General features: G+C 47.1%; 2 protein-coding genes and 1 long non-coding RNA gene across 5 annotated transcripts in view; 1 reads left to right on the plus strand and 2 right to left on the minus strand.

Annotated features, from left to right (window-relative positions):
• Positions 1–288,699: 288,699 nt before the first annotated feature.
• On the minus strand, positions 288,700–349,220 carry LOC138515773 (uncharacterized). 3 transcript variants are annotated; one of them, XR_011282164.1, is made up of 4 exons: positions 349,025–349,220; positions 297,966–298,068; positions 296,706–296,776; positions 288,700–288,962 (listed from the first exon to the last, which is right to left on the minus strand). It is a non-coding gene; the product is annotated as an uncharacterized lncRNA (long non-coding RNA). The 3 variants fall into 3 exon arrangements; XR_011282165.1 differs by lacking the exon at positions 297,966–298,068; XR_011282166.1 differs by lacking the exons at positions 297,966–298,068; positions 349,025–349,220 and adding an exon at positions 299,088–299,245.
• On the plus strand, positions 349,194–835,106 carry POLR1E (RNA polymerase I subunit E). The gene is made up of 12 exons (XM_069630483.1): positions 349,194–349,772; positions 360,180–360,283; positions 424,864–424,940; positions 449,008–449,093; positions 455,883–455,938; positions 506,020–506,164; positions 608,691–608,798; positions 623,071–623,167; positions 708,158–708,291; positions 729,305–729,386; positions 803,656–803,787; positions 832,739–835,106. The coding sequence occupies exons 1-12, from the start codon at positions 349,706–349,708 to the stop codon at positions 832,896–832,898; spliced, it is 1,248 nt and encodes a 415-aa protein (XP_069486584.1). The 5' UTR covers positions 349,194–349,705; the 3' UTR covers positions 832,899–835,106.
• Positions 835,107–888,723: 53,617 nt separating this feature from the next.
• FBXO10 (F-box protein 10) overlaps positions 888,724–1,153,433 on the minus strand; it is a 794,278-nt gene continuing 529,568 nt past the window's right edge. Inside the window, exons 7-11 of the mRNA XM_069630484.1 lie at positions 1,119,994–1,120,146; positions 964,066–964,341; positions 918,617–918,927; positions 914,833–915,014; positions 888,724–894,140 (exon numbers count right to left, since the gene is read on the minus strand). Of these exons, the coding sequence (XP_069486585.1) occupies positions 893,963–894,140; positions 914,833–915,014; positions 918,617–918,927; positions 964,066–964,341; positions 1,119,994–1,120,146 (1,100 nt within the window). The 3' untranslated portion in view covers positions 888,724–893,962. The remainder of the gene's footprint in view (positions 894,141–914,832; positions 915,015–918,616; positions 918,928–964,065; positions 964,342–1,119,993; positions 1,120,147–1,153,433) is intronic.

The raw sequence follows: 1,153,433 nt of genomic DNA on the forward strand, positions 1-1,153,433 counted from the left end.
TGATATCCTGCGGGTCTTCGTCTGTCTTGGTGCTCTTCCTTCCCTTCTTGTCCTTCTTGCGCTCGTAGAGATAGGGACGAGCTCCGCTTGAGGCCACCCTGACAGTGGTAGGAACAAGCTGTCAGGTGGACCCAGGGGAGCCAGTCCCGTAACGTCAGGGAAAAAGCCAGTAACGGCAGAAAAAACCCTGTTAGATGGTGAGTCCTTGCTGGCAGGGAGTGTTTCGGAAGTGGAGGGCTGATGTCGAAAAAGGATTGGAAGAGAGTCCACTGCGATCCAAGGAAGGCTACGCGGAGGCTGTTCACGAGTAGTCAGGAGGAATGGTAAGGCTATAATGCTGGTAAGAGTGAGAGAGAGAGAGAGAGAGAGAGAGAAGAGCGTGATCAGAAGAGGGAGCGAGCAAGGAGGGGAGAGAGCGAAATAGTAAGGAGAGTGAGCGGGAGCGAAGGCGTATGCTCAAGAGTCAGGTATCTAGCGAAAGCGAGAGAGAGAGCAAGCGGGAGCTAAAGCGTAAGCACAAGAGTCAGGTATCTGGCGAAAGCGAGAGAGAGAGCAACAGAGGGGCAAAAAGGATGGCTTTACAGTACGGAACCTGAACAAAAGGAAAGAGCTGAGGAAACAGGGAAGCCAAGGCGGGCTGAGTACTAGGTAGATAAAGTATCAAGGGACCGAGCTCAAAGAGCGGCACTGCAGGCGAAGTTAGCGAAAGGCTGACAATGCGAGTTGCAACGCACAGCGTTGTGGGCCTGGCTACCTTTTAAAGGAAAAAGGACCAAAAAGACAACGGTAAGGTCCGCAAGGTGCCTAAGTAAGCCTCCATCTTTTCCACAGCGTCCAGGGTCGCGTTGTGACAGTATGCCCCCTTCTCATCTGGGGTTCCCCGGGCTTATCCGGATGAAGGCGGTGAAAAAGACGTACCAAGCGAGGGGCATGGATGTGGCTTCTAGGTTCCCAGGTACGCTCTGCAATGGAGTACCCCTTCCAATGTACCAGGTACTGAACTGTACCATGTCTGTAGCGAGAGTCCACCAGCCTCTCCACCTTGTATTCCTCAGGTTCTGGATTATCGGGAATAGATGAGCGTGGCACTGTCCGACCATGCGGATCCAATAGATAGTCCTTGAGAAGGGACGAGTGGAACACAGGATGGATGCGCTTCATACTGTGAGGAAGCGTCAGGCGAAAGGCCACCGTATTGATCTGTGCGGAAATGGGGAAAGGCCCAATGAATCTGGCAGAAAACTTCCCTGGGTGTAGCCAGCGTGGTAAGAATTTAGTGGACAACCAAACCTTTGTGCCAACAGTCCATGTGGGGTTTTGAGATCTCTTCCTGTCAGCGTACCTCTTGTGGAGCTCCCTGCTGGTCTCCAAGTTCTTCTTAGCCTCCCCTTGTATACGTCTTAGTTCACTAAGCCTTTGGTCAACCGCAGGGCCAGCAGTCGATGGTATTCTGACCAAGGGGATATGCATGGGATGAAAGCCATAGGAGAAAAAGAATGGACTGATTCCTAGGGAAGAGTGTATTGTATTATTATAGGCGAATTCCGCCATGGAGAGAAAAGATGTCCAACTCTCCTGTTCTTGACCACAGAAACAACGAAGGTACTGTTCTAAGGTGGAGTTTAGACGCTCAGTTTGTCCGTTGCTTTGGGGGTGATAACCAGAAGAGAGAGCTCTACTGATTCCCAGAGTCTTGCACAGTGTAGACCAGAAACGAGAAGTGAATTGAGAGCCTCTGTCGGAAACAATAGTTTGGGGTAGACCGTGAAGCCTAACCACATCTCTCAGAAAAACCTCAGCTACTTCTGGAGCCGATGGTAGGCCAGGTAGAGGAGAAAAGTGTGCCATCTTACTCAGGGAATCTACTGTAACCATGATGGCGATAGAACCCATAGAGAGAGGAAGATCCACAATAAAATCAGTAGAAATGTGTTCCCAAGGACGTGCTGGTAAGGGTCCTTGTTGGAGAAGACCCAAAGGGCGATGCGTAGAGGGCTTACTGGAGGCGCAAACAGGACATGCGGCCACATAAGCCTTCACATCCTTGGCTAAAGTGGGCCACCAGAAATACCTTGATACCAAATTGGTCGTGGCTCCTTGCCCCTTGTGGCCAGCAGAGGGTAGATCGTGACACCAAGACATAGCTTGACTTTGAAGCTCTTTAGACGGAAGGAACAGGGTGTCCTTGTAGAAATACACTGTCCCTCTTTTCTCCAAAGAAGACAGACGGTCGTTGGGTATCTGAGTAGAACTAGTAGTACGTTCAACCTCTTGTAGAAATGAATTGACCGCCCCTAATATCCTCTTTCCCGAAGGAATCTCTTCAGGCTTGTGTCCTTCTACTGGACATTCTTCTCCTAGGCTCCGGGATAAGGCATCAGCCAACACGTTCTCCTTCCCTGGAAGATACGTGATGTCAAAGTCAAATTGGGAGAAGAAATATGCCCACCGGGCATGTCTAGAATTGCGACACTCCATTTGTTGGAGTACCTTGAGGTTCCTATGATCCGTTCTCACCAGAAATGGATGGGCCGCCCCCTGTAACAGATGTCTCCACTCGACACACACCTGGCGGATGGCCAACAATTTCCGTTCCAATACCGAGTAGTTTCTTTCACTCGGGGTGAGTGTCCGGGAGTAGTACGCCACCGGGTGTTCGATACCATCCTTACCAGACTGTAATAAGGCTGCTCCTATGGGACCTCCAGAGGCGTCCGTTTCAACCACAAAAGGAAGGGACTGATTGGGTTGAATGAGGATGGGCGCAGTGGTGAAAGCTTCTTTGAGTACCTGGAAAGCTTGTTCAGCCTTCGAGTCCCATGAAAATTCTTGACCTTTCTTTAGTAGGTTAGTAATGGGTAGCATGATCTCCGAAAAATTTGGGATAAAGCGTCTGTAAAAGTTTGCGAGACCCAAGAACCTTTGTATATCCTTAGGGCTGCTGGGAGTGGGCCATAGAAGTACCGCCTTCACCTTCTCGGGATCCATCTGAACTCCTTCTTTGGATAGAATAAAGCCAAGGTAGGGAACAGACGAGGATTCGAAGATGCACTTTTCTAGCTTTAACAATAAATGATTCTCTTGTAGTCTTCTTAACACCTGCTCTACGTGTCTGTGATGTTCGGCCGGAGAAGAAGAGAAGACAAGAATGTCGTCAAGATAGACTACTACAAAAGAGTATAGCAGGTCTGAGAATATCTTGTCCACAAACCGTTGGAAAACCGCCGGGGCGTTTACCAGACCAAAGGGCATCACTCGATATTCAAAGTGTCCCAGAGGAGTTCTGAAGGCGGTCTTCCACTCTCTCCCTCCTTGATTCTCAACAAATGATAGGCACCTCGAAGCTCTAGTTTGGTGAAAATGTTAGCCCCTTCAACTGCTTCCAGTACATCCTTTATAAGCGGCATGGGATATCTGTCTCTTATAGACATACGGTTCAAACCTCGATAATCAATACACGGTCTCAATTCGGAGGTCCCTTTCTTGGGTACAAAGAACATAGAAGCTCCGGCAGAGGAGCGTGACTCTCTGATGAGACCATTCTGAAGATTTGCTTCCAGGTATTCCTTAAGAGACCTTCTTTCTGGGAGAGACATGGGATACATTCGGCCAAAAGTAACTGAAGCACCTGGTTTTAATTCAATGGAGCAGTCTTCAGGCCGATGAGGAGGTAAAGAGCGTGGTAGTTCATCTTGAAAAAGTTCGGCGTATTGTTGGTAGCAGAGCGGCACCATCTGCACCACTGAGGCGGACTTAGGAGTAGGGATTCCCTTACCGGGAACCGGATTAGTCTGGAGAAGGCAGGAAGAAGTACAGAAAGAAGACGAAAAGCATATAGTGTTGGCTGACCAGTCAATAGTAGGATTATGCCTCCGTAGCCATGGTATACCTAGTATTATTGGGAAGTGTGCGGCTCTTATCACATCGAAAACAATCTGTTCCTGGTGTTGAAAAAGAAGCATAGTAGCAGGTAAGGTTTCTTGTACAATGGGCCCGGAGGAGAGTGGAGTTCCATCCACTCCTTCTACGGGTAAGGAACGGCTCTTTTGTAGAAAAGGCACCCCCTGATCTTGAGCCCACTGGACATCGATGAAATTACCCGCAGCACCACAGTCCAACATAGCCAAGACCTCAACAGTGGGATTGGGCTCAAAAGTGAGGTGAATGGTGAACACCAACAATCTGTTATCATCTTCTATAGCCTTCTGACAAGTAAGGTTGCAGGGATTGATCATCTCTGCCCGGTTATTATCCCTGCTCAAGACCGAGGAGAAGCGTTTCCCGAACGTCTTGGAGGTACTTCGGGGCAGTTCCGGAGCAAATGCTTAGAAGATCCACAGTACATGCAGAGACCTAGATCTCTACGTCTCTTTCTCTCCTCTGGAGTCAGGGGACCTCTAGTAGTTCCGATCTGCATTGGTTCTTCAGTCTGGCTCCGATTAGGAAGAGAAACTGGAGTAGTACTGGCAGAAGGAAGGTTTCGGAACCTCCTCCTTTCTTGTCTTCGCTCTTGAAGTAGGTATTCAAGCTGAAGAGTCAAAGTCACGAGTTCTTGGAAGGAGGTCGGACGAGCCACTCTGGCTAGCTCGTCTTTGAGATCGTCATGGAGTCCCCGGCGAAAGAGGGTTTGTTGAGCAGAGTCAGGCCATCCTGCATCCTTTGCCAGTCTGATAAAAGCAGAAGCAAAAGTTTGAACATCTTGATTCCCTTGACGAATGTCCAAGAGGGCTTCATAAGAGGAAAACTGTACCTCAGGTCTGTCGAATCTAGCTCTCATCTGTTGGGTAAATAGGGAATAATCGTTGATTGCTGGATCGGATTGGGATATCAACGGGGTGGCCCAAGCCAAGGCGTTTCCGACGAGATTAGCAACAAGGAAACCAACCTTGGACCTGTCCAATTCGTAGGCCTTCGGTCTAAAAGTGAAATAGACCATGCAAGCATCCAGGAATTCCTTCAAATGTTTTGGATTGCCGTCATACTTTCCAAAAGAGAATGACTGTGGAGGCAGGTCGCCACGAGTGTCATCTCGTACTACGATCTGTTGTCGTAGACTGACATTTTCGGTTCGGAGATTCTGTACTTCAGTCTGAAGGCCTTGGATAGCAGCTACCATCTCCTGAAACTGCTCTAGGGAGGCCATGTTGACTTGTGGGCGTTGCAAACTGTCAGAATCGGAAACTACCACCCCCGAAGACTCCTCACCTGACTCCTTAGAGGAATACTCCTTAGTAGATGTCTTTGGTCTTCTTTTCTCCTCCTTCTTGATATCCTGCGGGTCTTCGTCTGTCTTGGTGCTCTTCCTTCCCTTCTTGTCCTTCTTGCGCTCGTAGAGATAGGGACGAGCTCCGCTTGAGGCCACCCTGACAGTGGTAGGAACAAGCTGTCAGGTGGACCCAGGGGAGCCAGTCCCGTAACGTCAGGGAAAAAGCCAGTAACGGCAGAAAAAACCCTGTTAGATGGTGAGTCCTTGCTGGCAGGGAGTGTTTCGGAAGTGGAGGGCTAATGTCGAAAAAGGATTGGAAGAGAGTCCACTGCGATCCAAGGAAGGCTACGCGGAGGCTGTTCACGAGTAGTCAGGAGGAATGGTAAGGCTATAATGCTGGTAAGAGTGAGAGAGAGAGAGAGAGAGAAGAGCGTGATCAGAAGAGGGAGCGAGCAAGGAGGGGAGAGAGCGAAATAGTAAGGAGAGTGAGCGGGAGCGAAGGCGTATGCTCAAGAGTCAGGTACCTAGCGAAAGCGAGAGAGAGAGCAAGCGGGAGCTAAAGCGTAAGCACAAGAGTCAGGTATCTGGCGAAAGCGAGAGAGAGAGCAACAGAGGGGCAAAAAGGATGGCTTTACAGTACGGAGCCTGAACAAAAGGAAAGAGCTGAGGAAACAGGGAAGCCAAGGCGGGCTGAGTACTAGGTAGATAAAGTATCAAGGGACCGAGCTCAAAGAGCGGCACTGCAGGCAAAGTTAGCGAAAGGCTGACAATGCGAGTTGCAACGCACAGCATTGTGGGCGTGGCTACCTTTTAAAGGACCAAAAAGACTAGAGCGGTAAGGTCCGCAAGGTGCCTAAATAAGCCTAGATCTTTTCCACAGCGTCCAGGGTCGCGTTGTGACACTGGGTCAGTCCTCATTTGGTCATGCATTCTCCTGCGGAACGACAGGAACATGTGGCAGGCATGAGCAAAGGGAAAACTAACATATGGCATGAAAGGAAGAAGAATATTGCAGAACAATAATAGGAACATTCCCATACATAGTTACATGAGGAGGCTTCTGTGTTTACATTACAGAAAAGGGACATTGCATTATGGAAGAGGGACAAGCAACGTGAAAGACACTGCTGAACTACACTTCCCAGAAGGCCTGTGTGAACACAAGCCTTCCAGTGCAGTCAGAACCACGCTTAAGGATACACGCAGGCGCACTCCACACCCGAAGCCTTTGCTTGTGCTAGTTGCTTCCATGCTGAGAGGACGTGTGATCGAGAGGCTCCTGCAGGCTACTCATCGCAGTGCCATACCCCACCTGCGCTCACTGCAGGCCCTGCTCCTCGGTACAGATAAGTGCAGCATTTTACGCGCTCGCATACAAACTATTTACAGAGCGCTTCTTGAGGAACATTAATTACGTTCGTGACAGCGCAGTGCTTGGACGGGCATTGCTCAGCGCGGACCGGCTTATCTCACGGTAGCAAGCTAAACCCAGAAGCCAATACACTCGCATAAGATCTAGGAACGAGCTGCCGTATGAGGCAGTTGTGTGTTTGTACAGACCCCTAAACCTGGCCATCCTAATAATCGCTAAGCGTTTAACTAATACTGAATGACTGTGAATGTTAAAGTGGCTTCCTGTGAATGATTAGAACAGTTGCTTCTGCTGCGACACTCACAGTTTTCTGGCTTGTCTTGTAGCGGAGCCTCCCACGCCCCACGAAGGAGTGGGACTCTTGAACCGCAGTACACATGACAAACAGAACAACTGAAGCTAAGTGCAGTTTACTATTGTTAAGAGTTTTAATGTGTACAAGGCTATGTCTTCCTAAAACAGAGCTAACAAGTTACATGCATGGGAAAGTGATATGTGCACGTGAATACGGTTAGTGCACTGGGGGATAGCATGAGGTAATGATATCCACAAATCAGGTGCACCTTCTTGGTTCAGGCAGAGTCAAGAGGCAGTTAAGAGGACTGCAGTAACTTAAGTATGTCAGGAGTGTCACAGAGTGTGCATAGAGTCAATGGGCGGGGATTCCTTACCCCAGGAGGGGATATCAAAGCATGGTTTTCCCTAACACCCACTACCTAGGCCCAACCTCTACCTAACCCTCTTCCCGGTTACCCTCACTACCCCTTCCCATCCAATCCAGTGGACCCTAACCCTCTTTCCCCGGTGGGTTGCGGTGACCTGTGGTTTAATGCATTCCCAGGTGCCAAGACCCTACGGGGAGGCAGGCATTCATGCTACCTATGCACAAGACTGAAGGGATCTGACAGTGCCTCCAGGATGTGGGCTGGACTGTCTAGTTCCAATACATATCCTGGGTGCCAGAGAGTCTGGTGTGCTGGGAATGACTTGGACCACTGTGGCCCGTGATTGTTCCACCTCTGGTGTGCCTGTATGTGAGCAGATCTCCCACTGGGTCCTCTTCATTTTGGCATGAAGGAGATACTGGAAAAGAGAAGGCTACAAACACCCATGCCAGGTCGATCTCATTGAACCTAGGATAGGACCCAAGCATCCTGAAACTAAGAAGCCGAGCCAAGGAACGGCTGGTTACCTGCTGGACAGTTTAGCACCCTGAGCCAGCTGTTGTCCCGCAGGACCCTCTGCCTCTCATCGAACTTAAAAGGTGTATTGCTCTCCCCTGAAAAGTGCACAGAACAACCATAAATCACCAATGCAATTATAGAGCAAATACTTCAACCCATAAACAGACAGACACAATAACTCTCAGCCACTCACTCTTTAGAAGATAATCAGCTCTTTACAGCTATTTATTCAAAGATTACAAGTACATAGAAATAACTCGTAAAACTAATATGGACATAGATCACAGAAAAAGTAAAGAAGTCAAAAGAAATACATCACTGTGAGCGTAATCGAAGTCCTCATCTCGTCCAGAAGCGGCTGGAAGACTCCGGGGGCAGCTAGGCCGAGAGTGCCACAGCTCACAGGAAGGCCAGACGGAGCGTCCTTCTCTGGCTGAAGTCTCACCTGACCCCCTGTGGGTTTCCGCATATATAGGAACTCCACAAAGGGGAGTTAATTCTCAAACCTTCTGGAATTGCACCTGCGCAGTTGAGGAACAGCCGTCGGTTGCCAGCTGGGTCAATCGAGAGCTCCCCCCAAGGAACGCAGGGCCTCCCTGCTCTAAAAACAAGCTCCACGGAGAACAGTAGCAAGTCATAACAACATGAGCTTTTCCCAGCAGAAATGGCCTTGACTGCATACCAAGTTTGAAAAAGCATGTTTGTCTCAGCACTGTGAATCTAACAATTCAGCAAAATGTGTGCAGCCTTTCACTGCGGAGTGAAGTAAATATCCAACATGGCTCAGAGCGCTCCCAGAATGCATTGCGCTCCCGCGCCATTTTGAACCAAGCATAAATCAAGCAGAACAATTCCACCCTTTGGATATTTATCTTCCGTAGCCAAGTGGCACTGGAACTGGTCTCTGAAACCTACTAAATGTTAAAACTAACAGGGTAATTCATGGAAATTCGCACAAAAGTGGTGCAGGCGGCTGGCGCACAGTGTTCCCGTGCGATAGACTGCGCCAGCCGCATGCGATAAAATCCAGCGTATTCATGGATTTTAGCCTCCAAAACCAGCCGTGGCGCAGCGACCCTGCTGCAGCGCCAGTTACGTCCCCAAGAACGCCCTCGCGCAAGGAAAAGGCATTAAAATCCCCAATCCAGCGCAAAGGTCTGCGCTAACCCAAAACTAGTTTACCGGACTGCCAAACAGCAAACGGGGAAAGTGTATTACGGGTTTCGCGGTAACTTCCACACGCGAAAGGGCCTGTGCGAGCGGGGTACGTGTATAACTGGGGTTCGCGGGAAGTTTCACACGCGATTGGCCTGGGTATGTGTATTTCAGGGGTGCGCGGGAAGTTTCACACGTGAATGGGCTGGGTACCTGTATTTCAGGGGTGCGCGGGAAGTTTCACACGCGATAGGCCCTGTGCGAGTGGTGTACGTGTATTCCTGGGGTTCGCGTGAAGTTACACACATGAATGGGCTGGGTACGTGTATTTCAGGGGTGCGCGGGAAGTTTCACACGCGAATGGGCTGGATACGTGTATTTCAGGGGTGCGCAGGAAGTCTCACACTGTAACGCTCACCTGATTCTCGCAGAGGCGCCGGTCTTGACTGGGCGACTACCGTATCTTCAAAGGTGATGTGTAGCACCCGGTTGGCTCTTTGGGCTGGACCTCTGTGCACTGTATGCCTGACGTGTAGAGTAAGATGTCTGCAGATAGAAAATATTGGGTTAATGAACTGGGGTTATTGGGGTGTCCCTATCTCTTTCCTCTTCTCCTCTCCTGTAGACCCCCAAAGGTTAACGCTCTCACCTTAGGTAAGTGAATGCCGAGCTCTCCATCTGCATCGGGGCAGGGTTCTGTAACCAGTTTCTTCACTGGATAGGTAGCGCAGGCCTCTTGACTTCAGAGGACTGCTGTCCGTCGTTTACTGCACGAACGGTAAGTTTCGAGTCATTCAAATGTCTTTAAAGTCTTTAGTAATGATGTCTCTTGTTTTGCAGGGTTCCGGCGATGGCGGATGATGGGCTGAAGTGAGTTGAAGATGGAGCCCGTGTGATGAATAGAAGCGCCTGGAAGCACGTAAGTAAGCGCTTGTTGCCTGCTTCACTATGCGCTCTAACTGTCTTTTTATTTTGCAGGTACGAGTTCGGAGCGGCTGCAGGGTGCCGGAATACCCACTGGATTAGATGTGGAAAGGAGTAATGGCACGTGAGTATTAAAGTTCCCCAATGTCTTTAAACGCACCTTGTTTTGTCTTTCAGATGCGGGATGCAGCGCCGAAGGCCTCCGGAGCGTGCGAAGAGTTGGTAAACTTTTGTCTTTCAGATGCCGGAATGCAGTGTGAAGACCTCCGGAGCGCACGAAGAGTAGGTAAGCCTTTGCCTTTCAGATGCCGGAATGCTAACCTGTTCTTTCTTGTCTTTATAGGTGTTGCTGAAGACTGGATTCGGGATGGTAAGCCTTTGCCTTTCAGATGCCGGAATGCTAACCTGTTCTTTCTTGTCTTTATAGGTGTTGCTGAAGACTGGATTCAGGATGGTAAGCCTTTTTCCTTAGGCCCAGGACCGGATGCAGAAGACACGATGAGCGTTCTGCTGCAGAGGTTGCAGAATAACGCAAAGCAAGATTCATCCACCGGGTGTGGTTTAAATAGCCTCCTGTAGTGCTTAGGTGTCTCCTTCCACAGCCACGCCTAAGTAAGAAAAGAGTTCCTGGTAAGAAAAGAGTTCCTGCCTTCCAGAAGAGTTCCAGTGTTCTGAATCTAGGGAGTGGCTCCAGCCCCACCCAACAGGAAAAGTAGTTCCAAACAGAAAAGGATCAGAGGCTCAACTGGCAGGCAAGTAAGCAGCATGGTCTGCTGAAGGTAAGTCCACCCAAGCATTATGAGCCCAGCGCTTCCAGCGCTGGGACTGGGCATATTTATGAGCCTGGTGCCACTGGCGCCAGGACTGGGTCCAAAAGGTCCCAATTGGGACTGGTTGGCACTCGGAACCTGGGTTATGGATCTGCTTCCAAGGGAGTTGGGAAAACCCTGACCTTTTGGAAGCAGAGATCATGACACACGCGAATGGGCTGGGTACGTGTATTTCAGGGGTGGGCGGGAAGTTTCACACGCAATTGGCCTGGGTACGTGTATTTCAGGGGTGGGCGGGAAGTTTCACACGCGATTGGCCTGGGTACGTGTATTTCAGGGGTGCGCGGGAAGTTTCACACGCGAATGGGCTGGGTACGTGTATTTCAGGGATGCGCGGGAAGTTTCACACGTGAATGGGCTGGGTAGGTGTATTTCAAGGGTGCGCGGGAAGTCTCACACGCAAATGGGCTGGGTACGTGTATTTCAGGGGTGCGCGGGAAGTTTCACACGTGATTAGCCTGGTACGTGTATTTCAGGGGTGCGCGGGAAGTTTCACACGCAAATGGGCTGGGTACGTGTATTTCAGGGATGCGTGGGACGTTTCACAGGCGAATGGGCTGGTATGTGTATTTCAGGGGTGCGCGGGAAGTCTCACACGCAAATTGGCTGGATACGTGTATTTCAGGGGTGCGCGGGAAGTCTCACACGCGAATGGGCTGGGTACGTGTATTTCAGGGGTGCGCGGGAAGTCTCACACACGAATGGGCTGGGTACGTGTATTTCAGGGATGCGCGGGAAGTTTCACACGCAAATGGGCTGGGTAGGTGTATTTCAGGGGTGCGCAGGACGTCTCACACGCAAATGGGCTGGGTACGTGTATTTCAGGGGTGCGCGGGAAGTTTCACACGTGATTAGCCTGGGTACGTGTATTTCAGGGGTGCGCGGGAAGTTTCACACGTGATTGGCCTGGGTACGTGTATTTCAGGGGTGCGCGGGAAGTTTCACACGCGAATGGGCTGGGTACGTGTATTTCAGGGGTGCGCGGGAAGTTTCACACGCGAATGGGCTGGGTATGTGTATTTCAGGGGTGCGCGGGAAGTCTCACACGCGAATTGGCTGGGTACGTGTGTTTCAGGGGTGCGCAGGAAGTCTCACACGCGAATGGGCTGGGTACGTGTATTTCAGGGGTGCGCGGGAAGTTTCACACGCGATTGGCCTGGGTACGTGTATTTCAGGGGTGCGCAGGAAGTTTCACACGCGAATGGGCTGGGTACGTGTATTACGGGGGTGCCGGGGAGTCCTACACGTGAATTGGCAGTGTGGGTCCTCCCAGGTGTTCCCTCTACACTCTCCACGGCCCCTGCAGGCAGCCCACACCACAGGGGACTACCCGGGCACCCCTGGTCATGTACCGCAGGCAGCCCATCCACCATGGGCATGCCCCCCAGCAAAGCCACATGTCACCTTGCACTACTGATCACCAACTCATGTCCCCCTGCACCCCCACCCCCCAGCAGTGAGGGGCACCTGCCAGCAGGCCCCCACTCATGTCCCACTCATGTCCCCCTGCACCCCCACCCCCCAACAGTGAGGGGCACCTGCCAGCAGCCCCCCACTCATGTCCCACTCATGTCCCCCTGCACCCCCACCCCCCAGCAGTGAGGGGAACCTGCCAGCAGGCCCCCACTCATGTCCCCCTGCACCCCCACCCCCCAGCAGTGAGGGGCACCTGCCACCAGGCCCCCACTCATGTCCCACTGCACCCCCACCCCCCAGCAGTGAGGGGCACCTGCCAGCAGGCCCCCACTCATGTCCCACTCATGTCCCCCTGTACCCCCAGCCCCCAGCAGTGAGGGGCACCTGCCAGCAGGCCCCCACTCATGCCCCACTCATGTCCACCTGCACCCCCAACCCCCAGCAGTGAGGGGCACCTGCCAGCAGGCCCCCGCTCATGTCCCTTTGCCCCCACGTCATGACGATCCTAAATCATGGCCCTTATGGCCAGCCTACCCAGCACAAAGACCCAACCAAGTATTGCATCCACCCACATAGAAAAGGCAATTACATGATACAACCCCAATGGCAAGTATGTAAATGAACACATGTCTGTCACACACACACAATGGGTGCAAGTGAATCTCAAAACACAAATCATGACATGCATGAAACCAATGAGATAATACCACAAATGGAAGGATTAAAAAATATATATTAAAGATAACATGAACGTAAATGAAATCAAACACACAACAATGGGAATAACAAAAGAAATGGTCCATGTCCGGTAAATAATGAAAAACAAGAAATCATAAGCCAAAGAAATCCAAATAGGAATGGTGTCCAAAGTCACAGTCCAAATAATAAAATGCAAGGTTGAAAACAAAGTAAAAACCATTGCTCCATGGTGAACACAAAAAAATATAAAAAAAGATGAATCCAATGTAGAACTATTTACTATCGAACAATCCAGGGTCCATGAGCCCAACTCAATAAATGAAACCTACCAAATACTACTACCTAATAAAAAAACTATATACAAAAATGTTGTTCAGTGTTCAAGCGGTCCAAAATAAAGAAAAAACGAAAGGAAACCTAACACTAACTAACTATTTACAAGGGCAGCCGGCAAGTCCAACGGCTCACTCGATGTCCCGGGCCAGGGCATCATCGAACTCCTGCTCAATGTCCTGGAGGCGGTCCTCTTCCATGGCCCTGAGGGTTCGCAGGGATGATGACATCTGGATCTCCAGGTCCCTGCGAATGGCCTCGAGGCACTCAGCCCGCCTCAGGGCCCTCTGCATGGAGTTCTCCGCCCTGACCATCGTGAGCCGTGCCTCTTCCGCCCGCTGCCGCTCCGCATCTATCGCATGGCTCAACCGCTGCCACACGGAAGACACTTCCCGTCCAGGGTCCTCCTGCCCTCCAGCCGATGCCTGCCCCTCCGATGATGAAGGCCCGGAGCCATCATGGCTCCCACCTTGTTGCTGCTGCTGTGCCGCTGCCTGTGCCCTGGCTCTTGCTGACTGCACATCCTCCTCCGGCTGGGGTGCAGTTGTTGATGTGGCCACCCCTGCTGGACGTACGACTCCCGACTGTGGCAGGGATGTGTCCTCCACCAGCCTGGCCGGAGGGTCAGAGGCAGCTGCACAGGGTACCCAGGTGATACATGGGTGGGAAGATGGCATGGAGGACGACTAGGGCATATGGGGTTCAGTTGAGGGGGGGGTCGGAACAAGGTCCAGAAAACGGAGGAATCCGGCCCTGGTGAGCTGTCCCAGTGGGTCAATGCGGTCAACGAGCCATGCGAGAAGACGTGCAGTCTCCTCATGAAAAGACTGCAGGTCAGCTCGCATGGCCCGTTGACGCAACGCCACCCCACCCAGGACAGGCTCAACCCGGTGCCGGATAGCCACATACGCAGGGAGAGGAAGGCCAGTTGGTGTAAGCCAATCCCCTCCATGAGAACGGGTCTGGACGTAGGCATCCCTGCTGGTGCAAGATGATGCAGTGACAGGATCAGGGACAGGATTGCACACAGGCACCTCGGCGGCGGTCTGTGCTGCCTCCTGTCCCTGCCCCTGCACTGCACCACTAGCACCAGTGGAATCCCCACCTCCAGACCCCGTCTCTGTCCCTTGCACGGCCTCCTCCTCCACCAAACCCCCCACCAACCTGGATGACTCCGTGCCATCATCCTCCGTCAGACCCTGTGGGGTCTCAGCTGCCCCTTCTGCTACCGAGGAGTCCAACTCCGACCTCCGCCTCTTGGACCTCCCCTCGGCAGCTGCGATCTGGGACGCGGCACCGGACTCCTCACTTCCCGACGAGATGACAACCTGGGAGGGGAGCCGGGCCTTGCGTCTCCGGCTGGCGGTGCGATCCCTGCCGCTGTGCTCCACAGCACCCTCTACGCCCTCTTCATCAGTTGACGCTGCAGACAGGGAGAGATAGGAGACAGGCATCAGGGCACTGTACAATGGACTCATACACACATGACAGTTGTACACGAGTGTCATTGTCAAACTTCAGACATGGCATCACAATCCCCAACACACATGTCATTTAAACTCACACACATGAGCTATTCCACAGCCATATTGCAACAGCCAGCACCATCCAGACACATACAACAGCATGAACAGCCAAAGGTGAGCCTGGCATCACATGAAACACAAGCAGTGCACTAGACACGCACACACTCCACTACACTCACATGCATGTGTACACCTCCTACGACTGTCGCAGTGATGAGATTTGCACCCATGTGACATCTGGCAATCAGTCTTCTACACATCAGTGTCCCAGGCATCCATGTTGCATCACTGTTGCACCCTTGTCAAATACACACACATGCACACGCACACGGTGCAGACACATGCAGCTGGAACCGACATCCATGTGTGACACCACAACCATCCCAACTTACATACACAGTCATCCAAACATGTGTGCCCACACATCAGCATTTTGCATGCAAGCTCACACACACATGCACCATCCATGTGTCACACATGAGAGGCCTCGCATGTGTCAGCCTCACGGCCCTCTACATACATGGCCCGACAAAAACACATGTGCAACCTGCACACTACTGGCACACCACCACACGCACAGCATACAATCAGTATGCATGTACACTTACCGCCCGACTCCAGACGGGTCTGCCTCCCAAGGACCTGGACGTGGAGCGCTGGGGATATGCGTTCCAGGACCCTCATCGGATCTTCCGACAGGTGGCCCCGGCGCCCCTTAGCATCCGCTGCCTTCAAGAGGCGCCGGGCCTTGCTGAGGGTCCTGGACCTGAAGTCCTCCCAGCGCTTCTTGACATGATGGAATAGGCGGACTGCCACCCCCTCCCCGTAGATGGCAGTCACGATGTCCGTCCAGATCCGGGTCCATCCTTCTTTGTCAGCGCACGAACTTCCGTAGAGGGCATCATACTGCCCCAGGACTTGCTCCACCAGGACACCAACTTCGGTTGCAGTGAAGCTGGTGGCCCTCTGCCTCTCTGGCTGGGGGTTGCCAGTGGTGCCAGATTGTGTAGTGCCCGACATGGCAACCCCAGAGGCAGGAGTGGGTGGGCAACTGGGTCCTGAGGCTGGGCTGTGGAGCAAGATGGTACTCCAGTCGGGAGTCTACGGTTCCAGCAGGGGTGGTCACAGCAACTGCACCCCTGGCTGATGTGCAGGCAGCAAATAGCAGGGCACGTGGGCAGCAGGCAGGCAGGCAGCAGCAGATGGCAGGTGGGAGCGTGCTCGGGGCTCTGGGGGGCAGTAATTCGGCCTTCTGGGCAGGAGCGTGGTCTTCCGTGTGCTTACGCGTGGCCAGCTTGATACGGAGTGATTTGGCACGTGAAAATCTTGCACGTCAGCGTGTAATTCGAGGAAAGGCCCTTAGCGCGTAAGCGCATCTGTGAGGAGCATGTGCAGGCATTTCCCTGTACACGGGTGCATGTTACACGTCCAAGAACTGCACGTCCCAGTGTCAGCTCGTGTAATTGGAGGATAGGGTCTTAGCGCGTATACGGGGAAGTGACGTGGGACGTGTGGGCCGGTTCAAAAGGCACGTGTAGGATGTCATTTCCTTGTACATGCTTTTCGTGGAGAGCGAGTGGGTGAATTCTGTACTCCTTGTCGGTTCACACGCGATTTACTTCACAGCATTTCTAGTTCGTACTCCCTGTTACCTCTGACAGCTTTTTTCTGATTTTCGGTTGGGCCTGTTTCCTCAGACAGCGTTCACTTCTTCTTTTGTCCTGTCTCCTCAGACAGTGTACAATTCTTCTTTTTGCGGGGGTGTTGCCAACGCGCACACGCATGTATTTTTCACGCTCATTTTCCAGGCAGACGGTGAGTCGGGCACGTATTTACCAACTGTGCTTGCCCCGTGTGTCGCGTACCCCTTCAGAGGTCATTGTAGGCTGCGTGTAACACGCGTACGTTCATTTTTGTGTTTCTGGGTGACACAGCGTAGTGCGGGTTCATTTTTCCACGCACGTGGTCTACGAGGGGTTGCGTGCACGTTATATTCTGTTTTTGGGGTGCCTGTGCATTGCGTGACCCGTCATCTTTCCCCAGAGGTCACATACAGCCTTGCTAGAGCACTGTGGTACGAATTCCATCTAGTACCCTACCCCTTTGACACCCAATTGCCCAGGACAATAGTTTACTGCAACTCCCATACGCACAACAACATCAGTGCCATGGTTGGGAGGCAAACAAGCGGTAAGGGTGGCAAAGGTGGCAAGCCTCAAGAGGTGGCCGTGGTGCGCGCGGTAGGGGACGTGGCCGGGATTTGCAGGGTACCCCTAGACCCCCATGTGTGGAGGACCAGTCAGGGACACCCATGCCCCCTCCCCCCATAGTTGAGGGAAACGTGGCTGACACCATCTCTGATCAGCCCTTGTTGGACCGGCCCATTGTGGCACCTGACCTGGCAGAGGGTGACTCCCAGGCTGATTTCCAGGTCGCCAAGTCTAGGCCACGTGTGGCAGTGCAAGTTGGTGTCACCAGGCCACGTGGATCAGGGGCAGCTATGTCATCTGCTGCCCCGAGTAGGCAGGGTGGGGAGGCTGCAGGGGCAGCTGCAGCTCCATCCACCCCAGCTTTGACTCTCCCAGCCAGGGCAGTGTGTAGTGCGTAGGCCACTCAGGATCCCCACCACCTTCCCAAAAAAAGAGGAAGAGTGCTCGTCCACTACAGGCTGATACCCCAGACATGGCTACGCAGTCCGGCACGCAAAGGAAGCCTAGCTTCAATGAAGCCGAACGTGATGCACTTGTGCAGTATGTGTCCGCACACGACAGCGAAATGTTGATAACTGCAGGGTGCAAGACCACACCTGCTCAACGTCAGGCACACTGGCAGACCGTCGCGGACATCATAAGTGCCCTTGGATCAGTGAGGCGCACAGCTGGTGAGTGCTACAAGCGCTGGAATGACCTTAAGCGCAGGGCAAAGAAAAAGCTGGCCTCAAGTCATGCCGCTACTCTGGTGACTGGAGGTGGGTCTCCACAAGAGGACATTGAACTCACTGTACATGAGTCTGTTGCTGGGAACTACGTCACAGAGGAACAGATCCAAGGTGTGGGAGCTCTGCCAGATTACGAGGCATTGTCCGGTGAGTGCACATGCATGTGTGTGTGATCCATGTGTATGTTGTGTGTGTGAGGGGTTCTGATTGAGTGCCAGGTGAGGGTATGTGTGCCTGAGTGGTTTGGGTCACCCATGTGCTTCATCCATAACATTCTGCGCCCCTGGATTTGGGTATTACAGTATCCCTTCTGCCCACAGTAGACTTTTTGTGCAACATCACGCCAGTTGCCCTTGAAGTGGCATCTTGCAACAACATTGTTCCGTATTTCTCATTGTTCATTCAGGCTGATTGTTTCGATCCCCCCACTTTCACTACGCATATCTCAGCCCTATTGTCAAACGATATGTGACATGCCTATGGTACATGCCATCTGTGTGATGGCATGTGTCATGTATGTGTCATGATCTCTGCTTCCAAAAGATCAGGACTTGCCCGACTCCCTTGGAAGCAGACCCATAACCCCGGTTCCGAGTGCCAGCCAGTCCCAATTGGGACCTTTTGGACCCTGTCCTGGCGCCAGTGGCACCAGGCTCATAAAGATGCCCAGTCCCAGCGCTGGAAGCGCCGGGCTCATAATGCTTGGGTGGACTTACCTGCAGCAGACCATGCTGCTTACTTACCTGCCTGTTGAACCCCTGATCCTCTTCTGTTTGGGACTACTTTTCCTGTTGGGTGGGGCAGGAGCCACTCCCTAGGTTCAGAACACTGGAACTCTTCTGGAAAGCAGGAACTCTTTTCTTACCTAGGCGTGGCTGTGGAAGGAGACACCTAAGCACTACAGGAGGCTATTTAAACCACACCCGATGGATGAATCTTGCTTTGCGTTATTCTGCATTCTCTGCAGCAGAACGCTCATCGTGTCTTCTGCTTCTGATCCTGGGCCTAAGGGAACAAAGGCTTACCATCCTGGAATCCAGTCTTCAGCAGCACCTGTAAAGACAAAGAAAGAACAGGTTAGCACTACGGTCTTCAGTGGCAGCGCATCTCTTACCTGGTCCATCGGCTGTCACCAACGCCTCGCGCTGCATTCCGGCATCTGAAAGACAAAAGAAGGTGCGTTTAAAGACATTGGGCAACTTTATTACTCACGTGCCATTACTCCTTCCCACGCCGAATCCAGTGGGTATTCCAGCACCCTTCAGCTTCTCTAAAGCTCCGAACTTGTACCTGCAAGATAAAAGGGACAGTTAGTGCGCATCGTGAAGCAGGCTGCAAGCGCTTACTTACGTGCTTCCAGGCGCTTCTATTCCTCACGCGGGTTCGATCCTCAACTCTCATCAGCCTGCCATCCGCCATCGCCGGAACCCTGCAAAACAAGAGATATCATTACAAAAGACTTTTAAGACATTTGAAGTGCCCAGAATTTACCGTTCGTGCAGTTAACGACGGACAGCAGTCCTCTGAGGTCAAGAGGCCTGCACCCTTATCCAGTGAAGAAACTGGTTACGGCACCCTGCCCCGAGGCAGATGGAGAGCTCGGCGTTCACTTACCTAAGGTGAGGGCGTTAACCTTTGGGGTTCTACAGGAGAAGAGAAAGGGAAGAGGAGAGAGGCACCCAATAACCCCAGTTCATTAATCCCATATTTTCTATCTGCAGACATCTTACTCTTCGAGTCAGACATACAGTGCACAGAGGTCCAGCCCAAAGAGCCAACCGTGTGTTACACATCACCTTTGAAGATACGGCATTCACCCAGTCAAGACCGGCGCCTCTGCGGGAATCAGGTGAGCGTTACCGAACGCAAAGCCTACCGCAAAACTCCCACCCAGGCGCTATGGAAACCTCGGATACCGACCAGCTAGCCCAGTTACTTGGGGAACTTAGAGCAGAACTGCATGCAGCCCGTCAGGAAACTAATGCTCTAAGAAGGGAACTGATTATTTCCAAGGAGCGAACGGACGATCTCGCTAGACAATTGCTACAGTCACAAGCCGGACAAACTCTGTTACCCGCATCAGGGGCAAATCTTCCTTCAACATCCTCTACGAACCCAGTGCAGATCAACCTACCTGGGAATGTACCTCTGGCTCCGCCCGAACGATTTTCTGGTGACCCAAAGAGGTTTGCAGTATTTATTAATCAGTGCCGGTTGCACTTCTTATGCCGGCCAGCAGCCTTTCCAACTGATCAAGCTAAGGTAGCTTTCGTGCTTTCGTACCTTAGTGGCAATGTGGCAGACTGGTCGATCCCTCTAGTTAATCAAGATGATCCGGTTCTCCATGATTTTCAAGCTTTTCAGCTCAGTATGGAAAAACTGTTTGCAAGACATTCACAGGGGCAGGCCTTGGACAATGAGCTCCTTTCATTGCGACAGGGTAATCAAGACCTTGTGGCTTATATTGCGTCTTTCAACAGACTGATAGTGGAAACTCGATGGCCTGAGGACAAAAGGATTACGCTGTTTTATAGAGGTCTACGTGGAGAGCTCAAAGATGTGTTAGCCCAAGTAGTGAATCCCCCGCAAGACTGTTCGGACTATATTGACTTAGTCGTTCAAATTGACCACAGACTGCAGAACAGGAAGGCCGATCGTTCCAAGTTTGATGCTCGAGTATTTTCCAAACCACCAACTCCTACAAAAGGAGTAGACTCCGGGGAACCCATGCAAATAGGGGGCCTGAAAGGACCACTAACACAAAAGGAGCGGGAAAGGAGAAAACAGCTGCAATTATGCCTCTATTGCGGAAACTCGGGGCACTTTCTTCGAGACTGTCCGGTGAAACCAGCCAAGAAGGCAGTAGGAGCTGCAGTTACCAGGGACACAAACTCTGAGCAGGGAAACGACCTCGCCTGACAAGAATAGAGGTCCTCTTGCCGAGCGTTAAAACCAGTTCCGTGACCTTGCATTTCGTGATACCTATGGTCCTCATTAGCCCTGAACATCCGGATCAATTACATGCGATGAAGCTTACGTCGACAGCGATGCCATCGGCAATTATGTGGATCATGAAATGGTTTTGAGGATGAATCTGACTCTTTGTCCAAAGGCTGTAAAGGACGTCATTACTACGGTGGATGGTACGGAGATAGCCTCCGGACCAGTAACGCATACCACCCAAGAAGTGACGCTAGTAAGTCAAGATGGACACCATGAGAAGATCGTGTTCGATGTGATCAAGGCCCCTCAGTTCCAGATTATTCTAGGAATTCCTTGGTTAGAGAAGCACAATCCTCAGATCGATTGGCGAGCAAGAACGGTTCAGTTTCCAGAATGTGTCTCTACTTGTCACCCTCGACCTGGTGTTGCACTGGCAGCAATTTCCTCGGAGGCTCCCCAATTACCTCCTGAATACCTAGAATTCCAAGATGTTTTCCGGAAGGATCAGGCCAACTCTCTACCTCCTCATAGGTCTTATGACTGCCGGATAGACCTGATACCTGGATCTACTCCTCCTTGTAGTAGAACTTATGCCCTCACCGAGCCTGAGAATCTTCACCTCCGACAATACCTGGATCAATACCTAGCGAATGGGTTTATTCGTCCTTCCAAGTCCCCTGCTTCCTCAGCTTTGTTCTTCGTTCCAAAAAAAGAAGGGGACCTTAGAACTTGTATAGATTATCGCGCCCTGAACCAGATCACCGTTAAGAATAGATATCCGTTACCTTTGATCCCTGAACTCCTGGACCAAGTCAGAAAAGCATGCACATATACAAAGCTGGATCTTAGAGGAGCCTACCACTTGGTACGAGTAAAAGAGGGCGATGAATGGAAGACGGCCTTCCGCACCAAGTATGGGCTATTTGAATATCAGGTCATGCCCTTCGGACTTTGCAATGCCCCGGCCGCCTTTCAATATTTTATGAACGATGTCCTCAGAGAGCTCATAGATGTGTGTGTTGTTGTTTACATTGACGACATCCTCGTTTATTCTTCATCGGAAACTGAACATCGGAAACACGTGAAAATGGTCCTCGAGAGATTGCGTCAACACAAACTTTTCGCTAAGTTGGAAAAATGTGTTTTCAACGTGACAGAAGTTGAATTCTTGGGATTCATATTATCACCTAGCGGAGTGCGTATGGATTCAAAGAAGGTCGATGCAATTCTCAAATGGACATCGCCATCCTCCGTAAAAGGTGTTCAAAGCATGTTAGGCTTCGCTAACTTTTACCGCAGGTTTATCCCCGAATTCTCTCGAATAGTCCAGCCCATCACCGCCTTGTTACAAACGTTTTGAATGGTCTACCGAGGCGGAACAAGCTTTCCAGAATTTGAAGACTAGATTTATCTCTGCACCGATCTTAAAACATCCTTGCCCAGAACTCCCCTACATCGTTGAAACTGATGCTTCGAGTCTTGCCATGGGGGCAGTTCTATCACAAAAGGACCCAGTAACCAATCAGTTGCATCCCGTGGCATTTTGGTCCCGCAAATTCTCGCCTCCTGAAATCAATTACACTATTACTGATAAGGAACTTCTAGCTATCAAGTCCGCCTTTAAGGCTTGGCGGCATTATCTTCTGGGGGCCCGACACACCGTTACTGTGATTACAGATCACCGAAACCTGCAATATTTGAAAACCGCAAAAGCTCAATCCTCTAGGCAACTCCGTTGGGCACTATTCTTTGCCGAGTTTGACTTCATAATTACCTATCGACCTGGTACAAAAAACGGTAAAGCTGATGCCCTTTCTCGGATGGGAGTGGAAGAACATTTGATCAATCCTAAACCTGTACCTATCATTCCCGAACAAAGAATTCTAGGTGTAATCGCCACACAATCCATATAGGAAGTTAAGGATAAAGCCAGGCTACTGGTAACTCCAGCAGACATACAGAATTGGCATCTGCAGGGAAAGGACTTTACGGTGAAGGACAACCTATTATATTTCCAAGAACGGTTATACCTGCCCAGCACAGATTTACAGAAAAAGGTAATCTCTTGTTATCACGATTCTTTAATGGAAGGACATCCCGGTATGACCAAGACCTCGGAAAAGATCAAGCGCTACTTCTGGTGGCCGTCTTGGAAAAAAGATATCAGAGACTTTATAATGTCCTGTGGAGTATGCGCCCAAAACAAGAGTCAAAAGGAAAAACCAGCCGGCCTCTTACGCCCTATTGACATCCCGCCTCGCCCTTGGCATACGCTTTCTATGGACTTCATCACCGATCTACCTCCATGCTCCGGATACAATACGATCCTAGTAATCGTGGACCTATTCTCCAAGATGGCGCATTTCATTCCACTCAAAGGCTTACCAACAGCAGCAACTCTGGCCCGAGAATTTCTCGAAAACATCGTCCGACTGCACGGTTTTCCTTCAGTTCTAATTTCGGATCGAGGTAGTCAATTTATTTCTCATTTTTGGCGAAGTTGCTGTCGGTCGGCTCAAATTGATGTGAGACTTTCGACCAGCCACCACCCTCAAACCGACGGACAAACCGAGAGGACCAATCAAACTCTGGAACAGTATTTGCGCTGCATACTACAACAAACTGAAAAAACTTGGAAAGATATCCTTTGGATAGCCAAATATGCCTACAATAACTCTATCCACTCGGGAACTGGGAAGACCCCATTTTTTCTTTTATACGGTAGTCACCCTCGAACCTCGGAGTTGGATCCACTCCAAGATCTTGGAACACCAGCAGTAGACCACCTGCATTCTACAATCACCCAAGCCTTTAAGGAAGCCGTTTCTCACCTTCAAAGGGCTAAAGAACAATACAAGAAAGGAGCAGACCAACATCGGAAGGAAGCCCCCAATATCAAGTAGGAGATCAAGTCTGGTTATCCACCAAATATCTACCTCTAAAAGGACTACGCACATTCAACCCAAGATACCTTGGTCCCTATTCCATCACTACCATAGTAAATCCAGTAGCGGTCAAGTTGGACTTGCCCCCTCACATGAAAATACATCCGGTCTTCCACGTCTCTCTATTAAAACCCGTGCAACCTCAAACCCGACTAACTACATCTCCAAAACCTATTCTAGTTGATGGAGAACTCGAGTTTGAAGTCAAAAGCATCCTGGATTCCAAGATCTCCAAATCTAAACTATTTTACCTGATTGACTGGAAAGGCTACGGTCCCCAAGAAAGATCCTGGGAACCTGCAGAATATGTCCACGCGCCTCGTCTAATCAAAAGATTTCATCGAACATTTCCTAACAAGCCCAAACCCCCGGAGAAGCCCGGTTTGGGAGGGGCCTTGAGGGGGGGTGCTGTCATGATCTCTGCTTCCAAAAGATCAGGACTTGCCCGACTCCCTTGGAAGCAGACCCATAACCCCGGTTCCGAGTGCCAGCCAGTCCCCATTGGGACCTTTTGGACCCTGTCCTGGCGCCAGTGGCACCAGGCTCATAAAGATGCCCAGTCCCAGCGCTGGAAGCGCCGGGCTCATAATGCTTGGGTGGACTTACCTGCAGCAGGCCATGCTGCTTACTTACCTGCCAGTTGAACCCCTGATCCTCTTCTGTTTGGGACTACTTTTCCTGTTGGGTGGGGCAGGAGCCACTCCCAAGGTTCAGAACACTGGAACTCTTCTGGAAAGCAGGAACTCTTTTCTTACCAAGGCGTGGCTGTGGAAGGAGACACCTAAGCACTACAGGAGGCTATTTAAACCACACCCGATGGATGAATCTTGCTTTGCATTATTCTGCATTCTCTGCAGCAGAACGCTCATCGTGTCTTCTGCTTCTGATCCTGGGCCTAAGGGAACAAAGGCTTACCATCCTGGAATCCAGTCTTCAGCAGCACCTGTAAAGACAAAGAAAGAACAGGTTAGCACTACGGTCTTCACTGGCAGCGCATCTCTTACCTGGTCCATCGGCTGTCACCAACGCCTCGCGCTGCATTTCGGCATCTGAAAGACAAAGGCTTACCTACTCTTCGGATGCTCCGGAGGTCTTCGCACTGCATTCCGGCATCAGAAAGACAAAAGCTTACCAGCTCTTCGCACGCTCCGGAGGCCTTCGGCGCAGCATCCCGCATCTGAAAGACAAAAGAAGGTGCGTTTAAAGACATTGGGCAACTTTATTACTCACGTGCCATTACTCCTTCCCACGCCGAATCCAGTGGGTATTCCAGCACCCTTCAGCTTTTCTAAAGCTCCGAACTTGTACCTGCAAGATAAAAGGGACAGTTAGTGCGCATCGTGAAGCAGGCTACAAGCGCTTACTTACGTGCTTCCAGGCGCTTCTATTCCGCACGCGGGTTCGATCCTCAACTCTCATCAGCCCGCCATCCGCCATCGCCGGAACCCTGCAAAACAAGAGATATCATTACAAAAGACTTTTAAGACATTTGAAGTGCCCAGAACTTACCGTTCGTGCAGTTGACGACGGACAGCAGTCCTCTGAGGTCAAGAGGCCTGCACCCTTATCCAGTGAAGAAACTGGTTACGGCACCCTGCCCCGAGGCAGATGGAGAGCTCGGCGTTCACTTACCTAAGGTGAGGGCGTTAACCTTTGGGGTTCTACAGGAGAAGAGAAAGGGAAGAGGAGAGAGGCACCCAATAACCCCAGTTCATTAATCCCATATTTTCTATCTGCAGACATCTTACTCTTCGAGTCAGACATACAGTGCACAGAGGTCCAGCCCAAAGAGCCAACCGTGTGTTACACATCACCTTTGAAGATACGGCATTCACCCAGTCAAGACCGGCGCCTCTGTGGGAATCAGGTGAGCGTTACACCCTGGACACTCTGCGGGAAGCCATTTCTATAGAGTCCAGGGCCAGAGGGAAGCCCTGAGGGTAGAAGTCCGTCACCTGAGGCAGACTCTTGTGGAGCTTGAGGCTTCCACTGTCACAAGGACAGAACAGCTGCTGGACCGTGTCACACGTACGCTCTCAGCAGAGATGCAGGCAACTCGGGATGAGGTCCGGGCATCACGTCAGGTGGTGCATGGGGATCTCCGCACAATAATCCTCCAGAACGAGACCTTCCACACCCGCATGCTTGCTGCCATGGAGGACCAGACTAGGGCGGCAGCAGCACAGGGTGATGAGAGCGACCACAGCGATTCTGAATCTCTCACGATAGCGTAGCATGTGGAACTTCACACGCACCCCTGAAATACACGTACCCCGCTTCCGCATGCCCGATCGCGTGTTAAATTCACGCGCACACACGAAATACACGCACAAGCTAATTTTTCACACAGCGGGTGTCGCTGTTTGTCGCGTACCCCTTTGCACGTCATTTGTCCTAGGGGGCCACAGTATGGGACATTCATCAGACCTGTTTATTTGTGCTTTTTGTTAGCACACATTTTGGCGCACATTTTTTTCCAGCGCAGGCACGCTGCCGCCTGCCTTCGTGTGGCGGACGGGTTTGGGTCAGTGCGCGTCTTTGCCCGTGCGCTGGTTTGCCCTACTCCATTCCATGAATACGTGTTGTAGGCTAGCGTGTGGGCGTTCCGCGCACTTGCCTCCTGTACTTCCCCCGTGACGCCCACATTTTCACGAGTTGTTCCCCATTCCGAGTGTTCTGCCCCGTGTTCCGCCTACTTTTGTTATGTGCACCGCGATATGTTCGCTTTCGCTGTGGCCTTAGCGCACGCCGTTAGATGACCTGTGCGCCGGCGTGCGCCACACACTTTTTCAGCGGACATCCCTGATTTTACTCGCATACGGACTTCCATGAATAGATGTGCGATGGTTTCCCTGCGATATTCGCACTTGCACTGCGATTTTCGCTCTTTCACTGCGAATCGCACGTTTTCGCCGAAATTTTCGGCGCACATTAATTCCATGAATCGGCCTGTAAATTGGGAACACATTGAAGGCAACAACAACAAGCAATTATAATAGACAGAATAATAAAAATGCAAGCAAAAATATAACGTAGTGTACCCCCAATATCAGGTATCCATGAAAATAACCAATCCCACCAGTTTTTGTTCTGATCTTGAGGCACTTGAGAAATGAGATCCCTCAAACCTCGAATATGACTTTCAATGGATCGTGAGTGGTCACTCAAATTGAAGCAACACATACCTTCAAAGGCATTACACCCTAAATTATGTTTCAGCAATAGATAATCAACAGCAGCTCTGTTCTGCAAAGTAGCTTTTCTAATAACTTGACTATCAAGGAGTAATTCTTCTAAAGCTTGCGAAGTATGATTAAGACTTTTAACTACTAAACACGCTAATTTCATCAAAGATTTGTAACCTCCAGCAGCTAAACCCCAAACACCTACTAATGAAAGGGTTAATGCTAAAACCTCAGCTTCTGATAGCAAATGTACATGTGAATCACAGTCAGGAGATAGTCGCATAGATTCAAAGGTTGACCTTTTACCTCTAGTTATCGGTGAGTGTAAAGGAAACATCATTAGTCCTAATCGAGTCAAAGCACATGGACCTCCAGAAATGTTAGTTGGAATATAAGTATATGTAATGTTACCACATGAAAAGAGCCATCCTGTTGGAAGTTTCACATGATTCAAATGACTAACAGTTATCACTGTATGATTGCAAGACATAGTGTTATTTACACTGGTGCATTTGCGTGACATTCGTGACACAGTCTCCTCTCGAATGTAGTATGATTGTATTGATCGGTCAACTCTATTTGTCTGCATTTACCAATTTCTTGTGCTTTGCACGTCATAATATAACACACACCACCTTGGGTTACGTTGTATGTAATCACAAGCGTCAAATTTCTCCACTTCTTGTCGGTTTCTTGGCAGAACCTGCAGTACTCGTAGACTGAAAAAGATTGTCTTATGTCTGAGTCTTGAACTAAAGAATCATTATGTTTGACGCCGAAAATATGCTTTAAAACCGGAACAGGCGTCGGCACCACTCCTAAACATGTAGTCAATAAAGCTTCAGCATTGGGCACATCAGTTAAACAAAAGTGTGATATATTCAGTACTTGCTGTGCTAAATAGATCCACATATTTTCTTCTTGAGTTATCATAGGAGAGTGTTTCCTCCGTCCTACAAAGGGCTCCTGCACAACTGGCATCAAGGTTGTTTTCACTTGCTCCTGATGTGTTTGTCGCAATTCACAGATCCATGTCTTCGGTCTGGCGGGCTTGTCGGCACTGGCATAGGGTTGCTTGGGGACAACATTATTCATCACTATCAGTATACCCTTGATCACTGGCACAGATGTGACATTTTTTGCTGGTGACAGAAGACCGTCTAACCCTTCCAAATGGAGTCCATTTAGTGCCACAGTCACACCAACCAGACCCAGGATCTACAAAGCAAACCCAGAAAAGAGATATCAGTGTTGCACATCACTCTCTTAGGTAACATTTGTCTGCGGGTACATATTGCCATTTCCTTCTACCAGGCTCCATTACTAAAACCACTTGATCTTTGCCTGATGCAATGACATCTGCTGGCACTGGTGGACCACTTGACTGTTCCACCCACACCTTTGCACCCGGTACCATGCTGTCTGAAGAGCCAACACCGCGATCCCCACAGGTAGTTAACACTGTAGGAGGCTCCCCTTTCTTAATCAGGGACAACTTAATGGGAATGACTATCAATTGGGCCACTCGATCACCCTTGTGGATTGATAACAATTGATCCCCACTATTCATTAGGATGACTTTAATCTCGCCTTGGTAATCAGCATCAATTACCCCTCCCAACACTTGAACTCCCTTCAATGCTAGGCCAGATCTAGGGGCAATCCATCCCATATGTTCTGGGGGAATCTGTACTCCAATCCCTGTTTCAATGACAACTATTCCTCTTGGATCTAATCTGATTTCTTCATTAGAATGCAAGTCTGCCCCTGCTGACTCTGGAGTTGCTCGATAGGGAGCTAAAGAACCTGGTGTAATTTCCCAGTATAACAATGTTTCTCTGACTGAATTGGGTTGAACCTGCAAATTAGGAGTCATTAATCGTATCAAAGGAGTTTCATGTTCATAAACAGGCCTATTGTTCAACACTTGCATCGCATCAAACACACGATCACGCCAGCCTGCCAAACTGCCGTCTCCAGATTTGCGCAACTGTTCTTTCAGTAACCCATTCATTCATTCAATTAGCCCTGCTGCAGCTGAGTTGTAGGGAATATGATATACCCACTCAATGCTCTTTTCTTGACAAAATTCTTGCACTAATTTGCCTTTGAAATGTGACCCAATGTCACTTTGAATCTGCAAGGGCACACCATAATGTAATATGATCTGATCTAACAACCTGATGGTGTTCAATTGGGTTGCACGTTTACACGGCAAAACCATCAAATATCCTGAGTATGTATCTACAATAGTGCATGCATACTGACAACCTCTGCTGATTGGCATAGGACCGATATAATCAATCTGCCAAATTTGACCTGGTAATTTTCCTCTTCTCAATGTGCCTCAAACAATTTGAGGTATAGGTCTATGCAATTGGTGTTGGCACAGGGGACACTGCAAAATAATGGTTTTCACTACTTCTAAAGAAAGACTGATGCCTCAAGCTTGTGCCCACCTGATAGTAGCCTTTTCTCCAAGGTGCCCACATTTCTGATGGGCCCATTTGGCCAAACCCTCCATATCGTCCTCCCGAGCCTCTGCATCCACTGAGGCAATCTTGGTGTGTTCATCTGCAACAGAATTAAACCAACGTTCTAATGAATCTGTGGCACAATGCGCGTCCACATGATATACAGTGACTTCACTGTGTAACAACATTTCTGCAATATCTTGCCACAGTTCTTTTCCCCACAACTCTTTTGTATGAATCTTCCATCCATTATTTTGCCAAGTTGGCAACCACGCTGCCAATCCATTCGCCACTGACCATGAATCTGTGTACACATAACATTGACCAGGGGTCTCTTGTTTCAATGCTTGGTAAACTGCGTAAAGTTCTGCAAACTGACTGCTCTTTCCTTTCCCTGTCGTTGTCAACATCTTTTTGGTTTTGGGATTGTACGACACTGCTTTCCAGTACCGCTGAGTTCCCACGTATCGGGCTGAACCATCCGTGAACCAAGCATGCTCTGTTTATTCCACGGTCAAATCGCTGTAGGGTACTCCGCATTTCATGGGAGACTCACGTTTTTCAGGCACCTCTGGTGGTATGTAATTTGAGGATCGGTATGTTGGCTACTTGCTCATGTAATTTTGCCACTCCACCCTTTCCTGATTTGGCTCTGTCTTGAATGTACCATTTCCATTTAATTATGCTGGCTTCTTGAGCATGTCCTATTCTATGTGTTTTAGGAGAGCTCAGTACCCATTGCATGATTGGTATTTCTGGCCTCATCAATACATCATGGCCCACCGTCATTTGCTCGGTATCAACAAGAGCCCAATAACATGCCAGCAATTGCTTCTCAAACGGAGTATATGCGGTACCAGCATCAGGCAACTTACGACTCCAAAACCCTAATGGCACACGTTTCCTGTCCTGTTTCTGCCACACACTCCAGTTAGCATAATTGTCTTGCACAGACACATTTAATTCCACTTCGCCTTCTTTCAAGGGCCATAAATCAAGCACCTGCTGCACAGTGTCTTTCGCCATCTCAAAGGCTCTCTGCTGCTCTTCCCCCCACTGAAACTCATATTTCTGTCGTATCACCTTGTAGAGGGGGGCCAATATCTGCCCTAAATGGGGAATGTGCTGGCTCCAAAACCCAAACAGTCCTATAAACTGCTGAGCTTGCTTTTTGTTTGTTGGAGTGGTGAATTCAAGTATTTTCTGTCGAGCTTTTAGCACCATTTCTCGATGCCCGTGATACCACTGAATCCCTAGAAATATCACTGTTTCAGCTGGACCTTGAATTTTACTCGGATTAAACTCCCACCCTTCCTTTTTCAATCCTTCCATAAGGGCATCTAACTGACTTTGCACGCTGTGCTCATCCTTGCCCTGAATCAAAATGTCATCAATGTAATAAGAAATTTGTATGTCAGGTTTACACGGTATCTTGTCTAAGTGTTCTGCCACCAGCCGGTGACAGATAGTCGGACTGTGCATGTACCCCATGGGTAGTCTTGTGAAAGTGTACTGACGTCCACCCCACGTAAATGGAAACTGCTCTTGACACTCATCAGCAATTGGCACAGAGAAAAATGCATTAGCTAAATCGATCACTGCATACCAAGTCCCCTCAAACTTTTGGACATTCTCAATCAAGGTAATGGCATCTGGAACTGCGGGCACAAAGGGAGGAGTATGCTTATTCAACTCCCTGTAATCCACCATCATCCTCCACGACCCATCCCCCTTTTTAATGGGCCAGAGCGGATTGTTCCATGCGGTGGAAATAGGGCGTAATACACCCGCCTCCACGTACTCTTTGATGGTGTCTGAAATTTCCTTGTGCCCCGCAGGAATGCAGTATTGTTTCATTGCTACCCGCTTGGTTGCTATTGGCACTTGCACTGGGGGCCTCTTCAAATTGCCTACAGTAATGGGGGTACAAATCAATGCACTCGCCCCAAACTGGTACGTTTTACCGCCAAGTGCCAAGGTTAGCCCTTCCAAAATGTCAAAGCCAATTATAAACTCAGGTATCGGGACAATTAACACTTGGTATTTCTGCCTCTTTAAATTGCCTATTTTCATCTCCATTCTCTTTTGCACTGCAGGGGTCTCCTTTCCCCCTAAACCTGTGATCGTAAACTGTTTGCCTTTAAATCGTGTCGGATTACCATGAATCAAAGAGGCCTCCGCCCCGGTGTCTATCAATGCTCGCACCCCTTGTGTATTTCCTGGCCCCCAAAAAATCTTAACATCAACATGAGGCCGCCTATCCACTTTTATGCGGGCAGACGCTGCCGGAGCTTGGCCGAAGCCCTAGTCAAACTTTGAATGAGTGTGACTTGACTCCGCCTCTAGCATTGCACTCACCACCGTTCTCAAATCAGCGTATATCGGCTGATACGGGGAAGGTGTCCCCATACACCCTTCGTCTTGTTCTTCTGCAGGGGGACCAGAAGGTGAGGCATCCCCCTGTGGTGTGGTGAATACTTGTTTCTTAACCTGTTTATAGCGCTCTTTTGCTGCAAGTCCTCATTTTTTGTATAATTCATACATTACTCTGGTTTCAATGCCATCAATTTCTTCATGTGGCACACCATCTTTTAACAAAGCCAAAAACATGTCTTTCCTGGACACGCGGGAGTCTCTGCTATCTTGCCGCCTGCCTTCAGTTCTTCTCTCACTGCGCCCATCTCTCTCTCGTGGCTTGTTATCACTCTTGTCCCACTCCCCCAGATCTGCAAGTTGCTGAATGGCATCTGCTTCCTCATCAGTAGCCTTGCCCGTCATGCCTACGAGCAAAGTCATAATGCTACTTTTGTATGCGGGTGGCGCAGTTCTAATCACCATGTTGTGAGTTGAAACTGAGAGCGGCACGGCTCCCATGTGATCAGGAGCATCTATGTGAATCGCCTCTTTCATAGCATGCTCTCTGACTTTTTGAATTGCTTCTCTCAATGTATACCACTTCGTTTCTTCACTAGGCCAGTCTGTGGTAATGGGGTATTTACGGTTACATGCTTGGGCTATCAGGTGCAACAAAGACACCTGCGTATCTTGACCATTTGCATCAGGGGGCGGTCCTGCTCTTAAGACCTCCTGTACATTGGTGTCAATTGACAGGGGTAAAAAATGCAGTGAATCAGTAGAATCTACCAACAACCCTGCAGCACCCCCATCTAGCAATCTCACCATCCATGTCAATAAAGCTTCCCCTGATTTTTGCCTCAAACGGGTAATAATTTCCCCAACCTCCTGTTGTGTGTAATCTTCCACCATACCACCACCAGGATTCTGCGGGTGTGGTCCTTCTAACAGGCTTCGCCGCTACTGTTTTCTGTTTCACCTCTGGTTTGGGTTCAGACTCTTCTGCAAAACTACTTTCTAGACTGGTCGAATCAAAAATATCACCATCCCATTTGTCTGGATCCCAATCTACACCAGCGGTAGCGATTACAGTTGCCACCTTTCTTTTGTTGACCCCTCCCCACCTTTTCCTATACTTATATCGCTCTACTCTGACTGCTGACCTCTCGGCCACCGCCTGATATGTGTCGGCCTTATCTTTAAACAGTTTCATTTGAATCTGCTGCAGTAAGGCAGTCTGCCGTTCTGCAGCCAGCTCTCTCTCTAATATCAAAACCTCATTTTTCATATCCATTTGCCTCTGATGTATTTTCCTATAAGCATGCAAAAGAACCCAACCTCGCCTGCCTAATGCTGCACATTCTTTACCACGTTCTACTGAAACTTGTTGCAAGCATGCAATTACATCAGCCGGATCGGCATCCCCCAATCCTTGATCCCAAGTCTCAATTAGCCCGGCACCACAGGCACATGCCTGAGCCAATTTATCATATGGACTCTTAGTCCACCCTGGAATAGTAACATCAGAGCATTCACCGCCAGCGCGGACACTCTTTTTCCTGAACAAACTATTCATTACTGCAAAATGGTACAAAAACATATATATATTTTTCTCACTGCAATCACTCCCAAAAGCACGCACACACCAGCAAGGAAAGAGGAAAAAAAACAGCTTAACACAGTTCAACACTCACTGCCAAATTACTTTTGCTTGCAAGATAACCGAAGCCTATCTACGGTCAAACAGATTCTTGAATATTTGGAACACTTCATCACAAATAACCCTGCTCACAGCGCCATAATGTATTGCTCTACCCTGAAAAGTGCACGGAACAACCATAAATCACCAATGCAATTATAGAGCAAACACTTCAACCCATAAACAGACAGACACAATAACTCTCAGCCACGCACTCTTTAGAAGATAATCAGCTCCTTACGGCTATTTATTCAAAGATTACAAGTACATAGAAATAACTCATAAAACTAATATGGACATAGATTACAGAAGAAGTAAAGAAGTCAATAGAAATACATCACCGTGAGCGTAATTGAAGTCCTCATCTCGTCCAGAAGCGGCTGGAAGACTCTGGGGGCAGCCAGGCTGAGAGTGCCACAGCTCACAGGAAGGCCAGACGGAGCGTCCTTCTCTGTCTGAAGTCTCACCTGACCCCCTCTGGGTTTCCGCATATATAGGAACTCCACAAAGGGGAGTTAATTCTCAAACCTTCTGGAATTGCACCTGCGCAGTTGAGAAACAGCCGTCGGTTGCCAGCTGGGTCAATCAAGAGCTCCCCCCAAGGAACGCAGGGCCTCCCTGCTCTAAAAACAAGCTCCACGGAGAACAGTAGCAAGTCATAACAACATGAGCTTTTCCCAGCAGAAATGGCCTTGACTGCATACCAAGTTTGAAAAAGCATGTTTGTCTCAGCACTGTGAATCTAACAATTCAGCAAAATGTGTGCAGCCTTTCACTGCGGAGTGAAGTAAATATCCAACATGGCTCCGAGCGCTCCCAGAATGCATTGCGCGCCCGCGCCATTTTGAACCAAGCATAAATTAAGCAGAACAATTCCACCCTTTGGATATTTATCTCCGTAGCCAAGTGGCACTGGAACTGGTCTCTGAAACCTACGAAATGTTAAAACTAACAGGGTAATTCATGGAAATCCGCACGAAAGTGGTGCAGGCAGTTGGCCAGCCGCGTGCGATAAAATCCATTTCAGCGCACAGCGTATTCATGGAATTTAGCCTCCAAAACCAGCCGTGGCGCAGAGTGGCGCAGCGACCCTGCAGCAGCACCAGTTACGCTCCCAAGAACGCCCTCGAGCAGGGAAAAGCCATCAAAATTCCCAATTCAGCGCAAAGGGCTGCGCTAACCCTGGACCAGTTTACAGGGCTGCCAAACAGCAAATGCCAAGCGGGGAACGTGTATTACTGGGGTGCGCGTGAAGTTTCACACACGATTTCAGCAGGGTATGTGTATTACGGGGTTTGCTGGAACTTTCACACGCGAAAGGGCCTGTGCGAGTGGGGTAAGTGCATTACGGGGGTGCGCAGGAAGTTTCACACGTGATTGGTCTGGGTATGTGTATTTCAGGGGTGCGCGGGAAGTTTCACACGCAAATGGCCTGGGTACGTGTATTTCACAGGAGCGCAGGAAGTTTCACACGCGGTTGGGCCTGGGTAAGTGTATTTCAGGGGTGCGCGGGAAGTTTCACACGCGATTGGGCCTGGGTACGTGTATTTCAGGGGTGCGTGGGAAGTTTCACATGCGATTGGGCTTGGTACGTGTATTTCAGGGGTGCGCGGGAAGTTTCACACGCGATTGGGCTGGGTACGTGTATTTCAGGGGCTTTGCTAAGGTATCCTGGGATAGGCAGTGAGCCATACAATATTCAGATCCAAGAAACAGTGAGCCGGATGCCCAGTTGATGTAAGGATTGTGCCTCTGCAGCCAGAGCATTTCAAGAACCATCGGATAATGGGCTGATTCAATGAGGTCAAATTTGATTCTCTCTTGATGGTGATTGATAGAAAGTAGAATCTCTTTAGTCTGAAGGGTAATGCGTACTGAGGAAAGAGGCCTTCCATCAATTGCCTCTACTGGTTGCATTGTAACTCGGCTTTCATGTGGAATGTTATGAGCAGTGACCCAATCTTGATCTAGAAATACGGCCATAGCTCCTCAGTCAACCAATGCCAGGATGGGGTAGGATTCTGTCTTGGAAGGTGATAGTAGGGCCTGAAGAACCACAAGGTTATTTTGTCCAGGAGAGTTCAAGGATGGAATTGATGTGGAGCAAACATCTCTCTCCCGACACTGGGCTCCATCTAGGATCGGGAGCTGGCGTTTCCCGAACGCCGTGGAAGAGCAATAGGACATTCTCTCACAAGATGTTTATCGGAGGCGCAATACATGCACAGACCAGTATGGATTCGTCGCATCCTTTCTTGAGGGGTAATGGGTCGGCGAAAGGCTCCTAGTTGCATAGGTTCTGGGTCCGGGGTAGAAGGAACAGTAGAGTCTGCTCTAGGGGCATGTTCCGTGATGGTCTTTTGTAAACTTGCCTTAGACTTTCTCTTCTCTGCTCTTCTTTCTTGGATTCGGAAATCTATCTGTAAGGATAGATCCATAAGAGCCTGGAAGGAGCTTGGGCGGGCCACCCTAGCGAGCTCATCTTTTATTTCTTTGTTCAGCCCCCTTCGGAAGAGTGTAAATCTAGCTTCTGGAGACCAGTCTGCTTCTTTCACAAGTTGTTTGAAACAAGTAACATAGGTGAGCATATCCTGGGACCCTTGTTGAAACTCGAGTAGTCTCTCTTGAGCACTATACACCTGCTCTGGGCGATCAAACATTTCCTTAAGGGCTCTCACAAAGCCATCATAGTCATCCAGGAGTGCGTCGCTTGTATTGATTAGGGCGGTTGCCCAAGTCAATGCATTTCCAGTGAGGTGTGAGATCATAAAACCCACCTTTGCTCTTGGAGTGGAGAAGAAGTAAGGCTTGAAAGTGAAGTGAACTAAACACGAATCAAGGAAGGCGCGGAGAGTCTTGGAAGAACCGTCATACTTGTCCACTATTCCTCCCAATATTACATTTTCTTTGGTTGCGGAATCACGTGATAGAACTAGCTGTTTTAATGCTGCGTTCTCTGCCTTGAGGTTCTGTACCTCCGTTGTTAATTCCTGCATGCCTCGCATAAGGTCTTGAACGGTGGCTTCCATCTCTGAATCTGTATCGTTTTTAAGTCGTCTCAATCTGTCACAAGTCTCTCCCCTTCTCACCTGTTTCTGTTGTGTACTTGCGACCTTCTGGGATTTCTTCTTTACGGTCCGGGATTTGTATAGACCCGAACGCCGCTCTTCGGCGTCCAGCGTAAGAGTAGCGGTTCAGTTTCCAGGAGCGTTCACAAAGTCCAGGGTAATTCCAGGAAGTAAATAAGGTACGCTTGAAGGCACGGAGGACCATGACTCGAGCACGGAAGGTTTTCCAGGAGATTGGAGAGGGAAGGGAACTGGAGGGGATTCAAGGAACTGGGAACAAGGAATCAAGCGAGAGCCCCGATCGAACTCCGGCTAAGCACGTCCGACTACAGGTAGCGGTAGCGTTAAGACGCGCAGAGCCGCGCGGGCATGTCTCTTTTGTAGGATGAGCAGCGTGGAACGCATAGACTGATCCAGAGCATTCCGTTCCGGGCGGCCATGTTGGAAGGATAACTGCATGCAAACCCCTGCGAGTCAGGGACCAGGAGGTCCAGAAAGGACGTAGATGACGGTTCATGACACAAGTGCTGCAAATTTCACATGACGCCATATAGACATGATGCTCATATAGTAGTAACATCTTTACATTAAATATAATGATTGATAAACTGGTTATATAAAAAATAGCTTATACTTAGTGCATATGATGAGATATCTCTACAAATATAGGATGTAGAAGAGTTCTGCTGAATAACATTAGGGCAGACTGTTGTTTTTTTTTTGTTAGCATTAGGCAACAGTTACGAATACTGCATCATGCAATACCGACAGGATGTCCATCTAGCAGAAATATTGATATAGACAATAAAACGATCAAATGACGTTCCTAACAAGAACAAACCTGTGCCTGCCAGACTAACAGTGAGGCTAGTCAGAGTGGAATACTGTCTGGTGCTTGGCGGATGTACCGCTGGATGGAGAATGCGAGGAGAAACCGCGATGATACAGCAAGGTGATCCACGGCAAATTAGAGTGAAATAGGGGGGCTGAAGGCAATGCGTCGATCACGGCGCTGTAAATAGAAAAAAAGCACGCGCGCGTAATACCTAATGTCACGTGACGGCAGGGTCACGTGAGACTGATTACGACTATAATAGCAGAAAGTCGGGGCCAAGTCCATGTTGCGCGGCCGGCAAAGACACGTCAGGAGAGGAGGAATATGCCAACAAACGCTTTTAGAGTATTAAGGTAAGGGATTTTAGGAGGCACTACATAGGAAACTATGGAACAGACTAGAAGGGACACAAATTATAAGGAGAAGTGCAGACTAACTGTTAATACTTGCCCATACCTCCTATTTACGCCTTGGTTGGTGTTGTTGTTTGTCTTACAGCAAAATTGCTGATGAATATGACCTAAAAAGTGTATTGGCAGCACGCAACTCAAGTAGGAGTTAGAACTTGAAGTGCTGCAAATAACCCTGTGGCAAAGAACACAAACAAAAAGATACTGCCTCCTATTGGTAAGCATGTATTTGAATTATTGATTAAATAATCAGTATATTGTGACACCGTCAATGGGTGTGTTAAAGAAAAAATAGAAGCAATCCCCTATTGTAAGAGAAAAGAGATTGGACTGCTGGTTTGTTGTCATGCCGCATGTAGCCCCAAGAAGACGAGGACAATCTAAACAACCTGACGAAACCGGATGATGTCTAAAGTGAGAAGGTTGAGCCAGCCGAATAGAGACAGAAACTAATACTTGGGAAGCATGGGTAAGAGTAGTAAATTGCTATCCCTAGAACTGTATGATAACTATCGGAGCATAAGTTAAGGTACTTTCTACATAAGATGGTATGTGTTGGACACTCTATTTAGGCTGTTGTGGAAATGGCACTCTTAAATGGCTAAGAACATTGAGGGACTGTCTTGTGCAATATAAGCAGAATTATATTATTCTTGTGCACGAAGATAAGATATATCACGACATGAGTTTGTAGTAGTATACTAAGGTAAAAAGATAACTGGCCAAAAATCATGTTATGTAGTGATGTGAATACTAGAAATAGGTTTTTTTTTAAATGAGATTGTGATGCGATAGAGCCTAAATTAGATCATGGCCCAACTAAATGGGAAAGGCAATTAGATAAAGATACAAGATACTGTCATGCATGCTGGACGTGGTCCTACCTCCTACGCTCGTAGAACAGCTAGACCGTTCTATTCCAAATGGCGGTTGTTCGATACGTTGCCGGGAAAACGACGTTTGCACTTTTCACGTCGCTAGCTTCACGTGTATTCTGCTTCGTCACGTGAACTACGGCATTACGTATTTAAGCAGCGTGGAAACTTCACTCGCTGCTTCTGATCGAATCATTTGGCGTTGTGTAGCTGAACCTCCGATCTGCATCCTTGCAGGTTACTACAGCTACTTTTTGGGCCTTCTATAGCGTGTTTTCCGCCACACGCTGATTCCTGGAGCTGTTTGGTTGCGTGTAAATCCACACGCGCACGTTGTCTTCAAACGCGGCTGGCCTGGGCTGCGTGAATCCTGTTCGCGTGCAAATCCACACAGGCACGCTATCTTCAAGCGCTGCTGGCCTGGACTGCGTGAATCCTGCTCGCGTGTAAATCCACACGCGCACACTATCTTCAAGCACGGCTGGCCTGGACTGCGTGAATCCTGCTCGCGTGTAAATCCACACACGCACGTTGTCTTCAAACGCGGCTGTCGTGGGCTGCGTGAATCCTGTTCGCATGTAAATCCACACGCATACTTTGTCTTTAAGCGCTGCTGGCCTGGACTGCGTGAATCCTGCTCGCGTGTAAAATCCACATGCGCACGTTGTCTTCAAACGCGGCTGTCCTGGGCTGCGTGAATCCTGTTCGCGTGTAAAATCCACACGCGCACGTTGTCTTCAAACACGGCTGTCCTGGACTGCGTGAATCCTGCTCGCGTGTAAATCCACACGCACACTTTGTCTTCAAGCACTGTTGGCCTGGACTGCATGAATCCTAATCGCGTGTAAATCCACACGCACACGATATTTTCTTCGCGGCTGTACAGAACCGCGTGTACTTTGTTTGTACCATAAAAAGAGCGCTATTTCCAACTCCTGCACCTGTGATATTAACAGGGGGATTGATTCATTTCTATACATTACTCTACGTGGGAAGGAAGCTTTTCAAGGATTATTGGATGGTGACAGTGAACAGTACTTTGGACGCTATCCTGTGGTGCATCAACCCGGTATCTAGCGTGAGCCTCGTTCCGTTCGGGATAAGTCTCCCTTACTAATCTTCCCTTCCTTGTCGTTTGTTCTACCTTGGATTTCCTCAAGAGATTCTATGCTGGATTCTTCTGCCCTAGACTCAAGGTCAGTGTGTGCATTCATGTCATTTTCTATTCCATCATACTCAGGTTGGGGAAGTTATTCATGATACTTTATTTTGTTCTAGGCTGACTTCCTATACCTTACCCACGCCCTTTCCAGTGATCCATCGCTCTGCCTGTTTTACCAGTCAGAGAGTTGTATCATTTGGAAGGTCTTAACTTGACTTCACAACTATCAAATCGTGTGAACAGGGATCCGGAAGACCCTACCACCTGTATCCTTTTGAGTACCGTATCCTTTTCAGTTAATACTTTGGTGCTCTCTGACAGAATCAGAAGCCATGGAGGGTACGGATCCTTTAGCTGTTTTGACTCAGTTGATCAGCGATTTGAGAAATGAAATGGTTACGGCACAGGACATGTTACGGCACTGTATGGACGTTATGCAAGACGCCATGCACGGTAGTCCTCAGGGAGCACAGGTTCCAATGGCCACTGCATCTGGATCTGGGACTATGACACCCCCACAGGAAACTATTAATGTGGTTATGCCCACTCAGTTTCCCTTGGCCCCTCCGGAACGGTTCACTGGTGATCCCAAAACCTATAGAACCTTCGTTAATCAGTGCCGACTCCATTTTCTTTGCCGTCCTACATCTTTTCCTGACCTAACCACAAAAGCAGCATTCGTGCTTTCCCATTTAGGGGGCACAGCTGCTGCTTGGGCTAACCCTTTGTTGGAAACAAATAGCCCTTTGTTGTACGACTGTGACGATCTCTTGGCTGCTATGAGTAAAGTCTTTGACATGCGTTATGCTACTCAAGCCATGGATCTGGAGTTACTTAATCTACAACAAGGCAATCAACCTCTTTTGCCTTACATTGCCCGGTTCAATCAACTAACAGCCGAAACTCAATGGCCTGACGGCAAGAAAACGGCTGTTTTCTACAAGGGTCTTTCAGAAGAACTGAAAGATGCCTTATCTACAGTTCCGGTGGTTCCTACGGGATTCACAGAGTTGCTCGATTTGGTTCTACAAATCGATGCCCGAAGGAATGCTCGGAAGGGAGAGAAAAAGCCCTTCATGCAAGCCTCGGGGCGTTCAGAGACACCGGCAGTCCTCTCGAACGACTCCGAACCCATGCAGATTGGCGCCGTGAGAGGCCGGTTGTCCAATGCAGAACGAGAGAACCGAAGAAAGAACCATTTATGTATGTTTTGCGGTTCATCCGAGCATTTATTGGCGACATGTCCTAAAAAACCCATCAAGCGTTCGGGAAACGCCAAAACTCGACAATAGCAGGAGTCCCTATGTCGAGTGTTTCATCGGACTCCGGTACCATTCCTAAACACGCACCCGTAATAGTTGAGGTGACGTTACGTTTTGATGAACGAGAATTGGTTTCCAAGGCCATGGTAGATTCCGGAGCCACCAACAATTACATAGACATCACATATGCCAAGAACTGTTCCATACCCCTTGTAAACAAAAACAAACCTGAAACGGTTAATACCGTGGACGGATCTGTTTTGACTTCTGGTATGGTAACCCAGGAGACGGTATCTGTTCAGATGACATTATCGAATAATCATTCGGAAGAAATCATCTTCGATGTCATAGCTGCTCCGCAGTACGAAATCATACTTGGTCTTGCATGGTTAACCCTTCATAATCCCGCCGTTGACTGGGTTTCGGGATTGCTCCAGTATCCTTCGATTCATTGCAATGAACATTGCTTTACCAGTCAGGAGGTGTCAAATAAGCAACACATATTGGCCTCTTTGGTGGGAGCTTCAACTATCAGCGTGGTACATCAAAGCGACACTACCATACCATGCGAATACACTGAGTATGCTGATGTCTTTGATAAAGGCCAGGCAGAACAATTGCCTCCCCATCGACAGTACGACTGTCCTATTGAATTGATTCCTGGTGCCAAAATCCCTACAGGTCGTTTATATTCACTAACCCCAAAAGAAGACGTTGTGTTGAAAGAATACATTGACAAAGCTTTAGCGATGGGTTTCATACGGCCATCACAATCACCTGCTGCGTCTCCTCTATTCTTTGTTCCGAAGAAAGAGGGAGATCTAAGGCCTTGCATTGATTACAGGGCACTTAACGACATCACCATAAAAAACTAATATCCCTTACCACTGATAAACGTTCTATTGGATCAATTAGGTACTTCCAGTTACTTCACCAAATTGGACTTGCGAGGAGCATACAATTTAGTTCGCATTCGTGAAGGCGACGAATGGAAGACTGCTTTCAAGACACGGTATGGTCTTTACGAGTATTTGGTGATGCCTTTTGGTCTGTGCAACGCTCCCGCCACTTTTCAATTCTTCATGAATGATATATTCAGGGACATAATGGACCAGTTTGTGGTGATTTATCTGGATGACATTCTGATCTATTCATCATCTTTTTCGGAACACGTCAAACACGTTTCTACAGTCCTACAAAGACTCAGGGAGAACCTTCTTTATGTGAAAGCCGAGAAATGCGTCTTTCATTCACAGGAAGTGGAATTCCTGGGTTATGACATTACCAATCTAGGTGCTCGAATGAGCCGTTCCAAGGTGAAGGCCATATTGAATTGGCCGATTCCGCACAATGTCAAGTCATTACAGTCTTTCTTAGGCTTTGCGAATTTTTATCGCAGATTTATTCATTCCTTCTCCAAAACAGTAGCTCCTTTGACGGCTTTAACTAGTTCTAAAGTTCCTTTCTGTTGGAACCAAAATGCCCAAGCATCATTCGAAAAGTTGAAGGAAGCATTTACCACTGCACCCGTGCTTCAACATCCGGATCCAGATCGCCAGTTTATCGTTGAAGCGGATGCATCCAGTGTCGCTACTGGAGCGGTACTCTCACAAGTTTTCACAGAAACCAAGGAGGAGCACCCAGTAGCTTTCTTCTCTCGCAAACTTACCCCATATGAACGAAACTACACCGTCACTGAGCGGGAACTGCTGGCTATCCAGGATGCCTTCGAGAATGGCGTCATCATCTTCTTGGGGCCAAACATCAGGTGTTGGTGTACTCTGACCATAGAAATCTTCAAGCATTCAAATCCATGAAATGCCTTACGGCCCGACAGGCCAGATGGCATGTCTTTTTTGCCCAATACGATTTCCAGGTCACATATCGTCCTGCCCGAGAACACGTTAAGTCGGACGCGTTGTCCCGTATGAGTGAAGAGGCGAAGGAAGAAGCACAAGTACAGAATCAGTTGTTGGCAGATCATGTAATATGTAGTTGTTCTGTTCAACCATCCTTAAAAACCGAAGTACAAGAGTGGGTGAAAAAACATCCACACGTTATCCAGGATATGAATCTGGACGTACATAACGGTTTACCATTCACACAAGGAGTGCTCTACCTACCGACGTCTTCAACGCGGAATAAAGCCCTCAAGTGGAATCATGATTCCTTGATCGCAGCCCATCCTGGACGGAAGAAAACACTAGAACTGCTCAAAAGATGGTGCTGGTGGCCATCCATGTCAAAAGATGTCATAGATCATGTATCAACTTGTTCTGTATGCATCCAATGTAAAAACACTCCTGGTAAACCAGTGGGCTTACTCCAGTCCCTACCTGTCCCAAACAAACCATGGGACATGATATCTATGGACTTTGTGGTAGAACTCCCACCAAACCAGGAGTACGATACCATATGGGTTGTAGTGGATTATTTCACTAAATTGGCTCTTTATATTCCCTGTATTGGTTTACCAACCGCTGCTGTTCTGGCTGACCTATTCATCCAACATATATTTCGTTTCTTTGGTCTACCGTCAGTAATCATTACGGACAGGGGCTCACAGTTTGCGTCACGCTTTTGGAGAGCACTAACATCTGCATTACTGATTGATGATAGAATGTCCAGTGCTTATCACCCTCAAACTGATGGACAGACCGAAAGAGTCAACTGCACTATGGAACAATATCTGCGGTGTCTGTGTCTGCAGTACCAATCGGATTGGCTCACGGTCCTGCCGGCAGCTGAATTCGCCTATAACAACTCCTATCATAGTGCCATAGGCACTTCACCGTTCTATGCGCTTTATGGACAACACCCCCGATCAATACCTTTGGATTCCAGCTTGTCTTTGGATACTCCTGCCGCAGGCCGTACTTTTCGTGATCTGAAGAAATTACAGAGGAAAGTGAAGCAGCAATTGGAGCAGGCTAAAAGACGCGACAAGTTCTATGCCGATGCTCATAGAGTACCCGCACCTGTCTACAAGGCTGGTATGAAAGTATGGCTGTCCACTAAGAACTTGAGAATTCCAGGCAAAAAGAAATTATTGCCTAAATACATTGGTCCGTATGTAGTGCTCCAAGTAATTAATCCGGCTGCTGTCCGTCTGGCTTTGCCACAACGATGGCGAGTGCATCCCGTATTCCACGTGTCACTCATTAAGCCATGTTCTGAAGCTACTAGATTGCCTGTACAGCCTGTTGCTATTTCTGTGCGGGGTTCAGATGAATACGAGGTACAGGACATACTGGATATGAGACTACGTTCTGGTAGGCCGTTTTATCTGGTGGACTGGAAGGGCTATGGTCCCGAAGATAGGTCCTGGGAACCTCTTTCTAATATTCATGCTCCTCCTTTATTGAAGCGTTTTCACACGAGAAGGGGAGAGGTTGCCCCTTTGGGGGATGGCACTGTCATGCATGCTGGACGTGGTCCTACCTCCTACCCTCGTAGAACAGCTAGACCGTTCTATTCCAAATGGCGGTTGTTCGATACGTTGCCGGGAAAACGACGTTTGCACTTTTCACGTCGCTAACTTCACGTGTATTCTGCTTCGTCACGTGAACTACGGCATTACGTATTTAAGCAGCGTGGAAACTTCACTCGCTGCTTCTGATCGAATCATTTGGCGTTGTGTAGCTGAACCTCCGATCTGCATCCTTGCAGGTTACTACAGCTACTTTTTGGGCCTTCTATAGCGTGTTTTCCGCCACACGCTGATTCCTGGAGCTGTTTGGTTGCGTGTAAATCCACACACGCACGTTGTCTTCAAACGCGGCTGGCCTGGCCTGCGTGAATCCTGTTCGCGTGCAAATCCACACGGGCACGCTATCTTCAAGCGCTGCTGGCCTGGACTGCGTGAATCCTGCTCGCGTGTAAATCCACACGCGCACGCTATCTTCAAGCACGGCTGGCCTGGACTGCGTGAATCCTGCTCGCGTGTAAATCCACACGCGCACGCTATCTTCAAGCACGGCTGGCCTGGACTGCCTGAATCCTGCTCGCGTGTAAATCCACACGCGCATGTTGTCTTCAAACGCGGCTGTCCTGGGCTGCGTGAATCCTGTTCGCGTGTAAATCCACACGCATACTTTGTCTTTAAGCGCTGCTGGCCTGGACTGCGTGAATCCTGCTCGCGTGTAAAATCCACACGCGCACGTTGTCTTCAAACGCGGCTGTCCTGGGCTGCGTGAATCCTGTTCGCGTGTAAAATCCACATGCACACTTTGTCTTCAAGCACTGTTGGCCTGGACTGCGTGAATCCTAATCACGTGTAAATCCACACGCACACTCTATTTTCTTCGCGGCTGTACAGAACCGCGTGTACTTTGTTTATACCATAAAAAGAGCGCTATTTCCAACTCCTGCACCTGTGATATTAACAGGGGGATTGATTCATTTCTATACATTACTCTACGTGGGAAGGAAGCTTTTCAAGGATTATTGGATGGTGACAGTGAACAGTACTTTGGACGCTATCCTGTGGTGCATCAACCCGGTATCTAGCGCGAGCCTCGTTCCGTTCGGGATAAGTCTCCCTTACTAATCTTCCCTTCCTTGTCGTTTGTTCTACCTTGGATTTCCTCAAGAGATTCTATGCTGGATTCTTCTGCCCTAGACTCAAGGTCAGTGTGTGCATTCATGTCATTTTCTATTCCATCATACTCAGGTTGGGGCAGTTATTCATGATACTTTATTTTGTTCTAGGCTGACTTCCTATACCTTACCCACGCTCTTTCCAGTGATCCATCGCTCTGCCTGTTTTACCAGTCAGAGAGTTGTATCATTTGGAAGGTCTTAACTTGACTTCACAACTATCAAATCGTGTGAACAGGGATCCGGAAGACCCTACCACCTGTATCCTTTTGAGTACCGTATCCTTTTCAGTTAATACTTTGGTGCTCTCTGACAGATACATCCAGATAATAATTCATGTTAAACCTGTGAAGACTACCAAGTGGGGAGACGACATCGAAAGGTGAAAAGGAGGAGTCAATAGAGTAATGATACCCTCCTGCTGTGATGTTAAACATAGCTAGTTGTATCTAATGATAAATACAACTGGGATTGGTCGAACATTAAAAGTCGATTGTCCTTTACTTGTTTCCCAACAAATACCCATTCGGTGTCTCAGCCGGAAGAGAGAAACTAAGGGAGGGACAAGATATGGATCCCTGAATGATCTAAGAAGATAACATTGTATTGTATATTACAATTGAAAGTGGTTCTACCCCTGATGAATTTCCTAATAATTGTGATAAAAACTCAAGGAAAGAAACATGTTGGGATTGTTTGTGGATGTAGGCCCTCATTACGACCCTGGCGGAATTCGGAAAACGATGGCGGAAATGCAATACCGCCATCGAATAGCGCTCGGTGCGACTATGACCCGTCACCGCAAAGTACGAAGCCATTAGCGACACCGTAGTGAACGCCAACGCTAACTGCACCAAGCACGCGCGCGCGCGCCATGCCAAACCGTAAACACCACCATGGCGCAAGGGTACGCTAATTCCGACCCTAGCGGACATGTACCTAACGCCATCAAGCATGGCGGAATGTACCATTCCGCCATGGTGAGAAGTACGGCATCGCGAATCAACCGTAAACGGCCCCACTGAGTGCCTGTACACCGCTCCCTGCCCACAAAGTACAACTCCCCGTAGGTGCAATGAAGTCACAATGCAACCAGTGAAATGTACAAGTCACCCATGCATGCCAACGAACAAAAGAAACACAAGAGGGGCCAATGGGAGCTGCAGGGCACAGATGGCACGAATACAGAAGCCAATCCAATGGACATGACCACAGTCCCCCCCCCCCGAAACGCACGCAAACACACCAGCAATATTCCGAAAATCACATCATGCCACCAGTCCACCTGGCTGACCGGCATCTGTTACACAAAACCCAATCCCCCGCCCCTGAGCATGACAACATTCAAACAGTCATATTGGCAGCCCCCATCCCTGACCTCACTGGGCTACGTAGGCAAACGCGCCCAGTACAGTACCACGCAACTAAACTCCGAAGCTGGAACCCAATGCAGATCTCCTCACAATACATCGCTCCCCAAATAGGAATATGCCACATCACTTGCAAAGAAGAACGCTACACGGGCCAAATCAGAATAGAAATTTAATGCACAACAAAATCACCAAGCCCATACAGCCATTAGGCCATGAACTCCAAAACACATTTCACCATTGTGGGCTGCATCCGCAAGAAATGACCAGCCACTACTTGTGTGACGCCCTGTTCCATCATGGTACACAGAGCCACATTCACGTACGAAAAGGCAACATGGAAGCGCACAGAACCGCAGGGCCGTCCCAATGGGGAGGCACTAGTCCAGCTGAAAGGCCGAAATGTTGCTCCGAGCCACCAGTACTGCGTAAGGGCATGTGGCCCACTGGCGATCGTCCCATAAGATCGTAATGCTGCTCCACTGATTAACACGAAGCAGCAGGTGTCGGGAGTAAAAGCCATCTGCAGGAGTGGCATACAGATGGCAGTGGCAAAAGGGGAGGAGATACCTGTCAACCAAAAGAAAAGAAAAAGAATAGAATGGCCATCAGAACTACATTCGAACAACTCACTTCAATGATCACACTAAATCCACAGCCATATGCATGCTAGCCCACTCCAAAGGATCATCACCACCCAAAAACCACTTGCGACTCATAACTATCTATATCGAGGTGTAAACACCATCACAAACGAGTGTACCTGTGCATGCGTCTGTGAAAACAGAATCCATCTGATGGGATTGGTAACGTGCATGGACACAAGTGTCTGAGGGCGCGTCGAGACAGGGAGGGCTCAACAAGGCCAGATAGACGATGGTCCCACTATGGCAGCCCTGCATCACATAGCGCAGGGGAGGTGGATAGATTCCAAGAAGCCCTGTACATGGCAAACTCTGTATCAAATCACCTGCCCATGCATCCATTCATCATTCCCTCATCCCGGAATAAAACGCCTGAATATTTACTCACATAACATTAGAAATATCCATTGAGTCTGTGCGTTATGCAGCCTGCAAAATCCACAGTGCCCCAGCCCGTAATTCCAGTGTAGTGAAGTAACATGTATATGGGAACGTCCGGCCTCATCGCCCACGTCGCTATTGCGCATCCCAAACCATTCATATCAATCATTGCATCCTCGCCATGGCCCCTGTCTCAAGGACATTGAACAATAGAACGTTATATTTGCAGTCAGACCTGTGGGCATTTCCTCGCCGCTAGCTGAAAACCGAAAGCGCCGCCCTTCGAATTCCTCATTTGCAACATCACGTCGAAGAGGCATCTGTGGCCGTTTGAAATCACAAATTAATCCATCTAGTGCGGCTGTGTGTGAAAATGGCAACTGCCTTCACCCACAAATGGGACGCCCCGCCCGTCGTTGCAACTCGGTACAGTGATGCATGAGGGCCCACCGTTACTCGAGTACTACGTACCACTGACCCTTCACAAGTCTGTTCGCGACTGCACAGATAGTATGTAAAACAATGGGACCACAGCAGAATGAACATATCAACCAATGTTACACGGCCATCGGGTACAAATACATGATTGCAATAGCAAGATGCCATTCCTCGAATTGCAGCGTTGTGTGCGGGACGTGCTCGGCCAAAGGGGAGAGCAGTTTGCACAGGTGGAATGAATCACCACAGGTGGAGGCCATACAGCCTGAAAACACATAAATTGCACACCCAGTCTCCTCCCACAACCACACCCACTCCAAAATGCTACCGGCAGGACTCGCGATGTTGGCCCTGGGGGACCTGATAGCACTGCAAGTACTCCAACTCCAAGAAGAAGACGAACACCAACTACAACCGGCCGCACGGAGGAGACGCAGGAGGAGGAGGAGGCCAAGGCAGGGCCAGCAAGGGCCGCCAGCACAGCCACTACCACCACGCAGGCAGCCCGCAATCCCACGCCTCAGAGCACATCCGTTCTACCTCACTGATGAGCAGATCCACACCCTCTACCGTCTGGACCGGGACACCATAACGGCCATTGTGGACATGACACAGGCTGACCTTGTCAGCATGATAGATAGCCCAACCGCCATCCCACCCCTACTGAAGGTGGTGTCTGTACTACACTTCCTGGCCACAGGCACCTACCAGCACACAGTCGGACAGTTGCATGGCATTTCTCAGCCACTGTTCTCACGGACACTATTGCAAGTGCTCGATGCCCTCCTGCAGCACGCAGACGACTACATCTCTCTACCACGCTCGGAGCAGGAAATTACCAACACAAAAGTGGGATTCCATGCACTTGCCGGCATACCGGGTTGCATTGGTGCCATCGACTGCACCCATGTGGAATTGGTCGTCCCACATGCCATGGAGGCCCAGTACCGCAACCGAAAACAATTTCATTCCCTGAATGTACAAATGGTGTGTGACTCCAACAGGATCATTACACATTGTTGTGCCCGATTCCCTGGATCAACCCATGATTCTATGGTCTTGAGGAACTCTACAATACCACGCTACATGGAGCGACACGCAGGGAACAGATCCTGGCTACTCGGTGAGTCTCATTACATGCATGATAATGTGGGGTATGTGATTCGGCAATGACCTGGCAGGAAGGGGGGGGGTGTGCGTACGTAGCAATGGCATTCCACATCATACGTTTATCGTCCACATACAGGTGATGCTGGATATCCACTGAAGAGATGGCTCCTCACACCAGTCCGGAACCCACGGGACCAGCATGAGGAGGACTACAACCATGCCCACTCACGTACCCGTGTAGTCATTGAACAGGCATTCGGCCTACTGAAGGGTCGTTTCCGCTGCCTCAGCAGGTCTGGCGGGGCACTCCTGTACCGCCATGTGAAGGTTGCAAAGATGGTCATGGCATGTGTCATGCTCCACAACATGTGCGTACGTAGAAATGTGCCCATGCCCCCTGACGCAGAACTGCAAGCACCTGATGATGGTCATGATGAGGGTGGGGATGTGGCAGCACCTCAAGGAGTCTGCGAGGCACCGGAGGGCCGTGACATTCGTCAGCATCTCATAGATGCATGCTTCTAGCACTCACGCCTGGTGGCTGATACATGGACACGGGACTCGTGGCACTGTGTGTGTCTGGGACATGCACAATATGGACTGTACGCCTATGATGGCCTAGTACACAAAGATCAATGTCCACACATCTCATTGGTTGATCGTGCACTGTTTATGGCATATGTGATATCATGTTGAACACCCTATCGACCCGCCACCCAAGTGAGCCCAACACACCCCCTCCACCCTCCTACCTCCCCCCCGAACACCAGTGTCCAAAGATGCTCATTGTCAGTGGGCAGTCGCTATTGCAAGCCCCCTCTGCGGGTGTCAGGGGCACCCCTGCCTGTGGAGCGCAGGTTCCTCCCAGATCTACGTTGGGGGCTGCCCTGGACGGAACTTGCAACGGATGATGTCTCTGCCTGCTCACGTCCATGCATGTCCCTGAGGGTTTGCGAGAGCTCAGTGAGCACACGGCGCACTGCGGCAAATTCGGCACATACGTCTTTGGACGTCGCATGCAGTTCACCCCTCAGGCTCTCGGTGCTTCTCTCCATTTGTGCCCTTAGTGTCTCTGTACCTCTCTCCATTTCTGCCCTAAGTGTCTCAGTTGATGTTTCTATGTCTGCCTTAGTGCCCCCACATTCATCGGCATGGTCCTTGAGGAGCGTGGCCAGTTGCTGCTGTTGCACGATTAACTGGTCGAGGGACTGTTGCCTCTGCTGGGCCATGGCCATTTGCGGGGGTGTCACAGAGGGGCTGTGGACCTCATGTTGCCTTGCCACAGGGCTTGTGGGGGATGGCCAGTCGTCGTCTTGTGGGTGCCCCTGCGTGGCATCCTCATGTTGTACGGGATGGGACAGACAGGGGGATTGGGACAGGTCATGGATGGATCTGACTTCGACATCCCCGTCTTCTGTGTCGGAGCATGCTGCCATCAATGGGGTGTCACCTATGGTGCTGCTGCCACCAGAGGCAGTGCCTTCTGTGGCATCCGTTGGGGGGACCTGTGGTGGTGGTGTTGTGGGCATGCTGGCTGCTGGGGTGCCTGTTGATGTTCCCTCCTCTGTGCTGCCACCTGATTTGTGCTGCTGCCGTGTCTTGATGCGTGCAGCTGAGGTGGAGGGTCTTTGGCCGTTGGTCTTGGCCCTCTTTGCAGGTGTGCTGGTAGGGGTGTCCTAATGCTCGTCGTTTGGATCGGACCCTGTGGTGGAGTAAAGGAGGGCGAGGGTTATTGATGGGTCTGTGGGAATTGGAATGGCATTGTATCACATGCATTGGGGTGGTACCTGAGGGTGATTTGGGTCGGGGCCTTGGAGGTGCTTTAATTTGTGTGTGGAGTGAGGGTGCAGTTGTTTTGCAGCCTGCAGTTAGGGTGTGCCTGCTGCACGTGTAGTGCGTGTTTTAGGGGTTTTTAATTAATTATGTATTTATTGTGGGTTTTAACGTGCGCTATCAGGCCGATGTGTGTGGACGTTCTCCTGGACATGTGTTTCTGTTGCACTATGGGGACACATGGTACTTCACATGAATGGACTTTGTGGATTTGGCATTGTTTTATCTGGCCCACCTACCTGAATCTTCGGATGTCTGCACTCCTTTCTCCATCCCTCCGACTCCCTCTATGCTCTCCATTCCGATGGTGGAGGCACAGATTTCTTCCCAGGGGGTCAACTTGATGGGTGATTCAGGACCTCCCCCGGTGGCTGTGGCAATGTTGCGGTTGGCAGAGAGTATGCTGGGGACGCGTATCCGCAGGTCGTCCCATCGCTTTCGGCATTGCTGTGGGTTGCGGGGTGCGGTCCCCACCGCACTTACCCGCTGTGCCACCAGAGCCCATATGGCCTTCTTGTTTGCAAGTGCCGTCCTGGTCATTTGCGTGGAGAAGACGACGGCTGCATTCTCCTGGAGGGTCTCTGTTAGCACGGTGAGTTCCTCACGGGAGAAGTGGACCTGCCGCTTGCGGTCGCACGCTTTCTTCGCTACTTTTCCCATTTTTCGTGGTTTCGCTAGGGTGGATGACGGGTTGGGGTGTGTCTCAGGGTAGTGTTTTTGGTGGTTGTGTGGTTTTAGTGGTTTTATAGGTGTACGGCGGGATGTTTCCCGTTCCGGGCCCATGTTTTTACTTCCGTTTCCGTATATTTCCGGTCACCGTACTTTCCGGTAGGCGCACACTGCGGTGTCCGCTGTGATGGATGGCGGTATTGCACCTAGGGCGCCGTACGGCGGCGGTGTGGGCCGTTTTGGGGTCATTTCCGCCATCGCGGACTTTGCACTTCCGCCATGCCGTGGTGCTCGTGCCCGATGGGTCGGAATGGGCCGCACTTTGCTCCTTCGTGCAATGGCGGAAACGCTATTTACGCTGTGGCGGTCCGGTCAGTCACTTTCCGCCAGGGTCGTAATGAGGGCCGTAGTATGAATGTTTTTGAATGAGTGAGTAAAGACTGCTGGGTGAAAGAGATAAGGACTAGGGTTAACATTCTCAATTTAGATAAGTGTTAACCATAGATCCTTACTGAAAATTTATTTATTATGAAAAAGTAATAATAATGATGAACTAATGGACCACAGTAGATTGTTGCAGTACAGTTACAATGGGTTATAAATTGTATAATCTTTTTTATTGTTGTATGCACGCTTGATGTAGATGTGTATGCCTTTTTATGACGTAACGTTTTAAATTGAAAAAATAATAAATGGATATTTTTGATACTTTAAATGGGTATGTGAAGATTTAATGATGAATAATACATACAGGCGGTAGACACGATTGGTTGAAGGGGAAACAAATGACCCGTTCAATACATTATATAGTACCAATTTGGAGAGGCTGTTCATACGTGGTATAGAGAAATATTTTCTCTAGTCTCTTGGTTGTTTGTTGATGAGCTTTTGTACTATGTGCGTCACTTCCTCGATCTGCAGAGAAAGTCTAGTGTCTGAATCTGCTCTTGTGCTTCGGTTTGCAGTGCACACATTATTTACCTATGTGAGAACTCAAGTGAAAGGTGATGTCTTTGCTTCTTGATATTTTACCTTACAGTGAATGTGCTCCGTGTAGGGATAAGAGCAAAGGATGTCATTCGCTCGTTGACACCTTTAAAGCCTCATTCTAGTGAATGTCTTTCTTTAGAGGGAAACAGCTACACTTTTCTTCAGCCACTCTAACCGCGTATTTTCTATTTTGGTATTGCGTTTCCTAACTTTGACTTTTCATCAGCGCAGGGGCATCTTAACTCCTACGAGCTTATCTTAAAACAGGAAGCTGTTACTTGTGGTTGGCTTTCTCCTGTTTGAAAGGGGAAAAAACTGTTCACCTTTAGCTGACCCTAGCGGCAAGTGCCTGTGAGTTTTTACAGTTAGTGTCTGATTCTGTCTTATGAAAGCCACGCTAGCATTGTGTGTGAATGCGTGTTTTTTGCTCAAAGAACATCCATAGCTTATTACTATGGTCGCGTATTTTCAAGGCATTAAGCCATTGAAGACAAGAGGCTGCTATTCTGTAGTTAGGAAGCTCTGCGCTTGCTTCTTAGCCGAAACCACAAGCGTTATTCATCAATGAGCTGGTCAAGTGGCACAGCGAGTAGAGCGCTCGCTTTGAGCTTGCTACCGCAGGTTCGAATCCCGGCAGGGCCAAACTCAGCCTTTCATCCTTCCAAGGTCGATAAATGAGCATCACACACCGTGGGTAATAATAAGCAGCGCTCATATACCTGTGGGTTGGTAGCGCTATATAAATGCAAAATTATTTATTATTTTATTAATGGCAATATATCAGCTACAGCAGATGTCTTAACTTTGTCTTTTGACACTAGCCTTTGCGTATGTGCAACCGTTTACTTCGTATGCACAGTGAGTGAAGTGGTCTAATCTGTGGCACATCTGCCTTAGCTCGTTCTTAACATTTGTGAATCATGACATGCCCCATACATCAAAGACCTGTAGCTCTGTGAATTCATGAATACGCTTACTGGGAGCTATAGTTACATAAAGATTGCCTATATTGGTGGCACAAGGAAATATCATGTATACATTGTATTTTTAGCACACAGCTGTTGCATGCAAGAATAAACCAAGCTGCTTGATATATTTGTAAAGCGCCTAGGAGCCTGTAATGTGTGCTATACACAAACAATAAACATAACACATCAACAGCTGCATCAAAGTTAGAAAGGGTTAGCACTACTTGCTAACATTAGCATGAATGAGTACATACATCCAACATTGAGGTATTCAGCATGAGTCCATTATATAGTTACTGAACCTAGCTAATAATGCCTGTGTTCACAAGGAGGTGTTTAGATTGGTTGCAAAATCATTACTGGCGATGGCTTCAAAATACACTGCAGGATCCTTTGAGAATCCATTAGTAATTACCACCCAACATAGCTTGCGTCCTGGTTTTTTGACCCAATGAGCTGTCGAGCTTGTGGTCTTGAGTACATTGTCATATGCATAAACAGTTAATAGTCTATATCGGTGTCCTTGGAAATGAACCAGTATGTGAGTGTCTTTGTCTCTCACAGCGATCAGCAGGTGGAGGTCACCCAGTTCCTATGTTTGCTTTGCATTCATATTTGCATCTTGAGGTAGAATGTAATATTTCTTCAGTTCAGTGCTATCTGACTCAGCAGCTTGCTCAGATGACCTGTGTAGAATGTCAGTTGTTCTGACCACTGAATTAAAAGCGAGTCTCTTTCTGAGGTATGTTAAGAAGCATTGCGGAGAAGAGAACAGAATGCTCATGTCATCGCTGCACACTTTTTTAGGCATTTTTCCCTTCTGACATGTATTCTTGGAACCAGAGGAATCCGTCATTTGCATCGTTTTCTTCCCCCAGCTGCCTTGTGGTCTGGGTTTGAGAGCATGCATCGATCATTCTGTGGCTTACTTGGCTCCGGCTGTGATGCAGAGGAACCAGGTGCTTCCTTGGTAATGCCTGTGGAAGTGCTGGATGCATTGCGCAATAATCGCTTTCTTCGTTCGCTGCGCAGTTTCTCTTGCTCTGGCATGCCCCCATTATCAGGAGCGGTGTCAGAGGGACTCTCAACAAACTCTTAATAGAATACTTGTGGGAAGTAACTCTGAATTCCACAAATGTCTCTATGCACAGCCAATGTCCTGGAGATTCTATTGCGCCACAGGGGCAGTCCAGCAGGCGACACTGCAATTACCACGTTCTTAGCCAGCAATGACTCCTGGTGACAGACTCAGCACTTAGCGATGGCTGACACGGTAGACTTCTTCCTGGTCAATGAAAAAATAAAATGCTTTTGAAACAGTGAACACTGCTTATATCCCATACGTCTGCACAGCTCTGTTCTGTACCAGAGACAGGTTGTTTCGAGGGTGGTAATTCTGTGGCTTGTCACAATTCTCAGTTTGTACAGCAAAATATGAGAAAAAGTCCAGGTATTATCACCAGCCAACTGTACCAAGCACTCAAATATTCTAATGACTGTGCCCAAGGCAATGAGTGTCACGCACACACCCCTTAGCATTCCCAGTGTTCCCAAAGCCCGTCCTCATCCCTCCATTCTGCCCCGTCCTCTTGCCCAGTTCCGGGACTCACATGTGCTCCCCCCGGACTCCCATGTGCCATTGCGAGTGTTTCGGCATGTTACACACTCGCGGGTACGCCCGCTCCATTGGCGTGTTCCTTGGCGTCTGCGAGACCAGTGCTGCAATTCACTTCCGCGTCGTGTGACCTACTCTTCCTACTCACGTGTCTCTGCTGCACGTTCACGTGATGCAGTCATGAGTCATGTGACCAGGAAGTAATCCGCAGTTCCGTATTTAAACAGCCGCATCCGAACACTCGGTGCTTCACGGCTGTTCACTTTGACTCTGTTCGGCGCCTCGGATACTCATATTTGAATTTACCTGGAAAATGACTTTGGCTTGGATTAAGGACTGCTCTTTGATTACCCTTGTTTCTGGCTGCTTGGATATTCTTGTTACGAATCACGGACTGCTTACTGGACTTCTACTTGGTAATTCCTTGGTACTACGTTCTGGTTTCCTTGTCTGGATCCTTGGATCAGGTGGGCTCAGCCCTCACACCACTGGTTGGCCTCAGGGGCTCATTACATCATATTGGGGGAAAGTTGCCCTGGGTGAGTCCCAGAACCCCTCCTAAAGGGTTAGCAGCGTCATCACTGCCCTTTTCTGGTAAGACTGTTCCACTTACTTACTGTTTGGTTTGTGACTGCTGTTTTGGCTTGATACTTAACCAGTGCTTTCTTTGCAGTAGCTTGGGGTCCCCAGAGGTTCGTGGTTCCGGAAGATCATCTCCCACCTGTGGCCTCAAGGGTTTCACAGAGAGCTGATTTTGGACTCTCTCTGTGCGGCACTTGTGGACAGAGGACTCTTCTGCCAACACGACAGTCAAGACACAACAATGAGCCCTTTATGTAGGAGATTCGAATGCTACTTTAGTGATTGCAGAAAGGCCAGTGTTGGCCCTATTAAACTGTGAGCTGTTAATCAGAGCGTGCAAGGCTTCCTGTCTTGTATGCTCAGAGCTGAGCAAAGATGCAATCTGTTTGACCACAGTGGCGTGTGCGTGCAGATAAGCATCTTCAGCACTTCCCACCTTCAACTGTATCTTTAACAGCTTTGCTATGTATAAACTCAATTTCGGGTACTCAAGTTTTTGTAAATTGCCACCATGCCAGACTAATGATTTCACTTGAAATGGGCTAGGTGGATCCAAAATGAACCCACATCATTTAACTTGTGTGCCTACGGTGATCAGAGTTGGTATTCCTATTGGGACATGACAGCAAGATTGGTTGAAATGCACCAAATATGAACCATTTTGCAATCTATGTGCTTTACAGTAAAATGAGCCAATCGGTGCAATTTGCAGTGTGCATCTCGAGTTACTGTCACAGGAATTCACTGGCTTAGCATGTTCACACATTATTCTAGTAGAACCTTTGCAATCACGTAATGAGTACAGTGTCAGGCCTAGCTGATGACACACATGCATGTGAATATGGTACCACATAATCTTCTCTGATCCACGTATCATTCACCCAATGTACACAACCCCAAGAGTGTAATTCTTGACATATGATAGAGGGTGCTGTTTGAATGGGAATGTCTAGTACCCTGTGCACTATCCAATTTGTGGAGCCTAACGCCCATGCAGATGCTGCCACTACACTCTTTGCTAACACACTCAGCAATATGAAAGTGGAGCCGAACATTACCTGGGGTGTTGCAACCTTGGTCAAGTTAAGTGCCTGTATTTGTTCAGGCCATGAAATCACATTCCAATCTGGGACTCCTCTGCTGAGAGTGTCCAAAAAATCAGTTACTACAGAAAGACTTACTCAGGCCTCTTAGTCGTTTCTAATTTGTTTGTTTGTTTTTATTTGTAACGCGCACCATCAGGGCCGGAGGCATCAGGGCGCAACTTTAGACATGGTTACATAAGCATACAATTACATATAATCAAGACATTAACAGTACACATTATTCAAGGCAGACAGCAATATACAAATTTGCAGACAGTAGATTAGGGCGGGCGTTACTCGAGGCTGGTCCGGACATAATGGCTGGTTGAAAAGCCAGGATTTGGTTTTAGATTTGAAGGCACTAAAGCATTCTTCAGATCGGATGGTGAGGGGGAGGGCATTCCAAAGCTTGGAAGCTAGGACGGGGAAGCGAGATCCACCCGCCTGTTGTAATTGGAACCTGGGAATGGTTAGGCAGTGGGTCTGAGCAGTTCTTTGCGGGCGGGTAGGCGTGTGTTGGGAAAGCCGACTACAGAGGTATGGTGGGGCTTGGTTAGCTAGGCATTTGTGGGTAAGGCCTAAGACTTTCAGTGAAATTCTCTGTTTGACCGATAGCCAGTGTAGGTTGGATCTAGATTCCGAGATGTGGTGGTTTCGTGGGATGTTTAGTGCTGCTCTGATGGCGTTATTCTGGGTAATTTGTAGTTTGTTCAAGTTCTCTTGGCTCGTTCCCAGGTAGAGAGCGCTCCCATAGTCAATTTTGGCCATGATGAGAGTTCTGGCCAGAGTAACCGTGTTAGTGGTGGTCAGAAATGGCCTACAATCCGCAATGAGTTTGCAGGTGTATGCTGATAAATGATCGGTAGGATGGCTCAAGTTTACTAAGACGTTGCGTAGTGCCCAAGATGAGGAGCTCAGTCTTGTCATCGTTAAGGCATAACTGGTGTTGTGCCATCCAAGTTTGGATGACCAAGTAGACCTCATTCAGGGCCTTAGTGTCAGCCATGTAGTCACCAGTGATGGGAATGAGTATCTGGGTGTCGTCAGCGTAGTTCGTATAGGAGACACCCAGATAGTCAAGTACATCAAAGAGTGGTTTTGTGAAAACATTATAGAGCGTTGGCGACACACAAGAGCCCTGGGGGACGCCGCAGTGAATCGGGGAAGGATCTGCAGCTGCAGATTGAGAGAAGACCTGCTTAGATCTATTACTCAAGAATGATTTGATCCAGGCCATAGCTGATGGTGAGAAATGGGCGGCCGAGTGAAGATGCTTGCATAGGATTTGGTGATTGACCAAATCGAAGGCCGCAGAGAGGTCTAGTAAAAGTAACAAGGCAAGTTTGCCGTTGTCCTTTAACACCTCAATTTGGGTTTTTTAGGTCTAGTAGAGCTGTCTTTGTTCCGTATCTGGGGCGGAAGCCAGATTGTCTGAGGCATAGGAGATTATTGGCTTCCAGGTGCTCTTGGATTTTCAGGTATGCTGCACGTTCTAGAATTTTTAACAGGAACGGGACAGTGGTGATGGGTCAGTAGTTGGTAGGTATGCTAGGGTCGAGGGAAGGTTTTTTGAGCAAGGGGGTCAGCCAGGCATCCTTAAGGTTGTCAGGGACGGTTCCCGTTTTAAAGGATGCGTTGATGAAGGATGTGATGAATGGGGCCAGATCGTGGGCGGATTCCTTAATAATTGGGGCAGGGCAAGGGTCGCCCTGGCAGTTGGACGGTTTGATCCTCAAGATAATGTTTTCTACCTCCGCAATGGTGAGCGGTGAGAAGGCAAATCGTTTGCAGTTGGGGACGTCCGGGGCGAAGGCCCTTGCTGAGGTGGGAAGGCGATTGTCAAGCTTCAGGCTATCCTGTTTGGCTGTGATTTTAGATTGAAGCATAGTGATTTTATTCAGTAATGCTGCCTGAATGTTGGCACACCATTTGCTGTCTTTAATGCAGGTGTCAGGGGGGGTAACGGGGGTTTCGAGCTCTTTTAGAATCTTAAATAATTCCTTGGAGTTGGATTCAGCATGCAGAATGCGATTATTAAGGGATTCTTTTTTCGCCTCTATAATGGCTGCTTTGTAGGTGAGCGAGGCCAGGAAGAAGCCATCTTTATGCACGTCGGAAGGGTGGCTTTTCCAACGGTTTTCGGCGCAGCATTTGGATTTACGGAGTACTCTTAGCTGTGGGGTGAACCAGGAGTTCAGGTGTGCACGTGGTTTGGCCTTCCTCAGTTTGATGGGGGCCATAGAATCTATAGCTGTCAGCATGCTGCAGTTGTAGATGTCAGCTAAGGCAGTCGGGTCGTTACAGGAATCAGTGACCGCTTTAAGTGTAGGGAGTAGTACAGGGAGGAGTCTTTCTTTGGTTATGTCCTTTTTGTTTCTGGTCGGGAGCGCAGGTGCTATCACGGTTGGGGTGCGGGGGGCGGCTTCAATATCAAAGGTGATAATGTGGTGGTCTGACCAGAGGCATGGGGTAATGGGCAGGATATTAATATTACAATTAGAGCTGGCTAGCCAGTCAAGGGTCCTGCCTTTCGAATGCGCGGGCTCTTGGATGTGCAAGGTGAAACCGGAGTTGGAGAGGGAGTTTTCCAAATCAAGTGCCGTAGGATCTTTAGGGTCACCGAGTCCCAAATTGAGGTCGCCAAGGATGATGATTTGTGAATTAGTTTTTGCGTTGTCAAGGAGGAGGGTGGATATGTCGCCGACAAAGGAGGGTTCAGGGCCGGGGGGCCGGTAGATTAGGTGGAGGGTGGCTGTTTGGTTGGGTGTTAGTGTGAGTTTGACTGATAATAGTTCAGCTGACTCGAGTTTGGTATTAGTCATTACTCTCATGTCCAGAGTGATTTTATGGATAGTGGCAAGGCCACCACCTTTAGAGTGGGAGGCAGAGGTGCGGTCACATCGCAATATGCTAAAGCCAGGTGGTATGGCAAGGGACAGTGAGGGACCGGAAGCGGCATGTAGCCAGGTTTCAGCTATGGCAATGAAGTCAAGATCTGACGATGTTATAAGGTCTGCTATGTCAAAAGCGTGGGCTGGGAGGGATCTAGCGTTAATAAGGGCGCCTTTGATGGCAGACAGTTTTGCCTCTGTAGAGTGGGGTTTGCTGCTGTTGGGTACAGAAGGTGGGCACGGGAGAGTGTGTTGTGTTTGCTTGGGGAGGTTGCAGCGGGTAGGGCGTATGCAAAATCTGGTGCCTAATCTTTTATTTCTAAGAGATGAGGGGCACGGTTGGTTTGGAGTGGGTTTGCTAGCAAAGTGTTCCAGCCAGAGGGCTGGGTCATTGGTAGGGATTGAAGTCGGTAATGAGGTGTTGGAGGCCTAAAGTGGGTGTCATTGCGGGGGTCGCCATGCGCAAGGTCTGGGACAAGACTGAGGCGAGACCTAGTGTCAAGTGGCTGGGGGTGAGTCAGCCTTATCGGATGCGTGCGTGACTGAGTGAGGATTGTTATTTCAGATTACAGAGAATGGAACAGTAGAAGGAGGAGCGTCCTAAGGAGCATGGTAGATGAGGACCTGGGGGATGGGGTTCGTGACTATAGGCAAGTTCAATTTCCAATAGGGCAGTGCAAAATCAACTGTAGGCAGGTTCAATTTTAGCTAGGGCAGTGCAAAATGAGCAGGAGGCAGGTTCAATTTTAGCTAGGGTGGTGCAAAATGAACAGGAGGCAGGTTAAATTTTAGCTAAGGCAGTGCAAAGTGAACAGTAGGCAGGTTCAATTTTAGATAAGGCAGTGCAAAATCAACAATAGGCAAGTTCAATCAGGTATGGGGCACATCGGGTTAGACAATACAGGATGTACTAGGGCTAAATTCGGATGTTAGGTGCATCAGATTAGACAATGCAAAATGCACTAGGGCTCAAATCAGGTATGGGGCACATCAGGTTAGACAATGCAAGATGCACTAGGGCTCAATTTATGCGCAACAAGTGGAAGCAGAGGCAGTGCTCAAATGTGAGACAATTAATCACAGGCAATGTTCACATATGGGACAATTAATCACAGGCAATGCTCAAATATGAGACACTAATCATAGGAATGCTCAAATATGGCTGACAGGTGCATGCGCATAGTACCATGCAATTAGTGCTAGGCGAAGCTCCAAGAAACAATCACCATGGCTGGCTCAGGGAGCAAATAGTTAGAGAGAGGCCGGCAGGTTAGTGACGTGCAAGTCTTGCAGCAGGGTGGTTAGCCAGTTTATGACAAGGCACGGAACTGAGCATTAGCGCGTAAGGTGGGGAAGGAGGCGGTCAGCAATTGCATGGGTGTAGTGCAACCAGGAAGAGGTGTGGTTACTCTGTGAGTTGATTATAGTAGGTGAAGTTAGGTTAGGTAATGCAATAGGCACAGATGGGAGTCAAATAAAGATGTGCAAAGCTACCTAGCACTCAGCAGAGTGTATGCTGCAAACATTTTACCTGAAATTTGGCGTAGAAGGCTTTCAACCGCCTGTGAGCTGGACACCTCCTGCAGAGGAACGGGGTGAAAAGGGGCTATCAGGGCTATCGAAACAGTGTCCCGCGCCATGGCGCAGGAACGGACAGGGGCAGACAGGCTGGGGCCTTATGCTGGGTGGGCCTTAGTCGTGGTGGGCCGGCTACCGCCTGCGGCTTGCCAGGAAGCTGATATCCGTGGCCTCAGAAGGTTGCTAGGCAACCGAGTACAACGCTGTGATCGCGTTGTGGGCGGCATCCATTTTGAATTAGTGTGGATGTATGGGGTCCTTGAGGCTTGGGTTGCAGGGCAGGATGGCATCAAGGGACAAGGCCACAGTGCCTATGTGCCTTAGTAGATCTCCTCCTGGTAAGCAGCGTGTCGGATGCAGTGTAAGTGCATCACGGCGATCGATGCTCCTAGAATCCTAGCTGCTCCTGCAGCGCGAGACGAGGCCGGCAGCACGTTGCAGTGCGCGGCTGTTGTAGCAGGGCTCCTGCCCTGAGAAGAGTGATGCTGAGGGGCAGACAGGGTGGGGCCTTATGCTGGGTGGGCCTTAGTCGTGGTGGGCCGGCTTCCGCCTCCGGCTTGCCAGGAAGCTGATATGCGTGGCCTCAGAAGGTTGCTAGGCAACAGAGTACAACGCTGCGATCGCGTTGTGGGGGGCATCCATTTTGAATGAGTGTGGATGTATGGGGTCCTTGAGGCTTGGGGGCTGGGTTGCAGGGCAGGATGGCATCAAGGGACAAGGCCACAGTGCATATGTGCCGTAGTAGATCTCTTCCTGGTAAGCAGCGTGTCGGATGCAGTGTAAGTGCATCACGGCGATCAATGATCCTAGATTCCTAGCTGCTCCTGCAGCGTGAGACGAAGCCGGCAGCACGTTGCAGTGCGCGGCTGTTGTAGCAGGGCTCCTGCCCTGAGAAGAGTGATGATAGATAAGTCATTTTCAATTAAAACCCACAACGTCTGTTATGACATCTCTTAGCGTATAGAACCCTTGTTGTAGCGCTTGATCATTAGCATCTGAAACATGAAATCCCTGCTGTACTGCCTCACTTTCAGTTTGCAGGATTTGCATTATTGCTTTGTGACCAAGTGTAAGTTTCTCCTGTTATGGATGCTTGTCCTACCTCACAAGGTACTGTAGGGTCAGAGGTGGTGCAGGTAGCTGTTCTCCTGGCACGCCCACTTTGGGTGCGTTTCAGACTAGCAGCTAACTGCATGACAGCCGTCCAATTCTCTTCTTTTATGAAGTTATCTAGAGATTGTATCACCTCACTCAGGTGATATTGTGAAAGCATTCCTTGGCACAGCTTACCTATTGATATAGATTGTGTCAGGGAGGTGTCATGGGAGTTCCAAGCCCTATATGGTCACACACTGACTCCTGCTTTCCTTTTATTGCATTAATTTGCTTGAACCGCCCCTAACACAGGTCCCCCTGATGCATAAGTAATATGCTTGGTGCCATTGCGTTCTCTTGCTTCTCTATAGGACGCACTCCAGAACTCACCTTCTGTTTTCTCCCATTCAGGGTAGAAACTCAGGTTCCTATTACTGCAAGTGGTTTGGAACTGCGTGTAATTTAAGAAATACATTAAATGTGGGAACCTACAAGCCATATCTAACGTGTGAACCCCTTTAATTTGCCATATCTGTTGACCTCAAATAGACTATAGAGGGACAATTCCCCGCCATGTTTGTTCAGTCATGTTTGCAAAGTATTCTCTGTCAAAGATGACTGAATCTGCAACATATATATGTTGTGCATCATGTGGCTCAGGAGGAAATTTGTACTGATTTTCAAACATGTAATCCCCTGCTTGATATGGTCTCAGTGAAATATATGGGAACTGTGCTTTGAATTCAGGACTATCAGTTTGGAAAGGCACTGCACACTGTTCCCAGAATGTGTATCTAGGCCACAGAATTGGTTCATGTTTGACAAGTAAAAAGGCATTGTAATATCGCACATAACACATATGGGGCCCCATTTCATGGTGGTCCTCCACATCCTCAAACACATCAAATAATGCATTTTGTGCAAATGTTTGAAGCCTAGTTCTAAACAGTTCTCTGTATGTTCTAGACAGGGTTACTGGGTGTAAAAGGTCTGGATTCATCAATCACAGAAAAGGTGTGGACTTGTAGCTGTGTTGCTGGGCCATTATAGGTCTTGAATGATGACATCCACATGTGACCCATAGTTAGAGGAAACATTTGTATTGAGATGGGAGTTCCTGGCTCTGGGAGCTCTCTTTTCTCTAACATGTGTGAAGAACTGAAAGGCTTTAAAACAACTTCTTTGCTTACATGTGGAGTGGAAACCTTGCTCAGGAAATGCCCAGAAGTCAGTGAGATGAAGAATAAAATGAGGCTGAACCACAGTAGGAGGAAACACACTGCCAGTAGTTTATAACACCGTTTTAGGAAGTCTGTCCAAAAGAAGTCTTTTATCACTTTAGCAACTTGGAAGGCTTTCTGTTTCCAAACTGGCTCACTTGCAGTACTTTCCTGAATTGTGGACGTGTAATCAAGAGTGGTGTATTCTTCCCCATCTTGCACACCCATCATCATCATCATTTGCTGGATCTCCATTTCTTCATCTTCCGTGGGCTCCTCACTTGGAAGAGGGAGGTTCCACGAAAACATCGCAGAAACCATCTGGCACAGGTTTTAGGTGGTCCACAGAAACTTGCATAGTACCTCTCTTGGGGGGTATTGCGGGTAGGATGGCAGTTCTGGGCCCTTTCACTCGGATTACTTGCACTGCTGGTATGTAAGACGGGCCAAATGGAGTCTTGTCGTGGATCTTTTCCAGGACACAATCTCCTGCTTTGAGTGTTCTCAGGACTGGCCTCAGCAGCTTCCACCTGGAGGGATTCCCTCAGCAGCGTTGTCGCCAGCAGTTGCTCGTTCCTGGGTATGGGGCTGGGAAGAGCATGCAGGTCAGGCATATACATCTTTATCCCAAACAAGAGTTCAAATGGGGTTTTACTGTTGCATAGAGACTGGCGTGGTACGTCATTCACACTCCTGATCACTAATGCTACATGGTCTAACCATTCCCCCCCCCCAATGACAGAATGCATTTTAGTCAGGCACAACATTATTGAGTGGTTTGCCCTTCCTATGAACCCATTCCATCTCTGGATGAGACGGGTCTAGGAAAGTGCATCTCTGATCCCCAGGCCTCTAATGCCTTTCTCAGAGCCTGCCCTGTGAAGGCTTTATCATTATCAGAATGGAGCATTTAAGAGTTACTGTCATGGCTACTACACCTTGGAGTACCCATATGACTGATTTGCAGTCTGCTTTCTTTTGAGGAGTCATCCAGGTAAACCTAGTGCAAGAATCTACTATTACTAGAATGTACTTATACTTGTTAACTGCTGATAGTGGGCCTATACGGTCCATATATTGGATCTCAAAGGGCAAGGCTGCCTTTCTCAAAGGAAACTCTTTAGGTTTTTTGTTGTGTTCCACAGTTGTCTTTAAACATGTGTCATAGTTTGCAATATATATTTTCACCTGTTGTCGAAAGCCCTGGCCACCAGAAGTGATCAAGGAGCAGCTGTGCCTTTGCACTCACCCCAAAATGGGTTGATGCAAGTCCAGCGTGTGTAGCTGCAATCAGCCTTTCCCTGTCTGCTCTATTTGGTCTTAATCTTTGAAAAGGATCCACTTTTTTCATAGGGATTGTGAGTATTGCTCTATTATCTTCAATGTCATACATATAATTACTGGGGAACCCTTTTGGCCTAGGTACAATACCTAAACAAGCCTCTTTTATTTCCTCATCCATTGCAGTCGCTGAGCGAGTTATGGCTGGTATTTGTTTTTCTCACTGTGTGCTCTTTGGCATATCTATCTGTCAATGCATTGCCATTGCTATGAACGTGCCCCTTGGTATGTGCTCTTGTGTGCATTACCCATAGTAAAGGGCAAGTCTGTTTAAAATCCCAAACCTGCTTCCAGAGCTGCCTGGAAGCAATAGTTTTATGCCTAATGTCTTTGAAGTCATTTTGTATTCACCAATGCAAGTCAGTGTTACACGCCCTGACAATGTAATCTGAATGTGAGACTACTAGAGTGGGCTTCCCTGAATCTGCTTGGCGCAATGCAAGTAGTAACCCATGCAATTCAGCATTGTGGGCAGACATGTCTCCCAGGTGCTTGGTTGCAATATCAGTATGTATAAATTCTTCTTCATGTGTGAAGCATCCTACGACTGCTGCGCATGCGGCAGCATACTTAGAGCGTGTCCCCACTGCTGGGATAGGTGACCCATCTGAGTAAATCACCTGGGAAAAACCAAACAATGGTATGTCAGGCCATGAGATGTCTGGCTCTGTGTCCAATGCCCAACTCAATCCACACAGTCTTTGCAATCCTGTCTTATAATGGTGCCATCTGACTTGATTTTTTAAAATTAATCAGGTATCCTTTTGCAGCCAACGTGTGAATTACTCTGTTTACTTCTTGCAAGAGTTCACTGAGATTCTCATTGGTGATATAAATATCGTCTACATACTGCCAACAATTAGGAATGTCTGCAAGTATGCTCTGTATTCTGCTCGAGAATGTGCTAAGTGAATTTTTATACCCCCGCATATTCTAGTGGCCTGGAAATGAGTTCCCTTAAAAGTGAATGCAGTGTATTTCTGGCTTGCTACACTTAAAGGTTGTGTGAAATACCCATTGTCTAGATCAAGGTTTGTTTTATATTTGCATCTGTGTAAGCTGGCTAGCAATTCAGAACGATGTTGGTTCTGGACGGCCTCTGTCTTAAAATGTGCATTCAAGATTCTAAAATATACAATAAAACGGTAGGTACCATCAGGTTTTAAAACTGGGCTTTGTGGGCTCTGCGATGAGTGCGTGGACTCTGCATTCTGTGAAACATGAAGTGCTGCCGTGTGTTTTTTCTCAACCTTCACTTCCTTCCCCTCGGCCTTAGAACGGTCTGGTGTTCGCGCCTCTTGGGAAGGAGATGAGCTCTCATCAATGCCGTACCTCTGGGGACTTTTCATGTGTTTCCTGTCTCTAAAATCATAGTCAGTAGGTCTGAAATGGGACTGGCCCCCGGTCTTACCCCAGGACCGCCTACCCCTGTGGTTACCTTGCCACTGCGGGCTCTGCCTATCTCCTGCAGATTTCTCATTTTTATGCCCATGCTCTGGATATCTTTCTTCCTCTATGGGTGACAATTGTCACCTCTGTGGCTTATTGCCCTTTTTACCCTGGAATGAACCCCATCCTTTCGAGGATCTCCCTTCATTGTGTGTGTCCTTATCTAGCTTAAGATCCTTGTTACCCTTTTTATGTGTGTCTGCTGGTCTTCTGTCCAAGTGATCCCTGCCCAATGATTGATAGGTGGATGTCACTATATCTCCAAATTGCTCCCTTTTCTCTTGCTCATTTAATTGGGACAATTTTCTGTGGATTTTAACCTTGCAGGCTCTCCTTTTAATAAGGGTAGGATTATGCTCTCAACCATTTGATCATTGTTAGATGCTATAGACAGTCCTAGATTCATGTCTGCGACTGCGCCTTGTGTTCCCATGATGTCAGCTAGTATCAGTGCTAGTGATGTGATGGACGGTGTGCCTATCAGCTATCAATAAAGCCAGCTCTAGATTGAGATCCAGCTGTCACAGCTCGCTAGAGGCAGTATGCAGCCAGATGGAAGAAACCTGGCTAGGGCCCTGTGTCTCTGGCGGGGAGTTACTTGTGGATAAGCAGCTTGCAATTGTCCTAATTTTTCTGAATAGCACTTGGGAATGTCTTCATTCGTGGATGGACAGGATCCCAATATTATTCTCAATGTCTGTAGTTGCATCCCACCTGCATCCAACTGTCCATGAGGTTGCTGCACAAGTGCTATAACCTGCTGAGCTGCATATTGCAGCGCAATGTTTCGGACTATGTCAAAGTGGGTGGCTAACAACTGGTAGTCAGCTTGCAAGATCAGACCTCCACGGTTTGGATGAAACCGAGCTAAGAATTCTAGTGACAGATTGGGTGTAGCTAGTGGGCCATGCCTTGCACCTGTTTGTGGGTAAACTAGATTACCTCCAAACCGGTTGACATGATTTGTATGTGTAAGAGCTAATTCGGGATACTGATATGGGCAATACTGAATGGTGTCTAAGTCTCCTCTCACTAGGAGAGTTGCATATACATTATTTGTCCTGTTACCTGGGGTCTTTAAGTAAGTAAAGAGTGATTTTGCTGGTAGTCCACCAAGCTGTGCCACTGCGACTGTAAAATTTGTGTTTACTGCATGACACTGGTCAGCTCTCAGCCAATCATATAAAGCCATTCTGCAATGGATGGGAATATTGATTTCATTGTGCGCCATCTCCTGTATGCACTCTAACCTCTAAAATAAATGTTCAAGCTTTTTAGAAAGAAAATAAAAAAATTCTGCCTTGTCCTTCTCCAGGGACTGGGATATGAGGTTATTTAAATAGTAGTAATGCTCTGGTCATCTTTAAGACGTCCCATCTGGGGTGCCATCTGACTTAATTGCCCCTTAGGGCGTGATTCCCTGCCCGCTCCCCTTGACCCTAGGTAGGGCTGTGTGGTGTGGGCACAGAATCAAGTCTTACGTTATGATGGGTTCCGGCCTAGCGCTTTGACAGTTTCCCTGAGTGTTTGCACCTCTTGTCATAATTGACCAAAATTCAGCCAGAGAATATTGTGTAGTTCATTTTGACTCAGAGAGACCTCATTTTGAAGCATTACTCAAAAATATGAAGCTGACACTGTAAGGTAGCAAGTCAATATATTTAATATCATTTCTGATCATCATTACAACTGCTATGATTAACGCAGCAAAAACGTAGCATACTGTCAGATAGAGAGCCAGCATTGTCGCATAAGCTATAAACATGATTCGCATTTAACAAAGATAAAGTACAATTCATCATTCTGAAACACCAGCTTGAGCAATCATGCAGTTCATGTTATGTTTGTCTAAGCTATACTATGGTATGATCAGGAGTGGGGTGACATAATAAAACATGCCGTCAGTCTAACATATGGAAGAGAGGTTCAACCAACACACTTGAAACTCACGGTTTCCTGGGCTTGCTGCTCCGACCTGATATTGACTGCTCTTCCCAACCCCCACAACCTTGTGGTCTGCCTGCTGCCTGCTCCGGGATCTCACTAGTGTCAGAATGCACCAAAGTATCAACCGAAAAGGATACAATATTCAAAAGGATACAGGAGGTAGGGTCTTCCGGATCCCTGTTCACCCGACTTGATAGTCGTGAAGTCAACAAAGACCTTCCAAATGATACAACCCTCTGGCTGATAAAACAGGCAGAGCGATGGATCACTGGAAAGGGCGTGGGTAAGGTATAGTAATCCAGCCTAGGACAAATTAAAGTATCATGAATAACTGCTCCAACCTGAGTATGATGAGTTAGATAATGACAGGAATGATCACACTGACCTGTATCTCTGGGTAGAACAATCCAGAAGTCTCTTGATGGATTCGAAATGAAGAACAAAACGACAGGGAAGGGAAAATTAGTAAGGGAGACTTATCCCGGACGGAACGAGGCTCACGCTAGATACGGGTTGAATTCACCACAGGATAGCGTTCAAAGTTCAGTTCAAAGTCACTTCCAATAATCCTTGAAAGGCTTCCTTCCCACTTAGGGATCAATCCTTCTGTTAATTCCACAGATGCAGGAGTTAGAAGAAAATAGTGTTTGAAGACAACGTGAGCGTGTGGATTTACACGCGGGCAGGAATCGCGCAGCCTGGGCCAGCCGCGTGTGAAGACAACGTGCGCGTGTGGATTTACACGCGGGCAGGGTTCGCGCAGCCTTGGCCAGCCGCACTCGAAGACGAAGAGCGCGTGTGGATTTTATACGCGGGCAGGATTCACGCAGCCTGGGCCAGCCGCACTTGAAGACGAAGAGCGCGTGTGGATGTTACACGCGGACAGGATTTACGCAGCCTTGGCCAGCTGCGTATGAAGACAAAGAGCGCGTGTGGACTTTACACGCGGGCAGGATTCACGCAGCCTGGGCCGGCCGCACTTGAAGACGAAGAGCGCGTGTGGATGTTACACGCGGGCAGGATTTACGCAGCCTTGGCCAGCCGCGTATGAAGACAAAGAGCGCGTGTGGACTTTACACGCGGGCAGGATTCACGCAGCCTGGGCCGGCCGCACTTGAAGACGAAGAGCGCGTGTGGATGTTACACGCGGGCAGGATTTACGCAGCCTTGGCCAGCCGCGTATGAAGACAAAGAGCGCGTGTGGATTTTACACGCGGGCAGGATTCACGCAGCCTGGGCCGGCCGCACTTGCAGACGAAGAGCGCGTGTGGAATAGCACGCGAAGGGATAGCTCCAGGAATCAGCGTGTGGCGGAACACACGCTATCGAAGGCCCAAAAGTAGCTGTAGGAATATACCAGGTTGTAGATCAGAGGTTCAGCTACACGACGCCAATAGAGACGATCAGAAGCAGCGAGTGAGTCTCCTGTGGGGGTGCCGTGGTCCCAGATCCGGATGCGGTAGCCATCGGCGCTTGTGTTCCCTGAGGACTACCATGTAGGGCGTCTTGCATAACGTCCATACGGTGCCGTAACATGTCCTGTGCAGTAACCATTTCGTTTCTCAAATCGTGGATCAACTGTGTCAAAACAGTTAAAGGATCCGTACCCTCCATGGCTTCTGATTCTGTCAGAATGCACCAAAGTATCAACCGAAAAGGATACAATATTCAAAAGGATACAGGAGGTAGGGTCTTCCGGATCCCTGTTCACCCGACTTGATAGTCGTGAAGTCAACAAAGACCTTCCAAATGATACAACCCTCTGGCTGATAAAACAGGCAGAGCGATGGATCACTGGAAAGGGCGTGGGTAAGGTATAGTAATCCAGCCTAGGACAAATTAAAGTATCATGAATAACTGCTCCAACCTGAGTATGATGAGTTAGATAATGACAGGAATGATCACACTGACCTGTATCTCTGGGTAGAACAATCCAGAAGTCTCTTGATGGATTCGAAATGAAGAACAAAACGACAGGGAAGGGAAAATTAGTAAGGGAGACTTATCCCGGACGGAACAAGGCTCACGCTAGATACGGGTTGAATTCACCACAGGATAGCGTTCAAAGTTCAGTTCAAAGTCACTTCCAATAATCCTTGAAAGGCTTCCTTCCCACTTAGGGATCAATCCTTCTGTTAATTCCACAGATGCAGGAGTTAGAAGAAAATAGTGTTTGAAGACAACGTGAGCGTGTGGATTTACACGCGGGCAGGAATCGCGCAGCCTGGGCCAGCCGCGTGTGAAGACAACGTGCGCGTGTGGATTTACATGCGGGCAGGGTTCGCGCAGCCTTGGCCAGCCGCACTCGAAGACGAAGAGCGCGTGTGGATTTTATACGCGGGCAGGATTCACGCAGCCTGGGCCAGCCGCACTTGAAGACGAAGAGCGCGTGTGGATGTTACACGCGGACAGGATTTACGCAGCCTTGGCCAGCCGCGTATGAAGACAAAGAGCGCGTGTGGACTTTACACGCGGGCAGGATTCACGCAGCCTGGGCCGGCCGCACTTGAAGACGAAGAGCGCGTGTGGATGTTACACGCGGGCAGGATTTACGCAGCCTTGGCCAGCCGCGTATGAAGACAAAGAGCGCGTGTGGACTTTACACGCGGGCAGGATTCACGCAGCCTGGGCCGGCCGCACTTGAAGACGAAGAGCGCGTGTGGATGTTACACGCGGGCAGGATTTACGCAGCCTTGGCCAGCCGCGTATGAAGACAAAGAGCGCGTGTGGATTTTACACGCGGGCAGGATTCACGCAGCCTGGGCCGGCCGCACTTGCAGACGAAGAGCGCGTGTGGAATAGCACGCGAAGGGATAGCTCCAGGAATCAGCGTGTGGCGGAACACACGCTATCGAAGGCCCAAAAGTAGCTGTAGGAATATACCAGGTTGTAGATCAGAGGTTCAGCTACACGACGCCAATAGAGACGATCAGAAGCAGCGAGTGAAGTTTCTACGCTGCTTAAATACGTGATACCGTAGTTCACGTGACGAAGCAAGTCACGTGAAGTTAGCGACGTGAAAAGTGTAAACGTCGTTTTCCCGGTAACGTATCGAATAGCCTCCATTTGGAGTAGAACGGTCTAGCTGTTCTACGAGCGTAGCGTCCAGCATGCATGACAACTAGCCTTAGTCTGTTGTGCTTTTATATTAACACCCGTGACTTAGCCTACATGTACTATGTGCGTCACTTCCTCGATCTGCAGAGAAAGTCTAGAGTATGAATCTGCTCTTGTGCTTCGGTTTGCAGTGCACACATTATTTACCTATGTGAGAACACAATTGAAAGGAGATGTCGTCGCTTCTTGATATTTTACCTTACAGTGAATGTGCTCCATGTAGGGACAAGAGCAAAGCATGTAATTCGCTCATTGACACCTTTAAAGCCTCATTCTAGTGAATGCCTTTCTTCAGAGGGAAACAGCCACACTTGTCTTCAGCCACTCTAACCACGTATTTTCTATTTTGGTATTGTGTTTCTTGCGTTTGACTTTTCATCAGCGCAGAAGCATTTTAACTCCTACGAGAATATCTTAAAACAGGAAGCTGTTACTTGTGGTTGGCTTTCTCCTGTTTGAAAAGGGAAAGAACTGTTCACCTTTAGCTGAACCTAACGGCAAGTGCCTGTGAGTTTTTACAGTTACTGTCTGATTCTGTCTTATGAAAGCCACGCTAGCATTGTGTGTGAATGCGTGTTTTTTGCTCAAAGAACATCCATAGCTTATTACTATGATTGTGTATTTTCAAGGCATTAAGCTGTTGAAGACAGGGGGCTGCTATTCTGTGGTTAGGAAGCCCTGTGCTTGCTTCTTAGCCGAAACCACAAGCGTTATTCATCAATGGCAATATATCGGGTACAGCAGATGTCTTAACTTTGTCTTTTGACACTAGCCTTTGCCGTATGTGCAACCGTTTACTTCGTATTCACCGTATGCACAGTGAGTGAAGTGGTCTAATATGTGGCACACCGGCCTTAGCTCGTTCGTAACATTTGTAAATCATGACAGCGGTGGAAGTTTGTAAAATTTTCCCAACTTTGGAGTCTTGTTCGCCCCTAAACCAACCTATAACTCTTTTTCGTGCATACTACTTCCAAGAACATTGGCAAAGACTTAACCGTTTACTACCAGAACTGTGCTATCCTATCCAAGACACTGAACCATTGACTTTGGCCCAGGCCTATTGAATTGAATTGCCTTTTGTAGTGAACTGAAACTATTTTCCCTGCCTATGAAAGTAACTGTGTTTTGATTCTTATAACCTTTGTCTTTCTACCCCTTTTGAAAGTTACTAAAGTGCCATTTTGCTTCCACATCAGGGGAGCCTAATTTGTTCAGAAATGTATTGGTTGAGTACTGAGGTGTATGATAGTGTGATATTGAGATGCTTATTACTAGTGGAATGTTTTCTAACTAAATCTGTAAATAAATGTATATTCTTTTACCAAGAAACCTTGAGTAAGTGTTTGTTGGTACTACTGTGATTGCAAGTCCTTTGTGTAACATATTGTACTGCTCACATCCCTTCTGAGATAAGTCTGACTGCTCAGCCAATGCTACCACATTGCTGTGTAGTACAGGCCTGTACAGAGGGTGAGATTGTGCTTACACCTGTAGTCTTAATTGTGTGTAGTGTTCCCAAAGGGTACTGCATGTAATTTGGCCTAACACCTCCCAGTCTCTCTGGTGTGTTCTCCCGGTTCCTTGTTACAAACACACACAGTCCTTGATTTGGGAGCCATAGGCAACCACATGGATCTCCACTTTGCCTGTGGTTCTGGGGTGTCCATCGTCCCTAAATCAAAACCGGAAGCGGTGAACGCGGTTGACGACACTGCCCTGGTTTCAGGTTTGGTGACCAAACAGATTGCTTCCCTACTCATGAGTACTATCCACGGTCTTCACCTTTTTGAAATACTAACTGTTTCCAATCAAATGAAGTTACCCGGAGTGCATCATGTCAAGCGTTACTCCAGTCTGCGCCATTGGTTGGATTGGTTACATCCAGACCCATTTTCTCGATTCTTTCTGTTTACAATGCCTTTCTGGATGTCTTCGACAAAGGTGGGGTGGTGCAGCTGCCGCTGCATCGCCCCCACGACTACCCATCAGCCTAGTTCCAGGGTCCAAGATCGCTTCGGGAAGGGTGTATTCCCTCACGTTAAAGGAAGATCAGGTGCTAAAAGAGTACATCAACAAGGCCCTTCTTATTGTTTTCATTTGTCCCTCTAGGTCTCCCGTGGCCTCTCCCTTGTTTTCGTCCCTAAAAACAAATGGGGACCTGAGACCTTGCATTGATTACATGGTCTTGAACGCAGTCACAATAATAAAACAGTACCCTCCTGCCACTTATCTCAGTCCTCCTAGATCAGCTAGGTTTCTCAACCATTTTCACCAAACTTGTCCTAAGGGGAGCCTACAATCTAGTTAGAATTCAAGGTGACGAATGGAAGACGGCATTCAAAACCCGTTATGGGTTGTTTGAATATCTGGTGATGCCGTTTGGACTATGCAACGCCCCTGCTACGTTCCAATATTCTATGAACTACGTTTTCTGTGACATGCTAGATCAATATGTCATCATCTATCTTGATGATATCCTGATTTATTCCTCCCCCTATGAACATGTCACACATGTCTGTTCCGTCTTTCAGCGTTTGAGAGAACAACAGCTCCCTATCAAAGCTGAGAAGTGTGTCTTCAACACTACAGAGAGGACGTACAAGGAACTTTGCATGAATAAGTCCAAAGTCAAGGCCACTCTTGACTGACCACTACCACCCACGTCAGTCAAGACTCTACAGTCCTTTCTTGGTTTCTCTAACTTTTACTGCCGATTCATCCATTCCTACTTGTATCTTGCTGCACCTTTGACTGCCTTGTACAGCTCCAAAGCTCCCTTTAGTTGGAAAGCCGACGCTCAATCGGCTTTTGAGGCCTTGAAAGTAGCCTTTACTACGGCTCTGGTTTTGCAGCATCCGAGTCCTGATCTCACGTTCTTGGTCGAAATGGACGCCTCCGGTGTTACGGTTGGTGCTATACTATCGCAGCGATGCCTGGACACTGGAGACATTCATCCTATTGCTTACCATTCTCGTAAACTCACACCTTTCGAAAGGAACTACACTGTTACAGAAACTGAATTATTGGCGATCAAAAATGCTGTATTTTCGGAATGGAGACATCATCAATTGGGTGCACGACACACTGTAACTGTCTTCTCCGATCACCGTAGACTATTGGTATTTAAAACCATGAAATGTGTGACGACCAGACAAGCACGTTGTCACTTCTCTCTGTTCGACTTCGTCATCACTTACTGGCCTGCACAACTGCATGCCAAAGTAGATGCTCTATCACGCATACATGCTGACCCAATCCGGGCTTCTACCGAGGTTCCGCTAGTTCTGCCGAACAATGTCATGTGTGGTTTTACTCCATAACCCATAATTAGGAGAGCCATCCAGGACCAGGTTTCCTGTAACCCAACTGAAATTCAGGAGCTGAACCTAGACGACTGCAACGGCCTGCTGTACATCCAAAGGCAGATCTATGTCCGGACTGGCGACACTCACTCCCAAGGTCTTACAGTGGTCTCATAACTCCCTGATTGCAGCGCATCCTGGCTGACACAAATCCCTTGACCTGTTGCAGAGGTGGTGCTGGTGGCCCTCTATGTCCAGGGATCTCACAGACTATGGCCCTCATTACGAGGTATGCTGGTAAGGGAAAAACGATACCGATATGTAAATACCGGCATCATTTACCGTTCTGTAGCATTCCGACCTGCAAACCCGGTATTAGCGGCATACCAAACAACGGTGCCGCTAATAGCGTCATAGGCGCGTATACGCGCCCCTTCAGGGAGCAAATACCGGCATGCCGGTAATAGGGGGTAATTCCAACCCACGCATACATGCAAATACAGGCATCGCGAAACCGGTAATCACGGCCTGCACGATGCCGGCCATACAGGCATCTCAGACCACCCGCAAACAGCAAGCAAGATACAAGGCAGCTGCCACAGGTGCACACAATCCCCACAGGTGGAGTCAAAGGAGGCTGTGCCAGTATGAACTGAGCACACCCACACACCACAACCCCCATCCCCCCGCGGTGTAGGCAATGCAGAGTTGCCCAGTACAAAAGGAGCACAACTAAACACCACACCCCTTCCTACACCAAAATGCCACCACTAGCATTTGCAAACATGGCGCAGGAGGACCTGCCTATACTGATACAACTACAGCAACAACTGGAGCAACAACAACAACAGCAGCAGCAAGAACAGGCAGCACAGAGGAGACACAGGAGGAGAAGGAGGTTGAGACGGGCCCCTCCATTACCACCAGCGCAGCCACCAGAGCCTCGTAGGCAGCCAGCAATACCTCGCACCAGACCCAGCCCATTCAACCCGACCCCTGAGCAGATCCACACCCTGTACCGTGACACCATCACCACCATAGTGCATATGATACAGAACGACATTGCCAGCCACATACAAATATGCACTGCCATCCCCCCACTACTAAAGGTGGTGTCTGAGCCACACTTCCTGGCCACAGGCACCTACCAACACACAGTGGGCCAGCTGCATGGCATTTCACAACCACTATTTTCACTCATGCTGAACCAAGTGCTGGATGCCCTCCTGAAGCACGCAAGCACCCACATATCCCTACCACGGACTGCCCAGGAGATAGCCAAAACCAAAGTCGGCTCCCATGCACTGGCAGGCATGCCCAATTGTGTCGGTGCCATCGACTGCACCCATGTGGAATTGATAGTCCCCCATGCCATAGAGGCCGTGTACCGCAATCGCAAACAACACCTTTCCATCAATGTGAAAATGGTATGTGACTCCAGGAAGATCATCACCCATTGCTGCGCCCGATTTCCTGGATCAAAACATGATGCCATGTTACTGGGTAAATCCACGGTACCCCATCAAATGGAGCAACATGCCGGACCACGTGCCTGGCTGCTTGGTGAGTTGCACAACCGTCCCATGGCAGTGCTTTGGGGTACTGATGTGTGGGGATGCATGAGGGGGAGGGGGGCAATACTGCACCTGGGTGGGAATAGCCGGTGATTGGAGAATGCATGCAGAGCCAAACACTCCTGACCTGAACCAGTCAAACGGTACATGACACTTCACTGGGCCACATATCACAAATAATGCATATCAATGAGAACAAGTAAGAGGCACAACCAGGCCACCATGGTTATGGCAAGCAATGCATGTATGAACAGGACGGCAAGTGTGGCTATGTGGGCAGTGTGACCATGCATAGTAAATAATGAACAGCATGAATTGGAGTCAAAACATTGTTGCACTACCACAGCATATCTGCCTTAGCATGCATGATTACACCCTGCATCATCTATTGAATGCCAACCAGACTACCACACCTCATACCAGTAAAGATTGCACCTAGATAACATTTTTTCATGCTTACAGGGACATGTGCATGGCCACACCAAATAGCTGGCGGCATGACTGTGCTCCCTGAATTACCGGAGTTCAGAGTGACACACACCTATTTGAATCTGCTTGCTGGTGATGGAGGATATCCCTTGAGGCCGTGGCTACACACCCCTGTGCCTAACCCGCAGAATGGCCATGAGGAGGAGTACAATTGTGTGCACACCCGTACCCATGTTGTCATTGAGCAGACCTTTGGCCTGTCGAAGTGGCGGTCCCGCTGCCTCAGCAGGTCTGGTGGGGCACTCCTATATAGGCCTGAGAAGGTGGCAAAGATCACCATGGCCTGTGTCATGCTGCACGACATGTGCGTCCGGAGAAATGTACCATTGTCATCTGACATTGACATGCATGGGCCGGGTGAGGATGATGAGGATGGAGACGGAGGTGAAGTAGCCCCACTGCCAGTACGTGATGCACGGGATGGCCATGCTGTACGGCAAGCACGAATTCAAGTATACTTCTGAAACACAGGGACTATGAAAGACTTGTGTCAGTCAGACACTGGGCCAATATGAACATGCACACAGGGAATGTTGGGAGTTGGGCACTGAACACCATAGCACATTAAATGGATGCACCCGAAAAATTACAATGTCCAGCCATGGATTTGTCTTCTCACAACTTGTGTATTATTTAAAACTGCAAAAATGTGCCCACTGCCCCCTCCCAGACCCCCCCCAACAAACTCCCTCAGCCAACCCACAAACCCCAGAAAATACCCCAACAAACTCCCTCACCCACCCCACAAACCCCAGAAAATACCCCAACAAACTCCCTCATCCACCACACAGATCCCAAATGTCCCCATGTGGGCAACAAACAGTGTTCCCTTCACCAATGTAGTTCTTCACATTGTCATTGGCCATACTGTTATTTCTTTGAGACTTTTAGGTCTGGGGGTGCCATGGCCGAGCGCTGTGCGCTCCTGCGCGTTAACCGCACAGGGCTCAATTGCACCGAGGTGGAAGGGGTTGTTGTAGTGGAGGTGTCTGTTGTCAGTCCCATGGCTGGGCCAAGGTGTTGACGCTGCATTTGCGGGATGTTTGCAAGAAGGGCCTGTGTCAGTGACCCCATGCACTCCCTGAATGCACACGTAGATGCCTCCACAGCAGCTGTATTGGCTGCAATGGCCGTGGCTATGACCCTCATGGCCTCATTCCCAGCGTCGACCTGTCGATGCATGATTTGCAGCATTGACTCTTGGCGGGCCTCTACCCTTGTCAGGCGAGCCTCGAAGGAGGTGTGGGTCGCAGGTGTACTGGTGGCTGGCAGGGTGGTGGCTGGCAGGGTGGTGGAAGGCACCTGTGTGGGCTCCTCGTCCTGGGCACTGTCCTCCTGGAAGATCCCAATGTCTGATTCTCCAAGGTCAGAGTCATGGAGACTCAGACTCCGCATGTGGGTGGAGGCTGGCAATGGGGCTTGGGGTGGGTATTCCAGACATGATTCCAGCCTCATCTCTGTGGACACAACGTACGTGGTGGCTGGCGGAACGGCTCCCACTGTTGTGGGTGCCTGCTGCTGTTCTGTCGCTGCAGGTGCCCCCGCCAGGGTTCATGCCTTGCGTGGCACACTGGGTGTTGCTGCAGGCATTTTCTTGGATGGGGGTGGCGGTGGCCCTGGTCCCTTTGCGTGCACTGGATGTACTCGCACCCCTGTCCTGTGTTCCACCTTCCTCATCGGTGCCTGGGAGATAGAAGAGATGCAGGTCATCAGTGATGTTGTCAAATGGCAGCTATGATGTATTGCAGGGTGATATGTTCATACATTCAGGCATCATTTCATTTCTGGTGTGTGGCATTTGGTGTACTGAGGGGACATGTTGGCAATCAATGCATGGCTGGTGGCATAGCATTGTTTTGGTGTCTGTGTGATGGGTCCCATGGGCATGGTTGGGTCATGTTGTACCTCTGTTGGGATTGGGATTTTCACTCAGCATGCGTGTGGTGCAGGGTGTGGCACTCATTATTCTATGGATGTGTTGATGTAGCCTTGGAAAATTCATTGCCTTGCCTAGTCTAACTTCCACATCACTTGTGCCACATCATGTTTTGGTATAAGTGGATGTGATGGTTCACTCACCTTCCTCTGTGGTAGTTGCAGCGCCGAACTCCTGGTCTCCTATTCCCTCTATGGATTCCGGGTCAATGAATGCACTTGCGGTCTCCTCCCATGCGGTGAGCTTCACAGGGGAGTGTGGGCCACCACCTGTCATCATTGCGGCCCTCCTGTTCTCCGCCAGGATCTTCCTGACCCGGAGGCGGAGGTCGTCCCAGCGCTTCCAGCAGTCACGTATACTCCTTGGGATGCTCCCCACTGCCGACACCCTCTGAGCGCCCGCCTGCCAGACCTGTTTTTTTTTGGTTTGTGCCGCATGCTTGAGGTCTGTGCTCCCGATTGTGTCCGCATGCTTTTCGAGGGTGTTAGCAAGCATAGTCAGTTCAGCATCAGAAAAACGCTGCTTCCTCTTCCTTTGGGAGGATTTACTGGTGGCCTTCGACATCCTGCTTCAGTTGTGGCATACACCAACACGAGTGTAGTGGTGGTTATGGAGGATGGCAATGGATTGTGTTTTTAAAGATGGCTGCCGGCTCATTTCCCGTGCCTGCGCGATGACGTAATTTCCGGGTCCTTTTTTGCAACCACGTTAATACCGTGCCGGTATTACTGTGCCGGTATTTAGTGGTTGTTATGACGCGGTTACGGAATGGTCGGTACCCGCAATGCCGGTATAGGGGGGTTGGTGGCCCGTTACCGGCATGGTGGTTTTGCCACTACCGGAATGGGGTTACACACGTGCTGGCGCACTCGTAATCACCCGCTATTAGCGGGTTCATACGAGCACGGACCCGCTCATTCCGGCGTGCCGGTAATGAACCCGGTTTTACCGGGCAACTCGTAATGAGGCCCTATATCTCAACCTGCGCGGTTTGCGACAAGTGCAAAACTCCTTACAGTAAACCAGTGGGATTATTTCAGCCCCTACCGATACCCCATAAGCCATGGCATATGATTTCCATGGATTTAATCGTCAAATGGCCTCAGGTGGAGGGTTTCGATACAATTTGGGATATTATTGACTACTTATCCTAATTGTATCTTTTCATCCCTTGCACAGGTCTCCCTTCAGTTCCCGCTCTGGCAGATCTCTTCCTCAGACATGTTTTTCGGTTCTTCAGTCTGCCCTCTGTCATTGATCGGGGTTCCCAGTTTACATCTAATTTCTGGAAAGCCTTGTGTTCCTCCTTTCTCACCGATGACCGATATTCCAGTGCAATCCATCCGCAGACAGACGGATGAACTGAAAGGCTTAATGTGACCCTGGAACAGTACCTCCATTGCCTGTGTCCTCAATACCAGGAGACCTGGTTATCACTGTTAGACACAGCAGAGTTTGCATACAATAGCTCCCTCCATTCCTCGATTGGGGCGTCCCCGTTCTATGCTTTGTATGGCCAACATATGAGGTCCTTGCCATTGGATACATCCATCCCGGTGGACAATCCTGGAGGCTTGTGTCTGTGATCTGGTTTCTGTACACAAAGGCATTCTGGATCATCTCAACCGGGCCCAGGTGCAGACTAAACGATTTGTAGATATGCAAGATGTTCTGTGGCACCGCAGTACTAGGTGGAGATGCGTGTCTGGTTGTCCACCCTCAATCTTAATATCCCAGGCAAGAAGACACTCATTCCATGCTATGTCACTCCCTACACCATCACTGCCCAAACCAATCCTGTCGTGGGTACGCTTGAACCTACCTGTGGGTTGGCTGGTGCATCCTGTTTTCCATGTCCCGCTGCTGGAGCCATGCTTACATACTACTCGTCTCCCTTCACGCCCTGCTCCGGTTGTCGTGGATGGTTCTGATAAGTATCAGGTGTTGGCGATCTCGGATATGGAGACCAGAGCAGGAACCCCATACTACCTGGTAGACTGGAAGGGTTACAGTCCAGAGGACAGGACTTGGAAACCTTTGTCCAACATCCGTGCTCCAGTTCTGTTGAAACTTTTCCATGCCTCCAGGTCTGTGGCGGTGCCTTTGGGGGTAGATACTGCCACAGTCCTGGTGGGCCTCTGAGAGCACACCGTCACCCCAAAAGAAGAAGAAACAGGTATCATGTTCGCCCGTTTCATTGCTGCTCCATTCTATCAATAATGGAGGTTACTATGGAGACGTTCGCCGCACAATCATATCTGAGTACGCTGCATTCCAGTACGATCCGGCATTCACTATCGGTCACATGATTGTCACGTGTTCTTCCAGTCGGAATGCTCAAACCCTTGATATTCGTATAAAGCATTCCTGGTTTCTCGGAACGCTGCTTCTGATTAATGTAACAAGTATTTCATGTCCTTCTGTGTATCCCGACTCCCTGTGAAGCTTCGACCCTACGCCTTGTACCTGACTTACCTTGGCTTGACGATTCTGTATTTCTCCCGACTGCCCATCAATGAACCGGAGCCTGCCCAACGGACTGCCTTTCAGTTTTCCCAGACGACTGCTGCTAGAAGAAATACGGTAAAGACCTCTCTCTGTTCCTCACTGTGATTCATTCCCTATTTGAATTGTGTACTGCACGCGGACCATTCGTTCGTAGTCTCATAATCCTTATCCACGCGGTTGGGTGCAGTTCATTCTTATCTGCACCGAGGAAAACCCTCTGCGCTACTGTTATTCCTCATACTGCATCTCACAACACAGCGGTTTCCTTAATCCATTGGCCACTAGTCGGTAACCTGTACTTACCCAACCTCCTACTTTGCAGCATAAACAATACTCTTGGATCTGAGAGCCACCTTCCGGACAAACTATCAAGAACAAAATAGTGCACTCTATCAGGCCACTCTGCAGGAAGGAAAAACAGTGGACCTACCCGAATTTAGTGCGTCCCTCATGCCATTCGGGTTCAGTTCCCGTACTAACCTTCCCTATCCTTTGTGGTTGTTTTCTCTGGATTGTAATACCTATTCCTGACTCTGACATTGCCCCATCCTGGTAAGACCCACCATATTTACAGTTAATTCCTTCAGACGAACTGTCCTTGGACACTGTTAGATTCTTCTTTCTTGATCTCTTGTGTTCGGTGAGCACACCTTCCTTGGACTTCTTCTTCTTCTTTTCGTGTAAGTAGAGTCTAGCTTCCCCAGAGGCCACCTTGACAGGGATAGGAATCTGTCTAAGGGAACCCCGGCGAGCTAGACCCCAAGAACTGGGAAAAAGCCTCTGGGCAGTAAAAAACCCTGGATGAAGTGGCAGAGATGGGTTTCTCTTTAGGTGATCCTGAGGTTAGGTAAGATGGATTGCAGTCCACAATAAAGTCTTACAGGAGTCCTAAACTAAATGAAGAGCTGGACCAATGATGAGGTGATGGATTCACTGGCTGAAGAGGTCTGTATGATGGGAAGTCCTGAATGGTGCAAGAGGACAGAAGTATACTCTCCGAAATGTATAGAGGATCTAGGGAGTCGAGAAGTATAGGATAGAGATTTCCGAACTACAGAACCCGGAATGCAGTTGGAAGAGGTAAAAAAGAATAGTCAGCAAAGGTGTGGAAAGCCGCCGCAAGAGGAGTCCACTTACCGAAGATGAAGGAGCAACACCGCGAGTGAATTATAGCAGAGGTGCAGAAAGCCGCCGCAAGAGGAATCCATTTACCAGAAATGAAGGAGCAACACCACGAGTGAATTGTAAGTATAGGAAGCGTGAAAGAAAAGGAAAGTAAGAATGCTATGTACTGAATAAACGGTGCGGGCGGAGGCTGTGAGCGAGAGAAAGATCAGAGCAGCTGGAGACAGAGCTAAGGAGGGATATAAAGGCGGAAAGGATAGTTTGGACAGAAGTAAGTAGCCCGTAGGAAGGTACGGGAATATCCGAGTAATGAAGAAAGGGAGAACAAAGCTGTAGAAAGTCATGAGAAGGAAAAACCGGAAAGCCCAGAATAAGAAGGATGGAGGGATCAAAAGGCTGCAGAACGTGAGGCAGAGTATCGAAGCGCTGAAAGTAGAAAAACCATGAACAACCGATACAACGCCAGGAGACGTGGGCGTGGTTATCCTTTATAGTGTCAGCCGCCATATTGGATGAGGATTAGACCGGGGAGTCTATTTCTTGGAGTTCTGTATGCGCCAGGCATTCCACAGTTTCCATGCACGGTGAATCCTGACAGTATAACCCCTTCCCCTTGGAGGTCCCCCAGGTTTCCCTGGGTGTAGAAGATGGAATCTTCTCATCAGTCGGGGGGGCATGTATATGACACTTGGGTTCCCATGTCCTTTCTTCAGCAGAATACCCCTTCCAATGTACCAAATATTGCACTCTTCCTCTTCTATAACGAGAGTCCACTAGATAAGCGACTTCATATTCTTCCTGCATGGGGGATCAAGGGGCTTTGGGACTTTTGTTGATACTGATCTTCCTTGTGTTCTTTCAGTAAGGATGCATGGAAGACTGGATGGATCCGTCTCAGACTCTGCGGTAGGGTGAGATTAAACGCTACAGGATTAATCTTGGAGTCTATGGGGAAAGGTCCCATATAGCGAGGGGCAAACTTGCCTGCATGAACCCATTTGGGTAGAAATTTTGTGGATAGCCACACCAACTGCCCAGACTTACAGTCTGGATCTGCTCTTCTGGAATGATCTGCCCACTTCTTGTGTGTTTGTCTACTGGAGACCAATGCCTTTTGGGCAGTCTTCTGTATGTCAATAAGGTCAGTCAAGAGACTGTCTATAGCGGGTGTATTTGTTGAAGGCACATCTGTCCAAGGTAAGGTTTGGGGATGGTACCCATACGTTCAATAAAACGGAGTCATCTAAATTGAGGTATGGAGAGAGTTATTATACCCAAATTCTGCCTGCGGGAGGTAGGAGGCCCATTCGTCCAGTTTGTTGATACAAAAACATCGGAGGTACTGTTCAAGACTGGCATTGAGTCTTTTGGTCTGGCCGTTACTCTGTGGATGGTATCCCGATGACAGGGCCTGGTTGATCCCTAACTGTTGACATAGAATCGACCAGAATCTAGATGTAAACTGCGATCCTCTGATATGATTGTCCTTGGCAGCCCATGTAAACGGATTATATCCCATAAAAAGACAGCCGCTGTCTCCGGGGCAGATGGAAGATGTGACAGAGCAGAGTAGTGAGCCATCTTACAGAATGAATCCACTGTTACCATTACAGTGTTCATTCCATGATAAAGTGGCAAGTCTACAATAAAGTCTGTAGAAATCTGCTCCCAAGGGCATCCAGGGAGCAAGGGTTGATGAAGAAGTGTAATGGGTTTACCAGTGGCATATTTGTTACAGGCACAGATCGGACAAGCAGAGACATAGTTCTTGACATCCTGCGATATGGTGTGCCACCAGAATCTGCGGCTGATCAATTCCTGGGTCTTTCGTCTACCAGGATGTCCAGCCAATAGCGTATCGTGAGACCAAATGAGGGCCTGATCTTGCAGTTTTTTAGATGGAATGTATAGGGCGGTCTTATGATAATAAAGTCTGTCTTTACCCAATGAGACTGAGTCAGGAATCGTTGTCTTCGTTTATACTGCTCCAGTAAATCCAGTAAAAATGGTGCTACCGCAGCAATGGTTTGCAGCCCTGGTAACACAAGGTCATGACCTTGATATGCACCAGCCTCTTCACCTCTTCACCTTGGCATCTGGACAAGGCATCTGCTACTTGGTTTTCTGTACCAGGAATGTTGGTTATGCAGAAATCAAATTGCAAAAAGAAATAGGCCCATCTGGCATGACGAGCATTAGTGCACTCCATTTGTTGCAGTACTCGGAGGTTTCTGTGGTCTGTATGTATAAGGAAACTGTGTTTGGCTCCTTGTAGAAGGTGTCACCATTCCTGACAATCTAGTTTAATGGCCAACAGTTCCTTTTCAAGGACGGAGTAGCTTCGGTCACCGCTGGTCAGGGTCTTGGAGTAGTAGGCTACCGGATGTTCGAAACTGTCCTCTGCCTTCTGCAGGAGAACAGCCCCAACTTCTCCTGCCGAGGCATCAGTCTCGAGGATGAATGGTTTGTCCTGATTAGGTTGCACAAGAACAGAGGCAGATGTATAGCATTCCTTCAATTGGCGAAAGGCTTCCTTCTGTTCTTGTTTAAAGGCAAATACTACACCCTTCTTTAGAAGAGTTGTGATGGGTTGGACCAGCATAGAAATATTTGGGATGAATTGTCTAATAAAATTTGCTAATCCAAGGAATCTCTGTATGTCCTTGATGTTTTGTGGTTCCTTCCAGTTAAGTACTGCCTGGATCTTGCTGGGGTTCCTGTAGTGTGCGAGAGAAGACCAGGATATCATCCAAATATACCACTACAGAAATAAACAGTAGATCTGAAAATATCTTGGGCCTCATAACGACCGGGGCGTTAACCATGGCGCTATTAGCGCCATGGTTGACGCCGGTACCTTACCGATTCCGCCATGGTGAATGGCTGAATTACCACCCCATTTCAAGGTTGGCAGGGTGGTAATTCCCCATTCACCATTGGCCCTTCCCCATTCCCATTTTTGCCCCCATAGGGCTCAATGGAAATGGGGAAGGCGGTAATTACGGTACCGCAAATTGCAGTACCGTAATTACCTCCAAGGTCCATTTGCGGGTCCTGTCCTTCACGGCTGGTAAAACCAGCCATTAAGGGAGGACCCGCAAAGGGACCTCGGAATTGGGTGGTAAGGGATTACTGGCACCAGTGCCCTCACCGGTACTGGTAATCCCTTACCGCCCGGGTCGTAATGAGGCCCCTTGTCCATAAACCGTTGAAAAACAGCTGGGGCGTTGACCAGCACGAACGGCATCACCCTATATTCAAAAAGTCCTAAGGGTGTTCTAACTGCCGTCTTCCACTCATCGCCCTTGCGAATCCTCAGGAGATGGTAGGCTCCTCTGAGGTCTAGTTTGGTGAAAATTCTTGATCCTTGTTCTGCCTCTAATATGTCTCTGATCAAGGGCATGGGATACCTGTCTTTAATGGTAATCTGATTGAGACCTCGATAGTCGATACAGGGTCTCAATTCAGAGGAATCCTTCTTGCGAATGAAAAATAAGGATGCTCCACATGAGGATCTAGATTCTTGGATAAGCCCGTTTTGTAAATTGGCATCAAGGTACTCTCTGCTTTCCTTTCGGGCAAAGATAGAGGGTACATGCAACCATAAGGCACTGGGGCTTCTGGGATCAAGTCGATGGCACAATCTTCTGCCCTGTGTGGTGGTAAATATCTTGGCAACACGTCTTCAAACACCTCTGTGTACTCCTGATACTGAATGGGAACTGAGGAGACAGTCTTCTTACGGGGTATCGATGATTCCTCCCATTTATTCTTACAATAGGACTCTTCCATACGGTGGGTTTGGCAGTAGGAAGAGTTGGAGCTTACTCTATTGGAGACCCAATCAATGAGAGGGTTATGTTTCCTCAACCATGGAATACCAATGACCACTGGGAAGTGTGCATCTCTGATGAAGTCAAAAACTACGAGTTCCTGATGCTTTCCCAAATGCATCCTTAAGGGAATGGATTCCTTACTAATAGGTCCAGAAGAAAAAGGATGACCATCCACTTCTTTGACGGGAATTGGCTTTGGTTTGAGTCGTTCTGGGATTTGCTGTTCTCGAGCCCATTCAACATCAATGAAGTTGCCTGCAGCTCTGCAATCTAACATCACCAAAACTTCTATTGGTTCTGATTCTGACAGCCACAATTGTATCTTGAACACCATAAGACGATTGTCTTCCGCCTCCTCTATTGATCTTGTAACGTAGCAAGGGCTACTGGCAGTTCCCCTGACACTTCCCTTGCATAAGTTTGGGGGCTGGTGTTTTCCTTCCGTCGAGGTAGGACTTCTGGGCAGTTTCTAAGGAGATGCTTAGATGAGCCACAATACATGCAGAGTCCCAAATGTCTGCACCTCTTTCGTTCCTCTGGTGTCAGTGGACCACGGGTTGTACCTATCTGCATGGGTTCTTCATTGACCGGTACTTCTTTGGGAGGAGGGTGGGTGAAACTTGAAGGAAGGACTGTTCTGGGTCTTCTCTTCTCTTGACGTCTCTCCAGTAATCGAAACTCGATCTGTAGCGCCAAAGTCATGAGATCTTGAAACAAAGCTGGTCTAGCCACCCTAGCCAACTCGTCCTTTAAATCTTCGTGCAACCCTCTTCTAAAGATAGTCTGTTTGGCTGAGTCTGGCAAATCCGCCTTAGTTGCCAGTCTCAAGAACCAAGAAATCTAGGTTTGGGCGTCTGTGGTACCCTGTCTGACATCCAATATGGCTTCAAATAAGGTGTACAACACCTATGGGCAATCAAACCACTCTTTAATAGTCCTGAAAAGCGATCAAAATCATTCAAACCTTGATCATTGCAGGTCACAAGTGGAGTGGGCCAAGCTAACGCGTTTCCCATTAAATTCGCAATGATGAAACCCACTCTGGATCTGGCCGTGTCATAGGTGTGTGGCCGGAAGGCAAAATGAACTTCACAGGCGTCTAGGAAGTCCTTCAATCCTCCTGGATGGCCATCATATTTTCCGTAGGACAGGGCCATAGGTGGTAGATCACCTCTGTCATCTCTGTGCAAGACCACCTGTTGGCGTAGCGCCACGTTTTCAGTCTTGAGGGCTTGTACCTCAACTGTAAGATTCTGCTTTGCTGCTACCAGCTCCTGGTACTGTTCCAAGGACGTCATTGGATTTGTTGGGCGTTGTATTCTGTCAGGCTGTTGTATAGATTTACCACCCTCCTCCTCACCTGGACCTTCAGACGAACTGTCCTTGGACTCCATTAGATTCTTCTTTCTTGATATCTTGTGTTCGGTGAGCACACCTTCCCTGGACTTCTTCTTCTTCTTTTTATGTACGTAGGGTCTAGCTTCCCCAGAGGCCACCTTGACAGGGATAAGAACCTGTCTAAGGGGAACCCTGGGGAGCTAGACCCCAAGAACAGGGAAAAAGCCTCTGAGATGGGTTCCTCTTTAGGTGCTCCTTTGGTTAGGTAAGATGGATTGCAGTCTGACAATTAAACTGTAAAAGTAAGTTGGAAAAACACCTAATCTAAACCTAAATCTAAGATGGGAGCAAGCTTCGACCATCAAATAATAATAAGGCAGTCCTAGTGGTGTTGTGTCAAATAAAAGGGCCTATACTAATAAACCTATTGCCAAATCCTTACTCTAAACACAAAAGAAGTGTGGGATAATGTTCATAAGAAGGAAGGATGTGTTCACAAATAATAGGTCAGGATGCGGTAGTCAGGGTCTCCCTTCCGCACGTTTTGAGCACGGGACAAGGTAGGATTCTGGAGCACAGCACATGCTCGAGCTTTCCCAGCACGAGCCAACAGTTCCTCTCTCAGCAATCAGGGCCTTCAGTGGTGAAGTCTCTTTTCTACAAAAAGTCTGTTGCCTCCGAGGACGTGATAAGTTTCGAAATAATAAACAAAAGTTCTAAGTTCCTTTCTGCTTGTACTTCACGGGTGATAATTCCTCACCCTTCGGTTCCACTCTTCTAGGCCTCTCGAATATCACTATCACTCTGTGGGGCTTGCTTTGCTCGCTTTCACGTGTCAGTGGGTATCGAGTTCCCCACAGCTTTTATTCATACGCTTTCTCTTTTGACATTCACAAATCTTCGGGTGATGGCAGTTCACCCCTTGGATCTCCCTCGTTCGGGCTCAGACACCTTTGGCATTCATTAATCTTTGGGTAATGGTTGCTTACCCCTTGGATCTCCCTCGTTCAGGCTCAGACCTTCTTTTGCAGTCACTAATCTTTGGGGTGATGGCTGCTCACCCCTTGGATCTCCCTTGTTCGGGCTCAGATCTTCTTTTGCATTCACTAATCTTCAGGTGACGGTTGTTCACCCCTTGGATATCCCTCGTTCGTATTCATAAATATCAATGTTGTTTTAAACAGTTCACTGTTGACATCCCTCTGCCGGGTTCACTGTTGTCTACACAAAGTATTTCGGGACTTTAGACTTTTCCCCCTTTTATGGGCATCAATCTTTCAGTTTCACTCTTGCCAACTTTGTCAATTCCACTTTCAACTTTTACGATGCAGGATGCACTTCGTTAGCTTCGCTATCATCCATCGGTCAAAGACAATCGACTCTAAAGAGGATTTTACAAGACCCCTTATGACAATTTTGACCCCTGTTTTGCCTTTCCCATTGCCTTCTGGTACTGGTAGTTTCAACAATCGGTTAATCGCCCAGGGTTCCCGAGTGAGCACCCACGTGATGCTGGACTCTTCTCCTGTTGGTTTTCCACTTCTTAATATTAATAGTTCTTTGTAACTTTCACAGTTCAATTAGCCATTTGCTACTTTTGTTCAACACAGTTCTGTTTCTTATCAGCTCTCCCCTCGACTAACTGGCTGTGATGAATCCCTTGGCTTTTCTTCTCTCTGGAGTCAAGGTTGGTACCACGGAGACCAGTGTCTCGCCCCAGCTTGCTTATCAGCAGAGGAGGGGCACGTGTACCCTTGACACCTGCTGCAACACACGCTGGCTATTGATTGCGGTCTTACGATTCCTTCTGCAGAGGTTTCACAGGCCTTGGTTAGAAAGGGCAACGTCACGTCTCTCCTTGTCACCCTCTCGGTTTGTGCCGTCTTTCTTCTCCTCTTGAACTTCCGTGCTGAGTTAGCTTCTTCATGGTGTGGTCTTCCTTGCTTGTCTTGTACTTTCGTGCTCCACCTTTTATCACTGTGGGGAAGGGAAAGGGCTGTCAGGTGTGTGTGGTTCCGGTCAATTGCCTGACTTTGCCTGACCCTTGTGTTGGGACAAGTCAGGTAAACACCTTTGGGTTTTGTCCGTCGTCTTTCGTGGTGTCTGAAAGTATTCATGTCGGAAAAGGTGGCAGGGGGTTGAGTATCATGAAAACTGAGATTCTTGATCCTAGGAGGGTTGGTAGATTCAGAAGGATGGCGTTTGTCAAAGGAAGATTAACCAGAGTTTTTAATGTGACCTGAACAGGCAGAATTGTGGGAATAGTAGTATATTGTCAGTGCAGTATACTGGGGTTTTGGGAAAGAATAGTCAGTGGTATATGAAGAGGAATGACCCAAAGCGTTCAGGTAAGAACAGGAAAATAGGGACTCTGGGAGATGTACCAAATACAGCAGGATTGTCAGATTTGGGTGAGGGAATGTTACTCACCCACGCAAACAGTGGTTGGAACTCGCCCACTCGAGCTGCGGAGAGGAGTCGACTTCCTGGAGATCCCGGGTTGTGGTACTGGCGAGCCGAGATTACCTGAAATCAAGGCCTCCTCAACTTGAGGGAACTCTTCTCTATGATCAGCCCTTGATACTGAACTGACAAAGGTGTGGATCACATGAAAGAGTGGGGAACACACGCACTGCTTATTGGACCTCGCTGTCAGGAATAGAAACAACAGATCAATAATAAGCAGCTTTGATACAAGTGTAAATCCATTGTTGCCTCTGCCAGAATTACATTTCCCTTTAGTTTGGATTTGCAGGCGTATGGAACACCTAAAATAGTAATCACAAAATTGTCTAATCAATTTACTCTGCTATAAAAGGGACAATAAGCACTATCAGTATGAATGTGGAATTGGTTTTACCAGTCTGAATAGAGGGTGGAAGACAGAGGAGTTCAGAATTCCAGAGAACAAACGGCAGGGATAAAATAAACAAACATGGAGGTTATTTGGGTTATCGTAACACGGGCGGCACAAGGGTCGCACTAGGGACGGGTTGGTGCACCGTAGCAGCAGAGCATCCAAGTGTTCCAATAGGGAGGAGAGTGGTGTAGTTGCAGTATGGAGTGTTAATCCCCAACAGTATAGAAAAACAGTGTGTGTGCAAGTGGGAGTAAGACATGGAAAATGCCAGCAATGCAAAATAATGGTACCTGTAGATGGAACTTGGAAGTTCTGAAAATTGGCACCGGCACGGAGGCGAGAAGTGATTTCCTTCAAGCAAAGAAGTCTGTGAAACACGCAGGATTTGGCAACAATCACGATCAAACGAGGACCAGATGCCAGGCAGAAGTCGTCTGTGAAGCAAGCAGGGTTCGTCAACAGTCAGGATCAAATGAGGACAAGACGCCAAGCAGAAGAAGTCTGTGAAGCATGCAAGGTTTGGTAAACGAGAGAGTTCAAGGTAATACCAGACGTCAGGCAAGACAGATCCCAAAGTGGGAAGCAGTATGGTCAAAAAACAGGAATACAAAGTGGCTCGCAGAAAGGTAGCAAGAAGCGCTTATAAACAAAAGCAGCGTATAATGGGACAGCCGCTTGGCTATGTTTGGGGCGTAGCTTGCAAGCAGGCATGGCGTTTGCTGCCACGTGACTTGTTCCCCATGTCGGGAGCCTAGTAACTGCTTTCTTCTGCCAAATAGACACTGAAGAACATTTCCATGACAACAGCCACCGTCTCAGGAATGGGTCGGACAGGCAATGACTTTTGGCAAAATGTGACAGACAATACCGGACACGGTGGGGAACAAGAGAACCCTGAACCGTTACAGGGAGATGTGATCTGAGGAGGGGAGGCATATGTGGTATAGCCTACAAAAGCCTCAGGAACTTTTTCTTCCTCATCTTCTTCTTCGGTATAATACCAAGTCTCACCTTGGACATTTCCCCGAGTACAACCCTGTGCCTTCCCAGCCAGGTAGTTCTCTCTCGCTCTTCCACCTCTAGGGTTGGTGTCTGAGAGCATCGGTCCTTCCCAGGCCACCTGAATAAAGTTGTCTTGGGAGAATACCTCAGGTTTCTCGCAGATGGGAAAAGCAAATCTAACCAAGATCTTTTGTATAATGCACAGAACAGTATCGTGGGGATTGCCTTGAAGTGTAAAATGTTCTTCCTCCAACTCCTCAATGATAAACTGCATTACAGAATAAAGCTTTTATCAGTGGGTTTCTTGTTTGTGTCAACTGGTTTAGCATTCCACTCTTAAAACTATATGTGTCAAGTCAGCAATGAGAGGCAGACACAAGGTGTTCATGGTTTAATCAAAGACTTTTATTAAATGAAAAAGAAGTTGGGGAAATGCCTTTATTGTCCTATTCTAAAAAGGAATTTCCCTACCTAGAAAGCAAAACTAAGGATCTGTCTGTTTCAGGAAGACTGTAACTAATAATCTGTCCTTGCATCCAAATCGTCTTATCCTGGCCCTCCCACTATAAACAAAATAACAGAGGGTGCAAGGAAAATATCTTTGACTTGATGATGGCAAAAGTGCTCAAAACCAAAAATAATAACTCCAACAAACATTTTCTCCAAGGTAAAAAACCATTGGACCGCAGGATGCTTTCCTTGCCCTGGATTCTCCAAATAGGATTGCAAAAGTGTTCCTTTAAGTAACAGTTCCTTTAGACGTGCTGTGCATTCACAAAGTATTGGTTTAAGCAATAGAGTTTTGCGTAAGTCTTTCTGTGAAACTTTTTGAAGCTTTGTAGATTGCCTGGTGTACTTCCCTGCCATGCATCTTGGTTGACCTTCAATTGCCTTGTATACTCACCTGCCAGGAATCTATTCACAATTTCAGTGTCCTGATATACTCACCTGCTAGGGCTTAAATGTGTCTCAGTTCTTTAGTTATATCAAAATAGCTATACCGTGAGGTGCTTGATATATCTATCTTTGGCAATGCTTGTTGAAACTTCTCCCCATATTGGCATCTCATGCATCCGTATTAAGTTGGGGTTTGCCTTTGTCCTGTCTGCATTCAAACATGCTTCTTATTGGGTATTGGTTTTGTATACTCTGGACTTTGGCCTCATTGGCAATTTCATACCATTCAAACAATCTGTGTTTTTGCACTTGTCGGAATGCCCCGACGTCCCCAGCTGCTTTGGGCATACTCAACGGTCTTTTCCAGGGTTTCCGATACTCTTCATGTCTCTGCGGGACGGCTCCTTCATCCGCTTTCCGTTGCGAAGTGTGTAGACATTCTCCCAGTGTCTTGCGCGGCTCAGCTGTTACTCGCCGGTCTCCCTTTTCATTTGGGAGTGAAGAGTGATGCCTCAGCGAGTGGTCTGTCTTCCAGGAGCTCCAGCACAGCTCCTCTCATCTCCACAACCCTCTTGGCTTACACCTGCCTTCTCTTCCTCCGTTACGGCGGCCTTCTCCGTGTTCACTAGTCCCGACATGGGGCTTAACGTCTTCTCCTGCACTGCTCCCAGAGTGTATTTTTACATCTTTAAATGTCCCACACATTGACGGTATGGCAAAACAACTAGCCTGCATGTGATACTTCGAGTTCCTGTTATTTTGCACAAATTCCTTACTCCTCTTACTCGTCTCAGTACCCGAGTGATTATGGGAGTTGGAGTCCATGGACGACTTTGGATTCTGAATTCTTATTTGGTTTTCGATTGGGATTTCACAAAAGGGCATATCAGAAAAAAGTGTTGTGTATGTGTGAACTGTTAAGTGCTTTTTCTTAGGGATTTTACATAAGGGTGGGTATACCTGAAACAGGGGGTGCCAATTGTGCGTTATGAGTGTTTGGGTCAAAGGTGAGTTCTGATCAAAGAGGTTTAGAGAAGAGGTTTCTTGACTTTCTCTACGGGGGAGGAACCGTTAACTGACAACAGGCCATTAAGGTCTTGGTGTCAGATGGTCTTCTTCATGGGAAAGGTAGGGAACTTCTCCAGCGAAGTCAACATATCCCCGTTAGTTGTCTCCTCCCTTGTGATCATCACTCATAAAACTGCCCCCAAGGTCAGGATCATGTAGCAGCTGACTTCCCCATGCCACAAGGGAGGAGGTCACCACTGGGGAAACAGTGATGACTCCACTGGATTCCTCACAGAGTCCACCTCCCTCCCTTGAGGGTTGTCTCCTCCCATATGGTCCTCCCTCAGACAGCCACCCCCAGGGTCAGAGTCAGGATCAGGTAGTGGCTGCCTTTCTCTGGCCATATGGGGAGAGAGCTTCCCTGGGGAGGCAGTGATGATGTCACTAGATTCATCACACAAGACTTTCTTAAGCCTTGGTTTCTTCTCACATTGGAATTTCTTTTACTCTGTATTGGTATATTCCCCTCGACAATGGGTTTCTTTTGCTTAACACTTGCTCCTCTTGTTTTGCTACACAGCTTTCTTCTTTCCTTTTCCTATGGTACAGTTACCCACCCTCTCAAATTTTCTCTCTTAACATCCTCTTTCTTCTTACACAGTTCACACCCCTTTTCTTCTACATTATATATCTCTTTGAACCGAAAGGGATTAAGAGTAAGACTCGGACACAGAAGTATGTTCAATGATTGTTGTTTAGTTTTATTTCCAGAAAATAATTAAAAGGGTTAGAGAAAATCCTATCTATCCCCAATACTAAGAGGGGTTACCCTGACTCATCAAAACTAAGGAACGCCTGTGCCAGGATGTTAAACAAGTGAGCATCCTCCATTCTGTGTCCAAGAATCCTAAACTGACCCTCACATTCTAAACTCAATATATTGTGTACACTGCGGTTCTGGTTAGCTATATACTGGTAGCTTGCTTCAAAAGTCTTCAACATACAGATTTCAGGTGCAGAACAGAAAAAGTGATAAAGGTTCCTCAAGGAAAGAGGTCTCCCTTCCCCTAGAGTCCTTCTGGCAGTTCAAAAATGTTTCTTTCTCACAATTTGACTAGGTTCCAAAAAGGCATGAATCTTCCTTTGTCTTTTTCTCAAACATACAGTTTCTTTAAAGTGTTCAACATTTGACACTTGATCAACCTTTAACTCCCGATGTACTCTCCTGCCAGGATATATGTAGTTTCTTGTTAATTTCTTAAAAGGTGTATGGGTCGTGCCTGTTTGCTCCAAATCTGTCTTTGGACTCCTGGTTTACTCTCATGCCAGGATGTCACTTCAATTCCTATTCCTGGTTTACTCTGCTGCCAAGAGGTCACTTCACTTCACTTCACTTCCTACTTGTGGTTTACTCTCCTGCCAGGATATCACTACACATCTCACCCCTAGTTTACTTTCTTGCAAGGATATCCCTCTGCTCCTTATATGTCCTTCTTCTGCATGAGTCTCAGACTTCTTATTTATGTGATGTGTTAGCCTGTCAGGGCTTTCTCCTTCTTTATCCACTCTCTCTCTTATCCAGGTCACACAAGCTTTCTACAATTGGGTCACTGACCTCTTTATAATATTCACTTTGTCTCCCCTTTTCAAGGTCTCTGACCCCTTTTCAATATTGCAGGTATTTATATCAGTTCCTTTTGTTAAGCTTTGCGCTTAGGTCTCGCTTTTACCAATACTCATATACACTTTGTGCTCTTCTTCAGAATACTGGATAACCAACCCTTCTTTCACAATATTCTTGTTTGCATCATTTTATTTGTTATTTTCAATGCTTTACTCATTTGTTCATTATTTTTAATAATGTACTTCTTTACATCAATTTGTCCGTCATTTTCAATAACTTCCTCTTGTGCTATCAATGTGACCCAACAACCGCTCTCTGGGCTTACAGGGTGTCTCTAGAGGTGCTTGCAGTTTCCTGGTGACTTCTTGTTCCGTCTGCTGACTCTGTGTTCATGCAGTCAGCTGGTCTGCCTTCATTCTGTTTTCTCCTGCTTCTGTTGTTCCCAGCAAGCAGGTGGCAGGTTGTTTATAGCACAACTTTTTGGGCCACCGTCTATGCTTGCCTCCAAGCTACAGCTTACACTTCTCTGCTTTCTCACGTCCGTCGGTGCTCCCATGCATTACTGACAGCCTTCCACTCTGCCAATCACTTCGCCATTCTCTCCCTCAGCTGACTCTCTACTTCTCGTTTCCTTGATATGCTGTTAGGGAAAGCCTGTGCACTGTTTCCCATGGCTTGCTCTCCTTTGGCGTTCTCACTGGTGTCCGGACAGTTCACAACACCACTCTGCCTCTGCACACACCCCTCTGGTTTGCCAGCTGTGTGGGTTTTAAACCTGGTGGTAGTAGTTGAACGTTTCCAAAGACCAGAGTGCGACATTGGCTTTCAGTCTCTAGTCTTCTTCATTACTCCTTCTCCCTTCCTCATCTCAGTAGTTATGTGGGCAGAGAAAGGCAAACAGGGTGTTTGGCTGAAAAGAACCTGGTATCTCTTCCTCTATGCTGCAACAGGCCATACAAGTATGTTGTACAGGTGTATGGTTGTCATGAGGTTCTAAGGTTTTCAGGTTATTTTTGCACTATGGGTTTCCTACCTCCCTGGAGTTGTCCTTCCCCCATGTGGTCCTCCCTCAGATAGCCAACCCCAGGGTCACAGTCAGGAAGCTTCTGACTTTCCCTAGCCACATAGGAGAAGCTTCTCTCCAGAGAGTCAGTGAAAACATTGTCAGATTCGTCACAGAACGTGTGTCCTAAGTAATCCTTCTCCAAGGTTTTTCTTCTAATCGCTTCCTCTTTCTCACTGACATTCTCTTTGCTTGAACTGAGAGGAGTATGAACACTCTTGTAATGATTCTCCTTCACTTCTCTTATCGCCTTTGTATCGTAACTGAGATGAGTAGGAGCACTCTTGTAATGATTCTCTTTCACTTCTCTTATTGCCTCTTTATCATAACTGAGAGGAGTATGAACAGTATTGTAATGATTTCCTTTCACTTCTCATTTCACCTCTTTATTATGTGAGGAGCCTGAGGGTGTCCTTACTTCTTTTTCCCTGGGATCTTCTGCTCAAGTTGCGAGGGAAAGGCCATTGCTTTTGAGCCCAACCCTGGGGGTGGATATGTGTGGGAGGATAACCTTGGTGTAGGGAACCTGGGGGATAGGGCGAGGACGTATTTGGGTGAGACATGGTATCCCCCTTCCCCTTGTCAAAGTGAATCTGATACTCCCCCTGCCTTTGTAGGCTATTATCAGTCTTTGTATTTGTATTTATTGTTTTATATAGTGCCTTAATCCAAGGCACTTTACAGTTAACAACAAGAACACATTAACCCTTTAAGTGCCATGGGTATTTCTCCCCAGGGCCTTTTTGGTGATTTCGGTATGTGGCCTTTCAATGGCTTGTAACTTTTTTGTTACATGAGATATCTCCTTTTTTCCCACATGTAGGCGGTCGTAACGCCACCCAGGAATCCCAGGTTGCTGTAGGGGGGTGAGAGAAAATAAGCAAAAAGGGCGAACATTTTGGGTTTTTTCAAAAAATGCCAATAAAATGATGTACAAAGAAGCCTGTGGTTTTTTCCTTGTAAGAGCCAGGAACAAATGGTTTGCTGTGCTGAGTTCCCCAATTTCCTGGCTTTCAGGAACAGGTTGAGTGGAAAAAAAATATTTTGATGTGGTTATCAACTGTTTTGTGAGAGGTAGGCAATTTTGGCCATTTTTGCCAATTGGACATGCATGGACTGAATGGAAGAAAAGGACAGGAAAGCCGAATTGGAGGACAGAAAGGCATATATTTCTGAAAAGTAGACAAAATTCCAAGTTTAGGAAGGGGTGATTTGCGTAGGTCAAGCAACAACTAGGTTGGGGAAACTGCCATCGATTGGGGGAAAAGTGGGAAAATGACCAAAAAAAGGTATGTGTTGGACATGGTTGGCTTGGTACGGCAATGGCTTCCATGAATTTTGAGAAAAGCAATGCTCCGCTACATTCCCCCGACTCTTGCAGTTAGGAGAGCACACATTTTTTGTAATGTTTTACAAAACAAGCAATACCACAAGCCAAACACTGAGCCATGGTACACAGGAGTTTTACGCTCACGGCCTGAACAGACACACTTAGCATGTGTAAATTGGGAAAACCAATGTGGTGAGGAACCGCAAGCATACATTTTTTGAAAGAGCACAGGCAGACCTTTTCAAGGGTAGGTGACTTGTGCAGGTTACAAAAGTGTATGGTGGCTAAAGCAGTGACTAAATGTAGGTCATATTTGGGAAATGAAAGGGTTGTGAGACAAAGGGCACCAGCAAATGGGTCAAAACGTTATGAAAACCACACAAACACAACACATGGCCTACCGTCCCACGTTCCAACTGGTGTCCTGATGAAAACGGTACCTCACATATGTGGGTGCACCTACCTGGCTGCCAAGGGGAAAGCCTAAAACACAAGTAATCCCAGATCTGTTTTCAGAGCGGAATCTCAGACATTCTGCCGACCGGCACAACATACAGATATGGGCCTTGGGTGTCCAAGCCACCACGGAAAACAGGGAACCCCATGCATTTCCGAAAAGAGGACACCCATGGGAATCCGCAGAGGTATGATTTGCGCACATCGCCCCAGAATTTATTACCCAGACAGCCCTGCAAAGTCCGAAATGTGGGGAAAAAAACGCATTTTCCGCACATTTCGCTCGGCGCACCCATCGAAACACGCCCCCAACAACACATGGCCTACCGTCCCTCGTTCCCACAGGTGTCCCGATGAAAACGGTACCTCACATGTGTGGGTGCACCTACCGGGGGTGCAAAAGGAAAAGAGTAACCCACTGGTAACCCCAAGCCTTTCGCCACTGCCCATTTTGTTCATTTGGGCCTAGAGTGTCGAAGCCACCGGGGAAAACACTGGCGCAAATTGCCCCAGTTTTTATTAGCCACAATCCCCGACAAAGTTTGATATTTGGTGGGGTAATAAATTCTGGGCCGCTTTGCGCAAGTCAGACCTCTGCACATTCCCACGGGTGTCCTCTTTTGGGAAATGCATGGGGTTCCCTGTTTTCCTTGCTGGCTTCGACACCCTAGGCCCAAATCTGTAGGTTGCCCACATGAACAAATTGTGCTTTGGCGAAAGGCTTGGGGTTACCAGCGGGTTACTCTTTTCCTTATGCCGCCCCCGGTAGGTGCACCCACACATGTGAAGTACCGTTTTCATCGGGACACCTATGGGAACGCGGGATGGTAGGCCATCTGTTGTTGGCGACGTGTTTCGGTGTGTGGACATAGGGAAATGTCTCTGAAATTGGCTGGAAATGCAGACAATTCTCAGACCTTTCCCTCTAGCCACTCACTGAAACACACCGCCAACAACACGTGGCCTAGCTTCCCGCGTCCCCACACGTGTCCCAATGAGGGGCAGACCTCTTGTGTGCAGGTACATCTTTTGTATAGTAACTTCTCTGTAGTGCGCTTAGGAAACAGTAAAGTACTGGTAGTAAGCCATTTCACATGCACCTTTCCTCACACTTCCCATGCATACCAGTCACAATGCAGTTGGACGCTCAAGGTGGGATTTAGCACAAGGAGAAACCTCCTTGTGTAGCACAAGAAGGATCGTCCTTGTGAGCAGTGATGCCACGACAAGGCACCCACCGGATCACTGGCCATTCATATTCCTTTCGTATCTGCAGTCAGTTGGCATCCATTTCAGCAGTTGCACTTCTACCAAATCACTAGCACCAGAGCAAGTATACCACATGGACATGTGCTTACAATGCAACTGTGTCTCTAGCAATATCTTAACTATCATTTGGCAGCAATTGTGTAGCAACTGTGTCTGCATGCAAACTTTATGTGTCTGCAATCACATGTGGACACTGATAGCAAGTGCATACTGGCTCACTTGGCTACCCTGCCCTACAGGCGCTATCTTCCACACCAGCTTTGAGTATGCCCATAGCAACTATGGGCAAACATTCTTATGTTCAACCGTACCCACACAAAACACCCACCCTGCAACATGACAATCATTTATGCAGTGCTGGAAAAGTGCATTCACAGAAATTGCATCTGCATGTTCTTTGTATCTTTACCTAATTCACACACCAATCATATCCAATTCATTCCTACAGAAGACGTGTCACTTACACCACACAAAACATTACTCGCAGTAAAACAAACAAGGCAGGATGTTACGAGGTACGCATGACACCGCTGCCATATAGTTGGTGTCCAAGTACCACTTTCATGACACTTGAGGTCAAGGGAGGGAGCCAAAGTGGTGTGTATTATTTTGAAAAGACACCCCTTGAGTGGAGGGAACCTGAATGGTGTTCTGGTCTTCCACAACGCACCACTTGAGAAGAGGGAGTGGGACTGGCCTTTCTTTGCATGCCAAACCTTAGGTGGAAGGAGCCAGATTTGGGTTCCTTTCCAAAAGTACGCCGGAAGCGGATGGGGCTTTCCAGACGTTTTTTCTACGGCAATCCCGAACAGGAGCAAGCTGCACTAGCGTGCCTTGCCAAGACACCCCAAAGGGGAGTGACCCAGAGTGCTCCACCCTTCTTCTCCATAGCCCGCCGCAACTAGAGGCGGTGGAGTGGCATTCCTTTCCAAGATGCGCCTGCTTTGGAAGAAACAAGCATTGCGTTACTTTGCAAGGCACACCACGCGCAGAGGGAGCTAGACTGCATTTTCCTTATGAGGCAGACCTAAAGTCAAAGGGCCCGGGGGTGATGTCTCTTTCCAAGGCAGGCCACAAGTGGAGGGGGCAGGACTAGCATTGCTTGACAAAGCACGCCAAAGGGGAGTAAACCAGAGTGCTGTCCCCACCTTCTCCAAGGCACACCTCAAGTGGAGGGAGCTAGAGTGGCATTTCTTTCCAAGATGCGCCTGCTTTGGAAGAAACAAGCATTGCGTTACTTGCCAGCACACCACGCGCAGACGGAGCTAGACTGCCTTTTCCTTATGAAGCAGACCTGAAGTGAAAGGTACCGGGGGTGATGTCTCTTCCCCAGGCATGCCTCAAGTGGAGGGGGCAGGACTAGCATCGCTTGCCAAAGCACGCCAAAGGGGAATGACCCACATGGCACATCTCAAGTACAGGGACCCGTAATGATTACTATTTCGCAGGCACGCCTCCAATGGAAGGTGCCTAATTAGCGTTCCTTTGCAAGTCACGCTTTGAGCTGAGGGATCTAGACTGATGTAAATTTCGTAGGCAGGCCTCAAGTGAAGGAAGCAGGACTAGCAATGCTCGTGAATGCACTCTAAATCAAGTGAAGTGAGTTGACATCCTGTTGCATTTTCATTGAAGGTACACCTCCAGGGCAGGGTGCAAGAGTGCCATTCCTTTATAAGACATGCACGATTTCAGTGGCTAAGGGTCCCTTTCAAGGAATGATGGGCATTTTCGGAAATCAGTCGATCTCCCAATAATTTTCCTTTGTAGGATACAAAAGAAAACAAGGCTGAAAGCAGAGGGCAGGCTGGGAAGGGCATTGGGGACAGTACACCCGAGTATCCTTCCTCTTTCCTTGTTTTGTACACACCTTACATTTTCGGTACGGTTGTGCCTTCGTGGCAGTGGGAGGAACATAATCACCAAAGTGTTGCTCCTGCAATCTGGCCACATCTTCGACCTCTGGAAAGGAGGGAATTTGTACATGAACATTAGCCAGAGATTGAACAATTGCTAATTCAAAATCCAAAAAGGAGAGGCTCTTTTCAGGAGTAGCTGCACGGTACACCACATAAGCATTGTACGTTGCCATTTGCACAATGAGTGTGGCTAACTTTTTGTACCAGAAACGCGACTTGCGTTCAGCGTGGTATGACTCAAGCACTTGGTCATTTTTGTCTACTCCACCCATGTACTTGTTGTAATCCAGAATGCAATTGGGCTTCAACACTTGCTGAGTCTGCCTGCGCAGAGGGACAGCTAAAGTACTTTCATCATGAATAGTACTTAGCATGTACACGTCCCTTTTGTCGCAGAATTTCACTGCTAACAATTCATCCTGCCGCAATGCCATACATTGTCCCTTGGCCAACTTCTTACACACAAGTTGTCTGGGGAAGCCTTTGCGGTTACTGCGGATTGTACCGCATGCCAGTGTGCCCACATAGAACAATTCCTTGAACAGTGGAATTCCAGTGTAGAAATTGTCTACATACAAATGATGTCCCTTGTGGAGCCATGGTGTGAGAAGATCCCAAACAATCTTCTCACTTGTCCCTAAATGGGCTGGGCAGCCCAGAGGGTTTAGGGTAGACTCTTTACCGGTATAGACTATCATGCTGCTGACATACCCAGTGGTACTTTCACACAACATGTACATTTTAATCCCATATCGTGATCTCTTGCTAGAAATGTATTGCCTGAATACTAGGCGACCTTTAAACAACACCAACGATTCATCAATGGATATGTTCTCGCTAGGAACATACACCTATGCAAATCGGTGAGTGAAGTGGTCCAGAAATGGCTTCAGTTTGAAGAGCCTATCAAAGTTTGGGTCCGTTCTGGGTAATGCTGCCGAGTTGTCATTGAAGTGCAACATAAGATGCAGTGCTTGAAAGCGATTTCTGCTCATTGTAGCTGAAAAAAACGGGCAATAAAGTGGTGCTACAGTAGACCAGTATATCGCGACAGACGGCTTGTGTGCAATTCCCATGAGCAGAATGAGACCCCAAAACTGTCTCATTTCAACATCGTTTGTGGGTACCCATGCTTGTGCTCTGGAGTGGGGTTTCAGAGTGGGACCCCTAGACCTCATGAACTGTGCAGCATATAAATTGGTTTGCTGAACCACATCTGCAATGAACCCATCATCAACAAAAATGTTGAAAAAATCAATAGGCTGAAACCCTTCTGTATTCACTGTGCACCCTGATATACCAGTGAAAGGGGGCACAACAGGCTGAGCCATTGCTGGAGGCACCCAGAGCGACTCTTGAGTCATGTCAGGAACTGCCACATTGCGTGGCCGTCTTGCACGTCCCCTCCATCTTACAGGTCCCCTGCGTGTTGGAAGTGTGCCAAAAGGTGGACGCACTCTTCCTTCCTCTTCGTCATCAGATGATGACGATGATGAGTGGAAGGAGGGATTTTCGTCAATGGCCATCTCACTTCCCCAATCACTTCCCTCCTGCCCCTCAGAAGCACTATCTGTTTCAGAATGCATGTACACATCTGTGCCTTGCTCGGAGCCAGACTCCATCACTACAGCTAATGCCTCCGCACCAGACATTGATCGCCGAGAAGCCATGAGTACCTTCGCTATGGAACCCTTCACTGCCCAAAGACCAGATGAAGACTGAAACAATAAGTATGTGTGCTTCTCAAAGTATGGAACGTAGCACAGTAAGTGGTATTCAGTGCCACAAACCTACTCCACACAAGTACACCAAAAGCTCCAGACTTTGCTCACAAACTGTAGCAGCCCTCTGCAATATGACGTACTCCCTGTACGCTACAATAAACTGAGTACTACTTTGCAAACACTCACGTGAAATGCTAAGGACCAGCTGACTGCTTTCCTACAAGTGGGTAGACAGCTACAACACACCTGCACCTAAAAGAAAGATAACAAACAATCTATGGACGATGTCCTCTTCCGCTAAACTTTACAGAAATACAAGCGTGGGGACGAGGATTTCAGCCACACTACCTATTCAGAAACAGCCAACATGCTTTGCATCATGCCCTCCTCCATGGGATGTGTTAGGCAGAAAGCTGTGCAGTTCCCTTAGGGACCACTGCAAAAGATTTAAGACTACAGGTGTTTGGCAGTAAACCCACTTGGTAGCAGTCTGTATCACACAGATTCACTTGGTAGCTGTGGCTGAGCAGTCAGACTTCCCTCAAGAAGAATTAGGCAGTATACAGAGCATACAAAATAGGTACAGAAATACAGTAGCACAAGCAAACACTGACCAGAGCTTGGGTGTAAAAGTATATAATTATTTATTTAACACACACTTGTAAAACACACTAGCACTAAATTGGTAAGGTCAGTTCAAAACACAATCACTATTATCATATGTACATCCCTGATTACTTGTTGGACAAGTCTTAGTAAACACCACTTATTTCCAGACAGATGTGAGCGCTTAACGTTCGATGGCACTCCAACAAGTTAAATAAAAAGGGAGGGAAAAGCAGAATTATGGAAGCATACACACTAAACACTTTTTAAAGAACCACAGCAAGTTAGGAAGGCACAGTCGACTGGTGAGCAAGGAAGTCTACGTGCCAGGCCCACTTTCCAGGGAGCTGGGCGGAACATGCCCAAGATCAGACAGTTACACAGAGTCTTCGAAGTTTGTGGAGGTAGTTCGAAAAAGGTTTAGTTCAGTTCAGAAAAGTTAGCTAGGGTGTCCCAGGCCAACCCAGGTTCAAGAGACAAGGATTTAATACACCCGTTCAATCGGTTGCAAGGGAAGCCAGGCGGAACACGGTACCTTAAATGGAGAGGATCCTCCAGCGGGGGCAGTTGTTCCTGGCAGCGGGTGCAAATCGCAGCGTTGTCCAGAGGAAGAGAAGATCTCATCGTGGAGGAAAGATGGAGGTCGTTGCACTGCCAGGGAAGAAACCAGCCACAGACTCCGGTACAAAGGTACTACCCTTTCGGTTTGCGGTAGTGGTGAAAACGTGGTAACCCGGTTGCTGGGGTGCTTGGCACAGGCAAGGCGGCCATGAGATGTTCCAGGAAGGCGAAAAGAAGGTAGACTGGTTACCCCCACCAGTCGAAGGAAGAAGACTCTCCGGGCTGGAGATCTCCTCTGTCTTTGGGAAAAGTGGTGAGACGGTTCAGCAGGGCTCCACTGGTGGTGTTGTCGTTGCAGGCCGGCTCAGCTTCTCCCTCCTCGGATTCTTAGGACCTGTGGCGACTTCTGAAGTTCCAGTCCCCAAAGCCCTGCTTTTATGCAGCATACCCCCATTCACTCAGCCTAGCTGTCAATCAAACATGCTAAGTGGTGAGCCGGCCGGCTCACCACTTGGGCCAATCACACAAGAGTGCGACTTGAGTTACCAAGGTAACTCAGTCCAGGGTGCCTAAACCCCTCCCACACCCCCTGTGGTACCCAGACAGAGTGGCACCACTTTTGGAGGCTTCTGTGGAGAAGTCCGCCAAAAAGTGGAACAAAGGGCTCGCCTTGGTTTGGAGTCACAGAAGAGAACACAAACGCCATTTTAGAATCGAGTTCTGGCAAAAAATACCAACCAGTGATTTAATATTAAATAAATAAACCGGCGGTATGTTCGAGGCTGTAAGAATTAAATAATTAAAGTTGGTAGCCTCGAACAATGGGGAAAATCCCATTGAGATATATTCACGGTCGAATATAAAAAGTAGTATACACTGCCACCAGCCAAAACTCGATCAGGGGGGACGGAGACGTGCCCCCTCGAACAACAGACCCCGGGGCAATCGAATTGCCCCGACCAGTACGTCCACAATATGATGGTTTGTACTGGTTTCTGTTCATAATTTGGGACTAGCAAAGCCAATGGTGACTTTACATGCCCTGGGAGACAGTAGTCAGTCCCAGGGTATGGAGTCTATGTTGGGGGGTCGCCACGACACCCCTGGGTTACGCGTTGGAGGGTGCTGTGTAACCCACATAAAAAACACACAAGACCCTATGGAGTAAAAGACCCCATAGCCCATAAAACACATGGAAAGTTAAAGGAACACCTCAAATCATGTCTAAGAGTGGGAGCAAAAAGAATCTCACTCTTAGCAGGAGAGAAAAAAATAAACCCCAAAAATCCAGCAAAGCTGCTCTTGGACTCACTAGGTTTGGGAAATTAGCCTTACAGAGAATTCTCCCTAACAGGATACTTGTGGATGGGAAATCGAGGTGCGAAGCAACCATGCAACGTATTAGTGATTGGGTGAGTTGAAAAGCCATAGGCAATGAAGAAGCAGAAAGGGAAGATAAATGAAGTACACGGCAGCCCCTTCCAGACAACTGCTGGCACACTTTTGACAAAAACACCTGCTCATTCACATAGGGGTGTCTGTTGTAAGGGGAAAGATCACAAGGATGAAATTAATGCAAGGCCAAGCAAATTGATTTAGGCTGATGCAAGCGGTGATGGGTAGCTAAGAAATAAGCAGCACAGACATACGGAATGCATTGACATGCCATGAACGCAGACAATTGCTAGGAAGTGGGAGTCTCACTGCCAACATACTACCATTTTTATTCACATTTCACATATTCCAGTACGTCCATCAGTTACTGGGCAACCCCCCCCGTAGAATAGCATCTGGGCAAAATCCATTATGTCTCCAATGAACAGCTCCATGCCTGTTTTGGAAAGGTGCACCCCATCTCTGTGAAACATCACAGCACCTTTGATAATGCCATGGTGAATGGTCCGTATTCTCTTGTTGCCCTCTGTCAGTCTAGTGAACTCGCCATTCAGTTTCCACACCGAGCGGTTGATGGCCCTTGTATTCCCTTGAGTTCTCCAATCCATCCTGGGAATCATCTGGGACCAGGCCACCACAGTGTTTGGAAACCTCTGTGCAATCCATTCAAGGTCCGTCATGAGCTGCTCCCGTACCCCTTTCCGTCCCACAAACGCAAAATCATTTCCTCCCAGGTGCACCACTATAAGGACAGAGGGGGGGGCCCTCTCCTTTTGCTTGGGCATCAATGATGGCTCCTCTGAGCTGGTGAAGGCGCATCCCCGACCCCAAACCAATGCACTGCAAGGCCATCCCTTCCAGACCCAGATGTAGGTGGCCCTCGGAAAAGTCGTGCAGCCCTTTGATTATAAGAGTGGCCGAAAATCCACACAACCCTCATCCTCACTAGGAAATGGAAACAGGAAAACCCCCATGATTATGGCTATACATACAGTTTACCAAATAACACAACGATTGCATCAACACATGGCTCTTGTAACAATCCCAGACACATACTTCACCCACTCAGAACGCACCTCTCATTTCAGATAACAGTAGGTCGACACATAATTGCCACAATATTTTCAGGGGAAAGAGGTGAAGAAGATAGTATGTCACCTTCTGCCAATAACACAGTTGTGCTGGCACAATTGCAATCATTTAAGGTTTCTACTCCTGTGGGGCACCAACTGCACTGAACGGTGTTAAGGTTACTTGCACATGCTACACCACTATACTTTGGCAGGGTGACTAGTCTGCCAGAGGATATGAAGTTCACAGGAAGTGTGCTTTGTACGCTCTTTGAATATAGGTACCCTGACAGAATGTACCACAATCACCACAAATGGATGCACCTTCAGACACTTTCATTGTGAATGTTTCGGCCACAGCTCCAGGACCACTGGTGAACTTGGGGGTACTCAACTACCAAGGCAGAGAGGCGGGCAAGGTCACACACCTCAACCACCACCACCCTACATCGCTTCCTGGTCAGCACTACAGCTTTCCCCTCCAGGAAGGGATGGGGACCATGCCAAGGCACCCTGCCCCCAATGCTGAATTAGGGGGACAAAATATCCACCAGGGGGACGGACGCCCAAGACCAATGAAATCCCCACACCCCCCAATGTCCTGCCCCTCTAGCTACCCTGCGTTACAGCTTTTCCCCCCTGCAAAAGGATGGGGACCCTGGCGGAGCCCACTCGACCCACTGCTGGAATTGGACCACAGAAATGGTGAACGTTGCAGTAAAATGATTGAGCTCTGTACCAAGTGTGCATAGCATGCTAAGAAAAAAATGACCATCTGCATAACTACTGGAAAAAAAATTGAAAATGTGCTGCTACTTATGTCGGCCAAACCGTTCCTTCTGCAAAGCAGCCACCTTCCTCAATGCAAGGCACAACCATCACTGGCCCCCGAACCTCCCCACTACCCTTTCCCACCCATATCACTGACAATGCAGCCACATTTTCTTCCACCCCAGTAACCCTTCAGCCCCACATTACCAAGTAATATATGTTGTACTTATATAAGTCAGCAAAAGCTTTTCAGTAGCCGCAACTGCAAAGGAAACATAAAAGAATTACATTCAGTGCTTTGCCTACCAATAACACATCCAAACTATCTGGCAACTATCTGTACATTTTTCAGCTGCTTCCACCACATACGTGACACTTCTCAGTCATACATCACCATGGAAGCCTGGACTGCACAATGATAGCAAATTGGAATAGGACCAATGGGCATATGGCAACCCCCAGCACAAAAAAAATAAATCCACAGATGGCTAAGTGGCAAAGTTCCCTCCCAGGGAAAAAGCAGTGTTGAGCTGGACTAGGGGGCATTTTGTGTGCTAACCCGGCAAGTGTCTTACTGACCACCACAATACCTCCCCAGAGCACTCACTTCCCTTCACAACACCAACACTACAGGCCCAGTTCCCACCCATCCCAATAGCAGTGTGCCCTCCAACCACTATACAATGTTGCAATAACCAAATGTTCATATTTGCATAATAAGGGAGATGCTTGAACTACTCAAGACGTGTAAAGGGAAAAACGAAACATAAATTATCTGTGTCAGCCCACCCACATACCAAACCACCCATACTGCCCCCCCCCTATTGCATTGGCCAGTACGTTTTGGCCACCCCGGCGCAAGATTAGCACACCAATGTGCCCCTCTGCGCCAAGGCAGGTATAGTAAACAAAGAACACAATTCAAAATGGCAGGCTGCCCTTTAGCGGGGGCGGAGGGGCCCCCTACACCGCTGCAGATTTTTCTAACGTGAAGGGGGGTGCACCTCTCCACCCCCACCCCAATTGGAGGGGCGGCCCATCTCATGTAGCCCTCCCCAGGGGCAGATAATAGGGGGGATGTCCTGCACTCCTCCCTGGTCTCAGGCGTCCGTTCCTAGGAGCAGATATCTGGTCCCAGGGAGGGCTGCATGACATGGCACCCACTACATTGTGGGCGGGGTTGAGGGGGTCAACGCCCCATCCCATTAGAAAATTCCCCGACCCTTTGAGGTGCCCCACCGCCCCCCCCTTAAAAAGCGGTACACCATTTTCACTTTTTTCCTTTGGTAACCCAACTCCCATTGGTGCAGAGAGGCACATTGGTGTGGCAATCTGGCGCCGGGATGCCCAAACCTTACTGCCCCACCCGCTGGGGGGCCTGTCCCACCATTTTTGGGGGCCCTCTCCCCCCCACTTCAAATGGGTGGCAGGGGCACCTCATGCAGGCCTCCCTGGGCCTCCTACAAACGGCTGCGTGAGGTACACCCCACCTCCATTTGGGGTGGGGGGGGAGAAGGCCCCCGAAAATGGTGGGACAGGGCCCCAAATGCATGGGGCAGTAGGGTTTGGGCACCCTGGGGGCAGATTGACACACTAATGTGGCCATCTGCGCCAAGCGAACTTGGGTAAACAAAAGAAAAATACAAAATCGTAGGCTGCATTTTAGGGGGGGCTGAGGGCCACACTAAATTGGCCGCAAATGTTGTACTGCAACGGGGGGTGGCCCTCACCCCCTCCACCCCAAATGGAGGGCCTCACCTCATGCAACCCTCCCTGGGGGCAGATAGGGGGGACCCCACCTCATGCATCCCTCCCTGGGGTCAGATGCCCCTTCCTAGGAGCAGATATCCGCCCCCAGGGAGGGTTGCATGAGGTGGGGCCCTCCATTTGGGGTGCCTGAGGGGGTTGAGGGCAACCCCCCGTTGCAGTACATCATTCGCTGCCAATTTAGGGTGCCCCTCAGCCCCCCCTAAAAAGCAGCCTATGAATTTGCATTATTTTTATTTGTTTACCCAACTTCGCTTGGTGCAGATGCCAAATTAGTGTGGCAATCTGCCCCCAGGGTGCCCAAAGCCTACTGCCCCATCTATTGGGGGACTTGCCCCACCTTTTGTGGTGGCCCTCTCCCCCCCACCCCAAATGGGTGGCAGGGGCACCTCATGCAGGCCTCCCTGGGCCTCCTACAAACAGCTGCGTGAGGTACACCCCACCTCCATTTGGGGTAGGGGGGCCACCACAAAAGGTGGGGCAGGACCCCCAATAGATGGGGCAGTAGGGTTTGGGCACCCTGGGGGCAGATTGCCACACTAATGTGGCTATCTGCACCAAGCGAAGTTGGGTAAACAAAAAAAATCATACAAATTCATAGGCTGCTTTTTAGGGGGGGCTGAGGGGCACCCTAAATTGGCAGCAAATGATGTACTGCAACGGGGGGTGGCCCTCAGCCCTTCTGCCCCAAATGGAGGGCCCCACCTCATGCAACCCTCCCTGGGGGCAGATAAGGGGGGGCCCAACCTCATGCATCCCTCCCTGGGGTCAGATGCCCCTTTCTAGGAGCAGATATCTGCCCCCAGGGAGGGTTACAAGGGGTGCCCCCTTTCTACTTCAGTTGGGGGGGGCATTCCCCCCTTTCATTCAGTAAATAATCCATGGTGGCTAGTGGCCCCCCACCCACACCCCTTCCCCCATCCCCTTTTCCCATCATTTCACTTTTTTTTACCATTCTCCTGAGGCAGATGGTCAGCCATCTGCCCCAGGGTTCACATGCATGTGCCCCCATGCTTTGGGGTCCGGGAGGTGGGAGAGGGCTGCTTACTTGAAGCAGCCCCCCCCCACCTCACAAATGGATCCATGGTGGTCTAGTGGGTTGGTGGTCTAGTGGGTTGCTGGTCACGGATCGAGCGCTCTGCGCCGATCCGTGACCAGCAATGCCTCATATATGTGGTGTCCTTGGAAAGGGGAGAACCTCCCCTTTCCAAGGACACCACTTTTTGCCAAATCCCTGGTGCTCTGGTGGGCCCCAGGGCCCCAAACCCCCTCCCACCTCCCCTCGATCCCCCCCACTTTTCACCCCTGGGGGCAGTGATCATCTGCCCCCAGGGGTCTCTGCCACTGTGGCCCCATGCCTTGGGGCCACGGGAGAGGGGGGCCGCTTACCTAGTAAGCACCCACCCTCCCCCTGCGTCACAAACGGATCTGTATTGATCCAGTGGCATTGCTGCTCGCGGATTGCGCGCCCTGTGCCCGATCCGCTGGCAGCAATGCCACACAATGGGTATCGTTGTAAAGGGGAGAATCCCCCCTTCTTAAATACAGCCGGAGACCGAGGCGGACAAAGGTCTCTTACCTTCTCTCTTCCCCGCAGCAGCCGAAAATGGCTGCTGCGGGGAATTTACTTTCAGTTTCACGCCGACGTGCGTTACGCACACCGACGTGAAACTGAAGGTAATCCAGCCCCCTGGCAGTGAGGGGGGACCTCCCCCTCACATAGTCCGGGGGTTGGATTACAGTTTTGAGCGATCCTTGCTTTGCAGGGATCGCTCAAAACAAGGTGACGAAAAGGACGTGCTATCTCGTCCTTGACACTTAAAGGGTTAAACATGGAACAGTAGAAGCAATAACAGTAAGCATGAATCAAACCAGAAAATCGGCATGTAGGACAATTTACATAAGAAAAGGGGATTGGAGGGGAAGGGGGTGGGGAAGGAGGGAAGAGGGAGAGAAAGTAGTGAAGAGTAGGAGAATTTAGAAGAGAACGGAAAAGATAAAGAGAACAAAAGGAAAGGAACTAGAAGGAGGGAGAGAAGGGAGAGAGGGGGAAGGAAGTCAGGGAGGGGAATGAAGAAGGAGAGATTTCAATGAGGAGCGTAAGGAGGAGTAGGTAAGGGAGGAGCAGATAGAAAAAGGTAGGGAGTTCCAGTGTAAGGGGGTAATGAGCAGAAAAGAGCGGAAACGAGAGGAGGTACAAGGGGGTGGGGGAACCAAGAGTAAGAAGAGATCAGCGGAACGAAGAAAGCGAGAGGGGGGTGTAGAAGGAGAGAAGAGAGGAAAGGTAAGGAGGAGCATGATCGTGAAGTGATTTAAAGACAAGACAAAGGAAGTGGAATTTAAGTTGGGAGTGGAAAGGAAGCCAACCTAAGTGAGAAAGGGGGTTGGAAATGGAGTCATGAGGGGAGAGAAGACAGAGGGTGTGGATGGCAGAGTGGTAAAGGGATTTGAGGGTTCCTTCCGCTCAAAATGTTCCACAGTAATTTCATCTTAAGACTGGTACGAGGAGGAAACAACCGAGAATTATGCTCACTTCCATTCATTCACACCACTTTGGTACTGAGACAAGGAAGAGGGTGTTGGAGGAATTCCATTGTAATAGCCAGGCATGTCCAGCTAATACATTTTCCCATGGTCAGACAATTGAAGTGAAGGACTCGCACCTGCCGACATTTAACAAGTCCCATGTATATAAGAAGGGCAACCGCCCAGCAGAGGGAGAGATGCGGCCTGGAGAGACAGACGCAGCTCATAGAGGAACCGGCTTGAGGGAAGCTATGCTAAGCAGGAGTGCGAAAGAGACACTGGGACCAGAACGGGCCATGAGAGGGTCGGAAAACCTGCTGTCCTCTCTCCACAGTGTCCACAGCACGAGCTGTGGGACACCGAAGCCTCTTGAGCACTGCAGATCATTGCCAGAGTGAGAGGAGCTCTCGGTAGCTTCTTCGGTAGAAGAGCAGAGCCATGCGTGGCAGAGGAAGGCGAGCTCTGCTCGCTGTGGCTCCCAGGTAGAAAAGGCTGAGTGCATAGAACCCGGAAAACAGGAACAAGAAGTCCGAAGGAGCTGCAGCTTACCAGTGAGTGTAAAGAAGGAAACACTCATACCAGGGCGCTCAGGGGGCTGCAAACAAGCATGGCTGAATGCCAAACGAACTGAAAACTATTAGAAGGGCTATGGGAGGCCAGACCAAGTCATTTTGAATACTGAACAAGCTGAAAGATGCCATAAATACTTTTGAAAGTTGCAACAAGCATTTTTGAATACCAAGCTAACTGAAATATATGATGAACATATTTCAATACAGCACAAGAGAAAAACAAATGGTGAACATTTATGAATTAAGTGAAAGCAAGTTGGTGCAAAGGGGTAAACACCACAGAGTGAGTTTTGTGAGAAACAAGTTGTGGAAAATCCAAAAGATTGCCAAGAAGAATGTGAAATACTTTTTGGTTCAAGATACAGGAGTTCGAGGAACTACAGGTTAAGAGAGAAAACCTGTGTTGGCAAAAGTCTGAAGAATACAAAAGCCTTACAAAGTGCATAGGGTTATCGGTTGTGTGACCTGTAATGGGTGGACCGTGCGGTCCGACAACTGTGCCTAGACCGAGTGACCCCTACTTGAAGAGAGCCAAGGAAAGCAAATGTAAAGAAGCTTGTAAGTTGCAACAGTTGTTAAAGTGAATGGTACGTGCAGAAACAGAGCAACCTATGTGAACTATTGAAAAGCCTGATTGACATGGGATTTGAACTGATAGTGTTTTTGAAAGTTAGAAGATGTAAACTGATTTTGGTGGTGAAGTTGCAATCTTGGGGATGGTAACCCCGAGACTTTGTGAACTGTATTGAACTCTTGGGGAAGGAAATCCTGAGGTCTTTTAGAACTATTATGAACTTCGAGAAGGGGAAGCGGAGTATAAGCCAAGAGTTGGAAGAAGCTCAGAACTTTTGAACACTTTTATTTTTGCTGCTGATATCCCTGCACATTGTATAAGCCTAGTTGTGAGGGAAAGTATAGATTTTGGACACAGACAGACGTTTTATTTGAATTTATTGACACAGACTATCCTTAGTTTCTTTAGGTAGGGAAATCCCACCTCAGCATAGGGCAGGTTAGGCCTCCCTCCATCCTGACATTTAAGTAAAATAAAGCCTTTTACTTATAAAGTTGAATCTGTTGTCTGTGTCTTACTTCATGATGCCTTCACAATTATCACTGAGGCGAGTATGAACAATTTTGTAAGGATTCTCCTTCACTTCCCTCTCGTGTCTTGCACTTTCCCCATTACCTTTCATCCACGGGTAACATGTCACCGGGACATCTCTTCATTCAGGTCTGACTCACGCCTTTGCGTGCCGGACTTAGTTTCCTCGTTCACTTTCTCGTTCTTCATCACTTCGATTAGCACGGCTTTCCGGTATCCCATATACCGAATGTCACGCTGTTTCAACCAGATCATGGTCTCTGCATTGTTGTAAGGACCTGCGGTCCACCACAGTTTCTTGGCGGCCACAACACCACTTGTAGCTTCTCTCCCTTCCCAGCTCCTCGGACGCGCTGTGTCAGGCGAGCTGGTTCAAACTTTGCAGTCTTCCAGGAGTTCTCAGTCTCCTCCCATTTTAGTTGTGACGTAGATGTGGGGCTTTCCCCGGCTTGCCTCAGCCTCTCTCTTGGCTTGCTGCAGCTTCTTATTCCTGTGCTCATTCTTCTTAGTTTCAGTTAAATGGTATTTTCCATTTAAAGGGATAGTCACAGTTTCTGTGCTGCAATAACACATCCTTTTTCTTTCCTCATATAAAACCTGATAGAACATGTCTGAAGAAGTAATATAGGAGGGATCTTTAGGGAGTTACAGGAATGGGTGTCCTTGTCCTCACAGGGGGAGTGAAGTCCTGCTTACCTCAACCCCTAGGGTGTTGCGTAGCAGCCTCACCTCCCTAGCCTCACAGGGGGGGGTGGGCTCCCCTTTGGGGAGAAGGGACGAATTCTATTGATTCATCACACAAGACAGCAGGGACAATGGAGAGAGAGAGAATCAAGAAGAAGGAAGGGGAAGAGGAAGGAACACAGAAAAAATGAAAGAACATCTAAACAGAACTAACCTATGCGTTGTGACGCACTGTGATGCTGGAGTCTTCTTTATGGAGACGGCTGTCCGCAGTCAGTACCTCATCGGAAGTTGTGACGTGATGATATCCCAACAGTGTACCGAAGCTGGCAAGCTTACTGAAGGAAGGCAAGGTAATTCCGATGCGACCACCATATTGATGAGGGCGATGGATTCTCGTCCAATAGTGCTTCCATTAGTGCCATAGAGGCCATCCACAATGGTAACGACCCATAACAGGGAGTGTCAATCACTATATTTTCTGAAGTCCATTTGTAACCCAGCTTCCCCTTTCCTTTAGAGAATTTCATAGGCCTTCATTAAGAGTTTATCCTGCCAGTATTACTGCTGGGATACTGACAAACTTGCCTTACTATCTCTCAGCCACCCGATATCCCGGTATTACTGGGATATTACGGGTGGCAGAGAGCCTGTAAATTCCCATTCCAATGGGACTCCATGGGATGGGATTGCCTGAATCACCGGCACTGGTGATTCAGGCATTTCTTTGGCCGGTACGGGCCTGATCTACTGGCAGGTCAGGCCTGCCGGTAGATCCGTGGCCCCCACCAGCAAACTTGTGTTTTGCCGGTCTGGAAAACATTACGGTGCCGGAATTACCGCCATTTTTCCCAGCATCTTTTCTGTACCGACAAAACCGTAATGATACCAATAGTGGTGGTTTTAATCTTATTTATAATCAAATAATGTTCTACTGCATATGCATACAATGCTTCTAGCATCCTCTGAAGCCTCTGTTGGCCCATGATAAGAATATAATCAGTGCAAGCTAGCCATTTAAGACAGGGGTCGGGGGGGACACATAGCTATGCCGTCTATAGAGACTCCCAAGTCAGACATGTAGACATTGAATCATGTGGGGTGTGAGACACCTGAAGGTGTCTCACTCGCTAGTCCCCGGCGATCTGTTATTCAGGTGGCCAGGGAACTACCATCCCTATTGGATCCTGTTTCTGGGAGTGGACCAGTGCGGGAGGATCACCTGGATGAGGGGTCTTTGGGGAGTGGAAGTGGGACACTGAAAGGCGAGACTGTGAGATGCAGTACCCCCTTCCTTTTGATACCTTTTCCCGGTATCAGGTAATATCGCCGGGAAAATGTCGTGGTGATATTATTTGGGTGACCATATATATGGGGACAGGGGAAGAAAAAAAAAATGTAAAAAATGTTTAAACAAAAAAAAGAAAAAAAGTTTGGGGGTTGCGGGGGTGTCCCCCGCATGTTCCATGCAATAATGTCGCCACAAAAAACGGCAATTTTTCGGCGATATTTTTGCATGGCGAGATTTTTTGTGGCAACATTATTACATGGAACCGTTTCCCCCCGTCGGATATCTAGAAACTCAACCACCCCCCCCTTTCTTTACATAGACACTGGGCCTCATTACACGGTAGGCGGTAAGGGTTTACCGGTACCGGTAAGGGCACCGGTACCGGTAAACCCTTACCGCCTTACTACGAGGTCCCTTTGCGGGTCCTCCCTTAACGCCTGGTTTTTCCAGGCGTTAAGGACGGGACCCGCAAAGGGACCTCAGAGCTAATTACGGTACCGCAATTTGCGGTACCGTAATTAGCACCTTCCCCATTCCCATTATGCCCTATGGGGCAAAAATGGGAATGGGGAAGGGTAAATGGGGATTGGGGAATTACCGCCCCCGCTCACCTTGGAGTAGGGCGGTAATTCCGCCATCCACCAAGGCGGACTCGGTACGGTACCGGCGGCAACCATGGCGCTAATAGCGCCATGGTTACCGCCTACCGTGTAATGAGGCCCACTTTCTCACAGACTGATTACCATGAAAGCCAATGGACTAACACCAGAGCCATATACCTGACATGTCCAACACAAGGGTCAGGCAGAGTCAGGCAATTGCTGATAATTACACACACCTTACTTCCCTTCCCTTTCCCCATAGGGATAAAAGGCAGAGCACGAAAGCACACACTGAGCAAGGCCAAATGCATGAGGGAGCAGCTATCCAAGGGCTAATCAATGATGGCAGTTCAACAGAGGAAAAAGGCGGCAAGACCTGAAAGGACAATGAGGAGGGAATTGCCTTGCCCTTTTCAACCCAGATTTGCAGAGCCTCCTGAAGGGAAATGGAAGACCAGGAATTGCAGTTGGCGAATGGTGCAAAGGATATCAGCGGTACATGGGACCCTCCCGCACTGATATCCAGGGCAGGTAGAAGTGGTTGCCATCGTGCTACCGTCCTTAACTCCAGAGGCAAGAGACGCCAACAGAGTTTGGCACAGCTGATGAGTGTGAAAGAGCTGATAATAGACCTGACTATGTTGGGTTCAAGGTTGCGAAGAGCAACATTATATGAAGAAAGAAGACTAAAGTACAAAGGTCTTTTCTGAGTAAAATTAGCATCATAGTTAGAGTGGTATGGCGTCACTTGGGCGCTCATTCGAAGGACTCTGACTGGTGCCCCACTCCTGAACAAGGTTATGTTAAATCATGTGTATAGTCGAAAGTCTTCGGTTGTTGTAGAAACTACAAGTACCAAGAGGCCTTAGGGGAGTCCGGCGTGAGGATCAAAGTGGTCATACGAGGGTCAAGCCAAACCCCCTTGTACAGTCTAAAGTCTTTAGCACGTAGTGGAAGCAAAGAGAACTATGTAAATGGGGCAAGTGTGAACCCGACTGAGGGATGTCCACAGTGAGTGGTTGGTCTGAGCCCGACTGAGAGAGGCTAACATTGAGAGTGGTTGGTCTAAGCCCGACTGAGGAAGGCTAACGTTGAGAGAAGGTTCAGAGTCTGGCGGAAGGGGATCCAAGGGTGAAACAGTAATCACCCGACGTGAAGATTAGCAGAAGGAACTTTTGTTGTGTTGTTAATGTCATATCAGGCCCTCTGAAGCAAGAGACTTGGACACAGATGGTCCTGATATTGAGAAAAGGAACTGTAACCTCATGCTGTAGAAGCCCAGGAGTGTGCTGTGCTCAAGAGTCCCGCCTTGCCCCTTGCTGAAAACATGGGGAAGGGAGACCCCAGCCATAAATCCTGACTTATCATTTTGTGAACACTTCTTTCTTTTCTATTCTTGTGAACATTATCCCACACTCTTTTGTAGTATAGCGTTAAGGATTGGCAATAGTTTTATTTTAGTATAGGCCCTGTTTATTTGACCAGACTCCACTAGGACTGTATTATTATTATTTGATGGTTGTAGCTTGCTCCCATCTTAGATTTATGTTTAGATTAGGCGTTTATCTCACACATGTTTACATTTTAATAAACACCCTTGAACTGTGATCACTTGTGATCACTTGTGTCTTCTTACGTTGATACCATGCCTTCCTTACAGGGGGGAAAACTGTGTTTTGAAATTTTAATAAACTTCTTGAATACTTTGCTGCTTTATAATAATGCTCAGCTAATGTTAACTGGCATGTTTAACAAGTGCTTTACTGCCATTGTTGTGTGAGCGCTATGTTCTAATGTGCATGTTCTAACCTCAAAGACTTCACCATCTGGTACCTTGCGGTGTTCACCTCTGGAGTTCAAGGCGGCTTTAGCAGGCAGGAAGTTGTCATATAGTATGCGTGTTTACATGCTGCAATGAATCCAATGTGATTATCCCAAACACCCTGGCCTGGGAACCCTTTCATGTTGCCAGGGAAAGGCAGACGCTTCCTGATCCTTACCCTGGGGTTAGTGTTCTGCGGGAGGATCACATGGGAGGGCACTCAGGTCAGAAGAATTAGGAGATCCCTTTAACCAACTTCCCTAATAATCCCATAGTCTTAATGGTCTATTGTAAAATTAAAACGTTTGATGTAAAATGGAACAAGAACATTAGGGACTTCAAGTCCCATAATGCTCTAGGTACTGGGCCGAGGAAGAGAAGCTCAGAGGTGCAGAACTATGATGTGCAGTCTATTTGTTTCAATGACCCACACCTGAGTGGGACATTTGAACATTTAAAATCCCCTCAGGGTCCCACCATGGGGCGCCGAGATGTGCTAACGTCTCTCGGCCGGTCTCGTCCAGCGGCGCTAAAACTTTGGGAATTGAGCCCCCCAGTCCTGTTGAAGTTGGACTCTGACCCCCATTAGGCAGGCTGAACCTGGGACGAGTCAACGGTGTGCGGTCCCGGAGTCACGTGGCCTTGGATGACTGAAGTTGAGCCGTGTTCGTGCCCGAGGCGTGTGTGGCCTGCTGTCTTCCCCGGCGGGTGCGCCGCGCGGGAGATGTCGGCCCTGCGGTGGGGGAGGTGTGGCTTTGGAGGTGCCCTCTCAGTCCGGCTGCCTCCCTGCTCCCCCGGGGAGCGTGTGTGGCGGATGATGGAGCTGCCTATTGAGCTCGAGTGAGAGCTCCGGTGCGGCTGGCGCTCAGCGCGCTGTTGGAGCTGGGTCCACGGCCAGGACCAGGACAGAGGAATTCACAGCAGCGATTGCCTCCCTGCTCTCTCAGGGTTTGACAGCGTTGGAGGCTGGAGCGGGCCGCCGGGCTTGGGTGAGGGCCCCAGTGCGGCGAGCCCCCTGGAGTGAGCGTTCAACGAGGCTTCCTCTGCCGTGTCCTGGGAGACTCCCCGTGATTTATGGCAGTGCTCTGTTGGAGCGGGCGGGGGCCACCCAGAATCTCGGCCCGGGCTGTGGCGGTGAGTGGAGCCGAGGTGTGCCTGATATAAATGCCCTTTGAGTTGGCTCGGCGAGTTGGTTAACCGCTTTTGGCGGAGGCTGGCGGAGGGCGAGAGGTTCCCCCGCTGGAGAGTTTTTTGGGCTGAATAGATGTTGGACTCTGGTGCGGATGCGCGTTGTGGGGGCGCGCTGAGCTGCATGTGCCCCAGGGGCGTGGATCTCGTTTCTGGCGTGTCTGAGTAGGTGGAGGGGAGAGGCCATCCAGGGAAGAACGGGGGCCCTAGCACAACTGCCCCCAGAAGGTCTCCTGTTTTATTTTTTTTTATTTTTTTGCCTGGGGTGTCCTCTTGATCCCACCTGGATTGACTGGGCGCGGGCCCTACAAAAATATCGGAGAGTAGTGGCAGAGAAGGGGGAGGAGGCCATCATGCAAGCTGGGCCCAGTTGGAGGTGTCACAGGCTCTGTCAGTGAGCCGCAACATGGCAGCCCTGCTGGAGGAGATACGAGGCTTTAGAGCGGATGTCAACAAACGCCTGGACTCTCTGGATAAGAAGGTTGACGCTGTAGAAGATCGTGTTCAGGCACTTGAGGCCAATCAGTCCTCGGCAGACCTTTTTGAGACGCAATTTGATATGAGGCTGGCTGAGCTTGAGAGGTGGGAGGAGAAGGTCACCCTCAAGCTGGACGACTTAGAAAATAGGGAACGTAGCTCTAATGTAAGGTTTTCTGGTATGCCGGAACTGGAGGGGAAGTCTCAGGCAGACATTGTGAGAGGGGTCAGGGCGATTGTGAGTAGCCTTTTTGATGGCGAAAATACCAGCGAGCCCACAATCGATAGGGCCCATAGGGCGGGGGAGCGCGTGGGTGAGCCCCGTACGGTCCTTGTGAAATTTCACCAAGATCCTGGACTTAGGAAGCAAGAAGGGTCCCATCGACTGCAAAGGCGCTCAAATTAAGATTTCCAGGATCTTTCGGCGCTCACCCTTGCTCGACGGCGCCTTTGTGGACCTTTGATGAGGTGGTTGCAGTCTAAGGGCGTCCGTTATAGATGGGGCCACCCGTTTTCACTTGCCTTTGAGCTGGATGGCTACAAATACTCACTCTCCTCAGAGACTGACATTCAGCGAGTCTCGCGTGAGCTGTTGGGAGACCCCCCTTCTAAGGATGATGCAGGGAGGGGGAAGGGGTCAGGTGGAGACCGCCCTGGCCCATCGGAATTTGTGGGTCGGCGTCGTGTGCGGGGCACAGGAAATTTAGGAAAGTGGCGCCCCCGTCCCCGAAGCAGGCGACGCCCTGACTTTGTTGGTAAATATTTTTGCGCTGGCTGTTGAGGGGGGTATTTGTGGGGCCTTCTGATTGGTCTTCTTTGGTCATGGCTGCCCCTGGGTTGTTGGTTCATTGCTTTGTTCCAAGCTTATGATGAGGTCTTGGGGTCGGGGGGGAGGTGAGTACAAGCGGGGGTGTTTGGGGCTTGTTTCCTGTTTAGGGATGGGGGCTCAAAATGTTATTTGCTCACATGATGAGGGAGGCGCCTGGCTGGAGGTGATCTCTGGCAGCCTGGTAGTGCGGCGGTGAGATGTCGCAGTCTATCCAGGAGCTCGGGGGTGGGGGTGAGATGGTGCTGGTGTTTTTGGGATGGTTTTGGGTGGGAAAGGGGGGGTCTGGTTGTTGTTCTCATGGTTTTGGGGTGTGTCTAGGGTTGCAGGGGTTTCTGAAGAGTAGGGCTTTTATAGGTCCTTTTTTGGTCTCTTCTGGTGTGTGTGAGCTGGGGGTGCGGACATTCAAGTGTGGTCCCCAAGAGGGGGGGGGGAGCATTTTATGGCCTATGAAATGGATGATTCTATGCTTAGGTTGCTGATGGGGTCCCTGAATGTGCAGGGGTTGAATTCTCCCAAGAAAAGGTCCCTGGTGGCGAGGGAACTTTCCAGGCTTAAGCTGCACTTCTTTTTTGTGCAGGAAACTCACTGGGTTAGAGGGAAGGAACTATAGCTTTGATCTAAAGCTATTCAGCATTTGTTCCATTCCCCATATGTGGCGAAGAAGCGGGTGTTGCTGTGATGGTTTCCCCCAAGGCTCTTTTTGTCCCAAAGGCTCATAAATCCGACCCGGAGGGGCGCTACATTATGGTTAAGGGGTCAGTGAAAGGCAGGTTGATTACCCTGGTAGGGGTTTATGCCCCAAACGAGGCGCAGGATCTCTTTTGGGAAAAGGTGGGGGAGACTATTCGGGGCTTTGCGGAGGGTGGGTATTTTAACATGGTTCTCTGGCCGGATAGGAATAGGAAGTCCCTTTCCCCCTGACCTGACCAGCGGGTTCAGAGGAAGTTGGCAGACTCATTTCGGCGGACTAATGAGGTGTTGGGCTTGGTGGACGCGCATTCTGTCGAGGGGAATCGCAACCCTTTCTTCATTTCTTACTCCGCGGTACACAGGGTGTTCTCAAGGATAGATCTTGTCTTAGTGGACTCAATGCTTCGGGACAGTGTCTCGAACTTTGGTGTGGAGGTTTTCCCGTGGTCCGATCATGATCTAGTTTGGGCCACGTTGGGGGTTCCCCCTATGACGCCGGCTAGGGCTCGGTGGATACGCAATGATACACTGCTGCTAGATAAGGATCTTACAGAGTCTCTTTTGGGTTCAATTAATGAATATTTCCTTCTTAACGACACTGGGGAGATGAATGTCCAGGGAGTGTGGGATGCATTTAAGGCCCCAATCAGGGGCGATCTTATAGAGATGGGCGCAAAAAGAAAGAGGGAGCGGGGCAGGGAGGAATTGAAGTTGAGGGAGCGAATAGCTGCCATTCAGTCAGGAGGAAAGCTGAAGTCTCAGATGCCTCCGAGAAAATGGGAGGAGCTTCAAAATCTTATGGCTAAATTGTCTGCCTTGCTCGTGGGACAAACAGAAAGAAAGCTGGCATTTTTGAAACAGCGGTATATGGAGCGGAGGGAAAAGGCAGACAGGATTCTGGCATGGTGCTGAAGGAGCTTCGAAACAGCAGGAGGGTGAATCGGATTATGGGTCGGACGGGGGAGGGAGTTCTGCAGGATGATATGATAGCAGCAGAGTTTGGGCATTATTACGAGGGTCTTTACTCATCGGAATACTCAGGGGATGGGGCTGATGTGGACCTATTTTTGGAGTCACTGCATATTCCTCGCCTCGCTGCTGAGGGTGTCGATGTGTTGGAGCTCCCAGTTTCTCCCCAGGAGGTGGTGGATACTATCGCTTCCTTGAAGAGCGGCACAGCTCCGGGAGATGATGGCTTCACGGTCTAGTTTTGTAAGACGTTTCGCTCCGTGGTAGCCCCATTTCTGGCTAAGGTGTATAACTCTGCTTTGGACTCTGGTCCCCTGCCTCCCTCTATGATGTCAGCTCTTATCGTAGTGTTACCGAAAGATGGGAATGATCCTGTGCAAAGTCAGTTATATAGACCCATTTCTATTCTTAACGTAGATGTTAAGATTTTGGCAAAACTCTTGGCGAATATTTCTTCCCTCCCTGGTTCACGGCGACCAAGTCGGATTCATCCCTGGTCGCCAGGGGTCGGATAATGTGAGGAAGACTTTGGGGCTAATGTATGAGGCGTCGAAGCGAGACTTGGAGGACTATCTCTTGTCTTTGGACTCTGAGAAGGCCTTCGACCGTGTTGAATGGCTATACATGGGGAGGGTGTTACGGAAAATGGGCTTTGGGGACAATTTTTGTAAGTGGATCGCTGCGCTGTACAATGGTCCTTCTGCTAGGGTGTTGGTTAATGGCTGCATGTCAATGGGGTTCTTGCTCTCTCTGGGCACACGTCAGGGGTGTCCCCTCTCTCCTTTGTTATATGCGTTGGCAATGGAGCCTTTTGCCATTGCAATCAGGGCTGATGGGAGACTTACGGGGTGCATTGTGGAGACCATGAATTTAAATTATCCTTGTTTGCGGATGATATTTTAGTGTACCTGACAAATCTCTGTGTGGCTCTCCCTCAGCTGTTGGGTCTAATTCGTCGTTTCGGGTCTTTCTCTGGGTTAAAGGTTAATTTGTCTAAGTTATGTATTATGCCTATGGGGGGGTGGATCTTGAAATTGAGGGAAGAAAGGAAATATATGGGGTGCGTGTGGAGCGAGTATCTACCAGATATTTGGGCGTTAGAATTGTTAGGAAAGATTTCGTAATTGTGGGTAATTTTCCTTCCATGTGGCAACCCCTAAACTTTTTGCTGTTGTTTTTCACCATGATCTAGACTTTGCCAGAGAAGTGCAGCCTTCTGCCGCACTCCTCTGGGCTTTCACTCCATTCTTACGGGGAAACTGACATGCCCTTAAGACAGTCAGTACCGGGAAACGCTGTTTTCCGTAGTTTCTTTATCATGTTGCGGCTTTCGTGCAACATGACACAAGAGGGCACTGTAAGCTAAGTTACTGCTCTCTTGGGTCTCTAGCCTTCTACAGGCCCTAGATACTCTTTTTGGATTGTAACTGATCGGTGCAAGTGAATCACGGACGGGAATGGTGGCAGCGATCGTTTCTTGTGTTTTGAGCTCCTTTTGGCGTTTTAAGCGCGTTTCTCGCGCTTAGCCCAAAATGGTGGCCTGGCTCCGAAAATGGCCAGACCACGAGGCTCCTTTGTCCTGTCCGCTGACCGTCTTGCTCCCTTCACCTTCCCCAGGTCGAGCCGACCCGGGGCCTTCCTTATTTGGGCATGTACTTTCCTACGAAACACAGATGCTTTCGCGGGCTTCTACAGGCCTTGTGTGTGCCTCCAGGATGTGGGCAGGGATGTCTGGTCCCAATACACATCCTGGGTGCCAGAGAGTCTAGGGTGGTGTGAATGCCTGGGACCACCGTGGTCCATGATAGGTCCACGTATGGTGTGAGTGTTGATGAGCGGATCTCCCATTGGGTCCCCTCCGTTTTGGCACGAAGGGAACCGTGGATAAGAGGGGGCTGGAAACGCCACTACCATGTCGATCTCTTGAGTTCTCACGAACGAAGGAATACAGGAGCCAAGTATCCTGCAACCACGAGGCTGAACCGAGGAATCGCTGGTAACCCGCTGAAGGACTGCTCCTCTGCACTGCTGTCGCCTTGTGAAACCCTTTTTACCTCTGATCGAACCAGAAGGCCTGTACTGGTACTTCGACCCTTGGAATAGCGGGGACAGCTATTCTCGGCATCTTCACCATCTCTTGCACGTAATCCTTCGGAAGTGTCTCTGGGCCATCCAGCAGACTGACCAGCCTACACAGGAGTCTTGCTCTGTAACCGCTGCCAGGCTGTATTGTATTTCCAGTCCTTGTCACTCTCACACGATTCATACACTTGGCATTCCCAGGTCTGAAGTGAGTAGTGTACCTTTGGCTGAGATACACACGGCCGCTCCGTTGCCCTGCTGTGGTAACAAACTGTGCGGGTTCACTTCGTTTGGGACATCTTTAACTCAATTCTGCTGCTGCAGAATCTACATGACGACGAGATGTCCCCTGCTCTCCTGAACCTGCCAGCGACTGAAACTGACGCGGAGAAGCATGGGTCTGCTTGCATCGGGGACCGGTGAGTAGCATAGCTAGGAACTGGTCACCCTCCTGCAGGAGCCCATAGCTTTTCCCCGCTGTGTCAAAACAGCACGCCTTTCCGTACTCGCGCTCTGTTTCTGCCCACAGTGGAGGCTACGCTTGAGTCGCGGAACTCTGTTCTTCATTTGTGCACTAAACTGAACTGCCTGATTCCCTCGAAGAGACTCCCCTTTTTGCCCGTTGGCACCAGCGTGTGCAGGTACTTTTGAGCACAAGGCTCCACTCTTCGTAGGGCTCGGACTTCCTTTTAGTTAGGTGCCTCTGAAGGCGGACTGGGTCTAAGCATTATTTCGCACTGCCTGTTTTCCTTCCCTTCTAGGTGGACTACACATTTCGTGCATCTAACGCTTTAGACTCGTTTGTATTTGTATATATATATTGTATTGGTTTGGTATGTGTTGGTTTACTAGAGTTGTATTGTGATTTCTCGCTACGGTCATTGTTTTAAAGGCCTTGGAATAAATGTGTATATATTTTTAATATAACACCTGTTTGGAGTAGTTTGTAAGTGTCCTTGCTTTGTATGCTCATTGCGGGCTTTTAGTCACCCTGACCCCTCTTGAGACCTAGTCCTGACCGCCGCGATCGCTACCCTGATTGGTCTGGCTTGTCCAGAGGTTACCCTGTTCCAAGTAATTAGGTTGGCCTTCTGAACTTCTGCGCCGCCAGGACAGAGTTCAGAAATCCGTCTTAACAAGCATTCCCAGAGATCTAGGCACAGTGTTTGAGCTAAACTTCCCTCCTATTCAGGCAAAAATCCAGGGTGATCTCTTAAGGTGGCCCCCTTGACCCTTTCATGGTTTGGGCGAATGGTGGTGGTTAAGATGAATATTCTCCCACGGCTCCTCTATCTTTTCATGTCCCTTCCTTGTCTGGTGCCGGATTCCTTCTTTGCCTCTTTGCAATCCCGTGTCCTTAGTTTCATTTTGGATGGGAAGAGACCCATAGTAAGCTTGACTACCTTTACCCTTCCCAAGTCCTTTGGGGGCTTTGGTTTCCCAGACTTTAGAGGTTATTTTAAAGCAGCTCAACTGCGAGTTATGTTGGAGCATTTGAGGGACGATCTGCGAACATACTGGACGTATGTGGAAGATGTTCAAGTTCATCCAAGAAAAGTTAGGGACCTCTTGTGGGCTCTCCTGAGCTCCATTCCAGGGCCCATTAAATCACACCCTGTTCTTGCTGTCTTGTGGTCGGTTTAGAAGCCCTCTAAAGACAATAGGTTTCTTTCCTCTTGGCCTTCCCCCTTGTCCTCCTTGTGGGGTCCCCCGATTGATCTGGGCATGAAGGGGTTATGGGAAACGCAGTCCTGGTCTGATCAGGGGTTGGAAAGGGCTGATCAGCTGTTTAATAAAGGGTCCTTCTTGGAATACGACCAAATGGTGGAGGTGTTTGAGAACAAGCCGTTAACGGCCTTTGAGTATTTGAGGCTAAAGGGAATCCTCACCCAGGCGCGGTGGGTGGCTGACTTATCGCTCCCATTAACCCCGTTTGAGAATATTTTTGCAGAAGCCAAGTGTAGGAAGGGATCCCTCTCTAAGATTTATAACATGCTCATATCTTCTAATCTAATAGGAAGGCAGTCTTTCAAACGTATCTGGGAGGAACAGTTGGGCTTGTCCTTAGATAACCGAACTTGGCAGTCGGTGTTTAGGTCGGCGCTTCCTGGGGGGCTGTACACAGCGGCTATGAAGCATAATTTTAAGATTTTGCACTCCTGCCATCATCCTCCGGTGGCCCTCTCCAAGATGTTTGTATAAGCGTCCCAATGGTGTCCCAGATTGTGGTCCAATAAAGGTACCTGGTTTCACATGTGGTGGGAGTGCCCGGTTATCCGGTTATACTAGGCGGAGGTGCTTAGCGGGATTAAAGACATCCTGGGAACATGTCCCTCACTGCACCCACTCGAGGTTCTTCTGGGCACTCCACTGCCCGATAAAGAGGTGGGTTCCTTCTCGAGGGTAATGGGGGCCATGTTGAGAGCGGGAAGACTGGCTCTGGCTCAGAAGTGGAAGAGTCCACTAGCGCCCTCCAAGACAGAATAGTTCACTAAGTTAATTGCTATTTTTGAGTACGAGAAACTCTCTGCTATTGCCAATGATTCTATGTCATCTTTTTTGCAGGAATGGACTGTGGTTATACTCAGTGCAGACTGTGAAGCCTTAAAACTATGAACAGTTTTGTGGTTCTATGTATCATGTCGCCGGGGAGGGGTTACTGATGCTTTTACCACTGGAAATGTGCTTGGGTGTGTGCGGGGATTCCGCCACTAGCTTGGCCTAAATGTACTGATGTGTTTGTGTTCAGTCCTTGCTCTCAGTCTCTAGCACCAAGGATTCTCAGAGACCTAGTCAACCCAGGGTTTAGGGGGGTAGCGGGAGGGATAGGCTGGGGGGGATAATGGGAGGGTTTAGTTGTTGGGTAGATGCTGTTGTTGTTCTCTGTTAAATGTCCTTTGGGGAACTTGTTTTTCTTCTGCTGAACATTTTCTATAAAAATAAAGTGGAAAAAAAACCTCAGGTGTAGGCCTTTACAGAGAAGCTGCGGAAGCAACCGTTGAGGCAGGTTGAACTAAACGGAGCTGCCGCTAGATTGGAAGCAGGACGCTGAGTCGTAAAAGTAGCAGAAGTCGGATTCCCTGTGGGATGCAGAGTACACGCAGCAGGAAGCAGTACAGAGGCTTGCTGTCCCAAGAGAGAGAGGCGCTCTCCTGGTACTGCTGCATGCAACTCCGGTGTGTGGCGTTCACCGGCATGCACTAAGAGCAGAGAAAGCTCGAGCTTCTGGAGGCGCGACCGAGGGAAACGTTACCAGCGCTGTGTGAGAAAGCATATGGTGCCTCACTTATTAGTCTCCAGGGATCTGTTATCCAGGTGGCCAGGACACGGCCATTGCTATTGGATCCAATTCCTGGGGGTGGACCAGTGGGGGAGGATCACCTGCATGGGGGGTCCTAAGGGAGTGGAGGTGGGACAACTACGGGTGGGACGCGGTATCCCCCTTCCATTTACACCTTTTCCCCAGCCTACCATGTAGGACACTACAACACTCTACACCCCCTTTTTTTCAGACACAAATCCGATTCTCACACCACGAAAGATGACGGACAAAGAGCAAAGCCATTTACCTGACATGTCCCAAAGCAAGGGTCAGGGAAAGTCAGGCAATTAACCAGAACCACACACACCTGACAGCCCTTAACCTTCCCCAAAGGGATAAAAGGTAGAGCACAAGAGCACACTACTAGCAAGGCAGACCGAACAGTGAGAAAGCTAACCCAGCACAGCAGTTCAAGACGAGGAGAAAGACAGCAGGAACCGAGGGGGGCGACAAGGAGAGAAGCAACTTTGCATTTCCAAACCAAATCTGTGAAACCTCAGCAGAAGGAATCGTAAGACCACGAACAATAGCGAGCATGTGTTGCAGCAGATGTTAATCAAGTGAGGGGGAAAAGCTTGCCTCTGTGTTACCGGCCTTGACTCCAGAGAGACGAAAAGCCAAGTGTTTAATCACAGCCGGTGAGTGGAGGGGAGAGCCGATAAGAAACCGAATTGTGTTGAACTAAAGTAGCAAACGGCTAATTGAACTGTGAAAAGCAAAGAACTGCTGATACAAAAGGGGAAAACCAGTTAGAGAGGAGTCAGGTGCCACGTGGGTGCTCACGCAGGAAACTCTGTGTGATTACCCAATTATTGAAACTACCAATACCAGAGAGGCAAATGAAAGGGGACAAATTGGTCATACAGGGGTCTAGTAAAATACTCTGTACAGTTCAAAGTCTTTGGCCGGCAGATGGTCAAAAAGCTAAGCGAAGTGAATCCTGCATCGTAAAAGCAGATGAAAAGGGGGCAAAGTCTGAAATCCCAATGATTAGTGTGTTGACAAGCGTGAACCCGGAAGAGGGATGACCACAGTGAACTATTCATAAAGTGTCAAGGAGTTCCCCCCTTCTCACCTGAGTCCGATCTTTGCTGGATTTCTTGGTCGATGCCTGCTTGCGGACGGATCGCGTCTTGAATAAGGCTGCACGCGTCTCTTCCGACTCCAGCGTGCGTTCAAGTTCCGGGATGCAATGATCCAGGAATCCGGGAAATTAAGAAAGTGCACTACACAGCACACGAGTCCAGGAAGTAAGAAGGAAAGAAGAGGTACTAGGAATGGAGTCAGTAGGGACAGAATCAGGGAAACAATACAGCGAGCTACAGAGCATACGTCTGGTCACTACTTCGCAATAGCATTGAGACGCGCGGAGCCGCGGTGGGTGTGGTCTATAAATAGAACACGCTACGTCCAACGTGTAGAGCGAGGAAGGTGTTTCACACTGGACGGCCATGTTGGGAGTACCAGGGAGTGTAAGCCCCGTTGAGACAAGGACCAGGAAGTCCAAAAGGGGCGCGTTCTGTAGGTCATGACATAAAGACACTGAGATTTGTGAATGCCACAAGTGAAGTGGAAAATCAGAGGTCCAAAAACAGTATAGCCCTCTACCTGGTATTTGCCAACAAAGAGACAACACGGCCTCATTACAAGGTCGGCGGTAAGGGGTTAATGGCGATAATAAGGATGCCGGTGCCGTTAACCCACATTACGAGGTCCCTTAGCTGGGTTTTACCAGCCACCCTTAGTGGGAGCCGCTAAAGGACCAGGGAGCTAATAATGGGCCCGTTTTTAACAGGCCTGTTATTAGCTCCCTCGCCATTCCCATTGAGCCCTATGGGGGCTCGTATGGGAATGGGGATGGGTATTTTGAATGAGGAATTGCCGGGTCCTCCAAGTTTGGAATGGCCCGGTAATTCCTCATTCAAGGGACCCGGACCCAAGTTTGGAGCTAGTCATGGCGCTAATAGCACCATGGCTACCTCCAAACTCGTAATGAGGCCCACAGAGTGGATTGTGGTATGCCAAATGCAAGGTAACCCAGCTTTATTGGAAGTATGCCAAAGCTGGGGAGAACACAAGATCAACAGCAAAGCTCTCGCTCTCCAATTCATCCCTGTTTGAACATAAAACACAGTGGGCCTCATTACCAGTATGGAGTTAGCCATGCTGCCTCCATACCGGGTTCCAATACCGGGTTCTGTGAATGAGGAATTACCGGGTCATTCCAACCATGGAGGAACCAGTAATTCCTCATGCACAAAACCATTCCCTATTCCCATTTGAGCCCCCACAGGGCTCAATGGGAATGGGGATGGAGCTAATAACGGGCCTGTTATTAGCTCCTTGGTCCCCTCGCGGGACCCGGAAAAGACGTCTGGTTTTACCAGACATTTGTTCCGGGTCCCGCTATGGGACCTCGTAATCAGGCATCCCGTAATGAGCGGTGCCGGTCCGTACCGGCACCCTTCATTAAGGGAGTGCAAGCCTCGTAATGAGGTCAAGTTTATATAATGCAAAAGAGTCAGTCTGATGTCATCATAATCACTGTGCTATGAAAACGTATCTATACGGCTCATTGGTCCTAATTGCTAAGCTACATATAGTATCTATATGTCCCGCCCTACTGATTGGGTAACTCTCAATCTAAGTTCCCACCCATAAAACATCCCATAAAAATGTATGACCTCATCAGGCTTGAATATTATTGGTACACTCTAAACTACTTCTGTGTGAAAAGGACATATGCTTATTGGTTAACATGCAGTCCCACGGTCTGTGAACTGGCGGCATGATGACATGTTTATGTAGATGGGAGGAGAGGACAAGCGTATTGCCTTTGTTCTTAATTAAATAAATCAGCCCATGTTATCTCTGTCATGTCGTCACTGGGTTTCAAGGACTTTGTTCTTGCCCAAATTCCAGTAATTCATCCCATCCCTGTTCACAGTAAACTTGCCATTCTGTTCTTGACACATTTATGAATAATTATTGTTGTGAGTCATGCTACTTCCACCATGTTAAGATTTCGTTGCAGCAATGATTTCTCTTTTTAGCCGCTAGCTGATTGTTGAGACATTAATGACAGCTGCATTTCCAGCAGGATTTAAAGTGCAGTTATAAATGTGTCTTTTCTTATCTTTTAATTTTGTTTCTTCTGAGAAAAGCAGGGGGCAGACCCTGAACATGCCCTCTAGTCAATAATTGCCCCATTACATTCCACCTCTGGTCGAGTCATTGACCATTCCTTCATTTTGTCTAATCATATTACAGCCATCCTTGGGCAGCACACTCTGGTGACCCCCCCCTCAAGTTACCTCCTTGTGCTACATATTCTGCTGGAACAAGAACAGGGCGGCCATCTTTAAAGTGCTGCAAGTATAACAAACAAAGCAGGCACAAAGTTAACCACAAGGACTTCCAGGCAAAGACAGCTTAGATGTTATCAGGAAAGGCTCCAGCCATTACATTGGCAATGCGTGGCAATTACTGTTATTGATCAATGATTTCAAATGCTTTTTTGCCAAATATACTATTATTCCTTAAAATTCTTCTTGAAGCCCCTAGAGGTACAGCAGGTCACCACAGTGCACCTACCTCAAGGGGCAAGAGGGACAGCAGCAGCCCGGCATGGCCAAAGATGATAATGGAAGATGACAAGGTCAGATGTTGCAGGACCTTGTGCTCCATGATACCGAAGTAGGATTATTCTATCAGAGGCAGTGGGGCATTGATGAGGGGGCCAGCTAAAGCCTGCCAGTCTCCAGATGGATTAGAAGAGACACATGGGAACGAATCACAGTGAGGGGGAGAAGAAGGCAGCTCTAACATACTGTATTGAGCACAACAAGAACAGAGCGGCCATCATCAAAGTGCCGCAAGTAAAACAAACAAAGGAGGCATAAAGTGAACCACAAGGACTTCCAGGCAAAGACAGCTTAGATTAAATCAGAAAAGACTCCAGCCTACGCGCTGGCAATGCGCAGCAATTACTGTTATTGAACAATGATTTTAAAGGCTTTATTTCCAAATTCACGATTTCTGCAGAAAATCCTTCTTTAAACCCTTGTAGGTACAGCAGGTGTCATGGTTCGCACTAAAGGCTCCATGGATCTGATAGGCCCCCCCGCAGTCAGCGACTCCCATAAGGGCTTTTCAAGCCCCCAGAGCCTCTTGGACTCAATCCTGGCGCTGTTGGCGCCAGGCTCATGATTTGGGATAAATCATGTGGAACTACATGCCCAGTCTAGCCACGCTGAGCCTTTCTGTTTCCTCAAGGTGTGGCTGAGGGACTATTTTATTCAAAGAACAGGGTGTGGTAAAGGGAATACTTTACCTGGGACTACTTGCAAGGCTATTCAAGCCACGCCCTGCATACAGAACACGCTTCGCATTATTCTGCACTCCTGCAGCGTAACGCTCACTGTGTCTGTTCTGTTCCTGAACTTCTACAGCCACGCCCGTCCAGGACTTCATCCATCGGTACCTGGAAGGGAAAAAGACAGAGGAAAAACAAGTCAGTACAACGGCTAAGCCTTACCTGCAGCATCCTTTCATCGGTTGCTTCTTCAACTTCTTCAGCCGCTACCAGGTCTTCGCACCGTCTGAAGGGGACGGTCTTCGTTCTGGCTGTAAGAATCCTCTCGGGTTCAGCATCCTTCCGGAGCATCTTCGGAGCGGTTCCTCCATTCTTCATTCCAGCGCCACGCCGCCTCTGCAAAAAAAGAAGAGTGACAGGTTAGTCATGCACGGAAAGGAAAACCAGTACTTCAGATTTACAGCGCTTCATTCTTGCGCTTCCACTCACCTGTAGGACATCTGCTCAGCGTTCTAAGTCCATTTGAACCCTTATGCAAAATCTATTCGAAGTCGCGCCTGAAAGTAAAGACAAAGATACCCATTAAAAGGAATTGGGGCAAAATAAAGACTCAAAGACTTTATACTAAGCAGTCATTGGCATAGAGACTTACCTGTTTGACCAAGCTCTCGAAGACTCGGCAATCGCTCATCGGATCAGTGAAGTAACTCTATCCTGCAAAGACTGTTATTCGTGCCCCTGCTAGATTGCAGGACGGAGAGCCTACCTTACAAAACATCAAGACCAAAGCCTCGGGAGGGTGAAAACAAGGGAGAAGTCGCAGCGACATCACCAATCACTCAGCACCACGCCAGCACAGACATCATTTGTGCAGCCACATGCTACACCCCCTTGGAGACCAGGTGAGCGTGACAGCAGGTCGCCACAATGAACCTACCTCAAGGGTGGGAGGAGGCAGCAGCAACAGCCCGGTACGGCCACAGAGAAGGGAATACGGAAGGTCAGATGTTGCAGGACCTCATGCTCCGTGAAACCGAAGAAGAATGATTCTATCAAAGGCAGTGGTGCCTGGGTGAGGGGGCCGGCTAAAGCCTGCCGATCCCCAGTTGGATGAGAAGAGGCACATGGGAACCAATCACAGTAAAGGGGAGAAGAAGGCATCTCTAACATACCGCCTTGAGCACAACAAGAACAGAGTGGCCATCTTCAAAGTGCTGCAAATATAACAAACAAAGCAGGCACAAAGTGAACCATGAGGACTTCCAGGCAGAAATAGCTTAGATTAAATCAAGAAAGACTCCAGCCAGCGTGTTGGTAATGCACAGCAATTACTGTTATTGAAAAATGATATTAAACACTGTTTTTCCAAATTCACAATTTCTGCAGAAAATTTTTCTTTAAGCCCCTGGAGTTACAGCAGGCCGCCACAGTGCACATAACTCAGGGCGGGGGGAGCAGCAGCCCGCCATGGTCACAGATGAGGGAATATGGCAAAGTCAGATGTTGCAGGACCTCATGCTCTGTGATATCAAACAGGGATGATTCTATCAAAGGCAGTTGGTCCTTGGTGAGGGGGCCGGCTAAAGCCTGCCGGTCCCCGGTTGGATGAGAAGAGGCACATGGGAACCAATCACAGTGAAGGGGAGAAGAAGGCAGCTCTAACATATGCCCTTGAGCACAATAAGAACTGGGTGGCCATCTTCAAAGTGCTACAAGTATAACAAACAAAGCAGGCACAAATCGAACCATGAGGACCTCCAGCCAAAGACAGCTTACATTAAAGCAGGAAAGACTCCAGTGTTGGCAATGCACGGCAATTACTGTTATTGAACAATCATTTTAAATGCCTTTTTACCAAATTTACAATTTTTGCAGAAAATTCTTCTTTAAGCCCCTGGAGGTGCAGCATTTCGCCAATGTGCACCTACCTCAAGGAGTAAGGGGGGGCAGCTACAGCCTGGCATGGCCACAGATGATAAGGGAAGATGGCAAGGTCAGATGTTGCAGGACCTCATGCTCCGTTATACCGAAGAAGGATGATTCTATCAGAGGCAGTGGGGCCTTGATGAGGGGGGCGGCTAAAGCCTGCCGGTCCCCTGTTGGATGAGAAGAGGCACACAGGAAACAATCACAGTGAAGGGGAGAAGAAGGCATCTCTAACATACTGCCGTGAGCACAACAAGAACAGGGCAGCCATCTTCAAAGTGCAGCAACTATAACAAACAAAGCCGGCACAAAGTGAACCACGAGGACTTCCAGGCAAAGACAGCTTAGATTAAATCAGGAAAGACTCCAGCCAGCGTGCTGATAATTACTGTTATTGATCAATGATTTTAAACGCTTTTTTCCAAATATACTATTTTTCCAGAAAATTCTTCTTTAAGCCCCTCGAGATACAGCAGGTTGCCAGAGATCACCGACCTAAAAGGGGGGCAGCAGCAGCCTGGCATGGCCACAGATGATAAGGGAAGATGGCAAGGTCAGATGTTGCAGGACCTCGTGCTCCGTGATACCGAAGAAGGATGATTCTATCAAAGGCAGAGGGGCCTTGGTGAGGGGGCCGGCTAAAGCCTGCCGGTCCACAGTTGGATGAGACGAGGCACACAGGAACCAATCACAGTGAAGGGGAGAAGAAGGCTGCTCTAACACACTGCCTTGAGCACAACAAGAACTGGGCTTCCATCTTCAAACTGAAGCAAGCATAACAAACAAAGCAGCCACAAAGTGAGCCACAAGGACATCCAAGCAAAGACAGCTTAGATTACATCAGGAAAGAATATAGCCAGCGTGTTGGCAATGTGCAGCAATTACTGATATTGAACAATGATTTTAATGCTTTTTTTTTCCAAATATACTATTTTTCCAGAACATTCTTCTTTAAGTCCCTGGAGGTACAGCAGGTTGCCACATTGCACCTACCCCAAGGGGGGGGGGGGCGAGGGGGTGGGGTGGTCCAGCAGCAGCCAGCACAGCCACAGATGATAAGGGAAGATGGCAAGGTCAGATGTTGCAGGACCTTGTGCTCCGTGATACCGAAGAAGGATGATTCTATCAAAGGTAATGGGGCCTTGGTGAGGGGGCCGGCTAAAGCCTTCCAATCTGCGGTGTGATGAGAAGAGTGACACGGGAACCAATCACAGTGAAGGGAAGAAGAAGGCAGCTCTAACATACTGCTTTGGGCACAACAAGAACAGGGTGTCCATCAGTGGTGGCTGTTGACTTTGAAAGGTGGTGGGGCGTACATTTCTCCGGGCGAATTTGGGAGCGAGCGCAGCGCTCGAGACCAAACCACATCAAGGTGGGTGCGTAGGTGTACTCCCCCGCGCAAACATGTTTGAAAAATGGCTTTCAAAATGTGCAATTTACTGTCCAAACCCACAGAAATATGACATAAAAAGCATTAGGTTTTACATACTAATGGTGGTACATTAGTCTTATGCGTGCAAGTGTGATAGTGTATTTTACAGCAGCTTGTCTTGAGAATATCTGAAACTATGGTGTAATGATAAAGAAATGGTTCTAGACATAAAGGAGAGAGTTAACTGCTTGTAACATTGAAGCTGCACCAGAACAGCCTCATTAGAATGTGTAAAGTTAGATGCACCCACACAAGTAAGTTTACCCTTCCCCCAAAGACTTTGAAGTTACCTCATCTCCCTACATTTACACTAAGGCATGATCAAAGCGTTTTCTGGCAGTACTGAACAATCTAGCTTTGGCTCAATTACAGCATTTCATGGTGCTTGAGCACAGAGTCCTAACACATCAGCCAAATGCAGCATTTGGCTGTCAGTGATGTGTAAGGACTCCATGCTCAGCCAGCAGAAAGGCTATGCTAAATGCATATTCCATAGCAAGACATGCTTACTAGAGAGCGCCGAGCAATATTAACCATGGAGCACAGGAAAACAGGAGATTACACAAGCACTGTACGGCGAAACTAGGTGCGGAACCTCTGCCTAACATCTGCGATAAATAACGTAATCATGTATGCAACTTTGACATTATTTTCAATGTTGCCCAAACCCAAAGGCCAAGCATAATTGATTCTGATGATAATTGCCTGCAAGGGAAGATCTTTTAACAATGACAAATTGTGATGGGAGTGGGAGTCTGCTAACTTATGGGCAGTAGCTTTTAGTATACCAGCTTTGAGTATACGAGTGAACAGAACAGTTCGATCTAGAGCTGTAGCGCAGGAAAGAAAGCTTCATCAAAACCTCATATTTGAATGTTAAAAGATGGAAGCAGTCTGCTGAAACATTTGACATGTTGTCACACCCTTCACCTATTGCTAAAGTTTTTATGAGCAGAATCTAAAAGCAGCCGCCAAGTATCAGGCAGCACCCCGTGAACAGGACCTACATAGCAACAAAGAACGCAGAGACTCAAAAATACTGTCGACTAATTTCATTATGAAAACAATGAATGCTGAACTCTGGTCTGAGAGCAGCGTTCACCATGTTCCCTCCGAGATAGTTTTTAAATTGCTGGCAACCTTATTTCCATGCCACCTACCTTCCGCCATTTAGATGTAGGCAGTTTCCCAAGAAAGGGTTTGACCCTGTGTACAGATTCTTCCAAAATATTGGGGGGTGAGGGGATAAGAAAGCTACAGCGCACGACGCAAAGGCCTTTGTGTCTAGCAATCTGTGGTCACTGTTGGGGATGGCCCCTTTGACGATAGCCGGATGGGGTGTGTTCGCTAAATCAACTGAGAACATATTTGTTCTCCAAAGCGTTTGGGAGGTGGGAATCAGACAACACTGGATTTTCTAACTTGAATAGCATCTGACACGCATTTGGGAGTTACCATTTGGCATTCACAGTAAATACTTCGCAGTCCTCAAGGGTGTAACACTGGTTGAACACCCATGGCAAATATAACGCTAGTCTCCAAGGAGAAAAATGCCATCAAAACACTTGCCAGTAAAATGCAACACGTCTTGAACATTCCAAAACACGAGGGAGTATGGCGCTCTAAATTTGACAGCGGTCTGGGGCACAATTTAGTGTCGCCACAAGTGAAGTTGAAACGTACATTCGCTTGAGGGGTTCTTAGTAGTTTCCTTTTAATGTGCTGTTATCCAGCAAATCCTCACACTTAGAACATCACAATTAAGTAAAGTAGTGCACTTAAAGTCAACTGCATGTTTATATGACTGTGTCATTCTAATTTTCATTCTGTGTATGTGTCCTGTTAATAAGCGTTTCAAAGCTCAGAAGCGGCCAAACCCATGCAAGAGGAACCTTATCTTTATAACATTCCTACCTACGTCCCCGTACTCCAAATAGGCATCACTGGGGTGTTGTTGTGAATAAATGCATGGTGTAAAATTCAAAGCAGCATTGGTCCATGACCCCAGGCCCAGCCCTCGAAGACTCAGCACCGGGTGACCTGGGGCACTGGCATTCTGACTGCACTGACTCATGGCCCTAGGGCAGCCTATAGCTGCTTAAAGTAGCTGATATTCCACTTTACAATCTGTAAATCAGAATATCAGCTACTTTAAGCAGCTGAGGCTCTAGAAGAGCCGCGAGACTAACTCGATTTATTTTCAGGCCAAGGGAACGCCAAATACTATAGTTAGGTGCCACTGGTCACATTCACTTAACTATTTGGCCTTCCCTTGATCTGAAAATAATTGAGTTAGTGGTTCCAAAGTTGCGAACGTATGGCTAGCGCTTGGTTGAGGCTCATGAGAGCCGCCCGAGTTTCAATGCAGGGCCTACTACCCAACCCAACGCAGTCCAGATGGCGTCGATAACTAGGCCCTGCATTCCCCAAAGCAGGGCTCCTGGACGACGGTCCTGTGGTGCACTGTCATGGGGAGTGAATGGCCAGCCAGGCATAAAAATGTACTTAATTAAATGTACTTACCTAGTTGCTGGCAACAGGCCCTGCACGTGGTGGGCCTGTATTCTCTGGGCAGCTCTTCAGTCCACAAACCAAACTCAGCAGTACCGTTTACGAAGTAGGTGGCACGCACGCACCGTCGCCATGCGTGTTCCCAATGCTCATCACCCCACCCCCACTCAATCTCATTGGCTGGCAAACAGCTAATGAGATTGAATATTCTGTTGTTGCTAAGGGCCTAACTGCAGGTCAGATGTAATCGGATCTCTGGTGCGCTGTTTGCGCACAGAATATATGCTGGCGGGGCCACCCCTTTAGCGCCCCGCCAGCAATCCAAATTGTGATGGTTTACGTAGCGTGCGTGGAGCTACGCACTCCATGCACTCTTCAGTAGAACAAAAGCTCCGTAAAATGGGACGCGCCCCTCTGTGGCAGCTGGCCTGAGCCTAGCCATTAAGATGCAAAGCGGCAGATAATTATTTATTTATAGTGATGTTTATATTGCGGCCACGCTGTGCTCCTGCATGCAGAACAGATTCAAAACTTCAGAATCTGTTCTGCTGTAGCCGTTCAAAAACTTGCACACTCCCTGGGGCACTTTCTCGGGGGGCGGCACCCCCCCACCCTATGGAAGCAGCCGCCACTGGTGTCCATCTTCAAAGTGCTGCATGTATAGCAAACAAAGCAGGCACAAAGTGAACCACAAGGACTTTCAAGCAAAGACAGGTTAGATTAAATCAGGAAAGACTCCATCCAACATGTTGGCAATGCGCAGCAATTACTGTTTTTGAACAATGATTTTAAGTGTTTTTTTTCCAAATGTAATATTTTTGCAGAACATTGTTCTTTAAGCCCCTGAAGGTACAGCAGGTCGCCACAGTGCACCTATCTCAAGGGGCAGACAGCAGCAGCCCGGCACGGCCACAGATGATAAGGGAAGATGGCATGCTCACATGTTGCAGGACCTCGTGCTCTGTGATACCGAAGAAGAATGATTCTATCAAAGGCAGTGCGGCTTTTGAGAGGGGCCCGGCTAAAGCCTGCTGGTCCACAGTTGGAAGAGACGAGGCACACGGGAACCAATCACAGTGAAGGGGAGAAGAATGCAGCTCTAACATACTGCCTTGAGCACAACAAGAACAGGGTGGTCAACTTCAAAGTGCTGCAAGTATAACAAACAAAGCAGACACAAAGTGAACCACAAGGACTTCCAGTCAAAGACAGCTTAGATTAAATCAGAAAGACTCCAGCCAACGCATTGGCAATTACTGTTATTGAACAATGATTTTAAAAGCTTTTTTTCCAAATTTACAATTGTTGCAGTACATTTTTCTTTTTAAGCACCTGGAGGTACAGCAGGTTGCCAGTCCACCTACCTCAAGGGAGTGGGGGGTCCAGCAGCAGCCCGACACAGCCATAGATAAGGGAATATGGAAAGATCAGATGTTGCCGGACCTTGTGCTCCGTGATACCGAGGAAGGATGATTCTATCAGACGCAGTGTAGCCTTGATGAGGGGGCTGGCTTAAGCCTGCCAGTCCCTAGTTGGATGAGAAGAGGCACGAGGAACCAATCATAGTGAAGGGGAGAAGAAGGCAGCTCTAACTGTCATACTCTGCCTTTTTTCTCACCTGTTTTTCTCGGGGTTGAATCTTCTTTAGAGACTTCTCTTTCTTCCTGGTTGTTCTGGACTTGTACAGGTAAGGGTGGGTGTCCTCTGGGTCTGGGTCGAGTGTGAGGTTCGCAGTATGCCTTAGGAAGCTGGGCGAGGTTCAGTATCCAGGATAGAAGCACTACGGTGGATTCCAGGCGGGAGCAGCGGCGTACACGCGGTCCGGATAAAGAAGGAAGGTGCTAAGGATAGCGTGGTCTGTTCAAAAAAGGGGAGGCAGCCTGGAAGGATAAGGATAGGGATAGGAGAAGCTGTATGGAGCTGACGAAGGGAGCAGTAGTATTCGCTAGCAACACGGACAGTAGCGTTGAGACGCGCAGAGCCGCTGGGGCGTGCCTATTTTGTAGAAGGCAGCGCGTCAGACGTAAACGCTAGAGAGCAGCGCTCCGGTGCAGGCGGCCATGTTGAAAGGGTGATTGTCCCAATGATGCGGTGCTTTATGGACCATGAAGTCCATAGGGGAGAAAGTGCTGATTCATGACAGCATGCCCCCTCCCAAACCTCGATCCACCAGGTTTTCCTGGATGGGTTAGATGGAATTTCCGCACCAAACAGGGAGCGTTCATGTTGGAGGTGTGTGCCCAGGTTCGTTCGCTGGGGGGATATCCTTTCCATTCCACTAAGCACTGGAGTCGGCCCCGTCTGTATCTAGAATCGCATATCCTAGAGACTTCGTATTCCACCTGGTCATTGATGAGCACAGGGTTAGGCCGAGGAGTTGATCTGGTGGAGGGTACATATGGTTTCAGTAGGGAGGTGTGAAAAACAGGATGTACCGTCTTCCAAGATTCGGGTAGCTGTAGAAGAAAAGCCACCGGGTTGATGACTTCCTTAATGGAGAAAGGCCCGTAATACTTGGGCACCAGTTTATTAGGTCTCAAGTGTCGAGGTAAGAGTCTCGAGGATAACCAAACCTTGTCCCCGATTCCATATGAGGGGCTAGGCCTCCTCTTGTTATCAGCATACCTCTTGATGTCTGCTCTGGCCTTTTCCAAGTGATCCATGGCATCCTTATGTACACTTACAAGACGTTCAATCCAGGAATCTACCGGGGTAGGATGGGGTAGGATAGATGGTAAAACTGATGGATGGAACCCCTAGCTGCAAAAGAATGGGGTGGTCCTGATGGCAGAATGATCTGAGTTATTGTAAGCGAATTTGGCTACCGGAACCAAAACAGACCAATCATCTTGGACCTTGGCAGCAAAACATTGCAGGTATTGTTCTAGGGTCTGGTTTACCCGCTCAGTTATACCATTGGTCTGAGGATGGTACCCTGAAGACAAGGCACATTGGATGCCCAACATTTGACACAGATGTTTCCAAAACTTGGAGATATACTGCGGCCCGCGGTCAGAGATGATCTTGGAAGGAAGCCCATGGAGTCTGAATATGTGTTTTAAGAAAATTCCTGCCATTTCAAGCACTGAGGGTAACTTGTATAAAGGAGTGAAGTGTGCCATGTGGGTGAACAGGTCAATGGTAACCATTATGGTAGTAAACCTTCTGGATGGAGGTAGATCCACGATGAAGTCAGTGGCGATTATGTCCCAAGGGTGCTCCGGCAAGGAAGGTTGGAGAAGGAGCCCTGCAGGTTTTCTATTATCACACTTGTTTTGACTGCAAATAGAGCAGGATTGAATGTATGCCCTTACCCCATCGATCATCTTCGGCCACCAGAATTGTCTCTGAATAGAACAGAGAGTGGCGGTAATGCCTGTATGCCCGGAATGAAATGTATCATGGCAGAGAGTTATGACCTTGGTTCTCAGTCTTTTTGTGGGTATCACAAGTCTCTTATCGTGGAAAAGGTAACCATTCTTTGAGACCAGGTTCCATTGGTTGGTGTTGGTATAGCTCTGCCAAAGATCAGAAGATGGTGTTTCGATACAGATTTCTTCCAACAAGGAATTGGCCTGGGCTTTGACGACAGTATCGGGAAACATTCTCGGAAAGGTACGATCTCCATCAGGCTCGTAATCGGGACGCCTAGACAAGGCGTCTGCGACTACATTATTGGATCCAGGGACATGTTGTATGTGGAATTGATACTGGGCAAAGAAAAAGGCCCAGCGAGCTTGACGACTGTTCCTGCATTGCAAGGACTGTAGAACTTGTAGGTTTCCATTGTCGGTTCGTACCTGGACTGGATGTTTGGCACCTAGAAGTAAATTCCGCCAGTCAGTAAAGGCCTGTCGAATAGCTAGTAGTTCTTTCTCCAGGACTGAGTAATGTGTCTCTCTGGGAGTCAAGGTTCGAGATAGATAGGCGATGGGGTGTGATAGGCGATGGGGTGTTCCATCTTGTCTTCAAGTTCTTGTTTAAGAACTGCTCCGATGACATAGTCTGAGACATCTGTTTCCAACAGGAAGGGTTTCCTTATATCAGGTTGAGCCAGGATGGGGGCTTGCGGAAATCTTTGTTTTAATTCCTTGAAGGCTGTTTCTTGAGCAACCGACCAAGTGAATGGTGTGTCTTTTTTCAGCAAAGCGACAATGGGATGCACAATGTCAGAAAATGTGGGAATGAACTTCCTGTAAAAGTTGGCGAGACCCAAGAAGGACTGGATCTGTTTTAGTGTGGTAGGTGCTGACCAGGAAAGAATCCAGGTTAACTTAGCAGGATCCATTCCGATTCCCTTGGAACTCAGTACGAAGCCAAGATAATGAACAGTTTGAACATGAAAAAAAGCATTTTTCAGGTTTAGCCAGGAGCTTGTTCTCTCTTAATCGCTGCAGAACGGTGTTTACATGTTCTTGATGGACCTGAGTTTCATTGGAATAGATCAGTATATCATCCAAATATACTTTGACAAAAAAAAATACCATATCCGAGAAGACTCTGTCCATAAAGTGCTGGAAAACCGCTGGGGCATTGGCTAGGCCAAAGGGCAAGACCAGGTAATCAAAATGACCAAAAGGTGTTCTGAAGGTGGTCTTCCACTCATCCCCATCCTTAATTTGAATAAGATGGTAGGCACCTCGTAGATCAAGCTTGCTAAAAATGACAGCTCCTCGGACGGCCTCCAGAATATCAGAAATTAGGGGTAGCGGATACCGATCCTTAAGGGTACACTGGTTAAGACCTCGATAGTCCAAGCAAGGTCGGAGCTCCTTAGTATCTTTCTTGGGCACAAAGAACAATGAGGCACCGGCGGGGGATTTTGAAGGACTAATGGTTCCATTGGTGAGATTTGTGTCCAGATATTCTCTTAGGGCTCTTTTCTCCCGTTCGGACAGTATAAACATTCTGCCAAATGGAATTACTGCTGATTCTTCCGTGTCAATAGCACAGTCCTCTGTCGATGGGGTGATAAGGATTGGACAATGGCAGTTGAAAACACATCAGAATAGGACTGATAGATCTCCGGCACTTGCGTAATGTTGGAGACACACAATGGTGGTTGTTCAGGAGTCTGGGAGTCCACCTGAGGATCTGGCACCAAGCCTCGTGACAAACAATGGCACAAACAGAATTCTGAACCTAGGAATAAGGATCCTGCTGCCCAATTGATATATGGGTTGTGCTTCTGAAGCCAGAGTATGCCAAGAACCATGGGATAGTGTGCTGCTTTTATGATATCAAAACAAATTGTTTCTTGATGGTTATTTATTGAGAGTAGTAATTTCTTGGTCTGTTGGGTAAAGGGGTCCGGAGGATAATGGTTTCCCGACAATTCCTTCGACAGCTTGAATCACTCTCTTGTTTTCGCGGGGTATGTTGTGTCTTAATGCCCATTCATCATCCATAAATAATCCCTTGGCACAGCAATCCACTAGAGCCAGGATGAGAAAGGTGTCCGCTTTAGTGGACGACAAGAATGCTTGTAGAACCACCAGTGTATTTTGGCGAGGGCAAGTCAAGGAAGGAACAGAAGTGGAGCAGACATGTTTCTCCCGAAGCTGTGCTCCGCTCAAGATCGGGAGCTGGCGTTTCCCGAACACTGGGGTGGTGCTATTGGGCAATTCCTTACAAGATGCTTATCAGACTCACAATACATGCAGAGCCCGGTATTAATTCTACAGGTCCTTTCTTGTGGGGAGATTGGGCCCCGAAAGGAGCCCAGCTGCATAGGTTCTGGGTCCGAAGAAGGCTGAGAGGATGTTTCCTTAAGGCTAGGATACTCCACGGTTGGTTTCGGGTTTGAGGGTTTTTTTTTTTTCTTCTTTTCTCAGCCTGCCTTTCCTGGATTCGGAAATCGATCTGTAAGGCCAAATCCATCAAGGCCTGGAAGGAACTTGGTTGGGCTACTCTAGCTAGCTCGTCCTTGACTTTATCATTCAGGCCTCTTCGAAACAAGGTAAAATTAGCTTCCTGGGACCAATCCGCCTCTTTAACTAGTTGTTTGAAACAAGTCTTATGTGAGTCATTTCAAACAACTAGCATGTCTTTGTTCCCTTGTTTAATATTCCAATATTCTTTCCTGGGCGCTATAAACAAGTTCTGGTCTGTCAAACATGGCCTTGAAGGCTTCTATGAATCCATCGTAATTGTCCAGGAGTGGGTCTCCTGCGTTCACCAAGGGGGTCGGCCAGGCTAAGGCATTGCCAGAAAGGTGTGATATCATAAACTCCACTTTAGCCCTGGGCGTGGAACAGTAGTAGGGTTTGAACGTGAAATGCACCAGGCAGGAATCAAGGAAGGAACGCAGGGACTTGGAGGAGCCATCATACTTGTCCACTATACCCCCTGTCAGGGCGCTTTCCTTGAATGCCGAATCCCGGGTTAATACGAGTTGTTTTAGAGCTGCATTTTCCACCTTGAGGTTTTGAACCTCAGTAGTTAGTTCTTGGATCCCTCTTATGAGGTCCTGGACTGCAGCCTCCATGTTAGGGTCTATATCAGATTCTGGGCGTATCAAACTGTCACACTCTGCCTTTTTTCTCACCTGTTTTTCTCGGGGTTGAATATTCTTTGGAGACTTCTCTTTCTTCCTAGTTGTTCTGCACTTGTACAGATAAGGGCACGTGTCCTCTGGGTCTGGGTCGAGTGTGAGGCTTGCAGTATGCCTCAGGAAGCTGGGCGAGGTTCAGTATCCAGGATAGAAGCACTACGGCGGATTCCCGGAGGGAGCAGCGGCGTAGATTCAGAGTTCAGAGCGAGCGGAAGACCCGCTAGCACAGGACCACACACGCGGTCCGGGAAAAAGAAGGAAGGAACTAAGGATAGCAGGGTCTGTTCAAAAAAGGGGAGGCAGCCTGGAAGGATAAGGATAGGAGAAGCTGTATGGATCTGACGAAGGGAGCAGTAGCATTCGCTAGCAACACAACAGTAGCGTTGAGACGCGCAGAGCCGCAGGGCATGCCTATTTTCTAGAAGGCTGCACATCTGACGTAAATGCTAGAGAGCAGCGCTCCGGTGCAGGCGGCCATGTTGAAAGGGTGATTGTCCCAATGATGCAGTGCTTTATGGACCATGAAGTCCATATGGGGCGAAACTGGCGATTCATGACACTAACATACTGCCTTGAGCACAACAAGAACAGGGCGTCCATCTTCAAATTGAAGCAAGCATATCAAACAAAGCAGGCACAAAGTGAACCACGAGGACATCCAAGCAAAGACAGCTTAGATTAAATCAGGAAAGACTCCAGCCAGCGTGTTGGCAATGCGCAGCAATTACTGTTATTTAACAATGACTAATGCTTTTTTTCCAAATATACGATTTTTGCAGAAAATTCTTCTTTAAGCCTCTGGAGCTACAGCAGGTCACCACAGTGCACCTACTTCAAGGGGCGGCGGGGGGGGGGGGGGTCCAGCAGCAGCCCGGCACTGCCATAGATAAGGGAAGATGGCAAGGTCAGATTTTGCAGGACCTCGTGCTCCGTGATACAGAAGAAGGATGATTCTATCAAAGGCAGTGGGGCCTTTGTGAGGGGGCCGGCTAAAGCTTGCCAGTCTGCAGTTGGATGGGAAGAGTCACGCGGGAACCAATCACAGTGAAGGGAAGGGAAGAAGAAGAAGAAGGCAGCTCTAACATACTGCCTTGAGCACAACAAAAACAGGGTGGCCATCTCAAAGTGCCACAAGTATAACAAACACAGCAGGCACAAAGAGAACCACAAGGACTTCCAGGTAGACAGCTTAGATTAAATCAGGAAAGACTCCAACCAGCGCGTTGGCAATGCGCAGCAATTACTTTTATTGAACAATGATTTAAAATGCTTTTTTTTTTCAAATTTACGATTTTTGCAGAAATTTTTTCTTTAAGCCCCTGGAGGTACAGCAGGTCGCGAGAGTGCACCTACCTCATGGTGGGCCAGCAGCAGCCCGGCATGGCCACAGATGATAAGGGAATTTAGCATGGTCAGATGTTGCAGGACCTGGTGCTCCGTGATATCGAAGAAGGATGATTCTATCAAAGGAAGTGTGGCCTTGGTGAGGGGGCCGACTAAAGCCGGCCAGTCCCTAGTTGGATGAGAAGAGGCACATAGGAACCAATCATAGTGAAGGGGAGAAGAAGGCAACTCTAACATACTACATACTGCCTTGAGTACAACAAGGACAGCATAGCCATCTTCAAAGTGCCACAAGTATGACAAACTGTCACGACTCGCTCCCTTCGCTCCCGTTCCCACCACTTGGGGGCATGATTTGGGGTTTATTCCCTACTGGACCTTTCCTCCGAACCTTATGCTACAGTGCTGTGATGAATTGGGAGCGCTAAATCCCTATTTTCCAAGCTACTTCCCTTCCGGATCCATTCCAGGTTTTTGGCAGCCAGCATGCTTCTTTAACGAAATGACTATGCTTCCCAGAATGCCTGGCCCACTGCTCCACCTCCACCCTTGCAGGACAAGGTTGGGTGGAGGATAGGCAACAGCTGTGGCTGCAGGTGCAGCAATCAGCACACCTGAGGCGTGTGCTCGTTAAGCAGCTTTAAAAGCCTCAGTCTTACTTCAGTCCAGCGCTGGTCATCGTTTGCAGTGTTCCTGTTGTGACTAGTCCCTTGTTCCTTGTTCCTTGCCTTTGTACCTAGTTCCTAGTTCCTGTTTTCTTGTTCCTCCACCCTGAATCTCTGCTCCCTTGATTCCCTTTTTTGTCTTCCTCTGTTTGCAGGCAGCATTTCTCAGTGCTTTCCCCTTTTAGATGCAGCCCAGTTTGTCTGTGTTCTATATTTCTTTGACTCTGTCCTTTGCTGCTGTAAACCCGTATGCCTTAGCCTTCCTCTTAGATTAGCTTCCTGTCTTTTCCTTGGAGAGGTATGGAGAAGTTTGCATTGGTTATTTCGTTTTTCCCTGCTCCTGATCCTTACTTTCTATTGGGATCCATTCCATGTTTTCCATTGCACTTCTGCATTTATTTCCCATTTGATTATTAGGTGTGGTGTGCGGTTGTAGTTAGCTCCTGTGTGAATGCTTATGTTTTCCTCACTCATTTGTAATCACTATTCCAACTTAGGTATTTAGTTTTCCTCCCATTGCTGTTCTAGCCTTTCGGGGTCCCAGTTTCATCAACAGGATTCGTGGGCTAGCTGACATTCAAGAGGTTTATCTCGTCCTCGTGAGTACAGTTCTTTAGTTCCCTTATATAATACCATCAAGAGTGTTAGTTCACAGATCCTGTCATTGCTTGCCCTCCACGTGGGTTTAGCGCTGTCAGTACCTGTAACAGCAATTGGGGGTAAGGCGCTTGCTGACTTTCCTCGCGGTCAGGTGCTTACCCCACATCCCTTTTCATATATTGGTTTTGATGTCACACTCTATTTGCACTCCTGGGTTCTAGCATACATGAGTCGTTGTTCCTGTGTGCACATTTCCCTTGCCATATTCGCTGCCTTTGTACTCGCCTGACTAATCCTGACAGAATGACCAGCCCAAAATTCCCATTGAATATGGCAAGTTTAAGAAAGAAAGGCAGCAAGGCCTCTAACAAGTTTGTACAGAAAGCTTCCCCTACATTTACCTGTGACAATCAAATCACTAGTCCTGACTTAAATGAACTCCTTGTCACGAATGGGCATTTACGTGCAAAGTATTTTTCCCAAAGAACGGCACATCCTACATTAGCCTGATCCTAGTTCTATCTTTTGTTTTGATCCCGATTCTATGTCAGCGCAAGCCTTAGCCGCAGAAAACAACACACTGTTAGACTTATTATACAAGAGTACCTCTGTTGTTCAACCCCATGATTCCAGTTGTGCTTCACCTCAGATAGAACAGTTTCATGATACAAACATAAAGAATGGAGGGGTTCCTTGCATAACTTCTGTTTTCTACCCTCAGTCTAAAACTTACTCCTTTGCACAGGTACATACTGTAGTCCCTAATGCCAAGAGGTCTAATGTCAATAGTTTGCTTAAGGGAAACACAGACCAAGTTGGTAAGAGAAACTATAAATCACAGAACCTGCAAGCAGTAGAGGACAATGTACAATCGGTGCACATCCAGATTGCTAGTGCAGGATCCAGCCCTGATGCCACTATGCCTACCCTTGTGCCTACTGATAGTGATGTACAGTTAATGCAGGGCATGCTAAGAGCTAAGCTTGAGGAGTTAAGACAAGAATTCATTTCTTTACAAGAGGAGAATAAAACCTTGCACTCTTTACTAAATACACCTCAGACTTTATCTGTTGATGTTGAGGAAGTGAACACTGTTCAGCCCCTGAGTGCAGAGACTTTGGTAAACCATGCTATTTGTCAATATGTTAGATCTATTGGGAGTGAAGGTCTTTCGTCTAGCACAGCGCTTAATCTGGGCACAGTTTCTAACAATTGTTCTGCTGTTTGTCAGGGATTGCAGTTAGCTGAAGATTTACAAGCCACTCCTTTACCTAAAATTTCCTGTGTAGCAGTTTGTCATAATTCTGAGCTAGCACACATACAAGCTTCTGATTACCAAACACAATCCACAATGGTGGCATACACAGATTCAGTCACTACAGTAGGCTTAGGCCCTGCTCTTGATACAGCTGCTGAGACTGAAGTAGATGTTAAAGCTGATGTGGAAAACGATGTTACCTCTGGGTTCACTCTTCCTTCTGCCAATTCTGATCAATACGAACAGTCAGAGACAGTACAGATTTCATGTTCTGATGGACTCATTCCACAGTATACAGAACCAAAAAACTGGCAGGCGATTCCTGAACTGTTGATTGATAATCTGCCTCTTTCAGAAGCTAAAACAGAGGAATGGACAATTGACGAAATCCTGATTAACAGAGACTTTACTATGGTAATTCCACTGGTTTATTTTGACTTCTACAAAGAAAGAGACTCTTTGTCACCCACCAAAGAAAGGGACTGCAAGGGTACAGCTCAGTCTTTGGTTACTGGTGCCAAGGAGTCTACTGCCCTAAAGGTGCCCTCCATTCCTGAGCCACCAATGTGGCTGTCAACTTCTGAGACTTCTGTCTGTCCTCCTACAACCATTGACTCTTCTATGATCCAATCCACAGCCCTGCAGTCATCTTTGGCACACGTGTCTTCAACCAATGAACCACTGCCATGTCTGCCATTTACTCAAGAGCCAGTCCCAAAGACCTGGACATGTTTGTATCCAGCAACCGAGATTGCTTCAGCTTGCATGCCTTCAGCCTCAAGGTTTCCCCTGGCCGGCCTGTCTTCAGCTACAGTGACTCATCCTGCAGATCATCCTTCAGCTTTAGAGCCTCCGGTAGTCCATCAAAAGTGCATGTCTTCAGTCCCGGAGTATACTGAGTATTTGCCTTCAGTTCATGAGACGCCTGTATCCTGCTTAGCCTCGCTGCCAATATCAGAGGTATACCTGTCTACACCATCAGATCCTGCTGTATTTTCTTCTGCTCCAGCGATTCCTCCTGAATCCCAACCATTTACTGTCGATGAACGTCTAGCTTGCCTTTCTTTTGCTTCAGGAGGAGCACCAGAATGCCTGCCTTTTCCACAAGACGATTCTCCCAACTGCTTCACTTTAGCATCAGAGCCTCCTAAAATTGCAGCATCAGAGTTTGAGACTTTTGCCAGCTCCCGCTTCAGAGTCATCAAGCTGGACCAAGTGGTGAGTCAGAACCACTCACCTGGGTGTGCACAGGGGGTGGTGCAGACTGGCGTATTACCTACAGGACTTGTGCAACAGAATTCCGCCAAGAAGCACCAGTTGGGTGCGAGTAGCCAAAGGAAGGGAATGACTGCTGCAGTTCAAAATGTGTCTGTTATTGCTCATTCTGCGAGTGTGCCTGAAATACCAAGTACTGCGTCTATCACTCCTATCAGTATGCCAAACGTCCCTGCTGTTGTATCCCACGTGCAACAAGGTGGTTACACGACTGTCACCAGGAGTACCAGCCTTGTACAACCCATTGGACTTTCAGGTCTCCAAGGCGTAGAACATGTGCAGTCAAACCTTAGTCACTTTCAACCACAAGCCTTTTCCCAGATGGATGACAGAAGAAAATCTGAACCTCTACCTCAGCCGCCACCTTCTCTAATGGCTGAACATAAACCTTTCCTGAAGCCAGCAATTTCCTCACCTCCCGCATGTCCACTCTCGGCAGAAAGGCTAACAGGACTTCTACCATTGTCTAAGGCATGTTGCACCAGCCTGCCTCCCTCCTCAAAGACTTATAAGGGTCCACTCCCAGTGACTGAGCTTCCTGGACCTTTCAATTCTGCTTCAGGTCCTGCAAGTCCTTCATGCCTTTCTTCGAACCATGAGTCTCTTCCTCACCAGAAGCCACCGTTTCCATCAGTACCACCTCCAAAGACAAAGCACTCCCATCATGGAAAGAAGAAGTCTCGTGCGGGTGGCGGGCACCCGAAGACGGCCGTAGGAGGGGGTATACTGTCACGACTCGCTCCCTTCGCTCCCGTTCCCACCACTTGGGGGCATGATTTGGGGTTTATTCCCTACTGGACCTTTCCTCCGAACCTTATGCTACAGTGCTGTGATGAATTGGGAGCGCTAAATCCCTATTTTCCAAGCTACTTCCCTTCCGGATCCATTCCAGGTTTTTGGCAGCCAGCATGCTTCTTTAACCAAATGACTATGCTTCCCTGAATGCCTGGCCCACTGCTCCACCTCCACCCTTGCAGGACAAGGTTGGGTGGAGGATAGGCAACAGCTGTGGCTGCAGGTGCAGCAATCAGCACACCTGAGGCGTGTGCTTGTTAAGCAGCTTTAAAAGCCTCAGTCTTACTTCAGTCCAGCGCTGGTCATCGTTTGCAGTGTTCCTGTTGTGACTAGTCCCTTGTTCCTTGTTCCTTGCCTTTGTACCTAGTTCCTAGTTCCTGTTTTCTTGTTCCTCCGCCCTGAATCTCGGATTCATGCGCTAATTGATTTCTGCTCCCTTGATTCCCTTTTTTGTCTTCCTCTGTTTGCAGGCAGCATTTCTCAGTGCTTTCCCCTTTTAGATGCAGCCCAGTTTGTCTGTGTTCTATATTTCTTTGACTCTGTCCTTTGCTGCTGTAAACCCGTATGCCTTAGTGTCAAGACTTGATGGTCGTGTAGGCGATGATACCTCTGTCCCCAAGTTCCACTCGAACAAACAGTAAATATACTGTCCGAGCAGCCCTTGAGACCACAGGTGGTGAATGTCGTCAGCCAGAACCAGGAATGCCGGAAGATGTTTCCCCTGACCACTGTAAGGCAAACACGTGGGTTAGATAACAATTACAACCTGTGCACAATCCTAAATGTTTACCTATAAGGAGCTTACCCTGAGTGGTTGTCGGGAATGTGATGTAAGGTGTCTGTCTGAGGGGCCGACAGGGTTGACAACAAGGTTGAAGCCTGGCAAACGCTTGATGGATGGAATCATCACCTGATGCGGAACCTGGTACTGTGAGCCAAACAAAGCACGTGATGCAGAGAGTTCCAACCAAAGGATAATCCAATTGCAGTCCAGGAGAAAATCCAAGGTCGGGTCCAGGGGGAGCAGTTCAAGACAAGGTACCAAACAAGGGAAATCCAAGAGGCAGTCCGTGGGAATAGCCGAGTTCAAAACCAGGAAGAAGCAGATCCATGCGAGATACAAGAGCAGCGTCCGTAGTCCAACCAAGATCAGCTGTGAAGCGTGGATGAAAGTTCGCGCGTCGCTTTTAAATGCTCGCTCCAGTGATCACGTGACTCACACACGTGATTGGCGTACACGCGATTGGACGCGTGGAGGAAGAACGTCCAAGCGTCGGCAGCGGAGACGCGGAATGCTCATGGCGCGTCTCCATGGCAACCGCCAATGCAGGAATGGAGAGCGATGCATACCCCAGCGTCGCAGAGTTCGGCCAGCCCCCTGTCGGCAAACCTGAAGGCGAGAATGTGCAATGGTGCGTGTGGTGTCTTGTTGTGTACAATGATTCTGCCGGGATGCAATAGGAGGGCTTGTGGATGTGGATGGGGGCGTGACAGAGCCCCCCCTCAAAGGCCCACGACCCCGTGGGCATGAAGGGTTCTCCCTGTGGAACCGAGCCACCAACAATGGAGCATGGACGTCAGGAGACGGAACCCAGGACCGTTCCTCCGGACCATAGCCCAACCAATCAACCAGGTACTGCAACTGCCCCCTGACAACCCGGGATCCCAAAACAGCGCTAACCTCATATTCCTCCTGGGAGGCCAGCGGAACAGGACCGGGAGTGGACGATATGCGAGTGGTATCAGGGCAGGGTTTGAGAAGGGACGTGTGAAAAACAGGGTGCAGCCTCCACGAAGTGGGGACAGCAAGACGGTAAGCAACCGGATTCAGGACCTTGGAGACCCTATATGGGCCGACGAAACGGGGTAGTAGCTTACGCGAACCCGGTATGCGCAGGTGACGCGTAGACAACCACACCCGATCGCCCGGTGAGTATGAAGGGGCCTCCTTTCTCCTCTTGTTAGCGGCTGTCCGCATCGACTCTTGTGCTTCCCGGAGATGGACAAGGGTTTGAGCATGTATAGAAGCGAGATCCCGGGCACAGTCATTTGCCGCCGGATTCCCGGTCCGTAGGGCGGGGAAGCTGGAAAAGTCAGAATCAGAAAAAGGGAGAGTACGTGGATGCTGGCCATAGAGTGAGTAAAAAGGAGAGAACCCAGTGGATGAATGCATGGTGTTGTTGTAGGCAAATTCTGCGTAATGTAGAGAATCAAGCCAGGTGTATTGAAACTGCAAGGCTAAACAACGTAGGTACTGTTCCAGGGCCTGGTTTACTCTTTCGGTCTGACCATCGCTTTCGGGATGGTAAGCCGACTAGAAGCGTGCGTCAATACCCAGCAGTTTGGTAAGGGCCACCCAGAAACGTGACGTGAACTGTGTTCCACGGTCTGACACAATGACACATGGCAGACCGAACATACAGAAAACAGACCTGAAGAACATTTGAGCCAAAGAAGGAGCGGTGGGGATGCCTTTACATGGTATAAAGCGGGCCATTTTGGTATATGAGTCCACTACTACCCAAACTGTGTCAAAACATCGAATATGTGGTAATTCGGTTATCAAATCCATGGACACCGTATGCCAAGGTTTTGGGGGTATAGGCAGGGGTTGTAGTAATCCCAATGGATGGCCTCTCTGTGTTTTGCACTGTGCGCATATAGAGCAAGTGTTGACATAAGACTCCACATCTCGTCGCATCGATGGCCACCAGCACCAGCGTTTCAACAATTCCAGGGTTCGTCGTTGACCTGGGTGACCATTGATGAGAGCATTATGGGACCACTCCAAAGCCTGGTTACGTGTATCATTGGTGGGTAGGAATAGTTTCCCTTGAACAAAAGGCAAGCCGTCTTGTATGTCAGGATCCCAGTCGGCTAGTATCTGGGGACGTTGTGCAACCCATTGTCGAATAGCAGTCAACATAGGTGGGGGTGGTGTGCAAGCACAAACTACATGGCCTTCGCCTAGAAGCATTTCAGGATATGAAGGAAGGGGTACCCCCCCTGGTGAACGAGACAAGGCGTCGGCTTTTCCATGGATCGTCCCGGGTCTATGCTTGACAATGAAATCATAGGCAGAAAAGAAAAGATGCCAACGAACTTGTCTACTGTTAACACATTTCAATGACGCTAGGTCCTGTAGATTTTTGTGGTCAGTGTAGACAGTAGTTTGGTGCTTTGCTCCCAGGAGATGATGTCTCCAGACCAGCAAAGCATCCCTGATAGCTAGGAGCTCTTTTTCGGTGACCGTATAGTGTGTCTCGGTCGGTGTGAATTTCCTGGAATGGTAGGCCACCGGGTGTAGCGCTCCGGTGGAAGGACATGATTGGGACAGAATGGCCCCCAAAGCAAACGAGGAGGCATCTGCTTCCACAACATACGGGAGTTCTGGGTCCGGGTGTTGCAAGACAGGAGCCGTGGTGAACGAGGTTTTGAGGGTATCAAAGGCTACCTGATGTTTAGAGGTCCAGTCAAACAACACCGTGGGACTGGTCAATGTGGTTAGGGGTGCCACAATGGAAGAGAAATTTGCAATGAATCTCCGATAAAAGTTAGCAAACCCCAAAAAAGTCTGCAGTTGTTTCACAGTGACAGGGATCGGCCAGTCTATGATAGCTTGGACCTTGGACTGGTTCATAGTCAGCCCTCCAGGGGATATATGAAACCCCAGGAATTCGACTTCGGCTGTGTGAAATAGGCATTTCTCATGTTTGGCATATAAGGAATGTTTCCTAAGTCGTGTGAGTACTTCCCTAACATGAAGGACATGCTCGGCCATAGTTTGGGAAAAGATTAGTATGTCATCTAGATATACTACGACATATATGTCCAGAATATCATTGAAAATGTCGTTTACGAACCGTTGAAAAGTGGCAGGGGCATTGCAAAGGCCAAAAGGCATCACCATATATTCATACAACCCTTGACGGGAGCAGAATGCCGTTTTCCACTCGTCACCAGAGCGCATACGGACCAGATTGTATGCTCCGCGTAGATCCAACTTGGTATATACAGTAGCATTGGTCAACTTGTCTAGCAAGGTCGATATGAGTGGGAGAGGGTAGCGGTTTTTTATGGTGACCGCATTCAGGCGTTTGTAATCTATACATGGACGGAGGTCCCCCTCCTTCTTTGGAACGAAGAATATGGGACTGGCCACAGGGGATGAAGAAGGCCTGATATGACCTAATTGCAGAGCATGACCTATGTATTCCTTCAGGGCCATTTCTTCTGACGGTGACAGCGAATATATGCGCCCCTTGGGAAGCGTTGCCCCATCGATCAGATCAATGGGACAATCATATGGTCTGTGGGGCGGTAGTGCTTCGGCAGAGGCTTTGTCAAAAACCGAATGGAAATCGTGGTATTCCGGGGGTACCCCTGACATAGTGGCTCCCACTGTGTGTGCCCCTTCAGGATGACTCTCAACCTCTATGCGTAGCCCCCCGAGTGCCCTTGCGGGACTGATGAAAACACCGTCGTCGAGTAGACAAAAATGTTGGCATACCTCAGATTCAAAAGAAACCTGACCAGTACCCCAATCGATGAGAGGGTTATGTTTTTTCAACCAGGGAAGACCCAAGATTATTTCGAACTGAGGTGTGGATATCAGATCAAAGGACAGTTGTTCCTTATGGTTGCCCTGGATGGTCACGTCCATTAGGGTGGTTTGTTGCTTGATTGGACCGGATACGAGGGAGGACCCATCCACTGTCTGGACCGGTTCGGGATGTATCTTGGTCACTAAGGGAAGGTTCAGTGACTTGGCCAATGATATGTCGATGAAGCAACCAGTAGCTCCTGAATCTATGACAATGTGGACTTCATGTGAACACTCTTTAGCCGGTTGAAGAACCGCTTGAACGATTACTGGCCTTATTGGACCGAATGAAGGAACCCCGGGGTTAACAACCGAGCTCGCCTTGTCCCCCGTACTCAAGGGCGAGCTTTCTGAAAACCCGAAGCCTTGTTCTTTGGACGTCGAGGGCACTCCTTGACAAAATGTCCACTGAGACCACAATAGAAGCATGCATTGTCGGTTCTTCAACGCTCTCTTTCGGTTTGGGTAATAGGACTTCGGAGACCTCCTATTTGCATGGGCTCCCCAGCACCTTCTGGGGTAGAGGGCAAGGATTTCACAGAAAGGCCCGACTCTATCCGGCGTTCAGACTTCCGAGCGTCTACTTGTAGGGCTAGGTCTACCAGATCGGAATAGATGTCAGGGAGGGAAGGTACAACAGAAAGAGCGTCCTTCATAGCGTTACATAAACCTTTGTAGAACACCACGGCTTTCTTGTTTTCTGGCCATGAGGTTTCAGCTGACAACTGGTTGAAATGTGTGATGTATTCTATCAAAGACTGTCTGCCTTGGGATAGCTCTAGCAGCTCCAGGTCCCGGGACTGGGTTTTATACCTGGTGTCAAATATTTTTGCCAACTCACTCACCAGGAGGTCGAAATCATAAAGGGCTGGGTGATTGTTTTCAAGGAAAGGATTAGCCCAAGTAGCGGCAACCCCGGACAAATGGGAAAGCAGAAAGGCGGCTTTCGTGGTGGAATCATGGAAGACTAAAGGCCGACAAAGGAAATGAAGCTTACATTGATTGATAAAGGTACGGTATTTTCTGGGGTCCCCCTGGAACTTCTCAGGGGGTGCCAAAGGAAACTGAGAGGGCAATACCACAGGAGTAGGTGGTGTGGGTGGTGCAGAGGGCCCTGGGGTAAGCGGTGCTGGATCCCCAAATTCGGCATCTGGCGGTAAAGGGTTGCGGTTGCTCTGGATGGTGTCTAAGCGATGATGAATAGCGGTTGTGGCAGCCGCCACTTCCGTTCTAAGAGTTGCAACCGCTTGCATTAGAGCGGCCACGGGATCCCCGGCAGCGGATTCCATCGCCTGAACGACCAGAAGTGGCTTCACAGTCTGTCAAGACTTGATGGTCGTGTAGGCGATGATACCTCTGTCCCCAAGTTCCACTCGAACAAACAGTAAATATACTGTCCGAGCAGCCCTTGAGACCACAGGTGGTGAATGTCGTCAGCCAGAACCAGGAATGCCGGAAGATGTTTCCCCTGACCACTGTAAGGCAAACACGTGGGTTAGATAACAATTACACCCTGTGCACAATCCTAAATGTTTACCTATAAGGAGCTTACCCTGAGTGGTTGTCTGGAATGTGATGTAAGGTGTCTGTCTGAGGGGCCGACAGGGTTGACGACAAGGTTGAAGCCTGGCAAACGCTTGATGGATGGAATCATCACCTGATGCGGAACCTGGTACTGTGAGCCAAACAAAGCACGTAATGCAGAGAGTTCAAACCAAAGGATAATCCAATTGCAGTCCAGGAGAAAAGCCAAGGTCGGGTCCAGGGGGAGCAGTTCAAGACAAGGTACCAAACAAAGGGAATAGCCGAGGTCAAAACCAGGAAGAAGCAGATCCATGCGAGATACAAGAGCAGCGTCCGTAGTCCAACCAAGATCAGCTGTGAAGCGTGGATGGAAGTTCGCGCGTCGCTTTTAAATGCTCGCTCCAGTGATCACGTGACTCACACACGTGATTGGCGTACACGCGATTGGACGCGTGGAGGAAGAACGTCCAAGCGTCGGCAGCGGAGACGCGGAATGCTCATGGCGCGTCTCCATGGCAACCGCCAATGCAGGAATGGAGAGCGATGCATACCCCAGCGTCGCAGAGTTCGGCCAGCCCCCTGTCGGCAAACCTGAAGGCGAGAATGTGCAATGGTGCGTGTGGTGTCTTGTTGTGTACAATGATTCTGCCGGGATGCAATAGGAGGGCTTGTGGATGTGGATGGGGGCGTGACACTTAGCCTTCCTCTTAGATTAGCTTTCTGTCTTTTCCTTGGAGAGGTAGGGAGAAGTTTGCATTGGTTATTTCGTTTTTCCCTGCTCCTGATCCTTACTTTCTATTGGGATCCATTCCATGTTTTCCATTGCACTTCTGCATTTATTTCCCATTTGATTATTAGGTGTGGTGTGCGGTTGTAGCTAGCTCCTGTGTGAATGCTTATGTTTTCCTCCCTAATTTGTAATCACTATTCCAACTTAGGTATTTAGTTTTCCTCCCATTGCTGTTCTAGCCTTTCGGGGTCCCAGTTTCATCAACAGGATTCGTGGGCTAGCTGACATTCAAGAGGTTTATCTCGTCCTCGTGAGTACAGTTCTTTAGTTCCCTTATATAATACCATCAAGAGTGTTAGTTCACAGATCCTGTCATTGCTTGCCCTCCACGTGGGTTTAGCGCTGTCAGTACCTGTAACAGCAATTGGGGGTAAGGCGCTTGCCGACTTTCCTCGCGGTCAGGTGCTTACCCCACATCCCTTTTCATATATTGGTTTTGATGTCACACTCTATTTGCACTCCTGGGTTCTAGCATACATGAGTCGTTGTTCCTGTGTGCACATTTCCCTTGCCATATTCGCTGCCTTTGTACTCGCCTGACTAATCCTGACACAAACAAAGCAGGCATGAAGTGAACCACAAGGACTTCCAGTCAAAGACAGTGAAGGGGAGAAGAAGGCAGCGCTAACATACTGCCTTGGGAAAACAAGAACTGGGCGTCCATCTTCAAAGTGCTGCATGTATAACAAACACAGGAAGAACAAAGTGAAACATGAGGACTTCAAGGCAAAGACAGCTTATATTAAATCAGGAAAGACTCCAGCCAGCGCATTGGCAATATGCAGCAATTACTGTTATTGAACAATGATTTTGAATGCTTTTTTTCCAAATTTTAAGATTTTTGCAGAAAATTCTTCTTTAAGCCCCTGGAGGTACAGCAGGTTGCCAGAAAGCTACTACCTCAATGGGGGCCCAGCAGCAGCCGGGCATGGCCACAGATAAGGGAAGATGGCAAGGTCAGATGTTGCAGGACCTTGTGCTCCGTAATACCGAAGAAGGATGATTCTATCAGAGGCAGGGGGGCCTTGGTGAGGGGCCGGCTAAAGCCTTCCGGTCCACAGTTGGATGAGACAAGGCACACGGAACCAATCACAGTGAAGGCGGAGAAGAAGGCAGCTCTAACATACTGCCTTGGGCACAACAAGAACAGGGCATCCATCTTCAAAGTGCTGCAAGCATAACAAACAAAGGAGGCATAAAGTGAACCACGAGGACTTCCAGGCAAAGACAGCTTAGATAAAATCAGGAGAATCCAGCCAGCGCGTTGCCAATGCGCAGAAATTACTGTTATCGAATAATGATTTTAAATGCTTTTTTTTCCCAATTTTCCGATTTTTGCAGAAAATTCTTCTTTAAGCCCCTGGAGGTAGAGCAGGTCCCCACAGTGCACTACCTCAAGCGGGGTCCAGCAGCAGCCCGGCATGGCCACAGATAAGAGTCAATTACAAACAATAATGGAGGAGAGAAATCGACACTCTCCCCCGAACCACAGAAGCCGAATTAATTCGACCCTCCCACCGTGGTTGGCACAGGTGCCTGATCTTAATACACAGGACACCACCTGGCAGCCAATGGGGGGCAAGAGGAGTTAGGGAGAGGTTGTGGATGAGGTAGGGAAGTTAGGAACACCGGAAAGAGGTTAGGGAACTCCTAACTTGGAGAGGGAAGCACTGGGAAAATACCCTCCCTATCTGATACCTGCCTAATAACTCTTAAGTAACCTGCTGCCAATCATTCACCTTACAACGACCCCTCACTCTGGACTACATCCAGACAGTACAGAAACACACCTTAATACGTGTGAACATGGAGCATAGACAAACACTTTGGAGAATAACAAAACACTTATCATAGCAAGCGGGATGAACACAGAACAATGGGGTTCTCTCACATTTATGAGGCATAAAACACATGGCCTATTGGGCAAGCTTAAGCAACACATAAACACAAACTTATCACCCCTGCAACAACAACTCTTGGGATGTAGCATAGCCTGATTCACAGGAGGGCCATACAATATAGTCCCATAACAACGAGTTGGCAGCACTCGTTATTAGCCATAGATTCAGGCATACATAGTTCTGTTGTTCACAGAGCTGATTAAGAGTTTGAATGATAGCACACAGTATTTTGCCGTAGTAATATTGGTAATTGCAGTCGTAACTACTGAATGCCAGTGGCCGCACTGGATGAACTCGACCCCCACCCCGCAATGTATTGAGCACGTATCTGAGCTCCGAGAGCCTCACAGGACTTCTCAGAGAAAGTTTAGAACGCCATGACCAACCACCGGCCTGCCCTCTCTTTCATCTGTGAAAGCGAGCGACAGCAATGCCAGAAGTCAGCATGCCAGGGTTTCCTGCAGCGCTTCACCGTCCTGCTTCACACATCAACCGCACCCACAGAAAATAAGCCACACCTGTTCACGCACTGTTGTTCCTTTATGCTGCCCGAAATCCAATGCAGCTGGCAACGCACGCGTCTTAGACTACATTACTCCCACGGGTTGCTAGGAATTGTAGTCTCTACCTCGGTTATGCGTCTCAGGAGGCAAATCTTGTCACTCCCCTGCAACTCCAGCCCTTATTCCTCACATTAGCTCCTCTCCCAAGCCTCTTACTAGGACCATGTTTTAGCGGATGTCTCTAATGAAATAGTTTCACTAACCGGGGGGGCATGCACCGCATCTGCCGGCTCCCACGAACAATCCTCCGGTCCATAGTCTACCGACTGAATCAAGTACCATAACTGCTGCTTTTTCTTCTTGGCATCCAAAATGCGTTTCACCTCATACTCCATTTGTCCTTCTTTCACACTAGATGGAGGCCGTTTAGTCTTCATTCCTGGAGCCGCAGGTTTAAGCAAAGATGCATGAAATATCAGATGTACCGGTAATGTCACAGGTTTCCCCCCTTCTCACCTGTCTGGGTTGTTTATTGGAGTTCTTTGATAGAGTCTTCTTGCGCACAGTTCGGGTCTTGTATAACCCTTTGCGTACGTCCTCGGATTCCAGCGTGCATTCGGCAATCCGACTCCTGGAACATTCAGAATGTCCGGGAAGTCCTGGAAAACGATGAAGAGTGTACTCGGAGATAGGTACACAGAGATCAGGGATGCAAGAGGTAATAAAGAGGAAGGGGAAGAATGAGGAGGAAAAATAGGGGCCAGGAACCAGGAATCAAAGAAGTTGGTGAGAGCGAACTACGATAGCGCACGTCTAGCCTCTGCAAGCGGTAGCGTTGATCCGCGCAGGGCAGCGGGCATGTGGCTTCTTTATAGAACGTGCTGCGTCTGACACGGAAGCTGGTAAATAGCGTTCCGTGTTTGACTGCCATGTTGGGAGAACTGCTGAGTGCAAGCCCCTACGCGTCCGATGGTTTATGACAGCATGCCTCCTCCGAAGACCTGTCCCTCCGGGTTTGCCCAGATGTATAAGATGATACCTTCTGAGTAATCTGGGGGCATTTAGGTTTGAGATCGGTTCCCAGGTGCGTTCACTAGGAGGGTACCCTTTCCACTCAACCAGGTACTGTAGCTGACCACGTCTGTACCTGGAGTCACATATTCTGGACACTTCGTATTCCAGCTGGTAATCGACAATTACAGGTATAGACCTTGGGGCAGTCTGGGAGGACTGGACGTATGGTTTCATTAGAGACGTGTGAAACACTGGATGGATCCTCTTCCAGGAGTTTGGTAGTTTGAGTCGGAAGGCCACTAGGTTTATGATTTCCTTTATGGAAAAGGGGCCGTAGTACCGGGGAGCCAATTTATTCGGCCATAAATGTTGAGGCAGTAGTTTCGAGGATAGCCAGACCTTATCACTCACTGCATAGGAAGGCCCTGGTCTTCTTTTGGAGTCTGCGTAATGCTTGGTGTTAATTCGGGCCCTTTCTAGGTGTTCCCTGGCTTCCTTGTGTACGTTGATGAGAGTTTCAATCCAGGAGTCGACTGTAGGTGCTGGTGTAGGATGTGGGAGTATGGAAGGTAGAACCGAAGGGTGGAATCCTTGGCTGCAAAGAAAAAGGGCTGGTCTTAACAGCTGAGTGATCCGAATTGATGTAGGCGAATTCAGCCACTGGTATTAAGAGTGACCAATCATCCTGTACCTTGCTGGTGAAACAACAAAGATATTGCTCTAGGGTTTGGTTACACGTTCAGTAGCTCTGTTAGTCTGTGGATGATAACCTGAAGAGAGGGTGCGTTGGATTCCTAGTATACAGCATAGGTGTTTCCAAAATTGAGAGATGTATTGAGGTCCTCTGTCTGACATGATCCTGGAAGGGAGTCCATGAAGTTGAAATATGTGTTCCAGGAAGATTCCAGCGAGTTCTAAGGAAGTTGGTAGTTTATACAGTGGTGTAAAATGAGCCACGTGAGTGAATAAATCAATGGTGACCATGATAGTCGTGTATCCCCTGGAAGGTGGCAATTCCACAATAAAGTCTGTAGTGATGAATTCCCAGGGCCCTGTTGGTAGCGTAGGTTGAAGTAGGAGACCCGCCGGTCTCTTGTTTTCATGCTTGTTCTGATTGCAGACTGCACAGGCTTGGATGTACAGTTGAATGTCAACTTTCATTCTTGGCCACCAGAATTGTCTTTGTATTAGACGAAGAGTGTTGGTGATGCCACAATGTCCTGAATGAAGGGTATTGTGACAGAGGTTTATAATCCTTTGTTGTAGTCTCTGTGTGGGAATGACCAGGCCATTATCCTTGAACAGATACCCGTCCCTTGTTCTAATATTCCATCGATTCTTCCCTGTAAATTCCTTCCAGATCTCAGAGGACTGGGTTTGCATCCGAATATCTTCCAGGAGGCTAATTGTGTGGGCTACAAAAATTGTGTGGGGAAACATCTTTGGGAAGGACCGGTCTTCAAGAGTTTCGTAGTCGGGACGTCGGGACAAGGCGTCAGCAATTATGTTCTGTGTTCCAGGGACATGATGGATCTGGAACTGGTATTGGGCAAAGAAGAAGGCCCAACGGGCTTGACGACTATTCCTACATTCCAGAGATTGTAAAACTTGAAGATTCCGATGGTCTGTACAGACCTGAACAGGATGTTTTGCTCCCAGAAGTAAATGACGCCACTCTGTGAAGTCTTGACGGATGGCTAACAGCCCCTTTTCAAAAACAGAATAATGAGACTCGCTGGTAGTTAGGGTTCGTGAAAGGTAAGCGATGGGATGTTCTAAGTTGTCCTCGAAGTCCTGCTTTAGAACTGCTCCTATGGTGTAGTTAGAGGCATCTGTCCCCAGTAGGAAAGGTCGATTGATGTCAGGTTGAACCAGGATGGGGGCTTGTGTAAACTCTGACTTCAATCATTGGAACGCTTCATCTTGGGCTGCTGTCCAGAGGAAGGGAGTATCTTTTATCAACAATGTAATGATCGTTTGAACTATCTCAGAAAAGGATGGTGTGAATTTCCAGTAACAGTTGGCAAGCCCCAGGAAGGATTGAATCCGTTTCACGGTAGTTGGAACAGGCCAGGATAGTATGGCTTTTACTTTTGAGTGGTCCATTCCAATTCCTTCTGCACTAAGGACAAATCCTAGATAGTGAACAGTAGAGACATGGAAAAGGCATTTCTCGGGTTTAGCCAGGAGCTTGTGTTCACATAGTCGCTGTAAGACTGCCTTAACATGCTCTTCATGCTTAAGATGATCCTTGGAGTATATCAGAATATCGTCCAGGTAAACTATGACAAAGAGGAACAGCATATCAGAGAACACCTGGTCCATGAAACGTTGGAAGACAGCTGGGGCATTGGCGAGTCCGAAGGCCATGACCAGGTATTCAAAGTGACCAACAGGTGTTCTAAAGGCTGTTTTCCATTCGTCACCCTCCCTTATACGGATCAGATGGTAGGCACCTCTGAGATCCAACTTCGTGAAGACTACAGCTCCTCTCACAGCTTCCAGGATATCTGAGATTAAGGTCAATGGGTAGCGGTCCTTGAGGGTGCTTTGATTTAGACCTCGATAATCAAGACAAGACCTAAGCTCCTTAGTATCTTTCTTGGGAACAAAAAACAACAAAGCTCCCGCTGGAGATTTGGATGGTCCTATTGTGCCGTTTTCAAGGTTGCTATCCAAGTATTCTCGGAGGGCCCTTTGCTCTGGTTCGGATAGAATGAACATCCTTCCAAAAGGAATAACTGCCGGGGGTTCAGTATCAATAGCGCAGTCTTCAGGTCTGTGAGGGGGTGGGCGTAGGGCCTGAACTATGGCAGTTGAAAACACATCAGTGTAATCTTGATAGGCCCTAGGAACCTGGATAATATTTGAGACCGTGAATGGGCCTTGCTGGTCTGTCAGAAGATGTCAACGAGGAATCCAGGGATAGACAGTGAGACATACAATGCTCGGAGCCAAGAAACAAGGATCCTGCTGCCCAGTTGATGTATGGGTTGTGCTTCTGTAACCAGGGAATACCCAGTACCATTGGGTAATGGGTAGACTTTATGATGACAAATTTGATCACCTCTCGATGATGGTTTATCGAGAGCTGGATCTCTTTGGTTTGTAGGGTTATGGGTCCTGAAGAGAGAGGTCTTCCATCGATAACCTCTACAGGCTGCATAATGCCTCGAGTTTCATATAGAATGTGGTGGGTAGTGAACCAATCTTGATCTATAAATATCCCCATGGCCCCACAATCCACTAATGCCAAAATGGGGTAGGTTTCTTTCTTGGATGGTGATAGAAAGGCCTGCAAGATCACAAGGTTGTTTTGTCCAGGAGAGTTCAAGCATGGAATAGATGAGGAGCAAACATCTCTCTCCCGAAGCTGTGCTCCTTCTAGGATTGGGAGCTGGCGTTTCCCGAATGCTGTGGAGGAGCTAAGGGACATTCTCTCACAAGATGTTTGTCTGAGGCACAATACATACATAGCCCAGTGTGAATCTGTTGCATTCTTTCTTGCGGGGATATGGGTCCGCGGAAGGCCCCCGTTGCATGGGTTCTGAATCTGTAGTGGAGGAAGGAGTGGGCTCAGCCTTAGAGGAAGGTTCTATGGAGGTCTTTTGGTAAGGCACTCTAGTCTTCTTCTTTTCTGCCTTCCTTTCCTGGATACGGAAGTCTATCTGTAAAGAGAGGTCCATAAGAGCATGGAAGGAACCTGGGCGAGCCACTCTGGCTAGCTCATCTTTTATTTCTTCATTCAGACCCCTTCGAAAAAGGGTAAAGCAGGCTTCTGACGACCAATCTGCTTCTTTGGCCAGTTGCTTAAAGCGTGTCACATATGTAAGCATATCCTGGGAACCTTGTTGGAAATCCAGTAGGCATTCCTGGGCACTGTAGACCTGTTCTGGTCAAACATGGTCTTTAGAGCCCGTACAAATCCATCATAGTCATCCAGGAGGGCATCTCCAGAATTAACTAAGGGCATAGCCTAAGTTAATGCATTTCCGGAAAGATGCAAAATCATGAAGCCCACCTTTGCCCTGGGGGTAGAGAAGTAGTAGGGCTTAAAGGTAAAGTGGACTAAACATGAATCAAGAAATCCGCAAAGGGTTTTTGAAGAACCGTCGTATTTATCTACTACTCCGCCCAGCAATACGCTTTCCTTGGTCGTGGAATCACGGGACAGGACTAATTGTTTCAATGCGGCATTCTCGGCTTTAAGATTCTGCACTTCTGTTGTTAACTCCTGCATGCCGCGCATGAGGTCTTGACCTGCCGCCTCCATGTCGGTATCAATTGCAGTTTGTTGGCCTCTCAATCTGTCACAGGTTTCCCCCCTTCTCACCTGTCTGTGTTGTTTATTGGAGTTCTTTGATGGAGTCTTCTTGCGCACAGTTCGGGTCTTGTATAACCCTGTGTGTACGTCCTCGGGTTCCAGCGTGCGTTCGGCGATCCGACTCCTGGAACGTTCAGAATATCCGGGAAGTCCTGGAAAACAATGAAGAGTGTACTCGGAGATGGGTACACAGAGATCCGGGATGTAAGAGGTAATAAAGAGGAAGGGGAAGAATGAGGAGGAAAAATAGGGGCCAGGAATCAAAGAAGTTGGCGAGAGCGAACTACGATAGTGCACGTCTAGCCACTGCAAGCGGTAGCTTTGAGACGCGCGGGCGCACGGCTTCTTTATAGACCGTGCTGCATCCGACACGGAAGTTGGTAAATAGCGTTCCTTGTTTGACGGCCATGTTGGGAGAACTGCTGGTTCATGACAGGTAAAGTCTTCGGCAGACGCAATTTCATCGTGGTATCTGATACACACTTAATGATGTCATAAGGACCAATAAATCTAGGCATAAATTTACATGATCCTACCAAGGATAAGTTTCTGGTTGACAACAAAAGCCGATCCCCAATTTGGTAACGAGGACTCTCTTGCCGATGTTTATCGGCTTGTTTCTCATATGCTTTCTTGGCTCTTTCCAAATTTGTGCGTGCCTTCTGCCTGACTTCAATAAGCAACTGTTTACGTTATTGTAGCACCGGCATTGTCTCAATCTCCGGTAGTTGTTCGGGTATCATGTTTTGTTCATGTCCCTACAAACATCATTAGGTGCCACCCACCAAAGAACTGTGAAAGGTATTATTGTAGGTAAATTCCGCCAACCACAGTGCCTGCACCCATGAGTCTCTGCCATCTCCTAGATAACCTCTTAAGTATTGCTCCAAAGTTTGATTCACTCTTTCCGTCTGTCCATAGTAGACAGAGCACAGTTGATTCCCAGCATCTGACAGAAAGCACTCCAAAATCTGGATGTAAACTGGGAGCCTCTATTAGAGACAATAATCTTCGGTAAACCATGCAATCTAACATGTTGTAAAAACAACTCTGCCAACTTGCCTGCCCCAGGAATTCCAACACATGGAATAAAAAGAGCTTGTTTGGACAAAAAATCCACCACCACCCAAATGGTGTCAAACTGGTTATCAGGAGGCAGATCAGTAATGAAATCCATTGAAATGCGAGTCCATACTCTTTCCAGAGTTGGCAATGGCTGTAAGAAACCTCTCTTTTTAACATGATCAGCCTTGTTACACACACAATTTTCACATTATAACAAATACCTCTACACATCCTGTCTCAATTTAGGCCACCAAAGATATTTCTCTAACATAATTTGCATCTTTCTCTGACTTGCATGTCCTGCCCGGGGAGAATAATGGCACCAATATAAAGCCTTTTCATGCAACTCTTTAGTTGGCAAGTACAAATGACCCTGATGGTAAGGCAACCCCTCCCGCACAGTACGTGCTGGGTGACTGTCCTTCCACCTCTGAAGTTGACTGGAGGGTAAAACTTTCTTCATTTGGCCAATTAGTTGTTTTGTGACCGAACCAATGACCCTCTCCAGAAAAATAATGGTCTTGACTTCTCCTATTACATTGTCTGCATTTTGTTGCCCGGATAGTGCATCCACTTTTCCATTTTTACTTCCGGGCCTGAATGTCACCACAAAATCAAATTCATTAAAATACTGGGACCATCAAAGCTGTCTTTGACTCAAGGTTTGAGTGGTCTTGAAATATTGCAAGTTCTTATGATCAGTTACCACCACCACCTAATGCCTTGCCCCTAGTAAATAATGTCTCCATTCCAGAAAGGCTGACCGAATGGCCAACAATTCTTTGTCAGTGATGGAATAATTTTGCTCACAACCCGTTAATTTCCTCGAGAAAAATGCCACTGGATGCTATACTCCCTCCTCATTTTTATGTGACAATATGGCTCCTATCGCAACATTACTAGCATCAGTCTCCACCTGAAAAGGTTTCTCAGTGTTTGGGTGTCTTAGCACTGGGGCCGTAGTGAAGGCCACTTTCAATTCTTTAAAAGCCTTTTCTGCCTTTGGACTCCAAACAAAGCTTACAGCCTTCCTAAGCAATTGTGTGATGGGAGTGACTATTTTAGAAAAATTACTGATAAAGCGCCGATCGAAATTGGTGAACCCTAGAAAGGATTGGATATCTTTGATGCACTGTGGAGACGGCCAGTCTGTTACTGCCTGCACTTTCTTGGGATCCATAACAACATCTGTTGGTGTCAGGATAAATCCTAAAAACTCAACCTGCTTCACATGGAACGCACATTTCTCCAATTTTACACATAATTGGTACTCTTCTAAACGGTGCAACACTGCCCGTAGATGTTTTACATGCTGTTCTGGAGAATCTGAATATATCAAAATATTGTCAATATAGACGATAACAAAAATATCAATAAATTCTCGAAATACTTCTTGCATAAAAAATTGAAAAGCTGCGGGGGCATTACATAAACCAAACGGCATTGCAAGGTACTCAAACAACCCAAACTTAGTCCGGAAATCCGTTTTCCACTCATCCCCCTCTTTCACTCTTATCAAATGATAGGCCCCTCTTAAATCAAAATTGGTGTAAATCTGAGCAGACCGTACTTGATCCAACAGGACCGAAATCAACAGCAAGGGGAACCTATTTTTTACAGTAACCCTATTTAATGCACGATATTCAATGCACCTTCGTAAAATGCCTTCTTTTTTGGGGACGAAAAATAAAGGTGAGGAGACCGAGGAAGTAGAATGTCGAATAAACCCTCTGGCCAGCATCTTGTCTAGATATATCCTTAGGTATTTATTTTCAGTTTCTGTGAGAGCATATATTCTGCTGCAAGGCAACTTTGCCCCCTCCTCCAGTTCAATGGCACAATCATAGGGGCAATGAGGAGGCAACCGTTCCGCTCCTCCCTTGTCGAAAACCTTTGCAAACTCTCTATATTGGACAGGGATTCCTGATTCCACTGCTCCCACCACTGGGTCATTTAGTCTCCTTTTAGCCAACCCTGCTGCTGGTCCTACTGCTGGTAACATGCGCTCCTGACACTTCTGTTCCTCAAACCACACCATTTGCTTTTCCCAGTCAATCCGAGGATAATGCTTTATCAGCCAGGGCATCCCCAAAATTAAACCAAACTGAGGTGCTGCGATCAAATCAAACATAATTTCCTCTCTGTGACCTGATGTGCACACCATCTCCAATTTCTCTGTTTGCTGCTGAATCGGCCCTGACACCAACGGGGATCCAATCACTGACTGCACTCCTTCCACCCTCTCCTTCTCCTGTACTGGTAACACTAACTGTGCAGCCAAAGCAATATCTACAAAATTGCCCGTAGCCCCTGAATCAACCATTGCCAATACCTCCTGCTTAGACAAAGCAAAACACAACGTCACCAATATATACAAGTGAGAAGTTTTATTTCCAACCGTGTTTGCTACCCATCTGGAGAACCTTAACTCACTCAGGCCTGTCACCTGTTTTCCCCCAAAGGCCGGCCCATCTCTTTTCCCGTTTCTTACTTGCTCCTTTCACTTCCCACCCCTCTCTGAGGAGTGATAGGACAGTTATATATAAAATGTCCTGCCTGCCCACAGTACAAACACAGGTTGTTAACTTTACGCTGCTCCTTTTCTGCTGCTGATAGTGGTCCCCTGACTGTCATGACCCACATGACGCGCCCCTTTTGGTCTTCCTGGTCCTTATCGCAACGGGCCTTGCATTCCCTGACACTCCCAACATGGCCGTCCAGCGTAACACGCCTTCCGCGGTCTATACGTTGGATGTAACATATTGTACTAATAGACCGCACCCCCGCGCGTCTCAATGCTATTGCCAGGTAGCGATCAGACGTGTGCTCCGTAGTTCGCAGTATTGCATTTCTGGTTCTTAGTTTTTCTACTTCCATTCCTTGCCCCTTTCCCTTTTCCTCTTGCGTCCTGGACTCATGCGCCATTAGCACATATTCTCCGTTTCCCGGATCCCCGGATTTCTGCATCCCGGAATCTTAAATGCACGCTGGAGTTGGAAGAGACTCACTCAGCCTATTTCAAGTCCAGGTCTGTCCGCAAGAAGACACCGCCCACGGAGTCCAGCAAGGATCGGTCTCAGGTGAGAAGGGGGAACTCCATGACAGTTTGAGACGACAACCTACCGCACTCGAAGTCGACATGGAAGCGGCCGTCCAGGACCTGATGCGAGGTATGCAAGAATTAACCACCGAGGTGGAGAATTTAAAAGCGGAAAACGCTGCTCTCAAGCAATTAGTTCTATCCTGTGATTCAGCCGCAAAAGAAAGTGTGTTACTGGGCGGCATTGTTGACAAATACGATGGGTCGGCAAAAACCCTTCGTGGATTCCTGGACTCATGTTTGGCTCACTTTACATTTAAGCCCTATTACTTTTCCACTCCCAGGGCTAAGGTGGGGTTCATAATCTCTCACCTTTCCGGAAATGCTTTAACCTGGGCTACACCCCTAGTTAACTCCGGCAACGCTCTCCTAGATGACTACGATGGTTTCATACGGGCCCTAAAGACGATGTTTGATCGCCCTGAGCAGGTCTTTAGTGCCCAGGAACGCCTCTTAGACTTTCAGCAGGGATCCCAGGATGTGCTCACGTATGTAACCCGCTTCAAGAAATTGGTCAAGGAAGCTGATTGGTCTCCGGAGGCAAGTTTTACCCTTTACAGGAGAGGACTAAATGAGGAGATTAAAGATGAGTTAGCCAGAGTGGCCCGACCGAACTCATTCCAGGGTCTTATGGACTTTGCCATGCAAATAGACTTTTGCATCCAGGAAAGGAAGGCAGAGAAGAGAAGAATAAATCTAGGGGAAACCCTCCAAAGGTGTCCTTGGAGAGTACCTCCAAATCTGACACAAACACTGGGTCAGTCACCGAACCGGAACCCATGCAGATAGGAGCCTTCCCTGGACCCATATCCCCGCAAGAAAGGATGAGAAGGATTAATACGGGGTTGTGCATGTATTGCGCCTCAGACAAACACTTGGTTAGAGAATGCTCTGGCCCCTCCTCGGCGTTTGGGAAACGCCAACTCCCGATCCTAGATGGAGCAGAGCTTCGGGAGAGAGAGGTTTGCTCCACATCAATTCCATTCTTGAACTCTCCTGGACAAAACAATCTAGTGATACTACAGGCCTTCCTATCAACCTCCGGGAATAACACCTATCCTGTTTTGGCCTTGGTCGACTGCAGGGCTATGGGAATATTCATTGATCAAGATTGGGTTTTTAGTCACCACATCCCATACGAAACACGAAGCATCATGCAGCCGGTGGAAGCGATCGATGGAAGACCCCTCACTTCGGGGCCCATAAGCCTGCATATCAAAGAGATCCAGCTTTCAATTAACCACCACCAAGAGCGGATTCAATTCGACATTATTAAGTAAGCTCATTACCCCCATGGTACTGGGCATGCCCTGGTTACAGAAACACAATCCGTATATCAATTGGACAGCAGGATCACTATTCCTTGGCTCATAGTTTTGTATGTCTCACTGTATTATCCTGGATCCCTCCCTGACCCCCTCTAAAGAACCACCAATAGACCATCAAGCACCTCTCATGGTTTCCAATATCATGCAGGTTCCTAAGGCCTATCAGGGATTTGTTGATGTGTTCTCAACTGCCATAGTCCAGGCCTTACCCCCTCATAAGCCTGAAGACTGTGCCATAGACACAGATCCCTCAGCAGTGATTCCTTTTGGCAGGATGTTCATCCTTTCCGAACCTGAGAAAAAGGCCCTCTGAGAATACTTGGATAGCAACCTTGAGAATGGCACCATAAGACCTTCAAAATCTCCAGCCGGAGCTTCATTGTTCTTTGTTCTTAAGAAGGACACTAAGGAACTCAGACCCTGCCTCGATTATCGTGGATTAAATCAATGCACCCTCAAGGACCGGTACCCTTTACCCTTAATCTTGGATATCCTGGAAGTGGTCAGAGGCGCTGTGATTTCCACGAAACTGGACCTCGGGGGTGCCTATCATTTGATTCGTATCCGGGAAGGAGACGAATGGAAAACAGCATTCAGAACACCCTTTGGTCACTTCGAATATCTGGTCATGCCCTTTAGATTAGCTAATGCCCCAGCAGTCTTTCAACGTTTTATGGACAGGGTGTTCTCAGACATGCTATTCCTCTTTGTCATCGTCTACCTGGACGACATTTTGATCTACTCCAAGGACCTTCTAAAGCATGAAGAGCACATAAAGGCAGTACTACAACGACTCTGTGAACTTATTTCTCGGGTTTGGCCAAGAGTTTGTCTGTTTCACGTTGCTTCTGTTCATTGCCTAGGATTTATCCTTACTCCAGAGGGAATTGGCATGGACCCTTCAAAAGGTAAAGGCTATATTATCCTGGCCTGCTCCCACATCCGTGAAACAAGTTAAATCCTTCCTGGGGCTTGCCAATTTCTACCAGAAGTTTATACCCACCTTCTCTGAGATTGTTCAACCGATTGTTGCTCTCCTGAAGAAAGACACCCCCTTTGTCTGGTCTATTCCGCAAGATAAGGCATTCCAACTCTTGAAGACAAGATTTACTCAAGCTCCCATTCTGGCCCAACCCGACATTGATCGACCATTCCTTGTGGAAACGGATGCCTCTAACTACGCCATTGGAGCGGTGTTGAAGCAAGAATTTGAGGATAAACTAGAACACCCCATTGCTTACCTTTCACAAACCCTGACTCCCAGTGAGACACACTACTCCGTCCTGGAAAAAGAACTTTTAGCCATCCGCCAAGCCTTCACTGAGTGGCGACATCTACTCCTGGGAGCAAGATATTCAGTCCAGGTCCGCACGGACCACCAAAATCTTCAAATTCTACAGTCATTAGAGTGTCGGAACAGTCTTCAGGCTCGTTGGGCCTTCTTCTTTGCCCAGTACCAGTTCCACGTCACTCATGTTCCTGGATCACAAAACTAGATTGCTAACGCCTTATATCGACGGCCTGACTACGAAACTACTGAAGATAAGGCCTATCCTAAGATGTTTCCCCACACGATTTTTGTAGCCCAAGCAGTCAACCTCCTGGAAGAAATCCGAGTACAAACCCAATCCTCTGACCTCTGGAAGAATATTTCAAGAAAGAATCAATGGAACCTGAGAGTCAAGGAAGGATATTTGTTCAAGGACAACGCTCTGCTCATTCCTACACAAAAATTACAACAAAGAATAATAAACCTGTCATGATACCCTTCACTCCGGACATCGTGGCATCACCAGCACCCTCCACCTCATACAAAGACAATTTTGGTGGCCTAAAATGAAGACTGACGTACAACTATACGTCCAAGCCTGTGCAATCTGTAGTCAGAATAAACATGACAATAAGAGGCCGGCGGGTCTTCTTCTACAACCCGCACTGCCAACAAGGCCATGGGAATTTATCTCTACAGACTTCATTGTGGAATTACCGCCTTCTAGAGGGTATACCACCATCATGGTCATCATTGACTTGTTCACTCATATGGCTCATTTCACACCCCTCAATAAGTTACCATCCTCATCTGAATTGGCTGGAATCTTCCTGGAGCACATATTCCGCCTTCATGGACTTCCTTCCAAGATAATTTCCGATCGAGGACCTCAATACGTCTCACAATTCTGGAAACACCTGTCAAATATTAGGAATCAAATGCGCTCTTTCATCAGGTTATCACCCTCAAACCAACGGGGCCACAGAACGTGCTAATCAGACTCTGGAACAATATCTTCAATGTTTTGCTACTAAGGTTCAGGATGACTGGTCGCTCCTGATACCCGTGGCTGAATTCGCCTATAACAATTCCGATCATTCAGCAGTTAAGACCAGTCCCTTTTATTGCAGTCAATGATTCCATCCATCAGTTCTGCCCTCTGTTCTTCCACAACCCACACCAGTACCTACTGTCGGCTCCTGGATTGAAACACTCATCAACATACATAAAGAGACCAAAGAGCACTTAGAGAAGGCCAGAACACAGACCAAGAGATATGCGGATTCCAAAAGAAGACCCGGGTGTGGGGACATCACGTGATCGCGGGAGCGTGTTCTCGCGAGATCTCGCGAGCCCACGCTCTGCGGGAAAACGTTCCCGTTCAGAGTTGGCGCCCTGCCAGCTGAAGCGGTCGTGCAGGAGCGCTGCTCCTGACTACATGAGAAGGAGAGTGAGTTGCAGAACTCTCACCACAGCTCCTAGGGCATAACACCACAGCCACTGGAGGCTTCATGGGGGCCCTAGGAGTTTACAGCGTGCCACCGGTGAGCACAACCCATCCACAGCGAAGCAACTGGGGAAGCACAGGACTTGGTCGCATTGAACAGTGAGTAAGCGCCCCGCGCCACCAGGCCGCCTTAGAACCTCTCCACTTGTTGCCAGTCAATAAAGACTGTTAGAAACCCTACAGCGTCCTGTCATCTATTTAGGCCACAACATAACTGGCGACGAGGATACCTAATGTCCCACGGACCCACCATGCAAGGCGCCACACCACCCCCTGCGTTTCTCCCCTTGCCAGGGACACCGGCGATTCCGTGGATGCAATGGGAACCCCTTTTTTTCACCTACTTGGAAGCGGTGGGCGGCACGCGATATGCCCCCATCAGGAAGAGGGTGATGCTGTTGAATGCGCTAGGGGTTGAAGGTCAGCGTATCTTTGCCAGCCTTAAAGAAATACCTGCGGCCGACGATGACGCCGAAGACGACAACGTTTACAAAGAAGCCACTCGTCGTATCATGAAGAGGTTCACCAACAAGGAGAACATTGTACTGCACAGGTTGAGATTCTACACTCGCAGACAGGAATGGAGCGAACCTGTGGATGACTACATCACCAGGATGAGGGAACTCGCTTCTCTTTGCGCCTTCGGAGAAAATGCAGAACAGGTCATCTGCGACATGCTCGTTGTCCACACCAACTCTAGGAAAGTACAGGACAAGCTCATCCAAGAAAAGGAGGTCACCCTCGATAAAGCCATCCAGATTGCCAGGGCGGAGGAAGAAACCTCCAGCAGACGCAAGGAGGCGGGAAGTCACCTGCCCGTGCCCGAAATGGCGGCGCTACAATGGAGAGGTCGCAGAGACAAGCAATCCCGCGACGGCCCCAAAGACAAAAGTCCCAGGAAAAAGGAGGCACCGAAATGCTACAGATGCGCCAGCCTCAAGCACATGGCGAACGACCGCGGCTGTCCCGCCAGGAATAAGGAGTGCTCCATGTGTGGACGTATTGGCCACGTGGCTCCAGCATGCATGTGGCGGGAGAAAACTGTGTCCCGTGTTGACGGTGACTGCACCTCAACCGATGAGGATGAACTGCAGGACAGACCCATGGTTGTCATGGTCAATGCCCCCCATGCCAGAAGAGAAAAGACCAACTACACCATTAAAGTGGACGGAATGGAAACGCGCGTCATGACTGATTCGGGATCCGACCTCACCATTCTGCCCATCAACACTTACAAGGAGATGATGGGACAAGAAAAAGTGGAGATTAGATCAACCAGGCAAAAACCCACCGTGTTTGGAGGGGCAACGGTCGACCTGTTGGGCTACATCAAGGCCCGTATCGATTTCAAGGGGAGGTCTACCACCACCAAAGTGTATTTTTCTACCAAAGGTCCAGCCGTGCTGGGGTGGGATGACCAACACAAACTCAGCATGAAACTAGATCCCAGCACTCCGGAACAGGTGCTCATGATCTCGTCAGGAGCAGCGCAAAACTACGAGGAGATCTTTCCAAGCCTGTTTTCCGAGAAACCGGGAAAAGTGAAAAACTTCATCCACAAAATTCGGCTGAAACCCAACGCCACTCCAGTCAAGCACAAAGTAAGGGCAGTACCTGCCACCGCAAGACCAGCTTTGGACGCCCACCTGAGGAAGATGGTCGAAGAAGGAACCATTGAAACTGTGGAATCCTCGGAGTGGCTGAGTCCGGTAGTACTAGTAAAGAAAAAGTCCAGCAACGACCTCAGGATCTGTATCGACCTGAGAAGCCTGAACTTGGAGGTGATCACGGATAGCTTCCCACTCCCCAGCATCAATGAGATCGTCCTCATGATGAAAGAGGCGGCCATTTTCTCGAAGCTGGACATGCGTGATGCCTATCACCAGATTCCCCTACACAAGTCCTTCCGCCCCCTGACGGCGTTCATCACTCCTTTTGGCACCTTCCAATACACCCGCATGCCTTTCGGGTTATCGTCCGCAGCATCCGCATTCCAGAGGATGATGAACTCCCTACTGAAAGGCCTCACCAATGTCTCATTCTTCCAAGACGACATTGTGGTATACGCCAAGGACAACAAGACCCATGACAAGGCACTCAAGTCAGTCCTAAGCAGACTTCAGGAGGAAGGCATTCACCTACGCCATGAAAAGTGTGTCTTCGGGGTGAACAAAGTAGAGTATCTTGGGTACTGCATCTCGAGTGATGGGGTAAGCCCCAAGAGGAACTTCATGGAGGCCATTACTGAGGCACTGGCGCCGATGTCCAAAGAGGAACTACGCTCATTCTTAGGCCTAGCTGAGTACTATGCCAAATTCGTCCCCAGGTTCTCTGAGACCACGTCTCCCATGAGGGAGCTTCTGAAGAAGGGGGCAGCGTACTCTTGGGGCCCAGAACAAGATGAGGCTTTCGGCGAAATCAAGAATAGGATTCTACACGCGCCGTGCCTTAAACCATACAACCCTGAATGGGACACCTACATCACCACTGACGCCAGCGCATACGGCCTAGGGGCCACCTTGACCCAGAAAAAGGGCGACACGGAGAACATTGTGGCGTTTGCATCCAAGGCATTATCCTCATCCGAGAAGAATTACTCTACGGTAGAGAAAGAGATGTTGGCATGCGCTTGGGCTGTCGACTACTTCAGATCATACGTATGGGGGACAAGATTCAAGTTGATCACCGATCACAAGCCCCTAATTCACATGCTGAGCCCGGGCGGCACCAAGACGGCCACCCCCATACTGGCCAGGATCGCCGCGAAGCTCCAAGAACATACCTATGAGATACAACACATTGCGGGCTGGAAAAACGCACAAGCGGACTGCATGTCCAGGCTCCTCAACCAAAGCGCCCCCGGCACCACATTCCTGGAAGACGAATGTGTCGTTGCGTCCATCGGCGACCTGAGGAACGTCGAGTACATGGAAATGAGCGAGCGCCACTGGCAGGAAGAGTTCGAGCAGGACTACGCTCTAAGGCACGTAAGCACCTGGGTTCGAAATGGATGGCCCAACGAGAGAGCGATCCCCGAAGGCCTTCGTCCCTACTGGAAGGTGAACGAGGAAATCACCGCCATGAACGGTCTCATTCTCAGAGGTGATCAAATCATCCCACCCAGCGGAATCTGCAAAGTCATACTGTGCAGAGCACACTCGGGCCATTTAGGGTGCAACATGACCAGAAGAAGGATACGCGACGCATACTGGTGGCCAGGTATGGGCCAGGACGTTCGGCAGATGGTCGATAGGTGCCACGAATGCTCCAACAGCGGCAAGCGCCTAGCCGTGAGGCAAGCCCCCATGCTGCCCACCGAAGTCCCCAAAGGGGTGTAGCGAAAACTGGGGCTGGATTTCATAGGGCCGCTGGACAACATGCCCCCAGAGCACAGATACGGGATAGTCTTGGTCGACTATTTTTCCAAATGGGTGGAAGCTGACTTCACCCCGGACATCACCACGGGAACAGTCATTGAAACACTCACCGCCATATTCCAGCGGGAGGGCCTGCCCGAAGAACTCGTCACGGACAACGGAGTCCAACTAGTCTCCAGAGAAATGGAAACATTTCTCAAGCTCAACAACATCAAACAGCGAAAAGCAAGCCTATATCACCCACAGGCAAATGGCCTAGTCGAGCGGGCCAACCGCTTCATCAAAGGGGCACTGCAACTGGCTCACGCCTCGGGCCTAGACCCATACAAGACGGTCAAAGAAGCCGTAGCGGCCCACCGTCTCACCCCCAATGCCGTCACAGGTGTTTCACCGTTCCATCTGCTGAGGGGGAGAAGGGCAGCATCCTCACTGGTACCACCTTGGCTTCAGCAAGTGAGGGCCGACAAAGACGTTGACATGGTTGACGTAACGTGCCGCATGCAGCGCAACAAAGAAGCAATGAAAGCACAGGGGGATTTGCGCCGAGCCGCTCGACACACACAAGTCAACAAAGGGCATCTGGTGAAGATACGACTTCCCCACAAGGACACCTCCACAGGTTCCAGATACAGCAGTCCCATAGAAGTCATGGAGAGAGGGACAAACCACATCTGCACCAGCGATGGCAGGGGATGGAATCTAGAGAGGGTAGCCATGTACCGCAGGAAAGAAGACACTGTACACTCGCCAGGAGACACTGGAGGAGATCAAGTCTGCCAAGAGCCATACGAGAACCATCACCTCCCAAGTGGAGACATCATAGAGCCGCACCATCACAACGACTTCGCAAGCTCCCTTCCCCCAACTACACCCATGGGATCACAGCAAGGAGCTGGACAAAGAGAACCCGAATCACCAGCACCCTCCCAAGGACACTTCATCGTTCCCGCTCCATGCACGGATCCTGGCAGGCCCCAGAGAGAGAGAAGGAAATCCAGGAAATATGCGGACTTCATCATGGTGTGACCTCCCATTCTTTTTTCCAGCAGAGGCGGTGTGTGGGGACATCACGTGATCACGGGAGCGTGTTCTCGTGAGATCTCGCGAGATGGGATCTCGCGAGCCCACGCTCCGCGGGAAAACGTTCCCGTTCAGAGTTGGCGCCCTGCCAGCTGAAACGGTCGTGCAGGAGCGCTGCTCCTGACTACATGAGAAGGAGAGTGAGTTGCAGAAATCTCACCACAGCTCCTAGGGCATAACACCACAGCCACTGGAGGCTTCATGGGGGCCCTAGGAGTTTACAGCGTGCCACCGGTGAGCACAACCCATCCACAGCGAAGCAACTGGGGAAGCACAGGACTTGGTCGCATTGAACAGTGAGTAAGCGCCCCGCGCCACCAGGCCGCCTTAGAACCTCTCCACTTGTTGCCAGTCAATAAAGACTGTTAGAAACCCTGCAGCGTCCTGTCATCTATTTAGGCCACAACACCGGGCCTTCTTATTCAGTTGGAGATCAAGTCTGGTTGTCCTCGAAATTACTACCCCGACATCTATGGCCAAACAAATTGGCCCCCAGGTATTATGGTCCGTTTTCCATCAAGGAAATTATAAACCCAGTCCCATACCGGCTCAAGTTACCAGAATCCTGGAAAAAGATTCACCCAGTTTTTCACACCTCCTTATTAAAACCTTACATTCAATCCTCCCGGAAATCCTGCAGACCCACTCCTGTGGTGGTGGACAATCAACTGGAATATGAAGTGTCCCGGATATGAGACTCCAGGTATAAACAGGGTCACCTTCAATATCTGGTTGAATGGAAAGGATATCCCCCCCAGTGAAAGAACTTGGGAACCACTAATCTAATCTGAATACCCCTCTACTGCTCAGAAGATACCACCTCATAAACCCAGGCAAACCTGGAAGAACAGGTTTTCGGAGGAGGCATGCTGTCATGACCCACAGGATGCGCCCCTTTTGGTCTTCCTGGTCCTTATCGCAACGGGCCTTGCATTCCCTGACACTCCCAACATGGCCGTCCAGTGTGACATGCCTTTCGCGGTCTATACGTTGGATGCAACGTATTCTACTAACACACCGCACCCCCGCAGCTCCGCGCGTCTCAATCCTATTGCCAAGTAGCAATCAGACATGCTTTTCCTTTTCCTTTTCCTCTTGCTTCCTGGACTCGTGCGCCATTAGCACTTCTTCTTCGTTTCCCGGATCCCCGGATTGCTGCATCCCGTAATCTTAAACGCACGCTGGAGTCGGAAGAGACTCACTCAGCCTATTTCAAGTACAGGTCTGTCCGCGAGAAGACACCGCCCACAGAGTCCAGCAAGGATCGGTCTGAGGTGAGAAGGGGGCAACTCCGTGACACTGACGCTACCAATCTGCATCGGTACCACCTCACTCACCCTTCCTCCCCTACTCCTATCTAATCTCACAAACTGTGCCGCTTCAGGCCTTTTCTTGTCACCCTTCCTTTCGATCATTCTGTGATCCAATCTTAATGGTAAATCTATCATGGCAGTACATGTCCCTGGTTGCGGCTCTACTTGAGCAATGGCATCCTTCAGTTCTTCCCTCAAACCTTGATCGAATATCACCATTTGCTTAGCCACTGGCCATTCAGTTTCAATCACCAATCTATTAAATTGGGTCACATAAGTCACAAAATCCTGACTGCGCTGTTTCAAACCCAACAATTCCTTATCTTGTGCCAAAGACACCTCCCGCCGGTCAAACAGCCTACCAAATTCCGCCAAAAGCCCATCCCAATTATATAACAAAGGGTCATCCTTTTGAGCCAGTGGCATTGCCCAAGCCGCCGCATCCCCCGTTAGATATATCACATCACAAACGCAGTTCTGGCCTGAATGGTCTCAAAGGGTGTTGGCTTACACAAAAAATGCAGTCTACATTGGGTAAGGAGCATCATATACTTTCGGGGATCCCCTGAAAAACGTTCAGGGGCTGCCAAAGGTACGCTACTGGGAGGTTGCACAATTACTTTAGCATTTTGATTTGAGGATGATTCCCTTGCCCTTGTGGTGGACCCACTGGGCCCCACCAAGGTGGTTTGCTGAGCTAACAAATCCTGTACTTGTGCTTTCAAGTTGTCAGACTCTTGACGAGCATGTGCTAACTCTAACTGAATATCTTGAAGGGCCTTTAGCACATCAGCCAAAGGCAGATGAGTCGTCTCCATTTGGCTTAGGTGGTTGTAAGCATCCCAATATGGGGATGGCTCATTATGTCAAGTAAACACAATAATGGAGGAGAGAAATCAACGCTCTCCCCGGAATCAAAGAAGCCAAATGAATTCGACCCTCCCACTGTGGTTGTCAAAGGCACTTGATCTTAATACACAGGACACCACGTGGCAGCCAGTGGGGGGGAAGAGGAGTTAGGGAGAGGTTGTGGATGGGGCAGGGAAGTTAGGAGCACCGGGAGATGGTTAGGTAACTTTTTAGTTGGAGAGGGAAGCACCGGGAAAATACCCTCCCCATCTGATACCTGCCTAATAACTCTTAAGTAACCTGCTGCCAATCCTTCACCTAACAACAACCGCCCACTCTGGACTACATCCAGACAGTACAGAAAAACACCTTAATAGGTGTGAAGATGGAGCATAGACAAACACTTTGGAGCATAACAAAACACTTATCATAGCAAGCGGGATGAACACAGTACAATGGGGTTCTCTCCCTTATATGAGGCACGAAACACATGGCCCGTTGAGCAAGCTTAAGCAACACATAAACACACAAACTCATCACCCCTGCAAGACAACTCTTGGGATGTAGCATAGCCTGCTTCACGGGAGGGCCATACAATATAGTCCCATAACAACGAGTTGGCAGCACTTGTTATTAGCCATAGATTCAGGCATGCACAGTTCTGTTGTTCATACAGCGGATTAAGAATTCGAATGATAGCACACATTATTTTGCCGTAGTAATATTGGTAATTGCAGACGTAACTACTGAATGCCTGTGGCCGCACTGGATGAACCCGGTCCCCACCCAGCAATGTAATAAGCACTTATCGGAGCTCCGAGAGCCCCGCGGGACTTCTTGGAGAAAGTGTCAACCACCGGCCTGCCCGCTCTTTCATCTGTGAAAGCAAGCGCCTGCGATGCCAGAAGTCAGCATGCCATGGTTTCCTACAGCACTTTGCCGTCCTGCTTCACACACCAACCGCACCCACAGAAAATAAGCCACACCTGTCCACCCGCTGTTGCTCCTTTATGCTGCCCGAAATCCAATGCAGCTGGCAATGCACGCATGCCTTGGACTACATTACTCCCACGGGTTGCTGGGAATTATTGTCTCTACCTATGTTATGCATCTCAGGAGGCAAATCTTGTCACTCCCCTGCGACTCCAGCCCTTATTCCTCACAATAAGGGAAGATGGCAAGGTCAGATGTTGCAGGACCTCATGCACCGTGATACCGAAGAAGGATGATTCTATCATAGGCAGTGGGGCCTTGGTGAGAGGGCCGGCTAAAGCCTGGCGGTGCAAAGATGGATGAGACGAGGCGCACTTGAACCAATCACAGTGAAGGGGAGAAGAAGACAGCTCTAACATACTGCATTGAGCACAACAAGAACAGGGCGGCCATCTTCATTGTGCCGCAAGTAAAACAAAGGAGGCACAAAGTGAACCACAAGGACTTCAAGGCAAAGACAGCTTAGATTAAATCAGGAAAGACTCCAGCCAGCGTGTTGGCAATGCATGGCAATTACTTTTATTGAACAATTATTTTAAATGCTTTTTTCTCCGAAATGTACAATATTTGCAGAAAATTATTCTTTAAGCCCCTGGAGGTACAGCAGGTTGCCACAGTGCACCTACCTCAAGGGGGGTCCAGTAGCAGCCCGGCATCGCCACAGATAAGGGAAAATGGCAAGATCAGATGTTGTAGGACCTCATGCTCCGTGATATCAAAGAAGGATGATTCTATCAAAGACAGTGGGGCCTTGGTGAGGGGGCTGGCTAAAGCCTGCCGGTCCAAAGTTGGATGAGAAGAGGCACACTTGAACCAATCACAGTGAAGGGGAGAAGAAGGTAGCTGTGACATACTGCCTTGAGCACAAGAACAGGGTAGCCATCTTCAAAGTCCCGCAAATATGACAAACAAAGCAGGCATTAAGTGAACCACGAGGACTTCCAGTCAAAGACAGCTTAGATTAAATCAGGAAAGACTCCAGCCAGTACATTGGCAATTACTGTTATTGAACAATGATTTTAAAAGCTTTCTTTCCAAATTTACATTTGTTGCAGTACATTTTTCTTTAAGCACCTGGAGGTACAGCAGGTCGCCAGTCCATCTACCTCAAGGGGGCGGGGCAACAGCAGACCCGCACAGCCACAGATGATAAGGGAAGATGGCAAGAGCAGATGTTTCAGGACCTTGTGCTCCATGATACCGAGGAAGGATGATTCTATCAGAGGCAGTGTGGCCTTGATGAGGGGGCTGGCTTAATCCTGCCAGTCCCTAATTGGATCAGAAGAGGCACACATGAACCAATCACAGTGAAGGGGAGAAGAAGGCAGCTCTTACATACTGCATTGAGTAAAACAAGAACAGAGCATCCATCTTCAAAGTGCGGCAAGTAAAACAAACAAAGGAGGCATGAAGTGAACCACAAGGATTTCCAGGCAAAGACAGCTTGGATTAAATCAGGAAAGGCTCCAGGCAGTGTATTGGTAATGCACAGCAATTACTGTTATTGAACAATGATTTTAAATACTTTTTTTCCAAATTTATGAGTTTTGCAGAAAATGTTTCTTTAAGCCCCGGGAGGTACAGCAGCATGCCACAGGGCACCTCCCTCAAGAGGGGGTCCAGCGGCAGCCGTCATGGCCACAGATAAGGGAAGATTGCAACGTCAGATGTTGCAGGACCTCGTGCTACGTGATACCGAGGAAGAATGAATCTATCAAAGGCAGGGGACCTTGATGAGGGGGCTGCCTTAAGCCTGCCAGTCCCTAGTTGGATAAGAAGCGGCACAAAGGAACCAATCACAGTGAAGGGTAGGAGAAGGCAGCTCTAACAAAATGCCAAGAGCACAACAAGAACAGGGCGGCCATCTTCAAAGTGCCGTAAGTATAACAAACAAAGGAGGCATAAAGTGAACCACAAGGATTTCCAGGCAAAGACCGCTTACATTAAATCAGGAAAGACTCCAGCCAGCGTGTTGGCAATGTGCAGCAATTACTGTTATTGAACAATGATTTTAAATGCTTTTTTTCCAAATTTACGAATTTTGCAGAAAATGTTTCTTTAAGCCCCTGGAGGTACAGCAGTTTGCCACAGTGCACCTACCTCAAGGGGGTCCAGCAGCAGCCCTGCAGGGCCACAGAAGGCATGGGCAGATGTTGCAGGACTTCGTGCTCCGTGATGCCGAAGAAGGAGGATTCTATCAAAGACAAAGGGTCCTTGTTGAGGGGGCCGGCTAAAGCCTGCCAGTCTGCAGTTGGATGAGATGAGTCACACGGGAACCAAGGAGGCATAAAGTGAACCACAAGGACTTCAAGGCAAAAGACAGCTTAGATTAAATCAGGAAAGACTCCAGCCAGCGCGTTGGCAATTACTGTTATTGAATAATGATTTTAAATGCTTTTTTTCCAAATGTAACATTTTTGCAGAAAATTCTTCTTTAAGTCCCTGGAGGTACAGCAGGTCGCCAGAGTACACCTACCTCAACGGGGGTCCAGCAGCAGTCCATCACGGCCACAGATAAGGGAAGATGGCATGGTCAGATGTAGCAGGACTTCGTTCTCCTGATACCGAAGAAGGATGATGATGATTCTATCAAAGGCAATGGGGCCTTGGTGAGGGGGCCGGGTAAAGCCTGCCAGTCTGAAGTTGGATGAGATGAGTCACACGGGAACCAATCACAGTGAAGGAGAGGAGCAGGCAGCTCTGACGTAATGCCTTGAGCACTAGAACAGGGAGGCCATCTTCAAAGTGCGGCAAGTAAAACAACCAAAGGAGGTACAAAGTGAACCACAAGGACTTCTAGGCCAAGACAGCTTAGAGTAAATCAGGAAAGACTCCAGCCAGTGCATTGGTAATGCACAGCAATTACTGTTATTGAACAATGATTTAAAATGCTTTTTATTCCAAATTTACAATTTTTGCAGAACATGTTTCTTTAAGCCCCTGGAGGTACAGCAGGTCGCCACAGTCTACCTACTTCAAAGGGGGCGGGGTGGGTTGGGCAACAGCAGCGGGGCACAGCGACAGATGATAAGGGAAGAAGGCAAGGTCAGGTGTTGCAGGACCTTGTGCTCCATGATACCGAAGTAGGATTATTCTATCAGAGGCAGTGTGGCGTTGATGAGGGGGCCAGCTAAAGCCTGCCAGTCTCCAGTTGGATTAGAAGAGACACATGGGAACCAATCACAGTGAACGGGAGAAGAAGGCAGCTCTAACATACTGCATTGAGCACAACAAGAACAGAGCGGATATCTTCAATGTGCCGCAAGTAAAACAAACAAAGGAGGCATAAAGTGAACCACGAGGACTTCCAGTCAAAGACAGCTTAGATTAAATCAGGAAAGACTCCAGCCAGTACATTGGCAATTACTGTTATTGAACAATGATTTTAAAAACTTTCTTTCCAAATTTACATTTGTTGCAGTACATTTTTCTTTAAGCACCTGGAGGTACAGCAGGTCGCCAGTCCACCTACCTCAAGGGGGCGGGGCAACAGCAGACCCGCACTGCCACAGATGATAAGGGAAGATGGCAAGAGCAGATGTTTCAGGACCTTGTGCTCCATGATACCAAGGAAGGATGATTCTATCAGAGGCAGTGTGGCCTTGATGAGGGGGCTGGCTTAATCCTGCAATCCCTAATTGGATCAGAAGAGGCAAGCATTGAACCAATCACAGTGAAGGGGAGAAGAAGGCAGCTCTTACATACTGTATTGAGTAAAACAAGACCAGGGCATCCATCTTCAAAGTGCAGCAAGTATAACAAACAAAGCAGGCACAAAATGAACCACAATGTCAACGTTAGAGTGTCTCACCTGTGTCTCGCCGTCACTGTCACTGGTAGAAACCTCAGATTCTGATAGGGCAGTTGGAAGTTCCTCTGGAGATCCCTTCTTCTTGAAGAGATAGGGTCTGTTCAGGGAGCTTGCCACTTTTGTTGTACCATGAAACAGCACCAACACGAATGGTGTACTCCCTGCACAGCCCTGGAAGGGGAAAAAGCCAAGCGACACAAAAAACCCTGTTTGGTGTTTCGGAGTGAAATAAGGTGTCTTCATATTGGGAAAATCTTCTTCAGGACCAGCCCTTGAGAGCAAAAATTACCCAATTCGGCCCAAAATACAGGTTCTACTGTGCCGAGCAGTGAACTCATGCTAGTGACAAATGACACCTTTAAAAAGTTTTAGTATTTATTCTAAACAGTGAATTTCAGCAACATTTTGGGATTCAAGTTAGAGAAGATTACAAAACACAAACTTAGAGAAATAGAGAAACATAGAATTTAGAGAAACATAGAGAAACACAGTCTTACGCCCCTTCAATCAGCACTGGGAGACCCTGGCCCTCATAAGCTAGCTGTAACAAGCCCCGCTCAGAGGACAGCGCTGCAGGGTGCCGACAGAGCAACAGGTCCCGGACACTCGATTTTGCTCGAACCAAGTCCACAGATCGATCTCCCCTCTGAGTCATGTGGGCATACATTTTTATAATCTCGTGCTGTCAGTCCATGACGCACAGTTCTAGAACCTTCCCTGTGCAAAATATAGGCTTGCTCATGGAAAAACCCAACTCTGTGAATGTCCACTGTGCTCCTTTCCTGTGCCCCTCCCTACTTGGAGCCCATCTGCGCGAAAGCTCAGGAATGTCTTATCAGTGCCTTCCCAGAGAAAAGAAGATTAGTTTACGAAACCATGCAGGGCTACAGTTAGAAAGTCGAGATGAATTAAGCCTATGTGAGCAAGCTCTAAAAGGCATGCACTCATAGCTTAGTGTTCATAGTGCTTAAGACTGGCTATCTAAGCGCTATATAGGTGCCATAATGTTCCAAACACTCCAATAATGTCTATTAGCTACAGAGCAGGGGCCTTCGCCCTGCCTGTCTATCTACAATGCATAATGTGACCTACCACCCCTACTAGGCCTGCATATTCCTTGTAGCTCACTACTGCGTAATGGAAGTGCTACAACAGACTACTGTCAGCATTTTTGGCACATACTTTGAGTAAACTATTGGCTTTCAGCGGCTAATGCTGTCATCTAAAGCCCTGATTGGCAAATTTGCAATTTTGTGTATCACTACATAAGGTTCAGTCCAGAATCCAGTTCTGAGTGTGTAGAAGTAGGCACTGGGTAGAAGGAAGAATCAGATCTGCAATCCAGTAAACAAGTCTGAAGCAGTAGGCACTGGCTAAAGGGCTGCAGATAGGACCCAATCAGAGGTGGAAGTGGAAACCAAACTGAATAGGAGTTCCAAGAGGGAAGCTAAGAGCCCTTAGGCAGAATAAACAAAGAATACAGGAGGAGAGGGAAAAGAACAGAAGCCAGTCAACACCACAGCCAAAAGGGAAAGGAATGAAAGGAAGCGAGCATGTCAGGAGAGCAAGTAAGGGTGCCACGTAGCATTAGAATGAGGCGTAAGCGTAAGAAAACAGCTCTAGCGGTACACGTGCAGACACTTAAGTAGAAGGTAAATGAAAGAAACAACAAACCGAAGTAAACAGCAATGCGCCCTGATTCCGTGCAGATGGTAAAAAGCAACAGAATCAGAAAGCAACCCAAGGGAGGACAAAATGAAAAACCCAAAAGAGGAGAAAAGGAAAGAGATAAGAACAAGAGCGAGAGGGTCAGCGAGGGAGAGAGCAGGTAACAGGGAGGGTGAGAAACGATGATTGCGACCGGCAGAAATGAATAACTGAAGGAACAAACACGAAAGGAGGCAGAAGAACTGTGCAAAGAGTCTGGAACACAAGGAGTCAATGAGAGGCAGGGAGGATTACCCAAAGGCAATACGGAGCAAGCAGGAACAGAATGAAAGTAACTCCTAAAGTTACAACGCATAGAGGGGCGGGGCCAAAGAGCTGAAATAGGAAGCAATGCTAAAAGACTAGACTGACACTCTGAACAATAATGGTACGTTAATGGTGTGTGTTCCAACCTGTCCAGTGCTTCCAGGATCCGGCCCTCATGACAGTATGCCTCCTTCTCAAAGGGTGAGGCCCGGGTTTGCCCATGTGGAGCTGTGGAAACCTTCGAAGGCAAGCAGGAGCTGAAATATTGACCAGAGGTTCCCAAGGGTCTTCTTGTGTGAATAGCCTTTCCATCTCACAGTATTGTAGTCTTCCTTTTAGGTACTGTAAATCAAGGATCTTTTCCACTTCATAGACATCAGGAGGAGGATCGATCATGTATAATCAGAGGGTTCTCTTTCTCTGGTATTTGTCAGGCACATAGGTTTTCAGCAGAGGTGTGGAATACTGGATGGATCTGTTGTAAAGGCTCAGGTAGTCTAAGTTTAAAAGCCAATGGATTGATACAAGACACAGCGGGAAAGGGTCCCAGATATTTGAGTGCCAGTTTTAAAGGACGAGTCCAGCGAGGAAGGTACTTGGTGGAAAACCAAACTGGCAAAGCACCGAAGGTACTGCTCCATGGTGGCGTTTAAACATTCTGTTTGCCCATTTGACTGTGGGTGGTAACCAGATGTCAGAGCCCTCTTTATACCTACCATACCACACAACATCTTCTGAAATCTCGAGGTGTATTGGGATCCTTTGTCCGATAGTATAGTCTCTGATATCCCATGCAATCTCACCACGTCCTTGAGAAACACTTGTGCCAATTCAGGTGAGTAAAGTGAGCCAATTTACTGAATCTATCAACCGTAACCATGATTGCTGTGTGGTCTTGGGATGGAGGAAGATCCACAATGAAATCCGTGGAAGCGTGAACCCAAGGTTCTGTATTAAGTACCGGTTGTTCTAGTAATCCAATGGGTTTTAACGTGGAGTTTTTGCTTCTGGCACATACTGGACATGACAGTATACATTCTCTAATGTCTTTAAGCATTGTGGACCACCAAAAGGTTTGAGAGATGAGATTGGAGGTTGCTGCTACCCCCCTTATGTCCAGCGAGTTTAGACTCATGGCCCCAATACATTATCAACAATTGTTGTTTAGTTTCCGGTATGAACAATCTGTTCTGGTGAACGAAAGGCCTTCCTTTTCAGATAATCTGTTTTAACTGGTCTTGAGTTAATGGAGTGAGGGCCGGAAGAGGTGCAGCCTTGACTTCCTGGAGGAATCTGGAGATGACACCCACAAATGAGACATCTTGTAGCAAACGTCGTCCATGGAATGGGAGGTTGCTCTATACCAAAGGACTTCTTGATACTGTCTGCTATGATATTCTTACTGCCAGGTAGGTATGTGATGTAGAAATCATATTGTGCAATAAAATAGGCCCATCTGGCTTGGTGGGTATTCTTGCATTCCATCTGCTGTAACAGTTTGAGGTTGCTGTGATCTGTGCGGATCTCAAAGGGATGTAAGGAACACTTCAACAGGTGTCTCAATTCAGCACAGGCTTCCCTTATAGCCAACAACTCTTTTTCAATGACTGAATAGTGGTTCTCACTGGCAGTCAAAGTGCGGGAGAGGTAAGCCACTGGATGTTCCAGACCTTCATGGACCCGTTTCAAGACAGTCCCGATCGCTATTCTGAGGCATCGGTCGCTATTATAAAGGGCAATCTTTGATCTGGCTGCTTGAGGATAGGAGCGGAACTAAAGGCGGTCTTTATGTTCTGAAAGGCTTCTTCGGCTTGAGAATTCCACAGGAAAGGAACATCCTTCTTTAATAATGCAGTTATGGGCAGAACCAGTTCCGAAAAAGTGGCGATAAACGTCCTATAGAAGTTAGCGAGCCCAAGAAATTCATGGATCTCTTTGACAGAGGTCAGTGCAGGCTATTCTAGGATGGAGGATACCTTCTTGGTGTCCATGCCCAGCACTTTTGCAGACAGTATGAATCCCAGGAACAGGACCGTGGTAACCGCAATGAAGCATTTTTCAGGTTTGGTGTCTTAGCCTTTCTAGGACTTCTGTAAGATGTTGACTGTGGAGGTTACGAGAATTAGAGTATACCAAGATGCCATCTAAGTAGACAATGACACTGATGTTCAGCAAATCTGCAAACGTGCGGTCCATAAAAGGCTGAAAGATAGCCGGCACATTCACCAGCCCAAAAAGCATCACGCAATATTCGAAGAGGCCGAATGGTGTGCAGGATGCCGTCTTCCATTCGTCCCCTTCTTTGACTCTCTGCAAATGGTAGGCCCCCCTCAAGTCCAACTTACTGAAGATGACCACTCCTTCAACTGCCTCCAATATGTCTTTGATCAAAGGCATGGGGTATCTGTCCCTCACTGTGATCTTGAGTCCACGAATGTCTATGAATGGTCTGCGTTCTTCTGAGTCCTTCTTAGCTATAAAGAATAAAGAGGCTCCTGCAGGGGATTTGGAGGGATGGATGAGACAGTTCTGGAGGTTTTGATCTAGGTACTCACAAAGGGCCTTCTGTTCCGGAATGGTAAAACAGAACATCCGCCCAAAAGGGACAGTGGTATCTGGTGTGATCTCGATGCCACAGTCTTCTGGTCGGTGGTGAGGCAGCTCTTTTGGAATGTAATCCTTAAACACATCTCCGAAGGTCTGGAAAATGGAGGATAAACTATGCACCCCTGATGACAGCAGAGCAGAGGAGGATACTGATGCACCGTCAGCCGAAATAAGCTGAAAACAACAATTCTGGCAGTATTCAGATCCAAATCGGAGGGTGTTGAGAGTCCAGTCGATATGAGGATTGTGCTTTCGCAACCAAGGGATTCCCAGTATTATACAGAAATGTGCTGCTCTGATGACATCATATACAATGATATCATAGTCATGGATAGCGACTTGTATTGGAGAGGTAGTCGGAATGATGGGACCAGAGCAGAGGGGGCATCCATCCACTCCTTCGATCTTTTGTTTATCTTCCTTGTCGATGATGCTGAGTTTTTCTTGTTTGGCCCAGTGGATGTCCACAAAATTTCCCGCTGCTCCACTATCAACCAGTGCAAGAACTCTTTTCTCAACGGTGTTGTTCCATTTAAGACTGATGCTTAATACCATCAAACGGGAGTCTTCTTCGTTGGAGTTAGTCTTGGAACCTTCCACAGAACCCCAGTTAGTGGTTCCTCCTAAAACCGAGGTTTATCAGGTCCCCGTCTCTTCTTTGGGGGAGCCTGAGGGCAATCTCTCAATAAATGGGCGTCCAAAGCACAGTACATACAAAGGCCTTTATCCAGACATCTGTTCCTTTGTCGGTGTCAAGGGACCCCAAGCAGCCCAGATTTGCATCGGCTTGTCACTGGGGCGGCCTGACGAGGGAATAGTGGCCGTCTCTGGACAGGACTGGCAAGGTGCGGGCATCCTTCCTTTATGCCTTTCGATTCTTCTCTCATAGATGCTCTAGTCGATCTGAAGAGCCGATGGACACAATTCTTCAAAAGTAGCTGGGTGGGGGGGGGGGGGAATGAGCCAATTCATCTTTGAGATCCTCATGAAGACCTCTCCAAAAATCAGTGAACTGTACAGACTCCGGCCAGCCCACCTGACTGGCTAGCCGCTTCAAGGCTGAGATATATGTCATGAGATTGTTAGATCCTTGTCTGATGTCCAAGAGCGCTTCACCAGCTGAGAAGGCAATTTCCTGTCTTTCAAAAGTTTGCTGAAGGAGTGCCATAAAGGCGTTGTAGTCCTGTAGTATAGGGTTGGCTGACGTGACTAAAGGTGTTCAGGCCAGGGCATTACCCACCATGTTGGAAATGAGAAATCCTACCATGGTGTGGTCTGAAGCAGCGGTCGTGGGACTGAAGATAAAATACACAACAGATGCATCAAGGAATTCTTTCACCTTCTTCGGAGACACGTCAAATTTCCCTGCCACCAAGGCAAGAGGAGGAAGATCCAACTGATGGGCATCTCTGGCAGTCACCATCTGTCGCAAAACAGTGTTTTCTGTCTTAAGTCCCTGCATTTCCATGGACAGCCCTTGAACTGCATTGACCAGCTCTTGCACCTGTTCTGTGGTAGCCATTGTTGGGCATTGCAATCTCGCCATTGCTGTCGCTGGTGGAAACCTTGGATTCTGATAGGGCAGTTGAGAGTTCCTCTGGATATCCCTACTTCTTGAAGAGATAGGGTCTGTTCTGGGAGCTCTCCACTTTTGTTGGACCGTGAAACAGCACCAACACAAAGGGCGTACTCCCTGAGCAGCCCTGAAAGGGGGAAAAAGCCAAGCGGCACAAAATCCCCCCGTTTGGTGTTTCGGAGTGAAATAAGGTTCAGTCCAGAATCCAGTTCTGAGTGTGTAGAAGTAGGCACTGGGTAGAGGGAAGAATCAGTTCTGTAATCCAGTAAATGAGTTAAGAAGTAGCCACTGGGTAAAGGGCTGGAGATAGAACCCAATGCAAGGTGGAAGTGGAACCCAAACTGAAATAGGAGTTCCAAGAGGGAAGGTAAGAGCCCTTAGAATGAGTAAACAAAGAATACAGGAGGAGAGGGAAAAGAACAGAAGCCAGTAAAACAACAGAGCCAAAAAAAAAAATGAAATGCAAGGAAGTGAGCATGCCAGGAGCGCAAGTAAGGGTGCTGTGTGCCATTAGTGCGAGGCAGAAGCGTAAGAAAACAGCTCCAGCTGGTATGTGTGCAGGCACTTAAGTAGAAGGTAAGTGAAAGAAACAATGAACTGAAGTAAACAGCAGTGTGCCCCGATTCCGCGCAGATGATAAAAAGCATTGGAATCGGAAAGCAGCCCAAGGGAGGACGAAATGAAAAACCCGAAAGGGAAGGGATAAACACGAGAGAGAGAATCACTGAGGGAGAGAGGGCCATAAGAGGGAGGGCGACAGACGAGGCTCGCGACTGGTGTAAATGAATAAATGAAGTAACAAACACGAAAGGAGGCAGAAGAACTGCGCAAAGAGACTGGAACACATTGTGAGGAATCACCCAAGTAGACCTGGTGAAGAGACCAGTAGTCAGTTGAGCGCGTCGTGTAGCCATTGAATTCTTCCTGACAATGCAACTTCCAAAAGTACAAATGGACTGTTTGGACGGGGAATTGCCCGGAAGAGGACAGGTGACTCGGAACACAGCTGCCTAGACAGAGAACACAGTGTCAGGAGTTGGGTTCGTTGAATTAAGCAAGAATAAACAATGTCAGAAAATAATCCTAAAAAACTCTAGTAGTAGTGGAAACACCTCTGGGCAAGGATTCCAGGTAAGGACAAGGTGGAAAACCAGAATATCCCGGAAACTAGTCTTGGTGTGTAGTCCGTGAGAAAATGTTCCAGCAGTGAATGTCCCAGGCGAAAATCCCAGAAGATGTAGAACAGTTTGTCCGAGGAGAAGAAAAAGGACAATCCAACCTAAACCTGTACCCGCCGGCAAGCGGACGCCTAAAAGTATAAGGAAGTACGTGAAAAGTTCCTTAGGTGAAATCCCAGCAAGGTGTAGATGAGTTCCTTAGAAGAGGTGAAGTGGGGAGTTACGTGCTTGGCAAAAGAACCGGGGAAACAGCTGGATAGTTCCGTGAAAAGCAAAGGATCAGGACGTGCAGGCTGTGAAGTTCCAAAGCGACAAAGCAGAAAAACATTAGGCTGAAAGGGGTTCGTTCCGTAGTCAAGAGTTCCTGGAATATCAATTAAAGAGCCAAGAGTAATCCAAAAGGAATCCGTTAATCAAAACAAGGTTGAAAATACCAGGGCATTAGTAACTGCCTGGTAGTAAAGCAAAAGTAAACGAAATTCAGAAGCAGAGTTCTGCAGTTAGGGCGGAGCTTTATACCAAGTCACATGACTGTTAGGAAAAACGTTGTACACGCCGTAGCCGTGCACGTAGGTGATCTGGCAACCCCCAGCTTTGTCGGAGGGATCGGGAACATGAGGTAATGAAACGCTTTGACCCTATCCTGGGCAAACATGGTTTCACGGATTAACGGGGCTCCAAAGGTGTCAGAGATTTGGGGCACGCCTGTTTGGCAAAACATAAAGTCTTGGGTGCGGGACCCCTAATTACAGATTTCCTGACACACATGGAGGTAATGAGAGGCAGGGAGCATTTCCCAAAGGCAATACAGAGCGAGCAGGAACGTAGCTAACGTAACTCCTAAAGTTGCAACGCACAGAGGGGCAGGGGAAAAGAGCTGAAATAGGAAGCAATGCTGAAAGACTAGACCAACACTCGGAACAATAATGGCACGTTAATGGTGGAACTTCCACCTTGTCCAGTGCTTCCAGGTTCCAGCCCTCATGACACATGAGGACTTTCAGGCCAAGACAGCTTAGATTAAATCAGGAAACACTCCAGCCAGCGCATTGGCAAGTACTCTTTTTGAACAATGATTTTAAACGTTTTTTTTCTCCAAATTTATGATTTTTGCTTAAAATTCTTCTTTAAGCCCCTGGAGGTACAGCAGGTCGTCATAGTGCACCTACCTCAAGGAACGGGCCAGCAGCAACCCTGGCGATGTCACAGATTTTAAGGGAAGATGGCATTGTCAGATGTTGCAGGAAGTAGGAACACCGGATAGAGGTTGCAGGGTTCAGTAGAGGATAGGACACGTTTAATTAGGGAAAACACATTAACAAAAACAAGATTTCAACATTGCATTCAGTCATGCATGGTTCCATCCATTGGGGGGGGGGGTGTTATTACGAACAAATCAAACAAAATATTAAGGCACTAAGCTTTGGGTTTGAGTGCTGGCCTCCTGCCTGCGCACTCCAGGTCCGGTTGCCCTCAGAAGCGATCAAACGCTGCAACAAGAGCAAAAATTAGGCAGCGCTCTGCATGGTTCTGAACTAAAGCATTCCCATGCACACAGTCGTTCACACTCTGTCTCTCTCTCTCTCTCTCTTTCCAATAACACAGTGATTAGACCCTAAGCCACGTGGGGCTCCTGCCGTGCGGTTCTCCCCGGATTCACACGTGAATAAAGTTACATGCAGCGATAACATTCTCGCGTTAGGCGTACGTGGAATATAACCGCATGTGGTAGTTTGCACTTGCTGCCCGTGATGTTTGGGTTTTCAGGGCGTGCGTTTAAAAGAACCGCACGTGGTTGTTTGCACTCGCTGCCCTTAATGTTTTGGTTTTCTGGGCGGGCATTGGTTTTTTAAATTGCATGCGGGAGCCGCACGTGGCTACTTAGTAGTCTGTACATGCAATGTTAGTTTACAACCCGCACGGATTAATAGAGGACCAAAAGTTAGTTGCAGGCTCGTGTTAACCCCCCATCTAATAGAAACTGTTCGCTTCACTTACCTTTTCTGAATGCAGGGGGGCTTTTGGGTTTAGGGCGTTACCCCCTGCGCGTCATTCCCCTGTGGCTCCTTCCCCCAGCTGTGTCAAGCATGCTCTACTTATCTTTAGTTCACGAGGGCCGGATCTACTGGTCCTTGGGGTGTGGCCCCTTGCGATGTCCCCTCAGGCTGGAGCGCCAAAGAATGCGACCGCTCGCTCCAGAGTTCTGAGCACAAGCCCCGTGCTCTGAGCTTCACGCATGTGTGTTACCTTGCCACACCCTCTGTGGCTTGTGAAGTGTAGTTCTTCCCCCTAGGGCTGCTGGGAAATGTGGTCCAGGAAGACTTCTTCCTGAAAGAAGGGCAAAGAAGCCTTCTGTAGGGCCTTAAACAGTTCAGAAGTGCTTTGGGCAGTTTTTTTCCATGCCTAACCCCTCTTATTCCCCCACCCACACATATGGGCACCTTGGACACCCTTGGCACCCTGACACTGCCAGTCTGCAGTTGGATGAGGTGAGTCACACGAGAACCAATCACAGTGAAGGGGAGAAGCAGGCAGCTCTGACATACTGCCTTGAGCACAAGAACAGGGCGGCCATCTTCAAAGTGCCGCAAGTATAACAAACAAAGGAGGCATAAAGTGAACCACAAGGACTTCCAGGCAAAGACAGCTTAATCAAGAAAGACTTCAGCCAGCGCATTGGCAGTGTGCAGCAATTACTGTTATTGAACAATGATTTTAAATGCTTTTTTTTCCAAATGTAAACTTTTTGCAGAAAATGTTTCTTTAAGCACTTGCAGGTACAGCAGTTTGTCACAGTACACTTACCTCAAAGGGGGTCCAGCAGCAGCCCGGCACGGCCACAGATAAGTGAAGATGACATGGTCAGATGTTGCAGGACTTTGTTCTCCATGATACCGAAGTAGGATTATTTTATCAGAGGCAGTGGGGCGTTGATGAGGGGGGCAGCTAAAGCCTGCCAGTCTCCAGTTGGATTAGAAGAGACACATGGGAACCAATCAAAGTGACGGGGAGAAGAAGGCAGCTCTAACATACTGCATTGAACACAACAAGAACAGAGCGGCCATCATCAATGTGCCGCAAGAAAAACAAACAAAGGAGGCACAATGTGAACCACGAGGACTTCAAGGCAAAGACAGCTTAGATTAAATCAGGAAAAACTCCAGCCAGGGCATTGGTTATTACTGCTTTTGAACAATGATTTTAAATGTTTTTTTGTCTCCAAATTTACGATTTTTGCAGAAAATTCTTCTTTAAGCCCCTGGAGGTACAGCAAATCGCAACAGCACACCTACATCAAGGGGCTGGCCAGCAGGAGCCTGGCATGGCCACAGATAAGGGAAGATGGCATGTTCAGATGTTGCAGGACCTCGTGCTCTGTGATGCCGAAGAAGGATGATGATTCTGTCAAAGGCAGTGGGGCCTTGGTGAGGGGGCCGGCTAAAGCCTGCCGGTCCACAGTTGGATGAGAAGAGGCACACGGGAACCAATCACAGTGAAGGGGAGAAGAAGGTAGCTCTGACATACTTCCTTGAGCACAAGGACAAGGCTGCCATCTTCAAAGTGCCGCAAGTATGACAAACAAAGCAGGCATAAAGTGAACCACAAGGACCCCCAAGCCAAGACAGCTTAGATTAAATCAGGAAAGCCTCCAGCTAGCGTGTTGGCAATGCCTGGCAACTACTGTAATTGAAAAAAGATTTTAAATGCTTTTTTTTCCCAAATGAACATTTTTTTTCAGAAAATTCTTCTTTAAGTCCCTGGAGGTACAGCAGGTCGCCACAGTACACCTACCTCAAAGAGGGTCCAGCAGCAGCCCGGCACGTCCACAGATAAGGGAAGATGGCATGGTCAGATGTTGCAGGACTTTGTGCTCCGTGATACAGAAGAAGGAAGATTCTATCAAAGGCAATGTGGCCTTGGTGAGGGGGCCGACTAAAGCCTGCCTGTCAGGGCTCCAGGAGTCCAGGCGCAGGAGTGACATGGACCAGCCACCTCCTCTAAGGTTTTGGAACCTGCAAGCAAAAGCTTACGCAGACATCCGCAACCCCAGCAGGGAAAGAGGGTTAGGGAACATTGGTTGGATGGGTACGGAAAGTAGGAACACCGGATAGAGGATGCAGGGTTCAGTAGAGGATAGGACACGGTTAATTAGGGAAAACACATTAACAAAAACAAGATTTCAACATTGCATTCAGTCATGCATGGTTACACCCATTGGGGGGGGTGTCATTCCGAACAAATCAAACGAAATATCAAGGCACATAGCTTTGGGTTTGAGTGCTGGACTCCTGCCTGCACACTCCAGGTCCGGTTGCCCTCAGAAGCGATCAAACGCTGCAACAAGAGAAAACATTAGGCAGTGCTCTGCATGGTTCTGAACTACAGCACTTCACATGTACACAGTCCTTCACACGCTCTCTCTCTCTCTCTCCAATAACACAGTGATTAGACCCTAATCCACGTGGGGATCCTGCCGTGTGTTTCTCCCCGGATTCACACGTGAATAAAGTTACATGCAGCGATAACGTTCTCACCTTAGGCGTACGTGGAATATAACTGCATGTGGTAGCTTGCACTTGCTGCCTGTAATGTTTTGGTTTTCTGGGCGGATGTTGGTTTTCTAAATGACATGCGGGAGCCGCACGTGGCTACTTAGTAGTCTATACATGCAATGTTAGTTTACAACCCGCACGGGTTAATAGAGGACCAAAAGTTAGTTGCAGGCTCGTTTAAACCCTCCATCTAATAGAAACTGTTTGTTTCACTTACCTTTTTCTGAACCCTGGGGGGCTTTTGAGTTTAGGGCGTTATCCCCTTCGTGTCATTCCCCTGTGGCTCCTTCCCCCAGCTGTGTCAAGCATGCGATACTTATCTTTAGTTCACGAGGGGCCGGATCTACTGGTCCTTGGGGCGTGACCCCTTGCGTTGTCCCCTCAGACTGGAGCTCCAAACAATGCGACCGCTCGCACCGGAGTTCTGAGCACCAGCCCCATGCTCTGAGCTTTGCGCATGCGCGCTGCCTTGCCACACCCTGTGTGGCTTGTGAAGTGTAGTTCTTCCCGCTAGGGCTGCTGGGAAGTGTGGTCCAGGAAGGCTTCTTCCTGAAAGATGGGCAAAGAAGCCTTCTGTAGGGCCTTACACAGTTCAGAAGTGCTTTGGGCAGTCTTTTCCCCTGCCTAACCCCTCTTATTCCCCCACACACACGTATGGGCACCTTGGACACCCTTGGTACCCTGACACTGCCAGTCTGCAGTTGGATGAGATGTGTCACACGAGAACCAATCAGAGTGAAGGGGAGAAGCAGACAGCTCTAACATACTGCCTTGAGCACAAGAACAGGGTGGCCATCTTCAAAGTGCCGCAAGTAAAACAAACAAAGGAGGCATAAAGTGAACCACAAGGACTTCCAGGCAAAGACAGCTTAGATTAAATCAGGAAAGACTCCAGCCAGCGTGTTGGCAGTGCACAGCAATTACTGTTATTGAACAATGATTTTAAACTCTTTTTTTCCAAATGTATGATTTTTGCAGAAAATTCTTCTTTAAGCCCCTGGAGGTACAGCAGGCCGCCATAGTCCACCTACATCAAGGGGCGGGCCAGCACGCGCCCTGCATGCGCCCTGCACGGCCACAGGTGATAAGGGAAGATGGCAAGGTCAGATGTTGCAGGACCTTGTGCTCCATGATACCGAAGTAGGATTATTCTATCAGAGGCAGTGGAGCATTGATGAGGGGGCCAGCTAAAGCCTGCCAGTCTCCAGTTGGATTAGAAGAGACACATGGGAACGAATCACAGTGAGGGGGAGAAGAAGGCAGCTCTAACATACTGCATTGAGCACAACAAGAACAGAGCGGCCATCTTCAGTGTGCCGCAAGTAAAACAAACAAAGGAGGCACAAAGTGAACCACAAGGACTTCAAGGCAAAGACAGCTTAGATTAAATCAGGAAAGACTCCAGCCAGCGCATAGGCAATTACTGTTTTGGAACAATGATTTTAAATGCTTTTTTTTCCAAATGTAAAATTTTTGCAGAAAATGTTTCTTTAAGCACTTGGAGGTAAAGCAGGTCGCCACAGTACACTTACCTCAAAGGTTGTCCAGCAGCAGCCCGGCATGGCCACAGATAAGGGAAGATGGCATGATCAGATGTTGCAGGACTTCGTGCTCCGTGATACCGAAGGATGATTCTATCAGAGGCAGTGGGGCGTTGATGAGGGGGCCAGCTAAAACCTGCCATTCTCCAGTTGGATTATAAGAGACACATGGGAACCAATCACAGTGAACGGGAGAAGAAGGCAGCTCTAACATACTGCATTGAGCACAACAAGAACAGAGCGGACATCTTCAATGTGCCGCAAGTAAAACAAACAAAGGAGGCACAAAGTGAACCACAAGGACTTCAAGGGAAAGACAGCTTAGATTAAATCAGGAAAGACTCCAGCCAGCGCATTGGCAATTACTGTTTTTGAACAATGATTTTAAACGTTTTTTTTCTCCAAATTTACGATTTTTGCTTAAAATTCTTCTTTAAACCCCTGGAGGTACAGCAGGTCGTCATAGTGCACCTACCTCAAGGGGCGGGCCAGCAGCAACCCTGGCGATGTCACAGATTTTAAGGGAAGATGGTGTTACCCGGGACTCAAGGGGTTAACGCTCGGGAGCCCCCTCCGTTGGAAAGGCGGAGTCTGACTGTGCAAGGGGGTTATGGGGCACGTGCGCTGCGAATGCCACTTCCTTTTAGTTGTGAAAGAATAAAGAAGTTCCTCCTATCTCTCCGTGTGTGCGTCCTTCATTTGGGCCTAGATCCCTAGGCAACATTTGGCGACGAGGATCTCTCCCGCGCACCGGAGTCCTCCTCCGACGGCAGTCCGCCTGTGGTGGCCGATCCAGCGAGCCTCCTCCTCCTGCTCCACCTCCGCGCAGCACGGCACTCCGCCGAATCCGCCTTGTCGGACCTCCTCCGTCGGACCTCCGCGACGGCGACCCCGCCCGCGCAAGGACGGGCCTTCTCTCCCAGGGGCCATGAGCACCTCCAACCCGGGGTCCAGCCAAGGCTCGCCTCAACTGCCGCGGGCGGCGAAGTCGATTCAACTACGACTGCCCCCGCCGTTCACTATGACTCCGCAGGCCACCAAAGGCCCCAGATGGACCGACTGGATGGACGATTTTCGACACTTTGTGAGAGGATCCGGCGACGGGGACTCCCCCAATATGAGGGACATTTTCCTTAACCTGGTAGGGGGAGAAATAAAAACGGTCGTTAAGGCCATTCCACCCGCAGACCAGGACACTTTTCCCAAGCTGATCGGCGCGCTGGACAAACTGCTTATTATCGAAGTCAATCGGGACTATGAAAGATACTTGTTCAATCAATGCACCCAACTCCCGCAAGAGACCGTCGACGAATTCATCACACGTCTACGGGTGAAAGGGGCGAACTGCCAATTTGATGCGTTCTCGTTAGAAGAAGCTATCCGGCTGAGGGTGATCGAAGGGTGCCTCTCCCCTGCACTCAAGAAACAGCTCCTCAAGAAACCGCTCACCATGCCCGAGGTCAGTGAACTCGCCCGCATCCACGAGAGGGTGGATGCGCAGGCCTCGGCCATGGGTCACTCCAACAACGCGAAGGTGGGCTCAGGGGAATTTGTGGCCGCCATACTGCCCCCCCGTCAAGGCCCCCAGCCGTATGGACCATCCACTGCCCCGCCGATGTCAACCCCGCGGCTGCAAAGACAGTGCTACCGCTGCGGGATGTCTTTCCCCCACTCAGGGTCCTGTCCAGCCCTGTCCCAGCGATGTACCAACTGCGGAAGAGAAGGACACTTTCACTCCGTCTGCAGGGAGGGCGTCCCATTTCCACCGATGCGGCCCCAGGCGGCCCCCAGAATGCCGTTCCGCCCGCAACCCCTGCAATACAGCCAGCCGAGACCATATCAACAGGGCCTCGGCCAGAGGCGTTACGTTCGTGCGATGGACGAATACCTAGCGGCAGGATATGCCCCTCCGTATGACCAGGCCGAACAGCCCAGACATTTCACGGATGAATACGACAACCCGCCTGCAGAATACAGGCCGGAAACCCTCTGCCATGACGACCAGGCGGCGGCCTACTATGCGCCGCAGGACCACTACGACCAGGATGAGTTCGTAAACCTTATCCTCGACAACAAAGAGGCCAGGGAGGCCCCGCAGATCCCGCTCAAGATGGCGAACTGCCAATTTCAGTTTATGATTGACTCTGGGGCCACAGTGAACATCATGGGCGAACAAGACTACGTCAGGATACCATGCCCGCCACAGCTCAGTCCGTCTCGCTCCAGAATTTTCCAGTGGGGTGCCGCCACCCCGCTCCAAACGTTGGGTCAATTCACCCAGTGCCTTCTCCTGAATGGGCGGCAAGTTGATGCGACCATTCACGTGATACGGTCCCTCGCCAAAAGCCGATGCCTCCTTAGCTACCTCACGGCGTCGCACCTCGGACTGATTGAAATTCACGTGAATGTGGGTGACGTGATCACTGCCGCAGCGGCCAAACCCGGCCAGGGGTACACGGAAGATGTGATTGCCTACCATCAAACTCAATCGCTCGTCTCACAAGAAGACATCGCGGGGGCCTTCCCCAAGCTCTGCGTGGGGCTAGGAAAACTACGGGGACCCCCAATCCGGCTCCATATTGACCCCAACGTGCGTCCAGTGCCGCAGCATCCCAGAAGGGTCGGATTCCACCTTCAGGAGACAGTTTCGGAGGCGCTCCAGCAACTGCTCCGCGACGACATCATTGAGCCGGCGACGGGTCCGACGCCGTGGGTGTCCCCCCTTGTGGTGGTACCCAAGGAAGGGGGCAAGATCCGTTTGTGCGTGGACATGCGGGTGGCCAACACGGCGATCCAACGGGAACGACACCCGGGACCATGTATTGAGGACATGATTGTGATGCTGAACAGTGCCCAAATGTTCTCTAAACTGGACTTAAATCAGGGATACCATCAGCTGGAGCTCCACCCTGACTCCCGGCCCATAACCACGTTTGCGACACACGATGGACTCTTTAGATACCGGAGGCTGAACTTTGGAATCTCATCTGCCGCTGAGATCTTCCAGGAAACTATACGCCAGATCATCCGACCTATCAAAGGGGCCCTCAATTACAGTGACGATATTCTCGTCTTTGGATCGTCCAAGGAATCCCATGACAGGGCTCTACACGACACCTGCGAGGCCCTTCAGGGTGCCGGCCTCACGCTCAACATATCGAAATGCCGGTTCGGCAAAACAAAACTCAAGTTCTTTGGACATATCTTCTCCAAGGACGGCATGCTGCCTGACCCCGAGAAGGTCGAGACGATCACCAACCTCGCCGAGCCCCGACAAGTGGCGGATGTCCGTTCGTTCCTTGGCATGGCAGGATACTGCGCAAGGTACATCCCCCACTATGCCTCCATCACAGACCCACTGAGGAAACTGCTACAGAAGGAGTCGCCGTTTGAATGGACACAGGCCTGTCAACAGGCTTTTGCGGACATCAAGCAAGCTCTCGCCGAGGCCCATCGCCTCGCATATTTCAACCCACAGTGGCACACCGAGGTGGTAGTCGATGCCAGCCCAGTAGGCCTCGGCGCCATTCTGGCCCAAACCAGTGGCGCAGATGTTAACCCCAGACACGTGATTGCATACGCGAGCCGAGCGCTATCAACGCCTGAACTAGCCTACTCCCAGGCCGAGAAGGAGAGCTTGGCAGCGGTCTGGGCGTGTGAGCATTTTCATAACTTTATAATCGGAAAGAAGTTTACGCTGATCACCGATCATCAGGCGCTTCTCTCATTGTTTGGGAACCCGCATACCAAGATGCCACCGAGGATTGAAAGGTGGGGCATCCGCCTCCAGGAATACGATTACGATATCGTACATCGCCCGGGGGGCGACCTTAACCCCGCCGACTACCTCTCCCGACACCCAGTAGGGGCCCCGCTGGCACGGAAGGGGGACGTTGCGTATGTGCAATATGTGGCGGCTCAGGCGCTGCCCCCGGCACTGTCACTCGAAAGGGTAGCGGCCGCGTCGGCAGCCGATCCGACGACAGCCCTGGCGATCAGCCTCACGACCGCCAACAAGTGGAAAGATCACCACAGAGCCACTCTAGCTCACCCGGGGGTGAACAAGCAAGAAATCGAACGGCTAGCCAGGGTCCATGGTGAACTGGCGGTAAAGGACGATAACATTCTGCTCAGAGGGTGTAGGATCGTCATCCCTGCCACACTCAGGAGCGAGGTGGTTAGCATAGCTCATGAAGGTCACAGGGGAGCCGAGAACACAAAGAAGCAGCTCAGATGCCATGTGTGGTTCCCCCTCCTGGACGCAGCTGTGGACGAGTGGGTGAGGAACTGCCACGCCTGTCAGTGCACAGCCCCTGCAGAACATCCGCCCCCGCTCCAACACACTCAAATACCTGAGCACCCTTGGGAACGAGTAGCCATGGATTTTTACGGGCCCACTGAAGCGGGCGACTATATTCTGCTCTTCGTGGATGAACACTCAAGATTTCCGATTGCCAAGAGAGTCAGCTCCACAGCGTTCTCTCAAGTTGCGGCAACGATAGAAGAGGTCTTCAGTGAGTGGGGGATCCCCAAGTGGGTCAAGTCCGACAACGGACCACCGTTCTGTGGGCACGAATTTGGGACACTGGCAGAGCACCTGGGGTTCAGGCACATGAAGATCACACCACGCCACCCCCAGGCGAATGGAATGGCGGAGCGATTTATGGCATCGATTAAGAAGGCCATTCAGAGGGCACGGCTGGACGCCGTTGATACACACCAAGCCCTATGCCGCCTGTTAAGAGACTACAGAAACACTCCCCATGAGGTCACAAACAAGACGCCTGCTGAGCTCATGTTTAGATATGAAGTGCGAACTCGCATCCCGAGGAGTACGGTGCAGGCTGAGCCGGCCGACCAAGATCTCCTCCAGAGAGATGCGGTGGCAAAAGAGAATGCGAGGCGTCGCACCGATGCTCGAAGAGGAGCGGTACTGCCGGGGCTCCAGGTGGGAGATGAAGTCCTGGTACAGCAGCCGGCAAGCAGGAAGACAGACCCGAGGTTTGCTCCAAGCCCCCTGAGGATTGTTGCCATGAAAGGCACGATGGTGACGGCGGAAGATGAGAACAGGACCGTCACCAGAAACTGTCAACAGTTCAGGCCATATGCAAGGAGAGAGCCCACGGAAGGAGCTCAAAGGGCACTCTCACCGGAACCACTAATGCAGAGGGATGATGAGTGGTTTCCCCCGGAAGGGGACCCCCGGGATGTGGCCCCGAGTGAAGTAATTGAAGAGGAGCCCGATCTGGGGACTCGAGGTGAGAGGCCGAGACGGCTCATAAAGAAGCCGATGAGACTTGTTGAGGAGTGTTAAGTTATGTGTTGAGACACAGGGTGTCAAGTTGATGTTTGGACATATTGTCCGGGGGTAGTGTTACCCGGGACTCAAGGGGTTAACGCTCGGGAGCCCCCTCCGTTGGAAAGGCGGAGTCTGACTGTGCAAGGGGGTTATGGGGCACGTGCGCTGCGAATGCCACTTCCTTTTAGTTGTGAAAGAATAAAGAAGTTCCTCCTATCTCTCCGTGTGTGCGTCCTTCATTTGGGCCTAGATCCCTAGGCAACAGATGGCATTGTCAGATGTTGCAGGACCTCATGCTGGGTAAAGCCTGCCAGTTTGCAGTTGGATGAGATGAGTCACAAGGAAACCAATCACAGTGAAGGGGAGAAGCAGGCAGCTCTGACATACTGCCTTGAGCACAAGAACAGAGCGGCCATCTTCAGTGTGCCGCAAGTAAAAAAACAAAGGAGGCACAAGTGAACCACGAGGATTTCCAGGCAAAGACAGCTTAGATTAAATCAGGAAAGACTCCAGCCAGCGCATTGGCAATTACTGTTTTGGAGTGTTTGGGAGTGTTCTATGTGGCTGACCCTCTGCTGGATTGTGGTGCTGTAACTCTACTACCTCGACTTGTGAAAGGAGGAGCACTGTGATAAAAACCTCACTTCCACGCGGAGCGTCGCGGAGTGTTTGGGAGTGTTCTATGTGGCTGACCCTCTGCTGGATTGTGGTGCAGTAACTCTGCTACCTCGACTTGTGAAAGGAGGAGCACTGTGATAAAAACCTCACTTCCACGCGGAGCGTCGCGGAGTGTTTGGGAGTGTTCGGGAGAGTTCGGTGAGAGTCGGTGCATTTCCGAACCCTCGTATTTTGCAGCAATGGACCTGGCAAAGCAGAACACACCCTCCATTAGCCTGCGGACCCCTGTTTCCAGAGCAAGGTTACGGAGGCTCCATTCCGCCCCCGCTCAATCAGACTGCCACACACTCAGTCACACAACACTATCAGCATCAGCAGCAGCGGATCTTTGCGCCGATGTAATGGATTCCAGAGACTCCATTGATCAAACGGTACATGAATATGCTGAAGGTGGGGATGGGGCAGCTTCTATTTTTCATGTTGAAAACTTGATTAACATTCACAATGTGCGTGACTGTGTTAGCGACAGTGCTCACGTCCCTGTATCCCAACCGCAAGCTGGCTCCTCGAAGAGGTATGCTGACTCTCAGACCGGATTCGGCACAGGAGGTCACTTGTCCGTTTCGGACTCTCCAAATGCGGATAATAAAGCACCCGTACCTACCCCCCTGTCTCACCGTACCATTGTTCGTGTCCCCTGTGGGAGATGCCGTTCGCGGCCCGGCTGATCCTCCGCTTGCTCCGCCCGCTGTTACGGCTTCAGTGCCATCGTCGGCGAGCTGTCGTGGGCGGAACTGGGGAGGCTCGGGAGATCTCGGCAGGTGTCGGTGCGCGTGCGCATCTGTAGCGCTCCGAGACAGCTCGGCGTTGTCGTCTGTCGGGAAGGCTGAGGGTGTGGAGAGGCAAATGCCAGACCCTGGTGGGGCCCTGAACTTCCTGACCGACAACTTTGATGACACCCATTACGAGCTTATATGGAACGTAAATACCGCAATCACTGCGCAAACGACATTGTGCACACATCTCGTCCCATCTGTCAAACTCGACCGGGCGATTGCCAGTAATGACATTAATGATCTATACAAGCTGTTGTCCAAGCCACTCACAGCTGCCCCCCTCCCCCTCACTTAGAGTTTTAGCCTGGAGAGTCATCCAGAAAGGCAACAATGATAAGAACACAACTAACCCTGAAAAAAACAAAAAGGTTAATCAATCTTTGCGAGAAAATTGTCTAAGTTTAGAGAACCCGAATCTAGTTACTGGAGTCACTGATTCTTGTCCTAAAATGGATGACTCAATTGGCTCACTGAGGATTTCTCGAACTGAAAACCCTACATACGATAGCTGGAATCCTGAGCCTGATCGTTTTATAGTGGAACCAGATCACCCGTCTCAGGAGTTTGTGCTTCCAGATCATAACCCCCAAAGTGAAATACGGCAAGGAAGGCGAAATTCGCTATTCCTGGCAGATAAGCTACTTGAAGACCTCAAAACTCTAAATGCAAGGATGACTCCTTCACCATCCACGAAGATTGAAAAACAAATAAATGGTCACGTTGAAAACACAAAAGCCTCCTTATGTCATAAAGAAAGTGACAGTGTAAGTTGTGATAATCTAGAGGACATAAGAGCAGAGCCTCGCAGCTTGCAACAAAATATTTATCGCCCCAATAAAAGGCGAAGAGTAACGTCAAGCGCAGCACCTATTCCCTGTTAACAGAAGCGATCAAAAGTAGGTGATTGCACTCAAAGGAAACAAAGCTCCACACATAGTAGAGTCATTGAACAGAAAATACAAGGAAACTTAAAATCGATTTCTACACCATCTGACTCAATTGATTCAAGTGATGATTCCTCTTCCGACTCAGAGTATAAAAGTTCGACAAAAGGCCCTTACAAACGGAGACATCCAACTCATAGCAAAAAGAGACTAAGCAGCCCAAATGAAAGAAGCGGCCTACAAACTGAATGCTATGATTTGGTCGAACAAGTGATAAATCAGTTGAGACCTAATATCATCTCTGCACTAACAATTACAGTCGCTCCACTGATAAATCTTTATGAGCATCTGAGCGAAAGTCTGAAAGATCAAATCTCGCTCCTGGGATCTGTAAACGTAAAATTAATAAATATGGATTTGGAGCAGAAATTAATGAAAAATCAAATAGTAAATAACACCAGAAACAATGATGCCTTTGTTGAGCAAATAAAAGAGCAATTCAAAAATAGTGCTGATGATAAACGCCTCTTAGCTGAACTAGCAAGGGAGGACATACTGATTTTAAAAAATCAACAAACGACAAAAGAAGAAAATTGTGTGCCACGTGCCGTGGATGGAATCACTATGGGTAACGTGGAAAAAAGAAATATTATCCATCAACCACAAAACTATAAAACACCAATGAGTCCAAGAGTGGAAATAGCCCACGAAATTGATCCAATTCTTGCAGCAACAGTTAACACCGAGCTGTCATGTGTCGAGGCTGTAAATAGCAAGGCAAATATTCTTATAAAACCAATAGTGACACTATCAGAGGTGAACTTTATTGATCTTGAAGTGATCGAGGATATGACTGACCTGATTGTGTCTGGTGCCGTCGTAAGTCTCGAGCTCCAAACGGGAACGGCAGCACCTGATGATAACAGCAATCAGCAAACAACGCAAGAACACACTGAGAAAAAAGAAATATTTGCCATTTTTGATAAAACTAGAAGAGAAAGTTCAATCAAAGAAGGTGCAACCAAAACAATTACCACAAAACAGATCAAGAAATGAAAAAACATGCCAAATAAAAGGAAAGCAAACAATAAAAACGTGAATAATTTTCTAAGAAACATTAAATCCTTGAATGTGACAATCCAAACGGATTCAAATAAATCACCATATACGGACAAGGTCCCTGAGCAGAGAATTCAGTCAACTAAATTAAGAGGAGTGGTGATGAATGAAGAAACCCAAGTTCCGGCACATGTATGTGACGATGAGGACGATGAGGACGAGAAGTGAATAATAGAAGAACTTGCCAATTTATCAACTTACGAATCAACTGATGATGACTTGGTTCTTAATCAAAAATCTGTTGACAGGGTCGCCTACCAGTAATGAAGATCAAAGTAATCCAGTTGATAAAATAAAATCATCAAGAATCTGTACAATCGAAGAGACACCAGAAAAAAGAGAAAAACGTGCAATTCAGTTTCAGACTCTTGATGACATAACACATACAATAAAAAGGCGTATGACCCTAGATGAAAGATGGGCACCAGAAAACCTACATTTCAATGAGAAATCTGCCTGTGTCCAGATTAAACAACAAAGTGTAAAAACAAATGCGTGAGATTTATGTTCTGAAAAAGAAGTGAGTATGAAATCGATACTATCAATGAAGGAACGGGATCAAACACGTCATGAAGAGGCACAAGGCCTCTGGAGAAATGACAAAAGAGTATCGTTCGATAAACAAAAACCGTTGAAGAAAAAAAAGCAGGATATAACATCTAATTTTTGCATACTTTTGGAGAGAAAGTTCTCATCGAACGATGGCCTGATCCTAAACAGATATAACGTGCTCCAACTCTTGAATCATCTTCCTCGACTTCATTCTGTAACAACTAATGACATCAAAACGGTCAAATTCATTCATGAAGACATTACTGACCGTGTGTTATTGCACATTTATTCTCGTGCAATTAGAGATGTAATCGTTGAGCACTCATTGGACCTTGATGACCTGGGTTTTGCGATATCAGAGCCGTGGGGGGGGGTTTCCCCATTCTAAAGCTAAAATCATTAAACCCGAAATCTCTAAAAGATCTGCAGAACCTAAGGATCAAAGATTCACTAAATCTCCTCAAACCTCGAAAAATAAATTAAACGCTAAGGAACTTGAAGAAAAACCAGATGTGTCCCGAGACGACGCGGACACTAGTCAATTTAAAAAACAAATTAAAATCACATTTGATTGTACCGAGAATGAAAATTACTCACAAAGTTCGACTGTGAACAAGTCTGAGTGTAAAGTGGATGAAACCTGCTGGAATTGGGTAGCTAAATCCTTAAATTCCAAAGTGTATCAATAATGCCAGCAAGAAATTACATCTACGTCCTTACAGGTTGGTGTATGGAACACAAGAGGTTTCGTGCACCTGTTTAACAACAGTTTGGGGGGCCTCGAACCTCTACATATTATCTGCCTGCAAGAAACATGGCTTCTGAATGAACCATTTGTGGGAGGTTATGAAATCGCCTGGAATCCAGCGATTAGACAGCCAAAAGGAAGACCAATGGCAGGGCTTTTAACACTCGTAAAACAGAATCTAGGCCTTCGAATATTGAAGAGCTCAAATGTGACCCCTTATATCCAATATGTGAACGTTGCCACAAATTGGAACCTTGCGACTAAGGAATCATTCCATATAATAAACCTATATTAGCAACATGAAGCCTCTGATGAATGGGAGTACCTTGAAGCAATAGGGGACCTGTTAGATTCTATTCTGTCAAAGGAAGAGAATGCTAGAATTATACTGTGCGGTGACCTCAACATGGAATTTCTCAAGATTCAGAAATCGCTAAGACAAACAGCTGCACCATGGTTGAGGCCGGGAAGAGGAGATGGAAGTAAGAGGCATGATAATGCTAAACGGCTGTACGAATGGTGACATACCTCCGAAGGCGACATGGAGAAATCCAATTCGGAATCAATCCTCGACTACTTCTATGTCTCAGAAAATTTAATCGCCGACACCGAATCACTGAAGGTAATTAATATGCAAAACAGTGATCATGACTTGGTAAGAATTACGCTCAGATGCATACATTTTTTTTTTACAAGTAACATGGTGTCAAGAAGTCCAGGCAGAAATCGGCTAAGAGTAAAAGAACATCAGATTACCTCAATGACAAAAGCACTAACAAGGGATCCAACAACAAACCTGGATCAAATTGAATATAGAACCTTACTACAGGCCTTTACTGAAACTTCTGGTAACAACAAATTAAATAACTTTAAGAGGTTACATGTCCATGACCAAGAGGTAGTGGCCAAAAAACGTGAACTGAGGCAAAAAATTAGGGGGCTGCAAATACATCGTGACGCGAACTATCTCCACGATAAAAAAGAGCTGCAGAAAGTATATAAAAACTGGTTACGAACACATAAGAATATGATGTTACAGAATGATGCTGAAAAAATGCCCCTAATACTTGGTAGCAATAATGGACGGATGTTCTGGGATGTGATAAACAACTTGGCTACACCCCAACAAGCTATTCAGTTTAATATGGTGAACGAAGTGACATGGTTTGAACACTTTACAAACCTATTCACCAAAAATATGGATAGCCGCTATGCTGATCCAAAGCCATCGGAAGCATGGGAGATCACTATTGAGAAAGAGGACATTCTTGATAACATTAAACGGCTAAGTTCATACAGAGCCCTCGGCCCTGATGGCCTCACAAATTATTCTTTGAAACTACATCCTGATGCATGGGCTGAGTTCTGTTTTATCTTATTTAAAACATCATTGAAGAAAAAAGAATCCCTACATCGTGGAAAAGAGCTATTATTATTCCCATTTTCAAGAAAGGTTTGAGAACAGATCCTAAAAATTATAGACCTATCGCCCTCATGGACATTGTTGGAAAGATCTTTGCAACCCAACTATTAGCAAAATTGACACAGTGGATAAAGGTTGCTGGTCTAGCCGACCATCGCCAAACTGGCTTCTCAAAAGGAGTTGGTTGCGGGCTGAATATCATGATCATCAACCTAATGAAAATGGAGGCGATTCGAACAAAATCAAAAGTTTATATGGCCTTTGTGGACCTGGCGCATGCCTTTGCCGGAATTGATCGAGAGCTATTATGGTCCAAACTTAGCAAATGGGGTTGCCCCTGGAGTTAGCTTGCTGCGATTAAACAACTATCTACCGATACTACCATTACAGTTAGACTAGACGCACAAGGATCGCTAACTGATCAAATCAAAACATCACGAGGAGTCAAGCAGGGCTGTCCCCTTGGTGCAACCTTGTTCAATGCCTTTCTCTCAGACATTGGAAGGGCGTTCGAAACAGTCAGATCCTTTGCACCAAAATTGAATGGAACAAAAATTGATTACATATTATATGCTGACAACATTGTGCTCATGGACCTCACTCCGATTGGGTTACAGAGGAAATTACTAGCTCTTAAAGAGTATACTGATGCAAATGGTCTTGAGATAAGTCCAACTAAATCCGAGGTATTGATATTGCAAAATCTAGTTTGAGCAAATAACAAAAGAAAATTCAACTGGAAATTGGAGAATCAATCTATATTCCTCGTGTTAGGAAAGATTTCGTAATTGTAGGTAATTTTCCTTCCATGTGGCAACCCCTAAACTTTTTGCTGTTGTTTTTCACCTTGTTCTTGACTTTGCCAGAGAAGTGCAGCCTTCTGCCGCACTCCTCTGGGCTTTCGCTCCTTTCTTACGGGGAAACTGACATGCCCTTAAGACAGTGAGTACCGGGGAACGCTGTTTCCCTTAGTTTCTTTTATCATGTTGCGGCGTTCGTGCAACATGACACAAGAGGGCAATGTAAGCTAAGTTACAGCTCTCTTGGGTCTCTAGCCTTCTACAGGCCCTAGATACTCGTTTAGGATTGTATCTGATCGGTGTAAGTGATTCAGGGACAGGAATGGTGGCAGCGATCGTTTCTTGTGTTTTGTGCTCCTTTTGGCGTTCTAAGCGCGTTTCTCGCGCTTAACCCAAAATGGTGGCCTGGCTCCCAAAATGGCCAGACCACGAGGCTCCTTTGTCCTGTCCGCTGACCGTCTTGCTCCCTTCACCTTCCCCAGGTCGAGCCGACCCGGGGCCTTCCTTATTTGGGCATGTACTTTCCCGCGAAACACGGATGCTTTCGCGGGCTTCTACATGTCTTGTGTGTGCCTCCAGGATGTGGGCTGGGATGTCAGGTCCCAATACACATCCTGGGTGCCAGAGAGTCTAGGGTGGTGTGAATGCCTGGGACCACCGTGGTCCGTGATTGGTCCACGAATGGTGTGAGTGTTGATGAGCGGATCTCCCATTGGGTCCCCTCCGTTTTGGCGCGAAGGGAACCGTGGATAAGAGGGGGCTGGAAACACCACTACCATGTCGATCTCCTGAGTTCTCACGAACGAAGGAATACAGGAGCCAAGTATCCTGCAACCACGAGGCTGGACCGAGGAATCGCTGGTGACCCGCTGAAGGACTTCTCCTCTGCACTGCTGTCGCCTTGTGAAACCCTTTTCACCTTTGATCGAACCAGAAGGCCTGTACTGGTACTTCGACCCTTTGGAATAGCGGGAACAGCTATTCTCGGCATCTTCACCATCTCCTGCCAGTAAGCCTTCGGAAGCGTCTCTGGGCCATCCAGCTGACTGACCAGCTTACACGGGAGTCTTGCTCTGTAACCGCCGCCAGGTTGTGTAGTATTTCGAGTCCTTGTCACTCTCACACGCTTCGTACACTTGGCGTTCCCAAGTCTGAAGTGAGTAGTGTACATTTGGCTCAGATACACACGGCCGCTCCGTTGCCCTGCTGTGGTAACAAACTGTGCGGGTTTCTTCGATTGGGACGTCTTTTTTCTCAACACGATGACGAGGCGTTCCCTGCTCTTCTGAACCTGCCAGATGCTGAAACTGACGCGGAGAAGCCTGGGTCTGCTTGCATCGGGGACCAGTGAGTAGCATAGCTAGGATCTGGTCGCCCTCCTGCAGGAGCCCATTGCTTTTCCCTGCTGTGTAAAACAGCACCCTTTTCCGTACTCGCGCTCTGCTTCTGCCCACTGTGGAGGCTGCGCTTGAGTCGCGGAACTTGTTCTTCTTTTGTGCACTAAACTGAACTGCCTGATTTCCCTCGAAGAGCTTCTCCTTTTGCCCGTTGGCACCAGCGCGTGCAGGTACTTTTGAGCACAAGGCTCCACTCTTCGCAGGGCTCGGACTTCCATCTAGTTAGGTGCCTCTGAAGGTGAACTGGGTCTAAGCATTATTTCGCACTGCCTGTTTTCCCTCCCTTTTAGGTGGACTACACATTTCGTGCATATAACGCTTGCGACTGTCGTATTTGTATATATATTGTGATGATATGGTATGTGTTGGTTTAATATTGTGATATTGTGATTTTCTCACTACGGTCATTGTTTTAAAGGCCTTGAAATAAATGTGTATATATTTTTAATATAACAACTGTTTGGAGTAGTTTGTAAGTGATCTTGCTTTGTGTGCTCATTGCGGGCTTTCAGTCACCCTCACCCCTCTTGAGACCTAGTCTTGACCGCCGCGATCGCTACCTTGATTGGTCTGGCTCGTCCAGAGGTTACCCTGTTCCAAGTAATTAGTTTGGCCTTCTGAACTTCTGCACCACCAGGACAGAGTTCAGAAATCCGTCTTAACACCTCGTAAAGGAAATCCAATATCTCGGTGTAACCATAAATTCCAGTATACAAGATGCAAATATGATCATGAAAATTCGGCGGAAATGTAACTCATTAACAGCACAAGGAGTCGTACTAAATAAAAAGTACGGGAAGTTCACCTTGAAACCGGTCATCGCATTTTACAACTTAAAGGTCATTCCGGCCTTGATTTTTGGTGTAGAAGCTATGTTTGGATGTCCAGCAGAGACTTGGTCTTGGTGTGAGAACTCTTTCTAGGGAAAGGTACTATCATTTCCGAGGGGGACACCAACAGCTTGTATTCGTTACGAACTTGGATTAACCTCAATCAATGCAAAGGTAATGTGGAACATGCTGTCAATCTACAGGAAGGTCTTGGGAGCAGATGACTTACCACAATATAGAATCCTCCGAAGCGAGGATGGATCGTCTAAAGCATCTGTTCTGCAAATGTGGAAACAATCTTGCAGGAACATCCTTACCCAGCTCCAAACTGATCAAGTTACACTTCTACAGAACCCGGACGCTGTTAAAAAAAAACTGTGGGAGCAAGATTGGTGTGAAAATCAAGACAAAAGAGCAACACACAGATGCATGAATGAAAATGTGACGGAAGAAAGGACTTATAACACCTTGCCAAAATACCTTCAATCATTTCCATGCTTCAAAAGAAGATTCTATTATCTTAAATTTCGGATGAACCTGTACAAAACTAAAACAATTCTAAAGATACAAAGTGAAGTTAAAGACGCTGCGGAGGATTGTAGATTCTGTAAAAAAAAGAATGAAACGCTGAAACATCTAGTCCACTTTTGTGAAAATCTAAGAGGTCTAAGAACGGCTTTCTTGGGTCTTGAAATTCACAAGAGGCCGACCTTAGACGGTGAAGATTGGTGGAATGTGTTCTCTGTAGGCTCAGACCTCAAACTTGTTATTGCTTTAACATTCTTTCTAGAGAAATTGGAACTGCTAATGTTACAGTCACCTGTCACGGAGCCTATATAGATATCAGAACAACTAGAAAGAATACAGCCTATCTCTGTAGATTCACTCAAACAATTGAGTCACTAATTTAATGTCAGTATGGGTTGTACAGGATATAATCTGGTGTCAAATGCTTTATCCCACATGTGTGTTGTTTTTAATATGTTGTTTCCGCTTATCTTGTATTACGGTTTTAATGTTGTTCTGCTTCTCCCCTGTTCTGTTTTTTTTCCTTTTTCTGATAATCGATGTTGAAGGCCTGAGTTTGAAATGTATTCTTAAATTCGCTTATTTTTAAAAGTTTGTAATGAACTAAATAAAATTTAAAAAAAAATTAAAACAAAATTACTGTTTTTGAACAATGATTTTAAATGCTTTTTTTTACAAATGTAAACTTTTTGCAGAAAATGTTTCTTTAAGCACTTGGAGGTACAGCAGGTTGTCACAATACACTTACCTCAAAGGGGGTCCAGCAGCAGCCCGGCACGGCCACAGATAAGTGAAGATGGCATGGACAGATGTTGCTCCATGATACCGAAGTAGGATTATTTTATCAGAGGCAGTGGGGTGTTGATGAGGGGGCCAGCTAAAGCCTGCCAGTCTCCAGTTGGATTAGAAGAGACACATGGGAACCAATCACAGTGAGGGGGAGAAAAAGGCAGCTCTAACATACTGCATTGAACACAACAAGAACAGAGCGGCCATCATCAATGTGCCGCAAGAAAAACAAACAAAGGAGGCACAATGTGAACCACAAGGACTTTAAGGCAAAGACAGCTTAGATTAAATCAGGAAAAACTCCAGCCAGCGCATTGGCAATTACTGCTTTTGAACAATGATTTTAAATGCTTTTTTATCTCCAAATTTACGATTTTTGCAGAAAATTCTTCTTTAAGCCCCTGGAGGTACAGCAAATCGCAACAGCACACCTACCTCAATGGGGGTCCAGCAGCAGCCCGGCACGGCCACAGATAAGGGAAGATGGCATGGTCAGATGTTGCAGGACTTCGTGCTCCATGATACCGAAGAAGGATGATTCTATCAAAGGCAATGGTGCCTTGGTGAGGGGGGCGGCTAAAGCCTGCCAGTCTGCAGTTGGATGAGATGAGTCACACTGAAACCAATCACAGTGAAGGGGAGAACCAGGCAGCTTTGACATGCTGCCTTGAGCACAAGAAGAGGACGGCCATCTTCAAAGCACCGCAAGTATAACAAACAAAGGAGGCGTAAAGTGAACCACGAGGATTTCCAGGCAAAGACAGCTTAGATTAAATAGGAAAGACTCCAGCCAGTGCATTGGTAATTACTGTTTTTGAACAATGATTTTAAATGCTTCTTTTCCAAATGTACAATTTTTGCAGAAAATGTTTCTTTAAGCACCTTGAGGTACAGCAGGTCGCCACAGTCCACCTACATTCAAGGGGCTGGCCAGCAGGAGCCTGGCACGGCCACAGATAAGGGAAGATGGCATGTTCAGATGTTGCAGGACCTCGTGCTCTGTGATGCCGAAGAAGGATGATTCTGTCAAAGGCAGTGGGGCCTTGGTGAGGGGGCTGGCTAAAGCCTGCCGGTCCACAGTTGGATGAGAAGAGGTACACGGGAACCAATCACAGTGAAGGGGAGAAGAAGGTAGCTCTGACATACTGCCTTGAGCACAAGGACAAGGCTGCCATCTTCAAAGTGCCGCAAGTATGACAAACAAAGCAGGCATAAAGTGAACCACAAGGACCCCCAAGCAAAGACAGCTTAGATTAAATCAGGAAAGACTCCAGCCAGCGTGTTGGCAATGCGTGGCAACTACTGTAATTGAAAAATTATTTTAAATGCTTTTTTTTCCGAAATGAACATTTTTTTCAGAAAATTCTTCTTTAAGTCCCTGGAGGTACCGCAGGTCGCCACAGTAGACCTACCTCAAAGGGGGTCCAGCAGCAGCCCGGCACGTCCACAGATAAGGGAAGATGGCATGGTCAGATGTTGCAGGACTTTGTGCTCCGTGATACAGAAGAAGGAAGATTCTATCAAAGGCAATGTGGCCTTGGTGAGGGGGCCGGCTAAAGCCTGCCTGTCAGGGCTCCAGGAGTCCAGGCGCAGGAGTGACACGGACCAGCCACCCCCTCTAAGGTTTTGGCACCTGCAAGCAAAAGCTTACGCAGACATCTGCTACCCCAGCGGGGAAAGAGGGTTAGGGAACGTTGGTTGGATGGGTACGGGGAAGTAGGAACACCGGATAGAGGTTGCAGGGTTCAGTAGAGGATAGGACACGGTTAATTAGGGAAAACACATTAACAAAAACAAGATTTCAACATTGCATTCAGTCATGCATGGTTACACCCATTGGGGGGGTGTCATTACGAACAAATCAAACGAAATATCAAGGCACTTAGCTTTGAGTTTGAGTGCTGGACTCCTGCCTGCACACTCCAGGTCCGGTTGCCCTCAGAAGCGATCAAACGCTGCAACAAGAGCAAAAATTAGCCAGTGCTCTGCATGGTTCTGAACTAAAGTACTTCACATGCACACAGTCGTTCACACTCTCTCTCTCTCTCTCTCTCTTTCCAATAACACAGTGATTAGACCCTAAGCCACGTGGGGCTCCTGCCGTGCGGTACACCCCGGATTCACACGTGAATAAAGTTACATGCAGTGATAACATTCTCGCGTTAGGCGTACGTGGAATATAACCGCATGTGGTAGCTTGCACTTGCTGCCCGTGATGTTTGGGTTTTCAGGGCGTGCATTTAAAAGAACCGCACGTGGTTGTTTGCACTCGCTGCCCTTAATGTTTTGGTTTTCTGGCGGGCATTGGTTTTTTAAATTGCATACGGGAGCCGCACGTGGCTACTTAGTAGTCTGTACAGGCAATGTTAGTTTACAACCCGCACGGGTTAATAGAGGACCAAAAGTTAGTTGCAGGCTAGTGTTAACCCCCCGTCTAATAGAAACTGTTCGCTTCACTTACCTTTTCTGAACGCAGGGGGGCTTTTGGGTTTAGGGCATTACCCCCTGCGCGTCATTCCCCTGTGGCTCCTTTCCCCAGCTGTGTCAAGCATGCTCTACTTATCTTTAGTTCACGAGGGGCCGGATCTACTGGTCCTTGGGGTGTGGCCCCTTGCGATGTCCCCTCAGGCTGGAGCTCCAAAGAATGCGACCGCTCGCTCCAGAGTTCTGAGCACAAGCCCCGTGCTCTGAGCTTGACGCATGTGTGTTACCTTGCCACACCCTCTGTGGCTTGTGAAGTGTAGTTCTTCCCCCTAGAGCTGCTGGGAAATGTGGTCCAGGAAGGCTTCTTCCTGAAAGAAGGGCAAAGAAGCCTTCTGTAGGGCCTTACACAGTTCAGAAGTGCTTTGGGCAGTCTTTTTCCTTGCCTAACCCCTCTTATTCCCCCACACACAAGTATGGGCACCTTGGACACCCTTGGCACCCTGACACTGCCAGTCTGCAGTTGGATGAGGTGAGTCACACGAGAACCAATCACAGTGAAGGGGAGAAGCAGGGAGCTCTGACATACTGCCTTGAGCAAAAGAACAGGGCGGCCATCTTCAAAGTGCTGCAGGTATAACAAACAAAGGAGGCATAAAGTGAACCACAAGGACTTCCAGGCAAAGACAGCTTAATCAAGAAAGACTTCAGCCAGCGCATTGGCATTGCGCAGCAATTACTGTTTTTGAGCAATGATTTTAAACGTTTTTTTCTCCAAATTTACGATTTTTGCTTTAAATTCTTCTTTAAGCCCCTGGACGTACAGCAGGTTGTCATAGTGCACCTACCTCAAGGGGCGGGCCAGCAGCAACCCTGGCGATGTCACAGATTTTAAGGGAAGATGGCAAGGTCAGATGTTGCAGGACCTCGTTCTCTGTGATACCGAAGAAGGATGATTCTATCAAAGACTTTGGGGCCTTGGGGAGAGGGCCTGTTAAAGCCTGCCGGTCCAGAGTTTGATGAGAAGAGGCACACAGGAACTAATCACAATGAAGGGGAGAAGAAGGCAGCTCTAACATACTGCATTGAGCACAACAAGAACAGGGCGGCCATCTTCAAAGTGCCGCAATTATAACAAGCAAAGGAGGCATAAAGTGAACAACAAGGTCTTCCAGGCAAAGACAGCTCAGATTAAATCAGGAAAGACTTCAGCCTGCGTGTTGGCAGTGGGCAGCAATTACTGTTACTGAAGAATGATTTAAATGCCTTTTTTACAAATGTATGAGTTTTGCAGAAAATGTTTCTTTAAGCCCCTGGAGGTACAGGAGTTCGCCACAGTGCACCTACCTCAAAGGGGGTCCAGCAGCAGCCTGGCACGTCCACAGATAAGGGAAGATGGCATGGTCAGATGTTGCAGGACTTTGTGCTCCGTGATACAGAAGAAGGAAGATTCTATCAAAGGCAATGTGGCCTTGGTGAGGGGGCCGGCTAAAGCCTGCCTGTCAGGGCTCCAGGAGTCCAGGCGCAGGAGTGACACGGACCAGCCACCTCCTCTAAGGTTTTGGCACCTGCAAGCAAAAGCTTACACAGACATCCGCAACCCCGGCGGGAAAGAGGGTTAGGGAACGTTGGTTGGATGGGTAGGGGGAAGTAGGAACACCGGATAGAGGTTTCAGGGTTCAGTAGAGGATAGGACACGATTAATTAGGGAAAACACATTAACAAAAACAAGATTTCAACATTGCATTCAGTCATGCATGGTTACACCCATTGGGGGGGTGTCATTAAGAACAAATCAAACGAAATATCAAGGCACTTAGCTTTGGGTTTGAGTGCTGGACTCCTGCCTGCACACTCGAGGTCCGGTAGCCCTCAGAAGCGATCAAACGCTGCAACAAGAGCAAAAATTAGGCAGTGCTCTGCATGGTTCTGAACTACAGCACTTCACATGTACACAGTCCTTCACACTCTCTCTCTCTCCAATAACACAGTGATTAGACCCTAATCCATGTGGGGCTCCTGCGGTGTGTTTCTCCCCGGATTAAAGTTACATGCGGCGATAACGTTCTCGCCTTAGGCGTACGTGGAATATAACTGCATGTGGTAGCTTGCACTTGCTGCCTGTAATGTTTTGGTTTTCTGGGCGGATGTTGGTTTTCTAAATGACATGCGGGAGCCGCACGTGGCTACTTAGTAGTCTATACATGCAATGTTAGTTTACAACCCGCACGGGTTAATAGAGGACCAAAAGTTAGTTCCAGGCTCGTTTAAACCCCCCATCTAATAGAAACTGTTTGCTTCACTTATCTTTTCTGAACCCTGGGGGGCTTTGAGTTTAGGGCGTTACCCCCTGCGTGTCATTCCCCTGTGGCTCCTTCCCCCAGCTGTGTCAAGCATGCGATACTTATCTTTAGTTCACGAGGGGCCGGATCTACTGGTCCTTGGGGCGTGACCCCTTGCGTTGTCCCCTCAGGCTGGAGCTCCAAACAATGCGACCGCTCGCACCGGAGTTCTGAGCATCAGCCCCATGCTCTGAGCTTTGCGCATGCGCGCTGCCTTGCCACACCCTGTGTGGCTTGTGAAGTGTAGTTCTTCCCGCTAGGGCTGCTGGGAAGTGTGGTCCAGGAAGGCTTCTTCCTGAAAGAAGGGCAAATAAGCCTTCTGTAGGGCCTTACACAGTTCAGAAGTGCTTTGGGCAGTCTTTTCCCCTGCCTAACCCCTCTTATTCCCCCACACACACGTATGGGCACCTTGGACACCCTTGGCACCCTGACACTGCCAGTCTGCAGTTGGATGAGATGAGATACACGAGAACCAATCAGAGTGAAGGGGAGAAGCAGACCGCTCTGACATACTGCATTGAGCACATGGGCGGCCATCTTCAAAGTGCCGCAAGTATAACAAACAAAGGAGGCATAAAGTGAACCACAAGGACTTCCAGGCAAAGACAGCTTAGATTAAATCAGGAAAGACTCCAGCCAGCCTGTTGGCAGTGCACAGCAATTACTGTTATTGAACAATGATTTTAAACTCTTTTTTTCCAAATGTATGATTTTTGCAGAAAATTCTTCTTAAAGCCCCTGGAGGTACAGCAGGCCGCCATAGTCCACCTACATCAAGGGGCGGGCCAGCACGCGCCCTGCATGCGCCCTGCACGACCACAGGTGATAAGGGAAGATGGCAAGGTCAGATGTTGCAGGACCTCGTGCTCTGTGATACCGAGGAAGGATGAATCTATCAAAGGCAGTGGGGCCTTGATGAGTGGGCTGGCTTAAGCCTGCCAGTCTGCAGTTGAATGTGAAGGGGCACACGGGAACCAATCACAATGAAGGGGCGAAGAAGGCAGCTCTAACATACTGTATTGAGCACAACAAGAACAGAGCGGCCATCTTCAAAGTGCGGCAAGTAAAACAAACAAAGGAGACATAAAATGAACCACAAGGACTTCAAGGCAAAGACAGCTTAGATTAAATCAGGAAAGGCTCCAGCCAGTTCATTGGTAATGCAGAGCAATTACTGTTATTGAACAATAATTTTGAATGCTTTTTTTCCAAATGTACGATTTTTGCAGAAAATTATTTTTTAAGCCCCTGGAGGCACAGCATCGCCACAGAGCACCTACCTCATGGGGGGGTCCAGCAACAGCCCAGCCACAAATAAGGGAAGATGGCAAGGTCAGATGTTGCAGGACCTCGTGCTGCGTGATACCGAAGAAGGATGATTCTATCAAAGACATTGGGGCCTTGGTGAAAGGGCCGGTAAAGCCTGCCGGTCCACAGTTTGATGAGAAGAGGCACACAGGAACTAATCAAAACAAAGGGGAGAAGAAGGCAGCTCTAACATACTGCATTGAGCACAACAAGAACAGGGCGGCCATCTTCAAAGTGCTGCAAGTAAAACAAACAAAGGAGGCACAAAGTGAACAACAAGGACTTCCAGGCAAAGACAGCTCAGATTAAATCAGAAAAGACTTCAACCTGCGTGTTGGCAATCTGCAGCAATTACTGTTATTGAACAATGATTTTAAATGCTTTTTATTCCAAATTTACAATTATTGCAGAACATTTTTCTTTAAGCACCTGGAGGTACAGCAGGTCGCAACAGTCTACCTACTTCAAGGGACAGGGGAGTGGCATGGTGGGGTGGGTTGGGGTGGGCAACAGCAGCACGGCACAGCTACAGATGATAAGGGAAGATGGCAAGGTCAGATGTTGCAGGACCTTGTGCTCCATGATACCGAAGTAGGATTATTCTATCAGAGGCAGTGGGGCATTGATGAGGGGGCCAGCTAAAGCCTGCCACTCTCCAGTTGGATTAGAAGAGACACATGGGAACGAATCACAGTGAGGGGGAGAAGAAGGCAGCTCTAACATACTGCATTGAGCACAACAAGAACAGAGCGGCCATCTTCAGTGTGCCGCAAGTAAAACAAACAAAGGAGGCACAAAGTGAACCACAAGGACTTCAAGGCAAAGACAGCTTAGATTAAATCAGGAAAGACTCCAGTCAGCGCATAGGCAATTACTGTTTTGCAACAATGATTTTAAATGCTTTTTTTTCCAAATGTAAAATGTTTGCAGAAAATGTTTCTTTAAGCACTTGGAGGTAAAGCAGGTCGCCACAGTACACTTACCTCAAAGGTTGTCCAGCAGCAGCCCGGCACGGCCACAGATAAGGGAAGATGGCATGATCAGATGTTGTAGGACTTCGTGCTCCGTGATACCGAAGAAGGATGATTCTATCAGAGGCAGTGGGCGTTGATGAGGGGGCCAGCTAAAGCCTGCCATTCTCCAGTTGGATTGGAAGAGACAAATGGGAACCAATTCCAGTGAAGGGGAAAAGAAGGCAGCTCTAACATACTGCACTGAGCACAAGAACAGAGCGGCCATCTTCAGTGTGCCGCAAGTAAAACAAACAAAGGAGGCAGAAGTGAACCATGACGACTTCAAGGCAAAGACTGCTTAGATTAAATCAAGAAAAACTTCAGCCACCGCATTGGCAATTACTGTTTTTGAACAATGATTTTAAAAGTTTTTTTTCTCCAAATTTACGATTTTTGCTTAAAATTTTTCTTTAAGCCCGGGAGGTACAGCAGATCGCCACAGTCCACCTACATCAAGGGGCGGGCCAGCAGGAGCCCTGCACGGCCACAGATAAGGGAAGATGGCATGGTCAGATGTTGCAGGTCCTCGTGCTCTCTGATGCCTCAGAAGGATGGTTCTGTCAAAGGCAGTGGGGCCTTGGTGAGGGGGGCCGGCTGAAGACTGCCAGTCTGCAGTTGGATGAGACGAGTCACATGGGAACCAATCACAGTGAAGGGGAGAAGCAGGCAGCTCTGACTTACTGCCTTGCGCACAAGAACAGGGCAGCCATCTTCAAAGTGCCGCAAGTATAACAAGCAAAGGAGGCATAAAGTGAACCACGAGGATTTCCAGGCAAAGACAGCTTAGATTAAATCAGGAAGACTTCAGCCAGGGCATTGGCGATTACTGGTTTTGAACAATGATTTTAAATGCTTTTGTTCCAAACGTACAATTTTTGCAGGAAATGTTTCCTTAAACACCTGGAGGTACAGTAGGTCGCCACAGTCCACCTACATCAAGGGGCGGGCCAGCACGCGCCCTGCACGGCCACAGGTGATAAGGGAAGATGGCAAGGTCAGATGTTGCAGGACCTTGTGCTCCATGATACCGAAGTAGGATTATTCTATCAGAGGCAGTGTGGCGTTGAAGAGGGGGCCAGCTAAAGCCTGCCAGTCTCCAGTTGGATTAGAAGAGACACATGGGAACCAATCACAGTGAACGGGAGAAGAAGGCATCTCTAACATAATGCATTGAGCACAACAAGAACAGAGCGGACATCTTCAATGTGCCGCAAGTAAAACAAACAAAGGAGGCATAAAGTGAACCACGAGGACTTCCAGTCAAAGACAGCTTAGATTAAATCAGGAAAGACTCCAGCCAGTACATTGGCAATTACTGTTATTGAACAATGATTTGAAAAGCTTTCTTTCCAAATTACATTTGTTGCAGTACATTTTTCTTTAAGCACCTGGAGGTACAGCAGGTCGCCAGTCCACCTACCTCAAGGGGGTGGGGCAACAGCAGACCCGTACAGCCACAGATGACAGGGGAAGATGGCAAGAGCAGATGTTTCAGGACCTTGTGCTCCATGATACCGAGGAAGGATGATTCTATCAGAGGCAGTGTGGCCTTGATGAGGGGGCTGGCTTAATCCTGCAATCCCTAATTGGGTCAGAAGAGGCACACGTGAACCAATCACAGTGAAGGGGAGAAGAAGGCAGCTCTTACATACTGCATTGAGTAAAACAAGAACAGGGCATCCATCTTCAAAGTGCGGCAAATATAACAAACAAAGCAGGCACAAAGAGAACCACAATGCAGGGTGCCGACAGAGCAACAGGTTCCGGGCACTCGATTTTGCTCGAACCAAGTGCTCAGATCAATCTCCCCTCTGAGTCATGTGGGCATACATTTTTATAATCTCGTGCTGTCAGCCCATGACGCACAGTTCTAGAACCTTCCCTGTGCAAAATATAGGCTTGCTCATGGAAAAACCCAACTCTGTGAATTTCCACTGTGCTCCTTTCCTGTGCCCCTCCCTACTTGGAGCCCATCTGCGCGAAAGCGTAGGACTGTCTTATCAGTGCCTTCCCAGAGAAAAGAAGATTAGTTTACGAAACCATGCAGGACTACAGTTAGAAAGTCGAGATGAATTAAGCCTATGTGAGCAAGCTCTTAAAGGCATGCACTCATAGCTTAGTGTTCATAGCGCTTAAGACTGGCTATCTAAGCGCTATATAGGTGCCATAATGTTCCAAACACTCCAATAATGTCTATTAGCTACAGAGCTGGGGCCTTCGCCCTGCCTGTCTATCTACAATGCATAATGTGACCTGCCACCCCTACTAGGCCTGCATATTCCTTGTAGCTCACTACTGCGTAATGGAAGTGCTACAACAGACTAGTGTCAGCATTTTTGGCACATACTTTGAATAAACTATTGGCTTACAGCGGCTAATGCTGTCATCTAAAGCCCTGATTGGCAAATTTGCAATTTTGTGTATCACTACATAAGGTTCAGTCCAGAATCCAGTTCTGAGTGTGTAGAAGTAGGCACTGGGTAGAAGGAAGAATCAGATCTGCAATCCAGTAAACAAGTCTGAAGCAGTAGAGACTGGCTAAAGGGCTGCAGATAGGACCCAGTCAGAGGTGGAAGTGGAAACCAAACTGAATAGGAGTTCCAAGAGGGAAGCTAAGAGCCCTTAGGCAGAATAAACAAAGAGTACAGGAGGAGAGAGAAAAGAACAGAAGCCAGTCAACACCACAGCCAAAAGGGAAAGGAATGAAAGGAAGCGAGCATGTCAGGAGAGCAAGTAAGGGTGCCACGTAGCATTAGAGGGAGGCGTCAGCGTAAGAAAACAGCTCTAGCGGTACACGTGCAGACACTTAAGTAGAAGGTAAATGAAAGAAACAAACCGAAGTAAACAGCAATGCGCCCCGATTCTGTGCAGATGGTAAAAAGCAACAGAATCAGAAAGCAACCCAAGGGAGGACAAAATGAAAAACCCAAAAGGGGAGAGAAGGAAAGAGATAAGAACGAGAGCGAGAGGATCAGCGAGGGAGAGAGCAAGTAACAGGGAGGGTGAGAAACGATGATTGCGACCGGCAGAAATGAATAACTGAAGGAACAAACACGAAAGGAGGCAGAAGAACTGTGCAAAGAGTCTGGAACACAAGGAGTCAATGAGAGGCAGGGAGGATTACTCAAAGGCAATATGGAGCAAGCAGGAACAGAATGAAAGTAACTCCTAAAGTTACAACGCATAGAGGGGCGGGGCCAAAGAGCTGAAATAGGAAGCAATGCTAAAAGACTAGACTGACATTCTGAACAATAATGGTATGTTAATGGTGTGTGTTCCAACCTGTCCAGTGCTTCCAGGATCCGGCCCACATGACAGTATGCCTCCTTCTCAAAGGGTGTGGCCCGGGTTTGCCCATGTGGAGCTGTGGAAACCTTCGAAGGCAAGCAGGAGCTGAAATATTGACCAGAGGTTCCCAAGGGTCTTCTTGTGTAAATAGCCTTTCCATCTCACAGTATTGTAGTCTTCCTTTTCGGTACTGTAAATCAAGGATCTTTTCCACTTCATAGACATCAGGAGGAGGATCGATCATGTATAATCAGAGTGTTCTCTTTCTCTGGTATTTGTCAGGGACATAGGTTTTCAGCAGAGGTGTGGAATACTGGATGGATCTGTTGTAAAGGCTCAGGTAGTCTAAGTTTAAAAGCCACTGGATTGATACGAGACACAACGGGAAAGGGTCCCAGATATTTGAGTGCCAGTTCAAAAGGACGAGTCCAGCGAGGAAGGTACTTGGTGGAAAACCAAACTGGCAAAGCACCGAAGGTACTGCTCCATGGTGGCTTTAAACATTCTGTTTGCCCATTTGACTGTGGGTGGTAACCAGATGTCAGAGCCTCTTTATACCTACCAGACCACACAACATCTTCTGAAATCTCGAGGTGTATTGGGATCCTTTGTCCGATAGTATAGTCTCTGATATCCCATGCAATCTCACCACGTCCCTGAGAAACACTTGTGCCAATTCAGGTGAGGAACTAACTCCTTTTAGGGAGGAAAAGTGAGCCAATTTACTGAATCTATCAACCGTAACCATGATTGCTGTGTGGTCTTGGGATGGAGGAAGAACCCAAGGTTCTGTATTAAGTACCGGTTGTTCTAGTAATCCAATGGGTTTTAACGTGGAGTTTTTGCTTCTGGCACATACTGGACATGACAGTACACATTCTCTAATGTCTTTAAGCATTGTGGACCACCAAAAGGTTTGAGAGATGAGATCGGAGGTTGCTGCTACCCCCCTTATGTCCAGCGAGTTTAGACTCATGGCCCCAATTCATTATCAACAATTGTTGTTTAGTTTCCGGTATGAACAATCTGTTCTGGTGAACGAAAGGCCTTCCTTTTCAGATAATCTGTTTTAACTGGTCTTGAGTTAGTGGAGTGAGGGCCGGAAGAGGTGCAGCCTTTACTTCCTGGAAGAATCTGGAGATGACACCCACAAATGAGACATCTTGTAGCAAACGTTCTCCAGGGAATGGGAGGTTGCTCTATACCAAAGGACTTCTTGATACTGTCTGCTATGATATTCTTACTGCCAGGTAGGTATGTGATGTAGAAATCATATTGTGCAAAAAAATAGGCCCATCTGGCTTGATGGGTATTCTTGCATTCCATCTGCTGTAACAGCTTGAGGTTGCTGTGATCTGTGCGGATCTCAAAGGGATGTAAGGAACACTTCAACAGGTGTCTCAATTCAGCACAGGCTTCCCTTATAGCCAACAACTCTTTTTCAATGACTGAATCGTGGTTCTCACCGGCAGTCAAAGTGCGGGAGAGGTAAGCCACTGGATGTTCTAGACCTTCATGGACCCGTTTCAAGACAGTCACAATCACTATTCTGAGGCATCGGTCGCTATTATAAAGGGCAATCTTTGATCTGGCTGCTTGAGGATAGGAGCGGAACTAAAGGCGGTCTTTATGTTCTGACAGGCTTCTTCGGCCTGAGAATTCCACAGGAAAGGAACATCCTTCTTTAGTAATGCAGTTATGGGCAGAACCAGTTCCGAAAAAGTGGCGATAAACGTCCTATAGAAGTTAGCGAGCCCAAGAAATTCATAGATCTCTTTGACGGAGGTCAGTGCAGGCTATTCTAGGATGGAGTATACCTTCTTGGTGTCCATGCCCCGCACTTTTGCAGACAGTATGAATCCCAGGAACAAGACCGTGGTAACCGCAATGAAGCATTTTTCAGGTTTGGTGTCTTAGCCTTTCTAGGACTTCTGTAAGATGTTGACTGTGGAGGTTACGAGAATTAGAGTATACCAAGATGCCATCTAAGTAGACGATGACACTGATGTTCAGCAAATCTGCAAACATGCGGTCCATAAAACGCTGAAAGATAGCTGGCATATTCACCAGCCCAAAAAGCATCACGCAATATTCAAAGAGGCCGAATGGTGTGCGGGATGCCATCTTCCATTCGTCCCCCTTCTTTGACTCTCAGCAAATGGTAGGCCCCCTCAAGTCCAGCTTACTGAAGATGACCGCTCCTTCAACTGCCTCCAATATGTCTTTGATCAAAGGCATGGGGTATCTGTCCCTCACTGTGATCTTGAGTCCACGAATGTCTATGCATGGTCTGAGTTCTTCTGAGTCCTTCTTAGCTATAAAGAATAAAGAGGCTCTTGCAGGGGATTTGGAGGGATGGATGAGACAGTTCTGGAGGTTTTGATCTAGGTACTCACAAAGGGCCTTCTGTTCCGGAATGGTAAAACAGAACATCCGCCCAAAAGGGACAATGGCATCTGGTGTGATCTCGATGCCACAGTCTTCTGGTCGGTGGCGAGGCAGCTCTTTTGGAATGTAATCCTTAAACACATCTCTGAAGGTCTGGAAAATGGAGGATAAACTATGCACTCCTGATGACAGCAGAGCAGAGGAGGATACGGATGCACCGTCAGCCGAAATAAGCTGAGAACAACAATTCTGGCAGTATTCAGATCCAAATCGGAGGGTGTTGAGAATCCAGTCGATATGAGGATTGTGCTTGCAACCAAGGGATTCCCAGTAATATAGGGAAATGTGCTGCTCTGATGATATCATATACAAGGATATCATAGTCATGGATAGAGACTTGTATTGGAGAGGTGGTCGGAATGATGGGACCAGAGCAGAGGGGGCATCCATCCACTCCTTCGATCTTTTGTTCTTCTTCCTTGTCGATGATGCTGAGTTTTTCTTGTTTGGCCCAGTGGATGTCCACAAAATTTCCCGCTGCTCCACTAACAACCAGTGCAAGAACTCTTTTCTCAACTGTGTTGTTCCATTTAAGACTGATGCTTAAGGCCTTCAAACGGGAGTCTTCTTCCTTGGAGTTAGTCTTAGACCCTTCCACAGAACCCCAGTTAGTGGTTCCTCCTAAAACCGAGGTTTATCAGGTCCCCGTCTCTTCTTTGGGGGAACCTGAGGGCAATCTCTCAATAAATGGGCGCCCGAAGCACAGTACATACAAAGGCCTTTATCCCGACACCTGTTCCTTTCAGTCTGTGTCAAGGGACCCCAAGCAGCCCAGATTTGCATCGGCTTGTCACTGGGGCGGCCTGACGAGGGATTAGTGGACGTCTCTGGACAGAACTGGCAAGGTGCGGGCATCCTCCCTTTATGCCTTTCGATTCTTCTCTCATAGATGCTCTAGTCGATCTGAAGAGCCGATGAACACAATTCTTCAAAAGTTGCTGGGTGGGGTGGGGGGAACGAGCCAATTCATCTTTGAGATCCTCATGAAGACCTCTCCAAAAAACAGTGAACTGTACAGACTCCGGCCAGCCCACCTCACTGGCTAGCCGCTTCAAGGCTGAGATATATGTCATGAGATCGTAAGATCCTTGTCTGATGTCCAAGAGCGCTTCACCAGCTGAGAAGGCAATTTCCTGACTTTCAAAAGTTTGCTGAAGGAGTGCCACAAAGGCGTTGTAGTCCTGTAGTATAGGGTTGGCTGACGTGACTAAAGGTGTTCAGGCCAGGGCATTACCCACCATGTTGGAAATGAGAAATCCCACCATGGTGTGGTCTGAAGCAGCGGTCGTGGGACTGAAGGTAAAATACACAACAGATGCATCAAGGAATTCTTTCACCTTCTTCGGAGACCCGTCAAATTTCCCCGCCAGCAAGGCAAGAGGAAGAAGATCCAACTGATGGGCATCTTTGGCAGTCACCATCTGTCGCAGAACAGTGTTTTCTGTCTTAAGTCCCTGCATTTCCATGGACAGCCCTTGAACTGCATTGACCAGCTCTTGCACCTGTTCTGTGGTAGCCATTGTTGGGCATTGCAATCTGTCAAAGTTAGAGGGTCTCACCTGTGTCTCGCCGTCGCTGTCACTGGTAGAAACCTCAGATTCTGATAGGGCCGTTGGAAGTTCCTCTGGAGATCCCTTCTTCTTGAAGAGATAGGGTCTGTTCAGGGAGCTCGCCACTTTTGTTGTACCATGAAACAGCACCAACACGAATGGCGTGCTCCCTGCACAGCCCTGGAAGGGGAAAAAGCCAAGCGACACAAAAAAACCCTGTTTGGTGTTTCGGAGTGAAATAAGGTTCAGTCCAGAATCCAGTTCTGAGTGTGTAGAAGTAGGCACTGGGTAGAGGGAAGAATCAGTTCTGTAATCCAGTAAATGAGTTAAGAAGTAGCCACTGGATAAAGGGCTGGAGATAGACCCCAATGCAAGGTGGAAGTGGAACCCAAACTGAAATAGGAGTTCCAAGAGGGAAGGTAAGAACCCTTAGAATGAGTAAACAAAGAATACAGGAGGAGAGGGAAAAGAACAGAAACCAGTAAACAACAGAGCCAAAAAAAAATGAAATGCAAGGAAGTGAGCATGCCAGGAGCGCAAGTAAGGGTTCTGTGTGCCATTAGTGCGAGGCAGAAGCGTAAGAAAACAGCTCCAGCTGGTATGTGTGCAGGCACTTAAGTAGAAGGTAAGTGAAAGAAACAATGAACTGAAGTAAACAGCAGTGTGCCCCGATTCCGCGCAGATGATAAAAAGCATTGGAATCGGAAAGCAGCCCAAGGGAGGACGAAATGAAAAACCTGAAAGGGAAGGGATAAACACGAGACAGAAAATCACTGAGGGAGAGAGGGCCATAAGAGGGAGGGCTACAGACGAGGATCGCGACTGGTGGAAATGAATAAATGAAGTAACAAACACAAAAGGAGGCAGAAGAACTGCGCAAAGAGACTGGAACACATTGGCCCTCATTACGACCCTGGCGGAAATCGAAAAACGATGGCGGAAATGCAAGACCGCCATCGAATAGTGCTCGGTGCGATTATGACCCGTCACCGCAAAGTACGAAGCCATTAGCGACACCGTAGTGAACGCCAACGCTAACTGCACCAAGTACGCGCGCGCGCGCCATGCCAAACCGCAAAAACCACCATGGTGCAAGGGTACGCCAATTCCGACCCTAGCGGACATGTACCTAACGCCATCAAGCATGGCGGAATGTACCATACCGCCATGGTGAGAAGTACGGCATCGCGAATCAACCGTAAACGGCCCCACTGAGTGCCTGTACACCGCTCCCTGCCCACAAAGTACAACTCCCCGTAGGTGCAATGAAGTCACAATGCAACCATTGAAATGTACAAGTCACCCATGCATGGCAACGAACAAAAGAAACACAACAGGGGCCAATGGGAGCTGCAGGGCACAGATGCACGAATAGGCCGAAATGTTGCTCCGAGCCACCAGTACTGCGTAAGGGCATGTGGCCCATTGGCGATCGTCCCATAAGATCGTAATGCTGCTCCACTGATTAACACGAAGCAGCAGGTGTCGGGAGTAAAACCCATCTGCAGGAGTGGCATACAGATGGCAGTGGCAAAAGGGGAGGCCAGATAGACGATGGTCCCACTATGGCAGCCCTGCATCACATAGCGTAGGGGAGGCGGATAGATCCCAAGAAGCCCTGTACATGGCAAACTCTGTATCAAATCACCTGCCCATGCATCCATTCATCATTCCCTCATCCCGGGATCAAAACGCCTGAATAATTACTCACATAACATTAGAAACATCCATTGAGTCTGTGCGTTATGCAGCCTGCAAAATCCACAGTGCCCCAGCCCGTAATTCCAGTGTTGTGAAGTAACATGTATTTGGGAACGGCCGGCCTCATCGCCCACGTCGCTATTGCGCATCCCAAACTATTCATATCAATCATTGCATCCTCGCCATGGCCCCTGTCTCAAGGACATTGAACAATAGAACGTTATATTTGCAGTCAGACCTGTGGGCATCTCCTCGCCGCTAGCTGATAACCGAAAGCGCCGCCCTTCGAATTCCTCATTTGCAACATCACGGCGAAAAGGCATCTGTGGCCGCTTGAAATCACTAATTAATCCATCGAGTGCGGCTGTGTGTGAAAATGGCAACTGCTTTCACCCACAAATGGGACGCCCCGCCCGTCGTTGCAACTCGGTACAGTGATGCATGAGGGCCCACCGTTACTCGAGTACTACGTTCCACTGACCCTTCACAAGTCTGTTCGCGACTGCACAGATAGTATGTGAAACAATGGGACCACAGCAGAATGAACATGTCAACCAATGTTACACGGCCATCGGGTACAAATACATGATTGCAATAGCAAGATGCCATTCCCCGAATTGCAGCGTTGTGCGCGGGACGTGCTCGGCCAAAGGGGAGAGCAGTTTGCACAGGTGGAATGAATCACCACAGGTGGAGGCCATACAGCCTGAAAACACATAAATTGCACACCCAGTCTCCTCCCACAACCACACCGAAATGCTACCGGCAGGACTCGCGATGTTGGCCCTGGGGGACCTGATAGCACTGCAAGTACTCCAACTCCAAGAAGAAGACGAACACCAACTACAACCGGCTGCACGGTGGAGACGCAGGAGGAGGAGGAGGCCAAGGCAGGGCCAGCAAGGGCCGCCAGCACAGCCACTACCACCACGCAGGCAGCCCGCAATCCCACGCCTCCGAGCACATCCGTTCAACCTCACTGATGAGCAGATCCACACCCTCTACCGTCTGGACCGGGACACCATAGCCGCCATTGTGGACATGACACAGGCTGACCTTGTCAGCATGATAGATAGCCCAACCGCCATCCCACCCCTACTGAAGGTGGTGTCTGTACTACACTTCCTGGCCACAGGCACCTACCAGCACACAGTCGGACAGTTGCATGGCATTTCTCAGCCACTGTTCTCACGGACACTATTGCAAGTGCTCGATGCCCTCCTGCAGCACGCAGACGACTACATCTCCCGACCACGCTCAGAGCAGGAAATTACGAACACAAAAGTGGGATTCCATGCACTTGCCGGCATACCGGGTTGCATTGGTGCCATCGACTGCACCCATGTGGAATTGGTCGTCCCACATGCCATGGAGGCCCAGTACCGCAACCGAAAACAATTTCATTCCCTGAATGTACAAATGGTGTGTGACTCCAACAGGATCATTACACATTGTTGTGCCCGATTCCCTGGATCAACCCATGATTCTATGGTCTTGAGGAACTCTACAATACCACGCTACATGGAGCGACACGCAGGGAACAGATCCTGGCTACTCGGTGAGTCTCATTACATGCATGATAATGTGGGCTATGTGATTCGGCAATGACCTGGCAGGAAGGGGGGGGTGTGCGTACGTAGCAATGGCATTCCACATCATACGTTTCTCATCCACATACAGGTGATGCTGGATATCCACTGAAGAGATGGCTCCTCACACCAGTCCGGAACCCACGGGACCAGCATGAGGAGGACTACAACCATGCCCACTCACGTACCCGTGTAGTCATTGAACAGGCATTCGGCCTACTGAAGGGTCGTTTCCGCTGCCTCAGCAGGTCTGGCGGGGCACTCCTGTACCGCCATGAGAAGGTTGCAAAGATGGTCATGGCATGTGTCATGCTCCACAACATGTGGGTACGTAGAAATGTGCCCATGCCCCCTGACGCAGAACTGCATGCACCTGAAGATGGTCAGGATGAGGGTGGGGATGTGGCAGCACCTCAAGGAGTCGGCGAGGCACAGGAGGCCCGTGAAATTCGTCAGCATCTCATTGATGTATGCTTCTAGCACTCACGCCTGGTGGCTGATACATGGACACGGGACTCGTGGCACTGTGTGTGTCTGGGACATGCACAATATGGACTGTACGCCTATGATGGCCTAGTACACAAAGATCAATGTCCACACATCTCATTGGTTGATCGTGCACTGTTTATGGCATATGTGATATCATGTTGAACACCCTATCGACCCGCCACCCAAGTGAGCCCAACACACCCCCTCCACCCTCCTACCTCCCCCCCGAACACCAGTGTCCAAAGATGCTCATTGTCAGTGGGCAGTCGCTATTGCAAGCCCCCTCTGCGGGTATCAGGGGCACCCCTGCCTGTGGAGCGCAGGTTCCTCCCAGATCTACGTTGGGGGCTGCCCTGGACGGAACTTGCAACGGATGATGTCTCTGCCTGCTCACGTCCATGCATGTCCCTAAGGGTTTGTGAGAGCTCAGTGAGCACACGGCGCACTGCGGCAAGTTCGGCACATACGTCTTTGGACGTCGCATGCAGTTCCCCCCTCAGGCTCTCGGTGCTTCTCTCCATTTGGACTCTCAGGCTCTCGGTGCTACTCTCCATTTGTGCCCTAAGTGTCTCAGTTGATGTTTCTATGTCTGCCTTAGTGCCCCCACATTCATCGGCATGATCCTTGAGGAGCGTGGCCAGTTGCTGCTGTTGCACGATTAACTGGTCGAGGGACTGTTGCCTCTGCTGGGCCATGGCCATTTGCGGGGGTGTCACAGAGGGGCTGTTGTCCTCATGTTGCCTTGCCACAGGGCTTGTGGGGGATGGCCGGTCGTCGTCTTGTGGGTGCCCCTGCGTGGTATCCTCAGGTTGTACGGGATCGGACAGACAGGGGGATTGGGAGAGGTCATGGATGGATCTGACTTCGACATCCCCGTCTTCTGTGTCGGAGCATGCTGCCATCAATGGGGTGTCACCTATGGTGCTGCTGCCACCGGAGCCAGTGCCTTCTGTGGCATCCGTTGGGGGGACCTGTGGTGGTGGTGGTGTGGGCATGCTGGCTGCTGGGGTGCCTGTTGATGTTCCCTCCTGTGTGCTGCCACCTGATTTGTGCTGCTGCCGTGTCTTGATGCGTGCAGCTGAGGTGGAGGGTCTTTGGCCGTTGGTCTTGGCCCTCTTTGCAGGTGTGCTGGTAGGGGTGTCCTGGAGCTCGTCGTTTGGATCGGACCCTGTGGTGGAGTAAAGGAGGGCGAGGGTTATTGATGGGTCTGTGGGAATTGGAATGGCATTGTATCACATGCATTGGGGTGGTACCTGAGGGTGATTTGGGTCGGGGCCTTGGAGGTGGTTTCATTTGTGTGTGGAGTGAGGGTGCAGTTGTGTGGCAGCCTGCAGTTAGGGTGTGCCTGCTGCACGTGTAGTGCGTGTATTAGGGGTTTTTAATTATTTATGTATTTATTGTGGGTTTTAACGTGCGCTATCAGGCCGATGTGTGTGGACGTTCTCCTGGACATGTGTTTCTGTTGCACTATGTGGACGCATGGTACTTCACATGATTGGACATTGTGGATTTGGCATTGTTTTGTTAGGGCCACCTACCTGAATCTTCGGATGTCTGCACTCCTTTCTCCATCCCTCCGACTCCCTCTATGCTCTCCATTCCGATGGTGGAGGCACAGATTTCTTCCCAGGGGGTCAACTTGATGGGTGATTCAGGACCTCCCCCGGTGGCTGTGGCAATGTTGCGGTTGGCAGAGAGTATGCTGCGGACGCGTATCCGCAGGTCGTCCCATCGCTTACGGCATTGCTGTGGGGTGCGGGGTGCGGTCCCCACCGCACTTACCCGCTGTGCCACCAGAGCCCATATGGCCTTCTTGTTCGCAAGTGCCGTCCTGGTCATTTGCGTGGAGAAGACGGCGGCGGCATTCTCCTGGAGGGTCTCTGTTAGCACGGTGAGTTCCTCACGGGAGAAGTGGACCTGCCGCTTGCGGTCGCACGCTTTCTTCGCTACTTTTCCCATTTTTCTTGGTTTCGCTAGGGTGGATGACGGGTTGGGGTGTGTCTCAGGGTAGTGTTTATAGTGGTTGTGTGGATTTCGTGGTTTTATGGGTGTACGGCGGGATGTTTCCCGTTCCGGGCCCATGTTTTAACTTCCGTTTCCGTATATTTCCGGTCACCGTACTTTCCGGTAGGCGCACACTGCGGTGTCCGCTGAGATGGGTGGCGGTATTGCACCTAGGGCGCCGTACAGCGGCGGTGTGGGCCGTTTTGGGGTCATTTCCGCCATCGCGGACTTTGCACTTCCGCCATGCCGTGGTGCTCGTGCCCGATGGGTCGGAATGGGCCGCACTTTGCTCCTTCGTGCAATGGCGGAAACGCTAGTTACGCTGTGGCGGTCCGGTCAGTCACTTTCCGCCAGGTTCGTAATGAGGGCCATTGTGAGAAATTACCCAAGTAGACCTGGTGAAGAGACCAGTAGTCAGTTGAGCGCGTCGTGTAGCCATTGAATTCTTCCTGACAATGCAACTTCCAAAAGTACAAATGGACTGTTTGGACGGGGAATTGCCCGGAAGAGGAAAGGTGACTCGGAACACAGCTGCCTAGACAGAGAACACAGTGTCAGGAGTTGGGTTCATTGAATTAAGCAAGAATAAACAATGTCAGAAAATAATACTAAAAAACTCTAGTAGTAGTGGAAACACCTCTGGGCAAGGATTGCAGGTAAGGACAAGGTGGAAACCCAGAATATCCCGGAAACCAGTCTTGGTGTGTAGTCCGTGAGAAAATGTTCCAGCAGTGAATGTCCCAGGCGAAAATCCCAGAAGATGTAGAACAGTTCGTCCGAGGAGAAGAAAAAGGACAATCCAACCTAAACCTGTACCCGCTGGCACGCGGACGCCTAAAAGTATAAGGAAGTACATGAAAAGTTCCTTAGGTGAAATCCCAGCAAGGTGTAGATGAGTTCCTTAGAAGAGGTGAAGTGGGGAGTTACGTGCTTGCCAAAAGAACCGGGGAAACAGCTGGGTAGTTCCGTGAAAAGCAAAGGATCAGGACGTGCAGGCTGTGAAGTTCCAAAGCGACAAAGCAGAAAAACGTTAGGCTGAAAGGGGTTCGTTCCGTAGTCAAGAGTTCCTGGAATATCAATTAAAGAGCCAAGATTAATCCAAAAGCAAACCGTTAAGCAAAACAAGGTCGAAAATACCAGGGCATTAGTAACTGCCTGGTAGTAAAGCAAAAGTAAACGAAATTCAGAAGCAGAGTTCTGCAGTTAGGGCGGAGCTTTATACCAAGTCACATGACTGTTAGGAAAAACGTTGTACACGCCGTAGCCGTGCACGTAGGTGATCTGGCAACCAACGTTTCCAAGGCAACCCCCAGCGTTATCGGAGGGATCAGGAATATGAGGTAATGAAACGCTTTGATCCTATCCTGGGCAAATATGGTTTCACGGAGTAACGGGGCTCCAAAGGTGTCAGAGATTTGGGGCACGCCTGTTTGGCAAAAGATAAAGTCTTGGGAGCGGGACCCCTAATTACAGATTTCCTGACACACATGGAGGTAATGAGAGGCAGGGAGCATTTCCCAAAGGCAATACAGAGCGAGCAGGAACGTAGCTAACGTAACTCCTAAAGTTGCAACGCACAGAGGGGCGGGGCCAAAGAGCTGAAATAGGAAGCAATGCTAAAAGACTAGACCAACACTCGGAACAATAATGGCACGTTAATGGTGGAACTTCCACCTTGTCCAATGCTTGAAGGTTCCAGCCCTCATGACACATGAGGACTTTCAGGCCAAGACAGCTTAGATTAAATCAGGAAAGACTCCAGCCAGCGCATTGGCAATTACTGTTTTTGAACAATGATTTTAAACGTTTTATTTCTCCAAATTTACGATTTTTGCTTAAAATTCTTCTTTAAGCCTCTGGAGGTACAGCAGGTCGTCATAGTGCACCTACCTCAAGGGGCGGGCCAGCAGCAACCCTGGCGATGTCACAGATTTTAAGGGAAGATGGCATTGTCAGATGTTGCAGGACCTCGTGCACCGTAAAGCCTGCCAGTCTGCAGTTGGATGAGATAGGTCACACGGAAACCAATCATAGTGAAGGGGAAAAGCAGGCAGCCCTGACATACTGCCTTGAGCACAAGAACAGGGCGGACATCTTCAAAGTACCGCAAGTATGACAAACAAAGCAGGCATAAAGTGAACCACGAGGATTTCCAGGCAAAGACAGTTTAGATTAAATCAGGAAAGACTTCAGCCAGCGTGTTGGCAGTGGGCAGCAATTACTGTTACTGAACAATGATTTTAAATGCTTTTTTTCCCAAATGTAATATTTTTGCAAAAAATGTTTCTTTAAGCTGCTGAAGGTACAGCAGGTCCCCACAGTGCACCTACCTCATGGGGGGGGGGGAGCAGCAGCCCTGCAGGGCCACAGATAAGGGAAGATGGAATGGTCAGATGTTGAAGGACCTCGTGCTCTGTGATGCCGAAGAAGGATGATTCTGTCAAAGGCAGTGGGGCCTTGGTGAGGGGGACTGGCTAAAGCCTGCCAGTCTGCAGTTGAATGAGAAGAGGCACACAGGCACCAATCACAGTGAGGGGGAGAAGAAGGCAGCTCTAACATACTGTATTGAGCACAACAAGAACAGAACGGCCATCTTCAAAGTGCCGCAAGTAAAACAAACAAAGGAGGCACAAAGTGAACCACGAGTACTTCCAGGCAAAGACAGCTTAGAATAAATCAGGAAAGACTCCAGCCAGTTCATTGGTATTTACTGTTTTTGAACAATGATTTTAAATGCTTTTTTTCCAAATGTACAATCTTTGCAGAAAATGTTTCTTTAAGCTCCGGGAGGTACACCAGGTCACTACAGTCCACCTAAATCAAGGGGCGGGCCAGCACGAGCCCTGCGCGGCCACAGATAAGGGAAGATGGCATGGTCAGATGTTGCAGGACCTCGTGCTCTGTGATGCCGCACAAACGATGATTCTATCAAAGGCAAGGGACCTTGATGAGGGGGGCCGGCTAAAGCCTACAAGTCTGCAGTTGAATGAAAAGAGGCACACGGGAACCAATCACAGTGACGGGGAGAAGAAGGTAGCTCTAACATTCTGTATTGAGCACAACAAGAACAGAGTGGCCATCTTCAAAGTGCAGCAAGTAAAACAAACAAAGGAGGCAAAAAGTGATGTTAGCAAATCTCAGCGTTCATACTGGAAGATATGGAAATTACATCATCCTCGCTACCTTCTACAGAAACCAAGATGGCGGCTATTTGGTTCAGTTTTTCCTAATGCTCCGGGCAGGTCTAGCTTATTCCAAAATGGCGACCTCCTCAAGCCAAACGCTATATCAGTCTCGTTGAGACCCAGGTAGGTGCGTCGCTACTCACTCCACACCCGTGCAGCTTCATAGCAGCTCACACTCCTACCTTTTCGAAATTTTGCCTTTCTGACTACGGTCTTCCATTCCCTTTCTCCTCGCTTTTTTCACCTTCCTTTCCTTTCCCGCAGCGGTATTCTTTGCTGTATCCTCCCCTCTCCTTCCTAATTGTGCTTCAGCTTCGCTGTGCCTCCTTCCTCCTTACTCCTTGCTCCGGGTGCCGTCTCGCCCCGTTGAGCATCCTGTTACTTTTCCTTGCCTTCGGATTCCATCAAGAAGACAAGAAGATTGTCCTGTTCCGGACCTTCCTTCACGAGACTCGGCTTCACAGAGCCGGAATTCCTTTCTACTTCAGCTGGACAATTCGGCCAACCTTTCAAAGGACTCTGTACTAGAACATCCAGACCTTCACGTATTTTGGAATCCAAGCACATCGGGTATTATTCCCCGTAGGGTTTTCCGAGGGTGTCGCCCACGAGGCGCTTAGAGCCCATTTTTCCTGGTCTCTTCAGCGCCTTCTGGGAGGCATACCACAACTTCGATACTACAGAAACGAACTCAGAAGGGACCAGTTCTGTGAGTACTATCTTTGTTTGTACTGAGAGTCTAGGAAGTGAAGCATAAGGACTTCAAGGCAAAGACAAATTAGATTAAATCAGGAAAGACTCCAGGCAGTGTATTGGTAATGCACAGCAATTACTGTTATTGAACAATGATTTTAAATGCTTTTTTTCCAAATTTACGAGTTTTGCAGAAAATGTTTCTTAAAGCCCGTGGAGGTACAGCAGTTTGCCACAGGGCACCTCCCTCAAGAGGGGGTCCAGCGGCAGCCCGGCATGGCCACAGATAAGGGAAGATTGCAAGGTCAGATGTTGCAGGACCTCGTGCTACGTGATACCGAGGAAGAATGAATCTATCAAAGGCAGGGGGGGCCTTGATGAGGGGACTGCCTTAAGCCTGCCAGTCCCTAGTTGGATGAGAAGCGGCACAAAGGAACCAATCACAGTGAAGGGTAGGAGAAGGCAGCTCTAACAAAATGCCAAGAGCACAACAAGAACAGGGCGGCCATCTTCAAAGTGCCGTAAGTATAACAAACAAAGGAGGCATAAAGTGAACCACAAGGATTTCCAGGCAAAGACCGCTTAGATTAAATCAGGAAAGACTCCAGCCAGCGTGTTGGCAATGTGCAGCAATTACTGTTATTGAACAATGATTTTAAATGCTTTTTTTCCAAATTTACACATTTTGCAGAAAATGTTTCTTTAAGCCCCTGGAGGTACAGCAGTTTGCCACAGTGCACCTACCTCAAGGGGGTCCAGCAGCAGCCCTGCAGGGCCACAGATGGTAAGGTAAGATGGCATGTGCAGATGTTGCAGGACTTCGTGCTCCGTGATGCCGAAGAAGGAGGAGGATTCTATCAAAGACAATGGGTCCTTGTTGAGGGGGCCGGCTAAAGCCTGCCAGTCTGCAGTTGGATGAGATGAGTCACACGGGAACCAAACAAAGGAGGCATAAAGTGAACCACAAGGACTTCAAGGCAAAGACAGCTTAGATTAAATCAGGAAAGACTCCAGCCAGCGCGTTGGCAATTACTGTTATTGAACAAAGATTTTAAATGCTTTTTTTCCAAATGTAACATTTTTGCAGAAAATTCTTCTTTAAGTCCCTGGAGGTACAGCAGGTCGCCAGAGTACACCTACCTCAAAGGGGGTCCAGCAGCAGCCCAGCACGGCCACAGATAAGGGAAGATGGCATGGCCAGATGTAGCAGGACTTCGTTCTCCTGATACAGAAGAAGGATGATGATGATTCTATCAAAGGCAATGGGGCCTTGGTGAGGGGGCTGGCTAAAGCCTGCCAGTCTGCAGTTGGATGAGATGAGTCACACGGGAACCAATCACAGTGAAGGAGAGGAGCAGGCAGCTCTGACGTAATGCCTTGAGCACTAGAACAGGGAGGCCATCTTCAAAGTGCGGCAAGTAAAACAACCAAAGGAGGTACAAAGTGAACCACGAGGACTTCTAGGCCAATACAGCTTAGATTAAATCAGGAAAGACTCCAGCCAGTGCATTGATAATGCACAGCAATTACTGTTATTGAACAATGATTTTAAAACTTTTTTTTCCAAATTTACGAGTTTTGCAGAAAATGTTTCTTTAAGCCCCTGGAGGTACAGCAGTTCGCCACAGTGCACCTACCACAAGAGGGGGTCCAGCAGCAGCCCTGCAGGGCCACAGATAAGGGAAGATGGCATGGTCAGATATTGCTGGCCTTCGTGCTCCGTGATACCGAAGAAGGATGATTCTATCAAAGACAATGGGGCCTTGGTGAGGGGGCCGGCTAAAGCCTGCCAGTCTGCAGTTGGATTAGGTGAGTCACACGGGAACCAATCACAGTGAAGGGGAGAAGAAGGCAGCTCTAACATACTGCATTGAGCAGAACAAGAACAGAGCGGCCATCTTCAATGTGCCGCAAGTAAAACAAACAAAGGAGGCAAAAAGTGAACCACAAGGACTTCAAGGCAAAGACAGCTTAGATTAAATCTCGAAAGACTCCAGCCAGCGCGTTGGCAATGCGCAGCTATTACTGTTATTGAACAATGATTTAAAATGCTTTTTATTCCAAATTTACAATCTTTGCAGAACATGTTTCTTTAAGTCCCTGGAGGTACAGCAGGTCGCAACAGTCTACCTACTTCAAGGGGGCAGGGTGGGTTGGGCAACAGCAGCGGGGCACAGCGACAGATAAGGGAAGAAGGCAAGGTCAGATGTTGCAGGACCTTGTGCTCCATGATACCGAAGTAGGATTATTCTATCAGAGGCAGTGGGGCATTGATGACGGGGCCAGCTAAAGCCTGCCAGTCTCCAGTTGGATTAGAAGAGACACATGGGAACCAATCACAGTGAGGGGGAGAAGAAGGCAGCTCTAACATACTGCATTGAGCACAACAAGAAGAGAGCGGCCATCTTCAATGTGCCACAAGTAAAACAAACAAAGGAGGCACAAAGTGAACCACAAGGACTTCAAGGCAAAGACAGCTTAGATTAAATCAGGAAAGACTACAGCCAGCGTTTTGGCAATGCGTGGCAACTACTGTAATTGAACAATGATTTTAAATGCCTTTTTTTCTCCAAATTAACGATTTTTGCAGAAAATTCTTCTTTAGGTCCCTGGAGGTACAGCAGGTCGCCACAGTGCACCTACCTCAAGGGGGGGGGGCAGAAGCAGCCCTGCAGAGCCACAGATAAGGGAAGATGGCATGATCAGATGTTGCAGGACTTTGTGCTCTGTGATACCGAAGAAGGACGATTCTATCAAAGACAATGTGGCCTTGGTGAGGGGGCCCGCTAAAGCCTGCCTGTCAGGGCTCCAGGTGTCCAGGCGCAGGAGTGGCACGAACCAACCACCCCCTCTAAGGTTTTGGCTTACGCAGACATCCGCAACCCCAGCAGGGAAAGAGGGTTAGGGAACGTTGGTTGGATGGGTACGGGGAAGTAGGAACACCGGATAGAGGTTGCAGGGTTCAGTAGAGGATAGGACATGGGTAATTAGGGAAAACACATTAACAAAAACAAGATTTCAACATTGCATTCAGTCATGCATGTTACACCCATTGGGTGGGAGGTGTCATTACGAGGAAAGCAAACGAAATATCAAGGCACTTAGCTTTGGGGTTGAGTGCTGGCCTCCTGTCACCGGGGTCGGTGATATCTTCGTCCGAAAGTGTAGTTTCTGAAATCTCCCCCTCCCCCGACTCCTCACCTTCTTCTTCCTTCCAAGAACCCTTCTTTTCTTTTCTTCGGGCTGACACCTTTTTTTCATGAAGATAGAGACGACCCCGGAAGGAAGCCACCGTGCCCCCCCAAGAGGGGAGACCAGGGAGCCCCACCCCCGGGATCGACCAAGAGGGGAAAAAGCCCTTAGGCACAAAAAACCCCTGTATTATAGTTGGGTGTCTTGTAGGCGTGGAACCAGGAATACTTGAAAGGTAAGAGCTGGTGGAAAGTGTCTGGAGGCAACACGAGAAGTGAATACTCCAGAAACTCAGGCAGTCCAGTAAGCGGTCCGAGGATCTGGTACACAGGCTAGGATTGGAAGGGACTCAAACAGCAAGCAAAGGCAGTCCAGGAGAACAGGCCGGAGTCTGGTACACGGGAGGTCACAGCAAGCAACACTGAAGGTAGGCGAGGAAGAGCGGAAGGGGCTGAACAGACAAGAGGAGAAAAAGACGGTAAGTGAAGATGGGAAGGAGGGAGGGTAAGCAACTTGGAAGGAGGGCAAGGGAAACGGGTGAAAGAAAGTAAAACCAAGGGAGAGAGAGAAAGGCAGAAGGACTAGCGGAAGGAGGAACGAGGAACAGAAGGGGCCGGACAGGGTACGAGGACCCGACCAGCAGACAAGCGAGAGACTCGGAAGAAAGTCACAGGCAGCAAGCAACACAGCCAATGGACGAAACCGGAAGCGTTGCGACGCATCCGTGAACTGGAAGTGGCCGGTTAAAAACACCAGGCCGCGGAGCGCCCAACCAATAAGAATCAGAGGAAGGGAAACCAGGAAACAGGGGGCGTGGCCGAAGCGAACGGAGCTAAGTTCCGCGTCGCCAGCGGCTCCATAGACGCCAGAGCTCGGTGGTATGACACCTCCAGCCTGCGAACTCCAGGTCCGGTTGCCCTCAGAAGCAATCAAACGCTGCAACAAGAGCAAAAATTAGGCAGTGCTCCTCATGGTTCTGAACTACAGCACTTCACATGCACACAGTCGTTCACACTCTCTCTCTCCAATAACACAGTGATTAGACCGTAAGCCACGTGGGGCTCCTGCCGTGCGTTTCTCCCCGGATTCACACGTGAATAAAGTTACATGCAGCGATAACCTTCTCGCCTTAGGCGTACGTGGAATATAACCGCATGTGGTAGCTTGCACTTGCTGCCCGTAATGTTTTGGTTTTCTGGGCGGGCATTGGTTTTTTAAATGACAACCGGCAGCTGCACGTGGCTACTTAGTAGTCTATACATGCAATGTTAGTTGACAACCCACACGGGTTAATAGAGGACCAAAAGTTAGTTGCAGGCTCGTGTTAACCCCCCCGTCTAATAGAAACTGTTCGCTTCACTTATCTTTTCTGAGCGCAGGGGGGGTTTTGGGTTTAGGGCGTTACCCCCTGCGCGTCATTCCCCTGAGGCTCCTTCCCCTAGCTGTGTCAAGCATGCGCTACTTATCTTTACTTCACGAGGGGCCGGATCTACTGGTCCTTGGGGCGTGGCCCCTTGCGTTGTCCCCTCAGGCTGGAGCTCCAAAGAATGCGACCGCTAGCACCAGAGTTCTGAGCACAAACCCCGTGCTCTGAGCTTCACACATGCGCGTTGCCTTGCCACACCCTGTGTGGCTTGTGAAGTGTAGTTCTTCCCGCTAGGGCTGTTGGGAAGGGTGGTCCAGGAAGGCTTCTTCCTGAAAGAAGGGCAAAGAAGCCTTCTGTAGGGCCTAACGCAGTTCAGAAGTGCTTTAGGCAGTCTTTTTCCCTGCCTAACCCCTCTTATTCCCCCACACACACGTATGGGCACCTTGGACACCCTTGGCACCCTGACACTGTCAGTCTGCAGTGCAGTTGGATGAGATGAGTCCAGCCAGTGCATTGGTAATTACTGTTTTTGAACAATGATTTTAAATGCTTTTCTTCCAAATGTACAATTTTTGCAGAACATGTTTCTTTAAGCACCTGAAGGTACAGCAGGTCGCCACAGTGCACCTACCACAAGAGGGAGTCCAGCAGCAGCCCGGCATGGCCACATGGGCAACAGCGACAGATAAGGGAAGATGGCAAGGTCAGATGTTGCAGGACCTTGTGCTCCATGATACCGAAGTAGGATTATTCTATCAGAGGCAGTGGGGCATTGATGAGGGGGGCAGCTAAAGCCTGTCAGTCTCCGGTTGGTTTACAAGAGACACATGGGAACGAATCACAGTGAGGGGGAGAAGAAGGCAGCTCTAACATACTGCACTGAGCACAACAAGAACAGAGCGGCCATCTTCAGTGTGCCGCAAGTAAAACAAACAAAGGAGGCAGAAGTGAACCATGACGACTTCAAGGCAAAGACTGCTTAGATTAAATCAAGAAAAACTTCAGCCAGCGCATTGGCAATTACTGTTTTTGAACAATGATTTTAAAAGTTTTTTTTCTCCAAATTTACGATTTTTGCTTAAAATTTTTCTTTAAGCCCGCGAGGTACAGCAGGTCACCACAGTCCACCTACATCAAGGGGCGGGCCAGCAGGAGCCCTGCACGGCCACAGTTGATAAGCGAAGATGGAATGGTCAGATGTTGCAGGACCTCGTGCTCTCTGATGCCTGAGAAGGATGGTTCTGTCAAAGGCAGTGGGGCCTTGGTGAGGGGGGGCTGGCTAAGGCCTGCCAGTCTGCAGTTGAATGAGAAGAGGCACACAGGAACCAATCACAGTGAGGGGGAGAAGAATGCAGCTCTAACATACTGTATTGACCACAACAGGAACAGAGCGGCCATCTTCAAAGTCCCGCAAGTAAAACAAACAAAGGAGACATAAAGTGAACTACGAGGACTTCAAGGCAAAGACAGCTTAGATTAAATCAGGAAAGACTCCAGCCAGCGCATTGGCAATGCGCAGGTATTACTGTTATTGAACAATGATTTTAAATGCTTTTTATTCCAAATTTACAATTTTTGCAGAACATTTTTCTTTAAGCACCTGGAGGTACAGCAGGTCGCCACAGTCTACCTACTTCAAGGGTGCAGGGTGGGGCGGGGTGGGGTGGGGTGGGGTGGGCAACAGCAGCCCGGCACAGCCACAGATGGTAAGGGAAGATGGCGAGGTCAGATGTTGCAGGACCTTGTGCTCCATGATACCGAAGTAGGATTATTCTTTCAGAGGCTGTGGGGCGTTGATGAGGGGGCCAGCTAAAGCCTGCCATTCTCCAGTTGGATTAGAGGAGACACATGGGAACCAATCACAGTGCAGCGGAGAAGAAGGCAGCTCTAACATACTTCATTGATCACAACAAGAACAGAGCGGCCATCTTCAGTGTGCCGCAAGTAAAACAAACAAAGGAGGCACAAAGTGAACCACAAGGATTCAAGGCAAAGACAGCTTAGATTAAATCAGGAAAGACTCCAGCCAGTGCATTGGTAATTACTGTTTTTGAACAATGATTTTAAATGTTTTTTTTCCAAATGTACAATTTTTGCAGAACATGTTTCTTTAAGCACCTGGAGGTACAGCAGGTCGCCACAGTCCACCTACTTCAAGGGGCTGGCCAGCACGAACCTGGCACGGACACAGATAAGGGAAGATGGCATGATCAGATGTTGCAGGGCCTTGTGCTTCATGATACCGAAGTAGGATTATTCTTTCAGAGGCTGTGGGGCCTTGATGAGGGGGCCGGCTAAAGCCAGCCAGTCTGCGGTTGGATGAGAAGAGGCACATGGGAACCAATCACAGTAAGTGGAGAAGAAGGCAGCTCCAACATACTGCATTGAGCACAACAAGAACAGTGCGGCCATCTTCAAAGTTCCACAAGTAAAACAAACAAAGGAGGCACAAAGTGAACCACAAAGACTTCAAGGCAAAGACAGCTCAGATTAAATCAGGAAACACTCCAGCCCGTTCATTAGTAATGCACAGCAATTACTGTTATTGAACAATGATTTTGAATGCTTTTTTTCCAAATTTACGAGTTTTGCAGAAAATGTTTCTTTAAGCACCTTGAGGTACAGCAGTTCGCCACAGTGCACCTACCTCAACAGGGGGTCCAGCAGCAGCCCGGCATGGCCACAGATAAGGGAACATGGCAAGGTCAGATGTTGCAGGACCTTGCGCTCCATGATACCGAAGTAGGATTATTTTATCAGAGGCAGTGGGCCATTGATGAGGGGGCCAGCTAAAGCCTGCCAGTCTCCAGTTGGATTAGAAGAGACACATGGGAACCAATCACAGTGAGGAGGAGAAGAAGGCAGCTCTAACATACTGCATTGAGCACAACAAGAAGAGAGCGGCCATCTTCAATGTGCCGCAAGTAAAACAAACAAAGGAGGCCCAAAGTGAACCACAAGGACTTCAAGGCAAAGACAGCTTGGATTAAATCAGGAAAGACTCCAGCCAGCGCATTTTGAATTACTGTTTTTGAACAATGATTTTAAATGCTTTTTTTCCAAATGTACAATTTTTGCAGAAAATGTTTCTTTAAGCCCCTGGAGGTACAGCAGGTCGCCACAGTCCACCTACATCAAGTGGCTGGCCAGCAGGAGCCCTGCACAGCCATAGATGATAAGGGATGATGGCATGGTCAGATGTTGCAGGACCTTGTGCTCTGTGATGCCGAAGAAGGATGATTCTGTCAAAGGCAGTGGGGACTTGGTGAGGGGGGCCGGCTAAGGCCTGCCAGTCTGCAGTTTAATGAAAAGAGGCACACGGGAACCAATCACAGTGACGGGGAGAAGAAGGTAGCTCTAACATTCTGTATTGAGCACAACAAGAACAGAGTGGCCATCTTCAAAGTGCGGCAAGTAAAACAAACAAAGGAGGCAAAAAGTGAAGCATGAGGACTTCAAGGCAAAGACAAATTAGATTAAATCAGGAAAGACTCCAGCCAGCGTGTTGGCAATGTGCAGCAATTACTGTTATTGAACAATTATTTTAAATGCTTTTTTTTCCAAATGGAATATTTTTGCAGAAAATGTTTCTTTAAGCTGCTGAAAGTATAGCATGTCGCCACTGTGCACCTACCTCAAGGGGGGGCAGCAGCTGCCCTGCAGGGCCACAGGTAAGGGAGGATAGCATGGTCAGATGTTGCAGGACCTCGTGCTACGTGATACCGAGGAAGGATGAATCTATCAAAGGCAATGGGTCCTTGTTGAGGGGGCCAGCTAAAGCCTGCCAGTCTGCAGTTGGATGAGATGAGTCACACGGGAACCAAACAAAGGAGGCATACAGTGAACCACAAGGATTTCCAGGCAAAGACAGCTTAGATGAAATCAGGAAAGACTCCAGCCAGTGCATCGGTAATGTACACCAATTACTGTTATTGAACAATGATTTTAAATGCTTTTTTCCCAAATTTACGAATTTTGCAGAAAATGTTTAAGCCCCTGGAGGTACAGCAGTTTGCCACAGTGCACCTATCTCAAGGGGGTCCAGCAGCAGCCCGGCACGGCCACAGATAAGGGAAGATGGCATTGTCAGCGTTGCAGGACTTCATGCTCCGTGATGCCGAAGAAGGAGGATTCTATCAAAGACAATGGGGCCTTGGTGAGGGGGGCCGGCTAAAGCCTGCCAGTCTGCAGTTGGATGAGAAGAGGCACACGGGAACCGTTCACAGTGTAGGGGAGAAGCAGGCAGCTCTGGCATACTGCCTTGAGCCCAACAAGAACAGGGCAGCCATCTTCAAAGTGCCCCAAGTATGACAAACAAAGCAGGCATAAAGTGAACCACAAGGACCTCCAAGCAAAGACAGCTTAGATTAAATCAGGAAAGACTCCAGCCGGTTCATTGTTAATGCACAGCAATTACTGTTATTGAACAACGTTTTTAAATGCTTTTTTTTCCCAAATTTACAATTTTTGCAGAACATTTTTCTTTAAGCACCTGGAGGTACAGCAGGTCGCCACAGCCTACCTACTTCCAGGGGGCAGGGTGGGGTGGGCAACAGCAGCCCGGCACAGCCACAGATGATAAGGGAAGATGGCAAGGTCAGATGTTGCAGGACCTTGTGCTCCGTGAAACGGAAGTAGGATAATTCTATCAGAGGCAGTGGGCCTTGGTGAGGGGCCGGCTAAAGCCTGCCAGTCTGCAGTTGAATGAGAAGAGGCACACGGGAACCAATCACAGTGAGGGGGAGAAGAAGGCAGCTCTAACATACTGTGTTGAGCACAACAAGAACAGAGCAGCCATCTTCAAAGTGTCGCAAGTATAACAAACAAAGGAGGCATAAAGTGAACAACAAGGATTTCCAGGCAAAACAGCTTAGATTAAATTAGGAAAGGCTTCAGCCAGTGCATTGGTAATTACTGTTTTTGAACAATAATTTGAAATGCTTTTTTTTCTCCAAATTTACAATTTTTGCAGGAAATGTTTCTTTAAGCACCTGGAGGTACAGCAGGTCGCCTCAGTGCACTTTCCTCAAGGGGGTCCAGCAGCAGCCCGGCATGGCCACAGATAAGGGAAGATGGTAAGGTCAGATGTTGCAGGACCTTGTGCTCCGTGAAATGGAAGTAGGATAATTCTATCAGAGGCGGTGGGCCTTGGTGAGGGGGCCGGCTAAAGCCTGCCAGTCTGCAGTTGAATGAGAAGAGGCACACGGGAACCAATCACAGTGAGGGGGAGAAGAAGGCAGCTCTAACATACTGTGTTGAGCACAACAAGAACAGAGCAGCCATCTTCAAAGTGCTGCAAGTAAAACAAACAAAGGAGGCACAAAGTGAACCATGAGGACTTCAAGGCAAAGACAGCTTAGATTAAATCAGGAAAGACTCCAGCCAGCGCGTTGGCAATTACTGTTATTGAACAATGATTTTAAATGCTTTTTTTCCAAATGTAACATTTTTGCAGAAAATTCTTCTTTAAGTCCCTGGAGGTACAGCAGGTCGCCAGAGTACACCTACCTCAAAGGGGGTCCAGCAGCAGCCCTGCACGGCCACAGGTAAGGGAAGATAGCATGGTCAGATGTAGCAGGACTTCGTTCTCCTGATACCAAAGAAGGATGATGAAATTTCTATAAAAGACAATGGGGCCTTGGTGAGGGGGCCGGCTAAAGCCTGCCAGTCTGCAGTTGGATGAGATGAGTCACACAGGAACCAATCACAGTGAAGGAGAGGAGCAGGCAGCTCTGACGTAATGCCTTGAGCACTAGAACCGGGAGGCCATCTTCAAAGTGCTGGAAGTATAACAAACAAAGGAGGCATAAAGTGAACCACAAGGACTTCCAGGCAAAGACAGCTTAGATTAAATCAGGAAAGACTCCAGCCAGCGCATTGGCAATGCGCAGGTATTACTGTTATTGAACAATGATTTTAAATACTTTTTATTCCAAATTTACAATTTTTGCAGAACATTTTTCTTTAAGCACCTGGAGGTACAGCAGGTCGCAACAGTCTACCTACTTCAAGGAGGGGGGCGGGGTGGGGTGGGGTTGGCACAGCAGCCCGGCACAGCCACAGATGGTAAGGGAAGATGGCGAGGTCAGATGTTGCAGGAACTGGTGCTCCATGATACCGAAGTAGGATGATTCTATCAGAGGCAGTGGGGCGTTGATGAGGGGGCCAGCAAAAGCCTGCCGTTCTCCAGTTGGATTAAAGGAGACACATGGGAACCAATCACAGTGAAGCGGAGAAGAAGGCAGCTCTAACATACTGCATTGAGCACAACAAGAACAGGGCGGCCATCTTCAAAGTGCCACAAGTAAAACAAACAAAGGAGGCACAAAGTGAACCACGAGGACTTCAAAGCAAAGACAGCTTAGATTAAATCAGGAAAGACTCCAGCTAGTTCATTGGTAATGCACCGCAATTACTGTTATTGAACAATGATTTTAAATGCTTTTTTCCAAATGTATAAGTTTTGCAGAAAATTGTTCTTCAAGCCCCTGCAGGTACAGCAGGTTGCACCAGTGCACCTACCTCAAGGGGCTGGCCAGCACAAACCTGGCACGGCCACAGATAAGGGAAGATGGCATGATCAGATGTTGCAGGACCTTGTGCTTCGTGATACCGAAGTAGGATGATTCTATCAGAGGCAGTGGGGCTTTGATGAGGGTGCCGGCTAAAGTCGGCCAGTCTGCGGTTGGATGAGAAGAGGCACACAGGAACCAATCACAGTGAAGGGGAGAAGAAGGCAGCTCTAACATACTGCATTGAGCAGAACAAGAACAGAGCGGCCATCTTCAATGTGCCGCAAGTAAAACAAACAAAGGAGGCAAAAAGTGAACCACAAGGACTTCAAGGCAAAGACAGCTTAGATTAAATCAGGAAAGACTCCAGCCAGTGCATTGGCAATGCACAGGTATTACTGTTATTGAGCAATGATTTTAAATACTTTTTATTCCAAATTTACAATTTTTGCAGAACATTTTTCTTTAAGCACCTGGAGGTACAGCAGGTCGCAACAGTCTACCTACTTCAAGGGGGCGGGCGGGGTGGGGTGGGGTGGCATGGGCACAGCAGCCCGGCACAGCCACAGATGGTAAGGGAAGATGGCGAGGTCAGATGTTGCAGGACCTAGTGATCCGTGATACCGAAGAAGGATGATTCTATCAAATGGAGTGGGGCCTTGGTGAGAGGGCCGGTTAAAGCCTGCCAGTCCACAGTTGGATGAGAAGAGGCATATGGGAACCAATCACAGTGAAGCGGAGAAGAAGGCAGCTCTAACATACTGCATTGAGCACAACAAGAACAGAGCGGCCATCTTCAGTGTGCCGCAAGTAAAACAAAGAAAGGAGGCACAAAGTGAACCACAAGGACTTCAAGACAAAGACAGCTTAGGTTAAATCAGGAAAGACTCCATCCAGTGCATTGGTAATTACTGTTTTTGAACAATGATTTTAAATGATTTTTTTCCATATATACAATTTTTGTAGAACATGTTTCTTTAAGCACCTGGAGGTACAGCAGGTCGCCACAGTCCACCTACATCAAGGGGCTGGCCAGCAGGAACCTGGCACGGCCACAGATAAGGGAAGATGGCATGATCAGATGTTGCAGGACCTTGTGCTTTGTGATACCGAAGTAGGATGATTCTATCAAAGGCAGTGGGGCCTTGGTGAGAGGGCCGGCTAAAGCCGGCCAGTTCACCATTGGATGAGAAGAGGCATACGGGAACCAATCAAAGTGAAGGGGAGAAGAAGGTAGCTCTGACATACTGCCTTGAGCAAAAGAACAGGGCCGCCATCTTCAAAGTGCCGCAAGTATGACAAACAAAGCAGGCATAAAGTGAACCACAAGGACCTCCAAGCAAAGACAGCTTAGATTAAATCAGGAAAGACTCCAGCCAGCGTTTTGGCATTGCGTGGCAACTACTGTAATTGAAAAACGATTTTAAATGCTTTTTTTTTTCCCCCAAATTAATGATTTATGCAGAAAATTCTTCTTTAAGTCCCTGGAGGTACAGCAGGTCGCCACAGTACACCTACCTGAAAGGGGGTCCAGCAGCAGCCCGGCACAGCACGGCCCCAGATAAGGGACTATGGCATGGTCAGATGTTGCAGGACTTTGTGCTCTGTGATACAGAAGAAGGAAGATTCTATCAAAGGCAATGTGGCCTTGGTGAGGGGGCTGGCTAAAGCCTGCCTGTCAGGGCTCCAGGAGTCCAGGCGCAGGAGTGGCATGAACCAACCACCCCTTCTAAGGTTTTGGCGCCTGCAAGCAAAAGCTTACGCAGACATCCGCAACCCCAGCGGGGAAAGAGCGTTAGGGAACGTTGGTTGGATGGGTACGGGGAAGTAGGAACACCGGATAGAGGTTGCTGGGTTCAGTAGAGGATAGGACACGGTTAATTAGGGAAAACACATTAACAAAAACATGATTTCAACATTGCATTCAGTCATGCATGGTTACACCCATTGGGAGGGTGTCATTACGAACAAATCAAACGAAATATCAAGGCACTAAGCTTTGGGTTTGAGTGCTGGCCTCCTGCCTGCGCACTCCAGGTCCGGTTGCCCTCAGAAGCGATCAAACGCTGCAACAAGAGCAAAAATTAGGCAGCGCTCTGCATGGTTCTGAACTAAAGCACTTCACATGCACACAGTCGTTCACACTCTCTCTCTCGCTCTCTCTCTCTCTCTCTCTTTCCAATAACACAGTGATTAGACCCTAATCCACGTGGGGCTCCTGCCATGCGGTTCTCCTCGGATTCACAAGTGAATAAAGTTACATGCAGCGATAACATTCTCGCGTTAGGCGTACGTGGAATATAACTGCATGTGGTAGCTTGCACTTGCTGCCCGTGATGTTTGGGTTTTCAGGGCGTGCGTTTAAAAGAACCGCACGTGGTTGTTTGCACTCGCTGCCCTTAATGTTTTGGTTTTCTGGGTGGGCATTGGTTTTTTAAATTGCATGCGGGAGCCGCACGTGGCTACTTAGTAGTCTGTACATGCAATGTTAGTTTACAACCCGCACGGGTTAATAGAGGACCAAAAGTTAGTTGCAGGCTCGTGTTAACCCCCCGTCTAATAGAAAATGTTCGCTTCACTTACCTTTTCTGAACGCAGGGGGGCTTTTGGGTTTAGGGCGTTACCCCCTGCGCGTCATTCCCCTGTGGCTCCTTTCCCCAGCTGTGTCAATCATGCTCTACTTATCTTTAGTTCACGAGGGGCCGTATCTACTGGCCCTTGGGGTGTGGCCCCTTGCGATGTCCCTCAGGCTGGAGCGCCAAAGAATGCGACCGCTCGCTCCAGAGTTCTGAGCACAAGCCCTGTGCTCTGAGCTTCACGCATGTGTGTTACCCTTGCCACACCCTCTGTGGCTTGTGAAGTGTAGTTCTTCCCCCTAGGGCTGCTGGGAAATGTGGTCCAGGAAGGCTTCTTCCTGAAAGAAGAGCAAAGAAGCCTTCTGTAGGGCCTTACACAGTTCAGAAGTGCTTTGGGCAGTCTTTTTCCTTGCCTAACCCCTCTTATTCCCCCACACACACGTATGGGCACCTTGGACACCCTTGGCACCCTGACACTGCCAGTCTGGATGAGGTGAGTCACACGAGAACCAATCACAGTGAAGGGGAGAAGCAGGCAGCTCTGACATACTGCCTTGAGCACAAGAACAGGGCGGCCATCTTCAAAGTGCCGCAAGTATAACAAACAAAGGAGGCATAAAGTGAACCACAAGGACTTCCAGGCAAAGACAGCTCAGATTAAATCAGGAAAGACTTCAGCCTGCGTGTTGGCAGTGGGCAGCAATTACTGTTACTGAACAATGATTTAAATGCCTTTTTTACAAATGTATGAGTTTTGCAGAAAATGTTTCTTTAAGACCCTGGAGGTACAGGAGTTCGCCAGTGCACCTACCTCAACAGGTGGTCCAGCAGCAGCCCGGCCACAAATAAGGGAAAGCGGCAAGGTCAGATGTTGCAGGACCTCGTGCTCTGTGATACCGAAGAAGGATGATTCTGTCAAAGACATTGGGGCCTTGTTGAGAGGGCCGGTAAAGCCTGCCGGTCCACAGTTTGATGAGAAGAGGCACACAGGAACTAATCACAATGAAGGGGAGAAGAAGGCAGCTCTAACATACTGCATTGAGCACAACAAGAACAGGGCGGCCATCTTCAGTGTGCCGCAAGTAAAACAAACAAAGGAGGCACAAAGTGAACCACGAGGACTTCAAGGCAAAGACAGCTTAGATTAAATCTTGAAAGACTCCAGCCATCACGTTGGCAATGCGCAGCAATTACTGTTATTGAACAATGATTTTAAATGCTTTTTATTCCAAATTTACAATTTTTGCAGAACATTTTTCTTTAAGCACCTGGAGGTACAGCAGGTCGCCAAAGTCTACCTACTTCAAGGGGGCGGGGTGGGGTGGACAACAGCAGCTCAGCACAGCCACAGATGATAAGGGAAGATGGCAAGGTCAGATGTTGCAGGACCTTGTGCTTCATGATACCGAAGTAGGATTATTCTATCAGGGGCAGTTTGGCGTTGATGAGGGGGCCAGCTAAAGCCTGCCAGTCTCCAGTTGGATTAGAAGAGACACATGGGAACCAATCACAGTGAGGGGGAGAAGAAGGCAGCTCGAACATACTGCATTGAGCACAACAAGAACAGAGTGGACATCTTCAATGTGCCACAAGTAAAACAAACAAAGGAGGCACAAAGTGAACCACAAGGACTTCAAGGGAAAGACAGCTTAGATTAAATCAGGAAAGACTCCAGCCAGCGCATTTGCAATTACTGTTTTTGAACAATGACTTTAAATGCTTTTTTTTACAAATGTAAACTTTTTGCAGAAAATGTTTCTTTAAGCACTTGGAGGTAGAGCAGGTTGTCACAGTACACTTACCTCAAAGGGGCTCCAGCAGCAGCCCGGCACGGCCACAGATAAGGGAAGATGGCATCGTCAGATGTTGCAGGACTTTGTGCTCCATGATACCGAAGTAGGATTATTTTATCAGAGGCAGTGGGGTGTTGATGAGGGGGCCAGCTAAAGCCTGCCAGTCTCCAGTTGGATTTGAAGAGACACAAGGGAACCAATCACAGTGAGGGGGAGAAGAAGGCACCTCTAACATACTGCATTGAACACAACAAGAACAGAGCGGCCATCATCAATCTGCCGCAAGAAAAACAAACAAAGGAGGCACAATGTGAACCACGAGGACTTTAAGGGAAAGACAGCTTAGATTAAATCAGGAAAAACTCCAGCCAGCGCATTGGCAATTACTGCTTTTGAACAATGATTTTAAATGCTTTTTTATCTCCAAATTTACGATTTTTGCAGAAAAATCTTCTTTAAGCCCCTGGAGGTACAGCAAATCGCAACAGCACACCTACCTCAAAGGGGGTCCAGCAGCAGCCCGGCACGGCCACAGATAAGGGAAGATGGCATGGTCAGATGTTGCAGGACTTCGTGCTCCATGATACCGAAGAAGGATGATTCTATCAAAGGCAATGGTGCCTTGGTGAGGGGGCGGCTAAAGCCTGCCAGTCTGCAGTTGGATGAGATGAGTCACACTGAAACCAATCACAGTGAAGGGGAGAACCAGGCAGCTCTGACATGCTGCCTTGAGCACAAGAAGAGGACGGCCATCTTCAAAGCACCGCAAGTGTAACAAACAAAGGAGGCGTAAAGTGAACCACAAGGATTTCCAGGCAAAGACAGCTTAGATTAAATAGGAAAGACTCCAGCCAGTGCATTGGTAATTACTGTTTTTGAACTATGATTTTAAATGCTTCTTTTCCAAATGTACAATTTTTGCAGAAAAAGTTTCTTTAAGCACCTGGAGGTACAGCAGGTCACCACAGTCCACCTACATCAAGGGGCTGGCCAGTAGGAGCCTGGCACGGCCACAGATAAGGGAAGATGGCATGTTCAGATGTTGCAGGACCTCGTGCTCTGTGATGCCGAAGAAGGATGATTCTGTCAAAGGCAGTGGGGCCTTGGTGAGGGTGCCGGCTAAAGCCGGCTAGTCTGCAGTTTGATGAGAAGAGGCACATGGGAACCAATCACAGTGAAGTGGAGAAGAAGGCAACTCCAACATACTGCATTGAGCACAACAAGAACAGGGCGGCCATGTTCAAAGTGCCACAAGTAAAACAAACAAAGGAGGCACAAAGTGAACTACGAGGACTTCAAGGCAAAGACAGTTTTGATTAAATCAGGAAAGACTCCAGCCAGTACATTGGCAATTACTGTTATTGAACAATGATTTTAAAAGCTTTCTTTCCAAATTTATATTTGTTGCAGTACATTTTTCTTTAAGCACCTGTAGGTACAGCAGGTCGCTAGTCCACCTACCTCAAGGGGGCGGGGCAACAGCAGACCCGCACAGCCACAGATGATAAGGGAAGATGGCAAGAGCAGATGTTTCAGGACCTTGTGCTCCATGATACCGAGGAAGGATGATTCTATCAGGGGCAGTGTGGCCTTGATGAGGGGGCTGGCTTAATCCTGCAATCCCTAATTGGATAAGAAGAGGCAAGCATTGAACCAATCACAGTGAAGGGGAGAAGAAGGCAGCTCTTACATACTGTATTGGGTAAAACAAGAACAGGGCATCCATCTTCAAAGTGCGGCAAGTATAACAAACAAAGCAGGCAAAAAGTGAACCACAATGTCAACGTTAGAGTGTCTCACCTGTGTCTCGCCGTCGCTGTCACTGGTAGAAACCTCAGATTCTGATAGGGCAGCTGGAAGTTCCTCTGGAGATCCCTTCTTCTTGAAGAGATAGGGTCTGTTCAGGGAGCTTGCCACTTTTGTTGTACCATGAAACAGCACCAACACGAATGGCGTACTCCCTGCACAGCCCTGGAAGGGGAAAAAGCCAAACGACACAAAAAAACCCTGTTTGGTGTTTCGGAGTGAAATTAGGTGTCTTGATATTGGGAAAATCTTCCTCTGGACCAGCCCTTGAGAGCAGAAATTACCCAATTCATCCCAAAATACAGGTTCTATTGTGCCGAGCAGTGAACTCATGCTAGTGACAAATGACACCTTCAAAAAATTTTAGTATTTATTCTAAACAGTGAATTTCAGCAACATTTTGGGATTCAAGTTAGAGAAGATTACAAAACACAAACTTATAGAACTACAAAATATAGAGAAACATAGAATTTAGAGAAACATAGAGAAACACAGTCTTACACCCCTTCAATCAGCACTGGGAGACTCTGGCCCTCATAAGCTAGCTGCAACAAGCCCTGCTCAGAGGACAGCGCTGCAGGATGCCGCCAGAGCATCAGGTTCCGGACACTCGATTTTGCTCGAACCAAGTCCACAGATCGATCTCCCCTCTGAGTCATGTGGGCGTACATTTTTATAATCTCGTGCTGTCAGCCCATGACGCACAGTTCTAGAACCTTCCCTGTGCAAAATATAGGCTTGCTCATGTGAACTCTGTGAATGTCCACTGTGCTCCTTTCCTGTGCCCCTCCCTACTTGAGCCCATCTCCGCGAAAGCTCAGGAATGTCTTATCAAGTGCCTTCCCAGAGAAAAGAAGATTAGTTTACAAAACCATGCAGGACTACAGTTAGAAAGTCGAGATGAATTAAGCCTATGTGAGCAAGCTCTAAAAGGCATGCACTCATAGCTTAGTGTTCATAGCGCTTAAGACTGGCTATCTAAGCGCTATATAGGTGCCATAATGTTCCAAACACTCCAATAATGTCTATTAGCTACAGAGCTGGGGCCTTCGCCCTGCCTGTCTATCTACAATGCATAATGTGACCTACCACCCCTACTAGACCTGCATATTCCTTGTAGCTCACTACTGCGTAATGGAAGTGCTACAACAGACTACTGTCAGCATTTTTGGCACATACTTTGAATAAACTATTGGCTTTCAGCGGCTAATGCTGTCATCTAAAGCCCTGATTGGCAAATTTGCAATTTTGTGTATCACTACATAAGGTTCAGTCCAGAATCCAGTTCTGAGTGTGTAGAAGTAGGCACTGGGTAGAAGGAAGAATCAGATCTGCAATCCAGTAAACAAGTCTGAAGCAGTAGGCACTGGCTAAAGGGATGCAGATAGGACCCAATCAGAGGTGGAAGTGGAAACCAAACTGAATAGGAGTTCCAAGAGCGAAGCTAAGAGCCCTTAGGCAGAATAAACAAAGAATACAGGAGGAGAGGGAAAAGAACAGAAGCCAGTTAACACCACAGCCAAAAGGGAAAGGAATGAAAGGAAGCGAGCATGTCAGGAGAGCAAGTAAGGGTTCCACGTAGCATTAGAGGGAGGCGTAAGCGTAAGAAAACAGCTCTAGCGGTACACGTGCAGACACTTAAGTAGAAGGTAAATGAAAGAAACAACAAACCGAAGTAAACAGCAATGCGCCCTGATTCCGTGCAGATGGTAAAAAGCAACAGAATCAGAAAGCAACCCAAGGGAGGACAAAATGAAAAACCCAAAAGGGGAGAGAAGGAAAGAGATAAGAACGAGAGCGAGAGGATCAGCGAGGGAGAGAGCAGGTAACAGGGAGGGTGAGAAACGATGATTGCAACCGGCAGAAATGAATAACTGAAGGAACAAACATGAAAGGAGGCAGAAGAACTGTGCAAAGAGTCTGGAACACAAGGAGTCAATGAGAGGCAGGGAGGATTACCCAAAGGCAATACGGAGAAAGCAGGAACAGAATGAAAGTAACTCCTAAAGTTACAACGCATAGAGGGGAGGGGCCAAAGAGCTGAAATAGGAAGCAATGCTAAAAGACTAGACTGACACTCTGAACAATAATGGTTCGTTAATGGTGTGAGTTCCAACCTGTCCAGTGCTTCCAGGATCCGGCCCACATGACAGTATGCCTCCTTCTCAAAGGGTGTGGCCTGGGTTTGCCCATGTGGAGCTGTGGAAACCTTCGAAGGCAAGCAGGAGCTGAAATATTGACCAGAGGTTCCCAAGGGTCTTCTTGTGTGAATAGCCTTTCCATCTCACAGTATTGTAGTCTTCCTTTTCGGTACTGTAAATCAAGGATCTTTTCCACTTCATAGACATTAGGAGGAGGATCGATGATGTATAATCAGAGTGTTCACTTTCTCTGGTATTTGTCAGGCACATAGGTTTTCAGCAGAGGTGTGGAATACTGGATGGATCTGTTGTAAAGGCTCAGGTAGTCTAAGTTTAAAAGCCACTGGATTGATACGAGACACAACGGGAAAGGGTACCAGATATTTGAGTGCCAGTTTAAAAGGACGAGTCCAGCGAGGAAGGTACTTGGTGGAAAACCAAACTTTCAAAGCACCGAAGGTACTGCTCCATGGTGGCGTTTAAACATTCTGTTTGCCCATTTGACTGTGGGTGGTAACCAGATGTCAGAGCCCTCTTTATACCTACCAGACCACACAAAATCTTCGGAAATCTCAAGGTGTATTGGGATCCTTTGTCCGATAGTATAGTCTCTGATATCCCATGCAATCTCACCACGTCCCTGAGAAACACTTGTGCCAATTCAGGTGAGGAACTAACTCCTTTTAGGGAGGAAAAGTGAGCCAATTTACTGAATCTATCAACCATAACCATGATTGCTGTGTGGTCTTGGGATGGAGGAAGATCCACAATGAAATCCGTGGAAGCGTGAACCCAAGGTTCTGTATTAAATACCGGTTGTTCTAGTAATCCAATGGGTTTTAACGTGGAGTTTTTGCTTCTGGCACATACTGGACATGACAGTACACATTCTCTATTGTCTTTAAGCATTGTGGACCACCAAAAGGTTTGAGAAATGAGATCGGAGGTTGCTGCTACCCCCCTTATGTCCAGCGAGTTTAGACTCATGGCCCCAATTCATTATCAACAATTGTTGTTTAGTTTCCGGTATGAACAATCTGTTCTGGTGAACGAAAGGCCTTCCTTTTCAGATAATCTGTTTTAACTGGTCTTGAGTTAGTGGAGTGAGGGCCGGAAGAGGTGCAGCCTTGACTTCCTGGAGGAATCTGGAGATGACACCCACAAATGAGACATCTTGTAGCAAACGTTCTCCATGGAATGGGAGGTTGCTCTATACCAAAGGACTTCTTGATACTGTCTGCTATGATATTCTTACTGCCGGGTAGGTATGTGATGTAGAAATCATATTGTGCAAAAAAATAGGCCCATCTGGCTTGATGGGTATTCTTGCATTCCATCTGCTGTAACAGTTTGAGGTTGCTGTGATCTGTGCAGATCTCAAAGGGATGTAAGGAACATTTCAACAGGTGTCTCAATTCAGCACAGGCTTCCCTTATAGCCAACAACTCTTTTTCAATGACTGAATAGTGGTTCTCACTGGCAGTCAAAGTGCGGGAGAGGTAAGCCACTGGATGTTCCAGACCTTCATGGACCCGTTTCAAGACAGTCCCGATCGCTATTCTGAGGCATCGGTCGCTATTATAAAGGGCAATCTTTGATCTGGCTGCTTGAGGATAGGAGCGGAACTAAAGGCGGTCTTTATGTTCTGAAAGGCTTCTTCGGCCTGAGAATTCCACAGGAAAGGAACATCCTTCTTTAGTAATGCAGTTATGGGCAGAACCAGTTCCGAAAAAGTGGCGATAAACGTCCTATAGAAGGTAGCGAGCCCAAGAAATTCATGGATCTCTTTGACGGAGGTCAGTGCAGGCTATTCTAGGATGGAGGATACCTTCTTGGTGTCCATGTCCCGCACTTTTGCAGACAGTATGAATCCCAGGAACAGGACCGTGGTAACCGCAATGAAGCATTTTTCAGGTTTGGTGTCTTAGCCTTTCTAGGACTTCTGTAAGATGTTGACTGTGGAGGTTACAAGAATTAGAGTATACCAAGATGCCATCTAAGTAGACGATGACACTGATGTTCAGCAAATCTGCAAACATGCGGTCCATAAAACGCTGAAAGATAGCCGGCACATTCACCAGCCCAAAAAGCATCACGCAATATTCGAAGAGGCCGAATGGTGTGCGGGATGGCGTCTTCCATTCGTCCCCTTCTTTGACTCTCAGCAAATGGTAGGCCCCCCTCAAGTCCAGCTTACCGCTCCTTCAACTGCCTCCAATATGTCTTTGATCAAAGGCATGGGGTATCTGTCCCTCACTGTGATCTTGAGTCCACAAATGTCTATGCATGGTCTGAGTTCTTCTGAGTCCTTCTTAGCTATAAAGAATAAAGAGGCTCCTGCAGGGGATTTGGAGGGATGGATGAGACAGTTCTGGAGGTTTTGATCTAGGTACTCACAAAGGGCCTCCTGTTCCGGAATGGTAAAACAGAACATCCGCCCAAAAGGGACAATGGCATCTGGTGTGATCTCGATGCCACAGTCTTCTGGTCGGTGGCGAGGCAGCTCTTTTGGAATGTAATACTTAAACACATCTCTGAAGCTCTGGAAAATGGAGGATAAACTATGCACCCCTGATGACAGCAGAGCAGAGGAGGATACTGATGCACCGTCAGCCGAAATAAGCTGAGAACAACAATTCTGGCAGTATTCAGATCCAAATCGGAGGGTGTTGAGAGTCCAGTCGATATGAGGATTGTGCTTGCGCAACCAAGGGTTTCCCAGTATTATAGGGAAATGTGCTGCTCTGATGACATCATATACAATGATATCATAGTCATGGATAGAGACTTGTATTGGAGAGGTGGTCGGAATGATGGGACCAGAGCAGAGGGGGTATCCATCCACTCCTTCGATCTTTTGTTCTTCTTCCTTGTCGATGATGCTGAGTTTCTCTTGTTTGGCCCAGTGGATGTCCACAAAACTTCCCCTGCTCCACCATCAACCAGTGCAAGAACTCTTTTCTCAACAGTGTTGTTCCATTTAAGACTGATGCTTAATACCATCAAACGGGAGTCTTCTTCCTTGGAGTTAGTCTTGGAACCTTCCACAGAACCCCAGTTAGTGGTTCCCCCTAGAACCGAGGTTTATCAGGTCCCCGTCTCTTCTTTGGGGGAACCTGAGGGCAATCTCTCAATAAATGGGCTTCCGAAGCACAGTACATACAAAGGCCTTTATCCCGACATCTGTTCCTTTCAGTCTGTGTCAAGGGACCCCAAGCAGCCCAGATTTGCATCGGCTTGTCACTGGGGCGGCCTGACGAGGGATTAGTGGACGTCTCTGGACAGGACTGGCAAGGTGTGGGCATCCTTCCTTTATGCGTTTCGATTCTTCTCTCATAGATGCTCTAGTCGATCTGAAGAGCCGATGAACACAATTCTTCAAAAGTAGCTGGGTGGGGGGGGGGTGTGAAACGAGCCAATTCATCTTTGAGATCCTCATGAAGACCTCTCCAAAAAACAGTGAACTGTACAGACTCCGGCCAGCCCACCTCACTGGCTAGCCGCTTCAAGGCTGAGATTATATGTCATGAAATCGTTAGATCCTTGTCTGATGTCCAAGAGCGCTTCACCAGCTGAGAAGGCAATTTCCTGTCTTTCAAAAGTTTGCTGAAGGAGTGCCACAAAGGCGTTGTAGTCCTGTAGTATAGGGTTGGCTGACGTGACTAAACGTGTTCAGGCCAGGGCATTACCCACCATGTTGGAAATGAGAAATCCCACCATGGTGTGGTCTGAAGCAGCGGTCGTGGGACTGAAGGTAAAATACACAACAGATGCATCAAGGAATTCTTTCACCTTCTTCGGAGACCCGTCAAATTTCCCTGCCAGGCAAGAGGAGGAAGATCCAACTGATGGGCATCTCTGGCAGTCACCATCTGTCGCAGAACAGTGTTTTCTGTCTTAAGTCCCTGCATTTCCATGGACAGCCCTTGAACTGCATTGCCCAGCTCTTGCACCTGTTCTGTGGTAGCCATTGTTGGGCATTGCAATCTGTCAAAGTTAGAGGGTCTCACCTGTGTCTCGCCATTGCTGTCACTGGTGGAAACCTTGGATTCTGATAGGGCAGTTGGGGGTTCCTCTGGATATCCCTACTTCTTGAAGAGATAGGGTCTGTTCTGGGAGCTCTCCACTTTTGTTGGACCGTGAAACAGCACCAACACAAAGGGCGTACTCCCTGAGCAGCCCTGAAAGGGGAAAAAGCCAAGCGGCACAAAATCCCGCCGTTTGGTGTTTCGGAGTGAAATAAGGTTCAGTCCAGAATCCAGTTCTGAGTGTGTAGAAGTAGGCACTGGGTAGAGGGAAGAATCAGTTCTGTAATCCAGTAAATTAGTTAAGAAGTAGCCACTGGGTAAAGGGCTGGAGATAGAACCCAATGCAAGGTGGAAGTGGAACCCAAACTGAAATAGGAGTTCCAGGAGGGAAGGTAAGAACCCTTAGAATGAGTAAACAAAGAATACAGGAGGAGAGGGAAAAGAACAGAAGCCAGTAAACAACAGAGCCAAAAAAAAAATGAAATGCAAGGAAGTGAGCATGCCAGGAGCGCAAGAAGGGTGCTGTGTGCCATTAGTGCGAGGCAGAAGCGTAAGAAAACAGCTCCAGCTGGTATGTGTGCAGGCACTTAAGTAGAAGGTAAGTGAAAGAAACAATGAACTGAAGTAAACAGCAGTGTGCCCCGATTCCGCGCAGATGATAAAAAGCATTGGAATCGGAAAGCAGCCCAAGGGAGGACGAAATGAAAAACCTGAAAGGGAAGGGATAAACACGAGAGAGAGAATCACTGAGGGAGAGAGGGCCATAAGAGGGAGGGCGACAGACGAGGCTCGCGACTGGTGGAAATTAATAAATGAAGTAACAAACACGAAAGGAGGCAGAAGAACTGCGCAAAGAGACTGGAACACATTGTGAGAAATCACCCAAGTAGACCTGGTGAAGAGACCAGTAGTCAGTTGAGCGCGTCGTGTAGCCACTGAATTCTTCCTGACAATGCAACTTCCAAAAGTACAAATGGACTGTTTGGAAGGGGAATTGCCCGGAAGAGGAAAGGTGACTCGGAACACAGCTGCCTAGACAGAGAACACAGTGTCAGGAGTTGGGTTCGTTGAATTAAGCAAGAATAAACAATGTCAGAAAATAATCCTAAAAAACTCTAGTAGTAGTGGAAACACCTCTGGGCAAGGATTGCAGGTAAGGACAAGGTGGAAACCCAGAATATCCCGGAAACCAGTCTTGGTGTGTAGTCCGTGAGAAAATGTTCCAGCAGTGAATGTCCCAGGCGAAAATCCCAGAAGATGTAGAACAGTTCGTCCGAGGAGAAGAAAAAGGACAATCCAACCTAAACCTGTACCCGCCGGCACGCAGACGCCTAAAAGTATAAGGAAGTACGTGAAAAGTTCCTTAGGTGAAATCCCAGCAAGGTGTAGATGAGTTCCTTAGAAGAGGTGAAGTGGGGAGTTACGTGCTTGCCAAAAGAACCGGGGAAACAGCTGGGTAGCTCTGTGAAAAGCAAAGGATCAGGACGTGCAGGCTGTGAAGTTCCAAAGCGACAAAGCAGAAAAACGTTAGGCTGAAAGGGGTTCGTTCCGTAGTCAAGAGTTCCTGGAATATCAATTAAAGAGCCAAGAGTAATCCAAAAGCAATCCGTTAAGCAAAACAAGGTTGAAAATACCAGGGCATGAGTAACTGCCTGGTAGTAAAGCAAAAGTAAACAAAATTCAGAAGCAGAGTTCTGCAGTTAGGGCGGAGCTTTATACCAAGTCACATGACTGTTAGGAAAAACGTCGTACACGCCGTAGCCGTGCACGCAGGTGATCTGGCAACCAACGTTTCCAAGGCAACCCCCAGCGTTGTCGGAGGGATCGGGAACATGAGGTAATGAAACGCTTTGATCCTATCCTGGGCAAACATGGTTTCACGGAGTAACGGGGCTCCAAAGGTGTCAGAGATTTGGGGCACGCCTGTTTGGCAAAACATAAAGTCTTGGGAGCGGGACCCCTAATTACAGATTTCCTGACACACATGGAGGTAATGAGAGGCAGGGAGCATTTCCCAAAGGCAATACAGAGCGAGCAGGAACAAGCTAACGTAACTCCTAAAGTTGCAACGCACAGAGGGGCGGGGCCAAAGAGCTGAAATAGGAAGCAATGCTAAAAGACTAGACCAACACTCGGAACAATAATGGCACGTTAATGGTGGAACTTCCACCTTGTCCAGTGCTTCCAGGTTCCAGCCCTCATGACACATGAGGACTTTCAGGCCAAGACAGCTTAGATTAAATCAGGAAAGACTCCAGCCAGCGCATTGGCAATTACTGTTTTTGAACAATGATTTTAAACGTTTTTTTCTCCAAATTTATGATTTTTGCTTAAAATTCTTCTTTAAGCCCCTGGAGGTACAGCACGTCGTCATAGTGCACCTACCTCAAGGGGCGGGCCAGCAGCAACCCTGGCGATGTCACAGATTTTAAGGGAAGATGGCATTGTCAGATGTTGCAGGACCTCGTGCTCCGTAAAGCCTGCCAGTCTGCAGTTGGATGAGATGGGTCACACGGAAACCAATCATAGTGAAGGGGAGAAGCAGGCAGCCCTGAAATACTGCCTTCAGCACAAGAACAGGGCGGCCATCTTCAAAGTACCGCAAGTATGACAAACAAAGCAGGCATAAAGTGAACCACGAGGAAATCAGGAAAGACTTCAGCCAGCGTGTTGGCAGTGGGCAGCAATTACTGTTACTGAACAATGATATTAAATGCTTTTTTTTCCCAAATGTAATATTTTTGCAGAAAATGTTTCTTTAAGCTGCTGAAGGTACAGCAGGTCCCCACAGTGCACCTACCTCAAGGGAGGGGGGGGGAAGCAGCAGCCGTGCAGGGCCACAGATAAGGGAAGATGGCATGGTCAGATGTTGAAGGACCTCGTGCTCTGTGATGCCGAAGAAGGATGATTCTGTCAAAGGCAGTAGAGCCTTGGTGAGGGGGACTGGCTAAAGCCTGCCAGTCTGCAGTTGATTGAGAAGAGGCACACGGGCACCAATCACAGTGAGGGGGAGAAGAAGGCAGCTCTAACATACTGTATTGAGCACAACAAGAACAGAACGGCCATCTTCAAAGTGCCGCAAGTAAAACAAACAAAGGAGGCACAAAGTGAACCACGAGGACTTCCAGGCAAAGGCAGCTTAGAATATATCAGGAAAGACTCCAGCCAGTTCATTGGTATTTACTGTTTTTGAACAATGATTTTAAATGCTTTTTTTCCAAATGTACAATCTTTGCAGAAAATGTTTCTTTAAGCTCCTGGAGGTACACCAGGTCACTACATTCCACCTACATCAAGGGGCGGGCCAGCACGAGCCCTGCGCGGCCACAGATAAGGGAAGATGGCATGGTCAGATGTTGCAGGACCTCGTGCTCTGTGATGCCGAACAAACGATGATTCTATCAAAGGCAAGGGACTTTGATGAGGGGGGCCGGCTAAAGCCTACAAGTCTGCAGTTGAATGAAAAGAGGCACACGGAACCAATCACAGTGACGGGGAGAAGAAGGTAGCTCTAACATTCTGTATTGAGCACAACAAGAACAGAGTGGCCATCTTCAAAGTGCGGCAAGTAAAACAAACAAAGGAGGCAAAAAGTGATGTTAGGAAATCCCAGCGTTCATACTGGAAGATATGGAAATTACATCATCCTCGCTACCTTCAACAGAAACCAAGATGGCGGCTATTTGGTTCAGTTTTTCCTAATGCTCCGGGCAGGTCTAGCTTATTCCAAAATGGCGACCTCCTCAAGCCAAACGCTATATCAGTCTCGTTGAGACCCAGGTAGGTGTGTCGCTACTCGCTCCACACCCGTGCAGCTTCATAGCAGCTCACGCTCCTACCTTTTCGAAATTTTGCCTTTCTGACTACGGTCTTCCATTCCCTTTCTCTTCGATTTTTCCACCTTCCTTTCCTTTCCCGCGGCGGTATTCTTTGCAGTATCCTCCCTTCTCCTTCCTAATTGTGCTTCAGCTTCGCTGTGCCTCCTTGCTCCTTACTCCTTGCTCCGGGTGCCGTCTCGCCCGTTGAGCGTCCTGTTACTTTTCCTTGCCTTCGGATTCCATCAAGAAGACAAGAAGATTGTCCTGTTCCGGACCTTCCTTCACGAGACTCGGCTTCACGCAGCCGGAATTCCTTTCTACTTCAGCTGGACAATTTGGCCAACCTTTCAAAGGACTCTGTACTAGAACATCCAGACCTGCATGTATTTTGGAATCCAAGCACATCGGGTATTATTCCCCGGAGGGTTTCCCGAGGGTGTCGCCCACAAGGCGCTTAGAGCCATTTTTTCCTGGTCTCTTCAGCGCCTTCTGGGAGGCATACCACAACTTCGATACTACAGAAACGAACTCAGAAGGGACCAGTTCTGTGAGTACTATCTTTGTTTGCATTGAGAGTCTAAGAAGTGAAGCATAAGGACTTCAAGGCAAAGACAAATTAGATTAAATCAGGAAAGACTCCAGGCAGTGTATTGGTAATGCACAGCAATTACTGTTATTGAACAATGATTTTAAATGCTTTTTTTTCCAAATGTACGAGTTTTGCAGAAAATGTTTCTTTAAGCCCCTGGAGGTACAGCAGTTTGCCACAGGGCACCTCCCTCAAGAGGGGGTCCAGCGGCAGCCCGGCATGGCCACAGATAAGGGAAGATTGCAAGGTCAGATGTTGCAGGACCTCGTGCTACGTGATACCGAGGAAGAATGAATCTATCAAAGGCAGGGGGCCTTGATGAGGGGGCTGCCTTAAGCCTGCCAGTCCCTAGTTGGATGAGAAGCGGCACAAAGGAACCAATCACAGTGAAGGGTAGGAGAAGGCAGCTCTAACAAAATGCCAAGAGCACAACAAGAACAGGGCGGCCATCTTCAAAGTGTCGCAAGTATAACAAACTAAGGAGGCATAAAGTGAACCACAAGGATTTCCAGTCAAAGACCGCTTAGATTAAATCAGGAAAGACTCCAGCCAGCGTGTTGGCAATGTGCAGCAATTACTGTTATTGAACAATGATTTTAAATGCTTTTTTTCCAAATTAACGAATTTTGCAGAAAATGTTTCTTTAAGCCCCTGGAGGTACAGCAGTTTGCCACAGTGCACCTACCTCAAGGGGGTCCAGCAGCAGCCCTGCAGGGCCACAGATGGTAAGGGAAGATGGCATGGTCAGATGTTGCAGGACCTTGTTCTCCATGATGCCGAAGTAGGATTATTCTATCAGAGGCAGTGGGGCATTGATGACGGGGCCATCTAAAGCCTGCCAGTCTCCAGTTGGATTAGAAGAGACACATGGGAACCAATCACAGTGAGGGGAGAAGAAGGCAGCTCTAACATACTGCATTGAGCACAACAAGAAGAGAGCGGCCATCTTCAATGTGCCGCAAGGAAAACAAACAAAGGAGGCACAAAGTGAACCACAAGGACTTCAAGGCAAAGACAGCTTAGATTAAATCAGGAAAGACTCCAGCCAGCGTTTTGGCAATGCTTGGCAACTACTGTAATTGAACAATGATTTTAAATGCTTTTTTTTTTCTCCAAATTAACGATTTTTGCAGAAAATTCTTCTTTAGGTCCCTGGAGGTACAGCAGGTCGCCACAGTGCACCTCCCTCAAGAGGGGGTCCAGCGGCAGCCCGGCATGGCCACAGATAAGGGAAGATTGCAAGGTCAGATGTTGCAGGACCTCGTGCTACGTGATACCGAGGAAGAATGAATCTATCAAAGGCAGGGGGCCTTGATGAGGGGGCTGCCTTAAGCCTGCCAGTCCCTAGTTGGATGAGAAGCGGCACAAAGGAACCAATCACAGTGAAGGGTAGGAGAAGGCAGCTCTAACAAAATGCCAAGAGCACAACAAGAACAGGGCGGCCATCTTCAAAGTGTCGCAAGTATAACAAACTAAGGAGGCATAAAGTGAACCACAAGGATTTCCAGTCAAAGACCGCTTAGATTAAATCAGGAAAGACTCCAGCCAGCGTGTTGGCAATGTGCAGCAATTACTGTTATTGAACAATGATTTTAAATGCTTTTTTTCCAAATTAACGAATTTTGCAGAAAATGTTTCTTTAAGCCCCTGGAGGTACAGCAGTTTGCCACAGTGCACCTACCTCAAGGGGGTCCAGCAGCAGCCCTGCAGGGCCACAGATGGTAAGGGAAGATGGCATGGTCAGATGTTGCAGGACCTTGTTCTCCATGATGCCGAAGTAGGATTATTCTATCAGAGGCAGTGGGGCATTGATGACGGGGCCATCTAAAGCCTGCCAGTCTCCAGTTGGATTAGAAGAGACACATGGGAACCAATCACAGTGAGGGGAGAAGAAGGCAGCTCTAACATACTGCATTGAGCACAACAAGAAGAGAGCGGCCATCTTCAATGTGCCGCAAGGAAAACAAACAAAGGAGGCACAAAGTGAACCACAAGGACTTCAAGGCAAAGACAGCTTAGATTAAATCAGGAAAGACTCCAGCCAGCGTTTTGGCAATGCTTGGCAACTACTGTAATTGAACAATGATTTTAAATGCTTTTTTTTTTTCTCCAAATTAACGATTTTTGCAGAAAATTCTTCTTTAGGTCCCTGGAGGTACAGCAGGTCGCCACAGTGCACCTACCTCAAAGGGGGGCAGAAGCAGCCCTGCAGAGCCACAGATAAGGGAAGATGGCATGATCAGATGTTGCAGGACTTTGTGCTCCGTGATACCGAAGAAGGACGATTCTATCAAAGACAATGTGGCCTTGGTGAGGGGGGCCCGCTAAAGCCTGTCTGTCAGGGCTCCAGGAGTCCAGGCGCAGGAGTGGCACGAACCAACCACCCCCTCTAAGGTTTTGGCTTACGCAGACATCCGGAACCCCAGCAGGGAAAGAGGGTTAGGGAACGTTGGTTCGATGGGTACGGGAAAGTAGGAACCCCGGATAGAGGTTGCAGGGTTCAGTAGAGGATAGGACACGGGTAATTAGGGAAAACACATTAACAAAAACAAGATTTCAACATTGCATTCAGTCATGCATGTTACACCCATTGGGTGGGAGGTGTCATTATGAACAAAGCAAACGAAATATCAAGGCATTTAGCTTTGGGTTTGAGTGCTGGCCTCCTGCCTGCGAACTCCAGGTCCGGTTGCCCTCAGAAGAAATCAAACGCTGCAACAAGAGCAAAAATTAGGCAGTGCTCTGCATGGTTCTGAACTACAGCACTTCACGTGCACACAGTCGTTCACACTCTCTCTCTCCAATAACACAGTGATTAGACCCTAAGCCACGTGGGGCTCCTGCCGTGCGTTTCTCCCCGGATTCACACGTGAATAAAGTTACATGCAGCGATAACCTTCTCGCCTTAGGCGTACGTGGAATATAACTGCATGTGGTAGCTTGCACTTGCTGCCCGTAATGTTTTGGTTTTCTGGGCGGGCATTGGTTTTTTAAATGACACGCGGCAGCCGCACGTGGCTACTTAGTAGTCTATACATGCAATGTTAGTTGACAACCCGCACGGGTTAATAGAGGACCAAAAGTTAGTTGCAGGCTCGTGTTAACCCCCCTTCTAATAGAAACTGTTCGCTTCACTTATCTTTTCTGAGGGCAGGGGGGCTTTTGGGTTTAGGGCGTTACCCCCTGTGCGTCATTCCCCTGAGGCTCCTTCCCCTAGCTGTGTCAAGCATGTGCTACTTATCTTTACTTCACGAGGGGCCGGATCTACTGGTCCTTGGGGCGTGGCCCCTTGCGTTGTCCCCTCAGGCTGGAGCTCCAAAGAATGCGACCGCTAGCACCAGAGTTCTGAGCACAAACCCTGTGCTCTGAGCTTCACACATGCGCGTTGCCTTGCCACACCCTGTGTGGCTTGTGAAGTGTAGTTCTTCCCGCTAGGGCTGTTGGGAAGGGTGGTCCAGGAAGGCTTCTTCCTGAAAGAAGGGCAAAGAAGCCTTCTGTAGGGCCTTACGCAGTTCAGAAGTGCTTTGGGCAGTCTTTTTCCCTGCCTAACCCCTCTTATTCCCCCACACACGTATGGGCACCTTGGACACCCTTGGCACCCTGACACTGTCAGTCTGCAGTGCAGTTGGATGAGATGAGTCCAGCCAGTGCATTGGTAATTACTGTTTTTGAACAATGATTTTAAATGCTTTTTTTCCAAATGCACAATTTTTGCAGAACATTTTTCCTTTAAGCACCTGAAGGTACAGCAGGTCGCCACAGTGCACCTACCAAAAGAGGGGGTCCAGAAGCAGCCCGGCATGGCCACATGGGCAACAGCGACAGATAAGGGAAGATGGCAAGGTCAGATGTTACAGGACCTTGTGCTCCATGATACCGAAGTAGGATTATTCTATCAGAGGCAGTGGGGCATAGATGAGGGAGGCAGCTAAAGCCTGTCAGTCTCCAGTTGGATTACAAGAGACACATGGGAACGAATCACAGTGAGGGGGAGAAGAAGGCAGCTCTAACATACTGCACTGAGCACAACAAGAACAGAGCGGCCATCTTCAGTGTGCCGCAAGTAAAACAAACAAAGGAGGCAGAAGTGAACCATGACGACTTCAAGGCAAAGACTGCTTAGATTAAATCAAGAAAAACTTCAGCCAGCACATTGGCAATTACTGTTTTTGAACAATGATTTTAAAACTTTTTTATCTCCAAATTTACGATTTTTGCTTAAAATTTTTCTTTAAGCCCGCGAGGTACAGCAAGTCGCCACAGTCCACCTACATCAAGGGGCGGGCCAGCAGGAGCCCTGCACGGCCACAGATGATAAGGGAAGATGGAATGGTCAGATGTTGCAGGACCTCGTGCTCTCTGATGCCTCAGAAGGATGGTTCTGTCAAAGGCAGTGGGGCCTTGGTGAGGGGGGGCTGGTTAAGGCCTGTCAGTCTGCAGTTGAATGAGAAGAGGCACACAGGAACCAATCACAGTGAGGGGGAGAAGAATGCAGCTCTAACATACTGTATTGAGCACAACAGGAACAGAGCGGCCATCTTCAAATCGCCGCAAGTAAAAACAAACAAAGGAGGCACAAAGTGAACTACGAGGACTTCAAGGCAAAGACAGTTTAGATTAAATCAGGAAAGACTCCAGCCAGCGCATTTTGAATTACTGTTTTTGAACAATGATTTTAAATGCTTTTTATTCCAAATTTACAATTTTTGCAGAACATTTTTCTTTAAGCACCTGGAGGTACAGCAGGTCGCCACAGTCTACCTACTTCAAGGGGGCGGGGTGGGATGGGCAACAGCAGCGGGGCACAGCGACAGATGATAAGGGAAGAAGGCAAGGTCAGATGTTGCAGGACCTTGTGCTCCATGATACCGAAGTAGGATTATTTTATCAGAGGCAGTGGGCCGTTGATGAGGAGGCCAGCTAAAGCCTGCCAGTCTCCAGTTGGATTAGAAGAGACACATGGGAACCAATCACAGTGAGGGGGAGAAGGCGGCAGCTCTAACATACTGCATTGAGCACAACAAGAAGAGAGCGGCCATCTTCAATGTGCCACAAGTAAAACAAACAAAGGAGGCACAAAGTGAACCACGAGGACGTCAAGGCAAAGACAGCTCAGATTAAATCAGGAAAGGCTCCAGCCAGCGTGTTGGCAGTGGGCAGCAATTACTGTTACTGAACAATGATTTAATGCCTTTTTTAGAAATGTACGATTTTTGCCAAAAATTCTTCTTTAAGCCCCTGGAGGTACATCAGGTCGCCACAGAGCACCTACCTCAAGGGGGGGTCCAGCAGGAGCCCGGCCACAAATAAGGGAAGATGGCAAGATCAGATGTTTCAGGACCTCGTGCTCCGTGATACTGAAGGAGGATTCTATCAATGGGGCCTTGGTGAGGGGGCCGGCTAAAGCCTGCCAGTCTGCAGTTGGATGAGATGAGTCACACGGAAACCAATCACAGTGAAGTGGAGAAGCAAGCAGCTCCGACATACTGCCTTGAGCACAAGAACAGGGCGGCCATCTTCAAAGTGCTGCCAGTGTAACAAACAAAGGAGGCATAAAGTGAACCACTGGGATTTCCAGGCAAAGACAGTTTAGATTAAATCAGGAAAGATTCTAGCCAGCGCATTGGTAATGTACACCAATTACTGTTATTGAACAATGATTTTAAACGTTTTTTTTTTCAAATGTATGATTTTTGCAGAAAATTCTTCTTTAAGTCCCTGGAGGTACAGCAGGTCGCCACAGTCCACCTACATCAAGGGGCGGGCCAGCACGCGCCCTGCACGGCCACCGATGATAAGGGAAGATGGCAAGGTCATATGTTGCAGGACCTTGTGCTCCATGATACCGAAGAAGGATGATTCTATCAGAGGCAGTAGGGCCTTGATTAGGGTGCCGGCTAAAGCCTGCCATTTTGCAGTTGAATGAGAAGAGGCACACAGGAACCAATCACAGTGAGGGGGAGAAGAAGGCAGCTCTAACATTCTGTATTGAGCACAACAAGAAGAGTGGCCATCTTCAAAGTGCAGCAAGTAAAACCAACAAAGGAGGCACAAAGTGAACCACGAGGACTTCAAGGCAAAGACAGCTTAGATTAAATCCGGAAAGACTCCAGCCAGCGCATTTGCAATTACTGTTTTTGAACAATGATTTTAAATGCTTTTTTTCCAAATGTACAATTTTTGCAGAAAATGGTTCTTTAAGCACCTGGAGGTACAGCAGGTCGCCACAGTCCACTTACTTCAAGGGGCTATCCAGCACGAGCCTGGCACGGCCACAGAAAAGGGAAGATAGCATGGTCAGATGTTGCAGGACCTTGTGCTCCATGATACCCAAGTAGGATGATTCTATCAGAGGCTGTGGGGCCTTGATGAAGGGGCCGGCTAAAGCCAGCCAGTCTGCGGGTTGGATGAGAAGAGGCACATTGGAACCAATCACAGTCAAGGGGAGAAGAAGGCAGCTCTAACATTTTGTATTGAGCACAACAAGAACAGAGCGGCCATCTTCAAAGTGCCGCAAGTAAAACAAACAAAGGAGGCACAAAGTGAACCACAAGGACTTCAAGGCAAAGACAGCTTAGATTAAATCAGGAAAGACTCCAGCCAGTGCATTGGTAATGTACACCAATTACTGTTATTGAACAATGATTTTAAATGCTTTTTTTCCCAAATTTACGAATTTTGCAGAAAATGTTTCTTTAAGCCCCTGGAGGTACAGCGGTTTGCCACAGTGCACCTACCTCAATGGGGTCCAGCAGCAGCCCTGCAGGGCCACAGATGGTAAGGGAAGATGGCATAGGCAGATGTTGCAGGACTTCGTGCTCCGTGATGCCGAAGAAGGAGGATTCTATCAAAGACAATGGGGGCTTGGTGAGGGGGCCGGCTAAAGCCTGCCAGTCTGCAGTTGGATGAGATGAGTTACACGGGAACCAATCACAGTGAAGGGGAGAAGCAGGCAGCTCTGACATACTGCCTTGAGCACAAGAACAGGGCGGCCATCTTCAAAGTGCCGCAAGTATAACAAACAAAGGAGGCATAAAGTGAACCACAAGGACTTACAGGCAAAGACAGCTTAGATTAAATGAGGAAAGACTCCAGCCAGTGCATTAGTAATGCACAGTAATTACTGTAATTGAACAATGATTTTATTTAAAACCTTTATTTTTGCAGGCAGAGGTTCACAAGGTACATGATTTTAAATGCTTTTTTTCTCTCCAAATTTACGATTTTTGCAGAAAATTCTTCTTTAAGCCCCTGGAGGTACAGCAGGTCGCCATAGTACACCTACCTCAAAGGGGGTCCAGCAGCAGCCCGGCACAGCAACAGATCAGAGAAGATGGCATGGTCAGATGTTGCAGGAACTCGTGCTCCGTGATCCTGAAGAAGGATGATTCTATCAAAGGCAGTGGACCCTTGGTGAGAGGGCCAGCTAAAGCCTGCCGGTCCACAGTTGGATGAGAAGAAGCACACGGGAACCAATCACAGTGAAGCGGAGAAGAAGGTATCTCTAATATACTGCCTTGAGCATAAGAACAGGGCTGCCATCGTCAAAGTGCTGCAAGTATGACAAACAAAGGAGGCACAAAGTGAACCACAAGGACTTCAAGGCAAAGACAGCTTAGATTAAATCAGGAAAGACTCCAGCCAGTGTGTTGGCAATGCATGGTAATAACTGTAATTGAACAATGATTTTAAATGCTTTTTTCCCGAATTAACGATTTTTGCAAAAAATTCTTCCGTAAGCCCCTGGAGGTAGAGCAGGTCGCAACAGTAGACCTACCTCAAAGGGGGTCCAGCAGTAGACCGGCACGGCCACAGATAAGGGAAGATGGCAACGTCAGATGTTGCTGACTTCGTGCTCCGTGATCCCGAAAAAAGGAAGATTCTATCAAAGACAGTGGTGTTAGTCTAGAAAATACCCTACCATAGCATAGACGATATATTATGTTGGCCGAAAACCAACCGCATCGTATGACTAGCATCGTCAGTACAGAATTGTCAGCATAACCATAGAGCATCCGTTTTGTAACACTAAATTTGCCATTTTGTAATTTTGCTTTTTCCTCGCTTCTGTTCAAATGCTTTGCTGAAAGTTAATTCTATTTCGTTCTGCTCATGTACAGAGCAAGGCCACAAGTTACATGTTGAGACACTAGCCCAGATAGCGATGCACTGTTTCCCTTCCTCCCTCCCTACCTCCCTACCTCCCTACCTCCCACACAAGTCTTTGGAAGTAAGCAGAAAGGCATTTAAACACTAAGCAGGTGCCAGCTAGTCTTGCTGGAACGGCAGACACTGTAGAAATAGGCAGTTAATGGCTTGAATTATACTCTCTTTTGCGGTCCCCCTTTTCCTGGGTCCTGCTAGACGGAGCCGACCTCTAGTTCACAAATAGAAACCAAGAGATAGTAAGGCTTGGAATGTGTCCCTCCTACGAACACTGCTTGCTTGCAGAACAAGAGAGCACTAGGTTCTTGGTAACAAAGAATAGTGTCTGCCCTTCCAGAGATTGCAAATGTGTTGAATAAATGTCTTTGAGGGTGTCATATTCGTCATAATTGTCAATCATCGAACCATTGCAAAGGGAGATACATTATGGGGAGGTCATTTTGCATATATGTGACTGATGTAAATTGTTCGCTCTCTTGCGTCCCATGAGGTCTGGGTGGCACACGTTGCGGGACGTGAGACCCAGTAGGCCGACTGAGACTATTTGCTTTGCAATAAACCCTAGATATTTGGAATTGAACCTTGTGTCTGGCGTATCAGTTCGTGTGTGGTGATTGTACCCTGTTTCCATGTACGAGGGTCTGCTAGGGGCCACGTCAGTGGGGCCACATCAGTGGGGCCTTGGTGAGAGGACCAGCTAAAGCCTGCCGGTCCACAGTTGGATGAGAAGAGGCACACGGGAACCAATCACAGTGAAGGGAGAAGAAGGTAGCTCTGACATACTACCTTGAGCACAAGAACAGGGCTGCCATCTTCAAAGTGCCGCAAGTATAACAAACAAAGGAGGAATAAAGTGAACCACGAGTACTTCCAGGCAAAGACAGCTTAGATTAAATCAGGAAATTCTCCAGCCAGTGCATTGGCAGTGCGCAGCAGTTACTGTTATTGAACAATGATTTTAAATGCTTTTTTTTCCAAATGTACAGTTTTTGCAGGAAATGTTTCTTTAAGAGCCTGGAGGTACAGAAGGTTGCCACAGTCCACCAACATCAAAGGGCGGGACAGAACGAGCCCTGCACGGCCACAGATGATAAGGGAAGATGGCATGGTCAGATGTTGCAGGACCACATGCTCTGTGATGCCGAAGAAGGATGATTCTATCATAGGCAGTGGGGCCTTGGTGAGGGGGCCGGCTAAAGCCTGCCAGTCTGCAGTTGAATGAGAAGAGGCACACAGGAACCAATCACAGTAAGGGGGAGGAGAAGACAGCTCCAACATACTGTATTGAGCACAACAAGAACAGAGCGGCCATCTTCAAAGTGCGGCAAGTAAAACAAACAAAGGAGGCACAAAGTGAACCACGAGGACTTCAAGGCAAAGACAGCTTAGATTAAATCAGGAAAGACTCCAGCCAGCGCAATGGTAATGCACAACAATTACTGTTATTGAACAATGATTTTAAATGCTTTTTTTTAACCAAATTTACGAGTTTTGCAGAACATTTTTCTTTAAGCCCCTGGAGGTACCGCAGTTCGCCACAGTGCACCTACCTCAAGAGGGGTCCAGCAGCCACCCGGCATGCCACAGATAAGGGAAGATGGCAAGGTCAGATGTTGCAGGTCCTCATGCTCCATGATACGGAAGGATGATTCTATCTTAGGCGGCGGGGCTTTGGTGAGGGGGCCATCTAAAGCCTTCTGGTCCACAGTTGGATGAAAAGAGCCACACCGGAACCAATCACAGTGAAGGGGAGAAGAAGACTTCTCTAACATACTGGCTTGAGTACAACAAGAACCGGGTGGCCATGTTCAAAATGCTGCAAGTATAACAAACAAAGCAGGCAAGTGAACCATAATGTCAACGTTAGAGGGTCTCACCTATGTCTCGCCGTCGCTGGTGGAAACCTCGGATTCTGATCGGGCAGTTGGGAGTTCCTCTGGAGATCCCTTCCTCTTGAAGAGATAGCTCGTCACTTTTGTTGGACTGTGAAACAGCACCAACACGAATGGCGTACTCCCTGCGCAGCCCTGCAAGGGGAAAAACCCAAGCGGCAAAAAGAAAATCTGTTTGCCACTTCGGAGTGAAATAAGGTTCAGTCCAGAATCCAGTTCTGAGTGTGTAGAAGTAGGCACTGGGTAGAGGGAAGAATCAGTTCTGTAATCCAGTAAATGAGTCTTAAGAAGTTGGCACTTTGTGATGGGATGATTCACTTCTGGAATCCGGTAAACAAGTCTGAAGCAGTAGGCACTGGATAAAGGGCTGCAGATAGGACCCAATGCGAGGTGGAAGTGGAAACCAAATTGAATAGGAGTTCCAAGAGGGAAGGTAAGAGCCTTAGGCAGAATAAACAAAGAACACAGGAGGAGAGGTAAAAGAACAGACGCCAGTCAACACCACAGCCAAAAGGGAAAGGAATGAAAGGAAGCAAGCATGTCAGGAGAGCAAGTAAGGGCGCCACATAGCATTAGAGCGAGGCTGAAGTGAAAGAAAACAGCTCCAGCTGGTACGCGTGCGGGCACTTAAGTAGAAGTTAAGCAAAAGAAACAACGACCCGAAGTAAACAGCAATGCGCCCGATTCTGCGCAGATGGTAAAAAGCAACAGACTCAGACAGCAGCCCAAGGGAGGACAAAATGAAAAACCCAAAAGGGGAGAGATGGGAACAGATGAGAACTAGAGAGAGAGGATCAGCAAGGGAGATAGGGCAGGTAACAGGGAGGGTAAGAAGCGAGGCTCGCGACTGGCTAAAATCAATAAGGAGGCATAAGAATTGTGCAGAGACTGGAACACAAGGAGGCAATGCTAAAAGTTACAATGCACAGAGGGGCGGGCCAAAGAGCTGAAATAGGAAGTAATGCTAAAAGACTAGACCGAAACTCTGAACAATAATGGCACGTTAACGGTGGATCTTCCACCTTGTCCAGTGCTTCCAGGATCTGGCCCTCATGACAGTATGCCTCCTACTCAGAGGGTCCGTCCCAGGTTTGCCGGGGTGGAGCTGGTGAAACCTTCGAAGTCATGCAGGAGCTGAAATATTAGCCACAGGTTCCCAAGAGTCTTCCTTGTGTGAATAGCCTTTCCATCTCACAAGGCATTGTAGTCTTCCTTTTCGGTAACGTAAATCAATGGTCTTTTCCACTTCATAGACATCAGGAGAAGGATAGATCATATTTGATCTGAGTGTTTTCTTTCTCCGATATTTGTCAGGCACATAGGTTTTCAGCAAAGAGGTGTGTAATACTGGAGGGATGCGTTGTAAAGACTTAGGTAGTTGAGTTTAAAAGCCACTGGATTGATATGAGACACAAGGGAAAGGGTCACAGATATTTGGGTACCAGTTTAGGACGATTCCAGCGAGGAAGGTACTTGGTGGATAGCTAAACGAGGTCACCTTCTTTCCATTCTGGCCCTTCTCTGCGATGTGTATCTGCTTGTCATTTGTTTCGTCGGTGGCTTTCTTCTAGGTTGCAGATGGCTGATATTTGGGCTTCGGGCAATGGTCTCCAGAAGTGAGTCTACAGTGGGTATGTTGGATGATTGAAAGGAACCTGCAGGAAATGCTCTGGGAAGACAACCATAGGTACAAAACAAAAGAGACATCCATATGGCTGAATGAGTGATGTTATTGTACGCAAATTCAGCCATTGGCAGAAGTGAGTACCAGTTGTCCTGTTAAGTGCTGGCAAAGCACCAAATGTACTGCTCCATGATGGCGTTTAAACATTCCGTTTGTTCATTTGACTGTGGGTGGTAACCAGCTGTCAGAGCCCTCTTTATACCTAGCAGATCACAAAACGTCTTCCAAAATCTGGAGGTGTATTGGGATCCTCGGTCAGATAGTATAGTCTCTGATATCCCATGCAAACTCACCACGTCCCTGAGAAACACTAGTGCCAATTCAGGTGCTGAAGGAACTCCTTTTAGGGGAGAAAATTGAGCCAATTTACTGAAGCCATCAACCGTAACCATGATTGCTCTGTGGTCATGGGATGGAGGAAGATCCACCACGAAATCTGTGGAAACGTGAACCCAAGGTTCTGTAGGATGTACTGGTTGTTCTAGTAATCCAGTGGGTTTTAACGTGGAGTTTTTGCTTCTGGCACATACCGGACATGACAGTACGAATTCACTAATGTCTTTAAGCATTGCGGGCCACCGAAAGATTCGAGAGAAGAGATCGGAGGTTGGTGCTACTCCCTTATGTCCAGCGAGTTTGGACTCATGGCCCTAAGACATTATCAACAATTGTTGTTTGGTTTCCGGTATGAACAATCTGTTCTGGTGGAACGAAAGGCCTTCCTTTTTTCAGATAATGTGTTCAACTGGTCTTGAGTGAGGACTGGAAGAGATGCAACCTTGACTTCTTGGAGGAATCTAGAGATGACACCCAAAAATGAGACATATTTTGGCAAATGGTATCCATGCAATGGGGTGGGGGTTGCTCTAACCCAAAGGACTTCTTGATAGACTGTCTGCTATGATATTCTTACTGCCAGGTAGGTATGTGATGTAGAAATCATATTGCATAAGTAGGCCCATCTGGCTTGACAGGTATTCTTGCATTTCATTTGCTGTAATAGTTTGAGGTTGCTGTGATCTGTGCGGATTTCAAAGGGATGTAAGGAACCCTGAAACAGGTGTCTCCATTCAGCACAGGCTTCCTTTATAGCCACCCCTTTTGCGAACAGTATGAAGCCCAGGTAAGGGACCATGGTAACCGGTATGAGGCATTTTTCAGGTTTTGTGTAAAGGCTGTGGCGTCTTAGCCATTCTAGACCTTCTGTAAGATGTTGACTGTGAAACTGATACCAAGATGTCGTCTAAGTAGACGATGACAAATCTGCAAACATGCGGTCCATAAAACACTGAAAGATAGCCAGCACATTCACCAGTCCAAATGGTACTACGCAATATTCAAAGAGGCCGAATGGTGTGCGGAATACAGTCTTCCCTTTCATCCCCTTTTTGACGCTCAGCAAATGGTAGGGCCCCTCAAGTCCAGTTTACATTTGCCAAGATTTGTATGGGGGTGTTGGGGGCATGTTTGGCACCCCTATTACCAAGGCTATTGGGAATGGACCAAGCTGGCTTTATAAGAGGGAGGCACACATGGCACAACACTAGAAAGGTGTTCCACCTAATGGAGGTTAAGCGCTACTGCGCTCCAGCAGCATTAATCATGATCCATGTCAAGACGGTGTTCGACCAAGTAGAATGGCCATTTCTAATGGCGACACTTATAGACTTGGGGGTGAGTCAGAGATTTGTACAAATGATAAAGGCAGTTTATAATAAACCTACCTTGAGAATTTCTATAAACTCATGCCTATCTGACTCTATACAATTATCCAGAGGGACAATACAGGTGTCCCTTGTCACCCCTATTATATGCTATATAACTAGAGCCATTCCTCAGGTTCATTAGACAAACCCCAGCTATACAGGGATGAGGCAGACAACACAGAGCTCAGTGTTTGAAAAATTCATAACATCAAACGCAGGGGACAAAAAACTGGCATCAAACCTACATACCATTTTACACGGGGTGGATCCAGACCACATTTGGCCATACATGTTGAAATGGCAGAACACATTAAGTGAAGATATACTGATGCAGCAATGCAAATTTCTATTTCCAAATGTACTCGATCCATACAAACTAGGGAAGCAGTCGCACTACACCCCGGGAACACTGCACCACATGTACCCAGGAGAAACTGAGGAATGGGGCGGGAGGGTGGATTGGAGACATCTGGTGGAAGTGGCCAGTGGTGCATAAGTTAAGGGTGGGTGGTGTAAGGGGGGGGTGGGGAGACAGGTCACAAATTCAGGATAGGGTGCACAGTCCATCTTCTTACTCACTGAGGGAATGGAACAGTTGTGTGGCCTCTTCAATCTGGAGTTCCAAATCCCACTAAAACCCCAACACAAAGCATATGAAATACTAGATAGATGCATGGGTTGTGTTGGCAAAGATGTGGAGACAGAAAGCACCCCCTACCGTTGCCGGATGCACCATGTATCTAGCGTCTCACACCCAAAAAGCAATTTGTTGCACAGAAAGTGCTTTCTTCCCCGTCAACAATGACCTAGCTAAATTAGGCTGCCACTGTCACCACCCCCTCCCTTGTCCAACACTGTTTCTCCCTAAAACCACCCGTTCCCCTCTACCTCCTTAATTAAGAAACCTCCTAGTAGCAGCAAAGGCAAGGGTACTGCCAAAAGCAACCCATGCCCCTTTGTTGTCATCCCTCCTACTTCCACCAGTCTCCTCTATGGGAACACCACACCAATCACGGATGCTCCACACAGAGCTAGGCTCAGGTCCAGATTACCATTACCTCCCTCAGTTATTCAGCATCCTATCCTTAATCAGATTAGACTAATTAGGCTAGCATCACAACTGCAAGTTAATAGTAGCTACAGCAGGTCACCTAAATGATCTCAGCCTGGACAGAGAACATTTGCAGCCAAGAAATTGCCAAACAGCACTACAACCACACCTCTTTCAGCTTACACCCTAACCACACCACCCATCACCCACCCACACCAAAGATGCACATACGCTCAAAAGGTGCCCTATTGAATGTGCGCTCACTAGGAGCACACACTATCGAGACACATAATCTGATCCTAGACCAGCAACTCTACTTCCTAGTTCTCACTGAAATCTGGTTTCATCCAGCATCTGTCCCATTAGTAGCTCTAGAGATCCCCCCCAAGTTCACCAGTCACAGAGCAGACCACCTTAACTAACAGGGCGGAGGCGTCACTATTATCACCAAATCCAGCCTTAATCTCAGAATATGTTCATTAGATTTCATTGAGGGATATGAAGTGCTTCTTCTAAAACTCGCAACTGACCCCAAGACCACTACTAGCATTCTTGTCATTTACATCGCCCATAACCAATCTAGCCACCCTGAACCAGAGATCCTGTTAGCTCTCACGCCCGTCCTTAAGCCCAACAGAAAATTCATAATTCTAAGTGACATCAATCTAGGATTTAATGACCCTTCTGATCAAAAAGCTAGCGCTCTCATTACCACACTGTATGACATGAAACAATTGTGTATAGGCGCGTTATAAATGCCATATCATATCCTGAACTTCACCCAACTCGTGACTGAACCCACGCATGAGAAAGGGAGAACCCTTCCTTGACTGGGTGCCGACTCAAAATGACTGCCTGTCCATTGATTCCATCATTGAGATCAACTGGTCGGACCACCATCTAATTAGCTTCACATTAACAACCCCTGAGAAACATACCCTCCCATCCATCTCCTATAGCCCCATTAAAACAATAAACACGTGTAACCTCACATCTGACAACCTCTCTCCAGTGCAGGTCGAGGCCCTAGCCAACATGTCTCCCACCATCCAGAATGCAGATCCTAATTCCATAGCCATTGCCTACCAAAAGTGTCTGAAAAGCACCATTGATGCCCTAGCCACACTTGTTATGAAAAATCCCACGCAATGCTAAGGTTCAATCAAGAATTGGTTTTGCTTAAAAACCTTCCCTGGACCCCACCGTGCCCACAAACTACCGCCCCATTAACACTGGCCCTTTCCCCCTGAAAATATACTAAATAGCCTATTCCCAAATTCAACTTCACTTGGAGTTGAACCATTCATTAGACTAGGAACACGACAATCAGGCTTTTGGCCTAGCCGTAGCAAAGAAACTGCTCTATTGGATCTAAAAATCCAAATGGTTTCCATTAGAGACTCTGGCAACCTCTGTATCCTACTTCTCTTAGACTCATCAGCCACATTTGACCTGGTCGACCATGACAAACGTTGCACTACTCTATCAGAAAACTTCCACTTTTCACACAAAGCCAACCTCTAGGTTAAATCTTTCTTAGCTGACCAAACCTGGAGTCACCAAAGGAAAGGAAGCCGCCGATCCCATTCCTGTACCTATAGGTGTACCGCAAAGCTCCTGCCTTTCACCCACATTTTACAATGCATACACTAAGCTTCTCTTTGCTGCCCTGGATGCCATCTACACCAACTGTGCCGATGACACCCAGATCCTGATTACAGGGAATCACAAGCAAGACAAATTTAAGAAATTAAATCAATGCCATTATACCAAACTGGATGGCAACCAACAGTCGTTGCCTCAATGCTGAAAAGACAGATCATCATTGTGGGTGCTCTGTCCAAAATCAAAGCACTCCACCCAGATTATACGGCTATCAACATTGATGACACGCCTATCCCGACTCTCAACCAGGTTAAAACACTGAGTGTTTACCTGGATTCGAACCTAACCATGACCAAGCATATTAATACTCTCTCAGCTACTACATCTTACACCGCCAAGCTCATAGCGTTAAATCGGTATTAACCAAATTGTTCGTTTACAATTGTTCGAATGAACAATTGACTGAATTTAAAGGGTCACAATTGACCTTTTCACAATTGACTGTATATCTATATAGTAGTTTTAGGGGGTTTGGTGTTGGGTGAGGGGCTCTGGGGGGTTTCCCCCCACATATATCTTACAATTTACCTTCACAATTCGGTCAATTGTGAAAAGGTCAATTGTAATTCGAACAGTTGTAAAACAAACAATTCGTATACAACCGTTAAATCAACAACTCTTGATCACACAAAACTGTATTGTGCCCGTGCATTAATACTAGGCTACTCAAAGTCAAATCTTGCGAAACTCCAACTCCTACAAAATAAAGCGCTAACAGTAGCACTTGGCACCCAAAAAAAAACCAGACCACATTTCCAATACTAGAAGGCAAGCGCACTGGCTGCCTATTTAAAGCAAGAATACTATTTAAAACTCTGTATCACACACAAATGCCTTGCCAAGACGGCCCCCATGTACCTTAATACAGTCACACCCAAGTCCTCGACAAGAGCCTTGAGATCAAACAACAACTCCCGATTCTGCGTCCGACGTTTCAAACTCATGAGGGCAGGGCGAAGCAGTTTTCCGGTTTTGGCTCCAAAAACCTGGAACTCCCACCCTGCGACACTGAGAAATTAGCCTTCCCACCCTAGATGAAAAAAATTCCTAAAAACCTGGCTATTCAATAAATACTAGTTTAAGATGACATGGACTGCCAGGCCAGCTACTTTCTGCCATTTTCTCCCTCCTGGACGGCTAGATTTGCATGCTAAAACTCACCCATACTACCCGCTAGCTTCTAATTGTTTTGCTTATGACCCTGGAATGTTAGCTGGTTCCTCTGTCTATTATGTGTAACTGTAACCAGAGATGCAAGCCTTCTGTAACCTATGCCATGATACCTAAGGGTTTGGGCATATAACAAATGCAATAAATAAAAGCCCAAACAATGGCAGTAAGAGCAGTGCCATACAAACAGAACACTCTTGCTGTACCCAAAATTGATTTGGTGGATGTAAAACACTTGGAGCAGAGCTGGATTGGTGAGAAAAAAACAATTAATGCAGGTTCCCCAATACAGGTAGGCACAAATTGTGCCATCTAGTCATAATGGCTGGCATATAACGAATCTACCACGTTAGCAACCCTGCGCTACAATGACTCGTCATGATTAGATAGGCGTTTAACAACAATGTTCAGTGCTGTGTCTTGCATTAAAGGAGTTTTTCCAAGGCAATCCGTTCAGTTAATTGTCACGATCCCTCATCATGTGGTCCCCAAGGCACTCCCCCATTCCCCGTCTCGCCCTTCCCTCTCTTTCCCCCTTCCCAGGGACTCACGTGGACTCTCGCACGTCTTGCGAGCGCACCCGCGCCTGGTCCGTAACAGGACGGCTGTCAGGTTACGGCCGTTCCTACATTGGCAATTGCCTTGGCGCTTAGGATCGCGAAGGGCTAGCCCTGAGCTTCCGCGTCGCGGGACTGTAAGGTCACGTGATGCTCTTGCCCGATCACGTGACTCAGCCGCTCATCACGTGACCAGAAGCGCGAGTACTTAAACTCAGAAACCCGGGTACTCGTTGCTTCACAGCTGTGCTCTGCATTCTGTTTGGCGCTACGAACTTTGAATCACCTTTGGATCACTCACGGAATCGACCTGGCTTGCTGTACTGGACTTTGGATTTTGCCCCTTTGGATTTGTTTGCACATTGATACACGGCTCTCGACCACGGACTGTTATTGGACTGCCTCTTGGATCACCCTCTTGCACCTTGGCTCTTTGGACTTCTTGCCTCACAGCTCCTGCTAACAGGTGAACTACTGAGAATTACTCCTCTTGGGGTACCTCCGTCCACGTGGGTCCCGCACCTCTCCATTAGGTTCACTACCTCTTCCTTGACCCCGATTGGTAAGACCTTTTTCCGTTTTATTCAAAACACTGTTGTTACTGTTTCTTGCTTGGTACTTAATCCGCATTTTCTTGCAGCAGTGTGGGGTCCCAGAGGTTCGCGGTCCCGGACTTGAGCATCTTCGCCTGTGGCCTCAACGGCTGCACAGAGAGTGGCTTTAAGTTCTCTCTGTGCGGCATTTGGGGACGGAGGCCTCTTCTGCCTACACGACACTCAAGTCTCAACATTAATTCACAGAAACTAATGGCGTTCTCTTGAATGGGTTAACCCTGCCCAAAAGGGAAGGGGGAAAAAAGTAGGCGGTTTGGATAGATGGCAATCTTGACAACAACTTTTCAAATGAAAGTCAGCGATGCAAACAGTTGAAGTGTACGATAGAGCTGAAGAGAGCAGTGCCATTTTGAATGTATTTGTATGCAGTTTGCACGGATGGACTCATAACGCAAGACGGCGAGAGATGGAAACATTTAAGAAGGTGGAGAGGGGATCAGGGTTCACGAATGGCTCATCGGTGACTGAATGCTATGCTCATTTTTACACGTGTCAATTGATGCCAGATTGATTTGAGTTCCAGTCTCTTGTTCATCTTGCATGGCTATTCTCAACAGGTTGAAAGTTCACCGGATAATGAGACCTCCTGTTCCATGTAAGCCAACCAGCCGAGATCAATACACAATGGGTAAAGCAAATTTGGCAGCTCAACTTTGTCCCCGTAGTTCTGGCAGTGGTTTATTAAAAATGGCATACTGTTTTACCGTTTTTATATAGACTAAATCCAGCACTGTAATCTTCACCTAAGAGATGAATAGGTGGTTCATTTGCGACGTACCCTGTATAGCAGGAGCAGGCCAATTAATAACCAGCTAAAGTACAGGAAACTCCCTGGGATGGATGTTGAACAGAGCGAGAATTGTGCTCTAGTTGCGACCATGTATACGCAAATGCAGCTGTGGATCATGCCTTGCAGGATGTGTTGTCTGCACTGGGCACAAACCTTGGTCTGCTTGCCTAACCGACACCCTATTTTCCCTCCCCTCCAATAAACTTTCCACCCAGTCCAACTGACTTTCTGCCATTTCCCAATACCCCCAACACTCAATGCGCATTTCTCCCTCATCTGTCCAATCTTAACCGCTTCACTCAAGACACTTTCCACCCCCACCTAGAGTAGACTCACACCACCTCCCTCAGATCCCTCCCATTACTGATCTCTTCACCCACCTGACCTTACACCTTTAAGCTTGCCTTTTAGCACACTTCCTTCGCTCACACCTCCATCTACTTGGACATGTACGGGGTAGATCAGGGTGCAACACATTTAAAATTATACAGGCAATTCCATCCCCTAAAGGGTAATTTCCTGAACAGATTCCACGGTCATACACTCCAGGCCAAGAGAGTGCTGCAGCAATATCCAGATTTGCAGCCCCAGCTACCAGTGGCACAGGTCAGTTGACAGCTGCAGGGACAGCACACGGTCTGCATTTAAAATATGCCCCTGTATCAAAACAATAAGGATCACAAGTGGCAGGGCAAGCTCTAAAAGCTTTGCCAGTTATGCCATGCACTATTTCTATTGTCTTCAAGCTGTGCAAGGTGGTGTAGTATGGTCAGACAGACCAAGCCTTCCAAATCACAGGCACAGGAACCTGAATGGCCATGTCTCTGATCCCTTGATGGGGGTAGAACTCCCTCTGCCAGACAGCTGCAAAGGCATCAAAGGAGCACACCCATTCAAAATGAGTTGCCTCACACTAGGGTGATCAAAAGGCTTTGCATTTCAGGGGACAGGCATGCTCAGAGTAGAGTCAGGCAGGCTCTGTACAGTAAAAGAAGACTTCCAACAGCTTGCTTCTCAGCCCCCTGCACTTCCTCTATTGCAAAGCATGTTAGGTGTGATGTCAGAAGGGCAACTTAATTTTTCAAGAACAGGGATTGGACCACTAAGGGCAGGCTAGCTTTAGTCCAATCACCTGTGGACGAACTCCTTAAGTTGTTGCAGGTAAGAGTGCTGTTATATAGCAATGCATAATAGCTCAGCACTCAATGAGTTAAAAGTGTCTCCCATCATGACCTTTCTTGGCAGAGTTGCACTGTCCAAAGCCATCTACCACTGAGGTGATTGAGCAGTCCAAGGCAGTTAAGCATCTGCATCGGAGGAACAGATCAGCTCCCTGTTGCACTACCTCAAAATCAGACTCCCATAAAAGCTGCATACTACGCCATTGATAGAGGGATACCACTTTCCAGCACTCCTCCAAACCCCTTTAACAATGCTTTCACCTTGAACCCGCCCACTGCATCATGCCCTTTCTGAGCCAGTCACCCAGACGAGACACTGATGGAATCACTTGCCGATTGCAACCAAGGATTATGCCACAACTCAGCCCTTGGAACAGCCCCTACACTGATCAGTGCCACAGGACCACTGTGTCACACATGGACCCTTGTCAGCAGTTAAAAATCAGACTTTCTCAAAGATCCTGATGAGCACCGTGACCTGCATCGCCCCACTGCATTCGAACATGCTAGATCAGAGGTCTTCAAACTGTGGGGCGCGCCCACATCACAGGGGGTCGGGGGGGCACCAGAGCCCAGCATGAAATGTAAAAGTATTACACACATTGGAGGAAATGTGCAAAGGCAGCTCACATGGACCATAAAACGGCTTTAGGCACCAATTAAAAAGTGGCCAGTAGTTGCAAATGGATATTCAGTCCTTTAGTCACAGACTGTTTGAATAGTACCCAAAGGGGTGTTTTTTGTTAGAATGTAAACAAAAATTGTTATAACGAATATTTATCCAGCAACAATGGTCAAAACTACTAGCAGCATAGTGAAGTTACTCCTCAAACTGGCCCACATTGGCCAAAAAAATGTTCCCGTTTTGACTGGCCTATACTAGCATTTTTGGTACGGTCATCGCCCTGTAGGCCAGTCCAAGCCTGGCAGCTCATCCATAATGGGTGAGGGGGCGTCCACCCACTGATCCCATCACCCATTATGGAGGAGCCAGCCCAGTGAAACACTGAACACCCCCTCAGCTGCTTTTTCAGGCTCAGGGAGTGCTCATGGGCTGGCTGAACTGTCAAAGAGAAAGACTGTTTGCCTTTGACAGTTCAGTTCCCCAGCCGCACATGATCAGCGGGGTGGGGAGAGCCCAGGGTCTGTACTTGGAGTAGGGTGCATTAATGGCCCGCAATAGTGCATAGCCATTGCTACATACTGTCCATCTGGCACTTTTGGGGGGCCAAGCCTGCCCAAATTTTGCTGGGGGGGGAGCAGGCCAAAAAAGTTTTAAGACCACTGTGCTAGATGCTTTCTGCTTAGGCCACCAACACCATACTCAAACTGAGCGTAATCATTTTGCATCACTGCTCAAAGTGACTGCGTCAACACAGTCAACCCCACAAAGACCGAAAACAGGGTAGTCAACCAATAACAGGCTGCTTGGGCCCTAAAGACATTTGGTCACGTGCGCACCTTTTCACCCAACATCCTTATGTGCTAATTTGTATCGGTTGCATCTTTATTGTTCTTTAAAAGAGTGGTGGGCTTTGAATAGTGTTTTATACAGATATAATGCCAACATTCCCTTTATTGTACACTGTGTTAAGAGCGAAAAAGTATTAAGCAAACAGCCTTCCCTCGTCCCATGCCATCAAAAAAGGCTAAGGAGCTCCCATCTCAACTGTGCCCGTTGTACCTTTTGACTCGGCGAGGCTTGCACATTTCACTCAGCCATACAGTCCATTTATAGAAACTGCAATTGCGGGGGGGGGGGGGGACTTTGTCAGGGATTTTGTAATGGTCCAGCATACCCATATTAAGAGTGGGCACAGCCCCCTCTTTAGCGGTCTGCAAAAAAAGACTGCCATCCCACATCTGGCGCAATGAATAGCCTAGTACCATAGCAAAGGAAAAGCATTACAGCAAACCTATATTGTTTAGGTGCAGGGGCATCAACACGAGGAGGCAGGCATTTGTGGGTGGAAGTGAGCTTTCATCGGCAGGGGGGCGTCGACCTTAAAACGAGCACTGTGAAAACTCTGCCAAAAGCAGATATACTATTCAGTCAAACCATTTGTATTAAATGTGCCACAGCATTACTACCCGCAAGGTTTGCATGGAATTGCTTAATTACAGCTATTTCCAAAGATATGCCATACTTGGTCAGACAATGAATACAGCAGATATTGCACAGTACAAAGAAAATGGTGAATGGACCCCTTTGCCTCAGTGCATGAGCAATGGGCACTAGATTTTGCAGACAAGGGATATGTACCATCAAGTAACCTGCCAAACTGTCTCTTGACATTCATAGTAAACACATTTCCTTCCATTTTTGGCTAGGGAACTAAACAACTAGTACCCACATGAACCAGTTAATAGCGCTATACAGGCATGGCATGATGAGTGCACATTGTGTAGTAGCCATTCTGGAATAATACATTGGTCGACAAGATTGGATGCAGATGACTGAAAGCTTAATTTGCACCTTACAACTGCCTAAAGCTAACGAATGACATACATCCTGTCACCAGGTGATAGCACGGGAGACTTTCCATACTTCCTTCAGCGTTGCAGCTGGCAGTCAACGGAGAGCTGAAGAAAACTCGGACAAATTGCCATGCCACTGGTTTAAAATGCTTCTATACAGGCAACAAAAAGTTATTTCAAATTCTGTTCACAATATAAGCGTAAATATCCATGACTTGTCTTAACCAAGTCAGTCCATGGCTCTGCAGTACTGTAAAAAAAATAAAGTGAGTGATAATGGTTTATTGTAAGGCAACAGGATAGATCAGTCATTTGCAATTTACTTTTATTTAGAGGTATTTACTCTTCGAGTTAAACATGTGGGCCACTTCTTGCCAACGTCATGTCGGTGGCACCCCACTTGCTGAGGCTCCTGTTGCATAAGCTCCAGGCACTGTTGCATAAGCTCCAGGCACTATCGCCACACAAGCTGACCCTGAAGGTAGGCGGCAAGTTATCCAGCAGCAGACGGTTTGTATAATATGCGGCTACACTTCAGCAAGGTGACCAAATTGATTTAAATTTGAGCAATCTGAAAGAAAAGAAAAACATGTTGTAGCCACTTCACCCAATCACCACCAATACAGCAAACAGATAACCCTGTATACACTGCCTATGACATATTTTTTAAAGGACTACCAACAAATCTAGTTACAAAAAGTAGTCTGTGAGCACACATTTGTACTAAAAAGGTAACCGACAGCTTCCCGCAAACATTATGAATGTGCCTCAATATATGTTCTGCACGCAGGGTGGAAGTTTGCCATCGCATTAGTATCACACATTCCCTTAACCTCTTGAGGTTGCTCCAACACATTTCTTGGGTGCAATACAAAGAACTTACCTGGTCTTCAAATTGGTACGTACGCCTCTTGCACCATTGAACCTCTATACACCTAAAGAATTCCCGTTAATATGTACATTTGTCCGAGCACAGGACCTTTCTGGCAGCTGTGACGCCCATCAAGTCCTCTATACTCTTCTGTGGAGCTGGTGCAAGAACATGAGTTCCAGACACATTGATGTATTCCTCACAAGTACTAAACTGGCAAAATTGCTTAGCAGCAAGAAACAAAGAATAGGTGAAAACCCAATCATACAGCCGCTCTCTGGAATCCCAAACTGGGTTCTGTATTTGTTGTAATTTTGCTATGTATAGTTCCTTTAGTCCAATTCTTGGAAAAATACGAAAGTCAAATATATAGTGGTTTTCAATGTTGGTTTATCCATCAATTAGGAAATTATTTTATTGAAAGAAGTGGCAAGTAGCCACCAATAATGTTCTTCGTGAGGAAGAGATTGCCATAAATCACTCTATCCGTAGACTTATATCGTGCCAATGCATTTCGGAATACAACAAATTCCTTCATCAGGGCAAGTCTAAAACATAACATTCAAATGCAATTGTGCCAACCATCCCATAGTTAATATCCATATAGAATAATTCCCATATTTAAAACAAAGTAAATATATAAATATCAACATGAATAGTCATCATCCAAATAGTTGAAAAAATAAAGGTAAACGCATACCCGACAATGTAATGAGCCGGATCAGAAGGCAGGTCAAAAGATATAAAATAAGAAAACAAATCAGTACAAAGGTAAGTAAAGACGTCCTATAACAAAATGGAGGGAATTGGGTCCATTACCTGATGTAGGTGAGTAATGGCGAAATCTATGTTTCAAAGGCCAGGCTGCTCCACTGTGTACAGCGAGCAGGTGCTGTAAATAGTAAAGTGAATATATATGAAGGACCTATCCAAAGTGTAGCTAATCGCTAATGGAGAAAACAAACGTGGATTGTAGCTCACCATATGTAGAGAACGAAGCGGAGAAGTTCTCTCTGCGTTTGCTGAAGGCAGACTGTCTTCGTTGCATCAGCGCGTTGCCGAGCAACCTGGTTTTATAAGACACGTGATTGAAGGCAAAATGGCCTCCTTGCATCGGTACGTTGCCGAGCAACTCAGTTGTGTAAGACACGTGATCACGTCTCCATGAACACAAGCTGCGACCCGTGTCTGAGAACTGATCAATGAACTTAAATATGATCAAAATACCTAATTAATGAACCTCCTGGGACAGTAATGATAAAAGTCATCGCCTAATAATCAAAAAAGAAATAAGTAGTATGTCATCCATGGACAAAGAAAAAATACTAAGAGTAACTGAACCCAATTGGATAAAAGTAATGGGGCTATACTATTATGAACGTGCCTAAGTTGGATGGATGGAGACTAGGGAGCAACCCTAGGACTGTACCTCATATTGATAGCATGTGCCTTAATGCCGCTAGTGGTGTCGTCCAGACAGACGGCACCTCGGGTCCTGGGGGAACTCCAGGATGCGCAGCATGCAGGACATTTTAAACATGGAAAACATCTCTTATTCATATACATTCGAGTGACCCTCAACATTCAGGTCATATACGTACTGGTGTCAATCTAAACCAAACGATGCTAAATACAATATAAGAAAACAATTAGAGAAAACAATTAGAGAAAACAGTGAAAGTTGATCTCCTCATTTAACCCATTGGGTGCCAGACTGTCAAGTTTGTCAATCCAGTATGTCTCTCTGCGATTCAAACGTTGGCATAAATCCTCATGAGGGCTATTCTTGGTTAGAACTTCCAAAATCACAAATTTTATTTGTGACACGTTATGTCCATTGGCCATCCAATGCCGTGCCACGGCTGAATTGATGTTTGCATTACGAATACAAGATCGGTGTTCACCCCACCTTAACTTGGCTATTCGGGTTGACTGTCCCACATAAAATTTCCCACAAGGGCATTTAATGCCATAGATGATATTACTGCTGTCACATGTAGCAAAAGTCTTAAGCATAATCTTCTGCCCCGTCCTTGGATGGTTAATGGAGTTTCCTTTAATAACAAAATTACAGTTGACACACTGTAAACAAGGAAAAGTCCCAGTTCGTTGTGTCATAGGTTCCCTGGCTGTAGGTTTCGTCTGCACCAGATAATCCCTTAGGTTCCTACTGCGTTGGTATGCAAAGATTGGTTTCTCACTAAAAATATCTTGAACTCGGCTGTCATTCTTGAAAATCTCCCAATGTTTCATAATAGTTTTCTTGATTTTGTTACTTTGCGTAGAGAACTTAGATACAAATACTGGTGACTTTAATTCTCTCTTACTTTTGGGATTCTGTTCTGATAATAGAGTCTCTCGTGATACGGCATCAACTCTGTCAGATGCCAGATCGAGTTCATTCTGCTTGTATCCCCGGGCCAAAAATTTTTCTTTCATTTCCATCTGTTGTATTTTGTAGTCTTCAGGATCACTCACTATTTTCTTGACCCTAAGTAATTGACTGTATGGTAAATTCTTCAGTAGGCTCGGCTGATGGAAACTGAGGCGGTGCAGGAGATTATTCCGATCTGTCACTTTCCGAAACAATGAAGTGCTGTAGCTAGTAAGTTGCTTTCTGACTTGTACATCAAGGAATGTTATGATTTCATATGAGATCTCTCTAGTGAACTGTACCCTCTGGTCGATGCTGTTTAGATACACAAAAAATGTTTCAAAAGACTCTCTGGTTCCTTTCCAAATTCCAAAGATATCGTCTAAGTATCTTGTCCAGATCCGGATGTCCTTATTCCATTCCTGTTTAGAGGTGTATAAACTCTTCACGTCTATAGTAAACATCAAATCTTCAGGCAAAGGTGTCAATGAGCTAAGCTTTTGTAGGAAGTGGGTGGTATCCCTTGTGTAGGTGTTGGTCTCTTGTATCAATGGCTGTAAGAAGAAATCTATATAGATCCCTAAAGGTTGGTTGATGCTCTCTATCCCCGCAACAATTGGTCTACCTGGTGGTTTGATGGCATCTTTATGGATCTTCAGCAACATCAGTTTATACACCTCTATACCCCACGACCTGGGGATAGAGGCTGTAGAATGGCTGTTACTGAAAGCACCTGAGATACGTGCCCAGAAGGAATTCATACTGGCATTGTTACAATTTATTGCTGAGAACTCCTATTTTCAATATGGCAACCAATTTTTTCTACAAACTGCAGGGACTTCAATGGGAGCCACCATGGCACCCTCGTATGCCAACAGTTTCATGCATAAATTTGAAACAGACCATGTATTGAATAAACAGGAATGGAATAAGGACATCCGGATCTGGACAAGATACATAGACGATATCTTTGGAATTTGGAAAGGAACCAGAGAGTCTTTTGAAACATTTTTTGTGTATCTAAACAGCATCGACCAGAGGGTACAGTTCACTAGAGAGATCTCATATGAAATCATAACATTCCTTGATGTACAAGTCAGAAAGCAACTTACTAGCTACAGCACTTCATTGTTTTGGAAAGTGACAGATCGGAATAATCTCCTGCACCGCCTCAGTTTCCATCAGCCGAGCCTACTGAAGAATTTACCATACAGTCAATTACTTAGGGTCAAGAAAATAGTGAGTGATCCTGAAGACTACAAAATGCAACAGATGGAAATGAAAGAAAAATTTTTGGCCCGGGGATACAAGCAGAATGAACTCGATCTGGCATCTGACAGAGTTGATGCCGTATCATGAGAGACTCTATTATCAGAACAGAATCCCAAAAGTAAGAGAGAATTAAAGTCACCAGTATTTGTATCTAAGTTCTCTACGCAAAGTAACAAAATCAAGAAAACTATTATGAAACATTGGGAGATTTTCAAGAATGACAGCCGAGTTCAAGATATTTTTAGTGAGAAACCAATCTTTGCATACCAACGCAGTAGCAACCTAAGGGATTATCTGGTGCAGACGAAACCTACAGCCTGGGAACCTATGACACAACGAACTGGGACTTTTCCTTGTTTACAGTGTGTCAACTGTAATTTTGTTATTAAAGGAAACTCCATTAACCATCCAAGGACGGGGCAGAAGATTATGCTTAAGACTTTTGCTACATGTGACAGCAGTAATATCATCTATGGCATTAAATGCCCTTCTGGGAAATTTTATGTGGGACAGTCAACCCGAACAGCCAAGTTAAGGTGGGGTGAACACCGATCTTGTATTCGTAATGCAAACATCAATTCAGCCGTGGCACGGCATTGGATGGCCAATGGACATAACATGTCACAAATAAAATTTGTGATTTTGGAAGTTCTAACCAAGAATAGCCCTCATGAGGATTTATGCCAACGTTTGAATCGCAGAGAGACATACTGGATTGACAAACTTGACAGTCTGGCACCCAATGGGTTAAATGAGATCAACTTTCACTGTTTTCTCTAATTGTTTTCTTATATTGTATTTAGCATCGTTTGGTTTAGATTGACACCAGTACGCATATGACCTGAATGTTGAGGGTCACTCGAATGTATATGAATAAGAGATGTTTTCCATGTTTAAAATGTCCTGCATGCTGAGCATCCTGGAGTTCCCCCAGGACCCGAGGTGCCGTCTGTCTGGACGACACCACTAGCGGCATTAAGGCACATGCTATCAATATGAGGTACAGTCCTAGGGTTGCTCCCTAGTCTCCATCCATCCAACTTAGGCACGTTCATAATAGTATAGCCCCATTACTTTTATCCAATTGGGTTCAGTTACTCTTAGTATTTTTTCTTTGTCCATGGATGACATACTACTTATTTCTTTTTTGATTATTAGGCGATGACTTTTATCATTACTGTCCCAGGAGGTTCATTAATTAGGTATTTTGATCATATTTAAGTTCATTGATCAGTTCTCAGACACGGGTCGCAGCTCGTGTTCATGGAGACGTGATCACGTGTCTTACACAACTGAGTTGCTCGGCAACGTACCGATGCAAGGAGGCCATTTTGCCTTCAATCACGTGTCTTATAAAACCAGGTTGCTCGGCAAGGTGCCGATGCAACGAAGACAGTCTGCCTTCAGCAAACGCAGAGAACTTCTCCGCTTCGTTCTCTACATATGGTGAGCTACAATCCACGTTTGTTTTCTCCATTAGCGATTAGCTACACTTTGGATAGGTCATTCATATATATATTCACTTTACTATTTACAGCACCTGCTCGGTGTACACGGTGGAGCAGCCTGGCCTTTGAAACATAGATTTCGCCATTACTCACCTACATCAGGTAATGGACCCAATTCCCTCCATTTTGTTATAGGACGTCTTTACTTACCTTTGTACTGATTTGTTTTCTTATTTTATATCTTTTGACCTGCCTTCTGATCCGGCTCATTACATTGTCGGGTATGTGTTTACCTTTATTTTTTCAACTATTTGGATGATGACTATTCATGTTGATATTTATATATTTACGTTGTTTTAAATATGGGAATTATTCTATATGGATATTAACTATGGGATAGTTGGCACAATTGCATTTGAATGTTATGTTTTAGACTTGCCCTGATGAAGGAATTTGTTGTATTGCGAAATGCATTGGCACGATATAAGTCTACGGATAGAGTGATTTATGGCAATCTCTTCCTCACGAAGAACATTATTGGTGGCTACTTGCCACTTCTTTCAATAAAATAATTTCCTAATTGATGGATAAACCAACATTGAAAACCACTATATATTTGACTTTCGTATTTTTCCAAGAATTGGACTAAAGGAACTATACATAGCAAAATTACAACAAATACAGAACCCAGTTTGGGATTCCAGAGAGCGGCTGTATGATTGGGTTTTCACCTAATCTTTGTTTCTTGCTGCATTTCTGGGTTTGGGTGTCTCCAGGCCTTTTTCAGCAAGCTCCTGTATACAGGATCTAACTTCCTAACAAAGATTCATCACACTAGAGACCTTTGATAACGCTAGAAAGACTCGATACCCTTGTGGTGCCCACTCAAATTTGCTTCCTGCTTCTTTTCTTCCCAAAATTGCTTAGCAGAACTATAATGGCACAAGAATATTCCAAACATTAATAGACCCTGGAGCGAGAGGAGGTGGTAGTTACAGAACCTATCCCAAGCACTACGCATTTTGAAAGCTCGCTAGGTAAAGGTTACATTTGTTCACAAATTACATGGCTGATTTGGGGGCGTGGCACACAAGTTCATGGGAATATGGGGAAACAAAGCCATAAAGGCCAACAGAAGCTGTGGAAAGCAGGAGCCACAAGACCTCACGTATTAGTCACATGTTAAGCAACATCCCAAATAAACAATCAGGCCTAAAGGGCTTGCAGCAGTCATTCTATGCATTGATAGCAATTTATGTGAACATGAAAGGGAACGTCTTACGAGACGCCTGCGCTTCAAAAGGGGAAATCGAATTATGCTCAGCAAAACCTACATCCCTAAGCTCACTAGCTAAAACATTACCTCCACATACCTCTTCCTCGACCCAGTACAGGAGGTCCCAACCTCCATCTCAGGAATCAATTTCACCTTTTTACTAGAACACATGGCCCACCTCTCCAATAGTACAACAATCCCAGCCCCACACAACGTTCTGCACAGTAGCTGGCCTCAGAGCTGACAGGGAGGAGCTGTAGTAGTTTCTCCTTCCCTGTGGTGGCTGGGTTCCCACTAGGGTGTGAATGTTCCTAGGCTGTTTCATTCCTCCATACAATGAAAATAGTCCTGATGACCCCAGCGCTCTGTAACATAAGCAATATTTTCCATTCATGCAACAAACTTAATCTAAAGAGTAAGCTCCACGTGCATACTCAAAGCACCCCAGGGGGCAGGCCAGCAGTTGAGAAGACCATGTTAAAGCCCTGCATTTCAGCCAATATTGTCATACCTGGAAAGGATAGCTTTGTCGTTGTAATATTGGTTGTCCAAATCAAGGAATGGAGACATCCATACAATTAGCAAGTGTATTCGGCAGTTAAATTACTTTGGCCTGTTAAGTGGTGCAGGTTTCTTTCATGGCCGTTCGACTTGAGGCCTCCTGGGGTGAGGTGCAGGAGACCCAATTAAGAACGCTTGCAGCCTGGGCCGATGCGACCAGACACCATCGTTATGGTGGCCGGTAATAGTTCACACGAACCTCCGGGAGTCCCGTTTTTATGCACAGACCTGTTTTTGCACAGCTTTATAACATGCCTCACCAGCTGCCATGGTGTGTTGGGGGCCATTGAGCTGAACGTTGTGGGGGACTGGGACGGTTACTTAAGGGGCACATCCGAAATTGGTTCTTGAGATGTAGGTTGGGATTTCAACCTCACGACCAAGAGGAACGTTTTAACGGGATCATGAACACCTTAGAGGAGCCGCTCTTGTAGAAGAACCACGAGGTGGGATGCACACTACAAATGAAACCAGCCCATTTTCCAATTGAGTACCCTTCCAAAAATACATACCATGCTCCTTGCATCGATACATTATTGCAGGAGCTTAACGCACGGACGGCTCTCCTCGGGTCATAAAAAACCTAAAGAAAAACACAGTTAAACACTTTTTTCTTTTCAGTGTGCTTATCGGTGAGTGCAATTATATTCTCTCAAAACACGCAGCAGTGTTCACATTACAAAGCTTTTGTTAAAAACAGTGCATTTTATATTTAACAGTGCATTGTCATTACATTTAAAAAAAACGTAATATTTTAATTTTGGTGTTACAAACAAACATAAAACACCAGGTGACTTCACTGTGACAATGCATTTTCAAATACTATTTCTCATTGGCTTTAGATCCCTCAATGTCTTGCTCGATGTTGCAACCTTCCCCTAATGCAACATATGTGGGCGCCTCTGCGCCAGCCACCCTTTGTATGTTTAAGTACCAGCCTGCTCACGGTTACTGGGTACCCTTTCCAGTTTGTGCGTCAGGGCTTCCTGTGTTGGCTTCTCTAAACATTCTCTATGTCAGTTCGTTCCACGCCTCCACCCACTTCCAATACTTGTGTATCCCCTTCTGCAGTGCTATGTGCCACACTATCGCATCTGCCATTGGCCAGCATTTCAGGTCTGCCCACTAGGCCGCTATCTTGGGTCCTTGCCCATAAAAATGCTTGCGTGCATTACTGTCAGCTTTCATTAAGTTTTCCGATCCTATGCACGGATCGATATACATTTAGAAAAAGCATACGCTTACCATTAGTATGACTGCCATTTATCAGGATCAACTATTGTAAAACTAACAAAACTCCAGCGCATCGGCACCGTACGGTTTTTGCGCGCTATATGAATGAATACCTTAGCCACGACTTGCGTTATCTGGTGCTTGTTTGCCGCAAACTTCATGGCAGATTCGGCAATAAGCGGGAACGTTACCACGGCACAGTGGACAAGTCTGGGAAGGTGAGAAATATATATGGTTTATCTGTATTTTAGCAAAAAGTACATTTGACAGTGCTGTTTCTACAGCGTGAAGTCGTTCGATTAGTGGAGTGCATCAGTAAGGAAAGGTGAAATAAAGGGGTTTCAGGCTTTGATTCGGCTCCAAAATTTGCACACGAGCTGCGCAAAGTTGTTGCAATGTAGGTGCCTCGAGCCAAACTTCGGCCATGTATTCTAAGCAACAGTTGGTATCCGGTACAGCAGTACCAATAATTTAGAAGCCAACCATTTTGAAAAACACTTCGCTGAGGTACGAAAACACTTGAGAGCCAGCATACATACTTTTGGTTCCCTTATCCTCCCTTTCTTCTCGCAACTGTGCATCCATCAAGGGCAGCCTTCCCTTTCCGAGCCCTATACCTGGCATCGGCGTTTACCAGGACAGCTAAAAAAATAATTAAACTGACCATATAATATAGCTGAACCAACATGGAGAAGACGCCACTTTGTTAATGTACAAGCGTCTGCACTATCAAACATTATCACCACATTTCTGCTAGGATGTTCACACCTGGTACTGCAAGGGTCATACTAAGCAGAATAGCATGTGGTTACTCTGGGTCTTGTGCCAGGCTTAGTCACACAAGAGCATCCAACCTGACCCATCGGGATGCCCCACTGATAATCAAGCCATACCGCACATGAAACATTGTTACAACGTGCGCTATTCATGAGCATGCAATGATTCTGAGACAGAACTTTGCCAATAAAACAAAAAAGGTCAAAATAGAGGGTCTACTTCTGCCAGCTGCGACGAGAACCGCGCACCAGGAACCGGCTCAAACGAATGGTTCCAGAAAAGTAGAGTACCCGCCACAGCTACCAGACTCTACCGCGGGGAGCGTAAGGGGGTAAGTCAGAGGCTGCACGTACTTGTACAACCAAAGCAAACTGCTACTCAAAACATCCACGTAGAGCCACAAAGTGTTGAACAAAAATAACTGTAGTATTGCATGTATTTTTTATCTGTCGCCACGAAGCTCCGCCACGAGCGTGACTCATGGATAATCAGCCGTGAGTGTTCTGTGCTCGGAACACTGACTTTGTGTTACGTGCACAGAACCATACGCCGTTTGAATTATAGCAGAGACAGTTAGAGCTGCTGGTGGTGGGGCCCCTTCTGACTGAATATACTTATAATCTTTGGAGTACTTAGTGTATCACAACAGTGGCGAATAAAGTACTCTTAAACCCCCTGAAGCCTACGTTTGTTTAACTCAAGCACTACAAAAATAACACAGGAGGGGCTATGGCAACGCTGCACTCACCTCAAAACAGCCAACAAAATAAAATAGCCCAGGAGAGGCTCGCACAGCGCTACAGATCATTCAACAAATAGAACCCAGGAGGTGCTGAGTTCTACTTTTCAAGGACTTAACGAAACCAGTGCATACATTATCTTACCTACTCGCATCTCCAAGTCGGAACCTTCTTGTACCATAAAGAAGGCGAAGTGAATCTGATTGAGCTCCTTCTAATATAGCGCCACTGTTCTGTAATATTTGGTATCCCATACCGATCCGGTATCCCCTGTCTTCGGCTGTCTTCGTAGATCACAGACCAAAGTAGGAGAGTTCCGAGCCTCGGTAAATTTTGAGCCTCGGTATGGGATACCAAATGTTGCATAACACCGGCATAACGCCCGAGTTCCATACAGCCACGGTGAAACCTGCTACTTTCCCCTCTCAAAACTCGCTACTTTCCCCTCTTAAAACTCGCTACTTTCCCCTCTCAAATGGAGCGCACGCAATTCCAGGTTGCCTCATCATATGGCATTTTAACACAATAAAAACGTCAAAACGTCAGAATCATTACAGATGCAGGGAACTCATCTTTTAGAGCTCTATCCAGGCGCTCTGGGGCAAAATACATGCACATCTCCTGATTTGCTTATGGATTGCACCAACAGAAATTACTTCACAGAAAGCACATTGCAAGGAGCATCATCAGTCTTTGATACTTGGAGGCACCATGGAAGTGACTTTAGAATAAGTTGTCATAAGTAAGCCAAGAGGCAAATAATTTTGTGAGGCAAAATACCTAAAATGCACTGTTATATATGGAGCAAGTAAGGCTTTTTTTTAAAAAAAAAATAGCATCATATATTAACACATAAGCTTTGAAGTGAATCACTTACAGAGCTGCAGATAAGACAGTCTAATTAAATGATCTGCCCAGGATCACACACTGGTTAAAATAGTGAAACCGGGATGTGGACAATTTAAGCAACTGAGCACATCTTTACAGTCATTATTTCATAAAGCATGCAGCATTATGCAAACTTCTCACACCTGATCACTTCCTGCCGTGTACATTTCTAAAGGGACAAAAGTCCCTGCTAATAGTCCCCCCTCCCTCCCATCAGTGCCTAATGGCTCACATTGAAATGCTCTGTTGACACAGAGCAACTTGAGAGCCCCTCTGCTGCTGCCCTGAGCTCCTTGGGACATTGTCCTGCCAGAGGTTTCGGAAAGGGTAAGGTGTCCTGCTGCCAGGACAATTACTGTGCTGAGCAGGAATTACTCAGCACACATTGTCCTGCCAGCGGACATCTTTCTCATTGGTTACCCTCATTGAGGTGCCGAACGGGACGGGTGGCCCACTGACGAAAGTCCCGGTCAGGCTCTAAAAAGAGCCTGTGGGGTGGCAGCTTGGCCCCCCCACTCCCGCGGCTCGGTACGCCACTGTTACTTGATGAGTCAGCCGAACTGCTTTGAGTTGAATGAAACTTAGTTGGTCATATGGTTATTTAGAGCTTAAAAAATCATAGCTGCCAACACTTAGTGGGTTATATAATTAGTAGCTTAATAAATCACAGCTGCCAACAGTGATGGAAATGATTACACAAACTATGGCTGAAAATTGAAAAAATACTCCAGAATACTACCTCCTTAGGGAAATTGACCCGATAGATGGGTTCACTGTACAGGGTGTGGCGTAGCGGTGCAGTCATCATGGCAGGCACGTAAAACACATACAAATAATATTTCATTTTACAGGGTTGACATGAAATGCAGATAAATCACACAATAAACCAGACTGACAATATATATATATATATATTACACATCTCATAGCATAGTGGGAGTATTTGTGCTGTTTCCCTTTTAAGAACATGTATTGTCCCTCTAAGGATGTGTCATGACAGCCTCATACCTGACTGTGAAAAGAAGGAGCCTGCGCACGCACGTGCAATACCACGGCGGTAGACTAAATGTAATGGCACTCTGTCTCTGTGTCTCATTGTGTTGGGCCTGCAAGCCTACCCTGTGTGATCACAGGCCTGCGGCCCTGCTAGTCTGGGTGCAGTCTGGGTGCCCCCAGACAAGCATGTGTAACCTGGGTGTCTCCAGGCCACTGGCCCGTAGTGTGATCGCAGAGCAGCTGCTTGTCCGGGAGCCCACGGCAGCTGCGGTCTTGTCGTGTGACCACGGCGATCAGGGTAATTCCTGTCACATTAATTGTGTGTCGGTGCCCCGAGCACCCCTTGGGCTGGCCCAGAGTCACAGTGCACAGAAAGAATTTGTGTACTCCACTACCCAATTCAAGGGATAGTTCAGTCAGTATTTTGTTAAGTGTTAACCCTCAAAATTAAGGGGATACCAAATATTACAACCCTATATCAGCTGTAATATTTGGTATCCCCTTCAAAAAAAGGATGGGATAGCTTCCAGAAGCTGTCATAGTGTAGGCTTATGGTGTACTTCCCTCCCCAATGCAAGGGATAGTTCAAGCAGTGCGTTGTTAAATGTTACCCCTCAAAATCAAGGGGATACCAAATATTACAACCCTATATTAGCTGTAATATTTGGTATCCCCTTCAAAAAATGGATGAGATGGCTTCCAGAAGCTGTCACAGTGTAGGCTTATGATGTACTCCCCTCCCCAATGCAAGGGATAGTTCAAGCAGTGCGTTGTTAAATGTTACCCTTTAATATCAAGGGGATACCAAATATTACAACCGTATATTAGCCATTATATTTGGTATCCCCTTCAGAAAAAGAATGGGATGGCTTCTGAAAGCTGTCGCAGTGTAGACTTATGATGTACTCCCCTCCCCAATGCAAGGGATAGTTCAAGCAGTGCGTTGTTAAATGTTACCTCTCAAAATCAAGGGGATACCAAATATTACAACCCTATATTAGCTGTAATATTTGGTATCCCCTTCAGAAAAAGGATGGGATAGCTTCCAGAAGCTGTCATAGTGTAGGCTTATGATGTACTTCCCTCCCCAATGCAAGGGATAGTTCAAGCAGTGCGCTGTTAAATGTTACCCCTCAAAATCAAGGGGATACCAAATATTGCAACCCTATATTAGCTGTAATATTTGGTATCCCCTTCAGAAAAAGGATGGGATAGCTTCCAGAAGCTGTCATAGTGTAGGCTTATGGTGTACTTCCCTCCCCAATGCAAGGGATAGTTCAAGCAGTGCGTTGTTAAATGTTACCCCTCAAAATCAAGGGGATACCAAATATTACAACCCTATATCAGCTGTAATATTTGGTATCCCCTTCAGAAAAAGGGTGGGATAGCTTCCAGAAGCTGTCATAGTGTAGACTTATGGTGTACTTCTCTCCGCAATGCAAGGGATATTTCAAGCAGTGCATTGTTAAATGTTACCCCTCAAAATCAAGGGGATACCAAATATTACAACCCTATATTAGCTGTAATATTTGGTATCCCCTTCAGAAAAAGGATGGGGTAACTTCCAGAAGCTGTCATAGTGTAGGCTTATGGTGTACTTCCCTCCCCAATGCAAGAATGCAAGGGATAGTTCAAGCAGTGCGTTGTTAAATATTTCCCCTCAAAATCAAGGGGATACCAAATATTACAACCCTATATTAGCTGTAATATTTGGTATCCCCTTCAAAAAACAGGTGGGATAGCTTCCAGAAGCTGTCATATTGTAGGTTTATGATGTACTTCCCTCCCCAATGCAAGGGATAGTTCAAGCAGTGCGTTGTTAAATGTTACCCCTCAAAATCCAGGGGATACCAAATATTACAACCCTATATTAGCTGTAATATTTGGTATCCCCTTCAAAAAAGGATGAGATGGCTTCCAGAAGCTGTCATAGTGTAGACTTACGGTGTACTTCCCTCCCCAATGCAAGGGATAGTTCAAGCAGTGCGATGTTAAATGTTACCCCTCAAAATCAAGGGGATACCAAATATTACAATCCTATATTAGCTGTAATATTTGGTATCCCCTTCAAAAAACAGGTGGGATAGCTTCCAGAAGGAGGCATGGTGTAGGCTTATGGTGTACTCCCCTCCCCAATGCAAGGGATAGTTCAAGAAGTGCGTTGTTAAATGTTACCCCTCAACATCCATCAAGGGGATACCAAATATTACAACACTATATTAGCTGTAATATTTGGTATCCCCTTCAAAAAAAGGATGAGATGGCTTCCAGAAGCTGTCACAGTGAAGGTTTATGATGTACTCCCCTCCCCAATGCAAGAGATAGTTCAAGCAGTGCGTTGTTAAATGTTACCCCTCAACATCAAGGGGATACCAAATATTACAACACTATATTAGCTGTAATATTTGGTATCCCCTTCAGAAAAAGGATGGTATAGCTTCCAGAAGCTGTCATATTGTAGGTTTATGATGTACTTCCCTCCCCAATGCAAGGGATAGTTCAAGCAGTGCGTTGTTAAATGTTACCCCTCAAAATCCAGGGGATACCAAATATTACAACCCTATAGTAGCTGTAATATTTGGTATCCCCTTCAGAAAAAGGATGAGATGGCTTCCAGAAGCTGTCATAGTGTAGACTTACGGTGTACTTCCCTCCCCAATGCAAGGGATAGTTCAAGCAGTGCGATGTTAAATGTTACCCCTCAAAATCAAGGGGATACCAAATATTACAATCCTATATTAGCTGTAATATTTGGTATCCCCTTCAAAAAACAGGTGGGATAGCTTCCAGAAGGAGGCATGGTGTAGGCTTATGGTGTACTCCCCTCCCCAATGCAAGGGATAGTTCAAGAAGTGCGTTGTTAAATGTTACCCCTCAACATCAAGGGGATACCAAATATTACAACACTATATTAGCTGTAATATTTGGTATCCCCTTCAAAAAAAGGATGAGATGGCTTCCAGAAGCTGTTGCAGTGTAGGCCTATGATGTACTCCCCTCCCGAATGCAAGGGATATTTCAAGCAGTGCGTTGTTAAATGTTACCCCTCAACATCAAGGGGATACCAAATATTACAACCCTATATTAGCCATTATATTTGGTATCCCCTTCAAAAAAAGGATGGGATGGCTTCCAGAAGCTGTCACATTGAAGGCTTATGATGTGCTCCCCTCCCCAATGCAAGGGATAGTTCAAACAGTCTGTTGTTAAATGTTACCCCTCAAAATCTAGGGGATAATAAATATTACAACACTATATTAGCTGTAATATTTGGTATCCCCTTCAAAAAAAGGATGAGATGGCTTCCAGAAGCTGTCCAAGTGTAGGCTTATGATGTACTGCCCTCCCCAATGCAAGGGATAGTTCAAGCAGTGCTTTGTTATATGTTGCCCCTCAACATCAAGGGGATACCAAATATTACAACCCTATATTAGCCATTATATTTGGTATCCCTTCAAAAAAAGAATGGGATGGCTTCCAGAAGCTGTCACAGTGAAGGCTTATGATGTGCTCCCCTCCCCAATGCAAGGGATAGTTCAAGCAGTGCTTTGTTAAATGTTACCCCTCAAAATCAAGGGGATACCAAATATTACAACACTATATTAGCTGTAATATTTGGTATCCCCTTCATAAAAAGGATGAGATGGCTTCCAGAAGCTGTCACAGTGTAGGCTTATGATGTACTCCCCTCCCCAATGCAAGGGATAGTTCAAGCAGTGCTTTGTTAAATGTTACCCCTCAAAATCAAGGGGATACCAAATATTACAACACTACATTAGCTGTAATATTTGGTATCCCCTTCAAAAAAAGGATGCAATGGCTTCCAAAAGCTGTCACAATGTAGGCTTCTGATGTACTCCTCTCCCCAATGCAAGAGATAGTTCAAGCAGTGCGTTGTTAAATGTTACCCCTCAACATCAACGGGATACCAAATATTGCAACCCTATATTAGCTGTAATATTTGGTATCCCCTTCAAAAAAAGGATGGGATAGCTTCCAGAAGCTGTCATAGTGTAGGCTTATGGTGTACTTCCCTCCCCAATGCAAGGGATAGTTCAAGCAGTGCGTTGTTACATGTTACCCCTCAACATCAAGGGGATACCAAATATTACAACCCTACATCAGCTGTAATATTTGGTATCCCCTTCAAAAAAAGGATGGGATGGCTTCCAGAAGCTGACACAGTGAAGGCTTATGATGTACTCCCCTCCCCAATGCAAGGGATAGTTCAAGCAGTGTGTTGTTACATGTTACCCCTCAACATCAAGGGGATACCAAATATTACAACCCTACATCAGCTGTAATATTTGGTATCCCCTTCAAAAAAAGGATGGGATGGCTTCCAGAAGCTGACCCAGTGAAGGCTTATGATGTACTCCCCTCCCCAATGCAAGGCCCACCTTCTCCAACTCTGCCAACATCAAACCTTTCACCTTCGCACCGCTCACTGTCACCGAAGTAGAAAACATCATCCTCAGGATGAAACCTTCCAACTGCCAAGGTGACCCGTGCCCAGCTCCCATCATTAAGGACTCCGCCCATGACCTAGCCCCATTCATTACAACCTTCATTAACTCATCCTTTGAAACAGGTATTGTCCCGGACAACCTTAAAGACGCCTGGGTGATCCCGCTACTAAAAAAAACGTCCCTTGACCCAAGCATACCCACGAACTTCCGACCCATCACTACAGTACCATTTCTGCTGAAGATACTGGACCGGGCAGCTTATCTGCAGATCCGAAACTACCTTGAATCTAACAATCTGTTAGGTCTACGACAATCCGGATTTCGGCCCAGACATGGGACCGAAACGGCTTTACTAGACCTAAAAACCCAGATCGAAGTCCTGAAGGACAAGGGCAAATTAGCAATGCTATTACTCCTCGACCTCTCCGCCGCATTTGATTTGGTTAACCACCAGATCCTTTGCAGGCACCTCCACTCTGCTGCCAACTTCTCTCCCTCCGCAGCGGCCTGGATCAAATCCTTCCTGAGCAACAGATCTATGAGGGTCTTTGCACCCTCCGCTGCCGCAGCTCCCTCCCCTATTCATTGCGGTGTTCCTCAGGGTTCTTGCGTGTCACCTACTCTTTACAATATCTTCACGAAACCACTCTTTGATGTGCTTGATTATCTGGGTGTCTCCTACACCAACTATGCGGACGACACCCAGATACTCATTCCCATTTCTGGTGATTATCTTGCTGACACCAAGGCCCTCAATGACGTCTACTTGGTCATCCAAGCCTGGATGGCCCAGCACCAGCTATGTCTGAACGACGATAAGACGGAGCTACTTATCCTGGGTACTTCACAACGCCTTAGCAAACTTGAGCCTTCCTATCAGTCATTCATCATAGACGGCAACTCCATACAAGTCTCGAAAGACACCAAAACACTAGGCTTTTACCTAGATTCCACCTTATCCCTGTCAAGACAAACTAATGCAGTCAGGTCCACCTCCGCCTACACGTGCAAACTCATTTCAGCCTGTAGACCTTTCCTCACCACCCACAACAGCGTCACACTAGCGAGAACACTTATCATGGCAAAAATAGATTACTGCAGTGCTCTATATTTAGGCACTAGCCAAGAAAACCTATCCAAACTCCAAACCACCCAGAACAATGCAATTCGAGCGGCCCTGAACATCCCTCGTAACCACCACATCTCAGAAGCCAGAACTAGCCTTAAGTGGTTACCCGTGAAGCAGAGAATTTCCCTAAAAACGCTTGCCCTCACACACAAATGCCTAGCCAACAAGGCTCCGATCTATCTCTGCAGTCGGCTTTCGCGCCACTCCACTGCCCGTCCACTAAGAACTGCTCAGACTAACTGCCTTACTATCCCCAGGTTTAAGCTCCAAAAAGCCGGAGGCACCAGCTTCCCTATCCTAGCCTCCAAACTTTGGAATACCCTCCCCACTGCCATCAGAGCTGAAGACTCCTTCAACACCTTCAAGAATAAAACCAAATCCTGGCTCTTTGACCAGCAATAGTTGTGTCAGACATTTGTCCTACTTACCCTGCCCGCCTGTTCCCTTACATGATTTCCGGGCTGCTACCCTCCCAACTACCTCAGGGATACTTCCTCTGCTGAGCCTAGGGATACTGTACCCTGTGTAATATTTGTAATTATTAAGTTTGTTTTTTGCTGTATTGATACACTTTTATTGTAATTTATATCCCTGTATGTTCTTTTCTTGCAACCTTGTACAAATTGCGCCCTGATGCCCCTGGGCCTATTGGTTTGCGCGTTATAAATAAACAAATACAAATACAAATACAAGGGATAGTTCAAGCAGTGCGTTGTTAAATGTGACCCTTCAAAATCAAGGGGATACCAAATATTACAACCCTATATTAGCTGTAATATTTGGTATCCCCTTCAGAAAAAGGATGGGATAGCTTCCAGAAGCTGTCATAGTTTAGGCTTATGGTGTACTTCCCTCCCCAATGCAAGGGATATTTCAAGCAGTGCGTTGTTAAATGTTACCTCTCAAAATCAAGGGGATACCAAATATTACAACCCTATATTAGCTGTAATATTTGGTATCCCCTTCAGAAAAAGGATGGGATAGCTTCCAGAAGCTGTCATAGTGTAGGCTTATGTTGTACTTCCCTCCCCAATGCAAGGGATAGTTCAAGCAGTGCGATGTTAAATGTTACCCCTCAAAATCAAGGGGATACCAAATATTGCAACCCTATATTAGCTGTAATATTTGGTATCCCCTTCAGAAAAAGGATGGGATAGCTTCCAGAAGCTGTCATAGTGTAGGCTTATGGTGTACTTCCCTCCCCAATGCAAGGGATAGTTCAAGCAGTGCGTTGTTAAATGTTACCCCTCAAAATCAAGGGGATACCAAATATTACAACCCTATATCAGCTGTAATATTTGGTATCCCCTTCGGAAAAAGGGTGGGATAGCTTCCAGAAGCTGTCATAGTGTAGACTTATGGTGTACTTCTCTCCGCAATGCAAGGGATATTTCAAGCAGTGCATTGTTAAATGTTACCCCTCAAAATCAAGGGGATACCAAATATTACAACCCTATATTAGCTGTAATATTTGGTATCCCCTTCAGAAAAAGGATGGGGTAACTTCCAGAAGCTGTCATAGTGTAGGCTTATGGTGTACTTCCCTCCCCAATGCAAGAATGCAAGGGATAGTTCAAGCAGTGCGTTGTTAAATATTACCCCTCAAAATCAAGGGGATACCAAATATTACAACCCTATATTAGCTGTAATATTTGGTATCCCCTTCAAAAAACAGGTGGGATAGCTTCCAGAAGGAGGCATAGTGTAGACAAACAACGTACTCCCCCCTGCAATGCAAGGGATAGTTCAAGCAGCGCTTTGTTAAATGTTACTTCTCAAAATCAAGAGGATACAGAATATTACAACCCTATATTAGCTGTAATATTTGGTATCCCCTTCAGAAAAAGGATGGTATAGCTTCCAGAAGCTGTCATAGTGTAGGCTTATGATGTACTCCCCGCCCCAATGCAAGGGATAGTTCAAGCAGTGCGTTGTTAAATGTTACCCCTCAACATCAACGGGATACCAAATATTGCAACCCTATATTAGCTGTAATATTTGGTATCCCCTTCAGAAAAAGGATGGGATAGCTTCCAGAAGCTGTCATAGTGTAGGCTTATGATGTACTCCCCGCCCCAATGCAAGGGATAGTTCAAGCAGTGCGTTGTTAAATGTTACCCCTCAAAATCAAGGGGATACCAAATATTACAACACTATATTAGCTGTAATATTTGGTATCCCCTTCAAAAAAAGGATGAGATGGCTTCCAGAAGCTGTCGCAGTGTAGGCTTATGATGTACTCCCCTCCCGAATGCAAGGGATAGTTGAAGCAGTGCTTTGTGAAATGTTATCCCTCAACATCAAGGGGATACCAAATATTACAACCCTACATTAGCCATTATATTTGGTATCCCCTTCAAAAAAAGGATGGGATGGCTTCCAGAAGCTGTCACAGTGAAGGCTTATGATGTACTCCCCTCCCCAATGCAAGGGATAGTTCAAGCAGTGCTTTGTTAAATGTTACCCCTCAAAATCAAGGGGATACCAAATATTACAACACTATATTAGCTGTAATATTTGGTATCCCCTTCATAAAAAGGATGAGATGGCTTCCAGAAGCTGTCACAGTGTAGGCTTATGATGTACTCCCCTCCCCAATTCAAAGGATAGTTCAAGCAGTGCTTTGTTAAATGTTACCTCTCACAATCAAGGGGATACCAAATATTACAACACTATATTAGCTGTAATATTTGGTATCCCCTTCAAAAAAAGGATGAGATTGCTTTCAGAAGTCATTGCCTTCATTTGGCAGTGCTTCCATCTCCTGTTGTGGGAGCTCAGGTGGTGCTCTCTCTGGTTGTGGGCGACTCCTGTCGATGTCTTGCCTCCGATTCGGCCTCCAGTCACCCTCTACGTTTCTTTCCACCCAGCTCCACGCTTCTCTGGGATCTGTGAAATGCAATGTCGTACGGTTGTGGTACATTTTCAGTTGTGCTGGGAACAGAAGTCCGTATTTTATGTGAAGAGCTTGAAGGCGTTTCTTGAGTGGGTCGAAGGACTGCCTCGCTTTCTGAACCTCCCTGGTGAAGTCTGGGAAAAAGGCGATTCTGGGGCCATTAAATGTTATGGAGCCCTTAGTTCTGGCCATCTGCAGTATGGCGTCCCGATCCCTATAGTTCAGGAGATTTGCTATTACCGTACGCGGCGGAGCTCTGGGTATTTGTCTGCCCGTTGGTGAGCACGTTTAACTGAGAAGAATTTTGATAGGGTCTTGGGAGTGAATAGATCCGCAAGCCATTGCTCTAGGAATAGCTCCATGCTCGGGCCTTCAGAGTTTTCAGGCAATCCAAGGATCCAGATGTTGTTCCGTCTTGCTCTGCCCTCACTCTCTTCCACTCATTCTTCCAGTGCCTTGAGGCGTGCCAATGCTCCGGTCATTTGGTGATTTACAGTCCTCAGCCTGTCCTCTTTTTCCGACATGCGGCCCTCTGCTTCCCCGGTACGAGCCGTGAATTTTTGCAGCTCATGGCGCAGTAGCGACACCTCAGTACTTATGCCATCCATCTTTTTTTCCATGGAGGTCCTTGAGTTGGTGATAGCACTCATGATGTCTTTAAGGGACATATTGTCATCCTTCGGTCCCAATGCATCGCCATGGTGCCCTGCTCCTGCGGGGGCACTTGGGTAGTGATTGTGTACTGCTCCATTTTGCTCTGCGTTGTCGCGTTTTTGCCCTGTCTTTCCCCATGGTGGTCAAGCCAGTGTTGAGTTGCAGTTGCTCCCTTCCCTCTCAGCCTATGTTTGTGTAGCTGTTTAGGTCAGTGGGGTGCTCGCTTCGGGCGCAACGATTCGGCAAGGCACCATCCAGTTGTTGCTGTTGGTTCAGGATCTTTTGGATACTGGTCAAGTGGTTCACCACAGACACTTGTTCCGCCTTTGCAGGTGCACTGTCCAGCGTTTATTACCAAATGGTGCTGTCCGTGACCACCCGGCTGCGGTACTCCGAAAACGGCAGAGCCACAAGCCTTGGCATCTATCTCGCTAGGGAGGTGCTGTTGTAATCTCTAACACCTCTTCCCTCCTTTTGGTTTCTCTTACGGTTTATATGCACTGTCCACTTCGTGGTTTTCTTCCCAGAAGTCTGCTGCGTAATCACCTATGCCCTCTCCCTCCTTTGTTTTGTTGGCCTGAGGATTGGCTTGGTCGGCACCCTATCTTTCGGGAAGGAGGTGTTTCCATTAGTCTCAGTTCAAACGTGTGTCTTAGACTCATACAGTGCAGGATTAGGGGCCCTGTTGCCGCTTCACGCCACAGACAAGCAGGCCAGTACTCCAGTTGCCTCCTTTCCTGGGAGACGTGCTTGTTTCAGTTGTCCTCAGTAGTAGTCTTTGATCGGGGCCCGTGATATCAGAATGTTGTTTTGCTCTCTCAAATCCCTTCAGCTTCTGAAGTGCGTGCTGCCACTCAGGTCAGCGCACCGGTTGTGTACAAGCTCGCCTCCCAGCAGGTGGTCGCTTTTGATAACGGTCTGGGCTCACAAGCGATTTTAAGTGTGTAAACCACGTTTATTGCTGCGTGTTATGGCGGTTAGGAGATGTATTCACAAGATATTAGTCTTATTGGGTTCACCTTGGACACTCAGCGCTCAGCCACATCACTACTTTATTGGGAGCTCGGAGCGTTGTAGATTCAGTGCGCAGTTCTCATTCACCTTATAACAGCCATGCCCTCAGCGTAGGCAGCTTACCTTCCATTCTCAGTTGCTTTGTGGAACGTGTGTTGGAATCCACGAGTCGCGTTCCACTTTCAGGGTCCCACTGTGAGCGGTTGGGGTCCAGGGATAATTCTGCTACGTATCGTTGTTGGTAGGCAGTTTAGCTTTTTTGCACCGTCTCTGGGTAGGAGACGTGTTTGATTTGGTTGCCCCCGCTCACTCCTTGTCGCAGGCGCTGCTCGCTTTGCTGTCGGCCTGGCTCTCCTGCAACTGGAGCCCCTTCAGGCAGCCTTCCTCGGTTTACCTGCTAGCTCGGGTCGCGTCGTTACCAAGGGCCCACAGCAGCTTCTCACAGCCTCAGATGTGACCGCCCCATCGACCGCCGGAGCAGCAGGTAGGAGCCGAGCCTCGCTGGCACTTGGAGATCCCATCAGGGGGAGGGCCCATAGCGCAGCTCACCTTGTTGCTGCAGTGATCAGGATCGTAACGTCGGCTGGTCCTCTCTGTCGTCCTCAAGCAGGGTTGCTCCAACTCATATCGGAGCAGGGGATGCCAGTGCCCGCCTGCTTTCATGGGCACGCTCGCCGCCTACTCGCAGTGTTGTTTGGGGTCGGGATCACTGTTTAGACTTCCTGATTTCGGCCTCAGCGATGTGATGGTAGTTGCTGTCGCGGGGCGCTTGGTTCAGTGGAGCCTTTAACGTAATGCGCACCTTCCTCTTAGCTCGCAGTCCCGGCGGCCATCTTGTCTGGCATACACAGTCAGCCGCTTCTGGATTCCCCAGCGCGTATCTCCGGAACCACGTGTCGGTTCAGGTCCATAGTGCAGCGACCCGTTGCAGAAGGGTTCCGCTTTTGGAAGCTATTTTTGTGAGTTTAACAACATGAACTGTCAGGATAAAGGCAGGATCTAGCTGGCGGACTGGGAGCAGTGAGGAATCGCGTCCGCATTGCCCGCTTGCTGGCCACACCCCCCTCCAACCTTGGTGATTATTGAAGGTAAGGTTACCCGGTATATCGGGTGCTTTGCATCCGTTTACCATGCGCAGCCCCAATTCGATGAGCCATAAACACATTTGGAGACCATTTGCACACACTCGTCCATATTTCATTGTGGGCAAGGGGATGTTCAGTGACCAGTCCTCCAGCGGATCTGACAGATCCTTTGGCAGATCTACACCCATTTTGAGGTTAAAATCTCCTCCCCATATGCATTGCTCATTACGATTCCTCCTGTTTAGAAATAACTCATCAATAAACGCCTTGACTTTGGCTAACCTGTCTGCCTCAGCCTTATGGGGGTTGTTATAGAGGTTCAAAATGATTAACGTGTCCCCCTGAGAGGGTAAAATACGGAGCACCTGTAGGTAGTCCATGTTAGTCTCCACTACCCTAAACCTACAGGTTAGGGAGGCTTCAATCAAAATCGCCAGACCCCCATAACATCTTACTCTAGCATTTTTTTTGCTGAGATCCCCTACGATGTGTAGCCATCTAACAGTGTGGTCTCCAAGGCTCAGGTCTCTTGCAGGAGAATGACATTGTGTTTTTTTTAATTTTATTTATTTTTATTGGTTTTATGAAACAACAGAGAACCTTCGGAGCAAACATGAAAGGGACTTGTGTCCCTATAAACCTTATACAAAAAAAATTTAGATAATTCCCTGGTGTATACACCCTCCCCTCCCTCCTCCCCCCAACCCGCTTTCAAGGCACAGTCTCTGATCGCTGCTTTCACTTATACTGTTCAATCCATTGTCGGCAGTCCCGACCGGGCACTAGATCGTCGGAAATGGGCCGATTCCTCTGAATTAAAGTCTGTGTTTTCCAAGTTAACTATTTGGTGGGGCCGAGTCACTGTTCTCTGGGAATTTCAACCAGTACTTTCCATGTTACTAAAAGCACTAAAGAACCCGAGCCATTCAGTCTCTATCAGAACGCTGGATCCCTGTATAGCTTCTGTGATCTTTTCCATAAGATAAATATCCCTGGCCACTGCCACCCATTCTTTCTTCATGGGAAGGCAGGTCCTTTTCCAAGTTCTAGCTCGACAGGCTCTGGCCGCTAAAAGTAAACAATGTGACAGGTGTGGAAGATTGTCCAACCGCTCATCCCTTCTTTCAAGTCCAAATAATACTAAGATTGGGTCTAGTGGGTGGGATCCTCCGTCCGCCTCTTTGATCCAGCTCAACACTTCTGTCCAATATGTGCGCACTTTGTGACATGTCCACCACATATGCCAATAATTGGCTTTTTCCTTGCATCCATGCCAGCAACGGGGAATCACCGCTGGAAACATCTTGGAGAGTACTACCCGGTCATATTTCCACCTGTGAAGCAGTTTTATGGTGTGCATCTTATATTGACACGAAATTGAGGTCTTAAATGGCCTACTACAGAGTCGCACCCATAAACCGTCCCCAATTTCACAGCCCAAGTCCCTCTCCCATCTCGTTCTTAGACCCCCGATTGCTCCTTCACGGCGGGACAAAAAACGCCGTATACAGGAGGGAGATGAGACCTTTCATATCTACATGCGTGTGCAAGACCTTCTCTACTGGGGCGAGTGGCCTCTGTATATGCTGCTTCCATTTCCCTGCCATGAATACCCCTTCAATCTTAGATAGAGGAGTGGGGACAGCCTGACAATGCCCAATGCTTCCTCCAGTTCCTGGATGCTTATGAATGTATTTTCTTTCACCAACTGACCCACCCTGCAAAGCCCCGCTTCAAACCAGGACTGATAATGTTTGTGGCCAGGAATCGCGTCCCTCACTGGTGGGGACCAAATGTGCCCACATTCACCTTCAATCCTGAAAAATGCCCGAAATCCTCTATCACCCGCAAGGCGGCTGGGACAGATAGGGCTGGCTGCCTCACGTGGAGCATTATATCATCTGCATAGAAACCGAGTTTAAAGGTTCTGTCTCCCATACCCATCTCATCAGGGGACCCCCTCAGATATTGTCATTGCAAAAAATAGGGGCGAGAGGGGGCAGCCCTGTCGGGTCCCTCGCTGAAGATTAAATCTACATGATAGCCACCCATTTACCGTAACTCTGACTAAAGGTTCTGCGTACAGAGCCTTGAACGCTCGTCGGGCACCTTCACCGAAATCAAATTTCTCTAGTACCCCATGTAGAAACTCCCAGTTGACTCAGTAAAAGGCCTTTTCGGCATCTATGGCCACCAAGACTGGGTTGCCCCCCCTGGGTGCTGCCTCCCTCATAAAATGGAGAGTCTTCTTGAGGGTGTCTGCTCCCTGCCTCCCCTGTATGAAGCCCACCTTATAAGAATGGATGAGCTCGGGAAGGAGGTCCTCTAGTCTTGTTGCAATTATTCTGGTGAACAACTTTGCATCCACGTTCAGGAGGGAGATTGGTCTATAAGATTGGCAGTCTGCAGGGTGTTTTCCTTCTTTGGGGATGACCGTGATGAATGCTTTCCCAAACGACGGAGGGGCCCTCCCTGTGGACATAATATTCGTGAACAGATCCGCCAGGAATCCGCCAGTTGGCCTGCAAATGCCTTATAGAAGCCTGCCGTGAACCCGTCCTCTCCCGGGGCCTTCCCCAGCTTCAAACCTGATATTGCCCGGAGGACTTCCTCATCTTTTATTGGGGCCACTAGGGTGAAGACTTCTCCAGGTCTAAAGGTCGGGAGGGTCACTCCCTGCAAATAGGATTCTAATGTTTCCCCTCCTATAACTCCTTCCTTCTCGTACAATATCTCATAGAAACTGGCAAATTCTCCCGCTATCGCCTCTGGGTCCAATCTTTCCCCCTCTTTCCCATTCTTGATCTTTGCCACCCATCTATCTGGCCGCTGGGCACGGAGCTTCGCCACCAGCCTGGCACCCGCCTTATCCCCTTTTTTGTAATATTTCTGTCTCAGGTGTTGGAGGCCTGCTACAATTTTACCAATCTCCATTTCTCTAAGTTCCTGTCTCTTGGTTTTGGTGATCCCCAGGTCTCTCTCCGTCTCTTTCTCTTCCTTCCCCTTGACTCTCTCCAATAGGCGTATCTCAGATCTTAGTTTGTGGGCCAAGAGCGTTCTAGTTCTCTTCTTGGCCACCCCTTCACTAATCAATCTACCCCACCATGTAGCTTTAGCCACCTCTCATACCGTCTCCAGGTGAACCTCACCAGTGTTGTTTAAATCAAAGTACTCTCTAATGGCTGAAAACATCATCTGCTCTCTAAAAACCGCATCCCTCAATAGGAGGTTGTTGCACCTCCACAACGATTCCCTCGGTTTTAAACCCGATATAATAATGTCTGCCCAAACCAGGTCATGATCTGACCACCTAACCCGGTGATGGTTACAAGCATCAGTTCTGCTCATATGCTGGTGTTCCAGAAATATATAATCAATCCTGGTTCTGGAGCCATGGACTGCGGAGTAAAATGTATAGCCTTTCATAATTGGGTGAGTCTCCCTCCAAAGATCTACCAACCTGTGGTTCCCCTTAAGTTCAAGAACCCTCTGTATGGCTGCCCCCCCTACTACCTGTGGGGATCGGCTTCCCACTATGATCCAATCCCCGGTCCACCCACATGTTAAAATCGCCTTCCAAGCGGATGAGCCCTTCAGCCCTATCCAATACCTCCCTCAGTACCTCCTTGATGAATTGCATCTGACCCATATTTGGGCCATAAATGGCTGCTATGGTAATTCTGGAGTTTTCCAGGTTTCCCGAGACCACCACCGCTCTTCCACCTGCTCTGCCCCAAACTGACGACTCTAGCCTAAGGTTTCTGTGGAGTAGGATCCCAACACCTCCCTTTTTGGTGGGGCCTGATGCCCAGAATATCTGGCCCACATGTGAACCTGGAATGCGCTTTTCTTCCCCTTTCACTGTTCTAGTTTCTTGTACTAGGAGTACACCCAGATCTGCATTCTTCGTTTCCCTCCCCAGGAGTGAGCGCTTTGTTGGTGAGTTAAGGCCCTTTACATTAAGCGATCCTAGACTTAAAGTTTCAACCCGGCCCCTTTTCTCATTGTCTGTCATCGAATGACATTTTTGGATTCACACCTCCTCCGGCCATATGGAAGCCGCTCAGCTCACTTCTTGAGTCCGATCTATGTTGTGCCTGACCCCATACATTCCCAACCCTTTCCCTCTCCTCGACCCCCCCTCCCATCCTTGTCTGCAACGCTTGCCAGTTGGCAAGCCACTCGGGGAAGAGGTCCGTCCGTCCCTTGCTGTCCTTATCTCCTTGCCACCCCCGGCTGGGGTCCTTTAACTTTTCCCGACTCCTGCACCTCTGATGCAGCCCCAATCTTTTAATCCTCCTCTAGATCATGCGTCGGGGTGTTGTTTTTTAAAATATTTTCTCTTGCCCTTCATCTTCTTTTTGGCCCAGGGGCCCTGTAGTTCTCGTCTATGCTCTTGGGGCGTCAGGGTCCCTTTGTAAAGCCTCCTTCCCCCGTGACTTGATAATCCACTCCATCCCATTCAAATTCGAGGGCAAATGGGTAGGACCATCTATATCGTATATCCTGTTAGTGAGCCATTGTGTGAGGGGACGGCATTCCCTTCTGCAGGTAAGTGTGAGGGCGGAGAGATCTTGATAAATCCTGATTGTGTCCCCCTCAAAGGAGAAGCACCCCAGTCTCTTTGCCTTTTCTAGGACCTCCATCTTTTCTCTGTAGCGGAGGAAACACACCACGATAGATCTTGGGCCTTTCCCTCTGCCTCCACCACCCCTATGAGCTCTTTCCAGCTGGACTTCCTTGCCCAACTCCAGGGTGCAGAGTTGCTTTATTAAGCCTAGGACTATCTTCCCAACGTCTGCCGCTGTCTTCCCCCTTTTGTTGGGTCACCCCTAGAATACGCAGGTTATATCGGAGTTCCCTGTTTTCAAGGTCATCCATCTTCAAAAGCATGTCGTCTTCTCTCATTTCCAGGTTTGTCAGCCTCGCTTCATATTTCATGTCCAGCAGATCTGTCAGGAATAAGGGCAAGCATGTGTACACTGGGCTCAGAGGGCTAAAACACTGAAAAAGTCCAACAAAACTACAATTCCCAGCAGTACTTGGGAGGCTGGGTAGTTTACTGCCGTGCGCGCGTGGGGCCAGCTGATCATGATTGCTAACGGTTTATGAGCGGCCCACGCCGCGCGGCAGGTGTGGCTTATTTGTTTGGAGGTCGAAGCTGCGTCGGTCGGAGCAGCATTCGGAGAAGTCAGGAGCCGCCCGCTATGAAATTGGCAGGAACACGGAGGCGGCGGGCGTGAGCACTTTGCAGCGGGGAGAGGAGTGATCTTCACGGCTGCTACGGGCAACAGCATTCAACGTCCGGGAAGGCTCAGGAGCTTTCCGGACACAAGATAAGTGCGGAAAGGGTTTATTGGTCATTAATGGAATGCACATGTGATTACGAGCATGCTCATAGAAGCACTCGGTGTTGAGAGACTGTGCACATTTTTCTGTTCTGCTGCAAGGAAGCATTCGACAAATCTTTATGTTCTACATGTTTAATTATTGTCGTGCTTGTTGTACTTGTTAGTTGCTATAAGTGTTGCATATACCAGCCCAGGGGGCCATGTGTCATGTCTTCATCTTGGGAGTATTCCCATCGTATGTTTATCTGCTAATCATGCTTTGTTGTTTCATGTCAATGACATACAGTGTGTGAGATACATGTATTAAGATGTTCTCAAGGTATGGGTTATCAGGTAACAGGCAGTAATACCACATATGAAATCAATGAATCAGAGTATTGCAGAGTATGATGTTATAAGTATTACTAAGTGTAGGCTTTTTCCCTGTACTTCCCCCAGTCCTATCCAAACTAGGTTTTCCTATACCCTCTATCCGGTGTTCCTAAAACCCCTCACCCTGTCCACAACCTCTCCCTAACCCTCTTCCCCCCACTGGCTGCCACGTGGTGTCCTATCTATATATATATATCAGGTACCTGTGCCAACCACGGTGGGAGGGTCGACTTCATTCGGCTTCTGTGGTTCGGGGGAGAGTGTCGACCTCTCCTCCTATTATTGTGTATTGTGACATAATAAGCCACCCCCATATTGGGATACTCAAACCACCCAAGCCAAATGGAAGCGACTCCTCCGCCTTTGGCCGATGTGCTAAAGGCCCTACAAGATATGCAGTTAGAATTAGCTCAGACAAGACAAGAAGCTGATAATTTGAAGACTCAAGTTCAAAGTTTGGTTGCTCAGAGAACTCCTTTGGAGGGGGTAGGTGCAATGGGAGTTGCCTCTTCTAGTCAGAATTCCACGGTAATTGTCCACCCTCCCAGTAGTGTCCCCTTGGCAGCCCCCGAGCGTTTTTCGGGGGATCCCAGAAAGTACATGATGTTCCTTACACAGTGTAGATTACATTTCTTGTGTAAACCTACGGCCTTCGAGACTATTCAAGCTAGAACGGCTTTTGTCATTTCCTATTTAACCGGGGATGCTGCAGCATGGGCAATGCCCTTGGTACAAAAGGATGATCCCCTATTATATAACTGGGATGGGTTTTTGACGGAATTTGGCCGGCTATTCGATCGCCGAGAGGTATCTCTAGCTCAGGATAAGGAATTGTTGGGATTAAAACAAGGAGTGCGGGACCTAGTAACGTATGTAACTCAGTTTAACAGGCTAGTCATAGAGACAGACTGGCCAACAGCCAAACAAACAGTATTGTTTTACCAAGAATTACGGGAGGAATTAAAAGATGCCATTGCACAAGTGGAGCCTCAACCGAGCACATGTACTGCTATGATAGATTTAGCGCTGAGGTTGGATCATCGCATGAATGAAAGGAAAGGTGATAAAAAGAGACCGGAAGTAGCACCTTTTGTACGACTAGACAGAAGTAGAGGAGGAAGGGCAAGTGAAGCAGAACCAATGCAGATTGGAAGTGTCAGAGGGCCATTATCGGCGGCAGAAAAGGAACAACGTAGGTCCAATAAGTTGTGTTTGTATTGTGGGCAAGCAGGGCATTTTATACGAACATGTCCCAATACTCCTCAGAAGAGTGGTGAAAAGAGTTCAAAGGAGGCGGGAAAAGAATTGGGCCGGCCTTGAGGGGAACACAGGTGTCAGGCCCATTAGAAGTAAGATTCCCCAGGTGGATTGCAAACACGGTGGGTGGGACAACTTCCCATTTTTACATTCTTGTTACATTATGTTTTGCTTTGACGAAACAGGAGGTTAGGGCGATGGTGGACTCAGGGGCCACAGGTAACTTTGTAGACATATCACTGGCTACTCAGTTAGGGTTACCTGTAGTTGACAAGCAGCAGGTAGAAGGAGTCCAGTCGGTAGATGGTTCAACATTAATATCAGGTCCCATACGACAACAGACTGAGGAATTGGAAATGATTTGTGAAGGAGGTCATCAAGAACTAATTACCTTTGACCTTATAGCAGCCCCGCAATTTGGGTTGATTCTGGGAATGCCATGGTTAAGATTACATTACCCGCAAATTGATTGGGTACTACGGACAGTAAGGTTTGATGAACAACAGTGTCAAGAACACATGCTGCTTGAAACAGGCCCCACAGCATTGTTAATTGAGAAGGTAGTAGGGCCCCAAGTGGTGGGAGCAGTGGAAAAAGGAATTCCCTCACAGTACATGGAATTTGCAAAAGTGTTTGACAAAAGAGTGGCGGAGCAGTTGCCTCCTCATAGGACCTATGATTGTGTTATTGAACTAGAAGAAGGGGCGAAATTACCTTGTAGTATAATATATGCCCTTACAGAGAAGGAAAATGAACACTTACGAGAGTATCTTGATGAAATGTTGTCTAAAGGATTTATTAGGCACTCTACTTCTCCAGTTTCTTCTCCCTTATTTTTTGTCCCTAAAAAGGAAGGGACGCTACGCACATGCATAGACTATCGGGCATTAAACAAGGTGACCATCAAGAATCGATTCCCTTTACCTTTGATTTCGGTTCTATTGGACCAAGTAAAGAATGCAAAGATTTATACCAAATTGGATTTAAGGGGAGCCTATCATTTGATACGGCTGAAGGAGGGAGATGAGTGGAAGACTGCATTCAGAACAAAGTTTGGATTATTTGAGTATCTTGTCATGCCGTTTGGTTTGTGTAATGCCCCTGCTGCTTTTCAGTTTTTTATGCAAGAAGTATTGCATGAGTTTATTGATCTCTTTGTAATTGTGTACATTGATGATATATTGATTTATTCAGATTCCCCAGAACAACATGTAAAACATGTAACAGCAGTGTTGATAAGGTTACAAGAATATCAATTATGTGTGAAATCAGAGAAATGCGCATTTCATGTAAGTCAGGTGGAATTTCTGGGTTTTATATTGACAAACACCGGGATTGTGATGGACTCAAGGAAGGTGCAAGCAGTAGTGAATTGGCCTTCTCCACAATGTATAAAAGATATACAATCCTTCTTGGGGTTTGCTAATTTCTACAGACGTTTTATTGGCAATTTCTCCAAAATCGTTAGTCCAATTACACAACTACTAAAAAAGGCAGTGAGATTTACATGGAGTGTGGAGGCAGAGCAAGCATTTCAACAACTAAAAACAGCGTTTACTACCGCTCCTGTGTTAAGGCATCCTAAACTAGAGAGAGCCTTTCAGGTGGAAACTGATGCTAGTAATGTGGCAGTAGGAGCTATTCTATCACAAAAGGATGAAGAGGGAATTTTGCATCCTGTGGCTTTTTTTTCTAAGAAATTGTCAGGGTGTGAACAAAACTATTCTATTACGGATAAAGAATTATTGGCCATTCGATTAGCATTTGTGGAATGGAGACATTATTTGATGGGTGCAAGACATCAGGTGGTGGTGGTAACAGACCACAAAAACTTGCAATACTTCACAACGGCACAATCGCTAAGCCCTAGGCAACTACGTTGGTCTCAATATTTTAATGAATTTGACTTTGTGGTTACATTCAGACCAGGTAGTAAGAATGGAAAAGCGGATGCTTTGTCTAGACAACAAAATGTGGATAATTCAGTAGGGGAAATTAAAACTGTTATTTCACCTGAAAGAATTGTCGGGGCTATTACACAGAAAATCATTGAGCAGGTCAAGAAGGCTTTACCAGTTAGACAACTGCAGGAATGGTGTAAAACACATCCCGCACGTACCCTACGAGAAGGCTTACCCTATCATCAGGGTAGACTGTACTTGCCCACCAAGGAATTACAGAAGCAAGCATTATACTGGTGCCATAATTCTCCATTGGCAGGGCATGCAGGTTTGAGAAAAATGCAAGAGATGCTAGGGAAATATTTCTGGTGGCCCACAGTAAAACAAGACTCGGAGAAGTACTTAAGGTTGTGTGAGAATTGTGCACGTAACAAGGCAGAGCATGGGAAGAAGAGAGGGTTGTTACAGCCCTTACCAACCCCAAGTCCGCTATGGACTTCCATTTCGATGGATTTCATTACGGATTTACCTCCTGATAATGGTTATGATACCATTTGGGTAGTAGTGGACTTCATGTCTAAGCAGGCTCACTTTGTTCCATGTGCAGGAATACCAGGAGCAGGAAAGTTGGCAGAGTTATTCTTGCAACATGTGGTCAGATTGCATGGGTTACCAAAGTGTATAATATCGGATAGAGGTTCACAATTCACCTCCAGGTTTTGGCGTGCCTTTTGTCAGATGCTGGGAATCAACTGTGCGCTCTCTACCAGCTATCATCCTCAAACTGATGGGCAAACAGAGCGCGTTAATCAGACCCTAGAGCAATATTTAAGAGGGTACTTGGGAGATGGCAGAGATTCTTGGGTACAAGCATTATGGTTGGCAGAATTCACATACAATAATACCTATCACACTTCCCTGGGAATGGCACCAAATGAATGTTTATATGGACAAGTGCAGAATATGCTACCCGAACATTTGCCAGAAGTGGGACAAATCCCCGCGTTACAAGAGCGAAAGCAGTTGCTTCTGGAGATCAGGCAAAAGGCACGGGCAAATTTAGAACAAGCCAAAAGACAATATAAAAGTCAAGCTGACAGACATAGACAAGCAGGTCCTAAATATGCAGTGGGAGATAAGGTGTGGTTATCCACACGAAATTTAGCCTGGATAGGCTCGCGAAAATTTCTGCCTCGTTTCATTGGGCCCTACGTGATAATTAAATGTGTGTCAGCCACTGCAATGAAATTACGTTTGCCAAAAAATGTACCTATCCATCCGGTATTCCATGTCTCTTTACTTAAACCCGCAGCTCCGGGGATGACTGCTAAGAGACCACCAGCCATCATGAAAGAAGGTCAGATGGAGTATGAAGTGAAAAGTATTCTGGATGCAAAAATAAGGAATCAACGGTTATGGTACCTGATTAACTGGACAGGTTATGGGCCGGAGGACTGTTCTTGGGAGCTGGCGGAATCAGTACATGCTCCAAGGTTGGTTAAACAATTTCATCGACAACATCCGGGTAAACCAGGTCCTGGGAAGGGCCCTCGGAGAGGAGGTAATGTCAGGAATAAGGGCAAGCATGTGTACACTGGGCTCAGAGGGCTAAAACACTGAAAAAGTCCAACAAAACTACAATTCCCAGCAGTACTTGGGAGGCTGGGTAGTTTACTGCCGTGCGCGCGTAGGGCCAGCTGATCATGATTGCTAACGGTTTATGAGCGGCCCACGCCGCGCGGCAGGTGTGGCTTATTTTGTTTGGAGGTCGAAGCTGCGTCGGTCGGAGCAGCATTCGGAGAAGTCAGGAGCCGCCCGCTATGAAATTGGCAGGAACACGGAGGCGGCGGGCGTGAGCACTTTGCAGCGGGGAGAGGAGTGATCTTCACGGCTGCTACGGGCAACAGCATTCAACGTCCGGGAAGGCTCAGGAGCTTCCCGGACACAAGATAAGTGCGGAAAGGGTTTATTGGTCATTAATGGAATGCACATGTGATTACGAGCATGCTCATAGAAGCACTCGGTGTTGAGAGACTGTGCACATTTTTCTGTTCTGCTGCAAGGAAGCATTCGACAAATCTTTATGTTCTACACGTTTAATTATTGTCGTGCTTGTACTTGTTAGTTGCTATAAGTGTTGCATATACCAGCCAGGGGGCCATGTGTCATGTCTTCATCTTGGGAGTATTCCCATCGTATGTTTATCTGCTAATCATGCTTTGTTGTTTCATGTCAATGACATACAGTGTGTGAGATACATGTATTAAGATGTTCTCAAGGTATGGGTTATCAGGTAACAGGCAGTAATACCACATATGAAATCAATGAATCAGAGTATTGCAGAGTATGATGTTATAAGTATTACTAAGTGTAGGCTTTTTCCCTGTACTTCCCCCAGTCCTATCCAAACTAGGTTTTCCTATACCCTCTATCCGGTGTTCCTAAAACCCCTCACCCTGTCCACAACCTCTCCCTAACCCTCTTCCCCCCACTGGCTGCCACGTGGTGTCCTGTCTATATATATATATCAGGTACCTGTGCCAACCACGGTGGGAGGGTCGACTTCATTCGGCTTCTGTGGTTCGGGGGAGAGTGTCGACCTCTCCTCCTATTATTGTGTATTGTGACAAGATCAGTCTGGAGGTGGTTATTCTCCATACCTTCCATTTCCTCTTCAAGAGTGTCAACTCTCCCTTTAAGAGCCACTATCGAGGCCTGTGTATCTGTCCTTATGGCCTTGATTTCCATGTCTTTAAGATCATCCCTGGTAAGTGGTGCGGGGGGGGGGGGGACACTTCCGGTGGCCATATTGTAGTGCGTGTCGCCAGGCACAGCTCCTAGTGTTGGTTGAGGCCTACAGAAACGCTGGAGGGATAGGATTGCGTGGGTAAGTGCTTGTTGCTGTTGCTCAGGGGTGCCTATCAATGGTTGCTCCAGGTTTCCGGTCCCCTGGGTTCCAATAGTTTGGTGCAGACTTCCAGGCTTCCCTGTCTGTACCCCTGGGACCTCGTTCCAGACTCCTTTGTTTTGCCCTGGAGGGGCCACACTGCAAGCCCAGAGTTCTTAAGCGATTCGCCAGATGAGGTCTGGGGCCCAGTTTCTGGTGGGGCCTCCCGTGTTGAGCCTTCTGCTTCTGGCCTTAGGCTCCCTCCGTGTTCTCTGTCTTTCCCTGGCGTGGGTGGGCTGGATTGCGTGGCTCGGAGCTCCACCGAGGACTGGGATGGCGGGGCACCTGCTGCCTGTTTATTTTCTGCGCCTGCCTCAGGGTTCCCGGGCTCTGCGCTGAAATGGGTCGGGGTCCCGTTTATTGGCACCCCGGGATTCGATGTGGAAGCCTCAGAGGGCCGCTATTTTATCCCCCTCCATGCCTCCGGAGTCCACGAGCTGCCCTCCCCTCCAACGTTGGGACCCATGCACACCGAAAAAGAGGGTCTGAGAGAGTTCTTGGGCCCCCGCTCCCTCCAGCGTGTCTCGGAGCGTTTATATATGCCAGGTGTGGGGGGGAGCCTGGCTCGTGATTTGGCTTCCTCTGGGCCTCCTCATTCCCCTGCGACCTCCTCACCTCTTCTTGTGGATCCTTCCGAGGCGAGGTGGCATTGGGCAGTGTGCTGCGAGGCCCCTGTGTGCTTTGAGGCCCCCCAGCCACCACCCGTCGTCTGCCTCCCCACTCCGCAACAAGATGGTTTCAAGCCCTCTCTCTGCCCCACGGCACCGAGGGGTCCCCCGGGAAGGCCTCTCTCACCAACGAAGCATGGGGGGCACCTCCTTTGCCTTTGTTCAGGGGGAACTCTCTTTCTCCTGTAGTCGGGTCTCGCTCTCGTGGTTTACTTCTCCTCCAGGCACCGGGCTACGTGTGCCTCCGATGGGTCAGTGGAAGGCCTCTGGGTTTTTTAAATCTCCACAGTGACTTCCCCTTTGAATTTTCCCCTGGCCTGGCTATATTCCAGGATAACAAGCTAGCTACCAAAGGGGCTGCTTTAGATAACATGTGTACCCCCTAATCTCAGGACCCGCCCCCCTCACAAAGCTCCCAGTCGACTGGGCTGGGCTGGTCAGCCGTACGTCAGTCCAGATCTTCACAGGAGGTTAGGGCCTCATACCGATTAGCTAGCTCAACCCCAATAGTATGCGCCTCTCCCTTCTGTGGGGTCAATATTTCTAAATTAGGGTTGGACCTCCAACCCAAGGGTAATCTGTGGCCAAGAGGTGGATACAAAGGCCCCTGTGCGTGGGGTAACTCTGTGCTTCCCTCCTCCTAACAAATTTGCTCAAGCGGTTCCCTGAATCAGCCAACCTCCCTGTACAACCGTAAAACAAATCCTGAGAGACAGGCCTACTATGGAGACTGTAGCTGTTTGGTTTTAGGCCTCTGGATAAATTAGAGTTGACCAAATAACAAACCATTGTTGCATCCGAGAAGGAAACCACTATGCAGTGCCCCTTCATACATTTAGGTTTTTGGCCTACCCTTCCTACCCTTCTTGCCATTAATATAAGGCTTGGGTCAATGCTCGGTCCATTCAGGTTGGTGTTGATCCAATAGGTCGTTTTATTCATTAGTGAAATAGTTAATTCAAATCCACACTTAGGGCGCCCCGGTACACCCATGATAATCCCCATAAGAGGGGCTGCGGACGGTAGTAAATTCAAAATGCTCTTCTACAGCCCTTCTATATGCATGTTAGCCCCAGTGTCCCCTATGAAAGTCCTAAAGCTTAAGTCGGACCTCCCAGTACCCGTAAAATTTGAATTAACAGTTACCGAGCATAACTGTGTGGTTACTGCCTTATCCTTTGCCGGCAACACCAGCCCGCCAACCTCAGTGACCGGGCCAGGACGGTCACCCCTCAACCCCCCGATCCCCGATAGTATTTTACCGACTTTGCCCCAACCCCAACTGTACTTATTTCTGCCACTCTTTTTGTTAGAACTCTGAGTCATCCAGGGTAGCCAGTTGTGTTCATTACCCCAGACTTAAACATCTGCAATGACTCTAGGATGGTCTAAAGGGGCTTGAGCTTTACATCTAGAAGTGATTCCAGCCAAAGCTTATCCTCCTCCCCCCTGTAGGAGGAATTTAGATCCTGTCTCAGTTCCCTCTCCGGGCTCCCACCCATATGGCTATTCACCAATTGATCCGTTACTACACACCCTCACTGTTAAGACACGTAATGATGGGTCCACACTGTGCAAAAGTTATAATTAACTCTTTATTGAGTTAGTAACAGCAACGACCCCCAGCCAGGGGAAATCTTCGCAACTGACCTAGTGGAATGTGGAGTCCCCCAGATCCTGAGACTCCACATTCCAGGAGGTGATGTCAGTGAACATATTATGACAACAGTAACCAAGTTATGGATGAGATGTATTGCACACACAAGCCCATCAATACATAGACATTTAAATATAATAACTTCTAATATGACAAACTGTAACCTCTAACACTCACCATCCGGTGCCCCATTCCTAGTCTCACCCCCTCCCCTTCCACTTCTACTTTCTTATCTGCCTCCATACCAGGGTGCAGAGGATCCTGAGGTATACACACCCCAAGCAACTGCTCCTGTAGAGCCATTGCCTGAACCACTGTGCCCCCTAAGGCCCCCATCCCCTCAATACAACTATTTTTTCAGTGGTGCAACCTTTGGGATTCCCTCCTGAACCTGAAATGGCATCCCATGTTGCTTTTCCAGTAACAGTAACGCAATTCACTATTTTGCTGGCCATGTCTTCCAAATACGAATCAAGGGAGTGTTGCAAAAGATGGGGCTTAACCTTGGCAAGTTCCTGGGCCGTTTTAATTTGTTTCGTTTTTTTGCCCTTTCTGTCAGTGCCCCCGGTCTCTGATCATCCTTTGCTTATGGTGGAAATGCACCTAAGAACAGTAAAATTGAGCCATTATAAAATTGGTTAAAAAGAGTAAACAGACCGCTAAAACGTCAATGTCTAAATGGTGACTCTGCAGTGGGACCTTCTGGCATGCGCCAGAGCATAAGAAACAAATGGTAATGGGTTGTTGGCCACAGAGGACCACAACCATCTGCGGGACAAATACAGCCACCCGCCACCCTGGATTGATAGCTTAGTAAGGACTGTTTGGCTCCAAAGGCAGCCACAACACCCACGGTCACAGATGGCCACCGGCATCCAGTCCTCAGGAAAAACCTCCAGAGACCCAGAGAGGGGGGACAGGGAACGCCCGATGGCTCAAGGAGCAGCCTTAGTCTGTCTGTATCCCCCTAACCCCACTCTCATAAACACAAAACTTGAAACAGTCAGAGGCATTGGAGAGCGATAGATTTCAGAGGCAAATCAATAGTCAACCAGTAGCACGGGAGGGATTCTAGCTTGGCACACTCCTCCTTATCCAATTGCCGGAATAAGTAAATAGCCACTCAGTTGTCTGGACGTAGAGTAGCAGGCAAAAGTGGAGGGCAGTACAAATATATTCACGTACAGTTTTTCAACAGTATTGCTTTGACTTTCCCACTTTCGGGTTACAGGTTTTCCGCACTCCACTATCATGCGGAAGTACCAAAGTGCAGAGGGGTGAGGAAACCTGGGTTACCAACGGAGGTCGGCCAATGACTTACTTGCAGACCTTAGTGACTGGAGTAACCCCCTCCATGCCGCTCCACCACGAACCACGAACAACCACTTGTGCCTCCACTTCACCTCTGTGCAGCACTCTGCACTCGTGTTAGGGTTAAATGCTCCTCCTCCTCCACCTCACATGAGCATAGGCAGCAAAAACAGACTGGAAAGGCTGGCAGTCCCCCACCAATAATCACTTGTTCCTTGACTTGACTTCACCTCCGCGCCACGCTCCGCACTTGTGTTAGGGTTAAATGCTCCTCCTCCTCCACCTCACGTGAGCATAGGCAGCAAAAACAGCAGTAAATGTGCTAATCATCTTCATATCCAAGGCTGGAGATTTCAACACTATTTTAAGCACCTCTCTAGGTAGATCCAGCAGAGTTGCTAGAGCTCTTTCATTATCTGCACAGGAAATTCACAAGGGCATGTATGATTTTGAGCTTTTAGACCTGTGGAGGACACTCCACCCAAGTGATAGGGAATATTCATATTACTCTTCAGTCCATGAAATGCAGTCACGGATTGAATGTATCTTAATCGGGACGGGGCTGTTACATAGGTCTTGAGAGTGCATTCTGCTCCTCAGGACTCTATCAGAACACCCCCGCTTATTGTGGGCATTTCTTCTTGAGGAGAATGCGATTGAGCAACGTCTCTGGCATTTTAAATTGCATGCACTGTCGGATGTAGCATTTAAAAGTGACATCAACGTGGTCATTAACATCTTTTTTTGAACTAATATCGGCTTGGTCCCCCTGAATATTTACTATCTGGGACACAGTAAAGGTTTATCTTCATGCTGCATAGGCATAGAGAATGGAGTCCATAAGGCCATAAGGAAGAGTTTTACGGAACTCAAGGTAGAGATCAGACAACTTGAGATTGAAATGGATCAGGTCCAGCAATACAATCCTGCTTCCATCCATAAAAGTTCAACTGGACCAATTCCGCTCACTGGCAGATCAGGAGGTGAAATTAGTTTCTGCCCAGACACAGACCCGAAATATGGAGAGGACGGAAGACCTGCCGCTTACTAGCCTTACTGTTGTGTTCTGAAAGTGCCATCACCTCTTTTGCTTTGCTGTAGTCGCCCCGAGTGGGACGGGTATGCCCAGACATGGGTCCCATGACTGCTGGGCCGAGAGACCCAAGCTACTCCTCACTGATGAGGCCTAACAAGACCAAAACATGTTTGTGGATGCTTGTGGTCTCGTGCAGAAGGGATGTGACCTAGTAGTTCAGGCTAGACTGCCCCTTTTGGGGTAGGACCAAGCCCGATTTGCATATGGTCTTTCCCCTTTTGTAATGGCTTGACAGGCAATGAACAATGGCCTGGAGGGTTGCCTAGAGCAATACCAGTAGTTAAGATTAATTCTAAACCTTCCAGCCATCACCCCTTTTGTTTTGCATTCTGAACGGGGGCCTACCAACATAGCGACCATATTGAACGATGAAGGGACACTTATGTCAGAACTGAGTGATAGTGTATATGTTTCATACTTTTAGCAAGATACTGTATGCTAGGAAGCATACACAATTCCCTATGGAACTCAAAGCAAACCTATGCGATATGCCAATGCGTAAGTTAAATCAGAGCACCCTATACTCTTAAATGCCCCAATCACGGAAAAGGATATAATGAATGCCATTGCAGCGCTACCCACCTCAAAAGTCCTGGTGTCGGATGGTTTAAAGGCTGTATTTTTTTAACAAATTTAGTCCTAAAGTGTCCATGCACTTGTTGAAAGTCTGGCAAGAAGCTTTCCAGCAAGGCTCCCTCCCTCCTTCTATGGTGAAGCCATGATTACGCTAATCCTGAAGCCCAGGAAACACCCCACTAATTGTACCTCCTATAGACCCATAGCACTACGTGTGGTGGCATATATCTAGTTGGCAGATATGAACTCTTGTCAGGAAGTTCTGTGGATGAGGGGGCAGATAGAAAAAGGGGGATGGCGTGTAAGGAACTCCTGGTGGCAACAGTAAAGACAGACACAAGTGATCACAGTTCAAGGGTGTTTATTAGACTGTATGCAGGTTGGAAAAACGCCTAATCTAAACCTAAATCTAAGATAGGAGCAAGCGTCGACCATCAAACGAAAATAAGGCAGTCCTAGTGGCATTGTGTCAAATGAAAAAGGGCCTATACTAAGAAACCTATTGCCAATCCTTCCAACTAATCGAAAAAGGGTGTGGGATAGTTTTCAAAAAAAGAAAGAAGTGTTCACAAATAATACGTCAGGATATGGTAGCCTGGGTCTTCCTTGCCCATGTTTTGAGCACGGGTTAAGGTGGGGTCTTGGAGCACAGCACAGTCTCGAGCTCTCCCAGCATGAGACGACAGTTCTGTTTTAGCTTATCAGGAGCCTCGATGGCCAAGTCTCTTTTATCTTCAAAAAATCTCTTGCCTTCTAGGGTGAGTAAAATAACAAACACAAAGTTCCTTTTCAGGTACCAATCGCATTCCACAAATCATATATACAGTCCCCTTTCAGTGGGTCTTGGGTGATGACTTCCACCCCGGAAACCCCCTCTTCTGGGCTTGGATCCTAAAACAGTTCCTATCGATATCAAGGCCTTCAGTGGTTGAGTCTCCTGTTTTCGAGGGCCCGATAGGTTTACAAAAATGACCAACAAATGCAAAGTTCTGTTCTACGTATTCCTCAGGGGATGGCTTCACCCCTGGGTCCCCCTCTTCCGGGCGCAGACCCCTCGTTGCTTTCCGTCTCCCTCCACTGGGTTCACTATGGCTTATTTTTCGGGTGATGGCTTCACCCCTGGGTCCCGCTCTTCAGGGCGCAGACCTCTCTTTGCTTTCAGCCTCCCTCCACCGGGTTCACTATGGCTTTCTTTTCGTTCCCAAATTTTAATGTCTTTTCTAACAGTTCATAGTGGACATCTCTCTACCAGGTTCACGTTTGTCAAAGCACTGTTTTTTGGGACTTTAGACTTTGTCCCCTCTTAGTCAGCGGGCCTCATTACACGGTAGGCGGTGAGCCATGGCGCTATTAGCGCCATGGCTCATGCCGGTAAAATACCGGCACCGCCTTGGCGGAAAGGGGATTTACCGCCCCATCCCAAGGTTGGAGGGGCGGTAAATCCCCCTTCCGCCATTGCCCTTCCCCATTCCCATTTCTGCCCCATAGGGCTCAATGGGAATGGGGAAGGCGCTAATTACGGCACCGCAATTTAGCGGTGCCGTAATTAGCTCCGAGGTCCCTTAGCGGGTTGGTATTTAACGCCTGCAAAAAGCAGGCGTTAAAACTCCAACCCGCTAAGGGACCTCGTAGTAAGGCGGCAGGGATTTACCGGTACCGGTATTTTACCGATACCGGTAAATCCCTACCGCCTACCGTGTAATGAGGCCCAGCATCACTCTTCCAGGTTCACTCTGTCCAACTTCACATTCACATTTACTTTCAATGTTTGCAGGATTTCCCCAGCATGGGGTCTGGCATGGATTCACATGCTCATGAATATTCCCCGTTGTCAGGCTGGAAATCCTCGGTAAAGAAAAAATCAGTTTCAGTTTCGTTTCTGAACTGTCTTTCTACTAGTAACCAATCACTGGTCTCTGGATCATACTGCCCCCAACCAATGACTGCCCTCTACCTAAGCCCCTCCTCTGGCAGCCATCTTCAGATTTTTACCGCACCTTCAAGAGTCCTCGTGCTATAGCTCTCGAGCTTTTACTGCATTTTGCGATTTTTCAAAGAGTTTACTTCCGATCAACGGGGACCCGTTTCGGAATTTTCTACGCCCCTCCAGGGCGAATTTCCGTTGAGTTTTCACTTCTCTGAGGATTCCGGAAGACCTTTGAGGCCTACGCCGCGTGGTCATGGCCCAGGACAAGGGAAACACGACTCCAGGACCCAAGCTGTTCAGAAGCTGCCCTGGATGCGGACTACAGAATGTCTTCAAGGAAGATGAGCACTCCCGGTGCGTCTACTGCCTTCACAACCACAAATCGCACGTGGAGAAGGACTGTGCGTTTTGTAAGAACATGTCGGAACGGACAATGAGGGAACGTCGTACCCGACTTGCCAACTACCTGGAGGGGAAAGCCCCGGTCGAACCAGACGGCGACAGCCGAGGGGGAGCGAGGCAGCGATCCTCCCCACAAGGTGAAGGCCTCAGGCGCTTCCAAAGTCACGAAGGCCCTGATTCACCCGGCTAAGGCCTCGATCGAAGGAGTCGTGGCGACCCTGGCGAAGCCTGTGGAGGCTAACCCAGTAGAGACGACATCCAGGCCTAGAGTTTCCCTGCCACCCCGGAGGGAATCCTCTTTTCAGCCTATCAATAAGACCCCCGTGAAACCCCGGGTGGAGAAAGAGGGGGGGCACGGTAGCCATAACAGACACAGATACCACCTCTGAAGATGAGCTGGCTGGCATCGCAAAGATCCTGGACAAGAGGTTCGAGGAAGTCCAGTCCTACGGGAGGGATCCCGACGAGGCAGACGTAGAAAGCGACGGTGGAGCCGACGAGGAGCCGCGGACTGTGGAGAAGACGGGGGACCCTACTCCCCAGCCGTCGCTCCCGTCGCAACTGGTGCCTATGCCACAGGACAACTCAGGAGCAATCTTGATGGCTATCCAGGCCCTGTGTACGGAGATAAGGACAAGATTGCCCTTAACCCCAGCGGATGATCCAGCAGCACCTGGACCGTCGGGAAGCCCACTGAACAAGCAGAGGTGAATCCATCCTCCCCCTCCTTTCCAGCCTTTACCTCCTTCCCCTCCACCGAGGGATGAGACTGGAACGGAGACAGTGACGACGGGGACGGACGACGATGGTGGTGACGACGGGACGGATCTCCCATCACCTCCTGCCCGGGCCTCCCCTCCCAACGAAATTGGCTCTTTCCACGCCATGATCGCCAGGCCTTCGGAGCTCTTCCAACTTTGTACCGAAGAACAGAAGAAGGAGGGCTTCCTCTTCCAGCGACGGGAGGCCAAGAGGAAGACCGTCCTCTCAGTACCGTTACTAGATGACATCTCGGACGAAGGACTGTCGCTACTCAAGAACCCGTCCACGGCTCCTGCGAAGAGGGACCGTTATGAGAAGAAGTACCGGGTCCCAGATTCCACCCGATGTGCCTCGGAGCTCAGCCGTCCCAGTATTCGGTGGTCTGCGCAGCGGCAAAGAAGAAATCGGCAGGGGCGACGGGATCAGCTTCCACTTCCCCACCGGACGGCGAGGGGAAGAAGCTGGACGCCATCGGGCGACGAGTCATCTCGTCGGCGGCGACGACCATCAAAGTGGCCAACGCCCTCGCGATCGCGGTGCGCTACAACAGGGAGCTGTGGTTCAAGATCGCTTCCCTCCTGAACTCCCTCCCAGACGACAAGAGGGCAGAAGCCCTTGAACTCCTGCAGAAAGGTGTGGTGGCTTCGGACAACGGCATCCCGGTGGCCACGGACATCACCGACACCGGCTTTCGCCAGATGGGCAACAGCGTTTGCCTTCGTCTGCGCGGTTGGCTTAAGGCCACCGATTTCCATCAGAACATGCAGACCAGGGTACTGGACATGGCCTTCGACGGGAACAACCTGTTCGGCAAGGCAGTGGACGAGTCACTGCAGGCCATCAAGACGGACACCGAGACGGCCCGGGCCTTGGGTTCTCTCCAACAACGACGGCCACCCTTTCGGACCTCCGGAGGCAAGTCTCAAGGTGCCTCCAAAGGATTTGGTGGCGGTTCCTCGTTGTACCGCCAAGCGGCCCATTCATCGTCACAGGAGGCTTACAGAGGCCGTGGCAAGGCCGGAGGACGTCGTCGTCGCCAGGGAGGCCAAGACGCCAAGGCCTTGGCGAAGCAGGATTGAACCGGCCACGGCATCGGGCCCCCACCGAAGCACCCCGGTGGGAGGCCGGCTGGTGAAATTCGTCAGCGTGTGGGAGTCCATCTCCACCGACCGTTGGGTGCTGGACGCGCTGGGCCGCGGGCACACTCTGGAATTCCAAAGAAAGTGTCCCCGTCTACCACCTGTGGCCAGGAAGGAAAACCACATCCCACAGCTACTTCGGAGGTACAAGCAATGCTGAAAAAGGGCGCGATAGAACTTGTCCCGAAGAGTGTACTCGCGGTACTTCCTCGCCCGAAAGAAGACCAGCGGTTGGCGACCCCACCTGGACCTTCCTCGTCTAAACAAATGCATCAAGTCCAAGAAATTCCGGATGGTCACCCTCCAGCACGTGTTGGGACAGCTGGAGGAAGGCGACTTCCTATCGTCGCTGGACTTGGAGGATGCCTACTTCCACATCCCCATTCTCAAAGGACATCGAAAGTTCCTACGATTCGTGGTCTAAGGACGACACTATCAGTGCAAGGCCCTTCCCTTCGGATTGAAGTCAGCACCCAGGGTCTTCACCAAGTGCCTGGCACCGGTGGTGGTGGCGCGGCTGCGCCTGCAGGGGATCCACATTTACCCCTACCTGGACGATTGGCTCATCCGAAGCAAAGTCAAGGAAACTCACCGTCGATCACACAGCGAAGACCGTCCAACTGCTCACGGATCTGGAATTCTCGATCAACTTCGCAAAACCCCACTTGTTACTGTCGCAAGATGCCCTGTTCCTGGGAGCCAGACTCGACACAGTGGCACGATTGGCTTTGCGGTCGGAGGAAAGGACGAAGGCCATCTTCGACAAGGTACAACGGCTGTTGACCATGGACGTGGCTAGAGTGAGGTCCATCAAGTCCCTACTCGGCATGATGTCATCGTGCATTTACTGCATGCTCCTATGCAGGTTGCTGATGCGACCACTGCAGGAGTTCCTCGACGCCTTTTGGATGCAAGTGGCAGGCAGCTTCAAAGACAGGATCTCACTCAGTGAGACTTTCCGCCAAGCGATCCGGTGGTGGGGCACCTGCGCGCATCTAGCGGCGGGCATGGACTTCCAGACCCAGCACATCAGGAAACGGTGACGACGGACGCCTCCTGGAAGAATGGGGAGCGCACACCGGAGATCTCCACGCAAGAGGCCTTTGGCTCCCGGAGGAGAGGTCACTACAAATCAACGTCCTGGAGCTCCAAGCCATGTTCTGGGCCCTCAGGTTGTTCCTTCCGTCCCTCAAGGGCAAGGTGGTAAGGGTCTTCACAACACCACCACAATGTTCTACATCAGGAAGCAGGATCTGTAGCACTGGTCCATTGCCCAAGGGATGCTCCTGGTACCTTTCCATCTGGCAGGAATAAAGAAAACCATTGCCGACTCACTCAGCAGGGAGCTGCGCTCGTGCCACTAGTGGGAGCTTCGGCAGGATCAAGTGGATCTCCTATTCCGACGATCGGGCAATCCCCAGATCGACCTATTCGCGACGGTGACGAATGCCAAGTGCCAGAGGTTCGCCAGCAGGTTTCCCCAGCCGGGGAGAATGGGTGATGCCTTCTCATTCCCCTGGGACGGCCTGTTCCTGTATGCGTTCCCTCCGTTGCTGTTGCTGCTGCGACTCAGTCAACTCAGACGGTCCCGGTGCAGGATGATCCTCGTCGCACCGGCGTGGCCGAGGCAGATCTGGTTCCCGGATTTTCTGGACATGTCAGCGTCCCCCTGGTCAAACTTCCGGCGGACGCGGATCTTCTCGCCAGGGAAGGAGGCGCCATCCTCCATCACGACCCAGGATCGCTGAACCTGCAGGCCTGGCTCCTGCAGCACTAGAGTTCGGAGTGTACAATAACCCGGCGGACTGCAAGGAGGTGCTTGCTTGCAAAGGCCAGGGCGTCCTCGACTCTCAAGTGCTATGGACACAAATGGAAGAGGTTCTCTGTCTGGTGCCGTGCACAGAAGATTAACCCTCTGCGGATTACGGCCCCTCAAGTGCTGCCGTACCTACTATCGCTGGCCAAGGCAGGGCTGGCACATGCCTCCATCAAGATCCATCTGGCGGCTATCTCCCGCTACACCAGAACTTCGGGCGGTCATCTCTGTGGTCTCATCGCCTGGTGAAGGAGTTCATGAAAGGACTGTTCCGGTCGTTCCTGCAGGTGAGGCCCCGGCCCCGGCGTGGGAGCTCAACGTGGTGCTGACCAGGCTCATGGGGCCGCCATTCGAGCCTCTGCATTTGGCACTGTTGAAGTTCCTGTCGTGGAAGACAGTGTTTCTTGTGACCATCACCTCTGCACGACGAGTGGGAGAGATCCAGGCCCTCTCCTGTAAACCTCCATACCTGACATTCCACGAGATGAGGGTAGTGCTGAGGATGCACCCCTCCTTCATGCCCAAGGTGCCGTCGGACTTCCATCTCAACGAGCCTTTAGTGTTACCTGTTTTCTTTCCGTTGCCTTTGTCGCCGGCTGAGAGGACTTTGCACTCGCTGGATGTGGCTAGAGTGCTGAAGTTCTATGTGGACCGCATGAAGAGTCTTTGGAAGACATCACAGCTGTTTGTGAACTTTGGACCTATGAACCAAGGGAAGGCTCTCTCGAAGGCTTCCATTTCCAGATGGCTCTCCGGCTGCATCATGCACTGCATCATGCTCTGTCACCGGTTGGCAAACCGACCGTTACCTGGCTGTCCGAGAGCCCATTCAACCAGAGCGATTGTTGCTACCATGGCGTTCCTGTCTGGTGTGTCCCTGCTGGACATCTGCAGGGCTGCTACGTAGAGGTTGACGCACACCTTCACAAGATTCTACTGCGTCGACCGGGATTCCAGGGAGGAGTCCAGAGTCGGCCAGGCAGTGCTGTGCAACCTGTTCGCCTGAAGGTGAGCCTGGTGAGGAGGTAAGAGATGCTTAATGTTTCGTTGTTGAAATGCTTAATGTTGAGCCTTGCCACCTCCTGTGGTTCTGCATGTGTGTACTGCTATGTATTCTTATATTCATGAGCATGTGAATCCATGCCAGACCACATGCTGGAGAAGGAACAAGTTACTTACCTGTAACTGGTGTTCTCCATCATGGTTCTGGCATGGATTCACATGTGAACCCTCCCTCAAACCCCTCTGCGACTCTTCTCTTGGTCATACTGCCACTTTACGTGCTACCAAATCTGAAGATGGCTGCCAGAGGAGGGGCTTAGGTAGAGGGCAGTCATTGGTTGGGGGCAGTATGACCCAGAGACCAGTCATTGGTTACTAGTAGAAAGACAGCTCAGAAACAAAACTGAAACTGATTTTTTCTTTACCAATGATTCCCAGCGAATCCATCCCAGACCCATGCTGGAGAACAACAGTTACAGGTAAGTAACTTGTTCCTTACTTCCCTTGCTTTCTTATAGTTCTTAGGTCTAAGGCTTTCGACTCTACAGGGATTTTGCTTGACCTCCTGTATGACCACTTTGAGCTATCTCAACGGCTCTCCTACGGCCTTCTGGTATCTGTAGTTTCACTCAGGGATCAATCAGAGTCGACCAGAGTTTCTCGAAGCAGCACCCACGTGGTGCTGGTCCCCTTCTCCAGCTGGTCTCCCCTTTACAATTTTTCTTTGAACTTCTTTTACTTTCATTCCTCACAGCCCGGTTCTTATCAGTTTTTCCTTCGACTCACTGGCTGTGATGAACCGCTTGGTTTTCTTCACAACTGGAGTCAAGGCCGGTACCATGGTAGCAGGAGTCTCCCTCGATCCAGTTTATCAGCGTCAATACGCTCAGTGTACCTTTGAAATCTGCTGCAGGACACTTGGTCTATTGCCCTCGGTCTTACGATTCCTTTTGCAGAGGTTTCGCTGGGTTTTCTCAAGAAGGGCAAGGTTGTGTCGCTCCTTGTCTGCCTCTCGATGTTTGCCGCCTTTCTCCTCCTCTTGAACTGCCTGGTCTTGATAGCTGTCTCATTGTGCGGTCTGCCTCGCTCGTGCTGTGCTCTCTATGCTCTCTTGCTCCCCTTTTTATCCCTCTAGGGAAGGGAAAGGGCCGTCAGGTGTGTGTGATTCTGATAAATTGCCTGACTTTTGCCTGACCCTGGTATTGGGATAAGTCAGGTAAACGGCTCTGGTGTTAGTCCATTGTCTTTCATGTTGTGCGAAAGTGTTCGTGTCGGAAAAGGGGGGGCAGTGTTTTTGAATGTCCTACGGAAGAGGATGGGGAAAAGGTGTTGAAGGAAGGGGGATACCACGTCTCACCCGTCAGTGTCCCACTCACACTCCCCGAGGACACCCCATCCAGGTGATCCTCCCTCACTAGTCCACCCACAGGATCCAATAGCGATGGCCATGTCCTGGCCACCTGGATGACAGATCTCTAGGATTTAGCGAGGGTGACACCTTCAGGTTTCTCACAGCGGTTAAACAGGCATAGGGTGCAAGCTTTAATCGGCCACTGAGTGACTACTTTTTTTTTTTTTTGTGTTGAAGGGAAAGTGTGAAAGGGAATTGTATCTGGGCAATCACAAACAATGGGGGCTCTGCCAAAACTAGGGTGAGTTGGCAGTTAGTTGACAAGTTGTCCCACTGAGCTTGATCATAACCCTGGGGAGTGGCTTCCTCTGAGGGTTTGACAACTGAGAACTAGGCCTGCCTCCCATCACAGTCTTCAGCTACAACCCAAACAGACTCGTTTTTGGGACACTGAGAATGCAAGGATCCCTCACTGATTGTTTCAATGTGTCCCTCCTCAGCACACGAGGGAAGCGGCTACATCCCCCATGCACAGCCCCCACCCACTCACACAAATACTAGAGCAGCGTCTTCTGATTCTAGAATGGGAATCTGAAGTACAGGCATGTCCCTGTTCGGTCCAGAACCTTTCTACGACCCACCTCAGCAAGCTCTACCCCATGAGGCAGACGGGCGGCTGTAAGCCCGGTCTGCCGCAGGGTGTCCCTCTGTATCTGGTGGGTGATAGGGCACCGCTGCCACATTAGCTCAGGGAAGCCTTTCAGAAGCTACCCTGTACTGGTGTAGCAGCAACGTCCTATTTAAATGAAAAGCTCCAAGCTGATGTGTACGAGCGGAGAGCTTATCACTTAAATAGTGCGCCACTGCCACACCAGCATGGGCAGTTTTTCAAAGGCTGTCCCATTCTGGTGTAGCAGCAGTGCCCTATTGAAATGAAAAAAGTCCTGCTCCCGTGCTGGAGCACCCAGAAGAAGGGACATTTGTTTTTGTGAGGAGCAAATGTAATATATTTTTCTGTTTTTCAGGGGTGGGCTGCAGGGGCTACAGCTCTTGCATTGTTTGGAATGGTAGGTATGTGCAGTGCATGTAACAGACAAATCAGAGCAGGCATATTAACCCTTTGTGCAATCTAACTGGGAATGGGAAATTCGGACCCGTAGGATACACGTATATCTCTGTAACAGAGACATTAACACCCCTGGCTATATTACAGGGACTCAAACTTACTTTTATCTCTTATTTGATTCATTTTTTATTTGACTTTTTATTTTAGTAGAATTATTTGAGTACTGATTACATTTGAATTTATAAGTTTTGGCTCCATCAGGTGGTGGTTTAGTTCCCCTCTGCATGTGAGCCAAAATTAATGCCCTAAATGAGGACTAGGAGATAAGGCGTCAGGTTCAGTCCTTACCTCTTTGCTTCTGGACTCCTTTGCTGGGAAGAGGTAAGGCCTGTCCTTTCAGGTAGCCACCATGCAACCCGATTACAGGATAACAGGTAAGCACTACGGCTACCCCGGGAGCAAGGTCCCAGGGGGGAAAAAAACCTTGAGGGGGAAAAAAAACAAGGTGCTGAGAAGACGTTCCAGGTACAATTGTTATTCTGGGAATTTGTCTTTACAGGAACCAGGAACAAGTAGAAAACACGATGTTGCAAGGCAAACTAGCGTTCCGCAATACAAAACGATTGCAATGCGAGAAGCTTTCTGAAAACCTCTATTTATTTCCGGGTATCAGATGTTGCCGAGCATGTGAACGCGATGATGTCACCGCGTGGCAAGAGCGTCTGGGAGCAATCTTGGATCGGGACGCAATTTGAAAGCGTTTCCAAAATGAAACCTGATCAGATAAGCGCCAAGTAGGCGAAAGCATGACATAAGGGTTGGCAGAGACAGATACAGAGTCTGGATTTTGTTTGGCTGAACTCTCTTTAGTCTTGGTTATCTGCAGTTAAAAGGTTTTGCATTTTGCATTATTCATATTACCAAACGTTTTTTAGGATCAGACAGCAGGCGACCATTGCCAAACACAGTTGGCCATTGCTGACATTTGCCAGCGTCCAAACCAACCACAGTTGCCTATACCCAAGTCAATCATTGCCAACCTTGGCCCACCATCCCCAATCATAGCTAACCATTGCCAAGCATCGCCAATCATGGTCAAGTCTTGCCTATCATGGACAGAGATTATGGACCATGGCCAACTATAGCCATCTGTTCAGCCAGTAAGGTTGTTCTGTGGGTTGAGTCCCCACCAGAGATCTGAGGAACACCTCTAGACTGCACCTTTTATACTTTCAGGGTCTATCAAAGACCTTGAAATTATATGAGGTTAATGGTCAAGGTGTATTATTGCAGTGGCAAGAGTGCATTTAGTTTATGGAGGGGGTTTTGTCAAAGATTGTGTGAGAGAGACAGGTAGAGAGAGAGATAAAGACAAACACTTATGATGATGATAGTTTATTTATATAGCGCCTATACACAATGTGTTTCAAAGCGCTTCAAGGCAATGGAGGGAACAAGGGAAAATACGACATTCTTACAGGCCATGAACAGCAAGGATGTGAAATGAACTATCGTACTCGGCCTGACGACATTTCAGATAGTGCAAGAGCTAAGACATAGATAAGGAAGGGAGGGGGAGAATTGGAAGGAAATGTAAACAGACAGGCGACTACCGTACTAGGCCTGACGACATTTCTGGTAGAGCTGGAGAAAAACAAAAGGTGAGGGAGAGGGGTGCAGAAAGGGAGGGGAGGAACAAAACAAGCGACTATCATACTAGGCCTGACGACATTTCAGATAGTGCTGGAGGTGGAGTGCGGAGGAAAAAACAGTAATGGAAGTGTGGAGGAAACAGACGAGGTTGCTATCATATTAGGTCCAGGGACAATTCTGATAGAGTAAGTGCATAGAAGAAAGTAAGGGGAGGAGATATGAAAAGGGAGAAGGGAAAAGAGGAGAGAACAGAGAGTAAGCAGCCAAAAAGAGTGGCGAAGCAAGAGTGGAGAGCGAATAGAATTGCAGACGTCAGTAGTAACGCATAATGTTGCAAGCCAGAATACAAGATGAAGATGGGAACAGCATGATTCAGGGCCACCATGAGTACAAGATGCAAAGGAAATCCAGCATGAGAGTTGAGAAAGAGTGACGCACCGTGAACGGATGAAGTCCATAAAAGTCAAATCCAGCATTGGCCACAAGACGGTGATGGTGAAACCAGAATTTATCAGGACAGACTCCTGTAGAAGTAGCCTGGAAGGGGGCAGGGGGAGCAGGGTAGAAGAATCAAGCAAACCAGGCAACACCTGTGTGCGAGAAGGGTTGGGGCACAAGGGAACATCACAGGGGGACCAGAGAGGGTGGGGATGGCCTGTGGGGACAGAAGGGGTAACACATGTTGGTGCATGCGTACCTGCTGTCTGAGCAGGGGGTCGGGCCCTGGGTCCTCCTGGTCTGAGCAGGCCCAAACAGGAATTGCCCTTTTCTTCGTCTGCCCTTCGCTTAGGACGCCCAGGCGAGAGACGCCCTTGATCTAATAGTTAAGAGCAGGAAAGAAGAGGCAGGGCTAAGAAGGTGGGTGGTGCTTAGGCCAGGTGACCTAGATCCACTTGCACCTGCTCCCCATCTGCAAAGGAAAAGAGGCTGGAGGGCTCCTTAAGTAGGGAAACAGAGCGGCAAGCAGGAAGGCACCAGGTGGGCGGGGCTTGCTAAGTGGTGAAAAAGAGCAGCAGGCAGGAAGGCACCAGGTGGGCGGAGCTTAGGCCAGGTGACCGAGATCCACTTGCACCTGCTCCCCACTTACCATTCCAGCACCCAATATGGCATCCAGAAAATCATCATGGAAGGGATAAACACATGTTATAAATATAATACCCACCTGTGGAACACAACCAATCACTGGGGCACCCTTGAACGGCATTAATAAGCATGCCAATTATTCTGTTTTTACATACTGCCTGCGCCTGCTGTATGCATCTCCTGCTTAACAAATGTATGATATACACAGCCTATAAAATAGCTAGACTGGTAATATTGCTGTGGAGAACATTAATACACTTGCTACCGTGATCTCCATGTGAGCAGGAGTAGGTACAATTTTTATTTTATTTATTTAATATATTTTCATGGTGAAACATATTCTAATGAGGCCTCACAGCGTTGACAACATTGGCAGCTTCCACTGCCGCAAGGTTGATGAAATAGGAACAGTTCCACTTTCTAAGAGTATCATCTGGTATGGAAGACTTTGCTAAACCAGGGGATTACACCAAGAACTGCACTAGAAGCAGCGAACATGCTTTAACAAGCTTGTGGCAGTGGGGTTTGAAAGGGAAGGCTATATCAATCCTACTCACTGACAAATAATCCGGCAGGGCTTCTGTATTGATCTGCACAAAAGAGGAATACATGAGTACAGTACTCCACTCATGCACATCTTCTGAACTAAGGACGTGAGACCAAAGGACATGCAGGAGAGAAGATGTGGCACTTTGCAGCAGCACAACATCTCTCTTATCTCCTGACTCAGGGTTTGAGCCCAGGCCATTGTAAAAGGGAGGCAACATAATGCGTGCCTGCTGCACCCATGCACCAAAGCATTATCCCACTTGTGTTCGGAATTGAGGGCTTCTTACCTGCAGATGCTGTAAGGGGTGAGAAGCACAACCATGTATGCCTACTGTGTTGATGTTTTGGCACAGCATACTGTGTTGCCCGCAACGCTCTGCCCGACGCCACAAGGGCACGCCGTTCGTGGTCGAGGAGGCGTGTGAGGGTCTCGCAGGGCGCTGCACAGAAAAGCACAGAGCGGCAGGCAGAGCGGTTGCTCCCATGGGGCTCTCCTGCTTGTGGAATGAACTACACTATGCACACCAGCCGGGTGTGATAGCAGCATAGGTACTTTATGAAGAATAATACTGTATCTTGTTAACAATAACAAGACTATGGGCCTCATTACGGGTCTGGCGGTAACCCTGCCGGTAAAACCAGTGGGTTGCCGCCAGACCCGACAAAAATTGCCAGCACCTGATTTCCCAGTAACACCAACCCCGGTGGCCGGGAAGTCAGAAGCCGGTAATTCTGTTTGTCCCCATTCCCATTGAGTCCAATAGGACTCAATGGGAATGGGGACCAAGGATGCAACGTCACCGTTAATAACGGTTTTGGTGCTTCCATGAAACTCTGCGGGCGGGTCGGCACCTGCCCGCAGAGTCATACTGTGCCGGTCTGGTAACAACAGTGCCGGCACAGTCGTAAGTCAACTTTATGTGTAGAAATACTCATTTCTACACATATCTCTCAGGCATATTACCTCCATGTTCCTCTTCCTTGTCCCAGTACCTACTTTTAAGGTATCAGCCTCTTTGACAGAAACCCTTCAGGTGTCGGCATATGAGGAGGGTCACACAGCTTGCAGACTTAATTGCTGCTGTAAACACGCTACTGGTGTAATAAAAATGCTGAAGCCAGGTCTGCAGTCAGCCACTTAATTTATAAGCACTCTGTGTTGATTTCATTGAAGTGCTGTTAAGCACAAGCATTGGCAAAGCCAACAGTTTTGGCTTGTGTATAATATTAGGAACTTGCCGGGCACTGCTTAGATGCCCAGATACTGCCACATTTTGCACCTGCAACTACCAATGGGCAGTTAATACCAATACGACTGTGCCTGACAAGTGCCTTTGCCATGCCTACAAAAAAGCCCAAACTGTTTGCATTGCTAATGCTTGTTGTATCAGTGTGCTCCGTCTTGTCGATGTTCCTGTTGCTGTCTGTCACAAACACACCTTGTACTCACCGACTTTCCTTATGTATTGCTGTTTGTGGTTGTTTTTATTAGTGCCTCTTTGATGGAAATTTGTATTTGAAAGGTTGCATTTCTTGATTTATGTAAGGAATCTGTGGTGGTATATGATGAGGATGTATCACTTTGTTGAAATTACTGTTCACACTCTTTCTTGAATATAACATTTTGACAAAAAAAGTGTAGAACCTAATGGAGGAAGTCTTATGTGGTGTGTTGAAGCCCTTCAATCCGTAGGATGGGTGAAATGCACAAGGGTGGTTCATAAACTCATAGATGTGGCACCAGGGACTGTAAAGCTTCATATCTTGGTCGGCTGGAGAACACCTGGACACAGTAGCGTACCGAGCGGGTGCTGAGGGAGGGCACACTGCCACCCCACATGCTCTTTTGATAGCCTGACTGGGACTTTCTTATGTGGGCCACCTCTCCTGTTAGGCACCGCAATGAAGGTGCCCAAACGGGAAAGGTGTCCCCCTGGCAGGACAATGTGTGCTGAGTAATTCCTGCTCAGCACAGTAATTGTCCTGGCAGCAGGACACCTTACTCTTTCCGAAGCCTCTGCCAGGATAATGTCCCAAGGAGCTCCAGGCAGCAGCAGAGGGGCTCGCAAGTTGCTCTGTGTCAAGAGCATTTCAATGTGAACCATTAGGCACTAATGGAAGAGAGGGTGGACTATTAGCAGGAACATTTGTCCATTTAGAAATGTGCATGGGAGGGAATGATCAGGTGTGAGACGGTTGCATATTGCTGCAGGCTTTATGAAATAATGAGTATGGCTTTACCCAAGGGGGGTTTGTTAGGCTCACATTAATCTGCATGATGCTATTGTGACTTTGCATGCAGGATGGGGACAATAAAACTAAATCCATCCTCTTATTCCTCAACATATTTCTATAATGATGTATAGTTAAAGTTAATAATGAAAGGGTAGTTTCTTATGTAATGTGCTTTGCTTCCAAGGCATTGCTATAAAGTATTATGTAATGTGTGCAGGTTTACTAGGAAAACAACATCATTCCAAATTGAAGGAAAGGAATGGAAGATCAAACATTTCTCAAATTGTAAAACTACAAATGTGGTCTACATCATTGAATGTCCTTGCGGACTCAGATATGTTGGCCAGACCCAGAGGCAAGTCAACAAAAGAATTGGCGAACATCGCTCTAGGATTCGATGTCGAGTCCACACAGCACCACTAGTCTCGCACTTCATGGAGTATCAACATAATGCGGATGATATATACTGGTGGATTGCAGATACAGTAGCCAACACCACCAATGCATCCAATGCGTTGAACAATAAGGAATCATGGTGGATTTTTAAACTTAAGGCTACTACTAAGGGTCTCAACGAGGTCATGCCAAATACCTTCAGATGACCGGTTAGTCCCTACCCCTTTCACTAAACTCGTGGGGGGACCCACCACTTCTTTTCCTTCACACAAATAGGACAGTCCACTATGTGGCTGTACTCGAGCAATATGCCAGGTGTGCTATCAACGCCTGACCGCACAAGTACACATCATGTCCTCGTATTGTTAGGTGCTTTACATTTTCTATAAAGTGGAGCACTAACTAGCAATGTGCTTCCTTATGTACCATTCGTGAAAATGTACACGCAATCATTTCATGCAAAGCAATTAATGTTATGCACAATAAGAGTTTATTTGCTAATGGGTTTCATCCTGTGCCAACCTTGTCTTTCCTGCATATGCCATGGTTCACTCCTATTTGGTATCACTTGTACATATATATATACTGTATCATCATACGCACAACAATTGATGCTGAGCATATTTACTTTCAGTTTTGAAATGCTTGTGTCACTGTCTATTTTGTAAACAACACGCAGCCTACAATCATTGCGGCAACAAACTGCCTTACTATTCAATCCATAAGAATCTACCAGTATATGGGGGATGTACATCTGTGCCCTCCGTAATCGCAACCAACATCTTCCCTATTCAATATTCCCATTCACAGCCCACACGATAGAAGCTCTGATTCCACCCCACTCCTTTAACGCCATATTACGCTTCGCATAAACTGTTCGGTTACCATGCCAACCCTTGGACCGACATGGTTTGCGCATGTGCAGGGGAACAGACACTTCTTACCTGCGCCTGCGCTGAGCGTACTTGCGACGCAGCTCTGACTGTCTCTGTTCCGACGCCGGCTCTCGTAGCCGACCTCCACAGCCCAAGAAAGCGATCGACTCACTTTTCGGACACATAGGTAAGAGCGCCCTGCAGGGCTTGCCACGAAGGAGCCGGGGGTTTACCGCCCCCGCCATGGAAGCTACCCATGTCCTAAGCTCCTGTCTTCTCACGACGGCACGATCCAACCCAACACGGGCGGGCGCCTTCCGCCCCTTGCTTTCAGAAGTCTCATAGCATCAGATTTTTCTGAATCTCTTTAGAGCGTCTTCTTGATAAACTGTACCCTGGTTTCTCATTTCCAGGGCCCTGCAGCCACATTAAGGCGCGGCAAAATTCACACCCCATAATCCTGGGAGCCCCACCAATATGTGGACCACCGCCTGATTGCCTTTTACAAGCATCATTCATAAGGTCCTCGCACAACTGAACACAGCCAAGAATCTCCAAACGGCTGCAGGACTGTGCCAACAGGTACTTGTATGTCAACTGTTTTAGTCAAGCATTCCACTACACATTAGTGACTACCATTTATTTACTCATACATATATGCTTTCTGTGTTTTTTAAATATTTTTCCCAATACCCAAGTGCATACAGCACACCAGTTACCTAGCGGCAGAAATCCCCTCCTACTGCTTGAAGAGGTCCCCCACTCATTTTTCCCAGTCCCCTGGTACCACCAACTGGAAGAAAACACCACTTTCTGATTACTGTCCAGGTCAGTAACCAAGTGCCAGCAAGCCAGTGGACAATGACATATTGTTCACTCACATGGTCTCAATTAGATTTTATTGCATGCCAGTATAACTAGCATCAAATTTGAACCTCCTAGACGAGCGCTACAATATTTTCTGAGCCCATTTCCCTCTTTTTCTTTTCTTTCCTTTGTTTTCCATATAGGGGAGACCAAGTCAAGGCAAATGAAGAAGGCTTTCCGCCGAAACGTCACAGGACTACATCATTTTGAGGGCTTTATTCCCCCATTCCCGCTTCACAACTCGATCCGTTTTTAGTCGTTGACCAACGACTAGGTCCCTTTCCTTTAGGAGCCAGTAACAAATCTACCCAGTCTCAGAAAGAAAGAAAGTCTTTTCTCTGACACATGGTCTGGACTCCACACATCCCACATAGGTGTTTGCCTTGTGTTTAAATAATACACCATGTTTCGCTGCATCCATTGCACATCTAGGCAAATTATCGATTGTGCATTCATTTGCCTTGTTTGTTAATTTCCCTTAAGCTTTTGCTATCTTTTCTTTGTTGCATTTGTTTAATAAGATGACTGTAATTTGATCCTTATGTACACCAGAAAACGAATTAGTTTCATGTTAGACTTAAATGCGGGAAAAAAATTCCCCCTGCATTCACTGACAATGGCTAAATAAAAAGCTACAGTGCACCTTTCAAGGGCTCCAAAGCTCGTCTTTTTTGTATATGTATGACAGTTAGCTTAATGAAATAGCTTTTGCCATACTAAGCATGCTGAATAACTTAGCCTTGACCAAAATGTTTAGGTCAAGAGACTAAAAGTAAGTGGCAGGGCGCCATCCCTTTCGTTTCAAGTATCATTAGCTCTTAAGTCCTTCCACTTGTTCATGAGCTGACCCTCCAGTTACATAGATAAAGTATTATTTAAGCAGATGAAATACAAAGGGAAACATTAATAAAAATCTATATAAACTAAAACTGTGAAGAAGTGCTCAGTTGCTTAAATTGTCCACATCCCAGTTTCACCATTTAACCAAAGTGTGTGATCCTGGGCAGACCATGTAATCAGACTGTGTCTTATCTGCAGCTCTGTAAGTGATTCACTTCAAAGCTTTAATATATCATGCTGTTATTATTTTTTAAAAGCCTGACTTGCTCCATATATAACAATGCAATTTAGGTATTTTGCACCAGAAAATTATTTGCCACTTGGCTTACTTATGACAACATATTCTAAAGTCAGTTGCATGGCGCCTCCAAGTATCAAAGACTGTTGATGCTCCTTGCGATTTGCTTTCTGTGAAGTAATTTCTGTTGGTGCAATCCATATGCAAATGAGTTGATGTGTATGTATTTTGCCCCACAGCGCCTGGACAGAGCTCTAATAGATGAGTTACCTGCATCTGTAATGATTCTGCCCTTTTTCATTTTTGTTGTCTTAAAATGCGAGATGCCACTAGTAATGTTACCAAAAAAATAGATTGGGGCAGGGGTGGGCGGTTTGTGGGCGCGAATGAGAACGTGGCTGTCCCCCTCACCACATCTTGCAATGCTGAATACTCCACTTACAGGATAATATAGGGAGGCTTTTCATAAGATGTAACTGTCTTTTTTTTTTTAACCTTTATTTTATTTTGCTTGACACTGCATAGAGGGGTGCGTAGGGGGTACATACATCAACTTTTACAAAGATCATACAAAAAACCATGTACTTGCAGTAATATACATCTTCATGACAAAATCATATCGCTGAGATGTAACTGTCTTGTTATTATCACAAAGCGCAGCTCGACATTTCATGAACTGTAACGAGTCATTAATGGCTTCAGTCGAAGCCTCCTATTTTAATGACAAGTTAAAGTTTATGCAATGCCGAGCTTCGTTCCGTTGTGGGTATAGATTAATGACTGTTTATTATTCTGAGAGAAAGTTTTACATCAGCAGCTTCCTCAGGGACAGCCTCGCGTTTTAATGCAAAGCTTTCTCTCAGAATGAACAGTGTTTTTATCTATTACAGCAACGTGCTGCGCGGTGCTCTGCTGCTTATGTCTGTGACAGCTCGGAAGAGGTGCCACTGCTCAGGCGTAATACAGCCAATCAGCGATGAGCCGAAGGCAGCCGAAGGCCAGGGGATACCGGATCGGTATGGGATACCAAATATTACAGAACACCACCAACTCGCTCGCACTCTCGCGAGAAGAGGTAGTAGCAGTAGGCCAATGAAACATCCCGCCAGCATGAGTTAGCACCATCACGTGACATGATATCACATGAGGTTCTTGTGAGACTCAAATGTACGCGTGGGTTTGTGGCCAGGTAGTCGTTAGTCCCATTCAAGAAACGGACCATAGTGTTATAATCTGTGATTGTGGGCTGTCATTACTATGGAGCGTAAATGGAGTGGAATGCATGCGCCTGCAGGAATGCATTGTATGATTTGAGTGCGTGCGTGCGTTCTAAAGAGTCAGTTGATGAGTGCCCGCCGGGTGGGAAGCCGGTGTCTGTTCTCCTATGAACTATCTTGTACTTGGAGACCTTAAAGACTTATAAAGAACTCATCTTGAGTGCGGAACCTACCTTATTACACTGGCGTGCGGAACCTACCTTATTACACTGGCAACAAAGAGTCAGTTGATGAGTGCCCGCCGGGTGGGAAGCCGGTGTCTGTTCTCCTATGAACTATCTTGTACTTGGAGACATTAAAGACTTATAAAGAACTCATCTTGAGTGCGGAACCTACCTTATTACACTGGCAACGAGGTTCAGGGCTGCTACGGAGGGGGCAGCACTGCACCCTTCTCCGGTTCGAACATTCCACCCGGCGGGCCAATGTCCGTAGCGTCTTGCCGTATTACACATAGCAATGCCCGCCTACTCCTCGTCACGTGACATTGACTACCTACGTCATCATTGTGATTTTTTGGTGCTGTGAAGCGGTTCCGAGCAATTTCAGTGAGCGGGCAAACTCTGGTTGCCGGTTGTATGGTATCCTGAGATTGCCGCACATAGCCTCCCTCATGCTGCCATGGGGATGCAGGATACCATACAACACCGGTTGCCGCTCAGAAAAATGACATGAGACAAGAATAAGTCGAACGTCCCAGGGTCCTGGAGAAACGTTCCGCCCACCCCAACCGCTGATAGCTAAAGGCACACAGAGTCTAGTTGGACTTGGACCGACCGACAGCCAGAGCCTTCCCGTTTCTCTCTCACTTAAAGTGCTCCGGAGTCCGGAAACGCTTCATAATATTTGCTCCAGAAAATCACACGGGTGACGTCAGGAAGAGGAGGCGGGTTGTTGCTATGATCACCCTTCCAATATGGCCATCGTTTTGGAGCTATTGTCTTTCTTCGACTTCCATTACTAGGGTAGAGGGCAGTATGAGTGTTTCCAGTGGCAGGGACAGCACAAGAAGCCAGCATGGCTGCGGTGCGTGCGTCTTGGCTACATTCTGGTGAGCAGTCCGAAGGACATCCTGCTTTGCTGGGTAAGTTTGCTGGATTGTTTAAGACCTACGCTCGTACCCGGTATTAAAAGGCAGGCCCTTTCAACTCTGTTACAAACATTGGGGTGGGGCGTGTTTCTTAGCCAGCTCGTTTCTGCAGTTCCTTCTCCTAAAGGACTCCAGCGTTATAAAACTTGATTGCTATCACCCGTGCCTCTATTCAAGTAGTTTTGAACTATTTGTTATGGGATAGGAGCTGGCCATGTACGTCGCACCAGCTCTGGGGCGCCAGCATCATGAGGCCCAGTGCCTCGGAGGATTGCAGGGTGGGGGCTTCGCATAGCTCCCAACCTTTTTTGTCACCAAGGCGGGTGAAAACACCCGACTTTCTTTTTGGCGGGTGAGAGGCCCATAGAAGTGAATGGGCGTATGAGGGGCTTGGCAGAGGGCCCCATGACAACGTTGCCTGCAGGCCACAATAATAGACACACACTCAGTACATGCCGTTATGGAGTCTGCAGCCGTTCTCCCCACGTACGATTCTTCTTACTGATAGATTTTTATCCATCAGCGGTGATGCCGAGGCGTGAGCCTCATTACTCCATCTTCTTGGGTTGAGTATGTAGTCGTGGGTTAGTATTCTGGACTGCCAGCTACAAACCCTTTATTAACCTGGGGTACAGACAGCCACCATTGCTTGACACTCACAGATAGCCACTGGTACCATATAGAGCACCCCTACCAAATGCAGGAGCACAGCTTCACATCACTGTCCTGTACTGATACTCCTTTAAGCATGTACGTACCATGCAGGTTCACAGCATCAAAACGCATGTTTACTGAGTCCTCTTAAAGCAGAGGCAGGGATGCAGGAGACCAGTTCATCTTCCATGATTGTCTGTTCAGGAGTCACTTCCCGGGTCCAGGTCCATTGATGTTGCAGTTGAACAACCGGCAAAGCCGCACATTCCAGGGGCCACATCGGTGTAGTCCCTTGACATTACGGCGGTGCCCCGAAGCGCAGTTCTCTGGGGCGTCAAGGGCGCACAAGCACTCATGATGAGCTGCAACCCATACTCTGCCTGTTGCACTGCTTCTCGATGTCGGGTGGCAGGGCTACATGGTTTAGTTGGACACCCGTTGTTGGCTGAACTTGGGGGAGGGGGGGGCGAGAGGGGCAGCAGATACTTCCCCCAAGCTCACGTTGACCTGGTGTTACGACGGCGTGGCATGCAGGGTGACACCACTGGCAGGCAGTCCAGGAACTCTTGTGGCACAGTGTTGCTGGTGCGCAATGAGATTCATCCTCTCGGCGTGCCTGGCAGTGTTTAGCGCACCTTATCCCTCAGGCACAGCATCGTTAATGAGGCACACCGGGCACAGGTCGCAGCGCACTCCAATGTCATGGCTTGGAGCATGAGGGTGGAAGTCCTACTGTATAGGCGTTGTGGTCCTTGGGGCGCTGGTGCCGTAGCTTTGCTTTGTTGCGCTTTGGGATCAGCCGCTGGGGCGCCTCTGGCCTAGAGCTGCTATCTCCATTACTACCAGGCATCCTGGGACCTTGCTAGGACACTTCCCGATGCCGCTCTGGATTGGGGCACTATGCTTTCAGTTCACCGCCTGTCAGCCCGGGGTCGTGCCAGGACCTGTCCTGTTGCTGCTCCAGGCCGGCTGGAGCACTTCCCTACCGTTACCGCCGTGCCTGGTACCTCTGCTGTTCCTGCGAGAGCACTGCGTCAGATCACCGTAGGAACTCTGGTTCTTCATCTGGTGCGGCAGATGCCACGGGGGTGTATGCTGGATCCTCCTCCTGTCATTTGCTACCACCTGGAGCCGCTTCATCTGCCTGGCCACCAGACCCAGAATCGCTGTGGGGGGTCCCAGTGGTTCTTGCTACCGCTGTGGTGGATGTCATCAGGGTTGCATGCTGGATCTACCGTCTGCAGCATGGCTGGACCACTTCTCCCCCCTATCCCCCGGTAAATGTTGTTTCGTTTCGCGGCCGCGTCCTTCTTGTCTCGGCGGCCAGGCTTCTTGATGTGGCTGTCGGGGTGTCACCAGCCAGCTCCCTCATTCGCAGCATGGCGGGGCTGCCATGTCTCCTCTTTTATGCGGCGGCAGCCGCTGGGCGTGCCCCTCTTCACAGTGGAGGTAGCTCACCTTGTTCAAGCGGATGCCGGTGAGTTTGCGGCAGGCTCCCTCCCTGGCTACACAAGCACCTTCCATGCAGAGGGCCGCGGCCAGGGGCGGCCTACAATCCGGGTTCGTCCTCGCCACTCACGGTGGGGGGCAGCTCACCTCTTCCATGCAGCGGATGCCACTGCACGATACATCACAGCCGAGGCTGCATTTCTTCGTGGCAGTGGCCGCTCAACTTCTTTCCCCCTCTTGGGGCACTCGCTCCTTCTCCTTTGCGGCAGGGTGCCACGGGGTGTGCCACACTGCGGGATGGCCCCGGCCTTCACCATGGCACATGCAGTGGGGCGCAGGCCAATCCTGGCTTTCGATGAGGGTCGGTCACCTATTTTCCTTCTTCACTCAAATGAGGGGCATGAACGTGCCTCGCGGGGCCCGTCAGCTCTCGTTTTCCTCAAGGAGATGCTGACTTCCTCGTCACCAGTGTTATGGGGTAGGAGCTGGCCATGGACATCGCACCAGCTCTCCCCGTATGACACCAGTATCATGAGGCCCAGTGCCTCGGAGGATTGGAGGGTGGGGGCTGGCCATGGACATCGTACCAGCCCCACCCAGATGTGCTATGGGATGCCAGCACATAGTAGTATTCAGTACCTCGATGGGTGGCAGGTCTGGCCCTGCCAGCTCAGACAGACCCCGACTGTCGTCTAGACAGAGGGCCCCATGCTATTGTGGCCTGCAGGCCCTGCTGGTTCAGGGTGGGCCTGCAGGCCACAATAATAGACACACGCTCAGTACATGCTGTTATGGAGTCTGCAGTCGTTCTCCCCACGTGCCTGCAGGATTTTATTAGCTTGGGCCATGACAAAGTCATGGCCCATCTTTAAAAGGGCAATACACGGCGGGGGGGACACATCCCCTTAAAGGGGAAACACACAAGGGAGGGTTTACTACACAACACTATCCATAGGTAGACAGTTTTCATTTGGAAAGGTCATGTGGCTCCTTTCTCCAAAAATCTTTCGGGGATCCCTACCTCAGAATTATTTAATTAAAATGGTGCATAGTTATCTACATGTTGGTCATGAACGCTGTGGAATCTGTTGTGACTGGCTTGTGGGAACACGAGCCAGACAGGCAGTTTCTGGGGGCACCCACCTTCTAATCAAATTGCTGTATGCACACAGACTTGGACAGTTGCATGGATCACTCTGATTGCTGTGATCACACGGCTAGCCAGTAGTTGTTGGGGGGCCTCCCAGGCTCACAATGGGACTGTGGTCACACAGCATGACAGTAGCCTGTGGGCTCCCAGGTTACACATACTGATCGGGGGAGACCCAGATCAGTGTTGGCCTTACCATGGCGATGGCGTCAGCCTGCAGGCCAGGGTAGCAGGGCCATGTTCACAGCCAGTGTGCTGGAAATGGAAAACACGTATGTCGGAACGACCGGAACCCTCATTTCTGGGGCAGGGCTTTGGGAAGGAGGGCATGGCTAAGGGGTGGGGCCCGGCCAGATTGCAACACCTCCTATATAGAACCCAATTCTTGTGATTTGCATAAAAACAAAGAGCATTATGGGAACAACATACTGTCTGCGGTTGTAAATGTTAATCAATAGCAACCCTACCACTAGACTCCTCTCAGAAATTGAGTCTGATGTCTCACGCCTGGCAAGAAGGTTGGGTAAACGATGACGAAAAGACCTTACTGACTAAGAAACATCCCGTTTTGCCAGCCTTCTACCTACTGCCTAAAATGTATGAGAACGTCCTAGCTCCACCAGGAAGACCTATAGTCGCAGGCATAGATTTAATACTAGAACCCCCTTTCAGTGTATGTCAATATTTTTCTACGCCTTTTCATCAGTAAAATGCAATCGTACATACAAGATACAGCATAGATGATTAAAAATCCTGAGTCATCTTAAAATTGAACAAGAAGACCTTTTGGTTACACTTGATGTAGAATCTCTCTACACCAGCATTCCCCAAGTAGAATGTATTAACATACTTACAATATACCTTGACCTAAGAACTAACCTCGAACCTCCGACTGCATTTCTCCTTGAGTGTACCAGGCTTGTATTGATGGAAAACCTCTTAATCTATAAAAATACATTCTACTAACAATGTCACAGAAGCAGCATGGGGGATAAATTTGCCCCTGATGTGGCAATCTTTATATGGATATGTTTAAAAAACAATCCATCTACCATGAGAACAACACATTTTAAGAATCATCTGCAGTGCTGGCATCAATATATAGACAACGTCTTTGTGATATGGAAAGGCACAGAGAAGACTTTACAAGAGTTCCTTGCCTGGCTCAACGCCCAGAACAACTCCAAGTTCACGGTGCACTATGATGGCATAATCAGCATACCTTTTCTGGACTTAGAAATCCTACAAGACCAACATCAGCACCACCCTATACAGGAAACCTACATACAAAAACACACTTCTGGCTTTCTCAAGTTTCCACCCTGCAGGGCTCAAAGAAAACCTGCCATACGGCCAATTTTTAAGGTCTTAGACGCAACTGCACGACTCTAGCTGATAACGAGATCAAAAACAAAGAACTGTCAGGCCACCTTAAAGAACAAGGTTAACCAGGATATGTCATACGCAGAGCACGGAAGAGAGCTAAGCATACAAATAGAGATTCCTGTTTGTCTCCATCTCCCAGAGAAAGAACTGCTGATAAAATCACGTGTGTCACCACCTACAGCCCCCTCAGCAACTCTCTAAGAAAAATGATATTACGCCACAGGGACACTATCCAAACAGAAACCTTTAAACCAGACAAACCATGTTTTGCTTTTAAACGCTGCAGAAATCTTAAAGATTGCCTAGATTGCCTCTTACGAAGGACCTGTACAACCAGCAAGTACCCAATCCACCCTATGGAATCTACCTCCAGTCCAGGGACATTACAGGTGTGGAACATGTTCCGTCTGCTGTTTCACTAAAGATATGAAAGACATTGACCTGAATGGAAAAACATGGAGTTTTAATACTTTCACTAATTGCAGAACAAAATGGTTAGTGTATGCGCTAAACTGCCCTTGTGGCTTGATATATGTAGGGAAATGCAAGCGTGAAATACGCCAACGCATATGTGAGCATAAATCCTGCATAAAAAACCAAGTCGAAGATAAGCCCATGGTAGCACATTTTAAAGCCATGAAACATAGTCATCAAGATCTGTTTTGGTTCATATTCTAGACAGCTAGAAATCAATTTCGAGGAGGCAATCGTGACTGTATGCTACGAAAGCTTGAGCAAAAATGGATACATCGTTTAGATTCTGTCAAAAACGGACTTAATGTTTCTATAGAATGGAATCTCTTCTTCAACTGAATACAGTTGTCTCAGCTGTTATACCAATGCCCACACTAGTCTGCCATTATTTATTTACACTGTTCTCTCTGCATTGATGAAGTTTATATTTACTGTGCATGCCTTCTGCATCCTTTTGCATGTTGTTGTCATTTGCTTGCCCAGCCTACAACGTTTTTGCATTCTTTGCATAGTTTTCTTCTTTTTTTTAAAAAAAAACAGTGAATTGTACCATGCCTCCTTGTTTGTCAATTAACACCAAATGTAAAAATCATCTCCATCAGCCTATATGCGATGCTCTGGTCATTAGTACATTCTATCATAATATGTAATAGGATGTACACTTTTTTGGTTTTAGTCACTGCACCAAACTGACGCCAGGGAATGCGAGTATATGTGGGACCACTACAGCCCCACTAACGATGCATAAATCACTAATGCACTACAATTGACACATTTATAGATAGGCAAATTGTGACTAATTGCCATCTGTGTGCCTGGTCGTTTCTCTTCTAGGGCTTTAAACTATAATAGCTGCACTATATATGCCCCGTTACTAAGTTAAAAACTCTAATCAAACAGATACAGCTCCTCTCGTGTCACCTGTTTGTTGCCAATAAAGTTGAGTTTGATCTTGAAATCGCTTCTCCTGACACTGTGCATGCACGCACATCGAGCCACTGATCTTACTGGGCGTGCAGATCATCGGACCCATGGTAAGCGCATTTCAGGCCCTTTAAACACTAAGTCTTGCTTGTTGCCCCAGTGCTACTTTCTGTAAATACCCACCCACTTTCCCAGTAAGTCTCTTTATAGACACTGCGATCTCTTAGACCCACGATCACGCCGAATAACGCTGCTCACGGCCTGTTGCCAAGCAACCTGGTGCTTTGTCTGTAACGACCTCTGCATGCTCGTTCGCAACACCATTTCAAGGCTATGCCTGCCTTTAACCACCCGCACATGACCATTAGGCAATTCCATTATGTGTTATGACGTGTCTAGCACTGGGTGTTGTCTGACTCTTAATCCTTGCAATTTAACAGCACAGCCTCATCTGGCTTTCTTCTGCATCTACCAAGGTGCAGCAGCCCTAAATCCTGTTGCTTTTATTCTACTGCAGCATTTCGTTAATCCTTAAGGCGGAATATACCACTGCTACGACTTTGTACAACGGACAGTAATCTCTATGCCGAGTCCCATGTCCTGCTAAATCGGGTACGCCAGGCCAGAGAATAGGACTTTGCCTATTTTCGACCTACTATCACACAATCGAGCCTAATTCTAGCCTCTTTATCCACACTTATCTTCTAAAGCCCCTATGAAAGAGGTTGCTTTTTGCCTGTAAACAAGACAGCATTGAATCATTTCACCTCGAGACGCCACCTCAGCACCCTAGGTAGGTCGGCATCTACAGAACTGCCCCCAACCTTATTTGCAAGGTTCCTGATCGCACTTCTTTTAAAACTAGTTTACTTTTTAATTTTTTAGATGAACAGAGCAATCTGCTGCAACAGGCCCCCCATGTTAACAACACACTATATTGTCCTGACGACAGTTCGGAACATCGTATAAGCAGTGCCACACTGTGATTTTGATGTTAAAATTACCTCTGAACCAGAAACACCTACTTGTTGTGTCGACAGTAGTTACGTACTGCTAATGTTTCAGCAGTACATGCAATTTCACCATTGTTGTTACTAACCCACACAACGCACTGAAGTGTTTGCTTTTCATCTCTGTGCAAGACTAATGGTTTAGTCCCTGTTATTTATCCTTTATTATATGTAACCTTTATTATGAATAAACTTTGTTTTATCTGTACATTTCCCCTTGTTCAGCTATGTGATCTATTGGTTAGTGTATAAGTTAATCTAGCCTTCTGTATTTTACCTGTGCGTCAGAGAGGGGTAGCCTTTTGACCCTGCATTTCTATTTTCTGTTAGATATTTACCCTCTAGAGTCGAAACAAAAAAGAGGGTTTCATCGCCCCCCACCCCTACTTCTAATTATTTTTTACCCAACATGTATCGACAAACCAGATCTATTAAATTAGATAATGTGTTAGTTTTCTTATGTGCTTTGATGGTTAGAGGCTGATGTGGATTGCTCGTCTAGTGTATTAGGGTCAGATTGAAGTATCGACCTATAAACATCATGCTTAATAAATGTTGTGTAGGTGCTGAAAAGGTGGTGGTTGAAGAAAACTGAGTTTTCTTCTATGGTGTCAGATGTATATAATAATGCTGATGAAATGTGGACCATGATGTATCTGCCATTTGTATCGGCTTCTATCTTTAGCATCACAAAGGGGAGCCTCCCCTTAGTTACCAGAATAGAGACCCCTCTTTTCCTGGGGCATTGTGCATGGAACGCATGGCCCACCCAGCCTCTACACAATTAGTAAGATTTTTGCACATCTAAATGAGTCTCCTGTATAAATGTTTTATCTACATGTTTATCCCTCAAATCATGCAGCATTCTGTGTCTTTTAATTGTACTGCCCAACCCTTCTTGGTTAGAAGTGTAACAGTACCAGTGCACTTTGGATAAAAACACATAGTAACCCAACCAATATCATGTCTCATCACACACACTATTGGTGCTATCTTCTCCAACTAAGGGCCCGAAGAGAGTGCGCTAGCCTGGTTCTCAGTCCGTTTTTATCTAATATTCTTCACCTTCTATTCATGTAAGTTTCCAGTACCTTCTCACGTCGTGATAGCAAACCCTTTCTTTAAAATAACATATTGTAGACCAGAACTAGATGTCAAACCAGAAATAAGATTCTGAATTGCAATATTTAGGTTAAAGGCGCCTAAGATAAGAGTTATTGAAACAAACACCAATGAGTTTTTGCTTTGATTTATTCTTAATGAAGATAATTCTGTTAAATAAAATGCATAATTGCATCATTATTTGTTCTTTTTGGTTTAATGTCCGTTTATTGTTTTTTGTCCCCGATATTCAAATTTTCTTGATCTTTGATGCTGTTCAATTTTTTTGTTTGTTATTGGATTCTCATACTACTTTTGTTTTAAGTATCCAGATCCTTTTTATCCTCTTAGTGTGCACATTTGTTTTTGATTCTGTTAATTATTAGATTCTCATGTTTCTTCTGTCTTTAATATCCAGATTCTCTTAATCTATTATCCTATTAGTGTCCAAGTTTTCTTAATCCTGAATTCTCAAACTTCATTCTAAATGTCAAACCTCTGCAAGTGTTTCGCCACTTGGGTGTGGCTCTTCATGAGGTCGAATTGATTGTGACTGATGGTAGTCAGAATTTGTTTTTTAAAGAAATCATTCAATAGTCATTCAATTTGTATGAGTTGTGTTTTTGAACATCTTGTTTTGTGAATGCAGGTAACGTCTTTGGGATCCCCAGTCTAATTTTTAAGACACGAGTCACGCAGGTTCGTGATTGTGTCTGTGCCTGTGCCAGGGCCCAGTGGCGGAGCAGTAGCAATCTACCCGTTTCAATTCCTGCATTTGGTAGCAAACATTTTGTTTGTCCTGAGCCGTCATAGCTTTCTTGGATCACTTTCCTGCACCTTGGGAGAGTCCTTTTGATTTTAGTTCCCATTTTCTTCCAAGGGTATTAGGGTATTGTACTCTGCCCCAGCATTGCATTAATGGCCCCTTCTATTTAGTGCTGGACCTATATCCATGGCGCCCAAGGGGTGTCTCTCTGTTGAAGAGAAAATGTAACCATAGTGTAAATTTGTAATTTTGTATAATGTTATATGTTGGTTTTTTTTTTTTTTGTTGTGTGAAAATGGTAAAGATTTGAAAAGTTGTTATTAACAACTAACCAAATTAAAATAAAAATTGTGCTTCTCTGCCACCTTTCCTTGGGATTCGCCTGGTTCACGGCATAATACGACATCTTGGTGTGCGGTCGCACGCCAATGGTTGCGAGCCTCAGTGTGATTTTCCACATTTTAGGATTGTGGCTTGCAGGTGGAATTTTTCCCAGAAGAGCAAAATAGGTGGAGGCAGATTGTGTAAATCAGAGCTGGTTTGCTCAGTTTAGGTGGCTGCATTGCCACCAACAAACCTATTGAGTAGTCTCCTAGTAATTTGGATGATGGTGGGGGAAGTGAAAAAGGCTGCTGTGGGGCCTACCCTCAAAGGTGGCAGATTGGAGAAGGATACATATTGCAAGCTAATAAGCCTAGCATGAGCGATGGGGAAGCAAGGGTATTCTCTACTAAGACATAATAAAATAGTTGGACAAACTTCGGGTTCATCGTCCTTCTCAGCTTGGTGTGCTAAGGGCAAAGTCAAATCTGTGAATCTCATTACATTTTGTGGTTAGATATACAAGTATGGGGAAAAAGATCAGCATAGAGCAGAGACTCGGGTAGTTACTTAATTTAAGCATTCAGTACTATACCCCACTGGGGATGTGTAGACATGTGAATATCATTGGGATGGTTTTGTGAATGCTTTAATGGCCCGATTGAGTGATTAGGTAGTGGAGGATCCAGGAATAGTATTGTACGTATGCTGTTGCATAAAAGTGTAGCCCGGTGTGCCACGTTTGCACTCTCCATTGGCTATTGATATTTGACTCTTGGCTAGTAGGAACTGTTGTGGTGTGTGTATGTGTAGATTGAGGTGGCAACTGACTTTTTTATGGTTGGCTATTAACTTGCACATTTAAATTATGCACCCTTCCTCCTGCATGTCTTTGTAATGGTAGCTTTCAATATGTTTATCAAATGTACCCCTTTATCCAATTTGCCTTTAAACTAGACCATGCTGTGACCCTAAAGATTCTATTTATCATATTGTCAAACGTATCCCCTGTCCATCCAGGCACCAGAGTTGTGCGACCATAATGAAAGTGTGGTCTCTTTATTTTATTCTGAGATTCTTTGTAGATAAAATTCATTTTTGGCAGAAAGTTTCAAATAAGCTCAATATCCATTTACTGTCTCTAACTTGATATTGTTTAACTACAGCTCAGTTTTCAAATGGGAAGCTCCAGACTACGGAAACCGTGGACTTTGCTTTGTACAAGCATAAAGATGACGGCCACCCCAGAAAGAAGCATCAGAGAATTTTGGTGAGTATTGTTAACTTTGTGAACTGATTTGACTTGTGCCATCCTTTTTAAAAGGATTTTTTCAGGATTCAGATAAGTATTTTAAAGTTGGATGTGAAGCAGTAGGGCTTTCTAGGACACTGAGCTAAGGGCTATGTTGTCCAAACTGTGATTGGTTTGAAGATGCAGCGAAGGGGTCATTTATATACTTGGGAGGTGTGTTGAGGCACAAATTCCTGTTGGCATGTGAGAGGATTTCACTTAAATTTGCATTCAAGCGAGTGCTACTAGGAGTGCTGTCTCACTGTCCTGGTGAGTCCTTAAGCCTGTGTGGGGGTAAGTTATTTTGCTTTACTACAAAGACCTGGGGAATGTAATGAATATAGAAAGGCCACACATCGGAAATGACCGTGAACATGCGTATGCATAACGCTGCTGTACGCAAGGGACATCGTAATAAAATGACAATGAATGCATTGCGACTGCAGAGCGGCACAGTAATAGAGGGAAACAATGCCCTGGCCCAACAAACTGAAATACCTCCTGGGCTAGTAACCTCATTCTTTCCTGTAACACGGATTGAAGTTACGGCACAAATCAATAACATTGAGAGTGAGGTACCTGACTTGCCCTGCTCCAGGGAAACTGGACAGCAGGAAGCAAGCTCCAACCTGGGAGACGTAGACAATAACTCCTTACTGAACCTATGTTACTTCAAGGGAATATGATGGTGTGAGGATACACCCCCGGAGTCACCTAATTTGAACAGTGGCGGGACATCTAGCCCACTCACCAACATAAAGTTAACAGAACACCCTGTACCTGCAGTCATGGACGGTGAAAACATGCCGCACATAATGAAAAAACCCACTCTGCCAGGAGATTCCAAAATAAAATCTACAGAGACTACATGTCAGAAAACTACTTCTCCCACAATACACTATGCTGAATCACGAAGAAAAGCTGCCAAATCACTTAGTTCCAAAACGCATAGTGACCTTCACCTACCGTATTACCTCAGCAGAAGAAAGGCATTCAGAACGGACAGAATATCAGGAGGGCGGGTGGAATCCAATAATAACCAGGGAGGTCAGGTGGGAGAGCCCAGAGAGAAAAGCGAGGAAAGGGTGGGGTTGATTCATGAGAGCACGGAAAGATTGAACACACCTGGACTTGGGAGGGGAGGGGAAGACAGCATTTTTAACGCATGCGTGGATTCAGAGAGGCTGTCTGTTCTTTCTTTATCCAGGGAGAAGGCGAGTGCAAGGAGAAATGGAAGGAGGAGGCAGCAGGTTTTAACTGGGCATACTGATTGCCAGAGCCACAGGCATGCAAGAAGTCCGTATGCGCGAACTCTCGCCGCAGAAAAACGCAGAGTCCCTCTGACAGGGGCTTACTTGAAAAGCACCATTTGGCCGGGATAAATGCTGGCTGTTAGACGACACGGGCATTGATTTATGGACTGTTTACTTTAACGCACGGAACCAAGGAAAGAAAAGGTTACCAGAATGGACATCTCTTTTTTTTATTGAACTTCAGATAGGAAGTCTGAAGCAACGCTTAGTGAGTGCCTTAGGAGGAAAAAGAAGCCCACAATAAAAGGCAAGGACATTTAAAAGACTTCTGTGTTTTTTTCTTTCTTTACATTAATTTGGCCTTAACCCGTGTCACAGCACCAACCCTGATTTAAGGCCTTATTCAGGAAAGTGAAAGAAGTGCTTCCTTGAAAAAACGAAAATCGTGCTTGTGTTGAAAACTGCATTTAAAGTTTTTTTTTGTTTTTTGTTTGTTCTGAATAAAAGGATTTGGTGCATCTTCAAATACGCCTCCCGCCTGCTGATTAACAGTGGTGGCAGCGGTGGGATAAAGATAGCGCCTCGCCAACCACAAAACAATAGAAGCGGTAATAAAAACCTTGGCTGAGGGTCAGCAACAGTTACAGCAACTAATCCAGGTGCAGGGACACCAAGCACAAGTAGATCGCCAGGCCCTGCAGCAGGCAATCCAGGTACAGAATGCCGCCCAAGATCAAGGTAGAGAAGCACTACGAATACTGGGGGAAGCCGTAGCGGCAACAAGAACTCAACAGGCAGTTCCACCCACAGTACTTCAGAAATACCAAACGGGGGATGACCCAAGTTTTTTCTTTGTCAATTTTGAACGAATAGCAAGAGCCGCCCAATGGCCACAAGAGAGATGGGCTTTCTTTCTGGCCCCTTTGCTGACTGGGGTAATGCAGGGAGCCTATCAAGGAGCAAATCCCACAGGGGATACCCCATATGTCGAACTGAAAAAAACTATCCTAGAAAGACTGGGAATGGATGAAGAGTCCTATAGGATCAAGTATCGGGAGACCAGGCTCAAACCAGGAGAGAGCCCGAGACAACTATTTTATAGAATTCAGGACCTCGCAGAGAAATGGTTGCAGCCCAGCACCTCCACCATTGGGCAAATCAAAGACAAAATCATCCTTGAACAATTTGTAGAGGCCATGCCCGGACCTATACAGGGGTGGGTCAGACAACACCACCACCTAACACTACCAGAAGCCATAGACGTAGCAACTGCCTTCCAAAAAGCCGGTACCCCAATGTCCTTCCTGACACCCCAAGTGAAACAAAGCGGAGACGTGGCCACCCTGCGCAATGGGCCTTACAGATCGATATCGGCAGAGCCCAGACCTCGGCCAGAGATCAGAGCGTCCTCAGGTAATGGGGGTCCGAGAACCCCTGGGGGCCCACAATGCTTTGAGTGTGGTGAATGGGGGCACATAGCAAGATTCTGCTCCCGAAAAGCAAAACCAGAACCGATGGAGATTGGAACCATTCAGTCCCAGGAAATCCGAAGACGGCGACTCCCGTACGTGATAGAAGTAACAGTGGATGGACACCCCGCCCAGGCCCTGATGGACAGCGGAAGTCGTCAAACAGCGATCCAGCCCCATGTAAGCAACCAAGAAGATAACCAGGTGAGCGGAGTAGTTGTGAAATGTGTGCATGGGGATGTCAAAGAGTATCCTACCAGAGACATTACTTTGGGGATAGAGGGGGAGCAGATTCCAATAAAAGCAGCAGTGATACCTACACTACCAGCCCCAGTCCTGATGGGTACCGACTTACCCGGATTTGAAAAATGGCTAAAAGAAGCACCGTATTCCGGATCAGAACTGAAGGGGTGCCCACTTCGGGAACGGTTGTCACGGGCACAGAAAAGAGAGAATAAGTGGGGATGGAGGGCAGAAGCCCAGGAAATAGCCCTGATAGATTGGAAAGTAGAGGATCATATACCCTCATTCCGCACCGAAACAGAAACGGATGACTCCCTAAAACGGGCAAGAGAGCAAGCTCATGACACAACCCAAAATACAGGCTCCACCCCATATTTTAGAGAGACGCAGGGTCTTTACTACAGGATAACCAGAGGGGTAGACCACACAGAAAAAGAACAACTATTGGTACCTCTGTCCTATCGCAAGAATTTGGTGCAACTAGCACATGACCACAACACAGGGGGGCACCTGGCAGAAAATATGACTCTGAAAAGACTACTCCTGAACTTCTACTGGCCGGGGATATATGCAGAGGTGGCTAAGTATTGTCAGGAATGTTCCATCTGCCAAAAGACCAGTAATCGTATTCCGCCTCGAGCCCCGTTGCAGAGGATGCCCCTTATTAAAGAGCCTTTCCAACGAATCGGGATGGATATTGTCGGCCCCATAGAACCTAGCAGCCGAGGGTATAAGTTTCTCTTGGTGGTATTGGACTATGCCACAAGATACCCGGAAGCGTTTCCCCTACGAGGTATCTCAGCTAAACAAGTCTGCGACGTCTTGCTCCCATATTACGCCCGAGTGGGAATACCCCAAGAAATAGTGACAGATCAAGCAAGCAATTTCATGTCCCTTGTAATGAAAGAAGTGTGTAAAACATTAGGAATAAAGCATCTGAAAACTTCTGTGTACCACCCACAAACTGATGGACTTGTGGAAAGATACAATCAGACCATAAAACAAATGTTAAGAAGGGCCACAAGTCCCACAGGATTGGGGTGGGACAGAACACTACCATGGGTACTAATGATACTGCCCGACACGCCCCAATCCTCCACAGGATTTTCCCCTTTTGAACTGTTATTTGGAAGGCAACCAAGATCTATTCTGAAAGTGTTAAAGAACACGTGGGAGAATCAAGAAGAGAAAACGTTGTCGGAGTATGTAAATGACTTACAAGAACATTTGGGGCACCTCCGGGAATTTGCACAAGAGAGGTTAGGTCGAGCCCAACTACAACAAGAAAAATATTACGAACAATGAACCCGATTACGCACCTTTAAAGTGGGAGACAAAGTCCTGGTCCTATTACCAACAACTACCAATAAAATGCTGGCACAGTGGAAGGGTCCTTATCAAGTCACAAAAGTCTTAGGACCGGTGAACTATGAAATAGCCCAGCCCGACAGAAAAGAAAAAAACAAAAATGATCATGTAAACCTGCTCAAATTGTGGAGAGAGGATACCCCACAAATACTGTGTGCAGCCCTCTCCGAATTATCGGTGGCGGAACAGTTGGTGCCCAACGCACCCAGTGGTTTACATGATGTGATGGTCGGGCAACAACTGAGTAAGAATCAACTAGCAGAGTTGTTTGGATACCTTGATCCTGTATCAAAAGTATTTTCCGGACTGCCGGGGCGAACCAACCTGGTGTCGCACCACATAAAAACAGAACCAGGCAAAATAGTCCGCCTCAGACCTTATCGGATACCCGAGGCCAAACGGGAAGACATAAATAAAGGAAATGCTGAGACTGGGCACCATCATACCATCCAAAAGCGCCTGGTGCTCACCAGTGGTACTCGTACCTAAGCCTGATGGGTCCACAAGATTTTGCATGGATTTTAGACAATTGAATGCAATATCTCGCTATGAAGCTTATCCCATGCCTAGAATTGATGAGTTATTAGAAAGGTTAGGAGCAGCAACATATCTAAGCACACTGGACCTCACAAAAGGGTATTGGCAAATACCACTGCACCCAGAGGATCAAGAAAAGACAGCGTTTGCAACCCCTCAAGGCCTCTTCCAGTTTACTGTCCTTCCTTTCGGTCTGCATGGGGCACCGGCCACTTTCCAAGCCCTGATGGACCAAATCCTAAGACCACATGAACCTATGCAGCTGCCTACTTGGATGATATAGTTATTTTCAGTACCACCTGGGAGGAACACTTATCCCATCTTAAAAAAGTAATCGTGGCATTGGGAGAAGCCGGCTTGCACATAAACCCTAAAAAAACCAAACTGGCAGCAAACACTACCAAATACTTAGGATACTCAGTGGGTGGAGGAGTGAGAACACCTCTGTTAGACAAAGTACAAGCCATACAACAGCTCCAAGTGCCCACCACCCGGAAAGGGATACGAGCTTTTCTAGGATTTGTGGGATATTACAGAAGGTTCATTCCTCACTTTTCCTCTATAGCTGCCCCATTGACAGACGCCCTCAAAACCAACAAAACGCTAACACTCACCCCAGAAGTAACCCGGTCCTTTTATTCTCTGATCAAACTGATCGCTAACAGGCCGGTTCTACACTGCCCCGATTTTTCCAAGCCTTTCTTTTTACAAGCTGATGCTTCAGGGTGCGGCCTGGGGGCTGTACTATCACAGGGAACAGAAGATGAACTCATCCCAGTTGTTTTTATAAGCAGAAAACTGTTATCACACGAACTTCCATATTCAACCCTGGAAAAGGAGTGCTTAGCCATAAAATGGGCAGTGGAATCTTTACGTTACTATCTGCTGGGTAGAGAGTTCACCATTTTCACGGACCATGCTCCTTTATGGTGGCTAGCAACACAGAAAGATTCCAATCACAGGGTATTGCGATGGTTTCTTACATTACAGCCATTCCGATTTGTAACCGTGCACAAACCAGGAAAATATCAATTGGTAGCGGACTATCTGTCTCGTTCCCTAGATCAGCCCGATCGGCATGATTCCTTGAGGGAGGTATGTGAGGATACACCCCCGGAGTCACCTAATTTGAACAGTGGCGGGACATCTAGCCCACTCACCAGCATAAAGTTAACAGAACACCCTGTACCTGCAGTCATGGACGGTGAAAACATGCCGCACATAATGAAAAAACCCACTCTGCCAGGAGATTCCAAAATAAAATCTACAGAGACTACATGTCAGAAAACTACTTCTCCCACAATACACTATGCTGAATCACGAAGAAAAGCTGCCAAATCACTTAGTTCCAAAACGCATAGTGACCTTCACCTACCTTATTACCTCAGCAGAAGAAAGGCATTCAGAACGGACAGAATATCAGGAGGGCTGGTGGAATCCAATAATAACCAGGGAGGTCAGGTGGGAGAGCCCAGAGAGAAAAGCGAGGAAAGGGTGGGGTTGATTCATGAGAGCACGGAAAGATTGAACACACCTGGACTTGGGAGGGGAGGGGAAGACAGCATTTTTAACGCATGCGTGGATTCAGAGAGGCTGTCTGTTCTTTCTTTATCCAGGGAGAAGGCGAGTGCAAGGAGAAATGGAAGGAGGAGGCAGCAGGTTTTAACTGGGCATACTGATTGCCAGAGCCACAGGCATGCAAGAAGTCCGTATGCGCGGACTCTCGCCGCAGAAAAACGCAGAGTCCCTCTGACAGGGGCTTACTTGAAAAGCACCATTTGGCCGGGATAAATGCTGGCTGTTAGACGACACGGGCATTGATTTATGGACTGTTTACTTTAACGCACGGAACCAAGGAAAGAAAAGGTTACCGGAATGGACATCTCTTTTTTTTATTGAACTTCAGATAGGAAGTCTGAAGCAACGCTTAGTGAGTGCCTTAGGAGGAAAAAGAAGCCCACAATAAAAGGCAAGGACATTTAAAAGACTTCTGTGTTTTTTTTCTTTCTTTACATTAATTTGGCCTTAACCCGTGTCACAGCACCAACCCTGATTTAAGGCCTTATTCAGGAAAGTGAAAGAAGTGCTTCCTTGAAAAAACGAAAATCGTGCTTGTGTTGAAAACTGCATTTAAAGTTTTTTTTTTTTTTTTTTTTTTTTTCTGAATAAAAGGATTTGTTGCATCTTCAAATACGCCTCCCGCCTGCTGATTAACAGATGGAAAATGGGAAAACTAAGAACATCAATTACCACCAATTTAAAGGATACATTGATTCTGCATAAAAACCCTGATCAAAAGGAAAGAGTTACCCCTGTTAGGCTATCAACTTCACCTAATATGTGTCCAGATTTGGGCCCCTCTCTGCCTCTTTGTATCCACTCTTGCCAAGTTGATCAGCTTACGGAAATTCAATCGTCTGTCAACACTACAGTTTGCAATGAAGATCTTGTTCAAACTCTGCGGACGGATAAGCGACATTCTAACCAGGGCTGATGTGAAGTGTGCTATCCCTGCTCGGGCTACGTCCCCCTCCTATAACCTCACTGAGTAATGGCCAAATAAGTGGCACATGAAGAAGGGGTATGGTCGACCATGACTAATAAAGAGGCAACAGGGGAGGAGATTGTGATACTTTCGGGGGGATGGATAGCGGGGAAGGCCCAGCGCCCCCATCTGATTTACCCGACATGCAGAGAGAAACGACAAGCTTGCAAGGACACAAAGAAGCAAATGTCACATACTAAAAAGACTTGCCCCACCGCCTCAGATCTGGCCAACTTGGGGAATAGATCCAAAAGAGCCTGTAAGAAGTGTGCTCATCAGAAAAGGAGATTGGACAAGAGATCTGGCACTCTGATGAGCTGGATACTGCCTAGTGACAAGTCAACAGACAATAATGATTCAGACGCTGAGTCTGTGGCAGAAGTGGAAATTCAGACAGAGCATAAGCTTGATAAAGGCAGGCAAAATGTCTGCTCAACCCCAGATGGAGTGAAGAGAATGAAAAAATGTACATCAGCTGCACCAATCTTTAACATGGTGCACCCAGATGGGAAAAACGATCTGGATGCAATTACATTCACTATTAAGAACACACCAACAGCAGAGAAATATATGGTCAAACCACTCGGTATTCTTAAATACAATACATCAAATTCCATCCTTGAGAGTACTAGAGACTAAATTTGTGGAGCCTCTTAAATGCATCAATGCGACAGTATCCCCCATTGGAAGGTCATTGACTTGATCATCCTGATTCGTAATCACAAAAATCAATTGTGTAACCTTGGATTCGAATTAGATGTAGATCCAAAGGCACCTGACCCTGACCTGCTGGCCCAAAGGAGTAAAATCTCCTCGCAAAGCAGAAACCAAAGGGGGTTTGGCAGGAGAGGCCAACAGCAACAAAATCCAGAGTGTGCTGAGATGGCTGGCAGCAGCCCTCCCAACAAGAACTACTAAGGACCAATGAAGCATTTCTATCTCCTCCTGGAATACCACAGGGGTCGCTTAGTTTTTGGGGGCCGGAGACTCGGGATCATTATTTTGTTAACTGGTTTAACATCAGTCAGGTGCTTACTAAAAGAGGGACACATGGGCGCCCTGTATGGTGGTCTCCTGATTGGCGCGAGACAGCCTTTGAAATTATTTAGAACTGTGCTGACTGAGTGCTTGGATTATATTCTTGTGGCAGAGGTTGATGTCAGATTGAGGGACATTGAAACCCGCCTACTGTTTGTCTGTTTATAGGACCCCCTGGAGGAATACATACTGACAGCCTTCTGAAAGCATTAACATCTTTGCTAACTGGATGTGGGAAGATAGGGGGTGGGTTATCTTCGTTGGGGGGACTTTAATGACCGATGCAGATGCCCCCATAATATTACTTCCTGTGACAATGTTGCCATTAAATCCAAAATGGCCATCTCTAAGCCAATTGCACAAGGTGACAAATGGTTGAATTTCTTGAACAATTGAAATCTGTATATGCTTAATGGTCTCACAATGGGTAACATTCCGGGCTAGACTACGTGGGGGGTGGGCAGAAAGCAAGCCACGTTAGACTGCTTATTTGCTAACCCAACTTTAATACAGGGACCTGTGCAGAGGACGAGGAAGGCACAGTGGTCAAGGGGGCCTGTGCAGAGGACGAGTAAGGCACAGTGGGCAAGGGAACCAGTGTAGAGGAGGAGGGAGGCACATTGGGCAAGGGAGCCAGTGTAGAGGAGGGAGGCACAGTGGGCAAGGGAGCCTGTGCAGCGGAGGAAGGAAGGCACAGTGGTCAAGGGGTCCTGTACAGAGGAGGATGAAGGGTCATTGGGCAAGGGAGCCAGTGCAGAGGAGGGAGGCACAGATGGAAGGGGAGCCTGGCCGGAGTGAGAGGTGAGGTTAGAGAGGCGAGGGAAGAGCCTGTCAAAGAGAAGGTTGGGTTGAGGACGCTGAACCATGATGGTTCCATTGAAATGGACATTGATGATGACTCTGGAAATGGCGAAAAGGTTAAGGAGAACCTTCCAGCGAGTGCCACCATTAATGGGGGATGAGGTGATAGGAGAGAGAAAGCCAACCATGTAGCGAGTCCGTAGGTGAGGTTGGTTAACAAAAAAGGGGATGTCTGTGAGAGTCTCTCTTTATACTCAGAATATGAAAAACCTAATATGAGGAAAGCAGAAATAAAACATATTCATAAGCATTTTATAAAACTGCTTGAAAATTAAAACCTGAAAATTGCAACATAACCAGATGAAGTTCCAGGCGCAATTACCAAAAGAAAGATCTCAAAGCTCCAGTGTATCCATCTTGCCAGAAGGGGAGTAATTTGGGTTGTAAAACTATCTTGCACTCTCAGCAGGCGTCGAACAAAACGTTTTTCAGGTTTTATTCTGAAATGCATAAGATGAGATGTTAATAATTTATAAAGGAAGACTGTTCCAGATCTTGGCCCCAATAACTGTGAAAGATTTGCATAAGCCTTCTCTCTGAAAAACCTCTGAACAAGCAGTGTGTGCCATTATGATCGAAGGTGTCTGCTAGGTTGATGTCATGGACACCTTCTGCTCATATATAAAGGAGTGGTGCCATATAGAGTTTTATGTGTCAGAATTAAGCGTTTAATGTTATCCTGGCATGGATGGGCAGCCATTGAAGCTTCCTTAAAAGGGGTGCATGTGCTCTCTTCTCTTGCTGTTCGTAACAAGGCGAGCAGACATATTCTGAAGGAGTTGTAGGCAGTGAATGATATCATTTCTAGCTCCCAATTTCTCCAATTATGGCCCTTGCTCTGGAGTAGCACAAGCGGACTCTGAAAGAAATGGGCGAAGCTGCCTAAGGATCGCAAGATTATGATAGGTTGCACTAATCAGACTGCTGACATGTGGAGCCATGAACAGGGACAATTATCCCAAGAGATCTCTTATCTATGGCCTGAATTGGACAACCTTTAGGCTTAAGCACTACAGAAATCTGGAGCTGTTTACAAATCATACGTGAGGATGGAATCAAAACTAGTTCTGTTTTTTCTTGATTGGATTCTGTCAAATTGGTTAGGGCTCAAAGTGAGATTATTTGAAAGATGGATTGAATAAAGTCTGCATTCTCATCCAATTTCCCCTCCAGTTGGAAAATAATCTGGGTGTCATTGGTGTCGTTCTGAAACTTGACCTCTAGATCAATGAACATGTCATGTAAAGTTTGTATATATATATATATATATATATATATATTCACATTCACTGACTGAAAAAACGCCCAGCACAAAATCTCACCAAACCTGCCAAAAAAAATTCAGAGTGAGCCATAAACTTTTTTTGCAAAGTTTGGTGAGAATTCCTCCAGGGAGACAGGGTGGAGTGAAGTTAAAAGTGGTCTTCCTATGGGTTTAGCAACTTATCCATAACTACACGCCGCTACCGCGGGCCGTGTAATATATATCTCTCTTCAATGAAAAAACGTTGTTAAAAGGGACGTTATGTTTACAAGTAAAACTGAAAACCCTCTGAAATTCACCAGTTATGGGTAAGCTAAGCAACCATAACTCGCGCCACCACCATGCACTGCCAAGACTAACACCCAGGACATCAAAGATGACGTCACAAATGGCATCAATGACATCACATGTCAAATTAATTTTGATGAAAATTCCCTACAACGCGTTGTGTTTGTAATGTTGGATAACGGCCTGGCAGGACAAGTTATTGGCCCAAGCGATCCGAGGGTGGGTAACGAGGGCTCCAGACCAGTAGCCCCCATTCCAGCCCCTGTAATGGGGGATAAAAGCCATTAGCACCCCGGTAACCTGGGGTGCTAGAAAAACAAAAAAAGGATTTTTCTTCCTACACTGGGCTGCGGCCTCCCTCTGTAGGAAGGAAAATCCTTTTCCAAGATGGCCACCATGGAATGGGAAGGCGGGGCTCTGTACAGAGCCCTCTTCACTTTCCATGGCAGCCTGCAGAAGGCGAAGAGAGAACCCTATGACCATATTACCACAAGCACATTTTTTTTCCCTTTCAAACCTATCCCACTTTTGAATAACTTTATCACATAGCCGGTCCCAGGTGGACATGGCCACTTTAGCCCCATTTGTTGTCCCTCGTGGTCATGGCCAGTAACCAGATTGTCCGGGTCATGACCTAATGCCATGACCCAGACAATCTGGCCACTGCCCATGGCCACGGGCTATACCTCCGTCAACAAAGGTATATCACTATTTTTTTGTACCTACATCATGACACTTGTCAAAAAATAAAATGCGGGCACATTTGCAAAACCATGCTTTAAGGTCCTTGCCAATGCAATGTGCCCATGTTTTATTTTTAAAAAAGTGTCAAAATGTAGATACAATAGTCATATAACTTAGCCCTCACTTGACAAAATCCATTCAGACTTTGTATAAACATTCAAGGTTGGGTCTATCGTCTTTCTGAAAATGTTTGTCCACATTCGGCAAACGGCAGCAAAGTTATAAGCTAAAAATGGTGTAACTCTCCCCTCTAGCCCCCTTTTGACAAAATCCCACCAAACTTTACAAATACATGTAACTCTAGATCTAAAACCTTTTTTCAAACCTTTGTGTGGGTTTGTCAAATGGCACCACATTTATAAGCCTTTGCAATATTTTGTGACCCCCCCTTCTAATTTTGCCCCCCATGACAGAATCCCACCAAACTTTGCAAACGCATGTATTTGAAGATTTAACATCGTTATACAAACATTTGTGCAGACCTGTCAAAGGGCACCACATTTATACGCATTTACATTATTTTGGGACCCCCCCCCCACCTTCTAATTGTGTTCCCTCTTGACAAACCAGCTCCACACTTTTCAGAACTATTCGGAATCAAGGCTAGAATAAAATTTCATGCAGTTTCATTGAGTGGCGCCAAAGTTATAAGTCATCCAAAAACTGCTTTTCATCCAACCCAGTAATGCAGAAAGAGGCATAGGTGTCCCCGGATATCTGAAGTGTTTGCGAACATCACAGGACTACATCTGGACTGTTTGCGGACTTCGGGGATGAAAAACAACCGTTTTTTGGCTTGTCATTTGTGATGTCATCTTTGATGTCCTGGGTGTTAGTCTTAGCAGTGCACAGTGGTGGCGCGAGTTATGGTTGCTTAGCTTACCATAACTCGTGAATTTCAGAGGTTTTTCGGTTTTACTTGTAACCGTAAGGCCCCTTTTTAACAACGTTTTTTCATTGAAGATAGATATATATTACACGAGCCCGCGGTGGCGGCGTGTAGATATGGAAAATTGTTGCTAAAATCATAGGAAGACCAATTTTAACTTCACTCCACCCTGTCTCCCTGGAGGAATTCTCACCAAACTTTGCCAAAAAAGTTTATCGCTCACTCTGAATTTTTTTTGGCAAGTTTGGTGAGATTTTGTGCTGGGCGTGGGCGGGAATTTATAGGGGGAGACCACCATTTTTTTTTTCTCCATAGACTGAATGGGCAAAAACTTTGCGCACGGCTAGAGCTCGAACGGCTGGATGGATTTGCACCAAACTTGCGGCAGGAACGGGGGCTTGGGTCAGAAAGAGTGCTTTTGTTTGTTTGGTGGAAATCTGACCAGTACTTTTGTTGCAAAGAACTGAAATGTACGTCCATTTCCCTGTTCGCTACGCAGTCAGAAGCTTCATTGGCTTGCAGTACAATGCTGTCGGCAAAGTTTGGATGCGGCCGGTGGTTGGCTGGAGGGAAGCATGCTGTGCATCAACGGTTTTGGGAAACGCTGCCATAGTGTATCGGAGGACAGTGCGGAGCCGAAAGGGACTGACAAACGGAATGTACGGCATGTGGTGGTGGAAGAGGGGATGGAAAGGGTGGGGGGAGAGATGCAGAACATATGATATATTTGTTCAGGTCAAAGAAGACTCTGGTGTGCACTGCACCAATTTGGCCGTGCCAGAAGCGGTTGCAAAACATGGTTTGCAGGATCGGGTGGGTGAAGGAGGGGGTGAAAAGTTTGGGGAAGTGAAAAGTGGAAGCTATGATACATTTGTTCAGGTCAAAGACGATAAATGGAGCGCGAGTAGTGTATGCGAGCCATGCAGCAATTTGTAGGTAGCTCCTCTGGGGGAGAACCTTCTGTGGCGACTGCATGGACACTCTATCGGGAACAGGGATTGCATTGCAGAGGATGCACAGAAAGTGACTGTTGTGCTGCTGCCTAGGGTTGTCGGTGCTTATATAGACTCTGTGGGTTTCTCTTGTGGCATGGCGGTGGGTTGGGCTGTGGTGCGTTTGTGAAGTATGGTACGTGGCCCAGTGTTGCCCTGCATGCCTGCATGTAGTGGTTGGGGGCAAGGCCTAAGCTTTGGGTGCATGGGCGGAGGCTGTAGGCCATCCCTTGTACCCAAGAGCCTAGGGCCTGGCCTCCACCCCTGCAATGCAGTGCTTCCATGCATGGGAGAGCAGTGAGGCATTTTGCGGGTAGCTCATCAGAGGATGTGGCGACTGCGTGGACGCTCCCTTGGGAATGGGGCCTGCATTGCAGATGATGTAAAGAAAGTGAGAATGCGTGGCATTGCCCCATGGAAGGATTTTCTACCATCACTGTTTTGCAATATGGACCATTCACGCAGCTACTTGCATATCCTTCATTGGCGGGTAGCTGCACAGGCGACTATCATTCTTTGGTGAGTGCAGGCAGACTCCATTGGGGATGGGGAGTGCATTGGAGACATATGGGAAGTAGGTTTGAGAATGGTGCCTTGTTTGGGTCCGTTACTATACCCATACGTACCTGTAGGCAGGAAATCTACGTGGCCACGTGTTACCATGCATGCCTCTATTGCCTTCCAGTGGGTGTGTGCAAGGACTAGACTCTTGGGTGCATGGGAGGAGGCCGTGGGACGGTGTGGATTCCCATTGTGTTGTGCCTGTGGGTAGGGGTGTTGGAGGCAGTGGTACGTTTGTCAAGTATGGTATGTGGTGCCATGTTCCCCTGCCTGCCTCCATTGCCTTGTAGTGGTTGTGGGCAAGGCCTAGGATTTTGGGTGCATGGACGGAGTGTTAGAGAGAATTCTCTCTTTAGGCTGAATTTCCTAACCTAGTGAGTCCCCCAGCAGCTTTGCTGGATTTCTGGAGTTTGTTTTTTTCCTCCTGCCAAGAGTGAGACTCTTTTCCTCCCACTCTTGGACATGATTAATGGTATTCCTTTGACTGGTAATGTGTTTTATGGGCTATGGGGTCCTTTACTCCATAGGGTCTCATGTGTTTTTCCTATGTGTGTTACACAGCACCCTCCGTGCAGTAACACAGGGGTGTCATAGTGAAACCCCACCATAGACTCCATACCCTGTGTTAGGCAGAAACCTGTGCAGTTCCCTCTGGGACCACTGCAAAAGATTTAAGTCTACAGGTGTTGGCAGTAAACCCACTTGGTAGCAGTCTGTACCACACAGATTCACTGTGATAGCTGTGGCTGAGCAGTCAGACTTCCCTCAAGAAGAGTTAGGCAGTATACAGAGGATACATAATGGGTACAGAGGCACAGTAGCACAAGCAAACACTGACCAGAGCTAGGTGTAAAAGTATAGACTTATTTATTAAAGGTACACTCATAAATTACACTAGCACAATAGAAAAGATAAGAAAGTCAAACAGTTACTATTACTCATATGTACATCCCCAATCATTTGTTGGACAATTCTAAGTTAACCCCACTTATTTCCAACCAGAGGTGAGCGCTTAACGTTAGATGACACTCCAACAAGTATTACCAAAAGGGAGGGAAAAGGCAGAAATAAAGAGAGCAGTAAGGTAAAACACTTTTCACATAAGGTTAGCAAAGACAGTCAATGGTGGAACAAGGAGAATTAGTTTGGGGCCCGCTTTAGAGGGAGCCAGGCGAAAAATATGCCCAAGATCACACAATGTCATCAGTCTTTGCAGGTGAGGGAAAAAGGTTTTACTACGGTTCTGGAAAGTTTAGTTAGGGTGTCCCAGACCTACCCAGGTTCGAGAGCCGAGGGCTAAATCTACCCCGTACAATCGGTGGCAAGGGAGGCCGGGCGGAACACAGTACCTTTTAAAAGTGGAAAGGATCCTCCAGCGGTGGTAGTTGTTCCTGGTAGTGGGTGTAAGTCGCGGCGTCGTCCAGGGGAAGAGGTGATCCCGGCGTGGAGGAAAGCTGCAGATCGTTGCACTACCAGGGAAGAGACCAGCCGTGGAGTTTTCCGGTCACAAAGGATTTGTACCCCTCTTTCGCGGTTGAGGTAAAAAGTGGTATCCCGGTTGCCAGGGTGCTTGGCACAGGCAAGGCGGCCACGAGATGCTTCGGGACGGCGAAAAGAAGGCAGCAACTGGTTGTCCCCACCAGTTAAGGGAAGAAGACTCTCCGGCGGGAGATCTCCTCTGTCGTCGGGAAAAGTGGTGAGACGGTTCTGCAGGGCTTCACCGGTGGTGTCGTCTCGGCAGGTCGGCTCGGCTTCTCCCTCTTCGGCTTCTTAGGTCCTGTGGCGACTTCTGAAGAACCAGTCCCAAAAACCCTGCTTTTATGCAGCAAACCCCCATTCATACAGCCTAGCTGTCACTCAAACATGCTAAGTGGTGAGCGGGGTGGCTCACCACTTGGGCCAATCACACTAGAGTGCGACATGAGTTGGCAAGGCAACTCAGTCCAGGGTGCCTAAACCCCCTCCCACACCCCCTGTGGTACCCAGACAGAATGGCACCACTTTGGAGGGCTTCTGTGCAGAAGCACGCCAAAAGTGGAACAAAGGCTCGACTCGGGTTCAGGGTTACTGAAGTGAACCTAGACGCCATTTTGGCGGTGAGTTCTGGCAAAAAATCCCAACCGGTGAATTTATATTAAATAAATAACCCGGCGGTATCTTTAACATTGCACCAAAAAGTGGTCCATTAAAAACAATGGGAAATCCCATTGGGAAATATTCTGGTGGAATATTTCCGTGGTATCCACTGCCACCAGCCAGAACTCGGCGAGGGGGGACGGGACAGTACCCCCTCGACAACAGACCCAGGGGCAATCTAATTGCCCCTACCAGTACTTCCACAGTAAGATGGTTTGTACTGGTTAAGTTCCTAAGTTAAGACTAGTAAAGTCAATGGTAACTTTACAGACCCAGGGAGACAGTAGTCAGTCCCAGGGTGTGGAGTCTATGTTTGGGGGTCTCTAGGACACCCATGTGCTACTGCACTGAGGGTGCTGTGTAACACACATTCAAAAACCAATGATGGCCTATGGGGAAAATTACCCCCTAGCCCATAAGCACATAGCAAGTCACAGTATCACTCTCAAGTCATGTCCAAGAGTGAGGGTAAAAGAGTCTCACTCTTGGCAGGAGAAAAAAATAAACCCCAAAAATCCAGCAAAGCTGCTGGGGCACTCACTAGGTTAGGAAATTCAGCCTGAACAGAGAATTCTTCCTAACACTCGCCCCCCCAGACTAAGGGACAGGAGGATTTAATCCACTCCTGGATGAACCTCATACCTCTAGTCGATCACATACATCCTAGAGAGTCCATCAGCATTTTGATGGTGACACCCTGACCTGTGCTCAATGGTGAAATCAAACCCTTGGAGGCAGATTGACCATCTCAATAGTTTTGGATTTTCCCCTTTCATTTGCATTAACCATCTCAAGGGTTGGTGGTCAGTCTGAATGACAAAAGTAGAACCATACAAGTATGGCCTAAACTTCTTCAGTGCCCACACAATAGCAAAGCATTCTCTTTCGATTGTTGCCCACCTTGTTTCAGGATCCTTCAGTTTTCTACTGATGAAGCAAATGGGGTGTTCCCTACCCTTCTCATCCAGTTGGCTAAGAACTGCACCTATACCTACATTGGAAGCATCAGTTTGTACAATGAAAGTTTGGTGGTAGTCAGGAGCGCTGAGTACTGGAGCTTGGCAGAGAGCTTTCTTCAGGTTTTCAAAGGCCTGATTGCATTCCTCATTCCATTTGACCTTCTTAGGGAATTCTGGAGAGGAGATCACATTCAGGGGAGAAGCTATGGTCCCATAGTTCTCAATGAAATTCCTGTAGTACCCAGTGAGGCCTAAGAAGGCTCTCACCTGGGTCTGAGTAGTAGGTATTGTCCAATTTTGCACAGCTTCAATCTTGCTGAGCAAAGGCCCTATTTCTCCACCTCCTACCTCATGTCCAAGGTAGACCACTTTACTCTGACCAATTTGGCACTTGCTTGCCTTTATGGTCAGATTGGCCTGCTCAAGAGCCTGCAAAACATGTCCTAAGTGGGTCACATGTTCTTCCCAGGAGTGGCTGAAGACTGCAATGTCACCCAAGTATGCCATGCAGAAGTCCTCCATCCCAGCTAGAACTTGGTTCACCATCCTCTGGATTGTTGCAGGTGCATTTTTCAGTCCAAAAGGCATAACCTTGAATTGGTATAGGCCAACGGGGGTAGAAAATGCAGTTTTCTCCTTGGCATGGTCTGTCAGGGCTATTTGCCAGTAGCCTGACGTAAGGTCCAGTGTGCTGAGGTACTTGGCTGCACCAAGTTTATCCACCAACTCATCTGTCCTTGGCAAAGGGTGGGCATCAGTCTTGGTGACTGCATTAAGAGCTCTATAGTCCACACAGAATCTCAACTCTTTGGATCCTGCCTTTGGTACTAACACTACTGGGCTAGACCATGGACTAGTAGAGGGCTCTATTACCCCGAGATCAAGCATCTTCTTGACCTCCCCTTTGATGTGGGTTCTGACATGTTCTGACATTCTATATCCCCTGCTTTTGACTGGCAGGCAGTCACCAGTGAGTATCTCATGCTGTCCCCAAGGGATCAAGCCTGGTGAAAGTGAGAACAGGAGGGCAAACTGATTTAACATAGCTTTGCACTCCTCCTGTTGCTCAGGGGTCAGATCTGAAGAGAGATTAACTCCTTCAACCTTTTCGTCCAAAGGTAAGCCTCTCAGGAGGTCAGGTAGAGCTTCACTCTCCTCCTCTTCTGATGAAGCTAGAAGCAATGCTCCTACTTCTGGTCTAGAGACATAGGCTTTGAGGCGGTTGGTGTGGAAGACTCTGGGAGCTTCCCTGGGTTTGCCCAGATCTACCAGATAGTTGACCTCTCCAAGTTTTCCCACAACCTTGAAGGGTCCCATCCATTTGTCTTGCAAGGCCCTCTGCCTTGTTGGAAGCATAACTAGAACTAGCTGGTCTTGAGTAAACTCAACCATGTTAGCCTTCTGATCATGCCAATGTTTGATCAGAGCTTGGCCAGCTTTCAAGTTGTCACTTGCTTCTGCCATCATGTGTGACATTCTCCTTCGGAGACCTATCACATAGTCAGTCACTCTGACTGGCTTGGGGGAAGGAGCACTCTCCAACCCCTCCTTAATCAGGGCCAAGGGGCCTCTGACGGGATGGCCATAGAGAAGTTCAAAGGGAGAATAACCCACTCCCTCCTGAGGGACTTCCCTATAAGCAAATAGAAGGCATGGCAGTAGAAGGTCCCACTTCTTCTTAAGGGTTTCTTCTAAGGCACCTATCATGCTCTTCATGGTTCTGTTAAATCTTTCTACCAACCCGTTTGTCTGAGGGTGGTAGGCGGTTGAGAACTTGTAGGAGACTCCGCAGGTTTTCCACATGGCCTTCATGTAGTTGGACATACAATTTGTCCCCCTGTCAGAGATCACCTCCTTAGGAAACCCAACCCTGGTAAAGATACCAAGGAGGGCCTTAGCCACAGCCTGAGCTGTAACAGTCCTCATAGGAATTGCCTCAGGGTACCTAGTAGCATGGTCTACTACAACAAGGATAAACCTGTTGCCTGAGGAGGTTGGGGGATCAAGGGGACCAACAATGTCAATCCCTACCCTCTCAAATGGGACTCCCACAACTGGGAGAGGCACTAAAGGTGCCACATTCTTGGAACCAACCTTACCAGAAGTCTGGCAGGTATGGCAGCTCCTGCAATATCTATCTACTTCAGCCCCCATCTTTGGCCAATAAAAGAAGAGAGAGAGCCTTTCCTTGGTCTTCTTGAAACTCAAGTGACCAGCCAAAGGAATCTCGTGGGCTAGTTGCAAGAACTGTTGTCTGTTCTCTTGGGGCACTACCAGGCGTTGGTAGGCTCCAGGTTCAGATTCAGTTGGTTCACTGTAGAAGAGGCCATCTTCCCAGTGTAACCTATACTTCCCAGGCTCTTGCCCATCAGCCTGAGAAGCTGCCTGTTGGCGAAGGCCCTCCAGAGTTGGACATTCTCTTTGTCCCTTACGAAAAGCTGTCCTGCTGGGTCCACCTTCTGCCAGTAAAGACTGCAGCTCAGGATGGTCAGCCGGGTCCAGGTCTCCAATAAGTTCTGGGCCTCCTACTAGCTCTTCTTCAGAGTCTAGTTCAACCAAACAGGGTTGTACCTCCCTCTCAGCCTCAGCTGGAGGTGGAGTTACAGGTGTAACTTTGGACAACCTCGGGGAAGTCCTTGTTGGAAGCACTGGAGTGCTTGCTGTAGGCTTTTTCCTAGGAGTCTTGGGTGGCCCCTTTGCTCCTGATCTGGTAGTTACTGCAGTAAGTTGTTCCAGTGGGAGAGGAGTGATTTCTGTCATCTCCTGAGATAAACCTTGCAGAGTTTTCTCTCTTGCAGATTTGGTGAGCTCCTGTAACCTTTTACTAGGAGGTCTGGGGGTATGTGACACAACTCCCAGAGCTTTCAGGTCATTTCCTAGCAGAACTCTTCCTGGCACTTCACATTGTATACTGACAGGTATCTTCACAGCCATATCATTACACTGGATGAGAACTGGTAAATGGGGACACATCTGCACAGGCCCTCCAGCTAACTTGGTGAGGCATTTGGGTGCCTTAGCAACATCGTCTGCCTTGAAAAATGATTCATCCACCACAGTTATGCTGGCCCCAGTGTCCCTGATGGCAGGAGTCTCCTGACCATTCACGTGGACACTGTCCTTATAATACTCTTTAGTATTATCTGGGATAGAATTATACACATCTAAATTTTGTTGTTCCCACAACCCCAGAGAGACTAAAGAAACACTGGCTGAGACTCCAGTGGGTTCATCAGCCAGTAGTAGAAAGTTTCCACTTGCCATAGTGACTTCCTCCTCTGGAGCGAAGGCTAAGGAGACAAGTTGGACCCCTGAAGGTTTACCCTTGCATCTGGGATCTCCTTTCACATGGTCAGTAGCCTTACAAACATAACAGGCCCCAAAGGTCCTTTGGAATGGAGGCTTGTTCTGACCTCCTTCTGGTTTAGCACCAGAAGGTATACTACTCTGCTGTGGTTTCCCAGGTGGCTTAGCCTTATGGTTTTGTTTGGGGCCCTCTTTGGAATTAGGATTATTAGAATTCTCTTTGGAGTCTTTCTTAGGCTGCCTTCCCTCATCCTTCTTCTGAGTTACCCCAGAATCCTTGTGAGTAGCCCTGTTGGCAACCCACAAGTCAGCAGCCTTAGCTAGTTTCCTAGGATCTAATTCCTGTGAATCAGCCAAGTGCTGTCTGAGCTCAGGAGAGCAGGCATCATAAATTGACTCCATCATGACCAGATTTCTCATTCCTTCATAAGTGTTCACCTTGTAACCCTTAATCCATCCCTCTAAGTTTTTCAGCCCTTCACACACCCAGGTAGCCCAAGGGGTACCATCATGCTTTTTGAGGCTCCTAAACCTCTTAAGATACTGGGAAGGGGTCTTCCCAAACCTAGCTATCAAAGCTAGTTTCACACATTCATACTCTTTCCTATCCTCCTCCCCCAACTCCATTACCACATCAGTTGCAACAGGGGGAAGCCTAGAGAACAACCAGGTGAGTAACTCATTACCTGTGATGTTCTGGAGCCCATGATTATACTCAAACATAGACAACCAATCCAACACATCCAACTTAGGCTCATACATACCAATCAATTCCTTAGGCATCCGGGGTCTTTTAGGACTGGAACTTCTAGAGGAGCCAGAGAGAGAAGCATTCTCAACAGACAATTTCTTCATTTCTAGCTCATACTTGAGCTCCATTTCCCTTAGCCTCAGTTCTTTGTCAGTTTGAGCATTAAGTTTCTTGTACTCTAATTCAAGTTTCATTTTCTCTAGTTCAAAGTATTGAGGGCTAAATGTGGGACCTGGCAAAGGTCCAGTAGGTACAGCTGGTAGAGCAGACAGAGGCCTAGAGGGACTATAACAGTTTCATCCTCCTCTTCTGGTTCTGACCCAAGATCATCAATACTTTGTGCCATATCAATATCATTGCTGCTTTCTACATTCGCTGGAGTGATAGGTTCCTCTGGACCATCCTCCAGACTTTGGTTTTCTAACGAACTTTCTATTAGCTCTATTTTCTTTCCTTTAGTCATGAGATTCTTATGCTTACAGAGAAGTCTTAGACAATCAGCAGTTTTTGTAGCAAGGGACTCTTGACTATAACTTTCCATAGTAGACAGGTTAAAAATGACTTTTTCTTTCTTGTGCTTAAGCTTTGTGGTTAGTTGCACTAAGGTATCTCAAAAGAACTCTAAAGTGTATACTCAAAACAGATCCCACCGCTGCCACCAGTGTTAGGCAGAAACCTGTGCAGTTCCCTCTGGGACCACTGCAAAAGATTTAAGTCTACAGGTGTTGGCAGTAAACCCACTTGGTAGCAGTCTGTACCACACAGATTCACTGTGGTAGCTGTGGCTGAGCAGTCAGACTTCCCTCAAGAAGAGTTAGGCAGTATACAGAGGATACATAATAGGTACAGAGGCACAGTAGCACAAGCAAACACTGACCAGAGCTAGGTGTAAAAGTATAGACTTATTTATTAAAGGTACACTCATAAATTACACTAGCACAATAGAAAAGATAAGAAAGTCAAACACAGTTACTATTACTCATATGTACATCTCTAATCATTTGTTGGACAATTCTAAGTTAACCCCACTTATTTCCAACCAGAGGTGAGCGCTTAACGTTAGATGACACTCCAACAAGTATTACCAAAAGGGAGGGAAAAGGCAGAAATAAAGAGAGCAGTAAGGTAAAACACTTTTCACATAAGGTTAGCAAAGACAGTCAATGGTGGAACAAGGAGAATTAGTTCGGGGCCCGCTTTAGAGGGAGCCAGGCGAAAAATATTCCCAAGATCACACAATGTCATCAGTCTTTGCAGGTGAGGGAAAAAGGTTTTACTACGGTTCTGGAAAGTTTAGTTAGGGTGTCCCAGACCTACCCAGGTTCGAGAGCCGAGGGCTAAATCTACCCCGTACAATCGGTGGCAAGGGAGGCCGGGCGGAACACAGTACCTTTTAAAAGTGGAAAGGATCCTCCAGCGGTGGTAGTTGTTCCTGGTAGTGGGTGTAAGTCGCGGCGTCGTCCAGGGGAAGAGGTGATCCCGGCGTGGAGGAAAGCTGCAGATCGTTGCACTACCAGGGAAGAGACCAGCCGTGGAGTTTTCCGGTCACAAAGGATTTGTACCCCTCTTTCGCGGTTGAGGTAAAAAGTGGTATCCCGGTTGCCAGGGTGCTTGGCACAGGCAAGGCGGCCACGAGATGCTTCGGGACGGCGAAAAGAAGGCAGCAACTGGTTGTCCCCACCAGTTAAGGGAAGAAGACTCTCCGGCGGGAGATCTCCTCTGTCGTCGGGAAAAGTGGTGAGACGGTTCTGCAGGGCTTCACCGGTGGTGTCGTCTCGGCAGGTCGGCTCGGCTTCTCCCTCTTCGGCTTCTTAGGTCCTGTGGCGACTTCTGAACAACCAGTCCCAAAAACCCTGCTTTTATGCAGCAAACCCCCATTCATACAGCCTAGCTGTCACTCAAACATGCTAAGTGGTGAGCGGGGTGGTTCACCACTTGGGCCAATCACACTAGAGTGCGACATGAGTTGGCAAGGCAACTCAGTCCAGGGTGCCTAAACCCCCTCCCGCACCCCCTGTGGTACCCAGACAGAATGGCACCACTTTGGAGGGCTTCTGTGCAGAAGCCCGCCAAAAGTGGAACAAAGGCTCGACTCGGGTTCAGGGTTACTGAAGTGAACCTAGACGCCATTTTGGCGGTGAGTTCTGGCAAAAAATCCCAACCGGTGAATTTATATTAAATAAATAACCCGGCGGTATCTTTAACATTGCACCAAAAAGTGGTGCATTAAAAACAATGGGAAATCCCATTGGGAAATATTCTGGTGGAATATTTCCGTGGTATCCACTGCCACCAGCCAGAACTCGGCGAGGGGGGACGGGACAGTACCCCCTCGACAACAGACCCAGGGGCAATCTAATTGCCCCTACCAGTACTTCCACAGTAAGATGGTTTGTACTGGTTAAGTTCCTAAGTTAAGACTAGTAAAGTCAATGGTAACTTTACAGACCCAGGGAGACAGTAGTCAGTCCCAGGGTGTGGAGTCTATGTTTGGGGGGTCTCTAGGACACCCCTGTGCTACTGCACTGAGGGTGCTGTGTAACACACATTCAAAAACCAATGATGGCCTATGGGGAAAATTACCCCCTAGCCCATAAGCACATAGCAAGTCACAGTAACACTCTCAAGTCATGTCCAAGAGTGAGGGTAAAAGAGTCTCACTCTTGGCAGGAGAAAAAAATAAACCCCAAAAATCCAGCAAAGCTGCTGGGGGACTCACTAGGTTAGGAAATTCAGCCTAAACAGAGAATTCTTCCTAACACCCTGGGACTGACTACTGTCTCCCAGGGCATGTAAAGTCACCATTGGCTTTACTAGTCCCAAATTATTAACAGAAACCAGTACAAACCATCATATTGTGGACGTACTGGTCGGGGCAATTCGATTGCCCCGGGGTCTGTTAGTCGAGGGGGCACGTCTCCGTCCCCCCTGATCAAGTTTTGGCTGGTGGCAGTGGAAACTACTTTTTATATTCGACCGTGAATATTTTCCTATGGGATTTTCCCATTGTTCGAGGCTACCAACTTTCATTATTTAATTCTCATAGCCTCGAACATACCGCCAGTTTATTTAATTAATATTAATTCTCCGGTTGGTATTTTTTGCCAAGACTCGATTCTAAAATGGCGTTTGTGTTATCTTCTGTGACTCCAACCCAAGTCGAGCCCTTTGTTCCACTTTCTTGGCGGGCTTCTCCACAGAAGCGTCCAAAAGTGGCGCCACTCTGTCTGGGTACCACAGGGGGTGTGGGGGGGGGTTTAGGCACCCTGGACCGAGTTACCTTGGTAACTCGTGTCGCACTTAGCATGTTTGAGTGACAGCTTGGCTGAGTGAATGGGGGTTTTCTGCATAAAAGCAGGGCTTTGGGGACTGGAACTTCAGAAGTCGCCACAGGACCTGAGAATCCGACGAGGGAGAAGCTGAGCCGACCTACCACGACGACACCACGGGTGGAGCCCTGCACAACCGACTCACCACTTCCCGACGACAGAGAAGATCTCCCGGCTGGAGAGGCTTCTTCCCCTGACTGGTGGGCAAAACCAGTTTTCCTTTCTTTCTTCGCACCCCAGCCCGGTTTGTGGTCGAACTGCCCGTGCCAAGCACCCCGGCAGCCGGATAGCCACTCGCCACTGAACCGCGAATCACCGGACCGCTCCTTGTACCTGAGAAACCTGAGAAACTCTGCGGCTGGTTTCTTCCCTGGCAGTGCAACAGACTCCTGTCTTCCTCCACAACGAGATCCTCTCTTCCCCCGGACGAAGCACCGATTTGCATTTGCTGCCAGGAACAACTGCCCCCGCTGGAGCGTTCTCACCACTTTAAGGTACAGTGTCCGCCAGGCCTCCCTTTCTAAAGATTGCTACAAGGTAATAATAACTCCTTAACCTTCTGGACTGGGCTGGCCACCTTGACCCTCTAACTGGTCCCTTTCTGTGGTCCAACTCCTTTTTGAACCTTTACAAGACCTTAGTGCACTGCAACCGTGTGACCTCTGAAAGTGGATCCGGCCTCTTGAACTCTAACTTCACGGTTTTACTTTGCCTTCCTCCCTTGTTGTGTTCTTGAAAAAGTGTTGGGATCTGTTTCAATTTGTTCTCTGCTTTTCTCTTCCTTTTTAAAACAAACTATTAGAGTGCCATCTACGTTAAGTGCTCACCGCTGTCTGGAAATAAGTGGGGCTTTACTTAAGACTTGTCTAATATTGTTTTAAGGGAGTGTATATCTTTTAGTGACCGTGTTTTTGAATGGCTTACTATTAGTGCCTGTGTGTTTTCCTAGATGTGGTTTTAAATAAATAATTATCTCTTTTACACCAACCCCAGGTAAGTGTTTACTTGTTCTATTGTGTGCTCTTGACCTATTCAGAATACTCTGTATACTGCCTAACTCTTCTTGAGGGAAGTCTGACTGCTCAGCCACAGCTACCAAGTGAATCTGTGTGGTGCAGACTTCTACCAAGTGGGTTTACTGCCAAACATCTGTAGTCCTAAATCTTTTGCAGTGGTCCCAGAGGGAACTGCACAGGTGTCTGCCTAACACAGAGGCCTAGGCCTCCGCATGTACCCAAGAGGCTAGGCCTTGTCCACAGCCTTGCTTCAGGCAGGGCAGTAAGACATTGCCATATGGAAGGATTTTTTTACCATCACAGTTTTGCGGTATGGACCTTTTTTACGCAGCTACTCACATATACTTCATTGGCGGGTAGCTTCACAGGCGACTATCATTTTTTGGTGAGTGCAGGCAGATTGCATTGGGGAAGGAGAGTGAATTGGAGACAATATGAGGATATTTGCAGTCTGTGTACTATGTTGTCTTGTGCCTGCAAAGCCCCTACCTTTTAGTCGGGAAAGCTACGTGGCCACATGTTCCCATGCATGGCTTTATTGCCTTCTATTGAGTGTGTCCACGGACTAGGCTCTTGGGTGCATGGGTGGAGGCCGTAGTCCTCTGCATGTACCCAAGAGCCTAGGCCTTGAGCACAATCCTTGCAATGCAATGCAGCCATGTATGCAACTTTTGTGATATTGGTATGTGGGTTGCACACCCCCACAATTTATGACTCTCTCTCTCTCTCTACTGACTTGAACTACGGTTCCCGAGGGCTTTCAACCTGCCAGCGCTTTGAGATCATACAAATGATACATAAGGCGCTATACAAATGCCAAGTAACATAACATAACATGTATAAAGAGGGCATTCTCTTTGCCTTAGCGCATTGGAATAAGTTATTATAACCAGACCTTCTGACATTCCACAGCCTTTTAAATATCTAAGTGGCCTAACGTACTCAAGTTTGTAGATTCATTGTGGAAGACATGTTAGAGGTCTTATAGCAGCAGTGGTGAGACATGCCACCATTTGCCTTTGGAATGGTGTGGCCGTGAACAGAGCCTTGCTTCAGGGAGTGCAGGAAGACATTGGAACATGCATGGTAGCACTGTCATAATGTTATCTTGAGTGCACACATATGTAAATAGAGTACATCTCTTTTGCCTTTGCTAACTTTGGCACGTTATTATAACCATACTTTGTTCCATCCCACACACTTTGCAATATGTGAATGTCCTAAGCCTTTGTAGAATTATTGTGGAGGACATGTTAGACTTGCTACAGCAGCATAGGTGAGATATGCCACCATTTGCGCAGCTACTCATATATCCTTCATTGGCAGGTAGCTGCACATGCGACTACCTTCCAAGCGGATTGGGGATGGGGAGAGGATTGCAGATGATATCGGGATATTTCCATTCAGTGTACTATGTTGTGTTGGGAGTGGAAAGCCCCTACTGCCTTGTTTGCATGGCTAGGGCCCTTCTGGTCACTGGTTGGAAGTAGGTTTCAGAATGTTGCCTTCTTTGGGTCTGTTCCTATTCTGATATGTAACTCCAGCATACACTCTTGGAAATATGCATGTTTCCTGTGGGTGCTCAGCAATACAGAATGGTTGTGGAGGGCATTCTGCAAGTGCCTGCACTTGCATATGGGGTACATCATTGGACTTGTTGCCGTTCACAGACTGACATTCCACCATTTGTGTTCGGTATGGTGTGCCCCTGATAATACCCTGTGCTTTGAGAGTGAAGGAAGATATTGCAACATAACATGAGTCACTAAGCAGTACACATTTAAAGTATGGATAATGTACAGACCGACCCACATATATTTGCACCAGTGAAAATCATCAAAGCCGTTAAGTCCCACCATATACACGATGGCAGCCCATCTGACTGTTAGCTTTCTTTTGCGTACTTGTTAAGGTGGCCAATGAATGCGGTTGGCCTTCCTGTTGTGTGCATCGCTTCCATTACCTGTACGTGTAGCGACATACACCATCGCAACAGTCACTGGCATAGCTGACTTTAGTTGTGAAGAGTCGTTGCTCACGGTGTGCACTCCAGTATTTTTGTTACGTGCGTGCCAAGCGTAGCTCACTCTGTCATGTGAGCACGTAGTTCTGGAAAAGTACAACATAAACAAAAGCAAACATGCGCACACAGAGTGTACGGTTCCAGAAAATGACACTGTGATTTGTTCCAAGTGCTTTATTTTGCTACAGAATGTTCAGCAAACGTGTAAGGTGGCTGCCATCACCGCTCATTTATTTAGCAAACTAAATCTAGTGTTCAGTGCCGTCTGTGCACTACTTCTTTTGTCGTCTAGCAAAGTGGACAAAGGATAACTTTGTGGGCCGTGTGGAAGAACACATTTTCTTTGCAAGGTAGACAAGGTACCATCTATTGCCTCTTGGATGCTTTACATAATAAACGTTTGCAGGTTGGTTCGTATTGCCGGAACTGCAAATGGACATACATGCCCACATCGGTCGGCCCAGATAACGACGACGGAAAAGGCATCGCTTATGGTAATCTTGCAATGCTTGGTCCACCACCCGTCTGTTCGAATATGGAAGGAGTAGTACACGCAGTAAGGTGCCAGGTATCTGAGAAGAAAGAGGAATAAGAATAGATGTAAGTAGCTGTTATTAGTGCCTGCGTACAGGACAAGAGTTTGAGGGAAGGATGTCATAATAGGTGGTTGCCTCATGGACCATGTAATGTGTGTTACATATGTTAACCTGCTTTGCTCTCTGTTTTGTAGATGATACTGTCCTTGTACCGCTCCACACAAGAAAAATGTGTTGGAAATGTTGCCACCAGATGCTCTTCATGTGTTTCCTTTTTACAAAAAATGACAGTGCTAGTCAGTGTTTTTTAGACCCATGGCATAATGTCTCTGTGTGTGTCCAAATAAAAAATTAAAAAACAAACCTCATGGGGGTCCCCTGAGAATGCAGGAGCTGGTTTGCTTAAAAATGCAACATTGAAATGTGAGCTGTCGATGTTTGTGTGCCAGATGACCGCTGCGTGAACCTGTGCCCGTTATTACTTTTAATACAATGAGGGTGCGTAGAACTGGTAATTGTTTGAAAGGGCAGAGTAAGGGCAAAACGGGGATTCTAGCACTGCACCAGTGAGCATAAGGTGTGCGGTTTCACTGCACGATTTGCGTTCCCTTTTCGTGTTGTCCTTTATGTCTGGATTAGCAGGGCCTGGGGAAGAATGGCAACAAAATGAAGTGCAATCACAGTTGCAATTTATAGGAAATGGTGGAGACATGCCCCTGTAATGGCACGTGATTACTGCCGTCACAAACCTCCGTACAATGCATAATTATAAATGTATAATTATGCATACAGAACTGCAGTTTAATACATTTTAGTTGCAATACACATGAGATGTACAGTTGTACTTGCATAACTTTGACAAATTCCATGCTTGTATTGGGTGGACGACAAATTGCAGTGTACGGCATATGGAATCGTTGCAGACTACCTTTGGTGCACATGGGCAGAGCAACTGCAGTGTAAGTTATGTATCCTTTTTTTCTACAATTCAATGCAATGTCTGCCCTTGGAGCTAATCATACTTTCCAATCAAGGCTGTTTTATAATGCGCATTTGTCCTGTTGCAGGAGAGGTATGTTAGGTTTCGCTTTCCGGAGATGATGCTGGAAAAAAAAAGAATTCAGCCGGCAACGTGTTTAGATTGTACCATGAATTCCGAATGTTGGTAGTGTCATTACGGAGAAGTTATTACGACGTATAAGTAGAGATGATGGTGCCGTACATATGCTGCCCTGAATGCACAGATGGCAACATACATAAAATGTGCTTTTACAGTCCCTAGGAAACATTTATATGTGCAGTGTGTTACGAGCCAATGGTGGACGATGGCACACTGTGTGTGCCCTGCCTCAGCTTAAGTGGGTGGCTGGACCATCGTACGCAGTTTGGTGTCTTGCAACGTGAACTTGTTTGTGTTTTAGGCTGTTGTTGATGAATGAAAAGGAATTACTGCGTACGTCCTCCAGACATTGTAAGGGTGTTATGGTGTGCAAATGGTGTTTACATTATACAATAAAAAAGGGAAACGTAAGTTTAAAAATCTAAGGAGAAACGCATTGTTTGAAATATGGCTGCTGATCTATGTAGCATGTGCTACCGTGAAATCTGTGGTGTATACCTTCTTTTGAATTGGTGTACATAACAATGAAGATGACCTAATGGCCTAAACTGTGCCAGTGGAATGCGAGGAGCCAAATGTTGCAGCAGGTAGGGCAGTTACGTAAGAGATATGGATGCATAGATCAATTTGCATTGTTGTGATTGTGCAGATTATCGGGTAGGTTACGGTAGTGTAGTGCATTCAGTGTGTCCACTTATTATAGGATTAGGTCCACAGTGTACGTAGGAAACGGGTTATCTATTGTGTGGAAGAAATGACAGGCATTGACAACTGCAGTGGCTAAGCTGGCTGTGTTGTGTGGGGTTTCTGGAGTATGTGGATAGATGTTTGTATGCATAGTTGTACAGTACAGCGGCAGTTGTGGGCAGGGTCTGCAATATTGAATGCATGACTGGAGCCCCTACACTGTACTGGGTGTAGTGAAGCATGTAGGGTGTAGGCACAAGGTGCGTAGTGTAATATAGGTGTGCATTGCAAATTGTGGCATTGCTATGTGCATTGCAGAAATAAGTGCACAAATTGCACTGTGGACATTTGTAGAGAAGTATGATACCGATAATTGCATACTTAATGTTTGGATTGGGGAGAGCCTGTGCTGTTTTTTCTGTATGGAATGTGACATGTTGTAATCATCGTTGCTGCATTATCTGTGGGAAAAGAGAACCGAACATGTTAGAGCATGTATTTTGTTACTTTGTAGTCCACTACATTACATATATTTACTTACTTTGTGGACTGTGATAACTAGTACTTTAGAAGTACCATGCTTTGAACCAGTGTACTGTTCAATGTGCGCAGTTCCTGTGTTTCTTTGCATAATCTTTGGGTCTGTGGGGAATAAAATCCATGCTGGATTAAAAAAAAATATTCCAAATGCCTTTGCTGCTATGGTGCACAATGCAATACAGTGACGTTTGGAGTAGTTGTAGCACTTTTTTAAATACATTTGTTGCCAGAAGTTTACAACATACACACATATCCGACCATAATATATAGTCGGTACACTCATAGGATGCAATGCATCAGCACAAGGGAGGATACATTAAAGAGGATACATCAAAGAGGAAGCAGTCAATTGCGTAATAACATGGCATTCAATATCATCCCTGTAGGACCGGGGGAAAGTCATTTCCAGATCTATTGTCAGCCAGATTGATAAGGTAACTATTAAAAGCAGACCATATATTCTTGGGACAAGAGTGAACAGGGAGCATGGTAAGGTATTCTTCTTCACAAGTCCGGGACCAGGTGAGTGAGTTGAGCCATTTCTGAAAGGAGGGTGGGGGGGGGTTCTTCCGACATTGGAGTACACATTTCTTGGCTACCATGCAGCTGATATTTAGAAATTTAGCAATCCGTCTAGTATCATCAGTGTTCCACACTCCAAACAGGACTCCCAGCGGGCTAGGGTCTATCAATGTACAAGTGATATCAGTGAGAGCCCTCAAAATCCTGTCCCAGAACTCTCCCAGCATGCGACACGCCCAGAACATGTGTAGGTGATCAGCACCCCGGCCCAAGAACGAGCGCAAGTATCTGTGACAGTGCGAGCAAACTGAAAGGGGTGTAGTATAACCTATTCAGTAATTTAAACTGTATGACTCGGTGATGGGAATTAAGGGATACCCTGCTGGTATGTGAGCACATGTTTTTTCATAGATAAGAGACCTCGAGGCCCAGCTCATCCGCCCATTCGGTGCATGCTTTGGAAGGTAGGGAGGGAGTCTATGCCAATAGCATTTTATATAAAGCGGAGACGACGCCACAGGTGCCACTCGAGTTAGCAATGTTGGCAACCTCTGGGGTATGTGAAGGTTCATTGGGTAATGTGGGCCACCTGGCTCGGAAAGCAGCGCAAAGCCTATAATACTGCAGCATCTCGAGTGCAGACCCAGAGTGACCCGGCTTCCATGTCTGTGGATCAATGAATTTCCCACTGGGAAAGAGATCGGTCAATGCCTGATAGCCCAGGGCACCCCACCGCCTAGCCAAGGCTCATGTGTAGGTTCCAGCCTGGGGAATGCCCAGATGAGGAGCCATTTATAGTAGGGGCAGGATACCGAAGTTGTGTGCATGAGATGGCCCCAGGCAAGCAGGGTGATTGCCACAGGATCAAAAGGGGAGTCTGGCACATAGTCACGATGGAATATCGGGGTCATAATATTAACTGCCGTCGCCGCCAGGGTTTCCAGCTTGACATGAGGGCGACTAAGGGAACTCTGGTACCAATGAGTGGCATAGTGGGCCTGTGTGACCATCCAGTACAGTGTGAGGTCCGGAGCTGTGAATCCCCCCCCTTTCATATGGAAGTGTCATGTCTGACCATTTCTTGCGAACTGCACCTGAATGCCATAAAAACTGTGCGCATGATTTATGTAATTTCACAAAGTATTGCTTCCCGGGCCAGATGGGCACATTACTAAAGATGTAAAGCAGTTTGTGAACCAGAACCATTTTGATGAGTGAGAGAGTTTCCCAGCAAGTGACAACGGGACAGAACACCACCGTGCCATTTTCGACTCTGCGAGTTGTGCTACGGCTGTGTAGTTGTCGGCCAGCAGGGTGGACTTGGGCAGGGACATACAGACTCCCAAATACCTAATATCGCCAGGACACCAGTGGAGTGGATACCCTGAGGTACGTTGTTAGGTAGAGTTGGTGAGTGGAAGAATCTCGGACTTGGAGTAGTTGATCGTAAAACCCGAGAAGATGCCCACTCGTGAGATATCCCGTAAGATAGGGTCAAGATGGGTGGCGGGGTTCCTGATGTATAACAGTACATCATCGCCGTAAGGGATATAATCTCAGGGGTGTCTTTCAATCGTATCCCTCTATGGGTATGGCGCGCTCTGACAGTCAGCAGTTGGCTCTATTACAAGTGCAAAAAGAATCGGGGAGAACGGGCAGCCCTGGCAGTTACCTCTAAAGAGCGTAAATAATGTCGATGTTAGGGAATTGACCCGGACCCTCGCAACTGGGGTACTGTATAGTAATTTAATGTACCCAATAATGTTAGGACCAATCCCCATTGTCTCTAGAACAAGCCACATGTATTTCCACAAGACCAGATGAAATTTCTTTTGGGCGTTTTGTGTGACTGCAACAGTGCTCAAATCCTGGTCAATTCTAGCCATCACATTGAAAAGCCGCTGTATATTGTGAGAAGTGTATCTCCCAGGTACAAAACCCCCTTGGTCCTCTTGAACTAGATATGTCATAAATGGGAGGAAGTGGTTCGCTATCACCTTGCCAAAAATCTTGGTGTCGATATGCATTTGGGAGAGGTGCCTATAAGAGCCGCATTCATCGCCAGGTTTGTCAGGCTTATGTAACACTGTGATGACAGCCTCATGCAGGGAAGGAGGGAGGACCGAGCTATGGAGCGATTCATCCCAGATCTTCAATAATTTGGGAGCAAGGCTGGTGACATGTTCCTGGTAGAATTCAGGGGTGAGACCATCGGGCCTGGTGCCCTGCCCTTCGGAAGGTCCGAAATAGCTCTGACAATCTCTTCTAGCAGAATTGTGGAATCTAATTGGTCCCTAGTCGAGGAGGAGATACATGTTGTGGGGATCTGATCTAGGAGATCTCTCATGTATTGTTCACTATGTTCCGGGGGTACAGCATACAGATCTGTGTAAACCTCTGTAAAGATCTTCAATATTTGCTGGTCCGACCATTGTGGGATACCGTGTGCATCCTTGATGGACGTGATCTGGGCTTGACCCCATTCTACTCTGGTTAGTTTTGCCAATGTCTTGCCCGGTCTTTCACCCTCCCCATATTTCCGTGCAGCTTGTGGGCGACTAAAGTATCGAACCTCCCTCATGGCATGCGCCTTGAAGACCTTAAGTTCCTCCCTGATCTGTGCAAGCTTGTAGGATCGGCTGCTGTTGAGCAGTCATGTTCCGGTAGCTTGGATTCCGACCAACTGAGGTTGCTTCTTATGATTTTCAGTACTCCCGCCTCCCTCGAGATGGACATCCCTTTGATATACACTTTAAAGGCGTCCTAGCGAACACCAGCCGTGGTAGCCTGCAAGGAGTTACATATAAAGAAGGTCTCAATATCCGCCAGTATGTCAGCTTTGAATACAATGTCAAGGAGGCAGCGGATTTGAAACGCCATGTGCTACATGTAGGTGTAGGCACTCCGAGGTACACTGACATGGTGATCGGGACATGGCCGGCAAGTGTACGGGTAAGTATCTGCACTTTATCCACCTTCCCCATCAAGTCATTAGATACCAGGAAAGATCAATTATGGAGGAGCTATTGTGAACTGACAAGTAGTAATTATATTCCCGTAGCTGGGGATGGAGAGTCTGCCAAGCATCTGGGATGTCAATCGCCGTGCAGTGCATGTGTAGTCTGCGTGGCGCGTGTTACAGGGTTCTGGGTGCACTACCCGTTCTATCCAGGCCGGTATCAGGTATCTGGTTCATATCTCCTCCCCTGATGATCTGGATCCCCACATAACCCAGTAGTATAGAGGCAATGGCATCCACGAAATCCGGGGTATCAACATTGGGACCATAAGTGTTCACAAGGAGGTATTCCCTATTTACTATTGTGCAGTACAAGACAATATATCTACCTTTGGGATCTATGTAGCTCTTGTGGAGTGTGAATTTGATAGATTTATGGATCAATGTTAGCACACCTCTGGCTTGTGTGGAGTAAGTCGTATAAAATCTGTTAGGGCCCCAAGCGGGTGCAATGTTAGTTACCAAATGGCCTCGGGAATGCGTTTCTTGCAGCAGTAGTATCTTAACACCATGTCTCTGGGCGTAAGCCATAACTTTGCAGGTTTTGGTATAGTTACTCAACCCCCGGATATTCCAGGACATTAGTTATGGACATTCCATCATCTTAGGGTACATCCCAGTTAGTATTACTCAGAGCGTATCTACTGAAAAGAGCATTCCCATAGTGACACTCCAACACGTTGTGAAATGCTGAACCACCTCTGCCGTTTTCAATATAACTTCCCCAAAAAACCCCTCCCCACTGACTCACCGCCCCCTTACAGCTAGCAGTGTCCCCCCCTCCCGCCTCCCACAATTCCCAACAGAACTCCCTGAAACAGGTGCCGTTGGGCCAGTCCCAACATGGACCAAGCGCACTGTTGGCCCAACAGGGGCCAGCACCCAGCAAACCCTCAGAAACAACCATTGCAACTGCAGTGGGGTGCGCTGTTGCTATGCATTCAACTTAACTGGAGCTATGAAGTACCAGAGCTGGTACGTGGGTAGGCGGTGTACATCACTATAACATGGTTCATCTGACCGGTACAGGCAATAATAGGGAGCGACATTAGAGTGTTAATAGTCGTGGTCCATCAGTTACGAATGCCATAAATAACAAGTGGTTTAGCCACAGGTAGAAGCACCAACTGACACAACAAAGCAGATAGATATTCGCCAAGAGGTGGTTGATCGCAGCTCAGATGACGAAATGCCCCTCGACTCAACAAGCAATGCAGACATGCTGTGAGGAGCTATTATGTCTAAAACTACTATCAACTCAAAAGCAAACAGATATCAATTATTAAGACATAGGTAGTACGAAGACATTGAAGCCAGTCATTATCCATAAGGTCCTCAGCTGGATTGTGGAGAGGTATCTGTGACTCAATGAACTTCACTGCTTCATCAGGAACAGTGAAAAAGTACAGTTTTTGCCTAAAGGTAAACTTGAGTCGCGCTGGGAACAATATAGCGTAGGGAATGTTACTCACTCAACAATTTTTTCACACCAAGAAATTGACGCCTCTTGCTGTACCCCTACAGAGAACTCGGGGAAGATCTTGGATGGTTTGGGAACCGAGGCGTAGTTTATCATTTTCACGTGACAGGCGAAGGATGAGATCCATGCCCCTATAGTTGAGGATCCTAGCGATGACAGGCCTGGGCAAGTCTCCAGGCTTAGGACGTGGTGAAAGGGCACGATGAGCACACTCAACAGTGAAAAAGGGGTACAAGTCAGGGTTATCTAGCAGCTCTTTAAGTAGGGTTTCGACTGCTAATTCGATGCAGCCTGTGAGGGCATTTTCCAGGACCCCAATGATCCGTACGTTGTTTCTACGTGATCTGGACTCCAAATAATCACATTTTGCCTTGACGGTCTTCATGTCGCGGGTAAGTGATGCAACCGTGTCCTGAAGAGTGCGCAGATCATCCTCGTTGGCACCAATTCTGGACTCCGCATCGGTGATCCTGGTGCCGGCCTGATCAATTTGAGACTTAAGCGATGCGACATTGGCATTGATGTCATCCAATTTTTCATGGAAAGAGGCGATGTTTTTGGCCATGGATGCCATCATTACAGCGAGGTTGGGGGTCGGCGTGCCTGGGCGTGAATCGGGATCTTCCTGATTGGAGGATGTGTGACCCGACTCTGGACGAGATGCTACTTTGGCAAACATGCCCATGGCCCCCACCTTGTTGGCACCATGAGATCTGTTCGACATTGCTATGTAGCCAAGAGTATGATACTGCCCACATAGACTGTGTCTGGCTATAGAATTTAGCGCCGTAGAGGAGACCGAGGAGATGCAGCTAGACAAGAGTCACAGAGCTGCTGCGGACTTTCAGTCAATGCGCAGGCAGGAGCATTAACGTGGTAGTATGGCCAGAGCAGCAATCAGACATTGAATGAATAAAGGTGGGGATGAGGCAGATAGCAATGGTGCGAGTAGAGAAAGTGGTGATGGCAAGAACAAAATGGGTGTGCACACTGTTGGCTATAGCCTGCTCGTGGTAATCCACAATTGTAATGAATGAGCACCCAAGTAGCGCTTAGTAGTGGCATGGAGAGCGATGTGCAGTGAGTCCGTAGGGACACATGCTGTCCAGACCAACTGATGTATAGGAGCAGTGATGTCAGCAAAGTCTCAGGGCCCTCTGGCCAAGGGAAGGATTCCACGTGTGAGCCTGACCACCCCGCCGGTATTCATGATATGGGCGGCAGAGGTTGGCAATGGTATGCATAGCAGTTCAAGTTACATGGAGCGGGCGCAGCGTGATGCAGCAGGGGGAACACCGGGGGGGGGAACCCAGGACACAGCGGGAGGAGAAAGCAAGGGTCAACACAGGCCTGACACCACCAGGCGTCCAGTGTCCCCGTGCGTGGCCACCCCCCCCAGCTCCTCACCTGCGCCGGCCAGCTCACATCTAGAGCTCAAGAGGACATCTGCAGAACTCCAGCGATACACTGAAGCCGGGAGGGCTCCACCACGACACCCCTGCAGAGGTCGTACGGCCCGCAGTAGTGTCTCACCTCAGGGGCTATGCGCAGATGCAGGGGCCCAGGGCAATCTCCGGGGCCAATTCAGCAGCGTCCCCCATTACCCTGCTCCGAGCACAGAGTTAAGAAGGTGCAGCGGGCGCCGCAGAGTGCCGGGCCCACAGTTCAGGACGGTCTGCCAGTTCCAGGAAGATAGCGGCCATAGGGTACTGCACACCAGTGCGGTCTCTCCACAGCGATCCAGGCTTGGGCAGAGCCCAGCCCACCAGTGGCACCCGCCCAAGGGGAGCAGCCAGTGATGGCATCCACGGCCGTCGCTGGTAATGACGAAAAGGTGCAGTACGGGGCCCCCACAGGCATTAGGTCTTGCCCAGGGGTAGACGACCAGCTGTCCCATGCCACACGGCCTGAACTGGCCGTTGACAAAGCCGCACGCACGGCTGAAACAATGGCCAGCCGTATTTAGGCACCAGAACTCTATTTCCTCAGGGTTGGAGGCAAATTCACCTCAGGATATCCGCTGCTCACAGTGACGGGCTTAGTAGGAGAGTGAGGAAAACAACTGCTGTTGATGTCGGATGCGTGTTGATGATGCACGGAGCCCAGAAGCTAGGCGGACATTTTTCAGGCTGCTCAACAGAGCCCCCCTGGTTATAGCCCTTTTTAAGGTGTTCTCTTGAATTAGGAGGAAATGTAATGGTTTACTCTTTCTGCCATATACATTTTTGTAGGGTGGGTGGCATTGTATAGCAGTTGGAGTTTTGTAAATGTTTACCTGGTTCCTTTTTGGTAGCACGATTTCTTTATGCGTTTGGTTGCTGCTGGTGTTTTGCACGTATTGTGCCATTGTACTGTGCTACTGCTGAATTGTGCCGGTAGTTGCGTACCTGTTGGTGTACTGTAACTGCTCATACTTTGGAAGCGTTTGAGGATATGTTTGTAACACAGTCATTGTTGAAGGTTGAGTTGGGTTGTTTTGATGCTGCAAATAACATTGTAGTATTCTGGTTGCAGTTAGATACCAGGTGGCATATTCTAACTGTTTACAGTGTCCCATTCCTAAAGGGTACGTTTACAAGCTTGTGCATATCTGTTGCTACTTTCACATCTGTGTACATTGTGAAGTGGTAGTCTCCCATTATGGGTTTATGTAGTGATAGGTGCATATGTCTTGTATTTGTATGAATTTTCTTAGAGAGCAAATGTCTCATTTGCGTTCTTGGTGGTTTCAGAGGTTACTGAGGATAGTTTTGAACCCTCATACTTAGTACTTTCCCTTTTACGTATCATGTGAAAAATACTGCGAATGTGATTTGTGTACACATACTGTTTGTGTGAGTGTTCTCATTGGGTTCATTGGGGATAAAATTGTCCAACACACACTGTAATGCATTTCTTCAATGCTTGCTCTATGCTAAGTTGCTTAAGGTGGACCGTGTGGAAGGAATTTTTTAGTGCAATTACGAAGGTACTGATTGGTGTTGTTGAGTAAGGTATAGTAGGTTTGTGCATCAATTACTAAATTTTGTCTTCAAGAATATTTGGTAGGCATTTGCAAGATTTGCAGGTAATCTCTGCTTTGGAATGATGGAAGTGTCATTGCATTCCCACCATAACCATTGCTTTCTAATGTATGTAGTATAGTGGCCTCCACTGGTTGTGTCGCCTGTGTGGTAGATTATGACTTCTGTTGTGAAGGTTTTCTTGCCAAGTGAGACCTATCTGTGTGTGAAGGCAGTAAGTTTGCACTTGTTTTTGGTTCCATCGGCATTGTATTTTAAGAGCATTAATATTACGTATTGACTATGTCAGTGTATATGTAGCATCAAACGATTATCAGAATTGCATGACGTACACAATATGGTATGGTTTGCATTTTGCACCAGTTGCTGAAATGGAATGGAGCCAGTTAGGTATAGCTACATACACAAAGCATTTGTTAGGGACTTGTTCCTGAATGACATGGTTGCATAGACTGCATGTATGTTTCTACATGTAGGAAATGTGAAAGATTTCATTAATGAGTATGTTTTTCCTTTCCAGTATTTGTAGTAAGTACATTAGAAATTCCTGTGGATCTTCTTGTCGGTTTAAAGTGAATGTTACCATTGAAGCACAGTAGTCCAATTCCTGCCTTATTCCTGAGACACTGTAAATGTTGTCAGGATTACTTACTGCATTTCTGTGAAGGATGTGCATTTGCAAACACAATTGGTCTGTGCCATTTTTAAATAAATGTGTTCAACAATTGCTGGCGTTTGGAATAGAACATTCATTGGTACATTTGCACAGCAATTAACACCTGTTGTATTGGAAAATTTGAATGGACCAGGTACTTTTGCGTCTGAGTACTTTGATGGAAGGGTATATGGTTTCTTTGAAGAGGCACTTTTCTGTGTGTGGAGTTGGGTATGTCTTGTCTTGTTTGCTCCTTTTGTCTGTGCTTTTGGTAGTTGATGTAGTTTGAGTTGATTTCAATTTCTTTGGTGGTAGTGTTGCCAAATCATTTACAACTTCTGATTTAATGAGCCTTCTTTTCAAACCTTTGGGTTTTTAATGAACCGGTTACATGTTCAGATGGGGTGTGTACAGAGCACGTAGTCTGTTGTACTCTCTGATGCAAGGAATGTCTGCACTGACTGCAGTTGCATCAAAATTCACTAGATACAATCCTTCCAGTGTACGTAGCCGTGACAGTGCTACGTAACTCATGCCTTCTTTGAAGACTGTGCTGCCAATATCAATCAATGCTTGATCTAATGTTAGACCTTGCGATTTATGAATAGTTACTGCATAAACTAGCGACCGAGAAAACTGTTCTCGGCGTACCTACATGTCTTTGAAAAGAAGCAATCGTGCCATTATGTGTCCTATCTTTGTAACTTCTGAAAGTTTGTGAAACTGGATGTTCACAAACTGAATGCTGTTGCCCGTGGGTATGTCTGAAAGCCAACAACTGTATGAAGTGCTCCATTAACTAACCCTTGCTCTACGTCATGGTTACGCTTCAGCATTACTGTACAGTCCACACATAATGTTAAAATGTTCTCCAAACCAGCTGTGTTGGAGATGGGTGTCTTGTATGTAGTCGTGTTACTCCTTGTTGATACACGGGTATTGTCATACAGTGTATGTCCAGTTTTTCTGTGGCATGAATTTCCACTAGTGGTTGTTTTTTCTTTTTTCAGCATTGTTGCATTGAATTGTGCACAGCTTGCTAGAGTTGCAGTTAAGGACATACAGGTGACATTTATGTGAGCTAATTGTTCCATGACATCAGTAGCACATGTGTTATGCCCGTACAGCTCATGGATGCGTCTAGTATTGAGGGTAGACTGCACCTCCTTTGATAGCACACCAATCCGTACGTTTTTTTAAATGTTGGCATAGGTGAGGTAAGCAGACTGATACATGTTTTGAGTTAGTTCTCTGTATTGGAAATGTTGCCAGAGATTTACATTCCCAATGCTTCCTAGACTTTTACGGCACACTTTGTCCTAAGGTTTTGAAGATAGGTTCACCTTTCAATGGTGCTAATTGAAGGAGATCTCTGAAAACAATTACATGTTTTCCTCCAAAGAATTCTTCGTAGTCTGTTTTGAGGACCTTTTGCAATCTGACGTGAATCAAAGCCAACATTGGGTTGGAGACCATGCTCACCTCATCTATTAGGAGAATTTTCATTTGTTTCAAAACTCTGTGTAGCTCCATTGCAGATTCTATAGTACTCTCTTGTTTTGGTGTTCTGCTGGAAGGAGTATCAATCGGCGTAGAGAGACTCCACCTATTTTGTAGGCAGCCAAACCTGAAGGGGCGGTTACAACAGCAGAAAGGTTGTTGTTTGTTAATTGTTGGAGATATTTACTGATAATTTTTATTAAGAATGTTTTCCCTGGCCCAGCTTCACCACTTACATACAGCAGTACAGGTTTGCAATTGTCACAAGTGCAGGTTTTACTTTCGTGCTGTAGACCATGTTCAATTACTTCACTTCTAGAAAAATGGTACGCTGCTCATTGTTTAGTTGGGATTTTAGTACATCCAACTCTTCTGCAGATTGCTCATACTGAAACATGGTGGTGGTTACTTCTGTCATGGCTAGTTGTGCCTCATTTGCTATGAGTGGCTGTCCAAGTGGTTCTTGGCTGCCTGTTACAGAAGGTTCACTGTTCTCAGAAGTGTCTAGATTTAGTTGTGCTTGAATTTCTTCTTCTTCTTGGTGTTCATTGTCCAATATGGTTTTGTACCGTAGAAAGTTTTCATCTGTAATTGTACTTTCACTTGCATTGAAAGCACCTTCATAGGAGGTGTGGGTGCCTAATAACGCTTCCTTTCTCCATGGTTTGAAAAGTTGCAGTAGAGCCATGTAGTACAGTTCTTTTTGTCTGTTTTTTTAAAAAAAAAAATGTAATTTGTTTTTATTTGTAAATCAACACACAGGAGAAATTATACAAACGCATTACATGTAGCTTCTCAAATCGTGCAAACCCAGAGTCCCCTTCTCCCAACCCATGCGTTCCCCGGCGAGCATAGTTCCCAGGCCTTAATCGGTCTGGTCTGGTGGCGGTAGCGGGTCGTCCATAGTGTGAAGGGCTCTTGCAATCAGGCGCGGTTTGTGGGTCAGGGCCGGGTAGTTCAGGTCATAGTCCAGTACTGGTGCCCAGATGTCTCAAACCCGGTGAAGCAGTCCCGCTTTGGCCGCTGTGACCCTCTCAGCTATCAAAATATCCCAGAGTTTAACCCAGCAAAGGGCCATCAAGGGTCCGTCAGCAGACTTCCAGGTGCGGGCCACCGTGATCTTAGCCACTAACAGTAACTGGGACACCAGGGCAGCTCTTCTCCCCGACCGCGGGTATGAGCCTGGCAGTGGAATCCCTAGGAGGACCTGTTTGGGCGTGAGCGGAATGGTCACCTGGGTGACAGCCTTTATGGTGGCTAAGCAAAGAGTCCAGAACTCCTTCACTCGGGGCAGGTCCACCACATGTGGAAGTAGGATCCTGGAAGGTCGCAAAGTCGCCAACAGTGGGGGTCTAGTGCCGGTTGGAAGTGGTGAAGGAGTAGAGGGGGGGCGGGAGTACCAACGCAGGTCCTCGGGGTCCAGGGGACCAGCGGGGTTGCTAGGGGTCTCTAGGGTGAGGGGAATTGGCACATTTATGAGAATTCTCCCTAACATGGGGCCGCCCTCAGGTAGACAGATTGGCCACCAGGAGATGCCGCCAGTTTGCTTCATGGATGGGGCAAGGCAGGGGATCTTTCGGGGACACGTTACAGATTCTGTGGAACGACATGAATGCATATGCTTGTCGTCTCCCCCTTCCCCCTCTCACTGTGCTAATTCACACAGAGTCACAGAGCCTTCGACTCATCTTGATTGCACCATGGTGGCCAGCCAAACCTTGGTTCTCAGAACTCCCCCAACTGTCCGAGCAGCCTCCGGTACACCTCTGGTTGGGTCCAGCCCACCTGTTCTCCCAGCAAGGGGGCACAGTCGTTCACCCCGCTCCGCAGAAGTTAGGCCTGGCAGCGTGGTTCCTGAACAGGTCACCCTGAAGCATCTTCAATTGTCACAGGACAACCTTGCTATCATGTAGGGGGCAAGAAGCGACTTTACCAGGAGTCTGTACAAGAGACGAGTGGATGAGGTTCTGTCACTGGGCAAAAACAAACAAGATGATTTGCTGACATGCTCACTGGATGATTTGTTATCCTTCTCTGTGCATCTGGCTCACTCAGGTGTGCAGGTAGACACCTGCCGTGTGTATCTAGCGGCCATAGGGGCCTACAAGAACTCTGGGGACATCTTCTCTGGTCAAGCATCCACATGCGGTGTGGGACCTTAACTTGGTGCTGGGCGCCCTGGCCCACAAGCCCTTCAAACCCATGGCATCAGCAGATATCGGGCTGGTTACTATAAAACATGCCCTACTGTAGTTTGCCTTACCTCAGCACTCCAGATAAGTGAATGGAGGCGCTGGTGGCTTCAGAGCCCTATACCACATTTCACTGCGACAAGATGGTGCTTAGGACGCACCCTGCATTTCTCCCTAAGGTCGTGTCATCCTTTCACTTTAACGAGGAGAACTTCCAACATTCTTTGCAGATCCAAAGGATGAGGCTCAAAAGGTATTTCACTGTCTGGATGTCAGGTGTGCTTTAAGATTTTACCTGGACCGGACAAAGCGCTTCCAGAAGTCGGATAAGCATATGCCGCACTTAGTTGGAATCCTCAACATAGCCTGCCTTGCATCTAGATAGAATTGTGAATGTTAGCATGTGCACACATAGAGGGAACTCCTAAGCTTAGCATGGGCCACATCTAGATAGAATTGCAAATGTCAGCATATGCTGCACTTAGTTGGAATCCTCAACATAGCCTGCGTCGCATCTAGATAGATGTTATTCAATGATTGATATACGACTCTCCTGCCTAGACCAAGCGTGCAATCATTAATCAATAACCAACCCACTAACAATTTCACTCCTCTGCATATACCACTCAAACCAAACACAACCACAAGCCTTAAACGCAGCAAACCGCACAAACTTCACTACACTGCAACAACAAAACAAACCACACATAGGCTTGCACAACAGCGCACAACGACTACCAACCGAAAAACACCCCAAGCCCAGCCAACGGACCCACCGGGCTGAGGCTGCCAACAGCACATCACTGCTATCTTGCACTTTTCCAGCTCATTCCCACTAACTCACCCCCCCCCCTCTACCTTTCTCAGAGCCACCAGAGCGCCAGGGAACCACTTCGGTGGTGATAGTGCACGGTACAAATATCCTTTAACATTAACAGTAGTAGCTTATGGACACACTCCCGGTTGGTAATGTAGAGGTATGTCATCCGCGTTCTTGTCCAGATGTCCACCCACGTGTGATCCTCAATGGTGTGTCCGAGGTCCGTTTCCCATTGAGACATGTAGGAAGGCCTAAACTGGAGGTGGTCCTCCTTCAACAGTCTATATAGGACAGAGATCCTTCCCCGGGCCGGTAGGTCGTTCACCGTCCGCTCTAGTGAGGTCAGGGGTCTTGTGGCCGCCGCATGGGTCTGTGGGTGGGAGCACCAGTCCCTAAGTTGGGCGTCGGAATGCCTATCTGTTTGCGCTAACTGGAAAGTCATCTTGCAGCGTTCAAAGGTTAGGGGGGGAATTCCCCTCGAAGAGCTGTCCCAGAGTGGTGAGGCCCCCTGCGACCCAGTTTCTAAAGTTTTTGGGATGGGCCCCGGGGGAAAAGGCCGGGTTGAGGAAGATTGGGGCGAGCACACCCAGGTCTCCTGGGACACCCCAGTGTTTGCAAGCCCACTCCCAAGCCTTTATCGTTTGTTTTGTGGCTGTTAGAGTGCCCGGCCAACTTCCACGTAAGGCTGTAGGTAGGAACGGGAGGAAGCGAAGGGGGGGAGAGAGGCAGGATTCTTCGATTTCCACCCATTTCGGCTGACCTGTAGCAAGCCCCCATGCTTGGAGGTGGGCTAGTTGCGCCGCCATTTGGTATTTAAGGAGGTCGCGTACCCCCAGGCCTCCCAGTCTCGTGCTAGCCATCATTGTTCTCCGTGGGATGCGCGCTTTCTTCCCCCTCCAGATGAAGTCCACCATCTTTCTTTGGAGCCGCTGTAGGGGGGGGGGAGCGGAATGGTGATCGGTAGGGCGGCACAGGCATAGAGGAAGCAAGGAAGTAAGTTCATTTTGCATGCCGTGATGCGGCCTAGAAGGGAGATCTCTTGTGATTGCCAGCGGGTCAGATCCTTTTCTAGTTCCTCGAAGAGTGACGGGAAGTTCGCCCGATAGACTTCGTTGGATGTGCGGGGATCTGAACCCCCGGGTAGGGGATCGATTTGATGCTCCACTGGAAAGGACCTCTCTCCTTCAAGGACTCTAGTTCAGCAGGGGTCAAACCCACTCCCTGCACCGCTGACTTTTGGAAGTTAATCGCGAATCCCAAGACCATCCCAAAGTTATGGATTTCAATTAAGGCCTCCCTCATGGATCCCTCAATGTTTGTAATGGTGAGCAGAACATCATCCGCATAGAGGGCCACTTTATGTTGCGCAGAGCCAGTACTCAGGCCACTGATTCGGGGGGTTTTCCGGACTCGTTGAGCCAACGGCTCCATGGCCAAAGCAAAGAGCAAGGTGGACAGAGGACATCCCCGTCTCGTTCCGCACGTGAGGGAGATCGAGTCCGATAAGCGGCCGTTAATTCGCAGCCTGGTCCTAGGGGCCTGGTAGTTCGCAAAGATCATTTTCTGGAAGGTCGGGCCAAAGCTAAAGGCCTCTAGAGTGAGGCGCAGATGAGACCTGTCCACCTTGTTGAACGCTTTGGTTGCGTCCAGCGCCAGTAAAGCTAGTTGTTGGGAGTCCCGAGTGGCGATCTCAATTAGGTCCAGAGCTCTGCGGATGTTGTCTTTCGTCGACCTGTGGTGAATAAAGCCTGTTTGATCCGGGTCTATGATGTTCGGGAGGATAGGTGCTAGACGATTGGCCAGGATCTTGGAGTATATATTGGCATCCAGATTCAGCAAGGCAATGGGTCGATATGAGTTCATGTCGTGGGGGTCCTTCCCAGGCTTGGGGATAAGGACTGTGATAGATTCTTGCATTGTTGGCGTGACCGTTCCAGTGGCCACAAATGAGTTGTAGAGGCGGGCCAGGGGGGCCACTAATTTGGGCCAAAAGATTTTGTAGAAGCGGGTGGAGAATCCATCCGGGCCCGGGGCTCTAGATTTTAGGCTCTTAATGGCTGCCTCCACCTCCTCGGTCGTAATCGGCGCTTCAAGGTCTTCCCTGGCCGCCGAGGACAGGTGCGGGAGGGCGGCCTCTCGAATGTATGAACGTTGCTTGGTCGGATCCTTTGGGGCCGCCGTCATTATTTCCAGGTGGTGGGCGGTTGCCAAGCTTACTTTCTTGTGGTCCGCGTAGTGGACCACGGAGGCCCAGGATGGCATTACTACACTTCACCTTTGCCAGTTTGTTCACCAAGAGTTTGTTGGCCTTATTGTTGTGGGCGTAGTACCATTGCTTGGTTCTGGTTAGCAGATTCGCCGCAGCCTCAGCGTAGTGAGCTTCCAGCTTTTTCCTAGCCATTTGTAGGATCCTGTAAGATTTGGGGGCCCAGCCCTTCCTTTTGTGAGTAGCCTCAGCTTCACAGACCTCAGCCTCCAGGACGGCTCGGGTTGCCTGCTTTCTTTTGTGGAATGCGGCACCTTGGGCGATCAGCTCTTCTCTAAGGACCGCTTTCATGGCATCCCAGGTGTTGGCCGGGGAAGTGTCCTCGTCCCGGTTTTCAGCGAAAAAATTCTTGATGCAGCTGGCAATTGAGTCTCTCACAACCATGTCCCCCAGAATAGGGTCATAAAAGCACCACCAGCGGCGTGGAGGGGGCTCCGGGTCATGGGACCGCAAGGTCAATGTAACTGGGGCATGATCCTAGAGGATCCCGAGGCCAATTACCACATCATCAGTGAAAGTCAGGATCTGTGGGGAGTTCAAGATCAGGTCAATTCTAGAGAAAGTACGGTGCACATATGTGTAGAAGGTGAAGTCCCTTTCATCCGGGGACAGTACCCTCCAAGAGTCTACAATGTTCAGCGTGTGAAATAGGTGGAGCAGGCCAGTGGCCAACTTCAGGTCTCTGGGTGTCGGGGGGGGGGGGGGGGGGGGGATAATGTGGGGGATGGGAGGGGGTGGGACCTGTCCTTGAGGAGGTCTGGGGCCCCGTTAAAGTCTCCTCCCATGACGACATGCCCCTCAATGAATGGGAGGAGGGAGTCCTCTAGGTCCTGGTATTCGTTCGGAGCGTACACCGAGATGAGGGTATAGAGCTGCATTTGATTGCAATGAAGTGACCCTCTTGGCATCGTCGTGAGTCAAGGATCTGGGGCTTTAGGTCTTTCGCAAATAAAATAGCGGTGCCTCCCTTCTTAGTTCCGTTAGAGGCGAGGAATTGTAGCGGAAAGAATCTGCTTCATAAGCGAGGAAAGTCCACCGGAATCAAATGTGTCTCTTGCAAGATGGCAATCGAGGTCCCGTCGTCCTGTAGCCTCTGTAGAATTGATTTCCTCTTCGGAGGGGGGTAGTTCAGGCCCCTAACGTTCAAGGTGGTGAACTTAAGCTTCAGATGCGAAGGTTGGTCCAGAAGATCCACTTGCTGGGGGGAGGGGTGTCGTGGGGAGTTAGGTCAGCCATGGACGTGAGAGCTGCTATGACCTCCTTGGTGGTGTAGAAGTGGACCCTAGTGATCACATCCGGGGGGGGTCCGAGTCGATACCCCGGCGAGGGCGCAGCCTGTGGGTCCGATCCAGCAGGAGTTGGGTCTCATCCAAGTCTGGCAGGAGAGATTGAAAGAAGGTGCTGACATATTCAGGGAGCTCCCGATTGGAGATTGAAGCGGGCACCCAGGCGGAGGCGCAGGTTGTTGCGGCGAGATTGGTTTTCCATGTCCTCCTGCTTATGTTCAAGGATTTCGGTTCTCGCCACTAGCGACTGGACGGCACGTTGAATTTCCGTTAGCGAGGTGGAGTGGTCCGTGGTTCGGTCCTCGACCTCCCCAACCCTCTGTTCTATGCCTGCGACTCTTTGTTATGTCTGTTCCAGTTTGGCGGTGAGTTCCGTCATGCAGGCTCTAAATTCCGATTTAATATCGCTCATGAAGGCTTGGAGATCCTCCTTAGTCGCAAGTGTCCCCCCTGCCGTTGGCCGGCTTCTGGGGAGTACGTTTCGGGGGGGTCTGCTTTCTTACCCCTCTCCGAGGCTTGCAGCATGGTAGAGATGTCGGTCGATTTAGGGAGCTTTAGTGCTTTGGTCATGGCTCTGAGGCAAGAGGACGTCGCCCAAGGGTGAGTCTCGTGTCCACCTTCCACGGAAGGCAGAAGAAGGCGGCCAAACAGATGTATGGGATGGCTAGGGCCAGGGTGTCCCAGGCGGTGGAGCAGACAGGTTAAGCTTCCAGAGTCTCACGAAGCGGCACAGTTCCTTGTGGTTCAGCAATCCAGCAAGATGGGTGGCCGCTTAGGAATATAGCGGCGGAGACCGCCACCCCCAGCCGGTGGCAAGGAGACGTGGGCAGGGGCGCCCCAGGAACTCAAAGGGGGTGACACACTCCGTATGGGGTCAGGGCTAGTGGGATTGAGGGTCTTCTGACCAGGTGGGGTCTGGGAGGAACAATAGGCTCCCAAGGGGGGCGGGGTGTTGCAGTGGGCCCCAGAGCGACCCCAGGAGAGGCTGGGAGCAGGTATGCTGAGGGGCCGCCAATCTCACCTAGGCGATGTGCGTGGCCCCCACACGAGCCGGGGTCACGCTGTAGCTGGAGGGCCTCCGATGGTAGCCGGGGGAGGGAGGGCCTCACCCCCGGGAGCAGCAGGCAGAAGGCGGGCAGGGGCGCCCTAGGAATCGAAGAGGGTGCTGGTGTAGGGCAGGGGAAAGCCCCCGCAAGGGTCCCACAGAGATAACGGAGACACCAGCGGGGCCGCCGCTGGAGGCGGGCGGTGGGTAAGCCTCCGGCTCGGAGATCAGTCCAAGGCCCACAGGGCCTCAGCCACTGGTGGTGCAGCAACTGGCAGGAAGTCTCCAGAGCTCCAGCAGCGGGCCTCGCAGCGTCAAGGATCAAGCACAGAGGGGTGGGGGGGGGGCGGCGTCCCGCTGCAGGATGTCGGATGGTGCAGGCCTCATACGTGGGCCCCCCGTATCAGATGCGGCTCAGGGCTGATGAGTCCCAGCCGCCAGCTTGGGATTCGTCGCAGAGATGCGCCCGCCATTTTGGGCCGTAGTACGGGTGTGGGCGTCCAAGCTCCCCGTCGCGTTTTCATGGTTAGCCAGAGCGTTATGCACTCCAAACGCTGTCATCTGTAGCCCGGGACCTCAGCAGCTGAAGGCTCGCTCACGAACCTGGCTGGAAACGGGCAGAATTAGGGCTTAGCCGCGGATCCATGCGGAGGCCATCAAAGGAGCTGCCTCATCGCTGGCGCTCCAGGCCACACCCTCTGTCGAGTTTTTAATGACCATTTCATATGATTTAATTAGGCTGCGTTTGGTAAGTTTCTCCAGGCTGCCTTCACAACTTTCCACTCTGTATCTACCTTTTTCTCCTCTTGTTTAATGTTATTTTTGTATGCTACTGTTCCGTAAGTATGTGTTCAATAAGTTGTTCTTCAAAATGTCCTGGCTGTTGGGATCGATTTTTGGCTATTGTTTGTATGCCTTTGTACGATTTAAGTACTCTTTTTCTGGATGCAGCTGGACCAAGGCTTAGCCACACTGTTTTCAGATTTCCCGGTCTGCTTCTTCGTAGCAGCCAAATTCTCCATGGGAAAGCATTTTTATGCCAAAGCTGTACAATTTTTGTGCCTGTGTTTTGTCAGATGATATGTCATCCCAGAGGTCTTTGAGCTCCTTTTCTCTTGTTTGGTTGGTTAAGTAGGCTGTGACATATTGTGCAACTGCAGTGGAATTGTCTGCAATGTACTGTACATCAACATTAGCATTCACTAGGAGGGCAATTATTGCATTGTAATCATTGGTGGACTTTGATTCTTCGCTCTTTTTTTTATGGAGTATGTGTTCTTAGGAGATTTTCCTTTTACACTGTGTCGAACCGAAGACATGAAGCTGTTTACTTGCCCTGTTGTTGAAACTGGTCTAGGGAAACCAAAGCGGCATTTGGTGTTGTATTTGCCTCTGTTCTTATATTTGCGTCGAGAATACTTGCCACACTTGTGTCTTTGGAATTGCAAAATTTGTGCTTGTAGGTCACTATGTGTACTTTCCGATGGGATTTCGCAAGTGACAGATTTGTGAATGAACTGGAAAACAGTTTCATCACTCTCCGCACCAAAATTAGGAGCATTGTTAATCCACAAAAACATGTGTGTGGTGCTCCTCTGGCTTGATATTCTTTTCTCTAAAAGAAGTGTTCCACTTCTCTGAGGGGAGGGAGTGCTTTATTGCAAATGAAGTGCAGCATGGCAAGGAAGCAATGATGGAAGTACCGTGAGAGAAAAGTTCTCCTGTTTTCATGTCTACACCTGTTTTGGTTTGCTATGCAATGTGGGTGTCCCAAGTTTGCGTAGCATACACCGTATATCTGTGTGCCGTCGGAACCAGTACTCTTTCGTACCCAGCGTGTTTCCCAAGCAATTTGTAATACTTGACTGCAAAAATGTGTCCTTCTCTTGCACCTTTTGAAGTAGCTGTGTAGCAGAGATGTTTTGAAAATAGGAACCTGTTTTCAATGTGTGGGCAACTCCATAGCACAGCGTTGCCAGTTCACTTTTAAAGAGGAAGTGGAATATGTACTCCATGTTCTGTCTAAATCTAGGGTCTTCAGAATACATTTGTAAACAACAGTATTCTGATGCTGTTATTTGTGTGCATCTTTCATCATATCTTCCACCTTTTCCAGTCGGGAAGAGTAGAGGAAAGGCTTGTGCTTCTACACCTTTTTCCCCATATACTCATTGCTGCTCCTTTGGCTTGCCTCATTTGATATGTTTCTAGTGCATCGTCTTTGGTGTCTTTGGAGTGCAGTGGGTAAATTGTATAGTGGTTTAAATATTGGAGGCAGCACTAGGATCTAGAGGTTCAAATTGGCCAGTTGAGGAGTCCTGAATTATTTCAGTTGTTTCTCTCCGTTTTTCTTCAATGTTTATTTCCTTGCAGTACTGATTGTTTTGTTTAAGGTATTGTAAGGCTTTCCCTAACTTTGCTTAAGTCCACTAGTTGCTGCCAACATTTTTTGTCTTTTGTAGGTACACCATTTACCAGGATAATCAAAGATTTGTACATTGGCCTTTGCGCTTGTAGAGTGTCTAAATTTTCTTTGAGATCTAATGGTAAATAAACTACTTTCCCACAAATGCCTCTCAAAATTCGGTGGGAGCCAATTTTGCAGTATTGGGATGAAGTCGTATTATTGCTTTAAATTGGTGCACTGTTTGGATTATAATGCTCTCATACAAATTAAGCTGCTGCAGTGCATTTGGCAGTGGAAATGCTTCCAAATTATTGCTGCTTGCCCGTGAAGGGCTTTCGTTATTATCAAGTTTTGCAGTGCAGTATTTGCACAGTATGGAGGTGTTCGTAATTTTGTATTTGTTTTCAGCTATAAGGTACATAGCTAATTGAAACTATTGGGATTCCTCATTGCCTTCTGTTGTGTGCATTATATCTACAGTTTTGATGCTCTTTCTATATAAAGTTCTACGACAACACACACATACATGGTTTGGCATTTCAGCAGATGTGCTTTTGAACTTTTGTATTTCTTTTCTGTATGTGTGATTTAAAAAGTTGATGGCTCCAATGTTGTCAGTACTGTTGTCTGAAAAAAGTGCTCTTCGGTTCCACAATATTTCCTTTGGATGTGATCTTTCTTCAAGCACTTATTTGGCTGTACCGTGTAGGAGAATATTATTTAAATGTTGCAGTGCGAAAGCTGGACTTTTTGCATAGTACAATTTGTAAACCAGATTTGACTGTTGAATGGTGTGTTGCTAACATTTTGACACAGTGGAAGGTGCCTTTGCAAGCAGGTCCAGAAATGCAGGCTAAGGAATGTCCTATCCCTGTGTAGTTGCGCACTGGACAGGAGTCCATAGTTGGTAGTATTTTTATTTTTTTTCTCGTTGCCTTTGACATACTGATTGCGGAATTGCTGCAAAGATTTAAGCTTTGGCGAATGTTACGCATTGACGTGCAAAGCCATTTGTAGGTGAGGCCTGTTGGTTTGGTGGAATGGAGAGTGACATCTAAGTTTGATGGGGATATTTCTGAAAGCAGTGTTTCTTCAATTCTGGCATTGTGTACCTTTTCATACCTTTGTTCACTCAGATGTAAGGCAATTTGATTTGTTTGTATGATTCTTCATTGAAGTATGGCTCGGTGTTGGTGGTGTGACTCCACTCACCTGTACAAATGTGGCCAAAGGTATGTGCGCTGATATTGCGTTTGTTTCGAAATAGTGCTTATTTACCAATTAATGATACTAGTGGTTTCATTCTGTTCAAAATTATTATAAACCATTTCTGTTTCACGATCTTTGCACTGTCTACAAGAGCTTCCAGGATGACTTTTCTGCGGTAGGTTTTGAGAGTTGGTCGTGATTTCTGCCCTCTTATAAGGTTCAGAAGGACTCTGTGGTGGAACATTTTTTGTAAAATAATTTTTTTTGGAATGCTTCCTTGTGGTTACATTACCATTTGTATCTGCTCTGTTGGCAGTAGTGCGCGTTGCACTGTTTTTAGTGATTTTCTTTTCATTCTCACATTTTGACAGATGAAGTACACTGTCTTTACTGGTATATGCATCCGTTTTGCTTAATGACTGGATTAGCTCTTCTCTTTCAACTTTCTGTAGAAGTTCTGCTTGCAGTGGATGGCTATTTTCTATGTTTTTAGGTTGCGTGGCTCTATTTCTGCGTTGCTTTCTACAGAGTTACAGTGTGTGGTAGCTGTTGCCAAAGAAAGGGCATGAGACTCTTAAACAAATTACTCAAAAACCTTACCCCCAAAGGGGAGGTAATGCCAGTCTGTCCTTTTGAGGGCAGTCCCTTGCAAGTCAGAACTATAGTACAGTAAACTTTAATGCTGGACAATCCCTCCCAACATCTTCACCCGCCGCTTAGTTGCTACCAGGTTCCACAATGCTGGGAAATTGTCGAGATATGGGCAATCGCCACACCACCTGAGTTGTGGACATTGACTAGTGCACTGGCCACAGGAGTAGGAAGGGAGGACAGGTGGGGATGGAGGCCAGATGTAAAAAGAAACCTTGAATACCAGACCTGTCCCAGGCCAGAGGCGCATCGGGAGAGACTATGCAAACCCAATGCCTCAATTGAGGACAGAGATGCCAAATAACCAATTCCACTAACAATTTCCCCCTCTGCATACACCTCTCACAAACTCCGAACCAAACACAACCACGAACCTACAGCACAACAAACTGCACAAACTTCACTACATTGCAACAACAAACCAAAAACACACACAGACTCGCACAACCGTACATGATGTCTACCGGCCGCAAACGCCCCAGTCCCACCCAACGTACCCACTGGCTGAGGCCGCCAACAGCACATCACTGCTCTCTTGCACTTTTCCTGCTTCCTCCCACTAACTTGCCCTACCTCCCTCTTTCAGAGCCGCCAGGGGACCACTCCGGTGGTGATAGTGCGTGGTACAAATGTCCTTTAACATTAACATAGTGCTTTAATGTGTACAATACATTCTTTAAAACTCTAGGGGGATGGTTTGGCAGGAAGTGGAGTGTATTGTATGACGTCTTATTGAACACGTGTGTGTATTAGTGTAGGACCATTTACTTTCAAAATGGAGTACTTCGCATTGTGGAAGGATGACAAAAAGGTGCAGAGTGCAAAGCAGAATGTTTGTGTGTGCATTTGCATGGACTTCTCTGCATATATATGCTTGCTACATGAGTGGAGCCATTGTTTCAGGTCTTTAATTCCCTTATGCGCATTTATGAATGTTACTGCTGTCAATGCACACGCATTTTTTCCTTTTTTAAGTAATGTGATCTATGAAGTGTGAAAGGTAAGTGGTAGGAAACTGTTGTTATGCATGCAATGCATGCACTGTTCAAGAATCTTTCTTCATAATTCACAAGGACAAAGTTGTCCTCAGAACACACCCTAGGTTTTCACCTACGTTAATTTCAAAGTTCCATGTTAATCAATCTATCGAACTTCCTACATTCTTTCAAAATCCATCAAACTCAGCTGAAAGAAGCTTCCTTACACTAGATGTATGGAGGGATGTCTTGTACTGTGTAAACAAAACTAAACCCCTAAGGAAAACAGACCAACGCTTTGTTTCCATAGCACCTGGGAGAGAAGGCATTCATAAAGCAAAAAATGCCATCTCCAGATTGATAGTCAAGTGCAAATAATTCTGCTATTCCCTATCCAAAAAAGTTTTAGCTTTCACTCCCAGGGCTCACTCTACCAGAGGTACCGCAGCTACCTTGGCCTTCATTGCAAACGTCCCCCCTTGACGGCATTTGCAAAGCAGCTACATGGATTTGTAGTCATACATTCACACAGCATTTTTGCATTGACACTCAACTCTAAAGCAGATTCACGGGTACGACAAGCAGTTCTAAAATGTCTACTTGCCGCTGTACCTTCTCACATCCCACTTCTTTTTCCAGATTCTGCAGAGCATGCAATCTCAGCAGATCCACAAGCTTCAGAACGGATACATTACTCGCCATAATCTAATTTCTGATGCTTGCATCTGCTTTGATTCACATGCGCCCACCCTTCCTCCCCTTTGGAGTCAAAAGGCGCATAGACGTTTTCTGTTCTTTCACTGTTTCTGCTTTATCACTTCTGTACTCGCGCTACACTTCATGCAACCTCATGTCAGAAACAATCTGACGGACCTCGATGTCAGAAACAATCTGACGGACCTCGATGCGTGAAGGATCATGAGTACAGTTACAGTACACGTCACACTAGGAATAGTACTGCGAACCTGCCCCGTCGACGTCTGTTTTTGAGTTTCAAAAACAAATAGTGTAATACTCAGCGACTACCATTAGATGTCGCACTATGCAGAGCATGTGACTCTAAGCAGATATACGCATCAGAAGTACGATTATGGTGAGTACTGTATCCCAGATATATTTATTTGAGTCTTGTGGATCTGCTTAGAATCACATACTCTGGATAGGCCGACATCTAGTGGAAGATGCAGAGTATTGCAATTGAAGTTTTTGAAGTTCGAAAAGGGGAAGTTAACAAGGCGTGACTGTAATACTATCCCTAGTGTGACATACCCTGTCCCCATGATCCCTCACGCGTCAAGGTCCCTCAGATTATTTTATTCTGCCATCGTGGCAAGTTATTTCGCGTAGTCCGTAGCTTGAGCTACTTTAACCGTTAAACTCATCCAACCGCTTCTGTTTGCGTTAGCACAAATTTGACAGCTGTTTCCCCGGGACATCTTGACTGCTGTTCCCGGCTTCTGAGGTTCTGTTCGACAAGGGGCTTCAGTCTACACCGGGCTTAGGCCTACCCAGTAGGGATATGGGGTACTGATTCTTCTTCGTTAAAAAATGCATACCCCCATTTCCTGCCCCTACTCGCGTTGTCCTGCTGCCTCTGTGTCTTCCTTCCACTGTGGAGCTCACCCCTTTTAAATTCTGTTCCAAGTGCAACAGAACATTCCTGTGGGTCGACAAACAGAGTTTGCAACCGCTGCCTTACACGTGACCACCTCGAATCCCGTTGCGCAGCATTCAAGCTCTTTAGGCCCAAGACCCTAAAGGAGCATCGGACCCAGCGATGGGTGGCATACACCATGTCGGCGGAGTCAGAAACAGCTGCTGAGATTTTCGAGTTAGACCACGAAGGCCGCAGCAGCCGAGACTCTGATTTGGAGATCGAGGATACTACCATGGAACAATCTAGTTCCTGCACGCCTGTCCCGAGCCTCAACAAGCAGTCGCATCGCTCTGCGATGAGGCAGGCCTCTAGCGACGTCAGCGTACATGCACACACTTCCTCCCATCAACACATCCCCCCCCAGCCGGGTCCGTCATCGGAGGGCTGCACACCGTCGGTTGGCGTCTCTCAGCCCACTGACCTAACGCTGACTGCGCCCTCTGTAGTTCCGCCTACGTGCTTACCACAAGATGATCATGCAGATACTCCGGCAAAGGCCGCGCATAAACCCCATTTGAAGGCTGTGGCGAAGATGTCGAAACAGCCGCCAAAGAAACACAATTTACATTCTGCTCAGGGTAAACGGGCCTCTCAAGCCTCTGGACACGGAGGATGAATCCTCACCTCTTTCTTCAGCCCCCAATAAAAAGCACCCTAGGCAGATCCCCGATAACAACCCTGTTGCTATTTGTCTGCTTGAAACACCTCCTGTAACCCCAAAGGTCACTGCAGAGCCAACAAGAGCCATCATGTCTGCTATCCCCTGGACCTAATCATAATTATCATAATTTCAGGACAACATGGTTAAAATGTAATTCTTTGTGGACTTCATGATTAAGCTGTCCACTCCCTCAAGGCCTGCTGAGCAGCCTCCTATTCCTCCCCCAGTGTCGACACCTTCTGTCCCTGCCCCAGCCCTACCACCCAGGAAACCTTCACAAGAATCGGTTTCTACTTCATCACATCCGTACTCAGGCTAGACTTCATGCAACCTCATATCAGAAACAATCTGTGGTACCTCGACGCGTGAAGGACTATGTTCCGAGGGGAGCGTTAAACACACCCTCAGGAAAACAAGGCCAAGCCGGAGCAAGCAAGTCTGGTGTCCCCTTTTACAGTCTGCATGTTCAGACGTCCTACCAGCAGTGTGCTTTTCACTGTGGGAAAGGACGAGTCAGAGCTGCAGCCTCTGAGGGCACAGAAACCTCTGCCTTCAAATGACAGACCGATCTATGTTCCCTCTAATGCGTCCCCAGTCGACGGCCGCATAACCCTCTTCGCCCAGCAATGGGAGGGAATAACGTCGGATCGATGGGTCCTCCATACAGTGGTCAAAGAATCCTTGGTAGAGTTCTCGGAACACCTCTCCACCATCCACTGCGTGTAGGACAAATGTCCTCTGAACACCTCCACATCCTCAATGAGATCCAAATCCTAATACAGAAAGGAGCCAATCGAGCTGGTCCCCTTAATGGAAGAAAATCAAGGTATTTATTCAACGTATTTCCTTGTTCCAAAGAAATATCTAATAGAGTGCCCAGTGCTGGACCTGCACCCTGCAAACACCTATGTCAAACCACAAAAATTCAGAATGACAACGTTGCAGGAAGTCATCCAACTATTTAAAATACGGGATTACATTGCAACATTGGACATGAAAGATGCATACTTTCAAATTTCAATGTTGCCAATGCACAACAAATACCTCAGATTCAAATTCTAAAGCGAGCACTACCAATTCAAGGTGCTACCATTCGGCATTGCAGCAGTCCCTAGGGTATTCACCAAGGTCCTAGCAGTGGTGGTTGCCCACTTGCAAAGGCAGTCCATTCCGGCGTACCCTTACTTGGAAGCATGGCTAATTACTGGGGACTCTCTCCAAAGGTGCCTTCAAAACATGCAGCAAACAATCAATCTGCTGTTCCAATTGTGCTTCTCCATTAATGAAAAGAAGTCAAGTCTCGTGCCCAGCCAAGGAAAGCAATTTCTGGGGACACTAATCAAAACAGACGTCAACCTAGTTATACCCCTCCGAAATATGCTGTTTCAAACACCTCATAACATACCTGGTCGTCAGGTGACGGCACGAAAGGCCATGCGCCTGCTGGGAATTATGGCTTCCTGCAAATACCTATTGCCTCACGCCAGACTATGCATGCAAGGGTGGCTAGTGAAACAATGGTCGCAAGCAAGCGGGTTATGAGTCCATCTGCTAAAGGAACAGCTTTTACACACACCAGCGATCAAGGCCACTCTCGCAACAAACTCATCCATGACTGGGTGGGCCGCTCACTTCCTGTATTGGACTGCTCACAGCCTGTGGACACAGGTGCTAACCAGGAAGCATATCAACCTTCTTGAAGTACTAGTGATTCTCAAAGCACTTCAAGACTCAGCTAGCACACGAAACAGTCCTAGTCCTTACGGACAGTACCACAGACAAGTTTTATGTAAACAAACAGGGGGGTACACATTCTCCAGGGCTGTCCAAACTAGCCCAGAACATGTGTCTAGTGGCACAACATGTTCAAGGGGAACTCAATTCTCTGGCAGACGCACTAAGCAGAAGTACAATGCTACCCTCAGAGCATAAATGGCAACTAAACACAGACGTGCAATACGAAGTCTTCTCAAACTAGGGGTTACCCGAGATGGACCTTTTCGCAACCCTGTAAAACACATAATGGCATGATTACACGTCTAGGTTTCCCCAGAAAGGCTCCAAGGGGAATGCACTTCTGACATAATGGTCAGTGAAATTTACATGCACTTTTCCCTTGACCCCTCTTCATAACAAAATAGTCCTCAAGCTACACCGGGGGCAAATAACACGGATCCTACTAGCTAAATGTGGCCCTGCCAGACCTGGTTCTCACACCTACAAATGATGTCCCTGTGTCTTCCCATGAAACTACCCTGCATGGACAACCTGTTGACCCACGATCAGGGGAACGACGCTGCACCCATGCACTCAGAAGCTGAACTTAGCACCTTCCCTCCTGAGGTCATAGAAATTGGTCACCTTTACCTAAACCAAAGGTGCATGGAAATACTGAAGGAGGCACGCACGCCTAACACAAGGCACTGCTATTTTAACAAATGGAAACACTGTGTTATGGTGCAGAACAGTCTCTCAATCCAGCCTACTGTTCACCAACCAATTTAGTCAACTACCTGCTCTACCTACTTGACTCAGGATTAGTCTTTAACTCACTCAAAGTACACCTAGCAACTCTCTCCGCTTACACCACGTCTCAGAATAAAATGTTAAGGTGCAAGGTGCCCACAGTTGAGGCTTTGATGGAGGGTGTCAAAAAGCAGTACCCTCGCATTTCTAATCCTATTCCTGGCTAGGACCTCAATGTCATACTCGCAGGACTCATGGGGGCCTCTTTCGAGCCTATGCACAAGGCCAGCCTTAAACATCTAACGTACAAGACGGCCTTCCTCATAGCCGTTACCACCATCAGAAGGGCTAGCGAACTACAAGCTCTGTCAGTACAAGATCCCTTCATAGTTGTACACAAAGACAAGGTGGTGCTACACACACATCCTCGCTTCTCAACCAAATTCATATCAAAAGTCCATGTTAATCAAACTATAGAGCTTCCTGCCTTCTTCCAAAACCCAACAAACGCAGCAGAAAGAAGTCTACATACACTGGAAGCACGCAGAGCTGTCATGTTCTACCTTCAAAAGACTACGTCGATCAGGAAGACAGATCATTTCTTTGTATCTGTAGCCGCTGAAAGAGAAGGGGGCCCATTTCTAAAGCAGCAATGGATTGTCAACTGCATCCAACTCTGTTACTCTCTTGCCAAGAGAACATTGCCCTTTAAGCCCAGAGCACACTCAACTTGAGTCACTGGGGTAACTTAAGCCTTCATAGCAAACGTGCCTCTAGATGCCATTTGCAAGGCTGCCACTGGAGTTCAGTACACACCTTCACCCAATATTACTGTCTGGTCACACATTTCAGGGGTGATACACTGGTGGGACAAGCGTTGCTCATTGCAGCGCTACCTTCTAATAACTCACCCCTGTCTACTAGTACTGCTTGCTAATCTATGCAGAGTGTGTGATTCTAAGCAGATCCACGAGCCTCACAAGGGCTACTTTACTCACCGTAATCATATTTCTTGTATCTGCTTAGATTCACATGCACCCGCCCTTCCTCCCCTATTGGAGTAGAATTTGCTTGTGAAAGAAGCATGGATCTTTCACACCTCATGGTCTCTACCTACACTTCTTGCTTACAACTTAAACTCCCTCTTGTCAGAAACAAATTATCGAGGGACCTCCACGCGTGAGGGAACATGGGTATAGGGTATATAGTATTAGTCACGCCCTGTTGATGTCCCTTTTCGAACTTGAAATACATGAACCTTGTGGCATAACACATGTCACCATTTTGGGAACTGACATGCAGGACCATACTTTGACTCTGGATTGTCTTAACGGACAGGAAAGACTCAAACCGGTATCTCCCATCTCTGATACTGCCGCTTTGACTGCCAACAGTTCCAATAATATTATATGATATGACATTTATAACGCGCCTGTACACAAGTGTTTCTAGGCATGACAAGACAAGGAGTGCGAAACAAAGGGAGGATAAAACAATTATCTTAATAGGCCTTGTGTCATTCAGATCGCGCAAGTGTGGGGAAGAGAAGGCGAGATGTGGCGGGTGAGAAGGGAGGAGTGCAGGTAACTTGCCACCCAGTGGGTGGCTCAGAAGTATAGAGAGAAGGGACTGTAGGGTTACATACACAGACCCTTAAGTGCTGAGGGAACCCGGAGGCAGTGTGAGGGCAACTGAACATGCAGGAGCCTGGGCCTTAGTTGAGAGGGTATCTAGGTGACCAGTGTGCTGAACAGTCGGGTACGTCAGCAGGGGAGAGGAAGAGAGAAAGCGGAAGCGAAAAGGAAGGTGTTGAGTTGCTTCCGGAACCGGAGGTGGTTCTGCTCAAGTTTGAGAGAGGCAGGGAGGCTGTTCCAGAGGGTGGCCCCAGCCGAGGAGAGAGATCTGCCCCCACTCTCTGCTTGGAGAAACGTCTTATCCTCAGAGAGTTAGAGGTGGATGAGCGGAGAGCTCGTGAAGGAAGATGTTTTGTAAGTGAAAGTTGGAGGTAGAGTGGTGTGAGTGTGTCAGTCTGCTGACAGATCGAAGAGCATCAACCTGCCTGTATGTCCTCCGTCTGTGATTTCCAAAAGGGCGTCCCTAACATTAAGAAGGACCATTTCTGTACTTTAAAAAGGATAAAACCTAGGAGTTGTTTCATTTCCAAATGTTCCTGCAGCTACATTTTTACAGCTTTATGGTGAATTTTAAGCATGAATGGTACATTGAGAATAGACATATAGTTTGCAAAAATCATTGGGATCGAAGGTAGACATCTTCAGCAGGGGCGTTGCCCAAACCTGTTTCCGGCTGTCTGGAATGATTGAAGTTCTGAAATAGGAATTCATAGTATGTGCCACCAAAGGTGACTGATTCGACACAACTATTTTTTATTTTTTTTTATAAACTGTATTTTTGGTCAGTTTCATCAAAACCCTAGAAACATGAAAAGTCTTCCAGTGCGCCACCTTTCAGAAATCCCTGCTCCCCAGCCCCAGTCCTCCCCACATCTACCCCACCATCAGCCACTTGCCTCCCCTTGCTCTTCCTTGTAGCGATTCGACACAACAGTTAATTTCCTGGGAATGACAAGGGTCTCTTCAGAGATGGCTGTATGAGGAGTTATTAATTTCTACTGAGAAATTCTCTACTCAATGCACAATGTCCAGCAGATCTCCGCCTTCTGATCTCATTGTCTGATGTAGTGCTACTGGTAGCCGCCCTGTCTTTTAGTGACTTTGAAATATCGTCGTGCTGGTTTTATTTAAAAAAAAAAATCCCTATTAGTTACATCTGCTGACATCTGAACTCTGGGCCGGCATGGGCATGAAAGCTCATTTGCTGTCCCAGATAGATTTTTAGATGTGTTGGACAATAAATCTCATATCATCACACCATTGGCTATCCTGGCTAGCGACAATGGGAGTTGTAGTCTAAAACATCTGGAAAGACCAAAGTTTCAGACTCGTAAGCTATACTGATTGTCTGTGTCACCAGCATGAAGCTAGACTGCAAATTCTGGTTTACCCAATCCAGCTGTCACATACATTATTTTTGATATAAGGGCCATCCAAATAGATTCCCCTACCCACCCCCTCACCCCCCTCAGCCACCTTAAAGTGGATACAACCCCTTAAGAGACCCCATTTTGACCTCTGTTTGCAGATGAAAACACGCACACGCGCACAAACCCGTCCCCGCCCTCCACTTCCGGCCCAAATCCTGTATTGAAGATAGCAGCAGTGTAAGAAAGGGGAAATTAATGCTTTCCCTCGGGGGCTGGAGAAAAAATGCTCTGTGTAAATAATGCAATATAAGGACATGTTTAACAATTGTCTTATTAGCATATAAGATGCTTTTGCTTTGCTATCCCAGGATTTTTGCTTGTGTTCTTTTAAATCACACTTTTACTAAATGGTAGTTTGATATTGTTTCTGTATGTGCATTTGTTAGCCTCCAGTTAAACTGTTTGGTTACTGTTGCACTATGGGTTAATGCATGTATAGTACTCTTGCGCTTGGATCAGGTAATTGCTGTCTCAGCATAGAACTAATCTCATGAAAGGGTCTGCTTGCTTTTGTACGTGGTTTTTTAAAACTGTGTACCCCTTTGAAAAATAATGCTATAAAAGTGCTCCAGACAGCGAATCCTATATTTTTTTGCCGCATTAAGCCATCAAACAATAACACATCATTTAATGAGGTTAAATGATAGAAACGCCTGAAACTACCTTATACCATATGTGCTTAATTGAACTAATTAGAAGAAAAACAAGAATGATCCTAGCTTCCCAGTTTAAGGTTGTGGTAGGATAAATAAAGGTTTCCTGTGAAACTATTTTTGAGGATCCCAAAACACTTTAATTTATTTTGCCAAGAGATTTTTTGGGTTTGGTAAATTCCTGGAGGCGTAATAATTAAATGGGTTGTGTCAAAAACAAAACTGTGTTCGCGGGATCTCCACACAAACTTGCCTTTTCTTCAGGTGTCTAGCATCTAGTCCCTTAACTGAATATATCCTTGCCTCACTGGAATTCCCCAAATCTACGACTGAAATTTCCAAGTTGTGATGACCTATGAAAAGTTAAAGCTCTAATCTTATTGAGTTCTGAAGCTCCCTCGCTGACCCTATTCTAATAAAATAAAAGCCTACTCTTTTAAAGTCTGATGTTAAACTATAAACCACAGTAGCCAGAGGTGTCCTTCTGGGAAGGCCTTCGGCTGGGCTCCTTCTCAATCTGCCCACTCTACCTTCAGAGGTATCCTCACACTTCGCAACAGGAGTTTGGGCTCCCAAAATTCTCTTTCTCGTATGAATTTGCTCAGTCTGTTCTCTGTTGCTTCTGGGCTTCTACTAGTCCTGTGGATTCTTGGTAGGTCGCTCTTAGACCTGGGTCTGCGCAATTGGTTCTGCACAATTGGTCCCAATTGGAGCATGACATCTTCAGTGGTTCCACAAAAGGTCACTCCTGGGACCTTACTTTCCAATGTGTCCTTGTTGAAGTTTGGCCTTACAGTGGTTTCACACCTCATGATAATATGCATTTCTCCTCTAATCAGAGTCCTTGTCAGGTAGATTATATTCTTTAACCCTAAGGCACTGGGTTCTTCCCTTTCACCACAACGCCACTGGTGTTTAGCCTCTGTCTTCAACCTTCTAATTCCCTGAGGGTTGGTCATCCACAAAGCACATCCATGTGTTTTCTTTTCTTTTCCAGGTCACACAGCTTTCCCCTTGGCTTCCTCCAAATGGGCAGTCTCTTCGACAACCTCTATCGCATCCTTATTCCATCTGGCTTGCTATTCCCAAATCTCCCCCTGTGTCCAAGGGATGGGGGGAGGAATGCCCACCTCCTCTGTGATTCTCTGGGGACTGGGTCGTCACTCTTGATCCTGATGGATGTTTGCATTTTTACAGCTGGTTTAATGGTGGAATAGGCTCTAAAACCCTTTACTATGTTACCAATGAGCTCTCTGTATTGGTCTCTTGTTTCAGGTTAGTTAGGGCAGTTAGTATGGGCTTGTGGAGTTTTAAATGCATCGGACGTGTAGCACTATCCTTTATTTCTTCCAGATGTGGGGAATGGCTCCCCACGCTTCTCTCCACGCTGCTTCCCAGCTCCTCCGCTACACTGTGACTATAACCATATTGCGTGCTTCAGCAGCTTGGTCTGTGAGATTGCACCAAAAAAGTGATGGGTGGAAGGTTTTGAATGAATCTGAACCACTGGCATTGCTTTGGGAAACCTTTCACACCACCATTTTTAGTCCGTCTGCGACATTACAAAAGGGGTCCATCCATATTCAAATCAGTCGGGTACTGCCACCAATGGGAGTAGCCCTGCCCGAACTGCTAGGCCAAGTTTCCTCTGCACGGGAACACAAGCAATCCCAGGCATGTTTCGGCCTTGGTGGGCCTCCTCAGTGAGCCATCACCTCGTTTGTTTTGCTATATTCAGCCCGAGTGGGATCAGGTATGCCCAGACATGGGTCCTGTGCCTACTGGGACTAGATACAAATCGACTCCTCACTGATGAGGCCGAACTAGGCGGAAACATGTTTGGGGATGTTTGGGGATGCTTGTGGTCTCGTGCAGAAGGGATGTGGCCAAGCGGTTTGGGTTGGACTGCCCCTTTTGGGGTGGGACCAAGCCTGATTTGCATACGGTCTTTGCCCTTTCATAATGGTTTGGCAGGTGAAAAATGATGGTCTAGAGGGTTGCCCAGAGCAATGCCCAAGGCTAAGATTCATTCTAAACCTTCACGCTGTCACCGCTTTTGTTTTGCTGTGAGATTGCATTCACTTGCTTGCCAGATGGTAAGCTTCTTGGTTCTTTTTTTCAGAACTCTCAACCTCCAGAGGCCTGCAAAACTGCAGCTCTTTACCCACATAAGCAATCTTCTTCTGGTTTTGGTCTTTGACCGTGTTTTGCATGGCACCCTGAGAGATGTAGTTCTGTGGCCATATACTCCTCAGTGGGACACCCGTTAAGGCAATAACACATCCCTGGGGGCACACCGAGTCAGTGGGATCCCACCTCATCAACTGTATGCTAGGCAAATAGGGTAGCAGATGGACCAGTCCAATGTCAGGTAGCTTGTTTCGCCCACATAAAAGGAGGTGGATTGCGGACAACTTGCCACATGTTGCAGACACTGAAATCCATTGGTAGTTGACTTGCTGCCTCATAATTCTTTAAAACTGCATTGTCAATTGATTAAAAGAAAAAAGTTTGGATTGTTCCATATCATGAATTGTCACTTATTTTTCAGACAGCAGAAACGGATCGCCTTGCCTATGTGGGAAGTAACTTTGGCACTGGAGCCCTGAAGTGCAACACACTGTGCAGGTATGGTTGGCAAGGTTAATAGGTATATCAAAGAAAGGGGAATTTTTGCTCTGGGTCTACGATTTATGCTTCTGGATGATAACACTATGCTTTGGAGATTGCTCACTCCAGTCACAAATCTAGTGCAGCACTTGTGTGTAGAGAATTGTTATAGCAGAACTGTTATTGTAGGCGCTTTAGGCACCCACAGTTTCACTTTCAGAGTAAAAACGGTTGTGCAATGTCAAACACATACATACATTTAAAAAATGTAGGGCACAATTGGTGCTTTTTCAAGATAAAGGTCTCTGTGGGCCAACATAAAGGCTATGCCCATCTCCACTAAAGTAAGGAAGAAAGAAACAACAGCACCAAAAATGACAATAATATTAGAGTTAATCATCATGTACACAAATTGTGTGTTTGCGGCATGCTTATTGCCCCATGTATGTGTACTATGAGCTCTGATTTAAACTATAAGGAAAGTAGTTTTGGAACATATAAAAAGGATAATGTGTAGATATATAGCACCTTTTAACATTTTGGAAATTGTCATTGTCAGTAAAAGCAAAAAAGTACCCTCATCGTGTCAGTAAACATAAATAAGTGGCCCAGGCATGATGTCATCAATGACATTAGTGATGTCATGTTTCATGTTCTTGGTGTTCGTCTTAGCAGTGCATGGTGGTGACACGAGTTATGGTTGCTTAGCTTATCATAACTGGCAATTTTTCTTTTTTGGGTTTTACTTGTAACCATGACGTCCCTTTAACAAAGTTTTCTCAGTGAATTTCATGTGTTTTTACCAGTACACGCTAATTTCCAACAACTTATTAATATCATACTTACCCCAATAATAGCAACATTTGTGTCCAGTTTACACTCTGCCATTTCCCACCTTCTAGCATAATGTTTAACACTTGTATGCCCTTTTTCCACTTTTTGGCATTAGTCGACGTCCGCGAACGTCTGAAGTCATTGCAGACTTTTTAGACAGTCGCACGCGACCTCGCGGCGGCATGATGACGTGTTCACAAAAGCGTCCTTACTCTGCAAACAGGTCTGTGCTTTGCGGATAGTTAAGAGCTACATTTTCTACTGACCTAGGCACTTTCAAGCTCAAAATGTACCCTTGCACAGCTCCTACACCTATTCTTATTCATTATCCATTAACAATCTAGTACAGAGCACATACTTGAGAGAATATTAGCAAAACTGCTATTTCTTTTAAAAATTGCATCAGCTATGGCCATCCCTCCTCCCCAAGAGCCACCACCAGCTGGAGGACCTACACCACAAAAGCGTGGTACTTACAAAGACAATGGAGAGGACCAAGAAGATGGTAGAGGAAGTGCCTACCTCTAGCAACCAGAGAGAATCATGGGTGTGTGGCAGTTCTTTACCACTGTTGTGAATGTACCAAAGGCTAAAACTACCAAAGTGAAATGCACTCAGTGCAACGTTGTATTCTGTCGCTGACTATCTTGTCAGTACTCCTACGGACCACCTCCATGCACTGCCACACCAAATCCAACCACCACAATGCTCTCAGAAAGCTTCTTCCTTTCTTAGCAAGTAGTAGGCTGTCTTCCTCCACCTCATCTTCCTCAACCAATACTGTAACCACACAGCCTACTTCTGTGGGACACAAAATCCCACCAACTACCTTGCAAGCAATAAAAGAGGCTGTTGATCCATATCTTTGGAAGACAACAGTCCTCTGTATATATGAAGCTGTAATCAAGGAGCATGAGAAACACTGCCCCCCTACCTTAGATGTAACACACGCACAACATCTTGCCCTGTCCACTTGTCCCTCCAAATTAGAGCTTGCTGCCTCTTCCCTCATGTCCCTCCCCACCTTACTTTCTAACCTCTCCTGCAAAAAATAAAATAAGATTCCTTTAGGAACCACTTTTCACAGTTAATAAGTACAACAAATAAAAGCATCTTATAGACTCCATCTACTTTACATTTCTCAGTAAAGTACATAGACTCATTAAGATTTTCCAACATTTCCATTAGCATTTTGTGTTTATGCTAATGGGAATAATGTGGCGGCCTAGCTGCCCAAGTAATCGGTCCGAGCGAAGTGAGGGCGGATAACGAGGGCTCCGGACCATTATCCCCCTTTCCAGCCCATGCAATGGGGGATGAAAGCCATTAACACCCTGGGTTGCCAAAGCTGTAACGCGGGGTGCTAAATAAAACACATTTTTCTTCCTACACTGGGATGCGTGTGGTGTCCCGTTGTCGGAAGGGAAAATCCTTTTCCAAGATGGCCACCATGGAAAGCGAAGGCAGGACTCTGTACAGAAGCCCCTCTTCCCTTTCCATGGCGGCCTGCATAAGGCATAGAGAGAACCCTATGACCATATTACCACAAGCAATTATTTTTCCCTTTTAAACCTATCCCAATTTTGAAAAAACAATGTTATTACATATATGGTTCCTGGTGGGCATGGCCACTTTATCCCCATTGGTCGTCCCTCATGGTCATGGCCAGTAGCTAGATTGTCCGGGTCATGGCCATAAGCCATGACCCGGCCAATATGGCCATAGGCTATACCTCAGTCACCAAAGGCTTTGGCATATCACTATTTTTTGTACCTACATTATGACACTTGTCAAAAAATAAAACACGGACACATTTGCAAAACTATGCTTTCTGGTCCTTGCCAACGCTCCTTAGAGGAGTTTTCTGGAAATCCGCCCATGTTTTATTTTTTCAAAAGTTCCAAAATGTGCATACATACAATACTACTATAACTTTGCCCCCACTTGACAAAATCCATTAAGACTTTGCACAAACGTTAAGGTTGGGTCTATAATCTTTCTGAAAACATGTGTCTATATTAGTCTCTCGGCAACAAATTATAAACCATCTAAAAATATTGAGACCTCCCTTTTAATTTAGCCCCCTCTTGACAAAATCCCACCAAACTTTGCAAAACATTTATATTTAGATCTAAAATCTTTTAGCAAACTTTTGTGCAGAGTCGTCAAATGGCACCACTTTTATAAGTCTTACAATATCTTTGGGCCACTCCCCCCCCCCCCTACAATCCCCCCAAACTAATTTTGTTCCCTCTTGACAAAACAGCACCACACTTTCCTAAACCATTCAGAATCAGGTCTAGAATGCAAGTTTCATTGAGTGGTGCCAAAGTTATAAGCCATCCAAGGACTGCTTTTCACCAATACTGTAATGCACAAATAAGCATAGATGCCCCTGAACATCTGATGTTCATGGACACCACAGTACTGTCCTGGACTGTTGCGGACATCTGGGAAGAAAATGCCTGTTTTTGGCCTTTTAAGGCCATATCCCATCCCAGCCTCATCACCCCTTACCTCCCCAGAGATTTTGGATTAGTTTGACAAGTGCAATGTTGTTTTTTTAATAAGTTTTTACTGCAATGTCCGCGGACACCATCCGATGTTTGTGAATCCAACATGGCGGGCGTTTCCAAAAATCTGACGGACTTCACGCTTTTCATCATCCAGTCAGTAGGCACGGCCGATGTCCGCGTACATCACGTCGCCCTCGGGACCAATCGGAGGCCCATCCGCAGAGGGAACAGGGAAATTAGTCTGCGGACCGAAACCAGATATCACTAATTTTTACCTTCTTTTTGTTCAAATTGATACCAATTTACAAAAGCACGCTTTTAGGACCAAGCTACGACTCCTGCCATAAATTTGATGAAAATCCGTACATCGATTTGGGCTGTACGTGTGAGCAAACATTTGTTTGCATTGTATGGGAAAAAACACACATTTTGGGTTTCGTCAAACTTCGCAGGATCAATCTGATGGTGCCATACACTTTTTTCACAAAGTTCTGTGAGGATTTGTCCGTGGTGGGGCGGCGGGGGGGCAAAGTTATTAGCCACCCAAAAAGTGCTCTTCCTATGGGTTGAGCAACTTAAACATAACTACAGGGCCTCTACCGCAGGCCTTGTAATGTGTGTGTATATACATATCTCCTTCAACTTATCCAGAATAGGGCTGCAAGACTTATCCTTGGCCTCAAGCCCAGGGACTGCATCTCTCCAGCCCTAAAGTCTCTCCACTGGCTTTGCTTGCTGCTAGGATCAAGTTCAAGACCCTCTGCATCATCCACAAGGCTTTCTGGGGCTGGGACCCCGCTACATCCAACTCTCAATTCCTAAATACCTCTCTGCTAGAGCCCTTCGGTCTTCTAGCTCCAACTTTCGGCAGATCAGGTGCTTCTCTAAGCAGAGAGTGGAGGGGGGAAATATCTCTCTTTCTTTCTCTTTCTCTCTTTCTCTCTTTCTCTCTCTCTCTTTCTTTCTCTTTCTCTCTCTTTCTCTCTCTCTCTCTCTTTCTTTCTCTTTCTTTCAGAGCAGCAATTATGAGAAGGCTTGAAGAGTTGGATAGTGGAGGATAGATTGGGTGGTGTCTTACCATGGATAGATTTGTAGAGAAGACATTTAAATCTGGCCCTGTTTTTCATAGCCAGCCATCCATCCTGCTGACAGTACAAGGAAGTAGTGTGAAGTGAGGGAGTGCAAAGAGAGTCCTGGTAGCGAAGCTAATGATCTTGTCAAGAGGACCCTTTACCCTGTAACCTATACATATACAAAGAAGCGTGAGGGGAGGAACCCCCCTGTTTAAGAGGAGGATGTTTGTATTTGCCCAAAAAACATCAAGTGTAGGGGACACCACTGTGCCAGCACACACTTGGGTGATGGCAAGCCCAGCATACTAAGGGCAAAAGTTGGCTACCCGATTCACATTCGTAAGAAGGCATGACATGAAACCTGTCACTCTGCTCAAGTGCCTGCTGAAGTTTGTAGCAGGAAGACATCCAACTCCAACACCCCAAGGAGAAGGCTCTCTTTGAAGGAACTCTTCTACTTCACATTCACGAGTTTGATAGGTCAGTCAGAACTGTCTGTCGTTGTTCACTTTCTGTCATGGATTGACTATTTCTGTCATACCTGCCATCATTGTTCTCTTCTGCCAGCTATTGTACTTTCAGGCACAGTTTATCACAGATCAGGTATCACTGAGATTACTTTCAAGGTTAGGACCAAGACTCCTAGATAGTTAGAACCTTCTCTTCATGCCTATTAAAAAGAAGCTTCTGTGAATGCACTTTCTGCATACCCTAATAATTGTAAATGCACCACTATAATCCACAACTGCTCTCTATTCCTCCTTAGCACTATATGTTAGCCTCTGGGGAATCTTACGCCCCCTGTCCATTTCTTTCTCCTCTACCCCACACCCAATTGGACTAAATAAAGAATGTTTTATACTTTCCAATGTGCCTTTTGTCAAGCTTATAAAGTACTTATTTTTGTTATCTTATAGAAAATGCACTTGAATTCGTTTTTTTGCCATATTTGCATGATGGTGGAACCCACACACCCTTCTTATTGGGATAGAGCACTATCATTAAAATCCCTTGTACAGTGTAATACTGGACCTTTATTATTATTTTAACCATCTTTATTCAGGTTCACCAGCAGTTGCATTACACAAACCATCAGATAGTTGAAACTAATACCTTTTAGTTCAAGTCCATCAGGCCATATCCCTCTACACCCCCCGACGCCCACCACCCCTGTATCCCCCCACCCCCAACCTCCCCTCAACTTTCTGTTCCCCCTCCCAGCTTCCCGGTTCCCATACAACCTCCCAGTACCCAAAGCTGTAAGAAATGTTCATTTAATCCTGGTTTGTGTGTTTGTGCGTGATAGTTTTGGTCCTAATCGAGCAAAGGTGACCAGATGTACGTAAACCTATAGTGCAGGGCATACATGGAAGCTGTAACTTTCTCTGTCACTGATATGGCCTATACTTTCACCCATCACATTGCCACCAGTGAGCGGTCTTCCACTTTCCAAAATCTGGCAATCGTGGTCCTTGCTGCCATCAATAAGTGGGTAAGCAGTTTGGCGATCACCCCTGACCTCTGGTATGTCTCTGTGGAAGGAGCCCCTAACAAATGATGGCTGGCAGCCGGACCCCACTTATGGCTGTAATGGCCATTAGGATCCCCTGCCAATACATTTTAATGATAGGATAATCTCACCACGTATGAAGAAAGATCCCTGCCGGCCACATTTCCGACAACCGAGGCTGGATTTATGGAGTGCTTGATTTTATGTAATGTAGTAGGGGTATAGTACAATCTGTATGTCAATTTAAACATACATTCTTTAATTGTAATGAACCAAGAGGAAGTATAATTTCTAGTCCAAATGTCTAGCCAGTTGTGATCAATTGTTCGCCCTCAGTTTCTCAGTTAGTCATGTAAGCGGGTTTATGCACTTGCATCTCTGTTCTCATGATCGTGTACGGTTTGGAGATCTTTTCACCTGTTAATCCATCCCCAATGGTGAGATCCAGGACACAGGGCGCTCTCATCGGATCCTGCTTAACCTGTCAGTCGACAATCCAGTGCCTGATTTGTGAGTATCTAAACCTTTCTCTGGAAGTGAAAATTCCTCTTTCCACTCAGGCAAGGTTAGTGTCAAAGTAGCTTCAAACAACTGCAAGATATGTTGTAATCCCCCTTGTGTTCAGCTATTGTAATCCCTCTGAGGCCTGGGGTAAAGTCTGGATTGTTGAATATTGGAGTTAGAGGGCCAAGCCTCTGGAAATGCTTTTGGTTCGCAATGCTTTTGCCATGTAATCAAGCCTGGTTTTGGTGGATGATAACCGGGACTAGTGCATTCAGGGCGTGGATGTCCTATATGGCAAGAGTGTTTGAGGCGATGTCCTCGTTTGTTCTAGGCCCACTCATTTTGGGGAAGGGGTTTGCATCATTCCATTTTACAATGATATTTGGGCAGCTATGTTTATACCCGGCACAATCCGGAACTCCCATTCCTCCTATGCGAGCACCTCCCATCAGAACTACCTGTGCTGATCCTGTGTTTTTTACCTTGCCAAATGAAACGGATCACCATTTGTTGTAGGCATTTTAGGGCCAGCTGCGGAATCTTGAATGCCAACCAGCAATAATGGTGCCTAAGTAGCAGGTACATTTTAACTGCTGTAATTTGACCCATTAGGAAGATCTTATGTTTGCCCCACCGTTTCAGGTTCCCCCTCTAACACCTTGAAAGGTTATGTGAGTCTAAAAGGCCAGGCTGCACAACGTTGATCTGATTGGGTTTGCCGCGGTTGCGGGTCCCTGCTCAGGAAGGACAAGGTTGCTGTCTCTGACAACGTGTACGACGAGCCTACCTGCTCCCTCTAAGAGAAAGTCCTTGACGCCTTCAAAACCTTGCTTACCATCGGGTCGACACAATCAGCCTCTGCAGCTCAACCGGACAAAACAAGTTAGTCATCAACGACCAAGTCGTAAAAGGCTCCTGCTACTACTCCGTTGACGACCCCTACTACTTCGTCAAAGGGGGGGGCTAACCACGAAGGTGCTGTCAACTGCCATGGCACCTCTCTGGTGTCCCTACCACCACATCGTGAAGCAGCTGCTGCAGTGTTGGTGAAGACCCCTGGAATGAGGACAGCTCCACTGACTGCTCCGTCCCATAAGTTTCCAGAAAGGGTGAAGCTCCTACTGACCCTAAGAAGGGTTCGGAACCACGAGCTGCCCCGGTGAAACTGGTGCAGGTTAATACAAGCTCTGAGTCAGATGACGATAATCTGCCCAAATACTGTTATTCGGACCATAAAGGGGGCCATTGACCGGTGTCTGTCGGTGGGTCCCCCATGAGGTGAGCCCGGTATCCCCCACCACGCCAGAGGTGCACCAGTCCGGAACCTCCACCGCCCATTCCATTCATGCCGCAGCCGAGGGACATATATTTGGACATTCGGACTACGCTGCACACAATGGTTTCAGAAATTCAACAGAGATTGCCTCCCACACTTGGCCCTGCTCTGTCTAGGTGTCCCCAATGCCGTTTCCCAGGAGTCCTCACCGGCAGGCCAAAGTCAAAGGACCCAGGTGGTCCAGTGTGTCAACCTTTTGGACTTGACTCGGACTAGGGAACCGGCAGCACACACGGACACAGGGACGGATACGGCGGTGGACACCGACTAAGCCGATGACTTTGTACCAACTGACGGGGAACCCGCAGGCGCGGATGAACCACAAATGCCTCTCCACCACATGCAGTTGGCTCTTTTCACGCTATGAAGTCCAGGACCTCTGAACATTTTCAACTGGTGCCTGAGGAGACTAAAAAGGATGGATTCCTTTACCAACAACGCGAGTCCAGACGGAAGACAGTCATGTCCGTTCCCTTGCTAGACGATATCTGGAAAGAGGGCTTGGCCCTAATGAAGACTCCAAGCACTGCTCCACCCAAGCGGGATAGGCTTGAGAAGGAATACAGAGTCCCGGACTCCACCCCCAAGTGCTGCAGGTCCCAGCCTTCACCCGACTGTGGTCTCAGCCGCAACCTGGAAACTCTCAGCGAGCCAGTTGTCCTTGTCCATGGTGCCCCCAGACCAGGAGGGGAAGAAGCTGGACGCAATGCAGAAAAGGATCATCTATACTGCTGCCAACACCATTAAGTCCTCTAATTCCCTGGCTATTTTGTTCCGCTATGATCAGGAATTATGGTCTAAATTGGTCCGTAACTGAGGACAAAAAGGTGGAAGCTCTGGCGCTCTTTCAGAAGGGAAAGTGGCATCGGACCACGCCATTACAGTGGCCATGGACAACGCAGAAACAGGGTTCCGTCAAATGGGCAATGAAGTGGCTCTTCGTCATCAGGGAATGCTCAAAACCACCAACTTCAGACCGAACATTCAGTCCAAAGTGTTGGACATGCCACAGGCATATGGCAGCGGGGGACAGCGTGGACACCACCTGCAGGGCCGCAACCCAGAAACGGTCCTGAACCAGCCGTGAACTCGGGCCCCACTTGTGCACCCCAGTGGGAGGCCAGCTGGCGAGGTTCGTCAGTGCGTGGAAGACCCTCACCACTGACAGATGGGTGCTGGACTCTCTCGAACAGGGGCACACCTTGGAGTTCCAACGTAGGTGTCCTTGTATTCACCCGGTGGCTCGACAAGACCAACACATGGTGCATCTGCTGCAGGAGTTTCACGCCATGTTAAAAAAGGAGGCAGTAGAGTCTGTCCCCCAGCGCCTCTGGGGCTAAGGAGTGTACTCCAGATACTTTCTACTCCAAAATAAGTCAGGAGGGTGGAGGCCGATCCTGGATCTGAGATGCCTCAAGTACTTGAAGTCCCAGAAATTCAGGATGGTCACGTTGCAGCACATGCTCAGCCATCTGGAGGAAGGCATTGCTAGATCTGGAGAACGCTTGCTTCCACGTCCCCATCCAGCAGAAGCACCACAAGTTCCTGTGGTTTGTGGTCCAGGGACGACACTATCAGTTCAAGGCAGGGAATCGGCCTCAAGGGTATTTACCAAGTGCTTGGCATCTCCAGTGCATCCAAGTCTACCCTTACCTGGCTCATCCGCTCCCACGCACTGGCGAGCCAGCACACGACTAGGACCATCCGTCTGCTGACAGATCTGGGATTTTCCATAAATTGTCTGGAGTCCTGCTTGGAGCCATTGCAAAACGCTCTGTTTCTGGCAGCCCAACTCAACACAGTAACTTGTCTGGCATCTCCCTCGGAAGAGAGGGTGTTAACCATCCTAGGGAAAGTGCAGCATCTGTCGTTGGCACGGTTGGCTACGGTTCGTGCTGTCAAGTCATTGCTGGGTATGATGCCCTCCTGAATCAACCTCGTCCACCTTTGTAGACAGCAGATGAGGCTGCTCTAGGAGTTTCTGGATGCAAGGTGGCTGCAAGTCTCAGGATCCTGGAAGGTCAAGATGGACCTCAAAGAGGAGTTCTGACAGGCGTTACAGTTGTGGGGCATGCACCCTCCTCTCACGCAAGGGGCTCCATTGCAAGCCCTTCCTTACTAGGAAACGGTCACCACGAATGCCTCTCTGGAAGGTTGGGGAGCCTACACCAGACAGCTGCACGCCAGAAGCCTCTGGATGCCAGAAGAAAAGACCCTTCACATCAATGTCCTGAAGCTTCAGGCCTTCTTTTGGGCCCTTTAGTCTTTCCTGCCATCACTGAGGGCCAAGGTGATGAGGATCTTCATGGACAACGCCATGTTCTACATCTGGATGCAGGGTGGGACGCAGTCTCTGGCTCTCTCCATGGAGGCCCAGAATCTGTTGCAATGGGCCATTCATCAGGGCATGTTACTCGTCCCTTTTCACCTGACAGGCACTAAGAACACAATCACAGACCCGCTCAGCAATGAGGTATGTTCTTGCCACGAGTAGGAACTTTGCCAGGGCCAAGTGGATCTTCTATTCCACCAATGGGGTCTACCCCAGATCGATCTCTTCACGACAGTGACGAACCCCAAGTGTCAGAGGTTCGCCAGCTGGTTCCCACAGCCGAGGAGCAGGGGGTGGAGGGGGTTCGCTCGTTCCTCTGGGAGGGACATTTCCTACGTTCCTACTCCTGCTACGAGTGATCAACACACTTGGACAGTGTCCGTGCAGGATGATACTTGTTGCTCCAACGTAGCTATGACAAAGCTGGTATCCACATCTGCTATGTCTTTCGGCGGCCCTGTTCCTTAGGCTGCCACTGCTTCTCGATCTTCTCGCCAGAGAGGGAGGAGCGATTCTGCACGACGACCTGGAGTCGCTGAACCTCGGGGCCTGGCTCCTGCAGCCCTAGAATTTAGACATCATTCTTTGCCAGAGGAATGCAAGCACATCCTGGCCAAGGCCAGAGACTCTTCAACGTTGACATGCTACGGCTATAAGTGGAAGTGTTTCTCTGTGTGGATACGGGCTCAGAAGATGAATCCTCTGAGTGTCACAGCCCTGCAACTCCTACCATACCTGCTTTCCTTGGCCAAGGCTGGACTGGCTCACACCTCTAACAATGTACATTGGGCCGCCATTTCCCGTTACACCAGTATGCCGGGTAGGCCTTCTCTGTGGTTGCACAGGCACATCAAGGAGTTCCTCAAGGGCCTCTTCAGGATTTTTCCGCCGGTGAAGGCTCCTGCCCCAGCTCGTGAACTTAATGTGATTTTGACTAAGCTAATGGGGGCTGCCTTTGAGCCGATGCATCAAGACCCGCTCAGGTTTCTCTCGTGGAAGACGGCATTCCTCGTGGTGATCACCTCAGCCAGGCGGGTCAGGGAGATCCAGGTGCTGTCCTGCAGACAGCCATACTTCTCTTTCCACGCTACAAGGGAGGTACTGCATACTGAGTTTCACCTCAACAAGCCTTTGGTGTTGCACGTCTTCTTCCCAAATCCATTGTCGCCAGCAGAGAGGACGTTGCATTTGCTAGACGTTGCTCGTGCCTTTAAGTGTTACGTGGCACACATGAAGAGTTTTCGGAAGACTTCAGTTGTTTGTTAATTTTGGACCTGTGAATCATGGTAAGGCCTTGGCGAAGGCATCCATCTCCAGGTGGCTCTCCACTTGCATCATGCACTGTCATTGTCTGCCTAACCAGACCTCTTCCTGGCTGGCTCGGAGCCCATTCCACCAGAGCTATCGAAGCAACGACAGCGTTTCTCTCTGGTGTGCCCCTTCTCAACAATGCAGTACTGCTTCGTGGAGGCCCATGCACACCTTCAAGAGGTTCTACTGCGTCGACATGGAGGAGTCTTGGGTCAGACAACCAGTGCTAAGCAACCGGTTCAATTTATGTGAGCCTGTTCCAGGGTTAAGTGTTACTTTGGTTGAGTCTTGCCACCTCCCGTGGTTTTGTTTGCACTGCTGTGTAATCTTTATTCATGAGTCTGTAATTCCATGCCAGACACCATGCTGGAGAAGGGTTAAGTTGCTTACCTGTAACTTTTGTTCTCTAGCATGGGTCTGGCATAGATTCACATTCCAACTCTCCCTCCTTTCCCGCAGTGGCTATTATTGGTTCATACTGCCACTTTACATGCTTAACAAATCTGAAGATGGCCACCGGTGGGGGGGGGGTGGGAGGAGGTGTGAAGGCATAGCTTAGGTAGCGGACTGGCAGTATGACCCAGAGAACCGCCATTGGTTTGAGGAGAAATACAGTTTTCAAGCTAAAGCAAAACTGTTTTTTTTCTTTTTACAGAGGATTCCCAGCCTGACTGGGAATATTCATGAGCATGTGAATCCATGCCAGGCCCATGCTGGAGAGAGTTACAGGTAAGTAAATTAAACCTTAGTCTGGATTGGCCCTTTTCATTAAACAGGTGTGAAGGTTTCCATGACTCTGCCCTCGATATCCTATATCTTTGTTCTGGTTTGTGCTGAACTTTAGCATGCCAGCAATCATTTGCACCTCGAGGGACTCCTTTGTCTCTGGGTCTTCCTAGTTGTAGACCATAGTGTTAGTTGGGGCTTCGGACGCAGCAAGTTCGGTAAAGGGGTCGTCGATGAGTTCCCCTGTATTGGGTTTTTACGATTGGTCTGTATGCAAGAAGTCCTCAGCCCCTTTAGGGGAACCTGTAGTCCAGGATTTGTTCACTGCCACTCCTCTTTTTCAGAGGCGCCAGGGGACCACTCTGGTGGTGGTAGTGCGCGGTACAAATATCCTTTAATATTAACACCATGGTAAACTGTAATGTAGCTGGGAAAATCCACTTCTATCAGATTTCTTTGTTTTGCAGGTGAATGGTGGTTCTCGAGCTTTTCTGTATCATTGTAGGGCAAGGTCTTGATGGATTTGGATAGAGGCATTCTGGAAAGATCTTTGTCATGGTGCGGGCAGCATTCACTATGTCTTGTTTTGTCATGAAAAAATGCACCTGTATTATGACATCCAGGGGTCGACTTGTCTCGGTCCCTCTTGCTCTCCGAAGCCGATGAGTGCAGTCTAGTAGCAACAATGCTTCCCATGTAGTCTGGGAGGTCTTTGTCCAATACTGCGGTTGGGATCACTCTCAGCCGTAAATTATTTCTCTGGGGCTGGTTTTCTAGGTCTTGGTGCTCCTCATTGCGTTCCAGGAACAGGACCCTCTCAGCGAGTTCCACGATCGTTGATACTTCCTCTGTTGACGTGACCTCTACATCCGCAATCCTCAGTTCTGAATGGACGAATGGTGAAATCGGATGTTCCACCTTTGTCGTGAGCTCCATTGTAACGTTTTTAAATAATTCTTTCTTAAGATTCCCCATGAAATTCTGTATTTCGGCCATGGTGGATAGTTGTCCCTGGTCTTTGCCTGGTACTCCGGGGAATGAATAATGGCTGCCACCACATCCCCTCTTTTCCTTCTGTCATGTGCCTGTAGTAGTGTGGCAATGTAACTAGATTTAGATGTCTTGGTAATATCGCCATATTACTGTTGGCCACAGAGGCGTTGAGTATGGAGATCCCCCTTCATTCTCCCAATGTGAAGAGGGAGTTCACAGGCCCTGGAGTCTTCAACTATTGTCAATTATTTGTTTCAGGGAGAACAGGGCCCTCAGAGTGCCGCCCCTCGCCAGGGAGGGTCGCAGCGGTAGATCCAACTGCTGATTTCAGCCAGTGCCTCCACATATAAGTTGAGTGGCAAGGCGATCAAGTAGCGGCTCGCCAGGGACTCCTTATCCGTAGGGAACCAGGGTCGACCAAGCGCACCGTTGGCCAGGGTACAGTTCATTTGTTAAGCACCAGAACTCCTGGGGGTCCTAACCTCCCATAGTGCTGCTGGAATCCGCCATATCCCCTCTTTTGCTGCTACTTTATCTCACTTCTCCTAGCTGCGGATGCTGGCCGGCTAGCACCTTCTTGGATTGAGCCGGGGATGTTCCATTTTGTGAACCTCAGCGATGCCCCTCGTTTCTTCGACCTGCGACAGGTGTGGGCTCACATTTGTGGAGACAGTTGTTCCGATCCACTCTCTCTTAGTGGTCGGGAGGGCCTCTGCTCCGGTTGAAAAGCATTAGACACCCGGCACACCATGAAGGCTTTCACAGAGATGACTGCATCAACAGCACTCCAAGCCATGCCCCATCACCCAATACTAGACATTTAAAAAGAAAAAAGAAAAAATAATCCAGGGACACTTTTGGTTCCCAGTCCGCCCCTGCACTTAACCATGTCACCAGGTGCTCTCATTTGTCTCCAGACTCATCCATGCACCACAAACATGATACCTCTGGGATGGGTGCCATTCTACCTTAAAATGCAAAAGAATTGACTTGGAAGTGTGGATCCAAGCAGCAAGGTGAGCAAGTAAGGGGTCTTCTTTTATTTAACACAAGAGGCTGGGTGGACTGGCAGGGGCCTTCAGTTTCCTATTCCACAGCAAGCTACATTTAAACCCTATGGAGCCAGCCAATTGTTGGACACAAAGGTGGCCATCCCTATGTACCCAGGGGCAAAACATGGAAGATGTGACAGGAGAAAGGGACAAATATGTGCTAAAAAAAGGTTCTCCAGCAGACCCTGGCACTAACGATTACTAGCTATGTTGGATGCGCCAGCGAAGATCTTTGTGATGGTACTGCTGTATCTGGGCCGACAGTAATGGAATTTCTCTAAACCAAACTAGCTACCGCAAAGCATGTTCCACCACCATTAATGGTCTTGCATTGGCGACTACCATCCAACAGGCATGGCCCCTACGAAAGAGGCCAGAGTATGCAGGGTTTATTGATTATAGGGCAGCTTTTGAGACTGTTAGAACCAGTTCATGGGGGAAATTAGCCAATTGGGGTATCCCACCAGGTTTGCTTAAGATGATTGTAATCTTACATGAGCAAACGAGAGTGAAAGTGCAGTTGGGGCTTCATGGGGGATGTCCGGCTGGATTGAGACTCACAAGGGGGTCAAGCAGGGGTGCATCCTACCTCCTATGTTATTTAATCTTTATTTATTTATAGGACATGAGGCGGAGGTGGCTCTTGTGAGCCCCAAATGCCTCCAGCTCAAACTGGGAGCTTAGCCTTTACAGTCGATGAGTTACTCTGATGACCTTGTCCTACTAGATCTGACTCCCAGAGGTTTGCAGGCTGTTTTGAGCAACCTCCACACATACTCCAATATTAATTAAAAGTCAACACAACAAAGACCAAAATCATGGTTTTCAACAAACCTGGTAGACGGCCTGTCCGCTTCAAATCACGGATGGTTGGGGAAATTAAAGAAGAAGTCACTAATTACACCTATTTTGGTGTGACTTTGAATTGTGATCTTAAGGGCTTGACACATTTGGATACCTCCTGAAGAAACTACAACAGATCCAAAATTCAGCAGCCAGACTACTCCCCAAACTATCCAGAAGAGACCACATCACTCATGCCCTAAAAATACTACACTGGCTCCCAGTAAAACATTGCATCACCTTCAAAACAATGTGCATAACGCACAGGGCAATCAGTGAACAAGGAGAAGAATTCCTACAAAAGAAAATAACAATCTACAAACCAACAAGACCCCTCAGGCCAAGCAATGAAATCCGCCTGGAACTAAAACCATATGTTAAGAAAAAACTTGGAGGCACCTCCTTCTACCACTTAGCCGCAAAAACCTGGAACAACATCCCAAAATAAATAAACACCAAAGATCACCTAAAATTCATGAAATTACTAAAAACCTGGCCCTTCAACACCACAGACTCAAACTGAAACCGAAACAACAGAAAAAAAAGGATGACTAAACTGGAGAGTACACTCACAACTCCCAGAAATGACTGATTAGCTCCCACGGCACCTGGACGGGTGATGCCGGGTAGAGTGGAACACAGGCAACGCCCATGGAGAGAGAGTCGACAACCCCAGCCAATCCCATCCAACATCTTCACTCGCCCCTTAGTTACTGTGTTGTGGAATTGTCGGGATATTGGTTATCGCCACACTAGCTGAGTTGTGGACACTGGCCTTATGAGTAGGAAGGGAGGACAGGTGGGGTTGTGAGGGAGGCTGGTGGGGGCGAGATGTGAAAGGGATCTTGAATGCCGGACGGGCCAAGATCAGGACAGTGGCACAGGTGTGCCCCCGCACCCCATCTGGGGAGATTATGCAAGCCCAACACATCAATTCAGGATAGAGATGCCAACTAACCAATTCCACTAACAATTTCCCCCTCTGCATACACCTCTCAAACTCCAAACCAAACACAACCACAAACCTACAGCACAACCTTCACTACATTGCAACAACAAAACAAAAAAAATACACAGACTCGCACAACAGTACATGACTACCGACCGCAAACACACCAGGCCCAGCCAATGGACCCACCGGGCTGAGGCCGCCAACAGCACATCACTGCTTTCTTGTACTTTTCCAGCTTCCTCCCACTAACTCACCCTACCTTCCTCTTTCAGAGCCGCCAGAGCACCAGGGGACTACTCCGGTGGAGATAGTGCGCGGTACAAATGTCCTTTAACATTAACATAAATGGAGGATTTGAACAGCCCAATTTATGGGTGGAATTGGCTCATGGGTACACAAAGGAGGCGAATATTCTATTGGAATCATCTTGATCCAGATGTATTCCATGAAGATATTGCCAGCTGTGCTTTATGCCGCTGAGTTCTGGGCCCTGGGACAACTGACTGAGAGATCACTAAATTGGAATCAGGAATTTTAAAGAAACTCTTAAGATTGCCTACAAATATATCCGCTGAAATTCCATAGCTGGAATTCAATGTTTTGCAAATAAGAGTAGAACTGAATTGCCTGAACATCTACTGAAAAATGGCTAATGCTTCAAGGGGCTTGTTTATGGGCTGGCTCTTTGAAGTTTTTTCTAGGAAAACTGTATTCATGCAGTCCAGTGCTATGGGACAAATAGAGGGTGGCTGACAAATGGAATGGCAGACACTCAGTTGATCCTTTCGGCGTGCCACTAGTCGCCTATAAACAAACCATGAAAACGTTGATTGTATCATTGACTGGAGAGCAATTGACGGTCAATCTTGCGACTAAATCAAATGCTAGAAGTTCACATCATAAATAATGCCATGAGAGAGCTTGCCGACGTATATCCATCATTTTGTCTGGAACTTACTTGTTAGGGATTATGAGATTGATGTTCAATTGTGTTAAAACCCTGGACATAACTGGTGCTTGGGAAGGTTCTTCTTTGACTTAGCTATGTCGAAATGCAATACAAGCTGTAGGGATTCAGGTATCCGTATCTAAGTAAAGTAGTTTCGAAGGGATTGTGTCCTCCGACGTATTCCTTATCTTTGATAATTCGTCTCCAGCTTGCTGGCCTTGGAAACTGTTTTCAGCATAGGGCGCTGTGCATCGACGTCCGTCGAGTTGATGTCCCTCGACAGCCACCGTATCGGAGCCGACGTCACCATGCCCATAAGTAGCCACGCACAGCTTCCGTTGCTCAGGTCTGTTTTTCTGCGCTTCGTGGGGCCTCGGAATATCATTGCTCAGTTCTTCAGTCAAATATACTTCATTATTCCTCGTGAATACAGACTCGTACTCGATGGCTTCCTCATATGAACCGATGACTCCATGGCCCGGCTTCAAAAAACGTCGAGACTGTGGAAAGAAAATGTCGTTGACGGATCCTCACAGGATCTGTTTGTGGTGCCTGGGAGTCGAGCACCATTGTTAGAGTGCGAGGACTGCATGTCCATGACAGCGAAAGCATTGAAGGAGCGTAAGGGGAAGCTCGAGAGAGGTAAGACAGTCAAAACGTCTTCAAAAGTTTCCTCGGCGGAGTCGAGACATTCGTCTCCTCGCCATCACAAAGGACATTCTCGTTCTAGGTCTTGAAGCTGTTCCCATCACTCTTTGAGATCTAAGCATTCAAAAAAGAGACGTCGAAGATCCCCTTCCTCGTCGTCTTCTGTTTCCCCAAAAAGGGTCTCCTGCCCCACAAAACATAGCTCTCAGGCTGATTGGGAGGAATTCAGGAAAAAGATGCTTAGCGTCTTCGAGAAAGCGGCCTCGATCCCCCTCGAAGACTGCTGAGGGTGATGAAAGACCAGAAAAATCAAAACGCTGCTAGTTGCAGCACCCGGCGAAAGAAGCTACTCGAGAGCGTCATGAACCCTCGAGTAAAGGCAAGGTCGCGTCTTCGACGCCGTCATGGAAGATCCCTTCGACGCATAGATCTGTGTCTTCGACGCCATTATCGAAGGGTGCTTCGACGCACATGTCAGTCGATTCGACGCCGTCTTCGACGCAGAGAAAGGACAAACCCACGGCCACATCACAGCCAGTGGCTATACCCAGAGCCTCGATCACGAGAACGTCTTCGACAACCTCAAGTAGAATTTCGATACTCTTGAGTTCCTCGAGGCCTCTACCAACTTTCTCGACGCCTTTTTCGATGGCTTCGAAGCCTTTAACGTCCGCGTCGACGTTTTCTCAGCCAATTATGACGAATTTGGCCCCTTCTGCTCTAGGAATGGGATTTATACCATTTCCAAGATCTGATCATTCCAGAGCCTTAGCATCTATTTATGAGGAAGGGGAGAATTCGGATCAGGAGAGACCTTTTGAGTTGCAGGGAACTGCAACTCCTGTACCAGAGGAATTTACCTCTGAGGAAGGTAGGATTAAGGACCTCTAAGAATCCTTACATGAAGCAAGTGGGCTGGACACTTCCCCAGAAGTGGAATTTGCCAAACCAGACCCAGTGGAACATGCTGAAACCCCTTATAGAACCTTGATGGCAAGGATAATCGAGTTTATGGGGTGGTCTACACCTTCACCTGCCTTTCAGCAAGACGACCTCACAGATATTTTGGTTAAAGGTCCACAGGAGGATCCTGTGGCGTCATTTCATGCGGCACTACAAAGGAAAATATTGGCAAACTGGGAAACCCCAGAGGTTATCCCGGCGGTTAACAAAAAATTATCAGCCAAGTATAAAGTGTCTACTGCTGACCCTGAATATTTATCCAAACACCCAACTCCGGAGAGTCTGGTTGTTCAGGCAGCAACTTCTTCAGGTGGTAAATCGGCTTATCCTACTGTTCCACAGGACAGGGATGACAAGAGTTATGATTCTATGGCCAAAAAAGTATTTTCTGCATGTAGCATGGCTTTGAAATCCATCAATGCTACTTGTACGCTCGCAAGGTTCAGCCACACACTTTGGGAGTGTGCTTCATCAGCGGCTGACGGCCTCCCAGAGGGAGAAGAAAGGGAAGTGTTTCTCAACATCATTAAGGATGGTAAGGACGCAATGTGTGAATCCCTTCAGACTGGCATCGATTCTGCTGACAGCATCAGCAGGGCCATGGCGTCAAGTACAACAACCAGGAGATTTGCTTGGTTGCGAAAGTCTGGTTTTGCTCCAGATGTGCAAAGCAGACTCTTGAATATGCCCTTTGACGGCTCTTCTTTGTTTGGTAAGAAGGCGGATGACAGTTTAGAAAAACTACAAACATCAAGGGCAGCAGCAAAATCCCTAGGAGCTGCAATCCGTCAGACACCATATCGCCCCTCAGGAACCTCTTGAAGAGGTAAGTCCTTTCACTTCTATTCCGCAATCGGAAGAGGCAGAGGACAGCCGGTTCAAAGGGGTCAGAAAAAATTCACCCGAGGTGGACTGGGTAAAAATACAAAAGCCGCAGCAGCAGGTGCCTCTTTACCCTCGGCATCTGCATCAGCTGCCTCCAAACTGCTCTGAGGACTCTCCTCACAAGACACCAGTAGGGGGCAGGTTAACCCAACATATGACGGAATGGCAGGCTATTACGTCAGATGCTTGGGCATTGGAGACAGTTGCCCAAGGTTATTGCCTGCCTTTTCTACGCATCCCTCAGTCATCCACCGGGGAACAGCTCTCTGAAAGTTCCAGATCCGCTCCTCTTGCAGGAAATTGTAGACCTGCTAGAGAAAAGTGCCGTAGAACCAGTACCTGTAGCGGAGAGGAACAAGGGCTGGTACACACCCCCCCCCCCCTACTTTCTCATCCCGAAGAAAGACGGAGGACTGTGAACTATCTTGGACGAGAATTGAACAAGTTCTTCAGGAAGGACAAGTTCAAGATGGTAACTCTCTCTCAGATCCTTCGGGCCCTCCAGCTCCAGGACTGGCTGGTATCTCTGGACCTCCAGGATGCTTATTTCCATGTGCCAATCCATCTCAAACACTGGAAATACCTGAGGTTCGCAATTGGCGGCTTCCATTATCAATTTAGAGTTCTGCCATTTGGGCTGACCTCCGCCCGAGGGTCTTCACCAAGTTAATGTCGGTAGTGGCGGCATGTCTAAGGAAGGGAGGGATTCACGTCTACCCCTACCTGGACGATTAGCTGATCAGGGCTGTATCTTCGGAACAAGCTCAGATCCAGCTAGATTATGTCTGCCACTTCCTTCACAAACTGGGCTTCTCCCTCAATTTAAAGAAGTCACAGATGATACAGAGGCTCCAGTTCATCGGAGCGGTCCTGGACACTTCTCTGGGAAAAGCTTCGCCACCAGAGGTGAGGGCTCAAGATATTCTGCAGATGGTCATCAAGTTTCAAAATGCCCAACATCTCCCAGCCTTCGACATTTTGAGGTTGCTAGGCCTCATGGCATCCTGCATCTTCCTTGTGCCAGAGGCTCGCCTGAGAATGAGATTGCTTCAGTGGGCACTAAGAACCCAGTGGTCGCAGTTCTCAGGAAAGATGACAGATCTCCTTCGGATTCCGGACAAGGTAGCCCGAGACCTTCAATGGTGGGTTTATCGAGAGAACATTTTGAAAGGAGAACTGTTTTGGCAACCATGGCCGGAGATAACGGTAGTCACGGACGCCTCACTCACGGGGTGGGGAGCCCATGTCAACGACTTGACCATCAGCGGTCGTTGGTCTCCATCGGAGTCCAGACTATACATCAACCTATTGGAGCCGAGAGCGATCAGACTAGCGCTGAAAGCTTTCCTACCATCCGTACAGGAAAAAAATGTCCTGATAATGACGGACAACACAGTGGCCATGCACTACCTCAACAAAAGAGGAGGCATGCGATCAATGCCACTGTGCAGAGAGGCAATGCAGCTCTGGTTTTGGGCAATTCAAGAAGGAATCTCTCTAGCGGCAGTTCACCTAGCCGGAGAGAAGAACTTGACGGCGGATGCTCTGAGCAGGCAGGGCACAGTCTCCCACGAGTGGGAACTAGCTCAGGAAGTCCTTCAGGAGATCTTCGCCCTTTGGGGAACCCCTCAAGTGGATCTGTTCGCCACCAGTAACAGGAAGTGCGATCTGTTTTGTTCAAGGGAATTTCCCCCGAGAGGAGCTCTAGGGGACGCGTTCGTAGTGGACTGGGAGTTTCCACTCCTGTACGCGTTTCCACCAGTCCCTGTCATTCCTCAAATGATCAGGAGGTTGAGAAGATTCCGGAGGACCATGATCCTAATTTCCCCAGACTGAGCCAGGAGAACGTGGTACCCGGACGTTCTGGACATGTCCACCTGCCCTCCAATTCGCCTTCCACTCAAGGAGAATCTTCTCTCACAGAAGGGAGGCCTGGTTCTCCATCCAGACATCAGAACCCTCAACCTTCACGCTTGGCTTCTGAAAGGTTGAGATACAAGGATTGGGATCTCCTTGATGACGTTATGGAGGTGTTGCTTTTGGCCAGAAGGCCAGCAACAAAGTCTTTATACCGCTGCCGTTGGAACAAATTTTGCAGCTGGTGTAGAGAAGAGAATATCGGCCCATTTTCATGTGGCACACCAATGGTGTTATCCTTTCTACTCTATTTGGCAAATTCAGGCCTTCAAGTTGGCACTATCAAGGGCTATCTCGCAGCGCTATCGATCTTCAAGCGCACTGCAGAGGAGCCATCGTATTTCAAATTACCCTTAATAGTACAATTTCTAAAGGGATGAACTAATGTCTATCCTCCAAGACCATTCCAAGTTCCCTTATGGGACTTAAATTTAGTCTTAAATTTCCTGATGGGTACTCCTTTCGAACCACTCCACTCTTGTTCGCTAAGATTTCTCACCCTTAAAACTGTCTTATTAGTGGCACTAACATCTGCTAGAAGGGTGAGCGAATTACAAGCTCTATCTTGTAAACCCCCTCATACAATTTTTCATAAAGACAAAGTTGTCCTACAGGTGAAGCCTAATTTCCTCCCAAAGGTGGTTTCTGAATTCCACATCACTCAAAAAATTACATTATCTTCATTCTATCCTCCTCCCCATCCGGGGAAAGAGGAAGAAAGGCTACACAGGCTGGACCCAAGGTGGGCTTTAAGCTTTTACATCAGCAGACTTGCTAGGATTAGGCAAGCAGACCAACTATTCGTAGGTTACTCAGGGCACAAATTGGGACTACCGATAACAAAACAGACCATTTCCAGATGGATTATTTTGGCCATTCTGGAATGTTACAAACTGGCAGGGAAAGAGCCTCCTCAAAATCTTAGGGCTCATTCAACCAGGGGTATCGCAGCCTCTTCGGTCCTCCAAAGAGGGGTTCCGGTTCGAGATGTGTGGGCTGCTACATGGTCATCCGCACATACCTTCACAGGATTTTACAACCTGGATTCCTCCTCTAGTCAAGAGAATAGGTTTCGCAAAGCAGTATTACATTCTGTTCATTCCTAAACGGCGTTTTTACTCCCACCTCCAATTACACAACACTGCTATGGGAGTCTATCAAAGATGAGGAATACGTCAGAGGACACAATCCCTTCGAAGAACAAGTTACTTCTTACAAGGTAACATTCTTTTGATGGGATGTTCCTCTGACGTATTCCTTATCGCCCCTCCCATCCATCCCAGCAGTAATACTTCCCTTGTGGTTGCAGCTTACGCTCCTTCAAGGTCAATAACCAATTCAGGCATGACTTATTTTATGCTACAAAACAGAACTGAGCAACGGACGCTGCGCGTGGCTATTTATGGGCATGATGACGTCGGCGCCGATACGGTGGCTGTCGAGGGACATCAACTCGACGGACGTCGATGCGCAGCGCCCTCTGCTGAAAATGTTTTCCGAGGCCAGCAAGCTGGAGGCGAATTATCAAAGATAAGGAATACGTCGGAGGAACATCCCATCGAAATAACGTTACCAGGTAAGAAGTAACTTTTTTGGTCATATGAAGGATGTATCTTCCTAACCAAATTGTGGAAAAGAATCTGACACTTTGAATGTACTTACTGGTGGGACAGTGCGAAGAGTCCTAGGTACATGCTCTTGTTGAATTGCATGTACGTTTGAAACATTCTGCACTGTTGGTTTTATGATCTGTAAGAACAGGTGTTTGGGAATTTTAATCTGCGAGGGACAGTTTTAATGTTTGTGGGTGACGTGTATCAACAGTAACGATTTTTGTGAAATGATACAAAATAAATAAAATGTGTCTTTGGGGGGGAATCGTGCGGGAGTGTAGCGAACCCGAGGATCATGCAGACTCTGAATGGGAAAAGAATGGTGCGCAAGCCAGCAAAAACATGTTTGCAGGCTATAATTTGAGACGGGGGCATGGTAGCACATGAGCCATAAGCATTCCGCAGAGGGATAAGTGCCGCTCTGACAGGTAGCTATGCAGAAAAGGCTGCTTTCAGACAAAAGAATAAGACGACGAGCGTGGAAGAACAGGGAGGGGGTCGTTGTGTCTAGAATATACAATTACATTCTGAGATGTCAGATTCTTGGGGGCAATTTGGAATGAGGTGAGTGAGTGAGGGAGGTTTTGGTTCTGCAAGTGTAGCCATTTTTGAACAGCAGAGATTGGAGTACTTTCCAAATGGTGATGACAGACGAGCACAATGCATTCCAAGGGGCAAACAGTACCAGATCCTCACAAGGTACTCATGCCACCCAATAAGGGACATATTTACATGGTTCATGTTTCATCCGCTAGATGGAAAAATCCCAGATATTTTAATTCCATTCCCTTTTTTGTTTATCTTGAAATACCTCCCAGTAATAGCGTGGTCAACTTAGCGCATTCTTTTATTTTAGCAAAAGTTGTATTGTACTCTACATGTAGAAAAGGCATATGTAGTCAACTGTCAACTCGTTTTTTCAAGCAATAACCAAGAACTACTAGTGCCCATAAAAATTGCATTTTCCATGCCTGGTGCTAAAGGTTTCAGCTGTTTGTTTTTGCAATAGTTTCTAATGTCTGGCCAAGCTTGATTTATACATTTTGACTTAACTTAAAACCACTTGTTAAACCTGTTCTTGCTAAGCATCAACGACAAACTGGTGTTCTTATTTGATGTGCTTTTTAGGTACTTTTTTGGGATATTAAACAAGGACTCTGGGCAAATGGAAGTGGTCCGTGCCGAACAGTTTAACATGCAACCTGTTTTTCCAGGTAGGGGAAATTGGCTAGTTAATTGCAATGTTTCTTGAAAAGTAAGCATTTGGTGGGAAAATGGGTCAAGTGTGAGAACAAACAAGATAACATCTGTAGGAAAAAAATGTTTTGTTAACATTAAAATGAAAACAATTACCTTCTTTTGACTTAATACTAGCTAATAGGTTTACCCAGTTTAATGTCGCTCAATTGATTGACCTTTGAAAGAGTACGCTGAATTGGCTTGCTGGATTGCACCGTGCAAAGTATGGGCTGGCTGCATGTCAGTGAGCATTTACCTTGTTGTGTTGTCTATCATGATGGGGGGGGGGGTAAGAAATAACAGTCCCTTTTAACTGTGAGGAGCCAGCCATTGTGGCTACACAATGCCCTGTGGCCTATAATGCATGGTTGAGGCCCCAAACGCATCTCTTTTGCTATAGTATAGAAGGTGAATAACCAGCATGCACCTCCGCTGATCAGGGCCTCGCACGCTCCCATTGTCTCAAGGTGAAGAATCATATTTTGGCTGAGACTAGATGCTGGGGCAAGAATCTGTTGAAATAAGGTGCCATAGAAGATGCTTGCTGGTACAAGGCAACAACTCAAAGACATGGGAAATGGAAGTCCACTGCTTTGTTGGCAATACAAAATTGCAGCAAGATGATGAAGTAGGGCTGTGACAAACACCTGAAGTGACCAGAGCAAAGTCAAGGAAACATTAATTGGAGAACCTTCATTCCTTTCGCCTTTTATTAAGCAGTCGACATAGGTTCCATATTGAGTTGAGACGTGGTCAGGGTCACCTGCAATGTGGCCTTGTGGAGAACCCAGGCGTAGCTCCAGCATTGGTTTTGTCTGCAATGTGTTTTCTTGTACTGCCCCACTCCCATTTTTTACCCATTGGTTGTGACCTGGTTGGAGGGGCGAGGTTCATGTTGCCAGAAAGAACGTTACTTTAACCTTGCCATTCCACACCATATGAACGCATCCTGAATAGTCCTGTCTTAGAATTATTTTCAAAAGACAAATTTGAGAGCATCTGAAGTAAAATGCTTTGCCTATCCATATTCATGTTTACATATTTCTGTACCTATTAAAGACGGTGACCATCATAATACTTGCAGGTATGAAGTTACTTTGAGAACCTTGAATGTAATAAAGTAATGCTAACTGCTTTTTTTGCCAAGGCCAGCACCCCTATTCCTTTTTCCGAAAAGCGTGATGTTATGTTGGGGATTTATAAAGCACAAACCCAACTCTGAAGCAGTGGAGTACATTCTTAAGGGAGTGCACCCCCTCCTTAAGAAGCCCTCTGCCAATTCCCTCCTCTCTGGCTAACTATTGCCCAATCTCTATCACTCCTTTCCTGGGCAACCAATTGGAAAAGCTGGCCATCTCCCAGCTTAAACTTCACACTGAATCTGTTGGTTGTCTCCAGGACCATCAGTCTGGCATCACAGTGGCCCGAAGCATAGAAACTGCTCTCCTGAACATCTGTGAAGACCTTCTCTCTAACATTGATTCTAACCTTCCTTCTGTCCTCATTCTTTTAGTTCTTTTGCTTTTGATACGGTCAACCATGCCATCCTGCTCAATCACCTTTGTGATAACTTGGGCATCACTGATCAGGCCCTGGACTGACTTACCTCCTTTCTCACTAACCGACCCTCAGGTCTAACTAGGGTTCTCTCTCTCTCTCTCTCTCTCTCTCTCTCTCTCTCTCTCTCTCTCTCTCTCTCTCTCTCTCTCTCTTTCTCCCAACCCCTCCTCCCTCCCCAGCCCCCCCCCCCCCCCCCAGAGGTCTAACCTTTCTCCCTGGCTGTTCAACGGTGATGATGGAAATGCATTGGAGGGACAGGGCCTCCCTGTCCTTGTCCTGTAGTCCTTTTTCATTTGTTTTCTGTATTGTTTTCTGCCCAGGAGTCCATGTCGGACTGGACTCCTAGCGTTGTAGCTCTTGTGTTTGGTTTGGTGTACAGACCCATGGGATTACCCTTATGTGTCATGCGTTCTAATTCCCCTTCTTCTGATGCCCCTTCTGCTGCACACATACCAACTCCTACTCGATTAAGGCGGCAGCGGTTTGGTGCCCGTTGGCATCACTCATGGAAAGGCACCAGTTACCGTCGCCCAGAACGCCAGCTTCCATTTCTCCACTGGCAACTCCCCTGGCGCCTCGTCGCAGGCCGTATCAGACGCCCTGTTGACAGGCAACCCCGATCGGTTCTGCATCACATGACACAGAAGACCTGATCACATGACAACATAGCAATAGGATAAATGCTTTGAGTACGCGCCTTTTCAGTGCTTCACAGCTGTTCTATCCGGCACTGTTTGGCACACTCTTGAACTTCGACTCTCGGCTTTTGAATTACGGACTTTGCACAATGGTTTCCCCTTGCTTCCTCCTTGGATTGTTTGCCTGCAACTCTGCTCTTCCGGTATACTGACCTACCGACTTCCATACTTGGACTCCTTCGGATACTCCTTTCGGATTTGTTGTTAACTGTTGTCTTTCTGGAAGCACTAGGCCACAGAGCTCACACGGACTGTTTTGGCTTTTCCAGTACTGTTACCACGCTTAAAGTCCTTTCTCCAAACCCTGCTGCAACCACAGTGCTCCCACAGGTATTTGCAGTGTGTGACACGTTTTCCAGCAAAGGCAGTGACCAGCCTTCTCCTCCCTACTGCTGCCGCCGCTTACTACGTACTCCCAGAACGCTCACCACATTCTTCGCCCCAAGCCCACGGTTTGGTTTATGCCTCATCCATTTCACATCTAGGTAAGCCATCTAGTGGTTCATAGCTTTCTTCCCTATCTGTTACTGCTCATTTGGTCTTGTGTTAATTACTTGCTTGCCTTACAGCGGTTTGGGGTTTCCGGCGCTCCTGGTTCCTGGCGTTCCAGCACCTATACCTGTGGCTTCAAGGATCAAACGGGGAGTAATTTAGTATCTCTGTGTGGTACTTTGTGACAGAGGCTTTCATAATCCCCATGACTATCAAGTTTTGACATTATTGCACCCATGGGTGGGGGTACAACCCTGTGGCCCTAGTGTATGTTTTGGGCACCCGCGTGTGGCCCACAGAGCAGGGTATGTGCTGGTGGCAGCTCCATGCTGAATTGGACAGGGGCTCTAAGTATCCTCCATTTTGGGATACCCAGGCTCTGCCATTGGAATCGGTTGATTCCTGATAGGAAACAAGAAGTTCCCTGTGGCCTCTTGCTTTCTATTGCCTGTTACCTTGTTTTCCCAAAGTCCTGTGAAGCCCTGACTCTGTCCCTTCCCCCTGACTGGCTGTTTGGTGGAAGTTCTGTATATGGTGTTGTTGTGAAGTCCAGGCTAGACTGGCTGGAGCCTTCCCAGTCACTGTATGTTGTGGGTACACCTTGTGGGTGGGACCTGGGTGAATGGAGTGTATTACCAATATGCACTTCCTGTTGTGGATGTCTGGGTTCTGGTGTTTGACACAATGACTGAGACAGCCCTGCTCGAAACGGGTATGAATGCAGTGTGGAGTGTTGAATGGCTGGGTACTTGTCCCAATACACATAACTTGTTGTGAGTGCATGGCCTTAATGCACTATGCATTTGATTGGCTGCCTGACTAGAGGAATGCCCTTCTGACCGATTGGTTGCCTGAGTGTGTCCCAGCAGAATGAATGAGAGATCAACTAGTATATCTGGGGGCCTCTCACTACTAGAATTCGTGTTCAGAAGCTGAAGTCCACTACGAAGAGTAACTGGAGTAAACCTGAAGCTTAACCTTGAAGCCCTGCTGGAAGAGAAGTCTTGCTGTTGCTCTGGTGGTCAGTCAAAATCGCAAACAAAATCTCGAATGACAAAAAGCCTGAAACAAAATCTCGAAAAAAAAATATCGAAATTTTTTATTTATCTATTTATATATGTTTTTGGGGTCAGGTAAGTAAAAAAAAGGGGTAAAATAAAAAAAAATGAAAAAAGGGGGGTTGGGGGGGGGGAACCCCCCCATTTTGGAAAAAAACACATTGAAAAAAAAATTCGATATTTTTTTTTTTTCGGCCTTTTGTATTCGAGATTTTTGTTTTCGAGATTTTTTGATTCGGTATTATCACTATGAACCGTTGCTCTACTTCGTCGATCTGAATTCTGCTGTGTCTCCAAGGACTGACCCAGAGAGGACCTAGTTAGGCGCCCTCTTCCCGAGCTACGAGGGACCATCGTGCACCAGCTGATCTTTGCCAAAGCTCCCTGGTAGACAGACCTATGACAGGCTGCCGACCGGAGACGGGGGACTGCCGCGGAATCCCAAAGAGAAGTGCCCAGACTGTTGTCCGCCACCGTCGATGACCACCATCGCCGTCCGGAGCCGCAGTGCTCCCGTTGCCTAAGAACTTTCAATTCATGGACACGCTTGTCCGCACCGCCGCCCGCCGGAGAAAGCCAGGCCGTTGACGCGCCGAGGAGCATTCGACGGTGGGTTTCCTGCAACCCAAAGACCACAGAGATGCAGACGACTCGACGCCTTTGCTGGGCCACAGTTCTTCAAACTCTTTGCGGTCCAGAACTATCGACATCGAGGTGCCCCGCACGCCTCTTCCTTGCAGGACGTTTACGCTTCCCCGTCGACGAGCACCACTAGGAAAGAAGTTGCCACTTCACTGCCTTAGTTCACCCTGTTCTTAGCCGGACGTTTCACGACCCGTGACTCCTGCCTTAAAGGGAACGAACTCAAGAAGCGCTGTTGATTCCCCGGTGAGGAACGCTACGACGCCAGGAGGTTGGTCAACTCTTGGAAAGACTCTGGTGAACAATATATGGACTGGGCTTGTGATATATCTTTATTCTATAGGTTGCCCAGGTGGGGGGGGGGGGTCTCCACACAGAACTGTGCCTCTAACAAGGCCAGTATTCTGCCAATTGTTCTAACCAACTGCTTTCTTCTTATATCTATTGTTGGTTATCTTTACAAACTAATTTGTGTGACATTTAACCATACATTTGATGCACTTTAAAGAGATCTAATAATTGTGGTACCACGTAGAACTGTATATTTGCCATTATAGATGACTGAGTACAAAGTGAGTTATCGTGATATTGTAAATAACCTTGAATATTAATTATATAAAGACTGTGTTTTAACTAATACAGTGTGCGGACATTCCTTTGTGGTTGCTTGGGACTACACTGTACTAAAGAACCAGCCCGCATCACCTGAGAAGCTAGGCCTTGATTGCTCGTCCATTGCTACCACAAAAGAGAATCTTGGCTGGGGTCCTCTGTGCCTCTCCTCTACCATATAGAGAGCAGAATTACAGACATCCCCCTCCGGTCTTTACATCAACCAATAGCTAGCAGCTCTTGCCCACTGATTCGCTTCTCTCTGCTCCAACTTGTTATTCGGATGACACCCAGCTCTCTTTCAGGCTCCCCTCGGCCGCTTCTACCCCTTCTCTCGTTGCTTGCTGACTGTCCGCAATCCAGGAGTGGTTTGCAGCCAATGATGTCTGCCTTATTGCCAGGAAGATTGAGATCCTCCTCATCGGAACACCAGCTCCCTCCTTTCCTCGCTCTCTCTCTGGCCGCCCACACTGGGCCCTCTTCCTGCTCCTACCTGTTAGGCTAAGAACCTTGAGGTCGTCTCCGACTCCACCCTCTCCTTCTCTCCTCACATTTACGACGTCTCTAAGAAGTCAAACTATCAGCTGCACCTCCTCAGAGGTATTCTTCCTTTCTTCACTTTCCCCCAGAAGCTCAATCTCCAGAGCTCTGGTCCTCTATAGGCTGGACTACTGGAACAGCCCCTTTCGAAATCTTCCTGCTCTACAATTTATCCAAAACAGGACTGCAAGACTTGTCATTGGCCTCAAGCCCAGGGATCGTATCTCTCCAGCTCTGAAATCACTTCATGGGCTCCCAGTGGTGGCAAGGATCAAGTTCAAGACCCTTTTCATTGGGACCACACTACCTCCAACTCTCTATTCCTAAACATCTCCCTACTCGAGCTCTCCGCTCATACACCTACACTCTGAGGGTCAGTTACTTTTCCAAGCATAGAGTTGCGAACAGATCCTTCTTTGGCTGGTGCCTCCCTCTGGAACAGCCTCCCTGCCTGAGCAGAACCACCTTAGATTTTGGAAGCAACTCGAGACCTTCCTCTTTGTTTACGCTTTCTCTCTTCCTTTCCCCTGCTGATGACCTGATTGCTCCACGCACTATTCACCTGGCCACCCTCTGAACTTGGGCCCAGGTCCCTGCCTGTCCAGTTGCACCTCGCATTGCCTCTTGGCTCCCTCAGCACTTGTGGTCTGTATCTGTAACCCTTGAGTCCCTTCACTCTGCACTTATGAGCCACCCGTTGGCTGCACTTTTCATTACCGGCACTTCACCAGCCCCCACTCTTGCCCCCCTTGGTACTTTTCCCCTTCCCCGCACTTGCCCGATCTTAAAGACACAAGGCCTAGTAAGATCATTGTTTTGTCCTCCCTCTGTTTCCGCTTCCTTGTTTTGTCGCACTTAGAATAACTTGTGTACAAGCGCGTTATAAATGCCATATCATGTAATTCCTGAAGGGGGTGAATAGATGCAACCATAGGGGTCGTCTGAGAGTTTAGGAAGTTAGGGTCACCCAAGATAATACAAGATCAAGCTTTTGAAAAGCAGCTGGTTACATTTGCACAGTCTTTTTGCACCAGTAATTTTGCTGTATCACTTTCTGCAATTGCTACTTTTTTTGAAAATTCTGATGGTAATTTACTTGGAGGGTGTTTACAGCCAAAATGTGTTAACAGTCATAGATTTGTATATGTGACTTTATTTTCAGGTGATCCTACAAATTCAATAACTGAGGACAAAGTGGAGAAAACCTACAGAGATAAGGTACGTAAATGAAGCATCTAATTCTGATGGGTAACATTGTTGTGTGAAAGATTTGTATAGGGATTTGTTGAAAGTGTAAGCCAAGAAACCCAGGCAATGAAAGGTTTGCCTTAGCTGCCTTTGTAAGCCGGTTATGCTGATGCCTGTATCTTTCAGGTTCAGAGCCCTTTTTCAGACTTCTGAGCAGAACAGGAGCCGGCAGTCATTCTTTCCCCAGGTTTACAAATTTGAAGCGATGAGTGTCATTTTCAGTGAATAAATCGTGATAAACCAGTGGGTGGATAATAACCCCCATAAAAGGGGACTTGAGGCTTATGAAGGAGGATATGTGTCTTTTCGCCATTGATACTTTTCAAGATGAATAGGATAAAGACCATAAAGTGGTTAACTCCTGGGGAAAAGGACATTTTAGTGACAAGGGTAAGGCTGCAAAGATCAGGATTTCCACGGAAGTAGCAGCAGTTAAAAGCATTAAACACTGTGTATGTTCCTGCATAGGTTCAATATTCCTACAGGTGATCCATAGGGGGGGAACATTTGGAATACACGTTTGCATTAATGGGCTACGATTTCTTCTAGGCTTATGCATGTACTCTTCTAAACTTCTGAGTTTAAATAACGTTCTCCATTTTTCAAATCTTTAAGACCTTATTGTTTATATTTTTTAAACAAAATGTTTTGAATTTTTTTTTCTCAGTTTGAAGGAAGTTTAAATGTCCTCAACAAAGCACAGCATGCTTTGATGTACACTACCACTGCCCCTTCTTTCACAAAACTAACTTAAATCTGAACAACAATTAATATGTTAAAACTTCACCTTTGACTTCACATCAGTCCCGCAAGGAGTAAAGTCTGCCAGGTGCTTGTAACGGTGAACAGGCTACAAACTAACATAAAATGACATTTGCCACCTAAAGAAAGGATCTCTGAATACAATGAAAAACACTTGTATGCCCAAACCACGAGGTGCCTAATCATGTAGAAATTAATGACTATTAGGAAAGATTTTCTTTTTGTAACTTTCCCTCCATATTTATCTTATTGAACCATATTCTTATGCTATATGTTTTATCCTGTCCTGACTTTTGGAAGGGACTTCAGCTTCACTTCCCTTTGCTCACATGCTATGGGGGAACTGATCATTCCTGCAGACTATTGGTAGTGGGAAAATGTGTTTCACCTTTGAATTCTTGTATTTTTACAATTGCACACAACAACCTAGTACAGTGCAATAGGGATACTTTTCTATCACACTAGCTTCTTACACATGGGATTTTTGGTTACTTTTATATGTGCCTAGAGACAAGCTGATGGCAGCAGTTACACTTTTACTGTTGTTGCATTGGTTTTGGTGCAGCCATTCACATTTACCACATATGGCAATTAAATGTGGCTAGTGCTTTAAAATGGCCGTGCCACAAGAGTTTCCCTTGTTCTTTGGCCATGTTTAGTTTGGCCTTCTTCCTGATTCCTGCCTTCTCAGGTCAGGAAAGTCCTTATAAAGTCATGCACTTGCACAGAAAAGCTGTTGCCTTAGTGGGCTAGTAAGACTGTGTGTGGTCCAGGAAGGAGGCCAGGACTGTCTGTCCCAGTCCACATCATTGGTGGCAGAACATCTGCTACTGGGGCGACTGGGAAACCAGTAGTTGTCCCTGATTGGACAACTACCGGCTGTCTGAATGTTTTGAATGCTGCAGATCCCTACCATTGGTGGTCTTGGACTTGCTTCTAGCTCAGATTTTGGATAAGAGGAGAACTCTTTCAGCTATTCTTTAGATCTACGTTTGAGCCAAGAATCCCTTGAGGAAGAGCAGCACGTGGATGACCAAAAACCAACTCCGGAAGTGGCCCAGTATCCCCTTCAGTGTCTCTGCCTGATCTCCGAAGACCCTCTGTGGTGCTTGAGCCCTTGGACTAGTGGGACTAGTCCTCATGCCTTCTTGAGGATCCAGCTCTTTAAAGCCTTTGAAAATCCCCCTGACCTTCCAAGCTCCCTCTTGGCCTAACTCGTCAGAACATTTGCCGTTACATGTTCAAGCAGGAATCTTTGGTGGTTGTCACTTGTCCAACAAGTCGCCTTCTCCCAGAATTCCAGCCTCCTATCCTCAAGGGAACCTGTCTTGGAGCAGCTTTTTTGACCACGACTGGAAGGACGCCTGTAGTCGCCCTCAAATGGTGACAGTCACTGGAACTCGCGTGCATCCGTCCTGTGAAGTGTCCTAAAGAGGTCTGTATAGTTGGAATCTGAATGTTTCTTCAGCTACTGGGATTGCATCTTGTAGTTGCACCTGACAGGAAGAATACTCAACCCTGCAACTCATTGGCACCTCTCACTGGAACTAAGGACGGAAAACTGTGCTCCCAACAAGGCCCTCTGAGGTGTTGCTAGGGGATGGCTGGTGGGTTATAGCCCTGGGTCATTTGGTTGTAGCCTTGGGTAGAAGCTCAGGAGCTACAACCAAATGGCTAGCTAACCCTGAGTCCCGACAGTCCCTACATTAGTGTAGGCCGAGATCTTTTCCAGAACTAGCAATACCACTGGAGGCCGCTGCAAGCCCCTTCACTTAACCCAGTGTGATCCCTGGGAAAATGGGAGTAATTAAGCAAAACTGTACCTGCCTATCCCCCCGCCGCCCGTCCTCTATAGGATAACAGTACATACCCCCCTGTTACTCACCTTTGGTCGTTGAACCTGGGTTGGATATCCTGGCTTTGTGATAGCCTTGGGTCTGCAAGAGAGGAGAGCTTACCTGTCGTCGCATACATTTTTGCTTGACTATCTTTTTTAAAGAGATTTCATACATGTGAGAAACCTGTATTGATACCTATTAGGCCCCATGCATCTTAGGGCTGGACTTCTAAAGCAAGGGATATTGGGGGCGTGGCTTGGAGACGCCGCGATCGGCATGTCTCCTTAGGAGCTCCTGGCAAGTGCGGTGCACAGGACGCCATAACACCGGCCCACCACCCCGTTTCTACCTGAATTTCAGCAAAGTCATGTCTGAATGTCTGGGGCAGACACCCCCTGAGGATCTCTGCTGAAGGATGGTGTTTTCACCATCTCCGAGGCTCCACTGGCCCAGGACTCGGCCCAATCATGGGGGAAAATGGCAGCCTCCTCACAGCAACGCAGGCCCCGGCAGGGGGGATGGGCGAGCATAACACAACGGCCCGAAGCACCCAATGCTGCTGCAGAATGCAACCAACCTCCGCTTTAGACCAACGGAGCTGATCTTAGCAATGAGGAAGCGAGCTTGACCCGCTTATCCTCCTGCTCCTCCTCCTCCCGCCCGGAGAACGCCCGCCATGAGGGGGCGAGCCACCACTTGGAGCAGCGCACTGTGGGGGAGCCCCTGACTCCCGCCTCCAACTGCACTAGACCCCGGCCTCCCACGACCGCCAGAGCGCCGCCTCCCTACATCTCTGGCAGCCCGGCTCGCCCGAATTGGAGCTGAACAAGAGGAGTCCTGCTTCCTCTACAGCAGACTCGCAGTGGCAGGATCCGAGGTGAGCGGAGGGGGTGGGGGCTTGACCTAGGCCGCCAGCTGCTCTCATACCGGTGTCAGGGAGGGCCCCCCGCCCTCCTCCCAGCATCACCCGATCGCGCTGCCCCAGGCCCTCCTGCCAAACACTTCATCCGTGCCACAAGAGACCGGGGCCATGTAGATCTGCCTGCTCCAGGGTGCCTCGCATCACACGCAGCCCCGAATGGGCCGGGGGCTGAACAAGCAGCAAACTAGTCGTGCCTACCAGAACTGGGTCAAGCCCAAAGCGCCGCCACACATCCCAGGAGGGGGGCCTCCCCCCGCCTCCGTCCAGGAAACAACCCCTCGCTACGGATTCTGCCCCACAGACTACTGGGGAGCGCGACTGGTAACCCCCTCCAGTGGGTAGATGCTGGGGGAGCTGGCCTGCGCACCAGTCGCCACCTGGAGCACACCCCCCCCCTCCTCCTCCCCCCCATCACAGAAAGAAGCTCATTCACGCCCGCTCTGGTGCAGCTACCCCCGCATTAAGCCAAAGAGGGAAGCACCATTAGCGGCACTTAAACCAGCCTAACCAACATCTGCATAGCATCAGTAACAACAAGGCTGGGGGGGAGGGTCCTGTGTCGGGACCTGATGTCCTTGCGGGAGCTCCGGCCCGGCGTACGATCTCTGGGTGAGGAGGAGAACATCCATCAGGAGTGGAGGAGCACAGGGATCCGCATAGGATTAACAAGGTAACGGGCCCCTCACCTCTCGCAACACCCATCCCTGTGCCCCGATTTTGTCTTGCTATGCCACACTGCAGCTTACGCGTTGGGCCCAGTTGGCCAGTTAATAGGTGCACTTGCACTGCCAGTTACCCTTTTTAGTAGAATGCGTTCTCTCCTGCTAGGTTTGTTGGGGGTGAGGGAGGAAGGAGGGGGAGGAAAGGTACTAGAGAGCATGGGAAGCGGTACTTCTCGTGCCCCATCTCTGCAGATAGCCAACAACGCAGTTCACCAACAGTGAAACAGTGAAGAGCACTCTTGTGCAACACAGACAACAAGCCGCCCCTCACATGGTCCATATCGGTGCCAGGTCCGACTGGCCCGGAGCCACGCGAATCGCCACCCCTTCCCAGGATGACTGACACGCATAATATTGTAATCCTCACCTGGAATGTGCTGGGCCTTAACTCCCCAAGAAAGCGCAGGTCTGTGGAGCATAGACTGGGGCAACTAGAGGAGACATAGTCCTTCTTCAAGAGACCCACCTATTGCGATCTGATGAAAGCGAAATCAGATTTTAACGGTTCAAGAAGGCCTTCTTTGCATCCTCTGGGGAGGAAAAACGAGGGGTAGCAATTCTTCTTGCTGATAGTCCCCCTAACTAAGATCACGGTCAAAAGGGACTCGGTGGGGGGGCAGATTGCTACTGCTGAAGGGCCTATTTGTGGAGCAACCCATCACTATCGTGGCACTGTACTGCCCGAACTCCGCTCAGAACAAATTCCTCACTGACCTGATCCCAAGTATGCTAACATTTAAAGAGGGATTCCTCCTCCTAGGCGGACATTACAACCTGGTCCCCAAACCCCAAATAGATAAAACCCTGGCGCCCACCAATTCTGACTTTACGCACACGCTGTCGTTGGCCAAGTACGGGAAACCGACACGATTGAATCATGGAGACTGGTTTACAGGAGCGCAAGGGATTACACCCACTACTCCGGAGCGCACAGAGGTTTCTCGCAAATTGACCTCTTGCTAACCTCTAGCGCCCTGTTCCCCTGTTTAGACAAAATAGAGATCCACACACGCATGATCTCCGATCACGCCCCAGTCTCCGCCAACCTCAGCATCTCGGGCCAGATAAACTACCCACAGCGACAATGGAAACTACACGACTCCATACTGCTGGACGACAGCATTAGAAGGGAGATTGGGAAATCCATTGGGAACTACTTTAAAGAAAACGTGTCCGCGGACACATCCATAGGAGTAACCTGGGATGCCATGAAGATCGTGGTCAGGGGCTCCTTGATTAGCGCTGGGGCAGACAGAGGTGGGTTGCAAACATCGCAGCAGCCAAGCTTGAAAAGGAGGTGAGGTTCTGGGAGGCAGAGTTAATATCCCATCGCTCTAGGAAAACATAAAGGGCCCCCAAAAAAGCTAAAACCGCACTCGATCCACTGGGCTGACCGCACAGCCAAATCGATGGCCTTCACTAAACAATTCTATTACAACAAAGCAAACAAGATACTTGCAAATAAACTCAAAAATGCCCACAGCCGGAATAACCTCTCGAGGCTCATAGCTGCCGACGGCAAGGCTAAATACACTGAGCCAGATAAACTGGAGGAGCTAGAGAACTACCACAGAGCAATTATGACTGGGCAGCCCACGCCACTTCTGGACCTACCCAGTTACCTTAGCCCCACACACCCCCAAATGAAATCCCTGCCAGCACAACTAGAATCCCCAATCACCCTGGAAGAGATAACCAAAGCCATAAAATCATTAAAGAACACGGCCCCGGGCCCGGACGGCTTTACGGCAAAATTCTATAAAACTTATACAAACATCCTAGGCCTACATCTGACGGCCCTATTCAATTCCTTCCTAGCTACAGGCACTGTCACGAACTCCATGGCGGAATCCCTTACAGTGCTTATACATAAACCAGGGAGGGATCCTGAACTTGCCTCTCCCTATCGATCAATAGCCCTAATGAACAATGACGGGAAAATATACTCAAAGGTACTGGCGGGCAGGCTGGGGGTGATCCTTCCGGATATAATTGATCAGGATCAAACAGGATTCATCCCAGGGCGAGGGACACCCGACAATATACGGCGTACAATCGACCTAATTGAAAGCGCCCACAAGACGGGGGAGGGAATGGCCGTAATATCATTAGATGCCCGCAAGGCCTTCGACCGAGTGGACTGGGGTTACATCCGAAAGGTGCTGGGTCACTTTGGGTTTGGACCAAACTTCACCAAATGGGCTATGGCTAATTACCAACAACCCAACACACAATTGCGGGTCAACGGCAACAAATCCGAAAAATAAAAATTCACAGAGGCACCCGGCAGGGATGCCCCCTCTCCCCACTAATCTTTGCTCTCTCCATGGAGCCCTTTGCAGCCAGAATACGGCAGAACCCGAGCATAAATGGACTAAGGGTGGGGGACTACGAATACAAAATCGCCCTCTACGTGGATGACGTCCTCGCAACCATAACCGACCTGAGCTGCTCCCTCGGCCCCCTCTGGAAGGAAAGCAAGGACTTCAGAGTGGTTTCCGGGTTCAGGATTAATTTAGATAAATCAGCTGGCCTCCCAATAAACCTCTCTAAACAACAAAAAGCGGCCCTCGACCAAACATTACAGATCCCCTGGTCTGCAAAACCCATGGAATACCTTGGGGTGCAACTTCCCGGGGACCCCTCCCACCTATACCTAGACAACTTCCCACGGCTGTTCAGGGACTTCCGGAGCGACCTAAAGGACTGGGGGACTAAGGAAATTTCATGGTTTGGGCTCATCGCCGCCATAAAAATGAACCTGATCCCCAGGCTCTTGTACCATTGCTCTGCGCTCCCAGTCCACATCACAAAACCCAAGTTGCTTTCCCTGCAGAAGAAAATACAGGAACTTGTCTGGGGGAAGAGGCCCAAAATAGCCAAAAGAATCATGACCCGTGAGAAGGCCATGAGAGGGCTGGAAGTCCCCGGCGTAGCGAGATACGCTCACACTGCCCAAATCTCGCACGCATACACCTGGTCCCAACCATCGGGCCAGCTACTCTGGAAACAACTAGAAGAATCCTGGTGCCCAGTCCCGCTTGCGGATCTGCCACACCTTCCACCTATAAAATCCCAAAACAAGGGAGGCCCCCTCTCAGCAACCAAAGTAACCAGGGAAAGCTGGAGGACAGCATCGCGGAAATGGGGTGTCCGGGGAACATTAGGCCCATTAACCCCCATTTGGAATAATCCTGGGTTCTCCCCAGGTAACTCGGCGAGAAGCTTCGAATCATGGAACGTAGGGGGATTACAAAGGATCGCAGACATTTTGGAAGGCGGCCTCCCCATAACATTTGAGAGATGCAAGGAAAAGTTTGGGGTGGGCGAGTCTGAGAGGTTCCACTAAGCCCAGCTCCGACATTGGTTATCACACAAAGAAATCAGGGAAAAGGGGTCCAGGGATCTAACAGCGCTGGAGCTCTCGCTTCTGTCTCCCCGCCTCCAAAGGCAGAATCTCGACGCTATACCGCCTACTGAACAGAACCAATCCCTCGAAAAAAGAAAAATACATGCTAGACTGGGAGAGAGATCTGGGCAGAGAGTTAGACGTGGAGGAATGGGGGAAAATCTGGACCAGACTCCATAAAAGCACGCAATGCATCTCAAACAGAGAATGTGGCTATAAACTTTGCTGAAGGTACTACATCACCCCAGAACAATTACACAAAGACAAACCCGAAACCCCGGCGAGTTGTTGGTGCGAATGCAAAGAGCGGGGCACACTGTTCCACATGGTATGGTCCTGCCTGAAGGCCGAAAGGTACTGGAGGGAGGGTCACATCAGCGATCTAACTGGGATCACCTTCCCCTGGAACAATACTCCTGGGAGAGACGGGGGGGGGGGAGGGGGAATTTCCGCTTTCTGGCCATGTCCCACGCTTATGCACGCTTATGCACTTTTGCTGCTCCTAGCAGCAAAAGTAGCATTAGCTCGGCTCTGGAAAAGCACAAAGGGCCCATCAATTTACCTATGGTGGTCAAAATGTTGGGAGATCGTTGTTGCGGAGAAGGTTACAGCAATACGCATGGGCCGCCTGAACAATTTTCTAAATGTGTGGGCCCCCTTTATGGACTATGCCAAAAAATACCCAGCTCTCGCCAAAAGACCACCCCTCACGCGCTGGTTTCTAATCTGGTTTGGTTTATTGACGCAGCCCAACACGAGATGGAGGGCGCCAGGCCTTGACACTTGTGGGGGATGGGGGCACTGGGGGGAAATGGTAAGTGCAGAAGCACGACCAAGGCGACCTACCGACACCTATAGACGGCGGCCTCTAAGGCATCACTCGAACTATGCACGACCGATGTTGTTGATGGCTATGTGTCTGATGATAACATGTACCTTTGCTGTTGGAAAACCTAATAAAATTGTTTGTTGAAAAAAAAGAAAGGAATATTGTACTTGTGACTGGTTCTCATCATTTTACTGCATCTACATTACTTACCTGCATTACTCAGTTAAGTTATTTGATTAGATATATCAAGTGAACCTAATGGTGATTGTATATATTTGTATTATAGAGTCCTGTGTGAGAATACTACCTGCTAGTTTTATTTTTCACTGTGTTCTAAAGGCCTAAATAAATAACTGTAGTGTTATAACTGACTGGCCAAGCTGAATTCTCATGTGCCATTATGTGTGAACTCATTGAGGGCCCTGGCCACGCTCAGTCTCTTCTGAGACTAAGCCTTGATTGCTCTCCATTGATACCTTGATTGGGCGTTGGCTAAACTGAGCTCCCTGTTTGTTAGGTAAGAATTTTAGAGTCCAACTGGTATGGGACTTTACAAGACTTATCTCTTGGTATTAGGCAACCCACCTTTTAATATAGGCCTATACTACACAAGTTGGTAGTGTGACTGAGCAGCCAAGCATATTTTAAGAGGGATAATGTGAGCTGTAGAGCTGTACAATGAAATCGGTAAATGCAGGTATCCAAGTGAACACTTAGATACTTAAAGTTATAGTATAAATAGTTATTTTATATACACACGAGTATAATTAGACAGTCTTTAAAAACCAGCAGCAAATAGTAACGTTAATCCCAAAGTTAGGATTCAATTGAGCAAGAGCAATAGAGCAAGTGAGTAAACTTTTCATATGTTATGCATATTCCAGCACATTGAGTGATGTAATTTGAGCTCGGTAATAAAACTTATTTGTGATCACCTTTGCAATATTGAGTTATAAGGAGGCAAAAGTTAGTCTGATCAGAACATAGTTTGTACTGACAAAAATAGATTCTCGCCGAGGGTTGTAGGCAGTCTTTTATCCTAGCAATAATAGTGCTCAACAATTAAAACATGTAACGGAACAACCAGTTCAAAAGCCAATGGTTTCAGAAGGGGGCCTTTAGGGAGCCAGGAAAGCCAAAGTCAATGGGGTTGTTCAATGTTCTGATGCACTCTTCTTAGAAAATGTTTTTAAAAGTCAGTAGTTCAAATAGAAAATCATAGTAGCTCAAGAGGAGCCACCTTGAAGAAGCACAAGCTGGAAGGCCAGTGCGAGTGAGTTGAGGACAACTCAAGAGTACTCCTCAAGCAAAAAGCACCACAATTGGCAAAAGGTAGATGTACCCCAAGCCCCACAGTGTCTGTGAACTGAAGAATTTGTTCTAGCTGCATACCTTCCTGTTGCAGTGTAGCAGACCCTTGTTCCTGGTCCTTGGTGGTGGTGACGAAAGAGAGGACGTCTGGCAGGCTTCTGCGGCAGCACTGGAGAGAGGGGCTCTGCAGCAATGGATTCTCCTTGATTCAGCTGCCTTTATGGTTTTGTCGGTTTTATTCAGCACCAAAGAACAACAAACCGCTCTGGTTAGATGTTACTTGATCCCTCGGTCCTGGACTCTGGTGAGGGGACTCTGGATGAACATTTCCTGCTTCTGTAGGGTCCTCTGGATGCCCACAAAGTTTTGGCCAGATTCGTACTTACGAAGACAATGCACTCGATGATGGTCAGGGGTCACCAGGCATTGGGATTCTGCATCCTTGGAAAGTGACAGCAAGTCCGGGGTTGCACCAAAATGAAGCTCATCTAAAGACTAGTTGGTCCCACCAGCCCAAGAGAGGAAGTCGCCCCATACAGGTCTTCCCAGTCGAAATGAAAACGGGATCGGCATAGCTGCAGGGCTTCACTGGGCACTTTGCGGTCCAAGAGGGTGCTGTTTGCATCTCTTCACATCTTTTTCATTGGATGTTGTCCTACAGTGGTCGACTTTGCCTCTATTCCCAAAAACCTCACCTTTTTAAGCAAGTTCCCATTCATTCACAACCCTAGGCTGTCAATCGACCCATCAGGGTGGCTTTCCTCCTGGACAGCCAGCCGGCCAATCAGAACTGGTTTCACTCAGGCACACCTAGAGACAAAGGACAGGGAAGTTTCGGGACCTTCCCTCACTTCCTGCCCTTCCAAACAAACTGGAGCCCTGGCCGGACTTCCGGGCTGAAGCCCACCACAGGCAAAATGCACAACGGACTCAAACCTGATTTAAACAGAGTTAAAGCCCAGAAGGAACTAACTGACAAGAAATGGCAAAAAAAGAGAGGACCAGGCCATTTTGAAAAAATTGTCACCCTTGGCTGCTCTACTGCAGCTGAGAAATCGGTCTGCAGATAAATGGCACAAGGTAGTACAAAATAAGCCACTGCTATCAGCCATTCAAGTTAGTGTAACAAAATGTTACATGAGAAGCGGGATAAAGGAGTTACTATGTAACCCCCCAGCACTCCACATAGGGTGGTGTATGCTGGACCCACAAAAGAAAAGTTAAGTAATACAGGAGTCATCTTACTATTCTTGGGAACAGTAGTTCACCCCAGAAAATGTAGTTCAACATTAAGAGAAGTCCAAGTCACTGCACGAAAGGCGCTGTGTGTCACAATGCAAAAAGCAGATGCCTATGGAGTTTACCAGACTCCATTAAACAGTAAGACACAAAAATCCTAGTGAGAAAAAACACACAAGAGTGAGAAGAAAAATCCCACTCATTCAGGAGTTAAATTTAAAAAAAAAGCCATGAATCCAGTAAAAGAGCTGGGGGTCTCTAAGGTTAAAGGGAATTGGCACAGAAATGAAAATTAGAACACTGTTCATAACTAGGGTGGCCTCCTAAAATCTGCCCAATAGTCCAGATTGTAGAAATCCATATTAACAATGACACACTATGGAAAGACCTGCATGTTCGTATGCTTTCATACTGTGCCCAACAACTATTAAAGTTGTATCGGAGCACCTAGGTCTGCCTATCGAGGTGCGTACCTTGCCCCCACGAGGGGTATCCAGTCCTTAGTCTGATGAACCAAAGAAAATTAGCATGGGAAACATAAGAGGATGGAAAAGCTGGAAATGGCCCCAAGTGAGGTTTCTGACTGGGCGCTCCTCTGAATGGCACCATACTGGCACATCTAAATGCTTTGAACAATAGCCTGCAGTCAATGCCAATTTGTATTGCATGCATGCATATGTCCAGTGCATTCAATTGCACAATATGCAAAAGACCATGGGCCAAACTTTGAAATTGGGGACTACCTGAAACTTTGGTACATTTAGTCGCATTACTACACACAGACACGAATATCAGGATCAGATTGACTGCAGATGTTAATTTATCACGCCCTATTGAAATCCTTATAGGGCTAAGGCAGGAGTACGTCCTTGCACTATTATTATATAATTTGTATTTATCTGATTTAGTGGACCTGTGGTCCACTATTAACGCAAGTCTGATAAAATTGGGTTCTCTACAAATTCTTTGGGTTGCTTTTGCTGATGATTTTACTTTGTTTGATCCTGCCCCCTTTGGCCTCCAAAGGATACTATCTATTTTTCACAAAAATGAATAAGTCATTAAACTAATATACATCAAGATACATTAATATACATACATTAAAAAAACCACACATTCATTACAATCCTAATTGTACATTACATTTTCATTCAAATAAAAATGTACCTAAAACAATATAAAGTACCAAAAAATCACTTTCAACATACAAAAGGGAGTCATCCTGTTTTTAAGTTCACAAATAAAGGCTTGCCATACCTTTTCCATAGCCAATGCTCATGATAGATTGCATCCAGGCAAGCACTTCAACCAAACATCTCATCACGTACCTTGTCTATTTTATCCGTAAGATGACTATAGTACCTCACATAGTGGCCTGTCATAGCTTTACACACGGTCATCACATGCCTCAATAATTCAATGAACTCTAGAAATGGTTCAATGAACTCTAGATTATTACATAGATGACACCTGCGTTCTTCTATAGGCACTTGCAATCATGAGTCCTTTACCGCTATAACATGTAATTAACCGCATCAACATAAAGAGCCTTTTAAATGTGGGGCTAGGAAACGGATAAACATATTTCTGTGTAGACATGTAAGGGAAATAGTTTGGAATAAGTATCTAATGAGCACAGTCTTCCAATATATTCTTGAATGAAAGACCAGTCCCATTCCAGAGTGTTTTCTTTTTTTTTTTTTTTTTTTTTAACAAGCATAGTATAGCACCCAAACCCTCAGACCAATCAGCAAGATATCCAAAGAAGTCCACATTTTTCTTCTTAAATTCCTCCAAAGTACTGCAGGTACCCCTTAATAGTTCTTCTCTAACAGAAGGATAGATTGTTTATCCGCACACATGATTATGATGTACAGATTACCCCTGTTAACACCTAAAAGAGTAGAATATAAGGTTATATCAAGATCTATTCTTATGGCCTAATTGATGTAGCTTTAGAGGGACCCAATATACACCGCCAAATTTGTCCAAGTATATAAGCCCATTTTTGCAGGCCTGAATATGAACACTCCAGGGCATAAATGAAACTAGACCCCAATTTTTGTTGATAAAGAGTAATGATATTGGATATATTATAACCTGCATCAGAGCTGACAAAACTGGTTATCGACATCATGGTAGCCATTGGCATGGAATTACATTTCTCAAAAAACAATGTTTCTCTGTGACAAGACTCTACCTCATATCCAGGGTACCTATAGCTCTGAACTTTATGCATTGTACCCTTGGATGTCATAATACTCACTTCATCTTTCAGGACCTTGCCCACTCGCATACATTTGGACTTTTTCATGTTTATAGATAGGTTGTTTTCCTTTGCAAATACTGCAAGGGCCTTCAAACTCCTGCCGATGCTAACATATGTTGTATCAAATATCGCAAGGTCCTCTGCATAAGTAAGATATAATATCTTTGAAATGCCCAACTTCAGAGGAAAATTGTTAACCTTCTGTAAGCGCCAAGATCTTCCATGAATAAATTAAATAATGCGGGGGCCAAAGCGCACCACTGCTTTACTCCTTTAGCTATCTTTATGGGAGCCAATAGGTCACCCATACCATTTAATTTAACTCTTTCTACGTTGTGTTCATGCAAGATCTGACAGGCATGGAGTAATTCTAATGGCATTCTCAGTTTGTGTAACTTTTCCCATCATTTTGCACGATGGATGCTGTCGAAAGCGGATGCGAAGTCCACAAACAATAAGTATAATGGCACTGCATGTTTATTCTTTGCTTGATGAACCAGAGCATTTACAATAACATTTTTATAATTGCAGGATGAACCCTTTCTAAAGCCTTTCTGCAATTGTCTTATTATATAATTGTCCGCTATCCAGTTCTCAATATTCTGTAGTATACATTTGGAAAAAACTTTGCTGGGGTTGTCCAATAATGATAAAATTCTATAATTCGCGGGATCTACTTTTTAACCGCACTTAAATATGGGGATAAAGTGGGACGATCTCCAAGAAATGGGAATAATACCAGACTCTTTTATTTGAATAACAAACATTTATAAAATGTACACCCAGAGTTCCGGATTAGCCAACATCACTGCATCAAATTCTCAATCAGGCTCTGGTGCTCTTGTTCCCTTTAGATCTTGATGATGGTTATAAAATTCCTTGTCTCAAAACTAAGATTATTTATTGAACAAGGTTATATACAATTGATAATAACCTTTTAGTTAATGGCACCAAATCAATGGCATATTTTTCTCTGACAATTGCCTAAACCTATGACCTGGACTGTGGGTGATCAGAAACTGGAGAGAGTTAAATACCTCCAATATTTGGGATTTAATATCCAATAAAACCTCTCGGTAAATGGCGTTCTCTTGAACATTAGAGCAAGCATGGTTCCCCTGACTGCCCATCTGAATCATATATACTGTACATATAGTACATTTTCCATCATGCCAGCTAATAAGTATCACTGTACCAAAATTGTTCTGTCACTTACGTATGGTTTAGAGGTGGTCCTATGTGATGTGGGACCCTACTTAAATATATTACAGGGAGTAATATGGAAGAGGGTACTTATGGTGAATTCTGTCCCAAATGGTATTATGCGACTTGAGTTAGGATTGGTTTCTCTGTGTTCTTTTGTCATGCGGAAAAAACTCTGTATATGCGCCAAAATACTTGACCCCATTCTGCAAGCCTGTTCCAGGAACTGATTACAAATCTAAAACTAAAGACATTTAAATCATTAAATAATTTCGTCTTTGCATTTAATAATGTCTTGGAGGAAATGGGCACTAGTGCACATGAAATGACTGCAAATCCCAAGGAAAGTGTTGCCAAACCATTGCCAACTTAAAATTGTATTTGCTGTATAGGGAATATTTAATTATTCGAAAGAGGGAGTGTTTATAAAAATATATGTATTCCCTTGCCATAAAAAGAGAAATTGGTATGTGAGGTTTAAATGTAACCAGATACCGATGCTACAATGCTTGGGACCTAGACTGGATAATCCGAGAGACCAAAGAACCTGCTGTTGGGGCAATCATAGTCTTGAAATGGAAACACTAAAACATCTTCTCACCTGCAGGAAGACCACCTCTGAGAATTAAACATTTAGCTGGCTTTGTTTGCACCCCTTTCATGGATACAGGAGAGCTCCCGTGGGGTAGGTTGATGGTAGGTGGCAACATCTCTTTAATTTTTAGCACTAAGCAGGTTCCTTCAAACCCTTTTTCCCAGACACTGCCTCTCAACCCTTTACTCCACGCATAGCAGGATTCATGTCAAATTCAAAAGTAAGGCTAATTTATGATTTGTTTAATCCAGTTACATTTTTGTACAGTTTATATTGCCAAATTTCGCACAATAAGGCAGAGATCTAAATCATTAATCATTTACTTTACTTTTATTGCTTTATTTCGACAAAATAGTAATAAAAGCAGTTCACAGAAAAGTTTAAGAAAACACCTTAGTTACATTGTCACAATCGCTTCGCTTACACAATCAGTGCTTTACCTTAAAACCAAATAAAAAGAGATCAACATTATACAGACAATAGCAGCTCATACAGAAAGATGTCTTTACCCCATAGCACTGTTCAACAACTTAGCCTTACTTATATACATTTTTCTTGCCCAGCTCAGATAATTTGTTGTGGCAAGCACATCCTCCTTATCCGAGGCGTCTAGGCAAATTGCCGTAGCACCAGCTAGGGACCCACATCCCCAGCTTAAGAACAGAGGCTTCAGGGAGCACTTCCTCGGAGGCATGGTGGCCGGACAGAGTAAGAAATGGTGGACGGTCTCTTCAGGCACACCACAAAGGATACATGACGGGGGAAACAGCAATATTCCATCTATGCCAAAATACAGAAGTCGGCAAGATTCCAATATGGAACTTTAAATATAATGCTCTTTCCCACCTGGCCGAGACATAGTCCAGGTATTCTTCGCAGCCCGCCTGCGTCTTTATTGAAAGATCCGGCCAGCTGCTCAGAAGCCCTGGATCTTCCCGGATGTCCTCCCACGCCTTTGCCCCGCTGCGCTCTTGATTGCTTCCTTTGCAACCGGTGTGATGATGGAAGGATTTGACCAGTAATCCTCCAAACCCAGATATCCTTTCACATGGGCAGCCCACTTCAATGAGCTGCCCCCCTGCTGGGACACACCATGTTACTGCCTCTTTGTATTAACAAAGGTGAGAATTTGACCAGAGGCGAGCCCAGTAAAGGACCGGCTGTAACTTACAGGTCATCGCAAACCCCTCCAATCCAGTTTCCCAAAGCACTGTTATGTTATGTTAATTACACTTATAAGGCGCCAAAGCCCGCAGGCATCCAGGCGCCGAAAGACAGAAGCAGTTGCAGACAGAGCTGGAGTTATTCTATTCAAACAATATAGTCTTCAACTGTTTACGAAAAACAAGGTGGTTTTCTGTCAGGCGCATCTGTGTCGGAAGAGAATTCCAGGCTTGCGTGCCTCGGACACAAAAGGCCCTACCTAAACCACGAGACCTTTCTATCCGGGGCAAAGCTAACGGAGACCCAACCGAGGAACGTAAGCTTCTTGTTGGTTGATAGACATTTATCTTTTCCTTCAAATAAGCCGGAGCGTTTCCAAAAATACACTTATGACATGTGGTAAGTATTTTAAATTGGATACAAGGTGCCACTGGAAGCCAATGAAGTTTTCTTCTGGCCGTACTGGTGGGTTCCGAGCTTTTCATCTGGAAAACGATTCTAACCGCTGCATTTTGTATCTTCTGCAACTGTTGGATGTCAGCTTTATTAGGTCCCCCCAACAGTGCATTGCAATTGTCTATGCGGGGTAGTATTACTGCTCTCACGTTTTATGCGATTTTCTACCGAAATCAACGGGACTACTTGTCTCAAAACCTTTAGGTGGTAGTTCGTGTTGGTAGTGATGGCAGTAACATGTGCCTCACTATCCAAACCTTCCTCCATATAGGTACCCAAAGTCTTAAGTTTCTTTATGGTTTTGATTTTAGCACCTTCTATCATAAAACAATTATAGTCTGGGCTTAGTTTGAGTTGGGCTTGCTGGGAGCCGAAGAGCATCAGCTCTGTTTTCGCAGCTGTCAAACAGAGCCAATTAGTTGACATCCATTGTTTTATGACTTCATATGCTTCGGCTACTGTTTGTTGGTCAGCCTCATAGTTCCCAGTTATGTTCAAGACTAGTTGGAAATCAGTTGCATAGTTACAGAAAATGATCCCCAACGATTCTAACTCGATACATAAGGGAAGAATGTAAATATTGAACCGCAGGGGAGAGAGACATGCTCCCTGGGGGACTCCACATGTGATATTCTGTTGCTCAGAAGCACAGTCACCCCAGTGGGCACGAGACTGGCGACCCTCCAAAAACGATCTGAGCCAAGAAATGGCATTTTTGGAAAGTCCACCTACCGACGCCATTCTGTTGAGCAAGAACTTGTGGTCCAGCAAGTTGAAGGCTGCCGATAGATCTAATAACATCAGCAACCCCGACTTGCTATGTTCCAATTTACCCAACATGTATGTCTGAAGATCCAATAAAGCTGTCTCCGTTCCATGGAAACTTCGAAAACCCGATTGCTTCACATGTAATATGCCGGAGTTTAATACATAGGCTTGTAGCTGTTTGGTCGCTGCCTTATCTATAAGTTTAAGGAAAAATAACATATTTGTGATTGGTCTTAAATTAGTTGCATCTGATGGATCCAGACCTGGTTTTTTTAATCAGGGGGTAACGGCCACATTTTTAATAGAGTGAGGAATAGAACCTGTACGAAAAGAGGACTTTATGAACCGGCATAGAAATGGGGCAAACAGTTCTTGATGCTCCAGTATATATTTTGAGGAGAAAATTTCCCCAGGACAATTTGTGGGATGCATATCTTTCAAGAGCAACAATGTTTCAGCTAAGTTTGGTCTGCAAAATTAAAATTACCTGGGGTACTAATAAAGTTACCTGTTTTAGGTATTTTAAGTGTAAACGGGGTATTTGTCAGAGGGGAGATTAGTATTTTCTGCTCAATTTTCTTTTGTGCCTTCAGCAGTTTGTCTGCAAAAGCCCTCTGGACTCTGCTACAGTCATCTATAGTGGGTTTAATCGAGGGATTACAAACAGTAGGTTTTTCCCATAACCTGAAAAGGCGGAAGAGTTCTTTTGTTTTATCTCCAGCTTGGTTTATTTGAGCGTCATAGAAGGATTTCTTGGCTTCTGTAGTCCTCACTCTATAACGTTTTTCTTTTTTTTAAATTTGTTTTTATTGAGTTTTCAAAATAGATATTACACATGAACAGAGAAGTACAAGCTGAAAATATCATTTGAAATAATAACGGATACCTGTTCAGATCAGGTTCTTCCTGGTGATAGGAAAGTGCAACTATAGAGCATACAATAACAGAAGAACACAGGGGAAGCAACAGTATACACAAATACGTCATCTCTTTTCCCCCAACAAATGTAGTGTCGATACCCCCTCCCCCCTCCCCCCTGGAATGGAAGACTGGTCATTTGGTGATTTTTGCATCGTTGGTCGAGGTGTATGTTGTGGGTTAGGGCTAGGTCGTTTGAGTTCTGCTGTGGGGGCGTCCATGAGGGGGGTGTGGTTACAGGCCTGGGATGATTGTGTCTAGTGGCATGGGGGCAGATCTGTAGCGAAGTGGCGGTGGAGTCGTCCCTAGAGGAGGACGACGGTCTGGTCCGGCCTCCTCAGGGCAGAAAGCCATTTTCGCTGTGGGTTGGTTCTGGAGTGGACGTGTGTGCGCTCAGAAACTCGGACCATAACAGTTCGCATTGTGACGCTCTACCATGGAGTGATGCCGTTATCTTTTCCATCGTGCAAAGATTTAAAGCGACATTAATCCATTCTTTCTTACTCTGAGTCAACAATGATTTCCATTTGGTCGCTATCAATGCCCTCGCCGCAAGTAGTAAGTGGGGGACTACTCCTTGGACCTTCGTCCATTCGCCGTCCTCCGCCTCCAGACTAAATAGCACCAGTTGCGGGGTCAGGGCTCTCTGGATCCCGTCCGTGTGTCTTATCCAGCCCAGCACCTCATCCCAGAAAATCTGGACCCTAGGGCAGCCCCACCACATATGCCAGTAATCGGCTATTTGACCACATTCGCGCCAACAATGGGGGGATGATGTTTGATACATCTTTGATAATCTGTGTGGGTCGTATTGCCAGCGGTGGAGGAGCTTGATGGAGTGTAGTTTGTATTGGCTTGAAATAGAGGTGCGTGTGGCCATGGAGCACATTTTGTCCCATATTTCGTCTACAATTTCAATCCCCATGTCATTCTCCCATCGTGTTCGGAGAGTGTGTGTCGGGGCAGTACCACCCTCCAATAACAGCTTATACATTATCGAGATCAGTCCCTTCCTGTCAGTCTTGGAGTCTAACATTTTTTCAAATGGGGTGAGTTCTCTGCTCAGTTTAACCTTCCACACCTCCCTCGTCAGGACTCCTTTAATTTGGAGGTAGTGAAAAGCGGATAGAGTTCCTATGTTTAAGGTCTCTGTTAGGGCTGGCAAGGTGATGAAGGAGTCGGTACGAACAAGTTGACCCACCCGCTCAAGTCCCGCCTCATACCAGGTCTGGAATCTTTCTACGTTGGGAATATGATTGTTAATACCTGGTGACCATAAATGGCTTAGTGGGGACGGCCAAGTTGTAATGCATGTCATATCCGTTCCCTCCCTCCAGATGTCCCACAGGGCTACAAAGAGTGGGTGGTTTCTCGTTCTTCTCAACACCCATTTCCGCGGCGCCCACATCCACTCTCCAAGTGTTGCAGGTGCAAGGTAGTGGTTGTCCATTGCCACCCATTGTGGTTCCCTGTAGTTGCGCAGGTGGGGGACAAGTAGACGGAGTTGGACTGCTGCATGGTATTTTCTCAGGTCAGGTAGTCCTACCCCTCCTTTATCTTTGGGCAGTGTGAGGGTGGCATATGCTATACGGGGCTTCTTTCCTTGCCAGAGAAATTTTAGAATTTCCCTCCTGATGTCTATGAAGTACCGTTGAGGGATCCCGATTGGGAGCATCTGGAATGGGTAAAGGAACCGCGGGAGGCAAGTCATTTTTATCGCATTGAGCCTGCCCAACCACGATATCGTGAGTTTACCCCACCTGGCGAGGTCCGACCGGAGTTTAATTAAGAGCTGGGGAAAGTTTGCTTCATAGAGAGAGGCAATATTTTTGGTGATTCGAATCCCTAGGTATAGTAATGTATGGTGTTCGATCGTTAGCCCCAGGGAGGAATATCTTTCCACGTTCGTGGGTGGGTCACCTTGTAAGGGGAAAAGGACTGACTTAGCGCGGTTGATCTTGAACCCCGACAGGCGGCCGTATTCCTCAAGTAGGAGGATGGCTCGAGGAATGGAGGTCTCTGGGTTGACTACGTGTAGTAGTATGTCGTCCGCATATAGCGCTAATTTGTACTCTACGCCTCCCAGACGTATGCCCTCTACACCAAGGTCTTTTCTGATTTTGCATGCCACTGGTTCTAGCGATAGGGCGAACAAAATCGCTGAGAGGGGGCATCCCTGCCTGGTGCCACGCGTTAATCGGAACCACCTAGAATATTCTCCATTCACATGGACCGATGCCGAGGGAGCTGAATAAATTGCTTGTATTCCCTTTCTCAAGTTGGGGCCAAGTCCTATCTTCTGAAGGACCCTCATTAAGAAGTCCCACTCTACCCTATCGAACGCTTTTTCCGCATCAATAGAGAGTAGCGCAGGGTTGGTATGGAGGGTATGGGAGGTATGTATCAAGTGAAGGGTTTTGCGCATGGTGTCAGCGCCTTGACGGCCTAATATGAATCCTACTTGGTCTGCGTGGATGAGACGGGGGAGGAACGATTCGAGTCTAGCGGCTAGGACCCTGGCGTAAATTTTCGCGTCTAAGTTTAATAGGGAGATTGGGCGATAGGAGCCACATTTCGCGGGATCTCTCCCCTCCTTTGGGATAACCACAATAATCGCCCTCGTGAAAGAATCGGGGGGTTTCCCAGTTTTCAGGATCTGATTGAAGAGGTCGGTGAGGAAGGGAGTGAGTTGTGTTGCAAACGTTTTATAAAATCCTGCCGAGAAGCCATCTTCACCCGGGGATTTGCCTGATGTGAGTCTCTTTATTGCTTCATGGATCTCCGCACTCGTTATGGGGCTGTCAAGGGATTCGGCCTCTGTGACTGTAATCTCGGGCATGTCGATGTCGTTTAAGTATGTTTGGATGTTTAGTGTGTCGGGTTCTCCGTCGGGGGTATACAAAGCTTCAAAAAAGTTGGCAAATTTTTCAGGGATGGTGGTTTGGGGCCCTTCCGGGGTGTTGTCAGCATCAGATAGTTCATGTACCCTCCTGTCGGCTTGCTGGGCCCGTAATCTAGCTGCCAATAGCGCGTCAGCTCTGTCCCCTTTCTCATAAAACTTCTGCTTCAAGAGGACAAGTTTGCGGGCTATTAGTTCATGTTCCAGGAGGCGGAGTTCCTCCCTTTTCTTCCTAGCTTCTAAGACCCGTTCAGAGTCCGCAACCCCGTTATTGAAGGTCCCCGTTTCTAGCTGGGTAATTTCCTTGCGGAGCTTGTTTTCGATCAAAGCCCTCTCCCTTTTTTTAGTGGCCCCTTCCCTTATTAGGACCCCTCTCCATGTGGCTTTGGCCGCCTCCCAGACCACCTGCTTGGAGACCTCACCATTGTCGTTCAGTTGAAAGTAATCCTCAATTGCGGTTTGCATTGCTTGTTTAAAAATTGCATCCCTCCAAAGCGATTCATTACAACGCCATCTACCCCTCCCCACTGGGAGGGAGCCCCATGACAATTCGGCTCGTACCATATCGTGATCTGACCATGAAATTGTAACGATATTTGAGCTAGAGGCTGTATCACATGTGTCTCTTGAAAAGAAAAGGTAATCTATGCGGGTGTGTGTGTTATGTGGGGCTGAGAAGAAGGTGTACCGCTTGTCAGTGGGGTGCTTACAACGCCACATGTCCGTCAAGCCATACAATTCCATCATCTTATTAAATTGGGTGTAGTCCCCAGTGGGTTTGGCCTTAGTTTGGGGATTGCCAGGATGCCAATCCATGTCGGGGTCCGCCCACATGTTGAAGTCCCCACCTAATATTACATGGCCGGTCGCTTCCAGCATGATCTTGGGTATTGTTTTAGAGAGGTATCGGATCTGACCTACATTTGGGGCGTAAATTGTGGCCACCGTGATAGCTAGATTACCTATGGTACCCGTGATAAGTAGTGCTCGGCCCTCTACATCCGTCCAAACCTTCGTGACCACCAGATCTATTCCTTTTCTGATCAAGATCCCCACCCCACCTTTGCGCAGTGGGCCTGATCCCCAGTACTCCAGCCCCGTTCGCTTCCCCAAGATTGATCTTTCTTCACCTCTCACGTATTTCGTCTCCTGTAGGAGAAGGATATCAAATCCCGAACTCCGGAACTCTCTGTAGACGAGGGACCTTTTTGTGGGCGAGTTCAGGCCTTTCACATTTAATGTACCCACCCTCATGTTGCCCCTAGGGTATGCCTCAACCATCATCACGACGGTGGTATCTCAGGTCACCTGGACGCGCTGACCCTTCCGTTGTTTCCCCGTGGTAACCGTGAGGCCACAAGCCCATCTCCCTGTGTGCGCCATATACCCAACATGTTGACACGAAATCAGCTTCCATTCCCCTTCCCCATCCTTCCCTCCCCCTTCCCCTCCCCCCATGTGTTCGGTGGCGTTCGATTGAGCCGAGTTGGCAGCACTGGCCCATAACCAAACCACCAGTGGAGACCGTTACTTCACGGTCCCCTTGCAGTATATACGACAATATCAACTTTAGAGCCCCCTGGAACCCCCCCTCCAAGTGTACTTGTTAGCTGAGCACGGGTAGGGTCAAAACACCCTATATTAGCAATGTCCTTTCGCTCTCGGTTTAGCGTGCAAATTAGCTGAGTGGAAATGTGATAGGATATAGTCAACCCAATCCCTCTGGCGAGCCATTTCCTCTTCGGTATTTTCTCGAGCCTTTAACTTTCCTCCTCTTTGGGCCTTGTATTCGCCATTCCCTATCTTCGCGGGGTGCGTGATCGGTCTCTTCTTCCTGAGATGGATCGCCTAATAGGTCGAGGATGCAGGCCTTAATTTCTTTCTCTGAGGACAATTTGATTCTCGATCCCTCGTGTTCGAAGGAGAGGGAGAAGGGGTATCCCCACCTATATCTTATGTCTCGAGATTTAAGCCATGTGGTAAGCGGTTTGCACATTTTCCTCATTGCGAGGGTTAAGGAGGAGAGATCCTGGTAAATCGTTGTGTGCCCCGCTCAGGGTGATGCTGCCTCCATTCTTTGCCTTTTCTAACACCCTCGATCTGTCTCGGTAATGATGGAATCGGGCCAGGACGGACCGGGGTCCCCCGGGTGGTCCCCCCGCCCTGTGGATGCGTTCCGTTTTGGGTTCATCTATATTGTCGTCGGTAACGAGGAGCTTTATGATATCGTGTATGGTCGTTTTCAGGTCCTCTTCAGTTTCCCCCTCTTTTTCTGGGATGCCGAAAAATCGGAGGTTATTTCTTCTTTCTCGATTCTCCAAGTCGTCCATCTTCAATTTACACTCTTGTTCCTTCCTCTCTAGATCGCTTATCCTTAGTGACAACTGAGTCTCAAGGGTATCAATTGATACCTGGTTATTTTCAATCCCTTCGACCCTGTCCTCAATGTTGTCTATCCGCTGTGTGAGTTTATCAATTTTCCCACCAATGCTAGCACCCATATTCCTGATCTCTGCGAGCAGGCCTGCAATATCTCCTTTCGTTGCCGCCGTGTTCCCGTCCGGGACCGGGTTTGTCGGGGACGCCATCTCCAGGTTGCCGGTAGGTTCGGGGTTTGCGTTGTAGGCGTAGATGGCGAGTTTCTGTCGGGGGTACATGCGCTTGTGAGAACCCGTTCTGGACTTTTAGGTGAGTTCGCTCGGTAAGACTGTGGATACCGCTGAGGAGGCACACGCCCCTGTATCTTTCTTGGAGTCACTGGTATGCCCAAGAGGACAATAATGAGTCAGGGGGCCTTTCCCCCAGCGGTGTGTGACAAGGCTCCAGTGTGTTCAAGGAGAGTTAGGTCTAGAGAGTGCCCCCCATGGAGTGCCCTGGAGTCGTGGCGTTCAGTAAATCTGTAGAGCATTCATGTTTTGGGATCACCCTCTTCTTGCGGGTCCTGCCGTGTTGGGAATGTCCCAACGGGCCGTGGGTCCCCTTCCTTGTGACTATATTCTTTAGCTGTATGGTGAGGGCCTTCCTCTAGTGGGGTCCGAACAGGAGCGCTAAGTCGGGTCCACTCTGTGAGGCCTTGTGCTACGATGTCGTCCGGGTGGACTGGGGACCACCTACCGTGGGTGCCGTGGGCCTGAAAGAGCGGGGCCCTGCTTGTGTAGGCCTATGTGGTTGAGGCTCCGGTGTAGTCGGGCGCAGCAGGGTTTCCGGAGTCTATGCTGCCTTGTGTGGGGGCCTCGACCCACCGCCCTGGACTAGTTCGCTCCTCGACGGGGAGGGCGGATTGTAAGCGTGGGAGAGCAGGCGGGGAGTGCCAATGTGCGCACTTACTTTGTGTCTCGGCGGGGTTCGCTGGAGCCGCGTCGCGAGGAGGTTCTTCTCCCACTTTGTGCTAGCGATCACGGATTCCTCCAGCGGGTCGTTCCCGCGAGGGTGGGGTGCGCGGGTGTCTGGGCGCTGCCCCCACACCGTGGGTCGAAGCGCGCAAAGTTTGCCGGGGACTCTGGGCACTGCGGCGTGGTGCTCGTTCTGGGCACTGTTGGTTTCGTTTCCGGCACGAGACGCCCAGGGCTTTCTTCTCCGGGAGTTCTTGGCCGATTTTGGTCGGGATTTCGCTGTTTTGCGGGGGGGCCCTTCCGACACCCCTGTGCTCAATTCCAGTCCGGGGGGGTCCCTAAAAACGGGGGCTCAATCCGATTTGGGGGACCGTGCGACGGGAGCTCACGCGGAGAAGGTCTGCATCCGCGCGCCCCCTGGTGGCCAACCTCTATAACGTTTTTCAATGTGTTTCCAAGCCATCCAATTATCATTTGTTTTGTTTTTATGCCAAGAGTGTTCAGCTTGCCTTTTAGCGATTTTAAGTTCACCTAGTGCGGGCGAAAACCACTTATGACGATTGGGCAGATCTTTAACACTTTTATCCTTCATGGGTGCATGTTTATCTAGCATTTCTAACATGACGACATTATAAACTTTTGAGTCTCTCAGGATCGTCTAAATCATCCATTGTACTTAAGAGTAATTCCATGCTAGTGTTAAAATATCAGACGTGATATTCTTAAAATTCTGTGATTTAACCGTGTGTGCTTTGGCGTGCATTCTTACGGATTTAACTGGTAATCCAAGGCTACATGTCAGGAAACAATGATCTGACCAGATACATGGAGAAGTAAAGATAGGCCCAAACTGGACGTTTCCCCCTCCGACCCAATCAAGAATGTGTCCTTTATTATGCGTTGGTTCAGTATTATGATAGATAATATGATGAGTACTCATCATTTTTTCCAGAAGCAGTGCATTCTTGTCTGCTTTGTGATTTTTCCATAAATTGAAGTCACCCAATATGACCAGCCCTGAATTCGTAGTCAACATCGGTGCAAACAGCTTGACTAAGTCATCATTGAAATCGCATACTTCTTCTGGCGGGTGGTAAAGTAAAACCAAATTTAAACTATAGTTAGGGTTTGAGGTCAGTTTCACGTGGATATCACATCACATCCAGTGCACTCTATTCTAACCTCGTAAAACCCCAACTGTGTTTTGCAAATTATGGTCACTCCACCCCTGATATTATTCTCTCTGCTTCCCTAGGAATATGTAACCGGGGGGGGGGGGGTGGGGGGGTTACCTGCTGTATGGTCGGTTCATGGGCTTCTGTAAGCCATGTCTCTGTAAGGCACATGATATCCGGCTTATGCTGTAGAATATAGTCATGCAGTTCTATACAGTGTTTAGGCACTGAGCGAGTATTAAGCAAGGTAATAGTTAAATCGGTGTGTACATTAGCATTTCTCATAGTATTAACAATATGTTTTTGGTTGTGTTTATTTGGAATATCATTACGGATAGGGTGGACACTTTCCACTATACTGAGAGTCCCCTTGGTCTGAGCCATAGTATCCCCCGTATAAAATAGAATACTAAAAGGGAGAAGCTATACCTGCTCCAACAACCGTTTGAAGAAGAGTAAGCTAGCGAGCTGCACGAACGCGCACGGACCCGCACAGACTCGCTGGTCTTGTTTGCGCCGGCGCGTTCGCGCCTGTGGACGAAACAAGTACTGCAGGAGGACTACAAGCCTTCTGGGGGCTGTAGTTCACTCCTGCCTCGTGTGTACCAAGTACTGAGTCTTCAGGCGTTTCAAATCTAGCCCACTTTGTTTCACTAGCAAAGGCAGAGCAATGGCAAAGCAATGGAAGTAAGTCAGGTAAGTTTTAAAAATATAATTTCCCCAAAAACACCTAATTCGGTGCACAGGCTAAAAGTCAAATCTAGATGTTGCAGTTTGAAAACACACTAAAACAATTTTTAAACTGATCGAAATTTCCAAAATAATTACCAGCACTAGCGTGGCTACTTAGCTATCTCTGGGATGTTCGGGGCCGCAGTATTATCAAGTCTGGTACCAAACAGATCCTAGGAGCTGTATTAGATACAAAGACAAGCTTAGCCTTCCCATCCATGGAAAACATGCTTCGGCAAATACCCCAGTATCAAGCCGGTCTCCAGATAAGCGTACGCAAAGCAATGCATCTGCTGGGTATGATGGCACCGTGCATTTACCTGGCCAACCCTAGATCTCCCGCCCCCCCGCCCCCCCCACCGCCTACACTGGTTCAGAACTTACGCTGGTGGTGAAGGGAAAATCTGCTGAAGGGGAAACACTTTCATGAACCGTAAGCGGTCGTCGCAACAGACGTATCACTTTCCGGGTGGTGGGCCCACTACCTTTACCACACAGCACACAGCCTGTGGTCACAAGTGACAGCACAGAAACACATCAATGTACTGGAACTTTTGGCAGTTTTCAAGGCACTTCGAGAGCCACCTGACACACCAGTCAGTACAAGTCCTAACAGACAGCACCATCGCAATGTTCTATGTCAACAAGCAGGGAGGTACACACTCTCCAAATCTGTCCAAACTGGCTCCGAAAATATGGAAGTGGGCACTCAAACGAGGGATGTCCCTGTCCTCCATGTTCCAGTGGTACTCAATACTCTAGCGGACTCTCTCAGCAGAGATCCTTTGCCAGAAGAACACGAGTGGCAGCTACACACGGATGTGGTAGACCACATCTTCTCTCTCTGGGGCTACGCTTCGCTAGACTTGTTCGCCACAAGAGAAAACAAAGTATGCCCAGACTTCGCGTCCAGGTTCCCCCAACCAGACTCCAAGGGGAGCAACCCATGGATGAACTGGTCAGGGAGATTTGCTTACGCTTTCCCCCCGGACTCCATTAATCATAAGAATTGTGAACAAGCTGCACAAGGATTAGATGACACTCATCCTAGTTGCTCCTATGTGGGTGAGATAAGCGTGGTATCCACATCTGCGCAAACTGGCGATCCCATCAAGCTCCCGTGCAAGGTCAACCTGTTGACCCAGCACGGGGGGACAACAATACACTCACAACCTCACTCTTTGAACCTAGCAGCATGGCTCCTGAGGACATAGTTCGGTCACCTTAATCTTCCACAACGGTGTATGGATATCCTGAAAGAAGCATGTAAACCTAAGGCCAAACACTGCTATTTCCACAAGTGGAAGAGATTCGTCATTGGGTGCCAATCTAAGCAAATCAATGCCATAGAATGTGCTTTATCACACATTCTAACCTACTTACTCTACTTGCTAGATTCAGGTTTAGTCTTTAATTCTCTAAAAGTCCACCTAGCAGCTTTATCAGCCTATACCACCTCTCAAAGTAAAGTCTCATGGTGGAAAGTTCTAGTCATTAAGGCGTTCATGGAGGGAGTGAATAGACTACATCCTCCAACTCCAATCCCCCTCTTTGGTGGGGCCTAAATGTGGTACTAGCAAAATTCATGGGACCCACCCCCTTCGAGCCTTTGCATCAAGCTACCCTTAGACACATTACCTACAAGACTGCCTTCTTGGTGGCATTACTTCCATAAGAAGAGTCGGCGAACTCCAAGCCTTGTCAGTGCAGGACCCTTTCTTTGTCATCCTTCAAGACAAATTGGTTTTACGGACTCCCCCTAGGTTCTCCCCCAAATTCGTTTCCAAATTTCACGTAAACCAATTGAGCTTCTGGCTTTCTTTTAGAAAACCTCTAGCTCAGCTGAGGTCAAACTCTGCACACTAGATGTTAGGAGGGTGGTTCTCCACTATGTAGACAAGACCTAACCGCTTAGGAAGACTGATCAACTGTTCTTCTCCATGGCTACAGGCAGACAAGGGGAACATGTTTCCAAAAGAGCAATCTCCAAATGGATAGTCAAATGTATACAAGTATGCTATTCATTATCAGACAAAACACTGCCTTCTACACCAAGAGCCCACTCCACACAGGGTACTGGGGCTACTCTAGCATTTATTGCAAATGTCCCCTTGGACAGCATTTGCAAACCAGCTACATGGAGCTCACTTCACAACTTCACTCGGCACTACTGCATTGACACACACTCCAAGACAGATGCACAGGTGGGACAAGCGGTACTAAAACATCTATTTGCTGCTACTCCTTCTCACAACTCACCAACTTCTCATAACACTGCTCGTTAATCCATGCATAGCATGTGATCTAAGCAGATTAAACAAGCATCAGAAGGAATACATTACTGACCGTAATCGTATTTCTGGTGCATGTATCTGCTTAGATTCACCACCCTAGAATGATCCCTTCTGCCCCCTACGTACACCTAACCCCTTCCCCCCTGCCCATCTCCTTATTGCACTTGGATGATCGGAATAACACAAGACCTAGTAGCACCGTTATTGGTTGCTTTCTCCCCTTCCTCCAACCCCCTGTTTTGTTCTGTGATGCCTTGAAGCACCATTTCTTGTATAGGAGCTTTACAAATAACCAGGAATTAAATAGGCTATTTGACCTAGCATCTGTATTTGTTGTGCCCAAGGTGAAAGGCTATAATGGTCAAATCTGTGACTGCCAAGCCTGATCCAAGAGTGGCGAGGTAAAGTATAAATTATAAAGGGGAATGTTCTTAGTAATGGAAGGTTAAGGAATAGTGGTCAATCTAGTAGAGAGAAATTTGAAAAGCATGGCACCTTGACGTCAAAAACAGTAAGATATTTGATGCTAGACTTTATTTAGTTCATGGTGAGACATAGACATGGTGTTGTCTTAATTGGAGTTAGGCTATCAGAGTGTAGCAATACGTAACCAATAAAGCCAGAACTGCCCACGCAGGCTGTGTTAATTAGACTGTGAATTATAGTGGTGGGTTTGTGTGTGATAGTAGTCGGAGAGCGGTCGGCCAGATTTCTTTCCTTTTGTGTGCAGTGACGTAATTATGGTATGTCACTATGCATAGACTGTTACCATAAGTCTATGGACACTACTTTTTTCGTCACTGCAGTAAGATGATGACTCTTAGGTCAGGAGGAAATTCATTTATGCATGTGGGCATTATGGCGGGATGGCTACATTAGTCAAAACCAATCTCACCAGCCAGATAATGTTCTTGGAGTTCTCAAAATCCTTTTCCAAATGGTCAGGGTCAAAATGATGAATGCTAAAGATATTTTGCAGGTTAAGTTTTATAATAGTCCCATCCTCAATATGTAGATGATTGTAAGAGGATTCAATCCAGCACTACAGCTAAGTCATTTCCAGTTTTGTCTGGTCCCTCTACTTTGGAATGACCCTTGATCTTTTTCCAATAGATGGTCATCTCATTCGAGGTGACCAGATCATCAATGTTTTGGATCAACTTCCCATGTTTCAAGGGTTTGTTGTTAGCACATAACATGCCTCTGGTTTTCCAATTAACGAGGTGCTCCACGAACCCGTTCCGTACATAATCAGAATCTGTGATTATGACCAGTTCGTGGAGTTGATGTTGGACAGCAGTGAGGATGGCTTGATGCACAGCCATCAATTCTGCCACCTGACTACTTCAGGGACCAATTTTGTATCCAGCGGAGGATTCTGGAAACTCCTTCACCCATGCATTCCCTACGCCAGCCACCAGTTCTTTCTCCCCGTCGTTGTCAACATGGTAAGAGCATCCATCCACATAGACAGTGGGCATTCCCTCACACTTGTCCTCTTCAAAGACTTTGTGTGGGGAATTAAGGTATGCCTCCGTGTTGTCCTTGATTTTTAGACTTTCGTCCTCGAGACAGTTTTCTCTGGCACAATCATGCACGTCAGCCAGACCTTGCGCGAGGGGACTCTTCTTGTTTTGGCCATATCTGACCTCCACAGGAAAGCCTTGCATTGACAGAATCCAGGAAGTAATTCGGGAATTACTCACATTCCCGGCCCGGATTCTGTCACTTTGGAGATATTGCAGAGGCTGGTGTGGAGTCTCCACTATGATGTGTTCCCCCTGGATAAACGGGCGGTAATTCTTCAATGCCCACACCGTTGCCAGGAGTGCCTTCTCACACTCGTTGAATTTTTCCTCCACAGAGGATAAAGTTTTGCTCGCATAGGAGATTACTTTATTGACCTTGTCATGCTTTTGGTATAATACTGCCGTCAAGCACGTATTAGAGAACCTCGTCTCCAGGAAGAACTCCTTGTTTCTGACAGGGTAAGCTAGGCAAGGCTCTTGTGAGAGGCTTCTTTTGAGTTGACTTACTGCCTCGGCTTGTTCTGGACCCCATTCCCACTTGACCCCCCCCCCCCCCTTCAGGAGATGAATCAGGGGTCTGGTGATCTCTGCGTAGCTCTCAATGAACTTTCTGCTGTAATTAGTCAGTCCAAGGAGGCTCCTTAGTTCCCGCAGAGTTGTGGGGGCTTTCAGTTTCTGAAGTGCTTCCACTTTCTTTTCTTGGGGACAGAGACCCTGAGGAGTAATCTCACGCCCCAAGAAATTAACACGGGTTCTACACCTCTGTGCTTTCTGAAAGGAAAGTTTTGCTCCGGCGTCCCTCAACTGGGTCAGAACATAACGGATCTCCGCTATGTGTTCCTCCACAGATGAACTTTTGATGAGGACATCATCTACATAAGCCAGGTTACCCCTCGCACCCAGGTCGGGCATGGCCTTATGTAGGAAAATGTTGAATTAATTGCCGGAGTTGAGGTATCCGAAGGGAGTCCGGGTCCATGTGTACTGCTGGCCCCCAAAGGTAAAAGCCAGCTTGTATTGGTCCTCCCTACTGACAGGCACGGTCCAGTATCCATTGGAAGGTCTATTGCAGTGAATACCTGTGACCCCTGGATCTGGGCCAGCCCTTGGTCAATGTAGGGCAGAGGCCATCGGGAAGTATGGACCCGTTTGTTGAGCTCCCTAAGGTCGGCGCAGAGTCTCCACTGGCCGTTCGGCTTCAATATTCCCAGCACCGGATTATTGAAGGTGCTGTGTATTGGACGAATTATCCCCCGGGACTCAAGGTTCTTAATTATTTCAGTAAGGGACTCCATGGATGCGAGAGGCAAACGATATTGCTTCACAAACACTGGAGTCATTCCAGGGTCCGTGGGAATTGTTGTTGTGTGGATGTCGGTGCGACCACAGTCATATGAGTCTACCGCAAAGAGATCTTGGAAATCCAAGAAAACTTGTTTCAACTTTTGCTTTTGTTCCAGAGTCACACAGGCATCAGCTAGGTTGACTCTCTCTTCCACCATCTGCCTGAAGCCTGGAAAGACTTCTGGTTTGGCTATCTCAGCGGCCTCCTCCAGCTGGGTGTAGAAGTCCCTGGTCAGAGCGCTGATTTGGACTGGAGGCCCCAGGTGGGAAAGGCAGCCTTCATGAACCTGGAAAATCACCTCATCCCTTCTGAAGTCACAAGTCACATCCTCCTTACCATAAGGGCAGGAAGTGTACACCAGGAAGTTCCCCCCCGTGCCGGGTAAACATCCTGTCTGGTGTTGTATTGTCCTCACTGTCACGGTCAAAACAGTCCTTGGGGATTGGTCCTAACAGTTCATTTCCTAGATCAATGGAAAAATGTCGGTCATCAACCGCCATTCCAATAATGGTGCCTGCGGCTAGAGTAATACTCTTTAAGTCGCTGTTATCCACCTCTATTGGAATGGTCTCATGTTCTATGTTGACTAATGGAGTTGGGTTTACCCCCAACCCTTGCTGTTGGAGAGAAGCATTTAGATGTATGTAAGTATCAGGGTTTTGCAATTTTTGTCCTCTTTTCTTTCACTTCCAGGGCGAATTGTCGGGTCCTTTCTGGGATGGTGACTTCCTCTTTGATCTGAATTTCAACTGCATAAGGTAGCAATTGAGCTGACCTAAATGATTTTTCTGGATCATCAAAGCCCATGGGATTATCCGCTAATCGGGACCAAGCTTTGAAGTTTATTAGGTCCAAACTAATGGCAAAGCGATTGAGAATGTCACTGCCTAAGTAAAAGACGGCAGTGACGTCTCGCACGACCCAACAATTATGGACTATGCTCTTGTTGCCAATAGAGATTTTGAGCATACACCTGCTTGGAAGGAGATGTTTGGAATTAGGTGCTTCCAGGTCCATTTCCCATTTGTCTATCAGTTTGAATGTGGGAAGGCTGGATCTTTTGGGAGTTGGCGGAACATGGCTTCGCTGATGAAGCTCTTACCGCTGTTCACACACACTCGAGCGAGAACAGAGTCCTTCCCATCATTTAACTGAACAGGGATGAACAACTGCTCTCCAATTTGCTGAATATCAGCCAGGCTCTGAGCTGATTTCACATCTTTCTGGACTATAGCAGTGGGAGTTTCTGATTGTGGATTAGTAAAGAATTTCAGGGTGTTTCCTTCCAGTGCGGAATACCACCTTAAACTGGAAGGAAGGTTGATTTTCAGAAATGGAGAGGACCCCCAATCACCAGTCTGTTGTCCTACTGCTATTACTGTCACGTCTGGAGTTTGGTTGTTCTGGAAGTGAAATTCTACTTGGTCAGATTTTTGTTCAACCATGTGGCAGGTGCCGTTTAAACTAACATGGTTGACACTCTGTTTTAATTTTATTGGTTGGCTAGTCTGGGTCCAGAGGACCTTGTTTACACAATCTATTAGGGGTGACAACCTTCTCAGGAGGTCATTCCCTAGTAAACAAGGGGTGCCCTCTGGAGTCACTACTATGACCGGGTGTTTCACCTTGTGTCGCCCAATTTTAATGCAGATTTAACAAGGGGGGTCCTGGGAGTCCCTCTGCCAGACATTAGTCCTGGTTACGAGGGACTTACCCAGAGTCTTTAGCTCACTATCTTTCACAGAGAAGAAATATCCCAAACATATCAGTCTTTGTCCTGCCCTGGGGCAGTCCAGCACCGAAATGCGAGGCAATTCTCCTCTGAACAAGAGTACCAACAGAAACCCCAGACACGTGTTTCGGTCTGGTTGGACCTCATCAGTAGGGTGGATCTGTGCCTCTCTAAGAATAGTGAGCAAGGGGTCCACGTCTGGATTCCCCTAGTAACTTAGGGTGAGACCCAAAGTTACTTAAATATGCAGATTTAACAAGGGGGGTCCTGGGAGTCCCTCTGCCAGACATTAGTCCTGGTTACGAGGGACTTACCCAGAGTCTTTAGCTCACTATCTTTCACAGAGAAGAAATATCCCAAACATATCAGTCTTTGTCCTGCCCTGGGGCAGTCCAGCACCGAAATGCGAGGCAATTCTCCTCTGAACAAGAGTACCAACAGAAACCCCAGACACGTGTTTCGGTCTGGTTGGACCTCATCAGTAGGGTGGATCTGTGCCTCTCTAAGAATAGTGAGCAAGGGGTCCACGTCTGGATTCCCCTAGTAACTTAGGGTGAGACCCAAAGTTACTTAAATATGCAGATTTAACAAGGGGGGTCCTGGGAGTCCCTCTGCCAGACATTAGTCCTGGTTACGAGGGACTTACCCAGAGTCTTTAGCTCACTATCTTTCACAGAGAAGAAATATCCCAAACATATCAGTCTTTGTCCTGCCCTGGGGCAGTCCAGCACCGAAATGCGAGGCAATTCTCCTCTGAACAAGAGTACCAACAGAAACCCCAGACACGTGTTTCGGTCTGGTTGGACCTCATCAGTAGGGTGGATCTGTGCCTCTCTAAGAATAGTGAGCAAGGGGTCCACGTCTGGATTCCCCTAGTAACTTAGGGTGAGACCCAAAGTTACTTAAATATGCAGATTTAACAAGGGGGGTCCTGGGAGTCCCTCTGCCAGACATTAGTCCTGGTTACGAGGGACTTACCCAGAGTCTTTAGCTCACTATCTTTCACAGAGAAGAAATATCCCAAACATATCAGTCTTTGTCCTGCCCTGGGGCAGACCAGCACCGAAATGCGAGGCAATTCTCCTCTGAACAAGAGTACCAACAGAAACCCCAGACACGTGTTTCGGTCTGGTTGGACCTCATCAGTAGGGTGGATCTGTGCCTCTCTAAGAATAGTGAGCAAGGGGTCCACGTCTGGATTCCCCTAGTAACTTAGGGTGAGACCCAAAGTTACTTAAATATGCAGATTTAACAAGGGGGGTCCTGGGAGTCCCTCTGCCAGACATTAGTCCTGGTTACGAGGGACTTACCCAGAGTCTTTAGCTCACTATCTTTCACAGAGAAGAAATATCCCAAACATATCAGTCTTTGTCCTGCCCTGGGGCAGTCCAGCACCGAAATGCGAGGCAATTCTCCTCTGAACAAGAGTACCAACAGAAACCCCAGACACGTGTTTCGGTCTGGTTGGACCTCATCAGTAGGGTGGATCTGTGCCTCTCTAAGAATAGTGAGCAAGGGGTCCACGTCTGGATTCCCCTAGTAACTTAGGGTGAGACCCAAAGTTACTTAAATATGCAGATTTAACAAGGGGGGTCCTGGGAGTCCCTCTGCCAGACATTAGTCCTGGTTACGAGGGACTTACCCAGAGTCTTTAGCTCACTATCTTTCACAGAGAATAAATATCCCAAACATATCAGTCTTTGTCCTGCCCTGGGGCAGTCCAGCACCGAAATGCGAGGCAATTCTCCTCTGAACAAGAGTACCAACAGAAACCCCAGACACGTGTTTCGGTCTGGTTGGACCTCATCAGTAGGGTGGATCTGTGCCTCTCTAAGAATAGTGAGCAAGGGGTCCACGTCTGGATTCCCCTAGTAACTTAGGGTGAGACCCAAAGTTACTTAAATATGCAGATTTAACAAGGGGGGTCCTGGGAGTCCCTCTGCCAGACATTAGTCCTGGTTACGAGGGACTTACCCAGAGTCTTTAGCTCACTATCTTTCACAGAGAAGAAATATCCCAAACATATCAGTCTTTGTCCTGCCCTGGGGCAGTCCAGCACCGAAATGCGAGGCAATTCTCCTCTGAACAAGAGTACCAACAGAAACCCCAGACACGTGTTTCGGTCTGGTTGGACCTCATCAGTAGGGTGGATCTGTGCCTCTCTAAGAATAGTGAGCAAGGGGTCCACGTCTGGATTCCCCTAGTAACTTAGGGTGAGACCCAAAGTTACTTAAATATGCAGATTTAACAAGGGGGGTCCTGGGAGTCCCTCTGCCAGACATTAGTCCTGGTTACGAGGGACTTACCCAGAGTCTTTAGCTCACTATCTTTCACAGAGAAGAAATATCCCAAACATATCAGTCTTTGTCCTGCCCTGGGGCAGTCCAGCACCGAAATGCGAGGCAATTCTCCTCTGAACAAGAGTACCAACAGAAACCCCAGACACGTGTTTCGGTCTGGTTGGACCTCATCAGTAGGGTGGATCTGTGCCTCTCTAAGAATAGTGAGCAAGGGGTCCACGTCTGGATTCCCCTAGTAACTTAGGGTGAGACCCAAAGTTACTTAAATATGCAGATTTAACAAGGGGGGTCCTGGGAGTCCCTCTGCCAGACATTAGTCCTGGTTACGAGGGACTTACCCAGAGTCTTTAGCTCACTATCTTTCACAGAGAAGAAATATCCCAAACATATCAGTCTTTGTCCTGCCCTGGGGCAGTCCAGCACCGAAATGCGAGGCAATTCTCCTCTGAACAAGAGTACCAACAGAAACCCCAGACACGTGTTTCGGTCTGGTTGGACCTCATCAGTAGGGTGGATCTGTGCCTCTCTAAGAATAGTGAGCAAGGGGTCCACGTCTGGATTCCCCTAGTAACTTAGGGTGAGACCCAAAGTTACTTAAATATGCAGATTTAACAAGGGGGGTCCTGGGAGTCCCTCTGCCAGACATTAGTCCTGGTTACGAGGGACTTACCCAGAGTCTTTAGCTCACTATCTTTCACAGAGAAGAAATATCCCAAACATATCAGTCTTTGTCCTGCCCTGGGGCAGTCCAGCACCGAAATGCGAGGCACTTCTCCTCTGAACAAGAGTACCAACAGAAACCCCAGACACGTGTTTCGGTCTGGTTGGACCTCATCAGTAGGGTGGATCTGTGCCTCTCTAAGAATAGTGAGCAAGGGGTCCACGTCTGGATTCCCCTAGTAACTTAGGGTGAGACCCAAAGTTACTTAAATATGCAGATTTAACAAGGGGGGTCCTGGGAGTCCCTCTGCCAGACATTAGTCCTGGTTACGAGGGACTTACCCAGAGTCTTTAGCTCACTATCTTTCACAGAGAAGAAATATCCCAAACATATCAGTCTTTGTCCTGCCCTGGGGCAGTCCAGCACCGAAATGCGAGGCAATTCTCCTCTGAACAAGAGTACCAACAGAAACCCCAGACACGTGTTTCGGTCTGGTTGGACCTCATCAGTAGGGTGGATCTGTGCCTCTCTAAGAATAGTGAGCAAGGGGTCCACGTCTGGATTCCCCTAGTAACTTAGGGTGAGACCCAAAGTTACTTAAATATGCCAGGACCCCCCTTGTTAAATCTGCATATTTAAGTAACTTTGGGTCTCACCCTAAGTTACTAGGGGAATCCAGACGTGGACCCCTTGCTCACTATTCTTAGAGAGGCACAGATCCACCCTACTGATGAGGTCCAACCAGACCGAAACACGTGTCTGGGGTTTCTGTTGGTACTCTTGTTCAGAGGAGAATTGCCTCGCATTTCGGTGCTGGACTGCCCCAGGGCAGGACAAAGACTGATATGTTTGGGATATTTCTTCTCTGTGAAAAGATAGTGAGCTAAAGACTCTGGGTAAGTCTCTCGTAACCAGGACTAATGTCTGGCAGAGGGACTCCCAGGACCCCCCTTGTTAAATCTGCATATTTAAGTAACTTTGGGTCTCACCCTAAGTTACTAGGGGAATCCAGACGTGGACCCCTTGCTCACTATTCTTAGAGAGGCACAGATCCACCCTACTGATGAGGTCCAACCAGACCGAAACACGTGTCTGGGGTTTCTGTTGGTACTCTTGTTCAGAGGAGAATTGCCTCGCATTTCGGTGCTGGACTGCCCCAGGGCAGGACAAAGACTGATATGTTTGGGATATTTCTTCTCTGTGAAAAGATAGTGAGCTAAAGACTCTGGGTAAGTCTCTCGTAACCAGGACTAATGTCTGGCAGAGGGACTCCCAGGACCCCCCTTGTTAAATCTGCATATTTAAGTAACTTTGGGTCTCACCCTAAGTTACTAGGGGAATCCAGACGTGGACCCCTTGCTCACTATTCTTAGAGAGGCACAGATCCACCCTACTGATGAGGTCCAACCAGACCGAAACACGTGTCTGGGGTTTCTGTTGGTACTCTTGTTCAGAGGAGAATTGCCTCGCATTTCGGTGCTGGACTGCCCCAGGGCAGGACAAAGACTGATATGTTTGGGATATTTCTTCTCTGTGAAAAGATAGTGAGCTAAAGACTCTGGGTAAGTCTCTCGTAACCAGGACTAATGTCTGGCAGAGGGACTCCCAGGACCCCTCTTGTTAAATCTGCATATTTAAGTAACTTTGGGTCTCACCCTAAGTTACTAGGGGAATCCAGACGTGGACCCCTTGCTCACTATTCTTAGAGAGGCACAGATCCACCCTACTGATGAGGTCCAACCAGACCGAAACACGTGTCTGGGGTTTCTGTTGGTACTCTTGTTCAGAGGAGAATTGCCTCGCATTTCGGTGCTGGACTGCCCCAGGGCAGGACAAAGACTGATATGTTTGGGATATTTCTTCTCTGTGAAAAGATAGTGAGCTAAAGACTCTGGGTAAGTCTCTCGTAACCAGGACTAATGTCTGGCAGAGGGACTCCCAGGACCCCCCTTGTTAAATCTGCATATTTAAGTAACTTTGGGTCTCACCCTAAGTTACTAGGGGAATCCAGACGTGGACCCCTTGCTCACTATTTTTAGAGAGGCACAGATCCACCCTACTGATGAGGTCCAACCAGACCGAAACACGTGTCTGGGGTTTCTGTTGGTACTCTTGTTCAGAGGAGAATTGCCTCGCATTTCGGTGCTGGACTGCCCCAGGGCAGGACAAAGACTGATATGTTTGGGATATTTCTTCTCTGTGAAAAGATAGTGAGCTAAAGACTCTGGGTAAGTCTCTCGTAACCAGGACTAATGTCTGGCAGAGGGACTCCCAGGACCCCCCTTGTTAAATCTGCATATTTAAGTAACTTTGGGTCTCACCCTAAGTTACTAGGGGAATCCAGACGTGGACCCCTTGCTCACTATTCTTAGAGAGGCACAGATCCACCCTACTGATGAGGTCCAACCAGACCGAAACACGTGTCTGGGGTTTCTGTTGGTACTCTTGTTCAGAGGAGAATTGCCTCGCATTTCGGTGCTGGACTGCCCCAGGGCAGGACAAAGACTGATATGTTTGGGATATTTCTTCTCTGTGAAAAGATAGTGAGCTAAAGACTCTGGGTAAGTCTCTCGTAACCAGGACTAATGTCTGGCAGAGGGACTCCCAGGACCCCCCTTGTTAAATCTGCATATTTAAGTAACTTTGGGTCTCACTCTAAGTTACTAGGGGAATCCAGACGTGGACCCCTTGCTCACTATTCTTAGAGAGGCACAGATCCACCCTACTGATGAGGTCCAACCAGACCGAAACACGTGTCTGGGGTTTCTGTTGGTACTCTTGTTCAGAGGAGAATTGCCTCGCATTTCGGTGCTGGACTGCCCCAGGGCAGGACAAAGACTGATATGTTTGGGATATTTCTTCTCTGTGAAAAGATAGTGAGCTAAAGACTCTGGGTAAGTCTCTCGTAACCAGGACTAATGTCTGGCAGAGGGACTCCCAGGACCCCCCTTGTTAAATCTGCATATTTAAGTAACTTTGGGTCTCACCCTAAGTTACTAGGGGAATCCAGACGTGGACCCCTTGCTCACTATTCTTAGAGAGGCACAGATCCACCCTACTGATGAGGTCCAACCAGACCGAAACACGTGTCTGGGGTTTCTGTTGGTACTCTTGTTCAGAGGAGAATTGCCTCGCATTTCGGTGCTGGACTGCCCCAGGGCAGGACAAAGACTGATATGTTTGGGATATTTCTTCTCTGTGAAAAGATAGTGAGCTAAAGACTCTGGGTAAGTCTCTCGTAACCAGGACTAATGTCTGGCAGAGGGACTCCCAGGACCCCCCTTGTTAAATCTGCATATTTAAGTAACTTTGGGTCTCACCCTAAGTTACTAGGGGAATCCAGACGTGGACCCCTTGCTCACTATTCTTAGAGAGGCACAGATCCACCCTACTGATGAGGTCCAACCAGACCGAAACACGTGTCTGGGGTTTCTGTTGGTACTCTTGTTCAGAGGAGAATTGCCTCGCATTTCGGTGCTGGACTGCCCCAGGGCAGGACAAAGACTGATATGTTTGGGATATTTCTTCTCTGTGAAAAGATAGTGAGCTAAAGACTCTGGGTAAGTCTCTCGTAACCAGGACTAATGTCTGGCAGAGGGACTCCCAGGACCCCCCTTGTTAAATCTGCATATTTAAGTAACTTTGGGTCTCACCCTAAGTTACTAGGGGAATCCAGACGTGGACCCCTTGCTCACTATTCTTAGAGAGGCACAGATCCACCCTACTGATGAGGTCCAACCAGACCGAAACACGTGTCTGGGGTTTCTGTTGGTACTCTTGTTCAGAGGAGAATTGCCTCGCATTTCGGTGCTGGACTGCCCCAGGGCAGGACAAAGACTGATATGTTTGGGATATTTCTTCTCTGTGAAAAGATAGTGAGCTAAAGACTCTGGGTAAGTCTCTCGTAACCAGGACTAATGTCTGGCAGAGGGACTCCCAGGACCCCCCTTGTTAAATCTGCATATTTAAGTAACTTTGGGTCTCACCCTAAGTTACTAGGGGAATCCAGACGTGGACCCCTTGCTCACTATTCTTAGAGAGGCACAGATCCACCCTACTGATGAGGTCCAACCAGACCGAAACACGTGTCTGGGGTTTCTGTTGGTACTCTTGTTCAGAGGAGAATTGCCTCGCATTTCGGTGCTGGACTGCCCCAGGGCAGGACAAAGACTGATATGTTTGGGATATTTCTTCTCTGTGAAAAGATAGTGAGCTAAAGACTCTGGGTAAGTCTCTCGTAACCAGGACTAATGTCTGGCAGAGGGACTCCCAGGACCCCCCTTGTTAAATCTGCATATTTAAGTAACTTTGGGTCTCACCCTAAGTTACTAGGGGAATCCAGACGTGGACCCCTTGCTCACTATTCTTAGAGAGGCACAGATCCACCCTACTGATGAGGTCCAACCAGACCGAAACACGTGTCTGGGGTTTCTGTTGGTACTCTTGTTCAGAGGAGAATTGCCTCGCATTTCGGTGCTGGACTGCCCCAGGGCAGGACAAAGACTGATATGTTTGGGATATTTCTTCTCTGTGAAAAGATAGTGAGCTAAAGACTCTGGGTAAGTCTCTCGTAACCAGGACTAATGTCTGGCAGAGGGACTCCCAGGACCCCCCTTGTTAAATCTGCATATTTAAGTAACTTTGGGTCTCACCCTAAGTTACTAGGGGAATCCAGACGTGGACCCCTTGCTCACTATTCTTAGAGAGGCACAGATCCACCCTACTGATGAGGTCCAACCAGACCGAAACACGTGTCTGGGGTTTCTGTTGGTACTCTTGTTCAGAGGAGAATTGCCTCGCATTTCGGTGCTGGACTGCCCCAGGGCAGGACAAAGACTGATATGTTTGGGATATTTCTTCTCTGTGAAAAGATAGTGAGCTAAAGACTCTGGGTAAGTCTCTCGTAACCAGGACTAATGTCTGGCAGAGGGACTCCCAGGACCCCCCTTGTTAAATCTGCCCAATTTTAATGTCCAAGTCTGCAGTCCCCTCAACGGGAATTTCCTTCCCGTCAAAGTTCTGCAGTTGTCCAGGAAGAGAGGTGAGAGGAATACGGTAATTCTCCCCCCCTTCCTGCATTTAGTTCATCAAAGGCCCTTTTGGACAGAAGGGTAGCTTGGGATCCAGTGTCCACCAGTGCCAAAATTGTACCCTGCCCCTGTACTTGTACCGGGGCATAGTATCTTCCCTCCTTCTCCTCAAGGGGGCACAGATAATGCACATTTTTGGACAACTGGTGGGCTAACTTTCTGGTTTTGGACATTGCTAGAGAAGAGATTTGGGCAGAATTATGTGGAGAGCCTTGGGAATCTGAAAGAAAAAGTTGGCAACTGGAGATCAGAGCCATTGTGGGTTCCCCTGGTTCTGGTTCTGGGCTGCCCCCCCCTTCTTTGAGGCAGTCACCAGGATGGGTTTGAACCAGGGGATTTCGGTATTGTTGGTTCTGGGATGAGATGATGGGCGGCGGTAGCTCAGTCTCCATATCTCCCCAGTCTGGATTGGAATCCCTTGGGACCCATTTTTCCTTGGGAGGAGTTCCCCCATCTCTGAAGGAGAAGGTCCTTTCCCAGGATCCTCTGAGGATCCCTCTCCCTCAAATTGGAAGACCTGTACCTCCTCCACAAAGTGGGTCTGTTTGGGTCCTTTGTTTCTCCTACCCCCCCTCTACTCCTTGGGAGGCAGGCTTTCAGGGGTATGAGATTTTGTTTCCGGTTCCTGGTTGTCTAGGAGCTGTTTACAAGTTGGGAAGGAAGCTTCCTCCAAGGCTTTACACCCCTCTTCCCCTTGTGCCTCCTCCCTGGGAACCGGTGTGTTATCGGGGTGCTGCCCCCGTCATTGTTCTGGAACACCAGGTCCAGAGTTTGGGAATTCTGCGGTGGCATGCTCATCTGAGGGTTCTGTTGAGCCCTCAGTATGTGACCCAGATCCCGTGCCATATTTTGGACCTGGCGCTCTAACTGGGAAACCCGCTCAGGCTGATACGGGGCTCTATTTTCTCCCCTGGGCTGATCCCGGGAAGGGTAGCTATCCCTTCTCTGGTAGTACCCCTGGTTGGGAAGATTTTGGTACCCCTCCACCCTTTGCCTCCCCTCTCCCGGATTAGGTTGTCTGGGCTCAGGGAATTGGGGAAAGAAGGATGGATGATTTTGGGGCTGGAAATTGGGTGGATACCTGGGGGAAAAAGTTCTGCCCAGGATTTGGAGAATTTCTGCCCTCCTGTGGGAAGTTGGGAGGGAAGTTCCCTGGGTTAGGTGCTTGGCCGGACCCCCCCCCCTTGGGCTGGAGGAGTCCACACATAACCCAGGATTGGTCGGTTTCCCTTATAGCGGGGACTTACATAGTCAGGGGAGCGGGGGACCCCATTTGTGGGACTACCTCCTCGACTCCCTGTCTGTGACTGGCCCGAGGGCCTTCTGGGCTGTGAATTATTAGGTGCAGGTAGGTTTTTAGGCCCCCCATCTCCAAATCCAAAACGGGGGTGGCCTTTACCTCTGCCACCTTGGCAGCAGCAGGGGTGCTGTTGGTTTTGGGATTTTTCTGGGTATTGCTTTTATTTTCTATGGGCTTCTGCACCTCATAGATCCGGATATCCTGTTCAATGACCCAGTCTAAAGATCTTTTCTCATGAAAATCTCTCACGAGCTGGGCCATTATATATTTAGGGAGAGCATGGAAAAATGTATTGAAAAACTCTTTGCTGTCTGTGCGCACCCTTCTGGTGGTCTGCGCAAAAGCACGCTTTAATTCTTGCACAAACTCTTGTGGGGCCTGATCCTCCCCACATTGAAAATTGTAGGCTTCCTTGCGAGCCACTTGAGGATTTCTGTGAACAGAAAAATGTTTCAAGATGGCCGCCTTATAGGTGGACCATCTTAAATGATTTTGGTCCTCCAGCCCCGCAAAGAAACTGGAGTATTCAGGGGAGAATGTCCATTTGACGTACTGGATGCAGCTACTGCTGTCCTTCAAATGGAAAGTCTCCATCATTTGCTCATAGAGCTCCAAGTGTTCCCAAACAGAGTACTTGGCGTTCTTATGATAAGGCGTGATGACACTCCTGATTGCCTTAATCTGTTTCAATGGGTCCTTAAGCAAGGCCCATTTTGCCTTATTGGCCTTTTTGGTTCGGGTTACCCTGGTCCATTCATCCTCTGACTCCGAGGCACTGCTCCCAGAGGTTCCTGTCTGATCTTCCAGGTTTTCCTGGATTCTGCGAGCCTAGGAATGGCTGGCAGAATGTGGGGACCTGGTCTCCTGTGTCCTGCGCCGTTCAGAGGAGTCTTCAGATTCCTCCTTGCTGCCAGGATTTGATGGGTACCCCCCCCCCGCCCCCCCACTGACCTAACTGGGCAGAGGTTTTTAGGATGCCCTTAATGGGCCTACTCTCCTGGGGTTCCCCACTAAATTGCACTGTGCTTGGGTGCCCATACCCGGATGCCCGCCCATCCATTCCTGGGAGGTACTGGCCTATGAGCCCCATGCTTCTGGCTGGATAGTAATCTGCCATCAATGTGGCCCGGTGCTCATGTGCGCCAGGGGACATGGGGGTGGCAGAGTCCAGGGACTGAGAGAGATAAAGGCCTCTGGTACTAGGGCTCCTGAGGTTATGCTCAGGAGTTTCCCTTTCCCAGCGAACCTGGTCTCTATCCGCCCCTGCTCCCTGTTGCAATGCAAGAGCCTGCGCCTTCAGTTCCTCAGTTAAGGCCTTACTAGATCTATCAGTCTCTCCTGCATCGCTACCTGTTGTTGGATCCTATCATTGTGCTGGCAGAGAGCCTCGTTCTCTCTCTGCGTTTCCTGATTGGTCCTGCAGCACTGGGCCAGTCTTTGCTGCAGGAGGGTTACCTCCCGAGTCCCATCCCTACTGGCCTGCTCCTGTCTTGCCAGAGCCTCCTCCACCCTCCTGGTGTGCTCTAGCAAGTCCTGGTGTTCTTTTTGGAGGTCACCCAGTCCCTGGTGGGCCAGGTGATTTTCTTCCATTTTTATTTTTAAGTGGCAGACTTCCTGGCCTAAGGTGTCCCTTTCCTGACTAAGAGTCTGCATCTGTACCGTCAGGTCGTCCCTTTGCCTTTGGAAGGCACCAGCTTTCTGGCACTCCTGATCAAACTCTGCCTGGGTATCCAGGTCTTTCAGGATCAGTTTATTGCTCTCCTCTTTCTCTCTGTCTAGTTGGATTTGCAGGGTGGCTACCTGCTCTGTGCATTCCCTGTTGAAATTGATCTGTTGCTCCAGCTTTTTCTGGCTCTGCAGTAGGGAGTTCAAACTGTCTTGGCGTTCCTTCTGCAAGGCCAGAATGCTGGTATCCTGGTCAGCCTTTTCCTGTTGCAGTATATCCATGTCCTCTTTTATTTTAATGATATACTGCCTACTATCATTTTCTGGCTCCTCTGCAGCCTCTGCTCAGAAGAGTCCAGATCAGATTGGGCCTTCTGTAATGCCAGCAGTTGCCTACTCGCCAGATCTTGGCCTTCAGCACATTTGTCCTGCATGGCTCCCATATGTAAATATAAATATGCCGCTACCCTGGCAATCTTGTTGTGCTCATCCTTGGCCTTAGGGGACATATATAGTTCACTCAGGGCCACATGTAAGGGACCCTGGTCTCTCCATATATCTGACCCCGTTTCAGTGATCTGGGGTGCGATTGCCTGCAACCAGACCGTCTGGTCCTGATGAGTCCACTCACCTCTCACAAATAGCTTATGTAAGAAGTGCTCTTTGGCTATTTTCATATCTACCAAGGTCGTCATTCTGGAATTTGAGTTCCTTCCTGACTTACAGAAGTTTGTATTTTATTTTTGCAAAACAGACATTTTCCTTAGAGCGTTCCTTTGAGGAGTGCTTTACTGCGTAACACAGCGTGGTGATCCGACCGGATATGTGTATCTGGTCAGCTGGCACACTGTATTAATCTGCACAAGTGATAGATCTAACCCAAACGTCCGGCTCGAGCCCCCACTTTGTAAGAGGATTCAATCCAGCACTACAGCAAAGTCAATGCCTAGTCTGGGATACTGAATGGAAACCCTTATTGATATATCTTTATGTCCAGTTCATGAGTTCTGGATGACTACCCCTATATAACACCCCTCTCTTGGAACCCCCCTGACTCCACTGAGCCAAGAAGTAGTTCTGTTTTGCAAGTTTAAACGGTTTATTTGAGAATGTAAACAATATATATATATCACACTTTATAATAAATTGATAATTAATATCACACTTCAGAACATGAGCAGTTAACAACAATGGGTAATGTTCTACTAATAAACTGATTTGATTACCCAGGAGTAGTATAAAGGATGAGGTAGCACGCTTGGGAATAGGAACAGAAGAATAAGGTGGTAGAGAATGCTTTATCTAGTTTCAGATGGATGCAATGTTGAATGAAAATGCAATACAGAAAATACTCAATATGATTTCAACAAAACAATGTAATCACTTTTCTCTGGCAATCCACTCCCCTCCACCCCCTTATGCAATGTAAGGAAATGAAGAGGAGAGCACACAGTTCTTAGAAATGCAATCACATGTAATTCAGTTCACCCCAGCAAGCTTAGACTACAGAAGTTTGAAACACAGGCCCAAAATGCTTTTATATGTGCTGGCAATGAAGTGAGGAATATGCTGAAAATGGTTTTAATTCCCTTTAGGAGGTTCAGGGTGAGTGAAATATACTTGGGATGAGTTCAGGCTCACTTTAGCAAGGATCTAGGAGTAACTAGCAGGTTAAACAAATTTTTGGCAAAGGAAGCAAGGAAGCTGCTGTTTTCACACGTGGCTGGATTTTTAACCAAATCGCGAATCGCGGCAAATTTCGCGAATGCGTGAATCACGATTACGGCAGAAGTATCCTAAGCTTTCAGAGGAAAGTTAAACCAAGTTCCTAGCCCAAACGGTTCCAGAGATACGGACGATTAAATAAAGGTAGTTTTTCGGATTTTAAATTTTAAAAGTTCAAAGCGACAGGTTACAGCTTGCAGCTAGAAAATGACAGGTGACAGTTCTACTTAGGTTAAATAGATTGAATTATATTATATTAAACTAAGGGATAGGTTCTGAGTTTTGCTGAGTACTCACAAGAGATTTTGGACAGGAAGGCGACTTTGTCACAGATCCGGTCACTGCGCACAGCACTTCACAGCGATCTGGTCTCCGGTCTCCGGTTCCGAGTACAGCTCTGCTTTCTAGGTCACTGGCACTGCTCCTGGATCTTGGGTTCTGCTGGTCTGGTCTAGCACCGGTCTGCACGGCTCCTAGTCCCGCTTTCTCCGGACACAGCAATGTTCTAGGCAGGGAATTCAAACAGCTCGCCCGGCTGTTGATAGTCTGCAAATGATTTTTGGGCCTGCTGACAAATACTTTTGCTTGCAGTGGGCCTTCTTTGTTCAAAGTTCTGTAGTCTCTGTTTAGCTTGGAAGTCTAAGTGTAGGATCTCTTGATGTGAAGTCGTCGGTCAGCATGCTCCGCAGCAAATGGAATTGAATGTCTCTACCTGTCCCAGCAGTCTCTTTTTATGTGTTTTGAAAGTGGGTGGAGAGGCTAGCTTTCTAGGCCTAACCCTTTCAGAGTTCTGATAGGTTGGAGAATTCTTTGCGTTCTCACTGGAGAACAGGATTGTGTGTCAGAATGATGTCATTTAATGGCTTGCAGAAAGGACACTCCCCTGTCAAATTACACACGCATCTATATTTGACCTAAAGACATATTTCATAGATACACAGTGGTTTGAAATTACATGCACCCATCACGGATCACATTAGGTATACTCTGTTCAAACTCTGATGTTTCTAAGAGCTCGCATTCAGAACTGGCAACATTTTGCGTTTTTAAACTGGTTTTGCAACATTGGTTTTTCATGAAAAATTATACACATATTCACGGCCTGTCCATACATACTCCAGTAAATTCCCATGTCTCTAGCTTAAACACAGAGTCTGTGGTGCCCCAGAACATCACACAAATTCCCAACGCGTCTTAAAACGTGCACCGAAAAATCACAAGAATTATGGTATCATTTAAATAATTTTGACAAGTCCGCACTGTGAGTTATACATCTTTCTTAGAATCATATTCTGGCCAACAGGGGTGTGTCTTTTCAGGTCACATGGTATAGAAACCAGTTTATCCAGTTTCTGCAAAGCTCAGAGACCCTGCCCCTCCCAGCTTCTGCCAAGAGGAAGCTGTTTTAAGGTCCCCCCAATAAACCATCTGCCTGAGTCAAGGCAGGGCTTTGTTCAAAAGGAAGCCATTTACGACCACCCAAATAAACCATCTGCCTGGGCCCTTTCTTTAGTTTCTTGCAATCCCCTGGTAATTCAATCAGAGAGTGTGTGACCTCCTTTTGGCAGGAGCAACAGAATGCAGCCAGGCCTGGGAATGCATTTGTTGGGCAAGCCCCCACTCCTGTCGGGGGTAGCTGTCTGGCAGAATTCCAGTTTCCTTAAGCCAGCTTTCAGGTAAAATGTCACTTTTTGTTCCCCAGTTTAAGTCAAGACAATTTTTTTATATGCAGCTAGAATGCTGATTCTAAGTTCAAAACTATGACATTTTAACAGTTACAAACTATGTGACACTCAAAAGTAGGTCACTCAGTTAATTTAAACATTTTCGATTTTTGGTAGTTTTAAATCCAGTTTCAGTTAGGCTGCTGCAGACCTCAGCCAGTCTTGTTATGAAAATTGTTTTGGGGCTCTTCAACTTCCCAGATTTAGTATGCACACATACTTCATTCTGCTAGATGTCCGCTGGTGTTCAGTGAGATTTTTGGATGTGTTGCAATGTTTGAAAATAGGCATTTCTAGCTGGCATTCAGAGAAACCAAAAGTAATTTTAAAGTGCGGTTTTTCCTTTGGCACGCATTTCACTCATGGCACCCCGGCCCATCCTGCTCGCACTGGTGGGTGGCAAGTTAGGCAACCATTTTAGTGTGCGCAAACTGTGTGGTTCTCCTGGATTTTGGCGCACATGTGGGCTTTTTGGCCATCTTGGATTTTCTAAGCCCACAGCACCAAATGTTGCAGCATGATAGCTCAAACGTGGGTCAGGACACCCAACATGATTGCTTATTGAATTTGATCAGGATCATAGAAGATCTGCAAAAAAATGTGAAAATGCATGATGTGGTTGTAATTCTAGGTGGGGATTTTAATGATAAGATGGGGGAGGGTCCTGGTTGCCCGCTGTTTGTTGAGACAGAAGATGGCCTGGTGGGGGATCTGAGACAAATTGCAGGATTCTGTCACTTCTCCCCAGGAAGGAGTATTTCCCTGTGAGGCTACGCAATACCCTCCCTAGGGGTAGAGGCAAGCAGGACCTCATTGGGAGAAAGTCCCCACAGCCCACGGCCCTCCCCCGCACCCGCCCTGTGGACATGAACTCCCTAAATCGCATTTGTGTGGGCCAGTTTATTTTGGTCAAAGTGAGCCAGTTTGATGTTCTATTATGTTATTTGGCATTTATATAGTGCTATATTTATCATTGGCAGGACCTAAAAGCGCTTGTGGGTTGAAAGTCCTCAGGGACGGTAGTCCAGGTCAGTCGAGAGAGTAGTGTAATCTTAGGTGCACTCAGTATGTGAGCAGCTGATGCAATTGTCTAATGCATCCTAACAATAGGTGTTGTGGTTTTGAGAGATCAATTGAATGGTGGTCGGACTCTGAGATTGCATTCTGGCAGCATTAGGCCTGTGTAGGATGCTTATGTGAGCAGCTAGGTCAATTTTTTGTGGAGTATAGCTGCGTTCTAGCAAGTTGTTGGGGTGATCATGGGGTAATGTTTCAATGTGAGCAGCTATGCGTAGTAGACTCATAATGACACGAAGGCTTGACCCATGGTGGTGTAGGGTTTCAGTGGCCCTAGAATTTCATCATTCAGGTGCACGGAAAGAGCCCTAGATGGTCATTATTTTGATGAGTTACTTCATTATGCGGCTAGTAGTTTTGACCATTGCAGCAGAATACATATTTATGAAATTAAACAATTTGCATCAGATTTTATCAAAAAACGCCCCCGCTCCCCGTTGGGTACTATTCAAACAGTCTGTCACACAAGGAGTGAATTGGCATTTGCAACTGTTTGTCACCATTTCATTTATGCCCCAGTACGACAATGGCAATGGTTTTAACTGCCCCCATTCCTGTTTCCTCCATGCCACTGCACCTTCATCCCACCTGGCATGGGCCACGGCTCCAATAAATCACCCCTGTGTTCCTTGCCCATCTGTTTCTTCAGGAGAAATGCAGGCAATCTCTGCCTCTACTTCAGAGACGCTGATGCCAGGTGAACACTTAAGCCGGTGTCATCTTGCTAGCAGCTGGAGCATACCGGACCCGGGTGTGGCAAATATTGATTAATTATTCCAACAACGACCATTCCTCTGCGGTCCTCTTGGTGTCAACCGAGACCTCTCCATTTGCCCCACATTGATTTGTGCTTGAAGGGTGTCCTTGACTGCCGATAATGTCATGGGGAGGTCCTGGAAGAAGAGCCTGTGATAGAGCTCAGTAGAGGTTCCTCTTGTTTACATTTAGTCTGTCTCCACCCTCTTTCATTAAGGGATTTCTGGTTGGAACACTTTAACCCCCACTCACATTGCTGTCTTTAGTCTCTTTGATTGAACATAATGTCTAGGAATCTTTTCTATTGTAGGTTGATTCTCTCATTGAAGCCTTTGGAACCAACAAGCAGAAAAGAGCCTTAAACGCTCGGAAGATGAATCAAGTGGGCAGTGAAACCTTAAGTAAAGCAGTGACAAAAGCAGCTGAAAATATTATTGAGACAAAGGGTATTGCAGGTAAGCAGCACCGCTCAAAGTTATGACACTGCCTCAACATTTCTTTTTCAAAAGACATGTATAGCTTACAGACAAAATTAGCAAACTGCTGGTAAACTCTCATCTTCAAGTTATCTTTGTTTGATTCAGTTACCCTGGACTCTTTACCTCTGGATCTGGACTTGCCAAGAGGTGTGGTTTGAGCACTGTAAATGCTAGATGACGGCCAGTTGTGCAGGTCGTCTTTTCTCCTATGACTGCCGCATAAGGGAGTCAATACAGTGACATTATTTGTTTTCTTTTGCTGGGCCACTCCTGTATTCACAAGCTGAAATATTACCTGTCGTCAATTTTACAATATTATGTATTGGGTATTTAGAATGTAGAGGTATTTAAGCGGTCTCCCTGACATTGCTCGTTTGTTGCTGATTTTTGTTGCTGAATTCTGCTAACCTCCTTCAGATGTTTCCAACAGTTAAATGCTGTGGTGTGCATTTGTATGCCTTGTTGTTCTGTCCATGCTGGATGTAGTGGTTTGGGCACATTCTGGTTGGTGTTTTTCTGCTGCTACAAGTTAAGGCTGGGCTTACAGCATCGTGCACCTAATTCCACTTTGGTCTTGAGTCTGGCTGATAACGGCCTATCTAATTGTAGCCGCTTCACTGTAATTGGCGAAACGGACTTTTGCGCTGCATTTTGCAGCTTTTTTTCTTTGCTTTTTAGGGTGCGGGCCACGCTAGGGTGCATCATAAAGTGAGTTTTGGGCTACTAGGATGGTGGAGGGGCAAATTGGGTTGCTGCCCCCATAAGAAACATAGTGGAAAATTATGGAAAAAATACACATACAATCAGGTGGAGCATGATCCATCGGGCCTTTCATGCTAGGGCGGTTTCCAGGTAGTTTTACTGTTACTGCCCCCCGCCTTGGGTCTTCCGCCTTGATGCTGGTAGCTGCTTTCACCGGCAAGGGTAGTGGGTCACCACTACCCCACCTAACCTCCTCCTTGGACCATTCGGGGTTGACCCATCTGTCATCCCTGTGCTGGGATTGTTTTCTGCTGGACTGCCATCCTCCTTTTTCCACCGAGCCATCAGAGTCTGTCTGGTTCCCTCATCTTCCTCATTGGTATTTTCACTGCTGGCTGAAGGGGCTGTGGCTTGGGAAGGTAGATTTGTTTTTTTTCTTCTGTGGAGGCTTTTGTTGTTTGCCCAGGGTTCAAGACGCTGGCTGCCAGATCCTGTGAAATGCACCTAGAACCAAAGCCCTGTACTTACTGGGTTGTTCAGCCTCCCTGGAACTGAATCTTGGGGAACCAATGCTGCGAGTCCTGTGACAAACTAGAAGAAGGACTCTGATTAAGATGTGCCATGCTAAGGATGTTTATTTAAATAAACGGAAAATGCCTATCTAGTCCTACTGCTATTAGGGAAGTTCCTTGCCTAACATTCTAAAAAGTAAAGGTGCTCGTCAAAGTCCCAAAATAAATAGTGAAAATCCTATTCTCTAACTAGTCCCTACCACTGAAGAAAAATATAATAGAAAAAGGAAAGCCTGAGCAATAGCCTAAGCCTTTGACTTCTGCCTGGCCCAATGACTTGGATCTCTTTTTCCAGTTCACTCTTTAAAAGTTCATTCATTGTTTGCAATACAGTTCTCAACCCTTCAAGTTTTGTATGCTAAGTCTTATTTGAACCGGTACTCTTTCCAGGAAGAAAAGCTTTTTTTAATACGATACCACAATTTCCTATTTGGTGCTTTACAATGTCTGGTTTGGTCCTTAATGACTGGAATCCTCCATGTTCTCTCCCTCTCACCCCTCCTCCTTCCCCTCTTCTCTCCCTCTATCTCCCCTCATTTCAATCTTTTGTGTTTCCCTGACTCGCCAAAGTCTTCTGGCCCTTTAGACCGGCTTACTTCAGCTGTGCCTTGGTGGAGTGTCTGCCCATTCAGGTTTTCTTTGCTCCTGTAACCCTTATGGCTTTCCTGGCCTTGAAAGTCTCTTTATTTCCAAATGTTTTTTATTGGCATTTATATCAAACACAGCAACAGATAGCATAGCATGATTCACTAATGGCGTTTGGCGTTTAAGGTGTAACATATAAACTTAAACAAACAACAATTAACCAATAAGTCTTCACATATTATTTAATTAATCAGTTTTTCTTGCAGGTGCTCTGATGGGACGTCATCAATGCGTCGGTCCTTCCCATATCGGGGGGCAGGGTAGGCTGGGCTACTTAATCAATAGCCAGGCAGCAGCATTTGTACTGTGGGCTGCTCAGGACCTGGGTCTTAGTCTCTTGTTTTCACGGGGTTTATCATCGGGTGAGCGGAACATGTCCCCAAGTAGTGCCTTCCAGCCTTCGTATGCTGGGCTTGCTTCACCCCCAGCTTTGGATACCCCTTCGCCCCATACTCTGGTCTCAGCACTCGTCCAGTGCTCCAACTCATTATACCATTTTTCATATCGTGGCCCACCCGGGGATTTCCATGCCATTGCAATGGACCTCTTTGCTAATATACATGCCATATCCATGAATTTATTTATGTGCCTGTATATACCAATCCTCGGGTAGGACCCCATTAGACATTCCTTCGCTGACCAATCGTATCTCACCACCCCGGTCTTCCTACAAGCCAGTTCTATCTTGTTCCAGAAGCAGCTTGACTTAGGGCACTCCCAAAACATGTGAATCAGCTCTGCTCCCTGCATACTGCACCAAGGACGTTGCCAACCTTATCATTAAACCTAGCAATTCTACCCGGGATTATGTACGTCATATATAGGACATTTAGCTGTATCAACCTGAATCTGGCGTTTCTGGAAACTTCCCGGGGTTATGCCAGGGCCCTACCCCATTCCTTGTCTGTTATAGCAGTTCCCGTATCAGTCTCCCATTTTTCTTTTAGTGCTATACTTTTGGGGTTGGGTCTATCCATCAGTTGATTATAGATTCTGTACACTGGTTTCCACCCATCCCCAAGATTGTGTAATACTGCCATTGTCGGGTCTATTTCTGGTTCTTCTGGCCAATCCTTCCAAGTTACTTTTTTGCAAAGGTAGCGGGCGCCCCTCTCTCGAAAGAACAGACTTGATAACCTGTTCAGTGGTTATTAACCACTTGAGAGTTCGCAGCCACTGCTTTTACTCACTGTGCCTTTCACAGATGGGAAATATCCATTTGCATATCAGTCTTTGTCCTGCCCAGGGGCAGTCCAGCACCGAAATGCAATGGCAATTCCAACCTGAACGAGAGTACCACCAGCAACCCCATACACGTGTTTCACCCTTGTTGGGGATCATCAGTGAGGTGAAGCTGATGCCTCTCTAAGCACAGTGAGAGGGAGACCACGTCTGGTTGCCCCCAGGAGACCTAGGGTTACCAATCCCAGGTTCCTTGAAAAATAGTTTTGCAAAGGTAGCGGGCGCCCCTCTCTCGAAAGAACAGACTTGATAACCTGTTCAGTGGTTATTAACCACTTGAGAGTTTGCAGCCACTACTTTTACTCACTGTGCCTTTCACAGATGGGAAATATCCATTTGCATATCAGTCTTTGTCCTGCCCAGGGGCAGTCCAGCACCGAAATGCAATGGCAATTTCGGTGCTGGACTGCCCTTGTGGGCGGGACAAAGACTGATATGCAAATGGATATTTCCCTTCTGTGAAGGTACAGTGAGCAAAAAGCAATGGCTGCGAACTCTCAATGTGGTTAATAACCACTGAACAGGTTATCATGCCGTGTTCTTTCGAGAGAGGGGCGCCTGCTACCTTTTTTTGTATTTTTGAAAGGAACTTGGGGTTGGTCGCCCTAGGTTACCTGGGGGCAACCAGACGTGGACTCCCTGCTCACTGTGCTTAGAGAGGCTCAGCTTCACCTCACTGATGATGCCCAACAAGGCTGAAACATGTGTATGGGGTTGCTGATGGTACTCTTGTTCAGAGAGGAATTGCCATAGCATTTCGGTGCTGGACTGCCCTTGTGGGCGGGACAGAGACTGATATGCAAATGGATATTTCCCTTCTGTGAAGGTACAGTGAGCAAAAAGCAATGGCTGCGAACTCTCAATGTGGTTAATAACCACTGAACCGGTTATCATGCCGTGTTCTTTCGAGAGAGGGGCGCCTGCTACCTTTTTTGTACTTCCAAGTTTCTTTCGTCACTTTTTAAATCTTGTGGTACCATAGAAATTGGCCTCCGGGCAGCCCTTCTTTTTCTGTCATTGACTCAAGTTCCCCGACAACCCCTTCTTCCTAAACATCACTCCATGTGTAGACACCAAACCCCTCCCATAGTCTCATGTTTATTAGGTCTACTTTGCTTACACAAACCTCGGTTGCCATTGGAGTTTCAGGGGAGTATGGGCGGTCACTTATTGACAGTTTTTGAACCTTGTTCCAGACTTTCCTACCAAGGGTCACAATCATTGGGGTTGTGTTCAAGCACAGATCCAGAGTATTTCTTTCAGGTGCGCAGGGGGCACCAGCCTTTTAATCGGTCTCGTTTCCGAGGTGACTTCATCATCAAGCAATTTGGCCACGTGACTGAAGTGCACCGCTATGTAATACCTCTCTAGATCTGGTAGTTGGACCCCACCTTCTTTATATGGCAGTGAGAGAGTGGATAAGGACAGTCTGTGTCTGGTAGCACCCCACAGCAGCTCCCTCAGCAATTTCTCTATTGTGCGGAAAAATGAGGCTGGGATGTAGTGGTGTACATTGTGGAAGAAGTACAAGAACCTTGGCAATACTATCATTTTAATTATTGCAACTCTGCCCATCACTGATAACAGGAGTCTAGACCAGAACCCCATAGATTTTCTGAGTCCGTTTAAGGCCAGTTTGGTGTTGTCCTCATGCATCAGGCCCGGGTTGTGCCAGACATTCACGCCCAGATATCTGAATGATATAAGCTGCCAACGGAGCCCAACCTCCGGAAGCTCTACCTCAGTTTCCCCGCCAGTTCCGCTAATGGGAACATGCAGGATTTCTTCCTACTGAAAGATATCCCAGAGAATCCTGCAAATCCTTCCAGCACATCAACACCACCGGGACATTCAGGTGTGGGTCCCGCAGTTATAGGAGCACGTCATCCGCATACAGGGACACTACATGATGTTCTCCTCCCACTGTAATTCCAGCTTCAAAAACAGTTTTCTAATGTAGATTGCCATTGGTTCCAAGCCCAATATATAGATCATGGGTGACAGTGGGCAGCCTTGTCTGGTCCCCCTCTGGATGTTCCAGGGGTCCGAAACTATCCTTACCGTTTTGACCCTGGCCACCGGCGCTGCATAGAGCAGCTCAACCCATCTGATGAAGTGTTCGCCGAACCCAAACTCTCTCAACACCGCAATCAGCCACTCCCAATATATGGAGTGAAATGCCTGTCGGCTAGATGTTTGTTCCACAATGTTTTGCAGATGCCTCAGACATGCTGGTGTCAGCCATGCAGCTTGATTCTGTTTCGTGCTCAGCTCTGTTCACCCCCCTTTTTTTTAATGACTCAGTTTCACCCCTGCCTTTGAGTGGGACAACTTAGTTGGCTTGTGTGGAGAGTCCAAATCCTCAGCCCGCCCTATTCCTACTGCAAATATTTTGCGCTGCATAGTACTGCACCTCTCCGCTGTGGGTGCGTAGTTTTCAATTCACAGTGCTCTGTTTCGTTACTTAGTGTAGTGCAATGTTCCCAGGTAATAGTAGCCCAGCATCCCTAGCCTGGATAGTGCGTTATGTGCAGTGTTTTCAGGAGTGAAGTACCCTTGGAGGGGTGGGTGGTTATTTGTTCAAGCAGCACTTAAATGGCCCCCTCCATATCAAGAGTGCAGCAGGTTCTTGGGCTGCCTGCTGCCTCTATCAATAGGCGGTTAATTTCAGGCAAGTCTCTTCAGACACGAGGCCTCTGGTGGAATTAGGTAACCGCTGGTTCCCTGGCAGCCAACTGCTATGAGCTCTGTCAGTGGGAGGCTGTTATTACACCGTTTTCTGCATATTAATTAAGGAGTACTCCCAGTTCCCTGCGGCCTCTGCTGGGATCCGCCTTGCGTGGGGCCACGAGATGTGGTGGCGTTGTCCCTAGTAGCTTCAAGTTCGCTATGGCCTCCTTTACACAGGGGTGACTCCCGCTGCTCCATGTGACAACCCAGGAATGTTTGTGTGCTTCTTGCCTCCGGTAAAACCGTGCAGCCGGTGGAGGCGACCGGTGCACATAGTTCCCACAAGACCTGCAGTCCACGGTTGCTGTAGTGTGACCTAGGCGGTATTTCCAGTACTGTATTGTGTGGGGTGCCGCTTTATCCGCACGCTGCTCCGCTTTCTCCTCTGCGCTGTGCCATGTCGTTTTTCTTCCGCTTCTGGTGGGCCTATTATTGAGCCCACCTCCAGGCACGCTCCCCCTGTGGCCCCAGCCCAGCGCCGCAATCTCCTCTTGTTACTCGCGTGGTACAGCCTCGGGTGTCCGATTCGCTTGGCGAGGGAGGGATTGTCGGCGTCCGGCTCAGCCAAGGGTCGTACGGGGTGCCCCCCCGTCCGGCCGTGCCGCAGTGCTCCAGGTATGGCTCACTCTGCCCGCGTAGTCCTCGGGTTCTCCCGGCTCTTTCAGCTGTACGGTGGTGCTGGGCCGTGTTAGGCCGCTTGCAGGCCGAGTGAGGCACAGGCTCCCTTCTCTGTAGTGGGTACGCAGTGGCTTTGTACGTATTGCCCGTTCTCCGTGTCCTCACTGCCGCATCACGGCTCAGTCCGCCATCTTGCAGGGCAGGGGGGCGTCTGTTCCGAGGTCCCGTACCAGTGTCCGCAAGCTCCGAGAATTTTTTAAACTTTTTTTTTTGCGAATTTGTTGCGGTTAGGAGCGGAATCGCCTCTGCTTTGTTGAGATGGTAGTATAGTTCGCTTACGCTGCTTTTGCCTTAATAGTCCAGAATCGTTTACAGGATCAAGACAGGAGCTCTGGAGAGGCACGTCCACACTCCGAGTTCTAGGCCACGCCCCCCATCAAATGTCTCTTGGGGCAGAACTTGACCATAGCAGGGCCGCGCCGTGGATTTGGCTGGTACACGTGAAGACACGCCTCTTTCAACTGGAAATCCCAGATCTCTGGAATAAACCACAGGATCTGAACACTTTGAAAACTAAGGCAAATAGGCTAATGCTCAAAGAGCTGATAGTAGATGCCACTAAGCTGACATTCAGAGTGGTATACGTAGAATCAATAGTGGAATTAGGAATGAAGGGTTACCTGGACACTATTCTCGCACCAATGGAGAAATCTCTATATATGTTTGATTTAGGCTTGGAGTCCTACCAGTTGGCTGTATGACTAATAGATGGCAGGGGAGTTACTCTGACCTTTGCCCGATGTGTGGTTCCCATCCAAATGCACTTTTTATTAATTTGCAAAAGAACTCAGCCTGAGGGGTATGTACCCGCGACCTAGCCTGACTAACGCAGGTATTCGACACGCAATTTTTGTCACTAGGCACTTAAGAGAATGTTTGCTCCCCCATGTGATAATGGGACAGCACGTTACATTTTCAGGGCATGGTTGTTGAGAAACATGATTTTGAAAAACGGCTCTTCTATTCTGGTTAATGATGTCGAAGTGCTGACGCTGCAAGCATTTGCTCTGCTTGGCCATTACTGCGTCAGCTTCCCAGTACCCCAAAAGCAATATTAGTCAGAAGTATTGCTCCTTGGAGGTTACCTCATTTCGTATTCCTAAAGTTGGGTAACTTTAAGCAAAGCAATGTTTGCATACTAGCACTCATCCATCGCCTTGAATTGAGAGCTGTGGATGAAATAAGTTTGATTTTTACTGATTAATTTGAAATTCTATTACACCGTGTAATTTTCTATGTACTCCCTCTGACATGAATAATGTATATAATAATCTACTGGGCTGCATTTGATATATTTTTTTTTTTTTGTATAGATGGCCATATGCCCTTGGGCCTTCTGTTTACTTGTATTAATCGTTTTGTGAAACTTGAAGGTTTTAAGCCGAATAAAAGTATGTTTGACTTAATAAGGGCAAGTATTGTTCAGTATATCACTGTGGTGTATTTTCTATGGTTGGATGTGTAGACTATTTATAGCTTTGTGTTGGCCTGCTACTCCTTCCTGTCAGTTGGGCCTGGTCACCCTGCTTTGCTGCTTAGCTTTAACAGAGGACGTCCCTTTCTGGCTGGGTGTGTTAGCTCCTCCCTACGTGTAGTGGTTGTACAGCCCTCCACAGGGCATTGGAAAAATAACTGCCTGACCAGTGTGACATATATTTGCACCATATGACAGTTTTTGCTGTCATGTGCTAGTTATCTACTTTACATGCTCCGCTACTAGCATTGTATTCCAGGGTACGCCATCAAATGCCCAAGTGCAGTTTCATGCGCAAAGGTTGCCCTCTTAATATTATACTAATTAAATTAAATTGAGAATGCTAAAGGTTGCCTTCTAGAATGTAGTCTTTCTCTTTTTGAAAAAATAAACCATCGGACTTCCCTTAAAATAAGCGTAAATGACACTTGAAACCTTTGGGGCGCTAGTTTTATCACGGGAGGGGTGGTGGGGTAGGACCCCACAAAATGGTTTTGTAGTTGATTGTTTGCAAACGGAGCCTGGTCTAAGAACTCTTGGCCTATATGTTGACTCCTCTCTAGCTTCTGAAAAGATCAATAGGGTCAGTCTGGTCTAAATGGAAAAGATTGGGCATACCTGAAGATCTTAAATATTTTAGTTTCATTTCATTCTAATACCTCGATCCGGGTCAGAACTAGCTTGATGAGATGTCCATTGTCTAAAATTTGCGTACCTTTTTAGAGTACTAAAAGGGGATTGTTTATTGGCCCCATGTTTATTAAACATCTACCTGTTGGATCTGGGTGATTTTTCTAGAGGGCCTTTTTTTCTCCCTCTCTGTTTAGACACCTTGAAAATCAGCTGGCTTGCCTATCCCGATGAGGATGATGGACTGATGGACTAAACACAGATTGTGGACTACGACGACTTATAGATGCCTTATGCTCCAGATAGCAGCTGATCAATTAATCCATTGTAGACCAACATTATTCCGTTTTCCAATAGCAAACAATTGTACGAATTTACTTGGACATTTGGAGAACATAAACTTAATATAGTAATTAACCTAATAGATTTGGTATTGCCTTTCAGCAAAGCCAAACAAAGATCTAATTATCCAAAGGCAACGTAAACACATTTTTACTGCATACATTTAGGGTTATTTCCATGTAACACTTTGATGGTAATGCAAACACTTTAAAAGCATGTCTACTGCCTACAGTAGGCCAGTGATTAGACCAGAAAGCTGGAGAAATGTGTTCTTTGCGACCAACGTACAGCAAGGTCCCGGCTGCTGCATTGAAGTCTAGCAGGGGGTTAAGCTGGTGCACCTAGATGGAGGCCATTATCATAGTGTAATCTGGAAAGCACACAGTCAAAGATGGCTGTGAATTTATATGGGAAAGCCAGGAAAAGTAGTCTTCCGGTGACTTTGTCCCAATGCTTGTTTTGCAACCTTTGTAATTTGTCAGCCGAGAGAAAGATCTGCATCTATTGTGGCGCTGAGATTTCTTTTTGCAAGCAGTGATGTTGAAGAGCTTTATGATTAGTGGCCATCATCCACATTGATATAGCCGGAAAGATTAAGTGATATTAATAAGATGGGGAGAGGTGGAAGGTACAGGATAAAGAGTAGAGGGAGCGAGAGGAAACTCTGGAAGTCTGATTGGAAAAACTTGATAATACATTGGAAACACTCGTTTGCAAAAGACATAATCAAGTCCAATGTCCTCTCTTGAAATTTCTGAATCGAATACCCAGCCTTGTAGTTTGGTGGCTGACCATTGAAGAAGGATAAAAGCACTGGTTGGGTCACAGTTGATTTTAAGGCCATCCAGAATAGACAGAAGGGACCTATTCAGTGTTCTGACCAGCTTTGAAATTGGCATATGCTGTGTCTAGGATATTGTGATCTTCTAAGACCCTCATGAGCCTTGAGAAAACTGCCTTATCTTCTGGCAATATGCAATTCAAGATGCCTAGCAAGTCCAGGCATAAATTGGTTATCAGAGTTTGCTCATTACAATTGTCTAGATTAGCAAACAAACCCATTTGATTAGCAATGTTATTTTTTTTAAACGTCACCAGAAGTCATGTTCATTTTCAAGTGTTCACTCTTTAATATGATGAATCTTCCCCAACAAAATTAAATCTAGTTGACACTGAGATTTAGATACGCTAACTTAAACACTACTGTAAAGCATGGGGGCAATGCAATGTTTTACAGTAGCAATGCCGTAACTATGTATTATGTAATAACTTATATTTTTAGGAAGAATTGCATGATTGTCTTTTAACTGAAGCTTAATGAAAGTAATATCTCGATAATGTCTGTTATGCAATTATTAGAACAATAGAAAAATCTTGCCTAGAACTCCGACACAGGCCTTTGGCAGTTAGGAGTGGAGGAGAGGATTGCTGCTGCACTCTCGCCATTAACCTCTTTGAGTTTGCAGTGAACAGAGAAAGAGAGGGCGGAGAGAGCCATGAGGGCAAGAGAGGAACGCAGGGTGAGCATGCCTTCATTCAACGTGATCACTTAAATAGCTAGCTTTGCTACACAAATTTCGATTTAATTAACAAGCCTACAGATTTTCATAGCATATTGCTATGTGACCCTACTCTTTTTTTTAAAAAAAATATTTTTATTTTATTTTGAAGTCAAACAAACACGCTACAACTGTTTCAAAGCATAGAAAGCATCATAGTCCAACACATTTTCATTAGAACTCCCCAACTCCCCCCCCCCCCCCTTAAACTAGAGCCGGTTCTCACATGTCATTTACAGGAGCATTATTAGGTAGCACAGTACCTAGGCAGTCATCATCCAGGTCCCCTGTACCGTTGTTACCCTGATGAGAGTTTGCCATAGAGGCCACCAATTGCCGCCAGGCCAGCAAGGGCCCTACTTCCTCCTCGCCCCCCCTAGTGACCGCTTCAAACCAGACTACAGATTCAGCTTCCGCCCACCTCAAGAGGTCCGCCCACCATAGCTCCACCCTGGGTCTGTGGGCTGCCTTCCAGCCCATGGCAATCCTGCGCTTGGCCAAAACACAAGCCAGGTCCTTCATCTTGCTTATGTGTTTTGAATGCCGGGGTCTAGGAAAAAGCCCAAGCATGCATGACCAGGCCGATTCCACATCCAGCACCATCCACCCACCAGCCAGTTTCGTCTTAACGTCGTCCCAAAATCTGTGCACTTCTGGGCAAGCCCAAAACATGTGTAGCAGTCCCGCATTCACCTCCCCACACCTGGGGCATAGCTGCGTAGCTGGCCCCCAAACTTTGCAATCTTCCCGGGAGTTAAATAAGCCCTGTGGGTAAGGTACAATTGAAACTGTTGGAATCTCGCATTCCGGGACACCTTTCTATGGTACCTCTGGGCCCATTCCCATTGCCCGTCTGCCATGGGTCCTCCCACCTCTTCCTCCCAATCTTGTCTCAATTGAAGCAACTCTTTCCCTGCCCTTACTCGAAGGAGCTCGTATATCCTCGATATTTGGTGCCCGCCCTCTGATACATCATACATAGTTTCCAGGGAGGCGTCAGGGTCTTCCACTAGCACTGTCGGGCCATCTTTCTCTAGTCTTTTTCACAAGCCTAGTGTAGGTTATATATTGGCCACCATGTACCCCCGTCTCTTCCTGCAACCTCTGAAAGTCCAATGCCTCCCCTTCCTGCCATATGTCCCCAAGAGTGGCCAGGCCTACCTGTTCCCAGTATCTACGGACTGATTCAAGTAGTTGAGTCGCTCCCGCACAGCGCCGCCAAAGGGGCCTGCTGGGAGTACGGCTCCGAATCCCCCCCAATCTTCCATGTCCTGTGCCAGATCTCCCAGCCCAGCCTCAGTAGCCGCCCCCTGCCCACCAGTTTGTCTCTGCACAACCAAACCTCTTCCATCAGAAAGTATGGGGCTGAGTCTCCACGCAGAAGCCTAGCTTCCGCCGAGTCTTCAGCCGAAAGCCACCTGGCCACGTACTGCAGCTGCCCCGCCAGGTAATAGAGTTCAAAATTAGGCAGGCCTATCCCCCCCTTGTGACATGGTTTCTGGAGCTTCCACAGAGCAACCCTATTCCTAGAGCTGCCCCACACAAAGCCCCTACACATGCTGTGAAGTTCGCGAATAGGCACCTAGGTATCAAAAACGGGACATTCACGAAAAAGTGCAAGAGTCTAGGCAGGACCACCATCTTGAGCAAGGCCGCCCTCCCCATCATGGTCAGGGGCAATCTAGACCAAAATACCATGCTGTTCTTGATCCCCTCTGTTGCCTTTTCCGTGTTATGCTTGTGTTCTGCCTCGACCTTGTGGTAAATATTTATTCCCAAATACCTAAACGTCACAGGCTGCCATGGTATTGGCAGGACAGGCAGCCTCTGTACCGGGACATTGCTGTATCTGCCCAAAGGAAACCGACTAGACTTTCTAGGGTTCACCGATATGCCCGAAAGAGTGGCATACCGTTCTATTACCTCCAGCACATACTGCAGGTTTTCTTCTGAATAACGCAAATAAGAGCATATCATCCGCATATAGTGATATCAGGTGCCCTCCACTGACAGTGCTTATGCCCACCTCCCCATATTGTTGTCGCAGGCATATTGCCAGCGGCTCTAATGCTAGTATATGTAGCATGGGTGACCAGGGGCATCCCTGTCTGGTCCCCCTGCAAAGTTGCCATGTATCTGAGATTGTGGACCCTGTCTTGACTCTCGCCATCGGGGTGCTGTAAAACAACTGGATCCATCTGAGGTATCCAGGTCCCACTCTGTACCCCTTCAGGACCACTTTCAGCCAGGGCCATCGTACCGAGTCGAAGGCCTTGACCGCGTCTAATGACACTATAGCCAACTCGCCCGTGTCCTCCTCAGTTTGGTCAATGATATGGTGTAGCCTCCTGTGGTTATCGGTGATGTTCCTACCTGGAACATATCCCGTCTGATCTGGGTGTATCAGTTTCCCAATCACCGTCTTCAGTCTGTTGGCCAGCACAGCCGTAAGTATTTTGCTGTCCTGGTTAAGCATGGACAATGGTCTGTAAGACCCGCACTCCACGGCCGGCTTGCTTGGTTTCAAGAGTGGGATGATCACAGCCTCGCGGAGGGACAATGGGAGTTCCCCCTGCTCATAGGCCTCGTTGAAAGTGGCAAGCAGTGGCTGAAGCAGATCTTGCTTGTATGTTTTGTAGAACTCACTAGGCAGCCCATCCGAACCAGGCGCCTTGCAAGTGGGCAAATTCTGAATCCCTACCTCCAGCTCATCCGAGGTGACGGGTGCGTCTAACTCCGCGCGTTCTAGGTCATCCAGGGTGGGCAGTTCTATGTCCTCCAATGTGTCCAGTATGTCTTGACACATATCCTCCCCCGTGTCCTCATACAAGTGTCTATAAAACTTAAGGAACTCCTCATTTACCTCTTTCTGAGTGTTGCATATGCAACCTCTCTCATCCTTGATCTCACTGATCACCGAGCGGGGGGGGTCTCACTCTTATACAGCCAGGCCAGCAGTCTGCCCGGCTTGTTGCCCCCTGCGTGTATCCTCTCCGTATATTTCCTGTAATTGAGTCTGCATAGCCTATCCCAGAGTGCGCTGCAGGACAACTGTACCTCCTTTACTTTGGTTCTGTTATCATGAGCGGTGCTCTCGTAACGCGTGAGATCTTCTAGCTCCCTTTCCGCCTCTTGGAGTTCCCTTTCGATACCCCCCTGTAGCCCCTTAGCTTGGGAAATGGCTACCCCGCGCACCACCACCTTAAACGCTTCCCACAATGTGCCCACAGAGCTGACGCTTCCCGTATTTATATCAAAGTATTCTTCAATGGCATCCCTCAGGCCCTCCCGAAATCCCTCGTCCTGCAGAGCCTCGGTCCTAAGTCTCCATGTAGGGATCCGCGGTCTCGGGGGCTGGTGTCTCGAGTCCACCACCAAGGGCGAGTGGTCAGATAGTACTCGGGCCTTGTATTCCGCTCCCTCTATGTCTCTCACTATCTCGGCTGTCACAAACATGTAGTCCAACCTTGTGTGCAAGTCATGTGGCGCTGAGAAGTGTGAATACTGCCTATCCGTGGCATGCAGCCTTCTCCACGCATCCTCTAGGCCTAGGTCTTTCAGTAAGGTACGCAGCGCTTTGGCCGCCGGTGCCGTTTTCCCTACCCTGTCCATGGACCTGTCCATTCTGTTTTTCACGGTACAGTTAAAGTCCCCCCCCCCCACACTACCGTGCCCCCTGCCAGGGGGCCAAGTTTACTGTAGAGGGTCCTAAAGTAAGCAGCTGTGTCGTTATTGGGGGCGTACAAATTATTTATATGCACTTCCCTGTTTTCCAGGAGGCCCGTCACCACCACCATTCTACCCTCTGGGTCCAACGTAGAATCAAGCACCCGAAACGGCACATGAGGTGCCACCCAAGTAATGACCACTCTGGCGTACGCCGAGTACGCCGCCCCCACAACATTGCCCTTCCATTTTCTCCTGACCACCTCCAGCCTTTCCCTAGTAAGGTGGGTCTCCTGCAGCAGGGCTATGTCTACACGCATCCTCTTTAAATACAACATCACTTTATTACGTTTCAGGTAGCTGTTAAGGCCCGTACATTCCAGGTCACAATTCTGAGATTACCCGATGCCATCTGGTCGGACTATCCCCATCCCATCCCTTACCATAATGCTCCCCGTGCTGGTTCGTTTCCTGGCTCTCTCCCTTCTATTCACAAACACCCCCCTCCCTCCCTCCCCCCCAACTTCACACCACTGCACACAACTCCCCCCCCCCCTCCCCGCCAACCCCCAACAATAGCCCAGCTCCATCCCTGGATCTCAGGCTTACCCACGTCTGGACCTGTCTCGTATCCGAGGACAAGGGCCCCGCGGGGTGTCACCTATCTAACAGTGACCTAACCAAGTGTACTACTATTGGGTACAGAGGGTGCTCCCCAGGAGCTCCCAGTCATCTAATTAGGAGAAGTGCATTCAACAGGACCCGTCGGCAGATACCATGACTTCCTCCCCACAAGCACAATATCGTACTATATTCCAGTCCCAATGTCGTAACTATGGCCTCACGGTTGCCTCTGCAGCATGCTACTTATCTCCAGCCGCTTCTGTCTGGGCATCCGATTCCTGAGGTCAACCGTGCATATCCAGCCACTCCATCGCTTCGGTCGGCGTCTCAAAGAAGAGGGATCTATTGTTATAAAACACCTTTAACCTAGCGGGATAGAGCAACGTGTAGCGATGGCCTGCTTCTCCAAGCCTCCTTTTCACAGTTCCAAAGTTCATTCGACTCCGCTGTACGAGCAGCGTATAGTCCGGATACGCCGTTATTTTCGCTGACCCCCTTTCTATCGTACCTCCTTTTCGGAAAAATTTCAGGATCTTTTCGCGGTCACGATAGTTCAAGATCTTCGCGATCAACGGCCGCGGGGGGCTCCTGGGGCCGGTCTCCTGGTCAGGGCCCTATGCGCCCTTTCAACCGCGAACCCCTGGGGTCAGCTCCCCGCCTGTAATCTCCTGCAAGAGCATGGTTTCAACATATTCGGTGGGGTTCGATCCTTCCATTCCCTCCGGAACACCCACTATGCGAATGTTGCACCTGGCGCGCCCCTCTGCCTGCTCTGCACTGTCCTCCAGATTGCCCTCTCGTTGCACGAGGGCATGAAGCTCCTTAGCATGTGCATTGCACGCCTCCGTGGTCGGGGTCAACTCCTTCTCCAGTTCCCCAGTGCGCTCCGCGATCGTTCGCACGTCCTGACGCAACAGGTTCACCTCTTCTCGGACCGCTCCGATCTTAAGGTCTAGGCCCTCCTGCAGCTCTTTCATGGACAGGCCCAACTTCGTCGCCTAAGCCACCTTCAAGTCGGAAATTGCTGCCAGCACCTCCTGGATAGTACCCGGTGGGTTCGTCGCAACTGCAGGGGCTTCTTTGCTCTTGCCCCCTTACGCGCCCGGGGCGACCTAGCGTAGGCCTCCATCGTGGGCTGCTTGATCCGGGGTCGCACCACCTTGGAGGACATCCTGCTGCGTCGGTTGGGCACACGCGCCCAGCTGTCTCCGTCGCCGCGACCCCTTCACAGCAAGGCTCCGCTAAACTCTGGTTCGCTCTGCTGGCACGCCACGATCCAGGGCCGCCTCAGTGGGGGCCCGCACTTATGTTCTTGCCACCGGCCAGAGACGCATGCGACGCGTCCCCGCTCCGGCCGGCTTTGTCTTCCTCAGCTCCACGGACCATTTATGGCCCTTTGTCCATGGGCGGCCATCTTGGGTGCTGCCCTTCCACTGCGCGACCGCCACCTTCTTCGAAGTCTAGTTCTGTGGATATGCAGTCTCGCTGGCGGGGAGGGCACTCACCATGTGCCCCCCACTTTCATGCACCCTTGGATGCACCGTGGGCTCGAAAGTCCGCCGATAACCATCACTTCTTCCCAGGATCAAAGTCGGATCATCGGGAGCTCCTCCAAGGAGCGTCCTCTCACGTAGCCATCAAGCCACCCTATGTGACCCTACTTATTTTATGCTTTGCAAGTCATTATGGTTACATTGATCCAGTCCTGTCTACTTCAAAAGAGGTTTTCTTGAATTCTGAGAAAAATAACCACGCAGTAAAGGAGATGCTGATGATCAAGTAGGGCTTTATTGAAAGCTATGGTACAGGTGTCTGATGGGGAGTTAGCATAGGCTCTCCTTGACACAGGCGTGCCAAACTCTTCCTGTTGGAGAGTAGACTAAGAAAGGAGGAGATTTTTAAGGCAAGGGCAGGGTGAAGGGGAATGCCTAGGGGTGAGGCAGGCAGGATCTTTGCTTCATATGTGCATTCAGGAACATTGCCTGATAGAGGTGGGAAGCCAAAATGCTGCAAATATCTTCAGAGGATTAGAAGTTAGTCAAGAAGGACAATGGACTTTGCAACTTCAAAATAATTTTGAAAGCCTCTTAGTGGGTTCTGCGCATTAAGGAGTCTTTCTGTGTTATTTTATGTTAACAATACTTATAGAGCGCACAGTCGCCCAGAGGCATCTTGGCGCTAGAAGATGGAGACAAAATAAGCTGCGAGGAACAAGCCTAGAAAAGATGGGTTTTCACGGCCTTCCTGAAAGCTAAATAGTTTGTGATTTTCCTGATAAAGAGGGGGAGAGCATTCGATAGGATGGCAGCAGCAGTGGAAAAGGCACGGCCTCCCACACGTACCCGTTTATAGATAGGAACAACCAAATGATTGGCCGAGGCAGTGCATAGGAGAATAACGGGTAAACTTAGCATGGAGTTATTCGGCGCACTGATCGTGGAGGGCACGATGGACTATGCAGAGAGCTCTAAAGTCGATCCATTGGGCCACTTGGAGCCAATAAAGGGCTCGAAGCACAGGGGTAAAATGAGCACCATAGGGGATGCCAGTGGCGACATGTGCGGCTAGGTTCTGCACCCGTTGCAACCGCTGAGTCAATTTGTGTAGAAGCAACACTTGGCTTTTTGGATTGCTGAAGAATTACCTTCAATTTTTCAGTGTATCCCTTGTCCTAACATTTATTTCTTCAATTGTCAATAAGTGCTTTGTTAATTAATTGGAGCTTCTTTGTGTTCTTGGAAAACTTGTTTTTATCTGAATTTCTGATGTTTGCACCTGATAAGGGGATCTACTGAATTAAGGACCACATAAATCCAGTCATCAAGGACCTTTGTTCCTTATCTCACTGAAACAGAAGTAACTCAGCCCTGGAGGTAACTAAGTTATGGGCATATGGCCCTCATTCACAGTTTAGCAATTTGCCAGGTTGTGGATACACTTCTCGGATGAAGGGGCATATGCAGGACTGTATCCGCATCATGGATGGACCTGGAGCCCACAAAGCCAGATACTAGATTCTCCCAATGGCTCCAAATATTACAGGAAACTCAATACGGCACAACACACGTTACAGGCAAAGGGGATGGGGGTAAACAAGAGTATTCCGTTTGGTCAGCCTGTGCTCTGCCTGATAAATAATACTTGAGGACCAATCCCCCATTCATAAAGAAACATGGAAAGCAGTGCCCCCTGATATATTGTAGACTTCCCAGACTACTTTGTATCTCTGGATGTAAATCTTTTCAAAATTACATGGCCTCAATAAATACAAATACAAAATGCTGCCGAGTTATCTAACCACACAAGCAAACATGCCACCACTATCAGCAGCTGGAAGGAAATGGATGAAGATGTATTTTGTGGATGTGCTAAGATGTTCTTGTGGCAGTAAAGACTAGATGCATATCTTGTATATAGGAAGAGTGAGGAAACGAAGAGGCCTTTGCCATTTTCAATACCTGGTTTTCAATTGATAGTGTAGACTTGATAGCAGCCTAAAATGCTTGCTTTTAAATAGTATGAATTTAGTGTTGGTTCAAGAGATTGGTGTTAAGTTATGAACCAAATGGGATGCTCTTTGACTTGATTGAAACTGCAACCACCTATCAATTCAAAAACACATCTGGAAAAAACCTTTTTTCGACAAATTAAGCAGAAGAAAATAGACAGAGGATATGTTCTCTCTCTCTGCTCTATCAGTCTTGCAGGACCATCAACAACACAGGCTACATCCCCACTTTCATCAAATGTTTTAAAAAATGGGTCTTTATTGCAAAAAAGATTTCCCAACATTCTTTTTTCATGTGCCCCCTCATGCATGTAAGGCTTTTGTTGATTGCAATAGGTTGCCTTACAACATAAACGTGTAATGCAGCAGATGCAGTTACTCAAAGCAGAAGTTGGTGATCATTGAGAAAGAATGGTGTCTACCGAGCAGCATTGTGAGCAAAAGGGAGTCTTCTTTAGGATTGTCTCGCTAAAACTTTAACTGTGGTGCGAAATGCCAGTGATGGGCACCAGAAGTGGAGTTACTGACCATTAGAGGCTGTGAGCAGCTCTGTCTTGACTGGCTTTGACACACTGATATGTGGAGATACCAAGCCTTCAGCTCTAATGCTAGGATAAGTACTTTTTACATTATTTGGTATCATGCAGGATGCGCAACCCGGTATTAGAGAATGAATACCTTGTTTGCAGCAAGTCATCTATGCTGCGCAATGTTGCAAGGTCAGCCATTACCAACTCCTGTATTGAAATTGCTGGAATAGATGCGACTGACTTTTTTAAAAAAATGTTTATTAATGTTTTAATTTTTTTTATTGCTGTTTTTGTAAACACAAAATCGAAAAGAATTAAAGAATACAGTCGGTGATACTGCCCCCCATAGCTCCATAATGCTGTCCTTGAGCAAAGAAGACAAAAGGAGTACAAAAACAGACAGCATTGTCTGCACTTAGCACTTACGCATCAGACAGAGATCCAGATTCCACTGTGGCATGTTGGATATATTTGGGGTTATACCTGTTATTTCGTGGTATTTTTATGATGGTGGTATATTGTGGCAACTCTATGGGGTATTGTTATAGTGGTGAGACTAAATTCAGAATAATGCCTAATAATTGTTTTTTACCCTGGTCACTAACAACAAACTACTGTACTTTGTACACTCTGGGGAAAAAAAAATCTCAATTACAAAAAGTATATATATACATGAAATCATCAATATATATTCTGCTGGTGCTGTCTTCAGGGCACTTTAACCTTTGTTGTATTTTCTCAAGTTGTCACGTATATCACGTGCTAACAGCCATAGCTCCAATATTTCTAGAGGAACCAGTGTACTTCTATCGTCGCCGTTGGACTTGCTGATGATTTCATGTATATATACTTTTTGTAATTGAGATTTATGCTGGTCCTAGAAACACATGTATGTAGTGTTGGCACAGTCTCTTGCCCGTATAAAACAGGAGGGGCATAAATAACATCACTGATGGTTAAGATACACATCCTACAGTGTGGTAGGGATAGGGATTGAAGTGTTAACCTTTACTCCAGGTAGACAATATACACACACACAGGAATGAACTTCAAATGGTGTTTTGTCAATCATGTTGAGTCTCTCTTTTTTTAAGAAAGATATTGTTAAGTATAATGTTTTTTGATGGAAATTAAAATATTTATATTTTTTGATAATCACATGGTTATTCGCCCTTTTTTTGGTTAGGGGGTGAACATGACCTAATGCAAATGCATCTGTGAATCACTCGCTCTGAGCAGGAAGGAAAGGAAGCTGGTTTGTGGGACTTCGTAATTTTATTTGTGTTTTCACTGTCCTCACCCACACAGCCCCTAAAAAGAGGACTTCTTGTAGCTCAAGATAACTTATGACTTTGTACACTCTGGACAAATGATTTATGCTTCCTTCTGGTATCTTATGTACAATGCCACAGTATGCCCTTTTGGCCAGGTTTCCACAATTATAAAGCAGGTAAATTGAAATATCACACATTCAATCTTTCTAGCTAAACGGTTCACAACAATGCTTTCACTTTGAGATATCTTATCGCGCACCCTTCTCTTTGTGCAGATTGAATAAAATGACTGAGTGCAGCAAAAATGCACCAAGACTACAATTACTTTGAAATTTGTTATTCTTATCGTAAAATATAAATATTCAATTTACGCAGAGTAACAGCTACGTCCAATCTTACTAAATATCCTGATATGAAGTGACCTATTTAACCTAGACTAACGGATCCCAATCAACATAACGGCTCCTCACTTAATCCCATATTTATCTAGAATGTTGGCAATGTCTTTGATTCAGTTTATTTAGCATGGAAATCTTTCCCCATATTTCCACCTGCCTCGACCAAGGGTCGCTCAGATAAGAACTGCTACAGCATCGGACGGCCTGCCAGCGCTGAACTGTCTCCCGCCAGCTCCCTGTTCCACCGTCTCCCAGTGCCCGGATATGGCTCACCTGTTCCCTCATTCAAAACCCTTTTTATTAGATCTCCCTCTCAATCTAGAAAAACACCTCCCTTTGACCAGATCCACCCACATCACACGCTTTCCTTTGTGTGTTTTGCTCATTGTGCGAACTGCATTGCAGAAACAAAAAAATGAAACATTTCTCTTGCACTTCCTGCTTCACACAATGGCCTGTCTTTAGTGAAACGGATCTTCACATGGTTCAGCGTACCACACAGCACAGATTCAGCCTGCCCGCTTGATTTCCCATTTTAAATGGCACCATGTATTTTCCAATTCTGCCTTCAGGCTATTTCCACATAGACTAAATGTTATTAAGGAATTCAGTTACGTGTTAACTGGAATTGGATTAGTATGTTAATTCATGTTAGTATTATATAATTAGTGCATCTCAGTTCATGAAACGTCATCCTTAAGTAACATGCAATTTTAATTGTGTGCTCTGTACGCTGCCATCTTATTTAATTCTGCCTGAGACTCACACTCTTGTGTCCAGAAATTAGTTTCACCCCATGATCCCCTATTGCAGTTCAACCAACGCTAACATGTGCATGCTAAAATGATCAGCTACATGTGCATGTTGAAATGATGAAGCTGAAATGTAGAGTCACATCGCTAACATTCTGAGCTCCTACAGCTACTCCTACACTCACTCCTTTTTTACTGCTGGGATATGACCTGAAATCACTGCAGGAAAAACAGACAGACATTCTAAAACACATGTGCTTCTCCAAACTGAATCTTCTCCCTCCCCATTGTCATTAAAACCAGTATCATAATTTTCATCTTAATGGTGAGTACAATCAACCAAATAAAATAACTAGCATTGGAACGGCCAAAATCACCAAACCTCTTACCACACAGGTCCCCCAAATGAACCTATGTGCCTCTGTCAGGCCTAAACTGCTCACAATGTTATCTTCATTTAGATTAATTCTATTCGTATGTACGCTTTTATGTTTCAGTGAGAATTGAATATCTGGATCAATCGGAAAAGCATTTTTCTGAAAGAAATCAATCTTCTCCACCTTCCCCTCACACAAATCGCCATTGGCATGACACTGGGTCAATCCACCCACCGACACCACCTTCTTTAGGGCTAGATATGTAGAACACACTATGCTGCATCTATTTCACAATAAAAGATCCATGGTTAAGGTGAGTAATTGTGTAATTTGTCATTGAAGTGCTCAATAACCACCTATATTTAATCAATCTAGCATGGGCTAACTCCTCAACTTCCGTATTACTTATAATCACCTCACACCCCTTAGACACCCCATGGTCTGACTTCAGTCCACAAATGGCATCCGTTGCATCAGGTATAAATGGCTTGCCTGGACATATATAATTCTGCTCCTTGAATTTTACACAGGTGTTTAACTTGGGTACCAGATATACATCAGGTTCCCATGTTTATATGCTATCATCTCCGGAGTTACAATCTTAACATATTTCTTATCTTGCCAAAAACCTACATTATGTACCAACTTAGTTGGATAGATCCCATCTGGGGTGATAAACAGAATGCACAGTAGGAAACCTATTTCAATTTGCTCCAAGTTAATGTATAATGGTATTGCACTTCCCATTTCAAACGCAATTTTTTTCTTGAATTCTCTCCACCTCCTTTTGTGTAATCTGTGCTATCATTTGATGGATGATATCAGATGACACAAAATACAGAGGTATATGGCCTTGAATCAACTGAGATGCCCCATTTTGAACTTCCTGTAAATATTCCGTCATCACTCTTTCAACGGGAGTTGCCACATTTAAAATATCATGTATCAGTTTATCATGTTTAACGATGACATTGGCACTATGCTCTAATATTTTGGCTTGCTCATTAATAACTAGAATTGTTTCATTCACACAACGGATCGCTTCTTTCTGTCTACCCCTGATCCCATCTAACGTTTGTTGCAACTCTTTTAAGTTATAGCTCAATTCATGTGCCTTGTTACTTAATGTTCCTACAGATACAGCATTGGCTGTAGATATTGTCGTGCATACCACAGCGCCAATTATTGTCATCACACTTGACGCCACTATAAACCAGCCATCCTTTTTCCCCTCCTTTTCTTAACACTAGATGAACTCCTAAGTCTTCTCCAACTGTAACATTATTTCCTTAGCTGCCCTTCGAGCTGCTTCTTTGAGGTTGCACCCATTCCGTCACTTGCTCTGATTTTATTTCTGATCCATTAAGAAATGTTTCAATGATTAAATAAGGATTTAAACTAATGTACATGTTCTGGTATAACAACCTTCTATTCCCCAATATAAAGCCCAGTGCTTCTACAATTCCTGATGCCGGTCCCGGCTCTAACAGAACTTGTGCTTTCACAAACATGGCACAGGGAGCATTCATGACTACTATCAGTATGTTAGTAGCCAAAAGATTTGATTTTTCGCCCTGCCACGTGAAAACACTTAGTCATCATCACCACATCTTTTGGGGCCATCATCTTCACCCCTTCTTCGGTCCAGGGGGCTTTTCAGGGGGGACTCCAATCCAGTGGTATACTCCAGGGCTCCAGCGCTCCAATGATCCGGTGCGGACTAGGAAAAAATATATTTTTCTAGAGAGAAAAGACAACTTGAGTATCGAGCACATCAAACCTTTTACTTTCCTTTTCCATTGGAGCATCTGAAACCAAATTTAAGTATGCACACTAATACAAATTATAGAAATAACATGCCATGCAACCAAGACATTTTCCCACAAAAAGTACAGAAAATCAACATGAATTAATCACAAAACAACCACATGGTATTTTTCAAATCAGAGCCCATTTGTACCTTTGTGCACTAACACTATTTACACCTAATGACTGTCTATGGCAATTCTATTTCTTTGACTCTGTTAGTTTCAATTTGCTCTAGTCTTTTCACTTCATGTTTCGGATGAAAAGGTTTGATCTCATTAATATGGACAAATTGTTCCACTGTTAATCCTCCATCCATTTTAGCAATTCTGTAGACCACAGGTGAAACCTTATCTACAATTCTATATGGCCCTTGCCACACTGCAAGACATTTTGAGTTTTTAGGTTTCCCCTTCCCGAAATTAAACTTCTATACCTGGTCTCCTATTTCGAATTCTTTCACAGATGCCTTCCTATCATAATAGGTCTTTGCATCGTTGGCGGCCTTTTCCAAATTTTGCTGCACAAATGCGAACGCATATTGCAAGTGCTTTCTCAATTCTTCCACGTATTCATGAATTGTGGACGCATTTAAAAGTACCTGTTCATTTGTTCTTTAAAGTAAGTTTTATGGCAGAACCATTTTATTTTTCTTCCTGTCAATATTTCATGAGGGCTGAGATTAATTGATTTAGAGGGCGTCGACCGGATAGCCATCAGTAGCAATGGAAGTCACAAATCCCAACTAGCTACAAACTGCAAACTTTTTCAACATATCAACTATTGATCTGTTACATTGTCCAACCCCCCCCCCCCCAGTAAGAAATGTGGAGCTTTCTCTTCACACATCCAAGATTTGCTATATTTTTGTCATCAATGCATTAGTGAAATGACTTCCACGGTCTGAATCTATTCTTTGAGGTAAACCAAATATTGAAAAAATATGATTTCCAAGTAAAGCGGCTGCGTTTGCGCACTGCAATCTGGGGCTGGAATGCACTCCACCCATTTGAACATTAGACAAGTTACTGTCAGCATGTATCTGTTTCCACTTGCTGATCTTCTTACAGTCCCAACATAGTCAATTTGTAAATCAGACCATGGGAGTGTCAAGCCCCTTTTCATCAAACGTGCTCTATGAGCAGGTGACACAGGTTGAAATTGTGCACCCACCAAACACTCTCTGGTGTAGAGTTCAACATTTTGGGACATCTGTGGCCAATAGGCGTAATTTAAAATGTCCAAAGTTTTTTGTGAACCTCTGTGTCCTGCAGTTATGGCATTGTCGGCATGATGTAACATCAATCCACGAAATGACAAAGGCCCTACTCATTGGATTTGGCCTGTCACTGATTCTCTAATCATCAGTCCGTCTTGTAATCTAATTCTTTTTTTGTTTTTTAATAACTCTTAATTCCTCTTTTCCTTTGCAGTCCTCTTCAGTCAGAGGATTTTGTTCTGCGTCTAGCAAATGGTTATAAAATAGGCCTAGAACAAGGTCTTCCTTTTGCGCTGTGATCAGGTCCTGGTCTGCAGTGTCAAAACTCCATTGTGCCACAGGCTTCTGAACTGCTTTTGGAGTCTTGGAGCATGTTGTCACATCTACCTGTATTTCACCAAGCAGGAAATAGGAAATGAGTGACCCATTACTGCTCCAATTTTGGCCAACTGATCTGCCTTATCATTTCCCTCCTTATCCTCACCTGGTGTTTTCAAATGACCACTTATTTCCCTGCAATAGATTATCAGATCATTCTCTGACACAAACTCATCTATGGCTTGAATCTTCTTGTAATGTTTAAGTGGCTTCTTGTTCTAGGTGAGCACCCCTTTCACTTTCCAGCCCGCTAAATACTCTACAAAACTATTTTGCACATAATTAGAATCAGTTACTAGAACTATTTCTTGAGTTTATTTTCTACTGCTTTAGATATTGCCTTATAAATAGCGGCCAATTCTGCCACTTTATTACTTCTGGGACCTATCCTTATGCTTACTCTTGGAATGTTGTCACATTTAAACCATATGTTTCCTATTCCTACCACTAGCTCTTTTTCTGTATCATTTTCTACATGGTATGCACATCCATCGACATATACAGTTGGTCAATCTTTACATGTTTCTTCGTTGAATGCTTTGTGGGGATTGCTCAAATTCATTCAAACTTGTTTCTAGCTCTGTGTCATCAGGTGCACATACAGCTACACAATCATGAAATTCTACTAGTCCTTAAGCAACTGGGCTCTTTTTATTTTGTCCATATTTCATTTATACAGGAAATCCCTGAAGTGCTAAGGTCCACTAAGTAATTCTTGACTGGGCCAAATTTCCTGATCTGTTTCTCTTACTTTGCAGAAATTGCAGAGGTTGGTGATTTGTTTCAATAATCACCCGCTCCCCTTGAATTATGGGGCAGAAATGTTGTAATGCCCAGGCAGTGGTCAGAAGCGCTTTTTCTCATTCGCTAAATTTGGTCTCTACCTGTGACAATTCTTTGCTAGCATATGCAATGGTTTTGTTATTCACAATACTGCTGACATACATTGATCTGTGAATCCTTTTTCTACAAAGAAATCCAGTTTTTTTTATTGGATATGCTAAACATGGTGCTTTAATTAGATGCTCTTTTAGCCTAGGTACTGCCTCACGTTGTTTTTTCCCATTTCCAGCGTACACCCTGCTTCAGTAATCTCGTTGAAGGTTATGTAATCTCTGTATAATTCTCAATACATTTCCTGTTGTAACTTGTCATTCCTAACAAACTCTTTAAATGAGTGGGATCTTTTAGTTTATGAATCACCTCCACCTTTCTCTTTTGTGGGTTTAATCCATGCTCTGTCACTTCATGACCTATCAAGTATACCTTTTTTTCTTACACCACTGTGCTTTCTGTAAAGATACTTTTGCCCCAGCCTTCTGTAGCTGATTAGGCACATTCTAATTGAAGCGGTTTTTCAGATCTTTATTTTTGATTAGCACATCATCCACATAAACTATTGTCCCCCTTTCCGCTGCATCCGGGAGTACCTGGCTCATGAATATCCCAAACTCACTCCCACTATTGACATACCCAAAAGGTGTCCGGGACCACGCATGTTGTGATTTGTCAAAAGAAAATGCCAATTCTTTTTAAATATCTTCAGTTGGTGGCACACATCAGTATCCAGCTGTAAGGTCCAATGTGGTAAACACATTTGACCCGTGAACCTGTGCAAGCCCCTGATCACTAAATGAAGGGGCCACCTTGAAACGGGTACCTTTTCGTTTAATTCCCGTAGATCTGCACAGAAGCGCCATTGGCTGTTAGGTTTTAGCACACCTAATATAGGCATATTTGATACACTATGAATATGCCTAATGATTCCTCTAGATTCTAAATGTTTGATTATTTCAGCTAGTGATTCCAAACATGCCAGGGGTAACCTATTTTGTCGCACAAATACTGGCTCCTTACAATGTCCTTCTGGTAGTGTGGCAACATTTCGATCAGAAAACCCACAATTGTATGCATCTTTAGCAAAAACCTGTTTGAATTCCATAAATATTTTCCTCAATTGGTCTTTTTCTTCACTTGTGCAACCATCTGCTGCTTCAATGTACTACTCTACCATTTTAGAGAACTCTGTGAAGTACTCCAAAGGAGGGACCCTCTGTGCTTCCCTCTAATCGTGTGGCAATATCTCTTTGGAGGGTTGCTGCACTTAAATATTTTGGAACATGGACCTCCATTTCGGTATGTTTTTCTCTTTTAGATTCTCCTAACTCGAATAGAATACAATCATCTTGATGACCGCACATTATTTCACTTGGCTCATAAGGGTACACAGATTTGAACTTTAAATATTAATTTAGGCTTAGAATCCAATGATTCTGGCCACTCACCCTGTGCAGTCACATAGCTTTCAGGAATGTTACCAATCCCTGCGTTACTGAAATCAGCAGTGAAATGACTTCTGTAGTGCCATTCCTATTGATTCCTATTGCTGAATTCTCTTCCAAATCAATGCCTCGACAACCTTTTTTTTCTTTAAGTTTTCATTGTTTTCTTCACACAAACTTACAGACTTTACATTGTATGTTACATAATGTCACTGTTCATTTCTCGTCTGTTAACACCCCTCACCCCCAACACCCCTCTCCCCAACCCTGGCCTGCATTTATCGCACAACCTTCCAAGCTTGCTTACTCTCCGCCAGTCACACTGTTGTCTACCCCTGTTTGTGCATGACTATGTTCCGGTACCTCGGTATCCAAAGTGGTTAAGGCTAGCCCTGCAATCAGTTGTCTCCAGGCTTCCACCTTCTCACCCTCCTGGTCTCTGGCTTCTGCTTCTTGCCACACCACCGTCTCTGCGTTAGCCCATTTCAGTACGTACCTCCACCACACTTAAACTCAAGGTCTTGCCTGCCCTTTCCTTCCCATCGCTATTCTACCTTTCACTAATATATATATGCTAGATCCGTCAGCTTACACACATGCTTGGCTCTCTTGGGCCTAAAAAGCCCCCCAATAAACACGCCAGGGGGAACCATATTCCGGAAGTGATATCCGCCTTTGTCAGTATGTGGGCCACCTCCTGCCAGAATCTGCCAATCTCACTGCAAGCCCAGAACAAATGAACCAGGTCTATCCCGACCTACCTACATTTCGGGCATAACTGTGTCGCTGCCTGGCTAAATGTTGCTATTCTATTCAGGGTCAAATATCCTCTATGGGTTATATACAGTTGTATCTTTTGGAACCTTGTGTTCCTGGACACCTTCTTATGGTATACCAGCGCTTTCTTCCACGCCGCGTCTGAGATTGGTTCTTTCAGGTCTGCCTCCCACCGTTGTCTCGTCTGCCCCACACCTTTCCCACTTTGGACATTAGTAGCTCGTATATTCAGGCGAGACTTCATGCCCACCTTCCGAAACATCATAAAATGTCTCGATCGCTTCCACTGACTGCAGTGTTGCTCCAGTCTCTGGCCACCTGGTTCTCACATTTTATTTATTTATATTTATATAGCGCGCAAGCAGCCCAGGGGCATTGAGGCGCTGTTACTTGCAAGAACTTAGTTACACAGGTACAGGCATGGTAGCGGCCGTTGACACATTGTGAATACTACAAAACATCATACTGTTACAGATATTGCACATAGTCATTATATTACAACTTGTGCAATGGGTCATATGATAAGTATTCATGCTGATGTGTAGGGCCTTATGTGAAGAGGATGGTTTTCAAGGCTTTGCGGAAGGTGGTGAGGGAGGCCTCACCTCGGATAGTGGGAGGTAGGGCATTCCAGTGAGTGGGTGCGAGATAAGTGAAGCTGGATCCGTCCGCTCTGGCTCTTTTTACTAATGGCACAGAGAGCATGTTGGTATACTGTGATCTGATTGGCCTTGTAGTGGAGACGGGGTGGATCCTTTGTGAGAGGTAGGCAGGAGCAGTGAGGTACATGCACTTGTGGGTCAGGGCTTTGAAGACGATCCTTTCCTTTATTGGGAGCCAGTGGGCTAATTTTCTGGGCTCAGAGATGTGTTCTCTTTTAGCAATGCCTTGGGCTGCCCGGAGAGCATTGTTCTGTATGACTTGTAGTCTCTCTAGGTTTTTATTGGAGGTTCCTAGAAAGAGTATATTGCAATAGTCTAGCCTAGAACCAGTGATGGCTCTGGCTATGTTCTTGCAATTCTCTTTGGAGAGTAAGGGTCTGACTGTGTTGATTAGTTTGGCATGATAGGCAGCTGCGGAGGCTATTGCATTGACTTGTCTATCCATGGATAGGCTGGAATCCAGGTAGACTCCAAGAGTTTTGACAGAATCTGAGACAGGAATTTTGATGGTGTCAATGGTGAAGTGACTGAATTAGGAGTCTAGATTTTTTAGCGTGTCGGGGGAACCTACCAGGAGGAGTTCAGTCTTGTCAGAGTTGAGGCATAGTCCATTGTCTGCCATCCAGGCTTGGATGGTGTTTGTAGAGGTTGTTGAGGGTCAGGGAGTCAGTGTCACAGTTCCTAGTGAGGGTGAGGAGGATCTGAGTGACATCGACGTAGTTGATGTAGGAGATGCCCATAGCGTCGAAGATGAGGAAGAGGGGTCGTGTGAAGATGTTGTAGAGGGTGGGGGAGAGGCAAGAGACTTGGGGCACCCCACAGAGTATGATGGTTGGTGGGGCGGAGGCTAGGTCAGAGAATTCTTGCATGGTTCTCTCTTGTAAGAAGGAGGTTATCCATGCTGTGGCCTCTGGGGAGAATTTGGCAGTAGAGGAGGGGTGGTGGCATAGGACACCATGATCTACGAGGTCGAAGGCCGCGGATAGATGGAGTAGAAGTGCTGGTTTACTCATGTCTCTAGCATCATCCATCTGGTTTTTCAAGTCAAGTAGGGCGGTTTCGGTCCCGTGTCTGGGACGGAAACCAGATTGGCGGAGTCCAAGGAGTTTGTTCTCTTCAATGAAGTGCTGAACCTGCAGGTAGGCTGCTTTTGCCAGTATTTTGAGGAGGAAAGGGACAGTGGTGATAGGTCTGTAGTTGTTGGGGGAGGTGGGATCGAGAGTTGTTTTTTTTTAAAAGAGGGCAGACCCAGGCTTCCTTGAGGGAGGCAGGGACTTTCCCTGTGGCAAAGGATTCATTAACAAAGGCTGTCAGGAAGGGAGCTAGCGTTTCAGTGCAGTCTTTGATAATGGAGGCTGGGCATGCATCACCTTTGCAGTTAGAGGGTTTGATGTTCCTCATTATGTTGATTATGTCTTTTTTCCTGAATGGGTTTGAAGGAGAAAGGTTGGGGGTGGGGGGTCCGGGGCAGGTGGTGGGACAGGGATGTGCTTATTAGGAAGGGCTTGTTTAGTGGCTAGTATTGTTTTTGAGGAGGCTTAGTTTGGTTTGCATGGCCGATTGTATTTCATCACACCAGTCTTTGTCTTTGGTGAAATTCTGGGGGGCGGGAGTGGGTGTCTAAAATGGCGAAGATTTCTTTTGTGCTAGATTGGGCTTGCGAGATTCTGGATTCAAAAGATTTGGCTTTTGCTTGGGTGATTGCCTTTTTGTATTTAGTGGATTGGGCCTTAAAGATCATCTTATCTTTGTCAGAGTGGGAAGTTTGCCACTGTGTGAGTGCAGCCTTTTTCTCATTGCGGAGTATGAGGAGGTCAGGGGTGAACCATGAGTTAGAGTGGGTAGTGGGTTTGGATTTGTGGGGTTTGAGAGGGGCAATGGAGTTGACAGCTGCTTTGATGGCAGTATCATAGGCTGTTGCGAGAGTTTCTGGGTCTGTGGAGAAAGGTTGTCTGAAGGCTGGGCCTTGGAGGAAGGGCAGTAGCCTTACCTTTGTGAGCTGGCGGGAGCTTCTGGCGAGGCAGGGTCGGAGCGGTTGGGGTGAGGGGGCAGTGGAGGAGCTAGTTGTGAGGATGTTAAAGGTGATGATGTGGCGGTCAGACCATGGGGTGGGAGTGTTTCCTGTGGGCAGTTGTGTTGTGCGATCCAGTCGAGAGTTCTGCCCTGGGTGTGAGTTGGGCTGAGGATGGTGTTCTTGTAGCCTAGAGCCTTGAGAGCTGAGTCAAGGGATTTGGCTGCTAAGTCCTTACTATCCAGGAGACCTAGGTTGACATCCCCAAGGAGAATGGCTTTAGACTGTTTTGTGAGGTTGTCAGAGAGGAGGTGGATGAGAGAGGCTTGAAAGCCTCCTGGTGGGCCTGGATGGTGGTAGACCGTGTGCACAGTAATGGTGCAGTGGGGAGAGAGGGTTATTTTGACTTGGAGGTAGTCACTGTTGTTATGCATGGATTTCTCTACCTTTCTGATAGGCAGTCTCTGGCAATAATTGCTACACCTCCACCTTTAGAGAGGCGCTCTTGTCTAGTGATGGAATAGCCAGGGGGTAGGGCGAGGGAGAGCGCAGGGCCGGAGGCCTCATGTAGCCAGGTTTCTGAGATCTTGAGCAAATCAAGGTCATGGGTGGTTAGGAGGTCCTGGATGTCTAGAGCGTGAGCATTAATGGACCTAGCATTAATCATGGCGCATTTCAGATGGGGTTCAGTAGTGGCTGGGGGAGGTGGGGCTTCATGCAGAGAGAGGGTGAGGTGGAGGGGGTGGTTGCACTGTGGGAGTTAGGGGATTTGCAGATTACAGGTTTTACACTTGGGGCTCATTTTCAGTGGTGGTGGACACGTGGAGTAGCATTTGGCACAATAGCATTCAAAATGGTGGTAGAAGAATTGCACATCACAGATTTTACACTGGGGGGCTTATTTTCAGTGGTGGTGGACACATGTGGAGTAGCATTTGGCACAATAGCATTCAAAATGGTGGTAGAAGAATTGCACATCACAGATTTTACACTCGGGTGCTCATTTCCAGTTGTGGTGGGCACAAGTGGAATCACATTGATTATGGAGGCAGTACAATTGTATGAGGGGATAGATACTTAATTTGGCGCCATATTAGCAGTGCTTGTAGCGGCTGTGGGCTTTGAAGTTGGGTGGAGGAGTCTGGCCCTGTTAGCAGACTGAAGGGGTTGCACGGTACGTGAACATAGCCGGGCATTACGGTTGCTCATGGGGATGGGCTGTGATCTGACGGTGGCTTGCATAGTAAGGGCGTGCAATCTGAGGCGTCTTGAGGTAGAGCATTGGTTAGTGAGAAGCTTGCAATGATATGCTTCTTACCTTCCTGATGCGGCATAGTTTTGGGGCAAACGGCAGACGAGCAGCGAAGAGCTGCAAAGAGGAGTGCAGGCCTTGTCCTCTGGCCTTCTCCTAGCGGCTTCACCTTGCGGCTCACTCCCTCTCCCTTTAAAGCGGGGGGGGAGGAGCCATCAGTGCTGTCGGGCGCGGGAAGGCTGGTGATTTCGGCGGGAAGTTTGAAAAATAATGCAGGGCTGATGTTGGCGTTCCTTGTACATACTTCAGTACACGGGAATATGTAAGGTGTTGCCCTGGATGCATCCCGGTTTCCTCCATCAGCATCTCAAATCTTTTAGACAAACCCTCCTCTATCAAATAGCCCATTGTTGCTACCACGATAGATTCCCAATGTTTCCTCACATTCAACCGCACTTGATCACTTATCCCTTCTAGCGCCACCAGCGGGATCTCACATTCAACCGCACTTGATCACTTATCCCTTCAAGCGCCACCAGCGGGATCTGCGGGGAATACAATGTGACGCACCCCATTAGTTGGCAGGCTCTGCGCCACACTGCACACCCTAGTTTCATCAACCCTGGTGCACGATGCATTCGGGAATTGGCATTTGTTCAAAAAGAATGGAGTGTTTGTTCCCTGTACCAGCTTCGAATTGTAGTTTTGTTCGTCAGATAGCCATTTGGCCACAAACTGCAACTGGCTAGCCACGTAATATACTGTCATGATGTCTACCCTCGGGGACCCAGACCAAGTCCAGCAACCCCGGAAGCACGCATCAAGTTACCCCAAGCAAGCCCAACAACCCCTGCTAGGGGCTATTTGGGTGCAGTCCTGGTGCCTATGGCACCATGCTCATATGGAGAGTCAGTCATAGATTAAGACTTACCTGATGCAGACCATGCTGCAAGAGCTCCAAGCCAAAAGAGTCTTGGAAGGGACTATTTTACCTAGGGACTATTGTTTTACTCGGGTGGGGCTGGGGAGGAATACTTTCCTGGGACTACTTTGGAGGCTATTTAAACCACGCCCGAAGAGCAGTACACGCTTTGCGTTATTCTGCATCCAGCAGCGTAACGCTCACCGTGCCTGCAAGTCTGCATGCAGTCTTCTGCCACGCCCGCCTCGAGTTTGGAGCTCCTAGAAAAAGGGAGAAAGAAGGAGAAAAGGTTAGAACAAGAGCAATACCTTTTGATCCTTACCTGAATTCCCGATTCATCGCGCCTTCGAGTTGGCGGAAAGAAGTTATTTTATGCGCGTCGCCTCGCCTGCTGCAGCGCCGCGCTGAACTCACCGGCCTTCGCAGCATCTTCACATTTCACCGCATCCTCCTGCATGTTCCCGCCGCACTCCGGCACCTAAGGAGAAGACGAGAACAGCAAGGTGAGCCAAGGGAATACACAGGAATACCCCCCATAGACTTAGCTGATTTTACCACCGGGGGAACTATTCTTCTTCACGGGTCGGCGCAGCTTCCACTGCATCCTAGCCGAACCCCGGCCCCTAACGGGAAACAAAAGGACAGCAAGGTGAAACCAGGGTCTAACAAGGGGAACCCTCCTCACCACAAAAGACTTACCTGATTTTACCGCCAGAGGCATTATTCCCTGAGACTTCATACTTCAGCGCCTGAATAAGGGAGAAAGCAACAGGTTACATATGGACATTACTTTATCGAACTGTGTTGGATAATACAAATCCTTACCAGAACATTACCGGTTGCCACGAGGAACTCTTCAGTAAGGTCAAGTGCAACCTGCAAGGAATCGGACAAGAGTGAAAGTCAGGCATTTGAACTCTTACGAACTACATACTTATGGCGTCTTGCCGGGAATATCGGAGTCAATATTGTCCTGGAACTCACCAATTCCTTCGAGCCAGTGAAGAAACTGGTTATCTACGCGCCCCTGCGCTCAATGCAGGATGGAGAGCTCATCTTTTCAAATCATCAGGTTAGACTATAAGAGGGGACATCCAAGGTGATCAGTGTGGAGAACGGGGTGGGGGATTTACGCTCCACTCCACGGGTGGTTAATTCCCTTACTCCAATTGCAGAAGAATATTCCTACGGGCCAAGCAAACGAAGCTAGGTGGGCCAGTCCAGTCCGTCATCTCGGCCCTATGCGTCACATTGGTGGAGATCACAGCACTCCAGACCAGATCGACGCCTCTGTGGGAGCCAGGTGAGCGTAACATATACTTCAAAGTTGGGTAATTCTATCCCCCCTAGCTCATGAGTTTTGAAGCTTCCAAATCGCCACTCTACACCGTGAGTTATGCCACAGGAACTCCATACATATGCTTTGTAGTATGGTAAAGAACGACCTTGGTATTACAAACGGAACATTCGTGAAAAAATGCAGACGCCTCGGGAGCACCACCATTTTCAGCAGTGCAGCCCATCCCATCATGGACAAGATGTTCACCCCCAAGTAATGGAATGTGTGCAGCTCCCACTTAATTCTCAACACCGGCAGCGTGCGCACTAACTTTCCCAGGTATTCCCCTAGTGGAAACAGACCCGACTTCTGTGGGTTTATAGGTATGCCTGACAAAGCGGCGTAGTTCTCCATCACGTCTAACACACTGTAAATTTGTTTCAGGGTGTTGCAAGTATAGAATCATATCATCCGCATATAGTGAGATAAGATGCCTTCGCCCCGGCGTTTCTATTCCTGCCTCACCATATTCAACCCTCAGATAAACCTCCAGCGGTTCTAATGCCAAAATAAAAAGCATCAGACCACGGGCACCCCTGTCTCTTGCCCTTACTCAACTGCCATTGTTGTGAAATGACTGTGCCCGTTTTGACCCTGGCCATTGGTTCATTATACAACAGTTGCACCCATTTAATAGAAGTCGGTACCATCCCAAATATTTCCAGCACTGCCCACAGCCATGGCCATCTTACTGAATCGAACGCCTTAACTGCGTCCAGGGACGCCACCACACATTGTCGTGTATCGCCCTGGGTACAGTCGATTACATGGTGCAATCTACGCAAATTGATGGTGATATTTCTATGCAGAACATATCCTGTCTTGTCCGAGTGTATAACCTTGGCTATGGTTGGTCTGAGCCTCCGGTCCATTACCGCCGTGAGTGTCTTCCCATCTTGGTTTAGGAGTGACAGGGGTCTGTACGAGTCAGTCTGTCTGTGGTTTGTTAGGTTTCAGAAAGGGAACGATCATTGAATCCCGTAAGGATCCGGGCAGTCTGCACATTTCCAAGCATTCATTCAACATTTCCAGCAGTGGACCCAGGATATCTGCCTTGTATTCTTTATCAAATTCACGGGGAAGCCCATCCGCCCCCGGGGTCTTCCCTGTCCGTAGTTCTTTAATCACGTATTCCAGTTGCTCTATTGTAATGGGGACTTCCAATCTGTCCCTGTCTTCTGTGCTTAGCTTAGACAGGCTAATCTCAGCCAATGCCTCCTGTATCGGTACCAAATCACACGCTGAGAATTCTTACTACAATCGCTTATAATATTCATAAAAAACATTTATTTACCCCTTCCTATGTTACGCCTAGTTCTCCATCCCTTCCCTCCACTGCTCTGTCTCCCGCTTCTCCTCACTGTTGTACAGCCAGGCCATCAGTCGCCCCGTCTTGTCCCCTTCTGGATGTTGTCTCTCTACATACCTCCTGTAGCTTAAATTACTTAACCTATCCCAATGTTTTTGACATTTTTGTTGCATGCCGGCCACCTCCTGTGCTTCTTCTAGGGACCTTTCCCCTGACCGAGCTATGTCCTCTAACTCATTTTCCACCTTCCGTAAATCGTGTGCAATCACTTCCTGCATGCATTTTGACTTTGCTATGGCTGCTCCTCTCACTACCACCTTAAAGGCCTCCCATAGCGTACCTGATGAGCTCACACTCCCTCCCTGTTATGCTGAAAGTACTTTTCACTTCTCCCCTCAGGTGTCCACGGAAACCTGCATCTCTGAGTGCCTCCACCCTTAGTCTCCATGTTGGAATCTTGGCCCTGGGGGGGGAGCGCCTGCCACGTGACCACTAGAGGCGCGTGGTCCGAGAGAACCCTTACTTTGTATTCAGCTGTCTTGAATTCCCCCAGTAGCTCTCCTCCCATAAACACATAGTCTAGTATTGTGTAGGGGTTTGTGGGAGCCGTATAGTGGCAATATACACAGTCTTGTTTATGCACATCATCCAACCTAAATACCTGTAACAACGTATTTAGGGCCTTCGCTGCTGGGGATGGGTGAGTGAATTTACCATCTGACCTGTCCATCGCCGGGTCCAGCGTGCAATTAAAATCTCCACCCCATAGTATAGACCCATCCCTGTATGGGCTTATCTTGGTATACAAGGATCGGAAATATGCAGCCGTGTCCTGATTCGGGGCGTATGTGTTGATCAGACATATATCTCTATTTTCCACCCTCCCTCTCAGTATGATAATCCTGCCATTCGTGTCTAAAATAGGTCTGGAGGATTTTAAACGGGACCGTCTGTGCCACCCAAAGCAGCTCCCCCTGGCATATGCCGAATACGTGGAGCCCAAGGGTACCCCCCCCTCCCCTCCAGTTCCGTGCCAAGGTGTCTTGTCTTGCCCCGGTCAGGTGCGTTTCCTGCAGGCTTTTTCACTTTTCTCACGGAGCCCATCTGACGGGTGCGGTAGACTTGTTCGCCGCTGTCGCTCCCCATAAGTGCGGAACAAAGGGATTTGTTCCCGATTCACCCATTTGTGCTGACCTCCTCCTTTTTAAGGGCCTACTAGGTCGACGGCCTACACCTACTATTGACAGTAGAGAGCCCCCACTAGCACCACGTTGGGTGCTATGATACTTTTGTTGTTATGATGACCACTCCAATTGTAAACTAGGCTACGTTGTTTAAAGTTTTCCCTCCTGATGAATGTTCCATACCTTTGCCTTGAGGAACACAAACATGTCGAGACAAGTCTCTGGACTCTAAACAGAGATCATAATCTATGACACATTTATCTAAACTGTGTTGGGCACTATACGATTTGTTTTACAAGTACCCTCTTTGTCTGTTTTTTCTGTAACACCATTTGAAACTGGCTATCTAAACCTGCTACGTAGTCCTCGTTGTTGTTTTATACATTGGAAGCTATATTTTTGTACTGTGGACCAATTTATTTAATTGGATGTTTTAAACTTTACGATTTATCGTTATTAAAATTTGATTCTTACCCTTTTTTTTACCCTGACTGGTCCCTCCCTCTCAGATTATTTTGCGTGTTAAATACCTCTGGTACCTGCCATGTAGCTTTGTCTTCCTATACATTGAGTATTATCCTCCCGGATACAGACAAAGTATACACTGCTAACTCTGATTAGACAGTTGTATACCGGGTTTCCTCTCCTTGTAAGTAGTCCTGCAGGAGGGCCACATCTATTTTTTTTGTCACTTCAAATATGTCATCACCCTATTTCACTTGATATAACTGTTCAGACCTCTGACATTCCAGGTTAGTATTCTTAATTCAACCATCTTCTGCGAGCCATTCCACCTTCACCCGTCCATTTATTTCCTCACCCATCTCCAGCTATGAGTTTGCAAGCTAATGTCCGGTTAACTAACCAAACTCCCCTACCCCAACAATCCCCTACAATTGCCTAGTCTCGAATCCGAAGCTCAGGCATCCCTGCAACTCACTCCTATTCCGGCTCTACTGCTGGCGCTTGGAGCGCAGCGGGAGGATACTAGACTACTGGTATCCTACCTAGTTGAACCTACTGAGGGAGATAGTACGATTCCTAGGGCCGTCTAGGCCCTGGCATTGCTGGTGCTTCTTGCATTTAGCAGACCCTCCAGGATTTTGCGGCATGAAATGGCAAATTTAGTGGCATGAAATGACAAATTTTGCGGCACAAACCTTTATAGCAGCATTTTTGCAGCACAATTTTTATTGACTGGAGGGTGCATGATTGGTACATTGTAGGAAAGAGGCTGTGTGGAAGGCTACAAGAGAGCCATGGTGTCAATATATGTATCTTTTATATCAAATAGGAAGAGTCCTAGATGTCTCTGGTTTGGCAGAACAGTGTTTATTTTGGCTAAGTTTTTTGATTTAATGTGCATGCCTATTTAATGTTATTAACGTTATTAATTATTATCAGTTGTAATGCTGAAAATACTCCCCTTCTATGTTCCCCAATCCCGCAAACACCCACACACCTCTCACCCAACACGTCTCACCAATTCCCCATCACAACTTGTATTTTTTAACCTCAGGCTCAGTCATACACAGACTCGCATTCTCTGTCACACTGCCAAGTCACAATTTGCACTCTCTAGTCCCTGCCAAACTCCAAATCATACTCCCAACTTCACACTGTACGCTCTCCAATTCCTCCCGCAGTATACAGTCCTTCATTCTTGCATGCTACTTCTGCATCTTTCATCCTTTCTCCCATTCTATCACACTCTTCCCTCATCCTTTCTCTCAATCTGCAGCCCACTACTAACCTTGAGCCCACGTTCCTTCCACTTTCTGTACCTCCGCTCTCTCTGATTTCTGGCCCATCGCCCCACTGCTTCCGCTCTGCTCTCTTTCCCACTGCTTCCCCCTCTGACCCACTGCTCTCCTTCTGATCTCCCTTTGCTTTCTTGCATACCACACCACAACTCACCCATCACTCCCCTCTCACTCCTTTCTCTCACATATTGTGACCATTTTTCAATTTTTGAAGAAAGCTGTAGATTTTGTCCTTAAAAAACACGGCCATCTAAAAATAGAGCAGAAGATGTGCTGTTTTTAGTTGAGCCATTTTTTGGAAATGAGCAGGCCACCTTAATCTCAAAGGTGCCCTGCGCATTTCCACGGGGCAGAGCTGTAGCGCAAATGATGCGCTGGCCAGCCACCTTGAATATGTTTGTGTAAGAAACGCTCTCCCGACAATGGTCTACAGGCCCCCCTGTGCATTTCACCGTAACTGGCCCTTAAGGTCCCTGCCACTGTAAAATGCAACCCAAAAAAACACATTTCTACCCCATTTGGGGAACAGAAATGCAAGTGAGACAGCAGCTGTCACAGTTAAAAATGTTTTTTAAAAAAAATATTGCCTGAGTCAGCAAGGTCAGTAAAGACCCTGTAAAGCAGTGGCACCCCTCGTTCACGTATTTAAAGTGGGCGCATAGATTGGCCTACAATTTCTGCACATTTAAAAGCGCATCTTGCTTGTCAATTTGGGATGCACTTTTAAATGTGCAGAAACTCCCCCTGATTTGCGCAAAGGGATGAAAAAGGACATCTGAATGGGCGCATATAAGAAGCGGCCATTCAAATGTCCTTTGTGGATCTTTTTTTCTTTTTTGTGCTCAAGTGATTAAATGTGCTTGCGCATTTCATTTCTTGAGTCCAGAAGTTGAGCCCCTTGGCCCCTTGAGCTTAAAAAAAAAAAAAGTGTTTTTTTTTTTCAAAAATGGACATTTTTGTGGGTGTTTTTGCAAAAACGGCTGTTTTTGCCATTTTTTTTGCAAAAACTGTTGGTTTTCACGGCCTTTTGCGGGATCGCAAAATCGCTATAAGCTGGAGGGTCTGATTTAGCTTACAGTCAATTATTATGCTATTTATTAACTCGGATAACACTGTCCAATCATTACATCCCTACTGCTCCATTGTTCAAAAGTACATTATGCAAACATTGCAGGTTCACTTCTCTTCTGCTCCTCGTCTGGTCTTCCTTATCCGACGGAAAGTTCAGCGTGTCCATCCAATTATTCACATCCTCTGGGGTTTCAAAAAAGGCTGCACGCTCTTTGTGTAGGACCTTCATCCTTGCCGGGTATAGCAACATGTATTTCAGGTTAGTCGCTCGTAGCCGTCTCTTGACCGATGTATAGTTCCTCTGCTTTTGCACTAAGAACGTGTCATCTGGGTATGCCGTAATGGTTGCTAATGCTCTGCTTATTGTTCCTCCTTTCGGGAAATGTTCTAGGATCCTTTCCCTGTCTTTGTAGTTATGTATCTTACACAATGGAGATGCTTTTCTCCTTATTTTATGCAGATTCAATTTGAGATGGTACACAACACGTATCACACCCCCTTTTCAAATACCCCCGGCCGCAATGGACCATGAACCAGGCTCGTTGGTGAAATGCAATATTTATTTATTTAAAAATTCAAAATAAATCATACAATTTTTAATATGGGGCTGCAATCACCAATGGGGTGATAATTACAATGAGAATGTAAGCAATGCACTTGGTTTTACGTTCTGGTGGAACATATACAAAACAACAGGGAATAGGAGCACTTTTTGATTTAGGAAAGATAGTTAGGATTTCCCCCTGCAATGTTCCCTCAACCCACAAATCATTTCTGAATGGATAGAATGACACAGCAGGTAATCAGGAATAAGAGGCAGAAAACAGAATCAAAATCTGACCTTGCCTCACCAAATAAGATTGGGAAACAGATTTTAAACTCCTTGCAAGGTTATGAAGTGACACTGTCTGAAATGGACAAATTAATGTGCAGTTAAAACTCGAAGGTAAATACAATTTCTCGCTAAAGCGACAATGCATAGACACTAACAATCACCAGCAATGGATTACCAAGAGTATACAATTGAAAACTGAGTGGAAAGTTTAAAACGGATTGCAGCAAAATGACACGTGTAAAAGTTACATTTCCTTTCAATTTCCGTGTAAATTTACTCAAACGGTTTCTTTAAAAAAAGGGTGAAATATTGCAAATCGTGATACGGTTTTTGGTCTGGGGGATAGAGGTATATCTCAGTAATATTACATAAGTGAAAGAATGGGGGTAGCTGGTGAATTGAGAGAGATTTGGAATGCAGAGTGAGATTCGTTTTTAGGAAAACATAGCAGTGAAAAAGAGAAAATCGTTTTTAAAAGTGAAAGGCAAATTTTACTTAAACTAGATTTAATGGTTCAGAAAAGAGGAACGCCACCCGTGAATATAAAAGTTACGCTGCAGTTGTAACCCTTCACGCAGTGTACCCCTTTTCTTTAGGGAAAATTACTTTATTTAAACACTATCGCTAATGACTTATGATCTATGCGAGACAGAAATGAAGAGAAAAGTGGCGCTAACGCTTGGAGATCAAGGGCAAGAACACAGAGAATTCTGACAGTTTTAACAAGTTTCCAGGATAAGGATAGGATGGCTTAGAGAGCGGGATAAGGACAAATGCAAGACAAAGTAGACTATGGATTTCTATGGGGTAGGGATTATACTTGTAGTCCACTTTTAGTTTTGAGATTTTTTGGATCGTCAATGGTTCTGGTCACTACACAGCAGCGCGCCTGGCGAAGGACAGCTGGGCAAAAGACAACTGGGCAGGGTCGGGGTCACCGGATGGTAATTCTGGTCACTGGATGGCACAGGTACCTCTGGATGTAGATGGTGGGCAGCAAGCTAGGCTGGTTCAGGATGTTTCCCAAAAGAATATCACAGCTTTCCCCTTTGGTTATTTGGGAATTTTAGTGAGATTTCAGAATTGAGGCCTTGCTGGGCTAGGATCAGCAATGCTCGGACCTTGTAGTTGGGATCTGGACTCAGCAGGATGAATGGACCAGGAACGCTGGCGCAGGAAAATCAGGAAGAATGTGTGGAGTCTTGTCAGGGAATCTTATTTATAATGCATAGTGAATCATCAAAGTATATGGCTGGGCAGGCTTAGCTAAGCACACCTCTAACCCACGGGATTAGTCAGGGGTGCTAGTCTCCGCCTCCCTCTCAACTGGTTGGATTTCAAAGCAGGAGGGCAGATTTGTGATGCAAGTTTACAATGTTCAAAAACCTCCCACAGTTATTTTAGCCAAAATCCGATTGTGCCACAAATGATACATTTATACAGTTGAAATCTCTTAGCAAATTACATACAGAGGTTACATATTTTGTGTAGAGCATAGCACTCCAACTCTACAATCCGTGAGACATTTTTGCCCTTTTAATACTTTTTGGTAATTTGGTGTATGAACGATTCGGCCTAAAATTCCATAACTTTAGCCACATGTGTAGATTATCGTAAGGGATGCAAGTATAAAAATGTGCATTGACCTCATGGCTACTTTCCTTGTAATCCCTGATTTTTCGCCATTTCTAATCCCAAGGTGGTCAGTGAATTCTACAATGTCTTAAATGAAAGCCCATAAAATCACTTTGAAACGGTGACATTTTTACAGAGTCTTGCTGCAGAGATAAGTCTTGTCATGATGCCCGCTCCCGGGGAGCCGGTTCAAGCCCTGCGTCCCCGAAAGCGGACATCCAGTCCCCAAGGGGCCCTTTGGACAGTGTCCTGGCGCCTATGGCGCCAGGCTCATTTTCGGAATGCTTGGGTGCACTTACCTGATGCAGACCATGCTGCAGGATCCCGGACTCCTGGAGGCCTGAAAGGAACTACTTTACCTGTGGGACTAATTTACCATCCGGGCGTGATCGGGGAAGGATACATACCTGATTGGCGGAAGGATACATACCTGGAACTTCTTCCAAGGCTATTTAAACCCCACCCGAACAGCCACACGTGCTTCGCGTTGTTCTGCATCTAGCAGCTGGACGCTCACCATGTCTGTTCCTGCATCCTGACTTCTGCCACGCCTGCCAGCATCCTGGATCATCTGCAAAGGAAGAGAAGAAGAGAACAGAAGAAGGAAAAGTCCTTACCTGCTAAATCCGCATCCCGGAGACATCTCGCCGACAATCCTGAAAAGGAAGGCTTTGATTTAAAAGCTCATCGCGTCGATCGCTGCAGCGCCGCATTCCACTCACCTTTACAGGGCGCCTCCATGTTCAGCAGCGATCATCCGGATTCGCAGTCACGCCCCAGCGCCTAGGGAGAAAAAGACCAGAACAAATGGTGAGGACGAGAAGGGAATAAGGAAAGCTAAATCTCCATGTTAAGACTTACCTGTTGATTCATTCCCTCTTCATTTCGGGTCCGCGCCGCATCCTGGCGTTTCCGGACCCCGGCCCCTAAGGGGAAAAAGAGAGATCAGCGTTAATGAGCAAATGAAAAGACATTACCAAAAAACACTCATTAAAGACTTAACTGATTTCTACAAGGATTTCACCTCTCATCTCGGGTTGGTGCCTGTTCCCCGCCATTCCGTACCCCGGCCCCTATGGGGAAAAAGACACTAGCATTAGTACATTAATGCATGGACACAAGGGGAACCTCTTATCAAAAAACTTACCTGGAAGCCAAGCAAGTTTGGTTCTCACCAATCCGAAAATCCAGTGAAGTAACTGGATACCAACGCGCCCCTGCATCAGAAGCAGGATGGAGAGCTCGTCCTTCCAGACCCTAAGGTGAGATGCTACGAGAAATCACAGAAGGGTTTAGAGGAGGGTGAGAGGGGAAAGTGGGAGGCCGATTGCATTACCCCGCAGACAGTTAATCCCCTATTTTTGCCTACAGAAGGATACTTCTGCTAGCCAGACAAGACAGATTTGGGGGCCCGGTCCAGTCCGTCTTCCGAACCCTGCGCATCACCTTAGAAGAGGTCACAGCAGCGCGAACCAGGCCAGTGCCTCCGTGGGAGTCAGGTGAGCGTAACAAGTCTTTACATTTTTATTCATAAATAGTCTTTGGAAGCAAATGGCAGTACTTTGTCTGTCACTGCACCAATTTTTTCTTTCTTCTGCTGCCACCAACTGTCATTTCCTCCAGAGCAAGGTGGGGGGTTTCCCTGCTTGATTGAAGGTTTATTGCCCCTTCCCCACTTCACACTTCCTTGTCCTGGAAATTCCATTGTCAGTGGGTTCAGCATAGACTAGATTCTGTCCAACCTAATAATTATCACTGGGGTGTTAGTATCTGCGGAGAGAGGCCCTCCTGTTGGTAGCATCCCCCCAAGCAGAAACCTATTTTTCTTTTGGAACTTGCAAAATCCAGCCAATATGGTTTAACAGTTTTACTTTATTATATTTGGTCCTGAATTAAATAAGCCAGTTGAATAAAATAATCCATGTGTGTATTTTCCCCAGCAACAAACCCCTAATGGCAGGCTTTCATCCAACAGTTTACTTTTTAAAACGGGCATTTTTCTCCTTGAGTCTGCAAAGCCCATTTTAAACGTGTGGTGAAAAGCTGGCCTTCCTTTTTAAATTCGGTTTTTCTTCTCCCTCTGGATTCCCACACTGTATTGCAGCTATAGTCATTTCGTGTATGCAGGAGTTTTGTTTGAAGCACAGATGCCTTGAAATTGACATAGCTCAGATAGCTGGAGTTTCTTTTGAACTACTGATGTTTGATACTGTGTGAAGAAAATGAACACGTTTTCCCGTGCGGGTAAAAGTGGAGTTCCTTGTTGATTTTTTTCTCAGAGTTGATTTACCAGGGCCTGTCATTCAGAAAGCATGCCTGTTTTGCTGAAGCACAATGAGATATACTGGGCATGGCAAGGCCTTTCTAATCATAGTGGTTTAAGGAAGAACAGATGGAAATAACGTCAGAGCAGCATTTTTTAAAGGTGAACGTTTTCTTTTTAATGGGGATTTTGGGCTTGCAGCAAGGCAACACTGCTTTTTCACTTCATTCGATCTGTATATGTCAGAACACACTGGCACGCTCCCTCAGTGTGTTCCATCCGGCTCAATGTATACTTTGCAAGACGGTGCAGCCATCTTTTTGTTGCTGCAAAACACAGTTTTGAGGCCATGGTGCTCACAGGAGCCAGCACAACCATTTTGCTGTTTCTGCGCAAATGCAGCTTAGTTTTGGCGAAATTCTGTTCAGTGGGTCAATGTAGCCCACAATGTACAGTGCCCGCTCCCATCCTTACTTGTCAGCCTTGCACTAGCGTGTTGTCATCGCCAGCTATGTAGGTCATGTGGTGGTGATTAGTGCATTGGGGCAACAGGGCTGTGTTGGGGTATGTTCTCACCCCCCTCCGGCCCAACTCTGCTGCAATCCGTTAGGCTTCTGCGCCGTTGGCTGTCTGGTAATGAGTTCCCAGTCCAGCTCTCTACTTGTTGGAGCTTTCTAACTGGGCCATAGCACCGTTCCGTTTTCCCTTGTTGCTAGCTGCTGCCCTCTCCGTAACTCTAGCCAAGCCTCAGCACCTCCTCCAAGGTATTGAAGCAGTATTGCACAGTGTAACATTGGCTTCCTCTTTATGCACGTATGGTACAGCTGTCGGGTGGCTGTTCCTATGAGCGTGTGTGCAACCAGTGTCCATCCCGTGTGGACACTGTAACTCCAACATTCCTCTTTTCTACCCAGTGTTGTGGGCCATCGGTCTTCCAACGTACGTTTGGAGTAGCCGCTTAGCATTTCTTTGTCAATTACAGTTTTTAGAGGGCCCCGCTAGCCCTGCGTTGTACTTGATACTTTGTTGCACTGCGAGGTATCAACAGTGATCGCAGCAGAAAATCAAGTGAAGTCGCACAACTCCTTCATTTCAGACCCTACTGCAGGTTTTTCACCACCACCTGTTTCATGCTCCGTATGATGCTGCTCTCTTTCCCACTTCAACAGGGTCTGCTAGTCTTCCGTCCACAATGTATCCGCACTTGTATCTCGGAATCTGCAGCCCACGGGGGCCGCAGGCATTCCGAATGGTATGCCGTCGGAATTTCGCTCTGTTGCCAGTGTTTGAAAGCTTCGGGACCCAAGCCAGGGCACCCTGGCTCACCGCAGCTGCTCCCACATGCCTAATACATGCAGTCCGCTCGTTCCGTTAACTCCACAAGGGCTCTGCAGTCTCCTGACGCCTGTGCTGGTTATCTGACGTGCCCACTCCTCCTCAGTTTTCTTATATTCCGCCAGCCCGGTCCCGATTTCACATCACCGGCTCTCCTTCACTCGGTGCTATGACTCGTCAGCCGATTCCTTTGTGTGCGTCGGGCTACCATTTTGTTTTTCCAGCCGCCGGGGTACATCAACTCATCCACCGCTCCCCTCGTTCTGTACATGCCCTGATCCCTTACAACCTATGGATCATATTGTGCCGCACATGTTCATATTTCTGTGGGTCCAAAATCCTGTGCAATAGCCAGTTTGTAACGTGTATTTTCTTCAGGATGACGCAGGATCAGCCGGAGCACCTCGAACTAAGTCCTATCCTATGGCCCTTTAGCCACTCCCCCTTTTGACAATCTTTGTTGTCCACCAGGATTTGAATGGGTCCATCCCAAATCTCTATCAGTGGTGTATATCTTCATTCTAACCCTTGCTGCCTCATGGATTCATTTAGGCATACAAATGCATCCAAACCTTTTATCTGTCGTCCCTTTCTGGATTTTAACTGTACTGTAACTTGTCTGGTGAATGCAGGAATGGTAACATCCCTTTTCACCTGCAGTTCAACTGCATATGGTGTCATTTGGGCACAATGGTAAGCTTGTCTTTTGTCTTCAAATTCAGGTGTGGCTCCACCCAACCTGGACCAAACCTTTTGATTTAGGAAGTCTAATACCATATACATCCGGTGCATAATATCCTTTCCCAAATAAAATGTGTTTTGGGTCCCGCTCACGATCCACACAATGTGATGAGTACTCTTAAGGCAAATTGCAATCTTTAACATGCATCTTCCTAAAATTGTTTGTCCTCACTCTGAGTCATCTCTGCCAAAAATGTGTTAATTCTTTATTCTGAACTTTGGGATCTCATCCCTGTAAACTGTTTGCTGGAGTACGTTTTCATTAATAAAGCTCCTTTCATGTTCAAGTGCTAAAGTGGCTGTAACCATTTCAGGATGCTCATTTACATGGATAGCAATCCATGGCTGGCCATCTCTCATGTGTATTTCTGAGATGGTTGAAATGTGCTTTTCTTTATTTATCTCTGGAGTGACCTTTGGTTTGCGTTTTTCTTGATTTAGATAAAAACGCAATGTGTTTTCATCTATTTCTGTTTGCCATTTTTTCTTGGGTTCAAATAAATCTACAAAGACTGCTTCTTTTTCTCCTCACATTTCATCCTGACACATGAGAATGACAGTAACACTGGGCAAACAGCCATTCTGAAGATATACTACCAATGCTCTTTCTGACTTAGCAACAGTATGGCTTTCTTTTACACTGTTGCTTTTTATCATTATCTTAGGTCTCTGTTATTTTAGCTAAGGACCACAATACTCCACTTATCCCATCAATGATGGGCGACCACCTCTTCAGGCAATTAGTTCCTATGAGAAAGGGTATTTCATTAAGGGATGTGATCAATACTTCCTGTCTCATTGGATGCTTCCCTATCTTTGTCATCCTCAGGGACACCTTCGATTGGTATTTCTTCCCCATTGAAATTGTGCACAGGGCCTTCATTTTGTCTCACCTTTATGTGATTTTGTGGGGATCTCCCTTCATTGATACTTTTCACTAGTTCTTTTGACATTGTTGTTGCTTGGGCACCTGTATCGGTCATTGCAAATGCATTACATTTTTCTTCAATAGTAATAGGAGCATAGTACCCATCTTCAACCTCTTCTAGCACACATAAAGTGTGACTTTTAGCTGATTTCAGGACTTACTTTCCTTCGCTATTTTTTACTCTTCGCTAGACAAATGGGTATATGAAATGACATCTTTGCCTCCTTTTTGCCCATTTCATTTTGAATTTCTTTGTCTATTCTCCTGGGCTCAGTACCCATTTGGAGTGTAGCCACTGTCTGCCCCTCTGATTTGGGACCCACCAGTGTTCACACTCCAATTTCTTATTGTACTTTTCTCTTTGTCTGGATTCTCTACACTGCAATCTTTTGATTGGATATTTTCACAAGTCTGTCAATTTCTATCGCACAACACTTATCTGTGTTTTGTATGGAGCCTGCCATTTCCGTCCCTTGGAATATCCGTGGTTCAAAATACTCCTCAGGTGACTAATTTGCACACTTCTTTTGAGCTCCTATTTTCTCTGTATGGGTATCAACAGTAATCAGACTATCAAGTGAGGATAATCTATCTATTGATCCTAACTCTGCGCCTTGTATTTTATTTTCACATTGAATCCTCCTTTTTAAATCAGTTTCTCTGTTCTTTGGGTTTTTCTTTTTCATTTTCCCCTTTTTGTTCTTCATTTCCACAGACCTCACTAGTCTGGTTCAACTCTTAATTGAACCACACTCCTTTTTTATGCTTTGAAATTCCGTGTCTCACTTTCATTTTTTTGATTTCTTATTTTTAAATCTGTAGGCAATTAAGAACCGTTATTCAGGTGATTCAGCAGCATCTGTGTTTTCATCAGTGCAGAGATTATTAAATAGTCACTTATTGTCAGAACGCACACGGTCACTCCTATGATACTCTGCACCTTCACTTGGCTGTTGCTTTTGAACTGCACATAACTTGCCTATCTGTTCAGACAACATTTTAGCTTGGGCCTCTAAGCATTGAAACCTGTCCATGTCTCTGAATTCTTCTCTTTGTGGCCTGGGCCGGTAGTGGTTAAACTCACCCTGATTAGGCCTATTCTGGTGCCGCTCAGGAGATTGATTTCTATTTGTGTTACCTCTGTATTCATGTGACGCAGAAGGTGGAGAATGCAGAGTGACTGTCCTTTGACAATGGTTGACTAGTGGTGGCGATTGGTTATATTGGGGAGGGACAGAATTCATATTTTGTCTTTCATTTTGTGGGAATTGTCCCCTATGCTTGGTTTCCATTTTCAATGACTCTATCCACATATCCTGGTCTTTCTTGGTGGCCATATACCATTGTGTTAGGGTCAAATCTACTCTGAGCCCCTAGTGTCGAGTATGGGCCATTGTACATTTGATTTGTTATTTAGGCCTGACATGTCGTGGTGAAATCCCACTCTGAGATAATTACCCAAATATCTAGGGCTAATGTAAGAATCCCTATGGCTGGGATCAATGGATTGGAACATAGGGGGTTGGGGTGATGTCCTCTGTGGAGGCATGCCCCTTTGGCTGGGTGTTATGTTGTTTCTTACCTGAGTTTGGGCTGATTCAAGCAGCATCTTTACCGATTTTTACCTCCAGAATCGCTGGCGCAGGTTCTTTAGACTTTGGTTTTGTCTCCTTATTCTTAGGTCCTTCCTCTCACTGACCAAATATCACTTCATATAGTTTTGTCCCCTGTTCTATTATTCATTTTAGTGTTTTTTCCCTGTCAAATCCACAGATTAACTGGGATACAATTTCTTTTGAGTCCATAAAAGTATGCAGTCTTAAATTCGATATAGTTGGGGTTAAAGGTCGCATCATAGTATAAGCTGCTTTTTTGGCGTCCTGTATAGACTGATCAGGTGAGAACTGATGTCTAACGTCTTTCTCAAAGCTAGCCTATGACAAATGTTCCTGTTCTTTGAGACCCCGAATTACACTAGCAGCTGCTGAATCTAGAGTTAGGTGAAAGTACTGTCTATATTGTTCCCTAGGTATCTGGAGGGCTTCAAATATATCGTGAACGCTTTCTAAATGGTCTTCCGTGTAACAATCGCCTCCCTTTTGGAATGGTTTAATCAAAGTATTGCTAGGTTTCATAATTTTGATAGGACTACATGGTGCATTCTGGTGTGCGTCTTTCTGTCGCTCATTTCTGTCGCTCAGTTCTGTTCTCTTGTGGGCCAGAATGACTGTGAATGTTTGTGGTGATTCAGACCCCACCATTGGGCTATAACCAGGTCTGGCCACAGGAACAGCTGTTGGTACATTGTTTGCTTGGCCAGAGCTGGGATTGAGTTTAGTTCTATTAAATGTAGAGCCTTGACGCCTTTCCAGAGATTTGAGACTACAGATTTGCTGTTCTAACTTCTTGCACTGTCCATGAAGCTGTTCTGCTTCATGACAGAGAACAGAATTCTCATCCCTGACCTTATTGATTGCTTGCAATTCACTGATTTGTACCTAAGCGTTTTGTCTTTTTTATCATTTTCTTCCAGTAATTTGAATATCTCCCATTCCATAACATGGAATCCGTTATCTTCTCTAAGGGTTTGTATTTCCGAAATAGCAACATCTTTGTCTTGCCTTATCTCATCTAAAATTACTTTTAAGTGGATTCATTCTTGCTCTGTCTCATTGAATTGTTTTTCTTTGAGTCAATTGAGTAGCCATATTGCTGCATTTATCTTGCAATTCCGTGTCTATCTCCCTCTGTTTTAACTCTGCTTTTAACCGCTGCACCTGATCACATTCATTGTCTAAACTGGAATGTAACTTGCTAATAGTTTCACTGCGACTCACTCACTTGCATTCCTATGGACCTATGTATCAAAAAAAACATTTTAGCGCATTATCTAATAATGCAGTTTCTCTCCTCCTTGCATTCTGGTGCTTGGAATAACCTCAGAAGGCACACCTGCACAATGCTCCCTTCATCAAAAATGTTTCAAATGCCTCCCGTTCTACCTCTGTGGTAAGTCTGCCTTTCCATATTGTTGCATTTTCTGAAGACCAAACTGCATGGGCATAAAGCTTTGCCTCAAGATAGTTTGCCAATTCAGAAACTCAGCCTGGATTTGGGACATGGTGACACTTTTGTGAGAGTCAAATGAACACACAGTACTGCACTACCTCACAGCACTAATTCAGTTCATTTAATGAGTGCATGAGTGAGTGCTGTCATGATTCCCAGAACTCTGGCAGGTAACACTGGTAGCCTTTGGACCAAGAGAGTGGCCAACTGGCGCAGGAACAAGCTTCTGGCTATGTATCCCATTGATTGCCCCTCCCAAAATGGCCCCCGGGATAGGTCACCTGGTAGAACCCAAGATGCCCCCAACAGACCAACTGCATTGAATCCTTGGTGGTCTAGTGGTGCTGGGTGGGGCCCAGAGCTATATAAACCCTCCCTTGCCCACCCCCAGTGCTTAGCGTTTTTTCCGGCTGCTGAAGGCAGCGCAACGCTTGCCTTCCAGGATCCACGTGCTACGGACCCGTTCCAGCCTAGATTCCCGTGTCCCTTTCCTCGGGGAACTTCCTGATACCTACCGTCTTCCTCCTGGGATCCCGTGGAGCCCATATTCACCTGCAACCGTCACCGCAGGATCCAGCCTGCAATCCAGCTCCTCTGCGGTGCAGGAAAGGTACGCCCCTCCAGCTCCCGCAGTCGGAGCAGCTGTAACTCACCTGTTGTTGCTTCCTCGCTGGGGGAACTCCGGAGCACTTCACTGCCAGCACAATGCTCCGCTGCTGCAACCAGATCTGAAAGAAAAAAGCAAAGACATTAGTTTGCGCATCGTGCACAGCCACAATCAATACTGACACTGGGATTTCTCCCTTCTTTACACAAGACGTGCTTGGAGGGACATCATGGTACCAATGTAAAGCATGTTGAGTGAGGCAGCTTACAGCATGGATCCCACAGCACCATAAAGAGACTCTCTCCTGAGACTGATACAGCACGGATCCACAGCACCATAAGACACACTCCAGAGCAACGGATGTGTTGCAGCTGGCCTGGGCCACCCCATCCAGTGAGGAAACTGGAACAGACTACAGGTGACTGCAGTGCATTACAACTGCAGACAAAGGTGAGCAGAACCCCTTGGTGACAATCAGTATTCCGAAAAGCTGCGGGGTGGTAGGGAACTGGAGCTGTGAGTGCACACCAATACTGACCACTATTCCCTGTTCCTAGATTCGAGAGACGCACTGAATCACTAGAGGGATCTGCAGCACCTTGATCATCAAACCCAAGCCACTCCCCGCTTTCTGCCCACTTGGTGTTAGTTCCTGCAGAGGGGAGGTAGTGTTTTGGACTACTCATCAACATCGTGAGCCACCAGACCACCTGCCTGCGTAGAGCACCGACAGACCGGACCAGGCACTCCTGCAGGGCCCCAGAGCTAAGCGTTACAATTATGCTCTAGAATGCAAGGCCAGGCCCAGTAACTGTTTTAAAGTTTCCCAATGGCCAGCGCACCAAATATGTTCGATATATTTTGGGGTTATACCTATTACTTTGTGGTGTTTTTATTATGGTGGTATATTGTGGCAACTCATTGCAGCATTGTTATAGTGGTGAGACTAATTTCCGAATATTGTCTAATAATTATTACCAGGGTCACTAACAACAAACAAACTACTGGATGAATGATTTATACTTCCTCGTGGTAACTTATGTACTATGCCACAATATGCCCTTTTGGCCAGATTTCAACAATTGTAAAGCAGGTAAATTGAAATTACGCATTCATTCAATCCCTCTAGCTCAGAGGTCGCCAAGGTCGCCAAACGGTCGATCACGGGTGACTTGTAGCTCGCCTGAGCCTCTTCAGTCACCCGCGCTGGAAATACTGATAAACACTTTTTTAATTTAAATGATCGAATGCTGTGTGTTGCAGCTATTTTCCTGGATCAGGATCTGAACCCTGGTTGTCCCAATTGCGGGTGGGGAGCTTGACTGCTGTGCCACTGGAGCTGCTTGTAAATTCCCTGACAGATGTCAATATCACGTTCTGCTTCTGGAGGCTGCCTGTAGTACCAGAGTTGGCCTTGTGCGCCCCCGACACTGTCTTGCTTAAGCAAGCTGCTCATGTTTGCCAGAGATGTCAGAGGGGCTGTGGCAGGATCAGGATCATTGTGACCATGCAATGTAAATATCACCGTAGCACTGCCGCTCCCCTAGAAATGTTCAAAATAATATTTAAAAAATGGTGCAATTTCTTTCATGTGGCTTCTTTCCAAACTCCACACTGTACATTTCCACTTTAAATCACTTCCATGACACAGGTACACCCACGTTTAGTACATTAAGCGATCCATAGACACGCTGTACAGTAGAAGCCAACCAGAGTAGCTCAGCAGGTTGACAGACCGATGCTGAGATGTTATATATTCAAAACTAAATGCCGTATCATATCATATAAGTGTTTTAAGGCGCGACGAGGCAAGGGAGGGGGAACAGAAATAAGACAGACAATGATCCTACAAGGCCAGGTGTCATTCAGATCGCGCAAGTGCATGGGAAGGGGGAAGGAGGAAAGTGCGAGGGGGAGGGGACAGTGCAAAATATGGGATAATAAATAACAATAAGTAGCGTCCGTCCAGCTGGTGGCAAGTACAAGGGTACTGCAGATATCAGGTGTCAAGTGCTAGTGGTGGAACTGTAGGGGTCAGAACAGTCCCGAAGTGCGGGGGGTTGCCAGGAAGGCAGTGCAGGTGTGCAACTGGGGGAGGGGGCTGGGCTTGGGCTTGAGAGCACGGGGGGTTGTCAGGTGACCAATGCAGTTTCAGTATCTGCCAGGAAGTCAGCAGGGGAGAGGAGGAGAAAAGGCAGAAGCAAAGAGAAAGGTTTTGAGGTGCTTCTGGAACCAGAGATGATTCTCCTCAAGTTTCAGGGAGGCAGGGAGTTTGTTCCAGAGGGAGGCCCCAGCCGAGGAAAGAGATCTACCACCAACTCGTTGCTTGGAGAAGCGACTGACGCTGAGGGAGTTGGAGGCGGATGAGCGAAGAGCTTGAGAAGGAAGATATTTTGGAAGAGAGAGCTGAAGGTATTGAGGCCCCAGACCCCAGAAGGCCTTGTGGACAATACACAGGGTTTTGAACTTAATCCTCACAGCCACTGGGAGCCAGTGCAGAGATTTCAGTCCTGGAGAGATACGATCCCTGGGCTTGAGGCCCAGGACAAGTCTCGCAGTCCTGTTCTAGATGAGTTGCAGAGGGCGGAGAGTAGAAGCAGGCAGATTTACAAAAGGGCTGTTGCAATAGTCCAGCCTAGAGAGAACCGGAGCTGTGGAGACAGTGAGCTTCTGGGGGAAGGAGAGTAAAGGAAGAATGTCTCTGAGGAGGTGCAGCTGGTAGTGTGACTTCTTAGAGATGTCAGAGATGTGAGGAGAGAAGGAGAGTGTGGAGTCGAAGATGACCCCAAGGTTTTTAGCCTCACAGGTGGGAGCAGGAGGAGGGCCAAGGGAGGCCGACCAGAGAGTGACAGGAAAGGAGGGAGCAGGTGTTCCAATGAGGAGAATCTCGGTCTTACTGGCATTAAGGCAGAGATCATTGGTGGCGGACAGGCAGTCAGTCAGATGAGGGAGGGAGGGAGAAGAGGTGGCTGAGGGTAGCCTGAAAATGAGCTGAGTGTCGTCCGCATAGCACTGGAAGCATAGAAAAAGTGCTATAAAATGTTTTTGGCCAGGGTATGGGTTGGGCTGCTTGCTTGCTTATATTCAGGACGGAGGTGGGGATATTTCTGCCCCTGTAGTGAAAACCAAAAGTTGGCACCCATGAACCCACAGTTTCATTTCCTATAAACTGCTGTCAGCACAACAGAAGCATTTATTTGTGATTAACCAGTTTGACAAGCATATAACATCTTTATAAATATAACCTGTGCTAAAACACAGAGGGCACACAAATAACAGAGTATGTGTGGTGTCTGACAGAAAAAAAAACATTTCAACGAAAACTAGTGAACCCAAGCAGCGTTTTTCAATTTGGAAATACTTTTTTTTTATGCAAGTGTGAAATGCACATTTGGAAAACAATAGTGTGCCTAGCATGTAGAAAGCCTGAATAAAACATAAAGGAAGAGCACAAAAATTACAGGATGTGTGGGGTAGTCCAACAAATGTCTTTTTGAGACGGCTACTAATAAATAATAATGCAACAAAGAGGCTTTTGAAGTTCTTAATATAATCGTGAAGGCATATGTTATTCCATTTATAGGGAGGAAATAATTGGGGCAAAAAAAATTGGTAAAAATCCAGAGGTTTATAAATATCCCCACCCCGATATCGCCCACTAGTAGCTCACCACTGTTGACCTCCACTACAAGTAGCTCTAGCTAACGTAAAGGTTGGAGACCCCTGATCAGTTCACAACAAATATTTCACTTTGAGATATTTCTTATCGCGCACGTCTCTTTGTGCAGATCGAATAAAATGACTGACTTCAAAGTAATTGTAGTCTTGGTGAATTTTTGCTGCAATTTATTTTTATCGTAACATATAAATATGCAATTTACACAAAGTAACAGCTATGCCCAATCTTACCAACTGTCCTTGATAATGTGGAACTTGGCAAGGGAAATACACTGCATGTTTAAAAATAGACAGCACCTAATATGAAGTAACCTACTTAACCTAGACAAACTGATCCCAATCAACATAACGGCTCCTCACTTAGACCCTGATTTACCTAGAATGTTGGCAATGTTTGATTCAGTTTAGCATTGAAATCTTTCAGCCTGACTCGACAAAGGGTCGCTCAGATAGGAATTGCTACAGCATCAGACGGCGTGCCAGCGCTGAACTCTGTCTCCAGCCAGCTCCCTGTTCCACGTCTCCCAATGCCCAAAGATGTCTCACCTGCTCCCTCATTCAAAATCTGTTTTATTAGATTACCCTGTCAGTCTAGAAAACACCTCTCCTTGACCAGATCCACCCACATCACACATTTCCCTCTGTGTGTTTTCCTCATTCTGCTAACTGCATTGCCGAAACAAAAAATATCTTGCGCTTCCTGCTTCACACAATGGCCTGTCTTTAGTGAAACGGATCGTCACATTCTTCAGTTTACCACACAGCACAGATTCTGACAATTTGCTTGATTTCCCATTTTAAAGAGCATCATGCATTTTCCAAATCTGCCTTCAGGCTATTTCCACATAGACTAAATTGTACTAAATGTTATTAAGGAATTCAGTTCCATGTTAACTGGGATTGGATTACTATGTTAATTTATGTTAGTATTATACGCATTGAACCATATAGGGTCTCACACCTGAAGGCTTCCCTATTCGCAGTTGTCTCACACTCAAATCTCAGGTAGTTTATTTTTCATAGTTTACATATTTAACAAATGTATAAATCCTGCCTACCTTGCCCTCCTACCAAACTAAACACTTGTGTATTTACTACCCCTAGTTTACGCTGATGGTCCTCTTATCTAGGGTGAGGGGATAGATGAAGAAGCTTGCCCTATCACTTGTCTTTCACAAATGCTAAAGAATGGACTTAAGAGGTACATGTCAGATTAACTGGAACATGTGTCGTCTGCTTTCCAAGTGATATATTTTTAACTTTATTCGTTTACTATGCAAAGCAGATATTTAAGAAATCTACTAAAATTGTTACCAATCTCAATGTGTTTACCACGAAATCACAGTAACAAGGGACCGCAATGTCTGTGTTCCACCCCACGCACTATATCGGAATCTTAAATAATAAGACTCTCTTTATAGTGTTTGCGGAGTATGTATCGATCCTTTTCTATTGCTCATGAAAGGATAATTCTGCGACCTTTTACCATATTACTGGTTGTTCTCTTTTTAACACAGGTCGGATAAAGCCTACCGGTTTCAGTGGTGTGTTTTGGATTGTACCACTTTCTTCAGGGCCAGATTTATAGCACTGTGTGGTTGCTGTTTCACAATTGCTTGCAGCATATGCTTTTTGTTTAGGTACCCCACCTGCAGATGGAGAAAAACGGGGTACGGGGTGATTGGGAAGAGACACAAAGTTTTTGTTAAGTGTACGCTTCTGTGTCTATTCTTCTCTTAATGACACTTAAAATGACAAAAAATGGGGTATCACAATTCTTAACCTCATTTTGTCAATCCCCAATTATGTCGCTCTGTATGGACAGGACAGCTGTAATTTCCTTGTAAGTTACTTCTTTTCGGGCGCCTTGATTTGGCGTTTCCAAAGAACCTATAATATTCAAAAACAACTAAATCTCTGGGTTTTACTGGCAACAGACTATAGTTGTACTTCTAGATACTTCATGTTAAGTGCTTCATTGAGTGGGTCATGTCGAGTGAACATGACTCCATATATATATATATATCTATATATATGTCAGGTAAAACATTTCTATGGGGTAGTTTTACGAAAGAGCCGCATACACTCCCTTGTTAGTTACGCCGCACCTGGGCGCTCATTTCTCTTATCTTGCAGTTGTTAGCCTACGTGGGTGTCTCCTTCCTCGCTAGTGCCGATCTGCTGCGCCAGCTGCACATCATCAGCGAGGGTATGTTTTGGTTTGTGCGTGACGCTTGTGCGTGTCTGTGCGTTGTAAAGCAGACTGTCATTGCTTCAGACGCCATCTTGGAGTGTCTACTTTGCACATGTTATTGGCTCTGTGTGGCCGAACATGACTATTTTATAGACACAATTAGTGGCTACAGTTCACTCGCAAGTATCTCTGGATGTAAATGAGGCCAAGTGGAATTAAAAATCCCATAAGTAGAGCAAGTCGTTCGGGCTCCGGAAACGGCTTCTAAAGTCTAAACAGTGCGTGACTACTTAATCACATTAAGTGATTTTTCAGCCAGTTCTAGGACGATATGCCCTACTGCATTTTTACATTTTACAGAGTTTATGGATACTCCAGGTTCATCTAGTCCTCTTCTTTAGTTCAGGGAATTACTCCTGACGGCAAGCTGATTGTCGCTACAATTTGTAACGTTTTTCGAGTCTACGGGTAGTGCCACCCAATATCAATCATTAGAGTTCTTGTGTTGGTACATACACTGCAGCCACTGCATGGGGCGTGGCCAGTCGGTGGCGCCTGGTCCCAGTGGGTGTTGTGGATGGGAGCTTTTTGTTCTTTGTACGTATGTACCAAGGTGAAAGTAGCCGGTTAGTCACTGCACCTCAGTCAAGAGTCTGGCGCATCAGGGAAGAACATATACTGGTGGTGTTAAGGATTTCAATCAGGCGGCACACACCTTGGTCTCAGCCTAGTGTGTAGCGCACAACTGAGATGCCCTTCTCTTTATTTCATGCAAATTCAATTTGAGATGTACACAACTCGTATCACACCCCCTTTTTCGGGTCACAATGGACCATAAACCAGGCCGGTTGGTGAGAATGCAATATTTATTTATTTTTAAAATCAAATGAAATCAGACAATTTTAATATGGGGCAGCAATCACCAGTGGGATGATAATTACAATAGAAATGTAAGCAATGCACTTAATTAACCTTCTCCTAAAACATATACCCTGCAAAGTTGAATAGGAGCACTTTGATTTTAGGAAAGATAGCACCCAAGTTAAGGTTTCCCCCTGCAATGTTCCCTCAACCCACAAATCGAATAAGAGGCAAAAACCCTTAGCTAAGGCCTAAAATAACACTCGAATTTTACAAAGAATTAATTAATGTGTGGTTAAATTATAATATACATATGTTTCATTACAATAGCAAGTATGGTATGTCACTGGCAATCACAAGGCAATGGATCAGCAAAAGGCATACAATTCAAAAATGAGTAGAAAGTTTAGAGCATGCTGCAGCGAAATGACACATTGGAAAACTTGCAATTTTCTCAATTCCTGATTTAAATTACCCAACCGGTTTTTAATAAAAATTGGTGAAATACTCTGATTTTGGGCTGGGGAATAGATCTATATCAAAGGGACAATATAGAGGTGATAATAGGTCTCTAGCTGGTGAATTGAGAGAGATTTGGAAGGTAGAGTGAGGTTCGTTTGTAGGAAAATAGAGCAGTTAAGTGAGAAAATCAGTTTTGAAAGAAAGGCAAATGTTACTTACACTAAATTATCTAGGCTATATTGTTAAGGAGGAACACAGTAAGCTCCAAGGTTGATTCACGAGGTCAACCTTGTCACCCCAGTGCTCAGCCCTAATGAAATATATGGAAATTAGTTTGATTACTCCAAATATAACTAAGGGCTTATAATTCACACCAGACAAAATTGAAAAGAGATGGCACAAGCACTTAAAAATTAAGGACATGATATGAGGATAATTCTAACAGTTTCAACAAGTTACCAGGGTGTAAATATGACTATTTCGAGAGTGGGATAAGGGCAAGACAAGATAGGTTATGTGTCTCTACGGGGTGGGGATTATACTCGCAGTCCTCCACTTTTTAGTTAAGGGATTTTTGGACAGTCAACAGGGTGTGGTCACCACACTGCGACGCGCCTGGCAAGTCAGCTGGGCAAGGTCTGGTCACCGGGTAGCAAACAGCTGGGCAATTCAGGTCACTGGATGGCACAGGTCCCGCTGGATGCAGTTAGTGGGCAAGCAGTTAGTGGGCAGCAAGCCGGTCTGATTTCAGGATGCAAAAGGTACCACAGCTTTCCCCTTTTTAATGGGAGATTAGTGGGTTGATTCTGGATCACTGGCCTTGCTGTGATAGGAATCGGCTATGCTTGGGTTTTGCAGTGGGCTCTGGAGTAGGGTCAGCAATGCTTTGGCCTTGTAGTTGGAATCAGCAAGATGAATGGAGCAGATCAGGAACGCAGCGCAGGAACTTTAGGAACAGTGTGCATCTAGAGTTCTGTCATGGACTCTTATTTATAATGCATAGTGACATCATAGAAGTATATGGCTGGGCAGGCTTAGCTAAACACATCTCTAACCCGCTGGATTGGTCAGGGGTGCTAGTCCTTGCCTCGCTCTCAGCTGGTTGGATTTCAAGGGCAGGATGTCAGATTTATGTTGTTTTACAATGTTCAAAAACCTCCCCAAGTTACTTTAGCTAAAATCCGATTTTGCCACAAATGATACATTTATACAGTTGAAGTCTCATTATGCAGACTATTGCAGTCCAACTCTGCAATCTGTGAGCCATTATTTTGTACGTTTAATAATCTTTGGTCATTTTCAGTGTGAAATTTTCGGCCTAAAATTCTGGGAGTTTATATGTGCGTACATACTATCATGGGGCCTATTTCTGTTAATTTTTAGCATTCCATCATGTGTCCTTTCCCCATGATTCACATTCCTCTGGTGTCCGTGTCCCATACGTGCTATTGACAGGCAAGACTTCTTATTTGAAAGCCACAAAAATCACATTTAAACTACTGCATTCTAAAAGAATTTGCAAAGTCCTGCTGCAAAGATAAAAGTCTTTAAAGTTTATTTATAAAATAGTCTCTGGAAACAGATGGGCTGTCCTTTGTCCTGCACTGGGCCATTTGTTTTCCTTTTCAGCTTCCACCAACTGTCATTTCCTCCAGAGTAAGGTGGGGTTTCCCTGCTTGATTGAAGGTTTATTGCCCCTGGAAGTTCCATTGTAGAGGGCACAGCCCAGACTAGATTCTGTCCAACCCAGTAATTATCACTGGGGTTAGTATCTACGAGAGGGCCCCTTTTGTTTCTGTCATCCTATCAGCAGAAACCTGTCTTGGGCTGATTCCTCACCCAATGCAGCCACTGAAGTTTGATTTAATTCCCTTTATTTTTGCCCTGAATTGGAAGAAAAGCTGCAGAATAGAACCATTTCATACATTGTATTTTCACAGCACAATCCCCTTTCATATTGCTAAGAAGAAGTTTTTTTTCAACATAGTACTTTCAAACAAGCATTTTTCTTCTTTAGTTTGCAATGCCCATTTTTACACATGTGGTGGAAGCTGCTAGCACTTTGCTTTCAAATTTGGTTTTAAACTTTCCATCTGGATTCCCACTCTGTTTTGCAGCTATAGTTATTTTCTTTTAGGCAATAGTTTATTTGAACCACCTATGCACTGAAATTGAATAGCCCAGAGCTGGAGTTCCTTTGAATTACTGATCCTTGACACTTTGTAACTTAAAAGTGAAACTTTTTCCCGTGCAGTGGAAAATTAAGTTTTTGTTGATTTTTCTCAGATTTGGTTTGACAGAGCCTGTCATTCAGGGGTCATGCTTGGTTTTGCTGAAGCACAATGGGGATATGAATGGGCATGGCAGGGCCTTATTACTAACAGTAGTTTGAGGAATAACATATACAAATATCGTCAGAACAGCATCATTTTAAGGTAAAATACCCCCTTTTAAATGTGGACTTTGGGCTGGCAGCAAATCAGTGCTGCTTTTTCACTCTTTCTTTTGTTTATGTAAGAACACACTGGGAAGCTCCTGCCCAATATGTGCTTGACAAGATGGTGCAGCCATCTTTTTGTCGCTGCAAAATGCAGTTTTGAGGCCATGGTGCTCAGAGGGGCCAGTGCAGCCATTTTGCTGGTGACTGCAGATGCGCAGCTTTGTCGTTATGTGGGGGGGGGGGGAGGGAAGTACTGCTGAGTGGGTAAATATATCCCACAGGGTCAAGTAGTACTGGGGGAGAAACCTGAATTGTATCAACTTAAAATTACTATTGATGGCATCTTCTGTGTCTGCACACAGAAATATACCTCTAGGCGTCATTCGAAATGGTAGTACCCAAAGTGTCCTTCCACTTACCACAGGAATCCCCTGCCCAACCTGCTGCCGTCTTATCTATTATGCTGGCAAATAGTCTGGAGACCAATTTAGTTAGATTCCCCAGCTGATCACTCCATGCAGGACAGGCACAACAGGGGTTCCTTGGGGAAGCCGGTGAACCATTTTTTCAGATCAGTGCACAGCCTAAAGTATATAACTATGTCCAGCGCAGACACCGCACTCTCGGCCTTGAAATCTTTCAGTGTCCAGTATTGTCACCCCGAGAAGATATCCTGCCAACACGAGACTCCCATTCTATCCATACATTGTGTGAAAACCCTCTCCCCTGTCAGTGGGAATCCTGGCACAAATTTGATGGGAAGGAGTGGGGAGTATAGGACCTTTGTGTCCTCCCCTCAATGTGCAGTCACGTCTCGCATGTGAACGCTACAATTTTTTGGGCTCTTCCTATGCACTGGCGAGGTGAGGATTACTGCCCTCAGAAGTGATGGTGCAGCTATTGTATTGCCCTCTCGATCTGGGCATGCGCCCTATCAGGGACTGGGTCGTACCAATAAGCCAAGAATGATACCTGTGCTGCCATCCAGTAGGATTCGAGATCTGGGAGCGCAAGGCCCCCTTTATCCAACAGAGCCACTAGCTTGTTCCAGCGTACCCGCACATGTTTACCCTGTCACACAAACCTGGTTATGATGGCTTCAGCATTTTGAAGAAAGTTGAGGGGACCACTTTGGGCACATTGAGGAAAGTGTGCAAAATTCTGGGAAGAGTAACCATTTTGATTAACGCTATGAAGCCTGTATGATGTGGATCTACCCAATATAAATCCTGCCTGCGCCGCAAGGCATTATTGGAGCTAGCCTGTTGGCGAACGCCCTGGTCAGTATTTTGTTGTCTAAATGTATGGAAGAGATTGATCGGTGTGATGAGCAGCTCTCCGCGTTCTTCCTGGCTTTCAATAACAAGAGTAACCACTGCTTTTCGCATTGATTCAGGGAGGGAGCCCTCTTGATGCGCCTGCCGATGCATGTTTAGCATATGGGGTACCAGAATTGTCGAATATGCTTTTTAGAAAGTCAGCGGAGAGCCTGTACGTGCCCGCAGCCTTTCCCGCAGGCAGTGTTTTAATGTCCTCATGGGGCTCCTACTCAGTTAACGACCTGTTCAGCTACACTTTCCTCCTGCGCATCCCAATATAGCCCGACTTGGTCTAAATGCATCCCTAGTGCCGCCCAATATGTTGGTCTTTGGAGAATATAACGCCTTGTAGTAATTAACCATTGCCCCCATTATTTCTTCATCAGTCTGCAACAACCCCCCGCCTGGTGATTGTTTTGCTGCAATATGTGACCATGCGGTTTCAGACTTTATAATCCGTGCCAGCAAACACCCCGTCTGCTGCCCCTCACTATACTTTCACACTGCCGCATACCGTTTGAGTAATTTCAACTCCCTGTCTGCGGCATTTGTGAATGCCCCAAGCTCTTTGTGAAAGTGAGCTAGTGGTCGTTGAGGAACCCAGACCCAGCCTCCAGGCTTCTCGGACGGGCCTTTTGTTGTGGCTTGTAGAATGTGGAATGAAGAGAGAATAGAACTAGAATGGGTATGCCAGGAAAAGGATTGAAGAGCAGTCAGTTAAGAAATGGAATAAAAGGAGTTGAGACATGAAGGTTGTCTCCTGGCATTATTTAATAGAAACATGGTGACTGTAATGATATAATCAGATACATAACATTTGGCGACAAGGTAGTGACTGACTCATGCTGTAAAACAGGAAAAAATAAACGATCAAGACACAGATGGTCTGTGGAGGTGACTGGAAGAAAATGACTGGTGAGGAGCCAAATAGCATAAAGACAAGATAAACCGAAAAATGGAAGCGGAAGAAGGCGAATAAATCAAAGAAACAGATAAATTATCCGAGGATGGAGTTGAAAGACAAGCAGGAGAAATTTCGGAGTGGAAATATAGCACAAATGTGAAGACTGCGGAGGAGGAGGAAATATTTGTGGTGACGGTAAGCTTGTGCAGCACAGTTACTTATTTTATTTTACAATCGGAACTTTAAAGCTTGAGTGACCAAATATAGGGCATATGCAAAGGCTAAAAATGTAACATGGAACGCTGTACAAAGAAAGCATTTTTTGATGTGGAACTTACAATGCGCGAGGCACAGCACTCGAGATAATGAGTAATAAAGGCATTGCGTAGAAAACGTGCAGCCATACTTGTTTTGCCTGAGTGAAATCGGAATGTTGTCATAGCAACACATCAGAGACAAACAAAGTAAGGCATGCAAATGAAAGTGAGCCCTGATACGTTTGCAGCGTTAAAGAAAATCGAAATGAAGAAATAATAATTTACCCAGCTGAGCGGAAAAGCAGATTGAATTCATTTTCCTTACATTGACGCATGGAGCATTCTTTTGTTTTGTGGCTCGTGTTTCTTGGAGGCTACATGGAGCACTGGCGCCAGCTGCTGGACTTTGTAAGCAATAATAAGCCATCTAGGGCACACGTTTAAAGTAACACTTATACACTAATGCAGTTATACAAATGAATATTTTTTTTCCTGATGTGAACTAAGAATGTTTTTTAAAACGAATAGGCAGCACTTCTGAAGCAGAACAAAACAAACAACAGTAGATATTGAGTGTGGACCAGAAATAATAAAGAATAAAATCATCTGAACAGACATTAAAGTTTAAAGCAAGAGTTTAACAACATCAAATAAGTACGGTCACTTTATTTTGGATTGATCGTTGATAACATGACAATATAAACATTGCCAGAGCAACGCAGTCTAAAAGCAAGGGTTTCAAGCGAATATTGGAAGAAGGAATTGATGAGATGACATAAAGGCCATGCGCATACAGTGGCAAGAGTGCTCAGATTAGCAAATAAGGGAGATCTCTAGCATCCTAAAGAAGTATTGGTCTCTAAAACCCAAGGGCACACTGTCAACACTTTATTTGTCTGTTAAAAGCAAAGCAAACTCGGCGAAGACACTGAACATTAATTTCCAAGACAATATTTGAAGCCCTAAAGTGATATAATGATGCCTATACCTTCATTGCAGTGTGCACAGCAGCATAGTGCGTAGTGCATGAATGAAAAATTAAAATAACACGGACAAATACGCTGTGGATTAACAACATACATTACAAGGGCCGTCACAGCAACACAATCATGTAGGTGTGACAATGCATGACACATCAGTGTCGGAGTTGCAGCAATTAAATGTCAGACAAAAAATCAAAGAAATGACACCTACACTTGTACAGCAATGTCAATAGAACAGCAAAATCAATAACGCTGCACTATATCAAAACAAGACAGGGACAGACTGTCAATTCAAAACCAGCATTAACAGTTGAGGGGATCTTGAGGATTAAACATGCAGAATGGCTGAGGTGCATGGATATAAAACTGAAAGTTTAATCCTATTTCAGCACAGATCCGGTATTGTTATCACAGCAGTCTACAGAAAAAGAAATCTGCATATCTTATGTAAAACTACCAGCTCAAAATGTCATCTGAGGGTATGAGTGGGGATTTAAATCTAGTTCAGGACATATGTGAAACCGCCATATCCTCGAGGTTAATTACCTACACCGTCCAGAATCATTCAATCCTGAGCCATATGATGATCAAGGGCGGCGGTGGCAAGAGTGGGTGATTGAATTTGAGGGCTTCATGAGAGCACTAGGAAATGAGAATGCTCCAAATAAATTGGACATATTCATGAATTTGGTGGGAGGAGAAATGAGGAGTATCATAAGAACATTGACAACAACATTGACAACAACTGAGGAGAGAACATCGTATCAGCTTCTTCGTGCTGCTCTAGAGGAACGCTTGACAATTCCTCCTAACAAAGATTATGAGAGATATCCGTTTAACCAATGCAAACAGAGACCACAGGAGACAATTGCACAGTTTGTATTACGATTGCAAGAGAAAGCAACCTATTGTGAGTTTGCAAAGTTTGATGATGAAGAAGCTATTATGTTAAGAATAATTGAAAGCTGCACATCGTCAGAGTTGCGGAGACATCTTCTGAGAGCGCCCCTCTCATTGAAAGATATTCTGGGATTGGCGAGAATGTATGAAAGACTTGAGAAACAAGCAGAAGATATGGAAAGCGACGGGAAGTTGGAGACACTGGCTGGCTTCAGATGCAATGTGCAAAAACAGTCCCAATACTCGAGCAGGATATTGTCTCAAAGCACATGGAATGGTATCAACGGAAGTGGTCAAGGAAAGCTGTGTTCTAGATGTGGATTTTGGTTTCCACACAAAGGTCGATGCCTGGCCATTGGTCGAAGATGTGTGGGATGTGGTCAGAGAAATCACTTTTTGGTTGTGTGTAAAGGGAGAACATCTCTATTGTCGACCTGTGGAACTGATGCCCAGCCAATATTGAATGGGAAACAATGCCTAATGATGGAGAGTTCCGAGAATGATGTGGCCACCCCAAATCGAGGACTAATGGTTGGAAGAAAGTGGCTATCTCAGGAAGAGACCCTAAGAAGTCACCAGAGGAGTTCCCATGAAGCGACAGGATGTGCCCTCAGTGAAAGAATGGTCAGCTACCAAGGAAAAGACTGCTTCCCAGGGTGTGAAAATTATAATTGTGTAAATGGAGAGGAGGATGGTGACATTGAAAGGGAAGTAAAGTGGGACAGAGTTTGGACAACTGGTAAGAGGAAAGTTGAGGAACATTTGATGGATGGGGATGAGAGCATGCGATGGGGTCAAAGGCAGCGAAGGAAGATGGTCAAGAAGATAGACCTTAATGATGAGTCAGAGCCTCTCTTTGTGACCGAGTGTAAAGGGCCCGTGATCATTGCAAGGAGAGATGAAGTGTCTGGGGATCCGTTCTTTCATGCATTGTTTCAAGATGATTCAGGTGGGAAAGAAGCATATGAGGAGAGAAGAAATGAAGAGGTGCATGCGGAACGGGGAAATGAAGAACCTGTTGATGTCATGTCACTTAAAGACTGTGGACATTCTCCACCATGTATAGCTGGTGAGGGAAGTCAGGGGACAGTCAATATTCGGCCCCAAAGAAATACTCGTAAGCCTGCACGTCTGATTGATCAGATGTAGAGGTGATCTTGCTGGACAGATGGGGAATGAACCTAAATGATAAGCAAGGGGGGGGATGTTGTGGCTTGTAGAATGTGGAATGAAGAGAGAATAGAACTAGAATGGGTATGCCAGGAAAAGGATTGAAGAGCAGTCAGTTAAGAAATGGAATAAAAGGAGTTGAGACATGAAGGTTGTCTCCTGGCATTATTTAATAGAAACATGGTGACTGTAATGATATAATCAGATACATAACACCTTGCGTCCAGCTCTGCCAGTCTACCCCTAAGAATTCCTGCCTCTTTGACTCTCAGATTACCCATTTAAAGGCCTCCTAGAGAATGGAATTAGATGCCACAGCACCAGTGTTCTTCTGAAAGAAGTGAATTATACCCTCCTGAACTGCCTCACGAAATACCAGATCCCGCAGGTGCTCATTTCTAAACGACCAAGTCCTACCCCTTGCTATTTCCCTGGAATACTGAATATCACAACCACTTGCGCGTAATTTGAGAGGATGTGTGCCTTGATACTACAGTCGGTGACCTAACCTGAGCCCCTCGTCGAAACCAAGATGTAGTCAAGCCTTGATGCTGACCCATGCACCAAAGACTTGAATGTGTACCCGTTGTCATGGCCTTGGCGCTCCCTCCACACATCCGCAATCCCCTTGTTGTCACAAACCTGTTGCAGTTTGAACGTAGTCTTCGCTGTCCCCCTGCTGGAACCATCAGTCCTAACCTGCACGGCATTCATGACCGCATTGAAGCCCCCCGCCTACCACACAATACTCGGAGTGTGCCTTCTCAGCTGCTCTTCAATGAATTCCAGCATCTCGAGTGAATCTGCGTTGGGGCCATAGTAATTCACCAGAGTACATCCTTGCCCTTGTATCATCTCCGTAAGGACCAACGGTCCTCCCTTCAGTGTCCTGCTCCACCTCCTGGCACCGAAATCCCAGCATGCCCTTTATGGCTATGCAGACCCCCTGCAAGTAGCTAGATTAAGAGGAGGAATATCTATGGCAACCCCATGACCTGGTGAACCCAGACTCCCCTGGAGGTGAAAGATGCGTCTCCTGCAGGAAAGCTATGTCTATCTGGTGCCTCTGTATGTACAACAGGACCTCTCTCGCTTAAGAGGGACTATTCAGACCTCGAACATTCCAGGTCATGCAGGTGATACCCTTGCTAGCCATCCCGGATTAGGAAAAACATCCCAGAGACCAGTGCAGCGCGGTGGTCCAACCCCTGCGAGAAAAATCCACCTTGCAGACCACTCGTCCTCCCATCTCTGTGGTGTTCTCCCCCCCCCCCAATCTGACCTTCCACTTGGGAAGTTGCCATGACATTTCGGACCCCTCAGCCTGGGTCCCTGCCTTTCCCCGTACAGTGCTGCTTGGACCTTCTGAGGGGGCGGGCGCAAACTTCCCTGTCCCCCTTGCTTGAGCCCCATCCACCCCAGATGTTGTACCTCCTGAACAATTGAGACCAGTGGTGTGCATGCCATCAAAAACCAGATAATTAACTAGAATTGTCCCTCCCCTCCCCCAGAGATGCATCCCAGTAGCCACAGCATGGAAGCCTCTTGAGGCCGTAGCCACCTCCACCCTCCAGAGATGGATGCTATTCTAGCCTGCAATGGTAAGTCACACCCGCTCATTACAAAAACCATAATATATGAGAGCGCTGGTGCTGTTACTGAGGTCTAGTCTGGGTCCTTTGTCGCAGGCCTATTCTGACCAGATCTGTTCTTTGATGCCCTGGGCCCAATTTCCAGTGTTTTAAAAATTCACTTGCCTCCTCGGGAGATTGAAACAGGGCTTTGCCATTATCCCCCACTCGCATGTGTGCCAAAACCAGTATGGTGTATTTGAAGCCTCTTCTTTACCTCTTTGAAGCTTTTTGTTGATCGCTGCGCTCTGTTGGAAAAATCCGGGAAGAGCCAGATATGATCGCCTTTATGCAGGAGGGAGGGAGACCAGCTCCGGGAACCGCACAGTGCCAAGTACATGTCTCTATAATTGAGAAGCCTGGCAATGAGTCTGGGCGGAGCCTCTGGTACCGGTTGGCGTCCACCCAAGATGCGATGCACACTTTCGACCACAAACGCTGTTGAGAAGCCAGTCTTGCCAAGCACTTCCTTCAGCAGACTCTTCACCAGCTGTCCCAAGGGCCCTTTGTCAGCTGATTCTGGGACCCTGACAATCCTGAGGTTATTACTGCGGGATCCAGACTCTAAAATGTCTTGATCCTCCAGTAGTTTCCTGACTGCCTTCTTTAACTGGACAACCTCCTGTGTTGTTGCAGCAGACTTATCCTCCACCGTGGACAGCTGCTGTTGTGCCTCGTACAGACGGTCACCGTGTTTATTCAGTCTGACCTGCATGTGATCAACTTTGCAGGTAAGGGAGTCCAATTTACTGTCTAGCGAGTTGATGCTGGATTGCAGTTGCGTCGGCATGCCTTTTATGTCCCCCAGCGTGTCCGAGGAGGTCTCCACCCGTGATTCTGCTGCCTCCTCCATGTCTTGGGAACCCTGCAGAGTGAACTTTGGTTGGAAGGGAGCCGTGTATGGGAGCTTGGTTTGGGTCGTGCCGTGCTTCCCCATCTTGCTACACGCCCCTGCAGGCTCCTGGAAGGCCAAATAGATAGCTACCCGCTATCACAGGGGCCACCATCAGGCGGGGGCCCTCAACATGGAATTCTCCCAATCTGACAGTTTGGGGCAATTGACACACCCTGTCAGGCCAGGGTCCCCTGCCCACAGAGGAGAGCGCCCGCCTGGCAATTTCCTCCCACTTCAGTCTTCCATGGCAGTCGTGGGCGCGCCCTATTTCAGGGCAGAAGGTGCAATAACTCAAAGTTCAGCTTGCAAAGCAGAGCCTAGAAGTATACTGAAGGGCCCAACTGTTTTTAGGGCAAACCAGCTCTGCTCTTTCTTCACTGGTGGCAGCATCTCCTGTGCCACACTATACACCTCCAGCCAGTCCAGTCTCCAGTACCTCCCAAGCCGGTCTGCTCTTGTTAGCCTGATGTCAGCCTCCGTGGACCTGCAGAATCCTGGGGAGGGGGGTGGAATCTGGCTCAGGGAGTGTGGGGGGGCAGCGGGCGGCAGGTTGTAGGGGAAGAACAGTCACCGTCCGCCAGGGACTTTGCCTCCACCAAGCCCCTGCACCGGCAGCTCAGGAGTGTGGCTGTACACAGCTATGCCTCCCACATGTCTGGGCTTCTCATTGAAGTCACCGGCAGCCACAGCTCGCTGTTTGTGGCTCTTTGAAGTCCGTGTGGGCAGCGCGTTACTAGGGGCAGGTGTCGCATCCACCTCCCGGTGTGTCCACAGCCATACTGTTGAGTCCTCCGTCGTCCATAAGGGCTAGCTGCCCAGCACCAGTCCAAGTGCTGCTGCGTAAAGTTAAATGCCCGTTCAGGGCTGCAGCGCACTGCAAAATTCTGCTGCTTGTTTAAGGGCAACCAGCTCTCATAAGGGGCCCCTGCCGGCTCCTCCTCAGTCTGTGCTCCAGCGGGACTGTCGATCCAGGCACGGCTGCACCTCTCCCAAAGTGGGGGTAGTTTCATTTCCCTGCAGGTGTTACCACTGTGCACCACCAATGATGGTGGCGACGGTGAGCACTGCAGTCAGAGGCCAAGACACCACTGCCCTAACCCACAGAGCTCTGTAGATGCGGCGGCTCAGGCCTGCCCTTCTGGTACCATGTCTCGTGGCCTCTCCTCCGACACCCAGCCTCATCAGCGCTACAGATGCCTCCAGACCAGCTGGACCCTGCGATTTTGCACACCATGCACTGCTGCATCTCTCGAATCGCTCTGCGGGGCGAAATCTACAGGATATTAACCGGATTTATTATGGGTGAGCCGGGAGCTCAGTTCACAGCAGCCATATTGGCGTGGCTCTTGACCGCCCCCTTTCCCACAGAGATCTGATTGACTTTGACTGTCTTGAGTCTGAGCCGTTATCATCTCCCTCTATTCTTCCTACTTGATGAGCAATAAAAACAAGAGCTTCAGACCCATTGTTTTTTTATTTATTTTTTATATGCATTTTGGTTAACAAAAACTTTACACACAACTTTATCATACAATTTAAAAAGAAAACCACAGTTCCACAATTTCATATTAGAAACATACCCTAAAATTAACTGACTTGTGTAAGATGTATTAATCAACAAACAGGACACTTCTAGTGCATTTCTAATTGACGGATCATGTTATCCCGCCGATTATGGGACTGCCAGCAAGAACTTCAAAGCTTCCGTCCACACATAAAACTCAGCGCCAGAGATAACAAGCAAGTTTTCACTGTATAATGAACTCCAGAATTGGTCAGTTTGTATATTAACCAAATTTGACACAACGCCTTTCTGTACTGCTGTCCAAGCACGCTACATTGTGTCAGGACATGGCGACTAGATTCGGCCTCTTCCGCACACAAAGGACACGATCTGTCATCATATTTGACTCCACTCCATCTCCCAGTGTATTCATAGGTGGGTAGGATATTTAAGCTGAGGTACATGATGAATTCCTTCATTTTCTCAGTGCACGGCTTGAGTAGATGGGGACATAGCCCTTTTGCGTATATTCCCAATGGCGCCTTTTAGTGCTTAATTTCTGAAAAGAAACAGCCATGTGCCATTCCCAGGTCTTTTTCTTAAGCAGGTTAAGGTAATCCGGCATGTCAGGGAGATGCAATAATTGAAAGCTATTATTTTCACAATAAGCTACTGCTGTTTTTGACAGTGAGAACATTATTTGGGGCGGGGGGGTCCCTGCATAGGTTCGACGCCACCAGGCTCAATAGCTTGGTATTGTCTGGGGGGCACAATCTTAGTGCACAGTAGAACATGCATCTCTTGAGCCAGTGAGCGCGAAGCCAGCGCACTCCCTGCTCAATACGCAGGGACTTGACCGGCGTAGCATTGGGTACCTTTTAAGATCATTCTTAATAACCTCCCCTCGAATCTGTCTACATGGGCCTTGGACAGTAATTTGAGACTATATGTCAGAGCGGGAATGATGCTTGTCTGGTATATTTTAATGAGGCCCCCTGTATTATTACCACCGGAACTAGCCACAAAACGTCTTATCGGGTGCTAAGCTTGTGACCTGAAAAGCCCTCATTAAAAATAAATTGTCTGGAAAGAACAAATGGGGAATCCTAAGTCGGTGTAGCAATCAACCATCCCAACTTTACACCATTTAACGCCCAGACAAAAGGTTTCCCAGCGTTCTGTCCTACTACCCAGAACCAAAACCCTAGTCTTTTGGGGGTTTATGGTTGAGTCATTCATGCTGGCATATTTGCCAAATGCCTTAATGGCGCGTTTGTGTATGATCCATAAGGATTGTGTCATCAGCATACAATAACCAGGGTACTGGCTCACTGCCAATTCTCAAGGAAAAGTTATAATTTCCAGCAGGTGCGTATCCAAGTCTGACGTATAAAGGTTGTAAAACAGTGGTGCGAGCGTGAATTCCTGTTTCAAGCCTATATTGTTTTTAGTATTTCTGGAAAGTACCCGCTCCCCTGCTACGAGTCATCAATACACTCGGTGTCAGTGCAGGATGATTCTCATCACCCCGGCGTGGTCGAGGCAGATTTGGTATCCGTACCTTCTCAACTTGTCCGCGTTGCCTCCGATCAAGCTACCTGTTGTCCTGGATCTTCTCGTCCGAGAAGGAGTGCAACCCTGCATCACGACCCAGGGTCACTCAACCTGAGGACTTGGCTCCTGCAGCCCTCGAGTTTGAAGGATATGAGTTGCCTGCAGACTGCATGGAGGTCCTCGCAAAGGCTAGGGTGTTGTTGACTTTGAAGTGCTTCGGTCACAATTGGAAGAGTTTGGCTATGTGGTGCCGGTCGCAGAAGATTACCCCTCTGAGGGTCATGGCCCTGTAGATTCTTCCATACTTGCTATCCTTTGCCAAGGCTGGACTGGCGCATGCCTCAATCAAGGTACATCTGGCGGCTATCTCCTGCTACATCAGATCGCCAGGAAGGTCTTTACTCTGGTCTCATCAAGGAATTCCTCAAAGGACTTTTTAATTCTTTCCCGGCAGTGAAGGCTCCTACCTTGGCGTGGGAACTCAACATGGTGTTGACAAGGCTCATGGGCAGAGCTCCTTTTGAGCCTATGCATCAGGCCCCTCTCAAGTTCCTCTTGCATAAAACAGCTTTCCTGGCGGCCATCACCTCTGCCAGGATGGTGGATGAGATACAGGCCCTGTCCTGCAAGAAGCAACAAATTGAGGGTGGTTGTACCGGTGCACCCCTCTTTCATGCCAAAGGTTCTGTCGTAATTCCACCTCAACAAAACTTTGATGTTGCCCGTCTTCCAGAAACCTTTGTCGCTGGCTGAAGGGACCTTGCACTCGCTGGACATTGCTTGTGCCCTGAAGTTCTACGTGGCACGCACAAAGAGTTTTCGAAAGACTTCACAGCTGTTTGTGAACTATGGTCCTGTGCACCATGTGGAGGCCTTGTCTAAGGCTTCCATCTCAAGGTGCCTTTCTGGCTGCATCATGCACTGTCATCGGTTGGCGAACCGACCGCTACCCGGCTGAGCCCGCTCCACCAGAGCAATTGCTGCGGCGATGGCATTCCTAGCTGGTGTGCCCCTGCTGGACATCTGCAGGGCTGCTACGTGGAGGTCCATGCACACCTTCATTAAGTTCTACTGCGTTCACGGGGATTCCCGGGAGGAGTCCAGAGTTGGCCAAGCACTGCTGCGCAACCTGTTCGCTTGAAGTAAGTCTGTTCAGGTAAGAGTTAATTGCTTCTGTTGAGCCTTGTCCCCTGCCGGGGTTGTGTAATGTTGTACTGCTGTGTATTCGTTATTCATGAGCATGTGAATCCATACCAGACCCCCATGCTCGAGAAGGAACAAGTTACTTACCTGTAACTATTGTTCTCCAGCATGGGTCTTGCATGGATTCACATGCAAACCCTCCCTACGTCACCTCTTCTTGGTCATACTGCCACTTACGTACTTACCAAATCTGAAGATGGCTGCCAGAGGAGGGGCTTAGGGAGAGGGCTGTCATTGGATGGTGGCAGTATGACCCAGATGACAGTGATTGGTTTAGAGGAGAAATGCAGTTTGTAAGTGAAGTGAAATTGTTTTTCTTTTTACCGAGCATTCCCAGCCTGACGGGGAATATTCATGAGCATGTGAATCCATGCCATAACCATGCTGGAAAACAATAGTTACAGGTAAGTAACCTTTTCCTTCCTACCCCTGGCCACCTTCATTGTGGTCCTTTCGACAGCCCCTGTTAAGCAGATTTCAGTTGAATTATTAATAGTATGGATCATACTCACTGTATGCTTTGAGATGTCTCTCCTGCGAGTCGCACTGGCGAAAGTGTTCGAGAGGAAGTGGCTAAATGGGGACAGGGGGAAGATCAAGGCTCTTACAACCCAGACAACCACAGCTAAACCACTCCTCACACAACTCGCCGCGCTCTGTGTGGCAAGTGAGGTTAAATGCAATGATCCAGGCAGGCACACAGCCGGGCTTCTAATGGAAAGCAGATTATTTCCAACAGCGGGTCACCACAGCTAACCACTCCTCACACCACTCTCTGCCATTGTGAACACAGGGTTGATTGCCGGTTATTTCTCCCAACAGTAGAAACAACACTTCCCTCGTAAAATACAAGCGAACGATGCATGATCACCTTTATCACCCAGGTATTGACCTCCTCTTCTCCGATACGGTAGAGCTTCTCGAGAGAAATTACTCTTGGACGAGGAAGCTTTTCTCACTCAAAACAGTACTCCATATGTCTCAAATTGTGGAGTCTCTTTCAGGATACGAGTAACCAAATTGCCTCACTGTCACTGCAAACGTGTCTGCTCATTTCACTAGCGATCTCTTTTTAATAAGCCACACACCTAATTAGTTCCTAGTAACAGTTCCTCCTTTCTCTCTCATATAAACAGTCTTCATGAATCTCTCTCACTGTCAACCTGATCTTACATCTTTTGTCAGACTTTCACAATATTAAACTGGAAGTCTGAAATCATCCTGACGGTAGGTCAGGATTTCAGTAGGAACAGCTGACCGAAGTGAACCTAATGAGATCAGAATTAATTACAACCAATTCCTCCCCCCATGTGTCGGACTTGAAGCAAATGTCTGCTACACCAGCTGACAGTCCCTTGTGTGTGTGTCATTGGCAGGCAAAGGGATCGTAGAACATTCTGGCAAGGCCTGACCATGCGTCAGATTTTATGAAGGATGTATCCGACTCAGAATGTTTTACTAATTTATTCACCTATTGGAATATCAAAGAAGCATTATCCTTTGGTCTGCTTCCTTAGGAAATAAAAAAAATATATTTCATATACTGTGGGTTTTCACTTATCAAGAGCTGGAAATATATATATCATATATTTTCAAAAAAGGTTTGCTGCTGAATCAATTTTTCAAAAAAAATGTCATTAACTCGTAAACACATTACTAAAAAATAAAGATGAGATACATTTATGAAAAATATATTTGCAAAATAATCTTTTGATGAATGTTGACAATTTGAAGATTACTAATTTTAGGTGGGACAAAAAATATAATTTCAAGTGGGCAGTTTCAAGTGGACTTGAGGAGGTCTCTGGGTTGTTGGATTAAGGTTTAGTGTATAATAAGAACAGAGATGTTTCCTGAAAGAGTGAGTTTATAATTCGGAAAGCCATGTTAAAATGTTATTGTTGTCGCCAGCTGCGTTTTCGGTTGCTGCTATCAGGTTTTAACTTGGTTTGCCCTCATGGAAAGCATGGATATTGTGGAGAAAGCTGCCCCTCTATCAATGCTGGCGGAACAATGTACACTTTTTTCGATCTATCAAAAAAGAAGCTCCCTTCCTGAAACTTAATTTTTTAAAATGCTTTGAAGTGATCATATAAGTAATTAAGCACCCAATTTTGCAAACATGTTCATTATGGGACCATGATTGGCTTAATGAGTTTTAAATTATTTCTTTTGAAAATCAAGTTTTATTAGCATTTTGTAAAGTAACATTTGACAGTTTCTTGGCATACAAAATGAATAAGAAGAATTAAATGGCGCATGAACACCCTTAACCGTTCCCTATTTACGATTACCCCCTTTCCTTTCACTCCCCCCTATCTCTCTTCCCCTCCCCGGTTAGCACACAGCACGTATAGCAACTGGTAACCATTTGAGGTTCTAGGCAGTGTTCAAACATTACAATATCCACCTTGGGCCTCTTCTTGACTTAGATTACCATATTTTGCAAAAAAAGGCAGCCACATTTCTCCAATCTTAACCCTTGATACATTAAGAACATGCGCCATGTATGCCATTCCTCCTCTGTGTGGGTTTTGTCATGCTTCCAAAATTCTGCCACCATCATGGTGCGGGTAATGTGACTGCCCTGGTCTGTCCCCTCATTTGTATCCCATACTTCGAACAGGCCGCCCCATGGTGATAGTTCTCTTGAGATCCCATCAATCTCCTCGATACATGGGCCCTGTGGAGGGTCCGCCATCAGTACTACCCTATACAAGCATGCCATGCTGGCCTTTGTATCCCTATTTTGTATGAGTGCTAATTCTAAAGGGTTGAGGTCTCTACGCAAGTTGTTTCCCCATTGTGCATCATTGAGAGATGCCTTCACCTGCAAGTAGCGGAATGGAGACAGTTGGTCGATCTGCAGGTGGTCCTCAAGTTTCCCCATCAATAAGAACTCCCCCCTATCCCACATCTGCCCTGCTTTACTGAGGCCTGCCTCATACCATTTTTTTCAACTGCAGCGGTTCCGCTATCAGGTTTCTCACGGGGGGGGGGGCAGATCCAACTCAGTAGGGTGGGCCACGTCTTGATCCACCCAGTGTTATTTCCTTCTTTCCTGATCGACCATAACACTTCTAGGATGGGGTGTCACAGGATTCTACGTGGGATGTCTCTCTGGGGCACCCATAACCATTCCCCCCCAGGGAGACTTGGTCGAAGATCGGGTTGTACATGGCTACCCATTGCTTTTCTGACTGTGACTCTAGATGGTCTCTAAGTATGTGTAACTTTGTCACTTTATAGTAGATCTCTAGGTCCGGGAGTACATCCCCCTCCCCCCCGCCCTCTTCCTTTGCCATTGTGAGTGATCTAAAAGCTAGTCTGAGTCTTTTCCCTGCCCACAGGAATTTCAGAAGCCTTTGTTTAACCATGTCTAAGTGTGCAGGGAGCATTTGGAACAAGAACAGGAATTTGGGGAGGACTGTCATCTTGACAGTTGAGCCTAGCCATACACGGGATGTTAAGCCTGGTCCAACACACAAGGTCTGTCTGAATTTTTCCCCATAAGGGGGATCGTTTTTATCGAACAGATTGCTGAGGTCTCACGGGATCTCAACTCCTAAATAGCGGAATCCTTCTCCCCTACATTGAAACCCAGCCCCCTCATGTAGGCACCATTCTGCTCCCTCCCTGGCCCAAAAGGGTGTGCCGCTGAATCCCTACGGTTTACCTTGAACCCTGATAACTGTCTGTATACTTCCAACCTTTCTAGCAATATTGGGAGGGAGGCTTGGGGTTGGGTGATGTATAAGAGCGCATCATGTGCAAAAAGGCTGAGTTTGTATTCCACCCCTCCCATCTTGACCCCTTTAATGTCGCTCTCTGCCCTCACATCTATTGCCCAGGGTTCCATCACCATGGCATATACTAGGAGATATAGGGGGTAGCCCTGCCTCGTTCCCCTTCCCAGTCTCAATGGTCGTGACTTCTCCCCATTTACTGCCACCCTTGCTCGGGGTTCCGAGTATAGGGCTGACACGCAACTTGCCCACCTCTTTCCCCCTTCTCACCTCAGCCAGTACTCCCTGCAAAAAATGACCAGCTCATCCGATCAAAGGCCTTTTGAGAGAACATTAGCACTCCTTGTTCTTTGGCCTCTGAATGGAGTATGTGTAGGGTTTTTCAAAAGTGGTCTGCCCCCTGTCTGTTTCTGATGAAGCGTGTCTGGTCGGGATGGACCAACCTCGGTAGATACCTTTCCAACCGTTTGCCAGCACCCATGCGAGGAGTTTAGCGTCGACGTTAAGGAGTGATATGGATTTATATGGTTGGCAGCATGTGGGGTTCCTGCCAGGTTTTGGGAGCACTACTATCTTTGCCTCCAGAAAGGAGGGGGGAACCTTACCACTATCGCTAACACCTTTGCTAGTGGGTCTGCCAACAGCTCCTGAAATAGTTTATAAAAATGTGTAATGTAGCCACCTTCCCCTGGTGCTTTCCCGCTCTTTAGTTTCTCTATGGCTGCCACTATCTCATTTGTCGTAACTTTGGCCTCCAGGTCTTCTATTTCGTCCATGGGGAGTTTCGGGATGGCCAAGCCTTCCAAATATGTTTTAACCGCCATATCCCCTGATCCCGGTGCCTCTCTGTACAGTTCTTCATATTACTCCACAAAACGGCCAGGAATCCCTTCCCTCTGGTCTACCAGCTCCCCTTCCCGATCTCTAATCTACAGCACTTGCCTGTCCCCTCTATGTCCCTGAATTGTATTTGCCAGCATCATCCCCACCCCATCCCCTTTCTCATAGTATCGTTGTTTGGTGTATCTTCCTTTTTTAATCACCTCCCCTATTAGCGTAGTATGTAGGGACTCTTATCCCTGATCTCCTGCAGTAGGACCTTTCTGTCTCCTGTCCAGCTCTTCAACCGTGCCCTGAGTCCCTGTGTATCTGTCCGTAATTTGACCTCTATGAGCCCCCTTTCCTGTTTTTTCCTTGCCCCTTCCGCTATTAATAGCCCTCTTGTCGTGGCCCTGGCCGCTTCCCACACTAGGTTAGGGTGTACTTCCCCTGTGTCGTTGTCTTGAAGAATGCACATATTTCTTTTACCATGGACTCTCTAAAGACCGTGTCTCAAAGTAGGTTGTCGTTGCAGTGCCACCCTGGGGTGGCTCTTCTTTTAGCCTCAAACTTACAAGATGCTGTGACCATCTTGTGGTCCAACCATGTAACCATCTCGACCTTGGGAGCCATCATGTCTGCCTCCTGTTCCTTAGAGATCAGCAAGAGGTTGATCCTAGTGTAGGTCGAGTGGGGGAGTGAGAAGGTGTAGCCCCCGGCTTGGGTGCGAGAGGACCTCCATACATCTATCCAAAAGTGGTCTTCAGGAGGGTGGCAAAATCCTGGTTTTCTTTCTCCACTTGTTTGTCTGCTCCCCCTCCCGCAGTCCACCAATCCAACCCTGAGTTGGCCACTAGGTTGAAGGGCCCCCTCTCCCCAATCCTCCAGCGCCATGAGGACCTTTCTCAAGAAGGGGAGTTGGCTGGAGTTGGGTGCGTATACCGTTGCCAATGTAAACATGACTCCATCCATTTGTCCCTTGAGTGCCAGAAATCTCCCCCCAAATCCTCTTGACTTGGAGTTCTTTCATTTGAAAAGATCTCGCCGGCACAATTCACACCCCTTCCTTTTTGTTCTTAGTTGGAGGCCCAAAACATCTGTCCCACCACACCCTTCCTCAGTGGCCTTGCCATCCCCTGCTTAAAATCTGTTTCCTGCAAAAACAGGATGGACAGCCCGAGATTCCGAAACATGTTATATGTCTGTGATCTTTTATTTGGCGAGTTGAGACCTTGGAGGTTAAGGGTTGCCATGTTGAGCTCAACCATCCCCCTTTTTGGAGTATTTTCTTAAAACTAGGACTCCCGTCCCCTCCTGGACTTCCACTGCACCCCCCCACAACCCCCTGCGTGTCCCAGATCCCTTCCCTCTTCCCCCCCCACCCCCCAAGTCCCCCTCCCTCTTTGCCCTCCCTAACCCACAACTGTAAACCCCAAATTAAACCATAAACACTCGGGGCATATAGCCCAGGTAGAGACACCTGGGTATCTACAGGTCGCCGGGATATGTGAAGGCTAGAAACAGGCCTAGCCACCTCTACCCCGACGGGTACTTGAACATGTAGGGGACTTTATCCTTGTGTAAGGCCCAGTTTTCTCACGGCCCCTCCTCCCCGCTTTATCCTGCACTTGTTTCTGTTTCTGTTCATCTTGGAGGCAGTGAGTGCCGACACCTCGACTTTCTGGTCTGCCTCAAGCTCGTTTCTCTCCTGCGTTCCTTGGGTTGGGCGAATGCACTCTTGAAATGTTCCCTTAATTGACGTTGGCTCCGGCAGTGTTTCCTCATCTTGTAGTTCCTTGAGGAGGTTGTCTGCCTCCTCTCCCCTTTGTAAAACATCTTGACCCTTTAGCTCGAATGCCAGGGCAAAGGGAAAGCGCTGACGATATCTGGCCCCTTCTATTGAAGCCATTTTGTTAAGGGCCAGCATTTCCTGTGTTAATCTAAGGTGTACGCGGATAAATCTTGATAGATTGTCACTAGGGCTCCTTCCCAGTCTATTGTGCCCTTTTCTCTTGCCTTCTGGAGGATTTCCTCTTTGTCTCGATAATAGTGGCATTTAGCCACCACTGAGCGGGTTTCCCTTCCAGACCCTGCGCCTCTGTGGAACCTGTCACATTGAAATTCTCTCTTCCATGGCGCCTAGTAACTTACGCAACATTGGCTTTAGGGACTTTTCAAGGTCTTGCAGTGTTTCGGTGCCATTGCATGGGAGTCCCCAAATACACGGGTTATTCCTCTGTTTCCTGCTTTCCATATCATAAACTTTGTGTCTGATCTCTGTCCCTTCGCTTCAGCTCCTTGAATCTCATGTCCACCCCGACTTCCAGTATGTCTGCTGCGTGTTGCGTGTGCTCTAGCATTTCGACTCTGTCCTCCACCTTCGTGACTTTCTGTGATGGCCCCAATTGAGCCATGGACCTCTGCCCTGAATGCATGCAGCTCTTAGTACTGCTTGAGGTGCTCCCATGGCCCCTAACTTTTGTGTGGCTCTCGCCATCTTGGCTTTTTGGGTGGGACCCCTCTATGTGGCTCTGCTTATCTCTGCTTCTAGTCTGGCGAGCTCTTGGGTCCCCTCTCTCCCTTGGGCTGCGGGTTCGCTACTGGGAAGCTTCACTTGGGATTATTTCTCACATCCTGAGCACTGTGTGTGCCTGTGTCCTTCCCCAGGTCTAATCCTATGATATTGCAGGGTTGTGCACCCTGTGGGGGTCCCTTTTTTTCCAGGGTCGGTGCCCCTTATCGCTGTATGCCCAGGGTTGGGGGTCTCTGCCTCCAGTGGGCCCTCCTCAGGCCTCCCCAGTCTCTGAACTCTTGTTTAACTTATTATGGTGCCAGTTCTCCTGAGCCCCTTCACCTTGCCTTGGGGGTGTCTACATTTCTGGCCCTTAGCCTCCCTCTACGTATCAGAGGGGGAGGGTAGGCCCACAGCTGGTGGTTGCTTTCTCCTTTTAGCGCATCGATCACAGTATGTCTCTCTTCTGGGCTTGCTCCCACCATTCTTCTGGTGCGCTCCACGCCTCTCTGGGCTCTCAACCGCCCTTGGCTCATGTCTCTTCCTGGGGGGGGGGGGGTTCGCCAGCTGCTGCATTCGGTGGGTGGCAAGTCTGAGGCTGCCTTCACAAAGGATGAGCCTCACTCTGCAGGAAATACGGCTTCCACACCATAGCAGATCCTACGGTACTGCTCTCCTTCAGGTCTGACACTGTTTTGCCGTTGCTCTTCACCTGTCGGCATTCCTAATATATTGCTTTTGGTTGGCCTTCTGCAGAGCTTTCCACTCACGTGGCCATCTTCCTCCGCGCCCCTCGTCATGAGTTTTTAATTTTGAAGCATGCCTTGTTGCAGGAATACATTAATTCCAAGGAAGCTTGGCCCTTTACCAGTTTACTTGCAGAAATTCCCATGTAACAACTATTAATATGTGTACATGAGATTCAGATTTAATTTATTGGGTATGTGCTTGGTTATAAGATGGATCGCACAGCACTATGTAGGTTTACAGGTGTGGGAGTGAGTAGAGAATTTGGGAATTCCCTTCAGAGATATGGTTTGGTAGATATTTGGAGGGTAATGCATCTGAACGAGAGAGAATTTACGTTTTATTCACCTGGCCATGATTCTTTTTCGAGGATTATATGTTGGTTTTTGACAGGCTCATCGATAGGACTCTTTGTGTTGATAAAAGAGAACAGGGAATTTCAGACCATGCATTAATAGACTTGCAGATGCATCCTGAGGATGGCGGTTCGAAACTTGTTAGGTGGTGGCTAAAACCTGGAATTTTAAAAGACTTCGAAGTGACTACTGGTCTGAAAGCCTTTATTGATATTTATTTTGTGGAGAACAAAGAGACTGCTGATATGCTTGCAGTTTGGGATGTATATATTTATGATTGGTTATTTTTAACGCGCTTAATACCCAGAGGTTTCTAAGCGCGGACCCCGGGATTGAACCTGTGCTGCTCTGTGTCGTCCTGCTTCCAAGTCGAGCACGTTGCCTCTGAGCTAACCTCCCTCCCGGGATAGTTTGAAGGCAGTACCGCGGGGTGAACTAATTACTAAAATGTCTTACATCAGGAAAAAAGGGTTGAAGGAATTTAAATTATTAGAGAATGTGCTCTGGGTTTTGCAGCACAGGTATGCACTATCCAAATCTAATAAAGACACATTCAAATTGAAGAGGGTGAAAGATACTTTGGACAACAAAATTAATGGGCAGGTTGTGAGTTTATTTACATTTTTTTGTAAAGCAGAAATATTGGGAACACAGTGACAGAAGTGGGAGGTTGTTAGCCAAATAAGCTTAGAGTTATTACAGAAAGATCCTACATAAGCGTATAAAGAACCCGAATGGGAGCCCAGTTGTGAAAAATGCAGTGATCTGTGAGTGCTTTAGGTCCTTCAATGAATCTCTATATAGAAATCACTTGAGAATGTGGCAGCTATTGATCAACTTAATGTGGGGAAGTTGCCAGGGTTAGAGTGTCGGCTGAATTTTATAAGGGCATTTTTGGAGTGTACACTGCTGAAGATTGGATTTGGTCCTTTTTTAAGGCTGTGTCTTGCTTGCATTTGGAAGTGACAGCAGATATCTGGGCAAATGGTGTGAAATCTGACTAGTTCTGTTTAACAAGGAGGAACAGGGAGGGAAGTCTGTGATCACCTATCTTGGTTAGAAAATTACCTTGGAACCACTAACGGCTTACATTAGGCAGTAACAAAGGTTTTGTAGGGCTTGTGTAGGTGGTTAGGATATAAAGGTGTTGTTTTATGCAGATGACATGAAGATAATCCAGTCTAATCCAGGGTATGGTCGTGTGTTATTAAAGGCCATGTTTGAGGAGGTCAGAAAATTATCAGGATATAAAATTAATTCGGACAAGACAAAGGTTTTCCCTCTTTCACCTTCTTACAACAGAGGGAGAAAAACAAATGACCTCCAATAATGCCACACAGGAAGCATTGGCTATCTTGCTGATTGAACCCAATCAAAATGTATGGTTGTGGGATGATGAATCGCTATGGCACAATTCAGCGTTTCAGATCGGGAACAAAACTTTGCAATGGTGGAGTAGAATGCGGGTGTGTGATGTTTTGAGGGATGTAACAATTGTGAGTTTTGCATAACTTCGCCAAAGTTTCATTTGGGGAGGACAGAGCGTTCAAAAGAGTTATCTGCTATCACAGAGGCTAAATATGTTCGGCACTACACTGGGAACTAAATCTGCATTGTGCAGACTTTTTCACACACCCAAAACATATGGCATCTACTTTCATAAGTATGATACCTATGAAACCTTTGCATCTGGAATGTTGGGATAAACGGAGGCAGAAAGTTGGTTTATTGTCATGTAGAGGGAAATGTGAGATTATTAGGAAATATGAGCAGTGGAATAGAGCTATAGTAGTTGCGACAAAGCAAATATTAAACGTTTTGACAACTCAAAAGAAACCAGATGTAGAGGATTGAGTTACAGACCCTGGCCATCTATAACAAGTTAATGACGTTGATTAAGGAGCTGTGGGCACCTTTCAATAATCTATATGGCTAGGATTTGGTTTTATGTTGTACTAGGGTGCACTATACTAGGGTCCCACCTACGAAACTGCACTTGTGTGTTCAAACGGCCCTGCCTCTCACCTGGTCACACAGCACCCGGAAGATGACCAAAGACACCATCTCTCTTCATCTCACACCACTCCTTACTTGAGCACCTTGACTCTGCAGACCCAAATACCTTGACTAGGGCAGTGAACACGGTAGCCCCACCAGCTCCCCGTAAGGCCAAACCGGCAGGACGCACCAAAGTCTAGTTCACACAGGAAAGCCGGCCCTTCTCCTTCTCCTTGATTTATCAGCTGCCTTTGACTTGGTGGACCAGAAAAATGTCATCACCTTACGGCTGCCGCCAACTTCTCTCAAGAAGCTATGACCTGGGTTGCCTCATTTCTCAAAGGAAGATCCATGAGTCTTCTTTGAAACATCTAGTGACCCACTTGTCCCCATTCCTATTGCTGTCCCGCAAGGATCATGTGTTTGCCCCACCCTCTATAATATATTCACAAAACTCCTTTTGAACGCCATTGGCATAGCCTATACCAACTATGCCGATGACACCCAAACGCCCCTCTCCCCTTGTCAGACACCTATGATGATGACACCTGCACTATCAATAAAATCTACTTGATGTTCCATGCCTGGATGGACATGAACCATCTATGGCTGAACGGCAAGACGGAGATCTTGCTAGTGAGATCCTCAGCAATGCTAAAGAAGCTTAACTTAATCCCCAATTCACATCCTTCATGATTGATGGGATAGAGATCCCGGTTTCGGCATCAGGAAAACACTCTGCATTCACCTGGATGGCACCCTCTTCCTCACCAAACATGTGAATGCTATCACCTCTTCAACTGCTTACACTTCCAAACGTATTAATGAGGACCGACAATTCCTCACACCGACAAGTTGCCCCACCATCGCCCGAGCGGTCATCGGCGCAAAGCTCGATTACTGCAATGTCCTCTTTGCAGACACCGCTTAACATGACATTAGTAAAATGCAGGTAATCCAAAACAACGCTCTATGCTCAGCACTCAACATCTTGAAAAGAGAGCCCATCTCAGCAACAAGAAGGGAGGTTCACTGGCTCTGTATCCGAGAAAGGAATGTTTTCAAAACACTCACTATCACTCGCAAATGTCTTTCTAATACGGCACTGGCGACCCGTGCGCTAAAATTCGTAGAACCAACGCCATCCCATCGGTAAGGTTAGTCCACACTCATTGCTTTGCTCTACCGACATTCATAAGAGCCAGAGGAGGCGGCGCTAGCGTCCCTACAGTAGCTGCGAATCACTGGAACTACCTTCCACCCTCTCCAAGAGCAGAGGAACCATACTGGTCCTTCAGAAAAGCACTAAAAACGTTGTGTTTTGCCTAAAACACTGATCACACTAAGACATGAACTTTGCTTGTTTGGCAGAGAAAGTATCTACTTTAACTATGTTTGAAATGTACTTCCTCCAAGTTTCTTCACTGTGTTTAACTAGTTCCGCAACAGCGTCTTGATGCCTGTCGGCTCAGGCGCTTTACAAATGCGAACAATATATAAATTAAATACTATGATTAGGTGGTTAGGGGTGGGATTGTGTTGTGAGAGTTGTGGATGTTTGTGTGTGTGTGTCTTGTTTTCGTTGTTTTGTAAATTATGGTTGTTTCATTATGGGATGCTTGTTCAATACTTTATTAGAATTTTGATATAGTTTAGGAAAGAACTTGACAAATGTAGGCAAAAGGACTTCTTTTTTTTTAAAGAGAAAATTGTACCTTATACCTGTTAATGGACTTTGTATGAAAATGTATAAATTAAAGTTTTTAAAAAAGAAACAAAGTCCTAGACATAATTAAAAAAAAAGAATCTTGCTTTTGCCATCTCTGTAGAGCCACAGAACATATGGAGATGCTCAAATATCTCGCAATGTGTTGCAGTGTGTTAACAAATATTAGGACGGAAAGATTTAAAAACTTACATTATCAGTCTTTAATTTCTACCAGAGCTGCCTACGGCACTACGGCAGGATGATGGCTGGTTCTCAAATGTCTTTAATCATTACAATGGTTACCTTTGCATCTGAATTTCATAATATTTTAATAGCGAAATTGTAATGGGCCCTGAGAAAACCAACAGTTTTACCAATTTTTAACTAGATCCTTTTTTATGGAATTTTGAAAATTGTGTATTTTGATTAAATGATTGATGAAATGTTTGGGTAATGTTGTGAAGGGTTTTAATTTTAACCAAACCACAATAAATAAATAACAATAGCAACTAAAGGAAATATATCTAACGTATATTGTTATAAAGATTGCCATTTCAATTTGTAGTCAGCTAAAATAGTCATCTTGTTAACGAATGTACACACCCGATGTCTAGGAAAAGAAAACGCTGATGCCTTCTGCAAGAGTGGCCATGTGATGGTCACTTTGCTGACAGAAGTTAGCAGATTAGTCAGAATATGGATAATTATTCCAGTCTAAAGTAGTAAGAGATGCTACATTTATTCCCGCACTTGGGTCTCTGCCTCGTGGTGTTCTGTCCACCCTTCGTATCTCAGCTGACGTGGCTGCCCCAAGGGATCGGTGGTTGTTGATGGGCTGAAGTATGGCCCTTCTGGGTGACCTCCGATCATGTGGCAGGTGCCCCCCTTTTTTTCTCTTTCTTCTTCCTTGTGTCTCCATGGGGACGTTGTTTCTTTTTTTTGACCCTGGGCTCGCCTGTGTGTTTTGTTTTATGTGTAGGCTGAGGGGCGATCCTATCCGTTGCAGCCGGGCCGCCGCCAGCGAACCAGTATATTCCCTCTAACTGCTAAGGTCTAGGATGTCTGGCAAGTTCCGTTTATCGTTTGTCCCTGGGGCTTACCCCCATAGTATGGTGCTGACGTTTAGACCCCTGTTACTGGTCTGTAGCATTAATGCGTTCAGGGAGGTTGTTCCGTGCACGGTGGGGGACACCTTACTGTGATGTGCGTTGGTGTTTTTCTGCCCCAATGGTCTGCTCCGCATTGTGGGTCGGGGGTGTATTCCTTAGCCACCGGTCCCGCTCTATGGATGAGAGTGAGCGGGGGATGAACGCCGCGGGATTCCGATAGTGTTGAAGCTTCCATCTCCTGGTATCCTCGGGGCTGTGGCTGTGTTCTGAGGCAGGCGGGCGTACTTCCATGCCACGCTGCCTGCAGGCGATATTGCTGGTGGGTAACACTGTAGTTTTCCCCTTGCCCCGAGGAGTTCTCTGTGGGCTGCGCTCCCGGGTCCCTGTCCCCTGCCCAGTGTCTGCCTACCGGTCATGTCTTTGGTTCACCCTGTGCGATCCGGGTTCCCCCGAGGAGCGCGCCCCTCCTTTCAGCTTCCACAGCATTCTTTCGTTCAGCTGCTTCTTTTTTCTTTTCCAGTTTGCATACGGCCCTGTCCCAGCCGCCTAGCGGGTGGAGTCCACCTCAAAGGACGTCTCCCTTTTGCCCTGTTCTGTGGCTTGTTGGGTCTCTCAGTCGGGCTCTCTGTGCTTGTCCCAGCTCGCACACTTTGTTGTTTCCTCTGGGTGGTTCGGTCCGTCTGCCTCTCCCTCTACTACTCCACCCCGTCCACGGCAGGGTTGTCTGCTTGTGGAGCTCCGAGTCCGCTATATTGAGTTTCTTTATTGGCGCAGCCCGGGAGGGGAGACTGAGCAACACTCAAGCACGTCTTCCCCCTCACGCCCGCCATATTGGAAACCCACAGTTTGATTTTAAGCACATTTCTAACCAATTGCAGTGTTCCTGATTTTTCTTTTTTTGTAGTATGGGAAGAACATGTTTATACTGTTAATTGCAGTGCTTGCTTTGAAGCTGTGAGCAGCTGTATTCGTTAACTTGCTACAGGGGTAAAGCAATTGCCAGGTGATGTAATGTTTTAGCTCGCCTATTTTTAAACTTCAGCCTGTGAGCAATATATGTCAGTTATCTCCTTTTCTACTTTAGGTTTTAAATCAAAATTTCCTGAGTTTTTTCAAAACAGTTTTTACCTTTTGGTGATATTTCAGCTCGTCCTTGATTTTTTTCTGTCTGTCTTCTGTTACGAAATAATGTATATCTTATCTAATGTTAAATGCAAGGCATCACACACAGGGCTTCAATAAATCTCTCTATGGATTCTGGACTCTGAGTAAGCATATGAATTTGATAAGCAGCCTGGGAAACTGGTAAGGGCCTGATTCTAAGATCGATACAGAAGTTTGAGTAATGCTGGGAAGATGATCAGGGAAAGATATGCCAGGGAGTCGAGGGCAGAATATGAATGCAGTGGATTTTTCATGCCAACTGATTTGGCATAGAAACGCCCAGACCTAGGATTGCAATGGTGCGTGTACTATGGACACTTATGCTTTGGAATTGTTTGGGCTTTGCATATGGAGAAGTGAGCAGAAAAAGGATTAGTGTAAGCCAGCTGTAAACAAATATTTCTTTTTCATATATGATTACAACTATTTACTGTGTCATTTTGAGATTGTTTTTATACATTTTGTGATTGGCTGGGCTTGCATTAGGAAATGGTATGTAAATGTTTAATTTGCACATGCTAATTGTGGTAATGGAACTGGCATGTTGAATAACTGTTTTAATTCTGGCTGTTATGCATTTCATAGACCAACTATATAAGCACCACTTTAAAGTTGTGAAAGGGGACGCCTGAGTAATAGTCACTTGTATACAAACATAAGTCAGCTTCTGCTGGTTCTTTACATGTCGGCATATATCTGGCGAAGTAGATGGGGATGCCACTCTATTGATTGCCCACAAACAAGGTGGTTACTGTACTGCAAACCTTCTTTACCTCCAGTAAAATTGTTGTAATCGGCTCCCCAGTGTGTTTTATTTTTGGCTCTGGCTAGTGTAAGGAAGGCATGGTATCAAACAGTGAAGTCAGATGTCCACAGCTGACAGTGAAGCCAATGTCCACAGCTCGGCTGCTTCAGAAATTTTTCGGCACAGGGCTCCCTGCGTCAATGGCGTCGGGTCGATGTCCCTCGAAGGCCTCCGTCGAAAGTGACGTCATCGGATGTTATAAGCAGCATGCACGGCACCCGTAGCCTCAGTTCCGTTTTTTCCGCAAACGTGTTTGCTTCGTTAAACTCAGTGCGCCTTGTGCTTACTGTGAATCCCGATTGTCTTCATCTTCTACCCCGACAACCCAGAAGTCTGGGTTTAAGAAGTGTCGGGACTGCAGCTCCAACATGTCGATCACGGATCTGCATCGCATTTGGCAGTGGTGTCTCGGCGAGAGCCACGATACGCATGACTGCTCGAAGTGTCAGTCGATGACTGCCAAGCCCTTGCAGGAACGTGAGGGGAAACAAAAGGTAGGAAAGGTATCAAAGCCCTGTAAATCCTGGCCTGCTGACTATCGACTGACGAGTCAAGGGGTGACTCTCCTTGGCAGAAGAGGTCCAAGCGGTCACGATCTAGGAGTGGTTCCCTCTACTTGTCCTTGTCGAGGCATCCCAGGAAACGGCAGCATCGGTCGCCTTACTCGTCCTCTTCGTCGGACGCCTCCCCAAGAAGGATGGTATGCCCGTCCAAGTTATCGACCCCTGCGGAGTGGGATGTTTTCCGGATGGCGATGATGATTTGACGAAGCCAGCAAAGAACGTTCTCGGCCGGATACTCTTGCGCCTTCAAGCCTGGGTAGATGGCGTCATAAACACCGGGAGCCTTTTGCGGCCACATTCGGACAAGGCATCGAAAGATCACCCGAGACGTGCCAAGTCAAGGTCTTCGTCTCTGGCAAAACCAGCAAAGCAGTCGACACCATCGAAGCCCTTGAAGGCATCAGGGCCATGCCAGTCTGGTACACTTGTCGTCTTCAACCTCAGTCGTGCCCTTGACGCCGTTGTCAACGCCGTGGATGCCATCAGTGCGATCTGGGCCAATTTTGCCAGTGAATATTCCTGTGCTTGTGGGCCCTCTGAGGAAGGCCACTGATAAGTCTTTAAGACCTGTTTCTGATAAGAGGTTCACTGCTTTCCGGAGGAAGGATTTTTTTTTAAGTCCCTCACTAACATTTATGAGGAGGAGCAGCAATCTGATGAGGATGTGGTCCCTTTGGTCTCCAATATGGGACCCCTAATGACCCCTAATGCCTCATTTCTGAGGAGAGTCGGATGGAGGATCTGTCAAATCTTGTACAATGCCAGTGGCATTGACACTTCCCCTGAACTGGAGTTCGGCAAGCCGGACCCAGGGGAGCATGCCGACTCTTCATATCGCAGGCTCATGTCTAGGGACATGGAGTATCTGGGCTGGTCCAGGCCTCCTGTGCCTTTTTGAGCAAGATGACCTTATGGATATCTTGGTTCAGGGTCAGTCTACTGACCCTGTGTTGCCGTTTCATATGGCTCTGCAGAAAAGGGTGGCTGCAAATTGGAGCACCCCGGAAGCTACTCTGGCGGTGAACAAGTCTCTGACGAAGAAATTCCGCCCATTCAGTAGCGACCCTGGCTACTTGTCCACTCACCCCACTACAGAGAGTTTGGTGGTCCAGGCAGCTACGGCTACCTCAAAGCAGGCGGCTTACCCTACAATCCCACCTGATGGGGATGATAAGCGTATGGCTGGATGGGCACGCAAGGTGTTTTCTGCTGGGAGTATTGCGTTAAAATCGGCCAACTCTACTTGTGCCTTAGCAAAATTTTCGCACACTCTATGGAATTGCATTTCTTTAGCGGCTGAGCATATTTTCAAAGGGGAAGAAAGGGATAGTTTTCTGGCTATTCAGGATTGCAAGGATGCCATGTGTGAATCCCTTCACTCTGGGTTGGATACTGCGGATAGTGTAAGCAGGTGCATGGCTACGAGCACAGTGTTTGCAGGTTTGCGTGGTTGCGGAAGTCTGGTTTTGTACCAGATGTGCAGGCTCGTCTTCTCAACATGCCCTTTGACGGGTCTCATCTGTTTGGTAGCAAGGCTGACGAGAGCCTTGAGAAGTTGTAGACCTCTAGGCAGCTGCCAAGTCATTGGGTGCTGCTGTTTGGCAACCTCAGCCTTTTCGTCCTAGCGGACAGGAATGGAGGGGTGGATCGTTTTGTTTCTACTCCTCATTTGGAAGGGCGAGAGGAATGGCCAGTCAAAGGGGCCAACGTAAGTTTCCTCGTGGTGGACGAGGTAGGGGTGCCAAAGCCGCTCAAGCAGCAGCCTCTTTGCCATCAGGCGCTGCAGCCGCCGCTTCAAAACCGCTCTGAGGCCTTGAGTCACTGTTCACTGGTACGGGACAGGCTGTCTCATCATCTAGAAGAGTGACGAGCCATTACTTCAGATGCGTGGACTCTGGAACCAATTGTCCACGGCTACTGCCTACCTTTTCTATGACAGCCTCACAACAATTCACCAAGGAAGCACTCTTTGAAAGTTCCGGATCCGCTCCTTGTGCAGGAAATATTGACCCTGCTGGAGAAAGGCGCTATAGAACCAGTCCTTGTGGCGGAGAGGAACAAGGGTTGGTATTCCCCATATTTTTTGATTCCCAAGAAGGACGGAGGACTGAGACCCATCTTGGACTTACGGTGCTTGAACAAGTTCCTCAGGAAGGACATGTTCAAGATGGTCACTCTTTCTCAGATCCTTCAGGCCCTCCAGCTTCTGGATTGGTTGGTGTCATTGGACCTACAGGATGCTTATTTTCATGTGCTGATCCATCTCAAGCACAGGAAATACCTGAGGTTTGCAGTTGGCGGCTTGCACTATCAGTTTCGGGTCCTGCCATTCGGGTTAACCTCTGCACAAGGGTCTTTATCAAGCTCGTGGTGGTGGCAGCGCAACTCCGGAGGGGATTCATGTCTACCCCTACCTGGATGATTGGCTGATCAGGGCGCATTCTCCCGACGAGGCCTTTGATCATCTCAGTGTCACCTGCCACTCTCTTCACAAACTGGGCTTCTCCCTCAATTTCAAGAAGTGACATATGAAACCTTCCAGTACATCGGGGCTGTGTTGGATACGGCCTTAGGGGGGGGAAGTCCTCGCCACCCAAGGTGATGGCTCAACACATTCTCCAGATGGTCACCAAGTTTCAACATGCCCAGAGTCTTCCGGCTTTCAAATTCTTAATGGTGCTCAGCCTCATGGCATCCTGCATTTTTCTGGTGCCAGAGGCCCGACTGAGAATGAGATCCCTTCAATGGGCTCTCAGGATGCAATGGTCTCAGTTCTCAGGCAAGATGCCGGATCTCAGTCGGATTCCGTTCCTGGTCTCACAGGATCTTCTGTGGTGGGCCTGCGAGGGAAATCTCAGGAAAGGAGAACCTTTTTGGCAACCATGGCCAGAGGTAACTATAGTAATGGACGCTTCCCTCACAAGGTGGGGGGCTCACGCCAACAATCTGACCATCGGGGGATGTTGGTCTCCATCGGAGTCCAAATTACATATCAGTCTTTTGGAGCTGAGAGCAATCAGGCTAGCACTGAAGGCTTTCCTGACGTCTGTACGGGGGAAGAATATCCTGTTAATGACATACAACACAGTGACCATGCATTACCTCAACAAAAGAGGTGGTGTAGGGTCGATGCCACTGTGCAGAGAGGCGATGCAGCTCTGGTTCTGGGCAATTCAAGAGGGAATCTCCCTAGTGGCAGTGCATCTTGCCAGAGAGGAGAACACAGCAGCGGACCTTCTGAGCAGGCAGAGCGTGGTCTCCCACGAGTGGGAGTTAGCTCAGGAAGTCCTTCAAGAGATCTTCACCCTTTGGGGAACCCCTCAAGTGGATCTGTTCGCGACCAGTGCCAACCCGGAAGTGCGAGAGGTACTGCTCAAGGTAATTTCCTCCAAGAGGAGCTTTAGGAGACGCATTTGTCGTGGATTGGTCATTCCCGCTTCTGTACGAGTTTTCTCTGATCCCAGTCATTTCTCAAGTTCTAAGGAGGTTGCAGAGGTTCGGGTCCCACATGATCCTCGTTGCTCCGGAGTGGGCCAGGAGAGCATGGTACCTGGACCTTCTAGACCTGTCCATCTGTCCTCCGATGAGTCGATCTTCTCTCGTGAGAGGAAGGTCAGGTTCTACATCCAGAGGTCAAGAATCTCAGCCTTCATGCATGGTTTCTGAAAGGTTGAGATATAAGGATTGGGATCTTGCAGATTACGTAATAGAGGTGTTGCTTCCGGCCAGGCGTCCAGCAACAAAGTCCCTGTAGCATTGCCGTAAGTTTTGCGACTGGTGCAGAGGGAAGAATGTTGATCCTTTTCAGTGTTCAATTCTGTAGGTTGTCTCCTCCTTGCTTTCTTTAGCACACAGGGGTCTTCAGGTGGGGACCATTAAAGGTTACCTAACAGCGCTGTCCATATTTAGACTCTCATCCGAAGAGTGCTCTTATTTTAAGATTCCACTGATCACTCAGTTTCTTTTTTTTTTTTTTTTAAACTTTTATTTTTGTTGGCAGAGGTTCACAGGGTACAAACATCAGGACAACAAGCATATGAATCGAGTGGCTCGTAGCACTGTCAGCGGGCCACATTAACATCTTTACAACAATGACTGCAATATTTTACAAACAAAAGAGGAGGCTGGGTAAAATCACAATGCATGGGTGGGTGCCGGGGATGGGCAGGACTCCGAAGCGGCGTCAGACAGGTTATTGAGATATGAGGTGAATTCACTCCAAATGTTTTTAGGGCGAGAACGAGCAGGCAGCGTAGCCAGATAGTCCTCCTCGCAGTTCTGTGCCCATGTGAGCATGCCCAACCATCTCTGAGGGGTCGGGGGAGAGGAACACCGCCAGGTCTGAAGTATACATTTCTTGGCAACCATGCAACTTATGTCTAGAAACTTTTTTTGGCGTTTAGTTTCCTCGGTGCCCCAAACCCCAAATAGGACTGCTAGAGGGTCGGGATCAACAGTGGTTTCGGTTACTGCACTAAGTGTGTTCATGACCCCTCCCCAGAAATCGGACAGCTTGTGGCAGGACCAGAACATATGAAGGTGATCAGCCTCTGTGGCCCTGCAGCGCGGGCAGAGGCGCACCTCGGAGCGAGCAAACCCAGAAGTCCTGTGAGGTGTGTAGTATAGCCTGTTGAGGAGTTTATACTGCATGGCCCGGAAGCGAAAGTTGAATGAGACTCTTTTGGTGTGGAGGCACATGCCATCCCATAACCCATCCGGTATCTCTAGACCCAACTCATCAGCCCATTTGTTGCGCGCCCCAAGGATCGGGGCAGGGGAGGCATCCTGCAGGATGTGATACAGTGATGAGACAACCCCCCGTGCCCCGCCCGAATTGGCAATGTACGCTAAAGCAGGGTCGTCTGGGGGTTCGTTCGGGAAGGAGGGCCACATAGTGCGGAACGAAGCGCGAAGCCTGAAGTATTGAAGGGTCTCTAAGGGGGATCTGGTGTGACCCGGCCTCCACGTCTGGGGATCTATAAATTTGCCCTCTGGGTAGAAGTCAGTCAGTGCCCTATATCCCAAAGCCTCCCAGTGGCGGGTCAAGGCCACATCGTGCGTGGGTTCCAGGCCCGGGAAAGCCCACACAGGCAGCCACTTGTAATACGGAGAAGTCCCAGGCGATGGGCTTAGTATGTGTGACCACGCGAATAATGTCGCGGCTAAGGGGTCAATGGGGGAGTCCGGTGCGTAATGTCGGTGCAGCACTAGGGTCATCAGATTAATACCCGAGGATGCCAGCCGTTCCAGCTTGACGTGAGGGCGTCCCGGGGCGCCAGGGTACCAGTGGGTGGCATACTGGGCTTGGGCCGCGAACCAATATGTAGCCAGGTCAGGGGCAGCCATACCCCCCCGCCTGTACGAGAGTGCCATGTCAGTCCACTTTTTGCGTACCGCACCAGAGTGCCAGAGGAACTGTGCGCAGAGCGTGTGAAGCTTAGTGAAGTATGCCTTCCCAGGCCAAAGGGGCACATTGCTAAAGGTGTACAGGAGCTTGGGGAGGAGGATCATTTTGATCAGGGACAGTCGACCAGCAAAGGACAACGGGAGAGTGCGCCATCGTGAAATTTTGGTCTCAACGGTCCGCGCCACAGCGGAGTAATTATCGGTAAGTAGGGTGGGTTTAGTGAGGGATACATGTACTCCCAGGTATCTAATACCGTTAGGGGCCCAGCGCAGGGGATATTCAGAGGCGGGGTGTGTGGTAACTCTCGTAAGCGGGAAGATCTCCGACTTGGAGTAATTGATCGTAAAGCCGGAGTGTGTACCAATGCGAGTGATGTCTCTCAGTATGGGGTTGAGGTGAGTAGCGGGATCCCTGATGTAGAGTAGGACGTCATCTGCATATAGGGATATGATTTCAGGCTCCTCTATTAATCTTATACCTTTGCGAGAATGTCTCGAACGCACATAGTCCGCCATCGGTTCAATCGCCAGTGCGAAGAGAATCTGCGAGAAGGGGCATCCCTGCCGGGTGCCTCTGAAAAGCGTGAAGATCTCAGATGTAAGAGAATTAACACGAACCCGCGCCACGGGGGATGTGTACAAGAGTCTGATGTATCCTATCATGTTGGGGCCAACACCCATTGTCTCGAGGACCAGCCACATATATTTCCAAGAGACCATGTCAAAGGCCTTCTGGGCGTCTAGCGTAACCGCTACAGCCTGGGCGTCTTGGTCTATGCGAGACATGACATTAAACAGTCTCCTGATATTGTGGGAAGTGGACCTGCCCGGGACGAAGCCCGCCTGGTCCTCGTGCACAAGGTGCGTCATTATTGGCAGGAAACGGTTGGCAATAATTTTAGCGAAGATCTTTGTGTCGAGTTTCATGAGAGAGAGGGGTCTGTAAGACCCACATTCGTCTACCGGCTTGCCCGGTTTGAGCAGCACCATGATTACCGCTTCCCGCATGGAGGGGGGGAAGGATGGAGGTTTGTAGCGCCTCGTTCCATACCTCGAACAGCCGAGGGGCCAGGACAGCAATGTGTTCCAGATGAAAGTCGGCGGTGAGGCCGTCAGGGCCAGGCGCCTTGCCTTTGGGCAAGTCGGAGATGGACGACACTATCTCGTCTAATGTAATCGGGGAGTCTAACTGGTCCCTAGTCTGTTGGGAAATCTCCGTAGTGGGGATTTGCCCGAGAAGTTCGCGCATATGCTGCTCGGTGTGTTCTGCGGGCTGGGAGTAGAGGGAGCTGTAAAACTCAGTGAATGTCTCTAGTATTTTCGGGTCCGCCCATTGTGCGTCCCCATTCCGATCTTTGATGGAGGATATCTGTGTACGGCCCGATTCCCCCCTAACCAGGGTCGCAAGCGTTTTCGTAGGTCTATCGCCCTCCCCATATCTCCTGGCGGCCTGTGGGCGACTGAAATAGCGGACTTCGGAGGTGGCCAGTGTATTATATACTTGAAGTTCATTAGAAATCTGGGCAAGAATGGCGGGGTCAGAGTCGGTAGTGGCGCGTTGCTCAAGTTGTTTCAATTTGGCCTCAGATTGCCCCAGGGCAGTTCTGATGGCCTTCAGCACCCCGGCCTCCCGAGAGATGGACATGCCCCTTATGTATACCTTGAAGGCCTCCCACCTAACCGCTGCGGTCGTGACCTGGAGAGAGTTAAGTTCAAAGAACGACTCGATATCCGCTAATATTTCGGCCTTAAACACGATGTCCTTTAGGGCCTCCGACTTAAAACGCCAAGTGCTGACCGTTGGAGCAGGAGTGCCCAACTTCAGGGACAGTGTGATCGGGGCGTGGTCCGAGAGCGTGCGGGCCAAAATGCCCGTGCCCTCCACCCCGCCCATTACCCCCCCGGAAACAAGAAACAGATCTATCCTGGACGAGCTGTCGTGCACAGACGAATAATAAGTGTATTCGCGTTTCTGCGGGTGGAGAGTCCTCCAGGCGTCACTAATGTTGAGGGATTTCATGTGGCACTGTAGCCTGCGCGCCGCGCGGGAGACCGCCCTAGGAGTCGTGGATGTTCTGTCCAAGACCGTGTCCAATATAAGGTTTAGGTCTCCTCCCCATATAATGTGTACTCCCACATAACCCAGAAGTATGGTGGCTATTGCGTCAAAGAATTCCGGTGAGTCCACATTGGGGCAGTAGGTGTTAATGAGCAGGTATTCCCTATTGACCAATGTGCAGTGTAATATAACGTAGCGACCCTCGGGGTCGATGTAACTTTTATGAAGTCCAAACTTAATTGATTTATGGATAAGCGTGAGAACCCCCCTGGACTGCGTGGAGTAGGAAGTGAAAAATCTGGCGGGACCCCAGGATGGGGCAAGTGCCCTTGGTATCAGACCATTGGAGTGTGTCTCCTGCAGTAGCAGGATCTTGGAGTTATGTCTGTTGGCATACGCCATGATCTTGCGCGCCTTGGTATGGTTGCTCAAACCTCTAACGTTCCAGGACATTATGACAGTAGGCATTTCAATTGTAGCCATATTCAACCGCAATATCCATCCTCAGTGAACATCCCAGCCCAAGTGGCCGTGTGGGCCTCCGTAGTTAAGACAGCATGCGCGCTTGCGCCCCTTCAGCATGCGCCCAGTGAAACCTCGTGTGCCTTTTGAGAAAACAACCCCCTTCCCACCCCCCGCCCGCACCGCTAACCATGGATCAGCAGTGTACCCATCGCCCACCCTTAGCTGCCCGAAAATAGGCCAACCCCAACCTGGCCAGAACCACCCAGGGGCCCAACAGGGGCCAACCCATACCAACATAACAGAGAAAAACAGTGCAATCGCAGTGGGGTGCGCCGTTGCCACGCACTAGCACGCTTAGAGCCAGCGGCTCTGTTACCAAACAAACAATATCGGCGGGCTCCCAGCGCAAGTCCCCGCCCGCAAGCGGAAATGCGGGGACCGCGCATAAGCCCCTGCGGCTCCGCAGCCCTCAGACCAGTGTCAACAAACGAATAGCATCTACCCCATGTGTCCCCTGAGTGGGAAACTGGAACGGTCTTAATGAAGTGGGGGTCTCGCAGTGGTGCCGTTTAGGGAGGAAAACATGACAGTTGGGCAGCAAAACATTGCACTGTTGGCCTTGTGCAAAGTGGCAACCCAGACCCGAGGAGGAGTAGGGCTCGGGCATCCCAACCCGGGCAATAACGGGAGCATGGACCATCACAATGAGGTATCGTAATTAAAAGACAGCAAATGTAGCGAATAAACCCTCTCCCCAACATTCCTTCAATTCTCATCCGAAAGGCCCTGGAGCGGTATCTCCATTTCAATAAACTTCGCCGCCTCTTCAGGGATGGTAAAGAAAAAAAGTTTGCCCCTGTGGGTGATTTTGAGTCTGGCAGGAAATAAAATGGCAAATGGGACATTTCGCTCCCGAAGCATCTTCTTGACGCCAAGGAACTGACGCCTTTCCTGCTGCACAGCCACTGAGAAGTCCGGGAAAATTCGAATAGTGTTAGACTCCAAGCGCAGCTCACCCTTCTCGCGAGCCAGGCGGAGAATGTGGTCTCTGTCCCTGTAATTGAGGATCCTGGCTATAATGGGCCTGGGGATATCACCAGGCTTGGGGCGCGGGGACAAGGCCCGGTGAGCTCGCTCAACAGTGAAATAAGGGGAGAAGTCCGGGTCGCCAAGCAAGTCCTTAAGCAGGCGCTCGACCGCCTCCTCCATTCGACCCTTCAGGGCGGTTTCAGGAACCCCAATGATGCGTAGGTTGTTCCTACGGGAGCGGGATTCCAAGTCATCACATTTGGCCCTTACGTTCTTCATGTCGCGCGACAAGGCAGCCACAGTGTCCTGTAGTGTGTGTATAACGTCTTCGTTGGTCGAAATCCGATTCTCGGCCTCTGTAATTCTGGAGCCAGCCTGATCGACACGTGTTTTGAGCGAAGCCACATTAGCATTAATGTCGTCAAGCTTCTCATGAAAGGAGGCGAAATTTTTTGCCATCGATTCCATTATGGCCGTAAGATCAGGGGATGGAGCCGCGGGGCTCTGCTCGATATCAGGATCCTCCGGCGTAGTTGATGTGTGGCCCCCCTCGGATCGAGGGACCGCTTTAGTAAATTTGTCCATGGCACCCCCTCTAGCGCCGCTCTTGGAGCGATTCGACATGGTCGGTGGTAGAGAATGAGAGGGAGATGCCGAGCGAAGTGTAGCCAGATACAGCGGCACGTGCTGCTACGGGCACGTAGGAGGCGGCCAAGTAGGCCTAGGTCGGTGAAGCCCCTGAGTCGGGGAGGAAGAAGACCATATGCGTGGGAGATGAAAATAGTAAGCCAATGCAGGGCTCAGCAGAGGTACCGGTTGCCCTCCCAGCACAGACCCAGTGGCGGACTCCACCAAGGCGAGCAGCGCGCAGTCCACAAGAGGTTGGGGCGCTGAGGAGGCGAGGTGCGCAGAGGAGATGCCCTAGAGCCAGAGGGAACGGCCCGGTGTGGTGAGGTCCGCCGCCAGTGGCGGGCCCGGTTAATGTGGCGAGGATCAAGCAGGACCAGAGAAGTGGGAGTCCGTTAGGTGTGGAGCAGGTCGCCCGCCCCGGAGGAGGTGAGGTGCAGCGTAGGCTCAGTAGCGGAGAGAGGTCCCCAGGCCCAGCGGGGAGGGCCGCGATCCATACATCCAGGCCTCAGCAGGGAAGACGCAAAACACAGCCACCCCCGGATCTCACCTCGTAGTATGCCGCGCAGCCGATCAGGTCCAGGCAGGGCCGCCGCGGCGCGTTGGATTTCCAGCAACCCCCCGAGAGCGGAGGGAGAAGTCGCAGATCCGTGGGTCGCCTCCAGGGTCCGCAGCCGGGCGGGCAAGGATCACCAGCAGGCCCGCTCAGCCCACGCCCACAGCCGCGGCCGGCGCAGTGATGATCCCGGAGGGGCGGGCAGGCGGAGATGGCTGGAACTCCGGCCCAGCGGCGTGGAGGAGTCGCGCCCAATCTGCAGGCACGATCCGGCAGCAATGAGGGCGGCGGCCAGCGCCAACTCGGCCCGAGAGACCCGGGAGGCGTACGATGGCCCAGGGCCGCGTCACCGCTCGCGCTGTACGCGGGCGGCTTGCGGGCACCCGGAGTCCGCCGCCGGGCGGGCAACGATCACCAGCGGGCCCGCTCAGCCCTCGCCCCCAGCCGCGGCCCGGCGGCCGGCGCAGTAATGTTCCTCCCGGAGGGGCGGGCAGGCGGGGATAGTTGGAACTCCGGCCCAGTGGAGTGGAGGAGCCGCGCCAGAGATGCAGGCACGATCCGGCAGCAGTGGGGGCGGCGGCAAGCGCCAACTCGGGCCCGTGAGACGTACTGCGCGGGTGGATTACGGGCACCCGTAGACCGATTTCCTTCAGGAGTTGGTGTGGAGACAGCCCCCCACAGCAGCCGTCGTTTGTGCGAGGCAGGGTACCAGGAACAGGCAGGGAACCGCAGATGTAGCCGGATAGAAGGCGGCTAGGCGTGGAGCTCGAGCATCAAGCGGCCATCTTGCAGGCTGCTCAACAGCGCCCCCTGATCACTCAGTTTCTAAAAGGACTTACGAATGTGTTACCGCCGTCGCCTTTTCAGGTGCCGGTCTGGGACCTTAACCGGGTCTTAAAGCTTTTGATGGGTGCTCCGTTTGAACCTTTGCACTCCTGTCCATTGAGGTTGTTAACCTTTAAGACTGTTTTCTTGGTTACGATAACATCTGCTAGAAGAGTGTGTGAGTTACAGGCACTTTCTTCCAAGCCACCCTTTACTATGTTCCACAAAGACTGAGTTGTATTGAGAGTTCGTCCTTCCTTCCTTCCTAACGTAGTCTCTGACTTTCACTTAAGTCAGAAGTTTGTGCTACCCGTCTTCTATCCTCCTCCACATCCTAGTAAGGAAGAGGAACGGCTACATAGGTTGGACCCGAGGAGAGCGTTGAGCTTCTATTTTTCCAGATTGTCAAAAGTCTGAGTGGACAACTAGCTCTTTGTGGGGTACACTGGTCACAGATTGGGACAGGCTGTTTCTAAACAGACCTGGTCTCTGTGGATCAACCTCACTATTTCTGAGTGCTATAGACTTGCTGGCAAAAACCCACCTGAGGGATTGAGGGCTCATTCCACTAGGGGCGTTGCTACATTGACAGCCCTAAAGAGCGGTGTTCCTGTTAAGAACATCTTTGATGCTGCAACGTGGTCTTCCATAAACACGTTTGTTAAGCATTATTCCCTGGATACTTCACATGTTCAGGATGTGGCCTTTGAGAAGGCTGTACTTTACTCTGCCATTTAATTGGGTATATCCAAATTCTTCTCCCTCCTCCATCCTTGGTTACTGCCTTGGGAGTGTTTCAAAGATGAGGAATACGTTGGAGGACACAATCCATTTGAAGAACAAGTTACTTACCAACTGGTAACGTTCTTTCGACTGGATGTTCCTCCAACATATTCCTCATCGCCCTCCCAGCCTACCCCTCTGAAGAATTTCGCGTTCTTTTCAGCTTTTGTTCGAACAAGGCTGGCGGCAGTCTACGCTAGTTGGGCCCACATGGCCTACACAATGAGAGGTGGGAAAAAACATGAACTTAGGCTATGGGCACTGTGCGTGCTACTTAGATCATCCGATGACGTCACCTTCGGCGGAGGTCTTCGAGGGACATCGATCCAACGCCATAGACGCAGGGTGCCCTCTGCCGAAAAATGTCCAAAGCAGCCGAGCTGTGGACATTACATGTCAAAGATGAGGAATACGTTGGAGGAACATCCAGTTGAAAGAACGTTACCAGTTGGTAAGTAACTTGTTCTTCTAAATACAAATGGTGTGGGAAACAAAAGTGTTCAAGAAATTATATGTCAGGATAGTTGAGCCGTTAGCTTCCCTTCCCCACATTTTCAGCACGGGACAAGGTGGCACACTCTAGCTTAGCACATACTCTGTCTTTTCTAGTACGCAGATGCAGTTCAAAATCTTAGTATCAGGACCTTCTGTGCCAAAGTCTCTTGACATTCAAAGTCTCTTATCTCAGAGAGCCTGATGCGACAAACATTAAAAGTTCCTTTCTCCTCCGGATTCTCATATGCACATTCTTCTCTGGTGATTCACTGTTCACCCCAGGTCCCTCTCCGCCGGGCTCAGACCCACTTTAACACAAAACCTTCAATTAGTCTCCCTCCGCTGGGCTTGGATCAAATGTATATAATTTTTCAAACTTTCTTTACTATATCAAAATCGAAGACTTTCGACTGTGTGCAGGATTTTGCTTGACCTGTCGCAGGACCACTTCGATTCACAATTTTCTATTCTCTGCTTAATATACCCCTATATATCCCTTTAATTTTCACTTCTGGCACTTCGTAGCTGGATACCTTACAGAGACCTTCGATTGAGCACCCACGCATTGCCGGACCACTCTGTCAAAGGTATCGTATCAAAGTCTCTTCAAAGTTTAAAAACCCATCAGCAGTTCAATTTTACCTGTGTTTTTTCTCACACAAGTTTTAACAATGTTCGTTCCAGCCCTAGCCATACAAGGTTGCCTCTTGCAATCTTGGCTTCAACACAGACCGGTCTTGTATGGGTCTTCCCAACTCACTGGCTGTGTTGATTTCACTGACCCTGCTTTGTTCTTGGAGCTAGGGACAGTTCCACAGCGGCTGCTGCTTCTCCTCACCTTGATTAGTGACGTGGGAGGCCCCCTGATATCTCTGACACACAATACAGAATTCCTCAGCCTGGTTTCCTGGTCTTGCACCTTCTAATCTCGAGGGCGCGTGAAAGTAATTGTCTCTTCTTGGAAAGGTCAAGGGAATTTCCTTCCTTGTGAACCCCTCCTGTTTTGCCATCTTTCTTCTCTGTGCTTTGCCTTGCTCAGACGATGCTTTTGTGCTCTGCCTTTTATCCATGTGGGGAAGCTTAATGGACGTTGTGTGAGAGTTAAGGCCAGTAATTGCCTGACCTCGCCTGACCATTGTATTGGGACACAACAGGTATACTGCTCGGGTGTTAGTCTGTTTTCTCCCAGAGCGGGCTCTCCGTGTGAAAGTGTTTGTGTAGGAAAGAGGGGGTGGGGTGTTGGGTTCCTATGTTTCCTATCTGATGGGATGGGGGGAAAGGTGTTATAGGGAAGGGGATACCGCGTCTCACCATCTGGCGTCCCACTCCCCGAAGACCCTTCACCCAGATGATCCTCCGGCAGTGGTCCACCCCCAGGAACTGGATCCAAAAGCGATGGCCGTGTCCTGGCCACCTGGATGACCGATCCCCGGGGACTGGTGGGTGAGACGCCTTCTGGTTTCTCATATTAGGGAGTCTGGTTTTATACTTGCATTTAAATCTAGAAGTGGGGGCGAGGGCAGACATCCATATTCTTTTGCATCCTCCCTTTCTGGGTTAATCACTTTGCCTTAGTAACCTCATTAGCATCAACAGCCTCTCTAGATGTTTATTTTTGGGTTTGTATTTTTGGTGTTGGTGTGTGTTAATGTTAGCAATAACAATCGATCTCTCCTTCAAACAGCTTTGGTAAAGGATGCTGCACAAAACGAATTACAGGATGCTTCCCTCTTCCTGCCCCCTTGCCATGCAGATGCAGAGAAGCCTGAAGAGGTCTACAAATTTGATGACCGTATCCTTTTTGCTAACTACAACTACCCTGTAAATATTTGCTTATTCTATAACGGACAGAACTTCAGCACATTTTGCTTCGCTGTGTACAATGTATGCATAATGAACGCAAGAAGTAATTGCATGTTGAATTAACCAAATTTTAGACTACTGTGGAATATATAGTTTTCTTCCCTTCCCTTTGACATAAATTCACTGCTTCTAAATAGACTTCCGAATGGCCTTCAGTACTAAAATATTCTCTTTGTAAACACCCAACACTGAATTACCATCAACAGAATGGGCCTGCCGGAAATATCTTGATCTGCAGCATTTTGAATTGGGAAGACTTAAACAAAAATGTGAACTAGAGCCATGTGTCTAGTGAGTCGTGAAAGGTTTTTTGTGCAACTCGGGCAAGTTAAAATAAAGTCAAATTGAAAGGCTTGAAATTTTCAACATTTGATAGTTATATTCTGACACTCCACTACAATTCGTATTCTTACCTTTGTACTTTTTCATTTGGACTGTTATCTTCTCTTCGATCTCGCGGCCTATCTTCTTTAAAATCTAACCTCTCTTCCACTTTTGTTCATCTTCTTTTTCAACTCCCTTCCCAAAGCCCATTGTCCTCTGCCTTAATCGCCACCCTTCACATCTTTTTCCTGTGGCTTATAATTTAGTTTTCTTTAAGTGCAAACACAGCTGCCCCTCTCCCACTGCTCATATCATATCACTATCTGTTCACCCTCTGAAACTCTTTTGTCGTCCTCATGCCTTCCGTGACGTGCCCCTGGCCTGGTCCAAGCGCAGTCCGTTTTTGCTCTTGATGGCTTCTTGCCTCTAAACACAGTAATGCTTCTCTTCCTGTTCAGTCGGCTTCTGCGCTTTCTCCTTTCTTTTGAAATCCCTTCTTCTTTCTTCTCACTCCTTGTAATCTTTCCATGCTACATGCACTATTGTATTTTCAGTCCATAATGTTAGTTTTATTGTCCTCCGTTTAACTCTTAGGCATGAGCACTGTAAAACTCAAACCTGCCTTCAGCTTAAACTGTCCCGAGTGTCAGGTTCTATAGGTCCACCTAGTTGTACTGAAGTCCTGCATGTCTAAGTTGATTGGGACTATTCTGTTGTAGTTGTTTGTAGCAAATTAACATGTCTTGATGTCATCTGTAGTCTCTACCTATTGTTGTTGTCCAATCCACAAAGGGTCACAATATGGGTGGTTATGCAATAAAGCCGTGCCTAAACTGGGGATTATTCTGAATGCATGGTTGCTATGCTGGGCCTTCAGGGCAGTTACTAGTCTTTCGATCTAAGTTTTTCCAGCGAGGGTTTGTTCCATTAAATCTTTTTCATTAAAAGATGTGTCATCGAATTGCCATACATAAAGTGCCAAGTGTTTATGCATCGAAACCCTTTCATCGAATGGGGTTTCGTTATATAAACACTTTACATTTTTTGCATGGAAATTCGATGAAACATGCATAACGTTATAATGTTACAGGGAGCTGTCAGTGCTGAAATCTATGATGTATTTCAGCACTGGACAGCTCCCTCTAACTTGTGGTGTTTGTTTATTGGGGGGTCCCCCCTAACACCAATTTTCAAAATGTAACCATTTCCTCGACCCATTGAATTTCCAACCCAAACATCCATACATCTATTTTAAAGGTAAGTTTGAGTTGGAAATTCAATGAAAAATCATTCAATAAATATGCTTTTCGATGCAAAAGCATTTCAATTAATGAATTTCGATGCATAATGATTTGATGGAAATTATTTCTATGGAAAGACTGCATGCCCTCCAGGGCATTGCTTGTGTATTCCAGAGCGAAATGCCTTGGGCTAAGATTGTTGTGCCTCTGTATTTTTTCCTCTTCAACAGTAGTGTAGAGACTTGAGCTTATGTTATGCACGGTGTCCATTAGTAAATACCTGACGCTCATCAGGATTTCTTATGACAATGTTCCTTTTACCAGTCGCAAAGGCACAGATCCCATCTCATGTCTCTTGTTTTGTGGGACAATGATAGTCCTCTATGTAGGCTCAGAGTTCATTAGAAAGTTGACTTTCTCTTAAATTTGGCACCCTTGGTTGGGTGCTGAACCTCGCCAACACCATGGTGGCCCCAACCCATTCAGCTTTTTATGGAGTTTCCCTTGGCAGTGCTTCAAACTTGTTCCTCCTTTTGTCTGTGTTGTCGTACTGAAGTATCACCAAGCACTGTTTCACTTTTGGAAACCTGTCACTGTTTATGTTTTTGTGCTGAGTGAGTGTAGCGGTTCAATTCGTATGGTGTTATTTCATGTTTCCCTACTTAAACCCTGTACAGACCAGACCAGATTACCAGTCTGTCATCCTCCTGTTTTGGTGGGTGTGGAGGAGTATGAAGTTAATGCGATTCTTGACTCTAAGGTATCCCGTAGGGTTCGGTTGTATCTTGTGGATTGAAAGGGCTACGGTCCTGAGGATCGTACTTGGGGGCCAGAGTCAAATTTGCATGCTCCTGCTTTATTGTCCCAGTTTAATGCCTCCCGGGCTGTGGGTGTGCCTTTGGGGGAGTAAACTGTCAGGAAACAGCAGCAGGCATCACGCCTCGACTTACGTAGCCGTAACAAACCCAAAGCACTTATTCCTTTGGGAAGGCTAGTAAAGAGCATACGACTGAAGCAAACAAATGCACAGGCCTGTAGTCGTTACGCATACCGTCAGGGCTTCCCCCGAAGTCTGTCTTTTTGTGCGCGTTGGGGGTTGCCATGGCGACGGTGGCACAGGACTTCGTTTCCTGTAGTTACGGCAAGACGGCCACGTGGTGCACCACGTGTCATGTGCTCCAAAATAAAGTCACACCCCTAACAACTCTTCAGCGCTTCTGACCCCGTATGTTTGCATCGGCAGTAGCGTTTGGATCTTGTTCACTGGAATTTTGTCTTTTTGACACTTGGCCCGTTTCTTCTGGACACTGCATCTTGCCTCACCCTTGTTGGATTTGTTTGGAACCATCTCCTCGACTCGGACCGCTCACGACTTGCTCTTCGCCTAATGTTTATGTCTACTCGGCCAACACTTTACGGACACAGACCGCTCATCTTCTGCTCTCAGAATTCGGATTTGGTGATTCTTTATTGGATTTTGTACTATAATCAGGATTGGAAAACAAAGGGGGGGGGTCTGGGAATCTCTATACCAGCACGAACACAGCCCAATGACCTGTTCTTGGGTGAATAACCCCTGGGAGAGACTCTACCAAGTCTTTAGATCACTGTCCCTTTCACAGAGAAGAAATGTCCCCGCATATCAGCCTTTGTCCTGCCCAGGGGCAGTCCAGCAAGGGGACCACGTCTGGATCATCCTGTTAACTTAGCTTGCTCACTGTTCTTAGAGAGGCAACAGTTTCACCTCACTGATGCCCAACAAGGCTGAAACACGTGTATGGGGTTACTGATGGTACTCTTGTTCTTGCTAGCAGCCACATATATTCACAAACTCCTAACAGTTCCCTCACCAGGTAAATACCTGCTTTTTTGGTGAGAAATGGGCACTCTCAGCGCAGAGCCGTTGCGGCTTGATGCGCATGGACTGAATAGTAAGAGGATGATTACAAGATGGTGCATGCACATTTTAAAGCAATGTTCCAGCCAAAGTAACTCGCTCTGCCCTCCAACCATAGCAAAGGGACCCTGGCAAAGCATTAGACATACACCAATCATGTATCGGTCCTAATAAAGCCACACCTCTGCAGACTCTTACACCCAGGCCAGCCCTAGGGGAGAAGTGAGCAGGCTAAAAGAAGGGTGACTCTAACATCTGGTTTTGGTTTGTTCGAGTCAGAGCAGAGGGAAGCAGAGGTAAGGATAGCAGGTTGTGGGAGCAGAGGAAGAGGAAGGAAGGAAGGAAGAAGTGAAGAGAGAGGGGGGTGGGGGTGATTAGATGGCTAAAGAGGTGGCAGAGGAGAGTATGTGGGGGAGGAGGAAGAGAACAATTGGGAAGAGGATGAGAAACACACAAAGTGAGAAAAGCAGAGAGGTACTGCAGGTGGATTGGATTTCTAAAGTCACAAGCAATCCACCGAGTTGGAATGAGGAAAGGTATCGAGGAGGTAGAGAGCAAGTGATAGTAACAGAGCTGGTCAAGAGCCCCAGGGAACAAACGTGTGGTGAGCAGTCACAGGAAGAGGGCTTGAATGTGAGGAGACTGGAAGAGTAGGGAGCCCAATACAGCAGAACCCTAAATCCAAAGAGACTCAGTAATGCTTCACAGTTTGGAAAATCTGTAACCTCCTGTTTTAAGCTTACATGCTCCTATTAGTGCACTCTAAGAGGCACAGGATGTCAAGTGGCACAAGGTTTCTTCCACATTCTCAACCTATCATATGTTCATCCTGAAGATACAGAAGATAGCACCTGAAGGAACGTGTCTGGCTTGGGTTACCCTTGAGTTTCCCATTCATGTTTTGTTGGCCTTAAACCCAGGAAATGTCCTGGTGAGAACTCTAGCTTTGTTACGTTCTTCCCAATAAAACACACATAGTATTATGTCTCCATGTCTAGTTATGCTCACCTCATATGTTACATGACCTCCATATAAGCTTGCTCCTGCAAAATCGACTTGCTGACCTACAGATCTCTGCCCCAGCTATGCCTGCTTTGAATGTTCACTGTTCATTTTCCTATCTGTCTACAGTCTGCTATGTCGCTTCAGCTTGCGTCTCAGCTGACATAGACTCCAAGAAAGATAAAAGTCCAAACACACATTTCAGGAAATTTAGTGTCTAAAGACACCGTGGATTTGGGGAAAAGTGACAGATAAATAGTAAATCATTGGTAATGTTACCTATAGTTAAATCGTTGGTTGTGGTATTGGAAGGATTTTTTAAAATTTTTTCTATTACTTGTCTTTAATCCCAAAAAAAAGAGATTTTTACAAGAGTGCATTTCAGTCTTCACAATTTCATTTCAATATTCACAATTTCATTTTGCCTAGTGTCTCACATTTGGTACGATCCTTCCAATTAGATTATTCAAAGGTTCGTTGAGCCTCCGACCTCCACTTTTGTTCTTTCCATTGCCAGGTTCAAAAGTTTCGCAGCAGCCGTGTGCCATCGAGTCTTTTCTCCTGTGATTAGCCGATTCCACCAGATATGTTCATTCCCCACAAATGAGGAGGCCGTCAAAGGGGAAAAATAGGCGATCCTGGCTTGGTGAAGGGCAGGGCAGCGCATCAATAGATGTTTTATTGATTCAATTTCTTCGCAGTTTGCACATAGCCTACAGGTTTTTTCCTCTGAACCAGTTCTAATCGCTAGAATTTCTTGAGTTGGTAAGACGTTTAGGCGGGCTTTTAAGAGGGTTCTCATCAATAGTTTGTCGGGGTATTTTTTGCAATACTCCATGGGTTCTTTCAGTTTATTGGTATTCGTGGGAAGGTGTGCTAGAAGTTTGTTCGTTGCGGCTTTTTCGATCATATTGATCCAATCCCAACATTCCAGTTTCGTTTTTATCCTAGTTGGATTCTTCTTCAGTTCCTCTTCTGTGTACGCGATTGTCAGTAGTTTTTGTTTTTGATCCGTAGCCCACTGTTTCATAATATGGTTGGAGCCATTTTCAAGTTCTTCTGCCATCATTTGATAGATTTCGAGACTCTCCGGGTGAATGATTTTTCTATATAGCTGGAGCGAACTGTGGTCTACCACTGCTTTCAGAGACAGAAGGCCAAGTTCACGCCGTATAGGAGCTATCGCAGTAGAGTTTGGTAGACCCAGGACAGCTTTCCATATGTGGCCTTCAGGTTTCTGCCAGAGTAGCGGAGGGATTGATGGTATGGCATCCATGCCGTAGGTCAACAACGGAACAATTTTTGCTTTATAGTAGTTTATTGCCGGTTGAAGTGAGAACTTCACATATTTCCGGTCAACAAGTCTCAATTGCGTTGTTAGATTTTTCGTTTTCGACCATAGGATGGATTGCATGGTGCCAGATTTCTTCGAGCTGTCGAGATGAACTCCCAGACATTTAAAGAGTCCACCATTTCAATTTGTGTCTCATTGAGATGCCAGTGAAACCGCTCTTTCTTTTTACTGGTTGGTTTTTGTAAGATCATTATTTTTGTTTTGGATTTGTTAATCTCCAAGTTGTTCTCCTGTATGTATGTTGACAGATTGTCCAATTGACGTTGGAGACCCACATGGGTAAGATCGAGTAGAATTAGGTCATCCGCGTACAGCAATCTGGAAATTCTTGCCGAACCTATTTTCGGTGGAAATGATCTGATCTTACTTTGGCTATCCTCGAAATTTCCCAAAAACGCTATGAACAGCGCCGGAGCCAGAGGGCAACCTTGCTTCACCCCGCGGCACGTCGGGATGGAATTCGATGTTAGGCCTTGATTGTTTAGGCGAACCTTTATGCTGGTGTCACTGTGAAGACTGATTATGGGTTCCAAGATCGATTCCGGACATTCCCAAGTCTTCAATTTCGCCCACATTTTGTTTCTGTCCACTCGGTCGAATGCTTGGGATAAGTCGACAAACGCAAGAAAGATTTGAGGGCCTCCTGTTAGAACTCTTTCCTTGAGTATGGTCAGGCACATTATATTTGCGTTGGTACTTGCATTTTTCTGAAAGCCTGTTTGCAGAGGATCGAAACATTTGGAGGAGAGAGCCCATTTTCGAAAATGTGACAAGAGGGTAGAAGCGAAAATCTTCCGAATAACATCAAGAAGGGCTATCGGCCGATAGTTCAGGGGATCCTCTCTGGAGCCCTTTTTGAAAATTGGGACGATCAGAGCTTTTGACCATGATTCCAGGACTGTTCTTTTGTCTCTGCACATTCTGAAGATTGCGCTAATAAGCTTAGACCACTCGTCCGGATGTTGTTTTAGATCACAGTTCGCCAAGCCATCCGGTCTGGCTGCTCTTGATGAGTTTAATTTCATTATTGTGAATTTGATGTCACTAATGTCCGTCAAATCCACCCATGCGGAGTCAGTGGCTCGTGTAAAAATCACCTGGTTTCCTTCTGGTGGTTGGAACAGTTTCGAAAAGTGCATACTCCAATTTTCTTCCGGGACTGGATTGATCATGTGCGAATTTGCCAGCTTATTTGGTTTGTTTATCAATGCCCAAAAGAATCTGGAATTTTTTGTTGGCAAGTGCCTTCAACATCTGTTCGGCGTCCGCTTGATAGCGGAGACTTCTTGAATTTTTCAGCCATTGCTTGTAATGTCTGGTTTCCACCTTGAGAACTTCCCATTTTGATGGTAGGTTCCAACTCACTGCTTCCCTTCTTAATTTTCTTAGGGCTCTGCGTTTGGTGACCAGAGTTACATTGTATTCGTGGGTGTGCTGGATCGACTGTGTTTTGAGGCTGTTTCTAGGTTTTTTTAAGGCCAGAAGAAGTGGGATGTAGCTCGATCTAGCCACACCATCTTGCAATACAGGGGATCAGACATTAGGTTTGTACACTGGTCTGTAAGTTTACAGACGTCTGATGCGATCATACGTAGTCGAGTTTGTTGCGGATTTGTCTAAATTTTTGAATCGTACAACTGTGACATTGTACCCTTGTATCTGCATGAGAGATTTAGTAGGTTGTGGTTGCTGCGTCTTGTTTTGACGACACTGAAGGAGATTATGTTGAGATATAGCGCATTGGAGACAAAGATATAATTGAGAGTTGCCGATGATGTGTCACGTTCCCAAGTTGGAATCAGGGCATCTAAGTCAGTCACCATGGCCGAATTACGAAGATTACGAGATTTCATAATTGCATTCCATGCCAAACCCCTATTTGAGGAGTTCGAATTCGTAGATTGTGCAACATGCAGCCCGACTCAAAGAAAACAATCAGCTTTGAGGTCACCGCAGATCAAAATGTTAAAAGAATTGTAGGTGATTGCGATGTCATCAATTGTGTTGATCACTTCTTCGCACATATTCTCAGTTGAGGCCTTTTGAGGATTCCAGTACAAATGTATTATTGCTACTTCATCTTGTGTTCCTGACTTAGTGGAGAAAGATCCCGGATTCCATGTGGTGAGGACTGCCAGGATTTCGTAGGTCTGTTTTATGACCTTTATAATTGAAACCCCGGAACCAGCCCGGATCGCTGTGAGTAAACCCGACAAGGGGCGGCCTAGTGGTCCCTTATGAGCCGGAGATATTTCAAAGCAGTAGCCGTCATGTGCCGGTTTTTCGCGCAGCCACGTTTCTTGCAGACATATGATGTCATAGCAACTGAGGTCGTGGCTCTCAGGTTCTGTGAGATGGACATGTTCCATGATGCTATACTTAAGATTTCACTCACCGGTGGTGACGCAGATGAATGGGATGTGAGTATCGTCGACTTAGCATCTCTCGATGGTTGCTATCTTTTCAACCCTGGAGTTAGAACACTGCGAAACCAGCTCCATTTGTCCTTCTTTGTTGATTTTTCTGGGTCCGTCGGGGTTTGTTTGGTGGCTCTTCTTGTGGATGTTTCGTTGAACTGTGAAGTTCTTCGTTCATGATCTCAAACGTAGAGTTGTGGCTGGTTTAGTGTACCGATCAGACTTGTGCTTTTGTCCCCTCTCTTCTCTGTGTTGAAATCTTTTGTAATCGCTTAACTTGTTTACAGTGGGCAGAGCTTGGCACTCCTTCTGATGAATTGCCGTCGGGTCTCTCAGTCTTGTACGATTTAACTGTTGGGCTTTTCCCTCTTCTTCCTGATCTATATAGATCTTCAGTTCTGGATTTGAACCTGTAGTTCTTCATTGGGGAGGTTCTGTGGGCGAGTCTTGGGGACACTTTGGGTATGACAGTCTGGATCTCGCATAAGTTGAACCCCAAGTAGGCTAATTCCTCGTAAGCATCTTGAGAGAATCTTTCAAGGCTTGTTTTTTATGTGTAAATACGCCTTTGCGAGCTTCTCTGTGATATGGCTCAATCAAGACAAAATCATCTGATTTTAGATTTCGTAGGGTTTTTACCTTCTTAAGCGTCTTAAGGACCATATTGCGGTTTAAGACCATATACTGGTCGATTGAGGTTTTTTGTTCGATTTTGAAGAGACGTGTCTCCATTAGGGACGGACCTCTTTGTCTGGCGTGATCGTCCCTTGAGCTTCTTGGTGGACTATTTTTACGGTTTGGATGAGGAACTGGCCCTGGAAGTTGTTTTTGATCCTTCCGGGCCGTCGGGTTGGTGCTGGAATGGAGTCTTTTAATTCTGGTTTGTTCCTCTGCGCCGAGGTAATAGTTACTTCAATAGGATCGATGGTTAGGGTACAGTTGCCTTTTGTAGTCGCTGGCGTCGTAATTCCGCCATCTGCTCCATCCAGATGTTGAGTTAAGTCCATCATCGAACTCTGGACTATAAATTCTTCTACCGACCTCTGGGAGGTGAACATGCAAATTGAGTTGTTGGTGCTTTCGGTTGGTTGAGATACGTTCGAGGTTTCTTTTGTTAGTTCCTTTTGTTTGTTTCTTTGTCTTCAGTGGATCCAGAGCCAATACTATCTGCTCTCCGTTTTCTCTCGATTCATTCGTCGTTGCGATTTTCAGCAGTGGTTTACTTTTAGTCAACAATGTTGCCGTCTGTTGAATTTCCATGGTCTTCTGATGTTTGGTCACTGTTGCATTGCATGGGTTTGCTTTTCTGATTGTTTTTTGAAGACCGGTGCCAGATCTCGAGGAATGACTGGCCCTTCAGTCTGAGATTCTTTTTCCGCGGTAGCCAGAGAAGCTGGTTTGATACGAGACAAAACGTTTTCTAGCCGACTCAGTTTTGCGTCCCATATGTCGCTTTGATCTTTGTATTTCTGGTCCAATGCTGTAATGAAACCTTCAACAAATATTAATTTGCTGTGCATCATTGCGGTAAGGACCGAACTATCTTTCAGTGAGTCGTTGATTGATTCATAAAGCTTTCCGAAAGGTGCTAAGGCTATTGTAATTGCTGACATGATAATTGGAAGATCTGTTTTTTTCGAAGGCGAGTCTTTATTACCTGAGGCTGAGATTTCACTGAGTCGTCTGTTCTTTGGGGGTGATCTAAGATGTGGCGTTTGTTGAAAAGGTTGGTTTGAAATTGGCGTATGGTCGTCCGTTTGAGAGTCCCCCACATCTGGGGCCCGATGGTCTGGAAGAGGTCGTTTCTCTGGTGGTGTTGTATATGAGCTGGCTTTCTGTTGCGGGCCTTTTTTAGGAGTGGACGAGATTTGTATACCCCCGTACAGAGTCTTTCGGACTGGACGGCTTAGGTGACTCGTGTTGCTTGGCCTCTGACCTCCGCAAGTTGTCAGTGTCAGATCGATTTTCACTGACTGTGATGCAAATCGCTTCCTGTAGTTCTGGATCTTTGTTACTTTCTAAGGTCGAGGGGACCTTGTTGTTAGGGTTTGATGCACCTCTTCCAGGTACTTCGTCATTTCTCGGGGCCTCCAAAACTTCTTTCGATCCCATTAGTTCGTTCTTAATGGCCGATTGAATCTGGGCTTGATTGGGCAGCCCAGAGGTTAATCTCCTTGAATTGCACACCGGTGGTAGGTCTTGTATGGCCTCCAAAATTTCTGCATCTGACTATTCTTTAGTTTGGTCCAATTTTCTTTTAAATTGTTTGTTTATGAAGTCTTTCAAAGCGCTATAGAGAAGTGGTGCAGGAAGAGTAGCTTTTCCAGTTTTCTTTGATCTGTTTAATTTTGTTTTTGCGTTTATGGTAGTCTTTTTTTTTTTTCTTCTTTTTTTTTTTTTTTTTTTTTGAGTTGGTTTAAAAGCTTCTTGAGGGTCTTTGCCTTCTAATTCCGATGCAGTTACTGCTTCCAAATGGGGACTGGGCAAGTCCGAAAGCGTGTCCGTATGAAGAAGTGCGCATGGATTCCTTGGATAGCCAGGCAAACTCTTTAGGGTCGCGCAAGACTTTTTCCCTGTTGTTGCAACGGTTCCTTGTACGAAAGTTTCAACCCAAACTGTTAATGGGGGGGGGGGGGCAGAGGGGCCGAATGACAGTCTGCATTTCTTGCGAGGCATGATACTGGGCCTCCACAGTGGTTGTCATGGCATTTGCGCTGGAAATTGAGTCCGTCGTGAGGACCTTGGAGGGGGCCTTCTGGTTCAGACGGCCGAACAGCGTCGTTCTGGGGGGACTTTGGTGCCATAGCGGAATCCCGTTCTATGGAGGCGTCCGTCTTTGCCTTTGCCTCGGTGGCCCCACTTCCCACGGCCACACGCCCATCTCCCGCGGCCTGCACAGGGACCCGGGCCATCCGTCCTTCGACGAGTGAATCCCGCACACCTCTCGTCTCGTTTACAAGACGGGGGGCAGAGCCAGACGGACGTGGGAGCGGTTTCCAGGGGGAATGGAGCAAGCCGGCTGTGTTACGGCGGGACGAGAGACATCCGAGGACCCCAAGCCCTGGGTCCGAATCACTGGAGAAACCGGTATGGCAGGTAGTGTGTGCATGTTTGACTCGGTGATTTCAGAAAGGATTTCTGGGTTCGCCGCTTCCGCATCGGAGTCCGAAATGTCCGACAAGTTTAGGGACGTGTTTGTCGATATGCTTGCTGCATCAGAGAGGGTTGTCGAGGTACTGAGGGATTCCGCCTTGGCCCTATGGGTAGGATTCAGGCTTTTCAGGCTTCGTTCTTTGCTAACTGTAGAAACTGTTTGGGTCGGGGAAAAGATCATTTTCGCCGTATTTGTAGTGCTTGTACTGGCCGCTGGTGCGGCTCTCATTTCCTTCGGCGGTACTCTTTGATCTTTCAGCTTTTTGGGGCCTGGCGTTGGTTTGATTTTGGTGTTCTTATTATCAGCTGACTTCGCAGAGCTCCGTAATATTCGGAGGGAGGCCTCCGAGACGAGGGAATCCATTGTAATAGCGTCTGCAGGCTGTTTAGGCTGATTAGGCCAAGTCCCAGGTATGCCGGTCTCCTCCATCGTCCTCTGCTCACGCTCCGCGGTGAATGACTGAGTTTAAAGCACTTCTCAGTGTAGACAGTGTAGAAAGACTGGCGTGACGACTGCTTACCCTCTGCTCACGCTCTGCTCCAACATTTATAGGAGAGTCTTTGCTCAAGGGTGAGTGATTGTCATTACACCAAACACAGGTGTTATAGCCTCTCAAATCTTCAAGACTACAATTACAACATCCAAAGCCTGACTCTCCAGGAAGTGCAAGCGAGTCATGTAGGTCATCTTGTAAGTCCACAAAATACAGAGGGATCCCAAGAAGAAAACAAGATGTTTGTTCTTGTTTCAATACTAACTCTTTCACAAATCCCTGGCCTGTTTTGCAGAGTTTCTCCAGTGAAAAATCCACTAACCCATTACAAGATGGCCGCCGGTCATTACTAGCGTGACAGCAAGTCCCTTTTGTTCAGTGAGCGCCTATGTGAGTGGACTTTTTCGAGTTCTTGGAATTGATCCTAAGTCAATTGGAATGATTTAGAATTGCTTAGAAAAAATTGGGTGAGTATCACATTGTCTCTGCTACTCATTTCACTCATCTGAAAAAATGGAAGCACTAACAAACAGGCCAACAGTCAACATTATTTGTTTGTTTCTTTTATTTGTATGGCGCATCGAACCCGAAGGTAACTGGGCGCAAGTGGTACAAATTTACTTTCAGCTTAAGTTGGAGTACAGAGTGCAAGGGTATGGATTCACAAGACCGGTAACAAGGCAAACATACGTAATACATGAAAAAAAATGATGAGTGCAAAGATGCATTCAGTAGAGTGGTCAGCAGGTAGTAGTTGTCTTACTTATTACTATATACCGTAATAGAGTGCAGCAGGTTAAATATCATTAGTTCTCAACCAGTTCACAATATTACGTCTGAAACTGAAGTAGGATTGTTCCACTCTAAGTGCAAGAGTGAGTGTGTTCCAAGCAAGTCTGTGCGGCCTTAACTGGGAAGCTACTACCTCCAGATTTTGTTAAATTAAATCTGGGTATGTTAAGGCAGAAGGAGTTAACAGTTCTGGAAGGGCGGGTGGACGTTTTCCTGAGTATTATCTCAGATAGATATGGTGGTGCAGCTTTAAGGCATTGAAATGTCAATTAAGCTGTTTTAAGCAGGATTCTGTCGTTGATTGTCAGCCAGTGATTTTGTCTCGTTAGCCCAGATATATGCTCCTTTTTTGGAATGTTTAGCGCAGTTCTAAGAGCATTATTCTGTAAGATTTGGATTTTTATTGTGGATGTACTTGCTAGCACCCATGTAGAGGGCATTGCAGTAATCCGGTTTTGAGAGTACAAGGTCGTTGGCTAGGGTATTGCAACTTGCTTTGGAGCTGAACAGCCTGCAGGCCCTAATGAGTTTACACAGTATAGGCTGTTGACGATGCCATAGTGTTTACTTGTTTACTCAAGGTTAATGTGGAGTCAAGGTAGAAACCTAAGGTTTTTACTTCCTTTACATCCTTGATAGTGTTTCCATCAATGTTAAAGGCAGAATAGTTGGTATTATGTTTTTTCAGGTTGGCAGTAGTACAGAGAACCAGGAGCTCGGTTTTGTCGTCATTCAGGCAGAGGCCATGGGTTGCCATCCATGCCTGAATGAGAAGGTAGATTTTATTCACAAGAGACGTATCCTTAAGGTAATCGCCCAAAAGGGGTATGAAGATCTGGGTGTCATCTACATATTAAGCACTATTTAAAGGAATCTGCATTTTACTTTTGAGTTAAAGATATACTCCAGCTAACCTGCCCAGCACAAGACAAATATTCTCTTATTGTTGACTTGTTGTAAAATCTAATTTGTTCTAACAGTAGAGTTGACAACAGTAAAAATGACAAAAGGCAAAGTGCCTCCGATCATACCTGCAGAGTGAAGCGCTTAACCCTTTTGGTACCCAGTCAGTTCCCAAACATTTGTGTGGATTTTGCTACAGTATGGGGGCACATGGCTCCCAACAACCTCCCCTCTCCTTAAATCCCCCCGCATATACATTTACATGCCTTCGTGGCACAGAAAGGAATAAGCAAGTGTGTGTGTGTGTGTGTGTGTGTGTGTTGTCGTCTTTGACAAAGTGTACAGTGATTAAAAAATGTCTTGCGAATAGTGTGCGATGTCTGTTGCAGTAGACGTAACTGAAATTTTAATTTTTTTCAGGCTTTGAAAGTATAATCGTCTGTGGATTACTACGTGTCCTGATTATGTGTTCATTGTAGAAATTCCCATCTAGTTGGGGTCCTTTCTGGCTCTGATTGTTGATGTTCCGAGCAGGCCTTTTGTTGTATGAATTTGACTTTATTTGTAAATGTTTGTCCAGGAATCCATTAGGTAAAAGATCACCTTTCCTTAGCACTTTCTCAGTTATCTCTCCCGCGGAATACGCTGCCCTCGAGACTCCATCTGCCCCATTTAGGAATATTACTTCAGAAGACATTAAAACAATGCTAGAGAACAAAAGGTAGGTTTATTTTTCTCCATTATTCCAGCCCCTACATCACGTGCATTTCTGTCTACCTATTAATTCCAGAAAGTTAAATGATGCGGAAAAAGACCTGATTTATTGATAAATATGAATAATTAGAATTTGTTTGTTAGCAATATCTTGCGCAGAGTTCCATTGGTCTTAATCAGTGACCTCAATCGAACTTGAATTTTAGTGGTATATGGTGGGTCAAGAATATCCTTTGATATCTGTTTGTAGTGAATACATTTGTCAAGAAGGGATACAATTTTCGATTTGAGCCCTTTACCAAAGTGTTACAAGTAATGCTTCTAACTGATGGCAAATGGTCCCATTTTGGCATGCACTTCTTGAAAGGTGCTGCTTTGATTTAGACAGAAGCACAGCTACATTCGGTGTCAGTCTGAACTGGGATTAAGAAAGACTTTTTCACTACATTGGATGAAATGTTGACTGACATCCTATAAAATGCTGAAAAAAAACAAAAGTGATGGCTCTGAACAACTTCTTCTGTTGGACACCATTCAATTTGGTTTTTCTTTTCAGTTTGATGACCCTCCCCGGTCCAACTGGGGTCTTTCCTGTCCGACATCTTTTTCTCTACCTGTGGTGTCCCCCAGGGTTCTAACCTCTCTCCCTGGCTGTTCAACCAGTATCTGGCACTTCTCGCCCACCGCATCGCTGCTCTCTGCCCCAACTTTCAGTGCTATGCGGATGATGCCCAGCTCATTTTCAGGCTACCCTCGGCCCTCCTCTTCTCCTTCCCTCATCTCTGACTGTCTTTCTGCTATCCAGAAATGGTGTGCCGCCAACGATCTCTGCCTTAATGCCAGAAAGACCGAGATTCCACTCATCGGCACACCCACTCCCTCCTTCCCTGCAGCTCTCTGGGTCCTACCTGCAAGGCAAAAAACCTCAGGGTCATCTTCGACTCCACACTCTCCTTCTCTCCTCACATTTCTGACGTTTCTAAGAAGTCACACTACTAGCTGCACCTCCTCAGAGGTATCCTTCCTTTCCTCTCCTTCCCCTAGAAGCTCACTGTCTCCAGAGCCCTGGTTCTCTCGAAGCTGGACTACTGTAACAGCCTCTATCTAAATCTTCCTGCCTCTACTCTCCGCCCTCTGCAACTCATCCAGAACAGGACTGCGAGACTTGTCCTTGGCCTCAAGCCCAGGGACCGTATCTCTCCAGGACTGAAATCGCTACACTGGCTCCCTGTTGCTGCGAGGATTAAGTTCAAAACCCTTTGCATTGTCCACAAGGCCTTCTGGGGCCTGGGGCCAAAATACCTTCAACTCTCCCTTCCTAAATATCTTCCTTCTCGAGCACTTCGCTCATCCGCCTCCAACTCCCTCAGGGTCAGCCGCTTCTCCAAGCAACGAGTTGGGGGGAGATCTCTCTCCGCAGCAGGGGCCTCCCTCTGGAACAGCCTTCCTGCCTCCCTGAAACTTGAGGAGAACCATCTCCGGTTCCGGAAGCACCTCAAAACCTTCCTCTTTGCTTTTTTCTCTCTCCCTCTCCCCTGCTAAATCACTGAAACTGTACTGAATCAGCAACTGGGCCACTCACCAATCTCGGTCCTTGGCCCAGCCACTCTCCCCTGCACTGCCTTTCTGGCAACCCCTGCACTGCGGGACTGTCTCTGTATCCCTACAGCCCCCCTTCCCAGCACTTGTCTGCACTTATCTTGCACTTGCCACCAGCTGGCCCTTATTATTTATCTTTTTCGTTACTAACCCTGTACTGCACTTTCCCCTCTCCCTTTCCCCCTCACACTTTTCCCGTCCCCCCTACCCATGCACTTGCGCGATCTGAATGACACCTGGCCTAGTAGGATCGTTGTCTGTCTCCCCTTGTTCCCCCCCCCTCCCTGCTTCGTCGCGCCTTGAAACACTTGTGTATAGGCGCGTTACAAATGCCATATCATATCATATCATGGAATGTTTCATTGAGGCATTTGCTGTGGTTAAGAAGCATTTGCCTACGTATTTTCATCCTATAATGTTTGTTTTCTCACAGAACCTCTGAATGGAATGCATCACTTTTATTTTTTTAACATATTTTTTTAATAGCGATTGAATTAGCATTGTATTGTATTTATTGTATTTAACAGTGGATATACTTTACGGGTCTGAAACTGAACACAAAAATCCTCAAGGGTTAACCTTGCCCTATCCCTGACATAAACCCTGATAGAGATCATGTTGCCCTCCACACACAATCCACATGCTCTGAATAAGCTTTTGAGTGACTCAACCTATTACCTTTTGTAGTTTTAAGCATCTCTGATAAACCCTATTCAATTTAACCAAAAATGTACCTGTAACCAGAAAAGGGTGGAGAAAATCTCAGACAATTCAAAGATCTTAGTTTTTCCAGTTGTGTGCAGATACACAATTGGGGATGCAGCAACTACGAAACTTGTGGAAATAGTTGTCAAGAAGTGTATTTGTTGGCATGGTATTTGGGTGGTCTGCTGCTACTCTTATGGGGATGCAGGACATAATGGAACAGACCTCATGCTGAATGGTTTTAATCTCTCACTGTTAACGGTCAGTCTAGTCAGTCCGGTTTGGGCGGGTCGGTGGGAAGCAAATTGAGTTGTCTGCAGCATGAGACTCACTGAGTGTTTTTGGGGGTCGGGGGGTCCTTTTTCATCCCCATTCATACCATAATGGGGTCATATGCCCAGATCTAGTTGCCAAACTCATTGTGCCTTGGTATTCAATTTGCACCTGAATGATGGGGCTGATTAGGGCATTCATTGTGTTCCTATATGACTGAAACTCCCATCCTGAATTATGAAGCCTCAGAAAGTGTCTGCACTATTGCAAGAGCTGTTCCATCAGCAAAGGTATGCTCATTATGTGCAGACATCAGGCTTCTACTCAGAAGAGGGAACTGAGGGATGTGAGAATTCTGAGGGTATTCACTCCTACTCCCCTTGGATCCTCTACGCAGGTGGCCAGGGAAAGGCCATCACTTTTGGATCCTGACCCTGGGGGGTGGTGAAGGGATGAGGATCACATGGGTTTAGGGCCCTTGAGGATTGGGAGTGGGGGGCCCTTGCGTGAGACATGGTATCCCCCTTTTCCTAATGACAACCAACCTAACCCTCCACCATCCTTTATGGGCTATTACAAGCCAATTCACCTCAGTCTTCCACATATAAAGCTTGACATTACTGGGACGAAGAAGAGACCATCAAGAGCAGTGAAGATTACCTCTTTTCTTCACTTTGGTATTGAGACGAGAATGATTCCTACTAAACGTTGTGAGTTTCAGGCATGTCCCTTTGATTATAGCCAGGAAGGACTAATGAGTCAGCCACAGCTGCAACCTGCTAAGGGGCCGCAGGTGTATAAATGGTAATCAAGCAGCCAGAGGAGGAGGAGAGAAGGACTGCGAGACATGGAACAATGTGTGAAGAGACAGCTGTGTTGGAACTGGAGCGGCACAAGCCAGGACGCTGGCAAGACACCCAGCAACTTGTGGAACCCAAACCAAGTGGGCTGTGTGACTTCCCAAAGCCTGGGAGCTTCCAGACCCCTGAGAGCGCAGCGGGAGCTGCCGTGAAGCCAGAGCAGAGAGGACCATGCTTGCATGCCGACTGAGGCACTGAAGCTGCTGGCGTGCGGAGAGGAGCACAAGGCCGGTGAGTGGGGCTCATGCCAGTAATGGACAGAAGGCTGGTGAGTGTACGGATGGCAGAGAGGCTCTGGGGTGCTCCAACAAGACCGTAAAGGAACTCGGGTCCACAATATAAAAACAACTATGTGGTTTTTGAATATCGAGCTAAAGAGAAACGTTACTTCACCATCAAATGCTCATTGAATGCAGAGTTAAATAAAAACTTCACTTTGAACAACTAAAGGCTCATTGATTACAGACCAAAACGGACACTTAAATATTGAAATTAAAAGGTGCACATTGAATCCTGAACTGAATAGAACTTTAAAAATGTGAACAAAAGTGCACATTTGAAGACAGTTAACATTTTGTTAGTGAATGCAGTACGACAAGGCCACAGCTTGGCAAGGGGGTGAGGAACACATGGTTGCAGGGCCACGAGGCTTATGAGGAGAAGCCAAGGAAGTGTCAGTTTATCCCCAAAGCCAAGAGGCCAACAAAAGGAGCAAGGCCACAGCATAGCAGGAGGTGGGAGGAATACATGGTGGCAGGGCCACGGGTAGAAGCCAAGGAAGTGCAAGAATAACCCCAAAGCCAAGAGGCCAACAAAAGGAGCCTAGTGAGGTGACTAGGTGCACAGGATCCAGTGCCAAGTAAACCTGTGTGTGTGTGTTCCAAGGAGTCCTGGGTCCCTGGTTGCGTGACCTGTAATGGGTGGACTGTGTTGTCTAACAACTGTGCCTAGACCAGAGAGCCCTGCATGGTAAATTATAAGAACTCTGAACCACAGCATAAGGAAACCACTACAGCCGAGCTGGCAAAGTGGGTCAGAAAGAAGATCAGGTTGACCTGGTGTTTTTTTAAAGACATTTTTCATTTGGAAATACTATAACAAGTATAGGCGGCAGAATTGAAGTCTTGGGGAAGGGAACCGTGAGGCTTACAAGAACCACCTTTGTTGTCTTGAGAGAGGAGTCTCAAGACCCCTTTTGCATTTGGATTGTGTTACTTGAACCTTGGGTAAGGGTACCCCAAGGATTGGTTCGAAACTGTGCCTGCCCTGAACTAGGAGAAGGTAGACTTTGAGACTTTTTCATGGAACTTTCCTGTACGTGGGAAAAGGGGGGCTGAAACTAAGCTGTGAGCTGGAAGAAACTCTGAACTTTAAGTTGAACACTATTTCCTTTGACTGTGACATCCCTACGCATTAGTTAATTGCTGTGAGGGCAAAGATGGGTTTTGGCCACAGATTCTTAAGTTGAAATCTTTGACTCTGACTTTCCTTATTTTCGTTCAGGTAGGGAAGACCCACCTTAGCATAGGGCAAGTTAGCCCTTCAACCATCCTGACATTTAAGTTAATAAATATCTTTTGTTTGAATTTGAAGTCTGTGTGTGCCGTACTTCATGATGCCTTCCCAGGGACCAGTGATTCTCTTCCCTTGACTGAGCAGGGCATACACAAGTCACCCGCCTCAAGGATCCCTGTCTCCCAGGAGAGCCTTTCTGCTCATTTCCTGCAGATACCAGACCTACAAATACAGAAGTACTGGACACATATGGCACTGACAGAGCCAGATGCCTGTGGTTGGCACTCTAAATAAAGAAAAAGCTAAAGTCTTAAGAATACCTAAAGTAATGTCGGGAGCCTTAAGGATCCATTTCCTACTTTAGCTGCCTCCAATCTACACGGTCTACATCACCTGGCCCGGGAGCAGAACCAACTGTCCAGTATGCCAGATCCAGCAATTCTCATCTTTGGTGTAACAGCTTCACGAGCGGACATCCAGAACACAAATCTCTGCCGTTGACATATTACCTCACAAGAACAAAGCATTGACTGTCAGTGGTAGGGAAATGCCCCAAACTACGAGAACATAAACACGTGTTGAGCTTTCAGAAAAGACATCTCATTGAATCCATTCACAGTTTTATCTTTAACATTGGGTACTATGCTTACTAGGACTGCATAGCAGCAGAACCAGTATCTTGCTCATCCAGTCAGTTGGTTTGTTGTCTCTCTCATTTAATTCTATGATAAACTGAATCCTGATGGAGTTTGTACATAAGTGCCCCCACACCCCTACCACCACCATCCCCTGGTACAAACTGTCGAACTTGACTTGCACCATAAGGTCCTGATTGATCTTGAAGTTGGTGGTTGTCCCTGACAAGTAGGGTGAAGCCCAAAGAATGCTGAGACTTTCTGAACCATAATTACTTAACTGTGATTTGCCCAAATAGCTTTTCTGACCTGTAACAAGGTAGAGTATTATTTGTAATTATATTTTTGTTTGGATTTTCCTAAATTCAATCTAATATGGTGTTATTCCGTATCATTTTTCTACTTCATTCCACTTCTGAACGTTGATACTGACTGCTCAAACACAGCTACCATGAAGTTTTCCAGGGTAAGCTGTACCACACTTACTGCAGGGCTGGGAGAATCATCCTTAACGTTTCCTATACATAGGGGTCATTTCCTACCAGTTTGGGATTTATGGGGAGGGTAACACTGTACTAGTTTCAGGACATTACATGTCTTAGGTCTTGGAAATGGTACAGGTACAAAATGCAATTGTTGGAAGGTATTTCCAAATCGCTACTGCTTAAAGCTAACCACGGTGCACCTGCAAAGATGTTTTTTTTTTTTAAAACACATTTTTTATGCATCTGGGGAGCAAATGACTTTTAATATCGGGGAAATAAAAAGGTTCATATGACCTCACAGAACAAATTGTGCCAACTGCATTTTCCAGTTATAGTTCAACATGACACAGTTTTGGAACATATCCATTTTAACATTAAGATCCGTTCTTGTGGGTGGTGTCTGGGAGTATAGCCAGATGACCTTTGGATGACAAGTGGTGGAGAGAAGCAAGCAATCATTTTTTTACTGCATTATTAGGCAAGAACAAACAGCTAGGCCACATATCGTTGGTTGGGCGACCATTTTTCATCCATTTCGGAAGCATACATAGTTTTGCAAATAGCAACCCAAGTTAATAAACCCGTTTTTCACCCCTTGGATTGCGCCAGTATACCCTGATAAGTAACAGGAGCAATGATCAGGGAGCTCTGCGATAGCAGATGACTCATGAGAAACAGTAAACCCAAAACAAACAAGATTTGGGCAAGACTAAAACATGCAACATGCTCCAGCATTTGTCTAACTGCATTTTGGGCATCTGCCCTCACCTGCAAAGGTCTGATACAAACATCTTAACTTTACTCTCCCTTGGTGACATAGGCAAGCACATAGGCTGAGATTTAGGAGATCAGGGGTTTGTTGCAAAGGACTATTAAGCACAAGAGATTGACAAGCAATAGATTATCCACACAGTTAAGAACCAACCTACTTCTATTAATTTGACAACTGTGTAAGCCAAGTATGTCATAACTTCTTTCCCCTGGCACAGTCTTTCCCTATGTGGCCAGGCGATGGCAGCCGCTACCTGATCCCGACCCTAGGGGGCGGCAATATGAGGGAGGACCACCTGGAGGGAGGTCACTCTCAGGGAGACCCAATGACATCCGTGGATGAAATTGTATACCGTCCTTTTTTCCTTGTAGGCTACTTCCACAGCCCCAGGCTTTGATGGCATGCTGCTACCCTCACTCCTCCCCTCTGTGTAGAGTTGGTGTATCTAAGCTCCAAATTCCCACAAGGGAGGATAGACATGCAGACCCCTGAGAAGAGTAGGAGTTGGCGAGCAGTGAAGGACATTCCTGAGGTAGCTCGATATCCATTCCCTCCGAGTAATCTGAAACCAAATTTGTCATTTAAAACTGTTGAGAATACTTCTTCAAACTTTACATTGTCCTCAAAATTGTCCTTTAAACCTGCTAAATTAGTTTCTTCAAACTCACTATACAAATCATCAAGTTAGTCATGCAAAACTCCAGACAATACTTCTTTAGACTCTACCAGCAAGTTGTTCACAACTGTCTTCCCCTTTTCGATGAAGGAAATGCTTCCATGAGGAAGCTGAGCCAAGTAATGAAGATCAATAATGACCGAGAGTGAAAGCGCTCTAGTTGTTACAAGCGCATATCTGCTGGTGGGGCATTTAAATTGGGAAACAAGCTGACACACGAGAGCTGGGTGGAGAGGTCGAGTTCTCTCAGTGCTAACCGAGAACTGCTGCCGAGTATAACGTCCCTGTGGAGCCAACCGGCTCATGGGAAAAACCAAAGAAGGCATATTGTGCAGGTTGGTACGCTGCAACATCAGTACTGAAAAGTCACCGGTGCAGCCTAGGGGACCACGGAAAAGGAAAGCAAGAGAGAGACGAGAACCGCAAGGTAGAGGTGGCAAATCCATAAGAGGAAAGCAGGACGCCAACGAGCCGCTGCATGTTCACTGCAGGAAAAGCAGTACCCGCTTCAGCAGACCAGTGAGTCCGCATGAGAGAGAAGGGAACACTGGGGCATTTCGGCAATGCAATCAAAAGCAAATAGTGATGAATGAAGCAAATGAGATGGAACAAAAGTTGCCATGTTTCTTAAAGAAACAGAACGGAGCTACCATGAAAGGCTGTCAAACCTGTCAGTGTGTGCAAGACGCATATAAGAAAGCCCTGGCAGAGGAGTATACCAGGCATTTCAAGTGTTTTGTACAAGAGGACAAGTGTTTGCATGTAGAGGAAAGACCTGGCAGGAGAGTATACCAGGCATTGCAAGTCATAAGCGTATGTGTATGATGAAAGCAATCCCGGCAGGAGAGTAAACCACGTAAGAACAGGTTGAACAATCTATGGAATATGCTGCATGAGACAATCCTGGTAAGGATGCATCAGGAAAATAGTCAAAGATATAATTGAGATATCGAGGAGTAAGAAGAAACCTGGCAGGAGAGTACACCAGGTAATCTATCAGCCAAGCTACTTTGTATATTATGTTTATTTTGATCCAGTGGAACGGAAGGAACCAGTATAAAGCACACTGAAGTGAAATCCAGGGGAAGGGAACTACCCTCTGGATTTGTGAACTGTATTCACATGAAACCTTTGCGTTGAGTTAAACAGTCTTTTGGAACATTTGTACACTTTCAAGGCCAAAGACGTTTCCCTTTTCACCTTACAGTTATTTAAAATGCGATGGTCAGAATAGTACTTTGGACACACAGGACAATTTGCTTTGGACATTTTGACAAAGGGCTGACTCATTAGTTTTGTTTTAGGTAGGGAAAATACCGCTTTGAGCAGGAACAGATGCATTTTCCAAACCCCTTTATGTTTATAAAGTCTATAACTAAAACTAGGAATCACCTGTCTCCGAGTTTCATTCCTGACTTCTCGCAAAACGCATGAATCGAGTGAAAAAACTCTAGGTACTCTATGGTAGAGGAACACATAGATGGTTCTGTGTGATTTCACGATCAGGGCTTTATTTGTATAAAACATTTTATTGAATGCATGAACAATGGGAAGGTGCAGATACATTGAACAGTAATAAACTTTGGGGTATACAGCATAATAAAATAACCTTTCTATGTATAGCTCTTTTTTATTGAATAGAAACAAAAACAGCAGAATCACATAGTATGGCAGATTTCACTCAGCATCAAATTTGCATTCATTTTTGCCCATCCTTAGTCATCACACTGCCCTCCCTCTCCTTCACCAATCATCCCATGACGCAGTGTCAACCTCTACCACCCATCACCCAACGCATCTCATTAATGCCAGATCTTGGGAAATTTCGCAGGATTGCCTCTATGCTGGTACATCGTCTCTTCCAGGGATCTACAACGGTCCATGTCTTCACTCCACTGAGCCACTGTTGGCATGCAGCCTGACCCCCACTTGGTAGCCAAGTCCCTCCTTGTCAATGCCAGACATGTGCTAGTCAATTGTTTTGTCCACCCTGCACTCACTGCACCTTCCAGAATGTGCAATATGTTACTTTTTTTAAAATTAATTTTATTGGTTTCAATACAAACCTTTAAAATATTACAGATCATTAATCTCATCACATCATAACACATTACATTTCCATCTTCCTACTGATCCACAGTCACGGCTCAGCTCATAAAAATGGTACTCAGTTTAAACACATCATCAAACCCATTGAGTCCGCCCGATTTGTCCGCCCATACTCGGGCATGCTCCCTTTGTTTGTCGTTCAGTGGGACTAACCTATCTCCGATTTTAGCATGGTTTCAATCACCACTAACAAGGATGTCAAAGGAATTATTAATTTCATATCACTACCATTGAACATTTTTTGCCACCATTCGTCAGCGCACAGTGATGGATGTTGTTCGCTCCAGGGACCCAGATGGATTGATCTAACGTTTTTCAGTTTACTGCAAAACAACAAAAAGTGTTTAAGGGACTCCTTTTCACATGCACAAAAACGACAAGATATGTCTAGGGCTGCATAACAAGTCCATGTGCAAAGCTGTTATTTAGTTTTAAAGGCATTTAAGAGGAACAGCATAAAAAGTCTCCTTGCATTAGAATCCCGAAACGGCTATATATACTTTTGTATCATATTAAAACCCCTTGCTTCCATGGGCGAGTTTACCATCAAGCTATTCGCAGATCTCTCGGCACATGTCGCCTCCCAGTCAGCACGCCAAATTTTTAGTTTTGCTGCGTTCGGGTTGTCATGTAAGGTTTCCAAATTAATGCAAACACTTCCATCAACCTTTCGCAGCGCAAAACCCACATTGAAACAATGTTATAATCGACCGATGATGCCCCATGTAAAATCTGAAATTGCAGGATTTTTTCACATGCTCTTGTTTTGCGATACAGGGCCAACAAATTCCAGTTAATTCTGGCATGTAAAGATATTAAGTCTAGCTCATATCTTAAACAAGCTGTTGACAAGCCCTTTGGTAAACCTAACGTCTTTGACCAGAACGTGTTCTCAAGCGTAGACCAAAGCGTATACGAACATCCTAAAGCATTTTCTGCTCCATAGGTTCGAGTTGGAGACAATTTATTTTGATAGAAGTTCCGGACTGGTGTTAAAGAGAACTTCCCAAATCTTTTTTGCAGCAAACGTGCTTGACAGGCCAATTGCAGACATTTCCTCTTGGTTCCGCCAACCCACGGGCCATCACAAATTCTCAAGCTTATCTGCATGCCTAAATATTTCACACTGCTAGATGTGCGCAGAGATTCTTCTCCCAATTTCCAGGCAAAATTTGTATTTCGTCTGAAACGGTTTCAAGCAGCAGAATTTCACATTTTGACGTATTAATTTCTAGTTGGTTTAGAGTCACATATTTCTGCACTGCTTCAAGTTGGCGTTATGTCCAGTATGATTTAGTCGTCCGCATAGAACAGCCAACTAACATGCGACATATGTAGCTTAGGTGGAAATGATCGTACGGAATTTATGGCCACACCATTGTCTGATATAAAGAGGCTAAAGATTTCCACGGCTAGGGGGCATCCTTGCATCACCCCATTGTGGGTCTTGATCTCTGCTGACAAGGTGCCCGATGGATCTAAGCGAACTCTGATAGAAGTTCCAGTGTGCAACTCTTTAATTGCATCTAATAGGCCAGGTGGGCTGCCCCAAGCTTGCAGTTTTTGCCAAAGGATTTCTCGGTTGATAGTATCGAAAGCATAAGAGAAATCGATAAATGCTAGGTAGATTTTTGTATTTGAATGTAGGTCCTCCATCTTCAATAAGTTCAGAATTAAAAGATTTAAGGAGCATCCCACGTTTTTAACAAAACCAGCTTGTCTTTCGTCTATACACTGTACTTTTGTCGACCACTCAGTCAGCTTTCTTTGGAGCACTGTCGCGCTAATTTTGCCAAGCACATCCAACAGTGCCACAGGACGATAGTTTTTGGGGCAAGCTCTGTTCCCCTTCTTAAAGATGGGCACGATTCTAGCAGATTTCCACGATATATGGGTCTGACGTTGTAAATTTATTCTTACGAATAATTCCAGGCATATCTCAGCCCAGAGTTCTGGATGCGGTTTAATGGTGAAATTTGTAAGACCATCCGGTCCCGGAGCCCTAGAGTTTTTTGCTTTTCTAGTTATCTCTGTAATCTCGTCTTTTACAAATGTCAATTCCCAAGGTAGGTCATTCAAAGCAGATGTTGAATTTGCATTGGGTTTACTGTATAGACTCTCAAAGTCTTACTTTGCAACATCTCGGAATCTCCCTTCCCCTCCAGTCTGGACAGTATGCCCCGACCCTGTGGCAGGTCCATTTCATGTGGTCAAAGGACCCATCCTCGCCCTAGCACTTGAGGCAATTGTCGCTTTCTGCCCTTTCTGTGGAGGCTGGTTCTAGAATAGTATAATAAAAGTATTTAAGCTAGCAGTAACCCAAAATCAACTATATGCACGCACAGAAGGCTTCATGCTTGACCTTTCGGTCTCTGGAAACCCTTTGAACAAAACAAGTATTTGGCAACATATTGACTCAATGAGCTGAAATACACCACCACATACTGCTTGCAAAAAATGAATGTTTTGGTGCAAATTAATGCAAACTTCCTCAGATTTTAATGTACTACCACCTTGGATTTGAAAGGGTTTGTGAAGGATTTACCTACCTAGGTATTGCCCAATTTCCCATAAGACGTGCTGCTGGCAAAATACTTGGATCTGGGAGTCTGCTTTCGATGACATTCATTTGTGTTTTGACAGGCTTTACGACCATCCTGCTGACTTGCAGTCGTAAATTTGAAAAAAAGTGAGTTATTTTTTAACCTCTTATTTATGTACACATTCTCTCTCCCTTGATGGGGCAGTTACACCCCTCTGCCCCACCATACACTGACACTCCTGTTGGACTCCCACTTCTTTCGTTTCTTGTTTTATTGTAATATTTCCTTCCAAATTGTGATTGTTACCGAAGGTCATTTTTCACATTTGAGGGAGTTTTGCTCTTTTTTCGATTTATCATCATTACATTTACTTATCCCTAGTAAGTTCTGTTGAGATGGATTTTCAGAACCAGCCTTCTGGGAGAGTTAAGAAAGGCCAACATGGTTATTGACTTTTTTCTAGCCAACCTCAATCCAGGTAACATGACCGACTTCAAGTGTTCTTGGGTTGTATTTACAGTTACCCACACATGGAATCGGGCAAATGTGAAAGTCCACACAGTACAAACTATTGTCATTTGTTAAGGGCTTAAAACACTAAGCAGGTAAAACTCAAAGCATAAATCATGGAGCAAACTTATAAACACCTATGTACAGAGTTCGTAATCTCAATGTGAGATTATCTACACTTTACACTAATACACAGTAAAGGTAGTGCAATGAAGCAATGAAACTGTAGAAAGTAAAGTGAAAGAAACAGTGCATTAAAACCTAACCCGTGTACCATTCCTTATTATTAGTAAAAGGCAGATGCCTAACTTCAGCAGTCCTTCTGTATCCAGTAAATTGGCCAAGTGCTTCAACAGAGTCAAAATTTCAGTTAAGTTACTGAGAGGGTTGTAGGACGTTTCAAAGGTTTCCTACATAAGCTTTGGCAAGCCATTTGGCTACTAAAACGTATTTTAATAAAACGTTTTGCAATTAGAAGGTAGGAACTCTCAATCCCTTCACACTAGGTGCTACAGTGAGGGGATGGCGGGGCAAGGGGGCGTAAACCTTGCTTAGAACTCCACCGCTCACAGCCAGGCAAGAGTGTTAGGCAGTGCACTTTGCACCTAAACAATCCCTACGGCGGGATGGGGCACAAAAACAACTAAGTACACTAATGCGTTTTACTCCCCTTTTCCAAGTGACCACCGCTGGAGTGCTCTGAGCCGCTTGGGACAATTACTTCTGCTCTTGGTCTGGTCAATGGAGGTCCCGAGGTTGCAGTTGCTGAAGATGTCAGTATAGCGTTGGCTTCGACAGACATTCACAGCTGCACAAATCCGACACCTCAGCACAGCAGTTCCCATTCATGGAACATAGCGGAAGTAGGCCAGCAGTGAAGAGAGCTTGGTCAGGGGTTGGTAGGCAGGAATCGTGTCTGTGGCGAAGATTCGGCTCCAGGAAGGCACCTCTTCATCCAGAAGAGCAGAAGCAGGAGGGATGATCTTGAGCTACAAATAGGTGAACTGCAGAGTTCCCTGCTACAGCTTTGGGTGGCAACCAGTGCGTCATAGACATCTTTCCAGAGAATGGGCCCGCACAGCATTGTGCCGGGACACTTCTATTGCCCTGTGAGGGGTGGGCCTATAGTGCAGGAGTCAAGACTGCTTGGTCTCGCCAGTCCAAGTATCGAAGCGCTGGCAAAGTTTGTTTGATAATAGCAAGAGGAGCAAAGCTTTAACCGGGAGATGACTTTAGCAATGCTGGTTGTCCTCTGTATCAGCGGTCTTCAGCGCAGGCTCCTATTCTTCTGGACCTTGGCTCCAGTGGACAGATTGAGGAATTGCTTCTGGAGTCATCTTCTTATTCAAAATTGGGCCCCAAGCTGTCCCAGCCCACGACTAGCAAGGACCTTCACCATTGAAACAGAAAAGGGTTGTCCACTCCTGGACAGCCTTTAACCCCAAATTTGCCCAGCAACAGACATGCTGTCGCATGGATGTTGATTGTGACCAGACCGTCCCAAACCACATTGCTGCCAGGTTGAATACACAAAGCACTTTGCCTGGAAATTCAAGCTGGTCCCTGTGAAAGTGCACACCGTACTTGGCGTTCTAGGCCTGAGAAGGCAGGAAGACGGACAAAGAACAAGATTGCAGATGACTGGGCTTAAATCGCATGGCACAGCCATTTTGGGTATGTGGCATGGCTCAGGGTGGGCGAGATCCTTTTGTCAAACTCCTTTTCTGTCCCCTAGCACACTGTCTACACCCAGACAATATCTGGCTGTGACACCTCTATTAGCAGTCTCGGCTTTACCAGAAAGCCCTCCGGCCATCTGCAGGAAGGGATCCAGTATGATTATCTGGACAGTGTCTTCCACAATCCTAGGAACTCTTAAGCACACATCAAGGCCATCAAACATCCACAACATGACTTAACATAATACCACCACAATACATTTTCTTTTGGTCAAAACACTGAAAACTGTACATGTATCCCAACCATCACTGACTAAGCCTATTTCTACACCTCTCACTGTGAGTGACAATTACTTTAGAGAAGAGAATGGTACATTCAATACTCCCCTTCAAAGTGCTTGAAAGCAGGAAACACCTCTAATATGAATGAGCCCACAGAAATATTGCTTGATTGCATTGGTTTGTGTCATAGGTCTGGACATTCTCAAGTATTTTATTTGTATTTATTTTTTATTTTTGCTTTTATATAGCGATCAAACCCAAAGGTATCACAGCGCTGGTATAGGATCAGTAGGTACAGACAAGCAGTATGTCATGACAGGTGAACATGCATTATTTTTATTTATTTATTTCTAACGCGCCGTAGCTCGCAAACATCAGGGCACGACAAAAACACAAGGACAGAGAATCACGGGACATCTTTGATAAATGACACATTTGCATATCGTTTTCATGGAATCTAATGCTAATACCATGCATAATGAATGACATACAAAATATAGCAGAGCCCTCAACTGTTGACAGTTGTCCTTTGAGTTAATAAAATCATTTTACTAGCCCCCACTGCACATATATTTGTTTTCTTGTTAGGCGCTTATACAGCAAGTAAAATACAGTTTCAAAGCACCCACAAGGCGAGGGGGGAACAAGGGAGTGAAATACATTACACAACAAAATAATGAATAAAAGCAGTGGAGGGAAAAGGAAGAATGGGCAAACCTACTATGCCTTGTGAGTATTCAGAACGTGCACAGATGGAGTGCTTGGTTGTTGAGTGCTACATGGCCAAGGGCCACATTAGGAGTACATGTGATCCTCCTGGGCGGAAGGTGTGCCAGGGCAAATGCTGAGGGACGACAGGAGCTGGGCCGATTGGGTGTGGGAAGTGAAGGGCCCCGAGGAAGCATTAGGGCGCCGGACAACAATCACAGCAATTTTGGGATTAAGGGAAGGAGGAGGTGAAGAGGACGGTCTTGAGGAGCTTCTGGAATTTAAGAAAGTCCTGCTCAAGTCTTGCAGAGGCAGTGGGAGGCTGTTCCATAGGAGGGAGCCAGCTGAGGAAAGCGATGAACCGCCTACCCTGAGTTTAGCAAAACGCTTTACACGCAGAGTTATTGCCAGAGGAACTAAGTGGTCTAGAGGGAGAGTATTTAATAAGATAAAGTTGAAGATAGTGTGGTTCCCGGGCCCAGACAGCCTTGTGCATGATGCAGAGGGATTTGAATTTAATCCGTGCAGCAACCGGGAGCTAATGAAGACTTTTTAGGGCAGGAGAGATGCAGCCCTGGGCCTAAGGCCAAGGATACGTCTTGCTGCCCTATTGTGGATTGGCTGGAGGGGTCACAGAGTGGGAGAAGGTAGATTCAGGAGGAGGCTATTGCGGTAGTCCATCCGAGAGAGAACCAAGGCTCGGATAACAGTGTGCCTCTGGGGAAAGTGGAAAAAAAAGGAGAAATCCTTTGAGAAGGAAGAGCTAAAAGTTGTCCTGGGTGTGAGGGAGGAAGCCGAGAGAGGAGTCGAAGAGGACTCCAAGGATTCTGGCTTCAGAAGGAGCAGCAGGGGTGCCCAAGGAGAAAGGACAGAGTGAAGGGATGGAGGAGGAAGCAGAGGTCCCGATGGGGAAGAATCTTAGTTTTACAGGCGTTGAGGCATATATCGTTGGAGGTGCACCAGGACTGGATGGCAGATAGGCAGTAGGGGATGATGGAGGGTGCAAGAGGGTCAGCAGGAATTTTGAAAAAGAGCTGTCTGAGTAACACTGGAAGTTGGAGGAGAAGGAGATGAGGTGTGCAAGCAGAGCAAGGTAGATGTTCAAGAGCCAAGGGGAGAGGATAGAACCCTGGGGGACACCACAGGTGGTGAAGGAAGTAGGAACGGAGAAGGTGCCCAAGATGATTTGGGAAGAGCGGTCAGTAAGGATGTCAGCCAGTCCAGTGCCTGTTCCGAGATACCAAGGGTATTGTGGCGCCTTTGTATGAGGATGGAATGTTTGACTGTGTTAAAGGCAGAGGAGAGATCAAGAAGGATGAGGACAGCATGGGAGTGGAGTCAAGAGAATGCGAGCAGTTCTTCACAGGTGTTCAGAAGAGCAGTTTCCGTGCCCGTCTATGCCCAGAATTGAGATTGATGGTCGTGGAGACCATCAACCAGTTCAGTGTGTGAGTTGAGTTGGGGCAATGCCAACTTTTCCATCAGCTTCCGCACGAAGGGGCTGATGGAAATAGGCCAGTAGTTGGCAGGTAGGGTCTGCTGTTTTTTTTTCAGGAGTGGGTACACAAGGGAGTGCTTAAGGGAGGAAGGGAAAGATCCAGTGTCGAGAGTGATTGCAGAAATCAGCGAGGGCGAGGTAGCCAATGTTATCCTTGATGGTTCTGGATGAGCAAGGGCAAACCTCTTTAGAAGAGAGCTTCATGGAGCGGACAACTCTGGTAATTTCTTCAGGTGTGATATTGGAGGAGGGAGAGGGCCAAGGAAGGCAAGGGGGTGAGGGATGGGTTGGGGGGGTTGTTAGCAAGGGTGTTCTGGATGTTCTGAGTTTTGGTGGCAATGTGTGTGGCCAGTGCGTTGCAGAGGGCGTGGGAAAGAGAAGGGGAGGTGGAGACTGCGGAAGGGTTGGCTAGTTCTTGCAGATCTTGAAAAGTTCAGACATGTTGTTGGATGCACCGGAAACCCGTGCCTGTATGTGGGCTCTTTTCTTGGTGCGGATGGAGAGTCTGTATAGCTTTTGGAGCAGGCAGCAGGCCAGTTTGTCAGAGGATGAGCCTGAAGTTTGCCCTTCCGTTCCGCTGCCCTGCACTTTCGTTTTAGGGCCACAAGTTTGGAGTCGTACCAGCTGTTACACTTAGAGGAAGGTTTCAGGTGGATCCTCAATGTCAAGAGTGTTGGTGATGGAAAGGTGGAGGTTGCTGAAAGCAGAGTCAGAGGTAGTATCAGAGGTAGAGGGTGAGGGGGAATGAAGGTGGAAGCGAAGGCAGCATCTGGCACTCGTTTCATCGGGCAGATGTTAGTGAATGAGGTTGACAGGGCCTATTTGGGGGTGGTCAGAGGGCCTAAGGGACCCAGGTGGGAGGAGAGGAGAGAATGTCTGACCAGTGACCAGTGACTAGTGGAGGGGAGAGAGAGAGAGAGAGATAGTTCAGAGTGTATGAGGGCGCCCAGAGTGTGTCCAGCTCAGTAGTTTGCCAGTTTTGGGCTGTGCCCGATTGAATGAGACTGAGTCCCATGAAACATTTAGTCCATCTGTCGGTCACTGACCGAGCAATCAACACTGTGCCTGAACACACTTCATAATACAGCTCTTATGATGTGTGAGTAGCCAGGAATGAGACGCGGACACAGAGGACTCATTGTTTTGGTTACAACCATTTATTAAATGATGAGGGTGGACATTGCCTCACTATCCCTAATCTAGGAGCTGTTTCCCTACATCACCCAAAACTAATGGGCCTGTCCTTTTGTCAAGATGCCCTAAAGTAAGAATATGTCCTTTGTCTGAAATCCTTTTCTGGCCATCACTCTCTAAAACTAACTCTAGGACAAAGGATATTGTCTAGTGTTTTCAAAAGTCTGCAAATTTTCCAATCCAACATCAAAGGTTTAAATCCAAACCAACAAGTTGCAAATTGCCAATGTTTGACAGTTCCATGGGATGGTTCCCTTCCCCAGGTTCCTTTTACCAATACCAACAAGTAAAAACTAAGAATGTTCAAGTTTCTTAAAGTTCAAAAGGATAATTGTCTCTTTTGGATACTCAATCCACTCTTTGGGAATTGGCTCCCTTCCCCGGGTTTCTTTTCACAATCAAAGCAGGTTACCATCCGAAGGAAATGATTCCTCCTAGGATCCTCCTTTTACTGTTTAACAAATTGGGTGCGGGTCCCAGACTTGCAGGTCACCTGATGTTCTCCCCTGCCAGGTTCTTTACAAATTTACAATAGCTTGAAGTCTCACGTGTATGATTCTTCCTTAGGCTATCTTTCTACAGCAGTTTATCACACATACAGGACTATACTTGGTGTACTCGCCTGCCAGGTCTTGAATATAGCCTTTCACTGCTTTGCATATAGTTAGTTTTTCCTGGTGTATCCTCGTGCAAAGACTTGTGCCCATCTCCTTTCAAGAACTTGACTCTGCATGGTAAACTCTCCTGCCAGGACTTGTGGGCATTTCCTTTCAAATGCTTATTTATTTTCAACACTGCTTTGCCTGGGTTACTCCCTTGCCAGGACTTGTATGCATTTATTTTCAACACTGTGGACCGATAACTTCCCATCTACTCATTTTATCAATACTTTATGTTCGGTACTTTTCATTCACTCACTTAGCTTGGTTTACAAATATTCAGTAGACCTTTTCACCATGGTTCAACACACAGTGTCTCTCTCTGGTTTCCATTCTTTGTCTTCCCCAAATTGGTATTGAAAGTTCTTGACCCCAGTCTCACTCTCTAGGGCCTTCGTGACCCTGCCCTGCAGTGCTTTGGCATCCCAACCCTTTCCCTGAGTTCACCGGCTTCATGTTTATGGCTTCTCTGGCATCCTGACACCAAGTCCGGTATTTCTCTGGCTCCTCTGGCTCTCCCTACTTCTGTTGATGTGTTCGGTAAGCGTCTGCTCTCTGGACAGCATCCCATCCTCTGCAGCCTTAAGGAAGCACAACTTGCTTCCTCGCGCTCCATATCCTGCGAGCCTCTCGAAAGCGCACTGCTCACTGGGCTGCCCTCTTGCACCTCATAGTTGTCTGAACTCCTGTACCACCACTGGTACCATAGTCTGGCGTGAGCTGGAGAACTCCATGCTCCTCTTCCCAGCATGGTTTTAAACTGTCGGCCCAATGGTTTTCCCAGTGACTACACCGCTGCTCATGGTTCTCGCGGGGAGTAATCATCACTTCTCGCCTCTTTCTCGTCTCAGTTGTTTATTGTTTCTGATGCGATGTTGAGAAAGCCGACATTGAACTTCATTGGGAGTAATCATCACTGCTCCTTCCGTGTCTCAGTTGTTAATAACCTAGGCTTTAAGGGGTATTGTAGCATACTTGAAGTAGGCTTCGCTAGAGGTGCTGGGAGAGTGCCACAATAGACAATCAAGGCCTGAGGAAGAAAGTGAATATCCCTAAAAAGGAATGTGGGTATATGACTGGTACTGGTGGCGATGTATTATCCCCCTGAGAGTCACCTCCCCCAATTTGGTCCTCCCTCATGTAGCCAGCCCCAGGGTCCGGATCAGGTAGCAGCTGCCATCCCCTGGTAACATGAGAAGAGGCTACCCCAGGAAAAGAAGTGATGACCTCATCAGATTCATCACAAATGTTACTATGTTAGTATTCTCTGCTAATAATTGAACAGTCGCTTGAAATTATAAATAATACGTCCTAAAATCTAATGCTGTTTTGTCTGTTCTGGATACATTTTGCCGAAAAAGCATTCATCTGTGAGGAGCCGAAGAAGCATTCATCTGTGAGGAGCCAGGAATGAGACAGAGAGCTCACCGTTTTGGCTATAAGCTTTTATTCAACATAAAAGGCGGGTTGGAAAAAGCCTAGCTCTCTCTACTGTAAGAGGTATTTCACTACCTCATCCAAACACTAAGAGCATGTCCCCTGGCAAGATGTCCAGAGCAAAATGTCCTGTTTTTCAAAATCATCGCCTGGCCCTCACCCTTTACAAGTAACTCTAATGTGATGAGGATAATGTCTTTTTTTAATTTATTGATAATTTGTTAGGTGCTTTTACAACAGAATCATGTTTCCAATCGCCATAAAACAAATGGGGCAGGAACAAGGGAAGTAAATACAATGTAATATACAGTCAGTATATAAACATGGTCCTACTAGGCCTTGTGGCATTCAGACATGCAAGTACAATGAAGAGGGGTGCGGGAGGAAGGGAAGGGAGGGGGTGAGGAGGGAATTGGGGATGGGTAGGTGCTGGTGAGCCTGGTAGGGAAGTGCATGGGTGCCGGGAAGGGTCCATGGCTAAGTGCTTGGTGGAGGGATACCAAGGATTGGGATGCATGGCCACCAGGCAGAGGGCCCAAAGGGCAGTGCTGAGGGGATGGGGGACGAGGAGGTGGGGGTAACCTTTGGGGTTCATGAAGGTACCAGGCCACCAGTCTCAGTGGCAGTGGGGTGGTTAGCTGGGAAGGGAAAGAGAGAAGGAGGTAGAGAAAAACAGAGTTTTGAGAAGTTTCCAGAATTTAAGGAAGTCTGGCTCAAGTCTGAGACAGGCAGGGAGGCTGTTCCAGAGAGAGGCGCCAGCTGAAGAGAGAAACCTGCCCCTCCACTCTGTGCTTGTGGAAGCGTTTAACAATCAGAGAGTTGGAGTTGGAGTTGGAGTTAGAGCAGAGGGCTCTGGCATGGAAGTATTTAGGGGGTGAGATTTGGAGATAGCATGGCCCCAGAATGCCTTGTCCATGATGCAGATGGTCTTAACTTTGATCCTTGCGGCCAGCAGGAGCCAGCAGAGAGATCTTAGGGCTGAGCGTTACGGTCCCTGGGCTCGAGGCAAAGGATAGGTCTTGCAGCACTATTCTGGATTAGCTGAAGGCGGGCCGTAGGGAGGGAAGGTTATCCCCAGTAGGCATTAGATATAATAATTAATTTAAGCTATATTACAAGAACCCAATTACACTAAATTATTTTAATCTTTTTTTCCTTTGAAAGTTCAAATTCACACCATAGTGGGTAGTTTAACAAAATACTACGAAGACTGATGAGGGACTGACAAGGGAGTGTAAGGGGATGGTGCATCACTGTGGTTGGTTGTAAAGCTCATTGAATGGGGCTCATGTATACTGATGCGTGTCTTTGGATCCTTTCCTTTCACTGGTCTATAAATACATTTTGTATAAAAATCAGTCCAACATAGTACCAAAATAGCTCTTTGGGTCTACATTGCCCTTATAAGTGCCTGTTGCTTAGGGACAGTTTGATCAGGTCCCAGTAAAGATGGAGCAATTGTTTGTTTGGGTTATTCTGAGATTTGGATTCATGGAGCAAGCCACAGTCGAGCAAGTATTATCCAAACTCATTTCAAGCTGCCTTTCCCATTCGACCAAATCATTGTTATGCACGGCTGCAGAGACCCAGTTATTACGTAGGTGATTCAAGGTAGGGGCTGAGTACTGTCACTTGATATCAATAGGATATACTGATATGATATGATAAGTCATTTATAACGGGAAGGGTGGGCTACCAAATGCAACCTGCAGCACATTTGGCAGTTGGTAGAAGAGACTGTACCACAAACCTGTGCTTGTCTGTGATGGGAGTTGGTATTTACATTTTCACGGAGTCAAAGTACAGCAGAGAGTTATCCACCCAAACATCTCTTCTTTACCTGCTTCAATCCACATGGGCCAAATCAGCCTCTTGTTACAAATTTGAAAGGCAGGGTTGCCTCATAAATGCTTCACACGATGTCCGAGGGTGGTGTTGCCCATTTTGTGTACTACCCCCTTGTACTTTTGAGAGTATATTTGAGTTGAGGGGGGGGGGGGGCAAGGGAAGCGCGTGTCCATTGACAGGGGTGCCTGTAGATTTTTGGGCAAGACTGCATTCTTCAATTTTGGCCCATCTTTGCTTGTCCATTACATTTTCTGAGGTCCACGCATTTAAGTATTTTAGGGCAAATTTTATTTAATACCCTTTTAATGTTAAGATAGCCAAAAACCCTTCCTTAGTAATATTTTGGAGAATATGCTGGGGTGTGGGGGGGGGGGGGGGGATTTGTCCTTTTGGTTCTTACCAATGCCCTCATCCCAGTTCAGTGTTTTCTGGTGCAGACATACAGTACCTTTCATAGCGTGACGTTTTGATGCTCTGGATCTTACCCCACAAGGTTAACAGTGTGCCCCATCTTCTCCAGTCAGCCATGCATTTATTCCTAATCATTATGGTGCTGTGTCAAATGTCCTTAGTGCCATCACAGATGTTAATACCCAGGAAGACCAAAAAGGCCTCAATGGCAAGACCGGGATACTGGGAAACACTTCGATTGACTAGTATTGTCCTTGGCATGCAATATCTGTGCAAAGCATTCAGAGCTGCAGAGAATGTTTCCAGAGACATGACCAGTAAGTCTTCTGCATATAATGGAAACTTAGATATGTAAATCTTTCTATTTCAGTGCAGCAATGTCAGCACAAGCCAATATTGCTGCTGCAAGAGGCTCAGTAGCTATGTTTAACAGATCTGGCAATACATGGTATCCTGGACATGTACCTCTCTCGACAATACCATTTCCTGTGAGAGTAAGCCATTTACAGCCACTTGAGCACTTGACTCAGTATGTAGAGCCTTGAATAGTCTTAAAAGACCATTGCAAAAAGCATATTTCGACAGTATGAATGCCGGGTAGCTTCATCCCACATGATCAAACGCTTTTCTCACATTGGTACTGATCACTATAGACCGTTTCACACTGTTCTTACATATATGGAGCATATTCGGTAATTCCCTCATATTGCCATAATCGTGCCTCCCCGTTCTAAAACGTACTTGATTGACATGGCTCATCTTAGGCATAAGCCTGTCTAGTTGCAAGGCCAAGATTTTGGTCAGAGGTTTTACATCTGCATTAAGCAGTGCGATTGGAAAGAAGTCTGCGCAAGATGTCTGTGGTCTTCTTAATTTAGGGATCAAAAACGTGATCGCTAGAGGGAGGGCGAAAAGCCCACTTGCACAGATGTTGTTAAATGGTTTTACCATTAGTATACAAATTGTTTTAGAGAAACATATATTTAAAATTCAACTGGAAAACCATCTTGGACCGGACATTTATTACGTTTCATCATTTTGGATGCATCCAACGTTTAACAGACATTATCATTTTGCTCTATAGAGACAACATTGTGTACTTTTAAGTGGGGCAGCTCCAAGTTAAAGAAATTCACTTGTGATTATTGGTAGAGTTCCTCATTGACAGTAAACAAGTCTGAATAATATTTTGCAAATGCTGGGCTGAGCTACTCAACAGTGAGAATGCAGTTTCATTTTAGTCTACTGATCTTATTTTGTGTCTATCCTCTTCAACCTGCTGGCCAGGAGTTTACCAGGTCTTTTTCCATCCTCCCAGAAAGCTTGTCTTGTACAGAAGACATCTCATTCTGCCTCTTGAGATACACATTTTTGACTTCTGCTTCGCCTCTGCGAGCAGGAGTGGATTCCCTTGAGACGTGTTTTTGACATAGCACATTTACTTTAATTTCAGGACCCCTTAGCTCAATGCATTTCTGTTTGGCTTTCCATATTTTGGTCCCAAAAATAATAGCATCACTCGTAAACAAATGCTTTTAGTTCCTTTCAGAATATGAAGTAAACAGCCACCAAATTTTCATTTTCCTTTATATACTGTTAAAGCTTCAACACTCATTTCCTAAAAAAGCTTTCATCCTTCAAAAGACCGGGTTTGAGCCTCCAGGATCTTGCACTATTACTACCAACAGAAATGTCCCAATCGAGAGAACTAGGAGTATGGTCAAAAATAGAGATTTCCCTTATATTATTATTCAAAATCCTATCTAATGAATTGACAAAATCAAGAAAGTCTATGTAGGAGACAGTACAATGCATGTTTGAGAAAAAGGTATATTGTCTAATTGCAGGTTTGTGAATGTGCACATGCTCTTTGATAAATTGAGAGAATATGAAAGATGTCATGCTTGGTTTACAGTCTGGAACCACCAGTGCACAGGGTTTGTCATTAACAGTGCCTTGTACCATGTTAGTCGCCACTCAGCCAGGATAACTGATTTAGTGCCTGAGGACGGGATACTGCCAAGTAGCTTTGCTATCTAGTGATTTGAATGCTGAGAGCAAACATCATTGGGTAAACTATCAGCCATTATCCAACACTTTCCCCACATATTCTAGGACTAGAGTTTTTATAATTGCACCTGTCCTAAAATAAGTTTGGAAGGGTTTTTAGTGGGTGAAACAAATATATTGCCTACCCAACAATGTTCGTTTTCAGCGCTAAAATCACACTGTAGCTTACCCCATCCACACAAGTGTTTAGGACACATATAATCAGTCCTTCAAGTTCCCGCTCTTACTTTCTAAATCTTTCCATGTTCTTGTCTGCGATTACCTTGCTAACTGCATCTTTCTCTCCTCTCCCTGTTTGACTCTGCATTCATCTTATGTCAAAAGCCTCTCCTATATACCTTGTGAAGGCAGTGTTTGTACAAGCCTCCAAGAGATTTACAACCACTAAGGGGGCTAAGGCCTTAACGGAAAGAGAAGCTCAACCTCTTTTAGTTACATGGTTCAACTCCCTGGCAGGTGTAGCAGGCTGACGCAAAGGTACAATTCATCCACAGTGTTGCAGATGGCTTCAATAACACAAGGAACCGTAGGTGGAGTTTAGTTCTATTTACAGATTGACAGTCCTATTCTGGCTCTCAACTTCTAGAAAACAACTCGAAGGTCAAACGGAAGAATATCTTTGGTTTTATTTAGTGTACAAATGTTCAGAAATGAAATATGTAACTCCAACACAAGTTCCAAAAGGATAGAATTCCTTGTTCCAGAGGGTGATTCCCTTCCCCTAGATTTCTCCTCACTCTGTTTTAGACCTTCAAGTATATAAGTTCCTTAAGTGTCTTTATCAACAACACAACTGGTACACAAACATCTTGGCTGTTAGTCTCTGTCTTGGTAGGATACCTGGTGTTCTCTCCTGCCAGGCCTTTTCTCCTCTTTACAATATTTCAACGCAGCCTTTTTCTAGTCCTGATGTATCCTTATCAGGACTTCCTTAGGTGATGTATTTTTAATACTGTCCAGCTTGACCTTGCCTGGTAAGCTTTCTTGCCAGGGCTTTCTTATATGACCACACTTACAGTTTGCATCTGCCTGGTATACTGTCCTGCCAGGGCTTCTCTCATGTGTACACTCCGCACACTTACAAACATCTTGTTTTGTATGGAGTCTGCTTGGTATGCTATCCTGGCAGGGCTTTTTTTGGGTATACTCCATACATTTACAAACTTGACAGTCTCTTATATGTATTCGAGTTATGTCTCTAAGAAATATTCACTTGCTCATCCGTTTTCATATTCTTCATTCACTGTTTCTTGCTTTCGCCAGGGGTGCCAATATGCCTGTTGTCCCTGCTTCCCTTGGGTGGACTCACTGGCTCTTGGTGGAGTGTGTAGGTTTTCCTGTGGTGGCTCTTCAGCAGTTCTCTCTCTCTCTTTCTCTCTCTTTCTCTCTCTTTCTCTCTCTCTCTTTCTCTTTCTCTCTCTCTCTTTCTCTCTCTCTCCCCCTCCCTTGCAGTTTCTGTGCCTCGTGGCTCCCGCTGGTCTGTTCTGCGTCTCTCTGGGCTTTGGCAGTGTGGAGGCTGCCTTTTGGTACCTGTGAAAACTCAGAAACCTTTCTTCTGCTTCTGGCATCCTCGCAGCGTGCCCTCCTCTGCAGTCTGCTCTTCTTGGCCTCTTCGGTAAGCCCTTTGCATCCACGGACCTCGTACCAGCCGCACAGTCCCTTGGTCGACACAGAGAGGACTAGAGTTCTCCATAAAGCGTCTCCTTGTCAGCCGGTTTAAATCTCCCGGCATCAGTCCTGTTCCCGAAACAACTAGAGTGCAGCTTGTGCTCTTGGTCTCCATTGATCTTCATTTCTCGGCTCATCTTCTTGTTACAGCATTTTCATGTTTAAGGAAAGGGAAGTCGATTCTTGATGACTTGTATGAAAAGTTTGGGAAAGTGTTCTCATTACTCTTGAAAGGCAAGTCAGGTTTTGATGACTTGTATACAGAGTTAGAGGAAGGGTTTTCAGTAACTTTCCTAGGTGGGTGAGGGGAGAAAGGACAATATGCCATTAAGGCACGAGGAATGGAGGGGGTATCCTCAAAAGGATAAAGTGGATACCTTTTCTTGTCTGATGTCATGTCACTCCTCCGAGGGTCGCCTCCCTCATATAGCCACGCCCCCCAGGGACAGGATCAGTTAGCGGCTGCCGTACCCTCGCCACGTGAGAAGAGGTCACTGCTGGGAAAGAAGTGATGACCCCATCTTATTTATCACACCTCCCTCTCGCCCACACTCCCCCTCTTTTGCTCACTTCTTCTCTTCTCTCCTTCCTTCTCCTCCTCCCTCCTTAATCTTATTGTGTGTTCTCTCCTCCCATGCCTCTCGTCTCTCTATCCTTTTTCATCTTCCTCACTTCCTCCAACTACTTCCTCCCTTCTCTTTCTCTCTGCCCCTAAAATCTTCTGCCACTCTCCTTACTTTCTTGCTTCCTTCTACTTCCTTCCTCTTATGCTCCAACCTCTACCTTTGCGTCTACCTCTCATTACCCTTCTTCTTTCTCATTCTCTTTCACTCTCCTCGTTCCAATCTCACCTTCTACTATCTGCCCTCGCCCTGTACCATAACACTCTTCTGTTCGTCACTCCTTTTGCTCTCACACTGTCACACTCTCTCACTCTCTCACTCGCATCCAATGCCTCCACTGTCTCCCCAGTACTCTGCGCCACATTCTGTTCTCTGCCTGGTTTCCCGCTCTCCCTGGCCACTCCACCTGACATCACCCGAACACTTCTGACCATCTTGTCAAAGGCCAAGGTTCTTACATACTTGTCTGTCCATCTCCCCTTTGGTCTTCCCTGTCACTGGCCCTGCACGCTAATCTTCCCTTGTGCTTTTGTGTGTCTTGTCTTTCCCAAGCAAAAGTTTTAAAATTAGTTTTTGGCCCCACTCCGTTTTTGTTTGCTGGCGTTTTCTCCGGTTCTCTGCCTTGGCAAGACCAGCCTTCGTTTTATTGACTCTCTTCTGTCCCTTGGCTTCCGTCCTCACCTGTACAGGTGTCCTGACAGTTGCTGACAGAGCGGGACTTGGAGTGGGCGTTCCGGTTTTCTCATTTTGATTTTTTTTATTACTGGTTTCATTGGCTGCTGGATGTGGTAATCCTGAAATAGAAGAAACTACTTGGGGCAGAAAGCTGGCAATCTAGTGTGGTGTAACAGTGGCACCATTTTATGCACAGCACAAGGCACTCTGATGGGGTTTAGGGACTGGGGCCCCAACAACTCTGTCACCCCACTGCAGGGGTATGATCGGCTCTGGCATATGCTGTGCTAGAATGCCTACACTAGGTTGGGAGGGGCCATCCCTCCCTCTTGTCAGGGTCAAGCTCCCTGATCCCATCCCAACACTTCTCTAGAAAGTACACCAGACTGCTATACTGAAAAAATGTATACTTTGATTATGTTACACATATAGATCTATATCAGATCGAATCCCCCACCGTAAAAAGCTTCCGTCCCTCTCTACCTCTGAGGAAATATCAGAATCTGCCTGTGAAGAGACAAGCCCACTGCCAGTCTCCTCTTACACGCCCATGAGACTTCCATGAGCCCTGCACACATCCGCACAAGTCCCACTGCCCCGCCTTTCAAAGCCGCGCCTATACCACTTGTCCCAAACCTGACTACAGACCACCAGGTACGCCAGCCCCCTACCACTGATTCTCATGCCCCAGCATCTCATGCCACGGCTGATTGGCCACACAAAGCCATCTCGGCCTCATGTAAATGGTCCACACCACCTAATGAGCTGGCCCACAGCTCCTCTACTGCCCCAACTCCACCACACTCACATGAATGCTCCAATCCACACAATACACCTCCCCAATCCCTCATCTCTGTAAGAAATGCCAGATTGTGCGCTTGCACCACCAGGAGCACACCCACACACCTCCCAACCTCTATCTTATTCAGAAACGCTTAGCTGAGCGCAAGATGCAGCACCAAGCCCCACCTCTCCCAAACACTAACCACGGCCCCACTCTTAAGTTAGCAATCAGTTCACCCACTCAAAAATATCGAGCACTTTATCTTCACGCCACCATCCCAACCCAGTTCCAAACAACTCCCACATCAGGACCTGTGGCAGCAAAACTAAAAAAAACTGCCGCCGCCATTCCTACCTTTTAGAATCACCCCCTCAAACATCCCAACCATTCCAGGGCACCCTCATTAATGCTAGGTCACTCCCAGCCCACGCCCTAGATAGACCTCAACACTGCCCAAAAACTAGATCTCGTAGCCATCAGAGAGACATGGCTCCACCAGGCTTCTGGGCCTGCACTATCTTTAGCACTTCCACCAGGCTACACCATCATAAGGTGCGACACGCCAGACTGAGGGGGTGGTGTCGCGCTTATGCATAGGGAGTCCCTTCAAGTTAGACTCTGTAGCAACTCCACAGAGGACCACTGTGTACACCTTGCACTAAAACTGACCACATTCCCAAAGGACTCATCACCCCACACATTCTCTACCAGCAACCAAGACATAGTCATTTTCGAGGAACATATCAACTACGTGATAGGCAGCATCATCAAGTCCACCACCAGAGCCATAATCCTAGGTGACTTCAACCTGGGCTTGCATGACCCCTCTCATGCAGCAGCCACCACGGCAGCAAATGCACTTTCAGACCATGGCTTCACACATTGCTTACCCACGACAAAGACAGAACCCTCGACTGGGTGCTGACCTGAACAGCCAGGTCACCAACACCCCATGCCCATGGTCGGACCACCACATCATCAGCTTCTCCTTCCTACCCTTTAAACAACCCATCACCACACACCTACACTCCAACCTTCTCTGTCCCGTAGCTTGAGGCTAATCACCAAAGACTCATCTCCCCCTCTCTCAAGCCCCTCACCTCAGTACCTCTGGAGGTAACCGACCCCCAAGCCTTAGCTGAACTATATGCCATCACCCACACTGCGATCAACCTGATTGCCCTTCTCATCCCCAGAAAGGCTAAGCTCACTTGCCGCCTCAACCCCTGGTTCACTGAAGACCTTCAAACCTTGCACAATAAGAAAAGACAAGCAGAACCGCTTTGGAAAAAACAGCCTGCAAAGCCGCTGAAAACAGACTGTAACAAAATGGCCAAACAATACAAGCAAGCTATCACATCTGCAAAAGCCCAATTATACAACACTAGAATTGAAAATTGCAACTCAAACTCTAAAGAATTGTTCAAAATCCTCTGAACTTGAAACACCCACCACAGCCCCTAATACTATTGACAAAGATGAAACGTGTTGTACAAACATTCAGAATGCTATGCCCGAGAAAAGCTCCCTACTACAGGAAACAATTGAACAGAAACAGAGAAAAAGAAAAAAAAAAAAAGAAAAAAAAAAAAAACTAACCCCCACAACCCTCTAAAGTACACCCTGCACCTGCCTTCAAATTCAGGCAATTATCTGAGGCCGAAACAGCCAACATCCTAAATAACCTTAAACCCTTCAAATATAAGGGTGACATCTGCTCAGCAGCTACTATCAAAGACTGCTTGGAGGACCTGGTGCCATTCATCACTAAATGTATAAATGCTTCTTTCGCCAACACGATTCCAGTGAGCCTCAAGGAATCCTGGTCCTGGATCCACCCACTACTTAGGAAACCATCACTGGACCCCGCAGCGCCGCATTACTACCACCCGCATTACTTTCCTCCTGAAGATCAGACAGAGCAGCATACAACCAGATCCAAGCCCATCTCAAATCTAACCACATCCTAGGTATGAGGCAATCAGTCTTCCGTCCCAGCCAAGGCACAGATACAGTACTATTAGACCTTAAAATCCAACTCGATTCCTTCAGAGACAAGGGCAAACCAGGCATCCTTCTCCTGCTAGACCCATTGGCTGCGTTCGACCTTGTTGACCACCCCACTCTGTCACCACCCCATCACCTCAGCAAATGTCTCCCCCGATGCCACATCTTGGATAGCCTCCTTCTTGGACAAGTACTTGAAACACTTGCATATAGGCACATTAAACATGCCATATCATATCAAGACAGAACCATGAGTCTTCTCAGACACTGCCAGTGCCCTCACGCCCCATCCCTATCCCCTGCAGCGTCCCCTAAGGTTCCTGTGTCTCCCCTTCCCTCTACAACATATTTACAAAACCTCTTTTTGACATCCTGGATGAAATCGGCATATCCTACACCAACTATGCCGAGGACACCCAAATCCTCCTCCCCTTTTCAGGCTGACACTCTTGCTTAACAAAATCTATTTCACAATACAATCATTGATGGCGGCTAACTACCAATGTCTAAACGATGACAAGACCGAGATCCTACTGGCTGGCCCTCCTGCAATGCTGCAGAAACTCGGTCCCCAATACGCAGCCTTCACCATAGACAGACACCAGATCCCAGTATCAGCCGCAATAAAAACACTGGGGGTCTACATAGAGACTGCACTTTCCCTCACCAAACAAGTTAATGCGATCGCCTCCTCAGCAGTTTACATGGACAAACTTAACGCCGCCGCAAGACGATGCTTAACCCCACAGGGCTGCTTAACCATGGCCAGAGCAATGACCGGAGCAAAACTGTTGTAATGCTTTCTTTGCAGGAACTTCAAAAAAGAACATTAATGCACTCCAAATAATCCACAACAATGCCCTAAGAATGGCCCTAAACATCCCAAGGAGAGACCACATATCTGCTTCCAGGAGAAAAGTGCATTGGCTCTCCATTAAAGAAAGGATAATTTTCAAAACTTATTGATGGCTCTCAAATGTTTGAGCAACTCAGCACTGCAATACCTAGCCCAGAAAATTGAGAGATCCAATTCCAATAGACCGGTAAGGGCCACCTATGCACACTGCCTCACCCTACCTAAAACCAAAAGAGCGAAAGGAAGAGGGACGAGCTTCCCAACAGTAGCAGTCAACCACTGGAACTCTCTCCCCACTGAACTAAGAGCTGAGAGCTCCGACTGGACGTTTGCAAAGCTCTCAAAACATGACTTTTCACCAAACTGATAAGCACCCACTCTGGCCTTCTAGCCTCTGAACACTGTTTGCTGTCCTTAATCTGTTATTCATACTGTTCTATCCTTTAACATGAAATGTACTATTCAGTTTGCTAAGATTGTATCATGTAACTGGTCTCACAGCACTGCCCTGGTGCCGCCGGATTAGGGCGCTTTACAAATGTAAAAAATAAATAATAAAGTTATAATACATAGTACTAAGTGATACACAATATATGATAAAACATGTCTTTTTGGACTATCCTTCCCACCCTTCTGCGGGCTGTAGGGAACTCATGGTTTGAACAGTAAAGACAGACACAAGTGATCACAGTTCAAGGGTGTTTATTAAACTGTATATCCAGGTTGGAAAAACGCCTAATCTAAATCTAAGATGGGCGAAAGCTACAACCATCAAATAATAATAAGGCAGTCCTATCTGGACAGGAATTAATCAACATCGCGACACAAATCAAACAGGATTCATGGCTGGCCTGGGCACCAACATTAATCTGTTGACTTTAAACGCTATAAAAGCCCAATGCCATGAAATTAAGCAACATGTTTTTTTTGCTTTCATGGATCTAAATGCCGCTTTTGATTCTGTAAGTCGTTACCTCTTATTACAAAAGCTTGCAAGAGATAACTACCCAACAACATTAATCGACATTATCCATTTACTACACCATGCCACTTCTGTCCAAATACGCATCACTTTAGATGGCATTCTAACGGAAAAAATTCCCACACATCGTGGTCTTAAGCAAGGATGCTCGTTGGCATCTGCGGTGTTTAACTATTATATCCACGATGTGAAAATTCTGTTAGGTTATGTCATCTCAGATTCTCCAAAATTGAATGGTCAACAAGTACAATCCTTGATGTATGCTGACAACCTCGTTCTAATTTCTAGAATTCAGGTCGGGCTACAACGGTTATTGAGTGCATTTCAAGAATGTCAAACTTAATGAATTATCCATAAATCTGACTAAATCTCAAATTGTCCAGTATTCCCCCAAACGTGCGAGGCCACTGACCTACATGTGGACCATTGGTGCAACTCCTATCAGTGTGGTACCAAATTATTGTTATTTAGGTACCATTTTTGATGGACAGCAAGGAGCACACGGGCAGATAGAGTGGTGGCCAAGTTGACATCGGCCATCTCCCAGACACGTATTATAATGCACAAATATGGGAAGTTTTCTATTTTACCAGCCTGGCACTTCTGGACTAAAGAAAATAGTCCCTATTCTTTTATATGGCCTTGAATCTTTCCCTGTGGCCGCCAAGTTTAAATTCACACAATGGGAAGCAACTTATTGGCGTAGAATTCTCCATCTTCCCCAATGTATTCCGATATCGTGGATCAGATACGAACTTGGCCTACTATCCCTCGAAGCCCAATATAGTTGGCGTATGTGTGCTCTATTTAGGAAGTGTCTGATGGCACCAAATGATAATACACTGCTTGAAACTCCCTCACAGTATCTTTTCTAAAAAAAAAATCCAAGTTTATCTTGAATTGGCTTGATAACGTATAGGTAACATCAGCAAAAGCAGAAATCTCCATCAATTTGTTGGTGTATAATCCAGATAAAGCGAAATCTAAAATCTATCAAACTGATTGGATCAAAACCTGTGAATTTTGTCGAATATATTGTGATGGCAATGATGCACGATTTCCCCCAAAAAAACTAAGTATTCTGCCCAAGTATCTCATTCGCGCTCCTTCCCCGCAATTCCGGAGTGGAATACTCCGCTTTCGATTTAATTTGTGGCCAACACGCGATATCAAAGCAAGACGAGGAGCAGGTAAACCTGACCAAAATGTATGCCGTTTCTGTAAGGATAAAACCAAGGGTGAGACTCTTGCACACCTGTTGACAGAGTGTAGAGTGTGGTTACCACAGAGACTAACAGCGTTCACCAGACATTGCCAATATTTGGGAAACGTTTTGCATTGTGAATGCTGGGCAGCCTTACTGGGTTGTAACAATATAGCAGTTCAAATTGCAACCGTAAACTTTTTAACTAGTCTTAACTTGGAGGGGGATAACCTTGATTAATCTCCTTGCGTATGTTTAAACTATCAAATCTAAATGTGCACATAGTCAATCTAGAGTTTCCATCGATTTGATATACTTGGCATGTATTGTAATTTGGACTTATCGTAAATCATATTCCCATCCCCATCAATCAATCACATGAAATGCTGGAGAATGAGTTCCTCTCGTTTTTTTTTTTAATGTCTTTAGAAATGCTTGGTTTTTTGGGTTTTTTTTTCTCTTGTTTATGTTCTAACTGTTTGTAGTTTGACGTAAACAATTGTCATTTATGCTTTAATGTTTAGTGTTTAATGATTTGTTTTTAAATTTTTGATTCTTCTGTCATATGCTTTGTAATTATTTCATTTTGAAAGGTTGATTAAATTCAACCGTATCAAATAAAAAAATAAGGCAGTCCTAGTGGCGTCTTGTCAAATAAAAGGGCCTATACAAAAATAAAACTTTTGCAAATCTTTAGAACTAAATACAAAAGTGTGGGATAGGGTTCAAAAGAAAGAATGAAGTGTTCACAAATGATAAGTGAGGATGTGGTAGCCAGGGGGTCTCCCTTTCCCACGTTTTGAGCACGGGACCAGGCGGGACTCGGCACACTCTCGAGCTTTCCCGGCATGAGGCGACAATTCAGTTTTCAGGTATCAGGACCTTCAGTTGTTAAGTCTCTTTTCTACAAAAAGTCTCTTGCCTATGAGGACCTGATGTGTTCAAAATAACAAGTTCCTTTCACGATGTACGTTGTGTGATGACTTTTCACCCCTGGATCTTCCTCTTCCTGGCTCAGATCCACAAAAGTTCCTAGCGATATCAGGACCTTCGGTGGTTAGGATTCTTGCTTCCAAGGGTCTGATGGGTTCAAAATAATAAACAAAAGTTATTTTCTGATTGCACTAGGGTGCTGGTTGTTCACCCCTGGGTCTCCCTCTTCGGGGCTCATACCCCTCTCGAATCTCAGCCTCCCTCTGACGGGTTCACTGTGGCTTGTATTCAAACAACTTGGTCTGTTACCTTAACGTGTCGGTGGGTGGTGGCTTTTCACCCCTGTATCCTCCTCTTCCATGCTGATACCCCCTCTCGAATCGCAGCCTCCCTCTGTTGGGTTCACTACGGCGACCATTCACACGCTTTCTCCTTTTGCATTTGCAAATCTTTGGTTGATTTGCAAATGCAAAAGTTTGATGACTTTTCACCCTTGGATCCCCCTCTTAGGGGCTCCGACCCCTCCTAAATGCTAGCCTCCCTCGATCGGCTTCACTATGGCTTGGTGTCCAAAACAATTTCACCTTTCACATTCACAAGTCTTAATGTCTTTTTTAACTGTTCACTCTGGACATCCTTCCGTCGGGTTCACTCTTGCCAACTTTTGCTAATCACACAGTTCTTTCTCTTTTCTCACTATGCGGATTTCATTTCCCTTAGCTTTACAATTACGTGCAGGTCAAAGACTTTTGACTGTACAGGGGGTTTTGCTAGACCCCTGTATGACCACTTTGACCTCTTCCTTGCGGCTCTCTTAGGGACTTCTGGTATCGGTAGTTTCAACAAAAGTGGGATCAACCGGAGTGTCTCGAATGGGCAACCACGTGGTGCCGAACCCTTGCAGCTGGTTTCCCCTTAATCTTAACAGTTCTTTAAACTTCCCTTAATTTTCTGTTTTGAGACTCTCGTTCAACACAGTTCGGTTTCTTATCAGTTCTCCCGTCGACTCACCAGCTGTGATAAACCGCTTAGCTTTTGTTGTCTCTGGAGTTAAGGATAGTACTACGGTAGCCATCAGGCCTGCTCCGTGTACGGTTATCTGCTGCAACACATGCTGGCTATTGTTTGCGGTCTTAAGATTCCTCCCACAGAGTCTTGGCAGGTCTGGGTTTGAAAGGGCAAGGTCGCTTCTCTACTTGCCACCCTTTCAGTTCTCGCTGCCTTTCTCCTTCTCTTGAATTGCCTTGCTTGGATAGCTGTCTCGTCATGCGGTCTGCCTTGCTCGTCGTGTGCTCTTGTGCTCCACCTTTTTCCCTGTGGGAAAAGGAAAGGGCCGTCAGGTGTGCGTTATTCTGGCCAATTGCCTGACCCATGTATTGGGACATGTCAGGTAAATGGCTTTGGTGTTAGTCTGTTGTCTTTCGTGGTGTGCGAAAGTGTTTGTGTCAGAAAGGGGGTGGGGGGAGTAGAGTTTGAGTGCCCTACGTCGTATGAGTGCCCTACGTAGTATGATGGGGAACTCAGTCGGACTAGATTGGTAGGGTTTCTGACACAAACGGGAATTACCAGTATTATTATTGTGACATTAACAGGGGAAATTGTGGGAACGGTAGTGTTTTGTCAAAGTAGACTGGGTGTATGAGGGTCGTGGACAAGAATGATTGGGAGTATTCGGGTAGGAAACAGGAAAAGAAGGATTCTGGGAGAGATCATTTCTGAATGCAACAAGGTTTGGGATTTGAGGGTATTTGTTATGTACGGAGGGGTTGTTGGATTTGGGCAAGCGAGATTCAGTGGGAGGAAGGGAGGCAGATGTGGTACATCCTACAAAAGCCTCAGGGACTCCGTCCTCCTCAACTTCTTCTCTGGCATAATACCGTGTCTCACCTGGGGCATTTCCCCGAGCACAACCCCAGGCTCCCCTACCCAGGTGATCCTCCCTTGCCCGTCCACCCCCAGGGTTGGGATCTGAGAGCGTCAGCTCTTCCCTGGCCACTTGAATAAGGGATTGTCAAGGTCTACTTGAGAGAATACCCTCCGGTTGCTCACAGGGCCCACTACCTCAGATAGCCACCCAAAATGAATGGGGTCTGGGGCAGAGACAAGAGAAACAAATAACATAGCAGTCAGCAATTTCTTTTTATTGGTCAACGTTAATACACAAATATTACATAGCCCTCGATATGATCTGTTTTTGTCATCAACGTTCTGCCAGGACTTATGAGAGGCAAATATTCGATGCATAATTTGATGAATATTTGCTTCTTTACTTGTATGTCACGATTCCCAAAAAGTGCATCTTTAAGTAGGAAAAGTTCTACTTTTGTGCGTTCATGTCCTAGAAAGTGGTACTTAAATCAGTAGGAAACCAATTAAAGACTTCAGCTTCAAAGAGAATATCAAAGTAAGGAAAGGCATAGTCTTTAACAGCAAAAGGAACAGTCCCTGAGCTGTGAAACATGCTGGAAAAAAGTAGGGTATCTCGCTTTGATCTCCAAAGTAGTCACCTGGCTGTGACAGGTCAAACGTTCAATTACATGCAAATGCTATAAAGCTTCATGTCGGTGATGGTTACATGATAAACTTAATGCTTTAAAGGTTCTTGAAGCAGAGAAGTCTTTATGGGATTCCAAAGTACACATGCCCATGGCCCACCGTTGGCTGCTTGCTGCAATTGTCTTTAAAAATAAAAATAAATCCTAAATGACTTGTGCACTGGTGAAGCTATAAACCTGCTGCCTAGCTGTTGTTAAGTAGATCCTATTGAGATCAATTAGCTTGTGATGCTTTCTTGTTCACCGTAGTCCATACAGTTTGCATTTACTATTTTCTTTTCTTTTATTTAAGTCTGTTTATTGAGTGCAGTTTCTTGTAAAATGTATACAATGCGTAAATGTCACAACTCTACCCGCAAAGCAGATATTATAGTGCAGTACACCTCAAAAACAGTTGCAACCATATAACCCCAAAAACGAACACAAAAAGAATAGGGATAAACTCATCCCAAAAGAGGCAAACAAGGTTTGGATAACCTTGACATCATAGGGGAGATCAATGCTTAGCTGATATATCAAGTCTGATTTGTGTGGGTAGGTAGGGGTTCTGAAGTAAACTGTGGTTGCATTTCCATGCTTTTTATAATAATCCAAAAATAAAAAATACAACTCAGCCCTCGTGGTGGTTTACCATCTGAGGAATGGAACATTGCTAGGGTGAGGGCGTTCCAGGCTTTCAAGTTAGCAGCCAGTCCACCATCGCTCCCGCCTGAAGCGCTGTGCCAGGCCGTTGTCTCGGCCAAACACCAGTGTTGAAGTCATTGTGCCACACTTTGTATTGAGGACCCTGCTTAATTTTCCATGACATGGCTATGCGCGTTTTTGCTAGAACGCATGAGAGGTCCATGAACTTGGTTGCATGTCTGTTTGTTAGGTCAGGGGTATGCGCCCAGTAAACACTCAAGTGGACTCCAATTATTTTGAGCCATCCCAGCCCTCGTGCAAGCTTATTCAATCTGGGACCAAAAGCTTTTCACAGAGTAAACTCCCAAAACATGTGCATTAGTTCAACCTCTTCCCCGTGACACCGTGGACAGAATGGTGCAACCTTCGCATTAAATTCAGCCACTCAGCTAGGGGTAGTGTACGTGCGGTAAAGCACATTGAGTTGTATTAACTGGAATTGTGCGTTTCCGAGACACATTTTTAACAAATAGAGCATAGTTCCACTGGGCTTCAGTAATTTCCTGACCAACATCAATTTCCCACCAACATCAATTTCCCACTTCTCCTTCAATAGGACATTTTCATTGCTGGTCATGTCCAGCAAGCATCCACGTAACCTGGACACAGGTCTCAAGCCGTCCTCCAGTGCATACATCAGATTCAGGAGCGCCGTTTCTCCAGGTTCAGCAGGCCACTCTTTCCATTTGCTCTTAGCCACTCGCATGTATCGCAAGAATTGATCTCTGGGAAACCTTCCTTCTGCATCAGGCTTTCCAAGCCCCTGAAAGGCCCATTCTCATACATGTCTCCCCAAGTGGATAAGCCCAGTTCTCCCATCTCCTGGCAGCTCTCTGTTCCTCCATGCTTAAACAAACATCAGCAACAATGGGGATATTCAATGAATAAGTATGTTGTAAATGCAATAATTTCAGCGTTCTTGTCTGCCCAGCACAACAAGCTGTATCCGTGAGCCCAGACAGCACTCCGGGACCCACAGCACCTCCTTAAGCCATACAGGACACACCAGTGTCTGAAGTAACCTAGATTCAGATGTGATATCATCCACAACCACACCGCTAGGCAACTAAGTTGAGCTGCTTAATGTAGTAGTACATATTTGTTAAATTGTATAACAGCCTCAGAAGAACAATCATTTTGATTATGGCGACCCGGCACATTAAGGATAATAGCAGTTTAGCCCAGAATTTCATAGATCATTTAACTCCATCCACCGCCCTGAAACGTGCTAATGTGCATGTCCCTGGGTTTGTGTGCTATCTGAATTGCCAGGTATTTGAAGGAGCGTCTCTCCCGCTGCAACTCCAATTCCAGCAGATCAGCAGTATCCTGCAATTTCTGCATGTTAAATGAGATCCCGGACAACTTGCGAAATCTTCCAGTATCTCGAGAATAATGGGTAGGTTATGTGCTGGCTCACACAAGTAGAGTAGGATGTCAGCTGCGTATAAAGATATACGATGCCTAGATCCCCCAATCTCTATACCAGCTTCCAGGTACTCCTGTCTCATATACACTGCTAAGGGCTTCAGAGCCAGTATTTTATGTCAAAATAATGTGTAAAGCGCACGGTCACCCGAAGGTATCGTGGTGCTGAGAGGGAGGGAGAACAATCTAGCAATACCATCTAAAACAGGTGGGTCTTCATGACCTTTCTGAATGCAAAATGGTTAGACAGGTTTTTTTAGTGGAGAGGCAGATCATTCCAAAGTTGGGCCGCAGTCACCAAAAAGGCCCGGCCTCCAATTCGAGAACGGCGGATGGACGGCACACACAGCAGGCCAGTCGGAGCAGATAGTCCGATTAGGAAAATAGCAGGTGAATTTAGCCCGCAGGTATTCAGCGCCTGGATAGTGCAAGGACCGGTGGACCAGACAGAGTGCTTTGGACTTAATATGCTGGGTCACAGGCAGCCAATGCAGGGAGCGCAAAACTGGCAAGATATATGCCCCATACGGACACGGACACAGCATCTGAGGAGGAGCTGGTAGAAGTCGTAGAGGGCCTCGACGAGGGCGTCGAAGAGGCCCGTCCCCATGGGAGGGATCCCGACGAAGGTGACGACGAGAGTGATTGCGGCACCGGCGAGGGTCCTAGTCACCCGTCGCTTCCGGAGCCGCAGGATAACTCAGCGGCCATTTTGTTGGCAATACAATCCTTATGTTCGGAGATGGGGACGAGATTGCCCTTACCACCGACGGAGGATCCGGAACCAGGCTCGACGGAGGACCCAGAGCCAGAACCAGGCCCGGCAGGAAGCCCCCCCCGAACAAGAGAAGATGGATCCATCCAGCCCCGCCTTTTCAGCCCTCACGGCCTGCTCAGCCTTTACCCATGGCCCCCGTCCCTGGGGATGACACGGGAACGGACACAGCCACGACAGGTACCGACGACGACGGGATGGAGCTCCCATCGCCCCCAGCCCGGGCCTCCCCGCGCGACTAGATCGGATCTTTCCATGCAATGATAGCCAGGGCATCCAAGCTTTTTCAGCTCTGCCCCGAAGAGAAGGAAGGTTTCCTTTACCAACGGCGCGAGGCCAAGAGGAAGACAGTCCTCGCCGTGCCTCTGCTGGATGGCATCTGGGACGAGAGTCTCACCCTTGTCAAGAACCCATCTACGACGCCTGCCTAGAGGGATCGGTACGAGAAGAAGTACCGGGTCCCCGACGCGGCCCCTTTGTGCCTTAGGGCACAACCGACCCCTGACTCGGTTGTCTCAGTGGCGGCCAAGAAGAAAGTGGGGGGGGTCGGGGCATCGGCCTCAACGTCAACTTCCCTGCCGGACGGCAAAGGAAAGAAGCTGGACGCAATGGGACGAGTTATCTCATCGGTGGCAACAACGATTAAGGCGGCCAACGCATTCGCGATCGTGGCCCGCTACGACAGGGGTTATGGTACAAGATCGCCCCCCTGTTGTACTTCCTACCGGATGACAAAAGGGCCGAGGCCCTGGAGATCTTGCAAGAAGGCGAAGTGGCGTCGGACCACGCCATTACGGTGGCAACGGACATTGCCGACACGGTTTCCGCCAGCTAGGCAACAGCGTTTGCCTTAGACGACGAGGGTGGCTGAAGGCGACGGATTTCCGCCAGGACGTACAAGCCAAGGTTTTGGACATGCCGTTCGACGGGAACAATCTGTTTGGGAAAACGGGATGAGTCCCTCCAAGCCATCAAGGCGGACACGGCGACAGCTAAGGTCCTAGGTGTTCTCCAGCAACGAAGGCCGTCCTTTCGAAGCACCGGAGGCAAGCAGGGTGCCTCCAAGGGATTCAGTGGTGGCTCCTCTACATACCGCCAAGCGGCCCACTCCTCGTCGCAGGAAGCCTATAGAGGACGAGGCAAGTCGGGTGGACCCCGCCGTCGTAGCCAGGGAGGCCAAGGCGTCTTCCAAGCAAGATTGAACCGACAGCGGTGTCGGGCCTCCACCGAAGCACCCCGGTGGGAGGCCGGCTGGCGAAGTTCGTCAGCGTGTGGGAGTCCATCTCCACCGACCGTTGGGTGCTGGACGCCCTGGCCCAGGGGCACGCCCTCGAATTTCTACAAAAGTGCCCCCGCATTCCACCCGTGGCCAGGAAGGAAAATTGCATCCCTCAACTGCTATTGGAGGTAAGGGCTATGCTCAAAAAAGGTGCCATTGAGCTCGTCCCGAAGAGGCTCTGGGGCTCCAGAGTATACTCAAGGTACTTCCTCGTGAAAAAGAAGACAGGAGGACGGCGCCCCATCCTGGACCTGCGATGACTGAACAAGTACATCAAGGCACAGAAGTTGCGGATGGTCACCCTCCAGCACGTGCTGGGACAGCTGGAGGAGGGAGATTTCCTGTCGTCGTTGGATTTGGAGGATGCGTACTTCCACATCCCCATTCTAAAAGGACACCGAAAGTTCCTGAGGTTCGTGGTCAAAGGACGGCACTACCAGTTCAAGGCCCTCCCATTCGGATTGAAGTAGGCACCCAGGGTGTTCACCAAGTGCCTCGCACTGGTGGTGGCGCGGCTGCGCCTGCAGGGGATCCATGTCTACCCTTACCTGGACGACTGGGTCATCCGAGCAAGGACAAGGGAGCTCGCTGTAGATCACACAGCGAAGACCGTCCAGCTGCTCACGGACCTGGGATTCTCCATAAACCTTCGCAAATCCCACCTGGTCCCGTCGCCAAGTGGCACTGTTTCTGGGAGCCGAGCTCGACACAGTGGCGCGTCTGGCCTCGCCGTCGGAGGAAAGGACAAAGGCCATCCTGGGCAAGGTGCAGCATCTGCTGGCCATGGACGTGGCCAGGGTGAGGTCCATCAAGTCCCTCCTTGGGATGATGTCCTCCTGCATATATCTCGTGCACCTCTGCTGGCTTCGGATGCGCCCTCTGCAAGAGTTCCTCGACGCCTGCTGGATCCAAGCGACGGGCAGCTTCGAGGACAGGATCCCGCTCAACGATACCCTTCGAGCGATCCGGTGGTGGGGCACCCGCGCTCTTCTGATGGCGGGCAGACTTTCAGACCCCATCCCACCAGATAACGGTGACGACAGATGCCTCCCTGGAAGGGTGGGGAGCGCACACAGAGAACTTCACGCGAGAGGCCTTTGGCTCCCGGAGGAGAAACCGCTCCACATCAACATCCTGGAGCTCCGTGCAGTGTTCTGGGCCCTCGGGTTCTTTCTCCTGTCCCTCAAGGGCAAGGTGGTGAGAATCTTCACCGACAACACCACCACAATGTTCTACGTCCGGAAGCAGGGAGGAACCAGATCCCCAGCCCTCTCCAAGGAAGCCCAGGATCTGTGGCATTGGGCCGTCACCCAAGGGATGTTTCTGGCGCCCTTTCATCTGTCGGGGATAGAGAACACCATCGCCGACTCACTCAGCAGGGAGCTGCGCTCGTGCCACGAGTGGGAACTGTGTCAGGATCAAGTGGATCGACTCTTCCGTCGATGGGGGAAAACCGCAGATAGACCTGTTCGCGACGGCGACAAACTCCAAGTGCCAGAGGTTCGCCAGCAGGTTTCCCCAGCCGAGGAGCATGGGCGATGCTTTCTCGTTCCCCTGGGACGGCCTGTTCCTATATGCGTTCCCTCCGTTGCCATTGCTGCGCCGACTCATCAACCAGCTCAAGAGGTCCCGGTGCAGGATGATCCTCGTCGCACCGGCGTGGCCGATCTGGTTCCCGGACCTTCTGGACTTGTCAGCATCCTCACCAGTCAAGCTGCCGACGGACGCAGGTCTTCTCTCCAGAGAAGGAGACGCCATACTTCATCACGACCCAGAGTCGCTGAACTTGCAGGTCTGGCTCCTGCAGCGCTAGAGTTTGGAGGGTACAATATCCCGGCTGACTGCAGAGAGGTCCCTGCAAAGGCCAGGGCGTCCTCAACTCTCAAGTGCTACGGACATTAGTGGAAGAGGTTCTCTGTCTGGTGCCATGCACAGAAGATTAACCCTCTACGGATTACGGCCCCTCAAGTGCTGCCGTACCTACTGTCGCTGGCCAAGGCTCGACTGGCTCACGCCTCCATCAAGATACATGTGGCTCCGATCTCCCGATACGCCAGAACCACAGGACGGGCGTCCTTGTGGTCCCATCACCTGGTGAAGGAATTTATGATGGGACTGTTCGATCATTCCCGCCGATGAAGGCCCCTGCCCCGGCGTGGGAGCTCAACGTGGCGCTGACCAAGCTCATGTGGGCGCCATTCGGCACCGTTGAAGTTCCTGTCGTGGAAGACTGCGTTTCTTGTGGCCCTCACCTCCGCACGAGTGGGAGAGATCCAGGCCCTATCCTGCAAGCCTCCATACTTGACTTTTCACGACACGAGGGTGGTGCTGAGGACGCAGCCTCCTTTATGCCCAAGGTGCCATCGTACTTCCACCTTAACGAGCCCTTGGTGTTACCGGTTTTCTTCCCGTCACCTTTGTCACCGGCCGAGACGACTTTGCACTCGCTGGATGTGGCTAGAGCGCTGAAGTTCTAACTGGACCGCACGTTTTCGGAACACATCACTGCTATTTGTGAACTTTGGACCTGTGAACCAAGGGAAGGCTCTCTCGAAGGCTTCCATTTCCAGATGGCTTTCCGGCTGCATCGTGCACTGTCATCGGTTGTCAAACCGGCCGTTGCCTGACCGTCTGAGAGCCCATTCGACCAGAGCTATCGCTGCTACCACAGCGTTCTTTTCTGGTGTGCCCCTGCTGGACATCTGTAGGGCTGCTACGTGGAGGTCGACGCACACCTTCACGAGATTCTACTGCGTCGACCGGGATTCCAGGGAGGAGTCCAGGGTCGGCCAAGCGGTGCTGCGCAACCTGTTCGCCTAAGGTGAGCCTGGTGAGGAGGTAAGAATTGCTTAATGTAGAGTTTTTGATGTAATACTTAATGTTGAGCCTTTGCCACCTCCCGTTGGTTGTGCATGTGTGTACTGCTATGTATTCTTATATTCATGAGCATGTGAATCCATGCCAGACCCAATGCTGGAGAAGGAACAAGTTACTTGCCTGTAACTGTTGTTCTCCAGCATGGGTCTGGCATGGATTGACATGCGAACCCTCTCTCCTACCCCTCTGCGGCTCTTCACTTGGTCATACTGCCACTTTGCGTGCTACCAAATCTGAAGATGGTTGCCAGAGGCGGGGCTTAGGGAGAGGTCAGTCATTGCCTGGGGGCAGTATGACCCAGAGACGAGTGATTGGGTACTACTGAGAAAGACAGATCAGAAACGAAACTGATACTGATTTTTCTTTACCGAGGATTCCCGGCCTAACGGGGAATATTCATGAGCATGTGAATCCATGCCAGACCCATGCTGGAGAACAGTTACAGGTAAGTAACTTGTTCCTTGTGCATCCCATTGTCTGCAGTGATCGTTTCAGCATTGATGAAGTGACTTCCGTGACATCCCCGGTTTTAGTGTCTCATGGATCGCTATCTCATCAGCATGATAATTTTCAATGGCTCTGTCTGCATCTCCATTCAACAGGCTCATCCACCATGGGGTATAGGCCAACCATGGCGGGTCCCGATAGCCAGCAGTATTCCCTGTCGAGTCAAAGCTGCCCTGCCCATATAATCCAGGGGGCTGCCCTGTTTTCCTTCTTGCCGTCACCTTCCTCCTGCCTAACTAAGCCATTCTAGTCCATCCACATGTTCGCTGCTTCCAGGCTGTCGAAGAAGTGTCTTCCCCTTGTTCAGTACTTCGTCAGGCCGCGTACATGAGCATATATTTGATCCCAAGTTGTTGAAGCCTCGCCTTGGTGGGCACATGCATGTTCCTCCTCTTTTGCACCACAGGCGTGTAATCCGGGTATATGGCGATACTGGAGCTTCCCCACTGCATCTTCCCGCCCTCCTTGGAGAACTTCAAAATCACCTCCCTGTCTCTGAAGTTTAATATCTTTGCTATGACAGGTCTGGGGGATGATCCCACTGGGGAGCCTCTTCTGAAGAGATCAGTGGGCCCATTCAAAGGCGAAACCCTGTGATAGTTTCCCCAGACCCACCTTCTGCAGTATTAAGTTCACAATGTAGGCAGTCTGGTCCATACCCTCTGTTCACTCCTGTAATCCCAGCACTCAAATGTTGTTTCTTAGAGATCTGCCTTCCTCTCCTCAGCATGCATTCCCAGCGTGGCATTTCTTTCCTCCAGCGCCTTCAACCTTGATTCTAGGTCCTCAGTGGCGGTAACTGCTTCTTTCAGAAGCGATTCCTGTGGTTGTGATCCTTTCCTCCAGCAAGCGTACGTCCTGCTGCAAGAGTTGCACATCAACCTTTACCTCCTCTATTTTGTTTTTCAGGGAGAATTTTCAAGCGGCAATGGCAGCTAGGATTTTGCTTTCCTGGGGGTTTGATTGTGGTGTCTGGGCTTCCATCAGGGCCAGCTCCGTAGCCAAGGAAGAGCCAATGTTCCCCTGACTCACAAAGGATTCCAGTATTGTGCCCTTGCCCTTCTGTTTAGAGGATGGCATGGTGAGAGTTGTCTAAATTATGATTCCAGTTCCAGGCTACATAGTTTCCAAGTAGGATAGGTTGTTCTCTTATAAGGGGTTGTAGTGATAGGATTCCTTTTTTTCCTACATGCTGTGTTCAAGTACAATGTTGGTATTGTCTCAGCACTAGCACTAACTCAGTTGTATGGAGGTATAGGCGTCCTGATCCGGGTTAGGTAGCAGTCTACCAGAGTTGCAGTTGTGTTAGTTCTACATAGCTTTTTGCATTAGTGAACCCTATTGGGATGGGTTGACTAGCAGGGCTGTCCACCAACCATAAGTCACATACAAAGGCGTCCCCTAGGAGCTTGAGATCATGGTCCCAGCACAAGCAACCTGCAAAGATCAGTGCAATCGGCAGTACTGTCCGCAAAATTACCCTGAGTTCGAGAGCCAGGTGCAACCCCTCGATGGTGACAACGGGGCAATCTCCACAGCCTTCTCAACTGCTATTCCAGCTGGAGTGGCCTGCCCCAGGAAGCCCAGGCGGCCGCTGCCTCAAAAAAGAATTGCCACTTTCTGCCCCAACTTTCAGTGCTATGCAGACAACGCTCAGCCCGTTTTCAGGCTCCCTTCCGCCACCTCTTCTTCTCTCATCTCTGACTGTTTGTCTGCTATCCAGGAGTTGTGTGCCACCAATGATCATTGCCTTAATGCCAATAAGACTAAGATACTCCTCATCGGCACACCTGCTTCCTCCTTTCCTGTCGCTGTGTGGCCGTCCTCTCTTGGCCCTCTTCCTTCTCCCACCTGTGAGGCTAAAAACCTTGGGGTCATCTTCGACTCCACACTCTTTCTCTCCTGGCATCTCTCACGTCTCTAAGAAGTCACACTACCAGCTGCACCTCCTCAGGGGTATTCTTCCTTTCCTCGCCTTCCCCCAGAAGCTCACTGTTTCCAGAGCTCTGGGTCTCTTTAGGCTGGACTACTATTCGTTTCCGTCTGCCTTACGATCCCGCCCAATACACTGATCCATTCTAAAAGTCGATCTAGCCTGCTATGCCCTTACTGAACGTACCCTGTCCACTCAGCTATACTGACTCAAACTAGCCTCCTATGCCTTATTGAATTGCCAAATGCAGTGAACTGTATTAGCTGCACTAGCCCTGATTTATATTGAGTTAAAACAGCCTACTATGCCTTTGTGAACTGCTTACTGCATTGAACTTCAGTGAGTTGAAATAGCCTATTGCGCTTTTAGTGAACTGCCATGTGCACTGAACTGTACTGAGCTGCTCTAGCCTAGCTCTATATTGAGTTAAAACAGCTTATTGTGCCTTAGTGAACTGCCTACTCTGCATGGAGTTAAAATACCCTACTGTGCTTTAGTGAATTGCCTGTGAATTGAACTGTACTGAGCTGCTCTAGCCTGAACTATACAGAGTTAAACAGCATACTATGCCTTAGTGAACTGCCCTGAACTGTATTGAGCTAAAACTAACTGACTGTGCCTAGTGATTACTTCAAAGCACAACCATCCATCATCGTTCATTGATGGTTGAAGTGGTAAGCAAGGTGGAAGTGAATGAAACAGCGAATAATGATATTCATGACCTGAGCATTATTGAGTGCCGATTTGGCAGAGGTGGATAATATAACTCAGAGTAGGTCTAATAGTATGGTACAGCAGACATGTGATGTTTTCCCATATAGGATCCCCTTCTGATCTTACTAATTTTATTGATGAATATACACAAAAACAAAACTTGCTCACAGAGAGGACTCTTGCCGGAAGCCCCGAAAGAACCAGTGGATGACCTCTCAATTCACCATACTTTGAGAGAAGCAGATGATGGAATCTGGCTCACTCAACCCACGGTTTCAGCTCTAAATATGGTCTTGAGTTTGTTTGTTAACCTATACGACAACATATGGGCAGAGGTCAGGTCTCATAATGAATTATTGACAGAAATCAATAATGGGCTGGAGGGTTTAGAGAGATTGGAAGGGCTGGCCCGGTAGCAAGGGCAGGCCATTATTCGCAATAACCCTCTTGAGGAGATGGTTTCTGGTTCAGTCAAACTAAGCAAATTAACTGGGAAAACATCTGGTGTTTGGGTATAGCCACAGGTGCTCACCGAAGAGATCAAATGGGGGGAAGTTACGGTACAGGAGAAAACTTCTGCAAGGTCTACAATTCAGGCAGGCCCTTCTTGATCAGCCGGCGATATTGCTCTTATTAATCTAACTAAATATGAGCACTCTGAACCCCAGATTGGCATTCCTCCTAACAGCCAGGATTGTAATATCATTGATTTAACAAAATATCCCACCCCCATTAAAGATAAGATAAGTATAATAAAGAGACCCCCCAAATCCCCAGGCTAGGAAACTGAAAAATGAAAAAAACACAAAGAAATGTAACCGCCTGACACGCAAATATTTGCATAACCTTACTATCCCTGAGACCCTGCAGCAAAATGGTGAAGGAGGCAAGGCTTTAAGGCATATGTGTTGTTGGAACAAGAAAGAAAGTGCAGGGGTTAAAAAGGGAGCACTGATGGATACCGGGCCAACCTCAGTCAATGAGCAAACATTGGATGTCAGCCCGGCTCTCCTACCAGTGAAAACAGATGTAGGTATGGGCCCTATCCCCTTAAGGGTTGATACAGGTAGCCAGACTGACCCTTCGGCTCAAGCCACTATATCTGTCAAGGCTCCTAGGAAGGTAGAGGAAACCCTGAGTGTTGAAGAATTGGCTAAGGATGGCACGGACAACGTGCCTTTTGTGTGCCTCATTCCATCTGAGGAGGAAAGACGGGCCAGTAAATACTGCTTCCAACAGTTGGAAACCATCTGATTTGGCTGCACCGGTGTATGGGATGACTGTCCTTATAAAACACTCTGCATCTGAATCAAAGAATCTGACACTGATTAATATTAGATCAGCTAGTCATTTATTTGAAAATCTTCATTCTACATTGTCAACCGGCTGCTGTAGTTCCGAAAGTGATTATCCCCCTTCCGAATGGAGGCAAAACGTCTGGGAGATATGTATGCCCCTAATTACATTGAGAAACCGGGGCCTCAAGATGGTCTAATCCAATCTTGTAGTTGTGAAGAAGACCGCTAGGCCCGAGGAATGTAGGTGTAAATAGCATTCTTGGGGGCGCCAGGGGAAATGAAGTTCAATATCAACCCGTGTTCGATGTAAAGGATACTCACGAAGCCAGGTTTAGAGATCTAATACACCGTCCTACTGGTGAAGATAAACAAGCCAAAATACTACAGATAAGGTGGTTATGGGGGGAAAATATTCCATTGTGCCTCAATCGAGGGAATATCCCGAAAATCATTTCAGAAATACTGAAGTTGTCTCTCCTGTCTAGATGCGACTTGGACAGGATACAATTTCTGGATAGAGACCGATGGGACATAAGTAACATAGTCTTCCATTCTCGGGTAGTAGTGAATCTAGTCACTGGAGAAGTCGAAGCCTTGCGTGAGTTGGCGTTTGAAATAAAAGTTGTCATGGCTGAACAGAAGTCTATTGGGGGATATAATGGAAATGGTTTTCCACCCAGAGAGAAATACCAAGGGGCATGGGAAACAGCCCTCAAGGGGACATTATAAAGAGAAACAAGATTAGGAACCAATCACCTCAGTCCTATGGAACTAAGGAAGCTATAGGAAAGTAGCCCCAAGAGACCTACTAGTGGAAGTAAATAATTATAAGTTTATAGCATGGAACACTACAGGCAACTCACATTTGTTTACTAACCCTGATACTATCTCGATGCTGAAAGAAAATAACTGTATTTCCTTGCAAGAGGCATGGCATCTGTCGAACCCATCTGTTGATGGATTTGTGACATTTTCGCAATTGGCCAAACGGAGTAAGGGAGGCAGACCTTATGCCGGTTTAATTATTGCAATCAAGAGTACTCTGGATTTATTGGCAATGGCTGTCCCTAACCTCCCGCTTTGGATACTTGCAGTCAGAGCATCTTCCTTAGAGGGTCTGGTAAATAGCCTCCTGATTAATATATATTGGCATATGGGGATAGCCGAACTTGAATTCCTGGATATAATAATTTGCTTAGTCCAAGATTGCCACTGTTCTGTCCAGAACGGGAGAGTGATTGTGGAAGGTAACCTCAACTCAGACTGTCGCATCTCACATGACGAGTGCATACTTCCTCTTGGCGAGGAATTACCATACGGGATAGAGAGTGGCCAGAAATCCAAATTCGGGCAAACTGGAATCTCTCCCTTAAATCCATGGGTTTGGTATGTTTAAATGGAGAACTGGAGGATGTAATCCAAACTACCATACGTGTCAGAGAGGAGCCAGTTCTTCAACAATAGACTACATATTTGTAGATGTGGGGCTTTCTCAATTAACCATCGGGATTACCATCACTTTGAATTAGTCGAGTGATCATAGTACCCTTAAAGCAAAATGTTGCCTCCCTGTGAATAGGACTCATAAACGAGGTGCGATTAATCTTAGAACTGTGGGACAGGGAAAAGGATTGAGATGGACACCCAGAAACATTGATGTATTCAATGGGGAACTGGAGAAAGTCCTCAACACAAGTCCCTTTGAACAGAAACTTCAAGTATTCTGAGCCCCAGAATTTGAAAATGTTCTAGGGTATTTACTTGGTAGAGCTTCCCCTAAACTAAGGTTTGGAAGGCTTATGTATAAACACACGTTTACAACCAGAATGTAGCCAAAACAAAATCTCGAATGCTCGGAAATTAAGATAGATAATGTAATTCAAACTATAAGCCATTGGAGAAATTCGCCAGAATATGAAGCATCAGGCAGAGAAAAGCTCTAATGATACAAAATGATGTGCAATCTATGCTGTGTATTCTGGTGAAAAGAGATGTAAGGGCATTCTGGGAATTGATTAATTCTCAAGACCTCCCGGTAATTATTGGGCAGTTGAACAGGGTCTCAGAGGCGCAATGGGTTACCTTTTTTTCAGGTTTGTATGAAGTCAATATGAAGCGTGACCAAGAGAACTATAGTTATGCTAATGCAGAGGGAATGGAAGGTTGGGCCCCCAATATTGAGTATGCAGATGTTCTAGAATTAAATAAAACAGTTGAAACCTCTTGCGCAGCAGGCCCAAATGGACTGACTAACAACGCATTCAAAGGGAATCCTGCGTTTGGGCCCAGATCCTCACCATGCCATTTGGGACCATTATAAAAAGTGGTACTATCCCAAGCAGCTGGCGAACGGCCTACGTAGTTCCCATTTGTAAGCAAGGGGATAGAAACCAAGCCAGGAATTACAGACCAATAGCATTGATAGACGCAGACTATAAGCTGTTTGCGGCTATTTTGTTATCTCATGCAAATGAATGGATTGCTAGCTCCCATTTATTAAATAAACTCCAAACCAGCTTTAGAGTAGGGCACTCTACTAATCTAAATAGGTTGGTAATGAGAGGCCTCCAGGATCCAGCTTGTGATAAATTTGGAGGGGAATTATATGTAGCCTCCATTGATCTGTCGACAGCTTTTGACAGTGTAATTCGCACTCGTCTTTAGGCTAAACTGGCAATGTAGAAGGAAATCTGTCTATTCGGATCGAAACTCAAGTAGGATTAAGACAGGGTTGCTCTCTGGCTCCCTGTCTTTTTAATCTCTACGTGTCGGATATTGGTGAGTTCTTGAAAGAAGTGGGCTTAGTAGTTCCAAAATTGGGGGACTTGAGGATTCCATGGTTGGCCTATGTGGACGATTTCTTTCTGCTCCTAGATCGAAAGATGGTGGGTCTGCAACGGCCAATTATTAAGTTCACAGAATATGCAGCAAAGAATGGGTTGACGGTTAATCCGAGGAAGACTTGAGTCTTGGTTGTGGCAAAAGGGAAGAGAAGGAAAATGTTGGGTTAGAACTTGGGGGGTGGGGGAGTAGACCCATAGAGAGAACCCCAAAAATTCTATACCTAGGCTTCCTGAAAACAGCTCAGCCGTCGATCGGGACTCTGTGCTTTCTTGAAACGTAAGGCCCTGCCTTTAGCAACCCAAATGCTGAAAGTAGAGCAAAAATTGGGTCGATTTCCCGCAAAACCTGCAGTCTCCATTTTATGAGAGGAAGTAGTCCCAACATTGATATATAGGATGGAACTTCACTATCTTCAATTGCAGACTGTTTGGGAAACTCTTGAGGGGTGTATTTGGAGGAAAACTCTCAAATTTCCCAATAACATCCCAATGGCAGATATCCGCAAAAAATCAAGGAATCCTGCTTTGGATGGTCTTCTTAAACCATTACTGGAAAGACTCCTGCTGTCGCCCGTGCGCGGGAGCTGTCTCTAGAATTCGCCTTTCCAGTCTGGTGAATTGTCCTGAAGAGGTCTGCATCAGTGCCTTCTGCAGGTCTTCTTCGCAAAGGGTTGCACTCTGTTCCTGGAACCGAATGAAAGAATCCTTGCACTTGCAGCTCCTGGGCACCTCCCCCGTTCACCTTAGAATAAACTTTGGTTATTCTATTTCATTGCTTTTTGATAGTCTGATCTAAATACCTGTATCTAAAAGATAGGAATATCATTTTACTGACCTGTAACCTTGTTAAAATATCTTCTGGAGCATTTTCTTTTTTTAAAGTAACTCTTTATTGGCATTTTTTAAAAACGTTAACAGTTCCAAACGAGAACAAAGAAAATGAAAGAACTCCACCCACCCCTCAACCCCCTTCCCTCCAGTTCGAGAGTAGCCCCACAACAGGAAAGCTGGACGAAAGGTGGCGGTTCATGTTTTGCTGAGAAGTCTGTATCTGAAGTGAGAGCGATTGTGTGGGGCTGAAAATCTTTAGACCCGTGGTGGATGGATTGCCTTCCCCGGGGCGTTCTACTATCCCCAGGATCCGCTTGGCCCGAGGGCACCAATCAGCCTTGACCCGTCCATCAGGTACGCCAGAAGTGCAGCCCAGGTTGCTGAAAATTTGACATGGCCCCCCTGAATGGAGTACATGAGCCACTCCATAGCCAGCAAATTCCACATTTTTGCAACCTAAGACACAAATAAGCTAGTCAACCTCTATAACAAAACCCTTGAAGCTGTTGACAACATTCTGCCTGTCAAACTCACCAAAGCTAAACCAGTAGCCCACCTCAACAAATGGTTCACCCCTGAACTGTAACTCCTGTGGAATGCCAAACGAGCAGCGGAATCCGCTTGGAGAAAAATGCCCAACTCATCCATTAAAGCACTCTTCACTGCGGTGGCTGCCACCTATAAAACAGCTATCCTCACTGCTAAGAAAGAGACTATCCAATGACAAATCAAAGACAAAGGAGCTTTTCAATATCCTTTGGAACTTGAGACACCACCTACACCCGCGGAATCCTGAGTGAAAGATGCAGATTGGTGTGAAAAAATCCAAAAAGCGCTTGCAGACAAAATGGCCCTATTCCAATCTAGAATTGAATGAAAAAAACATGCCTATCTTAAAACAGACGCTCCCCCGCCTACCACACATAAGACCCCCACCTGCCCCCCACCCCCATTCTCCTTCACACCAGTCTCGGCCAAAGAAGTAGAGAACATCATCAAAGGCCTCAAGCCATCCAGGTTCCAAGAGGACCTATGCCCAGCCATCATCATTCAAGAAGGTGCCAAGGAACTGGCCCCCTTCATAACAGCCTTAATCAACTCCTCCTTCGAAACTAACTCTTCCCCTAACAGCCTCAAAGAGGCATGGGTCATGCCCCTACTTAAAAAACCAAACCTAGACCCTAATAACCCTACTAATTACAGGCCTATCACCACTGTCACTTACATTCTAAAGATCCTAGACCGAGTGGCCGATCTTCAAATCCAGAAACACCTTGAAGATAACAACCTTCTAGGGCTCAGACAATCGGGCTTTAGGCCAAGGCACAGAACTGAAACTGCCCTTCTGGATCTTAAAATCCAGCTGGACGAGGCAAAAGACAATGGCAAACTAGCCATGCTCCTGTTGCCCGACCTCTCGGCAGCTTTCGGCCTCGTTGACCACCGGATCCTCACTGAACATCTGGCTTCAGCAGCTGCCTTCTGGAGCGAGGCGTCCGCATTGGGTACAATCCTTCCTCTCTAACCGTACCTCGAGGGTCGTCTTACCATCAGCTTGAGTGCACCCTATTCCCATCCACTGCGACGTCCCGCAAGGCTCGTGCATATCTCCAACCTTATACAACATCTTTACTAAGCTCCTGTTCGACCGCCTTGACAACCATTATGCAGATGACACCCAGGTTCATCACGCTGTCGGGATGGTACAAAGAGGACTCCAAACTGATCAACGACCTCTACTTGGAGATCCAGGCGTGGATGGCTGAACATGGCCTATGCCTCAACCATGAGAAAACAGACCTTCTCGTTGGATCACAACCACGCCTAAACAAACTCGACCCTCATTATGCATCCATCAATTTAGATGGTAACTTGATCAAAGTGGCCAAGAATATCAAAGCTTTAGGCGTTTATTTGGATTCCACTCTGACTCAAAATTCAAGTAAACGCCCTAGCATCTTCCACGGCCTACACTAACAAGCTCATCAATGCTTGACAAGCATTCCTCTCGCCTACCAGTTGCATCCCCTTGACCAGGGCGCTAGTGCTCTCAACAATCAACTACTGCAACACCCTCTTTCTGGGCATCTCGGAGCGTAACTTAAACAAACTCCATGTGCTGCAGAATAATGCACTTAGAGCAGCACTGAGCATCCCGCGGTACTCTCACATCTCTAGACTCAGACAAAACGCCCATTGGCTCCCAGTATGAGACAGAATCGTCCTCAGATCTTTGGTCATCATTCATAAATGTCTTTCAAATGACGCCCCCAAGTATCTGGCAGACAGATTTAACAAACGGTCATTGATCAGACCAACCAGAACAAGATACTCACACTGCCTCAATCTTCCCAAATTCACCCTAAAAAAAGCAGGCGGTTCCAGCTTCCCGGTTCTAGCAGCTAAACAATGGAATGCTATACCACTTAACCTTAGAATGGAACCTTAGTTCTGGACCTTCAGAGCAAAAACAAAATCCTGGCTTGCCAACAAGAAATGGTCAACTGTTTGACTATTCACCCTCCTGCGCTTGTAATGTTCCCTATCCTGTCTCACTATTGCGACCGACCATTATGTAAACTGGTTATTTGCACTTATCACTATTGTCTTGTATAATTTGAAAATGCATGTAACCTGTTGAAATTGATTTTAAGTCTCTGGCGCCCAGTTACCTCAGGGTTCGGCGCGCTGTATAAAGAAACTACCCTACTGCAACAACCTTTCTTTTAGAAAAAACTTTATTTAAATTGTCATTCAAAATCGGTGTGCCGCCAACGATCTTTGTCTAAATGCCAACAAGACTGAGATCCTCCTTATTGGTACACCATCTCCATCCTTTCCTCTCACTCTCTGGTTGGCCTCCCTTGGCCCTCCTCCTACCCCCACTTGCATGGCTAAGAATCTGAGGTTTATCTTTGACTCCACACTTCCTTCTCCGCACACATCTCTGACGTATCCAAAAAGTCACTTTTTATTGCACCTCCTTAGAGGCACTCTACTCTGCCTTTCGTCTCCTTCCCTCAAAAGCTCACTGTCTCCCAAGCTCTGGTTCTCTCCAGACTGGATTACTGTAACAGCCTCTTTCTAAATCTCCCTGCCTCCACTCTCTGCCCCCATACAACTAATCCAGAAGAACAGGACTGCAAGTCTTGTACCTTGGCCTCGAGCCCTGGGATCGTATCTCTCCAGCCCTGAAATCCCTTCATTGGCTCCTAGTGGATGCAAGCATTACATTTAAAACCATCTGCATTGTCCACAAGGCTTTCTAGGGCCTGGGTCCAAATATCTTCAACTATCCCTCCGTAAATACCTCCCCTCTCGAGCCCTTCGCTCCTCTCCCTCTAACTCCCCCACGGTTAGTCGTTTTGCAAATAAACGAGCTGGGGGTAGATCCGTCTTCGGCTCGGGCCTCCCTTTGGAACAGCCTCCCGGCCACGTTGAAACTTGAGGAAAACAATCTCTGGTTCCGCAAGCGCCTCAAGTCCTTTCTCTTTGCCTCTCCCTTTGCCCCCCTTCACCCACTGTTGATCTGTTTCTTCTCTTTGCATCATGCACCTGGCCACCCTCTTTCTCTGGTGCCCAGGTACCTACTCATCCTGCCACCCTCCTGCACTGCCTCCAGGCCACCACCTGCACTAGGGTTCGGTTCTGTATCTGTACCCATACAGTCCCCCTCCCACCTTTCTTCTGCACTTATCAGATATCCCTTACTCTGACTAACTCTCAACTGCCACTTCCTGGCCGCGCTACCATGGTTTATTGCCCTTTATTTATTTATTTATTTATTTTAGTATTTTTGTTCTCTCCTCTGTTCCGCACTTTGCACCCTCCTACCATGCACTTTCCCCCTCTTCCCTTTTCCATGCACTTGCGCTTTCTTAAATGTCACTGGACCTAGTAAGATTGCTGTTTTCTTTTTGTTCTCCCTCATTCCCCTCCCTTTTGCATTTTTCATTTTCACTTGTACAATATGGTTTTATCATTTCCGCTCCGATATGTCTCACCAGGTTTTCAGGTGCGAGTCGTGCTTTCAATATGAGTGGTATAGGGCCCATTTGTCTTTATGCCTTGTTGTCGTTATAACAGTCTGTACATACCCTTCCTCATTATCATTTACATTTGACATTTCTTTAACCCTTTAAGTGCCATGGGTATTTCTCCTCAGTGCCAGGGCCTTTTTTGGTGATTTCGGTATGTGGCCATTCAATGGCTTGTAACTTTTTTGTTACATGAGATATCTCGGCCAATTTTGGCTCCTTTTTTCCCACATGTAACAGGGTTGGCGAGGAGATGGCCACCACAAAAGGTGGGGCAGGACCCCCAATAGATGGGGCAGTAGGGTTTGGGCACCCTGGGGGCAGATTGGCACACTAATGTGGCCATCTGCGACAAGCGAAGTTGGGTAAACAAAAATAATAATACAAAATCGTAGGCTGCTTTTTAGGGGGGCCTGAGGGGCACCCTAAATTGGCAGCGAATGTTGTACTGCAACGGGGGGTGGCACTCCCCACCCCAAATGGATGGCCCCACCTCATGCATACCTCCCTGGGGTCAGATGCCCCTTCCTAGGAGCAGATATCTGCCCCCAGGGAGGGTTACAAGGGGTGCCCCCCTTTCTACTTTGATTGGGGGGCACCCCCCTTTCATTCAGTAAAAAATCCATGGTGGCTAGTGGCCCCACACCGGTACCCCCACCCCCTTTTCCCATCATTTCATTTTTTTTTACATTCCCTGGGGGCAGATGGTCCGCCATCTGCCCCTGGGTTCACATGCATGTGCCCCCATGCTTTGGGGGCCGGGAGGGGGGAGAGGGCTGCTTACTTGAAGCAGCCCCCTCGCCACCCAACTCACAAACGGATCCGTGGTGGTCCAGTGGGTTGCTGGTCTCGGATAGAGGGCTCTGTGCAGATTCGTGACCAGCAATGCCTCCCTGGTGGTCTAGTGGGCCCCAGGGCCCCAAACCCTCTCCCACCTCCCCCTCCCCTCGATTTTTTTTTTCTTTTTCCTGTTCACCCCTGGGGGCAGTGATCATCTGCCCCCAGGGGTCCCTGGCGCTGTGGCCCCATGCTTTGGGGCCACGGGTGGAAGGGGGCCGCTTACCTAGTAAGCAGCCCCCATCCCCCCGCGTTACAAACGGATCTGTATTGATCCGGTGGCATTGCTGCCCGATCCACGGGCAGCAATGCCACACAATGGGTATCGTTGTAAAGGGGAGAATCTCCCCTTTCCAACGATACCCGCCTCGATCTCCGGCTTGAAATACAGCTGGAGATCGACGCGGAGAAAGAATGGCTCTTACCTTCTTTCTTCACTGCATCAGCTGCAGTGATTTTACTTTCAGTTTCACGCCGACGTGCTTTACGCACGCCGATGTGAAACTGAAGGTAATCCAGCCCCCTGGCAGTTAGGGGGGACCTCCCCTTCACATAGCCCGGGGGTTGGATTACAGTTTTGCTCGATCCCTGTCTTGCAGGGATCGAGCAAAGCAGAGTGCCAAAACAGACGTGCTGGCTCGTCAGTGGCAACCTGGAGCGGTTTCCACTGACGAGCCGGCTCGTCGGTGGCACTTAAGGGGTTAAACCATTATTGTATTGTATGAGCCTCTTTCGCTTTCCATTTGAGTAATATGCATTTTTTTGGCGATTATGCATCCCATATTGAAAAGTCTACGGGAGGTGAGTGTTGCTTTGCTGATATCGCCCAAGAGATATTTTAAGGGTTGAAGCGTCGAGGCACTCCCTGGTGAGACTACACATTTTCTGCCATGTACCTAGTGTCGCTTTCGCATTTATTTCTCATTGTATCTTTTTGGGACGCCACTTCTTGTATCTTGGTATATAGTCAAGACAGCAGTCTTTTCTTATTGTTGCACTGTACCATCATTTCAATATAATCATCTGGGTCTGGCTGTTTTGGGAACGATGGCCGCTTCTGTTTGATGGCTGCTCTCATACGGTAGTAATGAAGCAGTTTTACTGGGTTATTTCCCAGTTTATCTTTAAATTCATCTGTTGTGACAAATCTAGCTCCGGGAAAGATCTCCTAATTTCATAGCTTTGTCAGGATCCTATGTTCGCTGGATATCTACATCCAGCTTGGGGGGAAGGTCTGGGGTGTTCCACAGGGGGATAGTCTTACTGTATGGGTTAGTTGAACCCAATCTTATCATTATACTCCTCCAGGCTTCCAGTGTGGTGTGCAGTGGGTCAAAGGGACAAGGGTCAACTGTATGACTGCGTATTAGGGTGTTCCTAATATTCAGTGCTGCAGAACTTTTCTCCAGGTGTTTGTGCATATTTATTGTCCGGGCTATACCAGAATCCAGCATAATGCGCTTGGGCCGCCAGATATCACAGCTCAAAATCGGGAGCTGCCAAGCCTCTTCTGCGATACGGTCTGGTCAGGGTTTCTCATCTCATGCGGGAAGTGTTACCACCCCATACAAATCCCACCGCCAGCTTCCCTATTGTATTAAAGAACTGTAGCCCGGGCCAAATCGGAATGTTATTTAAAAAAGTGTAGAAGTTTGGGGACCACAATTGTTTTCAGAACAGCGACTCTACCGTATAGTGATATCAGGAATTTAGCCCAAAGGTTTAGTTTATTTTCAAGTGTGTTGAGGTATTCCGCAAAGTTGTGTTCATATAATAGTTTGCACAAACGTGCCACCCTCACTCTCCGGTATTTGACCGTTTCCTCCACCCATTTCATCACATGTAATTGTGTTGGCCTGGTGGTATTATCGTTCAAGGGGAATAGTTCAGATTTTGTTGCGTTCATTTTGTAGCCCGAGTGTAGTGTGAATTTGTTAACTTCTGCTAGGATGGGTGCCATGTTTTCTGCTAGGTGACTAAGATATAAGAGGGTGTCGTCGGTGTACAGCGATATTATTTGTGGTGGGTCCCATATGAGAATTCCTCTATGATTGCGAAACACTCAGATCCTGCTGGCGAATGGTTCTATAGTCAGTGAAAAGAGCAGGGGGTAAAAAAATGGGCATCCCTGCCTGGTACCCCTGACGAGCTTAATTGTGTTTTTGAGTAATTCCTGTTAGTCTGTATCTAGGCTTTGGGGTCACAATACAGTAGTCTTACAAATTTATTGAATCTCTCCACTAGTCCCATGCGTTTTAGGACCCCAAAGAGGAAATTCCATGACACGGAATCAAATGCTTTTTCACCATCTAATACCATCACTGCTGCGGGCACCGTTGGGTTTATCTGTGCCATTGTACCAAACAGTCTCCGCAAGTTTAGGGCTGTTGATCTGCCCGGTATGAAGCCTGACTTGTCAGGGTGTACCCAGTGCTCCAGATGAGATTTTGAGGTGGGAGTATTTTACTCCCTGTTTTTAAACTTTGAGAGTAAATGTGATTTTAAGAGAGTAAAAATGACTTTTCTCCTTTGCAAGAGTAAAATGTATGTGACATCCAGCGACGCATGCACAAACTGTATGGAAATCCTTACCATACGGCAGCTTTCTGCATTGTGACAGAATACACCTTTTATTATTTCTCGAAGGTCTGGCCATTTGATCTCTCCTGTCTATATTTAAATGTTGAAATCACAAAAACCTAGCCGGCTTCAGAGAAATACATTCTGTTTCAGAGGTGGCTTGCAATTACATCCATGTAGATAAAAATCAAAAGAAGCCTTCTGGTTTCTGTCAAGTAACCTGACCTTTGCAATGCCCTCTGCTCTAAACCTGTGTGTAAATGTACGCAGGAAAATAATAAAGCTGTCATATTTGCAAGATTTTCATGCGTAAAAAGGCCTAGTACGCACCTTATCTGGAGGCCTGGGTGTACCAGTCCAGGCATGTAGGGCAATAGTCTGTTTACCAAAGCTTTGGCAAAAATGTTCCCATCCGCATTAATTAGGGAGAGTGGGCAGTATGAAGACATTTCGTTTCGAAGCCTCCCTCGTTTTGCTAGGACCGTGATGCCAGCTTCGGTTAGGGAAGGTGGACGTGTGCCTGAGCCGCATGTCTCCTCCCACATTCTGAGCAGGTACAGGGCCAATATGTCCTTGTATACTTTATATAGCTCGATGCCTATGCCATCTGGGCCGGGGGCCTTACTTGATGCCAGTGAAGTTATGGCTACAGCTATTTCTTCCACTGTTACTGGACTACTCAGTTTGTCTAATCTAGGAAGTTTAGTCCCCTCCAGGCATCCCTCCACCTTCTCCATTGTCACTGTGTCGTTGTTGGCATACGGTTTTTGATAGTACTCCCTGAACTGATTATTTATTTCATCCGGCTTAATAGTGGTATCCCAGTCTGACTTTGTGATCCCGTTAATGTGGTTAGTCTCGCGTTCTCCTTTATTATTCCCGCCTCCTTTATTATTCCCGCCAGTAGACGGCCGAGCCGCTCCCCCTCGCCATACCGTCTGGCCTGCACCTTCCCTGCCATGAATAGTTTCACGTTCCGCCAGTTCACAGAACTTTTGTCTGTTGCCCTTAATGAGATCTAGTAATGCCTTGACTTGCATTTTGCCATACTCGTTTTCTAGGCCTCTCAGGTCGTCTATCTCACTCAATTCCTTTCCCGTGGTTTTTAAGATTCATGATGTTGATGCCATCATTACCCCCCTAAACCATACCTTAAATGTTTCCCACACTGTGGAAAAGCTCATTACTGAGCTCTCGTTTTCCTTGAAGAATGCTTCAATATCAATCCTAAGAGTCTCCACCAATGAGGCGTGCATCAATGCCGACAGAGCCATTCTCCATAATGTTTTGGGCCTTGTTTCGGGTACTTACCTTACCTTTAGTACCACTGGTGAGTGGTCTGACCAAGTGCGTGGTAATATCATGGTCTTGCATGTATTTTCTGCCCATGGCTCTAAAATTAACCCAAAATTGATTCTGGAATGGGTGTCGTGCACCGTGAGTAGTATTTATACTCCGCCGTATTAGGGTGCTCTATTTTCAATGTGTCTACTAGTCCATATTGAGTCATGATCTGTTTTATAGTAAGGGCAGCTTTGGTCAAGTTTCTCTGTCTAGTGCTTGATCTATCACTGAAGAGGTCGAGCATCGTATTGAAGTCCCCTCCCCACAGTATTGGGATGTGGGGGGACTGACCTATCAGCGTTGCCACATTTACGTAAAATGCCGGGTCATCTCTGTTGGGACCATACGTGTGAACTAGGGTTATTGCTACATTTGTAATGGTGCCAGATACTATGACATGCCTGCCCTCGGGGTCTATATGTGTTGATCCGGCTCTGAAGTCAATGTTTTTATGCATTAGCGTAATTATTCCTCTCGCCTGCGATGAATAGTCCGTGTAGAATCTGTTTTTCACCCGTCTCTGCGCCATCTGTCTGTGTTGCATCTAGTGCATGTGTCTCTAGTAGCATTATTACATTTGCTGTGTCGTTCCAAATATGCCCAAATCTTTCTCAATTTTATTGGGTTATTTAGCCCCCTTACATTCCACAAGATTCAATTTAGGTGGTCAACCATTTCGAAACATTACAACACTTCCCTCTACAGGATTTATATCTATTGCACCTCAGAGTTTCGTTTAACCTGTCTTGCAGGCCAATTTCCCCTTTTGTTTCTAACTTTTCCTCCCATAACGTCTGGGCCGCTGGAGCCCCAGATTGCTCGAACATTTAACAACTGTGAAACCCCTCCACCCCGCCCCCCCTTTACCGTCTGTCCGGCTTCACGTACCCCAGCAAATTTCTGCTTGTCGCCGGCACTGTGGGATAATGAGAATTTTAGCTGGTCTCATATTGGCGTTGCTTGTCGCATTCAGTCATTACCATCCACGTGATCTTCCTCATTGTTCTATGGTCTATTCGGCTTTAGGTTTGGTTGTCGCTGGTGCAGGGGTATTGATGCTTCTACGTAGGATAATGCTTGTTCAGGGTCTTCAAAGAAGTGGGCCCTGCCCCCGTGTTTGAACCTCAATTTGGCTGTGAACATTAAGGAATACGGTACTTTCCGGGTCCGAAGGAGTCACTTTACTGTATCATACGATCTTCTTTGTGATTGCACGCCGGCTGCAAAGTCTGGGTAGACAAGTATGTTGTTGGATTCGAAATGTATTGTGCCCATTTCCCTGGAAAGATGGAGGATTGTGTCTCCGTCCCTGTAGTTCAGTAATCTAGCGATTATTATTCTTGGGGGTGCTACCGGGGGCAGGGCAGCGAGTGTTCGGTGCGCTCGCTCCACTAGAAATTGCAAGGATAGTTTGGAAGGATCGAATATTGTTTTCAAGAGGTTCTCCACAAATGGCTCCATCAGGCCCCTAAATGCTGCCTCCAGGATCCCCACCACGCAGATATTGTAGCGCCTTGATCTCGACTCAGTCCTCGCACTTGTTCATAATTTTCTTTAATTTAGTTGGATGGTTGCTAGTTCACGATCGTGACGAGCCAACGTGTCTTCATTTGTGCTAATTCGAGTTTCAGCTTCTGTGATGCGTCCACTTTTTTTACTCTTTGCCTTCAGGGACTCAATTGTGCCAAAAATATCGTCCAACTTGATGTTGATACCCATGAAACCATTTTTGCATCGTTTGAAGCAGTTGATCATCTTGTGCATTTTCTTCTCCCTCTTCTATCTGTGGAGTATTGGTAGGCTGGGGGGGGTTTCACGTGTAGAAGGCTTGAGGCCCGTGAACTAGTTGTTAAGGATTTCAATCGGGCGACACACACCTTGGTCTCAGCCTAGTATGTAGCGCACAACTGAGATGCCTTTCTCTTTATTTTATGCAGATTTAATTTGAGATGGTACACCACTCATCTCACACCCCCTTTTTAAAATACCCTGGGTCACAATGGACCGTGAACCAGACCGGTTGGTGAAAATGCAATATTTTATTTACTTTAAGGTTCAAAGGAAATCATACAATTTTAATATGGGGCAGCAATCACCAATGGGGTGATAATTACATAGAAAACGGAAGCAATGCACTTGGTTAACCTTCTCCTAGAACATATACAAAGCACAAGTGAATAGGAGCACTTTTGAATTAGGATAGATAGCACCCAAGTTAGAATTTCCCCCTGCAATGTTTCCTCGACCCACAATTAATCAAATTCTGAGTGGATAGACTGAAGCAGCAGGTAGTTTAGAATGATTGGCAGAAAACAAAATCAAAACAGGAATGCAGAAACACTAGCAACCACAATGCAATGGATCATCAAGAAGCATATCATTCAAAAACGAGTAGAAAGTTAGAACATGCTGCAGCTGAATGACACGTTGGAAAGTTGCAATTTTCTCAATTACCGCTTAAAATGACCAAAACCGTTTTTATAAAAACGGGTTTAATACTGAAAATTGCAATGCGGTTTTTTTGTCTGGGGGACAGATGTATATCACAGGGACAATAACAAAGTGAAAGAATGGTCGATGAGATTTTTTGGGTGGAATGGGGTTCAGTTTTAGGAAAAAAAGAGCAGTTAAAATGAAAACTTCTGTTGAAAGAAAGGCAAATGTTACTTAAACTAAATTATCTAGACTATATTGTTAAAGAGGAACACCGTACGCTCCAAGGTTGATTCGCGAGGTCAACCTTATCACCCCAGTGCTCAACTTTAACTGGAAATTAGTTTGATTACTCAAATTAAAACTAAGGGTTTAGGATTTACACCATTCAGAAATGAAAAGGGAGATGGCGCTAGCACCTAGAAATCAAGGACAGAGTTCACAGAGAATTCTAACAGTTTTAACAAGTTACTAGGGTATAAATAGGATTGCTTAGAGAGTGTAATACAGCCAAAAGGGTCAAGATGGGGAGACTATGTGTTTCTCTGTGATGGGGAGATACTTGCATTCCACGCTTAGGTTTGGAATTATGGAACAGCCAACTAGGTCTGGTCAGCACACGGCAGGTGCGCCTTACAGCAAACAGCTGGGCAATTCTTGGCACAAGATGGCAAGGACAGCTGGATGGCAGGGTTGCAGCGGGCATGCAGGTAGTGGGCAGAAAGCTGGTCTGATTTCAGGATGCAAAAGGTACCACAGCTTTTCCCTTTTTTAATGGGATTTTAGTGTTTTTTTCTGGATCAATGGCCTTGCTGAGACAGGATCAGCAATGCTTTGGCCTTGCTGGAGTAGGGTCAGCAGTGCTTTGGCCTTGTAGTGAAATCTGGAATCAGCAAGATGAATGGAGCAGATCAGGAACACAGCCGCAGGAAATTCAGGAGAGTGTGTGTGTTTGGAGCTCTGTCAACTACTCTTATTTATAGGGCATGTTGACATCACAGAAGTATTGGTGGGCAGAACTGAGCTAAGCCTACCTCCAAGAGGCGGATAGGACAATCAATGTTGGTTTCCTCCTCAAGGAGGAGTCCCAGTTTGAGGTTGCATTTTATGAGGTAAAAAGCCATCCCACAGTGCTTTTTGCCAAAAATCTGTCATAACCTAATTTACACATTTATACATTTGTGGCACTTTAACAAATCACATGGGCAGATTACATATTGTATGTAGAGAATAGCAGTCCAATCCTCACGGTTGTGGGACCCTGTTTCACCCTTCTACCAGTTTTTCACGATTTTCAATGAGAACTATATTACTTAAAATTCTATAACTTTATACATGGTTGTGGATTATCATTAGGCATGTAAGTATTAAAATTTGCAATGGCATCATGGATACTTTCCTTATAATACCCATTGCTATACCATTTCTATTCCCCATGTGTCAGTGAAGTCTGACGTCACAAATGAAAGCCCATAAAATCCCCTTTAAACTGTTAACTTTTCACATTTTTGCAAAGTCCTGTGGCAAAGATAAAACTCTTTAAAGTTTTATTTATAAAATAGTCTTGGGAAACAAACAAGTATTATTCCCCATATACGGGCATAGCTTCCAAGCTACTCCCCTAAGTCCAGGGTTTTTCTTTGAAACTTCTTGAAGTCATAGGGGGTGTGATTTTCCTAGAAGTTCCATTGTAAGATGGCACAGCCTGATTAGTATGTGAAGTTTCTTTGTCCTGGTCAGTCATAGTTTTCCATCCTAGCAATTATCACTTTCGTGTCCTGGAAGTTTATGGTGGCTCCATTTCGGGGAAGCCTTGGCTTAGCCAACTGGATTAACCTGTTTTGGGAGCTTGCAAAATCCAGCCAATGCAGTTTAACAGTTTTATTTTCTTTTTCTTTTGTCCTGAATCAAAACAAGCCTGTTGAATAAAAACCCCTATGTTTCCCCAGCAACAAACCCCTTTACATTGCTAGGCACGGGTAAGCTTTCATTCAACATTGTACTTTTTAAAACAGGCGGGTTTTTTTCTCTGGTTTGTAAAAGCCCATTCTGACACATGTGGTGAAAGCTGGCATATTCCTTTCAAATTCGGTTTTGCTCTTCCATCTGGATTCCCACATGGTATTGTAGCTGTAGTCAGCTTGTTTTACACAACAGTCTGTACAAGGCAAAAGTCTTCATGAAATTGACATTTGCACAGAAAGCTATGATTTTCTTTTCAAGCAGTGATTTTTGACATTTTGTAGCAACATTTAAGCGTTTCCTGTGTAGCTGAAGGAAAGCTTGTTGTTTTTCACAGGTTTGGCTGGCACAGCCTGTCATTCAGGAATAAGGCTTTTCTGATGGAGCACATTGTGAATATGTCTGGGCATGACAGGGTATTTTTGATAAAAGCAGTTTGATGAAAACAGGGAAAAATAGCATCAGAGCGGCATCATTTTAAAGGTGAAATATTACAATTTTCAACAGGAATTTTGGGATTGCAGTCAAAACAGCGCAGCTTTTCCATTTCTTTAAGACAAACAAGAACACGCCCTAGTAGCCTTTTTCTCTGGGTGCTCCATGTTCCATCTTGCCCAATGGCGCTTGGCAAAACAGTGCAGCCCACCTTTTGTCGCTGCAGTTTTGGTGTGAGGCAGTGGTGCTCACAGGAGCCAGCGCAGCCATTTAGCTGTTTCTGCTGAAATGCAGCTTGGTGATGTGGAGAAGTAGTGCTGAGTGGGTAAATATATCCCACAGAGTCCATGGGGCCCTTTTTCTTATTCGCACCTTTCATTATGGTGTTGGTTTTCCCTCGCTTAGTTACAGTAGATCAGCGAAGCTAGCTTTTCTCAGCACCTGTTAGTTGTCCTTATTGTTGCGTTGATGTTTTTATGGCTTAATGTGGCCTCGATTGTGCAGTAGGATCTTGTCGAACCTCGCACAGGGTCTGCAGGATTTACGCCTGGCTGTGGTCAGCGTGGGTACCAGCTAGTTTGTATATATTCTTCAGTTTCCTCTCTAGGGTCTCTGCATTGTGGTAGCAGTGCCTGCCCCCGCTCTCCTCAGCTGTCTCTATAGTAAGGGATAGCGTATTGTCTGGTGATTTTGTTGTTTTTACCCCGTTATGGGTTGTCGTGGCTTTCCCTTAATAGGATTGTGTGCTCCCCCGGGCTCAGGTCCTCATTTATGGTGGCCAATCTTCCCGGTTTTCTTGCAAGTTGTGGCACTTCAGAGGGCTCTAGGCTTAGGTCCAGGGTGTCAGCAGTTACCCTTCCCTGAGTCACACACTGCTGTTTAATTTGTACATTCAGCCTCTTCTGGAAATTCTGAGACGCTATGGGTTGGATTTCCACCCATATGCGGACGATACCCAGATTTTTGTACGAACGGTTAACTTCGAGGAAGCATTCAGCAGATTATGACAACGTCGGAATAAGTAAGTGGTTGGATGCCAAAGAACTACCTGCAGCTTAATGCTGCTAAAACCAATTATATTGTTCGATCACCTGCTGAGGGCAGCCAAGAAGTTGACCACTCCCACACTAAAATGTGTATCTTAAATAAAAAACCTGGGTTGTAACTCTGGCTTTCAATTGATGACCGTATCAAGTTTAAGACCGTATGTATTGTTTTCAAATGTGTAAATGGCATTGCTCCTTTGTACCTGAGAGAGCGAATTCAGTCATATCATCCCGTGAGACAGCTTCATTCCAATGATAGTCATTTTCTGGTCATTCCTCACTCAGTCTACAAATCTCGAGGTGACAGAAGATTCTCGGTCTTTGGTCCTAGGTTGTGGAATGCTCTGCCACTAGAGCGAAGGACAGTGAACTCACTTCTTCAATTTTGCTGAGCACTAAAGAATTTCCTGTTCAGGTAGATGGCCCTTTGTATTCTGGGACCCCGGTTTGGATCCATCTTTACCTTCTACCACTTTTGGTTTCACCTGTGCCGATATACGGTTAATTTCTTTTGGTGCGCATTATAAATACCTAAATACAAAATACAAATACAATGGCTCTGGGGCGTATGCCATAGGTTATGGGTTCCGGATTACACAGTTGGATCCAATTGGTGCGCACACCTCTGGTCAGTTAATCAGGACCGTTTATGTGGTGCTGCAGGGCCCAGAGCCGTTGTGTGGTAGGCCACTTTTGGATTGGCGCTATGGATTTATTTTGCGGGTGCTGGCGGGCGCTCTGACTTACTGCGCTTACTTAATTTGCTTTCGCTGGAGCCCTCACTCGGCGTGCTCCCTCGGCTCCGGAGATCAGGGTAGTGGAGTCTGCAGCTTCTCATGTCCGTTGCTTGTTGCTGCTTTGTTGTTTATATTATCTGCGCTGTCCGCCGCTAAGGAGGTGTCTTTCTATACTCTGTGCCAGCCACAGTTTGAGATCCCGGCTTTTCTAAGCAGGGCAGCCGCGGGAATCAGTCTACCACCGCGTTCTCGGTTTGTTATGGCGGCTTCAGCTTGTGGTGTTTCTCTCTTCTCGGTGTTGCTGGGCTGAGTAGGTGATTCGGCTGCTAGGTCAGGCAGGATCTGCGGTCTGGTGGGATTCAGTTCTGTACATGTTTCAGTGTGGCCGCAGTGTCTACGCTTCAAGTGTGGTGTGGTTCGCCCTGACTCCTTTTCTCACGCCAACTATCGGATATATTCCAGTTGCGGGATTTGTCTAGGCGTGCTGCTTATTTCTTCTCTGGCGGCTCCAAACGCTTTGCGGCTGTAGGCTCCTCCCCCCGCCCGGGCCGAGCATGTGTCCGAGCGCCGGCTCCGCTACAGCTTGCGGTTTCCTACCAATTTTGGGGGGCAAGTGCCCAACAGCCTTGCACACCTTACCAGCGCCACAAAGTTGTGTGTGTGTTCGGCAAAGGATTTGATGATTCAGGATTAATAGTGGGGACAGAGCCTCACCTTTTAGGCACCTATCTTGTTTAGCTGCTCAACAGCACTGCAGCAGCCTCTTTCTAAATCTGCCTGCTTCTACTCTCTGCCCTCTGTAACTCATCCAGAACAGGACTGCGAGACTTGGCCTTGGCCTCAAGCCCAGGGATCGTATCTCTCCAGGTCTGAAATCTCTGTACTGGCTCACAGTGGCTGCGAGGATTACGTTCAAAACCCTCTGCATTGTCCACAGGGCCTTCTGGGGCCTCAATACCTCCAACTCTCTCTTCCTAGTTTCCTTCTCGAGCTCCTCACCCATCCGCCTCCAACTGCCTCAGGGTCTGTCGCTTCTCCAAGCAACGAGTTGGTGGTAGATCTTTCTTCAGCTGGGGCCTCCCTCTGGAACAGCCTCCCTGAAACTTGAGGAGAACCATCTCCGGTTCCGGAAGCACTGCAAGACCTTCCTCTTTGCTTCTGCTTTGTCTCCTCCTATCCCCTGCTGAACTTCTGACTGGAACTGCACTGGTCACCTGGCTACCCTCTGATCTCGGGCACAGGTCCTCTCCCCTGCCAGCTGCACACCTGCACTGCCTCCCGGGCAACCCCTGCACTTAAGGGCTGTTTCTGTATCCCTACATTCCCTACCAGCTCTTGATAAAAAGTACAAGTTGTATGAAAGCAGTAAAATGGCTGAAATTAATGAAATTGATGAAACGAATGTAATGGACGAGAGGAACAAAATGGACAAGAAGAATAAAGTAGAGAGAATGGAAAGATGAATACATGATACGGATGAGTTCAGAGTGCACTGAACTGCCACAGTGCATGAAACAGATATAGGGCATGGAAGACAAAAGTGTAGAGCGGGTGTAGAGTGTGGAGCAAACGGGTCAAGTACGTTTGAATGAAATGGGTGATGTATGAGTGATGTATGTGGCGGAACGGGTGTTGTATGTGACGGAACGGGTTATTTAGGTGGAAGGAACGGGTCAAATATGTTGAATGGAACGGATGTTGAGTATGGAGCGATCGGGTGACGTATGTGGACGGAACGGGTGACGTATGTGGACGGAACGGGTGAAGTGGATGAAGCAAGTGAAGCATGTGGGAGAAATGAAGTATAAGGTTTGGACTGATGAAGCATGTGAGTGGAACGGATGAACGGGGTGGAACGGATGAACGGGGTGGAACGGATGAACGGGGTGGAACGGATGAACGGGGTGGAACGGATGAACGGGGTGGAACGGATGAACGGGGTGGAACGGATGAACTGTTTGGGGTGGATGAAGCATGTGGAACGAGTGAAGCATGTGGATGTATTGGGCAAAATAGGTGGGTAGAATCGGGGGAAGTGGGTGAATGGAATAGCAGAGTATGTGGAAGAACGGGTGAAGTAGGTAGATGGAACGGGAAATGTATGGATGGAATGGGCGAAATGTGTGGATGGAACGGGCGAAGTGTGTGGATGGAACGGGTGGTGAAGTATGTATGTGGAAGGAACGAAGAAAATGGGTGAAATTAACAGGGTAAGTATGCGGAAGGATTGGTTGAAATAGGTAGAATGAACAGTTGAAAGTGGGTGTGCGGAACGGGTGAAGTGTGTGGATGGAACGGATGAAGTAAGTAGATGGAACGGGTGAAGTATGTAGATGGAAGGAACAGGTGTAGTATGTAGATGGATGGAATGAACGAGTGAGGTATGTGGAAGGAACGGATGAAATATGTAGAAAGAACGAAGAAAATGGGAGGAGAGAAAGGGTCAAGTATGTGGATGGAACGGGTCAAATATGTGAATGGAAAGTGTCAAGTATGTGGTCTGAACGGGTCAAGTATGTGAATAGGAACGGGTGAAGTATGTGGAAGGATGGGTGAAATATAGCGATGAATCGAGGAAATAGATGGACGAAACAGGTGTAGTCTGTGGTTGGAACGGGTTTAGTATGTGGATGGAATGGGTGGAGTATGTGGATGAAACATACAACGGTCGAAACGCACGGAACAGAGCACGGAGTTGACACTAAAAAAAGAAAAAAAAGGTTGGAGTGCATAGAATGGTTGGAGTGCATAGAATGGTTGGAGTGCATAGAATGGATAGACTACATAGGTTTGGAGTGCATGGAACCGCTTGAAGTGCATGAGAAGGCTGAAGTGCATGGAACTACTGTAGTGTGCTCGATCTCAAGATATAAACCACCTTCCACATCGCCACGCTTACTCTCTCCTTTACACCACCACTCATCTAGAACATAGCGATACTATGACACCATTCGGTATAGCTATTCTCATACCATCACCTGCCACATACCCCCCATCATCCTATCTAAAACACAGCTGATTACACACCCTTCAGCCTAGGCGTTCTCCTCAGGCCTAACGCAGGCAGAATCGGTCTGGATAACAACCTGCCAGAGCGAACACATACTCTTGATCTCCCAACCACCACACCTACTGCTAAGAAGCAGCTATCACAAGAATGCAACACCGCTGCACATCTCTCTCTCTCTCTCTCTCTCTCTCTCTCTCTCTCTCTCTCTCTCTCTCTCTCTCTCTCTCTCTCTCTCTCTCTCTCTCTCTCTCTCTCTCTCTCTCTCTCTCTCTCTCTCTCTCTCTCTCTCTCTCTCTCTCTCTCTCTCTCTCTCTTTCTCTCTCTTTCTCTCTCTTTCTCTCTCTTTCTCTCTCTTTCTCTCTCTTTCTCTCTCTTTCTCTCTCTTTCTCTCTCCCCCCCCCCTTCGGTTCCCGAGCGCGTTCAACCTACCACCGCCTTGAGATCATACCTTGATGTCTGCACTTGCCACTAGCTGGCCACACTTTTGCCTACTGTTTTTATTTATTCTATTTTTTACTGTTGATCCTATATATTGCACTGCCCCCTTTTCCCCACTCCCGTGCACTTGCCTGATCTCACTGTCACCTGGCCTAGTAAGATCGCTGCCTCTGTTCCTCCTCCCTTGCCTCATCATGCTTTTAAACACTTGTGTATAGGCGTGTTCTAAATGCCATATCATACCATATCCCCAAAGTTACCAATGTGTCCTCCAGCAAATAGCGCCTCAGGTGCTATGTCTCAGCTTTTGATGGGCTGTTCGGGGGAGTGTAGCTCCCACCCACCCCTAAGCAGTGTCCGCAGTGTGGCAAATTATGGGAGTTCTTCAGAGGTGGTACTCTTAGTATCTGGGTCTTTTGGAAGAGAGAGGGGGCCGAACAAAACTGTTCTTCAAATGTAGTGCAAGCTGTGCCTCAGAGTCATTGGGACATCCAAGTGTCTGCATTATTAACAGGTGCCAGAGGGGTATCTGTCCACCATGCAGTGAAGTAGGAGATATATTTTCAGGTCAGGAGTCGGCTGTAGTTCCCATGCCGCAGCACAAAGCACTCACGTTGTGGCTGTGGCGATGCCGATCAAGCTGCCCCCCAGGGCTCAGCGGGCCACCGCTGACAAGCCAAAGAAGAAAGCGCCCAGGGGTACACATGCTGCTGCACAGCCGGTTCTCTCTCGCTTTAGGCTTTAGTGGGTTTCCCTTAGTCCTGCTCCAACTCCCACGTACTTGGGCGCTTGTGCGCCACCTCGGGACGAGGCCCCCGCAGTGCTGGCTGTTCAGACCCAACTCGCCGGCCCCCTCTGAGTGTCCCTTCCCCCCACTCCTCCGGCTGTGTGATCAGCTGTAGAGTCAGGCAGGGACACCGGCACTAAGCACTAGGCGGCCCGTGTACATCAACAGCGTTGGCATGGGCGCCATCTTGGATCTGTGCACCCGCACCATCACCAAGCGTTTTCTCAGCTCCCCGGGCTCTGTTTTTTTCTCAGCTCAAGCTCACGCTGACAGCTACGGCCATCAGCACCCTGGATATGCAATCATAGTTGCGGTAGTCGCTGATTAGCACCGCATTCAGGACAGGATCTTAGTGGGAGCTCAGGCAGGTCACGTCTTCACCGCATGAGCTCAGGCCATGCCCCTCCATCACATAACATAGCAGGCTAAGTCCCATATGGGCCTGCATATTTATGCACAGTGACCCATAGACCCAACCCACCCTTGTTATGTATGGTAGTTCCAAGACAAGGGGTCATGACTGAACACACATAGGCAGGGAAAAAAAAGTGAACCAGACATTTTAACCTAAAAGAGGCCGAAACACCCCTCAGCCCAACCCTGACACACCACATTAATTTTGAATCTATTAAAAAAAATGCAACTATACACACAATAGCACAGGCTAGAGCGTGAAAAACATCCTCAACTCGCAGAACAATGCCTCCAAAAAAGCTGCATACATTGTAGTAACAATGTATTACCAGCAAAAATTGTCACTTAGCAAAATTAATTTGTGTTGCAATCATTTACAGGAAAAAAGAGTGGGGCTTTAAAATTACATGAACAATCCCTGATTATTACTAAAAACCCAATTCTTTATCTAGAACAGGATACATTTCCAGGGGCAGGCAAGTGCCCCCGAAGTCACTTCAGGGAGAGTTCCAGGGTAGTCTGGAAGTTTCATAGAAGTTAACTGGACAAATTCAATAGGCCATTGCGTGTATAGAGCCCACAGGTGTATATTCCAATGCAAGCTGCACCAGGGAGGACCAGTGGAGTACCCAGTCGAGATCCAGTGGTCGGACAATGTAAAAGCCCCAGAGGAGAATGCAGCAGAGTTGGCGGAACCCAAATGTAAGTCAATTTGAAACCCGGTTGAAACTCTCCTTTAAAGAATCTCGACCTAGGAGTAGAGGAATGCCTGAGAAGTGATTATCTTGAATAATCACCCTCCCCAAGACTCAGGAAATTACACAGTGGAATTTTCAGTGAAAACTGTTCCAGCATGGAAGAATAACCCAGGTATGTACATGCTTCTCCAGCATTGGATCTTTCATGAATTCACATGCTGTGAATATTTCCCCGTCGTCAGGCTGGGAAACCTCAGTAACTTTAATTTAGCGTTTTCCTATGGAAAACTTGATCACTTTAGTGTCCATCAACGTTCTTTTTGGGTGCTTTAAGCCACACAAATAGGACGTCTGATATAAATAGCCGCGCCCCGCGTCTTCCCTTCAGATTTCAACCGTCTCCAAACTGTTGGGATAACCTTGTGTTTCTTCGTGTTTTGCACGTGCGTTTTGGTTTGTGGGCTAGGATGTAATCTGTAGCCCAGGAGTCGTACCTCTTTCAGCCTTGTGCTACCTACGGCCTGAAGGTGTGCGAAGGGGATGGTCATATGCACTGTCCTTACTGTCTCTACCCCAATCACTCGGCGGATGCCTGTGAGCTATGCCAGGGGTTTTTGCAGAAGACCTTGAAAGACCGTAATGATGGCTCATATGCTGGCTTAACGAGGGCACTTACCCGGCTTCGGAGGTGGGTTCGGGCCAGGGAACCAGTCTCCAGTGAGAGCGGAGAAGGCCGCGGATCATCGGCAGAACACCCAGTTAAAAAGCATCGGGCGGCGTTGCCTGCATCAGAGGCAGGAAAAGGCAGCAAGTCTTCATCTAGGTTGCATCATTCAAAGGGGGCGAGTGGCTTCTCATTGTCCAAGTATGATCGGCCTGACAAGTTCAAGGGGTCTGGTAGTAGGCCCGAGAAATCTACGGTGTCAGAGAAAGGACTGGTAAAGCCGAAGGAGTCTTCATCGAAGCACTCTTCGTCCAGGGATCATTACAAGTCTTTGTCCAGCCAGGAGTCTTCGAAGCACCATTCCGGTTCGTCTTCCAAAAAGTCTCGGTCTCCGGTGAAATCGAAGCCTAGGGAGGCTGTGGTTTTGATGACAAGTTCGTTGAGGCTTGTTCCTTAGGTGGTGATGCAATTCTATGGTTCCGTCGTCGAGGTGGTGTCATCAGCGCCCTCCACGACTTTGGCGGACATGGTCCAAAGTTGTTGTGGTCGTCGCTGATGGAGTCAGGTTTGCTGTCGACGGGTGGGGCGTGGCAGTCCGCTGCCTTTACGTCCATACTTCCTGAGAACATTTTGCAGCAGGCTACAGCTACGTTTTCTGTTTCCTCTGGGATGAGGAGGAACAGGAGCTGGTGTTTGACCCGTCGGCTCTGGGTCTGCAGAGTGCAAGGCTGTTGACGTCGAGAGGGGTGGGGGCTGGTCCGCCCTTTAACCCGTTGGTTAATCAGCAATCCCTGCTGTCGTTGCAGGTGCTATCTACGCTCCAGTCTTTGTTGGGGCAACTGGATGCAAGGTTGCCTCCTCCTCCGAGTCCGGCGGTGCCAGTGGTCGAGGGGTTGCCTGGTGAGGCGCCTAGAAAGTCTCCTATGGCACGGTTGTCATTGCCAGTGGGGTTGGGCCGTCCACCATCTCATCCTGAGGAGGGAGAGTTACCCTAATCGGACCAGTGCTCCGCGGGAAACCCTAGCTAGTGTGTCTTCATCGCCAACGAGGAATGATGCATAGGACACGGATCCTGTGGAGCAGCCCAGTAGTCCGGCACAACCATCTCCGCCGGACGATATTGGGGCATTCCAAACCATGATGGCGAAGGCATGTCTCGAGTTTGGGCTGGCGTCTTAAAAGGAACATAAGGACTGCTTTCTCTTTGACCATATGGGCAAGCGAAGGAAGGCGGTCTTCTCGGTACTGATTCTCTACCACGTGTGGCAGGAGGGCCTGCGCACGATGCGCCACCTGTTTTCGGAACCAGCAGTGAAGCGTCATTTTGAAAGGAAATGTAAGGCTCATCAGTCTACCCCTAGATGGCTGGTGTCACAGCCCGCGCCTGTGGTTTCGGCAGCTGCCAGCCGTAAGGCCAGAAGCCAACACAAATGTTACACCTCCGGACAGTGAGGCCAGGAAGCAGGACGCCTTTGGAAAGAAGGTCTTGACGGTAGCGGCTACGACTATGAAGGCTGCAAATTCCTTGGCAATTATGACCAGATATGATTGAGAAATGTGGCATCGGCTAGTGTCACGACCCGTGACCCAAAACCCCACTGGCATGGTCATATGCCAGGTAGGGTTAAGACTCAAGGTTCAGTTGGGGCGCCACGGGCTTTGCACTATCCCCAAGGACTGTCCTGGAGTCAGTCCTGGTGCCTTTGGCGCCAGGCTCATGTTCAGATTGGGACATTGTCTTGAAGGGACTACTTTTTTCCTTGGAGGCCTGCAGTCAACATGGAGGCACCCACACAGTCTAGTTCCTAGAACCAAACTGTGCGGTGCAGTGTTTTGGGTGTGGTAACCTGGACTACTTTACCTGGACTACTTTACCTGGACTACTTTACCTGGACTACTTTACCTGGACTACTTTACCTGGACTACTTTACCTGGACTACTTTACCTGGACTACTTTACCTGGACTACTTTACCTGGACTACTTTACCTGGACTACTTTACTAGAGGGCTATATAAACCACACCCAAGTTACATAACGTGCTTTGCGTTATTCTGCAGCCAGCAGCGTGGCGCTTATTGTGTGCAGAGACCAGATACCGGCGATCCTTGAACAGCGGACCTGCAGAGGAGACAAAGAACATCATTAGCAGCCCCTGCTTACCTGCAACTTTCCATCTGTCGATTGTCCGTCTTCCTGCTGCTCGCAGTCGTCCATTCATACGGCAGCATCATCTGGACACCACTAACTCACCGGAACGAAGCATCTGGAGGGAGAAGGAAAGAAGAACAATGTTAAGACAGGTTACTCCCAGCATTTAGTGCAGTCACCACAAGGACCTCACCTGCCTGGGCATTTCTTGGCCGGCTCCGCTCCGGAAATCTTCACACTCCCCGAAAGACCATCGTGACCTGAAAAGGAATAAAGAATACAGGTTAGCAAGAAAAAGACATTGCTGTGCCGCACTTAGCGCTTTACCTACCATGCATCATACGCTCCTGGGTCCATCATTCTGGTAGGAGCCCGATTCAAGCTGCGCATCCACCCAACCTCTGTGCACCTAAGGGGGAATAAATCATTAATCGTAAGAAAGGAGAGCAAGGACATATAAAGACTGCTGTAATCAGACTTGCCTCCTTAAAGATACTCGAAAGGGTTAGCACCAGTGAAGTTAACTCGGTCGCTCAAGCCCGCAGAAAACTACGCGCCCCTGCACAGAAGGCAGGACGGAGAGCACGCCAGACATCGCAACAAGGTGAAGAGTGGGGCCATCAGGTCGAGTCCAGGGGCAGGTGGGAGGAAACGAAATCTGTTCCTAAATCCAGTCCTCCTGTGCTTTCAGGCCCGACCTCCATTGAAGGCACCATCCAGAATCTGGAAGGGTCCAGGGTAAATCCGGCAACCAGGGCAGAGGGGCGTCCCTGTGGATACCAGGTGAGCGTAACAGCTAGCCCCGATTCTTGAACATCTTCTGCAGCAACACAGAAAGGAGGCAATGCTGTTTCAAGAGGGGGAGGAGGCCTCCAAACACAGCATCAATATTTCTGTGGACCTGGCAGAGTCAAGTTTTAAGCAGATTAACAATGGGGTGGTGCTCCGATGGCAGGCCTGGCTGAAGTGTACAGACTTTCGTCCTGAGGTCCAATTTAAGGTCATCGATATGCCCTTCGAGGGTGAACACTTGTTTGGTGAGAAAATTGATGAGGCCCTGAAAGGAATGAAAGAGGATACGGAGACCGCAAAATCCTTGGGTTCCTTGCAGAGTGGTGGCTCTTTTCATTCCTTTCGAGTTTTTCGTGGAGCCTCGGGGAATGCCGGTTTGCCGCCTCCAGAGATCATTGTTACGGGCGCTCCAGCTACTCGTCTCAAGGTTATCGGCGATCAGTCTTCGCAGTCCTTGGTGGCTAAGGGACGGCAATCAAAAGCTGAACAATGACTGCCATATGGACAATCTGCTAGGGGGCAGAGTGGTGATCCATGTCGACGAGTGTCAATGGATGACATCAGATTGATGGGTACTGCACACGGCGCATCTCGGCCACTCGGAGTTTCAGCGTCCTCCGGTCCCTATTCTGCCAGTGCATGTGGTGCAGCAGCATCTTACAATCCTGCGGCAGGAGGTGGTTCTCATGCTAGAGAAAGGAGCGATAGAACCAGTTCCGGTGGCAGAGCGGAGCCAGGGAGTCTACTCCCGGTACTTCGTTGTGAAAAAACCCAACAAGTGGAGGCCTATTCTAGATCTTCGGGTGGTGAACAAGAATCTGCAACGCCTGAACTTCAAGATGCTCACCCTCCAAGATGTCATCCGTTCTGTGCAACAGGGCGAGTTCCTGGCGTCATTAAATCTGCAGGACGCCTATTTTCACGTCCCTATGAGGCGGAAACACAGCAAGTTCCTGCGTTTTGCGGTCAGAGAAGATCACTGTCAGTTTCGGGATCTCCCGTTTGGCCCAAAGTCTTCCCCCAGGATGTTCACGAAATGTCTGGCCCCGGTGGTGGCCTTCCTCCGAAGGGAGGGTCATTATGTGTACCCCTACATGGACGATTGGTTGGTGAGGGGTTCGTCACAGGGAAGGGCACGAGAGTCTCTCATGGCAACCATGCATCTTTTGCAATGGCTGGGATTCGCCGTGAACTTCGACAAATCATATTTGATGCTGTCCAGAGAATTGGTGTTTCTCGGGGTGCAGTTTCTTACTCTGGACAATCTGGTAAAACCTTCCAGCGAGCGAGTGGAAAAGTTGCGGTCCAAGGCAAGCCAGTGGAAAGGGGGCACAGTGGCCTCGGTCCGAGGTTACATGTCGCTGTTGGGGGCCATGGCATTGTGTATCCCTCTTCTGCACCAGCCTCATGAATAGGCAGCAATTGGGAAGGAGTTCCTCGCAGACGGGTGGTCGACAAGGGCTTGGTGGACGCACTTCAATGGTGGACGTGCACGACCAATCTTGTGAAGGGCATGCCCTTGCTGTAGCCGGAGTTCCAATTCACGATTGTGGCAGACGCTTCCCAGGTAGGGTGGGGCGCGCACCTCAACAAATCAAAGGTACGGGCCTATGGTCTCTGGTGGAGACTGCATTGCTTATCAATGTGCTCAAGCTGAGGGTGGTGCACTGGGCCCTGAAGTCGTTTCTTCTGCGCATCCAAGGATCAGTGGTGAGGGTGTTGACAGATAGTACCACCACAATGTTTTATTTAAGGAAACTGGGGGCACGCATTCCAGTCCTGTCAAGAGGCGAAGGATGTTTGCCATTGGTCTCTAGCTCAGGGGATCAATATTGTCGCTTTCCATTTGCCCAGGGTTCTGAATGTTCAAGCGGACGCGCTCAGCAGCGACGCCAGTCAGCTGCACGAGTGGAGGCTGAAGGCGCGGCAGGTGGCCAGAATCTTCCGGCGATGGGGGGCAGCCTCTGTTAGATTTGTTTGCTACAAGGGAAAACAAGCAGTGTCTGGAGTTTGCCAGCAGAGGGGCTTATCTGGAGTCATTGGGGGACGTGTTTTCATTCCTGTGGATGGGCCTCTTCGCGTATGTGTTTCCACTCATTTGGAGGACCATCCAGTGGATTCAGAAGTACCAGTGCAGGGTGATTTTGGTGGCCCCGTTCTGGCCCAGCAGACATGGTTTTCAGATCTTCATCTGGCATTGGAAGAGCCGGTTTGTTTGGGAGCGGATACGGATCTCCTGTCTCAGGGCGACGGCAGAGTGTGGCATCACAATCCGGCGTGTCTCAGCCTAGCGGTGTGGCTCCTGATCAGTCAGGTTCGGTCATCTAGGACTTTCCAGGGAATGTCGACAGATCTTGGAGGCAGCAAGGGCTCCGTCCACAAATGTCTTGTAGGGTCATAAATGGGCGAGATTCTGTGCTTTGTGTGGGGGTCATCCTGAGATGGGGCCTTTTGGATGTTTCCCCGGCTCAGGTTCTCCCGTACTTGTTGCACCTTGCAGAAGGGGGCCTGCCATTGTCATCCATCATGGTGCATTTGGCGGCTTTTTCAAGGTTCACGAGAAAGCACCATAGTGCTCCTGTTTAGTGATCGCTTCGTGAAACATTTTCTGAAAGTGTTATTTCGGACATTTCCTCTGGTGAAGAGGTTTGCACTGGTGTGGAACCTCAGTATAGGTTTTCAGCTTTGATGAAACCTCCTTTTGAACCCATGTCGACGGCTTCTTTGAAGTTCCTCTCGTGGAAAGTGGCTTTTCTAGTGGAGATTACCTCGGCCAGGCGGATGTCCCAATTGCAGGCACTGGTCATTGACCTGCCTTATCTAAGGTTTATGAAGGAAAGGTTTTCCTGGCTACTAACCCGCACTTTATCCCGAAGGTGCCGTCTGGATTTCACAAAGTTGCCTCTACTGCATTGCCCTCGTTCTTTGCTAATGCATCCACGCCAGCAGAAAAGGCTCTGCATTCTCTGGACGTTAAGAGGGCACTAAAGTTTTATCTGAATCAAGTCAAAGCAGCTATTTGTGGCGTTTAGGCCCTCCAACAAGGGGCAGTCCATTTCCAAACAAGGACTTCCCATTGGGCTTCCTCTACAATTTTGTTTTGCCACACAAGCTGGCAAGTCTTTGAGGTGTGCTCCAAAGGCTCATTCTACGCGGTCCACGCTGTCGTCTGGGATACCACTGGTGGAAATTTGCCAGGCAGCCTTCTGGGCGGTGCAGCATACCTTCACCAGGCATTACTGTCTGGGGCAGAAACATGTCGAAGATGTGCAGTGGGGCGTGCAGTCCTCCAGCACCTGTTTCAGTAAGGTAGGCCCTGCAGCTTCGGGTTTGTTTATTTTGCTATATCGCTTGCTGGGTTACACACCACCACATATTGGTTGTACTGCTATGTAATCTATGTAATCTATTCACAGCATGTGAATCCATGAAAGATCCAATGCTGGAGAAGGGAGTAGTTTCTTACCTGTAACTCCATTTCGCCAGCGTTGGCATCGTTCATGGATTCACATGCGCCCGCCGGCTGCCCCTGCAGGCAAACCTGGGTTCAGGTTCCCTCTACTTTGGAGGTTAAAATCTGAAGGGAAGACGCAGGAGCGGGGCTATTTATATCAGACGTCCTATTAGTATGGCCTAAAGCACCCAAAAAGAACGTCTAACTTAGCGTTTTCCTAGGGAAAACTGACACTTTAGTGTCCTATAAAGTTACTGAGGTTTCCCAGCCTGACAACGGGGAAATATTCACAGCATTTTAATCCATGAAAGATACCAACGCTGGAGAAATGGAGTTACAGGTAAGAAACTACTCCCTTCTCGCCTAAGTGTGGATAACAGGATCTGCTGCCCAGGGCTTCAATCCTGATCCATTGGCGACTCCCATGATCAAGGAAACCAACAAACAGCCATCGCACAATGACGACCTTCAACCCAGGAGTGAAGACCCCGGCAGGGAACACTCTAGGATGACAAGGGAACCTGTGAAGATGACTTCCGGTGGCTCGGTGTACAACAAAGGGTGGCAACCCGGCAGAAGACTATTCCAGCACAGGGACAACTGCTGGGGACTACCCTAGGACAACCTAATGAATAGATGAGGTGGGATGTTGGTGCCCTTACTTCTTTCCAGGAACTCGCAGCTTTGAGTACATAGGCCTCAGACCCTGGTGGTAAACTGTGGAAAGACTGTGGTATAAGGCCCAGAAAATGGATTCAGCATGCAAGACTGGACCTAATGCACAAACGGAAGCAGCAGGAGAATTCAGGAATCCCGTACTGTTCCTCCAGTAGTAGAACACTTAAACCTGGATATGCGCAAACTACTGCACTCAACCAGTATGGCCAAGTGCGAGTTTAAAAGTGGCAACAATGGTGGCAATCGGCAGAAAAAGTACTTATGCAGGACAGCAGAACAAAGCAGTCAGAGAGAGAGAGGCAGGGACTAGGCACATACTTAAGTACCACTGCAAAGGGCCTGGCCAAAGGCCTGCCCAACAATCATTAAAGGGGGGGGGGAGGGTTGGATGACCACCCATATTGGCTGGTCAGTCGGACTGCCACTCAGCCTAGACCTTCCCCACAGGAAATGAGTGGGGTGAGCCCAGGGACCAGCACTGGACCAAACTAGTTTAAACCAATACAGAGGCTGCCATGTGGTAAGAACAACTTTTTTTTGCCTTCCTCTTGGTTGCGATGAACAAAGGGCAGATCATAAAATGCAAAATGGTTCAGAGCAGGATATCAAAAAATACATTTGAATTCAAAAGATTTCTCTGTTGCACTCACAAGTTTTAATGCCTTTTTAAACAATTCACTGTGGACCTCTTATCGGTTCCCCCCCCTCAACTCACCGGCTGTGATGAACCACTTGGCTTTTCTCATATCTGGAGTCAAGGACGGTACCATGGTAGCAGGCATCTCTCTGTCCTGCTTAGCAGCATAGGCATGCTCCATGTACCGTTGACATCTGCTGCGACACATGCTGGCTATTGTTTGTGGTCTTACGATTCCTTCCACAGAGGTTTCGCAGGTCTGGGTTGGAAAGGGCAAGGTCGCTTCTCTCCTTGTCACCCTTTCAATTCTTGACACATTTCTCCTCTTGAACTGTCATGCTTGGATAGCTGTCTCGTTGTGCGGTTTGCCCTGCTTGTCGTATGCTCTCGTGCTCCACCTTTTATCCCTGTGGGGAAGGGAAAGGGCCGTCAGGTGTGTGTGATTCTGGTTAATTGCCTGTCTTTGCCTGAACCTTGTATTGGGAAATGTCAGGTAAATGGCTCTGGTGTTAGCCTGCTGTCTTTCGTGGTGTGTGAAAGTGTTTGTGTCGGAAAAGGGTGGTCGAGGGGGGGAAGAGTGTTTGAGTATCCTACGTGGTATGATGGGGAAAAGGTGTTATAAGAAGGATACCGCGTCTCATCCGTCTGTGTCTCACTTCCCGAGGACCCCCCCCATTCAGGTGATCCACCCCCAGGAACTGGATCCAATAGCAATGGCTGTTGCCTAGCAACCTGGATGACAGATCCCCGGGGACTTGTCAAGGAGACGCCTTCAGGTTTCTCACAGTACTACTACTAATATTCTTATCCTTACAATGGTCGTACAGCAGTCATGGCTAATGCGTACTAGAACGGTATACGTGGCATTTATAGATTACAGAACCGCCTTCAATACCATTTGATTGAACTAGACTTTGGAGGAAGCTATTGAATTGGGGAATCCCTTTGGGTTTGTTGAAAATGATTGTGATGCTCCATGATCAAACCACAAACCATGGTAAAAGTGTGATTAGAAGGTAGTGGGCGGGGGGCCCTCTTAGCTGGATCCCCACTCAAAAGGGAGTCAAGAAAGGTTGCGGCACCCATGCTCTTTAATCTAGATTTGTCAGATATAGGGAGGGCATTGGCTGACCTCGCTTTCATACCATCTACATTGGGTGTGGAGGTGCTGCGGGGGATGGGCTATAAGGATGACATTGTCCTCCTTGACGTAACCGCAGAATGACTTCAGGTTGCATTGAATAATCTTTATGCCTATTCGGCTGCCAACTCTTTAAAGATTAATAATTCTAAAAGAAAGATCATTGCTTTGATTACAAAGAGAAAAAAGCTGCAAGAATCAACTGGAGGATGAACAGGAAACCTATTGAGGTGGTAGCACAATATACATATTTGGGCATTACCTTGGATTCCAAGCTAAACTCTTCTCCTCAACTTGACTGTCAAGGTAAGATCGGCACAAACTGTTGGTGGGATTAGTTCTGTTTCATATAAGGGTGGTGGCTACTCTGTTAGGATACTGATCCATCTTTATTCTACCACGATCCTCCCTCTTATTACGTATGCAGTGGAAATATGGGCGTTGGGGAGTTTGGAAAAATAACCAAGTTAGAAATAATAATTTTAAAGAGAATCCCAAGGGTGCCACCATATACTGTCCTGGAGATGCTTCATTTAGAGTTTAATCTACTACCAATAAGTGCACGAGTTAAGTTAAACAACCTTGCTCTCTACTGGAAACTTGCCCATGTGGAAAGAAACACGTTCATGGGTTGGTTATTTGAAGTATTTGCCAGTAAAATGGTTTATATGCAGACTAGTGCGCTAGCATCGATCAAGCGGGAAGCCGATAAGTGGATTCCAAGAGTATGAAGGGTAGTGCTCTCTCAATGTCCCTGAATATGTATAAAGGAAAAATGAAATCTCTATTAAAGTCTCTAGCCACTACACAGCTGACTATCAACTTAGCCTCAAGATCTTAAGGGCAATGGTATATGCCATATATACTCGACCAGGAAGTGGTGCTGGAGTACATAAATCACTTAATAGGAAACTGACTGGTTTGGGAATGCTTGTGACTGAAGTTCAATACTGATAAAAACATACCAGATCACTGGGGATGGCTTAATATTCAGAGGAATGTACGATTGTCGCCTTTGCAGTGAATTTGAAATTGAATCGGTTGCCCATCTCCTATGTGAACTTGCTACGGCATAGAGCGGTCAGTGCTGCTGGAATTGATTAGATAATTTCTGCTGATCTCTGGTCAATTTCTATTGCTGGGGCTAATGAAGGATGGATCCTACATTTTACTTATCTCTGGAGAAATGTTTCACAAATATGAATGATCTTCGAATACAAATGCTTTTTTAAAATGAACTTTTCTTTGTTTTGTTGAAGTGGATTGGAATTATATTGTATTAAGTTATTAATTTAACTGTATAATACTATATTTTTAAAAAAAATACATTGGCTTCCCACATTGGGCTACCAGTGCGGCAACAAATCTTGCTCCACTGGTGTAGCTAAAATTAAAGCAGAGTTAACACTAACCTACTCCCAAAAACCCATGTAGGGTGATATAATCACCCTAGGGCAAGAATGGAGCACCTTAGGGTGGGGGGACACAATACCATAAAGCTTAACTATGGCAAAAAAAGGTTGCAATGGCAGGGAGAATCAAGGAGAGCACCCTCTGGCCCCCAAGAAGAAGTCAGTGAGCCAAAAAAATAAAGGGGGGGGTCGAAAATCAAAAAGTTGAGGGGCTCTAACAAGTTGCCCTTGAATTCTCAAAAGTCCGAATTCTGTGTTGGCATGCCACCTCCTTTTATTACTGTTCACTACTTGCCCCGCTCTTTGGGACAAACCCCCTCTCCCAACAAACGCTCCTGGCATCAAAGCCATTCCATCAGGGAAGTTGTTAAAGACCAGGCTCAAGGGCCACATAGTAGCAAATAAATAACTGAGTCCCAAGTCCCCAAGCACTTGCTCTCTGTAATTCCTAGAACTTGTACATGTTGCCCTGACTACTTCAACACTACGAAAATCTGCTTGTTTTCTTTCACTGTGTACTTCTCAAAGACTCTTGTGATGTGCTTTGTACTACACAAGACTCTCGATTCTTTAAACTCCTGTGTAATTGAAGTAAAACAGTTTAACCATTGGCCGACCCCAGCATGTTTTCTCTATCCTCATCAATCCACCCGTTTGCGCCCCCATTTTCATGTTGTAAATCACCTTCGCCAGTCAGTTTGTTTCCTTCCTTCATTCAACACAGTGCAACTTATCATCCCCATGTGTGATGTGTGCAGACTGCCCCATCAATTCCAGCATGTCTACCCTCTTCCCCCACCCGCTGAAGCAGTATTGTATGCACACCCTTCTGCAAAATCATTGTATCCAAATCACTGGATATTCTCTAGGCTTCCTCACGCTATTCTCTTGTCACAGTCCATCTCTATAATCTTCCCACTATACTGTCCCACTCGCTGGGAAAATATTATTAATCTCCTGGTTGTTCATCCCTCCACCCCACAGCCTTCACCGTTGACACCTTACCGACACTCCTAGGAGTTCTGGAATGTGAATTCTATTTCTTCTCGCTCAATCTTCACCCAACATCTGTGGTCTTCGCTTTTTTTTCTTAAACTTTCTCATGGCATCCTGGAGTATTTGAGTGCCAGTCTTTTGAGCGTGGCACCCTCCTCCTTTTCTTGATTAGCATGATTAGAACTTCAGCATAGTCTCCTCTTTAATGGAAGACTCATGAATGAAAGCATATCATTAATTGCACTAGTTGGCATGATTGGACATGCAAGAAGTATGCGCCTCCTTAATGTTTGCTCTCAAGTTACATTTGTTGATATCAACATTGTGTCTCGGGCTGTGAATTGTCAACGTCGTATTTGATTTGTTAGCTTTTGTCTCTTTGCTTTCTGCAGCTATGGCTCCTATGTATTGGAAGAGTTACAGTCCATGCCGATGGATGAAAAGAGCTGCAACCATAAAGCACGCTGTCTTTGGTTTCTGGACACTCTTATTAAATTCAGCTTCCAGAAGGTCATTAAGCGGAAACGTAAGTTTATAGAGCTAAAAGTTCATTTTTAATTGATTGTAATTGCCTTTAATTGTGGCACAAGTACAAAATGAAACTCTATGGGGATTTGCTACCTGCATGCCCTGTGAGCTGGCAGGGAGGCACAGTGAGCCTACTGATCCACTGTCAGCAGCAGGACATACCCCTGCCTCGCTATGGACGGGACCAAGACTAGCTTGGTCACTGGCCTAGCTCTCCTTGTCAGAGGCGTGTTGCACACATAGTGTAGTGGATGAATTCTTCCTGCCAATATACCTGTCTTGTTCATAAATAAATACAACCAGAACGGTCAATTAGCGGAAAGATAGGATGCAATACGAGACCGAGGTGCTGCAGGAGGAGACGCAGGATCTGCAGGAGGCGGCACTGATGACTGCAAGGAAAGCAAGTTGTTAATACAATGCAATCCGTAGCAGGGCATAAACAATAGTCTGATGTGTGATACCCACTGACCTGAGGTCAGATGACGGAGCGGGCGGCGACGTACAAAAAGGTAAGCAATGCAAGTCCGGATGCAGTTCGTGGTCAGTGCAAGGAGCGGGCGGTGATGTAGCAGAACGTAGACGAAAGCAGGTCCAAATGCAGTCCGGGTCGTAGGCTCAAGGTAATCTAGATGCAGGGTGGGACTGGGCGAGGGCGAGGTTCTTGGAAGTGGGAGACAAAGTTCAGTATAAACAACAAGGATACGAAGGATTTCAAAATGCCACCAAATGCAAATCAGAAGCACTGGCATACTGAGGGGGAGGTGCTTTAGAATACGATGTCACAGGATAGCGCTGCGCGTCTTTCGGCACAGGAGGTGGGACAAGGAAGTGTATAGGATGCCAGCGTTGCCATGCCAACTTCCAGGTACCGGTCTGTAACCTCCTTAAAGGGCTAAACACATTCTGTCTGCTACAAACGTTACTAATAGGAGACACTCACTTGCTATGTGAGTGGCGGTCCCCGAGACCTTGTGACGCAGGATGGCCAAACCTGACAGTATCCTCCCTCAAAGAGGCCCTCACCTTCCGAGAGGACCAGAAGCGAGACAAAAGGACAGGGGCATGAATGTTCCCAGCAGGTTCCCAGGTGCGATCCTCTGGACCATAGCCCTTCCAGTCTACAAATTAGAATCGCCTCCCCATACAAACCTTAGTATCCAAGATTGCGCCCACCTCGTACTCATCGGAACACCGAACCTTCACAGGCGGGGGACGAGACGGAAGTCTGGTAGACGGATGACAAGGTTTCACCAGAGATATATGGAACACCGGATGCACTTTCCATGTAGACGGGAGATCTAAACGGATAGCAGCTGGGTTGATGACATTCAACACCTTGTTAGGGACCCATGAACCGAGGAAGCAGTGTTCTCCGACCAGGTAAGCGCAAGTTCCACGTTGACAACCAAACCCTCATGCCAGGGCTATAAGCAGGGGCTGGCGCACGGTGTGCATCAGCGCAGGTCTTGGTCTGTTCTTGGGCCTCCAACGGGTGTTTCCTCACATTGCTATGGGTTTCCGATAGATTCCTGATACAAGCGAGAGCAGCAGGATTATGCAAAGGCAGATCAGGGAAAAGAGGCAAAGAACGAGGGTGTTGACCATAGAGTGTGTAAAAAGGAGACAAACGGGTCGCAGTTTGGAGCAAGTTGTTGTATGTGAACTCTGCCAGGTGCAAAACTGAAACCCAAGTATCTTGACGTTGGAAGGTGAGACAACATAGATATTGCTCCATAGTGGCGTTCAAACGCTCAGTCTGTCCATCCATCTGGGGATGGTAGGTACTGGAGTACCTACCATCGATACCTAGAGCCGTGATTAGTGCTCTCCAAAAGCGGGATGTAAATTGAGGTCCACGATCAGTGACCACAGTAGAAGGAAGGCCAAAAAACCTAAACACGTTCCTTAAGAACAGGTCTGCCAACATACGAGCGATGGGGATACCCCGCCAAGGTACGAACAGGGCCATTTTAGTAAAGTATTCTACGACCACCCATATCATATCGTACCCATCCACCAAGGGCAGCTCCACGACAAAATTTATAGAGATCATCTTCCATGGACGATCCAGTATAGGCATGGATTGTAGCAGACCTACAGGCTTGCCATGGGGATATTTGCACTGGGCACAAACACCACAGCACAGGTAGCCAAGTACTCTGTAACGTCCTTGTCCATGGAGGGCTACCAACACCACCGTTTCAATAGATCCACTGTCTTTCTGATACCCGGGTGCGCAGCCAAAGTGGAGTTATGGCACCATTGCGTAGATGTGCGCCGTGTGACTGAGTCTGGTAAATAGATCTTCCCCTGTTTATAGGGCAGTGAACGTATGACCTCCAAACCGTGTTTGGTTAGCTCAGAAGGTGCCGTTTCACGCAATTCTGGATCAGAGCTTTTAGAGAAGGGCGCAGGGTACACCCACACACCACCTGGTTAGGTATCAAAAAAAGCACCTTTAAGGTTGTAGGAATCTGGAACCCCATGGATGCGGGATATTGCATCAGCCTTAGAGTTTAATGAACCGGGGCGATCGGTCATGGTGAAATTAAACATCGAGAAAAACTCGTGCTACCGGGCAGCGTGCAGTGGTGCATTTCACCGATTGGAGGGCTAGTAGATTTCTATGACCAGTGAAAACTACTGGTTCTAAGGGACCCAGCAGATGGTATCTCCATACCAGAAAGGCATCCCTGACTTCCAGTAATTCCAGTTCGGTAATCGTGTAGTTGCTCTCATAAGGTGAGAGTTTCTTTGAATGGTAGGCAACAGGATGCAACCCACTGGCATCCGGACAATGTTGAGACACGTTCGCCCCTAATGCAACATCAGAAGTGTTGGCTTCCACAATGAACGGCAAAGCCGGATACGGATGCTGAGGCACTGACACTGTTGTAAAGGCGGTCTTCAGGGCCTCAAAAGCTTGTTGGGCCTCATTATTCCACTTAAACACCTGTTTAGAACTGGTCAGAGCAGTGAGTGGGGCAAACAATGGCAGAGAAATCCTGAATGAAGCGCCGGTAGAAATGTGCAAAGCCAAGGACGGATTGCAGTGCCTTCAGGGTAGTGGGACTCGGCCAATCCTGTATGGCAGCTACCTTGGATAGACTCATCTGTACCCCTTGGCTAGCGATGTTGTAGCCAAGGAACTCCACCTCATTTACATGGAACATACATTTTTCCAATTTGGCACATAGATGGTTCTCCCTCAAGCGTTGCAGCACACTAGCCACATGGGTAACATGGGTATCATATGAAGGGGAGTAGATCAGGATGTCGTCCAGATAAACAACAAGGTAGCGATCCAGCATGTCATGGAACACCACATTAATGAAGTACTGGAAGGCTGCCGGTGCGTTGCACAAGCCGAAGGCATAACGCAATATTCAAAAAGACCCTACCTGGTCTTAAAGGTGGTCTTCTACTCATCCCCATTGCGTATGCGTACAAGATTGTACCCCCCCTTGCAGATCCAGTTTCGTAAAACACCACACCTGACCGTAGTTGGTCCAGCAAGACTGATATCAGAGGAATGGGATATTGGTTTGTGATTGTGACGGCATTCAGTGCGCGATAGTCAATACAGGGACGGAGGTCACCCTCCTCCTTGGGGACAAAAAACAAAGGATAAGCTGCAGGAGAACACAAGGGGCGGATGAAACTAGACTTTAAGGATTTGTCGATATAGTCTTTCAGGATCGCATCTTCCTTTGGGGGTCAAGGAATAAATAAGCCAAGACGGTATCGTGGCCCCTGGTAACAGCTCTATAGGGCAGTCATAGGGCCTATGTGGTAGAAGCACCTTCTCTCGGGGTCAAAAACATCTTGGTACTCCTTATACTCAATTCGAAGCAGTGTGTTAACAGCTCCAATAGTAGAGGCGGAATCCATGAGTGCGTGGCTTGGGCTCGTAGACTCCAGGCCAGCCGTCAAGCAGTTATCCTAACAGTAGTCAGAAAGGAAGCTCACCTCCCCGGAGTGCCAGTCCACCACTGGATTGTGCAACTTCAGCTATGGTAGACCAAGAATGAGTTTTAACTGTGAAGCTGCGATGAGATCGAATGAGATGCTTTCTTTATGGCTGCAGTCTTTCGTCATCACTAGTGCGGCTATGTGTTCAGTCACTAGACCAGACACAAGTGAAGAACCGTCAACTGCGTTCACGACTTCAGGACAAGATTTGGGGACGATTGGTAGCCCCAGCTCTTGAGCATAGGAACCATCCACATAGTTCCCTGTGGCTCCTGAGTCCAAGACAACCATTGCCTCCCGTTTTTCGATGCAGGCAGAGGTAAGAGTAACGGATAAATAGGGGCTGCCCAATTTTGAGTAGATGGGAGGGCTACCCGGCAACTGGACCCCTTTTGTTACAGGGCTTTTGCATTTCCCTGCTTCTTGGAAGGTTTCTTAGGACAGGCCTGCAGCAGATGGTCAGATGCCCCACAGTATAAACCTAAACCATTATTTCTCCTGTGTTCCCTTGTTTCGGCCGACAAAAGACCCCTAACCGCCCCTATCTGCATGGGCTCCGAGGATCCAGAAGCGGAGGCCGGAGCGGTGAGGGCAACTAGATGAACCGTTCTTTTTTTTTTCCCTTTCCTCTCTGCCTGCCTGGAATCTATTTGCAGGACCAAGTCTAGAAGTTCTGGGAAGGCCGTAGGTATTACTGGGACGGTAGCAAGTGTCTCATTGAGTCAGATAGCCCTTTGTAAAACAAAGATGCTTTCTTCTCCTCTGGCCAGCTGGTTTCGGCCACCAGCTGATTGAACCTAGCCAGATTGGCCAGGAGGGGCGTGTTCACCTGTTGGAGTCTGAGTAATTCTAGGTCAGTAGCCTGTGTAGCATAGCATGTGTCAAACACACGACTCATTGCTTCTATCAAAGCATCACAATTATAGAGCAAATGGCTCCCATCCTCCAATAACGGGTTAGCCCATGCGGTTGCTGTTCCCCCTAGATGCGACAACAAAAAGGCTGCCTTTGTAGTGGAGTCCGGAAAGGAAGCAGCCCGACGCAGGAAATACAGCCTACACTGATTCAAGAAGGTCCTGTATATCTTGGGGTCTCCATTGAACCTTTCCGGCGGGGCCAAGGTAAACTGGGCGGTCATGTAGACCGGTCCGGTGTCTTGTCGTGGTGGGAGTAAACCCAACCCTGAAGCTATAGCTGGTGGTGGTGCCTCAGCACCAGGGGGTTGAAACCCAGCCTGCAGCTCATCCGGCTGGGTTTCATGTTGTTGCATAGTAGAATGAGCAGCTGTTATATCGTTACGCAACTCAGCCACTACTTGCAGAATAGTGGCCAAAGTCTCGTTAGCATCCATAGTATAGGCTTCTGATTATGTCAGAGGCATGTTGCACACGTAGTGTAGTGGATGAATTCTTCCTGCTATTGTACCTGTCTGGTACATAAAGAAATGCAACCAGAACGGTCAATTAGCAGGAAAGATGGGATGCAATACGAGACCCAGGTGCTGCAGGAGGAGATGCAGGATATGCAGGATTAGTCACTGATGACTGCAAGGAAAGCAAGTTGTTCATGCAATGCAATCTGTAGCAGCGCATAAACAATAGTCTGACGTGTGATACCCACTGACCTGAAGTCACAGAACCAAGAAGCAATCAGAAGTGGTATGTGATACAAGATGCAGGCCCCTGAGATCTTTACTGAAACAAGAAAACCCAAGCAGGTAAGCACAGGTTCCTAACAGAGCACTGTTCACAAGATGTCAAAAGCTAGGAGGCTTACCGTACAAGAATCCTATCAGAAGACGCATGAAGTCCAGGAGTTCATGGCTCGATGGACGTCTGCACGTGATCCACAAGAAGCAGTAGGATTGTCCACAAACCTACCCCGACAACACAAGGACGCCTCGGATAAAGTACACAATGGCAGTCTCAAGTCTGTGTACTTTACAATAAACAAAGTCCAAAAATCCAAAAGACTGCATGAACAGTTAAGAAACAATAATCCAAAACGATCCGGGTCTGAAACGAAGCGGACAATGAGGTAGCAAAGCGGAAGACAAGCAGATCCAGGAGCAGTCCAAGGTCAGATGGGGGAGCTGGCGGCGAGGTACAAAAACATAGGCAATGCCGGTCCGGATGCAATCCGTGGTCAGTGCAAGGAGTGGGCGGTGATGTAGCAGAACGCAGGTGAAAGCAGGTCCAAAACAGTCCGGATCGTAAGCTAAAGGTAGACTAGATGCAGGGTGGGACTGGGTAAGGGCAAGGTTCTTGGAAGTGGGGAACAGACTTCAGTATAGACAACAAGGATACAAAGGATTTCAAAACGCCACCGAATGCAAATCAAAAGCACCGGCATACTGAATGCGAGGTGCTTTTGAATACGATGTCACCTGACAGCGCTGCACGTTGTTCGGCGCAGGAGGTGGGACAAGGGAGTGTGTATCGGACGCCAGCGTTGCCATGCCAACTTCCAGGCACCTGGCTGTAACCTCCTTAAATGGCTGAGCGCATTCTGTCTGCTGTGAGGGTTACTAATAGGAGACACTCCCTTGCTATGTGAGTGGCAGTCCCCCTCGTGACGCAGGATGCTCAAACCTGACACTCCTATGCATGCATGCTAGATTCAGAGCAGTGACTATTGGCTTTAAGTGTCACTTTTTACCCAGTGGGACTGCTGGTTGAGTGTGGGCTGACAAGGTCCTGCGGCAGTGGTCCGAAGAGGAGCTGGTGCCGCACACTTAGTTACAGAATGAATTCTGGTGATTTCTGTGTCTGGTTGCTGCACTTAGCTAGGGATCAGTCCATTCCTGCATCCAGCTGTTGAAGAGAGAAGTAGGAATTCAATTTGAACTATTGACAATTAAGCCAATAAAACCAATTAAGACTGACTTTTATCTGTCCCGTCCCTAGCGCCCCCCCCAGGCAACTGGGCATGAAGCTCTGTGTTGATTACAGGGAAAGGCTCTTAAAGGACGGGGTATGTTTGCAGATTCTTTGCTTCCATAGTGGCCAAATAAATGAAGGGCCCAAAGAGAGGGAATGAACCTACCATGATGGCTACACAGGAAAAATCTAAGAAGGCGGATATGCATTTGCCAAGTTCATGAGGCCCCACCTGATGAGACAGCGCTAGAAACTTCCGCTACCAAATTCGATCTACAACACCTTCTTTTAGGCATCATAAGATATCCATGGAAGAGTCGCTGAGCTGGCTTAGAATAGGTTATCTCTCCTTACAAAGGTACTGGAAGCTGAGAGACGATTTGATAAAGAAGGAACAGATGATTTGCAACCAAGGCTATAACCTATCCGAAATTGTCAAACAAGGTTGAAACCCTTGTGGTTTTGTGGAACTCTGTAGTGTAAGGAGGACAACACTGAAAACAGGCCCAGATGGAACAGTATTTGACTGCAGGGATTACTGAAATAAATGCACTATGTGGATCCATTGCGTAGTGTTCTGTCACTTGGCCGCTGAAATAACATGGCCCAGTTCACAAAAATCCAGTAACATTGACACTAGATGCAATTCTCATCTTTTTTGTCTCCAGGTGATTCTATCAAGGGGCCCTATTTTGAACTGCATTGTTTGTTTCTGTAATTTATTTATTTTAACATTTGTAGAGCGCACTGAACCAGAGGGCAACTGGCCGCTGGAAACAGCAAAATTAATGGGTTTTACACTACAATGGACCCATAGGAATTACACGTAATAATGTTTATTACATCCTACATTGGTGTGATAATGTGTTATTTCGTCAAAGCGCCTTACATAGAACATATTTACATATAATATCATCCAATTGAAGTTTGTACTCATTTATCGACCTCAGAAGGATGACAGGCTGCGTTTGGCCTTGACAGTATTCGTACCTGCAAATCATCCACAGATCGCAGCAGTGAGCGCCCAACTTGCTGAGCTATTTTACCGGCTACTGTGATATCTTCCTTGGTGATTTCAAATTCCGATTGGCGATTTGGGCAATAAGAAGAGCTAGTATAATTGTAATACCCCAGATAATTGTAGCTCGTACAGGCCAATATCCCTGATCAACGGCGAAACCAAAATCCTAGCAAAAGTGCTGGCGAACAGATTACAGAAGGTGATAACCTCACTGATCCACCTGCATCAATGCAGATTCATGCCACAGAGATCCACACGCATGAACTTTCGTAGGCTCTACCTGACACTAGAGAGAGCTCCCACCCTCCAGGAACCCCTTGCTCTGTTAGCATTTAATTTCGAGAAAGCTTTTGGTTCTGTGTTCTGAGAGGCCCTGTGGAAAGTTATGCTCAGAATGGGATTTGGGGACCAATTTATGGGCTGGGTATGACTCCTCTATAGCTCCCAGAAGTCAAGTGAGGGTAAATGGCTGGCCGTCGAGAATCTTCCCACTAGGTAAGGGGACAAGACAGGGATGCCTCCTATCTACGATGCTCTTCGCACTAGTAATTAAACCTCTTGCCATAATACTAAGGCGCACACCAACATGGAGAGGCTTCCGCTGGCGAGAGAATTGGGAGGATAGTTTCCCTATATGCATATGACCTGTTAATATACCTGGGAGACCCGCCCGGTACTTGCCTGGTGGTTACACAACTACTAGAACGATATGGGTCCTTCAGTGGTCTGAAAGTGAACTGGTCCAAATCCATACTTTTTCCGGTCAAAGGCAAGGGGAAGGATGTCCCGGATAACTGCCCATACTGTATTGAAACAGAACAATTCTGTTAACTGGGGATACAGATCACGATCAACCCCATAGAATACATAGTCAAGAACTCACACCCGATCACAGATAGATTTATAGAGGACGTGCACCACTGGGTTCTACTTCCATTAACCCTAATGGGGAGAGCAGCACTGTTCAAAATGCTAGCCTAGTTTCTGTATAGCCTACAAAATGCCCCACTCCATGTTTCAGCCTTAGAATTCCATAAAATCGATACCGCCCTTAGGAGGCTCTTGTGGAAAGGTGGGCACCTGCGGTTAGCACGCCAAACACTTCAATGTTCCATCTGGGAAGGAGGTATTAGTCTACCACATTTGCAAACCTACTACTGGGCTAGTCAAATGTCACTGGTTAATGACATACTCCACGGAGATAGAGAGCTGCCCCACATTAAGGCACAGATTGCCGCAATGCAGGGGTTGTCCCCTTTAAGACGCCTATACCAAACACTGAAACCCCCACTCCCCTGCACTATGACAACGCATATGGCGCTCCTCTGGAAAGAAACTCAGACACATTGGTTGGGATTGTAGAATTACCCCAATACCAACACTGAGGTGGAATAGAAATCTACCCGAAATAGGTAAGCTTCCGACATGGCTGGTTTGAGAATCAAAGCGCATAATCAAAGTGGGGGATGTGATTGTGGTAGGCAAACTATCGCCCTTCGAAGACTTAGCTACATGATTCGCTCTTCCCGACACTGAGCGATACCGATACAAACAGCTGAAACAAGCACTACATCCACATCAATCTGTACTGTCCGTCATGTCTGATTGTACACAGATAGAAACAAATATAGTCCTCGATCGCATTGCCACCAAGGTCACCTCTGTGATGTACAAGGCTATATCCTCCTTTGCAACACCAGAACTTAGTAACCTATAACTTAAATGGGAAAATTATATTGGCCCAATACTACCTGAGGAATGGATTACGATCCTAATGTGCCCGCGTGTAACGGCTATATCAACTAAGTTCAGACTGATACAACTCAAAGTGCTACACAGTCTACTACCCGAGGATGGCTCTCTATTGCTGGAACAGAGCCACAGATCCCAATTGCCTAAGCTGTCTACAAGAGGAGGTTACCTTCTTCCACATATTATGGGATTGCCCCGTATACAGGTGTACTGGCAACATTGTTGTGATAAATTGTCATTGGCACTAGGTCGCACTGTCCCTAGAGACCCCAAATTGATACTACTAGGCGTTGAAGAGGAGGGAAGCAGACACGCTTTGAAAAACTATTCCCATCAACGACCACAGGTTTGATTAAACGAAATATCGCAAAGCTGTGGGGTTCAGCTGCAACACCGCAATATGAACAATGGGTAACATATGTTGACATATGTGTAGCAATGGAACAACGTATCTATACGGCCAGGGGATGCCCTGGCAAAGCCCAGAAAGTATGGCAGAGGTGGGAAGATGCACAATAAACTAAGAACTGGTGCACAATAACCAAGTGTGACGATCAAAGTCTGGTAATAATACGATATATTGTGACTATCGAAGGTGATGAATCTGTGTCAGTTAAAATTTAGTTGGTTTATTTATTTTGAGTATTGTATATGCTCTTACATTATGTAGCATATAATGTGTAAAATCAATAAAATGTAGTATAAAAAAATAACTGCACATGTCAAACCTCTGCTTAAAAAGGCATCCCTCGACCCTTTCCAACCAATAAACTAAAGGCCCATCTCCAACACCCGATTCCTGGAAAAACAAATTGACTGCGCTGCATACTTAGAGCTCAATGGCTTTGTGGAATCCAACAATCTCCTAGACCCTGCGCAATCAAGTTTTCGTCCACGCCATGGAACAGAAACCATGCTGATCTTTATCTGGGATGACCTCAAAGTCACAGCAGACACGGAAGGATGCGCAGCACTTACTCTTCTTGACTTTTCAGCAGCGTTTGACACCATTAACCACATGATCCTCCTTGATGGACTGCCCTCCTTAGGAATACGAGATTCAGCACTCATCTGGATCGCCTCATTTATCACCAATATCCTCTGCACGTCCAGTAAACACTGGAGTACCCCATGGCGCCTGCCTCTCTCCCATTCTCTTCAACCTTTACATGACCCCCCCAACCCCCTTCCCAGGATCATCAGCTCACACAACCGCACCTGCTTTAACTATGCAGATGATGCACACATCATCTTGAGAATTTCTAAATCTACCACCTATCCTCGCCCTGACCTAGAAGGCATTGACCGCTGGATGACTAACCATCTCCTTCAGAACGCAGGTAAAATTGAGATCATGATATGCAGCAAAACATCAGGCAGTAGGATGAGGTTGCCCTCTAACCTTGAACAGGTAGATTGACTGGTTTGGGTAGAGATTGAGGAATCAATTAGCAGCCACCTACAAATCTTATTATGGTACATAGCCGGGTTAAAAAAGAGTAATTTTGGCTCAGGCATGGTGTGATTTTGTCAGACAGCATAAGGTTGTAATGCTTCAGGAAACCTGGGCCTTGGATCCCATTGATTTTCAAGGCTACGCTAATTTTACAGTCCCTGCCACTAAAGGTTTACAGATTTGGCATGACATTAATTTGGACTGGGAAGTGGCCTCTATTGAAACTGGCTCCCCAGATCTTCAACTGCCGGCTGTGTCTACTCAAGGGGGGGGGGGGTGGTTTCTGCTCTTCAATCTATACAACAGACCGAGTGTGGGCACAGGTTTGGAGGCTTTAACTAGGAGGATCCAGGAGCTCAATAATTCTAATAATTGTATGATCCCACAAAGCCAATATACTCTGGTGGCAGGGGATATGAATCTCCAGCTAGAACCATTGGCAGCTACTGAAGACCTTGGGAAAGACCAGGATATGGCCTGGTCTATCCCGGGATTGTTGACTAATCCCCCTAAGAGAATCCATAAAGTGGCTGTGAAATGAGCGTGTATCATCTCAAATTTAAATCTTAGAGCCTGCAACGGAAGACTGAGAGGTTATCAACCAGCATGCATAACATTTAAAGGTCCGAAGGGGTCTTCTCGTATCGATTATATCCTCATCACCGGCAGCAGCTGGTTTATTACTAGGGATTTAGTGGTTGATAGGAATGAGTGATCACAATACCCTCTTTTAAAGCATGCATAGGGACTGGTGGACCCAGTGGAGTGAGCAATTTAAGGAGTAACCAAATCATTACTATCAATGGTCCTGTCTTGCAAGAAAAATTCTAAATGGGCAGGAAATTAAAAGCGGAAACATCCGCAGCTATTGTGGAGAATGTGGGAAATATTTCGAATTCTAATTTCCCAGTCAATGCAGTAATTGCAGAATTTGAGACTTTCAGCTCGAATTTGATACCATTGTTGTCCACAATAAATGATAAAAATAAAAAGGGGGACAATGGTGATAAACCCCTGGTATGATGAATGTTTAAGGGCAAAGAGGTACATAGTCTTGTGTGCTAGAACACAGAGTCCCTTGGATAAGAGTGCATTAAGATCCCTAAGAGCTAAATATAAGCAGTTATGGAAAATAAAAAAGGGGCACACATAATAAACCACATGGGAGGCCCTTTATTCTGCTCTTTATGAGAGACATGACAAGAATCTGGAAACTGGTTAGTCCGGAAGTGTTGGGTGGTGAGCGGACATAGCAATGTTGTATCCCCGGAGCTATATGCAGGAGACATTACACCAAATTATATGGTGCCCAAGAAAGGACGCCAGCGTTGGCCAAAAGCAATGACCAGGCCCCTCCTATCCCTGTTGATATTGTCTATCTCTAGGGATGAGGTGGGAAGGGGCTTTGGTATTCCAATAACTGGGGAAAGCTGCTGGTCCTGATTTGATTCCCCTGGACTTTTACAGGGATGAACTCGTTATTTGGTCCCTGATTCTGACCAGAGATTTTAATGCTGTTATATGCTCAAAGGCAGTTCCTAGACCATGGCAGGATGCAATAGTCCCAGTGTATAAAAAAGGAGGAAGAGATGCCTGATAATTATCTCTCAATTTCATTGCTAGACTTTGTTGGGAAGACATTTGTTAAAGTCCTTCAAGTGAAATTACAAAGTTGTGTGGATGTGACTGGGATTATTAGCGATGTCAAGGTTGGGTTTCGGGTTGGTACAGGTACAATGGACCACCGTTTCCTAATTTAAAAAAAAATGCATTGATATACTGGACTGCTCAAAGTAAACCCATATGCCATTTTTTTAGACATTGAAACTGTTTCCGACTCAGTCCCAAGAGAAGCCTTGTGGCAAGTTCTGGAGAGGAGAAAAACCCTGATCGCATTAGTCGATGCAATTGAACTATTACATGTGGAGACAAAGGCTCCGGTCCGCCATGGACTGCGGGGGCTCAAGGGGGTGGCAATCTGAATTATTTACTGTCCAGCTGGGGGTTCGCCAAGGATGCATTCTGGCACCGCTCCTCTTTTCTATATTCATCCAGGAGATAGTGGATGCACTAGAGTTGGGTGCTATGAATACACCTAGAATTGCAACCAGGAAGGTGCCCAACCCTCTTCTTTGCAGACGATGTGGTAATTCTCGCCACGCCGCCAAAGTGGGTGGTAATGTCCCTTGGCATCTTTGTGTGTGTTAGAGGAGCAAAGAGCTTGAGAGGGAGGTATTTACGGAGGGACAGTTGAAGGTATTTTGGACCCAGGCCCCAGAAAGCCTTGTGGACAATACAAAGGGTTTTGAATTTAATAATTACAGCCACTGGGACCCAGTGGAGAGATTTCAGGGCTGGAGAGATATGATCCCAGGGCTTGAGGCCAAGGACAATTATCACAGTCCTGGTCTGGATAAGTTGCAAAGGGCGGAGAGTAGAAGCAGGTAGATTTAGAAAGAGGCTGTTACAATAGTCCAACCTAGAGAACCAGGGATCGGGAGCCAGCGAGCTTCTGGGGGAAGGAGAGGAAAGGCAGAATACCTCTGAGGAGGTGCAGTCGGAAGTTTGACTTTTTAGAGACATCAGAGATGTGGGCAGAGAAGGAAAGCATGGAGTCAAAGATGACCCAGGGTTCATAGCCTCGCAGGTGGGGTTAGGAGGAGGGGCAAGAGAGGCTGGCCTGAGAGCGAGGGTGAAGGTGTGCAGATGAGGAGGATCTCAGTCTTGCTGGCATTCAGGCAGAGATCGTTGGCGGCATACCAATCCTGAATGGCAGTTAGGCATTCGGAGATGAGAGAGGGAGAGGAGGTGACCGAGGGAAGCCCGAAGATGAGTTGAGTGTCATCAGCATAGCACTGAAAATTGGAGCAGAAAATGGCAATGCGGTGGGCGAGAGTTGCAGGTATTGGTTGAAGAGCCGGGGTGAGAGGTTGGACTCCTGGGGAACACTGCAGGTAGAAAGGTAGATGGATGATGGGAAGGACCGTAGTTGGACCTGGGAGGGTCGATCAGAGAGGAAAGATGTCAGCCAGGCCAGAGCCTGATCAGTGATACCCAGATTGTCACGGAGAAGGTTGAGCAGGATGGTATGATGACCATGTCGAAGGCCGAAGACACATCAAGTAGGATGAGGACAGAGGAAATGTTAGAGACCAGGTTGGAGAGCATATCGTCACGTATGTTCAGGAGAGCAGTTGTGCTTCTGGCAGCTCTAAAGCCAGATTGATGGTCATGGAGACAACCAACAGAATCCGAGTGAAGGTTAAGCTGCGAGATGGCCAGCTTTTCCAGGAGTTTGCCCAGAAAGGGACAGATGGAGATTGGCGATAGGTAGTTGGGCAAGAAGGATCGGCTGTAGGTTTTTTGAGGAGAGGGTGGACAAGAGAGTGCTTCACAGCGGAGGGGAATGTTCCTGAGGCGAAGGAGAGGTTGCAGAAATCAGCCAGGGCAGGAGCAAGGGTGTCAATGTGGTTGTTGATGGTTTTGGAAGAACAGGGAGGAACCTGTTTTGATGAGACATTCATAGATCGGACTTGTCTAGAGACCTCATTGGGGGGGAAAGGAGGAAAGGACAAGAAAGAAGGTGGGGGGTGGCTGTAGGAGGACCAGAGTTTGCAGAAGGAGAGGATGGGAGAGGAGAGGGGGTGGTAGAGGGGACCAGAGGGTGGACAGGATATTCTGGATTTTAGAGATGAAGTGAAAGGAGAGGTAGAGACTGCAGCAGGGTTGGCCAGCTCCTTGCATATTTGAAAGAGTTTGGCCGAGTTGTTCGATGCCAGAGAAACACTGGCGCTTGGATGTGCACAACATCATTACCTTCAATTGAGAACATCTTTCTGAAGAAGCTATTACTACTTCCAAAAAATGCCCCTACCTCATTGGTCCAAATGGACCTTCATGTGTGGCCATTAGCCGGCCAGATTGCCCTTACCCTGTTATGTATTCAGTAAGAGTATGGCCCTCCCCCAGTTTATCTCGCTGCAGGGTTTCCCTGAGGAACCTTTTAGAACTGGAAGGCGCTAAAAGAGGTGTGGTTGGATACTTCATGTGAAGAACTTGCTATGTAGGTTGAATGCTAAAGCGTTGTGGGATAACCCCCTTGAGTGCCAAACAAAATAAAATAATCGAGCTCAAACTGACTGCAAAGAGAAAATCCTTGGAAAAGCTAAAGGTATCAAGGTCTTTATTGAAGAACTGTCCCAAATGTTTACCTTGTAATATGATGGGGAAATGTAAAGATATGCTAGATGGAATTCACCCCCGCCCTTACGAATGTTCTTTTTAAGTTCGCTTTAGGATAGGAATTCTGCATATAGCTTGGTACACTCGGACATGGTCATTTTCGAGATCCGCAGAATTTCCCCTCCGTTGATCAGCAAACAAAACCTGACCCATTTTATGTTAATTTGCCTGGTTACGCCAGAGCTAAGATGCAGGTATTTGAAAGCTTTATTAATTGAGTCAAGGTTAAGGAGCACTCGAGAAGCTATGCAGTTTTTAACGTGCACACTGGAGTAGAAATGTGTGTTTACCTCAGCAAGGTACATGCACTAAACCTGGTTATTCAGAGCGGGGTTAGTGGGTACTTCTTAATAAATTGGGAAGAGTTAGGAGGCTACAAGCTTTCTTTCCTCAGGGGGTAATGCCACTGGAATTATATTAACTATACGTAGACCCACTTTTGATTTGTGTGTGTAATTTTTAAGATTGTCGTGTGTATTTAAATTTCATGTTTGTATAAATTGTTTATTGTGATGAATTGTGCTGAAGGTGTATTCCGAATAAAGGTTTAAAATGAAAACTGCTCCCCCCCCCCCAACCAACTCCCTGGACATCCTTAATCAGCCTCCCCTCCTCTGACCACCACCACTGTCAAAAAACTTGGTTGCGCAGTGGACTCGGACCTAACTCTTTCTCACCACATCAACAATGCATCACAATCCTGTCATTTCCACCTTATGCTCCTGAATCTTCCCTAACCCCACCTACCCCAACAGACTGGCTGCAGTTATGTCCATTGTCATGTCCAGACTGGATTATGCGAACTCCCTCTACCTAGATGCACCGGCCTACCAGCTATACAATCTCCTTAGAGTACAAAACTCGGCTGCTAGACCGCTTTTCGCATTGGGACAAAGGGACCAAATCGTACCTGCTCTCGACACCCTACACTGGCTCCCAATTGGACGCTGGGTCACCTTCGAATTCCTATGTATTACTCAATGAGCGATGCACAAAGAAGGCCCCAATTTCCTTACAAGAAAAGATTACGCCTTACCACCAAACTTGCACCCTAAGGTCAAGCACTGCCCTCCTCCTCGTGGTCCCACCTCCAATTCGGCCAGAATCTGAGGGTCTGCCTACTCAAACCTGGCACCAGCTTTGCGGAACTCACTGCCTCCCCACATTAGACACAGCAAAGACTACATGGCTTTCCGGAAGGCACTCGAAACCTGGCTTTTTGCATAAAAACACGTAAGGGAATGCAGGAAACACTCGCCTAACCATCACGACCAAATAATTGCATGGTATCCTTCTCAATACAGACACTTTTCATCGACTCTCAGGCCAGACAATTTGTACCCCCATTACCTTGAGCCTTTGCCCTAGACTAAATACCCAAATCGTACTAGCATCCATGTACATGATGACATTGAATCATTGCCTTCTGCCATGAATACTGTACACTCTGAGGCTTAGAGATATCTATTACCAATAATCTGGACCGATTGTGCTAGACTCGCTCGTAACACAAGCACTAATGGCACTCATGAGCTTGATCAATTCCATGCAATAGACACTACACTGTCAGTCCAAGAAATGCATATGCTTGCTAATCCTACTCATCTCGAAATCCATGAGCAGAACAAGATACCGGGGGCCGCCTAGCACTTGTTTTTTTAATTGCACCTATCTGGGAATGTATTTAGCAGAACTACCTACCGCCAATCTATCTAGAAGAACTACCAACCCAAGCACTAATAGCACTTATTAGCTTGATCATTGCCCTGCAAATATGCACTTGGCTATCAGTCCAGGAAAAGCCCTTGCTTGCTAATCCTACACATCTGGAAATCTCTGAGCAGAAATATATACCGAGGACCATTTTAGCACTTATTTTTTGCTAATCCCAACTACCTGGGAATGTATTTAGTAGAACTACCCATCGGGAATCCATTTAACAGAACTACCGACCAAGGACGTCTCTAGCACCTATAAAGTAATGACATGAGTTGGGACAGATCTGCCTGTCACCACCCGTCAGTCTTTGCCAAAGCAATTTGACCGAACAAGACAGAGGGAGGACCTTAGCCTAACAGCCCGAACCCAAAGGGAGATACCATCCCCTGGAAAGGCAGTGAAAGCTCAACAGGAACAGGGTCCCCCGGAAAGAATACATGAATACATACACTGAAAAACCCATTATGTTAGCTCTTCCTTCTGCACCAACAAACAGTAGACTGCAGCTACACCCCTCGATTAATTTGGCCTAGCTTCACACATACACGTTCACCTCAATAGTATTTAGAACGCAGTTATATTCCATTGAAATCGGCATAGCTGCCCACATAGTCCCATTCACAAACTCCATTGCCTCCAGAATGCAGATACCCATGTCCATTGGTCTTGCTGCACACATTCTACTGATCTCACACAGCCACTGTGCCCCACCTAGCATTAGTATGCAGCTACACACCACTTATTCCACACTGGCTGCACACATCGGTATGCACTTCAGCACGTATTAAGTGCTCGGGAGGATAGCTCAACGGCAACATGCTTGCCTTGGAAGCAAGGCGACACGGAGCAACACAGGTTCGATCCCCGGATCCACGCTTAGAAACCTCTGGGTATTAAGCACGTTATAAATAACCTATCATATCATATATCATGCAATACTCCCTCCACTGACCTGGACTGCATTCCCCGAGTGCGTGCAATCCACAGCGCTTTGGAATCATATCAATGTTAAAAGGTGTATACAAATGCCCAATAACATAACGTAACATACCATGTTCAGTAACTAGGATGACCTCTCCAAAACCCACCCACAAATCTGTCTCAACAGTGTCAATTTGGAGAATAACATGTGATGCACTAATTTTACTTGATCGCACAGGCTCCTGTGGCACAGTATTTGCACTTTGTGTGTAATAAAAACAGTCTAGCTGTGTTTTCTTTGATTCGCGAATCGTGCTGCATTTGACACACATTTCAGCTGTCTTAAGTGACTCTGCTGTATCAAACTGGGTTTAAACACCAAATTCAACAATTATTTTTTACTTATCCAGTAGGGATGTTATTTTGGAAATATCTTGTGGTGGTGATGTTTGTGGTAGGACTATGCTAAGAAAGCTACAGTCCACAGTTTGGCTAGTTGGATTTCTCTTTTCGTGCCTTATCAGCCATCCAGATACCTGCAAACCCTTTCCTAGCCCTCTTTGTGATGAAACCGGTTTCCTCTAATACCAAAGGGCTGTAATGATCAATGTTTTGCTCTGCTTTCAGATTTGATACCACGATTTGATTATTTTTAACTATGATGTCCGCTCTCATCTAATGATGACTCTCAGCCAATGGCACCATTTTTAAACAGTCAAAAGCTTAAGGCCTGCTCCAGGGCCCCTTTAAATGTGTTTGATTATCTGAAGGTCCCACCCATATCATCATAGATTAGTACACCAAACGGGGGACCAACATCTTCCAGCCTCTTTCACAACAGACTAGCCACACATTTGTCGACAAATGTCCCATCTAAGTTTAAACTTCCCATTCTCCTCCAATCAGTGCCACAAGGTGACTTGTTGCACTTTACAAATTGTAAAAGCAATACTAAACCAATACATTGAAATGTATTGTTTCAGATTTTGTTGGCTTCATTTTGATTTCATTATTTATAATATAAATGTACAAACTGGACAGACTAAAGTTCATCTCTGTGCATAAAGAACACTAAACAAAGAAGCACTGAACAGGAGGCTGACAATGCAACAAAATAAGTATGTCCTTAGGGCTTTGTAAAGGGGAATGAGATATTAAATCCTTCGAATTGTGAAGGGGAGACTATTCCACAGGCAGTGGGCAAAGATAGCAAACCTACAGTCGCGCATCTTCCTAAAAGTGGATTTACAAACCTTCAAAAGAAGAGAATGTTCAGAGTGAAGGGATTGAATGGGTTATAAGGGACAATATTTCAAATATTTTGGAGCAAGCACATACAGGCGTTGCATTTGAAAATGAAGCCGAAAAGCCTAACAGAATTTTTGACCAGTTGTGTGTGTTGAAGATGGTAATTTGGAATACCTATGTAAAGGTAATTGGCGTATGCAATTTTGGAGTTAAACACAGCCCCCCCCCCCTCTTGCATGTTCTCTATGCAATTCCACACCGTTTCATCAATCTGATCCATATTTTGCAAGGTCATCTGTTAGGACCCTGTGGGCATGACTGGCTACATGCCATTTGGACACAACACCCATTTCCCTGGATTTCGGCAAAGGTCTCTGGGTTGATGGGTTTGTGACTTCGTGTACGTTCCCTATGCAGTTCAACACTGTTTCACCAATCTACCAAATTTTGCACAGTCACCTGTTGGGACCCTCCGGATATTGCTGGCTACATGACATTTTGACACTCCATTCCTTTCCCTGGTTTTCAGCAAAAGTCAACATTGTGGCTTGGTGAGGCTTTGTTCCCTATGCAATTCCACACCGTTTCACCAAGCTGCACCACATTTTGTAGATTTACCTGTACCTATGAGGGAATTAAAGCCTGGGCACTGCTGCGTATATCAGATAGTTACATATACGTTTGTGTGTATTTATAGGTGTTTGTTGGGGTAGTAGGATGCTGTGGAGGTGAGAGGGTGATGTGTGGGCTGCAGGGGGATTTTGGGGAGAACCCCCATTTCATAAAGATCGAAATCGTGTCTAAATTGCACGAACAAAGTGCACATATTTAAAAATGCTGTCTACAATTAAATGTAGAGCCATTCAAATATTCAGTTGGGTCGAATAACCCTAATATACATGTGTTGCTGTATGAGTAGTAGTATGAATTAAATGTCAGTGGTCTTCAATAGTGGGCATATTTCAATGTTCAACAATAATTGTGACAATGGGGAGCCCTGCAGAAGTCCACAACCATTGTCAACAGGAGAGAAAGAAGTATGCCTAGTCTAGCACTCTGAATCTATTGCAGAGGAATGACTGGAACTAGGGGATAGCTTTAGTGGAAGTGTTGTAAATGTCGAGAAATGACACCAGCCTCCATGATCAACAGTATTGAACGCCACAGAGAGATTGAGCGTCGCCAATATGGAGCGAGATCTTGCATCAATGTTTGCTAAAAATTTCTTCCCAGACTGATACCAGTGCCATCTTTGTTCCATGCCTTCACCGAAAACCTGAATCCGGACGGTCAATACACATTATTGCTCTTTCTTAACAGGGCTCTGAGATTATAGATTTGCAACCTGTTCTAAGGCATAAGAGGCCCTGGGAAAACGGCAATAGACTGGTCGTTTCTGCGAATGTGGGCTTTAAGTGATAGTTTATTCAGATAGATGCAAAAACTGATTCATTAAGTGAGTTGGGTAAAACGCCTTTCTTAAAGCCCCCACTGCTCCTGAAAGCAACTCTGCTAGCCGCTCCTAAACCTTCACTACTGTTTGGTTTGTAGATTCTTTATCATAAGCCAAAGTGGCAAGCCCCCAACAATTGGCTCAATGGGAAGGATCTTGCTGGTGTTCTTAATCGTTCAAGCTAATTTGGCAAAAAAATGAGTATGCAATTACATGCTACTGCCCCTACCAAAGAATTGCACATTAATTTCCATACCTTTTTAGTTTGCTAGACGGATTTTGGGGTTTGACTGCTAGGCTGATCAGACTTGGAACATTTTCATCAGCATGGTCTTTGTTTTGCAGATGTTTTTGGACCAGAATGTCCGCACCTTATCAGCGGGAAACTAATGAAACATTTCTCAGTGTTAAGCTATAACAATGGAAGGTAAGTGATGCCCTTGCACAGTTGTCTGCGAGAACTTGTATGTGGACAGCAGGGCCTGCAATTATGTAAGAAATACATTTCTGAAGATTAATGCAAGGTTTTTGCAAGTTCAGTTTGACGTTTCCCAAAGAAGCGAAGATCTCGAAAGTAAAGGATGTTTAAGGACTTAGAAAAATAGGCACAAACCTGTAGTGCAGAGATACATGATTAGTTCATTTCTCCAAAGGTGAACAATGTGTGAATTATCTATCATTTGTCCTCTCTGTTGGCCTTCCATCGTGTTCTGTTCTATTGTTTGCTTTCCTCCTCCTATCTGAAGTATTCCTCTATTCATAACTTGTGGAAATAAAGGGGCGGGCAGAAAGGGCTGGGAACTGCTTGGACACTTCAACGAAATATATCTATAGATCCTACACTGCACCCTCCAAAATCACTGGTATGTTGTCTGTGCTTTGCCGCTTAATTGATTTTTCTTTTTTTAACACCTTTCTTTAAAATCGGTTGCCTTCAAATATCACTTTACAAAATTAGGAATCAGACAAGCGTTAGCACCCATTGCAATGTTATTGGACAGGTCCCACCCCTCCCTCTATTCCCTGCCCCAACCCCCGGAGTTCAAACCCCACACACATTTAACGATCGCACAGAAATAGTGCTGCTAGCTGTGGTTTGTGCGGGCAATGCCGGAAAGTTCAGGTTGTACTCCAGGATAAGGGACCAAATATCCATGAACTGGTGTAGCACCCCTTCCTTGGCCGCCATGATTTTCTCAGCCACCAGAATATCCCAAATTCTGGTCCACCATAAAGACCATAATGGGCCTTCAGGAGATTTACACGCCCAGACAATGGTAATCTTTGCAGCCAGGAAAAGCTGGGCGATTAGCTTAGCCGTCGCCCCCTAATCTCGAGTGCGCCCCTGGGACCGGCACCCCCAACAAGATCACCTCTACTTGCACGGGGCGTCAGACCCGAGTGATATTGTCAATTGAGTTAATCACCTTCTCCAAAAAGGTTGACAAGGGGGCATTCCCACCAAATATGTAGATGTGGCGCTTGAGCCCCACATTTTCTCCAACAAGCCGGGTTCAATGAGCTTTTGAAACAGTGCAACCTAAGCGGGGGGTTGTACCATCGGTACGTTAATTTGAAGGTACATCCCTTATTCATCATGCATTTGGAAGAGGAGTAGTTTCTTGTCCAAATATCCACCTATGTCCGGTCCTCTATGGGATGGCCTATGTCTGCTTCCCACTGGGACATGTAGCGGGGGTCGCAGGACCCACGTGTCCACCTGTAGGAGTCTATACAGCCTAGAAATGTTCTCCACTTGTGAGCCCTGTATCAAGGAGAGTTCAATGGGCCCAGGCCAGGTGTAGCCCTTTGTCGAACCAGTGGGTGAACTATCCAGTGTCGTATTTGGGCATAACCAAACTCATCTGCTTCTGACAGGGAGAACCTCTCCTTGCAGTTTTCAAAGGACGGGGCTGATACACCCTCAAACAGTTCAGATAAATATTGCAGGTCCCCTTGCAACCATCTCCCAAATGCGGCAGGAAAATAGGGGAGCATGGGCCCAACCCCCTCGGGATTCCTGCCTTTTTCATCGCCTAGTCCCATATATTCACTGTCGTTTTCGTAGAGGACAATGGGTTGGGCCAGTGTTTCTATGCTAGGGCGCAGGTGTATGGCAAATAGCTGAGCGGAAGTGGTGCTCTAGATTGTTCAATTTCAACCCATCTTGGGGGGGGGGTCATTAGGCGTGAGCCAGGCAAGAAAGTGAGTCAGCTGTGCTGCTAAATAATATTGCAGAGGCAATATTATTTAGCGGCACATCCCCATCCCACCTAATCGGCATTGCCCATCATCACCTTCCTAGGAATCTCCCCCACCATATTAATTGGAAGGTCTTGCGCTGCAATTAGAGAAGGGATGTGTGTGGGATCTCCACTAGGCGCGCCAAGCAGTGGTAGAGAAATCTTGGAAGCAAGTTCATTTTACAGGCAGTGATCTGACCCATTAACGTGAACTCCTGGGCCAGCCACCTCTCCAGATCATCTTACACTTCCCTAAACCAGGAGTTTGGGGGGGATTTGCTGCATATAGATCCTTTGGGAATGCTGAGCTATGAACTCCTAAACATTTTGTAGCTTTATCCTCCCACTTAATCGGGCAGAAGGGCTGAGTGGCCTCTACTTCTCCCGGCGTCTGTCCCACCCCCAAGGCTCCAGATTTATGGTAGTTGACCTCAAAGCTTGCAACCTGTTTAAAGGAGTCCAGCTCTATGAGGGATTGTCGTAAACAAGATTGGACGTTTGTGAGAGTGAGCATAATGTTATCTGAATATAGGGACAGCATATAGTGTTTGGAGCCTATTATAACGCCATTGATGGTGGGATTGTTGCGGACCCATTGAGCAAAGGGTTCCATTACCAAAGCTAATAGTGGAAAGGACGCACCCCTGCCTCGTCCCACATGTAAGGGATATGGGGCCAGTCTGTTTTTGGTTCACCCGTAAGGAGGTCTTAGGCAAGCTATAGTTAGCCAGGAGCATCTTCTGGAACAGCGACCCAAAATGAAATGCTTCTAGGGTAAGCTCCATAAAGGCCAGTCGACTTACCATTGCCATCTTAAAGTTCTAAAGACGCTATCTCCACCAGGTTTAGGGGTCAGTGAATATTATCCCCTGTGGTTATATCCAACACAAAACAAGTCTGGTCCGTGTTGATTAGCCGGGGCCTCCACCAAAATAAACGATTGGCCCAGATCTTGGAGTAAATATTAGCATCTATGTTTAGCAAAGAGATTGGCCTAGAAGAGACAGTCTCTAGGATCCTTGCCCGTTTTCAGCAGCAGGATAGTGGAGGATGCCTGGATGGGTAGGGATGTGCATCCCGTCTGCGGAAGGAGTAAGAGATCTGTTAAGGGAGCTAATAGCTGAGCCCGGAAAAGTTTATAGAATCCCGGCGTGAAACCATGTGGGCCTGGGAATCTGATCACCGAGTCCACCTCCTCTGGCCTAATGGGTAAGTCTAGGGCATCCCCACCTGCCTTGGCGAGGTGCGGGAGCAACGCCCCCTCTACATACTGCCTCTGAGCTGCAATGTCTCGGGGAGAGGCCGACATGGTTTCAGCGAAATCGGATGCCGCAAGCTGTAGTTTGGCATCCTCTGCATATTGCATTGTCCCCTATGCATCCCGCAGGGCCACTATTGTGTTTTGCTGCTACATTTTCACCAACTTTCTTACAATGAATTTATTGGCTTTATGACCTTGGGCATAGTACCCCTGTTGTGTTTTGAGGAGGGTGTGTGCTGTGTCCTCCGCATAATGCTCTTCTAGTTTATTACAGGCTACTTGAAGGGACTGATGAGCCTTTGGAGACCAACCCTTTGTGTGCCTAGTTTCTGCCTCTGCTACCTCTCCAGCCGTGCTCTCGCCTCAGAACAGCATTTCATGTAGGCCACTGCATGTGCCCTTGCCTCAGAACAGCGTTTCCTGTAGGCCACTGCATGGGCTAGAAGTTCCCCCCGAGTTCTGCCTTCATTGCCTCACAAACTATAGCCAACGAGGTGGAACCAGTGAAATTCTCCTGGGAATAATTACGAATGGCCTTTGCAATCCCATCCCTAAGAGCCATATCATTAAGAATCAGATTTTATAACCTCCATGGGGCCCTATGGGGGTGCTCAGGGACATGAATGCAGTTAGGAGGACCGGGACATGATCTGATAGCACCCTTGTTCCTATGGCCACTTAGTCAACATATGACATAAGATGTGGTTGGCTAAAAAAATATATTTCTGATGTTTGTTAATCTGCTTAGAATCACATGCTGTGCATAGGTCCGACATCCAGTGGTCACTGCGGAGTATTGCATTTTGTTTTTCGTAGTCGAAAAGGGGACGTCGACAAGGCGTGTCTTAACACTCTCCCTATAGTGACGTGCGTTGTACCCACAATCCCTCACGCGTCGAGGTCCCTCAGATTGTTTTTTTCCGCCCAGCTACTGGTCGCCTTTATGCGGAGCTCCTCGAGAGACATTGCCAAATAGTTTCTTCGACCTTTGGTCGTTTGTTATTAATACCAATAACGATAGATCCCTCCCTCGACGCAGAGCCGTTTCTCCGCCGAGCAAGATCTTCGACGGAAGAATGACGGAGGAGATCCTTCGGCGCTGCCGAACACGTGGCCTGGCCTCGCCGGCCATACACAGTAGGGAGAGTGGGGCTTTGTGGTCTTTCTTTCTTTTCTTTAAGAATGCCTTTCTCTTTCCCCTCCCTCTCTTTCGAGGTCGTAGTCACACCTATTACCCTCAGCTATGGAGAGGACGCCATTTAGGTTTTGCCCGCTTTGCAAGGGTAAATATACCTGGAAGGATAAGCATAAACGGTGCAACCGTTGCTTACCCCTCGATCACCAGGAGGACGGCTGTGCGGCCTGCAAATTACTAAAGCCCAAAACTCTAAAGGACCACAGGGTCAAAAGGTGGGCGGCCTACGCTATGTCTAGGCCTAACTCCTCGCCCGCTGCCCGCTGCCGCCGCCGAGTGTGACGAGGATAGTGACTACACGGCCCCCGTAACGGAGGCTGTAGACCTCTCAAAGGAGCGTTCACGCTCTCCGTCCCCGGCCCCGACAAGCCCAGCTCACGCCCAGCTTATGGGGATGAACACCCCGGCAACAAGGACGCACACAGAAAAACACCAAAGCACATACCCCCAGGCACACATTCGTCGAAGACGAAGACAGCCATAGCGCCAACGGGGACGCCGGGCCCACCGACGTCTTCCACCGACCGTAAGGGTCGTCAGCCCTCCCCGCCACCGCTTCCGCGACAGGCGACTGGGCACTCTAAAAATAAGGGCACTAACACCAAATTGTCCGGCGACACGCATCGCAAGAGCGCTCACGTTGCCAACAAGGACTCGACGACCAAGGACTCGACGACCAAGGACTCGACGAGCAAAGGCTCGACGCACCATAGCGTGACGGCGACCGATCCCTCGGAAGAGAGAATGATCGCCGAAAGCCTCGCGCGCATAGCATCTAAGGACGGCCAAAGACGTACGGCGAGTGAAACGCTGAAAACCGCGCACAAGGCTAAAGATACGCCAAAGGTGCCGGAAAACAGATCAGGTCAGTTCCCGACGCCGTCGGAAGGCCATAGCCAGCAAGAAGGCTACTCAGAAGGCGAAGGCGCCCTTTCTTCGACGTTATGGGACAGAACCAGACAATTACAGGAGGAAGAAACCCCCTTTTCTTTCCCAGACCGTCCTAGCCGACCTCAGTGGACCTTTGAAAGGTTCCAGGCCTGTATGGACAAACTAGATAGGTTCATGTCCATCCCAGAAGACAGGGCGCCCAAGAGACCAAGGGAGGCACCCCTTGAGAGTCCAAGGGCTAAATACCAGAAGTTTTATAACCCCATAAAGGAGGACATAAACTCTTACAATCCCACTGAGGAAGACACCTTCTTCCAAGAGGAAGATGAGTTCACCTATGTTAAGGACCAACAGGAAGAGGAAGGTTTTCACGAGGAAGCTAACCTATGTGAGTAAGGATTCCAGGAAGACACAGGCGAGGGCGACCAAAATCCCTGGCAGTCACCGGCTAGGTCGACTGACACAGGCAGTAGCAGTATAGTCATCAGGTCTACTGAAACTACACCAGTCAGGAACCCTTCGCCTGTCGATGATCAACCCACCTTCAATGCACTGCTGAAGAAGGCAGCAGCGAATTTCGATATCGAAACTGGAGACGTCACCCCAGACACCGATTTTGTGGAGAGGATTATCAAAGATAAACCCCCCACTAGCCAGGTTATACCTATCCTCGCCTCAGTTAAGAGACTTATTACACCTTCTCTTTCCACTCCTGCATTGGTGAGAGGGGTCAATCCAAGGATTGAGAAACTGTTCTCTCCCTCTCAATCAGACCCATTATATATTAAGGATCACTCAATCCCGGAATCCCTGGTCGTGACCAACACCAGAAAAAGGGCAGGAGTCCCACTATCTACTAGCGAGTCACCCCCAGATAAAGAGGCGAAGAAGCTGTATGCCCTAGCCAAGAGAATCACCACCTCTGCAGCATTCTCTACCAGAATCGTCAATAATAATACCCTATTGGCAAGCTACGCCAATGCTCAGTGGGCTAAGCTCAGACAGGACATCGAAGAAGCTCCCGAACCCCTAAGGACTCGTTTACTGGCTACAGTTAACGAGGGCTCTCTGGTCAATCAAAGCATCGTCAAGAATACCCTCGATGCAGCAGAGACGGCTGGCCGCACTTTGGTACAAGGAATTTTACTGAAGCGTCACGTCTGGCTTTGCAATTCCGGATTTAAGGCGGAAACACAAGCATCCCTTATTAATAAACCCATAGAGGAATCCAACCTCTTTGGGAGAGCAGTGGATGACGCGCTGGAGAATGCGAAAAAAGAATTTGATACTATAAAGACCTTAGACCAAATTTCTAAACCTCCTAATAGGCGGGGATTTGGTAATGAGCGCTTTTTTCGTGGACAACGCCAGCAACAAAACCAACAACAACAGTACTCTGCCAGCAACTACCAGAGTAATAGCGGCCAGTACAATCCGAGGGGTCAACGTCGTGGCAAGAGAAGAGGCCGGGGTTCCACCGCCAGAGGCTCCCAAGCCAACAACACCACCAAGTGACGCGAAGATTCACGTCCCCTCCCATGCAACGCCGGTCGGGGGCCGGTTAACATCCTTTCTTCCAGCATGGGAGGGAATAACATCAGACCGCTGGGTACTTTCCACCGTAGCCCGCGGCTACTGTATAGAGTTCAACAGTTCCCCAACATACAGACCCCCGAGGGGACGCCGCATGACACCAGAACACCTCGCCATCCTTCTCCAAGAAGTGGACCAACTGCTGGAAAAAGGAGCCATAGAGGTCATGCCTCTATCTCAGGTAATGGAAGGTATTTATTCAGTGTACTTCCTTGTACCGAAAAAGGATCTAACCATGCGCCCTGTATTAGATCTGCGCCCAGCGAACAAGTTTGTCAAACCCCAGAAGTTTCGTATGGTGACCTTACAGGAAGTGATCCCACTGCTATCACAGGGAGATTACATGACAGCACTAGACATGAAAGATGCATACTTTCATATTTTAATTTTGCCAGCGCACAGAAAATACCTCAGGTTCATGATAGAGGACAAACACTACCAGTTCAGAGTGCTACCCTTCGGCATAACATCTGCACCAAGGGTATTCACGAAAGCACTGGCAGTGGCAGCGGCCCACCTGCGCAGGTTATCCATCCCAGTATACCCTTACCTCGACGACTGGCTCATAACAGGGGATTCTTACGAGACATGCTTCTCAAACACCCAAAAGACTGTAGACCTTTTGTTCCAACTGGGCTTCTCCATCAACGAGAAGAAGTCCAGCTTAGACCCCAGCCAAGTCAAACAATTCCTAGGGGCTCTAATTCGAACAAAGGACGGCCTTGTCTTCCCCTCCAACAAGAGGGTCCAAAACATGCTGTTTCAGATCCCCCAATATGTGGCAGGTCGAGAGGTGACGGTGCGCAAAGCGATGCGTTTGCTAGGTATGATGGCGTCATGTATTTATTTGGTACCTCACGCGTGCCTGCGCATGCACCCAATGCAAGAGTGGCTCAACAGCCAGTGGTGTCAGGCCAGCGGACAATGGGACGATCTAGTGGTGGTCTCGCAGGCCTTGGTTCTCTCGCTACGGTGGTGGACAAAGAAAAACCTGATAATAGGGAAACCCTTTGCCACTCCCGCGGTGGAGGCCACTCTAACCACGGACGCATCCCTCACAGGATGGGGGGGCTCACCTATCCCATCAAACTGCTCACGGAGTCTGGACGCCGAACGTAGCATCCAAGCATATAAACCTTCTGGAGCTACTAGCGGTGTTCAAAGCACTAAAAGCCTTCCAGGAACACCTACAAGGGAAGACAGTGATGGTCCTTACAGACAGCACCACAGCCATGTACTACATCAACAAGCAGGGGGGAACCCACTCTCCAGGACTGTCCAAGCTGTCCCAGAATATATGGAAGTGGGCTCTCAGACACAACATGTTCCTACTGTCACAACACGTACCAGGGGAACTCAATCTGCTAGCAGACGAACTCAGCAGAGACTTCCCCCTGCCCGAAGAGTACGAATGGCAATTGCACGAAGACATCGTCTTAGACGTCTTCACGCAATGGGGATTCCCAGAAATAGACCTGTTCGCAACACTGGAGAACTCACAATGCCAAAGTTACGCCTCCAGGTACCCCCAAAACCAGTCCAAGGGGAACGGTCTGTCGATTCAATGGTCAGGGAAATTTGTTTACGCCTTTCCCCCGACTCCCCTTCTCAACAAGGTGGTGCACAAGATGCACCAGGAGCAGGTTACCATGATACTAGTGGCCCCAATGTGGGCCCGGCAGCCATGGTTCGCTCACTTGATGGAGATGTCCCTATCTCCCCCAGTGAGACGTCCCTGCCCGTACAACATGCTGTCACAGGACAAGGGCAGGACACTGCACCCATGCCCTCAGACCATGAACTTAGCAGCCTGGCTCCTGAGATCATAGAATTTGGACATCTACAACTCCTGCAGAGATGTATGGACATCCTCAGGGAAGCCAGAAAACCTAATACTCGCCACTGCTATTCTAGCAAGTGGAAAAGATTTGTCATCTGGTGTAGAGGTAAGAGCATCAACCCGATTGACTGCTCTCCCACGAACATTGTTCTGTACTTGACCCATTTACTGGATTCAGGTCTAGTGTTCAATTCCATTAAAGTCCACCTAGCGGCACTTTCTGCATACACCACTTCCCAACTTAGTGTTGTGGTGGAAGATACCAGTTATCAAAGCCTTCATGGAGGGGGTAAAGAGAATGCACCCTCTGATAGCTAACCCAGCTCCCGGATGGGACTTAAATGTGGTACTTTCTAGACTCATGGGCCCTCCCTTTGAACCCATGCACAAGGCAACTCTTAAGGACCTCACTCTTAAGACTGCTTTCCTAATAGCTATCGCCTCCATTAGGAGAGTAAGTGAACTACAGGCTCTTTCTGTTCTAGACCCCTTCGTAACAGTTCACAAGGATAAGGTGGTTCTACGCACACACCCAAGGTTTGCACCAAAATTCATCTCGAAATTTCATGTAAACCAGTCAATGGAACTACCAACGTTCTTTCAAAACCCTTCCAGCTTGGGAGAAAAGTCTGCATACAATAGATGTACGCAGAGCTGTCATGTTCTACATGGAAAGAACCAGACCACTGAGAAAGACTAATCAGTTCTTTGTCTCGGTGGCAGCAGGAAGAGAAGGAGATGCAGTCTCAAAGTCCACTATATCTAGATGCATTGTTCAATGCATCACTCTGTTACACTCTTGCTAAGAGAGAACTACCCTTCAAGCCCAGAGCACATTCCACTCGAGGCACTGGGGCTTCCATAGCGTTCATTGCAAATGTTCCCCTTGAGTCCATCTGCAAAGCGGCTACCTGGAGTTCTGTGCACACCTTTACAAAACACTACTGTCTAGATGCACACTCTAGATCTGACTCCCAGGTGGGACAGGCAGTATTAAGACATCTTTTCTTTACTGTTCCTTCTCATAACCCACCGCCAACTCCGGGTACTGCTCGCTAGTCTCTGCAGCATGTGATTCTAAGCAGATTAACAAACATCAGAAGACAATGCATTACTTACCGTAAAAACATTTCTGATGGTTGTATCTGCTTAGATTCACATGCGCCCACCCTTCCTCCCCGCTCGGATGGAAGGAACATAGACATGTTTCTACATCTCTCTCTTTTCTGTGCTCACTCACGTATAGAAGGCTCCCTCAGGGCAGAAAAAATACAAACAGAGGGACCTCGACGCGTGAGGGATTGTGGGTACAACGCACGTCACTATAGGGATAGTGTTACAGACACGCCTTGTCGACGTCCCCTTTTCGACTACGAAAAACAAAATGCAATACTCCGCAGTGACCACTGGATGTCGGACCTATGCACAGCATGTGAATCTAAGCAGATACAACCATCAGAAATTCTTTTACGGTAAGTAATGCGTTGTCATACGGGAGGAAGTGTGATGCACGTGAGAGAAGAATGGAAAAATATTTTTTCCCTTGGGTGCAGTACCCTCCAGACATCAATTGCCCCAACAAGTTCAGCAATCTCAGTGCAATTTGAAAGTCTTTCGCCATGGGTTGGTGCCTTTTATCAGTTATGGGATCCAGCACCCCCTTAAAGTCTCCCCCTATCATCACTTGGCCCTCGACAAAGTGGGTCAGTTCAGCTTCTAGCTCCAGTAGGAAGGCCTCTTGCTCTTCGTTTGGGGCAACACAGAGACCATGGTGTAAAGGTGACCAAACGGGATACCTTGATTTCTATATAGCATCGTTCTAGGTCATTTTGCGTCTCCAGTTCTTCAAAGGGGACCTCTCTTGCAAGGGGGATCGCTGTTCCAGCTCTTTTAGTTCCCCTGGATGATAGGAATTGCTATGGAAAGTTTCTGTTGCGCTGCCAAGCAATGTTTAGCGTGGTCAGATGAGTCTCCTGAGAAAATGCCACAGATCTGTTCAAGTCCTTCAGGTGCTTCAGGGTTGATTTACGCTTCACTGGAGAGTTTAATCCTTTGACATTAAGTGTTACGGATTTCTGCTTTTGGTCGGGGGAGTGAAGTCCTGTTTGGGGGGGAGGGTGGATAGTGTGCTCAGAGTTCTTTACAGAGGGTGAGGGATCCGAGTGAAGGTCAGCTGCCATCTGGTTCCATTATTGCTTTAGTCTCTTGGGGAAACCGGATTTTCAACTTTTCAAACCAAAATTTAACTTGGCCAACAAAACAAAAACTGCAATGGGCTTATTGCCCTAATGACCAATGAGTGACATTGTACTATTGTTTGTTTGTTTATGAATTTGATAATGCGCACCAAGCGCTTGGGCAGCTGGGCGCAACGGTACAAGAAGTTTCGAATCTTAGTTACAGTGCCTATCACAGGCCAGTACATACATGTGAATACCAGACACAGATACCAGATATTGGTCAGGCACTGGCTGTGTGGAGCCTGGACCTAGCCTATACCATCAATGCTGGCCACCAGGCCGGTTCTTGTGTGGCTATGCGTTAGGTGCTCTTCGCCAAGTGGACTCCCGGCCGTGGCTCATGTCTTTTGCAGGAGTGTTCCGCCCCTTCCTCATTTTTGCCCACGTGTTACGCCTTGCTTTTGGGGCATCCCCATTTGTTGGTGCGGGGGGCCTCACCAGGCAGTCTTAATTTCTGGCAGGGTGACTGTCCCCCAGAATGCCTTCCGCCTCCCCCAAGGCACTGATGGTACATGTCGTGCCCTTGAGGGTGAATTGTAGCATTGCTGGGAAAAGCCATTGTTGGCTGATCTTTCGGTCTTGTAGAACCATTGTTAACGGCCTAAGCGCCCTTCTCGGCTGGATCGTCGCTGTTGCCAGAATCCTGGAAGATCTGGAGGGACGCCCCTTGATAGGACATCTCTTCTTGTGCTTGGTTCACTGCCATAATATCTTGTTTGGCCTTGAAGAAGTGGACTCGCGTGATCACGTCTTGAGGGGTGGTCAGTGGTCGAGTCTTTTCGCACCTGCTTCCTATTCGTGCGGTCCAGCAGGAGCATCGCTTTGTCATGGTGTTGTAAGAGCATTTGGAATACCCTGCCCATGTATTCGCTCGGGGCCTCGTCCAGGATCGAGGAGTGTACTCCTTTAATCCGAAGGTTATTTCAGCGGGCTCTTTTCTCAAGATCCTCCTGTTTGGAAGATATAGACTCGCTTTTCCCTTTTCCCCACTAGCAACTGAATTCTATGCTGTAGCTCAACTACCGTTGACACTTACTCTGTTGATTGGTCCTCCACCTCGCTGGGTCGCTGTTCCACCTCCACCTCCACCTCCACCTCCACCTCCAGCACCCGATTGTCTAGTCGTTCCACTTTCGATGAGATCTTCGTCCTGCAATTTCAAAACTCAGCTTTAATTTCTGCCATGAAGGATTGGATGTCGTCTTTTGTGGGTAGTTGCACTGAGGGCTGCTCCGGGGAGTGGACCATTGCTCAGACTGTCTCGACTTTCTTTGCTTTTTCAGCATAGAGGTAATATCTGCGTTCTTTTGCAGTTTCTGCTGCTTGGTCATACATGCCTCTTTCAGAGGCTCCCCAGCAGCCGGTGGACGTGGACTTCAGACTCGCACCCCTGCCTCACTGAGTGACTGTCGGTCCTCCTATCCTTTTTGCAGGGAGACAGTAGGGGGGATGGGACAGAGACCGCCAGCGTGTCATATGGCCGGCCCCGAACGCACCCCTAGGGTGTACAGGGTGCTTGTAGGCTCCTGACGCTTCTGTTGCTCTTATTGAGGCAGCCACAGATTGAGGGTCCCTCCTTGTTCTCCACCAACCCACGGCTGGTGTTGCTGCTCTGCAACGCTGGTTTCCCCAGCCGGACCGTCCTCTTTGCGTTATGTCACTCCCAGGCCAATCTTATAACCCCCCCCCCCCCCGCCCATCCCAAAGGAATGTTATGCTTCTTCTGCGCCCCCGCAGGGACCGAGTTAAATTGGAGGGAGCTCCCGGCCTTCCGTTCCATGGGGCATCAGCCAGGCCTCTTAATTTCCTTCCCAGGCCAGGGCTGTGAGGGAGCTGTATGTAGATATCTGGGGCCTCTCCCACTCTCCGTTGCTGCTGGAGTTAATGCGCCTGTTCTCTACCAGTTTAGGTGGCGAGAGAATCTTTGCTGGGTGCCCCTCTCTGCTTACCTCTGGAACCTGCCTCAGAGGCGAGGCGTGCCCTCTCAGGCCAAAAACACGCCAGTCGGGTTTTCACTGTCCTCCACTACAGCCCCCTCAGCGTGATGCCGCCTCCTCACAGACTTGTGGCTGCTGGGCAGTCCACTACTCCTGGAGTGCAGGCACCGTTTGTCTCAGGAGGCCGCCAGCTGGATCAGCGGGGCCTCCCTTCCACTTCGCTTTCCCGATAGGGCTCCCGCCCATGCCCCTGATCCTCCGCAGATAACAAGAGTACCAGGGCTAGCTGCTGCGTCAGGAGTTCGTTTGGTGATGGCTGCCTTCGTGGATACGGGTCGGTGCGTAGGTTCAGCATTAGTCTGGATTCATGCAATATAGTTTGTGGAAGTCCTTGTCCTTGGGCTATCTTCGTAGAGCATGTCTCTGTTACACATTTACACAGAGACATTCTCTATGAAGATGGGACAAGGACTTCCACAGAGACTTGCCCACTCTGCAGTACTTTCATCACTTGCCCACTCTGCAGTGCTTTCATTGTGTTTCATTCATTTCCTGGTGCAAGACTGAGGTCCAGTTTCCTAGAAATGTCAATGGAAACCACCTACAGCTAAATTTTGGGTGCCAATGTCAGATCTGTTACTGTATTTGCCAATGATTCGGGGTACCAATGACCAGACTTGGAATGTGTTGTGTAATGTAATGTATACCACTGTTGTATATTTAAATTGAATATTTGATAAGAACAAGAGACAGCTTATGCATAGAGCGAATCGTGTGCCCCGCCATCCAATATTCTGGGGGACAAGAACGCTCCGCTACCATCTTGATTTTATAAGTGAAACCAGCTCAACAAAAGCAATTCAGCACTCCAGTGCAAATCACCATTATTCAGTAATGTGATTTTGTTTAGGTAATGCCCATGATATAGTTTCCAGTACAATTATTTAATTGGCTACATTTGTTAGTATTATAGATTTGTATTAATGAAACTTCAATGGCCGGAAATGTTTTCACTTGAAGTCTTGAGCTTTTTCAAGGTAATTAATGTGTCTACATCGTTCCACAAACAACAAAGAAAATCTGACCAGTTCCTTTTAGAGTGGTTAACAATCCTTACATTTTTATTCATAGTGACTTGATTTTATATTTGAAGATGGTCATTAAATACAAAATTCAATGTTCTACAAACGCACAATGATTTATAAATACTTTACAAATGGTGTCATTTAAAAATGCTCTGACTCTTTAACTTGTGCTTAACCCAAAAACCCGTATTCATATCAAGCACACTAAATCAAAGCACATAGCGGTAATATTATATTTGCAAAGATATTTCTTATTTTGAGAATTGCGGAGGACGCTTCCTGATGCAGTGTCTTGTGCAGTGAGTATACAATAATAGATTCTGCATTTGTCTCCAATTTTAAAAAGACAGTTCCTCCCTCCTGTGGTGCATATGCCAACATAAAAGAAATGGGTAACTCGTGTGTTATTGGGAAGCTACCATAATTTAAACGTGAATTTTACAAATATGACTATGTTCATGCGTATTATAGTGTATTATGTCCCATTCATGAGTATGCATCAAGTTTAATGGAAACTGTTTTGATATACAATCCTAATGTTCTAATTGATCTAGTGTTTTAATGGACTAAACATCATTTGCCTCTCATAAAAAAAGGCAATGGTATTTACCTCTTTTTCGTCTACTATCGACACAAAGGACAGATTAAAAGCTGTATTCTAACCAGCTACCGCCCCCCCCACCTATAGTTTAAGGGCAAGATGTGCAAATTAAGCAATTGTAAGTATGGTATTTGGTACCATCAATATGAATAGTCCTAGAATGTTTAGATCTATTTTTTATATGGTGTTCCAATAGATTTAAGTTTCAAGAAACAATTATATTGACCCTTATTGGTTGGGTCACTTTTGATTTCTCCCATCACTCTGACAGAAAGTGTCATGGAGGACGGACTAGAAGCAATTTTTTTATATTTAGAAGGGTTATTGACAGTAATGCAAGCATGAAATTATCAACATTTTGTATTGTTCTAATGGACAAGGTATTCTAGAACCCTGTAACCAAATAAACATACACTAGCCGTTCCTGGTGTAACATACAATGTTCTAGCATATCGTTAAGGTCAATATTGGTCAGTAGTTCATCTGGTCACTTCTGTCCCCCTTCTTAAATATCAGAAATTACCACCAATCGCTTCTAGGAAGGGGGCGTAGGTCCATGTGACTTATTAATGGTCATTGAAAAGACTAAACGTTTAGTTAACTGTCGTCTTTTAAATTTGAAAGGCCTATTTGTATCAGATGGAATGAGAGGTATGCGCGGTATAAGAACAGTATCTAAGTTCCAACGATTATACGGGCCGCTATGATGACTTTGCAGACGTGTAATTGTCAACCTTGTTCCATTGCAGAGTCCCAGTGATGGCATAAGATTGCATAGTAGCATAATTACAGCACCTACTTTCATTACTAGCTCTTGAGGAGGCATTCGTCCTACAGCGTTTCGCTCTTTAGAGATTGAAACAATGAGCCAGTAATTAACTGTTCATTGACACTGGAACCGCCGTGCCCTGTGTGAAGAGACGTGGGAGTGGAAAGAAGTAACTTGATATTATTCAGAATGTTTGCGATGGGAGAAGGTGACTTCATAGAAATGTGCTCATTCTGTTTGTAAAAATGATAGTTGTTGTACAATCAGAAGGGCACACACAGGTGCACTTTACCATTTGGACAGCAAAGGGCAACATAGCACTGATAAATTGCACCAGCTCAGTACGGAAACATACCTAAGCGGTTTATATATAGAGATTACTAGCTGATATACCCTGCATTGTCTGGGCTCCCATTCTCTCATAGGTACAGGTAACTGCACAATTTGGTGCAGATTGGTGAAACGGTGTGGAATTGTATAAGGAGCAAAGCTTCGGCAAGCCACAAACCAATGTTGACTTTTGCTGAAATCCGGGGGAAGGGGTGGGGTGTTCAAATATCATATAGCCAGTAATGTCCGGAGGGTCCTTAGAGGTGACTGTGCAAAAGGTTGTTCAGATTGGTGAAACTGGGTCCCAACTGCTTCTTATGTCATTGTCATAAGTTGGGGGTAGCCCCAGACAGTTCCAGAAGGGAGCAGCCCCACAGTACGGGGACAACACATCTAATCTTTAGAGTAGTCTAGACCACACGTTCACTGTCGTGCGTCACGGGTCGAATAAGCAAAAATCTTTGTGTTGGCCTCTGAGGATTATAGATTTCAGATTCAATGGGGCTGCGTGATTGGTCCCTAAATCCTGATATGTATCGGGCTTAGGTCCATGGTGTACCAATACCTAGCATACTGCACCTGTGCGAATATGTAATATAATTTAGTCGGGTGTGGCAGGAACCCCCGTTCATATGGCTTCGCCAACCCGTCCCATTTCATTCGAGGTGTACCCGCTGCCCATACATAGTCAGTTAGCAGGGCAAGTAGTTTATTAAAAACCTCTACCCAGGCCAAATGGGGATATTGCTAAAATAATACAGTAGTTTGGGAACCACTACCATTTTGAGTAGTGAGAGCCTTCCATACAAGGATAGTGGAATCTTTGTCCATAGTTGTAAATTAACTGCCATGGCCTCGAGCTAGATCCCTAGATTGTCCGCAACAGTGTCTGATGCACATGTGAGATCGTTCTACCTAGATACTTGAGCCGTTGCGGGACCAATTTGAACCCTGATGGGCTCGCCAGCATTGGGGTGGCATCAGTTAACGGGAATGGTTCTGATTTTGACTCATTTATGAGGCACCCGAAGAAGAGCAGCAATCTGCAGATCGCCTCCATCATTGGTGCCATATTTTGCTCCGGTTTGCGGATATATAGCAGTGTATCATCTGTGGACAGGGATATAACCTGTGGGGGGACAGCTATGCAGAGTTCCCTGTGTGCATGTCTAGCATGCATTATTCGTGCCAGGGTTCTATTGTCAACGTAAACAGTAATGGGGAAAATGGGCATCCTTGTCTTATTCCGCATCTCAAGCAGAAGGTGGACGACAATGTTCCACTGGTGCGTACTCTGGCCAACGGCTCCACATACAGCAGCTTGACCTATTCAATAAATAAGTTGAGCCACATCCTAGCAGGACCGCAAAGAGGAACCTCAAGGAGACCAAATTGAATGTCTTTTCTGCATCCAATGAGGCTACCACTGCTGCTGCCCCCGGATTATCTGGGAGATAACGCCCAAAAGTCTGCCCAAGTTGAATGCAGAAGACCATTCTGGAATTAATCCAGATTGGTCTGGGTGTACCAAGGATGACATATATAGAAATAGGCTGGTGGCCAAGATTTTTGCAAAGACCTTGGCGTCTGTATTGATGAGGGACAGCAGCCTGTATGTGGCCATACCCGACGGAGGTCTATTTGGTTTTAATAGAACCGTAATGACTGCTTCGGACATCGTGGGCAGCAGTCAGCCTTTCTGTAGGGATTCTTCCCAGACCAATAAGAGTTGAGGTGCTAGGAACAGTCACATTTCTGTGACATTTCTTTCAATCGGGGACATGCCATGTCGTGCAGCTAATTCAGCCTTTATATGGGGGCTGGTCGGGTCCCCATGCAGTATGTCATTGACTGTCGCCATCTGGGCCGCCCAGTAATAGATCTGGATGTGCGGAAGTCCTATTCCCCCCTCCCAGACTGAACATTGAAGGGATTTGAGAGCAATCCTCGGTTGTTTCCCATCCCACAGGAGTTTACGTGTTCCGTCTATTCTATGGAACTCTTCATGGGGGACATGAAGAGGGGCATTTTGGAGGATGTACAAGAACCGGGGTAGGGCCAGCATCTTAAAGAGCGCCGCCCTGCCTAACAATGTCGGTGGAAGTGCTTGCCAGTGGGCTGCATCTTGCGCATATCTTTTGATTAGTGGATGCAGATTTTGCGTTACATAGCTATCCAGCCCATTTGTAATGAGAATGCCCTGGTAGCAGAACTGTGTGGTTTCGACTTGATATGGGGAACTAGATGCCGGTATGCAGTCTACTCCTTTCACCGGAAACAGCACAGATTTGGACCAATTCACTCTAGGGCCACTAAAGGCTCCATAGTTAATCAATATTTGGGTGACTACAGGGCAGGAGATCGCTGGGTCGCCCAGATATATTAAAAGGTCATCTGCGTAGAGGGATATTTTATCTTCCCAGTTCGAGCCCCATCTAAAGCCAGCCCACATAGTTGTACCCTGCAGAAGGGCTGCTAATGGCTCTATTATCAATGCAAACATTGCCGAGAGCGGGCAACCTTGTCTGGTGCCCTTGCCCAGTCGGTTGTTACGCAAGGGCCACCCGTTCACTCTAACCTCTGCTAATGGCTTGTTGTAGAGGAGTTGCACTCATTTTATGAATGGTTCCCCAAATTGCATCTTACGCATTATTGCCCATAAAGCCTCCCAATGAACTGAGTCGAATGCTTTTTCGAAATCTATGGCCAATAGTGCCAGTGATTGCTACAGGGCAGGTGCTCTCTCCAGCGCCAGGTGCAGCCTGCGAATGTTCATTCTTGTGGACCTTTGAGGCATGAAGCCGCATTGGTCTGGATGGATCAATGCTGTGATGACCAATTGTAGTCTGTTGGCTAGTATTTTGGCTAGTATTTTAGCTTTACTGTTGATTAGGGATATGGGCCGGTAGGAGGTGCATTCATCTGGGGGTTTGCCCTTTTTGGGGATCACTATAATGGTGGCCTTGCGGAGATCTGGTGGGAGCCCGCCCTTATTTAGGGAATGTTCAAACATGTTGAGCAAATGAGTGGGTATATCTAGATGATTTAGCTTTTTCCAAATGTCAAGTGGGAACCCATTGGGACCTGGGGTCTTGCCTGTCTGGAGTTGGGCGATGGCTGTTGATATTCGTCAGCTGTTTTTTTTTTTTTATCCAAGGCGGTGGCTTGCTCCGTGGTAAGTATAGGGAGATCGATACTGTTCAGTATGGTGCTCGCTGCTGCGTTGATGGGGGGTTTATAGAGGTCCTCGTAGAAATCAGCAAAGCATTCTGCTATCTCTGTGTCGGAGACAGCTAGATATGTGTTCGAGGTTCTAATGCACTTCGCCTTCTGTTGTCCTTCGTCGTGCTTTTCCATCCACGCTAGCATTTTGCCTGCTTTTTCCCCCCCGTTTCGTACAGACGTGCCTTCATGGCAATGTGTGCCTTTTTGGCACAGTCGAAGGATAAATTGTGCAGCTTCTTCTGTGCCAGTATAAGGGCTCTGTTCGTCTCAGGGGTGTCGCTGGCAATGTGATCTGCTTCCCTGGACATGACTTCACTTTCGGCTTCGATGATCCTCTTGCGGTGTGCCTTCTTCTTTGTCGACGTCCACGATATGATTTCTCCACGTAGGACTGGCTTGTATGCCTCCCATAGTGTTAGGATCGTCAACCAAGCCTGCATTTAATTTGAAGTAGTTAGAGGTGGCTGCCTCTATCTTCTCTTGTAGGTCTGGGAACCCCAGGTAGTAAGAGTTCAGCCGCCACGTGGGGGGCGGTCGTTGTCTCGCCGTTTCCAGTTCAAGTAGCAGTGGGGAGTGGTCAGAGATTCCCCGCCGGAGGAAGGATGCGCTGCACACTTTATGCATATTTTGATGTGGTAAGAAGTAGTAATCTATTCTGGACATCGAGGTGTGAGTTCAGGAATGGAAAGAATATTGACAAACCTCACCGTGCAGGTCTCGCCACGCGTCACACAGGCCCATTGCAGACACGAAGGAGGCCAATTTTGGTAGTGGTGGCAGGATTCCTGGCTCTCAAGTGCGTGCGATCGAGGATATTGTCCATGACTTCATTGAAGTCCCCTCCTATCACCCATGTGTCTGCGGGGTTTACTGCCCGGATGGGGGTAATCTCGGTTAGCAGATTATTAAGGAGAGTCGGCGGGGCATACACTGCCATAAGTGCCAGGGTTTGGCTCCAGAGCGTTGCTTGAACATGTACATAGCGACCTCCTCTGTCTTGCAGTATGTGCGTGATCTCCAGCGGAAGTCTTTTATGAATTAGTATGAGCACCCCTCTCGCTCCCATGGCGAAACCCGCATGCACCGCTATGCGGTAATTAGATCTTTGGAAGAATTTGCATACATTTCCCGCTAAATGCGTTTCGGACAGGAAGGCTATATCCGGGGAGTGCCTATTTATGTGCTGTAATACCAGTCTTCTTTTGATACTGGATCCCAGCCCGTTCACATTCCATGACATGAGTTTGAGACTTTTTTTGATTGCAGCAGTCTCAGGTGGCATTGGTTGTTTGGGGTATAGATTCGCACATGTGTTTCTTCAATTGTAGACGTGACCGTTTTACAGCGTTTTATCTGTTCAGTGTGCTCACCGTGCCATTGTATGCTAAACATTGAATTAAAACATTAAGTCCAACTCCCCCCTCCACATACACTTCCCCCAACTGAAGCATCTGTCGTCCCGATATAAACTTCTAAACAATTGAACTTTATTCTACATATGCCTGCCTTGCGGCAACCAGGTTATGCAGTTTGAATTTGCTGGGTTTTGTGGTTTGAATATAGCTTGGGGCTGGGCAGTAGAACACCACTTTACAGTGCTCCAGGTACTCTTTCTTGTCTGGGGGGGCGGCTATTTGGTTGGCCACCAGCCGTGCTATTCATAGCACCTAAGTTTGCAATGTGCGGTGTTGCTCCTTTGCATTACATTTGCAGTGATTTGGACTTTCTGAATACTGTTGCTACTTATTATGCTACGTCTTGCTGTGGATTCTCCATATGTTGTTGCTGCTGCGGCTCCAGGTGAGGTGGCCGCTCAGGATGTGGTCTGTTGCGTTCCCCTCTCCTCCTCCCCTCAGTGCTCCAGTCGCCATCTATGTGCCTTTCGGCTCAGCTCCACGCTTCCTTAGGATCTGTAAAATGAAATGCTGGAATTCTTGATTGATCTCCTCCTGTGAGGTCCGTATGTCACCTCAGTGTGCTCTAATCCCTGCAATATATTGTATTCCCCACTCACCCCGGACCACCCCAGCCAAAATAGCGACCCGTCTGTCTGATTCTCCATATTGTCGAGCCTGAGAAGGTTGGGCCGTGAGGCGGACTTCCCTGTCCGCCAGGTCTCTGAACTTTAGTAGGTTCCTAATTAATGAGACCTAGGAGTGCCCTATCGTGGGAGGTACCGTAGTCGTTCTCAAGTCTCCTTAGGTCAGTCTCGACCACCTTCAGTCCCTTTCTGATCTCCTTCAGAGTTCCAGAGGTCGTGGAGATTCATCCCCCGCCCCCTGTAAGCCATACCTTAAAGGTCTCCCATACAATGTAGTAGCAATTTACAGTGCCCTCTTTCCTCTGGAAAAAGTTCTCTATTTTATTCTGCAGCTGTGACGTCATAGTAGACACGATGGAGACATCCTCCATAGTGGGCGGGGAGTGGGGGACTCTTTCTCACCTTTTTGTCATTCATATTGGGGAGTGGTCTGATATCGTTCTTGGGTGAACAGCACAGTTCAACACCTGAGCCATCAGCCTTGCAGATGTCAACCAGTAGTCGATCCTCGACTGGGCATTATGAACTGACGAATAATAAGTATACTCTCTCGCCCCCAGATTGTGGTCTCTCCACACATCAACTAGTTCCAACTATGACATGATTTGAGGAACCATACGCCCTGCCCTTGCCAGGTCCCGCTGTGAGTCTCGTGAAGGATCCAGCACGCAATCGAGGATTGTGATGGAATTGCCCCTCCACCCCCAGATAATCCTGGTGGTGGCGGCCCCTCCCATCAATATCTCAGATACACATCCATAAAAATCAGGGTCATCAATGTTAGGGGCCATATGTACTGACCAACAATACGTTCACTCCCGTAACCCTCCCCCATAATACTACATAGCGGCCCTGCGGTTCACTACAGCGTTTATCTTCCTGGAAACATATCGAGCAGTGTACCATGGTGATCACTCCCTTTGCCTGTGTTGAATAATTCCCTGCTGATTTCCTGAGGCTGATGCAAATCTCCTATTCAGTGTTCCGTTTGCATGAGTTTCCTGCAGCATCACTATCTTGGGACCATGATGATTCAGATAAGCCAGGACTTTCCTTAATAGGATTGTTAAGCCCCTTAACATTCAATCTTAGAAAAGATATCTTTTCACCCATCCGATTCTCACATGTGTATATTCCATTCTCTGTATCTTTAACTCTAATCTCTTCAATAATGATCAAACGGCATGTCTGCTTTTTTCAAAACGTATCCACTCTACTCGATACCCTCTGAAAATTCCTCCTACCCCGACCCCTCTCTCCAACCTCACCTTAGCTCCTGCTTCCCCCTCACCATCATCCCCAACTTAATGATGTGACCCCTTCCAAATTGTGGTAACTTGTCGGAGCACGTTTGGAGCGGCATGGCGCTTCAAAGATGGTGATGCCATTGTGTCCCTGTTGTTGCTCCAATAACTGATCTGGATGCTTGTAGAACAGTTAATTTCGAGGGGATTGGGTCCTCTGATGTATTCCATATTTATGACAGGTAATCACCACAGCTGTGCTGCTTCGGAATGGTTTGCGTCGATACGCTGTCCTCGAGGGCCTCCGTCAAGCCGACATCACCGGATGTTATAAGTAGGACGCATGACGCCCATAGCCTCAGTTCCGTTTTTTCCGGGAACGTGTTTGCTTTGGAGATTTCGGCACACCTCGGTTCTTCTAAGTTCTATTCTTCGAACCTGTTCGTTGGGAAGATTTTCATGATGTCTTTGTCGTCTTCCACCCCATGGCCGGGTTTTAAGAAGTGGCGGGACTGCGGGTCCAAGATGTCGTTGACAGACTCGCACGACGCCTGCCTCTGGTTCCTCGGTGAGGGCCACGACACGGATGATTGTGTAGACTGCCAGTCGCTTACGTCGAAGGCCTTGCGGGAGCATAAGAAGAAGCTTTCTGTCGGTAAGGTGGTCAAGCCCCGAAAGTCGAAATCCACTGGGCTTTCGACTGACGATTCGAGGGGCGACTCTCTGCATCGTCAGCATAGGTCCGGCGGGTCTCGGTCCCGCAGTAGGTCCCGCCATTCCTCTGCCTCTTCGAGGCACTCACGGAAGCACCGTCATCGGTCGCCTTCCTCGTCCGAGGGCTCCGGCTGTCGGCGGGTTGCTTGTCCCAACAAGCATTCCACTCCTACGGAATGTGATTAATTTCGGCAGGAGATTATGGCGATTTTTCAGTCGCAGGGCTCCGCTCCATCCGAGCCGTCGAAAGACGCCGGCCGTGACCATGCTAGAGCCACCACTCGCACGTCTTTGGGCTCGGGTGGTTGGCGCGATCATCGAGAGCCTTCGAGGTCTCGATCGGACAAAGTGGATCGTTCTAGACATGCCCGCTCCGGGTCCCGGTCCTCGACGCCCTAGAGACCGTCGGAACCTGTGAGGTCTTCGATGAAGACATCGGCGCCGAGGTTATTGAGGGACTCTCTCTCGAGGCTCTGCCTCCGAGGAAGTCGTCGTCGCCATCGCCACCCAGGCTGTCGAAGGACACGCTCGGGGCTCAGCCCTCGAGGACTATGTCGAAGCCGTTGGCGCCACGCTTGACACCGGATCCATTGACACACTTGACGCCTTTTGAGGCTGCTTTGACGGAGGTACCCCGTGGCACAGTGGAACCTCCTAGAAAGGCTCTGGCCAAGTCTAGAAATGTCTGTCCCTTTTCTGTGCCCCCATTCCAACCCCTGGATTATATTTCTGAAGTGGAGGAAGGGTCTGAGGGAGAGGGTTTGGTGCCTGATGAAGTACCTGACGAGATTTTGTCTGGTCATAGCCAGCTTGAAGACTTGCGTCAGTCATTGCACAACGCCAGTGGACTGAACACTTCTGCGGAGGTGGAGTTCGGTAGGCCTGAGCCTGGCACCCACACCCAGTCCTCGTACCGGCACCTTATGTCGAGGGTAACGGAATACTTGGGGTGGTCTGTGCCACCGGTGGATTTTCTGCAAGATGACCTGACGGATATCCTTGACCAAGGTCCACCAACGGACCTGGTACTGCCATTCCATATGGCCTTGCAGAGAAGGGTAGCAGCGTCTTGGACTACTCCAGAGAGTCTCCCGGCAGGGAGCAAGTCTTTGCCGAACAAATATCATCCAGCCAGTAGCGACCCCAGCTACTTGACTACGCACCCCACTCTGGAGAGTTTGGTGGTGCAGGCGGCTACAGCCCCGGCAAAACAGGCGTCGTACCCTACCATCCCTCCTGATAGGGACGACAAACGTTTTGATGGCTGGACGAATAGTGTTTTCTTCAGGGGGGGTATGGCTTTACAGGCAGCCAACTCCGTGTGTACCTTAGCACGTTTCACTCATACTCTGTGGAATTCTCTCTTTGGCAGCTGAACATATTCCTGAAGCGGAGGAACAGGATGGCTTTCTTGCTCTTGTTCAGGATGGCAAGGATGCCATGTGTGAATCCGTTCGGTCGGGTCTGGACGTGGCAGATTGCGTCAGCCGGTCTATGGCAGCGAGCACCATAAATCGCAGATTTGCGTGGTTGCGGAAGTCTGGGTTTGCTCCTGATGTAAAAGCCCGGCTCCTCAACATGCCCTTGATGGGGAACATCTTTTTGGCAACAAGGCTGACGAGAGCCTTGAGAGGTTGCAGACCTCCAAAGCTGCAGCAAAGTCATTGAGCGCTGCAGTTCGCCAACCTCCGCCTTTTCGTCCTAGGGGACGACAGTGGAGGGGAGGTTCCTTTTCGATATGACTCATCTTTTGGTAGATCAAGGGGAGCTGCAAGTCAAAGGGGCAGCCGTCGGAGTACCAGAGGTGGAAAACGGGGTACTCGAGGTGCCAAGGCCGCTCGGGCAGCTGCCTCTTTACCCGCAGTCAATGCCGCAGCCGCTTCAGCTCAGTCATGAGGCCATGTCCCATGGTTCGCCGGTTGGGGGAAGGCTGGTGCAGCATCTTGTTGAATGGCGTGCCATTACTTCAGATGTGTGGGTTCTGGAGATCATAGCCCACGGCTACTGTCTTCCTTTCCGGCAGAGGCTTCATGACAATCCACTGGGGAATCTCTCTTTGAAGATTCTGGATCCGCTCCTTGCGCAGGAAATTCAATCCCTGCTGGAGAAAGGCGCCATAGAACTGGTGCTTGTAGCGGAGAGGAACAAGGGATGGTATTCCCCTTATTTTTATATTTCAAAGAAGGACGGGGGATTGAGACCCATCATGAACTTGCGCGGTTGGAACAAACTCCTCAGGAAGGACACGTTCAAGATGGTTATTCTTAAGTCTTCCAGGCCCTTCAACTGCAGGACTGTTTGGTGTCTCTCGACCTCAAGGACGTCTACTTTCATGTGCCGATCCATCCCAAGCACAAGAAGTACCTGAGGTTCACGGGGGGCGACTCGCACTTTCAGTTTCATGTCCGGCCGTTCGGATTGCCTGAGGGTCTTCACCAAGCTCATGGTGGTGATAGCAGCGTATCTCAGGAAAGGGAGGGGAATTCACGACTACCCCTACCTGGACGATTGGTTGATCAGGGCGCACTCTCCCAAGCAAGTCCTGGATCATCTGTCCGTCACCTGCCACTCCCTTCACAAGCTGGGCTTCTTTCTCCCTCAAATTAAAGAAGTCCCACTTGACGCCAACTCAGCGGCTCCAGTACATCGGCAGTGTTTCCCTCCCCAGGTGAGGGCTCATCACATTCAGCAGATGGTGCATAAGTTTAAACATGCCCAGAGTCTCCCGGCGTTTGAGTTCTAGAGGTTGCTCGACCTCGTACAGGTGCCACCCTCGGTCGCCCAGGACCTTCTGTGGTGGGCTGTCGAAGGCAATTTGATGAGGGGGGCTCCATTTTGGCTACCCTGGCCGGAGGTGACGATCGTTATGGACGCATCCCTCACAGGATGGGGAGCTCATGCCAACGAGTTGACAGTCAGGGGTCGTTGGTCTCCGTCTGAGTCCAGACTCCATATCAGTCTGTTGGATCTGAGGGCCGTCAGACTTGCCCTGAAGGCTTTTCTGTCGACTGTGCGATGGAAGAATGTCCTGATTCTGACGGACAACACAGTGACTATGCACTACCTCAACAAAAAGGGGGGGGGCAGGGTCACTTCCTCTGTGCAGGGAGGCGATGCAGCTCTGGTTCTGGGCCATCCAGCAGGAAATTTCGATCTCGGAAGTTCACCTGGCCGGAGACAAAAACGAGATGGCCGACGCTCTGAGCATGCAGAGCGCAATCTCTCACGAGTGGGAGCTGGCTCAGGAGATTCTCCTGGAGATCTTCGCCCTTTGGGGCACCCCACAGGTGGATCTCTTTGCTTCCAGTGTCAACCGAAAGTGTGAAAGGTTCTGCTTGCGGGAATTTCCTCCAAGAGGAGCCTTAGGGGACGCGTTCGTGGTGGAGTGGTCCTTCCCTCTGCAATACGCGTTTCCTCCAGTCCCCGTCATCCCACAAGTGCTGTGGAGATTACAGAGGTTCGGTTCCCCGGATGATCCTCATTGCTCCGGCATGGTCCCGGAGAACGTGGTACCCGGACCTTCTCGACTTGTCCATCTGCCCTCCACGCCGTCTTCCCTACCGAGACGATCTGCTCTCACGGGAGGGGGGTCTGGTTCTCCATCCAGAGGTCAGGTCCCTCAACCTTCACGCTTCTGAAAGGTTGAGGTATAAGGATTGGGACCTACCTGAAGACGTGATGGAGGTGTTTCTTTCAGCCAGACGGCCTGCAACAAAGTCCCTGTACCGTTGCCGTTGGAGAAAGTTCTGCGACTGGTGCAGGGTTAAGAATGTGGATACTTTTTCATGTGACATTCCTGTGGTTCTGTCTTTTTTGCTTCCTTTAACCCACAAGGGCCTGCAAGTGGGTACCATTAAAGGTTACCTGGTGGCGCTGTCCATATTTAAGCGCTCGTCTGAGGAGTGTTCTTATTTCAAAATTCCTTTAATTTCTCAGTTTCTGAAAGGGCTCACTAATGTGTTTCCACCGTCACCTTTGCAGGTGCCCGGTTGGGATTTGAACCTTGTTCTAAAATTCCTTATGGGTGCTCCATTTGAGCCTTTACATTCTTGCCCTTTGAGACTGTTAACCCTTAAAACTGTATTTTTAGTTGCGGTTACTTCCGCTCGCAGAGTGAGTGAGTTGCAGGCACTTTCTGTTAAGCCACCCTTCACAGTGTTTCATAAGGACAGGGTTGTCCTTGTGGTTCGTCCTTCCTTTCTTCCGAAAGTTGTATCGGAATTCCATTTAAGCCAGAAGGTCATTCTTCCGGCATTTTATCCTCCTCCGCATCCTGGTAAGGAAGAGGAGAGGCTCTGTTAGGGAGAATTCTCTCTTTAGGCTGAATTTCCTAACCTAGTGAGTCCCCCAGCAGCTTTGCTGGATTTCTGGAGTTTGTGTTTTTCTCCTGCCAAGAGTGAGGCTCTTTTCCTCCCACTCTTGGACATGATTTATGGTGTTCCTTTGACTGTTAATGTGTATTATGGGCTATGGGGTCCTTTACTCCATAGGGTCTCATGTGTTTTCCTATGTGTTACACAGCTCCCTCCGTGCAGCAACACAGGGGTGTCATAGTGACACCCCACCATAGACTCCATACCCTGGGACTGACTACTCTCTCCCAGGGCATATAAAGTCACCATTGGCTTTACTAGTCCCAAATTATGGACAGAAACCAGTACAAACCATCATATTGTGGACGTACTGGCCGGGGCAATTCAATTGCCCCAGGGTCTGTTAGTTTAGGGGGCACGTCTCCGTCCCCCCTGATCGAGTTTTGGCTGGTGGCAGTGGATACTACTTTTTATAATCGACCGCGAATATATCCCTATGGGATTTTCCCATTGTTCGAGGCTACCAACTTTAATTATTTAATTCTCATAGCCTCGAACATACCGCCGGGTTATTTATTTAATATTAATTCGCCGGTTGGTATTTTTTGCCAGGACTCGATTCTAAAATGGCGTTTGTGTTCTCTTCTGTGACTCCAACCCAAGTCGAGCCCTTTGTTCCACTTTTTGGCGGGCTTCTCCATAGAAGCCTCCAAAAGTGGTGCCACTCTGTCTGGGTACCACAGGGAGTGTAGGAGGGGGTTTAGGCACCCTGGACTGAGTAACTCAAGTCGCACTCTTGTGTGATTGGCCCAAGCATGTTTGATTGACAGCTAGGCTGAGTGAATGGGGGTGTGCTGCATAAAAGCAGGGCTTTGGGGACTGGAACTTCAGATGTCGCCACAGGACCTGAGAATCCGACGAGGGAGAAGCTGAGCCGACCTACCACGACGACACCACCGGTGGAGCCCTGCGGAACCGACTCACCACTTCCCGACCACAGAGAAGATCTCCCGACTTGAGAGGCTTCTTCCCCTGACTGGTGGGCACAACCAGTTTACCTTCTTCTCTTCACATCCCAGGCCGTCTTGTGGTCGAATTGCCCGTGCCAAGCACCCCGGCAACCGGATAGCCACTTACCACTGGACCGCGAATAAAAAGGACTGCTTCTTTTACCTGAGAACTCCGCGGCTGGTTTCTTCCCTGGCAGTGCAACGGACTCCTGTCTTCCTCCCCGACGAGATCCTCTCTTCCCCCGATCGAAGCACCAACTTGCATCCGCTGTCAGGAACAACTGCCCCGCTGGAGCATTCTCACCACTTTAAGGTACTGTGTCCGCCAGGCCTCCCTTTCTAAAGATTGCTACAAGGTAATAATAATCCCTTAACCTTCTGGACTGGGCTGGCCGCCTTGACCTTCTAACTGGTCCCTTTCTTTGGTCCAACTCTTTTTGAACCTTTTCAAGACTTTTGTGCGCTTCAACTGTGTGACCTTGGACACATTTCGTTGTGATCCTCTTAAAGTGGGTCCGGCCTACTGAACTCTAACTTCACGGTTTTACTTTGCCTTCCTCTCTTGTTGTGTTCTTGAAAAAGTGTTGGGATCTGTTTCAAATTATTCTCTGCTTTTCTCTCCCTTTTAAAACTAATTATTAGAATGCCATCTACGTTAAGCGCTCGGTGTCCAGTCAAATGGTCGACAGACAAATGGTCGACACCAAAAGGTCGACAGGTCAAATGGTCAGTTTTTTTTTTATTTATATATATATTTTTTAGGTTTTCGTTTAGGGAAAAAAAGGGGTTTTTAGCAAAAAAAAGGCGGCCCCCAAAAAAAAAAAAATCAACCATTTGACCTGTCGACCTTTTGGTGTCGACCATTTGTCCTGTCGACCATTTATTTTCGACCAAATGACCTAGAACCTAAGCGCCCACCGCTGTCTGAAAATAAGTGGGGCTTTACTAAAGAATTGTCTAATCTTCTTTTAAGGGAGTGTATATCTTTTAGTGACCGTGTTTTTGAATTGCTTATTATTGGTGCCTGTGTGTTTTTCTAGATGTGGTTTTAAATAAATAATTATCTCTTTTACACCAAGCTCTGGTCAGTGTTTACTTGCTCTACTGTGTTCTTCTGACCTATTGTGAATACTCTGTATACTGCCTAACTCTTCTTGAGGGAAGTCTGACTGCTCAGCCACAGCTACCAAGTGAATCTGTGTGGTACAGACTGCTACCAAGTGGGTTTACTGCCAAACACCTGTAGTCTTAAATCTTTTGCAGTGGTCCCAGGGGGAACTGCACAGGTTTCTGCCTAACATGATCCATAGTAGATCCTAGGAGAGCTTTAATTTTCTACATTTCACACATGTCCCAGATCAGAGTGGATGATCAGCTCTTTATATGTTACGCTGGAAGGCATTTGGGACAAGCTGTTACTAAGCAGACTTTGTCCAGATGGATTATCTTGGCAATTTCTGAATGTTACCGCTTGGCGGCTAAGGACCCTCCGGTAGGCTTACAGGCCCATTCTACTAGGGATATGGCTGCCTCTACTGCCCTGCAGAGGGGTGTTCTTATTCGTAACATCTGTGTAGCAGCCACATGGGCTTCGGTCCATACTTTTGTAAGACACTACTCCCTAGATTCTATCCGTGGGCAGGATCTGGCCTTTGGCAAGGCGGTCCTTTACTCTGCAATTTAATTGGGCATTCTAAATTTATATATTCTAAATTCTTTTCCCTTTTCCATACTTTGGTACTGCTTTGGGAGTCTGTCATAGATATGGACTACGTCGGAGGACCCAATCCCCTTGAAGAAGTCACTTTCTTACCTGGTAATGTTCTTTCAATGGGATGGTCCGATGATGTATTCCATATCGCTGCCTCCCTACCTGTCCCGCTACAGAATTTCTTATGCGATTGCAGCTTACGTTTCCACAAGGCTTTCTGTGGTCATACTGGCAGAAGATTGGTGCCACGCTTTCTGGGAAAAAACTATAACTGAGGCTATGGGCGTCGTGCGTCCTACTTATAACATCCGGTGATGTCGGCTCGACGGAGGCCCTCGAGGACAGCGTATCAACATCGACGCAGGACGCAGATGCCGAAAATGTTCCGAAGCAGCACAGCTGCAGTGATTACTTGTCCTAGATATGGAATACGTTGTCGGACCATCCCATCGAAAGAACGTTACCATGTAAGAAAGTAACTTGTTCTTCTGTTGCCATCACGAACTAATGCTTCTCTTCAGTCGCCATTACTTCTGTGTGCAGCCCCCTGACTCAGGTCTGGACTGCAGTTATTCCTTCGTTCCTGTGGAGGTAACGGGATTGATGCTTCCACATATGTAACTGCATCAGACGGGTTGTCGAAGTGCGCCCTGCCCCCATAATGAACCCGCAGTTTAGCTGGAAATATGAGATCATAGGGGACCTGGCGCATTCTCAAAGTGTTTTGACTGGATCAAAGAATCTCCTCTGTATTTGGATCCCTGCCAAAAACTCCTGATATATGTGGACTGTAGGATCTTTGAAGCAGAGAGTGCCTTGTTTCCTGGATAATTGTAGCATTCACTCTCTGTAATTGAGCAATTTTGCGATGGTGTGTGCATGGGCCCCTGGTTTCTGGACAGGTGCGAGTGTACGATGAGCCTGTTCCACCAGAAACTGTGGGGAAAGTGTCTCGACCCTAAACAGTGTTGTGAGTAAATCTTCCTCAGATGGTACCATTGGCCCTTTGCATGCAGCCTCCGGGACCCCCACTATGTGTACGTTGTTACTCTGCAAGCAGGACTCCAGATCCTCGCACTTGTCTTGGACCTTCTTCATTTCCAGCTGCAGTCTAGCTATGGTACGATAATGATGGCCAACCTTATCTTCCACCTCACCGATTCTGCTCCCTGCCTCAGTAATTCGGCTGCCCTCCTTTTCCAGCTTGGAATTCAGGGAGCCGATGGTTGACACCACATTGTCCAGTTTAATATTGACGGATAAGAAGCCTGCCTGCATCGCTGTCAGCAATTGATATTCCCGGCTGTCTTGTCAGTGGGCGCTCGGTTTACCGTTTTGCTCTGGTTCGTTTGGGCCCGGGGGTCTTGCTGGTGTATTTGTAAACCAGTCCATGGGGCCTTTTCTTTTATTTATTTTTACTGTGCCCTTCGTCAGCCCAAACCCCTGTGTGTCCTCTCAGGTCAGGCCTTGCACCTCTTCCTACCCCTGTTGTTCTGGAGTGTTCCGGGGATTCTCCTATGGTGCATGTTGCTGGTGTATGGACCATCTAGCGTAGGGTCTGCTGGTTATGCATATGGACTTGCAGGTCTGTCTGTCAAGGCGACAACTCGAGTGCTATAGTCTCCTTTTGTCCCTTCGCTACTTGCTGTTCCCAGTACTTCAATGGAACCCCTTGTGTGGCATGTTGGCGTATGGAGTCACCCTGCGCTAGGTCTGCTGGTTATGATGTGTAGACCTACAGGCCGCGCTATCTAGGTAACAAACTGCGTGCTGTAGGCCATCCCCAGTGTTGTCTGCGTCCCCTCGGCTTCTTGTAGTTCAGGTACTTCAGGGGCACTGTCAGGGATGTGGGGCAGCACCCATTACTACGTCTGCTGGTTATAGCACGCAGATCCCAGGGTCCGGGGGTCTAGGCGGCAGCCCTTTGTGCTACAGGGCCGCCCTCAGTGTGTACAGTTCTACTTGATCCCAGTATGGTTCCCTGGCCTGTTGCTGTCCCCTGTGCCCAGGCCCAAGTTGGGAAGTACCTGTCTAGTGTGCTGTCCTTCACTCAGCCTCCCGGGCTCTCCTCAGCCGCTCCGCTTGGGTATTTTCGCACCGCTGCTAGCACAGCTTGGAGCAGGTGCGGCAGCCCTCCGAGGCAAGTCTGCATACCGCTGCTGCCAGCCGAGCAGATCGGTTTGGTGTCTGTCCGTGTGTTGCTCCGGCTAGTGCCCCTCTGGTTTCCGTTCCTTGGCGACTGCCGGGCCGAGGAGGAGGTGGGAAAAATAGAGTGGAGGGTCAGTGGGAGACAGTAGTTGCCTCCCACCGCAGTCTGCTGCACCAGCGGAGGTTTACTCTACCCTCCTGGTCCTCTGTCAACTTGCATGATGCGAGTACACACCAGCCACAGTGCCTCAGTCCAATGTCTGTACCGCTGCAGGACCACTTAGTCCAGGGCACAGTTCCACACGCCTCTTCCCGCTGGTGATGGTGGCCGCTGATGATGGTATGTAGCCTCCCCGCCAATCAAACCAACAGTCGGAGTGGTCCACAGGGGCCGCGCTTCAGCACAACACTCGGTCCTCAGCTGCTACACCGTCTGCGCTGCCCCCGGGGGTAATTTTACACACTATTTGGAGCACCCAGCAGGATATTATTATATTGAGGATTTCTACAGGGCCAGAGTTCACACTCAAGCCACCATCTTCTTTGCTGCTCAACAGTGCCCCCATGGTGCATGATTAAAATATGTGCAGGTTTTTAAAATGAAAAAGCTTATGCCTAAATTTAAAGGAAATATATCGGGGTTTGTCGACAAACTAAAGGCCATTCCTCATCCCAGAATGCAGCCTCAACCATTGATTCCCATCTTAAGCGCACTTAACTGCTTGAACCCCTATTGTGATGACCTTCCTATACATGATGGTGACAATATGCAAGTATCCTTATGGACTTTTTACATAATGTGCAGTGGGAGAGATTTTAGGCTTCAGCTGGGTTCTCTAAATGTGTTTTATATGTCTGCGCCCATAGTCTAGGAAAATGGTGAGAGTTGACTAGCCTTGATTTGTTTGCGTTCTAAAAGTGCCACTAAAACAAGTTCCTGAGGGTGGTTATACCATAGCTATTCAAATCATTTTAGAATCTGGCATGAAAGATGTCAACACCACTGCTGCCATATTGGATGTTTGAGCAGCATTCCATTGTTGCAGGTTCTATTGTCCCATTTTATGGCACCCCTAAACGTTTTGATTATTCCTAGATCTTTGACCTTATATCTGTGTTCAGAGGGACTACTGATGAACTCACATTCTAGTGCAACTGGTTTTTGCCTGCTCTCCTATTGTCATCCGTTTGGCTCGTAGGACAAAGGTGTTTTCTAAGCACCATTAGTACCCCAATAGCCATTTGGGTACTAATGCATTTTTTAGATCCTACTCCCTGACATTTTATTTCTTTCCATCGCTTTCTCTGTGAGGACCACAGGGCAAGCCTAAAATGGCTCTTTTGCAAACATGGGTACCATGGTGCAGCTCTGCACCCTCTATTGTGGTTTAGGCTGTGTTAGGCCAATTTCCAGCCCCAGACATCCCCAGTATCCAGTGTGGGTGGGTCTGAGAGTTTCGAGGTTTTAAGGGCCAACCTGCTTGTTTGTCCATCAAAACCTTTGTGTTTCTACCTGGTGCATGATTGGAGGGCTGGCTTAGACAGCACATGAATAATGGTTCATATCCAGGATATACCCTCTGCAGTCTCGTCTCATTTGTTTCTTACCTGAACTATTCGATGGTCTGCCACATAAATTGGCTTTTGATTTTCTAGGACCAGGTTTGGCCATACGGCTGGGCTCTGGGTCTTTTATCTTGGCTCTGGTTTCATCTTTTGGTTGCTGTATGTCTATCAGGACTGTCTCTTATCCTCCTCCTCAGAGTTCTCCTTGCTAGCTGAAATGGATGTTGCATGCTGAGACAGTTTCTGGGTCGCTTCCATGTAGCTTCCCTGGCTGTGCGACCCTCCTGGGCCCTTTTTCCCCGGTAACTTTTGCAGAACAGTTCTGAATTTAGACACAAGGTGGCAGTCCATTTCAAATTATTTGATTCAATTTAACATACAAACTGGAAACCGGAAGAAAGTTGTGTGCACTTCCTTATGAATTCTGTTTAATGTTGCCAAACTTTTCTTTTGATGAACCACTGGAAGACATTTGAGTACAATTCAGAACCCCTCTTTCCAGGAACCTTTTTTAGCATGCCAGAGTCATTCCTTAGAACTTTGTTGTTTTGTATATAGAAGAATCTTCATTAGCACAGAGAAGGGGGTCGCAAGTCAGTCAGGAAGCTTGGAATGCAGGCTTTATTCACTGGTATAAACCCGCGTTTGAGCACTCTGCCTGCGCCCCGTGTTCAGCTTGGCCGTTGCCCCAATCCCTGGCTTCCACCATCCTCTTAGCACTTACGTAGGTCACACAAGCGTGCTAAAGGCTCTTTAGATTAAAAAAAGCTGCTGCACTCGTAAAGTCCTTTTGCAGCGGCTTTATAGAACCACTGTGTAAGGTCTGTGTAGTGTCTTTCAACCTGTGCTCCTGTGTGAGTGTTCATTGGAATGCGAGTGTGTGAGGTGCGAAATGTATGGTGCGTGTGAAAATGTTGGGTGAATGCTGGAAAGGCTGTTGAGAGTGGATGTCTGAGGGAGTACAGGGTCGTGTTTTAATGAAATAAAGGAGCAACTCTTACCTAAGCATAAGTGTCCGTATCTGTATACGGAGACACCACATTTGGCTAAGAGATGGCCAACGACGCTGCAATGGTGGGCAGGGAACCCATGCAGCAAATCTTGTGAAAGCAGTATTCAGGTGGAACAATGCCCAGTGGCAGCTCCCTCCTGGTGACTGGAAACTCAGGTGGGCCGGGCGCAGCTGAAGAAGTGGCAGCAGCGAATTGGAATGCTTTACTGGGGGAAGTTGTCCACGCTCAGACTTTAACGGCAGCAGGTCATAACGGGGCTAGAGTAAAGCACCCTAGAGTGTCAAGTAACGTGCTGCCATTTTGATGGACACAAATTCAGGGCCCACGCGTCTTAATCTGCATTACCAATAAGCCTCATTTTAGTCACAGTACTTAAAAAAATAAATAAATAAAAGATGAAATAGAAGAAATATAGGAAACAGACCTGAATGCTATCCAACCTTGCTTGTGTTGATTGAGTACCAGAAAAATTCCTTTCTCTTTGCTTTTCATCAGTGACTAGTTGATTAGGGGAGAGCACAACTCAACATGCAAGGTATCACTGTAAATCCACCAGAGAGCTTTGTACCTAATCCTGGTCAGTCAGCTATATTGTAGCCAGAGTAGACAGAGTATTGGAAAATTTACATTAAAACTGTTGAGCAAGTAGGTTTGATACTGCAGAAAAGGAAATTATTGTTGCATACTTTGGGGCCAGAGGGCCACGTAAATGCAGAGCATTGTAGGAATTGTCTGGTGACAAAACTGGTGACTTGGATGAACATGCAAGGCTTTAAGACACTGAATGTCGCCATCAATAGATATAACTTCTATACTAGGTTTCTGAAAGAGGATGAATCGGTAGAGGAATGCGCGTCAGCCCTCAGAACGCTGGCCCACATGTGTTGATCTGGTGCTGTATTACGTTGGATGAGCTGATCAGGGATAAAGTTATAATCCATACCAAGAACACGCTGATTCAAGATCGCCTGTGAATGGTAGAAAATCCCTCAATATCGGAAGCTATAGCCATAGCTAAAAGGGTCGAACATGCACATCTCTGCTCGAAGGAGATAAAGAACAAGAAAATTGAAGTTATTCAAATGCAAACTGGAGCTCGGACAGCTAAGGAGTGTGCAGAACAACCTCTTGTAAGTGTGTTGAGGAGCAAGAGGGACACAGTCGATGGTGACAAGGCTGTACCCAATGACAACAAATGCGTGAGATCAAAAGATCAGGATCGCAAAGAGTTCAAGAAGAGAACGAAGAAACCTCTGTTTAAGAATGAGGGCAAAGATAAATATAGATGCTTCAGGTGTGGCAAGGTAGGTCTTTATGCCAGTTCAAAACTGTCCTGTGATCAACCAAACTTGTGCAATATGCAGAATGATGGCACATTTTGCTGTGGCCTGTAGAAACAAAAAGGTGGTGGCATTTGTATAAGATGACTCTGACTTAGAGGAGGAACGAGTGGTGGTAGTACATGAACCAGCCAAATCAATAATTAAAATGCTCCATATGCGACATAATGATCGAGAATTGGAAGTTGTCGGTGATGGTTGATAGTTGCTCTCCATACACTAACAGCTGAGACATGGGAAAAACTCCAGAGCCAAGGGATGAGAGCAAAGGTTCATCTACCTAACTCAAAGAATCCTGGAGTATTCGAAGGTTAAAAAAATTAACATATCAGAGGTTGGATCAAAAGCATGGTGCAATTTAAAAACTGTTGGTGGGGGGAGGTGAGTAAATGTTTATATAGCAAGGAAAGGTGTAAATGTTCTTGGCTGGAAGGATCAGGCTGCAATGTGGATTAGATTAGATCCATGTCAAGACGAGCCTGTGCAAGTTGTAAGGAGCAGCAAGCCAAGTGTAGAGAAGAATTTGAAAGGGGATGCTGATGACGTGTTTCCTCAAGAATCGGAGCTACTGAAGAACTTTGCTCATAGAATTATATTAAAAACCGAAGCGGTTCCAGTTGTTCTTGCCAAAGCAAGACTGATTCCTTTTACATTAATATAGGGTGTCGAGTAGAAGCTAAATAGACTCGAGAAGGAAGGCTTAATTGAAAGAATAGTCATTTCAATGGGTGAGCCCTATTGTCGCAGCCAAGAGGAATGGGAAGTTAAGGATTTGCGTCGATCTCAGAGACTCAAACAAGAACATCTAGGTGGACAGGAGTAGAGACTGCCCATAATCTCGGAGATGTTGAATTGCATTGAGGGGGCAAATCTGTTCACCACTTTAGATTTGTCTAACAGATACAATCAGATCAACCTTGCAGAGGATTGTAGAAATGTTACGTCCTTCTACGCCCTTTACATGTACCGCTACAGAAGAATGCTGTTTGGACTAGCGTCGGCAGCTGCAGTGTTTCAGAGGGCAATGACTCAAGTGCTGAAGAGTTCAAAGGGGACTTTAGTGTACTAAGACGACAGTCGTATTTGGAAAGGGAGAATGTGAGCATGATGAAAGGCTGCGTGATGTACTGTGTAGGTTGAGCAAGAAGGATTTACAGGTGGATAAGAGTAAGTGCAGATTTAAGGAACCTGAGGTAAAATATTTGGGCCATGTATTGAGTGGCAAAGGTTTCAAACTCGAGGTTGATGCCTTGTGGGCCATTAATAATGTGCCTGACCCCAAGAACCAGGATGAGCTCAGTCCATTTTTGGGACTCTGTGAATATTAAGTTTGTGCAGAACTTTGCTAGCTTTCCACACGTACAGGAGGTAAAAGGAGGGAGGCTGGAGCCGGGCCTCCATGGAAGGACTCAAACACTTATCACTCCCAATACTCTGCAATCAATCAAACATTCCAAAAGGGGTATCATAAGTGGCACAACTGGTAAGGGAGCTGGCCAGAAAGCACCTCCTGATAGCCCTGAGGGCAAAGGCAAGCAACTTACCTGCACACTCAAGACCATGCTATTGAATACTAGATCCCCTCATTAAACATGCAACAGAAATGGCAGCGCTTATACAGGAACAACACCTAAATATTGTGCATTAACAAACATGGAGCCATGCTGCAGCAAAGACCCTTCCCTAGATCTAGCCATCCCAGAAGGGTTGGGCTCCATTTATACACCTGCAGCCCTTTAACAGACTGCAGATGGGGATGACCACCATTAAAGGGACATGCCTGACCTTCCTCATCCCAGTACTAGTGTTAACAAAGCATAGTCTTCATTGCTTTTAGTTCTCTTCTTTGTCCCAGTACTGTCAAGTGTCAATTGTGCAGAAATGAGGGAAGCTAGCTTACAATAGCACCACTAGGAAAAGTGGGGATACCATGTCTCGCCCAAGGGCACCCCACTGCTAGTCCCCAAAGGCCCTCCACCAAGGTGATCGTCTCGCCTCTCCGCCCGCAGGGCCGGGATCCAATAGCGATGGACCCTCCCTGGCCACCTGCACAGAGGATCCAAGGGGTCTAGTAGTGAGAATACCCTCAGGTTTCTCACAACACAACAACAGTTTTGATTTTGACATCCTGACACAGGCAGATCCTTAGTTTTGGTGGGGAATTTACTCTTGGAGCAGGGTCAGAGTGGCATTTTCCCAACCCTTTTATTAATACAATAAAAGTATTTAACCAGAAAATAGTGAACCTGTGTCAGAGTTTCATTCCTGAAGTCTCAATGGGGAGCAGATATGCACAGGAAGGAGGACGACACACACAGGAGGCATGTTTCTGACTATAAACCTTTATTGGTAAGATAATAAGAGCATACCCTGCCTGACCCTAGTTCTAAGAGGGGTGTCCCTGCCTCAACCAATACTAAGGAATGTGTCAGGATGTCAGAATAAAGCAAATAGCCCTCCATCCTGTGTCCAAAAACCTATTTTCAGTCCTTACACTATATACTCAACTGAGGAAAGGGGGGGCAGCAGGAAGTGTTCTTAATCCAGAGGAAAGGTTTCTTTCTTCTGAATGATAACTGAAAGTTCACTTCTGGGTGATACAAATGAAATGTTCTTAAGGGATGCAAATCAAGAAGGCTACATAGAACAAAGAGTCTTGTATCTTCACAATGTTAGGGTGGCGGTGTGCAGATAAACTGAACACATTTATCAGTGTTCAGAGTGTTTTTCCCAATATCAGGACAAGGCTTTTTTCTTTTGGACTTAGTCAGATTCTGGTCAGTGTCAAGAGAAGGACTCCCTCCTCTTTGCTCATTTTTACAGTGCCCACAAACACAAGGGGTATGTCTCCCTTCCCCTGGTCTTTCTCCAGCTTTTACAATACCAAAATGACCATCTTCCTTCGGCTCGTTCCATAATGTTCATAACCACCAGGGAGTATGTCTCACCTGCCTTGGTCTTTCTCACAATTTTCACCGTGTTCACATCCTAGCTGGTTCAATATTCTGCCAGGCACTTGTGATTATGACAAAGGTTTTTGAAGGCACTTCGTTATTGGTTGTGGATCCCAATTGCTTTCTTGATTCTCAATGGTTGTACCTGGTTCACTATCCTGCCAGGTATCTGGTCCCATTCCTGTGTTGTATGGACTTCTTTCTCTCCCAGGCCCTTTCGGTTTCTTTTTCTCTGGTCCCAGACCTTTATTTATTACATTTTTGTTCACTGTGCCCAAACCCGGAGGTATCACGGCACAAGTTGCAGGAAGGTTATCTTACTTGCTGGTTACAAAAAAAGAAATACAAACTTCATACAATGGTAACTACATTCAGAGAGGGGAGTGGGGATGACCAGGAAAGCGGTACAACTAGAAGGTGCAACATAATGTGGAGCAGAGGACAAAGGATATGGAAGACACAGGACGAGGAACTGGGCATGCACTGTGCAATAACAACTTCAGCATGTTACTTGTTTGAATAGTACTGGATTTGTATCTCTATTTAAGGGCTGGGTACACAGCTGTGTCTCGGACAATAGGAAGTCTATAAAGACAAGACTGCTCGGTATGGTTCACAGACGTATTCTTTATGCTTCCGCACCTCCTCCTCGTCTCAGTACTGATCTTGAGGACTTCTAGTGAGTCAGTTGGTCTCATCCTCGTTGCAGTACTTCCTAACTTACTGGTTTTGAGGAAACAGATGGGCACACTAGGGACGGTGTTGTAGGGGGTTAACGAGGAAGGCTGGTTTGGAGGGCTATGGGGATACCTTGTTCTCTCTGGATCGTCACTCATCCCATAGGGGTTTTCCCTCCCCACGAAATCCACATGCTCAGTAGTACCACCCTTAGGGGGGCAATCGTGTAGTCGGCCTCATCTCCCTGGCCTCATGGGATGGGGCTTTGTCTAGGGGAGAAGTGACGACATCTGGGGATTCGTCACAATTCCCAGCGGAAGGATGGACACTATTAGGGAGCCAGATAATAACGTCTATTCCCTGCCGAACAAGCCGTTGAAGTACAAAGAAACAAATCGAAGGGGGGCGCAGGGGGGCACAAACTGCATGTAATGGAGTCTTCCGACTTTGGAGGGCAGAAGGAAAGCAGTACAACTAGTAGGTGCAACATAATGTGGAGCAGAGCGCAAAGGATATGGAAGACACAGGACGAGGAACCGGGCATGCACTATGCATTAACAACTTCTGCATGTTACTTGTTTGAATAGTACTGGATTTGTAGCTCTATTTAAGGGCTGAGATACATTGTGTTACTCCCCCTCCCCCATTTCAGGGGCAGATCTGATATTCTCAAATTAGGCCGTAACTATGAAGTGTGTGTAGGTTTGGAGCATCTACAAAATAAAATAAGTCTAGCAGTGTTTGGGTGAAATTAGTCACAACCTAGTAGGGTAAGGCAGAGTCACTTGCGTGTTCCAACACCCTAAGTTGGAATGATTACACCTCAACCCTACAGTCACTACATGCTGAAGCATGCAATAATGGTTTAAATACCAGATGAGATACAGGCATGGTATCAAGAGAAACACAGACTCAAAAGCAACAGTTTGAAAACCGTAATAATCAAACTTTGTGGAGTTGGTGTCATGTTTACCTGGCCCTAACTCTAAGAGGGTTGTTCCCTCAACTGATGCGTTGATGTGCACAAGTACCAAACCAAAGTTTGTCTGTGTCCAAACCTATGCTTGCCTCACTCTTAAATCAAATGTGATAGGGGTATTCTTGAAGCAAAAATGGTTGTGGGATGTATTGACCCACTCCGCTATGCTGTGCGCATCACCCTGCCAGTTATGGGGAAAGAAACAGCAACTATGGCAGCAAAAGCCTTGTGCGTGCCATAAACCTACAAAAACCCACTAAAACCGTGTGCGTCCGCACACAAAAAAGGGATGCGCAACCTGCCACCCATGGTGCATGTGCGGGGAATAGAGCACACGCTGCAGAAAAGGTGCCAGTGGGCCCCATGACCAGCAAACAGAGTGCACAGAGAAAAGCAGCAACTTGCAAGTGAAACTCAAAATGTGCTTACAAATGTCATTTGCTTTGTTGCTAAAAACTCCAAAAGGCCTATAACACAACACTTCAACATTTAAAATCTTGCCTGGTGCTAAAAGTCATGTATCTAATGAAACATTGTGAACATACAAAGTCCCCATGTGAAGAGCAAAACATCCTTCAGACAAAATGGATCGTCTGAAACTGACAGCCTCTATGTCAAAATCTGGATGCAGTACCCAAGGCTGCCTGAATGACAGCTGTCAGAGTTACTAAGGCAGTTTTAAAATGACCTAAAACTCAAAAGTCTGCCGAATTAGCAACATAAACAGGATTGTTGCCAAAAAGGAATACAGATTTTAGTTGTGTTTTGATTCCACAGATTTTAAGGCCAAGAAAGAAATGTATTTTTATGTGATGCAACAGATGTGGTTTTTTGCTAAATTTAAAAGTTAGTTTGGCTGTAGTTGCAAAACTGTAATAGCAGGTTTTTCTCAGAGAAGGAAGGCCTTCCCTCAGCAGAAACTCACAGGGAGGTATCAATTGCGGGGTTTGAACAGAATTTGGTCTACAGAGAGCAAAGGAACAATGACCAGATGCAGCTCAGGAAACTGGAGGTGTGAAGGCGATCGTAAATGGCTCTTGGCAGGAACATTCCACAAGGAGGGGGTGTTCCTGGACTCCAGGGAGAGACCAAGGGGTGGAGCCAAGCGAAAATCTGTTGATACACATGAACAAAGAACACTTTTTAAAAGACTTATAACTTGCTATTCAAAATGGTGAAAAATATACCAAAGACATATTTGTTGTGAACCTAAATTTGTGGCTGCACGGTTTAAGAGGCGGCAAAACCGTGTGACATATTCTGAACAGGAATGGCAATAAATGTGGGTTTATGGGGGTCTGTATTTCCGCTAGAATTGTGAAACTTTATACACTCATTCCCATGTTAAACACGCACATTTGTGGAAACTTGCATTAACATTGAAAAGTGTGTTGATAGCGAAAAGGGCAAAATTCAGTAGAAAGGGTAAACATGATCCCACAGCTACGGGGTTTTGAGGAATAGCTGCTATGTAAAATATGCAATCTGTACATGTGATTTTTATAGAGGTTGCATATGTGTAAATATGTATTTTGCCAAAATTAGACTTTGTGTTCCAGTGGCTAGGGGTGGATTCTCAGCATCATAAAATTACACCATAAAGATGACACTCTGTTTCTCTCCTCCTGTCAAGGCAGAGAGTAGACTCTGATCCAATCACCTTGCACAGGGGCAAGCCCAGCTAAGCCGGCCCATACACCCCCTTTGTGATGTCATTCTAGAGCATAAATAGAGACAGCTGAGAGGACATAGGGACTCACTGATCCAGCCACCTTCCTGATTCTGGCGAAGCACTCTGATCCAGCTTTAAATATTTTTCCAGATCCAGATGCCAAATCTCTTGCCAGCAATCGAGACTATTGATTTCCAGCAGGGCCCCAATCCTCAAAATTATTCTCTCCACTCAGTAAAGCGCTGTGTGGGTGAGAAGGCCTTTTGAACCAGGATCCAAAAATTCTTTGGCTTGCCACCACTAGGCTTGCCTGGGGAACTGGCCATCCAGGTGATCCAAATACCCACAGATTAGGAGAGCAGATCCTGTCCAATCCAGCGACCGACCTAGAGGAGCCAGTCCCGTGCCTGAAGTGCTGTTTTTCGTAGACCAAATCCAATCCTGACCAGAGCTGATGGTCCCATTTAAAAACGTATCCAGTGAGTACAAATAGGAAAAACTGTCTCCCATAGCATATGTACTTTGTATAGTCTTGTCCCTATCCAACCCAACCCATCCTATCTTTCAGTCAGAACCAGTATTGTTAGAACTATCTTTGCGCTGCCCGTTTTCTCATTCGAAGAAGTCGGGTTTCCTTATCAGGTGGTCACCCTGATCCAGTGACTGTAATTCCTGTGTGGTATTGGCTTCTTCATAGTCATCCCCTAGTGTAAGCAAACTCAATTGTCATTTTTAAAAGTGCATTTCTGTTTTTCATTCTTGCGCCTATTTTCCAAAAACGACCTCCACTAAAAACTCCATAACTCCCTCAGTTTTTGTGATAGATCCATAGAACCCAAAACCGCATTTCAACTCAGTGCGATTCTCCCGTTATCGCGAATATCGCGCACTGGAAAGTTTGCAGCAAATTTCCATTTTGAGAACTTTTTACACGTGTAAAATAGCTTTTAACTGCTTCCGACTTGGACCTTAAGATTTCAATTGTTTTCTGTGGACTAAATCATTGCTTGTTTGTGTGCACCTGTGCAAAGCGGCTCCCATACGAATTTAGAGAAATTTAAGGGTTTTTGACCACATTTGGTGTTTTGCCCAGTCAATTCTAAAGACAACTTTAAAAGCCATTCTGACAGCTGGACAGTCAATTCCATTTTTCTCTTGTGTTTGCTGGGGGAAAGTGGGATTGATATTCTGTTTGATTTCTGCCATTCCTGAATACCTGCTCTCTCCTCCTATCGCTTTACATTGCCTATTGGGGGTTGAGGGGTGAGCAGAGGGAACTGCTAACCACAGTGCTATATGATCTGAACCAACACAAAAGTATTTTCTGTGCTGCATTTGTTTTGCTCATTGCTTACTCCTCGTATATTAATGAAATTATCCAATATTCTGTCACCCCATTGGTGATAGTTGTGTACCTATTAAAACATATTTGATTACATTTTAAATACATAAATAAATATTTACCTTTGCAAACCAGCCTGATTCCCAGTTCAGGGGGTTCCAGGAGAAGGGTGTGATATTAGTGGTATATCGTTCAGAATATTGAACTTTTAGACGAAAATAAATAAGGATTTCAGTTGTGCACTACATGCTGAGCTTGACTTGGGTGTGTGCCGGATTGAAATCACTTGCATGGTGACTCAAAAGGAAATGTAAAACACAGTTGGTTTCATGTAGTCTTACTTTAGTCTTCTTAGACCTAACATCGATTGGCCTTCAGCAAAGGATGAATGCTTTTAGTTTCTACTTAAGTGAGAATGGTATGAAGATGAATATAGCAAAATCCAAGGTACTAACAATGAAATCGGAGGAGATTGACATGGAGAGTGGATACTGAGCCACTTGAAATAGTGGGTACCATGATCTATTGGGGATTGTGATGCATAAAAATGTGAATGACCTGGGGCAATACATACACTTAAGATCTATATTGACTACCTTAACTGACCAAGGAAGGGCCTTCCATAGGAAATTTGGGAGATATATGATGATCCCCATTCTTTTATTCTATAAGCAGAACATTGGACAAGTCCTAACATATGGATCCGAGGCTATTCCGCATTTGTCTTGGAAGACATGGGAGAAACTAGAAGGCCACTTCTGGCGGACATTGTTGAGACTCCCCAATGCTGTAACAATGGGTATCATTAGACAAGAACTGAAGCTACAATCCCTAGAATCCTTGGTATTGTGGAAGTCAATTGCCTTATATAGGAAATGTGTGTATGAAACAGAACTAGCCCCCTTTGCGGTCTTCGATCCCACTAGAGAAGGTCAGGACAAACCTGTAACTCAGTGGTGACTGAAGGTGGAAAAGATCCTATAACAGAACAATACAAGTCTGAGTGAATTAGCTATAAATCCATCCAAGGTCAATAAGAAACTGCAAGAATTGGATTGGGTAAACATGCTGGAACAATGTGACCGAGATAAACTGAGTTGCACGAGAGTTGCTGAAAAGAAACGTTTAAATTTACTTCCAAAGCACCTACAGCAGTTCCCGTCCCTGCACTGTTGTGAAATGCTACTACGGTGCAGACTAAATACTCTAGCCACAGGAGAAGTCCAGTGTGCTCGGAAAATGGCAGGCACTAAAAGTGCCCACTGTAGCTTCTGCTAGGATAGAGATACCGTGGAGACACTCTGCCACTGGGTAACCACCTGTGACTCCCTAGAAGAAATCATAAATTCCCATCTAGCTGACTATGGAGTGGATGAAACTACTGAGTCCGAATGAATGGTGGGCTTGGGTACTTGTGGGAGAAAAAACAAGCTTTGTGATTGCGGTATTGAATGATTGAAACAGTCCTGAAGATGAAGAATTAATTGAGTGAAAAGGAATTATGATCATGATTTGGTGTTTTCTTTTCCTCTTCTTCTCCTCTTTTTTTTAATGAAGTTTAGGAAGAGGGGATACATGAAGTGTGTTCGGATAAATGTGTTCAGATGTAATAATGTTAAAGGTTTATGCTCTTGTGGCCACTGTGTGGTCGTTTTCTTTTTGCTTTTTATACCAATAAAACATTTAAATTTGTTTTTTTTTTAAACTGCTGGTTTCATGTAGTCTTACCCATAGGTGTATTTCTGTCAGTTCAAAGTAGTTAAATTCAACAGGGTTGTCCTTGGAACCTTCCACTTTGGGCTCTTGCAGCATGTCAATAGAGTTCACAATGATTCTGGATCTCTTGGGGTTCCCTTCCACAAGCTGTGATCCTTTCAGTTCCAAACTAAAAGACAGTGATCTCAGGGTTTCCTTCCCCAAGTCGAGGCCTCTTTTCACAAAGTTCAATTATGTCCTTGGTGGCCCTTTTTGTGTGCGCTTCTGAAAGCCTAGGCACCTCTTTACGCAGTTCAATAAACAAACAAAAAGTTACTCTTGTCAGGATGTACCTTTCACTGTACAGTTCTTTCATGGGGGTAGTATCAGAGACTTTCGAGAACGCTGGGATCTGTACTCCTCCCAGGTACAACCACTCTGACCGCTAACCCCTCTTCTTCTTCTGCGCCTCTTCCACTCTGTCTGCTTCCTGCACACTTGGCCTTCTTTTCACCTTGCTCGTGCACACTTCTCTTTGCTTTTTGCGGTGCTCTCTTGCACCTTAATTTGATCATGTACATGCCTCTTGCATTAGTCTTTTATTTCGGGTCGCTTGCACCCTCTCTTGGCTATTCCCTGCCGCCAGCGCACTTGCTCTGTCTCTCTTTATTTCTGTGCCTCTAGCGCCTTTTTCTGTTACTCCACTTTTTCTTCTTGCTTTTCAGCTTTCCCTTGCTTTCGCTTTGCTTTGGCTTACTTCGCTTTGCCTTTTCCCATTTTCTTGCTTCGCTTTGCTTTTTCCCGCTTTCGCTCACTGGGCTGTTCACCTTTCTCAACGCTCCTGCTCCTTCTCCAGCCAACCGCATGCTACTGAGTTTCTTTCTGGCTCACGAAACTCACCAATAGTAGCGCAGCACTGGCAAGCAGGTCAAAGGGTTTTGGGTCCTTGCAACATGTGCCTCTGACACCGGCACAGGTCCCAGGGGAACGAGCACTGGTATGAACAAGGCCAACAGACTGCCTGCCGTCCCACTTCCTGGAGACACGGCTCCCTCTCCACGCTGCAGTCCCTTACACACACAGGGACAGCATCTTGGCATCCCACACTCCACCAGTCCTTCTGGGCTCTTCTTCCTGCAGTCCTCTGCTCCTTGGCCAAGTTAGCATTCCCAGCTCGCTCTCTGACTCTGGTAGAACCACCCTTTTTATACGTAGGTGAGTCAATTGGAGTCAGGTGTGTACAATTGGGGCAATGTGCCTGACCTTGCCTGACTCTTAGTGGGACAATTCAAAGGTGTTAGATGGTAGGCCTCTCTTTGTATACCTATGTTGTGTCTATGGGTAATCTTCATTCCTCCTGATCACCTCTTCCTTGTCCCCGTACTTATTGGACATGGTGAGGAGGAGATGGGGTGAGAGTGGAAATACCCCATGAAGACTGAGGGAGAGTGGGTTGGTGGGCAATTAGGAAGGGGGGAATACCATGTCTCGCCCTTGGGTATTCTCCTTCCAATCCCCCGCGGCCCTCCACTGAGGTGATCCTCCCTCACTGTCCACCCCTAGGATCGGGATCCAAAAGCGATGGCCCTTCCTTGGCCACCTGAATGGAAGATCCTGGGGGAGTAGGTGGGAGAATAGTCATGTTTCTCACACAGGCTAATTTTATTTGTCAACGAATGTATATCAATTGCCTGACTCTATATTTATGGCAACCATTTTTAAAAATTAAAAAAGAAATGGTTGAGTGAAAAAGTCATTGATCTGGTTAATTGAGATATTCACCTTGTCTGTCTGGTACAATTTTCCTTTTTTTATTTTTAAGCTAAGTAAGGATCACAATTTCAGTGCTGTAGGAGCTCGTCCAACCTCAGCCCATGTTTGAGAGATGTCCAGCTGTGCTATATCATTCAGAGAATAAAGTTCCTGATAGTTTCTCTGAGGAGAATATCACTTAGTCTGCTTCAAAGGTAGTTCCTTTCACTGGAACATGTGAGATAATTAAAACATGTAGGGCCCGTCCTTTCCCTTAAACTGCCAGTGGGAATGAAATACACAATGTTATCCTAGGCAATTTCCTTGTCTTGAAGCTTCAGCTTCACCTGGTGGCGCAATACTGCCTTATGTTAGAGTAGCTTCAGTGGTTTAGAAGCACAGTATATCTGTTAGTCCAGGTTTTATTGGCATTATTACATGTTTTTGAGTTGACTTCCTTGAAAGTCCAACTGTCAAGATTTGCTCCCTTTGCTTTCATTCCCACCACGTGGAGGGCCAAATTTGGGGTTTATTCCCTATTGGACTATACTACCGACCCGTCAGAGACCGTGATGTGGTGATTTGGGAGCTCTGTCCCCAGGTTTTTAGCACCCGGTATGCTGTTTTAATCAAAAGACACTGGTTCCAAAAATTCATGACCCACTGCTTCATCTCCACCCTTGCATGACAAGTATGGGTAGATATTAACTCTTGAATTCCATAACTCCCGTACCGAACTTCCTCTTTACAATATATGCATAGCATGGAGGTGGAGACATACTGCATTTAACTGGTAGTAAGATATGTTTTAAGAACATTTCTGAAGAGGAAAAGGGACGATTGTCCCAAAAACAGGTGCCCTGCACATTAAATTGCCTTCCTTGCAGTACTGCATTCAAATCATGGGGTGAACAAGGATTTTAACAGTCTGCTAGGATTGTTGCAGCTGGTTGTCTTTTGGATAAGAGGGTGCAGTGCCATACAGGCATTTAGGTGCAGTTTTGAGGGGGTGGCATTCATTTTGTAAAAGGGAGCCAATTAAGACCCTCACCAGCCACAAAGATGTGGTGTCTCAAACTAAGAATGAAGGTGAGGTGTTGCGCTGTATTTTGGATAGATTGCAGTATCTTGCTGAATGAATCTTGGAGATCAGAAAACTAGGTGGGATTGTTCTCATGCCATGGCATATGCACAAGTTTGTTAGAATAACCAAGCCTTTGTCTTCAGGGTAGAATCGTAAAAGGAATTCGAGTTTTGAACATTTAAATATCTAAAAAGGCTTGCTTCTTTTAGAGTTATACTTGCTGTAGACCTTACAAAAATGTATGTTAAAAATAGGATTAATGGCTGGGCAGACTGTCAACAGAAATTAGGGTAAAGTGTCAATAGTCCAAATAAAAAGTAAATGAGACAGGCAGGGGAGCCCTGTACAATTATGTAGAGCAGAGGAGACAAGCCAGTCAAAAGAATTGCGCAAAGCATGTTGCGAGCCGTATACAAGGGAAGACTTGGAACCAAAGCGGAGCATAAGGGGCAAGATGGGCATTATGGATCAATCGATTGAGTCGAACGTCGGTCTACTATTTTGAAGGCAGTGGAGAGATCCGTAGTGGAGACTAATGTACATGCCTTCATTCGCTACTTTAAAAGCATTGAACCATATGTAAAGGAGGCCAACTTCGGTTGTGTGACTGGGCTGGAAGCCAGACTGAAACTATATTGGTGTGCAGCGCTTTACCTTTAACTAGCGGGAAGTAGTTGATCAAGGAAAGGTTTCTCTGAGAGAGACGTCAGATTAGGGTATGTTTGAAACCGTCTGGAAAGCAACATTTATTAGAAGGTGCATTAAATATTCTGCATAGAATAGGGTGGAAGAGATCAGGAACGGCTTTCAAGATCACACAAGCAATAGGATAGACAACGGATTCGGTGGATTTGACTGCCAAGAGGATTCTACTGCAATAACAGAAAGAAGAGAAAAGAGGAAGGCAAGCCAGAGGCAAAATAACAAAGTCAACTTGTGTGCCAGTTGCATACACTCAGTCAGAAAACTTAGATAGATCTCGTCGTATAACTGCTAATGGGGAAAGGAGTTGGAGCATTGATTGCCTGACTTAGAGTACTTTGCTGTTATTTGGAGCATGAGCCTGTTTTGTCAGAGCAAAATACTTGCTTAGTGGAAATAAATGCATTTGGGGTACAATGTGGGACTCTTTGTAGATGTCTAACTGTTGGGCAGTAGCGTTTTCTCCATTTAGTTGTACTGCGGGTGGTGTTTCACAGCGTGGTGTGAACTCGCTTCACAGCACCCCATGACACACATGCAAGATGGCCTGAGTAGACCGCGTACCATGAGGATAAAAGCAGAGTCCATAGAAAGATCATGTGGAGATCACAACCACATCTATAAGAAGTTAAGGTGAATGGCACAATAAAGATACTCCATCGGCATTGAGGTGAACTTTGACAGAACTAACCGGTTCATTCTGCCCACTTCCACTGCTTCAACAATAAGTGTCAATCCTGAGAACAGTGGGGTACATTGATGTCACCACATATAGAAGCATCGTTGTCCTGAAGAAAGCCCAATCAACACCCGTCAACCGCTTTGAACATACGTATTCAGACATTAGGGCTGAAGCACGTTTAGATAAACTAGACATCTTGAAGATCAAGTCATCTTTCAGTTCCTTTTCAGGGTCCTTTGTCAATTAGAGGACTCCAATTGTTTTTTCTCACACGTTTGGGATTTAAATTGAATGTCAGAACCTGAGTAGGAGACGAATTGTATTAAAAAAGCGGATTGGATGTATTAGAAATGCTCAAACTACATCACTTACTAACCCCAAGACATTTTTTTGATGTGTAATGTTTTATGTAACTTTGGTAAATATTACATTTGATATGAATGAACTGTGGTATTGAGTAAATGTTTTATGTATGAACTTATTTTTTTAAGCTCTTTATTTATATAATCAATGCATCAACATTTGTCATAGCATTACATAGGTTTGCTCAGAGATTAGTTACTATAACATCAAGTCCAAAGGAATCCGGTTTCGGGAATTTCCTCTATTGTGACTTCTTGTGGTGCATTGAGTTCTTTTGTCTTAAACATAATAAACCAATAGTCCAACAAGTAACTCGGCAATTATTACCAACATAATAAAATAAATAAATGAAATAGTGCCAGCTTTCTTCACCTCCCTCTGCGAGATCCAGTGTCTGACCTGGATATATTTGTACCTCTCTCCTTCCCCTATGTGAAATGTACGTTTGCATTCCTCGAAAAAAGGGGCGGGTTACCATCTTTGTAGACATTTTCTAATTTTAGTGTGTCGCGTCCCTCCCATCTTTCCCAATAGGCTATCTTTATGCCTGGGGCGAAGTCTGCATTATGGCACATCGGGCTGTGTGGTCCCAATCCCGAGGTGATTTTCCCCCCATTTCAATGCTAATCCCATTTTTGGAGTGATTCCATTCTTGCCTTCAGTAATTGGCCTCCCACTGCCCTGTTCTGGGTGCATAATGATTGCAACACACTTAAGGGGGTGGTAGGTACTCCTTGTTCTATTCTACTCCATCCTTTATGCGATTCCAGATCTGACCATCGTAGCATGGGTGCGTTCTGGGCTGCTAGTATGTACCTTTTCACATCAGGGTCTCCCAAACCTGCAGTCCATGGTGGTCGGAACAGACCTCCGAGTCCGGGGTTTCTTTTTATGCCAGAAAAAGATAATCCTCTCATCCTGTAGGGTTTTTATCATCTAGGCCGGTATGTTTATCGGGAGTGAACTTATGACATATAACAGTAGTGGACTGATTGTCATTTTAACCGTGGCTATTCTAGCAAACCATGAGTGTTCTTGTGTGTCCCATCTATGCAAGTCCTCTCTTGGCGCTTTCCAGTGGGGGAATGTTCGCTCCGTATATAGCCTCATAACTCCTTGTTAGCTTTATCCCCAAGTACTCTAATGCTTGATCTTCCTAGGACAGCGGGTGTTCCCCTCTTAGTTCTTGGATTTCATTCTGATTATCTGTTATATTGAGAGCTTTGGATTATGTACGAACATTTTACTGTGTTATACGTGACTTTGTGAAAACATAATCAGTACATTTCTATTTTTGAAAGGAAAGGTTTTCTAGATGACATAAAGCATTGTAAGTAATACAGCTTTGGAAGAGTACCACCGTTAGTAGGTGTGTTGGCGAGGGAGGGGGTAACCAGTTGCCTTTTTGTGATATAGCTCCTTATTGCAAGCCATAATGCTTCAAAGGGCAGGGGTCGTTGGGGGAGTGAGAACAAGGGTGAGAACTTATTGAAAACAATGGGTGTGCGATGGAGAAAGGAGGGCATGAATCAGTAGGGGGTTCAGGGGGAATGAAGTGCAGTATACATTCACAGTACACAGCCGATTCATGACCTGCAAATCAACATATGTTAAAGAAATATCTAGTACTGTTGTGAAGAAAGGTGTGGTGTTGTCAGATGGGGGAGGGGTTTGGAAGTGGTTTGGGGCAGTGCCCATCATGAAAGGCGTCAGAGGTTTGTGTAACTTCCTTAACCTTGTGAAACCTGGAAGGAGAACAAGTTTAAAACGACCATAGAGACACTACCTGCAGATGAAGTATTAAGGAAGAGCTGAGTTTGGAAGTAGCAGTGTGCTGTTATTGTGATAATCGTATTACTACCTTGTATTTTACCGTCAAGGAGGTCAGTGAAGCCATTAATATTTTTAAAAAAAATAAAAAATCTGGCAAAGCTACAGGACTGATAACATCCAACAGGCCTTTTAAATACTAGTTACATATTTGGTGCCCCGTCCTTATGTTACATTCATTAACCTTAAGACCGTTTTTGACGTGGTGCCAAAGACCATACTTTGGGAATCATTGAAAGAAGCAAGCCCACTTAATGCTATACAATGCCTTTACAATGAAAATGAGGCTTTTATCCTTTGGAACCTAGCCGGAGACAATACAGCTGCTATAAAGGGATGTGTTCTGGCTCCTACGCTATTCAGCATTCTCATGAATAAACTAGTAGTTATGTTAACCAACACAAATACTTTGAAAGGATCACAGTTTTTCTTTTCGCGAAAGATACAATTCTCATCTCCCTGACACCAACTGGCAATCTTCAACAGAGGATGTAAAGTTTATGGCCTAGAGATCAACATGGATAAAACTAAAAGTATGGTCTTTCACTCTAGTCACAAGAAGACTGTACCAAAGTTGAACGTAGGGATGGATGGCCAAAGTAAAGGACAGGTCCAAGTTTTGTGTATCTCGACATTAACTTTACGAGAAATTGCAAATGATCAAGTCAAATTGAAAAGGCCTGCTTAAAGCAGTAATGCTGCGCTCAGGTTTTATCCTAGACATGGGAATGGGGCCTTATCTCCCGTCCTTGGAATATATAAGATGCACGCCAAGGCAGTAGCGTGACAAGGCTTGGAACTTTGATGATTTCAACAACCATGAAAACTAGTGGTATTGAAGAGCACATTCTCAAGAGAGCCCTTTTTAGACCTGTAGCCCTTTGTATACAGCAAACAACGTCCACCATGTAGAACCTGAAACCCATGTTCTATTGGATACTTATGGGGCTCACCCCACTAGCTGAGTATAGGGAAACAATGGCTGATCTGCTGCAGGACGGTGGCAAATAACAATCTGGCCCATGGTTTAAGCACATTAAATCGGTTTTGACAGCGATTGGGTATCCCCACTTGTGGTCTAACTCAGCTGCGATCGATTGGGTGGGTGAGGGGCAAAAGTGGCTTTTAAGTATATGCAGATGCTATGAGAGCTAGAACCCTGGAATCTGGTGAACGTTCACATATAAATAGGGGTTTACATGTGAAAATATATTGATAAGGCTGGCCCCGCATCTGCACAGCCGTTCTATATCAAGTTCCACTTTATCATATTGTACCTGGAATCCCTGTTGAAAGACTGGAGTAGGATTCATTCGGACATATGTCCAAGCTGTTTATCCACTATAGAAACTTTAGTACACTTTTTAATTCCTTTGCCCGAGCTAACAAAAAGATAGAATTGCATACCTTAAGCCATTCCTGTGTAGTCAGGGGTCTGCCAATTAGGGCATAATAAAAACCATGTACGCAAAAAATGGAGCACAAACCGGCAAAGAAGCAATGCTCTTTATTACAGCTGGGTGAGCACAAATCAAACAAAACAGTAGATTTGCTCTGATCGAGAGGCTGACCTGCACACTGGTACATAGCCAGCCACCCTCTGCGCTACTGTGCAGGGCGGCTTGTGTGGCTGACTGCCCTGCAGTTACTTCACCCAATTCCTGTTGTCTTAATTCCCAGACGACAAGTAAATTGAGCCTCCTCCCTGACACCTCCCCTTTGCAGATCCCTGTCGTTGAGGTCATGTGTTTTAAATCGAAAAGTTCCCAGATTCAGCCCGCTCCGAGGGATGCCCTACTATGCGTATTTGTGATTGTGCTATTTTTGTCCCTCCTCTCCTTTAGCTAATCATAGAACAATGTGTTGGACCAAATTTACATCCAATGTATCGTTACCTCCTACCATTCCTGTTGAAGTCCTTTTGAACAGTGTTTGTGTGTGGCTATCTGTGTTATTTGCCATGTGGCCACCCCCACCATGCATCTTCTTTACTCCGGTAGTTGGTAGGTGCGTCCCCCAAGCTGGAGCTGAATTAGCACCTTTAACACAGGATTACGATGTTTGAGCAGCCTAACAGCTTTGCAGCTGGGTATCCGGACATGAAGGATGTGCTTCCTACCATCGAGGTACAACGACTGCATCTTTATCCCACTACAATGGATAATAGTGGCTTAGAAACCCCTCTGAAAAGGCCGCCATCTTTCCCTGCTGTACCAAAATGCCTGGAGAGCCACTCAACAGCACCGAGCACTGTGATTGGTCTCCCCCTGCAGCAAATGCTGAGACTCGGATCAAAGGCCCAAGTTTAAGGCCCCTCCTGCCTGAGGATGCCGCTGATGCCGGGTCAATGTCGGGTCATCGTCTGAAAGTATTTGCCCCCCACATCACTTCTTCTGGGCAGACGCGTGATGCATAAGCCCTCCTCCCTCCTAGTCTCGCAAGAGGTAAGGTTCGTGAAAAAACCCTGAGCTACCTCTGTTTCCTCTGTGGCGACACCCACTACCCAGATAGCTGCATTCCCTCCCTCTGAGCTCTTAGAAGCTTCGATTTGCTTTTCATCTTCCGCAGGCACGTTGCCTAAACCTACCCACTTCTCACCCTGCTGCAACCTTTTCCTGCTCAATTCAGTTGACGCTTTGCCCCCACCATTCTACCCGTGACTTGTTCTCTGACCGAAGACCTGCTAAATCCTTCTGGGGGTCTTAACGCAACCCATCCTTCAGTCCTAACACGCTTCACCTCGGGCCAACAAGCCAAAGTACCACACCTCTCAGGATCTGGCCACGCTCCATCCATCAGCAACAAACTCTCACCTCTCTCTCTCACTAACAGCATTGCCTGTTTGCAAACGTGTTCCATGCGATATGCCTTCTGTTACATGATATGCCTGAAACCCAAATGTTGTGCCCTGCTCCATTGAATATGCATTACCTACTATACCTGTTGTGCTATGTACCACTGACTATGCTTTGCCTTACATACCTGTTGTTGCCCCCTACAACCTCTTGGCTAACCAATTTATTTTTGCACACCCCGTGGCCACTGTATTGGATAACAATAGCCATATGCCAACCACTAACCATTGTATTATTGTACCTGCCTCTCATGCATTTTTTTAGCCTGCCTTACACTCAGCACCCCTTGACGCCCGCCACATTCCCATTGTCGACTTTGCCATTCCCAAATATGCTGATCTTCGACCTACTACCAACCACTCTCCCAACATCTTCAGACTACCCGCCCTCCTTCCTTCCTTAAGGATCACGGCAACCCCACCCCAATCTGATAACATCACAGCCACTATTCTGCCCCCTGTACCCTCACCAGCGCTACCAGCCCTCATCTGGATCGGTGCCCCTGTGCTACAAAACAGCCTAAGAGCCCTTTCTAATCAGTCCTCACGCAGCCCAAACCCTCACACTACTACCCTGCAGCTGCTAAACACCATGTGCACCTTGCACCCTGCCTTGGATCAACTAGACTATTCGTGCTTTGCTCCAGTTTCAAGAGCCCATACTCCCAACTATAGAGACCATACCCTCTTCCACTCTCATCAACCCTCGGGAACGCCAAACATACTGCCTAGGCCCAGCCAGATTACACACTCTGCCCCAGATTCCATAACTCTTCCCCTCCTTCAAAAAACTAAACACAACTGGCCTAAGAGCCCTAAAGCCCCCCACCTTATTCCCCCCCTCAGCACTTCTGCCATCTCTCCCTCTACCCCAGCTCATGCCCTCCCCACACATCCCAACACCTTAGCTTGTGCACTGATCAATGCACGTTCACTCTGCGCTCCTGCATCCGATATCCACGACCTCTTACTAGCAAACAATTTTGATCTACTAGCCTTATCTGAAACCTAGCTACATGAAGCAGCCAGACCCCTCCTCTCTCTCGTCGTACCCATTCGATACTCCATCCTACGAGTTGACCGCCAAGACGGCCTTGAAGGAGGAGTTGCCTTCATCCGAAAAGACTACCCTGCCCATTAGAGCCTCCCCCCTGCAATATCTACCATACCAGGCTACGAAATCCTACTGGCCATACTTGAATCTTCCCTCCCAAACCACCATCAATATACTTTTCCTCTACCGCCAACTCTCCCACACTGGCACTCCAGAAACCAACACCCCCCTCCTCATCACCCCGTTCCTCAAACCCAATACCAAATTCATTGTCCTAGGAGATTTCAATCTAGGCTTTAAAGACCCCACCGACCACAAGGCCTCGGCCCTCGCAGCCACCCTCGAAGAGATGAACTTCAGTCAACTGGTCCTCTCGCCGCCTACCCATGAAAAAGGAAGAACACTTGATTGCATACTCCCTTGTAACACTCCCCTCCAAGTATCCTCCGTTGCCCCCCCTTCCTTGCTCACATCATTCCTTGATCTGCTTCACTTTTACCACCACCATCGCTCCTACTATCAGCGATCCTATCGCATCACTGCCAGACGCACCCGCGAGCTCGTAGTCAAGCCTCCAACTTAGCCTCCCTCAAATCACCCCCGACTTATTCCACCCCTGAAGTCATCCTAGCATCATACAACACTGCACTGCTCACTGCACCTGACAAACACGCTCCCCTTAAAACCCCCTCCTGCATAATAGTAAACCCCCAAAACTGGTACACTGATGATCTAGCCTCCCTCCAGAAAAAGAAACGCGCTCTTGAACATCTCTGGCGAAAAAACCTCCAACAAAGCAGCTTTCCAGTGCTCAGCTGACACCTATAAAACAGCATTAATTACCACCAAAGCTAACCTCTTTAACACCAGAATCACTGAAGCAAGCTGCAACATCACAGAGCTCTTTAAAATTCTTCGAGAGCTCAAAACCTCAACTCCCCCCGAACCCCCCGACCGCTTTCCTAAAAACAAAGCATGTTGCATGCTCATTCAATCTGCCGTTGACCTCAAAACACGGAAGCTAAGGGACAAAGCTATTCTCAAAAAATCCCTTCTACCACCCATGTCACCAACCCCTTTGGTCAGCACCGCCACGACTGTGAACATTGCCCCACAGTTCCAATTCTCTGCCACCTCATCCCTCCCTGTGCCCCCCCCCTGAAGTTCTCACAACTATTCAGCCCTTGAAAGTATCCAACTGTGCTGGTGACACCTGTCCAGCTCACATTGTCAAAATGTGTGCAGAGCCCTAGGCCCCTACAATAGCTAGCTTAATTAACGCATTATTCAAATTCAATTCAATTACCACTGCCATCAAAGAAGCTTGGGCCCCGCCTCTCTTGAAGAAACCCACCCTAGATCCCACATCCCCACTATCACCCAATCACCACAGTACCCTATCTTCTTAAAATCCTGGATCGCAACTTTAATCTTACCTTGAAAACTACAATCTACTAGGTATATATCATGAGGCTTCAGGTCCAGACACAGTACTGAATCGGTCTTCCTTGACCTTAAGTTCCAGCTTGACCACATCACGGATAACAGCAAGCTTGCAATCCTCCTACTAGTACACCTCTCTGCAGCCTTTGATCTGGCAGATCATGAAATCCTCATCAAATACCTCACCACAATGTTCAACCTCGCACCAGAAGCCACCTTGTGGTTCCAAACCTTTCTATCTGGCCGATCTTCTAGCGTCTTTGCTGGGTCTGAATCAGCTGACCCCATACCAGTCTCCCACAGCGTCCCACAAGGCTCCTGCCTCTCCCCTACCCTCTATAACATGTACAGCAAGCCCCCTTTTCGACTACGTAGACAGCCTAAACATACCCTTCACAAATTTTGCCGATGATATGCATGTCCTCCTCAAAATCACTGTTAACCATGAGCTAGATTCTACTAACATCAACTGCGTCTTCAGCATCATACAGGCCTTGATGGCTACCCACTATCTTTGCCTGAATGATGAAAAAACTGAGCTCTGTATTTGTATTTTATTTGTATAGCGCGCCAAGCCCTTAGGCATCTGTATTGTATTGTGAGCTCTCCACACTGCCTCAAGCATCTTTGTCCTGCCTTTGCATTGTCGGAAACACCATCCCTGTCTCCGCCCATGCCAAAACACTAGACGTTTATCTGGATGCTGAACTAAATTTGCAAAAACACATCCACACAATTGTCTCCTGTGGCTTACTCTACCAAACCTATTAACCTCTCCAGGAAATTTCTCACCCCCAACAACTCTCACCCTAGCTAGGGCCATCATAGACAGCAAACTGGACTATTGCAATGCCATCCTAGCAGGAACCTCAACCAAAAACATCAACAACCTCCAACTGCTCCAAAATAATGCACTCATAGCAGTTTGGGGCCTGGAATGGTCTGATCACAAGGGAAGCACATTGGCTCCCCATCAAAGCCTGTATCGAACTTAAAACTCCTTACTATCACCTACCGCTGCCTACACAATACTGCCCCCCCACCTAACGAACCATATAACCAAGAAACACTATGCTCGTAATCTCTGTTCCTCCACCACATTGGCCTTGTTCACATAAAGATTTGCCAGAAATAGAGCAGGGGGCTCATGCTTTACCTCCGTTGCTCCCACCCACTGCAAAACCCTCCCTCAGCACATCCAAAATGAACCTGCTTACCCACTCTTTCTTAAGATAGTACAACTGTGCTGTTCAACAAATATGTGTAACTCAATTCTACTGCTTCTTTTTACGATTAACCTGACTATGTGAAAAGTAATGATCTCACTGCTTCCAACCCCCTTGTGTAATCAACTATTTACCGCTCTTAGTGCCATGATAACCTCCAGATCTGGGCGCTACCAAAAAATAAAACAAATATATAAATAAAAAATTGATTTAAAAAACTGTGTCTGTGTAGATTGACCACAAATGATGATAATCACTTTAGTGTGCAAATACATGAACATACCATTAAAAATTGTTCCTGGTGTGTCCAAGTACATTATTGATTTCATAATAACTATACATTCAAATTAATGCAGCACAGTCAATGCTTGGGTAGCCGATCTTTTTTAAAAAAAAATGTATTTTATTTTGGTTAATCGAACATTACAAATTATATTTCCTTTCATTTCACATAATTAATCATTTGGCTTATTGTCTCCTGTTTTAATATCAGAACCATTATTCCCAATAGTGAGGAAGTGAATAAAAGTGAAAACGTGCAATAGCAGCAGTTAGAAGACAGTCCGCCAATAGCAGCTGTGAATTAAAAAACAGGGTTGTGACAAAGAAGTAAAAGGCATTGACTGTGCTTGATTTATTTCGAATGTATAGTTATGAAATCAATAATGTACTTGGACTCACCGGGAACAATTTTTCATGTTATGTACAGTAAGTCCCCAGTTCCTGTGTGTGTAGGGGAACATTCCCTTCTGTGATCAGAAGTACATCCACAGAGCATGGTTATTAAGATTAGCATGCACGTCACACTAGTAATTGCAATTTTATACAGCATCAAAGCTTTTAGACTTAATGCAGGCAAATCACCATTGAATTGATATTCTTTGAAAGATGTTTTATGTGGCTGAGATACATGCAAGATGTGCAAGTTCAATTTTTAACCAGTTATTATGTTGTTCATGACAGTAGAAATTATATTTTTATATTCTGTGAATTGTTCTTTTATAAATGATTGGTTTTTTAATGCTGCTGTATGTCTAAAACTTGAATAAAACAATTTCAATGGATTGCTTTTCTCTGGCAGATTGCTCATCTGATTGATATAGTCACCCAGCTCTGCTGCTCAGAAACATTTTGACGGGGGGCGTACTGGACCTCGACTCGGCTGTTGATCGTCGATCCGTCATACTTTATTGTCTGCTCCAGATGTGATGTCGGGCATCATATATATATACCACGTGCCTACGCCCCATGCCTCAGTTCCCTTTTTCTGCACGCTCGACACGCTGCTGTGAGGAACACACCACTGAGTCTTCGACTCTGCTTTCTGACTAATTTCGTCAAATTCTTTCTAAAACCTCGATCGCGACATTGCCGCTACCCGGATTTCAGAGCTTTGAAAGGTGCACAGACTGCCATTCCAAAATGTCACTGACCGACCCACACATTTGTCTGTGGTATCTAGGTACGGATCATGGCACGGAGGTGATGTGCGTTGTTCTCCACTATGCACCCAAAGTCCATAAATGAGTGGGCTGCCAAACAAGCCTTGGTCACTGTCTCTGAAATTCCTGGCGCGGTCAATCGTCCAGTCCTCCGAGGCTGAGACCGAAGGGCCCACCCCCAAAAAGGGAAAGCAGTGGCGGAATGCCAAAAAGCAGTCACACTCCAGGAGCCACTCTTCCGCATCTTCATTGCAAAAGTAAAAGAGGTGCCACCGTCATCGACAAGAGTCCGGCCCTTCGTTGGAAAAAGGTAAGCCCTCGGTTGGGCCGACCATTCGAGAGGAGTGGGAAGATCTGAAGAGCCAAATGCTGGCTATGTATAAAATGCAGACTTCTGCAGGTGTATGTGTGACCCCGGAACAGCAGGCCTTGCAGTGAAAGTGGCGCTCAGCACGCTCAACCCCATGAACACCACATTGTCGACCTTGGAGAAGCATTCAGGCTTGACGCCGAAACAGGCACATAAGCCATCAATACCAGGTCCTTCTCGAGAGCACCGAGAGACTGACGCTACTGATGTTGTCACACTGGTGTCAGTGTTGTCTGAGCCCCGATCAGAGCTGATGGCCATTCCATCCACGTGGAATGAGAAGTCTTCGGCGCCGACTTGGATCCTTTGCCCCTCTCTCCAGATCCAGATTCTTCGAATCCATGGTGTCCATTTTTTGGTGCCGATCAGGGTGATCACTAAGGGGACATCGATACTATATATAAAGGGCCGGGAGGCGTCTATTTCTTTTCGATGAGCAGGCAGACCTGTTGGCACTGGCACAAGGGCTCCATGATGCCAGCGGCCTGGACATGTCTCCAGATGTAGAACTTAAGCAAGGTAAGCCCTACACTCACAGCCATGCTAAGTTCAGAGCACTAGTGCAAAGGGTAGTAGACACCCTAGGCCTGAAGTCCACATCCGTGCCTACTCAGGGCTACAAACCTATTAGATGAGGGTCCTGTGACAGAATGTAACATGCCACTTAATCCTGCGATTGCAGATCCCCTAGCCTCCTTGTGGCAGCATCCCAGCTCCAATCCCCCAGTCAGCTCTACTATTACAGGACAGTAGAGGCTGGCGAGAAGAGACCCATTATTTCTGACTTCTCACCCTTCTCCGGAAGGGCTTGTTGTGCAGGCGGCCACAACGTCCTGCAGGCTTGCATCCTTCACTTCTAATCTACCCCAGGCAGAATAGCCTTGAAAAGCCACCAGTGTAGCCTTCGGTTTTGCAAAATACGAATTCGGCTTGTGGAAAGCTGTGAGGCAGGCAGCTCAATACATTCCTGAATGTGAAATGCAGGATGGATTTTCACATCTGGTGGAAGATAGGAAGGAGGTGGCCAAGCAGTCATTGCAAAACGGGCATGGACGTGGCCAACTGCGTTCGCCGTTCAATGTGGTCAGCGGTAGTCTTGAGGAGACTAGCATATCTCAGGTCTTCTCGCTTGTCTCTGAATGTCCAGAATAGGTTACTGGACATGCCTTTCGAGGGAGAGCTCCTTTTTTGACTCGCGCAGCCAGCCAAACCTGCTTGAAACTTTGCCTAAAGAGGAAGAGCCTACAGGCGCTATGTGCCTCACAGCATGAAGGCGCTCCCGCAGGTCAGGGAGGGACACAGGCGTTTCTTGCACCTATGGCAGGGGCAGAGGGGCTTCTAAAGGCCAGCAAACGGCAGCAGAGCCGGCTCCGCCCTCCACGCTGCTTAGATTGCCACTGCCACTCCCATGACTTACCGGTTGGTGGAGAGCATTGGCCTCAGTGGCAGGAGATGATCTCTGATGTCTGGGCCCTGCAGCTTGTGGAGTGATTGTCTGCCCTTCTTAGGACCAGACAGGTCCCCACCACCTCCAATCCAACTGGGACAGGAGCTCCAGGAGAACTGCGAGCCCTGTTGTTGAAGGGTGCTGTGGAAGAGGTACCTCCCAAACAGAGAGGATCAAGTTGGTATTCCTGGCATTTCCTGGTGCCCATGAAGGGAGGAGGTCTCCATCCCATTGTGGACCTCAGTGCTTTGAACAAGTTCCTGAGGAAAGACAAAATCAGGATGGTGACATTGAGAGAAATTCTTCATGCTCTCGATATTCAGGACTGGCTGGTGTCAAAAGATCTGCAGGACACTTATTTCCATGTGCCGATAGATCAGAAGCACAGGAAGTTCCTGAGATTCCTCATAGGGGACAAGCACTATCAGTTCAAGGTGCTTCCCTTTGGGCTGACCTCCGCTCCAATGGTCTTTACCAAGATCATGGCGGAAGTCGCAGCTCACCTCAGGAGATCCAGGGTCCACGTGTTCCCGTACCTGGACGACTGGCTGATCCGAGGGAAGTCGTCGGGACAGGTCTTGGCTCATCTAGAGGACACCTGTCTGCTACTGCATAAGCTGGGCTTCTCCCTGAACTTGAAGATGTCCCATGTGATGCCAGTCCAGAGGATCCAGTTCATTGGAGCAGTCCTAAACACCCGGGTAGGGAAGGCCTTCCCTCCTGAGGAGAGAGTCAACAGCATTGCACAGATGGTTGACTTGTTCCGGAACCATGCCACCTTACCAGCGGCTTCCTTCCTCTGCCTCTTAAGTCTCATGGCCTCCTGCATTTTCCTTGTGCCATAGGCCAAGCTGCGCATGAGATCCCTACATTAGCTGCTTAGAAGTCAGTGGTCACAGTACCCCAGAGCCCTCACGGATTCCCTCTGGGTGTCAAGGTCAGTGGTCGACTACCTCAGCTGGTGGACCGACTACAGCAATCTCATGGCGGCGGAACCCTTTTTGCCTCGGGCCCGAGTGGTCACGGATGCGTCTCTGAAGAGTTGGGGCGCTCACTGCGAGGACTTGCAGGTGAGTGGCCTTTGGTCAGCGATGGAAGCCAGGTGGCACACCAACAGGCTGGAGTTGATAGCCATCAGGTTAGCCCTGAGGGCTTTCTTCCCATCTCTCAAGGGGAAGCATGTCCTAATCATGATGGACAAAACGGTGGCCATGCACTACCTGAACAAGCAGGGTGGTGTGCGCTCCCTTCCCCTCTGCACAGAGGCGATGCAGCTGTGGTTCTGGTTGCTGGAGAACCCAGTCTCGGTTGCGGCAGTTCATCTGGCAATGATAAAGAATGGCTTAGCAGATGCTCTGAGCAGGCAGAGCATGGTCTCACAGGAGTGGGAAGTGTGCCAGGAAGTCCTAGAAACGATCTTCTCTCTCTGGGGTACCCCAGCAGTGGATCTGTTTGCCACAGTTTTGCTCGAGGGAATTCCCAACGAACAGTGTATTGGTGGATGTGTTTCTGGTGGATTGGACCTTCCCTCTCCACTATGCCTTCCTCCCCGATTTCCGTCATCCCATGGGTTCTCAGGAGATTGAAGAGGTTTTGTGCAACCATGAGGTTGATCGCCCCGGACTGGGCGAGGAGAACTTGGTACTCCGACCTCTTGGATCTGACCATCTGTCCACCTCACCAATTGCCTCTGTGCATGGATCTCCTGACCCAGTCGGAAGGTCCGGTACTTTACCCGAACTCGGAGTCTCTCAACCTACATTTGTGGTGTTGAGAGGATGAGGCAGTGCTTTAAGAGGGGTAAGAAATTGAGGGTGGGGGCCTCATTTGGGGGCGTGGCTTGGCTGATGGGTGTGGTGTAAGACGTGATGGGCGTGGCCTAAATAAGAACATTTAAAAATGCACCGGGTTGTATGTAGGGCTGGGTCTCTGCGGGAGTATGCCCAGCCCCAAATACAGAAATATATTTAAGGAATTATATCTATAGCCAGGAAGGGAAACCCTACAAGAGAGACCCATTAAGCAATGCACAGAAAGAATCGTACCTCTTAAAAACTTTGGCCTGACAGTAATAAACTGGTGAACCGTTTTAAACAAAACCGGCTTCCAATGCATGGTAAAGAGTCCAAAGTTCCTCAGCCACTATGTCCCCACCATTACACAGGCCTCAGTGGTTATTTCTGCAAAAAAGAGCAGGCTCAGGCTTTATCTAACAGAGATGGCATTAGCATCTCATATTAGTGCTGTCCTGCAGCTAGTGAAAATCATGGTGGGCAGTGCACAATAGGCATTTGGCCTAGTGGAGGTACAATTTGAGGCAACTTCTTTGATTGATTTATGTGTTTAAGTGTGTGAACAGTATGGCATTCTCGTCAGCCACATACACAACACGTTCCAGTGTGCTGTTGTATGGCCATGAGACACATCAGACAAAAACAGGTATATGTGCTGTTACATAGAGGAGCCCCACATAGATGCCATTAACCAACAAGATGGTGTCTTGTGCAGTGCACAAATCATCACTTCACACATCACTGCGTTGATTTGCCATGGACTACTGTCTGCATGGTGACACACAATAAAACTTGCGTTCTTAATCAAGGTGCCAAGTGACCTTGAGTTGCCATCTGGTGTGAGCAGTAGGCAGTGGCTGGCTTGTTAAGAAAATGAAAAGAGCTTTGATGCAGAGTGGATGCATTTAGTCTATGTCCCAAAGCAGCCACTAAAATACTTAAGCAAGAAAATGACAGTTAACCTTCCCAGGCATGCACCATACGTAACTAAAATGTAATATACAAAAAAGGTTTTGGTGCGTCAAATGAAAAGACATGAAAATAAAGAACATAGCTTTAAAAAAACTTCTGTGTAGCATTTCGTGAGGTAACTGATGCATTGTGCTGGTCTTCTGAAAAAAAGCCCCATGGTAATGTCTTAACACTGAAATGTTAGGCGCATACTGTGTAATAACAATGGCTTGTTAAATGAGCCATCACTCATAAATTGCCCACACTTGAAAGGCTGTCGGCACAAATGGGGACACAGGGTGTGTGTCTCCAGAACATCTCGGAGGCTGCTTTCAGAATATGCATTCCTTTGTTTGTAACAAAGAAATGCTTAACCATGTCTCCCATGGTGAGCTGTCTGGGCGAGCCACACTTCCTGCGCCATCCCCTGAGCTATTAAGCTCTGCTCTCTGGGCATTCACCAGGGCCAATAAACAGCAGTGCTTTTGTTCTGACCCCTACGACGTCTGCGAGTATCTGGGCGGATCGAGGGAAAGGAGTCAGAGCTGTGACTGACAAATGCCAGCCACAGCGTTGCGCGCACTGCAACTTGTGCACGGCGCTGTACCTGACACTTCTGTCAATCCAGCTGTCTTTGTTCATGGCAGCGCTGCATGCTAATGTCCCGTTGCGGCTATGGCGGGATAATGTCCTGCTGTAACGGGGGGCCCAGGCAGGGCCCCGGCTCGCCCCCTCTTTTTGGAGACTGCCGCGGACCAGCCCGGCTGACCCCGGCCCACTTAAAGCACTGGGATGAAGTATGACGACTGGGACCTTTGAGAAGGTGCTTGAGGTCTTGCTGGCTGCACCCAGACAATCTACCAGATCTTTGTATACGTGTAGGTGTAGAAGATTTGAGTCGTGGTGCAGGGAATGCGACATAGATCCCATCTCTTGCCCCACCCCTACAGTGAGGTAGTTCCTTCTGTCAATGGCCTCAGCAGGCCTTCAGGTTACCATAGTCAAACGATACTTGGCGACCTTGTCTGTGTTCAAAAGGTCCTGGATCAAGGTTCCTTCTTTACGATCCCGGTTATGGCCCAATTCCTGAAGGGCTTTGTGAATAGGTTTCTGCCAACTCATTTTGTTGTCCCAGACTGGGATTTAAATCTAGTTCTGACATTGTTGATGGCGGCTCTGTTTGAGCCCATACATTCCAGTTCTTTGCAGCTGCTATCATTGATGACAGCATTTTTGGTTGTGATTACATTAGCCAGGAGAGTTAGCAAACTTCAGGCCTTGCTCCAACCCTTCATTCCTACGGTTCTTTCGGGAAAAGGTTTCCCTTAAAGTAAGGCCTGGCTTTCTTCCGAAAGTGGTATTTGAGTTTCACCTTTCTCAGGCCATAGACATACCGGTCGTCTACCCTCCACCACCCCCCTCTGAGGAGGAGCGGATGCATTGCTTAGACCCCAAAAGAGCTTTGAGTATTTACATTGTTAGGACGTCTGAGTTCCGGAAGTCTGAACAGCTGTTTGTGACCCATCCATTGTCCCACAATGGTCTAACTGTAATGAAGCAGACTCTAGCTCCATGGATTATTCTTTGCATTGCGGAATGCTGCCAGTCTGTATGCAGGAAGCTTCCTCCCGGCGCCAGGGCACACCCGACAAGAGAGGCCTCGGCTTCTACGGCCTTGTAGAGGGGAGTTTCCACTGGGGACATTTGTTGTGCGGCCACATGGTCATACTTGCACACGTTTACCAGGCACTATTGTCTGGATGTTGCCCGCAGGGCCTATGCACGTTTTGGTAGGACAGTTCTGCAAAATGTAACACTTTCTGCCCGCCTCCATGGTCCAAATGCTTGGGGAGTCTATTAGATGAGGAATCTGCAGGAGCAATTACTTACCGTAATGTTTTTTTCTGGATTCTTCTCCAGCAGAATTCCTCATCACCCATCCTATCCATCCACGCTGAGAAAGTGGTTAAGGCTTGGCGCATCTGTCTATGTGAAGGCACGCATAGTGATGGCTCTGAGGGGACCACTACTATCTGACTCGTCGCCTGTCTTTAAAGAAAGAAATCTTTTTCAATTTTTCATTTCTCTCCAATTCTTGGGAGATTTATTCCAAGCTGTTTTTCACCTCTTGGGGATGTTTCCCTTCGTCAAGTTTTTACAGGCTGGTTAGTCTTGTCTCTCATCGTTTCTCCTCTGCAGCATTCAATCACGAGGAACAAATGGGGAACTGAATATGGGGCGTAGTGACGTGGTATATATATGACGCACAACCTCCCGTCCGGAGCCGACAATCGAGCACCGAGCAAGACGGACCGACTATCGACGTCCAAGTCGAGGTCCACTACGCTCTGTCAAAATTTCTGAGCAGCAGAGCTGAATGAGGATATCTATCGGACGAGGAATCTACAGGAGAAGAATCCTTATAAAGAATATGAAGGTAATTAATTTCTCCATTGATTGGTTTACACTGTTTTGAGCATTCTTTTTGGAAGGGACTTTTTTTTAAACATGCCTGTAATGAACAAAGTTTGTACTTGTACAAAGTTATTTTGGGATAAAGTAGCACAAACTGGGCAATAAAGAAGCAAATTAATGGCTACTCATGTTCTTGTAATTTGCTTAAATTAACTTTTTTCTTTTGGCTGATCCCAGGTTTCTCCCTGATAGGTACCTTTTTAGATAGTATGTTGGTTTGTGGGTGCTGTAGATGGCACACTGCATTTACCTTTCAATATTGATTTTAACATGATCCTGGTGTCTAGTGAGAGCCTCATTTGTGCTTTCAGACCCGTGGACAAGAATTTGGACCCACTACCAGTCTGGCTGCTCTTTTATAGGTACGTGTGAATTATTGCTGTCTTATTCTGACGGAAGTGTAGACTTTTGCCACGTACAAGACTAGAAAATTCAAGGAATCTCGTTACGTTAACTCTGTGTCATCACAGCAAAGAGATATTATTTTCCTAAAACTGTGTAGTTGAAAATGGGATTTCTTTGTGATGTTGTTCAACTGCGGAATGATTGGAGTCGAAAGTAATATCATGTTTTTAGCTTTTCACATTGGTCTTAAGGGGAACCCATTGAGTCGGCCCATGTAACAAGGGAGTGAAATCAGGGTGTAATTTGTGAGGAATATGTTTTCAGTTTTGCTAACATTGAGACAAATTGTTCTTGGTTATCCAGTTTTGGACTGCTTGAGGACAAAGGTTTGATATTGTGCTTGACTGTTTTATTATGGGTTTGAAGTTATCCAAAGTTGTAAATTAGCGGTTAAAACTAATTAGGGATGCCAGAGCCTTGGAATAGCCATTGAAAGTTAAGATGGTTGGGGGACGCCTGTGTTTAGAGGAAAGGGTGTGAATGAGTCCTCCCAGCGTGACATGAGCTGAATATTCTCCCAGAAAGGATGCTATCCAGGCACCGGAAGATCCATTCATGACTATTATGGTTTGGTTCCTTTTGAGAAGGAATTGGTGTCAACCAAGTCGTAGGCAGCTGACAAATACTGGCATGTTTAAATCCAAACTTTTTAGTAAGCATTCTCTCATTTCCCGAAGATTGGTCTCTGTACTTGTAAGGTGTCTAAAGCCTGACGCAACTTCATGTAGTAGCGTGAAAACTTAAATTGCAACAATTTCCTTCATTTTTGCCATTAAAGGGATGTTCGAGATTGGGCAATAATTGTTAGGCACATCTGCGCTGTTTTACTTTTCTTTTTAAAGGGAGTGGTGATAACTGCTGAGAGTCCTGCATAATAATAACATAAGTGCAACAAGTAATGGAAGAGAGAATACATACCACCATTTGCCTGTTCCCCAATGCTTTAAGGGAGAGATCTCTTTGTAGGATGTTTGGTTTGTGGTTCCATGGACGACTACTTAAAAAAGATCATTTTTGGATCTTCATCTTTGAGTATTGTCTGATCTTGTCTTGGAATAAGTGCTAGTTTGTCTTCGAAGACCTGGGTTCAAGTGTGTTTGGAACTAATTTGGTAGGGTGATGTCAGTTCTTTGTAGATTTGGAACAGTTTTCAAAATGTATTTTTGTTCAATGGTGTAACGCTAGCTTTGTTATTCATGTTTAATCTAGTTTGTCATAATTTGATCGGTTTTTCTATCCATTTATCTTCTAGGATTGTCCTACTTCATTTGAGTGTGTTGTGCCCTGTCAAACTATGCATATCTTCTTCTTTTCAGAGATTTGGTGTTTTACAGATCATGGGGTTTAAGATGTTGCGTACTGGTTATTTCCTAGTTAAAATGTTTGAGCAGAATGATTGGGTTTTCTGGGCAATTGATTTTTCAAAATACCCAGGGTCAATAACAACTTTGAAATTCTCAGGATTCACTTTTTTGCTGGTGTTCGGACCATGGGACTATAATGTGTGTAAGACTGGCGTGTGGTCTTTTGAAGGCACAGATGATATTGAGTGATGGGCTTTCATTTGAGTGGGTTTGGTCCCCTACGGTTAAAGACTAGGCTGGACATTGTATCATGGAAATGGGGATGATTTCTGTGTATTCACCTCAAACCAGAGATTGATATCCCCTAATATCTGTAGTTTGTTAGAGTGCTAGGAGACTGGTCACAAAATCTGAGCATTCATGTGGGAAGCTATGATTGTAACCTGTGGAGCAATACAAAACGACACAATTGATCATAGTGCTGGGAACTTCTGAGCTTTTCCATATTTCTCAAACACATGGTTTTGCTTGGTTTGTTATGACTTGATATTGGTTAGAGTATATCGGAGCAACACCATCCACATATTTCCCAAACCTTAAGATAACACCAAGTCAAGTTTGTGACGTTTGTTGCGTGTGGTCCCTGTTTTACTATAAGACAAGGGTGTTGCATGAAACCAGGTCATTTGAATAAAGATTAGGACAATCTAGATTTAATTTTATAGTCTCCAAATACTAGAAGGTGATCAGTGGCCAAGGCGTAGTTGGACACACATGCATCAAGCTGGGTGTCGGAAGTGGGAATGGTATATGTAATGGAGAGGCGAGGTGGTGGTTGAAAATGTACTTTCAAGTCATTCTCCCTTTCTACCCACGTAGAAGCATAGGTGTCATGATCCCTGCTTCCAAGGGGTCAGGACTTGCCCCACGACCTTGGAAGCAGGCCCATGACTCTGATCCCAGGAACCAGCCAGTCCCTATAGGGACCCTCTGGACCTTGTCCTGGCGCCAGTGGCGCCAGGCTCATGATGGTGACTGGTCCCGGCACAGGAAGCGCCGGGCTCATATTGGATAAGAGTGCTTGGTGGACCTACCTGTAGCAGACCATGCTGCTTACTTACCAGCTAACTGGTCTCCTGATCCTTCTCTGCCTGGAACTACTTTTTCTGTCTGGTTGGAGCAGGAGCCACTCCCTGGAAGCAGAACACAGGAACTCTTTTAGAAATCTGGAACTCTTTTCTTACCTGGGTGGGGCCGTGGAAGGAGACGCCTAAGCACTACAGAGGGCTATTTAAACCACACCCGATTGGTTTCACGTGCTTCGCGTTATTCTGCATCTGCAGCAGGACGCTCACCGTGTCAGCTCCAGGAAACCTCCAGCTCCAGATCCTGTGAACACGAAATAACCTGCTGGAATCCAATCTGCAGTCTTCTTCAGTCTTCTGCAGCTCCTGCAAAACAAAGGCACAGGTTAGGTTAAAGTAAAGGCAGTGAATCTACTTACCTAATCCAACGGCAGCATCCAAGGCGCCTTTCTCTGCCTTTCTCTTCCGGCATCCGACATCTGCAAAGAGAGAGAACATCGGTTAGTAATATTCAACTACAAGTTCTGCTTACCTGTGTTACGCCCGTTCCAACTCAGCTCGCGCTGCATTCCGGCACCTGCAAGGCAAGATACATCGGTTAGTAACGCTTAGTTACAAGACTGCTTACCTGTGTTATGCTCGCTTTCAATCTGTTCGCGCTGCACCTCAGCACCTGCAAAGACAAAAGAGACATTACGGAGCATTCTCCAGCGCTAGTGCAGTCTTTCTACTTACGTGCCATTAGAAGGATAATCTTCATCGTCACAGCATCTGAAAAGGGAAAGACATAGACTTTACAGACTTAAGACTTTTGAAAGAGAAGAAAACAAGGCAAAAGGAACTTTAATACTTACAAGGCACGCTCGTGCATTAACGGCGTCTTCGCTCTCAGCAAATCCTCTGCTATCAAGAGGCAGAGCTCGCATCCAGTGAAGCAACTGGATCCAGCGCCCCTGCATAAGACGCAGGATGGAGAGCCCGGCATTTACCTATATAAGGTAAGCGCAATATCAACCCAGTTCCACGGGGAAAGAAAGGGCGAGAGGGGCTAGGAACTTTCCGAACCTTCCAAACACTAATACCTTGGTTTACCCTTGCAGACATCTCTCTCTTCAGCTTAAACTGTCGGTGGGAAGGGGGCCCAGTCCGGGAGCAAGACGAACCCTGCGCCTAACACTGAAGACAGTATCCTCGCCAGATCAAGACCCGCGCCTCCGGGGGAACCAGGTGAGCGTTACAGAACGCGAAGCCTTACCACAAAATTCCCGCCCAGGCGCAATGGAAACTTCAGACACAGACCAGTTGGCCCAATTACTCGGGGAGTTGAGGGCGGAAGTACACGCTGCACGTCAGGAAACAAATGCCCTAAGGAGACAGGAGAAGGTGGCTCTTGCCAGTAACACAGTAAAGGGCCCAGCCCAAAGTTCAGATTTGTTTTTGTAAACGTCTTATTGCGTTTGTGCTTGCTGTAAAGTCATTTTAGTTTTTCACGTATAGCATATTTGCGATAATTCTTCTGCAGAGTTAATTTGTTAAGTTGAATTGGTAAAGCACAATGTTCACCATTTCTAAGTTTTCATGGTGCCAATGTCTGTCACAGAGGAGAGCGGTTGTTTAGTTAGGGGTATGAGAGGATTCACAACTAGGTTTATCTACTCTTTTTTGCGAATCATTTATTCACTGTGTGTCTACATTCCACGATAGGCGTTCATTTTTGAGCAATATGTTTTTACAAATGAGGAATTCCTTTTTTTGTGTTGCTTTTGACAAAGCCACTGCTCAATGTTTGCAATCCCTGACCATGATATATGGTGCTGCTCTGTCCAGGGGTATGGGATAGCTGACTGCCCTCCTCCCTTTAGATTGGGGGTATGAGATGAGAGCCTCTACCCTGCCCATTTCCTATTTCCTCCCCCAAGCATGTGTGTAATGTGGCAATGTCAACCTCTTGCCAGAGATGTCTGATCCGTGCAGCATATGGAATATTGCACTGACCTTCAGATCTGATCTGAGAAGGCGTTGTACCAAAGTAAAATTTGTCTCACACACAATAAAATACATCATGCACAATATAATGTAAACATGCATATATACATTCATGTTGTATCTCATTATGGTTAAAACAGTCACATAACTATTGTGGACATCACACCATAGGGCAGTAATATGTAGTATGGGCTGCAGTTCACTCTGGGACACTATATAGGAGTCTAACCTAACAAATGAGTGCTAAGCCTATAGAAGTCTTAAAAATAGAGAAGAAAGGGATTAGACAAACAAAGTACCCGGAAGTGGATACTGTAACACCAGTAATTCCTATTGCAAAGAGTGGACTTCAGAGATGCATTCCATTAAAAGCTACAATTAATCCAAGTACATTTTACTATTGCAGTCTTTGTTCTAAAGACCCCAGGGCCCTATGGGCCCTATGGGGGAATAGGGCAACACACATTAGTTCAGGACATTAATTAGTTCAGGTAAATACATTTGCAAATTCCCAAAGATATTGAAGAGTTTCTAAAAGGTCTCCCATAGGAAACCATGTAGACCAATACTATAGGCATGCTTTGGTTAGAGGGGAAAGTTGGGTGAGGTCTCATTTTATCCCATTGGGGCATCATAAGCCAACTGGCCAGGAGGGGGACACCAGAGAGAAACCCCAAAAAGAATTCCAGTGCAGGGTTCCAGAACCAGCAGGCCAGGGGGGATGGTTGAAGAGGGAGCAAACAGCCAAATCCAGAAACAGGAGATTAGAGGTACAGGAGAGAGACCAGAAATCCACCACACACCAGGACCCAGGGGATCCCTCTCCCTCAGATGAAAACAGGAACCACAGGTATAGGACTGCATGCCCCGAACATGAGTCTTTATTGCACTACGCGGAAGACTTCAGCCCAGGAATGATAGGTGCATAGGTGAGTGTGGTTGTCCGCTTTAGTACAAGTTGCCTCTGCTGGGGGTTCAGAGCTGAGGGGACCTAAACCCATGGCCCAGAAAGGTTGCAAATGACCAAAGGAGCAACATACAGTAGGACAGTTGGGAGGACGACCCACAAGCAGAAGACACCACATCCATGAATGAATACAGAAGAATGGAGGACCGGGATCAATGTTTGTGAGCTCAGGGGAGTCTAAGGGGCAGCCATCATACGACAAACTGTCTTGTGATATGAGTAACATCATTAGACAACCAAGAATGATCCAAAAATGGAGATCAGGCAAAGCAGTAGCAAGCCAGTTGTGTTCCAGATCAGGCAGACTATCCACCTCAAGGCAGAAGGATTTGCCAGGAGGCAGCACTGCACACCAGGAAGATGTCCTATGAAGGAACAGCAAGATGGTAGAAAGCAAAATAAGTGCCCAGCAAGCGATTACATTAGCAGGGAAGGAGCATAGTGCAAGGACAAACAAGTTAGTGCCAAGCTAGGATAGCTACACCAGGGTCTTTAACAGCAGCCCACCTTCAGTACTAGTCTTCCAGGAGTTGAAGTACTGATCTCTCTGAGGAATTCACAGGCTCTCCCACTGATAAAACATTCTCTAAGGTGCTGGTCTAAAGCAGCCCACCAATCGCATCAAAGGAGAGCGCACACAGCCAGCCTTTGAGGCTGTCTACTGTCAGTCAGTCCCCCACTTAATGTACATGGGAAGAGTATAAGATTTTAAACCAGTCTACATCAGCCTAAACTGCAACTGTATGTGCCTTTGCTGTCTCAGTATGACCTTGCGGCAGTAAAAAACAAACTTGCAGTCCAAACAGACAATGAGATGTCCCATAACAAAATGGCTAGAGTAGACCCTAAGAAAATGCATTGCTTACCATCTAGGTGTATTGAGCTACTGTTGCAATAAAAGTGGAAAAAAATCCTGTTGTAGCCAAAACTAAACCACAGCAGCATTTTTTCAGGGTAGTAGAATCAAAAATGGGGGTGATTAATAAGTATCCCCTCCTTGGTAGTCATAGCAATATTAGGAGTAGCACACCAGATAAACTATTGCAATGGCAGTGGGGACTTTAGAAGAAGCCCTCTGCCCACAAAAGAAAAGTCAAATACCACAGAAGACAGCAAAAACTTAAAGCGGCTCAGAAAGTTGGGACGTTAGAACCCCTAAAACTGAAATCCTGCCCTAACAATTGTACAGCTGAAAAAAGCAATAATGGGCAATACAACACCTTTCTTGAATGATTGACGTGCTTCTTTCCCAAATTGTCAGCTGGCTGTCTACTCTATCCTTCAATTGATGCAGAAAGTAAAAAAGGTGACTTTCGTAGATGGACAGATTCAATTACCTATGATTGATGCAGTCCCCTTTCTCAAACTACCACCTAATCTGATTTGGAAATACTTGCATTCTTTCTCCAATTGTATGTTTCTGGAAACCTACCATTTAAGATGTACTTTTGCAGAACCATGTCTCCTTCATCTTGCGGCTCATACGGATGGTATGAAACTTTATTTTGCAAAGACCTGGTTTGCTCTCTGGAGTAACAGGGCAATCTGAGCCATAGGTCTGTTCTCTGTGGGCTGTATTTCTGAATTTGAATTTCAGTGATGTCTAGAGTCACTTGGCAAAGCACCCTACTTATAAAGATTCTGTCCTCCCCTGGGTAATGATTTGAATCTGACACTGTGACATGGTGTCTGTACCTCTGACCCTTGCTCTCCTTCTAAGCATTTCCCCTCCTGTCAGTTACTAGGAATTTCTCTACAGCACAGACTTTACAGAGCGGGCCATATACCAAAGAGAATTGCTTATAGTTATATGGTAATGCCATTAATCCCCTTTTATGTATTCTATTCCAGGTTACAGAACATAATGTCAGCATCCATGAAGGCGAAAATAACAGCACACGTGATTGCCTTGGCATTGCATATTAATGACTTCCAGACTGACTTGACTGTTCTGCAGAGGGACATGAAACTCAGTGAAAACCGGTAAGACCTTTCTCATAAGCACTTTGGTTTCTGAGAGCCGTACTTTAATGGTTGGATTTTTTTCACAGAATTCCTCAACTTCACAATATCCTTTTGTGCAGAGAATTGGAGAGCCCTCGACTGAGGAGAACAAATATTTTCTAGATAAACTTTAATATCTTGTTTGATACTGAGAGGTTATTGGATCTTTTGTGTTTAGACTGGTGCTGACCCGTCTAGATGTCAATGCTTGAAAAATATAAATGCTAAAGATTGATTACAGAATTTCATTAGAGACTAACCGAAAGTGATTTACTGAGAGGCAAGACAATGTGATTGTTGACATAGATTGATTATTTTCATACATCAGCATGCAGAAGAAACCATAATTGTCTGCCATAGAACATAGTTTTCTGGGCTTGATAAAGGTCATCTCCCAGATGCCGGCCCATAGAGCCATTCCAGGTAGTCGCTACAGTTGCTGAGGCTTACTGTTGCTCCGAGTTTCACGATTACATGGACATGTTGCCCTGAGGACTTGAGAACAGATCACAAGTAGGCTCATTTATGTAGCACCTTTGCTGCTTTCTGCCTTCTCCCGGTGTGGCCAAGAACCCATCAGCCATGCACAAAAAACTGTTCTTCACCTTCAGAGAGGTGTCTGAAATAGAAGTACTAGCCATCGTGGAAAGCATAAAAACTTCAAACTGCAAAGGCAATGCCTGCCTGGCCAATCTCATCAAAGATTGCGCAGACACACTAACATCTTTTTTGACAGCATTGATTAATGCTTCCTTTGCCTCCAGCACCGTCCCCTCCTGCCTCAAAGAAGCCAGGGTTTGCCCCCTTCTGAAGAAACCATCACTAGACCCTGAGTCCCCAAACAACTACAGACCCATCACCACTGTGCCATTTCTATTAAAAATCATGGACAAAGCAGCATCTAACCAAATCTAACTCTTCCTAAAAGCCAACAACATCCTGGGTAAGAGGCAATATGGTTTCCACTGAACTGAAACCGCACTACCAGACAAAATCAACTTTCAGAGCTGCCAGAAGTATAGAAACTGCTCTCCGGAACATCAGTTAAGACCTTGACTCTAACATTCCCTCTGTCCTCCTCCTACTTGATCTCTCTTCTGTCTTCGACACAGTCAATTATACCATCCTGCTTAACGGTCTACGAGACAACCTGGGTATCACTGATCAGGCTCTGGCCTGGCTGAGCTCTTTCCTCTCTGATCGACCCTCCCAGGTCCAACTTGGGTCCTTCCTATCATCTATCTTCCTCTCTACCTGTGGTGTTCCCCAGGGGTCTAACCTCTCGCCCTGGCTTTTCAACCAATACCTGGCAACTCTCACCAACTTTATTGCCATTTTCTGCTCAAATTTCCAGTGCTACGCTGACGACACTCAGCTAATTTTCAGTCTGCCCTCGGCCACCTCCTCTCCCCCTCTCATCCCCGATTGCCTAACTGCCATTCAAGATTGCTGTGCCGCCAGTGAGAATGCTATCTAGCATTCAGCGAATCACTTAAAACCAAACTCTTCAGATAAACTCGACAGTACTCTCTGCTCCCCTCCCCCAGCTCACCTGGCATAGGCTAAGCCTCTGCCGCCTCCTTCGACCAGTCTGATCACTTCCAGTGTTTTCTCTGTGACTGCTCACCTGTCTGGTAAAATGTTTAATGTAAACAAGAACACAGACAGGTCCGTAAGTTTCTTTCTCTGCATAACTAAGTAAGGACTGCTGTAACAGCGCCACGATGCCCCATGGCCGCTTTGTGTGCTTTATAAATTCGAATAAATAAAATAAATAAATGAAATAAAGTCCTCTCTCAGGTGTGCTCCCCAGCAGGCTTTCGAGCCCAGGTCTTGTATGCATGTAAAGGCTTCATACACTGTATGTATGTTGCTTTCTGTCGTCTGGTCTTGTATGGAAACACAGGCATTTATATTGTTTTCCCCTTAGTGCAAATGCTTTTGTGCAAGCCTGATCGGATCAAACGATCCTCCTGAATTCCAAAATTGAATTTTGCCTTTTTTTCTCTCCAAAAATGTTTTTCATTGAAATAAACGAAAAAGGCAAAACATTTCACATTGGTAAAAAAATATATCTTGCAATTTCTTACAACTTTGTCAGCAATCAAGAGAAGAGCAGCAATTGTCATCCCCAAAATTACCATATATTCTCTCTTCATCCCGTTCAACAGTGCCTTTTCACCCTGCACCACCCTCCCCACAGCCTGCTCCGCCCACCACCACTGAGAGAATGGAGATAACAATGAGAGGGTACTATGGATGGCAGAGAAGGGCAATTATTCACAGCAGGGTCTTGGGTTCAATAAAGCAGTGACTGCATGTATTGGCAAACAGGCATGCATTGACAAACAGGCATGCATTCTAACATCAACTGAAAAATTATTTGTGACAGCATGCCAGTCACACCGATGGCCTTATTCTTGCCACATCCGTGGCCTTTTGCGCCCTATGATAGACCATAAAGGGCAGCCATTCCATGGCTATGTGCATATGCAATTATAGTAGCAGAGCAGTAATGCAGTGCAGTACTGCTTTTCATCTCATACAGCTCATGCGCTGTATTCAACCATTCCATGGGGGTTGGGGGAGACGCACCCTTGTAGCTAAAAGGAGATTACTTTGCATGTAAACCTGCAAAAAGTCTTCTCCTCGCGCTTCGAGTCCAAACAATACCAATAGCGGAGTCAGGTCTCTCGCTATTCAGTTAATGTCATTGATCCATTCGAGGACCTCCTTCCAATAACCCTGGGCTAGGGGACACTCCCACCATATATGCCAGTACATTGACACCGACCCACAATTCCTGTAGCAAAGGTGGCTAACATTAGGGAAAATCTTTGAGAGTCGAGAGGGGTCAACTGCCACTGGAACAATAGTCTGGCATTATGCATCTTATATTGGACCGCTATGGTCGAAGACCACAAAGCTTTGTAAATCTACTGCCATATATCTAAATCGTCCTCGAGGGGGAGGTTATCACCCCATTGTTTGAGTTGTACGTGTCCCTCTGTGACCCTGCAGTACCAGTGCATTATAAAGTTCAGAAATTCAGCCCTTTTAGAGGTGTGAGTGTCTAGAACCTGTTCAAATCGCAGGAGCCGTTTCCAAAGTGTCTTAGCCCAATAGGAACCTGTCAGGACTCCCTTCAACTGGAGGTACATAAACAGTGGTATTGCGCTTCCCCCAAGGGCAACCTCCAACTTGCCCCAGATACAACTAATGGCGATGGACGTGTTTTTATTCCTTTCATTTCCTTCATTCTCCTCTAAGGGTGCCATAACAATGATGCGACTGTGTGCTCTTGTATTCTACGTGGTAGGCGGCTATAGGGAACCCAAAGCCATTCTCCCCGAGTAACTTGGGTAAAAAGGTTCTTTCGTGCGACCCATTGTTTCTTTATTTTCTCTTAAGTGGCCAACCAGAAACCACAGTTTGGAAGCTCTATAGTTTTTATCAAAATCTGGGAACCCAGCCCTCCCCTGTGCTTTTTGGCAGTGTCAGGGTGTTGTATGCTATGCATGCTTTCTTCCCTGCCCCGAGAATGTTTAGAATGCTTTTTTAGTTCAAAGTGAAAGGACGATGGCAGTTCTATGGGAAGGGCTTGAAACATGAACAGCATTATTTTTATTGCAATAAGATATACTGCCCAAGACAACATTATTTTGGGTGAGGCTAAGTCCTTTTTTATTGTATTCCATATGGGTTGGAAATGGGCATCCTAGAGGTGCCCAATGTGACAGTATTATAAATCCTGAGATACTTTACCCTGTCAGTACAAACCTGCACACCCTGAGAAGGCAATGTCTGTGTAATTGAAGGGGGTCAAACCGTCAGTGGGAGCACCACTATTTTAGACGGATTCATTTTAAATCCTGCAAGTCTGCCATACTCTGAGATGGTGGCAAGGAAAGCTGTGAGTGTGGTGGCTGGTTGTGTAATATACGCCAGTACGTCCTTGCATATAGGGCAAGTTTAAATTCACTGTCCCTCTCCCTCTCTTGAGCCCCTGTATCTGACTATTGGAGAAAACCGACATTGCTAATGATTCGAGTGTGAGAGCGAAAATCAGCTGGGATATTGGATACCCTTGGCAGGTGCCATGACTGAGACAAAATTCAGTTGACGCCACACAATTAACTACTGTGTGAGCTCTCGCATTCAAGTAGAGTGCCAATGCTCCTGCAAACCATCTGGGGCTGATGCCGAGTGTTTGAGTGTTAGTTCATGAAGTACCATTCGACTCTGTTGAAGGCTTTCTCTGCATCGACTGACACGAGAAGGGCCTCAGAGTGCCTGTCATTAATGCTCACAATAAGATCCAGTATCTTGTGACTAGTGTCTGCTCCCTGCCTGCCCCTAGTAAATCCTACCTGGTAATTGCGGATCAATCTAGGCAGGACTGCATTCAAACGTTGCGCCAAGATGTTTGCATATACCTTGGCGTTTACATTTATCAAAGATATGGGCTTGTACGACCAACGGTCTAACCTGTATCTACCCTCTTTAGGAAGAACTATGATCCACGCCTGTGTAAAAGTATCCGAGGTGTCCCCCTATCTAATATATTATTGAACAATTTTGTCAGAAAAGGGGCGAGCAACGAACCATGCCTTTTATAAAAGGCTGGCGTAAATCTGTATTGACCCAGTACGGACCCCGCCTTCAATTGAGATATCGCCTTAAGGACTTACTTGCTTGTGATGGGTACATCCAGTGTAACCGCCTCGGCTGACGTTAATTTATTGAGTGGAAGTGCCTGCAAATAATTAGCTGTATCCGTGGGTGTATTGTTGCCTTCAACCACATATAATTCTGCGTAAAAATCTGCAAAGTGCGAGGCAATTTCCTCTGGATTAACCAAAACCCACCCCTTCACCTCCCTTAAATACTGATCTTTTCTCTCTTTGGCTTGTCAAGCGGGCCCCCAATAATGTATCAGAGTTATCCTCCTTTTCATAATATCTCTGTTTTAAAAACTGGAGCTGAGGTCACAGCATTCCCACATTTAGTTAGAATGGTGAACAATCGCCTGCATCGCATCTAGATAGGATTTTGAAGGTTAGCAAGTGCCACACTTAGAATCGTGAATGTTGGCAAATGCCACACTCAGATAAAATTGTGAACATTAGCCTGCGTCACATCTAGACAGGATTATGAATGTCGCCCATTGCCACATCTAGATAGAATAGTGAATATTAGCCACTGCCACATCTAAACTGCACTGGGAATATTAACAATGCTATATTTCGACAGAATCGTCAATGCTAGCTTGATTCGCATCTAGACAGGTTTTGAAGGTAGGTCAGTGCAACATATGAATATTTGCATGTGTCATATATAGACAGGATTGTGAATTAGACGGGGCTGGGTCTAGATAGAAATGCAGAGATATTCATAAACCTCACCTAGAAAGAATGTGGAAATTTAGCACAATTATTTGATTCAGATTGCCCACGCCAATGAGGAGATCCGTTCTCCAGGACTCCAGCAAGGTTAAACCTTAGGAGCAAAATGTAAGCTGCTGTTGATTAAGGGCGTAAACTGCACACAGAGTTACTCCCACATGTCCTATAAGGCCATTAACTGCCAAGAAACGTCCCTCCATGCCCCTCCTGATTGGCACCACCTCGAGACCCAGTGTTTTCTGGAATGCCCACCCTGAACTTTTTGAGTGGGCCTGATGACCTGACCCCACGGTCCCCACCCACCTACTTAACCCTCACCATCTGTTACCCCCCCGCCCTGAATTTAGTTTACTGTATAAATAGGACATACAACCCTGACTGCTGGAATTCCGCTGCAACATTAATAGTTTCTGAGGTGAATTTAGGCCTTTTACGGTTAATGTACCAAACTTAATACCATTTCACTGCATTATGCTGCCGTCATTGCCGTTTCTACTCTTCATTATACCGCCTGTCAAACATGACCCAGAGGGCTCGGTCCAAATCCTTAATCACCATCATTCCCATTACTGTCTCCCCCTCTCACCTAAACGGTGAGATAGAAAACTGTCCCTATCAATTCCCCACAATCCCCATTGCTCCCACTGTGTAGCCAAGTGGGATAGAAATACTCCCCAATCAGCGATGCCCAAGAAGTCAAGGGCCATCTGGGAGAGACTATTTGCACTGGTGACCCTTAGACCCATTATACAACATACAGACTTTGCCACCCTGACCCCCTCCCTGCTCCAGATATATACTAGGTAGACCGGTCCAGACAGATTCCTGACCTGACCGTAAAGGGAATGCAACACCCATTCACACTTTGTATGACGTATTATGACGCTTCTTTGACTGAGTCGTGTTGCACACAGATGAAATGTCTGATTCGAGGGGATTGGGTCCTCCGACGTATTCCATATCTATGACATATAAACACCACAGCTGTGCTGCTTCGGAAAATCTTCGGTGTCTACGTCCTGCGTCGATGACGTCGATACACCACCCTCGAGGACCTCCTCCGACGGCCGACGTTACTTGATGTTATAAGTAGGACGCACGACGCCCATAGCCTCAGTTCCGTTTTTTCCGCGAACGTGTTCGCTTCGGAGATCTCGGCGCGCCTCGACTCTTTGGAGTTAGTTCTTTCTCGGTTCTTCGAACCTGTTCGTATTGTGAAGTATATTCTTCGTGAAAATGTCTACCTCATCTTCCACCCCGCGTCCAGGCTTTAAGAAGTGCGGGGACTGTGGGTCCAAGATGTCGGTGACGGACTCGCACAACGCCTGCCTCTGGTGCCTCGGGGAGGCCCATGACACAGATGACTGCGTCGACTGCCAGTCGCTCACGTACAAAGCCTTGCGGGAGCGCAAGAAGTTGTTGTCGGTAGGTAAGGTGTCCAAGCCACGGAAGTCGAGGTCTGCAGGGCTTTCGACAGACGATTCGAGGGGCGACTCTCCGCATCGTCGTCGGAAGTCCAGTGGGTCTGGGTCCCGGAGTCAGTCCCGCCACTCCTGTGCCTCTTCGAGGCACTCCCGGAAGCCCCGTCATCGGTCGCCTTCCCCGTCCTCATCAGGACTCCGCCCGTCGGCGGGTCGCTTATCCCACCAAGCATGCGACGCCGGAGGAATGGGCTTCCTTCGGGAAGAAAATGTTAGCGATGCTCGAATCGCAGGGCACTGGTCCGTCCGGGCCTCCGAGTGGGGTCGGTCGTGATCGGTCGAGAGACACCGCTCGCATGCCTTCGGGCTCGGGTGGTCGGCACGATTCGCGGGAGAGGTTCCGCTCGGACAAGGGGAATCGTTCTCGTCATGCCCGTTCCAGGCCCTGGTCCTCGACGCACTTGACTGTGTGCACCTGTGGTGTCTTCGAGGAAGACGTCGATGCCGAGGTCGTTGACGGACTCTTTCGAGGCCCCGCCTCCGAAGAAGTCGTCAACGCCATCGGCGCCCAGGCTGTCGAGGGACAGGCTCGGAGCTCCGGCCTCGAGGCCTGTGTCGACGCCGTTGAAGCTGTTGGCGCCGCATTCGGCATCAATGCCGATTCACTCGACACCTTTCGAGACTGTTTTGACGGGGGTACCCCGGGGCTCGGTGGAACCCCCTAGAAAGGCTCTGCCAAGGTCAAGCATGGCTTTGTTCCATATTATATGCCTTCTTACCTCCATCTTGAGTTTATTTCAGATGTGGATGAGGGCTCTGATGATGGCATGGTTCCTGATAACGGTGCCAGACGAGATTCTCTCGGGCCGTAGCCAAATTGAGGACCTGAGGCAGTCCCTGCACGATGCCAGTGGGCTGGACACCTCTCCGGAGGTGGAGTTTCGTAGGTCTGAGCCTGGCACTCATGCTGACTCCTCGTACCGGAGCCTTATGTCTAGAGTCACTGAGTACTTGTGATGGTCTGCTCCCTCAGGGGATTTTCTTCAGGATGACCTTACGGATATCCTCGACCAAGGTCCACCAACTGACCCGGTACTGCCGTTCCATATGGCTCTACAGAGGGTGGTGGCGGCGGCGGCTTGGACTGCTCCGAGAGTCTCCCGGCAGTGGGCAAGTCTTTGCCGTGAAAATACCGCCCAGCCAGTAGTGACCCCTGCTACTTGACCAAGCACCCCACTCCGGAGAGTTTGGTGGTGCAGGCGGCTACGGCCCCGGCAAGGCAGGAGTCGTATCCTACCATCCCTCCTGATAGGTACGACAAGTGGTTTGACGGCTGGGTGAAGAAAGTGTTTTCTTCAGAGGGGTATGGCGCTTCAGGCAGCCAACTCCGTATGTGCCTTGTCACGTTTCACGCACACTCTGTGGAACTGTTTCCTTAGCGGCTGAACATATTCCCGAAGGGGACGAACGGGATGGTTTCCTTGCCATGGTCCAGGATGGCAAGGATGCCATGTGTGAGGCCCTTCAGTCGGGTTTGGACATGGCAGATTGCGTCAGCCGGTCCATGGCGGCGAGCACCGTAATACGCAGGTTTGCGTGGTTGCCGAAGTCGGGGTTTGCTCCTGATGTGCAGGCCCGGCTCCTCAACATGCCCTTTGACGGGGAACATCTTTTTGGCAGCAAGGCTGACGAGAGCCTTGAGAGGTTGCAGACCTCAAAAGCTGCAGCGAAGTCGTTGGGAGATGCAGTTCGCCAACCCTCCGCCTTTTTTTCCCAGGGGACAGCAATGGAGGGGAGGTTCCTTTCGTTATTACTCATCCTTTGGTAAAGCGAGAGGAGCTGCCAGTCAAAGGGGCCACCGTAGGAGTGCCAGAGGTGGAAAACAAGGTACTCGAGGTGCCAAGGCCGCTCGGGCTGTTGCCTCTTTGCCCTCAGGCAACGCCGCAGCCGCTTCAGCGCAGTCATGAGGACATGTCCCATGGTTCGCCGGTTGGGGGGGGGGGGAAGGCTGGCGCAGCATCTTGTAGAGTGGCGCGCCATTACTTCAGATGTGAGTTCTGGAGATCATAACCCAGGGCTACTGTCTTCCTTTCCGGCAGAGGCCTCATGACAATCTACTGGGGAATCTCTCTTTAAAGAGTCCGGATCCACTCCTTGCGCAGGAAATTCAATCCCTGCTGGAAAAAGGCGCCATAGAGCAGGTGCCTGTAGCGGAGAGGAACAAGGGATGGTATTCCCCTTATTTTTTGATTTCCAAGAAAGACGGGGGTTTGAGACCCATCATGGACTTGTGCGGTTTGAACAAACTCCTCAGGAAGGACAAGTTCAAGATGGTTACTCTCTCTCAAGTCCTCCAAGGCCTTCAACTTCAGGACTGGTTGGTGTCTCTCGACCTCAAGGACTCTTATTTTCATGTGCCGATACATCCAAAGCACAAGAAGTACCTGAGGTTCGCGGTTGGCAACTCACACTTTCAGTTTCAGATCCTGCCGTTCGGATTGACCTCCGCCACGAGGGTCTTCACCAAGCTCATGGTAGTGGTGGAAGCGCACCTCAGGAAAGGGGGGGATTCACGTCTACCCCTACCTGGGCGATTGGTTGATCAGGGCGCGCTCTCCCGAGCAAGTCCTGGATCATCTGTCAGTCACCTGCCACTCCCTCCACAAGCTGGGTTTCTCCCTCAACTTAAAGAAGTCCCATTTGACGCCAACTCAGATGCTCCAGTACACCGGAGCAGTGCTCGACACGCCCCCGGGGCAGTGTTTTCCTCCCCAGGTGAGGTCTCATCGCATTCAGCAGATGGTGCACAAGTTTCTGCTTGCCCAGAGTCTCCCAGCGTTCGAGTTCTTGAGATTGCTCGGCCTCATGGCATCCTGCATTCTTCTGGTGCCAGAGGCCAGGTTGCGGATGAGGTCTTTGCAATGGGCACTCAAGCTCCAGTGGTCTCAGTCCTCCGACAGGTTGTCGGACCCTGTTCAGGTGCGGTCCTCGGTCGCCCAGGACCTTCTGTGGTGGGCCGTCGAAGACAATCTGATGAAGGGGGCTCCATTTTGGCTGCCTTAGCCGGTGGTGACGATCGTGACGGACGCATCCCTCACAGGATGGGGAGCTCATGCCAACGAGTTGACAGTCAGTGGTCGTTGGTCTCCGTCGGAGTCCAGACTCCATATCAATCTGTTGGAGCGGAGGGCCGTCAGGCTAGCCCTGAAGGCTTTTCTGCCGACTGTGCGAGAGAGGAATGTCCTGATCCTGACGTACAACACGGTGGCCAATGCACTACCTCAACAAAAAAGGGGGGGGTGCAGGGTCACTTACTCTGTGCAGGGAGGCCATGCAGCTCTGGTTCTGGGCAATCCAGCAGGAGGTTTCGATCTTGGTAGTTCATCTGGCCGGAGACGAAAACGAGACTGTGGACGCTCTGAGCAGGAAGAGCACGATCTCTCATGAGTGGGAGTTGGCTCAGGAGATTCTCCTGGAGATCTTCGCCCTTTGGGGGACCCCTCAAGTGGATCTCTTCACCTCCAGTGTCAACCGGAAGTGCGAGAGGTTCTGCTCGCAGGAATTTCCTCCAAAAGGAGCCTTAGGAGACGCGTTCGTGGTGGAGTGGTCATTCCCACTGCTGTACGCGTTTCCTCCAGTCCCCGTCATCCCGCAAGTAATGCAGAGGTTACTGAGGTTTCGGCTCCCGGATTATCCTCATTGCTCTGCCGTGGGCCCGGAGGACGTGGTACCCGGACCTTCTCGACTTGTCCATCTGACCTCCACGTCGTCTTCCCTACCGAGACTTATCTGCTCTCACGGGAGGGGGAAGTCAGGTTCTCCATCCAGAGGTTAGATCCCTCAACCTTCACGCTTGGTTTCTGAAAGGTTGAGGTATAAGGATTGGGACCTCCCCGAAGACGCGATGGAGGCGTTTCTCTCGGCCAGACGGCCAGCAACAAAGTCCCTGTACCGTTGGCGTAAGTTCTACGACTGGTGCAGGGTTAAGAATGTGGATCCTTTTGCATCAGACATTCCCATGGTTTTCTTTTTTGCTTCCTTTGGCCCATAAGGGCTTGCAAGTGGGTACCGTTAAAGGTTACCTGGCGGCGCTGTCTATATTTAAGCGCTCCTCTGAAGAGTGTTCCTATTTTAAAATTCCTTTAATTTCTCATTTTCTGAAAGGGCTCACTAATGTGTTCCCTCCGTCACCTTTCCAGGTGCCCGGTTGGGATTTGAACCTTGTTCTCAAGTTTCTGATGGGTGCTCCGTTTGAGCCTTTGCATTCATGCCCTTTAAGACTGTTAACTCTTAAAACTGTATTTTTGGTTGCGGTCACTTCCGCTCGCAGAGTGAGTGAGTTACCGGCACTTTCAGTTAAGCCACCCTTCACTGTGTTTCATAAGGACAGGGTTGTCCTTAGAGTTCGTCCTTCCTTGCTTCCGAAGGTGGTGTCGGAATTTCATTTAGGCCAGAAGGTTGTTCTGCCAGCGTTTTATCCTCCTCCACATCCTGGTAAGGAAGAGGAGAGGCTCCATAGGCTTGATCCTAGGAGAGCGTTAAGCTTTTATATTTCACGCATGTCCCGGGTCAGAGTGGACGATCAACTCTTCATTGGTTACGCTGGAAAGCGTTTGGGACAGGCTGTGACGAAACACTTTTTCTCGCTGGATTATTCTGGCTATTTCTGAGTGTTACTGCTTGGCGGGTAAGGACTCACCGGTCGGCTTGCGGGCCCATTCGACCAGGGATATGGCTGCCTCTACTGCCCTACAGAGGGGTGTTCCTATTCGTAACATTTGTGGTGCAGCCACCTGGGCTTCGGTACATACTTTTGTACGTCACTATTCCCTCGATTCCATCAGTGGGCAGGATCTGGCCTTTGGCAAGGCGGTCCTTTACTCTGCAATTTGATTGGGCATTCTAAATTTCTGTTTTCTAAATTCTTTTCCCACCTCCTTGCATTGGTACTGCTTTGGGAGTCTGTCATAGATATGGAATACATCGGAGGACCCAATCCCCTCGAAGAACAAGTTACTCTGTTACCTGGTAACGTTCTTTCGATGGGATGGTCTGACGACGTATTCCATATCGCTCCCTCCCTGCCTTCCCCGCTACAGAATTTCTTATGCGATTGCAGCTTACGTTTCCGCAAGGCTTTGTGTGTCAGACTGGCAGAAGACTGGTGCCACACGTTCTGGGGGAAAAACTACAAGTGAGGCTACGGGCGCCGTGCGTCCTTCTTATAACATCCAGTGACGTCGGCCATCGGAGGAGGTCCTCAAGGGCGGCATATCGACGTCATTGACGCAGACACCGAAGATTTTCCCAAGCAGCACAGCTGTGGTGATTATATATTTCATAGATATGGGATATGTCGCCGGACTATTCCATCGAAAGAACATTACCAGGTAAGAGAGTAACTTGTTCTTCTACACAGTTTGTTTTATATGCACTGTATTTCGTAGGAGCTTTATTTGGTTCCAATGAGTCCCTTAGTACTGTATTTTATGTAAGAACCAAGACACTTTCTGAGGGTAGAGATTTTTCTCCAGAATGTTGGTAAAAGTTTGGATGTTTCGTGCTTCTTTATATAAGAAACTGTGGACATAAATGAAGTACCACAACAACATTAGAGGAAAAACAAATACAACTATTTTAAATTGAAACTATGTTAAAAAGGAGGGAAAATAATAATCCCCACCTTAATATTATTTAAAATTCGTTTTGAGAAAAGCTGAAATGTTTGCTTGGTTTTCTCGTTTTGCTGAGTCGCAAACAGCCACTTATTGACCCCCTTTCAAAACGGATATACACTTGCTGCAGAAAGAACTAATCTATGGGGACACCTCCCCCTTTTGTTACAAAAACCTTCTGGCAGAGACCCCTCGGCCAGCAGCAAGCTCAATACAAAACTGCAACTACCATAAATACCCTTTTTAGAATATTGATCAGAGTCCTCCCACAGTGAGAGCGGTCCCCCGCTACCCGCGGCTCCGCCAGACCCATAAATCTGTGGTTGGAGCGTCATTCTCAGTTCTAGAGATCAACTTTGTGAGGTCTTTCGCATTGCTCCAGTTCCTGAAAAGGGCCCTCTTTTTTCATTTCCAGTAAGTCTGTCGAAAGTTGGTTGTTCTCTAGGTCTTCTCCTTTCTTGCCAACCTTTTCGACCCTTCCTGTCATCTGCGTGATTGCCACTGACAGGCCAGACTTTGACTGAATCGCCTCCATAAGTAAGCAGATGTTTGCTTTCATGGTTCCCTTTTAGTCGGCACCCTGGGCGGCAACTGAATCCTCCATCTGGGCCACTGTGATGTCTGTCTGCCTGCTGAAGCTATTGAGCGCATTTATGGTTGTAGGGCCCAGCTGTTAGCATGCACAAGCACTCATGGGGGTCTTCAAGGAGTTTGGACTTGGCAGCATGCCCTGTAGTGCAGTCTCAATATTGTACCCTCTGTGTTCTAATGATAGTGGTATTATTCTTGGCAGCCTCTCCCCGCACTCGGAGTCCCATGACACTCAGTAAGATACACCTGCAGCAACTCCTCTGGCCTGGATCTGTGGGGGAGATACCACCATGTGACCTTGCCGTCTGGGAGGTCTGCATGGGGGGGCGGATACAGGGGCCCCAATACAAGCTACTAGGCACGTAATGTAGCTGCTGTGCCCAGCACGGCAAGGACGACCCTAGCAAGAACTGGCGCCCCGCACCACGGGGTATGCAAGGTGCAGTATGTGGCCTGCTCCTGCTTCACCAGAGGGTGATACAGGGTATGTTGTGTGCCGATTCTGCTTGCTCTAATTTGTCATGGCATACGCTGTCCACCTGAATCATCGGGGTCACTGTCACACAGCTTCGACAGATCCTCCAGTCATCCTGTAACACTGCACACGCCACGTCCCAAAGATGGGCCTCCCCTGCAGGCGAGGTGCAAAGCATCTGTTCGTTGTTCCCAAAGCCACCGATCCGCAACGGCAAATCTCTCCCTATCCCTGCGGTCGCTAACACCGGCAATCTCTGTATGGGGCGGCTGGTTCCCACATCTGCCGGTCCAATTGTTTGCCAAGGTGTTTAGGATGAGTGCCCTTAAATCTCCATATTTTGCTGTGACACAAGGGTGACTGAGCGTTAGGCTGCCATTCAGTTAGTGCCCACTGGCAATCATGATTCTTGCCTTTTTAAAGCTTCTGGTAGTTTAGGGAACAATCAGAGGTCCTACTCCTGGAAAATCTAACATGCAACTATTGCCAAGTCAGGTCTTGGGGTGCTCACAGCTGCATACTTTCAATTTGAGGCACATCCAGAGCACAGTGATTGGACAATATAAAAGGAATTGCAGCCCAAGTATTTTTTGCGTCTGTTGGAAAGGAAGACACAAGGTGTTTGGAGAGAGCTGGAGAGTGAGCAGGGTGAATTGGAGAAGTGGTGGAGATGAGAGAAGCAGAGTGCTGGGAAATAGTGGTGATAGACTAGGGAAGGATGTGTAGGAATTGGAGGAGCTAGGCCAGTTGCCCAGGCAGCCCAATGTGTAAATGTCAATAGGTCACAGGAAGGTAACTGGCGGGCAGGACAATTGCCCAGGAAGTTAGGTGGTGAGACCCAGATAGCCCAGAGAAGTAGACTAGCCATTTCATCATAAGGAGTTGGTGTAGGTGATAACAGCAGATGTAGTAGGAGACTGTACAGTTGAGACGGAGATGTCACAACTTTGGAAGGTGGTAGGACAGATGACAAAGAGGTGGTGACATCGGAGAAAGTATGTGAAAGTGATAGTTGAGGAGGTGGTGGCAACTTCCTAGGAGGTTGTTGATGGTAGAGTGGAGACGACTGAAGAGGTTGTATCTGAGGAGTAAAAGCTTGGTAATCAAAAGGAGAGGTGTGGTTTAGAGAGGTCATAGAAAGTGTCAGTTATCAGGCATTGGAAACGAGTTGTGGAGGAAGGAGATGTCGGACATGGAAGAGGTATTGTCTTGTGAGGAGTGGTATTGGACACACACTTATTACGGAGAGGTGGATAATAGTCTGTGATGAGGAGGCAGAAGTGGAGGGCAATGTAGATCTTGAAGGAATTTTAGAGTGGCAGAATGTGTGTGAAGAGCTGTGAAGGTGTATAGAATGTGAGAGTGACTGGTATTTGGATGGACACAGAAGTTGGTGGAATGGAGAGGTTGAAGAGAATAGTTCTGAAGTGCACAAGACATTGGGTGGATAAGGTTGGGTTAGCGGTAAGACACTGCTGCAATGCGGTGGAACTCACAGTGGGAGGAGGCCACAACCATCTGGCGTATCAGTGAGTAGGGCAAGACCATTTCAGTTGCTAGAGCTGATCAGATAAACAGGGGCCCTAGGGTGGGGACCTCATGGCCTATGCCTGGGGTCTGCTGAGCCTTAAACCTCCAGCCCTGAGACCCAAGAGCAGCATCCAGTACGAACCTAGAGCTTGACAAAAGTAATGGTAACCCAACAAAGGTTAGCTGTAAAATTAAGCAGAGTTTCTACCATGGAAGTGGGTAGATGTCGAGACCTCTTATGAAAGATTCTCTTTGACAGTAATGAGACTGAGGAAGGGCATTTGGGATCTGCCATGAAGGCCCACATCTAGAACATTTTAGTGGGAACGGCTTGGATGGGAGGTCGTGGAAGAAAGAAAGTGGATCCCTACCTTGTTGAGCCTATTTTGAGGCGCCTTTTTTAATTGGAAAACATATAAAAACCTTGAGATATGCACATACCTTTTACTTTGGTGTTGGGGAAAACCTGTGGGTAGATTGAAGGACACTTTCCCCAAACCCTTCATTATTTTGACCACTTTCTGTGATTCCCCCTGATGAATGGTTTAAACTGAAGCTCTGTTGGGCATCTAGTCTTGTGATCCTGATAACTATTCTGACACCTTAAATAATCAACTGTTGCAAGATGAATCAACCAGAAAGGACTTCTCTCTATTTGCCATTGTGTCTGCAAAGCCATGCTTTGTGAAAGAAAATAAAGATGCCCTAGTGGTAATCTGACGGTTGTCTAGTAAGGTAAGTAGAAGTAGCAGTCTAACCTATGAAAGAGAATGCTTTTATTTCCTCTTGGACCCCCTTCTTCGACAGTTATCACTTCTTTTTTCACATGATTATCCACCCGGTGAACATTTGTTTTTAAAGTTACCTTTACTTTGTAAAGACCAAATCAAATAAAGATTTGCCAAGGCAGCATTGTTTAGATTCAAGAACTATAATATGAGCACCTAAGGAAGATTCATTTATGTTCCCCATCTCATTTCTGTGTCATTTTGCTTCTTGCCCTTCTTTCATTCATTAGGATATGTTTGTAATAAATGTGTTCTTTAGGTGTTGCTGTGTGTACAATTCTTTTTTTTTTGTTTTGCATTTATTATTGTGGTTAGTCAATTTTTTACCTTTCACAAGTATGCAAAAATAAAACCTTTAACGAAGCAATACATTCATCAATACAATCCATAAGATAACATTTACATAGAATTACATTAAATTCTTAAAGGAAAGCACAGAAAGAAAAGAAAATTAAATAGAAGCAAAGATTAACTTAAGCTAAAAATATTGAAATTGCAATTACTGTTCTCATTTAAACATTTTTCATACACTAATGATGGGTTCGATCATTTTTTTAAAAAAATGCAAAACTTCAAGGGATAAGAAGGTTTCTCTTCCTGCGGACAATCGATTCCAAAACTCATTGGAATCGAGCCAATCAATATGATAGAAGAAACAGTTAAAATGAGCAACTCTAAGCTGTCTAGTACCCAAATATGACATTAACAAGTGTTTGGCATTTTAACGTACCTTCTCGTCACAGAGAATACCCCATGCATCCTCCAGAGGACCTTTTTTTCAAACTCTGAGCAAGTTACAGGTTACATTAAGATTCATACGTAGCCTCAGGAAGTTCATCCTCCAAGTAGGCTCTGGAAACTTTCTGAGGTAGGTTAACAAGTATCCCAATGTTTTATCTAAAATTGCGAAGTTCTCATAACTCTTCATGTTTACTATTGAGGCTTTAGTGGCGGTCTGTAATGAGGTACCTGCGACGGACGCGGGGGAAGCAGACAACCCACAGAGGACAGACGGACAAGAGGAGCTGCAGGTAGCCAGATACGAGTGCAACAATCAACCCCCGGAGGGGAAACGCCACATGGGAGCGCTTCGGCATGGCCAGTTACTCACCGTGCTATGGACCCAACCCAGGAAGGCAATGGGCAAAATGTGAACTATTAAATAAGCTTTAGACCCGAGACCTCCTCGGCCTCCCTTTCTTTTCTATGCACTTGCACTTTTGGCATATGTAAGCACTGGTTGGGGTGACTATTTCAGAAAATGTTTTTATTCTAAATACTCCTAGGTCCTGACCCTTTCAAGAAACAGGACTGGAGCCCTTTGCAATATAAAAATAAACTTCCTCTTTAAATTTGTACACATGCATGGATGGGCCCACCCACACTGACTCCTCCCACCAGCCACTCCCTTCTGTCCATTTTACCACTTTTTGAACACCTCATATTTAGGTGTTCAATTGCTAGTGCATTTTGGTCTAATCTTGCGATCTCATATTTAGGTGCTACCTTTTGCATTCCAACCCAACTCAGACACTCTAATCCTAGGCACTACCGTTGTGTTCAATTGTTAATGCATTTTAGTTCAATCATGCTATCTCATATTTAGGTGTTCAATTGCTAGTGCATTTTGGTCTAATCTTGCTATATCATATTTAGGTGTTACCCCTGCATCTCAACCTAACTTGAGTCAGTCTGATCCTAGACGCTACCCTTATGCACACCTGCTAGTGCCCATCCCACAGCATTTCCCATCTCCTATCACTCATCAGCCCAACCTACACTACAGTCACAATTATGCCCGCCTGGCTCATCCTCATCATGTTCCCTTTTGTTGCTGTGCACAACAATACGCCTTGCAGCAGAAATAGTTACATACCGATTAGCAATGGACTTGCCACACTCTGCTGCCTGAGACACCACCCTGTCCCACACCTTTCCTACCTACCCTGCCACCTTTCCCACACAGTGCCCATTCACACCACACCGCCATTGTCAGCACCACACTAGACAACCCCCCATCCAACTCTCCCAACACCACTAAACATGTCCAGACCAAGACCAATCAGAACCCCTCCTCCCCCCAAGCCTCTAGCATACTGGCCCATAGCCAACCCCAACTTCTCTACCCGCAACAATAGACTAGGCTCCAGACTCCATACCTCACCTAATAAATTACCTGTAACACTCAGGACTAAGCCCAACAACAAGATTACCACCAACGCTACCAACATAGCCCCGGTAAAAGGTGCTCTACTTAATGTCAGATCCCTTGTGGATCACCCCACTGAAATTGCTGACATTATCCTCTCAGCAGATCTCGACTTCCTTGTCAATACAGAAACCTGGCTGCATGTTGCAGCAGGTCCCTATCTAACCCTCGGGGGTCCCGACAAATACACTATCCTCAGGGCCGACAGACCTAATGCTCACGGAGGAGGTGTAGCTATTATATTTAAATCCTCACTCGATATCAGATCTGCTACCTCCATTCCACTTAAATCATGCGAGCACCTCACCATTAAAATACAAACCACCCCGCAGAGTACTATCACTTTGGAACTAATATATAGACCCCCAGGTCCCACAGGTACCTTTGAGGAAGACTTCACATCTCTCATAGCCGAGGATTCCAAGCCTCACTAACAAAACATCATCTTAGGCGATTTCAACCTGGGGTACAACGACCCCAACGACACGCCAGCGTCCTCCCTTGCTATTGCCCTTTCTGAACATTACTTTACTCAACTCATTACTCTACCCACTCATCAGAAAGGCAGAACCATCGACTGGCTCGTTGCCCACAATTGCAATATTACCTGCAAAGCCCCCAAACCTCTCTTATGGACAGACCACTTCCTCATATCATTTGACATTAGCATTAACAACCAGAACCCGAAAGAGCGCCCCCTTGCACCAGCCTGTCTAACCAGAAACAAGCGCAACATTACCGCGGAAACCCTTACACCACTGGTTCTCCCAATCCTAAATATGATCCCTGCCACCACTGACCTCAACCTACTAGTCAGCGCCTATATAGCCGTTGACGCCGTTGCCCCACTAAAGCTACGCAAAGGCAAACCTAGAGCTCATCTGAACTCTTGGTACACACCTGAACTTACATCACTTAGAAAACAGAAAGCCAAGATGGAAACCCTATGGAAAACAACTCCATCAGCGGAAAATAAATCCAATCTCAGGACCATTTCCTCCCTCTAAAAAAAGGAGATAATCCGTACCAAGAAGGAAGCCTACAACTTCAGAATAAACGAGGCAGCCTCCTGCACTAAAGAACTCTTCACCATCCTAAAGAAGTTAGAAAATCCCAACCCACCGATGGATATGTCTGTGAAAGACAAACCTTGGTGAACAAGTATCCAAAATGCCCTGGCCAACAAAATTACTGGCCTCCAAACGAAAATTATTGAAGCCATGAGACTTCAACTTTCCAACAGTAACCCCCCCACCCCCCGAGCATACCTACCACCTCTAACACTACCACTGGTTAACCTTCAAAAAGGTAACCATAGCAGAAGTCCAAAAAATAACATCCCTCAAACCATCAAACTGCAAAGGAGACAGGTGCCCTGCCCAGATCATCAAAGATGCAGCAAGAGACCTATCCCCATTCATCTCCAAGCTAATCAACCTATCTTTCTCCACCAACTCAGTACCCAACAACCTGAAACAATCATGGGTTCTCCCTCTCCTAAAAAAACAAACTCTAGACCCAGCCATTCCCACTAACTACAAGCCAATCACTACTGTTCCATTCTTGTTCAAAATCCTTGATAGAGTTGCCTACCTGCAAATTCAGAATTACTTAGAGACCAACCAACTGTTAGGATTGTGCCAATCTTGCTTTCGACCTCAACATGCGACAGAAACTACCCTTGTTGACCTCAAAAGTCAGATTGATGACATAAAAGACAAAGGCAAGGCTGCCATCTTACTCCTAGACCTTTCAGCAGCCTTCAACCTGGTCGACCATAAAATACTCTGCAACCACCTCTCTTCCGCCGCCCACTTCTCCCCCTCCACTGTCATGTGGATACAGTCCTTCCTGGCCAACAGAACCATGAGGGTTTTTTCACTAGAGGCAGCAGCAGACCCCATCCCAATCACCTGTGGCATCCCACAAGGATCCTGTGTATCCCCCACCCTCTACAACATCTTACAAAGCCTCTCCTTGACAAACTGGACCATCTGGGTGTCACCTACACCAGCTACGCAGATGACACCCAGATACTCCTCACCATCTCTGGCAACTACAGTGTTCACGTCATTAGGATTAACGAAATCTTTTCCATCATTCAGGCATGGATGGCCACACATGGCCTCTGCCTGGATGATGAGAAGACCGAACTTCTCCTTGTCGGATCACCTAACAACCTACAGAAACTTAGCCCGGACTATACCAACATCACTATCGATGGCAACACTATCCCCATCGCTAAAAATGTGAAAACCCTCGGCTTTTATCTTGACGCCAATACTAACCTCACTAAACAAGTAAACACGACCGCTTCAGCCACCGCCTACACCGGGAAACTAATTAGAGCCTGCAGACCCTTTTTATCCACCACCAGCTGCCTCATGCTGGCTAGGGCTCTCATACAATCCAAGTTAGACTACTGCAACAGCCTTTACCTAGGTGCCAACCAATCCATCATCAACAAACTACAGGTTCTCCAAAATAATGCGCTACGGGCAGCATTAAACATCTCTAGGCGCGAGCATATCTCTGCCACTAGAATCTCTTGCAAATGGCTCTCCATTCAACAAAGAATTGACTTAAAAACTCTGTGCCTTACATACAAAGCCTTAATTTTTTATTACTGTGCCCTGTAACCTATCCTTAAGCGCCCTTTTACTCCCGGGTCTGGAGCGCTATATAAATTAAATAAACAAACAAACCACTTGATGGGTCTGGAGTCGTGCACTGCTGCAGGTCATTTTCAGGCGCACTTGGCTTCCCTTCGTTCTTTAGTTTGGTCTATTAGGTTTTGCTTGCAACACCTATAAGTCCGAGTTATTACATTTGAGTATAGATGGGGAGAAATGGCATTGAGGAGGCCCACACTGTTGTAGGTGTTGTTTGTTCATTTGCCCAACCATCGACTGCCCATGGCCATGCCAATCCCTATGGCCATTCCCACCCAGTTCCTGCTCCTCCCCACCCACAACTACTCCTCCTGGGAACTCTGAGTGCTCAAAGTGCCTGCCAGTGGTTTTTCAAAGAAGTCTTCTGAGACTTAATGGCTTAGTTGGATTTCTAAACCCGCTATTGGCGCAATAAAACTTTCTTTACCAGGCCTGCCTTCAGCCACTCGATTTATAAGCACTCTGCGTGTCCTTCACTGAAGTCCTGTTATAAAAACATGCATTGGCGAATCCAACAGTTTTGGCTTGTCTATAAGTATCGGGAATTTGCCAGGCACTGCTATTAGGTGCCCAGGTACTAACATCATTTTGCACCTGCTACCATCAATGGTCATTTAATACCACTAAGGCATTGCCCCGCAAGTGCCTTTCCCATGCTTGCATAAAAGCCCAAACTGTTGTCATTGCCAATGCTTGACTTAATTGCACTCGCTGATTCTCCGACACCTCACCATCATACTGTTGGAGTGTGCCAGTGATAACTGGTTCAAACACGGTCTCCTGTGACAGGAATTTTCCATCTTTGCGTTGGCACAGTCGCATTAAGCTATGCCGGACCACGTCTACTACTCTTGCATGTCACAGTTTGACTTTGGGCTTGTGTGCTCTTTGAAGTAGGCTCAATCAGTGAAAGGACCTGCCATCTGTTGGGGGATTCATCCAGAATCCGCGCCCCATATCATTGCGCACTTTTGAAGTAAGTTTTATCTTTTCACAGACATCCTGATATGGGGACTCTTTCCCTGCGACAGCTGCACATGAGTGGTCCACTGGATCTTCCAGGATTGACTGAGGGTGGTCCAGAGGACATGAAATCCTGCACTGGCTCTGCAGGCCCTAGCATTGGACCGTGTTCCGAGCCACTGGCAACATTGTCAAGGGTTCTTCAGTATCTCCAGCGTCCATAACCAAGACTTTTTGTGTCTACTACTGGGACTTGTCCCAAGGGTCTCTTGTGACCTGCTTCAAGGTGCCACACCTTGGTTAGCAAAGTCCTTGTGTCCCTGGCATTGCAGACTGTGGATCTCGCAAGATGTCTGACCAAAAGTAAATGGCATCAAAGGAGTGCTGTGGCCCATATAGGGAGTCCTCCAGCCAGATTCCAACATTGACCTCATCAGCTGGACTGGATCCCCTCAATGAAGTTTAGGTTACCCAGCCAGTTCCTCCTCTGACGAGATATCTATGAAATTAGCATCAAAGAGCTGAGATTCTCCAGTCCCCATCCCGCGACAGTACCATATAAGGCTTTCACCTCTCGTTCCACTTTGTGACTGGAAAACGCCTTACCCTACATGCCTCTCCACTCCTACATCGTGGATACCACAGCACAGGCAACCGTATTTGATCTCTGACAATGTCATGGGATCCCTCTTGCTCCTCAGACACCAGTTATGGCTGTGTGGATGCCTACAGCTGCATCACCTTCCACAAAACCCATTTTGGCTGAGGTGAGCAAGATTTGGCAAAAGCCGCATTCAGTGCAGCCCTCTAACGGAAGGATTGATGCCTGGTACAGGCCTCTTCCATATCAGAAGCTGTGTCTCATATTGCAACCGCACCGTTTCATCCGCAACCATACTTGGTGAAAGAGGACAAGCTTCGAGTCTTATGGCCAGAAGAGGTATTTGAATGCTTTGCTACATTTCAGGCAGGCTAACACTGACGCGCTGCTACCCGCTGCCAGTCAAAAGGTATGGAGAGGGAATAGCAACTTCCAGGTGGATCTTCCACCTGAGAGGCAACAGTGTTTTAAGTCCAGTCTTTATGAGGCATAGCTCATTGTGCAGGGTTTATTGGAGTCTGCAGTCCTTTACATACATACCTCTAGTTGAGCTATGGCTTTAGGCACTAACATGCTTAAGGGTACCTGGAAGAACGCCACAACATTTAACTAGTAGGTTAAAGATGGACTATTAGACCTGCACTCAAATCTCAAAAACTTTCCTTCAGAAGGAGACTATTCTAATACAGGGTTCTCCCTTTTGGACAGAATGCAATGCTCACCAAGTTTCGAGCACAGTAGCCAGCTTCCTTCATCTTAGTGGGGTTGCATGTCTACCCTTACTTGTATGATTGGTTGGTCCGGGCCTTTCAGCATTGCAATTGGTTTCTTTGGCCCAGTTGATAGTGGACACACTCTTCAATCAGGGTTTTTCCATCAAAATTCAGAACTCCACTCTGGTTCCATCTCAGATTCTAACTTTTCTTGGATTCCCATATGACTTTCAGGCTGCAAGCATTTTTCCGTTGCAGCAGAGGATCAGACGTCTTGCATGCAGTGGGTCACTTCCAAAGGAGCGAGTGCTCCTTGCCCTGGGGTTCCAGAGGCTCCTTGGAGTGATGGCTGCATGTGCTCTGTGTCCCACTATTCCGTCTAGAAATGGGACGCTTCCATCTGCATTTATCATGCTCCAGGAACCAATCCACATGGAGGTCTTCTAAATGCATCCGGATTTCAACCTCTCTATCTCAAGACCTGGTATTGTGCAGCGAGTTCAGCATTTGATCCAGGGGGTTCCCTTTCAAGAGATCACCCCAGAGGAATGCGTCCCTACGCATTCTTCTCTCTAGGGTTGGGTGGAGTGTGTTGAGAATCTGTGGGTTACTTGGGCGACGCCTTTATGATACAGTGGAACTCTCAATCTCCTATGCTTTGCTGATTCCTCTTGTTCCCAAGGTCCTGGTGAGGTTTTATTCAGGTGCAAGAATGCCATTCTCCTTTTGATAGCTCCACATCGTCCTGCTTGCTTCTTTTACTTTGCCCTGATGAAATCCTGAAGGGAGATTTTTTTTCTCAGCAGCCTACCTGAGGACATCTTTATCAGCAGACAACATGGTTATAATTCAAGCGGCCAGGAAGACCTCCAGTCGGACCTAGTACAGAAGTAAATAGACCAGATTCTGTTATTGGGCCCTGGAACACACATCAATTAGTTTAATTGATTGTTAATGTGATTCTCATGTTGCAGCATCTGGGATCTGAGTCCTGTCACTCTTACCCAGTGGCTATCTGGATCTATCATAACACTCGGGACACATCCTTTTCAACTTCTAATCAAGTGTTGCATAGATGGCTTGACCATGCCCTGCCCCCTGGTTAAGACACTGCACCCAGTTTGGGCTTTGAACGTTGTGGCGGTGACAGTGACTTACAAGCCATTGGCATCCACGAACTTGAAATTTCTTACCTGAAAGGACACTCTTTTGGTGGCTCTCGCAATTATGTAAAGATTTAGCGTGATCAAGCGCTTTTGTCCTTTGAGCTTTATACTGTTTTTCACAAAGACAAGGTGGTCCTAAGGATGCTGCCAGCCTAATGTGGAGTCCTCATTCCATGTCAAAAAGGATATAGTTTTGCCCACCTTTTTTCAATTCTCAATCACTTACTGATACCACGCTTCACTCTTTTGATGTCAGGATAGCTCTTAAGTTCTGCCTGCACAGAATTAAACCGTTTAGAAGATTAGATGCAGTTTTGTCACATTTGGAGGTTCGTGTCTGTGCCAGATAGCCGGTTTCAGTCATTGGTCATTGCTATGCTACACAAAAGCATGAGTCTCCAAAAGGAACTGGCCAATCCTGCAGTAACCTCTTCCTCTGTCACACTCACCCAGGACCTTTGTTGGGCCCTGGCTGCACACTTCATCACAAAAACCCAAGACATCCTCTCCTCCCTCTCTTCCACCCCACAATTATACACCAACAAAGGAGTCTCCCTTGGCCCCCCTCCTCTTACCCTCTTCTCTCTCTCACCCGTCACACCTGATGAGGTCACCAGACAAGTCCGCTCTATGAAGGCCTAATCCAAACAGGTGGACCCCTGCCCCTCTACAGGCATTAAGGACAATATTGACTCCCTCGCCCCTGCCTTGGCTGATCTCTGCAATCTCTCCTTTTCCACTTGAGTTTTCCCAACTGCCCTTAAGCACTCCCTTGTCCACCCTCTGCTCAGGAAACCCTCTGCTGACCCTTCCATTCCGGCAAACTACCGCCCTATCTCCATCAATCCTTTCTTGGGCAAACTCCTGGAGAAGTTGGCTATCACTCAGCTGACCCTCCTCCACACTGAATCTATTGGCTGCTTCCATGACCATCAGTCTGGCTTTAGAGCATCCAGAGGTACAGAAACTGCTCGTCTGAACACTCGTGAAGACCTGCTCTCAAATTCTGACACTAACACTCCCTCTCTCCCCATTCTCCTTGACCTCTCCTCTGCCTTTGACACGGTTAACCACAACATCCTGATCGCACGTCTATGCGACACTATGGGAATCATACGGCAGGCTCTGGTGCGGTTAATCTCCTTTCTATCTGACCACCCACCCCAGGTGTAACTCGGAGCCTTTCTCTCAACTATTGCTCTCGCAGCTTGTGGCGTTCCCTAGGGATCGAACCTCTCCCCTTGGTTCTGCAACATGTATGTGGTGCCTTGGCACGTGTGATTGCCACTTTCACCTCTAATTTCCAGTGTTACGCGGATGATACATAACTATCTTTCAGGCTACCCTCAGCCAACTGCTCCTCCTCACTCATATCTGACTGTCCGCTATTCAGTTATGGTGTGCTGCAAACGACCTCTGCCTCAACGCTAGTAAGACTGAGATCGTTTGCATGGGGACCCCTGCTCCCGCTTTCTCACTTTCGCTCTGGCCAGCCTCCATTGGCCCTGTGCCTGCACCCACCTGCGAGGAAAAGAACCTCGGGGTCATCTTCGACTCCACTCTCTCCTTCTCTCACATTTCTGACATCTCTAAAAAGTCTATCAGCTACACCTCCTCGGATGTACTGTACCTTTTCTCACTTTCCCCCAGCGGTTTGGTTCTCTCTAGGCTGCACTATTGCAACAGCCTCTTCAACTGCCCTCCTTCTGCCCTGCGCCCTCTGCAACTCCTCCAGAACAGAGCTGCAAGACTTATCCTTGGCCTCAAGCCCAGGGTCCGCATCTTCCGGGCGCTGAAATCCCTTCACTGGCTCCCCATGGCTGCAAAGATCAAGTTCAAGACCCTCTGCATTGTCCACAAGGCTTTCTGGGGCCTGTGACCTACCTACCTGCAATGCTGCCTACCTAAATACTGTCCCTCACAAGCCCTCCGCTTGTCTACCTCCAACCTTCTGCAAGTGAGCCGGTTCTCCAAGCAGAGATTTGTAGGGAGATTCTTATCCTCAGCAGGTGCCTCCCTCTGCAATAGCTGCCCTCTGTCTTGAGCCTGACCTTCATAAGTTTCGGAAATTCCTCAAACCTTCCTCTTCTCCTCTTCCTCTACCCTTCTAACCTAGCCCTCTGCTCTCTCCATCTCCCCCTCCTCTTCCTTACAGCTTGCTGACTGGCCACCTGGTGTACCTCAGAGTCTCACTGGTTCCGGGCACCCCCGCCAGTCATCTCTCGCACTTGCCTCAGGCCCTACTCTGACCAACCTTCACTGCCTTAGGGCCCAAGAGAGTGGCTCTCTCTGCACTACCCCAGACCCCGCCGACTGTGTGCTCTTCGACTTTCCCCTCCCTGCGACCTTCTATGCACTTGCACAACCCAAATGCAACGTGCGTGATGATAGTCTGTCTGTTCTCCCTTGTCTTCTCCCCTTAATTTCACTGGTATAACTGCAGAATCGCCGTCAGGCCTATTTGCTGTGCCTCAATTGTTTAATGTATTTTACGCACTTACTCTGCCTGTGCCGACTATTATTGTCTCAGAATTTCAAGGGCTTTGAGCGACGGTTGTTTTTCCCCCTGTTCCCACCCTCCTTTATGTGTATAGGTGCTATATAAATATACATTACAATAGGCATTCACACGTGTGCCATCGGGCGTAAGTCATGACTGGTCTTCCAGCGTAACATCTTTTGGGACATCAATAACGCTCCCACATGGTCTACACTTTTATCATTCTGCAAGTATTACTGTCTAGTCACCAGCTCCACGGTGGATCCAAGATTGGGGCAAGTCGTCCTAAGTAACTTGTTTTCTAGTCGATAGGGGTTCAGCCCCTCCCAAGACTTCTTCATTGCTGTGAAATCTCATCGGTTTGAAGGAAAGGGGACTAGGTAGGAGTAAGAACCAGTTGCTCACCGTAGTGACTACTGTAATCCTAATCCGTAATCCCCTTTCCTCCATACCACCCACCCTCCACCCCTGTAAAAGGTTAGGGTAATGGTAGCCGGCAAGCAGACTAGGATTGATGGGCGATGTTGTTAGGGGAGTCAACATTGAAAGGGGAATTTCATTTTGCAGTACAAAAGGTTCTGGCCCTGTCCTTGTGGAACGGACTCCCATCATTATGGAGGAAAAGGAATCATGTACTGGAAGTACCATAGTCCCTACGCTGTGTAACTGTTTCTTAATGTACTAGTTAAGCAAGGTCAATGGGTTTCTCGTATTTGCGCTGTTTAAATGTGTTCTAAAATGTAAGCTATGTGACAAGAACCACTGCCTTACTCTGGTGACCGTCAGCATGAGCCAAGGGATCTGGTAGTGCTCAGAGCTAGTGGATGTTGTACCTGGAAGCTATTTATGGGGGATCCACAGACATCACTCACTGGATCCTTGCCCGAAGGCTGGTAACAGAAACAGCAGCTGTGACAGTGCTAATTTTACTAGCAGTAGTTATTTCACCCATACTGGCAAGATCCATAAAGGCCATGAGAAACACTGGTGCTGCCTCTTTAAGGGAGAGACTAGTATGCACACATAATGTTGTGGTCTGTGGAACACTACTGCCCTCTTCCCAGAAGCTGCAAGTAATTTATATTCCAGCTGTAAGCACCATGGAGTGACAGGAACTTTTGTGGACCCGCAATAAAGACGCACACAAACCTCTTTTAGAGGATGGAGTTTGGCGGCAGTAGGCAACAGTAGGAGTTTTGAGAGGAGAGATGGAAGGAGATTGTTGGATGTTGAAGGTAGAAAATGAGATTGAAGGAGGAGGTATACCATCTCAAGGATGGTACCTGGAGGGTCCGGGGGTCCGGGGGTGGGGAGGGGAGAGTGTATGTGGATGAGTAGGAATTCTGTCTGAGAGAGTTGTTGGGAGCGGAGGAAGGTTGCCATTGGGAAAATGAGTATGTAGGCTGGAGGAGGAGATGGCAAGCGTGAAGGAGCAGAGGGGCCACAGACTAGGGGGGGGGGAAGTCCTACCCATTTACCCAGAGGATGACAGAGGGGAGCAGTGCCCATCCCTCCCACAAGAGCCTTTGAAGGTGTCAGTGGGCCAGCCTAGTCCATGCCAGGTGATGGGGGCAGTTGGAGGTTCGTGTCAGTGCTGTCACTGAGGGCCAAGGCGGATACTGCAACAAGGGACATGGGGCTAGTGTCCCAAAGAACAAGTCCCCAAAGCATTTAGGACCCCCAAGAAACCAGATTCCACCTACGCTTACCCCAACATGATCAGTGAGCAACACTTATCAAAAGATAAGTGGCCAAATTGTAAAGATGTGTGAACTCCTCACTCCACAACCTGAAGACAACGAACATGGTTACCTCTGTGGATTGTGAATTGGGGGTACGATATGCCTGATTCAAGACTGACTGAGAACTGCATCTATTTGATATGATTGTTAAGATGGTCCTTTCTGCTTGTATTTTGTCGATAAAAAATACATCCTAAATCCTTGTGAACTGCATCCTTGTGTCTGCCTCACCTGTGCCTTCCATTTTTGCCAGCCTCCGATACATTGTAGAATGAATTAAGTTGTGTACTTTTTAGTGTTTCACAGCTGAGGCTATTGAAGAAAACAATTAACTGATTTGAATTGAAAAAGCCTAATTGAAAAATGCATGTAGACAAGGAAACTGAAAGGCACTGTAATAGAATGATTGTGCTCCTTTGTTTTGTCAGACTGTAGTTTCCTTTCATTTGACTGGCCTATTGCTTTCTTTCTGTTGATAGAATGCTTGAGGTGGCTAGGGCCATGGGGCTGAAGATCTCCAAAAAGAAGGCACCATTGGGGGCACTTGACGATGAAGATCACAAAATGGCAACATTGACTATTCCCCTTATCCCGTACCAACCACCTGGTGGGCCGCGCAAACGCAAAAAGATGACCTAGTCCTTGACTGCGGTGCCGATGATTAACCTGAAGCAAACCTGAAATGCAATGTACTGCGATGGGTTGATTATGATAATAAATGGATGTGATTTGTAGGTCCATCCATCTACCACGTGACCCTTTTCCTGTGAACACTATGAATCTAGATGACACTTCAAAACACAGCGTTCTTAAGATGTGCCACTCAACTCTCGTTTTGCAATCTTTAGATGTAGTTCCCTTGATGGTACTGAGCGTCCAATCTCTGACAACCAACTGTTAGCGGAATGTATAAAAACAGCTATGCTGCAAAACTCTATGCTCGCCAATGAAGAGTCTAAAGCTGAGGATTGCATTGGAGCCTGCAGTCTGATTCCACTTACATGATCTGCACACTCTTGGTGTCGCCTCTTGGAGTTGAATAAATGCACCACACAACTCTGAACAGTAGGAATTAGCAGGAACGCAGGCATTTTTCAGATGCCAAGGTTGCTCTCTGAACAGATCCGAAGGCGGCACACATTGTAGCCGAGATAGTGTAAAGTTATCCAGCCGAGTAGCCTTGTGTAAGGTAGGGGGGTCAGTGACCAGGCAAGATCCACTTCAAGCATAGAGTGGTGATGGTTCCATTGCTAAAAAGAAAATCCCTCTTGTGTGAGAGGGCTTTGCTTGGCAGGATGACTATGGATCTAGTCAATGGGACAGTCTCTTGCACGGCTAGATTTCTGTCTTAACTGATGGCTTCCAAAGAATGTGTTCCTGTGGCGCATTTCTGCATAGCCATGTGCCGATACGCCGTCTGCAATAACTAACCTACTTTGTTCCTTTTCTTCTGTACTTTGAATCCCTGCGCTGGACCTTTGGTCATCAACCCATCCATCTGGGCGATGCATAAAGTATGTTGGGATTCTTCTCGTGTGTCATTTTAAGTACATCTTTATTCTAGTATAGCACAAATGACCTATTAAACCTTTGAGTTGCCTGTCCTGTAGTTTTGGCTTGCAGTAGCAGGGGGGGCTGTTGTAGGAGTGGGCTTATAACATTCCCAAAAGCATCTCTTGACTTCGTTATTTAGTGCATTATTTAAGTGTGCTCCTCCACTAAGCTAATTGAAAAACAGGGTCACTGTGTGAGTCCAAGCCGCTGGCATACGTATCTTATGCTGGCTGGGAGAATTCCCTGGCACAGGTACATGCTAAGCATGCCTGCTACCCGTTCTGCTCATGGAACATGCACGGCCCAGGCCCAATTTACAGTGGGGAAATGCTTGGAGCAGGGCTATTTATGTCTGTGACTGTCACAAGCAGCATCTTGGCCATGAGTGCCACATTACATCTCCTGAACAGGGATCATGTCCGGCATAAGCCCATCCTGCAGTGGACCATGACTAAAACGGGCGCTTCATGTACTTTAACCTTGACTAGCACCGGGCATTCTGCGCTTTGATATGCAGAAAGGGTACAAACACTGCTGGTCTCAATTAGGATTTCCTCTGAAAAATGGATTGCTGTGAACCACCAAAATAATTAAGAGAAGCAAACAAACGTGGTGTTCTTAACATTAGGCCAGCCGCAACACATTTTGCAGTGATAACATTTTCACTCTAGGTGAAATATATTAAGAACTAAACTGAAGCTGTCATACTAACACAGGGCAATTTTGAGGCTTCAGTGAAGAAATGGTACAATATACTACTGCATGTATGTCCACTGTACCCAATCTTATTAAAAGTTGAGGAATTAACCAGAAAGCTACTAAAACGGTTTCAAAATTGTTACAAGGCCAATTAAAACAAAAAATGCCTCCATAAAACTGCAAAGTAGTTTAGAAAATATCTGTTTTCTATTGAATAGCAAAATGATGGGATCGAAAACTGTGCACTATGAACATGACACATTGTTTAGTTGGGTTCACACATGTTATATTTAGACCAGCAACCAGCGCTTCTCCGAGCTTTCAAATTCCAATTCAGAAATTAGGAACAGGTCAAAAATTCCAAGGGGTAAGCAACAGCAGTTACGTGGTTCATTAATCATAGAAACAGAAACTGACAGCGGCTTTTATGTAGAACAAAATGGATAAAAGTTTGATAGTGTGAAACCAGTGGACAAACAAGAGTGAGGAATGTTGGGAACGTGTGAAAGGAGTACTTTTCAAAAATATTGAATTAGTTTATCTGAAAAGCAAAATAGTGCTTGAATAATAAAAATGAACTGAATAAAATCATAAGTATGTATTTGTTCTCTTGAGTCAAATCGGTTTCTTTACTACATTTTATGGCTCCATTTTACAGTGCATCAATGACTACCACAGCCACATCCTACACAGGGTGCATGACTGAAACAGACCTCTCTTACACAGGTAGCATGCCAAGCACACCTCCATCTTGACTATTCTTCTGAAAGAACGGTCAACGTACAACATGTTCTGAGGCCTATTATTGTTTAGTTCCGTTTGCTTTGGCTGTTTTGGCCATGTCAGCTTCCCTGGTAGTATAGTTTGGGATATGCCAGACATTTAGTACCTGCTTCCTTCCATGTCCATGTGTTGGCCTCTAGCATGCCTCGGTTTCCAGTCAGCCCCCCAGGGGCTTGATCAGGATGTCCTTTCTGTGAGGTTCCCATTGTCGCAGTTTTGACCTCCCTAGTTGCAGCCTTGAGAATTTCCTCCACAGCTCTGGCAAATTGTTATTTTTGCTTCACTTGTGACAGGACTGCTCCATGGATATCACAACCATCTTTAAGACTTAACTGTGGAAGTGGACAGAGCCCACTGTGATTCCTTATGACAGTACAGAACGTAAGGAGTTAACAATGCCCTCTTAGTCTGTCTTCTCATTAACGATTCTCACAGAGAGGGTACCCAGCCTGTTTGTCAACGTTAGAAAAGTGGGTAGGATGGTGGTTATTGGGAGTTCTTTTACGAAGGAGAACTAAAGTGTTAAAAAGGACCTACTACCTAGCAATGGACCCTTAATTACCCAGGTAGATGGCACATTCCTTGTACTTTATGTTGAACAGCCAAATCATTATGCCGGAAGAGATGTTACCAGGCAGCATAGGTCATGGATCCTGTTGACCGTTCCTTTTAGGAAAGGCCTTACTATGGCACCAGGGGAGGGCAATGGAGGACGTCTCCCCACTATTGCATGAGCAGTAGTTCTCCTATGTGTCGAATGTATAGGGGGGCCAAAACGACCATTCCTCCCTAACAGTGGCTATACTCAAAATGCATCTAAATATAACAGTGGCTATACTCAAGAATGCAGCTGAATTTAAAACTGGCTATACTCACAATGCAGCTAGATTTAGAAGGGGGTGAGTTTAAAGCGTGAATACGTTCTATAGCATTACAATTGTGAGTTGTTCTTGGCAACATAGTGCTAGAGCCTTATCCAGTATGGATCTTGGACTCCACAACGAGTCTCTTGTACTGACAAACTGCTTTCCGTCATGTGTTGTATCTCTATCTCAAATTCTTGTCGCGCAATAATAGGGTGGTAGTTTCTCGCTTTTCAGGTAGTATCTCTAAATGATACTTTTGTTCAGATAGATCTTGCAACTAGCAAATAAACCAAAGGTGGAAACATATCAAAACAGCCCCTGCCTCCCATTTGGAGAATAGTTGACGGATCTTTTCTACAAATCAATTTAAATTTCATTTATATATGTGTCTGGAGCCACTAAATTCAAGAACAGACCAATATAAAATTCCAAGCTTGCATTCACACTAATCTGGACTCTCCCAGAGTCCATTAAAATGTGATTGAAAGGCTACAATTATGTACTAGTGTACTTATCAAAAACAAATTCCCTGCCTTCTTCAGTTCCCCTCTCCACATTCCTACCCGATCAGGAAAGAATGTTGAAGCATTCCTGTGGCTGAAGGTTTGGTCGCAGGTGACAGTTTGATGGGGTTGTTCTTCCTGGGCCCTGGGAATACCACACAAAAGGGAGGGTGTTTCATTAGATGGATGCTTCCCGTCTTTCATCCCAGACAATCAAAACCAGATTATCCAAATAACAGGATGGTTTTGCCTTGGGTTTCAGCACAAGTAAACCAAAATACATGTATTTTCTAAGTACCAATAAATAAAACCGACCAAAAGAAAATTCCTGGGCTTCCAACAGCACAACAATCTGGGCTATCTCCTGGCAATCCACTGAGAGTTTGCCACTCAGACTGAGGTGTTTGTGTTCCCTGCACTTCAGGTGTCTGATAGATCTGGTTATCCTTCACCTCCTAGGTAGGGTCCTGTTCCTTGTGTGCCTGCTGCTGCCGCCTTCCAGATCTGGTCAACCACTAACCAGAGGCTGCAGGTCACATGTTTAGGCCCATTGGCTTACTGCTTGTCTTGGCAAAAGGGAGGTCCTTCTAGCTCTGACCTAGAGGTTTGTTAATGATGACTTATTCACCATTCCAGTTACTCTCCATGTGCTTCTACAACAAACACATTCACTGTGGACCCTTGTTTACTCCCCTGTATCCTCTACGGTAAAATTGAGTCTCACTCTTGACTCCTGTCAACTCCTCAATGCCTTGTCATGTGCTCATACTTTCTCATCCACCACATTGGTCCATCAGGTTTCTAGGATATCTGTGGTACAGTCCTTGCTTGTCAACTTCCGCAGGCTATTATTTGCCAGTTGTTGCACCAATAGCTCCACCATGTCTTATTCCTGATCTGTCACCTCCTTCCTCTATTGATGTTTCTCTGCTGCTTCGTCCTTATCTACTGCCCCGCCTCTGACGCACCAGCCCCTCTTTGTTCACTACCACTCCTGTTGTCTCATGAACTCCTCTTGAATGCCTCCCATTGTCTTTCCACCTCCTTATGCCATCACCTCCATGCCAAGCCACCACTGCCCTCCACTTCATTGCCTTAGTTCTCCAGCTTCTTCCGTACCAGCCTCCTCCTATCAGCTTCTCTCACTATGCTCCTTTTCCACACATCTGCTGCCCCCTGACTCTGACATCCTTTTAACAAACATCCTCACTTTGATGGGGGCCTCTCCCTGTGTCCCCAGACTTCTCCTTTCTGACTGTTCTCAGGTGTGTGGGAACTTGTGAGCAAATGTGATTGGTTTGTTTAAACTCTTAAGGCTGGCCTTGACCATGATATCAGCTCTGTCACTGGCCCTTGTGCAGCTCTTGGCAAAACCGCTAACTCGGCTGATGCCATCTTTGATCTTATGTTTTATCACGCACTATTGGCAGTGGGGCGAGGTGCTGGCCACTTAGCAATTCTCCGTAGTTTGAGTCCCTGTGCTGGTGAGTGCATTTCCATAAGGACAGTCGCCCTTTCCTTACCTCCAAAGCCAGGCAGGGCACTTCATCACAGTGCTTTGGGCAGTAATGTGACGCCACACTTTGATTCCAAGTAGGTTCTGTGTTGTGGCAGGTTTGGTGTTTGCAACAGTAACAACTGATCCATTTGACATGTAGGTGGTATATCTCAGGAATGCCACTAAATACAGCTACCCGCCTACACACATGCTTGGTGTGACTAGTTGCACCAAGTGTTAACAAATCATGTTGGTCTATAGATCCAAACAGGAAAAAGGGATAGAGATAAACATATTTTAATTAGTACATAAGAAAACTCGACATGTTAAAAAAAAAAAACAATGCATTTCGTTTACACAAAACATAAAAACATATTTTGAGAATCAGCGTTTTTCCTAACCGGGAAGACAACAACTGCAAACATCATTTTTAAACAGTGTTGTGGGGTTAGTACAAGTGTGATATTGACAATTCATATATCCTCAATAGTTATTATTTGTCCTCGACTCTGTCGACACAGAGAAATGTGTTTCTGGGTACCAGCGGATGTTGTTAGAAAGAAAAACTCTCTAGCTGACGTTAGATTGCTATGAGACGTGTGCTGGACCCGTCTTCAGGACAATACATTGTGAGGCCACAGGATAAGTCTCAGAGGCACAGTGATAATGCTAAAAACCAAAAACACAGACTCCATTCTATCCCGATGTTTAAGCCGTCTTTTACACATGAACGATGTTCGCAGATCCTTTGTTTTATAGGTCTCTTAGTTTTGCCAATGTATATGAGCCCGCAAGAGTCTGTTCCTTCACGAATGATCCATCTCTTTTGTCTGGAGACAGGTGCCACCCACACTAGTTGCCCTTAACCACATATGTGATCAATTATTTTGTGGCAGCGTGACAATCTCAACATTTACCACATTGTCCAGTTTGCTAAAAATAAATTATGCAGTCCACCCCCACAGAGGGATCCATGTGCATGACTATTATTTCCAATTGTATTGGAACTACTTTAGTTCCGTCAGTATCCGCCATTTGTCCATCCAAGATGGCGTCCAACGTGATCCATTCTGGTAGTACACTCACGGTCTAGTTTTCAAGCATTCAAATATGGCCTCATCCGATCCGTATCTCCCAGTGTTTCATTCAGCGCTCGGCACTGTGACAGTCTGCAATCCTCTGGCATTTCATTCCGGTTTCCGAATAGGTAAGAGGACAGAATATTCGCGCTTTCACCAGGCCTCACACCAGCGCTTCAAGTCATTTACCGGCTTTTCCTTTTCTCTTTAAAGAAACAGCCACACGGCGCACTGCGTATTAGCTGCACCATTTCGGCCAACACTGTGTCGATTGACACCAACGAACAGGCACACTCCCGCCTGGGCATGAAGGTAATAATCATTACCAGCACGTTTTTAAAACTCTGCATGTCAATACGTAGGCCTTTTCAATTCCTTAATCGTAGGACTATCACTAAAATAAACGGATAGCCCTCGAAGAATTAAAATTCAATGGCCCAAGCTGCTCACTTAGGGTTTGTGCAGTTTTTCGCACATAATTTAATAATTAAAATACAAAAAATGTTGTTCAACAAACAGCTGAAATCTATTTCTTCATTTCAATCATTCTAACTGTGAGTTCCCACAGTTACTACCATCGAATTCGGTCTACATGGTGACCAAATCCGATGCCACACACAGCTACAAAGCAATTGCAAGGTTAGTGCTAACAGTTGCACGTGTATACCTATAGAGATTTTCACCCAGCTTTTAAGGTACCATTAACACGTTTTTTTTGTGTTTTTGGTTTTTAGCATTATCACTGTGCCCCTGAGACTTATCCTGTGGCCTCACAATGTATTGTCCTGAAGACGGGTCCAGCACCACGTCTCATAGCAATCTAACGTCAGCTAGTAAGTGTTTCTTTCTAACAACATCCGCTGGTACCCAGAAACACATTTCTCTGTGTCGACAGAGTCGAGGACAAATAATAACTATTGAGGATATATGAATTGTCAATATCACACTTGTACTAACCCCACAACACTGTTTAAAAATGATGTTTGCAGTTGTTGTCTTCCCAATTAGGAAAAACGCTGATTCTCAAAATATGTTTTTATGTTTTTTGTAAACAAAATGCATTGGTGTTTTTTAACATGTCGAGTTTTCTTATGTACTAATTAAAATATGTTTATCTCTATCCCTTTTTCCTGTTTGGATCTATAGACCAACATGATTTGTTAACACTTGGTGCAACTAGTCTCACCTTGAATGTGTGCAGGCGGGTAGCTGTATTTAGTGGCATTCCTGTTTATACACGTTTGCATTTTGTCCTTAGCCACACAGCCCCCTAAAAAAGAGGCCTTTTCTATCTCGAAACACTTGATTTACTGGTGGAATATCTCAGCCTGTGCAACAACGCACCCATCCATAGATCAAAGGTACAGAACCCTTGACATCTCCATATTTTAGTCTCCTCTTCCAAACAGTCAAACATTTTAATTACTATAGAATGTTTTTTTCTTTAATTTTAATTTTGGGTTGTGTTTGGGTCAAGATAACTCCATTCTCACTCAGCATAATTACACTTCTAAATATTGTAATGTTATCTCTGTATTGAAATGCATGCCACTGTTTGGGGTGCCTTTTTTGCATTTATTCAATTTGAATATTGATTTAGGTTGCTGTGTGTGGAGGATGCTTCACTGAAATGGAGATATTGTCATGATCTCTGCTTCCAAAAGATCAGGACTTGCCCGACTCCCTTGGAAGCAGACCCATAACCCCGGTTCCGAGTGCCAGCCAGTCCCAATTGGGACCTTTTGGACCCTGTCCTGGCGCCAGTGGCACCAGGCTCATAAAGATGCCCAGTCCCAGCGCTGGAAGCGCCGGGCTCATAATGCTTGGGTGGACTTACCTGCAGCAGACCATGCTGCTTACTTACCTGCCAGTTGAACCCCTGATCCTCTTCTGTTTGGGACTACTTTTCCTGTTGGGTGGGGCAGGAGCCACTCCCTAGGTTCAGAACACTGGAACTCTTCTGGAAAGCAGGAACTCTTTTCTTACCTAGGCGTGGCTGTGGAAGGAGACACCTAAGCACTACAGGAGGCTATTTAAACCACACCCGATGGATGAATCTTGCTTTGCGTTATTCTGCATTCTCTGCAGCAGAACGCTCATTGTGTCTTCTGCTTCTGATCCTGGGCCTAAGGGAACAAAGGCTTACCATCCTGGAATCCAGTCTTCAGCAGCACCTGTAAAGACAAAGAAAGAACAGGTTAGCACTACGGTCTTCAGTGGCAGCGCATCTCTTACCTGGTCCATCGGCTGTCACCAACGCCTCGCGCTGCATTCCGGCATCTGAAAGACAAAGGCTTACCTACTCTTCGCATGCTCCGGAGGTCTTCGCACTGCATTCCGGCATCTGAAAGACAAAAGCTTACCAGCTCTTCGCACGCTCCGGAGGCCTTCGGCGCTGCATCCCGCATCTGAAAGACAAAAGAAGGTGCTTTTAAAGACATTGGGCAACTTTATTACTCACGTGCCATTACTCCTTCCCACGCCGAATCCAGTCGGTATTCGAGCACCCTTCAGCTTCTCTAAAGCTCCGAACTTGTACCTGCAAGATAAAAGGGACAGTTAGTGCGCATCGTGAAGCAGGCTACAAGCTTTTACTTACTTGCTTCCAGGCGCTTCTATTCCTCACGCGGGTTCGATCCTCAACTCTCATAAGCCCGCCATCCGCCATCGCCGGAACCCTGCAAAACAAGAGATATCATTATAAAAGACTTTTAAGACATTTGAAGTGCCCAGAACTTACCATTCGTGCAGTTAATGACGGACAGCAGTCCTCTGAGGTCAAGAGGCCTGCACCCTTATCCAGTGAAGAAACTGGTTACGGCACCCTGCCCCGAGGCGGATGGAGAGCTCGGCGTTCACTTACCTAAGGTGAGGGTGTTAACCTTTGGGGTTCTACAGGAGAAGAGAAAGGGAAGAGGAGAGAGGCACCCAATAACCCCAGTTCATTAATCCCATATTTCCTATCTGCAGACATCTTACTCTTCGAGTCAGACATACAGTGCACAGAGGTCCAGCCCAAAGAGCCAACCGTGTGTTACACATCACCTTTGAAGATACGGCATTCACCCAGTCAAGACCGGCGCCTCTGCGGGAATCAGGTGAGCGTTACAGATATTTACTGCCAGAAGAGTGCCTGATGGCACGTCTGGCCTCTTGCAAGGTATTTGCCTTATGAAGAAGTTCCCTCCCTAACATCAGGGACTGACACTGATGTAATCCAATGGGCCGGGAGCCACCCTAAGCTAGAAAATGTTGGGCCCCAGCACCCACACAGTGCAAGGACAAAGTCGGGGTGCAGTCGGAAGAGTTCACATACACCCTATTGATATATATGGTACCTGCGGCATCCATCGAAGAACCAGTCCAAAGGGCACTCGCCATCCCACTATCCCCAGTGACACCTGCTCCCCTGCTTTAGCATTCACACACTGAGGCGAGAGACTCAATGCATAGCAGGGAGGGCTTTAGCGGGGAGGAAAACAAACCATTTACTTATCAAGGACGCACTGAAATACAAATTGGCAGCATGTGTCGGAGTAAGCTCAAGCCAGGACCTTGCTAGCTGTAAGGGTGCACAAGTACAAGACGGATACACAGGTGGCATGGTTGTGGCTGAAGACCTTCATTGGAATGAAAATCAAAGAGAAAACCTACCTTTCCCTATTCCTAAAAGGGGTTTCCCTACCTCAACTAAACACTAAGTATCCTGTCAGAATGTCCATCTAAATTCTACCGTCCTGTTTCAAAACCTATTTCCGTCCCTTAGGCTCTTAACTAAACTAAAGAAAATGTTGATCTTCTTGGTCCAGAAGATTGATTCACCTCCTGGTGACAAAATAAGAGTTCTTTCCTAGTTCACAATGTTAGGGGGATGACTCTCTTACCCTAACCTTCTTCAGGTTTCCTCAGGTTACTTTGCAATACCAGGGGGAATGACTCCCATCCCTGGCCTTTCACAGATTTCACAATGCAGTTCGCAATGCCATGGGGGAATGATCCCCTTCCCTTCTCGGGCTTTGCAATACAGTTCACGTCACGAGGAATTGCACCCTTCCCCAGGCCTTGCACATGCTTCACAACGCAGTTTGCAATGCCAGGGGGAATGACTCCCTTCCCCTGGCCTTTCTCAGGGTCACTTTAATTGGGTTCCTGGATAATGCCTCCGTTCTCCAGTTATCTTGCTCTCAGTGGTTTCACAATGACCCCCTTCCCCTGCCTTTCTCAGGCTTTACAATACAGATGTCAGGAGGAATAACACCCTTTCAATGGCCTCTTATAAGGCTTACTTTGAACTTTACTATACCAGGGGGAATGACTCCCTTCCCCTGGCCTCTTTACAACGTCAACACAGTTCACAATACCAGGGGGGATAACTCCCTTCCTGGTCTTTCTCTGACTTTGTTTCACAGGCCACACAGCCAGGAGAATGTCTCTTTCCCTGGCCCTGGACCAACTTGGTTCACTAACCTGCCAAGTATGGTCAGCTTTCTTTAGCTTTGATCTTCTCTTCAGTCATTTCCAATAAGACTCTGATGAGGAAGATGCCCTCCAACTTCCCCTTAGGTGTCTCTTAATTTGCATAGCGTCTCTCAACTGACCCTTTCTGGTTCGCTCTTCCTCCTGGGTTCTTCCACCAGTCCCAGATTGAGGTTGCCAGCTCTCTGCGTACTTACCACAACCTTCTCGGATCCGCAGTTCCTTTCCAGTAACCGCTGTACATTTGTGTGTGGTGTGCGAGGGTTCCGGTTTCTCCTGTGTGACTGGTAACAGTTACGGGCTCATGTGGCTTCCATGAACCTCATCTATTTTGCGGAGGTTCTGCAGCCTCTGACTTGTCCCCGGTCGTGTGGTTCACTTTCCCTGCACCTCTCAGGCTTTAGGAGCGTCTGGAACTTTTGTCTGCCAGACTGCCGTGTTGTCCCTGTTTTCAGACCAGCTTTGGACCTCTCAGCTCTCTCTCCTGCGTCCCAGTCTGCTTCCTCTTTCTTCGCCGTGCCGCGTTCGCTCTCCCAGCTCCTCCAGGGAGGGCTAGACAAGTCGAAAAGTCCCTCTTTGTTTTTTTTTATTGGAGAAGTCCACAAACAGCTACAATGCTCCATCATGTTCTTGTTGGTGATCGTAATTGTTATGCACCTCCTCCTCGTTCCAGTCCTTGTCCATGATGGTTTATGAGAGTAGTCTCTATTCTCCCTCGTCTCAGTACTTTCCAGGGGGATTCTTCTACAGTCATCCCTACTCTTTCTCATCCCAGTACATCTTAGGTTCACAGAGTTACAGAAATAAATGGAAGTTTGGCCTACGGAGGGTTGAGTGAAGGGATAGGAGACTGTGTTGGAGGTGAGTGGATGTGATGAAGGGTTTTCCTACCACGTTTTCCTTGTATGGTTGTCCTCGTCCCTAGATGGGGAGTTTCTCCCCATGAGATTCTCCCGTTGAGTACCCCCCCCCCCCCGGTGGACTATCGTGTAGCTGCCTCACCTCCCTGGCCTCATGGGAAGGGGCTCCCCTCGGGGAGAAGTGACAACATCCAAGGATTCGTCACATAGCCCACATTAATATAGAGACATGATCCTTTCATCAGCTACAGTCCACATTGTACAGTTGCAGTACAGCTCCCTAAGCACCACCTAGAAATAGGGAAGGCCAGACTTTAAAAAACAGTTAGCTTAATCACTGGTTGTTGTTTGAGAATGGGTTGGGGGTTGTTTGGGGAGATGGTGTTTGGGGGGGATGATGTTTGGAGGGGATTAGTGAGCAAGAGGTTTGAGTACAAATGAGGTTAAAACAGAGATTTGGAGGTTAGAGTTGGTGGCTGGAAAAAGAGTTGGAGGTTGAAAGCGGAATAGTGGAGGTTGGAAGGGAGAGTTGAATTGACAATGGAGGTTTGCCATCAGGATTGAGTTAGAGATTGATGAGGGCTATTCCTTGTAGAAGTGAGAGGGATGCCATCTTAAACGAGAGTGATTGGAGGAATGGATGTACTGTCTGTTACTGAAGAGCTAGAGGTACTGAAGGAGGATGGTCACCATCTGAGGAGATGGGGTACAGGAGGAGGAAAAACCGCCATCAGGAGATGAGTGTATTGTGGAAGTTTAGTGGTCTGGGAACCGCAGACTAGAGGGGGAAGATGGCTTCAATTAGCCTATGAAGGTGGTAGGAGGACAGGGAACTCCTGTACCTCATCAAATCAGGAATGCTGGGTTGGCCGTGGGCAGTTTATACTAGTGGCAGGAGGTATGAGATTGTGCTGTCACACCAGGGTAGGGGAGGTTACATTAGAAGTAGCCAGGAGGGTAGTATCCTGTTCACCAGGGACCTCGAACAGGGAGGAAGTCAAGAGGAGCAATGTTTGCCTGACAACCCGGGAACCCCAAAAGCTCAGACCTACAATTAGCGAACAGAACTTAGAGAGAAGAAAGTACAAGAGTCTGCTGGACTGTGGTGTCCCTGCCTTAGAGGCCTTTCCCAGTGAACTCGGAATAACAGGCGTAGGGGAGGATTGGTCCAAAAAAAAACCCTCCCCTGCATCCTCTCCTCCGGTGAGGGCCATGGCTCGTCAGGGGTCCACTCCTTACCACCAGGGCCTAGGTGGTGGATGGGTCACCTGCCGAAGACATTGACCAAACCTGCTGAATTTAGCTAGGCCTCGGAAAACATGTTGTCTAATAGAGATGGTTTGGGCTCTCCGCACCGCAGCGCGGCCCCCACCTTTTGGAGAGTTTCAATTATCCCTGTGGCCACAGCTCTCTGGCAGATCCGCTGAGAGCCCGTTCCCACGAACAAGACGGACATGAGCTAGTGTAAGATACCAACATTGTAACATTTCACCTTCCGCAGTGCATCGCTGCTCCCAGCATGACCCGGCCAGCAGGGCCTGGGTGGAAAAAGAACTGTAAAATGGTCCTTTGACAAAAGCAAAGCTCCCAAATACTAATGAGAAAATTACCTGCGATGGAAGCGTTCTGTCCACAACCTCTCTGACTGAAAGACCTGTAAAAATGTATAAATATGGCAGAATGTGTGCTCATATGGCACTAGGAATGAAGCACCCACATCCCTGCAGTTATGCACAAATAGTAAAAGCGTCCCGGGGTTTTTTTGTTGTGTGTCATTGAAAAGATTGCACCCCACGGTCCCGCACCATAACCAAACTAATGCTGCTAGAGTGCAAAGAAAGACAAATGCAACCATATTGAGGGCTCGCGTAAAGGGTGCACGACAATGCACCATATGTGTGTGTCCAAGCAGTGGCGAGTTGTTTCTATGTGCTCCACCAACCTCACTACTACCTCACTCACTGCGAATGTATAAGCATATAACAAAATGTTGTAGTTGTTGAAAACATAGTGTATAAGTAATGTGCTCGGATTGGCTATATGAGAGGCATTAGCAATGTTAAAACGTGAGCTTTGGAATGACTCAATTAGTATTGTATATTATTTGAATGTTTATGCTACTTCCACCTAAAATCGGCAACACACAAGGAAAATACCTTTGTGAGCACATGCAAGGCCATTCCCCCTCCCTCCCAGCAAAGCCTGCCAGACGAGAAAGCAGAGGCCTGTGCCACGCTGCTCCACCTCCCCCAACTCGGCTGGAGCCGCTTCAAAGATTTGTAGTTCCCTCTGCAGCACCCAAGGCCACGGCCCGCCACCTGTATTATTTACAACCCAGCAGTAAACCTCAGCCTGAAAACACAAATCCAGAGGCGCCCCTTGTTAAGCCCCACGACCCACTGGCTCACCTTAGGTTAATGGCCCCTGTAAAATTAGGACATCCAATATTATGGCAACATTACAGCCACACATCCATAATGACTTCTAACAAGACATGATGACATGTACCACCTGTCCCATGCCCCGAGATCCAACCCCACGACCTATGGTACCCGGTCAACAGGACGCTGGTAACCATGTACTGATAAATCGCCAACAAACCCCACTCTAGGTGCATTCCTCCTGTGTTGCATTAACCTGTAGAATAACCTATAGGAAGATTTACTAAAGAAAATAATATTGCAAATGGTTGAATGATTGCGGTGTGCATGGCTTAGGGCAAAGAAGTCAGGAAAAGACATTCATATCTGACACTGGCCACAGTGGCACAACGACACCGCCCGGATGAACCCAGCTGACCTGCCAGGCCCAGCCCAACCCACGAGGCTAACCAGTGACGTCCTCCAGCCGCGGCCAACCACATCGCAGCAGCACCTATAGCTAGTTGTCGCCACCCAATCCCAATGAACTTGTGCCCCCTCTAGTATGTAGGTTCTGATGACGTTCTTTGTAAATATATATGCCTGTCTTTGCTATTGTCAGACAGAGCGCTCTCGGAGTTTGCAGAGTTCTTTGTATGCCCTATTCTGATTGATAAACTCCCATTTACGCTCACCCGCACTTGTCCTGGCATTATTCCCATCCTGGGAGAGTGCATTGTCTCTCATTGCAGGGAGGATCGTGCTGGTTGGGGACGCTTGCCTTCACAGGGTACAGGAATGCGGGACACCGGTAGCCTAAAGACAAGATTCTGGGTGACTGTTAGACTGCAGTCTAAGGCCAGAGAGAACCGAAACTAAGAACTTTCTTTTGCTTGAGAATTTTATTTTGGCCACCTCATTTAATGGGAGATTCTCTTTGTTGCATTCCTGTTCGAATCGTTGAACCACACGACAGACTTCTGTTTCCTGCCTACAGGTTAAGGGGGCAACCTCGTAGGAACATTTTAAGTATGCTGAACCCAAGTTTATTTTTATTATTTACTCCAACATATATCTCTCAACAATCCCTACATCAGGTTATTCAACAAAACACGCGCTATATTTGAATTCACTTTGTTGTGTTTGTTTAATCAGTATAATCTGATACCAACGTTTTACTTGGGTTATTTTGATCTAACCGGGATGTAAAATGTCAGTAGGCCCTCATCGAGACAGCAAGTGTTCTTGGTTGTTGAGATGTTACTCTATGAAATAATTAACTGCAGACTTGTACACATCTGGTGTAACCTTCCTTCTTTTGCCCTACCTCATTTAAAGGACACAGTTTTTGAAAAGGCCTTACAGGTTCTTGTTGAACATTGTAGCTCGTGAGCTACTTCACCTGTTGTAACTTTTGTACTTACAATCTTCACAGAAATGAGTGCCATGCTTAAGGAGTCTTTGGTGCTGCATGTTCCATTATGGTAATACTCAGAATGTGCCTCACACAGTCCGACATCTACTATTACACCAGTGGGAACGCTCACCCAATGATGAGTATATTTAAGTGATGAGTAAATGATTGTGCAGCACCACAAACTGGTGAATTGTAGAATGGCCATACTGTTCATGGTAAACATCCCTGTTTAGGTGGGTAGCGTACTGGCTAATGCTATCCCCCTACTATGTATCACTCATCCCACTGCAAGCCAATAGGTATATCAGTTCTTCCAGTTTCCCTGTGCAAATCTAAAAAAAATGTTTGCTTGCTTTTGAACATGAATATTCCTGTAAATTACTTGTTTGCCTTACATTTAGAGTACCCATGTGAGATAATTGGCTCCTTGAAAAGCAAACTGTGAACAAGCTGAAATATCTGATGTTCTCTTTTCATCGGATCACTTGCAAACTAAGTCATCTACCGTGCTTTGCGAGTGCTCAGTTGGAAATGGTGGACTGTGACATGAGTTGGACTTTACAGTTGCCCTCGGCTGCAGGGGTGGTGAATGTTCAGACATCCCATGCTGATGTTTTTTGTTGTATTTAGTCTATCAAGCTACAGTGCACATACTATCCTTTCCAACATCATACATTCCATTTCTGTCAGCATTTATTCAGTCATGGCTTTTGCTTTTTCATTCTGGAGTTTTCAGTCCTGGTTTTTAATAGGGGCAAAAGTGGACTGGACCTGACTTCTGTGGTATTGCCATTCAAAAATTGTAACCTGAAAGAACGATCGAGGGTGCATGCAAGATGGCAGTCTGAACGCTCTGCTCCGCAGACCCCGAACCTAAGAGCATATAGATCACTGGCGCCCACAAAGCAAATGTTTGTAGTTTAATGCCGAAGAGTCATAGGACGATAAAGAGTTGATGCAGGATCCAGTAAGTGCCATTGACATCCTACCCTCGTGACGGTAAATGAGTAAACCAGAGGGAGACTCAGTGAAGACCTCCTGGGAACCGCAGGTGTGAAGAACTTGAATATGAGGCTGAAAACAAATCAGGCTCCACAAGGGTGCTGGTACACAGACCTGTGAATCCACCACAACATAGGTTATGAGAGGGGAATGCAGTGATATTAACTTGCCTGCATTGAGCACCGGAGTTAGAAGAGAAAGTAAGTGCAGGGGTCTGCCTTTCATGAGGAGGAGGAACAATGGCAAGGCTCCCAGTGATTGCGGGCCATATCGTCCATGTTATGGACGAAGGCCCGCGAGAGAACACTGTCAATCAGCACTGCTAGGTGTAAAAGCAAATCACCTTGAGGAGTAAATCTGTAAAACAAGATCAGGGAAGAGCATGCACTGGACATAACAAGTTCCTTTGCACGATATTCTCAATCTCTATATGAGAAAGAGGGGTGTTAGGGAGGAGAATAAAAGAAACATGTCAGATTACTTAACTAAAAGATTGAGACACAGTCTCTCTGGTAAAGATAGAGACGCTGGCGGGTAGGATAACGGCGATAAAAGTGCAGAATGCGATTTTAAACAATTAAAATCTGGTAAATCACTAGGAAAAGATGGCTTCTCTGTTGAATTCTATAAAACCTTTGTTGAGAAACTATCCTCCTTTCTAGTAACACTTATTTAATGTGCTCCTGCCTGGAGATGGTGCTCCCCCTTATTTCTGAAAGTATTGATTGCAGTCATACCAAAAGGAGGGATACACCACACACCGTGCTAGATTTATAAACCAATCTCTTTGCTTAATCCTGATGTTAAAATATTTGCAAGAATACTGCCATCAATGTTAGAGATATATCTTCTGAACCTTACTTTGTGCTTGTCAGGCAGGGTCTATAATGGGTAGCTAAAAACAAGGGCCGGATAATCTGCGTAAAACCTTAAATCTCATGCGACTACCAGAGTTTGAGTTTACTGACTCTGACACTGCCCCTGGACATAGAGGAATCAATCGACAGGGTTAACTGGCTATTCCTGAGAGGCGTTTTAGTGAAATTCAGGTTTGGGAAGAATTGTTTAACATGGTTGGCAAATTTTTATTCAGACCTTGCAGCAAGAGTTTTGGTGAATTGGATTAAATCAGAGGCATTTCACTTGGGAAGAGGCACACATCGGGGCTGCCCCATCCCCTTTGTTATATGCTCTAGCAATGCAACCCTTTGCAATAAGCCGTAGAGCCAGAGCTGACTGAGAAGGAATTAAAGTTCACAAAAGGGAGTACACGTTGGCACTCTATGGCGATGCTGGTTTGATCTACATTGCAAACCCAAGTCCACGATTATGTGCATTATGATCGAAATTCCATTATATTGCCAAGATTCGGGGTTCAAAGTGAATTTCACTAAAGCAATTATAATCCCATTTGGTGCAATCTCCCCACCTACAAATATTTAAATTGTATCCCATAGTCTAAGGCAGAGAATATTATCAATTATTTTGCGATTCGTCTAGTTAGATGACCAGTACATATTGAGAATGACCTTCCTCTGCTGAAAAGAATACAAAAACATATGAGTAGATGGACAATAACAAATTCTGCACGTATGGTTAAACCTAATACTGTTGAAATGTATATCCTCCCAAGATCACTGTTCCTATTCTGATGTTGAAAACCTTTTTTTCAAGATTTGAGGTCGGAACCGTTAGGCTTCATATGGAAAAAAGGCAAAACCTTCAAACTAGTATAAAGTACTGATACTTCCTAAGGAGCAAGGAGGTGTGGGATTACCAAATCTTCATACATACAACAAAGCCTGTCAACAGCGAGTGGAGGTGGACCACTTGGATCCTCAGACAAACAAACAATTGGTGTTGCTGGAGAATGCGATAATGTCGCTAGTGACAGTTGGGGAATTGATGTGGGTCCCTAGAAATGAAACACAGAGAAGGGTCCTCCATCGCCCAGTTTTGAAATTCCTTTAACTCTGGAGCGAGTAGGGAAGATACTAGATGGCTTTCTACATAGTGTCCCCTATGAGTTATATCTGGTCGGAACCACTTGATTCAGTATAATAGACCTTAGTAGATTCCAAAGTTGGTATGAAGCGGCCCGGAAAGGGCAGATCAAATGTGGGAAAGGGGTAGATAAATGCAATAAACCCAACTACAAGATGTAATGAATATAGGGGAACTCTCCTGTCTTTGCTCATCTTTAACTCAAATGAGTATTCAAGGATAATGATTGGGGAGAGAATTTAAACAGGAAACTTAACCCTCCTTCAAAAAGATTCTTTTGACAGGAGGTGAAGGCAAAGGCCTAATATCCAGAATGTACAAGGTCATGTTGCTGTTTGAACCTATAAATATGAGAGTATGGAAAGAAGGGAGTCAGAGCTAGATAGGAATTTGGATGACAAACTTTGGTGTAAGCTATGGTTTAGACTTCGATTGCCACACATTATACGCTGAATGAGCAAAATGTACACCCAATTGGTAACATGCTCCTCATAAATTGTCACAGATGTGTCCCAAAACCAGCCCTTCATGTTGGAGAGGATGCAGGACTATTGACACATATTAGCATATGTGGTGGTCCTGTCCGCATGTAGAAATATATTACCACTAATGGAAATTCGAGGTACATGCACAGCAGAGAAATATAGATCCTCTTAGACCTTTTTGGGTTGTATGAGGAGAAAGGAACATATTCTACTCTAGGCCACATGGTACATAATATGTTAACAGCTGCTAGGGTTAACTTAGCAAGAGCATGAAAAAGAAAGGAGAGCTCATCAAGGCATGAATGGATCTGTATGACACAAGATATGTATACTTTTTTTTTTTTATTGTGATATACCGCATTTGGGTTTAAGTATGTATATGTATACTATGGACAAGCGAACATGCCTAGTAAATAAATCCCAGCGAAATATTGAAGAAAAGTGGTTTCTTTCATAACAACATATGTGAGTAAATGGGCTTGCTTTAAGTCACAGATTTGTTATAGGGCTCATGAAAAAAAGGATACCCAAAAGCTCTTTTTCGAGGGGATTGGGTCCTCCGACGTATTCCATATCTTTGACAGTAATCACCACAGCTGTGCTGCTTCGGAAAATTTTCTGCGTCGATGTGCCGTCCCCGAGGACCTCCTCCGAAGGCCGACATCACCTGATGTGATAAGTAGGACGCACGACGCCCGTAGCCTCAGTTCCGTTTTTTCCGCAAACGTGTTCGCTTCGTGAATCTTGGTACGCCTCGACTTGTTGGAGTTCTGTTGTATTCTTCTCGGGTCTTTGAACCTGTTTGGTTTTTGTGAAAAGCCTGTTCGTGACGATGTCCACCTCGTCTTCAACCCCGCGTCCGGACTTCAAGAAATGCGGGGACTGTGGGTCCAAGATGTCGGTAACGGACTCGCACGACTCCTGCCTCTGGTGCCTCCGGGAGGCCCACGACACGGACAACTGTGTCGACTGTGAGTCGCTCACGGCCAAGGCCTTGCGGGAGCGCAAGAAGAAGTTGTTGGTAGGTAGGGTGTCTAAGCCCCAGAAGTCGAGGTCTGCGGGGCTTTCGACGGATGATTCGAGAGGCAACTCTCCACGTCATCGTTGGAGGTCCAGTGGGTCTCCTTCCAGGAGTCGGTCTTGCCACTCCTCTGCCTCTTCGAGGCATTCCCGGAAGCGCCGGCATCGGTCACCTTCCCCGTTCTCTTCCGAGGACTCCGCCCGTGGGCGGGTCGCTTATCCCACCATTCAAGTGACACCGGAGGAATGGGCTTCCTTCGCGAGGCAGATGTTAGCGATTCTCGAATCGCAGGGCACAGGTCCGTCCGCGCCTCCGAGTGGGGTCGGTCGTGATCGGTCGAGAGACACCGCTCGTACGCCTTCGGGCTCGGGTGGTTTGCACGATTCGCGGGTGAGGTCCCACTCGGACAGGGGTAACCGTTCTCGCCATGCCCGTTCCAGGTCCCGGTCCTCGATGCGCTCGAGACCGTGTGATCCTGTGCAGTCTTCGAGGAAGATCGGGGGGGGGGGGTCGTCGACGCCTAGGTCATCGAAGGACATGTTCAGAGCTCTGGCTTCGAGGCCTGTGTCACCGCTGACGTCGATGCCGATTTGCTCGACATCGATGCCGATTCTCTGGACACCGGCACCGACTCGTTCGGTGCCCTCGACGCCTTTCGAGGCGGTGGTGTCGGAGGAGCCCCGTGGCACGGGGGTAGCCCCTAGAAAGGCTCTGGCTAAGGTCAGGCATGGCTTTGGTCCCCAGGTGTCTTCCTCTCACCGCCTGGAGTAAATTTCAGAAGGTGATGAGGGCTCTGAGGAGGGCTTGGTTCCGGTTCCGGTGCCAGATGAGCTTCTCTCGGGCCATAGCCAATTTGATGACCTGAGGCAGTCACTGCCTGATGCCAGTGGACTGGACACCTTTCCGGAGGTGGAATTTTGTAGGCCTGAGCCTGGTACTCATGCCGATTCTTCGTACCGGCGCCTTATGTCTCGGGTCACCGAGTACTTTGGACGGTCGGCTCCCCCACGGGAGTTTGTTCAGGATGATCTCACGGACATCCTCGATCTTGGTCCCCCCACTGACCCGGTACTGCCGTTTCATATGGCTCTGCAGAGAAGGGTGGCGGCGGCTTGGACTGCTCCGGAGAGTTTCCCGGCAGTGGGCAAGTCTTTGTCGCGAAAATACCGTCCAGCCAGTAGCGACCCCTGCTACTTGTCCAGGCACCCCACTCCGGAGAGTTTGGTGGTGCAGGCGGCTACGGCCCCGGCAAAGCAGGCGTCGTATCCTACCATCCCTCCGGATAGGGACGACAAACGTTTTGATGGCTGGGCGAAGAAAGTGTTTTCTTCAGGGAGTATGGCGCTTCAGGCGGCCAACTCCATATGTGCCTTGTCTCGTTTCACACACACTCTGTGGAACTGTATTGCATTAGCGGCTGAACATATCCCCGAAGTGGACGAATGGGTTGGTTTCCTTGCTATGGTTCAGGATGGCAAGGATGCCATGTGTGAGGCCGTTCAGTCGGGTTTGGACATGGCAGATTGTGTCAACCGGTCCATGGCGGCGAGCACCGTAATACGCAGGTTTGCATGGTTGCGGAAGTTGGGGTTCGCTCCTGATGTGCAGTCCCGGCTGCTCAACATGCCCTTTGACGGTGAACATCTTTTTGGCAGCAAGGCTGACGAGAGCCTTGAGAGGTTGCAGACCTCCAAAGCTGCAGCAAAATCATTGGGCGCTGCAGTTCGACAACCTCTGCCTTTTCGTCCTAGGGGACAACAATGGAGGGTAGTTTCCTTTCGCTATTACTCGTCCTTCAGTAAAGCGAGAGGAGCTGTCAGTCAAAGAGTAAGAGTGCCAAAGGTGGAAAACAGGGTACTCGAGATGCCAAGGCCGCTCGGGCAGTTGCCTCTTTGCCCTCAGGCAACACCGCAGCCGCTACCACTCAGTCATGAGGCCAGGTCCCATGGTTCGCCGGTTGGGGGAAGGCTGGTGCAGCATCTTGTAGAGTGGTGTGCCATTACTTGAGATGTGTGGGTTCTGGAGATCATAACCCACGGCTACTGTCTTCCCTTTCGGCAGAGGCCTCACGACAATCCGCCTGGGAACCTCTCTTTGAAGAATCCGGATCCGCTCCTTGCGCAGGAAATTCAAGCCCTGCTGGAGAAAGGCGCCATAGAACTGGTGCCTGTAGCGGAGAGGAACGGGGGATGGTATTCCCCTTATTTTTTTATTTCGAAGAAGGACGGGGGATTGAGACCCATCATAGACTTGCGCGGTTTGAACAAACTCCTCAGGAAGGTTTAAGATGGTTACTCTCTCTCAAGTCCTCCAGGCCCTTCAACTTCAGGACTGGTTGGTGTCTCTCGACCTCAAGGACGCTTACTTCCATGTGCCGATCCATCCCAAGCACAAGAAGTACCTGAGGTTCGCGGTTGGCGACTCGCACTTTCAGTTTCGGGTCCTGCCGTTCGGATTGACCTCCGCCCGAGGGTTTTCACCAAGCTCATGGTGGTGGTGGCAGCACATCTCAGGAAAGGGGGGATTCACGTCTACCCCTACCTGGACAATTGGTTGATCAGGGGTAGCTCTCCCGAGCAAGTCCTGGATCATCTGTCCGTCACCTGCCACTCCCTTCACAAGCTGGGCTTCTCCCTCAATTTAAAAAAGTCAAATTTGATGCCAACACAGCGCCTCCAGTACATCGGAGCAGTGCTCGACACATCCCTGGGGCTGTTTTCCTCCCCAGGTGAGGGCTCTTCACATTCAGCAGATGGTGCACAAGTTTCAACTTGCCCAGACTCTCCCAGCGTTAGAGTTCTTGAGACTGCTCGGCCTCATGGCATCCTGCATTCTTCTGGTGCCAGAGGCCAGGTTACGGATGAGATCTTTGCAATGGGCACTCAAGCTCCAGTGGTCTCAATCCTCCAGCAGGATGTCGGACCCTGTTCAGGTGCGTTTTCGGTCACCCAGGACCTTCTGTGGTGGGCCGATGAAGGCAATCTGATGAGGGGGGCTCCATTTTGGCTGCCCTGGCCGGAGGTGACGATCGTGACGGACGCATCCCTCACGGGATGGGGAGCTCATGCCAAAGAGTTGAGTCAGCGGTCGTTGGTCTCCGTCGGAGTCCAGACTCCATATCAATCTGTTGGTGCTGAGGGCCGTCAGGCTAGCCCTGAAGGCTTTTCTGCCGACTGTGCGAGGAAAGAGTGTCCTGATTTGAACGGACAACACGGTGGCCATGCACTACCTCATCAAAAAAGGGGGGGGGGCAGGGTCGCTTCCTCTGTGTAGGGAGGCGATGCAGCTCGAGTTCTGGGCCATACAGCAGGAAGTTTCGATCTTGGCTGTTCATCTGGCCGGAGACGACAACGAGACGGCGGACGCTCTGAGCAGGCAGAGCACGATCTCTCCCGAGTGGGAGCTGGCTCAGGAGATTCTCCTGGAGATCTTCAAGTGGATTTCTTCGCCTCCACTGTCAACCAGAAGTGCGAAAGGTTCTGCTCGCAGGAATTTCCTCCAAAAGGAGCCTTAGGAGACGTGTTCGTGGTGGAGTGGTCATTCCCACTGCTGTACGCATTTCCTCCAGTCCCCGTCATCCCGCAAGAACTGCAGAGGTTACGGAGGTTCGGTTCCCGGATGATCCTCATTGCTCTGGCGTGGGCCCGGAGGACGTGGTAGCCGGACCTTCTCGGCTTGTCCATCTGCCCTCCACGTAGTCTTCCCTACCGAGACGATCTGCTCTCACGGGAGGGGGGGGGTCAGGTTCTCCATCCAGAGGTCAGATAAGGATATAAGGATAGGGACCTCCCTGAAGATGTGTTGGAGGTGTTGCTCTCGGCCAGACGGCCGGCAACAAAGTCTCTGTACCATTGCTGTAAATTCTGCGACTGGTGCAGAGTTAAGAATGTGGATCCTTTTGAATGTGACATTCCCATGGTCCTGTCTTTTTTGCTTTCTTTGGCCCACAGGGGCTTGCAAGTGGGTACCATTAAGGGTTACCTGGCGGCGCTGTCCATTTTTTTTTTTTTTTTTTAAAGAACACTTAATTGGCATTTTTAGAAATAACAACTCTCAACCCCCCCCACCCAATCTTCCCAGCCCCAAAGGATTCCCCCCCCCCGTCTTTCCCCAGGCAACATAACTCAACCAACTTCTCCCCTGTTTCCCCCCCACATTCCCCCCCCACCCAACTCCCATATAAATCCCCTATTGTCCATAAGGCTCAGCAGTCGAGCATCAAAAGTTCTTAGTCCAAGGTGGTTAGAGAGACTTCCTCTCCCATCTCCAAGCCTCCTCCCCTCACCCCCTACCCTCAGCATCTCTCACTTCACGGTGGGCGTAGGTCATTACCTTTTGCCAGATCTTTCAGCAATTGGGACCAATGGACCGTTACCTCACCCATATCCTCCTTCCCCTTAAACGCTTGCAAAACAGTCAGCTCCGCTAAACCCCACCTCCTTACGTCTTTCCTCCAGAACTGGATTGTCGGACCAAGTGAGGGCTTCCACTCAATTGCCATCCAGCGTTTAGCCAATATCAAGAGAAACCAGCCCATCCTATTCCGTTTCTCCCCTGGCGGGATCCCCCACAGGCAAACCTCTGGGGACCATTCCAAATTGACTAAGTAACCCATTTATACCCTTGAGTACCTCCTCCCAGTATTCCACTATTATCCCACATTCCCACACCATGTGCCAAAATCCTGCCTCCTCTAACCCACATCTAGGACACCTCCACGAATGCTTCTCATTCATCTCTTTGAGCGCTGCGGGGGTCACATACACCCTATGTAGGATATTAAATTGTACCAGCTGGAAGCGGGCATTCCTTGAGGATTTCTGTACCTGCTCCCAGACCTTCTCCCACTCCTTACTCGAGATCATGCGCCCCATATCCGCTTCCCACTTTTCTTTCACTTTTAACTCCCTACCCGTCTCCTTCTCCCCAAGGGCCCCATATAGTCGTGTGATACGTCTCCTCTCCTCCCCTCTACTCGATCGAGTAAGACTTGGAGCACCAGGCATGACACCGGTTCTTCAGGAATCCCCTCCCATAACTCTGCTAACCTCCGAAGCACCGCCCTATACGCTAGAAAGACCCCTTGCGGTAGATTAAACTTTTCACACCACTCCCTGCAGGTCAGGAGCCGTCCCCCTTCAAAAAGTTCCCCCACCTTTTCACATCCCTTCTCCCGTAGCGTCCGTATCCCAACCCTCCCGATTGCCTGTCGAAGCTTCTGGTCAGCCCCCCATGGGAGGTTAGCTGCATAGCGACCCTTGATCCCTGCCCCACCCACGTACTTCCTCCATGTTTCTCGTACCGCTCCAAAAACCGCTGATGTCCCCACATTACCCCACGGGTACCACAGGAGCTCCGCCGGTCGCCACTTGCGCTGCCTCGCTCCCACCAGCATGTCTAGGAGTTCCGCCTCTGGCTGGTCCCACAGCAGTACCGACTGTAATTGCGCTGCTACAAAATATTTCCCATAGTCCGGAAGGCCCAACCCCCCGCCCACTTTCGATCTCCGCAGCGTCTGCAAGGATACCCGCCTCCTCCAAAGCAACTCCCTGACCTTAACATCCAGCATTTTGAAAAACACCCTTTTTGCCACATACGGTATATTCACAAAAAAATAGAGCAACCGCAGGAGAATGACCATTTTACATAATGCCACCCTACCCATCAACGAGAGTGGTAAATCCTTCCAAAACTGAATGGAGTCCCCTATCTTGGACAGCGCCCCCCCCTCCCGTATTGCGTACAAATGTGTCCACCACGTCATGGAATACTTGGATCCCCAAATACAGAAAGGACTCCAGCTCCCATCTTATTCCCAACTGTGGGAGTTCTTCCACTGAGCAACTCCGCAACCCCCCCCCAGCGCAAACAGGACCGATTTCTCTGGATTTATACGGAACCCCGACATGGCTCTAAAATTACGGAGGATTTCCAACAGGTCGGGAAGATATAATCTGGGATTCTCTATGTACAGTAACAAATCGTATAGGGATACAATGTGCCTCTGCCCATCCACCTCGATTCCAGCCTTACCCATCTCTTGCTGCAGATACGCCGCTAGAGGCTCCAGGGCAAACAAAATTGGGGAAGTCGAGCACCCCTGCCTAGTCCCCCCTCTCTAATTCCCATGTCTCTGAAAACCAACGATTAGTTTTTACCATCGCCCGTGGTTTCGTGTATAATAGGGCTAGCCATCTAAGCATACCCTCCCCAAACCCAAACTCCCGTAACACCCGAAATAACCATCTCCAGTCCAACGAATCTAATGCCTTCATAGCGTCAAACGATGCTATGGCCATGTCCCGCTTTTGCAATTTCACCCGATCCATCACGTGGTGGAGTCGAGAAATATTACCTGACGTACTCCTGCCCCCTACAAACCCACACTGATCCGGATGTACTAGAGTCGACGCCACCGTCGCCAATCTGGCTGCCAGAATTTTCCCCAGGATCTTCCCGTCTACATTCAGAAGCGATATGGGCCTATACGCCGTGCGATCCCTCGGATCCTTGCCCTCCTTCAGGAGTACCGTAATTACAGCTTCCCTAATCGACTCCGGGAGACATCCCTCTCGGAACGCCTCCTCATATACCTTCTGCAGCTGCGGAACCAATAAATCAGCATATTCCGCATAAAACTCCACCGGGAGCCCATCACTGCCCGGCGCCGTGCCCCTCCGCATGGCGTTTAATGCCCATCGTATATCCTATGGGGGCATCTAGTTCCTCCCGTGGATCCTCCCCGAGTTTCGGCAGCTGAATCATCTCCACGAGATCTTCCATCTCCACATATCCCCTCTCACTCGTATAAAGTTCCTTATAGTATGCCACGAATGACGCATTGATCTCCTTCTGCGTCCCAACCATCCTTCCTTCATCAGACCGAACCTGAGTTATAACCCGACTCGGGCCTCCGTACTAATGAGCCACGCTAACAGCTTGCCCGCCTTGTCCCCTTCACCCTGAAGCCGCGTATCCCACCTATTATCATCAAAGTGGGCCAGTTCTGTCAGGATCCTCCTGTGGAACTCCAGCGCCTGCGCCAGGGCTTCCCCCACTTCCGTCCCATCCGCCACCTCCCTATCCAAACCCGCTATTCGTGATTCCGTCCGTTTCAATATTTCCGAGAGGCGCTTCCTCGTCCGACTACCCTTGCTAAGCATTTTCCCCTAATGGTCGCTTTAAAGGCGTCCCAGAGTATCCCCCTAGTATTCACTGTGCCCTCATTCAATTCAAGATACCGCCCGATCTCCTCTCTAAACTCCGCCACAAACGCTCCATCCGGCAGCGTCTCCATCCGCAGCCACCATACTGCTTTGGCGGCTGAGGATGGAGCCTCCCTGGATTCACAAAACACTGTCACCAAAGGGGAGTGATCCGAGAGCACACGTCCCATGTAAGTGGTCTCCCCAAAGAAATGACAGTGTTCTCTTCCCACCACCATATAGTCTAGGCGCGAGTAAGAGCTGTGCACTCCCGAATAATAAGAAAAGCCCCGCTCTTCTCCACGCTTCTCCCTCCAGAGCTCTACCAAATCCAGTTCTCGCATGACCTCCCGCAGTGACACCGCCATGTTCTTCTTTGTCCCTCCCCTAGCCCGTCCAGCCGCTCATCTAAATGGCGATTAAAGTCCCCCCATAGTATAATTTCCCCCCTGTAGGCCCCCATCATACGTCGCACCGAGGGGAAATAGTCTTTATCGTCCACATTAGGCGTGTACGAATTGACCAGGCATAGCGATCTGTTCCCCCATGTACCTTGCGCCAAGACCGTTCTACCCCCCTCATCCACAACCACGTGCTCCAACCTCAATGGCACCCCCCCCGTGCCACCCAGATGAGGACCCCCCTCGCTTGAGTAGAGCATTTTGTTCCCCGCACCTGACCCCCCCATTGCCTCTCCAGCTTCCCCAGGAGTTCCTCATTCGCATGTGTCTCCTGCAACAGAGCCACCTGTATTCCCTGCCTCTTTAGGTATTCCCCCACCTTCCTCCATTTTTGATAATTCCCCAATCCCTGGAGATTCCATGTCCCAATCTTCAGACCCCCCATCCTAATCCTTGCAGTTCCCCAAGATTCCCCCCCCGCCCACCTCTCTCCCCTTGACCCAAACCAGCTTCCCAAAGCCTCCCCCACCTCCAATAAGCCACGCTAGAAAACCTATTCCCCCACCCGTCACGGGCCAAAACCATCTTACCTTCCCCATCCGTTAGCCCCCGCTCCAGTTCCATTGGGGCGCTGTCCATATTTAAGCGCTCGTCTGAAAAATGTTCCTATTTTAAGATTCCTTTAATTTCTCAGTTTTTGAAAGGGCTCACTAATGTGTTCCCCCTGTCACCTTTTCTGGTGCTAGGTTGGGATTTGAATCTTGTTCTTAAGTTTCTTATGGTTGCTCCGTTTGAGCCTTTGCATTCTTGCCCTTTGAGACTGTTAACTCTGAAAACTGTGTTTTTGGTTGCGGTTACTTCCGCTCGCATAGTGAGTGAGTTACAGGCACTTTCAGTTAAGCCACCCTTCACTGTGTTTCAGAAGGACAGGGTTGTCCTTCGAGTTCGTCCTTCCTTTCTTCCGAAGGTGGTTTCGGAATTTCATTTGGACCAGAAGGTTGTTCTTCCGGCATTCTCTCCTCCTCTGCATCCTGGTAAGGAAGAGGAGAGGCTCCATAGGCTTGATCCTAGGAGAGCGTTGAGCTTTTATATTTCACACATGTCCCGGGTCAGAGTGGACGATCAACTCCTCATCGGTTATGCTGGAAAGCGTTTGGGACAAGCTGTGACGAAACAGACTTTGTCTCGTTGGATTATTTTGGCTATCTCCGAGTGTTACCACTTGGCGGGTAAGGACCCACCGGCTGGCTTGCGGGCCCATTCTACCAGGGGTATGGCTGCATCTACTGCCCTGCAGAGGGGTGTTCCTATTCGTAACATCTGTGATGCAGCCACCTGGGCTTCTGCACATACTTTTGTACGTCACTACTCCCTCGATTCCATCCGAGGGCAGGATCTGGCCTTTGGCAAGGCAGTCCTTTATTCCGCAATTTGATTGGGCATGCTAAATTTCTGTTCTAAATTCTTTCCCCACCTCCTTGCTTTGGGAGTCTGTCAAAGATGTGGAATATGTCAGAGGTCCCAATTCCCTCGAAGAAAAAGTTACTCTCTTACCTGGTAATGTTCTTTCGATGGGATGGTCAGACAACGTATTCCATATCGCTCCCTCCCTACCTTCCCCCGCTGCAGAATTTCTTATGCGATTGCAGCTTACGTTTCCGCAGGGCCTTGTGTGTCTGACTGGCAGAAGACTGGTGTTGCACGTTCTGAGGGGAAAAAACTACAACTGAGGCTACGGGCGTCGTGCGTCCTACTTATCACATCGGGTGACGTCGGCCGTCGTCCTCAGGGATGACGCAGGACGCAGACGCCGAAAATTTGCCTAAGCAGCACAGCTGTGGTGATTACTGTCAAAGATATGGAATACGCCGTCGGACCATCCCATTGAAAGAACGTTACCAGGTAAGAGAGTAACTTGTTCATCTGTTTATACCTTTTACACATACCTGAATTGAAAAGCCAAAAATCTACATATTGAAATGGGTGGGGAAATTATTGTCTTGGTGGGAATGTGCGTTTACTCTGTCTTTTTAATTAAGGTCAAAAAGGTTGTATGCTTTATAGAGTGAATCAAACTGCATTCTACTATGTTATTATAAAACTCTAATAAAGTTCAATGTGGGAAACAAATTATAATCTGGTAATGGGGCTGTAATGAGGTTGTTAACCGATGGGGGTGTGGGTGTAAAACAGTAGCCTTACAGTTTGTGCAGTGTTGGTATGGTGTGTGAGCGAGCGAGAGAGGGAGGGAGAACTGCAGTAATGGCATGTTTCTCTTACGTTCTAGTCTGTCACCTATGGTGTGTGATGTTAACACAAAGAAGCAGGTGCTGCAGGCAAAACAGTGCATTGGAGATATACTACTCATGTAACAGACATCTATTGTGCTTGAGTGTTTTAACAGGACTGCACCGCAAAAGAGAGGTCACCTGTCTACTAAACCTGCACCTGTCTAGTAAACCCACACCATCAAAGCAACTGGTAAAAGTCCATGTCTGAGTAGGGGATTCTCACAGAATAGCCCAGCTCCTATAGTCATTGTAGGGAGGGTACAATGAACATGGGCTTCTTTCAAGGAGCATATTCTCGGCGCTGGACCCACATGTGCATAGGTTCCATCCCAGGACACCTACAAATTAAGGATATACCAAGGCAATGATCTAAAACCTTTGTTGGCTGCCAGATGTATTCAAAGGTAGGTTCTTTTTTTGGCTTTGGAGTCCGCCTGAGTCACCAGACTTAAATCTGATCAAAATGATGTGGGACCACCACAAGAGATATTACAAATGGGTTCATAAATCCACCAACAAGGCTGAGCGATTTGAAGGTATTAATGAGTTTTGCTCTCAAGTACTTACACAGACATTTACTTCAGGACAATGGCCCATCTTAAGAAGGTCTGACCTGTGCTTTTAAAAGGAATATGGCAGAAATAATATAATGTGTATATTTTCTGTATATTTTAAAACGTGCTCCATGAATTTTCTTTTCCTGCTATAGTGATAAAATAAAACAAACTTGAACCAGTATTGTACTCTGTGTTTTTAATTAAAAAAAAAAGTAAACGATGCAGGCTGCTTAATGGGACTTTTGGTCATGCAAAGGGGAGGGGTACCTGAAATGGATGCAGGCGTTGAAGAGGTTTGCAAGGAAATAATACAATAGACCGTCTCAGTTGAAAGGTGCACACTGTCTATTAGGAGGTGCAGATGGCACGAAGGGTCTACACAGTCCATGGGAAATGTTTCCTAGCACGTGGGGGCTGGTGGGCCATCTCGAAATGTTGTTCTGAAGTAAAATATGTATCAAACACAAATCACGCTTTTGCAAGTTTCTGTTCTGCATTTCTGATCTCTCCAAGGTCCCATTTTCCCTTCCTTTCAATATTCACAGCTGGAAGGAAGGCCTACCTCTTTTCTGGCTGCTATTTGTCTACATGTACCTTAAATTATGATAGACACCACATCCTGTATCTCAATTCAAACCTTAATAAAAAATGCTCTTAATTGTGTTCACCACTGTACAGTACTCTGCTACACATTACTAAAATGTCAAACCCTTAGATGACGCCCACAGCGACCCTTAATTATTACCCTGCCAACAGTTACTGGGCAACAGATTACCAATAGATTGAATAAATGTGCCTTCCTGTAAGGATGGGGAAGGTACATAGAAGCATATGTACTCTCCAAGGTGTTAGACTTGTAAGCCTTTCATCTGAAAGCCAACCATGTCAGAACCCACAATTTCAAATGAACCCCTTGAGGATTCATAATTGACCCCTGATGACCCATGCATGCTGTCCATGATCAAGAAATATGTTAAACCGAGGCATGGAAAATCCTATGAGGACCTAGCAAAGCCGAAATCTGGACGAAAATGTTTCACACGGTTGATGGCTTTGGGTGGCATTTCGTTCAATCATGTTATAGCTTGCTTGGGCAGTTTCTTGACAACACCCCTACAAGAGCACTCCATAATGAGCTGCTTTGCCACATCCCCACTACATGGGAACACTAACGTGCCCAGGTGCACCTTTGACCCATTGGGCTTCAGTGGTGGGATTCAGCTTGAGACCCTAGGTACAACGCGCACAGTAACCTCATCTGTGCACCTTTTCAGCTTAGGGTGACAAGCTATGAAAATCAGAAAGGGGTGGATGGGAACGCTTGAACTTCTTATTGGAGAGGCAAGCCATGGTGTTACTGTGAAGATTGTTGCGCCTGGGATTCAAGCTGCACCTAAACGACTAGGTCCCAAAAGGGTGAAATGCATCTAATGTTGCTTCTGGCTCTGCACAGGAGTAATACCCTAGTAGTTTGGGTTCCCGTGCCTCCTTATGGGGAGGGGCTATGGCTGATGTGCATATGATTGGTCCCCCTTTGTTGTGGCACAGAAGAGAACATAATCTGTGGCGTACAATACACATTTAATTCTCAGTGTTACTTAAGCATAGGCTCTAAATTTTATTGCTTTTGGGTGCTCGGGGTGTGACATTTCTTTGCTCGGATCCAGTCATGGAAGGAATTGTTTGTAGTTGGGAGTTTTGGCATTTTGCTTAGACTCTGGCCCATTCTTCAATCATTGCAATGCTTAGCAAAATCACATTGAAGCATCTTTTCCAGTCTACTTGCAGAGTGTTCTACATAGATGACATTGCACAAGTTCCTGTTTATATTTTAACAGAAAGAGGCTAATGTCTTGAAAAGGATTGACTGGGTGTTTAAAATGTGGTGGGTCTTTAGTGCCACTGACCTGCTTCAACCACTGACAATCCATCTAAGGACCATGTACCACAGGGACCGAGCCAACAACTGCCCCCAGCCTCTTTATACGCTCCTAGCATTGCAGTTGGTCAAGTCCCCCCTCCGTAGACCACACCCTTTGTCCTTTTGACCTATTCATCTTCCCTGCCAAGCCCACACCTGTTGCCAAACTCGGTATTAATCCATTACTTTGTTTTCTTTTTGCACCACTTGTTTTCATTCAGCCCCCTCTCCAGCCCAAACCTCTTAACGTTTTGCATTACCCAACCTTTTTATCCTTTCTCTGCTTCTAAGCCAGGGGCAGACAACTCCTTCCAGGGCATGCATACTCCTCACACAACCCAAGGTCACTCTTCCCATTTTAACCAGCGTTTTTCTATTTTCCCTTCCCCTATGAAATGGCCCTGGCTACGTTTCCCCCCCAAAAGTCCACCAGTGTTTTCTATAGTTCCACGTTTCACCGCTGTTGCATTCCTAGGTTCATAAAACGCCAGCAACAAGAGATGTTCAAATGGACTGTAGAACTAATCCGAGCATCTAGTCAAACATCATTTGTTTTAGAGGCGGTTTGCAAATATCCAATAAATAAAATACTTAGGCCCACAGAAAACCTGATCTGGGTAAAGTAACAATTCAAACCTAGATTTTGCATGTACACTAAAAAGAGCACAGATTTTAAGAGGCAACCGCTTTTCTTCCCCACCATCAGAAAGATGGTTGATGATCCAGATCGTTTTATCCTACATAAATTGATATAAGTTCGAACACTACGGACCAAAAGTCAGGTACTAAACTCTGAAGAAATGCAATCAGTTTTGACCACATTTTTAGAATTATCATTAAATACCCTTAGTCCTTAGTGTATCGGAATATTATCAACGCCATGTGACTGGAAATCTTGTGCAAGTAACTCTTGTGGTGGGGGAGGGGGGGTACCTTCCTAGTGCTATGGCACACTTTGCCCTTTGAAAAGCTGAAGTAATGGGCAGCGGCAAGTGATTGCCTCCTCTGTTATTTGGTAAAACCACATTTTAAAAGGCAACAGATGTGGATAAATATGGTGGCGAGCCCTGGTGACTGAAGGGTTCTATGTGACATTTTTCGAATTGTTTTCATCGAAGTAGATTTCAGTGATTATTTTTTTTAGTGGAAGATTTTTTCCACAAATATATGCAGAGTGAACCACCCCCCACACCCACCACAGCCCCTCTTTAACCCTCCTACATTAATTATTCACCTACCCCCCAAATATTTGCAGCAGAATCCGTTGTAAAAAATTTGATTTCTACCTCGAAATCTACTGCTGCAAAAACTCCCTATCCTGATTGAAGCACAGGCTTGATTGAAAGGGTTTATTGAGACTATTGCTGCCAAGTACATGACTACAAGCCGGGGACATAGGAGGAGTGTAGCAGAGTTCTGCTGCACTGGTGCTGGACATGCCACCACTGTGTGGCACAACTGGTAGTGTGGGGACTAGCTTCATGTGGAGGCTGCTCATCTGTATGTCTAACCATAATACGCTGTGAGCTTAGTGTTCCCATCTTCTGAAGGTGGCCCTGGTCTGGAGGGAAACCTAAGATATTGATAGCAATATTTAAAGTACTTAAGAGGCATCCAGCAAACTGGAAGACAGACTTTGGAAATGAAGTTCTGCTGTTCTCGAGACAGATGTGTCATTTAGGTGACAGGGAGGAAGGGTTATACAACTCATATTGCAGGCAATTCAATGATCACTGGATGACAACATGGGATTAACCATCCAAACTGGATATATGTAGACTCTTCAGAAAAAGAGGAAGCAGTAGGAATATAATGGAGGCAAAGCTGAGGGCCTCTTGAGGGGTTTGTAAGAGATACCAGCTATCTGGCAGTGATGGCCCCTATCCTGTGCCGCTAGAGAAGGTGATTAAAAGGATCTTCATAATTGAGCCAAATAGCGCAGGGAGCATGGTGAGCCGTTTTATAAAGACATTGAGGAGTGGAGGCTATGGAGAAGAAGAGGAGTAAGGTAAAGTAAAAAGGAGATGAAGAGGCCATTCGGAGGCAGAATAAGTGCCAGAACCTGAGGAATACAGGAGGGCTGGGGCCTCGTTTCTTCTGGGGAGTGCTCATACTTAGCTGTTAGATAATGTATCTCTTTTCATGAACATTAGTTATCCGTCAAGAGCGTTTTACAAATGGCAGGCTGAATGGAGCAAGAGATCCGGCTGTATGGGGGATATGTATGTATGTAGGGGGTGTTCATTTAGAGGTGTATTTTTTTACTTTTTTTGCAGCAATGCAACTGATCTCTCCCCTTTGATCAAAAATCCATACCCCAAACGTATGCACCTTTTACCACCGTTACCTGCTGGAGAGGCTTCCACAAGCCGCTTTATGAATGCATATGTGTGTGCATGCATAGAAAAGGAAACTAGCAATGCATGCGAGAGGTGCAGATGTACACTATGTGCTGTTAATATAAGGTGTAGTACCTCATTCATGTACCAATGAAAATCTTTACAATAGGAAGTAAGACCTATCACTCCTAGATCATTTACAGTAAGCAGTTCTCAGACTGAAAAACAATACAGATATTTGAGAGGATCTGGCAAAAGTGCATCGAACCATATAGGACCCTTATATTTTCATTCATTTGTGCTCTATAATGTTCTCGGTCATTTTGTATTGATTTTGCAACAGGAAACCTATATATTATGATTTGGGGTGAGATATTGAATTCCGTTTGAAATATATACACACACATGCTGCTGGTGCAGAATGAATTCACATATTCCACACGGACTGCACACAGAGCCTATGAGGCACCCACCTATACTGCTTACACAGTCGTCCAACATACTCTCGGGAAAGAAACACAGAATTCACACACATAACATCAACACATCCCCACAACGTGTACACAGTCCAACATACACTCCAGCAAAAAAATTCTGAATTTACGCCACATACATACAAGAAATACAGAATTCGTATACAACCACCCACACTGCGTGCCCAGTCCAACATATACTCGGGCAATAAATGCAGAATTATCACCCAACGTACGCACCCACCCACACTCCGTGCACCCAAACATAATTCCAGTAAAAGTATTAAGACTGGCCATAACCACACACAGCATACACACTATCACCCACTGCATACACATTCCAAACAATATTCACAAAGCATACACAATTGCCTCCACTGGTACGCATTCAAAATACGCTCAAGCAAGAAAAAAACATGTCCGCAACAATATCCACATTACCCACCCACACACCGCATATGCACTGTGCCACACTCCATACACATTCCAAACAATATTCAGACATTATCATAACCAAACACAGCATACACAATTACACCCACTGTGTACGCATCCCAACATAAAATCAAGCAAGAAGACATGACAGCAACAATATTAAGTTATTACCCTAACCACACACCGCATATGTACTGTGCCACACTCCATACACATTCCAAACAATATTCAGACATTATCATAACCAAACACAGCATACACAATTACACCCACTGTGTACGCATCCCAACATAAAATCAAGCAAGAAGACATGACAGCAACAATATTAAGTTATTACCCTAACCACACACCGCATATGCACTGTCCCACACTGCATACATATTCCAAACAACCCCACACAGCATACGAAATGAAATACATAATTTAGCCAAGGAAACGCATACATATGCACTAACAAAATATATGCTATAAAAACACGAAAGAGCACATTACTGGGAAACATATTGTAGCCCTTTAATAATAATTCCCTCATCTGTCAAATGTACTCCATCCCAAAAAATAGTGTCAATGTTACTCTTAAAGTTCTTGTAAAAAATAAAATGGAGCCCATGTTCAACTGAAAATGTATAAATACACCGGTTTACATTTGTGCAATCACAATTAATTTGTGGGTGATTTGCACTTCTCCGCATCCACAAGTTGTGTGCTGCCAAACACAAGTACAAAATTTGCGTTGCTGGATATATTACTGCTAGGCGTAGCCGATCCCTTTTAATGATACAACAGATTTCAGTTACTATTCTGTAGCCAAGATCGTTCCCACTAGCATGGATTCAAATAAAATCAGGCAGCTGCACAACACTGCCAAATAATCAAAACGTTGATCCATAATTTCTGCCCATTTGCCACCTCTAAAAGCAAGCCATTCCAACTTCACATCGCCAAATGGTGAAACAGTGAGCACTCACTGAGTACATTCCTCCATCCAATGGACCCACTACGATTAAGACTGTTTTCACCTATATTTAAATAACCACAAACCCATCCAAAATGCAAATAAACATGCATAATGTGGAAAGAGTAGATTTCCACCTATGTGTTATGATTGTTAGCAGAGACCTTTATTAAACAAATAAGGGCTGGAGAAATGAGGGTGTGGCTAAGGGGCCATGCTGTAGGACTGGTTTTACAACAGCTCCAGCTGATCCGGAATGATCCTTTACCGTAACGGCAGTGGTAATGTGCAGCTCTGCACGAAAATAGCAGTCCAGTGACATACTGGCAAGCAGGTCCAGGTGCAATCTGGGGTCTAGAGATGCAGAGCTGAGTGAGAAGCAGCTGATGGAAACCTTGTGTCCAGGGCAGAAGGAGTGGAACAAGATGGCCGGTGCAACAGGACAAAGGGAATAATGAGTGTGTGCAATTAACACGGAGAGTCGTCAGCCAGCGATACAAGGAAAAGCGACTGGAGCCGGCACTAGCCAGTGGTCCACAGTGAAGAAGGCGACAAGCTAGTGTATTTGTTTTAACAGAACAGAGGTTCATCGATGCCGTGCTTCGGGCGGAGCGGATGGAAGCTCTTTAAAGTGTGAGAGTGCGAGGTGAAGCTAAAACCCCATACATCTGGGAAGTGCCACCTGTGGCCCAGCTGTGCACATAGCACAGCGGGACACCCCCAGTAGACTGCCGCATGTCGATGGCAGGCATGTGCAATGTATCGTATGCAATCATGGCAGAGCTATGCTACGAATTGTCACAGAGTGCGGTGGCGACTGTATGGGCTGAGAGGACCGGGAACAAAGTAGCGAATACAGTGTCAGTACGAAGGAGCCTGGGGCACAGAAGCGGTCAAGAAACTGAACTCTTGAGGAGTGGATCAAGCTGGGAGGAGGCTGCATGTTATAGTGTATCCTGCTGGCTTTTGCAGTCGGGTACCGTGTGCACAAGGTGCGGAAGCTAACATCAGAAAATACAGACATTGGAACAGTGGACTCCACCACGTGCAACAAAGAGAAGGAGATCTATGATCCACATTGCATGAGGTAAGCTGCAACAGGGTCAAGAAGGGTGAGCTCCTGCACCCATACCAGGACACAGAGGTGACGCACAACTGACAAGCGCTTTAGTAATTACCAACAGCCACCGTATGACTCGCGAAGGACACAAATTAGAGAAGAAGCACAAAACACGGCCAAACAGTGGAAATTAACCATCAAGGGCATGAAAGTGCTCAGGTCCGCGGATAAAAGTGGTGACCCTGTTCAAGGCAGTGATGTCATCCAAAGCCAACAAAAGCAAAGGAAAACAATCCTACATAGACACGTTTGCTAAACCTGCTCAAACATCGGACACCATGAAAACGATGGCCCCACTGCCACAGGGTGCAGAAGTCCCTGTGAGTGGAGACCAGAATGTTTTGGAAGCTGTAGCAGCTTTAGAGTCCTTACTGGAATTCAAGATAGACACGATCAGTATTGGTGTAAACCGCCTGAGACAAGATGCGAGGTCATTGGTGGAACGCACAGGCGCGTTAGAAAAGGAGGTACAAACAAATAAGAACTGCAACAAGAATACCTAGGAAGTCTCTGGGTTGCGACAATAAATACGGAACCTGGAGAACAGATCGGAGGAAGCAGAGGGACGAGCCAGGAGGAACAACATGATATTATTGGGCTCCCAGAAGGAGAAGACGGTGCAAACCCAACAGAATTGAAACAATGCTGCTGCAGGAAATAGGCCCAGGGGCCCTCACGCAGGGCTTTATGGTGGAGCGAGCGCACAAAGGTCTGACAAGAAGGCCGCCACCCAGAGCTCATCCTCTGCCTAAAATAGCCTGAATCCTCAACTATAAAGATAGAGAGAAAATCCTCAAACACTTTTGCAAGGGTGTCACAATTGAAAGAGGATTAACTAACATCACAGCATACCCCGATGATACATTCTTGGTGCAAAAACAGAGAATGAACTATACGGCAGTCAAGAGAAGGTTGAGGGAAGCGAACATCAAGTATATGCTGCTGTACCCAGCCAAATTAAGTCGTATACAAAAGCTGGGCTATTTTCTTCGAGACTCCAGAAGAAGCAAGTAAATAGATGGATTTAGCGAACCTGAGGGAAGAGATGGATTATCAGCCGAGAGGCGAGAATGGCAACTGGGAGGGTAATGTTTAACCAATGTGTAACTAAGCGAACATAAGACCAAGAGACGCGATTAAGAATGTTGGTTAATAAAGGAAGATATAAATGCTGTTACAAGAATGTTCAACAAGCAGTAACCACTAGTGTCGAGCCCCACGTGGACTGCAGTAGGAGGAATCAGCCTATACCCCATACCAGATTAGATTAGTTAGGATACTAGCAGTTACGTATCCTCCTGCTGCACCCCGAATGGTGGCACCAGTGCCTGAGATGGGGGTGAGATGCTGGGATGCCCGAGCACCGAATAAGGATCTGGGCAATTGTTGGGCAGGGAGTTGGGGTAGTTAGAGGGAAGTTGGCCTACAGTTATGCACAAGGGTGGGATAGCGGATGCACCATGCGTATAATGAGAGCAGGAACCACTAGACTGGATGGGAGAACTCAGAATAGCAGCCTGGAATGTCAGGGGCCCGAACAGCTACATCAAGAGAAACAGGATAATGGCATATCTGAGATGCCAGAAAATAGTTGTAGCTCTCCTGTAGGAAACTCATCTTACGAAGGAAAGGCCAGATACATTGGCATGGAAGTGAGGGGGTGGGGGTGAGCTTGGGCTCAACATATTCAGCGTATGCCAGAGGGGCTCTAATATGGGTGGCACCGACAGTCCCATTCAAGGTCCTCCAGACCTTCCGGGACACGGACAGTAGGATGATAGTATTACGGGGAATGGTGGAAAGTAGAGACGTATGTGTTATTAATATGTATGCTCCAAATCACAACACATCAGCCCATTTTAGATCCATATACCCCAAGATATGCCTATATAGGCATGATGCACTGATATGAGGGGGGATTTTGACTGTACACTAGACCCGGCAATGGATAGATTGGATTGGTAAAATCACCCAGCCCCTTCAGCGAAAGCTTTGAATGCGCTGTTGCATGCATTAAAGTTGGCCGATGTATGGAGGACAATGTGCCTGCAGGGCAGGGTATACTCATTATACAGCTCCCCAGAACCTCTACACAAGACTGGATTATGTGTTTGCAGGAGAGGAAGCTCTGGGAGAGTTCATAAGGGCTGAGTATAAAGCAGGAGTCCTATTGGACCATTCACCTCTGAGATTTACATGGCAGTTCCTTTCTCCCACCCCGAGCTAGGATTCCAACATGGAGTAGAGGCACTTAAGGATACAGGGTTTTGGAAACACCTGAGGAAAGAGGTGAAGGAATATTTTGAGTACAATACAGGCAGTGTGGAATCAGCTGGTACACTGTGGGAGGGCTTTAAGTAGTGATGAGAGGGGCAGCTATATCGAAGTAGAGAGGGATGCAAGAACACTGGAACAGGTTAAGCAAACTGAGCCACAGGAAATATGTGGAGCGACAGCAAGCAGAAGGGCATAGTCCCAGGCACCTGTTAGCCTGGCTTTATAGAAATAAGAGTAAACGGGAGACAATTAGAGCGATTGTGGGAAATTGTGCGAGACATACGACGGGGTGAACAAATGTTTTTATGATTATTATAAGCAGCTGTATCAGGAAACCGCGGAGTGCCACATGTCAGAGATAGAAGAAGCATTGTCAGAAATTAGGCTCCACAAGCTAAACACGGATGAGAAAGACGGGCTAGAAATACTCTAGTTCTTCTATTAGGATGGGTATGCGATAAAGGAATTACCGACGGGTAAAGTCCCATGGGCGGATGGGCTTCCCAGAAAATTCTATAAATAATACAGGACAGAAATCCTGGCTCCACTGCTAGCAATGCTAAACAAGGTGCTGGACACAGGCAGGCCCGTGTCCTTAAGAAAATCGATAATATTTCCCCTTCTTAAACCAAACAAGCCGGTTACAGACTGTGGCTGATATAGGCCCCTTTCATTACTGACTCAAGATGGGAAGATTCTTACAGCTTTGATAGCAAACAGGCTTAAGCCTGCCATTGCCAAGTTTATACATTCAGACCAAACAGGATATGTCCCACACAGAAATATTACAAATAAAATGAGATGTTTACACCACATAATAAATTGCATCCAAGGAGATACGCAGCAACTGGCTGTGGCATCACTCGATGCAGTCAAGGCGTTTGACTCAGTCAGATGGCCCTGGCTGTTAGCAGCGTTAGATAGGTTTGGTATTGGACCCATGTACATCAAATCGGTGCGGTTGCTGTATAATGAGCCGATAGCGAGGGTCAAAACGGCGCAATCATCTCAGAAAAATGGCAGTTAAGTAAGGGCACGAGGCAGGGAGGTCCGTGGTCCCTGATGCTTTTCATCTTAGCGTTGGAGCCATTAGTGGTCTATTTACGGGATGAATATGAAGAGGCTGGCATGGTCACACCGGGAGGGCGGCATCTGATTTCATTGGATGCAGATTACATGCTCCTGTACTTGCAGTACCCCGAGATGAATTTGCAATATATTCTGGATGTGATGGAGCGCTATCCGACCTTATCAGGCATAACAATCCACCCACAGAAGTTGAGTCAGTTCCCATTAGGGGGACATGTTGGGAGGCCCGTGCAGAGCTTTCCGGTACTACCAATCAAATGGGGGGTAGATACATTTAGGTACCTTGGTGTGAACATTTATCACGATCCTAAGGCAGAACACAGAACATGGTGAGGGCAGCGGACAAAATTGAGAACTCCATGTCTTTCTGGGCCAGATTGCCGTTGTCCACGATGGGGCGAGCGGCATTGCTGAAGATGGTGGTGCTGCCAAGACGCCTACATTATTTTGCGAATGTCCCATTTGTGATACCGAAAATGTTTTTCAAGAGGCTGCATGGTATGTGTAGGAGCTTCCTATGGCATAATTTGAGGTGCAGCGTAGCATTGTGGAAGCTTCAGAACTTGCATGAACAGGGGGGAATAAAGGTGCCCGATTTTGATGTATATTTTGTTCTAGCCAGTTGAAATTTGTGGCCAAATGGCTGTCGGAAGAACAAACACCTGAATTATGGTTACTGCAGGGATTGTGTGCTCCCTTTTTTCTGAAGGAAGTGATATGGATAAACGACCCTTGTGCAACTCGCCTGCCTGGGCTGTTGCGGCTGGGGTGCGTAGTGTGGCGTAGGGCCTGTCAATTGCTAGGGACCACAACAATGTATTCCCTGCAGATCCCGTTTGTTGCGCTGGAAGGGGCGGATAGGCAATTGAGGTTAAATGTGAGGAAGTACTGGCAACCTAAGGGGTGGCGACGGTGGGAGATGTGCTAAAGGATGGGTTGCCCAAAGATTTTGTAGAACTGTCAAAATACACAGGGGTAGCACCTCACATAATCCTGCCTTCTGAGGAATATTAGACATAGATGACCGAAGACTGAGGCGCCTTTGCAGCGAGACGAGATGATAGAGACATTCTATGATATATCAGGAGGAGGAGGGAGTCTCAATGATACATGAGCTGCTGATGTCCAAGGTGGGAGAAGCGTTAGTGCGGACGAGGCAAGGTTTGGAGGCAGACTTGCAGGAACCAATGTCAGAGGTGATGTGGATTAGAGCTATGGCGTACCACAAAAAGGTGTCTAGAAATGCCCATTTACAATTGATTCAATTACATGTGACCCAATGGGCTTATCTGACCCCGAACAGAATAGCTAAGTTTAGTCAAGCAACAGCACAATCATGTGGAGAGATTAACGCAGATTTGGTTCATATGTTCTGGGCCTGCACAAGATTAGAAGGTTCTGGGAAGAGGTGGCCCAACCGTTAGCACGGGCGGATAGTTCTTTGGATGTGGGATTCCCCCTGGCCTGTTTGCTAGGGGGCCTCACAAGGCCCAAGAGAGCAAGACATTTGAATAAGCTTAAGGATTTGGAATATATACTTTCAAAACGCAGGATAGCGATGGGATGGAAAGCGCATGCGAGGCCAGTGGTGCAGGTGTGGTGGATGGACCTGCTAAAATGGGCAAACGCAGAGACCGTGGTGTGGCAAAAAGCGGTGGGGGCGGAACATGGAGAGGGGGGGGGTGGACGCTTGGAGGCAACTGATTGGCCACCTCTGAGTAGGGCGCTATAGGCGGGGAGGAATAAGCCCGTAGAGAAGGAATCTGATGGCAAGGTGGGTGCTTAGAAACAGAGGTGCGAAGTAGTGAACGACTAGGTGTGACGTAGGCCGGGGATGGGGGGATTTGAGGGGAGTGTGGGGAACAGACGGTCAAGACTCTATGTGAAATATGGTGCACATGTTTATGCAAGTCTGTAAATTACTATATTTTTGTAAAAATTTAATTTAAAAAAAAAAGAATAAAAAAAAGTTTTGGAGAAATACCTTTCTAACTTAATACTAAGAGGGGTTTTCCTGCCTCGAAATAATATTCTAAGAAGTTTGTCAGGATAGTCAAAATAAACGAGCCCACCGTCGTGTCCAAAATTCCTATTTCCTGACCTCACACTTAGAACCTTAAATTTATCGGGAGGAGAACCCCCACGAACCACCCTTGGTTGGCTTTGGGCTTCCTAGTTACGATTGCTTGCTCGAGGACATTTGCAGCAACTATTTACACCCATCCAATTAAAACATTCTCTAGCCACCACTGCAGCTGTACTGACTGCACAGTTTCCATCTCAGAGGAAAGAACTCGCATTGCATTTTAAGAATTTAAATGGGCTGTGTTGTCCTCCGTCACGTCCTGACTTAATACACAATAGACAAGTCAGTGGAGGTCATTAAAGACTAATGAGATTCAGTCTCGGTTTCAACATTTTTTTGTCAAAAAACATTGGCTCATTAACTGCCCTTCACTATTACACTGCACAGGGTACGTACTTGAGAGAAGTGGGAATTAAGAGCAGCCTGGGGAGACGGTGGTCTTTAACGGTAAACTTGCATTTGCCCATCATCCGGCGTTGTTATGCAAAGTCTCTTTAATATGAGAACAATTATGTGATAAATGCCAGCGGAGATAAAAGTAATTGAAAGCTTTTATCTTCTGCTGTTTGATGTTCCCGCTGAAGAGGCTGCACGCTGAGCCTCTAGGGGCGGCTGGTCTCAACGTTAACACCAGCGTTGTGGTTTGGAGCACTGTACCTTTTTCCTTTTGGGGATTTTTGAAGTGAATAGTTGACGAACAAAATAAAACATTCAAGTGACAACCAAGTTGTGATAGCGAATAATATCCGTATCATACTACTAATGTCTTTTCTCACATTACCATTTTTGGGAGTTTTGCATGGGGTGTAACAGCTAACCTATAAAATGTGTGCATACATGAAGATGTTGCAGTACAATGTGTTAAACATTCAAAACCAGGAATGTCTCCCGCACAGTGTTAAACGAACCACAAGAACATATGGGGTAAATAAAGGAGAGGAATTTATGCATCACGCAGTGAGATGGACAATCACATGCACGGAGGCAGCTTAAACCTACATAATCACTCCAATACCACAGGTCTGATCACGGTCACTCCAAATCTTCAAACACATAAGGCCCGATTCACCAAAGCGTTTTGTAATGGTGCAGTCCCATTGCAAAACACTTTTTGTGAATCTGGCCAGAGTCTATAAAACATACTTTTTTTAAAACATGCTCTTCTAAAACTCAAAAGCAATGTATCGGAGCCGTTGAAACCTTGTGGTTATGGCACTTTGTCATGGACACAGTGAGCCCCTCGTTTTCTACAGAAGCTAGTTTGCAGCAACCACATTTTCTCAACACGTTTCTTGTGCATGCTGCCTTTAATATTATTGACACTTTTGTTTCTTAGCAAAATTCCAGGGCAGCGATCGGTGCTTGGGTATGAAGGGCACTCTCCGTCGGCACCCAAAGAGTTGCAGATTCATGAAGAGGATTCCCAGTTGTAGCACAATCATGCTGTTGTGGAAATTCAGGCCCAGTACAGGGTAGTCTGAGTTAACACTGGTGTGCCCATGGAACACTTTTTTTTGGAGTGAAAACCATTGCGATACTGATGGTGACACGAGTTTCACGGTGCAGGAGTGCTTTATCCAGGCACGTTCTCTTTTCGTCTACGCAGAGGAGGGAAATTCAAGGGTTCCTGTGGACGGTTGAGCATAGGCGATCTGGCTATGTTAGCTGAGGTGTGGGTGAGCAGAGAGCCGTCATTCTATGCTTGCTTGCACCTCAGCTAAAACAGCTATTAACTGATGTACCCCAAAGAGACACCAATGAGTCTAATAAAGTCAAGCCTTCCAATCTTGCCATAGATGGGCAAGGACACTCGTAGTATGCATGGTCGGACTGGGGCATAACATTGTCTTGGGCATCAATGAAAAAGTGGCCCACAGTTGCAAATGGCAATCCATTCCTTTGTGACAGACTGTTTGAATACTACCCAAGTTGCAGCCTTTTGATCAAATTTAAGGCAAATTATGCAATTTAAAGAATATTTGTTCAGCAACAATGGTCAAAACGACTACCCGCATAGTGAAGAAACGCTTCAAACTGGCCCACACTAGCATTTTGCATTTTTGGTTCAGGTATTGGCCAGTCAAAGTCTGATCGTTTGGTTCTGCTCCTCGTTACACCACCAAAAATGGAATGCCTTCCAGCCCACTTAATGCTACGTTTTCAGGCCTCCTTCAATGTTGGACAGCCTTTGCAATACTGCATGTTACCGGGTAAATGTTACAGTGTAAACTTTGTATAATACTCCCCTCCTAAGCTATTTCGCATATTGCATGTATGTGTATGGTTGCTAAAGTTTGAGCATAGCTGAGAGGCAACACTGCGCTGTACATGGCAAAAACACCTGTGGGGTGGTTACCAGTAGGGTGCAGTGCTACCAGAGGTAGTAGGGATGGACAGGGGTGGGGAACTCTGGAGGGGTGAAGTGGAGCAATGATTGCGATGTTCTTTGAAGAGTAAGATTATGCAGTCCCTTCTGAAGGGTAGGCCTGAAGGGCTGAGTCTTATCTTGTGGGGTGAAATAGACCAGAATGTCATAACCAAAGGCCAGAGTCAGTATGAGTGCTCCCCAAAATGAAAGGCCTGCTTTGATTTAACATGGAAATAAGGCCCTGTAATGTCAAAACGAAAATGAGCGAAATTAGGCATCAAAACTTGGAGATGCCTACAAATGTTCATTGCTTTCTGTAAGGGAACGATATGAGGCTATATTTGCAAAAAGTCTCAAATGGCTGAAGTCCTGTTGGCAGAAACGGCAGTATCCATCCAGCATGTAAATGAAAGTGGCAAGATTGTGTGCAAGCCTGCACAGCAGAATGGAGCGGTTTACTGTGACAGAAATAATTGTGTGTAAAAATCTGTTTTCCCTCCATATTAAGGACACACTCATGAAAAGGTGTGCAAGATGTGCAACAGATGAACTTGAGTTCTGTCCTCATGAACCCATCACAAGAGGAAACAAAGAACCACAGAATCTGCGAGGAGATGTGAAACTAGAGCAGGATGAAAGGTTTCACAGCTGGAACTTTCTTCAGTAATATTGCAATTGTGCTTTTAAACATCACTTTGAGCTTTCACAGGTTCAGCTAGAGTCTATAAATATATATATATATTATGTTGCCTTTCTGTAATCACTATTTGCAGGTAACCACTGTGCAAGGGTTTTACATTTTGAAATGGTGCTATTCTAAGAGTTGATTTAAATGTAAAATGCTGTTCAGCAGAGGTAGGCCGAGATCCTGGTTTCATGCCTTGGCTGTGGTTTCCACAAGTGTGAAGCTAGATTTCCAAGCTCTGTTGGCAGGGGGGCAAGATGAGGAATTCTCCTGCTCCCCAGGTTTTATGACTTAAACCACTTAGGCCGTCATAAAGCTGTCCATCACCCCTTGAAGATTGGGCTAATCTAAACAAAAGCCTCCCTCTAGACGTCGGAGCCAAAACCAGATCTCTTACAAAGGTGAGGGCTATAATTAAGGAGTAGTTTCACAACCATTGAACAAAATGGGAGATATGCTGTTTATGGGATAACTTTGGCAATATTGATCATACACTATTCAAGTTGGAATTTCTGAAAAGCTGTCCGAGAGCTGCATCTGGTGAGCCAAAGACGATTTTGGTGACATCAACATACCAAATGTTAGGAGGAAAAATGTGATTGTGATCTCTGTATAAATGTGACAACCATAGAAGTCTGAGGAGATACGTAAAATGCTATTCATATTCCGCCCACCGAATGCCATATTTTTCATTAATATAGTTCGGGCATGAATGAGAAAATACTGTAGCTTCACACCAGTAGGTCGCAGACATCTGATAAAGTGCATGTGATTCACAAATGTATTATTAATATGTCATAATATGAGAAAGGGCATTTGTCACAGAGTGAGATTTCCATGTGTCAAAACCAGACCCAGCCCCCTGTCAAAGTTAGATGATGGATTGGGTTTGCTCCCATGGCTTTCCAGGACACTCCCACTTTCTTTGGACCTATCGGGCCACAGATGGGAGGGGACCCTTGATCACTGCCCTATCTAATCTGTGAGAAAGATGACACATTTGTGATGTCATTTGCCTTATAAATAAGTAACTCTGCCTCAAATGAGGCCTTCCCTTCCAAATTATGAGGTGTGCAGCTGCCAAAATCTGGAACCATACTTGGAAAGTGAGGCCTAAATCTTGCAGTGAAGCCAGGAGCTGGAGTCGCTGGAGTGGGACCCTTTTGGGGGACAGAGCCTTGGCTGACCCCTTCATTGTCCCTGCAGTGAAGCTCTGGTGCCCCCTGAGGTCCATCAAGCCCTTTCCTTTTAAGTATAGACATCCCCAGCAATAGATTAAATAAGCCCCTTCTTCTTTAGTATTGCCATCGAGATTCCCCCATGTAAAAATCCCCTATGTTATTTGTTTGTGCAATTCAGTCATTTTCCTATTGAAAAATATTTTACTTGTCTGTCTGTGTGATGTAGTAACTCTCCCACTTAAAAGTCCTTTGTTGGCCTGTGCATTTCAGTAATTTCCCCTTGAAGCGCCTCCAGTTGCTTGTGTAGATCCTTGGTATATTGTTCGCAGTAAATCAATTAATTTCCACATTTGTTTCACAGGATTGGGATAGTCAGAATTCGAAACTAACTATCCTTTCCCAGTGTCTTGTGAGTCCTCATAGTATAAGTGTTCCCCCAAAGAATTCATTTAATTGTGAGCTAAAAAAAACAAATTTGTCTGTGTGTTTAAATGGCGTTTTACAAAACAAATTTCTATTTGCATCTGTAAATTTAAATCCAAACCGTTTTCCCTATTGTGAGTAATCTCTTTGCCAAGAGACTACCTGTTATTTGGCTCTATCATTTAATTGAAAACCAAGTTTCCTATTGTGATTTCCCCATTGCTTAAAGCGTGCCTATCATTTGCAGGCTTAGTAAAAACGAGTGTCATTTGAATTTTCTTTTTCCTGGAAATTTCGCGTAACCTTTTAAAAAACGTTTTTCCTAATCTATTCCTCTTCCCCTACTATATTTTGCTAACGAATTCCGATTGCATTCCCTTTATATTTGCCCATGTGTTGCATGTACTAAAAATCGATTTTCCCATTGTGTGCTGGCTAGTATGTTCAGAAACCCTATTTGTTTCCTAAGAATAAGCAGCACAAAGTACCTTGTGTGCTGTCACATAGCAGTTGTCCTAACTAAGTAAAAACACATTTTTCCTGGTGCAGAAAAACAAATTGTTTCCCTGCTGGCTCCCCATATTGTTTCTGAAAACACCATGCAAAATCCGATTTTAACCTGGTGTTCCCATTCCTTTCCACTGCCTTCCATTCAAAACTGAAAAGCATAGTGGAGGTCTAGGGGAGGGGGGTGAGGGTTGCTGGGGCTAAAGAATCCTTGGTGTGCGCATGCACTTTCCTTGCGATTGCATTCATTTTCATGGTGTTTTAAACGGTCTTGATAGAATTTACTTTCACTTCTCTCACCAAGACCAAGTGTGCCGCTTGACTGAAAAAGTACTCTGAAGTTTGTGTTGCCACACATTGGTGGCTATTGTAACTGTTTATTCAAATGTTCCTATTAAATCAGAAACTAATAAAATATTCATTGATAACGCACCAGCCTGGTTCCTAGCCTATTGTGATGGGGGGTGCGTGTGGAGCTTGGGTGCGAGACAGGTTGGAGGCCTCCTTAAAAAGAAAGTGGGATTGTAAAAATAAAAAGCGGTTTTATTGTGTTCCACATTCATTGCAAGGGAAAGAGATCCCTGACTTGCTTGTGCTTCATAATATATCGTGACAATCTGCATTGGTCGGTTGTTTCAAGCATGGGACATTTATTTTTAAAAAATCCCTATTTCTACATTTTTTCCCTCTTCTAGTTCTTTGTTTCCAGTCTGGGGATGCCATGCCTTCTGGTGGTGCATTGCTCTCTGGAGAGTGAGCTTTTCTGCTTGGTAAAGTGGTGTTTTAGTTGTGACTGCTTTGTAGTTGTTGAGTGCGAAAAGGGGTAGTCTGTGAAGTTGCTTGAGGATGGAGGTGATATTGCCAAATGTTCCTAGTCTGGTGATGAAGTGGCTTTAGGGAGCCAAGGTGGCTTGTAGGACTCCTGCAAGTAGGCTGTTGCCATTGTCGATGTGGTAGATGACCAGGGTGTGGACAACTGTTTAGAACCTTTATGCAGGGGTGGAGGGCTTGACTTTGCCTAGGAGCAAAAGCAGGTACCATGTTGTTTGGGCATTTTTAGAATGTGTGTTTGGAATGAAAGTTCACTGTTAATGTAAAGCCGAAAGATCTTGCAATGAGTGAGAGTTAAAGGATCAATCTGATGAGCTTCATTTGTATCAGACCCAATGGGAATGCTTGGTGGGGTTTCTTATGGGAATGCATTCAGTCTTTGTTGATCTTCAGGCAGGCCCTTGACATCCAGACTTGGGTGAGGGACAGACAGCGCTTCGGTCGATGGATGTCATTGATCTTTAGGTTTAGCAGTGTGCCATCTGTATATTGGTGTATCTTGATGTCCTTGTTGGTGAGGGATTCCCCAGAGGTTCTATGTAGTGGTTGAAGATGAATGGACAGGACGGTGCCTTGTGAACATCCACACAATACTTGATAGGGTCTGTTGAGGTCTATTTTGGTGAGTTGGTGTCCCACATTAGCCAGCTAACAGGACCCAAAGTGCAGTAGTATATCAGATCTTGGTCTCTTCGCTATGTATTACATACCTCCAAGTGTCTGCGCCCAACCCATAGAAAGCAGATCAGCACCCATCAACATCACAGTTTTCACATGTTCCATTCCCACTAATGACACACTACCATCTTTTTCTTACAGATCTACATGCAGCGAGGTCCCCAAAAGTTGCAAAGTGCGTTATACAAGACCACTTACATTATTACATTGCAGTTTTCATCTCTACAGGGCATGATTGCACACTGCTGTTTTTTCAAGAATTTTGACTTCCGTCAGGTGAAATGATAAAAGTCATTGCAAAGGTCATGCTGAAGTGAGAACAATGTCCAAAAGCCTAATGTTAGAGAGATGACTGCCACAGCTCAAAACATTTGTGGCAAGGTGCCATGCATGCAGCTCTTTCATAAACATTATTCCTTATTTTACAGTTAAAATCAGAATATATGTGACAGCATTGCTAAGTCCAAAAGTGATTTTCCCCCTCAGTCTGTCCCATTGCAGGGTTTTTCACTATTATGTGAAGTTGTGCAAAACATTTCAAAATGTGTACCACTGGGACCAGCTCCCACGAATGGTCAACCTGTCCATTTCCTTTCCAAACTGAGATGCCAAATGTGTTCTATATGTGGCTCTGAGTTCGGGATTCACCATTCATATTTTGGGATGCATAAATAATTTTAGGTGAAGGTCTCTGTGTTCCAGAGGTCAATGGGAAACTGTAAAAATATGGTTAGAAATACATTTGAAATGTCAAAGTTGGGGTAGGTTCAACTTTGACTGGGTTCTATGTTTCATTGAAGTCTCCTTGTATGTGTCTACAGTGTGCCTGCGATGCAGGTCTGGCAGATCTGGGTCAGATCACACAGTGCCAAGGCAGGAATGGTGGCAGAAGAGACTTGGGCACAACCCTCTCGTCACAGGCCCAGTGGCTCACTGGATGTGCAAAGCAGACAACTAGAAACACTGATGAGCTCTGTTCATGCTGTGCTGTCACCGGGTACTGCAGGCTGCTCCTACCCATTCCCAGCAAGCTAGACCTAGCCCCCCCCATACTCTTCCTGTTGCTACAGTACTGTGTATGAGATGCACAGACAAGCCCGCCTCTGAACCCAACCATTGAGGCATTCTTCACTAATGGACTGCCATCCTGTTAGTGATGACAGCTTCCTGGTTTTTCCTGCATCCCTGTTATTTCTCCAGCGAACGAAACTGCTTTTATCAGGTGCAACACAGGCCGTGCCCACTGGCCATGACCTTCATTCTGAAAAACAAACAGAAGGCACGTCCGCAGGCCATGGCTAGTGGCCCGTTACTGATTTTAAAATATACAGTGGGTACATCCTGTGTTACACTGTCCAGGGCCTCCGGGCACAGCCGAAGGTTATGGACAATGGCACTGAGAAATATACTGGTGGCATGGCTGAAGACTGTGGCTACTGGCCGCTGGCCATGGCTGAAGGTCATGGCCTGTGGTGCCAAAAATATACAGTGGGCATAACCATGGCTAGTGGCCCGTTTCTGATTTAAAATATACACTGGGCACGGGGCGTAGTCCATGGCCAGTGGTGCTGAAAAAAAACCATGGTATAACAAAAACCCTCAAATTCAAGGAAACCACTTTAGTTGAAGTGCAGCTAAGGCGAGTGAACTTGACGCAACCAAACCCTTGAAATTCAGCGCATTGGGAAACTCAGGACTGGTTTAACTCTGCACGTTCTCGTCACAAAGCCCAAGAGCACATATACATCATCAGAGAAGGAATTCATAATGCCATATAAAAATTTATTATGGGGATATGGCATATGGGGGAGATCATCAGGAATGCGCCGAGTTAAGTCAGTCCTGAGTTTCCCAATGCGCTGAATTTCAAGGGTTTTGTTGCGTTAATGTTACTTAAATTTGTATTTGTATTTGTTTTTATTTATAACGCGCAAACCATCAGGCCCGGAGGCATCAGGGCGCAAAAACACAGAGTTACAATAATATACAGACAAAAATATATTACAAAATGTACATTAACAGCATATTAACAGTCTTACATATATTACAGAGATTACAGTACCACTAGGATTAACAGAGGATATACCCTAGGGTGTACAGAAATAGTAACGGAGGTAGCGGGCCAGAAATAGTATCAGAGGAAGGAGGCCAGAGTATGTAAGACAGAGACGAAGAGCATGTCTTAGTGCTGGTCGAAAAGCCAAGATTTGGTTTTGGTCTTGAAGGTGTTGAAAGAATCTTCCGCATTGATAGTAGCGGAGAGGGTGTTCCATAGTTTGGAGGCTAGGACAGGGAAGCTAGTGCCCCCCGCTTTCTGAAGCTTAAAGTGCCAGACAACTCCTTCCGACTCACCACAGAGTACCAGCTACAGTCCACCATCTGATTGATATGACAGCAAGGCGCACACCCCGGATGTGTACTTTCCAATTTGGGGCTGGAGTTATTTGGATTTGCTCCCAGCCGCTTTACCTTTGCTGGGAGCCAAAGCTTTACTGGAAGGACAGTCAGAATCTACCATCTCACTGATTAACATGACCACTCGATTAACACTTGTATAAAGGTTCCTTGCGTTAATCCTCAAGATGTTAAGATGGCAAGACGAATAGGTTGGGTAGGAAGTTCTCCTAAACTGTCGGAGGGAGACTGTATTGACGTTGCACATTCTGATGTGACGAAATATGTCTTTAATTCAAATCCGTCGCTCCCTACGTGAGACTATGGCAAGAATTGTAGCACTCTTTTTTTCTATCCTCCATACAGTAAGCTACACCCAAATTTCTTATCTTCCAAGCCCCCTCCACTTGCTTTGGGCTCTCCCAACAGTAACCAATTGGGTGAAAAGGTAGTGACCGGTGTGGCTAGAAGAAGTAGGGTGAGGAGTTCCCTAATCAAACATTTGTCATAGCCTCCCTTGGTTTGAACAAACACGAAGGGATTTATTACAATGAATAGGTTTGAAATTCTCTCTACACTATACGAAGTAGATTGATCAGTAATCCGCTCCAGCACCATTGTATGTCCCCGGGAGAATCAATTGTGTCCCATAACATGTCTGTATACACAGGCAAAATGCTCAGATTCCTGCAACCGCGTCCAGTAAAAGAGTGGTTTGCAGTGAGCTGAGAATGTAATCGATTGTAGTCATGCTCACATAAATCGAGGGATTGTGGGGTGCTTAATGAAAGATCAAATGTTTGTTTGAATCATTTATCTTCTATTGTATTTAAGTTCAAGTTTTCGGGTCCCAATAGTTCCCAGTTCCCTCCTATAAAGGGCAGCTGGTAAAGCTTGTGTTTTGTAAATTTCTAAAACTGTTAATGGCAACCGTGATGTTGGCTGAGCATGCCCAGAACTCCAGCACGCCTTTCCGAAATCAATTCACTTTGTGCACTGGCAGCCCCACTTGGCACCTTGGTTGAATCCGATTTCCCCCCCCTCCCCCCAAGTAGTCAAAAGAGCCAACTTCCTTTAATAGTTCCCCCTTCTATTTCATTTTGCTAGAATAGTGACAAATCATAGCCACAGTCATTTTAGGGTTTACGGATAGCTTTCAGTCTCCACAAAAGTTTAAGAGGATCCCTGTTTTTGCAGTTCATATCTGGTTTTTGAGATCAGCACAGCATCATTGGCATATTACAATATGCCGACTTTGCGGCCTGCAATCTCTGGAGCATCTACTTCTACGTTCGATATTTGGTGGGCCAGATCATTAATATATAGCAAGAAAAGCAAGGATGTATCCTTGGAACACGCAACTGGACATCGGAAAATCCTTAGTTTCTGCTCCATCTTGTCAATATCTAATAACTACAGTATTATTCTCATGTAGTCTCCCGATTGGATATAGAGCATCGGCAGGAGTTTTGAGCTGAATTAGAACTGGAGACATATCTACTAGAATTAGGTGGAGGTAAAAAGCCTGATCCACAGTGCCCTTACCCTGTCTGAAGCCTGCTTGCCGGTCAGAAATTATGCTTTCACTGGTGACCCAATTTGCTAGCCTATTGAGGAAGATTTTACAATAACCCGTTGAAAGGCTGTCACTTAAGCCTATTATCCTGTAATTGACAGGCTGTTGGCATTCTCCTTTCTGGAAGATCAACACCATAATGGCCTTCTGCCAGCTAGAGGCAATAAAGCCAACTGTTTTGTAAGGTGTTGAAAAACTAAGGTAAAAAAGGGAGCCTCATCTGCGGTAGTATCATCCTAGATTGCCAATGGTCTGACTTGTTGGCCCCTATACTAACACTCTTCTTTATGCCCAAACACTATAAGCCAATCAATTATACCAGTCGCACAAGCAATTTCAAGTCCATCCCTTCAGACATCAAACAGAACTCTACAGATCTGCAACTAACTACATGCCAATGCGCAAGTCAATGTAGCCTAGCACCATGGGGGCACACGGCTCCCATCTGGACACAAATGCCTCTATGCCCTTGTGAAAGACCACTTAGAAACAGATCCACACAGTATCATGGCACTTCTAAACTGCACGCACCACAACAGCAACACACTAACATTTTCTCTTTCTCAAAACTAGCCCACCCCACCCCCCTACTCTTTCCAGATCAGCAAGAGTGTCAGCAGTTCATGGTTTAAATCTCATTAGTACCCGGAGTGGTGGGGGGTGTGGCAGCCTCTCAGCCAATGAGGAGGCTCGGAACAGGGGGGGAATTACCAGCGGTAATCCCCCCCCCTCTCCAAGCCGCCTCGGGACTGGAGGCCACCATCTTCCCCCACCACGGAATGAGATAAGTGTGGTCCCCCCTGTGATTTCCCCCATCCACAGAATTCTCTCCTTTCTGCCCACCCCACTTACCTTCTTTTCAGTCCATTTCGGGAGCGGACACGCTGGGTACACTTCTGTCTCCTCTGCATCCACTCCGGATCTGCAACAGGCCTATGTGGAAAGGAAGGAGGACCACCTGTAGTCCCTTAAAAAAATGGCCGCCATGGCAACTGGTTGTTTACTTTTTTTAATGGTCACCATGGAAAGAGATAAGGGACTACATGTAGTCCCTTCTCTCTTTACATGGGGGCCTTTTTTTTTGTTTACTTTTTTCAGTTTTTTCTCAATGGCTGACATGTTAAGGGAAAATGGACTTAGTTTTCCTTCCCCGGCGGACATATAAAAAATAATTCTGTTCCAAAACACCAGAGAGTTTCGGAACAGGAAAAAATAAAATACTTTTAGTACCCTGGTCTTCGGGTACTAATAGCAATAAGCCCCTCGCAGGGGGGTGGAGGGCATTACCACTTCAGGTAACGCCCCAGGGCATTTCCTGAAGTGGTAATGCCCCCTCTGCTCAGGTTTTATTGCTTAATTAGCATAACATTTTTAGAGTTGTGCCACTACTTAAGTAGGCCACTGCAGATGGATTTTATAAATAAGGTGCATGTGACCACGTAGTGGTGTGGTAATTGCCAAGGTCTTCTGGGAGAACATTCTTTGAATCAGAGTCTGTGCTGCTTAACGTGTGACTTTGTATGGTATTTGATGTTCAGACACAGTCAATGGGCGTCTGAAGGTGTGTAGACCCCCCCCCCCCCCCGACACCCGCCACGATTGCCTAAAGAGCATGACTTCAATTGGACCTGACATTTTTGCACATGCAGATGGAAGCCATCTGACTTTTTTTGCCCTTCCATATTGTGCTAATTTCCCCCTAGCACAAAATGCACACATTCAATATGTGCATGACTGTAAAGTGTGCACTTTGCAGCTTGCACAAATCCCTAAATGTAAAAGATTAAGGGTTTTTAATTGGGCGCTAGGGGAGGATTTTCTTTCATTTTATTTGCATAATATTGGGCCTGACCAAACATTCAAGGAAGCATACCGTACCCAATGATGGCATTGGCCTGACACATCAGTCAAGGAGAACTGAGATCCCAGGTTGGCGTCCGACGCAACCTGGATCAAGTTATAGTAGCAATCATGTAAAAAAAAAATAAAAAAAACACACTAATTAAATAACAGATTAGTTACCATGCAATTTGTTTTCGAAAATAAAAACAATTCAACAATAAAATGTCAAAATATAGCATTTTATTAAAGGAATATAGATATATACAATATTTATTTAAGTATTATTTCACATTAAGACATTTTCTTTAAAAAAATTAGAAAAAAAAGATGTCCTTCATATATTAAATACCAGCATTGCAAAATTAGTGAATGCATAAAGGCAACAGACAGCGAATTGCGAGAAAGCAATGGTGGCCAGTGGGCCAAGCTGCAAAGTCTCTGCTTCCTCCCCGGCTCCGTGCTTGAAGGTCTCTGCTACTGCAGCTCACTATTCTCCAGCAGGAATAGGACCAGCACCTGGTCGTTACTTAACTCGCTCACTGCTAGAAGTTGTCCAAAATCAGGATTCTGCTAATACATTATTTCTTACAAATGTTAGTATTTTCCTATCTGGAATGTAAAATTCTGACATTCAGTTTCTATATAATTGCACGTTGAATACATTTTGTCATGAACTATTTACAAAAACTGCTTGCATATGTAGCCTCATTATGTACAGGCAGGTGTTCAGAATCTGTAAAGAAAAGACTCAATGTGGGAGCTCCTTAAGGTCTTAGGCACTCCTCCAAAGGGCGTCTAGCGTCCAAGGACTTTTCAAACGTCTAGTCTTCCTCATATAACAAGTGACAAACTCAGAGATAATCCAGAAACAAGAGATACGGTAGGCCAGGCGTCTGCAACCTTTGGCTGTTCAGAGGTTTTGTACTTCCCATCAGTCCAAGACGGCATAGTCAATGGTTAGGGATAATGGGAGTTTTAGTCCAACCCAACTTAAGAGCCACAGGTTGCAGACCCCCGCTGTAGACTATACTTCCTTTGCCATGGTTTGTAGGAGCTGAGTACAACATAAAATGCATTCTCCATGTCTACAGATCTTACCGTCTGTTCCATTGCTTTTAGCCTAACTGCTAGGCAATCTTGATTTGTGTGAGTGTTTGCACATATTCCGAAGTTAAGGGTCGGTCTTTCAGAGTTCCTACTTTGTTTTATAATAGGACCCCCCCCTTCTTGTGTTTTCTGTGTACTTGCTAGTGATCAGTGAGTAAGTGCCGCTCTTCTATTCTGCTATCGTGACCAGCAACAATTACAAAAAGCCATTCAGATAGTAATCGGGCTTGCTAAATCATAGCAACAGCGAATTTCCTGTTAAATGTATGTTTTTCATAGAGTGGGCTTTTAGACCGCACAGTAAAACTTTCCTTTTAAGATGAACCCAGAAAAAAACAGCCCCTTCACACACTCGGGTGACTATCTAGTGAAAGGAAGCAATTCCGATGGTCTTTATCATAACTAACATCAACACTCACAAGTGTAAGAATTCCAGAATGCCCTGTAGTTTGATATTTGGTTTGACTTGTTGTGTTATCGTTCACTGCATAGCCCTTCTATGACAAATAAGCATTAATTTGTACAAATAAAAAATGACACCTTTACAGGGGTCTTTTTGTGATGGCTGCACCATTATTAGTTGAGAATTCTTTTTTTAATCTTGCTGCAAATCCCCTAAAATGATCACACTGCATAACCACGCTCATTTATTTAATGCACACATGTTTTGGCTAATGGGAGATGTGGAGTGCTAAAGCACCCCCTGTAAGCGGAAACTAGTGCATTAGAGTACAGATAGGGAGAAATGGCATATGAGGAGGGAGACAAAGCTTGTAGGTGTTGTTTGCTAATGATCGCCAATGGCCATGCTAATCCCTATGGCCATTCCCACCCAGTTCCTGCCCCAAACACCTCCACATGTGAACTCTTTCACCTTGCTTTAATTGAGTCTTACCGTGAAACTTTGCACTCCAAGTAGTGCCTGTTGGAATTACCGACAAACTTTTTTCCGTTTCCGCCACTCGGCCCTGCAGATTTAGCAAAGGATTGCGAGCGGTGGTAAGGCAGTGTTAAATCCCATAGGACGGCACAGGAATTTCTCGGCATTTACCACATACTGTTATTCCATCATGGCAAAGACTTTTGGATGCAAGTGGAGGATTTACCTTTACCTACATGCCGGAGTTAAATCCTCCCTGAAATCCGGCCGTGCAAAAAATATTTTTTATAAGAACAATATGAAATTATACAAATTCCATTGAAGGTAGAATCAAGTCATTGGATGCCCCCTCTAAATATGTAGGCATTTATTATGAAAAGTGTCTACTTGAGTGTTTGGGTCAGACAGTAGCGTACTTAGTAGACACACTCGCTATCCCCTCTGAGAGGCAGCACTTCACCGCTTTCTAAGATCAGATTCACACACTTTGGGGATCCAAAGGAGCTCCCCACTCCTTTTTTGTTCTAGTTGGTTTTGTTACCACCACTTTTTTTTTTTGGCAGTAACAGACTTTACCAACAGTCATAAACACCTTTCTTCAAGGTTTCTATGAAACTATTGTTTGACAAAAAGGGACACTGCCCTTGTAACTTCCAAGGCATGACTGATGAAGATCTAAGGAACAGCAACTACAATGAATAGGAGTCACTGGCATCGCGCTAAGCAATCCTTTTATCCAATGAACTGATAGCAGGGGAGCGAGCAATAGGCCTGTGCACAGCTGCATAATGTAGCGATAAACTATATATTAGTTATTTGGGGGAGTTACCCTACCAGAGTGAACTTGTGACCAGGTTGGTAGCTGCCCGTGTAGCAGACAGGCAGTTAACAGTAGTGTAGTGTGAAAAAACAATCTCTTTTCACATTTTCAAGATCTACAGGGTCTCATTATGGAAGGGGTATGAATACCACAGGTGGTAAAATACCTCCAGTTACAGAAAAGGAAAATACCAGTTGGTGGTAAATGGATTACTGCAAGTGTCAGTTACATCTTCACTGACAATAGACCCAATTGCAGAACTGAATTGCCCCCAAAAATGCTGGAAATTACTTCCCAACATAAAATCAGCTAGTGCTGGTGTTGAAAAGGTCAAATCCCATACAGAGCTGCCACAAGTAAAGCATGTTTTTGTGTCAATGTAAAACAATCAGGTAATTATGTATATGTGGCTTGCACGGCAGGTGCCTTCCCTGTTCAATTTAAATGTGTTTGGGCTGGTGCCATCTTTTAACACCAGCAATTGGTACATACCACGAGTGGTATTTGTACAGCTTCAAAAAAGGCGGGATTATTCTTTAATTGTATTTTTCAATATAGGTAGGTGTGCATGCTGGCGGTATGGGAGTGGCATCATTCCGTCAGCATTCGGACATATACCTGTTTTATTGCCATTGGTAATTATCCCTTGGAGTTATTTGCCACTGGTGGGAATGTCATACAACCAGCAGTAATGCAGGAATGCCACACAGCCAGCAGTAATGCAGAATTGCAATGCAGCCAGCAGCAATGCAGAAATGCGATACAGCCAGCAGTAAGGAAGAAATGCGATACAGCATTGCGATACCACTGAGATCACTACCCAGTGGAGTCGTAATTCCAATAAGGCCAGAATGTATTATTGGTGGTATTTTCTTTTTTAAATAAGGAGGAACACTTGCATCCTTGGAGGACAAGTGTGAAACAGGTCAAAAACAAATAGATTATGTTAGTATGATATGATGGTTTATTTATATAGCGCCTATACACAATGTGTTTCAAAGCACTCAGTACTCTTACGCAGTGGCAAATGTGAGCACTATTATTGTTTTATATTAAAAACGTATACATATATTTACCATCAACCTTTAATGGGTTCATCTGAACGTACCTGGACCATTAACACTTTAGAAAATGTGGTGCAACACCTACATGCTTCATTTTGGAGTCCTGAAAAACGTACGCTTTTTTATCCCCAGGAAGGATGGAGGGTCATGAGGATTAGCTATAATGCCACGTGAATAAAACCAAAGTTGATCCTCTCAGCCTACGAAAATAGAAATTTCATTGGGGGTTAAAATTATAAAAATTAAAGTGCTAGGATGCCATGCCGCTTCAAAGCTACCTTCCTTAAAAAGCCTAACCGAGAAGATGAGTTTTGGCTTTTGCCCCTCAAACTGGCACTGAAATGGCTCAGCGTGGAGAACATGGTTGCTTTCTTTCAAAAGTAAGTGTGCCACTTCCTAATAACAGACAGTCGAGTTGGAATAGGAAGGCCACCAGTTGGTCAATCCAGAGGACGTTGGCACCTGCATTCTACTTGGAAACCTCTGCCCACCATTAAGTCACCATCCTTAGTTCTTCACTGCCAAGTCAGGCCATTTTCTGGCTATTATGTTACTCTTTTCTGTATCTACGTTGATATAGTGCACACAATGATAAGCAAAACTCGCACAACAAGAAGGTGGGGGGCTAAAGGGGAAATTCTGGAAGAGTACAAAGAGTATCTCGGAGCTCGATTGCCAATCAGCCACCAGGAAGATGCGAAGAGGAGCCTAGACCCAAATGCACAGCAGAAGATGCATTTTCAGGGTTTTATTCAATGCAATGGGACTCCAGACAGAGGGCCAAGGGGAGGTAGCCCCATAAAAAGGAGCCTTGGAGGTGACGGGATCGACCCCAAACCGTTATATTGCATTGGCTGGAGCAATATCTCATGTTGGGAGGTCCACCTCAGGCATCAGGTGGGGAATTAAGGGAGTGCCAGCTTAGCTAGGCAGGGGCATGGCCGAGTATTAGAAATTACACTTGATAACATGGCTGTATTGTCAATACGTCTATTTTGGGGTGCTTGAAAGAAGACTGCAGCTTTTTCGCTGCCTAAAAATGTAAAGACTATATAGGTTGTGGACAGGCAAACAAGATCTGAAATTCGGATCATATTTCAATTGCACAGTTATACAGGGGTGATGGAAAACTAGAAGAAGCAGACTCTGGACCCGCCCAATCAGTGGTCCATTTGAGGAATGGGGTCCTTGGCAACAGACATTTACATTAAAGAGGGGGAAAGATGATCAATAAAGTGCTCTAGATGATGTGTGTTTTGATAAGGATACCCACTTTGTTGCATACTTGTTGCTGCATGTGCAGTAGTGGCAAGGATTCACCACTCAACAAAGAAACAACTTGCACCACGGTGGAAGCATCGTTGCAAACCTCAACCTAGTCCTTAACTCGCAATGGACCACTAGCTCTTTTTTCACCTGGCCCAAGCCACCACGCACCAGCAGCATTCTTGAGGCATCGCCCACCTTCGGTTTCCGCAGCCCACGTGCCTCCATTCCACATGCTCTCTCCTCGTCATTGCACTAAACAGAGGAGGACCGGATGCGCTTGTGTAGCTTTGCAATGAGCCGTGGAAAGGAAATGGTGTGGAAATCAAACAATAGTGCAGAAGATACTCCCATTGTTGTGGCAGCCTCCCTCGACTCTTGCGGCTATCCTGGTGGTCATAGTTGTGACGCGTTGACTGTTCTGTGTGGCCGAGACAACCCTGCTCGAGCCTTCAATGTGAGGTCTTGCTGGGGGATTCTCAAGTTTCCATGTTGCATCACACCTGAAAGCATTAAACATAATTCTGTTATGGTACACTTGTGAACTGACCGACCCCGTACCCTGCTAAGGATGACATTAACTTTGCACCAGTCAAGTTACATTTTGGTATTTGCATCAGTGCATACATTCTTTGCATCAATGTAATTTTGTAGCGGGGCAACTTTAACCTCAGTGTAAATGGCAGTGCAAATGTGCACTTCCTCTTTGCAAAGTGTATGCAATATTTACCCTGTTTTGAAATCGAAGAAAGATTTCAATAAATGGGCCCATGAAACGCAATGGCGCAGGAAGGGAAGATCTTACTACAATGTATACCATTTAACATGAAGAACAATGATGCCAAATGTGTGGAAAGCTAGGAAATGTGATCAGTGATCCAGCACAGCAAACTGAACAACTCAGCTTCAGCTTTTGTGGTACAATAGTAGAAAAACAGCTTCGACAGAGCCATTAACTCCCGTTTTCATAAACCATTGAAAGGAAAACTATTGGCTATGTTTTAGTTTGTCCTAGCTATTTAGATAAATAGCAAGGCACATATTTAACACAAATATTAAGAGTTTTCTAACTATATGGTTATCAATTCATTTCCCCCTCTCCCTGATCGATTTGGAAATAACCAAAAATGATTATATATATATATTTTAAGTGTTTGCAGGATGAGTGATTACTTTGAATAGGTCTGATTGGCTAGCCTTTACATCAATAGCAGTGCAGCCGTTGTGCGCCTGTATAAAGATGGAACAGCCCTTTTGCCATTCATTGTGGGAAACGGGACAACACCGATTCCAGTCTAGGGCACCCAGCCCCACAGCCGCGACTTTCAAAAGAGTCAAACAGCACAGTACACTCCCCACCCAACACAACACAACTGCTAAAGATAAAACTGCAATACTAGACATCCCTTACGAAGCCATTTTTATTTTCCTACAATGCAACATGCCGTTTATCATGTTTTTGCCGAAAAAATGTAATGTACGCTTCCTCATGCAATCGCAGAGCCCACAACTAACAATCAATTGCTTTGGGATAGCGAGTAGCGTCCCAACGCACTTTGCTCACTTTACCGTTTTAGTGTGGGCACCCCCAAAGTAGCTGGCCCGCGACCCACATTCATTTTTCACGCCATCAATCACTGGCGCGTTCAGATAGACAAACACACAGAACTCAACACCCTGCATATAACTGTTCACGGTAAACCTACAGAACTAATCATCCCTGCGAAAGAAAATGTACATTCTTATCACGTAATGTTCAGGCTAGGGTCTTAGGAATTTGGAGAAAACAAACAGCGCTTTGAAGCCACAGCTATGGCTTTAGGGGCTATGTAAATGAAAAACAACACTGGCATATTCATATATTAATTCATTCATATTGATTAACTTGGTGAAACAGGTGCCAATTGAGGGACACCTAGGCAAAAGAGAAAGAAAAAGAAAGAATATCCCCAATAACAGCCTCATATGCTGGTGTAGATTTCTTTTTAACAAAACAGTAATTTACTTGTACAAATCTCCCTCAGGCACTACCACTATTTTGGAACAAATTCACAACGTTTTTCACCAGGAGGTTTATAGTGCAACTAATGATATTGGTAAAAATACCTTGTGGTAGACAATTTGTTCAATTAGATATTAGTCTAAGAGACCAAAGGTGATTCTTTTTAGCACCAATTTGTCGAATATGAGGTCTGCTGTGAAGGACAGATGTCAAGCACCAGAGCTCCTTCTGAACATGTTTATTTCTGATTCTCCAGCATGGGGTCTGGCATGGATTCACATGCTCATGAATATTCCCCGTCTTCAGGCTGGGAATCCTCGGTAAAGAAAAATCAGTATCAGTTTTGTTTCTGATCTGTCTTTCGTAGTATTAACCAATCACTGATCTCTGCGTCATACTGACCACAGCCAATGACTTCCATCTCCCTAAGCCCCGCCTCTGGCAGCCATCTTCAGATTTTTACCGCACGTTCAAGTGTTGGGATCCTTGTGCTATTGCTCTCTAGCTTTAGTGCGTTTTCGTGCTTTTTCATCGGAAAATTCTCTCTTTTTTCGGTCAAAAGAGCCTCAAGCTCCACCGTTTCTTTATCCGATCAACGGGGATCCGTGTCGGATTCTTCTACGCCCCTCAAGGGTGAAGATTTCGTTGAGCCACGCTTTTGGAGGACTCCAGAAGTTTCTCAAGCCCATCTCAGACATGGCCCAGGAGAAGGGAAGCTCGACGCCCGGAAAGCTGTTCAGGGTCTGCCCTGGATGCCAGCTTCAGAATGTCTTCAAGGAGGACGAACACTCCCTTTGCCTCTACTGCCTGTATGAGGACAAGACGCACGTGGAGAAGGACTGTGCGTTTTGCGGCAACATGTCGGAGCGGACCATGAAGGACCGCCATCTGCATCTCGCCAACTGGCTGGAAGGGAAGAGCCTGTCAGGCGAGAAAAAGAAGAAGTCGTCTGAGCGGTCTTCTAAGACCTTTGAGGGTGCCCCGGCGATGGGGGCCCAACAGAAGGCCAAGCACCGCGAGTCCGCTGGCACCGGCAGCGCCGAACGGTCGGGCTCTTCGGTTGCCAGGCAGGGCGCAACCTCCCCGGCGCCATCAACCATGAGCCAACGCTCTGGCTTGGGTAAGAGGAAGTCCCAGCACCCGGCGAAGCTTCTGGAGAGGCCCTGGTCGAGCTCGAAGGCTCCATCGGAGGGGGAGCGAGGCGGTGACCGTCCCCCCCCAAGGAGACGGCGGTGAGCGCACCTAAGGTGGTGAAAGCCTTGATCCACCCTGCCAAGGCCTCTATCGAGACAGTCGCGGCGGTCCTGGCTCAGCCTGTGGAGGCTACACCAGTGGAGGCAACCCTGGGGCCCAGAGTCTCCCTGCCACCGCGGAGGGAGTCCTCTTTCAAGCCCATCGACAGAACCCCCGTGAAACCTCCGACGGAGAAGAAAAAGAGGGGGCAGGAGGCCATCGTGGATTCGGCCTCAACCTCTGAAGAGGAGCTGATCGAAGTCTTAAGCCACGGCATTGGCGTGGAAGAAGACCAGCCCGTTGGGAGGGACCCCGACGTAGGAGACGACGAGAATGTCGAGGGTGCCGACGAGGTTCCTGACCACCCGTCGGAATCCCCTCAACCAGTGCCGCAAGACAACTCGGCGGCCATTTTGTTGGCTATACAGTCCTTATGCTTGGAGATAAGGACGAGATTGCCGTTACCACCGACGGAGGACCCGCTCCCAACGGGGGACCCGGAGCCAGGCCCTTCTGGGAGCTCCCCTCCTAAGAGAAGGATTCATCCTCCACCTCCTTTTCAACCATCGCGCCCTGCTCAGCCCTCCTCCCCGTCCACGACCCATGGGGATGATACGGGACGGACACGGCCGCGACGGGTACAGACGACGAGGTTTACTACGAGGATCTTCCGTCGTCACCTCCTCCCCGGGCTTCCCCGCCCGACGAGATTGGATCGTTTCACGCCATGATCGCCAGGGCATCCGAGCTTTTCCAGCTCTGCCCGGAAGAGAAGAAGAAGGAAGGTTTCCTTTATCAACGGCGCAAGACCAAGAGGAAGACTGTCTTCTCTGTACCTCTACTGGATGATATCTGAGATGACGAGGGTCTCGCCCTCCTCAAGAACTCATCCACAACGCCTGCGAGAAGGGATCGGTACGAGAAGAAGTACCGGGTCCCGGACGCGGCCCCCTTGTGCCTTCGGGCACAGCCGACCCCGGACTAGGTAGTCTCCGCGGCAGCCAGGAAGAAAGCAGGGGGGGCTTCGGCCTCTACGTCAACCTCCCCCCCCCCCCGGACCGCGAGGGAAAAAAATTGGACACGATGGGACGCAGAGTCATCTCATCGGCAGCGACGACGATTAAGGCTGCCACCGCCTTGGCTATCGTAGCCCGCTACGACAGGGAGTTGTGGTACAAGATCGCCCCCCTGCTGGACTTTCTACCGGACGACAAGAGGGCGGAGGCCCTAGAGATCTTGCAGGAAGGAGAAGTGGCATCGGACCACGCCATTACGATAGCGCCAGACATGGCTGACACTGGGTTTCGCCAGTTGGGCAACGGCGTGTGCCTTAGACGGCGTGGATGGCTCAAGGCAACGGACTTCCGGCAGGACGTGCAGACCAGAGTTTTGGACATGCCGTTCGACAGGAGCAACCTGTTTGGGAAAACAGTGGACGATTCCCTACAAGCCATCAAGACGGACACGGAGACGGCCCAGGCTCTTGGTGTTCTCCAGCAACGACGGCCGTCCTTTCCGAGCGCCGGAGGCAAGCAGGGTGCCTCCAAAGGTTCTGGCGGCGGATATTCCACCTACCGTCAAGCGGCCCGTTCGTCGTCACAGGAAGCCTACAGGGGACGAGGCAAGTCGGGCGGACCCCGCCGTCGTCGCCAGGGAGGACAAGGTGGCAAAGCCTCATCGAAGCAGGACTGAACCGGCGGTGGGGTCGGGCCCCCACCGAAGCATCCCGGTGGGAGGCCAGCTGGCGAACTTCGTCAGCGTGGGGAGTCCATCTCCACCGACCGTTGGGTGCTGGATGCCCTGGCCCAGGATCACGCGCTCGAGTTTCTAAAGAAGTGCCAGCGCGTCCCCCCCGTGGCCAGGAAGGAACATCACGTCCCACAACTTCTCTTGGAGGTAAAGGCGATGCTCAAGAAAGGCGCTATCAAGCTCGTCCCAAAGAGGCTTCGGGGCTCCGGAGTTTACTCAAGATACTTCCTCGTGAAGAAGAAGACAGGAGGATTGCGTCCCATCCTGGACCTACGACAACTGAACAAATTCATCAAGGCACAGAAGTTCCGGATGGTCACCCTCCAGCACGTCCTGGGTCAGCTGGAGGAGGGCGATTTCCTGTCGTCGTTGGATTTGGAGGATACTTACTTTCATATCCCCATCCTAAAGGGACACCGAAAGTTTCTCAGATTCGTGGTCCAAGGGCGTCACTACCAGTTCAGAGCCCTTCCCTTCGGATTGAGGTCGGCACCCAGGGTGTTCACCAAGTGCCTCGCACCGGTGGCGGCGCGGCTGCGCCTGGAGGGGATCCACGTCTACCCCTACCTGGACGACTGACTCATCCGAGCAAAGACAAGGGAGCTCGCCGCGGAGCACATGGCGAGGACCGTCCAACTACTCACGGACCTGGGATTCTCCATAAACTACGCCAAGTCCCACCTGGTGCCCGCGCAAGACGCACTGTTTCTGGGAGCGAAACTCGACACAGTGGCGCTTCTGGCCTCTCCGTCGGAGGAAAGGACGGGGGCCATCTTGGGCAAGGTGCAGCGGATGCTGGTTGCGGACACGGCCAGGGTGAGGTCCATCAAATCCCTCCTCGGAATGATGTCTTCTTGCATTTATCTCATTCGCCTGTGCAGGCTTCGGATGCGCCAGTTACAGGAGTTCCTGGACGCCCGCTGGATCCAGACGACGGGCAGCTTCGAGGACAGGATCACACTCGACGAGAGCTTCCGACGAGCGATCCGGTGGTGGGGCACGCGCACGCATCTGACGGCGGGCATGGACTTCCAGACCTCGGGCCACCAGAAGACAGTGACCACGGATGCCTCCCTGGAAGGGTGGGGAGCGCACACCGAAAATCTGCACGCGAGAGGCCTTTGGCTTCCGACGGAGAAGTCCCTCCATATCAACGTCCTGGAGCCCCGAGCAGTGTTTTGGGCCCTCAGGTCCTTTCTTCTGTCCCTCAAGGGCAAGGTGGTGAGGATCTTCACCGACAACACCACCACCATGTTCTACATCAGGAAGCAGGGCGGTACCAGGTCCCCAGCCCTGTCCAAGGAAGCGCAGGATCTGTGGTATTGGGCCGTCGCCCAAGGGATGTTTCTGGTGCCGTTTCATCTGGCAGCAATAAAAAACACCATCGCCGACTCGCTCAGCAGAGAGCTGCGCTCGTGCCACGAGTGGGAACTACGACAGGATCCAGTGGACCGCCTCTTCCGACGGTGGGGCACTCCCCAGATCGATCTGTTCGCGATGGCGCTGAACTCCAAGTGCCGGAGGTTCGCCAGCAGGTTTCCCCAGCCGAGGAGCATGGGCGATGCTTTCTCGTTCCCCTGGGAGAGCCTGTTTCTATACGCGTTCCCTCCATTGACGTTGCTGATCCGGCTCATCAACCAGCTCAAGAGGTCACGGTGCAGGATGATCCTCGTCGCACCTGCGTGGCCGAGGCAGATATGGTTCCCGGACCTTCTGGACTTGTCAGCGTCCCCGTCAATCAAGCTGCCAGTGGACGCGGATCTTCTCTCCAGGGAAGGAGGCGCCATCCTCCATCACGACCCGAAGTCGCTGAACTTGCAGGCCTGGCTCCTGCAGCGTTACAGTTTGGAGGTTACGACATACCGGCCGACTGCAGAGAGGTTCTTGCAAAGGCCAGGGCGTCCTCAACTCTTAAATGATACAGACACAAATGGAAGAGATTCTCTGTCTGGTGCCACGCACAGAAGATTAACCCTCTACGGATTACGGCTCCTCAAGTACTGCCGTACCTACTGACGCTGGACTGGCGCACGCTTCCATCAAGATTCATCTTGCTGCGATCTCCTGATAAACCAGAACCACGGGACGGACGTCTTTGTGGTCTCATCGTCTGGTGAAAGAATTCATGAAGGGACTGTTCATATCGTTCCCGCCGGTGAAGGCTCCGGCCCCGGCGTGGGAGCTCAACGTGGTGCTGACGAAGCTCATGGGACTTCCGTTCGAGCCTCTGCACTCAGCTCCGTTGAAGTTCTTGTCGTGGAAAACAGCATTTCTTGTGGCCATCACCTCCGCACGATGGGTGGGAGAGATACAGGCCCTTTCCTGCAAGCCCCCGTACTTCACTTTTCACGACACAAGGGTAGTGCTCAGGACGCACCCCTCCTTCATGCCCAAGGTGCCGTCGGACTTCCACCTCAACGAACGCTTGGTGTTGCCTGTTTTCTTCCTGTCGCCTTCGTCGCTGGCTGAAAGGACTTTGCACTCGCTGGATGTGGCTAGAGCGCTGAAGTTCTACGTGGACCGCACGAAGAGTTTTCGGAAGACGTCACAACTTTTTGTGAACTTTGGACCTGTCAATCAGGGGAAGGCTCTCTCAAAGGCTTCCATTTCCAGATGGCTCTCCGGCTGTATCATGTACTGTCATCGGTTGGCAAACCGACCGCTGCCCGGCCGTCCGAGAGCCCATTCTACCAGAGCGATCGCAGCTACCACGGCGTTCCTATCTGGTGTGCCCCTGCTGGACATCTGCAGGGCTGCTACGTGGAGGTCGACGCACACCTTCACGAAATTCTACTGCGTCGACCGGGATTCCAGGGAGGAGTCCAGGGTCGGCCAAGCAGTGCTGCGCAACCTGTTCGCCTAAGGTGAGCCTGGTGAGAAGGTAAGAGATGCTTAATGTTGAGTTGTTGTATTGCTTAATGTTGAGCCTGTTGCCACCTCCCGTGGTTGTGCATGTATGTACTGCTATGTATACTTTTATTCATGAGCATGTGAATCCATGCTGGAGAAGGAACAAGTTACTTACCTGTAACTGTTGTTCTCCAGCATGGGTCTAGCATGGATTCACATGCGAACCCTTCCGCCTACCCCTCTGCGGCTCTTCACTTGGTCATACTGCCACTTCACGTGCTACCAAATCTGAAGATGGCTGCCAGAGGCGGGGCTTAGGCAGATGGCAGTCATTGGCTGTGGTCAGTATGACGCAGAGATCAGTGATTGGTTACTACTACGAAAGACAGATCAGAAACGAAACTGATACTGATTTTTTTTACCGAGGATTCCCAGCCTGACGACGGGGAATATTCATGAGCATGTGAATCCATGCCAGACCCATGCTGGAGAACAACAGTTACAGGTAAGTAACTTGTTCCTTACTCCATGAACAGAATGATTTACAAATACATTAACAGTTACCTAAACATAACAGATAATAACAATGAGCAATTAGGGTTAAAGCTATTAGGATCAGCAGGCCTAGACCGTCCTCTTAGAGGAACCTTGATTAAAACAGTATTTATAATAGTTAATTTGTCAACCAAGCAGAGCCCGCTCCTGGTAACTCATGTCATGTTACATAACTTATGAACTTAATCAAATTGTATAAAAACTGGGGATTGACACACTTGATCAAAAAGGACATGGCTTCCTTGCATGATCTAATGTGATGACCCAAAAAGCGTGGCTTTAACCATACTTTATCTTCCTCTCGGTACGGTAAAACGGGCAGATCAGAAAGAAATGGAGTCTTCATCCCGGGAGGATAGCTCAGGGGCAACGTGCTAGCCTTGGAAGCAAGATGACACAGAGAAACGCAGGTTCGATCCCCGGGTCCACGCTTAGAAACCTCTGGGTATTAAGCGCATTATAAATAACCTATCATATCATATCAAACCCCACACTGCGCTGACATTTTTCGTGAAACTGTCATGATCCATCGTCCCCGGAAGTTATGGACTCAATGGAGGAAGCATTGAGCCGATCGCTGGAAGTGTACGCAGCGGTCTAGTGTTTTTTCTTCTAACCTGACGTATTGAAATACGTGCCGTCAGGTCACGCTCGTCGCGTTGCAACCCAGCGTTTTTCAGGTTTACATGCTTACCGAGCGTATCTGCTGTCTGCAGTTACCTGTTCCTCCATTCCTTTTCTGTGTTTTTCTCCCCATTTTCGTGCCTTCCACTCTGTTCGTCTCGCGCCTGTATTTTTTTCCGCAGAGCTTCCTTACCTCGTCTCCTACGTTCTTCCAGCTCCTGTCTGTTCTGGCTCTTCCGCTATGGAACGAAGGTTTGTCTGTTTACTTCCGTCCTTCCTGGTCCTACGCCACTGACCTTCAGTGTCTACTTGGGTTCACCGGCATATGCATAGAGTTTATTACGGAACCAGCACTTCATCATTCTCTCTGAACCTGCTCTGCTGTTGCATGCTGGAAGTTGTATTCCTACACAGCCTACACCAAGTAACATCTCGTCTCTCACTGACCACCTCATCTAAATCAGGGTTTTTTCAGCAAGGCTTTTTCCCTGATCGTGGGGGTCGGCTCACTGGGGGTCTCCGCTGCCGGACTAGTTGCTTTTAGGCAAGGTGGCCTCCAGAAGGGCTAATCCCAAAATCCACAGAAAGTAGCCTGATTCTGCCTGGAGTGAGAGAAGGGAAATAACGACGGAAGGATCCTCTGAGGATTTGTCTACAGGTGAGGAGGAGGAGGAGGTGGGGGATAAGAATACTGTATCAGAAAGATTACCACCAAAGCCTGAGCAATACCAGGAATTGGTCAATGCCATACAGGGGATGACTGTAGAGGTACAAACCTAAAAGCTGATAACACTGCTTTGAAGACTGACAACGTGGCTTTACGTCAGCAGATACTCCAAAGGGAAGAAAACCGAGGAGACTTTCCACCATTACCCCTACCCTGTGGCAAGTTCGACGGATATCCCAAAAAACGTAAGGAATTTCTGGATGCCTGTTTGATCTGCTACACTTTCCGCCCAAAGACCTTTGAACTTGACAAGGCTAAGGTCGGATTCCTCATATCCAATCTAGTTGGAAACGCCTTAGCATGGGCCACGCCATTAGTCACTGATTCTGACCCGGTTTTGAACGATTACGGGCTATTTATACAGCAGTTCGGTACCCGATTTGAAAAACCAGAAGTGTTATATACCTCTTACGAGAGCCTGTTAGATACTAGACAGGGATCTTCGGACGTTCAAACATATGTCTCCAACTTCCAAAGAGTAGCACAAAAAACCGGATGGCCGGATTCAGCTAAACAGACGTTATTCAGAAGGGGTCTACACGAAGATATAAAAGACAAGCTGGCCAGGATCGCCAGAACCATGACCTTTCAGGATCTCGTTTCCTTGGCTTTACAGATTGAGTATCGCCTAACAGAACGAAGAGCAGAGAGAAGACGACCCAGATCTTTCACCCCTTTACCTCCGAACCTCCCTTACTCCTGGGAGAAAGTTCCATCAGCACCCTTGTCTGACGAACCTATGCAGATCGGATCAGCTAGAGGCCTCTGACCGCTGCAGAAAGAAAACGTCAAAAAGAACTCAGTCTTTGCCTTTACTGTGGCTCAGAGAGACACCTTCTATGTGATTGTCCAGAAGTTCCTCCCAGAAGATCGGAAACGAACGATCCCGACCTTGAGCAGGGACAAGGAAGGGGTTTCAGCTGTTGCTCCCTGTCTTCCAGTACCCTCAAAATACTTGGAATCCTTGCATCAGTTAATGGTGTTTAAGGTATCCATAGAATGGACCGAAGATCATAGGATGGAGTGCCTAGCCATGTTAGACTGTGGGGCTGCTGGCAATTTTATGGATGATCAGTCGGCAAGAAACCAATCCATACCAAGACGAAGAAAGGACCAGCCCATACCTGTAGAAGGAGTCGATGGAACGCCTCTGATGTCATGATGCCCGCTCCCGGGGAGCCGGTTCAAGCCCTGCGTCCCCGAAAGCGGACATCCAGTCCCCAAGGAAGGACCCAGCAACCCCATATAGGGGCCCTTTGGACAGTGTCCTGGCGCCTATGGCGCCAGGCTCATAAAAGACAGTCCTGGTGCCATAGGTGCCAGGCTCATTATGGGAGTGCTTGGGTGCACTTACCTGATGCAGACCATGCTGCAGGATCCTGGCCTCCTTGAGGCCTGAAAGGAACTACTTTACCTGTGGGACTAATTTACCATCCGGGCGTGGTCGGGGAAGGATACATACCTGATTGGAGGAAGGATACATACCTGGAACTTCTTCCAAGGCTATTTAAACCCCACCCGAACAGCCACAGGTGCTTCGCATTGTTCTGCATCTAGCAGCTGGACGCTCACCGTGTCTGCTCCTGCATCCTGACTTCTGCCACGCCTGCCAGCATCCTGGATCACCTGCAAAGGAAGAGAAGAAGAGAACAGAAGAAGGAAAAGTCCTTACCTGCTAAATCTGCATCCCGGGAGACATCTCGCCGACAATCCTGAAAAGGAAGACTTTTATTTAAAAGCTCATCGCGTCGATCGCTGCAGCGCTGCATTTCACTCACCTTTCCTGCGTGCCTCCATCTTCAGCAGCGATCATCCGGATCCGCACCCACTTCCCAGAGCCTAGAGAGAAAAGACAAGAAAACAAGGTGAGAGAAGGAAGGGAAATAGGAAAAGCTCAGTTTCCTTCTAAGACTTACCTGTTGGGTCATTCCCATTTCATTTCGGGTCCTGCCGCTTCCTGGCATTCCAGACCCCGGCCCCTATGGGGAAAAAAGACAAAGACATTGAATGTGCGAATGCAAAGACATTACCTGAACGCTCATCCAGAACTTACACTTCGGGTCGGCGCCATATCTCCGGCATTCCAAACCCCGGCCCCTAAGGCGAAAAAGACATAAGCATTAGCGCTTGTTGCAATATGACAATGAACATTATTATTAAGCTTGAACTTTTGAACTTGCAACAGAACTCTTACAGCGCCTCACCTGAATAGTCAAGCTTATTTTGAGCTCCCATCAAACCTCAATCCAGTGAAGTAACTGGGTTTCAACGCGCCCCTGCATCAGAAGCAGGATGGAGAACTCATCCTTCCAGACCCTAAGGTGAAATTTCACGGGGAATCGTGGAAGGGAATCGTGGAGGGTTGGAAGGGAGTGGGAGGCTTGAGCATTATTCCGTCAGTAGGTAATACTCCCTTTTCATGCACAGGGGAATATTCCTGCGAGCCAGAAAAACCAGAGTAGAGGGGCCCTTCCTGTCCATCATCAGAGTCCTGTGCTTCACCATTGAAGAAGCATCAGCACTCGAAGCCTGACCTGCGCCTCCGTGGGAATCAGGTGAGCGTGACATCACACAGGAGACCTACGAGGTAACGGTTAAGATGCCTCCCCATCAGGAAAGAATTGTCTTCGATCTTATAAAGGCAGCACATTTCCCAGTTATACTGGGAATCCCTTGGCTCAGAAAACATAATCCCCATATCAACCGGGAGACCAATGTAGTAGAATTCCTATCAGACTATTGTTTACACTCTTGCTTTAACCTTACTCCCATCCAATCACACCAAGGAGAACCTGTGCCTATAAGGAACGTAAACGTAGTGCCATCTGCATACCAGAACTTTGAAGACGTATTTTCTGATGTACAACCCAGGCCTTTACCACCTCACAGACCAGAAGATTGCAAGATTGAACATATTCCTGGAGCTACGGTTCCATTTGGGAGGATGTTTCCATTATCTCTTCCCGAGAAGGAAGCCTTGAGAGAATACCTGAACACCAACCTCCAGAATGGACTTATACGTGAATCCACTTCCTCGGCTGGGGCTTCATTATTCTTTGTTTCTAAGAAAGGAACCGAAGAACTCCGACCATGTATCGACTACCGAGGCCTTAACAGCTTAACCATACGAGACAGATACCCGATGCCTCTAATCAAAGATTTAATGGAAGCTGTGCAGGGTGCTAAGTGGTTTACTAAACTCAATCTACGAGGGGTTTACCATCTGCTGAGAATCCAGGAAGGGGACGAATGGAAGACAGCCTTTCGGACACCCTTGGGGCACTATGAATATCGAGTTATGCCCTTTGGCCTGGTCAACGCCCCAGCACAATTCCAAAGGTTTATGGATAAGGTATTTGCCAATATGCTCTTTTCTTCAGTAATTGTCTATCCGGACGATATCTTGATATTTTCCAAAACTCTGGAAACACACCGACAGAAAGTCAAAGAAGTACTCTTAAGGCTTCGAAAAAAAACATCTATTGGCTAAGCCTGAAAGTGCATGTTTGAAGTTTCTACCGTGCCATGCTTAGGATTTATTCTGTTTGAGAATCACATGGAGATGGACCCATTAAAGATCGAGGCCATAACTCGGTGGCCCGCTCCTGGCTCTGTGAAAGAAATCCAGAGGTTTCTGGGTCTAGCAAACTTTTACAGGAAATTTATCAATGGATTCTTGGACAGGGTTCTGCCCATCACAGCATTGCTTAAGAAGGGAGTAAGATTTACCTGGACCTCCGAGGCTGATAATGCCTTCAAACAGCTTAAGGAAGCATTCATAACAGCTCCTATACTCCGACAACCGGACCAATCTTTGCCTTTTATAGTAGAGACGGATGCCTCTCAAGGAGCTATCAGGGCTGTGCTCCTGCAAAAGAAAGAAGATCATTTGGAACATCCCATAATTTACTATTCAAGGACATAAACCCCCAGTGAAAGAAACTATTCAGTCCTCGAACGGGAACTTCTGCCCATCAAACAAGACTGCAATGAATGGAGACATCTCTTACAGGGGGCCACGTATCCTTTTCAGGTCCGGAACGACCATAAGAATCTCAGCGTCTTGCGACAGATGGAATGTCGTAATGCACGCCATGCCAGGTGGGCATATTTTTTTCCGCAGTTTGACTTTGATCTCACCTATTTACCTGGAAGGAATAATCAGGTAGCAGATGCTCTCTCTCGGAGCTACGGAGATGACACAGAAAGTCAAACAGAAAAGGAACTTCTGTTGAATGGTAAACGGTTCATTGGGACTATTGCTAGGTTTCTTCAACCGGTATTAGAAGCCCAGAAGACGACGTCTATTCCCTATGATGCCAATATCAACCAGAAAGGGGAGTACTGGTTGAAAGAGGACCAGCTGTTTCTGCCTACTTCTGTGCTCCAAACAAAGGCTCCCTCTTGGTGCCACAATATACCTACTGCCGGACACAAAGGACAAGCTGCGACACTGGAATTGATCAGAAGACATTTTTGGGGGCCAAATTTAATCAAAGATACCAAGGACTACGTTTCTTCTTGCCCTAAGTGTGCCCAGAGAAAATACGGCACAGCCAAACCCCTGAGACTGTTACAAGAAAGGCCTCCCGCAGCCCCTTGGCTAAATATTTCTATGGATTTCATAGTTGAGCTCCCGGAATCCCAGCGGCACACAGCTGTAATGGTGGTGGTGGACTCATTTAGTAAGCTAGCCCATTTCTCCCCACTGAAGGGCACTCAATCAGCATCCGTGACAGCAGAAGTATTTATCAAGGATGTGGTACGCCTTCACAGAGTTCCTCTTACCATTGTATCTGACAGATTAACACAATTTACCTCTAAGTTTTTGGACCTCTCTTTGCAAACAGCTGCAGATACAAAGAGCTATGTCCTCTGGGTTTCATCCCGAAAGCAATGGACAAACGGAACATCTAAACGCTACTCTAGAACAGTATTTACAATGCTTTTTTAACCAGGCTCAAGACGATTGGTGTCAACTCTTACCAGTAGCAGAGTTTTCCTACAATAACACTGTTCATACTGCAATCGGGATGGGCCCATTTAAATGTACATACGGTTATGATCCTCGACATCTACCTTTCTCGGCTGTCCAACCCACTAAGATACCAACCATCGACCATGCGTTAAATACCCTAAACGAAACCCAGAAGAAGGCACAAGAGACTTTACTATCTAGTCAACAGAGGTACAAGAAATGGGCAGATATGGGAAGGCGAAAGAATCCAGAATGGCAAGTAGGAACCAAGGTTTGGCTATCCACCAAATATCTACCCCGATGGGTACATCCAGGAAAGTTTGCTGCTAGATATATAGGTCCTTTCCTCATTGAAGAACAGATCAACCCTGTGGCTTTCAAGCCATCTCTACCCGATTCATTACGCAGGATCCATCCAGTTTTCCATACATCTCTACTAAAGGAGTACCGACCTGATCCCTACAAAAGACTAATCACCAAGAAGTTCCCAAGACCCAACCACGGACAAGAATACGAAGTATCCTGCATGCTTGACTCTCGATACAGACATGGAACTTTACAATACCTCATACTATGGAAAGGTTTCCCTTGGTCCGAACGGCCATGGGAGCCCGTAAAGAACATAAACGCACCCCGACTGGTTCGAAGCTTTCATCGGCTGCACCCCGGGAAACCAGGAGGAGGAGCTCTGAGAGGATGTCATACTGCCATGATCCATCATCCCTGGAAGTTATGGACTCAATGGGGGAAGCATTGAGTCGATCGGTGGAAGTGTACGCAGCGGTCTAGTGTTTTTTCTTCTAACCTGACGTATTGAAATATGTGCCATCAGGTCACGCTCGTCACGTTGCAACCCAGCGTTTTTCGGGTTTACACGCTTACCGAGCGTATCTGGCGTCTGCAGTTACCTGTTCCTCCATTCCTTTTCTGTGTTTTTCTCCCCGTTTTCGTGCCTTCCACTTTGTTCGTCTCGCGCCTGTATTTTATTTCCACGGAGCTTCCTTACCGCCTCTCCTTCATTCTTCCAGCTCCTGTCTATTCTGGCTCTTCCGCTTTGGAACGAAAGTTTGTCTGTTTACTTCCCTCCTTTCTGGTCCTATGCCACTGACCTTCAGTGTGTACTTGGGTTCACTGGCATATGCAGAGAGTTTATTCCGGAACCAGCACTTCATCATTCTCTCTGATCCTGCTCTGCTGTTGCATGCTGGAAGTTGTATTCCTACACAGCCTACGCGAAGTAACATCTCGTCTCTCACAGACCACCTCATCTAAATCAGGGTTTTTTCAGCAAGGCTTTTTCCCTAATCGTGGGGGTCGGCTCACTGGGGGTCTCTGCTACCAGGCTAGTTGCTTTTAGGCAAGGTGGCTTCCAGAAGGGCTAATCCCAAAATCCACAGAAAGAAGCCTGATTCTGCCTGGAGAGAGAGAAGGGAAATAACGATGGAAGGATCCTCTGAGTATTTGTCTACAGGGGAGGAGGAGGAGGCGGGGGATAAGAATACTGTATCAGTAAGATTACCATCAAAGCCTGAGAGAAACCCTCAGCCAGCTTAACCTTTTGGATAGAGGAAGTAAATTCTATCGGGCAATAATTAACCTCCTGTCAGAAGTGACATTGATTTTGCTAATAGACCCAGGACTTATCAGGCTCTCCTTTAGGTCTGCATACATAGCCAGGTGAGACAGGAATTTAATTCTGCCTGCGTCCAAAATGAATGCCCTCCTGCTGGACAAGGCTTTGATGATTAATTTCGCTTGGGGCAGGTTGCCCTTGAAAAGGCGAGCCCCGCTTATGGCTGTAATATTGTGGCAGAGATTACCACCACTTTTACCAAACATATGTATCCTCAGAAGCCTCCATCTCTGAGAAACCTGTGACTGCATTTGGGTTATCCAAGAGACACAGTTTTAGCTTGGTGTCAAATGTCTAGTCGGCGGTAGTGTTTCAAAACTCTGGAGCCCCAGCTCAATCCTAAGAGCACTTCTTGGACAGCCTGCGGCGAAACCCATTAATTGTGCACAAACGTGTTCTGTACTTTGTCCAGCAGCTTACAGTTACCATGGCCCCAACCTTCGCTACCATAGAGCATCAGTGACTACACTTTCCATTTAAAGAATTGCATGCGTTTATCAAACCTGAGAGCTCCATATAGAAAGTAGAACCTCAGGAGCCCTTTGGGTCTGGCAGCTGCTCTCTCTGCCTCACATTTGATGTGGGCTTTCCATGAGCCATCCTCTGTAATCATCAAGCCTAGGTAGACTTTGGAGTTCACAACTTCAATAGGTTCCCCTTTTATTCTCCACCTATAACATCTCCTCTTTTTATCCTAAAATCATGATTTTGGTTTTAATTTTGTTTAAATTTAATGTGTGCTTTTCTAAGAAGTCATTGCTGTAACAGAACCCTTGATTAAGGCCGGCTGGGATTAATGCCAGAATAACTATCACTGGCATAAAGAAGAGCACAGTACTCCCTACTTGGGGGGTGGGTGGGAATGGGGTGTGAGACGGGGAGGGGAGGTACATTTTGTTAGTCCTACTCAGCTCAAAATCCAACATGAAAAGAATAAAACAGCAGAGAGGCGAGGGGGCAACCCTACTTGACGCCATATTAGTTGCAAAATAAGGGGTATTCACTGTTGATCTGGCAAACTTCACTGCCAGCTTGGCATCCACATCCGAGTTGCATCCAGCGTGTGCCAGAGTGTGCACCTATTGATGGAGTGGAATGCTTGTTCCAGATCAAGGAATGCCACGTAATCAGAGCCCCGCACCGCCTGCAGTATTTATCGTTGATTGTACTAAAGGTGAAGCAATTCTATGGTTCAGAACCCGTGCCTAAAACCAACCTAGGATGGCTGCAAAATATTGTTCCTGGGCATCCACTCTTCCTGCCTAAGCGGCACTTGGAATACATGTTTTATGTAATGTCCTATAGTGATATTGGCATGTAACAATGGGCATCGCCGGGGTCGCCCCGCTCAGATTTGCACCTGCTGTCTCATACAGGATGCACACATACTAAAACTGCAGCAAATCTGGTGATGCCTGGAGCACCTTTGCGATGACATTGAGCATATCTTTGTGAATCACATTTGCAAATGTGGATCTCAAAGAGGACCCACGAAAATACAGACCTGCTTCACTTTTAAGCATATCACATGTGGAAAATGATGGGTGCAAATCTGAAATACTCACTGGAATTTCCTGGTTTGCCCCAGTTCAAATGTTTGAGACTCGGCCATTACATAATCTCCGCTCATCATGGACACAGAATTGCAGGACACAATGAAAATGCATGATGTCATTAATAAGGATTACAGCCCTGCATTGATTTGCTGTAGGCGTCCACAGTATGTGAATTTTGGTTTGATTATGCATTGACAGATGGGGTACTGCACTGCATTAAGCACAGGTGTAAAATGAACAAAAATGTCTTCATAATAAAATGTTAGTATTTAAAGATTCATGTCTTGGCTCGAATACTTGATTACTTTTGACACTGTAAAGACAACATTCCTGAAATGTATAGAGTGAAATCTGAATAAGGATAAAAGTAAGGTCAGGGTGTCCCCTCTCTCCCATTTTTGGCTCTTTTTACATTCTTGAAATACACTTTGTGACAATGTCTCCTGCCTGACCGTGTGAGCAAAGAAGCCCGTTTCCTGCCCAAGCCAGCCAATGATGGGCCTGTGCAGGTATGGGGAGGGTTCCCTGATCGCCCTTACTAAGCTCCCTTCCTTTGGCAGGGGTCAGTTACAGGAGTAACCACTGAACACCTAATGGGAAACTGGCCCTTTACAGACAACCTGGCCTTCCAAGATAACCGTGGGTACCAGAAAGCTGAATATTCCAGCCATGTAACCCAACCCAGGCGTCCCTGTGACAGGCGTTCCTGCCTCTACAGAAACGCTCAGGCTGGTAACACCGTCAGTTTAAGGGATTCGAGGAGCGGCAGGCCTGTTGAGCGGGCGGTGTCTGCACACTCCTCTAACCCCACACGGGTACAGAACCTGCTCTTAAATCTGCCAACTCCAAAAGAGACTCCATCTCCACTGGGTCTTTGACCCATCTGTCTGGAAACTGGTGCTGAGTCTCCGACACCATCCGACTCGCAAGAAAAGGAGACATGAACTTCCCAGCCAGATCACAACACGCGAGGCTTCCTCAAAAGAAACGGCAACCCCAGGTAATCCTCCAGTGCAAGACCAACACAAGGGACGCATAGGCTTGTTTATGTGGATAGTTCAGGAGGAAAGCACTGGTCTTTCTCACAAGGGGGTGCCTGCAATTTGCAAGTTCGAATACCACTGCAGGGCCAGCTTGATGCTAAATGGAGAACCGTTAAAACAATGGGATAATCATAACACCTCCTATTAATGGGCTTAGAAGCTGAAGCAATCCAGCATGAAGTGCTAAATGATAACACAAATGATTATTATTATTATTTTCCTATAAAAGTGGAGCAGGTCTATATTTTAGTGGGTCATCTTTGAGAACAGCATTTGCAAATGTGATTCACAAAGATCTGCTCAATGGCATTGTAAAGGTGCTCCAGGCATCGCTAGATTTGCTGCAGTTGTAGGCTGTGTGCACCCTTTATAAGACAGCAGGTGCAAATCTGAGCGGGGCGACCCCGGCGATGCCCATTGCTACATGCCAATATCACTATTGGGCATTACATAAAACATGTATTCCAAGTGCCTCTTTGGGTGGAAGAGTGGGTGGCGAGGAACAATATTTTGCAGCCATCCCAGGCTGGTTTTAGGCACGGCTTCTCAACCATAGACTTGCTTCACCTTGAGTACAATAAACAATATGAGATGGCATGTACAACGCGCCCATACACAAGTGCTTCACAGTGCAATACTGCAGGCTGTGCGGGACTTCTACACGGCATTCCTCGATCTGGAAAAAGCATTCGACTCCATTAACAGGTGCACACTGTGGCACAAGCAATATGCAACTGGGATGTGGATGCCAAGCCGGCGGTGAAGTATGCCAGACCAACAGTGAATACACCTTATTTTGCAACCAATATGGGGTCAAGTAGGGTTGCCCCCTCTCCCCTCTGCTGTTTTATTCTTTGCATGTCAGATTTTGAGCTCGGTAGGACTAACAGAAAAAGTTCTGCCTCTCCCCCCCACGCTGAGGAATAAAGAGTACAGTGCTGCTCTTTATACAAATGATAGTTATTCTGGCATTAACCCCAGGCGGCCTTAATCAAGGGTTCTGTTACAGCAATGACTTCTTAGTAAATCACAAATTAAATGTAAAGAAAAGTCAAACCAAAATGATGATTCCTCAGTATGGCTCAGAGTCCTCAGGGAGTGGAACCATGCAGGTCAGCACAAGGGAAGGCAGCAAAGAAGCACATTTCAGACCCATAAGAGATTAGAGATAAGCAGCATGCTGGTTTAACCATGGGTGGCTGCCATCTTTACACCCAAGGATGGTTCTCTGCATGCTGGAGTTAAACCATGGTAAAACGAAAAAGAAAACCAAAAAAGTAGAAGCAGTGGCAAGAGAAGGCTGGACAGCCGCTTCCTCAAATGAGCTGGAGTATAAAAAGGTTGAGAAGGCTATGTTGGTCTTTCCGCAGAAGACTGACAAAGGACATGATCTCATCGAAAATATAGTTACCACTATGGAGGAAAGAGCCCACTGGGTAAGCTCGCCGTGAAAATTGCATGATGGAAATGGGCACAGCCAATGAGCAATAATGAAATATATAGCATGATGAAATGGAGGCCATCGCCTGTCTCGTGCCCCCCCGCCCATGTTTTAGAATATGGCGATTAATGAGTTCTAAATGAGAATTAGCATTCCAAAGTGATATTTTGGCACAGAGTCTGTAAGTGAATTGTTCCACCGCGTCGATTGCTCACAATTTAGGCGCTCACCTCTCAAATGAGGTAGACCTGCATTTTAGATGTTCGTACCCCAGCAGGCTGACTCGGCCTTTAATCCTTCCGGGGCTGAGCACTTTTATACTGGGCAATAATGACACCTATTTTACAGCACTTAGAAACAGGAGGAATCCGGCATGAGGCGCTTTAAAAAAAAAAAGTGTCACTTTATGCAGTATTCTCGAGAAAGGATGTGAAAAAATAGGATAAGTGGATTTATTGCTCATTTCATCACAACAGGAATATTTATTCATCCAGTGTTTACGGATTACCCTTTAGATTTCATCTCTAAATCTACAACACCAATCACAAATCGAAATCACAAAGAGGCAGGGCCACAACCTCTATACCAGCTGCATACAATATCAAGGTTGGCACATCGAACACGCGCTTTCTTGTATATTCTCTCTCTCCCTCTCTCTCTCTCTCGAGCTGGATCTCTCTCTCTCTCTCTCTCTCACTCTCTCACACTCACACACTCACACACTCACTCACTCTCATATTCTCTCACTCTTTTCCAAATATGCAGCATACCTTCTTTGGCAGCACGTTTTAGCCAGCCCTTTACCTTTGCTTGTAGGCTAGGAGATTGTTGTGTTGAACGATGCAGTCTTCTGTGTTGGACACTTGCTGTAGAATGGACTTGCCATTTTTCCCAAGGAAAATAAGGTTCTCCTGCACCAGTCCCTTGCTTTGGTCGAGGAGAGCGATGGCATAGTTGTGAAATGAGTGGATTCTGTTCTTCGTTATCTGAAGAAGAAAAAAAAAACACGCTTACAACGCAAATATCAAATAAATGTCGAGCAATTGTGACATCAGGCCGCTCAAAAAATAGAAACAATTCCACAAAAGTGCAGCTGCACCTCTGGGTGGTGCATTTGAAGTTTTGGCTCACAGCCAGAGCTTCCTAGTTGGGCACACATATTGGTATATGGCAGGGGTATAACACCAAACGGCCCCAGCAAATGTTTAGCCCTACATCTTAAATCAGCCTTGCCTACTTTTTCCTGAAGCCAATGAATTTTAAAGTAAAAGATTGTTTTTTTTCTATATAAAAACATGTGCAGCTCTGTGTGCATTTGTGTGTTGTTTAATGCTAATTTTTCCCGCGACCGCCATCTGATGAAAAAGTCCATAAGCCTTTACATTTTGCATTCTTGGCATAACATTTTCAGTTAATTCAATAAAAGGTACAAAAACTTGAATTTTGTTTGAAATATTTGAATAAAGTAATGAAATTTATGGAAATACTTTTAAGAATTGGTCATCAAAAAATACAGTTTTGATTAATAAACTAGGCCAAACCAGAAGTGACATAAAAATGCACACGAGGCAGGGTGCAAAGTTTGCACTCACCAATAGCCACTGCAGCTTATGCATATGCAAAAAAATGAAGAAAAAAAACACAAAAAAACGGACTTTTGGTAGTCAAACTTTTCATCTCGGTAATTTCACGCAGATCCGGAAACCGTGTAGGAATGGAGGAACAATCCGGTCAAGTAAAAAGGCTAAAGCTAAGAGAGCCGTATGTCATCAGCCGGATGGCCAATCCCTTTTGTAAATACCACAATTCTGGAGTGTCCGCAGGCGGGGAAGCATCATTCAGAGTGTTTCAAGTGCCCCCCCCCCCACAGACTTTCTGACGGTCTCCCAAGTGTGCAGCATTCAGTGCAACGTTTTCCTAGAGCCAATTTGAACGAGTTTTCTTCACCCTATGGCCACTCCCCTTTGCCGATACCACCACAGGCACTTTCTTTCACTTCCCATCGAGCGCATTTCCTGGAGGGGCACTTTTGGGAACCCCTGAAAGGGTTCACAATGGCCCCTTGAGAGGTGACCAGGAGAGTTCTGGGGGATTCCCCATATACACCCCCCATCAAGAGGTTCCATCACAGAGCTGAGACTCCCCGCTCCTTCCCCGAAAAATCGTCCATCGTCTGTAAATGATGTGTGGGTTCGAGCATTGCTTTAAGTGCGTTAAGAACTCGAGGGAGGGCTCTGCGCGCCGTGATGCACATTTTTGTGGGCGGACCTAAAAAAGGTCTGGCGTACCCTCAAATCCCAAAGCCATTAAAATAATTGGTGGCTAGCCTTTAAAAGATGTGGTGCCTACGTAATTAAGAGTGACATAACAGACTCTCTAGAGTTTTCCTATGTCAATGAAATGGAGTAAATTCAACTTTAAAACATACATAAAATAGTATAAATGTGCTTATAAATATTGACCAAAATAAATATAGTTGATTATAAAATAGAACTTTAATTCAAAATATGCCACTGCACTATGCAATCCCACAGATCCTTTGAAAGAAATGTGTCATTCTTATGTACCAATTACATCACTGAAGTGACAATACTTTAATATAATGTGTTGCAATAATCAAACCTCTTTGAAAACAACCCAATTCAAAATGTATTTATCTATATAATTATAAATATTACTGATCGTGACGTCTACTGACAAAGAGCAGTATTGTCACTCAGCTTTATATTTACATTACGGCAAGGAAGAGATCTGTTCGGGCAAGTCGGCACAGAGAGCCCTGCAGATCTCCGACTCAAGGGCAATCTTTGGAGATTGCTGGGGCAGAGCCCTGGCTAGCCTTTGCCCACTTAAAGCCCTGGGTTAACGATGGACTAAAGCTCACACAACTATTGAAGAGAAGTTTAAACCACCCTTAGTATTGTTAAATTAGGATCCCGAGACCTTGTAATTCCAGAAAGTTGGTCCATGTTTCCTTAGCCACACTGTTCTCTTCCTCCTCCAAATCCTCTACAAATAGGACTACATGATGCAGACACTCATCGAACTTCATTGGCTACCCCTATAAAGGAGCTGGCCTTACTAGGGGAACCGAAATGCAACAAAAGTACCATTAAACACACATGGTCAGTCTACACCCCATTCAAATCAGACCTCGCCGCGCTTCCACATCAGAAACAAATACTCGTCGAGGAGCACCTTCTAGAGGAAAACATCTAATTGGATGGAACCGAAGATCGAATCGTATTATTTGAACTTCCGTAAATGAGTGTGTTCAACAAGCTCAGTTGAATAAGAAAGGATGGGTGTTTGCCATGTTCCACCTCTCTGGCATGCAGGCAGAGCTTCACACAGAGCGCGCTGATGGTCTGATGTATCCGTGTAACCAGCTCCATTCCAAAGAGTCCAGAATCAGGGCTCAAGATGTAAAAAAAAACAAACAATTTCTACAACATAAGGAGACATTCGTTTTTTGGGGATTTTTAAAATCTGAAATTAACCAAAACTACTACTACGTAAGAACAACTACTTCTTACAGAAATTGAGAATTGACTTTTCAGTTATGTGATCAAAAAAATGAGAAAAAATAATCCAGTCTAATGTTGCCGAAGCAAATTCTATAAAATAGGGCATCTTGTCTATTGAATTTAATAGTTAACTCATGCACTTGTGACATTTGTGCCATGAAAGAGTGTTGTGGCATCCGCATTTATCTGGAACACAGTCTCTAGCATTTTAGGATACGTTTGCTTTCTGTGGACTGTTCCTTGCTCCAGCAACCGTGCAGACTGTCTGGCTATGTGTGGTAAGATTATGAAGATCCAAAGTGAAACATTTATTTGGCATAACACCAGCGGAGAGTGACGCGGTACTAGACTGGGTAACACAATTTACCACAAGGTAATTGTTCACTCTTACATAACCAGGGTTTAGAAACCACCCGGGCCAAGTACTGCAACATTTCATATCTGACCAAATTAGTCTCTTACTGTAATAGCTTTTTATGGTATCAGAACAATGCTGTTTCACAAAGATTCTAGTTGATGCCTACTTTATTTAAAACGTTACCCGGAGAACACTAATGCTATCTTGCAGGCTTATTTTTGTTAACAGAAGCTTTCAATTTCCATTTAAACTGCCCAACAATGTCTCAAAATCTTTCCCCTCACTGCAAATACAACGGAAATATCTTATGTTAATGTATCACCAGCAAAATACGGTGTCCAGTGATGAAGTCGCTCGGGGAAATGGCCGCCAGGTGGCGGCATTACCCAAAAAATTCACCCTCATTAAAATCAAACACTTTCCCCAAATTTTCTACAAAGGCAGTTTATAAAATCACATGATACCCCCTCCTAGAATATTTGGGGAATGTATTTTAGGGGACAGGAAAAAAAGTCGCCTACCTGGCGACTTTTTCCAGGCGATCTTATCACGTGGAACCCGAAATACCATTAAAAAAAGGAACCATCAAAAAAACGGAACTCGCATTAAGCAATAATCTGTAATTTAGAAATATAACTTTATAGAATAGCAAAGGGGTGCAACAGATTTGCCCTCTCCCCCCAGTGCCTCTGCTCCTCCATACCTTCATGTCTGCGGTCTGTAGTAAATGCAGCCCGCGCCCATGGTTCCCTATGATGTCATTTTCAAGGACGATCCCGTCGCCTTTCGAGGCAATGCCATGACTGCTGTTGTCGTAGATGCCATTCCCACGAAGCTCCACTCTGCACCCCACCTCGATCAATGCACCACTTAAGCTGTTGCAGGAGATGCTGTTGTTGGCGATGCGAGTCAACTGAGTGCTCTGGACTATGGCAATGCCACTGTCCTGGTTGGCATGGATGGCGTTGGCTACAATGTTGAGTGCCTCACTGCTCTTGATGTACAGTCCAGCGGCTAGAAATAGGGTTCGAGCATGAAATAAAAGATGGGAGCTTATCAGAATGCAAAGAACTAAAGAACTACACCATCAGTTGCAACATAAATAGTTAGAAACAATGCCCCACAGATTTACCAAAATGTTACACGTGAATGCAAAGTCAAAGTTCACTTCCAAAGGCAGACAGATCAGCATTGAGCAAAGACCCAAAAATCTAAATTGTTTGTGCAACAAGTTCAAAATACGGATGCATTCACCTTTTATCAAGACATTGCACGTTTATGAGTTACTGCATGCTATCGCAATATATTATTGCATTTGCACAGACTATTTGAACAAATAGATATGGGCTTGCCACCCTAATCATAGACAATATACAAACTATAACCTGAATCACAGACAATATGCAAACTATATCAATCCAACTTAGAATCTATGTTAGTTTGTCTCCCTGGATTCTGCGGAAGACGCTGTGGATCTGGGCATGAGGTATGTGGAAATCTAGCAAATAAGGGAGAGCTGTGGTGGCATAGATTGATATTTTCTCTAATTCAGGGGATAGACAAGAGTCTTAAATGGTTAATGCACAGTGGTTGCCAGGGCTGCAGTAGGAGACAATAGAAACACAGGAAATACATATCTGTAGGGGCTGAGGTCACCAGTTTTTTATTACTGTGTAAGGGTGCAGAAGTACGAGGCTGACACACAGGTGGCATGATGGTTGCCAAAGACTTTTATTTGTGAGAAAATAAAGGGAAAGCCCTACCTGTTACTAAGAGGGGCTTCCCTGTCTCAACCAAAACAAAGGATTCCATCAGGATGTACGTAAAAAGCAAATAGTCCACTGTCCTGTGTCAAACCTATTTCCATCCCTTACTCTTTCAACTAAGGAAAGTGGTGATCTTCTGGACGGTGGACCAATGTTCATCTTCAGATGATGAAACTGCAAAGTTTTTCACAAAGAAGGTTAACTCAAAACGGTTCTCTGAGGTTGCATCTCCTCAAAGGCAAATATAACAAAGTCTCTTGTAATCACAAATGGTAGGGGGGGATTCCCTTCCCTCCCCCCTAACCCTATTCAGGTTATTCAATGGGTTTCACAGTGTAAGGGGGATTGACTCCCTTCCCATGACATTTCTAAGTTTGACAAGGCAGTTCAAATTACCAGAGGGAATGTCTCCTTTCCACTGGCCTTTTTTAAGCTCTTTTAGGCAGTTCACAGTGCCAGGGGAAGCACTCCCTTCCCCTGGACTCTCTCAGGATACACAATGTAGTCCACAATCAAGGGAGAAGGTCTCCCTTCCCCTGGCCATTCTAAAGATTTTGGGTCCTAGACCGAGGTTTTCCTGCTAACTCGTTTGGGCACACCGGGTTCACTAACCTGCCCGGTACTGCCACGAGTATGAAGCACCAAGGAGGTGCTCCACTGACTCTTGTTGCAGGTCCCAGACTCAGTGGCCTTTATTATATGGCTTTCTTAATATACCCGGGTTATCATGCCAGGTAAGACTTGTATGCTAAGTTTGCATACCCTTTTCAAAGAATGTCTCTTATCCCCGCCTAAGACTTTGGCAGCCCTGGTAGCTTCTCGGCATCCTAGGGTGCTTCTCTGCCAGTCTCAGGGTCTTTGGCGGTGTTTGCCGGCTTCCGCATCTCCCTCTCCTCCTGTTCCTGCTTGTATGCAGCGGCTCTGCACCGTTCTCTCCTGTGTGCCCAGCATGCCTTCTTGCGGTGCGTGATTTGCTGGCACCTCTCACTGGTCTCTCTGTCTTCTCTTCCTCTGGGTTAGCCTCCCCACACCAAACCACCAGACACAGACGTATGAACCTCTTGGTTGATGTCCCAGGCAGCAGCTCTTCTCTGGACAGCAGGACCTCCAACTTCCTTGCAGTGCCTACAGGGAGGTTCTGCTTCGACTACTAATCCTTCTCGCTTTAAGTGCAGTGTGACTTTGTGGATGATTCTCTAGGGCTCTGTGTCTCTCCCTCATCACAGTATTTTTAATTGAGATTTTCCGTAGGTCATCCCTGCTCTTCCCCGTCTCAGTACTTGTTACAGGAGTGGCTGTGTAACAATACATGGCAGAGGGTAACAAGGATGGGGAGTGTGCAGGTAAAGGAGAGGTGCGAGTATGTTGTGGGTACTGCATTCTCATGATGTCCGCCCTTCATCCCAGCGGCGGGATCCCTCCCCATGAGATCCATCCGCTGAGTACCACCCCCCAGATGGTCTATCAGGTAGTGGCTTAACTTCCATGACCTCATGGGAGGGGTCTTCCCCCTCGGGGAGAGGGGACGACATCATAAGATTTGTCACAACTGTCAGAAAGCACTTCTTCCCCCCCACTGCCTGTTCATCACTAAACCCTACTCTCCTTCCCTCCTTGCTCAGCCACTTACTGCTTTTTTGTACACTGCTGAACTGCTTTCTAAATAGATATGCACTATATAAACACCACGCATAGAAGAAATAAGCACGTTGAGAGCAGTCTCAAACTATGCAATGGGCTACATGAAGTTGACATATCATCACTGCCAAAACACCAAAGCCAAAGCCATGAGTGAAAGCAGAGACCTCTTCAAAGCCATCAAGCATTGTGTCAACCCTCTGCTCGTCCCTCCTGTATTGCAGTCCATTGAAAAAACTCCATCGCCATCAACTCTTTCTTCATCAACTAGATAAGCAAGACCCAGCAGCACTAAGACACCAATGCCATAACTAATAATGCACTACACATCTCTTCTTGCAAAACCAACAATACATGGACAGCTTTCATGACACTCACTTCAACCTAGCATTCTTCTAGACCCTTCTGAGTGAAGCACCTCTCCCTTACCTGAGAATAGTCTACAGCTCCCTCACTCAAGGAACCTTGCTTCAACCCTCAAGACCGAACAAATCCTCCTGCTTTTCAAGAAAACATAGGACCCAGGCAACCTCAGTAACTACCACCCCATCACCCATATTCCCTTCCTTGGTAAGATCCTTGAGAAAGCAGTAACCTAGAAACTACTCCAACACGTTGAAGCAGACAACCTCACTCCATCCAATCAATATGGTTCAAACCCAGATGCAGCATGGAAACGGCTACCATCAAGGTGATCAATGATTTCCTTAACATCCCTCATAATGGCCATCCTGGCTCCTGGTTCTACTTGACCTCTTAGCGTCATTCAACGGAGTATACCATCAGACACTCTGACATTCTACATCACTGCATGTGGATCAGCAAGACTGTTCTTATCTGGTTCAAATGTTACCTTGCTAACTGCCACCAATTTACCCAAATGGATTTCTCCAGATCACCAACAGAGTCCCACAAGGATCTATCCGTGATCTTCAACACTTATATTGCAAAGCTCTGAACCCTCCTGGCTCCACTTGATATATGCCAAAACGCAGATGAGACAACTCTACCTCAAGATCTCCTCAATCAAAGGCATCGATAGGCTCAAGGCCAGTCTCACATTCATCCAGACATGGATATCCAGGGCTTACCTGAATCTTAACTGTTAGGAACACTCAAGTTGTCTTTAGGAAATGGTCTTTGTGGCACCATTGGAGGTGTATCTCGGGAATCCAGATTCCCCAATCTAAGATGGCCACGGTACCACAGGTTGACGGTGCAGTGTTTCTGAAGGAAGCAGATCACGCTCCTCCCATTCATCCCGAGAAAGTACTTCTGGTCCTGGATCCATTGCGACATTGTGTTGCTACTGCTTTCAGAAGCCACGCTTCGTGAGTATCGCATCTAGAGATTTCACAGACTTTGAGTATTTAGGAAATCCTTATTTCACTGCTTCTATTCTTTCTTCCCTTCTGTCAGGAACTCTCGCTTTCCCCCGGTGCTTAGCAGTCTGCCCTTCCACCGCTTACCAAGAGAAGAAACCCTCCGGGACCCTTCTGACATAGGTAGGCATACTTCCTTCACACATTCACAGAGAAACGGACTCGATAAGCACAAACTTACCATTTTATTTACTTCTATCTTCATAGCACCATCCGTGCCTCGCGTTTATAAGGACTGCATCTCCCAACCGCGACCACAATCTATTTACAGATCATTTCCCCCAGTGATTCACTCCAATCTCCACTCAGGATTACGGTACGGGAGGAAAGGAAGGTTCCTTTACATTTTCTTTACTTTCCTTTTCACTTCCTTAGCTGACGAGTGTTTCTGTTCCTACATAGAGATCCTCCCTCATCCTCCAGCTGGGATTCAGTCTCTCCATCTCTATACCGTCTGATTCCAAGGGTAGGATACACATCCATTTGATAAACTTACCTGTTCCCCCTCTTCATATTAATCTGTCCCCTCTCATTGTAGCCACTGCTGGAAACGGAAAGAAACTCTGAACCCGCAACGGAGTGGTGACTGCGACATCTACTCCACGAAGACACTCACCTGAAGCCAGTTTCGTTCCATTCCTCATCCAGCGAACTCCATTGGCAAGGGTTTTCTTCCCCTTGAGGGTTTCCCTGGTGTTTTCACTCTGTGCAAACTTGACTGCACAGGGAAAGAGTGCCAGGTGAAACGCTCTTTTCTTCCGATTACCCTTTGAAGATCAGGTAGGAGATTTCATGTTCATGCTCTTGTGTAGGGCCCGTGAAGGTGATTGTAAGCGCATCCCTTAGCTTTAGGGACGCAGTGTAACTAGATTGGTAACATTAACCCCTCAAGACTGAATTCTACTGCTGACCAACAACATTGAACACCCTGATATCCAGACCTGGCTCTTGGCTATTAACCTCTAAGGCTTCACACAACAGATGGCCACCTATGCCAAGTCACTTGGATTTGACACTGAAAGACACCCTTCCTTTAAGCAGCGCATAGCAAGAAAGACACAAACTGCTTGGTATCAACCTTCTCTTCTGTGGAAAATCAAGCCCTTCACCCCAGAAAACAACTTCAGATCTGCTGCCCAAGCCTTGATCCTCTCCAACTTGGATGTTGCAATGCCCTTCTGAAAAAGCTTCTGACGGCAACCCTGGAATCCCTGAAATGTGTGTTACATGTTGCAGCATGACTCAAAGGACTCTACAAATTCGACCACATCACCCTGACCATCACCAACCTGCTCTGGCTCCTGCTGGCAGCACATCTTCAAATACTGCTGAACTATCTACATGGCTGTTGACCTGAAGTCCCCAAGGTACTTCAATGAGAAATTCAGCATCTTCATTGGCCTACAAACCTAAGGGCATGTGCAGCCTTGAAATCACAGTGCAGGAAGGAAAGAACCAGAAAGCAGGCCTTTCCTGCCTATGCTCCCAGGCTCTAAAACCTTCCCCCCACCGACACTAGACTCACTACCCCCGCTTCTACATTTCTGTAAGGTGATCTAGACTTCCTTCTTCAAGGAATGGGCTCTCCCCAACACCTAGATCCACACCCCCCCCCCAACTCCCCACCTAACCCGAAACTTGGTGTCTGCTCCCCTGTTTCCTCCCCAGATGGCTTGAATATATCTGGCTGCCAAATTGCTGCTCCCCTTGTGCTCTCCAATTAGCTCTGCCCCTGACTTACATCTCTTCCTCCGTCACCATGTACATCCCCCTATAACTTAGAAAGTGCTCTGTTGCTTCCCGAAGCTAGGCCAGCTCTCAATAAATATCCTTATTATAAGTTTGTTGAATGGCCCTTCAGTCTGTCTGGACCCTCTCTTGGTTTGCTCTTCCAGCAGCTTGGTAGTCTCTTCTTTACCTTAGGTCATAGCCAGCCCCCTTTCCATCTGCTCCTCTTAATGGTAACGTCTCCTTTTCTCATTTCTAGGCTTCACCTCCACTCACCTCTCTTCATTGAATTTCCTCTTTCCCTTCTAGTTCATGCACTTATTTCCTGCCGCACCTAGCACTCGAAGCTTCTCTTCCAACATGACTCTCTTCTTCATTTTCTAATCTATCCTTGACTCTGCCTCACTCAACTCTGCTTTCAAATCCCCCTCCTTTGCCTCAGCTCACATTTCTCCCTCCTTTGCTTTTCCCTCTCCATCTTCTTTCCTCACTGGACCAAAATGACCAACTCTCCACCTTTTTCTCTGTACTCAGTGATGTAACAAAAACTTTGGGGCCCCCTGTGAGCCGTCCGGAGGGCCCCCAACCCCAAGCTCCTCAACAAAGTACGGGACTCACCACACTCCAGACCGTTCTGCAGCACCATGCATGCGCAATGCCTCTGATGATCATGGCACTGCAGGGGCACGTGCACATGGATGGGAAAAATGTACGCATTCTTTTGTAATCAAAGCTTAAATCTTTTGCCTAGTGTAGAAACAAAAAAGGGGCTGGCCTCTGACACCCAAATGTACCAGCCACCAGTGGCAGATGGTGAATTATTTTTAATTGGATGGGCACACATATTTGCCACAAGTATACAAAAGCGAATGAGTGTAGTGAGGGAGTTGGACTAGTGATAAAGGACTCGAGGTGCCGGGAGATGGTGGGGATGGGAACCAGCCCCTGAAGGTGGCTATCTGTGGGATGACCACATGGGGGGAGACCAACCTCAGGGGAATGGCGGTGAGTCTCTGGATGGAACATGTGATCCCCCCCCCCTTCTGCTTGGGAGTGATAATAATAATAATCTGTCATCTCCCCACCTCTGTATGGCATATTGTAATGTTGCACCAAAACATTCACGGATATTTAATACCAAAACTCTAAAGTGTTAGGGTTAAAATAATGGGTAGTACTGAGACGAGGAAGAAGCCCAGATTAGGGAACATCACTTATGAGAGAAAAAATGCCCAGTCTAACTTTCTCCCCTGTACGATTGGTCTAAGCTCATTTAAAAGACAGGAAAGAACCCAAGATGGAAGACCTCCTCCTGCTGTTGACCGGGAATTCAGCAGCTGGCATACAGAGCGAGGCAGAAGCAACAGATGGAGAGAGGACAGTGCTGGGCCGAAGGCATGTCCCTGAAGAAACCAAAGTTGTTGTGGTGAGACAGGAAGCCAGAGCAAGGGCTTAAAGCTGGCAAAAGGAACCGGGAGATCCAAAGAAGCACCGTCCCACTGCTGGAGAGAGTTGCCTGTGTGAGGTCAAGCTGCGGGAATCGCAGAGACTTGAACGTCGTTAGGCAGTGAAGGTAGAAACATACTAGTCCGGTCAACCCACGGTGAGGAGTTGGGACACCGGGGCCTAGTTAGGGAAGCCTGGTATGATGCTCTGCTGTGAGAGTGGGGGCTGGGACACCCACTGCAGGAAAAGAGGATAGTGTCTTGATGACAACAGTGCCTGCTGAAAACGGAAACCAGGGCTGCTTTGAACTTTGAAAATAGTGTGAACTGGGAAACCAAACCGAGACAGTTTGAATCAGTGTAAGAAGTTGGGAAGAACCAAAAGAGGGAAAGGCCATTTCTTTTGATATAGAGTGGAAGTGGTATATTACAAAGTAAGGAGAAACTACTTCTTGGCATTTGAGAAGGGAAAGTCCTGGCAGGAGAGTACACCAGGCAATGTGATTGCGAGTCAAAAGGCTTGCACCCAAAGAGAAAGACCACATTGAGAAAGCCCTGGTAGGAGAGAGTACCAGGTAGGGTGGTTGCAAGCTTGGGACCCGCTCACAATTACAAAGAAGAGTTTTACAAATAAGTGGTGCCAGAAGAGGAAAGGCAGCTTCTTGAAATTGTGTGAAACCAAGGGGAAGGAACCATACCCCATGTGCTGGAAAGGTGATTGAACTGCGGAGAGCCCAGTGAGTCAATGGGAGAAAAAAAACCTTGAGTGTGTGAAGGCTAGGGAAAGGGAGTGATATTCCCTGAATTGGATTGTTGCACATTACTGGGAAAGAACTGTAGATGAGAGCTGAGAAGAAGCTGAGATACTGAGGGGAAGGGAACCCCCCCCTCTCATCTGAGGATTGTGAAACCTTGTGGAACTTGGAACATTTATTTATTCGTGCACCTTTTGAACTTTGCCTTAGAACATTGGAAAACCTACAGATGACCAAGTGAAAGACTTCATTCCTTTACACGTTCATTTAAGTTTAGCTTATAAGGGTCAGGATAGGATTTTGGATACATAACTCTATTTCTGGACATTCTGACACTGATGTCCTTTAGTTTATTTGAGGCAGGGAAATCCCTCGTAGTGATGGGGCAAGATAGGTCTTTCTCCAACCCTTCTTTTACTTTAATAAACGTCTATAACAATCATCACAATGCCTCTATTTCTGACTCCTGAATCATTGCATGGGTTAAAATTGTAAAAATTCAATACATGCAAGTCATCAACAGTGTACAGGAGCATTTCCAAATGCATGCATTCTCAAGCCTTTTCCCACAATATATGCCAGTATAAAAAAAGAATGTTCATGCTGGCTGCACCAATATATGTCAGCATTCCCATATAAGAACATACATGTTTGTTTTGCGCATAATACAGTAATGTAATGAAATGTATCCAAAACATAATCCTGTTCACTTTGCCATGGGGATTTGCACCACTTGTAATCCCATAGTAAACCTACGCGACCGAATGATGGTAAAGATGAGTTTGGTGGTAATTCAGTAGATTTTGCCGAATTACCACCAGACTTGTAACGAGTTCCAATGTGTTTGGCAGTATTAATAAAAATAATATAGTGCACAGAAATTTTCTTTTAGGTCTTTAACATGCACCACACCACTACTCTATGTTAGCATCAATATAAACAGGAAGCTCAACTGGCAAACGTTTGTCAATTTTGTTTACATAAAGAAAAAAAAGTGTATAACAAAAAGTGCCAGGTTAATTGAAATGCAATAAGCTTTAAGATCATTTCTGTCTAGTTTGCAGAAATGGATCAACCAGACTGCCTCCATTATAGTGTAGCACATGTGTTTCTTAAAAATGACATGTAAAAACGCATTTTCAGTAGAATTAAAACAAACATTAGAAAACAGAACGAGTAAACTGGAGCAATGAACAAGAGAAATGAACATTTCCAACCTGGTAACTCATTGGATCGCCCATGTAAAGCTGTGCATGTGGTTTCCCTTCTGCTCTGATATATAAGCACAGGAAAAGGAGGAAAGCAAAACCGCACTCCAAGCGAGCATGAAAAATGTCCACGTGTTTCGAACTAAAAACAATGAAAACTCGAACAGCAATTGTTAACGAGTTTATTTAAATTGATTTAAAAACACCAGCAACAACAAAACAACAGAGGCAGGACACCATGGGGCAAGTCCTGTTACAACACGTTTTGCGCTCTACATAGCGCTTGTTCACGTATGGGGGACATGACTATATGAATGAATACCACAAAAGTGAGTTATAATGCTATATATAATGCTAATGAGTAACACCTGTTAACAAGCACCCTGAAGCGGGATTTTTTTCTGGTGTGTTATGTTGATTTATACTGTGCTCCGCTGCCATTTCCGTTGGTCTCGGAGCGCTCTGGTATGTGGAGCCATATAACACACGACGTTCAAATATCTGCAAAGTTGATCATTATTTTTCCGACTGCATCTGTCAAGGTGTGCGGATTCTTCCCCCAGACGTATGGGCACAGCACTTCCTCATTCAATTCTCACTCTCTTCCACAATATCAGTTGCACATTGTGGGCCACACAGGTAACACAATCCAACTAGCATATACGCACTATACAGTTGTATCATTTATATTGGCTGATTTTGGCTAGCTTTCCATGCTGTTTGTAGGTGGTACAAATGCTGTGCTCTGCCCAACAGGACTCCCATGCCAGCTTCCAGGGATTTATGCAAGGTGCAGAAAAGGGCACCAGGGTTGTTAAGAGTCCTGCATATCAGTCACATTGCCAGCACTCTGGTTTCAAGCTAGGCTGGGTGACTTAAGAATACACAGCCCCTCGCAAGTGGGCGCGGGAAATGGTTGGCTCTGTGGATTAAGCAGGGAAAGTGACAGCTGATGTTGCTCACATACATGTCGGTTGTCTGCAGGCTTTGGTGGAAGCTCTGCGGACCATCATGCCGATGGCAGTTGGAAATCTGCTTTCAGCATGTGCCTCAAAGGTAGCCCCTACTTGGTTGCATGAAGAAAACCAGCATAGAGTAATACGGCCTCTTCTCTCATTTGATGGCCACGATGGAAACCCATCCATGTTTACATATCCACACTCCCTTTATCCAGATCGGACCATCGGGAGCCTGCAATGTTGACAGCTGACATTCCAGAGCTGGGGGGCCTTATGTCTCTCAGACCCATGGACTCGTCTGCAAAGCCTTGGGGTTCCTCTGATCTCAGGCTCTTCCAAATACTCAACTGTGGACAGTGAGGACAATGCTGCAGCAAGTATGGTACTGGGACATACTCAAAGGCCTGGTGCAGGGGATTGACATGTTGTAGTTTCATTCACTCTGCCGCAGATGCAAAGACGATGCAAAGGCGTCAGGGTAACAGACTGGCCACCTGGTGATGATGGGAATAGCGAGAGCTTTTTTAATTTTTATTACAAAAAATGATGCAGATAATTCGGTTGCTTAAAGACTCCCCTTCATAAATGTTCCATGCAAAAGTTATAGCGTTAACACAAGACTTTGCTAAAATAGCCTACAGCGAACCTCAGCCTTGCAGGTTCAAAGGTCACGTGCATTCCTGACTACTGCTGTAACGAAGTTATTGCAGGCAGACACAGCTCCTTAACTGTCTGCACCTCTGATATCAATTATAACTGTATTCCTTAAATTACAACTATAATTGTGTCATGGACTCATCTTCAATTAATGCTAAGCCCCTATAGAAAAAAAAACGGTAAGTGTAAATTGTGTTGTAGGTACCTTTTTTAAACATATATGTATTAATAAGAGCAATGAGCTCCACGACCTGAGCAGAGTGAACATTGGTAGTGGATGAGCTCCTAGAACCTCAAATTGTGTACAAATTGTATAACACAAAGAAATCCTTCCCAGAAGAAACAGGTTTAATCAATGGGCATCCTGCCCTGCAGCCGCACAGCAGCACCATGCCTTCTGATTGGCTAGTGCTCCCTTCTATAAGACTGAAGCCCTAGAACCGGCATCACCCTAAATCAGCAGCCTAAGGCTACTAAATGTATTGAACTGTCCTGGCCGGACCTGGATGTTGGCGCCACCCCTCCTTCCGCCTGCAGGCTAGACGACCCGAGGAAATCCACCAGCCCAAATCCTTTGCGGGACCTCACTCCTCACCACAACTTCAAGGTAATGTGCAACTGCGCAGCTTGCCCCGTGCTTACTACAGTAACTTACCTCCTACAAATAGTATGCATGTAGCCACAACTTCTATCTACACTCCCTCCCTCTGCTGACTTCCTTCCTCCCGCCACTATGCCATGGTACCCCTATCCTAATGACTACCAACACAGATCACCCTGAGCATACAAAGCAGCACATCCCGAACACACAAAGACATTACAACCCTGCACCATGAGTAACTGCATGTCTTTCTTCCCTCTAAAGACTGTAGCGCCCATAGTCAAAAGAGAACTACATACATCCACAGGAACCCCTGTCTCCAGCTCCATGATTGTTATGACAAAACTACCCTGGAGCACCCCCAGTCCACTCCCACTTAGCCCTACGCATAAAGGTACGTCACCACAGGGCATCTTATGCCTAAAGCACCACAACTCTGGTTTGCAACTACTTGCCTCTAAAACACCGGCCCAGACTTCAATCCAGAACACGCCTCCATTTCAAGCAGCCTTTTAACATTGAAGCATAGGCCATTATCCACTTCTGGCAGTAACCAGTTACACAAAGAAATACTCTAATTTGCTTCTGGGTTTATATACTTGCAGAATCATATTAATTTGATTTTAAGACATGGGTCTCTCTTCAGCAGAGCTATCATGACTAAGATAATGTACTGGGTCTGACAACTGAAGCTTTTCATTATATTTTATGGCCTTTCAAGGCAAGAGCTGTCAGTAAATCAAGATAATCTTATTTGCAAGGTTCCAATGAGGGGCACGTTAATCAAAGGTCATCAACATACTGAAACAAAAAGGAACCTCCTTTGAACACCAGAAAATCAGCACCTTGCACTAAAATCTGAGAACACATAGTCAGACTTCCCACATACAATTCCCCTGCTGCCTGGAGACAGAAGGAGGGTGTGAGTAGGCCTTTTAGTTTGTTTGGTTTGGTGGCCATTTTGGGCCTATCCAGCCACTAGCTCCCCCTATGACCTTGTTCCAGTGAGCTTCACCCTCCCCCGCACACCACATGCATGCCCTCGCTGCATACCATTGGTGTTCCCGAGGTCGCAAGACCTGGAAAATCTCATTTGAAGCCAATCCCCAGGACAGCCTTGCCCAGACAGCCGGCAAAGGTCACAGGCAAAAGGCGCCTTCATTGGGGCACCCTCCAACCATGTTTTCCTGTTCACCTGGTGCCCTAGTCCAGCAAGGTGCCATGCACGCCTTATACATCTACTTTCAGGTAAGGGACATCTTCATTGAATCTTACCACTACTATATTTTGCCCCTGCATAGTACTTCCAAAGTTTTTCCAACTGGGAGTTTGTTACATTAAATCTGGCCACTGTTTGCATTTGAGCACACTTTGCATTGGCCCGACTAGGTTTCCCAGTTTAGAGTACTGATGTGAAGCTCACCATGGATTGTGTTCTGCCTCACTAGCATTTTGCCTGACTTGAGCTCCTAATGTAAAATGCTGATTAATTTCGCCACTGTGTATATTTTCCACACTTGCTTTTTGCCTGACTTGGGCTCCTAATTTAAATTGCTGCGTTAGACCTTGCCACTGTTTGTGTTTTGACACTCTTATGTTTTGGTTCACAGGTAGGTTTGCTGCTGGGAATCCCCCCACCGCTGTATTTTGCCGACACTCATGCGCTGCATCTCTCGGAATGCAGTTGAGCCCAGGGGGGGAGGGGGTAATTCCAGCTGTTCACATAACCACACATGTTTGAAATGCACACTATTTGACTACACCCTACACCAAACACACATCACCCTAAGGCTACAGTCTTCCAAAGGGTGTTCAGCCTCACAGCTCTTCAATGGCAGTGGGCACTATACAAATGTTAAATAACATGACATTAAAAATGCCATAATAATCAAACATGTTTTTGTTTTCTATCACTGTCTGATTTGTTGTACTGCTTTTTGCTCGTTATGTACAGCGCCTTGGCGAAGGCGCTCTATAAATTAAAATAAAATACAAAAAATGTCCAAACTGACTGCAATGTAGACCAGTCTAGACACGCAAGGACACTTGTGCTTGCTTTATCATATATGCTCAGAAAAAAAGTCTGTTTACAGTAAAAGAAATAGGTAGCCTTGCTGCACCAAAATGCCAGTCTAAAAATGTAATGAGACTTATCATGCTTGCTCGCTTTATTATAGATGGTCGGTACAAAATGTTATGACAGTAAGAAATGGCTAGACTGACTGCACTAAAATGCCAGTCTAGGTATATAATAACACTCATCAAGTTAGATTTACCCAAAAATGGCAGTATAACATGCCATGTCACTTTAGGGATACATGGCAAATGCTCCAGTTATCCCTGGGCCCCCCAGCGCCTCGCACACACACGCACACACAATCACATTCACATTCATATCCATTCACCCACATGTTACTTACATATAAACTTTGTGACAATGGCTGCTCGCAGGCCCCATCAGGGGAGAGAGGGAGCCCACCTCACCTGACCCATGCTGTCCATAGAATTGCGGGCAGGCCCCCTGCCCTCCCTCCCTTCCCTTCCTTCCTTACCTGTCGGATGGCGGCGTCCCCACCGCAGAGGCATCAGAGGTGGTAGCAGCCACCTTGGGAACCTGGAGGTCCCAGCGGAAAGGGCTTTGTGGAGCCCCTCCGCAAAGAGGAAGACCCCGCAAGAGGACGTCAAGGGATGCAGGTGGCCAGTCCTACACCACCTGCCTGAGGAGCAGAATCACACTGCACCGTGGAATGCGGCAGTGGCTGGTGCTGTAAAAAGATCAGCACAGACCCAACATCTGCTTGAGCGCGGCTCGTGCAGACAGGATCTCCTCGAGCCAGCACACAAGGAACTCACTACACCAGAGGTGGGCTCATTAAAAGCAAAAGGCCTCCATGAAGGACAGGGTCATCTCCCTAAACCACCATGGATATCTGGATAAAGGTTGGACCTACAGGAAAGCCTTAAGCAACAGTGCCTCCTGGACCCCATGAGGGTTCAGGATGATAAAGGGGTGGGGATTTCGAGCTCTTATGCATCCTTCCTGTAGCCTTCCCCCATTACACCCCTGAGTCAGGTAAGTAGCCAATCCTGGGAGGAGGCTGGGAATGTAAGGGAGTGTGTATGAGTGTTCAGTGTGGGTTAGTTGGGTGAGGACAGGAGGTGGAAGGGGACGATCGAGAGACCAGAGGAGGTGAGAGTGGAAGGAGTGCAGAGGCTATTAGCTGGAGGGGGTTTGTTGAGTGTTTATGTGTGAAAGTGGGAGGTGCGAGGAGCATAGGTGGGGTAGGTGTAGCGGAGTGGTAGTAGTGGTGAAGGTAGTAGGAGTTGGGAGTAGAGACAGTAGGTAGAAGGAGTAACTAGTAAGTGGAATAAGCAGTAGAGTGGTAGTAGAGGGTGACAGCGAGCACTAGTAAGTAAATGCATCAGTAGACTGACAGTAGTAGTAGAAGGAAGTAAAGGTAGTAAAAGGATAGCATAAATAATGAAGTCCCAATAGTAGTAGAGGAAGAGTAGCTGGAGAGACGGGACTGTGATAATAGGAGTAGCTAGTGGTAACAGCAATGAGAGAGAGAAACAGGAGAATAGAGAGAGGCGAGGAGGCAGCGATAATAGTAAGGGAAGAAGTTAAGAAGAGGAGAAATAAGACCAAAGGGTGGAGGTGGAAAGGAAGAGTGAGAGATCAGAGGGACTTTTAGTACAGTGGAAGGAGAGCATTCGAGGCCCACAGAACTGAAGGGTCAGGTGAGATTGTGCTTGCAAGAAGAACAGGTGACACTGTGTGGAAGAAGGCACCATCCCTATTGACTCCCTTAGAGTACTAAGTGTGCTAGGTCAGAGAAATATTAGAAAGCTTGTAGGGAGTTAGCCAACATGTTAGGGAAAACACCATCAGCCTTAGTCAGAAACATCAGACAGATAGTGGTCACTGTTGGCGAGATACTAACATCCCGGTTAGGGAAGCCTGGGCTATTGAAGTGGTAAACTGGGAAAGATGGGATGGACACGGCTGGCCCTAGCGCCAAACCTCCCAGAGAACCTGGCAGGCACAAAATACCCTTTTTTAAGAGTTTACAGCCAATCTATCTGTAAGTCATCAATAAAGAACGTTGGACTTACTATCTGAGTCAGCGTGGTTCTTTGTGGCGGGCCACCCCGTCACAACCATCTCTCATATTCACTCACACACGTAACCAGAAGATTTACACTGTATTCTCCACATGGGTGCTGACCCAGAACACTGACACACAATCACATTTATACCACCTCCTGCTCACCCATACACCATCTCTCACAATCACTTACACCTGCACGCAGAACATTCACACTGCATTTGAGACATGGGCACCCACCCAGCACATTCATGCACCCAATCACATTCATACCCATACACCCACCAGTCACTCACCCATACATCTTCTATCACATTCACTGACACTGCATTCTCCACATGCGCACCAACCCAGAACATTGTCCCACATGCGCGCTCAGACCCATGCACACAAACATGCACATGTATACATACATACACATCCAACACGCCTGCACAAATGCATCATACACACACATACATACATTACAGAACACCTACACAGATAAAAAACACTTTCTAACCTGTTTCCCACGTTGGGTCTGCCGCAATGCTCCGTCTCCAGACTTTGGTCAGGGTGAGGGCTGAGGTGCATCCCACACAGGACATGGGACAGTAAGGCCCACCACACCATGGGGGCTGCTGGGCCCTCGCTTCACCACATTGTTTCCTGATTCGTGTCCTCTTTTATCCCCTTTCTGAATGGGTCACAGGCCATATCATTTTTCAACCTTTCTAACATGTACATAACTGGCAAGTGTGCATTGTGATTGGGAACGGGGCACCGGGACTATGAATTCAGCATCTGATACTAATTGGTTGGATGAAAGTATTGCAGCTTTGCTGGTAGAGGTCTTTTCAGCTTCACCTGCAATCTTGGTTTTACTCTGCGGATTGCTTGTAGTGTCCGATTCTATTTTAACCATATGAGTAACATTTCTGGGAGGTCCCCCACCACTCATACCCTTCGAGCACCCTCTGTTAACTCCAAATTACTTGTACAGCGATCTGTTGCTTGCTAGCTACGTTCACACTATCTAAACCCAAACAAAAAAATACAAAAGAAATACAACCCAAGTGAGTGAGGCTTGCAGATTTGTGCCTTTCAATAAGCCAGCTTTCCTCATGGGTGTTGTGCTCCACAGATAGTTGTGGTCGCAGCTCCATGGACCGCCTGACCTTTGGCTGCTTGCATTGCGATTCATGCTTATCCTGCTAAGTGTGATCAGTGACAAGAGGATGGGAAACACAGACAAGACTAGGGTTGAACTAGTGAGGCAGGGGCATCCACCATATACCTCATCTGGGGCCTACATCACACAGGGCATTGGGGTCCCCAGTCCCCACGGCCCCCCTAATCCCATCCTCACCACTCAAATATGGGACTTTACTACAGGATAAGCAAAACTGGAGAAGCGACATGTGGTTGTTATGCAGAATGAGGGAGTAAAGTATGGGAACTGCCTGCTGCGCCATTCACACAGCATACGAATTCAGCTGTGGTTGTGCCTGAATGTGGTGGCACAATTGCAATACCTAGTGCCTCATTAAGTAAAATGTGCTGCAGATTATACTCCACCTGAGGGGCAGGCAGTGTCAGACTGGTGCGTGGCTGGGCCAGAATCACTTCGAGGGCGAGGCCGTGGGGGCCTGTACCATGCCTGGTCCAGTTTGGGTGTTACTAGTTACATTGCGCTTTTGCTTTGCACGTGCCGCTTCAGAGCCATTTTTAATTTTTGCACCCCTCTTCCCTTTGCTCCATGTTACTTTGCAAGGGAGGAGGACAATGCTCACTTTTTTTGTTTGTTTGTTTTAAAGTTGTTGGAGGGCACACGCCTGGCACCGCGCTCAGTGCTGGTTGCTATGCAACCACTTTTTTCTTGCAAAGGTTGACCCCAGGCCACCATGCCTACAGAAGCGCCTGGCCAATCCTTGCGCGGTGCACCAGCGCCTTGTTTTTTAACAGAACTGTTCTCCAGATTCTAAAACCGCGTCCGCCTGTGCACCGACTGCCGTCTCTTTCTCTGGCAGCGGCAGCTCTCTGAGCTCTGTGTCCAAGCTGCTGCTGCCACTGTGCCTATGCCGACCGACTGACCGACGACTTCTTCTGAAGGTAAGCACTGCAGCGTCAGCAGTGAGCCGATCATTATGTTAATGTTATCTTAATGTTATATGTATATGCCTGCGTGCGTGTTTGTGTGTAGTGTCGGATATGTCTATTTAAACATTGAGTGAGTTACTGAGGGACTGTGGTGTTCATGTGTGTGTATGTTGTTAACAGTAATGGTCAAACCCAGCCTAAAGTCCATGCCCAAAGAAACCCTATCGAGGGACTAAGGGAAATGGAGGCAGGGAGTTACCTGAAAGTGCCTGATTCGTGTTGCACTGTGTTTGCAATCTATCTCTTTGGTGTGGAGGGAGGAGGAGAGAGTAGATATGCACACAGGCCCTCACTGCAACCCTGTGTCATCCCATATGGAATGGTTTGCCTCACTATTGCATGCTGCTGTAGCTGTGTTGTATCAGGTTATTCGGTGCCTGAAGCTTCCTGCAATGTTTGCAAAGCTGTATGATGTCCTGCTATAACTGTGGCATTTTGTGATGTTTGACGACTTTGTTCTGTGACTAACAGATCGGTTTCATCCTCATGCCCTAGCCCTCGCCCATGTGCCTTTAAGTACACCTGGGCGTCAGTGTTGGTTCAAACTCACTGGGGCTCATTTTTGACTAACGCGTCATTCATTGAGCGGATCACCAGCATGTGTACTTACATGCCTGTTGATTTGCTCTGTGTCATTTTTCTTGTTCGCGCTACAACGTGCAAATGTGTGTTAAAATGAATGGATCTGGGTTAACATGCATTTTTTCACCAGCTAGTGCAGGAAGTGTAAATGCTGCTTGCCTTTCATTCATGACATAGCAGGAAGTCTTTAGGGAATGGCAGGAAACGGATGTCCCATTCCATGCCCACATTACACCTGCCAAAGCATCCCAAATCCCACCGAGCCACAAAAGTGGTGGAGGATTTTGCACAATCCTCTGATGAGGACTGTGTAACCATCTCACACTGAAGGGAGAAGAGCGTTTCACCCAAAAGAAAAGTCCAGTCTCTTGAATTGTAACTGTAGCAAAAAAGTCAGTCTTGCTCTAGGGAGGCAGGAAGGCTGACAGAGACGTAGGGTTATTCTCAGTAGCCACCTCCAAAGACAACACTACAATGGCATACTGAAAAATCCCACACACATAATAGCTAAAAGGTAAAAATAAGTACTCAGGTTAAACATAATACAAAGTAAAGTATAGTGTAGTTATAAAAACATTAAGACCCAACCCACTTCAGACACTTAAATGTAGACGTGCTACATAAAGAGTTTGAAAGATGGGAAGAGAAGTCATGCTTCTTAGCTTGTAAATAATTAGAAGTGCATTGTCTCAAAATACACGTACGTTTTATCCTTTTGTAGCAAAGAGTCAGACCGCCCCCACCCTTCACGTTATGTGGACGGTTCATAGTCCGGAAAATAAGTGGATAGGAACCTCGCCATTCCTGTATCGTTATAGGGTAATCTTGACTGACCTTTAGCTGCACAAATTATGTATTTGGACCCTGAAGGAGGTCATAGTGATTTTGTAGCTCTGCAACCGCGAGCACCATTAAGTTGGGTAAGAGCGCTTTAAAGCGGGAGAAATTAGAATGAAAAACTATATAGACACCTGATATTGTTATTATTACTGTATATTGTCACTGTAACACTTTGGGTCCAAAAACATTAATTGTATACCACAACCAATATTTCAATTCTAACATCTCTTTAGTTATTCATCAAAGGCGACATTTCGTGTTTGTATGATGTTTTTACACGCTAGATATATTTCTGTAGCACAGTGATGCCCTTTATACTGGCATTATGCGTAGGGTCTCTAAAGCTGGTATCTGAATGGTGGTGATTGAGTGTATGTCCCAGGATATACCATGAGTGACCTCTGTTCTATGTTATCATGACATGTGACCATGAATAAGCAAATCACAGACAGAGAAGACATGCCTTGAGTCTAGTTCTGCAAAAAAAAGTATTTACCTATGTGGTGGTGATTTATTTAAAAAAAAAAGAACAAAAGGAATGTTATCACTTTCTCCAGCGTTTACACAAAACATAACATGCAACAGACACATGAATCCTCCATAAGTAGCATTTTCAGTAAAGTCGTGAAATGACGTTATTCACGGATGATGGTTTGTGGGCCACGTTTTTTTAGGCGAGGGCTGTGCCATTATTTTTGGCGAGGGGTAAGCCACTTTTTTTTGGGTGTCTGGGCCTATTTCTTGTCCCAGACCGACCCTGGGTGCAGGTCTACTTTCCAGAGTTCATAGCTTAATGGCCCCCCTCACTGGCCTTGTGAGAAAGGAAGGCAGGGGTGGCCCGTGCAGTATAGAGAGGCCAGCTGTTGTCACACTCACTGTCTATTATTGTGTACTGGCAAATTTGAGACCCCATAGGGCACCACCAAGTTTGAGTGTACTGACAGACTTGGGAGTGGGCCCACGCTCTACGGTAAGGCACTCAGCAAGTCACTGTCCCAGCTACGTCCTAGGAAGAGACAGCTATACTCAATATAGCTCGTGATTCGAGGAGAAACATATAGGAACCCTCTTGGTCATGAATTGACAACAACATTAGAGGTGGAACTGTGCTACTCATAGGTTATAATAAAGTCTAACATGCAGGGGACAACATTAACTATCCAATCCTCTTTCTAAAAGGTCTGAGCCAACATGGCACCACTGGGGAGGCTGCTGGTGCTTCATAAAACCAACACCAGCAAACCATGCGAGATAACAAAATGAGCTTAAATCACATGAAAGGGAGGAACCAGTAGCAACGTTAATTCCATAGACAATGGAAGTCTCATACTCGTAAATGCTTCTACACCTCCCCATTTTTCTCTCTCGTTAAAGTGGAAAGCTTTTAGAGGAGTTTGTACAAATGTCATTCATAACATGCTGCGCAGAACACTTTGTGGAGAATTATTTAGGGAGTCTATCTAAAGATGGCAAGTTTAAAGGGAAGTAGTACTCTAAAATGTGTTTGCGTTGGTTCTACGAAGCCCAGGGGACTCCCTGCCGAAAATTCACTTCAAAATAAGTCCATTTTGCACCTGCACAATTACCCAAGCACTAGCACAAATTAATTTTCCCTGTGCTTGAACTAGCACTATTGTAATTGCACATTTGTAAACACCATTTGAACATCCGCAAATGCATCTAGACAGATGTGCCTTTTCAGTAATGGGGTCCCAAATCAACACCTATTGCAATAGTGGGATCATTTTTTTAAATGTTTTATTTATTGTGCAAAAGCCCAAAACATTACATTTTACACAATTCAAAACATAAAACCAAACATCACCTACATAGTACAAAAATATCAATTTCTTATTCCATACAAAAGATAAAATAACAAACACGACTGAGGTAAAGAAGACGGCAAATCATAGGCCAATTAATCATTTCATAGGAGACGGCATTTATCCTGCGTCTAGTAAAGGTCTAACATTCATAACTCCCTTATTAGCAATCACATGAAGTTACTTTAAGAGCGCTGCCGCTTCCAGAGTAAGAAAAACTTCAGTTCCAGAAATCAAACTGTCCAAGAACATTTCCCAGTTAAGTGAGTATGGGTCCTGGACAAATCTTTGGAATTTTAATAATATGAGCCGCCAAGTTCCTGAGCAATCCACCAAAAGATGAAGAATAGTTTGCGGTACGTTTGCATCACATTTATCACAAATATTTGTCGGATAAGTTTCACTATACCGAACATGCAGAATTTCCTGGGTTAGTAACAGATTGAGTCTTAATCTCAGGAAATCCATCTGTACAGCCGAGTTGGGGAATTTCGTTAAATATTTTGGAACTCATGATCTCGGTTTGTCAATTAACACAGACGATGACGAGAGTTTACACAGTCTCATTTTGTCTGTAGTCCTGATCCAATTCATACGATGGAGTGCTTCCTTTGCTTTCAATGGATTTGAGATTAAGATATTGATGTTAGTATTAGCAGTAACCAGCGTCTCATTACATCCAAGTCTCAACTTATTCAGGAAAGCATGGGTGGAATTCTGTAAAGCTAAAGCCACTTCATCATATTGAGAAGATTTTGGAGGGGCCAGAATAAACCTACAGGTTGGCACCCACTTCCACTCCATCCATGCTCCCAGAGAGATAAGCCCCAACTTAAATCTTGGACAGGAAATAGGAACACAACTTGGTAATGCAAGCGCTTTTTTCTAGATTTTACTTTCTACCTTGCTCCAATAAATGTCAAAAGCCAGAAGACTACATTCCATACTAAATGTAATAATTGGGACCACCTTAACGATGTAGTAGAATTTAATAAGAGGCAACAAAGAGAATGTACAGTACTGGAAGCAGATTTTCTTCATTTGAGCCACCAGATTAAGAACTTTCAAATCTATGGTCCCCAGAAAATTGGCCTTGGTGGGAAAAGCTGTTAATTTCGAGCATAAATAAATAAGCTCTTTGGAGACCGGAATTGAGGCATTGTCCAATTGCCAAACACATGGTTTCAGCTTCTTTACTGGGTGTATAAAGAACATGACTTTCGATTTGGTTGGATTTACAGGTCGTTTTCCTTGGCATACTCAGAGTGTGCCAATAGTAAGCGTTATAGTCCGACTTGAGTGTGGTCTAAGACCACAATATCGTCAGCATACGCTAACCAATTGACTTTCATACTGCCAAATTTGAGGCCCACCAGACCGCTCTTCTTCAGCCACTGCAAAAGATCTGACATATATGAAATATAAAGAGAAAGGGTGCATTCAAGCAACCTTGACACAGCCCTCTCTCTATTTGAACAGACTGAGATAGGGCTCCTGATTTAGAGAGGCAAACTTTTAATGATGATCTTTCATGTAGCTCTATCAAAATATATACCAGACTATCTGGGAGACCCCATGATTTTAATTTCGTCCAGAGTCTGTTTCTATTGATAGTATCGAAAGCCTTGGTGAGATCCACCCATGCTCCGAATGAGGGGATCGCTCCTTTCGCACAAGACTCTGTGCTAAGGTAGCTTAGAATCAAAGTACTCAGAGTAGTAGTTAGTCCTCTCCTAAAACCGGTTTGTTGTTTGAGGATAATACCAGCACTCTCAGCCCATTTTTCTAATTCGCCCAGAATAAGGCCCGAAAAGATCTTCCCATCTGCGTCAAAGAGCGATATAGGACAATAATTCATCGGGGATTGACGCTCACCCTTTTTATAAATGGGAATTACAATCGAATTCCTCCACGACTCTGGGATGTTTTTACTGAGAATGATATGACCAAATAAGATCTTCAGCGCTCTAGACCACAATTCCAGATTTAGTTTAAGGACTGCATTACTCAGCCCGTTGGGGCCAGGAGCCCTAGATCCTGACAATTTCTTTATCAACCTTTCAATGTCCTCACGGGTGTAATTCAAGGACCACTTTGAAGTTATTTCTGGTTTAGATTCCCAAGAGTCAAAGGAGCTATATATTGACGAGAAGTGGTCAATCCAGGTACATTCCTGAATTACAGTGTGCTGGGATGGTCCACTTAGCACCTTTGTCAAACTCACAATAGACCAAATGTTCCAAGAATTTATTGTGCATACAGCTCTCAACATTTCTTCCCCCTCCTTGGGTCTCCTCAGATACCTATAGGATCTCAGCCAATTGCCGTAGCTATTATTTAGAGATCTTATTTCCACTTCTAGAGTGTTGGGTGTCCTGACCCACGTTTGAGCTATCATGCTACAACATTTGGTGCTGTGGGCTTAGGAAATCCAAGATGGCCGAAAAAGCCCACATGTGCGCCAGAATCCACGAAAACCGCGCAGCTTGTGCGCACACCAAAATGGTCGCCTGACTTGCCACCCCAGGTGCGGGTGTGCTGGGTCAGAAGAGCCATGAGTGAAATGGGGTGCCAAAGAGAAGAACAACAGTGCCTGTTCGCTAGAAAGCACTTTAAAAATCACCTTTTGTTTCTCTGAATGCCAGCTCAAAATGCCTATTTTCAAACATTGCAACACATCCAAAAATCTCACTGAACACCAGCGGACATCTGGCAGAATGAAGTATGTGTGCATACTAAATCTGGGAAGATGAAGAGCCCAAAACAATGTTTATAACAAGACTGGCTGAGCTGTGGATTTCAGCAGTTAAGTAAATGTGGACTGAAAGACACTAAAAATCTAAATGTTTAAATTGACCGAGTGACCTACTTTTGAGTGTCACATAGGTTTCAATTGTTTAAATGTCATAGTTTTAAACTTAGAATCAGCATTCTAGCTGCATATGTAAAAATGTTTAGTTTTATTTGAATGCAGAAAACTGGGGAACAAAAAGTGACATTTTATCTGAAACCTGGCTTGAGAAACTGAATTCTGCCTGACATCTACCCCCACAGGAGTTGAAAACCTGCTCAGCCACTCTTCCCCTGGCCAAAAGGAGTTGTCACCTCTCTGATTAGATTAGGGGTGGAGCAGCTACAGGGAGTTGAACAAAGCCCTGTCCTGACTCAGGCAAATGTTTTATTGGCGGGAGTCGTAAATGGAGCTTCCTCCTGGAAGGGGAGGGGCACTGCCTGTGAGAGCAAGCTGGCTTGGCAGAACTGGAAAAACCAGAAATTCAACCTTGTGCTGGGGGGAAACCACACCCCTTTGGGGCCAGAACATAACTCTAAAAAGATGGATCATTCATAGAGCGGACATGTGAAAATTTTATAAATGATACCATAATTCTTGTGATTTTTCTCCCCACATTTTAAGACGTGTTAGGACCCGGTGGTATGTTCAGGGGGGTTTTAGCGGAAAAGAGGATATTACTCAAAATGTGTGCATGTGAAAAATCTGACACTTCATCAACTAATGTCCATACTCCTTGCGCACATGTGTGTAAATTTGGGTTAATGTCCGATATTGCGAAACCAGTTAAAAAGTGCAAATGTCACCATTTCTGAATGCAAGCTCCCAGGAAGAGCAGATTTGGACAGGGTATACCTCCTGTGATGCATGATGGGTGCATGTAATTTCAAACCACTGTGTAGCTATGAAATATGTCTTTTGGGTCAAAATATAGATTGTGTGTAATTTGACAGGGGTGGGTTCTCTGTATCATAAACAGACCTCATCATGATGACACTTCATTTATTCCCCCAATCAAGTGGAAGAGGATGAAGTGGCCAATGACGAGTGGAGAGGGGTAGGGTCTAGTGATGCTGCACACACACCCATTTTAAAAACAGATAAAAGCAGACAGACAGGACAGATAGGGACATTCAATTCCATTTGATGCAACGCGCTCTGCCGGACCATACCACATCCAGATCCAGACTTTAAATCCATCAATCTCCAGAATCCAGAGAGAGAGCAGACCCAGACCAGACCGCTGTTAGCAGAACCAGAGAGAGCTGACCCAGATCACTGTGAAGTGCAGAGACCAGACCAGAGTCCAGTCTAAAACCTGACCAGATTCGTGGCGAGGCCCATCTAATTCAAGAATATAGTGTGAGTACCTAGCAAGACTGTGCAGAACCAATCTCTTAGTTAAAATAATATAATTCAATCTATTTTAATCTAAGTAGAACTGCCTCCTAACTGTCACTTGTCCTTTTCTAGTTGCTAGCTGTCACTTGTCTTTTTGAACTTTAACATTCCAAATCCGAAAAACGACCTTTATTTAATCGCTCATATCTCCGTGACCGTTTGTCCTAGAGACTTGCAGTAACTTTCATCTGGAAGCTGCGATCCTAGACTGTCCTAGGACCCCAAAACGATAGTGCTAGTCCCTATACTTTTGCCGCAATCGCGAGAAACGCACTCGCGAATTTGCCGCGATTTGCAAATTTCTCAACGTGTGAAAACAGCAGTTTTCTTGCTTTCAGTTGCCAAAAATGTGTTTAACCTGCTAGTTACTCCTAGATCCTTGCTAAAGTGAGCCTGGACTAATATTAACTTGATACCACTCACCCTGAACCTCAAGAGGGAATTAAAAGCATTTTAGCATATTTCTCACTTCATTGCCAGCACATATCAAAGCATTTTGGGCCTGTGTGTAAACTTCTGTAGTCTAAGCTGCTGGGGTGAACTGAATTACATTTGATTGCATTTCTGAGAACTGTGTGCTTTCCTTCCATTTCCTTGCATTGCATAAAGGGGGGGGGGAGATTGCCAGAGAAAAGTGATTACATTGTTTTGTTGAAATCATATTGAGTATTTTCTGTATTGCATTTTCATTCAACATTACATCCATCTGAACTTAGATAAAGCATTCTCTACCACCTTCTTCTTCTGTTCCTATTCACAAGTGTGCTAGTGCCAGATTCTCCGTTGTTAATCTTTATCATGTCAGATTAAGTGTGATATCCAATTATTAATTTATTATCAAAGTGTGATATATCTATACATTGTTTAATTTTTTTCAAATAAATCTTTTAAATTTGCAAAACAAACCTACTTCTTGGCTCAGTGGGGTCAGGGGGATTCTAAGAGAGGGGTGTTATATAGGGGTAGTCATCCAGAACGTATGAACTGGACATAAAGATATATCAATAAGGGTTTCCATTCAGTATCCCAGACTAGGCATTGACTTAGCTGTAGTGTTGAATTGAATCCTCTTACAAATTGGGGGCTCGTCCGGACGTTTGGATTAGATCTATCACTTGTGCAGAGTAATACAGCGTGTCAGCTGACCAGATACACATATCCGGTCGGAGCACACGCTGTGTTACGCTGTAAAGCACTCCTCAAAGGAACGCTCTAAGAAAAAGGTCTGTTTTGCAAAAATAAAATACTAATTTCTGTAAGTCAGGACAGAGACCAATCTCTAGAATGACGACCTTAGTAGACATGAAAATAGCCAGAGAGCACTTCTTACATAAGTTATTTGTGAGAGGTGAGTGGACTCACCAAGACCGCATGGTCTGGTTGCAGGCCATCACGCAACAGGTCACGGAAACAGGGTCAGATATATGGAGAGATCAGGGTCCCCTACATGTGGCCCTGAGTGAACTATACATGGCTCCTAAAGCTAAGGATGAACAAGACAAGATGGTTAGGATAGCGGCATACCTGTACCTATATATGGGAGACATGCAGGATAAATGTACTGAAAACCAAGATCTGGCGAATAAGCGACAGATGGCGTTAGAGAAGGTCCAATCTGACCTGGTCTCTTCTGAGCAGAGGCTGCAGGGGAGCCAGGAGTCAGAAAATGAGAGTAGACAGCACATCATTAAAATAACGAGGGATATGGACATCCTGCAACAGGAAAAGGCTGACCAGGATACCAGATTTCTGGCCTTGCAGAGGGAGTACCAAGAAGGTTTGGACTCCCTACTGCAGAGCCAGAAAAAGCTGGAGCAACAGATCAATTTCAACAGGGCATGCACAGAGCAGGTAGCCACCCTGCAAATCCAACTAGACAGAGAGAAAGAGGAGAGCAATAAACTGATCCTGAAAGACCTGGATACCCAGGCAGAGTTTGATCAGGAGCGCCAGAAAGCTGGTGCCTTCCAAAGGCAAAGGGACGACCTGGCGTCACAAATTCAAGCTCTTGGTCAGGAAAGGGACACCTTAGGCCAGGAAGTCTGCCACTTAAGGAGAAAAATGGAAGAAAATCACCTGGCCCACCAGGGACTGGGTGACCTCCAAAAAGAACACCAGGACTTGCTAGAGCACACCAGGAGGGTGGAGGATGCTCTCGCAAGAAAGGAGCAGGCCAATAGGGACACAGCTCAGGAGGTAACCCTCCTGCAGCAAAGACTGGCCCAGTGCTCCAGGACCAATCAGGAAACGCAGAGAGAGAATGAGGCTCTCTGCCAGCACAATGAAAGACTCCAACAACAGGTAGCGATGCAGGAGAGACTGATAGAGGCTAGTAAGGCCTTAACTGAGGAACTGAAGGCGCAGGCTCTTGCATTGCAACAGGGAGCAGGGGCGGATAGAGATGAGGTTCGCTGGGAAAGAGAAACTCCTGAGCATAACCCCAGGAGCCCTAGTACCAGAGGCCTTCATTTCTCTCAGTCTCTGGACTCTGCCACCCCCATGTCCCCTGGCGCACATGAGCACAGGGCCACAGGGATGGCAGATTACTATCCAGCCAGAAGCATGGGGCTCATAGGCCAGTACCACCCAGGAATGGAGGGGCGGGCAGCCGGGTATGGGCACCCAAGCACGGTGCAATTTGATGGGGAACCCCAGGTGAGTAGGCCCATTAAGGGCATCCTGAAAACCTCTGCCCAGTTAGGTCAGTGGGAGGGGTACCCATCAAATCCTGGCAGCAAGGAGGGATCTGAAGACTCCTCTGAGCGGTACAGGACACAGGAGACCAGGTCCCCACATTCTGCCAGCCATTCCCAGGCTCGCAGAATCCGGGAAAACCTGGAAGAACAGACGGGAACCTCTGGGAGCAGTGCCTCTGAGTCAGAAGATGAATGGACCAGGGTTACCCGGACCAAAAGGGCCAATAAGACAAAAAGGGCCTTGCTTAAGGACCCCTTAAAGCAGATTAAGGCTATCAGGAGCGTCATCACGCCTTATCATAAGAACGCCAAGTACTCTGTTTGGGAACACTTGGAGCTCTATGAGCAAATGATGGAGACTTTTCATTTGAGGGACAGCCAAAGCTGTATCCAATATGTAAAGTGGACATTCTCCCCAGAGTACTCCAGTTTCTTTGCAGGGCTGGAGGACCAAAATCATTCCAGGTGGTCCACCTATAGGGCGGCCATATTAAAACATTTTTCTGTTCACAGAAATCCCCAAGAGGCTCGCAAGGCAGCCTACAATTTACAATGTGGGGAGGACCAGGCCCCACAAGAATTTGTGCAGGAGTTAAAGCGGGCTTTTGCACAGACCACAAGAAGGGTGCGCACGGATAGCAGAGAATTTATTAATACGTTTTTCCATGCCTTGCCCAAATACATAATGACCCAGCTCGTGAGGGATTTTCACGAGAAAAGATCTTTAGACTGGGTCATTGAACAGGCGACCCGGATCTATGAGGTGCAGAAGCCCATAGAAAATAAAAGCAATACCCAGAAAAATCCCAAAACCAACAGCACCCCTGCTGCTGCCAAGGTGGCAGAGGTAAAGGTCACCCCCGTTTTGGATTTGGAGATGGGGGGGCCTAAAAACCTACCTGCACCTAATAATGCTAGGCCCAGAAGGTCCTCGGGCCAGTCACAGACAGGGAGCCAGGGAGGCAGCCCCACAAATGGGGTCCCTCGCTCTCCTGATTATGTAAGCCCCCGTTACAAGGGAAACAGACCCATCCTGGGTTATGTGTGGACTCCTCCAGCCCAAGGGGGGGGGGATCCAGCCAAGCACCTAACCCAGGGAACTTCCCTCCCAACTTCCCACAGGAGGGCAGAAATTCTCCAAATCCTGGGCAGACCTTTTCCCCAGGTATCCACCCAACTTCCAACCCCAAAATCATCCATCCTTCTTTCCCCAATTCCCTGAGCCCAGACAACCTAATCCGGGAGAGGGGAGGCCAAGGGTGGAGGGGTATCCAAATCTTCCTAACCAGGGGTACTACCAAAGAAGGGATAGCTACCCTTCACGGGATCAGCTCAGGGGAGAAAACAGGGCCCCGTATCAGCCTGAGCGGGTTTCCCAGTTAGAGCGCCAGGTTCAAAACATGGCGCGGGATCTGGGTCACATACTGAGGGCTCAGCAGAACCCTCAGATCGGCATGCCGGCGCAGAACGCACCCAACTCTGGACCTGGTGCTCCAGAACAATGACGGGGGCAGCACCCCGATAACTCACCGGTTCCCAGGGAGGAGGCACAAAGGGAAGGGGGGTGTAAAGCCTTGGAGGAAGCTTCCTTCCTCACTTGTAAACAGCCCCTGGAAACCCAGGAACCGGAAACAAAATCTCCTGCCCCTGAAAGTCTGCCTCCGAAGGAACAGAAGGGGGGTAGGAGAAACAAAAGACCCAAACAGACTCAGTTTGAGGAGGAGGTACAGATCTTCCAATTTGAGGGAGAGGGAGACTCAGAGGATCCTGGGAAAAGGATCTTCTCCTTCAGAGAGGGGGGAACTCCTCCCAAAGAAAAATGGGTCCCTAGGGATGCAAATCCAGGCTGGGGAGATGGGGAGACTGAGCTACCGCCGCCCACCATCTCATCCCAGAACCAACAGCAAGAAAATCTCCTGGTTCAAACCCATCCTGGTGACTGCCTCCAAAAAGGGGGGGCGGCCCAGAACCGGAGCCAGGGGAACCCACAATGGCTCCGATCTCCAGTTGCCAACTTTTTCTTTCAGATTCCCAAGGCTCTCCACAGAATTCTGCCCAAATCTCTTCGCTAGCGATGTCCAAAACCAGAAAGTTAGCCCACCAGTTGTCCAAAAATGCACATTATCTGTGCCCCCTTGAGGAGAAGGAGGGAAGATATTATGCCCCGGTATAAGTACAGGGGCAGGGTACAATTTTAGCGCTGGTGGACACGGGATCTCAAGCTACCCTTCTGTCCAGAAGGGCCTTTGATGAATTGAATGCAGGAAGGGGAGAGAATTACCAAATTCCTCTCACCTCTCTTCCTGGACAACTGCAGAACTTTGACGGGAAGGAAATTCCCGTTGAGGGGACTGCAGACTTGGACATTAAGATCGGGCGACACAAGGTGAAACACCCGGTCATAGTAGTGACTCCAGAGGGCACCCCTTGTTTACTGGGGAATGACCTCCTGAGAAGGTTGTCACCCCTAATAGATTGTGTAAACAAGGTCCTCTGGACCCAGACTAGCCGACCAATAAAATTAAAACAGAGTGTCAACCATGTTAGTTTAAACGGCACCTGCCACATGGTTGAACAAAAATCTGACCAAGTAGAATTTAACTTCCAGAATAGCCAAATTCCAGACGTGACAGTAATAGCAGTAGGACAACAGACTGGTGATGGAGGGTCCTCTCTATTTCTGAAAATGAACCTTCCTTCCAGTCTAAAGTGGTACTCCACGCTGGAAGGAAACACTCTGAGATTCTATACTAATCCACAATCAGAAACTCCCACTCCTATAGTCCAGAAAGATGTGAAATCAGCTCAGAGCCTGGCTGATATTCAGCAAATTGGAGAGCAATTGTTCATCCCTGTCCAGTTAAATGAGGGGAAGGACTCTGTTCTCGCTCGAGTGTGCGTGAACAATGGTAAGAGCTTCATCAGCGAAGCCATGTTTCGCCAACTCCCAAAAGATCCAGCCATTCCCACCTTCAAACTGATAGACAAATGGGAAATGGACCTGGAAGCACCTAATTCCAAACATCTCCTGCCAAGCAGGTGTATGCTCAAAATCTTCATTGGCAACAAGAGCATAGTCCACAATTGTTGGGTCGTGCGAGACGTCCCTGCCGCCTTTTACTTAGGCAGTGACATTCTCAATCGCTTTGCCATTAGTTTGGACCTAATAAACATCAAAGCTTGGTCCCGATTAGCGGATAATCCCATGGGCTTTGATGATCCAGAAAAAGCATTTAGGTCAGCTCAATTGCTACCTTATGCAGTTGAGATTCAGATCAAAGAGGAAGTCACCATCCCAGAAAGGACCCGACAATTCTCCCTGGAAGTGAAAGTTAAAAGAGGACAACATTTGAAAAACCCTGATGCTTACATACATCTAAATGCTTCTCTCCAACAGCAAGGGTTGGGGGTAAACCCAACGCCATTAGTCAACATAGAACATGACACCATTCCAATAGAGGTGGATAACAGCGATTTAAAGAGTATTACTCTAGCCGCAGGCACCATTATTAGAATGGCGGTTGATGATCGACATTTTTCCATAGATTTAGGTAATGAACTGTTAGGGCCAATCCCCAAGGACTGCTTTGACAGTGACAGTGATGACAATACAACACCAGACAGGATTTTTACCCGGCATGGGGGGAACTTCCTGGTGTACACTTCTTGCCCGTATGGTAAGGAAGATGTGACTTGTGACTTCAGGAGGGATGAGGTGATTTTCCAGGTCCATGAGGGCTGCCTTTCCCACCTGAAGCCTCCAGTCCAAATCAGCACTCTGACCAGGGACTTCTCCACCCAGCTGGAGGAGGCCGCTGAAATAGCCAAACCAGAAGTCTTTCCAGGCTTCAGGCAGATGGTGGAAGAGAGAGTCAACCTAGCTGATGCCTGTGTGACTCTGGAACAAAAGCAAAAGTTGAAACAAGTTTTCTTGGATTTCCAAGATCTCTTTGCGGTAGACTCATTTGACTGTGGCCGCACTGACATCCACACAACAACAATCTCCACGGACCCTGGCATGACTCCAGTGTTTGTGAAGCAATATCGTTTGCCTCTCGCATCAATGGAGTCCCTTACTGAAATAATTAAGAACCTTGAGTCCCGGGGAATAATCCGTCCAGTCCACAGCACCTTCAATAATCCGGTGCTGGGAATATTGAAGCCAAACGGCCAGTGGAGACTCTGCGCCGACCTCAGGGAGCTCAACAAACGGGTCCATACTTCCCGATGGCCTCTTCCCTACATTGACCAAGGGCTGGCCCAGATCCAGGGGTCACAGGTATTCACTGCAATAGACCTGACCAATGGATACTGGACTGTGCCTGTCAGTAGGGAGGACCAATACAAGCTGGCTTTTACCTTTGGGGGCCAGCAGTACACATGGACCCGGACTCCCTTCGGATACCTTAACTCCGGTAATGAGTTCAACATTTTCCTACATAAGGCCATGCCCGACCTGGGTGCGAGGGGTAACCTGGCTTATGTAGATGATGTCCTCATCAAAAGTTCATCTGTGGAGGAACACATAGCGGAGATCCGTCATGTTCTGACCCAGTTGAGGGCCGCCGGAGCAAAACTTTCCTTTCAGAAAGCACAGTGGTGTAGAACCCGTGTTAATTTCTTGGGGCATGAGATTACTCCTCAGGGTCTCTGTCCCCAGGAAAAGAAAGTGGAAGCCCTCCAAAAATTGAAAGACCCCACAACTCTGCGGGAACTGAGGAGCCTCCTTGGACTGACTAATTACAGCAGAAAGTTCATTGAGGGCTACGCAGAGATCACCAGACCCCTGATTCATCTCTTGAAGGGGGGGGGGTCAAGTGGGAATGGGGTCCGGAACAAGCCGAGGCAGTAAAACAACTCAAAAGAAGCCTCTCACAAGCGCCTTGCCTAGCTTACCCTGTCAGAAACAAGGAGTTCTTCCTGGAGACGGGGTTCTCTAATACGTGCTTGACGGCAGTATTATACCAAAAGCATGACAAGGTCAATAAAGTAATCTCCTATGCGAGCAAATCTTTATCCTCTGTGGAGGAAAAATTCAACGATTGTGAGAAGGCACTCCTGGCAACGGTGTGGGCATTGAAGAATTACCGCCCGTTTATCCAGGGGGAACACATCATAGTGGAGACTCCACACCAGCCTCTGCAATATCTCCAAAGTGATAGAATCCGGGCCGGAAATGTGAGTAATTCCCGAATTACTTCCTGGATTCTGTCAATGCAAGGCTTTCCTGTGGAGGTCAGATATGGCCAAAACAAGAAGAGTCCCCTCGCGCAAGGTCTGGCTGACTTGCATGATTGTGCCAGAGAAAACTGTATCGAGGACGAAAGTCTAAAAATCAAGGACAACACGGAGGCATACCTTAATTCCCCCCACAAAGTCTTTGAAGAAGACAAGTGTGAGGGAATGCCCACTGTATATGTGGATGGATGCTCTTACCATGTTGACAACGACGGGGGGAAAGAACTGGTGGCCGGCGTAGGGAATGCATGGGTGAAGGAGTTCCCAGAACCCTCCGCTGGATACAAAATTGGTCCCCGAAGTAGTCAGGTGGCAGAATTGATGGCGGTGCATCAGGCCATCCTCACTGCTGTCCAGCATCAACTCCACGAACTGGTCATAATCACAGATTCGGATTATGTACGGAACGGGTTCGTGGAGCACCTGGTTAATTGGAAAACCAGAGGCATGTTATGTGCTAACAACAAACCCTTGAAACATGGGAAGTTGATCCAAAACATTGATGATCTGGTCACCTCGAATGAGATGACCATCTATTGGAAAAAGATCAAGTGTCATTCCAAAGTAGAGGGACCAGACAAAACTGGAAATGACTTAGCTGATCAGCTGGCCAAAACCGGGGCCATCCAAGGGGATCTAATTGAGATTGAGTCCCTGTTGGGGGAAATCCAGGTCACTGCTATCACTAGGTCCCAGACAAATGCTCACAACGACCTTTCAATTGCACAATGGAGTAAGGAGACCCCTGATGCTGATTTGATTACCGCTCAGAAGGGGGATCGAATAATTGGTAAATTTTGCCAGCACATTGAGGACCCTGAGAACTTTCCCCTGACGGATACCGATTACATTGGAAAAGAGGACCTAAGAGTGTTTATGAAATGTCCAAAAATGTTCCGAATACAAGACGGTTTGCTGGTAAGGAAATCCAAAGCTGGCCACGATCAGTGGGTGGTTCCTACCTCATTCCGAAGCCTGATGTTAAGTCACGCCCATGATGCGGCCACCGCCGGTCATAGGGGGTTTCACACAACATTGGAAATCTTAAGAGAGGTTGCATACTGGCCACACATGGGGCAGGACCTCGACCAATACTTGAAGGGGTGTCTTTTGTGTGCACAATTTCAGCCATCATCCCTCACGCACCGTGCGCCTCTCCAAAAGAGGGGGATGACACTGCCATGGTCAGATTTACAAATCGACTTTGTAGGCCCTGTGATTCGCTCTGCTAGGGGGAATAAGTACATGTTGACTGTGACATGCTTGTTTACCAAGTGGGTGGAATGTCTCCCAGCCCCAAACTGCAAGGCAGAAACGGCAGCTGCCTTGATGATTAACCACATCTTTTCCCGTTTTGGTCTACCTCAAAGGATTGAGTCAGACAGGGGTAGCCACTTCACCAGTGAAGTAATGACAAAGATGTGGGAGATACTGGGGGTCAAGAGAAAGCTACATATTGCTTACCGGCCAGCTTCTTCTGGGGCAGTAGAGAGATATAACCGGACAATTGTGAGCATCTTAAAAAAATTTGTGGCAGATTCTGGGCCAAGTTGGGATATCCAATTACCTCTGGTCCTAATGGCCATCAGATCTACCCCTTCATCTGCAACCAAAATGTCACCATTTGAGTTAATGACGGAGCGCAAGATGGTGCTTCCGCAGCATTTGCTCTATAGGACCCAAGAGCAGACACTGATAAATGCCTCCACAACTCATGAGTATGTGGAGAATTTAAGGAAACACCTCCAACATGCTTTTGCTTACGCTCAGCGGAATCTAGAAAGATCGGCTGATAGCATGAAGACCCACTATGACCTGAAGACTTCCAGGAAGGAATATCAGGTGGGGGACCGGGTCTATCTATACAACTTCCAAAGAAACCAGGCAAAACAGCGAAAATTCTTGCCTACATGGAAGGGACCCTTTGAGATCATCGACAAGATCTCCCCTGTGGCCTACAAGATCCGCATCCCCAAAGGCGGTTTGGCAGAGGGGGAAGACAAGTGGGTCCACATTAACCAGTTGAAGTGTTGCCATCCCAGGCACACTCTGCAACAACTGGAGGAATCCTCTGGAATCCTAGCGGGTACTGTCTCAGACTAATTCAGTTCCAACCATAAAACATACCACATCTAGTCTCTAAAATATTGTGATTTGCATGAAACTGTCTCTTAGTTATACTGTTTTTTTTCAAAATAAGAATGTAATGTTTCGTTATGATGAAATGCATATGCTGCCCCACTATCTCAACAGTGGTGGAAAAATGTCTATGAATAGGTATTGCCGCTCTTCCTTTGTCGTACTAGGAGAAAGAAAACCTGGAGACGGGCCAAGGAGGACGATCCGGAGACCGGGAGCAGAGACGCAAGGGGCCCAGCGTACCGCCCAATATTCCCATCAGGACCGGCGAGGAGAACCGATCGATCAATACCGGATGGAGGAAAAGATGCTGAACTGTGCCATTTGCAGAATTGGAAGAAGATTATGCGGACAGACCGGTGCGTGGGTCAAAACCCTTGTGCACCCGACTCCCCATCGACTCAAATTCAAAGGGCAGTCATGTGGGGGGATGTGTTGGGTGTCCTGACCCACGTTTGAGCTATCATGCTACAACATTTGGTGCTGAGGGCTTAGGAAATCCAAGATGGCCGAAAAAGCCCACATGTGCGCCAGAATCCACGAAAACCGCGCAGCTTGTGCGCACACCAAAATGGTCGCCTGACTTGCCACCCCAGGTGCGGGTGTGCTGGGTCAGAAGAGCCATGAGTGAAATGGGGTGCCAAAGAGAAGAACAGCAGTGCCTGTTCGCTAGAAAGCACTTTAAAAATCACCTTTTGTTTCTCTGAATGCCAGCTCAAAATGCCTATTTTCAAACATTGCAACACATCCAAAAATCTCACTGAACACCAGCGGACATCTGGCAGAATGAAGTATGTGTGCATACTAAATCTGGGAAGATGAAGAGCCCAAAACAATGTTTATAACAAGACTGGCTGAGCTGTGGATTTCAGCAGTTAAGTAAATGTGGACTGAAAGACACTAAAAATCTAAATGTTTAAATTGACTGAGTGACCTACTTTTGAGTGTCACATAGGTTTCAATTGTTTAAATGTCATAGTTTTAAACTTAGAATCAGCATTCTAGCTGCATATGTAAAAATGTTTAGTTTTATTTGAATGCAGAAAACTGGGGAACAAAAAGTGACATTTTATCTGAAACCTGGCTTGAGAAACTGAATTCTGCCTGACATCTACCCCCACAGGAGTTGAAAACCTGCTCAGCCACTCTTCCCCTGGCCAAAAGGAGTTGTCACCTCTCTGATTAGATTAGGGGTGGAGCAGCTACAGGGAGTGGAACAAAGCCCTCTCCTGACTCAGGCAAATGTTTTATTGGCGGGAGTCGTAAATGGAGCTTCCTCCTGGAAGGAAAGGGGAGGGGCACTGCCTGTGAGAGCAAGCTGGCTTGGCAGAACTGGAAAAACCAGAAATTCAACCTTGTGCTGGGGGGAAACCACACCCCTTTGGGGCCAGAACATAACTCTAAAAAGATGGATCATTCATAGAGCGGACATGTGAAAATTTTATAAATGATACCATAATTCTTGTGATTTTTCTGCCCACATTTTAAGACGTGTTAGGAACCGGTGGTATGTTCAGGGGGGTTTTAGCGGAAAAGAGGATATTACTCAAAATGTGTGCATGTGAAAAATCTGACACTTCATCAACTAATGTCCATACTCCTTGCGCACATGTGTGTAAATTTGGGTTAATGTCCGATATTGCGAAACCAGTTAAAAAGTGCAAATGTCGCCATTTCTGAATGCAAGCTCCCAGGAAGAGCAGATTTGGACAGGGTATACCTCCTGTGATGCATGATGGGTGCATGTAATTTCAAACCACTGTGTAGCTATGAAATATGTCTTTTGGGTCAAAATATAGATTGTGTGTAATTTGACAGGGGTGGGTTCTCTGTATCATAAACAGACCTCATCATGATGACACTTCATTTCATTCCCCCAATCAAGTGGAAGAGGATGAAGTGGCCAATGACGAGTGGAGAGGGGTAGGGTCTAGTGATGCTGCACACACACCCAGACAGGACAGATAGGGACATTCAATTCCCTTTGCTGCAACGCGCTCTGCCGGACCATACCACATCCAGAGATCCAGACTTTAAATCCATCAATCTCCAGAATCCAGAGAGAGAGCAGACCCAGACCAGACCGCTGTTAGCAGAACCAGAGAGAGCTGACCCAGATCACTGTGAAGTGCAGAGACCAGACCAGAGTCCAGTCTAAAACCTGACCAGATTTGTGGCGAGGCCCATCTAATTCAAGAATATAGTGTGAGTACCTAGCAAGACTGTGCAGAACCAATCTCTTAGTTAAAATAATATAATTCAATCTATTTTAATCTAAGTAGAACTGCCTCCTAACTGTCACTTGTCCTTTTCTAGTTGCTAGCTGTCACTTGTCTTTTTGAACTTTAACATTCCAAATCCGAAAAACGACCTTTATTTAATCGCTCATATCTCCGTGACCGTTTGTCCTAGAGACTTGCAGTAACTTTCATCTGGAAGCTGAGATCCTAGGCTGTCCTAGGACCCCAAAACGATAGTGCTAGTCCCTATACTTTTGCCGCAATCGCGAAAAACGCACTCGCGAATTTGCCGCGATTTGCAAATTTCTCAACGTGTGAAAACAGCAGTTTTCTTGCTTTCAGTTGCCAAAAATTTGTTTAACCTGCTAGTTACTCCTAGATCCTTGCTAAAGTGAGCCTGGACTAATATTAACTTGATACCACTCACCCTGAACCTCAAGAGGGAATTAAAATCATTTTAGCATATTTCTCACTTCATTGCCAGCACATATCAAAGCATTTTGGGCCTGTGTGTAAACTTCTGTAGTCTAAGCTGCTGGGGTGAACTGAATTACATTTGATTGCATTTCTGAGAACTGTGTGCTTTCCTTCCATTTCCTTGCATTGCATAAAGGGGGGAGGAGATTGCCAGAGAAAAGTGATTACATTGTTTTGTTGAAATCATATTGAGTATTTTCTGTATTGCATTTTCATTCAACATTACATCCATCTGAACTTAGATAAAGCATTCTCTACCACCTTCTTCTTCTGTTCCTATTCACAAGTGTGCTAGTGCCAGATTCTCCGTTGTTAATCTTTATCATGTCAGATTAAGTGTGATATCCAATTATTAATTTATTATCAAAGTGTGATATATCTATACATTGTTTAATTTTTTTCAAATAAATCTTTTAAATTTGCAAAACAAACCTACTTCTTGGCTCAGTGGGGTCAAGGGGATTCTAAGAGAGGGGTGTTATATAGGGGTAGTCATCCAGAACGCATGAACTGGACATAAAGATATATCAATAAGGGTTTCCATTCAGTATCCCAGACTAGGCATTGACTTAGCTGTAGTGTTGAATTGAATCCTCTTACAAGAGTTATGGGGTCTCGTATAGTTTTCTTTATTAGTGCCCTTGATGCCGTTTTAGTTTTTTCCTTTCATGAACTATAGAGTCAAAGTGATATTTATTTTGCCTCCCAGAGACCCTGGAGCCTAATAGTGGGGGATTTAAGTCCCATAGGAAATCACTGAAACGAGAAGGCTCACAATATTTTCCCAGTTGTTGCTGTGTGGAGTATTTCTCAATAGTTAATAAGAATACAACCTCTCTCAAACCTCCTCAGGCGATTACCCGCAGAGTTCGGAGTCCACTCCTCCGCATAATGAAGAGGCTGTATACTATGACCAAACGCAAATGTGGCCTCCAACATAAGATGACCGTCTATATTTCCTTCTGTTATTTTACATTCTCTACAATTATCAAACAGTTGTCTAGAAGTGAAAACATAATCGATCATCGATATTGCATAGTCTCTCTGCCAGGTGTGACTGCTGGGAATGTCACCCTGGATATTACCATTCAGCATCCTCAACTCCTGATCTGACATAAAACTATGCCAAGCATGACCACTATCATTTATATCTTTTTTCTATGGCATGTTCCTTATTGTCTTTAGACATTGGGAGTTGAGCTCACCCATTATAATTAACTCATCGTCTGGGAATCGAGCAGATAACTCCACTAGGAGATCAGATAGACAGCCTAGGAAATCAATCAGAGGGGCAGAGGCAGGATTACAATATAGGTTGATTACAATACAACTTGACCCCCGGATCGGCCCCTCTTCTGATAACCCTGAACGCCAATATACCTTTAACCTCATTAGATAACAAGATAGAAGCACCAAAAGTCAAATTACTACACAGAGTAAGTAGGCCACCACTTGGGCGCCCTTTTAATCCTCTTGAAGCCATCTGCTGGAAAGTGGAAAACCATCTACACACAAAGCATCCGATGCCAAAGTTTCTTGAAATAGAACCATATGAAAATTATGCAAAATATAAGATTTTCTAGCATGATCAGTGAAAGAGTTTAAGCCTCTTGAATTCCATGACAGACATCTTACATCATCCATGACCAGAGCTTCTGCTCCCGTATTCCTAACTTAAGGAAGATTTGAGATATAATTTCGGGAACCCATTCCCACATAGCTGGGAGTGGTATAAATGGTTTAACGCAGTTCAATTGTCGTCCAGAGGTTATTTCCTTCGTTATTTTCGAGGGCTCCTGTTTTTCTACCTCTGGGAGCATAGTTGATATCTGGAAGCCTCTTGTTGCCCAATCTTCCTTTGCTCCTAGAATAGTTTCAAAAGCCAGTTTTGAGGGCATACGGAGCTCTGCCATATTTGTCTCCAGCTGGAGAGGGAAGCTCAGTTGTATGTCCGTGGTAGAAAAGAATTTTAAGTCTGGGATGGTACTCATTTCCCTTAGTACCCTCGAATAATTCAAGGGAACGCTCTTTGCAGAACCTTCATATTCATTAAGAAGAAAAATGGTAAGACCTGCATGCGGATCTTGAAGAAACTGATTGCATCTTAACGGGTTATGGGCCACCATCCTTGCCATTGCTCGTCCGACAGAGTCATTTTCATTTCGCCCTTCCGCCCTTTTATTTTGGTTATTATTAGCCTTAATTGACCCCTCCTTTGCTAGAAGACCTAATCGAAACTGATTATCTAGGAGCTCAATAGGTGGGTTTGCTGGACTCTCCCTGTCTCCTGAGCTCTGAACAGGGATCCGAGGGGGCTTTCCCGGTTGGAAGGTCTTCAAGAAAATAGGGGCAATTTTCTTCTCTGGCAAATTACTCTTCAGTTTATTTTCAAAAAGATTGGAGAAATCTTCCTTGGGGGAATAACTGGTTCAGTTTGGCTACCAACTGTAGCCTTAAAAGCTTGTGGACTACTTCCTTTATCTTCTGTATTTCGTGTCGTATCATCCACCAAGGTTTTTAGTCCCCCCCCACCTCCCTGGACCCGATCCTTTCATACTTTCTTTCTTTGAAGCCTCTACATTGGCCCCTTTCTTACTTTTTGGGCCATCATTCTGGGTGATGTTCTTTTTATTTATTTGCTTCATTTGGTTCTGGGCCTCCCTCTTTGATGAGCGTTTAGCTCCCGTAGATTGTCTTTTCCTCTGTTTCCTTGTTTTCCCGTTTGGTTTTTTGCCCCTCTTGGGCTCATCATAGTTCACATCCAGGATTTATTCCATGATAGCTTCCTCCTCTACAACAGATGGTATCACCTTCCCCTCTGCTAGTTGAGCTAGCCGAATGAATTAATTCACTACTGATAAAGATAGAGGGGTATCATTCACTTCACCCTCTGAAATAACTGGTAGGATGGGCTGCGTACACTTTATACAGCCATTCTGTACCCCCACCTTTGCATATTCGTCCATTTTTATATTCAATTTGGTTGTCATCTCTTTTAAAGCAGCATACTGAATCGGTAATAGGTCCATTTTCCCTGCTTGTGTCTCCGTTATTGAAGTCACAACACTAGCAGTTTCCCCCATATAATCGTTGATAGCCGTTCTTAACGCCACCATCGATGTATCGGTCAATTCAAGTTATTTTGTGACTGCCAACAAAATCCCAGTATGTTGTTGAACTTCCAGTTTAAGATTTTAAAAACTCCTAACCAACGAGCTCAACAAAAAATTAAGGGCCACTATTGATGTAGATCCCAGGCCCTGATCTTTTTCTACAGCCGACAGGTTCTGCTTTTCCGGTGCATCATTATGATTCGAGGAAGCCAGAGGGATTTGTTAGGAAAGATTTCGTAATTGTAGGTAATTTTCCTTCCATGTGGCAACCCCTAAACTTTTTGCTGTTGTTTTTCACCTTGTTCTTGACTTTGTCAGAGAAGTGCAGCCTTCTGCCGCACTCCTCTGGGCTTTCGCTCCTTTTCTTATGGGGAAACTGACATGCCCTTAAGACAGTCAGTACCGGGGAACGCTGTTTCCCGTAGTTTCTTTTATCATGTTGCGGCTTTAGTGCAACATGACACAAGAGGGCACTGTAAGCTAAGTTACAGCTCTCTTGGGTCTCTAGCCTTCTACAGGCCCTAGATACTCGTTTAGGATTGTATTTGATCGGTGCAAGTCATTCAGGGACTGGAATGGTGGCAGCGATCGTTTTGTGTATTTTGAGCTCCTTTTGGCGTTCTAAGCGCGTTTTCTGCGCTTAACCCAAAATGGTGGCCTGGCTCCCAAAATGGCCAGACCACGAGGCTCCTTTTTCCTGTCCGCTGACCGTCTTGCTCCCTTCACCTTCCCCAGGTTGAGCTGACCCGGGGCCTTCCTTATTTGGGCATGTACTTTCCCGCGAAACACGGATGCTTTCGCGGGCTTCTACATGTCTTTTGTGTGCCTCCAGGGTGTGGGCTGGGATGTCTGGTCCCAATACACATCCTGGGTGCCAGAGAGTCTAGGGTGGTGTGAATGCCTGGGACCACCGTGGTCCGTGATTGGTCCACGAATGGTGTGTGTGTTGATGAGCGGATCTCCCATTGGCTCCCCTCCGTTTTGGCACGAAGGGAACCGTGGATAAGAGGGGGCTGGAAACACCACTACCATGTCGATCTCCTGAGTTCTCACGAACGAAGGAATACAGGAGCCAAGTATCCTGCAACCAAGAGGCTGGACCGAGGAATCGCTGGTGACCCGCTGAAGCACTCCTCCTTTGCACTGCTGTCGTCCTGTGAAACCCTTTCCTCCTTTGATCGAACCAGAAGGCCTGTACTGGTGCTTCGACCTTTGGAATAGCAGGAACAGCTATTCTCGGCGACTTCATCATCTCCTGCCAGTAAGCCTTCGGAAGCGTCTCTGGGCCATCCAGTTGACTGACCAGCTTACAAGGGAGTCTTGCTCTGTAACCGCCGCCAGGTTGTGTTGTATTTCGAGTCCTTGTCACTCTCACACGCTTAGTACACTTGGCGTTCCCAAGTCTGAAGTGAGTAGTGTACATTTGGCTCAGATACACACGGCCGATCCGTTGCCCTGCTGTGGTGACAAAACTGTGCAGGTTTCTTCGATTGGGACGTCTTTTTTCTCTACACGACGACGAGGCATTCCCGGCTCTTCTGAACCTGCCAGCTGCTGAAACTAACGTGGAGAAGCCTGGGTCTGCTTGCATCGGGGACCGGTGAGTAGTTTAGCTAGGATCTGGTCACCCTCCTGCAGTAGCCCATTGCTTTTCCCCGCTGTGTAAAAACAGCACCCTTTTGTCCGTACTCGCGCTCTGCTTCTGCTCACTGTGGAGGCTGCGCTTGAGTCGCGGAACCTGTTCTTCTTCTGTTGTGCACTAACCCGAACTGCCTGACTTCCTCCGAAGAGCTTCTCCTTTTGCCCGTTGGCACCAGCGTGTGCAGGTACTTTGAGCACAAGGCTCCACTCTTCGCAGGGCTCGGACTTCCATCTAGTTAGGTGCCTCTGAAGGCGAACTGAGTCTAAAGCATTATTGCACTGCCTGTTTTCTTTCCCTTTCAGGTGGACTACACATTTCGTGCAGATAACGCTTGCGACTGTCGTATTTGTATATATATTGTATTGGTATAGTATGTGTTGGCTTAATATTGTGATATTGTGATTTTCTCGCTACGGTCGTTGTTTTAAAGGCCTTAAAATAAATGTGTATATATTTTTGATATAACAACTGTTTGGAGTAGTTTGTAAGCGCTCTTGATTTGTGTGCTCATTGCGGGCTTTCAGTCACCCTCACCCCTCTTGAGACCTAGTCTTGACCGCCGCGATCGCTACCTTGATTGGTCTGGCTCGTCCAGAGGTTACCCTGTTCCAAGTAATTAGGTTGGCCTTCTGAACTTCTGCGCCACCAGGACAGAGTTCAGAAATCCGTCTTAACAGGATTGAAACTCTGGCTCCTTCTGCTTCTTCCCAGATGGCTGATATGCTGTTAAGTTCATAGGAAGAGTCAGTGGGCATTAATGGGTGCCTCTCCCACCACCTCTATTTCAGGTCGCTGATTTTCAGCAATCTGAATCCCCGTCTGGGGAGGTAGATGAGCGGTACTCAACACCTCATCTTCTGGATGCGGGGGTGGGGAGATCAGGTAGAGTTTCTTCTTGGGTAGGTGGAAAATAATTCCCAATTATGGCCTTCATTGTTGCGGCCGTTAGAGTATAATTAAGGTTTGCTGAAAGAACATTTTTCACTATAGGGTACTAGAGGCACTCGCTGTTATAACATTATTCCCCAAGTTTGGTACAGTTCCCGAGGTTGTAGGTTCTAGCAGATCGTTTGCAAAGGGACTCGGCTGGGGGAAGAAGAGCCCCCCCTGTTTTTGTACGGCCTGAATGAACCCCCCCCTTCCTTTGGTGCTAAGGGGTTAGGAGACATATTCATCTGGTGCTCTTTAACACTTGAGGCTTCCTACAACCCCGTACTACAGAGATTAAAGGGCTGCAACATAACATTTTATGTCAAGAGGGAAAGGGAAAAATCAGAAATAATTGGGATAAATTGAATAGGATTTTGTTAGAGGTTGATCAACATGCCGCTACCGGGAAGCACCAAAGGGTGTGCTTTTCACAGGCATGGCACCGATAAAGGTACAGTCAAGGAAAGATCTTCAAAGTGTCTAGAAGGAGAGCCAGCATGTATGCAGCTGCTGATAATGCTTGCCGAGGCTGCCACTGCATCCTTTATGGACACACGCCTTGACAGCAATTTCAGAAGGCTCAGAATAAAGTCCACTGTCTTCTCAGTGATTGACTTTGTCTCTCCATCTTCTAAAGCTATTTCATCTATGGAAGGTCCAGCTGAGAAGACATGAGCTTAGAGTAAGCAAAAAGTCAAGACACAAAGTTCAGGCATTACTGAGTATAGTGGATGAACCGGGCGAGGGGGCGAGGGACCAACAAAAACTAGATTCCTTATGAATCTCAGTAGATTTTTCAGGTCCTACAGCAGTCAGTCTGCTGGCTTAAAAAGGGGTGGTCAGAGCATTAATTGGATTACACAGTGGTTTCAAAGAAAAAATAATGCACACAGGGAAAATGCTGTCCTATACTTATAGAGCAGCTCCCTTAAGTTATGATGAATTATACCAAGCTCAAAGTTGAGGTACTACTTTTGGACTCAGTTTGATTGTTTCTCCTCTTCCCCCTCCCTTTCTTCTTACCTCATGTTTCCCAACACATTCATTTATACATGTCCAACTCTTGGCGCCGACACATCTGTCAGCTGGCTTGGCAAAACCAGTTCACTCCCCTGACATACTAGGGAGTGTTTATTACAAGCTATTCTGGTGAAAGCCTCCACACTACAAGAGCCCGCTTGTACCCATCTAATGTCACCACGCAACCACACACTCATTACTTAGAATTATGCATCACCTGGTCTAGATATTGCCATCACAGTAAAGGATTTCTGAGCTTTACTTTCCCAACACTTTCCCTCATGCTTTCCAGTAACTAATCACATTAAAGAAACAGGCATTCCTACCTCCACAACATATTACCCCCGTCACCCCATTGAAACCATCTTTGCCCTTCTGTATTGTTAGTCTGCTGGCTAACGCCGCCTCCCCACTCCCCCACTCCCAAACCCTTTCTTATCTCCATCCCACCCTGCTCCTCCTCTTTAGTATCAACAGACTAAGGTCTGGCAACACCCTGGCAAGGTCACAATATTGCCCCGCTTGGACAAGGATCAGGCGCCATAAGACGACTACAGTCGTTATGGGCATAGTATATACGTTCCATAAAAGAACATCTGTAGATGCATCAGTATGTACTGAAACACATCAGGAGGAAATATTTTTCCATAGAGGATTTTAGATTTATAGCTTTAACTATGAATTCTGTCAAATCTTCTTTACACCATGTTCTTATAAATTTGTGGCCAACCCCACAAACCTTGTGTTGCCAGGAATTCAGGCGCTTGGAATAAACTTTATGTCATTGATTCATACAGGTAATTCAAAGCATCTTTATGAAGATCCCAACTCACCTCCATTGTGGTTTATACTGTTTGATTCTATGAGGGCCACGTTGATCGGCCGCCGGGAGGAAAAACGGTCGTCGTCGCTGTCCAACTCATTTTCCCAATTGGCTGCTTCCCCCTCATCGTTGAAGTTTTCATTGCCACCCTGGTTTGCAAGGTAGTCATTTCCATCGTCCTTGCGACAAAAAACAGCCACCCCGTAGATGCTATTGTGACCAATTTGGTTGCTGGTGATATGTGGAAGGCTGGACGACATTATCCATACACCACAGCCTTTGTTGCCTAGGACAGTAAACAGAAAATGAATGATGATTTACGCTTATCACATTTTAGGTTCCATCATACAATTGACAAAATGTGATCTAGGTTTTACATAAAAGGTCTACATTTATTATCTATGAAATATTTGCCACAGCACATACTGGCTTGCATCACAATAAAAACCACTTAGACTGCATCATCTTCAAATTCTGTTGCATTATCTACAAAGCGGTCACCCTGAAGTTCACAAGATACCTCACTGACAAACTTAGCATATCCGGAGGCCTGAGATCACCCAGGAGTAAGAGCATATGCAGACTTGAACTGTCAATGCAGGAAGGAAATACAAGAAAACAGGCCTTCATCTACGTCGCACAACTCTGGAACCTCATCCCTGTCAATATCAGACTTTTACCGCCTTGCGTCTATGGTTCCAGAAGGAACTCTTCAAGGCCTTCCTTTCCAAGGAATGGCTTCTCCCCAACACCTATGTCCAAACAGCCTCCACTCCACACCCTACCTCAGACTGGGCGATCAGCTCCCACCGTTTCATCCCCTGATTGCTTGTACATCCCTTGCTACCAAACTGACCCCTTTCCCCTCCCGTTATCTCCTCCCTCCCTTGTTTCTCTGCTTCCCTCCATGATCCTCCTTGCATGATTGTAAATTGCTCGGTTGCTTCCTGAAGCTACGTCCTTGCTCAGTAAATACCCTAATAGTAACAATAAGACATGTTGCTGATTATGTTCGAGTTAGGCAATGGGTACATCTCTCATCCCTTGAGACGCAAAAGACATCTGGCACTATAAGAACCTTCCTTAACTATGATTAAGGCATTACGAACAAAGGGTCTATTCAAAGGCCTTTACTTTTTCCTCTGAAGCCTTTTCTGAAAACTGTAAGGGTGCAGAAGTAACGATCGGACACAAAGGTGACAGTTTTGGTTATAAACCTTTCTTAATCCGTACAAGAGTTGGAAAATTATGTTGCTGTCCCTAAACCTAAGAGGGGTTTCTCTGCCTCAAAGAAATCCAAAGAAAATGTCAGATGTCAAATAGTCGGTCACTGTCATGCCGAAAAACATGCTGCTGACCCTAACATGAATAATTTAAATCTAATGTATAGGGGAGACGGACAACCCCCCCCCCCTCAACTGAGTACAGATAACATGATAGGCAGATCAATGGTTCCAGTATTGCAGAAATCAAAATTATAGTGCCACTATTTTTAGGTAAAAAAGTGCATGCGGCGCATATTTGGGTTAGAATGACCCAGGACGTGAATGAAGAGTGCTTCAGGTATTACACACATCATGAATATGTAAAATAATATTATGAAAAAGAGATAGAAAGTGAAAAATGCTTAAATAAGTGAATGATGAGTCCTGGTATGGTAGCACAGTGGCTGACTGGGATATATTTCAAAATGGATGCTCAAACATAAAATGGTGTCTTAAGGGCAGGTGTGGAAGTTGTGACTCATGCTGATAAAGGAATGATCTTTGACAGAATCCCGCTGTGAGATAATTATGTCTGGAAGATTACATTTGGCCCTTGGCAGGAAAACCAGACAAGATTCATAATGAGAAGGGCATGATGTACTTTTTGAAGACCGATTTGACTGCATTACTTGGCATCAAATAAATGAACTTATTTGTATTTCCATGGCATGAGACACTGACTAAACATGGCAGAACGTCGAAGAGTAGTAGGAATTGACAAGTGGTGTGATAATAATTGTTCTTGGCAAAAGATGAAGAATGTGTAATAGTGTTCAGCTAGGGTTTAAAATAGCCTATCAGTATATGTGTCAGATAGCAATTGTTTTCCAACTATGAGCTCATGTGGGCTTGGTGAGTAACAGATAATCCACCCAATAAAAATATAGGGAGGGCTTTTCTCTGGCTAAAAGGACTGAGATATATGCTCTGACAAGGTAGTAATTTGCATGCGGGTATTGCATCATTCAAATGAGCTTATATAAGCAGGTGAAGGCAGAATGACTGTGCTTTTCCAGAAGTGTCTTGTAACATCAGCTAATAAAAGACTGCTGTGAAAAACCATCTGGGAGTCTGTTGCTTTGTTCCTGTCTCAGAGTAGGAGTTCACAGATGCCATAAAGCTTGATGGGATGTAAAAGGACCTGTAACACTCACCTGGTATCCACAGGGACATCACTGAGCCTGTTCTGACCTCTTACAACCTTAAACCCTTCCCAGGAGGCTATTCGACTGGAGACTTGGCCTTGTTTTCTTGGATAGTGTGCTCTCTGTCCTGCCTTCAGCGCAGGGGCATGTTGATTGATGCAGGCTTGTTGCTGCCTAGTTACTTCACTGGCAATAGTCCGACAGGTAAGTATATTGAGTCTTTTGAACAGTTCTCCAACTTCTAACTTCTAGACAACGTGTGTCAGGGTGCTGGTGGGATTTCCAATGGTTGTAATAGCCCAGCCGGTTTCTGCTTGGATGACTTGTTTTGAGCACACACTCCAGAAGGTAGGATGAATTGGATAAGGCCTTTATGCCACAAGGGCCACCAATAATTTAGTTTTACCTTGGCTAGGGTTTTAGCGATTCCGGGGTGGGTCTCGATCAAGGAATCATGATAACCGGACATGACTTGTTCTCGTAGTTCTTGGTTTCGTAAGAATAAATGATTCCTGAAGTAGGGCAACTGATCTTTTATCATGTAATGTTCTCCTTGTGCACTCCACGCTTGTAATTGCTCCGGACTCATCAGGTTTTGGATTTCTTCATGTAATTCTTTGAGTTATGGTTGCTGTGATTCCTAGGAGCTTGTCACTCGGGATGATTGCTATTGGGGCAGGGGTCCGATACCCTTGCTCTTCCACCCGCATACGGGAAAGGGCATCGGCCTTCTCGTTTTTCACCCCTGGCCGAAATGTAATCACGTAGTCATATTCAGCAAAAAAAGAGCCCAACATAGTTGTCGCGAGGATTGGGCCTTTGCCGTTTTTAGGTACTGGAGGTTCCGGTGGTCAGTTATTACGGTGATTGTGTGTCTGGTGCCCAAGAGGTAGTGCCGCCATGCCTTAAAGGCTGACTTAATGGCCAGGAGTTCTTTGTCTGTGATAGCGTAATTGAGTTCAGGGGGTGTAAATTTGCACGACCAGAAGACAACCGGGTGTAACTGGCCCGTTTCGGGGTCCTTTTGTGAGAGGACGGCTCCCATAGCCATGCTTGAGGCGTCCGTTTCCACCAGGTATGGGAGATCAGGGCGAGGGTGGCGTAAGATTGGGGCAGATGTAAATCTTGCTTTGAGTTCCTGGAAAGCCTCCTCGGCTTCTGTCGTCCACTGGAACTTTTTGTTGCTTTTCCTTAGTAATGACGTGATGGGATGCACGATTTGCGAAAATCCTGGGATGAACCGGCAGTAGAAGTTTGCAAAACCCAGCATACTTTGAACCCTCTTGAATGAATTTGGGCATGGCCAGTTCGGGATAGCATCTACCTTGTCTACATCCATTCGGATTCCATTCGGGCTGAGAATAAAGCCCAGGAATTCCACCTCGGGGACGTGGAATGAGCATTTTTCGAGCTTGGCGTAGAGATGGTGTTGACGGAGTTTCTCCAATACGGATCGGACATGTTTAACGTGGTCCTGCTTTGATGCGGAATATGCTACGATATCGTCGATGTACACTAGAGCACAGACATCAATCAATTCCCGTAGGACATCGTTCATGAAGTATTGAAATGCAGCAGGCGCGTTGCAAAGGCCAAATGGCATAACTTGATATTCGTACAAGCCGTATTTGGTGCGAAAAGCGGTTTTCCATTTGTCCCTCTGTTTTATGCGAACAAGGTGATATGCCCCCCTCAGGTCTAGTTTTGTGTAGATTTTGGCATCTTTGACTTGATCAAGCAATTCAGGGATCAGTGGCAGGGGGTAGCAATTTTTTACGGTAATCTGGTTCAGTGCGCAATAGTCGATGCACGTTCTCAAGTCCCCCTCCTTTTTCGGTACGAAGAATAGAGGACTGGCTGCTGGAGACTTCGAGGGACGGATGAACCCGTTGGCCAGGTATTGGTCAAGATAGGCCTTCAGGTGCTGGTTTTCTGGTTCTGTGAGTGCGTAAATTCGCCCACAAGGGATTTGTGCGCCGGGTATCAGGTCGATTTGGCAATCGTATGGTCTATGCAGTGGCAGGGTATTAGCCTGTTCTTTCTGAAAGACATCTTGAAAGTCATGGTATTCACTTGGTAGGGTGCTGATTGCCACAGTCGCAAGCATGGAGGTTCTGGTGTCTATTGGTTGTTTCTCTTGGCGATAACATGTGTGGGCGCAAGCCTCGGGAAAGGCCAATTCTTTTGCTCGCCAATCGATTCAAGGATTGTTAGGTACCAACCATGGCATTCCCAAAATCAACCGGAACTGTGGTGCCTTAATGAGGTCGAAAACGATAGATTCTGGATGTCCATCCTGGCAGAGAATGGTTGAAGCTGCAGTGCATTGGGATACTGGACCAGAAGCTATTTCTGTGCCGTCGACTGTGGTAACAGTGTCAGTGGTTGATTTAGGGCGTAATGGAAGCCCCATCTTTGCCGCAAGATCCTGGTCGATGTAATTCCCAACTGCTCCACTGTCTATGTACGCTCTTACTGCGTGCATCCGAGATAGTTGTTGGTGACTGATCAAGACCACAGATAGTGCAAAATGGGAGGTCTGTAGTTCACTTTCTTCGCTCGACAAGTGGACCCCTACACTTGCCGGGCTGGGGAGTTTTCAGATTCCTTGATGGTATCTTCCTTGTCCGTGGCCCCTACCATCCTCCTCGGTGGCTTCACAGGGCACTCTTTAAGGAAATGACCTGACCTTCCGCAGTACAGACATAACTGCTGCTGTCTCCTTTTATCCCTTTCCGCTTTAGTCAAGGGGGATCTGACCCCCCGATTTGCATTGGTTCTCCTGAACCTTCCGTTGTTCGGGCAGTATTGTCCTTTGAACGCACATACATAGGGTGAGGGTCCGGTCTGGTTCGATCTGCTCTTCGGTCCCGCAACCTATGATACAGTTTAACAACAAGGTCAATGAATTCTGAGCAGTCTTTCGGGGGTTCACTACTTGTGCAAGAACATCCTTGAGCTCCCCCCGCATCCCCTGATTAAATAACGTGGTTCTCTTCTCCACTGGCCATTCTGCTTCAACTATGAGTCTATTGAACGTGGCTATGTATGTTAATAGGCGTTGATTCCCTTGGCGTAGGGACAGAAGTTCGTTGTCTAATACCTGCCCATGAGTACTATGGGCGAACAGCTTTTCCATCTCCTGCTGAAAGCCCCTGAAGTCATGCAGCAAAGGATCGTCTTGGGCCACAAAGGGTACAGACCAGTCCGCGGCACTACCACTCAAGTAGGATAGCACAAAAGCGACCCTTGATTGGTCATTCGGAAAGGCCCCTGGCCTACAAAGGAAGTGCAGGTGGCACTGGTTCATGAATGTTGCAAACCTCTTGGGATCCCCCATAAATCGTTCGGGCGGGGCCAAGGGAACTGCCCCAGGAAGGGTTATCTGAACGGGATTGGTTGATGGCGCTGCCATCGAGGGCACGCTTCCCGGCAATGGTGCATGTCCTGCTTGTGACTGGAGAAGTTGCCGGCTTAAATCATCAGTGCGTTCTTTGGCTATCAGCTCTCTCCTCAGGGTGTTGGTCTCCTGCCTGGCTGCATGTACTTCGGAACGTAGCTGCCCCAACATGTGGGCTAGCTGGTCGGTTTCTGAAGTTTCCATGACGCCCAGGTGGATTTTGATGTGAGGCTTTGCGTTCTGTAACGCTCAACTGGTATCCACGGGGGACGTCACTCAACCTGTTCTGACCTCTTACGACCTTGAACCCTTCCCTGGAGGCTATTCGACTGGAGACTGGGCCTTGTTTTCTTGGATAGTGTGCTCTCCGTCCTGCCTTCAGCACAGCGGTGTGTTGATTGATGCGGGCTCGTTGCTGCCTAGTTACTTCACTGGCAAGAGTCCGACAGGTTAGTATAATGAGTCTTTTGAACAGTTCTCTAACTTTGTTCCTTTCCTTCCTTAGATGATGGCCGGCGTCCGGGGATGGTGGCGTGCTGCTGAGATGAGTAGCGCTGAAGGTGAGTGAGAGCGCGATGCACCCCTTTCGTATTTGCATTGAACTGAGTTCTTTTTCTGTGTCTTTTAGGTGCCGCGACGTTTTCAGCGTGGATGCCGGTTATGAAGAACAAATGCGGTGGGTAAGCGTGGTATGCGGCGCCTCAAGATGCTTCCACGCTAACCTGGAGTTTCTTTTCCCTCTTGCAGATGGATAAGAAGTTCCGGAGACAGAGTACCCCCAGAGCGGCTGGGATTCAGGTAAGCGTTTGAAGCTCGTACAGTATTTAAAAATAAGCGAAGATTTGCAGAATGCTTACTAATGCCTTTTAATTAGGAAGCGGCGTGCCGGGATGGGAATGACACCGCCGAAGATGCCCGCAGAACAGAAGGAGCAATAACTGATGGGCAGAAGCGCCGCAAGGTAAGGCTGTTCCTAACAGTGTTCTTGTTCTTGCAGGAGCTGAGCGCAGAGGAAAGATGCAGGCCTACTGGAGACCGATCAGAACACAGAACGCAAAGCATGTTTCTCAGCCTGGGTGTGGCTTAAATAGTCTCTGGGTATCCCAGGTGCCTCTGGGCAGAACCACACCCAAAGGACTAGACTGCACATGCAGTTCTGGGAACTGAAATATGTGGGAGCATCCATCTTGTCCCCATCAATGCACTACAAGTCCAATCCCCAATGTTATTCTACGGGATTGAGTGAGTCTGGTGCCGCAAGCGCCAAGTTGGACTCCAAGTGGGTCTTTGGAGGGATGGAGAGGCCCTTGAGGGCAATGTAGGTGATCATGGCCTGGCTCCAGCCTGACATCTTGGAGGGCTGGGGACATGAGGGGCTGGAATCATGACAGGACCCACCTATACAGTAATGTGCAAGGATGTTATAACTACAACTAAAGAGTTGATAACAGTTCTTGCCAACAGAAAGTTCCCAATGTCTCAGATTGTCAACTAACAAAAGACATGTTCTACATTTTTATATTCCAATGACCAGGGTTTGGCTCCATTCCCATGGATTTTCAACGTCTTTCCCAAATGTTGCACAATGAAAGTTCCCAGCTTTCCTGGTAACACTACTTCTTCGTTCACAGAGGGTTTAGGTCTGGTTCACTCTTCTACCAAACATAGCCCCAGGGATAACGACAGACAGCCTCTTTTATTATCTTCCTTTTACAACTGCTGGGGTCCCAGACCCCTTGCATGTGTTTTACCTTATTCTGAGACCTTCATACGGGTGCGAGTCCTAGACTCGCAATGGTATATCAGCTTGGTGTACTCTCCTGCCAAGAAGATCTTCTTTTCTTGTTTGTCTTTTCTGCTTTCAGGGTCCCAGACCACCTTATTCTCTGGTGCTCATATAGGTGTGGGTCCCAGACTCACTCGCAGTACAGTATCACAATAGCTTGGTTTACTCCCCTGCCAAGTATATATATTTGGTTTCCTTCTCAGTGGATGGCCCTCTACATGTTGCTTTTCCTCTGCTATTTCGTGTTATCTTTGACCAATAAAGCACTGCAAGTGACTAGACCGTTCACTCTGATTGTCTGGAGTGAGCTTCATACTCCTGGGCATCTTCTTTGTTACAGCACTTGTATTCAAACTATATGGAAACCAAGTTGTGTTCTCTGGTACCTTAGTTCTAACATATTAGGTTGTGTGAGAAACCAGGAATGAGACACGGACACAAAGGACTCAAAATTATTGCTATAAACTTTTATTAAATAATAAAAGGGTTGGAAAAATGCCTCACTATCCCTATTCTAAGAGGAACTTCCCTACCTCAACCAAAACTAAGGGTCTGTCAGGTGTCAAGATGTCCAAGGCAAAATGTCCTGTATCCGAAATCCTATCCTAGCCCTCTCATTCTAAAAACGACCTCTAAAGTGTTATGGATGTTGTCTCTGACTTTGAACATGCGCAAATGTTCAAGTTCAACAAAAGATAACTCCAAAAAGGATTCTAAAATAATATTCACAGTTCCTGGGGGAATGATTCCCTCCCCAAGTTTCTTTCCAGAACAAACAATGAACTGTCACTGCTTCCCTATGCAGCTGGTCTGTAGCTGGCTTCTTGTATTATCTCCTCGCCGGCAGTGCTCTCCGGCCCCAGCTCTCTGTCCCCTCTGCTTTCTGGTCTGCTCTACTGGCCAGGAGTGCTTATGGCAGCTGTTCTTCTCGCAGCCACCACTCGGCTGCCTTCAGGTTTTCCTCCCGGATTGGGACACCGTCCGCTCTGCACTACAACCTGCATTTTCCATTGTTTTCCAAGTTGGCACTTGGGAAAAGAAGTTCCTTTCGCTTCTCAGCTGCGGGTGATTTAAACTCCTGCTTCCAGGTTGGGAGATGTCTTGCACAAATCACATTCTTCACAACACTAGACTGCACATAATGGTTCAAAATCTCCCTCATGGCAGTCCACTTCCTCGTCTGAGTACATGCTGCTTTACTAGGTTTAAAATGTTCACAAGTTCTGTCAGCAGCTTTTTCAGGACATTGTAGGAAACTATCACAATATGCCATAAAAGCATCGGGAATGGAGGGGTATCCCTAGAAGGGAAGGGGGGAGGGGAGACCATTTTTCATCTTATGATGTCTGTCCATCTCTGAGGGTCACCTACCCTCATGTGATCCTCCTTTGTATCACCACTTTCAGGATCAGGTCGCTGATGTCGTTCCCATGACGCATGAGGAGAGGCTACCTCTGGGAAACGAGTGATGACATTATCAGATTTATCACATACCCTTCCTTCAACTCTCTGGCTTCCCCCCCCCAAGGCTTCCCCTCCTTGATTTGAATAAGAGTTTTAGCATTGAGATCCGTTCTCATACTAGGGTTTTTTTTTCCGCCACGTGTGAGACCCATTGGGCAAACTGGGGAATGCCACTTCCTATAACTAATTGGGCCGGTAGACGGGGGATCACTGTCACTAGAAGACCTAATTCTTTTCCCAAGATGGTCATGGGGATTTGTCTTTGTGGGTGTTTCTCAATGGGGCTATGAACACAGCTTTCTCTCCATTTCCCCATCCTCTTCCAACCCTGGAAAGTAATTCTGTTCTTACGGCACACTCCTTGCTCCCACTCCCTAATTGGGCCCAGATAGCATTCCCTCCTGGGATAGCAGGAATTCTATGGGTGGTTTTGCCTCTGGTGTATAGCAACACATGGTGTTTTCTCCATTTTTATTTTTCCTCACTTAGGGCGATGTCTCTCTAGGTTCTCTTCTCAGTCTGAGCGGATTTCACTACGTTGGGCATAGAGGATACTCATAAAATGGTTCGGCTTTCACTTCCCGTCTTTGCCCATCCTGTCTCGGTTCTTTTAACAAGGGTGTCGTGGGGAAATCAATCCTATTCAAGGGGCAAGGCCTCGACGGATGACCATATTCTCCACAAGAGAAACCTAACTTCTGATCTAAGGTAGGAGATGGGGATATAACAGATGGTATAACTCAGTTTTCACCCTCTATCACCATAGCGTTAAAACCTGGTCCACTACCTTTAGGTCTACCAGGTGTCTCTGGTCCCTGTAAATTACTGAGGGGTGTCCCTGGGATAGATGTTTCTTGCTACTCTTGGTCTAAATGGCAATACCCTGGAGGGAATCCAAATTCTTCCCTGCAGGGATCCAATTTGTTTCTTGAATCCCTACTCTGCAGTTTAAGAAGACTCTGAAAACTGGGCTCCCGCTCCAGACTCAAATTAAGGATGAGATCTTGGATGCCTGGAAGGAGCCGACCAGATTGCGGTTTTGGATTTCCTGGCTAAGCGGTACCCTCTTCAGGGTGAAGAGAAGCTCCTGCCTCAGATGGTGCGGGTCGATGACATTCTCCCTATCCCGGTGGATCGCTCTTCCATTGCCCAGGAGGAGGCCATTAAGGATGGGATAGATAGGAAGGTGTCCTTGTGGAAGGCATATGCTGGGGGGCACTTGTCATTGCGCTCTGCCACGCATTCTTCTTATACTGCTGAGATGCCGGTTGATGGTCTGAGGACTGTCTCAAAGGACTTGCAGGAAGAATCCAACACTAATCCCCACATCCAGATGGTCCGTTCGCAGCTGGAATTTGTGTCGGACCTGGAGTACAATGGGGCCAAGGCTGCGGCCATGACAATGGGTTCAACTGTTTCAAGTCACCAGCATTTACATCTTCGAGACTGGAAGACGGACTCACATCAGATGGCCGTCACCCTGAATATTCCCTCCAAGGGGCATACTTTCTTTGGGGACTCATTGGTGAATGAGATGCACAAAGTGTTAGGGGCGGATAAGCATGCAGGGAAGTTGGGAAAGAAGCTTGATCTGAAGCATGCCTCGCAACATTGTGACAAGTTTAAACCTGGGATGCCTTGATACGCTACTCAAAGGCCTGGCTGTGAGCTGCCTGATGGGTTCGTAAGTGCAGCGCCCATCAGATGGCCGCAAGCCACTGAAGTCCTGATGCTGATCTGGTGTGGATTCGTCTTCAGAGGTTCTGGAAGGTTTGGACTCATCTCTCCAGGGACCCTTGAGCAAACTGGACTGTGGGGTGGGGCTGCCGCCTAGAGTTCAGCTTACCCTCTGTGCCATCAACAGTTGTCAGGAAACCACTACCTCAGTTTGATGAAGCGATCAGCCATGCAGCAGGCTATGGACGATCTTCTAAGAAAAGGGTGGTGACGCCAGTCCCTCGCAGTGAGAGGGGTCTGGGTTCTTATGCCATCGCCTTCCGGGTCCCCAAGCCAGGGAGGAAACTTTGCTTGATCATAGACCTGAAGAGGGTGAATTGTCAGATTGTTAGTGCCACTTGTAGATGGAATGATTGCAACGGGTTGTTCCCTCGTGTAGAATAGAGACTTCTTGGCATCTCTCAACCTCCAGGATGCTTTTTTTTTATGTTCCAGTCTGGGGGCCTCACCAGTGCTTTCTGTGATTCTCAGGTTGGGGGTGGGAGGCTGGTTTGCATTATCAATTCCGAACCATTTCAGGTAGAAGTCTGCACCAGAGATTTTTATGAAGATCTTGTGGACCGTCTTGGACATTTTGCATCTCCGTGGAGTCCAGGTTTTCCTGTAACAGGATAAGGACGTCCTTGTCCTGCCGCCTCTGGGTCCATCTGCATCGGATTGGCCAGGTTCTCCATGACTCAGGTTTTTTGATGAACTGATGCAAGTCCAATCTATCGCCGTCCCAGGATCTCCAGTTTATTGGTGCCCGTTTTTTTGGACAGGGAAGGTGGGACAGGGTTCTGTTGTCCAAGGACAGAGCCGTCAACCTGGCAAAGACTCTCAGGACTCTGTTGGCCACCTCAGAAACGCCAGCGAGGGAGTTTCTCAAATCCTTGGTCACATGGCATCTGGCGTCTTCCTGGTGCCATGGGCCCATCTTAATCTGCACCGCCTTTTGTATCATCTTCACCTGTACTGGAGGGAGGTCGAGCAGGACTTTGACCGCTGTCTTCCAGTACTCCCCTCCCTTCAGAAGGACCCGAGATGGTGGTTGCAGCCAGGGATCCTCCTGAAGTGCTTCCCCCTGTCCCAGCCCTGGCCGATCACCCTTACCACTGACTCCAGCAAAAGTGGCTGAATGGCAGTTCTGCCCTGCCAGGGGGAATGGCTGAGCTGGGAGGCTTCACAATCATCCTATTGGAGGGAGATGACGGCAGTCTTTCAGGCACTCAAGGCCTTTTGGCCTTTTCTGAGGGGGGAGTCATGGCGGTGCAGACCGACAACACCACGACTGTGTCCTATGTCAACAGGCAGGGGGGCTGCCGCTCACTGTCACTGGGGGTCCTGGCAATCTCACTGTAGTCTGGGCAGAGCCAAACCACCTGTCGATCAAGGCTGCTCACATCAGCGGTCTACACAACACTGTGGCAGACAAGCTTAGCAGGGTATTCCCATCCAGGCAATGGGTGTTGCGGAAGATGTATCTGTCTGTTTCTCCCTAGATGGCTCAGACGGCCCCATTCTGCTCCCAAATTTCTTGCCCAGGAGCTTGGCGGATGGATGTGTTGTCCTTTCCATGGCCTAGGGGTCTCCTTTATGCTTTCCCTCTACTTTCCCCCCCACTGCCACTGATCCAGCCCCTGTTCAAAATCAGGGACTTTGACATGTTAGTGTTTCTGGTTGCTCCCATCTGGCCATGCAGGGGCTGGTTTCCCTTGTTGTTGGCGTTGGTAGTGGAACTGGGTCTTTCTCTGCCGCAGTTTCCGGCCCTGGTTGTTTCAGCTCAGGGGAAGAGATTTGCATGGGGGGCTTGGAAAGTTTAAAGGGGAAGACTGAGGGCCAAGAGGCTTTCCGTCAGTGTGGTGGACTCAATCCAAGGGGACATGCAACCATCCATGGTGAAATCGTACTCTAGGCACTGGGATGTGGTTCAGGTCTGGTGCGCTAGGATTGGTTTCCGGGAGGGTGGGTTATGGGGCGGGGGGTTCTGCTCTCTTTTGAGGTCCTGCAGTTCTTGCAGGGCGGTTTTGAGCTGGGTCTGGCAGAACAGATTCCTGGAGAGGTCACCTCACACGTAAGTACTGTAATGAGGAAGAGTAGGACTAGGAGCAATGAAGATGACCGGAAGTAATCCCTGCATTAACTTCCTTACTAAACTTGCCAGCAGAAAACCAAACCATGTTATCTAAATAAGTAAAACAAATGTAAGCCAGTCCATTTAATCTTAACAACACAGAGGGTCATGACCTGTTCACACCCATTACCTCCATGTCCCTCTTCCTCGTTCCAGTACTTACGTGTGAGGTGTCCCACCTCCCCCAGGAATCCTTTCCTTCTTTCTAAACTCTTTTAGGTCCCGCCCTTCCCTGTGGGATATTTAGGCATCGCCCAATAGGGTGACCAAATGTCCCGTATTTTGCGAGATCGTCCCGTAATTGGGGACTCTGTCCCGCAGTTTGCAGAGTGGCTGTGCGGGACACAGGTTGTCCCGACTTGCTTTGTTCCCTGCAGTGTGACTCTCAGGAGACAGCAAGTTGGGACAACATGCGTCCAGCACAGCCACTCTTCAAACTGAAGTGGCCGTCTACACACCACGGCGCTGCCACCTGCTGCTGCCTGCAGTTTTATTTCTCTGGGCGGCTCAGCGGCCACAGCTCCTTTTTTGAGCCTGCAGGTCGAGCTGCTGCCGCTGCTGTTCTAGGCTTGCTGCTCACGCTCTGACACCCGTCTTCATTCCAATGCTAAAGCTTTGTTCCTGGGGTCATGATGGTCATGTTTGCAGTTAAAAAACGTAACCATCATCTCCCAAGGACAAACCATTTGCATTGCAATTAAGCCAGGTGTTAAGAGCCATTAACAAATTGTTTAAATTACAAATGGGGCGGGCCAAATATGAATGACGCTGTGATGTCATCAGCGCCTTGTGGGCAAGTGTCCCGCAAAAGGATCTCAAAAAGCTGTCCACCCTATCGCCCACAAAACAGGCCTCAGTTTTAAAGTGTTCTTGCCGGGAACTCTCCTTCCTTCCTTCCTTACGGGACTTCTGGTTCCTCGGCTAGCAGCACTAGAGGGGGAAACGTTCCGGTGCTTGTAGGCGGCCCCCACTGCAAAGCCCTTTGGGGGTCCCATACGTGCAGGCTATCCGGGATCCCTGCATAGCTGTGGGAGCCTGGACGGACCTGGTCATCGTTGGCTGTGGCGACGGCATAACCCTATTGAGCTTTGGGGACGAGCGTGAATGCCTCATGGGGAGCACCCTGCTGAGCAGTCCCGCTTCCGGTGTCAGGGGTGTACCGGACAATTCAGGGCTTGGGTAAGGAGTCGGGGAGTGGGGTACGGTGTGCAGTGTGTGCATGTTGCCATGGAGTCGTCTGAGGCTCACAACGTTTCCATGGCTCCTTCTGGCACTCCAGTCTCCCACAAGGATTTTTGGAGGAACATAAGCGCGCTGCTGGGACTGTTTGGTCTTGTGTTTGGTGGTATGCTGTAGCCATGGGGATGCACTCGGCAGAATGAGAAGCACATTGTGGAGCCTCCTCGGCTTTGTCCTATCCGGACGAGCCCTCCGACATGAATGCTGCATGGTCTGGTGGGAGCTTGTATGTTCTCTGTCAACAGACTATTCTGGTGGTGATGTTGAGAGGTTGTGGGGGATGCATGGCCTCTGGCCCATTTTCTTCCTCTCCTCCTCCTCCTCCTCCACATTCTCAGACTCATCTGGATCCCTGACGTCTGCAATTGGACAGCATGGGGGCACATGTATGGCTGTGGAAGTGGTTGCCTTGTTCTTTTCCAAGTTGCCGATTATTTGGGTTCTGTGAAGCTGGCCCATGCTGCTGCGGATGGGGCATCCAGGTCTCTCCCCTGTTACTGGAGGCTGTGGGAACGGGGCTCCCTCTCCTCCCATGCTTAGGGAGGCCTTTTGGGTGGATAAGAGGAGCCTGCCGGTCTTGCAGTCCCGCAATTCCCATCCACACTGTTTCCACTAAAGGGGGTGGAGGGGCTCTTGCCACAGAGGATTGGAGTCGGTGTCATGCTGCCTTTTTTGGTGGATTGCTCATCCATGGCCCAGGAGGCCACCTTTAAGAAGGCCACCATTAGGACAGCATTTTGAGCCTTGGAGTAGGACACTTTGTCTTTGCGCTTGGCTGCTGGTTCCTCCTATGCGGAGGTGGAGCTGGATGACCTGTGGAGTGTCTCACGGGACCTGTCAAGCAGCATGGACTGTGAAGTGGATCTGCAGTCTGGAGTTCAGCTCCCTCCATCTCCCCGGGTCCCTTGGAGGTTGTCAGGATGCTGATGCCCAGGAGTTTGGTGTTAGGTGCTGCCTTGCAGCGGGCTGTCATGATTCTCCTCGAGATGAGCGTGGTGGCGATGGTCCCATGCCACAAGAGGGTCAGGTTTCTTCTGCTCTCATCTTTCCCAAGCTGGGGGGATGGTTTAGCTTGTTCCTGAACCTGATGGGGCTGCATCATTACTTTGTTGCCCGCTACTTCATGGTGAAATGCTTGCAGCAGGTTCTAACCCAAGTCCGGGACGGGCACTTCTTGGTGTCCCTCGTCCTCCAGGACTTTTATTTTCGCATTCTGATCCGGTGGTGTCTCAAGGGCTTCCTGCAGTTCTCAGAGGAGGGGAAGGCTCTCTCGATTCGGGGCCAGTCCGTTCAGGTGGCTGTGTGCGCCCAGAATTTGTATGGCCCCTGTTGGACATCTTTCGTCTTCATGGAGTCCTGGTCTTCCGGTGCCTGGACGACTGGCTGCTGAAGGCGTCTTTGTCCTCCGGGCCTTCGGGTCCCTCTATGCCCGTAATTTTTTGTCGGTTCCCCTGTTTAGTGCTGCCGGTTTTGGCTGGGGTAGGCCAGGGTTCTGTTGCACAAGGGACAGGGCCCTTCAACCTGATACCGACTCTCGGGACTCTTTTGGTGGGATCATAGGCACCTGCATGGGTGTTTTTCAGATCCTTGGGTCACATGGCATTGTGCGTCTTCCTGGTTCCATGGGCCCGTCTCCCTCAGTGTCCCCTTTTGGATCGTCTTCGCCTGTTACGGAGGGGAGCCAGGCTGTACTTCCACCATTGTATTCCAGGCTCTCCTCCCAGAGGACAGACCTGAGGTGGTAGCTGCAGCTGGCAGTCCTTTTCTAGGGCTTTCCCCTTTCCCAGGCCGATCACTTACCACCAATGCCAGCAGAGAGGGCTGGGGCACGGTTCTGGGAGTCCAGTTCTGTGGACGGGAATGGCAGAGCTGGGTGGCCTTGTCCATTGGGGTGGGCATGGCGGCAGTCTTCCAGGCCCTCACAGTGTTTTGGACTTCCCTGAGGGGGTAAGCCGTGGTGGAGCAGACGGATGCTGCCACGACTGTCATATTTCGTAGGGCAGGGGGGTTGGAGTTATCAGTTGCTGGGGGCTTGGCAAGGTCTCTGGGGTTCTGGGCAGAGCTGCATCTCCTGTTGATGATGGCGGTTCCCAATGGGGGGCTTTTATATGCTGTGGCTGTCAGACTCAGTAGGGGTTTCCCTTTGGGGATTGAGTGTTGAGACAGGAGGCCTTCCGGTGTTTCTGCAGACTGTGGGGAGTCTCATGGTTGGATCTGTTCACTTCTCCCCAGACAGCTGAGGTGGTGCATTTCTGCTTTGGTGTTCATTGCCAGCGGGCGTTGGGGGTACTTGCCTTGTCCTTTCGTTTGCTGAAGTGTCTCCTGTATGCTCCCCCCACATGTACCATATCCCACAACTCTGGATCGACAACTGGAACTCGGAGGTGGTGGTGTTTCTGGTCTCTCCTGTCTGGCAGCGCAGGGGCTGGTTTTCCCTTATTGTTGGAGTTTTGGTAGCGCTGGTTCTATTACTGCTGCTTTTCTGGCCCTGGTGCTTCCTGCCCAAAGGTAGTAGTTTGCCTGGGGGGCTTGGCTGCAGGCCTGGGACTTTCCGTGGGAGTGATGTTCTTGATCCAGGGGGACCTACGGCTGTCCACAGTGAAGTCGTACTCTAGGCAGTGGGATATTTTTCAGGGCTGGCTCACTGGGAAAGGCTCCCAAGGGGTTGTAGGGCTCCGTTAGGGGGTCTTGCTGTTCTTGGAGGACGGTTTGGGCCTGGGTCTGGCGGTATCCTCCTTGCGAGCCTAATGGGCTGCTTTTGGGCCCTTTGTGGCTCCTCCGGTTTGGGCTGTGGATGGCACGTTGATCTCTGGACTCTTGAAGGGGAGCTCCTTCCGTGGGCCTGTGGTGATTTTGCGCCTGCCTCCCTGGGATCTTCCTCTGGTTCCCAGAGCCCAACAGGCGTCTCCTTTTGAGCCATTGGTGGCTGTGCCCTTGACGTTTCAGGTCTGCTTTTTTGGTGCCTATCGCATCTGCCAGATAATTGGGGGTACTTTGCGCCTTTTTGTGTGGAATGCCCTTTTTGGTTATTCAGGGGGCGTCTCTTTCTTAGGTGTGATCCCTCTTTTCTGCCCGATGTGTCCTCTGTGTTTCCTTGGTCTCCGAAGTGGTGCTTCCTGCCTTTTCTCCCTCTACGGGCTCCTCTGACACATGGGGGTGGCATCATCTGGATGTCGATATGGCTGTGTTTGTTTTCTTGGTCCGTTCCAGAGAGCTGCTGAGGGTGGATGTTCTCTTCACCACGTTTGGGGCCCTCGACCGGGCTGACAGCCTTAGTTACATCCATGTGCTGGTAGGTCTGGGAGGCTATTTTTTTGGCTGGTCGATCCGGGGGTGTTCCCTCTACTGCCGGGGTGGAGGGCAGGTCCACTGGGACCAGGGCTACCTCCTGGGCAGACGCTCAGGGGGTCGTGAGTGCAGAGGTTTGTAGGACTGCCACATTGGCTTCTCCTAATGCCTTATCCAGCCCAGTCAGTTGACTTTGCGTAGGGTGGGTGCTGGGACCTTCGTTTCCAGTGTTCTTGGGGTCCGGCCCTTCCGAGTCGCTTGTTTTGTTCTGCATAGAATAGTGCTGGGCTCTTCCATATCATTTTGCTGGTGTATTTATTTATTTATTTGGTTTTGTATAGTGCCGAGCGGCCCTAGTGCATCATAGTGCTTGTTACAGAGTCCTTGTTGATTACAAAGATTAGTTACATAGAGGAAATGCAGTGAGCTAGGTCTGCTTACAAAATGGTGCTTACAAAATGGTGCAGACGTGAAAGTAGTCATGTTACAGGTTATTTACAAAGTTACAGTTGATCATGGTCTGAGTTCAGATTATGTACAGATGCAAATGCAGTGTAGTTAGGTAAACAGTTTAGTTTTGTGCATTTTTCTGAACACAGTATAAGATTGTTCATTTCTTAGCACTGTGGGGAGGTGTGAGGTGTGTCTGGTTCTTGCCCATTCAGCTTGCTGCTTTGGCATACTTCACCCTTAAGGACTGGAACGAGGAAGAGGGACATGTAGGTAATGCCGGGATTACTTACTGGTAATCCTCATTACTCCTAGTTCTACTCTTCCTCGTTACAGTACTGTAGTCCCGCTTCTGTTTCCTGAATTGGCTGCATGGGGCTGTACTTGGGCATGATTAACTGAGGCATGTCGGGTGGGCGATACCTAAATATCCCCCAGGAAGGGCCGTAGTTTATGAAATTTAAAAAAAAAAACTATTCCTGGGGAGGTGGGACACCTCGCACATAAATACTGTGACGAGGAAGAGTAGGAATGGGAGTAATGAAGACTACCGGTAAGTAATCCCCGCAGAATACATGCACTGCTGTAAGAGTTCCTGCACAAAGCCCTTCTTCCTCCTCTTTGCTGTTTCCAGCTGGAGATAAAGCTTTTCACTCTAACAATGTATGCACCGGTTTGCTAATGGGAATTTTCCATGTGTGAAAACTGTTTAGGTTTTCAGATGCATTAATTGTGATGGGAGGCAGACGCTCTCTTTCCAGTGCATTTTCGTAACGTTACTTTGTCTAATTATCCTCCCGCCCCAATTCTATGGCGAAACTAGAAGCTTCCTAATATGCATCATCTTCTTTATCTACTAATCCAGCAGTAAACAAAAACAAATTTAAGAAAAAATGCTTTAAGAGTAGAGGACCTAAAGCCTGTGCACAGTTCTTATTCGCCTTCTTTGCTGCTCCTCACAGTAGATAAGCAGAGATCAAGTCCTAAAACAAGCACTGGCAATGGCAACAGTTCGTCTTTTTGTCTAGGCATGGGAAAGGCACTTACTAGATACTGCCATAGTGGTATTAACTGGCCATTGATGGTAGCAGGTGCAAAATGGTGCGAGTATATGGGCATTTAATAGCAGTGCCTGGCAAAATGCCTAATACTTAAACACACAAGCTAAAACGGTTGGCATTGTCAATGCTTTTTTAACAGGACTTCAGGAAGGACACGCATGGCATAGTGCTTATAAATCGAGTGGCTGAAGGCAGACATGCCGAAGACCTTTCTTTACACCAGTAGAGTGTTTACTGCTCCAATCAAGTCCTGAACTCTCAGAAGACTGCTTTGAAAAACGCTGGTAGGCACTTCTGGTACACAGTTTGATGGTAAGGCTTGAATAAAGCCAGCTCGAAGAGTTCCCATGAGAAGGTGATTTCGGTGGGCAGGAGCAGGAACTTGGGGGGCGGCGGGGATAGGGATTGGTATGGCCATGGTCAGTCAATGAGTGGGCACATAACCTCACCACACCTACAAGATTTGTGCCCCTACTCATATGACATTTCTCTGTATCTGTACTCTAATGCAATAGTTTCAGTTTATAGGTAGGTGGCGCAAGCTCCACCTAATAGCACAAACTAAAAAGCAGGGGACTGTGACATACTCAAAGAGAAGTGACGTCACAAGAGATTAACATATCCGTCACAAGAGGTTAACATAACCTAAAGTGAAATAAACACATTTCTTTCAGTTTGTCTTTCGCAGCTGAAGACATTTCACAGGACAAATAAGCATTTACCAGGAAAACAGATTTTCCTGTAACATTGCTGGCTACGTATAAAATGTGTGCGCCGTCTATGCCTAAGAATAACACAACATGTCCTGTATTGCAGAAAATACATATAAAAGATGTAGCATCTTCGCGCTGTGCAATTAAAATGTGTATTTCTTCTGAGCCTGCAATGCACACTTGGTATGGTGCTCATCTCCTGTCAGAATAGTCACCCTGACAGTAAAATGTGAACAACGCATGGGACATAGGCAGCTTTGAACAGTTTCATGGTTTATGTTTGGGCTGTTGAACAAATGACGACTTTCAGATGCAGTCTGTTCGGGAGACTCACAGCAGTCAGGGGGCAGAGAGCTTCCTTAATTTGGGCGGAGGGGAGGTGTTTGTTACTCGTGTCTACATGGAACTGCACTCTGACAAGACAGATTTTGCCGAAGTGCAGCTCCGTCTTGTTCCAGCCCAATCCCTCCTCTCCTAACAACCCGGCGGGCACCACCAGAATAAACGTGTGTATTACCAAATAAAATGATTGTTAAGCATCAAGCAGCATGTGGAGCACTACAACGATGCGTTTTGAAACAGAACACGCACACATACACCATACCATTAGTTCCATAGACGGACCAATTTAAAACACTACAAATGTGGAGCACTCAGCCTCCACACAATACAGCACATTCACAGAGCCGAAAGATGCAGTTAAAACTCGGCATACAGTAACGGTTAACCAAAATGTGTGAAAAATGTGCGGTACTCATCTGCACGGCCCAAGTCGAGGTACCATTTGGTGGACGGCGTTGGCCCACTTTCTACAGAAGACAACGGCCCCTGTGTGTTACCAAGTAAATTGAAAAGAAAATGTACCGCCGCCCCCCCCCCAACAGTTCTCTCTCATGGCTGGGAAGCCAGACATTTAGCCACAAGATCACACGAATTATTAGCACAGACATGTTTGATAAATTGGTGGTCAATCTTATGTTCTCAAAATGCACTTTGCTTTTATGCATAGCAGCTTGCATCCTATATTCAGGGCACGCACAGCAATCGACACTTAGCCCCGACCCTCTGTCACGCCCACACCACAGACAACCAAACTCCAGTCCGTCCACACCACAGATAATCTGCCCCCCATGAAGTGGCAGGGGGTTAATGCCCCCAGTAAATTCTGTCCATTTCCGGCACTGGATGTGAGTGGTCACTACCTTGGCCACCATTTTCTCCCTGGATACGTGCAGCAAAGCCGGTTGCACGCATGTACGGGGTCACTGGCCACTGCTCTTCATGAACATATCCCAGGTTGGACTTGAGTACCTGCACACCCCTCCACTATTTCTGATGGTGTGCTTTTTTAAAAACATTCAATGGATCTACATCTACCAGCTGTTTGACAATATCACTTAAAAGGGGAAGTACTGATGTTTTTGCTATCAATTCTCCCGTCATTTGAGGTTTGTATTTTCCACTGCCTAAAGAATGGGTGGCTGGATGCAACGATTAAACAGAACTGTAGTTCTTATTCTTATACCGTTCCCTCCGACTGCTCGGCGAATGATGTTATATTTTCATTTTTAGAATGCAGCCTCTGACTGCTTGGTGGATAAATTACGCCTATTAAAATGTAGGGTGACCATACGTCCCGGTTTTCCGGGACAGTCCTGAGAAATCGCCCTCCGTCCCGGGAGTTTAACTTTGCAAACTCCTTCCCGGTTTGCAAGGGTGGGTGGCTACAGTCCCAGTTTTTCCTGGAAGCGATTTTGAAATCCCGAAATCAGATCCCGGCGCGACTCTTCCTGCGCGAATGGGGGCATGAAATGCATTTCACGGCCCCATTTCCTCTCCCTTCCCCCGGCGCTTTCTTCCAATGAGAGGAGTGTGCCTTTGAGCACACCCCATCCCCACCTCCCTCCCCCGCAACAGGCCAGCGACATAGAACAAGGACTACTGTGTTATTTGTATTTACGTTAGTAGTCCTTCTACATCTTTGGCCTGTCCAGTTTTTATTTTTTTTATCTAGTCACCCTAAATAAAGGGCAATACATTTTAGTCTGATACTGCGATCATTGCCTCCTCGTCAGGTATAATATACAATCATTCATGACAGGAAGTCGCCTAGGCAGGTATATATAACCACTCAGGGCAGAAAATGGGCCAGAACAGGATGCAGTTCTGGTGAGGCAAAGTTTGTCTTGCTGGAGTGCTGCGGAGGAGTCACAAGGCCCAGGGCTAGCCGAGGAAACTCTCAGATCTGTTAGCAAGCCGAGCTCTCATCAACGAACAGTCCGTGCTTCAGAACTGCACGCAAAACTGAATGCAGAAACAGCCAAAGCCTCACATCCTGTTCACGAGCTGTCCTAATTGGTATCCAAGTCTTGCCATTTTTGTTCAGGTGAGTATTGTGACAAATGAAAAGAGCAGAGTCCAACTTCCATTACTCAATCAAAAGGGTTTCTTGTTGAATCACTATGAAGTATAGGAGGCAATACAAATGGTAAGAGGGTGAACAATGTATTTGTTATAATATATATATATATATATGGGACATATAACAGGGAATCAGTAAGTAGGTTGAGCTCCACCAACCGACGGCCACCGTTTGAATAGTGACATCAGAACTCACAAGCTCCTCTCTCGCGGGCACATCTCCCGTGTTCCACGAGGCACTCTCGTGCAGTCCTTCTCGTGCCTGGCAAGTCCTGGTTACAGGAAAATGTAACTATTTCCACATACTACACATCTCCCCTCCTTGAGCTCCTTTGACAATAACATTTGAAACTAACATTAAACTAATAACTATTTCACAGTCTTTCTGCACGCTCTCTGTTTCCACAAAAAGTCCTTCATAAGATGTGGGTTGTAAATGATCCTTCCTCTCCTTGACATGCATGAAGAATCTGTTTTAGGTTTTGGCAAGGAAATTTCCGACAAACCTTTTTTATACATCACATCGCTATCATTATCCCCAGAGTCCTTACCACAATCCTTACCACTACCCATCTCTTCGAAACCTTCATGGTCACGATACGTAGGTACATTCACTCTGAGGGATTTTAATGTTCCAGATTCTTCCATCCTCAACTCTTACTGCATGCTTGAACACTTCAACTACCCCTACAGGTTTTGACCATTTGCACGGACCATTCCTCAGGACAGGTGGAAGTTTGATCCTTACCAATCCTCCAACCATCGGTTGTACCCCCTTTATGTCAACACCAGTGGACTTGTCGGGGGCCCTCTTGTTTTTCAACTGCATCGCCCTAATGTTCTCACACGCATCCCCAAAATCCTTCTTAACAACAGTCATTCTTTTCATCCATGATGGAGTCAATTTAGTGTTGGCCTTGCGACCCCTACTCATCTCAAATGGTGATAGCCCTGTCGTGCAATGTGTTGTGGAACGGTGAGCAGCTATCTTCTGCCTGGCAGCTATCTTCTGCCTGGCAGCTTCTTCCCATCTCACACCATTTGCCCATGCCCAGCGCACAGCATCCTTAAGCACTCTGTTGAAACGCTCAACAACTCCGTTGGTCTGCAGGTGATATATGGCACTCCTTTTGTGTGTAATAGCATTCTCCACACAAAATTTCTCCATTTCTCTAGAGCGGAATTGAACTCCATTATCTGTTAATATACTCTTGGGCAAACCTTCCCTTCCGCAAACTTCAGTTAGAAATTCAACAACCATTTTTGCAGTCATACATGGTTTAATCGTGACCTCAACCCATCTGGTCAAAAGATCAATGGATTACCAAGCAATACTGTTACTTACCCTCACTGTAAATCGGACCCAGTATATCCATGCCTAGGTCCTCCCAGACATTACCTGGAAGATCTGTGACCACCATTGGTTGTTTCATATTCACACACCGCCAATCATTCTCTGTACAAAGGATACAATCTCGTATGGCTCTCTCAATCTGAAGATCATATCCTGGCCACCAGAATTCGTCACGTATCCTTTGCTTCGTCTTCACTATTCCCTGGTGGCCCTCGTGGCCTAACGTGATGATTCTTTGGGGCAGACGTGTGGGTGGAATAATTCTGTCGCTCCTCATAACTCTGTTATTCTCTACTTTCAGTTCATTAGCAACTTTACAATATTCTGTAAGTTCATTCTCTTCATATTTGGCCTTCAACAAAGAATTTCCACTCAGAATGATTTGTTTCAAACACACTAACGAGTTGTCCGATTCTTTTGCTTCCTCCCATTCCTTTTCAGATATGGACAGAGCATCAACGTTCAACACAAATTCAGATGTCGTTTCGTCATCATCATTTATCTCAGAAACATTGGTAAGTCTTGACAAACAATTAACAGCTCTGTTCCTTGTACCTGGCACATATTTCACTACACAGTTGTATTCTTGTAGAAGTATGACCCATCTCTTTATTCGGTTTGAAACATTTTCTAAACCTTTGTTCATAATGACATGAATTAACGGTTTATGGTCCGTACGGAATTCTACCTCTGCACCCCAAATAAAATTTTGGAACTTCTCCGCAGCCCATTTGATGGCTAATGTCTCCTTTTCAATGGCAGCATATTATTTCTCTGCCCCTTTCAACAGTCTAGATGCAAAAGCGATCAATCTTTCATTGCCATCAATCTCCTGTGTGACAACCGCTCCAAGTCCCACATTACTGGCATCCGTAGTGATCACAGTTTTCTCAACACTTTTGAAGTTTTTTAAAGATGGTGCTTTATTCAATTCACGCTTTATCCACATAAACTCTTCCTCACATTCCATGTCCCAAGCAAATGTCTTCTTCTTTAATAATTCTCGCAGGGGAATGGTGTGCGTGGCGAAGTCTTGCATACATTTCGAGTAGTACTCAGCCATCCCAATAAAAGTACGTACTTCTTCTTTGGATTTGGGTCTTGGCATGTTCTCTATAGTATCAAGTAGTTGTTTCTTTGGCCGCACACCTTCAGCTGATATCGTATGCCCCAGCCACTATTTCCTGACATTTGATTTTGCATTTTTCTTTACTAAAGGTCATGCCTGCCTTGTATAATTTGCCACACACATATTGTAGTCTTTCATCATGTGTTCTCTGATCAACTGCATGCACCAAAATGTCATCTTGGAAACAGATGATGCCCTCATCCCCTTCAAATAATTTATGCATGATTTTCTGAAAAACAGAAGCTGCCGATATGAGTCCAAAAGGTAATCTTTTATATTGATACATTCCATCTGGCGTAATGAACGCCGTCATACTCTTGGATTCCTTATGTAGACTGACTTGGTGGTATGACGAGGTTAAATCAAGGGTGGAGAAATGTTTTGACGGACCAATGGTAGACACTATCTCTTGAATGTTAGGAAGCAGGTGCCTGTCTGGAATCACACACTTATTTAGCTCCCGCATGTCCACACATATTCTTAATTTCCCTGATTTCTTCCTTAGGACAACCAAAGGAGACACCCATTCACTAGCGTCAATACTTTCTCTGACACCTTGTTGCTCTAAATTCGTTCTCTTTTTTCACTTCTTCCCTCATAGAGAGGGGAATATTGCGCATTTTCTGTGCCACCGGAATACATCCAGGTTTCATTTTAATTTTATGCACAAAACCACGTAAACACCCAATTTCATTCTTGAAGACATTCTTCATCATTTCTTCTCTGTTCTCTGCACCTCTCCTATGGGATTCTCTATTACTACTCATATTCATTACTGACTCATCAGCACTGGCATCCAATTTTACTTAGTTTACTTTGATGAGTCCAACTTAATAAAGGAATACTTCCAGCTCTTGTGATGTATATTTTTCCGTATGCTCTCCTGTTCTTGAATTTAAGTGCACCCCAAAACCAACCAATAACATCTATTTTAACTCCACCATAGGCTCTGGGTCTTATGTCTGGTTCATGTAGATACTCATGTTTTTTCTTGTCCCACATATCTTGTGGTATAAGAGTGTATTTAGCACCAGAGTCAATCATCATGCGCATATTTACTCTGTCTACACATACTGTAGCCTTTGGACTCTCCATCTCTTCCTCATGTAACTCATCAAATATGACAAATACACATTCATCTTCATCAGCATCACTGTGGTTGTCATCGCCAATCCAATTTGCAGAGGTATTCTGAACCTTGCAACATCTGGCATAGTGTCCTTTGCCCTTGCATTTACCGCATATAATTTTTCAAAGCTGGGCACTCAGGATTGTCTGCCCAATGGTCTGTACCGTCACATCTAAAACACCTGCCGGTGTTTCTCCTCCTTGGACTATTCCTTTGCCTACGTGGGCTCCTTCTTCTTGCATACGTCCTGGTCACTCCTCTGCCTCTCCTGTCCTCAGTATATCACATCCTGCAAGGTTTCTCTGCTCTATTCTTGTTGCTATTAATCTCAGTCACCTGGGCTATAGATTCATTACTCTTGTTAGCATTCATTACGATATTGCTCTTCGAGACATCATGTTTAATTTCAACAGATTGCACTCTTTTTTTTCCAGTTCCTGGACACACTTTTCGGTATGTTCGACCTCTTTGGCTATCCGCAGAACTGTGTCAAGGGGTGGGTCCTCCTCAGCCCACAGCTTCTCGCTCACTTTGCTGCTTCTGCACTCTAACAAATTGGTCGCAAAGTCTTTCATCCAGCTGTGCGTTGAAATTACAAGTTCTGGCCAATTTCCTCAATCCAGATATGTACTGTTCAACGCTCTCACCTTTCTCTTGAACTCTTTTCCCAAATTTGTAACGTTCAAGAATAGTGCTCACCTTTTTCTCATAATGTTTGCACATCTTCTTTATTGAGCATTCATATTCGTTCAAGTCTGCCCTCTCTTCAGGGGATAGTTCAGGTAAATCCTCAAATTTCTCCTGACCAGCTGGTCCTAGACAGTGTAGTAAAAGCGATTTCCTTTTCTCCACACTACAGTTCTGACCACATAGTACACCTGAATAGTGATCAAAAGCCTTGATCCATCTCTTCCATGGAATGGCTGGCTCTCCCACATCAGACAAGAAAAACATGGGCGGTGGAACACCACATGATGGTTGTGTATGCTGCTGCCGACCTTTATCCACACTGTACAATATAATGTAGATTAACTTGCAACGTGAATCCACTATATAGTATATTGCACAATTGTAATGTGACCTGATGGTTGTATATGCCGCTGCCAACCTTTATCCACACTCTACAATAAAATGTAGATTAAACTGCAATGTGAATCCACTATTTTGTATATTGCACAATTTCAATGTGACCTGAGTGATTGATATATCACACAATTTCAGTTTCAAATTTAATATATATTACTGCACATAGTCCAAGCCAGCACACGATCCTCACAGTAGAACCGTCTGTGTAATTGAGTCTGTTGCTGAACAGCTGACAGCTGTTTTTCCTCCCCATGCAATATGGCACTGTTTTTTTTTAATAACTCTGTTTATTGAATTTAAACAACAAAACATAAGAGACATATAAGAATAAGACATGAATCAGCAGTATACATGTGGAAGGCAATCTCAGCAGTATACAAGTTGAAGGCAGTCGTCCATATCAACGGGGCCCGTAGGGCCGAGGACCAGAAGACAACAAGACAACAATAGGACCAGGCAGGCAAACAAGGCAAGCATCACTACCGGTGCACCCCCACCCACAGAGCTTATTGAGCATCTAGCCATTTGCCCCATATTTTCTCGAATTTACGGGGGCAGCCCCTTGCATTATAAATTCGGCGCTCTAAGGTAGCACCTCGGTCCAGCTCGTTACTCCATCGATTCAGGCTCAATGGTTCGTCCGACCCCCAATTGGCCGCTATAAGCCTTTTGCTCGCCCCCAGCGCCGTTGCCAAAAACATTTTTTCATGTTTGGACAGGTCTACTTCCCCTCCAATGCCCAATAGTACCATCTTGGGGTCCCTGGGAATTGGTGTCCCCAGAGCGGCTGAGATTGTATTAACGCATTCCACCCAGAAGGCCTGTATCACCTGACAGTCCCATATCATATGGTAGAAGGTGGCGGGTTCAGTTTTGCATCGGACACATGTCTCGTCTTCTATTCCACCCCATCTGGCCATTGCAGTGCGCGAGTGATATGATCGATGTAAGATCCTCAACTGTATGAGCCTAAGCTTGGATTCTATCCCAATTTCTCTGGGGGACATTAATGCTTCTACCCAGTCTTCAGGTTCCAGGGGGCCCAGGTCCCTTTCCCATTTTGCCTTTAGTCCGTCGAGTTGTGGAGTCCCGAATGAGCTAAGGGCCTGATAGAGGCTGGAAGTGACCCTAGAAGAGATGTACTGCGGGAGAATATTGGTCTCGATGGGGGAGCAAGGGGGTAGGACCGTCGTGTCGGGGAATTGGGCGCGGATTGCATGGGACAATTGCGCATGCCGAAACCGATCCATGGGAGCCAGGTTGAATCGTTCGCGCATGGTCTCAAAGCTCAAGAGGCGGCCCTCTTGTATAATTTGTGCTAATGTGTGTATTCCTTTGGTCAGCCAGTGACCGAAGGGGCCCATTTTTACCAGTTCTGGGAGGAGCGCATTGTGCCATATGGGTTGCGACAGTGTTGGCTGGCCTTCCCAGCCAATTAGCTTGTGAGCGGCCCGCCAAGCCCTCCGGATATGATGGGACATTTTGGGCAGCGCCGGGAGTTGGTCGCGGGTGGCGTAGAGGATTTGGAGCGGTGTTAGTGGGGACATGGTCTCCAGCTCTATACGGTTGTGTGGCTGTGTGGGGTCTGCATGTATCCAGTCATTCACTACTCCTATTTGTGTGGCCAAGTAATAGGTGCGTATGCAAGGTAACCCGATGCCTCCCTCCCACACCGATCTTTGGAGCGTGTCAAGGGCAATCCTGGATTGTTTCCCTCCCCAAAGCAATGTGCGCAGATTCTTGTCGATGAGTGCGAAGGTTTCCCGGGGGATGGGGAACGGGGTGTTCTGGAGGACATACAACAGTCTGGGAAGGGTCATCATTTTAAATAGTGCGGCCCGGCCCATTAGGGACAGGGGGAGAGATTGCCAGTGGGGGATGTCTCTAATGAACCGCTCTATTACTGGTTGTATATTAAGTCGGGGGAACCCATCGAGCGTCGGGTCAAGCCGTATACCCAGGTATTTGAATTCCCTGATAGAGACGCGATATGGGCAGGTCTCCGGGATCGCAGGCTCACCCCCCTGAATCGGGAAGAAGATGGTTTTGGCCTCATTAACCTTTAGGCCTGCAAAGGACTGATATTCCCCGAGTATGCGGGAGACCACCGGGCACGAGACACCTGGGTTACTAAGGTATATGAGCAGGTCGTCCGCATAGAGCGAGAGGCGGTCTTCCCCCCCTCCCGGCCAGACGAAACCATTCCAGTTGGTGTTAGCTCTAAGCTCAATCGCTAGTGGCTCGATGGCCAGGAGGAAGAGGAGTGGAGACAGCGGGCACCCCTGCCTCGTGCCTCGACCCAGGGGGAAAGGTTTGGAGGACATGCCGTTCACCCTCACCGTGGCCTCCGGGGATGCATATAACAGTTTTACCCACGATATAAACGTCTGCCCCAAGTTCATCCTGGCCATGATCTCCCACAAGGCATCCCACCCCACTGAGTCAAACGCCTTTTCGAAGTCCACCGCCAGGAGGGCGAGTGGAGCTGGTATCTCCTTTGCCCTGGATAGCGCCAATTGGACCCTGCGCAAGTTCATTCGAGTCGACTTATTGGGCATAAAACCGCATTGGTCCGGGTGGATTAGGGTCTCAATCACTTGCAGTAGTCTGTTGGCGAGTGTTTTGGCGAGGACCTTCGCTTCGCCATTAATCAGGGATATCGGGCGATAGGAGGCACATTCCTCCGGAGGTTTCCCCGGCTTGTGTATGACCACTATGCATGCCTTCCTGAGGTCTGGGGGGAGTGCTCCTAGTTCCCTGCTGCGTAGAAACATGCGGTGCATGTGGGTGGGAAGCATGCCACCAAGGCACTTCCACGTTTCTGTTGGGAACCCATTGGGGCCCGGAGTTTTCCCGGGCTGGAGTTGTGCCAGTGCCTCCTGCACCTCAGTGTCAGTAATATCCGCATTCAGGAGGTCTGATTGGTGCTGCAGGAGTGTCGGGATTTCGATGTGGTCGAGGTATCGGGAGGGTTCGACTGATGGGTTCCCCGTGGGCGGGGTGTAAAGATTTTTGTAGTAGGTGGCGAATGCCTCGACGATATCTGAATCTTCCGTCAGTAGTGTCCCATCCGGAGATCTGATTGCCCTAACGTGTCCCCTGCTCTGCACGCGTCTCTCCAACCAGGCCAGTGTCTTGTTAGCTTTGTCGCCCCTTTCATATATTTGGCTTCGGACTAACTGGTGAGCATTTCGTGCATTGTCTAGGGACAGGTTACTGAGGGCGGCCTGCGCCGTGAGCATCGCCTCCTTTGCTTCTTGAGTGTTCTGTATGAGGGTTTGTCGCTCACACTCCAGGACGCGTGTCTCTGCATCCCTGACCTTCTGGACTTGGCGTTGTTGGTAGGCGGAGACCTTGGAGATAGCCTCCCCTCGTAGGACAGTTTTGTATGCCTCCCAGATCGTGATCGGGCAGTCCACCGAGCCCACATTATGTTCGAAATATTCCGCTGTCGTCTTCTCTAGCTCTTCTGCAATCTCGGGAAGACGGAGATGGTACGTATTTAGGCGCCAGTTACGGTCTGAGCGGCAGGAAGAGTTCTTGAGGGTCAAGAGAAGCGGGGAGTGGTCCGAGATCCCTCTTGCGAGGAATACAGCATCGAGGAGTCTGTGGGTTATATTGCGAGGGATGAAGGCGTAGTCGATCCTGGAGAATGATTTGTGGACCCCAGAATAGAAGGAGAACCCTGCCTCGTCGCCATGGAGTGTGCGCCAGGTGTCCACCATTCCTGAGGTTTCTGCAAACGTGGTGAGTGGCGTAGAGGTGGGACGTGTTCCAGCTCTCCTATAGGTTCTGTCGATTGTGATGTCCATTACCTCGTTAAAGTCCCCTCCGAGCACCCACACATCCGCCTCCTCCTCCAGGAGTAAGTTCTGTAATTCAGCGAGCAGTTCCTTCGTCAGTGTGGGGGGGGCATAGAGCGCTGCCAGGCCCCATCTCTCACCCCAGATGTCCGCCAGCAACAGCACATAGCGGCCCCGGGGGTCCGTCCTGATCTTCCTAACATGGAGAGGAACTCTCTTGTGGACGAGTATCATTGTGCCCCTCGCCCCTTTCGTGAATCCGGCATGGTAGACCTTCGAGTAGTTGGATCTTTTGAAAAAGATGGTGTTGGTGCCTGTCAGATGTGTTTCATTTAAGAGGGCAATGTCTGGCGAGTGTCGGTTTAGGTACTGAAGTACCAGTCTTCGCTTTATGCTGGAGCCGAGGCCATTGACGTTCCAGGATAGTATCTTCACTTTGTTGGAGTTCATCCTGTCAGCGTGAGACTATTTGTTGGGGTGTCTGAGAGGATTAGTGGCCATTGCATTTTCCCCCCGGGGGCGTAAGTTGTTTCCTTCTCGGGGTGGGGGGGACCCCCAGCGGCCGCCTCGCATCGGAGTGTCTGAAGGCTGGCAGGTGCCTGCGTCTCTGAACCTGGCCCACTGTAGTGTTTGTCTGACTTGCCTGCTTTCATCGTTTTCCAGCTTTCTTTTCCCGTGAATTTGCTTCTTCAAATCCCCAAAACTCCCCCCACCCTGCACTTCCCTTCCAACTGGGAGCACCTGTCGCCCTAACATCGAACTTATAACTTGTTGAACGTAAACTTCGTCGGAATGACCCGACCTAGGGTGTTGGCTCCAGTGGAGACGCCCTGACTGTGTTTGGAACTGCGGTGTCAAGGTGGTGGTGGCCGCGGTGGTGTAATTTCCATGGTGTCCCTTGGTGACCTCAGTACTGTGATGCCCAGGCCTCATCCGTTCTCAGTGGTATTCCTGAGGGGGGGTCTTGGTGTTTCTGTTTCGGGGCCCATCGGAGTAGGAGGCGGCGAGTCCTGCCCGGGCCCGGGTTTGCGAGCGGGCGGCCCAGAGGGCGAGCGCCGAGTCGTCGGCCCATTAAGGATCTGTGTTTCGAGCCAGTCCCATGCTTCTTTGGGGCTGTGGAATAGGTGTGTCGTTCCCTCGTGGTGGACCTTGAGCAACGCCGGGAAGAAGAGGGCGAACTTGATGGATAGAGAGTGAAGCTTTTTCTTAACCGAGTCAAACGACTGGCGGGCCCGCTGAACCTCCTTAGTGTAGTCCGGGTAGAACCCTACTTTATAGCCGTTGTATGTGATTGGGCCGGAGGCCCGTACCATCTGGAGGATGGCGTCTCGGTCTCGGTAGTTCAGGAGGCGTGCAATTATAGTTCGGGGGGGGGCTCCTGGGGTAGGTCGCCCAGTGGGTACCCTATGTGCTCTTTCGATAGAAAAGAATTTCGACAGTTTCTTGGGGGCAAAGATGTGGGTCAGCCAGTCTTCTAGGAAAAGTTCGACACTGGGGCCCTCCTCTTTCTCCGGGATCCCAAGAATCCTGAGGTTATTGCGCCGTGCCCTGCCCTCACTGTCTTCAGCTCGGTATTCTAGTTGGTTAACCTTCTGGGCAATTATGGCGAGTTGTTGTTCCAACTGGCGGACATTATCTTCTGTGTCCGACACTCTTTGCTCCGCTTCTCCTACTCTGGACGATAAATTGCGCAGATCCTGACGTAGGAGAGATACTTCCGTGCAGACTCCGCCAATTTTGAGTTCCAGCGATGTTCTCGAGTCCCCAATTGCCTTCATTAAGTCTCTCAGGGAGAGTTGGGGGTCCTGAGCTGCTTCCCCACCATCCGCTTCCGCTGGGGATTGCATTTCCAGGCGGGGGGGGGCTTCCACGGTATAGAGGTCTATTTTGCTTTGTAGGGTCTGCCTCCTAGCCTTATCTTTGCCCATGGCGGAGTCGGGTATTCGTGTGAGGCGGCAAGTCCGGATGGGACGTATTGGTGCCCCCCAGGGGGTCGTTGTAAAGTCTGAGTTGGGGTGGGTTTGTCGGGCGACGATCCTTCCCTATTGTGTCCCTGTTCAGGTGTGCCGGCGGGGTTGCTTGGCCGCTGGAAGCAGACCCCTGCTATGGTTGGTCCGTTGTGTCTATTGGAGGGTCGCGGGCCCACAGAGATGGCATCCGCATATACGCCCCCCCGGAGCCCGTATTATGTTCAGTTCATGAGTGACGTGTGGAGGGCGATAGCCGCGGCTCTCCGCTGTGCGCGCCACTTTGTGCTGCCCCTGGAGGCCGTTAATTGTGTCGATTGAGGGGCAGATCCCTTTGTCGTTGGCGGTTCCAAGGGTCCCTGGTCGGGGTTGGTCCGGTGAATTTCGGGGGTTTGCCCCAATGCGCGGTCTCACACCGGGCTGCCCCAGTGGGGTATCTGCCCCGCTCCTTGTGCTTGTGAAGTCGTGGCCTTTACAACGGGAGGCCTCGGGTCACTGCCCACAGTTGTTAACTTATTGCCAGTTCCCTGGACCCACGATCGTTTGTGGAGGGTGCTGCGGACGTTGTCACCAGTTCTGGGTGCTAATGGTGATGGGGGAGGGGAGCGTCCCCAGTCCCCTCAGCTCCGTGCCCCCCACAGGTGGACCTCCGAATTCACTTTTGGGTGGGGGGTGAGGCGTCTCCTTAATGCGGGTCGGTATCCCGCCGGTTGCCCTTACCTCGTTAATGCTGATGGGGGAGCGCAACACCGCGTTACCGGTTCCCGTGTCGCGGCTCAACCCCAGGCGTGACAGTCCCGCAGATTGAGGGAGAGGCGGGTGGGGGCAGAAAGGCGTTCTGCTCGCCTCTGTTTACGCCGCCGGGTCTGGTGGCACAGCGTAGAGATCCCTTGCTGTCCGTGCAGTGCTGGTGTCCAGGATCGTCGCGGCTTCCGCGCCGAGCGTCGGCCGTGCCCGCGGTTCGGGCACTCGGACGGCCGTCTCAAGCAGGGGGCTCAGCAGGGTGGAGGAGCCCCGGGCGGCAGTCAGGAGGAACCGGAGCGATGCCTCGGGCCGGCGTCCTCGGCCCCCCCCGGCTCGTCCGCTCCCCGAGGGCCTCAGTGGCCGCCGCAGCTCATGGGGGGAGGGGCGCAGGAGCCGCAGTTAACCGCCCAGCAATGGCGGCGAGTCTCTCGTCGGCGGACTCAGGGACGTTTCTCACGCCCCCCGGTCCGATTCTGCTCGGGGTTGAAGCAGGCAGTGCCTGGATGGGTCCGCCAGTGTTGTGCTGCTTCAGGAGGTCGGGCGAATTCCCGGAGCGGAATAAATGAAGGATATTTAATCGCGGCCACCGGGAGCCGACGCGATTAGTTCTTCATGCGCGGCTCGCGCATGCGCACGCAATATGGCACTGTTGCAATACACTTCAGCATAAACTTCTTAAAATTGTAGAAGAGAGTTTCTCATGAATGTAACGCTTGTAAACGCCACAACAGCAGCACAGCGTCACTTTTATAAATATTTTAGTTCCAGTGCGCTCTAACAATGCGTACTACGGTACATGAAATCCTTCGTGATAGGCCGGCCTCTGCAGGGGCGGTGGAGCTCGAAGCCGCAGTCCTCGTCGCCACTTGAAGTATAGGAGGCAATACAAATGGTAAGAGGGTGAACGATGTATTTGTTATAATATATATATATATATATATATATATATATATATATATATATATATATATATGGGACATATAACAGGGAATCGGTAAGTAGGTTGAGCCCCACCAACCGACGGCCACCGTTTGAATAGTGATTTCAGAACTCACAAGCTCCTCTCTCGCAGGCACGTCTCGCGTGTTCCACGAGGCACTCTCGTGCAGTCCTTCTCGTGCCTGCATAGTCATGGTTACAGGGAAATGTAACTATTTCCACATACTACACACTATCACAGACGTTCCAAATTTAAAATTGTGGGCCTTATATTCCCACAATGTTCTTTGCTTTTATGCAAATCGCCAGGCTTGGGTTCCATGAAGAGATACTGTAGAGTGCGATGCAGGAGTGGAATGTGAATGTATGCGAGGATCTATAGTGTTGGTGGTTGGATTAAGAGACGGTTAGAAGGAAAGCTTGGAGAAGGAGTGGATGTACCGTACAGGGAGATGGCAGACATGTGTCTGCAGAGTTTCAGAACCTGATACTAACATTATTCACCTGGTTCCTGAGCATCTTCTTTTACCCACATCAATTGGCAACGAGTGACGAGAACTACCCAAGGAGTGAGATGGACAACAGGTGAGACGACAGCCATGCAGGAGGAGACAGCACTTCTAGTCATGAGGTGAGCGTGTTGAAATTGGTTACACGCCTATCAATTATCCCGAGTGCAGCGCATGGCACAGCAACAGGCAAACGCAAGGAGCGGCACTCAAACCGCGAGATGGAGGGGCTGCATGTGGGCTCCAGGAGCATCGGTTTGGGTCCGTTAGAGCAAAGGACCTACGAACGTGTTAAACATGCAGATGTTTTGTGGGAAGATTATACTGGAAACAACATTGCTCGTAATGAAGAGTGTAATGTGAACTGTTATACAATATAAAATGAATTAAACGCAAAATGAAATGGAAATCGTGTAAAACATCTTTAAGCTGTTAAACAATAAGTACATCAGAGAGATACGAGTTTCTTTTAAATACAATGCAGATACATTACAAACAGTGGTCAAAGTGTATGAAAGGAAGTAGCAGAACTATGTTCCCTACTGGCCAGCACCGCTCCCCACAAACCCCATAGCCACGTCCCCTCTGTGCACCATACAAACCCCAAAACACATGCTCCTGCTGTTTAGGGGAACATTCAGTGCCGTGCACAGAAAGTGAACGTTTCAACTTCTTCCTACACTTTTATTTTAAAACGAAACCATTGCGGAATGGTTTCTTTTTAAAATAAAAGTATAGGGACTGTAAACTTAATTAAAGAAAGTAGAGGAGCACCGCCCCCGAACACTTCGACCACTGATTACAAATACAATGGAGATACAAGGTGTAACAATACATCCACCACAATCCATCTTAGCTATACCAGGAGAACCTGAAATTCCATGGATGGAATGTAAAGAGTACTGGGTGAACTATGTCGGAACAATTGATAATGAGCAACTTGCACCAGCAAAGACGAAACCTTTATTACATTCTCTAGACCCCAAAAGGTCATCAGATTTTCAGGGAATTGCCACCTTCAAGATTCAGAGAGGTGAAGGTAGAAATTAATACAAAATGGCCTTGAGCTAAATAGACATATTACTCTAAAATTAACATTGCTGTAAATAGATAGTTTTATTCAAGAAAAAACAAGATGGTGGAAACTGATGGATGAATATGTGAGTGCTCTTAAGAAATGGGCAGAGCGGTGACACAGGATAATCTCATAAGAGATCAAATAATAATTCATACTAACAGTAACATACAGGAAAGGCTATGGGTGTGTGGGGATTCTTCTCTTGAGGAAACAATAGCGATTGCAAAAAAAGGTGGCACATACTACAATTTGTTCTAAAGCAATTAAGGAGCATCAAAAGGATTCAATGAAAACTACACAAATAGTGGCACTCAAACAAAAAGAAATGAAAGAAGGGTTTGAATTTAAGCAAAAAGAAAGTTTCTATAAGGGTAAAGAAGAAGGAAAGAATGTTCAAAGATATGATTCAGGGCAATCCAAGTCAGGGTTTCCAAAAGGAACTTGTTATCATTGTGGGAAGAAGGGACATTATTCCATCTCAAAGACATATCCGGCATTAAATCAGAAATGTTCAAATTGTGGAGTGAACGGAAAATTTGGAGTTGTATTTAGGAACAAGAGACTAGGATGTCATCACAACAGAGGGAGGTGGGTGCAGGGAGAAGAGGAAGAAGAGCAACATCAAGAAGTGGAAGTAGTGACCATGGTTCAAGGCAGTGGGAGGAAAGCTTCTAAAACTACATTAAAAATAGATGGTATCAGGGAGAACTGCCACCCTCCTTACACAACTGCTACTGGCATGGAGAATCACCATTGCCCGCACCTGGAAGACCACAGAGGACCCCTCTATGACACTGTGGTGGATCAAACTCTGGGACATCTTGGTGGCAGAAAAAGTTACGGCAGCCAAGGCAGGCCTTTTACACCAGTTTACAGACATTTAGGCCCCACTCTTGGAGTATAACCGGAGCTTCCCAGCATTGGCCCACAAACCCGACCAGTCCGATTGGCCCTACAGCCTGACACCAAACTAACCACAGATGATCCTGCGCCACTGGGCCAGAAGGAGGCTCGAACTGGAGGTGGGCAGGGGAGGTGGGTCGGGAATGGGGAACCCAGACTATGATCATGCAGTCCTATATAGCTGTGATACTAGGTCAAAATGCACGTCATGCATCATCTCCACTTGTGCAACCGGTTTAAAATAAATATCTTAAAAAATAAATGTAAGAAAATAGATGGTATATCATCGTGACCTACGGTGGATATTTACAAGGGACAAGTGGATGGTGCTATGTAAGAAGTGTTACAAAAATGAATTGTGGAAATCGGACATCAAAAGTCCAGGAGCTTTTGAGGGTTCTGAAATACAAATGTTACAGGGAGGCCTTAATAGAGTTTAAAGGAAGAATGGTGGAAGTGGAGGTGTAGGTTGCGAAAAAAGGATTTAATATTTCAGGCTGTGAGGATTAGGCTAAACTCAAGATGAAACTTAATTGTGGAACTGATGAACCCATTTCAGTTGTTGTTAGAAATGAAGAACAGTTCTCTGAAATATCAGAAGGAAATGAAAAGGAATGGTTTCAAATGTGTTTAAAGAAGGTATAGGAAAACAAAGGATATAGTCATCAAATTGAACTCAAAGGGGGAGCAAAGCCAGAGGCTCACTCTGTGGGGCATATTCCTATTTTAATGAGAGAAGTGAAAAAGGAATTAGAGAGACTTAGAAAGGAAGGGATAATTGAGGAAGTAGAAGTGTCAGACTGTGTTCTTCCTATAGTAGAGGCAAGGCAATCTAATGGTAAGGTGAGATTATGTATGGATTTAAGGGATTTAAATACAACTATAATAGAAAAATATCCCTTACCAGTAATATCAGAAATGTTAAATTTGGCGAGAAAAACGGACATGTTTTCAACTATTGATTTGTCGGTGGAGTATCACCTAATTTAGTTACATTGTGATTCCAAGAAATACACAACATTTATTATCCCATTTGAAATGTACATTTATGTGAGGATGCCCTTTGGTCTAGCATCTGGAGCAGCCATATTTCCTTTTTGTAATGACTCACATCTTTGGTGAGATGGAAGGAGTGCAAGTCTTTCAAGACGATATTCTGGTATTTATGATCAAGTGAAAGAGCAGCACGACAGGTTGTATAAAGTTTTGAAGAAGGCAGACGAAAAGGGACTCACAGTGCAACATAGCAAATGCAAAATTGGCCGAAGAGAGGTAGATCATTCAGGCCATACATTGTCTGAAGGAGGATTCAGACTTAAGAAAAGGCCATGAGGGCAGAAGAGATGCATTATTTTTTGTGTTTGGCTGAATTAGAATACATTTGCAGGTTTACAGAAATTACTCAACCATTAAGGAAATTTATGAATCAGAATGTAAAGTTTGAATTGACAACAGTGCAGGATCAAATGAAAGAAAAAAAGGCATTTTAGAAGCACCTTTGTTAGGAGTGTTCATTCCTGGAAGGAAATCAATAATAACAGTGGATGCTATTTGCAAAGGTTTAGGTGCCGTTTTATTTCAAAGGGATGCAGACGTGAAAGGATAATAATGTTTACACCCAGAGCAGTGACAGATAAAGAGACACTTAGTGGTGCAAAGAGAATTATTTGCTTGCTTTTGGGGAGCAGAACATTGTAGACAGTATGTTTGGGGAGAGGAGTGTGTTATGTGGACAGGACATACACCTCTAATAGAAAGTTTAACAGTCAAGGAATGTCCAATGCGACTACTAGAATTGCCAGGTTAGGTTTAAGGCTGTTCGAGTACAATTGCAAAATCGAGTATTTATCAGGAAGAGAAATAATGCAGCAGATGTATTGTTAAAGATGCCTTTACCGTTCACAGACACAATTCAAGAAGAGGTTGAGGAACAAGTGTGTGGAGTGAGAGAGGCCATAAGTGGTGATATTTGGGAGAAAAATGTGTAGAAAATGAATTGTTAAGTACAGTGATAGAATGGATTAAAAATGGATGGCCAGAGAAGGATGTGATAGAAGAGAAGAAAAAGATATTTTATAATTAAGGAAGAATTATCCATTAAAAAAGGATGGCTTATGAGAGGGTATGCAATCGGCACATGTAGGCCATCCTGGTGTTACTATAACTAAGAGGAAAGTTTGAGAGAGGTATTGGTGGTCAGCAATGAACATGAAAATAGAAAAGTTGGTATGGTCATGTTTACCGTGTGCACATTGTAATAAGAATTGAATTACTTCTTAATCCGCTTCCAATGCCTAAGGGGCCTTGAATGGAACTGGGAATGTCCATATTAGGGCCATATGGAGGATTGGGACATGGCAGTACATTTGTATTAGTTTTGTTGGACCAATATTCACGTTGGCCTGAAGTAGGTATTATGGATACAAATGTAATAGTATTCCAGAGGACCGGGGGTTCGCACCACAAAATCACAGCTTAGCAGAGTACCCAAGTCCCATCAAACCCTCTCCTGGCAATGACGGAGAACTCAGCCATGGGGCAAGTTAAAACAGTCCTTTATTTTCCGAGCAGACAGGGATCATAATCTCTGGCAATAACAGCTCCGGGGCACGTGTCACTAGCTTTTATCCTTAGTTGCAATACAGCTGTTGCAAGCTGCTCCGTGTGAATTTTGCTTTCTTGCGTTTGGCTAGTGAAAAGGAAAGGATTCTGACAGTATATAAATATATCTGTATGGTGTGTGTATGTTCTTCGTGTGTGCATGTGTGTGTCTGCGTAACTTTGTACAGGAATGCGACTTTTCTTTGTAACTAAGGTTGCTATGTCGCGTTTTCAATAATGATGTTAGCATGGATGGACATTATCATTAGTCGACCTGGTCCAGTGATGAGGTACCTGTATCTGCGAAGACATCGGCTGGAAAGGGTTTGAACAGTTGTCTAAGTGAGTATCTGTTCCCATACGTGCAATACACTTGTTCACCTGGGGGTTGGCCAAACAGACTGGCATCTCTGGTTTCTTATCCTTTGGGCGGACATGCACATAGGAGACACAGGGACCATTCCGGGACCCTCTCTTTACAAAGAATGTGGTTGTTTTTTTGGATAAACTGCTCAGGAGAGAAGGAAGTCCTGAAAGTATACTTCCCGACAATGGACCTCAGGTTACGGCCAAGGAAATCAGGGAATTCTATAATCAGTTGAGACTCAAGTGGAAGTTTTCTTCGGTCATCACCCAAAAACGAACATCATGGTTGAAAGGATGCACAATGTGAAAGGAGAGTGCACCCAACAAGCTGTGTCTAATGGTTTAGAGTGGAGGAGAACTTTGACTGATTTAATATGGAGTATGAGTCTAACAGCCTACAGTGCTACAGGAGTTTGACCTTTCCAATTTAATGAGACGTGGCGAACCAAACAGTACATTTTCTCCTGCATGGTTGAATGTAAAATTGGTAATCAGAAAAGTACAAGGAATACCATTATAAGTTCATGAGAAGTATTATAAGGAAAATGGCGATGATTGAAGTTGAAGATTATGTTAAAGTGAAGTGAGGACGGAAAGGGACACAAGAATCATCAAAGTATTCTGGTCCTGTCAAAGTGATTAAGTGTTTAAAAAAAGGGTTGAGAGTTGAGGATGCTACAGTAAGGAACCTTAATAGGGTGGTTAAAAACAGAAGGAAGGAGGAAAATAAAAGTGATGAGAGAATATGGGAGTAGGTGAAATGAAAATCCAAGGAGAATATATCCATGATACTGGAGATTTGTTATTGAGTAATGAGAATATGTTAAGAACCAATTATGACAAAAGAAGGGCGGTGAGGAAAAGTGTGAGGATTTGAAAAATGCCTGTCAAATTAAAGGGATATATACTATGTAAGTAGATAAGATATAATTAAGCTTTGTTTGTTTTGTCTATATTTGTGGGGGAGGATGTTGTAGTGTTGAATGCATGAATGGAATATTTATGTACAAATCTTGTCATGTAGGGCCCTAGATTGTTGGTGGTTGGATAGACAGTTAACTTTCTCTATCCCCCCTGCAGCCACCCCTCTCTCTTTCCGCACCATTGCCTCTCAACTCCCAAGAACTTTATCCCCACTACTTTTGTAATGCGCTTTACTTCTTCCTTTAGCTGACTCGCTGCTCACTCCTTCCACCTCCTCTCTCTGTTCCTTCACCAAACCATCCAACAGCCCCTAGCTTGATCCCCGACTCCTTACACCCATGCCAAACTTCCTGCTGTTATTATAGGAGTATGGCACCCCTCCCCTTGGGCCATCCCTGTCATGACTGGGTACAGATGCTTGGGATTATTTTGGCTGTAACAATTTTGGAGCAGCAAATTCTGCTCAGTTGAGGAGAGGAAGGAGTTTGCGCATGAGTCCTATACAAGAGGATTTAGGGGGTGGGAAGGGCAACCAGGCTCCAAGATGCCGGTTCTCTGTGAGCTCTACTGCCGGTATATGCTTTGGATCTGGGAGCTAGATGGGAGACTCTGATTATTTTCTGGCAATGGCGTCATTTTGCCAGAGGATGCCGGATAAAGTAACTGCCAAATCACTATCGTAGTGGCTCCACCAATGAATTAGACTGAACACAAGCAGCCTGATAAACCTAGGATCTCACTTCTAATCTAGGTAAGGAATGTGCAGGAAGTAGGCGATCGGGGTTGTCTTTTCTAGCTAAAAATGTGTTTTCTTCCGGAAGTAGCCGTCATGGCTGAGTTGAGGGGGGAGATGGTGGAAGAGAACAATAAGGATGTTATTAAGACCAAAGGGTCTCGTCCTTTGAAAGGATGAGCAAATCAGCTGCAGGAACACACAACGTTGAATACATTAATGGTGAACAGGCACTCATGAAGTCACTTAATACTTTAATACTAGCTTTGCACAGAAGTGTGGACATTTGGAGAAACAATCCATGAAAAACATGACTGAGGAAGTCGCTGGAACAGTTGCGAATGTGAAGCAATTGCTCACCTCTACGGAAATGTAACGTACCACTGAAGAGAAGCATTCTTCCACTACTGATGAGGCTATGGTCTCCAAATGGAATACTTTAGCATTTTAGGGTGAAGCGCACATTGTTTTATCACTATTTTCAAAGACAAATAAGATCTGATTCGTTGTAGAGCAAATAGGATTTCTTTTTGTGAGCAGATTGGGTAGTCCATAGCTGTGAATTCAACCCCGCATTTTCACAGGTATTGTCAACTAATCTGCAGCACTCCATAGCCTTACAAGACCTGTGAAGGCCTTGCAATTTCTTTTAAAAAGACAGCGGGATGAAAGAAAGCTTAGGAAGGCCAATTCCATTCCACAGAAAATTATGAAAATGTAAATGAACATTCAAATCCTTGCTCATGACATAGCACAGAAAGGTGAGGACCCTGCAGAAGATGTGCCAGTTTTTGAAATTAAGCAGGAGGGACACTTATTACACAGTCACAAAATCAGAAAAATATATTTGTGTGTAGTGGAGATGACCCCCATATTCTGTGCATCCTATTTTTTTTTTTTTTTTTATTGTATATGGTTTACAAAAAACCTTTACAAATAGAACAAACTTTATAATTAAAAACAAAATAGTAAAAAAAAAAGATAAACATTCATTGCTTTGCATTTGCATTTGAAAAAAGAAGAAAAAGAAAATGCCCGCTAAAGAAATACGAAATTACAGATTTACATAAGTTGCAAAAGTTTGCAAATTTTACAGAAAAGGGACAGACAATAGATAATCAACCGGTTTCAGATTTGAAATTTGATTGTCTAAGATTAGTCAAGTCAATATAAAGTACTGGTTACAGAGAATAACAGATAGAATAAATGCGAGGTATAAAATATGAAATACATTGCTCGTATTAAAAACACTGTGCTCATATAGTAAAAAATTCATAGTTCCAAGAATAGGAGCAGAAATCAGACCAAAGGGGCATATAGGTCAAGGGCTCTGATAAAGCCCGCCACAGCCAGACCAACCTTGATGTTCGAGATTGAGAGACATTGTGACCAAATCCAATTGTCTACCCCCAGTCGCCCCATAACATTAAAAATGCCTAGATATTTGTCCCTTAAAGAGGTCAAAGCCTTGCAGTCAAGAATGAGATGCCGAGAAGTTTCAGTGACCCCCAAAAGTTTGCAGAAACGACAGGTGGGATCCAAATCAGAAAACTTCTTCCTTTTGCGTAGGACTTCCCGAGTGGGAAGAAGGTTCCATCTGAGTTTTATAAGAAGAGAGCGGTAGTGTCTATTAGGAAATTGGATCAAAATAAAGGACATCACACCTCTCTTCTTATGATCAAATTGAAGATCACTCAGTGAGGGATAACCATGAAGTTTTTCGATAGTGTTGCTCCAATCATGGCTGAACAGAGACTCCTTTACCTTGTTAGGGTTTGTAAGTAATGTATCCCTGTCGGAGGATATGTCCATCAGGGTCTTATCGCAGAGAGTGGAGAAAAGATGGAGATATATGTTGTGGCCCGAGTGTGTCTGGGAAAAAATCATGTGGCCCACATCAACATATAAAGTATCAGGTCTAGGGGAAAGCAAGGCTGAGAACAATGAGAGAACCCTCCAAAGAATCCTAGCTCGTAGAGAGACCAGACCCAACTCATATCTAATGGCAACAGTAGGAATTGAATTGGGCAGTTTTAAAACTTTCCTCCAGTAAATACCTTCAAGAGAGTCCCAGAAGGGCAAAAGTGTAAAGTAATGGAGTTCCATACCATACAATAACTTTGGAGTCACCTTACCCTTGAAAAAGTCTACCATGGGTTTGAGGGAAAACATACAATATTTATTCTCCAAAGTACGTGATTGGGAGATGAGAGGGAGCAGTTTCTGTCTAAGAAATCGTCTCAGTTCTATCACCGATGGTTGGGCCAAGATCAAAAAGCCCAAATAGACGATTTTGTTAACTCGAGAAATGTTTGCTCCCCCCATTTTCCATACTTTGTTGTTTCGGGTTCTCCCCTTTGAGAATTCCATGATACGTGTTTTACCAGGATTGATCTTCAGCCCATTTAGCAGTGCGTACTGTTCAAATTTACACAGGAGCCTCTGCAGGCCCACTTTGGTCTGGTCGAACAAGAGAAAGTCATCGGCATATGCCAACCATGAGAATCTCAGGTCCCCAAGTTTAGCACTCACCATGCCTGCATTTTTCAGGAAGTTATCCACATCAGCCAAATAGAGGATAAATAGACAGGGAGCTAACGAGCAACCCTGTCTCACCCCGATACGCGTCCTAATCCTCCTAGAGAGAGTACCAGCCAAATCGAGCCTGATGTGTACCCCCGAGTTTTCATAGAGGGCCATAATGAGAGAAAGGAGGCCCGCCGGGATGCCCCATTTAGTTAATTTTTCCCATAATCTGGATCTAATGACCAGATCAAATGCATTGGATAAATCAATAGAGGCGACATACAAAGGACCATCAGATTTTCCCCAAGAAGAGGTCTGAAGGGCAGTTATAATAAGACCATTGAGATTGGTAGAGTGGCCGGCCCTGAAGCCAGTTTGGTATTTGGGGAGAATATGATTGTCCCTAATCCATATGTTAAGATGGGAGAGGAGCAGAGAAGCAAAAAGCTTACAGTCCGCGTCTATAAGAGAGATCGGTCTATAATTCTTTACCTCAGAGCGTAAGCCTCTCTTAAAGATTGGGACAATATGGGCCGTATGCCAACTCATAGGGACCTTCCCGGAATTTACTACGTCCTGGAAAAGCAGGAAGAGTAGATTGGCCCAAATCTCGGGCTCGGCTTTGAATGTATTGTTCGTAAGGCCATTTGGGCCTGGCGCCCTAGATTTCTTAGCCTTAGAAATAAGACAGAACACTGTCTCCAGATCAAAAACTGGTTTCCATGCGTCTTTCGATGGGTAAATCATCAATGCATCCGAAGCCAAGTCTTCCTCCCCAATATCAAAAAGTTTAGAGTAGTAGTCAAACCATTTGGCCTCTGGGATTGCATTAAGCTGATCAGCCATCAATGTGTTATCTAGGCTGGAAACCGAAGCCCAGAAAGCCCTCACATCTCGTTTTATTAGTACTGCAAGCATATACTGTGCGTCATTTTGAATCATAGTAATTTTTCTATGCTTACAGTAGTTTTTGTATTTTTGACGAATGGTTTTAATTTTTGTTGTTTTATCTGCCCAATCCATATCTAGGGCTTGAACATCCCTAATAAGTTTCTTAGTAAGGGCCTTTACATTGGCCAATTGTTGGTCGAAACTATGGTTGTGAAATTTTTTGAAGACTCCTTTCCTTAGCTGGCCATAAATACTACTCTGTAAAACATTGAGAAAACTATCAAAAGAAGAGGTGTTAAAGACTGCTATTTTCCAGCAGAGCGAGGTGTGGTTAAGGGAAGAGATCAGTTTGTTATTAAGAACACTGATGTTAAAAGGAGACCACCTTATCCCTGTCCCTTGACTAACAGTATAAAGCTGAGTGGGTCCACCCTCCGGCAGAAGCTTGGTGAAAAAGGGGCATAGAAATTGAACCCGGAGAATACCATGGTCGCTCCATGAGTTGAAGGACACCTCGACATTAGAAGAAAATGGAATCAGGGAATGGTCGACAAAGACGTAGTCTAAGGTGGAAGATGAGGATGATCTACGCCAAGTTGGGCAGGAAGGATTTGTAGCATCATAATGGCTGTTAAGACAAGTTAGGCCAATTGAATCCAAAGCCAGATTCCAAGATCGACCCCATGTAAGTTTTAGTCCTGTACGTGGATCGTCTTCCATAACCAAGCCCAGGTCATCATAATTGGATTCCAGACAGAGAGTACAGTCTGAATTTAGATCGCCCGCCAGAATGAGTTTGCCCATGGGGTGCAGATATCTCCAGGCAAGGATTGTATCAGTTAACTTCTCCAGAAACAATTCGAGAGGAGAGATTCCCATATGCCAGTAAACATTGACCAAGAGAAGGTAACAATTAGAATCCGGAAAAAACACCTCTAAGGCCATAAAGCCAAAAGGTGTATCTGAAAGCTCCTTAGCAACAGAACCGAAGGAGGTTCTTACCCCTATAATGAGTCCCCCCGATGCACGGCCTCCCAGGCTAGGTTTGGCACATTGAGAGAAAATATCGAATCCATCAAGAACTGGAGTTGAAAGTAGCCAAGTTTCTTGGAGAAAAAAACAATGCGAAGCCTTAATCACGGCAACTGTTTCTAGGTTCGTGAACAAATGGGAATTACCTCTAGAGTTCCAAGAAAAGAAACTGAAGCTATTTAGAGGGCGGGCCTTCGAAGAGGATTCTGATTTAGCGGGAATTAAATCATTTCCATAAGCCTGCGGTGACATGTGCCCAGCTCGCGAAGTCTCCATTAGATTTGGGCAAAAAATGCCTCCGTTGGGGTGGGGGTGTTCTTTCTGGATGGTAGACCATTGTAAGATTACCTCTATATTCAGCCCCCTCTCCTTTATTTTTGGCAAATTGAGAAGAGTCCACTATTTTTGCTTCAAATCCTAGTTGCTTCAACCCTTCCATATGTCCCATGATCAAGTTTAAAACTACCTTCGATCTAAGAATAATATTACTAACATCTACCCGATCATGGAAAGGGAATAAAATGCAATCTATGTCATAGCTAGAGATAAGCGAAAGCGAAGGAAGTTGGTGAAAGATTTTAAGTATGTTACCACGATTTAAACAGATTGGCATATCTTCGCCCCAAAGACTGGAAAGCTGTATAACATCACCAGAAACTTTTGTTGTTGCAGAGACAGGTAAGGACTCAGTAATTTTTTTGGTAAAGTGACCAAGGGGGTCAGCCGCCAGATCACAACCCCTCGCCCCTCTTAGTATAGTCCTATTATGGTTGACATTTGGCCCCAGTGGAAATCTTTCCCACGATTTGGAAACGTTCTTATTATGGGCAAAGTCAAACCCAGAGGGGACCGCTTCTCGAGCCGCAGACATGCGCATATTTGAGATGCTAAGAGAAGCATGGTTAAAAGGGGGGAGAGTCGATAAGACATTGTCTGATCGATCTGTCATATCTCCATCCCTCTTAATGCAGTCCATATTAACAGGGGGCTCCTCAGGAGCAGACAAGAATGCCGGATCAGAAGGAGAGAGCCGAGTAGTAGGAACCTCGTCCTGTGACAAGCTTACATTGGAATTAGACACTGTCACCTTGCTGATCTTGGGAACAAGTAGTGACTGAAATAAATGTTTAACCATATCAATGTTAACCATATTAACAGTCGGCGTAGTTAGAGAAGTGTCCGGATGATTCAGGCTTTTTCCAGAAATAGACTCCAGAGAAGTAGAAGGGAGAATTGCTTCTGGGGCAGAGTCCATAGCCTCCGCTGCAACAAAATCAGTTGGCAGTGCTACAGGGTTAGTACTAGTGGATGCTGGTACGGTAAGAGGTGTTATCCGAATGCTAGAAACTGCAATTTCACCAGTACCAACAATCCTTGGCCCCGCATCTATAGAAGCAGAGGTGTTAATCAGCTTACCCACCGCATCCGTTGAAACAGATGCAGGTGGTAAAATAGGTGGAGCATTGGCGGTATCTGGAGTGGTCACATGGATGGGAGAGGGGATTGGTTCAACAGAGTTATCAGTCCCCTGTGGAACTACAACAGTGGTTGAAGGGACTAAAGAGTTTGCCATAAAGAGGTTTTTGAAAAATTGATTAGTATATGAAGTAATCTTTTTGACATTCTTCTGATTTTTTGTTTTCTTCATTTGTTGGCTCATTTTCCTTTTCTTTCCTAGACAGGGGAGGACTTTTGGACAGGAATTTTCCTCTGGGGGCTCAGAGGAAATTGCTGCGATCTCTGGAGTTAGGATAGTCATGTTTTCTCCTGAGGATGCGATATGGTCACCTTTAGAACGGACGGCCGACTCTGCAGTCCCACCTGCACATGAACGATCTTGTATAGAGGGTTTGAGGGATACCCTTGGCAGATCCTCCTGTACTTTGTCCTCTCCTCTTTCCATAGAGAATACAGTCGGGACACTGGGAAGTATAACTGTAGAGTCGTCAGCCTCTCGCAAACCATCAAAGGCAGCTCGGGGAGTCATAGAGGAAGAGCCCCGGGAATCAAGATCTAGTGGTTGGAGAACCAGAAGACCCGGGGCCGCATTGGGGACCACCCCTAAAGTAGTTGCCGTGGTCCCCGTAGGCCCCTGATGAAAATCGTGTGTAGGGGCCAAAGGTGGATTGAAAGAGGTAGGGTCAAGGCCTTGAGTGGTCAAAAATTGATTTTCTTCTTTTATAATTTTTACTAAATCTTCAAATCTATCTAGGCCCTCCAGCCTAGAATATATTTCAGAAAGTATACGTGAATGGGATGTAACCTCTGACCAGATGTTATCATAGAGACTCACAAAGGAACTCAGAACCATATTCAACGCAGAGATAGTTGGGTGGGAGAGTTTAATTCTGTCATCAACATCTTTAAGGGTATGATGTAGAATAGACTCACTGGGCGGATCAGTTTTGAAGTCCGGAAGAAGACCTCTTTCTTTTAACCAGTTTTGTTTTTCAGTATACTCGTCAATAAAGTTAGTGAGATCTGAAGGGGAACCTGCCCATGATTCATCACAAATTTGTTGTGTTACATTATTTGTTTTGTTAAGATGGGAGTCCAAGTGGCTATCAGCAATTGCCTTAGCTGCACATTCTATGATACTGATATCATCAATATCCTGGACTGAGAGATCTTCAATATCCAGTTTCTTAGCTACGTTAATTAAGTTAGTGTGGGCCGGGGTATGTACTGAAGGAAGAGGGTGAGGAGATTTAGCCAGAGTGCTAGAAACAGATTTCTTACCAAAAAAATGTGAGATGTTTTTCCCCTGGATTGGATTACCCTGGGTACCTAGATTAATTTTTATTTTTGATATTGAGTTACGGGGCTTGTTGAGAGGGGTTTTGAACGGCAAAGAGATCCCATTAGGGGAGAAGGGAGTTCCCACCACACTAGTAGAAAGGTTAACGTGAGAAGAAGATGTGTGCTTAATATCACTGAGTAATGCTTTGGATCCTAAAGAGGGTTGAATGTGAGAGATAACAACGCTCCCACTGTCCTTCTTCTCTAATAGTTGTGATACAGTAACTTCTGATTCACCCACCATGACTGGGGGTATGGGCATACTAGGATTCAGTGAGGCAATCGTTGGAAGAGGGATATTAGGCAAAGGGTTGTTGTCATATGCCATGTTACTTTTTGTCTTTGAGAAACTGACCCCGACCAAAAGATTGGAGGCAAGAGTAGCAGCTAAACGTTCTTCCTGAGTATCTATAGAAATGTCATGTATTCCATTGAAAATACAGTTATTATGAGCTGTATTACGTGAAGTGATACCCATAACATTGCAAACCTCAGACCTCTCTCTCAAATGAATTTGGGCCTGGGCTATGTCCCTTAAAAGGAGAGGGTTATAATGGGCCTGAAGTGGAGCATCATCAGAACTCCCCATAGCAATAGAAATGGGGGTTTCTGGCACAATAACTGTAGATGGCATGGAGGGCATACTGACAATGGGCGAAGGGGACAAAGGAGGTGAGACCTCCATAGCAGTCTGACTTCTAAGTCCCTTACGTGTCATTCAGATAAAACCTCAGCCTGACAGTAGGCAGAATGAGAAAGAAAATAAGAGTTATGCCAGAGAAGGTACCCAGAAATACACTGGAAATAGGCCTAGATGTCAGGGGAAGTTAGACATAGAGACACACAGCAAAAAATACTAGGCAATTTTTAAATTTTAAAAAATGCAAGTGTTAGAGTATGGCACAAATAGCGAAAATCAAGCTCTGAAAAACCAGTACATTGTCTAAAAACCCTATAAAGTATATATGTAACCTAGCATTAAGAGCGAAAAATAAAAAGCAATGTTACACACTCAATTAAATAAAAGTTTTAGTAAATGAGTTGTGTCAGCGTAATAGTCATTTTCTGGGAAGGGAACGCCCGACGGCTTGTGGAGCTGCCAGAGTCCGACTCTCCACCCCAAACCCTCGTAGTAGGAATACAACTTCAATTGGGTTGGCTTGGGAAGGCCCAGAACAGTGTACTCACAGATCACAGCCAAACAGCAAAACAGTATCTCCAGCCCTTACAGTCTCCAGGGCTTAACGCCGCAAGGGCGGCTGTGCCGGCAACTTGTGCAGGCTGGCAGTCACGTGCTGTGTCACGTGTTCAGGAAGGGGTCCGCCCCCTCCAGGAAGCAGAATGGGCTGCAAGAGCTCTGCTCGCAGTGCAGCTGTGAGGGATGGACCTTGCAAGCACGAGCGTTCGTAGGAGAAATGAAACGCTCCTTCCAATCAGCAGAAAATACGCCGCAAGGGCGGCTGTGCCGGCAACTTGTGCAGGCTGGCAGTCACGTGCTGTGTCACGTGTTCAGGAAGGGGTCCGCCCCCTCCAGGAAGCAGAATGGGCTGCAAGAGCTCTGCTCGCAGTGCAGCTGTGAGGGATGGACCTTGCAAGCACGAGCGTTCGTAGGAGAAATGAAACGCTCCTTCCAATCAGCAGAAAATACTGTGCATCCTAATTTGATAGCACTGCTTCCCAAAATTCAAGCCTGTACATTTTAATGCAATTTACAACAGCTTTTATTTCACCTGCATTCATATGCTAGAAATCAACCACACCACAGTTGCACATGTGAACACATTACTAATGGGCAATGCATATCAAATACAATACATATGAATGTTGTTTTTCTGAGTAATCTTTCTCGAATACCAACACTTGTTGACATTGGGGAAAATATGCAATTTTGAAAAGTTAACACACTGGCCAACACGAGGCAATGCTGTCAATAAAGTGTATGTAATGCTTAGAAAAAGTTATATAGATATATCGATGCATTTTATTCTGGAATGATTGTGTGTGTTCTATATCTTAGAGACATTTTCACAGGGTGGTAAATTCTTTTTTTAAATTTTTTTTTTTAAAAGCAGCCTAGGTTGGTATTATACTCTGGTGACTTTGGCAGCATTAAGTTAGGGCACCACCTTTGGTTATAATCTTTCATTTTGTTGAGATGTTTGTTAATATGTTGATCTTTTCACTAAGTGGCAATCCTTGATTTAATGACCAGTGATCCACAACCCCCAACCTACAATTCTGGGACAAGAAATAAACTGTGTGAAAATCTAAAGTGGTCCCCTTACTTAATTCAGAGGAAGTCACCATCAGATACATGACTTTTGAGTACTTATATACACGATTAGAGATGGCCTGCCTGTGACAGTTCCACTAAATGCAATACACACTTTCAGTCACACAAAATAACTATTACTTTTTCTGATTCTGCGAAAAAAAACTTAACATCAAAACAAAATCATATTGCATATTTGCATCACTGTTTACCGCCCAGTCTATTCAAATTCTTCAATTAAAATGTACACAAAATTAGTTTAGAACATTTTATTTTCTCCAGTATAAAAAGTATTGATACCGGAGAAATGTTGCTTAGAGAAATGGCATTTATAAACATATTTACATCAGTTTGCCCCGTGTGAACATGGTATTATGGGTTCCTTTGAATGCAGGCTATAATGAGTTTTCATCTAATTCTGCAGGTTTGGGTTAGGAAAACACTTATCAATTTAGAATGCACAGGATACTTGTTCACACACCCCACATAGGAAAATGGTTTTATAATTTTCTAACAGAAAGAGGAGTACCCCTCCTAAATGTCAGACTTCAAATAATAAAAATAAATTAAAAGAAAAGGAAACAATCATAACGTCAGCATCAAATCAGTAGGCTGTAAAAGGTAGCTGTTCCACTTTAGTTATAATTAACAATTTTTGTTAAACCTCATCCGTCATGGGCCATGTAAGGGACTCGTTCTAGGTCGACCAGTCTTTTTCAGCTCAATTTGTCCAAAATTGAAGAACTCTAAATGTTATTTTTTTATTAGTGCCTAGCATCAATGTAGTACATCTGTCTTCAGGTGATAGACTAATTGCCTCAGGGGGGTAACATGTCAGCAAATCATCATCTTTCATCTGCCAGTGCAGTACAATCCATAATAATATGGTATACTGATTCTGTCTGATAATTGTTTTGGCAAAAGCGGCAAGTGATGGAATTAGCCCCAACTTGTTTTCTTGTCACTAGCACCTCTCTTGTTGGCAGTATATTTAGTCGCATTCTGAGAAAGAGAGCAAGATACGGGGGAAGTTGATTAAGCGCTCCGTTTTCAGTCACTCCTTGTATTGCAAGTTGATACAAGGCTTTCTTCTCTATTGTCTCGATCCAATCGGTTCTTTGAAGTTTTCTCTTGACTTCCAGTGGTCGCTTCATCAGAGTTTCCATCGTGCAGTCTAAACCACCCATCATCTGACCACATGCTTCTTTCGACAATCTAAGAATTATATATCGTGTGATGTTTTGGATCTGGATCTTAATATGTCAATTGGTGGAATTTACATTATTGAATGCAAAATAATTTTTCTTCCATATTCTATCACAGCCACATGTCTCATTGATGAAGTATGAATCTCTGGTATCCCCGACCTAGGCAGATGTCTGGATATATGGTATGAATATGTGCCATATCTTTTCATGAAGTAATTAATATTAATAATTTTATCAATTATTTAAAAAGTAGGCAAATAAAATGTGGATTAATGTCATGATCATAACACATTTTAAGGTTTGTTTTGTACGATATGGTTGTGGATTCAGAAGCAAAAATAATTGTCAAATGCATCAGTAGTGTTGATTAAAATAGCACATCACATTCTTGCAAAAAAGTTCCTTCCTTGGGTTTCATTTTTCGATTTCTGAAACCTGTGCTCAGCATAATGAGTCATGCATACAGCTCCGAGAGTCCCCCTTATCTATTTTACATTACTTGGCATCTGGCCGACTTTATTGCCTTAAAGCTTTAAGTGCAGTAATTTGCTCTTTGAAACCAGCATTAGGGGAACAGGCATAGACTGCCAAGTGAACAATTCAGATTTTTATCCGTCCAGGACACCACATTTTGGACGATGCTGGATTTTCAAAATGCATTAGAAATGCTACTGTACTCCAGAGACACCCGGCCGGCCCATAGAACCGAAGTTTGCTCCTAAGTACTTTAAGACGAGATAGCTGCACCCTTGAGATGAATGGGGTGCAGATTTATTACTCCAACACCAATCAAAAAGGACAACTCAATGGTTTGGCAAAGGGAGTCGGTTTAATGACCAGTACAAAAACGGGGAGTCAGACATCAGCAGTGATGTGATCGTCCTTCTCGCTTCAATTCCAATGAACTTCATACAAGTAGTCACATTTATAGTCAAAACTCATGATAATTGACATGTAACACTCAAAAGTTAACATGCAATTCTATTGGTTAGGAAAAGGTAACTTTAATATAGGTACTATATCTGCATATGGTAACGGAGTGGGGGTATTGGGTAAACACTGTCAGGTGGGTGTCTAAGCCCTTCCTTCAAAAATGACTACTGTAGACATTATTAAAAGTACGACGTCCCATTGGTTCTACTAACTAGTTCTACTAACTATAGGACCCTAGATTATTTGGTCCATTGTGATTGGGTTGGCACCAACCCCATGCATACATTTCCACTTTGCTTAGCAGCACGCAGAACGGTCAGCCAGGTGCAGGGTGCCCCTCAGTTACCCGGCTTTCCTCCATAAAAGGTTAGAATCAATCATCGCTTCAGCAACTATGTGTCAATTAATTTACTGTGGTTGGCCTCAAAACTGCCTCTTCTGTCTGGAAAAGTTCTGATATCTCTGCCTGGGCGGATGCCAAGCATAGGTGTGAACCCGTGCTCCTTCTCGCTCGGCTGGTCGCGTGATACTCGCACCGTGAATTTGTCTTGTTTCTCTCAATTTGTGTATTTGATTTTTATTTAGCTCAGCCACCTGCCTACGCTTCCTTATCTCGACCTTTCAGAGACATGATATTCTGTTCTTACGCTTCAATTAGATGTAGCCACTGTTCGTTCCTTCTATTGGTATGACCTTTGCTCTCCTGGCACGAGTTGCATCTGCCGAGTTTCAATTCAGCCGTCTCTTCTCGTTTTGTTAGAATAGGAATCTTGTCTTGTTTGGCCTCTAATAACCTGAGTTGATTCTGCTTTTCGTGCAAAGTGGAATCGCACTTATAACAATGTGCTTCGTTTTGAGGTAGATTATGTATAACGGAGCTTGCCGCGCTATTCTTCTACTTAGCATAGCAAGCCGCACTGTTTTATTAGCTGTCTTGCTGTTCCAAGCATATATACAGGTGTAAACTGATTGACTGTAGTCATTTTGCTTACAGCTTAACTCTCTTACATTTTGATAGCTTTCTATCGCTTTAAGCTCACGATCTCTTTTTCTCAAGGCGTTTTCGTCTCTTTGTGTCATTCATGGTTTGTTATTTGTTCTATCTGTGAGTCCGTACGAGTCCTCATGACGTCACCATTTGTCTTCCATTAAGAACTTTTTTGGTTTCTTCCGGGACGGTACTTAGGCAATCTTCATTTTGTCTCATATGCTGGTAGGGTTTTCTTAATGGATACCTTACTGTCCATGGTTTTCTTGGTATCGGTACTTCAATAGGTGTTGCTCTTCTAAAAAGGTACTGGACAGAGCCCTACTGTGGCTCTCTGCTGGTTTATCTGCTCATCATACATCGCATAATTTGGTGTGAACGTTCCTGGTACTTCAAAATGGGCGACTGGAGTGCAGGCTTTATTTGGGACCTCCTCTACACTCCCACCTCTGGGCGATTCATCAACCAATTTCACCTCCTTCTTTGGATGCAATTGACTATATTATTCTATATTTATCTTCACTCCATCGCCTAGGTTCATTCCTTCTTCATCTTCTAGGTCTACACATGATGGTTTGAAGAAGTGTCTCTTTGGAGTCCATATCTTTATTACTCCTTTCAGGCTTCCTGCCGTCCTTACATGTTCATCTTTATTCTATGTCATTAGTTGACATTGTCCATTTGGGTTACAGTAAACCCATCTTCCCACAGTTTCTGTGCTTCCTGGGATAGAGAAACTTTGTTCCTTCTGGTGCGTGAATGCAGGCCTTCTCAAAGTCTCTTATTTCTTCATCAGTCAGGTCTTTGCGCTTCCATCCTGGCTTGACATCAATCATGATCTTCATCCCTATGGCTTTCTTCGCAAGTTTTCTGGCATTGCGAGATTACTATATTGATAACACAAAATCCTAGTGATATCATCACTAGCAGGGCTCCTAGAAACTTGAATATGTCTGCCATCCATTGTGGGACCCAAGAGAATAGTGATCCAAACCAGCTGCCATCATCAATTTCGTCGATCATCTGGTTCTGTAGCTTTGTCAGCAGACCTATGGTTTCTGTTAAAGTTCCATTTTCCTCGTCGTGAGAAGGTATAAATGTGCAACATGAGTCTCCTATTTTTGCACAAACTCCTCCATCCATGGATGTGATCATGTCAAGGACATATCTGTTCTGGAGAGTCATCAGTCCGATGGCTCTTAACTCTTCCTTAATCGCATTGAATCCTTTTATGGTCGTGTTGATGGTTTGCAGTAACTCCCATCTGGTTATCTGCAACCATTTAGTATTTACTCCAACTTGGATTCTTGGCATAAAAATCGTTGTGAACACTGATGAGGTGAGGCTGAACAGCCTGTGTTCATATGGGATTGCATGAAATGCTTCTTCCTATTTAGCAGAGAAATCATTTTCTCTCTTCATTCGCGTCAGCAGTTCCACTGATCTTTTCTTCCTCAGGTAAGCATCTGCTTTCGGGAAACTGTCAATATTGAGGTCACTTTTCGGGATCACCAATTCTGGAACGTGGACGTTCACGATGGTGCATATGCCTCCCTAGTCTCTTGGCAGTCTGATGTATGCTTTGGATCCACATGCCCAATAATGATCCATAATCACTGCAGTTCCATGTACCATTCCTGGAGCGTCAAAAACTCATTCACAGTTCTGATTCTCTCCCATCTTCCTTGTGCCGTTATTTCTGAAACAGAAGTTTGGGCTTTCTAGTGGCACTATCTGCAAGGGTCCTCCTCGGTCTTCGACCCATTCAGTAGTTTTGCAAGTTTTGGCCACAATGACTTGCATCCGTTTCGCACTATGTTGATGGTGGGCTCGTAATGACCGAAGACCATCCATGCTCGGCATATTACTACTCCTTTCTCCCATCCGTTTGGTGAAAGCACTGTTCCCCAAATTTGCATTTGGCCTCGATTCTTCCATTGCCGAGCTTCTTCTGGAGTTTTTCCTTGGACATTTAGCTTCTGGTTGGCTTCTCTTCTGATGTCTGCTCCTTTAACTCCAGGCTTCTCATATCTGATCACAATGTGTTTCGTCTTTCCATTGTTTCTTGTCTTTATGTCCTGGACATAATAGTCTTCATTTGGATCAGTTGCTTCAGTTGCCCATTTCAGAGAGGATCACTACCCATGGCCTCTGGTCTTGCACATTGCTACGTGTGACATACAGTGTGCTGCCTGGACATCGATTTCTACAGCTACGAAGATCTTGGATTTCCCCATGCTGTATGGTAGGAGTGCACAAACAAAGCATTCCCCTTCTGAACCTCATCTTCCAACTTCCTTCATGTGCTGGTACCAAATGTTTCCGTGATGTGCTGTGCTGTCCAGGTAGTCGCTCAGTTCATTGTCATCTCCATGCATGCTTCTCTTGATTCTTAGTGTATTCCTGTAGTTGGCTACGACTGCATCCCTGAATGCATCTGTATGGCTCTTTCTTGCAGGAGGATTCTCAGGTATCCTGGTCCATGGTGCAGGCCTCCTCATCTGCGCCCTTTGAGTGGATAAGAGTCTGGCAGCTCTTTCCTTCTCTTCATACATCTTTCTTTGTCAGGCTAGAAATGTTCGTATCCATTTTGGCATTGGTCTAGTATATGGTTGTACTGTGGAACTGGTTTTCTTCCTTAGTTCCTCTTGTATTTTCCTTGCTCTGGCTATGAACGGAACAAATGAGTCTACTATCAGTTGTGTCCATGCAGAGAGTTTCTCCGAGTTGGCTCTTGTTTTCTAAAGGGTTTCTGATATGACTGCTTCTGTTGGTTTTCGTTTTAACTCTTCTTGTTTTCTCACATCTGCTGTGGAGTTCTGTGTTTAAGAGTGTCAGGTGCTCCGTAAGTGTCCCCCCTCTTGCGAGTGACAAATTGTTTCTTATTTCAAGATACAGTCCTTTGCTAGACTATGGGAAAAATGAAATTAAATAACACTTCAGTAAGTCACTTTACTGTGTATGTTCGAAGTAAGTAAGCTCCCAATCCACTACTCGGATTTGCTTCAGTCCTGAGGACATATTGTACACTGATCAGTATGAAGAAATAGGGAAAAATAACAACAAATATAACAAGTGAAGTTCTTGACACTGCTTCCTCGATCTGTCCCTCGGCGGAAGGCTTTTTAGAATCTCCTCAGATAGCTCCGCTGATGGTTAGAGAGTTCCACTTGGAGCACAATTCCGTGCAAGAGCATTCCCATCTGTGCAATATTAGCTGGATCTCTGATGAATGTCAGGACATCAACATCGATTGGTCTCCCCACTAGCTCTGGAAAATCAGTGACTAGGCGAAAGAGGACATTGTGAGCCAACCGCCTGTCTTCAAGTGACAGGGACATCCGTCCTGTCTCGCTGAGGTTCAGGATTATGTGTTCTTTTCCTTAAGGTAAGCAATGTCTGCACTGTCCGGTCGCGTGGAGTGTGACTAGGATCATTATTTTCTTTAAAAGCTGGCTTAGATGTTCTGTATTTGCTGGGTATCGAAGAAACATGTGTCTGTTGTTCTTCCGACAAGAGTTGGACAATCTTCGATTATACAGAAGAACAATGTGTTGATAAGATCATTGATGATCGCCTATGTTTGGGACATTTAGTTTCTACTCACTGTACTCAGGAAGTAAGAGAAATTGTTCGGCAATGAGAGTGAGCAGTTGTCTTATTGTCTTTTCTTTTTCAGGATCTTGAAGAAAGTCAGTGACATTGGTGAGCCTTCCTACCAATGACGGGTATGATCTTAGCACTAGATCAAAATAGGTGACCACATCCTTGAGGATGTCGCTACTGTGGGACACCATAAGCGATTCCGTATAGGGTCTCTGTATGGAATGAGTCGGGATACTGTATTTGCTTCCAATTGTAAGTGTCCTCGGTCAACATTTGGCATGTTCTTTTCTCATCAAGGCTTAAATGTGCCTCAGTCCAAAGTTCAGCAGTAAATAGACTGTGTTGTGGCTTATATGTACAATTTTTCTTCTTCACCCTGCAACTAGGATGCACAGAGTGTCCGTTTTTTATGTCCTTATCCCCTTTTTTGCTTAGAAGACATTTCCAATCTAAGCCACAACTTGCAAAAAGTTCTTTGTCTTTGTCTGGCTGGTCATGCGTCGGCCTTCCTCGTCATGGATCTTGTCTGCACGTGCTGTGGTTCTTCCCTGTCACTCGTCGATTATTCTCATTGGGGTGCAGGCAGGGGGCCTTCTACGATGTAGGGTTTGATATTGGCGAGAAAAATCCAAGCTCTCCTGCCTTGTAGTTTCACTGCGGATGGAGTGCAGTCCTCCACTGTAAAAGGACTGTTGAATCTTGGCTCATCCCACTTTTTCCTTGTGTGATTCTTCACAAGGACGGCGTCTCCAAGGAAGACAGATGGAACATGTAAACCTTGAACTTGGTCTGTTGTAGTATCTCCTTCTGTGTTCTGTGCTGCTCTGCACCCTTTTCGTCATCGCTGCAGCTCGTCTGAAATTACAGGGAGGCAAGATGTCATGCAGTTCAGATAGTTTTGCATTTCAGACCCTAAAATTTCCCCTGTTGACTGGGCATCACATCTAGCTCTATCTCAGGGTGTCAGAGGATTTCTCATCCTTCTTCCTGTGGCGTAAGATGATGGTCGGACCTCGGTTGGTTCCGAAGTGCATACATTGCCAAAGGAAGGCAGTGCAACCATCCCTTCTTTAGAGTAAGCTTCAACTTGGCTATCCTTTCCTTTAACAAGCCGTTGAGCTTCTCACAGATCCTGTTACCTTGTGGATGATTCGCTGACGAGAACTTGTGCTTTATACCAAGCAGCAAGCTAATCTGTTCAAATATTGTATTAACAAAGTGATGGCCATTATCTGATCTCATAACTTCGCACACCCCCCATCTGGGGAACACTTCCCTCACTAAATATTTGGCCGCACAGGTAGAGTATGGGTGTGTATATGGACCTGCCTCAATCCATCTAGAGAATGGACACACCACAACAATTAAGTATCTGCACCCGTTACATACTTGAATCATGTCGACTTAGTCGACATGCAAGTGCTGAAAAGGCCCATTTGGCCTTGGAATGACTCCTCATTACTTTTAATGTGTGCCCAGCCATGAATTGCTGGCAAATTATACAGTTCACTATAAAGAATGAAACACGCTCAGCTTAATTCGGTATGAACCAGTCTTCAGCAAGCGTTGCTGCTAGATTCTCTTTTGTCATGTGCACCAGGTAATGTAACTGCTCCAGCGCTATCTTTAATAGGGCTACAGGCATCACTGGTTTACCAGTGCTGTCTTGTCACCACAAGCTGTACGAGTGGTTTAAAGAACACCCTCAACGTTTCCACATGTTCTTTTCTTCCTGTGGTGCCTCCCCTTGGAGTTCCATTAGCTGTGTTTGCCCCAAATTACTGTAACTCTCAGGTGCAGTTCGTGTAACCATCATTCGCTCCTTGGCGTGGGTAGCTTCCACATCCGTGATCATCTCACTTTTGGATGCCCTACACTTGGCTTCCGTGTCTGCTGCTTGATTTCTGCGTGAGATAAAATCTGTCCCTTTCATGTGCATTTCACGACAGCTATGCCCACTGGGAGCTGTAGTGCCTTTAGCACCCTATCCAATAAGGCTGCGTGCTGCACTGGTGTGCCGTCCACTCGGAAGTAGCCCCTCCTTTTCCAGTGCGCTAGTCCTGCGTGCACTGCTGATGTCACATAGGCAGAGTCACTGTACACCGTTACTTCCTGGTCTGCGTGATTCTCAATGGCGAGCATCAACGCCAATAATTCTGCAGCCTGTGCTGAATAATGAGATGGTATTCGTGCACTAAGAAGCACTTGAAATTCCCCATTTGCTGTGTGCTTCATTACAGCAACACCTGTATATCTTTGCCCGTCGTTTTGATCGATCCTCGAAGACCCGTCAGTGAAGACGATCTCTCCTTCTGCCAAGGAATTTTCTTTCACCCTGGGGATTTCATCATAGAATTCTTCATAATGTGCACAGTCATTTATAAGCTCTCCTTCAGTGACTGGCTCTGCTATAAACATAACTGGGTTCACTATCTTACATCGGACTACCTTAATCGATGGATTTGATATCATCACTTCATAAGCAGAAGCTCTCTGAGATGTCAAGGTGCCCTTTGGTTTCTCTAGAATGGCAAATAGTGAGTGATCGACGTAAAACGTCATTGAGCAATTCATCACAATGGTTGTAACCTTCACAATGGCGAATCCTGCGGCAGCTAAACCTTGTTCGCATGGCAAATGACCTCTCATTACTGGGTCCAAATTCCCACTGTAGTATGCTAGGGGCTTGTACCCCAACGTGGTTCTCTGTGCAAGTACTGCTGTCATAACGCTGCCATTCGTGTGTGAAAACATGTAAAATTCCTCAGCATAGTTGGGAATCCCGTGAACTGGAGCTGTGCAAATAGCTCTTTTGAGTTCAGCAGACCCCTTCTCCATGGTCTCAGACCAATCAATCTTCTCTTTTGTCACTTGGGCCTTCTTTAGGGCCTGAAGTAAAGGCTTAGTGTAAGAGCTGTAGTCGAAGACCCATGCCCTGACATAGTTGCATAGGCCTAAAAAGCTCTGCCTCTGCTTTATCGTGTGTGGCTTAGCCGTGTTAAGTATGGCTTCAGCTCTTTCTGGGTCACTCTCTTTCTCTCTTATGAGATTAGCAGGCCTATGTACAGCACTTCTTGTTGACAATATTGTAACTTTTCCTTGTTAACTTTATATCCTTTCTCAGCCAGTATAATCAATAGCTGAACAGAATCGTGCCTGCAATGCTCTTCTGTGGTGCTGCAAATTAAGATGTCATCCACGTATTGCAGGACGAAACTTTCTAATGCAATATTGCTCAAGTTCATCTGCAGGACTCGGTTTTAAATAGAAGGAGACTCACAGTACCCCTGTGGCAGCCTTGTGCTTTTCAGACGCATTTGTCTGAACGTGAATGACGTCAGATCTTGTGAGTCACGGTGCAACGGGATTGAGAAAAATACATTTTTCAAGTCAATCACCGTGAAATATTTTGCCTCAACGGGTATATTACATAGAATTGTAGACAGGTTAGGGACTAGAGGGAACCCGGCCTCAACAATATCATTTATTGGGCGTAAATCCTGGATTAGCCTCCAAGGCCCCCCCTTTACTTTTTTTCACAGGGTAAACTGACGTATTGCATGATGACTCTGACGTTACTAAGATGCCTTGCTCTATCATACCTGAAATTGTCTTAAAAATCCCTTCATCTGCCTCTCTGGACATGGGATATTGCCGTGCTCTTGGGAGGATTGCTCCTGGTTTCAGTTTAATCTTCACTTCTCCAACCCCCTTCAAGAGGCCTACGTCATAGGGGCCTGTAGTCCATACTGAGAGAGGCACTTGGGCCATGTCGTCATCAAAATATTCAGGACAGTTTCGTGCCAACATCATTCTCTGAGGTACTTCTCTTTTGATCATTCTTACCCAAAAGGTGAGACTCACTTCCACCATTGTCGCTCCCATATCTGTTTGCTCTTCAAACAGATCGTCATCGGTGACGTCAGTCTGACGTCACCGATGACGATCTGTTTGAAGTCAGTCAATCGATATCCTTCTTTAATGGTGATTACTGCGCACCATTGTCGGCCCTCATTGTCATAACCGTCAATCAAGGCCACTCTCCCTCATACTGTAGCTGTGTGCATCATCAAGGGAAATACTTGTTCCTCCTCCTCGTGCATCGGTATTCTTGGTCTAAATAAGAACTCATCAGGGGTTCTCATAATTTTGTCTGCAAGGCCTGGCAATCCTGCCATAAGCACACACATACCATATGCGAACATTTCTGGCTCTAATGGTATGGCCCTCATGGCTATGTGTCCTGCGTATGCCCTAATCATTTCGCATACATTCGAGTAATGCATTCCTGGAGGGGAACATATTATGCCCTCCTCCGTGAACGAGATTGTTATGTTTAACTTTGTCATTAAATTTCTCCCCAAAATGTTTACTGGGATCTGTCGAGAATATAATAAAGGTACATTCATCTCACATTCTCCTATGGAGATTGGAAGTGCATTTGTGAAGGGAACATGACTTGTAGCTCCTGTGAAACACTGAGTATTTATGGCCTCAGCAGACAAGGAAAACTTGCCTTCATGTATGCACGAGAGTGTTGCACCCGTGTCAACTAAGAAGGAATATTCTTTATCCCCTATAACGACATAGGGTCTGGTGTCACTGATAGGATAGAACACTTCAGGGTTCCCAGTGAGCTGTCCTAGTCCATATACAATTTTGGCCCACTGTGCACTGATGGGTTTCCCCCATTCCCATAGTTACTTCCCATTCCAGGGTTTAGAGTCTGCCCTGTGCTCATCGTCTGTAATAATTGCAACGGCGCCTGTTGGGAATGTCCTTGTGGAAAATTTCCCATGCTCTGAGGTTGCACGCCTTGTTTCACTCCTGGCGCTTGTTGCTACAGTGTGTGATTCTCTGCAACACCCCGCTGTAAAACTGCAGGTGGATTCGTCATGCCTGCTCCTGTCCCTTGGCCGTTCTGCATCATGCCTTGGTTTCTGCATGTGCGTGCTAAGTGCCCTGTCATTCCACACAACCAACATACTGGCGGTGGTCGGATCATTTGCCTGTTTGACATATCTTGATTAACATTTTGCATATTTTGAAAACCTCCTTGATTATTTTGGGAACTTCCCTGATTGCTCTGCAATCCTCTTCCCCTAAATCCTCTCCCCCTGGGATAGAACCCAGTACTGCTTTGATTATTCTGCTGTGGATTAGTCACCTGCTGCATGCTTGATTCAGCTGTGCTAGTTATCAGGGCTCCCCCAAGAGCATATTTTAACAATTTCATTTGCACCAATTTAGCTTCCTCATCCTTTCGTGCAGCTTCTTTTTTGCGATTCTTTTCTTGCAGCAGTCTGCAATAATGTGCGTAGTTCAACTGTATTTCAGCCCAAGGCTTGGCCTCAATTCCCACCAATTTCTTGAGTTGTTTCTGCACCAGCTCTGGCAGTCCTTGGCACAATATATGATAAAACACAGGTATAGATTTTGCCCAAGGTTCATGAGTCTCGAGCACCCAAGCGTCTTGAAAATTCTGCATGTAAATTAACGGATCCTCAGACTTCTTCATTTTCCGTATCATTACAGCTCCCATATCGGAAGTGTCTGGGTATAGCACTCATAGCACTTTCCATACTGCAGCTCTACAATTGTTAAATGGAGCTCCGTCATGCACGGTATTAATTGTGGTTACACCAGGGTAGCCTGCTCATGCCCACATATAGTCTGCTCTCTCACCAAGTATGGCGATTAGGAGACCTTTGATGTCCCCTATGGCTAACGTGTTTACCCCTGTCATTTTTCTAACTCATGTATACACTTTCCAGCTCCCGATGTCAGCATTGGAAGCTTGTTTTTCAAATTTTCTTGATCCATGTGTGGCCATGGAACACATGCGGTCTTACTCCCCCTTTCTCGAGCAACAGAAATTGGGATACATCGCTCCCTCTCTCTTCTCTCATTGTTCTTCTGTCTATTGCAGGGTAATATTTCTGCATCGCCGTCTTCCTGGCAATGTCCTGAGCCTGTCTACATAGGGCGGTGAAGACCCCCCCCTCTGACCATGAGATACTTCTTCATGTCGGTCAGACTGCGTGGCTGACTTTGATGCCCTTGGTGCAGACTCGCTAGTGTCCGACCATCTTATTCCCTTTTTCCGAGGGGAGTCGTCTTTCACTCCGTCTCTCTTACTCATTTTCCTCGCGCTCCTCCCTTTCCGAGTCGGACATCGTGTGTCCCCAACTAGTGCTACTTCTTGTCTCCTCCTTACTCCAACTGATTTCTAATCTATCCAGGGATAGTTCTCTATTCCTACTACTTCAGGAGGCATCCTCAGAGTCGTACAGCTGAGTGCTCTTAAGGCGCTCATCTTCCCCCCCTCCCCCTGGGGTGTTTGTTCTAACCCCATTTCATCATATATTCTATCGATCGTTTCTCTGATGCTTCCATATTTGCCCTAGACGTGCATGGTGCTGAATCGTACTCAGGAAAGAATTCTTCTATATCTTCCCAGTCTACTACTGGATCAGGTTTTTTAACCTCTCTCCCCAGATATTCAAGATCATGTGCTCTCTGTCTCCGCTTACTTTCTATGTCGTCATCAAATTCTCTGCGCTTCCTCGCCTCTTCTTTTACTCTTTTATCTTCAATTTTCCTTTTCATTTTTATGTTCACCTGCGGCAGCTCCTCTTCCTTTCCCTGTTCATATATTTTCCAAATCTCCAGAACAGCGAGGCGTCTTTCTAGCTTTTTGCCCGTGTAGGTGGCATGCAAATAGGTCATCATATGTTGCAAGACTGCTTTAGATAAGGACCCACCTTGTGGCCATGGCATAAACATTTTGTGAGCAGTCTCTTAACACACTCTGTACTGTATTTCTTCAGTTTGTGTGCGTGTTTCGGCAACTGTTTGCATAAGTGTCTCAATGGAGTTATGTCCTCCATGCTCAAATCTGTTCCTTTTCCTCTTATATAACACTTGTCAACACTTTTGTGTGGCTTAAACAGTTCCAACAATATGAGCGAGCACCAAACACTGCAAGCTCCAATCCAAATTTCCACAAAATTCTATATCTTCTAATTTGCTCCCAAAAATCAATTTGTATGCAATTTTATCTCAGCTGTAAAATCGCGTAAAATTTAAATCAGTTTTCTCAAAGAAAATTTCCGATATATGACATCACAACAAAAACCATGTAAGACACATTTGACAGACTAGACAAACACCAGCTGGTCACAGTTATCTCTGCCTCTAATCATTACCCCTTCATGGAGTCTAAACGTACCCCTTTCATGACGTCTTTAACCGTCATGGTAGTGTAATCGTTCCCCCTTTAGCTGGGACTCTGGGTACACGTTTCTTCTAGCCGCTTGTATTAAAAGCGTAGGAATAAGGCGAATCCTCTCACTTCTCGGGTGTCTTCCCCGGTAACCTCTCACTTCTAAGGTTGTCCCCCCTGGTAAACTTTATTTACTTAATTGTTCTCGAATCATTATCCATATGTATATATATATATATATATATATATATATATACACACAGTCTTCTCTACTTCCAACTATATTTTGTTTTTTCCCCCCTCCTTCCATTAACTTTTCCATTTACTTGTTCTAAAGCATGCACTTTTGCCAGAACATTCAGTCTTTTTCACTCACCGTTCGCATGGTTCCTCTCTGGACCCTCGGGATCACCGCCTTCGTTACCGCCTTCTTCGTTTTTTCCGCAGCTCAGCTGCCCGTAGGAATGGAAAGGAATTTGTGGGGAACACAGGTCACTTCAGGCCCTGGTCTGCAGTCTTTCTTATACTACCACTGTCTACGGGGAGCTTCCCGGTCTACTCAGCCGAATGGCAAAGGACTTGTGATATTGCCGAAGACCTAGAGTTACTTTATGTCAACGGTCAATGGGTGTCTTATTCTAATCAATAATCAATAAACCATCATTCTCTGCTACCAAGTTTACTGCGGAGACCCCCGGCCGGCCCATAGAGCCAAGGTTTTCTCCTAAGTACTTTAAGACGAGATAGCTGCACCCTTGAGATGGATGGGGTGCAGATTTATTACTCCAACACCAATCAATAAGGACAACTCAATGTTTTGGCAAAGGGAGTCCGTTTAATGACAAGTACAAAAAACGGGGAGTCATAGACATCAGCAGTGATGCGATCGCCCTTCTCGCTTCAACTCCAACAAATTTCATACAAGTAGTAACATTTATACTGAAAACTCGTCATAATTGACGTGTAACACTCAAAAGTTAACATGCAATTCTATTGGTTAGGAAAAGGTAACTTTACTATAGGTACTATATCTGTATATGGCTACGGAGTGAGGAGATTGGGTAAACACTGTTAGGTGGGCGTATAAGCCCTTCCTTCACAAATTACTACTGTAGACGTCACTAAAAGTACGACGTCCCATTGGTTCTACTATAGGACCCTAGATTATTTGGTCCATTGTGATTGGGTTGGCACCAACCCCATGCATAAATTTCCACTTTGCTTAGCAGCACGCAGAAAGGTCAGCTAGGTGCAGGGTGCCCCTCAGCTATCCGGCCTTCCTCCAATTAAGGTTAAAATCAATCATTGCTTCAGCAACTATGTGTCAATTAGTTTACTGTGGTTGGCCTCAAAACTGCATCTTCTGTCTGGAAAAGTTCTGATAGCTCTGTCTGTGCGGATGCCAAGCGTAGGTGTGAACCCATGCTCCTTCTCGCTCGGCTGGTCACGCGATACCCACACCGTGAATTTGTCTTGTTTCTTTCAATTTTTGTATTTAATTTTTATTTAGCTCAGCCACCTGCCTACGCTTCCTTATCTCGACTTTTCAGAGACATGATATTCTGTTCTTACGCTTCAATTAGATGTAGCTACTGTTCGTTCCTTCTATTGGTATGACCTTGCCTCTCCTGGCACGAGTTGCATCTGCCGAGTTTCGATTCAGCCGTCTCTTCTCGTTTTGCTAGAATATGAATCTTGTCTTGTTTGGCCTCTAGTAACCTGAGTTGATTCTGCTTTTCGTGCAAAGTGGAATTGCACTTATAATAATGTTCTTCATTTTGAGGTAGATTATGTATAATGGCACTTGCCACGCTATTCTTCTACTTAGCATAGCAAGCTGCACTGTTTTCTTAGCTTTCTTGCGGTTCCAAGCATATGTACAGGTGCTTAACTCTCTTACATTTTGATAGCTTTCTATCGCTTTAAGCTCACAATCTCTTTTCTCAGGGCATTTTCGTCTCTGTGTCATTCATGGTTCTTTATTTATTCTATCTGTGAGTCCGTACGAGTCCTCGTGATGTCACCATTCGTCTTCCATTAAGACCTTTTTTGTTTCTTCTGGGACGGTACTTAGGCAATGTTCATTTCGTCTCATATGCTGGGAGGGTTTTCTTAATGGATACCTTACTGTCCATGGTTTTCTTGGTATCGGTACTTCAATAGGTGTTGCTCTTCTGTTAGGTACTGGGCAGAGCCCTACTGTGGCTCTCTGCTGGTTTATCTGCTCATCATACGTCACATATTTTGGTGTGAATGTTCCTGGTACTTCAAAATGTGTGACTGGAGTGCAGGCTTTATTTGGGACCTCCTCTACACTACTTTGAAATGGGTGTGATCTGTCTCATTAATTTGGAGGCCAGGTACTTATGTCCCTTTGTATTTATGTGAACCTAATATGTTTTTATGGTAGAAGACAATACATCCTTCCACCCCGACGGACCAACACAAGTCTCCTGGAACTCTCAAATCCATCCCCACAGCCAGGCTAAGTTGAACAAGAAAGTTCATTGTTAGGTTAGCAAGAGAACATCAAAGTAAGCATTTGCTAAAGTCATGTTAGAAAAGCATTGATTCTTATATAGTTACACCGTAATGTATTCCACATTTTAAAACATTGCATGCGCAAATCCTTGTTTAAGCACCATAGGCATTTTGCATATATTTATAAAGTATAAAAATGTCATTTATATTTTAAACTATATATTCTTGAAGGAATAAACCAAGGTTTCACTTGCTGCTGAAAAAAATTAAATGCACTGTTTACATTTGAATATTTCCGACACAACAAGCCTTTTCATGTTTTTAGAGATACAGTTCCATGATTTATAATGGAAAAGGTGCTTATTGATTAAATACATTGCTGCTCTGCCCCTCACGAACATTTCTTATTTGCAAATTCTGGTAATATATTGTTTTCGTGCAACAAGGGCTCAATTTTTTGTAAATACAAAGAGTTCCATGTTTTACTGGGGCCTTCAGAATTTGGCATTGTATACTTAAAATTCTACAGAGCCAAGTTTGGGGGCTTTGAATATATTGTTGCCTTACAATTTGGCAATGTTTTGGATGTGCGACAAAATCCATGTCATTTGTCAGGTGCTATCTCTTCTGGAATTAAGTAAGTACCTGCATCCCACAGGTGCACTCTTTTCGTGGTAACTAGTGAGGAATGTGAATGAAGTGAGGCATTATTCTGGCATCTTTTCAATTTAAATTGAGGCAGTCTCCATGTCTCTATTTTCCCCCACACAATAATAAGAGTTCTAACTCCAAATACAGCTGTTTCTTTCTGAAAACTGTGGGGTGGTATTGTATAGTAGGGGGAGTGAAGTCAGAGGGTATAACTTCGCAAAAACAAAACTTCCATTCACAATGAATGCGACAACTGTGATGGCTGTGTTGCATTAATTTGCTTTGAGAAATGATAAAATGCAGGAAGTGTTCAAACACAAGAGGGTTGAGCTTTGGGGTATCATTTAGTTTAGCCCAGACTTAAGCCCTAAAAGACTGCATACACGCATAGGCCTTTTGGAAGTGAAATAAGAATTAAAGGTGCTGGGGTTGAAGGCTTAACTTGGGATACTCAACTATGCTTCAAGTTGATCTTGGAGGCAGGAAATTTGCCTTGATGTATGAATGTGTCTGCATATTGTAAGGGACGATGAAGTGCTGGGAGCTGGATTTATATTGCAGATGTCTGCCTGGGAGTGTCTCTCGGGAAGGGGGCATGGAGACTGGAGGGACGTGATTTTTCGAATGTTGATATGTTGAGGATTGGGATTTGAGAATCTCCCATTGATCCATAGTTCTTATGGGAGGCAGATGAATATGTTATCCATAGCTTCTGTCCCTCCCCTGCATCAATACAGCAAAGGAGAGAGATGTTACTCACTGAGACACCCATTCCGCCCTTATCCCCCGCAGGTACAGCAGAGTTTGGGAACAATGTTATATGAGGACGGTAAAAACATTCAAACTAATGTTGTAACCGTAGAAAAGCATGCACTAGACACAGAGCAAATAAGCACTCCACATGAAGAAAATGAACAATAGGTAATACATGCGTTTAGACATGAAGACAATTAATATAGCATCCACAGGCATAAAGAACACTAACATGACCAATGTATAAGGTGAATGCAACATGAATGACACAGAAATATAGCTGGTTAACACAGAAGCAATAGTGTAGTTGGACAGCCATATTATTAAAAATGAAATCCACAGCATGTTTCTGAATAAGCACAGGCCTTAAAGCCTCAGGGAACTCAAAAGCCTGAATCCACAGAAATACCTATCTGTGCTTAGATCAGACAGTGGCTAGCAACTAATGCCAACGTTTAAAGTGAAATTAGGGAGGATTGGAATGACAGAGCGAAGGCACGAGATAGCAATTCCCAAGGCGCAAGCAGTATAATCCCAGCTTAAAGTTTTAGAAGAGCACAACCAGCCTTTGTTAATCAGGTGCAACAAAAGAGTAATCTAAAAGACTCCATGAAGAGTAACGCAAGAGTGTCCCCCAGTGGTAATAGAGAACCAGACACATATTAATATTAGCTGAAATCCCAATAAATAATAGGTACATTTATTCCAAACACATTCCCATTGCATATGACCCATAATTGGAGAACAGTGGCCATTCATTAGATTAGAAGCAAACACAGATGAGACACCTGCTGTACTCCCTAAATGCACACGTAGACATGAGGCGCCACACAAGGACAAGTACAAAGGGATTGCCCTGTCTCATGGCCTGAGAATAAGGGATGATCATTTTTAATTGAAGGAAGAATGCTCCGTTGGCATCTCTCCCCCTACTGTATGTCCGGCTCATATCCTGATGACCTGCCAATGGTCCAAGGTTGGTAAGCAATGTGCCAATATATCAAAATCCTTTGAGATATACCGCCCATCAAGTAGTATGCCAACCAACCCCTTGCCATGAAGATGATGTAGTTTAACCTTCATCAATATAGGGGTGCTTCCTGGTGGGTCATCAGATATGTGTAACTCAATGAACTGTTTAACCCTTATGTAATCTATATATAGCCAAACCCACTAATCTATCCCTGCAGGTTTTGTAAACTGATATTATGTTATGTGAAGAGAGAGAGTATAACTCCAGGAATTCACACCAATTAATGACATGCAAAGTAAATTTTGACTGCTTTATTCCATCAAGCTGCCCTTTCAGCGATAACACGTGTTTCGGCTCAGCAGAGCCTTTCTCAAATCTGGGCTAATGATCACGATCAAAAGTACTGAACATAACAATAAGGAATATCAGTTAATTAAATAAGTCATAAACATAGACCCAATGCCCAAAACATATTCAATTTGTAACACATTATTGAAAACAGTTGCAAACATATAGTTATTAATCAGCATAACATGTAATTGTAAAGACAGAGATTAGGGGTTGGCATTGGGGAGGAGTATGTAGGGAATGAAGAATTATGTAAAAATCCAACAAAGGGTGGGGTAAGAAAATGGGAGAGGCAAGAGAACAACAAGAGAAGGAGAAAAAGGAGAGGAAAATCTCAGTTAATGATTGTTATTCATGTCTCTACTAATCCTCTTCTGTGCTCTTTGAATAATACAATCATGTAACTTATCCAATTTCAAGTTACATTTTTTCCATAATAGTATTCTTAATCCCTGGCATTGATCCCACAATTCTTTCCTATGTATGACATATTGACAGAGTGTTTCCATTACTCACTGTGATACTAATCCATCATAATTGTATTTTAAGTGCACTCCCTGCTTAGTACTTTCTCAAATTGTGGTGTAAACTCGGCTTGTTGTGTGCGTGTTATATTTGAGTCAATACCATGTCCTTTGCACAAAAATAGCCTACAACCTTTAATTTGCTTGATGTACGCATATACATCTCTTAATGAGGGCAACGATTTGCATATTCACCATTGCATATACTGTGCATTGAATCAATGCGCCTTATTGTCTTGTTTTAGAGATTCTTTTTCGTCATAGTTCATCTATTAAAGATGCGGGCACTAGTAATGGCTAGATTCAGTAAAACGCTCAAGCGCAGTGTTTGCCGTGAATACGGAGCCTGCAATCTTTTGCCGTGATACGGAAAGAATGGCATGTTGTCAATTGCTCAATGTGTACGTGAGATCACTATTGCTTATTAATATCATGCAAGATTGTATTAACATCTTAACGCATCTGTTTGTAATGTACGTGTTTGTAGTATTGAGATTCAAGTAAGAATCCTTAAAGAAAGGGCTTACCGTAATGCAGAAAAATCACTTGCGTCGGCTGCGTTCAAAATGGAGATGCAGCCGACGCCATTTTGGGACTATTTGTTTTAGCGTTACCATAGAAACATGGCATGCTCACTCACTCGCCACATCCATAGCACGTTTTGTTATTCTTGCATGCAATCGGTTGCTGATGTAACTAGTATTACAGTCTGCGGTTACAGACTAATAATATGTATATAGAGTAATTTATATATACGTACATGCACTCCCCAAAAACGAGTGTTTGTTATAACGTGTGTTTATTTTCATCATGGCCGCCGCCATAACGACTTGTTGTTATGTTGCTATGACAACGTGACGTGTAGTTACCTGATACCAATTCCCAAATTGTGCAGCCAATGTTTGCAAGTTAATAGTTGTGAAATCAACCGTTGTTACTTGAACTGTGAGTCTTCCGTCTGATTGCATAACGGAACAGCAAGTTATTTAATCATATCAATACTTATGCTACCGTAAGCAGCGCATAAGCTTCCCAATAGTGGACAATCTAACATGCAACAATTGAAGCGAGTTTCCTCCACATGATAAATTATTTATAGGTCACCCAACAGAATGGTTCAAGCAAGAGAGTGCCATTCTTTAATCAACCAATGTCCAATTAGTCAATCAATCTTATCTTAAAATTCATCATATAGAAATCAAATTTAACTACAGTTAAGTAAAAATTAAAGATTATTAACATATGTTTGTGTTATGTCTGAGTTTCTTGTAATTGTCCCGACCTTGTTACACTCCAATTGAGTTAGGGTTGACGTTTATTGCTACCAAGTGATAAGCTCAATATTCATATAATGTTCTAATGTACCAAACTATGCTTGTGCTAAATAAACAGAGATATGCTATCAATGATTGGCATAATACCCATCTATATAAATATTTGAACCGTTTGTTTCACGTGAACATTATCTTGAATCTGTATGGTACACCTAAAGGAACATTGCCATTTCATTGTCAGTGTTGAGGCCTGTAATTATTGAGTTAAAGAAACAGATAAGTCTTGCCTCCGCCTGACGCACTGCTTAAGTCCTGTCCCTGCCCCGTTTGGACAGAGTCACATGCTGGAGGCCAATAAACTTGATCTTAGATTTTGCATCCATTTGATGATTATTTTGCCGATGTAAGGCCAGTGGTAGTGATGGGTCTTGACTTCCAATCTTGGGCAGGTGCTCACAATTCCTAGTTCTGAGTTCCCTTTTCGTGCTGCCTATATACATTTTCTGACAAACACAGATGATGCCATAAACAACGTACTTAGTTTTACAGTTAATACTCTGTTTAATCTTGCAAATTTTGCCATTGAGATCCATACATTCTTTAGTTCCTTCTGTTGCAACCACTGGCCTTACATTGGCAAAATAATCATCAAATGGATGCAAAATCTAAGATCAAGTTTATTGGCCTCCAGTATGTGACCCTGTCCAAAAGGGGCAGGGACAGGACTTAACCATTGCGTCAGGCGAAGGCAAGACTTATCTGTTTCTTTAACTCAGCAATTACAGGCCTCAACACTGACAATGAAATGGCATCGTTCCTTTAGGTGTACTATACAGATTCAAGATAATGTTCACGTGAAAAAAACGGTTCAAATATTTATATAGATGGGCATTATGCCAATCTTTGATAGCATATTTCTGTTTATTTAGCACAAGCATAGTTTGGTACATTAGAACATTATATGAATATTGAGCTAATCACCTAGTGGCAATACACGTCAATCCCTAACTCAATTGGAGTGTAACAAAGTCGGGACAATTCCAAGAAACTCAGACATAACACAAACATATGTTAATAATCTTTAATTTTTACTTAATAACTGTAGTTAAATTTGATTTCAATATGATGAATTTTAAGATAAGATTGATTCACTAATTGGACATTGGTTGATTAAAGAATGGCACTCTCTTGCTTGAACCATTCTGTTGGTTGACCTATAACTAATTTATCATGTGGAGGAAACTCGCTTCAGTAGTTGCATGTTAGATTGTCCACTATTGGGAAGCTTACCCGCTGCTTACGGTAGCATAAGTATTGATATGATTAAATAACTTGCTGTTCCGTTATGCAATCAGGCGGAAGACTCACAATTGAAGTAACAAACGTTTGATTTCACAACTATTAACTTGCAAACATTGGCTGCACAATTTGGGAATTGGTATCACGTAACTACACGTCACGTTGTCATAGCAACATAACAACAAGTCGTTATGGCGGCGGCCATGATGAAAATAAACACACGTTATAACAAACACTCGTTTTTGGGGAGTGCATGTACGTATATATAAATTACTCTATATACATATTATTAGTCTGTAACCTGTAGGGGAGGACAGGCCTTAAGGCCCCCCTCTCCTGCATTATTCTCCCCAGGTGAGGACCATGGCTCGCCGAGCGTCCCCTCATGCCACCCGGGCCCAGGTGGAGGAGGGCTTGCCCGCCAATGACATTGCCCCCACGTATCCATCATTCACACACACTAACGTTTAGACAGGCCTAGAAGCCTTCTTGCCCAGCAAAGATGGCGTGAGTTCAGCGCGCTGTAGCGCGGCCCCCACCTTTGGAGGGCTTTCCAAGCATCCCTGCCGCCGTAGCCCTGGTAGATCCGCTGCGAGCGCGTTCCCATGAGAAAGTCGGGTATGAGCTAACCCGAGATGCTAACACTGTAACATTTTATCGTTCACAATGTAATACTGCACCCCGCATGACCTGGTCCGCGAGGCCGGGGCGACGGGGAAAAAACTGAAGCATCACTATCTGAAGAAAGTAGAAAATAATTCAAGTATTGGTATTAATGAACTACCTCTGTTTAAACAGATTCTGTAAACTGTGAATCAACCATAAAGATGTAACGTTTATATGATGTCACCCCAGGTCTGGACTAATGCTGCTATAACCACAGAGAAAGATGTCGACGAAACGTATAACCTTTATCTGTATAAGTGTTCTTTCAATTTTATGTAGAAACCTGAACTCGTATATGTTTTCTTAATCACCCATAGCGGCGAGTATCAATCTCTGTAGGCCATAACCTAGAACTACCTCATGTAACGTCTAATGTACATAAAATAATCAAACACTGTAGTGAATATAATGTTAGGTAACGAAAAGGTACTCAGACTGAATATATTAACGAAATGTTTAATGAACTCGAAGTATATATGTATGGTATAGTAGTTTAAAGAAGACAAATGATATAAAAGTTTTGTATTCAAAATTAGGCAACACACGAGGAAAATACCTTTTGTGAATATATGCAAGGCCATTCTCCCTCCCACCCTACGAAGCCTGCCAAGTAGAAAAAAGCTAAGGCCTGTGCCGTGCTCCCCCACCTCCCCCGACCAAGCTGGAACCGCTTCAGAGAGTCAGAGGCCCCAACACAGCATCCAAGGCCACCGGCCGCCACTTGTGTTATTTACAGCACGGTAATAAACTTACGTTTGAATCCACTGATCTACCAGCACCCTCTCGTAAATCCCATAATCCCCCAGACCACCCCAAGAAGTCTGCCCGACAATGGGACAAGACGCAGAGCCCCCCTTCATAGTAGCCTCTAACGTAGTAATAAAACATGTACCACCCGGCACAAGCCCCCAAAGCCCAGCCCCTCGACCTGAAATACCAGACGTCAGAACACCGGTAAATCCAATAGACGACCACCAGACCCCTCACAAGGTGCATTCCTCCTGTGTTGTATTGATTGAAAGATTTATTGTAGAAGTTAGATATTGGGTTTTAAGTAACTGCAATGTGCATGATTTAGAGCACCCAAGTCAGGGAAGGTATTCATCTTTGTCACAGGCTGCCCCAGCGTACCAACACCGCCCGGATGACCTCAAGCCGGCCTGCCAGGCCCAACCCAACCCACGAGGCTGACCAGTGACGTCCTCCCACCCGGACCAACCACGATGCAGCAACACCTATAGTTAGTCGACGCCACCCAATCCCAATTAACTTGTGCCCCCTATAGTGTGTAGGTTCTGATGACGTTTTTTGTATTAGAAATACGCCTGCCTTTGCGATTGTCAGGCAGAGCGCTCTCGGAGGTTGCAGAGTTCTTTGCATGCCATATTCTTTTGATAAACTCCCACTTACGCTCACCCGCACTCTGTCTTGGCCTTATTCCCATTGCGGGAGTGTCCATTATTGTCTCCCATTGCGGGGAGGATCGTGCTAACTTGGGGGCGCTTCCACTCAGTGGTGACCCCGACGTGATATTTCCAAATTTATTTTTCCTGAACTCCTTTTAACGACCCCCTTTTGGCACGAGAATCTCCGGTCAGAAAGGGAAACGCACGGTGAGCCAGCTCCGGGAAGCTACCCGCCAACGGCGACCGGTACGCTTAGAAGTGCGCACTCAAACTAGAAGGGGTACGGGATCCCGGTTGCAAAATCCCCTTTGAGTACCGCTCGCCGGAGCCGGGGCTGACTGTTGAGCAGAAAGGCAACACCGCCTGGACGGACCCAGTTTCGGAGACTATCGGTTCAAGACGGGCACGTGAGTACCGAGTGCGAGCGATCATAAAGGGAGAGGGAGGGGAACTTGTGAACAGGAGAACGTGGGCAGATAGAGGAGAGAATCATGGGTGTCTACTAAAGACAGGTCTTAAAACTTTCTTTATCTTTTCTTTGCATATGGCCATTAGGAGTAAGAAGTAAGTGAAGAGGTAGAAGTGACGGGAACCTAGCTCCGAAAGGGGGTGGAAGGCGGCGCCGCATAGTGCTATCTAAACTAGTACTGGGAATATATGAAGAAGTAAAAAATACGTTATTGGTGTCTGGCAAAGGGAGGCACAGAGAATATTTTTAGTGATTGCTACTCTTTCTATTTCTTTTTTCCATTCCACGGGGCAAGGGGTGAAAGCGAAAAGGGTATAAGGTAAATATACTTGTAGAAGAACTATAAAATAGGGAGCACATTTGTAGGAGTGGGGATTAAGTAGTGGCACGTACAGACGTGAACACAGTAACCTCAGCAGAAAAACAGGGACAGCTGGCCAGGGAGGAAAGGGAGGAAAAAAAAAAGACGAGGTGTGAGTGGGAAAGTATTGTGAGGGGTGCGCGCACCGTGTGAGTATTGGAGACGAACGGTTGACCGCGAGGGGGTGCCAGAGAGTGTTGGCCATAACTAGTAGTTGATTGGTTGTAAGTGAAATCACATGAGAGTGTATGGGAATGGGAAGGGGATGAGTTGTGGTGAGTAAGAAAGGATTTGCGCAGTGAATAACTTTGGGTGATATCGTTGAGACGTCCGCTCTTGTCTGTGCCATAAAGATATAGATACATATATCTACACCTAACTAAAAGTAAAGGAGGTGGACACAGTCGCTGCTAGTGATTTAGAATATGGGGGCAGAAACTCCCTTGTCACATATTTGTAAGAGCTTACCGGGGTACGCTGAACGAATAAATAAATATCACGATCAATGGGTAACAGAATTGAAAGGGGAGGGATTGCCTCAGATTTGGCCCGAGGGAGGGTCTTTTGACAAAAGCGTTCTTGATATGGTACGAACATGCATTAGCCTCAAGTATAAGGGAAAACAATGGCAAAACAGGAAGGAGATATTAGACCTCTGGAGACTGTTTGAGGAAGTACCCCCACCCAAAGATCCGGCACCAAATGTCGATCTGCCGTCCACAACAGACAACCCACTCATGATTCCAAGAGGGGAAAAGGACCAGTTAAATACAGAACAACCTATGGAGGTGATTAGCTTGTACCCAATATTGAACAAACCAGCCCCCGCAGCAGGATATAGCGACCCTACTTATGTGCCTCCCCCCACAACTGTTACACCACAAAGACCAACAGCCCCCCCGCCATACGAAAGCACTAGAGAGCGCGCACAGGGAAGCACACAGAGAGTGGATATAGAAAAGCTAACGAGTGACTTAGAGTCGAGGCTTTCTGTGGCAAGGGATGAACTCTAAAGAATAAAAGACATATGTGAGCGCACAGCGTGCGCCCCTACACAATCAGGACGCACGTCTAGAGCGTCAAGCGAAAGTAGACAAATTGAGGAAGGATGGAAAAAGGGGGAAATACTGTTCAGAATTGAGGAAGAGCCGACACGAATAATAGAGGTAGGAGCAGTAGAAGGGAGCATTGGTGATGTATCACGAGAGAGAGGGATCAGAGAGGACTTGCTATGTGATGTCAGAGGAGGGATGGATGAGAGTGATAGGTTGAGTATGGCAGTAGGAGGGGAAAGCGAGGAGGTGGACGGTGCATGCTCGCTAGGGACTATAGATGATGAATGGATGGGACGACTAAGAAATAGAGTGGGGAAGATGGCGTCATTGGAGTCAGCAGCGACTAAGGTAGGGGAGGGTGCCACTGCAAAAGGGAAGTTACAACTTCCGTTGATACACAGAGGGGGGGGGAGACCAAACTATATACCCTGGGCCCAGATGGACAAGGCTAATCTAATGAAATTATTGCCCCCGTTGTCAGGAGGGGCGAGCAAGTGGATATATGCATTTGAGAAACATACCGCCGGCATACCGTTGGCAGTAGGCGATGTGAAAAGCCTACTAGTATCCGCAGTAGGAGATCAAGCGGACAGAGTATGGGCTAAGGCTGGTTTCCCGGGCGTGGCGTTGAATTGTGATCGCCATGACGGGGCTTCCTTTAATACAGTGCGAGCAAGGGTGTGGGACGCACTGCGGGAGACGTTCCCAGATACCCCTGATTTACAGTCAGTAATGCAATGTACAATGAATGACGGGGAAGATGCTATGGATTACATTCTCCGGGTGCAGGAGATGTGGAGAGCGGAAACGGGCACGCCCTGGCATCAGTCAACGTCTCTGTTTTACTTTATCATCAAGAGAGGGCTCCCAAAAGAGGTGCAGAAGGCACTCGACAAAATAGCAGGTGTTGAGGCGAAGGGGTGGCCAGAGATCCAAAGCATAATAGTGCACCATTGCAAAAGAATAAAAGAAAGAGAGAGGGAAGTAGCACAGAAAAGGTTGGCAGACGAAGCGAAGTTGGTACAATCAAAGCTAGTGAAGGTTGCAGCAGCGGTAGCCGGACTCCCACTCATGAGGGAGGGAGACGAAGGGGAGGAGGGGCAGATAGCAATACAAGGGAGAATAGCAGCTAATTGGGCCAGACAAGGCCAGCGACAGTGGAACGAACAAGAGCAGAACGGAGGTCTAGCGTGGCAAGAGTGGGCCCCAAGAGGGGGAAGAGGTGGGTACAGGGGCCGAAGAGGAGGACAAGGGTATGGAGGAATGGGAGGAAATGGGTGGCAGGGTCCCAGAGGTCCACAGGGGAGCTGCTGGAATTGTGGGAGATGGGGGCATTACTCAAGGGAGTGCAGAAGCAGACAAAACAACGGGTTCCAGGAGACAGAGCAGCACGGTCACCCCCACCCAGGAAGCCCATAACGGCCTCCCCATGGGACAATACCAACAACCAGAAAATGCAGGACAAAGAAGTAACGCACAACTACACGGACATCAGTACAGAACACAAAACCACCCACAGAATAATGACAATATACAATACACGCCAGGTAACACTTTCGCCACAGTAGCTAATGGAGCGCCTGCCCCCGCACCTTATAGCGGGGTGTCAGTAGTTTCGGGGAACATTTTTGATCAAGGGGGGGCAATGAGACACCCCGCATAGGACAGCCCACAGAGAGCACTTGCGTGTCCAGTACTATCTACGACCCACAATGCATCAGAGGAACCATTGATAGGAGCGCAGATAGGAGACAAGCAATTCATATTCATGGTGGATTCGGGAGCGGAAAAATCATGTATTAAAGAGGGCCGGTTCCCGTTATCTAATAAAACGTTAGAGACGCAGGGGTTCTCTGGGGCTGTAATTGAAGTTCCTTACACAGAGGCATTGGATGTGACAGTGGGGGGTAAAACAGTGAAAGCACCCTTACTGTACTATGAACGCTCTCCCATTAATTTGCTGGGGAGGGATCTCTTAAGCAAACTAAATATGACAATATCATTCACAGAAAGCGGTATCGTATGTTCAACACCAGGAATATGTCCCCTCCGCATACTAGCAGTAATACACGGCCACACAATCATGCAAGAGATCAGAGGGTTACCAAGAAACGAGGAGATGTTTATTGAGGGCATGAGAACATTGGCTCTCATAGTACCAGAGCTAAAAAGGATGGATTGGAGAATACCAGCCGAATTCCTTTTCCGCCCCATAGTGAGCCCCGACAGTGCTCCCGGGTCAGTGCTATCGTTGGATTTACACGCAGTACACGTATCAGCAAACAGAATATGTGTGATTGGCGTTGACATGGAAGGATGTGAGTGGCGGACAGTACTGTGTACAAATGCCAATATCCCACTGCGGGAGCTATCGGACGAGGAGCTATTTTCTGACACTGAGACAGATGGCGAAATAGTGATGGAACTAGCAATGCCGTGCGACATTGTAGTTACAGCCAGAAAAACTAAAGTTGAATTAATGGCAGTAGTAGGAGCACCACATACATTTTTTGATGACGACATGAGGTTAGTACCCACTAACATATGGACAAATGGCCCCCACGATGTGGGGTTACTACATGGGGTTCAGCCTGTGGTAATAAAACTTAAACAGGGAGCAATTCTACCCCGGGTAAAACAATATCCATTGTCACGCGAAGCAGAAGAAGGGATCAGAGAGACAATAGATGCACTGCTAGCGCAAGGAATAATAGTGCCCTCAAACTCCCCATGTAACACATGCATTTACCCGATTAAAAAGGCGAAGGGAGGTTCCTGGAGGATGATACAAGATTTACGCCCACTCAATGATGTGATTCAGAAGGAGTTCCCTCTAGTGCCGAACCCGGCGACAATACTATGCAATATTCCAAAAACGGCGTCCCACTTCACGGTCATTGACTTGAAAAATGCATTTTTCTCGATTCCCTTAGCAGAAGAGAGCAGGTACTTAACAGCATTTACACTAGGGGGGAGGAGGTTCGAACATTGCAGACTACCGCAAGGATATTGCGAGAGCCCAAGCATATTCAACAGGATACTACATGAAGATCTGGGGAATTTGTCTGTAGAAAGCACGGTGATTCAGTACGTTGATGATTTATTGGTTTGTGCACAAACTGAGGAAGAGTGTAGAAAGGACTCAATAACACTCCTGACATTGTTGGCCAATAAAGGGTACAAGGTGGACAAGGGGAAGTTACAATACTGTCTGACAGAGGTCCTATACTTGGGACAACTGATATCAAAGGATGGCAAGCGGATCATACCAGACAGAGCACAGGCGATTAGAGCAGTTGGGGAGCCCAAAACAGTAAAAGAGATGCAGAAATTCCTGGGTATGTGCAACTACTGCCGAGCATGGATATTGGATTATGCAGCATACACAAGGCCCTTATTACAGGCACTCAAAGAAGCCCAGCAGGAAAACAGACACATAGAATGGACAGAAGAAATGAAGACAGCATTTAACTCACTGAAAGAGCTGATATCAAGCGCTCCAGTACTGGCAAATCCAGATTATGGGCGCGAATTCTTCTTATTTTCGCACTGCAAAGGAACACTGATGACAGCAGTGCTGACACAAAAGACATCGTTAGGGCACAAGCCACTGGCTTACTATAGTGGCACCCTAGACGCAGTAATGCAAGGTCATTTCGCGTGTGAGCAATCACTAGCTGCAGCTGCGTTCGCTATTGAAAAAAGTGCCACGATAGTAATGGGCTGTCCTGTGACACTATTTGTGGAACACTCACTCTTTGCAATATTAGAGCGATCAAAAAGCACATTGACAACACAACGCGCCACAGCATATGAAATAATATTGTCCAGTGCAAACATCCATATAGTAAGATGCAAAACAGTGAACCCAGCCACATTCATCACAGAGGCGTGCACCATAGAAGACATGCAGAACCACAACTGCGCAACGTACACAGGTGACGAAGGTCAGGACCAGGTGGTTTTTGAGAATGCCCTGAACGAGGGAGAGGTGTATTTCGTGGACGGGTCAGCATCAATAGACATGGAGACAGGAGAGAAACATGTGGGTATGGCAGTGGTACGATTAGAGGAAGATGAATACGAGACACTAGTGCAACACCGCCTCCCATCACACTATTCAGCCCAAGCAGCAGAACTAATAGCGCTAATAGAAGCATTGCATGCCGCCAAGGGGTGCGCAGTGACAATCTATACAGACTCAGCATACATGACAACAACAGTACACGGAGGGCTGGCACGGTGGGGGCGGAGAGGGTTTCGACGAGCAGATGGAACACCGGTTCAGCATGCAGAATTATTGAAAGAACTGATTGAGGCCCTGCAAGACCCCACGGCAGTGGCCATCGTAAAATGCCAAGCCCACACTACAAATACAGATCTTATATCTTTGGGGAACGCGGCAGCAGACGCCGCTGCCAAAGAAGCTTCATATTTTCAGAAAGGTGAGGTAGGAGAGTACATGTTGCACCACACAACAAGCCAAGAGGTCCCCACAGGATACAACATGATGCCCACACAAGAAATAATAGAGCTGCAAGAGGGAGCTAGTGCGGAAGAAAAATTGCTGTGGACTAAGAGGGGATGCAGCAAATCGCCGACCGATTTATTGTGGCGACAAGAAAGTTCAGGAAAAGCTGTGATGCCAGTCACATTGCTAGAAATAGCATTTCAACAACTACACTTCCCCGCACATAACGCAAAACAACACATAATGGCGGAGATACAAGAAGATTGGTTTGCACCTTGCCTCCAGGAACACATCACAAGGTTGGCTTTGGAATGCACGACATGTCAAATTTACAACTCAGGTATGACATTGCGCACACTGAGAGGTACGATACCAAAACCAAATGGCCCATTCAGAGAGCTCCACATTGATTATGTAGACATGGGAGAAAGATGTAATGGGGCTCGCTATATGATTGTGGTTGTATGTCCATTTTCGAGGTGGGTGGAGGCAGGTCCCTGTGCGCGCCCTGATGCGAAGGGCGCCGCAAAGTTCCTAGTGCGGGAAGTATTCCCGCGCTGGGGAATTTGCGAAGTCATTCGCTCAGACAACGGCACACATTTTGTTAATGAACTATTCAAAGAAGTGACTACGTTATTGGGAATAAAGCACAAATTATGTTCGATTTATCATCCTCAAAGTAATGGCGTAGTGGAAAAGATGAACGGCCTGTTAAAAAGCAGATTGTCAAAACTGTGTTTTTCCCTTAAAAAGACCTGGATGTACTGCCTGCCTTTGGCCCTGTTCGAATTGCGAAATCAGCCAAGTAAAGACCACCATTTGTCCCCGCATGAGATCGTCACGGGAAGGAGAATGCACACAGCGCATTCGCCTCTCCGTGAACGTTCTGATGCACACAGAAGCGCAGCGATATTGGGAGAGGAGTTCACAGAGTACTTGAAAAAATTGACACGGGCAGCGCGCATAATAGCGAAGCAACTAGCCCCCCCTCTACAAGAGAGGAGGGGAATACAACAGAAACAGTAACACTGCCTGACAAGCCATTACAGCTAATGCCCGGTGACTTTATATATGTCAGAAGTTTTGTGCGAAGGTGGAATGCGCCACGTTTCCATGGCCCTTATGAGGTAGTGTTTTGCACGCCCACGGCAGTAAAGGTGAAGGGCCTAAGATACTGGGTGCATTTGACAGACGTACGCAGAGCCTATAGCGCCGCGGAAGGTGAGGTGCAGGACGAGGCACAGGCAACAGCGGACAGTGGAGTTGTGCAGAATGAGTGAAGGTGATTTTGTGTATGTGCAGCGATTGACAATGAATGCAACTGATGACATGGCATTAGTACGAAAAAAAAAAAAAAAATATTTTGCTCTTTTAATTGAATGTTTTTGTTCTCTCATTTTTTGAAATTTTTCTTTCTTTTGAAGAAGTTTTTTCTATATAACATACAATGATCTAAAAGTATTGATTGTAAATACCCGTGTCTGTGGAAATAAACCCTTCCCTTACCCACGTCCATGCTTTATGAAAAAAAAAAAAAAAAAAAAAAAGTTAACAACTTTGGAAATGTTTACATGCCTGTACTTAATGCACTTTTGTATCTCAAACAGGAATTACCATGGCATCTAATGGGCAGCCTGCAACTAATAGATTTGTTAGGTTTAGAGAAGTGTTGATAAATAGACTTACATATTCATACGAATGCGGATTGTCAATTTGTGTTATTGTGTTTTTCCTATCAATATTTTGCCTGGTGACATATTGGTTTATAGCGTTCATCTCTATCGAGATGAACGAGGGGGGAGGGGGGAGTAACATCACCCGAGCTCCTGGGAGCAATGCAACCACAAGTGTAAATATTAAAGAAGGTGATTTTTTGGTATGGGATGGATCACACTTTGTATGGGGTTACTACACTGAACCACCCACTGTCGCCCTGTCAGATTCAAGAGGTATACAAACAGAAATGGAAAACAACACAATGTCCATACCTGAACTATATAGCAGCCCCAACACCCTCCCCACCCCATCAGAAGAAAGTGACTTGTTGTTTATTGAGGAAGATGGGAATATTATAACTATGAAAGAACATAAGGAAACATATCAGAAATTTGACAAGGGGGGTGGGAAGGAGGAAGGGGGGCCCATTTTTTCATCTATCAAAAGCAGCAGACGTAGGAGAAGCAAGGATAGTAGGCGGAGAAGAGAGACAAGCAGGAGGGGGTATGATGAGTACTATGGGTTAGGCTTAGACAAAATGGAAGACCCTCGGCACCCCCACCAAGCAAATAAATGGTATGCTGATATGAGTGCCACAGCCAAACAAACGACAAATGAGAGCTGTTATGTCTGCTCGCTCATTCCCCATGCATCAGGCACACCTAAAGTGTTGTTGCCCAGAGAATTGCCCATTGTAGATGCCCAGTGTCTCCTTCATCTCACGCTATGCCGAATAAAAAACACCTTCCAGGCACACGACGTCACTTTCAAGATTATACAGACTGAAAAAACGTGCTACCCAAAAGCAGCTGGAGTGGTATGTCTCAAAGAACCATTTTTTGCGATACAAGGGACACTGTTTTCTGAAAACAAATGGAAGGATGAAGAAGTACTGTGCAAAGCGGAAGCACTGAGAGGTGTCCAACCAGCCAGAATGCGATGGATGGAAGAAACATGCACACCAGTATGGAAGGAGCACATTTCCAAACTGACATGGGTAACAGCAATGGAAAAACCCTTCAAGCTACAAAGTGAGATCAAGAACGAACTATGTTTTAAGGGAGAAGGAAAAGTGGCAATAGGGACGAATAAAAACTGCAACAAAACTCTCACCATCCCAGACATGAGAAAAGGAACAGCCGCATTGATGGACACATACTGGGTATGTGGGAACCAGGCCTACTTGCACCTTCCCCAGGCATGGAGCGGCAGCTGCTCGATGGCCACTTTGCACTCGGCCCTAATGGTGATTCCAGAAAGCCACGTTGACGAAAATAAAAGGACGCCAGGGAACATGCACCAGGGTGCGGTTCCTCCCACTGCAAAATCACACCTCTATGTCCTGTCCTCCGGAGAGAAGGGAGAAGAGCTATCACGGAACAGACGGGCATCAAATTACATATCCCAAGCTTCGTCCGATTTATTGGCACAGATCCCAGACAGGTACCGACTGTTCAGCTCTGTAGAAACATTCTTTGCCTCGCTAATTTCAAGTGTCCAAGCAAGGGCAAATGCAAAATGGCTCCAGATAACACGGTGGGAACTGATTCAGTTAGCCAATGACACTGAAGAAGGGTTCAACATAATAAAAGTAGAACTGCGAGCTCTACGCTTGATGACCATGCAGAACAGGTATGTTCTGGACCTACTGACAGCGATGGACGGAGGTGTTTGCCGAAAAATAGGAAGTGCCTGCTGCACTTTCGTACCTTCTGAAGACGCGGAAAATGGTTCCTTATCCCACGTGATCGAAGCAGTACACAATCTGGGAGAGAAGATGAAGATGGAAGGTGGAGCAGAAGCCAGCACGTGGTTCGACAATATCTTCTCCTGGGTTCCCTCTTGGCTTGGAATGACGATGAAATTTCTGGTACCAGCTGTGGTGTTCCTCCTCGTGGCGTTCTGCCTGTGCCAGTTGGGCCTCCGATGTTGTGCAAATGCGGTCCCTAACGGCGCAATGATGATGGTGACAATGGGCAACTCTGGTGGTACAATGAGGGCAACACAAGAAGTACATGTGCAGACAGGAATAGACAACACCCCCCAGTACCGGTTAGTGCCTATGTACCGTGACAAGTACATAGTAGACAAGCTATGGCATACCACTATCAAGGAGCCCCGAGACGTGGAATTAGAATGGTACACAGAGGTCTGGGTAGATTTGGAGGAAAGTGGTGACTGTATATATTTAACGTGCACACCAGACGAATATGCTAGAAGAGGAGAGAGCTTAAGGGGGGTGTGTAGGGCATGGATGCCCATTAACCCTTTAAGTGCCAAGGACGAGGTATCTCGTCCTTGGAAGTGCACACGCAGTGCCAAGGACGAGATAGCTCGTCCTTTTTGGCACCTTGTTTTGAGCGATCCCTGCAAAGCAGGGATCGCTCAAAACTGTAATCCAACCCCCGGGCTATGCGAGGGGGAGGTCCCCCCTCACTGCCCGGGGGTTGGATTTCCTTCAGTTTCACGCCGACGTGCGTTACGCACGTCGGCGTGAAACGGAAAGTATTTCCAACGCAGCAGCCATTTTCGGCTGCTGCGTTGGAGAGAGAAGGTGAGTGCCCTTCTTGTTCCGCCTCGATCTCCGGCTGTATTTCAAGCCGGAGATCGAGGCGGGTACCGTTGGAAAGGGGAGATTCTCCCCTTTCCAACGGTACCCATTGTGTGACTTTGCTGCCCGCGGATCGGGCGCAGGGCGCCTCGATCCGCGGGCAGCAACGTCACGGATCAAACGAAGATCCTTTTGTGACGCGTGGGGGAGGGGGGGCTGCTTACTAGGTAAGCGGCCCCCTTCCCCCGTGGCCCCAAAGCATGGGGCCACAGCGCCAGGGACCCCTGGGGGCAGATGATCACTGCCCCCGGGGGTGGGGGGAAAAAAAAAAAAAAAAAAAAAAATCGAGGGAAGGAGGGAGGTGGGAGGGGGTTTTGGGCCCTGGGGCCCACTGGGCCACCAGCGATTGACCTAAAAGTGGTGTCCCTGGAAAGGGGACTTTCTCCCCTTTCCAGGGACACCACTCATATGCCGCATTGCTGGTCACGGATCAGCGCAGAGCGCCGATCCGTGACCAGCAACCCACTGAACCACCATGGATCTGTTTGCGAGTTGGGGGGGAGGGGGGCTGCTTCAGGTAAGCAGCCCTCTCCCCCCCCCCCCGGCCCCCAAAGCATGGGGACACATGAAAATGTACCCTGGGGGCAGATGGCTGGCCATCTGCCCCCAGGGAAATATATCTAAAAAAAATAATAATAATCTGAGGGATGGGGGGAGGTGGGAGGGGGTTTGGGGTCCTGGGGCCCACTAGGCCACCAGGGATTGAACAGAAAGTGGTGTCCCTGGAAAGGGGACTTTCTCCCCTTTCCAAGGACACCACATATGAGGCATTGCTGGTCACGGATCGGCGCAGAGCGCTCGATCCGTGACCAGCAACCCACTAGACCACCATGGATCTCTTTGTGAGGTGGGGGGTGGGAAGGGGGCTGCTTCAAGTAAGCAGCCCTCTCCCCCCTCCCGACCCCAAAGCATGGGGGCACGTGTATGTGAACCCTGGGGCAGATGGCTGACCATCTGCCCCAAGGGAATGTAAAATAAAAAACAAAAATGAAATGATGGGAAACAGGGTTGGGGGAAGGGGTGGGGGCCACTAGCCACCATGGATTTTTTACTGAATGAAAGGGAGGGGGTGTCCCCCCATAGGGGCGGGTGCCCCCCCAACCAAAGTAGAAAGGGGGCACCCCTTGTAACCCTCCCTGGGGGCAGATATCTGTTCCTAGGGAGGGCCATCTGACCCCAGGGAGGGATGCATGAGGTGGGGCCCCCCCTATCTGCCCCCAGGGAGGGTTGCATGAGGTGGGGCCCTCCATTTGGGGTGGGGGGGGGTTGAGGGCCACCCCCCGTTGCGGTACATCATGCGCTGCCAATTTAGGGTGGCCCTCAGCCCCCCCTAAAAAGCAGCCTGTGGTTTTGTAATTTTTTTTTTGTTTACCCAACTTTGCTTGGTGCAGATGGCCACATTAGTGTGGCTATCTGCCCCCAGGGTGCCCAAACCCTACTGCCCCATCTATTGGGGGTCCAGCCCCACCTTTTGGGGTGGCCCTCTCCCCCCTCACCCCAAATGGAGGTGGGGTGTACCTCACGCAGCCGTTTGGAGGAGGCCCAGGGAGGCCTGCATGAGGTGTGTCCCCCAGCCATTGGGGGTGGGGTGGGGGGGGCACCCCAAAAGCTGGGGCAGGACCCCCAATAGATGGGGCAGTAAGGTTTGGGCACCCTGGGGGCAGATAGCCACACTAATGGGCCCATCTGCACCAAGCCAAGTTGGGTAAACAAAAAAAAATATACAAAAACACAGGCTGCTTTTTAGGGGGGGCTGAGGGGCACCCTAAATTGGCAGCGCATGATGTACCGCAACGGGGGGTGGCCCTCAACCCCCCCCCACCCCAAATGGAGGGCCCCACCTCATGCAACCCTCCCTGGGGGCAGATATCTGCTCCTAGGAAGGGGCATCTGACCCCAGGGAGGGATGCATGAGGTGGCCCCCCCCCTATCTGCCCCCAGGGAGGGTTGCATGAGGTGGGGCCCTCCATTTGGGGTGGGGGGGGGGTTGAGGGCCACCCCCCGTTGCGGTACATCATGCGCTGCCAATTTAGGGTGGCCCTCAGCCCCCCCTAAAAAGCAGCCTGTGGTTTTGTAATTTTTTTTTTGTTTACCCAACTTTGCTTGGTGCAGATGGCCACATTAGTGTGGCTATCTGCCCCCAGGGTGCCCAAACCCTACTGCCCCATCTATTGGGGGTCCAGCCCCACCTTTTGGGGTGGCCCTCTCCCCCCTCACCCCAAATGGAGGTGGGGTGTACCTCACGCAGCCGTTTGGAGGAGGCCCAGGGAGGCCTGCATGAGGTGTGTCCCCCAGCCATTGGGGGTGGGGTGGGGGGGGGCACCCCAAAAGCTGGGGCAGGACCCCCAATAGATGGGGCAGTAAGGTTTGGGCACCCTGGGGGCAGATAGCCACACTAATGGGCCCATCTGCACCAAGCCAAGTTGGGTAAACAAAAAAAAATATACAAAAACACAGGCTGCTTTTTAGGGGGGGCTGAGGGGCACCCTAAATTGGCAGCGCATGATGTACCGCAACGGGGGGTGGCCCTCAACCCCCCCCCACCCCAAATGGAGGGCCCCACCTCATGCAACCCTCCCTGGGGGCAGATATCTGCTCCTAGGAAGGGGCATCTGACCCCAGGGAGGGATGCATGAGGTGGCCCCCCCCCTATCTGCCCCCAGGGAGGGTTGCATGAGGTGGGGCCCTCCATTTGGGGTGGGGGGGGGTTGAGGGCCACCCCCCGTTGCGGTACATCATGCGCTGCCAATTTAGGGTGGCCCTCAGCCCCCCCTAAAAAGCAGCCTGTGGTTTTGTAATTTTTTTTTTGTTTACCCAACTTTGCTTGGTGCAGATGGCCACATTAGTGTGGCTATCTGCCCCCAGGGTGCCCAAACCCTACTGCCCCATCTATTGGGGGTCCAGCCCCACCTTTTGGGGTGGCCCTCTCCCCCCTCACCCCAAATGGAGGTGGGGTGTACCTCACGCAGCCGTTTGGAGGAGGCCCAGGGAGGCCTGCATGAGGTGTGTCCCCCAGCCATTGGGGGTGGGGCGGGGGAGGGCACCCCAAAAGGTGGGGCAGGACCCCCAATAGATGGGGCAGTAAGGTTTGGGCACCCTGGGGGCAGATAGCCACACTAATGGGCCCATCTGCACCAAGCCAAGTTGGGTAAACAAAAAAAAATATACAAAAACACAGGCTGCTTTTTAGGGGGGGCTGAGGGGCACCCTAAATTGGCAGCGCATGATGTACCGCAACGGGGGGTGGCCCTCAACCCCCCCCCACCCCAAATGGAGGGCCCCACCTCATGCAACCCTCCCTGGGGGCAGATATCTGCTCCTAGGAAGGGGCATCTGACCCCAGGGAGGGATGCATGAGGTGGGCCCCCCCCTATCTGCCCCCAGGGAGGGTTGCATGAGGTGGGGCCCTCCATTTGGGGTGGGGGGGGTTGAGGGCCACCCCCCGTTGCGGTACATCATGCGCTGCCAATTTAGGGTGGCCCTCAGCCCCCCCTAAAAAGCAGCCTGTGGTTTTGTAATTTTTTTTTTGTTTACCCAACTTTGCTTGGTGCAGATGGCCACATTAGTGTGGCTATCTGCCCCCAGGGTGCCCAAACCCTACTGCCCCATCTATTGGGGGTCCAGCCCCACCTTTTGGGGTGGCCCTCTCCCCCCTCACCCCAAATGGAGGTGGGGTGTACCTCACGCAGCCGTTTGGAGGAGGCCCAGGGAGGCCTGCATGAGGTGTGTCCCCCAGCCATTGGGGGTGGGGTGGGGGGGGGCACCCCAAAAGCTGGGGCAGGACCCCCAATAGATGGGGCAGTAAGGTTTGGGCACCCTGGGGGCAGATAGCCACACTAATGGGCCCATCTGCACCAAGCCAAGTTGGGTAAACAAAAAAAAATATACAAAAACACAGGCTGCTTTTTAGGGGGGGCTGAGGGGCACCCTAAATTGGCAGCGCATGATGTACCGCAACGGGGGGTGGCCCTCAACCCCCCCCACCCCAAATGGAGGGCCCCACCTCATGCAACCCTCCCTGGGGGCAGATATCTGCTCCTAGGAAGGGGCATCTGACCCCAGGGAGGGATGCATGAGGTGGGGCCCCCCCTATCTGCCCCCAGGGAGGGTTGCATGAGGTGGGGCCCTCCATTTGGGGTGGGGGGGGTTGAGGGTCACCCCCCGTTGCGGTACATCAGGCGCTGCCAATTTAGGGTGGCCCTCAGCCCCCCCTAAAAAGCAGCCTGTGATTTTGCATTTTGTTTTTTGTTTACCCAACTTTGCTTGCTGCAGATGGGCCCATTAGTGTGGCTATCTGCCCCCAGGGTGCCCAAACCCTACTGGCCCATCTATTGGGGGTCCTGCCCCACCTTTTGGGGTGGCCCTCTCCCCCCTCACCCCAAATGGAGGTGGGGTGTACCTCACGCAGCCGTTTGGAGGAGGCCCAGGGAGGCCTGCATGAGGTGTGTCCCCCAGCCATTGGGGGTGGGGCGGGGGAGGGCACCCCAAAAGGTGGGGCAGGACCCCCAATAGATGGGGCAGTAAGGTTTGGGCACCCTGGGGGCAGATAGCCACACTAATGGGCCCATCTGCACCAAGCCAAGTTGGGTAAACAAAAAAAAATATACAAAATCACAGGCTGCTTTTTAGGGGGGGCTGAGGGCCACCCTAAATTGGCAGCGCATGATGTACCGCAACGGGGGGTGGCCCTCAACCCCCCCCACCCCAAATGGAGGGCCCCACCTCATGCAACCCTCCCTGGGGGCAGATAGGGGGGGCACCACCTCATGCATCCCTCCCTGGGGTCAGATGCCCCTTCCTAGGAGCAGATATCTGCCCCCAGGGAGGGTTGCATGAGGTGGGGCCCTCCATTTGGGGTGGGGGGGTTGAGGGCCACCCCCCGTTGCGGTACATCAGGCGCTGCCAATTTAGGGTGGCCCCCAGCCCCCCCTAAAAAGCAGCCTGTGAATTTGCATTTTGTTTTTTGTTTACCCAACTTTGCTTGCTGCAGATGGGCCCATTAGTGTGGCTATCTGCCCCCAGGGTGCCCAAACCCTACTGGCCCATCTATTGGGGGTCCTGCCTCACCTTTTGGGGTGGCCCTCTCCCCCCTCACCCCAAATGGAGGTGGAGTGTACCTCACGCAGCCGTTTGGAGGAGGCCCAGGGAGGCCTGCATGAGGTGTGTCCCCCAGCCATTGGGGGTGGGGCGGGGGGGGGCACCCCAAAAGGTGGGGCAGGACCCCCAATAGAGGGGGCAGTAGTGTTTGGGCACTCCGGCGCCAGATTGGCACACCAATGTGCCCCTGTGCACAAAGGGGAGTTGGGTTACCAAAGGAAAACAGTGAAATTGTTGGAAGGTTTTTTAGGGGGGGCGGTGGAGCACCCCAAAGGGTTGGGAAAGCTGAATGGGGTGTTAACCCCCCCCCTGCCCACAATGGAGTGGGTGCCATGTCATGCAGCCCTCCCTGGGACCAGATATCTGCTCCTAGGAACGGACGCCTGAGCCCAGGGAGGAGTGCAGGACAGCCTTCCCCCTTATCTGCCCCTTGGGAGGGCTACATGAGATGGGCCGCCCCTCAAATTGGGGTGGTGGTGGAGAGGTGCAACCCCCCTCACGTTAGAAAATTCCACAGCGGTGTAGGGGGCCCCTCCGCCCTCACAAAAGGGCACCCTGCCATTTTGAATTGGGTTCTTCGTTTACTATACCTGCCTTTGCGTAGAGGGGCACATTGGTGTGCCAGTCTGGCGCCGGGGTGCCCAAAACGTACAGGCCAATGCTACAGTGGGGCCAATATGGGTGGTCTGGTATGTGGGTGGGCTGACACAGATAATATATGTTTTGTTCTTCCCTTTACAGGTCTTGAGCAGTTCAAGCTTCTCCCTTGTTATGTACGTATGAAATTTTGCTTATTCCAACATTTGATAGTGGGTGGAGGGCACATTGCTATTGGGGTGGGGGTGAACAGGGCCTGTAGTGTTCTGTTGTGAAGGAAGTGGGTGCTCTGGGGAGGTATTGGGGTGGCCAGGAACACACTTGTCCAGGTTGCGGACAAAACGCCCCCCAGTGCAGCTGAACAGTGCTGTTTCCCTGGGAGGGAAGTTTGCCAATTAGCCATCTGTGCAATGTTTGTTTTGTGTGCTGGGGGTTGCCATACACCCATTGGTCTTAGGCCAGTTTGCTATCACTGTGCAGTCCAGCCTTCTGTGGAGGTAGATGACAGAGAAGTTTCATGTATGTGGTGGAAGGAGCTGAAAAATGTACAGATATATGCCAGACAGTTCGGATGTGTTATTGGTAGGCAAAGCACTGAATGTAAATCTTTTATGTTTCTGTTGCAGTTGTGGCTACAGAAAAGCTTATGCTGACTTATGTAAGTACCACATATATTACTTGGTAATGTGCGGGTGGAGGGTTACTGTGGTGGAAGAAACTGTGGCTGCAGTGTCAGTGGTATGGGGGAGAAAGGGTAGGAGGGCGGTTCGGGGGCCAGTGATGGGAGTGCCTTGCATTGAGGAAGGTGGCTGCTTTGCAGAAGGAAAAACTGGGCAACATAAGTAGCAGCTCCTTTTCAAAAATGTTGCCGGTAGTAATGCAGATGGTCATTTTGTTATGAGCATGGTACGCGTACTTGATACAGAGAACACTACTTTTACTGCAACGATCACCATTTCTGTGGTCCTTTTCCAGCAGTCGTCCCAGTGAGCCCCGCCTGGCTCCCCATCCTTTTGCAGGGGGAAAACCTGTAACGCAGGGTAGCTAGAGGGGCAGGAGGGGTGGGGGATTAAGTCATTGCCCTTGGGCGTCCATCTCCCAGATGGATATTTTGTCCCTCAAAAGCAGCAGTGGGTGCAGGGTGCCCCGGCACGGTCCCCATCCCGTCCTAGAGGGGAAAGCTGCAGTGCTGGCCAGGCAGAGATGTAGTGTGGTGGTGGTTGATGTGTGTGACCTTGGCTGCCTCTCGGCCTTGGTAGTTGAATGGCCCCAAGTTCACCAGTACTTTAGGAGCTGCGCCCCAATTTCTCACAATCAAAGAGTCCAAATGTGCATGCATGTGTAATGAAAGGGGCACATTCTGTCAGAGGAACTATATTCGGAGAGGTTACAAAACACCCTTGCTGCACAGGTCATATCCTCTGTCAGACTAGTCACCCTGCCAAAGTGTAATGGTGTAGCATGTGGAAGTCACTTTACTACCGTGCAGTGCAGGCGGTGGGCCACAGGAGCAGACAACCTTTACTGATTACAATTGCCCCAGCAGAACTGTGTTATTGGCACAAGGTGACATACTGTCTTCCTCACCTCCTTCCCCTAAAACACAAGTGCCAATTACGTAATGACCTACTGTAAATTCACATGAGAGGTGCATGTCCGAATAGGTGAAGTGTGTGTCTGGGAGTGTTACAAGAGCCATGTGTTCACACAATCATTCAGCTAGTTGGTAAATTGTATGTATAGGCATATTCATGGGGGTTCACTTGTTTCCATATCATAGTGACGATGAGGGTTGTGTAGATAATTGCCTACTCTTTCACCCAAAGGGCTGCACGATTTTCCGAGGGCCAACCACATCTGGCTCTCAAAGGGATGCCCTCCTGGTACATTGGTTTGGGGTTAGGGGGAAGTGCTTTCACCAGCTCAGAGGAGCCATCAGCGATGTCCATGCAAAAGGAGATGCAAACCCAACACCCTACAGTGGTGCACCTGGGAGGAAAAGATTTAGCGTCTGTGGGAGGGGAAGGGATACATGAGCTGCTAATGGAGGAACTGGAATGGATAGCACAGATGTTTCCAAACAGTGATGGGTTGGTGCCAGATTTCCGGGATTTATTTATTTTTATGTTTTTTCTGCAGGATGCCATATGCCCACTTGTCTTATTTCCATTTCCAATCCGTCTGCAGTCTAGCCTTCCGTAGTGGTAGATGACTGAGAAGTGTCATGGAAGTGGTGGAAGGAAGTGAAAAATGTACAGATAGTTGCCAGACAGTTTGGATGTGTAATTGGTAGGCAAAGCATTGAATTTTAATCTTTTATGTTTCCTTTGCAGTTTCGGCTACTGAAAAGCTATTGCTGACTTATGTAAGTACAACATTTATTACTTGGTAATGTGGGGGTGGAGGGTTACTGTGGTGGAAGGAATTGTGGGTGCATTGTCAGTGATAAGGGTGGGAAAGGGTAGTGGGGAGGGTCGGGGGCCAGTGATGGGTGTGCCTTGCATTGAGTAAGGCAGCTGCTTTGCAGAAGGAAAGGTTTGGCAGCAAATTTTAAACATTTTTTTCCAGTAGTTATATAGATGGTCATTTTTTCTGAGCATGCTATGCACACTTGTTACAGAGCTCATTCCTTTCACTGCAAAGTTCACCATTTCTGTGGTCCAATTTCAGCAGTGGTCGCAGTGTGCCCTGTCAGGGTCCCCATCCTTTTGCAGGGGGAAAAAACTGTAACGCAAGGTAGCTAGAGAGGGGGGTGTCATTGGCCTTGGTCGTCCGTCCCCCAGGTGGATATTTTGCCTCCAAATTCAGCAGTGTGTGCAGGGTCCAATCCCTTCCAGGAGAGGAAAGCTGTAGTGCTGACCAGGAAGCTATGTAGGGTAGTGGTGGGTGATGGGTGTGACCTTGTCCACCTCCCTTCCTTGGTAGTGAAGTGGCCCCAAGGTCACTAGTGGTCCTGGAGCTATGGCCGAAACACTCACATTGAAAGTGTCTGAAGGTGCACCCATTTGTGGTAAATGTGGCACATTCTGTCAGGGTACCTATATTCACAGAGCGTACAAAGCACACTTCCTGTGGACTTCATATCCTCCGTGAAACTAGTCACCCTGCCAAATTGTAACGATGTAGCATGTGGACGTCACCTTACCACCGTGCTGGGCAGGCGGTGGGCCACAGGAGCAGACAACTTTTACTGATTACAATTGCGCCAGCACAACTGTGTTATTGGCACAAGGTGACATACTATCTTCTTCACCTCCTTCCCCTGAAAATAACGTGGCAATTATGTGTCGACCTACTGTTATCTCAAATGAGAGGTGGTTTCCGAATGGGTGAAGTGTGTGTCTGGGATTGTTACAAGAGTCATGTGTTGGTGCAAATGTTGTGTAATGTGGTAAAATGTATGTGTAGCCATAATCATGGGGGTTTTCCTGTTTCCATTTCCTAGTGAGGATGAGGGTTGTGTGGATTTTCGGCCACTCTTATATCCAAAGGGCTGCACGACTTTTCCGAGGGCCACCTACATCTGGGTCTGGAAGGGATGGCCTTGCGGTGCATTGGTTTGGGGTGGGGGGGATGCGCCTTCACCAGCTCCGAGGAGCCATCGTCGCTGCCCAAGAAAAAGGAAAGGCCCCCCCCCCCTGACCTTATAGTGGTTCACCTGGGAGGAAATGATTTTGCGTCTGTGGGACGGAAGGGGGTACGCGAGCAGCTCATGGCAGACCTTGAATGGATTGCAGAGAGGTTTCCAAACACTGTGGTGGCCTGGTCCCAGATGATTCCCAGGATGGATTGGAGAACTGAAGGGAATAGAAGGGCCATCAACCGCTCGGTGTGGAAAATGAATGGCGAGTTCACTAAACTGACAGAGGGCAACACCAGAATACGGACCATTCACCATGGCAATATCAAAGGTGCTGTGATGTTTCACAGAGATGGGGTGCACCTTTCCAAAACAGGCATGGAGCTGTTCATTGGAAACATAATGGATTTTGCCCAGACGCTATTTTAGGGGGAGTTTGCCCAGTGACTGATGGACACACTGGAAGATCTGAAAGGTGAATAGAAGTGGTAGTAAGTATGTTGGCAGTGAGACTTCCACTTTCTAGCAATTGTTTGCATTCATGGCATGTCAAAGCATTTAGTATGTTTCTGCTACTTATTTCTTTGGTACCCATCACTACTTGCTTCAGCCTACATCAATTTGCTTGGCCTTGCAATAATTTTGTCCATGTGAGCTTTCCCCTTACAATAGACACCCCTATATGAATGAGCAGGTGTTATTGTCAAAAGTGTGCCAGCAGTTGGCCGGAAGGGCCAGCCGTGTACTGTATTTATCTTCCCTCTCTGCTTCTTCATTGCCTATGGCTTTTCAACTCACCCAATCACTAATACGTTGCATGGTTCCTTCTCACCTCGATTTCCCATCCACAAGCATCCCATGGGGGAGGGCATGGTGCAAAGCATGTTGGCTGTTTCTGAATAGGTAGTGTGGCTGAAATCCTCGTCCCCACGCTTGTATTTCTGTACAGTTTAGCGGAATAGTACATTGGCCATAGATTTTTTGTTCTCTTTCTTTTAGGTGCAGGTGTGTTGTAGCTGTCTACACACTTGTAGGAAAGCAGTCAGCTGGTCCTTAGCATTTCACGTGAGTGTTTGCAAAGTACTACTCTGTTTATTGTAGCGTGCAGGGAGTACGTCATATTGCAGAGGGCTGCTACTGTTAGTGAGCAAAGTCTGGACCTTTTGGTGTACCTGTGTGGAGTAGGTTTGTGGCACTGAATACCACTTACTGTGCTACGTTCCATACTTTCAGAAGCACACATACTTCTTGTTTCAGTCTTCATCTGGTCTTTGGGCATTGAAGGGTTCCATAGCGAAGGTACTCATGGCTTCTCGGCGATCAATGTCTGGTGCGGAGGCATTAGCTGTAGTGATGGAATCTGGCTCAGAGCAAGGCACAGATGTGTACATGCATTCTGAAACAGATAGTGCTTCTGAGGGGCAGGAGGGAAGTGATTGGGGAAGTGAGATGGCCATTGACGAAAGTCCCTCCTCCCACTCATCATCGTCATCATCTGATGATGAAGAGGAAGGAAGAGTGCGTCCACCTTTTCGCACACTTCCCACACGCAGGGGACCTGTAAGGGGGAGGGGACGTGCAAGACTGCCACGCAATGTGGCAGTTCCTGACATGACTCAAGAGTCGCTCTGGGTGCCTCCAGCAATGGCTCAGCCTGTTGTGCCCCCTTTCACTGGTATATCAGGGTGCACAGTGAATACAGAAGGGTTTCAGCCTATTGATTTTTTCAACCTTTTTGTTGATGATGGGTTCATTGCAGACGTGGTTGAGCAAACCAATTTATACGCTGCACAGTTCATGAGGTCTAGGGGTCCCACTCTGAAACCCCACTCCAGAGCACAAGCATGGGTACCCACAAACGATGTTGAAATGAGACAGTTTTGGGGTCTCATTTTGCTCATGGGAATTGGACACAAGCCGTCTGTCGCAATGTACTGGACTACTGTAGCACCACTTTATTGCCCGTTTTTTTCAGCTACAATGAGCAGAAATCGCTTTCAAGCACTGCACCGTATGTTGCACTTCAATGACAACTCGGCAGCATTACCCAAAACGGACCCAAACTTTGATAGGCTGTTCAAACTTAAGCCATTTCTGGACCATTTCACTCACCGATTTGCAGAGGTGTATGTTCCTAGCCAGAACATATCCATTGATGAATCGTTGGTGTTGTTCAAAGGTCGCCTTGTATTCAGGCAATACATTCCTAGCAAGAGATCACGATATGGGATTAAAATGTACATGTTGTGTGAAAGTACCACTGGGTATGTCAGCAGCATGAGAGTCTACACCGGTAAAGACTCTACCCTAAACCCTCCGGGCTGCCCAGCCCATTTAGGGACAAGTGAGAAGATTGTTTGGGATCTTCTCACACCATGGCTCCACAAGGGACATCATTTGTATGTAGACAATTTCTACACCGGAATTCCACTGTTCAAGGAATTGTTCAATGTGGGCACACTCGCATGCGGTACAATCCGCAGTAACCGCAAACGCTTCCCCAGACAACTTGTGTGTAAGAAGTTGGCTAAGGGACAATGTATGGCATTGCGGCAGGATGAATTGTTAGCAGTGAAATTCTGCGACAAAAGGGATGTGTACATGCTAAGTACTATTCATGATGAAAGTACTTCAGCTGTCCCTCTGCGCAGGCAGACTCAGCAAGTGTTGAAACCCAATTGCATTCTGGATTACAACAAGTACATGGGTGGAGTAGACAAAAATGACCAAGTGCTTGAGTCATACCACGCTGAACGCAAGTCGCGTTTCTGGTACAAAAAGTTAGCCACACACATTGTGCATATGGCAACGTACAATGCTTATGTGGTGTACCGTGCAGCTACTCCACAAAACAAGCTCTCCTTTTTGGATTTTGAATTAGAAATTGTTCAATCTCTGGCTAATGTTCATGTACAAATTCCCTCCTTTCCAGAGGTCGAAGATGTAGCCAGATTGCAAGAGCGACACTTTGGTGATTATGTTCCTCCCACTGCCACGAAGGCACAACCGTACCGAAAATGTAAGGTGTGTACAAAACAAGGAAAGAGGAAGGATACTCGGGTGTACTGTCCCCAATGCCCTTCCCAGCCTGCCCTCTGCTTTCAGCCTTGTTTCCTTTTGTATCATACAAAGGAAAAATATTGGGAGATCGACTGATTTCCGAAAATGCCCATCATTCCTTGAAAGGGACCCTTAGCCCCTGAAATCGTGCATGTCTTGTAAAGGAATGGCACTCTTGCACCCTGCCCTGGAGGAGTACCTTCAATGAAAATGCAACAGGATGTCAACTCACTTCACTTGATTTAGCGTGCATTCACGAGCATCGCTAGTCCTGCTTCCTCCACTCGAGGCCTGCCTTGGAAAGGCAACCACAGCCGTAGCTTTCCCTTGAGGCCTGCCAAGAAAATGTACATCAGTCTAGATCCCTCAGCTCAAAGCGTGACTTGCAAAGGAACGCTAATCAGGCTCCTTCCATTGGAGGCGTGCCTACGAAATAGTAATCATTATGAGTCCCTGTACTTGAGTTGTGCCATGCGGGTCTTTCCCCTTTGGCGTGCTTTGGCAAGCAATGCTAGTCCTGCCCCCTCCACTTGAGGCCTGCCTGGGAAAGAGACATCACCCCCGGTACCTTTCCCTTCAGGTCTGCCTCCTAAGGAAAAGGCAGTCTAGCTCCCTCTGCGCGTGGTGTGCCTTGCAAAGTAACGCAATGCTTGTTACGTCCAAAGCAGGCGCATCTTTGAAAGAAATGCCACTCTAGCTCCCTCCACTTGAGGTGTGCCTTGGAGTAGGTGGGGACAGCACTCTGCTTTACTCCCCTTTGGCGTGCTTTGGCAAGCAATGCTAGTCCTGCCCCCTCCACTTGAGGCCTGCCTGGGAAAGAGACATCACCCCCGGTACCTTTCCCTTCAGGTCTGCCTCCTAAGGAAAAGGCAGTCTAGCTCCCTCTGCGCGTGGTGTGCCTTGCAAAGTAACGCAATGCTTGTTACGTCCAAAGCAGGCGCATCTTTGAAAGAAATGCCACTCTAGCTCCCTCCACTTGAGGTGTGCCTTGGAGTAGGTGGGGACAGCACTCTGCTTTACTCCCCTTTGGCGTGCTTTGGCAAGCAATGCTTGTCCTGCCCCCTCCACTTGAGGCCTGCCTGGGAAAGAGACATCACCCCCGGTACCTTTCCCTTCAGGTCTGCCTCCTAAGGAAAAGGCAGTCTAGCTCCCTCTGCGCGTGGTGTGCCTTGCAAAGTAACGCAATGCTTGTTACGTCCAAAGCAGGCGCATCTTTGAAAGAAATGCCACTCTAGCTCCCTCCACTTGAGGTGTGCCTTGGAGTAGGTGGGGACAGCACTCTGCTTTACTCCCCTTTGGCGTGCTTTGGCAAGCAATGCTTGTCCTGCCCCCTCCACTTGAGGCCTGCCTGGGAAAGAGACATCACCCCCGGTACCTTTCCCTTCAGGTCTGCCTCCTAAGGAAAAGGCAGTCTAGCTCCCTCTGCGCGTGGTGTGCCTTGCAAAGTAACGCAATGCTTGTTACGTCCAAAGCAGGCGCATCTTTGAAAGAAATGCCACTCTAGCTCCCTCCACTTGAGGTGTGCCTTGGAGTAGGTGGGGACAGCACTCTGCTTTACTCCCCTTTGGCGTGCTTTGGCAAGCAATGCTAGTCCTGCCCCCTCCACTTGAGGCCTGCCTGGGAAAGAGACATCACCCCCGGTACCTTTCCCTTCAGGTCTGCCTCCTAAGGAAAAGGCAGTCTAGCTCCCTCTGCGCGTGGTGTGCCTTGCAAAGTAACGCAATGCTTGTTACGTCCAAAGCAGGCGCATCTTTGAAAGAAATGCCACTCTAGCTCCCTCCACTTGAGGTGTGCCTTGGAGTAGGTGGGGACAGCACTCTGCTTTACTCCCCTTTGGCGTGCTTTGGCAAGCAATGCTAGTCCTGCCCCCTCCCCTTGAGGCCTGCCTGGGAAAGAGACATCACCCCCGGTACCTTTCCCTTCAGGTCTGCCTCCTAAGGAAAAGGCAGTCTAGCTCCCTCTGCGCGTGGTGTGCCTTGCAAAGTAACGCAATGCTTGTTACGTCCAAAGCAGGCGCATCTTTGAAAGAAATGCCACTCTAGCTCCCTCCACTTGAGGTGTGCCTTGGAGTAGGTGGGGACAGCACTCTGCTTTACTCCCCTTTGGCGTGCTTTGGCAAGCAATGCTAGTCCTGCCCCCTCCACTTGAGGCCTGCCTGGGAAAGAGACATCACCCCCGGTACCTTTCCCTTCAGGTCTGCCTCCTAAGGAAAAGGCAGTCTAGCTCCCTCTGCGCGTGGTGTGCCTTGCAAAGTAACGCAATGCTTGTTACGTCCAAAGAAGGCGCATCTTGGAAAGGAATGCCACTCCACCGCCTCTAGTTGAGGCGGGCCATGGAGAAGAAGGGTGGAGCACTGTGGGTCACTCCCCTATGGGAGTGCAGCTTGCTCCTGTTCGGGATTGCCTTACAAAAAAAAAACGTCTGGAAAACCCCATCCGCTTCTGGCGTACTTTGGACAGGAACCCAAATCTGGCTCCTTCCACTTAAGGTTTGGCAAGCAAAGAAAGGCCAGTCCCGCTCCCTCTACTCAAGCCGTGCGTTGTGGAAGACCAGAACGGCATTCAGGTTCCCTCCACTCAAGGGGTGTTTTTTCAAAATATTACACGCCACTTTGGCTCCTACCCTTGAGGTCTAAGTGTCATGAAAGTGGTACTTGGACACCAACTATATGGCAGCGGTGTCTTGCGTACCTCGTAAGATCCTGCCTTGTTTATTGTTTTACCTCGAGTAATGTTATGTGTGGTGTAAGTGACACGTCATCTGTAGGAATGCATTGGATATGATTGGTGTGTGAATTAGGTAAAGATACAAAGAACATGCAGTTGCAATTTCTGTGAATGGACTTTTCCAGCAGTGACGAAATGATTGTCATTTTGCAGGATGGCTGTTTTGTGTGGGTACGGTGGGACATAAGAATGTTTGGCCATAGTTGCTATGGGCATACTGAAAGCTGGTGTGGAAGATAGCGCCTGTAGGGCAGGGTAGTGAAGTCAGGCAGTATGCACTTGCTATCACTGTCCACATGTGATTGCCAGCACATAAAGTTTGCATGCAGACACAGTTGCTATGAAATTGATGCCAAATGATAGTTAAGATATTGCTAGAGACACAGTTGCATTGTACACAGATGTCCATGTGGTATAAGTGTGTAGATATGCTCATGTGTAGATACACTTGCTCTGGTGCTAGTGATTTCGTAGAAGTGCAACTGCTGAAATGGATGCCAACTGACTGCAGACACGAAAGGGATACGAATGGCCAGTGATCCGGTGGGTGCCTTGACGTGGCATCACTGCTCACAAGGACAAACCTTCTTGTGCAATACAAGGAGGTTGGTCCTTGTGCTAAATCCCACCTTGCGTGTCTAACTGCATTGCGTCTGCTATGTATGGGAAGTGTGAGGAAAGGTGCATGTGAAATGGCTTACTGGCAGTACTTTACTGTTTCCTAAGCGCACTACAGCGAAGTTACTATACTAAAGATGTGCCCATTGTCACTCAGGTACCACACCTGCACACAAAGAGGTCAGCCTCTCATTGGGACACGTGTGGCGATGCGGGAAGGTAGGCCACGTGTTGTTGGCGGTGTGTTTCGTTGAGTGGCCAGAGGGAAATGTCTGAGATTTGTCTTCATTTCCGGCCAATTTCAGAGACATTTCCCTGTGTCCACTCACCGAAACACGTCGCCAACAGCAGATGTCATACCTTCTCGTGTTCCCACAGGTGTTCCGACGAAAAAGGTACCTCGCATGTGTGGGTGCACCTACCGGGGTCGCAAAAGGAAAAGGGTAACCCGCTGGTAACCCCAAGCCTTTCGCCACAGCACAATTTGTTCATGTGGGCAACCTACAGATTTGGGCCTAGGGTGTCGAAGCCAGCAAGGAAAACAGGGAACCCCATGCATTTCCCAAAAGAGGACACCCGTGGGAAAGCACAGAGGTCTGATTTGCGCACATCGCCCCAGATTTTTTTACCCAGACAGCCCTGCAAAGTCGGAAATGTGGGGAAAAAACCGCATTTTCCGCACATTTCGCTCGCCGCACCCATCGAAACGCGCCCCCCACAACACATGGCCTACCGTCCAGCGTTCCCACAGGTGTCCCGATGAAAACGGTACCTCACATGTGTGGGTGCACCTACCTGGCCGCCAAGGGGAAAGCCTAAAACACAAGTAACCCCAAGTCTGTTGTCAGAGGGAAATCTCAGACATTCTGCCGACCGGCGCAACTTACAGATATGGGCCTCGGGTGTCCAAGCCACCGAGGAAAACAGGGAACCCCATGCATTTTCGAAAAGAGGACACCCGTGGGAATCCGCAGAGGTGTGATTTGCGCCCATCGCCCCAGATTTTTTTACCCAGACAGCCCTGCAAAGTCGGAAATGTGGGGAAAAAAACGCTTTTTCCGCACATTTCGCTCGCCGCACCCATCGAAACGCGCCCCCCACAACACATGGCCTACCGTCCCGCGTTCCCACAGGTGTCCCGATGAAAACGGTACCTCACATGTGTGGGTGCACCTACCTGGCCGCCAAGGGGAAAGCCTAAAACACAAGTAACCCCAAGTCTGTTGTCCATTCTGCCGACCGGCGCAACTTACAGATATGGGCCTCGGGTGTCCAAGCCACCGAGGAAAACAGGGAACCCCATGCATTTTCGAAAAGAGGACACCCGTGGGAATCCGCACAGGTGTGATTTGCGCCCATCGCCCCAGATTTTTTTACCCAGACACCCCCGCAAAGCGTGCCCCGGCCTTTGCGGGGGTGTCTGGGTAAAAAAATCTGGGGCGATGGGCGCAAATCACACCTCTGCGGATTCCCACGGGTGTCCTCTTTTCGAAAATGCATGGGGTTCCCTGTTTTCCTCGGTGGCTTGGACACCCGAGGCCCATATCTGTAAGTTGCGCCGGTCGGCAGAATGGACAACAGACTTGGGGTTACTTGTGTTTTAGGCTTTCCCCTTGGCGGCCAGGTAGGTGCACCCACACATGTGAGGTACCGTTTTCATCGGGACACCTGTGGGAACGCGGGACGGTAGGCCATGTGTTGTGGGGGGCGCGTTTCGATGGGTGCGGCGAGCGAAATGTGCGGAAAAAGCGTTTTTTTCCCCACATTTCCGACTTTGCAGGGCTGTCTGGGTAAAAAAATCTGGGGCGATGGGCGCAAATCACACCTCTGCGGATTCCCACGGGTGTCCTCTTTTCGAAAATGCATGGGGTTCCCTGTTTTCCTCGGTGGCTTGGACACCCGAGGCCCATATCTGTAAGTTGCGCCGGTCGGCAGAATGTCTGAGATTTCCCTCTGACAACAGACTTGGGGTTACTTGTGTTTTAGGCTTTCCCCTTGGCGGCCAGGTAGGTGCACCCACACATGTGAGGTACCGTTTTCATCGGGACACCTGTGGGAACGCGGGACGGTAGGCCACGTGTTGTGGGGGGCGTGTTTCGATGGGTGCGGCGAGTGAAATGTGCGGAAAAAGCGGTTTTTTCCCCACATTTCCGACTTTGCAGGGCTGTCTGGGTAAAAAAATCTGGGGCGATGGGCGCAAATCACACCTGTGCGGATTCCCACGGGTGTCCTCTTTTCGAAAATGCATGGGGTTCCCTGTTTTCCTCGGTGGCTTGGACACCCGAGGCCCATATCTGTAAGTTGCGCCGGTCGGCAGAATGGACAACAGACTTGGGGTTACTTGTGTTTTAGGCTTTCCCCTTGGCGGCCAGGTAGGTGCACCCACACATGTGAGGTACCGTTTTCATCGGGACACCTGTGGGAACGTGGGACGGTAGGCCATGTGTTGTGGGGGGCGCGTTTCGATGGGTGCGGCGAGCGAAATGTGCGGAAAAAGCGTTTTTTTCCCCACATTTCCGACTTTGCAGGGCTGTCTGGGTAAAAAAATCTGGGGCGATGGGCGCAAATCACACCTCTGCGGATTCCCACGGGTGTCCTCTTTTCGAAAATGCATGGGGTTCCCTGTTTTCCTCGGTGGCTTGGACACCCGAGGCCCATATCTGTAAGTTGCGCCGGTCGGCAGAATGGACAACAGACTTGGGGTTACTTGTGTTTTAGGCTTTCCCCTTGGCGGCCAGGTAGGTGCACCCACACATGTGAGGTACCGTTTTCATCGGGACACCTGTGGGAACGCGGGACGGTAGGCCATGTGTTGTGGGGGGCGCGTTTCGATGGGTGCGGCGAGCGAAATGTGCGGAAAAAGCGTTTTTTTCCCCACATTTCCGACTTTGCAGGGCTGTCTGGGTAAAAAAATCTGGGGCGATGGGCGCAAATCACACCTCTGCGGATTCCCACGGGTGTCCTCTTTTCGAAAATGCATGGGGTTCCCTGTTTTCCTCGGTGGCTTGGACACCCGAGGCCCATATCTGTAAGTTGCGCCGGTCGGCAGAATGTCTGAGATTTCCCTCTGACAACAGACTTGGGGTTACTTGTGTTTTAGGCTTTCCCCTTGGCGGCCAGGTAGGTGCACCCACACATGTGAGGTACCGTTTTCATCGGGACACCTGTGGGAACGCGGGACGGTAGGCCACGTGTTGTGGGGGGCGTGTTTCGATGGGTGCGGCGAGTGAAATGTGCGGAAAAAGCGGTTTTTTCCCCACATTTCCGACTTTGCAGGGCTGTCTGGGTAAAAAAATCTGGGGCGATGGGCGCAAATCACACCTGTGCGGATTCCCACGGGTGTCCTCTTTTCGAAAATGCATGGGGTTCCCTGTTTTCCTCGGTGGCTTGGACACCCGAGGCCCATATCTGTAAGTTGCGCCGGTCGGCAGAATGGACAACAGACTTGGGGTTACTTGTGTTTTAGGCTTTCCCCTTGGCGGCCAGGTAGGTGCACCCACACATGTGAGGTACCGTTTTCATCGGGACACCTGTGGGAACGCGGGACGGTAGGCCATGTGTTGTGGGGGGCGCGTTTCGATGGGTGCGGCGAGCGAAATGTGCGGAAAAAGCGTTTTTTTCCCCACATTTCCGACTTTGCAGGGCTGTCTGGGTAAAAAAATCTGGGGCGATGGGCGCAAATCACACCTCTGCGGATTCCCACGGGTGTCCTCTTTTCGAAAATGCATGGGGTTCCCTGTTTTCCTCGGTGGCTTGGACACCCGAGGCCCATATCTGTAAGTTGCGCCGGTCGGCAGAATGTCTGAGATTTCCCTCTGACAACAGACTTGGGGTTACTTGTGTTTTAGGCTTTCCCCTTGGCGGCCAGGTAGGTGCACCCACACATGTGAGGTACCGTTTTCATCGGGACACCTGTGGGAACGCGGGACGGTAGGCCACGTGTTGTGGGGGGCGTGTTTCGATGGGTGCGGCGAGTGAAATGTGCGGAAAAAGCGGTTTTTTCCCCACATTTCCGACTTTGCAGGGCTGTCTGGGTAAAAAAATCTGGGGCGATGGGCGCAAATCACACCTGTGCGGATTCCCACGGGTGTCCTCTTTTCGAAAATGCATGGGGTTCCCTGTTTTCCTCGGTGGCTTGGACACCCGAGGCCCATATCTGTAAGTTGCGCCGGTCGGCAGAATGGACAACAGACTTGGGGTTACTTGTGTTTTAGGCTTTCCCCTTGGCGGCCAGGTAGGTGCACCCACACATGTGAGGTACCGTTTTCATCGGGACACCTGTGGGAACGCGGGACGGTAGGCCATGTGTTGTGGGGGGCGCGTTTCGATGGGTGCGGCGAGCGAAATGTGCGGAAAAAGCGTTTTTTTCCCCACATTTCCGACTTTGCAGGGCTGTCTGGGTAAAAAAATCTGGGGCGATGGGCGCAAATCACACCTCTGCGGATTCCCACGGGTGTCCTCTTTTCGAAAATGCATGGGGTTCCCTGTTTTCCTCGGTGGCTTGGACACCCGAGGCCCATATCTGTAAGTTGCGCCGGTCGGCAGAATGTCTGAGATTTCCCTCTGACAACAGACTTGGGGTTACTTGTGTTTTAGGCTTTCCCCTTGGCGGCCAGGTAGGTGCACCCACACATGTGAGGTACCGTTTTCATCGGGACACCTGTGGGAACGCGGGACGGTAGGCCACGTGTTGTGGGGGGCGTGTTTCGATGGGTGCGGCGAGTGAAATGTGCGGAAAAAGCGGTTTTTTCCCCACATTTCCGACTTTGCAGGGCTGTCTGGGTAAAAAAATCTGGGGCGATGGGCGCAAATCACACCTGTGCGGATTCCCACGGGTGTCCTCTTTTCGAAAATGCATGGGGTTCCCTGTTTTCCTCGGTGGCTTGGACACCCGAGGCCCATATCTGTAAGTTGCGCCGGTCGGCAGAATGGACAACAGACTTGGGGTTACTTGTGTTTTAGGCTTTCCCCTTGGCGGCCAGGTAGGTGCACCCACACATGTGAGGTACCGTTTTCATCGGGACACCTGTGGGAACGCGGGACGGTAGGCCATGTGTTGTGGGGGGCGCGTTTCGATGGGTGCGGCGAGCGAAATGTGCGGAAAAAGCGTTTTTTTCCCCACATTTCCGACTTTGCAGGGCTGTCTGGGTAAAAAAATCTGGGGCGATGGGCGCAAATCACACCTCTGCGTATTCCCACGGGTGTCCTCTTTTCGAAAATGCATGGGGTTCCCTGTTTTCCTCGGTGGCTTGGACACCCGAGGCCCATATCTGTAAGTTGCGCCGGTCGGCAGAATGTCTGAGATTTCCCTCTGACAACAGACTTGGGGTTACTTGTGTTTTAGGCTTTCCCCTTGGCGGCCAGGTAGGTGCACCCACACATGTGAGGTACCGTTTTCATCGGGACACCTGTGGGAACGCGGGACGGTAGGCCACGTGTTGTGGGGGGCGTGTTTCGATGGGTGCGGCGAGTGAAATGTGCGGAAAAAGCGGTTTTTTCCCCACATTTCCGACTTTGCAGGGCTGTCTGGGTAAAAAAATCTGGGGCGATGGGCGCAAATCACACCTGTGCGGATTCCCACGGGTGTCCTCTTTTCGAAAATGCATGGGGTTCCCTGTTTTCCTCGGTGGCTTGGACACCCGAGGCCCATATCTGTAAGTTGCGCCGGTCGGCAGAATGGACAACAGACTTGGGGTTACTTGTGTTTTAGGCTTTCCCCTTGGCGGCCAGGTAGGTGCACCCACACATGTGAGGTACCGTTTTCATCGGGACACCTGTGGGAACGCGGGACGGTAGGCCATGTGTTGTGGGGGGCGCGTTTCGATGGGTGCGGCGAGCGAAATGTGCGGAAAAAGCGTTTTTTTCCCCACATTTCCGACTTTGCAGGGCTGTCTGGGTAAAAAAATCTGGGGCGATGGGCGCAAATCACACCTCTGCGGATTCCCACGGGTGTCCTCTTTTCGAAAATGCATGGGGTTCCCTGTTTTCCTCGGTGGCTTGGACACCCGAGGCCCATATCTGTAAGTTGCGCCGGTCGGCAGAATGTCTGAGATTTCCCTCTGACAACAGACTTGGGGTTACTTGTGTTTTAGGCTTTCCCCTTGGCGGCCAGGTAGGTGCACCCACACATGTGAGGTACCGTTTTCATCGGGACACCTGTGGGAACGCGGGACGGTAGGCCACGTGTTGTGGGGGGCGTGTTTCGATGGGTGCGGCGAGTGAAATGTGCGGAAAAAGCAGTTTTTTCCCCACATTTCCGACTTTGCAGGGCTGTCTGGGTAAAAAAATCTGGGGCGATGGGCGCAAATCACACCTGTGCGGATTCCCACGGGTGTCCTCTTTTCGAAAATGCATGGGGTTCCCTGTTTTCCTCGGTGGCTTGGACACCCGAGGCCCATATCTGTAAGTTGCGCCGGTCGGCAGAATGGACAACAGACTTGGGGTTACTTGTGTTTTAGGCTTTCCCCTTGGCGGCCAGGTAGGTGCACCCACACATGTGAGGTACCGTTTTCATCGGGACACCTGTGGGAACGCGGGACGGTAGGCCATGTGTTGTGGGGGGCGCGTTTCGATGGGTGCGGCGAGCGAAATGTGCGGAAAAAGCGTTTTTTTCCCCACATTTCCGACTTTGCAGGGCTGTCTGGGTAAAAAAATCTGGGGCGATGGGCGCAAATCACACCTCTGCGGATTCCCACGGGTGTCCTCTTTTCGAAAATGCATGGGGTTCCCTGTTTTCCTCGGTGGCTTGGACACCCGAGGCCCATATCTGTAAGTTGCGCCGGTCGGCAGAATGTCTGAGATTTCCCTCTGACAACAGACTTGGGGTTACTTGTGTTTTAGGCTTTCCCCTTGGCGGCCAGGTAGGTGCACCCACACATGTGAGGTACCGTTTTCATCGGGACACCTGTGGGAACGCAGGACGGTAGGCCACGTGTTGTGGGGGGCGTGTTTCGATGGGTGCGGCGAGTGAAATGTGCGGAAAAAGCGGTTTTTTCCCCACATTTCCGACTTTGCAGGGCTGTCTGGGTAAAAAAATCTGGGGCGATGGGCGCAAATCACACCTGTGCGGATTCCCACGGGTGTCCTCTTTTCGAAAATGCATGGGGTTCCCTGTTTTCCTCGGTGGCTTGGACACCCGAGGCCCATATCTGTAAGTTGCGCCGGTCGGCAGAATGGACAACAGACTTGGGGTTACTTGTGTTTTAGGCTTTCCCCTTGGCGGCCAGGTAGGTGCACCCACACATGTGAGGTACCGTTTTCATCGGGACACCTGTGGGAACGCGGGACGGTAGGCCATGTGTTGTGGGGGGCGCGTTTCGATGGGTGCGGCGAGCGAAATGTGCGGAAAAAGCGTTTTTTTCCCCACATTTCCGACTTTGCAGGGCTGTCTGGGTAAAAAAATCTGGGGCGATGGGCGCAAATCACACCTCTGCGGATTCCCACGGGTGTCCTCTTTTCGAAAATGCATGGGGTTCCCTGTTTTCCTCGGTGGCTTGGACACCCGAGGCCCATATCTGTAAGTTGCGCCGGTCGGCAGAATGTCTGAGATTTCCCTCTGACAACAGACTTGGGGTTACTTGTGTTTTAGGCTTTCCCCTTGGCGGCCAGGTAGGTGCACCCACACATGTGAGGTACCGTTTTCATCGGGACACCTGTGGGAACGCGGGACGGTAGGCCACGTGTTGTGGGGGGCGTGTTTCGATGGGTGCGGCGAGTGAAATGTGCGGAAAAAGCGGTTTTTTCCCCACATTTCCGACTTTGCAGGGCTGTCTGGGTAAAAAAATCTGGGGCGATGGGCGCAAATCACACCTGTGCGGATTCCCACGGGTGTCCTCTTTTCGAAAATGCATGGGGTTCCCTGTTTTCCTCGGTGGCTTGGACACCCGAGGCCCATATCTGTAAGTTGCGCCGGTCGGCAGAATGGACAACAGACTTGGGGTTACTTGTGTTTTAGGCTTTCCCCTTGGCGGCCAGGTAGGTGCACCCACACATGTGAGGTACCGTTTTCATCGGGACACCTGTGGGAACGCGGGACGGTAGGCCATGTGTTGTGGGGGGCGCGTTTCGATGGGTGCGGCGAGCGAAATGTGCGGAAAAAGCGTTTTTTTCCCCACATTTCCGACTTTGCAGGGCTGTCTGGGTAAAAAAATCTGGGGCGATGGGCGCAAATCACACCTCTGCGGATTCCCACGGGTGTCCTCTTTTCGAAAATGCATGGGGTTCCCTGTTTTCCTCGGTGGCTTGGACACCCGAGGCCCATATCTGTAAGTTGCGCCGGTCGGCAGAATGTCTGAGATTTCCCTCTGACAACAGACTTGGGGTTACTTGTGTTTTAGGCTTTCCCCTTGGCGGCCAGGTAGGTGCACCCACACATGTGAGGTACCGTTTTCATCGGGACACCTGTGGGAACGCGGGACGGTAGGCCACGTGTTGTGGGGGGCGTGTTTCGATGGGTGCGGCGAGTGAAATGTGCGGAAAAAGCGGTTTTTTCCCCACATTTCCGACTTTGCAGGGCTGTCTGGGTAAAAAAATCTGGGGCGATGGGCGCAAATCACACCTGTGCGGATTCCCACGGGTGTCCTCTTTTCGAAAATGCATGGGGTTCCCTGTTTTCCTCGGTGGCTTGGACACCCGAGGCCCATATCTGTAAGTTGCGCCGGTCGGCAGAATGGACAACAGACTTGGGGTTACTTGTGTTTTAGGCTTTCCCCTTGGCGGCCAGGTAGGTGCACCCACACATGTGAGGTACCGTTTTCATCGGGACACCTGTGGGAACGCGGGACGGTAGGCCATGTGTTGTGGGGGGCGCGTTTCGATGGGTGCGGCGAGCGAAATGTGCAGAAAAAGCGTTTTTTTCCCCACATTTCGGACTTTGCAGGGTGTCTGGGTAATAAATTCTGGGGCAATTTGGGCATATCATACCTCTGCGGATTCCCACGGGTGTCCTCTTTTCGGAAATGCATGGGGTTCCCTGTTTTCCTCGGTGGCTTGGACACCCGAGGCCCATATCTGTACATTGTGCCGGTCGGCAGAATGTCTGAGTTTTCCCTCTGAAAACAGACTTGGGGTTACTTGTGTTTTAGGCTTTCCCCTTGGCGGCCAGGTAGGTGCACCCACACATGTGAGGTACCGTTTTCATCGGGACACCTGTGGGAACGCGGGACGGTAGGCCATGTGTTGTTGGGGGCGTGTTTCGATGGGTGAGTCGAGCGAAATGTGAGGAAAATGCGTATTTTTTCCCACATTTCGGACTTTGCAGGGCTGTCTGGGTAATAAATTCTGGGGCGATTTGGGCATATCATACCTCTGCGGATTCCCACGGATGTCCTCTTTCCGGAAATGCATGGGGTTCCCTGTTTTCCTTGGTGGCTTGGACACCCGAGGCCCATATCTGTATGATGTGAGAGTGTGACATTTCCGGTGTGAAAACAGACTTGGGGTTACTTGTGTTTTAGGCTTTCCCCTTGGCGGCCAGGTAGGTGCACCCACACATGTGAGGTACCGTTTTCATCGGGACACCTGTGGGAACGCGTGACGGTAGGCCATGTGTTGTGGGGGGCGTGTTTCGATGGGTGCGTCGAGCGAAATGTGCGGAAAAAGCGTTTTTTTCCCCACATTTCGGACTTTGCAGGGGTGTCTGGGTAATAAATTCTGGGGCAATTTGGGCATATCATACCTCTGCGGATTCCCACGGGTGTCCTCTTTTCGGAAATGCATGGGGTTCCCTGTTTTCCTCGGTGGCTTGGACACCCGAGGCCCATATCTGTACCTTGTGCCGGTCGGCAGAATGTCTGAGTTTTCCCTCTGAAAACAGACTTGGGGTTACTTGTGTTTTAGGCTTTCCCCTTGGCGGCCAGGTAGGTGCACCCACACATGTGAGGTACCGTTTTCATCGGGACACCTGTGGGAACGCGGGACGGTAGGCCATGTGTTGTTGGGGGCGTGTTTCGATGGGTGAGTCGAGCGAAATGTGAGGAAAATGCGTATTTTTTCCCACATTTCGGACTTTGCGGGGGTGTCTGGGTAATAAATTCTGGGGCGATTTGGGCATATCATACCTCTGCGGATTCCCACGGGTGTCCTCTTTCCGGAAATGCATGGGGTTCCCTGTTTTCCTTGGTGGCTTGGACACCCGAGGCCCATATCTGTATGATGTGAGAGTGTGACATTTCCGGTGTGAAAACAGACTTGGGGTTACTTGTGTTTTAGGCTTTCCCCTTGGCGGCCAGGTAGGTGCACCCACACATGTGAGGTACCGTTTTCATCGGGACACCTGTGGTAACGCGTGACGGTAGGCCATGTGTTGTGGGGGGCGTGTTTCGATGGGTGCGTCGAGCGAAATGTGCGGAAAAAGCGTTTTTTTCCCCACATTTCGGACTTTGCAGGGGTGTCTGGGTAATAAATTCTGGGGCAATTTGGGCATATCATACCTCTGCGGATTCCCACGGGTGTCCTCTTTTCGGAAATGCATGGGTTTCCCTGTTTTCCTCGGTGGCTTGGACACCCGAGGCCCATATCTGTACATTGTGCCGGTCGGCAGAATGTCTGAGTTTTCCCTCTGAAAACAGACTTGGGGTTACTTGTGTTTTAGGCTTTCCCCTTGGCGGCCAGGTAGATGCACCCACACATGTGAGGTACCGTTTTCATCGGGACACCTGTGGGAACGCGGGACGGTAGGCCATGTGTTGTGGGGGGCGTGTTTCGATGGGTGAGTCGAGCGAAATGTGTGGAAAATGCATATTTTTTCCCACATTTCGGACTTTGCGGGGGTGTCTGGGTAATAAATTCTGGGGCGATTTGGGCATATCATACCTCTGCGGATTCCCACGGATGTCCTCTTTCCGGAAATGCATGGGGTTCCCTGTTTTCCTTGGTGGCTTGGACACCCGAGGCCCATATCTGTATGATGTGAGAGTGTGACATTTCCGGTGTGAAAACAGACTTGGGGTTACTTGTGTTTTAGGCTTTCCCCTTGGCGGCCAGGTAGGTGCACCCACACATGTGAGGTACCGTTTTCATCGGGACACCTGTGGGAACGCGGGACGGTAGGCCATGTGTTGTTGGGGGCGTGTTTCGATGGGTGCATCGAGCGAAATGTGCAGAAAAAGCGTTTTTTTCACCACATTTCGGACTTTGCAGGGGTGTCTGGGTAAAAAATTCTGGGGCAATTTGGGCATATCATACCTCTGCGGATTCCCACGGGTGTCCTCTTTTCGGAAATGCATGGGGTTCCCTGTTTTCCTCGGTGCCTTGGACACCCGAGGCCCATATCTGTACATTGTGCCGGTCGGCAGAATGTCTGAGTTTTCCCTCTGAAAACAGACTTGGAGTTACTTGTGTTTTAGGCTTTCCCCTTGGCGGCCAGGTAGGTGCACCCACACATGTGAGGTACCGTTTTCATCGGGACACCTGTGGGAACGCGGGACGGTAGGCCATGTGTTGTTGGGGGCGTGTTTCGATGGGTGAGTCGAGCGAAATGTGAGGAAAATGCGTATTTTTTCCCACATTTCGGACTTTGCGGGGGTGTCTGGGTAATAAATTCTGGGGCGATTTGGGCATATCATACCTCTGCGGATTCCCACGGGTGTCCTCTTTCCGGAAATGCATGGGGTTCCCTGCTTTCCTTGGTGGCTTGGACACCCGAGGCCCATATCTGTATGATGTGAGAGTGTGACATTTCCGGTGTGAAAACAGACTTGGGGTTACTTGTGTTTTAGGCTTTCCCCTTGGCGGCCAGGTAGGTGCACCCACACATGTGAGGTACCGTTTTCATCGGGACACCTGTGGGAATGCGTGACGGTAGGCCATGTGTTGTTGGGGGCGTGTTTCGATGGGTGCGTCGAGCGAAATGTGCAGAAAAAGCGTTTTTTTCCCCACATTTCGGACTTTGCAGGGGTGTCTGGGTAATAAATTCTGGGGCAATTTGGGCATATCATACCTCTGCGGATTCCCACGGGTGTCCTCTTTTCGGAAATGCATGGGGTTCCCTGTTTTCCTCGGTGGCTTGGACACCCGAGGCCCATATCTGTACCTTGTGCCGGTCGGCAGAATGTCTGAGTTTTCCCTCTGAAAACAGACTTGGGGTTACTTGTGTTTTAGGCTTTCCCCTTGGCGGCCAGGTAGGTGCACCCACACATGTGAGGTACCGTTTTCATCGGGACACCTGTGGGAACGCGGGACGGTAGGCCATGTGTTGTTGGGGGCGTGTTTCGATGGGTGAGTCGAGCGAAATGTGAGGAAAAAGCGTATTTTTTCCCACATTTCGGACTTTGCGGGGGTGTCTGGGTAATAAATTCTGGGGCGATTTGGGCATATCATACCTCTGCGGATTCCCACGGGTGTCCTCTTTCCGGAAATGCATGGGGTTCCCTGTTTTCCTTGGTGGCTTGGACACCCGAGGCCCATATCTGTATGATGTGAGAGTGTGACATTTCCGGTGTGAAAACAGACTTGGGGTTACTTGTGTTTTAGGCTTTCCCCTTGGCGGCCAGGTAGGTGCACCCACACATGTGAGGTACCGTTTTCATCGGGACACCTGTGGGAACGCGTGACGGTAGGCCATGTGTTGTGGGGGGCGTGTTTCGATGGGTGCGTCGAGCGAAATGTGCAGAAAAAGCGTTTTTTTCCCCACATTTCGGACTTTGCAGGGGTGTCTGGGTAATAAATTCTGGGGCAATTTGGGCATATCATACCTCTGCGGATTCCCACGGGTGTCCTCTTTTCGGAAATGCATGGGGTTCCCTGTTTTCCTCGGTGGCTTGGACACCAGAGGCCCATATCTGTACCTTGTGCCGGTCGGCAGAATGTCTGAGTTTTCCCTCTGAAAACAGACTTGGGGTTACTTGTGTTTTAGGCTTTCCCCTTGGCGGCCAGGTAGGTGCACCCACACATGTGAGGTACCGTTTTCATCGGGACACCTGTGGGAACGCGGGACGGTAGGCCATGTGTTGTTGGGGGCGTGTTTCGATGGGTGAGTCGAGCGAAATGTGAGGAAAATGCGTATTTTTTCCCACATTTCGGACTTTGCGGGGGTGTCTGGGTAATAAATTCTGGGGCGATTTGGGCATATCATACCTCTGCGGATTCCCACGGGTGTCCTCTTTCCGGAAATGCATGGGGTTCCCTGTTTTCCTTGGTGGCTTGGACACCCGAGGCCCATATCTGTATGATGTGAGAGTGTGACATTTCCGGTGTGAAAACAGACTTGGGGTTACTTGTGTTTTAGGCTTTCCCCTTGGCGGCCAGGTAGGTGCACCCACACATGTGAGGTACCGTTTTCATCGGGACACCTGTGGGAACGCGTGACGGTAGGCCATGTGTTGTGGGGGGCGTGTTTCGATGGGTGCGTCGAGCGAAATGTGCAGAAAAAGCGTTTTTTTTCCCCACATTTCGGACTTTGCAGGGGTGTCTGGGTAATAAATTCTGGGGCAATTTGGGCATATCATACCTCTGCGGATTCCCACGGGTGTCCTCTTTTCGGAAATGCATGGGGTTCCCTGTTTTCCTCGGTGGCTTGGACACCCGAGGCCCATATCTGTACCTTGTGCCGGTCGGCAGAATGTCTGAGTTTTCCCTCTGAAAACAGACTTGGGGTTACTTGTGTTTTAGGCTTTCCCCTTGGCGGCCAGGTAGGTGCACCCACACATGTGAGGTACCATTTTCATCGGGACACCTGTGGGAACGCGGGACGGTAGGCCATGTGTTGTTGGGGGCGTGTTTCGATGGGTGAGTCGAGCGAAATGTGAGGAAAATGCGTATTTTTTCCCACATTTCGGACTTTGCGGGGGTGTCTGGGTAATAAATTCTGGGGCGATTTGGGCATATCATACCTCTGCGGATTCCCACGGGTGTCCTCTTTCCGGAAATGCATGGGGTTCCCTGTTTTCCTTGGTGGCTTGGACACCCGAGGCCCATATCAGTATGATGTGAGAGTGTGACATTTCCGGTGTGAAAACAGACTTGGGGTTACTTGTGTTTTAGGCTTTCCCCTTGGCGGCCAGGTAGGTGCACCCACACATGTGAGGTACCGTTTTCATCGGGACACCTGTGGGAACGCGTGACGGTAGGCCATGTGTTGTGGGGGGCGTGTTTCGATGGGTGCGTCGAGCGAAATGTGCGGAAAAAGCGTTTTTTTCCCCACATTTCGGACTTTGCAGGGGTGTCTGGGTAATAAATTCTGGGGCAATTTGGGCATATCATACCTCTGCGGATTCCCACGGGTGTCCTCTTTTCGGAAATGCATGGGGTTCCCTGTTTTCCTCAGTGGCTTGGACACCCGAGGCCCATATCTGTACCTTGTGCCGGTCGGCAGAATGTCTGAGTTTTCCCTCTGAAAACAGACTTGGGGTTACTTGTGTTTTAGGCTTTCCCCTTGGCGGCCAGGTAGGTGCACCCACACATGTGAGGTACCGTTTTCATCGGGACACCTGTGGGAACGCGGGACGGTAGGCCATGTGTTGTTGGGGGCGTGTTTCGATGGGTGAGTCGAGCGAAATGTGAGGAAAATGCGTATTTTTTCCCACATTTCGGACTTTGCGGGGGTGTCTGGGTAATAAATTCTGGGGCGATTTGGGCATATCATACCTCTGCGGATTCCCACGGGTGTCCTCTTTCCGGAAATGCATGGGGTTCCCTGTTTTCCTTGGTGGCTTGGACACCCGAGGCCCATATCTGTATGATGTGAGAGTGTGACATTTCCGGTGTGAAAACAGACTTGGGGTTACTTGTGTTTTAGGCTTTCCCCTTGGCGGCCAGGTAGGTGCACCCACACATGTGAGGTACCGTTTTCATCGGGACACCTGTGGGAACGCGGGACGGTAGGCCATGTGTTGTTGGGGGCGTGTTTCGATGGGTGCGTCGAGCGAAATGTACGGAAAAAGCGTTTTTTTCCCCACATTTCCGACTTTGCAGGGGTGTCTGGGTAATAAATTCTGGGGCAATTTGGGCATATCATACCTCTGCGGATTCCCACGGGTGTCCTCTTTTCGGAAATGCATGGGGTTCCCTGTTTTCCTCGGTGGCTTGGACACCCGAGGCCCATATCTGTATGATGGGAGAGTGTGACATTTCCGGTGTGAAAACAGACTTGGGGTTACTTGTGTTTTGGGCTTTCCCCTTGGCGGCCAGGTAGGTGCACCCACACATGTGAGGTACCGTTTTCATCGGGACACCTGTGGGAACGCGGGACGGTAGGCCATGTGTTGTGTTTGTGTGGTTTTCATAACGTTTTGACCCATTTGCTGGAGCCCTTTGTCTCACAACCCTTTCTTTTCCCAAATGTGACCTACATTTAGTCGCTGCTTTAGCCACCATACACTTTTGTAACCTGCACAAGTCACCTACCCTTGAAAAGGTCTGCCTGTGCTCTTTCAAAAAATGTATGGCTGCCGTTCCTCACCACATTGGTTTTCCCAATTTACACATGCTAAGTGCGTCTGGTCAGACCGTGAGCGTAAAACTCCTGTGTACCATGGCTCAGTGTTTGGCTTGTGGTATTGCTTGTTTTGTACAAACACTACAAAAATGGTATGCTCTCCTAACTGCAAGAGTCGGGGGAATGTAGCGGAGCATTGCTTTTCTCAAAATTCATAGAAGCCATTGCCGTACCAAGCCAACCATGTCCAACACATACCTTTTTTTTCAGTCATTTTCCCGCTTTTCCCCCATTCGATGGCAGTTTCCCCTACCTAGTTGTTGCCTGACCTATACAAATCACCCCTTCCTAAACTTGGAATTTTGTCTACTTTTCAGAAATATATGCCTTTCTGTCCTCCAATTTGGCTTTCCTGCCCTTTTCTTCCATTCCGTCCATGCATGTCCAATTGGCAAAAATGGCAAAAATCGCCTACCTCTCACAAAACGGTTGATATCCCCATCAAAATAATTTTTTTCCATTTCCACTCAACCTGTTCCTGAAAGCCAACACATTGGGGAACTCAGCACAGCAAACCATTTGTTCCTAGCTCTTACAAGGAAAAAACCACTGGCTTCTTTGTGCATCATTTTATTGGCATTTTTTGAAAAAACCCAAAATTTTCGCACATTTTCCTTATTTTCTCTCACCCCCCTACAGCAACCTGGGATTCCTGGGTGGCGTTACGACCGCCTACATGTGGGAAGAAAAGGAGCCAAATTTGGCCGAGATATCTCATGTAACAAAAAAGTTACAAGCCATTGAATGGCCACATACCAAAATCACCAAAAAAGGCTCTGGCACTGGGGAGAAATACCCATGGCACTTAAAGGGTTAAGGGAACACCTGCATGGGATGACGCGGTAGTAGAGGAACAAGAGTGCAGAAGGTTGGAAGACCTGAAGAATTCGTTACTTTAGTAACGAAAGGGGGGAAATGTAGGGGAGGACAGGCCTTAAGGCCCCCCTCTCCTGCATTATTCTCCCCAGGTGAGGACCATGGCTCGCCGAGCGTCCCCTCATGCCACCCGGGCCCAGGTGGAGGAGGGCTTGCCCGCCGATGACATTGCCCCCACGTATCCATCATTCACACACACTAACGTTTAGACAGGCCTAGAAGCCTTCTTGCCCAGCAAAGATGGCGTGAGTTCAGCGCGCTGTAGCGCGGCCCCCACCTTTGGAGGGCTTTCCAAGCATCCCTGCCGCCGTAGCCCTGGTAGATCCGCTGCGAGCGCGTTCCCATGAGAAAGTCGGGTATGAGCTAACCCGAGATGCTAACACTGTAACATTTTATCGTTCACAATGTAATACTGCACCCCGCATGACCTGGTCCGCGAGGCCGGGGCGACGGGGAAAAAACTGAAGCATCACTATCTGAAGAAAGTAGAAAATAATTCAAGTATTGGTATTAATGAACTACCTCTGTTTAAACAGATTCTGTAAACTGTGAATCAACCATAAAGATGTAACGTTTATATGATGTCACCCCAGGTCTGGACTAATGCTGCTATAACCACAGAGAAAGATGTCGACGAAACGTATAACCTTTATCTGTATAAGTGTTCTTTCAATTTTATGTAGAAACCTGAACTCGTATATGTTTTCTTAATCACCCATAGCGGCGAGTATCAATCTCTGTAGGCCATAACCTAGAACTACCTCATGTAACGTCTAATGTACATAAAATAATCAAACACTGTAGTGAATATAATGTTAGGTAACGAAAAGGTACTCAGACTGAATATATTAACGAAATGTTTAATGAACTCGAAGTATATATGTATGGTATAGTAGTTTAAAGAAGACAAATGATATAAAAGTTTTGTATTCAAAATTAGGCAACACACGAGGAAAATACCTTTTGTGAATATATGCAAGGCCATTCTCCCTCCCACCCTACGAAGCCTGCCAAGTAGAAAAAAGCTAAGGCCTGTGCCGTGCTCCCCCACCTCCCCCGACCAAGCTGGAACCGCTTCAGAGAGTCAGAGGCCCCAACACAGCATCCAAGGCCACCGGCCGCCACTTGTGTTATTTACAGCACGGTAATAAACTTACGTTTGAATCCACTGATCTACCAGCACCCTCTCGTAAATCCCATAATCCCCCAGACCACCCCAAGAAGTCTGCCCGACAATGGGACAAGACGCAGAGCCCCCCTTCATAGTAGCCTCTAACGTAGTAATAAAACATGTACCACCCGGCACAAGCCCCCAAAGCCCAGCCCCTCGACCTGAAATACCAGACGTCAGAACACCGGTAAATCCAATAGACGACCACCAGACCCCTCACAAGGTGCATTCCTCCTGTGTTGTATTGATTGAAAGATTTATTGTAGAAGTTAGATATTGGGTTTTAAGTAACTGCAATGTGCATGATTTAGAGCACCCAAGTCAGGGAAGGTATTCATCTTTGTCACAGGCTGCCCCAGCGTACCAACACCGCCCGGATGACCTCAAGCCGGCCTGCCAGGCCCAACCCAACCCACGAGGCTGACCAGTGACGTCCTCCCACCCGGACCAACCACGATGCAGCAACACCTATAGTTAGTCGACGCCACCCAATCCCAATTAACTTGTGCCCCCTATAGTGTGTAGGTTCTGATGACGTTTTTTGTATTAGAAATACGCCTGCCTTTGCGATTGTCAGGCAGAGCGCTCTCGGAGGTTGCAGAGTTCTTTGCATGCCATATTCTTTTGATAAACTCCCACTTACGCTCACCCGCACTCTGTCTTGGCCTTATTCCCATTGCGGGAGTGTCCATTATTGTCTCCCATTGCGGGGAGGATCGTGCTAACTTGGGGGCGCTTCCACTCAAACCGCAGACTGTAATACTAGTTACATCAGCAACTGATTGTATGCAAGAATAACAAAACTTGCCATGTACGTGGTGAGTGAGTGTGCACGCCACGTTGCTATGGTAACACTAAAACAAATAATCCCAAAATGGCATTGGCTGCATCTCCATTCTGAATGCAGCCGACGCGAGTGATTTTTCTGCATGAGGGTAAGTGCCTTCATTAAGGATTCTTACTTGAATCTCAATACCACACACACTTACGTTACAAACAGATGCGCTAAGATGTTAATGCAATCTTGCATGATGTTAATAAGGAATAGTGATCTCACGTACACATTGAGCAATTGACAATATGCCATTCTTTCCGTATCACGGCAAACAATTGCAGGCTCCGTATTCAAGGCAAACACTGCGCCTGAGCATTTTACTTAATCTAGCCATTACTAGTGCCCGCATCTTTAATAGATGAACTATGACGAAGAAGAATCTCTAAAACAAGACAATAAGGCTCATTAATTCAATGCAAAGTACGAGCAATGGTGAATATGCAAATCTTTGCCCTCATTAAGAGATGTATATGCGTACATCAAGCAAATGAAAAATTGTAGGCTATTTTTGTGCAAAGGACATGGTATTGACTCAAATATAACACGCACACAACAAGCCGAGTTTACATCACAATTTGAGAATGTAGTAAGCAGGGAGTGCATTTAAAATACTATGATGGATTAGTATCACAGTGAGTAATGGAAACACTCTGTTAATATGTCATCCATAGGAAAGAATTATGGGATCAATCCCAGGGATTAAGAATACTATTCTGGAAAAAATGTAACTTGAAATTGGGTAAATTACATGATTGTATTATTCAAAGAGCACAGAAGAGGATTAGTAGAGACATGAATAATTATTAACAGATTTTCCTATCCTTTTTCTCCTTCTCTTGTTGTTCTCTTGCCTCTCCCATTTTCTTACCCCTCCCTTTGTTGGATTTTTACATGATTCTTCATTCCCTACATACTCCTCCCCAATGCCAACCCCTAATCTCTGTTTTTACAATTACATGTTATGCCGATTAATAACAACTATATGTTTGCAACTGTTTTCAATAATGTGTTACAAATTGAATATGTTTTGGGCATTGGGTCTATGTTTATGACTTATTTAATTAACTGATATTCCTTATTGTTATGTTCAGTACTTTTGATCGTGATCATTAGCCCAGATTTGAGAAAGGCTCTGCCGAGCCGAAACACGTGTTATCACTTAAAGGGCAACTTGATGGAATAAAGCAGTCAAAATTTCCTTTCCATGTCATTAATTGGTGCAAATTCCTGGAGTTATACTCTCTCTCTTCACTTAAAATTGACGGGTTAGGCTTTATACCGTCCCTCCAGAGAACTATGACAATAGCTTGTATCTCGATGCACAATAATTATACACAAGTTCTTCCCTCATAACGGGAACATTACACTCATTAAGTCCAATTGATGCCTTAAGAGTTGCCGAGTAGACCAGCAGTAATAAAAAGCAACACTTTCTCCATTATATTAAGTTACGACGTCAGTGAAGACGAGTCTGTAGTACTTGAGCAATTGTTTTTGAAAAGTATGTTGAGAGGGACAAGATTTCAATGCTTGTATGCTGTACCGGCTTTTTTCGATGTGAATAAAGTTTGCTTTTGCCATGCACTTTGCCTGCTCCATCATGGAGTATGGTTTTGATCGACTGTTTCCTATAGGCCTATCTGGGATTTTTGGGCCACCTTAATAGTTCATTGAACTTTCACCCTTCTATGTACGCCTCAGTATGAGGTTCCTTTTGACCGCAAAGTTGTTTTTCCACTTTGGATTTTCTCCACTTTCTTATCTTTCTAAAGTGGAATTTTTCCATCTTTTCATAGTTGGAGTTTGGCGGCAAAGGAGTGGTAAGGTAGATTACTTATGGTAGCTCTCTACCCTGCTTTATCGGATAGGGAGGAGATGACCCATAGTTGTCGCAATATTCTAGCTTGATTCAATAAAAAGATCTTTTAAAAAGCAAATGACAATGCACTCTGATTAGTTATGAAGAGGCCATGACCCTCTTTGTTGTATGGATGAAATCTCTATGATGACATTTATTTTATCTATTTATTCACACACAATCTTCTCCTTTCGTGCGAGCGGATTTAGAAAATAAGAAATTAATGTGGAACACTCCCCTCTCTGTCTAACAGAATCGATACATCTTGTTTTATGGAGGGAGATTAGGTACTGTGTTTACAAATAAAAGTTGCTATTTAATACACTGAAATAAATGACTCATTGTAGAAACCCTGCAGTTATATCAAACTGTTCAGGGACAATATCAACTAATCATTAAGCAGTGTTTTGACATTGACTTCCCATTCATTCAGGTATCGGTCAATGAGTGTAATGTAACATGCCGCGGCCCCTGCCCCTGTAGGGCGACTCCCTTTCAGCCATCACTGCGACAGAGAAAAAGCATGCGATTGAACGGAGGACTGACGCAGCCTCTCTCCCTCATGTGCATTCTTGTGGATATGCTGACTCAGCTCTTCCCAGCACACATGCACAGTATACGTTTGTCTATGATCCTCAAGCAAGTGAATTAAAAAGGGGCATGTGGGTGCTAAAATTGAAAAGCCCGAATTACAGAGTACAGACGTAAAAAGGTAAATTTCAGTATTAATAGGATGTGGGGAAAGGAGGCGAGTCAGGGCCCAAAGGCACACTCAAAGCAAATGTTTGCTTTTTACAGAGCAATTACGTCATTTATTGTGGTCACAGGTAACATGAAATGTGCTACTTTATAAATGTAGGCGTATATTTGGCCAGACCGCAAAAATGGGCTTTTGAAAAGGTATTATGAACATATGCTTTCCAGTGGCAGTGATAGTATATTTTATGGGCACATGTGTCAAAAACGTGTACTTTAATATGATATATGATATATGGAATTTATAACGCACCTATAAAGAAGTGTTTCAAGGTGCGATGCTGCAAGGGGGGGCAGAGGGAAGACAGAGACAACGATCCTACTAGGCCAAGTGTCATTCAGATTGCGTAAGTGCAGGGGAAGGGGCAAAGTGCAGGGTGGGTGGGGGCAGAGGACAGTGCAGTACATGGGATAAATAGAATAAATCAACAATAAGAGAAGTACGGCCAGCTGGTGGCAAGTGCAAGGGTGAGTGCATACATCAGATGTCAAGGGATCTATGTGATCACTGTGTTTCCCATAATTCCATTGCTGGCATGTATTATGGGTTCAGCTATCATGAATTGTATGGCTTTTTACCCAGTTCTTTCACCCAAATATTGCTTTCAAATGCACCTTTTCAACCCATTACTTAAAAATGTCATGGGAGGAGAACCCCCTGAACTTCCCCCAGATGGGGTTTGCGCCCACATTCATTAATGGAATATTTAGGCCGCTCCATTGAACATGTTCATCAGCCCTACATGGAAGCTATTGCGAACAAGATTCGGGTCTTGTTTTGCAAAACATTTAAGAAAAATGTATGCAACACATGCAGACAATGCTGTGCATGAAGAGCGTTTAACAAGCATAATGGCGCTTAATTGTAAGATCAGTATGCAGTGTTTATTGCAGATACAAAATATCCTTCCAGGACCACGCCATGAACCCCGGGTGACATTAGCAGCGAGTCGGAAAAAACAGTGGCATTTGCCAACATCATTACACAACCCTTGCTTGCAATTATGTTGCTCTCACTGTAACCTCGGGTGATTTACAATTCAAGGAAACCAGCCACTGTTCAGAGATTAAGCGTTTCCAGGCAAGGTCGAGCTGTGGGCAGTGCCGCTTTTCTCTCAAGCTAAAACAAATTAAAAAAATACCTGACAGGACCAACCGCCCCCGTTGCAATCAGAAATCCTGGCATGGCAACTCAGTTTATGACACAACGAGGACTCCCCTCCATCACGCCACAAAACTGACGGCCTCGCGAACACAATAGCTTCTGATATGATGTCAGTCATCCCTCTGGAGTATACAGCATGTTCATAATTAACAAATTACACGCTACGAGCACCTTTGACGGCAGTAAACAGCCCAGACGCAACAACAGCCAGCTCGCCTTTCTGCACTACGCAGCAGAGCCCTGCTTAGCAATTGGGAGAGCACGCCGGCTCCCTTAGCTCTAGACATGATCATACAAAGGCTGCCCTGTCCATATAGATGCGCTCTTTAGGGAGTACATTTTCCTTTTGCGGCTCTGGAATTGGACACAACAGGTGTGCCGTTGTATACGCTGCTTGCAGGGCCAGCACCAGGATTTGCGGGGCACTGGGTGGCAAAACATGTGTGCCCTCCCCCTAATTTGCATAAATGGTGAATCAATATCATCACAGAATGAGCCTTATGTACGCAAAGGTATCATGGGAAGTTACATTAGAAACGCTTTGCCATGTGTAAGGTTTGATTGATTGATTGATATTTTATTTCTATCGCACTCGTCCACAAGCGTTTCAGAGCACAACAAGGCAAGGGAGGGGAACAGGGGAGAACAAAACAGCGATCTTACTAGGCCCAGTGACATTGAGAATGTGCAAGTGCATGGGAGAGGGGGGAGGGGGAAAGTGCATGGAAGGAGGGAGAAGTGGAAAGTGCGAAGCAGAGGAGAAACCTCTACATAAATAATAAAGGCAACAAACAGTGGTAGTGCAGCCAGCAATTTGCAAGTGCTAGGTTTAAGGCAGCAGACAGGGTAGGTCCGATAAGTGCAGGAAGAAAAAGGGGGGGCTGTATGGGTACAGATACAGACCCCAGTGCAAGGGGTGGCCTGGAGGCAGTGTGGAAGGGTGACAGGATGCGCAGGTACCTGGAGCCAAAAGAAAGAGGGTGGCCAGGTGCACGGTGCCAAGAGAGAACAGATCAGCAGGGAAGAGGGGGAGCGAAGGCAGAAGAAAAGAGGTTCTAGACAAATACGCTGACGTCCAGTATAGGAATTGTAAATGTTAATATTTACATATGTGGCAATATCAGGAGTGAGGCATTTTTTTTTTTTAAGTAGCATACAACTGACTACCTCGTACAGACTTCTAATTTTGGCAGATAAGGCATAGTGTGAAAAGGATTTGGCCGGGAGCACACTTTTTGGTTAAGCGGAGAAGCCGGTATTTGAGACCAGTCTGCAGTTCAGGAACTGAAACACATCTCTTCCCAGATATAATTGGTAGAAATACTTTTTGCAAAAGGTCTTTTTGAAACTTTGATTTTAAAACACTATCTGTGGAAGGCATTGCAAAATTATGGTGATTGTGTTTTGCTAACTGAAACAAACTTCTTTTTTTGTAGAAGTTTCACAATTGTTTTTCATCTTTATGTGTGTATGTTTGGGCAATACTAACACCTAGATGCTTACAGGCTTAGTGCGCTTTGCAAATATAAACATAAATAAATAATTAAAAAAATATTGTCCAAATTTGCAAAATGCTTTTATTTCAGAAGCTAAGATAAGGATTATTTTGACTGTAAAAAAGAATAATAGCAAATAATAACTAGGTTTACCAAGTGCTGCTCATTACAACATGAGAAAGGAGACTCATTAATGTACCCCCTTAGCCTTGATTGGAGGGGGTGAGCAGGCCAAAGCTGTGTGCCGGTGTAGAATAGTAGGGGATCCTATATCAGAAAGTTGCAAAGGCAACTGAGCATGTTAGGAGACTGTTGCTGAGATGTCATACATTTAGACCTTCCTTTAAATCATGTCTTTTTTCCTTTTCCTTCGACACAGGCATGAGTGTGGCTCCCTCGCTTCACTCAGTGTGGGAACTTTTGCCCCATAATGAAAATCAAAAGTTCGCACTCAAGAATACACGTACAGTAAGTGAACATATCTTAAAGTGAAAGATACAAATTTAGTTCAATTGACCTTTCTCCTTAGAAGAAAGTGCACTAGACAAAAGAGCATTGGCCTTTCAAAAAAAAGTAATTAACAGAAAAATGACCTGAGAGAGGAAATTCTCCAATACATATGCTGGCAAAGTATAAAATGTGCTCATCCTTTATCAAACCCAGCAATATGTAGTGAAATAGTCCCTGGAAACCAAAATCCCAATACAAGCAGGTGCTTTGATGATAATTTTGTGTCTGCACTGGAAACATGACAACTTGGGTGAAATCCTGGTAGCTAAATGCTTAAGCAAGCTTGCCGACCTTAAAAACACCCAAGGGGGACTGTCCACCCACACATATTCCTTACTTGTGCCCTGAATAGCAGCACATGGCCACAATCAGGGAAAAATAACTGCCCCCAGGATTGCAAACTCTCCTGCCACATCTTGGGCAATTATTCAGAAATCACTTGCCCTCTCATCATTTGCCCTCCTCAACCCTATATCTGGCTTTCAACAAAACTCTGCTTTATGAAGATAACTTGAAATGTACACATACTATAGTAAGGTACCAACTCAAATATATAAATCCTGACAGAAATATGTTAAGCAAAACGTGTATAAGCAAAACATGTAAAATGGTGGTATTATTCCCCCATCTTGACTGGGAGACTACAAATACCAGAATGCAATACCGCAAAAGGTAAGCTTTATTTTCAATACTTATAACATGTAATGTGTGAAAAGGTTACCTTTTTGTGTATAAGTGTTTGACAAATGCAGGCTTCATATATGATGTGATGAAAATAAATCCCATTCTACCAAAAATAAACACTTTCTGGAGCGTTAAGAACATCAGAAAATAATGTAGCTAATTTAAAACTGTTTTGTGTGATATATTGTAATTGACCTGGAAAAGAGTGTAGATTTAGACAGCTAACTGATACTTTGTGAGTGCTTTCAGAATGAAAATGCCTATTTGCATTTCTTAACACATAAAAGTTACAAACATCTCCAAAACAATGCTCTCTTAAATGGGCTATCACTTGTAAATCGCCCCAACTTTAATGCGCTGCTTGAAGAAAGAAAGTGATAAGTAGTCATTAAGGGGCCTGCAGTGTCTGATGGCCACCGGGAGTGGGTGTTAGGTCTCTAGAGAGCCACAGGGGGTTGGGAGGCGACACTGTGGCCTCACGTGAGTTTAGTATATGGAAGAAGCACAGCCCTCCTTAAAACAATATTCTTGGTATAGTTGAGGCAGGCACTGGTGCTTGCAGGGCCGCCTCTGACAGCAGGGCCCTAGGGCACCGCACAGACTGCCCATACATCGGGCTGGCTCTGGCTACGTGTGTTTTAGGACTACACCAAAATGCTTGGAAAGGAAGCTGCATATTTTATCGCCATTGAAGTAGTGTAAATTCCGCCCTGAGCGTGGCAGTGTTCCAAACAGCCCATGCTTCCTCTGTCACATATTGCGGAAAACACTGGAGTTTGAAAGTAAAATCAATGTGATTGGATATTAGTAGTCAGGAATTTTACATTGGGCTCCCCCCACCAGAGACAGAACCAATCCTACCGAACCTACTAGATACAGTTATAAATAACTCTGCCATCATCCGCCCGAAATACCTTTACGCTATAGGGCTAGTAGCCTATGTTTCCCGGCCATGCACCACAACTGATAGAAACTCTAAACTCTGTGCTAGACGAACTAAACTGCATGAGCCACCCAGAAGATCTCTCCCATCAATAAACTTGAAAACTAACCTCACCTATCGGCCCTCCTCGTTATCAGCCCCTAACACTAAGGCCCGCCGAAATCCTAGACATAAGTCCAAGCCCATTGCTACTAATATATCTACTACCGCCCAGATCAAAGTTGACACGGAGGCACATTCCTTAAAAGGAGAACTCCTTAACGCAAGATCGTTAGTTGCACATGCCCTAGACATAGCTGACCTCATCACTGAAGGCAATTTGGACTTCCTCGCAATAACAGAGACTTGGCTACATAATGCGGTAGGACCGTTGCTCATGTTCGCTATACAAGACGGTTACGCTATATCCAGGAAAGACCGAGAAGGCACCCGTGGCGGTGGAATTGCCATCATATCTAAAATTAGCTTATCGCTAAGACTAGCCCCCATTCAAACTCTGCAATCATGTGAAATCTTTTCTACCAAACTCCCGTTAAATAACTCCCAATCACTTACTATTCATCTAATTTACAGACCACCTGGTCCGCTTGGGACCTTTGAGGAGGATCTGCACAGTTTACTAACCAACAATGTCAAAACGACCTCACACCTATTGCTACTAGGCGACTTTAACCTAGGTTTCAATGATTCAGCGGATAAGCACGCCTTGGACATAGCCAATACCATCAACTCGCTAGGATTGTCTCAAAAAAGTCAGCAATCCTATCCATACAAAGGGGAGAATATTAGATTGGGTAGCCGAGTATAACTGTACAGCGGACATCTCCTCCATCTCCCCACAACTCTGGACTGACCATTCACTGGTGTCCTTTAATCTACTAACCACCAGACCATCTCCTACAGCCTCGCTAACGGCACCACCATGTCTAACTAGAAAAAGAAAGAATATGACAGTGGACAAAGTCATCCCGGCTATCATCCCAACCCTAAATGCACTGCCAGATAATATAGACCCTACTACTTTAGTCCATGAATACAACAAAATCATGCTCGCTACTATGGACAAAATAGACCCATTTAAACTTAGAACAAGCAAACCCAAAGTCCATCTAAATAAATGGCTCACGCCTGAACTAAAGGCCCTACGCCTTACAAAGACAAAATGTGAAACTGCCTGGAGAATATGCCCATCCAACGAAAATAAAGCAAACTTATCCTCTATCTCTGCAATATAAAAAGGAAGTCTGCCTGGCGAAACGAAATTCCTATGACGAACGCATTGCCAATTCTAACTCGAGTATAAAGGAACTCTTCTCCATACTGAAAGAACTAGAGTCGCCTATTGCCACACCGGATACATGTACTAAGGATCAGACTTTGTGCGCAGATATCCAGCATGCGTTAGCAAATAAAATAAATACACTCCAAAATAAAATACAGCTAAAAAAAGACTCTCGGAACTTTCAGCACTTGTCGTCCAACCTGCCGCATAATGATACAGCCAATACCCAGACAAACACATTTTATTTCAGTAAAACCTCTATCCTAGAGGTAGAGAAAATTATCCTATTGCTTAAACCTTCCAACTGCAAAGGTGATATCTGCCCAGCACAGATAATAAAAGACGCTGCCAGAGACTTATCACCTCCACTCCCTGTACCCCCACTCACACACCCTACCTACACTCTCTCTAACCCCACCCTCCCAACCCTAACTACCCCCACCCACCCAACCCTCTCTCTACCACCACCCACCCTCCACTCTCTTTACCCCCACTCACCCACCCTACCTCCACGCTCCCTACCTCCACGCTCCCTGCCTCCACTCATCCTACCCCCACTCATCCTACCCCATCCACCCAACCTCCACTGACTCCACCACCAACCACCCACAAACCTTCATTCTCTCTACCCCAACCTACCTCCACTCCCTCTACCCCATCCACCTAACCTCTGCTCAATGTACCCCCACCCATCCAACCCCAACTCTCGCTACCCCCAAAACTCCCACCCTACCCTAACTCCACCCAACCTCCGCGCTCTCTAACCCACTCACCAAACCCATCTCTACTCAACCTTCCCCCATCCACCCAACCCCAACTCTCCCTGCCCCTATCCACCCAACTTCCACTGGCTCTACCCGCAACCACCCACCCTCAACTCTCTATACCCCCCCAAATACTACCTCCACTCTCTCTACCCCACCCTACCTCCACTCTGTGGCATAGCACTGGCTCCCGAAGTGTGGGGGGCCTGGCTGCCATTTGTCCTGGGGGGTGGTAGGGATCATACTTTAAAAAAATGTATCTTTTTGAAGTCTCTCTCACTTCATAAAGAAACGATTTCTGTTACAGTAATGTAAATCAGTTCTTTATGAAGGCAGAGTGACAAAAAATTATTATTTTCTTTTTGAAGTCACAGGGCTTCCCTGCAAACCGTGAAATGGAGGCCTCCAGCTCCATGACGGGAACAAGCGTTCCTGCTGCATGGAGCTGCAGGTCTCATTCCCTGTCCTGGATCAACGGATTGTGTAAATGTGTGTGTGTGCATGTACGTGTATATATGGATATAAATCAATGAGTGCATGCTGTCTGGGTGTGTGTGCGAGTGTATGGTGAAATGATGCACATGCAAATGTATGGGTGACTGGGTGTGTGTGTGTGTGTGTGTGTGTATGGTGAACGCCCCGATTACTTACCGGTAATTTTTATTAATCTGAATCCCACTGTTCCTCGTCCCAGTGCTTACCTATGAGGCAAACTAGGGAAGAGGAACACGGAGGTAATGGTGTGTGCTTGATGCCTGGGTTACTTATTGGTAATCTTCATTACCAATAGCCATACTCTTCCTCATCGCCTCATACACAAGTAGTGGGATGAGGTAAAGGGATTTAGATGTAATGTCTGGTTTAGTTACCTGTAATCTTCCTTACTTCTAATCTCACACTTGCTCATCCCAGTACTTATCTATGAGGCAAAGAGCTTCATTGGTAAGTACTTGGAAGAGGAAGAGGGACGTGGAGGTAATTCTGGTCGGTGGAGCTGTTAGGGTGGTAGTCTAGGCCAGCCCTGAGTGTGGTCTGACCCATGATTTGTTGCCAGGGACATGGGGGTGGCCCCCTCAGCAAGGCTTGCAGGGGGCCCCCAAATATTGTGCTACGCCACTGCCTCCACTCCCTCTACTCCCACTCACACACCGTACCTACACTCTACTTCCATTCATCCACCCTCCACTCTCTCTACCCATCCCCCACCCTATCTACACTCTCTCTACCCCAACCCACCCTAACCCCACTGTCTACCCCACTCACCCAGCCTACACTCTCTGTAGGGCATGGGGTGATGTGCTGAATAAACATTTGAAAGGAATTCCCACTGATTCATATTAATGTAATAGATGACAAGCACCTAGCTGAAGCTCAAACCAAGAAAATTCTCCTAGGAAATCCCATCAAGCATGCCCAAGTCCAAAACTGGCTGACGGAAATTATATCCGATGGAGACATGTCTTAACTTTCACCCACTCAAAATCTGTCAACTTTAGCATTGACTGAGATCTGGTTCAAAACACGCATTGTCAAGAACGCCCCAAGAGCATGGTACTAGCTGTTGCTCCTTCACAATGTTAAGCTCTTCTCGCCGCCCAGAGTTTCAGAAGTCGTTTTAGCCATGGCTATGCTCCACATTGACAGTGGCAACTTCCTGGTTGCAGTAGTCCTAGATGCCACCTAGGTCATGAGCACGCTTCAGCATGCCACATTACAGGACTACAAAATTCAACCACATCACCCCATTCATAAAGAGCTTCACTGACTACCCTGCACTCATGCATCTTGTTTAACAAAGCCTGCATCACCTGAATAGCAGTCATACCCAAAAAACTCTACCTGGCAAAGAAACCTCCTCAGGAAATACAATGCATCACCAGAAGCAATATTGCCAGATTTGAACCAAAAGAACCGCGAGTGAGAAAGAAATATTAAAAGATTTTCATCCATCGTATTTTTTGCTTTCATTTACCCAGAATTATTTTGTGAGAAGGCGTTTCAGTGATATATTCAATGTGGGCCAGGGCAGCTTGCAAACATTAACAGAGAGCTGGATACATGGTGAAGCAACAGCATTTCAAATAATTAGCATTGGCTGCAGATCATTTACAACCATTTAATTTGCTAATGACGGTTGCTTTCGCAACGGGGGGGCAGTCAATTATAGTGTTTTGTACTTTTCTCCACATATTCAAATATCCAGTTCAGGATTGTAACGATTGCAGAGCTGCCAACAGACACCATACTATCAGATCAACATTATCCAGTCCTGCCCTGTGAATACTCAGCCTAATTAACCTGCATAAACCATGGTAGGCTATGCACGGATTGCCTATCATATTTACCAAGATATTGTTTAAAGTGTGACTTTAATTGTGTGCATCTGATGACTTGGGTTGAGTTAGCAACTCTTATGGACAACCATCCAATTGTGATTGCCGATATAATGTGTGATATTTTCTATCCTGCAGCTGCAACTTGGATTTATATTGGGCAATGCTGCACGCTCAGTGAACTGCCTGAGATCATCTGGTGTGTACGGGATGACTTTACACCAGTGGCGTTGCTAGGGGGGGGGATGAGGGGGCTATAGCCCCAGGTCTTTTGGTTGTAGTCCCGGATACAAGCTCAGGGGTTACAACCAAAAAGGCTAACTAGCCCCCAGCCGCGACAGTCCCAAAATTAACATAGCCCCGGATCTTTTCCAGATCTAGCAACGCCCCTGCTTTACACCTTAAGATGACAACTTCAGGAAATATTTCAGATACATTGCCCTCTCCTCTGAACAGCAAAAGAAATCCTCACATTTGCATGAATATACATTTACGACTATCTTTTGTTGTAGGTCTTGAGGACAAAAGCCCAAAACAGGCAGGATGGGTTTACCAATATAGAGAACTACCTGAAGTTCTTGCTTGTTTTTTTCCAATATAACTAAGTCAATGGGAAGATACCAGAGACCATAGATATCGTTCTTGTGATAGTGGTATTCCTTCTGGACACCTCTGGTGTCAGTGTGGCAAATTATTTCTCTTTTTATTGGTAGATTTGTAGGTCTAAGGGGAGGGATGAATATTAGCTAAACATGGATTGGTGAAAGGATCAAAGGGGGAGTGGGGTAATTGCTGGTGTCTGGATCTAATTCATACCAGACTTTTCGGAAAGGTGAGCATGCATGGCTTATTTCAAACGTATAGGCATTAATTCTGGACTTTCCCAGTAGAGCCATTAAAAGAATTCTTGTAATCCAGCCTCTAAGCCTCCCAAGTACACAAGCAGTATAGTCGGATGACATACTCCCCAAAGGATGAGGTGGCGAGAGAATCTGCCCTCATACCACCCATGCAACACCAAACCTAAAGTGATTCCGAGACATCCGTCTCTAGCTCATATGCCACCCCTTACACCAGTGGCGCTTAATGGCTGGATTACATTCAGGCTAGCATAGCCCATTAAGAATCTCACCTCCTTTCCCACTGAAGCCTTTATGCAAACCTAACACCATCTCATAAGAATTAAACTACTCCTCTTCTACCCATTTGGATCATGTCTAACTTCATCAACACAAAATCGTCTCTAAACAAGTCAGTAATATAAATTAACACTGGTCAGCCCCATCACATTCTGCCCCTCAAAGCAGTTGAGTTCAAGGAATCCACGTGGCCAGTCTTGCTATGGCCACACACTGGAATTCTTTTCAAAATAAGTTGGCACCCGGGCAATGGAGGTGGACTAGCAGTAACCTACTATGATCCTTTCATGTGTAGGGAATTAAACCGTTTCAATGGCGTATGGTACAAGAGATTGGTTTTGAACGTTTTTTAGTAACCTGGATGGCCCTGGAACTCTCTTGCACAGTTCGGCAACCATCTACAGTGGGTTGTTCAATTCTGTGTCAGCCATCCAGGGCCAATCCAGTGCTCTGGATACAGCCCTCAGCAAACTCCTGACAACTCTACCATATCTGGTCTTCACTAGCGCCTGGGGCTCCCTATTTGTGCTCTATCGGGCCTTAGTGGATCTATAATGTCACAATCCACCACTCTTGCCTTCTTCTGGACAAACTGTAGTCACTGCATGCCCTCGCACCATCTGGAACTGAGCTCTACCAGTGTCTGAACACCCAGCAGGCTCTGCTTTCCTTCTGTTTTAAAGCTGGCCCCTGCGCGCTCCCCCCTCTCTCCCACTCAATTCTGACTATTTCAGATTCCGATAAACACACATTTATCCCTAGAGCTCAGTTATCAACTGGCCACAGTCCCTAGTTCCCTTTGGTTCGCACATGACAATGAAGTGGACTGCATCAGGAATGCAAAACATGTGTACATTTAAATAGATCAATCTGAACGATTAACCAGAATTCACCAGTATCGCCCAAATGCTGCAGAGGTACAGCCCCAGTTGTACAATCACGCCCCGAAGCAGGGAATAATAGTTCCAACCAATTGTCTGCGTAATACCCCCGTCATCAAGCCAGGGAGAGACATTTACAGATGTGTCCAAAATATAAGGGAAGGGAATACTGTAATACTACCATCCTTCCCAGTAGTACCGAAGCCAGAGAGAGTGGGGGTTGATCACTGGCCCTCGTGATCTCCACACTCTCATCCTCTAGTATCCTGCATGGAACACTGTTACAGTACACAATGAAACTCAAATCCACCTCAAGCTACAGAAGGCTAATGGTGGCCGGTTGGTGCAATTGAACAGTGCCACCCGACCCTACCGTCCGTCAAATGAGCAGCTCAATGTTTCCTGGCATGCTGTCAGAAGAGAAGCAGTAGAATATTTCTTTGGAAAATTCTGGTTGGCTAGAGGTTGCCGCCAATCAGTGGGGGAAGGACACAAAAAGATTAATAAGGCTTATGCCAGTATGAGGTTAGCTGTTGGAGGAGAGGGGTGCTGCGGTCCTGGTGCAGCCTGCTGCCTCACCAAAGAAGATCAAAACAGATCTGAAGGCGAGTAGTATGGAAAAGGAGGCTCTTCCCCCGTTTCTGAACTATTTATTTGTTATGTGGTATTCGTATAGCACATCTTTGACATTTACACAAATTTGGTGATCCAATAGAAGAAACCCGTGTCACCTCATACAACAACCATTGCCCATGTACCTGCGTCATCAATCAAAGGAAAACGCTGTTCCTGGAAACTGGATAGGTTCGTTATTGTATTTATTATTTGGTCTAACAAATATAATCATGATCTTGCAAAATTTAAAACCATCCCTGCACAGTCAAAATATTAAAGCATTTAATTTTACACTCACACACATAGGAATTCCATGGACACTGTCAATTAAATCCCAAGAAATCCATCCTAAAACTGTGGTTTTAGACTTCACCATCCTGGCATACAAAATCCTCCCAAAAGAAAACATATGTTCACATGACAGATTCCCAGTTTAATGATTACAATTGGCCATTTTCTCTGCACTGTTTTCAAAATGTTCTTTGAAATATTTAAATTGCTAATTTTAACAAAATGCCAATGTTTAGATCGTCTCAGCCAAACACAAGTAATACATGAGTTGGCAACATGACGGTGATCTCCTTCCAATAGTGTGATCCAAGCATCACACACGTCAACATTATTTGGATGGCCAACACTCTGGTTTCATCCTAATGTTTTATACACATTCCCTTTCAAATATTTTAGTCTTCACATGCCAAGATAATCAGTTTAATGGTTTGACAACATGATCATTTTGGGTGTTTGCTCTCTTCTATTAGTGTGTTCCCCGCAATCCAAATAGCTGCATCAGTTGGGAGGCCAAAACTCTGAAAAGCAGGAACACAAGATTCAGCAAACAAAGGACTTTACACAGATATGGTATATAGTATCCTCCTTCTGAAAGCATTTCTAAAAGCGTTGGGTCTTCTTTGAACCCATACTACCTTCCCTGGACTACAATGGAGGCTAATGTTACCAGATAAAAACATTCCTTAATTTTAAGCTGGATAGCTCAGACAAATATCAGGCTCGTTTTTGATATCAAACATCAGGTTTTTTTCTCTGCTTTGTGATATCTCCTGCTTCACCCTGGTAGCGTGTGTGTGTGGGGGTGTCTCAAGGCACCACCTCCCGCTATGATGTGGGCCCCAGGGGATTGTATTGGGAGGACCCCTTAAACTCCATCACAATGTTATAGTCAGGAGGCAGGGGCTCGTCACAAACGGGCCCTAGATGACGCTGGCCATAGATTACGCTGGTCCCTTATGCAAGAAGCCTGACCAGAAGACCGGACTGCGGGGTACCTGAACCATTATAATGTAATATCAAAGGATGCTCAAGCAAATCTTATCTGCAGGTACCCAAAGCAAAGAGAAAGTAAGGGAAATAAGAAACTCAGCGCACAGCGAGCAGAGGTTTATGCTGCATGTCCACAAATGATGGATCCAAGATGGTGGACCAGTCTTTTGTGGGCTATATGTATGCCTCGTGGAGCCCATCAGTTTTTACAGCAGTTTTCATTAAGAATTAAGCGCACAGCCAATCCCGCAATGCCAGTAATAATACTACACAGATGGAAATAGTTGATTTTGGCCCAGCGCGAGGGGGTACGAATTGTCTGTGAAGATTCCTGCAGATCACTCACTGTAACTCTGCCTAAAGTCTCGCAGGTAGACAGGGGAAGGCAGACGCTTCTTGATCCCAGCGCTGGGGGTGGTACACGGCGGGAGCATCACTTGGGAGGAGATAGGGCCCATGGTGGTGAGAAGATTGCGTGAGATGAGACACAGTATTTTTCCTCTGACAGGAAGATTCTTTCCAATGTACCTAAAGAGGTTATGGCCTATTGACCTTTTAATATCTCTCAACCTCATATTAAATAAAAAGTTGTGAACTCTAAGGTTATAAAATCAAAGCACACTATACCAAAAGAAAGATCAGTTTTGGTATCCCAAACTAAATACTCTCCTCAATCCGAAGGGTGCAATGCAAAGGATTATGGAAATGTGGTCTTCTTTAAACCATCTTTCTCTGTAAAAGCTAAATCTCACAGGGTCTATGTTAAAAACCTTAAGGGAACTAAATCCACCCTTACAAGTAATTCATAAGTAGAAAAACCTAATGCCGCTGAAAAGAACTACATATCCTAGAATCCTAGGGGTACTGAGACGAGGACGAGGGCTGAAGTGGTATGCAGATGTAGTAGTCAGGCAATTAAGCCCAGTAAAGCCCAGTAGCCAATGTAGCAGTCAGGCAATTAAGGCTAACAGCCTGCACCTGAAGCCTATTGACAAACCTGTAAGGCATAAAAGGCCCCAGCAGGAAAGCAGGAGTAGAAGGAGCTGGAACAGAAGTTGGAAGGCTGACAGTAGTAGTAGGAGAGGAGAAGCACAAGGCTGGCAAGTCACGAGGAAGTGGGAGCACAGAAGGGATTCCGAAATGTGAAGACAGCAGATTTCCCCTTCAAGTTCTGGGAGGGTCCTGTTCTCCCAAAAGCTGAATTGCAAAGGCTGCACAGCAAAAGACGTGCTGCAACTCCCAATTGAAGTGGCCAGAACTACCTGTGTTGGAGAAGGGTGTGGATCCCAAGTGAGCCAGAAGTAATAGTGATCGAGGAAGTCAGGAAAGCAGAGCAACCCACAAAGTCAGTGTCCCTGAAGCCGGTGAGTGAGCCACAACATTCAGATACACTACACAAGCCTTGCTGGTAACTGTAGCCAGCTCATAATGGACTACATAGTGTTTAAAGCAAGCAAAAGCTGTTCTATGTACTTGAAGTTGGGTTAACAATGGAATAGTAACACCTGCGCTTGCAGTGAAAGCACTCAAAGGATTTTCTGTCTCTCTGTGATTGTCCAATTTATTTAAGTTTTTCACTCAGGAAGTATGGCTCCCTTCCCCTAGAGTTTGTACAATCCTAAGAGGTCACTCTCCCTCTTCCCAACTCTTACAGTACTTTCACTGTGCCTGGTGTACTCTCTTGCCAGGCTTTCACAACTTTCACTTTGTACTTATCACCTTTCTCCTGTGCCTGGTATACTCTCCTGCCAGGGCTTCTTTGTATATTTGCACCAAGCGGATATGAGTCTTCCCTCGTTTTCCCACACTTCTCCCGTTCCTGGTATGCTCTCCTGCCAGAGCTTTCACAGTAGGTTGCACCAAAAGGGTATAAGCCCTTTCCTGTGCATTTACAATGTTCACTTTGTATTTGGGTGCAGGTCCCAGACTTGCAATCTGGTTGCCTGGTATACTCTCCTGCCAGGGCTTTTACAACATACACTTTTTGGGTGCAGGTTGTGAGGAACCTAAGGGCATCCTCACTTCTTTTGCCCCTGTAGCCTCCTCTCGGTTGGCTAGGGAAAGGCCATCGCTTTTGGATCCCGACCCTGGGGGCAGATATGTGAGAGAGGATCGCCTGGGTGGAGGAGACTTGGGGAGAAGACGTCCTTAGGTGAGACATGGTATCCCCCATTTCACTTTCACAATGAACCCTCTATCCCTCAAGCCTTTATAGGCTTTTGTCAGCCCTTTCCTTGTTCTTTGTCTAAAATATTTGCCAAAACACACCAGTATGCTACTGGGATGAAGAAGAGGACGACTTGAACAACACATCCTCATTTTGTAATGCAGACACACATCGACCCCAGTAAGGTACTGAGCTGTGAGGAGGACAACAAGAATAAAGCAGGACTACCACTTCAGTGGTGAGCGATCTAGTGCTTTTCAGAATAAACATGAAGGCAGGATCTTTAAAAGCCAGAATCAAGATGGACTGGGGTCAGCTGTGGAGGCAGTGGCAGCAGCTGGGAAAGCAACTCAAGGTCAGAGGTGTGGCAAGCGGGAAGCGAAGCCTATGAGTGCTGGAGCGGTAGCAGTCCACGAGAGGGAGACCTGCGTGACCAAGCAAAGCAGTCGAAAGAATACTGACCTGCAGGTGGAGCATCGCCAGGGAACTACACTACGAAGAGCACCTGGGAGAGGAAGGCGAGGTACCGCACAGAAATACGAAGACCCGTGGTGGCAGAGACTTCGCAGCGCCGCAAGCTCCAACCGGTGAGTGTGGGAAACACTGGGCTGGCCGGCGAATATGCAATGTGCATTATTTTGAATGCCTAATGAAATTAGAATCTTTAAAAGTGCTTTTGAATATCGCACAGTGGAATTGCAAGTACTTTCGAATAACGAACAAACAAAGTAATTATTGAATAACGCACAGAACAATTACAAGTACTTAGGAATAATGAACAAACTGAACATCATCATAAATACTTTTGAATGCCAGGTAGAGCAAAAGCAACTTTTGAGCACTCGTGAGTGGAGTGGAAGAATGGTGGTGATACAACAAACTGTATTTTCTGAAACAGAATTATTGGCAAAGTCAAGATAATACCCCGAAGGATATGGTATAAGAAACCAGGTATTGGCCAAAGCCAAATGATTTCAAGGAACTGCATCTTATGAGGAGGCATTGGCAAGAGCCAGGGAGAAGCCAAGAAAGGGGACTCTGTTGCATGACCTGTAATGGGTTGACCTTGTGGTCCATCAACTGCACCTTGACCGAGTGGGCCCCCATGCCTGGAAGAAGTGTTTATGGAAAGCAGCCAAGGAAGGGGTATCGGTTGTGTGACCTGTGGTCCGACAACTGCGCCTAGACTGAGGGCCCTGTGTGGAGATTCCACTTAAAGTATCCATAAAGAAGCCAATGTTTTGTAACAACTGTGAGGCAGGCATGGTATCAAGAGAGACACAGACTCACAAGTATTCATTTAAAACCTTTATTTACTAAGGATCCTGGGTTGGTGGAATGCCTGATGGCACTAACCCTAAAGGGATGGTTCCCTTAACTGATGTTTCTAATGGCCATCATCTAATAGTCCAAAACAAAAGTCTGTCTGTCTCTAAATCTATGCTTGCCCTCACGCTTTACAAAAATGTGATGGGAAGTCTTTTTTAAAAGGAAAAATGGCAAAACCAGAGCTGATTTCAAGTGGTCTTCTCACCAGGTGCAATTTGGTCAATGTCACAAAGATGTGCTCACTGTACAAGGCTGTTCGAAAGACCTTCTCCACAGAGCCCTTAGAGTGAATTTCAGTACCTTCAATATCTCAGAGTTCCTTGAGGATCCCTTCCCGAAGCTTCAACTTGTTCACTTTACTTTCTTCAATGGGCCTCTCAGGGTTCCCTTCCCCAAGCTCAGGCCTCTTTCAGCTTTCAAAACACAAAGCAATATATATCACTATTCCTTCTTGATCTCTTGAGTGTGTCCTTCCTCAAGCTTAGGCCCCTCTAGTTCCAAACACCAATTTCCATATATATATATATATATATATATATATATATATATATATATATATATATATATATATATATATATCCTTTCTTACATGCCATTCTCATGGGGTAGAATCAGAGGCTTTCGAAAACGCCAGGCGCCTTGCTTTTCCTCAGTGCAACCACTCTGACCCTCTTGCCCCACTCTTTGTTTTCGTTTGCTCCATTCCCTTTGTCATGCACATGTGCACTGTCTTTTACTCCTTTTGTGTGTCGTGCATCTTGCATGCTTTTTCTACTTTACCACGCACCTCTGTGCTTGTTTATGTCTTTCCAGGACACTCGCACTGTGTTTAGCATTATTCTTTCCCTTCGTGCCTCTTGCACCCTTTTCAAGGGCTTCTAGCCCCCTTGCATTGACATTACTTCACTGTCCAATTTTACTTTATTTTTGCACACACACGCGTCTTCCCAGTTTCGTGCATATACTTTACACTGTTACTTGTATCAATGTCTTTGCACTCTTTGAAATCTTCCCATTCACTTCAATTGAACACTCCCACAAACATAGTCCTCTTTCTTATGCGTTTTCAGTGTTACTATGTATCCCGCTCTTCACAACCCGGCTCTGCAATGCATTTAGACTCACCCGGCTGACTTCTGCGCTTCGGCTCCATGGGGAGCTTCATTCCGAGGTCAGGGTCTCATTGTCTGCCCCTCAGACACTCCTGGACTGTCTCACCAGCCCAGGGGAATGAACACTCACATGCACTGGTTCTTCAGGGGACCAGCACGACCCTTCGTGGCTCCCTGGAGATATGGCTCCCTCGCCACGCTTCTGCTCTCTCACCCTGTTCCTCTGTGTCTCAGTATCCTGGTCTCTGGCCTCTGGTCCTGGGCAACTCTGGCATCTCTGTTCTCCTCTCAGCTCGCGCTCCTACTTGCTCTCCTACTCACTCATACCTCTGTGTGAGACCACACTTTTTATAGTGAAAAGACCAGTCAAGTAGAGTCAGGTGTGAATGGTTACTATCAAATGCCTGACTCTGCTTGACTCTATTAGTGGGATACTGAGTTGCTTCTATGATAGGTTTCCCTCATTTTCCCCATGTTATTCCTATGGGTAATCTTTAGTGATCTTAGTTGCTTCACCTCGTCTTAGTATTTGTTGGAAATGGGGAGGGAGAGTTAGGGTGAGATTGCAAATACCCCATAAAAGCTAAAGAGTAGGTTGGGGGTGTTGTTGGGACTGGGAGAATACCATGTCTCACACCTGGGTATCCCTTCTCTCAATCCCTCATGACACACCAATCAGGTGATCCTCCCTTGCTTGTCCACCCCCAGGGTAGGGATCCAAAAGCTATGGCCCTTCCCTGGCCACCTGAGTAGAGAATCACAGGGGATTAGGTGGGAGAACACGGTCAGGTTTCTCACACAACCTTTTATGTGATTTTGAAACCAAAATATTGAACTGTCTATGTGAATTAGTGAAAAGACTCAATCAATATCAAAAGGAGCTGAAAAGAGCCCCTACGAATTGTATTGTTTTGAGAAAGCTGGAAGACTAGAACTCTTGGGGAAGGGAACCCCAGTATTTTGTGAACTATTTTGAACTTGGGGAAGGGGAAGCGGATTACAAGGCAAGAGCTGCAAGAAGCTCTGAACTTTATTTTGTACACTACTCATTTTTATGCTGACATCCCTACACATTGTATACAGTTAGTGGGGAGGGCAAGTATAGGTTTTGGATACATACATTTGATTTGGACTTACTGACACAGACTATCCTTAGTTTTCTTTAGCTAGGGAAATCCCACCTTTGCATAGGGCAAGTTAGGCCTTACTCCATCCTGCTTTTTAAGCTAATAACTTTTTTTGTGAACAAACTTGAACTTGTTGTCTGTGTCTGACTCATGATGCGTCACAGGTTGCCTGGTATAGTCGCCTGCCAGGTCTTCTTCAACATATGTCCATTTTGCTCAATTACCCTTGGGGTCTTCAACCCCTCTTCACTGTGTTCCCTTGTTAATACCTTGAGCGTTCCCTTTCACTTACTTGGGTTTGCTTTCACAGTGCTTCTGTGTGCTATCGGTCTACGCTACGAAGCGCCTCGGTGTTCCACTTCCCTTGCTTGGGCTCACCAGTCTCTTGTGGCTGGCTCAGCGTTCTCTGTGGTCCTCGCTTGCTTCGCCTGGGATCCTTGTCTTACTGATGGCGTCCTGTCAGCTCTTCTGTACCCGCGTCAACGCAGCCTCCTTCTCGCAGAGTCTCCTGCTGCAGGCTCTTGCAGTGTACATTCCTTCCAGCCCCTTGCAATGGCGCCGACAACCTCTGGCCTACTCCCTTCTCTGGGTGTCAAATGCTCTGTTCCCAGACTCACAACGGTTAAAATGGATCTGCTTCCCCTCACTCTTGGCTTTTGAATCTCCTGGCACCCATCAAATACTTCCAACAACTAGAGCATGTCTCTAGTTAAGTGCTCTGCATTCCTTCAGCAATCTTTCTCGTCTCAGTGTTTCCATAAGGGGACGTACTGAGTGTAGGAAAGGGTTCTATGTCACAATATGCAATACAGGTTGAGGGATTTAAAGAGTGAGTGTCATAGCCTGAGTGGAAAGGGGTATATCAGGGTCCTGCCAGCGAGTCTCCTTCACTCCCATGAAAGTTGTCTCCCCCCATGTGATCCTCCGTCAGGCAGCCACCCCCAGGGTCGGGATCAGGTAGAGGCTGCCCTTCCCTGACCACATGGGGAGAGTGTATACCCAGAGAGGGAGTGGTGACATCACTAGATTCACCACACTTCCCAATGGGAAGCAAAGTCCTCAAAAGCCTATTTCCCAGTGGAAGGGCCACATGACATGACATTAAAGCACAATCCAACGATCTGAACATCTTTGTCCTCTTCATATAGAATTCCAGAGCCCTTTTCATATCATGATTATGTAGATTCCTTTCCACCTTGGAGGACAGATTTGGAAAGAACATTTCTTGACTGGTGGACGTCAAATTATTTGCTGCAAAGAGGTGGGGATAGGATTCTCAGAAACATTCTTTTATGACTCCCTGGGTGGCAAGGTCTGCAGATAATGCCCTCATCCTGTTGATCTAGTGGCACCTACCAATACAATCTCACAGGTGGGGAGCTTAATATCACATGGGCTAAAATAGCTTGTGCCCAGAGCCACTAGCTCTTACAATCTCTTTTAACACCTCGCCTTCTACTTATGCCAGGAATGGTACTCACGAATCTTCGGTTCTTATCCGGATGTTTGTAGAGAAGAGAGAGACTTCCCCCCAGGAGTCCAGAGACCGTGAGTAGTACTCTGTGCACCCAGGGGGCCACCCTCCTGGGAAACCCTCGTGGGGAAGAAAACCCAGAATCAGACAGGTTCCGATTGTGTAGAATGGTAGTCCACAGGATCAATGAAGAAGTAGAATTGCTTGTTGTTCAATAGAAGACTGGATGCGGAATACGAATAATCCAAGGTAAGGAGCTGGGAAAAACCCAACAGTACCAGGAGAAGCGAACTGACACTCGAGAGACGAGACTCCAGAGGTAAGAGAGGAGAAAGAAACAAAGTGACAGCAGGAGGAGAGGAGCCGCGGGTGAGAGAGGCCGACGGCGGAACGAAGCAGAGAGAGGTAAGCGCAACAGAAGCTGCGAGCACAGGAGTGGCAGGCGCCGAAGCGGAGAAGAAGATGCCGAGAAGGGCTAGCAGCAGCTAACACGGCAAGCCGTGTGGAAAAGGAAGCAGCGAATTGCCAAAGTTTGGTAGACGCCGAGCTGAGGAAAGGCGCTGCGAGCAGCTAATACGGCAAAAGCCGAGCAGGGAAAAAGCCGTAATGCCAGGGTCGGCAGATATGAACTGAAGAAAGGAAAATGAAAATGCGAGGGAAAGGAGTGCTGGAGAGCACAGAACCAAGGGTTAGGAAGCAATGCATACACGGGAGCGAGTAGCAACGCAGAGCGTGATAGATTTCCTGTGTATAAGTAGGAGTGGTCACGTGGAAACTGAATGCGAGAACTAGACCTGTACTGTTAGGTAGTGGAAACATGATCCAACAGGCGCCATCTTGGATTCCACTGGGTGCGCCGATGATGGTGAATCTTCCAGTGTTTCCAAAGACTTTTAGGGGTGTTCCTAACAGTATGCCCTTCCCGTGGGGTGGAAGGTCCAGGTTTCCACGGTTGAGACTTGTGGAATCGGCGCACCAATGCAGGTGCATGAACTGCAGAAGCTGGTTCCCAAGTTCTGTCGGACGGTCCATAACCTTTCCAATCTAGGAGATATTGAAGAATTCCCCGATGGTATCTGGAGTCCGCTATGGCCGATACTTCATATTCTTGTCCTTCGGAGGAGTCAATAGGCAAAGGTTTGTTTCTATCTTGCCTTTGGAACCTGTCTGAAACATTAGCCTTTAGCTGAGAGACGTGGAAAACATTATGTATCCTAGACCAAGAAGGAGGTAACTGAAGGCGATATGCCACTTTCCCTACTGCTCCAGAAATAGTAAATGGACCAAAATACTTGGGGGACAGTTTAGTAGGTATCAGTCTTTTTGGGAGGTATCGAGAGGACAACCATACCAAATCCCCTTGATGGTAAGTGGGTTCTTGGGACCTTCGCTTGTCTGCTTGTTTTTTAGTCCTTTCTTGTGTTTCCTTGAGAGCTCTACGGGCCAGGGCATGTCCAGACTGAATGTTGGCTACCAATTCTTCTACTGCAGGAGAGTTGGTAATTCTGGGAGGAGTGGTAGGGATTATTACAGGATGATATCCGTATGTACAGTAGAAAGGAGACATTTTGGTAGCAGAGTGTTGAGAATTATTGTATGCTATCTCCGCATAGGGAAGGAAGTCGTCCCAGTTGTCTTGGGTAGCCGAAATAAAGCATCTAAGGTATTGTTCTAAAGACTGGTTCAGCCTCTCTGTCTGACCGTTAGATTGTGGATGGTATCCAGAGGTCAGATCTCGTTGTATTCCTAGGGATTGGCATAGATCTTTCCAGAATGACGATATATATTGTGGTCCCCTATCGGAGATGATGTTTTTGGGGAGTCCATGCAGTCGGAATATTGTCTGCAAAAAACAGGAGGCCATCTGAGCTGCTGTTGGGAGTTTTTTCATGGGAATAAAGTGGGCCATTTTAGTCATCGAATCCACAGTTACCATTATAGTGGTATTATTATTTGAAGGTGGTAGTTCTACAATAAAATCTGTAGAAATCTTTTCCCAAGGTTGGTCGGGTAGAGTGGGTTGGACCAGTTTTCCTACTGGGAGTCTCCTTGGTGTCTTTTCTTGGAGACAGATGATACAAGAAGAAACGTAGTCTTTGACGTCTGCAGTTAAGGTGGGCCACCAAAAATGACGGCTGATCAGTTCCTGAGTGTTGGCTATTCCTCTGTGACCTGCTACTTTGTGATCGTGGCACATGTGTAATAATTGCTGTCTTAGGTCTTCTGTAGGCACAAACAGACTAGTGCCATAGTAGTATAGACCATGTTCTTCCTGAAGCTGGTAATTTTGGATATCACTATCTTTTATGTCTTTTATTTGACTGCGGACATCTTGGAGAAATGAAGAGACTACAAAAACAAAAGTGGTTTGCGGAAATATCTTCTCCTTAACTGCACCTTCTACTGTTTGTGTACTGCGAGACAAGGCATCAGCCATTTGGTTACAGGTGCCTGGAATGTGGGTGATATGAAAGTCAAAAGAAGAGAAAAAATAGGCCCATCGGGCTTGTCGGCTATTTTGGCACTCGAAATTCTGAAGGACTTTAAGGTTCCTGTGGTCGGTTCTGATAGTTATGGGATGTCTTGCTCCTACCAGAAGATGTCTCCATTTTTGGCATGCCTTTTTAATGGCGAGCAATTCCTTTTCCAGAACCGTGTAGTTTTGTTCCGAGGAAGTCAAGGTCTTCGACATATAGGCAATGGGATGCTCTTTGCCGCTAAGAGAAGTCTGTTTCAAGACCGCTCCTATAGCCGAATGAGAAGCATCAGTCTCTAGGAGGAACGGTTTGGTTTGGTCCGGCAGTCTAAGGATGGGAGCGGATGAAAAGGCAGACTTAAGTTCGTCGAAGGCTTGTTGTGTCTCCGTAGACCAAACGTATTTCCTTCCTTTCTGTAGAAGCGTTGTCAATGGTTTGATGACTTTGGAGAAGTTGGGTATAAATTTCCTGTAGAAATTCGCGAAGCCAACAAACCTTTGGATTTCTTTGACTCCTTGTGGAGCCTTACAATGCAAAATGGCTTGTACCTTGTGGAGGTCCATGGAAGCCCCTTCTTTGGAAAGAATAAAGCCCAAGTAAGGAATCTTTTCTTGATGAAACGAGCATTTCTCTAATTTGGCGAAAAGGTGATTGTCTTGAAGGCGACGTAGTACTTCTGAAACATGAGAAATGTGCTCTTGTATATTGGTGGAAAAGATCAATATATCGTCAAGATATACGATCAGTGAATGAAGTAATAAATCCGAGAACAAGTGGTCAACAAATCTTTGGAAAACTGATGGAGCATTGGCCAGGCCGAAAGGCATAACGTGATATTCGTAATGCCCAAAAGGGGTGCGGAATGCCGTCTTCCATTCGTCTCCGCTTTTGATCCGAATCAAATGATAAGCGCCTCTTAAGTCCAGTTTGGTGAAAATGGAGGCACCCCTTACCGCTTCTAAAATATCTTGAATCAAAGGCAAGGGATATCGATCCTTGTAGGTGACCCTATTTAACCCCCTATAATCGATGCAGGGTCTCAGCTCCTTGCAGTCTTTTTTCGGTATGAAAAACAAGGACGCTCCAGCTGGACTCTTTGATTCAGTGATAAGTCTGTTGCGTAGATTTGTCTGAAGATATTCCTTCAGGGCTTCCTTTTCGGGATTAGATAGGGTGTACATCCTTCCAAATGGGATCTGCGCGTCTGGCAGGAGATCTATACTGCAATCGTCTCTCCTGTGCGGAGGCAGTTCCTTGAATTCCTCGTTAGAGAATACACTACGGTACTCGTGGTAACATTCCGGTAACAATTTCAGATTTAGCACCACTGCGTTAGAGTTCTGAGAGATTACAGGTGCATTGGAGGCGGGTATACCAGTTGCACCGTTGTGTTGACATGTGGAGATACAGTATTCTGATCCCAGAAACATGGTTCCAGCTTTCCAATTGATATAGGGATTGTGTTTGGCCAACCAAGGTATGCCCAGGATTACCGGGTAGTGAGCTGCCTTAATGAGGTCAAAGATCACCTCCTCTTCATGGGAAGCTATCCTCATAGTGAGGACGGTGGTATTGGCTCGTATGGGTCCAGAGGATAAGGATTCTCCATCTACTCCTTCGACTGGGACAGGTAATTCCTTAGCCATATGGGGTATCTTGTTCTTGTAAGCCCAATCGGTATCCATAAAAAGACCCGCTGCCCCGCAATCTACAAGAGCTGGAACGTTTTCGATGGAAACGTCATTGAATCGGAGGGTTACCGGTAAAACCACCATTTGAGTTGAATTAGCCACTCCGTTGAGGGAACTCGAAGTTCCATGCCCGTTCATGGTTCCCTTTATGAACGGGTGAAGGCGTTTCCCGAGCGGCGGGGAGGGACTAGATTACAGTCCTTCAAAACATGCTTGTCCGAACCACAGTACATACAGACACCCAAAGAGCGTCTTCTGTTTCTCTCTTCTGAGGTAAGAGGACCTCTGGTGATTCCTATTTGCATAGGTTCTTCCTCATGGGTTCGTGAGGTCTTGGCAAATTCGCTTCGTACAGTTGGAGAAGGTCCTTTGGCTTTTCCTTTCTTCCTTTCTAAGTACCTTTCTTGGATACGATAATCCATCTGTAGAACGAGTGTTATCTCTGCGAGGTTATGTGGGCGAGGCACCCGAGACAGTTCGTCCTTCAAGTCTTCGTTTACATTTCTCCTAAAAATAGTAATGAGGGCGTCATCTGCCCAGGCCGTTTCATGTGCCAGTTGCTTGAACTGTGTTATGTACGCCAGAATCTCCATTGTTCCTTGTTTCAGGTCTAAGAGGTTTTCTTGTGCAGAGACCACTAATTCTCTGCGTCCAAACATGGCCTGTAGGCTATTGGAGAACCCGACTAGAGAGTCTAAGATTTGATTATTAGTAGTCACCAGGGGTGTGGCCCATGCCAGAGCACTCCCTGATAGGTTGGATATCATGAAGCTGACCTTGGATCTGTCGTTAGGAAAGAAGGCCGGTTTTAATGTATATTGTACCGTACAAGAGTCAATAAATTCTTTTAGCTTCTTGGGACTGCCGTCATATTTCCCCATTGGGAGGGGTCCTGGAGGCAGTTCGATTCTTGAATGTACTACTTGGCGAAGCATGGTGTTTTCATTGCGCAAGGTTTGCATTTCGGTATTGAGATTTTGTACAGCTGCTACGAGCTGCTGTATCTGCTGCTCCATGGCGTTGCTATCTCTTACAATCTCTTTTAACACCTCGCCTTCTACTTATGCCAGGAATGGTACTCACGAATCTTCGGTTCTTATCCGGATGTTTGTAGAGAAGAGAGAGACGTCCCCCCAGGAGTCCAGAGACCGTGAGTAGTACTCTGTGCACCCAAGGGGCCACCCTCCTGGGAAACCCTCGTGGGGAAGAAAACCCAGAATCAGACAGGTTCCGATTGTGTTGAATGGTAGTCCGCAGGATCAATGAAGAAGTAGAATTGCTTGTTGTTCAATAGAAGACTGGATGCGAATACGAATAATCCAAGGTAAGGAGCTGGGAAAAACCCAACAGTACCAGGAGAAGCGAACTGACACTCGAGAGACGAGACTCCAGAGGTAAGAGAGGAGAAAGAAACAAAGTGACAGCAGGAGGAGAGGAGCCGCGGGTGAGAGAGGCCGACGGCGGAACGAAGCAGAGAGAGGTAAGCGCAACAGAAGCTGCGAGCACAGGAGTGGCAGGCGCCGAAGCGGAGAAGAAGATGCCGAGAAGGGCTAGCAGCAGCTAACACGGCAAGCCGTGTGGAAAAGGAAGCAGCGAATTGCCAAAGTTTGGTAGACGCCGAGCTGAGGAAAGGCGCTGCGAGCAGCTAATACGGCAAAAGCCGAGCAGGGAAAAAGCCATAATGCCAGGGTCGGCAGATATGAACTGAAGAAAGGAAAATGAAAATGCGAGGGAAAGGAGTGCTGGAGAGCACAGAACCAAGGGTTAGGAAGCAATGCATACACGGGAGCGAGTAGCAACGCAGAGCGTGATAGATTTCCTGTGTATAAGTAGGAGTGGTCACGTGGAAACTGAATGCGAGAACTAGACCTGTACTGTTAGGTAGTGGAAACGTGATCCAACAGGCGCCATCTTGGATTCCACTGGGTGCGCCGATGATGGTGAATCTTCCAGTGTTTCCAAAGACTTTTAGGGGTGTTCCTAACACTAGCACATTAGTCAGATCCCACAAAGGAGGCAATGTACTCACCAAAGGGAACAGCCACAGCAGAACCACAAAATGTACCCAAACAACTAGATTCTGCGAAGAGAACATTTCTGTCTATGAATTTCCATACACAGCAGTGGTTGCAAAGTAGTAAATATGGCATTCGACTTGGATGCCCCCAAAAGAGAGGTGAGACATAACAGACTGCATACAGGCTTAAGAGAATAAAAGCACAGTCCATGCATTCTCCTGTGAACAATGGCAGAATCTAATCCACTTGCTCTTGTAGTAAGGTCCTCATGAGTTTCCTGGCCCCTTGCAACGTTTCCAGATTGTAGTCTGGCACTTGACAGTGTTTAAAAAGAAATTATTCAGGCACTATGCTGCCCGGTTATGTGAATGAAAACAGGATTGCTAAACTTGTGCCTTATGCTGCAACACCAGGTCCGGTCTCTGCAAAGGCAGGAAGGGCTTGTCAGTCAGTGGTGTAGGAGGTCAGAGTACTAGACCTTGTTCAAACAGTTTGGTACAACCAGTAGTGGTAAACATCCTGCACTTGCATGGAGTTTGCATGCGACTGTCGCAGAGGGAAGTTGAGAAGGGAGACGTGTTACAATAAACGCCCACAACCAGTTCAAAAGAAGGGAATCTACAATTGAGAGGGTGGACACTTTGCCATCCACAATCCAAAGTGGCAGCACTTTCTGTTCTGCAGAGTCACAAAACATCAACAGATGAATAACCCTTATCTTGAAGATGGAGTGCACAAACTCTGTGGGCAGCTCCATTTTGTGGGATGAGCAGGGTGCACCGACATGGTTAGGATGTCCTCTCTGTAGTCATCCCCAATTGTCCGTTATGTCGACAGGAGTGCCAGACCAGGGTGGGGACGCGCCCCCATTTTCAGAGCTACATTGTACGCAGTGGAGGGGAGGGGAATGGGTTCTCCCCGTCTTTTCCACATAAATCGCCACAGTAGTCTCTGTGTTTCTTTCCTCTCTTGGCTGAAAAAGATGAAAACGACACATTCTGCATCAAGAAGATTCCTGTGAGCTTGAGAACATTGATGTGGGTAACCCCGTTTTGACGGGCAAAGGGTCGTAAAAAAAAGTGGTAAAAGGTACAGCCCCAAATGAATTGAGGAGCCTATAGCTATTCAAAGGACAGGTTCAGAAGGCATGAACGAAACCCTCAACCATTATGTGGGATTATTAAATCCACCGCCGACGATCAACCAGCACTTCCCAGGTGATAGAAACCTGCTGCAATTGGAGACGTTGGTCTAGTCACACAATACCACCAGTTGCAACAGTGTCCATCTCATGTCCAGCCAGGCATGCAAAACGACCCGACGCAGTGCAACATGAGCCCCAACGCCGGAACCCTTGTCCAAACCCACCTTGCTCCAGCTGTTTGTCAAGATTTGTCAAAATGGTGCGCCATATTCCTCTAAACCCTATAGGAGGACACTGAACATAAGTAGGCTCACCCATCCACCTGCAAACCTGTGGCCCACTGCCTAAAGAATCCGCCCCAGATTGGCTGAGTAATGATAGCAGGATAGTGGAGAACACTCCGGGTATGTTATCAAGGTCACCAAAGAAGGAAGGTTTTCAAAGTTTTGAGATGATGCGGCCACAAGAACGCTATAGTCAAAAATAAAAAAACAGATGCGTGTTAGCGTGAGTAACAATTGGAGTCTAAGAGAGCCCACAAACTAGAGCAACCTAACCAATCCGAGTTCTAATATAATGATGGCACGCAGCAGAGTGCGGTTGGGCACACGTGATCCCCAGGGGCATGAACAACCCCCTATTTAGCCCAGGAGAAGGGGACAAAGGAATTTTGAAAGAGGGTGCATTGCTGGAGGGTTGGTAGTGGACAGAAGAGTAGGTGAATCCAAAAGGTAAAGGCTGGATGCAAGTGGTCAGAAAGAGGCAGAAGAGGAATGTAGTGGAGAACAGTGAGGAGGCGATTACAAGAAACATTGGAATGATCGCCAGAAGGAGTGAAGAGGAGACAAGGGAGGAGACGATGAAAAGGAGCACTGGTAGATGCGTGGTGGCAGGAGGAAGAGCCAGGGAGGAGTGTAGGAGGGCAATATGAGAGAGGTGGCCAGAGAGGTAGAATACTGGGGAGGAGGTGGGTGAAGAAAACATTAGGTGGAGAGCATGGAGGACAAACCTACTCAGGAGGAGGCTGTAGACAAAACAGGTAAAAAGGAAAAGAGAAAGAATTGTGTTGAGGGGCTTAGAAAGAAGTGAGGATAAGGAATGGCCATGATATCAGCCTGAGAAGGTACACCTAGCAAGGGTTTATGGTAACAGCATGTGGCAAAGCAACAAGGAGGGGTGGCACTGTAAGAATGAGGAAAAGACTTAATGATGCCCAGAAGGAAGTAAAGCAGAGATGCAGTGAAAAGCAAGGGAAAAGAGGTGCAGGAGAGATCCTTTATGTAAAAGTTGATTGTGACTTGTTGAAGAGGTAGCCGAGCAAAAAGTGAGGGAGGCCACAGCTAGGAACCAGAGTAAGGGAGGAGGAAAGGGCCACCCCACTCCACCGCCAAATGAGTTTTTCTGGCTAGCATATATAGGAAAATTTGGAGGCCGGTCACCATAGTACCTTGTCTTGACCCTGCCGTTGGGCAAGCTCAGTTGGCACACTTCCTAGCTGATGCACTAGAGCAAAGCCTGGTGGCACCCTGCCACAACTTCTGCTGTTATCCTGTTTTATGGTGTAATGCACTTATATGAGAAACAGAGGACCTGAGTTGACAGAAAGATAAATTAGGACACTTCAACCACTGAGACTGATTGCTTGACGGATTTTCCAGCAAAGGAATTTACACCCCTCTTAGATTGCGAGCTACCCAGGGAAGAACCATACATAGCTATTGGCATTGTGAACTATGCAATTAGGCTGGCCCATTGCTAGATATTCTCAATAAAACCGTATTTCACTTTTATATTGGAGCCCACATTCTACTGACCCTGCTTCACTTTGTGACAGGGGTCAACATGGATTAAGAGAGTGCCAATTGGAAGACTGCAAAATACTGAAGTAAAGCAGTTGCCAGCTCCTGCATTGAGTCTCAAACCTAATTGGGGATACATATGGAGTCCCTGTTAATGAAGATTAAATATAGCCACCACAATCACTATGATGAGGAAACTCTGGGCTGTTCAATGGCCAAACAAAAGCACTTTGATCCTAAATGCATCAACCCAATCCGAGAACCAGAGGACAGGCCTGTGTGGAAGCAACAATGGGAGATGCAGGAAGGAGTCTTAAATCTATGGTACATAGCCAGTCTCCGTGCTGCACCTTATATATCTTGAAGTGATCATCTATAAGAACAGGAGGAGGTTCAGTGTGGTACGTAATCCTCCTGTTTTTCTCCGCTGCAATGAAAAACAAATAGGAGTCTTGGGAACCTCTTCTATGGCACCAAAATCACCTACGGCTCAAGCTCCATTTCAGCTCTTTGCCACTTGAATAAGGCGTGAAAGAGGGTAGGGAAGACTGTTCCCAGACGCATTGATGTCCCTCTATGCATTTCTGCTCCTTGCTCAGGTACAAGGTCACCTTCCTCGTCCCACGGGGGTTTAGGTGGGTTCTTGTTGTTAGCCTCATGGAGAATCTACACAGACGGAAACCATGTTTGTCTCCACACTCATGCAAAAGCGCACATACCTCAGTGCCATGTACATGTTTTAGCAGGCTCCTCGCACAAAGTCAATGGAGACATGTTTTCGGCCAATGATCATGACTGCACAATCCTTCTGGCTGTCTGCTGGAAGGGCAATTTTAAAGACTGAAAGGGCCTTCGACAGGTGCTTACCAACCACTGGGATAGTGTGCAGTGGAAATCGAAGTTTGCTGGTTAAAGGATTTACCACATGTCCATCTGCTTGTTATTGCATTTTAAGAAAGCAGTAATGGGGCTTCCTTTTTATGAAGAGTCGCAACCACAACATGGGACTAAGTCGTAATCGTATTGCATGACCTAGGGCTTCATCCTTTATCACCCTGTACTTTGGAGGTCATATATTTATGTGTAATTTGAGAGCCACAATTGTGTGATCTTTAATTTGGTGTGTATAAAATGAATGAATCTTTTTCATTACCTGGAATAAAATATTGTTATAATGTCTTGATGTTGTAGTATCAGTGCAGTGGCAAATGCTTTTTTGTAAACTTTCTAATTTGTAGGTTCCATTACATGCTTACCATATGATGCATAGACATAGTATGATTTGGTGTCCACATTTATAGTAAGAACATGTGGAGGAGGTTCTGGCAAACCTAGTGTAAAACATAGGGCCTCATTACGACCCTGACGCTAAGGAGCTAACGGCGCCGTAAAAGGCTGCGGCGCCGTTATCCCCTTAGCGCCTAATTACAGGGTCCCTTTGTGGCTCCGGACCTTAACGGCTGGTCTGTACCAGCCGTTAAAGTAGGGACCCGCAAAGGGACCTTGAAGGAAATTACGGTACCGCAATTTGCGGTACCGTAATTACCGCCTTCCCCATTCCCATTGAGCCCTATGGGGAAAAAATGGGAATGGGGAAGGGCCAATGGTGCATGGGGAATTACCGCCCCGCCAACCTTGGAATGGGGTGGTAATTCCCCATTGCACCATGGCGGACTTGTTACAATACCGGCAGCAACCATGGTGCTAATAGCGCCATTGGTTACCTCTGGTGTTGTAATGAGGGCCATAGATTTAATATTCACCTTGTACTTAGTTTCCAACTTTTTGTTGGTAACTAGAGAAGAGGAAGGCATCTTCCAGATGTTGGCTGTGATGATCTGTAAATACCTTAGATTAGGAATGGCAACTTTCTTTGCCTTTAATGCCAAAGCGAGTGCCACAAACCTGAACCTGGAAATCTCAAGGTCTTCTGGTTTCACCCCATCTATTCCATGATCTCATCAAGGACGGAACGGAAACATGCATCCTAGGATAAGCATTCCTCATCCTTCTCTGGCAAAACATCAAGCTCTACGCCCTTATTTGTGTCCACTTGTTGCGGCTGGAAGTCTTACTCAAGCGGTTGGGTAGCCTAGACAGTTGGTGGTAGAGCAAGAGCTGGGTGAGTAACTGAGGTAGAGGGAGCAGCTGACAGTACAATTAGTAAGGAGACCAAAGTCATCAGTGAGGAGACAGTCAGGTACACACTCTCTGTGGTCTTCAGATAAAGTTCAGGAGATAAATACCTATTGCGCCTCAGAGCAATGTCTGGAAACAGCCTTGCAGGCCTTGGCCCCCCACCTAGACAATATCCCCAAACAGGGTCCACATAGAGGGACCTCTGCAACTTGATGAGAAATCTGATGGGAATGATTACAAGTGGTCTGCCTAGAAAGAACCCATCAATGGGTCTTGTTGGGTTCCATAAAGTAGGATTATTTGCATTCTTCCTCACAAGATAGTGCTTGAAGACTAGAGGACCTGCCACGTTGAAAACATCCAAATCATGATTACTCTTTAGGGTTTCACAAAGGGTGCTGTCGCCAGGCAAATGGTGCTGGAGGCAACAGCAATGGAGTCACAGTTCTGTGTAACAGAATTATACAGAGCATTCTGGTATCGCTTGAATGCAGTCTATTAATGCATAAATGCTTTCAAAAGACCTGAGAGAAAGTGAGCGGTATAGATGAAGAAATGTCCACAATAAAGAACTTAGAACCCCAGGTCACACATAAAAAAACAAAATGAAGGTCTGAACATAGCCACTAATTTGGTCCAGTGTACAATAGAGACTGCGTTATTGAAGCCACTGTGTGCATGAGAGGGACAGAGACTGCATGGGGTGGGTGGTGCCTGCTTACCGGTTTCCATTGGTTTTTTTAATGCTTTGAAAATAAATGCTTCTTTCTCTATATCAAGGCTCCAGAAATCCTACACGACTAAGAAAGTGAACATGACATGCCTGAACTCATGAGAAACTCGGAGCCCAAACGCAGGTAGAGGCTGTCATTCTGATTGGGCTTCTTTCAGAGGTCAAACATGAAAAGAAATGCTAACTTGGGAAAGCTCCATTCAAATATTCAACACTCATTTCTAATTGTACAAAATCTTTATCTCCCTGTTCAGGCTCGTAAACCAACACAGGAAAAATCAATTCCAGAGCCTAAATCTGGAAACAGAAGCTGAGCCAATCCAGGGATGCTGCATCTTCAACAGATCCTCTCATCTCGGTTTTCCTCTTAGAGGAAGGAGGAGGCCACTTAGTTCTTTGGGATTGTTCTTGGCCTGCTCTCTAGCTAGTTACCAACAACATCCAAGGTCAATCACTGAGCCATAAACGGTTACAACATCTAAGAAAACTGTTTTCAGGAATTATTTTCATTCCCCACTGTAAAATACTTAATTTACATTGGGCAATTCTTTAATGTGGACCTAGCTTGGGATGTATCGATTTGATTTTCCATGAGACGTTTTTAGAAATGTATCCCTATTATTTTTAGGCAGTCCGATTTGTGGCCATTACGTTCTTTATCATTAGCTAATTTGAACTATGATATACTGAACCTTAGATCTCCCATCAATGCAGGGCTAAAGGCTGCCACTTGGCTAAGCCACACAGGGGCAAGCAATCACACTGAGGATTGGTTCCTCCCTACGAAAAGGCTGTGACCAGATGCTGTGGAAATTATAGTCCTTAATCCCCTTCCCTCCCAGTAAGAGGGTAGTGAGTTGAATACATGTACCCATGTGCCTTTGTACCACTGATGATAGGATGTTATAAGAAGCTCCTTAAAGGAATTTGTGTGGGGACATCTTCCAAGGAGTCAATTGCCTCCTGCAACAGTATCAGTCAATACCCATGATGGTTGAAAACTCAGTCACGCAAAAACTCAGCGGTGATCTTCAGAACACAAATCAGATCAGCAAACGAGGGATCTTCTAGCCTAATGGCTAATTGAGGGCAAAAGCAGGTAAACAAAAGAGACAAATAACATTTTGGACAGTGCCTTTTTACCATAAATGGTGTTGCCTTCTATTAACCCTTTCCCTCGTTCTCCAACTACTACTCCATCAGAGTATCCACAGCAGATTAGGTTACTTCTCAGAACAGGGTCTCCTCCTCGTCGGATGTCGGCTCCACCCCACTGATTTTCACGAATTACATTTTCTAGGAAGAGAAGGAGATGCATCATTAAACTACTATGCAAACAAAAACTGTCCACATTCCAAGAAACTCCAGCAACATTCCTAAAAATATGATTGAACTATGGGTAGAAGGAAGCTGGCAAAATGTGGTTTTCCCAACTTGTTTGGTTTTTTCTTCATATACGGAAACTGGTGTGCCAGGGATTCATACGGTTTCACAGCAAAACATGTGTCTTTTCAAAAATCTTGTCACTCTTGCCATGTATCGTCTGCCAAACCGCAGCAAAATAACATACTTGTGACTGGAATTCAGGCATTGGTTCACCCCTTCAGATGCACCTACAGTATTTGATTTTTTAAATTATTTTTATTGCTTAAAGAGCGGACCTAGCTCGAGAGCAGGGGAGCGCTGTACAAAGTGTGGGTAGCCAGCATTTGGGCTGCCATCTTTTAACCGTAGCACAGTACTGTGAGGTCTATGCATTGGTATGTGCATCCTTGGAATTAATCCTTGGTCAGGTGCTGTTGAAAGAGCCATGTTTTGAGAGATTTGCGATCTCCAGTTCCACTGTTTACTCAGAGGCAAAAGGGTGAATGAACATGCTTTGTTTTACATTAAAGAGCCACAAAAAGGATGAGTGGAAGGATTATTGTGACTGCAATGGTGCTACCGTTCATAAATCTACACCTGTACATACATGCGGTCGTTGATATGTGTCAATATGTATATGTTAATTTCACGAAAATGCTAATAACTTTGGAGCAGTTTGACGCATCTGTACTACATTTTCTAAAGATTTTTTCTGGGAATGGTCTCCCAAAACGGCAAAGTATTGTGCACATTTGCTCAACTATTTAAAAGTAATTAAGTGAGATAAAAAGAGGATTTTTTTACTTTTTGCATTGGATTTCCTATTGTGCAGACACACCCCAAACTGCTTGATGGATTTACTTAAAATGTGTTTAAAAGGTGGCAGAAAGTAGTACAGAGGTGCGTTTTGTTAGTTTGGTGGAAATCTGCCCAGTAGTTTGAAAGAAATTTGCCAGATAGCATGCTGCCCCGGTATCAAAAACTTTTATATATTTCCCATGCTACATTGCAGCAACTGAGGCTTTTCAGAAATGAAATGTTGCCATTTTTGTATTACCAATTCAAGGAATTGCAACAGGTATTCTTCTGAGAATGGGAAACCATTGGGCATAAAACGATATGAGGAGGGGGTTAAGGGGTCTTTACCTTCAGCGTCGATGTGTGGAGGTTGAACCAGCATCAATGTAAAGTTTGAATCTAAGATCCGCTGGTAAATAAGATTTCTTTTAATTTGCTTTCTTCGTTTCTCAATAAAAGGGAGGTCCTTGTCAGGTTTTGTGTACGCCGCGTGACGAGGAACGGTATTCAGGAGCATGGCGGTTGAACGAGACTGCAGCCTTGTCTATATTAACTGCAGCGAACAGAGATGGACCCAGCGTTTCTTAGCAAGAGTCCCTACCTCGGAGTAGCGTTTGTTTGCTTGCTACGATTTTGCTTTTTGGTATTCTTAGGCCCTGCCTGTTAGAACTGCATTTGGATCATCCCTGGTTCTGTGTGCTGCTTGTTATTTTTTGATCCTGGCCTGTTATTTTTTTTACTGCATTTTGGATATGATTGGTTGTGTCAGCTATACAGCTCTTGCCTGCCATTAATTGCGTCCTTGTACTTTTCAGGGGTAGCTCCTTTCCAAACTGAAATAAACAGTCCTGTTTGGCGGGAACCCCATCGTCTATGGACACATCAACTCAATAGGTTCCTTTGTCTTTCAATAAGGACATTTTTGCTATTGTGAATATTTCCTGTCATTCCAGATACTCCCGCTCTTTCATTGTTGCAGCCTTTGAGAGGGTCAGGAGGGATTGCTCCCGCCTTTTCGTCCAAGCCCTCTGAAGGCTATGTATCTCTAGGACACAGGACCATAGCTTTCGGAAGTAAAGTAATCTCCTCTGCTGTGGGCATTCCACCCACCCCCAGCACAATATTCATCAGATCTTGACCGATTGATAAGCCCAAAACTAAATTTCCAGAGCAAAGGAAGCTGGGGGCAACTCAATCGCTGCCCTGTTACAAGCAGTTCATGATTTACAGCCCGAAATGGTGGCTACCCATGCATCGATCCATCAAAGCATAGATGGCATTCAGAGCAATATCCATTCTTTGCCCCAGGACGAGGAATTTGGGTCGCTGCAGCCCCATCACTTCGACTCCCCCTACACGGTCAGCCCCTAGACAGCCACAAGTGCTTTTGTCGACCCTCCTTTCCATTGACTCATCTTCAAACGTTCTTAGTGGATCCTAAGGCATACCACACATTACTCAATCAATGCAACTGCATTTTTTTTTCATCCTGTAGCATTTTCTGATGCCATTATCAAGGCAGCCTTTGTCCTGTTTTATTTGGGAGGAACAGTGGCTGACTGGACAAACCCTCTGTTGGAATCAAATGACGAAGTGTTACATGATTTGGACGCCTTGTTGGCCAATATGAACCAGGTCTTTGATACACAAATAGTGCCCAAGCAATGGATATTTAGTTTCTGAAGTTGTCACAGCGGAAGCAACCTATATCACCTGCTTTAATCAAATGAATGCCGAAACTACCTGGACTAAAAGAAAATAAAAGGCTGCAGCTTTGTATTGGGGCCTTTCAAATGAACTTAAAGATGCCCTTGTGGTTGTTTCTGCTATTCCTGCAGCATTTCCCGACTTATTGGACCTAGTATTACAGGTAGATGCAAGGAGAGCAGAGCAGAGCAGTTAGGTTAACTGAGATACCCGGAGATGTTATATCAACAAAACCTGAGGGACCGGCTTAAGCCTCTAGGTGAGAACCAAAAATACCTGCCAAGATGTCAGTTTTGCCCTGACTCATCCTTCGATCCAGCCCACAGGAGAGGTCGATCACATCAGGGCCCAGGAGCGAACAGTACCTCCTAACACACCCAGTAGAGCATTGAACTCCACTGCTGGTCCAAGTCGCCTAAAGCAACAATCACTATGGCGGATCCCAGAGCCATTGGCAATTATATGGCTATCATTTATACCAAGGACTAGTGGGTTTAAGTAATTCTAAAGGAACACCAGAGACAGTAAAAGCAGTAGATGGCACTGCAGTCCCCTTTGGTTCGGTGACTCAGTGGACAGATGATCAAATGATATATACAATGGGCATGGCCCTTGATGTGTTAAACTATACAGTGGACACAGCCAAAGGCTGTGGGCATTGGCCACAGCCGGTTAGTGTAATCTAAACAGAGATTCCACCAGTGATGTCATAGATGATGTAATTAGTAATGTCATCAGGGGTGTCATCATTGTGGTCATAGGCTGCACAACAGGGTGTACAAGGTTAAGGTGGCTTTAGCTGAATTTCAGGGGTTTTGTTCATTAAATTCTCACCTTAGCATCTCTGTAACTAAAGTTTTTTCCTTGAATTTCAACGGTTTTGTTATTCCACAGATTGTTCCTCCTCATCGGCTCACCCGCTCCCTCCTTCCCTAGACTCTCTGGCCGGCCTCTCTTGGCCCGCTTCCTGCTCCCACCTGCGAGGCTAAAAACATCGGGGTCATCTTGGACTCCACACTCTCATTCTCTCCTCACATCTCTGACGTCTCTAAGAAGTCACACTACCAACTGCACCTCCTCAAAGGTATTCTTCCTTTCCACTCCTTCCCCCAGAAGCTCACTGTCTCCACAGCTCTGGTTCTCTCTAGGCTTGACTATTGCAACAGCCTCTTCCTAAATCTGCCTGCTTCTAATTTCCGCCCTCTGCAACTTTTCCAGGCAGGACTGTAAGACTTGTTCTTGGCTTCAAGCCCAGGGATCGTATCTCCCCAGGACTGAAATCTCTGCACTGGCTCCCAGTGGCTGCGAGGATTAAGTTCAAATCCCTCTGCATCGTCCACAAGGTCTTCTGGGGCCTGGGGCTTCACTACCTTCAACTCTCTCTTCCTAAATATCTTCCTTCTCGAGCTCTTGGCTCATCCACCACCAACTCTCTCAGGGTCAGTCGCTTCTCCAAGCAACGAGTTGGTGGTAGATCTCTCTTCGGCTGGGTCCTCCCTCTGGAACAGCCTCCCTGCATCCCTTAAACTTGAGGAGAACCATCTCTGGTTCCGGAAGCACCTCAAATACATAGAATACATCCTTAATTTCTCCATTTGTGCACAATGCAAACTATCAACTGGTAAACTGGTAAGCCAATTGGTTTAGTACAACACCTGCTATGAGCTCCTTTGATTTTATTGTGCAGTTCCCCAAGGGAGCATGCTTAATATCATATGAGTGGTAGTAGACGCATTCCCCAAAATGGCCAGTTTCATTCCTTCTAACAGTATACCAAAAACTCAATACCTAGCAAGACTCTTCTTTAAACATGTCTTTTGCCTATCTGAACTTCTATCCCTTATTATATTTTACACAATAGGCCAATTTATGTCTTGCTTTTGGCGAGCCCTGACCACATTGTTAAAAATCAATGCCAGATAGTCCATTTTATATCAACTGCAAAATAAAGAATACATTCTCCCCTTGAACAATATCTTCTATGATTAAGCATGCAATACCTGGAATCCTTGTATTTGTCATTGAGGCCGCTGAGTTTGCGCGAAATAACTTTTCATGCATCTGTAGGGTTTTCTTTTTATGCAGTTTACGGACAACGCCCAGGGTCCATATCACACACACAAACAACCCCCCACAAACCCTTCAACTCCCAGGGTAGGCATCGTTTCCAACAAAGTGTCATGTCCTACTGCAGCACCGCACAGAGGAGATGAACATCCTGACAAGGTTCAGTTTAATTAAGGCACTGTTTTATTTATTTTGGCTAATCCTGCACATTCTTTGTGAGAAACCCCTTTGTTAACCAGAGTCCCTGCTCTGGACTGTTTGTCGATTGATGTCTGCTATGTGACAGTCAAATAATGACTAACCATTGGTAAAACGCTCAATAGATAAAACTAAAATTTAGCTGGGACAACTCTGCCTGGCACCTCTAGAAATACTGAAACAGGAAGAGCTTATAACTATGCCTGACCTTGAAAATGTTAATAGTGCCTTAAATACTTCACAATCCTAATGATCTAAACTCTACATTTGACAGTATGACTGCTCCACAGATATTGATAGGAAATCCCATCAAATTACTTTTATTTACAAGATTTTATAATGCCTGAACACCGCCCAAGGCCATCGGAGTGCAGCACAAAAGAATTTGATCAACAACCAGAAGTCTGTAAACCTAATAGTTCAACATAAAGGGTTTTAATTTTATTTTTAGGAAAAAATCAGTATGGAGGGGGCCTGCCGAATATCCAATGTCAAAGAATTCCAGAATCAATGGCCCACAACTGAATGCTTAGTTGGATATCTTTGGTTTAGAGACAGTGGTTTTTCAGGACTAAGTTATGATTTACTCCTGCGATAGCAAGCTCCACCAGTTATTTTCAATTAATTTGCTAAACATAAAGTTTAAAAAGGAACCTTGCTTCCACATGGAGTCAGTGTGATTAAGAAAGGACAGGAGAGATGTGACTGTATTTTTGTTTCCCAGCTACTAGGCAAACAGCACTATGTAAAGATGATCTTAAAGGTAGCCAATCACATTTAGCGACTCCGGTCAAAATAGCATTAAATCCATCAATGTGTGAAAAAACTAGGGTCTGTACTGGAAGAAGAAGAGGACCCTAGGACCTTGTAAGAGAAAATTAAAATGTGACGTTGGAAAAGGAAATGGATGCAGGACCGTGGAAAAGGAACAAACAACAATGTGAAATGATGCACATTGAGAAACTGTACTGTAAAATGAAACTGTTCAGGAGGGATATAAGATTGGAGCAGACTTAGCAAATAAAGGAAGTTGAAAATCAGTCAAATGGGCTCATTTTGCCATGTAGGTTTTAAAAGACACTTACTAGTCTACCAAGAAACTCAAAGATTTGACCATTACAACCAATGAAGGAGAAAACCTGGCTGAATCCAAACGAGGGTGCTAAACATGCACATTGTTAACTGGTGCAAGTAATATGAATTTAGTTTTCAGAGGATTTAATTTAAGAGTGACTGAGGCCATCCAATTAGTGATTTCTGATAGGCAGGTTGGAAGCATAGATACATCCGCAGCTGAGAAGATTTAAAGATACAGCAAAGTTTAATGAGCATACTGATGAATAGGCAGGTGACAATATTACCCAAAGGCTCCATATATAGACTGAACAGCTGTGGGAGTAGGAGGTGGGGGGGATAAAAATCTACCACTGTGGTACTCCACAGGAGATGGGTACATGTGATGGACCAAAACATTAACCATTGGCACGGCTTAAGTTCGGTCTGAAAGAAACTATTGAAACCATTTCAAAACTAAGTGACACCATCCCACAGAGGTGTTCAGAATATGAAAAAGAGCATTGCCACTCACTGTATCAAAAACTGCGGACAGGTCCTGAAGCACCAATAAACATGGCTCAAACGAATCAGTTAAATGGCGACGATCATCCACAATTTGAAGCATAGCGGTTTCTGTACTGCAGAATGTATGAAACCCAGATTGACAATCCTGAAATAGGGAATAAGCATCAATATGTGAACGAAATTGAATGGGAATTATTTTATCCAAAAGATTACCCCAAAAAGGGATGATAAACGACCAGGTGATAGTTATTCAAATTGTCAGGATCTAAGGACTGGATTCTTCAACAAAGGAGTGACTAGGCCTGTCTTTAGAAAAGAAAGGAAGGATCAATACGAAAAGGATACATTAATAAATGCACTCTTTATGGTCAATAGTGTCTTTTAGGGCCATGAGCAGTGTTCATACAAGAAAGATCCTCCCTTAAACACCAAGGAGAGTGCTCAGATCCACAATACTGCTAGAGCTGCATGATGCAAACAAAAAAATTCAGGAGGTAAGATTTCTCTAAAATCATGGCTAAACTCTGGAACTGCATACAATCATGGATCACTAAACCTTCACAAAAACCTTGAAAACCTAGCCTTTTAACTCACTGAGCTTCTCTTGTCACCACCCAGTAATCTGCCACCAACAGACGCAACATATGTGTCAAACAAACTACTGTGCCCTCTGCTGACTCATCCACTAACACTTTCAGTTGTCTGCACTCGTACGTTGCCTACGCACTATCTGCATGCCATTATTAACTGTAAGCTGTGTGCATGTGCGCTTAACCAGATTCCTGAGGGTGCCCTTTAGAAGAGAATTGGCCGCACGCAGAGATAGTTACCTCCTACTCAAGCATTGGTAGGACACAAGCCACTAGTGTTGATATTCTTGTCTAGGCATGTTTACATTGCCCCCACTGGATGAGGGTGACATCACAAACCTCATACTTTAGCAGTGCTAATATTACCTTTTAAGGAGATGGCAACATTGAAATATAATTTGCTTGGCCTGGAAAGGATTATGGGTATGTAAAGATTCCTAGCACTACTCATATATGCAACAACAGTTACTCAAAAATGTGCAATGCTTTCCAGGAAATATTCATACTTTCAGAGTTCAATATGGTTTCACCAAGCACTTTTATAAAGCTACCCAATAATATAAGGGAGAAGGGTTGTTGTAAAGGACTTTTTTTGTACAGCAGAATAACTGTGTAGCTGTATGATATTTTCTTAAAATGGCCATAATATGGCAAGGCTTTATGTGTTTTTTTTCATACAGAGTATTGTGGGTGTGCAAATTCCAAATTGAGTGTTTTACTTACTGTATTATTAATATTCAAGGTCAGCACATGAATGCGTATATTGTTGTGGATGAAGAACAAATGAGCCACTTCAATATTCAAGTCTGGTTGCTCGGCATTTCAGTACAAATAAGTAGACATGGTGTTTTTTTGCATTTAAGGGCCGCACACTCTAGCAACAGTTTAGGAAACTGCACCTTATGCTTATTTTCTGTGGTCAGCTGCTAGGGGACTTTCAATATAATAATATTGCATTATATCTGCTAGCTTTGTTATTCCAGCTGCCTCCCAGCTCGTCCATTTCAGGAGTTTGCCGAGCTCCGGTAGATGCCTGTTTCGCCATAGGGGCTGTGCCAGTGTGAGCTTCCTTCCCAGCCTAAATGCTCATGTGCGTCCTTCCATATTTGCGTTCTATGTGCTGTGGTTGTGTTGGGGCTCGGCCGTGTCATGCCTTGGTAGAGGCTCTCTAGTGGGGTGAGCCCTTGACTCGTCTGGCTATCTATTCTAATGTGTGGTAATTCAGGGTTGTTGTGCAGGATGTCATTTACTATTGGCATCTGGGCTGCCCAGTAGTATATTTGCAGGTGGGGAAGTCCTATACCTCCCTCCCATACGGAGCGTTGTAGGGTTTTTAACGCAATTCGGGGGTGCCCTCCTCAACACAGTAGTTTCCTAAGTATCTCATCCAGTTTATGGAATTCTATTTTGGGTATATACAGTGGTGCGTTCTGAAGGATGTATAGGAATCGTAGCAGGGCCAACATCTTAAACAGTGCCGCTCTTCCTAATAGGGTAAGAGGAAGGGTAATCCAATGTTTCACATGATTGGTCGAATCCATCTCTGATTGTGTGGAGATTTTTGGGTACGTATTGTGTGAGATCCATCGTAATTTGCACCCCAAGATACTTAAATTGATCAGTTACTTAAAGCTGTTGCGTCGATTCCTTTAATCGGGTATATAATGGATTTGTTATAGTTTACCCTTAGTCCGCTGAAGGCTCCATATCTGCTGAGTATATGGGTGAAGATAGGGTTTGATTCTGATGGATCTCTCAGGTAAATCAATAGATCGTCAGCATAGAGGGAGACTATCTTCCCAGCCCTGAGCCCATTGGAACCGCTTATACAGTTGGGATTCTCTCAGCATTATTGTGAGGGGTTCAATTGCCAGTGCGAATAGCATCGCAGAGAGGGGGCAGCCCTGTCTGGTCCCTTTGCCCAGATTAATACTGCGTGAGGTCCATCCATTCAACCTTATCTCAGCTGTCGGTGCCTTATATAATAGCTTGACCCATCCTATGAATTGTTCACCCAGCCCCATTCTGCCCATAATGTTCCACAGAGCCTCCCAGTGGACTGAATCAAAGGCTTTCTCAAAATCAATTGTGAGGAGTGCCAGTGAGTCTTGTATTGTTGTTGTCTTTTCTATAGCGGCGTGGAGCCTATGAATGTTCATCCGTGTGGATCTCTGTGGCATGAAGCCGCATTGGTCTGGGTGGATAAGAGTGTTTATTACTGTCTGGAGCCTGTTAGTCAATGCTTTTGCCAATATTTTGGCTTCTATGTTTATAAGTGAGATCGGCCTATAGGAGCTGCATGCGTCTGGTGGTTTGCCATCCTTGTGCATCACCACTATGGTGGCCTTTCTTAGGTCTGGGGGCAGAATTCCTCTTTCTTTGGAATACAGGAACATCTTACGCAGGTGAGTTATTATTTCTCCACTGCCGATCTTTTTCCATGTCTCCACTGAGAAGCCGTTGGGTCCTGGGGTTTTCCCATTTTGAAGTTGGGATAGAGCTGTTGTCAGTTCTTCTTCTGTGATTTCTGTTTCTAGACTCATTCTTTGCGCCTCATTTAGCTGTGGGATGTTGAGTGTGTCCAGTATGCTTGGCTCTATCGGAGTCGTCGGGGGGGCGTATAGCGTTTCATAATATGCTGCAAAGCTTTCGGTGATGCCTGGGTCAGTCGAGGTCCGTTCTGCGTTTCTGGTGGTTATGTATCGTACCTGGCGTTGCCCCTCTTCTCTCTTCTCCAGCCACGCTAGCATCTTGCTGGCTTTGTCTCCAGTCTCAGATAGTCTAGTGCGCATGGTTCTGTGTGCTAGTTTTGCACAGTTGAGTGTGATGTTATGCAATTTCTTTTGTGCTACTTGTAGGGTTCTGTTATCATCGGATGCACCAGTGTGTATGTATTGCGTTTCGACATTTCTCACCTCTGCTTCAGCGTCTTCAACCTCTTTCCTATGTGTTTTTTTGTGTGCTGCCGTCCAACTGAGTGTTTCACCTCTCAAGGTTGCCTTATATGCTTCCCATATGGTTCTGTCATCGTTTATAGAGTCTTGGTTTAACTCGAAAGTAAGAAGCGGTAGCTTCCTGGATCTTTTCTATGAGTTCTGGCAATCCTAGGTAGTATGTGTTTAGCCGCCAGTTCGGTGGGGGCAGGGGTCTTTCTGTTTCGAGGAGGATCAGTAACGGGGAGTGGTCCGATATCCCACAGGGTTGTAGAGTTGCATCCATTACCTTATGTATATTTTCACCGGGAAGGAAGAAATAGTCCAGTCTAGACAACGATGCATGTGCTCCTGAGTGGAACGAGTATTGTCTTTCTGTCGGATGCAGATCTCTCCATGCGTCCTTCAGCCCCACTGCCCTTGCTAAAGTGGCGAGTTTGGTCGGTATCGCTGGGTTTCTCCCCCTTATATGTGTGCGATCTTCATTGACATCCATTACCCCGTTGAAGTCCCCACCTATTACTAATATGTCTGCATTGTTGTTGGCTATGATCGGTGTGATGTTGTCGAATAGAGTTGCTATGAGCGCTGGGGGAGCGTAGACCGCCATTATGGCAATGGTTTGGTTCCATAGTGTTCCTTGTATGGATACAAATCTTCCTCCTGTGTCTTGGGTTATACTGGATATTTCGATCGGGGTTCTCTTGTTTATTAGTACTAACACGCCTCTCGAGCCCATGGAAAATCCTGCATGTATTGCTGTGCGGAATTTGGTTCTCTTAAAGAATTGGCATCTCGTGCCAGCCAGGTGTGTCTCTGTTAGTAGCACTATGTCTGGATTGTGACGATTCAGGTATTGTGTTACCAGTCTTCTCTTAATACTGTTTCCCAGGCCATTCACATTCCATGTTATGAGAGTGAGTTTTTTGGTGTTTTGGCCAGTTGCACTCATTCCTTATCGTGTACAGTTGAATGTGCCAGTAGTCTCAGTTCAGCTGAGGTTAGTCCTGTGCTGCTAGTGTTTCGGATTGCCCTGGTGTCCTTTCTGTTCAACGTGCATGCCCAAGCCGTGCTTTTCCTGATGCCAACAAATAACGTGATCAAATCCCAACTCTCCCCCTCCCCATACTCCATCCCCAACTGAAGCATCTGTCGCCCATACAACCAAACTTTAATCAAACCGTTTAACTTTGGAAATGTTGCGGACCCTCAAAAGGGAGGGTATCAGTTTCACAGTCCTTTGTTTGGACCAAAGACAAAAAGGGGGGGAAAGGTCTAAGAGAGAGACAAAAAAAGGAAAGAAGGGTGGGGGGGTGTTTGAGCTCCTTGGTCGAGGCCGCCGGCTCATTGCCATGTATGTGGGCGTTGGTGCCAGTTTGTGGCATGCGTTCTGATTGTTCGTTTCGCCTATCTGAGGATAGCCGTTACACTGTCATCCATGTCTGGTCGCCTCAGTCATTCCCCCTTAGGAGTGGTTCTTCTTGTGGTTGCGGTGGGCGTGGGTCTGGTGATCTATCTGGTCGTGGCCTGATTCGTCCTCGTTCCCTTCTGTTCGATGGGCCCCAGTCACCCTTCAGGTTCCGTTCCGCCCAGTTCCAAGCTTCATTGGGGTCCGTGAAATGCACGGTCTTGCCTTTGTGATATATTTTTAATTGCACCGGGAACAGGAGGCCATACTTTATGTTCTGCGCTTGTAGGCATCTTTTGAACTGGTCAAAGGATTGTCTTGCCTTTTGTACTTCCCTGGTGAAGTCTGGAAAGAAGGCAATTTTAGAGCCATTGTACGTTACGGATCCTTTGGTCCTCGCCATCTGTAACACCATGTCGCGGCCCCTGTAGTTTAAAATTATTGCTATGACTGTGTACGGTGGAGCGCCGGTAGTTGGTCTTCCTGTTGGCACCCGGTGGGCAATCTCAATCCAGAAGAACTTCGAGAAGGTGCTTGGGGCGTACAGGTCAGTTAACCATTGTTCGCGGAATAACTCCATAGAGGGGCCTTTGCTTTTCTCGGGCAGCCCTAGGATCCACACGTTATTGTGTCGTGAACGACCTTCACTCTCTTCGACTCTTTCTTCCAGCGTCTTCATTCGTTCCAGTACTCCAGTCATCTGTTGACTCACAGTTCGCAGACCATCCTCTGTTTCAGATATGCGGGTCTCCGCTTCCGCTGTGCGCGAGGTGAGTTTTTGGAGGTCATGGCGTAGGAGGGATACTTCGGCACTGATACCGTCCATTTTTTTCTCAATAGAGGATCTCGAACTGGCTGTTGCATTCATTACGTCCTTAAGTGAGAGGTTATCTTCATTGTCTTCAATGGGTACCGCTGGCCCTTGATCCAATACTGGGTTCTGTGATGGTGTTATGTATTGCTCCATCCCGCTTTGCGTTGCGGTTTTCCTGCCTTTGTCTTTACCCATGCCAGCTTCTTGATGGGAGTGCCCCTTGTGCTCAGATTCTTGTTGCATACAACAACTTGTTGTGGTCTTTCAGTGCCTCAGTCGGTTGGGCCTCAGATCTGCGATCCGTTCGTTCTTCGTTGCCCCCTGGAGTTCGATTTTGTAGCTTCCCAGCGTTGCTGCTCTAATCTGAGCGCCCCCAACAGTTCTGGTGGGTTCTTTCCTTCGCTTATTGCTTTTTACAGCTTTTGGCGCAGTGATTTCATTCTTTGTCGTGCCTCGTTTGGTTTGCCTTCTCTTACAGGCTTCTCTTCCCAGGTTCCAGCTGTGGGGGCTGCGATTATGGGCTTTAGCATTCGCACTCAGGTGGGATATAGTGGCGGTGAACGTCCTCAGTGGCTGTGTATTTCAGATCTATCAAGGTACTGCTGCTTCTATGATGGCGCATTTGGGTGTCAGCTGCGGCCTGGAGTGCTTTCTAGAGTTAATATAGTGCACTCTTTGGTGCCAGATATGCGGTGTTGTGTGACGTTTTGAAGGGCCAGGTCGTGATTCTGTCCTGCACTTCCTTCCTGCAGGTTACAGATTATGCATCTGTGTCAGCCCAACTGTAGTAGTTATGCAGCATTTGCAGAGTGATGCCCTTATTTGTCAAAAATCGTTAATTTCAAGTGGCCGAGTCTGTCCACCTCGGCGCCGGTTGTTTCACCCTGTTTCGCTTTCCCCTATTGTTAATCGGTTTGTTTTCAGGCGCTTGGTCTGTGTGAGGAGGGCCCGGGTGGGTTCTCGGGTGGGATCGGGGGGCAGACGGGCAGGCAGGCACGCAAACGGATCCCAGCAGCGCTGGGGATCTTATAGTTCGGGTATTGTTTTCCGCCCTCTCCTTACCGTAAGTGGCCGCTTGGCCGCTCCTTCCTCCAGGTCGGTGGGTCAGCAGGTGCTCTACGTGTTACGGAACGCCCGCGATCCTCTCACCGCCGGCGGCACCCGGGCCGGCTCTGCTAACGTTGTTGCTGGACCGTGAGGCGGCGCTGAGTGCAAGCGCTGGCAGTGTGTGTGTTGGGCTGCCCCAGTCCTTCGGGCCGCGGGCAAGTAGCCCACTGGATCCGCAAATCTTCGTTTGCCACGCTTCGAGTGTCTTGTCGGCGTGCTTCTGCAATGGTGGTATGTGCGCAGCAACGCGAAACGTTCTCGTTCTAGCTCCGTATGTTGCTGTCAGCCATCTTGGTTTTCTTTCGGCGCCGGGTGTACGTTTCTTCCACGGGGATAGCTCTGGTTTCCCGCAGCGGATTTGGTTGCGAGGTCAGCCAGTCACTGCCTCGGGTTTCCTCCACGGTTTTTTGTTATTTTCATGAGTTCAACCACTCATTTGGACAGGATTTGTGCAGGATAATGCCGGCGGCCCTGGGAGCACTAAGGGATCACGTCTCCATCGAGTGCCCGCTGGCCACGCCCCCTAAACTTGGCATTCTTGGTGTTCTTCTTTGCATATTAACAAGGGATGATTCATCTTTTGCACGTTTGCTCCTTTCCAGAATAGACAGCCGACCTTGGCTGCTTTAGTCTCAACTTCAGGCCAGACAACCGCACCATGAAGCTCCATGATTCAGCTTATTCTTGCTGTGACACAATTTTCCCTTTGTTTTTTCTGAGTCCTAGCTTACTAAATTCATGATATCGATGTCCAGCTTCTATACAATGGCAGCTTCGCCTGCATTCTATTCACTATGTGTAGCCAGCTTCTATGATGACTTAGTCTACTTGTGTTTCAGCATCTGTACAATTATTGAACAGTTGATTCTCTGCAGCACTTTGTGCACATGTAATCGTCTTTTTCGTATTTAAAGGTTTTCTTGATTCTTTACTTCGTCATTAGTTTCTGTAGGATTCATACATCCTCTTCAGTCAGTATCTCTGGACGTCGTACATGTCTCTTGTGACGTCACTAGCTTCTTTCTTTGCTCTTTTTCATATTCCTTTAGGGAGTTCCTCCTTTAGGTTGGCATCACTTTCGGGGATAATTTTGGTAGGGTTGTCTCAACGGGTATCTTCTTTTGAACACACGTTGCGGTATTGGCACAACTGCTGGTGTAAATATGGCACGATCTCAGGTCTCCAACATATGAGTTCGGGCGCAGAGTTCAGTCTGCAGCAGTCTTGGCGGAGAGTTGAGCTGCAGCTACTGGCTACTTGCTACCAGAACTCTTATCCTGTGATTTGGCTTGTGTACCTTTAAGGAAAAAAACAACCTCTACAGCCCTTAAAAACTCCTGGAGAGCGTGGAGCGCGTGCAGAGTTCGGGCATAGAGTTCAGTCTGCAGCAGAACGCAGAGGTAAGTCCAGTATATAGAAGAAAAGATTTGCAACCATTGATTAAGCTTGTCCCTGGCGACAATTGTGCAGTTTATTACTATACATTTGCCTTTTCTTTATGAGTTGTCTGCATGAGTGATACTCAGATCCATGTGCGGCTGCTGCACAGAAACACTATGCAAATTGAAATGATGTGAGAATTTTGATTTTCACTCTAATGCGACAACCTGGTTAGTTAAATAGGATTCGGTGAGCATGCTACATATAGTTCAATAAAGATCAAATTGACTGAATAATTTTTCCACAATCCAAAATTTCTGTTCCAATATACTTTAATCTTCAGTTTTCCTCATGTTATCACCACATGCTTTAAAACATAATCCAAATGTTCGTTCCACACCTGTTAGTCCGTTAAACAAATTAAATTCATAATTTTTCTTCAATGTCAACTATATTCACTCTCTACACGTGTTTCCCCATTATTGTGTAATGGTTCTTCAGGAGAGTAATTTAACTCAAGTTTACTGTTTACTCTGAAAATGTCTAGATTGATTCTTGGAAGAACCTATTTACTGGTTCTGATAATCTTAAATTCTAATGTTTGTTCTTGTTCATAACTTGTTTTGCTTTGATCAGCTCACTGTTGCTGACTCCTGTCTGATTCTTATTTACTTATTATTTCACTTCAAGGAAAACGTCATTTCCCGATCTGGTGGGTCATCAGGATGCTGCTGAATGCTATTCACTCAATTTGATCTTTATTGAACTATATGTAGCATGCTCACCGAATCCTATTTAACTAACCAGGTTGTCGCATTAGAGTGAAAATCAAAATTCTCACATCATTTCAATTTGCATAGTAAGTCCAGTATATGCTCAACACATGGCCGAATTTGGCCCACAGACTCGCTCTATGTTAAAACAATCCCTGCAATTGCGCGACAGTGCTCCAAATTTAACTATGCATCAACAACATGAAGACGGGATAGCACATAGAGGGGTGTTGGGAGCTTTGGGAGGTTATGATTGGCTAAGAGGGGGGATGGGGACGTAAGGCCGAGCGATTGTCAATCAAGGATTGTCACGCCCCCAAAGCCCAGCGCCCCCATGCCTCGCACCCCCAAATACATCCCTAATTATATGCCCAAATTCTTTGGTGCAACTTGCAACAGACCGCATACATCGCAATGGACAGCATGCGCTAGAAACTCATGCGGCAAAAATTGTTAATATGGCTCCCGACCTCCATGCTGACAACCGCGAGGCCGATGTTGCCACTATTGCAGCTGAAAGTGCTACACGAGCTGAGGCGGAGGTCTCGCTCACCGTATCAGCTGACGAAGCTGCTGCAGATGGAGAACTTTACAGGGAAGAAGACAATGATACAAAGAAAAATGCTGCGACCAAAGACGTTCCATTGAACGTAATTGAAGTGAACACTATTGCCTTCCAATCTCCATTTGATGTTACTGATACTGAGTTATTGGAGATGGAAGTACATACATGGGATTTGGACACGCGATTATTAAAATTTACATTTCCAGAGAAAATAATGGAGACCAACAAACATCTTGATCAAACCAAGGCAAAAGACACTACAGCTCCTCTGGCCATGTGGAAACAGACAGAATTGCCGTTAAGGGCAACTGCTACAAAAGAAAATAAACAAAATACTTTACCTCTTGACGAAAGCTCGAAAAGAGCGTCGGAACAATGTACGAGCTCCGCACAGAATAAGATAAGCAACACTGTGCTAGAGCTTCCCACGAAAACGGCATTAATTCAGTTAAGAGAGGATAAAAATAATTATCTCCATGGGCTCGATTTAGCTGGACGTGAAGCCCGGCTAACAGAACATCTGAGAGTCGACTGAAGCTATGAAGGAGCGTTTGTCCGAAAGTTTTATAACATCCAGTAAAAAAATACTGGGCAGAGATTTTGATTACACACAGATAGCAGGAGGAGGCAGCATGCTACAAAATTCACAATTGAATATGGTAAAACAACCTCAACAAGTACATTCGACACAGTTAAAAGACACAGGGGAGGAGCGTTCCGTGCAACAAGGTTCATTGTATAAAACAGTGCCTACTCGAAATAATGGGACTGACAAAAATAAGCAATAAAAACAAAAACTTACCGATCAGGCTCATGTCGCACTGCTTGACTCCAAAGTCGCGGGCTGAAGTGACCGAGACAGAGCAGCCTTCGCAAGGCATCATGGGACCCGAAGTGCAAAGCGGTCATGAACCGTTCAATGCAAGTAATGACATTGAACTTACACACGTTCTTAAAGACGCATCTGCAGCCATGAAATCAAATCTATCAGCAGCTGCGTCCATACAGATTCATAATAACGTTCTAGTAGCGTTCTCGCTGGCGTTAATCCCCTTCACCAAGTTGTATGAAAGTCTGCATGAAGTAGTCCAAAACAATGGGGCAATGCTAGGTCAGATAAACGAAAAACTGTTAAAAATGGAATGTCTCAACAACACACTACAAGGCCGTTTGGACAAGGAAGCTGCCACCCTAGCATCGTGGCTCAATAGATCGAATGAAACAGCCGCAAATTAAACACTGGAAAAGAAATCGTTGATGGACGCTATGATTGAGTGTCTAAAGCAATTGACTAAAACCATGACACATAAAATAGCTTCAGGCACGGAGACAAGTTGCAGCACTTCAAACGTGATGATACAGACATACACGTCTACTGATGTCCCTAAGTTGAACACACAGAAAACAGCTGCCCAATCTGCTGCCATCTCCCAGGAGCCTAGGAATTTAAGTCCGGATGTAAATGTTATGCCGCCAACAAATGGCGCAATTGTCACCCCAGCGACTCAGAATGCGAGTGTAAACTCGCTAGATGCTGGGCAAGTGCAAAACAGACAGTGGCCGTACACCTCCGGTGCTGCCTGACAAATCTACAAAGATGTTAAGTAAAAAAAAAGACAGACAAAGCGGCTCTTGATAAAACTATTGAACATCATTCTCCGGTCATAGCACACTGTTCAAAAATTTCTTTTGGGATTTTCACCAGAGCTGCCAAAACCTTAAGTACGGTAAAGGCAAAACAGAAACAGCAGGAAGCAAGAAATGACCAAACAACATATAAAAAAGGAGAAAAAGAAACACTGTCCGGTGAATAAACTGACCAGTAATTCAAGAAAGTTCATCCGAAATCTGACTACACCGATTACATCAAGTTAATTTGTACGTGAAAAAAAGGGTGAGATGGACAACTCATGGACGCTGATGAGATAAAATCCGGCGAGGCACCAAAGATCACAAGTTGCACACTGAATCCAAAAAAAGCGACAAAGCCTAGACTCGGAGGCATACTCAATCCATTCAGTAACGTCTTCTGAAGAATTATGCAATCTTTCCACCTACTCTAATGATTATGAGGTTGAAGACAGCGTTGAGGGCCCTGAGGAGAATCTAGCCAGCAGTAATGATCCAGTCAGGCACGTCAGCCGGGTGGAAAGGAATAATGTTAATCCTTGGATTCTGAAAACCAAAAATGACAATCAATTCGAGGATGAATCCTCCGGTACGGAAAGTCAAAGGAAAACCGGAATTAGACAAGGAAAGAGCACCTTAGCAGCTTCTTACAAAGCCACAGAAGAAAGCAACCGATCAACAGCTCAAGAAACGATCACAAAGATGACAGTTAAATTGAATCCCAAACTAACGACAGCACAGAGACAGAAAGAAGAAAGAAAAACTAACCAACAAAGTACGGCGGAACAGAAGCAATCAAGTGTGAAAATTCTTGTTGCAAATGTATTTGAAGATGAAAATGATGTGAATCTAAATAGAGGGAATGTAATTCGATTACTACACTCGGTACCGGCTTTAAGAACTGTGTCCTCACACGACATTGCTATTGTCGAATATATTTCGGAAGACCAAGCCGACCAAGTTTACTTGCACATAAACTCTCAAGCTGTGCGCAGGATCATACTGTCTGCAAAAGAAGAGCTGCTACTGTTAGGCTTCGAGGTGTCAGAAGTGTCAACTGAATTACAACAAAATCCCCCCAAAGACAGTCAGAATCAATCTAAGGGGCACTCCCAGGAGCAACGTAGAGATGAAATAAGGCAAAATCTGTCCACATTCCCAAAAGCACAACAACATTCCGGAAAAGGGAACCATGGTGGGAACAAACACTAGCTAGGCCAAATCCCTGAAGAATCATTGCTGACCTTGATATCTTGGAATACCCGAGGCTTCCGACATCTGTACGATAATCTTCCCATGGATCTGAGCAACAACCTTGCAATATGTCTTCAAGAAACATGGCTGAGGATTTCGCCAGTAAAAGACGGCTATGTGACCATGTTAAATCCTGCAGGGAAAAAGCCCAGGGCCGGCCATATTCACGTCTCATAACAATGATAAAACTAGGGACAAACTGGGAAGTGCTTGAATCTGAAAACCCGAACATCTTTGTGCAAAGCACGTCGATGCAACATCGCTCCAAAACAACTTTCAACGCGAGCCATCTGTTATTGATCAATGTGTACTGGAACCCGGCCCAGATAACCCCAGAAAAGTTTGTGGCATCATTGACAGTGATCATAGACAAACATCAACAAATCTATCGTGACCTCATCATCATAACATGTGGCGAGATGAACCTAACCTGGTTTAATGCAAATTGAGATCGCATAAAAGAAACCAAGAAGTGCGGTCCATCGCACCAGGTCAGAAGGGCCAAATGGGAAAGTGAAATGGAGGCACGTGATTGCGAAATGGCTAATGGTCAAGTAGTGGGCGACATACTGCCCAAAAAGACCTGGCACAACATGGGTTTTGAGAAGACCTTGAACTACATTTGGCTATCAAACCACTTCTGGCAAAAAATCATGAGATTGAGAATAATCTCGACAAAAAACAGCGACCACGATGCAGTGGTCATGGTGATGAAACTACCTAGAAAATCAGATATGGTAAGAATAGATCAAAAGTTGGACATAAATAATGGGCAAAATAGGCTCAGAATATCCAATACTCAAATAATCACGATGACCAATAAATTCCAAAAATTAGCCAAGGCCAAGGGAAGGACAGTAAATTATCTTCAATGCTCCCTCAGCAAAAAGTAAGATCTCTATGGCAAACACAAACAACTAAAGAACACACTCATGAGTGGAGCAAGAAAGTAATGGAAGAAAAAAAGAAGGTGAATAAAGAGATATGAAACCTAAAATCACAAGGAGGCACGGGGATCCTCGCTAAAATAAAAAAAACGGAGGCAAAAATATCGCAATTGGATGAAAGCGTTTGCCTTTCTGCGCGATCAAGAGCGAGGTGAGACAATGTTGGGCCTAATTAAATCAAACAATTGCAGAGAGATCTGGTGCACCTTGAACAAATGTACCACCAATCAAGCCGGCAGGATGGCCTGTGGAGTACCTGAAAACGAGTGGAAAAAACACTATAACAAAGTGTTCAAACATAATAATGCAACAGCACTCCGAGTAGATGAAGAAGCGTTGGCTAGATGGGACGGCATCGTGACCGCTGAAGACATCAGTGTCAAAATCGCAAAATTGAACAATTCGCGTGCAGCAGGGCCCGACGGCATCACTAACATGATGCTGATGTCACATACAGGAATGGTCAAATTTCATTGAAAAACTATTTGCAAAAATTGCCGAATATAGAAAAATACCACAATCTTGGACATCTGCCATAATAGTTCCAATTTTCAAGCAGGGCAGTCGGGCTGATCCAGCCAACTATCGACCGATTGCCCTACTTGACATAATTGGCAAGATATTTGCAAACTTTCTTCAGCAAAAACAAACAGCATGGGCAATCACGAAGGGAATAACTGATTGTCGTCAAACAGGTTTTACTAAAGGTGTTGGGACCGAAATTAATCTGACCTTGGTAAATATGCTTAAACTGGACGCCTTGGATAAAAGGTCAAATCTCTTCCTAGAGTTCATTGATATGCACCAAGCTTTTGATACAATCAACCGAGAATTGCTGTGGCAAAAACTAACAAACTTGGACTGTCCAGAGTGTCTTCTGCAACCAATAAAAGCTTTACATACAAAAACAACAATTCGAATAAAAATAAATGAAAAAGGTCAGCTATCGGAACCAATGGACACGCAAAAAGGAGTGAAACAGGGCTGTGCGATAGCCGCTTGTCTCTTCAAACTGTTCATCGCCGATGTGCCGGAGTTTTTGAGTGATGTGAGATGTTTCCCACCAAATATAAATGGACATCAGATCAATTGCATGACTTACGCAGACGATTTAGTCTTGGCTGATACCACACAAATAGGGCTTCAACGGCTGTTGATGAAGCTACAACTTTACATGAATGACAATGAGTTAAGAATAAATGTCACCAAAACAAAAATTATGCAAATTGGATCACAGAAAGGATCCAAAAACAAAAATTTCTGTTGGAAAATTGAAAATACCATCATAGAAGAGATTGCTGAAATCAGATATCTGGGTGTCCAGGTGGGTAAATCTATACGAGAATGGAGTTGGATACAAGACATCGTGCGACGTACTAAAACTTTGGCCCTACAAGGTACTCTAATCCATAACCTATATGGAAAATTCACCCTAAAACCAATACGAACATTCTATATGCAAAAGGTAATACCTGCTATAACCTTTGGCTCTGAAGCAGGGTGGAATCTGGATCACAGAATGTGGGCCAAACTGGAAGGGCTATTTTGGAAGCGAGTGCTAAAATTACCAAAATATATATCAATTATTGTCATCAGGCATGAACTCGCTCTTGACAAACTGTATGTAAATGTCATCTGGAAGTCACTGTCTCTCTATAGAAAGATGACAATTCCAAACCCAGAACCTGCGTATGCAATATTCGCTGTGAATAACAAACTACCATATGCGGGTATTCTGCTGCAATGGGTACAAAGACTAAAGGCGATCCTTCAAGCCGCCGACATAAACAGCGACATGTTAATGGAGCAACCACAAATTGCAAAAAGAAAATTGAAAGAATGGGCATGGATCCAAAATTTGACCAGGCTCGAAGGATTATCAACAGCCCCTAATTTAGGGCCAACAAAAAACAAACTGAATAAAATGCTGAGTTACTTGCTACAATTTCCATCACGTCATCATCGTGACAGCTTCTTGCGCTTACAATTGAACGCAATTAAAATGAAGGAAATGCTGCTGATGAGACGTGATCATGACACCAAGGACAATTTATACAGATATTGCCAGACGGAAACAGAAACAATAAGACACTTAATAGCAGAATGTACAAAATTGAGAGTTTTGAGAACTCTGCACCTCGGCAAATTTGCTCTGATAAACAGTAATTTGGACGATTGGTGGTAGCGTATACTAAGTGGGAGTTCTGTGCATCTGACATGTTCTGTGATTAATTATATACACAACATTTTGGGTTAAATGAAAGCACGATTAGTAATGAGAAATGCGTAGTCATCTGAGTGAAAGATTAAGGGATTAAGAGTAACTGGAATAAATGTAATGAATAGTGAGGATTTGTTTTTGTAATAAAAGTTTGTAATAAACTATATGTTACAATAAAAAAAAAAAAAAAATATGAGGTGTAGGGACTGCAGGGTTTCTGGCAAGAAGCATGCAGCTGCTCCTCTACAGGGTCACTGCTCAAAGAGTTGCACTTGTGGAACCCGCTGTTTTTTTTAAGACACCTGAACAAGAAAGCCAGCCACTTGAGAAACAAAGAGCCACATGGTGCTGGCCACAGCCAAGGAGCGTCAAATAAAAAAAAGAAAACACTTAATTTTTTTAAGGGTAGCAAGGGAGGCCACAGGGGTAGAAAGGGAGTCCTCAGGGTTGAAGCTGCGACACCAGGCAACCCCATAACGACGTCCCTGTCCTTATCTAAAAGACTGGTTATTTTAAGTGATGTCACTGCTCTGATCTCAGGGCAATGGAATGTTGATGGTAAGAAGTATTACAGGAATTCTGATTAGCACAGTCTGTGGTTCAGCAACTCTGGTGCAATTGTTTTTGTGACAAACTGTGAGAGGCATGCTCTCATGGCCTCTGAATTACTTAATTCTAATGGCAGGTGAACTTGGTATGTTATGGCACACTCCATTTGATCTGGCAAATAACGTATCATGTCTGCATTCTTTGCCTGCCATAGTGCTGATAAGCGATATCAGTTCTCTGTAAGTCACATGATGAAGCAGCTGTTTGCCACTTGAAAAATGAATAACCACAACTAAAACCACTGTTTGTACTGAGGATAGACTGCTTTCTTCAGGTACATACATTTATTTTTCTTTGCACAGGAGTACTTTTTCTAGGTACTGTGGCAGATCTTGAAGCCTTTGATTGGTCTATGAGCTCTTTTAGAACCACCTAGATTGTTTTAGCCTATCCACTCTCGAGTAGGACATTGATGTTCATATGTATAGCACACACTGCACCCATTGCCTCAGTTCTAGTTTTTCCCTCTCACATGCACAGATGTCTCTAAGGCCACAAGATGACCAAGAGGAAGAGAGGAAGGTGCAAAACACAGAAATTCTCCCGAAGGTAGAGTGGCAGTTTGGGTGGGCGATGTGGAATACTTGGGAAGAACATCCAGTCGAAAGAACATTACCAGGGGTAAGTAATTTGTTCTTCAAATGGATTGTGTATTCCTCCTCTTTGATAGACCATAGCATATGTTGAAGGTGGAAGGAACAGAGTTTACTTTCCATCAATGCTGTGCAAAACAGCTTTCCCAAACTTCGCCTCCTGACCCGATGGAGAATCAGGCAAAAATGCATTGTGAAGGTATAAAGAGACAACCAAGTTTCAACACTACAGATGTCCTTCCACTGGTAGCCCACGTTGCAAAGCCGACGAAGTAGCCACACCTCTGGTAGAATTAGCTCATAAGCCGGCAGGAACATCCTTGCCTGTCGATTCAGAAATGTATACAATAATCCAATCGGATAAAGTTTGCTTGGTTACAGCTTGACCCAGTTTGTGACCAGCATATCCCACAAAAAGCTGATCGTCTTGTCCGAGTTTTGTCAGCTTATTGATGTAAAAACTCAACACCATTTTAGGATCTAGGCGAAGAAGTGCCTCCTCCTCTTTGGAAGGATGTGGAGGCGGATAAAAAGTAGGAAGCACAATCTTCTGTGCCAAATGAAATTCAGAGACCAGCTTCGGTAGAAAAGAAAGGCCACCCTCAATACAACACTTTCCTTGTAAAAGGTTGTAAACAGAGGATTACAAGATAAGGCGTGCAACTCGCTGACTCTAGGAGTGAAGATATTAGCCGTTTAAATGACAGTCTTAGGGGTCAGCATCCTTAAAGTAAATGAATGGAGAAGCTCAAATGGAGCTCCCATGAGAAACTTTAGCACTAGATTTAGATCCCAGGCTGGTACAGTGAATGGGATGGGCGGCGGGGGTGATAGTTAACCCCTTTAGAAACTGGCTCATGATATCATGATGGGCACCTTAAAATACGATCCCTGCTCTGGCCAGCGCTTAAAAATAGACAACGCTGCCAAGTATGCTTTAGCAGTCACAACTTGCAACCCCTGATGGACTAACTGAAACAAGAAAGACAGCACCATGGGTGTGGCGCAACAGAAAGGATCAAAATACTTAGCTTTGTACCGGCTGCAAAACTTGTTCCAATGACAGCAGTGCAGAGTCTTTGTTGATGGCCTTCTGGCTGAAAGAAACACCTCCATTACGTCTTTCGGGAGGTCCCAATCCTTGTATTTTAACCTCTCAGATACCAGGAGTGAAGGTTCAGAGTCCTGATTTCTGGGTAAGGAAAACAACCTCCCTCTTGAGAGAGCAGACACTCTTTGGGGAAGACAAATTGGAGGACAGAAACACATGTCCAGGCGGTCCGGGTACCACATTCTCTTCGCCCAATGCAGGGCAATGAGGATCATGAATTCCCCAACTTCCTCAACCTCCTGATGACATGAGGAATGACAGGGACTGGAAGAAACACATACAGGAGTGGAAATTCCCAGTCCATACAAACGCATCTCCCAGAGCTCCTCTCTGAGGAAATTCCCTGAAGCAGAACATGTCGCACTTCCTGTTGACACTGGACGTGAACAGATCCACTTGAGGGGATCGTCAAAGGGCGAAGATCTCTTGAAGGACTTCCTGAGCAAGATCCTACTTGTGGTAGACTGTGCTCTGCCTGCTCAGAGTGTCTGCCGCCGTGTTCTCCTGTCCCTCTAGGTGAACAGTCACAAGAGATGCCTTCTGGCAGTGCCCAAAAACAGAGCTGCATTGACTCTCTGCAGAGTGGTAGCGACCCTACACCACCTCTCTTGTTGAGGTAATGTATGGCGACCGTGTTGTTTCATTATCAGGACATTCTTTCCCTGGTCAAGAGTGCAGAAAGTCCATCAGCGCTTGTCTGATTCCCTTCAACACCAAAAGGTTGATGTATAGTTTGGAGTCCAATGGAGATTGGGCGACCGCTGACTGCCAAATCGTTGCCATGAGCCCCCTCAACCTGTGACGGAGGCGTCCTTAACTACGGTTATCTCCGGCGATGGTTGCCAAAAGGGTTCCCCCATCAACACGTTCTCCTCACAGGCCCACCACAGAAGATCCTGAGCGACCTTGCTCAGGACCTGAAGTAGATCCGTCATTCTGCTAGAGAACTATGAATACTGGGATCTGAGGGCCCATTATTAAAAAGTCCTCATTCTCAGGCAGGCTTCCGGCACCAGAGAAATGCAGGGTGCCATGAGACCGAGCAACCTTAGAAAATCGAAGGCCGGTAAACGTTGGGCATTTTAAAACTTCATCACCATCTGCTGAAAATGTTGAGCACTCACCTCGGGTGGCGAGGCTTTCCCCGAGGAAGCATCCATGAATGCTCCAATGAATTGAAGCTTTTGAGAAGGTATCACATGGAACCTCTTGAAATTGAGGGAGAAGCTCAGTTTGTGGAGAGAGTGGCAGGTAATGCAGAGATGTTCCAGGACTTGTTCGGGAGAATGGGCCCTGATCAGTCAACGGTCCAGGTAGGGGTAGATGTGAATCCCCCCTTTCAGATTTGCTGCCACTACCACCATCAACTTGGTGAAAACCCTTGGGGCAGAGCTGAGCCCAAAAGGCACAACCCAAACTTGAAAATGAGACCTGCCAATGGTGAACCTCGGGTACTTCCTGTGTTTTTGATGAATAGGCACATGAAAGTAAGCATCCTGAAGGTCCAATGATACCATCCAATCTTGGAGCTGGACACCTGGAGGACCTGAGAAAGAGTGATCATCCGGAACTTGTCCTTTCTGAGGAACTTGTTCAAGGGTCTCAAGACCGAGATGGGCCGCAGTCCTCACACCTTCTTAAGTATTACAAAGGGGAGTACCATCCCTAGTTCCTCTCCACTATAGGCACTGGCTCTATTGCACCCTTCTCCAGCAGGATGTGAATCACCTGCAAATGGAGCGGATGCAGATCTTTGAAGGACTAACAGCCTGGTGGACAATCTGGAGGTTTTTTCTAGAATCGGAGGCAGTAACCTTGGGCTACGCTTTGCAAGGCCCAAGCATTAGAAGTAATGCATCACCATTCTTCCAGATGCTGAGTCAGACTGCCCCCCAGCACGATCCTGTCGACCAAGATCTCAGAGAGGTGTTGGTGCAGCGGTAGCGTCTGCTGATGGCCAGTAGTTTGCAGCTGCTTGGGTGGATTTACCACCTTCATCCTCATCCACCACAAGGAAATCTCCTCTGGTCCCTCTGTGTGCTCCGACCTCTTGTCCTTCCAACCGATGAATAGCAGAAGGAATGGCCCCTACACCTTTGAAAAGCAGTGTGTGTGTTGTGGCTGTCGAATTGCTGCGCCCAGTGAGTTTGCCGTTGCTTTTGAGGACTGAAGCTTTCCAAGCTTTCATCAGCCTTGGAGCCAAGCAAATGGGAGCCATCGAAAGGCACGTTTAATAGCTTTACTCGGATATCTGGTGCAAACCCAGATTTACGCAGCCAGGTAAATCTACGTGAGACATTACTGGCTGCCATCGCTCGGCTGACATGGTCAGCTGAATCCAATATGAACTGAAGTGACTGGCACATAGCATGCTTGCCATCCTTTATAATATTTAAACATCTTTCCCTTTCTTCACCATCCAGGATTTTTCCAGCAGCCATAGCCAACACTTTACACAATCAAAGTAAATTTGGACAATGCACATGTAGCATTGATGGATTTTAATGCCATAATGCTGGCTGAGCAACCTCTCTTTGCTAGGGTATCAAATGTTTTATCATCCCTATCAGGGGGAATTGTAGGATAGGCGGCTGCTCTTGATGAAGTAGCAGCCTGCACTACCAGACTCTCCGGAGACTGATGTTTTTATAGAAACTCTGGATCTACACTCGCAGGTGTTTATTTCCTAGAGAAATCCTTATTAACCGCAGGATTTGTATCAGGACTTTCCCAATTTGCAATGACTCTGCTCTTCAGAGCAGAATGGAAAGGGAGAACAGGGGCCTTAGGAGGGCCCTTGTCTAGAATATCTGTGAGGTCATCCTGTTCGTAAACCACAACTGGCTTTCTCCAGCCTAGATACTCTGTCACTTTGCCCACGACTGCCTTATAGGAAGCATCTGCACATACAGAAGGCTCTAAGCTACCAAATTCTACCTCTGGGGAGTTATCTTGCCCACTAGCATCTCTTGATAAGTCCACTAGATGCTGCATCCTGGACTGTTCAGAAATTAAGGCCTCAGGAACATTGGAAGTTCCGAATTCCAGGCCAAAAGGAAGAGTTTTCTGATCAGTGCCCTCCTCCTCTTCAAAAATTGAAGTCATAATTTAAAATGTCTGTTCTAGGCAGAGGTTTGAAAACCTTAGACACCTCCACCGAAGACGTCAATGGCTTTGACTTCGATGGTCTCAACATAGAGGAATTTGATGCAAGTCCCATCAAAGGCATGCAGGCTTGAGGCTTAATCTTCGGCTTATCTTGAGACTTTGAGGTCTCTAAAGCTTCTCGAAGGAGCTTCAAAGGTTTCATGCTCAGGCTCGAGGGCAGCAACCTTCATGGTCTCCTTATTCGCTCTACGAGGCTTAATAGAGTCGGAAGCGTTCTTTAACTTTTTCTGAGGGACAGGCGAAGCCACCATTTCAAAAACCTTCATCATTTGGAGACGAAAGTCCTACAATTCAGCTTTGGTAGCTGACTGACCTGGGAAACTCACTTGTCTGAGGTCAGGCGAGCAGCCCGAAGATGAAGAGCACGAACAATGTCGTACTTGATTTTTTGCGAGAGGCTGAAGACAGAGTGGTGGGAACTATTCTAGGTGGAGAGTGCTTTGAGTGTTTCAAGCATTTACAAAGAGGCAAATGCTCGTCCAGTTCCTCTCATCCGATGACCTCCTCTTGGAAGGAGTGGTTGAAGGTAATTTCGAAGGGGGCCTATGCGGGGCATGTTTCCCCTTCCTTTATTTCAAGGCCTTCCCGTCAGACTGACAGGAACCACAGTCATCAACCTTTTGATTGATTCCAAGGCGTCAAAGGCAGATACATCATGGGTCGGTGATAAACATTTTCGACCCTCAATCTGCACACCTTTTGAAGCCAGTTTTAGGAGTAGACATTTTCGAATAAAACCGCTACTACGCTGTAGAAATTTACCGGCTGAAGCGTGCTGTGCATGCAGAAAAATAGAACTGCAGCAACAGGCGCACTGCATGCTATATACACCAACATCGACATCATAATCAAGAGCGGATGGAGGTCACTGAAGGACTCGAGATTGACGATGCACGGTGCCCTCTGCTGTTTTTTTTTGCCGAAGCAGCTGACGCTGGATGGGAATATGTCAAAGATGAAGAATACGTGGGAGGACACAATCCGTTCAAATTTTCATTTTTTATTTTTACTGAAATCTAGCAGGAAGTATTTTAAAATAATAATTTATCTAGAACTTAAAAGAAAGAAAAAAAAAGTCTGCCTTCGAATTGTGTCTTCCAATTTTTGCTCAGTTAGAGTGCCCAGAGGCCATGCAAAACCCTTTTTTCAGGGTCACTTTTAGCTTCACAATACATTCCTTGAGGGGGCTGTTGAGGTGCTCACAAATCCTGTTTGCCTGCAGGTGATAAGCGGAAGAGACTTTGTGCTTAATACCCAATAGGATTGTGATGTGCTCAAAGACTTTGTTTACAAAATGTGGGCCATTATCAGACCAAAAGGCTTTGCACACCCCCACCTCAGGAAGCCTTCATGTATGAGGAACTTCGCAGCACATGTGGCATCAGGATGTGTGCATGGACTGGCATCGATCCATCGAGAGAAAGGACATATGACTACTAGCATAGATCTGTAGCCATTACAAACTTGGAGCATATCTACATAATCGATAACCAAATGCTGAATGGTTCCAGTAGGACAGGGTGTTGCCCCTCATTGTTCACTTGTGCCCTGCAGTGATCTTCTGACAAATTAAACAATTTGTGAAGAAAGCAGCAACATGCGCCATCAAGTTGGGCACAAAACACTCTTCCGATATTAGATCTGCAAGACTTTCTCGTGTTGTATGTGCTGAGTAATGGAGTTGGTCTAATGCCATGTTCTGTAATCCAAGGAGCAGAACTGGTTTTCCAGTTCTGTCTTGCAGCCACATTGTCTGTGGGGACAATGAGCACCCCACTTCCATAAATCCTGCTCTTCTGATGGGGCCCGTCCCTGTAATTCAATAATTTGTGATTTGGGTAAGCCATTAAAGCCTTCTTTCATTACCATGCTTCATGCACTTGTGTATTTATTAGGTGCTGTGTCAAATTCAGATACTTTGGGAAAATACGCTGCTTTTTTGGCCTCCAAGTCAGCGGCTTGGTTGCCACAGGAAATTAAATCTGCCCCTTTAGTGTGAGTTGCGAACTTCACCACGGCAATGGCTGCTGGGAGCTGTAGTCCGTTGTAACGCTCACCTGATTCCCGTAGAGGCGCCGGTCTTGACTGGGCGTATACCGTATCTTCAAAGGTGATGTGTAACACACGGCTGGCTCTTTGGGCTGGACCTCTGTGCACTGTATGTCTGACTCGAAGGGTAAGATGTCTGCAGATAGAAAATATGGGATTAAGGAACTGGGTTATTGAATGTCTCTCTCTTCTTCCCTTTCTCTTCTCCTGTAGAACCCCAAAGGTTAACGCTCTCACCTTAGGTAAGTGAAGGCCTTGCTCTCCATCTGCCTCGGGGCAGGGTGCTGTAACCAGTTTCTTCTCTGGATAAGGGGAGCAGGCCTCTTGACTTCAGAGGACTGCTGTCCGTCGTTTACTGCACGAACGGTAAGTTTCGAGTAATTCTAGTGTCTTTAAAGTCTTTAGTAATGATGTTTCTTGTTTTGCAGGGTTCCGGCGATGGCGGATGAATGGCTGAAGTGAGTTGAAGATGGAGCCCGTGTGATGAATAGAAGCGCCTGGAAGCACGTAAGTAAGCGCTTGTTGCCTGCTTCACGATGCGCTCTAACTGTCTTTTTATTTTGCAGGTACAAGTTCGGAGCGGCTCCAGGGTGCCGGAATACCCACTGGGTTAGATGTGGAAAGGAGTAATGGCACGTGAGTATTAAAGTTCCCCAATGTCTTTAAACGTACCTTGTTTTGTCTTTCAGATGCGGGATGCAGCGCCGAAGGCCTCCGGAGCGTACGAAGAGTAGGTAAGCCTTTGTCTTTCAGATGCCGGAATGCAGCGCGAGGCGTTGGTGACAGCCGATGGACCAGGTAAGTGAAGAGCTGTCACTGAAGACCGTAATGCTAACCTGTTCTTTCTTGTCTTTATAGGTGTTGCTGAAGACTGGATTCAGGATGGTAAGCCTTTTTCCTTAGGCCCAGGATCAGATGCAGAAGACACGATGAGCGTTCTGCTGCAGAGGATGCAGAATAACGCAAAGCAAGATTCATCCATCGGGTGTGGTTTAAATAGCCTCCTGTAGTGCTTAGGTGTCTCCTTCCACAGCCACGCCTAGGTAAGAAAAGAGTTCCTGCTTTCCAGAAGAGTTCCAGTGTTCTGAATCTAGGGAGTGGCTCCTGCCCCACCCAACAGGAAAAGTAGTTCCAAACAGAAGAGGATCAGAGGCTCAACTGGCAGGCAAGTAAGCAGCATGGTCTGCGGCAGGTAAGTCCACCCAAGCATTATGAGCCCGGCGCTTCCAGCGCTGGGACTGGGCATATTTATGAGCCTGGTGCCACTGGCGCCAGGACTGGGTCCAAAAGGTCCCAATTGGGACTGGTTGGCACTCGGAACCTGGGGAGTTGGGAAAACCCTGACCTTTTGGAAGCAGAGATCATGACATCCGTTTATGAGCCTGCCCAATAATGGCGCATGTTGCACTGGTGTGCCGTATGCGCATAAAAGCCCGCCCTCTTCCAACGTGACAGTCCTCATAGGCGGAGTCAGAATGCCCCGTTATCTCGCACTTGCCACGTCTCAAAACTGGCATTCTGTTTTGCTTTTACCACTGTCAATGAAGAGGACTTCCCCCCCCCCTTCCTCTTAGGGCGTTTTCTTTAACATGGGGTATATCGTTATGATATTCAGTGTTTTTTGCGCAATCGTGGTGCACGTAATCTCCTTCTTCTACTAGCTCTGTTATGAAAGTCACTCGATTCACTACTGTGCACTTAACAATTTTAATCATTGGTTTTGAGATGATTAACTCATATCCAGATGCTATCTGTGTGATCAATGTGCTTTTAGGTTTTTCAAGAATGAACAGGGCATGCTCCACATACAGCGTTACTGTACAGCCCATCATAATACTAGCAGACTTTTCAATAGCACAGGCTGCTGCCGCCATTAATTGTTGACAGGTATAATGGCCTCTCATCACTGGATCTAAAATAGCACTGTAATATGGTAGTGGCCTGTGTCTTAGGGCAGTATTTTTATGGGGACTGCTGTCATTACCACTCCATTTGAATGAGAGAATAGGAACAATTCTGCACTGTAATCAGGAATCCCTAGAATGGGTGCTGTACATATTGCCATTTTTAACTCATCGAAAGCTTCTGTCATTTCACCTGTCCAGGTTATGTCACTGTCATCCTTCTGAGCTTCCTGAAGTTCTTTTAGGAGGGTACTGTAATCAAAAACCCATGCCCAACAGCAATTACATATCACCAGAAACTTTTGCATCTCCCTCACAGTCTTTGATTTGTCTGTTTTCATGATCGCCTCTGATCTCTCAGGGGTCACTTTTCTTCCTCCTTGAGATATCAACTGTCCTATGTACAAAACGCCTTCCGGGCAATATTGTAATTTCTCCTGGTCTACTTTGTACCCTTTCTCTCCCAAAATTGTCATTCACTGTATTGAGTCCTTTCTGCACTGTTCTACTGTCTCACTGCACACCAAAAAGTCATCTATATACTGTATCACTATACTGTCAAGGTGTACGTTTCCCAAGTCCATCTGGAAGACTCTTGAATATTGAAGGGGACTCACAGCACCCTTGAGGTAACCCTGTAGGTTTCCACTTTTTTCCCCTATACGAAAATAAAGTCAAGTCTTGTGACTCCTCATGAAGGGGGATAGAAAATAAGGCATTCTATAAATCAATCACTGTAAAATATTTGGCTGTAGCTGGAATATTACACAATATCGTGGCTGGATTCAGGACCAATGGGAATTCTGCTTCAAGAATATTGTTTAGCGGGTGTAAATCATGAATAAATCTCCACAACGCTGTCCCCCCCGCCCCCGCTGATGCACCAGGGCAAACATTGTGTCATACATGTCTTCATCTGCTTCTCTTGACATTGGGTACTGTCTTACTCATGGAAAAATTGCTCCAGACATCAATTTGATTTTATCTGCACCTACTCCTTTCAATAGGCCTACGTCATATGGCCTGCTGGTCCACAGTATGCTCAGTACCTGTGCAAAATCGTCTCAGAATAAAATTGTGTCTTTTTTTATCAATGACATTCTCTGTGGCACTTCTCCGCTCTCAACTTTCAACCAATAAGTGAGGCTAATGAAGACCACTACCTCATCATCTGAATCATCATCTCCAAACAATTGCTCATCTGTCAAATCAATCAGTCTGTGTCCTTCATCAAGAGTTATCACTGTTCTCCATGCTTTCCCCTCACCATCAGACCCATTAAAAATCACCCTGTCTTCTCTCACTATGACTGCTTCTAGTACTATTGGAATCACCTGCCCTTCCTCCTCACCCATAGGTTCTTCTGGTGTATACAAAAATTCAGCAGGAAGTCGCAATGTTTCGCCCCTTATTCCCGGGAAACCATGCCACCAATATTTTCTGGCGACAAAGTGCTGATATGAATTCTCGTGTGTTTATATAGTGAATCCCTGTAGATGCTATCCCCTGGTCAGTGAAGGATATGGTCATGTTATGTCTGTGCATTAAATCCCTCCCCAATATGTAACACGTGTCTTGCAGGAGTACAATAGTGGCATAGAAAGATCATGTTCTCCTATAGTAATAGGTAAAGTTGTCAGTAAAAGTAACCATAGTTGTAGCCCCAGAATAATCCTGTACATTCATGGCAATGACTGACATTGGGTACATCCCCTCCCTAACACAGGACCTAGTTGCCCCTGTATCTACAAGGAAAGAAAATGGCTTTTAGCCTATGGTCAAACCAAGCCTTGGTTCCTCTTGTGGGTCCGG

This window comes from Ambystoma mexicanum, chromosome 6q (genome assembly GCF_040938575.1).
Source record: "Ambystoma mexicanum isolate Mex_15411 chromosome 6q, UKY_AmexF1_1, whole genome shotgun sequence".
NCBI lineage: Eukaryota > Metazoa > Chordata > Amphibia > Caudata > Ambystomatidae > Ambystoma > Ambystoma mexicanum.

Bases quoted from the DNA above. Each gene is read 5' to 3' on its own strand.
- POLR1E (XM_069630483.1), top strand. From the start codon at position 349,706: ATGGCTGCGGTGCGTGCGTCTTGGCTACATTCTGGTGAGCAGTCCGAA. The intron at 455,939-506,019 runs GTACGTAAATGA...TTTCTATTGTAG, and splicing joins AGAAAACCTACAGAGATAAG to GTTGATTCTCTCATTGAAGC. The intron at 708,292-729,304 runs GTAAGTTTATAG...TTTGTTTTGCAG, and splicing joins GAAGGTCATTAAGCGGAAAC to ATGTTTTTGGACCAGAATGT.